Source organism: Rhinolophus hipposideros, assembly GCF_964194185.1.
Source record: "Rhinolophus hipposideros genome assembly, chromosome: 23".
In the NCBI taxonomy this organism is placed as follows: Eukaryota; Metazoa; Chordata; class Mammalia; order Chiroptera; family Rhinolophidae; genus Rhinolophus; species Rhinolophus hipposideros.
In genome coordinates, this window is record NC_138069.1 from 36,277,608 (window position 1) to 37,431,040 (window position 1,153,433).

General features: G+C 45.6%; 7 protein-coding genes and 2 pseudogenes across 10 annotated transcripts in view; 6 read left to right on the plus strand and 3 right to left on the minus strand.

Annotated features, from left to right (window-relative positions):
* The first annotated feature begins 1,602 nt into the window (after positions 1-1,602).
* On the plus strand, positions 1,603-124,092 carry WWC1 (WW and C2 domain containing 1). The gene is made up of 23 exons (XM_081035896.1): positions 1,603-2,182; positions 62,859-62,968; positions 66,776-66,979; positions 76,493-76,569; positions 77,948-78,027; positions 82,892-83,021; positions 84,397-84,543; positions 85,771-85,844; positions 89,496-89,738; positions 94,700-94,789; positions 95,650-96,185; positions 99,282-99,390; positions 99,849-99,929; positions 100,584-100,670; positions 101,818-102,010; positions 107,470-107,622; positions 109,619-109,710; positions 115,245-115,359; positions 116,663-116,827; positions 118,432-118,524; positions 121,793-122,026; positions 122,237-122,358; positions 123,320-124,092. The coding sequence occupies exons 1-23, from the start codon at positions 2,064-2,066 to the stop codon at positions 123,384-123,386; spliced, it is 3,321 nt and encodes a 1,106-aa protein (XP_080892022.1). The 5' UTR covers positions 1,603-2,063; the 3' UTR covers positions 123,387-124,092.
* Positions 124,093-128,250: 4,158 nt separating this feature from the next.
* RARS1 (arginyl-tRNA synthetase 1) lies at positions 128,251-150,986 on the plus strand. The gene is made up of 15 exons (XM_081035955.1): positions 128,251-128,348; positions 129,067-129,201; positions 131,718-131,912; positions 132,826-132,934; positions 133,493-133,593; positions 134,184-134,305; positions 135,434-135,554; positions 137,988-138,117; positions 139,126-139,230; positions 141,090-141,268; positions 141,788-141,897; positions 144,626-144,731; positions 147,888-148,060; positions 148,207-148,454; positions 149,336-150,986. Exons 1-15 carry the CDS (start codon positions 128,304-128,306, stop codon positions 149,443-149,445), a joined length of 1,989 nt encoding a protein of 662 aa, XP_080892081.1. The 5' UTR covers positions 128,251-128,303; the 3' UTR covers positions 149,446-150,986.
* Positions 150,987-160,835: 9,849 nt separating this feature from the next.
* FBLL1 (fibrillarin like 1) lies at positions 160,836-161,831 on the plus strand (the record flags this gene model as incomplete). Its single annotated transcript, XM_081035558.1, has 1 exon — positions 160,836-161,831. The coding sequence occupies one exon, from the start codon at positions 160,836-160,838 to the stop codon at positions 161,739-161,741; it is 906 nt and encodes a 301-aa protein (XP_080891684.1). The 3' UTR covers positions 161,742-161,831.
* Positions 161,832-170,290: 8,459 nt separating this feature from the next.
* Positions 170,291-196,425, minus strand: PANK3 (pantothenate kinase 3). The gene is made up of 7 exons (XM_081034987.1): positions 196,090-196,425; positions 186,847-187,199; positions 184,234-184,487; positions 181,738-181,914; positions 180,079-180,202; positions 177,573-177,698; positions 170,291-176,540 (listed from the first exon to the last, which is right to left on the minus strand). The coding sequence occupies exons 1-7, from the start codon at positions 196,115-196,117 to the stop codon at positions 176,490-176,492; spliced, it is 1,113 nt and encodes a 370-aa protein (XP_080891113.1). The 5' UTR covers positions 196,118-196,425; the 3' UTR covers positions 170,291-176,489.
* A 21,904-nt stretch (positions 196,426-218,329) lies between these two features.
* Positions 218,330-219,218, minus strand: LOC308491597 (large ribosomal subunit protein uL4-like; annotated as a pseudogene). The gene has a single exon. The product of its transcript is annotated as a large ribosomal subunit protein uL4-like (transcript).
* Positions 219,219-246,937: 27,719 nt separating this feature from the next.
* SLIT3 (slit guidance ligand 3) lies at positions 246,938-808,392 on the minus strand. Its single transcript, XM_081035897.1, has 36 exons — positions 807,763-808,392; positions 763,339-763,410; positions 757,187-757,258; positions 707,883-707,954; positions 436,472-436,543; positions 402,063-402,134; positions 380,803-380,874; positions 375,209-375,372; positions 366,080-366,221; positions 356,310-356,381; positions 351,928-351,999; positions 348,317-348,388; positions 337,512-337,655; positions 336,134-336,297; positions 325,944-326,094; positions 324,657-324,731; positions 317,153-317,296; positions 316,255-316,398; positions 313,617-313,780; positions 312,406-312,538; positions 304,023-304,091; positions 301,953-302,024; positions 301,300-301,371; positions 293,374-293,445; positions 291,550-291,713; positions 289,432-289,556; positions 278,869-278,966; positions 274,603-274,742; positions 271,446-271,539; positions 266,531-266,668; positions 264,730-264,970; positions 262,785-262,915; positions 255,603-255,757; positions 254,217-254,502; positions 253,095-253,303; positions 246,938-251,527 (listed from the first exon to the last, which is right to left on the minus strand). Exons 1-36 carry the CDS (start codon positions 807,957-807,959, stop codon positions 251,292-251,294), a joined length of 4,572 nt encoding a protein of 1,523 aa, XP_080892023.1. The 5' UTR covers positions 807,960-808,392; the 3' UTR covers positions 246,938-251,291.
* A 10,254-nt stretch (positions 808,393-818,646) lies between these two features.
* Positions 818,647-819,378, plus strand: LOC308491598 (methylosome subunit pICln-like; annotated as a pseudogene). The gene has a single exon. The product of its transcript is annotated as a methylosome subunit pICln-like (transcript).
* Positions 819,379-1,020,618: 201,240 nt separating this feature from the next.
* On the plus strand, positions 1,020,619-1,037,229 carry SPDL1 (spindle apparatus coiled-coil protein 1). Of its 2 annotated transcripts, none has more exons than XM_081035264.1 (12): positions 1,020,619-1,020,777; positions 1,022,218-1,022,399; positions 1,024,291-1,024,467; positions 1,026,701-1,026,895; positions 1,027,483-1,027,632; positions 1,027,732-1,027,830; positions 1,027,908-1,028,018; positions 1,029,958-1,030,098; positions 1,032,282-1,032,385; positions 1,032,994-1,033,181; positions 1,035,121-1,035,451; positions 1,036,657-1,037,229. In XM_081035264.1, exons 2-12 carry the CDS (start codon positions 1,022,241-1,022,243, stop codon positions 1,036,802-1,036,804), a joined length of 1,803 nt encoding a protein of 600 aa, XP_080891390.1. In that variant the 5' UTR covers positions 1,020,619-1,020,777; positions 1,022,218-1,022,240; the 3' UTR covers positions 1,036,805-1,037,229. The 2 variants fall into 2 exon arrangements, with proteins under 2 accessions (XP_080891390.1, XP_080891391.1); XM_081035265.1 differs by having other exon boundaries at positions 1,020,642-1,020,766.
* Positions 1,037,230-1,053,883: 16,654 nt separating this feature from the next.
* DOCK2 (dedicator of cytokinesis 2) overlaps positions 1,053,884-1,153,433 on the plus strand; it is a 368,348-nt gene continuing 268,798 nt past the window's right edge. The window contains exons 1-25 of the mRNA XM_081036150.1: positions 1,053,884-1,053,982; positions 1,071,919-1,072,002; positions 1,079,857-1,079,897; positions 1,081,011-1,081,066; positions 1,081,554-1,081,650; positions 1,084,717-1,084,865; positions 1,089,129-1,089,264; positions 1,090,279-1,090,433; positions 1,093,737-1,093,818; positions 1,099,099-1,099,234; positions 1,101,550-1,101,625; positions 1,102,580-1,102,656; positions 1,103,233-1,103,358; positions 1,104,531-1,104,655; positions 1,109,693-1,109,791; positions 1,111,582-1,111,654; positions 1,111,766-1,111,869; positions 1,113,617-1,113,800; positions 1,113,931-1,114,028; positions 1,115,668-1,115,757; positions 1,116,825-1,116,925; positions 1,117,776-1,117,910; positions 1,138,813-1,138,921; positions 1,151,278-1,151,348; positions 1,153,226-1,153,332. Coding sequence (XP_080892276.1) covers positions 1,053,940-1,053,982; positions 1,071,919-1,072,002; positions 1,079,857-1,079,897; positions 1,081,011-1,081,066; positions 1,081,554-1,081,650; positions 1,084,717-1,084,865; positions 1,089,129-1,089,264; positions 1,090,279-1,090,433; positions 1,093,737-1,093,818; positions 1,099,099-1,099,234; positions 1,101,550-1,101,625; positions 1,102,580-1,102,656; positions 1,103,233-1,103,358; positions 1,104,531-1,104,655; positions 1,109,693-1,109,791; positions 1,111,582-1,111,654; positions 1,111,766-1,111,869; positions 1,113,617-1,113,800; positions 1,113,931-1,114,028; positions 1,115,668-1,115,757; positions 1,116,825-1,116,925; positions 1,117,776-1,117,910; positions 1,138,813-1,138,921; positions 1,151,278-1,151,348; positions 1,153,226-1,153,332 — 2,554 coding nt within the window. The 5' untranslated portion in view covers positions 1,053,884-1,053,939. The remainder of the gene's footprint in view (positions 1,053,983-1,071,918; positions 1,072,003-1,079,856; positions 1,079,898-1,081,010; positions 1,081,067-1,081,553; positions 1,081,651-1,084,716; positions 1,084,866-1,089,128; positions 1,089,265-1,090,278; positions 1,090,434-1,093,736; positions 1,093,819-1,099,098; positions 1,099,235-1,101,549; positions 1,101,626-1,102,579; positions 1,102,657-1,103,232; positions 1,103,359-1,104,530; positions 1,104,656-1,109,692; positions 1,109,792-1,111,581; positions 1,111,655-1,111,765; positions 1,111,870-1,113,616; positions 1,113,801-1,113,930; positions 1,114,029-1,115,667; positions 1,115,758-1,116,824; positions 1,116,926-1,117,775; positions 1,117,911-1,138,812; positions 1,138,922-1,151,277; positions 1,151,349-1,153,225; positions 1,153,333-1,153,433) is intronic.

The following is a 1,153,433-nucleotide window of genomic DNA, read 5'->3' on the forward strand; positions in this document are numbered from 1 at the left end:
AGTAGGACAGACCCGGGTCCACTGATTCGCTCTGTGTCCCTAAGCAACAGAACAACATCTTGGAGCCGCAGTTTTCTCATCAGTGAAATGGATATAATGAGTAGTATTCCCTACTCCAGAGGGTTGTTGTGAGAATTAAATGAGATCATGTGTGTGAAGCACCTAGCACCATATTGGTTTTACTAATCCATAGTGAGAGGCTATTGATTTTTCTATAGTGAAGGCTTGGCCCCAGCAGAGGAAGTGTAGAGGGCTGTGGGAATGCCCCATGAAAGGATAGGGAACTCCTGCCTTTCGGTGTTGGTGGCCAGTTGGAGGCTGTTTCTGGACTTTTGTGTATGGCATCTATGGAAAGAAAGAGGGGAGGAAGGGCCAAATGCTGAGCCCATACATTGGCCTAGCCTCGGGGAAGTAATTGACCCTGTGGAAGGCATTTGGAGGTGAAGAGATGTCCTGGTGGGTCTTCCCCAGTGAGAGAAGATGAGCCCACAAACATGGGATTCCCGCCGTTGCTCAGCACACCTGGGCCCACCCAGCACAGGATGTTGGCCTGTCAGGGAGATTGTGGGGCTCAGCCAAGAGGATACACAGCACTGGGCCTCATTCGTCCAGTCCAGCTTCCTGACACATATCCAGGGCAAAAAATGGCTAACCACACACTTAGGAAACAGACGAGTCTGTTGATCCTCAACTCAGTCGTGCTACTTTCTTTTTTGCATTGAATTACACATTCTTCACTTCTCAAGAAATATTGTGTCGGATTTTTGAATTTCTTCTAATTTTTGTCAAGATGGAATTTTGCTTTGCTTTCTTTATTCCTTTTCATAACACCCTCCCTCAAAATCCATAACATACCTACCTCAAGGATATCGCAGGAAAGCACGCATGTGACACTGCTGGCCCACAGCCTGGGACAAGGTAAGTATTCAATGTAGCTAGAAACAACATCATTACTATTACTTTTACAAAGTGCGCACCCTGACACCCTCTGAAAGACCTCCCGGGGGAGGGGATTCACAGCACTCCTAATTTTATGGACCCGTAGGAGAGCCTGCTACCTTTGCAAATACGGGGTGGGGTGGAGGATGGGTGGTTCAACACGGGGAGAAGAATGGACTGAGAGGGAGACAGATGGTGCGTGTGTTGGGGGAAGGGATCAGAGATTCTGGAAAACTTATGTTCCCCGATTTACAAGACTGTTTCTATTTAACCACTTCTTGCCTGACTCCTTATTCTACATAACAGAGAAGCGGGGAGTTGTAAGATCTGGGGCACCTGTGCCAAGAGCCTGGCCACGCGCGGGGTGGAGAAAGCCAGGAGCGTTGGGAAACAGAGGCAGAGCGGGGCCTGCTTTAGCCTCCTGGGGCTCCGGTCTGGGGCCGGGACCCAGGTAAGGGGAGGTCGCCCATTGCCCTGACAGGGGCAGCGAAGGGGCGGCCGGCCGGCGGCTCGGACTGTCCCACGAGGGGGCGCGTCTCGGGCCCTAGGACCCGCCCTCGCGGCGCTGGGCGTGGGGAGGAGACCTGGACACCCAGGCGCCCGGCGCTCCGCCTCCCGTTTCCGGGGCAGCGCGTTACCTGTACCGCCCCAGCCGCACCTGGCGGAGGCAGAAGTCGCACAGCGTGCGAGCGCAGAGCGCGGGGCCGAGCGGGGAAGCGGCACCGGGCCGAGGGGAGGAGGAGGCGGCGCGGCCAGCGGCGTGGGGGGCGCAGCGCCGCGCGGCGGAGGAGGGCAGGCGGCGGCTGCGCTCGGCTCCTTCTGCCCCGCCGCCCGGCGCGCTCCCGGGCCAGCCCCGCGCGGCTGCGGGCGCACATGGCAGCGTGAGAGGCCGGCGGCGGAGGAGCGGGCGGCGCCGCGCGGGGCCGTGGGATCTCAGGGCCGCATGGACAGCCGCGCCACCCGGGCCAGCCCTCGCTAGGGGCCCCAATCCGCGGACTTCTCCCCCCCCCATTATGGTGCCTCGGCGGCCGCCCGGGCCGGGTACAGCCAGCCGGAGCCGCTGAGCCTGGGGCCCCCGCGGCTGCCGGGAGCTGCATGGGGGAGCGCGGGCCGCGCTTGGGAAGATGCCCCGGCCGGAGCTGCCCCTGCCGGAGGGCTGGGAGGAGGCGCGCGACTTCGACGGCAAGGTCTACTACATAGACCACACGAGCCGCACCACCAGCTGGATCGACCCGCGGGACAGGTAGGCCCCCAGGAGGCCCCCACCCCCCAACCCGGGCCCCCTTCTGTCCCGGGGACCACCAGCCGGGGCTGGGCAGGAGATGAGGGGGAGCTCTTCCAGCTTCTTGCGCTTTCTTCAGTTTGTCCCCCCCGCCGCCCCATCCCCTTCTGGAGCGCTGCTCCTGTCCCTGTGGGCTGCTGGGAGGAGGGGACGGCCAGTGAGTTGTCCCAGGCTGCCCCCGCTGCCATCCCTGGATGGAGGACTTAAGCCCCAGCCGGCACCTGCCCAGAGTTTTGACCTTAAGCTCTAGCCCCGCCCCCCGCCCCCTTTAGAAAGAGTAGTCGGCCGGGGGCGCGGGGAGCGACCTAGCGGAGTGATGCTGGGGCTTCCCGGGGGAGGCTTTCCCCAGCAACCGGAGGGGAGAGCGGCGAGGGGGCTGCGGAAGCATCTGGTTTAGAGGGGGTGGTAGGACCCCAGGATTCAGTGGGAGACTGCTGGAGGAAGGACACTACGGAGGGAAAGGCAGCCTGGAGTGGGATTTTTGACAGGTGACTCGGAGGCTCTGAGAAGAGTACTGGAGCAGCCGAGGGGGGTGGGGGCGGCCTGGAGGCGGGAGTGGGAAGGGAAGGAAGGAGCTAGCGAGGGCTGATGGAGAGACTGGTTCTCCAGGAATCTCACAGCAACTTGGAAGCTGAAGCTATTAGGGTGTCGATGGGGTGAGAGGCCTCTGGCAAAGCCCAGCCCATCGCTTCTTTCTCCTGCCTTTCTTCCCTCGGGACCGGGCTCCTCAGTTCTGCACCAGCACGCCCTGACCTTGATGGCCACCACGCCGGCTGTAGCACGGGATTTTTATTCATTTTTTTTGCTGAGGCAGGTGGAGTCTGAGATGGCTGGGTGGCTCTTAGCTTCCAGACTTTCTCCGGGTTTCCACTGGTTGGGATATCTTTGCACACACGTACTCCCTCCCCGTGTATGTGTTGGGGGGAAGGGAGGACCACCTTGGATAGCTTTGTTGCCCTTTGCCCATGCGGTCTGTGGTCAGAGTGGCTTAGGAATGTGACATTTTCACCTGGTCATTATGACCTTGGGTGTCAGGTGACTGTAAAGCAATGGAGGTGAATTTTGTGGACCCTTCATCTTACAGGAGTTGGGATTGAGGTCCCTCAAGTCCCGAATGGGTGTGTAACAAGGGGAGGGGTGAGAAAAAGAAAAGTAAAAGAAGATGTGAGTTGAGATTTCCAGTAGTTTCTGTGAGTGTTTAAATTCATTCAACATTTACTGGGTTCCTCTATGCTCAGAACCGTGATGAACGTCTCATGAAGGTAAATCTGGAAGAGAAAATTTTAATGCTAGAAAGCGTCCCTCAGGCAAGCTGCCTTTACCTCTGAGCCTCAGTTTCCCTATTTGTGAGACTCATGGTTGGCTTGGAAGGGAAGGCGTAAAAGTGGAACTTGTAAAAGCTGGGAGGGACATAGAATATCAGAGTCCGACTCCTGTTTCCAAACAGTAGAAAACTTGAGGCCCGGAGGTGTGATTTGCTGGTTTTCATCCTTCCACTGCCCTGCCATATGCCAGCTCCGAAGGTCTAACCTAATGTGTTCTGACTCACTCGTCTTCCCCACCTACGTCAGGGTCAGTTATCCCAGGGACTCTGTTACTGTGTTGGTGAACGGGGCAGCCCCTTGTCCTCTCCTAGAACAGATACAAGTTCAAGCTTCTGTGTCCTCCCCCAGTTTAGCTTCCTGAGGAAGAAATGCTGGCAGCAGCAGGACGTCAGAGGTGGAAAGCCTCATACCTGCGCTGCTGAGCACTCCAGGTCATGCATCTACGACTTTTCTGGGTCTCTGAGAGGATAATACAGCCACCAAAAGCTTGTCAAACAACAGTGATTCTTTACCCTTGGAAGAGGGGCAAGCAGTATAGCTTCCATGGAAAACCGACTGGGCTAGAGCATAATTTCCCCAATTTTAGTATTATGTGAATCATCTTCACTACTTTTTGCCACGTCTACCTATGCTATTGCTTACGTAATGCTTGGTTTTAAATCAACTCAATTCGAAATTTTTTTTACCACTTTCACAAATGGAAAGCTAGTAATATCTGTTGCCATAAATAGAAAGGATCCTTAAAACTACAGTGGAGGAAATCAAACAACCCAGTGCCATTCTGTTTTAGCTCAATACTGTGACCTGCCCCCCGGCCCTAGCAACAGGCCTGCGCAGCCTTTGTTTTTAGGCCGATTGGCAAGCAATGGAGAGGGATTAAAACCATACTGGTGCTTAATGGAGCTGCTCTCTTCTTCACCTTGCAAGCTATTGGTTTTGTACCTCCCTGTTATCTCACGTGCATTGGGCTGGTGTGAGGCCCCTGAGCTTGGGGTGCTGAGTGCAACCCTGGGGTCACTGTTGTGGTGGGCCAAATTTGGACGTTTTGGGAAAGAGCTGAGCAGAGAGCATCCACTCATGGCTCTCTGGAATTTCCCACCTGCACACCCTGGTAGGGATTTCTGCCTTCTAGTCCTGCCTGGGTGGCCTCAGGCAAATTGCTTGAGCTCTCTGAGGTGTATAAGTGCTTCATTGGTGAGAGAAGAGAGTTGATTAGATGGCCCCTAAGGATCCTGCCAGCTCTCAGATATGATTTCAGACTCTTAGGCCTCTCTTTATCCTGCCTGACTCCATGGCAGAATTTGAGAGGTGGGTAGGCAGAGGGTGATGGTGCTACTACAAGGAGGAGGAAAAAATTTAACAAAACTGAAAAGAGCCAGACTCCTTCTTTAGGGTGGTGGAGGACATAAATTCTGCTAAGGTAGTTACATCTCTGTGACTGGTTAGTGCTGTGAGACAAAAAAATCACACAAAAAACTTCTACTCCTTTCAGTGTGTGTGTGTGTGTGTGTGTGTGTGTGTGTGTGTGTGTTTGCATTTATCTTGGCTTTTTCCTTACCTGAATCGAGGAGATGCCTGCCCATTCCCCTGAATTTAAAAGAAGTAAGTCAAATGGTCTTTCAGTCAAAAAAGTGATTTCTTAGCCACCAGAACAAAATAGTGTCTCGGGTTACCAACCCTGAAGAATGTCTTGGCACATTCCTGCCTCTGGGGCTGTGCTCTTTTGTGTGCTGTCCCGCCTGAGGCTGCTGGGGGTAGGGAATTCAGTTTTCAGCTTTCTCTTTCACCAGGAGGCTGGAAGAGCAGCCAGGCAGCTGGCCTTGCCAACTTTCTCCCCTTCTCACCCAGGGCAAGACTGGGAGGCTGGAATTCCTGAGGATGGTTGTCCCAACAACCGGAGAGGGTCCAGTGGGCAGCTTAAGCTCTGCCTACTGGGTCAAAGGCTCCAGCAACACCAGGGGCTGGCTCTTTCTGCGGCAAGGCCGGTCTGGTAGGGTGACCGTCTGTGCACATCAGGTGCAGCCCCATGCAAGGGTGTTTCTTTAGCAGAATAACTCCCGACGGTCCCGTGTCCTGCCTGTATTTGACTTACTGGTATGCAAAAAACAAATATACTGATTATTCTCTAAAGAAGAATGGGTTGTTGGAGCTGGCCTTGCCAGAGAAGGTTCCTGAAGCCTAATTCCTGTTTATTCTGTGGTTTGTGGTTAGACCTTCTTGGAGGAACCAGTTGGAAACTCGGGGCACGGTTTTGGGGTCTGTGTGATGAGTACCTGAGACCCACTGAGAGGAGTCAGCAACTTCTCTCATGACTTGAGGAAGAACTTTAGCTAACTGTTATTTCAGAAATAATGTGTATTGTGGGAAGTTGGGTCTACAGCACTCAAAAGCGCTTAACCTCCTCTGGTCACAGACCCTTATGAGAATCGGACACAAACGTTAAGGACGCTTCCCGAAGAAAAGTGCGAACACAGTTTTTGGCACCTAATTTCAGGGGGCTCATGGACCCCAGGTTCCTCAGCCCTGCCACAGGTTAACTTTTCACTAGCTATATCCCCTCCTGTTCAGCAAGGAAATAATGACTGAGTATTTACTGCACTCAGGCTGTCTGCAAAGAGCTTTACATGGGTGGTTTCTTTTAATCCCCCTAACAACGCTGGGATAGGTAGTTATCTACCTGGGGCTCAGGGGGCTGCCTTTGGTGAAGCCTCTCAGCTTCTGTGGATCTGAGTGCGAATGAAGGCACTCTGACTCCAGAGCACAAATTTCTAATCGTTGTACCACTCAGCGGCCGGCTGCATTAGCTGCTGAATCAAGACGTCTGCTGCACTGCCGAAGGAATTCAGCTTTGGGGAATGGAGCTGGGGCAGGCGTAAATTTACTCAACTGCAGCCATTCTGGCGTGGAGGCCATGGTTAACCAGAGAGCAGGTGTGGACAGTGATGAGAGGGTGAGCCTTCCCATCCTGGAGTCTTGGGTCTGCTACTTGCTACCTGAGTGACCTTGGCAACTTACATATGTTCTCTGAGCCTTGGTTTTGTCTTCTCTGGGATGGGGAGATGCATGTAAGCTGGTAAGGGCAGGTCTGAGCATGAAATAAGCTAAGTCAGGTAGGGCAGCTAGCTAGCACAGAGCCAGACACGCTGGAGACTCTTGGAAATGCCAGTTCTTTTAGCTTTTACTAGAAGTACCTGCAAAACACTTACGTCAAATGGAGACTGAGTCTCTGCCCAGCTCTGTAGCAATTGTCAGTCAAGATGGACCTTTCTGGTCATGTAATCCAGCATTCTCATTTTACGGATGAAACTGAGACTCAGAGACAAGTGACTTGCCCAAGGCCACACAGCAAATAAATGTCCACCTTGAGTCTCTAGTACAGGTCTCCTTTCCTCTTTTTTTTTTTTTTTTTTTTAAATGAAAGCTTGTCCCTAAAAAGAAGATCCAGTTTCTCCTCATCCATTGTAATCATTTGAGAATATTTATGCTTGTGGCTGAGTTATTCTTCAAAATCCCTTTTCACTGTGAAGACCGGCAAGTTTCTTCCATAGTGTCACAATCATTTGTGTGTTGTGCCACAGGACATGGTTATGTGTCGAACAGTTAAAGTACCAGCAATTGCGAGTGAGTTACTATTTTTATAATCAATTAAAATGGATTTAAGGTTATTGTCGGACTGATGATGTCACTTTCTGCCGTTTTACATTTCGACATGCTTTCTTTTGTATTTTTTTTTAAGTGTGTTTTCCCAGGACCCATCAGCTCCAAGTCCAGTCGTTGTTTCAGTCTAGGTGTGGAGGGCGCAGCTCACAGTGGCCCATGTGGGCATCGAGCCAGCAACCTTGTTGTTCAGAGCCCCATGCTCTAACCAACTGCGCTAACCAGCCACCCCTCGACATGCTTTCTTAAGTGGGCGTTATAACCAGCCCTACGAAGAATTTTTCCAAAACCTCCATTCTCCATGCTTCTGCCCTTAATGGTCCACTAATACCTGTAGATGGGGCCTTCACAAGTTAGTAGAGGGCTTTTCTTCTCTTTCGAACCCTTGAGTTTAAGATCCACACATTCCATGCGAGTCTACAATGCATGAGAATATCATGCCAATTATAAGGAAAAAATAAGATTAAAAAGCAGTAGTATAGATAACAGGAAGAAATAAGAGACTTTGGAACCCATAAATGAATAAAATAATAATAAATGCTAACATCTGAATATCTACTCCGTGCTGCACAGTGTTTTATATTATCTCATTTAATCCTTCTGCCAACTCGATGAGATAAGTACTATTATCTCCATCTTCAGATGCGGAAACTCAGCCTTAGAAAGGTTAGGTAATTTGCTCAAGGTCACCGGTAGGTGATTCACCCAGGATTGGAACTCAGGGAGTTGGACTCCTCTGACTCCACGCTCGTATTGGCTGTGGCATTTCTGGGCTCCAGAGTGCCCTGTTGACAAGCCGGGCTTGAGAGTTACCCTTTAGTCCTCAACTGAGGCAAACCAACTGTGGATCTCAGGGAGAGATGTGGCAGAGGAGATCTTGAGCAGAGAAACCAGTGAGATCCACGTGGTAGTTTAGGAGACTGCTGGGCACAGACTCAACCTTCTGGGAGTATCCAGCTACACCAGAGCTCTGGGAGGAAGAGAACAGAGATAGATGGAGGAGAGAGACTCTGAAGGATGCAGTGTGTGTAGAAAGTTCAAAGTCATCTCCAAGTCGCTTGAATAAATGCTCCTAATGGCCGGAGATTAGTAGCCAAGGCAGCTGCTCTCTGTCACCACCCCTCCTGCTTCCGGCCTAACCAAACTGACCTGGTTCTGCAATCCCCAGAGACCTCAGGTAGCTGGGAAACACTGCTCTTTTGAAGAGAAGAGAATCAGGTTGCCTTAGTTACTGGGAAGGTTGGAAGGCCAAGCTCAGGTGCATGTAAGGAGAGCAAAGCTAGAGTAAGTGGCAGTTGGAGGTGGCTGTGGTTCGGGTTGCTGCAGAGCTCTTGGGTGGAAGAAGCCTTGGTCAGGTTTTGATGGCATTTGCAGGGGAGGAGGGAGTGTGTGCCCACCTCATGGCGGTTGGCTGTCCGTGCTGAGTCAGGAGCTCTCTCCTGCCTGCAGATGATGAGGATCTGTGGTCCCCCAGCTCAGCAAGGGGTCCTGGATGAGAGAAATCCCCTTCTTTTGTGAGAAATGGCTTGGGTGACATCTCCCAGGATTTCCACTGGGACAGAGCTGAGAGCTGGATCTGGGCTGGGTCCGTGTGAAACCTTCCCGCCAGAGAGGGACAGCCAGCTGTACAACGCTTAGGTACAACAGCGAAAGGCTCTGCTTGCTGCTGCTTCTCGGCCTCCTTGAATCTCTGTCTCCGAGTGAGCTAAAAGAAGGGAAAACTCAGAAACTGGATACAGTGGTGTTTTGTTATTTAACCTTCACCAGCAGGTCCTTAAGCCTCCAACTCCTGGGCAGAAAACCTGTTGCCAAAATATGGGGGGAGACTGAGGAGGGGACAGTCACTGTTGCTGTGTAGGGAGGACATGGAACATTCTATAAAGATGCTGGACAGGGAAGAGCGGGTGGAGTAGAGTGAGAAGGAGGGGAAAAAGGACAAGTACAGTGGGTCCCATGCTCCCCCCCCCCATTTCCTTCTCAGTGTTTCTACCCGTGACATCTCACCATTGGGAAGAAATGGGATCTTTCAGTTTCAAATGTCTGCCTAAGAAAAAGGACCGGGGCTTAAGTTCTCATTCAGTGATCAGCCAGAAAAAAGATGAGGCTGGATCGAGATTAGGGATACGTTTGTTGGCTTTTTTCTTCCCCCTCTCCATTTATCACTCTCTGGCAGCCGGGACACCAGGCCAACGGCAGCTGCGGACTTTCCCCAGCCGGCTGCCTGCTGTCGCTGGGCCTGGTTCAGTGGCAGCCCGGCTGGCTGTCCCCACGCTGGCTTCTTCCCCGCCCAGTGGCAGTTACTCATTCGATTCGTCACTGGGGCAGCCCTTAGCATCCACTGACTGGTACCTGACTTGGAAGAGTAAAAGTATCAAGATACAGGCATCAGGTGGCTGCTAGGATGAGATGACCCTGGGACAGCCTTCCAATCCTGCATCTGTCGTGGCTTTTCTTGGATAGCTAGGGCTCTGTGAGCGTTTCATTGTGTTATTTCCAGGAATTTCTGACAAGCGCGTTGTTTGTCTCTGTATCACTAACAATGAGAACAATAAGAGGCCCCTGGTGATAGGGAGGTGGATTGTCATAATAATCTTCAATCATCTTGATCTAGCGCTTGTCGTGTGCCCTGTTGCTTACTGTGTTTTTCTGGCATTTTGCAAACGGGGAAATGGAGGCTGAGAATGGTCAAGTGACAAACTCAAGGTCATACAGGTAGAAAGAGGCAGAGTTGCAATCTGAGTCTGGGTCTGTCTGATTTCAAAGCCTCTCTGTACCACTGCATTGACTGTCAGTGAATTTGGAGAGAGGAAGGGAGGAGAAAGGAGCAGCAAGGGGAAAGGGACCTTTCAACTACAGAGAAATAAACAGAAACACACCTATTAGCATACATACCTTGTTCACTATGGAGTACAATGTTTATGGGGTTCCAGACAAACATTGGGCTGACATACGGCACTATCTTCAGAGGACACCAAGTCAAGTTCTGGCTCTGCCATTTACAGAGTAAGTGACCTTGAACAAGTTCCCTTCTCCTTGGCTGTGTGAAACGAGTAAGAGTAGGACCTGCCGACCCCCGAGGTTGTGGTGAGAATGAAATGGGCACCAGACACGTCAGGTTGTAGCCCAGTGCCTGGTGCACACCAGGCTTTCCGATGCGAGCAGTGACGAGTTAGGCTCATGTAACCCCCATGCCTTGGTCGAGGAGCTGGGACCATTGCTCCTTCCTCACCAGCTCTGGTCTCTTCCTGGTAAGCCACTGTTGACATCAGCGCTTGCAAGGCACCTTGGCAGCACTCGTGGCATAAATAAGTCAATAAATTCTTTTCCCCCAGTCTTATCGGAGGCAAGCCCTTCTTAGGAATTTCTGGGGCGAAGTGACTCTTGCCAGTGAGCTGGCAGCAGGGCTGTATGTGCAGCAGGGGTGATGAACCACAGTTGTCATGGCAGAGCTAAGAAGGCTGAGGCAAAAACCAGAGGCCTCTGGAATTCACGTGGAGCTGCTTTCATACCATGTCCTTTCACTCTGCAAGTTTCCCCCCAGCCCCACACACACCCAGTTTGAGAACCTGCTGATTTTAGCATGGTGATGGCCCAGAAAAGCACTGGTTTTTATCTCGTCCCACCCAGTGGGGCCTGGCCATTCATTCAGCAGGTATTTACTGAGGGCCCACTGGGCTCCAGGCTCCATTGCCAGTGCTGAGGATCAGAGCAAAGTTCTTGCTGCCACGGGTGTACCCTTGGGCGAGGGACATGGACAAACAGGTAAACAGATAAATTGCACTAGGACGGGGGCTTGGTGTTCTCTAGAATCCCTTAGGAAGGTGGGGGAGTGGATGTGTCTGTGATACCCGGTGGCAGTTGTGGTGTGAACTTAGATTCGGAGCTGGGAGACCTTTGTGCCGAGATAGGGTGTTACCGAGAGCCTGCTGTGATGAGCTGGGCACTGGGTATGCAGGGTGGGACAGGACAGACATTCCCCAACGCAGAGCCTTTCCTACAGACCAGTGTGAGACAGAGTCATCACGCTGTGCAGCCATAGTGTAAATACCAGGTTCTCTGAATCTCGGTTTCCTTCCTCTCCCGTTTCATCTGGACTCATCTAGTCCTTTGAAAGTATTGAATGCCTATAAATGGCTAGTGTCTGTAGTATGCCAGGGATTGTGCCAGCACTGGGGCTTCCGCAGTGATTAAACCAATAGAAATCCTGTCCTAGTGGAGTTTCCCTTCTAAAGCCACGGTTGTCAAATTGGGGGAAGCATCAGAAACCCCCCCCCCGCCCCCATGGCTGGTCAACCCCACTCCTACCTCCAGTTTCTCTGCATGGCTGCTGTGGGTTCGGAAATTTGCATTCCCAACAGGTCCCAGTTGATTCATTGAATCTCCACAATAACTTGGGAGGCGGGTACTGTATTATCCCTGTTTTACAGTCGGGGAAACTGAAGAAGGCAAGTGAGGTAACTTGATTCTCCCTCTTACTCGCATGCTAAGAGAGCTGAAGGAAGTGGTTTCCTGAGGATTGCTAAGGGCGTACCATTGTTTTTCTGGAGGGTGGGGGGATCCAGAAAGGTTTTCTCCATGGTGAAATAAACCACTGAGAAGCAGGAGGTCTGAGGGGATTCCAGAAGCCACAAGGACATTCTCTTTACTTTGGAATGTCCAGAATTATATATCCTTGGTCACGAGAGGCTCCACGGAAACACTCCCTCCTGTTTGTGGATGGCGCTGACACTCGTGCTGAGCTGCTCTTCAGAAAAGGGTCCATGAGAACCTTGGACCCTTCAGCCCTGGGAACTTCCGGGCCCCACCCAGTCCTCATCAGCTGTAGGAGGTACAGTGACACTATGGGGAAGAGGCAAGTCCCTCCTCTGTCCCCCTCTCGCTGAGCCCTCAGCAGCCCCCTAGGGCGGCGTCCCTGACTGCTCTCCTTGACCCTGACTTGGGTTTTACTTTCTGGCCTTCCCACTGGCTAGTCCTGTGACCGTGGTAACATTACTGAACCCTCCAGAGCCTCAGTTTCTTCACTGGCAAAATGAGACTTAATTAAAGCCTGCCTCCTAGGGTGGGTCGGAATCAAGTTCGAGGTCTCTGGTTATATTCAAGTTCCGCTGTCCAGACCATTCTAACTGCACCCTCGACAGCTTTATCTGTAGTTACATAGTTCCTGCTCAGTTTTTTATATTTTTGAAAGCCACATTTTTGGGGGACACAAGCCACTTTCGTGTTTCTCTGGATAAACCGATCCTACTGAAACACATAGCCATATTCTCAGTCAACAATGCCGTTTGCCAACAGGAATATTAAGAGGTATCTTAACAGCTCGACGAGTTTCAAAGCCAGCTTGGTTTACTTCCATCGCTGACACGAAACATTCGCCGACAGCCAGTGGAGAACCCTGGATGTTTCTTCAGCCTTCTTCTTGGTCACTACGCCCAAGTGGTTCTCCGCATGTGGTCCCAGCCCAGCATGTCTGCCTCACTGGGTACTTGTTAGAAACTCTGGTTTTCATCTCCCACCTTAGACATAACTGAATCAGAAACTAGGAGGTGGAGCCCTCCAGGTGACTCCGCTTCCCCATCAAGTCTGGGGACCACCGGCCAAGTGTTTGTAACCAGAATGACTTCTGAAAGCCTGTTAGTGGTTGCAGGCAAAAACTAGTCAGGTTTGAAGAACCTACTGAGCACACATAGATGCGGCCAGTTGAAATGGTCTTCGTTGGCTTGTGAACATTTTAATATCGTCCCAAACCCTTGCTGTCCAAGCTGGACCAATACTCTTCCTTCACCAGGCCCCACCATCACTTGACATCTTATTTGCATTAAGACTAAGCTCACAAACAAAGTTTAGAAAGGCCTTCCCACCTCCTTAGCCTGGGTTCCATGGCACCTTATGGTGTACTGCAGTAGGGCAGCTCAGTGGCGGGCACGCAGTAGGAGCTCCTAAGCCAGGAGATGAATGCTCCCCAGTTGGGAGTTTGGGTTTGTGTTTCTGGCCCTTCCTCATAGCAGCAATCACTTGCCTTTCCTGAGTCTGAGTTTCCCTCGCTCTCCACTGGCGGATAATGACCGTTGACCTCCTTTCCATGGCAGAGACTAGGAGGTTGTGCTTGGAGTGAGTGCTCCTCAGGTTCAGGTGTACATTGGACTTATCAGAGGGGAGTGCTGAAAATACTCATGCCCGACCCACTCCCAGAGATTCTGGTTTCATTCCCCTGCAGTTTGGGCTGAACATGGGATTTCTAGAGGTTCCCCAGTTGATTGCGGGGTACAGCCAGGTTGGAGAAGATCTCCTTCCTCAAAACACTTGTAGAGTTTGAATGAGATTATGCAAATGTACCTTGTAAAGGGCTTTAAAATTTAAGATTTATACAGTTCTGCGTAGGAAAATTGAGTTCCTTCAGGAAGTATTAAAAAAGTTTGTGTGTGGGGAGAAGTAGATATTTGGGGGCCATCAGGCACCTTGCTATCTAGTAATTTCCCCTCTTCTGTACCTGTCTTGCTATTTCTTTCCTGATGTGTTAAGTATCAAAGAGATTTGGGTTCATCTTCGCCTTAATGTGAAAATCTTTCAACTCCCATTGTATCAGGAATGCTTTTATATAAATTGGTCTAAGCTACTTTAGAGTTGTCGGCCTGGGGGTTGGGCCTCTCAGCTGCTGCCTGCCCTCAGCAGAAGCTGGCGTGGATTTCATGCCCAAGTCTCTGTCCTTGAGACCACAAGGGAGTGGGGAGTGCAGATGTTGTTATATAGATCATCGCCTGTGCATAGGAACTGATAATAACAAACACTGATTCAGACTTTAGATTGTGCCAAGATCCGGCCCGTGTCCTTTGAACATATCGTCGTGTTTAATTCTCATAGCAAGCCTATGAAGTGAGCACTGTTACCATCTCCATTCTGCTGATGGGGAAACCGAGACCGAGAGACTTGAAAACTTGCCCATGATTGCACAGCTGACAAGGAACGGCACTGGGGTGTGAGCCCGCTCTGTCTGCCCTTTACAGCGCATGACCTTCACCATCCTGGAGGTCAGACCAGGCTGCCCAGGAGAGCAACACTGACTTACTGCTGGTAATGCAGACCAGAGTCCCTTTCACTACTGTGATTCCTGCAGTGGCAACTTCTCCCGATGGCTCAGGCTCTGTCTGGAGAGGCAGACCTTTCTGTTTGCTCCCCTCCTATTTTAGCAGATGTCCCTCTCTCTCTCGGTGACCAGAGGGCGTGAGCTCTTTTTCTGCGTACACTTGTTTTCTCAAAATCCCTCCAAGGACTGAGTCCCCTGACCACACCCCCATTCCGTGGTGGTGATCAGCATCTCTGCTTCGTCCTCCTTCTACCCTGTTCTGCACAAGGGAGCCCCATCTCTTGTTACCCTGACATGAAAGGCTTAGCAGAATCAAGTTCCCTTTGCATGCTGGTGTCGGAGCAGCATACAGGCTTGGTCTGCAGCATTGTTGCTTGCCCAATAGACCATCTTTCAGGATGTTTGTTCTGGGCTCACTAGAAGTCAGGTGGGTCATCTGACACCTGAGGTGGCCCTAGCTATGCACAAATTACCTTCCGTTGTAACTGGGTAGGACTGACACCAAGCAACGACCTTCCCTTGGTACCATTTGGTTCCTGGTGGGAGCTGTGCTAGGAAGGGGGTACAACAGAGAACAAAGACAGACATTGTTCCGCAGGGAGTTTACCAACAAATAATAAAGACATAAACAAAATAATTACAGATTGGGAAAATGGAGAGGATGCCGAATTAGAAATAACAGGCCTTGTGAGTGACACCAAAGATCAAACTACGTTATAAAGTTCCATCGTCAGAGAAACTGAATTTGCTTTTAATTTTAAATAAGATACCTTTATAGTGATCACCTGTCTACGTCTTCAGGAAGATTGTCTTAGTTCAGTCAGGAGATCGTGGCACCCACTGTAGGGGCAACAAGCAGTGCTGGCCTAGACAGAGGTTTTGGTTTTTTTTTTTCTTTTTTAACTTTGGCAAGGAGCTCTGTTCCTCCCCAAGCAGCGTGATCTGTGACCACAAACATCTGAGCCTCCTAAGAGAGTGGCTGAAATGCAGATTTCCCAGCCAGGCCTCGGTGGATATCAGGACGTCTAGATGGGGTGAAATGCAGGCTCCACGTTTGTAAAAAGAACCCCGAAGCGATTTTGACACCATCTTACGTTTGAGAACCACCGATGAAGGGAATGGACGTGTCACACACACATTGCAAATCATTCTAAAGACCCGGACAGGACTCCAATCCTTTCAGCCTCCTTCGCGGCCTGGCCTACTTCTGGGTCCTCACATCAAAAAAAATGTCTTCCTTTCTTCAGGCATCCATGGATTTTTCTCCACGGTGCTCAGGTGTTCCTTCTCCAGGAATAGCCTTCAGCCTTTACGCCCCTTTCTCTGAAGAGCTCGGAGGAGTTCCGTACCCAGTGCCTCCACCGCCCCCATTCAGACTTCACCCTCCATCCTCCTCCTCCCTCACCCACCTTCTGAGATTAGTTCCAGGCTGTCACCAGGAGAGGCACAGTGCCATCTTCTTCCATAACCTTCCTTGGTTTCTGACTGTGTCACCGACCTTCTTTACTAGCAGTCATTCTTATCCAGGAAAGGAAAGCATTTTGCGCGTTCTCCCTCGCAGTGTCCTATGTCCCCAAGCCTTCACCTGCTCTGCCCATTTCCTGTCTCCCGCTGGACAGCGTGTCTCTGTCCAGGCCAGCACTGCACACTCCCACAAATCTAGAACGGGGTCCAACCTGGGTCTCGAACCAACAGCTTTGCCCATAGTGCCCAGCCCCACCTGTACCTGTCGACGCCCCACCTCTCTCACAGACCACGCGTGATGTCACTTGCTCCACAAGGCCTTCCCTCATCCATCGTCTCCCTCCCTGCTCCTGGCTCGAGGCGATATACGTTAAGTCAGGCCTGTTCTGGTCTAACCACCAGAGGCCCACACGCGATGGCTCTAGATAGCGGCTGCTGTCAAGTTGGAGATTTCCCAGGAATCTAAAGAAAAGCATCGTGGCCCCCATTGCTGCGCAGGTGGGAGCTGCCGCTGGAGGCCGCGAGGACCCGAGGCAGCAGCGTCTCCGTGCACCTCCCTCTATTCCTGTCTGTTCCCCCATCCCCATCATGGTTTCCTCCAGAAGCTTACAAGCACACTACAGCAGATCTAAAATTTGTTCATCCATTTGTAAACCTTGTTATGAGTCAGTTCTGCCTCATTGGGCAGGCTGCTTAATCTCTTTTAGCCTCAGTTTCCTCACTCTATACGAATAAGGCTAAGAGTAATTAAATGACAGCCAAGATTTGATTGAGCACCAAGCACTGCTCTCCGTGTTTTATATTTATTAGCTCAACTGCCTGTCGCACCGACCTTCTGAGGGAGGTACTATTACTGTGCCTAGTTAGACGTGAGGAAGTGGAGGCACAGAGAAGCTAAGTAATTTGCCCAAGATCACACAGCTAGAATGTGGCAAAGCTGCGTTCAGACTCAGGCTAAGAGCTCAGGCTCTTAGACTGCCATCCACTTTGAAGGATTGTCGTGAGAATTATAGCAATGCATTCTCTTGTTTAAGGCACTTAGCAGAGAGCAACGCGCAGAATAAATACTCAAAAATGTTGACAGGTATGACATCATTACAGCATTAGTTTGCAGGTAAGTCATGTGCCCTTCACGACCCCAGCCTATCTCATAACCCTTTAGCTTAGCAACCACAGCTAACTCAGTGTCCCCAAATCGAAATTCTTGTGACAGATGCTGATTTGGAAAGCTCACAGAGCTGGCCTTGCGCTGGATTCACCTGGTACAGGAAACCACGACAGGGGTTGGGGGTCATGTGGTACCCAAAATGGATGGCAGATGCCCATTCAGGAGAGGCCATGGACCATTGGCATCCTGAGGTCAGTCTTTCTCCGAGCTTCCGGAATAAAATTGTCCTGAATGCAGTGGCAGTTAGCAGGACCCAGTGGTTGCTGTATCTGAGCACCGTTCGAGGCTGAGCCCTGCTTGTGGCCTCACCCCTGGTGGCAATCTTCCATTCACTGTGTGATCCCGACCCTGTTGCTGCTGGAGGTGAGGGCTGTGGACCAGCGTGGTGCATGGGCATGGCCTGGGAGAAACGCCAGACTCACCAATCAGAACCTGCATTTTAACAAGACTCCCAGCGATTCTTATGAACGTTAAATGTTGAGTGGCACTGACCATTCGACACTGCTTCTGCTCACCCGGCCTTACTGTTTTTTGTTCTTGGCTGACTGTGCCTCTCACCAACTCTAAGCTTGGGCATACCACATAGTTGTCATATTCATAAACAGCGGATTATTACAACCAGTTGTAAACAGATTATTGCCAGGGCCCCACGTGGAATAACAATTGAAGCTGGACTGGGGGGTGGTGAAGGGGGCTCAGATGAAAGGAGATCACACACCTGCTGAGAAACGGCAGGGTCCTGAGGCCACAGCATGTCCGCCTGCAGGGTCAGATGCCAGCGGTCAGAGCAGATGTTGGCTGTGCAGGAAGTCCACCAGGGCACAGAACCGGACCCCAGGGGGCCTGGGGCAGTCAGAAGGTGGGAACCCTTGCAGGAGGGTAGGGCCTGTCGTCTGTAATGCGTAAGGATGACGTGGCCCAGCAGTCACTTGGCAGAGCTCTCACAGGCAGGATTCCATTCCTCAGAGAACATTGGCAAGAGTAGGACAAGAAGGTCTGGGGTCCCTGATAAGCTTCCCAGGCAGGGGCTTGAGCCAGCAAAATAAATGGCGGGCTCCTTGGAACTAACTGAACGGCAGAAATATTGCCACAAGGGGACTAGCAGAAACAGTGCCTTCAACCAAGGCTTAAGCTGGCTGAGCCAGCTGCCCCCCCCCACTCCCACCCCCAGCAAACCGTACTCTGAGCTGTAGGGAGCCTGAGTGGGTGGCATTGGGGCTGCAGAGGGCCGACTCCTGGTGGGGAACTGGTGACCAGAGAAGGGGGAGCCAGCTCCTGCTGCAGAGTAGCTCTGGAAGAGGCCCTGTGAACCGCCTGGCCTTTCCTGGCATGAGGGTGGTGAGGAGGTATGGCCGGCTTCCAGCAGGCTTTCCCATCATTGCTCACGGGCTCCGGCTCACCTGTGAACAGTGTTCCGGCATAAGCATGGACCTTGCCTCGACACATTCCTGAGACAACACCCACCACCGTCCTGTGGAACACAGTGACAGCTCAGCAGTGGGAGCCAGGCTCCTATCACCCTCCCTGCTTTCATTTCTAGTTTGTTTGATGTTGTGTGTATGTCTGTGTAAAATGACTGAAGAACGAGTCATTAATGAGCTGTCCAAAATTCCTTTGGGGACCTTCCAGGAAAATAATCCAATATTCTATCTAAGCCACAAGGGGCTTCCCCCTCCCTCCCATTCCTTTAATACAGGATTTCTCAGAGTGTGGTCCACAGGCTTCCTGCATCAAACTTGTCCAAAGAGCTTGTAAAACACAGATTCCGGGGCCCCTGCCTGAAACCTACCAAATCAGACTCTCCTCAGGGCTTCCCGGAATCTGCATTTTTCATGTGTTACTCAGAAGATTCTAATACGTCTTAAACTCAAAACTCTCTCCTTCCCCTCACCTGTGAGGTGCTTCCTTTCCTTTGCAAACATGTGTGCGCCCTGCCTGCTGATACTCCCTTCCAGGGCTGCTACACCCAGCTAACAGCCACCTCTTCCCGGGAGACTGCCAGTCATCTTTGTCCCAGAGAATGAGGGAGCCAGCTGTGTACCCTTTGACACGAATCTACCACATAGTTGTCATTTTCCACGTCTGTGTTCTCCACAGAATGGTGAAGTCTCCCCAGGCACAGCACAAAGTGTTACACATAATCAGTACTAACGAATGAATGAATGAATGAATGAATGAATGCAAGTGAAGGTGGCTGAGAGGCAACTGGGAAGCTTCAAAGTAGAAGAAGATAAACAGATGCTTTCCAGTAAGAAACTGCCACCTTCCGACTCTTCTCTGGGTCAGTCTGAACTCCTAGGGAAAGCACTGGACCCAAGGAGAGTCAAGGGCTTGAATGAGCAGGGGCACAGCCCACCTGTTTGGGGCTGAGAAGACCAGCTCTCTATCTATATTTCAGAAAGACAGACTTCTGTTTCCATCCCCGGGCCCAACCCCAAATCCAGGGCGGCTGGAATGCTCAAGCTTCCCCGGGTCAGGCGGGAAGAGGTAAAGGAGAGAGCTGTTGGACCACATAACTCCCTAGTCCTTTCCCTCAGCATTTCTCAGAGTTTGCTGCCATGATGTTGGTGTGAGGCTCTGCATTGCTATCTGCCAAACCGGTAATGACTGACCCAACAGAAATCACACACAGATCTGAGAAGCCCTGGGCAGGCTGTCTTAATCTTTGGGGGAAGGGAGAACCAGGTGCCTGCCATCTGAAGAATGCTGCCCATCGCCTGGCTCTGAAAAACAAAATGCATTTCCTTCTTCTTACCAACTTGAGCACCACAGAAACCTGCTTTTCCAGTCCAGCCAGAGTGCCTCCTCTGATCCTGCTTATCTCTCTGTGGGGGGGAGTGAGGGACCTCTGGGGGCTGGTTGTGGGGAGGAGGGAGGGGAGCTTTGGAAAGGCTTGACCTAATGAGACTCTAGGGTCAGTCCAGATTGCTGTGACCGCAGGGGACCTCAGAACAGGAGACAGACTAACCTCTTAATGTGTGAGGTCAGGGTGAGGGCAGCCTGCCTTCTCAGTCCCAAGCAGGGTCAGAACCTTCCTTGGTTCTTTGAAAAAAAAGGGTTGGCTGACTTATTGTCAGAGCACCTGAGCACCCAGTGCAGAGTAGGCCCTCAGCAAATGCTTCTCAAGTTGAGCTGGTGAAAGGGGGGCATCCAGTTTTAGTTAAATGGGGGCTGTGTCCAAATCTTCCCACGTTGGCTGTAATTCCCTGTAGGAGTCGAGTTATTGTAAGATTTTAGGTAATTCCGGAGTTTCTCCTGTGCTTTTTTTCACAGGGATGTTAGTTCTGAATCCACTCCCTTTTCTCGTCTCATCTCCCCGCATTACACGTGGTTTGCTTCCTGAAGGAAGACATTACGGTGTTATCATTTGGTCAGGATTCCATCTTCAAAAAAATGATAAAGGTCCAAAATCTTGTTAGATCCCAAATCCAGCTGGATGCGTGACAACTGCCATTTCCTGAGGAATTATATGTGCATTTCCCATTTCTTTCTTTTTTTTTTTTTAATCTTATTGACTTTTTTTTTTATTTATTTTTTATTTTTTTATTTTTATTTTTTTGTTGAGAGCCCACTGGCCCATGTGGGAATCGAACCCGCAGCCTTCAGAGTTAGGAGCACGGAGCTCTAACCGCCTGCGCCACCGGGCCGGCCCTGCATTTCCCATTTCGTTACGTGCTCATCTTCCAGGTGAGGCAGCTGAGGCCCAGAGAGGTTAGGGAATTTGTCAAGGTCACGTAGCAAGCTGGCAAGAAGGTCAGGTTTCAATCCAGAGCTCTCTGACTCCACAGCCGGAGTACCTGCCAGGGCTGCATTGCCGCATTTGATGTAATATTGCAAATACTCGTTGAGTTCTCCACCCTTTCTCAGAGCATTTTGTGTGGGTCCTGATTGGAGAGTGAGTTAAGCTCTCACAATCTCCAGGGTGCAGTGGCTGGAATCCAGGCTCTGGCAGAAGTTCCTGCCTCCTTCCTAGATTCTAGATCCCACAGACCCTGCTCTGTATGTAGTAAGAATGGGAGACGTGGCCCAGTGGCTGGCGGGCAGCATGGCCAGGGGTGCTGAGCAGGTGGGTTTGTGATGACTCATGAGGCGTCTGCTCCCTGTCAGTACCCAGGCCCTGCCCCCCTGCCCAGCCTTCCTCCTATTTCCCCCTTTGCCTCCTGCCCTCTTAGGATCTACAGCTATTTGGAAATGTGAGCACAGAGGCCTTTTCAGAAAGAGTCCTGTTCTCCAGGATTCCCAGTATCCTCACTGGAAAGAGAGAGGCAGGATTCTGTGGGGAGCATAAGCAAGTGCATGGGAACAGCTTGCATCTAATTGCTGGACTCCTGGAATGCGTCTCCCCAATGTCCCCGTTGGCATTCAGGGACTCTGCCTGCCTTTGTGAGGGGCCACACTGCAGTTCAATGATGTGTTAGCCGTGCAATGCAATAGCCCAGTGACGTTGGGAAAATCCTAGCTTTATGAGGACTTGTTCCTCGATCAGAATGCAGCGATGAGATGGAAGGGCCTTGGTACACTGCGGCATCCAGTTTTTAGTGTGTTACCCTGGGCTTATTGGCCCTTTGTTCCCGTTTTCTTTGACAAAAGAATTTTTTTTTTTTAACTTTCTGATTAGAAATCAGTAGTTTGAGCTTGCTAATCACCTCTTTGGCTTGGCATGCAGACCAAGGAAAGGCCACAGTACTTGATCTATTTGCAAATGTTCTCAGTTCCAGAAGTTCAGAAATGTAGTCAGCACCCTATTAAAAAAAGAAAAGAAAAGAGTGTAATTCAGGATAATTCCAACTGTAATCATAATAATTCACGTTCCAAGGTTTATTACACAGACAGTTTTACTTTACTCTTGTAAAGATTATTTTTAATTGGGGCAAAATATACATAGCATAAAGCTTGCCATTGTAACCATTTTTAAGTGTACAGTTCAGTGGAATTAAGTACATTCACATTGCTGTGCAGCCAGCCTTCACCACCATGAAAGATGAGCTCTTTTCATCCTGCAAAACTGAAACTCTATACCCGTTAAACACTAACTCCCATTCTCTCCTCCCACCAGCCCTTAGCACCCCACCAGTCTAACTTTCTGTCTTTACAAATCTGACCCCTCCGGGTACCTCATATGAATGGAATCATACAGTATTTGTCTTTTGTGATTGTCTTGGTTCACTTAGACTAATGTGCTTAAGGTTCAACTATATTGTAGCTTATGTCAGCATTGCCTTCCTTTCTAAGGCCAAATGATTCTCCATTGTGTGTATAGACCACAGTTTGTTTCTCCATTCATTTCTTCTTGGACAGTTGGCCTGCTATCTTTGATGCTCTTGAATAATACCACCATAAACACGGGTGTACAAAATACCTGTTCATGTCCCCACTTTTCATTCTTTTGGTTATCTACCCAGAAGTGGAATTGCTGGATCACATGGGAGTTTTCTTTTTAATTTTTTGAGGAATTAAAAAATTTCCTGTTTTCCACAGTGACTTCACCACTTTATGCTCCCACCAGCAGTGCACACGTATTCCAATTTCTGCACACCCTCCCCAACACACCTGTTATTTTCTGCTTTTTCCTTTTTCTTTTTAATAGTAACTATCCTAAGGGTATGAAATGGTTTGTCCTGTGGTTTTGATTTGCATTTCCCTAATGACTAGTGATGTTTAGCATCTACACAGATATTTAAAACAAACAAAAAAACACAGCTAACTCCTCATGTCGCTTCAAAATTAGAGAGGCAATAAAGTGGAACGTCTTTATCACGTTAAAAACAAATGGCTAGTCAGAGTCAGGGAGTGGTGGTCCCATCGTCACCAGGAACCCAGGTTTCTTATGTCTTTCTGCGCCACCATTCTTAGCATGTGACTTCCATCCTTAAACTTACCTCATAGCCCAACAAAGTTTAAAAAGCTCAAGAGAATTAAATTGATCTGCCAGTAAATTAACTGCCCATCAGGATGAAGTTTAACATTCTTTAAAGAAGAAACACAGAATCCAGATTCTCAACAATTTAGTCTTCACAATGTATAGCATACAGTAGAAAAAGGTATTAAACTTAGGAAGAAAGGCAGTCAATAGAAACGGACTCAGAGATGTCAGAGATGTTGGAATTAGCACAAAATGACTTTAAAATAATTGTTATGTATGTTTAAGGATTTAAAGGAAAATAAATCAGTAGAGAAATGGAACTGAATAAAAATTCTAGATGGAAACTTGGTGGAACTAGATGGAAACTAGATGGAAACTTGGTGGAACTAGATGGAACCTAGATGGAAAATTTGGTAGATGGGTTTAACAGATCAGATGCTGTAAGAAAAAAGATCACTGAATGTGAAATCAGGGAAGTGGAAACTATTTACACTGAAGCACAGGAAGGAAAAAAAACTGGGAGAAAATCAGGATCTCAGTGGTCTGTGGAACATTATTAAACAGTCTAACAAATGTATATTTGGCTTCTGGAATGGAAAGGAAAGCAGAGAGACCTATATTGAGCTATATTGAAAGAAAATATACTTGAAGACATAATGGCTGAAAAGTTCCAAAATTGATGAAAAACATCAACTCACAGATCCAAGAAACTCAAAACAATCCCAAGCAAGATATTCATATGGAAAAACCACACCTAGAGACATCATAGTTAAATTGCTGAAAACTAAAAATAAAGAGAAAAATCCTAAAATCAGCCAGAGAATAAAGACATGTTATATACAGGAGAACAATGAGAATTACTGCTAACTTCTCATCAGAAACAGTGCAGCTAAAAGTAACTGAATAATAATCTCGATGGTGCTGAAAGGAGGTAAAAACTGTCAATCTACAATTCTATAACCAACAAAAATATCCTTTAAAAAATGAGGGCAAAATCAATACATTTTCAGATAAAAGCAGAGAGGAATTCTCACCAGCAGATTTAGATGACAGCAGATATTTATAGAAATTCTTCAGGCTGAAAGCAAATGACATCAGATGGGAACTTGGATCTACGTGAGAAATTAAGACCACTGGTAATACAAAAGACTTAAAATGTTTTTCTTAATTTCTTTAAAAGATAATCAACTGTTTAAAGCAAACACAATATTAGTGTATTGTGTGGATGAATTTTTAAGAGGAAAAGAGAATTAAGAAACAGATAATACAGAAAACAACTGGCAAGTTGGTAGATGTCAATCCAGCTATGTTAATAATTCATTAAAAAATGGACTGCACACTCCCATTAAAAGGCAAATACTGTCAGGATGAGGGGGGCAAAAGACAAGACAAAAGATTCCTTTTAAGTATAAATAACACAGGTTAAAAGTCAAAGGATGGGAAAGACATACCATACAAATACTAACCAACCGAAAACTAGGATGGCTATAATGATAACATACATACAAAGTATACTAAAAAGAGGAGTATTATCAGATACAGAGGGAGAGCTTTTATAATAACAGGCCAATTCGTCAAACAGACAAAATGATCCTACATGTGTACACACCTAATAGCTGAATTCAAAAGACATGAATAAATGACTGGATCCAGTAGAGCAAGTTTCCCAGCTCTTGCAAGGGGAAGGAGTGATGGAGGCATTTCCTCATTCCCAGCCTGATCTCCTTTGAGTCAATGACAGGACAGAAGTGGGCAGAAACAAGGTGAGCTTCACGGTCTCATTCTGTGCCCAATGCTGTGACCACTGTGTCCTTCCTATGCCTCTGGGAAGGCAGGCCCTGGGGCTCTCTGACAAGAGCCCTTAGGATACTCCTGTATCCTACGGTTCCACATAGGATACTCCACCTCTTCTTGCCATAGAGTGTGTTCTGCTACCTGCTAATCTCATTTGGGATGTCAGCCAGGATGTGGGGTCCTGGTTCCTGAGGTTGGAGAGCTGGGGTCATGGAGTGATGGGTTTGTCACCGAGTTAGGTGACAAACCTGGGTCAGGTGTCCCAGAACACAGGTTAAGGTGGCTGTGTTCACCCTCAGTCTGCCTTCTGCCATTCAGATACTACAAGGGGCTGAGTCAGCACCAGGTGGGTTGGGGAAGGGGTCGGGTTTTTTTTAAACAATACTGAAAAGTTGCCTGGAAGAAGAGAGGCGCTTCCCAGATGGGGTGTGCCTGGGTTACAAAGCATTGCATTGTTTTCAGGCAGTCCCATTAGCTAACAATCCAGCAATGATTGATTGATTCCTTTTAAACTTTTTAAAAAATTGTGGTAAAATGCACATAACATAAAATTTACAGTCAAGCATTATTAAACATACTGTTCAGGGGTATTAAGTACATTCATATTGCTTTTGTAACCATCACTACCATGCGTCTCTAGAACTCTTTTCATCTTGTAAAACTGAAACTCTGTACCCATTAAACACTAACTCCTCATTTCACCTCCTCCCTCCCTACCCACTGGCAACCACCATCCGACCTTCTTTCTGTCTACGAATTTGACTACTTGAGGCATTTTATGTAAGTGGAGTCATACAGTGTGTGTGTTTTTGTGACTGCCTCATTTCACTTCGCATAGTGTCTTCTAGGTTCATCCATGTTATGGCATGTGTCTGGCTTCTTTTGCATGGTACGGCTTCATTTTTAAGGCTGGATAATATTCTACTGTATGTACATACCACTTGTCTCTTATCCATCTGTCTGACCCGGGGGGTGCCTGCACTTTTCCGCTACTGGGAACAATGCTGCTGTGAACATGAGTGTACGGCGAAGATGTGTTTGTTTAATTTTGTTTTGTTTTAAGGTAACGAGATGAATGTTGGGCTAGAAGTTAGTGGTTTCAGGACACGGGCATGACAGCCTCGTTTCACACTTGAGACTTAGAACAAAAAAGAAACATTTGGGGGAGTTTATCTTTGCAAATCTGCATGTTAGACAGGACAGACATGTCCAGAACTTTCAGCAGTTGAGGTCTTTAAAGTCCACCCCACCCTTTTACCGACCCCTTGCCCTTCATGATCCCTATGGCCACTGTCTAAGTTATTTACGGTGTCGTTTCACGCGTTGGCTATGGTAACAGTCCCTGGCTAACGGGGTGGCCAGACTCCAGAATCATTTTCCAGCAACTCACACTACGGCTGCTTTTAGTTTTCTTCCATTGGGCTTCCCAGAGCAAATTGCTCCCCTTCTCAGAAACTTCTCATGGTTCTCCAGTGCCCGTAGAAAACCCCAAAACGTCTTTGCATGCCTCAGGGCCCCCCCTGGCCTTTAGCTCCCTCCCTCTCTTCTTCCCTCCATTCCTTCATTTATTGGTGAGTTCATTTGTTCCCCCTGTGTCCTGTATTTTTGCATTTGTTCCGGACATGCATGTTTCATACTGACTCATTGAAATGGTGTGTTCAAAGGCCCAGCACGTAGTAAGTGCTGGCTGGAATGTTTATGATAAAAAGAGTTTTACCTTCCGAGGTCTCATGAGCTCTTCACTGACAATCTTGTGAGGGTAAATCGTTTCATCCCCCATTGACAGGTCGGGAAATTGAGCTTTAGAAATGCAGAGAAATGGGTTTGTAGTTTTGGTCCTTGGATCGAATTCCGGGTGTTTTTTGGAGTGAGACGGAGGCTGTATGAGGTACTGGAAGCAGCCAGTAGAAATGCTGAGAGCCTCTGGATGTGCTGTCTGGCCAAGTCATGATGAGGTCTCGCTGGGGCTGAGTTTGAAGAACCATGAAAGGCCTGTAGAAGTTCACTTCACGCAAGCTCGACTGTAAAACGGTTTAGTGTGGTATGAAGTTGTCTGCTTTGCCAACTCTGGAAGGACATAGAATGAGACTAGAAGCTCACATGGGAAGGAACGTGTGTCTCCCATCATAGGGAACCCAGGAGTGAGGAAGAAGGCCTTACCAAAACTGGTTGCAGTTTGTGCTGGTAAACTTCTGAATGCTCAGCTGGATCAGACAGGAAGTTGGAACAAGTGGGCGAATGGAGACTCCTTCCTCCAGCGTGCAGCCCACTGAAATTCCACTGCTGAAGACAGCACTGGAGCCAGAAACACTTGCAGAGGGTTGAGTGACTTGTTCAAGGTCACCCGGCTAAAAAATGCTGAGCTAGGCCTCCAATGATTTCGGAGTGCCGGTTTGGTGCTGCTTCTAGCGTATCATGCAGCCTGCTTTTAGTACATGTCTTCCATGTGGAGGCCTGCAGTGCAGTGGAAGGAGAGTGGAGCTAAGCAAAGTTTGCAACTTTGGCCAGGTTAGCTAGCCTCAATGATCTCATCTGTAAATTGAGATAAGAATACCTGCCTCACTGGAATGGGCTAAACACTGATGAGCCGATCAGGTAAGGCAGCCAGCAGCAGGGCAGAGCTGGTTATTAATGGTGCTGTTTCTTGGTGAGTCCTTGCTTCCTCAGCTCTTCTTCACTGCGCAGGGCAGGTAACCATCTCCTGGGACCTGCCTCCCACGGTCAAGATTCTTGGGTGATTGCCCCTTACTTAGGTGCTATTGCTGAAGGAATCGAGAGTCTGATGGGATACATACGCCACACCACTTCACATCCTTCCTTTTCTGATCGGCCTACACCAGCAATCTTTCCATTGGCCTACACCAGCAATCTTTCCATTGGCCTACACCAGCAATCTGTCCATTGGCCTACACTAGCAATCTTAGGGAACGGTAAGGGGAATTGTTTCACTTCTTTTTACCCCGAGGTACCTACATGACGTCAGTGTCTGATGACTCTGCTATCTGGTACTTGCTCAGCCGGCATGCAGCCTGAGCTGGCGGTGCCCTACCCCTCGCCCACCTCCAATGAATCAAGCACACCTCATTGAGAAAATCAGCTGTGTCTGGAATGCGCAGGTGGGGTTCAGGATCTTTCATACCTGTAAAGTTAGCCATGCCCTTTGGATCCCCCTTCGTAAGAACCTCTTTCCTCCTTCCCCCTCGGTAATATCTCAGTGAGGAAGAAAGTTCTACCCTCGAGTTTCCAGAAAGTCACTTGATGGCATGGCTGACGGGTAACCCCATGTACCCCGGAGCAGAGACCTGTCGTTTTGAGTTATGCCGAGGATTTAGGCCTAAATCCTTGCTGGTGTCAAGGCCAAGTGAAAAATTGAGAAGGCCCAAGTCAGACATCACCTAGAAGGGTTTGAGGTTTCTTATTTTTATATATTTAAAAAGGGCTCCTTCTTCTTTTGAGACTGAACTTCAAAGGATGCATTCCAGGGCACACTTCCTTTTGGTAAATCTTAACCAATGTAAATGTTTACTTTTGTGTTGTAAATCCCAGGAGGTGGGGAGAGGAGGAATTTCAGGAGCAGGTGTCCTGCCAGCAAAAGTTAAAACTTAATCTGCCCCCCCTTTTTTTTGGTATTTGGAGGGGAGAGGTGGCTGGGGAGGGGAGCGTTTATAATTACCGATCCATGCTAATGAACCTGGGATTAGTGGAGGTAGCCTTTTTGCCGAGTTCTGTGAATTCCTGGGCTCCACTCCTGGCCCACTGTAAAGAAGGAGAGCTTAGGAGAACCCATCTTACCTCCTCCCCTTTTGGGGAGGTCAGTGAATGAACATGAGAGGGACCGAGCGAAAGACTCATTAAAAGGGTAGAAAGATAAAGGGGAAAGTGAAATAATGTAAAGCAATATCCATTGAAACCGGTTGGCTTTGGTTAAAAATGTAAATTCTTCAAAAGATTTCTAACAGAAGTGTCTGTTCCCCTGTCACCCCAGAGTGGGTTCCCCTCACCATAGCCAAGGACATAATACATTGAACAGGAGGATCTTGGGGGTTGGCCTGGGACCCGCACCCCCCAGGAAAAAGATTTCTGAGAGTCAGCTTGCTGTCCCAAGAAACACCCGCTTGGAGGAAACCCATGAAAAACGGGGGACATTCTGTGGAGGCAGGCCACTTATGGGTTGTTTAACTTAGGCAAAAGCAGTCACCTTCTCTGAGACTCAATTTCCCTATCAGTCAAATCGGCACCTTCAGAATTGTGAGGGTTCATTGGGATGGTGTGGGCTCAGCATGGGGTTCAGTAATCATTATTGTTACTCACCCCCCTACAGAGCTCACTGTGTGGGTATGGAATGTGCCCGAAGGGGACAGTTTGGTGGGAGGGGAACCTGGGGTCATGAAGCTAAGAACTCCCTCCACCTTCACACACACTCAGTTATGGAGGCCCCTTTTCCTTCTCTTTCTTCTGTTTGTATAGAAAGGGTGGGGGCTGGAAGGGGAGAAATGGGGGCATGTTGCAGAGAGCAGAACGTAGTGAGGGTGTTGGCAGGCAGCTGCTAGGTTTGGGGGCTACAGGGCTCTGCAGTTTAGGAAGAGGGAGATGGGAAAAGAGCGGGGCCCTCTTCACTGTCCTCTCCCCAAAGCTGCTGAATTTCTGACTCTAAGAAGCAGCAGGTACCTCCAGAATCCTCCACACCCAGTCCCTCCCCACCTCCTCAGAGCTTCAAACTGACCTCAAGGCAGATCTGCCAAGAAGTGAGGGAGAGGCTCATAGTCCCCAGCTTGGGACCCCCAGAGTCCCTCCTGCCTTGCTGGGGGCCATACTTCAAATGCAGCTTTGCAGTGTCCTCACTTAACCTTGAACGTGAGCGCCCCAGAACCAGGAAACAGCCGAAATCTCTCACACTGGAGCCGGATAGATGAGTTACAGGACAGCCATGCAGTGGAGTGTGCCGTGTAGACAGTAAAGAGAGCCAGGCAGAGCTAGAGGTGCGGGTACAGAAAGAATTCCAACATAGATGATTGAGCAGACAGCAAGATTCAGAATGGCATGTTTGTGTTTAAAAATGGGGTTCAAATTACTCACGCTTCTGTATATATGGTGATTTTTAGGTTGGTGCAAAAGTAATTGCAGTTTTTGCAATGATTTTTAACCTTTTTGAAACCGCAATTACTTTTGCACCAACCTAATAACATCTTGTAGAGGTGTGTCAAGGAATTCTCTGTCCCATAAAAATGTGTGGCCCACGTGGGATTCCAAGCTGCTGGTCCAGGACCCCGCTTGGAGAATCACTACTCTGGAGTCTCCGTGTGCACTGCAGCACCACCTTCCCCACTTCACCCCGGTACCTGCTCGACTCATGTGATTGGAGTTTGCAAGTCTAAGGCTGAACAGAGTGAGTTGAGGGAAATTGTGTTTGCACTGACGTGTAATTCATCAGTTTTTTCACTTTTTTTTTTTTTTTTGGTGGTGGTGGTGTTGTTTTACAAAAACAAAGCATTAACATCTTCAATTGTTAACTTATTCAAATAGGGGATGAATCTTAGAAGTGCCATTGGCCACACATACACAAACTGGTATTCCTGCTGATGGACCTGGGTCCTGGGCCTCTCCGTCTTTCCGTTGCAAACCATCTAAGGACTATGGTGGACAGACCTTTGTTCTTAGCAAAAAAAAATCTTTCTTTGACACCTTCTGGTAAAATCAAGAAGACACCAGGATCAAAACTCCGAGGTACTTTTCAGTGTCTTGGAAGAAAATCACAGAGACATAACTCGGCGCTCTCTTTCAGGAAATGCTGCCTCAGTGCTCAAAAACACAAAGAATGAGACAGTGAGAAATACACAGGTGCAGGTGACTCAGCACTGAGAAAGGGTTCTGTCTTATCAACACCTTCGCTCATTTATTTTGCTGATATTTTTCTTTCCATAGATGGGAAGGACAGCCATATAATGAAGTCCGTTTCTACATAAGTCTACAGGAGCGTTTTTCAATCCATAAAAAGTAAATAGTCTAAGATAAAGAAAGCACTGGGCCGTAGTTTATTGGCAGTGTTTTTCTTTCTTCATTGTATAAATAATAAAACTCGTTTTGTAACCGAGGCTTTCTTTCTTAGGTTTGATGTAGATTGTGCATGTGATCAGCCTACATATGTAAATTTGTGTGTACGTGTGTGTGTGTGCGCGCGCACGCCAATGTTGGGTACGCACACATGCTGGTGTGTCCGTCACAATATTTCTGGAAGGGCAGACAGGAAATCTTAACTTTCCTGTTAACTTTCACTTGCATCCATGGGTGAGGAGGAAAAAGGTTTTTGTTGCCTGTGTTTTAGGGTTGTTTTTGCTGAGTTTTTCTGATCTTTATGTTTTCTCTGATTTATTATTTTTTTACTCAAGCCCCACCTCAAACCTTCAGGATCTCTGGGGGTGGGACCCCAAGGTGCAGGCAGCCAGGTTTGGTCATCCATGGCACCAGGCTGAAAGCCAGCCAGCTTGTCCACATTCAAGGGACCAAGAACTCCATGAGGCTCATCAGGGTTTCAAAGAAAGCACAGCGGGTCTTCGAATAACATCACTTCGTTGTAATGTTGATGAGATGTTGTAGGAACTGGCCTCTTGTTGACATATCAAGTAGCCAGTGGTAAAATTGGTTATACGTCGTTTTGATGCAGTTCCAAGAATCTATCAACGACAAGAAGCGAGAACTTACTATACTAATTAACTAGCAGATTAGCTGTTGTTTCGCCCTCCTCTCTTCCTCCCTGCCCCGCTTCCTCAAATGTTTTTGGAGCACGTCTCCTGTATGTCGTGTCAGATAAGCTTCTACAGAACTTCCTGTCCCTTCTGGAGCTGGGGTAGGGGGTGCCCCTTTTGCACTGGAGGTGCATAAAAAGCATGTATGTCATTGCAGTCCTTGGGCGTCTCTTCACAGCCTTTAGGCTGAAAATGGAATGTGCCCTACAGGCTGGGAGTCCCCTATGTCCCCTTCCTGGAGTGATTCCCGATGCAAGGCCAGGTGTAGGTTTATCAGATTCTAATGGTGGGCAGCACCTCTGTGTCCTTTGCAACCCAGAGAGGCTGCTCTGAAGCATTATCAGTCCACGGACACTGCGCTCAGTGCTGATGCAGCTACCAGAGCCTTCCAGAAGGAGAGGATGCAGGAGAATGACATTTGGAAAGAGGACAGTCCACCCAGGCTCCATCTACACAACACCCCCAGCCCCACCCCCCACCCATCAGCCCAGGTCCATCATTTTGACAGAGACTTTGCAAATGCCAGTCCGTCTACCTGGAATTTTCTTCCCTCCTTTCTTCACCTATACGCCTACTCATGCTTCAGCCCTGAGCTTAATCACCACTTTCTCAGGGAAGCCGCGTCACCTTGATGAATATGTCAGACCCCCTTCCACACACTCTCTTGCCACTGTGTGCTGCTGCTCTGCAGAACTGCTCACATTGTGTGACATTCTGTCTTCTCCACTGCATTGCAAGCTGCTCAACAGCTGGAGCTCTGGCTGTTTTCCCGTCATGCTCCATCCCCACTGCCTGGCTCCAGTGAGCTCTGAACACATGTTGCACAAGTGAATGAATGGATCACTCCTGCTAAGCAGTGATGCTTCTCCCAGAACCATGGCAGGTCTTAGCCCCAGCAGGATATGACTGAGGAGGCTGATTGGTGGGATGGAATGTGACAGGTCCCTCCCGTATCCTGGATACCGAGAGAGTGGGAATGTAAACTGGGCCCAGACACTGCATTCTTGAAATTTCACTTCAGCCCAGGAGGAGCCTTCAGGGAAATGAACCTGACCTTGAAGTTCTTGCCTTTATTTTTTTCTCCTCTCTTGAAAAAAATCAAGATAAAAGGTGCAATCATGCAACACATTCTTTCTGAGGTGCTGCAAGGTGGGGACTTGTAAGTCACGCTCCGCTCGTGACCCACTCCTGCTACTTGGTGGTGCAGGTGCGCCTTCCAAGATTCCTCAGCATTGCATACTTTGGAGGAGGTGAGGTTCCTAGTGCATGCTCCTTGCGTACTTGTAGGTACATCTCAGCAATCTTTCCCCCAATGAGGGGCCACAGAGGTTAAAAAGTGGTATGATGAGAAGAGCGGTGTTTACTGAGCAGCTGTTATGTCCCAGACAAGGTACTGGGCATGCTTCGTGTGATCCGGATCCCCCATCTGTAAGGGAGGAATTCTTATGCCAATAAAACAGATGAGGTCAGGGCTCTAAGAATTGAAATAATCTGCCTGTAGTCACACAGTGGGGGTGGAAGTGCCGGAATTTGAACATAGATCCATGCAGGAGCTCTGAATCCCTTGTTCTGACCACTGCACAGTCTCCACGTGGCCCTGAGAGCCAGCAGCCGACCACTTACCGTCTTCTGAGCCCTTCACATTCACTAGCACATTTATTTGTTTACAAAACTTGATGAGGAAGATATGATCACTCTTCTTTCTCAGATATTAGATTCGAGAACTTTCGTGGCAGAACCCGGCTTCACACACAGCATCATCAGCCTTGCAAAGTCCTTGCATTCTTCCCCCTCAGGGGACGAGAGTCTGTGTCACTTCGAGCAAATCACTTTTCCGCTCTGGTCCTCAGATTCCTCAGGTACAAAGCAAAGGCACTGGACTCCAACCGGGGTTTCCACACGTTCTTAGCAATGGAGCCATTTCTTCAAGTGGAATCTTACATTGCACCCTGGCGTGTGGATTCTCCCCATGCCTCCCACCCTCACTGCTGCCAGCCTGCCTGGATGGGTAGGGCCTGTATATCCCACACAGTCTCAGATAGAACCCAGTTTGAGACCCTGAGCAGTAGGTGGCTTGCAAAAGCCTTTCCAGTGTGGTCAGCCATCTCTGCTTCTGTAATTTTGGGTCCAGCAGAAGAACCAGGGCACGCTCTCTTTTTCAAAGCAGTACCCTGTGGTCTCCTACCTCCTCAGCACCCCAAGCCAGAGGCATCTGAACCTGTGTCCCAGAAAACCATGCCCGTGTGTTTAGACACTGACTTTTTCTACTGGGAGTAGGGATGCACGTCACTGTTTTAATTGTGTGGTCGGCGTTTCTGACTTGCTAGGAAATCCATGTACTATTGCGAGGATTTCAATGGGTTCCAATCTCTGCTCCCTCACTTCCTGCCCATAGGGATTCCTGTGGGCAGGATCCCTAACCTCTTTGTGCTTCAGTTTCTCCCGTGTGTCAGAAGGTGATGATGCCCATGTCACGTTCTCATGTTAAACTGGAGGGTGTATGTACTCAACAGATACTAGCCATTCTTAATCATCTTGTTTGCAAAGCATGCATTATTATTTCTAATGTACCATGACCACAGTTAGAAATTGGCGCCGAGATGGGTGTCCTTGGGTTATGTAAGGATCAGCGTGGCATTCTAAGAAAAAGGGGCATCACCCTCTTCTCTCCTTACCAGCCGCCCAGCCATCTACACCAACTGATGGTGGCAAAATTATTGGGAGTCCTGCAGACCTGGACCTGTGTCTCTCCTCTCCCCCTAGATAACTATCTCTGGGGCAGGGCAGCTCCCTCCTTCCCCGAGTCTCAGGACCCCCCCACCTCTGCTCTGGCGGAGTCTGGTTTCTACAGGGAGCCCGGCTGATGTGCTCTGCTTTTTCCCTATCAAAGCTCCTTCGTTCACGTAACTCCATGTGTGTCTTCACACCTACAGGTCAGTGGCTTCCAGGGGGCTCTTGGTCCCCACAGTGGCCAAGCCTGGTTTCTTAGCACCTCACCACATTTTTTATTAAGGTATAATTGACATTCAACGTTAGATTAGTTTCAGGTATATAACACATTGATTCGATATTTGTAAACATTGGGACATGATTACCACAGGAAATCTAGTTAATATCTGTCATCATGCATAGTAGCATAATTTATTTTCTTGTGATAAGAAATTTGAGGATCTACTCTCTTAGCAACTTTCAAATATGCTGTACAGTATTATGAGCTATATTCACCATGCTGTACATTACACAGTCTGTTCTCTGTATCCATGAACTTGGTTTTGTTTTCTCAGAGTGCACATACAAGTAGGTCACACAGTATTTGTGTTTCTCTATCTGACTGATTTCACTTATCATAGTACCCTCAAGGTCCATTCATGTTGTCGCAAATGGCAATAATTCCTTCTTTTTTAGGACTGAATAATATTCATGTGTGTGTCTGTGTGTGTGTGTGTGTGTGTATGTGTGTAATACATCTGTATTCATTTGTCGGTGGACATTTAGGTTGTTTCCATGTCTTGGCTATTGTAAATAACGCTGCAGTGAACATGGGGATGCAGATATCTTTCCAAGTTAGTGGTTTTGTTTTCTTTAGATAGATACCCAGAAGTGGATTGCTGGCTCATATGGCAGTTCGGGTCACAGGACCTTGGGGAGGGGTATTCTCATTCAAAGGAGAAAGTTATTTTGTCTGTTTTTGCCAGGTGGTTCCCACTTCAAATGCAGTTGCCCTGGATTTGGGGAACATTGTTGTGTGTATACGTGATGGTTCAGTGCACGGGCTTTGCCTGCTTCTGCCACTAACCTGCCATGTTCCCATAGGCAAGTTACTTAATCTCTGGGAGCCTCAGTTTCCTCATCTGTAAAGCCAATGAGGCACCTCGCTGGGCTATGAGGTTGAAAGAAGGTACGATTTGTAAAGCGCTTAGCAGAGTGCCCAGCGTAGAATCCAGGTTTAATGAGTAGTATTATGTGGTTAGTTTAGGTAACAAACACTTTCACAAATAATGCATTTAATTTAACCTTTGTAACAACAGTATGAGATAAGTACTATATTTTTTTAAACAGCTTCATTGAGATAAAACTTTATTGGGAGAAGTGGCTTTTAGTAAATATATTCACAGAGTTGTGCAACCATGACCGCAGTCATTTTTAGAACATTTTCGTTACCCCGAAAAGAAACCCTGCACCCCTCGGCTATCAGCCCCCAGTCTCCTCCCGGCCCACCCCCAGTCCTAGGCAACCAGTGTTCGACTTTCTGTCTCTAGATTTACCTATTCTGGACATTTCATTTACATTTCATGTAAATGAAACCAACTGTACAACAAGTGGCTTTTTGTGTCTGTCTTCTTAGCGTTGTATTTTCAAGCTTCCTCCCTGCTGTAGCATGTGTCAGCACTTTGTTCCCTTTTACTGTCAAGTAATGTTCCGTTGTATGGTTATACCACATTTTGTTTACCCGTTCATTTGTTGCTGGATATTTGCGTTATTTCCACTTTTAGGCTATTATGAATCATGCTAGTATTAACATTCATTTACAAGCTTTAGTGTACGTAAGTTTTCATTTCTTGGGTATCTGGTAGGTACTGTTCTTATCCTTATTTTACAAGTGAGGGAGCTGAGGCACAGAGGCGTAAGTTACTGGCCTTGGCCACACAGCTCACGTGTGACAGCTGTAATTAGAACTCAGGCAGTCTGGCTCCAGAGTCCATGCTTCCTGAGAGTCTCCTGTGGAGCAGCAGCTGGGCAAGGAGCCAGAGAGGCAAGGAGAGCAACGCAGACAGGTCCCTGCCCTTTGGAAGCTTCCAGAGAGACCACAGTGCGATCATCAAAGGCAAAACAGCTGGTGTGACAGCTGTAACAGTCGAGTTACAAGGTCCTGTCATGGGGCAGGGGTGGGGCACTGGCACGTGTCCTCATCGTCAGAGGTGTTTGGGCTGAGATCTCCGGGATGTGTAGCTGGTAACCTGGAAGAGATGGAGGGAAGGGCAGCAGCAGCCTTGCACAGGTGCGAGCCCCGAGCGTAGGACAGGGCCGGCATAGCGTGCCTCCTTCAAAGGCCAGCAGTTTACTTAGCATGAAGTTAGCTTTCTGTGTGGGCACCGGATCCTCTGTGGGATATGGGTCCTGGGGGGTAATGGATAGTGGATCCTAGGGGCAGTGCTGACTGAGAAAAATCTCTTCGGCTCAAGGTCCAGGCATGAACAACACATGTTGCTGTCGGGTATTACTGAGGTCTCAGTCAGGGAGGCCCAGATTTCCATTCCCACCTTTCATCTTCAACATTAAAAGGCTGGAATGCTTCAGATGTAAACCTGGGGTGGTGTTTTTCATCTCCTTCCCTCCAGTGAACTGGCCTTTCAAACGGGGGAGAATATCCACTCCTCCTCAAAGGGATGCTGGTGGCATTTGCTGATGAAGAGTGGATATGAGAAAAAGTAAGGTGTCAGTCACTCCATAACCCCCTGCCAGGGACTTAGGCAGCCATGCCCCCTTCTGACCCCTTCTTACGGGAGCCATGAAGAGGACCTGGTGATTCACCCACATGCAGAAGAGAGCCCTGCCGTCTCCTGCTGGCAGCATTTGAGCCCACCCCTATTTTCCCAGAGGGCTGGGAGCAGGCGTTAGCTAATTATGAGCACCCCCACACAGAGCCACGCTCCTCCCTGCCTGGTGCCAGTGGGGTTCAGGGCCCAGAGTCAGTGTGCAGCCTGTCTCCGACGACAGCCCACGTGATGGGAGGCAGCAGCTCCCCATCCCCAGGGCACGGGTTCCAAGTGCTTCGTCAGACGGAAGTCCCACCCTCCGCATGAGTGAGTTTCAGTGCAGGCAAGCCAGAGCAACTGCTGAGAGACGTTCACGTGTGGGGAAGACTAGACACAGCTCGAGTCCTGATGGCCTGGTGGTATTCTGAACTGCGTAGAGCAGAGGAAGGGAGAGAGAAAAGCTACAGGTCAGGGTCATACGTTCTGGGGGCTGACGGAGCTAAAGCAGAGAGGGACCGTGGAGGGCAGAGTTACTGAGCAGACATCAGGCCATGAGCAGCTGGGCAGGCGCTTGGCCGAATCCAAGGCACAGTGTCAGGTGCTGTCACGAATGACAGCATCCTACATAGGAACTTGCATTCAGCCAGTGATGCGTGTTCACACGTTTTCAGCAGTGAAATTAGACCCAGGGTTGAATTCATGCCGACCGGGTGCCGGCCCAGGGAGGTGCCTGTAGATTTCATGGAGGCCCTGAAGGTTTTGTAGGATTTAGAAAGGCAGGGGGTGGACTGGGGTTGTGGAAAACCCAGGCATGCTGACACGTTGAGGGGGGCAGGAACTCTGTGTCTCGACCCTATTGCGTGGAGGAAGGGGTTCATGGAAAGGGAAAGAACCCCAAAGGGTAGGTGATGAAGAGACCGAAGACCCAGCTAAGGAAACCCGTGGGCGACAGAGGTTTGTTCCTAAGCAGACAACGTGAAAGTGCTACAGAGAACAGACCATGTTGTGGATCGAGGGCACTGCTGGGGGCTCCTGAGAATTTCCACCCGTATCCAGTGGGCTTATCCAAGTGCCCACTGCCAAGGACCCATGTCTGGGCGCCAGGCAGGGAGCAAAGGGCATTTTCAATTCCAATGTCAAGCAGTTGTTTCTGTTTATACCAGAAGCTTGGAGTTCCATACCCACCACCTCAGCCCTAGGAGTTCCCCTGGGGACTCTGCATGCACTTCCCATTGCACATTTGGACACTCCCATCCCCAAACTTGCCCACCTTTAATTCTCTCTCCCATTAACACAAACCTATAGTCATGGTTTTGAAGGCTGACTTACACCTCAAGTGTTGAACTCTGGCTTGAGAGTTGTTTCTTCGCAGTGTTCAGGGGTTTGGACTTCTTAGAGCTTTTTCCCAGCACCCCAACTCAGTCTTCCACTGATGGCATTTCTTAAAAATTCTCCCTTGGCTAAGTTAGGAATTAGAGAACGCTGCCACATCTAGCTGTAGCCAACAAGAAGCTGTCATGCAGCGAACCCAAATAGTGGCTTGCGAAGCTCCTGCCTTCTGACCATTTGAATTCGAGTTCCTCTGATACTCATCTTCTACCTAGAACATTCAGGATAGGGCCGTGGAAATGTACTAATTATCACTGCTTTGCTTAATGATTTTAGACTGCTTCTGCGAAGGAGAGATGTTTGGGTGTGTTAAGGCAGCCTTGCAGATAGTTTCTAAAAAGGCTTCATTGGCCTGAAAAAATGTTCATTAGCCTGCAGGATTTTCATTGGTCCTTCTAAGCTTGAGAGAGCCGGGTATCTCATGGGAAAGAATAAGCGGTTGAAACCTGGGGTGCAGTCTAAAACTTTTACCAGTGATTTACGAGGCTTCAAGCACATACGTTCGCTCCCTCTGAACCTCAGTTTCCTCACCTGTAACATGTGAGTGTTCGTTTTGCAGAATTGTGCTGTGGTCATAAGAGCTTTGTAAACTGCAGAGTTTGGGGTTCGTGGGTAGGATAGCAGTACACATTTAAACTGCTGGAGTTCCTGAAAGCAACAGATGAAGCCATACCTGGGAGAGTTCTGGGAAGAGTGAAAAGCTCTCTGCATCTCTGAGGCAGTGGGCTCAGAGATGAGATATTGGCTGCTCAGATATTGGCTGCTCAGCTCTTAGCAAAGCCTCCCACAGCAGGGACCTGGGAGGCCTTGACAAAGCAATGCCCGGGCTTCATACTCCAAGAGGAGGTTTCATTTAGAAGACGAACTACTTAAAACAGAGGTCAGACATTTATAGTAAATATTGGGGGGGAGATTTTATTAGGGCTTAATTTTGAGAAACAAAAGTGAAAAGTATGACAATATGTGTATTTTAAGTCCCATTTAACAAAATTTAAGTTACAGTTGCAGCTATGGCCCCATTCTTAGTACGAATAAAGTGTTGATTTGTTTTTCCATAATTATTTGGGCACAATTAATGATAGCAATAAGGAACAGCTAGCTCTTTTTGTTTGACTTTTCTCAGCAGACTCGTAAGGAAGGTGGTCATTTTTGCAAAATATTGGAGAGAGTATCACCAGTTTTCCAAGGGCCTCATTTAATTCCTTACTGGGGTTGAAGTTGTTCCCTTTTGAAGGACCTATTGTCTGTCCTTCCTCCTCGTGGGTTTTCTCCTTAGTTGTTAACTGAGGAACTCCACCGCTCCTGGGGTGTGATTCGAGTAGTATTACAGCACCACTTTCACCTACTTGATGAAATCCTGCATCGGATAGAATATCGACTATCTCCCTTTCAGTGGATGTGCATTGTATTTGCATTGCTTTGTCAACTGCAGAGACATCTAACCAATGCAGTAAGATGTTGACTTAAAATGTTAATGGGCTGGGCTGGACACTGATACTGAAAGGACACTAATATTTGAGTAGGCACTGATTTTATAAGTGCTCAGTTCATGGGTTACAGTTTTAGATTGTGATCGTTCTTCCCTCCCGAACCGAGCTAAGTACAAGGATCAAGATAATAATAACAAATGTCCAGTTATTGAGTTTTCCGTCATCAAGAGTGTGGGCTTTGGAGTCAAGTGCTTGGGTTGGAATCCCAGTGTCTACTTGTACAATCGGTGTGACCCTTGACGAGATAATTAAATTACAGGTTTTCCCACCTGGACACAGGGGATAATGTTGATCCCCTAACTCATAAGGCTTTTATGAGGATTAAATGAGACAGATAGTTGAGGTCAAAGAGTTTAGTTCCTGAAACTTTGTATACCCTCAGCAAGTGTTAATACACATGTCGTTCATGGTTTTCCCCAGAATGTTTTACTTATCCTTGGCCCAGTTTTTCTGTGGAGGCGCAGTTCCCAGTGTCAGTGACAGTGTACATCTGAGGCCGAGGTCTAAAATAAATGAGGCTAAAAAAAGGAAGGAGGTATCTCAGAACCACATAAAGGTCGGGAACAAGGGTATGACCAGCCGGCGAGGACTTTGTGTGGTGCAAGGGTCTTTACCCAGCACTGCCTTGGTAGGGAGACTCACTGACCCGTCTCATAACAATCAGATGGCCAATGGAGGGCACAGCCCTTCGAGAGTGTCGGACCCAGATGCCGCAGCCCTGCCTCTCCAGGTGCTCCCTGAAGAGAATCAGGTGCCTTGTGCCTGATATAAGAAGCAAAGAGGAAAAGGGTGTGGGAAGGACAGGTTCTTGCAGACCGATGTCAGCAGTCTGGTGTTAGGCTAGATATCTGTATTTTGGAGGTGCAAAAACCCTGTCAAGAGAACCACATACTTTGTCCTTAGTAGGCATGCCTGAAATGCTTGTTGAGCGAATAAAGGCATGCAGAATACATTGGAATACCTCCTGTTTTGCTATGAGCAAAGGAATTCAGCTGAGCCATTGTTGAAAAACCTGTGCGACTAGTTAGGATTAGTTAAAAAGTAAAAGCTAAGGACCTCCCAGGGCCCAGGCTTGGTATGAAGGCTCTTTGAGCGAGATTGTTCTGTAAATTAGTGGCTGTTTAGAAATGATTGCCAGACATGCCTTCTTTTCTGATGTGACAATGGATATTTGGGTCCCTGTCAAAGGATTTGAATAGGAGCTGTGTGCCTACGTCAGGCACTGTGTCCCCCTCAGTTCCCAGGTCTTTCCCCCGATGTTGGAGCGCTGGACAAGCATTCAGGGGGTCTCTTAGCCATCTCTGAGAGGGCAGGGAGGGCAGTGGGAGCTGAGCAAAGCAGGAAATGAGCCTGCTGCCCCTGTCTTAAACAGGCTTTTCCCCCTAATCACCCCTTCTCCCCGCCAAAAACCATCATTCTCAGTCTGTGACACTGGGCCTGCATGCTAAGTTCCTCCTTCCTTTTCCTAAGGGGTCCTCAGAAATCACCCCAGGCTTCGGCAGTAACACCTCATCCAGTCCACCAAGGCCAGGGGCTCTTGCAGCTGTGCAAGGACTTGGGGGCACTCAGGCACAGGCACAGTGTCCTGGGGCCCGGTATGCTGTGAATTCTTGATGAACTCTTTCGGGCCACGTGCCCTTGGGGCAGACCCCAGGAGGGAGGCCAGTCCAGGAGGCTTATGCAGCCCACCTTGCTTGGAGGGGTCCATTCACAGCCCTCCCCCTGCTCACCCTCGTCTTGCCTGGAGAGAGGGTTTGGAATTCTGTGCCACAGTTCCCAGCACCGCTCCAGGATCTCCTTGCCCCTTTCATCAAGATGCTGGACTTGAGGAAAGGGTCTTGTGAAGTCCTTGCTCGTTCTGTGGGAGCTTGTTTGTGGGTCCCTCGCTAAAGTGCAGCTGAAATCCTCTTTGTGGTATTCTGTCAGCTCACGGCTCCATCTGGACACAGCCTTCATTTTCCTACCTGTACCCTCAACTCACGTGTCGGGGAGGGCTCTGACGAAGGCGCAGAGGAAACTGTGAGGATCTATTTCATGTATTAGCCTGGGTGCAATCTGATAGGGTTGTTTTTCATGAAGTCATCGTCAAGTCCATCCAAAGAACCAAATCCCTATATGTTCGTGATCATCGTATGTGCCAGGCCTTCTTCGCACTGTCCCCTGGGGAAACACAGTGAGCTCAACAGTCCCGATGCCTGCCCGGGGCGGTCACTGCCTATAGGAAACACTGTAAGTCATTTGACGCAAAGCTGGCCTCTCACCTGGTCTGGAGGGTCAGAGGAGTACTGTTTGGTGGTGGTGATTTAATTATGCGACATACCTACCCCCGTAAAGCGTATTGAGCACCTACTGTGTGCAAGCACTGTGCCGACCCCTGGCATGCCCCAGCTCCTTTATTTACCCCTGTGAGATGGGTGTTACTGTGAGCCCCTTTGACAGGTGCAGGGTGCAGCATCGAGAGACGCAGTGCTGTGTGCAGCTGCACAGTTGCTGAGTGGCAGAGCTGGTCCTGAGCGCTGCACGCAACTGCTCTGCATGCGTGTGTGTGCGTGTGTGTGTGTGTGTGTGTGTGTGTGTGTGTGTTAGGGTGCAGCTCGGTTAGATCCGAGCCGTCACCCTCACTCTCTCTCCTGTTTTCCTGCCAAGGAGGGGCACGTCCCCAGGATGTTTGCAGGCTTTATTCCGCCTGGGCACTTACCCAGGCTCCTTTAATCCTCGGCCGGATGGGAAGAGCTGCTGGCATTGCTGGCAGAGGGAAGGGCCGCACATCATTGTCCCATTCATGAAGCACACCTCTCAAGAAGTTCCGGCGAGGGGTGGGAGCTTGGCCGGGAGCACAGGCCTCCCTTTATCCCACCTCAACATCGGACGGGCCAGAGAGCCTCTCCAACTTGCCAACTGGGGGTGATAGCCATCACAAACAAGGGCTTCTCCAAGGAGGAAACTCAGAGGCTCCCTCCGGAAAGCTGGGGACGGGAAGGATCGAGGAGTCGTTGTCTGGTTAGGGTCCCCTTAAGAAGCACAAAAAAAGATAGACATCAACCCAGGAAAGGGCCTTCCTAGAGCCCTTCCTGAAGGTAGCCTAGAAGGAATTGGGTTGGGGAGGGGCTAGGGGGCGACCGGTCCTCAAACTACAGTCTGGGTCCTTTGTTTGGGGATGTGGGAAGAAAAGGGTTTATCTCCTGGTGGAAAAGGTCCTGCGTCGTCTCAGAATTGTAATAGCTAACATGCCTCCACTGCTTTCCGTATGCCAGATGTAATGCCTGGTGTGTACACACACTGTCCTGTAAACCAGTAGCCCTGGGAGGTGAGGACGGTGGTTATCCCCATTTTACAGAGGGGGAGTCGGAGGCACAGCGAGGTTAACTGGCATGCCCAAGGTTCTAGAGCTGGTAAATGCAGGAGGGAGGTGGGTTCTCCTCGCAGCTCTTCCACTCAGTGACCGTGACCAAGTCACGTCCAGTCCCTCAGCCTCAGTTTCCTCGTCTCCAAAACAAGGTGACCAGACACAGTGAATTCAGTGTCCTCTTGCGTTCCCATGATTGTGTCACAGGGACTTGCAAGGTCATTCAGCCCCAGAATAACCTTGGACGTAGGTCCTCTCGGACCCCTAGGTTTCTGACACCCTGCCCCGTTCTCCTCCCCCCACACACCTATTTCTGAGCAAGCTGTGTAAAAATCTCCTTTTACATATACTTATTCCCCTTTTCTTGGTTGTTGCTGTTGTTTTCAATGTTTTCCAACTTTGGACTCAAGAAACCACTTATTTTCTTCCCTAGCAAAGCTCTCTGCCTCCAGCCCCACCTGCAGGGTCTAGTCATGGCCAGGCAGCCCCTCCGTCGGCACAGCCTGCAGGCCGGTGCCAGCAGCCCTCTAATATTTACTGAACACCTGTCACAGGATTTGCTCATTCATACAGTCCAAACTGTACCTCACATCCAGGTCTGCTCTTAGGCACGTAGGAGGTCCTCAAAGGGTGCTATTTTCTCTCCCCGTCATTAGCCTGGCTCTTCTGCCCTTTGCTTCTATTTGCAGGTGGAAGGTAGGGCAGGGCTGGGAGCGGGGTGGTTGCCTCTGGCCCCCTGGGCCAGGGTTTAGACCTGAGACCGGTGGTCTGCCCAGTGATCTCCTCACTGTCTGCACACACTCCACCCAGGACACCCTGGTTTGCCCCACCTCCTTTTTCCAGTCTTCCTGGTGTGGCAGCTGGTGTTGTAGAAGGAGCTGCGTTGGATTCAGGTCCCAGAGCTGCTGCTGTCCAGCTGTAGGACCCTCTTTCCTGTTAGGTGGCGGTAACCTGAGGGCCTCCCTCAGAGGGAGGCCGTGCACAGAGCGTGCTAAGCACACGGCCTGCCATGCGGCCCGAGCTCAGTAAATATTAACAAACACGGTTTGAAAAATATTGTTCCCTACGTGCTTCCGGATGCTCGCAGTTGAGACACAGTTGGCTTCCTGTCCTCACTGCTTCCCAGCGCTGTGATTGTAACCAAGTCAACCTCCCTGGGCCTTCGTGTCATCATCTGAAAAATGGGATCTCAGCTTCAGGCGACGAAATAACATTTCGAAAGTAGGAACCACACAGTGTGCCATCTGTAGGTATCTCCTTTGCCTGGGTCACGTCAGCCGTGCTTTGGGTTTCTCCAGGCATTAGTCAAGTATCCTTCACGGGGCTCCAGCTTGGAGCCACAGCCTTCCATACGTTTTTTCCGGATTGTTGGAATAACTCTGCAAGATATTAATATTTTTAATCCCTGTGTTATTAGTTGCATGGTGCATGGTGGTGAGGAGCACTGACCCTGCTTGCCTGGGTTCAAATCCCAGCTCTACCAGTTTCCAGCTATAGGACCTTGAGCAACTGGCTTAAACTCTCTGTGCCTCAGTTTTCATCTAAAAGGCAGATAGTGACCCTTAATTATACACAATAGTGTCTTCTCACAGGATTGCTATGAAGGTTAAACTAATCTGTGTACCTCGTAGGACAATGCCTATCAAGCAGTAATGCTCTGTAAATGAGAACTATTGTTGTTAGTATTAATGATGAGATGAATGACTGAACTCAAATACGAACCCAGACCTGCGTGTTCCAAAGCCCTTGTTCCTCCACTGGCAGCCTCCCTCCCACTTGGAAAGCCTTCTGTGTCTTTCGGGCCCTTGCATGGGGCCTGGGACAGCCCCTTCCCTGCTGCCTCTCAGGCTTGGGCCTCTCCAGACTCAGCTCAGCAGTTTTGCTCACCTTCCTCTCCTACCTTCCCTAAGAAGAGGCCGCCACCAACTTTCCCCCCTTCCTCCCCAGGCTTTCCTACAAATGCCCTGTAACTGGCCTGGCTCTTTTTGCCAGAATTTTCTTCTAGTCCCATGCTATTCTTCCAGACCCCGAGGCAGTTCTTGCCCTTTGTATGTGAAGTTCTTACGTGAAGGTAAAGCGATAAGACGCTACTAATGTGCAAACGAGACACCCCTACTCCTGACATCCTCCTGCTCTGGCCTCGCTGAGCCCGAAAGAACCAGGGTTGCTGCCCTGTCCCTTCCTAAGGCCCCAGGGAGCCTGACCTCCTTGGCCCCTGAACCACGATCTTGAGGGCCGTTCCTCCACAGCTGTGTGCCATCGGGCCAATCACAGCCCCTCGCGAGGCCTTAGTTTCCTCAGCTGCACAGTGCCTGGTTGTGAAGGTTGAAGACAACCTTGGTTGAAAAATGGCTGCCCTTCAGGACCCAGGCTGCTACTTCCTGCTTCCTTTCGGGAGCCCCCCGGGAGCAGTGCAGGATGCAGGCTTCTCTCCTTTCTCTGAATCCTGGGGCACCTTTCATGAACGTTCCATTTTGAACAAAGTCTTCATTGTTTTCCTCCGTAGATGTTATTATGTGTGAATGAATATGTTTATGTGTCTATTTCCAGCTGGTTTGAAGCTCCTATATGGTATTTAATGCTGGGCCAGGTAGTAGCTGCGTAACAGATATTTGTTCAAAAATGGCTATTTTTTTAAATCTTTTGTTGATCAGTATTGATGACCGGAACAGACAGAAATCAGGGAGGGGTTCATTGCTGAATCTTCTTTAATGGATTTGCCTGTTCTCTAAAGAAAAGAGAAATGTAAACTATTTGGATACATTTCTGAAATATATTTTAGCTGACTTAAAAAAAAAAAGAGAGATCATTCTTTCTTTCCTCCATTCTACATTTTTTGGGACCATGGGGTGTGCCTACCACTAGCACAGTCCTAGATATAGAAATAATTACACCTGAAGCTTGTGGGACCCTCGGCTGTTTGCTGCAGATCCAGTTCTAGGGCCTAACTTTTGCCCGTCTGCAGAGAGAGGTTTCTGGATGCCAGGTGGTCACTCCATTGGCAGGTTTCTCCGGTGTGGACCTGTCTTGGTCCTGTCAGTTCAAAGTCTTCCCTAGGAGTGTTCTCAGAACCTGTTCTTTGGTAGTTCCCAGTGTGCTGTGGGGGGGAGGGGGGTTCGGAGAGCACTGAGGTAAGAGGGGGAATGATTCCAGCACCGGACCCTGGTGTAGGGCTTTGGGCTTTGTGCTCCTGGAACGGTAGGAGTCTGGTGCTGGCCTTGTAAGTGTTGGGCTCAGGGGCTTGGCCTTAGGAGGGAGAGCAAAGGGAAAAAGAAAGGCGGAAAAAGAAATCCAAAACTTTTTCCCTTGGAGAGGAAGGGACACTCACAAGTCCTCTGATTCATTAATTCATCAGGAATAGGGCACATCAACCAACTCTGTACTCCATCATAGTAAGACAGAGGTGAGCTACGCAGGCTGGACACGTGCCAGTGGGAAAGGCCGTCCATGCGTCAACCACCAAATCCAGTGATAGGAAATAATGGGAGGGCCCACTCCGATGGGTCTGCCTGGGAACGCCTCTTAGAGATGGCATCAAGGCTGAGAGCTGATGGACAGAGGAAGACAGCCCTGGAAAATATAGATGGATCTGTGGGCAGGGATGTGTGTGAGAGAACTGCGTGAGCAACGGCTGTGGATGGGAATGAGGTTGCTGAGTTCTGAGAATTATAGAAAGTAAGGCTGGAGAGAGCGAGGCAAGGGTCTGGCTCGGGAAGTCCCTGTACAGGCCACAGCAAGGAGGTCGGGTTTCATTCTAGTTTTGGTGGCAAGGGGTTGAAGCAGAAGAGCAACAAGATTGGATTTCTTGGGGTTTTTTACGGAAAGGTGATGAGCAGGAAAGAGCAGGTGGAAGAACGGAGAAAACCAACAGCTGGAGAAGCGAGGAGAGGGGACTACAAAGTGGGACGAGAGGAAGGGGCTGAGAGAAAGGGAAAAAGGCTGACAGAGAGAGCAGGAGCGAGCAAGACATCAGTGATTCTCTGGGGGACCGTGATGAGGACAAATGGGAGAGCTCCCGGGGCTTTTGGAAATCCAGCAGCTAAAGGTCCAGGCCACTGGCTGAGAACAGAAAGCTCAAGGATTAGTTTCCCATCTATGTGGGGCGTGAAGAGAGCCAGAGGGAAGAATCGTGGTTCCTCAACTGGTACTAGACCCAAATATGTTCCTTTCCACCAGGGAATCTTGCCACGTGGTTTCCACTGATTAAACTTGTTAAGTAGCTGAAGAGTTTTGTTCTTGGAAGGCTTCATTCTGGATTGAAAGCAAAAGGAAACAGAGGAGCCCACACTCCTGGATCCCCGTTCTGTGCTGGGGAGCACGCCGCATAAGCGCATGGCACCAGCTCTCCCAGCTGGGAACCCTGGTCTGTGGTCCCCAAGCTCTTGCCCACTCTCCTGGCCTAGTTAAGGCTCTTGGCTCCTCTGTGTTGGTGTCCGTGCACAAGAAGCCAGAGTACATTAGTATGAAGCAAGGGTCCCCCGAGTCCCCTGACTGGGAGAGTTTCCGGGCAGCACACGTTGTGATGGAGTCAGCGGGGGCTCCTGCATCGCTGAAGCCTGTGGGCAGTCCACAAGGATCCTTTCCACCTCCTTTTCCCAGGACTCTTGAGCAGAGCTATTGAACGGCTGTAGCGTGCCTGTGCTGGGAGGGTTTCGCTTCTCCATGATGATGATTATACTAATGAGAATGAAACAGGAGTAGGAGACAGAGGCCTCCACGGCTACCCAGTGGGTTATCCATTCCCGGGCGAAGGAGAATTGGCTGTTACCACACTTCTCCAGTTACTAGCTGGGAATGAGGGGGAAAATCCATTGGGACAGCTCATGGTGGAGGGGACCAAGCAGTGGGCCAGAGCTCAGATGGCTCCTGTCCAATCCTGGCACAAACGAGGGACCCGGGAGCCCTGTAAGTGTAGGAAAGTCTCGAGTGTTGGTTGATTCATCTGGAAAGTGGGGGCATAGTGGTGATGGCAATAACGCTACTCTTGCAATGGTTATTTGAGCATCAAATGAGGTCAAGAATGCAGGAGCACTTTGAGGACCCTACCACAGATTTCTCTTTGTTAGGACAGGACAAGCGAAACTTGGAAAGTAGAGGGCCTAGCTGTAGAGAACCCTGCTGGGAATGCCAGTGAAACATTTCTTTCTTCGTTTGTTCTTTTGTGAGCTCGTTGATTCATTCAATGAGCATTCACGTGGTGCCCTCTCATATAGTAAGATGCTGAGGTTACAGGGATTGATAAGATACTGCTCAGGTCCTCATGAAACTCACAGAAGTGACAGACATATGGACACATAATAAAAGTACATACATTGGAGAGAAACAGTTCTCCAGCCCCTGCCTCAGATAGATACAAGTGCAGGGAAAGGTGTTCTGGGCAGAAGGAACAGCAAAGACAAAGGCATGGAGTGTATGAAATCGCACGGAGTATGCATCACGTGGTCTTGGAGTCATGTCCTGACGACGTCCCCAGGGAGCTCCTGGGTTGGGCTCCAAAAATGAGCATCTCTTTACATTTATCTGATGGACGATTCTTTTTCTTTTTTTCTCCCACAGCCTCACCCACAATGTTTCTAATTAACTAACATTCCTAATGTCCATTCCTAAAATGTGTGTCCAGGGGCAAAAATAGACCCCCTAATTTTTACAGTTTAAAGCTATCGGGGATAGTTTTAAATTCTCTGGTATTTAAAAAAGTCCTGAGTCTGACCACCCAGTTGTGTGGAGTTGGCTGTCTCCGTTCACTTCTGAGTCGTAGTTAAGGTCTGAATTCAAATCCTCAGTCTATGTACCTCTTGTAGCTGAGAGACCTCTGTCAAGTTAGTATAGCTCTCTAGGGCTCCATTTACTCATTTGGACCATGGGATTGTCAGAGGAACCCCTGAACTAGACCCCTGTGAGAATTTAATGACCTCTAATACATGTCAAGTGCAGAACATGTTTTGGTGTCAATATTCTCTAGAACAGTTGTGTCCAAACTTTTTTCAACGTTTTTCACCAAGGGCCATATGCGGTATAATCCACAAACAGCCGGGCCACTCACTCGAGGTGAAGTACGTATTGCCTCACCCGGTTTATTTAAGTAAACTAAATATATTTTTGGAATTTGCTGCAGGCCAATTAACAAGGGATAGCGGGCCGCAGTTGGCTTGCGGGCTGCAGTGTGGACACCCCTGCTCTAGAGGTTTTGACCCTGGGTCTTTACAGGGGAACATGCAAGTCAGTTCTCAGATGCTAGATTTTCTTGACAGAATGGCACCATGGAGTGCCTGACCTGGGAGGATTGGCTGAGATGGAGTTCATCCCCTTGTTTCATTGATGGGGAAACTGAGGCCCACAGAGGCGAAGGGACTTGACCATGTTCACTTGGACGGATACAAGATACGGTACCACCGTGGTGCTCCTGTGTTCAGGCAGCGGGAAGGGCTGATGGCTTCAGAGTCCAAGTGGAACCCATCCGCCACGCCTGCTGGGTGCAGCCTTTGATGTCCAGACCTTGGGCAGGCTCAGTGTGGGGGGTTAGCTGATGTCCAGATCCCACCCATTGCCTGTTGAGCCTCCAAATCAGTCCAAGAGCAGCTGGGAAGCTTGTGGAATATTAGAAACGCCACGCACTCATAGATTCTCTCTTGTGCTGTGCAGGATATCGTTTGCCTCCCCCCACTCCCTTACCTCCAACATGCGCACAAACCTCTTGAGCCAGTCAGAAACTCATACATTCTCCCCTGGCACCAGAGCTGAAGGCGCCTGCCAACCTGTGGGTTTCTTTTCCATGTGGCTTACCATCTGGAGTGGCCACCTGGCCTCCTTGTGGGGTGTGTGTGTGTCTGTGAGAGAGAGACAGAGAGAGAGAGAGGACACTTGCACGTGTACGCACACACTCGGGCACCCATTCCCAGGACCAGAGTACTCTGTCCCCTCTCTGTGCTTGAACAGCTGAATGAACAAGAGCAGGAGATCAGAGGACAGTGCCCAGAAGTCATCCTGGCAGTATGAATGAATAATTCATATTGTAATCCTGATTTCCAGGGCTTCCTAAAATAGCTGTTTTAATTGCTTATTTGTCTCGCTGCTGACTTCAATTCAGCTGCCTCCACTGTGGTCCCTAATGTTGACTTGCAGGTAGGGTTTCCCTTGAGGGAACAACAGTCTATTTTCTTCTTTGAAAAGAAATGATGGGGGGGAATAACCCTTAAAGAAAGTCATACTTTTCAGGGATGAGAACCATTTTCTTTTCAAAGCCTGTGCAGAGCTCCTTTGTAATCAGTTCCTATAAAGCCTCTGTGGTCTTGGAGAATAAAGAAATAGATGGGCAGACAAGGTGAGCTTCTGGGCTATGTCAGTCTGCCCCTTGTGATGCCATCAGCAAACCCTTGGGCGTCTGCAGGTTTTCAGAGCCTCAGACAGCCCAGGTTTATGCTTCCCTACACATGCCAGCTGTAGCATCTAGGAAAGGTTTCAGAGTGGCCCACCTGCCTGAGCAGACAACCTGGGGGAATGCCCTGCCCCTGCTGCCCATAGAATAGGAGGGGGGCCAGTGTCCTGTCCCCTGGGGCTCTGGCAGGAAGCGTCTAGTGTGAAATGCATGGCTCGGCTTCAAAAGGGCTTCTTCCAGTTGTTTAGTGGAAGGACCTGGAAAAGGGGGGTGGTTGGAAGCCAGGCATTTGGAGCCCCTTACGTGTGCCATACAGGGCCAGTGAGAAGTAGAGATACAGTGTTTGGAGGGCCTGGGCAGATGAAAGCCCTGTGGGTTACAGTGACATGTCAGGTGTCATTGATAGCGAAGGAGCAGGAGAGGATTTCTTGAACGCAGGTTGGATAGCATTTAGTTTCTAGGTCCCTGCAGTTAGGAGGTAGGGATGCTATACCAGTGGTTCCTGAGTGTGGTGGTAGGACCAGCAGCGTCAGCAGCACCTGCATGCTTGTTGGAAATGCAAATTCTCAGCCCAGCCCAGCATCAGAAACCTATTGAATCAAAAACTGTGGGTGGGTTGCAGCCACCTGCGGGTTGCCAAGCCCTTAGGAGGTTCTGATGCAGCTCAGGGTTGCAAACCATTGAGGCAGGAGGTGTTTTCGGGGAATAAGTGAGTATGGGCAAGGGGAAGAGGGGTTTCAGGAAACCTGGATACCCACGAGGATCCACTCCTCTGTGCCACATGACCTTGGACAAGTCCTTAGGACACGGTCTTGGAAACTCAGGACTGAATGGTCCCCTGGCAATCACTGTGTCATCTTCTCATGGTGGGGATGGCAAATAGCGGCCTGGGGTGGAAAAGGGGCTTGGCCACACTCAATGGCAGAACTCATTTACCTGTCAAGTAGCTGAGTATTCCTGGATGGAGCAGCCTCCCACTCTACCCCCAGTTTCCGCATCTGTAACACGGAGCTCATAGTAGTATTTACAAGATTATTTTAAACAAGTTAATATCATATTGCACTGAACATGGGGTTTCCCTATATTTTTTTCCGTACCACTTTATTGAGGAATTTTTGAAATGCTAAATTGTATATATTTAAAGAGTGCAATTTGATGAGTTTTGACATACATACATATGTGTGTGTGTACATATTATATATCTGTGAATTCATCTTCGTAATCAATGTAATAGACATTCCCATCAGCCCCAAAATGTTTTTTATGCCCCTTTGTAATCCCTCACTCCCCCTTCCCTCATCCCTAGGCAACCGCTGGTCTGCTTTCTGCCCCTACAGGTTAGTTTATATTTTCTAGATTTTTATATCAATAGAATCATGCAGCACAGTCTTGTTTTTCCCGGACTTCTTATGCCCGATATAATGCTTCTGAGATGCATCGATGTCGTTGCATGTATTAATAGTGTGGTACCTTTCGTGACTGAGTAGTACGTATTCTACGGTATGGACGTATGGTCGTGCACCAGCCACATAACACTGTAGTCAACGGCAGACCCCATACATGATGGTGGTCCCATAAGATTATAACGGAGCTAAAGAAGTCCTCTCGCCTCGTGACATTGTAGCTCTCTAATGTTGCGGCGCCACACATGACTCAGGCTGGTGGGGCTGCTGGTGGAAACAAACCTACTGCATGGCCGGTCAGAAACGCATAGCGCATCCGATTACGTACTGTGAATCATAGTTGGTAATGGTAACAAACGACTGTTACTGGTTTGTGTGTTTACGATTTATGATTTTAGAGTGTACTCTTTCTATGGAAAAAAATGTTTGCTGTAACCTGTCATATTAAGCTGGCAGCAGCCTCATACATCTCGTGTTTGCGGGGGCTCTTGGTTGCGTCATTTTCCCTTGTGCTTGACTGAATCTCATGTTGTTTTGTGTAAGTCGTGTGCTGTACGGGCTCGTCGCCTAGGAGCAGGAGGGTGTCCTGTAGCCTCGGTGTGCAGCAGGCTGGACCCTCTAGGTGTGTGCCCGTGACTCTATGATGTTCGCATGGCGACAAAGTCACGTTAACAGTGTATTTCTCAGACTCTATCCCCTTTGGTAAGTGGCACGTGACTGCACTACATTTGTCTATCCATTCAACTATTAATGGACACGTGAGTTGTTTCCAGCTCGGGGTCATGACAATCAGCATAACACTGAATTTTAAGAAGCACCATTATTTTATGTGCCCCTAAGAAAGGAAAAATGCTGGCAACTAAATTATGACCCAATTTTTAAAAAATTAACTAGATTGTTGATTTCATACTTGTTGAAATAAATCTTTCACACTTTGATTTTTTTTTTACTCACGTATTGCTTTTATACATACAACAATAACGACAAAAAAAATACGTAAACAAAACAAAGCCCCAGTGTTCCTAAAACATCTCCCTATTCTGAATCCAATGCTTTGGAGTCGCAAACTATTACTGTCTGTGCTTTTCCTATCGTCCTCGGTGTCCTCAGGAGAGTTGGTGGCGTGGCCTCCTGATGAGGACCCGCAGAGGAATTCAAAGGCTTTGATCTGGGCTCTGCAGCCAGAGGCAATTATGCAAAGTCAACCTACTCTTGCTTTGGGAATGTTGCTGAACGTGTCTGTTCACTGCCACCTCCACTCTTCCCCACAACCATTCCATTCCTAGGGGTTAAAAGTGCCCCCCTGTTGTCTCTGGGATTTGGTCCCAAGCCCATGATACCGCTGACGTCTGTGCCCACGTAGGCAGTGACAGCTCCATCAGCCACAGCCTGGCTGACAAGGTGGTGAGCGGCCCGGGTGGTAACGCACGCCCCCATTGCAGAGATGTTAAAATGTATTTACAAGCATGCCACTCAGAACTGTGGGACTAGAGTCTCTGTGAGGGACCCTGAATGGGGCTAGGTGCTTTGTAAACAGTCAGTGAAAGTTAGCTTTTATTATCATTAGGAGCAAGCATCCGTTCCCTTGTTGGTTCAATGAGGGTGATTGTTGTTATCTGCGTCACCGAAAAGTTGTGATGATAAAGGAAATGATTTCTTTTACGTAGAGCATATGGTCCAGTGCCTCGTACTTAATTGGCCTGCAGTAAAAAAGGTTTTAATGATTGTTTCTTTGCAACTTCACAATGCCCTGGATGGGCCAGGGGGCCAAATCGGCCAGACTGTGGACTTTCGAAGGCTGACACTGCAAGGAACCCTTAGACATGTTACATCCCAGCTCGCTCTGCACAGGGAAAGCCCACAAAGGGTACGTGCCTTGGCCAAGGGCACAGCTAATGGCGGCAGTGTCAGAATGCAAACCCTGATCTTACCACTCTCCTCCCAGTGCTCTGTCTAAAATGCTGTCCTGGAAGGGGCCCTGGGTCCGGCAGGCTCCCGGACAAGCCTTCACGGCCAATTCCATGTCTAGAAGGACCAGCAGCTCAGGCTGCATGTCTGGGGTGAGGGTCAGAAATCAAGAAACAGAGAAATGGCCAAATTCCAGGGAAGGATGGGCTACGACTTCTGTTCTTAGAGCCAGAGGCTCCTGGACAGCCCAGCTCCTGGGAAGACCCCGTGGGAACCCAGGTCATAGGACTGGAAGGCGAAAGCTGGGGGTTGAGTGCCCTCTCTGCATGCCTGCCCAAGGCTGTGTGCCAAGTACAGTGTTGAGTCATGCCTGCGTACTAGTTCAGTCTATCCCTGGGAGAACCCTGCAAGGAAGATTTTCTTGGCGGCTTTGTACCTATGGGGGAAACTGAGGCTTAGAGCTGGGGAAGGAAGGGGCCAAGCTTACTCAGCCAAGAAGGCTGGAACTGGGAGTCCCGTTTGGTTCTGTTGGCCCTTCTCTAGGGCACAGGACTCCCTTAGCCTATTTGGGAATAGGCTGAGTGAATGAGAATGAGGATGAGGATGAGGCTGGGGTGGGGCTGGGTGAGGAGAGACATGTTTACCTGCCCTCTGTTCTGCTGTGATGCTGGACTGTAGGAAACTACCCCTTCGTGAGGAAATGAGCCAAGTGGGGGGGTCCTTCCACCTCCCGATCTTTTCTCTCCATGAAAGGGAGCATAGTTTCATATGGGTTCTTGCCCAGTGATCATTTTCCTTCCAGTATAATGGGGTCATGACTATTCTATGACCCCAAAAGTACTATCAGTAGCTATTTCTTGAAGGCTGTTCAGACACCTGCTGCATTTCAAATGGATCCTAACTCAGCACCAGGATGAGTTGCTCTCTTGCTGTTGTGAGTGTGAGGTAGGCCTGGGGCTGTCCCCACGTTTTAGTCTCATCCCTGCCACTGTCCTTGGGTGGCTCTGGGCAAGTCTTTCTGTGCCTCCGTTTTCTCACAGAGAGAAACAAAGCAGTTAGCTTCCAGATATCCCTTTCAATGTGAACACTCTTTACTAACCCCTGCATTAGGGCCTCATTTAGATAGCAATGGAAAGAATAGTAGTGACTGGCTCCCATTTACTGAGCGTACACTGTATACCAACATGTCGCTTCACGCATTATCTCATTTTATCTTCACAGAGCACCGTGGGGTGGGGTGGGTCTGACCGGTTGCCTACCTGAAAGGGTTGTTACAAGGACCAACTGAGTTAATAGATGTAGTGTGCTTGGAACGGTCCCTGGCACATTGTGAGTGCTCAATAAATGTATTCTTATCTTTCCTGTCTTGCAAATGCGAAAGCTGAGCCCCAGAATGGTTAAGTATCTTATCCAAGGTCACACAGCTCAACTCTGGCAGAGCCTGGGTTCAAACCCAGGGAGTCTGGCTCCAGAGTCCTGATGCGAGAAGACAAGTGGCAGGAGTGACCCATGAGAGAGCAGTGGGGACTGTGGGCCAGACACTGCCCACCCCCAGAAGCCATGCTGATTCCAGTTTCAAAACAGAGCACGGTAATAGACAGACATGTCTACAGTCGGAACTGGGCCCTGCAGTATTCAGTTGGTTGGTCCATGATCTGGTTCTCAGAGTATAACCTTAAATCCCAGCGAATGACACACAGAGAGGAACAGCAGGATGGATTCACCACTGAGTCAGTGAGCTGAAGGCACAGAGACAGGGGGATGGCGGCCGAGGAAGGGGACAGGCCCAAGGCTCAGGTGTGTGGTCCCAGAACCGTGTGGGGGCAGAGTGAAGGCAAGATTGAGCAGAGCGAGAGGAGCCACTGGTTTGTGGGGACCCAGTGTGAAGAGGAGAAAGGGACGGGGGAGCAGTCTGGAACCTTGCCTCTAGCTCTCTCCCTCCTCCTCCCTTCCCCATAAAAGAATTCCAGGAGTGGGAGTGACGAGGTCAGGAAAGCTTCTGGATAAACCAGCCCAACCGAAGCAGAGAAGCAAGGAGATCCGGAGGTCAGAAAACCAGAATATTGAGAGGGGAGGGAAGGAGAAAACATTTTTAAGAGAAAGAAGTTGAAATTTTCTTCCGAGAGCAAATTTTGAGTACCAGATCGACTCCAGCTGCCATTTCCTGACTTCTCTGGTTTAATTTCCAAAAAGAGCGAGCATGAGCATAAGCAAACAGTTCCCAGCCTCTCTAGGAGGGGAGCTGGTGTGGGGGGAAACAGCACACAGCTTACAGAGTTGTAGCCTGGACAATTCCTTTGCCTCGGTCTCCCCCTCATGACTATACGGTTATACAACCTAACTCATAAGAACAACTCGTTTAAACCAGGGAATAACACTCTACAGATGAAGCACCTCACTAATGAAGAAGCAGAGTCAGACAGGGTAGGGTTTGTGCCCAAGGGGACAGAGCAAGTAAGTGACGTGCCTGCATTGGAAGGTGGTAGCTGACTCTAGAGCCTGTGAGTTTTGTTTTTTGTTTGTTTTCTTAAGATTTTATTGGGGAAGGGGAACAGGACTTTATTGGGGAACAGTGTATATTTTCAGGACTTTATTGGGGAACAGTGTGTTTTTCCCAGGACCCATCAGCTCCAAGTCAAGTTGTTGTCCTTTCAATCTTAGTTGTGGAGGGCGCAGCTCAACCTCAAGTCCAGTGGCCGTTGTTCAGCCTTAGTTGCAGGGGGCTCAGCCCACCATCTCTTGCAGGAGTCGAGCCGTCAACCTTGTGGTTGAGAGGACGCGCTCCAACTAATTGAACCATCCGGCTGCCCGGGAGCTCAGTGGCAGCTCAGCGGCAGCCCATTGTCTTCATTCTAGTTGTGGAGGGTGCAGCTCACTGGCCCATGTGGGAATTGAACCCGCTACCCTGTTGCCCCAGAGCTCACACTCTAATCGAGCCACCGGTCCGCCCTAGAGCCTGTGAGTTTTGACCATCACCCATCACCAGGCATCTGTTGGGATGAAGAATGATGGTGACGATGATGCTGGTAGCTGACATTTGAACCCCTAAAGATGAATGGTGACACAATTGTCACAGTGCATAGAACACAGAAGTCTCTCGACCGATCACGTTAACAACCCACAAACACCGAGGGCTTATGCCACGCCAGGCCCTGTGCTCAGCACTTTATGTGGGTTATCTCGCTTAATCCCCACAACACCCTCAGGAGATCGGGACTTCTAAGTTTCACAGAGAAGGAACCTCCTCCTGACAAGGTTACATCACACACCCATGGTTGTCCGAGGCAAGCATGTGTTTCAGCCCAGTTTCATTGATTCCTGACCTTTGTGGGGAGTATCTACCCCTTCTGTCTATTAACCGTGAAGCCATCCACCATCCTCTTCCTCTCCAGCCTCCCCTGGCTGAACCCCGTTGCCTCTGTCCCTTTTTTCTCCCGATTCTCTGACCTTTCACATCTGCATGACTGACCTAGCACCTTATTAGCTATCCCTGCATCCTCTAATTGTCTGTGGGCACAGCCTCAGATAGTGTAACTGCCACATACACTGTCACCAAATGTCATGGGGATGGGTCACTGCCTGCTCTCAGTGGAAGCCGTCCTCCCTGGCTGGACCTTCTGCTGAGGACGGAAACAAGGCCGACTCGCACTTCTGAGCCCTTATCACGCCTGGCATGGGATGGAGACATTGTATCCACATGATACATTCCTGTTGCTTGGAGGATAAATGGAAATGACAGAAAAGAGGGAAGCGGAGGGTGAGGTGGTGAGCCGCTCCAGGTTACCGCCTCCAGGTGGGCACAGGGGTGGTGCTCAGAGCCCTTACCGGGGACCTCAGAGCCCTTACCGGGGACCTCAGAGCCCTTACTGGGGACCTCAGAGCCCTTACCGGGGACCTCAGAGCCCTACAAGCCCAGCTTCTGACTCTCTCTGCCTCTGCTTCATCACTCGTATCATAAAGAGACGCCGTGCGTCTTTCTTTAACATCCGTCAAGCTCATCCGCATTGTCTCGCCCCAAAGCCTTTGTGCCAGCTGTCCCCTTTGCTTCTACCATCTGGCCTCCCCTCAAAGATCACCTCTCAGACGCTTCCCTTGACCAACCCACCCCCTTCACTTGTTCCTGCTGTATTTTTTTAAATGACCCCGTTGATTGGCTTCCTGGCTAGGGTGTCTGCCGACTAGAATGTAAGGGCAGGGCTGGTGTTGAGTAAATGAGGTTTGTCTCTGATCTGGGTGGTCAGCCCTCCTAACAAAGTTGTGAGATGGTGATTTTTATTATCCTCACATTTGTTAAATGAACGAATGAAGGTGTTTGGACTGAGCTGAATTAAAAGAAGGAAGGGGAACTTCCTTAGTGCACTTTCTTCCCGTCCACCCCAGCCTCCAAGATGCGAAAGGTGGAAGGAGCTGCTTAGAAATGGTGCTGAGCAGCAGCCCGGAGGTGAAGGAGTGTAATCAGGGCTTGTGAAATCTAAGCTATGGGAACTATGCGTGTGAAACACCCCGGGGAGGGAGGAGAACCAGCCTGTCCATTGTGCTGCGCAGGGAGGAGCGGTTCAGCTGAAAGTTTGGACAGTTCTTGGCATGGAGTCTGGGGGGCCCTTTAGAAAGTGGTCCCGCCCAGCTGGCCCAAGGAGAGAGCCAGGTCGGGGGCCAGCATCCTGCTAGAGGAGATAAAGAGATTACTGTGGGAAGCGTTGGGATTGCTCGGGAAGCACCAGGAACTTGAAAGATATGTTGTGTGTTCTTCAGTCCCCAGAGAATCACCACCCAGTGTTAGACTTGGCAAAAGCCTTTCCGCTCCTTCTCTGAGCTGCCTTCTTAGAAAAGACGCACTGTCTGAATACTGAATGCCGGGCGGCCGTGGCAGTGTGCTCCCAGACCTTCTCCCATAGCCCACAGGAAAGCAACGTGGAGCTGGGAGGCGAGACAAGTGTGCCTTATGCTCAGGTATCCGCCAGAACCTACCTGTCTCCCAGGTGACACATCCGGGCCCATTTTCCAGGAGGGCCTATTGTGAAACATTCTGGAATGTTTGTATTCCTTCAGAGATTTGTAATTAAGAAGAGGCAAAACTAGTTCTTGCTTGGCACCTTTCCTTCCCTCTCCTCCGTCCCTCTCGCCCTTCCAGCATTTGGGTCATTTGATTTCACACTGGGGTTTTCAGCAGCCCAGGGCGTGGAGGCTGAAGGCTGGGACTGGATTGGGGCAAACCGCTTCATGGGAGGGTGGGGGCTGAGAGTTCCAGGCAGGGCCCCCAAGTCCTGGCCACATTTGAAAGCGGACATCTCTTCCCAGCTCACATTCTTGGCAGTTGCCCAAGGAGAAACGTTGCAGACCGGAGAAGCACCCACAGTTTCCCGGGAGGACTGGTTTAAACACTTCCTCTCTCTGGCAGGAAGAGGAGCACATGCATGTGTACATACGTGTGTGTGTGTGTGTGTGTGTGTGTGTATGTGTGTTTAAATCCTTATGCAGCTCAAAACTCTTCTCGTCATCCTGATTCTCTGAATGACATGTCTCTGCACACTGAATAATTCATCTCCCTCTTGGCATTTCTTCCAGAGAGATGCTTGCTGTCCAGATTTTTTGTAAGTTGTATAGTCTTCTAATAGAAGCGTTCTCTTTCCCATGGAAGAGCTCTAGGAGTCGGGATATCAGCCCTCTGCTCCCGCCCATGGTCATTTAGAAGGGAACCCTGCGTATCAAACCTCCGCCTTCCTTTCTCCTCGCCCTCTCCCTGACTGGGCCCTCTTTACTCACTCTTCTCCATCCCTGTTAGGCACTGGTCCATACTCCTGCCGTTGGGAATCAACATGTCAGCAGCCTCCCCACCACCTCCCCACTACCCACATGTCAGTCACATTACGGGTTCTTGTAGCTAACGTTTATTTCAGTCCTGACTTCTCGGTGTCAAAGACTGGAGCAATCTGCGGAGTTCAGAGTTTTCTGGAAAAGTGATGCAGTTGTGGTGTTTCAGTCCTGCCTCCCCCATCCCCATCTTCATACACAGAGAGCGCAGTGGGTTAATGACTTTGAAACGTTTAATTGCCTCTTCATTAAGCAGCTGTGGGTTTTCCAAGTGTACTTTGTAGGGAGGGATATACGCATATAACCAAAGGTACGAATACGCCGGAGCTGCAGTGCCTTTTGCCTGTGTCAGACTTCCCTCTGGTCCAGCTGGGTCATCTGTATCTCTGACATAGCTTACTCTGTGTTCCAGATTGTTCTCAGACTCTCATGGTCTCATGGTCTCATTCATTTTTGTTAGCAAAGCTCAGGTTTGGGAATCAGGCCATGGGGCTTCATATTATATTCTGGGGTTTACTAACTGCGTGATGCTGATCTTTTCTCATTGGGAAAATGGAGTAAGGGTGCCTGCTACCCAGAGAGGGAATGTGACGTGTGTAACATGCTTTCTAGGCCTAGATTTAGCCATTACTAAATATTTTAGTAGCAATTAATACAAGTAGTATATGAACACTATGGAGAAATTAATAAAAACAGAAAAAAGGAAAAAGATTTAAATCAACGTTGAAATCCCTGTACCGAGATAACCTTTTAATGTATATCTTTCCAGTTTCTCTTCTACACACACACACACTTGAAGGCAAAATATACATAGCAGTGTCCTGTAGATGTTCTTTTAACAATGTTTTTCTCATAGTAGATTGAGAGCATCCTTCCATGATAGCAAACTATAGAACACATTGTTACATATAATATAGAATGCATTGTTATTTTTTGTTCCTACGTAACATTATTGTATTCACCCATTCCACAAATATTTATGGAGCACCAATTATGAGGGACGTAGGATTCTGTTGCTCAGATGCACCCTGGATGAAATCATGTCATTAATCTCCAGGGAGGAATTTTGAAAGGTGATGAGCCTTATACCGGAAGATTCAGGGGAGCTGTTGGGAAGGGACATATCTTCTCGGTTTCCTGGGTTGCAAACTGTTATGTATCATAAGATTTCTCTCTCCACAGCCAGGCTGGCAGGCAGGGTTTTCAGAGCAGCGTGCAGGGAGAGAAATGAGCCAGCAAGAGAAGTCTTGAGTGTGTTCAGCCTGAGCTTTCCTGTTTCCTCAGATGTACCTGTCTTCATTAATAGTAACTCACTGTGGAGGGGTATGCCTATGTGTGCTTTTTCTTCAGAGACCCTTTCAAAGATTTGTTGGGTAAAATGATGTTGGATGAGATTGGGCTCTTGGTCCCTGGTCTTCATTCTCCATAAGGAAGAAGGAGCAAACACATAGAGAAGTTGGAGGAGGGGGAGGTACTCTGGGATGGGGCCTTTTGTTTCTGAAATCTGGGTGGGGCACGGGGTGGTGGTGGCGTGGGCTGACGACAGCTTTGCATAAACTTTATCCAGACTGGCACAGACACTCCTGAACGAAGTGCATTCTTAGTTGAGGAAAGTTCCCTCCACGTGTGTGTCTTCTCCATTTTTTCCTCCTTTCACTCCAAGGCAGTGGCTTGTGATTTATTTTCCTTGGGGCTGGGGAGATGCATTGAAGATGTCAACTTTTAAGAGAACCTGTTGGCTCACAGCAGGGGCTCTGGAGACACGGCCTTCTTTGACATCCCATCTTTGTCATTGACATTGAGAATGTTATTCAGTGTTTCTTAGCCTCAGTTTCCCTTCTGGGAAACAGAATATAATAACTAATGTTTTCTGAGCACACCAGGATCTGTGCTAAATGTTCTTGCACACAAGAGCTTATTTAAGCTAACCAATGACCTGGAGAATTATTATCCCCACTTTTCAGATAAAAATTCTGGGGCTCAGAGAAGTTAAGTAAGTTGTCAGACTCACACAGCTAATACAAGTAATGCTTACTGAACACTTATTAGATAGCGCGTAGTCTGTTGCATATCATACATACCTCTGGCTTCATCCTTATTATCTCCTACAGTATAGCTATAAATTACTAATAGAAACTTTTGAGCTATCCATTCATTCAGTCAATAGATATTTTTTTGCAGCCTACCACACTCTGGATATACAGTGGTCGTGAACACATCAGATCTCTTTACCCGGACTCTTAAGGTGTTGCTGTTTTTCCATGTATTTTGCTTTACGTTTGATTTGGAGTGAGTTTAAGAAGGAAGGAAATTGCACAGGACGAAAGAGAGTAGGTTTCTGTGGCCTGGAGGGAAGCTCTCGATGAGGAATCCCAGACGCCAACCTAGGCATCTTTCTTCCTGTCCGGTTGAACTTCAGTTTGCCAGTCTGTAGAAAGAGTGGCGATTCCGAAGCTGAGCCTCTGGGCTTCCGAAATTGGGAGGGGAGTGGGAGCAGACAGGAGAGGGAGAAGATCCGAATATGTATTTTAGGCAGAGGCAGTAAGTGGGAGAAACCGAAAGAACTGTCTGGAGGGGCCCCTCAGTCTGACTTTTGTATGTCCAGATTCCTGGCTCCCTGCACGATGGCTGAAATGCTTGACCAGTGGTCTGTGGAGGTTTCCAAGCTTGACAAGCCTTTGTTCACTTAGCTGGGTGATTTCTTTGTCTGACTGGGCGCTTACTGACACTCCACTCCCTGCAAAATGGGGACTTAGAGGGTGGTTATTGCCAAAAGATCAGTTTGGCCTGGCTTGTCTAGGGAAGGCCATCAGTGGGCACAGGCATTAGGGAACCAGCTCAGGAGGCAAATAAATACTGCTTTTGGCCAAACTCACAGGGATGGAACATCTGCTATTCTAGATGCTGCTACTGCAGCTTTGCAGAGGGGAAGCGGGCTTGGCACACATGGGCCAGGGCCAGGAGGAAGACTGGGCATGGGGTGGGTGCGTGAGTTGCAGGTGGAGAAGCCAGAGAGGGCTGGAGTCCCAGCCTAGAAGCAGGACTTGACCTGCAAGCCCTTTCCTGCAAAGCCCTCCATTAGAGATGCAGAAACAGAAGGCCAGAAGAGGAAGGTGACCAGCTCAAATTACTCTTTGTTAGTGGCAAAGCTGGGATGGGAACGCAGATTCCCTGCCTCCTTCCATGTGTTCACCTCCCCGGGACAGCAGGGCAGATATGGTGGCAGCGCAGTGTCTGGGTCTGTTGGGCTAGCCCTGAAGAGCAGGAAAGCCAAGAGAAGCAGCGAGTTGCAGGGGCTTGGGGGCTGTAGGCTGATGCGGTGTGTTTCTCCTCTCCCTGCCAGGTACACCAAACCGCTCACCTTTGCCGACTGCATCAGTAACGAGCTGCCGGTAGGATGGGAAGAGGCGTACGACCCACAGGTTGGAGATTACTTCATAGACCACAACACCAGTAAGTTCCTGGCCATCCTCCCTGCCCCATTCCCCTCCCTCCACGCTCACCCCCAAGTCTGGAAGAGCTACCAGCAGAGGTTCTTGAAGCCAGATTGCGTTTTGTGTTATTAGTTCTATAGAGATGTCAGTGTAGAGATAGCTAGATAATGTAGGCTCGTATAAAATAACAGTTTAGAAGAGGTTTAAATAGAATCCGAAACTCCACCTCTTGCAACCCATCTCCCCAATTTTACAGAGCCAGAGCCCTGCTAACAATTTCTCATGTATCATTCCAGACATTTCCCAAACGTGTGTTTCTGTGTGTGCGTGCATGTATTCTTTTCTTTTCTCCGTGTATCAATTCATGGGCATAAGATTTTCTCCGTAAAAGATAGAGGTGTCATTGTCACTGCCAGATCATTTTGCAGCAGCCAGAGCCCCAGCAGGTTCCCAGCCGCGTGCACACATATGTGTCCATAGTGGGTTGGTATGTGTATCTCTACCCCACCCGTCCACCACCCTCGCTGTGTATGTGTGATCCAAATACCCCGATCCAGAATGAAGGTCCCTAGTGTCTTTCTCTTTGGGCCCGTGATGGAGGAATAGGTTGAGAAAGGGAGAAGCATGTTGTCTGACAGGTGGAGGAAGCCAGGTTGTGGTATTTGGGCCTCATCCGTTGTATACCTTCTTGGCCAAGACCACTCCTGTCCTCTGAAATTTGCTGCCCCATTTGTTCGTGTGTAGAGAGGAAAGAGGGTTTTTCTGTTTTTCTGTCTCCGTTCTCAACCTGCTGAACGAGAGGATTTCCTTTATCCTTTCAGGTAGGAGACTGGACTGGGATGAGACACGCCTGGCAAAGCCTGAGGCTCCAAATCCTAGCAGCCCATTCACTGAGCATATGCTCTGTGCCCTGTGCGGGGCGACGGCCCTTGATAGGCCTCATCTTATTGGATCCTGTCAGCCACCCTGAGGGGTGTAGGATGATTGTCTCCATTTTATAAGTGGGACTTAGCAGTAGTAACTGACCACTCCACACGCAGCTAAAACACGGCAGAGCTGGGGTCTGAACCAGAACTGAGATGCTGCTCCACCCACTGCCCTCTCCGGGTTTCAGTAGCACCTGGCCATAGCTCTGTGTGCTCCTCATCACCCTGTAGTGTAACCACTTAGCTGTTGCTGCAATTGTTTCTGGAGTAGGAAAGGGTCCAATTCATCTCTCTAACCCCAGGCCTGTGCCTGGTAGGACACACAGTAGGTGTGCACTTGACCTCTGCTAGAAAGAAAAGGGCGTACACGCATGAATGCGGGACTAAAATGGATGAATGAGCGGACTGTTGTTGGCACCAAAGGGTAGAAGAGTTTCTGAGAGACAGCTAATGGCATTAATTGCATTGTTGGGGGTAGCAGAGCTTTTTATTAGCACTCATGATTGCATACTGGGTAATGAGAAGTAAATATGCCTAATTGAGTGTGTATGGGGAATGAGGTTAATGCTAGGAGGGCTGCATGTTGTGCTGGGTTAAACACGCTGTACAGGAACCCTAATCAGTCCTTTCCTGTTTCTAATTGCTGAGTGCATCCCCCTCATTAAAGTCTGATGGCGAGAGCGGGGTTTGAAGGTGCTTCTGGGAGACGATGGAGAGATGGAAGGAAGGAGTAGCGGGCAGTAGCAGAGTTTATTCTTGAGGGGATGATGGCAGAAATGGGGTGGGTATGTGGTGGGGAATGAGTAAATGGGGGTCAGAAGAGGAATAATTCTATCTGGTAATTTTACCAGCTATTAGGCTCCTGATTTCCTTCTGGTTTGAAGGTGCCCTCGTTGCATGGAGGGTGCCCCCTGTGTAGATGGAGCCAGTGATACAAAGGCAGCCTAAAGGTGACCATCGAGGCCCAAGCATTCAGAGCTGTGGACTCGGACCCGTCCTCTGTGTGTGTGTTTTGTGCATTGACTGAAATTACACTCCTAAGAGTTATAGACACAATAGAATTGAACAACAAATTAAATCCACCATCTAGCATTCATTCATTCAGCAAATGTTTATTGACTACCTATCATATTCCAGGCACTGTTCTGGGAGCTTGGGGTACATGAAAGGGAAATGATCCTTGCTCTTAGAGAGCTTTCATTTTGGCAAATGAGAAAATAAACAAAATAAGTAAGCAGATTGTGTAGTATGTTAGAAAATTATTAGTGTTATGGGAAAAATTGAAAGCAGAGTGTGAGGCCGGGGTGTGCTGGGATGGGTTTGCGGGTGGCCGGGGAGGGCAGGGGAAGGGCTTATTGAGAAAATGAGGTGTGAGCTAAGGCTTGGAGGAGGTGAGGGAGTGTTTCAAGTAGAGAGGATGGACAGAACAAAAAACTAAGGTGTGATCACATTCAGCTTGCTCTAGGGATGGCAAGGAGGCAGGCGTGCAGACAGCGGAATGAGTGAGGAAGCAGGGAGAAGGACAGCAGGCCAGAGAACAGCAGGACGTAAATGGGCGGTGTTCTGCCTTACGGGTTCTTCTGGCTTTGGCTCCATGTCAGGTGGGAGCCATTGGAGAGTTTCAAGCTGCGAGTGGCATGTTCTCCTCGTTTTGAACACCAGTGCCTAAAAGGCCTTTGGGCTAAGCAAAACCTATCTGCAGGCTGCATGTACCATGTGGCCCCGATTTGTACAATTTCTGGTGTGTCCGTCATCCCTGACTCCACCCACCAAGCGGGAAATGACTGAGGAGTTGACAGTCTTGGGCATTGATGCTTTGACCTCTCCTACATCTGCTCAGCGTCTGGCTAGCCTCTTTTCTTTAATGACTTTTTGTCTTCTGACTCCCCGCCCCAGATTATCACTGCACATATTTATTGTACATAAAATTTTAAAAATTAAAATGAAGAATCAGGACAGTGACTATTGATCATTTGCGAAGTTTCCACTTAACCTTTTGGAGAACTGCATTTTTATTTTGATAAATACAAAATTATGCAGTTTTGCACCCTGTCCTTTCACTTTTATATCAGAAGCACCTTTCCGGTTTATTAATTTTCTTCAAAGACATTTCTAAAGACTGTGTTAGGGTAGTATGTAAATATAACATGCTTATTTGAGCACTTATTTCCTGCATGACCTTGAGCAAGCTGCTTAACCTTTCTCTGTGTCAGTTTTTTCTTTTGCGTAATGGGGGTAGTAATAGAATCTCCTTTGTAGGGTTCGTGAAAGGCTTGAAGGAATAAATAGATATAAAGTAATTAGAATAGTACTTGGCGTAGAATAAACATTATTAAGTGCTTGTTATTTATTTTCATTATCATTATTATCATGGTTTTGTACCAATGCATCTTTGCCTGAATTTTTTATTAATTTTTATAATAAATTAGGGGGAATTATTGGTCAAAGGGGATGAACATTTTAAGGCTCTTAATGTGCATGGTCAGATAGCCCTCTAGTTAGGGTGTTCTAATTTACATTTCCAGTAGGGTATGGCGGTGCCTTCATATCCTCTGAAATGTTAGTTATTTTACTTGACTCTTTGTCAAAACAGGTGCCCTTAAACATCTATAATGTCTTTGAGACTCTCTGTCTAGATTAGAACTCAAGTCTGGTCTTTCTCCTAGCTGTTTTCAGACAGATTGACTTTAGGTTTGGAAACCGATCCTGGTTTATGGTGTGTTTGTTTGCTTAATCGCAGTGAAGAGTCTCTGTTCTTTAATAGGTAAGTTTAACCCATTCACATTAATTGTGGTTTTGTATTCATTATGTTTTTTGTTCTCCGGTAGTGGATTCCACAGGCCCCCAACCCAACAAACAGTTGTGAGGTGCTGACCTAAAGTCTCTGGGGTCTGTTCCAGAAACCACTCAGATCGAGGACCCCCGGGTACAATGGCGGCGGGAGCAGGAGCACATGCTGAAGGATTACCTGGTGGTGGCCCAGGAGGCCCTGAGCGCACAAAAGGAGATCTACCAGGTGAAGCAGCAGCGCCTGGAGCTCGCGCAGCAGGAGTATCAGCAGCTGCACGCCGTCTGGGAGCACAAGCTGGGCTCCCAGGTCAGCTGTGAGTACCTCCCCCACCCCTGCAGCGCCCATCCCCCGGCCCCCCCACCAGCACCGAGCCCCGCCCCCCACCCCCACTACATGGAGAGGGGACCGGCTGCCCTGAGCCCTGCCTGCACTGCCTCAGTGCTTCTCTCATCTGCCTGTTTTCCTCCGTGTCCACTCCTGCGCAAAACATCTCTCCCTGCTCCTGCCCTGCAATGATTCATTTGCCATTTTCATGCCATTTTTTTGTTCATTCATCTATAGTCACCTCAGAATGCCAGTCAGGTTGCATTATCTCCTTGTTTAAAACCCTTCCGGGGCTGAGGGAAGTGGGGTGTGGAGAGTTCATGTTTAATGGGCATGGATTTTCAGGTTGGGAAGACGAAAAAGTCCTGGAGACGGGTGGTGGTGATGTGTGCACAGCGGTAGGAATGCACTTAATGTCCCTGAACGGTACACTTAAAAATGGTGAGAGCGGTCAATTTTATGTTGCATATGTGTTTCCACAATGTGAAAGCACGTGTTCAGTGGCTTCCCATTGCCCTTTCTGTGGCCTCCGCAGCCCTAGGTGGTCAGGCCTCTGCCAGCCACTTCCAGCCCATCTCGTGCTCTCATTCATTAATCTCCAGATGCATGGAGGCCGCCCTCCCCCACTTCTGCTTCCCGAGCTGTCCTGCACCTTTGCACCTCGGCACTTCTGCTCGCTCGCTCGTTCCTTCTCATCCTTCCAGTCTTATCCTCCAGGTCACGTCCTCCGAGAGTCCTACTTGTGACAACTCTATCAGCAGAGCCCCCGTGCCCCAAAGTTGTCCTCTGTAATGGCGCTCCGTGTATTTTCTTCATAGCACGTATCACAGGACATCTGCTTAGATGCCTGTCGGTATTTCCTCCACTAGAAGAGAAACTATAAGGCCAGGGCCTCTTTGTGCTCCCTGCTCCCTGCAGGGGTCAGCAGACATGTCAGCCACCACCCCCCGCCCCCGTCCTTCACTCCCACTGCATGGCCCACACCAGAACGGTGGCTGTCACAGAGCCCGCTAACCTCTTCCAACGTGACTTTGTTTAAGTCTTAGACCAGTATTTCTAATAACCAAGCCTTTCCTGTGGTTGATGAGTACTTACTACATGATGGGCATTCTGCAAAGGTCTGAGTTTGCTATTTCAGTTGATCCTTGTACCGACGCTATAGGCAAGTACAATTAATATATCTTCTCACATATAAGGAAACTGAGGTTTAAAGGGGATCGATAACATGCCTAGGGTCTTACAGCTGGTGAGAGGCAATAAGTTCCAAACCCTTTCCGTCTGTCCCCCCAACATTTTCAGTGTGGGCCAAGGAGCCAGCATTAGGCCATTGTGTCAAGGAGGTGTCAGACACCACTCCTCCTTATGAAGCCCTCACTTTGAAAAGTTTGGTCTGCCAGAAGCAAGTTTGGACAAAACTTACCAGGTCACTCACTGTCCCAGCCCCGCCCTTTTCCTGAGCAACTCAAGAAAAATCCCAGGATTTCAGATTATGGAAACAAATTCTATTATACTCATTAGCTATTTCTAGGTCAAATTATGTCCTAGAAACTGTCGTGAGGATTTTAGCACTTAATCTGTCTTATCTCAGGCTGCCATGACAAAAATACTACATAGACTGGGTGGTTTAAGCAACAGAAATGCATCTTCCCACAATTCTGGAGGCTGGCAGTCCAAGATCAGGGAGCCAGCCTGGTCTGGTTCTGGTGAGAGCCCTCTTCCTGGCTGCCAGATGGCCACCTCTCACTGTGTCATCACATGGCAGAGAGAGAGACAGCATGCTGTCCGTTGTGTCGCTTCTTATAAGGACACTAATCCCATCATGAAGGCCCCACCCTCATGGCCTTACCTGAACCAAATTGCCTCCAAACAGCCCCCCCTCCAAACATCATTACATTAGGGATTAAGGCTTCAACACATGATTTTTTGAGGACACAATTTAATCAGTCTATAACATTGCCCTTACTGCAATCCTGGAAGAGAGATACTGTCCCAGGTGAAACTGAAGAAGCAATGGTTTTTTGGTCTCTAAATTCACGCAGTCTGAAAAAATGACAAGTGTATAAACCTTCCTGTTTGAGGGGCAAAATGTTTACATAGACCCAAAGTATCACCCAAAAATCAAGTAACTGATTTTGGAGGATGAAACGTGTCTGCACATGGCGCAGAGCTGCAGCCACCGCCTTACACAGGTGATAAGTTAGTGTCGCCAAGAATGAGACATGCTGACATCATGTGCTTTCTGATGAGCGGCAATAGGAACCTTGTGGAGGAGTCTTGACAAGAACATTTACTCTCAATCACATCATGACGACACAGCCAGACAAATCCATAACGTGGAATATCCTACAAGATGGTGGGCTTGGACTCTTCAAACACAATTGCTTTGAAAAACCAAAAAGAAAGGAAGCTGTTCTAGACTTTTACAAAAGTCTCAGGAGGCATAAACCAAATAAAATGTTTGTACCTTGATAAGACCCTGGATGGGGGGATGAGGGAGGGAGGGGAAACAGCCATAAAAGACATGCTCAGACAACAGAGACTTTTTCATAATGATGTAGTGGCTTTATAGGACGATGTCCTTGTTCTTAGGACACGCATGCCTGCGACTTAATTCCAAAAAGAAGGGGAGGGAGATTACGGTGTCAGTCTCGGTGAGCAGATGAATGGATGTCAGTGACACATTGATGGCTTTGAATATGGGATAGGTTTTCATCTTTGCCACCATGTCCAGTAATCATTCACCGAGAACTTACTAAGAACCAGACATCCTACTGAGAGAAAGAATTGGGGCGGAGGGAGGGTAGACAGAACAAATGTGGGGACATGCTAAAACTTGGATCTAGGTGAAAGATATAGCAATATTCATTCTGTTTTGCTTTCAAATTTTCTGTAAATATAGTTTCCAAAATAAAGTCAGGGTGGAGAAAAGAGGCGCACGGGCAAGAATGAAGCCACCCTGCAGAGCAGCACTGTGGGGGGAGGTGTGGTCACTGGACTGCAAAGTCAGAGTCTTGGGTTCTGGTCCTGTTCTGTCGTTACTGTGTCTACCTGGGGAACGTACCTCATCTCTGTAAGGCTGAGCTTCGTTCTGTTTAAATGTACAAATGTTCATAGCATGGACCTTCCTCTCATGGCTTCATGTCAGGGTTTCTCTACCTCAGTACTACTGACATTTGGGTCAGGTAAATCTTCATTGTAGGCGTTATCCTGTATATTGTAGGATGTTTTTCAGCGTCCCTGGTCTCTATCCACTAGACACCAGTCGTCCTCCTGACCCCAAGTTGTGACAACCAAAATGTCTCTAAACATTGCCAAATGTGTCCTTGGGGGCAAGATTTCCCCATCAAAAACCACTGGTCCAGGTAAAACAATTCCTTTAGAACATATTAACAGCTCAATAAATATTCTTCTTGGCAGGAAACACTTTACATAATATTTTGAGTGTATGGACTTTGGAGCTGGACTGCCTGGGTCCAAATCCAGGATATGCAATTTACTAGCCGTGTACCCATGCCCAAGTTATGCCACTTTTCTCTGCCTCAAATTCTTCATTTATAAATGGACATAGTAACAGTATTACCTTCATTGGGGTGTTATGGGGCTTAAAGTAGTTAACAAATGCAAAGGACTTGGAATTGTACTTGTCACATCCTTAAGCTGTCAATAAATAATAACAGTTTTTATTTGATATTATTAATTCATTGGCATTGAAATGACAAAGATTTTTTAACAGATCCTTGGAACCTATTGAATAAATCCATGATTAATGATAGGGAGTAAACCGTGCAGTCCTGTCATATGACTTCTGGACGCTCCCAAGAGCACCCTCAGGCCCAAAGACAACTCTGTTAAAGAATGTTAAAGAACTTCCATCTGACGGGAGTGGGGTCATCTCAGGCAACCTGATCTGAGATCCACACTGGCCAGGAATTGGGGCGTCCCCCAGCCCAACCATTCCAGTTAAAGTGAAATGACCGAAGCTTCCTCATGACTTTCTTCGGGTTTTACAAGCCAGGTTTGCCTTCCAGGTCAAGCTCTTCCACCTGTCGATAGACGGGTGAGGTTACATGCCTCGCTTCTAACTCACATGGCCTGCTGGGGCTTGTGAGAGTTTTGCCACCTGGCCTTGGAATGTGGGGCCTGGCCAAAGTGGATCCCCACTCTGGGTATGGAGACTTTGTTGTCACCTCTGGTGCAATCTCTAGCTCCATGAGGAAGGAGAAGACAACTAACATTTAATGTGCACCTGTTATATTCCTGCAGGGCAATGTGCTGGCCACTCTACACGTGCCATTTAAAGTAACCTCCCTCCCCACCCACATACACATAGACACACGCAATCCTGCAGGATACTGCTGTTCTCATTTTACAGATAAGGAAATGGAGGCCCAGAGCGGGGAAGTAGCTTCCCCAAGGTCTTTACCATCCTGGTAAAGAGTGGCAGAGCTAGTCTAGCCTTTTTACCCAGGAGTGTCTTACCCTAAAACCAATTCTCTTTCATTGAATCCAAGTCAGCCAATCAACTTCTAAGGTTCTTGGGCTAGACTGGGGTCCTCCCATTCTCTGAAAGATGAGAACTCAAGCGTGCTGAGTTCTTTGGGACTTCACCATGCTCTTTCCTCTCTCCAGGTCTTGGAGAGAGAAAATTCGAAAAATAAATCATTGGGAGCCTTGCACTTAAAAAGGCCAGTTGAACCACCCATCTGATTTCACTCACTCCTGAAACTAAGAAAAGATCAGATAAGAGATTTTTAAAGGCATACGTGCAGAAAGACAGGGAAACTTGGAGAAAAAAGAACAGCAGTAAAAGGTGAAAGCAGACAGGTGGCAACCTATCTGATAGACCCGAGAAAAGAGAAAATGGACCAGGAGTGAGAAAAACCAACACTCTAGTCTACATAGTGCAAATTGGAGCTGCACCTATGTCTGGGAGAGGGAGTAAGGTGAGGACGGTCTCAAATAGAGAGGGTTGGAAGAAAGTTGTTTCTGGGATAGACTGCCAGATCTCCTTCCCAAATTGGAACAGCCAGTCAACTGCCTATCCCCAACCTGGAAAAAGACTTGAGGTTTATTTTTTTTGGAGAGAGCAAAACAAGAGTTTCTGGACTCCAGGATCAAGGTAAGTTCAATGCCAGGATCAAGGTAAATTCAGTGTACCATACTGAAAACATGATTAAGTGAACGTGGACAGTCAGGATTTTGGAGATCCCAGCCACGTGTACTCGTTGGTTCCCAGAATGGTGCCAGGCTATTACCCTCCAGGCTGGACAGTAGAAGAGTCTGGGGAAATCTGAACAGAGAAAAGAGATGAAAAGATGTGAAGACACTGACAGTGAGGATTCCTGATGAAACAGTCCAGCCAAGTCATGTACCACGGAACCCACAGTGAACAGCTCTGCTCCAGTCAACATTTTGGGCCTCCACTCTTAAATGTGAGCCAACAGCTGAGATTGTAGACGTTGAGGAAAGGCTCACACATGAAAAATAGAGACTGATACAAACACATGGTGATGGGAGGGCCTCAGAGGGAACAGGAAGTGTACGTGGAGAAGAAAACATAAGAGAAGCTACACAACCATGAAGCAAGAACGGGAGGCTACCTTTTATCAAAAGGAACCTCCAGAGAACAGGAAAGAACCTTCGGAAATCAAAATACGATAAAAATGAAAAATCTGTCTGAAGACTAGAAAGTAAAACTGGGGAAATCTTCTAAAAAGCAGAAGAAAAATAAAATGAGATGGAATATAAGAGGGAAAAATAGAGCACCCAGCCAGGAAATCTACTTTCTGAATAATGAAAGTTCAGACAACGCAGAAGAAACGGGGAAAGAAGCATCAATGAAATTATATAGAAGAATTTCCCAGAACTGATGGCAGAGGATTTTTAGATTTGAAAAGGCTCTGGGAACAACCCAACACTGTGGATACAAGTCAACCTCATTAAGGCCTGCCGTTGTGCAACTTCAAACACTGGGAACGATTCCACATCTTAAAAGCTTTCAGAGAATAAAACCAGGTCACACAAAAATTATTAGGGCTCCACACAGCTCCGGACTTCTCAGTGGTAACACCGGAAACCTAAAAGACAAGAGAGCAATGCCTTCCAACTCTTAAGGGTAATAATCATTTCCGACCTAGAATTCTATATCCAGCAAAACTACCTTGACTCAAGTATAGAATAAAATAAAGACATTTTTAGGGCCAGCCCGGTGGCTCAGGTGGTTGGAGTGCCGTACTCCTAACGCCCAGATTGTCAGTTCAATTTCCACGTGGGCCAGTGAGCTGCGCCCTCTACAGCTAAGATTGTGAACAACTGCTCTCCCTGGAGCTGGGCTACCCTGTGCAGCGTGAGTGACAGGGGGAAAAGAAAAGATATATTTAGACACACAAGAGTTCAAACAAATTATTTCCTTTGTGGTTTCCTTTTCATGAAGCTTCTAGAAGTGGTGTTCTACCAAAATGAAGGGGTAGGCCACAGAAGAGAAGACATGGTATGTAGGAAGGAGGCGGAGGCACGTTGGGAATCTCCGGACGCCAGCTGTGCAGACAGAGTGAGCAGTTCTCACTGAAGCTAACACGCCTGGTGAGGCAGAGCCAAATAGAGCAACCCGGCAGACTGGGCGTACTGGCCTGGCCTCTGAGAGGAGACCGAATTAACTGGCAGGCTGTAAGGTTGAATCAGTGATAAGTTTGTAGACAAACATAAAAATGACAATTATTAACTCTTGGAAAAATAAACGTGCTTGGAAAGAAAAAGCAAGCAAGAGGCGACATGCCTCTGCCCCAAATAGTGTTTACAGAGTAAAAGCAATGGCAAACACCAAAGATTGCTTTCACCCAAATTACTCTGTCTCTGAGGGGGCTAGGGCATTGGGGAGGGGTGCACGAGTGTGGTGTAGGGGCTGAGAAGGGAGGGAACCTCAGGCTTCCTTCTTCAGAGAGACAAGTGAATAAATAATGCCTAAAACTGATACAAATCAAGAAGTAGCAATACAAGCATATTGCACACATGTAGGTGGATACCCGAGAAACTGGCTGACAACGTTGAAATGGTTCCCTTATAGGGAGTGAAATATGGGGGTAGGGACCTGTGGCATGCTCTTTTTTTAATAGCAAAACTCGTACTGTGTTGGACCGTTAAGCTGGGTTCCTATATAACTTGAGCAAAAACTAAAACTTAAAAACTATGAAAAGGTGAGACTTTAAAGGCAGTCTCTAAGGTCCTTTTCAAATATAAACTTTTTTTTGTTGGAGGGGCAGTGAGGGGACGCAGACAAGCTGATGACCTGTTTCTTGATGGGGGAGGCTAGTTTGTTGAGTGTATTTTTGTGAAAATTCTTCAAGCTGCCCACATATGATTTGTGCACTTTTCCATATGTATTTTTTTTACTTTGATAAAATGTGTACTTAAAAATGATAACAGGCCACATCCGATTTCAGCAGCTTTGGGTACAAATAGTGTGCATTGCTCAATGGTACTCCAGAGGATAATACTTCAAGCCCCGGTGGCCCAGGTGGCGGAGTCTGTTCTTTTTGGGGTTCCCTTTCCTTCAGGATTTCTGAGCATGCCCAAGGAACACTCCCACGTTCCACAAGTCAGCCCTGGTATTGCTGGTCCCTGCAACCACCCTCGTTGTGTTAGGGACAGGTCTTGCCATTTTTCATGAGTTCTCCCAGGTGGCTCCCATGCTCATCTGAACATTTCCCTGAAGTGTGGACCCAAGTCCAGCACCATGGTCTGATGAGCGGGGTGGTTGGTAAGGTGGGGCGCTTGCTAAACAGGTACTTTTTTGTGTGTGTGTATCCCCACCTCATTACTGGAGATGATTTTTGTCTTTCCCCAGGTTTTTTCTTGATCAGAGGGTAACAAGTATATTAACTACCTTAACATTTTGTTGCCCACCTGGGGAATATGCTTAAGTGACTGCCTCCAGTTCTGCATCCAACCTGGTTCCCCCACCCCCCAAATCCCCAAGAGCAGCAACGACCAGAGGAGTTAGAATGCAGGAAGTGGAAGCTTCCATTTGGAAACGCAACGTCCCTGTGCCTGGAGACGCTGTTCCGTGCTCACCACGAGGGCCACAAGCCCCCCCCCCATCCTGGTGCCCCCTCCTCATCTCTTCTGGGAAAGCCCAGCCTCAGCCATCCTCCTCGCCCTCGCCATCACCATCATCACCATTGTAAACCCGGCAGAAATGCAGCACTGCCCGTGTGCAAACCATCCATTGCTGTGATGCAGAGCAGTTTTAGCTCTCCTTTCCCGGAGCTTCCCAGTGTTACGTTGTAACTTTCCTCAGGCATAATCAGAAGGCCCATTCAAGTATTTTGGCGACATCTGGAGAGCAGCATCCCCTTCACTCTGTAGGTCCCCGTTGATCTCCAAATAAGCTTCTCTATCTTCAGAAAAATCCGGGTAGGTCTGTAGCCAGCAGGTGGTCTTGCTACACAGGAATAGGCAGCGTGATGGGGATTTGGTGAAATTGCTCACACAAGTGGGATTGAGGACTCACGGGAGCAACACTTCTCTGGCCTCCCAACCAGGAATGACTGTCCTTTTCCCAAACAGTGGGATTGTGTTCACCTTAAGGATACCGTGAATCCTTTATCAGCCCTGTTTCCCTCTTCACAGCTCCAGTGAGGGAAGCTCAGCCAGGTTTGTGGCAACTGGTCAGGAAGTGGGACCTCCTGGATGCTGTGAGCCCTAATCTCACACCTACCGCCACGTTGCTGCCTCATTCTTATTTTCCCTTTTGTCTCATTTTTCTTTAAATGGATTTTACGCTGTTGTGTTTATTTTTGCAAGCCTTAAAATCTTTTTTCAAGACATAACTATTTTTAAAATGCAGTAAGATGACAGTACACAATGAAACTGTAGGTAAACATTGGAAGGCAACTTAGAGGAAAAAAAAATCATTGTGTTAGGACAATAGGTTTATGGGTAATTTATTTTCCTTTTCAAATGTACCTTAATATTGTAAAGTACAATAAGTAATATTTTCAGTAATTTTTTTCTGATTGTAAAAATATGTTTGTGTTAGAAAATGTGGAAATGTAGAAAAGATAAAAACACAAAGATGAAAATTAATAGTATCCATCATCCAGATTTGTAGATATCAATGTTATCTTTTTGGTACATTTCTTTCCAGTTTTTTCTTAGAGGTATATGCATGTGTGTGGATTTGTTTACTGTGTGTATATTTTCCGTATTTAAGTTATTTAAGTTATATAATTTTTTATAAACTATCATTTTCACGTATGTTTTGGACCTTTTCTCTTTTGTTCAATATTCTTCTGCACCATTATTTTAAATCATGTAAGTTGCATAGTCCCCATTTTATACATGTACATATTTATTCAACAAACTCCCCTTTGTTGGACATTTTGGTTGTTCACTGCTAGTTATCCCTTTCTGGGTTTATCCAGATGGCCAAACAAGCCAACTTTGCCAAAATGTGTTTCTTCTACAGAATTTTTTTTTTTTTTTTTTGTCTTTTTCATTGCAGTGGTCTCCGGTTCATCATCCAGCTCTAAGTATGACCCTGAGATCCTGAAAGCTGAAATTGCCACTGCAAAATCCCGGGTATGGCCTCTTTGTCTGTGCTATTGATGGGGAGGGTCACTAAAGCAGCCTTAGGCCCCTAGCCAACCCCGACCCCCCAAAAAAACAACAACAAAAAACAGAGTAAATCCTTCAACCAGGCAGTGGCAGCCAGTGCTGACTAAGGAGGCCCTACACAGTAATATGAGTAGCAGTCGTTGTCCTTAGCGTAGGAATAGTAAGAGTAACAGCAGCTGCCATCTCACAACCAGTCACTATATACGAGGCATGGTGCTCAAAGCTCCATATGTATTGCCTCAGGTCCTTAGGACAACCCCATGAAGTAGCTACTGTCAGTATCTGCATTTGAAGATGAGTAAACAGAGGCTTCGAGGAGAAGTAACTTGCCCAAGGTCCCCAGAGACCGAGTCTGAGTCCAGAGTTCGTAGTGTAGTGTGCTACCTTCCCAGCTACTGCTCGTGCCACGTTAGCTTATTTAATTACGTCACAATTACCATTTCGCTGACATAGAAACTGAAGCACCGCAATTAAGTGACGTGTTCAAGGTATAGTCAGTATTTAGAACACTGGTTTAGTTAAGCTTCAGATGGGCTCTACCCACGCAGATGCCTACAAGCAGCCACACAAGTGGGGCGAGGGCTGGGGGTGAGGGAGGCAGACGCTCTAACCTGGACACAGATACCCCGGCTAAAGGAGCTGGATTTCGGCCCTCGCCTAGCGTGGCCGTGCAGGAATGTGGGCTCAGTGCTGGCACACCTTCAAGTATTCTTAGAGAAGAACTGCCTAGCTAGGCTTATTATTGAAATGTCTCCATATTTAATTATTAGCCACTAATTTATAAAAATTTAAAAACCCTGCAGGCCACGCACAGCATTCCTGCCTGCCGGAGCTGGCTGCCGGCCATGTCTTGTCTCTGAAGTCACTGTATTGCCTCTTGCATCTATGCACAGCACTCCCACACCCATTACCTGCTTTAAGGAATGCCATCGTTGTCATTCAGCAGAACCGGAGGGGAGGCTCAGCGAGGGGAGAGGCCCTGAGAGAGCTCACCCAGCTAGGGAGTGGGGAGGCCAAGCTCTGTGGCACGTCTGCCAACGCCTGTCCGCCTCCTGTTTCCCTGGAGCGAGGGCTGGCTATGGATGACGTCCCGGACACCGGGCTACAATGCTGGCTGAAGGGGCAGGTGCAGAGACCAAGGCAGCACCCGCGAGGGGAGGGTATTGTGACCAATGTGGCCCACGTGGTGGTGACCTGAGCCGGCAGTGGGGGCAGTCTGGGGTTCCCTTTGGGGAGAAGGCAGCCTGCAGCTCAATGCCAACCTCTTACCTAGTCCCGTGTGTGTGTGTGTGTGTGTGTGTGTGTGTGTGTGTGTGTGTGTGTGTGGTTTTCTGTCACGCAGGTCAACAAGCTGAAGAGAGAGATGGTTCACCTCCAGCAGGAGTTACAGTTCAAAGAGCGTGGCTTTCAGACCCTGAAGAAGTGAGTCCACTCCACTGTGCCCCCTCCCATGCTCCCCACCTGCCCTCTGTCCTTCTCTGTCAGGCCCTTTCCTCCTTCTCTAAATGTGGCTTTCTAATCATTCGATTCCGTTCTGTTCCACTGGCATTTACTGACGATGTCATCACCCACAGTTCAGGTTTAGAAAGAGAAAGGGGGAATCATTTCAGACCAGAGTTCCCGTCGTCCCCCGAATTCCTGAAGCTGTTCAAGTCTGTTCCATTCAGTTGAGTCTTACAAGTCAATCCTAGAAACACGTATCATGGAGCATTTCTGTGCCCCATGTCATCCCCTCCAGGAGACCCAGGAGAATCTCGTAGGCACACCAACAAAACAAGCTCTTTTTTCACCCACGACCTCCCTAAAACAGCAGCGACTTCCTCTGGTGTGCTCCACGCAAGGAGCAAGGATGTCCCCCACAACAAACAAATTACGAGAAGAGTACTTCATGGTGACTGACGGAGTTTCCGGGATAACTCTGACCGAGTTATCCTGGGTAACGATGATTCTCGCGTTTAGAAGCTGACTTGCAGCCAAGCAAGATGTAGTTCTGTCGCTTCCTGAGAGCAGATGTGTTCACCGTGGTCACCGCGGTTGTGCTAGCTCAGAGCGGTTCCTCCCTGCCAGGAAGTGTTTCCAGTGTTTCTGCCTGAGTGACCTCGTTTGATCCTCATTGCCACTCTCTAAGAAATGGTGTTTTAGCTAACTCCATCTTAGAGATGAGGAAACCGAGTCACGTCGTAAGGGCTCAATAAGTGTTAGCTTACTGTTGTTATCGACGACACATATGAGCAAGACTTACGCTTTGGGGCCCCTTCAGTGTATCTGATGGGCTCATTGTACAGTCATTACGAAGGTGCCTGGTCTTGGCAGCCCCAGAGAGGAAATCCAGTCGGACATTCTCTGTTCTCAGGGACATATCGCGTAGATTCCCAGGGAGGTCACATCTGTACAGACAACAGCTTCTGTAGTCACTTGCTTTTTGTCTCTCCCTGATTATACCTTTTCCTTATCCTCTGAACCTCAAATCCACTTCTACCAGTGTGTGGCCACAGCCTGAGCCTTTCGATGTCTAGCTCTAAGACCCATTTATTGAGGGAACTGACCACCAGTTGCGGGGCCGGTTGGTTCTTATTCACGTCTTCCCACCCCCAAGTCCCTAGTGCCTGGGATGAACCACTGTGAATCTCCCACAAGGTATAGGAAAGTACGGCTTTGTATTCTAGATGGTGTGTAATACATTTCTGCATTATAAATTACCACAAATTATGGTTTTATACGTCTGTGCTCATATAGATATATGTTATTTACCTACGTGTAGATACATACTCAATCATGTCTCGAACCGGATTCTAATCTCATTAAGGGATTGTGCTTTATGTTTCTCACAGATCTTTAGTGCTGCCAGGGATGGTTGTGGGCAGTCATGTGAGCTTAGGAAATCCGTATTTTTGACCTGGGAAGCCTCCTCAGTCCTCCACTTTGCTCGCAGTGGAGTAGCTTCTGAGCACTTAGTTTCGGGCTCCTCACTCCCTCATCATCTTACCCCAGTGCCCTCCCCTCTGCCCTCTTCCTACAGTCCTCAGGAGCTTGTGGTGAGAACACTTCCCATTATTCTCTGAGCCACCACAAACCTGTTTTGCCACTTTGTCACCCTGTAGCAGCATTGAAAATTCTTGTCGTTTGGTAAGCTGAGCTGAAACCCCAAAGACAAGCCTCCTTTTGATTCCCTCCCTCCTCCCACCCGACGTTTGATATCAGCCCAGATAAGAAAGACTCCACCGCAGCTCTGGCTGCCCACACTCCCCAGCTGGAAGCCCGCTCCCATGTTCCGTTTGGGGGAACTTCTGCTTTAGTGCACACCTTGGCATAGGGTCTTGGGAATGTAGCCTCAGGAGGAGATGGCCTGGGTTCAAATGCGTTTCCTGGAATCTCTGAGCTTCGCTTTCCTTATCTGAAAAATAAGTCATTGTAAAGATTGAATTGGAAAAGTCGCGTCAGATGTGTGCCAGTGCCTGGTACATAGGGGGAACCCAGTGAGTGGGAGGGGAGTGGGGTGACCTCTAGCTAGTTGCCTGCTTGGCCTTGGGAAGGAACTTGGATGAACTAAATATCTTCCCTGGGCTAGAGGCCGTGCTGGGTTAGCACTGCGCCTCATTTCATTGCCTTTGCCCTGTTAAGAGACGTTTTTGTTCTGACCCATTTTATAGATGAGGCACTGGCCAGGTGAAAAATACAGCCAAGGCCCCCCAGCTAATAAGCGTCAGAGCTGGGATTAGAACCCAGCACTGTTGGCTTTTGAAGCTTGTTTCCTGATATATACCTCCCTTACTGGCATCATCCCAGATAACCCCCTCCCCATCCAGAAAGCATAAGCTCCCTTGCCATCTATCTCCCTTGGGATTCTTTTCAGAGTCTAGTAGGGGACAATGCAACCACTTCTACTTCCTGTCTGCCCTTCTTTGCCTTCCATGGGGCAAGGTGGAACGTAGCCATTTTTTGTTCAGTTCATGGTCACCAACCACAGTTTGCAAAAGAAAAAAGGTTGAAGATTGAAGGATACCTCTTAAAGGAGACTGAAAAATGAAGTCAAAAGCTGGGGATAGGGGTCTGCCAGCTGCCTTGAGCCCGTGTAAATATAGAGTTGGGACGTGGCACGTTACCCCTATGGGAGGAGGGCAGCGCCATGTCTTTCTGCATGTCCCCAACACCACCCTGCCCAGGTGAGAGCTGCCTGGATAAGACCAAGAGGAGCTGGCTGCCGTCAGAGCCTTTCCTTTGCCTTTCTTCTCTGTGGTGGTCCTGTGGCTCCCGGGCGTGTGAATCTCTGAAGTGCTGAGAGAAAGGACAGCTGCGTCATTTGGAAATCCTAAAACACATGTACCCCTCCCTTCCCCGCAACCACACAACTTTTCTTTTCCCTTAAAAAAAAAAAAAAAGATTCATTCACCGAGTACATAATGGTGACCCTTTGTTCCCCTCCCCCCACCCCAATCCCAAGAGTGTTCCCTCTCTGGAGCCAAATTCCAGAGCCGGGGTTGCTAAGGCTCCTGAGAAAAATCAGGTAGAGGCTGTCTGAAGAGCCAGAGGCCCAGAGACAGACCGCTTCTGTCTCATCCTGCTAAGGTTTCAAAACCACCCTGACCCTGTTGGCAGAGGACGACTGGGCACAGCCCCCTCCCCAGAGCCCCCAGCCCCTGCATGTACTCAAGCGCACAGCGTCTCCCCTGCTCTCCCCGCCCCCCCAATTTGGGACAGGGCCCCCTCCAGTCCGGGACACTTGCCCTCAGTGATGCTCCCTTGCATGGGGCACCTTGGGCAGGCCTCCACTGGGGAAAGATTCCTTTAGACAAAGTTTCTCAAAAATCGGAGACCAGTCTTCACTGACCTGGCAGGCTTGCCCAGGCCCAAGTTCTCCAAAGGAATAGACAGGCTATTTTTAGTGAGGAGACATAAATGGGGCTTTGTTTTCTCTCCACGGAGGCTGAAATAACGGAAGGGAAGGGGGAGGGCTGTTCTGAGGCGGTGGTCCCTCCCTCCTTCCCTCCCTCCCTCCCTCCCTCTTTCCCTCCCTCTTTCCCTCCCTCTCTCTTCCCCACTCTTGCTCAGAAGCTGAGACATGAGACCAGGATGAAAACCTGCTCCCGGTCAGTGATTCCCCTCTCAGGTTATTTTTAGCCCAGGACAATTTGGCCTCTAGCAAGAAACCAGAAAGAAATGCCTATGAGCCATTTCTCATCCTGAAGTAATAGGTTTGTGGTGTTCCCTCAGACTGTAAAACTTCTTTTTCTCTACCTGGGGCTGAAACCTCAGGCCTCCTCGCCTTGGGCGATAGTGAGAAGCAGCTAAAATTCTTCTCTGTTCTCAGACCCTTTCCAGCCACAGCCCTCCTGTCCCCAGAGGGTTGGGATCCACACCATCTCTGGTTTGATCTGACCCTCAGGAAACATCACGACTCTTAACTTCTTTTTTTTAATTTTTCCGTCCCCATGAAAATGCACGTGTGTGGGACCCCGATGAACTGATGAGTGCTCCAGGCTGGAAGTATTTGAATCCCTTACATTTGTCTAGTACTTCCCAGTTCATCACCTGACTTTCCATCCATTATCCCGCTGGCCGTTCCTAACAGCTCTGTGACATAGGCAGGGCAGGTGACAATATCAAGCTTATTTTAAAGGGAGAAACTGGAGGCTCCTGTGGCTGAGGGCCATGCCCAAGGTCACATTATGAAGTGGTAGGTCTGGGGGTTTTCATCCTTCTAACCTTTCTTTCATTGTGTTCTCAACTCCACTCATGCTTATGACAGAGGGTAATTTTGTTCTTCTCCCCCAGATGACATTAGGCAAAGTATGGAAACCTTTTGGGTTGTCACAACTTGGGGTCAAGATGATACTGGCATCTAGTGGGAAGCGGCTAGGCGTGATACTAAACATTCTCCAATACACAGGATCCCACCCCCCACAACAAAGAATAATGCAGCCTCAAATATCAAGAGTTCTGAGGGTGAGAGATTAAAGAACTAGTCTATGCCAGATACTAAAGCTACTCAAATATATTCCATTCCTAAGGGAACACTGAGCCCTGCCTAGAGGACCCAGGGAGGTAGTCAGGGAAGGCTTCATGTAAGAGCTGACACTTAGAGGATGCTTGACTTCCAGAGTGGGATTGCCTCTGCCAGCCCACACTATGGGACATTTGCCATTTAACAGGCTCCTTCTGTGTCTCGGGGCAGGACAGAGAGGAGACTTCTTGAGGGAAGGAAGCACTGTGGTCTGTGTTTTTCTCCTGGGGAAACCCCATCCCTCACCCCGTCTTCGTCTGACCTTTCCCATTGACTGTCTCCTAGAATCGATAAGAAAATGTCGGATGCTCAAGGCAGCTACAAACTGGACGAAGCTCAGGCCGTCTTGAGAGAAACAAAAGCCATCAAAAAGGCCATCACCTGTGGAGAAAAGGAAAAGCAAGATCTCATTAAGGTATGAACGTTCCCTTGATGTGGACCCCATCTCCATTTCTCCTGCACACTTTTCTGGGCCAGGACTCATGCAGGCTATTGCCACTTGCTATACAGATCACTGAGTTCTCCTCACTAGTCACCTTGAGCTTTCAGTCTCATCTTACAGGGGAGGAAATGGTGGTTCAGAAGCACTGAGTGACTAGCCTACGGTCACACAGCTAGTGGCAGTGGCCGAGCTGGACCAGGATCCCTTGAGTCCAAAGCCCATGACCTTGCCACTAGGTCGGGGCACTTGGATTCCTTTTCAAGGAACCAAATGGAGGGAGGTGTTTCAGCATCGTTAACCTTGACATCAAAATGGAGCATCTTGATAAGCATTCCGTTGCGTGTTCTGACTCTATGCTGGGGACTGAACGAACGATAATAGATGTGATTTAACGTGCCAGGCAGTTGTGCCAAGCACTTTGCTGTGCCTTGCTTATTCCTCACCTCAACCCTACTTTATCCCCAGGATCCAGGTAAAGACTGTACGGCTCAGAGAGCACATGGTAGAGCCAGGTTGCAAACCCATGAACACCCGACTCAGAAGCCCCTTCTCTCCACCCTGTGCCTCTCCCTGCCTCTCCCAGGAGCCGCCCTCACCTCTGAGATATGATTGTTCTGGTCAGCGGAGTAGGAGCCTGAGGCCCAGAGATGCTATAAATGACTTGCTGCAGGAAGCTTTATGCTCAGTCCCAAACAGAATAATTTCGAATCTCCGGCTCAGGGAGAGCATTCAGATGAGGCAATGGCGGACAGTGAGGCATGTTCCTGTCGTGATGAGTACTTCAGAGCACCGAGTCTCAGGCCAGATAGACCAGGACCAAATCCCGCCCTGTCAAGTGCCAGCTTCTCCATGTCACAACTCCCTCATGGGTAAAATGGGGATAATCGTGTCATTCCTGGCAGGACAGACTTGCATAAGACAGTGGCAAAGCTGACAGTTACCGAGTATTGGCTGTACTAGCTCTTTCCATTGGTTATCTCGTTTAAGCGGAATGGTAGCCATGTGAGGTCGGACCTGTGATTATTCCCATTTTGCAGGAGAGGAAACTGAGGCACAGAGAGGTGAATCAACTAGCTCAGATCACACAGCTGGGAAACAGCAGAGCAGGGGTGCCTTTCATACAGTGTGACTCCCAAGCCAATGTCCACCCCATGTAAGTCGCTCCCATGTAAGGGCCTGGCACCTACTAAGTATCCACTCACTGCCAACTCTGTACAAGATGAGCAGAATGGATGAGCATGGGTTCCTACTAAATTACGAAAGGTAGAGAGAAAGGCACATGGAGTGTGACAGGCCTAGCGCCCCTCCCAGGATGGGTGTGTCCCTAACCCTGCCCTCCCCGCCTCAGAGCCTTGCCATGCTGAAGGACGGCTTCCGCACCGACAGAGGGTCTCACTCTGACCTGTGGTCCAGCAGTAACTCTCTGGAGAGTTCGGGTTTCCCACTGCCGAAACAGTATCTGGACGTGAGCTCCCAGACAGACATCTCGGGAAGTGTGAGTATGCAGTGCACACCGCTGGGGGCCAGCCTGGGGGAAGCTGCCGTGACGGACGGTCACCTTCTCCTTACTCACCTGAGGCGTGGGTTGGTGGCTCTCTGTGGGGCTGGCTACTAACTCAGCCTTTGGAAGCTCTGTCCTCCTGCAGCCCTCCTGGCCCCAGCGTGACAGTAGATAAACCAGCCCTGACTCCATTTCCACAGGGTTGCCTGGCCATGTGCTTGTGTCTCTAGGTACTGCACGGAAACTGTTCTTGAAGGACCAAGGGTCTTTCTCTGGTGTCCTTCGTACCATTTGGCAGCAGCATTCTGTTTTTCTTTCAGTAGCTGGAAAACAGAAGATATTTTCCTCCTTTTCGTCCCGAAACAATGCTGCAGCTTTCAGACAGCTGCCTAACCCCCAGTTCCAAAGCTCAGTCGCGCCATAAAATTAAATAGGGCAAGTCTGTCCAGACGTAGCTCAAGGAAGCAAGCGTAGGACTGCCCTGTGGCAAGCCATTATTTTTAGAGAGCTTTTGTTTCCTAGAGCAGGTGACATTGAACAAACTCTCCTCCCAGCCTCCGTGGCTAAAATGCTACTCCTATCTGATTTCTATAGTTGTGTTCCCACTTGGGAAGAGAAGCTATATCGACGTCTGATGGGGTGAGCCTTGCAGCTTCTTGCTGCTCTTGTCAGATTGGCCTGGCCCACAGGGCTGCCCCCTCCGCTCCCACGCCACCCATGTGTCTGTCTCTAAGCCACCTGTGGGCCAACGTATTTGTGAAGGAACTGTGTGCCTCCTTCCAATTCTAGGACCTGTCCCTCGCTCACCCAGTGTTTTGCTCCTGACTGCAGCCTCCTGAGTTTTCAGTTGAGCCTCCCCAGTGCCCACAGAATGGCTTTCTTGTATATTGGCTGTCCCGATTTCCTCCTGACCAGCTGTCCTCCATGCTTCTGTGGTTTGAATGGGCTCCACGCCATTTGTGGCTGCAAGATGATATTCTGGGCCCTCAGCTTTTCTTCTAGATGGGATCGAAGTCTGCATTTGGGGCTCTTCCCACGGCCTGAAAGAAGGAGAATTTTTGCCTCACAAGCTTCCTTGCGATCCTCACAGCCAGCTCAGTAATTGGGGGCTGTTCTTAGCTACTTCCCACGCAAGCTGTCGAGTCTCTCCTGAGTTCCTGAAATCCCACTGAGCCCTGGCCACACCAGCCATATAATTCCTGACTTTGTTCTTTCCTCCAGTTTGGCAGCAGCAGCAACAATCAGTTGGCAGAGAAGGTTAGATTGCGCCTGCGATATGAAGAGGCTAAGAGAAGGTAATGAAAGGCTGGGGGCTGGGGAGGGGGGTTCCAATAGTAATGATAATAGTAATAATAGTAACTGTTGTAGAGGGTCTGCTCTGTGCTTGGCTTTTTACATGCCTCATCTTATTTAGTCCTACAAAGGTTATGAAGATAGATCGTATAATCTTCATGTTTTAATCCTCTCTGAAACTCGGGAGAGGAAATGACTGACCCAGGAACACTTGGATAAAGGGTAGAGCTATGCTTTGAAGCCAGATCTGATAAACCTCAAAGCCTAGTTAATTATCTTTCCCTTTGTGGCCTCAGTTTCTATAATCAGGGTTTTCCAATGATCCTATATGCAGTTCAGTTTGAAGGAACATAACTGGGGTTTTAGCAACAGGCTAAAAAACTATGGATCCTACCCACTCCAGTGTTTCCTGCCCAGCTGGGAGCAAGCTGTGCTTTTCAACTGTGTGGAGACCCCAGTGACTTTACGTGTTCTGTGGCTTCACAGAATCCTGAGCAGTTGCATTCCATTGCCACAAATAAAATTAAAATAATAATCAAAGCCGACGTATTTAGAGCGTCTGTTATGGGCCAGGCATTGTACTGAAACATTTGTATGTGCATTGTCTCATGTCATTTTAAAAGCAGCCATGTAACATAGCTTATATATCATGTTATCTTGATGTGAGAGAGGAGAAAGTTGAGATCAAAATGTTTCATGACTTTTTAAGGTGGTGGAATCCGAATTTGAACCTGGTTGATCTGGCTTCAAGTTCATGATCTTGCTATACACTGAGCCAGCCTTCCTGGGAAAAGCCCTACAGGGCAACACGTTCGTGAATGAACTCAGGCATGTTGCTTCCATTCCTCCTTAGGCTAGGTTGCCTGGCCCATCGATCTTTTAAGCCAGTTCCAGGTGGAGTGTGGCGGCGCCCAGCTCTCCCCCTCTCTCAGCTCTGTGTGAGCAGCAGAACCTTTTGCAGCAATGACAGAAATTCGATAGGAACTAGAGAAGCAAAAAAAGGACTTTCTTGGCTTCTTGAACTGCAAAGTACTGGGGTAAACTAGCTTCAGTCACAGCTGGATCCAGGGACTCACATGGTGTTACACAGACTCAGTCTCTCTCCCTTTCTCCGCTCTGCTTGCCGTTGTGTGGACAGATTTCCTGTCAAAGTGGCGAGATGACCCCTAGCAGTTCTCTGCTTACAGTTACTCTGCTACCAGGTTAGCAACCCCCAGCTGAAAGAATGCCTACCTTTCCCAACAGTTTTAACAAGTGTGGGGGCTGAGACTGACAGGCTTTTCGAAGTAAACCAATCATTGTTGCAGGATGGGGGGGGATTAGAATTATCTGCAGGTCCAGGCAGGGGTCACGTGCCCAACTCTGTGTAGAAGGGAGATTGAAGTCAGCTTTGTGGGAACCAAGTGACCTGAAAATACGGGAGGAGTGATTTCCCAAAGAAAACTTGGAATATTAACAACAGAAGGAAAAATTGGATACTTGTCAGGTAGAAAAAACATGTGCTGTGCACTATTTCAGCTCCCCCTAGAGGTACAGCAAAACAACAGGATTTCGGCGCTGGGACAGCCACTTCTTGTCCCCTCTGAAGGGGGCACTCTGAACCCTAGATTTGTTCCAGCCCGCAGTCGTGCCTGTCTTAGGTGATCAGTCTGGAGAGGCTAAAGGATTGGAATCTTCCCTCTGGGGTTGAGCCGTTATACTTCTCATCGCTGAGAGACATTGCATCACAACTTCTCATCTCCTCTCACCCTGGCTTATCTGCATTTACAGTTTTGTGTGCCCCACCCCCACCACCAAAGCTCGTGTAAGTGTAAGGGACAGAGCAGCCTGCTGAATGGGAAGGCAGAGTCTGCAGGACTTGATGGAGGGAGGGCAGATGGCTGTGATGCAAAGTCTGGTCACTGTATGCCAAGCTTTGTCACATATGCATTTCTAGGGAGGGAGTCTAGTGGTTTCCGTCAGATTTTCCAAAGGATATATGGCCCTGAGTTTAAGGAGCACTGGCATAGGGGAAGTGCCATTAGAAAGAACATCCAAGAAAGCATCAATCAGCCCTTCAATGTCCCACGCGTTGTGGAGCCACTGCCAGATCTGGCCATACCGCTCTATTCTCAAAGCAGCCGGAGAACAGCAGCTACGACGTTGTTCCAAAGCCAGTCTTGATGGATTGCTGTATATGTGAATATGGAATCTAAATTAATTAACTCTAAGAATCCCTGCTGAGACGCTTGGCTGGGGAATGAAAAACCTAGGTGTGTCTCTCTGTATGGAATTTTCACTACACAACCTGGAGATCTTGTCTCCGACAGTGTTTTCTTAAACTGAGAGTTGGGCCACGTTGTCCGCATATAGGATCAAACTGGGAGACCAGCGGCCTGGGCTCTCAACAACTATTGGGCATGCTGAAGACTTGCAGTCTTGACTGAGCCAGGTCCTTTCTGGACATCCGCCTGGAAGGGTTAACCACCAGGTCTTACCCACCCCTTGAGGGCAGGCTGAGGGTAGGACATGGTCAACGAAAGCACTTTGCAAAGACTGAATCCTAAAGGACCACATGATTGCTTTGAGATACTTGTGTTAGTACTCTTAATTATGCTATGACTCTTAATTTGGCCCAACCATACCCATACCTGATATCTAAAAGCACTTGGCAGTGTATAAAGAGCTCTTAATGGTAAGGTTCTCACTGGTCCTCATAACCGATCTCACAGGCACCGTTATTATCCCCACCTTACAGACGACGATATTGAGGGTCAAAGCATTTAAAGGATAGGGTTTCCAGCTCCCTCCTTTAACATCGTTTAAGTGCCTGCAGTGTACCAGGCACTGTACTAGGAGCCCATGATACCAAAATGATTTCTTAACCAAAGTTCCCTTTTGTCACGAAGGCCAGAGCCAGGACTCCAACTCAAGGCCTCTGGCCCCAAATCCACAGTGGTTCACTCTGCTGCCACCACTCTGAACTGGGGACACGTGGTTAGCATTTGTAGTGTGTGCTGTCATTGCAGTGGGCCCATGACTGCCACTGGTTTAGCAGCTGTTATGTGCCTGACAATGGTTCATTTTCACAATTCTGAAGCGTGAACAATTGTTTTCTTACCTATGAGGCTCATGGGTTTTGCCCGATGTTAATACCTGATAAATGGTCAAACCAGATGATAACAGCAGAGGCAGTAGAAACATTTATTGCGTGCTTACTATGTGCCAAGTACTGTGCTTTGAGCACTTGCGGATTTTGTCATTAAGCCTTCACGCTCAACCCACGAGGAAAGAGCTTGTGTGACTCCCTTCAGAGAGATGGCATGACTTGACCAAGGTCACAGAGCGAGTGGGAAGAGGCTATTGCCTAGTGATGAATATTTCTATTCTGTCAGGCTCAGTGTCTCTCAGGGCAAGGGCATGGCCTGGTTTATGTGTCTCCCCTGTCTCTGCAGAGTGTACTCATTGTTGGCACATGGCAGGTACCACATGGGTTTGTTAGATAACAATACGTTCCTTGAGACGCCATGCTGATCCAAAGGAAATCAGTAACTGTCAGGTTACTCCGAGGCTGTCATGGCTCCTGGTCTCTCAGGATCTTGGCCATGCAGCCTGGTACCCTGCTCCTGCAGTGCCATGGGCACACCAGTCACCCTCACCTTCTTGGCCCACAGGATTGCCAACCTGAAGATCCAGCTGGCCAAGCTGGACAGTGAGGCCTGGCCTGGCGTGCTGGACTCGGAGAGGGATCGGCTGATCCTCATCAATGAGAAGGAGGAGCTGCTAAAGGAGATGCACTTTATCAGCCCCCGGAAGTGGTCCCAGGGGGAAGTGGAGCAGCTGGAGATGGCCCGGAAGCGGCTGGAGAAGGACCTGCAGGCCGCCCGCGACACCCAGAGCAAGGCGCTGACGGAAAGGTGGGGCTGGGCTGGACCCGGGAGGGAGCATGGGACCCATCCCTCACCGCCAGTCAGTCCTCCAGCCCCCAGCACGGAGAACGGAGGAGGGGCATCACCTGGGATGCTTGGGCTCCACCCTGGGAGGGCTCAGTTTAGAGATCTTGCAACTTTCCAAAGTGGCAAATCGGGGGACATGAGTCACCATGAGACTACCCCAGGGCTTCACAGAGGGCGTCTCACCTCCGAAAGGGTCCGCTCAGGTGCAGGTTTTCAGAAATTATCTTCTAACTGAGGTAAGCCACGTAACTATAGAATTTAGAGCAGTCGATTTCCTACTTTGTAACAGTGACTCAATTTATACAAAAGTTTCACAGAACAGTGCCTACTTTTCCCTTTGTGCGGTGGCCCTCTGATGTTTTCTCTCTCTCATTTTGCATTTATTTTATGCTGGTCATGAGCCACTAAATTGATTGCAGGCCACATGCTAAAGAGTTGCAATTTTTGGTTTGTAAAACACTTTTAGATTTGATGGAAGTTGTAAACTGAGATGCTTATTGGGTCAAGCAGATGACATAAATGCTAGAGGGCCACCTGGCCGTGGGCCAAGTCAGACTGGAGTGGGTACACCCCATTTGTCTAACATGGGCGCCTCCAGCGAGTGGGAGTACAGGGCCCAGGCTGCCAGAGGCCGTATCTCAAGGCAAACATTGTTTGGATTATTTTTTTTAAATATTGGCAACGAATCCAAATTTTTCTTTTAAATGCTATAAAAGTGAAGTCAGCTTCATCGGTGGGTTTGTTTTAACCTGAAAGCCACACTGGTTTCCATTCTCTGGTTTAGTCCTTATAACAGACTTTATTTCCCTCAGTGTCCCACCAACCTCAACACCCACATTACACAGAGCACAACCCCGTGTTCACAGGCGGTGGTGTAATCCTCAGCTTCTCATTGATTCATTCCTTCCTTCCTTCCTTCATTCACTCATTCCTTCATTCTGTCCATCAGCCCAATGTGGACTCACTCATTGAAGAAATGTTTTGTTGTATTTTCTGTGTGCAAGGCAATTCGGAGGATTCAGAAATGAATAAGTCATGATCCCTGCAGATCCCTGATGCTTTAAACTCTAGCTGTTTTCACTTTTCCTAGCAGCAGACTTTATGGAGCAGGACCCCTGCCCTTAAGGAACCTAGATTTGAAGACAGTGATTTTCAAGCGTACGTGCGCGTGTGTGTATGTTTGGGGGCAAGGGAATTCCTCTCCATGGTGAAGTCAGAGGTTGAAGCCCCGTTTATAAAGCAGTAAACTTGCCTGTGCCCCAGTGGAAGCAGGCCGGATGTGTCACCCCAGGATGGGTCCTAAGACACCTTCAGGGAGCCTATGAACTCTAAGGCACCCAGCTGGCAATCCCATTCTATCAACTGAGTAAGCGCCATTTGCACACAATGGGGTGCCCGAGATGGATCAAGCTGACCAACCCCTGCCTGGCCTCTTGTAAAACATCAAAGAGTCCATTGACCTGTCAATAGCAGGGGCTCTCTCCCCACCAAGCCCTTTGTGAGGATTGTTACTGGGGCCAGGTCGCTGTCCTCCTGTATCCTCCCCTGGGAGAGGTGGCTGATTCACACTGACCCACCACGAGGCAGGAGGAGGAGAAGGATAGGGCTTCATGACTGGTGTTTTGGAAGCAGTTGCTAGAAATCTCCTTCAGCTCTCAGACTCTCTGTCCTGCTTTCCCTCACACTGTGTGCCTTGGGGACAAGGCCCGTGTCTCTACACTCTCATGCCTTTAGTGTTAGTTGAAAGAATAAGTGGTGAATCGGCTTGGGCAGACCTTACCAGGTCTCTGCCTGCATATCCTGGTCTGTCTACAAGTCCTTTGGGTCCCTCCCTTGTTCCCAGAACTTACAGCTGCCACCAGGAAGCTGTTGATCATGCTTACAGCCAGCTGCGAAAGAGAATCAGACTCGTGGCAGCCTCACTCCTTGTTGGATCAAACGAGGTCTCCTGCCCACTGCTGACCTTCAGCAGGTCATTGACCTGTACGGACTTCAGTTGCCTGATAGGGAAAAGAAAAAAACAGGAAATTACACTGAATACCTATATAATCTGAAGGCAGGTGGTTGGATCAGATTATGAATTGAGGCTCTTCCCTGGTCATTGAAACTTCCCTGCCACCTTGAGGTTAATCTCCATTTTATAGATGAGGAAACTGAGGCTCACCCAACATCCCCACGTGGCAGGGCTGGGGTTAGAACGCAGGCTCCCTGGCTCTGGAGCCCGTGTTTGCTTTAGGCTGCTCGCTGCCCACTCCTCTCTTCTCTCTCTTTCTCTTGAGAGTGTTGTGCTCCTCGCCTGCACACACCGGCCTCTCTACTCAAGGTGCCTTTGAGAAGGACAGGCATGGACGCCTCCTGAAAGCCACATCACTGAGCGCGCCAGACCCCACGCACAAGCCAGTCAGTACAGTAGACACCCCGACACCTCTCATCCTCCCCTACTTCTCCTCCCTCCCTCCCCACCACTGCCGAGCGCTGCCCTGTAGTCATGCAGGTGCTTGTCGGAGCGTAGACTCCCTGGCTTCACCCTAGGGACCGGTTTCCCAGGCTCTTGCATTTTTAACCAGCACCCCAGGTGCTGAGCTAAGCTTGTGGGGAGTCCAGCCCCACCTTCTGGATCCTCTGCCTTCTACGCTTGATGTGTTTTTGGCTTCCCGGCATATGCCAGGCATCACACACAAATGCCACCTGGCCTGGGGAGGAGCCTCGGCTCCTGCCTGTTGCTGCTGGTGACCTCACCCCTTGCTCAGGAAGTCCAGGCCACCTGACTCCCAGAGCCCTCAGCATCCAGCGGGGGCTGCAGTGGGGACCTGCCTTTACACCTGGGACACGCCTCTGTGGTTTGCTCCCAGGGAAGAGGAAAAGGGAGGCAGTGGTGGTGAGCGCCAGAGCTCACACCGTCTCAGTGCTTTGCTCTTATGGAGGGTTGGGAGAGTCCATAGTCCTGTCCATTCCTTGGAGAGTCAAGGGTTTTGTTCACTGTGCGCTCCGCCTGCTGGTCTGCTCCCGTCCCGCCCCAGAGAGGACTCTGGCAGAACAGTCCCAGGGGCTGAGCTGGCCCAGGACCGTGCTCAGGCGGCTCTGCCCATGGCTCCGGTTGCCTTTTCCGGCACTTCACAAGTCTACTTGCCCAGGACCAGGGCCCGCCCGTCCCTCTCCACTTCTCAGTTGTTCTAGAGCCAGGTCTGGTCTTCACTGCAGGGCCTGTGGTTGCTGGAGGGAGGGTGTGGTTAGGCTTTTCTATGGAAATGAACTCTTTCTCCCAGGCCCTAGGCTGGGTTGGCTGTGCTTTGGGAGCACCGGGTCAGCCAGTCCCCTTCCAGCAGGATGGCATAGGGGGCCATCATCCAAGAGGCCGACCGTGGAACACATCTGTGCATGGGAGATTGGAGGTCCCGGTCTTTCAGCAGAGAAAACAAACTTGGCCTACTTCGACTGGGGAAAAGTCCTGCAGTTACTTGTTGAGCGGAGGTCCATGTGGTGGGCGCCTTGCTGGGGACTGGGGGGCGGGGGGGGGCACAGATCCTTGCAGTGCCCAGTCGGTGCAGCAGCTCCTAAAGCTCGTGTTCCTAAAACTCACCTGCCTCTTCCTCATTAACTCCCTTGCCCCCCTTGCGCTCTTTTGTCTCCTCCAATGTGGCCTCAGTCCACACCATCTGAATCACACAAATGCAGCCACCCTGTCATTAGCCCACAGCCTCCGGCCCGTTTTCTGCACCGTAGCCAGGACGACCTGAAAATGAAAGAGGCCTCTACTGAAATTCCCTGCTTGGAAGGTTCTTTCCACTGCACGTTTCCTGGCCGGCTCCTGTCCATTCTTTGTATCCGCTTAAAGTTTTTTACTAATCAGAGAAAGCCAACTGCTGTTAAGAAACAACCCCGCAAGTCTCTGTGGCCTAACCCAGTAGAAGTTTCTTTCTTCCCTGTGTATCCTCCAGGTGGATATTCCTGGCTGACAGGCAGCCTTCTGTGTGGTTGGTCATTCTAGGACCCAGACTCTTCTCGTCTTGCGGCCCCTCCCCTTTGGAGCCAAAAGCGTCCTCCAAGGGACAGTTGGAGAAGACCCAGCCACCTCTCGAAACCACACCAGCCTGAGACTCATGATGTCTCTCACATTCTATTGGCCAGAACTTGGTCACGTGCCCCACCCAGCCAGCTGCAAGGGAGGCTAGGAGGGTGGTCCAGCTGTGGGTCTCGGGAGCTGAGGAGAGCACACATCTGGGCCACACCCGCAGGCTCAACCACAGAGTCACGTGCTCAGAGAGGCGCACCTGCCCGTCGAAGGCAGGTCTCTCGGGACTCACGTTCTTTTCTGTCATTCTGTACTTTTCCCTCATGGACCTTGTCACACCGTATTTTAATGAGATATTAGATATTTGAGTATTTCTTAATATCTGTGCTCCCCCAACCCTCCCCAGGAGAAGGTAAGCTCCGTAAGAGCAGAGACAACTTCTGTCTTGCTCCCAGCTTTATCTCCAGTGCCACTATAAGATGGGCTTTCTACGAGTGGGTGGAGGGGTGGATAGATGGATGGAAGGTAGGGAGAAAAGGAGAGGGAAGAGGAGGGAGGGATGGTTGGGTGAAATCCTAATTCTGTCACTAAATCTGTAGCTTATTTAACTCTAAGAACCTCAATTTCCTTGTATGGAAAGTGGTAAAAACCATTCTGACCACGCAGGGTTATTGTACACGTGAACTGAGGCAATGTCATACATTTCTAAGCACAGCACCTGGTATATAGTAGGTGATGAATAATATAGGAGTTCTTATAGGATTCTATGTGGAGGACATATCTCCCCAAATATCAGAATAAAATGCTTCCAGAAAGTTCTTGTGTCTGTGGGTCTACCTGTAATTCCTCTTTCAGGGATATACAGGCTGGATGCCTTGGGGCTCCCACCTCATGACGTCTCTCCCTTTAGGTTGAAGTTAAACAGTAAGAGGAGTCAGCTGGTGAGAGAACTGGAGGAAGCTACTCGGCAGGTGGCAGCTCTACACTTCCAGTTGAAAAGGTGAGTGGTGGGCAGTGAGGGACCGCCGTCCTGGGGCTGGCCAGATGCAGGCGTCCCGAGGTGGCCCCCCCCAGGATCTGCCCTGTGTGTGTCCTCTGGGGCCCGTGTGCACTGGTTTAGAAGCACAGCAGGCGGGGGTTCGCCTAGCAGACTTGGGCTGGGCCTGACATGGCTGAGGACAGGGCACGTCACCTTTCCAGCCTACAGCCCCAGTCCTTCTGACAACACAGAGGACCAAGGCCCAGTCAGGTGCTCGTGTGTCTTATTCACGTCTCTAATACCTGCCAACCCACGTCCACAGCACACAGAGGAGGCCTTGGGCCTGGCCCTGGGCCTAGTGGGCACAGCGTGTCACTGGAATTTCATCCCATTTTGTTTCTGTCATATATTTGTAACAGTTGCCTTCTATCTGTAGTAAATGATACTGCTTTTCAAATTATGCTTGGGATAGAAAGTTTCCTTTTAAGATAAATGCATTAAAGCATAAAAAACTGAGTTGATTTGAAGAAAAATATTCAGAAGTATTATTTTGGACTGGATTCAACTATGGAGAACTATCATGAAAATGGAATGCAGCCAGTGGAGGTCTGGGAAACAGAGACCGAGAGGAAAATGGCTTTTTAAGGCAGTCGGCTTGGGTTTGAATCCCGTATGTGCCACTTTCTGATTATGTGGCCGTTTCAGGGTATCAGATTCCTCTTTAATGAAATGGGGGTGCATGGTCTCCCCGGGAGACTGTCAGGAGAGCCCAGTGAGGTGATGTGTTCTAAGTACCTGTGGCGCTTTGCAGAGCCAGGCGGGACGTTCCCGGTGGCCCCGCCACCCTGTGTGTCCTCAGCCTGCATTGTCCCCGTCCCCAGCCTCTCGAGCAGCATGCAGTCTCTGTCCTCGGGCAGTAGCCCCGGATCCCTCACCTCCAGCCGGGGCTCCCTGGCGGCCTCCAGCCTGGACTCCTCCACCTCGGCCAGCTTCACTGACCTCTACTATGACCCGTTCGAGCAGCTGGACTCGGAACTGCAGAGCAAGGTGGAGTTCCTACTCCTGGAAGGGGCCACGGGCTTCCGGCCCTCGGGCTGTATCACCACCATCCACGAGGACGAGGTGGCCAAGACTCAGAAGGCAGAGGGGGGCGGCCGCCTGCAGGCCCTGCGCTCCCTGTCCGGCACCCCAAAGTCCATGACCTCCCTGTCGCCCCGCTCCTCCCTGTCTTCCCCATCCCCGCCCTGCTCCCCTCTCACCGCTGACCCCCTCCTGGCTGGAGACGCCTTCCTGAGCCCGCTGGAGTTTGAGGACCCGGAGCTGAGTGCCGCTCTTTGCGAACTGAGCCTTGGTAGCAGTTCCCGGGAGAAGTACCAGCTGGAGGAGCCGGGGACAGAGGACAAGCCGTTGGGCCAAGGTAGAGAGCAGCCCCCTGAAGGGTAGGAACCCCGAGGAGGGCGGAAGGTGGGCTGTGCCCAGGCCTGAGCGCAGGGCCCTGGGATCCTTATGGCATTACTGACTGCTTTCTCTGTGCCAGAGCTAGACATGGTGTATTGCGTTGTTTATTCCTTCAGTGGGTATTTATTACGCGTTCACAGTGTTCCAGGTCCTGGGCAGAGGAAGGGTTTTCCGGTGGTGGATTCATTCAGATAATTCATATAGATAATTATTATTCCGTACCTACTTAAACTAAATGGCAGGTCCTGTGCTAATGGATGGACACGGTTCATTCATTCAGTCACCAAATAGGCCCTGTCCCAGGCACTAGTGTAGTCATCAGGACACAGTGCTGAGGACAGGTGCCTGTTCCCATGAAGCAAATGGAGGCACAGACAGTAACTGTCCAACCAGATCAATCAAAGCACTGGGAAGAAAATAGAACAGGATATGGTAGAGCCTTTCAGGTTAGGGTGGGCCTGCCCGTTCAGATTGGGTTGGGAAGGAAGGGGACATTTGAAGGGAGGCTTCAGCAGTGAGAAGGAGCCAGCCTTGGGAAAAGCAACAGCAAGGTCTCTGAGGTGGAGCAAGGGGCTGCAAGAGGAGCCAGAGGTAGGGGGTCGCCAACACGGCTGGAGACGCAGGCAGAGCCCGGGTCACATAAGGCCTGCGGTGAGGACTTTGGGTTCTATCCTACTGGCATGGGGACGCATGTGACTGTTTGAAGCCAGGGAATGATCTGACTCCCGTTCTGCATGGGGTCAGAAGGACCATTCTGATGTGGATTGAGATTGAAGAAGTAACCTTCCAAAAACATGACGATGCTGGTGGTGACCGCTGAGCCTTACTGAGAGGAAACTTCTCTTTCTTTAGCAGCAACCACATCCTAAATCCTACTAGTTAACATTTCCTGGGGCACATTACATGGTGAGCAGTGTGCTTTGGTTACGTCTGTTGTGCCCGTTTCACGGATGAGGAAACGGGGGTTCCCAAATGGGACGTCATTTGCCTTAGGTCCCCTAGCGAGCAAGTGGGAAAGCAAGGATTGGAGCCCCCCCCTCCCTTTTGTCGTCACTCACCACGCTCCTCTTAGAATGCTCAATAGCTCAGTGTGTTCGTACCTGAGACACTCTGGTTCTCGCTGGCCCCACCACGTCCATCTGACCCTGGGAGTGAAGGTTGGGACTGAGCAAGGTGCTCAATAAGCTCCCCTGGGGTTCCTGCGCCTTCCTGGCTGTGACTGACTGAGTACAAGTATACAAGACACACGTGCGTTTACTCATTTAAGCCTCATAACAACGCTTAGGTTGGTGCTGCTTCATCCCCATCTTACAGGTGAAAGAAGTGAGGCCCAGTGAGGTTAGATGATGTCCAAGGCTAGTGGCATAGCTCCAAAGCGGCCGAGTCAGGACTGGTAGCAGGGCTACCTGCCTAGAACCCTCATGAAGGCATGTACTGACTCCTGGTGATGAGCCAGCTAGAGGAAGCTGGACCCATCTCAGCCCTAAGGCTCCAGGAATGGGCAGGAGGCCGCCTCCGTGCCCAGAATCCACCATTCGTGTGCAAGGACCAGTGGCAGCAAGGGGGGAAGACGAGATTTCCTGGTTAGTGAAAGACTGCTGGGTGAGTGCCAGCCATTCCCTTAGTCGAGGAGCCGAGGGATCCCTGGGGCTCCCTCCTCAGGAAGAGAGTCATGCTGAGTGCTCTGAAACAAAAATAAAGGCAGGCTTCCTACTACAGCAGGTGGCAAACTTCAGAAAATTATTCTCTGGAGAGGAGGAGGTGCCGGTGGAATCTCTAACAGGGCTCAGGAAGAGTTCCCGATTCTACCCAAGGGAGTGTTAAACCCAGCGGGGGACCCGACCCTGGTGCCCGGGAGGGACCCTCCTTCCGTCCCCCACAGCATCCCTGGGGCTGGGGGCCAGAGACTCTGTGTCTCAGGATGGCGTTTCCTTCATGCCACCTCCAGAACCCTTCCCTCCGTGAGCGATGCCCGGCTGAGCGCAGACGCTAAGCAGGTTATGCGATTAGTGCTGCTGTTCAGTCAGCAGACAAATTAATCTCCTTAAGTGGTTTAGTGGAGGGTGGAGGTGTGGAGGTGTGGAGGCGGGAGGTCTCCGCAGGCTGCAGCAGGCGTGGGACACAGGCTGGGAAAGCTGCACCCGGATGGCTGCTTGCATCTCCCAGGCATGCTGCCACCATCCCTTTCCCCAGCCTGCCCACCCCAGTCTCTTCTCCAGCCTGTCCCCAGCACCTAGCAGGCAGCCGGTGCTCAGTAGCAATGGTTTTGAAGTTGAGGGACCTGAATTTGGCCTTTTGCCGTGTGGAGGGCAGGAATTGTCCTCTTCATCTTGGTAGCTCTGAACCGGGCAATGGGCCTGGCACACTGTCAGCACCCGTGATGGGGCAGGAAGGAATGTGTAGCGTTTGCCAAGTGGCTGGTCTGAGCTGTGGGTCCCAGACTTTTGAGGGCCTCCATCAAGGGCAGGGAGACAAATGGGGTAGGCCAAGGGGGAGAGCCTATGCTTCAATCCTTCCCTCCCCGTTCGTCCCCTTCCCCTTCCCCAGGGTGCAGGGGCTGTTCCTTTGCCCCAGTCTTGTAGGGATCCATCTAGAAGCCCTCGCCATAGTGAGAGGAATGACGGGCATGGTAAGCACATCGGTAATGGGTTTGATAGAGCTCTAGTCTCTGTGCTGTGGGCGTCCCTGTAATGTCCCATTGCATCCCCCCAACAGCCCTACAAGGGTAAGAATCATACTCTCTGTTTTACGCATGAGAAATTGGGGCTGAGAGGGGTTAAAGCAGTGTCCCAATATCATGAAGCAATAAGTGGTGGAGCTGAGGTCTGAACCCAAGCAGTCTGACTCCAGAGGCTGGAATGCCAGACGCAGCCTCTGATACTGCCCTTCGCTTCACCCTAACGCAAGGCAGGGCCCGGCTGTTGAGTTCAGGGGTCGTTGGAATTCGGCAGGACCATCTTAAAACAGAGGGTGAATAGATCAAAAGTTACAAAAATGGTACCTTGGTTTCTGAGCCCCATCTTGCCATCCTTCCTTTTCCCACTTCTTCCTCCAGCGGTGAATACAGCCCAGGGGTGCGGCCTCAAAGTGGCCTGTGTCTCAGCTGCCGTGTCAGATGAATCCGTGGCCGGGGACAGTGGTGTGTATGAGGCATCTGTACAGAGGTGGGTCCCTGAGTCCTGGATCTCTGGGAACTCTGACTCCACAGAGTTTGGGCCCCCAAGGTATGGGGGAGGGACCCACAGGAGGAGTTGCGTGGGTGACCCCACACCCCAGCCCCCCAGGCAGCCCTGTTTGGAGCAATGACAAAGATGCAGACGGCGCAGCTCCTCCTAGGGCTGGGGGCACTTCGAATTTGGGAGAAGACTAGTTCTACGATTGCCATTAAGGGTGCAAGGCTAGGGGGACAAGTACTGGAGAAAGGGCAGCCCCTTTGAAAGGGATCCAGAGCAATGGTGGGATGGAAGGGTCTGCAGGGAAGTTGAGCAGACCTCCTTAGGAGGAGGTCTCCTTAGGATCCAACTGTACCTTTCCAGACAGAACCCTGTTTCTGGAAAATGACTTTGACCCCAGGTCGCCCCAAGGATGTATGACCCTTTTTCTCTCCAATATTGCCTTCCAGACTGGGTGCTTCAGAAGCCGCTGCTTTTGACAGTGATGAATCAGAAGCAGTGGGTGCAACCCGGGTTCAGATTGCCCTGAAGTAAGTGACAGGGAGGGCAAGGGCAGAGGGGAGAGAGTGGTCTGTGCAGGGTCCCTTCCTCGAGGGCAGCATCCTACCAGCATTTACCTACCCGACTGCACAGAGAGGAAGGCAGCACCACTGGGACCTGCTGACAATTGTAGGCCCCTAGCTAAAGGGGACCCACCTCTTCCCCTGCCTCCCAGCTCCTCACTTTACAGAAGAGAAACGTGAGGTTTTTGAAGACCTTATAACCTGCCCTGACTCACTGAGCGGCCCAGTGAGCCTGTTTGGTCCTGGTCGCTGTGGCTGTTGTCTGACCATCCCATCGAGATTTCAGCCACCTGGACCCAAGTCGACCCCTGGGGTCTGCAGCCCAGACTTATTGTTGTTTTCTCTTGGTGGGGCAATGGCCTCAATATGTTTGTAATAGGAATTAATTGCCAACATTTAAATATCAGGACATGTCACACACACGTCTGGCTTCTCTTTTAAAATTGAGACCGATAGCGCCTACATTTCTGAATGGCAGCAAAACCCTGGGTCTGTGCTCTCGGGCTCACCGCAGTCCCCAGAGCAGCCAGCAGCCACCACGCCTGTGATGATGATGATGATGAGAGAGAGAGAGAGAGGGACCTTACTAACAGGTTCTCCATATGCCCCTTTCCGTTTCAGGTATGATGAGAAGAGTAAGCAATTTGCAATATTTATCGTCCAGCTGAGTAACCTTTCTGCTCTGTTGCTGCAACAGGACCAGAAAGTGTGAGTATGTAGCCCACGGAGTGTGGGGGGTGTATTATCCTCTCACCGCCTGCGGCCATCCCTAGGTCACTCTCTCGCGCTCTGTCCTGCTCAGACAATAGGCCCTGTAAACCCACTGGGGGTACTTCATGCCTATGGCATGATGCCACGTCAGCACTGCGAACGTCGACACAGGCGTGAGGGCAAACACGCTTCACAAACCCGTCCTGCACACCTACCATGTGTCAGCACGAAGAACAGTGCTGAGCAGGTCCCTGCCCTTGTGAACTTGAAGCCTCCTGGAGAAGAAGGTCACGGCCCCTAGTATCCGCTCTCACAAGTATTTCACGCAGAAAGACACCGGTCTTCCATTCTCAAGCGTCGGTGCCCCTTCACTGTACTTCTATTGGAGGTGATGGGTGTTCCCTTGAAATTGATAATTCGGCCAATTCCTTCACTGTCTGCCTGTTGGCTGTTCCCAGCGCAGACCGGGTGTGTTTCACTGCAGTTACCTGTCTCCATGTTCTCCTTTAACTACACCGTAGCCTCACAGCAGCAGTAGGAGCTTTGTATGTATCTGCGGTCTGCACCCAGCCAGCATCGGGGGTGCGACCTGTGGGAAGGAGAAAGAAAGGCAAGAGGAAAGCAGACCACACAGAAGGAAGATGAGATTGGACCCTGGGGTTGTTTTCAGTCTTTTGCTCGCACACACGGCGCCAGGGTGAATAACCGCCAGGTGTCATTGGCACTTGTGCAAGGGTTTCAATGCGAGGGTGCCTAGAAGCGAGCTGTCTGGGTCAAAAGGGTAAATGCATCTGAGATTTTGTTAGGACTGGCACATTCCCCTCCGCAGGGGTTGGCCGTCATGGTTTGCCCTCTCCCAGCAATTATATGAGGATTCCTGTGTGTGAACAAGCACCCTCACCATAGAAGTCCACACGCTGCTGGCCTCAAGCTCCTTATGCTGTGAGGTCCTAAGGATTTAGGGGGTTCAGGAGAAGGAAGAGCCATATATTATTATTCTTAGCCCTCACAAATACCTGCGTCACCTCTTGAGAGATAACAGGCCCTGGTCCACAGTTTTCTTCGTCATTTGCAGCAGCTGGTTAGCTCAACACAATCCCATACCTGCGCTGACCCAGGTTGCCCTGCGTTTGTCTCCCTGTAGGAACATCCGGCTGGCTGTCCTTCCCTGCTCTGAAAGCACCACCTGCCTGTTCCGGACCCGGCCCCTGGACGCCTCGGACACCCTCGTGTTCAACGAGGTGTTCTGGGTGTCCATGTCCTACCCGGCCCTTCACCAGAAGACCTTAAGAGTCGACGTCTGTACCACCGACCAGACCCTTCTGGAGGACTGCCTGGTGAGGGCTCTTTGTCTGTCTGTCTGTCTGTCTGTCCGGACTTCTGTCCTTCTGGGGGTTGGTCCACCTTGTACTTCATGATGAAGGCTTAGAGAAAACACAGATTGGTGTCAGCCAGGGTCATCTGGGGCTCTAGGCAGACTCTTCCACAGGTAAACAGCGTTCTCAGACTGACTGGGGGTGAGGAGAGCTCTTTTCACGGGAGGAAGAGTAACAGACCTGAAAATGTTTTCCTACACTATCAGAACCTGAAAGGAACCAGCCACATGCCATAGGTTTACCGTGCAGCATTAGAGGAAAACAAATAGACAGGAGCTCAGATCCCACCTTTACCTCTCATTATACAGCTGGGTGACTTTGGGTGAGTTACTTAACCTCTCTGATCCTCAGTTTTCTGATCCATAAAATGCAAATGATAATGCCTCCCTCATGCCCACTGGAAGAGTCATTATAAAGATTAAGTAAGAGAGTTCATGTAAAGTACCTACTCATGTGTCTGACACACAGTACATTCTCATTGGATGGGGCCACTGCTAGTCCCCTCCCTAGAGCAGAGCTCCTCCAATGTCCTCCTCCTCTTCCTCCTCCTCCCCTGCCGCCGCATTGGCAGGAGTCAGGATTGGAGAGGAAGTAGCCCTGGGTCCCTAGAGACAGGCAGACCCACATGCAGATGGATGTTCCTCGCTTTCTCATCTCTAAAATGGGGATTCGTAGCTAACACAGGGGCTTGATGTGGCGCCCAAATGATTTAAAAGAAGTGAAAGCTTTGTTACCCCTGTGCCATTTAGATTTCGGAGCATTTGAATGATAATATGGTATAAAGCCACCTTTGATGGCTACCCCTTAAACCAGTGAGGATAAATGAGGCATTGTGTCGAGGGCCCTGTTGGAGAAGGATGGCTTTAGATAACAGGAAACATGGGCACCTGCAAAGGAGACACAGGATGTGAATGCCTCTCGGAGCTTGTCCCGCCCCACCGTGTCTGGAAGCTGGGACAGTGGCAGTGGCAGCCCTGCCTCCTCATGGACAGGTGGGAGCCACACGCGACCCGCAACCTCCTTGCTCTCCATACTCGACGGACGTGCTTGTGCTATGAAACCTTTCTCTGCCACGGAATCGTGGGGCCACATGCCTTGGCCCTGAGGCTGAGTCACCAGCCCTGCCCTTCCCTGCCACGTCACCTAAGCCTCTTCCAATCTTAGTCTCAGTTTCTTCATCTGTAAAATACAGCTAACACTGCCTGTCTCACAGGTGGTTCTCTGGGGATTAAAGAGGCTTCAAAGCAGCACTTCCCAAACTTTCACCTCCCCTCCCCCCCACACACACACAAGTTCCCTCAGGCTCTGGTTACAATGCAGATTCTGATTCCGCATGTCTGGAATGAGGCCCGAGATTCTGCATTTCTAACCGGCTCCCAGGTCATGCTGGTGCTGCTGGTCCCTGGATCGCACCTTGGACAAGAAGGATGGAAAGCAGTGAGGAGTCTGCAGGATGCCAGTTCCCCTCCCTCTCCTCCTCAGCTGGGGTACATAACAGCTTTGTCGCCACTGCGCTGTGGTTATCACTGACAACAGTGCAATAGCTAGTGTCGATTGGGTGCAATTTATGTGGCAGGCACTGAGCTGAGCTCCTTACATGTATGATCTCTATTGAGCTTCAGTCGGTCTTATAAATAGGTCCTGTTATACCAGTGAAGAAACCGAGGCACAAAGAGGAGAAAGAACTTTCCCATGGACACACAGTCAGGAAGTGGCAGGAGCACAGTGAGAACCCACCTCTGAGGCCCCCCCATGTCAGATTCCCGGTGTTGTCTCTGTGCCAGCACAGTGCTCCCTGGAGCCCACAGGTGGGGATGGTAACCGGAGGGTGTGGCTAGCATGGTGGACGCTGAATGACAGGGCAGAACGCTTGTCCAAACCTGGTCTCCTCCAGTGAAACGTTGCCTCAGCCCTGGCCATTCCAAAAAGAGGAGCGACTCAATCCTGTTTTCTTCTCCTAATTGGATGCCTTTTATGCCTCATCCCTAATTGAAGTCTGGCCATTGCTGGTTGCCATGACAGCAGCCAAGCGCTCATCCCACAGTGGCTTTTCTCCATCCGTGGCCAATGGGAAACCTATTTCTCCGTATCCTGTGGGGACATGGAGTGTCAGGCTATCATGTTTTGGTGGCTGGAGGAGGAGAGGAAGTGAGCCACAAGGAGAAAGGGCTGTCTGCTCCCACGCAGAGTCTCTCTGCACTGCTGCGTTTGCAGAATCCCTGGTCTATTCAGAGCCATTGAATCAGCTAGGCCACAATAGTACGTGTCCTGAGTGGTGTCTGTGTGTCCAGTACTGGCCTAAGAACTGTGTGCAGTACCTCATTTAATCCTCACAACAGCCCTAGGAAGAAGCATTAGGATTGCCCCCATTTAACAGATAAGGGATCAAGGCCCAGAAAGGCTACGTAATCTGCCCAGCTTGTCCAGCACATAGGTTTAGAGGCCTGGATTTCAGCACAGATTCCAGCTTCCTTACGTGTAGCCATCAAACTCTCTGATCTGTCACGGGGTGACTTTAAGGGTCTCTCATGTCCTCGGACCTGGATTATGGTTTAGGAAGAATACGTGGCCTGCCTTTCCCAATACCACAGGCACCAGTTCTCCCCAAAGCTTTCGTGTGGCGTTAACAGGTCACAGACTTTCCAGCTGGGCCCTCGTTGCCCACCCCACCCCCCGCTGCTAAGCTCAGTGCCACTAAGCTCAGGGTCCATGGAGGCAGCCTTCTTCCCAGGCCCCACTCATGTCCCATAGTTAACAACAGTTAATTACACCATTTCCTTGGCCCCTTTCTCACTTTGCCATCCCCACTTGGCAAAATCCTGGCCCTGTCGAAGTGAACTCTCCACCTCCTTTCCACCTGTGCAACTGGACAAAAATACACACAGCCACACCAGATGGTGTCATTTTAAAGTCATGGTCACCAGGCTCCCATGAGCCCTAATGCTGCCCTAGTTACACGGCATCTCCATAGACTTATACGGCATCGCCACAGACTTACACGGCATCTCCGCACACTTACACGGCATCTCTTCAGACTTACACGGCATCTCTTCAGACTTACACGGCATCTCCTCAGACTTACACGGCATCTCCGCAGACTTACACGGCATCTCCGCAGACTTACACGCCATCTCCGCACACTTACACGCCATCTCCGCACACTTACACGGCATCTCCGCAGACTTACACGGCATCTCCGCACACTTACACGGCATCTCCGCAGACTTGACTCTCCGGCTTGTCCCAGTGGTGAACCCGTATCCTCCCCTACCCTGAAAGTTTCCGCAGCTGCCACCCATGTCCAGCTGTTCTTATAGCTTCTGCCATTTCTCCTGGCTCTAAGGATGGGCCCTCCCCACTCCCGTCCAAGGCCATTCTCTCTCAAGGGCATCACGCCAATAGTTACTCTCCTGCTCTCCTCTGTCTTCAGTTCTTCCTCTCCGCTGGATCTGACCTGTCAGTATCCCAACCTGCAGCTTTCCCCCCATGCTTAAAAATCAACCTTTTCTTTACCCCACTTCTGCCTCCAGCTACTGCATCGTTTCTTTCCTTTTCTTTATAGCAAAGCATGAAGGAGATGTTCGTGTTCTCTGTAACCCTCATCATCCTCTTTCCCGTCATCATTCCCCCGGAAATGTGTTCGGCGGGTCCTCGGGGACCTGCTTGTTGCTAAATCCAGCGGCCGGTTCTCCATCATCTCGTGGCCTGACCACTGCACGGGGCTCAGTTGTTCACTCCACCTTCCTCGGCAGCCTTTCCTGTGACATTTTGCTCCACTAGCATTTTCCCACCTCACTGGCTTCTCTCTGTGTCTCCTTGGCCAATTCTTCCTCGTTTCCCGGGTCCCTTTAGGTTGGAGGGACCCCGGGCTCAGGCCTTGCTCCTCTTCCTTTTCTATTTGCATTGATTCCCTTGGTGATATCCTGTCTTGGCTTCAAACACTGTCCCAATGTATGACTCCAGCCTGAGCCTCTCCGCTCATCTCTACCTTACATGTCGGCTGCCTATTCCACGTCTTCTCTTGCATGTCCAGTAGGCGTCTCAGATAACTTGCCCACGAGGACACCCTGATCATTCCTCCCGTGTCTTTACCGTCTCAGCTGATGGCGACGCCCGTCTTCCATTGCCCAGGCCAGAGACCACAAGGGCATCCTTGACCCTCTCTTCCTGTTGTGCCCCACACAGCCTTTCAGGAACTGCTGGGAGCTCCATCTTGAAAAGAGCCCCAGCCTCCAGCCACCTCTCAACACTGCCCCACACCGCCATCTGTCACGTGGCTTGTTGCAACGGTCTCCTTCTGGGTCTCCCCTGTGGGCCTCTGTCCTCTGTCCTCACCTCCCTTTGTGTCTTCAACACAGTAGCCAGAGTGATTCTATTAAAATTGCAAATCAGTACATGCCACTCCTGCTTGAAAGCTTCCCATGGCTTCTGCCTCCACCTAGAGTCCACGCCTGGCCCCTTTACCTGGCCTCTAAGGCCCTCCAGGATCTACTCCATGTTACCTCATAGATTTCATCCTCAAGACTCTTTTTCAGCCATTTTGTGCCCCTGAATACACCAGCATGCTCCCCACTCCAGACCTTTGTAGTTGCTGCTTCCTCTGGCTGGAATTCTCTGTTCCCAGATATCAAGGCACAAGGCTCGCGGTCTCGCCTCTGGGTTTGGCCCATGTGTCACCACCTATTGACAATCACATTCCCTCCACTCTCCCATCCCTTCCCACCCTGTTTCCCCGAAAAGAAGACCCAGCTGGACAATCAGCTCTAATGCATCTTTTGGAGCAAAAATTCATATAAGACCCAGTCTTATTTTAATATAAGACCAGGTCTTTAATATAATTATAATATAATAATATAATATAATACCAGGGAAACATAGTATCTGCTTTCCCTGTATTATTTTTCTCTACAACTTTTCATAACCTAATAACATTTCTCTATATCATAGATTTTAGGGTATGCGTTATTTTCACATTTTATCATCTCTGAAGTCAAGATGCAGTTTATACTAGATGGCAGGCAGTTCATTGTTTAATTGGCAACTATTTTTCTTTCTTCGTGGTGCATGAAATAATGTATGTATTCTTATCCCTCTCTCCGTTTCTTGTACAAAAAGTAGCACACTGTGTATCCTCTTCTGCACAATCCTATTTTTTCCATTAACGTATATCCTGGAGAGCTGTCTATATCAGTATCTATAGATGGACATTTAATCAACATTTTGCAAGTGAGTAAACTGATGAATGACTAAGTCAGTGAATGAGTGAGTTATTGGAAATGATTAACAACTAGCCCTTTCTTCCTCCAAGGAAGCTTCCATCTCACCTGGACAGGTATTGCCCGTACTTTTCCCAGGAGCCAAATTCCCCGGAACTCCTTTCCAGTCCTCGCTTATACTCTCCCTTTTCATATCCTCAACAGGGAGGTGCCCAGATCAGCCTGGCTGAGGTCTGCCAGTCTGGAGAGAGGTCGACTCGCTGGTACAACCTGCTGAGCTACAAATACTTGAAGAACCAGAGCAGGGAGTCCAAGCCAGGGGGAGCCTTGGCCCCCACCCCGGGGCCTGAGAGCACGGTGAGCTGAGCCTCAGGTTTGCGCCATCCTCTCAACCATGCAGCACCGGTATGCAAGGAAGGAAGAAGCTCTCCCAGAATGGGAGATGTCTGGGTATCTGAGGTGGAAGAAATGGAGCACAGGGGAGTGAGAGGAGAGGGAGAAGGGGCCCGGGTAGGAGAGATCTCTGTGAGGGGCCAGTCCCCCATCTGCAACTGTCCCCCTTCCCAATTGTGCTCTTCCTTCGGTATTCTGCTTGACCTAATTTGAAACCCTTAATTGATGATTTTTTTTAATTAAATGAAGAATAAAGGCGAAACCTGTGGAAGTCAGAAAATTCAGACCCTGCTACATGCAGAGTAGTCTGTAGTGGAGGCTTTCTGTAAGAGGCAGAGGAAGGTCACAGGAACGACCTTCAGAAGACTGACCCGGTGTTTCTTAGTTGGCTGATGGGGGTCAATACTGTACTTTCCCGCCCCTCCATTTCTTCATGTCGAATCTATTAAGTTTAAAAGGGTTGCTATGAAGTTTGGAAGAAGTACAAAGTTTTAAAGAGCACTTGGTAAGGGCTTGATCCATGCTATCTGTTTCATTATTTATTTCTTGAAAATCTTACCTTTGCCTATTTTGGGCTAAAGATATGTATTGTTTTCACTTTAGTGCAGTATACTTTAACCCATAAAAATATCGTTAAACTGTTTTCTGCACTTGGAAAGTCCACATCTGCTGGCCAGCTAGACTGGCCAGAACTCAACGGAGCAGTGAAATTGCCCTTGAACATGGTGCCACAGTGTATGGGATCCCAAATGGTCGGTTACTTGGGACATCACTGCCCAGAATTGCAATGGAGGGGACGGGCTGGGTCACACAGGGAGGGATAGGATAAGAATGAACTCTATTTGCTTCTCTGCCTCCTCCTCCTCCTTTTTTATCATCATCCTCATTTTCTGCACTTCTATGATGTCAGGCACTGTCCTGTTTGTTATGTGCATTTTACCCAGGCTCAGAACGGTTACCTAAGGACATACGTCTCCTAAGCAACCAAGCCCACTCCAAAAAGAGTCTGCGAAGGTCTGAAAAATAGACCCCTCTACTTTCTAGCACATTTTCGTGGATGAGGAACATCCAATTTAGCCATATTTGTTTCCTCATTCCCATTTCTCAAGGGACTAATCATAATCTCTCCCTATCGGGATGGTTGTAAAGATTCGATAAAATGCTGTATCTGTCAGTGCCTGGCATATACCAGGCCTTCAACTGATTTTCAGTTTCCTCTTTCCTTCCCCAAAGAAAATTTCAGGAATTATCCAGACTTTGGCTTAGGGTTTTTGCAAATTAACCGTTTTCTCAGGAAACTACGAGATCAGTTTCACTTTGCTACTAGCTGCCATTTACTGAGAGCCAATTATGTGCTAGGTACTCTTCTGCACACCTTATGTATATATTCTCAATTCAACTTCATAACCACCCTTTGTGGTAGGTATTAGAGGAAACTGAGTCTCAGAGAGGGTAAAGCATTTCTTCAAGTCACACAGGCTTTTCCACTCTAAACAACATTCAGTATAGACCTTCTTCTTCCAGGAAGCCTTCCCTGACTGCAACCCCCCCCAAGCTGGCTTTGCCATTGTTCCTCTATTCCCAAACATCCACACTTACCTCTCTCACAGTGCTTCTCACGTTGTTTGGTTATTGATGGTTCATGTGATAGTCTCCCTGACTACATTGTGATCTCCTTACAGCCGAAGACCTCTAATTCTGTCTCACTCAACTACTGAGTTTGGCTGTCTTCCAACATTGTCCACATAGAATGGGGTTCTTCTCAAGAGAACTGCTAGTTAGGAGAACTAAGCACTGTATTTCTAATGTAGAAGTGACCCTAGGGCAAGACACTTACCCTCTGGTCTTCAGTTTTACCCTCCGTTCCCTGGGAGGCTCACGCTCTGAGAAGCTCTGAGTCTTGCCAGGAGGAGCGGCGTCCGTGGTGTGCAGATGAGCCCATGAGCCTTTGTCTCCACAGGACGCCGTGTCTGCTCTGTTGGAACAGACGGCAGTGGAGCTGGAGAAGAGGCAGGAAGGAAGGAGCAGCACCCAGACCCTGCAAGACAGCTGGTAAGTGAACATTCCCTGGAGCCTCAGGAACGGGTCTGGCTTGGACCTGGGCCTAGGACAGAGATCCCCAAACACCAGGGCAACCAAGAGACGTGATCCCCTGGGGAAACTGAGACACTCCCTCTCCTCATGGCTTCTCCACAGGCAACGGTGAAGTACAACAGCCTGGTATAGTGGTTCCCCAAATCCCTTCCCAATTGTTATTTTGTGTTCTAGGAAACAGTCATGCTAGTTCACCTCTAATGTTAGTTTCTCTTGATGCACTTACATTTGTTTTGGTAAAAAAAGAGGAAAAAAAATCTTAAAGTCATTTTATATTATTATAAATGGGAAATAAATGTAATTTGCCATAAAGCGAAGATTCCTCCTTAAGGAATGGCATTTGACTGCTAAGAACAGAGAGCAGAAGATAGAAATTTATTTCTTTGTGACTTAGAAAGAGGAATGGGAGAAGGCAATCCAAGGCTCATCTGTCAGCTCCAAGATGTGACTGGGAACCCCGACTCCTCTCACTCTGCTTTGTGTCCTTACTGTGTGTCCTCCACCATCGAGACAGCGCTATAGCCCCAAATGGCTGCTGGGTCACCAGCCATCGCACACATCAGGAACGAGGAAAGTCAAGCGTGTGTCTATGTGCCTTTTAACCAAGGAGCATTCCCAAAAGTCCCACCCAGCATTTTCTACTTGCTTCTCATTGGCTGAGCATAGCCAGTTGGCCTATCTAACTGCAAGGGAGGCTGGGAAATGAGGTCTGTTAAGTTGAATACAAAACTCAGCATTCTATTACTAAGGAGGAAAGTGGAACTGGATATTGGATGGACTGGGAGCCAAGTCTGCCTCAGAAGGTAACCAGGGACAATTGAATGTAATGCAAATAAAACAAGAGTATTGTTAGATATCTCGCTTGCTATGGAAAGGACTGAACGAGTAGCTATTAATGAAGATTTAAAAGCTCACAGTAGACACGCAACAGATGGCAAAAATTATTATTAAGAAAGCAAGAAGGTTGGGCAGCCAGTTGGTTCGGTGGTTAGAGCACAGTGCTGGTAACACCAAAGTTGCTGGTTTGAGTCCCACCTGAACCAGTGAGCTGCGCCCTCCACAACTAGATTGAAAACAACAACTTGACATGGAGCTGATGGGTCCTGGAAAAACACACTGTTCCCCAATATTCCCCAATAAAAACTGGGAAAAAAAGAAAGAAAACAAGAAGGAACACGGCTAACTGCGAGCTCAAAAGGAAGAAGGCAGATTCCGTCTAGAAGGTGATCATAGCCTATGAGTCTTGTCCTTGGGAGGAAGGACGGTTGGGCTGCTTCCTGTGGGAGCCCAGGTCTGGCTGAGGCCTGGGCACCGTACATTTTAAAAGCCCCCCTGGGTGATTCTAATGTGTAACCTGGGCTGAGAACCATGGCTCGAAGCCTCCTTTTGCTCGTCTGTGAAATACAAATTTTAGGAAAGCCACCACCCATGGGTATTTTGGAGACTCAATAAGATGATACATAATAAGCTCAACCCAGACCCTGACCCACAGGAAGCACTCAGTAACTCTTCTGTTTTATTCTGTTCCAGCCCGAAATTGTACATGTGGTCTCAGGAGGAATCTTTCCTTAATCTCTTTTACTCCAGGGGTCAGCACATGTTTGCTGGAAAGGCCCAGAGAGTACCTGTCTGCTTTATGGGCCCCACAGATTCTGTTGCATCTCCTCACGCTGCTGTTTTGGGTGTGAAAACAGCCAAATGCACACCAACCACTGTCACTGCCCCTGTCACTGAAACTTTGATCCAAAACAGGTAGTGGGCTGGATTTGGCCCTTGGGCTGACCTCTCTTTTACACATCTTTACTATCCCTCCATGTGATGAAGGGTATGGCAGCCTTCCTTAATTTTTATATGTTCCTTTTTTTTTTTTTTTTAGGATTCTCTCTAAATTGTCTCAATTCCTCCCTCCCTTACTCTCCCTCCCTCCCTGCCCCCCCTTCTCTCTCTCTTCTCTCCCTCTCCCCCACTCCCCTTTCCCCCTTCCTTTCTGCCTCCCTTTATCTCTTTCCCTCTCTCTAGCACACTGCTGGGCTGGACTGGGGTTCATACAGGCAAAGGTCTGATGCCGGAAATAGGCTCAGGACTGTCTTCCAAAACCTTGGCACAATATCAGTGCTTTCTCCAAATTCCAAGCTTGTGTTGAGACTTTTCACACCATTGCCTAGCAACCGCCTTCTGTTCTCTCTCCCTTTGTGGCCCCTTCTCTCCCCACCCTTTGCCATTCAAACTCCCCTAGACACTGACTTGCAAAGAGGGCTGGGAATCCCAGAGCTGCTCTACTGGGGTAAATCCATCTGCAGCCCCTCCCCCAGGCGGCAGGCTTCTTTGGGCCCTGGAATGTTAACTAGCCTTGCTGTGCCTGCCCAGCTCAGGAGTCATGTGCAGAGGCCTCCAAAAGAGCAGCCCTCTCTCCTCATTTACTCTCCTTCTCCCCCAGTACCCAAGGCCCAGGGTGCCCTCGTCTTTCCCTCCTTTGATTTGGTTAGGTTTCTTCAGCGCATATACTCAGAAGACTGGATTTTTGATTTTTTTTTTTTAAGATTCACAAGCAAAGCAAAACTCTAAAAGTGTTAGACAATAGAGGAGAATATAATCACAAACAATGCTAGAGTGGAAATCCCTGTGTTGGCCTCCTTGGGAACTTGTGTTGGTCTAGGGCAGATGTTGAGAAGTGGCCTTGTGGAACAGTTCTCACATAAGATGGTGCTAGGAAATGCTCCCGCCAGCAGTGATTACGAGTACCCCCAAACCTGCTGCCTCTCCACCACTCAGTATAATCCAACTACATAGACTCTGTCCATGCTTTATTCTGGCAGATTCTGGCAGATTCTGCCAAGTTGACTTCAGAGTGTCAACCGGCTGCTCTAATTTACACTCCCCACAGGGATACGCCTGTTACCCCCACCTTCACCAGCCCTCGAGATTATCAGATATTTCTTTTCATGCTGCTCCAAAGGGTACAAAGGTGTTGTCTATTTTAATTATTTTTCTTTTTACAATTGAGGTGTTTGTTTTCTTTTCTTTCTGAAAATATTTAAATCAGATTCATAATCAAAGGAGATTTCCATATGGTTGAGCGCTTAGAGGATTTGAACAAACCTGGGTTGGAAACCTGGCTCCACCACTTAGCAGCCCGTGAACGGGACAAGGCCTGTCAACTGTCTGATCCTCAGCTTGTGAACCTATAAAATGGAGGCAGTAATCACTCGCTGCAGTGCCACAAGGCCTTAGCATAGCACCTGGAGCTTATTAAGTCCTCAGTAAATGCTGGTTAATGTGGCGTCTGCAGAATTCCGGAGGAGGTACTTTTTGCATGTTCCCATGTTTAATGGTTCTTTTATAAGGAGACAGAGAGGCTGCGGGTGCCGTGGAAGGGCGAGCAAAGCCCCGCCGTATCCAAGCCCCCATCTAAGTGCAGAAGAGGTTTTAATGGTGGGGCTGGGGGTAGAGAACCAAGATCTCCCCACTGCGAAAATCCTAAGGGAGATTTTAGGTTTACCCACAGTCTCACTGAGCCAGCTAACTAGATGTCAAATTTTCTGCTTTTGGCTGGAATTCCTTCAGCTCAGTGTGGTAATGCTGTCTCATGCTGATCAGAAGCCTGGCGGTTATTATGTATGTCTTTGAGAAGGAAAAGATGGGAATAGAGATAGATTACTAATTAACAAATGCAGTCCATTTGTCACACCAACCGCTTCCAACCGTGAAGTCCATGAAGAAAGACTAATTATGAAGAATATCACCAAAAGTAAAGCCTCTTCAACAAAGGATTCTGGAACAAGTGAATATCCATAGAGAAAAAATAAATAAACTTTGAGCATCATGTACAAAAATTAATCTGAAATGGAGCATAGAGCTATACATAAAAGCTGAAAACTATAAAACTCCTACAAGAAAATACAGGAGAAATTCTTTGCAACTTTGGGGTAGGCAAAGATTTCTTAGGTAGGACATAAAAAGCATAAGCCATTTTTAAAAATTGATAAATTGGATTTTATCACAATCAAAAGCCTCTGCTCTTTGGGAGATCCCATTTGGAAAATGAAAAGTTAAGCCACAGACTTGGGGAAAATATTTACAAAGGATTTATATCCAAAATGTGCAATGAACTCTTACAACTCAATAATAAAAAAGCAACCCAGTATTTAAATGGGCTAAAGATTGTAAAAGACACTTTGCAGAAGAAAATATAGGGATGGCTAATAAATGCATGAAAAGATTGTCAGTGGGAAAGTGCAAATTAAAACCACTATGAGACGTGAGTACACACCCTGTAGAATGACTAAATTTAAAGACTGGCAATACCAAGTCTAGATGAGGAACTGGAATTCTCATAGCATTGCTGGTGGGAATGTAAAGTGGCATAACCACGTTGGAGAACCAGTTTGTCGGTTTCTTAAAAGTATAAACTTAGACTTACTGTATGACCCAGCAATTCTATCCCTAGGTATGTATCTGTTATGTTCTGAATTATGTCCCCTGCAAAACTCATATATTGAAGCTAGGACCCCAGGACCTCAGAATGTGACTGCGTTTGAAGATAGGGCTTTAAAAGGTGATTAACTTAACATGAGGTTGTTAAAGTTACAATGGGCCCTAATCCAATATAACTGGTATCTTTGTAAGAAGAGGAAATTTTGGCACACAGAGAAATACCAATGACGGGAAAACCATCAGAGGATACAGCAAGAAGGTGGCGGTCTGCAAGCCACAGAGACAGACCTCAGAGGAAACCAAACCTGCCCACACCTTGGTCTTGGACTTTTAGAGCTACGAGAAATAAATATCTGTCATGTTAAGCCATCTACTCCGTGGTATTATGTTATGGCACCACTAGCAAACTAACACAATATCCAGGAGATGGGAAAACCTGTATCTACACAGATCTGTCGGTGAATGTCTATAGAAGCTTTGTTCACGATTGCTAAGAAATGGAAACAATCCAAATGTTGATCACCTGATGAATAGCTAAACAAACTGTGGTCCACCCATCCGATGGAATATTACTCAGCCACAAAAAGGAGTGAACTATTGATACAATCACCAACATGGGTGAATCTCAGAAACATTCTGCTGAGAGAATGAAGCCAGAGACAAAGGAGCACGTACTCTCTGGTTCCCATATATACGAAATGCTGGAAAAAATCAGATTTCATCGATAGTGACAGAAAGCTGACCAGTGCTGGGCTGGGGGTGGAGGGAAATTAATTAATTAACTGAGAAAGGACATAAGGGAAGCTTTCGGGGTAATGGAATGGTCTATATCTTGGTGGTATTGGTCACAGAGGAATACATGGGTCAAAACTTGTCACACTGGACACTGAAAAGGCATTTTGCCGTATGTAAATTATATCTCACTAAAATGGATTTTTTTTTTCTTCAAAACTACGTCTTAGAACATCCTGGAAGCCCTCCCCTGGGCACATTTAAAGGCAGATGAGCAGATCAGGGGGGGTCTCTGGGTGGGTAACCAGAGTTCTGTGTCATCACAGGAGGTTCGAGGAGGAGACCAGCGAAAACGAGGCAGCAGCAGAGGAGGAAGACGGAGAGGAGGACATTTTCAGTGAGAAATCCTCCCCAGAAATGGATGAGTGCCCAGCGGTAAAGGTAGGGAGGGCCGGGGAGATGGGAAGGGCTGTCTTAGGGAAATTACCTTCAACCTTTGAGCCCGGGCAGTTAGAAAAGGCTCAGAGCTAAACTAAGTAAGTTTTGTCCTCCAGCTTCAGGAGACAGGCCTTTGGAATGGGTTGACCGGCAGAAGGTGTAAGGTAGTGTCGTTGCTTATACTCAGGCTCATTTCGGTGATGGTAAACCAGGAGAGGCGGACTTACCCCCTCCTCTCTCCCACCGTGTGCAGTTCCCCTGTTTTTCTGGACAGACCTCTACCTAGCTTTGCAGTCAGAGGGGTCTGGGTTCAAATGCTGACTCTGCGACTCCCTAGCTGCGTCATCTTCTGCAGGTGACTCCATCCCCCTCAAGCCTTCATTGCCTCATCTCTAAACTGGACAGAGTAATGCTCACCGTTCAGACAGGTTCTGGAATGCAAGTCTTCATTTGGGTCGGCCCAAAGTGCACCAGCAGAAGCAGGGAGTCTAGTCAGGTTCCTCTCACCCCCAGCTTCACTGCTGCACTAAGGTGACGTGTTACGACAGGACTCACTCTCCACAGAGATCTCGGCACTCTTTTCACCTGCAGGACTCGTGGAAATAGAGCCCCTCCACTGTGTTTGTGCAGGGCTCCTGGAGGCAGAGCTGCAGGCCTTGCACAAAGGTGCCTGGCCAAGGGGGACCGGAGAAAAATCCAGGGTCGCCTTCTAACCGCTCCACACCAAAGGGAAACCATTTCGCAGTTTCTCCAGCCAAAGGGGGTGCCGTTTTCAAAATTACCCAAAAGCAGTGTTAAGGCTAACGAAGGCCCCGCATTTAGGTGTTTTTGTTTGCTTATCTTTTACTGGTGACTAACCGTGAAAGGGCGGTAGAAAACCGAATCACCTAGTGTAAGAAACGAGATTTGTAGCTTGCCTCCGTAATTCCAAGAAAACATCAGCAGTTCTCGGCTGGGGCAGTGGAGACCTTGGGTGTGACTTTGTCAAAATGCGTCTGGCATGTAAGGCTTGAGGATGTGAAGTCCAGGATATGCGTGTTTGAGGTGTGTCTGCTACTCACGCGAGCTAGCTTGGGGACTGAATATGCTCCCCTTGGCCCCAAGGAATAGCGGCCGGCACTTGGGACCTTGGGCTCTGTCCTGGCTGAGCAGGGCTGGGGCCAAGGAAGCCCCCAGCTGTGTCTGTGGGACAAAGGTGAGGTGACAGGAGTGGGGAGTCGCTGGAGAGTCTTCCCCGTGGGTCTCGGGTTGGGTGGCTGAGACCCTGTGGTTATTGGGGTCCTCACAGCCGTGGCTTCTCCCTCAGGTGGACAAAGAGACCAACACAGAGACCCCAGCCCCCTCGCCCACAGTGGTGCGGCCCAAGGACCGGCGGGTGGGCACGCCATCTCCAGGGCCATTTCTTCGAGGAAGCACCATCATCCGCTCCAAAACCTTCTCCCCCGGACCCCAAAGTCAATACGTGTGCCGGGTAAGCAAATACTATGTTGTTCTTTCCTCCTCCCAGAGGGCCTGCTTCCCACAGGGTAGCCGAGAGCCTTCAGCCTCACACAGTTCTGGGTGCAAATCCCCATTGCTCTCCCATTGTAAGTCACCTCAGGCAAGGTAACGCCTCTGAGCCTCAGTTTCCTCACATGGAGTTAATGGGCCGACTTTATAGGGTTGTTTGAAGGATTGACTTTGATAAAGTATGGGAACGGCTCGGTAACTCGTACATGGCCAATATTATTATAATTCCAACCGACTCTCCCCTCTTGCTTGTTCACACTCTGCCCTTCCACTCAGCTACTTGCTGTGATCACACTGACCCCTCTCGGTCCCTGAACGGGCATTTCTTCTTCACCTCCTGAGCATCGATCCCAGGGTGCAGGTTCCAAAATGGCCACAGACTTAGGAAACTTAGGAAAACTTAGGAAAGGCTATTAAACATAGAAGAAACATGGAGCAATTTCACTCAATGTCAGTTTCTCTTGAAGAAAGGGATAGTCTGGCACCACGAGCCACACATTCTCTCCCAGCAACCACTGGCTGGAGCCGAGAAGTTGGGGTAACCGCCCTTGGGTGATTGGAGGGGAGGGGGTTTTCCGGTTCGCTCTGGCCCCCTGGCTCTCCTTACCTATTGGGTTGCCAACCTGTCTGGCAGGCCCTGCTGGCATGCAGAAGCCCTGCTCCCCGGATAGCCCTCCCCTTTCCTAGACCAGCCCACTCTTTTTAGTCTTATTGTGAATGAGGATTTGAGCACGTGCGTGGTGGTTGCTGGGGTTAGAGAGCAAGACCTGTTCCTGACCTTCCTCCGAGGATGGCACAGATGTGACACCTGTACATCTTACCTGAGTCCTGGGTTCAAGTGAGGTGTCAATATCCATTTCTCGCTGCCACCATACAGAACCAGTGAACAGTAACTGGATGTGCAAGCAGAGCTTTCCTGCCTAATGTTCCAATAAATCATCCCGGACAGAGAGGCCCGTGGAACCTGTCCTGTATCTTCAACCTGCCACCTACCTATCTACTGTTATTTGCGAGGGGCAGGGCATATTGAGGGGGGTTCTCGATATCAGGTATTCAGGATCCAAGGCCTACAAGTATGAGATTGAGTAGAGGACCTAAAGTCTTCAATATATGAAAATTCCACTAATTTACTGGCTACTTATCAAACTAATCCCCCCAGAAATATTCCCTGCAGTGCCTCCCAGAAATACCATAAACCCATCCCTTCTGTGTCAAGTCTCAAAAGAGCTAATTGTTTGAGCTTGTAAGCCTTTGAATGAACAGTGTAAGCGCAGCGCACGTTAGCTGCCTGTATTGCAAAAGGTACAGGGGTTTCCTGACGTCACTGCATGTGACCTGGACACTGGGGATTCCTGAATCACAGTCGAAGAATCCTGCAGTCAAGCCAGCTCACAAGGCGGGTCAGAATGAGACCTGCCTCCTGCAGTCCCCAGGGAACAAGAACTCTGGTTGTTTGCGCAGGAGAGCAAAGACTGGTCTGAGTGGGGGCAAAACACCACCCTTCTGGCCCCCACCTGCCTTCCCAATGCATTTGGACCTTAACTTCCATGACTTTTTCCCTTGTAGCTGAATCGGAGTGATAGTGACAGCTCCACACTGTCCAAGAAGCCACCTTTTGTGCGGAACTCCTTGGAGCGGCGCAGTGTCCGGGTGAAGCGGGTAAGACCGTCCGCTCAAAGCCATTTGAACATGTGCTCTGCCCTTGTTTCCCCAAGCACATCCCCTGACTTCTGACTGTTTCTCCTCAGCCACTGGATTTAAGAAAGCCATTCTTGCAATTGTGATGGTGCTTGAGAATGGACGTTTGTGAACTATAAGGCCTGTGTAGGCCCCGGGGAAGGTGCCAGAGGGTAAATGTAACATTATCATCATAACGAATACGTTAGATCAGGAATGTGAATTTTCTGGGTAGAAATCCATGTTGCTAAGAACTAACTAACCCAAGACGTCATGGTCACTGATGGGAGCCTGCCTCCCACAACACTGCTCAGTGTGGCGTCCAGCTGCTTGAGTGGTTAAAGGTTCTGACAGTCCTCCTTGACGGCATAGACGCCAGGCACTTCCAGCACCAAGCAGGGAGGCATGAGTGGGCTTCTCTCAGTGCAGCTGGAAATGCCCGGAAGAGGCACAGCTGTCCCTGGAGGGAAATCTCACCTTTCCTTATGGAGACTTGGCTGAAGGATGCAGGTGGGATGGCGTTAGGCAAAGGACTGACTCCTGATCGGGACTTTTAGCAGCCATGCTACTGGAGAGGCAGAGTGGCCCTCCCCTCTTTGTGCTTGGAACACAGACTTTACAGCACTTTTGGTGAGTTTGCTGAACTAGAAGAAACCAAAAGCCAGAATGTCAGAAAGAAGTAGATAAAGGGAAAGGGAAAGGAGAGCGTGCTGATGGCCCCGAGCAGGGAAAGGCTGCGTGTCTCCTGCAGACCTGCGTGTCTGCTGCTGATGGCCAGAATCAGGAGTTGGTCCTTTGTCGATCACCACCTGTCCCACAAATCTCCAAAAAGAAGTAGAGTGAGCAGGAGAAAGCAGTGCAGACGAGGGTGCTGGCTGTGGGAGAATGTGGACAGACGTCAGGTGACGGGGATGGCCGACTGCCCACCCTGGGTCTCCTACCCCTCCCCTGTCTCCTGTGGCTGCCCGGTGCTGCACAGTCTCCCGGGGAGCTTTGGATGATGCACTCTCCAAGGCCACATTCCAAGACCGTTGAATTCAGCAGCTGGGGTGGGGCCCTGGAAACTGCATTTTTAACAAGGTCCTCAGAGGATTCTGGATCCATTCCGGGAGAAATGCCACTGCAGAAGTTCCCCCTTCCTCACCTCCTCTTCCTCGTAGCCAAGAGGACAACTTCCTCAGGAGCCTTTGGTGGTGGGTCTGAGCCCACATTTCCGGGGGGCCAAACTACACCCTGGGGAACAGGAGAGTCCAGAGGCTGGGCCAGGGCCCCGGACGCTGCCCTGAGCTGCGCCTCCGCCTGCTGTGGGCAGATTTCTAAGACTGGACATCCGTCAGTGCGAAGCAAAAGAATCTTCACTTCTTCTTGCTCTGAGAACTGGAGCCACGTAGATCCTCAGCAGGGTTTCCTGACCCTGTTCATTTATGAGCACAGACCAGACAATGGCCACCCAACGAGCTTTCTAGCAGTTCTGCACTGAGCTGTTTCCTGTTCCCAAAAGTATACAGGTCAGCCTTAAGTGAGGAAGTCTCAGAGGAACATTTTATGTACCATGTCACAAATCCCTTCACTGGTCATTGTATTTGTTTTCTGTTGCTGCGTCACAAGCTACCATCAGCTTAGCTTAAAATCATACAAATTCATTATCTCACAGTGTCCAGGGGTCAGGAGTTCAGGCACAGGTTAGCTGGAGCCTCCGCTCAGGATCTCACGAGACTGAAATCTAAGAATCGACTGACTGCATCCTCATCTGGAATTTTAGATTCCCTTCCCGGCTCCCTCAAGGCCTTGGCAGGATTCATTTCCTTGTGTTTTCTTGCTAGCTGCAGGACTGGGGCTATTCACAACTCCTACAGGTCCTGGCCGTGTGGCCCTCCCCACAACGTACATTGCGCCAAGGCCGGCAGGAGATCTCTCTCCAGGAACAGCCCAGTTCATCTTTTAAGGGGTCACCTGATTAGGTCAGGCCCACCTGGGACAATCTCCATTTTTATTAACTCAGAGTCACCTGATTAGTTACCTAATCATGGGAGTGATATCCCATCGTATTCATAGGTCCCACCCACACTGAAGGGGAGAGCATTATACAGGTGTGTGGGTTAGGGGGTGGGAATCCTAGGGGCCGGCTTAGAATTCAGTCTCCCACTGTCACTTAGCTGTTCTTTTTTAATCATGACTGGGTTTTGGTAGGAGAAGGAGAGTTAATGGTTCTATTACTCAGGACCTTTACATACAGATAACGGAAGAACTCAAACACAGCTTGAAAGTGAAAGGGAGACTTCATTGGCCCATTTAATGGAAAACTCCAGGATGTTGGACTAGTTTCACGCATGGATTGATCCAGGATTTGAAAGAATGTCCTCAAGCTTCAGTCCTCCTCCCATGGCGCTGCTCCCTCCAGATAGCTTACTTCTTAAACAAAGTCACCCCGTGTGATGATAAAGGTTTATATATTGCCAGCTTAACAACCTCTGTGTAAAGATATTGCCTTTTGTTCCAAGTAGCTCAGCAAAAGTCCCAGAACTGAGTATTATTGGCTGGCTTTCAATAACATACTCACCCCCAAAGCAGTCACTGCAGTTCTGATTGGCCACGTTCGGGTGGCATTCCCATCCCACATGGGTTGAGCATGGAGGAGGAGTGGATCCCCAAGGGAAGATAAGGGTGCTTTACTGTAGGACTGGGGAAGTAGAGGCTGGACAAGCAGAAACAATAGATGTCCATTACAGGAATACCACGTCAGGAAGACTAGGCTTCTACTCTCAAAGGGAAGCGGATCTGCATTGAGGAAACAGTTGGAAAGCAGGATAGACACAGGAATGCACCGACTGAGTGTGAATGTTGAGAGCACTGAGAGTGAGGAACCGGGCATGTGTGGGAAGTGAGTGGATAGGGTCTGGAGCCAGTTGCCTGGACTGGACTCTCAGCTTTCCCACTGATGAGCTGTGTGACTTAGCCTCTGGGAGCCTCCTCTGTGCAATGATAACAGAGGAGCCCTCACAGGGTGGAGAAAAGGACCCGAGGCAGTGGGAGTAAAGCACCTAGCACGGTGCCCGGGACCTAAAAATGCTCAAAACACATGAGCTGTAGAAGTGGGAAAAATCAAGACAAGGTCGCGGGAGGCGTGGAGGTGGGTATTTGAGGTTCAAAGATGAATGGAGGCAGGTAGTTGAGGTCCAGAGGAGGGGGTCATGTGGCCTCAGTAGTCGCGGCCCAGAACTGAGCAGTCAAAGCCATCTCCGCCCCGCAGCCTTCATCCTTCAGATCACTGCGCAACGAGCACCTGATGCGCACGTCGCTGGACCTCGAGTTAGACCTGCAGGCCAGCAGGAGCTGGCACAGCCAGCTGACTCAGGAGATCTCGGTGCTGAAGGAGCTCAAGGAGCAGCTCGAGCAAGCCAAGAGCCACGGGGAGAAAGAGCTGCCGCAGTGGGTGCGGGAGGATGAGCGCTTCCGCCTGCTGCTGAGGACGCTAGAGAAGCGGGTAAGTGCCGCACACCCAAGGCGGGGAGGGGTGGGGGGGGGCCCGGCTGCAAAGGAGACAAGTCCGAGCTTTGAGTGGGTCCCACAGTCCTGAGCCCCACGGAGAGTGTGGGTCCCTCCCCCATCAGCAAAGGGATTCTTTGGCTGACCCATTCCTGGAGGCCCTAAGGAATCTCCACAACCTCCTGGCTTTGCCGACTTTGCCCTACAGATGGACCAAGCAGAGCACAAGGGTGAGCTTCAGACAGACAAGATGATGAGGGCAGCCGCCAAGGACGTGCACAGGCTCCGAGGCCAGAGCTGTAAGGAGCCCCCAGAAGTGCAGTCTTTCCGGTAAGCGAGAGGGCGGCCAGCTGCCCGCCAGCCCTCCTTTCCCTTTCACACCAGCCTCCCCAGCCGCCGTCTTCTTTCTCCGTCTCACTGCTCTCTTCTCTAGCAGAGCAGCAGCACTGTCTGTATCCGCTGTCCGTCCTCTGCCAAGGGGTCCCTGGTGGTGTGTGCGCTCTGCAGTGCTTCTCCTCGGCTGTCTTGCTCAGTCCCCGCACAACTCGAGCTAATTTGTCAGATCCTCTTGTTTAATGAACGAGCCACCTGCTCTGGCCTCTCCTCGTAGCATTTCATCACCAGTAATTGTGGAGGATTGGCTGAATGATAAATGAGCTGGAGGCGATGGATGCCTGCCGGGCCCCCTGGCTCTGCCTGCTTCCTGCCAGGATCTCAGGGAGGCACATTCTTGCTGTGCTGGACCCAGGCGTCTCACAGCAGAGCACCCAGCACCAGTGATCCGGGCCTCCCATCCACAGAGGGCCTTGTGTTTAGACTCGCGATGTCCTCTCAGATAAGACTAACAAACATTCCTCTGTGGTACATAAACATTTCAAATATACTGTAATTTATATAACCATATTTGGACATCTTCTAATTTTCAGCCAGTTAGGAATCTAAAACAAACAAACACGACAAGTAGCCCAAAGGTCCTTTTAAACTCACAGAGGTCCCTGATTTGAACTAAAAGTCACTGACCCTGCTAATGCCCCCTAAAGCACTGGTTTTAAACCATGGATGATGTGGGCCCCCCCCCAAGGACATTTGGCAGTGTCTGGGGACATTGTTGGTTGTCACAGCTAGAAGAAAGGGTGGGGAAGCTGCAACTGGCATGAAGAGAGCAGAGGCCGGGGCTGCTGCGTATCCTACAATGCACAGGACAGCCTGCACTGCAACGAATGGTCCTGCCCATGCTAGCGACCAGGTGATGTTAGAAACTCCTGCTCTAAAGGGATGGCCTCTTTCACAGGGAGAAGATGGCGTTTTTCACCCGGCCTCGCATGAATATCCCAAGCCTCTCTGCAGATGACGTCTAATCGCCAGAAAAGTATTTCCTTTGTTCTCATGACCACGCTGTGAACATAGACTGTGGCTAAAGTTATTTATGTGGTGTTATATGAAGGTATTGAGTCACAAGTCCTCTAGCGCTCCTGTTGGTTGGAAGATGAACAGATTTTTTAGTTTGGGTTCTATTACTATGAAAAAAAAACACAAAAACAAAAAACCAGCATTAAAACGACAAGATTGTATAGTTTGTATATTTAGGAATGTATTTTTGAGAAAGAAAATTTAAATGAACTAAAGCAGTGTTAAGTCGCTGCTCTTCTTAAAGTTGTTTAGAGTTTTTGTTTTTTTTTTTTTTTTTTTTTTTTTTTTTTTTTTTGTACAGCTCTACCTTCTAGAGGTTTCACTGCAATAAGTAAGTAATGTTTTGGGGACGGTAATCCTAAAAGGACGTCCTCCAGGCATCACAGCACAGCTGACCTTTCCTACTTAACATATTTTGTACAATATTTTAAAAATGCACAGGAACTGTTTGGGGGATTCTGGGGTGCACCGTGAGTCTTCTTTGAGCTGTGATGTGTTTTTCTGTGGCCGCCTGATGTGGAGTGGGCAGCGCGGAGCTGGCAACGGGCCTGCCCACACCGGTCTCAGATGCCCCGTGAAGCCACTGAAGTGAATGAGGGAGGGCTGCGGAGAATTCCTTTCCGTTTTATCTCCATCAATAAAGTGGCCTTTCTGAACAAATTTCCTCTCTCTTTTTCTCCCCGACCCCTCCCGTCATCTGTTTCTCTGATTGTTGACTCCTCCCCTTCGCAAGCCTTTCCTTCCCACCCATCCCCAACCCAGTCCAGACGACGTTTTGTTTGGTTTTGTTTGGTTTTCGGGTTTTGCCCACCCTTCCACTCATTAAATGAAAATGGCTGCTCAGCTGGGACTATTGCAGACAATTGGAAGCCCACCTTTAACAAACAAGTGGCAAAATCTCTTCCTCCTTCCTTTCTCTGACATTGTCCCGTTCAACTTTCCTCGAAGTCTGTTGCCCCACCTGCCACATCAGAATCACTTGGGGCAGCTTGTTAAAAATACAGACGCCTGGACCCTCCCCCGACCAGGATGGGCCCAGAGACCTGCTTTTATCCATGCTCCCACTGTCAGTCTTATGTGCACTGCAGTTTTTGAGGGACCAACTAGTATAATGTGAATGAAACCCAGACAGAGACGGAAGCGTGCTATTAGAGAGTCACACAGGGGACACTAACATGCTGGCACTGAAGGCCACTGGGGGAGGCCTGGGGGAGGAGCTTCCTTCACTTGGCTGTGGAGACTGTCCCCAACCTCCCCACTACATTGCTTACCTGGCTGTTTCTCCTCATGTAGTAGGAGCCTACAATGGCGTTGAATCCACCATTATTCCCCACATGGCTTCCAGGGCTTTCAATAGCCAAGCCTCCCTCCAACTCTCCAGTCCAATTTGTCACCACCAGCTGAGACTTCCTCTTTCCCCAGGGTGTCACTTCTCTGAACACACTGGTGTCCAGTGCACTCTCTCTTCTTTGTGAAATTCCATCCCACACGTAGAGGATTGGCTTTGCATTCTCTTCAAATGAATGTCAGTGTCCCCAATCAATTGCAGCATGCCCAAGAGCTCAAGTATTGTGTCTTGTGCTGCTCTTTTTTGTGCACCCTAATACCTGCACAGCTCAGAGCTTTGAGATACCTGCTGTCCTTGCCCTTCTGTTAAGGGCACTGGCAGCAGCGATGGAGCAGATGACCCATACTGGGCAGTCAGAGTGACCCATCCCATTGGCTACCAAGGATAGACGTGGGATCCCAGCTGGGCCAGTCAGAGCCGTTCCCCTGCATTTTCTACCTGAAGATTAAAGACTGGATTTTCTCTTCCAAAAGCCACCTGGAGCCATGGTTCCAGCTTCTGGGGCCAACCCAGCAGAGAGAAGCATATAAGTAGTGGGCAAAGAAGGGGTGACCTTGGGGTCAGCTGCATCCTCGCTCTATTTATAAAATGGGGTGAACCATGTTGAGTGCTCAACAAAACTGGAAGTTCATGCGATGGGATTTTTTCACTCAGTCACACCTTTATCTGTATTCAGCTTTCCCAGCAAGGGTCAGCCCCTCACAACTTCGGAGCAGCAGCTTCTGTGAAGGAGAGCTCTAAATGGCCTCCTTGTATATGGGAAAGGCTACATAGAGCAAATCCTCCTGCCTGAGAAATGTGTTTCGGTGTCAGAGCATTTGAGGGGAGAGCCAGACCCCCTCTTCAGAAGAAGAGGGCCCTCTGTCTACCATGGCATTGAATTCTCTAGAAACAGTCACTGGCCAACTAACAGAGCATCCATTGTTGTTTGCCTGGCAAGAAATTCAAGAATAAATAAAATGCCACTCATAAGCATGTACACGTGTTCTCCAGAATCTTCAGGAAACAGGAACTTAGAAATGTGAAATGACCTGCCCAAGGTCACTCAGATAATAAATGGTCAGAGCTAGAATGCGCCTCCTGTCTTCAGACTCCAAAGTCTGTATTACCTTTCAGCTCTAGTTTCTGTTTCACAGCAATGTGGTCACATGAGGTCCTACTTGAAGGGACTTTGAACATGTGGTTTTCAGGAATGAAGTCTGAAGTCCTCTGGTTTCTCTGCATGGACGTATAAAGTAAGGGGGAGAAAAGACACTCAGGAAACCTCACTGTGTCTGATGGTCCTGTTCATAAAACCCATGGTTGCCTTTTGACTACACATCTTTTGCGATACGTACACTGGCTATCATTTTGCTTCCTGCCTCTAAGAAGGCTAACAAGGGAGGTTTGTCCAGTTAACTGCTAATCAGACTCCAGCCATGCTCATTTTTTTCTTCTTCCTTCCCACCACAGAGCCTTTGCAATTCTCGTTCCTTCTGCCTGGCATGCTCTTCCACTGTGTCTTCATCCCGTCTTCATATATCCCTCTTTATCACGATTCAGATCTCAGCTCAAGCCTCACCTGCTTGGAGAGCCCTTTTGACCCTGACATTAGGCATGTCCATGCCCTTACCCTCCCACAGGTCGCTCTGGCCCAGCAACCTGATTTATTGGCTTCAGAGCACTGTGCCCTAGTCTGTCTCTTCCCTCTACAATGTAAGACCTTACAGAGCGAACTTGTTTGCCTTGTTTTCTGTTGGACTTGACAAAGAATGGGTACTTAATAAATATTTGTGGGATGGATGAATGAGATTAAATGTTTGCCCCAGAGATGAGTTTAGTCCCTTCTCCTTTGTAATTACCAATCAGGGAAAGGGTTCTGGGTGGGATGGGAATACCGAAGGCTTCACCTTTTTGCCCGTCTCTTCACCACTGCCCATACCCAATACCCCTCCTGTTTTCAAATAAATTTAGTTCCTGCCTCATGCAATTTTCATTTGCCACCTCTCTGCCTAGAAGCCTTCTATTCTTTCATTTAAGAAATAGTTTTTTGAGTAATGCGCTGTGACAAGCTCCATTCTAGAAGGGTCTTCCAACCCAAGCTATAAGCACCCTGGCATAGAGGAAGACATTTTAAGGGGTCTGTGGGCCTGGAAACATTAGGGGAATCCATTTCCTGTTCCTGAATTTTTGTATGTCCGTACTCTTTCCTAAAATTGACTAGCCTGCAAACTCAGTCATCCAGTTCTCTTTATACATATCCCCTTCTACAGGGAAAGGCATACCACCCTTCCTATTGCCTTAAGTGTAAATTAACAGGACCTGAACAAGGCACTCCAAGAATGTCTCTCTCCTGAGGGTGACTCCTTGAGCACCAAGCAAAGGGAGCTTAGTAAGAAGACGGCCTTTACTTTCTGCTTTATCTTGAAGGTGGAGACGTATCTGTCCATCAATTTGTCCATTCACCAACTCATCCATCCCTCCCTCCATCCTGCTTGGAATTAAGGAATGAGAAGGTGTCACGGGGACATAATATTAGCACTTTTATTTGGTTTAAAAATTAAAAATAAAGGCAAATAGCTTTTAAATTTAAAAAAGTAAGTATGATTTAGATTATTTGATTAACTTTGCCAATTAATATGGTGGATACTTCCCATAAATCGGATGAGCTAAATTTACAGCTCCACAGTTTTCATGAAAATACACAAGAGCACTTACACAAGAAGCAACATGCCAGAAAACAGTCCATTGCTATAATACTCGTTAAAGTTGTGGCAAGAGTTTTCAGATGTCAACTTTTACAAATCTACCTGGAGTATGAATTTTAAAAATTCTTTCATGGGGCAGAGCAACAAAAAAGTGTAGAGACCGCTGCTTTAAAGTACTGGGGCTACAGGGGAGAGTGGACCAGATGGTCAAGGCACCTGTCTTCTCAAAACTTACACCCCAGGGTAGCTGTTTAAAACGTTAACTCACATGTTGCACAGAGAGGGGGCTTCCCTGACCCAAGTCAGTCGACCACATTATTTTCCTGGCAAATAAAACCATGAGATGGATAGCTACTATTTTTGTCCTGTAGATATCTTCACTCTAAAATGTAACCTCCATAAGAGCGGGGACTTTGTCTGACTTGTTCCAGCTTGTGTTCCAGCGCCTGGACTAGGGTCTGGCGTATTAATGTGCCCAATAAATTCTTGATGAATAAACAAATTCTGTTCTGTACCCATTTCACAGAGGGGCAAACTGACGCCCTTGAGAGCCATTAGCTGTAGGTAAGGGCCTCTGTCCAAGTCAGTCCACGCACAGGTCCGATTCCCCTGAAATCCTCTGCGGTCGCCCCAGCAACGGAGTCTAAGGGCGCGTCCTGCCCGCCTTTCCCGTGGATTCTCCCCACAGTGCCTCCTGGATTCCGCCAGGGGGCAGCAGAGGCGGAGGCACCCAATCAGCCTCCAGACCGCGGGAGGGAGGGTTTCCGCTTCCGGGCAGGGCGGGCCGCTTCCGCTTCCGGCCACTTGTTGCGGGAGGTGCTGGCAGGAGGATGGAAGCGCTGGTGGCTCGGTGCTCCGCACGGCTGCAGCAGCAGGTAGGACCGCGTGGGGCCCGTGGGAAGGCTTGGACGGGAGGGACCCGGCGGCGTGGAGGCGGCGGCGGCAGCAGCGAGGCGGAGACCGCGCGGCCAGCCGGAGGGGTCGGCGGGCACCACGCGCGTTCTCGGTCGGTGGGGCGGTGCGATGAGCGCCCGTGCCCCGGGCGGGGAGCATCACGGAGATCGTGTCTCCGGAGTGTTGGGCTCAGTGCCCAGAGCAGCACGGACGCGTCCTTAGGCCGCCCGGTGTTTCGGCCGGAGTCCTGTCCTGGCAAACACTCTGAGATTTCCGTGCGGCCTCTGCCTCGTCACGCGGTTAAGTGGGAAGCGTGGCCGCCGTCAGCCACGCTGTATCCTTTGCGTTAGGTGTTAAAGAGCCTGGTCCAGGGCGTGAGACACGGGACGCAAAGAAGAAAAGCGTGGGAAAGTGGTTTCGTCCCCGAAAGGGCGAAAGGCAGGCGGCGGAGCCGAGGGAAACAGGCAGGGATGTGAGGCTTGTCGCACGTGTGCGCGTCGCCCTGCTCTGCCTCCTCCCCGGCACGTGCGCTTGGTCTGTTCACGTTACGGGGACGGTGCTGACGTCGCGGAAGACCTTGAGGAAGGAAAGGCACCGTTCATCACAGACACAGTCGGTCGTTCTGTTACCCGCGCCGTTACGCCGTGCAGGTGGGTCCTCCATCATGCTGGACCAAACACCGTGCCTGTTCTTTCCTAGGAAAGAGAGATTAAGTCTCTGACTGCTGAAGTTGAACGGCTGAAAACCCGTGGCTGTGCAGAAGCTTCTCCAGGCTTGGAGCAGTTGCGGGAGGAAAATTTAAAATTAAAGTATCGACTGAATATCCTTCGAAAGGTGAGTACTCGGTCCTGGTTTCATCCCACCAGCGGTGTGTGCCTGTGCTTTTAAAAAAACATTTTGTTTTTGAATTTTAAGTGATTGCTTCAATCAAAGGGAAGTGTTTTAAAATCCACGTACAGTCCTTCACTGCCTTAAGTTGGTTTTTTTTACAGTTTATTTTTGTATTTTGCATAAAGTGTCGTAGTGGCTGGGTATTTTTTTTTTTTGTTCCACTTAAAATTTCAGAACTTTGTTTTCCATAAAGCTTGTGCTGTGTGTGTTATTTAATGACCTCATACTCGAACAGTGTTTATCCGTTTTGTCAAAAAATTGAGCTTGCTTCATTTGGGGTTTAATTTTTCAGCCTGCCTTTTGGGTCTGCCGATGACGCACCCTAAAGGGTGACCTCACTTCCATAATTGTCCTCGTGTGTGTGTGTGTGAACTACCGCCAGCCAGGCTGCACTGCCGCTGGGTCTGGGTTGTGCATCTTAGACTCTGCCTGACCCACGTCCGCGAAGTCTCTCTTATCACCTACGTGCGGTCTGTTCTGCGTCAATAGCTTTGTCTTAGCCTTCTAAAATCACAAAGTGCCTTTTCCATGGAATCTTCCCAGAAATATCTCACTCTTCTGATGACCTCATTCATTCCACACTTAGTTATTATACTTATTTCTCTATTTATTTCAATTCAAAAGTGTTATTAAATGCCTAATATTTGCTGGTGACTATGATGGACAAGATACAAAAGGAAGTGCGTATGGTGTATTATCTACCCTTGTTTTCCTTAAGTCAGCCACTTCAACTCTTTTTATCCCTCTATCTTTTTATAACATAAAGTCTCATATTTAATTAGTACTTACTAAGAATTACAGACATCTTTTTAACAGTGATGAGTTTAAGATTGCTGTTGTAATAGTGCCCTTGTTACAAAAGCAATGATTATGAGTAATCTGCTTCTGTTGCTGATTTCCTCATAAACTGTTATTTTTAGGATGTCATTTTTTTGTATATTGTCAGGTGTTTCAGAAAGCTTATGTTGAGTTATAGCAGAGATGTTCGTACCTTATGTAATATTTCTTAACCTCTTGGAGCTTACTATTTTTAAGGAGAAAAGACTTGCACAAATCTTTGGGAAAAAGTATAAAATATAATGAAATATGAAATTGCATGGTGCAGAAATCAAGTACAGCGGATTCATATATGTGTGTTTACATATATACACGCAGAAACCTACGTGTATGCATCTATACTGGTACCCCTATCCTTTAAAAATACAAAGATAGAGATGTATTTATAGTAGGTTTTGGGTCTTAGGATCATATCTTAAAAGCTTCAGTGTTTGCTGTTGGAAATCTTTAGATTGTGAAAAGCATATCTTCCCCTTTTTGAGTGTCACCACAGAGGGGCATCAATTAGTGATCAATTGAAAACTTAAATCAGTGTTTTAGTAAACGTAAGAATATAATTTTTTCCATATGCTAAAGGGGGTGCTGAGGATGCATAGAACTTGGCTTCTTTGCGCCGTAGAACTGAGCTGGAGTCCTGACTTTGCCACTTAACTTTGTTACCTTGGCAAGTTGCTCAACCTCTAGCCCACATGGAAAGGTGATACGAGTGACAAACTCAGTTTTGTTGTGTGGTTGAAGTAAGATGATGCGTATAAATACAGCACGTGGCTCAGTTCGTGCCACAGTACTACTCGAATAGTAACTTTATTGTTGTTGTTAATACTGCACATCACTGACATTTTGATTAACATAAAATTGTGACTAGTGTGCAGGCAGTATTTCATTTGTACCCCGTTAAAAGCCTATGTGTTCCCTCACCATTTCTTGACCTGCTCCATGGCAGGTACAGTGCTAGGTGCCGGGGATATAGCCATGAATAAGAAGTCTGGTGGTTCAGGCATCTAATTTTGTGGAGGTATGATAAGTGCAGTAATAGAGGGTGACTATACACCCTCTTAAGTAAATATATTCGACTCCAAAGAAAATGAGAAATGGGTAGTTATCCAACATGGGATTATTTAATATTAAGACGAAACAACCTATGTTTCTGATATATTGCTGTTATCTATCAATACAATGTTCCATTTCATTTCGTGCCTGGAAGAGGTTAACATTTTAATGAAGAGAATATATGAATGCATTTTTTTACTTGTTTTTGTCCATAGAGTTTTCACTATCATTAGACATATATATATCAAATTTTATACTATTTTCTCAGAACTTGAGAGAAGCTGAGATTTAGTCAGCCCTTTATGCTCCCTACTCCCTACTCAGTTTCTGTTCTGATAAAATGACTGTAGAAGGAGAACTGAGAGCATTTCCCATGTCTGCCTCAGGTGCTGTGGGATAGACTTGTTCTGTTACCTTTCTCGGCATATCCCAGATAGGAGAGCGTGGCGCTATGAGTGTACGTTACCTTTTGATTCTTCGGCTGATATTTGAAGGTTTCTCAAAATATTTGGATATATTTTATATGATAGCGTTTTGTTTTATTGACATATTTTTCATTCTTGTCTTAACAGAGTCTTCAAGCAGAAAGGAAGAGACCAACTAAAACTAAAAATATGATTAACATCAATAGCCGCCTACAAGAGGTCTTTGGTTGTGCCATTAAGGCTGCATATCCAGATTTGGAAAATCCTCCTCTAATAGTGACACCAAGTCAACAGCCCAAGTTTGGGGACTATCAGTGTAACAGTGCTATGGGTATCTCTCAGGTGACTGTATTATTACAAAGCACTCTTGGTGATTTCATTTTGTTAAGCATTATCGTCATCGTCTACCATCTATATAAATAATAGTGAATTCTTGTATCCTGAACGAAAACATTTTCCACAATTCTGAAAAACTTGAGAAAGGGAGATACATGTTTTTCTTTTTCAAAAAGCACAGATTTGAATATTCAGTTAAATTTTTGTATGCTCAATATTGAAGGGCGATAGTAGTGAACGTTATGTTTTGTTTGTTCCTTCCTATGTGTCCAAGATTGCTGTGTTATTGGTGAGTGTCGGAAGGGGAGGAATTAAAAGTTAGCCACTTACCAGCAACATTTCCATCAAATGCTTGGTATGGCTGTGGGCTGATATATTTCATTTCCAGTCAGAAGAATTCCCTATTTTCAATAGCTACATTGTCTCATGTGTTTATGGCTCATTGTGCCTGGTTTGGGACTTTTTGCTTTCCTTTCTTTGTTGAATAGAAAGGGTTAATCTAAAGAGTCCAGATTATTCTTCCAGATAATTTCTGTGTGTCTGTGTTAGGGTTGAGTTTATAAGGGTGCTATTTATTTCCCAGCTCTGCATGTTGCACGCTTCTGTGATTGGAGTATTAGAAATGTAAATATCTTGGAAACAGGCATAATAACTAAAGACTCTGTTATGTCTTCATTGAAAAGTTATAGATGTTTGTGGCAACTCGTTTTGAAATGGAGATCACGTGGTTTTGGCACTTTTGTATTCCTCTTAAGACTATTGATGCTTGAATCTGTCCATTTACAAGGTCATTGGACTTCTCTGCTTCTGCCTTTTGATCGGTCTTAATGTCAGATGCTTCTAATGCTTTGTCAGTTGTGCATTTCAGAGTAACTTGCTGAAACGTCTGTGTAATGAATCATTTTATATTGTGTTATAGATGCTCAAAACCAAGGAACAGAAAGTTAATCCAAGAGAAATTGCCGAAAACATTACCAAACACCTCCCAGGCAATGAATGTATTGAAAAAGTTGAAATTGCTGGTCCTGGTATGACAATGTTACCATTCTTAAGTAGTTGTATTGATGCTGAGTCTTTTTGAAATAAAAAAATGAAAACCACTTTTAAATATAAATGTAGGATTAAGACTTGTATACTGAATAAGGTGATGAAAGCACCTCGGATTAAGAGGTAGGAAATTGAGGTTTAGTCTAGACTTAGCTGCCCAATCTTGGATGAGTTACTTTACCTCGTGATTCAGTTTTTGATCAGCAAAAAGGACATAGATAATGGCAGGTAAATCTGTGGCAAAAGGGCTATTTTCTGTTAAGAGGTGAACAGATCATTTGCTGAGTGTGAGGGGCCCTGGATCAAGTAAGAAGCTGTCAGGAGAGTGGTGGTGTTTGAAACAGGTGCTGAAACTAGGAGCTGATAACAGAGCTTACGTCAAGGCCCCAGGTGGTATTGGGATCCAGAAGCCTTTTTCCAGAGCCACATCAGCGCTCTAGAGCCAGCACCAGTGAGATTGAGAAAGCCTTTGGGTGTGTGCAATCCTTCAAGACAGGAAGCTATCTGATTTTTTTTTTCTCTCCTCTGCTGTTCTTTAGGTTTTATTAATATCCACTTAAGAAAGGACTTTGTATCAGAACAGTTGACCAGTCTCCTGGTGAATGGCGTTCAGCTACCTGCCCTTGGAGAGCATAAAAAGGTATATGTACAGTTTTCAGTTGATACTAGTCGATACCTTAGAACTGTTTGAAAAGTTCTGTAACTGGGAATGCTTTCATTTATATTGAAATTTAGTCATTAATATTTGAGATTATGAACATAACTGATGTAGCCTTTCTCCTGGGTCTTGCTTGTTTTGTGATTTTTCTTTTCACTTCATTCCACAAGGTTCAGCTGATAACTTTTGAGCTGTCGCTGAAATAGAGAATGATAATTTGTATAAATGAGTTTGACTCTTTTTTTAGTTAATGGTGAACAAGTAGATTCATCAGAAAACCTAACACAGTTGCATTACAAGCCAAGCTACTGTTTAAATCTCACTTCACTGTTAAATATGTTATTTATGAATGTGTTAGCAGAATATAATGTTTATACCCCTTTTTAAAAAAATCTCTTTTTTATTGAATATATTTGACATATGACATTGTGTAAATTTAAGGTGTCACGTGTTATTTGATTCAGTTATATATTGTAATATGATTGCCTTTGTAGCTGTATTTGTCACATTACATAATAGTAGTACAATATTGTTGTTTAAAAAAAAAAATCCCTCTTTATTTTCTATCCCAGGTCGTAGTTGATTTTTCCTCTCCCAACATAGCTAAAGAGATGCACGTAGGCCATCTCAGGTCAACGATCATAGGAGAGAGCATGTGCCGCCTCTTTGAATTTGCAGGGTATGATGTGCTAAGGTACGTGCTCTTGCCTTTGGAGATTCCCATAGAAATAACACATGTCACTTGAGAAAGAATCTGTAACTCAATCAGTGATTCATAAGTGTGGTTCTGCTTCTGTTCACCCAGTAAGTAGGCCTTTAAAATCAGTTATGTCCTGGATCTCTCTGAACTAGTGACTTTAGATTCTGTGGGTGTAGAACAAGGAAAAGGTCCTCCCACCCCTCCTTCATTCCACAAATATTTCTAGAGTGCCTCCTACATACCAAGGGTTTCTATTCTAGTATGGGGAGACGTAGGTGGGGTACAGATTATGCTGGGCCTTGTAGGCCATGGTAGGAAATTGGGATTTTATTAACTGTAATGAGAAGCTATTGGACTCTTAATGTATAGGCAGACCTCAGAGATAGTGCAGGTTCAGGTCCAGACCACCTCGATAAAGCAAGTGTCACAATAAAGTGAGTCTAAATTTTTTTTGCTGGTGGAGGATCTTGCCTTTGATTTATTTTTTTTTTAAATGCAACATCTGTGAAGCACAAGCAGAGTGCAGTAAAATGAGGTGTGCCTGTAATCTAAGTAAAGATTACTCTGGCTTCTGTGAAGAAGCTAAGCAAAGAAGGGAGAAGTATGGTAATCACTTAGAAGGCTATTGTAATAATCCAGGCAAATCTGGTGGTTTGAGATTAGTTATAAGCAGTGAGGGATGGGAAGTGGTTGGATTGTCATATTTTGAAGAATTTTGTCCATTGACATTTGAGAACCACTGGTACATAAATTAACCCTAAGAAAATTGGTTGAAGTTAAATTTTCATGAAATTGTGGTACATGAGCTCAGCTTTCATTGTCCCAGTTAAGTACACAATAAACATTATATTCCATGGATAGAAACCTCAGTCATTTCGCAAATCCTGGAGGCCTGCAGTGTGCAGTCTCTGCTCCTGGGTATGCATTGCTAAACAGAACAGATGTTGTCTTTGCCTGTCCTGGAGCTTGCAGACCAGCTGAGGAAACAACTAAGTAAAGAAGATATTACTAAATGTGATGTACTGACATTTAAATGGTAGTGGTTCCTAATGGAATATAATTCCCCTAATTTAAATATATTTATCATTTAAAAATTGTTTTATGTTCTCTGATTGGTATTAGATTAAACCATGTAGGAGATTGGGGGACCCAGTTTGGCATGCTCATCGCTCACCTGCAAGATAAATTTCCGGATTATCTAACAGTTTCACCTCCTATTGGGGATCTGCAGGCCTTTTATAAGGTTTGATACCATTTATTGTTGTGTTATTGGTGTGTTTACCATTCAGCATAATTACTCATCTTCCTCAGGGAGTTCAGAATGGTATTTGAACCTTCCATGGGGTAAATGAAAGTTGCTAAACTCTCCACCCCTTAACATCTCATCTTTGCTTTTGTATTGGTGTCTGCTAAAAATTGAATTCTAGCACATTACCCATTGTTAAGTGGGTTGGGAGTTTGTTAATCCAAATTTTAGTGTTTAAAGTGTTTTTGATGCTCTTGTCTTCTTCACAATACTTTGAAAATGTCATTACGTATATGTAAGCGCAGTTTTATAAAAGACAAATTTACCATAAACCATAATTTCAGAGTCCAGAGTGCTAACCATTACACAATGGAACCCATAAACCATAATTTCAAATCAATCACTGTGGTCACCTTTTTTTGATTTTTGATCATCCATATACAAACATCAGTTTCATCATTTGTGATTGTATTGTAATTATTTAACATTTTATTATAAACTTTATTATGTTACTTTACGATATGACTGCACATTGTTTTGTTGGATTGATGTACAAAGTTTACGTTAATCTCTTGATTATTTTTCCCCCCATTTTGGGGAGACTCTTTGTTTAGTAAACAACTTTGTCCACATAGGTTTTCTTCGCTGTTTAAAATTATATTCTAATGATAGACAACTTCCCAACAATAGAATTGCTGCATTAAAAAGTAAACATTTTAAAGAAATAAAAGAATGAACCAGTGATTTTAGGTCTCGTAACTGAGGCTGTATAATGAGGTAGACATCTGAATTATAAATTTAGAGATTATGAATTCTAGTTCAGTGATGATGACATTGCTGGTTGTGCTGTAGGAAAGGGTGTGGTCCTGTTATGCCTCAGGGAAGTCGTTTATGATACAAACAGCATCTACTGGGGCTGTAAGAAATGAAAAGAAATAGTGCCATCAATTCATTTTTTTCTTTTTTTTAAGATTTTATTGGAGAAGGGGAACAGGACTTTATTGGGGAACAGTGTGTACTTCCAGGACTTTTTTCCAAGTCAAGTTGTTGTCCTTTCAGTCTTAGTTGTGGAGGGCTCCGCTCAGCTCCAGGTCCAGTTGCCGTTGCTAGTTGCAGGGGGTGCAGCCCACCATCCCTTGTGGGAGTCGAAACCTGCAACCTTGTCTTTGAGAGCCCATGCTCCAACTGAGCCATGCGAGAGGCAGCTCAGCTCAAGGTGTCGTGTTCAATCTTAGTTGCAGGGGGCGGAGCCCACCATCCCTTGAGGGACTCGAGGAATTGAACCGGCAACCTTGTAGTTGAGAGCCCACTGGCCCATGTGGGAATCGAACTGGCAGCCTTCGGAGTTAGGAGCACGGAGCTCTAACCGCCTGAGCCACCGGGCCAGCCCTAGTGCAATCAATTCTTGATTATTAAGGCATTACCTACTTTGAGGAATTTTCCTATAATTTTGTTTCATTTTCATTTAGTCTACACTACCCATGTTTTGAAAATTTTGCCATTTGTTATTGATTACATTGCAGTAGTTATTAATATAGAAGAATAGATTGTAAAAAAAAAAAGTAAACATTTGTGGGTTTTTTGTTGTTTGTCTTGGGGAGATTTCTTTTGTCTTGGTAAATATTTTCTAACGAAAAAATTGAAAACAACTGAAATGTTTACCGATACCAGACAGGTAAAATAACTAATGTTATAATCACCTTTTAGAATTCTGTACTCTGAATATAATGAGGCATATCTATGAGTGCAAGAAAATATTTATAATGCACTGCTAAATTTTAAAACCACAGTAAAAGAAAACCATATATTTCCAGTTTTTGTCAAAACACAGTGGTGTGTGTTTGCAAAGAAATGTCTAGAATTACACTCCAAAATGTTACTGGTTTGGAGTGGGATTAACTATATACATATATATGTATTTTTTTTTTTACAGTAAGCATGTATTACTTTCAAAATAGAAATAAAACTATGAAAGGATTTTTATTTTTATTTGCAAAAAAAATAATTACTCATCCAGGACCACAGGCAGAATGGAAAATTGAGCCCAGAAAATTCACTGTTACCTGTTAACTAATTTTTATGTGTACTCTACTGGAACACAGTAGCATTGGTGTGAGTAGGCTTGTGTGAATTAGAAAAGTGGAGGTAGCACTGTGATGAGAATTTTGTGTTTTCAGGAAAAATGATTTCAAATGAAATAATAGGATTCTTGGGAACATTAGTTTGTAAACATTAATAACGTTAACAATATTCTTGACTATTAAAATAGAACATATCTTTTGTTTTTGTTCTGGTATTCTAAATTTTCCCTTCCTAGCTTTTTTCTTGTGGGTTTTGTTTGTTTGTTTTTTGAAAAATGAATAAATTCTTCATACAGAAATGCAGGTTTGGCTCTTTTTTAGAAACCTTACTTTTTTTTTTTTAACACAGGAATCCAAGAAGAGATTTGATACTGAGGAGGAATTTAAAAAGCGAGCGTACCAAAGTGTAGTTCTGCTCCAGAGTAAAAATCCAGATATCATAAAAGCTTGGAAGCTTATTTGTGATGTCTCCCGCCAAGGTGAGTTTCTGGGCTTTTTTTCATTCATTCAACAAATACTTTTGCATGTAGTGTCCTTGAGAATTGACATTTGGGCCCTTCAGAATTGACCTTACGTGACGTGTTAAACTTTCAAGGACTAGCAAACAGATTTTTTTTCTTAAATATTTTCTGAAACTGAAACAACTAAGAGTGAACTGGAATAAACTAAGAAAGTTTATTAAGACAGGCAGATGCAAAATTTAACTTTCTCAGAAGTCAGCAAAAATTAGGAAAGAAAAAGAAAAGATCCTATTCACAGTAGCAACCAAAGCTATAAACACTTAGGAATACATTTATCCAGAAATGTATAGGACAAAATGAAGAGAAATACACAACAGATATAATAGAATGTCTGAATAGGGTATCATGCACAGTCCCCCAGTGCTCCAAATTCATTTATCATTTTAAGACAATTTCAAGTTTTCAAACTTGATAAAGTAATTTTAAGTCACTTTGAAGGATAAATGGACAAAAATAGCCAGTAGATCTTTGAAAAAGAAGGCTAATGGTGGCTGTTTTCAGTACTAGGTAGTAAAATGGTTTCTAATGCTGCCATAGGTAATCTTGTGTCACTGGTGCATGGCTAGACAGGTAAACGGTACAAATTAGGAAAAACTATAAGAAAATTTAGTAAATATTTAATCCACAAATAAGAAAGGCTTTTCTCTTTTTGTACTCATGTACATTTTTTAATTTTTTAAAAGTCACACAAGAAGTATGTGTTCTTTGCAGAAAAAAAGTAAATGTAGACAGGAGAAAAGAAAATAAAAATTATATAGTTCCACCCACTTTAATATTTTGAATGTGTCTTACCATATTCTTTCCACATTTTCAAAATGGCAGTATGTATATAATGTTCTGTATTGTGCATTTTTTAATATTAATTTTCTTCCATATATTTCAATAAATAAAAAATTTATTTTAATATAAGATGCATGTTTCCTGTTTGTTTATATTCTTAACCCTTCTGTTTTATTTTCCCCCTAGAGTTTAATAAAATCTACGATGCATTGGACATCTCTTTAATAGAAAGGGGGGAATCCTTCTATCAAGATAGGATGGATGATGTAGTAAAGGAATTTGAAGATAAAGGTAGGCACTCTTTAACTTTTATGAAAAATTTCAAACAAAGGCAAAAGTGGAGAGAATATTATAGTACCCCCCTCCTTTATGTATTGTCACCCAACTTCAGCAATTGTAAAAACAGGCCAACCTTACATCTGTACATTGCTTCCATCATACAGTTTTGTCTATAACTATTTTGGCATGTGTCTTGAAAAGAACCAGGCCTTTCCTCCAACTCCAAAATCACGGTGTCACTGTCACTCCATGAAAATTCATAATGATTTTTTAATGTCATTAAGTAGCCAGTCAGAATTTAAATTTCCCAGATTGATTCGTAATCTTTTTTAATCAGGAGGGTGTTTTTTTCAGAGTCTGAACATTACATTTGTTTAATATGTATCTTAAGTTCTGTAAATCCATAGGTATCTCTTTCCCTCCCTTTTTAAAGAAACTGGGCCGTTTATTTGTTTTACAGAAATTCCCACACGGTGTTATTTAACCTAATTCCATTTTCTGTATTTTCTAAAGAGGTTTGATTAGATTGTGGTTTGTGTTGTCTTTTCTTCCTTATTTTGTCTTTTGTTTAGTTTTAGAATGCAGACAATGCCTGGTTGGCTCTTTTATGATGTTAAGATGGATTAGTGGGTTAAGGTGTTGTCAGCCCCATCTAGCCTTAAATTTCCCCATTAAACTTTCCTCTAGTGGTTGTAGCAGGTATTAATGATCATGACTTCAATCCATTACTTCATTAGAGGTTAGAAAGTGGTAGTATTGTGTCATTCTTTCTTTGTCTGTTACCTGGAATTCTCCTGTACAGAGCTTTGTCACATAATTTTTTTGGTTATCCTGAGGTACAGTTCACATAAGACCAGCAGTATAAATGCATGATTCTTTATTTTCTTTATCAATTTTCAGAATAATAAATTAGTTTCTTAGCATCTTCCAGAGAGGACAGCTGAGTTGTTTTTATCATTAATATGAATGAGGATGAGTATATTTTTATATTTCTCAGTCATTTGCCTTTATTCTTTTTAATGCTCAAATTATTCCATTTTTGGCTAATGGTAAGCTCTTCAAATTGTCTTTCCTTTTTTCTTTTCCTTGACCCCTATAATCTTTGATAGTTTACTTGCTTTCTGGTACATAATATTCAAGAATTATTTTGTACATTCCCTGCCTTATATCTGAAGTCAGTTAATCTGGTATCTCCAAGAAAGCCTGGTTCCTTGAATCGGAATTGGTATTTATTAGTCTGGGTCCAAGGGACTTTTAAGATAATAAAATTGTAAGGACTTTTTTTTTTAATGATGAGAAAAGAGGCAGAGAAGTTAGTAACTTCCCAAGGTCACAAAGCTGTTAAGTGACAAATCTGAGATTCAAACCTAAGCAGTCTAGCTTCAGAGCTTGTTTTTAACCATCCTTTTATACTGCCTTTACCAAGTATCAGTTTCCTAAACTGTAAAATAGCAATAATAGTATTTGACACATAGTAGCACTCATATATAACTGTTATTATCATCATGTTCTTTCAATACATTTTAAGAGGCAGTAATAGAAATTGCATCTTTCTCCCAGAAGAAGGCTATGGCTCCGGCTCAGCTTGAAAACAAAGCACGGAAAACAAATGTTCTGTACCTGCTGAGCAGGTGGACTCCAGTGAAGTTCTACAAAGAGTTTGGGAGCCAAGTGTAGTGTGGGTCCAGAAACTGTTCCCTGAAAACACCCTAGGTGCCCAGACAACCTTGACAGGAGCCATTTTCCAAGGTTCATAGTTGGTCATGGTGAGAAAAAACGTGATTTCTTGAGTTATCTAATAAATATCCTGTGATAGCTAAGCATTTATATTGATTGCTTCAGGGTTCTTTTAATGAAGTTTATTTTTTTAGGATTTGTGCAAATGGATGATGGCCGAAAGATTGTATTTGTCCCAGGATGTTCCGTACCATTAACCATAGTAAAATCAGATGGAGGTTATACCTATGATACATCTGACCTGGCTGCTATTAAACAAAGACTATTTGAGGAGAAAGCAAACGTGATTATCTATGTGGTGGACAGTGGACAAGTGAGTTTGTAGCTCTTCATATGTTCTTACATTGTCTGATTGGAGATGAGATGCTGTGGGGAGGTCTGTGGCATCTGGCACTTGCAGACATAAAGTTTCTCCCAGAACAGCACTGTAACTAACGTAGGTGAAAGAACAGGGTTTGGATTTGGCACTTCCCAGCTTTTCAGTTTGTCTCTGTAAACTGGAGACAGCGTTACTTCCCTGAACCTCAGTGACCATTCCTATCTGGAAAGGCAATTGTGAGACATGAAAGTTGATGAGATTAGTGCCCAGGAACCTGCCCTAAATTCAGTTGCTTTAAAACCCTTCGAATATAGAAAGTATTTTTAACAGTCCTGCTCTTACTGTTTCTCATACATAGGGAACGAAAAAGAGCTTTTATAATGATACTTGCCTAACAAATTTTGTGAGTGATTTGAATTTTCCATATCTTTATTCTTAAGTGCAAGAGCTTTAAGTCATTTTTTTACTATTAGAAAGTTTAGCAAGTCACTTCCTAATTCTGTTCTTTTGTAGTCTGTGCATTTACAGACAGTATTTGCTGCTGCTCAGATGATCGGTTGGTATGACCCGAAAGTAACTCGAGTGTCTCATGCTGGATTTGGTGTGGTGCTGGGGGAAGACAAGTAAGTCTGGACCATCCACAGGTGATAATGATATGCCTGAGCCCCAGATTTCTTTGGAAGAGGCTGCATTGCGTTTGATACCATATTAGAATTAAATTTAGTTCACAATTTTTTTTTAAGTCTACATATGTTCTAATGGTGAATCAGCTGAGCTGTTTTGTACCTATATCTTATCGCTGCGAGAAAATGTAGCCTTTTAGGGAGATTTGTACAAAGTTGAATGGAAGCCACACTATAGACTTAACAAATTACAAAGAGAGTTTCCGTTCCCACAGATCTAAATTGTAAAATCTATCGCAGTACCGCCTCAATTCGAACAAAATACTCATTAATGTATCTCAAACGTTTTGTAAATGTCTATTTCTTCCTTCACTGTTGAACACCTGGCCAACACACAGAAATTTTTTGAGATTCCAGTTGAGTTTTAAGGTTCCAAGCTTTCATTTTTATGCTCATCTCAAAAATATGTATGTTGAGACCTACATGTTAATATCCATATTTTTAGTTTTTCTATTTTCCAGTTCTTTTCTCAGTTCTCTGTGATAAACATTCTACCAATGTTTGTCAAATAAAAAGGTAAATACAAGCAAATATTTATGTATAATACTCACCAATTCAAAGACACAAAATTGTTAACAGTACCTTGGGATCACTTAACTTATCGACATGTCTTCAAAATCTGGCCTTTCAGATTTAGATGAGGTGACACAGCCCAAATAGTACCGTCGCACAAAGATGGTAACGCTTCTGGAAGCCACAGGAAGTAGCGCGGGCTGCTCCAGCCAATGTACAGAAGCCCCAGTTAAGCACATAAAAGGCAGGCTGGGAGTGTCAGGGTCTTCCTTCAGGTACAGGTTATATGGAGGTCATAGGCCTTGTTGGTGTCAGCAGCGGACGTTTGTGAAGTATAACATAAGACTGTCCTGTAGAGCTGCACTGTTTTGGAACCAGGAGACACTGGTCCTACTTAGCACGGTGTCCCTGATCCTGAGATGGTGCTGAGCTAACCAATGAGTTGAATATTGCTTATGGTATCTTAGTTTCTTAACTTGGGGTTTTGGACTATCATTTAGATGATTCTTCCTACAATTGGGTAAAATTATCAAATTTGCTTTTATTCCTGACATTTATCACCAATATTCGTATCTTACATTGAATTTGTTTATCATGTAATGGCTAAGGGATTTTTCCCCTTGATTATTTTTTCAGTGTTGTTTTTTATATTTCTACACTCTCAGCGTCATGTAATTATGGCATCCTAGGCCATGAAAAATGAAGAATAATTTCAATGATACTTAACCAGTGGCAGCCTGCCATATTTTAAATATTTCCATTAAAATGCTCCAAGGTTCTTCCACCTATTTTTCAATGAGATTTTTCTCTTTTAAGAGTTCTTACAATAAATAATTCCTCCTTTAATTAAAATTGTCTTCCTGATGTTTCATGGACAGCAGTCTTTTGAGCACCTGCTGTGCATGGTATTGGCTGGGTGCTACATGGTATACACACAAAGGTACGTAGAACGTGGCCTCTTCCCTGGCGGAGCCTGTCGCCTAGAGCAGGGCGGTGCTCTGGAGCCCTGGCCCCACCAGGGGTTACTGACTTACTAGGTCTAACGTGAGTGTTGGGCGTGTTTTTAAAGCTCTTCGGTATTCAGAAGTGCATCTCTCCACTGCTTAGAGGCGTAAACACACAAAACAATCACAAAAATTCAAGGCGCGCACGGGTAGGGAGTAACGAAAAAGACCAGTTATTGCAAAATAGAGACATTAAGGAAGGCTTTCCTTAGCACCCTGGCTAGGCTTTATGATGGATATCCTCTCATCAGACAGAAAATTTGGAAGCTGTTGGACACTCAAGAAGGAAAGGATGGCATAAGGAAAGCCATGAAGTATTTAATATATTTTGGGGATAATAAGAGTCTTAATTCTGTGATAAATGGATCTATGATAAAGAAGATCTTTCTAAGGCAACTCTGAAAATATAACGTTAGTAGGAAGTATCACAATTATTTTGATGGGCTTTGTGTTAGAAAAGTATGCTTCGTTTGTACCATTGTTGTGTTTGAAAGATTTTTAACTTGAAAGAAAAAGACAAATTATGTACTCGGTGTTGTGCAAACTTCTGTTTAATCGGTAAAAGCCAGTTGTCATGAAAAGCTTTTAATGATGCAGTTGCCTCTGGCAGTGCTTGCCAGTGCCTTTGCCCCATCCACAGACAATCGGGTTTTAGTTCAGTGTGAATGGCGTCCTGGCGTCCTTCTAAAGCTGTTTAGCTGATTCCAATATGCATCCAGGTTGGTTAGCACTGAGCAAGGGGAATCCTGTGCAGAGAAATGCGACTGAGATTCGAGTTAGGAATTTGCCTACTTCCCAAACAATTCTAGAAGCAAAGTGTATTTTATTAATAGTTTTTCTAAGGTAAAACAACGAAGCCAAACTTTGTGTTCAGGAAAATGAACAAAAGAACAAATGTCTCCTTTCTTTCCCTTTTAGGGAATGTATTAAAGCTGAACATGTAGGGAAAGCTGTTAGGAGCCTGACGCATAGAGTGCTTTGAGTTGAGGGCGATAGATGAAAGACACGTGAAAGTACCCATTCTCTTTCTTTTGTCACCCTCCCTGGTTGCCAGCTGGAACAGTGGGGTCAGACCTTCAATTACAAAGATTTCTAAGTTGGATGGTCTACTTCAAAATCTACTTAATGCGGACTTTCCTTGAATTTTTCAGGAAGAAGTTTAAAACACGTTCAGGTGAAACAGTGCGCCTCATAGACCTTTTGGAAGAAGGACTAAAACGATCCATGGACAAATTGAAGGAAAAAGAAAGAGACAAGGTAATGTAAGGCCTCATTTGCATATTGTGCACCTAGCATTCTATTGTGATTTTTTTCATTTTTGTTTCATTCAGAGAACTGAGAAGGATTATAAGGGGTCAGTCCACTTGGGACAGGCTTCTGTTACTCAGATTTTATTGCATAGTAGGTTTGTTTCATGAATTGCTACACATTTATTTTGAAAATATAGTTCTTGGCTTTTATACAAGGCCATGGCCTTTTTGCCTTTTGTTAGTGTGCATGTGGTCTCTGCCTTTTATTGGCAGTTCATCTGTCACTGCTTTGAGCCAGTGGTGGGAGAACCTTGCAGACCGAGATGGGGTGAGTGTCCGGCTTCGGGCAGAGTCGACCTCCGCTGAGCTCCTTTCTCCGGAGCTTTTGTAGAGCAGTGACAGCAGTCAGCATCGCCCAGCCCAGGCCGCTGCTGAGCCATCAGAGTAGGGAACATGAGAGGCTTTCATAGCGCCCTTAGGAAGGATTATGGTTGGATTTGTCTGCAGTTTGGAGGAATGACGTCACAATGAAGAAAATGCAATGAGAAAATTTTTTATGATGGGGTAACAGGTCAAGGATTGAGATTCAATGGGTCTTAGGTCTTTTACCCTCCAGCAAATCAGGTGGTACTTGAAATGAACATAACAACTGTAAATGCAAAGGTAAAATTACAGAAGGAGAAACAGTAGGATTAAATACAGACCTGAAAGAGCCAAACACGAGCAGAGGTCCTTTGAGGAGGCGTACCCTCAGAGATCCTGAAGGACCCAGAGAGTAGGAAGGCGGGCCCTGAGCCCATGTTCTCTCCACCTACTCCCTTAAAAACAGTTGCTAGCAAAATGAAATGTAAAATCATTTTGCTGTCTACTTCTAGTAGGTGGGTGTCCGGTGATCACAGCTAGTATCTCCAGAGTAGCTTGGCCTGTTAGTCCTGGCCTGGGCACATCTGGTGCAATCAAATGAAAAGTGGAAATTTAGTTATCTAATAATTTGTTTACTCTGCATGATGACAAAAACTACTTTGGCTGTTTTATGTGGCCAGTCCAGCAACAATTTTTTGAAGTTAATGTGTATGCAATAAAATATAAAGCTTCATGAATTGTTATACATCTATATTCCTGGTAACACCAGCCAATCAAGGTCCATTACCATCATCCCAGAAAGTTTTCTGTAACCATAGATCACTTTTGTTCATTCTAGGACTTCATATAAATGAAACCATAAAGTATGTGCTGTTTTCTGTGTATATCATTAGTTCATTTCTTTTTATTGCTGAGTAATAATATTCTGTTATACAAATATACCACATTTTGTTTATTCTTTCCTTTGTTGGTGGACATTACAGTTGTTTCCATTTGTTGGCTATTATGAATAAAAGTCTAATTTCAGTATTGTCATTCAAGCCCTCTTATGGGTACATGTACTTTTGCTCTACGCTACATATCTAGGAATAGCATTGCTGGGCTGTAAGGTGGGCTTATGCTTAACCTTATTAAAAATTTCCAAGGAGCTCGCACCATGAATATATGATTGTTCCAGTTGCCCCATATCTTCACCAGCACTTGATTTTGTCAGTGTTTTTAGCCTTTCTCATGAGTGTGTAATGGCCTCTCACTGTGGTTAAAATTTGCATTTTCCTGATGAGTAATGATGATGACTACCTTTTCTTATGCTTCTTGGCCATTTAGGTATCTTCTTTTTGAAGGGTCTGTTCAAGTCTTTTGTCCAGAGTTTGTTTGTTTCAAACTGTCAATGTTATATTTATCCACATATTTATTCTTCCTGTGCATTTTATTCTTTCCCAGAGTTTTTTACTTCTATCTGGGATTACTTTCCTTCATTCTCTTTTCGGTATTTTTTGGTAGTACAGGTCTGCTGGTGACAAATTCTATCAGCGTTTGTCTGACAACATCTTTATATTGCCTTCGGTTTGAACAATATTTTTATTGGTTATAGAATTCTGGTTTGGCAGCTGTTCTTTCAGTATTTTAAAGATGGCATTCCATTGTCTTCCAGTTTCCATGGTTTCTTTTGAATATCGCCGTTCTTGTTGCTCAATTAAAGATAATGTATCTTTTTCTCAGACTGTTTTTACTATGTTTCTTAGTCTTTGTTTTGGTACTTTGACTAAGAAGTGATTGGTTGTGGTTTGGGGTTGGGGGGAAGTTGTTTCTCTCCTTTGTACTTACCTGGAGCTTCCTAAATCTGTGGGTTGAGTTCTTTTATCAGTTTAGGAAAATTCTTAGTCATATCACTTCAAATACTGCATTTTTCCCGTATTCTGTTCTTTCTAGAATTCCAAGCACCTGTGTTAGAACTTTAATTGTGTCCTATATATGTCTCTCACATTGATTTTTTTCTTTCACTTTTTTTCTCTCTGTGCTTCCTTTTGAATATTTTCTACTTCAGGTATTATATTGTTCTACATTCCAAATATCTTGAAATTTTGCATCTTTTTATCTAATTTTGTCCCTCTAATTTTTTGAATACCTTAATCATAATTTTCTTTTAGCCTTTCATTTTGAAATAATTTTAGACATGCAAAATTTACAAAGTAGTTCAAAGAATTCCTTTCATAGCTTCCCTAAATATTAATATTTTACATAGCCATACTAGGATTGTCAAAATCAGGAAATTAACAGTGATACAATACTATTGCGTAATCGGTAGACTTTATTCAAGTTTCCCCGTTTGTCTCATGAATGTCCTTTCTCTAGGACAGGATCCAATCCAGGGTCACGTGTTGCATTTAGTCATCCCATCTCTTTAATCTTTTTTAACCTGAGCTGTTCCTTGCTTTCTTTGATTTTCATGACCTTGACACTTTCGAAGGGCATTGATCAGTTTTCTTGTAGAATTTCCCTTGGATGGATTTGTCTGATACTTCCTCATAATTAAATTCAAGTTATGCAGTCTTGGCAAGAGTTCTTACTTCATTTATTTCAGGAGGCACATGATGTTGATAAGTCTCATAAATAAACGTTAATGTTGATTTTGAGCACTTTGTTACGGAAATATGATTAGTTTTCTCCACTGTGTAGTTACAGTTTGTCGATAAAGGAGCACCATTAGATACTCATACCCTCGCCTTGTGCCTATGAGACACTAGGATAAAGGCAGCGGTCGGCAAGCTGTGAAGTACTTTGTTTGTTTTTCCAACAGGTCTTAACCACAGAGGAACTGAAGGCTGCCCAGACATCCGTTGCTTATGGCTGTATCAAATATGCCGATCTCTCCCATAACCGGTTGAATGACTACATCTTCTCCTTTGACAAAATGCTGGATGACAGAGGAAACACAGCTGCTTACCTGTTGTATGCCTTCACCAGAATCAGGTAATTGTGGGCACAACATTGTTTTATTTTGAATCACATAATGATAATTTCTCATTTCTATCAGTCACTTCATGTTACATGTTTTTGAGTGAATAAGAATGTGTTTGGCAAAGGGAATGAACGATGGCTATTGCCTGATTTTTCAGGTCTATTGCACGTCTGGCCAATATTGATGAAGAGATGCTCCAGAAAGCTGCTCGAGAGACCAAGATAATCCTGGACCATGAGAAAGAATGGAAATTAGGCCGGTGCATTTTACGGTTCCCTGAGATTCTGCAGAAGATTTTAGATGACTTATTTCTCCACACGCTCTGTGATTATATCTATGAGCTGGCAACTACTTTCACAGAATTCTACGATAGCTGCTACTGTGTGGAAAAAGATCGACAGACTGGTGAGTGCCTCATCCAGTGATCACACTGGGGATGGAGCACCTTTGGGGAAGGCATGTATTTGAATTGGGTCTGGGTGGTTTTCAGCTTGTTTTATTTATAGAAACCATCCCCACTTTTTTTCAGTTACACAAACAGTTACACAAACAGACAGTTACACAGTGAGCCATATTATATAACGGGCAAAATTAAACTAGCTCTAATAAAAGCCTGAGGGGAACTCATCCCATTCCCAAGCAGACTAATTTTTCCACACACAAGCACATGGCATGAAACCGTAAGCCTCCAAAGAAAACAATTGAAGACCATCCATTAGGGATAGGACATTTCCAACAGAGCAGTGTGACTGAGGGTCCCAGAATGAGTCTGTAGGGGTTCTTGATAATGCAAGCTACCCTTGGGGAAAAAATGATGAGTTTCCTTACCTTAGGCTTTCTGCTCTGTCATGTTCCATAGTTAAAGAAGTAGACTGAAGTCAGGTGTCACATGTGGGCAGGCGTCTCAGAGGGTCGTGCCTGTGAGCTGAGACCATTGGGAAAGCATCTCACCATTGTCATGGTGTTAAGGTTGATACTTATTTCAGACCCTAGGAAAGAACTCTACATTTTAAAAAGAAATATAAAATGTACAGTTCTAATCATTGCAAACCCTGTATCTCTTGTCCTCATTATCAGTTAAAAATACTTCTTGAACAGGAACACCTTTATTTCTTGGATTGTCTCTTTATAGTTTAAAGTAAAGTGATTCTAGTTTAAGCTCAAGACACATATGGGTTAGGCTGTTCACTTCTCAGTAAAATCTAGAAGTAACATAGATTTTTTTCGTAGTGATTTTCAAAGAGAAAAACGAATCACTGACTGTGCTATTCTCTCTGTCTTCTCAGGAAAAGTGTTGAAGGTGAACATGTGGCGTATGCTGCTGTGTGAGGCAGTGGCTGCGGTCATGGCCAAGGGCTTTGACATCCTGGGAATAAAACCCGTCCAAAGAATGTAATCCTTCTTAGGTTCGAACACTGTGTGTTTCTACCAAAGTGGCCATTAGCACTGTTTGCTTTTTTACAATCGTGGATACAAAAACAAGTAAAAGAAATTTGTCAACTATCTACATAACATGTGGTTCTTTATCTCTAACACCTAGGCTTCTGAAAAGAAAAAAAAAATTCTTTCACAAATATGCTTGTTTCTGCTGAGCATTACACCAGAATGACTTAGTGGGGGACATGGAGTAACAGGGTTTGTGTACCAGTGAGAGTGTTTATTGGCTGAGCAGAGATGTGGTTTCATTCATTTTAATTAGATAAGGAATCCCATTGATTGAGCCCCGATACAGGCCCATGAACTTTGCACACCTTCATTGTCCCATTTATTCCTTATTCCATCGTTCTATCGTAGATACTGTCCCTGTTTCACAAGTGACAAAACTGAGATTCCACAGAAATAAGTAGTTTGCCCTGGATTGCTCAGAAACAAAATTGCCATCCACGTATGTATCTAACTCTCAAATGTAAGCTCTTTCTATTTTAGCAAAATATGACACTGGCAATATAATAGCCCTGGATTCAAGGGAAGGAGCAAGAAAATTTAACAGATGGGAAATTTTCATGAAGTTCCAGATTAACTGTTAACACCTCATTGGTCATGCCGATCCCAGTTGCAGGGAAAGCTGGAAGAACTTGACTAAGCAAAGAACAGGATTGCCATGGTTTGCTCAGATCAGTCAAGATTCATCCCCTGAGCTTGGTAGCATTTCACTCCGTGAAATGGTTTTTCTAGCAAGATAGAAGGTGGAGATTTTTGATGACAGTGAGGGGGTCAGCGGAAGGGAAGTAAGAGTGGTGGTTGGCTCCGTTGTTGATGTAATCTGCTAACACAAAGCTGAAATGAGAATTCATGTAAAGAAGCTAACACAGTACCTAGAAAAACAAGCGCTTGATAAACCCGAACAGTATTGCTCCAGGCTGTATCCAAAGGTCTCCAAGTTCAAAGAAACCTTAGGGATGGTCATCATGAGTATAACAGTATCTGCCAGTTACCAACAAACTGGTATATAAAAGCTGAATGAGGCCGGCCTGGTGGCTCAGGTGGTTGGAGCGCCATGCTCCTAATGCCGAGGTCACCGGTTCAATTCCCACATGGGCCAGTAAGCTGCGCCTTCTACAGCTGAGATTGTGAACAACAGCTCTCCCTGGAGCTGGGCTGCCCTGAACATCCAGAAGTCGGCGTAAGCTGCCACACCGGTAGCCAGCATGAGTGGCCAGCAGCCATCATAGGCTGTCATGAATGGCCAATGGACAGCAGCCAGCGTGAGCTGCCAGCAACCGGCGAGAGCTGCCGTGAGCTGCTGTGAGCAGCCGACCAACGATTGGCGTCCGATCCTCTCAGCTGGATGGGAGCGCAAGGCTCATAATACCAGCATGGGCCAGGGAGCTGTGTCCTACACAACTAGACTGAGAAACAACGGCTTGAACCGGAGTGGGCCGGGCTGAAAGTGGAGGGAGGGAAAAGTTAGTTGGAAGGAAAAATAAAGTATGTTGTAAAAGAAAAAGTTGAATGTGTCCACATCAGATCACTGCTCTCCAGCAAACAAGGGAAGCTAAGCGGTGTCCCCCTATCCTGCGGACTGCAGAGACTGTCTACCTATACTACTGAGTCCGTGGGTCAGGAGAGCAGGGAAACTTTCTGGGTAAAAAGCAGCAATCAGTGAGGTGTAGAAGGAAATCGTGAAACCCCATGGGAGTATGTTACATTAACTGAAGGTCGTGATTAGTTCATATATTGACAAATGGGGACTCGGCTTCCTGCATCTGATTATTTCGTCTTTAAAACGTCTTACTAGAAATTATGGAAATGTGAAAGTAAGGTAACAGATGATATCACTTCCCTTAGGAAGTAGTAAACCTGATTAGCCAGTTTTTGATGTGCTAGACTTTAGGAGAAGTAAGACTGTCAGAAAAAGCTAGAATTCTCAGTGGGGGAGTGAGGTTGGGGGAGAGTGAATGCCACCAGACCAGACCTCTGGATGAGGGAAGGACTAGAGGCAGCCCTATGTCAGACAGAGCCCTGGGTTAGGAGTCCTGGCAGATAGACCTAGCTCCGCCCACGGCTCCTGTGTGACCTTTGGCCCTCGGCCTCGTAAAAGGGAGGAGCAGACTAGAACATTTCTACTGTCCTGCTTTACAACCCTGGCATCCAATGATTGTGACGTGCCCTTCAGTAACTGGCTGGCTACTGGATTCTAATCGTCTTTGTCAGTTCTGTTTTAATTCCATTATTGGAAAATATATACATTCCTAGTCTAAAATGCATTATCTCAATTCCATGAAATTGTTGAGATTTCCTTTACAGCCCAGCAGTTGTTCAGTTTTTATAAATGCTTCATGTGCACTTGAAAATATGTAATGTCTGCAGTTTTTTGGCTACACTATCTACATAGTTCTTTCAATCCCTTATACCCTGTGTCCTCAAAAATAAGACCTAGCCAGACAATCAACTCTGATGCGTCTTTTGGAGCAAAAATTAAAATCAGGTCTTACAGTAAAATGAGACTGGGTCCTGTATTAATTTTTGCTCCAAAAGATGTATTCCAGATGATTGTCTAGCTAGGTCTTATTTTTGGGAAAACACGGTATGTAAACTGCAGCAAAAATGGTGGAGTAAGGAACTTCAAAAGACTGCCCCTCCAAAAAAGGAATAAAAAAACTGGCAAAACCTGTCATAAAGTTTCCAGCATTCTGGAAACAAAGTTTGCAGTAACCAGGGCAACATAATCGACAAGAAATTGTTGAATCTTGGTAAGGAGGGAGAGCTTTGTGGCATTTTAACTTACCTGGTCTCATCTCCCTCTCCCCCAACTCAGCATTGGCTTTGAAGATAACAGCCACTTTCCCTGTCAGTGTACCAGTACTACAGCGAGTACAGCAGCACTAATTTGCAAAGAATTGGCTTTGTTTCTTTTGAACTGTCTGGTGGCTCCCTGGAGTACCAGCTCCAAGGCTTTGCCCCTGTCTTACCTAACTCATAACTCTTCCAGTACAAACATGGTTACCTAGAGAGTACGAAAACATTTACAGGTAAGTGTATTAGTGCTGTTGCCTGGGGGGAATGGATAACAATTGGGGAAAACAATAGACTAACCAAAGAGCTTGGGTAAAGAAAGGCTGGGGAATGAGATGCTTTGGGGAATAAGGACTTTTGAAAACTTCTGATAAACAGCTGGGTACTTAGAAATCCATGGCCATGCCCAGGGCTGTGCAAATCCTCTGGAAAGACCTGAAAAGGCCCTAAGCTCTTATCTTTAGCCGCTCTTAAGGCTTCGTGCAAGGTAAATACTAAGGCGGAGTTGGGAACTTCCTGGCTGAGTGTTGAAGGTTGCATGAACATGCACAGAGCACGTCTGCAAGACTGGGAGATATTTTGGAATTCCAGGCTTTTAAGGAAATGTCTCTCCAATCACTAGTGAACCACTAAAGTAATAGAACAGAGACTCCAGTGGCTACACATAACAAATAATACAGACTTCACAAAATTAGTTCAGAAAGTCATTAAACAAGCAATAACAATCCCTGGAAAAGGGGGAGAACCTGATTTCCAGAGTTGACACACTAAAATATTCAAAATGTTAGGTTTTCAAAAATGAAAAAAAAAAAAAATTACAAGGCGTGTAAAGAAACATACATAAGAAAAAAAATAATAGAAACAAGACGTGGAGAAAAGGGAACGCTTGTGCACCGTTGGTGGGCAGGTTAATTGGTACAGCCACTATAGAAAACAGTATGGCGGTTCCTCAAAAAATTAAAAATAGAACTATATGATCCAGCAATTCTACTCTGGATATGTACTAGAAGGAAATAGAATCACTGTGTCAAAGAGCTATCTGCAGCCCCATGTTCATTGGAGCATTATTTTCAATAGCCAAGGCTTGGGAATAACCTAAATGTCGATGAATGAATATAAAGAAAATGTGAGCTATAGATGTATCTATCACCACAGATCTATACATATAAAATGAAATATTCCGCCATAAAAAATATATCCTGCCATTTGTGACAACACGGATGAAACTTGAAGGCATGCTAAGTGAAATAAGTCAGACAGTGAAAGACAATACTGTATCGTCTTGGTATGTGTGGAATCTGAAAAGCCATACTCATAGAAATAGATTGATGGTTGCCAGAGGCAAGATGGTGTGGGGCATACGGAAAGTGGGTGAAGGTGGTGAAAGGGTACAAACTTCGAAATTTGCTAAGAGTAGATCTTAAAAGTTGTCACTACACACACAAGAAATGTTAACTATGTAAGGTGATGGATGTACTGGTGAGCACTTCACAATATATATACACATATCACGTCCACCTTAAATTTACACAATGTTAAATGTGGTTTATAGACAGCTCAGTAAAGCTGGGAAAAAATAAAAATAAACTGATTTTATTTTTATTGAAATCACTTTCAATCGTCTGACACCTGGGAGAACTTCATTGGCAACTGGAATCATCCAGAGGTCAGTGGTACAGGAGGGGTCGCCTTTATTCTCATTATTTCTTTCCGGAAACCTTTGATTTTCCCCATCTTCCTAGAAATTCCTAAAGGGCAGAGACGAGGTTATAAAGATGAGGTTAGGGTTAAGAAGGAGTCATGGGGTTATTTTAGAAAAAAGTTTTGTCAGGTTCTGAATTTGACCCCTCTGACAAAACGAAAAATTCCTAGAGGCCACAAACAGGTTGTTTAGAGTTCCTGGGGGTCAGAGAGGATCTGTGAGAGCAAGTGAAGCCCACATATGTTGTTTCCGTTTTTGTGCCTATGTTTGGGGGTTTCCTGTTGACCATCAAATTCATAGAAAGCAGAGCAAACTAATGGTACAAATGCATTCATAGAGAACTCATTTTGAATATTGGGGTAAATGAGTCATTTGGCAGCCTTGATTTTCCCCATTGAACAATTATTCTTACAGCGGACTTAAACTAGGGCATGAATTAGTATCAAGGAGAGATTACGCAAAGGTAATTTGCATCAACAACGTAATTTTAATTTTTCCAGTCAGTCTTTGACATTCCTTCTTGGCCAATGTCAGCCCCAAATGGCCAGCGTTAACTATCTTAGAAACTTGGTTAGATAATACTCAGTTGGGTCACAGAAACTTCATTGAGGTTAATGAAAGTCCATGGGGTAAGTGGAAGTAAAAAAAAAAAAAAAAAAGAATTGCTGTATTTTGTGTTTGGCATGCTTTGCATTTCCGTATTGGCCAACAATTTCATGACAAGTGTAGGCATTGCTTGCAAAAGATAAAATGTAACGGACTGAAGGAGAGCCCAATTAGGCTCACTATGTTTTTGTAGGGTTTTAGATTATTTGTAGCAACTTGTGGATGGTTTAAGGATTTGTGGTGTGGACAAGCCAGCTAGCCTCTGAATCACAATTTCTTATTCTGTGAAAAGAGAAATTACTGATGATTTCCAAGGTTTCTTCTAGAAAGAAGACCTTTGGAAAAGTAGCTCATTACTATAGACTTAATTGTGTCTCCCCAAAATTCATATGTTGAAGCCCTAACTCTCAGTGTCTGTATTTGGAGGAAGGCAGTCATTAAGGTTAAGTGAGGTCATATGGTGTGGCACTAATAGCTCACTCTCTCCCCACCTTAGAAGGACACAGTAGGAAGGCAGCCATCTCCAAGCCAGAAAGATAAAGGTCTCACCAGAAAGTGACCGTACTGGTCCCCTGATCTTGGACTGCCAGCCTCAAGAACTGAAAAAATAAACTTTTGTTTCTCCGGAGAACCCTGGCTGAAACACCCGTTTAAGCCTCGTGAGCATTTACTGAGTGCCAGTCGCTAGTTCTGTGGAGGGAAATAGAACGAGAGCCGGGGACAGTCCAGGGATGAAGTACCACAGCAGCAAGGTAATGGCCAAATGGTCTGGGATCCCAATTAAGGGACCTGAGCTGTTCTCCAAGGCCCAGAGACTAGAAAAGGAGAGACAGGTCTCTTTTTCTACTTCGTTCAACAAGACTATTAGCTATGACGGGATAGATTAGGACTCAATCATGTGGTAGTAAAAGGTATGCCTTTTTGTCTTCATAAATACATTTAAATATATGCACCTTAAACAGTAGGTTTTGTGTGTGATGTTCATGTTGGGTACACTGGTCCAGGCGTGCCAGCCTGACATCATGCAGGGGTATCTGGGGCAAGCACAGTTATTGTCCACCCATTATCCCACTCACATTTCCCAGCTGCCTTTCAGTGAGGGCGTGAGACTGGTTCTGGCCAGTGCGTTGAGAATAGAATTGACTGTGTCAAACCCAAGGCCAAAACAGAGAAAAAGAATGTGAGTTCTCCATGTGTTCTCTTCCCCCGTGGTAACAATGGAAGCCTTCTCGTTTCTCATGTTACAGCCACAAGATGTTAGCACCTGAGCCTTTGAGTGACCTGTGGAGCAAACTTCATACGGACATTCACTGGACATGAAACCTAAGCAAGTAATAAACACCGTTGTATTAATGCATTGAGATTTGGGGGTTATATGTTACTGCATCACGGCCCAGCTCATCATGACCAGATACAGCAGTGGCTGGCACTGGGAGGGGGGGTCGACATGCAAATGCCTTGAGTCACCTTTGGAAGTGAACTATGGCTTACAGAAAACAGATGGGAGAAGCCACTTGGCTCGTGAATGTTTAAGCACTCATGAACTGGTGTGGGGAGTCACAGCCGACAGCTATTCCAGTTTTACCTAAATCACGGCAGTCCCTCCTCAGGTGATTTTCTGGAATGGTGTAGGAGAGAAGTAGAGCAGATTCTCACGTGTCAAGTTTGTGCGTAGGACTGATGTACCCCACGTTCGCTGTCGGGTCCCAGCACAGATAGAATTGTGAACGTCAGTACACGCATGTCTTTCAGAATAAGAAGTCGATTGTACTGCGGACAAAGGTTGAAGTGGCCACCATCGTTCCTGTGGGCTGTCAAAAATGTCCGGATCAGAACATCAGTTTGTCCTTCTAGGAAGCGTCTTGAGTAGATGGGTCTCACCGCTAAAGAAGCTTTGGGAATGAGACAGATTTAATCTTGTCAGCGGCCCGAGATGAAAGTTTTAGTGTAACAGTGTTTTGACACCTCAGGCCCCTTATAATGCCAGTATTGGCGTGAGTCCCTGCCTTGCTGGCATTCCGGGGTCAGGACAGGTGGACCGTGTTCACCTGGGCTAAGAGTCATGCTGGCGGACATCCCAACGGACGGGCTGTAACAAACGGCTGTGCCAGGTGGGGTCAAAGCCAGGAGACAAAAGGTGTCCGTGAGTGTCATCACACACCGCCCTGAGAAATGATGCCTCTGGTCAGAAGCAAGATCTGAAAACTGTGGCTTGGGTCCCTTCCAAGACTGTCACCAGCAGTGAGGCAGTGAGGAAAGGCCTGAGTCAGCCTCCCTGGGCTTGCATACCTTGACGGAGTTGGGTTCTGGAACCCTTAGCAGATTATTAGCAATGACAGCAGTAACATGGTGACACTGATGGGTAGCCTGGGGCAGATGTGGGAAGATAACCTGGAGAAATTGTCACTGCTAGAGCGTAATGGAGGCTGCTTTAGTAGGAACTCTAGTGAGCAGGATGGAACACGAAAACCTAGGGGAACAGGTACCACCAGCCAGGTGGCCCATCCTCTTGGTGGTTTACAGTAGTTATTCCCCAAGAGCAACTCTAAATTCATGAACCTGTTGCTCATTCGATGGAGCGTTTGTAAGCACTAGCCACCCTCAGTACGTTTAGTGGCTCACAGAGGAATGCACGACACCCTTGAGAGTATGCATCAGTTCTGAAATTCACAGCAAGTGCACTGAAAAAGGCACCTCAGTCCATTTAAAACAGAGGCTATGGACGCAGGTCGGGGAGATACTTGTGGAGGTAAAGGAGAGTTAATGACAACATAACAAAGTGATAAGACAAAGGTCAGAATGTGTCAGGAGGTGTGCTCTCAAAGGCTTAAACCTGGAGGGGGAACAGAATTATCCAAAGCAATTCAGGTAAAATTTTGGCGGGTGTTAGGATTGCATCTTCAGTAGCCTGGGGGCACAGCAGGGAGGACTCATTGTGCGGGATTGGGCTTTATACTTTGAATAAAAGCCAAGAAGGAATGAGCTATCCGAATGTAACTGCAGACCTCTGTGATGCTGCGTACCACAGTGAAAAGTATTACTACTCATGGATGAGGACTCTGTACGAAGCTGAGTATCTGTATCACAGGTAATATTAGTACATTTATAGTAAGACTTTCTTTCCTGGTATAATGAGCTTTATGAGCCCTTGTCCATTTTCTGAGTTACAAGGTCCTGGTTATATCTGAGATGCAGGGGTCAAGTGCAGCAGGCGCTGTCGATGCCCTACCCAGTGTCACCTGGCCCACCTCCAAATTCACGTCAGGTGCCCACCTGTCTGCCTGAGAACTCTGCTGTTTCAGGGGAGTTGGCTGAGCCAGCCACAGGAGCACCGCAAAGGGCAAGGAAGGTGATGCCCTAGAAGCAGCTGACAGGAGGGAAGGAGAATGATGATTAGTGCCCCAGCCTCCCAGCCTGCCGGAGAACCATTCTCGGTTGCCGTCCAGTTTCTCACAGGGTGCTCAGAACAAGTGAGCCCTAATCACCCAATGTGTTAATCTGCTCGTTAATGCACCCTTTCTTACAGCCTTTCTACCTTCCCTGTCTCATTTTCCCCAACTCCAGAAGTGCTGCCTGGGATCACCTCCCAAAAAACCACCGGGACCCAAGTCCTGTGTCAGGGTCTGTATTAGTCATGGTTCTCCAGCGAACACAACCAGCAGGCTAGGTAGACTGAGCTACCTATATCTGTATCTACATCTGTATAGAGAGATTAGAAGGAAATAGTTCACATACCGTGTTCCCCTGGAAATAAGACCTAGCCAGACAATCGGCTCTAATGCGTCTTTTGGAGCAAAAATTAATATAAGACCCGGTATTTATTATATTATATTATGTTATGTTATGTTATGTTATGTTATGTTATATTATATTATATCATATTATATTATATTATAAATTATACCCAGTCTTATATAAGATCCAGTCTTATAGTAAAATAAGATCAGGTCTTATATTAATTTTTGCTCCAAAAGACATATTAGAGCTGATTGTCCAGCTAGGTCTTTTTTGGGGGGAAACATGGTAATTACGGAGGCTCAAAAGTCCAAAATCTGCAGAGCCAATGTTGCAGTTCAAGTCCAAAGGCAGACAACTCGCTATAGGTAGAACCAGGAAGAGTCAGTATGCCTGTTCCAAGGCCGTCAGGCAGGAGAATTATCTCTTACTTGGGGGAGGGTCAGCCTTTTTTAATTCAGACCTTTAAGTGATGGGATGAGGCCCACCCACATTAGGGAGAGCAAGCTGCTTTACTCAGTTTACCAATTTAAATGTTATTTTTATCCCAAAACACCCCCACAGGACCACTCAGAATAATGTTTGACCAAATATCTGGGCACCCTGTGGCCCAGTCAAGCTGACATATAAAATTAACCGTTACAGGGTCTAATTTGGGGGAACTTGAGTCCACAGCACCAGGCATAGCCCATCATTCTGGGGAGCACTCCTTAATTTGTAATGAGAGCAGAAGCCTCTAAGGAGAGTGTTTTTCGTGAACGATCCTCCTCAGGAATCATCCATTGCACTGTCTGACTTCCTTTCCACATTCCAACATGTGGACTTGTGGCCCCCATTCAGGAGGCACTTTTGTCCTCAGGGAAAACCAGACCTGGTGTTGCTGTCCATGAATTTGAGACAGGAAGCGTCCTGGTATGGGATGGAATGAAAGCTTTGCTGTGTGCACATTCAGCACCCTTTGCCTGATATTTTCCCTGATCTTCAGGTACATTTTGTCTCACATTGGAGCAGGCACTTAGTCCCACTAATATGGAGGTCTGCTAGTTCCTTACACCACCTACAGCACCTTCCCAAGCTATTGGGTGGGCCTCAAGCTAGCTCCAGTAGCAAAAAAAAAAATGGCCCCAATTGGTGTCGCTGTCCGTGGTACTGACCAAGCGCTCAAGCTTCTGCGTTGGCATGTTTGCTGTACTCTGTGCTTCCCAATGGTTTTGTTTTTTGGTTGTTTTTTTTTATTATTATTATTATTACTCAAGAAGATATTGCAGACAGAAAGAGCGGATTTTTGAAGCATAGACTAGAATTCAAGGATAAACATGAGATTTTGGCTCCTGCAGAGGTGTATTATAGGATTTAGGGCTCCGGCCTATGTATCCCCATTCACACTGAAGAACCAACAGTTTCTTGCTGCCCCGTGTTCCCAGAACAGATTCTGGGATTTAGCACGGTTGATGGAAGAGAACAGACTAAGTAGAAAGCAACCGTGGCTGCAGTTTGCAGGCTGTTAGCCACAGCAGAGAAGCAGGATACTTTGGCAACCCCTGGCTTGGAATTCTCCTCTTTCCGACTCCCTATATCCAGTCTATCAGAGAGCCCTGTGAATTCTATCTTCCGAGTATCTCTTGGATTGGTCTTCTTCCTCTCACCTCCACGACTACTTCCATGAGAACAATGGTCTTCACCAATGCTGCCATCACCGCCCTTGCTCTGGTAGTTCTAACTACTATCATTGGTCACTGCTGGGCTCCTCCCTTTAGGGTAAAAATTTCAAATTAGTTAACTAAGTCGAAGTTTAGGTACGTCGTTTAAGTGTTGTGTCAGAGTATGTGTACCAATCTGCATCCCCACTAACCCTGCATGAGTGCCAGAGCCACTCCCAGGTGGCAAACGCTCTAACAGGAATACATTTATTTAAAACAAAATGATACGTTCTTGTGTATGTAAACTATACCTCAGTAAAAAGATTGGCCAGAGGAAATACATTTTTAAAAAGAGCTAATGCTAACAGAGCACTCAGCATGTGCCACGGCCGGGTAGGTTGTGTTTTACAGATGGGACGATGAGACACAGATGGCTGAAGACACTTGCTCAGGGTCAAACAGGATCCTCCGAGAGGGGTCAGGCAAGCTTCCCGAGACCACACCGCAAGCGAGTGGCCGGCAGGTCCCAAGCCCATGCTTGTCTCCCCATCTCCTCCCCACGGGACGCCCCGTTCCCTGCGGCCCCGGAGAGGCGCCAGGGGTCCCCATAAAGCCGAGGGCGAGGGGGCGGGCAGAGGGAGCGTTCCGGGGCTGCATGTGCGCGCGGTCTGGGAAGGGGGGCTTCCGGGGCTACCGGGTCGCCGAAGCGGCTGTGATGCAATCACGCCCGTGTCTGCGTCAAAGGGCGGCTCCGAGGATGCGGGCGCTGCGTGCGGTGCAGCCGGGCCCGCCGCTGCCCACAGCGTCCCCGCCGCGCGGAGCCGCCGGTAACGCCTGGCAAGGGCCGCCGGGCACCCAGGGGGCGCCATGAAGTCCGCGGGCGGCTCGCGCGGGGGCGGGCCCGGGGGGCGCGGGGGCGGGGGCGGGGGCGGGGGCGGGGGCTGGGCGACGCGGCCGCGCGGCGCGGGCGGGGGCCGGGCGCGGGGGCGCGGGGGCGGCGGGCAGCGGCGCGGCGGGGCGGCCAAGCCCAGGAGCCGCCGCAGGAAGGGCGCGGGCGCCGTGTGCGTGGAGCCGCACCGGCACGAGGGCGTCTTCATCTACCGCGGCGCGGAGGACGCGCTGGTCACGCGGAACATGGTGCCGGGCCAGTCGGTGTACGGCGAGCGGCGGGTCACGGTGAGCGAGGGCGGCGCGAAGCGGGAGTACCGCGCGTGGAACCCCTTCCGCTCCAAGCTGGCCGCCGCCATCCTGGGCGGCGTGGACCAGATCCACATCAAGCCCAGGGCCAAAGTGCTGTACCTGGGCGCCGCGTCGGGGACCACGGTGTCGCACGTCTCCGACATCGTGGGCGCCGACGGCCTGGTCTACGCCGTCGAGTTCTCCCACCGCGCCGGCCGCGACCTGGTCAACGTGGCCAAGAAGCGAACCAACATCATCCCGATCCTGGAAGATGCCCGGCACCCGCTCAAGTACCGCATGCTCGTCGGGATGGTGGACGTCATCTTCGCCGACGTGGCGCAGCCGGACCAGTCCCGCATCGTGGCCCTCAACGCCCACACCTTCCTGCGCAACGGGGGCCACTTCCTCATCTCCATCAAGGCCAACTGCATCGACTCCACCGCGTCTGCCGAGGCCGTGTTTGCCTCCGAGGTGAAGAAGTTGCAGCAGGAGAACTTAAAGCCGCAAGAGCAGCTGACCCTGGAGCCCTACGAGAGGGACCACGCCGTGGTGGTCGGGGTCTACAGACCCCTCCCCAAGGGCGGCAGCAAGTAGCGCCCCCCCCCCAGGACTGCTGTGCTCAGCGTTACTGTGTGTTTTCTTTGTGTGTTGTTTTCCTTACTTTCGTTTTTCTATTAAATGGCATAAAAAACAGCGCCCAGGTGTATTGGTGACATCAGATTGGGTTTTGCTGCACTACCACTCCCCAAATCCCGCAAACAGCTGATGATAGCGGTCCATCGAGGAACAGCTTGGGAGCTGTGCTTACTCTAACCATTCAGGGCACTGACGCCCCAGCGCCCCTCTTCACAACGCTTCCCGTCCCAGGGCGAGCAGGGAGAGCTGGGGAATCGGTAATGTGCTTGTAAAGTCCCCCTTGGAGCTGAGGGGCACATTCCAAGTCACGTGAGCAAGTCTGATTCCAGGGAGTGACATTGCATCCTGAAGGACCATAATATAGTATAGTCCCACACACTCAGCCTGCCTGTCTCCAAACCAGGGTCCTGACCACCATAGATGTTTAGTACTTCACTCTTCAACTAAGCCCCTTTACATTCCCATAGTCCATAATCACCACCACAGCCTAAGAAGGCTCTGTTACCATTTCTCTTGTACCAGAGAAGCATCGCTGGCTTCTGAAGGCAAACTGGTGGCCCAAGTTTACACAGCCTGTAAGGAGGAGGGACTTCAATGCCAGTGTTTTGGTCTCGAATCCACTGCTATTTCCTCTACACCAGTGGGACCTTCCCTCTCCTCCAGGTGCCTCACACTGGACAGACGGCAAGTCTCAACACAGGAACACACAGCGTGGGCTCTCTGGCTGCACTGTTTTTTCTTCCACCTTCCTGTGCTACCCTTTTCTTAGATTTCAAAGTAGGACGTGGATCCACCTTGCAGAGTGTTCCACTGTAAGGCATGACATCACCACATGTCTGAGAAACCGCCGGAGAAGTGATTCTCAGAAAGTACCCGTCTCTGAAGGGCATTTCCTGCAGACCCTGAGTTGCTGGACTCAGCACATTCAATTCTGGTTCTCCAAACAAGCCCGAAGGGACTGGGAGAGTAGGCAATCCCAGGAGACCTGGGAGTGCGCCAAAACCAGGCCTTACTAAGGCCTCTCATTTACTCATTCATGCACACACTCAAAACATCCCCATTCCCAATTGGCAAGGTCGTGGACATGTATTCCGAAATGACGGCTCTCGGATGCATCTTTCGGAGAGTGGGTCTACCTTCCTAAAGATGTGCTTGGGCAGAGATCGCAGTGAGTCTGCATTTTTCGGAGGACATAGTTTTTGAACCCCAAAAGAAGAAAAATGAGATTTTTTAAAAAGGCAGCCACCATTCTACTCCTCCCCACTAGGCCCCCACCACACGCACACACACAAGCACCAATTCCAGGGGGAGAGCTACGGTTCAGATTTGTTGGCCCAACTGACTCAGGAAGAGAGGGTGAAGGGAGTAAATGTCTGTAAAAACCCAAAACAGACATTTCCATACAGAGTGTGAAATCTTCAGTACAGCTCTGCAAAGAAGGATTATTCCCATTTAAAAGGTGGGAAACTGCAGTTCAAAGAGATGACATGCATTGCTACAGATACCCCAGTGAGACTCACAGCCAGAAATCAAAGCCATAGGAGTCTGACTCCAAAATCTATGGCGTTTCCATAGAGGTCTATGCTGGCTCCTTTGCTTTGAAAAGCTGTCTCTCCAATCCTAGGCTAATTTGTTGCTGGGCTGAAACCCTGAGGCTGGAAATGGACTCCCAGGAAACATTACTTCCAGAATCTTACAGGATCCAGCCCTTCCTCAGAGCCAGCTCAGCCTCCATGAGAAGCTCTTGGTTCTTCCCTAGGGACAGAGCAGAGGAAACTTGGCCTCTTTCCCTGGCACGAGCATTCGCACATACACACACAAAGACAGTTCACAGCCCATGTCTGAAGCTTGAAATGAGAGCATCAGTGGAGAAATGGCATGAAAACAACCTCCTAAAGAATGCCTTTGAGTTTCAGGTGGGTTCCTGACCCAATAGAACGACATAGTCAGCACCAAGAGAAATGTGGGAATAAGCACTAAGAGAATATAGAAGGGTTTTGGAGAATCAGGGCAGAGGAAAGTATGGGGCTGTAGCTCCAGTGGGCAGGAAGGTCCAGGAAATAGACAGCAGTGACACTGGGCACCTGACCTTGAGCCCAGATCCGAGCCCAGAAAGCTTGGGTTCCCAGAAGGCTTTGAATTTGGGATCTCTAGGTGTCTTAGACTGCTCAGGCTGCCATAACCAAATACTACAGTCTGGGTGGCTTGAACAGCAGACGTTTATTTTCATACAGTTCTGGAGGCTGGAAACCTAAGTCAAGGTGCCAGCAGGTTTGGTTTCTGGTGGAGTTTTTCTCCCCGCTTTGTTGATGGCTGCCTTTTCCCTTTGTCTTCACATGGCCTTTTCTCTGTGTTCCTGAGGAAAGGGAGAGATTGAGAGAGAAGGGAGGGAGGGAGGGGTAGGGGAGAGAGGATATGGGAGGAAAGGAGAAGGGGAGAGAGGGAGGCGGGAGAGAGAAAAGAAGGGGAGGTGGAACGGAGGGGAGAGGAAGAGGAGAGAGAAGGATCTCTGGTGTCTCTCTTGTAAGAATACCAGTCCCATCAAATTAGGCTCCATCCTTATTATCTCATTTAACCTTAATTACCTTTATGGCCTCATCTCCAAATAGAGTCACACTGAGGGTTAGCACTTCAACATTTGAATTTGGGGGAACACAATTCAGTCCATAACACTAGGGCTGGATGGGAACTTTCAGCTAAAAATCCTGTTTTATTGGCTTGAGAGAATTGACTGAGGAAACCAGTGTGCAACGTGAAATGCCTGCACGGAGCTCTGCATCTTGTTCTTTCCTCCTTGTTTCCTGTTACTGTGATAACAAGGGAGCTGAGAGTTAGCCCGGAGGCCTGGGGTTGCATTGGTGTGTGGCTCTTAGTAGGGCTGCTAAGGGGTCTGGTTCATGCTGGGATGAACCAGATCCGGGTGGAACTTCACCCAGAGGGTCAGCAGCCTGACAGGAGCGGGTTGAGCCCGTCCCACACGTCCGTCTGTCTGTGAGTGGCCAGCTGCATTCACTTTCCGCAGCAGCAGCACTGAGCAGGGAGCCTGGTGCTCAAAGACCAGGAGTGATGGATCCTGGCGCCAGAGGAAGTCGGCAGGGGCCGGGAAGGAACACCCAGATCGGACCTCTCCCCCACCCTCTGTCAGCCTTCCCCTGCCCAGACACCTCCTGGGATGAAGGAAGAATGGGGAGGGAGAAGTTTTGAAGGAATGAACCTTTGTTTAGAAGGGACTATTTTAAACCAGAAGAAACCAACTTCCTTTAAATTGGCGGCTTCCCTCCCAGCTGCAATCCTGCTACCAAGCAACCACAGTGAGTACGTTTGGATTCTTCTATTCCTATTTATCAAGCACTTATGATGTCCCAGGCATATAGCTCAGCACTTATTTGTTTTTAAAATGTATTGTTTTAAAGCTAACAATGAGAAGAAACATACCAGAAAATACTGAAACGTCAATGTTCGGCGTAATGAATTGTTGTGAAATGAGCACTGATGTCGGAGTTTCCCCTAACATCTGAGTGGCCCAATGTGGCCTGTCCCCTGCTCTTTCCACCCTCATTTGTCCCAGATCCTCCAAGGCCTCGGGAGCCATGTCTGTAGAATCAAGCCCTCAAGGTGGAGCTGCACTGCCATGCCCTTCAAACAGCCTCTTTAAGCCACCCCTTGGGACTTAAGTTGCAAACTGGGAGCGTGGTCCCCTCTCAAGAGGACTGGCCTGGGGAAGGTGATGGAGGCAGGCTCAGGCTGTGCAGGCTGGTTCTGGTTCCGGGTGCTTGCTCTAGAAAGTGGGAATATGGGCTCCCGGGGTCATGGGAGTTGTTTCCTATGGACCCTTGCCCCGTGGGGCAAGGTGGGGACAGAGAAAGGCCACAGTGCAGTCCTCCAAAGTGCAGGGCCCAGGACAGGGGCCCTGGTGTAAGACTGGCCCCATGGCCTCCCCACCCACCCAGGTCTCAGCATTCCTCCTTAAGGACACAAGTCCAGCCCTTCCAAGTTGTCTTGCGAGCCCTTAGGCTGAAAGAAAGCTCCTCTTCTGAAAGCTCTAGATTCATGTTCTGATGACGACACCATTTACACATTATGCGTCAGGTGCTTCCAGACTCCTTGTTTCACTCCCATATCACAGAAGAGGAAACTGAGGCTCAAGAAAGTAGGAGACCTGGGATGTTCTGGAACGGGTTGGATCCCTTCTCTGTCAGTGGAATTAATATCAGAAGGTCAGGGGAAGCCATCGCTTCCGTGTGTGTTTATAAGTCCCCCGGTGATTCTAATGTGTGTGCAAGGCTTACACCCACTAGTTAAAACCCCACACAATTCTCGTCATTGATGGGGAAAGGCCGGCTCTGGACAGGATGTTGAATGACAGCTGATCTTTTCTGCGGCACCTGTTGGTACCTGGGGCCTCTGCGACAGCACAGGTCGCCCCCAGACCCCAAACAGGAGGAGGGTTGAAGTCAGAGCCTGAAAACGCGGTGTTGAAGCGCTGCGTGCAGATGGCAGTTGGTCTGGAGCTCAGCTGAGCAGGGAGCGAGCGCTGAGCGGTCAGGTCTCAGAGCAGCTCGGAGAGCAAGGAGCGAAAAATGAAGGAGTTAAGTGTTTACAGGTGCAACTTAGGCTTTTTTCAACTTTACAGTGGTGCAGAAGGGATACATATTCAGTTCAGAAGCCACACTTCGAACTTTGAATTTCGCTCTTTTCCCTGGCTAGCAGCATGTGGGTGCGGTACTGTCTCTGCTACACTCCCCCTTGATGCTGGCAACACCCGTGAGCCCGGCTCCCAGGCAGCCCCACGATCACAGGGTCCACAGCCCATCCCCTCGCGGACTGTGTTTGTTGGATATTGTGATTCCCATCCCATCATGACTACAGAACGCCTGTCCCTGCGCCAGGGTGCCTTCAGCTGTGTCCGCTGATGACGAGTACCGCGTGACCCCCCTCTTTTCACTTTCAGTAGAGTCTTCAATAAATACACGAGACACTCACCACTTCGTTACACAGTAGGCTTTGCGTTAGATGACTTTTCCCAACTGCAGGCTGAGGTGCGTGTCCTGAGCACGGCTCAGGCAGGCTGGGCTAGCGATGGTGTTCCGTCAGTAGGTGTAGTACATGCGTTTTCAACTTGGATATTGTCAACTTACTACGGGTTTCTCAGGACACAACCCCATTGTAAGTCAAGGAGCATCTGCACTTACTGCCATGAAATCAGCAACAGGATGAAAGTGGAGAAATCACCGACTCCCCTGTTCCATTTCCCCATGGAATGGGGTGCTTTAGCCAAGGGGCAGGGTGATCAGAGCTACGTGGGGCCAGCTCATTGTTGAGGTCGCCCCAAATAAAAGGCTCTGGCAGCTTATAGCCCCTGAGGCGGGTGGTGCAGGAACGAGGGGGAAAGGTTAGGAGGGGGAGAGTTCTGAGTACTGAGTCTGAGAAGGGGAAAGAGGAGGAAAGAAAGGGAAAAGGGGGGAAAGCGTCTTCAAGTTCCTCCCTCCCCTCCAGGAGGCAGAGGTGCCAGAAGGAGACCTCCTGTCCAAGGCTTCAGATAAGGAGACCTAGAAAAGGAGGTGATGGATGGGAATGGAAAAGGGCTGCCAAGGGCCCTGAGCACTTGACTGTAACCCACTCCGACAGAGACCCCCGTGAGCAGGTTTTGCGCCATGCCTGGTGTGGACAGAACACCACCCCGGTGAGGTGTGCCGGGTAAAGCCTTTGTGGGCACCTGTGCCCAGGCCTGGAAAACTGCACGTTGGTTTTCAGTCAGCGTTTATCTCCACATCTAGGCTTTAAGTAGCGTTCCCAATACTTAGGTTGGTTTGGATGGGCTTTTCTGTCTCTGGAGCAAAAACATTTATGAATTTCTTTCCAAAATCTTGCCTTTTTTTTTTATTTATTTCTCCTGTTCGCCATTTCCACTTTCTGGTGGCCACCAAGCTCCACATGGGCACTGGCTCCAGGTCCCCTGTCCTTTAGACACCTCTTCACCCACTGCCTCCAGCTGAGCTGCCTGGAGAATTCAGGTTTCTGAAACGTCACGCAGGGATTCTGGCTGCGTGTAGTAGCCACTGCGCACAGAGAGTTCTATCTCTGCCACATGGGAAGAATTGCCCAGGAAGAAACCAGAGGCAGTATTTATGGAGAACACTGCCTTTCTCCACTCCTCCCACCCTAACCTCCTTCCTCCCCAGTTAGGTGTCCTTTGGTAACCCCAAATCCAACCCCAGGAGGCCTTCTCGCCCCTTGACACCATCTTTTCACCACCCCTCCACCTTCCCCGCCCACGTCTTCACTTCCCTCCTTACCTGGCTAAAATTTCATGGTCCAGTGATAGTCACTAGCTTAATCCCTTCTCCCTCTGTCTTCATGTCTGCTTGTAAACTGGCTAATTCTTTTCTGAACCCACCTGTTTCTTGGAGTAAGTTATTAAATGGAAACAAAGCTGCCAATATATGCTACTGACACTGTTTTCCCAAGACCATAAATTCTTTGGCACATTGCCTACCTTTCAAGTATCAAGTGACCAAAGTTTTTCTTCATCATAACGAGGTGACGGTCAACATCCTTCCATCCTTTGACCGAGGTGTCTGTGCCACCTGCTGCCAGCCCCCAGTCCAATGCCACATATCTTAGGTTTTTGTTCTTCAGCAGCATTCCATTTGTTTTCAACTTCTTATCAGTTGGAAATAGTATGTCAGATGGTTTATGCTGTGGTCACAAACTCCCATTGTCTGTGCCCAAATGACGAGTTTGTTTTCTTCCTCACACTACAGTGCCTTCCTTATTTTGTGGAGGGTCGAGGGAGCGGGGCTTCTGTTAATTTTAGTCACTTAAGAATCTGGACTAACAGAGTGGCCACCATCTTGAACGCTGCTGCCTGTGATTCTAGAGGGAAGACATGGTTCCGAAAGATCTCAAACAGGTGATTAAGTGCACTAGCCGAGAAGTAGTACACATCATTTCAGTCACAACTCACTCACTAGTTGGGCAGAACTAGTCGAATGAATCTGCTCAACTACACGGGAGCCAGAAATGCACTCCTACCTTGAAAGGTGGAATTCTGATCTCTGCTGAATATTAATGACCACAAGAAGGTACTATTATTAGCCTTATTGTGCGTGTGATGAAGAAATCAGGGTACCTGAGTCAACTCTTCCTAGAGAAAAATGAGCACATTGGGTTCTTTACTTCCAAAGAACATGCCTTTGTGGCTTTGGCAGTCTGTCTTACTATTTCCAGAAACTATAAAGTCTCTGCTTAAAGCCCTCACTGGAAATATGCACTTCTTTATATAAATGTCCAGTCAACTGCACTTCTGGCGTGTATGCTGACCTCTGAGAAAAGCAACATTAAAAAGTACCAGTTTTTATATAAAGGAAGAGGTAAAGTCCCAGAGATGAGTCAGGTTTGCCAAGTTTATCTTAGGAAAAAACAAAACTTAAACCCCCTCAAAACCCAAAAGCATAGGAGTATCTTAAAGGAGGAATTTATAAATCTTTTTGCATAGAAGTGATCAATAGACTTTAGATGCTGAAACAGTAACAATGTTTGCTCAATATACAATCCACTCAGTTGAGGAACCTGTAGATAGGAAAGACTTCATGCTTTCACAATTTATATACAATCCAATACAAACCCCTTTTCCCTCCTGGAGTAAGCTTATTTGGAATGAAGCTTACTCACTTAGGTGAGTAGCCTTGAACTGTTTGCGCTTCAGTACTTCTAGTTGGAGAGCTAACTACGCCTCAATCCAGTTATTTCCACACCAAACTCATTTCTACCTTAGTCACCATCTCATACTTTTTTCATCCTGCTGAATTTTTTAACAGAAAGGATTATGTACTTCACATGGTAGTCTTCACATTTTAAACCATTTCTGTATACATGAAGTCTAGACAATCATATGGTTTGAAAACACACAAGTTAGTTTTCCAACTGAATTCCTCATGTATTAAAAATCAATGCCTTTTTTTTTTATAAAGCAAATCTAAAAGGCATTGCTCACTATAAATAAATAAATGAAGTTTTGGTTTAAAGAAAACGTGTGAACTAACCCTCCCCCAACTGTGATACCAAAGCATCACAGTTCTGGCTTCTCTCCTGTGAAGCACAGCTAAGAGGGGGAGAAGCGATGTCCACATTTATTTCTGGTGTGGGATAACATGGCCGCATTTCAAGGAAAAGCAGAGCTTTTCACATGTTAACAAATGAAAGTCTTGCATTTGTGTTTTCTAATGTTGTGAAGAGGAAGGTGGTGAAAAACTGTAATTACTTTTATCTTACACAGACCAGACAGATAACACTTTTTCCATAATTAATTCACTCAACAAATATTTCCTGAATGCCTTCTCCGTGCCAAGTACTGGGGGGATCCAGAGGTGACCGAGACTGCAAAGTTCTTGCTCTCAGAGTTTACGTTCTGCTATAGCTCATTTCAGTGAAACCTCACATTTAACCAGAGTGGAAACGTGGGAGTACAATCTCTAAATAAGATAAAGAAATAATAAAAAGATACACATAGTAAACAACTTAGAGAATTTATTTATAAAGTAGGAAATAAAAAAGCATGATTTTACCATTTATTTAGAATATGAACAAAACTAGAAAGTTAAACTACAGAAAAGGCAGAGAGTACTGAAGTTGGCTTAAAGGCCATACAGTGTATTTACATACAAACCAGCCAAACCCGTTTCTTTCATGCAAGTAAGCGTTAAGGAAGAGTGTGGTAATGTTTATAGAACAGGTCACAACAAATATTTTAAAAATTTACAGAAGAAACTGTACACAAATGAAAAAATAAATTAGACAATTTACAAGAAATGTCTTATAGGTTATAATAGGCTATAGCTTAGTTTATTATGAATAAAATCTGTAGTACATCCAGCATACATTTTTACATTACAGATGCAGTGTTAGGAGAATTCCAACATGACAAACCTTAGACTTGACAAAAAGAATGCAATAGAGAGAATAAGGCAACTTAAACTGAAATGGCTTGTAGAAGTAAAATTAACACATAGAAAGACCTATGTATGATTTGGTCAATAACTGGGAAGAATTAAGACAACTTCAGTTACAAAGTCAAACGTTTCACTGTAGTTCAAATAAAAAGTGAAAGCACACAATGTATTTAAAAAATGATAAAACTATCTTATCATGACTTACATCCTAATTCCAATAGTTCTATTTGGAAAAGGAGACGAGGATACTGATGTCGGGCCTATAAAGTTATCTTCTGTTTCTTAATGTTGTAAACCAAAAAGAGTACCTCAGAAAAAAGTGGCAAATTTCAAAATGGCTTAATATCTGCGACAACTACTGACTGTGCTGGTATAATATCCATGTGATTCAGATGTAAGGCTAAAATAATCTCAGACTACCTCCGTTATTTGTGTAGACTTTACACATTCTGTAAAAGCAGCTCTGTCTCATTTGAAAGCTACTGGAACTGTTGAGCACTGCAGTGTAGGAAACATGTTAGTAACAAAAAATATATAGCACTAGCTTAGAATTGAAGTTTACTTGCATATTTATACAATTCAAAACCTTGAATTTTAACTTCATTTACTCCTTTGAAAAACACATTCCTCATTAGTTCTTTTGAACACAAAACTAGTGGCAGCTGCGGCAAAGACTGAAAATCTAAAAGAAAAATAACCTCTGACTACAGAAAGAGCCAGAGTGTAAAGATTTTCATTTTTTTCTTAAGGGGGGGAAAAACACCTGACTTCCCCCTTCTGCATTACTCAGCACTGACTCAGTATCTGAAGTCCCACTATCAGCTCACGGCTACATTCATTTTCAGTAGTACACTGGAAATGTCATACACAGGTCCAATCCGATTCTTCTCAGACATCCCTAAGGATAAAAGTGTTTCAGGTCTTCATTACATTTGAAGTAGACGACTATAATCCGTAATGAAATATTTCAACTAACTTGTAGGTAATTAAAATCGTGTTTTATAAATTTCGCTACAAATTGTTTGACAAAAGCAATAAGTAATTCCAGGAGGGGTTTATGACGTATCTATCCCCACTGAACATCCCCAATGTTCAGAAATAAACAGTTTGAAGAAAAGGTTACTAAAATCCTCCCCCAAAATACCTAATATTCAAATATCTATGGATTTAGTGGGATGTTTTTTTGTACAATGGAAAAGTTATAATAAGGCCCATATAATTTTGAAGTTAACACAATTAAAATTCCAGATACCTTTACAGATTAAAGTACACACACTTTTATGGACATACTCGTACATAAAACCCTTCAGATTACTTTAAGGTAAACCTATTTGGCCCTTACAGGCAGTAACATAACATTATGAGAGAATAACTAATACCATTCTGTTGGTTTGGTGACAATTCAAAATCTAGTACCTGTTCAACATATACAAATAATGCCAGTTATCTGAACAAGCTGTTTTAGTCATTCCAAATGCTGCCATGAATGAAGCAAAAAATCTCTTTCTCAGGATCCTGATGGTAATTGATGATCCCACTGTAACAAATCAAATCTCCTCATTTTACAAATAAAGAACATAACATTCAAAGAAGTTAGACCGGTAACCGATGTTGTTTGTAATATGGCACGAAATTATGATCCCACATCCACTGACCACTTAAGACAGATAATACAAAAAAAGGGATCGCATTAAGAAGATGTGAACTTTCTGGAAGTAGAAATTACTCAAAATTTAGATAAGGCTGCAAAGCTGGAATGACTTTTCATGCCATAATTTTTAACAGGCTATTAAAATACTCTAAAGGAAGAAAAAAATTACTTTTTTGGGTCTTTGATGATTTTTACCAGGCTCAGTAGAAAATATAAGACAATTACTGTCTCAAGTATTGAAAACAGGCGGTAGCATAAAGCACATTATTTTGTGAGATTATCTGATGATAGATAAAAGTTGGCTGAATTCCTCCGGTATTAGAATAAAACACTGTAATAAACTTACTGGGGAAAATAGGACATTAATGACATTTCATGGCAAATCATCTTAAATAGGTCAAAGAGTAGTATTACAAAAAGGCAATATATTCCTAGTTTTTTTGTTTATACGTACCACAAAATAGTAAGTTAAATGCAAAATAATGCACACTCACTTTCCTGGTGATTATTTTTTTTCACATGGCTTTAAAGGAGAGTTTCTAAACTACATTCTCAAATGCAATAGATTAAAAAGCATTACATGCTCAACCAGAAAAAAAAATGATAAAACATGAAAAATTTTGAACATAACAAAACAGCGGTTATGAAAGACATCTGGAAGCTATTGCCTCACTAAGCGTTCCACCCAAGAATGCAACCTGAGAAATCAAGGCAAGATGTGATGGACTGCTCTTAGAGGCAAGGCTTATCGCTAGACATACGGGAAAACCTTTTCCCTTTCAGCTGCATCCTTTGCTTACAGAAACGCAACTGTCAGGAAGCAGTACTTGTACAGCAATCACAGTGGCACACAAAGGCAAGACCTCAGGAATCTTTAAAGTCTAACATTTGGCAAATATTCTGACCCTCTTGAAGGACTGTCAGTTACCACGTATATATTACTGAGAATGGCACTGACTACCTACACTGAGAGTCCACCCATTTAGAGGAGCTGAGCGAGGAACTGCCCGTGTCGACAGGCAACCGAGTCAACTAATACTTTGTCTTTGAAGAAGTCAGGGTGCAGAACTGAAAGCCACGACTTGTGCAAGTCTCTGGTTATAAAAGGCAGTCTTTTTTGGGTGGTGGTGGAAAGTTCTAAACCTTGTTCTTTACCAAGCCCCAACACAAATTGATAGTCCTCCCTGTGTTTGCAATGTTATCGGAATTTTTAGGAATGAAAATTAAATCCGAAAGGTATAAAGAAGATTCTCTTGGGTGTACAAAACTCAAGGAAGAATTAAAAGGGCCTCTTTTTACTCCTTTACGATTGGCTTCTGACAGTTTAATTAGATAAAGTGGGGGGAAATGTAAGTCCCTAGAATCATCAAATTTGCTTCAGTGAAGGAAATGTGCATTTTGGAGACTGAGGGCAGTCAGAATGTGTCTTGGGGAACTCCATCAGTATCACTGGAAAACATGGTACACACTACGGTGAAATGGCAGGTGTTTTTGGAATGGTCAGAAATACAACTTGTCTGGGTAAAATAAACTTGCCCAAATGAGCTACTTCCTATCCCCCTTTATTTGAAAAACAAGCTTCCCATATTTTCCCCTCAAACATTCTATAAAAGCACATCTTCATGAAGTTTTAGTGGATACATCATAGTACTAGTTCTAAAACTGCATTCATACAGTAACCACTACCCAAATGTGGCTACCGAGAACCATGGCTACTGAAACGTGGTTAGTCTAAACGGAGATGCGCTGGAAATGCAAAACACAAACTGCCTTTGACGATTAAGTACAAAAAAGCCAGAACGTAAAATGTCTCCTAAATAACTTTTAATATTGATTACATGTTGAAATAACATAGAGAATATACTGTATTCAACAGAAATATATGAGAATGAATTTCATCTATTTCTTTTTACTTTTTAAATATGCCTACTTAGAAAATGTAAAAATTACACATGGCTCACATTTTATTTGTTAGCTCTTTTCAAGAACGCACATCTCGGAGGCATTATGTTGATTGGGACTAGAATCAAACCTATTCACCATTGTACAATTACAAGGAATTTGAAATCATAATAAAAAACTAGAAATCTTGGCAGCCTGCATCATAATTCTGTTATTATTCCAGTGATTCTAGGATACCCATGAGAAAAGTCAAGAGCAAGAGTGGTGGGGTGGTACTCCCCTTATATGCATTATAGCAGGTAACTTCAGTTACAAAGGACAAGAAGTATGAATCAGTTCCAAATTAACTGAAGTACTGATGAAATTAACTTACACAGACTTTGATCATTCCATTTCTTTCTTAAAGACTGCCCCAAACCCATAGCTGCTAATATACAGTTTGCCACAAGAATATAACTTGAAGTTATTGTCATTTAGAAATAAACACTTTTTGTACAGCCCAAATCACAGAATTTTAAAGTAGACTGGATAGATAGCTTTGATTGAAATGTCTAGTCATTACAATGGAAACATTAAAGGAAGAAACTTTTTGTCATTGTAGGTTTTCAAAATGACCACTAGTTGACATAAACTCAAAGTTCCCAAATATTCTAAATTCTAAAAATTACCTTGACATACTTTCCCCCTTACCCACTCTCTTCTGTTATTCACGTTAATGTCTTTAGGTAAAGCAAACTGGATTTTAAGTAATTGAGCACAAAATTTAAAAACTACAGAAATGTCTTTATCAAGCACCTCTTGATAGTCTAATGAAAATTATTCTCCAAGGAGCAAAACTGTGTGTTCTGTAAAAACACATCGTAATACTTCTTTCTGTAATGTAAACAATTTTTAAGCTCTTCGGAGCACATCCAGATTTCCTGGTAATTTCAGGAGGCAAACTTTTCCTCCAAGTCTCTCTACTTTGTAAACCATAAATAACAGTCTCAAACAACTTCACTCAACTACTGGACCTCCAAAATGTTACTGTCAAAGTGAAAATCTGAAAAAAATTATAACATTATAAAAAATCATTCAAAATAAAGAACAAATTCCAAGGCAAAAGGATTTACAAATTTTGGAACTATAATCCCATTATTACCAGAATGTATAAAACACTGATCCTTTTGTAATTCTGCAAATTATTGAAACTCAGAATCCCAGTTTCAAAACAACTCGTCTTTCAGATTTCTGTTAACATCCTTTTAGAATAAACGTGATTTTGTTGCTGTTCATAACAGAAGGAAATCTTTAGCTTTGATGGTTCAGAACTAATTAAACAGAACTGACTGAGTCTGGGCCTGAGATAAGTATGGGATAGGAAGCGCACGGAACTCTACCAATGCATGCAGACCATACTCCATTAGAATAGTCCTGGGACTGCATCGAATGGGCTTTCAAAGAAGTAATTAAGTCTCCAGTTAAAAAATATTAAACATTTTTAAATGTATTGATTAATAAAATACAGAAAATGCAATGTCACCATATATGTGCATTTTCTAGGATTCACTTAAAATTCAGGCTAATATTTAACAGTATTTCAATTAAATTATGGCATTTGAAAAAGGTACTTCTGGGAAAAGATCACATAAAAGTACTTTTTTGGAGGGGGGATATGTTAGGAAAACTACAATAATGAAAATTAATATTGCTTTAACATTTCTAAAATCACATAAAAATGATCATCTTTCATTGCCATTTTAATTAATTTTGATACAGGGAATGTTACTGCCTGATTACTAGTAACCAAAACACACATAGAACAGACTTGTAACAAATATTCAGAATCAATTATTTTCATGAGCTAAACATTTCTGAGATTTTTAAGATTTGTGTTTGAGCATACAGTACTGTAATGTTGGCTGCATAAAATAAATAGAAAATCTTTTTGAGAGAAAGCTCAATTATCAGAGGCTGTATTGCATTTAACACTGAATATATACAGAAGGGAAAGCACTTCAATTAGAAATACTTCACCTGTTACCGAGTTCTCTCTTTTAATATGGCAACATTTCGCGGCTTTCCATTTTGACATTTAAAAATCAACAGGAATAGTGCTCCTCTTTTATCCTTTGGTTCCCAGTGACAAACAATGCAGTAATAATGCCTCTGGTTTTCAGTTCCTCTTGGATGACATTTATTAGCAGAGAGAAACCTGATGCTTTAGCTGAAATTTGGCAGCCCAAGAAGTGCACCAACTGCTCCAAAGTATCCCTGTATAATGTGAAAACAATTATTAATGTAGAACAGCTTTTTAAATTAGCATACAGCATTAACTACTATTAAGAACACATATTTATATTATAATCTATTTAAGAACATCTATTCAGATATTAACAATGTCTGTGTTGTCAGCTATTATAAAGAGTTTTTTTTAACTGTATTCTCAATATATATATACCTTTGCAATACCTATTTAAGTGTGGCTTTTAGACACTAACGCTTCTAGGGCTATTATCGCAGTTCTGTGCTCCATCCCCTTCCCTCAGTAGTCTTCCCATGGCTCCCGCTGCCACTCTCACAGCATACCCCATGCCCCGCGGAGCTGCACAAGAGTTCATATACCATTCTGATCTGTCCAGTCAGAGCAGCAACAGTGAAAAAAGGGCACTTCTAAGAGAACAAATACTGACTCTGTGTTATTACATTTTCTATATATCCCTTTGACTGACCAGAAACAAAGTAATTCAAGCTAAGTTTACTTAATCCAAAACATTATGTGAATTAGTATTTGCTTAGATCAGAATTTAACTAGATGTAGTGAATAAATACCAAAGAAAAAAATAAATAAAAAACCTGGAAGGATAAACTCCAAAATGTTAACAGTGGTTACCTCCGGAAGTGGAGGTTAAGTTGTGGTGGGAAGATTAAGAACAATTTTCATTACTAAATTACACATTTTTGTATTGTTCACATTTAACATTTGTTACCTCATGGGAGGGGGAAAAAAAGGAAAACAATTTAACAAAGCAAGTCATCTACTAAGTACACAAGCAGCCCCAGCATGTAAGGAACTCACAGACTTGATATAACTCTCTTAGAAGGACTGTGCCGTTCTCGTGTTAATGGGGTGCCTGCCACGTTCCAGTAACCCCCCACCTCAAAATGAAGTGAGGGAATCAACGGACTACTCCGGTAAATCGTCGTTTTATAGTTTACTTATAACTACAGAGCAAGAAGCAATACATGGAACCTGCATGTAAAAGCATTATATTAAAATTCACAAAACATTCTTTCCTGTCCTACCTCATGTTCTAGAAACAGTGCTTTCAGTTGACCTTTTGACCAATAATCCAGTGCATATGCCAAAAGTTTCATTGAGAGAGTATTGACACGTAAAAAGTTTCCAACAAAGACAACTCTGTTTATTTTCTAAAAGAAAAGAACAAAGAAAATGACTTGAAAAAAGAGTTATGACGTAGATTTCACAATGCAGGTATCTTGACTTAATAACGTAAACTACCTTTTATTAGTGTCTACTAACTCCTGGTACATACCTCCATAATCCTGACTATTTAACAATTAGCTCTGGACATGTCACTGCACACTTGTCAAAACCCACAGGATATACACCCAGTGAACCCAAATGTAACCTACGGACGTGGGGTGAGAACGCTGTGTCAGTGCAGGCGCCCCGACTGCAACAGAGCAGCCGTGTGGTGCTGCGTGTGGATGGTAGGGGGCGCTGTGCCCGTGGGGCCAGGACTATATGGGAACTCTGTACTCGCCACTCATTTTTGCTGTGAACCTAAAACTGCTCTAAAAAACAGTCTATGTTAAAAAGGAAAAGTTCTGAAAAGACTGTAGTACATGGTTATAGATGAGACTGTTTTTGAAAATGGCCAAGAAATAATCTGTTTAACAAAGTCATTTGGAGAAACGTTACTGATGAGATTAAAGGAGACAAACCAAGGAAGAGTATTTTAAATGTGCTTGGGGGTAAACCAAGCTGTAAACTTGGCCAGCATGTTGCAGCGTATGCTCAACAATGTCGTGCAAGCCGTGGACTTTACCGGCAACACTGACTGGGGTGCCGCTTCCAGTACTCTCTGTCCCAGCCCAACCCATCAGGTCACTCTCTCTGCTAAGATTCCACTCACTAATGGTTCCTGAGGTATCCCTGGATTTAAACAGAATAATTCAGAGGATCAGTTTGGGTTTGTACAGTTATTCTCTGTGTTGGAGCCTCTTCCCCTGCCAAATATCTACATGTATGATTCTCTCACGAACTTCAGATCTTTGCCTAAAGGTCACAATTTCAAAAAAGCTTCCGTCAATCACCCAATTACTCAGCAATCTGTCCTCTGCCACTCTGGTCTATTCTCAATTCTCTTTGTCCTGTTTGATTTTCTCTTTTTGAAAAAGAGCATTTGTCACCTAATACAAACTAAACAATTTCCTTATTTACTACATCATTAGAATCAATGTGAGCTCCAGATCATCGTTTTCTTCACAAATGTACCCCAAGTGCCTAGAACAATCCCTGGCGCATGTTCTGTAAATATTTACTCGATAAATGAATGAATGAACAAATGAAGGGTTCCTTCAAAAAGCAAAATTCTCTATTCATTTAAAAGTGTTTGACATTTACAAAAATTCAGTGGAGAAATATATCTATCACACGCACGCAGAACTGTATAGCCTCCTTCAAATAAAAGCCACGCGCCTATGAGCTAGCTGGAAGAGTCAAAGCCGCAGATCTCGTGTGAAGACCAAGCCTCCGTGCCTTCATAGCCCTGTACAATGCTGCTTGATCCACATGCAACAAGGCAGCACTGTAAAGAAGCCGAGGGCAGTGAGCAAACTTCCAGGCACTCCACTCATCAAATGCCACATCAGCAGGAAAAGACACAACAAAAAAACCCACTTTTTTCCTTTTACATCCTCAAAGGATTTAGTTTGTATATAGTCATGTGCCACATGCCAACATTTTGGTCAACAACTGACCGCATATACGATGGTGTTCCCGGAAGATGATGGACCAGAGAAATTCCTATTGCCTAGTGATGTCACAGCCATTTTAACTGTTGTAGCACAACGCATTACGCACATTTGTGGCAAGGCTGGTGGAAACAAACCTACAGCACGGCCAGTCATATGAAAGTACAGCATGTACAATTGTGTACAGAACATAATACTTGATAATGATTAACAACTATGTTACTGGTTTATGTCTTTAGTATACTATATGTTTTATTGTTACTTTAGAGTGTACTCTTACTACTTATAAAAACAAAGCTCGTGGTAGAACAGCATGTCATATTATGCCAGCAGCAGCCTCGTGCACCTGTGTTTACTAGGTCTCTTGGTTGCGTCATTTTCCCTTGTGCTTGACTGAATCTTGTGTTGTTTTGTGTAACGTGCTGTACGGGCTCGTCGCCTAGGAGCAGGAGGCTGTCCCGTAGCCTCGGTGTGCAGCAGGCTGGACCCTCTAGGCTTCTGTAAGAGCGCTCTGTGATGTCTGCACAATGAAATTGCCTATCGCTAAGTGGCACGACATGCCCATAGCTATGTAGCACATGACTGCATTTCTTTTTGAAAAGGTGAAAGGTACATATCTGTTTGTCCTATTTCTGATTTGAGCAATCTACATTCTTTAAAGGTAATGTAACAACTGAGACTCAATGAGTCTTGGGATTTAATGGGTTAGGAGATCTCAACCCTATAGGCCTCCTTAAGGAACATGAAGAAGCCAGACTAGATGTACATCGACTCCAATTCACATTTTTCCTGTAATTATAAATGTTCTTACCTCATTAACAGCACACATTCGTGCCACAGAACCAATGTTATTGGTGATAGTTACTAAAGTAGCTCTTGCTAGATCTTCTTTACTAACAGATTCTCGCTTCTCCTTATAAATCATATTCCCAAAACTGCAGAGAAATGAGAAAACAAACAAAATCAAATCTGATCAAAAGCAACATTTCATACATTTTGGGAATTTAGCCTACAAATAAATCTACACGTACACAGGGTTACTCATTGATCTACAAAATGGACATAGCAAAATCCTGGAAATAAACATCATCAAACAATGAAATACCATGAAGCTGTTAAGAAGGGGAGGGAGGGAGAAAGGTAAGGGAAGAAAAGGGAGGGAGGCAGACAGACTACCATAGAATATACTGCTGTTGAAGTGTATATACAGTACACTTTTTAATGGTATATAAATGTTACCTTCTGTATAAAGGAGGGTAAGGATATGTATTTATTTGTATAGAGAAACATTGAAAGGATACTCAACAATTAATGAAAATACTTCCCTATAGGGTGCGCTCAGAAAGATTTTTAATATCTAACTTTCAAAATAAAGGAGTGTTAAAAATTTAATACCTAAACTGGGTAAGAGGAAGCCCTCTTACAACTTCCTTCAATTACAGTTGACAAATAATATTGTTAGTTTCAGGCGTGCAGCATAGTGATTAGACATTATATAACTTACAATGTGATACCTCCCTAAGTCTAACAGCCATTTGACAGTATACCTAGTTATTACACTATTATGCTGTACTTTATATCCCCACGACTGTTTTTATAACTGGCAATTTGTACATCTTAATCCTTTCCCCTTTTTCACCCATTCTCCCAACTCTCTTTCCATCTGGCCACCACCAATTTGTTCTCTGTATCTATGAGTTTCTGTTGTTTGTTCTGTGCTCACTTTGGCAGCACATATACTAAAACTGTTTTTTTTGTTCTTTAGATCCCACATATAAGTGAAATTATATGGTATATGCCTTTCTCTGTCTGATTTACATCACTTAGTATAATATCCTCAAGGTCTATCCATGTTGTCACAAATGGTAAGATTTCATTCTTTTTTATGGCTAATATCCCATTGTATACATGTACCCCATTTTCTTTATCCAGTCATCTATCAGTGGACACTTAGGTTGCTTCCATATCTTGGCTATTGCAAATGACACTACAGAGAACATAGGGCTGCGTGTGTCTTTTCAAATTAGTGTTTTGGATTTCTTCTGATAAATACCCAGAAGTGGAATTGCTGGGTCCTAAGGCAGTTCTATTTGTAATTTTTTGAGGAAACTCCAAACTGTTTGCCAGAGAAGCTGCAACAATTTGCAATCCCACCAACAGTGCATGAGGGTTCCCTTTCCTCCACAACCTCCCCAACATTTGTTATTTGTTGATTTATTGACGATAAGTGATATCTCATTGTGGTTTTAATTTGCATTTCTTGATGATTAGTGACGTTAAGCATCTTTTCATATGTCAGTTGGCCGTCTGTCTGTCTTCTTTGCAGAAATGTGTATTTAGGTCCTCTGCCCATTTTTCAATTAGATTTGTGTGTGTGTGTGTGTGTGTGTGTGTGTAAGTTGTATTGAGTTCCTTACATATTTTGGATATAAATAAGCAACTTCAATCACAACATAAATGTTAAACTTACCTAGATGCTACAGCCCAACCTGGCAGACCAAATCTTTCATAATCTCCTCCATAAATATCACGGACCAACTTGTCAGCTTGGGTGCTGTCACCTTTGGATGCCATTTCAAGAGCCTCTTCAAAACTTTCACAGCCAGTCAATAAACTGCATAAGCCCAGAAAAGTACCCCCTCCAAGGCTAAAGAAAGTAAAGAAACATGGTGAGCTGCATTTATACACTGTGTTCTTTCTTCAAAGTAAAAGGGTACAGCATTTATTTACTCAACAAACACACAGAAAGAATATAGTACTAATGCTAAATGCTGAAATGACAACATAATGAGGAAAGATGAACAATGCTTAGCAAAACCAAACTTGTCAGATCAAAGAATAAAGTGAAGGAATACATCACTTGCTGGAAATAGCATGAGGACAGGAAGAGATCTTTTTATCTTCCACTATCTTCAGTTGATACTTTATACGTTGTAATTGCTAAAAATAAATGTTTTTGTATGCATTAAAAAGGAATGTGTTAAAATCAGTACCATATTAAAAGGAGAAAACTTGTAATTCTAAATGGCTTCCTGGAAATGATTTTCTGAAAGGCCCATTTACTTGGCCTGACAAGGCTGAAATCAATTCAGCGTGATACGTTAACATTTCACATCACCTAGAAATGAACACAGTGAGGAAATTTACATCAGGCAGGTCATGATGTTAGTGATGGAAATTACCTGGTTCTGTTATTCTTTTGGCTATGCTCACAAAATGAAACCAAGTGCTCTCTAATTTCTAAAATCAAAACCTTTGCTTCCTAGTCTCACTTAAAGTTCTAACAGGGTCTATCCCTGAATAACTGTTGGAATTTAGTTAACAGGCTGAATTGCTGTCTTTTAGAATTAAGTAAGGTAATACGGTAGTCCCCTCTTACCTGCAGGGAATGAATTCCGAGACCTCTAGTATATGCCGGAAACTGTAGACAGCAACGAACCCTATGCTATTTGCTATATATACCTATGATCAAGTGTGATGTATAAATTAGGCCCAGTAAGAGACTGACAATCACTAATACTGAAACAGAACAATGATAACAACGCACTGTAAGAAAACATGTGACTGTCTATGGTCTCTCGTGTCAGGGGGTCCCTTGCTGAAGTCTTTCTGGTGCAACGTGTTGCCATCAATCAGAACCCGTTTTCTGTTCATATCTTCACCCGCAAATTTGATGCCTTTTCCATCGTAACTAAGCACTTACCACGCACTATGGCTGTAAGTTTTGCAGTTTGAGGCATGATAGCAAAACTAGCAGGCATTTTTTTTCCTTCTTCACAATTTCAAGCATAGAAAATTCGTTCTTACCATAGATCTTAGGAACCTCGGCACACTCTTTTTCTTCTTTCCTTATTAAGAACCTTCCCCTTTTCACTTAAAGAAGCACTTTAAGACTTCTTGGTATATCCGAATTGCCAGCATCACTACTCTTGTGCTTTGGGACCATTATTATTCAGTAAGAGTTACTTGAATACAAACACTGGGCTACTGAGAGTCAATCTGATAACCAAGTTGGCTACTAAGTGACGAACGGGCAGGGAGTGTGAACACGTGGCGACACTGGATGAAGCAAGACAGCTATTCAGAATGGTGTGCAATTTCTAGCTTATAAATTTTCTCAGGAAATTTTGATTTAATATTTTCGGACTGCAGTTGACCACAGGTAACTAAAACCGTGCAAAGCAAAATCGTGGATGGGGAAGGGGGAAACTACTGCACTTCCCTATAATTCTCTGGCATACGAATACAATGGAGGTAGATTTTTAGCCATTACAGAAATGAAATACTAATTAAACTTAAGTATCATTTAAGTAGGAGGACTATTTTAAAACTGAAATGAGTTTTTTCTACACACCAATCTAAAGTATCCCCGAATCTTTCTTCCTCAATTAAATATAGACGTCTCCACCCTCCTTAAAAGTTGATAAAATAGACATCAGAATCATAAAGAAAATTTAAAACTCTCATTTCACATTCATGTTTTAGGTAGTATAGAAAATTTGATAGGATATTAGGGACATTAATATTATCCCAGAAACAGCTCCTGTTAAATTAATCCTGTAAGAATTCACTATAGTGTTGCCCTGTACTGTGCATGAAATTAGCACGTAGCAAACGTTAGGCTGAAATACATCCATAAAAAAGTGAAAAATAAGGAAAGAAAAACGCTTTGGAAAATAGTTACTGGTATCATTCCAGACAAAACTTCACTCATGACATTATGGAAATTTTAATGCCAATTGATGCTAACCAAGCACAAATGTTTAACGATTTTAGTTTGAGTCGGTAACACACACTTGATACAATAGTATCATCAGCAACACTTTGACCTGTATTTGCACATCCACATTTTTGCTGTGGAACCAAATGCACGTTATTTTCCTGATGAAGCCAGTATTAATGTAATGATTTTACAACTTCTGTGTGCAAAGCAATATGGATGCTGCAAGAGAAAACGGTTACTAACCTTGTCCCAGTCACTCGTTTATAGTTGTCTTTGGAATGGACTGCTAAAATGCTGACTCCCGAGCCAATGTTCACTACCAGCAGTGGATAGGGGTCATCCAGGTTAAAAGGCATCTTTTGGCATCGCTCAGGTTCTGAGGCATTAGCAAAATAATAGCACTCTGCTTGTCCATTGAAACTGACAGAATCTATATACAGCAAGCCCTTTACAAGGCAGTCAAGTTCATCCAGTTTGTGCAGGTGGAGGTTTCCAATCTGTAAAATAATACCAAAGAAAAAAGGAAAAATGTTTTACAGAGTGAACGAAAAACAGCATTCAGAATACTGAGTCAATTATACTGTATAATTTTCAAAATCAGTTTCACTTGTCTTGTTTCGTGTCAGAATCTCTATGGGACTTCATCGAGTCCAGCGGTTCTCAATGATGGTGCTGGTACCTCTTGGAGGCATTCTGAAAATGTGTGGAGACATTTTAGTTTTTACAAAGATGCGGGAGAGGGGAGGACAGAAATAAAATCTAGAGGCGGGGACTTAGGATGCTAGACACCTGTAAAGGGTGGGGCAGTTGTGCAAAACCCAGAATTATCCCATTCCAGCATTATCTTGGTTTTGATGGACATTTTGTAGGTAGCAGAGGAAAATCTGTTTATAGTTACCATATCTGAGCCTATGTAAGCACAAACTATTTATCTATCTATCTGTGTGTATAAACATAGTCTTATTTACATGGTTGTAATATACACTAAATTGCTACGAATGCAACCACCAAATAAACTGAGGGAGTACTTCTTATTGCTTGAAATTTTACCAAGTGTGGTTTTAGCCTCTTATAAAGTTATATCTCAAAAGCAACAACATATATGTTATTAGATTCTTCAATAAAACATACCGTATCAAATCTAGGATTTGAGCTTTAGAGTTCACGGTGAATCTATGTATGTGCAGCATCTAACTACGTCATTATACCCTCTCCTGTGCTCCGACCAGAGGATCTACCTACTGACATACAGACCCTGTTTCCCTGAAAATAAGACCTAGTCAGACAGTCAGCTCTAATGCGTCTTTTGGAGCCAAAATTAATATAAGACCCAGTGTTATATTTTATTATATTAATGATGTTATATTATTTATATTATATTATATTTATTACATTAAAGACCTGGTCTTATATTAATTTTTGTTCCAAAAGATACGTTAGGGCTGATTGTCCGGCTAGGTCTTATTTTTGGGGAAACACAGTGTAGGTTTGTGTGTGTGTGTGTGTGTGTGTGTGTGTGCGTGTGTGTCTTAATTTCCTATCTTCATGTTACAGTTTGGGTACTAGTTTGAAATTATTAAATTCATTACAAATTCATTAGTAAAGAGTCTATTATAAAATATTTGTTATAAAAGACCTCAACTTAGATAACACTTCCTCTGGGAAGCTTTTCAATTCTCTAGGACTTATGTAGCACTCCTCTGGTGTTCCCATGGCACCTCTTTCCATAACAATAGTATTAATTATAAGGCATTGTATTCTTACTTGTAATTTACTTAATCTGTGTAGTCTAGAATACTGCACTTTGAGGGCTAAGTTTGTGTTACTCCCAGCAAAGTGTCTATCTAGCACAGTAACTGACACATATTAGATGCTCAAATATTATCTTAATGATTGAGCATCAATACTAACAAGTATTACAGAAACTCATCACTAGAAAAGAACTGATACTTTAAAAGAAAAAAATCAGAAGTCCACGTGTGGATGCCAGTTATTTTCACTGCTTTTGGCAAACATATCCAACCAAACTGGGCTCAGATTCCTGAAATTTATGTCCAAATAACTCAATACGTTGAATATAAGTCAGTATTATCCATCAAAGAAAAAAATCTTAATAAAAATTTAGACTTTTAAATTATCCCAAATTGTTAGGGGCTCACTCCTTGTAAGCCATGTAAGTGATCCCTTATGTTCTAGTAACAGACTTTTCTATGAATTGAGAAATTAAATGGTATACATGCATATTTTCAAGGAAAACAAATTTCAGTAGCCCCAAATACCAACTTTTTAATCTTTGTTCTAATGAAAAGGACTAGAAGCCTGGCAAACCCCGATTAGCATATACCTCAAATCAACACTTATACAGTCCTCTTGCCATATCCAAATGGCCGCCTTTGAGACAACATAAAACCAGGGGAAAAAGGGTTAACGAACTTTCCATCAGGTGTCTACTAATCAAAAGACACTGGCTTCAGTTGGGGTTTGGGAAGGAGATGGCCCTGGGAGAGATGACAGGCAAGCACAGCACACAGTAATAGTGAAAGTAACTGAAGCCCCATTTACATCTGGCTTTGTACACTGCCAAATTCACTGAAGTCCCTTTTATTGTAGCAGTCTCTAAAGTTAGCAGGTTTTACCAAATATTACATACAACAATGATCCCAAATCTGGGCAATTTTCACTAATCCTATAAAGGTATTTAAATGCCCCAAATCAAAGACTAGTCATAAATACGTACTTCCTCTGCGTCAGCAGGAAGAACTAATGTACGCAACAGGCCAGATGGAAACTTAGCCTCCTATTTTAAAAACTGAAGTGAGTGGGTATCAATGTTTGGCTCTGAGTAAAGATACCTACTGTACGAAAATCTTTTTCAAACTTGTAAGCACCACCTCCTGTAGCACATAGCACCGTGTGTAATGTTGAGAAGTTTTTATCTCTTCCCATTTGGATAAAAGTAGGCAGGTCCTGGGTTGGAAATCTGATGAAGTGCAGGTTCCCTCTTCGGCCAAAAAGTGTTAAATCCTTCAGCTCAAGGTGTACGTCCCGAATACCAGTGGATCCATATGCGACATTGGAAGTCAAATATTTCCGGATGCTTTTCAAGCTCTCCACTTCTTCTTGTTCCTCCTCTGCTGTGATGTCAATGGGTTCAAAATATGAAAGCTTTACCAGAGTTCCCCCAATGTCCATGCCAAACCATGGGAAAGCTGTGGATAAAAAAAAAAAAACAACAAAAAGAATGAAAGATAAAAAGATATTTTTGGAAATGCAAATTAGGAACTAGTTCATTAGCCACAAACTTCCTTTACTTGCAATCCTGCATTCAATTCAGTCCGTAATAGTTTGGGGTAAGACGTATCTTCTATGTGCAGCTCACTTTTTCCCCTTCAAAGTGTTGTGTATTTTTCTAAAGACTCCTAACATAGTATGCTGATATAGTTGGCCCAGAGCCTTTTAATTCCCAGTATGGTAGGCTTTCCTTTTCCTTTATGAAATCCTTACCATGTGAAAAATTTGGGCCAATTCTGTTTTAAATAAATAGCTCATCACCTAGGGCTTGAAAACATTTCTAAAAAGATTTTAATGTAATAAAATTGGCCAATAATCACTTCAGGTACACTCCAGGGATAAGTATTTCCTTAAAAAGAAATCTTGGACCGTCCAGGTGGCTCAGGTGGTAGGAGCGCCATGCTCCTAACGCCGAGGTCGCTGGTTTGATTCCCACATGGGCCAGGAAGCTGCGTCCTCTACAACTAAGACTGTGAACAATGGCTCTTCCTGGAGCTGGGCTGCCATGGGCTGCCGTTGGCTGCCAGGAGCAGCCAGCAGCCAGCATGTGCTGCCGTGGGCTACCACGTGCTGTCAGGAGCAGCAGGCAGTCATTGTGAGTGGCCGGCAGCTGGAGGGAGCACAAGCCTCATAACACCAACATGGGCCAGGGAGCTGTGTCCTACACAACTAGACTGAGAAACAACAGATTGAACCTAAGTGAGGGAAGGGGGTGGTGGAAGATGGGGAGAAAAAAACCAAAAAAATATTTTCTTTGCTTATTGAGCATATTAGGTTTCTTTAGTAACCTGGTTAATAAAATTAGCTATTAATAATATTGAAGGTAAGTGTACTTGGGGGCAAGCACATTTGGGGGGGCAAGCCATGTATTTGGGTTTGGACATGGGGCTTTCTCACTGAGTGGGCCATGTGACTTTGGAAACGCCAATAACCTCTGAATCTGTTTCCTCAATGTCTGTTTCTATTCTCTGGGATTTTTATTACTATGAGAGAGACTCAAAAATAATTTAAGACTTAAGATACGTAGATTACAAAATGCCTGATAAAATGTATTAATAATTTTTAATGTAAAAGTTGTAAAAGAAAACGACTTCCCTCTAAAATTCTACATTGTTTCTTAATTATTCCTATTTTATTTATTTGATACATGTGTACCATTAGAAAGTCAACATGATTCAATGAGAAAGCATTCTCTACATTTCTCTATTTCAGAATTTATATTTATTGAAATTAGTAAATGAAACTGAAGATGAGGGGGGAGTAATTCTCATTATCTTCTGGTGGAGAAATAGCTAGTTTATTTTTTGTATTTGAAACCCAAGTTGCAGATCCAGCTGTACTTACATTAAGGACAATCTTTAGAAATACATACATACATATATATACACACACACATATATATATGTATATATATATATACACATACACACGTATATATATACATATATATATGTAAAATGACTTTAGAACATCACTTGGGAAGCTAGGGCAGCAAGACCCTTTTTTATGTCACATGTAGATTTGTGTAAACAACTAAGATGCAGAAGAACCGGACTCAATTTTCTCAACTCTGTTGGGTGGCTAGCAACGGAGGCCATCTTAGATAATAATCTCTTGAAATGAACGACAGGCTATTTGAAATTTTAAAAAAAAGTAGAAACCATATGATAATATCTTTAGATAAAAAGAAATGTGGTATCACTACATTTTACTTTCACTTTACTCATGAAATCCAGAATTCCTGCTTTAAGAGATTCATCATGTAAAAGGTTACATATCACCTTTCTCCCCCAAATTCAAATTAAGTCACTAGTAGCAAGCAGCAATACTAGCAGCTAGAGGGGAAATTCACGGCAAGTGGTTGCTTAGACAAACATATTTAAAGAAAACAATATGGAATAGCTCTATTGATCCAATACACTAGAGATTCCTTCAGAATTTTCTTAATTTGTTGAACAGATGTGTAATTAGGACACTTTTCGTTGGGCATTAGATAAAATAGGGGTCCTTCTGCGGTTACATAACCAAAATGAATTCTCCCTATTTGATACTCGATTATTGCCTGCATGGGGAGGGGAGTGTGGAAATCACTACTGCCACATGAAGCACATTTTAGGATAGAAAAATTTCTATAAGGCGAGATTACTAAGTTAAAAACCTTTATTTTCCAAAATTCAAAACACATTAAAAATCATTTAACGTTTTTAGTTTTTCTTTCTGTTCCTTCATCAGTCTCAAACACACAGATGTCAAAGTATACACACAAATAAAAATGTTACTCAGAGAGCAAACTACAAAGCTGAAGCCTTACCAGGTTCAAAGTTCATGCCATTTTTATTTTCAGTCGAAAGCCTCTCTTTGCTCCTAGGTAATAAATACCTGAACTTCGAAGCAAAAATTCCCGTCAACCTATGTGAAGAACTTTGAATTCTTACATAAAACCATGAATTAAGTTTCAAAGAAACCTTACTGCCTAGGAAAACATTTCAAGTTTATAGTAAAATATTGGAGAGTGAGAAATTATCTGATTTTCTAAAGCTTATGCATGAGCACCAAGGTTTTTGACCCAAGATATATCAGCAGCCAATTCCAAAAGACATAACTCTGGGGTGGGCAGTAGAAAGACTCACTGAATGAAAACCTATTTTTAAAGTCTAGACTGCTGGAAAGTGTCGTTTGACTCTTTCCCCTAGAAAGAAAATGATTGTTTGGGTGTAACTATCATAAAATGATAAAGAAAATCCACAACCTACCACTGCTTCTTCTTTACAAGGCTTTTTGTTCATCTAGTTTCATGAAACAACCAAACTTGTCCTACCTCAAAAACACTACAGAGAAAGTAAAACACCTGTAAACGAAGCTATATTATTACAGTACATTGCATCTCTCATTTGTCTTAAATTACATTCAGTACTGAAGAAAATTATAAAATTTGTATATTGTACGTAAGGCACAAAGAATAACCATCACAACCAGGAACTCATGAAACAGAACAGAACATTACCACTCAATTTTAAACCGTTGTGGGACCCGCTCGTTTGTATGTATATTCCACTAGAGAAACAGGTTTTCTGAAGTAACTAAATTGGAAAATGATTACATTTCCTTAACGGGTATTGCCCACAGAGATAGGTTTTTTTTAAACCAACAATGCAAAAAGCCCAAGACTCATCTCACATCTAGTCTATTAGCTACGTCTGTCTTTTCTATCAGCGCTGTCCTTAAATGAAGGATAACTAGAGAGGCCAGCTAACAAATTTCTTAGTAACCATAATATGCAAACATTACATGTCCCTTCTATTTCTAGCAGATCTCAATTACCACAATTTTCTTACTATTTGGAAGGTAGGGACTGAAAGAGAACTCAGTATTGCCAATGGTTCCAAAAAAAAAAAAAAAAAAAGTTGGTAATAGCCATCTTTTGCATAGGGAGCCTTCCGACTCAGCAGATCTGGGATTCATTTCCTTAGGCCGCAGAAGCAGTCACCAAGAAAAAGTGTGGGGGAGGCTCCAAGAACAGGAAGACACAAATCTTAATTACGATCTATCCTGTCATTTAGCAATTGGTCTAATTAGGCACATTTACATTTTTCAGTGCATTAGGGAAAAAACAACAAAAGAAACACCTTTATGTTTGTCATGTTGTCACTAACCAAAATGAGAGGGGGAGAGGGCACGGAGCCCAAACATTATCTGCAAGGAAAGTATGAAAATATTAAGGTTATTAAGTACAACCACAGGTCCAGTAATAGTTCCATGAGGTAAGAAAAATGTCAGTTTCCTAAGACATCAGGCAAGGGTCTAACTTTGTGGCTGTAGCCAAGGGACAGGTTAATAGGTGACCAGTGCATAAGAAGCCTACTAACTGCACATAACCTAACATTTCCTATTCTTTTAAGAATAAAATTATCTACTGCCAAGGTGAAAAGTGAACCAAAATACACATTTAAAAAACAAAACAACACATTCCATAAATATAAATAAGTACTTTGATGATGGCAAATATACATTACCTTCTCGAAACTGAGAATTTCCTAGAGTCTCTTATGATCTGTATATTCGGTCTTCAAAAAATAGTAGCTTCTATTGTTTCTGATTGGAGCCTACAACTAGTTCCCTGTATGTTGCAAAAATATCCAAAACTATCATAAGGATAGTGCTACCAAAAATTATGTTTCTTATCAGATAATGTATGCAAAATGTCCGATCATCTTTTTATTTTTTCCAAATAAGAAAAGCAGTTACAATTCAACTCAGCCGATCATGTTTTTAAATGACTAAACATCATTAGATATCTAGCCACAAGGGCAGACTGATAATTTCTTAAAAGCTTTGTTACAAAAGTTTGGTATCTTGCTAAGTATCAGTAAAGGGATGGCAGGAGAATCATTTAATTGTTATTGGCCCAATGCAGATTTAACCCAAAGGGATACTATGTCAAATTAGAATTTTTCTTTTGCTGAGAGAAACCAAATGCTGAGTATGTTCAAAACATTATTGGATTATTTTAAGGAACACAATTCTAAAATGGGCATGTATACTCGTAAATTCCAGATGTTTCAAGTTTTTGGATAAAAGAAATTTCACTCTTCCTAATAATCATTCCAAATAAAAATGTTGGTGATTTGAAACAGACTGAAAAAAAAAACATCTTCACACACTGTAATTCCTTACATCTTAACATATTATAATTCCTTAGAAGAGCTCCAAGTAATCCCTCACCCCCTACCTTTGGTAAATTAGTTATATCCATGGTGTTATCAAAAACTATCATATCCAATTGCACCTTATTATCTACTAGAAATGGTAATTCCTTTTTTAAAATTAAATTGGAGTAACATTGGTTAATAACATGTAAGTTTCAGGTGTACAGTTCTAATACCTCATCTGTATAATGCATTGTCTGCTCACCTCCAAAGTCTAGACGCCAACCGTCACCTTATATTTGACCCCTTTAACCTTCTTCCTCCTCCCCCCACCCCCTTAACCACCATATTGCGGTCTGAGTTTGTCGCTTTGTTTTTACGTCCTACATGAATGAAATGATATGGTTCTTGTCCTTTTCCATCTAACTTCTTTCACTTAGCATGATACTCTCAAGACCCATCCATGCTGTCGCAAATGGCAATATTTCATCTTTTTTATGGCTTAAATAGATTCCATGATACGAGTATATATGTACCATATCTTCTTTATCCAATCATCTGTCAAAAGACACTTGTTTCCATGTGTTGGCTATAGAGAATAAAGGTGCAAGGAAACAGGGGTGCATATATCTTTATAAGTGTTGTCAAAGGGACTGCGAGGTCATATGCTAGCGCTATAATTAATTTTTTGAGGAACCCCGTACTGTTTTCCATAGTGGCTACACCAGTTTACATTCCCACCAGCAGTATACGAGGGTTCCCTTTTCTCTGCATCACTTTTTTCTTCCCTCATTGATAACAGCCTTCTAACGGGTGTGAGAGTATCTCATAATGGTTTTGTTTTGCATTTCCCTTATACCTAGTTCCACTGAGCATCTTTTCAGATCTCTGTTAGCCATGTGTATGTGTTCTTGGGAAAAGAGTCTGTTCAGATCCTCTGCCCATTTTTTAATTGGATTTCTTGTTGTTTAGTTGTATGAGTTCTTTACATATTTTGGGTATTAGCTCCTTACCAGAGCCATCATTTGTAAATATCTTCTCACATTCAGTTGGTTGCCTTTTGTTTTGATGATAGTTTCTTTTGCTGTACAGAAGCTTTTTAGTTTGATACAGTCCCATTCATTTATTTTTGCTTTCATTTCCCCTGCTTTCAGGGTCAAGTTCACAAAACCTCCTCTGAGACCACGGTCTGTAAGTTTAATACCTACCTATGATTTCTGGAAGTGATAATTCTCAAGTAATGATTCCATTTACAAACAGGGCAACCAAATTATACAGATGCTCACTACAAACATGTTAAATACTTCTCTCTGGTTTTGACAAAAACTTCAGGTACTTTATTGCTTGGGTTAGCAAAGCCAGATGCAAAAACTGTATCATATCCAATTTTTAAACATATATATACTGTATGTATTTTACTATCACCTTGCTAATCACGTCACATGCTGTATGGGTAAACAAAAGTTTTGCTTAAAAAATTATGTCAGTTAAGGTACAGAGGAACACATGATTGTTCAGATTTTTAATATCTTTAATATCTAATATTTAAGCAGTATGAAAAACACAAGTAAAGTCAAAGCAAACAAACATTGCCATTATTTTGGTTCTCATATTTTAACTAGCCAAAATTTTTCATTAGGTTGATGTTTGATTTCATCCTTACCCTGGAGTTGAATTAACACACAATTCCAAATGCTAAGTTTTTAGTTATACAACCTAGAGGATGAAACCAATTCCTTTTTTTTAAATTTTCTAGTTAAACACACACATTTATTTTATAACCTGGTAATATATTAGAGATATAGCGAAAAGCAAATGTTTTCTAACACTTAGGGGAATAATGTAAGAAAGTGTGTGAATCCATAGTTGTTTGTTCAACCAATATGAGATAAAGCTAGTTACTGGTGCTGTTGTACAGGCTAAATGAGGTACAATACATATAAATAGTGCCTTACACATACTAAGGGCTCACTAAATTTATAATTATTGGGGAAAAAAACCTAGACAAGTACTCAAAAAACAAAACAAATATCTTTAGCTAATTCAAGTGGTTTAAAAAATTAGAAACACTTTCCAGTTATAGACGGTACCAAAAAAATGTATACACATTTTAAGAAAGGAAAAAACTATATGAAAAGTACATGGATGGTAACCACTTTGAGCCCCTCTTGTAATTACAGAAGTCAAACGTGACTTGTAGTCATCTTTTGTTATTGGTATGTATTGATTAATACAGTTTTCCTTTCTTAAAATGTGTCTACACTTTTTTGGCACCCTCTGTATTTCCAGGGCAGTTCATACTTCCTTTAACATACACACAAAGATATTCTTTATTTTTACATAAAGAACTGAGTAAGCAGTAAAATCACCTTTTACATATAAGGAACTGAAAATGATATTTTAAACTACATCAAATTAACTGACTAGGTTTTCAGCACGACCCTATCTTAACATTAATGGTCTCACAATGTAATAGATAAGTTACTTTTGAACAATAGGTGTCCTTTTATTTCTCTAACTAATGTTTATTTTATAAACTTTTAATCTTTTCCAAAAACCTTTGACAGAGGTGGTTTTCACACCTTATTATAAGTTTGCCCAAATCTAAGTAACCAAATCACTATCACGGCAAGAAAAAATTACAACAAAAAAACCCCTAAGAGTCAGAATCTGAGCGTGTCATTGTCAAACTCATTATACTAAATGGAAATTCCAAGACAAGCAGAGAAAAATGTATGTGTTGAGGGAAGACGCCCAAGTGTATCACATACTGCATCTGTTCAAGATTAGTTTAATTCAGCACATGTAAATTGGAAGCGTTTCTATTTACTTTGTCATTTAAGCCCTCACATCACTATTTTATACTCTTTGAACAAAACTCTTTAGTTATCATGAGAAATCCCCATTGATGTCTTTAAACTAGCAACTATAACTACCAGATCAGAAAGGTCCGTGTTTCTCAGGGTACTCAGACTATGCCCTATGGGCGCAGAAGTAAGAACACTACTAGACTACGAGTCAGCTGACTTCAGGCCCTGAACTTCATTAGCACAGAGTTGGTCGGCTTAGCCTTGGAAGTTACTCCAGGACTGAGTAAGTTCAACTTACTCAACCGTAAAATTCAGAACAAATCATCTCACATTTAAGTACCAATTAGCAGTTTTCAGAGTGCTCTGGTATGTGTCCTGTCCTTTGAGGGTTACACGAACCTTGACGGGTGGGAAAAGATGGTGCTTCCCTGGTACAGAGTTCTTAGGACTGTTGGAAAGATCACATGGGACACTCTGAACACTGCAAAGCATCACCCCCGCTCTGAGACACAAGCACGCGTCCTCGCATTCCTGGTTGCTGTTAGAAGGGACTCAAAGGACGGCAGTCACAACGGGCTGAGGGATCAAACAAACCATTTAGAGGCAAAAGGTTTTAGAAGGCTAAAACCACAAGGAAGCCAAGGAAAGCTGACCTGTCCTCTGAAAACATGGAAAGAACGTCTTCAAACAGTACATACATGTGCAGGCATACGAAAAAAAAAACCTTAGTATCCACCGAAATACCTAATAATGGTTTCACAGTCGTTAACCGCTCACAGAGGTTAGCTCCGACTGGTGGAAACATCGCGGGTTTTCTTTGTGTTCCTGGTTGTTTTTAAAAAAACAAGCAGCAACTCCTTATTCTGCTAAACAACAACAAAAAACCGCTAGCAGGTTGCAAGCGTGTATGTTTAAAAGCTGCAATTCTAACTCCAGTGACAGCTCCCGGGAACCCATGCGGATCTCAAGGACACGCGCAGGAAGCCCAGAAATCCCTAAGAACGGGTGGTACCTGCCCCTGCGCCATGTGACAGCCGTGACCACCCGTTTCACCCCGGCTGCACGGGCAGCACAGAGGGGGCACTGGTGCGGCCGCTCGAGCCAAACATCCCCTCCGGCACCTCCCAGAGCGCGAGGGGGAAGTGGAGAGAAGGGCCGGGGGCCGCGGGCGGCGGTCGCACAAGCGCGGGGGACGGGGAGGGCGCCGGGAACCCAGGCCGAAGCGGCCCCTCCACCCCGACCCCCGCCAGGCGCCCGCGAGCGGCGGGTCTGGAAGCAGGCCGCTCCGCCGGGGGCTTCCAGCCGGGCCCACGGTGCTCTCCCGACCCAGAGGGCCCAAGTCCCCGTCTTACAAGGTTTCTTGGCATCCTTGATCTTCATGGCGACGGCCTGGCGGACGAGGGGCAGCCGCGGGTTCAGCGCACCGAGGGCAGTGGCGGCGACTCCGGAGGTGGCTGGGCAGCGCCGAGGCCCGGCGGGTCCCTCCCCTTGGGCCGGGCAGGCGGGGCGGGCCTAGGGCGGGGCAGCGGGCCGCGGTGCGGCCCAGCCTGGGGGCGGCCCCCCACCCCTGCGAGGGGCGGCGGACCGAGGGAGCTGGGGAAGGCCGCGGGCCTCGCCGCGCCGGGGCCCCCCCTCCTGCAGCCGCTCCAAACAAAAGGCCCGGGTCCCCGAGCCACCGCCGCCGCACTGAGAAATAGCCCGCCCAGGCGGGGCGCCCACGTGACGCTAGCCCCCCTTCACCCCGCTCTCTGTCAGGCTGCTGGGAACTGTAGTTCTCCGCGTCGGGAGACCCAAGTCTCCGGCTGCAACTGTGCGTGTGGACTACGAAGCCCAGCATGCATCGCGGGCGCCCCTCCGCGGCCCCGCCGCTTCCTAAGATCTCCTCAGAGTGGTCCCAGGGAGAAGGGGGCGGGGTCTCAATCACGCCAGTGACGAGGCGACCAATGGTGACATATGGGTGGGTTGAAAAGTCTAGGGTTCTGGCCAAGCCCCGCCGCCCAAAGAAGGGGAAGGGAAGTCTGCGGGGACTGTCATGGCTGTGGTACGAGTCGCAGGCTTTCCCTGGAGGCAAGAAACCTAGTCATCGTGCCACGGAAAGCGCCGAACACGGGGCGCTGGAGGCACCCTGTAGACAGACCGTTGAATGCATTTGTAAATTAAAGTCATGCACAAGGGAATCCCCTGGTTTTCGTAGAGACATGTCACATACTGGGTTGGAAGTGACGATGATGGTGATGATGAGGGCAAAGGTAGTAATAGGTAACGTCGATTAAATGCTTACCGTGTCCAAGGCATGCTGCTAGGTACTCTGTGCGAATTACTTGATTTAATTTAGCAACCGTGCGAACTACTTACAATCATTATTCGTTTTATTACTCATTTTAAAGATGGGGCAGGACATGAGAAGTCATTTGCAGAGCACATGCTCTTTGTCACCATTCCGTGCTCCCCTTGGGAGCTCTGCAGCCCAGCTCCCTCCTCCCAAAGGGGAAATTGATTCCCAGGGGAGACAATTAGATGCTCTAGTTCTCCTAGCAAAGCCAGGCCACCCGTTTCCCTCTGCCTCCTAGACTGTGAGTCCTCTAGCTGTAAAAGGAAGGGCTGGCATTGGGAATCTTCTCCTGGCCTCCCCTCCACATCTGTCCGCCACTTAGCTGACCCAGGACTCAGGTCACAAATGGTTTGAGAATTGGCAATGGAGGATTGAGCCTTCTTGCCTTCTTGCCCCTTCCTTGTCCAGGATAAACCAAGGGTTGTGAATAAGGACAGGGAAGGACACAAACTACCACGTAGGGAACATGTTCTAAGACCTGGCACTATGCAAGGTGATTTACTTCTAAAATTTTAATTTAAACTTAATCGTCATCACCACCCTTTGAAATATTATGATAATTCAAACTTGGAGCGGCCGGTTATCTCAGTCAGAGCGCAGTGCCCTTAACAACAAGGTCGCCGGTTTGATCCCCACATGGGCCACTGTGAGCTGCACCCTCCACAACTAGAGTGAAACAACTACAACTAGATTGAAACAACTACTTGACTTGGAGCTGATGGGTCCTGGAAAAATACACTTAAAAATATATTTTTTAAAACAGTTAAAAAAACAACAACCTCAAACTTGCATTTACATGTTGGACCTACAACTTGGTGATAAATTTGGGCAAACTATTTCATCTCTCTGGTTCTCATTGGAAATAATGATGCTAGTCACATTTCAAGGGATTGAGATGGGGATTAGATGAAAGAAAGCATATAGAGTGCTTAAGGCATGGCCTGGCATGTAGGTAATGATAAGTAAGTGATTTAGTAAGTCTACATTTATTATTGTATTACAGTTGTTATCCTTATCTTAAAAATAAGAAAGAAAGTTTAAGTATCTATACTGCCCAAGGTAATTATTTAGGATTGGACCCCAAGTCTGATTTGTTACCTTTTGTAATTTTGATCCCAGGTTCCACATTTATTATTTAGAAATATATTTTTCATCTAGATTGTTTTACAGAAACATTCTTCCAGGCTCCAAGATATGTGACCTGGTAACTTAGAACCCTGAGTGGTAGAGGTAACTTTCTTCTCCTCTTGTTTTTCCCCTTTTGTCATTTCATCCCACAGAGAACCCCACATACTCTTTAATGGTCTTGTTTTCTCAGTTTTATTGGGTGAGAGTTATGATTTCTGATTTGACATAACTTCAAAGAGTGTTCATTATCTAATATGATTCACCTGCTGGTTGTGTAACTCTTGTATGCACTCCCTGTTATCTACCAGCATGTATCTTTTGGTTGGTTCCTGCCTTGTTTTGATAGCATCAGCTTGGAAGTCAAAGGAGAAGTGACACACATACCTTATGATAGGCTGGCCATAGTCCAAGAGGAAGGAGAGCTAGAAATGAGAAGCCATAGGAATTTGGGTGATTTTTTGCCATAGATTCTTGTTAGTCGTCGTGGCCACAGAGATGAGAGTACACATAGATGTCTTAGCTTAATGTAGCTTAAAAGTTGGGTTTACAACAGTGATGTTATAGGCTAGGAAACCAGTGAACTTTAAATAGTAAGAATTCTTAATATATGGTGATGGAAAGAGAACTGACTCTGGGTGGTGAACACACAATGTGAAATATAGATAATGCATTACAGAATTGTACACCTGAAATCTATGTAACTTTACTAACAATTGTCACCCCCCAAAAAAACTTTAAAACAAACAAAAAAGAATTCTAGTCTTAGATCAGCCCCCAAATTTCTTTGTGACTTTGAGAAAGTCCTTTTTCCTCTCTGGGCTTCAACTTACCCATCTGTAAAACAAAATGCTTGTGTGAGATTTCTTCCATCTCTGCTTTTTGAGGTTCACAAAACTATGTCTCTTTCAGGAGCAATATGAGACGTGTCCAACTATGTTTGCCTTTAAGTTTCCCTGCCCCCAGCCCCATGTTACTGAAATTGACAGGTCATTCTGCTTCATTTTTTGGCAAGAGTCTTTCTTCTGCAGCCCCTGCTGACTGTCAGCCCCAATCGTCACCTCCAGTACTGTCTGGTTACCTGCATTTTCTCTTTGCTCTAGCATGTCTTCAAAATCCTTCCCAGGAGAGTGGGTGTGAGAGCTGGGAAGAGCATCTAAAGGGGCAAAGGGACTGTCTTCCTGTCTCAATATTTATTGTCTACCAAACACAATAAATCCACCCTATGTTGCAAAGTGACAGAGGACATCTGACACATCCTCATTTTGCTTTTACTGAGTGGGTATCCATGGAGACAGGCGGTAAATTATACCTAAGGAGGACTCTGAGGTCCCCTGGCATGAATTAAACACACACACACACACACACACACATACACACACACACACGCACTAGCTTCAAAGCCCAGCCCACACTTGTAACAATGGATTCTTTTTCTAATTAGATGGTCAAGAACATGCTATAGTCAGTCCTGGGATCCACAAACTCAAACCGGCATCTCACGGTGGGAAAGCATCATCGTCTGAGATTCATCGTCATCGTCATCATCATCATCACTGCCATCGTGACAGTGGGAGCACAATGTCATCCAAAAAATATTAATTGAGCTTTAACTATGTTCCGGGCACTGGCGTACATGATGTGGGGAAGAGAGGTAAAAAAGAGAGAGCAACAAAACTCAGGGTAACAAGTCTGTAAACAAGAGTCGGCTGGGATAAGTGATGTGAAGGAAACGATCAGGTTGATGGGCTGGAGGGTATCTGGAGTTGCAGGAGAGGAGGAGGCTCTAGTTTAGTTTGGATGGTCAGAGAAGGCTTCTGGGCCGAGGTGGAGGAGGTGGCCTAGGAGCTGGGATCCACGCAGGTTGCTGGGGAAGACAGAGGTGTGGCTGGTCCTGGAGGTAGGTTTGGTTTGAAGAACAAAAGCCAAGGATGGAGAGTAGGGAGCAAGGAGTGAAGTGAATGGAGGTGAAGCTGGAGAAGTGGGCATGCGAGGCCTTGAGGGTCACGGGAAGAGTGTAAGCAGGGGAGTGACATGATGGTTGATTTTAGAGAGCTACTCTGGCTGCTTTGTGGAGAATGGGTGTATTGGAGAATTGCCATGACTTGGAAATGGAAAGACTAGTCACCTCAGGCCCCTCCCTCGCCCTCCTGGCCCCCAAGCAGTCAGTCACCAAGTCTGGGGGGCTCCAGGAGTTGTGCGGGGGCTTAAATCAGTGTAGTGACAGCAGAGATGAGAGAAGTGCTTGAATCAAGAGCTCCATTGAACAGATGCTTATTGAGCTCCTTGTTCTAGGGATTAGGGATACGGAGAGGAACAGGACAAGCCCCTGCCCTCCTGGAGCTTGCATTCCAGAGGGAATAGGCAGGAAACAAGTGGACAGATGTATACGATTATTTTAGATAGTATAAAGCAGATAGATAGTAATATTTAGATAACGTAAATGCTGTGAAGAGAAAGAAGGAAAGGGGCGTCAAGAGTGAGCAGGCTGTTTAAGATAGAGTGGCGATGGATGAATTAGATGAGGTGGGCGGGGGAAGGGAAGGGAAGCATGAGGGGAGGTTTTAGGGTTTGGGCTTGTGCTTTGGGGGTGCATGGTACTGACACCAAGAAGAGGGACCGTGGGGAGTAAATAAGTGGGACATTAGGGTTCTGCCTTGGCCTTGCTGCTCCTCCAGGGCCATCCGGTCCTCAGCTTGGGGATGGAATCCATGTCCTGTCACTTGTTTTAGCCATTGATGATTAACAGCTTAGAGACCCCCAGCCTGGTTGTCACATACTTCCGTCCTGCCTGGGACTGAGTCCTCCCAGACATTTGCTTATGGGAACAGGGTCGAGCCTCTCTCTGGAGCTGTGCTCTGCCTGCTGATCCCTACCTCCTGGCACTTTCCCTGAAGCCCAGACTCGAATCGCCACCCGCCCAGCTCTCTTCTCTTGCCTGCTCACTTTCCTAAAGGCCCTGCCTCAGCTGGTGCTGCCAGCACCCACCAACTCACCTGCCATAAAAGTCGAGAGTCATCCTGGACTCTCTCGCCCCTCACAGCCCACATCCAACGAGTCACCCAGTTCTTTCACTGCTCTCCATGTGTGTCCTTCCTGTCCAGCCTCCCTGCGCTGGCCTGACCATCAGCCTCCTCACCTCACAGTTTTATACTCACAAAGGCCCTTCTTGCCTCTTGGCTGGCTTTTTCCTACCCACCCTCCTTATTGATGCCAGAGTGAGTTTTCTCAAAAGCAAAGCAGACTGTATTATTTCCAGGGCTTAGAAACATGCCTCTCCTCTACCTTGTCTTCAGGATAAAAACCCCAGCCTTTTAGTTTAAGATATAAGACCCGTCATGATTGGCTGCTGTGAACCTCTTTAGCTGCATGACTTTCATCTGTATACCCTTCATTATATGCTCCAATAGAACCAAAACTCTTTCTAGTAAACTGAGTACATGCAACGGCTGATGCTTTCACCCTTTTTGCATGTGTCAAGCTCTCTTCTTGAGTTCCTGTTGAACACCTATTCATACCTTACAACCCAACCCAGAAATCCCCTCCTCCTTCTGTTGTCTGTGCTACTTTCCGTCCTTACATATGCTTTTATCTTTGCCACTCATTGCATAGTAACATAGTGAGCCATTTACTTGCCTGTTCCCTTCAATACTAGAAGAGCTCTTTGAAGACTAAGGTTGTGATTCATTCTACTTGGAGCTCCCAAACCTATCATAGGATCTGGCCCAGAATGGTGGCTCACAAATAATTAAATTGGATGAGTTTGGACCTAAGTCCTTCACAAGTAACCTAGAAGCTCTCATCCTTCTAGAAGCTTACAGCAACCAATAATTATTTACAACAAAGGCAGTTTAGGGGTGTGAAACATACTTTATGGGCATAATGCTGAAGAGAGTATGACCTGGGAATCATCATGTACTTCCTAACGCCTTGTTTAATCAGGGGCAGTCCTAATTGCAGCTGGCCTCTGCCTGAGCCTCGGATGCCTAGGAAAATGTATTCATCGGGGCTTTGACAAGGTTAGAGTAGAGTGAAATAGTTGTAAACTAGGCAGCACAATCAGGCAAAATTAGGTTCTGATGTCTGATTGGTTGTGCAACTTTGGAGTGGTACCTGCCTCTGCCTTGGTTTCCTCATCTGTAGAATGGGGATAAAAATGGCTTCCCTGCCATTCAGGCTTTGTGAAGATGAAGTGACTTCCTGCATGTAAAGTGCTTAACACAGTATCTGGCACATGGGAGCAAAAAGGTGGCGTTGATAGTGACTATTAGAGAATAAAGCATTCATGCTGATATTTGAGCATTGATTTATGTCTTTCTGCCTCACTAGTGTACACATCTAGCAGACTAGATTAGGGTGCCTGTCTGACCTTCTAAAACTTTGGTACTTTTTTTAATTGGGGGAAGGGGAACAGGACTTTATTGGGGAACAGTGTGTACTCCCAGGACTTTTTTCCGAGTCAAGTTGTTGTCCTTTCAATCTTAGTTGTGGAGGGTGCTGTTCAGCTTCAAGTTATCTTTTCAGTCTTAGTTGTGGAGGGCAGCTCAGCTCCAGGTCCAGTTGCCGTTACTAGTTGCAGGGGGCACAGCCTGCCATCCCTTGGGGGAGTCGAACCCGCAACCTTGTGGTTGAGAGGAGTCGAACCTGCAACCTTGTGGTTGAGAGGACTCCCTCCAATCAACTGAGCCATCCGGGAGGAAGCTCAACTCAAGGTGCCGTGTTCAATCTTAGTTGCAGGGGGTGGAGCCCACCATCCCGTGCAGGAGTCGAGGAATCAAACTGGCAACCTTGTGGTTGAGAGCCCACTGGCCCATGTGGGAATCGAACCGGCAGCCTTCGGAATTAGGAGCACGGAGCTCCAACAGACTGAGCCACCGGGTCGGCCCCAAACTTTGGTACTTTTGTTCATAGCATTCCTCACGGTACTATTTCAATTACATTTGGTCTAACTTCCTCTCTAGGCTCAGAAAACTCTTAGAGAACAAGGGCCCTGTCCTTTAATCCTCAACTCTTAACACAGTTTCTGGCACATAGAAAGTTCTCACTGAATGTTTGAATGAATGACCAAACTTTACCTACTGGCTGCTATCACTACAGATCTCGGCATAGGGTGTGTGTGTATGTGTGTATGTGTGTGTGTGCGTGAGTGTGTGTGTGTGTGTGTGTGTGTGTGCAGGGTGGCTATCTGGTGAGGTCAGAGGTGAAAACTGTGGTAGACAACCCATGGTGATGGCGAATGGTGGCAGACAGCTTAGGAGCTCAGCACCAGTGTACCAGGAGACTAAGAGCACATAAGGACAGGCGCCTGGCATTTTTAAGGCTGTCACTGCCTCGGGCTGTGAGGCCAGTATGGACAAGAATAGTTGCTTAGTTCTACGCTGGAAAGCGGGGCTTTGAGCGTGTAGCCAACTAGCCAGCAAGAATAGCTTTCTGGAGCTTAGAGCCTCATGAAAATTCCAAACCTGAGGATAGTTTAAAAAAAGGTTTTCTTGCTGGCTTTGAAAAGCAGGGTTTAAAAAAAAACAAAAAAAAGTCTCAAAATTCTCTTCATCTACGATACAAATTAACTGACAATTCTGTGTGTAGGCCCACAGATGAGAGGAAGGAGCCAGGAATCAACCAGGAGCTTCATCTGAAGTCACCGGCTAAGGGACAAAGAAGAGTCAGGAATATAGGTGGTGGCCAGACCAGACGAACGCTCCTGACAGTGCACTGCACGGGGGGTGCTGGCTCCCCCGAAGTTGCCAGCTCCCAGTGAGACACAGAGCTCACAGCAGAATGTAAATCAAGTACCTCAGCGAGCCCATGGGTTTTAGCTCGGCTGAAAATTTTTTCATAGCAACTTATGCTCCATGAAGGTAGATTTGAGTAGTTGTCTATTTTGGCGCCATCTGTCCCTGCCTTGAGCTTGGGCCAGTAGCGGAGAGTTCACTGAGTAGCTCCTGGGACCAGCACTGGTCTAGAGCCTGGACCTTGAAATCAGTCAGACGTGGCTCTACCACTTAACAACGTCCTCCATGCTCGCCGAGCTTTGGATTCCAAATCTGGGACATGGAGATGTAACAAACACTTTGAGCACGTACTACACGCTAGGCACTGTTCCACAAGTTGGAGATATAGCAGTGGCCTTGGCTGATAGGATTCCTACAGATAAAGGGAGATAATTATAGCTTGTGATAAATGCTGTTAAGAAAAGTCAACTCTTTGATGCTATGTAACAGATTGGATGATTAGGGAGGGGTTGACTTGAGAAGTTTAAGAAGCAGCCAGCTATGCAAAGATCTCAGGGATGAGTGCCCTGAGCAAGCAAAGGCTCTGAGGCATATTGGGAAAACAAGAAGGTCAAGGGTGGAGTGAGCCTGATAAGGTGGGGGAACTGGGGGGAGCGGTGAAGTCAGAGAGGATCCAGTTTCCCCAGGGCCCAGCAGGACACCAAGAGTTTGGATTCCATTCTAAAAGGGATGAGAAACCATTGGAGGGTTTTAAGCAGACCTTAAAGTTTCTTGTGAACCATGTTAAAGAATTTGGACTTTGTCCAAAGAACCACAGGGACCCGCCAAAGACTTCAAAGCAGGGGAGTGTCAGGATTAGAACCACATTTTTGGAAGTTTACTTGGTCTGGGGTAAAGATAACAGCCGAGGCAAAGAAACTTGCTAGAGAAAGACATCGAGGTAGTGGAATGAGTGAATAAATGTAAGAGTGATTGAATTAACATCTTAACTAGATCACAAGCCTCCTTTTGGCAGGAACCTCCACTTCTGCAGCACCAGTTTGAGGGCAAGTCAACTTTTAATTAACACCCACCTAGCTGAACTGACTAACACAAAATCAGACTGCACCCCCCACCCCCTCTACAGAGGTCGAGTCCGTGCACAGTGCAGGCCTTGCCCGTGGTACAGAAATCGGTCTCCTTTCCCTTATTTGCTTTTCACCTGTTTACCTTCATACCCACCAATGCTCAAAGTCAGAAGGTGAGTCCATTCCCAGTAGGAACTGAACTGGAACAGTTTCCATCTGGAACCAACCAAAGGCCCAAGCCCCATGTGACATGTCTGCTTCCAGAGTCATCCAGCCCCAGAGCCTTCTGCACAGGGCAAACAGGCACGTGACCGGCCTGCTTAATAGAATTCTTAGTGCTTGTACATGGGAGAAGGACTGTCTGTTATCGAGGCCTTGCCAGCCAACATTAACTCAACCAATATCCAGTAACAATAATGAAATATTTATCAAGCAGCTACTATGTGTCAAACACTGGGCTAGAGGATTTACATGTATTCTCTGATTTTAAAGCTCGCAATCTATGTAATGGGTGTTCTTAATTCTATTCTAAAGAGAAACTGAGAATCAGAGACGCTAAGTAGTTTATCTAATGTCATGCAACTGTTATGAGGCAATGGAGAATCAAAGGTAGCATGCTGATTAATATGCAAGCAGGGTTTATTAGTGATAGGTCCTCTGGGAAGTAAACAAGACTATGGACGTGGGAGAGAGGCCTCTGACCAGTCCCCTTGTCCTGAGGACTTATATAGTTTGCCAGGTGGGGTGAGGGAATTACACATTGATTTGCTGGGAAAAGGTGGTACAAGCTCTTCCATGGGAGGGTGTGAGCTCCTAAGAAGGTTGGAGGTCTGTTAACTCAGATCCTTATCTTGTTCTAGACTACCTCTTGTCCTCTGTGGCTATAAAAACAGATACGTGGCTGGAGGCAGTTAATCAAAGCTATTTAGAGCTTTCTCTGTAGGTACTAGTACGGACACCCTCTTACCCCTCCTCCTCCTCCTCTTACATTTTCTAACTTTTACCTAAAACAGCTAACAGGATGCCGAATAGGATTTGAACCTAGTTCTCTCTGATTCCAAAATCTTCTGTCATTTTAATAGTAAAGTTAAATTTATTATTTCTTTTAGTTTTGTGACTCCTTATCATTATTAAAGTTATTTATGCTTATTGTCACACATTCACACTACTTAAGATTATATAAACTACTGAAAGTACGTGTACTGGTTATCGACCGCTGTGTAACAAATCACTCCAAAGCTTAGTGGCTTTAAGAAAACCCCAAACACAGTCTTTTAGTTATTATCTCGCATGGTTCTGGGGCTTCACTGGTACCAGCTAGTTGTGTCACTGATTTCTATATGGTTATAAGTAGATATCTGCTGGGGCTGGAATCTTGGTCAAGCTTTCTTACTATCATGTCTGGCACCTGATGCTGGCTCTACACTGGGACCTCAGTGAAGTTTTTGACTGGAACACATACACTTGGCTTCTCTCCCTGTGGCCTGGACTTCACAGCATGATGGGTGGGATCCAACAGCCAGCATCCCAAGAAAGAGATAGAAAGTATGTACACCTCTCTTAATACCTGGGCCGGAAACTGGCACAGTGCCACTCTGCTGTCTTCTTTCGATCAAGCAGTTACAGAGTCAGCAGTGTAGGGAAGACACATAGACACTGCTCTTGAACGTCAAAGAAGTTGGAGGTCAGATTTCATAACTACCACAGTCTAGCTCTGACCACAAATTATTTACATTCTTCCTTCACACAAAATGCAGTTGTTCCATCTGGCGACTGTTCCAAACATCTTTTTTTTTATTTTTATTTATTGGGGTGACAATTGTTAGTGAAATTACATAATTTACATCATCTATAAATCCCATTGTGTGTTCACCACCCAGAGTCAGTTCTCCTTCTATCACCATATGTTTGATTCCCCCTTACCCTCATCTACCACCCCCCTCCCTCCTTATCCTCTGGTAACCACTAAACTGTTGTCTGTGTCTATGAGTTGACTGTTCCAAACATCTTAAAGAACAAAATTCAACGAGTGGATTTGAAGATATAATTGGCTTTGTTAAGCAATTCATGAACCACACCTCATCCCACCCAGCAAATAGAAGGGAACCCCTAGAGGTTGTACAAAAATAGAAGGTTTTTATAGAAAGAAGGGTGAGGGCAAGGGAGCCATTAACCAAAGAAAAGAAAGGATTATTTTTAGACCCACTGAAGGGGACATCTTTGGGGGTGGGGAATGGGGATGGCAAGGGTTTTTATCATGCAGATTGCCTTTTCTTTCCTGGGAGGATGGGGAGGGCGGGCGCAAGTGACAGATTATTTCATTGGTGTTGACCAGAAAATTCCAGACTGGTTAATTAATATGTTTCTTGGAGGGGCTGAAACAGCAGTCGGGTCAGATATTAAATCTAGGTTTGCCATATGGGCTTTAGCACAAGTGACGCCATTTTGGGCCTGTGGTTTTTCTCTTTACCAATCTCATGCCAGCAGTTTCAGGATCCAGGATCTCATTGTCTGTATTACTTCCCAGTGTGGATGAGGTGCCTGGAGTGTGGTTCCTTAGTTATAGCTCTTCAAGAATGATTCTTCGTGATCTGATTACCTGTGACCTAAAAAGACAAGTTTTCTGTCTTCCACACCCAACACATATTGGTGGGATAGGCATCAGAAAACTGCAGTAAACACATTACAGATTCCTTGATGAGGGGCCAGTTCTATTCAGGATTCTCTGCAGCTCTGCTTTCTGAATTCTTGGTTCCCCTTTGTGGATTTAACCTTCTTTTGCCATGAAATGTAACCTATATTTGCCCCGAGTACTTTCTGAGCCTACTTCCTGCCCGTTAGAAGTTCTGGAATCCAGAGCCCTCTTTTCACCCTGTACTATTTCTTCTTTCAGTTCAAGCCAATTCTAAAAAAAACTTTGAGGATTTTTTTATGATGCTTACTGGAGTTCTTTCCACTGAGAAAAAGAACCACAATCACACATCTCTTTGGTTCATGTAAGTCCTTTTCTACCATTTCCCCAAAAATAAGACCTAGCTGGACAGTCAGCTCTAATGCTTCTTTTGGAGCAAAAAATAATATAAGACCCAGTGTTATATTATGTTATGTTGTGTTATATTATATTATACCTGGTATTATATTATACCTGGTATTATATTATATTATATTATATTATATTATATTATATTATAATTTATTATATTATAAAGACCCAGTCTTATATTATAGTAAAATAAGACCGGGTCTTCTATTAACTTTTGCTCCAAAAGACACATTAGAGCTGATTAGAGCTGGCTAGGTCTTATTTTCTGGGAAACACGGTATCTTGGGTGCCTTTTCAGGCTACTGTGGGACAATGCTCTTAAGAGTCTTAAAAATCTTGTTTAATAAAGAGAGACAGTGAGGCATACCCGTAAGCTCTTTAGAAGATTTTTCTCTATTTGAAAGGGTTAATGAAGTGCCTTCCTCAACCTTTCTGAGCTCCTAACAAGAGATGTTATGGCCAACCTTTGCTGGAAGGGCATTTTAATGGAGAATAGTTTTCCCTCTGGTGAGGCGTGAGAAGTAGATTTATTTCCAAATCCAGAAAACTCTGGCTCTTTTACATACCCTCTAAATTTTGCCCTAAACCAAAAAAGTTCCTTTTTTTAGCTGCACTCTCTCTTTCACATTTTTATAATAGGCAGATGGGCCAGATCATCATGTTCATTATGAAATATTTCCTACTTTTCACATGACAGCAGAAAACAGTGTCACCAAACCTTCCAGCACCCACAAAGGTTCCCTTTCCTCCAGCTTCCAGTAGATTTTCTTCACTTTCCTTTAAGTCACAATCAAGGCCCTTAGACAGACTTTCACTAACATGCTCTTGGAGACCCCGCCAGCTTCTGTCTGCTGGTCAACACACAGGATGATTATGATATTGTGACTTATAATAGAAACATGTATTTGGTCTTTGGACTTTGAACTAGGGAGCAGAATTGTAACGATGCCACATGTTTAGGTTTCTGCGATAGCAACAATCCACTTTTGATACCAAAATCTCTTTTATTGATCTATTGCTGTGTAATACTAAACAAACAAACAAACAAACAAACAAGCAAAAGAAACAAGCCAAAATGGAGTCACTTTTGCTAAGCCACCACATCAAACCAAAACTTGATAACTAACCTACTTACAGTTTCAGCCTCTCCCAGGAGTGGAATTTTAAACCAATCCGTCAGGAACTTCCTGATCCATACTAGTGTGACAAAACTCCTGCCATTCCCTTCCCCTCAAAAGAAGATGGCCTGGCCTAAAAATAGTCCTTTCATTTCTCTCTCTCTCTTTCTCTCTTTCTCTCTCTCTCTACTTATGTATTTAGTTTTGCTAACAACTCCCCTGCTGTACCCTTCTGCCTGTAAAAACCTTCCATTCTGTGAAACTTCAAGCAGAGGCCAAATGAATCCCGGGCTCATGCTGCCTGCACCTTTCAGCCAATAGACAGACACCGGGACTGGGTCATAGAATAAACATTTATTATCAGCTCACTGGTGGTCTGAGAAGGCAGTTGGTTAACACCCCCAAAAACAGCTCTACATTCTCAGACCGGTGGGGGGTATTTAAGGGAAAATCAGGGCACTCTCCCAGAGTCTGCATGATGTCCCGGAGGTCTGTTCTCCTTTCATGATGCTCCCCTCTGTCATTGTAGCTCTTGTGGCACCAGTGGTCCAGGAACGTTGGGGGAATAACCTGGGAAAATGCTAAGCGATAGAGTTTGTAATTAGCAAGCATCTACAAGGTGGTCTTCTAAGATAAAGAGCCCGAGCTGGAACCGGGACAGGGCATCCCGGAGGCATTCTGAGTACAGGGGGCCCAGCTGCTCCCTGCTTCATAACCTCTTAGAGCATCCTTCTAGTAAATGAGATCATCCTGTCCAATTCATGAATCACTTCAGCCACTTAGATCTTCACATTTACTTGGTTGAATTTTGTGCCTTGATGGTAAAGTGTCACCCCAAACATAGTTGCTTAAAAGAATATTTTTGTTGCTCATGGTCCTTAGGCTGGACGAGGCTCATTTGGCCCGTTCTCATTCAGAGTGTCTCGTGCAATTGCAGTTGTCTGGCCGAGGCAGAGTCATTTTGAAGGTTAGCTGAGGCTATACAATCTAATTCCTCCTCCAGGAGGTATAATTAGGATATTAACAGACTAAACTAGTTAACGAAAAGCCAAGCTGAGAGGCCATTGAGACTTTCAGAGTCAACGTGGAGCTGAGACTGGTATATTGAGCCATAGGCAAGATGGTTAAACAAAGCTAATCATGTTGGGGGAGCAAACTAAGATGCAGAGATAACAGCATGGGACATTCTGATTCCTGGTGGCTTGCTAAGTTCAAAGTCCTGACTGTGCTTTGTTTCCCAAATACCTCTGCATTCTCACCATCGACTTCCATTTTGACTTGAGTTGGCCGGGGGAGGTTTCTATTCTTGGGCATCTGCAACATGTTGCCCTGACCAAAAACCTGAATGAATCTTTAATTATTCTCAGAAAGTGGTGGGATGAAATGTGCATGTACTTCAGGGCCATGGACTCGTGCATTTATTGCTAATTAATTCAAGTAAGTCTCTATTGAACTTCTGTTAGGTACAACTTTTGCTAGGCACTGGGGATAAGACCTAATGAGAATTACCCAGAGCCAAGTTCAAATTGCTCCTTTGCTAGTAATTGGGGATTTTCTCATCTGGGAAATGGGCACACTTTGTGAAGATTAAATGGTGTGTGTGTGTGTGTGTGTGTGTGTGTGTGTATTATATGGCACATGAAAAGCCCTTAAATATTTCAGTCTCTTTTTTCCTTTGTTGTCCTCTTAAATCAGAGTTGACATTTGAGGCTGGGTAGTTCTTTGTTGTGGGGGATTCTCTTGTGCATTGCTTAACAACATCCCTGGCCTCTACCCACAAGCTGGTAGTAGCACTCCCCGAACCCCAAGCTGTGATAACCCAAAATGTTTCCATACATTGCCAAATGGGTCCCTGGGGTGGAGATAGGGGCCGGGCAGAATTGCTCCCAGCTGCAAGCCATCTCTTTAGATAAAAGGTGAAGACATTTATGCCTAACGCTGCAGACCCCACTACCCACCTCTGTCTGCATTTGGCCTCCTAATCCATCTGACTCCCTTTCACTGGGGTTTTGCCTCCAAAACTAAATGGCATTAGGAGGAAAGTAGATACCAATGCAGATTTTGTAGTGCTTGCACTGCAGAAAGGAAAGGTTGCATAGCAGTCTCGCTCCTTCCTTCTCTGAGGCCAAGCCCAGTCCTGCCTGTTTAATTACCTCCAGTGGTTTCAGCATTAACCAGGGCTGTTGATCCACCCTGGCACTGGCATGAAAAACAACAGGCTTGGCCAAATCTGATACTGCAGAGAAATTGGAGCCTTTCCCTAGCACTGTTCACATGGGCCCCAGCTGGGGGTTGAAGGTCATGGCTTTGGGGCCTCATAGCTGGAACATACTTGTCATTGCCTGAGGGAGATAAAAGGGGTTCTGTTTCCAGCGGTTGCTCCTCGAGCACAGCAATCTGATTTGTGCAGAAACTGAAATTGCATGGCAAGCATACGATTTATCCCACAGACGGTGGTATAACACTGTGAAAAATACCTTAGTTTTCTAAAAAGGCCTTTGTTTACATGTTGCATAAGTTTGAGAAAAAGTCAATTCTTTGTGTTAATTATGATGGCGATAATGATAGTGATTTCATTTGGCGTGGGGGCTTTTTCTTGACGTTCTACCCTCAGAGCCTGTGGTTATGGCTTAGGACTGGCCTTGCTCTCTAACCCTTTGTTTTACCACATTCTCCCTTGCTCCTCTACTGGTTTCCTGCTGTTCTGAGAACACCAAGTTCCTTCAGGGTCTTGGCACTTTATATTCCCTTTACCTAGAATATATTCTATCTTAGTCAAGTTGGGCTACCCTAACAAAATACCACAGACTGGGTGGCCTAAACAACAGAAATGTTTATCTCACAGTTTGGAGGCTGGAAGTCCAAGATGAAGGTGCTGGCAAAGGAGGTTTCATTCTTAGGCCTCCTCTCTTGGCTTGTAGGTGGCCTCCAGCTCTCTGTGTGCTCACATGGCCTGTCCTAGGTGCCTGTGCCCAGGGGGGTGCGGAGAGCAAGATCTCTGATGTCTCTTCTTTTTTTTTTTTTTTTAAGTTATTGGGGAAGGGGAACAGGACTTTATTGGGGAACAGTGTGTACTTCCAGGACTTTTTTTTTTTTCCCAAGTCAAGTTATCCTTTCAATCTTAGTGGTGGAGGGTGCAGCTCAGCTCCAGGTCCAGTTGCCGTTGCTAGTTGCAAGGGCCACAGCCCACCATCCCTTGCGGGAGTCGAACCCGCAACCTTGTGGTTGAGAAGACGCGCTCCAACCAACTGAGCCATCCGGGAGCTCAGCGGCAGCTCAGCTCAAGGTACGTGTTCAATCTTAGTTGCAGGGGGCGGAGCCCACCATCCCTTGCGGGACTCGAGGAGTTCAACTGGCAACCTTGTGGTTGAGAGCCCACTGGCCCATGTGGGAATCGAACCGGCAGCCTTGGAGTTAGGAGCACGGAGCTCCAACCGCCTGAGCCACCTGGCCGGCCCCTGATGTCTCTTCTTATGAGGACACTAATCCTATTGGGTCAGAGCCCACCCTTATTACCTCATTTCACCTTAGTTGCTTCCTTAGAGGTCCCATCTCCAAATGCAGCCATACTGGAGGACAAAGCCTCAATATATGACTTTTGGAAGGGCACAAACATTCAGCATAACAGTTCCCTGTCAGACCTACACTTGGCTTTCTCCTTAACATGAGTTAGCTCTTGGCTCTCTACATCACATCCTCTTCCACTTTTTTCCTGTTATGCTCTGTCCTTTGCTTTTCTTCCTAGCACTTAATGCTACTGAAAATTATTTTACTATCTGTCCCCACTTCATAGATTTGTTAAGGATTAAATGAGCTCCTTGAATAAAGCATTCATTTAACACATGTTTATTGAGTGTCTACAATACACACGCCATTGAACGACGGTCTAGGGTTGCATTGGTGACAAAGGCACACATACTCCCTGCCCTCATGGAGCTTACAGCCTGGCATGAATATTTATTGAACATTTTCTGTACACCAGGTGTGGTGCTGAGACTTATACTTATATGATTTTGTTTGAACTTCATTAAAATCCTATGACACGGGATTTTACTTTACTTACTGTTGCTAAGTTTGTGGAAGGGATAACTAAGGCCCCAAAAGGATCAGCCATGTGTTCAAAGTCATTTCAAAGCTAGTGGTTGGATCTGGGTCTTGCCGTGTGGTGGTGAAGCTGGTGCTCTTGACCGCTATGCTAAACTCTTCCTGGAAGGCTCGGCAGAGCAAAAAGCATGGCCGAGGGGGTGAGCAAAGTCACAGATGGCTATAATCTCAATGTCGAAAAGTTTTAAATACTGGTTATCCCCATTAACCACGAGAATCATCCAGTTACGCTTCACTATAAACAAGCTTGGATATAAAAACCTACATGCTCATAATTGATACTCTGAGGCATTATCAATAACGTGATAAAAGTCATTGCTTTGGGAGTCCTTTTCTTTAGAGTGTGTGATAAAAAACACAGTGTCGGCTTGGGAGGCCGACAGACCTGGGTTCAAATCCTTGCTGGCACTTAACAGCCCTTGGAACCTTGGGCAGGTTCGGAGACTCGGTTTTCTAATCTGTGGAATGGAGATAATACCTGCTCTATAGAGTTTTAAAATAGCCCTGTGAATAGAGGATACTTAATAAATGATAGCTAGTTTTCATTATTGTCCTCACAGTGCATTTAAACTACAATTTGATGTTTAAAAAAATTATTAACCTGTACAGAAGCATCTGTACTACGTAAAGTAAGGCCAACCTGGGAGTGAGTTGTGTAAACTGGTCACTTAGAAGCAGTTCCTTCTCCATTAGTTCTTTTGAAGGCCTCAGAATAACCCCATCAATCCCCACTTCCCTTTCTCCTGAAAGGAATGTCTTTGGGATTGGCAGCCTGTCAAGGTTCTGGGAGGTCCAAGGAATCCAGGTTCCTTGGCCTCACATGTGTCTCCTTTTTCTTCGCTTCCTCGACAGGAGAGCGTCTGGATAGCGTTTGTGGGTTGGGTAAGGAAGACGTGAGAAGAGGAAAGAAGGAAACATTCGAACTTGAATGCAAGTCATATCCAGTTCTCCCTGGAGCCCCAGAAACCACCTTCCTCTTTTGGGCAGGGCAGAAAGAATTAGAATCTCACCATCACTGGGCTTGTCAGACCATATGGTACCACGCTTTTGGCTGTGCGTGTTTGGAAGGCATCTGTGGATTCTGCCTGTCCAATCTCCATTCTCACTTCTAAAAGTAACGACTTTATTTTTTTCTTTGGGAAACCAACCTTTTCCTGCTCTCCATCCCTATTCCAGGTCAGCCTGTACCCAGGCCTGGCGATCAGCATGTTCCATTCCTCTGGCCAAATGATTGGTTCAAGGATGGTAATACAATCCAAAACTGGACCAACGAGGCTTAATTTTGGTACTTTTATTGGCCTCCTTTCCCCCCAGGGATGTGAAACTCTGCGGGTGTAAGCCTGCTTCTTCTGCTTCAACCCTCTAGAGAGAATTGACAGCAGAGGGAAGACAAGGAGACAACGTCCTCATGCTCGTATTTGCATTCCTCCCTCTTGTCAGGCTTGGGTTTTCGGTTCCTTGAGCCAAAGAACCCAGTTCCTCCGTTCTTTCTTTTCTTCAGTTAAGTTGATTTTGGTTTGGGGCCCTTGGAATCAAGAGAGTCCTGAGTAATAGATCTGACTTTGTGGAACTGGAGTGAGGGGAGGAGGGAGCCAGGAGGTGAGAGGCCGAGAAGCCATGCCCTCGCGGAAACTCTTAGGGAGACCTGCAGTGTTCATCCCTGTCAGGAGGTTATGTTGCTGGGGAGCTTGTCCTGTCTGGTCTGCTTAGCTGTGTTCTCGGGACAGAACTAGACCATAGAGGGGGTTATAGAGGAACACATGGTAAGGATGTTATTTCCAATAGTAACTGCTGGAGAAAAGAGGTGGAAATTCCTAGTATGGGAGTGAGAGCCCGTCATTGGGCTGAACGGACACTGCCAGGAATGGAAGGTGCGAATTTAGATTGACTTTGAGCTTCCTTTATATTTCGAGAGTTTGTGATTGAATGCAACATTTTTGAAAATATCATTTACCTGGACTATGTATAAATAAGCCAATAGTTCACTAATAAAAGGTGTCTGTGTGGGCTGGCCCGGTGGCTCAGGTGGTTGGAGCGCCATGCTCCTAACGCCGAGGTCGTCGGCTTGATTCCCATATGGGCCAGTGAGCTGCACCCTCTATATTGTGAACAACAGCTCTCCCTGGAGCTGGGCTGCCGTGAGCAACCAGAGATTGGCGTGTGCTGCGGCGGGCTGCTGTGTGCCGGCCAGCGTGAGTGGCTGGCAGCCAGTGTGAGTGGCTGTCTGCTGGCAAGCGCTGCCATGAGCCGCTGTGAGTGGCCAACTGATGACTGGCGACCAAGTGCCTCAGCCGACAACTGGTGATCGACTGCCTCAGCCGGGAGAAGCGCAAGGCTCATAATACCAGCTGAGCCAGGGAGCTGTGTCCTACACAACACAACTGAGAAGCAACGGCTTGAATGGGGGGGAGGGAGGCGGAAGAAAGGAGGAAAACAATACCTATTAGTCTGTCTTTTGAGCAATGAGTTTACTTTCATCGAAACTAAAATTAGTACTATATATGGGGTCTTGAAATCTTATTTTATGTTTACTAAACTTTATTTTTTATTCTCTTTTTCCTTTCCGGCATTCCCATTAAAGTGAATTTTGTTCTGTTGGTTTGAAATATATGCATTCTATTTTTTAGCTAATCAAGACAAATATTTGTAGATAGATTCCCGAATAATTTCTTAAACGTATTAATATCACTGTCTTCCTGTTGAAGATATCATCAGGGATGTATCTTCTGGATTGTAAGGTATGTGTATTTCAGTGTTAGTCAATACTGCTGTACAGATGTGTGTCAGTTTACCCCCCCTCACCAGTGTATGAGAGTTCCAGTTGCTCCACATTCTCACCCACACGTGATATTGTTCTATCTTTTTAATTCAGCCTTTCTGGTTCCGATGGGTTTGTATTACATTGTGTTTTCGTTTGCACTTTCCTAATGACTAGCAAAATAAGTGCTTTTTCATATGTTTATTAGATGTTCGGTTATCTTCTTTTACAAAGAGATCTTTTGTATCTTTTTCTATTGCGTTGTTGATCTCTTTCCAGTTTATTAAGGTGGAAGCTTAGGCTATTGATTGAAGCCTTTCTTCTTTTCTGACATAGATATTTGAAGATATGCATTTTCCTCTAAGGATTGTGTTAGCTACATCCCATCAATTTTGATATGTTAGGTTTTTGTTTTCATTCATTCGAGATGTTTTCGAATTTCTCTTGTGATTTCTTCTTTGACCTATGGGTTATTTAGAGATATGTTGTTTAATTTCTAGGTATTTGATGAATTCTAAGATTTCTGTTACTGATTTCAAATTTAATTCTATTAGAAGTTGGAGAACACACTTTGTATGACTTCAGTCCTGTTACATTTATTAAGACTCATTTAATGACATTTTTAAAATGTGAGTTTTTTGTGATTTATCTAGCTTTTAACAGTTGTTATTAGTAGCAATGTTGGCCTGTTTCAGCCTAACACAATGTGGAAGCTCTTTGTCCTATTTTAGGTAACAATGTCCTTGGCTATGCTGTTTACTCACCTTCATTTCACAGATGGCTTGCAGCATTCCTATGGATTTCTGTGTTTGCTGGAATACTACCTACAAAAGTATTTTCAGGGGGTCGGCCCGGTGGCTCAGGAGGTTAGAGCTCGGTGCTCCTAACTCCGAAGGCTGCCGGTTCGATTCCCACATGGGCCAATGGGTTCTCAACCACAAGGTTACCGGTTCAACTCCTCGAGTCCCACAAGGGATGGTGGGCTCCACCCCCTGCAACTAAGATTGAACACGGCACCTTGAGCTGAGCTGCCGCTGAGCTCCCGGATGGCTCAGTTGGTTGGAGCGTGTCCTCTCAACCACAAGGTTGCGGGTTCGACTCCCGCAAGGGATGGTGGGCTGTGGCCCTTAAAACTAGCAACGGCAACTGGACCTGGAGCTGAGCTGCACCCTCCACAACTAAGATTGAAAGGACAACAACTTGACTTGGAAAAAAGTCCTGGAAGTACACACTGTTCCCCAAAAAAGTCCTGTTCCCCTTCCCCAATAAAATCTTTTTTAAAAGAAAGTATTTTCAAAGAGGATCTTTGAATGTTAAAACTGAGATGTTTTATATAGATTAAAATTCTGGTTATGGTGTTCTTTTCCTTTAAAACTTTTGAAAATATTCTCTTCATAGTGGTATTCCTAATGGTTCCAAGTTGGAAACAACCTAAATGTCCATCAACAGCAGAACAGATAAATAACCTGATCTGTTCGTATAATGGAAGACTATACAGCAGTGGTTCTAACTAGAGGCGATGTTGCCTCCCAGGAGATGTTTGGCAATGTTGGGTGATATTTTTCAGTTGTCATAATTGTTGGGGTTGGAGGGAGAGGATTGCTACTGGTATCTAGTGGGTAGAGACTGGGGATGCTTTTAGGCCTCCTGCAATGCATGGGACAGACTCCCCATACCAATGAATTACCTGGCCCAAAATATCAATAGAAGTCGAGAAACTGCTCTGTATTTCAATGTAAATAAAGGAATGATTGCTACATGGGTGCCACCACATGGAGAATCCCACAGACGTGATGTTGAACAAGAAGCCAGATAGAAAGGGGTAGAACAGTGTGCTTCTATTTACAAAATTTAAAAACAGAAAAAACTAGCTCTGGTGTTACTCGTCAAGATAGTGTTGTCTTCGGGAGCAAATGTTGACTGGTGAGGACCAAGAAGACTTGTTGGGCAGTGCTAATGTTCTCTTTTTCTTATATGGGAGTTAGTTATACGAATGTGTTCATGTATGAAAATCAAGCAGTGCTTTATAATTGGTGCTCTCTCTATATAAATCATATATTTATTCAATATATATATATATATATTAATTGAATAAATGTTTTCAAAACTCCATTATCTGATTTAACAGATGATCTGTTCTTCTTTGGAAGCATTTGCATTTTCTCCTTGATTTTGATATTCTGAACTATTCATATCTATCACTTCATAAAATCTTTTTTTCTCATGTTTCTCTCACTGTCTCTTTGATCAGGCTTTTATTGAAAATTAGCTGTCCATAGTGATTTAACCTTTGCAGAATGAACAAATTTAAGTTTATGCCACAGGCTTCTTTTCTTCCGTGGTGGGTTTCTTTTCTGCGGGCTTCTTCTCAGCTGCTGGTTTCTCGGTCGCTGCAGCCTTTCGTCCTACCAAAGGCTTCTTCTGCTTCGTAACACCAACAGCCCTTTTACCTTTCTTCCCTATTGCTGGCTTCTTGCCTGGAACCCCCTTCTCATCTGATTTGGCTTCTAGCGCTGCTGCGGTTGCTTTATCCCCTGAAGCTGGTGGTTCTTGGCCTGGCGAAGAATGGGGTTCTAGCACATGATCTTTGCATGTGGGTTTAGCTTCAACCCAAATGATTCTCAGGTTTTTCAGTGGGTTCTTCTTCAGGACTCTGTGATGAATCTTCTAGCGTGATGCTCGGAAGGCTCTTTGAATCTCTGGACTTTTCAAGATTCTGCTCAGGTCTGTGTTGAGCATCTTGTACATGGGAAGGCTGTAGTTAGTTACTCTTGAGGGAGGCAGCTTTACGCCAAGTGCCATCCAGACCACCCAACTTGCAGAAAGCACTCTGAGTCCCAAGGCACAAATGGCCCACCTCCCCACCGGGAGCAAGTTGCATTAAGCAGCGTAATGCCAGGGATGTTTCTGAAGGCTCTGATGATGTCATTGTCCTCACTAAAAATGATGCAAGGTGCTGGATGAGATGATGGTTTCTCATTTTGCCCTGGCCATTTCTCATTCCTGAGAGGCACAGATCTTTTTTGATATAATTTCAGGCCTTAAGCTTCTTAAGAGGCAAAAGAGCCTCTTTGGTCTTCTTGTAGCCTTCAACTTTATCTTCAGCCATCAAAGGTAGTTCAGGAACTTCCTCAGTATGATGCCCTTTAGACATGACCAGCACTGGGATGGCCGAGGCAGCCGGGGCAGAGCAGATGGGCATGTCCTTCTGTGTTGCAGTGCCAACAATGCCAGGTTTTGTTTGTGCAACCGTGCAGGCCCCACCACACATATTGCCAAAGACACCCTGATCAGGACAATGAGTCCCCACTGCCCGAGTTTTTCTGCTATTTGAATTGTTGTCTGTTCTGGCCCATCAGTTTTGCTTTATCTGATATCCACGGTCCATCCTTTTGACCTTTCTCCATGGTGTTTTCTCCTCAGTTATTTACCTTGCGAGCTCATACACAATGACCTTCCCTTGGGGGGCTCTCCGTCTTGGCTGAAAAAGTGTGTCTAGGGCAAGTGCTGAAAGGCCTGGCCCTGGCTTGTGTTCTGAGCAGTTTGAGATGTGAGTATGTGTGGAGGTGCACACCTCAGTGTGTGTGCTCCGGCCTTACAATCTGGAACCCAGCACTGCTTATCTCCCTGTCCTTGAAGGGCCTGGCTCTCCCTAACCCTTGGGCCCTTTCCAAGAGCCGTCTTCTTTTTCCGAAATCCCCTCATCCTCAGGATATGGAGCAGGGAGGAGTGTCCTGAGCCAGTCTGTCTGCACCTGCTGTTCTCTCTGTCCTCACACTGCTGTTCTGCCCCAAAGTGCTGGCTGGCAGGCGTTTCTACCCCTGGCTCCATGGAGATGTGAGGAAGAGAAAAGAGGGGCTCTCGGATTCCTTCAGAATCTGTCACCTGGTTGGCACTTGGCTGCCTCTTCTTTCCTAGGCTACGACTTCCCACCTTCATTGGGACTGGCTGTCTTCTGGCTTTCCAGGGGGATTCCTCACAGTTTGGGTATGATTTCCTCAGATTTATTAACTTCCTTATGACCCTCATATTTTCTCCAGGATCAGATTTGGGGGAGGGAGCCAGCAGCTCTTGTTAGTGTATCATCTTGCTGGACCAGAAGTGGTAATGAGGGTGGACTTTAAAAACAGCCTTTTGCTATCCATGCGACTGTGGGTTCGCACAGCGATGAAATATGGCTGGTAATGGTACCTGTTTCAGAGCACTTGTGGACTGCCGCAGCGCTGGCACGTAGCGTCTGTTAGAAAATAGTTGTTGTTATTGTTGTGACATGGTTTGGGCAGTCATCAGTGGGGGCTGACAGTGGGGGCTGGAATTGTAGATTTGAATGTCATGTCTCTGGGGGAGTGAGCAGAGTAAGGAATGAAGGAGGCTTAGGAAGTGGCCCTGCCACTTAAGGGTTAATGTCGGGGGGAAAAGCAAAGGAGATGGAGAAGGGGCATGCATCTGAACCAAAGGTAGGGTCACAGAGGCCAGGGAAAAGGAGAGGCTCAAGCAGAGGATGATGGGGTCATTTTCATGGGAAACAATTTTTTTTTTTTCAGTCTCTTAGATTTTGCAATTAGATATTCCCTCAGGAACTTAGATCAGCTTTAGTGGAGAGGAGGGTACAGAAGGCATATTGCAGCCAGTTGAGAAATAAATAGGAGGTGAAGAAGTAGAGACAAATATAGACGTTTTCCCCAAAATGTCTGGCTGTGAAGAGGAGATTAAAGCACTAGCTGGCAGAGTGTCGAGTCAGAAGAAGTGCAAGTGGGTTTATTTCTTGTGGGGAAAGAGCCCATCTCTCCCACCTCTTTCCCCGCTTCCTTCCTTGTTTCTTTTCCTTCTTTCTTTGCCTCTTCCCTCCTTCTATTTTCCATCTACAGGTTTAACTTTGCATCATTCTAAAAAATGAGCCGTAGGTGACTGGGTAGATCCAGAAGAGAAAGAGACAGAAGCTACTAGTTGAGAGGGAATAAATGGTAGATGGGTTTTCCCGGGCCAGTGAGGAGGGGGTGGGGTCCAGAGCCCAGGAGGGAGGACAGGAATCAATGGGTGTCAGTATAGGTAAGTTTGCAGCGGGGGGAAAATGGGGAAAGGGAGTAATGTAATTAGGGTTACGTCCATTGTTTTCAGTTTGGTTTATTAAGAACATCAGCAGGCTTGAAATGAGCATTTCAGCTTTCCCAGAGGCTGATAATATTCTCTTGTCGCAGAGGTCTGCACGAGAGTGAGATAAAGTGGGGTGTGTGGAAGGGCTTTGTGAACCGTGAGCCATGCATTGCAGACAAGGGAGAGGCATCCATTGAGAATATCCAGTCTGGCCTGGTTATTGGCTCAGATGATGCCAACACTCAATGACATGGCTTTGACCCAGTGATGACCCTTAGGGGGTCCCCAGGCACAGGGGTCATGGCCCGACACTCCTTTTGGAATGATTTTACTGGGGGAGTATAATGAGGTGTCCCTAGGAGATTAGAAATGAAGGAATCAGACTGCCCCCCCACAGTAAAGTGAACACCTACCGTGTTTTCCCGAAAATAAGACTTAGCTCGACAAGCAGCTCTAATGCGTCTTTTGGAGCAAAAATTAATATAAGACCAGATATTATATTATATTATGTCATGTCATATCATATCATATCATATCATATCAATTATATTATATCTTATTACATCACATCACATCATATTATATTATATAAGACTGGGTCTTCTATTAAAGTAATACTGGGTCTTATATTAATTTTTGCTCCAAAAGACGCATTAGAGCTAATTGTCTGGCTCGGTCTTATTTTTGGGGAAACTAGGTATAGTACAACTAGCAGGGAGCCGAATGGACTCCAGGCCTGCAAAACTTCACCGTGTGTGGGCCAAATGTTTGAAAAGGGTGACTGGTGACAGGATATTTTGGGTCCAGATGATATTTGTGGAGATAGCACCTCTACTACCCAGGCCTCTTACACTCTGTTTTCAGCTACGTGTGTGTGTGTGTGTGTGTGTGTGTGTGTACAATGTGTGCAAATGGTGGACTTTATCCACTATATGCAGATTTGTGAAGGAAGGAAGGAAGGAAGGAAGGAAGGAAGGAAGGAAGGAAGGAAAGAACGAAGGAAGGAACGAAGGAAGGAACGAAGGAAGGAAGGGAGATAGAGCGAGGGGTGAAGATGAGGGTTGTATAGCATTCTTGACTTTCTAATATTCTGTTTATCTTGCTCATAAGGACCTGCAGAGCTGAGAGCGCAGGGCTGTTAAGAGCCCCCATTTCTAAAGGGAGGTGCTAGATCAGCCATGCAGAACATGCTAAATGGGGATCCAAACACCTGGTCCCCTTGCAGCTTTGAGAGTATAAAAGAGGCAGGTAGGTGAGGAAGAGGGCAAAACCTAGAGCAGGAATTTCATTGACAGGTGCTGTGTATTTTCTTCCCCTGCCCGCACATATGTGAGGAGGTTCCCTGAGAACCACTGCGAGAACGTGACAAGTGTCATTTGGAGGTCAGGGGTCAATCCGGAGCAGATGCTTTGTCCTTTCTAACATTGCAGTCGAGAGGTGGGGTAGAGCCTCCCTGAGTAGACGAGGCTACCCCGGAGCAAGCTGGGCTCCCACCAAGCCAGTAAGTGAGGGACCCAAAGGAAGCTGCCCTTGGGATTGGGCCTCTCGGGGCACAGAACAGTGTGTCGATGGTGGTGATTGCGTTGGCCGACGTGGGTGAATTGGGAGTCTGTCCTCAGTGGGCTGCTGAGAGAGCCTCATTCATCTCAGCGACTCCTTCAGACAGCTCCAGGTTGCAATGGCCTCAGGGCTTCCCATTGGAGTCCTCTTCAGCCTCCAGAATTCTCTGGGGTGATTAAAAGGAAATATGGTGCCTAGAGCCAAGGCATTTCAGCAGCTTCTCCTCATCTTGCAACACTCGTGTAGAAATACAGGGATGGTTGTGGGGCCAGTCTGGGCCTGGTATCCAGGGACATGACCCTTCCCAACCTCCACCGTCCTCGAGCCCCCGGACTCCTTGTTACCCACCACCGGTTCTCTAATCTGTGACCCCTGCCCGGAGAGGTGAGGTAACCGAGCATCTGCCCACATTACCCAGTGCTGGGTGCTGGAGCTGGGAGGTCAGCTCTAGTCAGAACCGCTGACTAAGTGAAACAAGGGTTAAAGAAGTGGGGAAAAGTCAGGAGTTACCACACTTCAAACACAGTGTGTGACATGGCAGCACCCCCCAGAGAGCAGCTGCTTAGTTGAGGTCTCTGCTCTCTCTCGGAAGATTTCACAGAGCCCATGGGCATTAGCATGGGGCATGAATCAGGCCTGCCTTCTCTCGTCAGCATCTCAAATCAAGACGGGACGCAGTCACACGATGAAGCCTTTTGTTCAGAAGGAGTTTGGAACTCTGTCAGCAGACCTAGGTGCTAAGCCTGGCTTTATCACGTACCAGTTGCAGGACTTGGGTGTGTGTGTCACTTTCCCTTCCTGAGCCTCACTTTCTTGCCCTTGGAGATATCAGGTTGGCACAAACATAACTGCAGTGTAAAGGGTTAAAAATAAATGCAAAAGCCACAATTACTTGTGCACCAACCTAATATCTCTTCTCAAGGATTGTTGTAGGAATGGGATGAGATGACACACACAGAGTGCCTGGCACAATGTCGGGAAGGAAAAGAACAGGGACATACAAGTTGCTTTCTTTCCTTGTCATCTTTTACCCATACCCCAATCTCTGATCATATCCATGGGGTGACCACTGCTTGTTGGGAAGAGAGAGAGAGGGTAGGTTTCTGCCCCACACCCTTGTAATGCTGCTTTGATGGTAGAAGGAGTGGGTCTGGGTCCTCTTAGTCATTCCCAAGGGAATATCCTGCACTGCAGAATGGGTGGGGTGGACTCCCTGTGGGGGGCTAGGTGCCAGGGAAAGTACAAGGCGAGAGGTCCGTGCACAGGCCTGATGGGGCGGATAAAGACCCACAACTTGAAAGAAAGACCTAGCTCCAGGCCATCCCTGCTGGGGCCCACCCCCAAACCTGCTGGCCTCCTTACCTGATCCCTGGGCCCCAGCCTCACACCTTGAGTCCATTTCCATGCTGCTCCCCGGGGAGCTTTCTCAAACACTAGCCTGTTCCCTTCACTCCTCTTCTGAAAACCCTCAGTGGCTTCCTGTTATTTAGAACTGCATTTTTCAAATAATGCCAAACTATTTGGCAATTTTAATAAAGTTATCATACATCTACCCTGTGACCCCCAAATTTCGCTCCTGTTAGGATGGCCAAAAGAAATGAGTGGATATGTCCAGAAGAAGACATGCACAAGAATATTCACAAGAATGTTCACTGTAGCCAAACACTGGAAACCACCCAAATGTCCATCCACGGGAGAAATGGATAATTAAATTGTGGGGTGTTCGTCCAATGCAATACAACAAAGAAAAGGGACACACTATAGCTCATGCAGTATCGGAAATGTTTCTCACAGACACGATATTGAGCTAAAGAAGCCAAAATCCCCAACAGTGGACATTCTTTGCATTTAGTTCAAGGACAGGCGAAACGAATTGATAATTCTAGCAGTAAGAATACTGATTATCTCTTGGGCCTGGGGGGTGGAGAGGTTTGACAGGGAAGCAGCAGGAGAGAGTCTCTGGGGTGCCAGGTATGTTTTATATCTTGATCTTGATGGCAGTTATTATTAAATGAGTGCATGCATGTATCGTGTTTCCCCGAAAATAAGACCTAGCCGAACCATCAGATCTAATGCGTCTTTTGGAGCATTGTATAAGACCCGGTCTTATATAATATAATATAACATCAGACAGGGTCGTATATTAATTAACCGGGTTGTATATCAGACCAGTCTGATATTATATTATTATATTATATTATTATATTATATTATATTATATTATATTATATTATATTATATTATATTGACCAGGTCTTAAGTTTTGCTCCAAAAGACGCATTAGAGCTGATGGTCCAGCTAGGTCTTCTTTTCGGGGAAATAGGGTGTAAGAATTTGTCCAGCTGCACACTTAAGGCTGTGCACTTTACTGCATATGTGTCATATTTCAATACAACATTGTTACAAATTATAAATGTCAGAACTATCCTAATAACATGTCAAATATGGGAGGCTCAAATTCCCACTAAGGAACATACTTACATTTAAAACGACCTAAAATAAATGTCTCACAAAACAATACTAGTATGTGATTGACGCTGGCATTTAGTCTATTCAATTTTTTTCTTTTTTTTATGAGTTTCAGGCATACAGAACAACATGGTGATCAAACATCAATTTCTTTTAAAATGCTGGTTACAACTCACAAAATTGATTTCATGATCCACGGAAGGGCATATGAGTTCTGACAACTAAGTTCGTGAACTTGTTGCAACGCTGTTGCTAACGATTTTTTTGATATCAGAGGGATTATTCATTATGAATTTGTACCAACTGGACAAACAGTTAACCAAGTTTGTATTTGGAAGTGCTGAAAAGGCTGCATGAAAAAGTTAGACGACCTGAACTTTTCGCCAACAATTCATGGCTCTTGCATCATGACAAAGCACCAGCTCACACGGCACTGTCCGTGAGGGAGTTTTGAGCCAGTAAACAAATAACTATTGGAACACTCTCCCTACTCACTTGATCTGGCCCCCAATGACTTCTTTCTCTACCCAAAGATAAAAGCAATATTAAAAGGAAGACATTTTGATGGCATTCAAAACATGAAGGGTAATATGACAACAGCTCTGACGGCCAGAAAAAGAGTTCCAAAATTGCTCTGAAGTGTGGACTAAGAGCGGGTGTTGGTGCATAACTTCTTAAGGGGAGTACTTCAAAGGTGACCGTAGTGATATTCAGCAATGAGGCATGTAGCACCTTATCTAGGATGAGTTCACGAATTTAATTGTCAAACCTCATATACTAGGCACTGTGCTTAGTGTTTTCCATTTCCAATCGCATGTCAGTTTCACGGCCCTAAGAGGTGAAGGTTCACTCATGCACCTTGTAATGATGTCTTGGTTTTAGGTTGCAATCTCACTCCTGCCCCTATCAGCTGTATGAGCTTATACAAGATGTTAGGCTGATTGGGGCCCTGTATTCTTATTCTTTGCAAAATGGGACTGATAATACCATTTTCATAATTTCTTTTTATTTAGGGGGGGTGGGGTGGGGTGGGGTGGGTGTTGAGGATTAAGGAACTGCTTAGCACCCGATCTGATGACGCATAACAAGGCTTTAACCAAAGGTAGTCACAATGGTTATTAGAGAGCGATTTGTTTTCGTGGAGGCCTGAAAGGAGCAGGAACACCGCTAGAAGAATCTCTTTTCCAGACAGCAGGTGGGTGCCCTGTGTTGGGACTATGGGCACTGTAGACATACATCTGTGTACCCACCGTCGACATTCACAGTTGTTTGGAAATAAGCAAAGTTCTAACCTCAGAGTTGCCTTATGTTCTAGGTAAGGCTTATCATGGCCTAGAGGGTCTGAACCAGACCCTTCAAGAATTTTAAAGCTAAGGGACAAAGATGATGGAGTTAAAAAGATGCTGTCTGCAGGTGTCTATCCAGGGCCATATCTAGGAGATGCCCCCTTCCCCCAAACCCTGCTCCAATTGGGTCCCTTCCCTGAGCTCGCCAACCAGTTACAAAGTGGTCTTAATCACCAAACGCAAGCATGTCTGGGATTTTTTTTTTAGTTGAGGTGAATTCATGTAATAGAAAATTCCCATTTAAGCCATTTTAATGTGGATGATTCAGTGACTTACAGTAAATTCACGATGTTGTACAACCATTATGACTATCTAATACCTGAACATTTTCATGGCTCCCCCAAAAAACTCCATACCCATTAAATAGTCACTCCCCATTCCCCCCTCCTCCCAGCCCCTGCCAACTACTAATCTACTTTCTGTCTCTCTGAATTTGCCTATTCTGGGCATTTCATATAAATGGTGTGGGCGGAAAAGGGGCCACAGGCGAAACTAAAGCCGTAGGCCAAACGAGTCTAGGGATCGTGCTGCCTGCCCCGCTCAGCCAAGAGGCCGACCCAGGGTCATAGAATAAGCGTTTATTATCAGAACACCGGTGGTCTGAGAAGACAGCAGGTTAACACCTCCAAAAACCGCCTTGACATTCTCAGACCGGCCTGGGATATTTAAGGAAAAATCTGGACATTCCTCCAGAGGCCTCATGATGTGCCAGGGTTTGCATGGAGTCTTCCCTCAGGCAACGTGGCTCCAACGTGGTCATTAACCCAGGAGCGGTGATGACAGTAACATGGAAAGAATGCTGGGCCATAGAGATTGTGATCAGTGGGCAAAGGGTATTGTGATCATAAGCAAGCACAAGTTTCAGGGTAATTCTCTAAAGCAGGAAACTGGGACAGGGGATATTGCAAGGCCTCTTTTGTGGGGGGGGGGTCCCTGTTTCAAAACCTAACAAGCTCAGGAGACTGAAAATAGCCACATAAGATAGTTTGAACATAAAAATTCCTAATTAAAAGCAAGTCGTGGCCAGTAGTCATGTCCTTGGCCTGTGGCTTCCTTGACAAAGATCAATCTTTACCTTAAGTAAGCCTGTCTGTTGTCTTTTTGCATCTAAGATAACATACCCTTGGAATGTCAGAGGAATCCCTTTTTCCAGACCCCCTAAGGGGCACAACCCACCATGTCAGAGCAGGAAACTACAGAATTCCTCCTTGTTATCTTGTTCCCCAAATACCATCTCTATGTGCTGTAAAATGCTATTAACGATCCTGTACCCACCAATGTAAAACATTTTATGTTTTATCCAATCCCAGAGATTTCCCCACTTTGCTTTCTCACACCCTCTTAATCTACAATCAATGGATTTCATGTAACCCTCCTTCTTTGATTCTGATGTATAAAATAAGCTGTAAAATCGCCATTTTCCAGAGCATTTTTCTCAGTCCATTGAGACTTTGCTTCCCAGTGAAGTAGAAATATTTCTCTGTGACGTAGGGGACTTTTGAGTGCATTAGCTCTGGGATTGTGTCTCGTGAGAACTTAGAATGGAAACACCGACCAAGGAGAGGCCGAGTTTTAAAAAGAGGATAATTTATTGAAAGCAAAGGATCAAAGCTCCTGAGCGGGATGGGGTCCAAAGTAGGGTGCCCAGTGACTGAGGCAAAAGCTCTTACTTTTATACCTTCCCTTGCCTGTTTGGGGAAGGGGAGCTGGTACCTTCTAATGAAATATGTCTACCAGGTTTATTCTGCTTGCCATCTTGAAGGAATTAGCAAAATAACCCACTGTTATCTATCAGATCTGCTCCTTTTGTCATGCCAAAATGAATTTTGTGATTAACCTCAAGGCATTGTTACATTTTGTCCTGGAGTGAAGGAGTGATTTCAAAACCTGGAGTTTTAGGATATGGCTGTCTTTGTTTATTCCAGTGGGGACCTCCCTGTCTACCTAAATACATGCTAACTAACCTGTCTCACCGGCAACTGTCAGTTTGGCTCAAATAAATTCTTACAAGCTGTGTTTCTGCTCGCTCACGGGCTATGCAAGAATTCAAGAGTGAGATACAAATACAGAAGATTTATTAAAGTAAGAGGAGGGTCGGCTGGGCAGAGTCTGCTGGAAACTACTGCAAACTACTGCAGCTGAGTCTTGCTGGTCTCAAGTTTTATGTTTTCCTGTAGTTGGGAGTGGGAGAAGATGCAATAAAGCTGGTTATCGCAACTTTTGCATATGTCATGTAGATTTAAGTTGGAGCCAGGAGAGTGGATCCTACACAGTTGCAAAACCTCTCCCAAGTTACAGGGCCAGCACTGGGCCAAGTAAATAGAAACACTGAAACTGCATGGTAAACGTATAGGAAGCAGAATCATTAAGAGGCAAAGAAAAGAAAGCTTTCAAAAATTCCCAAGCTAAATTAATTACACTTTTTAATTTGAATTATACCAGAGATCCAAATCTCAAAAATAGAAGATTTAGTGCCATCATTACAATCCCTTGTCTTAACACAAGCTTTTTCTTAGGCTGGATGATTTTTGGTCGACAATGGAATCCTACAATATGTGGCTTTTTATGTTTGGCTTCTTTCACTTGGCATACTGTTTTCAAGGTTTGTCTATTGCCTAGACTGTTTTAGATACTCATTTTTGTATAAGCTCCTTTGTCTTTTTGACTTTGAGAGTTTCCGGTAGGAGACAAGGAACGTTGAAGAAGTGAGGATGGAGGGGACGCTGGGTACAGAGCAGGTACACTTCCGTTTTCGGTTTCTGCACTCCGTTGGCAGTACTCTTGAGGCTCTTCTGTTAGGCATGGTGTCATGCAGGGTGGCATGCGGGGTCTCTGGTCCCACTATCCATATAAGAACGCAGGATATGGTGAGGCCAAAAAGGAACACCCACAGAGCCATAGATAGGAGAGTCATACCACTGTATTCTTGCTGGAGGCTGGGTTGGACACACAGGAAGCAGGAGCCCCACTATCTGCAAACTGCCATCCACTTCTCTCTGCCAATCAACCTCATTTGCTAGCTGCAACTGCCGAGCTAACTGCAATCTGCCTGCTAGCTCAGCCACCATCGTCTTGTTAGCCCCCCATTTCCTGCTAGCGTAGCCACAGCTGTTATATTAGTGGCCAATGGCTCACTGGTTACAGCTGACGGCCAACCAGCCACAGCTGCTGGCCATCCAATCACAGTTGATGGCCATTTACTACCTGAGCCAGCACCTTTCCACGTGAGGCCAACAGCCTGGAAACGGCACTCCTGGCTCTGTCCCCACACATGGCGGGAGGAGAGTGCCGGGAGATCAAAATTGGTCTATTAGAATTTATTTGGTGTGTTTGAGCTGCGGGAGGTCAGGTTAGAATGGACTTCCCCGAGTAAGAGGGGTTTTATAGGGGGAGTTTTTTAGGGGGAGGTGAACAAGCTGTTTCTCTTCAATGCACCACAAGCAAGTAGGGAGCAGGACAAGATGGCGTCTAACACAAGATGGTTTCATTCAGTGCATTCCTGCCGGTTTCTCCAGGCCCAAGGTAGTTTCTGCTCCTGGTCTAATAGTATATTTTCCAACCAGGATGTTAGAAAATCTCTTGGGCCTGTAGTGGAATTTTCTATTGACTTCGGCTTTGTCCGTTGGGCTGGGGGAAAGTGCAGTTAAGCTACCACCTTTGCTTATGTTACATAGATTTAAGTTGGAGCCAGAGTGGATCCCACACAGATGCAAAATCTCTCCCAAGTCACAGGGCCAGCACTGGGCCACGTAAATAGAAACATTGAAAGTGGTCTGCATAGTAAATATATAGCAAGCAGAGTCATTAAGAGGCAAAGAAAGAAAACTTTCACAAAGTCCCAAGCTAAATTACATTTGTTCAATCAAATTATACCAGAGATCCAAATCTTAAAATAGAAGATGTAGTGCCACCATCACAATCCAGTCTTAACATCTGTAGGAGTGTTTCAGTTCTTCTACCTGAAAGGTCTCTCACCCCAGCTGCCGTCAGAGTGATGTCTTTCTCAAGCACCCAATTGCATGCAATGAGGTCAGGTTCGTTTAGGAGGAAGTGCCCATGTTTTAGAGTCAGATATGGATTTGCATCTCACTTCAGAGACTGCATATAGGTCTGGGGAATCCCGGGGTAGAAGAGACCTGTACCCATTTTGCAGGCAGAACCTGGGAAGGGGACACAAACCCAGAGATGTCCCTGTGCCATGTGTGGCATCTGGGGAGAGTAGGAATAGCTGATGCGTGCTGTTGGTATCCGATCCTGACATGTTCCAGGGATCGTGACCTCGCAGTTGCCGAAGATTGGGAACCCGAATCGGAGAGGCAACGTTTAATTGTAATGCACAGGAAAACAGCTCTCCTAAGAGAGGGGGGGATCTGAAAGTGGAATGTCCCTCGAGCTGGGCTACGCTGGGAACTATTGCTGTCTCTGAGTCAGAGCTGATTGGTCTCCTGTACCCAGGCAGTTAATCTTGGCGGGCTCTGCAGTTTGAATTTGTTTGCTAGCTATTTTAAAGTCAATTTCTTTGGCTTTTGGTATGTTCTCGGCCTTAATCCCCTCCACCGTGGTCCTGTCCCTGACTGCCGATGGTTTTTCTATCTCACTGTGGGGGAGGAAGAAACTGTTTCCTTTTAGGTCCTGCCGGCTGGTTTTAACACTTACATCTACGTGAGATAGAATAACAAGAGAAAATAAATAGTTCATTACGTTATATACCTATCGGAACCCCACCTGCAGGATAGAGTCAGAGAGAAAGGGAAAATGAGGTGTCTGTGCCGTTCAGAGCTAAGGGTGAGCTTGGGTACCTGGGGGTTTCAGAGCGAGATAGGCCCCTCGGAAGAGCCCATGGTTAGTAAATAGATAGGTCATAAAACGTCATTTCTGGTGGTAACTTGTACTATGGGCAAGGCCCCTAATTTAAATTCTTTAAGAGAGAGGTAAAAGTTTCTCACGAGGCCACAGGGTCTCAGCTGCCTGCAGCTCAAAATAATCCCCCTGTCCAAGTGACCCATCTTGGGGCCACGTGTTTTGCACCCCTTCCATGCCCTGAGTCAGCCGTGAAGAGTTCCCAATGCCCTGTGTAGGAGCTGGGGGAGCAACAGAATGAGTTTTCGGTGTGTCTGAGAGTAGTAAGCAAGTGGGTGAACAGCCTCAGCTATACCTCGTTTCTTATGGTCCCCGTGATGCAGGGAGTGTTTCTCTGTGAGCCCCCAAATGACATAGAGACTTTCGAATGAGTGAGTGAGGGCCGGGATCCTGTCTCGTGAGACCAAAGAATGGAAATATGGACCCAGGAGAGGCAGAGTTTTAAAAAGAGGATAGTGTAATGAAACAAAGGGTCATAGCTCCCAAGCAGGAGGGGGTCCCGAATCGAGGTGCCCAGTGACTGAGGCAAAAGTTTTTTTATACCTTCCCTTGTCCTCTTGGGGAAGGAGGCTGGAGCCTTCTAATGGAATTCATCTACCAGGTTTGTCCTGTTTGTCCATCCTGAAGGGATTCACGAAATAACTCATTCCTATCTATCAGATCTGCTCCTTTGTTTGGCCAAAAGGGATTCAAGATAATTTATTAACCTCAGGGCGCATTCTCATATCTTTGTCCTGGAGTGAAGGAGACATTCCAAAACCTGGAATTTCAGGGTATGGCTGCCTTTTGTTTATTCCACCAGGGACCTTCCTGTCTACCTAACAACATGCTAACGTGTCACCAGCATGGCATAACTGCCATGGAGTGTGCCTAGACATCCATGGGGAGCAGAGAAATGGCATAAAAAACCTGCATACCTGGAGAAGACCTGCTGGATAGATAGACAGGGCAAATTAGCCAAGACAGACGTCCAGAGGTCCAGACGAGTAGCATGCCATCTCGGCAGCTCCCAGGAATACTTGCAGACAGAAAGGGGTGGGCACCTTTCTAGGACAGGAGACACCTAGAATTTAGGTTCCATTCTGGAGGAAGGGAGTGGCAGACGCGGAACTGATTGAGATTGAGTTTTTCGCTGCAGCAGGATTGGGGCTCAACACAGGAGCTCAGTTCAATTTCTAAAAGGCAATGTACATTTTTAGCACTTCTGAATAGGTAAATTGAGAATCCTAAATTAAAAAATAATTTGTCCCCCCATTTTGCTTTTTTCCCCACTTCATTTCATTTTAAGCTCCTGAAATAGGCAGGGACTCTCTTCAAAAACATGATCAGAGAAAAGAGCCCATGATTGAGCTGAGGCATTGAAGAGGCAGAACTTTCTAGCTCCGGGGGACCAACCAGCTGGCTCAGGGCTTAGCTCCTGGGGAAACTGCTACTGGCACTCAGCCTGAGGCTTTGTGCTGTGTGTGTGTGTGTGTGTGCACTTAGCTCCTGTACTGTCCTTGCAGCTGGCTCTTGTGAAAGCTCCACTTCAGCTGCCGGGCTTCCTTCCTCATCCCACTCACCCCTTTTGTTCCTTCCCTCTTTTAATGTTTTGTTGTTCTTTTTCTTTAATTGAGGTGGAAGTCACATGACATAAAGTTAACCACTTTAAAGTATACAATTTAGTATCCCTTAGTACATTCCCTTGTGTAACCACCATCTCCACCTCGTTCCAAAACATTTTCATCACCTTCAACAGAGACTTCCCAGTCCTTCCCCAAAACCCTGGCAACCACCAGTCTGGGCTCCTGTCTCCATGTGTTTACCTTCTCTGCACATTTCCTATAAGTGCAATCATACAGTATGTGATCTTTACGTCTGGCTTCTTTCCTCATCCCTTTTGTGCTTTTTACTTGTCTCTTCTCTGTGAAGTTTTGGGGCCCACCCAAGGAGTCCCCCAGGCGTTTCCAAAGCCCATTTTCCGGGAATTAGGCCAGAGAGAGAAAGGAAAGAAGGTCAGAGAGCAGGGGTTTGGGGTAGGGAGGTGTACGTGTGTGTGTGTGTGTGTGTGTGTGTGCGCGGGGGGTGCAGGGTGTAAGGGGAGGTGGGAACTAAATCAGTTTAAGTAAAAAGAAACCCAGCAGTTTCTGATCAGCTAAATTTGGTTTTGTCGACGTAAGAAACATCTAAACCTGTAGAGAATTTTTATAAGAGTTTATTTGAGCCAAAACTGACAACGTATGCCAGAGACTTGCTCTCAAATGCTTTGGAGAATATAATCTTTTAAGCATTTGAAATTAAGGAGGGGACATAAGGAACTCTACGTGAAGGTGGGACAAAGCAAGGTGGAGATTGGATTACAGGATTGGGTAAGATTGTGTGTTCTCCTGAGGGTGGTTGTACCTTAAAAGGAGGGTCTAAAAAGGCCGTTCACACATTAGGAGGGGTCTGAAAGAGAGGCATTTCAGAGGTGTGTTAACCCAGATGCACAGAAACAATGGGCAGGGCTGGTTTAAGGCAAAGATAAGCCTTTCAGTAAAGAAGTTACTACGTGTCTGGGGCCTGACCACCCACCGTGGGACCTGCCCAGTTAGGAATCTGTGATCAATCACCCTGTGGGTTTACTTTCTCACCAGCTCGGAGGGCAATCATTTCAGCCACTAGGTTTTAAGTGCCACGGCTGGGGCTTCTGAGCCCTGTCCTTTGGAAGACGGGCTTGTCCTGGCTGCTGACTTATAACAGATGCTCTATGTCCAATAAGGAAAGTTGAGTTTTGGGGGAAAATGCAGCCCGATTGAGGCTGTGGTGTGGCTGGATTTTTACAAAGCTGTATTTATAAAGGGGCAGAAAAGCAGGGGAAACAGGCCCAGGATCAGGTTGTCGCTTACTGTCCAAGTGTGTACACCTCCCGTGAGAACCGGCAGTGCTGCGGAGACACATCTTGAACTTGTGGGCCAGGCTAGCATTTTTCTGGTTAATACTGTGGCAGAGTGTTGAAACTAAGTGGAGGAAGTTGTCCCAGGAGGGAACTGGAGGTGGTGGCTTCGCTCTGACTTGCTGTAATCTGGTTAAAGAGCTGGCTGATGACACACAGCTGCCTCTGGTTTCTCTCTCTGGTTTCTGTGGAACAAAATGCCTACCTTCTGTTCTCCGGGTCAGAATTATAGAACCTGTTTTGGGCAGACTCGCTCTGGGCTTTCTTCATACAGGATGGGCTTTTTAATCTTGATCGATGAAGAGGCGTCCACCAATGCATGGTCTCTGAGAATTAATGGTGGTGCCTATGACCTCTCTTCCCTCTAACATCCTTTTCATACATGAAACTGTATGAGCTTGGGTTAAGTCATTTCCCTTTTAAATGTGTCAGCTTCCGCAGCTCTAAATGAAGACATTAGTTCCTGTAGTGGGTTGAATAGTGTCTCCCCCCAAAACTCATGTCCGCTAAAGCCGGTGCCCCCTCCCCATGCCTGGCTCTGTGCGTCTCTTCTTTGTGGCTGATCTGGGTTATATCCTTTCCTAATAAACCAGTAAGCTAGTAAGTGAACTGTCTCTGAGTTCTGGGAGTTGCTCTGGCAAATTACTGGAACCCAAGGGGGGGCTTGTTAGAATCTCTAGTGTAGCCTGCCTGTCAGATGTACGTACAGGTAAAAACCTGGACTTGCGATTGGCTTGTGGAATGGATGGGGAGGAGGCAGTCTTGGAAAACTGAACCTTTAACCTGTGGAATCTGGTGCCGTCTTCTGGTCGATAGTGTCAGGATTGAGTTAAATTGTGGGACACCCAGCTGGTGTCCAAGGATTGCTTGGTTGTTTGTGGGGATGGGGAGCCAGCCCCCTCCCCTATTGGAAATTGGGTTAATGCTGGCCCTTTTAACCAGGTAACTTTTCTGGGCTGCAGGTAGATTTTATCCAGCCCTGCAGATGCTCAGAGAAATGACGTATTTACCCAGGTGATACAGCACCTGGTGGTGCCCCTAGCACTCTGGTTCACGTGCTTTTCTCTAGTGCAGGAAGCGGTAGAGGATTTTGGTGATGATACTGAAGTGGCTCCTGGCAGCTGAAAAGTTTTGCGTCTCCTCGAGGCTGTGTCTGGACGACGACCCTCAGCGCACGCGCTGAGGGCTGGTTGGGGAAGTGCCAGCTCACCAGCCACAGCTGGGTGATCGCAGCGAAGGCCTGCCAGTGCGGCTCCGGCCTCAGCTTCCTGCACCACGACTTCCTCCTACCATCAGAAACCCTTCCTGCAGTCCCTCCCCCCGTCCATGGAAAATTATTCTGCAGACCAAAGGTGGGCTTGCATGGCGGAGTGGAAAAGTGGGCAGTGTTTGCCTTAGGACCAGGTCTGAATCCCGGCCCTGCAGTTTACTAGCTACCCGTGGAACCCCGGGGAACGACCTCGCTTCTCTAACGTTCGGGTTCCTCAGCTCTAATATGGACATAGCAATCCCTACCTTGCAGACTCTTTGTGAGGGTTGGGATAAATGTGCAAAACCTCTGGTCCACAGCAGCCATTCCACAGAAGAGCTCTTCCATTATGTTCCCCAATAGTTGCATTGGCTTTACTCCAATGCTTACTACAAGGTCCGGTTTCACTCTTCCAATTAATTAACTTAACAGCTTTCCTCAATCCCATGAGCTCCAGTATCTTGCACAACATACCCTGTATGTGGGAAGATGTCCAACAAGGGACATTTACTAAGGGCTTCTGCAAATCGTGACGTTGTCGTGGAAAGTACATGGGTGTTGTTCTGAGTCAAACGTGGCTCAAATCCCCCCTCTGGCATTTCTTAGCTGTGGGCTTCAAGTCTTTCTTGTTCACTGGGTAAATGGGGGTGAACAGAGCCTGCTGGCAGCATTGCTTTGGTCTGACACATAGGGTTGTGTATAAACATGTGATAAAGAGCGCCTGCTCCACGAATGTCAGCTTTTCCACCATCTCATTCTGGGAATTCACCTTTTCACCCTGTGACTAGCCAATCTCCCGCCTCCCCAAATGCTGCTTTTATATCCTATCAGCTGCCATCAGAAGGAGATTGGAGATGAAATCAGTTTTAAAACAAGGTCACTGGAGAAGAGGTCACCCTGAGAATCCCTCTTCAACTAAATTATATTTTATTTTAGGATTCAGAGCAGGGTTTAGCAGGTATTCTCTCTCTCTTGCCCATTTAGGTACAGAGATATATATTTTAGGCTGCATTTTAAAATTTAATTTTTCATGTCAAATGAAAATAGCACCTTGAGTTCAATGAAGAAAGTTTTATAGACTTTCATGAATGTTAATAAGGCATTAGGTGTTATTTTTTAGCGGCCGAATGTTGCCGTCTGCACTTGTCGATTAAGTTTACTTGATGCGCTGGCATGCACGCAATGCATTCCTAGACTTAACTCATCATGTTAAGTCTGTCTCGTATTTTTGAGGTATAATTGACATATAACCTTATGTAAGTTTCCGATGTACAAATAATGATTTGATATTTGTATATGTTGCAATGTGAGCCTAGTTAATCGCAATAAGCCTAGTTAACATCCATCACTACCCATAGTTATACATTTATTCCTGTGATGAGAACTCTTAGCAACTTTCAAATATGTAATATCGTATAGCTAATTTCCATTTAAAATACACCATGCAGTCCCATGGTCTGTGTTGTATTGCCAGACATTTATTTTATAACTGGAAGTGTATATCTTTTGACCACCTTCATCCATTTTGCCCATCTCCCACCCCCCCACCTAGGGCAACCACCAATCTCTTCTCTGTATCTATGAATTCAGGTTTTTTGTTTTTTTTTTTTGTAAGATTCCACATATAAACAAGATTCATATGGTGTCGGAAGCCATAGAAATCCCCAGGCCCTGCCTAGGCAGAACTTCCTGGTCACAAAACCCAAAGCCCGCGCGCGCCAAACCCAGAGCCCGCGCGCGCCAAACCCAGAGCCCGCGCGCGCCAAACCCAGAGCCTGCCCATTTCCTTGTACTTCATATGGCATCGCCCTGTCCTAGCCTATCAGCCCGCGACAAGTACCTCGCCACCCTATGACATAGCATATCCCACCCCCATCTGACATAGCTATATATATAACCCGCCATCGTAATAAAATTTTGAGGCTTGATCAGATCCCTGTCTTGCCTCCATTCTTCGCGTCTCCTGTCTCCCCTTTTTTTCATCCTCAACAGGTTTCTTCCCCTCGTCCCACGTTGCATTGTCCTGCCGGTCGGGACATTTTGGCGCCCAACGTGGGGCCCGAGGTACGAAGATTCTATGAGGACACCTACTCTGGAAACCGCCGCGGCCCCCCCCCCCATCCCTGAGCCTCCACGGGCTGGCTTCTTTCGAGCCCACGCAGCTTTCACTCGTGGGACAAGACTCGAGGGCCTCCCCGGCGCGAGTGTGGCTTGTTTCGAGCCCGTAAGGGACAAGACTCGACAGCCCCCTCGGCAGTAAAAAGGCTCGTTTGGAGTTCACGAGGTATTCACCCGCAAGAAAAGACTCCAAGTTTGCCCGACGTTGGAGTAGCCGCCCAGCGAAGGACGAGAGATTGGTGAGTAGGTGATTGACATGGGACAGGAGTTGAGTTCACATGAACTCTTCCTTAAGGGTATTAAGGAATCTCTCAAGATGCGGAGAGTTAAGGCTAAAAAAAAAAAGATTTACGTGAGTTTTTCAGTTTTGTCTCTGATATCTGCCCCTGGTTCCCCCAAGAAGGAACGATTGATCAAAAATATTGGAAGAGAGTTGGAGACTGTTTTAATGATTACTATCGGGTTTTTGGACCCAACAAGGTCCCTGTATCGGCATTCTCATATTGGAATCTGATTAATGATATCCTAAAAATACATTCCTCAGACCCAGATGTTAGAGAGATCTTACAGACAGGGGAAACAGTCCTAAAAGAGAGTTCCTGCCCTCCTTCTGTCTGCCAATCTGTTTCAATAGACATGCCAGAGGAACCTAAAAAACAAGCTGATAATCAGGAAGCCTCTGCCTTAGAGAATCACCCATTAAAAGACCCCCCTAAAATCTACCCTTCCCTTTTGGCCTTTAATAATCAGGACCAGCTCTCCCCAAGAGACCAGATAGATTTAGAGGAACAAGCTGCCCGCTATAATAAAAAAGAAGATCCCTGGGGCCTCGCCGCGCCAACCTTGCGCGCCCCTTCACAAAAAATACATACCCCTCCCCCTTATGTCCCCCCTCAGGAACTCCCAACATTCTATAACCCAGTCTTAAACCCAAACCCACCCCTATTCCCTCAAGACACCCTAGTTCAAAACACCCCATCCTTAACCGATCCCATTAGGCAGGCAAAAATATCTTTAACCCAAGAAATTTCTTCTCTTAGAGAGACACTCCAACAAAAACGCGAACATATGCAACTCCTAAAGGAGCTGCATGCCCTTGAAAAAGAACTTAAAACCTTAATGCCTAACCAAAACCCTGAAAAACCTCAAAAAGGCCCAATACTTAATAAAAAGACCCTAATGACCTTTCCAGTTACCCGCAGCCAAAACCGTGGCCCACCCTCTCAAGAGGATACAATGGAAGAGACTGACAATGAACCCCCCGACTCTCATAATCCCCCCTCGGCCGATGAGGCCTCTGACACAGAAGACCCAGAAGATAACACTCCCAACTCCAATGATCCCACTGGCCAAAAATATCACCGGCTAGGCATCAAACATATTAAAGATTTAAAAGGTGCAGTAAGCTCTTATGGCCCGACAGCGCCCTACACCTTGGCAATTCTTGAAGGTCTCAGTGACCGTTGGCTCACACCCAATGATTGGTTTAAATTAGCTCGTGCCACCCTTTCTGGGGGGGACCACGTCCTCTGGCACACAGAGTTTAAAGAAAACTGCCGAGAGATAGCACAGCGCAATAGTGAAAATAGAACAACAAGATCATGGACTCGGGATAAATTACTAGGAGAAAAACCCTATCATACCAATGAAATCCAGGCAACTTTTCCCCCGGGGCTGTTAGCTCAAATTCAGAACGCTGGTCTCAAGGCGTGGCGCCGCCTACCTCTAAGAGGCTCCGCTACCACCTCCCTGGCAAAGATTCGTCAGGGCCCCGAGGAGCCATATTGTGAGTTTATCAGCAGACTCACCGACGCCGCCGAACGGTTGGTCGGAGAAGGCGAGAACGACAGCGCCTTTGTTAAACATTTAGCCTATGAAAATGCTAACCCCACTTGCCAGGCAACCATTCGCCCCCACCGTGGAGGCAACCTTGCTGACTACATTAAACTATGCTCAGGGGTTGGAGCCTCCCATACCTTGGGACTCGCTATCGGAGCCGCCCTCCGAGACTTTGCCTCAAACAAGCCTCCTAATCAACAATCTAGATTATGTTTCTCCTGTAAACAACCTGGACACTTTAGTCGAGATTGCCCAATTTCGGACTAGGAATAGATGAAACACAATGGACCTGTACCAATAAGCCCCGCATTATTCCCCCCATTGCAGGACTACCACCGCCCTGCCCCAGCGAATGCAGCTATTTTGATCAAATGCATTCTTCCTGCTACACAACCACCCAAATTTGTACTGGCTCAGACAACCAAACTTATCTCACAGCCATGTTATTGAGACGTAGGTCCGCCACATTCGGAGGCGATTGGGACTCCACCTCCCTCTCTGACAATAACAAATATAGTCAGGCGGGCTGCAGTGGTACAATTGGAAATAAAGTCTGTTGGCCAACTAAAATGCCTGTCCACATTTCAGATGGCGGAGGGCCAAATGACATATTAAAAGAGACTCTTGTCACTGAGCACATTCAAAAAATACTCCACCACCTATTCCCCCCTTTAACTTACCACCCCTTGGCTCTCCCAAAATCCCGGGATATGGATTTAGACACACAAACCAACAACATTCTCGAATCCACCTTCTGGGCCTTAAATCATTCCAACCCTTCTCTTGCCCAGGACTGCTGGCTTTGCATGACTATGGGAACTCCCATACCTACTGCAATCCCCTCCAATATCACAGTAAACACACAAATCTCTAACTGTTCCCGTCTCTCCCTTCCTCTTAGAGTTCAACCTGTAGGATTTAATACCTCCCCCTGCTATCAGGGACGATTTCAAAACAACACTTTTGATGTAGATCTAGGGTTTGTCACTTTTACTAACTGTTCTGACATCATTCAAGTTAACGGAACCTTGTGTTCTAGCCCTGGACAAGTTTTCATATGTGGGAACAGCCTCGCTTACACCACGTTACCCACCAACTGGACTGGACTTTGTGTCTCAGCTAGTCTCCTCCCTGATATCTCTATTATCCCAGGAGACACACCTGTCCCTCTCCCCAGCCTAGAATTTGCCACCGGGCGCCACAAGCGTGCTATTACAGCCATTCCCTTACTCGTAGGGCTAGGAATTACTGCTGGAATAGCCTCGGGTACCGCGGGAGTAGGTGTTGCAGTCCAGTCCTACAATAAACTATCACGCCAGCTGATAGATGATGTCCAAACACTTTCTGGGACCATCAATGATCTCCAAGATCAGATTGACTCTTTAGCTGAAGTAGTCTTACAAAACCGTCGAGGCCTAGATCTTCTCACTGCAGAACAGGGAGGTATCTGCTTAGCTTTACAGGAACGCTGCTGCTTCTATGCTAACAAGTCTGGGATCGTCCGAGACAAGATCAAAAAACTACAAGAGGACCTAGTAAAAAGACGCAAAGAACTCTTCGAAAACCCACTCTGGACGGGTCTCAACGGACTTCTCCCCTACCTGCTCCCCACCCTTGGCCCCCTCCTATGCATCCTTCTCTTAATAGCCTTCGGGCCATGGGCTTTTAGGCGCATTACTGACCTCATTAAAAACCAAATCGATGCCGTTTTGGCCAAACCAATCCAAATCCATTATCAGCGGCTAGCAACAGGGGACGGCCTCGAAGAAGGCTATCTTGGCTTCCTCCCCACGGGGACGGCATAATACTAAGGGTATGTCTACTCCCCCCACGAGTTGGGGAGGGGTATGGGCACCGAGGTGAGTGCAAAGCAAAGCATTTGCAAGGAAAGGGCTCGACTCACAACGGTCGGCTCCCTTTAACTTTCCTGAGAACATACCTGGTTTGCATAGAGGTTGGTATCAAAAAATCTCTACCTCTCCTCCACAAAAGATACCCAAAACCATCCAATAACGAGCTCTGCTCGTTGGAGGAACCAGGCCTCTGTTCCCTCACTCGGTCAAGGCCCACCTCCTTAAAACAAACAAAAAGGGAGGAGATGTCGGAAGCCATAGAAATCCCCAGGCCTTGCCTAGGCAGAACTTCCTGGTCACAAAACCCAGAGCCCGCGCGCGCCAAACCCAAAGCCCGCGCGCGCCAAACCCAGAGCCCGCGCGCGCCAAACCCAGAGCCCGCGCGCGCCAAACCCAGAGCCTGCCCATTTCCTTGTACTTCATATGGCATCGCCCTGTCCTAGCCTATCAGCCCGCGACAAGTACCTCGCCACCCTATGACATAGCATATCCCACCCCCATCTGACATAGCTATATATATAACCCGCCATCGTAATAAAATTTTGAGGCTTGATCAGATCCCTGTCTTGCCTCCATTCTTCGCGTCTCCTGTCTCCCCTTTTTTTCATCCTCAACAGGTTTCTTCCCCTCGTCCCACGTTGCATTGTCCTGCCGGTCGGGACAATATGGTATTTGTATTTCTCTGTCTGACTAATTTCACTTAGCATCATGCCCTCAAGGTCCATCTATATTGTCAAAAATGGTAAGATTTCCTTCTTTTTGAAGGCTAAAAAATATTTATATATACATTTATGCCACATTTTCTGTACCTATTCACCCATCAGTGGACACTTAGGTTGTTTCCCTGCCTGGGCTATTGGGAATGATGCTGTGAGAAACATGGAAGGGAAGGTCTCTTTTGACACAGTGCGTTCATGTCCTTTGGAAATAGTCCAAGAAGTGTAATTGCTGGATCGTAGTTTTAATACTTTGAGGAACCTCCGTATAGTTGTTTTATGGTGGCTGTACCAGTTTACAATCCCACCAAGAGTTAGGTATGTTCAGTTGGAAAGATAAAGCAGAGCGCTCCATAGAATATTACAGAATGTATTATAGGGTAGTTTACTTACAGGCAGGCTGGGCGGGCGTGGACAGATGGCCCAGCAGTTTTGTGCAAATTATTCCGTTACTAGATCCCTGTTACAGTCCTTTCTTAGTAGTAAAACTCAGGTACTAACGACTGACAAGACAGAGGGACAAAGAACGCAGTGGCATCACAGACCATACCTACTGGTGCTCTTGTGACGGATGATTGCTTATAATTGATACTCTTACCAGTTTGATATTTATCTCAGTTGTCATATCCTTCTGGCTGTTGCCACCAAAAATATTTATGGCTACATTTTGCAGAACACAGATAATAATCATCAACTAGGAAGCTTTGATATGCTTGTGAAGGACAGTAAAGTTGGTCGAAGGTCACAGCATGAAACTAAAAAATGAAATGAAATCCAGGATACAGAGATGGAGTTTGTTTTCTTCACATCTATGTCTTTACAGTGTGTTATGTGCATTTGGGGTAATGTGTCATTGGAGGCCAATATTTTCTTATTTTCTCTCCCAGGGATCTATCCATTGATGAAAGTGGGGCATTAAAGTTCCCTACTAATTAGTGTATTGCTGTCTATCTCTCTCTAGGTCTGTTAATATTTACTTTATATACTTAGATGCTGCTTTGTTGGGTGCAGAAATATTTACAAATGGTTTATCTTCTTGTTGGATTTACCTTTTGTCATTATATAATGACCTTCTTTGTCTCTTGTGACAGTCTCTATCTTAAGGTCTAATTTTTCTGGTATCAGTGTAGCTACCCCAGTTTTCTTTACTTGCCTTGGAATATTTTTTTCCACCCCTGCACTTTCAGTCTGTGTGTGTCTTTAGATCTGAATGAGTCTCTTATAGGCAGCATATAGGTGGATCTTGTAATTTTTTTTTCCAATTCATTTAGCCACTTTGTCTTTTGATGAGTGAATGTGGTCCATTTACATTTAAAGTAATTATATGAATGTATTTTTTGCTATTTTGTTAATAGTTTTCTGTCTGTTTTGTAATTTCTTTATGTCTTCTCTTTGTGATTTGATGATTTTCTGTAGTATTATGCTTAGATTTCTGGGTCTACTATAGGTTTTTGCTTTGTGGTTACCATGAGGCTTACATAAGACAACTCATATTTATAACAGTTTATTTTATGTTGACAACTTAAGTTCAAAAACATTCAAAATCTCTACATTTTTAGTACCTCCTGCATGTTTTATGTTTTTGTTTTTAATTTTTTTGGGGGAATACTGGGGAACAGTGTATTTTTCCAGGACCCATCAGCTCCAAGTCAAGTCGTTGTTTCAATCTATTTGTGTAGGGCGCAGCTCACAGAGGCCGGTATGGGGATTGAACCAGCAACCTTGTTGTAAGAGTACTGTGCTCTAACCAATGGAACTAACTGGCTTCCCTGTAACATTTCTTGTAAAGCCAGTTTAGTGGTGATGAATTCCTTTAGCTTTTGCGTGTCTGGAAATCATCTCTCCTTCAGTTCGTAAGGACAACTTTGCTGGTAGAACATTCTTGGTTGGGATTTTTCTTTTAGCACTTTGCATGTATTGTGCCACTCACTGTGGTCTGCAAAGATTCTGCTGAAAAATCCAATAGTCTTATGGGGGTAACTTTGTATGTAACACGTTTTTTTTCTTTCTGCTTTAAGATGATCCCCGTGTCTTTAACTTTTGACACTTTACAATGTGTCTTGATGTGGGATCTCTGTATGCTCATCTTTTTTAAATCTCTGGGCTTCCTGGATCCGAATGTCTGTGTCCTTTTGAAGGTTAAGACAGTTTTTAGCCATTATATCTTCAAGTAAGTTTTCTGCCTCTTTTTTCCTTTTTCTCTCTGAGGCCCCTATAATGTGTGTGTCGGCCCACTTGATTCTGTCCCAGAATTTCTCTTAGCTGTCTGTATTCATTATTTTTCATTGTTTTCTTTTTGCTGCTCTTATTGGGTGGGTGTCACTGCCTTGTATTTGAGTTCACGGATTCTTTCTTCCACCCATCTAGTCTGTTGTTGAACCCTTCTCTTGTATTTTTCAACGCAGTTATTATTATTATATTCTTTAGCTCTGTTATTTCTATTTGGTACTTTTTTCTATTTTCTGTGTCTTTATTGAAATTCTTACTTTGCTTATACATTGTTCTCCTGAGCTTGGTGAGCATGTTTATGGCTATTATTTTGAATTCTATTACATAAATCACATATTCACAATTTGATTAAGGTTTCTTTTTTTTAAATGCGGTTTTAGCTTGATCTTTCATTTAGAATATATTCCTTTATTTCTTCTTCTTCTTTTTTTTTTTTGACTCTCTGTGTTGGTTTCTACAATTAGGTAAAGCAGCCACGTCTCCCAGTATTCAAACAGTGGTCTCGTGTAGAAGATAAACTTTATCATTTACCCTTACCCTAGCTCTTGGTTGTCCCTCAAACCTTTGTCCAAGCAACCTACCACTTAATTAAAAAAAAAGTGGTTTCTCCACAATTTTAAATATTGTCACAGTTTAAAAAAATACTGTGCAAGCCAATGAAACCATACTTATAGACCAATCTGTCTGTGGACTCCTTGTTTGCAAATTCTAAGGCTCATGACTGTGAAGTTCTGACTGACATTTGATTCATAATGTGTGTGCTGCTGATAGTCTATATGATAATTCTTCAGCTCAACTATAGCATGTATCCACCTGAAGGTGGTACTAGTCACACACCTCACATACAACAGACTACCATCATTTAATGCCTAGTGTCTGACAAGTGCTTTACAAACACTATTTCACTTAATCCTCACAACAACCCTGCAAGAGAGCACTACTCTTAGTAAATCCCAGTAGTTGAGGGAGTGCTAAGACACTTTGTGTCTTAAAAGTGTGGCTCTCAGTCAACTGATTGGAAGCCAGACTCTCAGGCAGTAGCTTTTTTGCCCCGTTTTTTTTGCCTGTCCCCTCCCTAATCCCCCCATTCAAGCCGTTGTTTGTCAGTCTAGTTGTGTAGGACACAGCTCCCCGGCCCATGCTGGTATTATGAGCCTTGCGCTCCCCCCAGCTGAGGCAGTCGGTTGCCAGTCGTCTGTCGGCTGCTCACAGCGGCTCATGGCAACTCTCGCCAGCTGCCTGCTGCTCACACTGGTTGCCGGCCACTCATACTGGCTACTGGCCGGCCGCTCATGCTGGCTGCCGGCCACTCATGGCAGCGCACTCTGGCTGCTGGCCACTCACACTGGCTGGCACACAGTAGCCCACAGCAGCCCGTCGCAGCACACGCCAAGCTCTGGCTGCTCACGGCAGCCCAGCTCCAGGGAGAGCTGTTGTTCACAATCTTAGCTGTAGAGGGTACAGCTCACTGGCCCATGTGGGAATCGAACAAGTGACCTGGGTATTAGGAGCATAGCACTCCAACCACCTGAGCCACTGGGCCAGCCCACAATAGCTTTTAAAGTATGCAAATACATCTCTTTCAGGGGAAGACTAGGAGACAGGTGTTTCTGTCTGCGCCCTGTGTGCTGAGCCATGGGTGATAGCCAGGGAAGAAGTGTTTCCTATTTTGCTTCTGTGTCACTGAACCCATGAACACAAGCCCCGCTGGTCACCAGAGCCAAGTGATCCAGGGGTGTCCAGGGTGGCAGCCACAAAACTCAGGACACCAGATGTGTGCACAAGCTCCCTTCCAGGAAATACTGGCGATCTGAAGCACAACAGAGGGAGAGTGCCAAGATGGCACCCGCTGACCTTTGTCTATGGAGAGTATTTTAATAGGCTCCTAGACGTGTGTTAAATTAGATGCCTGCCCCTCTGGCTGGTGCTTTAAGATAAGCAAATAGGGCTCTTACACAGAAAGACTGGTCGCTTTCCAGTTGGCTGTGTCTGTGCTGGGCCTTGGGGTTGGTGAGTCCAGTTGTACGATCCCTTTGAGAACTATTTCTCAATTCACCACAACTTTGAGGGGCTCGTGGACGTGAGCCCTGGTGGTTTTCAAAGCTAGATGTTTTGGGAGCTTGTCTCTCAGGTGCAGGACTTAAAAGTTGGAGGTGCCTGATGTGGGGCTTTGTTTATTTGCTGATTGACTCTCAGAGGGTAAACTCTTGGGGAACAGGGACTTCGTCTTGATCATCCTGGGGGTCTCAATGCATACACCCGTACCTGACATGTAGTAGGTGTTCAAAAAATGCTGATGGAAGGAGTGAATAAAGGAGGGAATTTAATTAGGCACTGAAGTTCCCAGGAGGAATCTTCCTTCACGTTTTACATAGCATTCGCCTCCTCGGAACTGGAGTGACTTCCTCCTCTGTGACCCTTGGCACCCAGTCTGTGCCCATGCAAACCACACGCCCTGCAGACTCTACGCCGTGTGTTGGATCTTCTCTCCCATGTCTCTGGGGAGCTCTGGAAGCCAGCCAGTTTTCCCACTTCATGGTCCAAAAATCCATTTGCCCCCCCCCCCACCCCCAACTCTACACCAGACTTGCCCAAACTCTGTAAATGCAGTAATCTTTTCCCCAGAGAGTGTGAAGGTCAGGAATAAAAAGAAAACACACCACAGAGCAGGGCTGAGCTTATGGTATTCACAAGAGCATCTGAGAGCTCTCCTGCAACTCATCCATTTATTTTAATGACATCAGAATATTACAGTCTGTTGAAAAAAAAATGCACATTATTTATCCCATACTAGGGAAGTGGCACTATAACATTGTTTTTAAAAACATCTTAATATTTTTCTTCTTAGAACCTATTGTGGAGTTAGAGAAATAAGCTTTGCCAAATGCTCAATTCCGTCTTTGCTGGTCCTGGCTAGCTGACATCTCTCAACTTTCCCCAAATGTGTCCTTTGGCATTGTTTAACCCAGAGCGGAAAACATGGATAAGTGCCGCCAAACCAGACAGTGCCCCAGCTTCCCAGCCATCTGAGTGCACTGGGAGATGGCTGTGGAGGAAGGCGCGGGATACTTTCCTGGCCACCTAGCAGGTGTTGGAAGGTCTATCTCAGGCTTCACGCCACCTGGGTGCCCACTGTGGAAGGAACTGTGGACTGGGTAGACTAGACACTGGGATCTATTCCTGCTTCTGGTGATTTGCTGGATGACCTTGGTCTGTGATTCTCAGTTTTGCCACTTACAAGGGCCCCCCTCAGTTGCTTCAGCTCTGAAATCTGGGACACTGAGTCTTTCAGGGGCAGGTCCATTTACACTACGGGCTCCTGCTCTCAGCAAAGGCAGTGGGTGACTGCTTGGCCTTAGGGTTCATCTGGTGATAGATTTGTGTGTGATGAAGGGCAAGGTTAGCTCAACCCCCATCTTAGGCATTCCTGGGTTCCCAAGGGTCATGCTGGGTGATTTTCTCCTCTTTCTCTGGCCCTGGGAGATCCGTTCCTTGCCCCTTTCCTTGTCTTCCTGTTTGCCATCTTTCTGAAGTGTTAGACTTGGGTTCTTTCCTCTGACATTAGGAAGGCAAAGCCGTCTTCTACAAAGGACTTTTGGGCATGTCAATAACAGCAACAACAACAGTAATAATAACAACAGCATCTTACATGTAAGGTTTTTAGTTTACACTTTACAAGAGCTTTTAAATACATCATCTCATCAGACATTTGAGGGTCCCTTTGTTGAGTCAGAAAAGGACCCTCCCTCCCCCTTTCCCTGAATCCTGTTCAGGGGGAAACCGAGCCCAGGCTCCCTTTTCTGAACATGTGCATGTTTCCCACACAAATACTGACCCATTAAACATGAAAATTACCTAACCGAACTCTTCCCACCCCGTGGGACGTTGTTTCTAGAATTTTGCTGCTCAAGTAAAAGAATTTTAATCTCCGTTTGTTGGAGAAACTTCATTTTAGGGAGCATTTTTTTAATGGTCTTGCATTTGGCCCTTCGTAAAGTCAGGGCTTCCAAAACTGAGGGAAGGCTCACAACCACCCACAAACCACACGAGGGGGAGGAACCTGGTCCTTTTGGCTGCCTTGGTGGACGGTGGCTGGGCTCGGGGTCAGGCCCAGGGGGTGAATGGCAGAGAGAGGGCTTGAATACTTTGAGGAGGCAGAGGGAAAGCTGCAGCCTGGCAAGTCCTTCCAGAAAGCCAGCGACCCTGGGTGGGGCTGTCAAGGTGGCAGGCTGAGTGGGCTGTGGGCCAGGTGGGCAGAGGCTATTGAGGAGTGCTGGTGGTGGAATAAGGCTCAGCTCCACCTGCCTGGGCGGGGTGGGTGGCGGAGCATGGGGGTGGGAGAGGTGTTGGGCAGCTCCCAGGACACCTCTTGCAGGGCAGGACTTCTGAGCTAACCCAGAGATTGTTGTGACCCAGCTGGAAATCAGCATTGTCAAGCCACAACAACCGGGAGTCCCCAAAGTCATTTTGTGTGGCAGAGCCCTGTCTCCTCTTCCAGGCCTTTCTCTACTTTGCCACCGGTTCTCTTTCTAAAGCAGAGCTTGTCTTGCTATTCCCCCACTCCACACCCTGCTGGGCTCATGACCTAGCCTGCCCCGCATGGCTCTTTGCGGTCGAATCCCTGCCTTCACGTTCACCCCCTTCTCTCTACAGTGTGCATGCCGCACTCCTGCCACCCCAGACCTGTGACTGCTCTCCAAACATATCACTAAGCCTTTTCATACTTTGCTGCTTTTTAATAGGCCATCCCCTGGAAAGTTCAACTTCTTTTCTCATCTCCTGGCAAACTCCTATTCATTCTTGAAGACCCAGGGTTGGAAATTCTGTACTGTGGTCAGCCACTTTCCTGGTTTATACTCCCATTAGTAAACTCATATAATAAAGCAACTGTCCTTTCCCACGATTGTTTCTGCCCTGGACGGTAGGATCCTTGAAGGTTAGGACATGTTTCCTTCCCACGAGGAATGAGTTCTGAAGTCAGATAATCTGGGCCCAAATCCTAGCTCAACAATTAGACATCTGCTCTTGTGTAAGTTCCGTAACTTCTCCATGCCTCAATTTACCCAACTGTAAAATAGGTTAGTACGGTCTTTACTACAGAGTTGTTCTGAGAATTAAGTGGAACAAAAATTAGAATGGTATCTGATGTATAACGTAGTAAATACTAAGTAAGTCTAGCTGTTAACATTTGAAACGAGGTTCAGGACGTACCTGGAACGTCATGTATATTGTGTGTTGTTAAGTAAATTGCTCCATCTTGTCCTTCCCTCCCTCCTTCTCTTTATTCCCCTCGTCCCCCCTTTCTCCCTCCCTATCTGCCACTTGCCTTATACTCCTCCACCTTCCTTTTTCTTTTCTTCCTCCCTCTGGATCCTTGGAGCCTTGGGGTAACCACTGGTCCTCACAATCACTGGGCTCCTCTGTGGACCCTCAGTGCTGGAAGGTCTCTTCCCTGCCACTGGGGGAAGGAGAGGTGGGCGACTGGAAACAGGGAGTTGGTGCGAGCAGCTGAGCCTGAGCGGGGAAAGGGCAGGTCCCCTTCAGGAGGGCTGGCAGTTCTTGAAGTGGAGTTAGGGCTGCCTTTGCTCACATTCCCTGATACATGTGACCCTTTGTCTAGAATCTTTCTGGCTACTAGGGAGGCAGAACAAGACAGACCGATAGCAGGAAAAATAGGGAAAAACATCCACTTTCATTTTTGGTGGGCTCCCCTGATGAATATAAACTGCCCGAATTTCCCATGTTTACACCATTCTGGAGACAGAATCTAGAGTTTGAGTCTGGGCACCAGGCCTGGCTCTTCCATTTAGTAGATGTGAGGCTTAAGGCAAGTTACAGAGGTGAAGAGAGGCCTCAGTTTCCTTATCTGTGAAACAGGGCTATGCTGTTTTTCCCTTCCCAGGGGCAGCAGTTACACAAATAAAATAAAGGGCAGTGCCAACATGCATTGGAAAATGGCCAGATGGGCAAGCGGTCTGTCATTATGACACTAGCCTGGAAGAACAGGTTAAGGCCTATCTGTCCCATAGCAAGAGCCTCCAAGAACTTTCCAGAATCAGACTTCTACCAGGGCTGTGGGTCGGCTTGGCTCCCGGCCTTCTCACCCCAGCAGCCCTGGCGTCACAGTCCAGCGTGACACTGGCCAGAGGAAGGAGAGTGGGTCAGAACCGTCAGAGGAAGGGCCAGTGGCTGGGGCCGAAGGACACAGCACGACCCCTCTTGCTTCCCCAGGAGAACTGTGGTGTCCGGGGCGGGGCAGGAAAAGAGCAGCTATTCTAAAACTCGGCAGCACAGCCTCCGATTAAGCCTGTGTGTGAGCGCAGATAGTTTTGTCATGGAACCCAGGGCCAGTTGGGAGGGAGAAGAAGGGCCTGCAGGTGTCTGTCCCTGCAGAGGTCTGGGATAGACAGAGGCAGCGGTTTTTTTGAGGTCACAGCACAGGCCAGCGCCCAGCAGCTTTTCCTGGAAAAACTGGGCATCCTGGACACCAACAACCAGGATTTAAAAACTTCTTAGGGAAGAAAAAAAAGTTACTAAAAATAAGAAGAAACAAAGAAAAGTTTTTCCTTCCCTCTCTTCCTCTTATTCCTTTTCCTGAGCTCATAAGCAGGCGTTGGTTTCTGCTGACATGATAGCGTTTCATAAACGTAAAGACTCTTTTCTTCCTCAGACTGGCTATCACTTCTTTATTCTTATCCTTTTAAAACATTTTTATTACTTTTTTTCTTAAAATTTTTAAAAGCTGTTTATAAAAACACGACAAATACACAAAACAAAAACTCAGTAAAAATAACTCACTATATGGTACATATACTCAGATGGTGTGATATATTTATATAATAAAAGATGAAAATAGTCACTTTCCATAATAAAAATAAGTTCTATTTTTTTGTTTATTTTACAATATACTTAATATTCTCTTCTTTTCCTCTCCAGCTTCCACCGCTTGACTCGGAATCCCGAGGGGGTCCCACGTGGCTGTCCCCTGCCACCACGCTGGAGTCCGAGAGGCCAGGCCGGCGGGCGGCTTAGGAGCAGGCGCGGCAGCCGCACTCGAAGTGTCTCTCCACCTCTTCCACGAACGAGGAGCCGTCTGTGCACTGGAAGACGTATTTCCGCCGCTTGCTGCGGGTGGGCTGGCAGCACTGGGGCCCGCAGCCCCCCCGGCATTCCATCACGGGCACTTTGGCGGCTGTGGCACAGGACGCATAACCTTTCTGGCGGCGGATCGCCTCCCGGACGACCTCGCCCAGGCACGGATTCTCTGCGGAGGGCAGCAGGGGAAAGTCAGGGCCACGGCGGCCAAGGTGCTGGTGCTGGTGGTGGTGGTGGTGGCCGCGGGGCAGGGTCCGGGGCAGGGCCTGGGAAGGCTGTTCTCATGACCACACGTACTTCTTCATTCTCTCAGCCATCCCTCTCCCCACTACTCATCTGCCCACCCCAGTCTTGCACATACTCACCCCCCCCAGTCAATCTCCCCCACTCATCCTCGCACCCACTCACGCACCCATCTACCCACCCAATACCTAGCTTCCCTCCATCCACATACCCACCTACCAGGCGTGGTCACTTCCTTCAAGGAACTTAAAAGACCTGACTTTATGTAGCAAATATGGGACCATGGGCTAAATCTTGTCGCCAAACTTTGTGCCTCAAATGCTTAAAAACCCAATTGTTAAAAAGCAAAACCAGCCTAGGATATCTCTTTCACCTAATAATTGGGATTTCTGGCTTCTCTGCAAACCAGGAGGTCTGGCAAAGCCGAGCCTGATTGCAAGCGTGGGTGACTGCAGGAGCCCCGGTCCCCACTGTCAGAAGCCTGTGTCCGAGGTGGAGAATCTCGACACGAATGATACGATGATGTGAATGGCTGTGTTTTCTTTTTCTTTAAGTAGGGCGCAGCTCACAGTGGCCCATGCAGGGATCCAAGCAGCAACCTTGGTGGTATCAGCACCACGCCCTAAGCGACCACCCGGATGACTATGTTCGTAATGCTAAACGGATGGATGCAATGAAGGACCCTGCTCATACTAGAGCACGCAGCAAAGGCGCCTGATGGGGCCAAGGTACGTTTCTGGGAAGTGACGCTGGGGTTAGATCCGAATGAGGAACAGGAGTCAGTGAGCCAGAGAGGGCGGGGATGGCTTTTCCACGAGTCTTAGAAATAACTGGGGGGACGGGAAGGGGACCTTCTGGTTGGACTCTGGCCCAGCTCTTATCTCCACCCTCCACTCTCCTCACTGCATTGGGAGAGCGTCTGGAGCATGGCTCCGGGGAGGAGAGGAGAGGAATGGACTCAGAGCCAGGACGTGCCACACGGCCTCCGACCACTCACTGGTCACCCCTGGGCCTCAGGGGGACTGTGGATGAGAAAGAGCTTCATGCATTTTAAAGCTTGATACAACTGTTGTACATTACGTATGAGATTGTTACAAGGTTCAGGAGGAGCCTATGTATATGGGCAGGGAATAGCCGTGTGTGTGGTTCTGGCAAACTGGAAATTATTTCAAAACACAGAATGAAAGTGTTTAAAATGACAATTTGGTTAAGGATAGTATTTCAACTAGGTATGAAATGCAAAGCATCCTTTAGTGATGGGCGTCCTGCCCGGGAACGTGGTGGCAGGAGGAAGACTTCCGGTTCCCGTGTACTTTTCGACTTAAAGGGTCCGGCGCCTGGGAGTCTGCATCTCCAGTGAGCTCACAGGGGAGCCGGCAGGGCTGGTTAGAGGGCGACACTGTCTGGGGCTCGTGTGCGGATTAGGTGTGAAGGGTCCCCAGGTAAGGGGGGCAGGGATCACACGGCCTCCGAGTGGCTCCCTGTACACCCACCTTGTTCGCAGTGCTCTCCACTAAAGCTGGGCTGACACAGGCAATAGGGCTCCCCTCGATCTGAGATGTGGCACTGCCCGTGGTGACACTTGAAGGCAGAGCAGGCGTTGGCAGAGTCATTCTTGTGGTCACACAAAGCCCCTCCGTAGCCCTCTGCACACTTGCACATGTATGAGGTGCCAGTTGCCACACATTTCCCGTGGTTGCAGCTGTTGGCAGAGAAGGGGTGTCAGTGCTTCTGGAGGCCTCCCCCGCAGGGGACCCAGAGCTGGGGGACCGTCTCCATCCCGTGGGCTGCCCTCCGCCAACCCAGTGGCCTAGCATCATCCAACGTCACTGCTCGGGAGAATCTAAGTGTTCTCCAAGCATTTTAACTGCTCTACCATCTTAATAATAACACAACTATTACCATCACCACGAGCAGCTGCCACTTGCGAATGCCAGGCAGTGCACAAAGTGCTTCGCACCATCCCCACCACCTACAAATGCTGTTCCCCACATCTCCCGTGCAGTGGAGGGACTGAGACGCCATTATAATTACCCTGCAGCATGGTCTCTCCTGGGATGACACAAAGAGCTCGGGTTCACTGCCGGCCAACTCGTAATAGTTACACACATACTCTGGAGAGCTACTCAGGAAACTCAAACCCTTCATAGCGTCCCCCGTCCCAGCGTGGTCAGCCCACCAAATTACCCGTCGTGGCTCTGCTGCTATCTGGCTGATTCAGATTCTTTAGGCTAAGATGCTGAGTCTCTCCCAACAAGGCCAGGCACATAGTAGGCCCTGTCGGAGGCACGACGAATGAGTCAGCCATGACCTGTGATTTGGCTGTGCGCAGTTACACACGGCTGGTGCAGGGGACAGGCACCCCTGCGAGGGGCTGGGAAGGGGGCTGAAGTCCCCCTTCTCCCACGTGTAGGATGAATGCCCCCAGGGCTGCTCAAAGGCCCGCCTTTTTCTAACCCACAGGAGGGGAAGTGCTTTGGCTGGAGATGCTATTTGCACGGGTCATCTCGTGGCCTTTCCAGCAGTCACACCTAATCAGGTCCTGTCGACAGTCCGAACAGCTTCCTCAGGTGGGGCGGGGGCCTGAGGGGGGAGCCCACTCTCGGGACACTGACCTGTGGCCGAGGCAGGGGTCCCGGGCCTCCTGGTCGCACAGCGGGCCAGTCCAGCCCGGGTGGCACTCGCACACCACGCTGTCCTTCTCCACCGAGCGGCACAGGCCGTGTTTGCACACGCTGCAGGACTTGCAGCCGGGCGACACGCCCAGGGCCTGCGGCGGGAGCGCTTTGAAGTCCTGCAGCTCGTTGTTGATGCGCACCTCGTGTATGCAGCCGTGGAAGCCGCCCAGCGGCCGGTCGGCGCCCTGACGCAAGGCCGAGAGCCCGGTGGAGGTGGGGATGCCTGTGGGAGGGGCGCCAGGGCGTGGTCTGAGGACCGGCCCCGCCCACCCAGCCCTCGGCCCACACCCACCCGCGGCGCCCCGAAGCTCCTTACAGGTCCGGGTTAAGCGTTCACAGCCCTGGGCCTCTGCCGTTCAAACCGAGGGAATGCGCCCAGACCTGGGACCTTGTGCACACAAGGTCACGTGCCTTTTGTCCTGCACTGTGATTCTTTTAAAAAAAACCTGGGAATTTGTTGTCATTATTTAAATATAGAAAATATCCCTTAAAATTCCGTATTTCAGGCTTCCCTAGAAAAAAAAGATCTGGCCGCCCACAGCCACATGGCCACCCTGGCTGGAGCAGGGCCAGCACCTGTGTCCCTGTGGAGGAGTGGATGGTACAGCACATCCCTGCTGTCCCTACCCGGCCTCTGCTGGTGTCACATGCAACAGGAGAGCACAGCAAGCAGGATAGAGTTTGGGGTGGCAGCTTCGATCAGTGGAACTTTGGGGGGCTTCAGTGGGAGAGAAGCTGTGCTTCTTCTGGGACCGCTCCGGACCAAGGGCAGGTTCCTCAGCTATTCCAGCCCTCCAGAGGAGGCTCCTTGGGCGGAGGGAGTCTTGACTCTCCATGTGGAACAAGCAGCTCTGGTTCACATAACCCCCTGAGAATTACCAGCCCAGGGCTGCATTTCAGGCCAGGCTCTAGCAGACTGGGGGCTACTTCTCTTTCTGGCCATTGTAAGACCTAAATCTCAGTCTTCTAAATGCACCAACTGAGCCTCCCAGTATCTGAGCAGGTGGCAGAGCACAGGGAATATGATCCGAAGCCCGCTGATGGAAGGGCCTGGACGCTGCCTCCACCTCCTCCCTCCCCCCACCATCCTCCCTGAACCACTGGTAGTCCTCAGAAGGAGCCCTGCCCTCTCTCCTTCCCATGCCCTGGCTAACTATTCAGCCTTTAGTGATCAGCTTGGCTGCCACTTCCTCCAGAAAGCCTTCCCTGATTGGCTTTGCTAATGGTGCCTAGATGAGAACAGTGGAGCCCCAGCCAGGGGGGTCTGGGTGCAGGTGTCCAAGTGTAGAGGGCAGGTGTGATGTCAGGGGAGAGGGGCTTTACCTCCAAGGTAGAGGGGGCTGTTGATGCCCACTGCTGGCTGCTTCTGGAGTTTTCCCAGGCTCTTGGGGGCTCCTTTATCCACCACCAGGTTCAGGGTCTGGTTTAGCATCACCAGCTCCACGCTGTGAAACTGCCCATCATTCACTGTCTCCACGCTGGGCAGGAGAGAAGGGGAGAGCCAAAGGGATTGCTTTGTGCTTTCCATAGCTGGGCTCTGGGCCGTGCACTTGATTCATATTACTTGCGTTTCATTTCATTTGCAAATATAATAACTTCAAACTTACATAAGTTGTAAAAATATAAACAGTACAGAGAACACCTATTAGAGCTATAGATTCTCCTATTAGCCCATTGCTTCATCACTGACTCTATCTATCTGTCTATCTATCTATCTATCTATCTATCTATCTATCTATCTATCTATTTGTATCATCTATCTTCACACATGCATGTATATACATACACATCTGCACATACATACATAGCTTTCTGAACTCTTTAAAGGTAAGGTACAAAAACATAGTGGCCCTTTTCCCTAGATGCTGCAGTGTGACTCCCCTAAGATGGGGATTGTCTTACCTAAGCACAGTGGTTCTCAACTTCCGTGACTGTAACACTGACACCATACTCGGATCTAATCAATCTGTATTCTCATTTTCCAGTGGGCCCAATGATGTCTTTTATAACAGTTCCCCCTTCCAATACAAGCTCCAGTCTAGGGAATTGCATTTGGTTTTCATTTGTGCATTCTTTTCTAGCATTCCATAGAGTTGAGCCAATTCTATCCTTAGACACAATGTTTGATCTACTGCACATCACTGCGGCCACTATTTAGTTCACATAAAATAAGACCGGGTCTTATATTACTGTTTGCTCCAAAAGGTGCATTAGAGCTGATTGTCCGGTTAGGTCTTATTTTCGGGGAAACGTGGTAAAAGGACATCGTCCTAGGTGCTAGGAATCAGTGTCAAACAGGACAGTCAGGGTACCATCACTCACTCACAAAGCTCATATTTCCTTAGCCTTTCTTCTAAATCGAACATCCAACTTATCAATGTAAGGTCTGGTCTAGAGACAGGGTAGTGGCGGTGTGGGGTGGTGGCTAAGAGTCCACTGGGGGATCCAGCTTTGTGATGGGTCATAGGGCGTCATGTCCCTGTGGGGATGCGGAGAGCTTCTGAAGTTCCAAAGCTCTTCCGGCACCAGATTCAGAGCCTGTGTGTTTCAGCAGTTCTGTTTACTCCTGCAAGAATCCGCCCTGATGGGTATAGAGGAAAATACCTTAACATAACAAAGGCCATCTATGACAAGCCCTCAGCTAATCTCATAATTAATGGTGAAAAACTGAAACCCTTTGCTCTACGTTCAGGAACATGACAAGACTGTCCACTGTCACCTCTGCTTTTCAACATAGTGTTGGAAGTCCTTGCCAGAGCTATCAGGAAAGAGAAAGAAATTAAAGGCATCCAAATTGGGAATGAAGAAGTTAAATTGTCACTCTTTGCAGATGACATGATGCTGTGTATCGAAAACCTAAACACTCCACCAAAAAGCTATTAGAAACAATCAATGAATACAGTAAATTGCCGGCTACAAAATCAACGTACAAAAGTTCATTGCTTTCCTATATACTAACAATGAAATCTCAGAAAAAGAAATACAAACAACAATTCCTTTTGCAATTGCAGCAAAAAGAATAAAATACCTAGGAATAAACTTAACCAAGGATGTGAAAGATTTATATGCTGAAAACTATAAGACATTTTTAAAAGAAATTGAAGAAGACACAAAGAAATGGAAAGACATTCTGTACTGATGGATTGGATGAATCAACATAGTTAAAATGGCCATATTACCCAAAGCAATATACAGATTCAATGCAACCCATCAAAATCCCAATGGCATTTTTTAAAGAAATAGAACAAAAAATCATCAGATTTGTTTGGAACCACAAAAGACACCGAATAGCCAAAGCAATCTTAAGAAAAAAGAACAATACTGGAGGTATCACACTCCCCAACTTTAGCTTGTACTACAGGGCTACAATAATCAAAACAGCATGGAATTGGCAGAAAAACAGACACATAGACCAATGGAATAGAATTGAGAACCCAGAAATAAAACCACATAAATATGGACAGATAATTTTTGACAAAGGAGCTAAAAACATACAATGGAGGAAAGACAGCCTCTTCAATAAATGGTGCTAGGAGAATTGGATAGCCACGTGCAAAAGAATGAAACTGGACTGCTATCTGTCACCACGTACCAAAATTAATTAAAAATGGATCGAAGACCTAAGCATAAGACCTGAAAGAATAAACTGCATAGAAGAAAACATAGATACTAAACTTATGGACCCTGGGTTCAAAGAGAATTTTGTGAATTTGACTCCAAAGGGAAGTAAAAGCTAAAATAAATGAATGGGACTATATCAAACTTAAAAGCTTCTGCACAGCAAAAGAAACCATCGACAGAATAAAGAGGCAACCAACTGAATGGGAGAAGATTTTTGCAAACAGTACCTCCGATAAGGGGCCAATATCCAAAATATACAAGGAACTAATGCAACTCAACAACAAAAAAACAAACAACCCAATTGAAAAATGGGCAGACCACCTGAAGAGACATTTCTCCAAAGAAGACATACAAATGGCAAATAGACATATGAAAAAATGCTCAACATCTCTAATCATCAGAGAAATGCAAATAAAAACCACAATGAGATATCACCTCACCCCAGTCAGAATGGCTATCGTCAACAAGACAAATAGTAACAAGTGTTGGAGAGGCTGTGGAGAAAAAGGAACCCTCATACACTGTTGGTGGGAATGCAGACTGGTGCAGCCGCTATGAAAGGCAGTGTGGAAGTTCCTCAAAAAATTACAAATAGAATTACCGTATGACCCAGCAATCCCTCTCCTGGGTACCTACCCCAAAAAATCTGAAAACATTTATCCATAAAGACACGTGTGCTCCAATGTTCATTGCAGCTTTATTTACGGTAGCCAAGACATGGAAACAACCAAAATGTCCTTCGATAGATGAATGGATAAAGAAGTTGTGGTATATATACACAATGGAATACTATTCGGCATTAAGGAAAGATGATATAGGAACATTTGTGATAACATAGATGGATCTTGAGAGTATGATGCTAAGTGAAATAAGTCAGACAGAAAAAGCAGAGAACCCTATGATTTCACTGATACGTGGTATATAAACCAAAAACAACAAGAGAACAAGACAAACAAATGAGAAACAAAAACTCATAGACACAGACAATAGTTCAGCGGTTATCAGAGGGTAAGGGGGAGATGGGGGAAGAGGGAGATGAGGGTAAGGGGGATCAAATATATGGTGACGGAAGGAGAACTGACTCTGGGTGGTGAACACACAATGGGATTTATAGATGATGTAATACAGAATTGTACACCTGAAATCTATGTAACTTTACTAACAATTGTCACCCCAATAAACTTTAATTAAAAAAAAAGAAAAAAATGGGGGAAAAATACCCTGAGGAAAACAACCTGTTAACGCTAAAAGAAATGATCCTACTGTGGTTCCAGGCCCAGTAACTAGTTTGCTGGGGAGATACTCAGGGATTTCAGGGGAGAGAGGGGACTCTGAGAGTCTCCGTCCTTACCCCCTGGGCCGGAGGAGCCCGCACATCTGGATGCTTAGCTGTGACCACCAGGTGGCGACAGAGCATCACAGGAACAAAAGTGTTCCTGGGATTTCTGAGAGGCAGCCTGAGACCTCAGTGGGCATCGCAGAAACCCCCACTCCTGGACCAGGACAGCAGGGCCCTGCTCTCTCAGCCTCCCCCTTTGTGCCCAGCACGTGGCAGGGCGGGTTTGGGTGGGAGCCTGGGTTTGAATCCTAGCTCTGCCTACTCACTGGCTTGTGTGCCTTTGGGCCAAAGATCTCATCTGAGCATCAGGGTTCTCGAGCATAAAGTAGGAGTGATGATGCTTGTCTGGGCCTGTGGTGAGGATCAAATGAGACAAAAACCTTGGCAAAGGGTGGGACTGCGGTAATTAAGACTCAGGGAGAATGCACTGCAAGCCAAATAGGGCTATCTCGTGGTGTTTTAACGTGGCCGACATGTAACACTGAGGTATTTCACATAGAAACCCTGAATGTCTAGCTTCTCTTGAGAACCCGCATTCCCACATGGCAGCATGTGCAGGAGCTGAGGTCAGCTGTCCCTTTGGACGAGGCCTGTACCCTCTAGGCCACCACAGTCCCCACCACTCCCTACTGGACCCCAGCCCACTTCCTTACGTCTGTCATCTTAGACTGTGGGCCTTGCGTGTAGGAAATCATGCCTAAGCCCCTCTGACAAGTCTGAGGCCTGGTATCAGTGCAGACTTTCCCCATCCTGGGGCAGGAAGGGGTTGGGGTGGCTTTTCTGTGTACTTGCCCTGGAGCCTGGAATAGAACCTGAAGGTATCCTCCTTGCCACCTGTGACTACAGCCAGGCACCTGTGTGAAGGAAGCCATGAAATCTGGCTGCTCTGGGCCGACTGCTCATTTTCACTCTGGGGCCGGTCATCGGGGCCTCAGTGAGCGGAAGTCTGCAGGCTGCCAACTCCCCTGATAGGTCAGCTTTAGTTGGCGCCCTGAGACTGGCTCTGGCTGAGGAGGCCTTCCTGGGTGGCCAGAGGTCACCACAGTGACTGTGGCTGGGATGGCTTCCTTACCCTGTCAGTGGCTGGTCAGCCTGGCCTGTGCCCTCCACAAACCCCAACCCCTCCCAGCCCTGCAGGAAGCCCAGCTCCTTCTCTGCAAACTGACGGGGTCTCCCCCTGCCCAGGGCCTGTGCCAGCCATAGGTCAAACCTCAGCTTAAACATTCCCTCCTCTTCCAGACCGCCCTCTCTGATACACCCAGCAGGAATGTCCCCACAGCATGCACTGGTGTCTCGCTGAGACCTGTCTTATTTTGTCCGTGGGATGGTTGCTTATTTATATGCCCGTCTTGTTCCCTGGACAGTTTTAACTCTGTGGCCCCTACACCTTGCCCAGGACCTGGCCCACAAAACATACCTGAGCGATGTTTACCGAATCAGTGAAAAAGGGCACTACGGGTCCCAAACGAGGGCTGCCTCAGGAAAGAGTATCTGAAGCAAAACCATTTCTAACATGGTTTAATACTGGGCACTTGAGGAGTGTAAGCTAGCGGGCACTAAAGGCTTGGCCTGGGGCTCTAGGCACGGGCATCCTTCCCTGGGTTCCTCCCACGTGTAGGAGAAAGAGTGCTGGGTCTCCCCAAGGCCCCTGCTAAGCCTAACCTGACTCCCTGACACAAGGGCTGGAGGAGGCCAAATTCTCCCGGTTCCCATTTCATTCCTGTCGTCCTGATTTAGGCAACAGCAGAGGGTTCCAATGTCCTACGGGCAACATCACCCCTTCACCACCCCATGCAGAGCTCACTTGAGTGTGGGGAGGGCGGAGTTCTGCTGGGGGAGGTCCCCGAGCTCCGGACAGAGCCCAGTGGCTCCGGAAGCCTGGACGCCACCTTCTGTCCTTGACATGCCCATGTGCAGGCTCAATTTGCCAAGTGCTTTCTCAAACCAAAACCGTCAACAACAGCCCAGAGGTATATCTGATACTCTCCACGGTGCACAGGGGAGGAAACTGAGGCAAGAGGTTGAATACCGTGTTCAAGCCCAGATGTGGCTGACACCACAGGCCTGCCCTGGGTTCTCTGTCCCTTCCACTTGGCACATGACCAGCAGTTCCAGGAACCATGTTCGGAAGCCCTGACTTCAGGAAACTCTGAGACCACGGGATGTACTCCTTCTGGTGTTTATTGTACTCAGCTGTCCTAACTGGCTGGTCCTCCCGCACCCACCGCCCACCTTGGACCTTCAGCTCGGTCCTTTAGGCTTATCACTGCTGCTCTCCCTGCTCACACAAATTCTTCCCTTTCTTTAAGACCCTCTGCAAGTGGCTCCTTCCCCGGGAAGGTTCCCTTGTGAGCCAGCACTTCCCAGACTCCTGCGTCACCACCACCTGGGGGCTCCTTAACACACAGATGGCCCTGCTGACCCCAGAGCTTCCGTCAGCCAGCCTGGCGGTTGGGTCTGAAGGGCGTTTCTAACAAGTTCCCGGGGCCACTGCTCTGGGACCACACTTCGAGAACCACTGGTTTAACCAACGGTTTTCAACAGGGTTTGTTGGGGGTGTATTGGGGGTCATCGGGGAAGTCTGTGGAGGGGAGCTCTGCACCCTCCAGCAAGGTCTTGCTTCTGTGTAAGCGTTCTTGAGTTCGATATAAGTTTCAGTTGGAGAAAGGATTTAGTTATTGGGGAAAAAAGTCTGACAATGGCTGCTTTTGCCCCAATCTTTATCAAATGGACTCTGGCTTCAGAAGGGAAGGCCAGCGTCTGAATGCGGGTCTCAAAATGTGGGTCCTCCCACCAGCTGTTTTACCTGATTTTGGGTGTAACAGACTGACACCTCTCCTAACAGTCATCTTTGTAACTATTACAAAAATATGGATAAGTACAAGAATTTTTAACTTTAGTAATTCAGGATTACTTTTGCTGAAAAGTAGACCACAAGTCTAACATATCTAACGAGCAGATCTGTGATTGCACAGATGCCATTACTTAAGATGAAGCTAAATTTAAGAAGTGAGCAGATTTCAAGTCGATGTGAGGTAGCGTGGTAAGGAACAGCACAGCCGACAAACCGACACTGTAGAACTCAGGGTGACTGTTGGAAGGACCGAAGTTCAGGAACAACTGTCCTTCAGAACAGTTTGAAAATCACTTTAGGAACAGTTCTACCTCCCTCAGAGCCATGGAATGTCTTCCCCTTGAACTGCATGCTAATCTCCCTGTTTTCTTTCTTAAACTAATAAAAGATTAGGATGACATTTTGAAAAGGGCATCTCATTAAGCAGCCTTGTCCCCATTGGAGCTCAGGGGCTCCTGCAGTAATAGCCAGCTGGCCATTTATCTTATGGTACCGAGGTGTCACCTCCCCCGGGTCTGCCTTCCTCTCCTGCCTCTTCCTCCCACACCACCTTTCTCCCTCCCACCTGCCACACCCAGAAAGGAACAGTGTAGATGCTGAGGGCTCGGGAGAAGAGGCATCAGTTACCCAGCAGGGCTGGAAGCAGGTGTCAGACATGGCGACCATGCATTGGAGGGACCGCGGCTCTTACCTGTACACCGTGGTTGGCGGGGAACTCAGGCTGTCGTAGACAAGCCTCACGTGGCCTTGGTACAGCTCCAGTGCCAGGGGGTCGTTGTCCCCTTTGTAGAGAAGGATGCCGTTGTCCTTATCAGTGGCCACCTGGAGAGAGGCACGTGCGTTAGGGCTCCCCTGAGGCCGAACCTCTTCACCTGATCTCAGAGCCTCTTCAGGTGGCATCTTCTGAATGACCCCGGAATCCATGTCCCGATGTCCCCCTCCATCTAGACTGCGAATTCCCAGGAGTAAAGCCTGTACTTACACATACTCTGGCAAATGCTGACGGGGTCATTCAACTCAACAGACATTTATTGAGCACCCATCACGTTATGTTTCCCATCTGCCTGTCGGGAGCCCTGAGCTCTAACCTGGCCTCTTCCGCTGACAGGCAGCGTGATCCCACCCAAGTTCCTGCCCCTCTCGGGGGCTCAGTCTCTCTGTACAAAGTGTAATAATAATTATAAAAAAAATGCTGACAATTACCATTGAGTTCAGTGTTTACTACGAACTGGGCACTTTGCTAAGAGTCCTCTGGGGAACTGTTAAAAACCCCTGTGTCTGGGCTTCACCCCAAACCAATTACCCATGAGTCTCTCTCTGGGGGGCGGGGCCCAGGCAAAGACAATTTGAGAAGTTCTCCGGGTGATTCTAACGTACGGCCAAGGCCGAGAACCACTGCTTTCCGAAGTTGCTGCCCAGACGGTACCCGTTTGCCGGGCGTCCGGCTGCAGGGCTGGGTCCGCTGACTAGTCTGCCGCCACCTGGCACAGGTACAGCCTGAAGGAGTGGGCTGTGGAGCAGGTCGTCTGATAGGATGGAGTGTCTGGGCACTGGGTGCTGCTCTGGCTAGTTGGGACCCAGGGTGGGTGGGACGAAGGGAGGAAGGCAGGAGGGCGATGAGGACCCAGGAGGGGGTGACGGCAGCCAGAGCTTCCTTCTTGGTGGTGCCCAGGTCAGCCCTGCTCTCAGAGGCCTGCCCACTGGACTGTAGGCCCCACGAGGCAAATGAGGCAGCTTGTACTTCTTGCACATTTCTGTAGCCCCAGCGCCTAGAACGGTGCCTGGCATGGACAGCACCTAACAGGTCTTTGTTGAATGAGTATTTGCTCCGTAAGCTTAAGGCTGGGCTAGCATGGCCATAACAAAAAGGGGGGCAGGGCCCCGTTAGCACCACGTGGCGGAAATTACTAATCGGCCTACACCCTCTACCTGTATCTCCGGGGATCCCCCTCCCCAGCAAGCCCCTTTCTCTATCATACAGAACAGCATTTACTTCTCTCAGAAATGCAGTTTGGAATAAATGTGCTGAGGTCCACAGATGAGGAACCCGGAAGAAGTTAGTTGGAAAGCTTTGGGTTCATAGTAAATGGTTTTCCATTCCCTGCTTGTGTGCGCCTCTGGCCCTTTGCACACGCTCCTCTCAGTCTCTTCATTCTGCCCTGTCAGCCCCTCACCCTCTGACCCCTTTCCAGGAAAACTCCCATCCTCCTTCAGCTCCCAGCTTGGTTATCATTGCCTCTGGGGAGCCTTCCCTGATTCTTCCCAGCAGCGAGATCACTGCTCTGCCTCTGTGCTTCCATAACACCCCGGGCCGTCATCGTCCCTTTCCTTGTCGTCCTGCTCTAGGCACTGGGCTTGGCCTGCCTCGTCCACGATTGAATTCTCGTTGTCCAGCACAGCTGAATGAATATTTCCTATAGACATGAATGAATGAGGCTGAAAGTGGGGGCTACTGGTCGCCGTGAGAGCTGGTCAGGGGTTGTCTACAGAACCCTCTGGACACAGCCGGCCCAGATCCCAAAAGCTGCGGGGCAGGGGCAGGACCGCCCTGATCTGGGGTGCCCCTGCTGTTTTCAGAACAGTCAGAGCTTGGGGAGTGTGGGATGCGTCTGAAGGCTGGGTGGGCTCGTGCCTACCTGTAGGGAGATGTTGGCCTGGGGCCGGGCCTTGGCAGAGGCCAGTTCCACGTAGGAGTCCTTGCCCACAAAGTTCACAGTGATGAGCTTCTCACACCGCGGGCCGGCGAAGCCCGGGGGGCAGCGGCAGGTGGGCTCCTGCTGCACCACGATGCACTGGGCCCCGTTCTGGCACTCGTACTGGTCACAGGGGCTGGTCTGCAGCAGGACCATGGGAGGGGGGTGCTCGCAGAAGAGCCCGCTGGAAGGGGGTAGAGCAGAATGAGGGGAGAGGAGACCATCAGTTATTTTGGCCAGAGAGCCCCTGGCAGACAGGTGGGAGCAAGATGGGAGCCGGGACGAGGTCCAGGGTCTATTTCCAGCCCTGTTTCTAACTGGGGCAAGTCTTCCTTCTCCAAGCCCCAGCTCCCTGAGTTTTAAAATATTCGGATTGGATTAGAGCTCAGGTCCACAAATTTCAGTGTGATTAAGAATCACCTAGGATAAACTTGTTAAAAGTGCAGATTCTCATGCTTTCACAGGTGAATGGACAAATAAAATATGGCCTATACACAAAATGGATGATTACTGAGCCTCCAAAAGGGAGGGAATCTTGTCACACGCTACCGGCTGAAACTTGAGGACATTATGCTCAGAGAAATGAGCCAGTCACAGCAAGACAGATGCAATATGATTTCACTTATATGAGGTCCCTAGAGTGGTCACGTTTGTCGGGACAGTAAGTAGAATGGTGGTTGTCAGGGGCTGGGGGGGAGCAGAGAACAGGGTGCCAAAATTTAATGGGTACAGAGTTTCAGTTTTGCAAGATAAAAAAAAAAAGCTCTGGAGCGTGTACAGCAGCGTGAATGTACTTCATGTCACTGAACTGTACACTTAAAAATAACTAAGATGGTACGGTGTCTGTATATTTTGCCACAATTTAAAACTGTTATAAACAGTGCGGATTCCCAGCCCCTTTGCCTCACCTCCGAGTCCTAATTTAGCAGCTGTCGGGTGGGCTCACAGGCTTCTGAGCTCACAGGGCTCAGCCAGGCTTCGGAAGCACTGGCCTTGAGCACTCGGGTTTCTTCCAGGCTCTCCCTCCCAGCCTGCGACCAAGGCTCATTTGCATGGCTGGGTTACCATGGCTGGGTGTATGCCACCCAGTGGGTACTGATACAGGCAGCACTGTCGCCGGTCGGACCCCCCTTACATGCGGTCCCTGCCTTCCCTCAGTCATCCCCGTGCCCTTTCCTTCCCATCAGTGTGGGAGCTAGCGCTGGAACCCAGGCCCCTCCTTCCACTGACACCACAGACAGCTCCTGACCACCTGGCCAGTGCCTCCCATCTCCCCTTTCTCTCCTGGCATCACTGAGTCCAGTGACCCACCCCAAACCCTTCCATTCGCCTCCATTTTTCTGCCACAGGGCACCATATTATTTTTGTTCTGTAACCAAGAAAGAAGATCGCTGCCAGCGTGGCCATGTGGTTTCCCCCACCCACCTCCTGCAAGCTGGGCTCCAGGGGGGTGGCACGTCCCATTCCATGGAATCGGTGCCCAAGCGTGACATGATGGGAGCTGGCCCTCAAGTCCAGCTGGACCTCACCTTCCATGAGGAAGTGACCTGGGCAGCTCTCCTCTCCGTCTACAATTCGGAGTTAACAACACCTGCTCTGGGACTTAGGAGAGCTGAGGAAGGTGTGGGAGGGAATAAAAGTGACTCAGGGATGCAGGGCTGGGGCTGTGTGGCCCTCCGGTCGCCAGCCCATCGGCCCTGGCGTCTGGCCCAGATGGCACCTTGCTGAGGACCCTGCCACGTACCTGAAGCCCTGGGGGCAGACGCATGTGTAGCCATTGACCGCGTCCAGGCACTGGGCCCCATGGCGGCACCTGTGGGCCACGCAGTCATCACTGTCCACCTCACACAGCTTCCCACTGTAGCCAGGGACACACTCGCACCTGGAACACAGCAAAGCCGGGCTGCTCCAGGCCCGTCCAGGTGGCTGCTCCTCCCTCCTCTGCACCCAATAGCTCCCCCTCTACTGCCACAGGCTCCGAAAGCCTGTTCCCACAGTCACTGTCACTGGCTGTCCCCAGCCTCTGGTCCCTGCAAGTCCACTTTGCCTGCTTCCAGTGGGGCACCTTGTTTTCAGGAGCCAGGCTGAGGCACACAGGCCGGGACTCACTCAGGTTTGGGCTGGACCCACCACTTTCTAGAGAGCTAACAGCGCTCAGTCCTCGCTTGGTGCTGGGACTGTGCTAAGCACCCTCCTGAATGCCTCACAGAGGCCTCCCAGCATCCCGCAAGGGGTTCCTCCATGACGAGGGGGGACCAGGCTCCGAGAGAGTGGATGTTACGTACGTCCCCACAGTGCAGTGACGCCTCGTTTACACTGACTGTGGGACCCTGCTCTCAGTGTGTCAGCCACTCCTTATCTCTGCGCTTCACCTTCTTCCTCTTTAAATGTGACTGACAATGAATAATTTCACTTCTTAAGGTTGTTTTAAAAACTAAGTGAGGCACATTGCAGCGCATGAGGTGACACTGAGCACGTGATACGTAGACGGTGATGGCGATCATGGTGAAGAGGACGCTGTTCATATTCCCTTTGATGTTATCTTATCCTTTGCTCATTTTCCCCAGAGATTCGGGCTGGGATAAGAACTGTGAGCCCCCTGTCTTTAACAAACACCTCATGCTCCCAGGTGACAGCATGGGAGCTACTGCCCCAGCCCAGGGCCCTGCAATGTGTCACCAGGGCCACCTTGTCCTGTGGGCCCAGGTTAACAATGTCAGAGAAAGCTGCTGTGCTGTGACTTGGCGTCGCCAAGTGTGGGCCTGAAACAGGCATCACTGGGTTCCTTGTGTGGGGTAAGACTCTGCCGAAGTCCCAGTGAGAAACAGAAGGTACGGGACTCATGGGCTTAGGCACAGCCACAGGCACAAACATAAACGCTTCTTGCCTCTTCAGCCTCCTGAAGGGCCTGGAGCCTGCGTACCTCTCTTGGCCTACCAGCTGAATTCTACTGGGCAGAGTAAAAATAACCACAGCCTTCCCAAGTCAGACTAGGAAGGTGGTACCAACAGGGGGAGGTGCTACAAACAGGGGAAGGTGGTACAGGCAGGGGAAAGTGTATAGGCAGGGGAAGGAGGTACAGACAAGGGAAGGTGGTACAGGCAGGGGAAGAAGGTACAGGCAGGGGAAAGTGTACAGGCAGGGGAAGGAGGTACAGACAGGGGAAAGTGTACAGGCAGGGGAAGGAGGTACAGGCAGGGAAGGAAGTACAGGCAGGGGAAGGAGGTACAGGCAGGGGAAGGAGGTACAGGCAGGGGAAGGAGGTACAGGCAGGGAAGGAAGTACAGGCAGGGGAAGGAGGTACAGGCAGGGGAAGGAAGTACAGGCAGGGGAAGGAGGTACAGGCAGGGGAAGGTGGTACAGGCAGGGGAAGAAGGTACAGGCAGGGGAAAGTGTACAGGCAGGGGAAGGAGGTACAGACAGGGGAAAGTGTACAGGCAGGGGAAGGAGGTACAGGCAGGGAAGGAGGTACAGGCAGGGGAAGGAGGTACAGGCAGGGGAAGGAGGTACAGGCAGGGAAGGAGGTACAGGCAGGGGAAGGAGGTACAGGCAGGAAAGGAAGTACAGGCAGGGGAAGGAGGTACAGGCAGGGGAAGGAGGTACAGGCAGGGGAAGGAGGTACAGGCAGGGAAGGAAGTACAGGCAGGGGAAGGAGGTACAGGCAGGGGAAGGTGGTACAGGCAGGGGAAGAAGGTACAGGCAGGGGAAGGTGGTACAGGCAGGGGAAGGAGGTACAGGCAGGGGAAGGAGGTACAGACAAGGGAAGGTGGTACAGGCAGGGGAAGAAGGTACAGGCAGGGGAAAGTGTACAGGCAGGGGAAGGAGGTACAGACAGGGGAAAGTGTACAGGCAGGGGAAGGAGGTACAGGCAGGGAAGGAGGTACAGGCAGGGGAAGGAGGTACAGGCAGGGGAAGGAGGTACAGGCAGGGAAGGAGGTACAGGCAGGGGAAGGAGGTACAGGCAGGGAAGGAAGTACAGGCAGGGGAAGGAGGTACAGGCAGGGGAAGTGGCACAGGTGGCCAGGGTGGAGTGGAAAGCAAGACCTTGGAAGACATAAAGGAGCCTAATTGGGGAAGAAGCCCCAGGACAAAGGATGGTCCTCGCTCCTCCCCGCTTTAGGAGTGGACAGAAGTGGCTCGAGTCACAGGGGATCCTGGCATTGGTTTTGCAGAGCCTGGTGCCGGCTGTGGAAGCCTGGCTGGGTAAAGCACTCAGGGGCTGGGGTGTCCCTGGAAGGGGTCAAGTTCGACCACGGTGCAGTAGGCTAAGATCTGATTTGTTTGCCTTTGCTCATTTGACTGGCAGAGTTGTGGGCTCTCACCTCATAGCTCACACCCCCAGTGTTTTGAAGACACAGGTCGGGAGCGCCTTTGTGGGGCGCATGCTGAGTGCTGCCGTCCGGACCTCGGCTAGTGCCCGCACCACCTTCCCGTCTGTACCACCTTTCCCTTCCTCGTAGGCTTCCGGGTCTGTGTCTCCTGAGCTCTTAAGTGCCTGCAGAGCTACTCAAGCTGTGGGACCTTCTCCAAGGCATCAACAGCTGCTCAGTACTTACAGGGTCAAGTCCAGCTCTTTAGGCATGGAGTCCAAGGCTACTGATCGGGTCTTCATGGGGAATTAGGGAAGCCGTGCTTACTTGCAGACCATGCAGTGGAGGTCTCGAGGCACACGTGTTTACGTCCTTCTTTCCAATGCCACAGTACTCTCCACACCTGTGCTTCTCAAGCTTGGATGAGCACCCAAAACACCCAGGCAGCTCGTTAGTGCAATTTCCGCTTCAGGAAAGGCCGGGGCATTAGCATTCCAGACAAGTTCCCACGTGGTGCTCACGCTGCTATCACGGGCCTCACTTCCAATAGCGAGAATCTACACAACGTTTTATCCTCCGCGAAAGAGGAGCCTGTGCTGTGATAACCTGCGTTCCCTATTGTGTTCAAAGGTTTCTTTTAAAGTGTAAGGTTGATGAGATTTTCCTAGGTATTTGACCTACTGATTCTGGACGCGGGTGGGGTACCCAAGGGACAGCCTTGGTCCCAGGACACCAGGCATGTCCACGTGTCGCTGGGGACTCAGTCAGGCCTGGAGTGACTCACGGCTGCAGCGTTCTCCATGCAGCGTGCCCAGGCAGCTCGCTTCACCCACTCAGACAGCGGGTAACAAGCAGTCTCTACCTCCTAGGATTGCTGAGTGTGACGTGCCCGGTGCTGACACACGGTGAGTCCTCAGTGCATGCCGCTCACTGTCATCTTTACTTCCGTGATTATTTTCAGTGTTTGTGGGTCGTGTTCACAGTATTTTCAGTGCTTCGGCATGTTAGTATCTGAGTGTTCAGATTGCAGATAGGCATACAGTACCATCTGTCCTGTGGAGACCTCATCAGAACAGCACACAAGGAAATCTCCAAGGTTAAACCGCTTCAGACTTGGGGAAAGGTCTCTCGCTGACGTCCCTGCCGCCGGCCTTGTGATGTGAGTTGTTATGGTGATGGGAGTGGGGAGGGGGATACAATTATAAAATGTTGCACTGGGAGGAGGGATTTTTGACTTAAAAGAAAAAAAATCCCCATTATTGAGCTGGCAGTAGACCTCAGAATTCTCGATGTGGTGCATAAAAATACTGTCTCAAGGTTCTGAGAGCTAGACCGGTTTCTTTTTTTTTTGTATCATTCTAGAACTCAAGGGCCTTGGTTACAGTAGAGTGAGGTTTTGAGAGACAAGTACCAGAGGATCGTGGTCTCTGGCGCTGCTTACGTCTCTGGCCTTAACTCCCCAGCACCCGGACCCCAGACCTGCACCCTGGACACTTCTGACCAGTCTTCACGCTCACTGTGCTTTTCCAAGCCGGCATCCTGAGCCCGCTGTCCACTCGGCCTGGGGTGCTGCTGGCCTCCTCTGCACCTACGCACGTCCTGCCCACATCCCAGCCACCATCACTGCCTGCTGGGCACACCCAAAACACTCTGCATGCCCGTCCAGCCTGCTCTGTTTTGGGTTCAAGGTTATGGTCTAGGCATCTCTTCCCTCCCCTTTGCCTCTTCCTTCAGTTCTTCCTTCAGTTAAAGAGCAGCCCTGAACTGAAGTCTAATCCTGGGGCAGGAAAAGCAGGGGCAGGGGTCTTGGAAGGCAGCCCTCACCCTCACTCACACGCAGGTAACTGGATTGCCTGAGAGCCCACCTGCCACATCTCTGGGGAGCGGCGGCAAATAAGGCAGCTTTGAATGAGGGTACGTGCGTGGAAGCACTGAAGCCTCCTTTGCTTTCAGCCTAACCAGGGGCCCTAATGCACCTCTTGCACCTTCCCTGGTGATGAGCTCTAGGCTTGGGATATCAGGAGAAAGGAAACAAGAAGACACACCCATGCCCCCCTCAGCCTCATCTAGTCTAGACTCTTCTCCACCTGTGGGCCCTAAATCCTACCCATCCTTTGGTGTTCACATCCCGCCTCCTAAAGTAAGGAGGGGGCGTCCCCCTCTGCTCCAACAGGTCCTTCTCTCCCGTGCTGAGAACCCCAGCAGTACTCAGAGCCAGAATCAAGGACCCTAGAAATGTCTTCTTTTCTAGGGGGAGGGGGAGAGAGAGCCCCAGAGCCTCTGCCTCAAACCCAGACTGTGTGTGGAGCCCCCAGGACCCCGTGCTGGGGGCACGAAGCCAAGCCTTACCGGAACCCTTTGTCCAGGGAGATGCACTTGGCTTCATGCTGACACAGGTTCATCCCGGGTACACAGTGGTCAATCACCTCGTCACACAGCTCACCTGGTAGAGTGGGTAGAGAACTCAGGCAGCAGGGGGTCATGGATATAGGAGCCCCGCATTTGCTCTCTTGGCACATCCTTTCCCCTGTACCTCAGCCTCGGTTTCCCTAGCAGTGACAATGGGAAGATTCCAGGATCTCTCCTGGGCCCTGTCATACCTCCGCCATTTGGTTTTTTCGCTCCATCATTCAGAGGCTGCTGCAGTGAAACCACCGAGTGCCCGACCCTGACCTTGGGCTCTGCTTATTTGTTTTTTTCATTCCACACCTCTTTATTGAGCACCTCCTGGGTGGTAGGCACTGTGCCAGGTGCTGGGGACACAGCAGCGACCTGGTCCTGTTCCCTGTCCTCCCCATGGCCGTGTTGGGGAGACCTACAAATAAGCAGGCGATGACAACACAGAGATGGAAGCGGGAGGACGGGTGCCCTGAGGGAAGCCCAGAGGTTTCCTGGCGGTGCGGACATGGCTTAGCAGCACAGTTCACCTGTTACAGAGAAGTAAGCCCCTTGGATGTTCTCAGAGAAGAACTATGAAAGGCATTCGGAATTCTGGTCTCTGGAGACATTCCCTTTGAAGTCCACAGAGCCACGAAATGCCTAATGGGTCATAAATACCCAGGGAAGGCCCTGGCATATAAGCCCTGCAAAGCTCACACCCCCTGAAAGTGTTTTGGGAATGTGAGAGGTGACATAGGACGGCAGGGGTAAGGCGAATAGTAGGTGCACCTCTGAGCTTGGGATTTCGTCAAATTCCACCGGGTCACACCAGGTAGAGAGCGTTCGCGGAGAGGCAGACTAGTTGCGGCCGATCTCTCAGAGCTGGGTGTGTGGGTGTGGGTGTGGGTGAGAGAAGGCTGCCTACGGCTCCCAGGGAATAGCCAGAGGAAGAAGGGTCCAGAGGGTGGCTGGGGGGAGCGGGGGGGAGGGAGGGAAGAAGGCCAGACACAGCTCTGGAGTCTATTCTCCGCTGTGGTGAGACAAGCTGACCCCTGGCCTGTCCTCATTTTGCTGCCAGCCTTTCAAGACCACAGAGGGCTCTGAGCTCTTACGAGCCTCTTCTACCTTCTCTGTGCAGAGATCCAGAGAAGTGGACAGGTGTCTGTGAGAGACCCGGGACAGACAAAGCCAAGACATCCCATCCTCAGAACAAAGTGCATTATATCAGAAGTGCGCCTGGTCAGCTGCAGACACAGGCGGTGCTCGGTGGGGACAGAAGGCCACCTCCGAAGTGTCCCGTCAGCGCCTCCCACTGCCCATTTGCCCACTGTAAATTCAGTTCAAACCCTCTGCCCCAAAGCCGACTTTGAGCCCTCTGCCTTCTCTTTCTTTCTAGCTCTTGGGACGTTTACTCTCTCTCTTCTGGCCTTGAGCAGATTCTTCTGGACCAAGGATTTTAACTCTGATTCCTCTCGTTTTAGGTAGAAGATGTCCCAGAAGGCCCTTGTGGGCGGAGCTCAGGCTTCTCAGTAAATCTAGCAGTGAATTCAGTGCTCTATGTACAGTAGATGCACAATGAGTGTTCTTTGTTGCTAATTCAGCTTGGCTGTAATTACACTCTCGGAAGGTGGAAGAGGTATGCCACGAGGGAGGCTGACTCGGCAGGTTTGCCCTGCACCTTCTCCCAGCACTGAGCCTTCTCTGGGAGCCGGGAGGCCTAGATTAAGGAGGTGGTTTTCTGGTGGCCTCGGCACACGCCTGCAGTCCCCAGGGCTTGGCCGGGATACGTGGCTATTGGGTTGGAGGTCTGCATGAGGCAGCGGGGCCACTGGGTTTCCGTCTCTGCCGGCCTCAGGACGGCTTCTGTTCATCCTCCTCATCTCCCCCCTCCCACCTCATGCGTGACGCCTCAGCCAGCGCCCACCAGGCTAGGGTGGGCGAGACCCTGGGCTGCATCGTCCTAATCTTCATCCTGGCCTCAGGCAAGTATCCTGAGATACGTTTCTTGCAACACAGAGTGTCTGCGTGGGTAAGGGTGGTCGGGGGTAGGACAGGAGGGAAGCTCTGAGATCAAATAAGGTGACAACATTAAATGGCTTTCTTTAAAGCAGGAATTGTCAGCACGCCTAACATGCTAATTCGCATCGTGGGCTCCAAGAAGAGGGCTATTATTATACACAGTGCTTCCCAAACCCTTTTGCTCATGGAGCCTTTTTCTCAAAGCATTCATGGAATTCATGGAATCCCAGTTTACCACAGGCCACTGTAGGTTGATCCTATAACAAATTCGCATTTTGTTCACAATCTAATGGTATGTTTAACTATCCTCATTAGGGGCTGTTACTGTGTTTCCCCAGAAATAAGAGCTTGCTGGACAGTCAGCTCTAATGCGTCTTTTGGAACAAGACTTAATATAAGACCGGGTATCGTATCGTATCGTATCATAATCATAATCATATGACTGGGTCTTATATTAATTTTTGGTGCAAAAGACGCATTAGAACTGATTATCCAGCCAGGTCTTATTTTCCGGAAAAAGTACTATAGGAAATACAGGTGTTGTTTTGGGGGTGGGTGGGGAATAATCTCCCTTCATTCTCCACTGGTTTAGGCTTCTTCTCTGTGATCTCACGACAAATGAGAATAAGTGTCATGTTCTTTCTCATTCTATTGACCGGGGTTTCTCTCTATTTCCTGATGAGCTCCTTATGAGAAGGATCTCTGTCTTGCTCATTTTCGTATCCCCAGCTGCTAGCAGAGTGTCTGGAAAATGTAGATTTCCAGAGAAGGCTGACTAGACTGGAACAAAGCATAAACACAATGCCAATGTCTGTTACCCTCACACCCCTGGGCCTCCAGGTTCCCCAGGGAAGTCATGGCCATTAACTCAGTGAACAGACAGCTGAAAAGGTCCTGGGAACCTCTTTCAAAGTGGGAAGGGGCTCGTGCTTTGTGGGGATGGGTGTGGGAGGGGGCGGGCTGGGCCTCTGGGAGCCCCTCATGGGGTTTTGGGAATTCAAGGCTCTGTCCATGGCGGGGAGGGAAGGAGGTGGGGTCCCTGGAAGAAGCTAAGAGAATGGCTCCTGCCCTGCCATCACACACAGCCCCACTCGGTGCCGGGCCTCACCTGTGTAGTTAGGGGGGCAGACACACACGTAGGTGTTGATCCCGTCCACGCAGGTGGCGTTGTTCTCACAATCGTTGTCATCACAATCGTCCGGGTTGAGCTCACACCGTTGCCCCTCAAAGCCCAGAGGGCAAGAGCAGCTTTGGGGACGTGTGGGGTGGGGAGGAGGGGAGCCAGGGGTCAGGGAGGGGGTGGGTTGAGCGGCAGAAAAGAAGATTGGGGGGGAATAGAATTAGTCAGGTTTCTCTCCGGATGGAGGTCCAACGCAGCACTTTGCAGTCCCGACAGGAAGACCTTCCGGACTTCAGAGGCCATTTCATCTCGCCCCTGTCTCCGGGCATTATCGGCTCTCCCCTGGCCCTGGGGGCTGCCTTGCCCCTGGGGACGGTTCCCCATGGCAGTTCCTCCCTCACCATCCCCACAGCTGGAAGTGGCTTCCCAGCTCTCACTTAGCTCCAGCTGTTTTCCCCACCGCTCTTCCTTTGACTCTTCCATGGGTAGTGTCTCTTGTAGACAGAGAGAACCATAACAAACATCCCCCTTTGAGGGACTTTCTACTCGAGGGCCCCCTCTCTGTCCTGAGCTGGAGCAGGACGAGGTGGCCAAGATCCGGCTCTGCGTTCCTGCATCTATCTGGGAGCAAGTTCCAAGTCTGCCACTTCCTAGCTATTTGACATTGGGAAAATGACTTCAATTCCCTGTCTCAGTTTCCTCATCTGTTGACTGGGGCAATATTATTTACCCCCAGGGTGGTTGCAGGGATTAAATGACATCATACAAGTAAAATGCTTAGAAGGGTACATGGTGCATAGGAAATGCTCAGAACATGTGAGCTGGATATAGTTCTAGACAAAACCTTTCCCTAGGGGCGCCATTTCTCCGTCGTGTGTTCCTATTACTTCTGAGCCCCCTCCAGCTTCTGGCGGATAAGGGGAGGGGTTGGGAGGACCCTTTTCCTGCCAACACTGAGGCTTTCTGGGGAGCTAGGCTTTAAACACCACAGATCAGCACGGCACATTTCCTGAACTTGTCTGGAGTGTTAAATCTCTCGGATGAAAACCTCAGCTCACCGTCTTTGTCTAACCTTGGTCATATCCCCAGGATTAGACATGCAAAATAAGTCAGAACCGATGAAGATTGGGCAGATGAGACGGGGCGAGAGGGCATTTGGGGATCCAGGTGGGAGGTGAGTGTCTGAGTAAATGAGTACTACAGTGAATCGTACTTCCTGTGGCCGACCCATAGTCATGGATTTGTACCCCATCCATGCATGTGTATGCCAGCTGAAGACCTGGAATTCCAGGTCTGCTGAAACAGACTGCTTTGGTTTGGGTTTAGCTAAAAAAGTAAACTAATAGGAAGTGGATTTCCAGACTCCTACTCAACTTCCTTTCCTCTACAACCTGAAAACCACATCACATTTTCTATAAAAGGCCAGGGTGTCCTTGAGTCTGAGCTCTTAGGTGGAGACAAATGACTCATTCCTTTTTCCTGGATGTTCATGAGAAAGGCTATTTCTTCAGAGCCAGGAGAAAGAGGGGGTAGGTTTTCAAAGGTCTGACACCGTAGTGTTGCCTACTTTCCTGAAACCAGTTACTCTGGCTGTCCCCAGAGCCTTCAGAGTGCATGAAAGGGGGATATGGAGGGCTGGTCAAGGGAACGGCGGGGTGGGGGGGAGCCTAAAGTCTCCCCTGCCCTCACTGGAAACTTGGTGGGGGGATTGTCAAAGTTAGCTGTGAGGACGTAGGACAGGTCATGTCTCCCTGTCTTGGTCTCCTGTCCGGCCAGCTCGGCAGCCTTTGCTTTTTCCATGAGCAGACAGTGTATCAGGACTGAATAAGCATCTGTACGAAAAGGCACATGACGTTTCCAAAATTCCAACTCATAGAGGTGTCATGGGTTGAACTGTGTCCCCTCAAAACGAATTGTTGAAATCTTAACCCCAGTACCTCAGAATGTGACCTTATTTGTAAACAGGGTCATTGCATATGGAATTAGTTAATTCAAGATGAGGCTACACTGGAGTAACGTGGGCCCCTAATCCAATATGGCTGCTGTCCCTATAAGAAGATGGCCATGCGAAGACAGAGATACAGGGAGAATGCCACCTGAAGATAGAGACAGAGGTTGGAGGGAGGCAGCTGCAAGCCAAGGAACGTCAGAGACCGCCAGCCACCGCGAGTAGCTGAGAAAGACAAGGAAGGGTCCTTCCTTCAAGGTTTTATTGGGAGCACGGCCCTGCTCACACCTTGATTTTGGACTTCGGGCTTCCAAAGCTGTGACAGAATACATTTCTACTGTTCCAAGCCACCAGTCTGTGGTACTTCCTTGCAGCGGCCCTAGGAAATTGATGGCGTGGGAGAAGGAGCAAAGCTTTCCTGACAGGTGCCCTGCCTAGCAGGTGCTGACCTGATGAGAGAGAACTCTCCTGCCGTTGGGAAGCCCCCACCAGCCGTGCCATCCTCGCCATGGAGCCCCATGGCCTTCACTCTCCACGTGCTTTCCTTAATCCTGTAGATCTGGGCCCTTTTCCTTGAAAATTAAATTCTAAAAATATTTCTAGTTCATTTGAATTTCCTCAACAAGTGAGGGTGGAAATGGGATACATCTGCTCACCGCACCTACAGCTGAGAGGGGAGAAACCTCATGGCCCGTGGGGTACACTCCTCCCTGTTGCCAACCCCCATCCCTCCGCTGGGTGGGCAGAGCCAGGTTTCACCCTGGAGGTGTGTTTTCTGGCTGGGGCGCTGTGGTTTCTCCTCACTCTCGGTGAGAGGGTGAGGGTGGTTGGGCCCACCCCAGGCAGGAAAACAAATTCTGCCTTGAATTTCACTTTCCAAGAGTCAGTTTGTTGGGCCTGGCTTGGCAGGTGGACATGTGGGCAGGCTGGGTGCCCTGGGGAGAACAACAGAGCCCGGGACGCGATTTCTTTCACAGACCACACAGCAGCCCCCGGCCAGAGTGCCTTTGAAAATTAATGGTTTGCAACCTGAGCTCCAAGATGGCTGCGTACAGCTTGGCATTAGACACCCACTCCTTTACGGCCTAAGCCAGTGGCTCACTGGGTGGGCAAACAAGCCAGTTCCCACCAGTCTGCTGATGCCAAGGCCTTGGGCTGGGGAAACTGGGCATTGAAGCGCAGCTGGGAGGGTGAGAAGCAGGAAGGGGGCCCGAGGTTTGAGAGGGGTCTGGAAGGCCCACGCCTAGGACAGGGATGAGAAAAATGTGAATGACTTCTATTCTCTTTTCTTTCTTTTTTGTTTTTAAAGTGTGGTTGGCACACACTACATTCCTTTCATGTGGGATTTGACATTTACATCTCTTACGATGTGATTCCCACACTAAGCCTAGTAGCCGTCTGTCACTGGGCAGTTATCACAATGTCACTGACTATATCCCCCTTCGCCTTTCCACCCATCCCTCTCCTGCTTCCCCTCTGGCAACCATCACTTTATTCTTTGTTTCTATGAGTCTGTTTTTGTTTTGTTTGCTCATTTTTGATTCTTAAAAATTCCACATGTAAATGAAATTATACGGTATTTGTCTGACTTATTTCATTTAGCAGGACACTCTCTAGGTCTATCCATGTCATCCCAGATGGCAGGATTTCATTTTATTGCTCATATTCCATTGTATACGTACACATCTTCTTATTCCATTCATCTACCCTTTTCTTCCTGAGCTCTTAATGCAGGGTGGAAAGAGGTGGGCTGTAAGATTCAGGAATGAGTTTCAGGATATGTATCCTGAAGGAAATCAATCTCTGTGCCTCAGTTTCCTCATCTGTTAAATGGGGATAGTCCTACCTGTACTAGATAGGGTCACCGGGAGGATTTAAATGAGATCATACATGATGAGCTCACATAAACAGCATGTAATCTGTTTTTTACAACCCAGAAAAGAGTGGTGGCGTTGCCAGGTGAGCGGGTCTCTGAGCCATCATCCCCTCCTCTTTTGGATTTAGTCTGCAACTGCAGCCTCCAATGGAGTCCTCTTGGCTCTGAAGACAGACTACCTGCACTGAAATCCCTCTGCCAACGCTTACTAATGGTGCAGCCGCAGGCAAAGAAGTCATCCCTCTGCTGCCTCGGTCGCCTCATCTGTGCAATGCGGATAATCGTAGCCCCTTCCAGGAAGAGCTTGGAAATCATGCACAGAAAGGGCTCGGCGCAATCTGGGCACACAGCAGGCCCTCAGGGAGTGGCTGTGCTTCTTCACCTGCCCGTGAAGCCCCGGGAGAGGGAAGGCCCAAGGGTGAGCTGTTACCTGAACCCATCCTTGTGGCTCTCGCTTAGGTGGCAGGTGCCTCCGTGCTGGCAGGGGTTCTGGATGCAGGTGTTGATGGGCGTGGTGCAGTCTTTGCCCTGAGGAGCAGAAGAAGGAGAAGCGCCTAGTTAGGGAGGCTTTCCATGGCTGCCACGACCCAGGAAATTGCTGGGAGTTCCAGGCATCCTCTGGGATGAAGCTGGGGAGGTGACAGGGGGCCCTAGGACTCGCAGAAATCCAAAGGGAGGAATGTGGAGAATTCAGGAGTCCGGGTTCCAGTTCTACTGTGTCCCGGAATTCACACCCTTCTCTCTATGCCAAACCGCAGGCAGAGCTTGGGCTTTGGGACAGGAAGACCTGGCTTCCCAGTCTATCTTTATCTCTCCCTAGTCGGCTGACTTTGACCTTGTATGAGCCTTTTTACCTCTCGAAATCTAGCTCAGAGTTGTCATAAGAATTAAACCAGACCTTCCATATAAGGAAATGCTTAACATTACATAACACATTTAGCACATAGTAGGCTTTCTATAGCTGCTAATAGATATGATTAGCCTCACTGAGACCTAACTATAATCCACAAGTTGAGTAGGCTGTGGCCAACACCCTTGCCCTCTGAAGTGACAGCTCCCCAGAGATTCATCTTTGATAGGTCTGGACGTTGGCCCATGTGGGTATTTATGCTAAAGTTTTGCAGGTGATTCTAATGTTAGGCTAGCTGGAGAACCCCTGTGAGAGAGAGTTTTGGGTGGGGTGGGGTTCCTTCTGAGCAGGAAGGAGCCAACTCTGTGGTAGGTGGGGAGGAGCAAGCAGAGCTGAAGGAACAGAGAGGGCACAGGCACCCCCACTGAGGTGGGGGGCTAAGCAGTGCTGTGGGCATTAACCTCCGCACCCCAGGGAGCAGCCCCACGTTTGCCCCCCTGGCTCCAGCTTCTCTCCTGGGACCCATGGACCATGCTGCACCACAGTCTTTGCAAACAGTGCCTTGGAGAACCTCGGTGCTTGGGGAGGTGTCTGCTGCATTTGTTTCTGGGCTGTGGGCTCGGTGTGGGCACCATGCCAGGCAGGGGTGATCACGGGAGCCCTCCCATAGCCACACCACCTGCTTATCATCTGCCTGAGAAAGTCCCCTCCCCCTCGCTGCTTCCAGTGCTGATGATGGAGCGGGACTGGGCTTCCTGGCTGGCATGCTGCTGCCAAGTGGGTGCTGGGCTCTGGGGCACGGCCTGCTTGCGACTGTCTCCATCGCCTAAGCCTCAGGTCCCGTCTCCAGCAGCCAGGAGGCACAGCATGCGGTCTGCTTCTCTTCCTGCCCCATCACATGTAAAGGGCCAGAGATTTATTGGAGGGAGGAGAACACAGGTGGGGTTGGTCCTAAAGCAGAGCAGCATGGGAGCCCTTTGGGGAAGTCCGTGTGGGAATGGAAACGGCAATCCTCCTTCTCACTCAGGTTTTTTTTAGCACATTTTCCATTCCAGGCCTCATGTTAAGTGTTTTATACTCACAATACGCATATGGACGTTCACCACAACCATATGAGGTTGGTACGATTGTTATCACCCCCGTTTCTACAGACCGGGAAGGCTGACGAATTAGGTGAGGTAATGTGTCCGAGACCGCACAGCAGTAAGTGGAACAGGCAGCCCCGAGCCCAGACAGCCGGTTCAAAGCCAGCCCCGGAACCTCTGCTGGGCCTCTAATTCTTCCCCTCGCGAGCATGGGGTCTGGACTTAGGCAGCTAGGGCGCACCTTCCAGTCTGGCTGCTATGGGCCTTGAGGAAATTACTACCTCTGGGCCTCGTTTTCATCAAAATGGGCATAATAATACCCACCCTATGGAGTTAACGGGTGCTTAGAAATGACATATGCGTCATATAAGGCACCTGGCGTGTCATGGCAGCTCCACAAATAAGAGCCATTCTAATGATGATGAGGAGGACGATGACGAGTGAGTCAGAGGCAGGGCTGAATATGGTTGATGAAAAGACTTCCAGGTCTGTGGCTGGTGCTAAATAGAAGTGTGTGTGTGTGTGTGTGTGTGTGTGTGTGTGTGTGTGAGTTCGAGCGCGCGCGCGCGCGCACGCTGAATGAAAGGCAGGGCCATGAAAGGCAGGACAGGAGAACTTGAGAAGGTCAGGTAGGCCTTCCTAGCCCCTGCCTGGGCCAGCCTCTCTGCTCTGGGAACTTTCAAGTACCAAGGACTCTAAGTGGAATCCTCCCCTGGCGTGCGGGTGGTAGAGGAGTTCCTAGGGTTTCCTGCACACCCTTATGCCAAGCTCAGAAATCCAGGAGACAGAGTCTAGCACTTGATGATATGGTCATTGGGCCTGGAGGTGGGGATTTCTGTCGTACACATCATTGAGAAATAATCACCATTGTCAGTGCTTGGCTAATTAACTTTTTTCGGCATCATTTTGCTCAAATCCACCAGCTTTGCGATGCTCCCAGGTTGTCCTCCTCCTCCCCTACCTCCCCCTTGAGCATGTGCATGCGAGGGACATGGCTGGGCTCATGGCTGCCTTCAAAGGGCGTTGGGAACAGCCATTCCCACTGGAAAGCTCTTCCTGAGATGGGGGCAGGAAGGCTGCTCTGTGACCTTGCTCCTCAAAGTGTGGCCCTTGGACAAGCAGCAGGGGCGACCCCGAGAGCTGGTTGGAAATGCGCAACCTTGGGCCTGATCTCAGATGTAATGAACCCAGAAGGTGCGTTTTGTTAAGATCTCCAGGTGACTCTTGTGCACAGTGAAGTGTGAGAAGCACTGTTTTAAGACACTGAACATATGTGCATGCAGCTAAATGGCTGAAAAAGAATCAGCCAAAATATGTATTTTTATTTCCCCAAATTATAAAACAGTGGCAGAACATTCCCCTTTGTGAATTATTGGCTGAAGCCTGCATTGAGGCAGGCATAGTACATACATGGCCCCTCTGAATCCTTACAGGAGCTCTGCAGGGATGAGTATTCCCATTACAGGCAGGGAAACTGAGGCTTAGTGGGAGTTGGTACCAGGGCAGTGGCTGAGTACAGGTTTTCCCGCGAGAGAGCTGGGTTCTGAGGCCAGCACCTGTGCTCCCCAGGTGTGGGAGGCGGGGTAAGGTATTTGAACTTTTTAAACGTCAGGCTCCTCATCTATCAGAAAAGGAGCATACAACTTGTTTCGGAGGATGATTAAGAGCAATAATGAATGGCTTCACAAAGGCCTGGCATTAGGGTAGATTAACAGTAGCTTCAAGTGAACATGAAAACAGTGGTTGCTATCTTCTTCTTCTTCTTCTTCTTCTTTTTTTGTATTATTGTGGCTTCCCAAAGTCACCCAGCTATTGGATGGGAAAACTGAGATATCTGGACATAGCTAGATAAATGCCTGAACTTTGAGCTTGGTTTTGTGGGTGTGTGGTGACCATTGTCGCACCCACAACTACTACCTCAATTGTTCTATCTGGGTGGGTGCCAGCCCTAGAGGAAAGGGAGGCAGGGGAATAAACAGGACAGGGGCTGTGATGCAACCCACAATCAGAGGTCTCCTTCGGTTCTACCTGCTGCATTTTACAGTTGAGGAACCTGAGCTAGGAAACAGAGCAGGAGCTGTTCACGGTCGTGCTGTCAGGTAGGAATAGGACTGGTGTTCTCTCCAACCCACTCCCTGCTTTTCCCTGTTCTGGAGATTCAGACAGGTCCCAAATGGCCAGGGACCCTCGCCCTCAGCCCTGGTAATCATGGTGCTTGCCAATAGGCAGTGAATGTGCTGGTCAAGAGCGTGGGTTCTGGAATCAGTTGGCTCTGAGCTTTGAATTCCAACTCCCTCACCTACTATCCTCAGTTTTCTCAATTGGAAAATGAGGATCATTTTAGGACCTGCCTCCTAGGGTCCTGATGAAAAGTATACAAGACAATGCATGAATCTGATTTCATATGCTGTCAGTGCATAGGAGGCACTCAATAAATGCTGGCTGCTAATATTACTGTTGTTGTCATAGGCATCAGTCACCACCATCACCACCATCACATCATCACCACCATCACATCATCACCACCATCACGTCATCACCACCATCACGTCATCACCACCATCACGTCATCACCACCATCACGTCATCACCACCATCACGTCATCACCACCATCACCACCATCACGTCATCACCACCATCACGTCATCACCACCATCACCACCATCACGTCATCACCACCATCACGTCATCACCACCATCACCACCATCACGTCATCACCACCATCACGTCATCACCACCATCACGTCATCACCACCATCACCACCATCACGTCATCACCACCATCACGTCATCACCACCATCACCACCATCACGTCATCACCACCATCACGTCATCACCACCATCACGTCATCACCACCATCACCACCATCACGTCATCACCACCATCACGTCATCACCACCATCACCACCATCACGTCATCACCACCATCACGTCATCACCACCATCACCACCATCACGTCATCACCACCATCACCACCATCACGTCATCACCACCATCACGTCATCACCACCATCACCACCATCACGTCATCACCGTCATCACCACCATCACCACCATCACGTCATCACCACCATCACCACAATCACGTCATCACCACCATCACCACCATCACCACCATCACCACCATCACGTCATCACTACCATCATCACCATCACGTCATCACCACCATCACCACCATCACGTCATCACCACCATCACCACCATCACCACCATCACGTCATCACCACCATCACCACCATCACGTCATCACCACCATCACCACCATCACATCATCACCACCATCACCACCATCACGTCATCACCACCATCACCACCATCACCACCATCACATCATCACCACCATCACGTCATCACCACCATCACGTCATCACCACCATCACCACCATCACATCATCACCACCATCACGTCATCACCACCATCACGTCATCACCACCATCACGTCATCACCACCATCACGTCATCACCACCATCACGTCATCACCACCATCACCACCATCACGTCATCACCACCATCACGTCATCACCACCATCACGTCATCACCACCATCACGTCATCACCACCATCACCACGATCACCACCATCACGTCATCACCACCATCACGTCATCACCACCATCACGTCATCACCACCATCACGTCATCACCACCATCACGTCATCACCACCATCACGTCATCACCACCATCACGTCATCACCACCATCACCACCATCACATCATCACCACCATCACGTCATCACCACCATCACGTCATCACCACCATCACCACCATCACGTCATCACCACCATCACGTCATCACCACCATCACCACCATCACGTCATCACCACCATCACCACCATCACCACCATCACGTCATCACCACCATCACCACCATCACGTCATCACCACCATCACCACCATCACCACCATCACATCATCACCACCATCACGTCATCACCACCATCACGTCATCACCACCATCACCACCATCACGTCATCACCACCATCACCACCATCACGTCATCACCACCATCACCACCATCACCACCATCACATCATCACCACCATCACGTCATCACCACCATCACGTCATCACCACCATCACGTCATCACCACCATCACCACCATCACGTCATCACCACCATCACGTCATCACCACCATCACCACCATCACGTCATCACCACCATCACCACCATCACCACCATCACGTCATCACCACCATCACCACCATCACATCATCACCACCATCACGTCATCACCACCATCACGTCATCACCACCATCACGTCATCACCACCATCACCACCATCACGTCATCACCACCATCACGTCATCACCACCATCACCACCATCACCACCATCACGTCATCACCACCATCACCACCATCACATCATCACCACCATCACGTCATCACCGTCATCACCACCATCACCACCATCACCACCATCACGTCATCACCACCATCACGTCATCACCACCATCACCACCATCACCACCATCACCACCATCACGTCATCACCACCATCACGTCATCACCACCATCACGTCATCACCACCATCACGTCATCACCACCATCACGTCATCACCACCATCACGTCATCACCACCATCACGTCATCACCACCATCACGTCATCACCACCATCACGTCATCACCACCATCACGTCATCACCACCATCACGTCATCACCACCATCACCACCATCACCACCATCACCACCATCACGTCATCACCACCATCACGTCATCACCACCATCACGTCATCACCACCATCACCACCATCACGTCATCACCACCATCACGTCATCACCACCATCACCACCATCACCACCATCACGTCATCACCACTATCACCACCATCACATCATCACCACCATCACGTCATCACCACCATCACGTCATCACCACCATCACGTCATCACCACCATCACGTCATCACCACCATCACGTCATCACCACCATCACCACCATCACCACCATCACGTCATCACCACCATCACGTCATCACCACCATCACCACCATCACCACCATCACGTCATCACCACCATCACGTCATCACCACCATCACGTCATCACCACCATCACCACCATCACCACCATCACGTCATCACCACCATCACCACCATCACCACCATCACGTCATCACCACCATCACGTCATCACCACCATCACGTCATCACCACCATCACGTCATCACCACCATCACGTCATCACCACCATCACGTCATCACCACCATCACGTCATCACCACCATCACCACCATCACCACCATCACCACCATCACCACCATCACGTCATCACCACCATCACCACCATCACCACCATCACCACCATCACCACCATCACCACCATCACGTCATCACCACCATCACGTCATCACCACCATCACGTCATCACCACCATCACGTCATCACCACCATCACGTCATCACCACCATCACCACCATCACATCATCACCACCATCACCACCATCACATCATCACCACCATCACGTCATCACCACCATCACGTCATCACCACCATCACGTCATCACCACCATCACGTCATCACCACCATCACGTCATCATCACCATCACCACCATCACCACCATCACGTCATCACCACCATCACGTCATCACCACCATCACCACCATCACCACCATCACATCATCACCACCATCACCACCATCACATCATCACCACCATCACGTCATCACCACCATCACGTCATCACCACCATCACGTCATCACCACCATCACGTCATCACCACCATCACCACCATCACCACCATCACGTCATAACCACCATCACGTCATCACCACCATCACCACCATCACCACCATCACGTCATCACCACCATCACGTCATCACCACCATCACGTCATCACCACCATCACGTCATCACCACCATCACGTCATCACCACCATCACGTCATCACCACCATCACCACCATCACCACCATCACGTCATCACCACCATCACGTCATCACCACCATCACGTCATCACCACCATCACGTCATCACCACCATCACGTCATCACCACCATCACGTCATCACCACCATCACGTCATCACCACCATCACCACCATCACCACCATCACGTCATCACCACCATCACGTCATCACCACCATCACGTCATCACCACCATCACGTCATCACCACCATCACGTCATCACCACCATCACGTCATCACCACCATCACGTCATCACCACCATCACGTCATCACCACCATCACATCATCACCACCATCACCACCATCACATCATCACCACCATCACCACCATCACATCATCACCACCATCACCACCATCACATCATCACCACCATCACCACCATCACATCATCACCACATCACCACCATCACGTCATCACCACCATCACATCATCACCACCATCACGTCATCACCACCATCACGTCATCACCACCATCACGTCATCACCACCATCACGTCATCACCACCATCACATCATCACCACCATCACCACCATCACATCATCACCACCATCACCACCATCACGTCATCACCACCATCACCACCATCACGTCATCACCACCATCACGTCATCACCACCATCACGTCATCACCACCATCACGTCATCACCACCATCACGTCATCACCACCATCACCACCATTACCAACATCACCACCATCACCACCATCACATCATCACCACCATCACCACCATCACCACCATCACTATCACCATCACCATCAAAATATACCCCAGACCTGCCTGGGTCCAACAGATTCCTAAAGATCAAAAATTCTGTCCAAATTCATCTGAAATCTACAAGATGTTCAGAATCTTGTGAGCTAAGTCCAAACAAGTGACATCATCCTGTAGAAGCCCAGAGGACGCACTCTTTGCATGGACACTGATAGCCAGGCCAATTTCATGGTGTCGTCAAGTGTAGATGAAAGAAACCTGGGTCTTCAAACCCAACCCCACTGCTTTCAGACTGAGGCCAATTTTAAAAAGAAGGAAGTAAGATTCAAGATGTGAAGTGCTTTACCTTATCTTTCAAATGATGTAAAAATTAGAGGAGCGAGTACATGTATAAGGTTCAGTTGAGTGCCTAACCCATAGTGATGCTTAGCAAGGTAACTATAGGGCGGCTTGATGGCCCATTTGGTAAGAGCGCAAGCTCTCAACAACAAGGTTGCAGGTTCAATCCCCACATGGGATGGTGGGCTGCGCCCCTTGCAACTAAAGATTGAAAACGGGGATTGGACTTGGAGCTGAGCTGCGCCCTTCACAACTAGATTGAGGAACAATGACTTGGAGAAATACACTGTTCCCCAATATTCCCCAATTGAAAAAAAACAAACTATAAATATATGGAATTGGAATATTGTAAAGAGATGTCACCATTCTAGGGGAGCAACCGACAGTCTTTGGCACTTCACAGTGTCACAGACTGAGAACCCCCCACCCTATACCCTGGTCGTAGGGCCCAGAACAAGGGTGAAGGTAAACATAGCAAGGTGCCATCTACTGAGTGCTTCCTGAATGCCAGACATTTGATTCTCACAGCAAACCTGTGAGGCAGGTAGGTCCTAGTTTACAGATGGGAAGGCTGAGGTGAAGCCACTGGCCATTGTCACACACCTATTAACTGACAGAGCTGAAATCCACACCAGCCTTTGTGTAATTCCACAGTCTGAATTTTCTCCACTGAATTAATACAAGGGAGTTTGAGGAGCCAGGCCTCCTAAGTATGTCTGCTTAATGTCTATTCTCTCTCTATAACCGTGAGTGTGCGTGTGCATGTGCACGTGTGTGTGTGTGTGTGTGTGTGTGTGTGTGTGTGTGTGTGTGTAGGGGCATGAATCAGGCCCTGGGGGTGGACCTGGGCAGGAATGGCTGCCTGGAGGGCTTCAAAGGGAATCCTTTGGCTCTGTTGTCTCAGGCCCGTAGGTGGCACTCTGATACCGTCTGCTGGAGGCACAGCTGCAGCTGAGAATGCCACAAGGGCGCCGTATTCCCCAGTGAGTCTGTCTCTGGAGCTTGGCCCTACACACACAAATCCTCCTGGAGATTACAGCTCCCTCCCACTCAGCCTGTGCCAGGCGTGAGCATTAGACGGACCAGGGGACTTGTTGGGTGCCCAGGGAGGCTGGAACCTGGGAAGCTGGAGGGTCCTGAGGAAGAGGCTCAGTCACAGCTTTGCGGACACCAGGAGGCAGACTGAGGGGCTCAGCGAACCAGGAAAACCTCCAGGGGAAATGGTGGGGCTCTGAGATCACACAGCCCTGGGCCCCATCCTAACCCTACTGCTTACAAGTTTTGGGACATGGCGTAAAGCCCTTGCAACAATCTGAGGCCCAGTTTCCCAATCTGTAAAATGGGAATGAATGAGTCCCTTCCTCAAAGGTTTGCTGAGAGTGTTTAAAAATAAAAGGTGAGTAAAATGCCAAGCAGATTGCTTGGCACATAGTTCATACTCTGTAGATGTTAGTAGGGATAACGTGTTCTGGATGGTGCTGCGTGAGGATAGAGGAAAAAAGGATTTCTCTGGCATTAGCCTGGATTTCTGCGGAGGACAGATGGGGAGCTGGGGTCTCCATACCCTTCCTGGCTGACAGCCTGTCAACAGTGTGCTTGGCTTGGCAGCACATAGGCCTTTTAATCCCCATCCCCTGTCTCTTTCAAGCTGCAACCTTGAAAGAGGCACTTTCAGGGCTGGTTGTCCTGAGGGCAGAGTTGAAGGGGGGGGCAGGGTCTAGAAATCCCCCTGGAAGGGAAGCCAGGAGACAGGGTTTAATGGATGCTCTATTTGGAAGCACTTGGACTCTCTGAGTCTTAATTACCCCATGTTTAACAAAGAAAATACAAATATTACATTTCCTCCTTATCTCAGAGCATCACTGCCAAGACTTGATGGGGTCCTTTGTGATTGGCAGGCTCACGAGAAACTGGGCCGCCCCCGTCACTAGCACAGAAGTGTTACTGGCAAATGCCATTCTGGGGTACCCTGTGAAATGGAGTTATTCAGACTGCCCTGGAGAAGGGAGGGACAGCAGGGCACAGGGCCCCGCTCCTTGGGCCAGGAGGGGTGGGGGCGGGGCCTCCCATCTTACCTTGTAGCCATAGGGGCAGGCGCAGTGGTACAGCTCCACAGGATCCTGGCTACACGTCCCGTTGTTCTTGCATGGGCTGGAGAGGCAAGCATTGCACTTGGCTACAATGTTGATGTCCACTGGCCCTGGACAGCAAAAGCACAGAGTGTTTAGTGGCAGGTCCCCAGGAGGGCTCACTGCTATGCCTCCCTTCCCCTCTGCTCCGCTCCCTTCCCCAGCCAGCAGCCAACGCCTCCCCATCTCTGTGCATAAAGGGCAGCTGGTCCTCCCCAGCCAGCACATCCAGTTCAGCTAGAGTCCCATTAATTCAGCCATTGTCCAGTAAGGAAGAAAAATCACAGTGGGACATCATTCAGAAGCACTTCTGCAGTCAAATCAATTACTGTAATTAGCCTGATCCGATTTTGGTACTAATCTGTAAACAATACACCGTAATTAGAAACCTCTTGTGTATCTTTTTTTGTTCCGGAAGCTCTGGGCCCAGGCTCCATTTGGACCTTCCATTCCTCCGTCTCAAACACCCCTCCCCATGGGACAGTCTGAGACAGGCAAAGGAGGACATGGCACGTGGGCCACAGGAAGTCCTCCTTGCAGGAGGAAGTAAGAAATTGACAGGAGGAAATCAGAAATGGCCCTAGAGGACACAGTGATGAGCTGATGATGGGTGGCAAGCTGTGCTCAGGTACATTTTGCACCCATGACATTTACACCTGTTCTCTTCAGCTGTCAGGGCTGGAGGGAGGGACAGAGATTTGCTGTGGCCAGCTTTGACAATAAGCCCCGGATACGCGTATGCTATCTAATGTCAGGACTTTAAATGAACCCACAATAATAGTCGTCAGATTGGAGGCCAGGTTGAGATTGAGCCCAGTGTGTGTGTGGCCAGTTTTGGGGTGAGCGAACAGAGCGGCTATACGAGAATGAGAGCCTATGGCAGGGGCTCAATCCTGGCTTCACATGAGAACAGGGAGATTATCTGTCCCAGGGAGACTGTATGTCCTAAGCACACAATGACATTTTAGAGGCTAATTAACGTATATCTGCAAAAAACAAACATTAAGCAAAGGATACCAACGAGCAAATGTGTAACACAAATGGAAAGTCAATTTTTGAAAAACAATTCAGTTTCCCGGATAATTGAAGAAAGACAAAACAGAAGGAGATACAAGTTTTTAACCTATTGAGTTACCAGTGATTACAAAATGAGGTAAAATAATGCCAGAGTGAAACATACACTCCCATGGTGCTCGTGGGGGCATAAAATGGTTACAACCCTTTTTAAACATCAGTTTGGCAATATGTGTGAAGACTTTAAACATCATCATGTACTTTGGCTCAGTAATTTCTGTTCCCTGAATCTTATGTAGGGCCATCATTTTAAACAGAGAAAGACCTTGATGCATCAATGGTAAGGAAAAAACCAGAACTACTCTAAAGGCTCAAAACTCGGAACTGGTTAGAGAAGTTGCAATGAACTATTACAGCTTGGTGGTCAAGTGTGAGAACCCAGAATGAGAAAGACCTGGAATCCTCCTACCTGTGGTCTTGCAAAGTCATTTCACCTTGGTCAGCCTGTCTTTTCATTTTTGTAAAAATGAGGGTAATACTAGTGTGTACCCCAGAGAGGTGTTGGAGAATGAAATAAATACACGGGAAGTGAACATTAAATGAAACAATGCCCGACAAAGTGCTTCACATAATGCCTGCCACGCGGTAAGCAGTGGTTTGTTACCATAGTAACGACGCAGTCCATCAGTCACGTGTGCCAAAAGTTTGCTGTAGTAACAAAGGGAAAATCATGCTTACGTTTTAAGAATGTTGGATAAAAAAGATGCAGGTTAAAGATTTTCTCAACTGTGCAATAATATATACAGAAAGAAGTCAAAGAGGGATATGTAGAAATGCCAGCAGGAGGCCTTGGGGGGAGAGAACGACAAACAGACCCTTAGATGCTGATTCACATCAAGCTTAGCATCTCTTTGTGTGACCCGTGGAAGAGACAGAGCAACGGTTTTAGAAGTCATATCTATTGAGACATCCAGCTCTGACAGGCTGTTGGAGGCAGAGCAGACCCCGGGGGGGTGGGCAGTGAGGGGGGAGACAAGGCGTAGCACCTACCTTTGCACTGGAATCGGTGGGCGGGGGTGGTGAGCAGGAGTCTGTCAGCCATGGGCTCGGGGCTACTGCAGCGGGCGATGCCAGGCTCCTTGTACCCCGCCTTCACCCACTCCGACAGCCAACGCAGGCTGCAGTCACAGTGCAGCGGGTTGGTTCCCAGAGCCCTAGGAGGCAGAGCAGGAGGTCAGGGCCCCCCGCACCCAACTTGACCTGGAGACTCCGTGCCCTTGGCTGTCTGGAAAAGCTGAATTTTCTGACTTTGGCTAGATTGGGGGTGTCTGGCATGAGGACCAGTTGACTTCAGATGGTACCTCTACCCCTGCAGATATTTCAACCCTACCCAAAACCCTCCCATCTCTGAGGCTTTGCTCTCACCTACCCTGGTAAGACTCAATCCTCAAGCTCAATCCTGGCACCTCTAGGAAGCTCCTGGGCCTCTGGCCATCTCATTATCTGGCCCTCTCGCGCTACGGAAGGGCCCACTGGAGGATGTACTTTGCAGAGGTTTTAATACCCAGCAACCTAGCAAGCAGCTTCAGACAACCGACGGGGGGCAGAACACGCTCAGAACAAATATATGGCTTTGGCATTTGATTATTTTGAACTAAAGGCCACGTGAAAAATAGCAGATGCAGGAAGGGCTCTCTGATTTCCCCCCTTCTACCTAAGAGCAGGTCGTATCTCCCACAAGAAAGGTGCTCTTCCTGCACCAGCACGAGAAGAACATTCTTACCACCAGACACTGGGAGTCGATGTTGAGATGGACCTGTATAGACCTACTCAATGGCTCTGCTCTTCCACTGGGTTCCTCCGTTTGTTTCCTAGTCACTGTCCCACAATCTACGGCCCCCCAGCCCAAGCCCCTCTGTCTTCTCGTGTCCCCACAATTTGTCATCCTCTGTGTCAAAAGCTGTGAGTTTTGGGGCCAATGGCTTCTTTAGATGTTCATTTTCCTTTGAAAACTCCCATGTACCCATAAAAATATTAAATGAGTCCGTATGCTTTTTCCCTGGTAATCTGTCATGGCAGAATAACTCTTAGGCCAGCCACAGAGCAGAAGAAGGGGTCTGGAAGCGTTTCTTCCCCGACACCACTCAGCTTGAAATGCAGGAGAGGGGGTGGCACTGTCCAGGGCTGCCCTCTCCAAAGTGGTGTCCAGGAAGAAAACACTAGAACCTCTGTTTGTTATTTTGTTAAATCATATCCTTCAACATTTCTATTTTGAATGCTTTATAATATGCCTACATGTCAGTATAGGCACACAATATGAAAACAATGAAACACGTATCGAGTAGGTTACAAACTCAAACATTTTCACTTGGCAGCGGTATGTGATAACTAACAGTTAGGCCCTCAGCTTCCCCTGGGTGTAATGGGAGGGGCGTGCCTGACTCCCTGAGTGCAGAGGGAAAGGATACGTGCTGTGGAGTCCAGGCAAACTGGGACTTGAACTGGAGCTCGCCCCCAACTAGCTGTGCAGCCCTTGGACAAATTCTTTAACCTGTTTCAGGGTCATCATGTGTAACAGGGGGATACGAATGCCTACTGCAGTAAGAAATAAGTGAGATAACTCATGTAAAGCGTTGAGCGCACAGTAAGAGTTTTGTGTTAGCTCTTATTCAATATGTAATTACACTGTGTACATAATTGATGAAGCGTCTGAAGGCATCTGAGGCAGAGAACACACAGTGTGCCGATGTGGGGACCGCGTTGCAAACGTTCTGCATACAGAGAGAATTCCCGGGGCAACAGAACAGGGATGCTGTGATCTGTGCTGCTGTAATGACGTTCCGTTTAGCTGGAGAGAAAAACACGGCTACTTACAGATGAGAAAGAGACGCCAGGTCGCTGAAGGAGCCTTCGGGAACACTGGAAATGTCATTGCCGTGGAGCGTTCTGAAGCAGAAGCACAGGTCAGGGGGTTAACACCCAGTAATGGGTCTGAACTCAGGACACTCCCACGGTGTCCCAGGCTGGCCCCGTCACCCTTCGGTTTCCCTTAGAGCCCCACTGCTCGCAGCAGCAGGTGCCATCTCCTTGTGGCAGGTGCGTGAATGTTTCCCTGCCAGAGACAGCAGGGAGGTTGGGGGTAGAGCGTTTAGGAAAGAAGACGGACTTTTGATTCAAACAGGTCTTCAGAAGTCAGTCCCTTTTAGCTGCGGAACAATACATAAGTTGCTTTCCTTTCTGGGCCTCCATGTTTGCACCCGGGAAATGGAGAGATAAAGTTATGTAATGGAAACACTGGAGTTCAGAGAGAGAACGGGAAGAACTGGGGTCGAGACCATAAGTTTTGGAGCCAGGCTGCTTGCATTCAAACCCTGATTCTGCCACTTACCAGCTGTGTGGCTGTGGGCAAAGTTGTTACCCTCTCTGGGCCCTGGTTTCCTATTGTAAAATGGGAATAAAGTAAAAAGATTTGCCACAGAAGGTGGTCGTGAGTGCATTAATCCACGTAGAGTCTGTCATTTGCTAAGGGCTAAATGATGAACCGTTATTAGTATTGGTGAAAGGGTCTTGAAGAATGTCTGGTACAGATCAAGAAACTGGTTTCCTTTTTAGTCACCTGGAGAGATTTTTGGGGGCTGCAGAGATGCTGTCAATCCCAGCTCAGGTGACAAAGGAAGGCGGGCACTCAGCTCCTGCGCAGACGGCCTGTGAGCCTGACACGGGACGGTTTGGTGTCAAACACACACACATATCGGTCTCGTGCTTGGGTACATCAGAGTGCATTTCCCTGCAGCATGTCCAAGGGGCCAGACAGCCTGCCTGGTATCAATCATACCTCTCTCCACCCTGCGGTGTAGTAGCTAGGAGCTATTCTCACCTGCAGAGTGCTGGCGTACACTGAGCTTTCAATAACTGCCTGGAGAATAGGTTCAGAGAAAAATGAATGAACATTGCCTCACTGCTCAAGTAACAACACGAGCAAATCCACAATGCATGGATTATACCCTCCACTGAAGGCTTAACCATCAACCGAAAGCAAAAAACCCACCAAATTGATGACTCACTTTGTGTCTGTCCTAGGAAAGGCAAGGTGGGTGAAATTCATAGACTGACAAAGGCGTCTTTAGTGACTGCTGGGCACCCCGTGCTGTGAAGGGAGCCCCCGTAAAAGGGGTGATTAGCATCGACCATGGAAGTGTAAACAGGATAACAACTCATGAATCTGCTCTTTTGTTTTCCTGGTAGCTGAAGGTAGCCTGCCCTGGGTCTTGGGCTGACATACAGACATGCGCTTAATTATACTTAATAAAGAACAAAGGCCCTCAAACCGAGCACCGGAGCTAAGGCACATGCAGATTTCTGAGCCTGGTCCCAGAGATTCCGATTCAGGGCGTCTGGGATGGGGCTCCCAGGTGATGCTGACACTCCTGCTCCTCTGAACCACATTTAGTTGCCTAAATCGTCATCCCTAAATCGTCATCCTCATGGCCCTAAGCCCCTCTTCTCCCCCTCCCCAGGAAAGCAGGAAGAGGGTGACCCATGCTCTAAAGAGCAGTCCAGGTAGCTTCTCACCTCCCTGGGCAGGAGGGGCTAGCAGCTTCCTAAGCCTTTCATCAGTATCAGTTAATCTCTAATTCACGTGGCTGTTTATGAATCGCACTGGCCCCTGCCTGCTATTAACTCGGGTGACTTCATGGTTGCTTGCTGTTTGGCAAATGCACCCAGCCCCGCTGTTAATCATTTCCAAACGAGGCCTGGGCCCCTGGAGAGGCTCGAAGCCCTAATTTAAAAACACCAAACGACTGAAGGCAGCTTTGGCGCTGTGACTCCTGCAAGTCACGCTCCCATTTATTCTGGACCGAGCGGCTGAGATCTCTATAATCTGCAGAGTAATGGGGCTATAATTTACTGGGACAACAACACTAAGGAAACCTGCCTACACCGCAGGTTCCCGCTCCCGGTCTGGCCCCAAAGAGGGACCCTTGCACCACCCTAAATGATGCCAGGGAGACAGAGAATGTGCCCTCCCAGGAAGCAGTTAGCACTCCTTGCTTCTCTCTCACACCGCACAGGGGCTGGGCGAGGCAAGCAACTCTGAACTCCCAAAGACTCATCTTTAGGCACCTGGGACTCCATTTCCCCTCCTGACTCTTGGCAGTGTTAAAGGTAAACTTGGGAATTTTGGGGTACAGATGAGGCTGCCCTCAGAGCAAGGTGAGGACACAGCCATCCCGTGTCAGTCCCAGGCTGCCTGAACTTGGGTCTCCAAATGCCCAGGCCCTCTGTGCGACAGATGTCAGGGATTGTCCTCATCCTAAATGTGGGTTGGGCTGGGGGTGGTGGTGGATTCTCTCCTGAGCAGGCTGCACCCTACCCTGGCGACGGGGGTTAAAAGCTGGAGTCAAACTCTCTGATCATCACTGGCTGTGTGAGTGGAGGCAATCTTCCTGTGTCTCACTTCTGTCATTTCTAAAATGGAGGAATTCTCAGTATTGTACTAAAAATCTTTTGGGGCGGGTGTGGGTTGCTTGGCTTTAATACTCTCTTTTCTGTAACAGTTCCTCCCTTTTCCATTGGGGACCCACCCTTCCCATACTCTTAGTCCAAGTGGTTTGGCCTCACGGGCGGGCGGGGCTATGGCTCAGGTCTGCCCAGTTGGAGCCACAGTGAGTGGTCTGAGGTCTGAGGTTGAGTATGTGACCTCAGTGGGTCAATAAGAGACATTTGTGGGGCTTTCCCTGGGACTACCAGGACAGAGGCAGAGAGAGACACATTTCTGATAGGAATGCGTCTGTACCTGCAGCCAGCTCTGGAGCCCAGTATGTACTACTGCACTTTCCAGTTAACCTGCGTCGCTAAATTCTCTTTTCATGCTCAAGGTGGTCTGAGCTGATTTTCTCACGCTTGAGTCAGGAAGACAGTTAATATACCACTTCATAAGCGAGTCGTGAGGATTGAGAAGTACGACGCAAGTGGTCTAGATGGTGTCGGTCCTACCACAGGCCTGCACGTGGTAAGGACTCACACCAATGCTGACATGTTACTGTCAGCATTGCCACCACTCCTCCCCCTCTATGCTCTTGGACATATTTTGGGGTCACTCTTCTCCAAGCATTACCCACCTACAGCAGAAGCCTGAAGGTATGCGGCCTAGAGGTGTCCAAGGTGGTAGTGAGCCCGTGAGCGGACCCCAGGACTGGAGAGGAGACACCCTGAGTTTTGGCAGCATGATCCTGTGCCCCTCAGCTTTCTCCCGTGTCTTTCATTCCACCCCACTCTTTAATTCTCATCAGAGGACTCTCTGCGCAAGGAAGAAAGGAGGCCATGTCCCTCCAATCTTTAAGAAAAAGTCTGAAATGGGTGGCGATAAAAATAGATGATGACCTACGATGGGGAAAATGGTGGGATGTGGTGGAAAGGGCATTGGGCCAGGAGCTGGGAGGCTCGGGTTCCAGCCGTGGTTCCACTCAGACCTCCTGGCTGGTCTACAGCAGCTCTTCCTGCTCCCAGCCCCAGAAGCCACATTCCCAGTAGCCTCCTGGGATTCCCCTAGTGTACATGCTCTTGCTGACTTCAGGGCCTTCGTGCAGAGTATTTATATTCTCCCCGCCTGGAATGTTCTCCACACCCATCCCTACTTAGTTATCTCCCACCGGCTTCTCAGACTCAGGCTTGGGAGAAGTTAAGAGCGGTGATTCTGAGAGCAAATAATCTTGGGTACGAACCCCGACTTTACTATCTATGGGTTGGCTCACTTTGGGAAAGCTACTCAGTCTCTCTAAGGCTCTGTGTCCTCATCTACGAAATGAGGATGACGGTGGTGTATTCTTCATAGGGTTGATGTGAAGAGAGAAAATAATAATGTAACTGAAGCATTGAGCCCCTGTACACGTGCTGCATAGTGAAGGTTTAGTAAGTGTCAGCGGTGATCACTACCTTCCCTTCAGACAACCTTTGTGATGGATAAAGTTGGTTTCCTGGCCTCTTACTTGTACTCCGGTGGCTCACTCACTCTCTCATTCACAGGTAACCCCCTGTACTGCACTTGCTTATTTCCTGCTCGATTTCCCCTTCTAGACCACGAGCTCCCTGAGGCAGGGGCGGTGTTTCATTCCCTGTTTTTTCCCCTTGGTGTTTATTTAGCATAGCATTTAACTCACAGGCGGCGTTCAGGAAAGGATGGGTAAGCAAATGATCCTGAGCAAGTCACTAAACCTTTCTGAGTCTGTCTTCTTATGAATGAGAGGTTTAGACAGGATAATTTCTAAGACTGACTCCCCATTTCTAAAAATCCCAATTAAACTTTTCTTGTGGGAACAAAGGGCCAAATTAGGACCATGGTTTAGAAGTCAAAAGGAGTCCCCTTTTGGCTCACCAGAATTATCTAAGTTCAACAGCTGGTCAAAAATGAAATGGGGTGTCTGGAAAGGGAGTGAGCTCCTGGTCTCTGAAGGTAACCAAGCAACAAAGGGCAAGCAGAGCCTTTCGCAGGGATGTCATTGGGAGGATCTATGCAGTCCATAGAGCATGACCAACAGCCCCATGTGCATAAACAGCAAAGACGATCTTACTCCAGGGACTAGGAGCTAAAAATACTGAGGACAATGAATGCTAATCCAGTTCCTCCCTCGTGAGCACATGCAGAATCAGCCCTCCCAATGCTAAGTGATTCCAGGTGGCTTTCCTGCCGGCTGGGGCTGGAGAGTGGCAGTCGGGACCACACACGCACAAGGCATGTGGCTCGGTGTGGGGCAAAGATCAGGGAACACACAGATCCCAGAAGAAGAACTAGAATGTCCGCGAGAATGTTCTCATCTAGCTATTTTTAGATTCGGAGAGAAGCAGGAAAAGCATATTTTCACACAATGTTTTGTACTCAGGGCTCCCTGACTACCCTCCTTTCATATTCTCTGAAATGTGTTCATATCCACCCGCCGACACACACACTCTGTCTCTGTTTCTGTCTCTCTCTCTTAAATGTCAGGTGTCTCCTCTGCTTTCCAGATCGCTTTTGGGCCTTTGTCTGTGGTGGGACCTTGATGCTCCTTCTCCCCCACCCAAGACTGCCAGCCTCCCTGGTTCTCTGGTCATTTCTGAAATTTAAGCAAAATGATGAGACCCTTTAGAAATGAGAAACAAATACACAAATGCTTAAATGCAGTTGCAGATATTCAATTACCAATTTCAGAAACCCCTTTTCCCCTAACTCCTGAAATTGTAAATATGCTAATCTTCATTCATCTTTAACTTCACCTTCACTTATTATGGAAATGACGTAACACTAGCAGTTAGCCATGGATGAGTTGTTTTATTTGTCCATGTCCTTTACAATACTTCCTCAAATATGAATGCTTACCAGTTATAACTGTAACAGATGTACAGAGTAGGTTTATTTTTCCCTGTAATGTTATGTGGCAAACGCTTGGCCACATTGCCATCCAGTTTTCATCCTGACCTCCCACAATAGCTGCACTTCATTGACTGGTGGCATCATGCTTCCCTTCCACATTTCCCCGCGGCGGCACTTGGAGGTACTATTTAAAATTTAGGTTAAAAATAACAGTGCAACCAAGATCTTAATGCACGGAACCTTTCCCTCATTTTGGATTATTCTCTAGCATAAATTCCTAGATGTGCAATTACTAGGGGGAAAGGATACAAATATCATAAAAGAAATGTAGCCCATGAACATTTTTATTTTTCCTGAAGTAGCCCTTATGCGGGAAATGGTTGCTCCCCACTGAGGTAGATGGTTGAGATGAGGTCTCTAAGACCCCTTTTTATCTACGTGATCCCATGATTCTACAGTCATGATGCTAAAATCTACTAGCTCTTAATTCAAGAAGCAGGCACAGTGTTTTGTCTGTTTATGTGTGTTCCTGACGCGGTAATGACAGTGGTGGTTCTGGAGTGGGGCACATGAGGCGCTGAGGAAGAAGAAAACCCTGCTGAGGTCCACTCTACCACCCCGGCAGACAGACAGATGGACAGGCAAGCATTCTCTTTCTCCCCATTATGTGTTGAGTTGTCCTACCCAAAACCACTCTAATTATGAACATATGCACAAAGATCCCATTAAAATGGGCAGGTCACATGCCCTGGCAGCAAACCTGTGCACAGAACTGGAAGACTGGGGTGGGAGACAAGAGATTGGGATTGAGGGGGATGGTGGGAGGGCGAGCAGGTCCAGCCTCAGCCCCAGCCAATGAGATGAGCCCATCTCCCGTTGTGTTCAACTGGAAAGAGGGAAATGGTTCTGCTGATGTTTCCATTCTCCAACTCTCCAGAGAAGGTGGGTAATAAATAAGTGACAATAACAGATTGCACACTGTCAGCGCAGGCACTCCTTTGCCCCCAGAGAATTGATTTTTAATAACAACGAAGATGACATGTGGCGGAGTTGTCGCTGACACTGATGTTTCATGGGTCTCAATAAATCACATCAGCCTGGAAACTCTGAAATGGACCAGCTCACTGGGTGCGAGTCAGGAGGCTGGAGTCTGCAGCGTCCTACTGCTGGACCTTGGGCTGCTTCCTTCACCGATCTGGGCCTCAGTTTTCCCATCTTTAAAATGGGCATAATCCTCTCAACCTCACAGCACTGTTGTTAAAGGTGCCATGAGGCAGTGGCCGTGAAAAGCATCCCCCCTCCAACATGGTTATCGCCATTATAGTAATAATGGGCCAGAAAGGTAAGAGGCTGATAGGTTTGGGGGCAGTGTCTGGCACCTCTGCTCTCATTCAAAGGATCCTCCTTGGCTAACAAAATAGGGGCTGGACGGGAAGGTACAAAAATCAGAAGATAATCAGGCCCAGGGTTGGGGGTGGCAGTTAGGTGCCATTCCTGCTTTTGCAAGTGCTAACGTGGTGACACTAATAACAAATGAATATTTACAAAGGGTTTATTGTGGGCCAAGTGCTTCGTATACAGTATCTCAGTTAATCCTCATATGAGCCTGAGAGGCAGTTAGCATTATTATCTGATTTAATGGATCAGAAGACACACAGCTAGGATGGGGCAGAGCGGTGCTTGGAGAACAGGTGACTCCATCTGCCTCAGTGGGGCCGGCCAGGCAGGTGTCATAGGTGTGGGGAGCGGGGGGGTGGCAGGTGTGGAGGCTGCAGACTGCATAACCCCATCCAATGCGGAGGGCTACTCAGCCAGGCAGGGATGCAGAGGGGAGCTCTGGAATGGCCAGGCCTCTCCATTTTCCAAGAGAGCACAGAAATTAGGGTTTGTGTGAGCAACCTCCTGATATTTAAATGTTGTCTACTTACTAAAATTTTGTTTTTTAAAGAAGACACCGTATGAGCAGACTACAAATGCTAACGGATAGCTGTCAGTGAGCTGGACCAGCCCTGGGCTACCAGCCTGTGGCCTCTGGAGTATGAGCTGGCTTTCCTTACGGAGGGTCACAGGGAAGCGAGAGGGACCAACTGTGGAATAATGGTCATCGAAACGGCGCTGTGCGCTGCACACACTGTGCTGCGACTGCACAGAGTAGGACCGCATATCGCAAGCCTCGCGAGGCAGGCGCTACTGATCCCATCTTACAGGTAAAGAGGCAGAGACTCAGAGGGGTTAGTGATTTGCTCAAGGTTGCACGGTGGCAGTGGGCTGGGACCGGGATGGGAGACGCTCAAGCGTATGCTCTTTCTGCCCCACCGAGCAAATGAGGGTGCTAGGTGGGCAGGTATGTATGGGGGTGGAGTGGGCACCGAGCGAAGGAGAGGGGGGACCAGGAGCGCCCAGTACTGCTGCTGTTACCCGGCCTGAGGTGCGCGGCCCCGGGTACTCACAGCACTCGGAGAGACCGCAGCCCCTTGAAGGCATGCACCGGGAGGCATCGCAGCTGGTTGTAGCTCAGGATCCTGCGGAAAAGCACACGGCGTGGTCGGCCCTCCTACCTCAGCTCCCCATGGGCACCCTGTCCACGCTGGGGACCAGCCCACGCACGTGGTTTATCTTCCCAATTTTAATATAGTGACAAGAAGCATCCCAACAATAACGGGAAGAGAAACATCTCCCATCACTGGCTTCATTTCCCCAATTTCCTCCCATGTTCTCTAGCAGGCTGGTTCCCTAACCAGCTTTGCCATCATCTCCCTCTATCGTCAAATGGGGAGTGCTCACAACATGCAGAGCTAATGCGAAATAAATGGATCTGAACAAAATAGAATTGTGTAGGGAAACCCTCCACTGGGAAAGAAATTTGCAAAGCACAGAGGCACTCCAAAGAGGACTTTCTTCAGGAGTAATTAGGCGCCAGTGACTCTCTAACTGCCCAGGAAGTAGAGTCCAGAGCTACTTTATTTTCCTCCTGATGATTATGGTCTGTCCTGTGCAGGGGCAGCCACAGCTTTGAGGATCATTAGAGCAGAGAACCTAGGCCTGGGGGTCAGGAGGAAAGGATGGCACAGGCCACTTCATGCCAGCACCTCAGTGTACTCACAGGGTGGAGAGGTGAGACATGTTACTGAAGGTGTAATTGGTCAGCACACTAATGCTGTTGTTGCTCAGGTCACTAGGAAAAATAAAACAAAAGGGTCACAGTTTACTGTTAAGTGTACCCGAAGGGGGTCATTCCCAATGTTCACACATGCCATCCGTCCACCCATCCATTCACCCATCATCCATCCATCCATCATCCATCCATCCACATCCATCCATCATCCATCCATCCATCCATCCATCCATCCATCCATCCATCCATCCATCCACCCATCATCCATCCATCATCCATCCATCCATCCATCCATCATCCACCCATCCATCCATCCATCCATCATCCATCCATCCATCCATCCATCCATCCATCCATCATCCATCCATCATCCATCCATCCATCCATCATCCACCCATCCATCCATCCATCATCCATCCATCTTCCTTCCTTCCTTCCTTCTTTCCTTCCTTCCTTCCTTCCTTCCTTCCTTCCTTCCTTCCTTCCTTCCTTCCTTCCTTCCTTCCTTCCTTCCTTCCTTCCTTCCCTCTTTCCCTCATCCTTTCATCATCTATCCAGCCATCCGCCCATATATCCATTTACCCACTATGCATCTATCCACCCATTCATCCGAAGTTCATTTCTTCATTCAGTATTTATTCAAGCAATCATTCAAACAGTCATTCATTCACTCATCTATTCACTTAACTGGTCAATCATTCCATTGCCTGTGTATCCATCCATTTCATTCTACCAGCAAAACATAACACATAAGGTAATCTCTCCTGATTCTAGTACTTTGCTTTCCTGATCGGTTTTCACTTTCACTGTCCCTCTGCCCTCCCTCTCTTCTGGCATTCATTTATGCCTCTTATCAGATTCTCTCTCAGGGGGAATCAGGTAGGTGGGGGACTAGTCCTCTGCCAGCTATAACCTGCAGCTTCTCCGTAGGAGTAAATATTCAGAGCAGTGGTTTTCAACACTAGCTGCACATTAGAATCACTTTGGGAGATTTTCATCCTCTGAGGCCTGGGCTAGGGTGGGCTTAAGCATCAGCATTAAAAAAAAAAATCCAAACCAACTACTCAGGTGATTACTGTATTCGGCTGAAGTTGAGAACTACTGCTTTGGTTGTCACCGCTAGGGGAAGGGAGCTACTAGCATCTAGCAGGCAGAGGCCAGAGATGCTGCTAAACATCCCACAAGGTCCAGGACTGCTCCCACAACCGAGAATTATCTGGACCTTGATATCTATAGTGCCGAGGTCGAGAGATTGTAATCTAGAGGCTGTTTTTGGGCTTATCAGGGAAGCCAGGTTGAATAAGGTGCAGGTGGCTTTCTTTTACCTTTCTTCAGTGGCCCCACTTTCCCAAGTGGGGCACTGTTTGATTCTGAAAGAATGAAAGCTCTTTTTCCCCTTGTGGATGGTCTCCCACCCCCTAAACAGACAGGCATCTTTCAATGACCACTAGCCAAGGAATTATTTGGTGCCCTCCTGGGTCCACCTCCTTGACAAGCAGGGAAGCTGTTGAGGGACAAACCTCAGACCGCCCAGCTTCCTGAGTCCTGCCTACACCCAGCAGCCCTGCCCCTCCTTTGGGGGTTTTCCTGTGTCTTGGCCTACGTGGAGTTGGGTAGCAGCTACCACCTGAGGGAACCTCAATTTGAACCATCTACTTAGAACATTTTCTGGGAAACTAAAGGAGGAAGGAGAAATGCCCATTTATGCTTTTGGCAATCATAAGGGCAGCCATAACCTGCAAGAAGCTGGAGACTGAAGGGTCTCAGGAATTTAACTGGGGCCCTGGAAGGTCAGAGGCTCACCCACCTCCCCCCAAGCCGAGGGGAAAAGTGATACGGAAGGTCGGTGATGCCAGGCGCTGGGGTTCTCACTGGGTAAGGTGGCAGGCATGCCAGGCCGACCCGTTTCTCCCAGCTGCCTCTCTCTGCCCCACGCAGGGAGAAAAGTGCAGAAATGCTGAAAGCCTGCAATGCTGTCCTCCTTCCCTCTCCATATTGGTTTCCCGTGCTCCCCCAGGAGAGAAAATGAAATGTCCCACCCGTAGCCCAGCTCCTTACATAAGTGTCAGGTGTCGGAGGGCGGACAGCTCCCTGGGCACGGCCGTTAAGTGGTTTCCTTCCAGGTACCTGGAAAAGAGGTGCAGAACGATACCAGGCAGACAGGGCACACATGGGCGTGTTTTCAGAGACGCCTTCCCTGACTTTCCCGACTAGGTTGGGTCCCCGGTTTACTCTTATAGCACCTTTCTCCCCTTTATAGCACACACTACATTTGTCATTTAATATTTATTTGTGAGATTATTCAACTAATGACATTTTCCTCCACGGGACTGCTAAGCTCCACGATGGCAGGACTCTCGTCTCAAATTGTCTAGTGTTGATTCTCCCCAAGACCATGTACAGAGCTGCACACAGTAGGTGGTCAATACATATGTGCTGAATAAAGGCACCCACTTTGTACCCAGCCCTCACAATACCCTATGTGACAGGGATTCACAGTTGAGGAAACAGAAGTTCAGAGATGTTAAAACACTTGCCCAAGGTCACACAGCCAGCAAGTGGCTCACTGCACTCTGACCACAGTTCCACATGACCTCTACTCAGCATCCTCATCTGAGACAGGGAAGCTTAGGGCCCTGGAGAATAAGCACCAAGACAGATTCTTCCGGAGGCTCGGGCACACTGTGCCAGCTCCCCTGGACCCCACCTGGTTCTGATCAGTGCTTATGCTGGTGATCAGATCAGCCTCTTTTCCTGCTTCAAATGCTTCCCCGGCTTCCACTGCTTGTTAGAGAAGGGGTACCCATCTCTCTCTCTCTCCCCTCGCCCCACACCTATCAAGAGAATATATTTATTTAAAGGAATTGACTCATGCCACTGGGGGGGCTGGAAAGTCTGCCATCTGTAAGGCAGGCCACCAAACTGGAAACTCAGGCAGGATTTTTGTGTTACAACGTTGAGGCAGAATTCATTCTTCTCTAGGAAACCTCAGCTTTTTGTTCTTAAGGCCGTCAACTGATTACAGGAGGCCCCACCTCCACATCATCGCAGGTACTCTCCTTTACGTAAAAGGCCCGCTGACTGTAGATGTTACTGAATCTACGAAACACCTTCACGGTAACATCTAGCTGGTGTTTGCCCAAACACTGGGCATCACAGCCTGGCCGAATTCACGCAAAGTTGACCATCCCAGTCCCTGTTCCCTTTCTGGTTCTTTTTATGACAAACTCTGGACCCCTGGCTCCACCTCCACCGATCTTACTCCTCCCCGATGCCCCACGCTCCCCTTGGGGGGACAGGTCTTTGCACACGTGAGTCCTTCGTCTCCCTCCTTGTCTAGTCACCTCACACAAACGCTTAGATCTCAGCTCAAGTATCACTTCCCCGACATCATCTCCCTCACCCACCAGCAACACGACAGGTTCCCAAGGCTTTCCGTACGTTTTCTTCACAGCGTTTAACCCCCATGATGACTTCTTTCGTGTGATTCCGTGATTAATGGGGCAGAACTGATTCTGTTTTGCTCGCCACACAGCCTGTACACTAGCTGGCAAAGCACATGCTCAGGAAACTTCATTCGTATGATGAAAACCCCGAAACCCCCAGGTGGGGCTGCGTCAGGCGCTGGGAGGGAGCAGCTTTAAGTGCAGGTCCCTGGAGACCTGGCATCTCAGCTCAGAAGACAACCAATCAAAAGATTTCACTTCAGAAATGCAGATGTGGTTGTGTGGGAAAACTTCTCTTTGTAGGAAGCCCTTCCTGACAACTCTGGACTCCAAGGTGTCTGCAGCCTGCAGCCCAGGCCCCGGAGGGACGCTTTCGGAAGACTGCACTCTTGCCCCGCCAGCCTTAGAACTGCCAGAGCATTTCCAGTGGGTTAACCTTCATGTTGACCTGCATTTAAATGCTCTGTTTCAGCCCCAGAACTAGCACAGGAGGATACACTTGCCTCGCATGAAAATCCATACAGATCTCTGTGAATGGATGTTTCCCGGTCCTGTTTCCAGCTTTGGGGTGCTGACTGGCGCCCCCTGCCACCTCACCCCCCCAAACCCCCACCCCCTCACAAAACTCTAGGACCTGCTCAATAGTGAATGACAGAGAGGGCAGCCACCGTCCAGGAGTTCCCACTCCGTGCCAGCATTTCCACCACAGCCTGCGGTGATGATGCGGGAGCAGCTCAGGAGTCAGGCAGCAGAGGCTCACATAGCTAATAGCTGTGCGACCTTGGGCAAGTCACTTAACCTCTCTGAGCTTGTTTCCTCATCTATAAAATGGGGCTTATAATAATCACCACCTTAAAGTGATCAAGAAAATTAAATAAGAGTGTCTGTGAAAAGCTTTTGGAGCAGTGCCTGGCACACTAGTGTTCAATACATTTTGACTGTATACATATATGTTGATTCACACACATAACTCCATCCAATAACACATATGAGTACTGAAAAGACAGATAACCATCCCCTTGCTGCCTAGTCTCTAGTTTTCTTCTGGAGTAATATTTCTAAAATGAGAATCAGATCATGTCACTTTGCTGCTTAAAATTCTTCCTTGGCTCCCTCATTCTCCTGGGATAAAGAGCCGTATCCCTTCTCCAGTTTTCAGCACACACCACCCTCTTTTCCATTCTATTTGCTTCACCTCACGGCCTTCTCGTTCTTGACTTTAAGATCCTATGACCTTGCAGTCTTCACAAAACATGTTCTTTCTACTCCTTTCCCTCCTTTCCTTTCCTGGGACATACTCTTCTACTCCCTGTCTGAAATGCCCAGTTTATTGGTTAGCTTTCGTAGAGTCCGACTCCCGTATTCCAAGTTTCTGACATCAGGGGTCGTATCTGTCCCCGTGGCTGCTACACAGCTCCCACGACAGTATCTGGCACAATAAGCTCAACAAACACTTGATGGAGTGAAAGGGGCTCTCTCAGCTCTCAGTAGCCCCCACAAATGGTCGTGACTGCCCAAGGGCCTAGAAATATCCTCTGAGGAAGCCATCTGCTAAGCTCTTCTCAGAGCCTGCGCCAGGCCTCCTAAGTGCTACTAAGCCCAGAGCCAGCCTGCTCCCCAAAGATGTGATTACCCCCTCCGGCTGGTTGCAGGCAGCTTCTGTCCCTTTCCCTGGGCCAGAGAAAGGCAAGGATGCAGGCAGTGATGGGCCATTGCTCTATAAAGTCTGTGAGGAGCCTGCCCAGTGCTGGGGGGTGGGGCGTGCACAGAAAGCTGGCATTGCACGAGGAGGTCCAGCTGTCAGGATGGACCCAGACAGGTACCTACAGCCTCCTGGCAGGGGTGCTGCATTTGCCTTCTCTCTGCTTAAATACAGGTGGCAGCTTCCAAGGAGACCTGTGGCCACCTTCTGCAAATCCCCAATAAGGCAGTGGCCAATAAGGCAGGTCACTGGGCAGAGCACATAGGGATCTGGGCCTCTGCTAAGAGGAGGGAACAGTTTAGTGGCTAAGGGATGGCCTTGGGGTCAGTCAGACCTGGGCTCGAGTCTATGCTCTGCTGCTTCTTGGCAAGATGACCTTAAGAAATCATTCAACCGTTCTGAGCCTCAGTTATCTCATCTGCAAAATGGAAGTAAAAATACCTGCCTTATAGGGTTGTTGGATGAGATGAGATCACACGAGAAAAAAAATCCAGCATAGCCCCTGGCACACAGTAAATGCTCTATAAATGGTTAATTGTGGTGGATTTCATGTAGACAAGGCATTTTCCCTGCTTTCCTAATGGTCCTGGGTGGGCAGGATTTCCTGGATCCCTCCCTATTCCAGAGCACACACTGTCACTCATTTGTGCTTGTCACCGACAGCATGGCTCTGCCCCTTGTTCTGCACGCATGTCCATCACCCTCATTGGATGTGAGATGAGGAGAAAGCTTCATCTGAGCTGCCTGCTGTACCCCAGACCTCCATTCTCTAATCCCTTGGAGCTACCCAGTGCCAGGCCAGGTCCCGCCCTCCCCTTAATCAGTGACTCTTGTCATCTTCTGCCACACTCACTCTCGAAGAGCTGCGTCTCAGTCCTGTGTCCTACTGGTGAAGCCCCATCCCTTATAAGTCTGCTATCGGTGCAGTGTGTGTGTGTGTGTGTGTGTGTGCCTGCAATGCCAGCCAGCTTCCCATGACATCCTCAGACCCCATATCCCAATAGAAACCCCTTCTTCCAACAGCTGTTCTTGGGGTGACATGTGCCATACTTCCCTTCCCCTCTCCTTGGGCTATCGGTGGTACGACCACAAAATCTAAGGTCAGGGTCCTCAGACCAAAATCAGTATCAAAACGGCCTGGTTATTAACCAGGAGTGGCTTGACAGGGGGGTTGGGGGGGCAAACAGATTTTTAGGTTAAGTTGTTCCAGAATCGCACTCTGAGTCTAGAAGACTCATGGCAGCACTCTGAAGCCGATGAGGCCTTCCCTTTGCATGGGGTATTTGGGTCATTGACCTTGGGGGCTGAGATGCCCCACATCTGCTTCTGCTCTGCTTCCAATAAGACTTTGTAGGCGTGCTTTGAAATCAGGAAGTTACTGCTGACTTCTGGAAGGCATCTCTCTGTATTCTTTGCCTGCTCGTGTGCAATGACCTGAATGGTTCTCAGTGTTGCCCACTAACCCTTGGTGGTCCCCTAGACTCTTTCAGGGCTCTCTGAGGCTCAGACTATTTTTGTGATTAGATTAAATCATTGTTTTCCTTTTGCACTGTGTGAGTAACATTTCTGGCACCTCCATATGAATCAAGGCAGTGGCACGAAATGGTATCAGTGGTTACTATATTCTCCACCTCCATGCATTTGTAGGACAGAAAAAAAAAAGAAAAAAGCCAGCTTCACTTAAGAATGCCCTTGATGATGCAGTAAAAAAATGGTTAATCGCATTAAATCTCAACCCTTGAGCACACGTCTTTTTAATATTCTCTGTGCTGAAATGCGAAATGTGTACAAAGCACCTGGATTGCATATGAAGTACAGTGGTTGTCGCGAGGAAGAGCACCTATGTTACAAGCTGAACTAGCCTTTCTCCCCCCATCAAAAATCATTTTTACTTAAAAGCATGGCTAGCAAACAAGTTATTCCGAGACAAATATTTAGTGGACAATTTCTCAAAAATGAACAGAGTGAGCCTGTCACTTCAAGGGAAACTACTGACAGTATTTGTTGGCGATGATAAAATTTGAGCTTTCAAGTGAAAATTACAATTTTAGAAAGCTCGTAACCGCCACATTGAACTTGACAGCGTCCCTTCACTTAAAGGCTTTGCTGATGAGATCGGTGGTGATATGAATGGCTGCGGCATTTTCGGTCTTATATGATGCCACGTGTCAGCATCGGGAAGGCCTGCATAATTCTCAGTGAATCCGTATTTTCCAAATGACCACTGAGTGCTGTTATAAGACCACACAGGGGGAAAATTCCATTCCGAGTGCAAGGCAGACCAGGGGATTTTCATGTCATTGAGCGTGGTTTCGAGTTCCACGCTGCAATTGGCATTTAAGAAACGATCACTGTGTGGTTTGGTGTATCATCAAAGAAGAATAGCGACAATTATTTGAAAGGGCTATTAAAATTCTCCTTTCTTTCCTAACTACATGTCTGTGTGAAGCTAGATTTTCTACTTAGAGTTAACCCAAAACAACATGTCACAGAAAAAAAATGAATGAATGCTAAAGCAAATATGAAAATCGAGCTGTCTATTACATTTGTAAAAATAGAATGTCACTCTTTTCAATTCAATTTCTTTTGGTTTGTTTTTCATAAAAGAATGCTTTCTATATAAATATGTAATGGGTATATTATTAATATTATGGATTCTAAGTGAATTCATAAACTCATATTTAAAAACGACCTCAGTTGCAGTTTCCAATACGGTTAACGTCAATAGATAGAACCCATGTAAACAAAAGTTCTTCGAGTCCATGATGCTTTGGACAAACGTAAAGGGGTCTGGAGAGCCCACAGTCTCAGAACTTCTGGGATAATGGACACGAGCATGGGATCTGGGGTCAGACTGAACTGTTTTTTCATCCTGACTGGGCTGCTTCCCGAAGGGGAGACTTTTTACTTCCCTGGCAGGGGCTCATCGTGACACAGCGGGCACGTGGTGCTGCAGCCCTGCTTCAATGACAGCAACAATGCAGGCACTGAATGAGCAGATGTGAGGGAAGCAGCTCTTAGCTTGGCCTGTCTCCTCCAAGAAGAGAGACCAGACTGGAGACAGAGAAGGGCCGAGGGATGCAGGAATGTCACTTCCCACTGGGAGGACACCGCCCTGCTCTCTCCTGCTTACAATAGGCTCTCACACCCTGCCCTTTGGAGAAATGTCATGTAACTTTGTTTCTTCTCCTCAGTGAATTAAACTTAATGTTGCTTTGTAAGCTGGCAGCATAGCTAATGGTGCCTGAGGGAGCTGGGAAGTCAGCGTTGGAGGCTCAGCGATGCCCCTGACCCACTGGCCTCCAAGCCTGTTTCCTGGGGGCCTGCCAGCTTTCACGTTCTCTGGCATCTGTTTGCCTGCTCTCCGCCCTCACTTCTCCCCTCCAGGAGATGGTTTGGGGACAGAGGTGAGTGCCGCTCTCCTTGGTGAGCTTTGCAAACGACGTCTGGCTGAGGGAAGCGCCATCATTTCCAGAGCAGGAAATCGGGTCTCCTCCCAAAGCTCTTAAGTTTACTTTATAATTACAGCCAATTATCTTTGTTATTTCAATCTCTGTTTCATGAGCTTTGGGGAACAGTATCCACGGGCCTGTTTTTATGGCATTTTCTTCTCTTTGACATGTGTGACTTGGCACTCAATTAACCCAAGAAGGAGGCAAGTACCTGGGTCATTTTCTGCAGCCCCCCACCCACGGCACAGCCCGGCGGAGTAAAGGGCCTGGAGCGCACGGTGTGAGGGGCGTTTGCTCACACAGATCTCCAAGGGCACGGCCTCAGCCCCAGCCCAGGGCCAACACAGACTTTTTAGTGACCGTTAAGACCTCCATTCCTTCCTTTGGGCCGCCAGCCCTGGTGACAGCTTCCCTGGGTGTCAGGAGATGCCAGGAACCACAACACACACCCAGGAACCTATCTGCTATTCCAAGACAATGGCACACTCAGGGTCCGCCCCAGGAGGCAAGGGCAGAGCCCGTCAGAGAAACCCACCCAAGGAGGCATCTGGGTTGAATTCTGTTGCTTGGGTCTGAGGGCACAGGCTAAGCTGGCCTGGAGGAAGGGGTGTGCCTAGGGTCTGGGAGAAAGTGCAAGCTGGAGGCGTGGGTGGTGATGGTGGTGGTGGTGGTGGTGGTGTGTGTGTCTCCTGCTCAGGCACGCTGGGTTTTCGTCAGCCCCTGTCCTGGCTCTGCCTGCTCCTAACGCAGGCCTCTGCTCAAGCCGTGACTTGCGCGTGCAGCATCCCTCCCGCCTTTCTCATCCTCCGCTCCTTCCTTCAGACTGCAGCTCTGGTTTCATCTCCCCAGAGCAGCTTCCTCTGAGCGTCACATCGAAGTCAAACCTCTACCACATCACAGCACCCGTGCCTGTCTTTTGTGCAGCACTTTTCATGGCTGTCAGCTCACAGGAGCCTCTGAGACGATGGAGCAAATGTCCAACCTCCCAAGAAACCGTGACCCCACGACAGGAGGGGCCATGCCCGTTTTGCTCACCACTGTCTCCCCAGTGTTAGCAGAGTAGCTGACACATGAGGCACCCCACAAGCACGTGCTGAGTAAAGGTATGAGGAAGGAAGGAATGCAAGAGTGAGCACAGTTGTGTGGGCTGTGTGAGCGTGCGATGCTGACCGGCTGCTGCTGGTACATACCAGAGGAGATTCCCTGCCTGTGGGACTGCTGAGCTCTCCAGGGGCAGGAATCAGGTTTTCTTCACAGGATTAAGGGCCCCACAGGAAGAGAACAACATGTCTTTCATTGAACTGGGAGTTTCCGGGGCAGAAACCACCCCTGAGGAGTTAGTGCCAGGAGCTTGGCTGTGGAATAAGAAGGCTCCTGGGTGGACAGTGAACTGCATTCAGGATTCAGATCTCATCTGTGAAATAGGTTGTTTGAAGGTGGCATAGGGTCATCTCCGTGGGGTGCTTGGTAAACCGTAATGCCTGCCGAATGGTGTCTTGACGATTATTCTGTGCTGTGCCTGGTGTCAGACTGAGACATTGTTGGGGAATCTCGAAGGGCAGAGTACAGAGCAGGGGTTTGGCGGGGTGGGGGATACAGAAAGGGAGACAGTAACCCTCCCACTTGTATTCTGGAGGATCAGGGACGTGTCACCTGCCAGGCAGAGGCACAGGGAGGAGTGCTTCCTGTCCCATGTCCAAGCTGCCGCTGTCCCCAGGCCAGGCCAAGGCTCTGCTGCCGTCTCCTGGGATCTGGTCAGGTGGGGCTCCCCCAGGTAGCCCTGGGGTAACGTGTGACGGATGCAGGTGGGGCGGGCTCTAGGGTGTCCAGGGAGTACTTACAGCTCGGTCACGTCCTTGGGAATGCCCTTGGGGAGGGTGTGAAGCCCCTTGTTGCTGCATCGCACCACCGTCTCCACGCAGGTGCACTGCTCCGGGCAGCGTGGGCCCAGGTGGCAGCTGCTCTCATCGTTGCCTGTGGAGAGCCCCAAAGTCAGCAGGGCGGGTGACAGACTCCTACAGTGGGGACGGGTGAGCAAGGCCAGGTGTGGGACCACGCTGTCTTCAGTATAGGGAAGCCCTCGGCTGCAAGCCAGACCAGGATGAGGGAGCCTACTAGTCTCATCCATGGTTGGAGGGGAAAGAATACATTACCTGCCTGGTTGGGGAGTAGGACTGCCCATCTTCTACCACAGTTAACATAAAACGAAGACTCTACAATCCTGATGGACCGAGTATTACATAGGAAAGCGGTCACTGTTAGCCCAATCAGGAATGAACCAAACGAACTAAAGGAGTGGCTGGGGCACAGGGCTGAGCCCTGTCCATTCCCTCCCTCGTTCTCCTCCTTTTCTTCCCTTCTTCCACTACACAAACCCTCTATGTGGTGACTGCATCTGCAGTCCCCACTGTACCTTAACTCATTTAATCTAGAAACCAGTTAACCTGTCTCTAGATAACCTACAGCTGACCAAGTAAAAACTGTGCTGGCTTGTAATTATGCAAACAAATTATACCCTCTGGTATCCTGACACCCAATGCCTTGGCTCTCCAGGTGTTCATATGCCCTAGCCAGTGACAGGAATCTCCAGGAGCTCATCTGGTAGTGTGCTTCTCATTCGCACACACTGAGCCTCATGATGCCAGCAGGAAAGCTGAGGCCCAGGGCGTCCATGTACAGTTGTGTAGGTTGTGTACTGCACAAGGGTATTGTATCATCTCACGTGTACCAGTCTCACTGTGGACATGGTGGGTGTGAGAGTGTTTGGTTCAACAGTGCTCTAAAGTGTCTGGTTTTAACAAAATTGGTATATGATGACAAACTTGAGACTGATGGAAGCAAAATGTGTTTAGAAAGAGGCACCTTTTCCTAATTTGCACAGAGGAGCCACATGGTCTAGCAGCAGACCTGCAGAGCCCTTTCCAGCTCTAGTTGCATGCCTGAGGGCAGAGTAGAGTCAGCTCTCAGGAGGTCCTGAGCTTCAGCACCTGCTGGGCCTCTCCTCTCTTGCCCTCCCAGGTACTGCCCCCTGCCCTGCACACAGCTCTCTCACCTTCACAGGTGAAGTCCTGGATGGCCACGTCCTGGATGGGAATCTCTTTGAGGAAGAACGGCTTCTGGCATCGGGGATTCCCGCTGACGATTCGCCTTTTCCTCAGCCACTTGCCGAGCCAGGCCAGGTGGCAGTTGCAGTTGAAGGGGTTGGACAGGAGGTTTCTGGGGGGAGAGAAGGGCCCTCTCTGAGCGATAACCTTCTACTGTGGGAGCCAGCCCTAGGGCCCAGCTCTCTAGGCAGGGCTGCTCTGGGTCCAGCGAGAGGAGGCAGGAGGTCTGGGAAAGGGAATGCAGACTTTCTTCTAAAATCCAGATGCAGTCTTTGCGAGTGTGTCATTCCAGATTGCCTCCGATGGATGTGACCCTGCTCTGCTGCTATGTCCTCCCGTTTGCTGAGCTCCAGCTGCGAGAACTGCTTTCAGTTCCTCGTCAGAGATCGTCTCCCATTTAGAGCCTTCAGGTGCAGTTCCTCCTACCTGGGATGGCTCTCTCTACTCTTTGCCTGGCTGACCTCCCCCTGCATCCGTCAGTCCTCAGCTTACGTGACCCCTCGGCAAAGAAGCTTTCCCCGAGACACTCATCTAACGGGAAATGAAAAGGTCCACCCTGTCCCTTTCTTCTCCCTCATTTGCCTTCACTTCTTCCATAGCACCCCTCAGAGCTCGTAACGACTGTCCAGTGTTTGCCACCCTCACTGCACTTTCTGTGCCCCGAGGGGAGGCACCAGGTCTGTGTGTCTGCCTCTGTGTCTCCCGGCACCAGTGTGATGTCAGCACAGGCTCTCCTCACACAGCTGTTGGATGCAATGACTGGCTTGATGGAGGGATGAAGGGATGATAGCAGCTATCACGTTCTGAGTGTTTCCTAGACAACTGGAACCAGGAGAAGCACTCTGTAAATCCACTCTCGCACTCAGACTTGTCACAACAACCCTAGGAAGGAGGTAACACTATTCTCGTTTCACAAATGAAGAAAGTAAAGCTTAGGGGAGTTGCATAGAGGGCCATATGGCCCTCGAGTGGCGAATATACGACATGGCAATGAGGAGCTTGGGAGTCACCCACTCCTGGGCTTGAGTCCTGGCTCTGACACACAGTAGCTGTGCAAAGTTGGGCATGCCGCGTTCCAAGTCAAAGCTGCTTCCCTTAACACTTTGTGACCCTACCCCTCTCAGCACTGGTCGTACCTCTGCATTCCCAGCACGGAGGCACGGAGGAGCGGCGATAAGAGGGCTTGAATGAACCAACCCACTGGTGCTGGTTCCTAACCCATCGCCCCCATCTCCATGTCACTCATTCATTCAATTGATCCACTTAGTCAACAATTAAAGAATGGGTATCTACTCAGTGCCAGGCACAGATCTAGACACTGAGGATATAGCAGTTAACAAAACAGTTGCATACGAGGAGCCTTTTCCTTGTGTCTTTTAAAGAGTCTTTGGGGAAGAGAAGAGAGAGAGGATGAATTAGCAACTGAGGGTAAGAGAGCCACATGCGAAACGATGAGCAAACATAAAAGCTAACATGAAAGTTGAGTGCTTTCTATATCTCAGGCCCCTGCTGGGTGTTTTACAAATAATAACAGAATCAATCCTCGTAATAACCCTAGGAGGTAAATTATGTACAAGGGACAATTAAAGCCCAGAGAGAGGAAGTAATTTTTCCAAAGTCACACAACTAATGAGCGGTAAAGCCAGGATTTGAATCCAGGAAATTTGGCTCTAGCACCCAACGTTTTAAGTGTTATTCTAAACAGCCTCCTTTACCAATACAGTGAATTACCTGGGCAGGAAGGAGCTCTGATTTAGGTGTCCAGAAGCTATTAGGTTGGTGCAAAAGTAATTGCAGTTTAAAAGGTTAAATTGCAAAAACTGCAATTACTTTTGCACCAACCTATAGATTTGAACTCTAGTTTTGATAAGCAGCCGGTGACATCACTTAAAAACCCCTGTTGGGGTGGCGGGTTAGCTCAGTTGGTTGGAGCATGGTGCTGGTAGCACCAAGGTTGCTGGTTCGATCCCCGCATGGGCCACTGTGAGCTGTGTCCTCCTTAGAGAAAACAAAACAGAACCCTGTTGCTTCATGTCACTGGCCTGCTTAAAACCTTGAGTGGCTTCCTGATGTGCTTTGGACGGGGACCACAGTGGCCCACAGCAGCCCTGCAACCTGGCCCTGGCCTCCTCTGCAACCTGGTCTCACACCATGCCCTCTCTCACTCATGCTACGGCCATGCTGGACTTTGCTCCGTCCTGCGCATCTGCTTTGCTCCCGCCCGCCACAGGGCCTTTGCACAAGCACTTCCCCCAGGAGGAAATGCGCTTCTCACTTTCTTGAACAAGCTAAGTCCTGCTTATCTTCCAGAACACAGCTCCCGTGTTCCTCACAAGGCCCACGCTGGCTTTTCACATCCCTGTGGGCCTCCTTTTATGATTCACTATGCTGTGAGCTCCAGGAAGGACCACGCTTTGTATCCTCAGCACCTTGGTGGTGCCTGGCACGTGGAGGGAGCCTGACAAATGTTTAGTAAGTGTACAGATGGGTAGTTGACCTTGACCAAAAAGGGCAAGGAGGTAGGAGGGGAGAGGTCTGCAGGGCAGGAGCCCAGAGTGAATGTGCAGTGGCTCCCGGAGGACTTACATGGTAGACAGGGAGACGAGTGTGGTGAAGGCTCCAGGGGTGATGGTGGTGATGCGATTGTCGTAGAGGGACAGCAGTCGCACTGAACTCAGGCCAGCGAAGGAGTCGTTGCTCACACAGCTGACCAGGTTACTCCTCAGCATCCTGCAGGGAGAGGGGTGGAGATGAGAGAGCACGCAGTAGCCTTTCCTTCCCACAGCGGTGCCACAGAGTGTGTGCGTGTGTGTGGGAGTGCATACGTGTACTCACACGCGTGCATGTGTGTGTGAAGCTTTTGCCAGCTCCCAGCCCGGACCGGTCACATTGCTGGTTTGTCCTATGACAGCAGGGCCTGGGTCCCCATGGGGACTACCTGGAGATGTGTATGTATGTGCTTGTCTGCACATGTTCCTTTTATAGTGGAGGCAGGTGTCACGCGTACATACCGTGTGGTGAATAGTATGTGTATGTCTATTTCTGGGAGGACGGACATTAGCTTGTGTGCATACGTGTGTGCTGTATGTGTATGCTTGCTTGTGCGTTTAGCTCCACATTGTATACGGATGTCATTTTTATGTACATGTGTACATGTCTATATTTGTGAGTAAATGCAGGAGTGTGTGTGTGCCTCTCTCAGCATGTTTCTCGTATGAATCTCTATGTCTCACATCGCTAATGTCTCTGCATTAGTGTGTGTGTGTGTGTGTGTGTGTGTGTGTGTGTGTGTGTTGAGGGGTGCTTAGCATGCTAGGCTCTTTCCTCTCGATGGCTGAGGAATGTGGGAAATGTCTGATGCCACTATGGCTCCAGGAGAAAGGGATTCAGCGGGCCAGGCCAGCACCCGGCCCGCCCGCCTTCACGCCCCCTCCCTGATGCCCCTCCATCTCCCTCTGCCCTGGCCCAGGCCCCGGGCACTCACAGGGTCTTGAGGCCACTGAGGCCACGAAACATGCGCCCATGCACTGTCTCCAGCTGGTTTCCTGTCAGCATCAGCTCCTGCACGCCTGCGGCTCCGTCGAAGGCGCCCTCTCTCACCTCCTTGATCTTATTGTTACTCAGGTTTCTAGAAGAAAGGACAGAATGGGTCAGGACAGACGCAGAGACGGGACCACCGGCCCTGCAGCCAGCTGGGGACCCTCCAGGGCACCCCTGGAAGACTGGATGTTGGGGAGCGCAGTTTTGAACTTCCCGTCGTTAGGTCGACAGCACTTGTAACTCAGGGGAGCAGGGACCCCCATCCACACAGCGGGGGCTACCTTTGTGCAGCAGACTGTGAGGGTCTGAAGTCTTTTCAGGGTCATCACCGTTTCCATGCTCTGGGGACTAGTAGATTCAAAATAGTGATTCTCAAGTTTACTTTCTCTTTTCAACAGATACTCTCGCTAAGCAGTGAATCTCAAGAATTCTTGAGGGCATGAGAAAAATATAAGATAGGCTCCCCCCGGGGGGTGAGACATTTGCAGAACTCGCCCTCTCACCAGTTGAGATCCCTGAATGTAAACGGATGCTTTTTGAGCACTTATTATGTACAGATACTACGTGAGGGGTTTGGCCAACAGTCACAACAAATCCTCAAAACAAGGCCTACCAGATGGGCATTAATTTTTATCATCATCTCTTTCCATGGAGGAAGTGACTGAGGTTCAGAGAGTTTAAGTAACTTGCCCACAGTCACAAAGCTGATAGAACTTGGATTTGAGGCTAGCTTTCGGGTACATGAAAAGTCCTCCAGTGAACTGCCTATTCCTTAGTTACTGTTCCTTTGGTGATGACTGTTCCTTTGGTGACGGGATACTGGCTTCCGCAGATGACTGCTTTGCCGAATTCGGGGTCTGGTGCTTCCCTAACATGGATGTGGTCCTATCACTGAGCGCAGGCTCTTCCCTCCGATGCCCGATGATAAATGTCTAACTACTACAGTTGCGACGTGGCAGGCGTCACAGGACATCTGAACGGCAAGCAGGACCTGCAGCACTGCGGAGATCCTTCCCGGGCCCTCCATGGGCCACCCCAATGTCCAGGCCTGAAAGGCATCCCAGGAGGGATGGGCGGAGCAGGAAGTGATGGCGCTGACAGGTGCTGAGGGAGCAATCCAGCCTCCCAAGCCAACAGCCGTTCAGAGCCATGCCCAGGAACCGACCCTGTTCTGTGAACAAGAAGACCCACACGCGGGTGGAGACAGAGCTGCTAAGTGGCTGAGCACCCTGAGGTCGTCAGAGCTGAGGGCACACTAGAGATGGACCGGCGGCCCACAGACCCACAGAAAACTCTGGAGGTGAAGCCACCCTTAGTGACAGACTCGAAGCAAGTGGTGGAAATGGGCACCCGAGGGCTCCATGCAGGCTGCCTACCCCCCTCCCAAGTAAGTGCTGGGCCTGACGGGGCGGCAGTGTCCCCATGGTGGGCAGGTGTGGGGGAGAAACGCTACGCCGCAGTCCCACTCTTGCGCCGCAGTCCCACTCTTGCGTCACGGGCCCATCTACACTCCTTGTCATAACCTCACCCTCCGGCCCCCTTCGTCCTGCCATCCTGCCAAAGCAACAGGCACAAACCGCCTCAGAACCCCTCCCCCCAAGATCAGAGGGAGTCGGGACACAAACACTGGATTTCTGCTCCCTGCCTGGCTCTCCTGAAACTCAGCCGCTTTTCTTATCAATCCTGGTAGTTCTGGTCTGCGATAACCCGGGAATGAAGGTCGTGTATAGGGGAGACTGCAAATTACCCCCGAACTAGACATGGGAGGAGAGAGAGGCGCACCCTGCAGCTATAACTCATCCGAACGCTAGAGGAGAAGGATTTAGCTCCCGAGAGCTAGGCTTCTTGGGGAATTAAAGTAGCTGGGCCGAGCCATGAAGGTGAGTTACAGCAGCCATCCGGGAGGGTCCCCATCTCCCAACATCTGTTTCTTTAAATGAGCAAAATTAACATCACATTACTGCAAGGTTTGCGAATTGGATTTCCTTAGGCTGGGAGAATGGAAAACATAAGGAGACTACAAAAGGGGGATAGAATTTTCCAGAAGACCAGGCTGCTGTTCACTCTCCATCCATCAAAGTACTGCTCAAAATTGCAGGCAGCCCGGGCTGGAGCACAGAGAGAGAGCAGCTTGGGGCAAGCACTCTAGACAAAGCAGGGCGTCAGGCCTCTGCAGAACTGCCTGAAGGAACCCTGCTTCAAACTCTGACTCTGATGAGGATGGGGTCTCACGCCCCAGAGGACACAGCCTCAGGAACTCCCACGCTAGGCCCAGGCCGGTTCAGAGGCATGAGAGCAGGACCAACCTCGCGCTGGGCCCCGCTGCCTCTGTAAGCTGCTGGGTGAACCTTTCAGACTTTGTTCTCCTTCTGCCCAAGAAACACCGAGGACCCTGGAGGCTTGGGATTCATATGGCACCTCTGCAAAGTCTCAGCCCGAGGAGAAGGCTGTCCCTCTTCTAGGTTCATCTCTCTCCAGCTTTGCAGGACAGCATATAAACTCTGTCTGGCAACAGGAAAGGATCTGTAGTTCTGTCTAAAGCCCAGCCCCAGATGGAAAGGCAGTAGGGAGAGAGAGCTAAGGGTTTTCTCTGGAAACCGAGGATACTCAGTCAGGGTCAGGACTGAGCAAGCACTACAGCTCACTGTCAGTTGGGAAGGTCCTGTCATCCTCCTCACGAACCGCTCCCTCCCCTTGAGGTGGGAATTCTATTTCAAACTGGGGTTGCAAGCGCAAATGTCCCCAAGGTCCAGGCAGGCGACTTAAGGCTGGCAGCAAGACTGGGGACACGGCCGTGACTAGGAACACACACCCCATGTAAGCACACGGCAGCTCAACTCACTGCAGCTGTGGGAATGTGGGTCCAGTTCTGCCAGAACTTCTGATTTTCTGAGATGCCAGAAATCCAGATTTTTTTTTCCCCTGTGCAAACTCCTGATTTTTAAAAGTGGGCAACCGGGGGCCGGCCCGGTGGCTCAGGTGGTTGGAGCACCATGCTCCTAACGCTGAGGATGCTGCTTCGATTCCCACATGGGCTAGTGAGCGACACCCTCTATAGCTAAGATTGTGAACAACAGCTCTCCCTGGAGCTGGGCTGCCGTGAGCAGCCGGAGGTCGGCGTGAGCCGCTGTGAGCTGCTGCCGTGAGCTGCCATGTGCTGCCGCGGGCTACCTTGTGCTGCCATGAGTGGCCGGCGTGAATGGCTGGCGAGAGCTGCCGTGAGTTGCTGTGAGCCGCTGACTGATAACTGGCAACTGACTAGCGACCGACTGCCTCATCGGGGGGAACGCAAGGCTCATAATATCAGCACGGGCCAGAGAGCTGTGTCCTACACAACTGGACTGAGAAGGAACGGCTTGGACAGGAGTGGGGGGAGGAGGCGGAAGAAGGGGGAAAAAAAGTGGGCAATTAACTCTTATTAAAAACACTACCATAGCCAACAATTCCGCCCACGTGGGGTCTGCCATTTTCCAGCCTCTGGTTGAGATTCTGCTCCACAGAAGCTGAACTGCAAGTCCCCGGAGAGAGGCCTCGACTGTGCTCTGAATGTGATGTCATTTGAAAAGTGGCGTTGGCTTACCACAGTCCTAACTATCCTCGTGGGTAACAGTTCGCACTTCTCCTGCACCCTCTAGCCCACGTGATACTCAGGGAGGTCTCTTTATTCCGACCTGACAGGTAAGGGCGCAGAGGTTCAGCATGGCTCGCAAGGGCACGTGGAAACTAAACCTCTGGCTCTGTGTTCACCCTCCCTGGCTCACAGGCCCTGTCAGGGTCCATCAAGAGTGTAACCTTAGGACCCTGGCCCCACAGCTCTTGAGGAAGCTCAGCAGACTCCCGCACAGTCACAGCTGGCTTTAACGACGCTGATGGGCAGAAAGCCAGCCGACCCACCACCTCTATGGGGTGCACGGGTGGTCCCAGCGCATAAGCATTCTTTACTTAACAAAAGGAATTGCCATCAAGTTATTTTATGTGAGTGGCTGCAGCTGGTGGCTGTTGGGACTGGATTTGCCCCATCGGGTCACCTGGTTGGTCGGCTGGCATTGTTTATGTGGATTTCTGCCCACGTGTGCATGCACACACGTACTGCCTGCCTTTGTAGGGTGCGTGCATTCCCCCGCTCACCTGCCCTGTCACCACTCCTGGCTCCTGGTCTGCTTGTGGATTTTTGATATTGGACAAGGTACTTAACTTTCTGTGTTCAGCTTCCTCACTGGTAAATAAAATAATCTCTAAGCTCTTTTGTTTTTCTTGGTGAGGGTTAAAAGAATGAACATCAGTGCTGTGTGGCACAGCGTAAAGCGTTTGAATAGAGTGTTAGTGGCTAGCTCCTGATATGGTTTCTTGTTCTTTACTACTATTACTATTTCATGTGGCCTTGCACCCAGCCCCTTTGCACATGTATGCTACAACCTGGGCTCTGGAAAGTATCTGAGTCTGCAACTCCTGTTGTAAATGTATAACCAGTAACCCTGGGTCACTCAGCTCGGATGTCCTCTGTCTTCCTGCACCTTCTCGCCCCAGTCCCAGGGCCACAGGCCATGTCTTCCATCTTATCTCTTCATTCCTACTTCTGATCTTCACCATAACTTCCAATCGGTAACTACAAGATGGCCTTGGGGATACAAAAGTCAATTTGGGGAATATAATCAATAACGTTGTAAAGATTTTGTAGGGTATCCGATGGACACTTGTCTTATTAGGGAGACCACCTCAGGGATGATGTAGATGCCTGATCACTGCACTGTACACCTGAAGCTGAACAATAATGAATGTCAACTATATATATATATAGTTACAAGCAGCGGAGTACAGCATTAGGAATAGAAATTGGAAATGTAATGACTGTGTGGGATGTCAGAGGGGTAGTGGATAGGGGGACGGGGGTTGTCACTTTGTGAGGGATATAAATGATAAATGTCTAACTACTACAGTGTTTTGTACACCTGGAACTAATGAAAAGAAAGAAAAAATGCTAAAGTAATAGTAATGGGGGGGAACTTACAAGGAAAGTGGATTTATTTGTTATGTAAATAATGGGATTAAGGCTCAGAAAGGCTAAGGACATTCCCAGGGTTACACAGCAGGGAAGGGACAGGCCTGTCTGTTCTTTCCTCACATCTGGGTTTTTCTGGCTGCTCTGGAGAAGTGAGAACATTTGGCAGTTGTGACCTACATTCCAGCCGGGGAAACACTGGGATGAGCTGAGTGGCACCTGCTGAGTGACACTCTTTTGTTGGGAACTGGGATTATGTTTTTGCCACAGTCCCCACCACTCCCTTTTGTTGCTTGATGCTGAGGCCACTTATCGTGTATTCGCACTATTATTTTCCTTGGCGTACAAAAAATAGTCCTGTCAAAGTGGAACAGTGAAAGACAGACTCAAAATGCTTGAGTTTCACCTAAAATGGGAGCATGCATGTTTCTTTAGGGAAGAGAAGACTACCTGATCCAGTTACTACGCAAATATGCACTTGACCAGCGTGACTTATTTTAATACTCTGTATGTAAGTTTCTGTCTTGAAGTTAAAAAAAAAAAAAAGTGTGCATTTCACTGGGTTGAATTAAAAAGGACTCTCTCCCGGCTGGAGACAAGTGATATTTGTGCTGGGTCCCTAAAGCTACAGGGGACCACACAGACAGCCACGATCCTCATCAGGACCCACGTGTGCCCCTCCGTCAGCTGTCCCTTCAGAGTGCTCTCCGCAGCTCCCAATTACAGAGCAGTCACTGCGGGCAGGGAGGGAGGGAGGAAGCAATAGCAGCACTAATGGAATCCAGATGCTGCACAGAGCGGGAGAAGCACTCTCTCCTTGCATGGAGGGGACCGATGGGTGGGAGAGTGCAGAACAAGATAACAACAATAACTGCAGTCAATTCTCATTATTCTCTGTAGTTGTGTGCTACCAACTCACAGGAGGATGAGTTAGGGAATACTGGACCACTGCTCCTAGGGGAAATACAGGGTTAGGTTCCTGTGAGCCTCTGGTCAGTACAGAACCTTGTCTCACGTGTTTCTGTAGGAAGGAAGACCCCTTCAGCTTGCCATACATTGCTGACTTATTTACACTGCACGCACAGCTGGCAGCACTACAATTTGTGCCTGAACGAAGCCATGTAACACATGTGTTTTCTCCACAAGACACATCACGGCCTTGTTGTGTTTACAATCACTAGGCAGCCCTTCAGCATTATGTTTTGTGCCATTTTAAACAGTGAAATCTCCAACAAATGGCACAGACATACAAAAAAAAGTGACACTAAATATACTGTGAAAAGGACACTTGTTTACAGTATGAGAGCGGAAACAAGAAAGCGGGGCCTTGTTCGATTTCGGCGGGCGACATGCGCGTGAAGAGACTCAACGCTTTGCTGCTCTGATCGTGTTTATGAAGGACCGTGGAAGCAGCACGAGAACTGATTTTGAGATTACACGTAAAGTTTAGCGAGGATGCAAATTAGCAATTAGGATCTGTGTGTCATGAGGCTGGACCATATTTCCTTTGTCCCGGGGGCAGACCCAAACTCTAAGGCTGGGAGACACGGCGCAGGGGTGGGGGTGGGGAGAGGGGTCAAGGAGACGGGAATGCGATGGTGAAGAGCCCCTCGTCTGGGCTGGTGCTGCTGCTGGGGTTACCAGGGAGGCGAGAGGAGGGGAAACAACCCTGACCTCACACTGTGCTTACAGAGGACCCGAACCTGAATGCCAGCTCTCATGTGTTTTGGCTGTGTGTTCTTAGAGAAGTGCCAGAATCTCTCTGAGCTCTGCAGGCTTCCTCATGTGCACAGAGGGGATGCGAGGCCACCATCGAGCAGGAGAACTGTGCAAGGACTAACGGAGACAATGCACAGGACGCAGGCAGCGCAGCTGATGGCCCAGGATACATACGCTAATTACCTCGTTCCTGGTATCTTTACGATTTGGCCCGAAGTCCTGGGCAGGCACCGGGGTGTGACAGAGGCAGCCCTGGCAGTGGAAAGGCCAGCATAAAAGCACGTGGGCCCTTTGCCCAAACACAGACTCTGGTCACGCCTAGAGAGTGCAAAGCAGCTGGCATTTCCTATCCAAGGTGCCTCACTGATGCCGAGCCCTTTAGAGTCCATTTAAAAACAAACCTTTAAACTGTCTCCTTATAAAAATCACTAAGCGACATGCACCCTAGACCCCATGTCCCATTCCTGGTCCTTTCCTGAGTCCTCCCCACCACCCCTTGGGGTCGACAGTGGGTGTGGGGTGGGGACTGGGGTGAGCAGAGGTGGTGGCATGAAACCCCGCTCTGCACACCACCTGACAATGTGCAAACAGTGATGCTTCAATGTGGTCTGTGCCCAAGGCCATGCCTTCGTGTCCTGCTTCCCAGCACAGCAGGGGTCAGGGGGAGGCTGAGGGAGCCCCCCACGCCCTGGCATCCCGCCTAGTCTCCCGAGGGCCCGAGCCGACTTACATCTTCCGTAGGTTAGGCAACTTCTTGAAGATACCAGTGGCCTCTAGAACAGATATCTCGTTGTCATTCAGTCGCCTACATGGGAAGCAAGCAGATGAGGTGGGTACCTCTTTTGCTGCCCTCCACTGGGCGTCCCCACCCCGGGACCCCCATGGCTTCGGCTGAGTTGCCGCCTGGATCTCACACTCAGCCAAGATCAACAGACCCATGGGAAAGTTCAGGGTCTGCCCATCAGCCTGGGCTGGGGTGGGGTGGAGGGAAGCAGGGAGAGGAAGAGTGAGGGGAGGAAACGAGAGGCCAGGCTCCTCCTCCTGGACTTTTTGAGTACTCAGCACCCAATCAACTGTGAGTGATATGCCTTCATTTTGTAGAGGCCCACTGACAACTTAACCCCCCTAGGGAGGTTTCCCCACATTCTCCCAATGCTCCAAGCCTCTCAGCTCCTTTCCGACCACTTCCCTCTGCTGGGGGCGGCTCAGGAACTCCATGCCCAACATTCACACATGCTCGGGACAGCAGGAGAGACGTGTGAATGCGCCTTGCCGTGTGCTACTGTGACTTGTGACGGCAGAGAGACTAACAGTAATAATAATGAGGACCAGCTTCATTTATCCAGGATTTCCTGGGTTCCAGGATTCAAGATGAATTCTGGGTTTACATTCTCTTACTTAGTTTTCCCAGACACCCAACGTAGTAAGATGACTGCCTCCATTTTATAGCTGAGAATCTGACACTCAGATCTGAGAAGCAACTGGCCAAATGTCAGGAAGGAGGGAGAAGACAGGCATCGGACCAGGTCTGTCAGCCTCCGTGTGTTCTCACCCGCTCCAGGCTGTAACTTTTTAACTCTTCCCTTTCCGGATAAACCAACACTCCCCTTTCGTAGCGTGGATAATTGGAGGCTCAGATACAGCTAATCATCCTAGTTGCTTTCTCGCTTTGTGACAATTACTTATTTAATATCCATCTTTCCGGTTACACTGTACACTCATAAGGGCCAGGAGGGACTGTCTGGTTTGTTCACTGTGGAAGCTGGTGGGCCTAGCACAGTGCCTGGCTAACAGTAGCTGTTCAGAATGAACGAACTGTCTTGAGGTGCGAGCAAGCTGTCCCCAGGGGATGCCTGGCTGTCTGCCCTCAGCCCAGGATGTAGAGGACAGCCAAGGAGAGCCCATGTGACTGAGCCAGGAGGGGGCCACCTCCCGGAGACCCTGCTCGGGCTGGCTCAGGGTGACTGAGTGTGTGTGTGTGTGGGGGGGAGCACGTTTATGCCCGGGCAGCACTTACAGGTCGGTGACGTATTCGGGGAGGTGGCTTGGGATGCGGGCCAGCTTCTGGTTGGAGCAGTCCACAATGGTGCCCTCACAGCGACACTTGTCGGGGCACACGAGGTCCATGAAGCAGTCACTGCTGAACCTGCTGCGGTAATCCTCTGAGCCTGGGCGGGGTCAAAGAAGGGCATCGGTGTCACCGGGGTTTCCAGTACAGAGCAAGGCTGTGGGCAGTGGGGGTGGGGGTCCAGGGACACAGTGACAGGCACAGCATTGCTCCTTGGCCACACTGCTGGTGCCCCCCCGAACCTCTCACTTTCCTTCTGGTCTTTGTCATTCAACACTCCCAGTGCTCTCAGAGACCAGGCCCCAGCTCTGCAGGCTCGTACACTTTTGTGGGTCACGGACCTTTCTACGAAGCTGATGGAAGTCAGAGAAATGCTCCTAGAAGGCACCTGTGTACAGAATCGGCCTGTAATTCAGGCGGCTACTTCATCCATGGTGCTCATGGTCATGACAATCCAAATGAAACATCCTGATGGGGCTTTGAGGGGGGCTATGCCAGGGGTGGGAAGGAGATAAGGGGGGGGTCACAAGCTTAGCTGTCCTCGGGGCCTACGCAGGTAATGAAACGATAAAGTAGGCCATGGCGCGCCATGACCACTGACACCTGGCTTCCCACTGAAAGACAGTCCTGCAATTGGGGGGGCCTGGGGAGTGGGGGCCCACTGCCCTTAGGCTTGGGAATTTGGCTCAGGGCTGCCTGATAATCCTTTATAGAAAAGCTCGTAAGGAATTCAAAACGCTGTGAAGACAAAAACTCCTGCAAGGGTCAGATTTGCCCCCCTCTGCCTTTCAGAGGAAGCCCTGCTTACTGACAGTGAAAGCCAGTGATGATGAGCTAAACGCCATTGGAGCTAAGAGTTATTGTTTTCGAGATTTAATTCCTCTCAAGACTGCACAGTAATGGTAACAAGACCAAGGACATGCTGTCTGAGAGGTGCCCTGCGGAGCCGCATTACTGGCCAGGAAGGACCCCGGCACCTGGGCAAACCTCTGTGAGACTACGCGTCAGGCCCGAGATGACGGGGGCAGCGGTTTCTCCTATCAGACACCAGCCGGTTGATGGGGATCCCGGGTCTTCTTCACTGTTTCCCCATCAATGTGTCATGAGCACGGTGCTAGTCTCAGAATGAGAGCTGGGTCCACATTTGTCCAATGCATCAGTGGTTATGCCACTAGCACACCAGGCCCGGACGTGGGTATTTCTTAAGTGTTCCAGAGAACGTGAACATCATTTGTTTGCGTACTAGTCGCTTACGAGGAGTACCTTGGTGATCCTATCTGCAGGAAGAGCCCCGTGGGGCACTGGCAGATCAGCGGTTTTAGCAGCAGAGGGCATGGGTTTATCCAGGCTTTGCCACGTACTCGCCTCCACGTGTAAAATGGGCATCAAATAATTGCCCCTATTTCACAGGGGTTGTCGTGAAGGTGTGAGGAAGATCAAAGCAGTAAAAGGGCTCTGGGAAAAGGGCCAAGAGTTGTCCAGATGTTTGTGACTCTACTACTGTTTTTTCTAGAACCTAGTGGAACATTTGGCACGCTGGAAGCCGCTAAAACATCAGTGTAGCCTGTGATATTAGCTGACATTTACTGAGCATGGACCACGAGCCAGGCACTATTCTTTGAGATTCAATTGGGTAAGCCCATTAAATCCTCATGACACGCTGTGATTATTATGACTCCATTTTATAGATGAGGAAACGGAGGGCCGCAGGTCACTGAGTACATGGCAGAGGGACAAACCCAGGCAGGATACTACCAGCACCCACGTGACTAGTACTACGCTTTGCTGCAGGCGTGCTTGTTTTGACAAAACCTTTCTTAGTCCTTCTAGGGATGCTCATGAAGTCCCATTTGATGGAGGTAAGCTGAATGGTATGTTCCCGCTGTGGGCTGCAGCGAGGCGGGAAGCAGGTGTCTTTCACCCTCTTGGTTCTTCCATTATCAACCTGTACTCATTCCTGACTGAGAATGAACGTGGTGGGTCTCTGGTTCTCAAGTGAACCTTCTACTTAAAACAAGGGGCCAGAGGCCTGGACCTGTCTCCTTTCTCTTTCCGCTCCCTCCCTACCCACCTCCTTCACTCCACCTTCCACCCCCAGGCTTCTGTGAGCAAAATCTGTCACGGATCCCCATGGTGATTTGGGTGGCTTCCCAGCCCAATGCCTTATGCAAATCCCTTGCCCTTGGCTTGCCAGCATCCGTCCCACTGACTAACTCTGACCTGGGCCATTTGCCCATTTCCCCGCAGACACATCAGTGTGCCGCGTCCTGGGTGAATTTCATTGTGCAAACCCTGCTAAATGACAGCCCTCTTTTGTCCCGTAAGTGGTTCCACACGGTGTGAAGGGGCATTTCGTACATATGCGTATGTTTTCCCTTCAGCAGTGTCTACGAGGGGGGGGATCCTTGCAAAGCGGAGGATCCCGAGTGCTGATCAAAGGCAGAAACACAAGACGGAGCGCAGTTTGCTCTTCTCCACAATGAGCCTGAAGACGTGCCCCGGCTGGGCTGTGTCTGGGGACAGCTGCCGATTAAATGCGTTTTCCTTTTAATCAAGGTGAGAGCGGCGGTAGTTAGCAGGAATAGCTCTCTGTAGGATAGTTAGATTATAACTGGCGGACCTCTGCAATGGAGCCACTGACCCATTTTAATAAAATGATTTTGCAATTAGATTCGACGGACTAATGTGTTCTTTCCAGCATTTCCCCCCTGCTGTTTTTGTTATTGCCCTGGTTTGTAATAATGAGGGGGTCGGAGTGTAATATTTTATGTGAGTGGGAGCCAGAAATATTAATAATGGTGTACGGACGTAACCGAAAGAGTTCGTTCCCCAGTCACAGCCAGCCTGTAATGCCACCTCCATCACTTCATATTTCATTACTGAAACTACCCAGGGTTTCTCGGAGCCATTTGTTATGCCTAATGCTCATAACCACCCAAAAGTATTTTTAACTTTTCCAGAGCTTTAAAAGTCAATTTCAATCTCAATGTATATTTGTCACTGCCAGAAATACTTAGTAGGAGAGGACGAACTGAAATAGGCTGCTGCTTCTTCTCTTTGGGGCGAGTTCAAACAGGAGAGACCTAGGCGGATTTCAAGAAGGGCCATAAAACTAAAGCCCGGTTGAAACGGGTCTTGGGAGAGCTGATGTCATCTGGCATTTCACTGTCTCCTGCCCCTGCCCTGGAGTCCCACTTCCCTTCCCGGGGAAGCTCAGAACAATGACACTTGGTACATGATCACAGAGATGCTTTAATAGACCAGGGGGTGGAAATGCGTAGCAACGTGATTTTATTGTGATTCCCTGCCCTCCGGCCTCTCTCCAGGAGAGAATGTATGTAAGATGGTCGTGGGGCTGGGGCGGGTAGGGAGCCGAGTGCCCATTCTTTGGATAGACTTGGCTGCAGAGGCAGCACTGGGCCCAGGATGGCTACTGTCATGAGCAGTCTGCTTGTTTGTGTCATTCGCTGGGCAACCAGTTTGTTGAGCGGAAGTCACAGACTCGCTGTTATCTGATGACCATGGACCTCTCAATGCTCATGTCCAGAGACCTCTTTTTCTACCTCCAGTATTTCTGAGATGGGAAGGATGACAGAAAGAAGGAAAACAGCAGGAAGAGGAATTGAGGGGAGTAGGAGACCTGCTGGGGTCCATCAGCTTGAAAAGAGAGTTATGTGGACAAGAAAAGGGTCATCAGTCATGGACGGAAACAAGAGAACATGGCCAGGCACAGTTACCACCGTGGGCAAAGGCCAGGGGACCAGACACCAGTGGCTGGTGTGTTCCCAGGAGTTTGGTGATCATTTGGGTAAGCAGCTGTCCTAGTAAGCTGTCCCCACCTGAGTCTGTTATGTATGTAGCCATGTGCCTGAGAGCAGAGGGAAATGCCTGTGGCCCGTGGCTGGGCACGGCCTGGTCACAAGCCTACTGCTGTAGGACTAGGGGGTAGGGGGGCTGATGGGAGGGCACCATTATGGACACGCTCCTGGCATGGTGGGGGGCAGCCCCTCTGCTCAGAAGGAAAGAACATTTCTCTGGGCCAGAGCATTTGTTCTGTGCCAAATGGATCTTGGCATACTGATGCTGGAAAGGAGGACCCATTTAAATAGTGCTGCTTATTCTCTTTCCTACTCATTATTTTCCATGAACGGAAGTAAGCTTGAAAGGGAATATGAAAAAGAAATGTCAACTTTTCAACCCTATATCAATTCAAGTCAAGGTCTTTTTCGATTTTGTAATTCAAGGCAAGGGGACAGTCCATAGCTAGGAAGGCCGAGTATCACAACTGTAAAAAACATTCATGCTGGAGTCCAATGACCCTGGGCAAGTCGCCGTGTTTCCCCGAAAATAAGACCTCGCCAGACAATCAGCTCTAATGCGTCTTCTGGAGCAAAAGTTAATATAAGACCCGGCTTATTTTACTATAAGACCCGGTCTTATATAATATGATAAGACCGGGTCTTATATTAATTTTTGCTCTGAAAGACACATTAGAGCTGACTGTCCGGCGAGGTCTTATTTTTGGGGAAACAGAGTAGTTAAGCTCCCTGAACCTTCATATCCTCATCTGTAAAATGGGACTTATGGATAGGGTTGTTGTGAAAATGAAACAAGGTAATGATGTAAACAGTCCAGCACCTGGCCTACACAAGCACGTAATACATGGTAAAAGACTTCAGAGAGGTGCACAGGACTCTCCACCACTCAGCCATCCTGGGCCCTTGCTGGTCAGTAACCCGAGAGAGAGGAGACACATCCCCGTGGGAGCCGAGAGCCCGATCCTGGGCCTACGCCAAACTTTGGTTCCCACCATGGCGCTCTCCTGTGGGGTAGGACACAGACACCATGGCATGAACCATCAGCACAATCTTCTGGTTACACTGGGTCTAGAATTTATCAAGAAACAAGCAGAATGGGAGGCACCAAGATCCCTCTTTATTGTCAGAGACAGCAGGTTTCCACGGAACTAGCACCACGGAAGGAACCCAGTGTTTCGCCTCCCTGTCAAGGCAACAGACTGGACTTCAGGCTGCATGGGGAGTAGGGCCAAAGTCCTCATGAGGAGTGGGGGTCAGGTTCCGGCGCAGTCTCACAGGTTCAACCTCAAATCTCAGACTTATGCCAGTGGCACCCATTCTTGCGCTCACATTCCTTCCCAACGCTTCCAATAGAGATGGTAGGTGTGTGGGGGGGGGGGTCGGTCATAAGCTGTATGACCTTTGGGTTAGCGACCACTTGGGAAAATGACCTTGAGCTGGGACTTTTCCATGAAACGATGATGCATGTGCCTTGCGTATACCTGCTCCCTTTGGCTAGAAGAAGGTACGATGGCGGTTTCTGAGCTTGAACCTATCTCTCTACCCGTTGGTGGGCATTGAGACTAGATTTGGGGGATGGCAGCTCCACCTGGGGTAGGAGATGTGGCTACAGATCCTAGCTTGCCCCCGTTGCGCTTCTCCATACCCATTCCAGCCCACATCTGCTCCCTGGAGGGGAGGTACTCTGTGGATGCTACCAGAAGACTCCCACCCCCGCCCTCTGTGAGGCTGGACCGGGGCAGCTGGGCGGCGGTGCTCCAGAGCAGAGAAGAGGTGTCCAGCGATGGTGGCGGCGGTGGCGGGCCATGCTGCAGGAGAGCGCGGTGCTTTCCGCGGTGCTTGACAGAACCATGTTCCGTTTCCATCGTTCCACCACATGGTTAGATCAAGCACAAAGGAAAGCCCCACGGCGACCGGTCAGAGTCAAGGTCAGGAAGCAGCGTCAGAGAGAGGACAGGAGCGTTGAGAGGAAGCAGCGTGGAGAAGCGGAAGCCGGAGCAGGCCCCCACCGAGCGTGATTAGTACCAGGAGTGGGGTTCCACGGGAGCACTTCTGAAGACAGGAGCCCCCTGGCCCATGCCCCGCCCCAGGGCAGACACAGGAGGGAAGGAGGAGAATGGGTGGGCGACTACTGGACACTCGTACTCAGGAGTGTCAGGGCAGGATGGATCCTTCCTAAGAGAACTACAGAAGTCAGGGGTCTGTGGTCATGTCACAGGCCTGAACCGAGCCCCTAAACCCCACCCGGTCACACCATCTGATCCGACAAGACATCACACTCAGCAGAAGCATCTTCTGCTCGCTCTGCAACCGAGAGCCCATCCCTGCAGCAGGTGGTTCCATACACTGTTCCCCCAGCCCCTTCAATAGACAAGCCACAGTTCCCAGTGGTCTAGCCAATCTGCAGTGATCTTCTTTAGGATAAAGTCCTCTGACGTGCCACAATTCAGGAGTCTCCTGTGTCCTCAGAGTCCCCAGAAACCCTCTGCTGACAGACGTTCCTCCCAGATCACTTGAGGTACAATGGGGGGCAGTACTGAGAGAAAATACATGTTCTCCTGGTCAGGGAGAAAGACGGGGGAGCCAATGGGACCCCATGTGTGGGGCTGGAGACCTACAGTCACAGAGGTCTGAGAACACTGACTTTTTACAGACGAGGTGACCAGTGCCTTCAGGATGAGGGGTTAAGAGAAGGAAGGAAAGGGGGAGACACCCGATTCTAGGGTCCTTCTTGATTTTCTGATTTCCTCCATGGCTGCGAATCACGACCGTGGGTCAGGGGTGGGGTGGGCAATAAACAATCAACTATTTTGGATGCCAAGAGCCCGTATGAGGGCGCCCTGTCTTTAAATCCCTACCTGCAAGAAGTCAGGGGCAGTGTCTATGCACCTGCTGGCTTGGGACTTCCTCCCAAGCCACGGGGAGGAGATGTGCACCATTCAGAGACCAGAGCCAGGGCCAGGTAACTGGGACCCTCCTGGCCCAGGCCTCCGATAGGAGTGACAAGTCACTGAACCTCCACAATGTGTTTTTGGGACGAGATGGTCTCAGCATCTCCAAGGCGCATGGATTCACTGCAGTGGTGGGCTGGTTAGTCAAGGTCACTGCACAGCTCTGGGTCTTCTCTTCCAAAGCCCTCCCATCTCAGCGACTGGAGATGGCCACGGTAATCTCGACTTAACTCTGCTATGACTCCCAGACACGCAGAGTTGGGGATTTCATGTTCAAGTTTGGTCAGGCCCTCAGGATCAGAGCAGGGGAAATGCATTCCCCTCAGTCCTGCTTCCAAGCCTTTAAATCTTATCTCCTTCTCTCTGGTGTCCTCGACAAAAGGAAATGGAAGGACCAGGGGAAAAGTTACCAAGAATCTTCCTGGGTTTTGGAGATTGTCCTGAAAATACTAATCTAAAATCTTAGGTAAAACTCTTCTGCTGTGCAAGCCCCAATTTGTCCCTTTCCAACATGGACTGGGTGGTCCCCGGCGGCTCCACAGTTCGAGTTCCCTGAGAGGTATCTTGCTGTCTGCCATCTTTGGACACAGTAGGTCACCACCCTCTGTACTTTTCACCATGAGAGCTTCTCCTTGCTGACTGGCTCTCTGCACACAAATCAGGGAGGCAGGATGGAAGACAGGCAGCATCTTCCTACCGCTAAGTGCTTCCCCGCCCCAGGGAGGGCTTGGGGTCCCAGGCAGCCAGACGATGCCTTTTCAGGAGGACTTACTCTGATGGTCAGATTACCCCAGCTGGTGGCCTTCACCTCTAACCTGATCATGCTGCCCAGGGCGGTGGGTGCAGCTGAGAGAGGCAGACACAGGGCAGCTGGAAGACCAGATACCCCGCCTACTGAGGGGCTTTATGTGCTGCAGGAGCAGCCCTCAAATTGGTCTAATTACATCAGCTGTCTTTGCAATGGGGTGCTTTTAGGGGAAAGCAAAACAGAGTTATTATCTGTCAAATCTGGTACGTGTCACCTGCCCCTCCTCTTTTCTTCTAGGGCTTCCTGGAAACAGAGCTTTAGACCTATGGCTTCTGTCTCCCACAAGGCCAAGGCGGGTCTGGGCCCCGGTGTTTCTGAAAGCCAAGGCCTGTGGAGCTCAGCAGTAGCTCTCTCTACCTCTCTGTCTGCCGCTACAGAGGATAAAAACATGCAGAATGCTATACGTCAGACTCATCACAGCTCTCACGTTCTCTACCTTTATAGGAATAATCTTTCTGCTTAGTATCAATGTAATACAAAAGATATTTTAGAGAGGGTCAGTCCAAGAACCCTGCCCCTTCTCCCTGTTTGTTTCTTTTTTACATTTCCGACCATTCTGACCCCACATAGAAAAAGAAGCCAGGACCCCTCCAATGCAAAGGTAGGTAGCTAGGGACCGAGCTAGAGTTAGAACTAGGCTCCCCTGTACTGTTTCCTAGGTCTACTTGCTATTTCCTCTTCTACTTAGTTTTCTCTGTTACTCCCCCATCCCCTCCAATTCCAGCCTATAGTCAATCCTAGACAACTGCCAAGATTGTGTCCCTGGGAGACGCCAGCCCTCACACCCTGGGCTGATTCCCCACCCCCCACTCCCCCAGAGCCTTGGCATCAATCTGGAACCCAAATCACGACAGGACTCCCATGACAATGAGGGGTCGGGATTGGCAGATGGCATTCTGCCTTCCTCTGCCTCTTATCGCTCCTCTTCCTGGGCTTAACTGCTTGTCAGAGCTAATGAACACAGCACTGGCCAGACAGGGGTAGGGACAGAGGGACTAGAGGTGTAAGTCACAGAAAAGGCCCCTGGGAACGAGTGGTTGTGCCTCAGGTGACAGCTCTGAGCTGGGAGAGGATTTTCCTCCCAGAGATGCTGCCAGCTCCAGGAAGGAACTTTAGGCAAGAATTCAGGGGTGGGGTGGGGGTGTGGTGGGGCCATAAGACAGGGAGAGAAAGTCATTCAAGGAGCTGGGCCTCCCTCTCCTTTTCTCCTAGATGCTGCACAGCGTTCAGGAGTGAGGCAGACCTGGGGTCTGGCCCTGCCTCCACCACTGCTGGCTGTGACCTTGGGGTGCCCCTACACCTCTGAGCCCTCGGCTCCCTGCGCTGCAGAATGGGCACCTGTCCTGTTGATCTCACAGGACTTTCGGAAGAACCAAATCAAAGCAGAAGTACTCAGCACAGGCGAGAAACTGCCCTCCAAAGTGACATTGTTATTCTGGGAGCAACATCTCATACTGCCACCAATTCCCTATATTATCCCCATGCCCTCTCTAGGTGTTTGCTTCTGTTGAAAAAGAAAAATAAAAAGTAGCTAAAGTTTACCATCCTGGAGACCTGGGCTAAAGAATCTGACTTTAGAGGACAAGAACCATTTGCAAGAAGCAGAAGCCAGCCTGCTGCTCCTCTCCCGGCGACCAGTGCCCATGGTGGCATTCTCCCCAGCAAAACTCACTCACACAAGGCGCTCTGGGGCCGGGGGAGAAGAAAGGTTCTTGCTGACACACAGATTGTGAGGGTTGGCTCCAGTCCGTCTCAGCACCACGCTATCAATCTCTCACCACTGGGAGCACAATGCAGCTTGGTGATTTTTTTTTCCAGTAGCAAATGACACAAATGATAGTCATTTTTAACTGCCTGTTCACCTAGCTATTGGGTCAAGGAGAGCTACTTCTCTTTCCAAGATGAGCTGAGAATTCCTCTGCCATTCACGCCACTTCCCCCGTGTCTTTCCAGGGTACAGTGGGAAGGAAGGTTTGTAGAGAGAGTTTGGGAACCGGAGAGCAAGGTTTTGCTGTCTTCCCAAGCACAACCCTTTGCTGTTCTCTCCATAATCAAAATGTACCAGTCTGCTGTGGGGGAGGGGGCTGGCTAAAATGTCTGTGAAAATCTTTAAAACCCTGGGGTCTAAGGTGGTCTTAGAGGGGATGACAGGCCCCCAAGATCACACGCTGCCTGCAGTCTGGCCTGGGGTATATTTCTCTATCTGCCACTTGGGGAGCATGCTTTAGAAACTAAAACAAAAAAGGAAAAAGAAAATACAGAAAGGCTGCCCCCAACCTCTAGCTTTGACCGAGCCCTGGAGATAGGCTGCCGCCTGGGTTCTATCTCTCCTGAAACAGTGCATCGCCCCACCCCATGCTTTTATTGTGTGTGTATTTTATTTTAAATCCATAAGGTAATTGGTTTTCTGCAGGACTAACTGAATTTCCCCAATTTAATTTGCAGACATGCTCCCCAGGAGCCATTACAGCACTCGCTGTCCTCCAGATTGGATTAGTGGGCCTCTCTGGGGCTACTGTGCTCTGAGTCGGAAAGTGGGGCCCAGCCCCGTAACCTGATTACCTGAGCAGCGGAACTTCTTGCTCTTGACCTGGCTGATGCGTTTGTTGGCCAGCCGGCGAGGGCTGCTGCAGCGGGCCCCGCTGGTCTCGATGGGGTTGTCCTGGAGGTAGTCGGCCAGCCACTTCAAGTGGCAGTCACACACAAATGGGTTTTGGGCTAAGTGGCTGCGAGACGGAGGGGAGTTCATCAGGAGTGACCGTGGTGCCTACCCCTCCCCCACCCCGCGTGGTGCTGGGCAGTCCTAGGGGCACGGGGGGAGGGGGAACATGGGAGCTGCTTTCAGACAGGACCCAGGGAGGGGGCCTGAGGCCTGCTATCTGCAAAAGACAGTCACAGGTGTGGCTGCCATCGGTCTGGGGACTCAGCCTCCCCCCACTTGGGGTAGGACCCACGAGTGATCGCCTCGACTCGCACCCACGCTGATTCTGAAGGGCAGAGCAAGCTGCAGGCCTAGGCTTTACCCTGACAGCAGACTGCATTTTACTTCTCCCAGCTCAGTAACACCAGGCGCCCAAAGCAGCTGGCATGGAGACTGGCACAGGGTGGGCATTCCATACGTAGTAGCGGGGACTGCTATTGTTGTCAGCATTCTGACAGGGGCACCGTGGGGCTCGCTTCCCTGGGCTCAGTAAGGAAACTCTGCAAAGCACCGCACACAATGCTTTGCACGTGGCAGGGGGTCAGTATGCAGCAGCTGTTCTTACTCTTTATCAGTTCCTGTCTTTGGCTATGGGGCCAGTGAGTGCCAGATGACTCAGCGAGGCTCCCAAAGCCCCTGGGCTCATGGTCAGGCCACGGGCTGGGGCTAGGGTCTCAGCCTGGGGATGGAGCCATCAGAAACACGGGCTGAGATCTGCAGTCAGTGGTCATCTATCTGACTGAACTATTTATAAACATCTGCACCACTCGGGAGGGAGGTGGGATACTCCCAGAGTACCCGCACTGGAGGCTTGGTTTTGCAGGGTGTTGGTAGGCAGGAATGGGTGACGAGCAGAGACGGAGCCTGCTCAGAATACAGTGGCCGCAGAGGTACAGAGAGCAGCTGAGCAGCACCTCTGCCTGGATTCAAGTCCTGCTTCTTACTGGCTGTGCCACTGTGAGTAAGTTACTTAACCTCTCTGTGCCTTGGTGTTTCTCACTTAGACCTGGGAGGTCTTAACAGCACCTGCGTCATCGGGTTGTTATGAGGCTTAAGGTTTGCACAGAGGGAAGGTCCTGAGCGTGGTACCGAGCCCAGCGTGAGTGCTCAGCACAGCGTGATGGGACCTTTCCATCCTCACGGAAGGCTCTAGAAAGCCTCCTGGGCCTGCTCACTCTGCCCTCATTTTGGGGGTTCTCGTGCCTGGGCATGCGCTAGCACTCGAGGCAGCATACTCACAGCGTCTGGATGGCCTGCAGGGGGGCGAAGAGCCCCTTGCTGATGGTCTGCAGCTTGTTGTCATACAGGGAGAGCAGGTTGAGGTTCTGCAGGTCCTGGAACGTGTTCACCCGTAAGCAGTTGATCTTGTTGGCGTTGAGGAGGCTGCAAGCAGGAGAGAGGCCGTGACTCACTAACCCTGGTCAGGACCCAGGGCCACAGGCCCTAGAGGTCCCCGGGCGCCCCCCCAGCCTGGGGCTCCTGCTGCTGAGCGGACGAAGAGAGGGACATGCATTCCTGTGGCCACAGACACTCAGAACACGCCTGGGCACTTGCACGCCTGGTTCCCACGGACACTGTGCCACACACTACCCTCACCTGGAGCCTTCCCTCCAACCCGCTCCCCTACCTCCAGGAAGACCAGAAATGGTACCCCATGTGGTTCACTCTCAGCTTGAGAAACAGAGTCTAGGAATCAAAAACCAAACCAAAACAAAACTCATTTGGCTCAACTGTTTTCAAGCTTTAGCTGACAAAGGGCAATTTTGATTCAGAAAAGTCCTTAGAGTTCTTTTCCATCACCTATCCTCCTGGAAATCTGATGAAAGTTATAGGTCATCCTCCCGGGAAAAATACATCCATGGGTAGGCATGCATGTATGCATATACTTAGTTTCTCTCTCTCTCTGTCTACACACACACACACACACACACACGCACGCACGGCCCTGTGTGATCTGACCTCGGCCCCTTTACCCTCCCATCCAGCCACCCCAGTCAATACCATTTAATTCCTAAAATACACCATGTGCGTTTTGGCCCAGGCCCTTGAATACTCTCTTTCCCCCCTTCCATAAGGTGTTCCTTCTCCTTCTCTATCTCAGCTCAAGTGTCACCTCCTCAGGGAGGCCTGCCCTGACCACCAGACCCCCCATCATTGTCTCTCATAGCCCCATTATTTTCTTCATAGTGTTTCTCTCAATTTGTAATGATAGGATATTTGTTTTTCTCATCATTTACCTCCTAGGCAAGACTGAAAGCTCTATGTTGGCACAAATGACATCTATTTTCTTCCTCCCTTTATTCTTAGTGCTTAGCACAAACATTTATTAAGAAATATACCCAAATCCTTATGCAACTTCTGGGGGTCACACTCCTCCAAGGTGGCACTGATGCCCCCAGGGTCAGCCTTCCTATCCAAGAGGGACAGTCGGCTGTGGTTTTAGTTTTTCAGACCCCTCCCCCATCATTAAAAAGCATCACAGGAAGGTGCCTTTTTGTGAAACTCTGGTCTAGCACAGACGATGCCGAGAGGGTTATAGGAGAGTTTTCTACAATGGCGCTGGAAAGTCAAGCAAATATAGTACCTTCTTAGTACCCACATTTCCTTTATGATTCTAGACTGACTAGTTGTGCCCTGAAAACTAGCTTAAAATCAATTCTTACTCGCTTCTGAATGGAAGTAGGGGAGGGGGAACTCAACTACCAGCTAAAATGTTGAATTTTTAAAAATTTCTATAGTTTTGAGGCTGGCTCAGAGCTTTCAGTGATCCATGAGGTTTGTAACTGGCTGGCTTGTCTCCGGGGGCTCTTGATTCCAAGGTCCGGGGGGATTTGGTGGTAAGGGTTGCACTGCCCATGGGAGCTCCATCAGCCGTGCCACCTGTCCTTGCTGCAGCCCCGTGTGCAGGCAGGCAGCTGTGGCAGTGACAAGTGGAAGAAGGACTGCCTGTTTAATCTGGCTAATAATGGGCATGGTCCCAAGGGTTCACACAGATGTCCTCCTGCCTCACAATGGAAGAAAGCTCATGCTGCTAGAACACGTCTCATGTTTACTAAAGTGCCTTTCCAAAAGCCTGTCATTCTCACCATAACCTGGGGAGAAGGGCAGAGCCAGCCTCACAAGTTACAGGTGAGGAAACTGAGGCTGAGAGTTCGGCGAGTTTCCAGGGAGCATGCTGGAAGCAGTTATGATAATTCAGGTCTCTAGAGGGTTCAGTTCTTCCCTGACGGATGCCTTATCTACCCCACCCATGTGTCTACGCCCTTTGCAGCATTTCTCCCAAGAACTTCCTGTACTTTGCAGACTACATTTTTGTCAAGGCCACTCCATTTTGGACATTACGGGAAGGATGCTATGGAGCAGAGAATCAGGAAGAAAAGCTAGAGAAGCCCAACAGGGAGAAGCGCCAAAGAGTCAGGAATGAATGGGACACACACACACACACACACACACACACACACACTCTTCTATTTTCTCCTGAAAACAATTTCAGAAGGTTTCGCCACTCTTGGCCCGTTAGAGGCAGCTATAGAGTGGCTGTCCCCCTTAGGCAGGACGAATGTTCTCTATTTGCCACTGTCCTCACTGCCCCCTCTTGTCTGCCCTCATGCTATCTACCTTGCCTGAGGAGGCGTTTAGATCTGAGACCCCAGTACAGGGTCATAAGCCCACTGTAGGACTTGGCTCTGGGGAGAGCTGGACCCTGGATAGGGTGGGAGAGAGGAGTGGCCTGCCTTGAAAGGGTGTCCAAACGGCATGCCACCTTGGCGACCGTTCATGCTCAGAACTGCCAAGCTGACTTTTTCTGATCACGTGCCTACTGCTTCTAGATCTCTCAGCACGGGATGGTATCACAAAGATGTAAGGCATCACGCCCACGCAGGCTGGCAGGATTACTGGGTGAAACAGCATGAAGTGCAGCTGGCCTGGGGCAGGTCACAAAGGGAGGAGTCGCAGGTCACCTACTCTCTCCCAGGATGCTCGGCTCCCTAAGGCAAGGTGCGGAGGTGCCGGGAGAGATAGTGTTCAGCTGCTTATCCCGGTCATGACCTGAGTGCAGCCTCCCTGACGCCCAGCACCTGCGGGATCTAACGGCCTGGCCTCTGTCCTCTCTCCTTTGGGAGGAAGGGTGGCAGCTACCCCACTCAGTCTGGCTTTCGTGGATGGCTCTCTGAGCTAATTGGGCCATGGACAAGAGTTGGACGTGAATTAAAAAACACAAACAAAAACCCCCTATGCCGGAGCAAATGGAGAGGAGACAACCATGAAATGGGGTCCAGCAGCTCTCCCAGAAGTCCTGAGCACGGGCCTCTCCCTCTTTCTTGACGTGTCCTGGTTGAGCCCGGAGGAGCAGCGGTGTAACCACTTTGTGACATGATAATAACGTGGTACCATCTATGAGACCACAGCTGTGTGTGCAGACTGTGCCAAGCATTTTCCAGAGCACTTTCCATGCAGTCTTTTCTTTCACCTTCAGGGCAGCCGTACAATCATCCTCATTTTGCTGATGAGGAAACCGAGGGTCAGAGTGGTGATGGACATGGTGCAGGTCACCCAGCAGGAAGTGAAGCTTCAGCCTGTCTGACTCCAAAGCTCATCTCTTCTCCATGACATAACATCCATATTCTCATTTCCTTGCCTGATGGAAGGTGTCTCTGTCTCTGGGGAGTGGCTATTTTTGCTAGCTTTGGAATGCACCTGGGCACGCTTCCGGTGGATGGAGGTCTGGTTGGGTCTAGAAGACTGCTTGCCTCTTGGTTGTGTGGTGGCATTGGAAGTCCTGCCAACTCTTAGGAGGACTTGACACAAAGCTGGCTGAGATGGGCTTCTCACCAAACTACCATCGGCCCAAAGTGGCAGGCTCCTCACTGAGTGGCTTGCACCTGTGCAAAGCAGGGTTGCCACCTTCAGGGGTCATTGACTAAATGCTGATTTGGAAGCTGGCATGCTTGGCTCTGCGCTCCCCTCATGTAAAACAGCGTGCTCCAGCTCACCTCATTTAAGAGGCTGCCTGGCATGCAAACTCAAAACTTGGTCGCCCCCACCTAGATGTCAGCTTGATCTACTTAGTGTTGGATTGAGTCCAGGGGTTGGGATCACATCGCGTTCATAAATATTTCCCCCAAAGCATATCTTTGGGGACCACCTGCTCCCAGACCCACCTCTCAAAGGAACCTCAGAAGTCATGTAGACCAAAAGGGGGCGGGGGGTTGAGATGATCAGGCCAGGTGCCCAGCTGAGCCTAACAGGTAATATGTTAGGTCTTACCTAACAGGCAGGAAGTACTACTTGTAGCCAGGTACTCGCCAAGCACCTTACACATATTAGCTTTTTGAAGTTCCCCACACCCTGCGAAGTGCTAGCCCCATCAGACAGATGACACCTCTGGGACGCAGGAAGCCTATGTATCTTTGACCAAAGTTGCACGATTATTAAGTGGTAGGTTGAGATCTGGATCCATGCTATCTTTGTCCAAAGACTCCCCGCCCCCCTCCCATAATGTCACCCTGCTGCGCAGCCCCACCCTAAGGGACCACAGGAATCACTTAGTGCTTATGGGACGGGGTAGCACTACTTCCTGTACCCACTCTCATTAACTTAGCAGTGACGCTACAATAAAACAAACCCCCAAAAGCCATGTTCCCGTCACAGGAAACTGAGGAGAGCGGCATATCTGAGAGTGGGATCCACGCATATCACCTTCTAAATTTATTTCCACGTGTTAGCTGTATGAGCCACCCCTGCCTCCACTTCTTGGAGCACTTTCAGCGTCCACATATGTTCCATGTCAAGAGGTATTAGCACTCAGCTCATTGACTAACCAACATAACGATGCTGCTGAGAGATAATCCTTTCCAGGAGCTGTTGCCTCCAGGAACGCAAGGCAGGAAACAAGCCACTGAGAACCCCAGAGCTAGAGCTTGAGGGGAGAAGTGAAATACCCCAAGTCTCGGCTAAGGAGGGCTCTTGTGACTCATCCTGCTGCTGGGGGACTGAGCCTGGCTGGGCCACCAACGTCCCGGGGGCTCTTAGCACTTGCAGCAGCCTGCAGCTTCCTTCATTCCAGGTCCAGGTAAGGGGGGGGAGGGACCACAGGAGGGAGACGAGGTCCACCCTGATAGGTGAAAAGGACCCACCACATCCAGTCTCTCTAAAGAGGCCAATGGGCAGAAGACCACTGAGGTCCCATTTTTAGGAAGTAGCTTGGCCACATCTCAGTGACAATTCCCCTGGGGTTCACAGGCCTTTGCTGCAAGGCTTGGCAAACACAAACATCTGGAGTCAGGTTTAATGATAAACTGCATTAAAATCACCTTGGCAACTCCAGCGGTTCACGTGTTGATTCAGTGGCCCAGAACTATCATTCTGGTGGTATTTATATTCTCCACACCTGCCTGAGGGTCTGCGGAAGACAGCGGTCTTCGCCCTCCTACTGATAGCTTTGGGCATCTCCAGTTTGTCTGGAAATGCTAAAAGCACATTCCAAACTCCGCAGAAGCTGGTGCCAGGGAAGAGTGTAGCAGCCCCTTCCTGGACAATACGTGAAGCCCTTCCAGGAAAGACCATGAGATGGAGTGACGGGCCCGGCTCCTGCCAAGGGGGCCTCATGGAGTCACTTTCTGTTGCATAAACACTCATATGCCGACACACAGGAGGGGAAAGATGGTACCAGCAACCACGTGGCATAACTCTTTCTCTGGCTCCTTCCATGGGAGACTAAGTTTTAAAGAATGGGTGAAAAGACTCTTAGTTATTAAAAGAAACTTCTCCACGCATCCCTGGCAGTACTTAGCACTCTCATGCACTGGCCTAAACTGTTAGAGAGAATACCAATTAGGGGAGCTGTTTTGGACCCGATTAAGCTGCAGGATAGAGTCAAACCTCCCTCATTAAAAACCTTAAAAAAAAAAAAATTTCTAGAATTAACTCTCTGCCATCCTGAATTTCCTTGTCCATTAACTGTAGTAAGAACCACTCTCTAGCCTTAGAACAAACATGCTCTCATCCTTCCCCTATAAAATATGGGGGATTTGTTTTGATCTCCAGCACGGCCAGACACAGAGGGAAACCTGGTGATCCTTGGTGCCATGAGGTCAGGGAATTGTAACCCTGCCCAGAATCATCTCTGCACATGGGAATAAGGGTTCTGGGCCACATCACGCTGAACATTCCCTAGAGGACACAGGAAGAGCCCTCCTCGTCCCAACGGGGGGCAAGGTGACTTCACTTCTCTCCTGATAATGACTGCACTGCTGGTCGCGGGTTATGGGCTGCCATGGTGACTCCTCATGCAAGGGCAACTGCACATACAGCAATGCCACCCGGTGGCCTGTCTGAAAAACAGGGCCTCCTTCAACCCCACAGACAGGGGGGCCCTAGGAACAGGGTGCAAGCGACTGGGTTTTCCTAAGGCAATCGGCAGGAAGCTGAGATTCTGAGAGACCAGAGAGGGGAGCCGTCACCTGCTACCAGGAGATCAAGGGGCCTCACCTGGTGTGATTTGGCTTGCCACCTCCATTTCTCAACAGCGGGTAGCATGGCCACTTGCCTATCTGATTGCCACCTGGTTACTGATAAGTCCTTTAAGAGGGGGTCAGCCGTTCACTCAATGACCAAGAACGGGAGGATTCCAGAACTTAAGTCTCCCCAAGGGTTTTCCTTAGGAAGCTCAAGGTACACAAGAGAGGGAAGAACTCTCTCCAGAATGTATCACAAAGTAAGTCTGCTTCCACTGCTGGGGAGAGTTCTCATCATCTCACCTCAATCCTGTTTTTAAAAATAAGTAGCTTCTTGTTTGCTGCTGTCCAGGGTTCAGGGCAAGTACTGTGGGGGGATGGCAGTGAGCCAGAGAAGTTCCGTGGGGACTGAGGCATAACAGGAACAGCTGACTGACAGTCACTTCTTGTTCCGTGTCACACAAAAGCAGGTCAGCAGAGCTGCCCGTGACTGGGCCTGAAGCAGAAGTCTCTGGCACGTACTCCGGAATCAGACTGCGTGGGTTCCAAAGCTTAGTCAATTCCATGCTAAGAGGCAGTGGCCAAGTTACTTAACTCTTCAGTGCCTCAGTTTCCCCATCTATAAAATGGGCCTTTCAAAAATACCTTCCTTAGTATTGCTGGAAAGGTGAGATGAGATGGTGCATATGAAATTACTTAGCACAGGTTCTGGAGCATATTAGGTATTCATAAATGTTAGCCGCTGTTATTAGCAGCAGTAGTAATACTAGTGAAACAGCTGGCGAGGGAAAGTGAGCTGTAGGGAGTGATGTTTTGCCGCTGCCCTGTAATTGGCACGTTGCTTGGCAAACTCCAAGATCCTCAAATGGTCTTGTCTGCCTTCCAAGAAAATCAAACAACAGGTGCCTGGGCTGCGTTAACTTACTCCAGCCCCAAGACAGTCTGGTTGGTCTCAGATCTCCTGGAGCGAGTTTAATATTTACCACGGCCAGCATTTACATGAGAGCTGCCACCTCAAATGACTGCCTGCTCCACCTGAATGACTTTCCTATCAGTATTGGCCATACATGCCATGCAATCAGTGAGCACTACACGAATGCTCTAGTTCCCTGGGGAAGCTGTCACAGTGCAGCCTGCAGCTGCCCATCAGAGGAGGAAGTGATGGCTCTAGAGACATGCTGACTACTTTTCTCGCTTGGGGTAGAACTGACCTCTGAGCTACAAGGCAAAGGATGTGGGGGCACTCTGGCTGGCTGCACACCCAGGATCACCATTTCCACAGATGGCCCAGAGCCCAGGAGCCCTGGAGCCTGGGTAGGCAGAGGAACGGAGGGGAGCAAACCCTAAATTTCCAGTGCGGAAGGGATGGATGGGGCTTGGGAGAAGAGGGCAGGTCACTTTTCTGGTCCCCCAGCTGCTGCTGTCCCTGGAGGTGGGAGCACGTGCCAGTGCATGTCCTGCCCTAACCTTGGACTCTGAGATGCCTCCAGTTCTCAGCAGTTTCGGAGGGAGTCTCTAAACACACTTCCTGTTCAGATGGGCACCTGACTCGCTTCCCAGCAGCCTGTGTAAGAAGGGAAGCTGACAGGCTACCTTGCATCTCCCAGATAGAATAAGGGTAGTTACTAATTACTAATGAATGTGTGTTCATACCATGAATGTCTGCAGGAACAATCTATCTAGGATTAGATATAGGGAGACATACTAGCTATTTTCAAACATTTGGAGACTATGAGAATAGCCTTTTCCGAATTTCCCAGAGGCCTTTACTGAGGTTTAGTATGAGAAAGGGCTTCCTAACCGTCCACGTGGTGGGGACAGAAACCACCACCATGACCACAGAGGACTGTCACAGTGCAGGGGAGGGGCTTCTGTGCCAGCAGGTGGGAGTCTGTGCTGAGAGCACTGAAGCCCCTTTGACTCTAAGACTGTGGAACTTAAACTAAAGGAAGTGACTTGTGAGGGCGACACCCCGAGGACGGGGTGCAGGGGGTCGTTCCTAGGACAGCTGAAATTTGTCCATGTCACCCATTTGCTGCAGCCTCTGAGAAACTCTGAAGGCTGAGATATTCTGCTATCAGTATTGGCCATCGGTCAAACGAACATGCCAAGAAAAAGACCCAGGGGGGCTGGGTACATACCAGGTTGGGCAAGTTTGGCGGGACGGTTGAAAAGTTTGGAGAAATGGGGAAAGGGGGGTGGGGAGTGGGGAATGGCTGGACAACCAACTACAATGTATCCATTTTATTACTGGCAGCATCATGACAAGTGCCAGAAAGGAAATATGCAAGATCACTGCGTGTGACAGAGCTGACGTGGCTTTGTGATGAGCCAATAATTTGAGATGGAGAGAGAAGAAAAAACACAAACCTCTCACAAAAAGCCTTCGAGTCAAAGGAGAGGAAATTATCCAGACGACCAGGGTTGTCTAATCAGGGCCTTCTTATCAGAGTGTCTCTAGTGTAACAAGGAGACAGCCAATCTGCAGAGGGCTGAACGCTAAATTAGATCTGATCAGGACCCGCTTTCCAATTGCTCAACAGCAGGTCAAAAGCCAATGAGGGCTACATTTGCTGCTTCTTTCTGGAAACTGAGCCTGCCTGAGTTGTGGCAACTCTTGATCTTGAGAGGGGAGGACGCTTCGTCTTTACTCCCAGCTACGCAATTCCATCTGCGTAGAAAGGTGACATTAAACGACAGTTGTATCCCCAGCCCATGCAAACTCCTGTTACTTCTGCTAACTTGTGACTGCTGTCAGCTTGGAGTTGGGAGACGTTTCCTTATTTAAGAAGCATGCGTTTATTGAATGTGTGCTACGTGCCATGCACGGAGCTAGGTACTTTGAGGCACGCTGTATTTCTCCTTCAAGGGCGTTCTCCTCTCCACACCAAACACACAGATTGTGAAAGGATATTCATCCCAGCCCAATGGAATACAACAGCCCAAATCCTCAAGGCTAACACTATTGTTACTCTTCCTTCAAGGGATTGATAGCTACAGTTAACTAGCCTTATGGTGGCAGTTATAACTTACGGTTTCTTTGCTATAAGCAAAGAACGCCATCTGTGCAACCCCAGCTCCTGGGGTGTCATTCTAGCAAACAGCCTTCAAGGCCCACTGAGGGCGGGGACCTCTGGACAGGAATTTGCCCACGCGGAGACACACAGAGTGGGCCCACATGGAGGCACGGGTGGGGGAGATGCAGGAAAAAGATACAGACTTTTCTTTCTCTTGATCTCTGCTTCATGGACACAGGCCTGCCTGCTGCCTGGAAACAAGCTGGGCACTCGCTGCACTGGGCATGATTCACATTATTATATTGTCTGGGGAGGATCTGTCCAGGATGAGCTGTAAAGGACATAGGGAGGGAGGACAGACGTGAGACGGGAAAGGCTACAAGAAAAGTCTCACTGCCTCTTTCTTGAAGAATCTTGGGCGCCGCCATGTCAGATATGTCACCTGCTTTCCTCTCTCCACTCCTGCTCCTGGACTCTCACCCATCCGGAGACCCAGCTTGCCCACCTCGTCTGCAAGCACATGCTGGAGCTCCAAGTAACTGCACACGGGGGCAGGGAGGCCTCTGGTCCCTTCCTCACAGCCTGCGCCTTGGAGGTACACACTCACTCACACACACACACACACACACACCCACCCCTGAATTCAGATGTACACCTCTGTGTACACACATCCTGTGCTGTTCGGCGCGCGGGGGGCTCTCTGAGCCACAGAACCATGTGGTTCCACTCCCGTTGCTATCCCTGTTTTGTGCGTGACTGAGGGCAAGTCATTTAGCTCTGAGACTTGGTACTTTCCATTGCTCACAGGATACTTAAGATCGATTCCCAATACCAACAGGAACCGTGGCGCAGACACGGAGCAGACGTGGACATGCACAGAGGTACATTCCCATACCCACAGTACCTGCGTGGATGCTACAGCTACCCCCTCACAAAGCAGAGATCATTCTCCCCCATCATAAAATCTTAAGGTACGGGATGAGCTAAATTCCTTTCCTTGCCTCTCCACGTCAGAGTTCAATTATCTCCTTCAAACATTTAAGCTCAAATGACCAGAATGAAATAAATGCAAATAAATAATCCTGGGGCTTAAAATTCAAGGCAACAGATTTTCCTTTAAATTAAATAAACGCTTCCCACTCCGCCATCTCTTACCCAGACAGAGTCCTATCGGTGACTGATTATGCTCGTTCCTGATTATTTCATCACCCACCCCCACCCTTCCTCAGGGTCACATGTCTCTCAGCAGCTCTGCTTTGCGCTTAGTATTGGCACTCGGTGCGTGGATGTTTCAGTTTGCTATATTCCTAGCACACGCTTGCCTGGGCAGGCTCCTAGCTCTATCATTTAGGTTTGTTCACACTGATCTTGGCCTCCCTGTGCCAACTCTCTGGCTCTCCTTCCACCGCAAGGAGGTGATGGAGGTGAGGGGCAGACAGTTCAGAACTTTTTTTTCCTTTTGGTGCACATAAAGTCAAAAGAAGAGCTCTACAGAGCATGGCTGAAGGTTTGCAGGAAAGAACCTACAGACAGTCCCAGAGACACAAACAGTGACAAAGTTCCTACTCACAGCAGCTGTAGGGACACCAGCCCATCAAACAGCCCCTTGGCAATCTCGGTGATCTTGTTTCCATAGAGCACCCTGGAAAGGAATGGAGAAGACAGTGGTTACCATGGATGTGAGGCCACTGGGACCCCCTCGGGTAGGAGGCCATCACCTGGGCCAGCTCCGAGGAGGTGGACTCTCAGTGTGCCCTTCTAGCTCCACCTCATCCCTTCTCCCCCCAGTGAGACAGGAGGCAAGTGCCACCGGGAGCTGGAGGGGGGCAGGCTGTCGGGAGGGGAGGAGAAATGGGCTCCATCCTGTTTCACTCCTGGGCAGCCCAGATCCATAACTAATCCACAATAGGAAGAAGCAGTCTCTCTGTGGTGTCTCCCTGAGCCGCTCATGACTCACACCCCAGAAATAAACAAGATGTGTGGGAAGCTGACTGGCCCCGTGTCTCCTTGTCTTCCGTGGGCATTGATCAGGCTGAGCCAGCCTATAAGATGTTTCCTTCTCATGTCCCATTGCACCCTAGGAATTCCTCATCCACCTAGACAGGGCTTTGGGTATCTGGGGGCCCGTCCAGATGGCTCAGGGACTGTTGAGTACAGGAATGGCTCTCAGGAAAAAAGGAGACACAAGGAGCTGTTACCTCAGAGGGATGGCGGCGTCTAAACTCCAGCCCCTTTTCCTATTCTCTGCGCTCCGGGAGACAAGGAACTCGCACTTCTCTCATCCCCCTCTCTCAGCCTGCAGTGTCCCTCACACTGGGTCTCCTATTTGTGGGCTGGTCTCTGGTGACTTGTGACGCTTGGGGAAGAAGCCTGCTGCATCTGCCTGTCCTGCCCAGCGCCCATGGGTCCGGCTGGTCTCCAGCACGGCAGTGAGGACACTGTGGCCCCTTTGCTCTCACCCATGGCACAGGCTTTGCTGTCTCTTGGGTCCAGTCTCTCTGAGATGGAGGGAACTTAGCTAAAGATGGTGTTTCTTCTTCTTTTTTTAAATTTCCTCTTGGACCCTGAAGCACACTGAATGAAATGCAATATTCAAAACTCACTAAGTGTCTTTGCGGAGGCAAAATGGTAGGACCAGGAGCTGGTAAGTGGGAGCAATTAACCAAACTCCCCATTTTCCAGACGCCACCAGGAGTGAACAGTGAGCGTCTCTCTCAGCCTGTGGGTATGTTTCATTAATGTTTCAACAAATTAATGACTAAATAAAAGTCAGCATGATGGCTCAGGCTCACATGTCTAATTCATATTAATGTCCCACCGCTCACTGTGCCACACGTGGTAATGTCACAGTCTGCTCCTCTCTGCAGGTGTCCCAACTTCCCTACAGTAGAAGCTGGAGGGGCCGTGGGGCCAGGGGTCTGAGGGTCCTTGCATCACCCGTCATGCCTCTGTGTGGGACGTCTCAGAGCCGAGTGGGTCAACACCACTCTCCAACAGGCAGACGGGGCGTCTGGGTGTAGACCCCTCTGGCTCTCCCCCAGGATCTTTCCTTGACTTCCTTCTTCATATCTTTCAGGTTTGAGCTCAAGCACCTCTTTTTTGGGAAGTCTCTCTCTGGAATATTCTGGTTAATGTTTTTCACTACGTCACCCTAGTTTTATTTCTTTCTCACTTTTCATTATATCCTGTTATGTTACTTACATGTTCATTTAGTTTAGACATTTTTTTTGTACCTCCCCTCCCAACCCCCTGAATATAGGCTCCACGTGACATGATGTGGCTTGTTCATGGCCGAGTCCCTAGAGCTGAGGACTGAACAGAACTTAGCAGTCAGAATTGGCAGAAGAGTGAATGCACAGACATGGGGTAGAGGCTTTCCTGCCCTTTGCCTTGGCTGCTCTTGAGTTTGGATTGAGTGTGTTTGCGTTCAAAGCTCCATGAGACCAAGGGTCCTATCTGTCCAGTTCACTGCCACAATTTCTACTGCCACAACTGACTACTACTCAGCATGCAGTAGGCGTCTAGTGAATGGATGAATGCATACATTGGCAGTGAAGAGCAGTTCACTTAACCGGCGCCCTGATATATTTCAGAAGTGGCTAGTGGCATGTCCTTTTCATGGTTGGCAGCCATACTTTGAATTTCTTTTCCCGCAAGACCAGAAGCATCTCACTGTCTTCAGGCTGTCCCCAAAGGCCAGCAGAGGGAAACCAGACAAGGGGAACAGGACAACGGGGGCAGGGATAGGGTCGTGGTGGCAGACGGCTGCTCTCCCTTCTCCTGTGATCTTCAGCAAAATAAGCAGACACTAATCTCACACACAATCCTGTCTTTGATATCCCAGCCAGATGTTCTACCCGATAAATGAAACTAATTTACTCTGCCAGCAGCAGGCAACAGCTGAATCAAGAGACTTCCCTGTTCTCTGCCCGTTCCCAGAGGGATGGGGCCAGGTGGGGGAAAACCGTATATCAGATTACCTGCCCACTCATTAATTAAGCAAACAGGTTGCATAGAGGGGCGAAGCATGGACAGCTTGCCTCTGAGCAGCCTCAGTCTTGCCCAGGTGGGCAGGTCACCAAATGATACCTTTGTTGTATCGTATGTCCACTTTTCACATTATCTCAAGAGGCAGCATAGCCTAAGGATTGTGGGTTCTAGAGTCAGACTGCTTGGGTCCAAATCCCTCCTTTCCCACTTGGTACAGTGGACTTTGGGTAAGTTACATTGATTCATCCACCAAGATTTTTTTTCACACAATAACTTTGTGCCAGATACTGTTGGAGGTGCCAGAGACTCAGCCAGGATGAAAACAGATAACCCCAGTCTGTGTGGAGTTATTGTAAACGAGAGAGGAGGACAGATTCTATATTCCAGGTCGTTGTGAGGATGGGACGTATAAGACGCCTAGAACAGTGCCTGGCACATAGTACGTGACCCACAAGTACTGCACTTCTAATTACTGAAATCACGGTCACTGCTGCCTGTGTGTTAGGCAGGAAAGGCAGCTCTGGCCCCGTTTTGCCTGGGAGGGAACATGCATGGCAGACTCCAGTGACATGCCCTGTGCCACACACTGAGTCACCGACAGAATCGGGACCAAGCTTTATGCTTTGGTGCCCTTGTGGGTTTCTGAGCCCCTGGTAGGTGAAGCTTTGGGTCCGCCCATGGGACTGCCCTAAGGTTTCAAAACCAGAGAAAGCAAGGGCTTATAGGATGGGGTTGATACTTTCTCAAAATGGCCATGAGGTTGGTTGGGAGAAAAAAACCTGAAAATCAGGGAAAGAAAATTAGCTCCTCCCGACAAGGCCACATTCATGGGGAAGATACAGATGTCGGGAATAAACAGACGTTACATTCTCTCGCTCCATCTCCCTAGAAGGCGCTATGAGGCCTGTGGGGTGGGACTGGGGAGTACAGTTAGAGTGGAAGGTGCATTCGAATTACAAGCCAATCACTGGGCAGCCTGCTGGGCACTTAATCAATACAAATAACGCATTAGGGTTGTAGAAATATTCCCCCAGATCAATTTCCCCTGAAGAAATATTTGTTTCTTTGACCAGGTTGCCACAAGTGTGTAAGGGAACATAAAGCCTTGATAAACAACTCCTGAAAAACATGGCTGCATCCAGCTCCCATCCCCCCGCGCCCCGGCCCCCCGCCACTCTGCTCCCCACTTACAGCGACGTGAGTGACTTCAGGCCCTGGAAGGCATCTGGGGCAATGTCCGATATCTGATTTTTGCTGATGTCTCTAAAAATATGAACGGGAGAGTCTGAGAACACGGCCATTCCTAAACGTGAATCAAGCATGTCAGGTATTCAAAATGGTGGGTATTAATTAATCACTCCATCAATTTTATTTATTTATAGTGCAAGAGAAGGGGCTAAAGGACAATTCAGTTCAACTGCCTCATGATAAAATCTACTCCATGTGTGTCACTCTTCTCGGCTTTCAGAGAACGTTCAGCCCCGGCACCTGGACTTGGACACATGGCTTGGCACATGTGAGTCCACATTTTGCAGGTGGGAAACTGCATCCAATCAAGTTAGGGCCTGTCTAGGTCACACTACCAGGTCCTTATTGCATAAATGAGGCAGGCACTGGAGCCCCCCAACGCAGCTCAGGGGTCCTCTAAACATCACCTTCTGCCTCATGCCTCAGCAAATGCTTATTTTTGTCCCTCCAAAATCCTGAGTCATTTCACCTCCCCGGTGACTTTTTCTCCCAGACCTGCATGGAGGTTTTGAGCACTGACTTCCGGCTTGGTCTGACTCAGTGCAACCTCCAAGCCGTGTGATGGAAACACACCAGGAGATGCTCATGGGATGGCTTTGAGCCGTGGGCAGGAGCGAGCCCAGGGTGGTGATGTCCAGGGCTTTGGGATAACATGAGCGAGAGGGATGCTGTGTGTTCGGAGGCAGCCTACCGGGCCTGGCTGGTGCAGGGGACCTGGCTCTTTCTCAGAGACAGGCTGCCCACTCTCCAGCACCCCAGTGACTTCTGAGCATCGTGCTAAGGGCACTTCCTGAGGGGGAGGGCTTTCTCTCAGCGTCATTAGCTCAGGGACAGCTGCTGCGCTCCTGTCACTGGAAGAGGAGACGCTCCAATTTCCAGCCACAAGGAGCCTCTCTGGCTGTTTAACCACATAAATCAATGGGTCTTTTGTGCAGACGAGGGGGAGCTGGGGTCTTGGAGGGTCAACAAGGAGGAGACAAGGGAACAGCGAGAAGAAAGCACATCTAAGCAGATTCTTGAGCAATTGCCTCCAGCGAGGCCAGGCTCCCAGCCCCCCAGCCTCTGAAGCACACACTCCTCCAGCCTGTTTCTCGCCTTCTGCTCCTCGTAGCCTTCCAAAGCGCCTGCCACCACCTCTGGCTAGGCCTCTGCTCCCTTTCCTCCCAGCTTCCAAAGCCTGAACGCTGAAAGATATTTCACAGGTTAAGGCTCCTTAGGCACAGCTGTCGAGCTTATCCCTTTAGCTGGCAAGATCGCCTCTGACAAATCCACAGATTGTGCTTGCAGACTCCTCAGCTTACACCAGGCTTTTCTTCAGCGCTCCATTTTTGTATAAGAGTCTTAACAAGCAAATGCCCCGGATTATCCTGATCTCGCTCACCCTCAGCGTGGCTGCCTAGCAAGGCATTTGAGGCCAGCGTGCGAAGTCTGTGTTCCGATCAGACTGGTGACGGCAACTGGTGTTTCCTCCCCCCACCCCTGATCCTGGGATGCCCCTTCAAGGTATGTAGGCCTCTCCCATGCCAGAGGAAGTTCTGTGATCAGTGGGGAAGCCTTCTGCCTTAGCTTTGTGAGGGCAAACTGTTTTCAGTCCCCAGCTGGGCTTTCGGACACACCCCTTTCTGCAGCACGAGGTGAGATGTCTCGTGGTTTGGGATGGTGGGGAGTGGAAATTGGAGAAGTGGTAGTCTAGCTGGGACTTGACCCTGGGGTTCATTTCGTCTTACTTCTTAATTCTGCAGGAATGGCAGGAAACAACAGCCCTGTGAGGTGAGGGACCTGGAGTCACAAGTGACCTGAGTATTTCGGTACAGAGCTGGCATCTCGACCCTCCCTTGCACTTCAGTATGATGGAATCAGAACGCAGTGGCACTGGACAGGAAGGCAGCTGGGAGAGGCGTCAGGAGCCCACTGACCTCCAGTGCTTGACCTCTCCCACTACGGGAGGGTGGTCCCAGAGCAGACTCTCGACCAGTGGTTCTCAAACCTCCAAACTTCACTGGGGTGTTTACTAAGATGCACCCACAGAGAGTCTGACTTGGTCAGCTGGGGGGCTGGGGTTAGAAATCTGCATATGTTACACATCTCCAGGTGATCCCCATGCAGGTGGGCCCTGAGTCAAACTTTAGGCCACAGCGTTTTAGAATTTGGTCTCAGACTCATCCCAGTCCCCTGGGACTTATAAACTGAACAACCCACAGGGAGTGAGTAGCCTTTACAGACTGTTCAGGACAGGAGGACAAATTCCAGTGCCCACAAGGGTCAAGCGGGAAATAAAGGTGCATGCTCTATCTGAGGGGTCTGCTACCTGAGATCATGCAAATGAAGAACTGCACACACCGTGCTGGCCAAACAACACAGGTTTGTCCTCAGGCGTTAGCGCTACCAGCCAACCAACCCCGTAAGGCAGAGGAGTCCTCTCCAGTGCCTGCTACTCTCCCTCCAGATGGTTTCTCTACCTTGATACTAGTGTTTAACTGCAAGTGTTTTTGTACTAAGCTGACCAGTAGAAATTGGTGGGGACAAAGCCATTCATTCAGAGAGAATTCTTCTTCTTGGTGTTATTATTAGAGATAATAGAAAGATGTGGTTCATTCATACCTGAAGGGAAAGCTGTTTTTGTTAGCTATTAGAGATAAACTCATCACGTGTATGGAGGAGGAATCCACATTGAGGGTTTCAAAATCCATTCTCACCAGGAACTTTACTTCTCCTAAGCTATCACACTTTAGTCAAGGTTTCTGAAATTCTGTTAGCTGAAAACATGTTTAGTAGTCTCTCTTCCCTACCACCATCCCCTTGGGGGGAAAAAGGCATCATACTAAATACCATCATAAGTAATCAAAAATTAAATTCACTTTCCAGGTTGTGACTGAGAAGGTCTTATGAATTTTACACTTGATCTTAGCCAAAAGGCTGAGAAGCGAGCGTCTTATGAATTTTGAATGCACAGATCATGGCAAGTCCAACAGGATGAAGAAAAGACAGTAAAACATAGCCAAGCTCTAAATTACCTGGACTTCACAAAAAATTAGAGCAGTAACTTACATCATGCAAGAGATATAGGTTGGGGCAGTGACTGAACTTGTCATTTTTCACTGGAATTACTATCTGGCTGCATAATCAGGCTGGGCTTTAAAAATGAACTGGGGTGGGGGTAAGGAGAGTGAGTGGGGAAGCAGGGAGCCCAGGAGATTAATGGCCCAAGGTTTTAAATATTAAGGCCTATATTTCTACAGCTCCTCCAGCAGGAACGCTGCCAAGGGGAGGGAAGGAAAACATGCTTCGGGCTGGCTCATTATGTTGGTTTCTACTTCTGGAATTGTACCAGCAGAAAATCTTGTTTGGTTTGGATTTCCAGGGAGATGGGAAGTTGGCTTCCTGCGATCTGAGGGAAAGCCTACCAATGCCAGAGTTTCGTGGGGATGTTTATTTTTAACACAAAAGGAGTCAGTGGCACTTAACCTCTTTCACATAGGCCCACCTCCTCCTCCTCGAGGGAAAGCGGTGACTCAGCCTGGAGTGGAACGGAACATTAAGTTCAGGTATATTTCTACCTGCCTTCTCTGTCTCCTCTGTGGGGGCCAGAGAGAGCAAGTGCAATGAAAACAGCATCTTGATTACGGGGCTGTAATAAATGAGTTCGTAGCCTGGAAGAGGGAAAGATGTCTCTCTCCCAGATTCCTGGAATCTCTGACGGCGATGGATGGGCCACTTCTGAATCCTACCAGCTTCCCTTCAGATGCCCAGCTCTGGGTGACTCACGGAGCAGCGCCCAGGACGCTCACATGATGGGGGCGGGTGGTGTGGACGATGTTGGCACAGTGGCGGGGCAGATTGCGTTTTAGCTCACCGCGTCATCCACAGATCCTAGCACAGCTCCTAGCTCGCAGGGGACGTTCACTGAGTGGAACTGAATGTGTGCATGGTTGTGGGAATGTTGGCGACAGTGCTGCAGAACGGTACAGTGCCACTGTCACATCTGCCCTGAAACTCCTACTTCAGGTCCACAGCCCCAAAGCCAGGGGACCATAAGAAAAGGGAAGAAAAGCCAGCTGAGCTCCACCGCCCACCCAGGTCATCGTACTTTGCTTCAGTTGGAGAGGCCCTGAGCTCTGAGGTGCCTAAAGGCATACGCCTCACCATCTGAACGCAACACTTCTGACCCTTACCCCCCGCGCTTAGGAGAGCTCTCCAGGCCTGACACTGCCCTGTCCACGCGGAACATGACATGGCCTGTCATCTGAGTAGGCTGCCCACCACACCTGACATGTTACCCCCAAACTGAAAACATGTGGGCTCGCTTCTCCCCAGGGGAAACTCACATTCGCTTCAGCTTCTTGTACTGGGTGAAGGCTCCGGCAGGGATGGATTTGATGGAGTTCTGTTCCAGGCGTCTGGGAAACAGAGCAGAGAAGAGTCAGAGAAGCACCCACCCACAACCAGAGGTTGCTGAGAGCCCTCAGGACGGAATGGTCTCTCCCATCACATGGCACGTATTCTTGTTCACAGGAGGCCAGGTGAACTCTGTGCAGAAGCCAAAGACTCAGGTTCTGGTGCGTGGAGCACCCAGCCCAGGGTCTCACTCCCTTGGGAGAAAGCTAGAAAAGATGGCTTCTCCTTGAGGAGTTTTGGTTCTTGCTTGTTATAAGATGGCTTTGGAGGCAGTCAGCTTCTGCAAAAAAAGCTGTTGGAAGTAACCAGAGTGCTGGAAAAGTGAAAGGGATAAAGAGAAGAAAGAGTTAAAAAAAAAAAGATGGACTGTGAGCTAGCAATGCTTATATGGAAGCACGTGGTTATTGTGTTAAAACTCAACCACACTGTACAGGGGGCCTATACAGGCAGAAGTGACAACGTCTGACTTCATTTCTGGGTTTTTCTTTTCTTTTCTTTTGTCTTCTTTTCTTTCTTTCTTTTTTTGGGTATAATTGACATATTAGTTTCAGGTATAAAGCATATGATTCAATGTTTGTTTCTGGGCTGTTCTAATATGGTGGAGAAAAAGTCTTCAAGTCTTTAGCTTCCAGCCTGACATTCATCAGACTGGCTCCCTGATATTCTGGTGGCCCCAGGGGTGCTGGCTGGACCACTTCCCCGGGCTGCTGGACAAATCTATGGCTATAACATCTTACGGACTTTCCTGAAATGCTCCTTCCTCTCCTATTACTCTGGGAAGACACGAGATGCTGCAGGCCCAGGGCTCAGAGCTTCCTTGGAAGAGAAAAGGCCAGGAGAGCAAGGAGCATCTCCATTCTTTATTCTTTCATCTCTCAAATGACTTCCTGTCACCAGGAACAGGTGTGGTGGGAAAGAGGCCTGAGCAGGAGGCAGGGCCCTCCATTAGAGGTGATGAATGGTACCCAGGCCCAGGCTGAGGACTCAGCATCTCCCCCTCATCCATCTCTCTTGTCTCCAAAGGTGTGGATCTTTTCATCACTTCCTCATTTGGCATGGATGCTTCCCAAACCCTCAGCTGGGGAGACATACAGAAAAGGGGTGTGTGGGGAGGGGCTGGGCAGCTGGAGGAGGAAACGGCAGGAGCTGGCTCCCTCGGAGGCTACATCTCGTGGACGCACATTTCTGGCTGGGATGAACCTGTTCATCTTGAAGAGTAATTCCTGCTGCAGAGCCGGGGAGACAGTCGTATTAATTTGTTCCTCTGCGATCTCATCTTCATTGGGGGAACAGAGTATTTGTTACTGGAACCGCTAATGGAGCAGTTTGCCAGCAATTTTCCCATTTCAAACAACATCTCAGCTGCTAATGTGGAATGGTTTGTCAGGCCTACCCATAACACAGACAAATCACTCTCCAGGCCGAAGGAAGGGGGAGAAAGATGAAGGGAGGGTGAGAGAGGGGGCATCACGACAGATCATTCTCGGATGCTGGAAGAATGGAGTCTACAAATGAGACTGCCACGGTCTGTTAAGAAAGCCTTTGCGGCCAGCCAGAAGGCAGGAATGTGCTCTTCTGGGCCCCTGGGCACAGGCTGGCTGGGCAGAGACCTGGCTGGCTCACGGTGAGCCACAAAAACATGCCACAAGGTCTCAGAGGCTGCAGACTCCTGATGGAGCCGCCCGCTGAGGCAGCTGACTTGGGCAGGCTGCCTTGACTGAGAAGTTCCAAGGACATTCTCGTTTTCTAGATGAGCAGAGTTCAGCAGGGGTTTCTCAGCCGAGGAGGCAGCAGCTCTGTGGGTCTCTGGGACTGCCAGTCAGGTGGCAAATGCTCTCCAGGAATCCTGTGATTCACCTGCCACTTTGGCAAGGGACTGTGGCTGGATGATGCTTCTGGAGAGAGCCGCTGTCCATTAACGATGGCGATCCCATCAGCTTTTTCCAGAGGACCCACTGCTCCCAGCTGTGGGCCAAGAGCCCATGCGAGTCATGTCAGCACTAGGTGTGAGGTCAGCTGGCTGCCACGCAGTTCAAAATCAATGACCCGCCACTTTAGGGATGGGTGCAGGGAGGAAGGACGCATCGGTGAGCAGGAGGTGATACCTGCACCCAGAGAGCTTAGTCCTCTGGTGATTTGAGGCCAGCTCAAAACGGCCCATCACAGAACCAAATTTTATTGCTACCACACAGGAAGAGCTATCTTTTATGACGTTGAGTTGATTTATGTCTATTATCTCTTTTAATCCTTACACGTATGAGGCAAGTTGTGTTGGCCACAGACGGTGGGTGAGGACAATAAAACCTAGAGGGATCAAATAGTCTGTCCCAGCTGACGGAGCTAGTAAGTGGCAGAACTGCCATCTCTCTGTTTCTACCCACTGGACACACTGCCTGTTTTTCTGAAAAAGGAGAAACTGAGACGCAGAGACGAAAGTGGCTTTCCCAAAGTCACAGGAAAGTTTAAGGGGTTACGAGCCCAGGGCTCCTTCTGACACATCGTGCAGCCTCTGCAGAAGTACATATTTTGTAAAACGGCCGTAGGAGTTGAGGGAAGATGGAATGTAGATGTGAATATGGATGAAATACGCGAATAGCACAAAGGTGTGATTTTTGAACAAAGAATTCCACCCTAAGCCTGTAATCCTGGCAGGGACGTCGCTGTGTGTCCTGTACTCGAGACTGGTCCACTCAGGGGAGGGTGTTTGTCTCTGCTGTTGCTCTGCGTCCTGTGCGGCTGTGGGCACTGGCTGGACATCCAACCCCAGTGAATGTCAAGGCCATGGGTGTAGGTTAACCTTGCCCCAGGGGCAGCCGATTGCCTGGGGGTGGCTGGGTAGCTGTGAATAGTCAGCGTACTGCAAACGTGAAGGCCAGGGTAGGATAATGATAATCAGGTGCTTAGAATCAGGCATTAGGCTAAGAGTTCTCCGTGGTGTGTCTAACAATATTCACGCCTCTAGGAGGCAGATCCTAGTCATGATTACCATCTCCACTGAACATGAGAAGACTGAGCTCAGAAATGTTAAGTCACTTGCCCAGATTCACGAAGCCAGGAAGAGCTACAGCCGGGACTCAAACGCAAGCTCATTCGGTTTGAAAGCCCGAAGTCTCCATCACTGAGCTGTGTTGAATGTCGTCTGGGGCTGAGGCATTTCCATTCTGTTAGTCATTGCCTGCACTCATTCTCAGGGAAGTGGCCCTTCCATCAAGGAAGTAAGGCTGGAGGGTGTGCGCACACACAGTCGCTATGCAGCAGGTACCCGTGGTGGCTTTTACACATAGACCAGTCCCACAGCCGGGAACACGCATGCAGAGATCCATTCTCCCAGGGACAAAAATTCAGTGTGAAGGACAAAAAGAAGCATTCACATCAGCAGAAACGGTCACACTGAGGGATGTGTCTGAAGCCAGCAGCTGTTTTAGGTCTCTCTTAACCGGCACATGTTGTCTTTCTTTGTCTGGCAAACATTGTTTAGGCTGCAAACTGCTTTCCTAGAACTAGCGCAGAAACAAACATACCAATCAAACATCTGAGCGTCTTCTGGCACAAGTGAAAACAGTGGGAACTTCGGATGGGGATTTTTCAGTCATTTGCGCTGGTATGGATTTGACCTAGTTCCTTGGTGTTTCCTTAATGATCTGTCATTTGCAAACATGCGACTGAACACAATATATTTCTAGCAATACATAAGTCAACATGTCGCCAGAGAGACTGGCAGGGACACGGCTGTGCAGGGCATGGCTGCGGGTCACCCGGCAAAGGGGTCCTGGAGCTGGGCTGGACTCCTGGTGGTGGTGTGGCTGAGGCAGTGACGATGAGGGACAGCTGCCATTCACTGAGGGCTTTTATACATCAGACACCGGCTCTTCACACACTGGCTCACTGTATTTAAGACTACAAAGCAAGTGGTCTTCTTAATATGCCCATTTTACAGACAAGGAAGTTGTGGTAAAGAGAGGCCAACGTGCCTAACATCAGGCTGCACGTCGGGACCTGGACTTGAACCCAGACTGGTCTGACTCAGACGTCTGCGTTCTTAACACTTAGGCTACACTGTCTCTTGCAGAAGTCACCATAGTGAGTGTGTACAATGGTCCTTACGTCTTTCCCATCTCTCTTAGTTTTCCCTTGACTTGGGAGCTCGTGAGGATGTCCAGATCCATGTTCATCCCTGGGCCGTTTGGTTGGAGACAAGACCATGATTCAGTTTCTGAGGCTTCACTGCGCTTGGAATAGGGCTGAGGGGGAAGGTTCCCATCAGTCACATTCCTGGCCTCTCCCTTTCTTTACCTTAGCTGCTGGTGGTTCTTCGGAAAGGCAGGGAGTCCTAACGTCCCGCACTAAGTGTATGTGTGTGGTCCACAGCAAAGATGAGGAACGTATGTGTGTGACGTGAGCCATTCCGCAGAACACCTGGCATTGCCCACACAATACAGAGGTGTAGACACAGAGCCCGATTTGCTCTTGTTACATACAGATGCCCAGAGGCCTCCAACAGAGGACACCTGTTTTTCTTCTTAGAAAAAAAATGAATGAAGAATAGTATGGGAACTTGAGACTAGTCATCTACCACATTGTATATGTATACATGTGTGTAAGTTTTTTCTTTTTAGATTCCATTTGGTAGCTTCCAAACAGTGTGCTCCATTCCTACATGTTGTCATTTAATCTTCCAGGAACATCTCTAGTAGGTACAATGAGCCCCATTTTTCAAAGGGGGGATCTGAGTGAGCCAGATGTTAAAGAAACATGCCCAAAGTAAGAGGCAGAACGGGATTCACCCCCAGGACTATTTATCCCGAGGCTCTGTTCTGCATTATCCTACTACCTGATCGGCTTTCCTTTTACACCACGTGCCCCTATCCCATCCCATCTCTCTTCCTTCCACTGCGGCAGTCCCACAGAAACAAACCCGGTGCTCTCAGAGCATTTTAAGAATCATTGATGTCAATGGTTTCCAGAGCGCTTCTGCCTTTCCATTCTGCTTTTCTGTTTTTGATTTTTAGTTCTCTCTCTCTTTCTTTAAAATCCCCTAGTGACCAGTGAAATGGGAGGATATTTACTTTTGTTAGGCAGCTGTCTCCCCACCCCAGACAAACAATGGGGTTGAGGTGAGGCTAGGTGCAAAGGGGGGCTACTTTTCTCCCTAGATGCTCTCACTTCTGACTTGACCTTTAAGCCCATCCACAGCCTTTCTTCAGCAAATAAATTAACCAGCTATGGTGGAAGGCATGAGACACTGGGTGCCACTATGTGGGGGTGTGGGGCAAACACGGAAGAAGATGGGACAGAGATTAAGACGGTGCTTGAGATACGGATGGCCCCTCTCCAGCCTTAAGGATCCAGGAGGGTAGACTGACGATGACAGAACAGAGAAGCATGTGGGTCTCTGGCTCTTCCCAGAACCCATCCCTGCTGGAGGCGGGAGCGGGTAGAGAGAAAAGTTGGGGAGCAACAAGAGTAGTGCTGTTCATGGGAGCTCAGTTTCAAGGAACATCTGCAGCGAACCATCTCACTGCAGGTTCTCTGGAAGAAAGCTATTTTTAGGAGGAATTGGCTATGTGGGGAGACCAGCACACACTTCCCTGAGCTGCTCTGGCTTTGGAAAAATCTAAAATTCTGCCTGATTGCTTTGCGTGAGAGAGAGAGAGCACCCCCTGCAAAATATTGGAGAGGGCAGAACCCCTCCCAAGGTTTAGGAACACCACTACCAGCTAAGGACTGAGGATAGGGAGTAGAGAGCCTGACACGGTGCCAAGCACGCCGAAGGAGAAAGGAGAAATATGGATTGTGTAGGTGGTTATGGACACGAGGCGGAATTCTTGATAGTAGAAAGAAACAGTCCCACGTGGCTGACTCTGGGATGATAAATCAGACACTTCCTATTCATTCTGGGGTGTATCCTGAAGTTTCAACTCTCTGCTCCCTTTTTCCTCATCTTCCAACTTCCCCCATTGGCTGGTCTTCTCTCACTGCTAAGAGGATGCATTTTAGTTGCTTTAAAGACTTTCAGGCCAACCCACAGGTGCCCGAGCACGGGCTTTGTTGCTTCTAGAAACAGTTCTTTCTTACAGGTCACCTCTCCCAGGACCCTCCAACCGTAGTCTTGCCAACTCTGCTTTAATGTCTCAGCTTTATTTCATCACAGGAGAAAGAGGCAAGCACAGCACGTGAATGAAGACCTGGGCAATCTGTCTGATGGGCTGTGGGTGCCAGGTAAGCAGGGGCAGTCTTATTTGCATGTCTGCATACATTTGCATGAACATGAGCTACTGCCAGGCTCGATTTATAACGCTAGTGGCTAGGCTAGTTCTTGAACCTATTCTTTCAACCATAACTTTCAAAGAACTGATCTAGCTTTACGGACGGACCTCTTATTCAGGCAGCTCCAGCTCCTGTGGTTTCTAACCCCTCTCATCGTGCCTAATAAAAGTGGTGGTAGTAATAGCAGTATCACTTGGAGCAGTGGTAAAATCACAACTATCATTGCTCACACAGTATGCTCCACGTACCAGACCCAATGCTAAGCATTTGACAGCAAACGTTCACTTAACTTGCATAAGAAGCATTAAGAAGGTACCATTAGCTTCTGCATTTTTCAGTTGAGGAAACCAAGACTCAGAAACGATATTGGTCAATGGCAAAAAGGCAGGGCTGGCGTTAGAATGTAGGTTTGCCTGAATCCATGGTTGACACTCTTAATCACCTGGTTGTCGTTTGTGGTTGCTCATTTTTGGAAGTACTCTAGCTAGGTTAGTCATTCCCAGACTTTGGGATTTCATGGGCTAGGTGGTTACCGAGCTTTTATTTTGCCAATAAAGCAAAATAAATCTCTCTCTCAATTATACATAATACACATTCATATAAAGCTGTACATTTATAATTCTATAATGACTGCATATAATTAAACACATATTTAACACACACATGTATCCTGCCTTCAGTGGCCGTCATTTTCTAAAAGAAATGGCATTTTTAATAACAACAAAAGCAGAATAAGGAAGTCCAGGAAATTACTATAAAGGACGTTCCTTTAAGCTGAATATTTTTGCTCAATGGAAAAACATCACGTTGTTCTTGTTTTTCTCACGTTACCCCAAATCAGGAAAAACTCACTAATAATCAGAGAGCCTCTTGGAAATCACTACTCAAGCTTGTTAATATCCCCTTTAACATTCTATGTCCAGGTGTGAGCTCAACAGCCCAGGTATGGTCTGGTGTGCATGGGCCCCACCTATGATGTGGACATCTGTAGTTTCTCTTTCCCAGACACCTGAGCCGTGCGCCTCTGAGATAGCGAGATGTGGAGCAGGAGAGCAGGGTGGGCAGGCTCAGACCTCCTGCATCAGGGGTGGGGAGGGGGTCAGTGGTTACAGCCTGACCACACAGACTAACCTCTTTCCTCAGGCTGTGGTTTGAGACCTGGTCAAGGGAAAATCTGTGCCTGCCAAAGAGAAAACCTGGCAGATGGAGAAAGAAAGGAACCATCTATGGGGATCTGAAATGACGAATGTTGGCAGGAATTCTATCTTGAACATTCATCTTGGGGGGGGAAGAGTCCTGCCTTGGAGTGATGGGGGGAGTGTCTTATAAAGAGGAGCAAAGGGTTCACTGGGTCTCCACCCAGAGAAATGGGGCTGGGAAATGAAGTGGGAAGACTATGGGCAGGGAGAGGAAGAGCAGGGGGAGAATGAATCAAGGGAAGGGAGAAAAAGAGAAGGGAAAAGGCTGCAGAAAGGGAAGAGAGTAAGGACAGGGATAAACAGAAATGGTAGGAGGAGGGAAGCCGAGGGATAAGCAGGAGAGTCGGTGAGGTCTAAGGGAATTCCATGCAAAGAGGGGCTCCTCAAGGCTAGAGTCTGGACCTCAAGCAGTGAAGGAGAGTTATGGTAAAACACAAAGGGAATCAATTGGTGATTCTTGCTGAAAGGATGACTGAGGGCTGAGTAAAGGTGGATGAACAACACAGGCGGTGTGGATGTCACGCCAAGAGGACACTTTGCTAATTCGCTCCTACCTACAGGAAGGGCGCGGAAGCATGGATTGCGTCCTCTGGGGCTGGGGAAGAAAGTATTAAAGGAAAGCAGAGAAAAGCTGGCCAAGCAGATGAAGAAAGAGGGAATAAGGCCCCACGGTTGGAAGTCACATGTTTCTTCTCCTCTCAGTTAGTGTGAAACCAAAATCCTTACCATGCCTCCGTGATCTGGCCCTCATTACCCCTCTGACCTCACCCCGTGACACTCTCCCTTGTGTTTGCTCCATACTGGCCTTCTGGTACACCAGGCAGACTCCTACCTCAGGGCCTTTGCACATGCTATTCCAGCTTTCTGCAACACTCTACCTCCAGATATTCACTTGTTGTTGTTTTTCTCATTTACTTCAAGTCCTTTCCTTGGTTTAGTTTTCTCCATAGAACCTACAACTGTCTATTATATGATCTCATTTATTTTGCTTTATTGGTTATCACAGTCTTCCCACCACTAGAACACAAGCACCACAAAAGCAGAAACTGTCTGTTTGTTGATGCTCCCAGTGAGCTCATAACAGATATTTGTAGAGTGAATGCATGAATGGAGGAGCCAATGGGCCACCTATTGGAATGCACTGGGAACCAAAGGGCAGGCAGAGGAGGACGAGGGGGAGAAAGAAGCAAAAGAGGAAGATGGGGGAGGGCGGTGGACATCATGCAGAAGCACAGAGGCGAGGGAAATGAATGTTTTTTTATTCAGAGGGATTTCAGCTAATGATGTTTTCAACAGGAGGGTCCCACCTAATCATGTTTTTAATAAAGCCACCTAAAAGTGAAGGCAGAAAATGAAAACAATTATTGTCATATAAAGAGCGATCTGGAGGTCAAAGCCGACTGGCGCTCTACTCAATCCAGAATGAGACACCAGCCATTTTTTAGTGCATGAGGGAATAGTGGGCAAACTGAGCTACGTGGACAAACACATTTGACTGGAATTTGTCTGGAATTTTGGACAGCTGTGCACACACACAAACACGTCCAATCTTGTCTCTACCTGAAGATCAATCTAGGGGACAATGGTCCAATCTGAAGTGATTCAGAGCTCAGTCTCTTGCTATGGAGTCAGGTCATCCTTCGTACATGTCCTACCATGACCATGACCACCTTCCAGAGCACGTGCCCGTGTGCCAGGGATGGTGGTAAGTGCTTACATGCAGTATTTCATTTCGTTTTCACAAGGGCTCACTGAGAGGACTATAATTATCATGTTATTAGAGGTGAGAAAACTCAACATGAAAGAGCAATCATTTCGCCCAAAGTCATCCAGCTGGCCCATGGCGCCAGGACACAATCACAGGGTGACTCCAGGCCAGGGCCTGGCAAACCTCTCCTGTAAAGGGCCAAATAGGACGTCCATTGGGCTGCTGGGTCACAGCCATTCACTCCTGCCGTAGAGCCACGCACAATACGTAAACAAACAGGTATGGCTGTGTTCCAAGAACATACAAAGCTAGGTGGCAGGTATATTAGGCCCACGGGCTGTAGTGTGCTGATGGAGTCTACGCTGTTGACCACAGAGCTACCATACCTGGGGGAGCCTGGAAGCACGGCAAACAGATTCGTGAGGGTCAGCTCTAGCAGCCCAACAGGCTGCCTGCTTACTGGGGGATTGGCTGAGGCAGTGAAGTGGACTCGCCAGGGACAGAGGGTGGCAGATGGGGCACTTACATTTCCACGATGCCCTCTGGCAAGTTGGCGGGGATCTCCGTCAAGCCCTTCCCGCGACAGTCCACGATGTTATTACTGCAAGTGCAGGCCGAAGGGCAGGAGATGGAGTTGGCATTGCAGGATGGAGGCTCTGAGTGGGGGCCTGTGGGGCCAGAACACAATGGTCAACTTACGTCAGTGTCAGGAGCCTCCTGGGTTCCGGGCCCCTTAACCAGCTTCCCAATGAGACGGCGCTGCTGGTAAAGCTACCTGAAAAATTATCAGCAGCTGACATCTCCGCTCATCTCAGAGACACAGCTGCCACTGGCTGAATACTGAGCCAAGAGGAGAGACTCTGACCTTGAGCTGACTATTTCTGGATTATTCCACTGGCTCTGTCATCTCATCATCCTAGCCTTTCAGAGAAAGAGGTCCTCTCAGAGTCAATCACACATGAAAATATGCAAAGAGCTTATCCCGGGATCGCTTTCTCAGGGTGCCCAATGTTTGAATGACACCCTAGAGTTTTTGGCTTTTATCTAGGAATTGATGCTGAGTGTAGATACACCTTCATTCCTTTCTCAAGTGGCTGGAAATCACTATCAAAACCAGGTGGGAGGAACAAAGGTGGGAGAATTTCCCCATCCGGGGCATCAATGTCCACATTTCAATACAGTCATCAACAGTGACACCCAAGACATTTTAACAGCTGTTATGTCCAGAGAACATGCAAATGAAACTTATCTCATTAGAAAAAAAAATAAGTTACTACACATTTTCAACTCGGCTCTTACTTTGGTCTGAGATGAGAAGCAGTGTGACTTTAGAGCAAAGTGATAAAAACCCAAGAAAATGGCATCCAAGGAGGTTACTTAGAAAGGCAAATGTAGACAAACATACCCATCAGCCAGCGAAATCAAGATTCGAAGAGTCCCAAGAATCATAATCACTGTGGTGGCCACGTTAAATCTCTCATACAAGAAGTCAATTCACATGTTGTCAACGCATTATATATGTTTTCAGGCTATGACTACTTCTTCAAAGTGAGGTAAGAATCTCAAACCTGTGGTTAGCTTTGCAAGTGTGGACATTGTGGTCCAAAAGGTAGACTCAGCCCAATGGCTCCTATCCCTCTCCTGCTGGATCCAGCCACAGGGGTCATTTCCGTGTCTTTCCATCTCCCTTTTCCCAGAGCAAAGGGCCACAGGCGAGACCAAACCCAGCATAACTCTGCAGACAGCCTCACAGCTCAGACACGAAACTTCTGGCTGGGAGCTGTCGAAAGAGACTAAACATGAAACACATAAAACGACTGCAGGGAAAAGTGATCTGCGTTTGGCCTCTGTTCACTGGATGAGCTGAGTCTGGGCAGTCAGAGTGAGTCCAGCTACAGAAGTTGCATCAGAAGACTGACTGGGCCTGGGGCAAGTCCTCGTGTGGACACTGAGTGAGACGAGTACAGTGGAGACGGCTGCCATGCTCAGCAGTCCCCAAGTTTGGGGTGATCCTTCTGTAGGGGTTCAAACGGATGCCTGTAGCTTAATTTGGGAGGTTTGCCTTGCCAGAAAGTGCCGACCCAGTGATCACAGAGTCTTATTTCCCATGGTGCCTCTCTCACACACACTGTCACACACATACACACACACAATTTTTTTTTTTTTTAAACATCCTCTTAGCTGGACATTTGAGAAAATATTCTTGTCTAGGGTATAAGGACTTCGAACTCTCCAGTGTCATACTAGTGGCTCCAATGGAGACCATGGAAAATGCCAGAGAGATGATAACTTACACTAAACTCCCCACCTGGAACATTCATGTTCTTAGAGAGAGAGGTGATACTGGCTTTGTTCCAAACTGTGAAAGTCTTTACATTCCTAAGACAATGGCAAGCCAGAGAGCCAGCCTGTCAGAGCCTCAGATCAGGAAGGAGAATGTCACGGCTGAGAGCGTGGGCTCTGGAGTCCCACTGCCCCAATTTGAATCCTAGTTGTATCATTTCATCCTTATGTCCCTGTGCCTCAGTTTTCCCCATCAGTAAAATGGGTGGGGGGAGTAACAATGCTTATTTCATAGCATGGTTTTGTTGTGAAGGCAAAGGAAGTTAATGCATGTAAAGCATTTACCAGAATGCATGGCACAGAGTCAGAGCTCAGGAATGCCTGCTATTGTTATCACCCTTTTTAATGTTATTATTACCAATTGTCTGCAAGACCTTGGGCTAGTCGTGGCACGCACTCTGAGCTTTTTGCTACCTTCTCAGTGAGTAAGGAGTTTGGATTGCAGATGTCTGAAGTCCTTTTTGGGTCTAACGACTGACTACTCCTGTTCTTCAGAACAATGGAAGCAGAAGTGAGACAACTAACAGCACCCTTCCCACCTCAGCTCCACTTCTCTTTGCAGGTAACTAAGAGTAATACCTTTGCAGGTCTCTTTGCAGGTAACTAAGAGTGTGATGGCCTCCTACCCCCTCACCCATATCCCGGGGAGGCTGGGAGCAGTACGGCTTCAGATGCAGGGCTTTTGGAGCACAGATGGCGCTCCTCCAAAGAAAACTGCCAGGTCTGTCCCTCCATATCAAGGGGTAAGTGCGCCAGACAAAGTTAGGGAGAATTGCCTCAGCCTGGGTACTATCCTGTTTGGGAAATGTTGGGCTCCTGGAGGGGCTGGAGTCGGAGCTCCTGCATTTCCATCCATGGAGGAGGGATGACTACCCCTCTTTTGATCTGTCCATATATTACTTGGTTGGGGTGTTTCTGAAAAAAGGGGGAAAATAAGACATTATGGTCAAGGGCTTCTATGGGCAACAGGAAGTTCTGAAATGGGAGTTTTTTCAAAACTGCTCCTTTGGATGGCTCTCCTAACGTTAGTTCCGTTTAAACCAGACCCAGATTGCAGCCTTGAGTCCCTCCAGGAAGAAGCTCGGTGTTTCTCAGGGTAGCTCTGATTCTGTAGGCAGTGTGTGCTACATTTCAGGGGATGTTGTTAAGACTCCTTAACCAGGTCACTAACAACACCTTTAATTACGCAGAGTGGTAATTACAGCCTCCGTGAGCACCCAGGCTGGCAGCTCCCCAGCCAGGCACTCACACATAGTAAGGACATTACTCCCTTGTTAAACAAAATTTCAGGTTGAAGATGGTGCCGAAAGATGGGTTCATTTTCTCTGAAAACATTCCCCTCTGATCAGCGCTTGATGGACCAAAGCCCATTTCGCTTTGGGCCTCTGAGTGACGTCAGAAGTCCCTCCCCTTTGCTTTCTGTGTCTGGACAGACTGAGTCTAGAATATAAATTCTATAAAGGCAGTAACTTTTTTTGTCTTCCTGTCACATCCCATGTGCCTAAAACAGGGACCGACACAAAACACCGACTTAGTAAACATACCTTGGGTGAGTGAGAGGACAAATTCACAAATGAAATTGGCCCAGAAGCCTGGTAGACATGGGAGCTGAATGTCACCAAACTATGGCGGTGAGCCTTCCTTCTGGAAGGGCGCTGAGGGGAGCCCTGAGTTCTGTGTGCCCTGGGCTCTGGTCATAGAATCAGCCACAGAGTGAGGGATAGGACGGCACTGGGGAGGTGGGCTCTCATGCCTGAAGTTGGAGGCTTTCTGCCGCATTTGCCCAGTCCCCTGGGGCTGCCAGTAGGCCTAACTCACCTGCATGGGTCACACTGAAAGCACAAGGTCCTGAGGGGGTGGTGCAAGGGGCAGTGGATTTCCAAGGGGACAACACGAGGAAACACCTGCCTTTCTACAAGATGGGAGGAAGAGAGGAATGGAGTGGAGTTTTCATATCAGGATAGGAAAAGTCTCTACGTCTCTTTGATCGAAGGGACTCTCTGGGGATGGGCCTCAAGCGTGTCTCCCTGTTGCATAACACATTCTCATGGTGCCCATAAGTCCTCATCGGCCTGGAGCAGCCTGTCTACTGGTGCCACCTCCTCCTCTCCCTTACATCAGAACGCAGGGATGGACGAGCACACAGAAGCCCCTGTAATCTATGTTCTACAGTGTTCTATTCTAAGCTTAGGGGTGAATGCGGATTTGCTCTTCATTCCTTCCCTTTTAAGTAAGTGCCCAAGCCCTCTGCTCCTGGAGGCAGGAGGATGTTCTCACCCTGAACTGGAGGTGAGGGTGTGGGCCCAGAGCCCATCACCCAGCCGGGGCCCATCACCTTTCCTCAGTCACGCTTCTGCTCTACCTTTCCGATCTGGAGCCAGAGAGACCTCTGTGCCAAACAAGAGGAAACGGAGATGCCCGCCTTCTGAAGTCTCCTAAGCTTCCCCACATTGTGGCCTCATGCGTTGATAAAGGGCAGGGCAGAGCTTGGGGGAATGCGGCACTGGCCCTTCTCTGCTCTTCACTGATCACTGGGGTGCCCCTATCCCATCAGGAAGAAGGGCACTCCATGGGCGAGGGGGCAGGAATGCATTCCCCGCCTGGCTTCACACAGGAAACATGCTCATAATCACCAGCACAGACAGAGAACTAACCATCCTGTCTCTGCGGGCGGCACAACTCCTCCTCTGGTTCTGAGGGACAAGAAAGCTGGAGTGATGACCAGGGAGGTGGATCTGGCCCAGCTGCCACCTCACCTTTGTTCTCCTAATGGGCAAATGGGGATAATTGTCACACTAAAAGCACAAGGCCCTAACTTGTTCACCCCAATGAATGGGGCAAATGTCACTGAGCTTTAGACCTACAAAGGGTCATGGAGATGGTGAGGAAACAGGAGCCCTGAGAGAGGAGAGCTCTTGCCCAAAGACACAGTCATGGCCAAACTAAGAATAACCATCATTGTTGTAAAAGCAGCCAACATTTACGGCATGTTTCCTCCGTGCTAGATGCTGTATTAAATGCTTTGTATATACAATCTTACTTGCTCCTCATAACACCCACGGCGTAGGTTCTATTACGAGTATCCCTGTTATACTGGTGAGGAAATGAAAGAATAGGAAGGGTAAGCAAACTGCCCAAGATCATGGAGTTAGTGAAGAATAAAGCTCCACATTTCGGTCCAGTGCTCTTCTTACCATCAACTCTGCCCAAAAGACACCCACATGCCTCTCTTTATTGCTGTGAAATTGAAGACCATTAGCGCTTTGGAGTCTCGTGAGGGAGAAAGAGGCAGTTCGGGTGGTGACATGGAACAGTCAGACATGCTTGTGTTAGAGCTGAGTTTCTTTCTGTCTTTAAAGAGAGTATCACCGAGTAGAATGCACAGAGTCGAAACATCCAATGGCCTTGTGAGCATGTGGAAATAAATTAATTCCAGTATTCAAATTAAGCATCCCTGTTGGCCTCTGGCCTTTCAAAAGCCAACAACAGACTGCAATGACAATGGGACACAAGCAATTATGATGAGAATATAAATGAACGTGATTTAAATACCAGAGGCATGATAATTTTGGGAATGGCTATAAACCTAATAATCTCATTCTTGCAATGTCCAATTATGGTGTTTTAATTAAAATCTCCTAAGGAGATGGGCGGCCAGTCAGGCTTACCTTAATTATCTTTATACTTAGTAGCTGGTCCCAAATTAAAAAAAAAAAAGAAGAAGAAAAAGCTGGGCGGGAGGGAATTTCCTGTTTCCAGGGAGACACACCTATTTCATTTTCAATAATAAATGAGAATATGTTCATTGAGAGGTTATTAGGATCAAACAGTGTTCTAGGTATCAGGGTACCTGAAATAAGGTACGCCATGGCCCCTTATTGCTAGAAGACAAGATTAATCTTCATGAAAAGGTATCTCACATTCAAAGGCCATGGGCAGAAGAGTGTGAAATGGGGGGACAACCCAATGGGTTCAAAGATATTCAAAGGAAACAGATCACTGACTCAGGAGGTCAAAGGTTTAACGAATCCCCTTGAATTACAAACTGTGACTGGTAAAAAACGTTCTCAGATTCAGGTGTCAGAAAATTGACGCATGGAAGGTAAATGCTAGAGTTTAAACTCCCAAATAAGCCCTTTAGGTAAGGATGGAAAAAAACAACCAAACAAACAAAACTTTGCAACTCACATAACACAAGCCAACTAATGGCCAAAGCGGAACCTTTCTTCCGGGCTGCGATAAGAACTCTGAGAAAGTCCCAATCAGGTTCAGGCAATGAGACCAGGACTCTTCGACTCCTGGGGCACTAACCTTGCTCTTGAATCAGTAAAAGCTAACAGAGAAATCATTTCAGCAGTGGCTGAAGGAAACCAAGCAGTTCAGTTCTGTACCACAGAAAAACGTTCATAATAAATAAAACAAAGATATAGTCCGTCACCCTTGTGAAAAATTCCTAATTGTCTCTCCAGAGGAAAAAAAAATAAATGCCTTTGATGGGAAGGGTGCAGGTGACAGAGGAGATGCATTTTGTCAAAGTGTGCTGCTAGTGAATTCCTGGGTTAGCTGGAGTGATAAGGGGCCCGTAGCTGTGGCTTCTGGAAAGAGGCTGGGCTCCAGACAGCTGGATTTAATTCAAAGGGAGCTATGAGGAACTCGGACAGGCAAGGCCCTCACAGCCTGAGACATCATGCTCTTTCCTATCTCTGCCGTCCGCTGTTTGGCGAATTTTTTGATACCGTCCAAGGGCCCAGGGAGGTTTTCTGATGCCGCCTGGACAGGGGTCACTGGTGATGAAGCTACACGCAGGGATGGCTTAATTGGTGCCACACACCTTTCTTTCTCCTGAGCAGATAACCTCTATTTTTAAAGAGATGTTCTTGCCTCCCCCGCCACCCCTCTGTCCCCAGCCCTTTCTTGATTAAAGTCTTCTTGCCGCAAGTTATTGTGGGAATAGCTTGAGTCAGGAGGAACACTGGTGGTTTTGCAGCTAAAACAGCCGCAGTCGGGTCTGGACAAAACCACCTCTTTTAGATGTTCTGCTGGGCTCTGCTGTGGGGTGGGGCCTGCACGCCCGGGCGACGCGTGTGTGGGGGGTGGTCAGTGCATGAAAATAACCCTCTCCTTGACCTCTTCTGTGACAACAGCCTGAGTCTTGCTCCAGGATGCTTCCTCTGGCATCCTTTCATCACAGTCCCACCAACTACCTTTAGCAATTATCACAGAGTTAGCACTTTTTGGAAAAGTTGGTCCTCTTGGACCCCACTAATGATGGCGGCGGTTTGTTCATCACGGATGTTCAATACACCAGTTCCCCCAGACCATCCTATCTGCCTTGGACCCTTTTAGAAAGGAGCCCGCACAGTATTCTATTTTTAACCCGAGACCTGGGAAAGCACCTAAAGAACTCCTCAATGGACTGTGGTCCCACTGTGGTGTTCCCCTGAATTCATACTGTGCGGACAGGGTGGAGGTCAGTGGTCTGGTCCTGCATGGAGTCTGTGGACTACACGCTCATGTCCTCCAAAGACACCTGGCCTTGTATTAGGAAGCTACAGGGTCCCCCACAAGCAATGGGCTTCACTGCCATAAAAAGGGGAGGCGATGAGGACATTTCCATGTGACCACGAAGCCGCCTGTGAGATCTCGCCGCTCCAGGCGAGGGACATCTGGGGAGCTAGCACCTCCAGGACCCATGAGGGTCGCCTGGCCTTACCCCCCCGGGGTTTGGATCCCGACTACGGTTAGATAAGCAACGTCTCACGACTCCTTCCCTGGGAAGGCACTTCTGCGTTGACGTGGTGTTTATGCTCGTGTGTAGCATGAAGCTTGGCACCCACCTGTAACGATGTGTTTTCACATTCTCTCTAATTAGTTTTTCTCATTAGCTCTTGGTTGACTCCTGCACTCTATAATTATTTCTTTCACTGGCACTTATGCCGGTATTGTACCCTTTGCCTAATAATTACTGTAATTACAGTCACTATGTTTGAGTTTGGTGCCTGTGTGATAAACGGTTTTATTATCCGTGTTTGATGGGAAGTGATTTCTAAGTGGGCGTCTATAGGAAATTATTGAGGTACTGCTCTGAGACGTGTTAGGATGTCGCTGGATAATAAAGAACTTGATGAAGTAGTAACATGACAGGAGCAAGCAGCAGAGAACGAGATGAAGTTGAATTCAAGGAAAATTCTTACGTACTGCAAATGCAGCCCAAGAGAAGCAGAGGGCCGATCCGTACACCTGTCATAGCAGGTCCTGCAGCGCATTCTGCTCAATAAACCTGCAGTACTGAAAGCTGCACCAGTTAAGAAAGGTGGGAACTGCAGCCCCCACCCGTGCTAAGCTCCCTGTCATCCTCCCTTCCTGCACCGACTCCCTGAGACCGGCCTGTGTAGGCCGTTGGGCCCCGATCCCAGGACTGGGTTCCTGGATGTCAGATATGCCTCTTTGGGAACATCCTCAACAACCAAATAGTTTGTATTTTTTCCTTTTTTGAGGAAATCAAGGGATTAGCTCTACTTCTTTGCCAGAAGAAAAGGGGGAGTCGGTGGGAATGGAGGATGTCAACGGAAAGTGAAAAGCGAAGCAGCAAGCACATTTAGGATTCTGTGTAAAAGCTGCTCCATCCTCTGGGATGACGTTCTCAGTCTCTCAGCCACCTCCCATCCCGGGACGTCTGTGCTGCCTCAGTACGTCTGTGCACAGTTCTGTTTTCTGTGCTTCTATTACATTTCGATCGCCCACAGATCAAACGCCTATGTTTGCTCAGTGCATTTTGTGGGCCCACTAAACTATAATAATTAAGCCTCACTTATTAGCTCTTACCAAGTGCTGTGTATTATGCTGAGGGCTTTCTATACATTATTTCATTTAATCCTCCCACCCATCCTGTGAGTTATGTACTAGTATTATTTCCATTTTGCAGACAAGTGGAAACTTGCCAAAGTCACACACTGATAAGGGACAGAGCTCGGATTTCCAGCCAAGGAGGATGACCCCACAGCCTCCTCCATCCTGTCTCCCAATTGCTCTGAGCAACTGGAGGACAGAAACATGTTTAGCAAATGCTAAAGTACCTAACACATGTCAGGTTTCTAACAGGAAGGGATTCATGAGTTCTTTGAGCCTTTTCATTTAACAGATGACAAGAGCTTCTTGCTTGGAACCCCTTGAAGGACTCCAGCGTTCTCTAAGCACTGGGGTGACCTGGGTTCACACCCAGCTCTGGGCCAAGGTGTGTGCTCAAGGTCAGGGTGACCTCACGGATGGGTGAGTCACAGCGCAGGAGGGCAGAGCAGTGGGGCGGCCTCACCTGGGCACACGTACTCCTTCTTCTGCACGTCTGCCACGTTGAAGCCCCTCAGGTGCACAGGAGCCATGCAGAGTGTGAACTGGCCGATCGTCCGCCGCTGTCGCAGCCAATCCGAGAGCCAGGCCAGGTGACAGTCGCAGTACAAGTGGTTGGAGTGGAGACGCCTGGGAGAGGCAGGGACAGAGGGAAGACACGGTCACAGCATGAAGAGGGGAGACCTCTGTGCCCTCTGTCTAGCGTGATAATCCTCAGGAGCCCAGGGGAGCTTTCCCCTCTGCATGACTGAATTACTACAGGAATCTCAACCCTTTTATTGCCAAGCCACAAATGACAGTTATCTTCACATGCAGGCCACACCCAACGGATGTCTCCAGGGGTGAGCAATTCCCCAGTTCTTAATAGTCATTCCACCCTTTTCTTTCCCACTCACAACACCTTCAGCACATAGGAGGGGGAGAGTGACACAATGACAGTGACAGTCCTGATTCAAGTCAAACTTCCACAGGGGTGGCTCATGTGCGAATTTCAGTACTTTAGCTAGCATGGGTTACAGATGGCTTGAAACAGCTTCTCAATCTCAATGCCCCAGGTTATGGTGGCATTGCGGCTGAGATCTGCTGCTGCTTTTACCCTTTCATTCTCTCCCCACGTGTCCTTTAATGAAGCCCTTGCACGTAATGCTGGTGAGCCCAAAACCAATACCACTGAGTGCACCAGCCAGGGTGAGCAGGGCATGGAGAGAAGGATGCAGCTATTTAAGTAAGTGTTGTCCACACCAGACTTTTGTGACCCCAGCCGTCCCTCCATAATGCCCTTCATCTTCCCAAGCTCAATTCTACCTGGTTTATCTGCTCTTCTGACTGGCTCAGGTGCCTCTGAAAAGACTTCCTAACCAGTTCCAGGACTCCCTGGCTTTCTCCTTCTAGTAGCTGATTCCAGATCAATTTCTTGCCCTTGACTGAGCAAGATTCCCTAGAGCAATCTGCAGGTTCCACTTCTGATGGCAATCCCGTCTGTTATATGACTTGAATTTCCTTTCCACTAATTGGGGGACAAACTAAGGATATCCAGGGGCTTCTAAAGGTTCTTCCCCAAGGTTCCTCTACCAGAGCTTCCAACTTCCACATTCCCTAGAACCCTATGTCATTAGAAGTGGTGATAGGCCAGTTTTAGTGACATCAGCTTATCATACACTTGGCTTTCTAATGCCCAATGCGGGACGTGGTAATCAGAGAGCAGTATCTGGGGACTTTCAAGCACTCTGTGTCAAGCCAGTTAATACTGAGTGGCAGTGGGAAGCAGGGACTCGGGCTGCCGCCATGCCTGAAATGGAGAGAGCTGAAGGGCTCTTGACCACACTTCACTTAGTGTGAGGCCCTCTCCGCTAAACATCGGGCAAGTGCAGCCAGCTTGAGCTGCATGCCGCGTAGCCCCACTGCCCGTGGTCGGGGGGAAACCCTGGGCATGCCAGAGCCAGTGGGTGCCTTGGCAGCCTCGGGGGCCCCCACATCCCATCCCATCAGAGGAACTAAATGAACCTGATTCCCACATAGAATGCCATTTTATTTTTCCTGCTGAAAAGATTTTTATGATTTTGTTTTAACATTAATTTTGATGATGTAATTTTCTTTTTGTATTCCAGGGCCAACATTTAAGGCCCAACCCATTTTAACAGGCTCCTAGGCCCAAGATACAGTGCCTATAACGGGCCCCAATCAATTCTCCCCGTTGAGTTTCAAAGCTCAGATCCCCCAGGGCTGCTGAAGGCACTTCAGAAAGAAGTGCAGCAGTTGGCAAGGGTTTGGGGAAGCACCTCAGTTCTAACAGGGGGTCTGGGGGTGAACTTGAAGCTGGTTCCTCTTTCCTAAGGAGCATGAGGAGAGAAGGGAATTCCTTTACCACATTGTGCCTTCCTGGGGAATGGCAGCATGAGTGAAATGATCTGTCTACTGACCCATTCCTGAGTTTTCCTGAGAGAGACAGAGAGGACTCTATGGCCAGACGTAGACCCTGGGGTACAAAGGCTGCCTGGGACTGACCAGTAGGTCAGTCCTGGTGACAAGCTGGGGCAGAGGCAGGCTGGTGGCATGCGCAGGCTGAGGGGCGGAGTTCTTTCATGTGCCAGGAGAATCGCACCTTTTAATGAGAGTTGGGCTTTTGTTAGGAAAGGGAGTGCCCTCTGTGGCAGTGAGGAGGGAAAGCTGAGGACACTGGGATTCACGCTGAAGCAACGAGTGTGGACCTATGAGGCAGATCAATGCGAACAAATTCCCGTCAGTTCCAATCAGGGGTAAGAGATCAATGGAAGAACCAAAATGAGGTTTAGGTAAGTCAGATCCTTACTGAGAGGATTAATTTCTGAGATAATCAAAATGTCAGAGGTTTGTTCCCCTTTTGGAAGATTATATTAGGTTGATTCTTCCTCAGTCCCCGCCTGCAGCTCAAGCCACCTCTCTTCTTACCCTTGCTACAGATGGTTCCTGCTCCTTTGTCTGTCTTTGTAAGAATTTCTCTTCTTCCAAAGGGGACCAGGAAGAGAGGTGACCAAAAATAACTTAGAAGCCACGTGAAGGCTCTTGTCAGAAGCCTGAGGCAGTTGATGGGCCCAGCTCCCCCCGTTCTCGGAATTTTACCCAGCAAAAATGCTGGGAGAGAGGGTGCCAGAGCTAGTGATCGCAGACTCTTTCAAGCTGCCTTTCATATCATGTCTGGGAGACCTGCATTGAGTAATAACATCCCATATACTAATATTAAAAGAAAAAAATAATCATGTTTGTCATGAAACGTGAGCCTGAAAACCGCCAGGAGTATTTTTAGTCCTCCTGAGTGAGAAGGGAAATTATTTCACTTTCAATCATTTTGGTGAGCTGGGAGGGCGATGACACGGGGGTGGTCCCTCCCTTCCTAGGTATTGAAACGATTCACGAGAAGTGCTTAGCACACGGCCTGGCTCGTTGTAAACCACTAAAGCAAAGCCTGCTGTTACTATCATTATGAGGAAACTAGCTCCACACTGCAATCTCGTCCCAACTCATGGTCCTGACTGTACATGGCTCTCGTCTCTGATTTCAACACCGAAGCATCGAGGCAGCAAGGAGTTTCCTGCATGGTGTCCTGCCATTTTCTGCTGATGGATACACCATATTCCAAGCTGGCTAACCCACCTTTACAGAAGATAAGGTGAATGAGTACAAATGCCAATTTGTAAAAGGTGCCTTTTAGCAACAGACACTAAATTAAATTTCCAGCAAATCCTTTTAGAGAGGGTCAGTGTTCATTTTCTATAAAATGTGGCTTTCTGAATTCAATATAAAAGCTTTCCTTTAGAAATCCCATTTATGACTTCCTCTCTCCTCTTCCCCCCTTTTCCAGCACCAGTTCCCCACCCACCCCCACTTTAATTACAGTGAAGGGGGATTAGTCAGCTCAAGTCTCTGGAGAGTTCTCTACAGAGCCATCTCTGAAATTAAACTAAAGAGAAAATGGCACCAGGCAGGGAGCAAAGAGAACAGACGAGATTGATTCATTGATTTGAACTCATCAGATGAGTGTTCAGGACCACAGGGGAGGAGGCCAACAGAATCTAGGAGAACACTCTGTCCCACCCTCTTTCCTCACTCCATACAGCCAAACCAAACCCCCGAGACCCAGACCTAGCCATCTCCCTCCTTCTGTGGACCCAGCCCAGCTTGTCATTGCTGCTGCTAAACTGGAAACAAGAAGCAGGGGAGTAGAAATCACAGCAGCCCCTATGATGACAGAGGAAGCAGCCCCTGGAGCTGAGCCAATTTCTGCCAGCCAGAGCCATATTTCTTCTACTCAACCCACTCGTGGACACAGGCCCAGCACCCCGAGGCCAGGACCGCTGGGCCATTCTCTTCTCTAGCTCATCGGTGGTTTTCTGGAGACTCTGAAGAGGTCTTTGAAGACCCAATGGTTTCTCCTTAAAACTCCATTAAGGGCACCATTCCACTTTAAAAGGTAGGGAAAAGGGTAGATTTCCTTGAAGGAATTATGTTATCCTATGAGGGATCAAAAGGAGAATTGGGGAACAATGACGGAAGCTGGGCTTGGATCATTCTTCTTCTTCATAAACTAGTATTTGTTGAGTGCACACCATGACTTTATACCTTAGCATATTTCATTCTCATTACATTATTAACTAGCTGTCCCTGAAGGGCAGCAGTGGGAAGAAACTTGCCCAGGGTAAGTGGTTGACCTTGCATTTACATTCAGGTTTGCCTGACTCCCAATCTGTGTCCTTCTTAGGGCACTTTGTGCTGTTTCCTTATAAACTGCTTCTCACTTAGTGAGGTTGCTTTCTCGCTAACGCAGGGGTTCTCAGACTTTAAGAGCATCAACACCTCCTGAAGGGCTTGCTGGAAACAGGTGGCTGGTCCCATGCCCAGAGATTCTGATTCCGTGGGCCTGGGGTGGGGCCTGAAAGTTTGCTTTTCTAATAAGTTCCAGGTGACGTTGACACTACCCATCTAGGGACCCCACTTTGGGAACCACTGCTCTAAGGGTTTTCCAATTTCTGTGGATTCCATGTTAATTAGGCACCACTGCTAAGTTGGGTGTTTGGTGCTTTCAATCCAGATTTCTGGCTAAATAGTGTGATGATAATGATTGACGACAACAGTGATGATGATAAAAAAAAACAATTAATATCATTTACTGTCTACTCCATGTCAGGCACTTTCCGTATCTAGCTCATCTGCTCCTCAGCCCGCCATGGTTTGTAGAGGAGGAAACAGAGGTCCCGGAGCCCACACAGGCCCAGCAGGAATCCAGCCCTTTATCTTGGCCCTAAATGAATTTGGCTGAAAGCTCTCAGGGGCTGGTGCTCCCTGACAACAGTCATGCTCCACCACTGAGGCTCCACCAACACGGGGAAAGCATGAGCACGAGCCTCTCTGGAAGGGCCAGCAGAGTCCATTCGCAGAGAAGTTTACACAGGGTTTCTGGCTAAGGGTAGAGGGGAACTCCCCAGGCAATAAGGGCACTGCAGCTGCTCTCGGTCTGGGGTGTTGTGGGGAGATGTGCTGAGTGAGCACACACCTTGCTGGGCTTCAGCCCACCCAAACATTCAAGCTAAAGAACCAAGTTCCTGCATTCCAATATCAGAATATCCTCCGGCGTGCAGGTGAGCACGGGAGTGTGGTGAGTGGGTCTGGGAGGTAGGGGACAAGGAGCGATGATAGGACTGTCAGAGGTGTATGCTGTTAGCTAAGGAAATGGTGAGTCATTACGGCCTGGTTCTCTATGCTCTGTGACAGCATAACACGAATCGACTTTCCCACCAAGATAGAAAACACCAAGAAGATTCCCACAGTCCCAGGATGAAGAGCGAGGAGTCTGTCTGCTGCGGAATGGGGGTGAGAACGACGGGTGGCACCGTGACCCTTGCCCCCATCTGCCCTGGCTCACCAGCACCCCCCTTAGTTAATAGTAGGAGGAGGCAGCATTTGGATAGAGGAAGCATCGGGCACGTCTTAGCACTGCAGGCGTGACAGGCAGCTTGGCGGGGTGCATTTTGGGCTGCCCACGGGGGTGCGGGGGGCGGCCGGGGAGGACCAGGGCCCTTTACTCACAGAGTCCGAATCTTCGGCATGTGGTTGAAGCTGGTGACCAGGATACGGCTGATGTTGTTGTTGTTGAGGGTGCTGCAGAGATCAGGAAAAACGGAGAGGGTCAGCAGGGAGCAGCCTGAGGGGCACCAAGGTCCTACTGTGACTGCAGGAGGGACCACACCTCGGCAGCCAGGGGCCAGTGGGTGGAGCAGCGGGAGATAAGTGGGCGGGCCTGCTTCTAGAACCTGAGTCCCGCTGTCAGTGGACCCCTTCCCCCCTGCCCCCTCAGTCCTTAAGTACCCACCTGAAGCAATGATATCCTTCCTGAAATCCTACTATTGCTGACTGCTTCATGACAGTATCGCTAATTCTCACACCTACAATGCCAGTTACGTATTACTGTTCTCGTTTTAGGGAGTAGGAAACGGATAGACATCATTTTGCTCAGTAACACATAACCCTACAAGGTAGGCATTAGCCTCGTTAGAGATAAGGAGGCTGAGCTACAGAAAGGTAACATGGCTTTTCCGAGGACCCGCAGCTGAGCTCTGGAGATGGCACTGGAACCCGGTGCTCTCGTGCTCCAAACTCCTGTGTTGCTCCGGGTACATACTGCCTTAAACAGGGTGCCATGGGGAAAGGTTATTCTGTAAGGATTTTCCAGGCATCTTCTGACTCTTCAAGTACATCTTACTTATCTTCAGTGAGTCTGTGAGCTCTGTGGGGACAGGGATTAAGTGTCCTCTTTCTTGAGCGTCCCCGTGACCACGGGTGAGAACTCCTACAGTGCAACGTCAGCACTAACTGGGTTGTTCGTAAGTGAAACAAGAGAGATGTGAGCTCCGTAAATGGATCACGGTGACACGAGGCTGCCGAAGAATGAAGCCAGGATGTAGCTAAGTCCAGCCCTGGGCCTTACCCTTCTTCAGGGACCTGTTATGGAAGCCCAAGGAAAGCGTGGCAGCCAAGGAAGCCATTTGCAGAGATGGAAGGAAACATTATGTAGCAGGAGGGCCTTTTCCGGTCAGTCCCTGCAGCGACTATCCAGATGGACAGGCAACCGCACACGGCAAGGCGGGGCCTCGTGCTCTGCTCCCTGGCCCCATCCCCACTGAGCATCCCTGGGAGCAAGAGTTGTTTCCGCAGCCCTTGACCCACTCATTCATGGGGAGAACTGGCTCCTCCGCTCTTCCCTGTCCCCCTCTCACCAGCCCAACTCCTCTAACTCTCTCACAGGCCGCCCACTGGTCCAGGAAGGAGCCTTTTCTTGGAAGCCTTCATTGTTTACACAGACTTTTTTTTTTTTTTTTAAGGCCCCCTGGCCCTCAGTGAACACATGCTTTTCCTCTTAAAATGCCCTCTAACATTTTCTATCTTGTATATTACTACAGCCCCATGACCAAGCCCACATGTGGTTCAAACTGAGTCTTATAGACTCTAGATGTGTGGTTTGGGGCAAATTAGCAACATCTTTTGCCAACGGGTTCTTTACTGGCTGAAGGAGGCAGGTCCTGGTACCACCTCATAGGCTGTAAAAGGCTTAGCGTGTAAAAAGCTTAGCACGCAGCATGTACTCAGTAAACGGAAGCTACCATTTTACTGACGTTGGTGGAGACAATCCAGTCCTGTCCTGGTCATTCCTGTTCCCGCTCCCCACCCCCATGGAAATAGAAGCAGAGCTTTGTCCAGCACACAGCGGCCCCCGTACCACCCCACCCATGGGGCCCTGCACAGATTTCTCCTCCAGCCCTTGGTGACCCTGGTTCACAGCAGGATTCCAGTGGTCACATGCCCCTTGCTTCAGTCTATTCCTCAATCCCCCCTGGTCTACCTGGCGTTTGTTTGGCCAGGAGGAAATCCGTCCACACAAAGGCACAGAACCTAAGACTTTTCTTTCCTCTCTCCCTCCCGTAGTGATTGCGCATCTACCGTGCGTCTGGCATTATCTTAGGCATATACCGTGGTAAAAAGGACCAGACCGAATTTCCATTATCTGCTGGTGCCCACTCTGCAACTTTGCGAACGCACCAGCACACAGACATCTTGCATTTTATGAAGTTGAACCTACGGAGCTATTTTGTTTTATGTGGCTTATCTTTCCTATGAGTGTGAGTACGTGTGTGTGTGTGTGTGTGTGTGTGTGTGTGTGTGAATCCATCCTATCTCCATCCACTCAGGAAGCGTTCAGAACATCATCAGACCAGGCTCTCCTGTTTTTGCAGGGGTGAGGACTATGCCCCTACCCCCGTTTCTGCATCAGATTAAAAATGGCTCTGGGGCAGAAATGATGCCTTCATTTCCCTTTCTATCCAACCCAGAATTCTGGGCTCCACACGTGGAGGAGAGATACCTAGTCAGGGTAGTTGACTCACCACCAGCCCAAATCCTGAGCCTCCTCTTTATCTCTCAAAGGCAAAAAGCAAGTTGCCTTTGCAGAAAAGAGGCTTCCTTCTGGCCGTGCTCAGCCTGTCACCATCAGGGTTGAGTTCACAGCCAGCCCGGCTTTAGCTGCATAGACAGTGCAGTTATATGCAGGGCTTTGACTCCAACTGCATCCGGCACTGATCCGGCAGCGATGACCTATTAGTGTTACTACGCTGATATTTAAATGTGAGCCATAATGAGGGCTATGAAACATTTACGATAATAGCAATTATTCTAGGACCAAAATGACTAAACGCAGTATTTAGAGTTCGTGATTTTCTGCGTGCGGCTGGCCAGCCCAGGGGCGTCAGAAGGTTGGTAACCTCTCGGACGCTGATCTCCATGGCAGCTAGAGTTTTTGTTTCCCTAATAAACACAGATTTATTTGATTTCCAGCCTCGGTGGCTTTTGCCCGTGCAGGGAGCTCTGTGCCCTGTCTGGTTCCTGTGCCCCCTGCCTATGCATCTGGCATTTGCAGAAGGTGTCGGTGCGATAACCCCAACATGGGGAAGCAGAGCCGGTGAGCACAGGCCTTGCAGGTGGAGACCTGGTTTAGATTCTGCCCCTGCCACTTACAGCCTGGGCAACCACAAGTAGTCTTACGAGGTTTCTTCCTTGGTAGCATGCAGATAATAATAGCACCGGTTTCACAGAGCTGCAGTGGTGATTAAATGATACACTAATGACTGTCAGCATTAACTGAGAGCTTATGGTATGCCAGGCAGGCACTGGGTGGAGGGTCCTACTTGAACCGTCTCATTTAATTCCTCTGCCACCCTATGAAGCACCCTATTATCTCCATTTTCTGGATGAAGCAAGTGGCACTACCAGGGTCTGAGTTCAAACGAGCCGAACTCCAGGAATGATGCCTGTATTCATTGTCTACTGCTCCTGGAACAGATTACCAATCATTTAGTGGCTTACAGCAACACCAATGTATTCGTTACAGTCTGGAGGTCAGATGCCTAAAATGGGTCCCCGCGACCACGTTTCTTCTGGAGGCATCAGGAAGAGAATTTGCTTCCTCGCCTTTTGCAGCTTGTAGAGACCACCCACATTCCTTGGCCCATGGCTCCTTCTTGGCACTCCAGCCTCTCGGTTCTGTTGTCACATCTCCTGCTGCTCATTGTGGTCTCCTCCTTCAGCTCTAATGAAGACCCCTGTGGTGACATTTAGAGCCTAACTGGATAACCCAGGATAACCTTCCCCTCGCAGGAGACTCAGTCACATCTGCCAAGTCCCTTTTGCCATATAAGGTAATATCCATAAGTTCCTGGGATGAAGACATGGGCATCTTTGGTGGGGCATTATCCAGCCAACAGCCATGCACTTGAAATAAGGCACGGGAAGCATACTTGTTAGTTAGTGCAATGTCTGACTCATACCCAATGGTCAGTAATTACTAGCTATTATCACGGTGGCTTGTTTGTTTAGTCCTTTCTAGTTTAACATACACTTTCACATTCATCTCATTTGATACTTGTAGCACTCTGAGGTTGGAATTATTATCCCCATTTTACAGATGGGCAATTTGAGGCTACGAGAGGCAAGGGACTTGCGTCTCCTGGAGGAGGAGGCAGGCCTTGCTATTCTTCCTTTACACCAGTTTCTCCCAACTTACCCACTGCCTTCTGTTTCCAGGGCAAGTTTGTGATTCCAGCATGGTTATGCTCTCTGTCATCGCCACTCAGGGACCCAAAGCTAGAAATAGCTGCACAAGCCTCCTGTTGCCTCTTGTTCTATAAACTTCCTTAAAATTTAACCAACAGAACAATAAATGGTTCGGTCTGCCAATGATCCACTCCCACCCCCACGGGATGGCTGGCTCAGATTCAGCGATGGTGACCTCATCAACCTCATCTTATTTACCTCCATGTTCTGGAAGAGTTTTGCTAGCTCCAGGGTTTAGTTTCATCCTCATCTCTCTGCTCCTCTGGAGATATCTTGAGAAAATATGCTTTACTCAAGTCACCCAGATTGGAGGTTTTTCCCCAGGTAAATGGCTCTCAATTCAGCATTTTTCGTTAGGGTTCAAGTTTAAGGTCAGGGTCAACTTAACTGTATAAAATTTCAGGACTGTTCTCGCCTCCCCTGTTTGCACAATCACAAGCTACCGAATGGGCATTTCAGTATGAACTAGAAATAAGGCAAGCCCCTCCCCTCACCGGATTTAAACGACAGCCCTTCCCCATTATAAATACTGCATTTATATTAAGACTGAGTTTGACCTGTATATTGTCTAGTTCCTCTTCTGTTTTGTCCAACTTGGAGCATAAATGCCTAATTAAAAGGGATCATTTTCCATATTAAAATGATCTATTTGGACAATGCTTCTTCTACTGATGAATTGCACTCTCTCTCAATTGTGAGCAAAAGAGAGGGGGCATTAAACATTTTTTTCCAGGGCCCTAGGGATTACTGAACTTACTGCTGTTCCTATAGCGCGTAAACTGGACCTTATGACCCCGAAAAAGTTGTGCTCCCCTGTGTTCCTTAGTGAAATACTGGGGTGCCTGGGGCAAGACGAGGGCTACCTAGGAATGATGAATGTATGAGGAAGTGGTGAACATGCTGGTTTGTGCCAGGGGCTGGCAAACGACAGTCCACAAGCCAGATCCCATCCAACACGGCCTTTTTTTGTAAATAAAGTTTTACTCATTTGTTTATGTACTGTCTGTGGCTGCTTTCATGTTTCAATGGCTGAGTAGTTGCAACATAGACCATATGGCCTGAAAGCCTAAAATATTTACTAACTAGCTTTTTATAGACAGTGTTTGCCGACCCCTGGCTGCTCTAGAACTGGGCAGTTCCTGTCCTGTCTTTGCCAGGGATCACATCCAATGTGCCGGCCACGTCGCATGACCGCTTGGTAAGAAGAGGAGACCAGGTCGGAGGCTTTCACAACTAAAAAGCAAAAACCACCCAGGGGGCAAGTAGCAGAGCTGGGACTCAAAGCATGCCATCTTCCTACGGACTCCACACTCCTGGCCTCACCTGGGCAGACGGGTCCCACTCTCCTGGAACCTGCAATGCTGGGATGGAAGGAGAGCCTAGGAAAGGCTGTTTAAAAGATGGGGCAGGTAACCTACAGCAGTGAGCTCACTAACCCTAGTGCCCTAGAATCCACATGAGTTGGCTGAGGAATGGACTTGGCAGTGGTTCTCAGTGTGGGGTTCCCGGGCCTGGGGCATCACCTAGAACTTGCCAGGGATACATGTTCTCAGGCCCCGCCCACACCTGCTGAACCCAAAACTCAAGGGTGGGCCCAGCCTTGTGTCTTTTAATGAACCATCCAGAGAATTTTCATGCAAGCCCCAGTTGGAAAACCACTGAACAAGGGAAAAGGCTAAGAAGAAAGCCTTTACCTGAGTGTGAAGGGCAGCACACAGCTGTCCCCTTGCCACCTCTGGGACAGAGGCCTGTTGTGCGGAGGGCAGCATTTTCCTGCTTAGGAAGAGGCCCAAGCTCTGAAACAGTATGCAGCTCTCCATGATGGTGGCTGAGCCCCTTGGAGAACTCTAACGTGGTGTCTGCCCCTGCTCCTCGCTCTTCTCTGCTCAGGGCTGAAGTGTGGCTCTCCCGTGCACCCCTCAAGATAGCCATCTTTGATCTGGAGAAGCTAAGTCCAGCTGCAGCCACGCCACCCTGGCAACCTTAATCAGGCTGACATTTCCCTCTGTCTCCTCCGATTAGGCCATCGCTTTATCACGCTGTGCTTTCCCGGCTCTGGGTGTAATCTGCGTGTTGTGTGTCCATAACACTATGTAATTGGCTCTAATGCAGCCATATTATCTGGGAGCATGTATCACATAATTGCAAAACCAGGCATCCACAGTAAGTAAGTGCCACTGCGATCTCCCAGTGTGCCAACCTTCCTGGGACACTCTTGGAACCCCTCTTTCTCCCCTCCACGCAGGCGAGGATCCAGACATTTGGGTCAGAGAGATTGGCCCATGCATCCCTGTCTCGAGGCAGGCTGACATTCCTCAAGTCTAGATGAGTAAGATGGTTCCCTCCTTAACATTCCCCAAGAAGGAGACTCAGTGAGTCATCAGCAGCCATGGCAACAGGGTGTCTTTTTCGGTGAGCCTGGAGATATCCTGACTTGCACTTATGAATGTGCTGGTGCCCAATGGCCAGCACTCTAAGCCTGGAAGATGTAACTACCTCCAGCACGGCCTGTGTTGAATTCACCGTGGCTGAGCACTTTTCACATATTATCTCATTTAATTCTCCCAACCATCCTGCGATTCTATGGTTGTTTTCATTTTGGATCCTAGAAAGAAAGATCAATGAACTCTTTCCCTAATCACACAGCTATCGAGTTGTGGAGCCAATATTCTAAGTGCGGTACCAGGGCCTAGGTTTTTAACCATTACGCAAAACGGTCTTTTCCAGCACAGTCTTCCGACAGACGTTAGCTGCCTAGTTTCCGTGTCTTCCCAAGGTGGAGGTGAGTCACGGAGGTTAAGGGTGGACTAGCCCCCACTGACTTGGACGTGGCAGGGACGGTGGCATTGGCCTCTCTGCCAAGGCTGCGCAAAGCAACGGCATTATCCTCCGTTGATCCGCGGGACAGAAAGCGCTCAGCACAGAGAGTGGGTGGTGTCGGAGGTGACTTGGAAGAGAGAGTGATTATGTCTCAAAGCCACCTAAGGTCAAGGATTGACTAACAAGTCTGTTGCCCAAAGCCACCCTGACTGTTGGCTTGGTTGACTGGAAGTTTTAATACCCTCAAGAATCAAGACTACAGATCTGCTCCTTAAGCAAAGCTCATCTTTCGCCTGTTTGGAGCAGGCGATGAGTCTCTGAGGGCACTTGCGGCGAGAGGAATGAAACGCAGAGGGAGACAGAAAAAAGGAGGGCGAGCAGCCACCTCTTCCGTTGCTCGCTTTCCTGGACTATCCTGGGTGCTGCATATTACTCATTTTCTTGATCTCCCTGCGGACCGTTTAAATTAAAGCTCATAACCATTGTGTGGGCATATAATGAAAACAACTGATGCCGCACTGATTAGTCCATTACTCTCAACTGTTAGAAAACATAATGATCTCACAAGGGGCCTTATTCACTGACGTATAGCAGTAGGGCTCTCATTTGACACCTCAAATTAGCAGCCAAAGCAATAACAGCTGGGGTTTTTGTCTCAATATTTGTACCCGACTCTAAAGTGCTTTGGCACTGGGTGAGTGTTATTTTTAAACACAGAGCTCTCACCGCCAAGGAACATTTTAAATGGTCTCCAGGTGTCATGTAAAACCTACAGAAATAAATAAAAACAATCAGCTGCCAATTGGGGCCTTTGATGATATGGATTCCTTAACAGAAGGGTCTGTCTTTGGGTCTCCCTTTATTATCTATTCCTATTGTGACAGGCAGACACTCATCTCCTGCTGTCCAGCAGAGCCACAGTGACAACAACAACAAAAAGAGGCCTTCAAAATAAATGTGAAAAAGTGGAAGATCAAAAGGGAAAGATCAATTTTCAAATCCCGCCATCGCTCAGTCAGACACCAGTGGTGTACGTTTTCATGCTGTTCCAGTGTTACTAGTCCCTGGATTCTGAAGCACTCCTCACTCGTGTACCGAGAATGTCACACATATTGCCTAGCGGTGATTCAGAATGAGTCAACTGCCTCCCAATGACCAATTTAATTGTAAAATTGTACCTTAAACGACAACATGAATGAGATGGCCTCAGTGTCCTAATTCTATTTCATCATCTATAAACCAGGAGCCTGGACCATCCATCTTGTCTGCTACATTATTTCAAAATCAGGCAGCTTCCAGGGTGCCCAGATGTCTGCAATGGGCTTAGGGTGAAAGAATGACCTCCGACTTACATAACTGGACATAGAGGTTGTGGTTGAGAGGGGGACACATGGACAATTTCCACATCAGCTGCATTTGCTGTCTAGCCCAGTGAGAGAGGAAGATGAGGAAAGTGTTTAAATACCCCTGCTATGGGCACGACGTCAGGACAGACAGCACGTCTGCTTTGCTCCCTATTGTATGGGCGGGGACTAGCCCTCCATTTGGCACATAGGATGACTCAATAAATATTTACGGAATAGATGGATGAGTTTCAAAATGTGGAGGGCCATGCTTTTGGCACCTTTTAATAAAAATAAATTTCCACTCTGAACAGTTCTGGGCTGATCGGGGAGTATGGGAACAAGGCTTGACATCTGATTAAGTAAGTGGGCTGTGTGGGGCTGGAGGAAACACAATTCTACTCCACGGGATTGTCACTTTTTGTGTCAGAGGAACGTTGCTATGCTGGGATGGGGGTGCAGTGGTGCCAGATGTTCCCTGTTTTAACGAGAAAGCCAGACATCTAGAATTTTTATGTGAGGTCTCCTGCTTTTTTAATATGGGTGACTAAATCACCTTAAGGTACAAAAGTCACAAATGAAACACCTGGGGGAGGGATCTGGCTTGCAGATGCCAATGTTTGGTCACTGAACCAAACAGATTCATTTAACAATGTGAATCAAATATGTATATTTCACACACACACACACACACGTGAGCGCATGCATGTGTGTGTCAAATATATATATTGGACACATATGTATACAATCAAAGTATTTTAATGGCCTGTGGTGGCATGTGGTAAAGCCTTCCATCCATACAGCATCACCAGCTGAGACACACTCTGGCAACCCACTGTTCCAATGAGCTATCTTTAAACGGTTGAAAATGACTCAACGCTTTCTTTCCCCACTACCATTTCGTGGAGACAAAGAGCCCTGAAGAAGTTTCCGTTTAAAGAATAAAGCTGTGTTTCGCCCGGCAGGTGTGCTCCTGTCTGGTTTCTGCACGCCACTCATCAGCTCTGTGGCCAAACCTACAAGTTGCCTCTTGTGCACAGTTCAGAATTGAGCCAGAGCAGAGTTGTTAGCAGACAAACTGCACAGGGTGCATGAGGCTCACTTCCTGGGCCGAGATGCCAAACAGGTCCTGCTTTTACCCTCTGCCATGTGTGAGCGACGGACCCTCAGGGAGCTGGCTGCAATTACGCCTTGGGCTATTGGGGTTCAGAGATGGGCAGGGGGCCCCAGTGTTACTCACTGGGTTCTGGTCAGCACTGGTAGCCGAGATCAAAGATGTGGATGTCCATGTCTTTCCAGATTGCTCTCTGATTGGACAGCCACCTGTTGGGGCATTCGGGGGGTCAGACCCCAAGCAGTGGCTGCAGGACTGGAAGGCCCTAGAAGGGGGAGGCTGTGGTCCCCATGCTGAATGTAAAATGCTCCCTCTGGCAAAATGCTGGAGATTAAAGGAGGATGAGATGGCAGGACTCAGAGGCTGTCTTCACACCTTTTTGTTTTCTGCTTGCTGATATAGGGGAAAGGTAGACAGCCACACAGAGATCATTGGATAAAGTCAATAGAGCTAGCTGTCTTCTGGCCTAATTCTTCCCTGAAATATCCCTGCGGCTGTGAGCAAGTCACTTAACCTTTTGAGGTTTCTTTCTCTTAAAATGAAGTGGTGGGAACAGTTGACCTCCAGGGTTTTCCAGTCTACAGTTCCCCTCTTCGATTCTAGCTGGGCTGGTGCGGGTCTAAAATGTCCTTTCTGGAATGGGAATAGTTTTCTAGACAGCATTGGAAGGGATCGTGGATGCCCAGACCTGATAAGGACAGGACATCTGGCCAAACTCTGAAAGTAGCCACCGGACTCCACTGTGCAGCATTTGAAAATAGTTACATGGGGTTGGCTCTTTTTCTTTCTTTTTTGTGCAGACCCCTGGCTCAGCTGCTGGGGGGTTAATGGCTTGCTTCCTTAAACGGCTGCCACATTTCCAGCTCATGTATGCAGAAGGGACGGGTCCAGACATGGGAGTGATTTCCCTACCCGGTTGACACTGTGGAAGTCATTTACAAGGCTGAGAGAAGAGAATAATTGGGATCAGGAAACTAATTCACGCAGAGAGGGTTTTGCTTTGTTGGGAGATGGCTTTATAATCATACTCCAGGGTTTCCATGCAAATGGGTTATTTAGGGAAATCAGATCCAGATGTTTAAATTAAGATAAACGGAAGAGTGGAGGGTGAGGGGAGTGGCAGATATTCTGACATATTTAGTTTCAGAAAATACACTGTTTAAGCATCGTGCTTCTTAATGAATGTGAAATGGCCCCTGAGATTTGGGGCCAGGCAGGCAGGAAAGCTGGGCTGGTGACAGCTACGGAGACCTGCAGAGGGTAGGCCCTGTCCAAATGGGGTGCCTGCCACTGGGCTCTAAACTTACGCTGTACAATAAGGTAGCCACGAGCTAAATGTGGCAATTTAAATTTAAATCAGTTAAAATGAAATGAAAAATTCAGTTTCTCATTTGCAGTAGCCACATTTCAAGCACTCAAGAGTCACGCACAGCCAGTGGCTATCATTGTGGACAGCACAGATATGAAACATTGCCTTTATCATGTGAAATTCTATTGGATAGAACTGCCCTAGACCCTCCCAGCATATGCGGGCCTACAACCTCTAGATATTCAAGGAAAGTTCAAATCATACACTTTCAAGTAAAATTCCCTGAGTTTTAAATGTTGGCAACTAATTCTATTTAAACAACAACAACACTGTAAAGACCCAAGCAATTCAAAACAAAAATCAAATCCCACATCTGCAGGTTTCATTCAACCTATGAGCCAGTAGTTGGGGTCCTCTGACATAGGTATCAGTCAAAGGAGAAATGGGCTCTCTAGAGCTGCTTTACGATGAGTCCAAAGGTGACCCTGGAGAAACGGAATCATATTGCCTTCATCCCTCCTGCTCACTATCCCCTGCTTCTGTGGGCCTTCGCACACAGGAAATGGAAGCTCAGGGAAAGGTCGGAACTCTGATTCTCTCTAGCTCTGCATCTCCACTCTCCCCCATGCCTTCCTCCCCACCACAAAGCCAACTGGCAGGAGGAGGACAATTTCCTGCTTGAGTTCCTAGGATCTTGGCTTTCAGCACCCACGTCTGCAGAGTCATGCACTCTGACTACAGGTAAGCCAAGCCATCCAACATTTCACGTCCTGGACGGAAGTGGCAGCAGCAGCAATAGGCAGGTTTGGCTCTTCAAGGGGACCATGGTGCCCATGAGAGCCATGAGATGAGAGACGATCAAGGAGCAAGATACTCCCTGAACATGCTCAAATCCTGGCCACCAAAGCCACTGCTGGCAGCTGAGGGGTGGATGGGAAAAGAGCACAGGCTGACCATCGGCACAAGAGCACATTTGCAAATCGGTGCAGAAGCTCCGTTTTGGGAATGAATGGATCCCCATACGCATTTGGCAGCTCTGTGGCATTTCCCCACTGGCCTCCTTAGCTTGCACCTGGGAGAAAACCTTCTGGACTCACTTTTCAAAGACGAAGAGCTATTTTTCCATTTTGTTTTAGCTGGGACAAAGCAAACCAAAGAGATGCTCCCAAACCTAGTTCGTCAAGACAGAATTTCAGCCCAGAGACGTGGTGGCCAGAGTCTGCGTCCACTGGGGACAGCAAGACTTCCATTACTTGATTCCACCTAAGTGCCGCTTGTAGGAGAAATGAATAATGGGGGTCCCACCGATTCAAGAGCCCCCCGATTCAAGATCAGTTCAGTGATCCTCACCATAGCCTCTTAACCCAGGAACGCACACCAATGTGTTTCCATTCAGAGACAAAACTAGCCTTAGTTAACAGGAAGAGAAAATCCAACGGAAACCACTAATCTCCCCAGATCCTAGCTAGTTACCTCAACTGTGAAAGGCTGCTTATTGAAATGGAACAAAAATTACCTTACATCTCAAAGAAATGTGTACTTTTCTCTTAAGCTGATGTTCTCAAAACCAAGCCTAGTCGTTTTAAAAACAGAACTATGATGAAACTTCAAGTTGGGTGACTCTGAAGGATGGATGTGTGGTGTGGGACAAACGAGTGTTTATAGGAAACCCAGGTCCTTTCCTAGCATTCTGGGTGCTGAATGGAAGTGACTGGTGCTTTCTACAAAGTGCCATTTTAATCCTGATTGCCTGAACAAATCACAATTTGCAGCAAAGTACCAAAAAAAAAAAAAATCATACTCTGGAGATTATTTTAAGACTTTCATTAAGCCATGACAGTTCTATATTCAAAGCTGTGTCATGACTAAACACTCTGAGTCCAAAGTCTATTGAAAAAACAAAATGTTTGCATTTCCCAGAGAAACCCAGGTGAAACATTTTGTAAATAAACAAAAGCGAGTCTTGTCTGTTGAAAAACACCAATTTTCCCGGTGGCTCTAATTTTGTTCATTGTTAATAAGAAACAAAAAAAATCAGCATTTAGCTAGAGGAATTAAAAAACAATGGTAATATGAGAAATGAGCTGGTTCAGTAAAATATTATATTGTTTAATATTTAAAATAACGGTGAAACAACCACCATCCGTTCTGTGTGGGCCAAAACATAACAGAGAATCTAGAGGCTGCGGCAGAGTGCTCCTCCATTCACTTAATTTCAACTCGATGTGGTTCCACATACTTAACCAACTACCTACTATGTGCTGGTCTTGTGGGAGGCGCTGGAGATCGGGCAGTGAAACAGTACAGGGCAATTCTTTAATCTCAATTATTATGAGCGCCCTGATTGGGTGTCTGCTACCATGTTTCCCTGAAAGTAAGACCTAGCTGCACCATCAGCTCTAATGCGTCTTTTGGAGTAAAAATTAATATAAGACCAGGTCTTATATACTATAATATATAATATAAGACCCGGTCTTACATTATATTTTATAAGACCTGGTATTATATTATGTTATGTTATATTGTATTATATTATATTATACCCGGTCTTATATTAAAACAAGACCGGGTCTTATATGAATTTTTGCTCCAAAAGACTCATTCGAGCTGCTGGTCCGGACAGGTCTTACTTTCGGGGAAACACGGTACTTGCCAGACACACAACTATGCTCTATCTCCTTTAGTCCTCGTAAGTGCCTAAGGGTTGAGACTACTGCTTCTATATCACAATAAGGAAATGAACCCCAAACCACCCAATTTGGTGAAGCTGGATTGGTAACCAGTCCTATAAGAGGACTCTGCCACGCCGAAGCTCAGCCTTCGCCTTGTTCCTCCATGTCTGGGGCAGTTTTGTGGACCTGGATGTGATGCCGATTAAGCCGAGGTCATAGGTTTTAGTTCTGAGTGCCTTCTGGGGCAACTATGGTTCCGGAATTATGCTGGGCATTTACTATAGCCAGTAATCTCACTAATGCCTACAACTGTTTCTCTGGTGTGTGTTTTGGAATACATTTAAAAATTTTAATCGTTTTGTAGCAGAACAGCTAAGTGCAGATATCAGACAGAGCTGGGACTGACACTGGAAGAGCAGCCCCCCTGTACTCGCCAGTGTCACACTGGGCAAGTCATTCAACTTCCCTCAGCCTCAGTTTCCTTACTGGTCAAATGAGGAGATTAACAAGATCCACCTTATAAAGCTGTAGGGAGGATTTATATAAAATGCTTCATAATATCATAGTGCCTAGAAGAAAGTAGATGTAAAGAACAACAGAAACAAAAATAAATGGAGGCTATAACAGTGCTGAAAATATTTATCATGACTATACTAACAATTGTTAAATGTCATTGTATTACAGTAGTCCCCGCTTTATCCACAGTTGTGCTTTCTGTGGTTTGTTACCCGTGGTCAACTGCGGTCCAAAAATTTTAAATGGAAAATTCTAGAAATAAACAATAAACAATTCATAGCCATTCTTAGCAGCATGATGGAATCTCATACCCATTCGCTCCGTCCCATGCCGGACGTAAACCATTTCTCTGTCCAGCGTCCGCATGCTGTACGTACACTAACCGCAGGTTAGTCACTTAGTAACCGTCTTGGTTATCAGATTGACTGTCGCAGTATCCACAGTGCTTGTAGCCCTTATTTTACTTACTAATGGCCCCAAAGTGCAAGATTAGCGATGCTAGCAATTCGGATATGCCAAAGTGAAGCTGTAAAGTGCTTCCTTTAAGTGAAAAGGTGAAAGTTCTCAACTGAATAAGGGAAGAAAAAAGATCATATTCTGAGATTGCTAAAAACCTACGGTAAGAACAAATCTATCCATGAAATTGTGAAGAAGGGAAAAGAAATTCGTGCTAGTTTTGCTATCATGCCTCAAACTGCAAAAATTACAGCCATTGTGTGTGGTAAGTGCTTAGTTACGATGGAAAAGGCATCAAATTTGTGAGTGGAAGACACGAACAGAAAACAGGTTCTGATTGATGGCAACGCGTTGCACCAGAAAGACTTCAGCAAGGGACCCCCTGACACGAGAGACCACAGACAGTCACACCTTTTCTTACAGTGCGTTGTTATCATTGTTCTATTTTAGTATTAGTGATTGTCAGTCTCTTACTGGGCCTAATTTATCACACTTGATCATAGGTATGTATGTATGTTTGGAAAAAACAGTATATATAAAATAGCGCTGGGACAACCACCGTTCGGTACTATTCAAGGTTTCAGGTATCCACTGGGATCTTGCAACATATCCCCGTGGATAAGGGGGGACTACTGCATAGAATATATGATTGCATTATTATTGTCGTCTGTTAATCAGAGCATCTAGTTCCACATCCAGAAGAAGCTGGGATGAAGTCGAGGACAGACTGCCACTTGTATGAAGTGCTGGGTTTGGTGAACTGGATCGATGATGTCTGAATGTCCCTACACCCAGTGGCCAGCTCCCCTCAGCCCAGACAGCAGCCCCAAGCTAGGAGAGTGCGCACACCTTATCTGGGTATCAGGACTGTTGTCAAGTTCTTTTCATTGCCTTCTGTTACCACTAACGGGCTTTCTTCTCCATTCTTTTGTGTCTACAAGAGGGCCTCAGGGTCAGGCCATGTCGTACCCACCGGATGTGGAATTAGAACCACCCTAAAAGTCTGGTTAACTCCTACCACTGCTTTAAGCCTTGAATGTCTCTTCTCTCAACGTGGGCTGAGAAGAAGCTCAGTACACAGGTTGACGCAGGTGTGTGGGGAGCAAGAAACTGGGTGGGGGGGGCGTTCATCTCTTATTTCTCATCATTTGCATAAACCCAATTACAACCACTTTAAATTAAAGGGAATATGGAGGCAAGCTGAACTCTTGAGAAGAACTTCCCAGAAGATGCAGCTTGAGAGATTCCTGGTTGCTTCTGTGGGGTCCTTGCTCAGTCTGGGGACTCTGGATGCTGCGTCACTTAGTTCTAGCTGTCTGTTCTGTACATGTCCATTCAACTATTCTGGTGAGCTCTGGCCTAGAGAGTTTGTGCACCTGCTCACGTAAAGCTTTACTGTCCCCGGCTTTGGGAACTATGCAGGCACACAGTGTGTCCTTGCCTGGATGGGTTACAGCAGGCTCTGCCTGGGCTGGCAGGTAACTTAAATGAGTGGGGACTGGTGTGAAAGTGGTGTATACACACCCCATCGAAGGAGGGTACGTGCACTTCAGCTACAATGGGCGGTTGCAAAGCAGAAATGCAGCGCAGGGCCACCCAATACTTCTGGTGTGTTAAAAGTCCAAAGCTGGAAATCTAGACTTTTATGAAAAAAATACTGTACATTTTAAATATTAAATGCTAATTTCAAAATATTTAGAAAATACTCTACAGTATTAAAAACTCATCTGTGGGCGCAATATTGTCTGTGGTCTAGTTTGCAACCTCTGGTTTCACGAGAGTTGAAAGTGGGATCCTGGGTAAACGTTTGCCCTCCCCCAATCTCCTAAATAATAAAAAACACTTAATGATGGGTTCAGGAAGGACAGCTGCACTTAGGATCCCAGTCTTACCGGGGGGTGTCTCCTGAACAGCCCAACTGTATGGAGGTGCCCAATGTGGGCAAAGAACATGGGATCAGGGCTCTGGAGACCCCGCTTCTAGTCTCTTTGAACCGCCAACTTCCTGTTGCCCTGGGCGTCTCCTAGCCAGGGCCGGAACTAGGGAGAGGGAAGCCCAATGTGCAAAATGTTAGGAGGCGTGGGCCTTACTCTAGCCCCAGCTCTGCTCTCAGCTTCTCTGTGCCTTATCTTAACAATAAGAAGTCATCCTGCAGACACCTAAGGTCCTTCCAGGGCCAGCCCATAATAATGTCACTGAATTTCCAAAATTGGCAAGTGCCATAAATGGGAGCCAGACCTTCAAAACAGCACAGACCGGTTATCTGCAGACCTGTAGATCTGCATACAATTTCGTGGGACCAGTGACCTACCAAGGGCAGACCACTCACTGGAAGACGAGAGCATTCTCAGGATGTGTTCCTGACATCTCTGGTATGGCATTTTGGCAGCCTATCTACTTGAACTTCTGATTTGCTCCATGGAGTCAGGAGACAATGCCTGAAAACCTGTTTTCTTTTCCTGTAAGACTACTGAAAAAATGTAATTAAATCTTGTTAACTAAGTTTTCTCATTTTTGTTTCATTTTTCCATATGCTTAACATTTCTTTTTTTTTCATTAAATATTTTTCTTACCCAGGGTGGCATGTTGGGCAGGGGGGAGCCTGGCATAATTGGTGAAATGCCTGGCTGTCCTCAACCTCGCCAACAGGGACTAGAAACCCATGGCTTAGAGCACCCCCACAAATGATTCCTGACCACACGGGGTGGAAATGCAGTCATATTCGACTGCAGTATAAGCACACCTTCCTTGGAGAAAACCTACTATGTAAACAGCCAAACATATAGAACCGGTGGAAACAAAAGGGCAATGATTTGGTTTAACAGAAGGGTGTCTGACTCACAGAAAACAGGGCCCCTAATTAATAAGCTAAGTGCCATACAGAAAGTCGGCACTGTATTTTGGGGAGATCTGGAGAATGGAATCCCCAAACCATTGACTGCCAAAGTTAGTTGGCAATATTCAAAAGTGAAAAATCTTTTCTGGGACTGGAACGTTAAGTTATTGAAAAAGCACGATTATTTTCTTTCCCTTGTGAGTCTGATTTCCCCTGAACTCTGTGGAGACCCCTAAACTGGGTGAAGGGAAAGCCATGTCACAGGCTTGTGGGAGGCGCTGACCTTCTCCTCAATGGGGTGTTGAGTCCTTGGGTGCCTGTGCGTCGGGGGCCAGTGCACACCACGCTGTGGCATACGCTGGAGGTGTCAGGGGAGCCAAGGCCATGGGCGCCTTGGCAACACCGATCAGAAAGGCAGCCTGGCAGAATGGTTGCCCACGCAGCTCTACTGCTTACTAGTTAAGCCATGCGTTGGCTCCTCTGACATGGGTTATTCCTCTGTACGTGGAGGGCGACAATGGTAGCACTTTCATGGCAGGATTGGTAAGGTTGCAAAGAGATAAGGTATGAAAAAGCACTGGTTATGGTGTTGGGGACGGGTAACTGCCCAAATGCTAGCTATTGTCACCGGCGTTGGGATTCCTTTCCTGTGGTGGCACGGGAGCCTTGAGAAGACCACTTATGCTGTGCTTGTCTCAATCTCTTTTCTGGCTATCTGCACAGGGGAGGTAGTGGCTCCGTGCCTTTGTCCACCATACTCTGTGCCGGACATTCCCCCTTAGGCATGAGCCAAAAACGAGGTCAACGTGGATAGATTGCACAGTCTTTTCCAACCTGGCACTGCTTCCTCTGTCCTTACTGCCAGTAGTTCCTGCTGTCTTGCCTCCTGAGTTCTCATTCAATGCAACTGGTGAAACCAACCTCAGCCTTGATGGAAAGAAGTTTTAGGGCATTTCCATCACAGGGTGATCCTGTGTTAAATATTTCCACTAGTGCAGCTGACCCCTGACCAACATGGGTTTGAACTTTGCAGGTCCACTCACACATGGATTTCTTACATTCAGTAGCAATACTGTTTTTCAATCCGAGGTTGGGAGTCTGCAGATGCGAAGGGCGGACTACGATGTCGACACCTAAGTTTGCGCATTTTCCCCTGTCCCTTTGCTCGACACCATTTTATACAGGGGACTTGAGCATCCATGGAATTTGGTATCTGTGAGGGGTCCTGGAACCAGTCCCCTGCTGACACAAAGCGACAACTAAAGTTTTGGGGGAGTCAAAAGTTATATGTGGATTTCCAACTGCGTACGGGTTGGCTCCCCTAACCCTCCCTGTCGTTCAAGGGTCAAATGTAGTTGACGTCCACATACTTTCCTGAAGTTAATTCATTCTGAGGGAGCTTTTCATGAGGTAATGAGTCCTTGTTTTGTACTTCAGGCTGCATAATGTCACAGAGGAAACACCCCTGAAATATTTATTATATTTTATCTTCTTAACTTGCAGACTTTTAAAGCTTTCGATACTTCAAGATGACTTTCCAGGGACAGGGTGTGTGCAATTCCTTTCTCTTTCTCTGAATCTCTCTAAAGAATTTATTAAGTTCATGTGTGATGCCCTCACTTAGTTCCTATTTATTATTTCTTTGTGAAGATTCTTTATGGTGCCTAAGTTGTGATTACAGGGAAGTATTATAAACTGTCAATATGTAGATGAGAGTTGGAAGGTCTGGGGCTGGGGAGGGGAGGTACTTTAAATGGAGATGTCAGCATTAGCCAATTTCAGATGGCTCACCATTAAGATGGATGAATCCAAAGCTGTGTGCCTCTGCTGGAAATTAAAAACCCATGGAATAACTGATTATGATTAATTTTAAGTACTTAGCCATGTGAAGCCAAATGAGAGTGTCTTTAAAACAAAGCTATTGATCTGGCTTTGTTTGGAATTGAGAAGATAAAGTAATCAGATTTTGTGGGCTTTTTCCCCCCCCTCTTATTCCTATTATAGGTTTTCAAGCTTTAAGTTTGAGAGGCCTGGTATACCCGGATACCAACATTTTATTTATTTTTTTTAATAGCAAACATCTGAGCAGAGAGGAACAGTCCAATTCCGTCCTGGACAGGGGTTTGATGGGGAGAAAGTGGGGGAAGTGGAAGGGAGAACATTTGGAGAGCCCTTCCTGTGAAGTATATAAGGCGCCTCTTCTGAACATTAAGGAAACAGACTCAGAGAGGTTGAGTAGCTTGCCCAAAGTCCCATTGCGTGTGGGATTCCACACCCAGGTGTGTCTGACTGTAAAGCCCTTCCCTCTCCCCCAGACAGCCTTCCTGGTGAGGTGAGACACCACACTCCTGGGAGACAGAGTGAACATGCGGCTGTCAGGTCGCCCAGCTGTTTCTCGGCAGCTGGTGACTTTCATTTCCTGGTCTCTTCCCAAGGAATTTGCTCATCCTTTTCAAGAATAGGGGGATATGCTCCTAGCAGCCCTTTCCACAAAGGCTTCCCTGCAGGCAGGGGAAATTGTCCCTACTCTCCTTAGTTCCAACCTCTTGATAAGAGAAGTCCTAGGTTACTAAATTTGGGCTGCCATCCTCTCCCTAGCAGACATGCATTTGTTGCCTGTTCTGGGGTCAGAGTTTGGGTGAGGAGAAACCATCCATCTTAGGAATGACAACCTAACCTCCCAGGCTGTGTGTCCTGTCTTTTCTGTACGGGGAAGTCTCAGCTTTCACCAGATTTCCAGCAGCATGCAGCATCAGCATTCCCTTTCATTTCCCGTGATTCCTCTTGGAATCACCTTCCTCTCACGCAACGTGGAGAGGAGCTCTCCAAACGGGTGCTACTGTCTGCGGGGCCAGGTGAAAAGGACGGTGAAAGGCAGCCCTTCCACTCCTTCCTTTCTGTGCAAAGGGACATTTTAATATATTTATTCATTTATTTGTTCAACATGTATTCATTCTCCTGGAAGTCAGAGATATGTAACCTGGTGACTATGTAAAATTTTTATCTTGGAGGGATGCTCAACAGATCCCGCCTTTACCATTCCCTGGGTGGAACTGTACCATCAGAATTATTTTTAGAACCAAGAGCAATTTAGAACTTGGAAAGGAGAAGTCACTCCCGCACTACGGTAACCAACCCCTTCATTCGCCAGATGAGAACACTGAGGCTCCAAGGGGGGAGGGGACTTGTCCAAGGTCACACAGCTAATTAGGGGCTGAGTTGGGTCGGAACCACGTATGTCCTGACAGAAGTTCTGCTAGGTTTCACTGCCTTCCTCTCCAGCATCCCCCAAATCAGGGACAGTAGAAGTGTAGCGTGAGGTGAGAACAATCAAAATGTTTTCTTACACAATTCAACTTTCGTTTGACCCCAGGATGATTCCTGGCTGACTTTGCCCCTTGACATCATGTTTCCTTAGCTAGACCCATTTGAAAACCCGGAACACAGAAAGGCAGCTACGGTTTCCTAGATGAGGCAGATAGAGTGGGATTCTGGGGAGGGTCACTTCCTCTCATCCTTCCCCACCCCCACCACTTTAAGGTTACTGTTTAAAGTTTGGGTTTAAACCTGAGGTGAGATCCCAGGAGCAATGGCAACGACTGTACTTTACCTGCCTGTCTGACATCCCCCCCTAGTTCTGTGCCAAGTTCCCTTTCTGATTCTAGGGGATTCCAGTGGACCCCCTAATGCTCCCTAGACCCGTAACCTGGTCTCCCCAGACCTGTAACCTGTCTCCTGCATGCTCACACTCAACAGACGCCCCCTGAATATGCTGGCAGGTGCTGGGGGCTACTCCAGCCCATCTGTTTCACCCAGTAACAAACACAGTGGGAGCATCGGGGGAGAAAGGGCTCAGCTGAGACTTAATTAGCAGGAGCCCGTTTGTGGGAGGTGAGAAATCACACTTTGCTGCCTGCAGACACTTTGGCCAAGGTGAGCCCAGGGATCTCCCACTTCCCAATTTTAATAGCACTGCAGCAGCAGACCCAGAAATGCACCCGCACGGAACCCCCTGCACACACACTCCCCCTCTCTCCTCCTACACGCGCGCGCACACACACACACACACACACACACACACACACACGCACACCAGGCAGCGATCGCAAAATTAACTCACAGGATCTCCAAGTCGCGCAGTGCTCGGAAGGCTCCATCTTCAATGCAGCTGATGTGGTTGTTGTCCAGTTGCCTGTGGAAAAGCAAGGGGAGAGCATGAAGGCTGAGTGGGGGCAGTGCAGAGGAGCCGGCTCCTGGGCCGGGCGTCCCTGGTCACCCTAGCGCCGGTCCCTCCACCCCTTGCAGGCTCTGCTCGTCCCCGCCAGGAGCTCGCGCAGAGCCAGCCTGTCTGCCACGCTGCTCCGTCTCTCCTCTCTGACTGTCTGAGAGAACTACACAGACGAGCGCACCAAAGGCTGTCAGGTCTCAGTAAATATTAATTGCGCATTTTTTTTTAAGGCAGAAGGGAGTAATTTCATTACATTAGGGCATCCAATCCATTACGAGCTCTTACCGTCATGTCACTGAAACAATTTCATTAAGCTAAAGGCCTGTAAATCATTGGAGGTCACTGCTCTGCCCTCCGAGACCTCCCAGAATGCTTTTTTTCCCTCTCTCCCTCTCCCTGTCTCCCTTTTACTGGAAGTTGCAGTCTTCTGCTCTGACACTGTGCTAAATCTCAAGGCTTTATCTGCCCAAGAGCGGCAAGGGTGCATGGGGAATATACCAATTCCAAATTAGACTCAACTAATCTAATTTTATAGTCTTTTTATTATTCTAAGCACCAAATGTCTGTGGTGGTTTGATGCCTCTGTGCTTTGTTACGGGGCCCATCTGGTAGGTCATTCTATTGAAGCTTTTTCTGACTAAATACAGATTCCCTCAAACTGCACCAACCATCATCAACATTAATGAAATCCATTGATGGAAACGTTCCTGATGGGGGGGGGGGGAAGGAATATTGTTATGGCCTTAAAGACGTACCACTTAAATGTAAATTGGGGAGAATTAAATGCACCTATTTCAGGACTGCCTTTTTTTTTTATGTCCCTTTCCATCTCATGGGAATGAAAATAATGTCTTTTAAAAAGATGCCTTGATGAATATATAGTCTAGTTGGAGATGGAGGAATTTCAGTCGAGAAATAACAAATAGATGCTGTAATTTCTGAATCAAAATATAATATATCTGATGTGTAAGTCAGGATATTTTGCCATGACCACACTCCAGCTTAAATACCATATATTATATATAACTCATTTGATGTCTTAAAGAAAAAGATGTACAGAAAATGGTTATTAGCACCAGATTGTCTATTGTATTTTGTGTGCAGAACACACCACAGTCTTTGGGGGTGGGGGTGGCTGGCCGAAAGAAGGGTGGCTGAAAAACTCCCTTACAGGCTCCTATTTCTTTCCTTTGTTTCAGAAAACACCAGTCCCTCCCAGGTGGAGGGATCTCCTGATGCTGGAATTTTCATTTGTTAAACTTGTGCCTACCTATCCCAAGACAACTCTCCGCAAAAGACATGTCAAAGCTGCATTTGGTAACCTTCACGGAGTGTTTCACATTCTGCTGAAGGAAGGCAGAATTAGAATGAAAATACTGTTATCGCTGAAAAAATATATAGATATAGGATTGTGTAAATACACACGCGTGCAATGCGTGCAATGAGAGTGCGGCAATGCATCACGACAGATACGCTCTGCCACGATAATACGGGAACCTAGTCATCTCAATGGATGCTCACGGTGCAAGATAGCAGGCAGTCAGAGTTTCACAGTAAACAGGAAGCGGTATCTCAAGAAGCAGAAACACTCTTTAGGTTGACGTGTTCGGTATCTGGTGTTCCAAGTTCTTTCCGATGCCCACTCCCATGGAGTCTCGGAGTTCTCTCTACCCCTGATTCTGCTGGAGCCGCTCCTAATATAAGCTTACTGGGCATCCTTTCCATAGACTTCCCGTAAGTGTCGGGCCGCCGATTCCCTGCAAAGGCTCCATTAAGGGAGTCCATGACTGCTGCCCAGCTTCTGGATTTATCATCAGTTTCAGGGCCGATGAATCAACACCCCCTGCCCCAGGCCAAGGCCACCAGACCTTACCAAGCAGAAACGCAGTGGAGCTGGCTCTTGGCTCCAAGAAATTGCTCAATAAACATGCTGAATTCGGCAAAAACAGCACCATCCACTTAAGTAGAAAATCATCTAAATCATCAAATTGGGAAGTTCGGGGTAGTGTGTAGAGATGGCAGTCTGTGGTGTGTCTAGTTTTGTACAGACATTTTAGAGCGGTCCCTGCGATTAGAATGTTGTTTATTTGCTGGATTTGTGAAAGCGTTTTCTATTCCTTTTCTTTTTGAGAACACTAGAAATCAAACAGGATACTCTAAATGTATAGAATTTTACATGGAAAGGATGCAATCTGCAGGAGAGAAGAGAAACTCACAGAAAGAAAAGGAAAAAAATAATACAGTGATGGAAAGAGTTATAAAGGGTGAGGGGAAAGGAGATGTGAAAAAGATAAAAAAAAAAATCCACTACTGAATGTCCCACCGGTGTCCTGCAACCCATGATGACGAGGCTTAGAGAGGGCCCTGATCATTTTAAGGCTGAAAGCAGAGATGTCTACTACATCATTGATTGCATGATGTTTAAATATTTGCAGTGGGTGGCACAAGTCAATACCCAGTTATTTATTAGTAACGGGGAAAACCAAGCTTTACTATAAACATTTCTGTGGGTATATTTTTTATAGACCATTTCAGAACATACAAAGTGTATCAAAATTTAAAATATTTATGCTTAAGTGTGCTTTTCCAGAAGACATTTATTTGTCATAACCAAGATTGTCTCCTTTCATTCGAACCACAGGTAAACAGTATACCAACCCCGGTTGTTAGAGTCATTCCCTAGATGCATCGTGCGTGTTACCCGAGTCTATAGGCGGACAATGCCTACGAGAGTCCCGTCAGACAAATGAAAACCTAAGTCACTTCTCTTCCCAGCTAGTACATCGTCATGGCACTGAGCATCAGCGTGTTCGTAAAAAGCTCATTAATTGTCTGCAATCAATCCTGTTATTTCATGCAAATAAGCTAGGTCCCTAAAACAAAGTAAATACACACTTGGATCACACAAGGTTGCTTTTTCTTTCAAAAGTACATCGAAGACCCACAAAGATTGGTCCTGACGCTCAAGAGAGGGGAGATGAAATGAACACAAGGCCAGCATTTCTGTGAGTGTTTGGTAAACACACAGAACCTTCTGGAGCTAAGGTCAAAGAATATGACTTAGTAGTTTGCTTCTGAGGGTTGATGGAGACTGCTGAGGTGTTTTAAGCTCTCAGGTCAAAGGTCTGGATCATGCCTTTGAAAGGCCTCCTTCAAAGATCCTCTCCAAAACAAATCAAGAAAGACCACTGGCCAGTCCAAACGAAACACAGGTACCCAGGAGGCCTGTGCAAAGCAACTCTGGAAAAGGAGCACAGAGAACTCAGCAACAGTAGAAAGCCTTTTAGGGCTCTTTCTGTTTTTCTTGGTGACAAGAAATGCATTTTGTACTGTTACGGACTCCTGTCTTTCTACCACAAGAAGTAACCCACTCCGGTGCTTAGCACAGGGCCGGGGAGTCACAGCTGGTCTCGGATGGCTGCGGAATGACTCCTTCCATTGACAGTGTGGCAGGGCTGGGCTCAAACTATATGGAAGAAAGCCCCACTCCGTAAGCCACGCAGTGCTGGCTGTGGTCCTACGACCCTGTTATCGCTAGTGCACAATGACTGAGCACTCCCTCTACGACCACATAGGGAGCTGTCTTTCTGCCACACAGACCTCTGCTGGGGACCATGTGAGGAGTACACTTGGAATAAAGTAAGATTTCTATGGGCTCGGGGTACAGGCGAGGAGCAGGGAGGCAGAGGATGGATGGAAGGCTGGCTATTTTTTGGAGGCAACTTTTTTTGTCCTCTGCTTTCTACAGAATACTCAATTTGATTTACACTCTCCTGCCTGTGAATAAGCTGAGAAGCCCCAAAACGTTCTTGATATTAAATTAACTGCTCTAATTTCCCTGGGCAGCTCGGATTTCGGCAAACAATGTGAGTGCTAAAATGATCCCAGAGTCCATTTAGACAGGAATCCTCAGACAAGAACTAAATGCAGACTCCCTGAGAGGTGCTTCCCGGCTACTGTATTTTATACTCTGAGAATATAAACAAGTCAGAAAGGAAAGCCAGCATGAGTGAGGGCTCAAAATAAGCTCCACAAACAGCAGGCAAGGAGGCAGCACTTTCGAAAGAATTCCCTTCCAGTAAGCGGAATGTTATCACAATTCATCTCTTTCAATCACAACGTCAAATTTCATAATTGAAGCAGGATAGACCTATTTGTGTGGTTCAAAAATTTCAAAGAAGCATATCTAAATCCTTTTAAAAACCTGATCGTCATATTAAGAGCAATCTACCTATGTCCCAAGTACCACCTCAACAATGAAAGAAGAAAGACAATTCCATGGTTTTAATGGTGTAGCTGACTCCCCATGAGAAATACCTTGACAACAGAAATCTCCAAAAACAGGCTTTGGATATCTGGAAGGAAAGTAGAATTCCCAATTGGTTATCTAGATGCAGGGTCTACATACCTGAGCACACCCACCAGATGTTCACTTCTCATCCAGATGTGCTGGGGGTCCCAGGCCTCTCTGCCCTTGGGTGGTTAAACTTAGCCTCAGGGTGCTGTCGCTCTGGACCCCCAATCCTGAGGCAGCTTTCCTCTCTAGGACCTCAGCTACTCACTGCAGTCCTCCTCATGCTAAATGGGAGAAGTAGCTAAGGTTCAGTACCCTTTCGAGTTAAACAGTTTGCTAATTTCTGAGCAAAAAACTACATGAAATGTGCTTAACAAGCGGAAGGACTTCTGCATGAAATTTCTAAGGAAAGCCTTACTAGAAATTCTAAGCAAGTCCATGGTCTGCGAATCCAACAGTAAATTAACTCATAAGAGCCACTGAGTCTTATTAGACATTCATGCAGTATTAGGTACCCAGGATATAAAATAAAGCGTAAGGAGGCCTTTGAAACTATTTGGAAGAATGTTACCACCCATGGTTTTTACATCTCAATGATCTTAAGGGGTACAAGAGAATTCTAAAAACTAAACTAATTTGGATTTGCTTTTGATGAAATAGGTATGTTCACACACACGCGTGCACACACACATACACACACACACATATATATTTTGAGTGTACTTCTTTTTCTATACTGAGGAGAAATAGAATGCTATAACTATTAAAAAAAAATACCTGCGGGAAGTCCTGCTTTTTTAAAATAAACCAGAAGACAAAACATGAGGTAGCCTTGACATGCTATTTCTTTTCTCTCCATTATCCATTTGTCCTTTAAGCAGAAAACAAGAAATCTAGCAGCAGTTCTGAAGGTTGTTTTTTATGACACTTTAACGTTCTAAAAAAGTCATTATTGAAGAACAAATTATAGAAGCATTTGTCTGCTGCTGGCTGGGGTCTTCAAAAGAAAAAAAACACAAAGCTCAAGGTTATTTTAACTGAAAAAAATTATGTTCAAAAGAAATGCATACACTTCATATAATTGAGTACTGGTCACACTTTGTAGGCAAATCAAACACGATCTAAGCTGTAGTCTGCTAATGAATTGTCACTACTTGTCATCATTAAGGAGCTACTGTAATTCCACATTAAAATGACATCTCAAATGAGCAAAAAGAGGTGAATCTGTTACTTTGCACATTTTGTACACTTGTCCACCAGACCCAAGAATACATGCATATAGATGTTTACTGATCCATGAATTATTTATGTATCCACAAAGATTCCTGTCTACAGAACTGACAACTTTATGCCTATTTTTCCTACATAATAATTACATGTAATCTCTCCCTATCCAATGCATGTAAATGCAAATGCATATTATAAAATAAGTAAAGTGATTGCTGAGGACCAAAATGTAATGTACCAAAATGTAATGTACTGTTATATTTACTGATGTATTTGGATAACCAAGTGATTGTTAGCATTCTAAAGGCTTCAAGCAACCAAACCTTCTTTGTAAAGGACAGAGTTCCAGGTTAACTAAGCTCTCAGATCAGCATATCCTGCCTAGAATTTAGTTAAAAATAGAAGCGTGACTCTATTTTAACAAGCATTGTTACTATGCATGCTGGGCCCAATGGCTAGCATAATGCCTCTTATTTAGTATATATCTTGTTATTGTTCAACACTTGCAACTCCTCAGCAGGAGAGTAACTGCATCCACTCCAGTAGAAGCTGCGGAGAGTGAGCTCTGCTGTAGTGCCAACACAGATGATGGATTAGTACCAAAGAGGCACGCCGGAGCTTGGGGAAGAAAAGGGTGTTTTTACACACCGCTGGGAAACAGCAATAACTCCACTTCTGTGTTTACATAGTTTCCGGTTTGTTGGGGACTTGGCAAATGAATTTGTGCTGAAAAATGCAGGGGGAGAATCCTTGCAAACCAATTTAGCATGAAGGAGAATTGTTGGAAAGAAGCTGAGCTCTCATTTAATTTAGACAAGTTTCAGTATGAAACAAATTTCTGGCATTTCTAGATAAATTAAACAACAACAACAAAACCAACCAAACAAGAAGCAAATCAAACGAAAGCACCCCACATTCATGATGAGTTTCATTTGTTTCCCAGCAACTTTTAGACCCAGGGACCAAACTCGACTTCCAGTCAGGTCGGCTTTAAAAGGCTCCTCACTCGTCTACTGTAAAATGGGCTGTTCCTTTGCAGACAAACACACCTACAACCAGGCTAGTGGGAGCCCTGAAAGTAGCTGAAATGTTCTAATGTGCATTCTCAACCTTCTGCAATGGGAATTAACATTTCTTTGTAAGAAATATCTGTTTTCCTCGGAGGCCTTGCTGATGTCATGAATACTCAGAGGCCAAACAAATAAAAGGCTGTCTCCATAGCAATTGGGGCAGGTCTGTGGTTTCCCTAGTTACACTCTTGAGCGATAACCATCTGGGGTTCCTCCCTGGCAGAGGGGAGGAGTGAGAAGAGACACCGGAAAGATGAAATGTAAAAATGTGCTTGTGTTAATGGGCCTGAAAGTTATCTCCCACATGTTTTTACTCCTTCTTCTCCTTCTTCTTCTTTTTTTTTTAAATCAACAAGCACAAACTGTAGTCACTTTTAAAATTTTTTCACCCTCATGAGGGTTTCAGAAATTTTCCCTTTGGACTCTAGAGGTAAATTATCCCAGCCGTGTGAATATGACCGACAAACAGTAGCCAGAGCAGAGAATTTCTTCCTAGACTGAAACAGCTGCAGACATAGGAGCCCAGGCGGCATGCTGATTTTTACTCAAATACAAGGACCCTCAGCAGCACTACTCTGGGGTGAAGTCCAGTTACACCCCCCACCCTTCATCCCCCACCCACAGTGCCTGGAAGCTACGTCATGGGAGGGCAGGGAGGGCCTCCTAAGACTTCGAAAGATCTTTTGTTTCCCTTTAAAAGAATCTCACGGATCTTGCATGTAGAAATTGAAAACTTTCTTGAGTTTCCAACCCATACTAACCTTTCGGAGGCTCTCAACATTTGCTGTCCATTTTATAAAATGGAAGACTAGGGCTCCTGTAAATGTCTAGCGGCGTGAACGACGTGATGCCCATCTGGCCCAGTGATCCTGGATGGCAGAGCGTCGACTCAGAGACCATTCTCAAGTCTGAAGGTTTCGGCTTGCTTGGGACCTGCCACTCCTTCCTTCTTCCCTGTTCCTCCCTTTTGGAATGGGACTGTCTGTCCTGGGCCTGACCCACCATTGTATTTTAGAAGAAGGAAGCAGATAATACGTTTGATTTCACAGGTTCACAGTTAGAGAGCAATCTGCCTCAGAATGAATCTACCTCGAGTCTCCCCCATATCTGATTTAGATGATATTTAGATGAGACATCGGATTTTGGACTTTGAAGTTGATGCTGGGCTGAGTTTGGACCTATTGGGATAGAATGAATGTGTTTCTCATGTGAGAAGAACATGAATTTGCTGGGGAAGAAGGGCAGAATACCGTACACTGAATGTTTCTATCCCCCCAAAATTTATAGGTTGAAACCTGTTCCCCAAGGTGATTGTACTAGGAGGTGGTATTTTGAGAGGTAATTAGGTCATGAAGGCAGAGCTCTCACGAATGGGATTAGAGGCCCGTAAAAGCCCCCACACCCTTTCACCATGTGACATTACAGAGAAAACATAGTCTTCTAGGAAGCAAACCCTCGGCAGATGCAGAAAGTGCCAGCATCTTGACCTTCGGCTTCCCAGCCTCCAGAACTGTGAGAAATAAATTTCTGCTGTTTGTAAGCTACACAGTTTGTGGCATTTTTTGATGTAGCAGCCTGAACGGACTAACACACCCCGCCTGCTCCCAAGTCTCAGTTTCTTCATCTGTAAAATGGAGATAATAACATTTAGCCCAAAAGGAAGTTTTGAGTATGAAAGCAATGAAATGTATGTAGCCTGAAAATATATTTGTGGCATTGCTCAATTTGCTTTGAAACAAATAATATTAAATATAGGAATTCATCTGACATAATCTCCAAAGTCACTTTCAGCTCTGAAGCTATGTGGCCTGAGGTCAATTTCTTATGAGAGTCTCAAGAAAAAGTTCCTGTTCATCTTACTCAGATCTTTCTGTGATTTGAGCCTATCCCTTTATCCCTTCTTCTTCTGTCCCAGACCAAAGAATCTATTATTTGAGATATTCAATATAGTCTTTCTGAACTGAGGGCAGCAGTTCAGACTCACATGCTTTTTTGTACTTCTCTAGCTGACATGAGATTGAAATATGAGATGCCGTCAAAAACCTATGCAAAATACAAATTTTTCTCTTACTAGGAGAATGATGTTAACATGGGCCCATATTCACAATTCCCATAGATGAGAACCATTAAGGAGAGTTCACTGAAAAATTGAACCCCATTGCTTGGGGGCCGTTTTCAATGAACAACCAATCAAGTAATGTAGGGAGCATCTAAAATAGTCAAATGCCACCCCGTCCTCGAGGGTATATAATTTCTTAATCTTAACATTCCTTAATAAGCCTTCAATGACTCCCTACCCTAGAGAGTGGAACCACAACCCCACCACAGTCATAACCGCACAGAGCATCCATCCGCCATTTTGTAGGCAGCAAGTATTGGGTGAGCATCTCCGATGTCCTGTCGCAGCTGGGCTCACAACAGCACAATCCCCATTTTACAGAAAAGGCCAGTGAGGCATTGAGAGTTTCATTTCTGTGCTCGGCTGGGAACCCAGGTCTGTCAGGCTCGCAGTGACTGTGGGTGCTGTGCTTCTCTACAAACAGCCAGGCTCCTCAGCGTGGGGCTGCTGCAACCCCTCTGTGCAACACGTGAACGTACCGAGTACTTGCACGTTCGTGTCTCACTTGTGCTGGTCCTTTCCCCTCCTCCATCTGGGGACTCCCTTCCCATCCGGCAAGGACATCCTCGGAGGCCGTATCCTCTACGAAACCTTCTTGTACAAACCCAGGCAAAATGGACTCCCCCCTGCAAACCCTCCTGGCCCTTTGATCATCCCTCCATTAAAGAACTTCTTTCCCAGCAGTAGGACTAGGTGCAAACACATGAGGAAACTGAGGTTCTGAGAGGTAATGCAGCATCACCAAGGGAACTCAGCTGATCATGAGAGTCTGGTTCAAACCTGTCTTCCTGTGTGGGAGGCTGGGGGCTTGCCCACCGTGTTATTCCACCTCTCTCTGACTTTCCAAGTGCAAAGCTACGGAACCTGTACTATGTCTGTGCGGTCTTAGCTCAGTGATCTTACGTGGGGAAGAGGCTGCTGAGAAAAGTCAGGGCTTGGATTCAGCATTTGTCACTGGGACCTAGTTGCTTTCACTGATCTGCAAACATTCTTAGTCAGGACATAGCAGGTGAGGGCAGTACATGTAACAGTGTCCCCTCACTGTCCCCTGTGTGTCTCTGTTAGATTCCCTGGGAGTCCCAGGCCACTTGACTTTTGGGATTGCTGGGGGAAGCTGACTGACTTTAGCTCCAAATGCTGGGATACTGGACAGATATCCACACCCTAAGAAGGTGCTGCTATGCCGGGTCACCTTTTGGGACCTGACTGGTGCCTCCTGACCAGGCTGGACAGCACAGTGTTTTCTTGAGTAGGGGCGAGGGAACCCCCAAGGAAATGGCTCTTTGCTCCAGGTAAGTGGCAAATTGCACAGACTTTAGTCCGTCCTTCCCCGGGCATGGCCTTCCCCACTGGTGACACAGGCTTGTCTTCCAAAGCTGTACAAGCTGCAGGTCCTGAAACAACTGGCAGCACAAACGAACCTGGTCGTGTAGTCGGATGTGCGGGGTCAGTGGCCATTAGCGAGATGTCACTCAAAGGTATCTTTGTGGTAACAGAAGCCAATTAAAATGTGTCCTGGAAGCTCAGTGTAAGGGGGATATCAAGGTCCCCATAATTAACTGCTGAAAAAAGGTGCATCGGAGCTCAGCACATGGGCAGTGCTGATAACTCCGCTCAATCCAGCTGACGCCAGAGCTGAAATACTCTCGGCAAAGGCCAGCTGCTTTTTCTGTACTATTACTTTTTGTGAATAATGAACACCTGGAGTCTTCATCAACAGGACAGCAGGGGCAGCATCTGTCTTGCTCAGGACTACAACTGCCACACAGTGCCAGGCACACAGGTTTTGCTCGGGACAAAACCCTAGAGGGGTCACGGTGAGGTCCCACTTTATACCCAGTATGGCAGTTATAATGAAAACAATGGAAAGCGAGTGCTGGCGAGGACGTGGAGAAATTGCGACCCTCCTCCATTGCTGGTGGGAATGTACAATGGTACAGCTGCTGTGGTAAATAATTTGGTGGTTGCTCTAAAAGTCAAACAGAGTTACCTGATGACCCAGCAATTCCACTCCTACGAATATACCCAAAAGAACTGAAAACAGGCGTGCAAACAAAAACTTGTACCCGAATGTTCATAGCATCACCACTCTGAGTAGTCAAAAGCAGAAAAAACTCAAACGTCCATCAGCAGATGAATGGATAAACAAACTGTGCTTTATACCTACAGGGAATATTAGTCATAAACAGAGGATGAAATGCTGATATATGTTACAACATGGATGGACCTTGAAAATATTATGCTCAGTGAAAGGGTCAGACACAAAAGGACACATTTTGTATGTGAAATATCCAGGTAATAATAGAAACAGAAAGCAGATGAGCCAGGAACTGAGGGTAAATGGGGAATAGGGAATGACTACTTTGTGGGTATGGGGTTTCCTTTAGGGGGATGAAAATGTTTTAGATAAACATGATGGTTGCACAACATTGTGAATATACTAAATGCTACTGAATTATACACTGCAAAATGGTGAATTCTGTTATGTGAATTTTACCTAAAAGAGAAAACAAAGAGGACCTCATTCTTTCTGTGACACAGAAGACCTTCATGAGAGATTCACAGTGTGAGGGTACTTTTCCTGTGACATCACAGAGAAGGGCAGGGAAACCTTGGGCCAGAATTTATGTTAGTTAGTATCAGGCAGCAAACCCAACACTGTCTGATGTGGAAAGAAGTATCTTGGCATTTGAAGAGCAATGAGAATGAAAGAAACATGGCGGGATTTGATTCGTCTCCTTTGGGGGTTATTGAGAGCAAGTTTTAAAACTCTCTCTCCTGGCTTGCTCTGGGGACACAACCCATCACTCTACACTCAGGAAAAAACAAAATTGGTTGAAGCAAAGAGAATGAGGTCGGTCAAGTTGATGGGGGGGGAGGGGGAAACAACACCTGCTCGACTCCCAAGTCAAACACAACATGTGGGATTAGTCAGTCTTTGTATTTTCCACACCACTGCTTGCTGCTCTCCATAGGTACTGGCACAGATCACTCAGGGGGTTGTGTCTGCGTTTCAGAAGCTGAGTTCCTCATTTTCTTTTTGCCTTTCCTCAGACTGGTTCTTTGCCTTCCCTCTCTGAGAAGGCTAGAAAGGAGGTCTGGCTGTTACCTTCGTGGCAGTGAGAGAAGCATCTCTGACCACAAATTCTCCCTGCCTGGGCCTCTGGGCTGGGTGGGCTATGGGAGCCCCAGGGGCAAGGCTCCTGGGGAGGGATGAGGGTTAGGGCCAGGTGAAAATGGGGTGTCATTCTTCTTACTGTGTGACTCCAAATTCTCACGGGACAGTTTGGAGCAGTCCCATTGGTCTCACTGAACTGAATAAATCCAAAAAAGTTGAACCAGAAGGAAGAGGCCAGAAGAACAAAGGAAAGAAAGGGCTGGAAGCTGGGGGCGGGGGGCACTGCGATGGCTCCCACATGGGTACAAGAACCTGCGATGGCCAGTTCCACTGACAAGCTCCCTTCTCTGAGTGATAGTCTTGGCCTTTCTATCATGGCTGTTGCTTTTCAGCTGGCCGCACCAGGCCTGAAGTCAGTTTCTAATTTCTCCCGATTCCAGAAACGAGAAATAAGGAGATGGCTTACATTTCCAAACTGAGGATAAGCACTGCACTGGGGGGAAATGGAAAAGTGATTCTCTTTTCCTCATGTGCCAGCAGTAGCGTTTTAGCTAAGATGGTGTGGTGCTGGGTGGGGACCTAACTTTTTAGGGCTAAAATGTCTCTATCAGTAAAATAAAGGCATGAAAGGGAAGATGTCTCTGCATCCCGCCAGAGCTGCCAGTCAGGGCTGCAGAGTTTTAATCCAGCTCTCACATGAGGATTTTCTCATTTGTTGTTACAGGTACTGTCAAGGAGCCAGATTTTATTTTTAATGCAGTATGTTGAGAATGCAAATGTAAGTTTCCTCCTGTGGAGACTGTTAGGATGGGAAGACTCTAACGCACTGGAGGTTTGAACAGTAGGTTAGGAAAAAAAATACAAGTGTGAATGAAATGTGGTATTAACTTCCGCCAAACTGTTCCATGGAAACCCACCAAGCTCAGAAACCCTCAGCAGTGCCTATCGGGCAGAGATTCATGCAGCATTTCTTAGGTAGGACAAGACAGCTCTCTCAAACTTCTGGGTGCTTATGGGATTAGAAATAGGCGGTCAGGTTGCTGTGGCTCCCTCCAGCTTATCACCTGGAGACGTCTCCTCTTCTTGGTCAGAAACATCCTCTCTCTCCCTCTCATTCGTCACAGAGACGACTTTTGAAAAGCATTCAGTAATTTTTACAGTGGCCCCAGAAAGCTCAGGCTATCTATCCCCATCAACAGAGGACTAGCAAACTGACAGTGTGTGTGTGTGGGGGGCACAGCCTCAGAAGGCGGAAGGGGAAACAGCCATCCCTGGTGATACACTCATGTTGAGTGACTCACCAAGAAGTTCCTAAGTGGTACAAAGGCAGAGAAAGCATTCTAGACTTTCTAACATTTGTCACTAAAGTACATTAGAGAAGGGACCCCTCCAGAAATGACCTCTGTACGCGCACTGCTCTTTCTGCCAAGTTCATCCTATTTTTATATTCCAGCTAACAGCTAGTTCCGTCACAGCATTTGGTTTGGGCCAAGCAAGCTGTTTGAAGTTGGCCCTGAGGAGGTGATGCTCATTTCCAGGTTAAAAGTGTTGTTTTCTCAACCATCTAGACGTCAGCTGGACAGTCTCCTGGCCTCTGTCCACAATGTGCCTGGAAGCAGCGTCCCTCACTGAATGGACACCCAGCAGCTTTCTCGTCTCCCACGGCTGTCCCTGGGCCCCTAAGCCCGGTGCCTGATGGATGGAAACACACGAGCTTGTGTCTTCTAAGACTTCTTCAAGCTCTCATTTTTTTTCCCCTTAAAAAATCCTTTCACAAATTCACCACCCAAAGTTCCAATTTTCCATCCCAGGTTCTTCTCCTCCTTTCTTGGGCACTCACATCCTGGGATGGACCTCAGCATTGGCCACAACACATTCCCGTCCCAATACACTCTGGAGCCTTTACCCCCTGGCCAGACTGGGTGCAGGGAGTTCAGGATTCACATGTGAAATGTGGCCCGGGGTGACCACTGCCTCGAGGCTTCTCTAAACAGAGTCCAAAGGAGGCCTGGGGTGGGGTGAACCCAAGCGTCCTGCTCCAGTGAGCAATGCTATCTCCCAGGACTTCAGAAGTAAGAAGTGAGAACCCATCTGATCAGAGGAAAGGGTTGGATAGTCAGAGCTAACATTTCCTTTGTCTGTGATGGATAGCCACTTGGGAACTATTTCCTGTCCTGATTTTCCCTTCGGTCAGCATTGCCGTGGAAGCAGGGGGTGGAGAGCTGGGGTCTATTTTGATTGTGATGTCTATACAAACCCCTCCAAGAAGAGCGCAGCCCCAGAATTGTGTCTGTACAAAAGGTTTGCATTAACTGTAATGAAGCAAATGACAAAATCAATAAAGCAGGAATTGCGCGGCTGTCATAAAGATGATGTAAATCCAGGGTTCACGATGGTTATGAAGCTATTTGGAATTGTAATTAAAACCAGCACCATTTTTTTCAAGATAAAAGCCCCTTTGACAACCATAAATGCAAGCTACAGGAAATTTTCAACAAATATATTCAAAATTAATGTATGGCACAAAGATGGCATAAATTAACTGAGGATAATCCATAAGTCCAGGCTTCAGAATGTAAGAGCACTGAGTAAAGAGATTTCGATTTCGCATTTGGTTTTCAAGCAATGTGGTTTTCAATTTTAATCAAGTTAAAGCTTGACAGAGCACTTAGAGACTCTGAATGAATGGCATGTTTCTGACAACTACTTTTCAATGAGACTGAAAATGCTGTCTCTGTATTTGCCCAACTTGAGATCTGACAGCATTTGCTATTTTATGCACCCCACATATTTCAGAATAAAATCTAGGTGTGTGTGTGTGTGTGTGTGTGTGTGTGTGTGTAGAAGCTGACCTTGTTTATTTGGGAGTGGGAATAGGAGGAGGTGACAGAGGAAGGGGTTGACATAACCAAGTCTTCTAGTCCTAATGAGCTATCTTCCTTGGACTTATTTTCTGAGCCCTGACTGCAAATTGTAACACAGATTTCTTGGGAAACATCTACCTGCCTACCCACCCACCCATCTACCCACCCACCCACCCACCTCCTACCCACCCACCCACCCACCACCCATCCACCCTCCTACCTACCTACCTACCTACCTATTCATCCCCCTAACTTCGGAGCATCACTGCTTGCTTTGTGGTCATTCACAACGTCACCTGCCATGGCCATCAGTCCTGCTGAAGGAAACCCCAGCCCTCTGGGTGGTTATACTGTGGAACCACAGAATGTCAGTGTGCGAAGCGTCTGAGAGATCATCAGGGCCAAGTCCATCATTTTTAACAGAAGAGGAAAGTGAGGATCAGAGAGAGGCAGAGTTACTTAAAATCCTAAAACAGCATTTGGCAGAGTGGGCAGAACTTGATCACAGACCCCTTCATCACACTATTTGGATAGAGAAGAATGACATGATACACCAATGGAAAAAAAATAAGACAGTAAATGATGAGTAAATTGCATTGTCAAGTCTGAAATGCCACTAGAATTCAGGGATGCTTAATTCTTTCAACCCATGTTGGCTTTCAAATGTGATGAGGAGGTAGGGGGCTAATAAGCAGGAGCTAAGGAGTCCCAGGAATTTAGGGGTGTATCATCATGTTTTATCTTTTATGATGGTTTCACACCTTGCGGGGGACTGGGGAGAGACTGCGCCTCTCAGAGCGAGTTAATTCTAGAGATAGTAGTAAACAACTTGGCAGTGAGTCTGTCTTTCATATACAAACCAACCAATCCAGAGTCCATGTCGCCAACCCCCTCCTTTATCTAACTTTCATAGACCAAGTCCGTATTTCCCTTTCCTAAGTCACCCAGAGCCAGGTATCAGACCACTTGGAAAGTTGCTAAACTCCAAGGCCCATGGGAATTACTCAAAGTAGCCAATCCCAAACTGTTTACCCTGCCCTGCCCTGCCTTGCTTTTCCCAGGGAAAGCTCAATGAAGGCTGTGGCCCATGCTCTCCTCTTGCTCCTGCTTCTGCCTACTGTTTGGTGCTTCCCCGTGAGGTCCTGTGTGGAATGGTGTCCCTGTCAGTTCTAGGAGAACTCTGGGTAACAAGGAACTTTTCTTTCAACGGCACTGGCATCCGTTCGCAGCCACTCAGTCACTTTTATATGAATAAATTAAGAACCAGGCACAGGTCCAAGCGACCCAGGTTTTGGTCACAACTCCTGCTCACTGTCTGAATGATCCTGGACAAGTTTAATCACCACATTAAAAAAAAAAAAAAAAGAAAAAGAGGGAGAGAGGTGTAGATGGTGTTTCCTTTAGGTTCTTTCTAGCTTGGTAAGCCTCTGACGCCAAGTAGAGTGACCTGAATTCCAACCCCTCAATTCAACAGGCAGCGAGGCAGGCTGCAGTAGAGAAATTGCACGCCAGTCAAACCACTTATTATAAAAGCACAGCTTATACTTGTCTCAGTAGTAAATGGGCAAAGAAAGGAATTCATTTTAGGAAATCTAACTGCGTTAAGGAGTTGATTCCAGAAAAGGGTCTTGGATTGATACTCCACTGAGAAGGCTTGTCTTCTGTGACGAACAATCCAGCAGAGAAAATTTGCACATCCGCAACTCAATTACACTGGTCGACAACAGGTTCCCAAACTGCACACAGGCCACCTTAATGGCTGAAAAGATGCAAATGCCGTGAAACAATTTCACAAGGGACGCAAATGGAAGTTCAGTGCTAACCCTCTCTTTAAAATGGCCTGAGACATGTAAAGAGGACCCGGTAAGATCTGATTCAAATTGTTCGACTTCTGAGACACACGGTAAGGAAAGCCCTTAAAATTCAAAGCAGGAACCCTGAGTTTGGGGGCCTTGGGATTTTTGCTTGCAGGGCAAAGATGGACCCTTTTTTAACACTAGCAGCTGGTTAGTGGCAGCGAGAGTGGCCTCTGAGAGGTGCAATTAGGAGAGACCAGCCTTCTTTTTAGAAAGAGAACAAAAAAGGACCATTTCTCAAGCAGTTCTAGTTGAAAGTCTTGGTTTTGTGGTCTAAGCATTTTCCCTGCATCTGGAAAGCATGCCAAGGGCTGACATGGGGTCAAAGGTCAAAGGAATCCCTCGGGGCATTTAAAATAAGGCCTGGGCAATAAAAGGCAGATCAAAGAGAATGGTGGCAGGGACATTCTGCTTAAGGAAACTTTTGGAAAACCCCTTTTGTTTCAACCCCTGTGAATGTCTTAAAAGTTAGAGTGCAGAAAACCAGAAACTGATTCTAGTTCATTGAGGGTGTACCGCTTGGCGGGGTATCCTCCTTATTCTGTGTTCTGAGTTGGGTCACTATAACTTCCTCCCCATTCATTTCTCTCTCGTCCCTAACTGCTGAAGATCGTCTAAGAGAAAGCTGGGTTCTATCTTCTTTACTGTCGGGTGTGCCAGGAGCGGTGGAGGAGGAAAATGCCATGCATGAGACACCCCTACTACAAGACCGGAAGTGTTCACAGACCTAAAATAAATGCAGTCTGTTTCCAACACCACAAAGTTTGATTTGCCTGAAAACTGAGTAATGACTCAAGATCTGTGTCTCCCTAATGAATCGATACACCGGCTTCTTTCAGCGACCACACAGGGCCCGAAGAACGTTGAACTTGGGTGTGGAGTCTTTTTCTTCTTTTTTTTTTTTAAGAAGAAAGCAAGCAAACATTTGTGTGTTTGTGAGCTGAATATGCTTAAGTAGACAAAAGCAATATTTAGCCAGTGATCTAATTGACATTTTACTTGGGCAAGAGACCTGGGGCCGGCCCAACGGCAGGCAAATTCATTTTCCAAAGGTCATGGGGTTGGCTGCTGGGGGTTCGCTGTTGAAAGATATCTCAGGGCTGGTCAAGGCCATAATCAGAGATAACCTTGGAATACAAATAATTCCCCCTCATTCAAAACTGGCAACTAGGTCCGTGGGTCAGTGTGGTTGTACTTATGCAAATGGAAATGATGATAGTTTCTAGTTACGACGGGTCAGCTGTGACAGAGACAGGAGACACAGGGCATAGCTGGCTCAATCTTGTGAGTGCGTGTGCAGAAAAGCACACTTGAGTATCTTGTGCAAGGGAATCAAGTGAAACGAGTGTGCTCCAATTCTTTGGGCTGAGATCACACGATTTCTTTAACTCACAAAACTGTTTTAATCGGTAAGTATATGCATATGATAAAGGAGAGTTCAGAGACCATCGAAGAGTTTAGAGTGAAAAGCAACACCCTTCTGCCCCTGCCCCTCCAGTTCTGTCTTTTCCTTCCCCAGCAGGAACTACGATTAGAGTTTCCTGTAGCTCTATCCACAGGTATTTCACACATATAAAGCATGTGAGAACAAACACGAGTGCACTGTTTTAACAGCACAAATAGTAAAAAACGACACCGACCTTCCTGCACCCCGTTTTGTCATTTTTCGACTTTTGATGCTGCCCTGGGTCATATGTAAAGATCAATCTCATAGCTCTTAACTACTCTATAATAGTCCCGTGGATAACACACCATGATTCATTTAACTAGTGTCCTACCGATGCGTGTCTAGGTGGCTCCCCAGAGATTTCTCTACAAATGACACTCACCTATCCATCTTTTGGGGACTTGTATGAGTTTATCTTTAAAATAAATGCGTAACAGTTCAACGGATGGATTGAGGAGTATGTATGTTTTCAGTTTTGGTAGCCACTGACAGATTGCTTGTTAAGGGGATTATACGAAGTGACACCCCCATTGTCAGTGTAAAATATGCCCCACATGCTGATCAATTCAGCGTCCCATAAATTCTTACCCGGCACTTAAGAAAATAAATCTCTCTAATCACATCTAAATTGCACGGGGAGAAGTCGGACGCACTGCCCTGAAATGGAGACAGCCACGGCCAAAATATATTAAGGCTTTCTTTCCCCATTGATGGCAGCTTTCTAAAACAATGGGATGCAGGACAGGTTTTCCTTTCTCTGGTATTTGCTGTCATTGTTGTCAAGTAATGGATGTTCATTGTAGAAATATTGGAAAACCAATAAAGTAAAAAAATAAAATAAAATCAGTGTTAGGTATTTACCCAAGAGCAATGAAAACATAAGTGAATGTCCGTATCAGTTTTATTCACAATAAGCAAAAGTTGGAAACAACCCAAACGCCTATTGACAGGGGAATGGATAAACATATATTGTACTGTATCCATACTGTACCCAGGACTAGTGGAGTACTAGTCAGCAATCAAAAAGAACAAATTATTGACAGACAACACAATATACGATGAATTTCAAAATATTATGCTGGATGAAAGAAGCTAGGTACATATGACAACATATTGCAAGAATCCCTTTATGTGAACCAGGTCTACAGGCAAAACTGCAGCGACAGAAAGCAGACTGGTGGTTGCCAGCATCAGGCCTGGGACAGGGGACTGACTAGAGAGATACAAGGCTCACTTTGGGTGGTGGTTACATGACTATCTACTTGTCAAAATGCATTGAACTGTATAGTTAACATGGGTGCATTTTATGGTAGGTAGATTATACCTTGGTAAACCTGATTAAAAAATTAAAACCACCTTCCATTTCCAGTTAACCATTGTAAGTATCTTGGTTTATAGCCTTCAGACTTTATTCCCCATGCAAATATATACACACATATAACTATACTCACACTTTTCCATGCACCTTTCTTTTTTTATTTTTAATAAGTGGGAACATATGGTTTGGTAACCTGATTTTTAAAAAAGCCTTAATAATATATTGGCTAGATTCTTAACAGTTTAATGCCTCGTCTCAGACTGTTTTCTGGCTCCTAACAGAGGCAGTGGTCCGAGTCGCCTCCCTACCCAGCCCAGCTGTAGGTAAAGTATCACCCTGGTAGCTAACCAAGTTTGTAGGAGCGCCGTGAGTTTGGGCATCTGTTTTTTAGATGCTGTCTCCTTCTCCCTACAAGATGTGTGGGTTAAGCTGGCCGCAGGCAGATGGCAACCGTCTCACTGCCAAGCCGGGGTCACGTTTTCAAGGTACAGCGGAGTCAGCATACACTGAGAGCTGGGCCAGGGTCACCCACAGCTCGTAGGGCACTCACAGGGAGAAACCCTCGAAAAGGCACCAAAGAAAACCAGAGGTCCTCCACCCTCCACTGTTTGGGGAAACAAAACGCCTCACAGTAACTGAAAGGGAAGTTTTGTTCTCTGGCTTTGCTCCAGAGGAGACCCTCCCAGTCCTCCAATCCATTGTCGGGGCCTTGTTGTCAGGGGAATGTTGTCGCCACTGACAACATTCCAAGGGGTTGACAAATTAAGATGGCAAAGGTGGGGGATGGGGGGTGGGGGTGGGGGTGATGGTTGGGGGTGGGGGGTGTTGGGGGTGGTGATGGTTAGGCACAAACGGAGTCAACGTGAACCACAGCCTCTCAGCCGAAAGGAACAGGGAAATCCAACGCAGAGAGCACTAGACTAGTGTGGGTTCCCCTCTTTTATCCTCCAGGCCTCTTAACTCTCGTGTTAATTCTGGATTGATTTACTAGTACTGTTTTCAGAACACTTAACAGTTTGAGTCAGATTAAGGTTGGTTCAAACTTCAGCTCTGCTGTGTGGTGTCTGCAACTCCCTATCCTTGCTGAGTCTAAATTTCTCATCTTTAAGAAGGATAATCCCACCAACCCCACTGAGCTGTTACAACAATTAAATGAGATAATAATAACAACGAACATTTGTAGTGCTCACCACATGTCAGTGCTAACTACTCTACAAACATTATCTGATTTAGATACCAGTCTCCTGAAGAAAACCAAGCTTGGAGAAGTTAGCAACTTAAGATCAGTGGGGTGGGCTGGCCCTCACACCCAGATTTCTCTCACTTCAATGCCAAGTCCTTACTCAGCACACCAGTAGTTCTCTTACGTTATAGAATCTGCTGAGGAGTGGGTTAAAATGCCAATTTCTGGGCCTAACAGGACTGGCCCAGAAACCATGATTCCTTCAGTCACTAACAGGACTCAGGAACCTGCGTTCTTAACCAGGCCCAGGGGACTTACAGCAGCTGGTCTTCAACCCGCATTGTGGAAACACTGCATATGGCGACAGTGAAACAACGCAATTATTACTTTACAATTGTTACTTTAGAAAGCAAATGGAGAGAAATTCTGGGGTCCCCAGGGACAGAGAAAGGAAGGGGAAGATAAGACTTTGTAAACTCTTGATTCTGGCCAGTTTCCAAAGAGCAGGCAGACAATCAATGACAGGTAGAGATGACGCTCGGGACGGGGGAGGGGGTGCACACAGACTGTTTAGTCAATACATGCAGATTATCTGTCTGAATAACTGAGTCCAGCTAAAGAGTGTGTCGGTCCCATGGGGTGCAGAGGCTTTGAGGCTTCAGTGAAGATGACCTCTGGGGTGTGACTTTGAAAGAAGCACGCCAAAGTTGACTGCAAGAATGGACGAGGGCCGTACACGGATGTAGCCAACCCAAGAGTATTTGGCTGTGATCAGAATAGAAGTTCAAGTCCAGGGTTAGTGCTCTGCTTAGCACATTAGCAATGGTCCAGGCAATGCAGATTTAGGTGTAGGTGTCCCCGCATTTATCCCTCTCTAGCCATCTTGATGGCCACCATTACAGCCATTCTTTCAGGGCCTTTGGAGACAGCTGGGTTTTGAATGGTTAAGGAATTAGGACACTACAATCTGCCAACACATTAGCAAGGATCAGATCATTGACACACAGGGCTTCGAACCTCAAGACCCTCTGTTGTCCCCAGGGTGTGGGGGCGCCACCTAAGCCAGACACCTGTGGCTGAATCTGACCCATAGATGGTGCGATTTGGACCCACTCGATGTGGACACTCAGTGTTTAAAGAGATTCTGTGTTAAATGCCAACATCTCAAAATCAGATGATTTCACATAGAAATCTAATTTTTTTGCTTCTCTTAGGAAAATGAAAAAAAAAAACAATTGTTAAAGCTGGGCCTAGATGCATCTTGTGGAACCGACTGGCAGTGACGTTTGAGCACGCGTTCTTTCTTTAGCCACAGTCCCCACCACTTCCTGGCACTTCCAAGCAGCACCCATGCTGAGTCCAGGTGTCATTTGTCAACTCGTGGTATATGAGTTTACAATCCCTTATTGAAGAGTTTGTCTTCAACATACTGGATCAGAGAGAATCCCCACAACCACCAAACCCAACCCTCCCTCTCCTTCAACCTCACGTGCCAATAGTCCCACAGGGAGACAATCTCCCTTGGCGTCAGTAGAGGTGAAGGATGTGTTAGGGTGCAGTGCAGAACATTAGTCCTTACTGGGCATTCATGTTGTGCCCAGCTCTATCTAAGTCTTTCCCACTTGCCATCTCATTGACCTTTTACGTGAAGATTTATGGCTCAGGTACTGGTCAGTCATCTTCATAGCACTGAAAAGGAAAGGAAGACTCAAGGAGGAGAAGCAGTGTGCCCACCTATTGTACTGGAGACGGGCTCTTCCTAGGGTACGAGGGGGGTTGGTAACGCTTCCTTTAAGATGACTCATACGACAATGGGATTCTCCAGAAGTGAAGCAGGCCCACCCGGGACAGGAGGGCACACGCTGCATCCAAGAGGAAAGCTGCAGCTCAGGTCCAGTCTATTGTGGCCACACAGGACTGAGCAACACATGGTTCAAAGTCTGTGGTTTCCAGAGAAGCTGGAAATCCAGATGTTTCAAGCGTAATTACTGATTTTTGAAACCCTATAAAGAAGAAATAAAACCTCTGTGGAGGTGGGATTCGGTCCTTGGTTTTTGATTTTCATTGCCTGCTTTTCTAAGCTTAGGCAGTATTGTATAGTGGTTACAGGCTCTGGATTTAAACTCTCCGGGTTCAAATCCCAGCTCTGCCACGTACGAGCGTGCGACCCTGGATAAATCATTTCTCTGTGCCTCAGTTTTAGCATCTGTAAGCTGGTGATGAAATCCTGAGGTAGTCATGAGGGTTATGTGAGATAGTAGGTAGAAATTAAGAAGACCAGGTCTGCTAGGGTTCTATAAGAGCTCATTGTCTACTAAGAAGGATGAGAGTCTGTTTGAGGCTACTCCTCTTTTCTTGAGATAGCCTCTATTTATTCTCGGGGCGGGGGTGAGGGGTGGAGGTAGATAGGAGCACTTCAGGTTAAATCATGGGCATTCGAGGGATCTCACAACACATAACCCATCCCGTAGCCCAAGACATGGTGTTGCCTCTAAGAGGAGAAAAGGAAATGCAAACTTCCATGATAAAACATTCTTTAGCTATAAAATCTCACAACTGCAACTGGACCATGCACCATGTAAACCAAACCTTCTCTACTGGGTACTGATTTGTGGGCTAGGTAGTTTTCCTAGCAGACACAGAACCTGAGAGCTGATGGTTGGCATTTAGAAGTAATTTTGGTTTGCACACTTGTGCCTGGGGACTGGTTATCGAGACGGTTTTAAAGGAGAACGTTAACAATAGCAAACAGTAGCTGTCGTTCTACATGGACACATTACTACACGCTGTCCATTTACGGAGCTGAATACCTGTGGAAGACACAGAGCGCTTCGCTCTGGCACAGCGGGCTCTGAGCACGTGGATTTGTCAGTTCTCATACAAGGCTCTCTGAAACACCAGCTCCAAGAAGACCTGCACCCACCAGGAGCAGAGTCGCGGTTGAGATCTCAGGCTCTGAAAATCACTGTCCCACACCCTGCGCACACAACTTCTTGATTCTCTCAGCAAGTATTTTCTGAGCCCTGTGGCCGGCCAAGTCTTTCCCCCTGAGTTCTGAAGAACTCTCCTTTCAGAACCAGTCATTTCCCTGAGACGCAGAGTTGTTTATCGGGTAGCAAGCAGGAAGGGGGGTAGTTCAGGAGCGCTGGTTGTACTAGACCTGCTGCAGAAATGTCTACCCCCTCCCGAGGATGCCTGAAAGATTTCAGAAGACTGCAGCTCCATTCCAGGGACTATTTCCCAGTCAACATCCAGCTTTCCCTTTTCCTTTCCTCCAAAGGCAAGTCCAGTCTATATCTTCAGCCTCTGGGACTTGGTGTTATCCTTATTCTCTTTTCTGCCATCCCCCCATTTGGCCCATTGTCTCAATGACAAACCCCAGCTCCTCCCTGATGGAAGATGGTCTCAAAGAATCATCACACGTTACACTCTGAACCCACCTGAAAGGTAATCTATCTAGTCCAGTGATGTTTCAAGCCTTGTTTGCTTATTTTTAAATAGGACTCTTTGTTACACAAAATCTCATGCTGAGCCCTATTGTCTCAAAGAGGCAACTGAAACCTTTATCGTTATGGAAAAGTAACTTTTCATTGGAGAGATCTTGAAGCACTAGCTTTCTCAGCACATAAATTGAAATCCACTGATCACGACACATCCATGCCTTATTTTAACAGATGAAACAATGAAGACCAAGAGGGTAAGCAGCCGCCAGGGGGCTTCCTATTGCTGCTGTAACAAAGTACCATAAATGTAGTGGCTTACATCCACTGAGAATGTATTTTCTCAGCATTCTGTAGGTCACATGTCCTAGATCAGTTTCACTAGGTTCCAGGCAGGTATCAGCAGGGCTGTGTTCCTTCTGTTTCTTTTCCAGGATCCGTTCTGTCGTCATTCCTACATCACATGGTCTTTTCTACCTCTGCATCCAGCACATGTCTTCTTTTTTGTAAAGACCCTTCTGATTACATTGGGTCCACTTGAATCATCCAGGATAATCTATCCATCTCAAGATCCTTCATTTAATCATATCTGTAAAGTTCCTTTTGCCATGTGGGCCACACAGTCACATATTCCGGGATTAGGGGGTGGGCCTCTTTGGGAAGGGGCATTATTCAGCCTACCACAGGCGGGCAGCAGTTAATGGCTGAGCTGTGACCGAGCCTAGGACTCTTGGGTTCTTTTGGTACTCTCTGCTCTCCATGGGGACAGGGGCAGGGGGAGGGAGGGGGGGTGCCAGGGGTGGGAAAAGCACACTCTCTTTTTCTCTGACCTATTTTGTACCTGGCCTATTGTAAGCTATACATGAAAACGGGACAGCACCACTGGAAGAAAGATAAGGCGTGATGAAGTTAAATATTTTTAAGAGTTCGGGTTGCCTGGGAGCTAGAACACTATATATATAAAACCTTTGTCTCTGGGCATGGATTTTCTAGGAAGGGGAGATTTAGTCCATTAAATGTCATAACCTGAGCCAAACTGACTCTCAGAGATGGGATAAAAGCAGAATGATATTATTACTCTTCATCACAACATCATGATGAAGGTAATATTCTTTTTCCTTAATATCTGGGGAAACTGAGGCTAAACATGAGTTATGTAATTTGCTTAGCACATAAGTGGTAAGAACCAGGCTTTGACTCCAGACAGCCTGACTCAGAGTTGTGAGTACTTAACTACTATCTAAACATCCTCAGCGTTTATGCAGAGTTCATATACAACTCCAGGCCTGGGCAGGTTCTTTGAAGCACAGGTCTTCTCTGAACTAGAAGGAATTCTAGTGCTCAGACCCCAGGCTACGGGTGGAGAAGCTAGGGCTGCTCTGGGCTTTCTTGCTGATTGGCTCTATGGCACTGAAACTTGTGGGGTGTCACCTTCTCTCTCAAAGAAGGAAAAAGATTCATGCTGCTAGAGTGTGAAAAACTGGATATATAGAAGCTGTTGTGAAGGGCTGTGAAAAGGCGAGGGGATTTACGCATACTTTGAAAAGTTGACACTTTAGGGCTTGGGAGAATAGGCAGCACACAGGGGATTTTTAGGGCAGTGAAATTACTCCACATGCAACTACGATGGTAGATATGATGGTAGATATAGGTCGTTACACATTTGCCCAAACCCACAGAATGTACGACACCCACGGTGAACCCTAATGCAAAACACGATGAATCTTAATTAGAATGTATCGATATTGGTCCATTAATTGTTACAAAAGTTACACACTAACGCCAGATGTTAGTGTAATGGTAGAAGAAACTGCGCAGGGGAGAGGGGTATATGTAAGAACTCTACTTTCTGTTCAATTCCTCCAGAAACCTAAAACTGCTCTAAAAATAAAGTCTATTAACAACAACAACAACAACAACAACAACACACTTTTAGACAATCTTGATGGTCTTCTCAGAAAATCTTTCCCACGGTGACCATGTCTGCCTGCGCCTACCTGGGGTCTGCTGGCCTGGAGCTGGAAGCCAGAAATGCTCTTCTAACACCCCCAGCTGCTCCGTCGCTGCTGTTTCCTTTAAGACATCACTCCATGCTACCAAATCTCAGAGCTTTGCGCAGCTAACCACTCAGAGAAGCACTGGCTGAGATGCCAAACCTGTCCAGGGTCCCGTCCGAGCCTTGTTACTGACCAGCTCTGCTGCCTTGGGAGAGTTCCTACATTTCTTTGAGCTTTAACCTCTCCATCTGCATCTCAAGGCTAATAAATGTCTCCCTAATGATCTGGCAAGGCTACTGTGCTAATTAAACAAGAGAATTCACGGGGAAGGCTTTGGGAGAACCACAAAGTATTCTTCACACATGTGAGGCACGTTTCCCTGTGTTTCTTCTAAGATTTTTTCCATTTCATAGATTAGGAGACTGAGGCACAGAAAGATTAAGTAACTTGCCCAAAGTCACAAAGGTCGTAGGCAGCAAAGCTGGGAATGGAAAAAAAAAAAAAATCAAATCTGACTCCAAAGCTCATACTTTTAATCACTATGCAAAACTGACTCCAACGAGATAAAGAATGAGAACATTAATAGTTACTATACTCTCAAAGAGTACTTGCCACTGTACTACTCGTCTCCTCTCAACCCCCTTTCATTTCTCTTTGGAGTTAAAAATCTCCAGGCATAAGCTCAGTCCGGAGGCGAATGTCCCATACAACCCCTAGGCCCAACTCTGAGAGCCCAGAATCACCGCCTTCTTGCCAGAATGTAGGAAACACGGGGACTGTATTTTACATGTGTGTTTTAAACCCTTTGCTTGCTGTGGATTTAGTGCTCAGAGGGGTTAAATATGTGGTAAATTAAAAAAGAATTTTGTCCACAAATAAAAATGTCCCAGATAATATATTTTATCACTGGAGCCAGAAGCTTGGTCTCCATTATGCTGAAAAAAAAATGAATGAAGGCTTCTTTGGGCTGGTTCTTGCTGCTTTGCTTTCATTCTTCTTCGCGCCAGGATATGATCATGTACTTTTATGCAGGGTTTAGCTGCTCTCTAAGTGCTGGAGTCTCTTTGTGCTGAAAGTCACCCATTTATTCATTGTTTATTGAATGACTATTACATCCCAGGCTTGGGACTAAGTCTTGCAAATAAAACAGTGAACAAAGATTTGACCTCTCCCTCTTCATAGCTTCCAGACTATTGGAAGAGAGACAATTGAGCAGACAGCTATAACTTAGGGTGGTGTGTATTAAGAAATATGCAACAGAGGACCTCTAACACAATATATAAATTTGTGTCATCTGGCCGGGAAGAGAATCCATGTACTACTCAACTTCCAATTCGAGGCACAGCTTCCGGGATGGGGCACTTACCAGCAGCATCTCCTTGCCATTGGATAACAATATCCTATCTTTTTCAGACAAATGGCATCTAGTTTACTGGTTTCCCCTCATTTCAGGGGATTTACTTTAGTAAACCCCCTATATACTGAGCACTTACATTGCTAGCCATGGAGCAGATACAGAAGAGAGCTCCAGACGAGTACTTACCAGATTATATACGCTCTTCATGTATCTGTTTGCCTTCTTCTGTAGGTGAAAATTTTCAAGAGCAGGCACTATGTCTTATTTGTCTTTTTACTTCTAAGACGTGCTTTGGGCCTGGCAAGGGTAAGGGCTCAATGATGATGTGTGGAAAGATGAATTGAAAAATGGAAGAGCGGGAAGAAAGGAGGGAGGAAAGGAGGGAGGGAGGGAGGGAAGGAGAGGGGAAAAAGGGAGAAAGGAAAAGGCAGAGAGGGAGGCAGGCAGGCTGACCCTTTTCCTGAGACAGCTCATTTGGGTAGCACTTGGCGGCTGGGGCCCAGTCCAGCTTCTTCCAACAGCGCTTCTGAACCAGACACACTCAGCCAGGAATGCAGAGGAGGGAAGGCCAGGGAACCTGCTGCACCACAGGAAGGTGATAAATGAGCATCTCTGTGCCTCCTGTGGGCAGATTTCCCCAAATCCCTCTTCCAAGACACAGCACTACTTTCGGGAGAGGTGGGCACTATTCCCGTCAGCACAGACAGAGATGGTTTGCACTGAAAGCCACCTCTGCCTCAGCCTGATAAGCCCCGGGACAGGCACTCAGTTCACCCGACCAGTCAGCTGCCAAAGGCCTATCGGCTTTCTCCCGCAGGTCTCTGTAGTTAGACACTAACTCTTTTGGTCCACTTTGCCTATTTGATTCAGGCTCCCACAATCTTTGAACAACTGCAGAAATGCCTGGCTCACTCACGGTGCTCCAATCACAAATCTCTGACAAGTGTCAACTCTTTCACACACCTCTGTGCCTTTACACAGGTGGCTGACTTTTCACATGCTGTTCCTTCTGCCTGGAATGCTGTTCCCTTGGATAAACTCCTACTCATCCTTTAAGACCCAACTCAGGTCACTTCCCGAGTGGAGCCTGAATCAGGCCTGTCTCTCTGGCCTTCCCCTCATCTTTGTGCCTCCAGCAGAGTCCTGACCATGTCCTGCAACTGCTCGTTTACCATTTGCCCCCTCAGTAGACGGTGAGTACAAGGATGGTGTCTTATTCTTTCTATAATTTTCATGTTAAGCATTATAACAATTGTGCCTGATTTCCTGTAGGCAATAGGCCCACTGCAAACACTTGAGGAATGAATAAACAAATACATTCCTTCGATGTGTTTTTAGTCCGCTTTCCTCTCTGCAATGAATTGTTTGCGTGCTGCGATCCCAGTGACTGAGACAGGCAGGGTCCCTGTGTACACATGTTCAGTCTGAAACATAACTGGGTACGGGGATAGAGAGGAAGGGCAGTGTGTGCCAGGGAGCTGCTTTACATGGGTCAGGGAAGGCCACTCTGAGGAGGTGACATCTGAGCCGACACATGAAGGATCAGAAGGAGGCGACTGTAGAGAGGTCTGTGGGCTTGGCACATGCTGTCCATGTGAACAGCAGGGGCAAAGGCCCTGAGGCACGAAGGAGCTTGGGGTGTTCATGGAATGCAGTGGAGCACAGGAAGCACGAGCTGAGCGAGAGGGGACCCAACCATGGAGAGCCTTGCAGGACATGACCAGGAGTGAGAACTCTGCTCCAGGTGCAGGGACAGAATGAACAGCTGCCGAGATGAGCAGGAAGACGCGCTGCCAATGGAATGGGTGCTCCTCATCCTCCCAGCCCCCCTCACCCTCACGCCGGGCAGAGACAGCCTCTCATTAATCTCAGGAAGCGGGAGGGCAGACTTGGGCAGCGCAACCACTCAGACTGACTAGAGAACACAAAGGAGACGGCCCAGCTTTGTTTTGAAACTGTCAATTCCAAATTCTGCGAGCTGGCAGAGACAAGGGTTATTGATTTTCCCTTCTGGAATGCATGTCCTACAGAGTCCTCGCAAATAGGAACCGAAAAACAGAGGAAAACATGACTGCTGAGAAAGACAGGGCAAGGGGACTTTTTTAAAAAAAAAAAAACAATCTATACTGGTTTTTGTCTTTTTCTTATTATGCTTTGTTGGATTGTGGCTTGTCATCTCTCTTGTTTCCTATCTCTATGTCATTTTGATTTCTCTCTCTCTCTCTCTCTCTCTGCCTTTGTTGCCCAGTACCTACACAGTGTTTACATACAGTAGGCATGTAATGCTGGTGCATGAAATGTTGGTCTACTCACAGGTCAGTCTCTCTGAGTGTTTCTTCCTGCAGATCAATTTGTCCATCTCATTGCCTGTCTCTTTACATAGAGCACCTCTCTCCCCCTTGCAGACAGGCAGCAGAGTGGGACCAGCTCATAAAACCAGCTTTTAGTAATTGCATGGAGAGGTATCCCCAGCTAATTACTTTCTCTTTCTTCCCTGGAGAAGCAGGAAGCAATTAGGGGCTTCCTGCCACAGCCTGGGGCTCTGGGCACCAAGTCCCTTCAGCAGCAGTGCTACATGGGGGCTCCCCACTCCCACACGGTTCCCACACCGCCTGCCTGCCTCCTTTCTCTCTGCTCTGGTAAAAGCTGCTCGCTCACCTGCTTGTCTGCTCCACCCACTAGCGGCCTCCTTAGTTACTTTTCATTCTTTCTGCTCCTTCATGGCTGAGTCGGGAGAATCTGTGTAGACACACGTGTCTATGAATAGATGGTTGGGTGTGTGACTAAGGGCAGGCTAGGTGGGGAGGCCGTGGCCTAATTGCGTCTGTTGACTTTTACCAAATTACACACACCGATCGAAACTTAGTGTCGTCATCTGCAAAGTGGGGATAACACAGATTCTTCCTTCTTGAGGGGAATGTCAGGAGAAGCAAAGACAATGTCAAAATCACAAAATTATTTTTTAAAAATAGACCATCCTTGATTTTCTCCTCTTCCTGAAGTTTATGGTCCTACGGATAGGCCCAACTGTAGCCAGGTCACAGCCTGATAGTCTAATAATTCATCTTCTACTCCTATTTGGCTTAAGTAATAGTAGAATAATGTTATATTCCCAGGCTCATACAAGGTGATGGACGGCACTTGGGGTCTGGGAGGTGGTTCTCAGACTGAGGACAGGAATACACATTCCTGAGATTTAAAATTTGTTACTCATCACTCACAAGAGAGGCAATCTCCACGTGGGTAATTGAGGTGTGGGAGGAGGAGTGTTTTCCCTAACAGGCTTTACACAAACTTAATTTCTGCAAAGCATCTCCTACTTCACATGTACTGACGCAGATTTAAATGTACAACTTCAATTACCGCTTCTACTCAGATGTTTCCCTTCCCCTTCTTAAACTTGCTCCTCAGCTTCTGGGCCTAGAGCTCCAATTACCAGCACCACCTTTTCTCTTAAGGCTAAAGGTTATCGAGTGAAACTCCCTCTTATTACAAACATGGAAGCTGACATGTTTTTAATAAGCCGTTGCCCACAGACCGAAGCCATTTCACAAGCAGGGACAGGCAGGCATGTCAGGATGGCGTTTCTGAACATAGAAGATGATCCGCCCACATTGTCCGTGAAAGACTTGACAGCACTTCACATCCAATTCATGTTCTTCCAGCCCGGTTCTTCCTCCTGACCTTTCAATCTCTGTGGAGTGGAAGCTCCAAGAAGGCAGAGCTCACAGATCGACATATCTTACTTCCTATGGCTTCCCCCAGAACTGGCCTTTCATGGGCTCAGGAAATATTTCGATGGCTGCATGGATGAATGACTATGAGAACTTGCCGTCATTCTCCGCATTGTCGGAGTTTGGAACTCATCATTTTCCACTTCTTTTTCCCTGGCTTCCAAGAACTCATTGTTTTCCATTAGTTCTGGTGACTTGCCCCCCACCCCCATAGTCCTTTCACTTCCCGCTGTTCTCTCCCAAGTCCAAGCCCTCGTCCCTCACATTGAACCACACCCCCACGTTCCACCCCAGCCTGTCCCAGTTCCGCTTCCAGAATGAACGCTGTCCTCATGACCTTGCCCAGATCAGAAGCCATCTGCATTCTTAGAATCTATCTCAAGTCCATACTCCTTGGGGGTGAGGCTCGCCGCCACCTGGCCTCCATCTCCTCTCCTTCTAACCTCATCACCTATTATTCTGCCTCCTACACACCCCTCCCTCACTTCCACGAGGTGACTCTGTGTCCCTTGAAACACGTCGCACACCGGGTTGCCGCCACACTTTGCACACATGACTTGCCTTGTTTATTCTGTGAATGCCAGTGATGACTCAGGCTCAGCTACAGTCTTTACAACTGTAACAACAACAAAGGAATACAGCACAATGGTGACAGTAGCTAGAACTTTCTAAATACCTCCCATAGTACTGGTCTTCATACGCATTATTCATTCTATTAACCTTCACATAAACCCCAGGAGGTTAAGGACAGTTCCTATCCTCATCTTATAGTGGAGGGAATCGAGCTCAGAAGCGACAAGTGAGCTTCTTCCGGCCCCAGACTCGGTACCCAGCACAGCTGGAAATCAGACAGACATCTAGGACGCTAACCGTCAGGCCACACTGCCTAAAGCTACTTTTCTTCTCTGAGCTCGGACAGCCCTTTCCCATGCATAGCCACTCATGTGCCAATTTTCATGTGGACTGCTCAATCACGAAATGCTCTCTTGTATGCACACGTTTTTTTGGTCCCCAGTTTTACTGGAAGCTACCTGAGAACAGGAATTATACTTTTGTACCTTCTAGGTTCTGGACAACAACAAATGTGTGCTGCCTGCACTGATTAGAGGTGTAAAGCAGTCAATCCATCTTTAGTTTTGCTGGCTAATTCACCCGTTAAACAGTGAGTTTACTCCCCTCCCCTCTCCCCCCAGGACCACATGCTGACACTGGGTATAAACCAAAGAGAAGACCCTTAAGTGATACACATCTGTGTGGCCTGGAGAAGGAGAGCCTGACGGGAGTTTCTGAGACTCAGAAGCCTGTGTTTGTAGAATGTTGAATCTTTTAGCTCCTGAGGCCTTTACAAGGTTAAGGGTATTATGTGAAAACAACAACAATAATCTCCAAACCCTCCAGCAACTACTGAGGACCACTGTAAGATGGAATCACTTTCCTGAGAATCAAAAATGTAGCTGGTAATTACAGTTCTTCTGCATCATCACTACATACACAGACACACATATATATTTTGTTGTTAACTGTTAACTGGCCCATGGAAAATAAAAGCCGAAACATCTGACAGATACACCACTTCACATATGTAAAATGCTAATCTGGGGCTCAATGATCAAGAAGCTGGTTGGCCTTGTTTTGCCACTGCCTTTCTCTGGGCCTCAGTTTTCTCACGGCTGACTGTGGGGCTTTACAGGCTCTCTAGGGCCCCCTCTGGCCTTGCCTTCGTTTCTGGGATGCTACTGAATACAAACATCTTAGTTTTGGTTTACGGGCACAATCTTGAGTCACTTTTTCTGAGGCTTCGTCTGCTCCAGCAGCCCTGTCCTCTCCTCTCCTTTCCACGGCAAACCCTTCCAGATGAAGCAGTGGGCCGCCTTCCCTATGGGAGCCCCTTACAAAGTCCTCCCTGCCCCCTTCCCTGCACCCAAGATGCCTCTGCTTTCTTGTGTGCTTTGCTTGTTTAACACCAAAAGCTTTCCGACAAGTTCTCAGCACCAGGGGATGCAGATAACCTCTGTCTGGAAGCCATCATCAGCTTCCCAGTATACTCCAGGAAAAAGTGACAGCTAAAATAGTTTTAAAAAGCCTCCTTCAAGACTTCTCAAGTTGAATGTGAGCCCACGGAGGAGGCCAGTGGGCAGAAACGCCTGCTCACACAAACCAGAACTTCTGTGCCCCTCTCTAAACACATGTTCTGAACACATCGACACAGTGATGTGGGTAGAAAATTCAGAAGGCATGCTTCTCGTGAAGCTGAGGGCCCAGGAGCTACTAACAAGCATGCAGCACAGTGGCGGCCAGGTAGGAAACGACCGAGGTTATCCGATGGGACAGTCCTGCATCGATGGCAGCAATGGGCACAGGGATCGAGTTACACAGAACTGCACGTGTGCATGCGTGCACACAAACATGCACACGCGTGTGCACACGCACACACACATACACACATGTGCATATACACATGCAGGTGCACACACACGCACGTACACACGCATACACACGTGCACACCAATGAGTGCTCGTAAAACTGTGAAATCTAAAGAATAAAGTCAGTAAATTACACCAACATCAGTCTCCTTGCTTTGATGTTAGACTATAGTTTATAAGATGTCACCATTGGGGGAAAACAACTGAGTGAAAGAGTACATCAACCTGTCTACCATTTTTTTGAAACTTCCTGTGACTCAGTAGGAATTTCACACACAAAAAAATCCGAGCCCCCCGTGCAGTGGATCTGCCTAAGCCCCATGACCCTGGGACACAAGTCCCAGGGCTCTCTCACGAGATTCTAATAACAAGTGACATCTTCACCATCATGATCTTCATCATCTTCTTTATCATCACCAAGTCTCCCATGTACTGAACATTTACGACGTCCGATGCAGTGAGGATTTACAATGTTTTCTCATCTGCATCCACACCCCCACCAGGCTACCATCCCAGTTTTAGGGACAATAATGACACTGGGAGAAGCAGAGCTGAGCAGCAGGCCACAGACCTACTGCGGGGCCAGGCTCTGACCCAGGTCTGAGACGCGAAGGCGCCTACTTGGGGATGAAAAACCGGAGAACAGGACCCTGCGGAGCTGCTGTGCGTTCGACGTGTGTTCCCTGGGAAGCGCGTAAGCACATCCCTCAGTCTGTCTCAGAGGCGCCTGGCTCAGGCAGTGCGACGGTGACACGGCCTTCCTGTCCCGTCCCTCGTCCTTCGTCCTCCGTCCCTCACCCCTGCTCCGGCCAGAGAGCCAGATATGCAGCAAAGCAACAGAAACATTACTTACAGGTTCTTCACGTCGGCGATGCCGCGGAAAGCCTTCCTCGGGATGCCCAGGATCTGGTTTTCGCTCAGATCTCTAAACAAGGAGAGAAGAGGCACACTGCATTAGCCGCCGAGGCCGGCTTTATCTGCATCTCATTATGATAACAAAACCCCATGGAGGCTGTTTGGGGGACTGTTTAGTCTCAGGCCCCAGGCTGCTACAGCCTGCACATTGTTCCTCCAGAGATGGCCTTTGCTGAAATGGTTACAGGGCGAGCAGCTCGCCTCCAGGGCGGGCTCTGTGGGTGGTCTCACACCTCCAGGCCACGAGCCAGGACTGGCCTCTTTGTTGCACAGACAGTACCCGAGTCTCTGTTTTGCCACCTCCTGGAGACGACCCCTGGCCCCCTCCCCCACAGCATCCCTCCCCCTGCTGGGGCAATACCACCCCAACCCCACATCTCAGGGACTCTGCCTTTGTCCTCTGGGATTGGAATGGGAGCCTGGCCATCCTGATTTTCTGAGGGGGAACGACCATCTCTGCTTATTCTAGAGCCCCAGAGACCCCCCCCAGGGGGCCTCCTGGATCATCTTAGTGACAAGCATGATGAATTCAAATTGCATTTCCACAAAACCATCCAAAAAGGGGTCCCCGCTGGCAGCGCTAACGTGTCCCTGAGTGAAGAGAGTCAGGGACAAAGCCTCAGGTCTCAAACCGGCTCAAACCCAAGTCCTGTGTCAGGGTCTTCTTTAAGAACACCCAAAGCCGCAAACTCCTTCCGGAAGACCACGCGGTCTTCTTTATTTTGTTTTCCACTTTTATTTATTTATTTCTTTATTTTGCTAGACCAAACACATGCACTTGTTTTCATTCCTATCTCCAGCTATTTGGGATCTCAGAAAGTAATCAATCATACACCTGTATAGACACACACATATGTATACATCTTTAGTCATACATGTATATTTTATAATATAATATATATTATATATATGTGTATATATAATATATATATATATATAATTTTGAAAACAACACAAAAACCTTCAGATATTATGGTAAAAAAATTACCTACCCAGACATAACCCCTGTTACTAATTAGGAGTGACATACATAAATTTCACCAATATGATCTCATAGCATATAGTCTGCTACAACCTCTGTTTTCACTCATTATACTGAGAACATCTGCTCATGTCATTACCAGTACATCTATGCCAACGGTTTTAATGCCTGCATATCAGCCAACTGTATGGATGGCTAAAGGATCCCACAACGTTGGGTATGAATTAATTACTTTGCTATTTAAGGAAACACTAGGATGGATTTTCCTGCCCACACAATTTTGGGACACCTGTTCAGCTACTTCTGTGGTACAAAGTCCTGTGAGGAGAACGTGCGGGTCACAGGGTAAACACAACTTTCACTGCCGAGTTTTCCTGGAGTCCGAGTGTACAAATAGTCACTCCCACGCTGATTTCCACGGACACCTAATCAAACGCTATGGATTACTCCAAATATATTTGGAAAGAGAGGTCAGATCACCATCCTCCACCAGAACCCAGGCCGTCTAAATGAACATTTTGCAAGGGGGGGCAGGAGGAAAAAGAGAAAGCAGCAGAGAGGTGCCCATTTTCCTGCTCTCACCTGAGAAGATGAGCCGCCACACTCTGAGCGGCTGGCTGAAACTCGAGACCCTTGGGGATTGCCTGGGGACACTGCTAACAAGGCTTAGAGTTGGGGTGCAGAATGAATACTAGTGGCTTCTGGGGCTGAATAACAGGGTGCTCCCCATCTCAAGCCGTTTCCTCTGTCTGCAACTGATGTAAGTACATTTAGATGCATGATGAGCCCCATTGCAGGCTCCCCCTGGCTGGACCTGATTCAATGAGCAGGGCTCCAGCCTGGAGTCCGGCGCTGAACAAAGCCCACGATGACAGCAGAGGTCAGGCAGTGTCACCAAGGCCACTTCTCTGCTCTCCATCAGCCTCCAGGAGAAGGGGGCCCATGTCCTGTCATCTGAGTAATGCAATTTCCACCAGGCATCTGGGCTGTACCAAAGGCTCCAGTAGCCACCTTGGGCCCAGACTTTTCTGCCAAGTGAAGGTTGGTCTCTGCCAATCACCCTACCCTCCCAGGCTTGGCTGTTAAATTTGGCCGCCCCGGCAAACAGCTCAGACCGTACTTCTTGGCAAATGGCTGATGATTAAAATCAGAGGCAGGGGGAGCAAACAGGAGAGAGGTTCAGAACTGTCAGCTCTAACTATGCCTGGAAGCCAGAGAAGGGGCACATACCCAGGAATGCATTAACCCTTTGAGTTTAAGGTGCCCCAACCATACTGAAGGAACAGTGACCGCACAAAGGTCCTGATTTGCAATACGGTGGGATGGGGAGAGGAGAGCAATATTTAAGCAGAAAATTCTGGTCGAGTTGCTGGGAGGTCTCCCACAAAAGGGCGCACACGGGCAAAATCCTGCACTTGGGTGGGGCAGCACTTTGGGTTTCTGTTTACTATTTTCTTGCGGTAAATATCCCCAGTCCTGCTCCAAGTTTAGGGAGCCCAGTTTAAAGCACAGCTTTCTTTCCACCTCCCTGCTGTGACTTCCCTCCTGCCACAACTGAGCAAACCAATAGATTGTAGGGAATTTATCTGTTCTCCATGACAATCCGCTTATAAATTTTATTAATTTTATTTTCCATTGAGGGTCTCTTCTCCGGCTAACAATACCGCTGCCATCCATCTGTGGGATTGTATATTGATTTCATAAATACCTGTAGTAGGCTGACAGACTGACAGCTTTAATGGTGTTACTGATGGGACGAGGAGGAGGGTTCTGGGCTGGTGCTTCATTTTCTGTAACTGTCCCCTCGCAATTAACTCGAGGGCCTTGTTGAGGGCTCCCAACAGTGAGTGTATCTCAGCGTGATGCTGGAGCATGGGGCTATTGTTAAGTACCATCCTTGAGAAAGATAAGAGCCACCGTTTTTCAGCTGACACTTAACATAAAAATAACAAAATCTATCTGTAGTGCCCTGGAGCCTAGTTCAGGCCAATTGCTTGGGGCTTAAGTGCCTCATGCTTCCTGAGGGAAAATGCTGGGAAGTGACCAGGAAAAGGGGACTTGCTTTTTTTTTTTTTTAAACATTAGATGAAAGGTATAATGTTGGAGTAGGGTGGGAGGTATGCTGGGGTTTTCTGGGGAGAATGGCTGGTAGGGCTGGTAGGGGTTTTAAAGGAGAATGGCTGGTAGGAAAGGTTTTCTTGTTTGGGAAATAGGGTTACGAATTTGGGCACCTTTTAAAATAATTAGGGCCCTCAAAGAAAGGGGAACTGCATTAGCTAAAGTGCATTTTCCTGCTTCCGGAAAATGATTAACTGACTGATTATTCCATCCAAAAACACAAGACCAAAGAGGACTTATTAAGGAGACAGTAAGTCAAATAGGAGTTGGCAAGAACCAATATATCTCCCTTCCAGCCACACCCCCCTTTTTAATTTACTAAAATGCTTTGGACACAGATTAACTTTCTTCGCAAATTTATTATTGCTTCATCTACCTTGAAATGGGAACTGCAGACACTTTGATAAATGGATTGAAAGGTTGTCTAGTTTCAGTGGAGCTTTTGAAATGCTTCCCGGGGCTCTCCCTGCAATGTCAGGCATGCTTTGTTCTCAGAGCACCAGTGAAAGACAGTCCCCACCTTCACCCCCATCCCTGCCCACCCCATGTTTACCAGGCAAGGAGCAGGAAAACAGTCTCCTCTTTGCTCCACTGCAGACAATGCGCTCATCTTGGTCACATTCATATTACCAGGAAGTCCTGTCTGTGTTAAATGACAGTTTGGGGGGCAGAGAGGGGATTTGCTCCTAGATATCAATCTCGAATTATTCTGAAGGTACAAAATAGGGCTTGGAAGCTCCCCCAACTTTGGGGAATTCTTGTTTCTGAAGTGGGTGGAGCTACTTATTAGCTGTATGATCATGCAAACTATTGAAATGCTCTATGCCTCAGTTTCCCCGTCTTTGCAGTAGGACTATTAATTTTACGGACCTCAGGTTAATTGTGAGGGTGAAACGAGTTGATATATGAGTTTCTTTGCACAGCACCTGGAACCCTGGAGACATTCAACGAATGGCTGCATTTATTTTTTGGACTTTCCCCCCCATTTAGCCCTGGATTTACGTTGTTGAAAATGTCCTTTATCATTAACCTCAGGACATATACCTACAACTTTGCAAAGAATAAAACTCATGAATGTTGTTAATATTCTTTGGATAAAATCTCAGGGAGGGATTAAAGAGTCCCTCATCTATCTATCATCTAGAGAGGAATATCTATATTTGATTCTGGGTCCCTTTGGATGAAACAGGAGAGGTTGTTCAGGGTCTGTATTAGGTTGGGCTCTCTCAGAAGCAAACACTTAGTCGAGTGATGGGTTCACAAAGTGCTCTTGGAAGAGGCAGTAAGGGATGGAGGAAGCAGGATGGAGAAGGGGAATGAAGGACAAATAGGTCACGTCCTGGCCTTAGCCCAGTAACCTAGGAGCTCTGTCTCTCACCAGCGGGTCTGGGCGTTTGCAGCCCTGCATCCGACAGTCCTTGGCTGGAGAGAACAGAAATGCAAACTCCCTGGCTCTGCCCGCTCTCCACATGGCTGGAGGAGGTGAGTCCAGGAGCCCAAGGACAGATTGCTGAGGAGATTCCCAGCCATGACCTTCAGCAGCATGGGATTGGGGCCAGTGTCAGTAACCCACGGGATTCAGCCCCAAGTATTCATAAGAAGGCTTCAAGGACAGTTCTGAATTAGGAAGTGATCAGACGGTTAAAAAAAAATGAAACGAAACAAAAAAAAACACTCATGAAAGGTGACATAATCCAAGACCCAAGATCAAGAGGCCACAGGTGGAAGCTAAGTGACCAAAGAAAACTGGACAACCCAGTCTGGAACCTTCTTTCTCTACATCCCCAAAGCCCCTCACTGAGACCAATCAGGTGCCTTTTCAGTAACATTAAAAACAAACAAAAAAATCCATCAACTCTTGATTAGCCAAACTAAACCAGGGAATGATCTAAACGCACTTATATTTCACATGACTGGATTTGGGATTAGGGCAGTGGATTACCCACTTTCTGATTCTCTTTGGCCCGAGTATATATTAAAATTACTTTCTCAGTCATTGCCTAGGAGGAGGAAACCAGCGCATTGGGGCAACAGGTATCAATCAAAACTCACTTAGGGAGTTTTGAATTTCTGATGGACAATCCATAAATCTACACTGTCTCAATACTCAATCGAGACATTGAGTATTCTCAATGTAGTATTCTCAATACTACCCTCCTAAACAAAAGCTGAACCCTGCCCCCCCCCCCCCGCACCCTGACTCCTAATGTACAGTAACCGTGACACAGCACTCTGCTCCAGAAAACAAGGAGAAAGATGTCATTTTGTTTATTTTATCCAGCAGGAAGGACAGGAAAAATTGTTCTCTGGGGATTTTACAATGTGGACTTCAGGGAGGATTTAGCTTAAAAGGCAAATCTCTTTTGCAGGCAATTTATCTTAATAAGCAAGATTGTATGTTTGCAGTTGGGTCACTGTCAAAAACAAATGTGCCCCAAGCATATGTCCCAGCTAAGAAGCCCCAGTGCCTCCCGCAGGGTGTCTGGCCAATGGCATCCTTTGTCCAGGGGAGAGTACAGGGAGTGACGGAATCATTTCCTGAAAGAACTGCCACCTGTCTTGGGGATCCAGAAAATCAAAGTATCAATGGCGGACAAAAAAACCCACACCAATTATCCCCACTGCTCTAGTTGGGTTTCTGAATATTTCACAGCAGCAGCAGTTTACATTGCTTCTTCCCTTGATGTTCAAAGTTACTGAGTGAAAGATATCAATAAGAGCCCCTTCTGTTCTGCCTTCTCTAACAAGCTCATGTGAAAAGTCCTAATCATACCACTCAGACATTTAACATGGATGTCACCTCAGAGATTTATTTCATTCACATAGTAGGTGCTCAATTGAAAAACTGAATTGAGCACCTACTATGTGCTGCACCATGTCACAGGTTGAACAGAACCAAGTTTCTGTTCTCCTGGAGCTTGCATTCTCATTGACCCCGGATACAAAGGAACAGCCACCTAGACATTTAGGAAGGTAAAATAAACCCCTAGATACCTCAAAACATCAGAGCTGCAGTTCACTGTTTTCTCTCTTTTCATCAAGAAGAAAGTTTGTAGCTCGACTCACACCTCAGATTGTTCCTAACCACCAAGGAATATAACTCACAAGTTTTGCTTGAGGCCCCAAATTCTTTTTAGTTTTCTAAGGGAAACACAAAGGGAAAGATGCCAATCTTAGTCATCCTTCCGTCAAGTACTTTGGCTTTCAAAGTGGACAGGTTGATAAAAATCAGAACAGTTCGACGTCATTATAAAGAGTTGGCGTGGCACAGGGCCGCTGTTCTCGCTGTGGGACTCATGGACTACCTGGCCAGAATTTACTGATAGGGCTTTGAAAAAATATATGTCCCTGTTTTTCTGTTTTTAATTTAGATGAGAATATGGTATTGTGGATTATTGTTTCTTTCATTTATGTCTTTATCTTTGAGAGATACACACTGAAATAATTAAGGATAAATGATGACTAACAGAATCAGGGGAAGCAGGTAGGTGTATAGAGGAAACAAGATTGGATGTGAGTTGATACCTGGAGCTGACTGACGGGTATTAGGGGCGCTCATTTATAATCTGTTCTTTACTTATGCATGTGTGAAATTTTCCATAATAAAACATTTAAATGCAGATTCCTGGGACCCACCCCAGAGCCAGTGAATCAGAAACCCCAGAGACGGTTTCTGGAGTCTAAATTTTGAACAAGTTTGAGAACATGAGTAGAATGATTAGTGTATGGGATTAGGTACCAAGTTCATGTCCCAGCTGTACTACGTAACAGGCCATGTGTCTTTAGGAACACCAATTCAATTCTCTGAGCCTCCACTTGAACGTCCATGAAATTAGGATAAGCATTGCAGATAATGGACAAGCAAGTGCTTTCTATACTCGAATGCATTGTACCAATGCAAACCACGCTCTTCCTCTTATTAGCATGAAGTTAACAAATTTAGCATCCCACTAACTTGAGTGTCTCGTCTGATTTTAGGACAAATCTTGGATCCAAGAGGCAGCGGCCTCCTGTGTCTCAGTGTGAGCCTGCTGGTGTTGGGCCAAACGCCCAAGGGATGGAGAGACTCACCGGAGGTGGCGGAGGGGGTAGAGAACGGAAACAAATGGTCTGTATGTTAGGAAGCCAGGCAGGGCCCAGTCTGGAGGCTCACCTAGAAGGGGTAAGAGTCCACAGGTGACGACACCCTTCCTTGGGATCTCAGAGACACGGCAGGAGGAGAGCACGCACTTTGCCCCGGGCTCTCCCAAATGCAGAGGGCAGACTCTGGCTGCCTGGGATTAGGACGTCCCTGGTGGCACCTCACAGACGGGTAACTTCTTGCAGGTTTCCAGAAGGGCTCCCACCCTAGGGGAGGTCACTGGAGGGCAGGCAAGGGGCAGGACTGAGCGGCCGGCCAGCCGCGCATTCAGGGCTGCGAATGCACGTGGCGGCCTGCTGTCCAAGGACAGCGGCGCCAATCGCCTCTGAGGCACTGAGGGCTGCGAGCTGCGACAAAGGGCTGCGATGCAGCCAGGGTGCTCTGTGCTCGGTCACCAACGTGGGCGCCCGTTTTGCCTCTTTATGGGCAGATGTTCTAGAGATTACCGACTCAAACGCGTTAGGATTACCCAGGTTAAAGTAAATGAGTAAAGCAGGCTGAATGTCGACACTAAAAGTCATGAGGGGGGAGCTGGGTGAATGCAGGGCCCATCTAAATGAATTTCCCCCAAATGGTCAACGAATAACCCTTTGTGCTGGCCAACAGAACAGTTCAGCCCAGGGCTGAAGGGTGCAGGGCCCAATACTCCTCGGGGGAGAGCTGCTCATTCTAGGACAGCACTGTCCCAGGGAACACGACATACCCATACGGTTAAAATCATTTCACTAGCTGCATTAAAAACAGTAGAAAGAAATAGTTAAAATGAATTCTAACAAAGTACTTTACTTAACCGAATATATCCAAAATATTATCACTTCAATATGTAATCAATACAAAAAATTATGAGTAAGATCCGTGACATCCTTTTTTCTAACAAGGCTGTGGGTTCCGGTGTGGATTTCATGTACATCTCAGTTCAGACCTGCCACATTTCAAGTGTTCAGTAACCACATACGGCTGGTGTCTAGTGTACTGGACAGTGCAGTTCTACGATAAGGCCAGAAGCTGGGTGCTACAGCTATGTGCCCTCTTACAGGTGAGAGAGAGAGACAGGGAGAGAAAAAGAGAGAGGGGGAGAGAGAGAGAGAGAGAGAGAGAGAGAGAGAGAGAGAGAGAGAGAGAGAGAGAGAGAGGTTGGGACCAATTTCAAGGAGCCCAATATGGGACTCCTTTGGGGTTTAGGTATATAACAGGGAATGTGAAGGGGAGCCCGTCAAGACAGAAACCTCTGGATTAAGGGAAGCAAGCGCCATGGCTTGAACTATTCTAGTCTCTCAGCCATCCTTCCTATGAGCAGAGAATGACTTTCAAACCATAGGATTTAATTTGAATCTTTCTGAACCAACACCCTTCCAGGGCGGGCAGGGTTAACGGAGACTTCCAGTCTAAACAGAAGCTTTCTTTATTTAATTATCACATGCCACTCCAACTAAAGCTCTTTGTGTTCAGGAAACAGCATTATAACTGAGGATCACCTCCAACAAATGGTAGTGAGGCTGGGCTTCTCAACAGCTCACTGATCTCTGGGATTATCACAGTTCAGCAACGAGGCAGTTCTACCAGGCTGATCTGGGGCGCTCTCACTAGTATCAGCCCAACTGTGCCTTCTGCTCTGGTCCAGACTTCCCTGCTTAGCTAAGTGGTCCAGGAAACACCACCAGGATTCCAGCTACAGGCAGCTGACTCAAGTCCATGCATCTGTCACCACGTACCCTTTGGGGGTACAACTGAGACTTTGGTGTCCTTGTATCCCATGCAGGAATCTGATGCTGGAAATCATCTGCTCATAAGGATCTAATTTTGTAACTGAGATAGTCCCCTGCCAAGTTTTAGGGCCAATGAGATGTTTTGGTTTAATTTATCAGTCTTGGTTATAGGGGTAGGGAGGTCCACCTAGTTCAAAAGGATGGAGACCAGTGTTTTCTTTCTTTTTTTTTTCCCCCTGTTGGAAGCTATGTGTCTGCCCAATGGAGTTTGGGAGAGGGAGCCTATTTCTGTGCAATCCATCCTCCTCCCAGGCTCACACACTGTTCCCAACCCCTCCCTCCCCGACACCCCGCTCCCTTGGCAGCCCTCTGAGGCTTTCATCCCTAATTTGATTGTTGTAGCCGACACTGTCAATCTGAAATCCAGTAGCATGTCTAATGCTGGCTGGACAAGGGGACTGCAGGGGGAGTAGAAGGAGGCAAATTCATCCTGAGAAGTAGCTTTACGTAAATCGATGCTCTCTGGCCGAAAGCTGGAGCCAAGCATTTGTTGATTAATTGGAGAAGCGCCCTTGTTCCCGTGACTTGATGGCCCAAATTGAGTCCTCTCTTCTCCACAAAGACATCTCTCCATGCCAAAAAGCTTTTGCAATTAGGAGATGAAACCTTGGGAGCCAGCGGGAGGTGGTGGGGGCTGGGGGGGACGTTTATGGAATTGTTCTGAAGTGCAGTGTGTGCTTGGCCTGCTTTGTGATTAATTGCTGCCCTGGGCACCCTCATTTGCCTCCCAGATGGTGGCCTGATAGCCTAGGTTCTGAGGCATAATGTCCCATAGGTGAAGACCTGCTTGTACCATAATCAGCAAAAACTAAGGGGATGGATGGAGTGCTTTCTAACTTGCTTTTCTGGGGGATTCTAAGTTTGTATTTTCAGTTGCCACTTGGGCCCACTTCTGTTGGCACCAGGAAGGAGGGAGTGAGTCTGTGATTGACTCAGTCTCTTTCCCTTGTCCCTCGTACCTTTTCTGAAAAAGAAAGCTCAAGCAAAATGGCAGATCATCCAGCAACATGGTCCTTTAACTCAGGAACTGTCCCAGGGCACTGTCAAAACTGACTTTACCAAAAAGGTAAATGTGAATTAGGGTCCTGAGCACAGGTAAAAGTGAGTTTGGATCTGGGGAGAATGCTTGTTTGCTATCTACATGCTGACTGAAGGTCAAGCTTATAACAGGACATGGCATTTTCCACTGGCAACCTTATTACATTATTAGTTTCGTGTGGTCAGAGGTTTTTGCTGAGCACAAGGCCCGACACACAGCTTTAAAAATATGTGTTGAATGGATTAAAAAAAATAAGCAAAAATGATTTCATGCCATTTCCTGGTTCATGGATGATAGAGAATAAATCTCAAGCTATGGGGATTTTCTTTCTTTTTTTTTTTCCCAGTTCATTTTGTCCCTTTAGATTAGAAAGAGGCTCTTGTCCTATTCCTCCACGCTTCTTTCTCCGTCTCCCTGGTGGCGTGTCATGCTCGAGAACTAGTGACACTAGAATAGGCTTTGGATGGAAGGAGTCTCAGATAAGGTCTCCAATTGGGAAAAGATTAGTGAGCTAAACTGAAGCATGGGAATGAGCACTTATATTGGGAAGGTTGGCTAAGCAGAACTCAGAATAGAGTTGAAACCTGACCTGAGAGGATACAACAGATTTGGAAAGTGAATTCGATCCAGAAAAGGGCCATGTGTGCCTGACAGTGTTTCACCGCCAATAACAACCCCCCTTCTCCCCGTTTCTGAATCCTGAAACTTACGGAGACTAGGGTAATACAGACCCTGAAAGTCAGGGTACAGAAAGAGACACTTTTAGCATTTAGCTCTAGGAGCTGTTGGAAGGGGGTGATTGGCAGTGAGAAAGTTTTGATTATCATTGTGATAATCGGCTCTGCGATCAGTTTCCTCCCTGCCAAACTGTCTAGAAAATCTGAAAACCCTCAGAGCCTGAGGATTAGCAGAAGTCAAAATGGGGTAGGAGAGGAGGAGGAGGTGGGAGGAAGAGAGGCAGTCCAGAGGGCTAAGGGACCGTAGTTTGGGAGCAATTGAAGCCCCTTCCTAATTCCCACCCCTGTCACCTTAAATATTCAACTGGATCATGAAAACAGATTTCTTAGAACACTCCTCTGGATGCCCCGTGTGCGCCTGACCCTACTGAACAACTGCTCCCTTCTCCACTAGAGGGGTTACTCTTCTGTGGTCCACTCTGTTTCACTGAAGAAAGGTCAGCACGCGAGGGTGGGTAGGGAGGGATTATGCCTTGCTTGGAATTTGTAAGGCAGAGCTGTAGCTCAAGGAAATGTGGCTTGCATATGCCTGTTCCTTCCTGTAACTTTTCAGAACCCCATTAAATAAGTGAAACCTCAATGGTGAAGGTGAGATGTTATCCTGGGGCCATCTGCCGATAAAATCAATACGGCTTCAGAAAGGCTCAAAATTATCTTTTACTGAAGCAGGAAAGCAATTCAGCAAGAGCTCAGCACCCTGAGTTGCAAGGCTAGCTTCGTGAAGCGAGTGCTGCAGTACATAGCACCTTAAGCCATTAAGCTATGTTAATACTACAGCTGACATTTCTCATCATGACCCCCTGCGCTATTTATTGCATTCAAAGCAATTGCTAATATCTCACACCTGTGGATGTCCTAGTCCTGACCAAAGGAGAATAGACGCTGTTCTCTTGCTTATTTACATAAAAATAGGTTTACACCGAGCTTGAAGTTAACACTAACATTTAATCCCAGATCTGCTTCTGGCTGTTTAGCTTCAAAGGCCCTAGACAAGGGATTTGAGTGCTAGGAGACCCTGGTGAACTGTGAAGGCAAAATTAATTAGTGACAAATGTGAGACTGCTGCCACTAGTCTTATGCCACATACAGGGAACTCCTGTCCCAGGGAAAGAGGAAAGGACCTCCACAGAAGGAGGTGGGGGGCAGAGAGAAGGGATAAAGGGAGACTTCTTCTGGAACACCTCCCTTGCTTCTCTGAGACTGTTCCTATACTTTTCCTGGTAACTCGCCTCCTCTCCTTTCATACCTGACCCCAGAAGTCCTGCACGTGGGCAAGACCTCAGGAGGCAGTCAGGCCAAGTATTGAAAGCGTCACTCAGGAGCCTGGGAGAGGCCGGTGTGAACTCCACCTCAGACTCTTGTTCACTGTGTGGCTTTGTATGAGTAGATACCCTGTCTACCACTCAGTTTCCTCATCTGTAACATGGGTACAATGAAAATACTATGGCATTACTATGAAATGACTAATGAATTTAGAGCTCTTTGTATGTTACCTGGCAGTAGCATTTTAAAAGTACTAATTATTACTAGTAGTTGAATTTGTTCAAATCTGCATTCAAACACTGTGAGCAGAAGACAAGAAAATCCCTTAAACTTCTTGGCCCAGAGAATAGTACACAGAAACTCAAAAACTGTAAAGCAGCAACTCCAGGTCAAGTTCAATACCGAAGAAAGCAATAATTGGGTTCCCCTCAGGCTCCTGTGCCTCAATGCTTCACTGGGTCCTGCACGCGGACTCAACCTCATGGAATCTACCAGGCTCTCCCTGCGATGAAGAGGGTGTGGCGGCCAAGGTGGGGACACAGGTGAAAGCCACACCGCTCTCTGTAATCCCCTACTGCAAATGGAGAACTGTGCAGCAATTGCTGAGCAGAGAAGTCGGCAGGAGACTTTTGCAAGGAGAGAGAGGATGGAGGAGGACAGCCCGAGGCAGCTGGTGGGACAGCTGAGAGGAGGGCTCTGAGGTCACAGCCCGGGCAGGGTGAGGTGGAAAGTGGCCTCAACCCAAACACGGGTTCTGGGCGGAGAGCAGAATGTTGACCCAGCCACCTGGGCACAGACTCAGGACAAGTCACAGCATCCTCCACCTTCCGAAGGAGGCTGGGGACCTGGGTGAGCTCCCAAGGTGTCCAGAGGCAGGCAGGAAACATCCCTGAGAGGAAAGGCTGAGATAAGTCAAGGGAGGAAGGAGAGTTGAATTGGCAACTAAAGAAAACTCCCTGGCTGTCCTCACTACACTGTAAAGACTGTGGCCGCCGACATTGCAATGAATGGTCATCATTAATAGGGTGACTACAACGTACCCACAAAGTTAGGTGCTATGGGTCAAAGCTAAGAAAGCGACAAGGCACGGTTTGTGGGAGAGGACAAAGGGGACAGCAGGCATGACGTCACCTCTTAGGAAATGAACTTCCCCCCTGCAGATGGACCCAGCTGCTAAGGCAAGATGCAGAGGGTCTCTGTCCTCTTTCCTATCCCCACACCCAGTGGAGGAGGCTGCTCCAGGAGTGAGGGGGAGTGGACCAGAAAGACATCCTCTCAATGCCAGTGTGGAGGGGCTGAGTCTGCGTACAAGGTGCTTCTTTAAATCAGCTGTCGATGAGCAGGGGAACGGAAGCGAAGAGGGATAGAGAGGGAGGGAGGGAGGCACAGACAGACGGATGGACGGACGGACGGATGGATGGATGCTAGCTAGAAAGATGTGATGAGAGAGACAGGAGGACAGAAACAGAGAGGGAAAGGTGGAGAAAGAAAGAGTGAGAGAGGGAAAGACAGACAGGCAGAGAGACAAACACCAAGAGCGAGAAACAAAGAGAAACAGAAAACTAGAGAAAACAAAAGAGAAAGTCACAGAGAAACACATACACAGAGGGAGCGATTTCACAGAAGCGACTGTGAAAGGCAGAGACACACAGATAGAGAGGCACAGAAATGAGACAAAGAGAAACAGGGTGAAGACTGGTTCACACACACAGAAGAGATTCACAGAAAGACCGAGAGAACGAGAGACAGAGGCAAGAGGGAAAGGATCAGGCAGAAGCCAGCAGGAATTTGCGAGCCTAGTAGAAGTTCCTCTCCAAAAGACCCTAGCTTGGGGCTTTCCCAGGATGAGGGGACCAAGAACTGGTGTGTGTGTGGGGGCGGGCGGGGGATGTCTTTCTCACATCTGACTTAAAGTCTGCTCTGGGGACAAGGAAGCATCATCCTCTCTGTCCGGACCCTGCACTGAGCTCAGGCTTCGGTCCCCCAGCCCAGCCTTGTCTGCCAAGAGAAGCCCCCAGCAGGAGGGGAGCCACTCAGACCAGGGGAGGTCAGGCGGAACCTCTAAGCTCCCATCTCTAGCGGATCCCATCCTTCCTGTCTCCCTCTGTGGCGGAAGCCAGAGGAGCGAGCGGTTTTGGCACAGAGAACTTGTGGTGGTTTCAAACTTTTTTACATTACGAAGCAAGTTTTTAAAAGCACCATAAAATTTCAAGGCACATACTTCATGTTCAAATGGCAGAATACATCGATCCATGCCCACCGTCTAGTATCTTAAGTTTACCCGGAGGACCATTTCATTTAATTAACTTGGTGCTTTATTAATATAAATATTCTCCTATTGATCATAAGAAGGTCTGACAGGCACTCAGCTGGGTATACATCACCTTCTATCCAAGCAGTGCCACTTAGAGGAGTAGCTGGCTCGGAATCAAGGAGAGTGGCATGAAGTGGTCCCCTGGGACATTAGGCACAGATGAATCTATAGCATTTTTATGGAGGGAGTCTTTTTTTTTTTTAAGATCCAGCTCCTTGCTTCTCTGAAAGCAGAAAAGCATATGGAAATGAGATATGAAAATGGTCTTGGCTTACACGTATCAATTAAGCATGTCAATACCTTAATTAAATCGCTCAACTTAATGAGATTTATACCAATGAATATGTTTTATAGTTATAATAGCTTTTTTGGCCACTGTTCAAAATGTCAAATAAATTGTGAAAAGGGGATTAAAAAGAGACATAATTGACGTCCTGAACTGAAGCCAGCTTTTTCCTTCCTTCCTTTCGTTCCCCTTTATTCATGTGGTTTTGGAGAATATATATAAAGTAATGGACCCCATAATGGATTGGCTTTTCAAGGGTCTTTTTTATTCTTCAGTTCTAATCCTTCTTATCAACTTTTCTAAGCCTCACACCATTGAACCTGCAAACGCCCTGCCTTCACTTTCTTTGGGTCCTTTGGAGTTTGCTTTTTTAATAATCTTCAACTAGAGTTCCCTGGTGCCCCCCCAGAGAGGGAAATGGACACCCTCTGCCCTGACAAACAAAACCCCAAACAAAACAGGGCAGAAGGTTAAAAGGTATTATTCCTGAGAAAGCTATTACCATCACATCAAAACATCTGGGTAGAAGGATTCCTAATCTCTTATGTAAAAGCCAGGTTTAAAAGCTGATTTTCTCTAACGGAACCATGTGGCCTTGCTTCTTTCTTCTTATACTCTTTCTCTCTCTGAGCTTTTCTACATCATTTCTACATCAATTTATTTATGTATAGAATGACAGTCTATATTTTCCTAAGGATGGAAAACAGAGAGAAGAACTTCTAGACATGTACAAAGACAGAAGGTGAGGATGAAATCGTACACCTGTCGTGGGACCCTCCCAGTAGGTCAGACAGAAGGAGCAGACTGTGAGGATTGCTACGGAAGTTCAGAGTTACTATCGAAATCTGTGATTGCAAAAAAAGAAAACGAGAAGAACCAGAAAGGAGTTGGGGACCCTCATCTGAGATACACAAGTGTATTCTGAGTCTTGGTTAAATACCCCAGTCCTGATACCTCAGCCAGCCCACTGGGGTGGCACGATGCCCTAAAGCAGGGTGACAGGCAGCAGAAGGTGGGTGCCCCGTGGACTCCTGTGCACCCTGATTCCTCTAAGGATCTGGTCTGCAAGGGCTGTACCTGTGGCCGCTCAGCCTTTCACAGCCACCCCGGCCCGGGTCCTGCGGTAGGACGGCTCTACACAGAGGCTCTGGAGTGAAGCAGGGACCAGGTCAACGCTCCCAGTTTGATTTCCTTTGCTGACATGCTCTAGCCAAGATGAGGAGAAAGGACCAAACACCCTGAGTCACTGGACACTACTCAGAATGAAGCATCTTTGCTCAGAACCCAGGATTCTTAACAAATTTTAGAGCTACAAGATCCAAGCTTCTTGGCTGACATTTGGCAAACCCAAAAGAGAAAGGACCTGTCCAAAGTCACATGGTCTGGGGCAAGAATGCGGAGCCTCACCCCCCCCCCCCACCACACGTGTGTTGTTTCTGTTTTATAGTAAGGGGCAGGATGGGAGGGAGTTCTGGGTGCAGTAGCCGTCATTTTTCTGGTTGCCAGGAAGCACTGGCTGACTTGGCTAACGGGGTAGGTGCCGTCCCTCCTTGGCTCTCTCTCTGCGACACGCGCTGCAACTTGTGAACAGCCCTCTGAATGCTCTGCCCGCAGTCAAAATAGGTCCATCCACCCATGCATTCATCCATCCACAAACAGTTACTGAGTACCTACTATGTGCCAGGCACAGTATGAGGCACAGGGATAGGTGGTGAGCTAGCTCTTTGTTCATGGAGCTTATAAAATTGTGGGGGAGACAAACATAAGCAAGCAATTGTACCCATGAGTTTTTATCATTCGCATAGACGCTATGAAGGACAAGACGCTCGTATAAAAGGAGCGCTCAATCCACGCTAGGCAGCCAGAGGGGGTGGGGCTCCAGTGCAGCCGTGAAAGATGAGCAGGTATCAGGCAAGGGCAGGATGGGCATGGATGGGGTGGGCGCAGCGCTTCCCAATGTGCGGGGTCTTGACCAGCACTTCAGTATCACCTAGGGAGCTAATTCCTATTAGAAATGCAAATTATCAGATGCAATCCTAGATATTCTAAATTAGAAACTCTGGGGGTGGGGAACAGCCATCTGTGGTTTTTTTTTTTCCCTCCAAGGAAATCATTTTTAATGTTTTAGTAGAAATTTAAAAATATACACAGAAGTAGAGAGAATAGTATAATAAACATCAGCTTCAACAATTATCAATATTTTGCTAAATGCATTTCATCTGTCCCTACACCCCTCCTCACATACACATGCTTTGTTTCGGTTTTTTTTGTTTGTTTTTTTTTCCCCTTTCTGGACTGCTGTAAAAGCAAATCTCAGACATCATGCCATTTTACCCATATATGTCTATTTCAGTATTAATTCCAACCAGTAAGGACTTTTACTTGAACCATCTAGCGTCATGACACCTAACAAAATCAACAAGTCCTTAAAGTTGGTTTGTAGTCAAGGTTGAAACAAGTCTAGGCATTGCATTTCTTTGCATCTCACTGCATTTTACTGCATGTCAGGCCCCTGTGCTTTAAACAGGCCCTCTGGATGCTAATGCAGGCTGGAGTTTGGGAACCACTGGTGGAGGGCATGCTGGGAGAAGGAAGGGAATGGCAAGGACTCAGGTGCTCCCGCATGCAGCATGCTGGGAAGCAGACAGAGGTAAGTGTGGCTACAATGGGGCGAGGGGAGGGCAGTGGCTGAATGGAGGCTGGTTGGGAAGATGGGAGCTGATGGTAGATGGGATCAGGTTTGGACTTAATCTTAGGATAAGGAGAACCACCGAAGGGTGTTAAGTAGGGAAAGGACAGTTCTTCATCAAATGCTGATGAGAATCTCGCAACTAAACGAGCAGACCAACAGGAATAGGTCTTCCTTACACTGATTTGGAAAGCCAGTTAAAACATAGCTGATATTTTAACTAATTCACAGTTACACGTACATTTTCATTTGAAAGGCCACAGACCGCTGCTCTCTCATCCCATGCCTCTTCCTCATCCAGTTCTCTGCAGTGAGGAATAAGCCCCACTAAGTCTCCACATTGGCAGGAGATAGGCAGATAAAAACATCAAAAGCATCTGCTCCCTGGGGGTGTGAACCTGGTGCCCCTGGAAGCCCATGGTTTCCCTGTCAGGGCTGTACTTTGGCATTTCCTGATGAGTTATGGACCTCTCGGCACCTCAGCATTTCAGCAGAGGAGGGAGCTGGACCCCATGATCCAGGTCAGAGGGGAGGCTTTGCCCCGGATCCTACATCACAGAAAGCCAGGCCAGGACCCCGAGTCCTTGCTCTTAGTTCTAGCTGCCCACTGCCGTTCAGGTAAAAAGAGGGCACTTGTAGGGGAGTGGGATGGGTGACTTGCAGTCAGAGGGCATTCAGGCCTGGCCCCGTGGCCGTGTGTGCATGGCAGGAGCACACTGCCCTCTCAGCACCCTCCTTGAGGTCCCTGCCCCTCCGTCCTGTCGGTCATTTTCCCTGACCCCAGCTCTAGCTCCTAACCTTCCTTACTCCCTGTAAATATCAATCGTGGGATTCCTTCCAGCATGTTTTCATCCAGTCCTGTGGGTTTCAAACTACTATGTAAATGCAGATTGTTTTGTCGAATGGACATTTCCATAGTACATTGATGTACAAAACAGGTACAATGATAGGGGAGCCGGCTTGGCTGCACTCCCCATCACCTGCGGCGCTTGGGAATCCTGTGAACATTACCAGCCACTTCCACTCACTCAGGAGGAAGCGGAGGCCCCCCCTCAGCAGAGGGGTACTGAAACCAAGGCTCCGGCCTGCCTACTTATACAGCTGCACTCCCCTCACTCTGTTTCCAGAAGCTTTGGAAGGTTCAGAGCCTGGAGACTAACTCAGTGGACTCCCGTTTCTTACCTCATCTGCATTTGCTTACTAGTAACCAACGTGGGGGCCACACATTCTAGATAAGAAACACTGCATTTCATTTTCCTCATGGCCTTTCCTGCTAAGTTTGCTTGGGGAACAAGACCAGTGATTAAAAAAGACAAACACCCAAATAGCCTAATCTCCATTCCCGATAATCAGTGTTCATGGCAGTGAATCAGAGCTCCGCTCAGACAGGAAGCTATGGAATTTGAAATTCAGAGCTTCCCTCTTCTTTGGGGCTAATCCAGAAAACTTTACTTTAGAAATAATAATGACAATAATAACAATGATTATAACACCTTCCATATACTTAACCAGCACTTAATCACGTTGCTAGTATTCTAAGCATTTTGGCATAGGTTTCAATTTCTCTTTCCTATCAGCAGAACATAGGAAAAAAAACCTTCCCGGACATCACTGCAGAATGCTAATTCCGGCTTTGGGGACAGGATAATGGCAGGAGTGTGAATTGCCATGGAGATAATAGTTCTGTGAGACGTGTGCATAATTAGAGGAACCCATGACAAAGGGTTCATACCACTGGTCTCTGGGGGGCGGGGGGGGGGGCAGTTCCTCTATGCCATTATTTTGGCAGTCCAGGGGGCCCTGAGCTGGCACCGAAGTTCTAGATAATCCTGGGTTTCCTCAGTGTTATAGCTCACAACCTTCTTAAAAAAGACAGAGATTTTCAAAGCCCTCCAACAGGAATGCCCCCATAAAGCACCATGACATGCTGGGAGTACTGGCTGAAGTCTGCACTCATACTCAGATGAGCATTTGATGAGCACCTACATGCTCGCTTCAACTTCCAAAACAATGATGAGGCAGGTCCCACTGTTCCAGTTTTACATATGAGGACACCACAGTCCAAATACTAGGCAGCTTGCCCAGGGGCACAGAGCGGAGAGGAGCTGGGATTGGACGTGTCTGTCTCATTGCAGAACCTTGTCCTGCCCTTGCTAAAGCACAACGCTTGCTCAGAGGAGCCTGGTTCATCACAACCGTCTCCCCGCCCAGTTAGAAAGGACAGTCTTAGGTACCCATGAACACAAAGATGATTCTAGAGTTTTTGACCTTGGAAAGAAGATGGTATCTTTCTGGTTTAATATTGTCAATTATTCTGGAGTTAAAGAGTATTTTATTTCAGCACATTTCATTCATTGGGGTCATGCTAAAGCTTAAGCTTTAATAAGACACTGGGGTTACAAAAGGTTGAAGAGTCAGTCTCTTCTGAGAAGATTTTAACTCATGTCCCATGTCGTGTATCATGAACTAGTGCATTGGAAGTTGGTTTTCAGTAAGCTCTTGGCTGAGGTATTGAGTGTTAGAAAGTGAAACATTTAGAGGGGGTGAGAGTTAAACAAATACAAAGGGCCTAAGAGGACTCAGCTGGAATGTGAGAAACAGCAAGGCCAGAACCCTAATTATCCGCAAGTCCAAGTTTTTGCCCACATCCCTCCAAATCTGTAAAAACGGAGTCAGCAGTATGTTTTCTCATAAGGAAACTATCATGTTCCCCTCCTCACATTCTCCCTATATTTTAATGTTCAAGAAAGGAAAGAAGAATGAGAGAACAAAAAAAAGTCTTAACACACCGTACCATGCTATTATACTTAAAAATACAGAAAGAATTAAAACTGCCAGACCACATTAAAAGTAATGACTGGTTTGGTACGACCTCATTGCCTTGCCGTTGCCCATTGTCTCGAGCAATGAAGAAACATCACAGGCAATTTATTGGGAGTTATTCTCAAATGAATTGCATTTGCTGAGAAGCGCACATTTAGCATTTGGTGATTCGTACGTGGGAAACATTACTGCTCTGGAAAACAGCTTAGAATAAGTGAGATTTAGAGCCCAGGGGATAAAAATCCTGAGAGTTTAAGTTTAATTAAAGAAAAAAAAAAAAGCAGGCACCCGTTATGTGTCTTTGCGTGATTATGGATATGAAGGCAAGTGTGTCAGAAAAGTTCGGTCCAGTACCGTGTTTCCCCGAAAATAAGACCTAGCTGAACTATCAGCTCTAATGAGTCTTTTGGAACAAAAATTAATGTAAGACCCGGTCTTAGATTATATTATATAAGACCGGTATTATATTTATTTTATATTATGTTATGTTATATTATATTATACTATACTATACTATACTATATTATATTATATTAATTATAAAGACCAGGTCTTATATTGATTTTTGCTCCAAAAGACGCATTAGAGCTGATGGCCCGGCTAGGTCTTATTTTCGGGGAAACACAGCATTAGTAGTGTCTACACCTTCAGTGAAGAGTGGGGTTGGGGGGAGAACATTAAGGGGGAATTGTCCACATTTTTTTTTCAATTAGAAAATAGAGGGAAAGAAAAAAATATATGACCAGAAACATACACTCTATAACTCTTGATATTTATGTATTTTAAATAACTCTTATAATAAAGCATTTATAGGTTGTGTGCACTTGAAAGTTAAAATGAAAGGGAGTGATTACACTTTCAGAGCTCCTTTTTACCATCCCTGGGAGCAAGGTAGGGATTTTTTTATACTTTCTCATCAAGTATTTGAAACCTCTGTGCTCCAAGTGGCTGATGACAGGCTCTGCTCTGCCAAACCGTGTGCCCATGCAGAACCACGGCTGTGAGTGAGCGAGGAAAGTAGCCTTGGTCCTGGGACCACACACTGAAAGGCAGGTCACTGGAACATAGCTGCCAGCTTTCCTTTCTCTTCAGTTTGTCTTGCTGGTTTATCAGGCTGCAAATTTGTTACCTATTGCCTCCCAGGTCTAACGCCATTCTTATTTCCTTCAATACCTGTATGCGTGCAGATCCAGCATTCTTTTTCTGAAAGTTATTTTTTCCATTACATAGGTAATAGAAAAGATATGTTGACTATTTTGTTACTTAGAAGGCAAATTATTCAACAGTGTTAAAGTGTGATCAAAGAAAAGACCAGAGAGGTAACATGCAATAAGAAATTAAGTACCATCGACTGTGGGTTTTGGGTTGTGAGAAAATGAGTGACTTTTATTTTCTTCTTTTTGATGATTGGTCCTGTCCAATGGACCAATGCTCCAGTGACTTCAGCGATGGTATTAGATGTATAATAAAGAAATTTATTTCCTTAGTGCAATACACATAGAAGACATTTTGGAAAATACAGGAAGGTAGAGCAACTACCTATAATCTTTCCACTCAAAATAATCACGGTAAATATTTTGCCTATTTCAGTCTTCTATTCGTAAGTCGGTGTGTGTATGTTTATATACATACACATATATGTAAATAAACATATAAATCAATATACATACTTAGGGAGAGAAAGTTGGAGAAAGCTTTAGCTTTATACTCTTTTTTCATTTAACATCATATCACCACGTGGACAGCTACGTACAGGGGTGGGAAGAACACTTCATCATATGCCCTTTTGTATCTTTTGGATTTTGAGCCATGTGGATGTCTTGCCTACTTTAAAATAGATTACAATAAAATATAATTCCATATTGTATTCAGCATTTGCCACACTCATCTTTTTAAGTCGTTGTGTTGTTTTCCTTGCAAACATTCTGGGCGGACAGTGACCAGGACAGCTACCACGTCAGTGGTGGTCAGGGCCCCTTGGTCCTCCTGACCATCTCAACCCCTCGCTCTCTCTCTCCACCTTATCTGCCCGGGTGGCATGCGGTCCACGGCTTGGTCTGTGGAGGACTGAGGGCAGGTTTCCAGCTAAGCTGATGTCACTCTATGGGAATGTACCCTGATGTCAAGAAGGACGAGTGGGGGAGGATGGGAGCCTGAATTAATAGCGTCTCTAATTCCCAGACCTTTCACAACTGCACCGCTAAGCTGAGAAGGCAGACATGCTATGGATCGACTGCTCCTAAGGTGGCCCCAGGGACTTCTCCTTCCTCTTATGACAAGGGATTTTGGAACACCTATAATCAGGGTAACAAACTGTGCAAAGAAACACGGCAGAGACCTACACTAGGAAAAAAGGAGAAAAGGAATTCTGAAGACCAGCAAACATGACTGATGATAGATCTTCCTTGTCCTGAAATAACAGAATAAAGCAGACCAGTTAACAAAGTTCACCGCCATTTTTCTAAGCCTGATCAACCCTCTATCATATATTAAGAATGATGGAGGCGTCCAACCTCCATTTCAAATGAAAATGCTTCCCCTTTAAGACCTGTGAAGGAATTGTAGAGGCACATACCCCACGAACCCTATGTCAGAGGCTCCCCAACGATGCTCCTAACCCCACCCAACACCTTGACTTGTGACCTTCTGTACAGATACGGAGATGATGTGGGGACAACTTCAGGGTGCTCACCCAGTCTTCTTGCCTTTTCTCCCAATATGCTCAGGGGCTTCTCTACGCAAACCCGTATCACACACGCAGACATCTGTCCTCCAATCACACATCCATCATGCCCATGTGTAGATGTGAATCAACAGCATCTAAGACGGAAGGGGATATTCTCGGAGCTGTTCTCACACAGGGGACTAATATTTAGGGCAGAGTTTTTCTTTGACTACTGCAGATGTTGCAAACTGCTGTTTAATTTGGCTTGCACATTCTTTTTTTTTTTTTTTTTTTAAATCTGAGCTAACGTTTTCAAATCTCAAAATTGACAGAAACATCTGGATTTTTGGCTACTCTTGAAAACTCCAAATATCCATCAATTTAGGCCCTCTCTCCCATGGCAAAGCTCAGTGGCAGCTGCCCTCTGTGGAAGGTGCAGGCAGTTTGTATTCCAAGTTCTGAATCACACACAGAGGTCCCTGTTGCCCCCTAACATCAAGGTTCCTGTGTCCACTGCCATTTGTCATTGAGCTTCCATGGTTGTTTTTATCCTAGAGAAATAATTTTATTATGCCTGCCCACTTCACTCAATTGCTTTACCTGAAGGCATTTGAGTTATAATCCCTGGCCTAGAGTTCTGAGAATGTGGCTTGAAGATTTATTTCTGCATTATAAAAAAGTAAGAGATGCAAGAACAGAACAATGTTTTCTGCTTTCCTCTCCACTGTGGCAATCCCCTAACTCAGCTACTTCTTGCGTCAAAACCGGGTTTCGAGCATGGTTGAAGGGCCTGGAGCTCACGGTCCACTGAGCCAAGCCTGGACATGTCTGCTTAGACTTGGCTCTCCCGAGAAAGTCCCGCCTTCCTTTGCAGGCTCTGCTTTAAACCCATTAACTTAATTTGCTACAAATGTGCAGTGTTTTCCTCCTTGTTAAACAGGGACAGATAGGTACATGATTTCAAAGCTGAGAGAAGCACATAATCAAATGATTTTGTGCAGAGCGAAACCATCTGGGCTGGAAGCAGCTTCTTAAAATAATTGTCTCCTCCCCTTGCTGGTGGATCACATTAGAGTATTCGGCTGTTTGGCTGATTCAGCCTAGCTATGTAGACGGAGTCTGTTTATTGACATGGTAATGAAACTGAAGGCTCAATGTTACGTACTCTCCGTACTCTCTGCTGTCACAGAAAAATCAACTTCAAGACCAAAATATCTAAGTGAGCAGAATTTCCATTACATTAGCTCATTGCAGTTGTTTATTTAAAGAAATATTTTTATCCGTAAACACACACATACACGTTTATATAATCACCTATGCACATCCGTATGTTTACACACTTACACACATACACACGCATTTGCCATGCATCAGTGATGGATTATACCATCACATGATACTCCCAAAGTTACATGGCAAAAACAAGTGGGCCTATGTACTTGACCAAAATGACCTCTGTGACTACAGCCTCTCTTTGGGCTTTGTCTCCTTACAAAGGGCATGTGGAGCCCTACCTATGAGACGATGAGGAAAGCCACAGCCCTCCTTCTTTTGTGAAGAAAACACTCCCAAAAATCCTGGACGCTGGGAGATGGAGAGTGTGTAGCCTGATGTTTTGCACCAGGTACAAAAGCAAAACCAGAAAAAGCTGTGTTTAAAATCAAATAGCTTCCTCATTGGTTTGATGAAAGCCAGCCTCTTCTCTCTAGTCCTGACTTTCGTCTCAGCCCAACTTCCCAAGACAAATAGTGCACGTTAATTAAATACCACATGATTATTAAAAACACTTGTGAAGGGATCATTATTATGTACATAACAGATATATGTATGTTAGGCTGCAGTGCATAAGTTTTGAATAATTTATAGGGCATCTGAGCTGTAGCGTCGAGCCTCTTAGAGTTTCTCCTTTTCTGTACAGTCTCCAAACGTTGGTATAGCGAGTGCACATGGGAGAACAGCTGCATGGTGGATTTAAACTTATTTTCTGCGACTTTTCATTAGCTCCCAATGAGTATGCTTTTAATGAAGAGTCTCAGATTAAAAATGGGGTTTTTGCAAAATCTAAATTAAACGCATGGCTTAGGAAATTTTTTCTTCAAACTGTCTCGCCACATGTTGAGTCTTGCTAGCATAACGAAAACGTATATGTACTCTAGCGATAAGAAGTGGCCATCATTTAATCACCCTCTGGTTACCTTTCTAAACAAGTCCAGCCCCCGATTTCAGAATAAAGGAGGTTTATATTGGATGTCCTATTAGACGCCAGCTGACAGTTTACAGCACAGCAGGTTCAGGTTTGAGTCTGAACTCCATCCCTCTTCAGAGAAACCTTTCCCTCTTTGTGTCTTAGATCTTACCTTAGGTAACTTAGACACTCTTGGATACGATTTGATACAACATGGTTTTAAAACAGCCTGAAACCTAGACTGCATGAATAAATGCTGGCTGAGTTGGGCCCCCTTCATCTCTGATTGGCTTTCATTTGTACAATCACCACTACCACTTACCAAACACTTAGTATGCACTAGTTTTTTCACCGTTTCCCATCTCCCAGACAAGAAAACCAAGGATCCCGGAAATCAGAGGAGCCTCGTGCGGCACAGCTCCGAAGGGGGAGAATGAAGAATCAGATCCAGACAACCTAACTTCCACGTCAGTGAGAGCTCTGCCATCGGCTGCCTCTGCATGTCCGCTCCTCTGATTTTGTTCTCTCTCCCCACACATACTCACACAGAGCCAGAAAAACTTGGCTGTGTGTTACATACAGACTGACCGCTGAATGTGCATTATCTTTCTTAATCCTTACAATGTCTCTATGATGCATTTTCCATATTTTACAAATGAGGAAACTGGGGTGCACGTGCTTGTCTATGGCTCCTCAACAAGTGGCTAACTGGGGTGACAAACCCACATCCTATCAAACCGAAGCCCTTGAACCTCTACACGCAGTCTCAGCTCCACGGCTCTGGTCCTGCCTAACCTTTCCCCAAACTGCTCTCCCTCTTCTTTGTCCCAGCCAGCACGCATCATCCACGACGGTTCGTTTGGCTTAGGGATTCCACCCCTACCGCTCTGGTTTCCAGAGAGAAGATTCTCTTTCATATTGTGAGGCACCAAGAGCCTAAAAGCCAAGATCAGCATTTCATTGCAGACCGGTGGTGTTCCAGTCGTTTTCAGGTCTAATGGTCTTTTCTCCCTAATTGGACATCAAGCTCCTTCCCACTGGCCTGTCCCTCCTCACTGCATCTAGTCAGTGCTTAGCACCTCCAGGCCTCAGTAGGTAGCAATGGAACTGGATGCTGCTGGTTTAAGAAGCTTTGCTGTCCTTTTGTTCAGAGACCAGAAGACCACATTTTTAAAAAAAAAAGCATTGTTCCATTAGTTCTCCTCTAACCCAGTTGATTTATCTGAACTCACACACTTGTTTATAAATTCAGTATTTAAAAACTACTTGTCTATGAGTAAAAAGAAACAGATAGATATAAAAAGTAAAATCCATCTCTTCCTCATTCTGGCTTCTCCTCTCTTCTTTTAAAGATCTTAATATTTTCTTGTATGAGGTGTGATCAAACAACACGGTGAATGTTTGCCATTAAGCCCCCTCAGAATACTCCCCTCGCTTCGAACACACTTATCCCATCGTTCTTGCCACTTTTCCAGAAGCAGTTCTGGAAGTTCTCTTTCGTGAGTGTCTTTAGTTGTGCTGTCATGGCTGCCTCGATGTCCTGAATCATTTTGAGTTTGGGGAAGAGCCAGAAGTTGCACGGTGCCAGATCTGGTGAATAAGGTGGATGAGGACACACCATAATGTTTTTATTTGACAGAAATTGCCATATTCCAGAAGCGATATGTGACACGGAGCGTTGTCAAGATGGAGGATGATTTATGGCACACTTTAAAACACACCTTCTCTAAACCGCAGCCCACACCTGACTGACTGCAACAAACAAGTTGAAACTTGTCACACACTGTTACTAAGGTTTGACGCACCACTTTCCATATTGAAGATCCCTCCTTTCCATTGGATGGCACTCGGCAGCAACATTCACCATATTTTGTGATCACAATGGAAAGACTCTGTGTCACACATCGCTTCTGGTACAGCAATTTCTGTCAAATAAAAACATTACGGTGTGTCCTCATCCACCTTATTCACCGGATCTGGCACTGCCTGACTGTGGCTCTTTCCCAAAGTCATAATGATTCTGGACATCGAGACCGCTATGACAGCGCAACTAAAGACCCTCACAAAAGAGGACTTCCAGAAATGCTTCAGAAAGTGGCAAAAACGATGGGATACGTGTGTTCGAAGTGAGGGGAAGTATTTTGAGGGGAATTAATGGCAATGTATCTTTTACTGTGACACATTTTTTTATTTAAACATTCATCGTATTGTTTGATCACACCTTGCACTTTTCTTGAAAATGTAATGCATATACTGGCAGGTATACATAGCATTTAAAATAGCCCCAAATAAAATCTAACATTGCTATACATTTTTTTAAATTAACGATACCTTTTAACTTGACTACCTTTGCCATATCGGCACATACAGCTCTTTGTAGCTCAAGTGACCACATACTATTATTCCTTTACATATGGATGTGCCATAAATTATTAACTGGTCCCCTATTGAAGGTTGCTTCCAGTTTTCTGTAAGGACAGTGAACTTTAAGTCACATATATCTTGGAAAATTGTGTGAAGATATGTTAGAAAAATTCCTGGCAGTGCAATTGCTAGGTCTAAATGGGTACATGCACTTAAAATTTTGATAAATGTTGCTCAAGGGTCTCAAAAGAGGTTGCGCTAATCTTATTTACGTTGAGTAATTCACATTGACAATGTAGGTTGCGGTCCCCAAGGAGAGCCCTGAACTGGAGCTAATGCCATGCGCCGCGGCAGAAACTGCCCAGGGCTTGGGGAAAATGGGATCTTGGTCAGAGAGAAGCACCATGGCAGTAGCATTAAGCTGTCATCTGCATGTTGAAAATGCAGGGCATATGCTGAACGGGCACTTTCCACTTGCGACGCCTGCTGCTCCTCAGACTTCCTGGGAACAGCCCCTTGGTCCCTAAGAATCAGCACAGTGGTCTCCTGGGACAGAGGACACCCGGCTTCTGGTCCCAACTTGGCCCTCGCTTTGCTGTTCTGCCCTTCTCCTAGTCCCTTCTCCTCTCTGTACTTTAATTTCCTTATTCATGACAGAAGGTGGACTCGGGGTCACACACTCAAATACAAACAGAGACAAGACAGAGAAGCTGCCTTTGGCTGGGTGGAGAAGGTCTCCAACAATATTTATAACTGTTACACGTAGGTGATGGCTATCAGAGGGATCTCAGTTTAAGCGAGCTTTAAGGTCTCTTCCAGAAGGACATTTGTATGATGCTGGTTGTATATCTGCCTTTGAATTCCATTGCTCTGGGAAAGGAGAAGCATATACAGCAAGCAGTGAACTCTCACTCTCCTAGGGTTTTTCACTTTCCTTAGAAAAGGGGGCTGGGAGGTCCCATAGCCAGGGGAGGCTGTCTCCCGAGCCCTGCACAGAGGGCTCCGCACAGAGGGCTGCAGTTCAGGCAGCAGGGCCTGGGGGAAGTCAGGTCCCAGCTGAGCACGGAGCCAGAGGGCGGGGCCCACTCCAGGCGCCAAACGAATCACTTACGGGACTCCAGGCAGGACGCATCCAGCTCTGTCCTTCATTAGCACTAATGGAATTTCAAGGTCAATGACCAGTCATAAACATCAGCCCTAAATTAAGTGTATCTGAGGCTCCTTGCCCAGAGGATTTTTTTTCCTTTTTCTTAAAAGCCAAGTTGCTTGGGAGATAGGGGAGTGTCAAAAATACAGTTAACCTTTCAAGACGAAAACATTATCAATTCTATTGATTTAGATCATAACTTGCTTCCACTTAACTCATCAAAAAGGATTGCCAATTTTAGAAATAATGCATTTTTCAGTCTTACGGAATTTTTTTTTTTCTTTTTTCTTCCCCATCTCTCTTTCTCCAGGCAACTTTTCTCTCAGCGCCACTGGGGAAGCCTCATACAGGAGATTGACGGCGGTCTGCCTGGATTGCTGACAACACCAAAATGCTGCACACCTCACCCGTGGTGCTTTGTATTATTGATAGCAGCTTCTCCGCCTGTCATTTCTCCCACTCTGTTTCCGAACAGCTGGGAATATCCCTGCAATCCTTGTCATACAACATGACTAATATGTTCAGCTTCAAAGGTACAAAGGAGATGGAAATAAATGAAAGGATCGCTAAATAGGAGTTTTCCTTCCCCTTCAGGGGGGATAATGAGTACCCAGCATCAGATGGCCACGGGCATCACTGCATAGTAATCATCAAGTTGGGGGCCCGAGAAACTCTCAAAGATTCTGAAATCAACACCCTATCTAAGGTCAAGCGTATAGTGAGCTTAGGTTCCAAGACCAGAGTCAGCAGGAATACTTAGCTGAATTCTAGTGTCATCGCACATTGGACTTCCAAGGCAGATTTTAGCAGCACCGAACCCCCCCTGCTGGGTTCTGTCAGGGGCCTTGTGCCTCAGCTCTTCACGTCAGCTCATCCCTTGCCTACTTCTGAATCGGTGTGTGGCACTGCAGGAAAGGAAAGAATGGGTTCCCTGACATAAATAAGAGCCAAAGGTGCGCCTGTGTGTGTGTATGTATGTGTGTTTGTTTTCCATGCTGACGAATTCCAACCAGAACTCCAAACAAGGCACACCCTGCTCTGGACAGTAACGACAGTATTTTACAGATTCTGTCTGAAGAATTATGGACAGAGCCCTTCCACCATGCCCCTCTGGTTCCCTGCCAGCTTTCTCTCTAAATCCTGAGGTCTGTTGTAATGTCTCCTGTTTCCTATTGAAAAAGAAGCATTGGGTATTGCTTTTTTGTCCATATTATCTCCAGAAACATACCCTCCAGTACGGAAAATTTTGGTGTGTTCCAATCTAATTTCGCTTTGGAGAAGCCCGGGAAACCTTTGCAGTGCTATTGTATAATTCTTTTCTCCCCAGGCTGAAAGGGTTAGCTTTATCAAGCTAATACAATCTTCTCTTCCAAGACAGGCTAACTCTGACTTTAAACAATCTGTGAATAAATAGCTCAGCCTTGCCCCAAGTCTCTTTCCATTCATCTCAGCTGAGGAATGAGGGCCTATGGATTATCATTTTGATTACAAATACATTTCTATCTAGAGGAAGATCTACAAAGGGCTAAAGTCACCTCCATAAATTTAAACAGTCTCCAGTTAGCCTCTGAAGAGGTAAAGCCTCTTGTTTAAAAAACAAAAACAAAAACGTCTTGGAGCTTCAAAGATGTTATGTTAGACAGATGTCACGTTGATATAATAAACAGCAACGCCAGATCTAATGAATTAAGGGAAAAGAGAACCACATGCTGAGATTTTCAGATGAAATCAGGTAATGACAGGGAAGAAAAATGAAGCCGCATTTAAAAACGGCTCGAGAGTCCAAAATTCAAGGTGTGGAGAGAGACTCAGAGCAGGAGAAAACTCAACTGTGCACTGCATTCATCTTCCACGTATATGTATTTCTGCCTGATGTTCTGACTTGGGTGAAAATAAAATAAAATAAAACAGAGAATGAGATTTTAAGGGTCCCTGGGGTTAGTCGTGCTTTGGTAAAGGGAGTTCGTTTATCGGTTGTCACTGAGGCTCCAGCCATGTCTTCAATGGCTACACGAAGGTGAGGGTTTCTGAAGATATTTTATAAGAGGTTTGTGAACCTGATGTGACTTTCCAACAACTTCCTTGCACTTGCCGTTAATTATGGTCAGACGGAGGAACTCCGCCCGCAGGGGTTTGGGTCCTGTGCAGACGTGGCATGGTTCCTCCCTGAGCATCAAGGCGGTGATGCGGCATCTTTAGCCAAAAAGACGTCACGGCTTCAGGGATGCAGTCAACGTTACACATGAATGGCAATGCTGTATTTTTTGTCTAAAGAACTCTGGCTTTAATTTGTGCCTGTTTCTTTTTTTTCTTCAAAATGTTCTGCAGACATCGCAACCTCCTTCTCAAAACAAAAATCAAAACGCCCTCCAGAGGACCAATTAGCAATACCTACCCAAACAGAGTGTGTGCGTACCCTTCACCCCAGCTATTCCGCTTCTAGAGATTTAGCCTCTAAGTATACTCAGAATAATGTGCAAAGATATATACATAAGGTTGTTCACCGCACCACCGCATTAGCAATACTAGAAATAATTTAAATATCAATGATTACCTGGTTAATGTTAAACTAGATTCGAGTGCATCTTGACAACAGAATACCATACCGCTTATTAAGAAAAAATTATGTTCTGATATGAAAACAGCTACAATATAGTAAATGAAACAGGAAACCTCCAACAGTAGACAGTCTAATTCCATTTGATCATGCATAGAGACTTTCTGGAAAGATACCCAAGCTTTTAATAATGGCTGCCTCTGTAGGGAGGAATATGAGAGGGGATAGGGACTTTTCTATTTTGTAAGTTTAGGTAATGTGTTTTCTTAAAAAACAAAGAACATTATTACTTTTATAATTAAAGACTAAAAAAAAAATTCCTTTATCTAATAAAGATAAACTGAATCACACATTAGTCTTTTCTTTTCCGGTCTTTTTCAGATGCAACTCCACCAAATGCTTTAATTTTCAATAGTAATATAATGATAATAGTAGATTATATTTTGGATTCTACACATTTATTATTTAAAGTCACTTCCTCATTGATAAAAACCGGGAACATACACGCAAAGAACCTTTTTCCACGCCGTTTCAATGGCTACACTCAATTTGATATTATTCAGTATGCTTTCCTCTATTCAGAGACTTTGCTTCGAGAAGAGTCCATATCCACAGTCCGTACACACTAAGCAACTTAGCAGGGTGAACATCAAGGGCGGAGAGGGGTTGGTTTTTACTACATGGAAGCGACTGTCGTTTCTTTTCAGCAGGGAGCTCTAGCACCTCGCGTTCCCCAAACAGCCAACTCTCTGTAAAAATGACCTTGATTACAGAAGATAAGGGACTTTCCGATAGCTGGCTCCATTTGGGCAGAATTCTAGAAGAGGACAAGCAAAGGATACAAAGAAGGGAAATCAGCCCTGCCTTCAGGGAAGACGTGTGCACGTGTTTGATTAATTTGGCTTATACTTTGGGAGTCAAAGATTTCAGCAAGCTGGACCCTGTGGCCCCTTCACTTCAGTCCCCTGGTCTTCGGAGACCTTATACCTGTGAACTTCACCAGGTTACTAACTCCCCTCTCCAGGACACCTCACACTTACGGAATCACAACAGCTTCACACCCCCGGGCCAATTTTGCAGAACACAAAAACAATAACGTAACTAGAGGTGGGGAAGATAATCTCAGGGTGAATGCAGGTGCCCATGGTGGGGCTACGTCCGCACTCAATTCTGATGCACGTTTCCAGCCCTTGTGAATCGAGTGTATTGGCATTCAGGGAACTCCGGTGTCCAAAACATTGCCTCCTCTCTCCATCTTCTAGTTCAATCTTACTTCTCCGAGTGTGGGTGAAGTCTCTTCTCCTTAATTCCTCTTTTGTGTAAGTCAGTTTCTCTGTCTCTCTCTTTTTCTGGCTTATTCAAATTGAGTCTCTCTCCTTACTCACTGAAATAGCAGACACAAGGCACTGCACAAACACCTACAGGGCACCACTCACTCTTTCATCCATCCGTAGCCTGTGGAACGAATAACTGCATCCTCACTACTCTGACACATTGCTAAGCTCCTTCAGTGGGGGGCAGCTTAGCATAATGCGAATGCAGAAGCTCTGGAGTCAGACTGCTGGAGTTTAGCCCAGATCTCTGATTTAAAATCCGAATTTTGTTCTCAAAATCTGTATATTTTGATATCATCTGTCACCTGACATGTGGAAGGAAAAATGACAGAGAACCTCTAAGAAGGTATTTCTCCATGCACGATCGTGCACAGAGAACAGCTCTCCCTTTCCTTGTTTCTCTCTTCTCAACCTCCTTGAAAACTGTCACGATCCCACACTCCTCACAGTCCCAAACACCCACCTCCCTCAAGCTTCCACTCAGATGCACCCACCGATGCTCATCCATTCCCCTCACGTGCAAGATGAAGAGGGCAGTTTGATGTAGTAAAGATGTATGAGACAAGCCAACCTCAAGTTCACATCTGTTAAAGCATTTCTCTGTTGGCAACATTTTTACAAGCTTCGCACAGCTATATGCTTAATTAAAATAAAAGGGTGATATACATCATTGCACCAAATCCTTGCTGATGTAAAGGAAGGGAGGAAAAAATGAGTGCATTAGTTCTCCTTTATTAAAAGAGTTATTTCAGCATGACATCTCAAATAAAGGCCAGCCATTAGCAAAATTAAAAATTAGGTGAAGTTGATTTTGGGAAATGTACACATTAGTGCCCTTTTCCTGCCTCTGGCTGCACCGCCTCACGTCTCAGTTCCAAGCTGCCTATCCTCCCTGCCCAGGTAGCATTCTTAATCTGCAAGTTTCCCAAACTGATCCTCATAATGATGGTGTGACAAGCAGAGGAAGAATAGTTTGTTTATAAATTGTGCCTGATACTTCCTCAAATTAAGTAAGAAAAAAAAAAGTCAGCCTTTACTGAGTACATACTATGTGCCAGACACTGTTCTAAGCACTTGATTCATAAATTGCTTAATTATTCAAACCACTCTTAGGGAGTGTGGGGGAAGGAAAGCAATATTTACCAAACACCTGTCACATTGTAAATGTATTTCTGTTAATATGCATACCAACCCTGTGAGGTTAATGAAATGAAGCCCATTTTACAGATGAGCAAACTGAGCTTTTGAGAAGTTAAGTAATTGGCTCCATGCTGCAGTATTAGTAAGTCAAAGAGCAAGGTTTCACCCTGAGGTCTTTCCCTTTGCAAACAAGACTAATACTGTGTAGAACTCAGTAAGTGGAGCGTGGGAACAGACGTGAGTCAAATCTGCAGAGGTGAGAATGCACATGGTACATTCGAGAGAAGAGGCTGACCAAGGTCAAGGGGTCCGGAAAGGGAAGAAAGACAGCGAGATCAAGGTCATCGACAGGGGCTGGGCTGCAACTGCAGATGTCAGAATGCCAAGTGAACGGCCATGAGCTTCAGTTTGGAGGCAGTGGGCAAGCATCTGAGGTTTTTAGGCGGGTACACAAAAACATGCTTCATGAAGTTCAATCAGGCACTGATGTATAAATGGATGTGAGAGAGCCCCGCATGCTAGTAAGGGGCTCGAGGGGGCCCCTGGGAATGACTAACAAACTATGGGTGCTGCTCGACAAGGGAACTTCTGCTCCCCTAGCTCAGGAAATGAATTGATTCAGAGAAGTCTTTTGGGATTCCCTTGTTAGTGGAACATGTTATACCCAAAGTCTTGCTGTCTGAACTGGGAAGCGAGTAGATGAGGAAAGCAAGGATATTTGCATTTAAGCGATGTTACCTAGCTCCGTCGATGGATCATGAACTTCATTGGAGGAGAGCAGGACTGGTGGGAAAAAAGGAGTCCAGGATGGTTCCTGCCTGGAGCTGATGATGGGGACAATGGCAGACAGCGATACATAAACAGAGGAGAGATGCCTGCAGGGAGAATGTGTAGGGGAAATGGCTGACTTGTACGAATCTTCAGGTGAAAGAGAAAGAGGGAACACGCTGAGCCTCGGAACAAGCCAGCGTCGTGGGCGTCCATCTTGTTGTTTCCCTCCTTAATTCTTATATCTGACCAATCACCAAGTTCTCTCGTTTTCACTCCCAAATATGTGTGCAATTCACTTCTGTCTCCACTGGCAGCTTCTTCACTCAAGCCACCATCATCACCTGGGCCGCTCAAATTCCGCTGTTCCCTTCCAATCAACTCTCTGCCCCGCAGTCAGAGGGCTCTTTGACAAACATAAATATAATGAGGTAACGCCCTTCCTAAATACCTTGTAAAGGCTGCTCAGTGTCCTTGGACTCGGCGCGGCATCAGCACACCGTGGCCTCTGGGCCCCCTCCAACCCAGGCCTGAGAGAAAGGTTCCTGGGACACAGCCGCGCACACTCACTTCTGTGCTGTCTCTGGCTGCGTCTGTGCTGCTCTGCAGAGATAAGGAGTCGCAACGGAGCCTGTTGGGCCCTTCACAGAAGTCTGCCAACCGCTGGACTAGATGAGACCTTAACGTGGTCCTCGAGGCACGCACGACGTGATCTCCAGCCTCTCTTCACATCACCGACCCCCTTGCTCCCGGCTCTTCAGCCATCCTGGCCAGCTTCTGGTTGCCCACGGGGGTTGCAGAAACGGGGCTAATGGCCATGGATTGGCATGGCCCGTAGAGCACCATGCGTTTCTGGTGGACAGCCCTTTGGGACTCAGGGAAGTCCTGGCTGCAGCCTTTGTCTGGTTTCCCCTTCTCTCCCTCCTGTGGATTGGGGCCCAGTGACCTCCATCGCTCTCACTCCTTCCCTCTCAAACTTTCCTTTTAGAAAAGGAGCCCAAAACAACCGCTGCACCTCCCTTATACTCAAACCTGGATAGTGAACCTAGGAAGATTTGAGTTTGAGCCTTACTTCTAAGCGAGAAAGACTTTGCCCGTTTTCAAAGCCTTCTGAAGATCAGTGAGCAGGTGGGAGGACTTGGCAGAATGGAGGGACACGCGTAGAAAAATTCCTTCCTCACATCCTTGAGATTAAGTCACAGAGGAAAGCAGTGGCCCCCTCCACCAATTTCAGCTTCAGAGTAAACCAGTATGTATTGAGCATCTTCTAGGAGCTGGAATGATGCTAGGAGTGTTGCCTTGTTATCTTGTGTTGTTCTCCTATACCGTGTAAACGAGTCTGGGTTCTGCGTGGGTAGTAGGAGTCCCTCACGCTAGATAGTTTCAGTGGGAAGACTGACAATTTGGGAAGCATCTATCAATTTTGTAGCAACTAGGATTGGATGCTTACAAACTTCCTGGATGAGCTGGAGGAACCAATTCCAGGATGCAGCTCCGGGAGTAACTCATTGGAAAAATACCGCAGACGCAGCCAGCCAAGGGAGCTGCTTGTATGCACACATTGGGGAAGCAAGACGCAGCTGCCACACTGCTAGTTCCAGAATCAGACCATCCTGGCTGCCACGCGGGGTTTCAGAAGCCACATCCAGAGCTGCTGGCTCCACAACTATGCCCTGCCTGCAGGAGCCACACCAGCAAGACGGAACCCTGGCAGGCCCCCTCCCTTCCCACATTACTCGGCTCTGGATTCCAGTCTTGTACAGAGCATCTGGTAGCAGCTATTAAGTCACCCCCAGAGCCCTGGCTGCAGGAGAGTCCAGGGACTGTCATTTGCAGCTTTCTCTTCTCTGCAGTAAAGCGCATAAGGAAGACGGAATAAACAGTGAGTAAGGCAACGTATAGTCTCAATCGTGTGAAAGAAAACAAAAGGAGCTGTTTCCCTGATTGGACAGAAGCAGATACTGAGGTTCTGAGGGCAATGTGCTCAGTCCCAACATCAAGTCCAGGTTTGCCTACTCTAAGCTCCACTGCTTTTTCCAACACAAGAGAATGTCATTTGCTACATTCAAAGGCAGTAGCCAAGTGAGGCCTCGGTCCTCTTTCTGCCAAAATGACACATTTTGGACCTCAGCTAGCTGCTGGAAAACTGATTAAACGTCAGCTGACAAGGGTTAGCTCGTGACCCCAGATGGGTAGGATCTGTAAGCTCCACCAGGCTTTCCCGCAAGTCACCATTCAGAAAATGATTTGCAGAGGACATGTTTCATCCAACAGGGCATTCAATGACAAGTGTTTTTCTCTGGGAGCAGTAACTCAGAATTCAGGATTGTCATAAATCTATAAGCCACAGGTTCCAAAGAGCAGGAAGCCTGAGTCCATCCCCCCAGCTGTGGGCGAGGCGTGGTTGTGAGGTCCTGAGAAGCCCGTTTCTCTAGGAGGGAATAGATATCTCTGATTTGGGGGGCCTGCAGTTTTCAGGAGTGAGTAGACATAGTTATTCTCTTACTAGAATATTCTCTTAGTAGAAAATATTCTCTTAGTAGAAAATACTAAATTATTCTCGTCACCCCTGCCTTGGTCCTGGCTCTCATCATTTTTCAACTGGATCTTGCACAGCCAGCTTACTGGGAGGCCTGGGCTGTGTTTCTATTCTCTGATCCGTCTTTCTTATCGCTAGACCTATGTTTCTACAATCTGGATCTTACTGTGCTAATTCCCTGCTTAAGAATCTTTGCTCATCATTGCTTAACAGATAAAGTCCACTCAACAACAACAAAACCACCCCACACAAAAAATGCACCAAGGACTTGAATAGACGTTTCTCCAAGGAGATATAAAATAACCAACAGCCGCATGAAAAGATGCTCAACATCACTAATCATCAGGGGAATGACAACCAAAGCCACAATGAGGTAGCACACGAGACACACTTTAGGATGGCTGCTATGCAAAAAAAAAAAATATTACTTTCTAATAGTTAAGTGTTGGCGAGGATGTGGAGAAATTGGAACCGTTGTGCAGGGTTGCTGGGAATGTAAAAGGGTGTAGCTCCTATGGAAAATGGTACGGTGTTCCTCAAGAAGTTAAAAACGGAATCACCTTATAATCCAGCAATTCCACTTGTGGGTATATACCCAAAAGAACTGAAATCAGGGTCTTGAAGAGGTATTTGGACATCCATCTTCATAGCAGCATTATTCATGAGAGCCAAAGGGTTGCGGGAACCCAGGTATCCACTCACAGATGAATGGATACACAGAATGTGTACCTACGACGGTGGACTGTTACTCAACCTTCAAAAGGAAGGGACTTCCGACACGTGCTCGAGCATGAATGAACCTTGAGGACATTCTGCTGAGTGAAATAAGCCAGACACAAAGGACTAATGCTGCATGACTGCATTCATGTGAGGGACCTGGGGCAGTCAAAGCCACAGAGACAGAAAGTAGAGCACTGGCTGCCAGGGTCTGGGCGTGATGGGAGAGCAGGGTATAGTTTCAGTTTTGCAAGATGGAAAGAGTTCTGGAGATTGCTGGCACAACAAAGGGAATATACTTAATGCTACTGACCTGTACACTTAAAAATGAGTAAGATAGTTAATTTCAGGTTATGCGCATTGTACCACAATTTAAAAACAATAAAGTCCAAGGTAGCTAGCTTGAAATCCAATGCCTTAGACCAGTGGGCTCCAACCTCCTGCTCTAGCTTTATGCTGCTTCTTGCAATGAATTTTACTGGTCATTCCTGAAGCTCACCACACCCCTTTATGTCTCTGGGCCTTTGCTCAAACTATCCCCTGGATCTGGAGTGTTCGCCAGACAACCCCCCACTCATTCTCTTGACTTCTCACTGAGTTTAGAATCAAAGCCACTCTTTGCAGGCAGCCCACAAGACCCTTTGCGATTTTTCCCGGGGGCCACCTGCCCTCTTGCTCCCTGTTCAGCACACGCTGGCCTCCTTTCAGTACTTAGAACACCCCTGAGTTCTTTCCTGCTTCTAAGAGTTAGCTCACACCCTTCCGTCCGCTGGAACCCTCTGGTTCCCTTCCTACCGGGAGTGGCTTCTAACCATTTATGTTTCAGCTTTACTCCTCAGAGAGACCTTCCTGATGCTCCACTCTCTTTATCCTGCAGCTTGTCTCCTTCGCGGCACTTGTCAAAACTTGCACTGGCATCACGTATTTCCTGGACCCTTAGCGTTTGCCTAGCTTGCTGCACGAATGTCTGCTCGATGACTGAGAGCAAAGCGTTAACTGGGTGACCGAGTTCAAATGTCATTCCTCCCTGAATCCCTCCCATCTCACTTATCCTAGCAGAATGGATCGCTCCTGATCTGGCTTGGTTTGCACTTTTCTTCCACTGCTAGCACATGGCCTATCACCTTGTGTCACAGGTAGCGTGCGTGTGGTTATTTCTCCTACCAGATGGAAAGCTTCCAGCCGGAGACCATACACTATTACTTGTGACATTCCAGTACCCCGTAGACGCTTGGCAAATAATAGGTGCTCAGCAAAAGTTTGTTTAATGGAGCATTTCCCAAACTTTGGTCATTTTTCTCACCTTCAAGATTTTTGTCACATTTACTTACACTTTCCTTTAAGTCAGCTCACATTTAAAATATTATTCAAGGAGGAAAAATAGTAGTATCAGGGAAATCAAGAATTGAATGTATTAGTTATATTTTCTCTATTATACATTAAATTAATGCATAATAAGAAATTTCAAAACGTTTCCCATGTAGCCCTAAAATTATGTTGACCACCATTCTTTGCAAAACACTGGTTTAAAGAATAAACACCTGATTCCATGCCACTCTGGTGTCCCTCCAGGATTTCTGGCAAGGACTGGATTTGGGGTCAAGCCCCGGAAAGAAGGTAACGGAGGCTACTGTGTATATTACATCTGCCCACCTTTCCTCCCTTTGCTTAGAACCTGCCCCGTGGGCCACTTCTTGCCCCCTTGTGTATGCTCACGTCTTTCTAGGAGGGAATGCCAAAAATCTCTTGTGTTTGACATTCTACATTCTCCCTTGGGGGATTTTTTAATTTCTTTTTTTAAACATTTAAACAGCTCAGAGTGACTCTAATGAATATTTCTGTACTGAAAATAGAACTTTTAGAGCTTCAGCATGTCCACACCTGCTCTCCCATTTTTTCTTCACAATCTCTCTGGAAGGAAGCTGGGAAACGGGCACTGACCCAAGCTGAGAGCAGCTAAGTTCCTCAGTCCCCAGTCCCCGGGCTGCTCCATGTCACATCCTTCTGGCTCTTAGTGTAAAACTCTCTCTATTAGGTTATATGTCACTGGTCTGGACCCAATAATACATCATTTATTAGAAACACTGAGTAGTAATAATGATAATAGCTAATACTTGGTGAGTGCTTACTATTGCCAAGCACTGTTCTGAGAACTTAATTCTCAGAACTCTGTGAGTTAGGTACTCTTACTGTGTCCATTTCACAGATGTGGAAAGCAAAGCTAATAGAGGTTAGGCTACATGCGCGAGGTTACACCAGCAAGTGCTTCCCAACCTCACCCAACGTCCTATAAGAATTGCTATTAGCATTGCTGTTGCTATGGCAACAGCTGACGTTTATTGACGGCTTACTATGTACCACACACTGTGTTGAACACTTTATATGATTTCAATAATTTAATCACAACACTCCTATGAGTTGGTGCTATCATGACCTTCGTTGTACATATGAGGAAACTGAGGCACTGAGCAGTTAACCAACCTAGCCAAAGCTGTGCTGGCAGATACATGGTGGCAGCAGTGGGACACAAACCCAAGCATCTCCGGAGCCTGCATCAGCACGGGTCAGAGCAGAGAGAGAGAGCAGAAATTCTGCACGACTGAAAATGAGGCTTCCTGGAATTAAGCAGGAGGGATAGCTGTCTGTACTGACTGGCAGGTTATTTACCTGAAGTGTGTCTGAGAAGTCTATTTGTGCATGAATGGAAAATGAAGCCTGGCTCCTGTGGGGAGGGAAATGCCTGGGAGACTGTCCAATAAGTAGTTCACACTGGCCCTCGGGCCATAGTGAAAGGAGCTTCTGGAGAAAGTGGACACCTGCGAAATGGCTGGGGCTGGTCTCCACTGCAGGGGAAGAGGCATGCTCGCAGCCTGGTTTATACTGTGGGCTGTTCCTCCCTGGGGACCATACCCACATCTGGGCCTGGTGTCTGCACTTAAGGCAGGCAGGCGGGCGTGGAGGAGACACGGTGAGCCCAGGGGCCTGAACACATCTCTCCTGAGACCGAAGGGAGGGCCCCGTCAGTGTTACAGGGGTGAGGGGAGCGGTCCACCTGCACCGCTGGGGAGAAGTCAGAGTACAGATTCCCGCCGTCCTCCCAGATGAAACAGCACCAGCGCGGGGGAAGATGGGAATGTAAATGCCTCCCTTTTAATTTTCTCTGTACAGGCCTCCCAGGGGAACAGGTGTACATGTACGCAAACAATAAAACAGGCAGATGTACCGACAGGTTGAATGGTTTATTGTTTGGGGCTCTGAGGCCAAGCAATCTCTTCCAATATGGATTCTGCCACTTCTAGCCGTGTGACTTTGAGAAGTTACCGAAGCCTCTCATAGGCTTGTTTCCTCATCTCCACAGTGGAGATAACTGTCCTTACTGTACCCGAGTTGTTGGGAAGCTATAAGGAGACAGAGCTAAGAATCTGGCACGCAATAAGTGCTCAGCAAGTACAAGCCCTTATACTGTTACCGCTACTATTAGAATTGACGAGGACATCTGGGGTACTGTCTTCCCCCCTCACATCTAGAAACAACCTTGGTGAGGGCTTCACAGTTGACACCTGTTGCTCGGTTCACATGAGAAAATGAGCTCCAGTTCTGGACATTCTCAAACCAGGTAGAGGGAGCTCCCTCTAGGTGACCCCCGAGAGACCTGACCCAGCCAGCACACTAAGTCCTTTGTGCCATTTCATGCTGCCACATGGCCTAAGGACATGCATCCTGGTCGATAACCTGTGGGCTTTCAGGCCCAGGGAAGATGAAACCTCCTGTTTCAGAGGATAAATGTTACAAATCTATGGAGAAACTGCAAAGCCTTCTGGAATCTCCTGGGCCTGACAATGCTGCTGCCTCCCTCTGCTGATACCTTCTCCAGTCCCTACTGCTGCCAACCAGGCCAGGCCCAACGACCTCCATGCCCCTATCAGGGAAAACTCGGGGGGCCCCTCTAGCTGCATTATTGCCTATGATTTGGCAGGAAGGAAGCACAGGCATAGAGCAAACTCCCCAGAGCAAGTCATCTGTGCATTCATCCATCTGTCCATCCATCCACCCATCCATCATCCATTCACCCGTCCATCTACCCATTCAAACATTCTTTCATCCATCCACCCACCCATCCATCCATCCATCCATCCATCCATGCTGCAAGTATTATTGTACATCTATTATATGCCAGACATTGTGTTAGGAACTGAGGACGCAGGGGTGAGCAAAATAAAGAGCAAAATAAAGAGGACCAATGAACCTAAGGATGAAGTAGGAGACAGACCTTTACCCCACCTATTCATCCACAATAATTTCAAGTCACAATCAGAGTTCAGATAAAAGTTCTCTCTGGGAAGCAAAGGACAGTGTGTTTTGAGACCATGTACTAGGGCAGTGACCTAGCAGATGGGGTGGGGTGGCACTGGACCATCAGGGGACCTCATGGCCACAGACCCCGCTTCCTGGCTTCAGCGCTTTGCCGCCAGGCTGCCCTAAGTGAGTGTCAGGGAATGAAGCGGTGCTTTGTGGCCGGAAGGTCTGTGGCACGGTTATCTGTCAGCACACACTGCACAGGGAATGCTGCCGAGGATATGCTGGCCCGAGATGACTCCTGGAGGCTCCCCTGCCAACATCTGCTTTAACAGCTTCCTAGAGATGTTTTCACCGTGTACTCATGCACTGGAGCCAGACTTTAAAGCGCCCTTTGACACTTTCCCTCTGGGTCACAGACCTGCCGGCGAGGGCAGCCCACCCCCTTTTCAGGAAGCCCCGTCTATTTGCCAGGACTGCAGCCATCCCAGTGCTGCTTGTGGGACGGTGCTGAGCGGTCGTTTCAAATGTGGTGGGATTAGGCTACAGTTTATCAGTGAGAACCACTGACTGGCCAAGAGAGGGCAGGCTGCCTGCTACAGGGGACATGGCTGCCATATGCCAGGAGCTCCCTGTAGGTGGCTGAGACCTATTGGTACCATTTCTCCTAACTCAGCCCCAAATCTCAACTCCCCACCCCATTCCTGACACTCTTCTGTTTGATAGAAGGCACCCTAAATTTTCAAGTCATTCCTCTGGCCTAGATAAGAAGAAGAGAAAGAGGACGAAGAGAAAAAGCCACGAATGTATGGGTTTCTTCTCCTTAAGCCCTCTCTCTTCCCGGGCCCCTATCTTACAAGGAAAACAGCAAGAGCGGTAGTTTCTGCTTTTGTTTTTTTGTTGGCAAAATTCCTCGCAGGATGCAAAGCCCTGGTCTACTCATCTCAGTCAAGCAACCAACGTGTGTGACATGGGTAAGCAACTGGGGACACCCCGTGGGGGCAGCAGGGAGTCAGCAGCGAAGTTGGAGGGAAACAGACCTGGGATCAAGTCCCAGCTCCTCCACCTCCTAGCTGTGTGACTGGTCAATTTTTACCCTCTGTTTCCACATCTTTAAAATGGGGAAGTGTGCCTCCCAGGGCTGTGGTGAGAATTGAGCGAGGTCATGATTGTCTAAACCAGCCCAGTGCATGTCAAGACTTGAGCAGCACAGACTACAATTTGGGTAGCGCCCCCTAGAGTTGAACACTGTGCAACATGCGTAACCTTAGGTGGCAGCAGGGCCCCTGTCAAGAGCTCCATCAACACCAGCTATTCCTATAGGTGCAATCCTTGTTTTGGAATCTGACACTATGGCTGAGCTTTCCAGGTGAAGCATACCACCAAGCACGCAAGGCTCAGCGGGAGAACTGCTAGCTTAGAGAGATGACGACATCCAGCATCTCTGGGTAAAGAGAATCTCAGGACGGGAGAGAGCATGAGCAAAGATTCAAGGCAAAGACATGCGAGGGTATCACACAGAGCAAATGGGCTGATGAGGAGGGTATTTGACAGTTATTAGCATATGACAAAGGACTTTCTAGTCTGCTAAGCGTTTCTGACCAGCATCTCTTCTAATTCTTGCCATCACCAGGAGGCAAGAATCGCGATTCCCTTTTCAGGGTTGAGGAAACTGAGGCCCCAAGGAGCTATGTCCCTTCCCCTAGAAAGCATCACTAGTCAGAGCCGGAGCCAGGCCTGGAGCCCAGGGCCACTGGCGCCAAAGCATCGATTTGCATAAAGTGTCAGAGAGAAAATGACAAAGATCATCTGGGATCAGACCTGGAGGTCAGCAAAGGCCGAGCGGGACAGTTTGGATTTTACGGAATAAGCAATGGGGAGGGAAGGAAGGTCTTTGAGCAGAAGAGGAACATGATAACAGAGATGTTTTAAGAGGATGAACCGGGCCGGGATGCGCTGAACGGCACACGGAGTGGGGAGAGAGGTGAGGAAGAAGAACGAAGAATTCATCCTTCGTTTATTACGCACTGATATTTACTGAGCTCGGTGCTGAGCAGGTGTTGCTTGATTGATCCCCCACGCCCGCCGTTTCTGACGTTTCTGAAGGGGAGCTTGCATTCAGCTCTCCCAAGCAGCAGTGGCTCTGGAGTTGTCACAAATACACAAATTGCAGTACTTCAGGGGGCGGGGGGGGGGGTGCTTCCCAGAAGCCCACCAGGACTTCAGCTCTGTCATTCTCTACAGAGATCCATTTGCCAAAGTGGGCAAGTCCTCTTGGCAGATGGCATAGCCCTCATTACCCACAAGAGCTTCCAAAAAGAATTATTAACCTACCGGAAGCTCCTGCTTGTGGGAAGAGACTGGAGCGCTGAACAGGCTGATGGTTTTGAGGCACCCAAGCTTGCTTCTCCTTCCTGCTGTTTGGAATTCTACTTAAATACCTCTCTTTAAATGATCTATTTCCTCTTTCACATATTCTCTCTGTGGAGTGAAACTACAGGAGAGAAATCATTCGTTCATTCATTCTGCTAATAATTATTGAATGTGTTGTGGGAAGAAACAGAGGTCAGTGTGACAGTGTCTGTGCCCCTAGGAGACGTCAGGCTGACACCACACTGAGATACCAAGGAACAGTGAGGCTGCAGAGCTGTACAGGACGAGGGGCAGACTTCCTACTAGAATTGACATTGAAGTTCAGTCCTGAAAGAAGAGCAAAGTCAGCCTTTGAGACTGGCCAGAATGTTTTTGGAGGGCAGAGCACCTTTGCAAAGGTCTGGAGGCAAGACAGCCTGTTTGGGGAACTAAAACAACAATAAATAATGACTCATTATTCTTGAGCACTTCTTGTGGGCCAGGCTCTGTGCTAAACACATTGTATACATTATCTCACATATCTTTAAATACAGAACAATAAAAAAAGAGTAAGAGAATAACAGCTGTATAGGTAGGTCTTGCCCTCACTTTGCAGTTGAGACTCAGTGAGGGTAGCTAATAACGTCGGGATTCAGGTAAAGGTTAACTCCCTCTAGGTCCTGAAATGGAGCCACTGCGCTGTGCACTGAAGGCCTTTCTGGCCACACCTCCTCCAGGAAGCCTTCTCTGACTTCATCAACCTGTAGGGAGAGTCTGCTCCTTCCCTGGTTGGCTCTGGATTCCATTTTATCTGCACAACCAGAGAGCACCTTCCTCAAAGTCAGGGGTACAGCCTCCACTTTGTTGTTTTGGTGCGTTTGTTTCATTCTATTTTAATTCTCCCATAGTATCTGAAGAAGTATTTGTCAACCGATCATCCTTTTGTCCCAGTACTGAAGAAATGATTTTTTTTTTAATGGAAAAGTCTGTTGGGCCCACATATGCCTCTAACTCCTGGCCACAAGGGAAGTTGGAGTGCGTTTCAGCTTTCATGGTGTTTCCCTAAATAGGGGTCTGTATAGGGTTACAAGGAGTAGCTAGGAGAGTGAGCTTCAGCACAAATCACAACATTCCGTTCTGAGCGCGTAGGGCCCTAGAGAAATTCAGAGAAATTTCACGACAGCACTCACAGGCCCCGGGGTGTGGTTTCTTTGAGAAGCATCCTTTGTATTCGTGTCTGATTTTTGTTTAAAGAATATTCTTTCCAAGATGGCAAACATTAAAGAAGCAAATCTGTTTATATTCGTCTGGCAACCAAAAAAACAAAACAAAACAAAACAAAAAAGTACATCAGAAAGTACATTTCAAACAACGAAAGGAACCTGGCCAAGCAAATAAAGGCTCGGAATCCCATAGTTATAATGAGCTTTCCTTGTACAATTAGGGACGTTTAACCCAGGGAGGACCACGTGGAAGCGGAATTAGTGAAATGGAACAAAGGGTTCTAAGCGAAGCTGCCCCCTGGCACTCAGGTACTCGGAGCCCATTATTTGTGGAGGATGGGAAACCAACCTCCATTAGGCCAAGTCCACTCACATGGCCCTCCTGACCACAGCTTCTTCACTCAAAGCAAGCGGTCATTTGCAAAGACCTCCCAAGCCCTAGAGTCCACTCAGTAAAAATGAATGTCCCAGTAGGAAATTAACTCTACGAACAGCCTAGATCATGCTGGACTAACAAGCATGGAATAACACAGCTAAATTACACATGCTGGAGTAACACAGCTTTCCATGTCCAGGACGACCCGTGATGTCTTATCCCCAGGCTGGATGGGAAGCTGACACTGATTCCCAATAGACACAGGGTGGTGCTCAGCAAAGGGAGGGGGCTTTGGAGTCATTTGGTCATACATTTACTGAGCACCTACTAGGTGCTTGTCCCATGCCAGGTACGGGGGCTACAGTGGTGAACATCTAAGCTCTCCAGGAGCTTTCAGTTTAATGGAGGTACCAAGAGAGTAAACAACCCCACAAGTAGTTCTTTAATTATAGCTGGAAGCGAGTTTATCGCACACAGAGGTGTATTATGGGGGCAAGAGTACAGTCAGAGGAAACTTCCTGGAGGAAAGGACACCCAAGCTGGGGTGTGAAGCTCGAGTAGAGTTTTACCAGGTGGAGTCGGGGAGAAGCTCCGATGAGGCCCTGTAGTAGGACGGAGTCTCACACATGGGAGAGGTCGGGAGAAGGCCAGTGTGTTCACAGCACACAGGCGGAGAGCACGCACGTGGCGATGACACTGGGGTGAAACCAGGCAAGGCCTGGAGGCCACGGGGGAGGATTTCCATTTCTGCCCTAAGAGATGAAGGGAACCAGTAAAGCGCTTTAAGCAGGGGAGTGAAGGATCAGATGAGCATTTTGGAAGAGACACTGATTCCGCAGAGCATGAGTTGGATGGGACAAGAGAGCATGAGGAGAGACCATTTAGGAGACAGCAGTGAGGAAAAGGGTCATGGCAGCCTGGCCTGCGGTGAAGTCAGTGGGAAAAGTGGATCAATTACATGTTTCAGAGGTACTGTTTATCCCCAAAAATAAGACCTAGCCGGACCATCAGCCCTAATGCGTCTTGTGGAGCAAAAATTAATATAAGACCCGGTATATATTACATTATGTTATGTTATGTTATGTTATGTTATGTTATGTTATGTTATACCCAGTCTTATAATAAAATAAGATCGGGTTTTATATTAATTTTTTCTCCAAAAGATGCATGTAGAGCTGATGGTCCGGCTAGGTCTTATTTTTGGGGTAACACGATACAATCAATCAGACTGCTAAGATATGGAGTTGGGGTAAGGGGGAGATGGTATCCAAGATGGCGTCAGCCTCATGCACCTGGATGGGAGGGCCTGGCATTCTCTGAGCCCGGGACACTGGTGGGAGCTGGGGCTGAGAAGGAAGATCACAGACACGGGTGCGGATCCCAGATTGGCCATCCACTAGCTGGGTGAGTCATGCAGCCCTCCCTGCATCTCAGTTTTCCTTTCTGAATAAGAGGAGTATCAACAGCTACCTTGTATGTTTTTATTTTGTAGGTCCAATAAAGGATGGTGTCTAGCACAATGCCTGGTACATAGCAGTCTCTAAGAATTGAGAGCAGTTATAATCATGATTGATGTATTTTCTAATGCAAACCATCAGACTCACACTAAAGCTCCTGGTCCAAATGACCTTAGACGGAACATCTAACTTCCGGAATGCAAGTATACACTGTGGCCATAACCTTCAGGGGTTCTGCCTATATTATAGATACTGTAGATCTGTGTATTTATGACATTTTCCTCCCCATAACGTGGCAACACAGTCCTTGTTCTACATATCACAATTTTCCGACACGCAGAAGTCAACTGGAGGAAGGAAAACTATTTCATATAACTTGCTGTGATTCTGTCCATGATGAGAGAACATGAGGTGTATTCTGGCAAAATACTAAGCAAAAAAAGCACCTTAAAAAATTCTGTCAGCATGTAACTGTCAGTATGGGTGGATTTTAGCACCTAACTTTTATAGAGAATGTTTAATTCTAATGCCAGGTATTAGTGTGTGAGAGAAAACATCATTTAACGGGAAATAGGTGAGAAATGCATGTAAAGTGTTTAGCCCATCTCCTGGTACCTAGTTAGTGACAAATACATGGTGACATGATTGGGCTGCTGCTAACGATGACATTTGCCACGTTCTAGAATAAGCCTGGGTATCTGAGGACTGTAATTTATAAGAACCCTCTCAGGGCATTTAGACATTGCAATTTGATTTTAAATCCCCTCTATGCAGCTTGATTTCTTTCTCTATACAATAATTGTAGCAGAAACCAATCTACCCCAATTTGGCAGCTAGAGATACTTGTACAAAGTGGAAGACATGATAACCTTCAGATCCACTGCCAGACAATGACATGAAAAAATGTCCTCATTCCTGTAGACAACACAGGAATGGACACCCAGGGGGAGACGTACAAGGAACCAGAAATACAGAAAAAAGGAGAAGCCCAGGCAGACCAAGCAGCTGCAGGCCAGGTAAAGGCACCTGGCTAACAAGTCCGCTCTGGTTGCAGATGAGGGCTGGACTGATGAGCAGGGTCTCCAGGTAGTATTGCTGTGCTTGGGACATTTTAGGGTGGGATGCCAGCGTCACCTGTCCCCTGACTCACTACATGAAAACAGGTAACAGGGAAGAGCACGATGAGTACCTGGCTCAGAAATTCCAGCTAGAATTGCTGTCTGGTGAGTGTCCCAGGAATACAGTCAAACTTGTAGCATCTCACACTTCAGAAATAGGGAATTTTTGCTAACTCAGTAGGCTTAAGATGCTCTAAGCATAGTCTATGAAGGAAGCCTTGGCTAACCAATTTCCTAAAGCAGACAAAATAGAGGGAGAATTATGTTGTCAGAAAAAGCAAGCATTCAAAGCACATCGGACAGCTTCAAGCGCTCTCTATTTATAAAGTACGCTGCCATAAGCATTGCTGTTGGTCACTATTTTGCTGGAGGAGATATGTGTATATATGTATATGTATGCACATATATGTATAAATGTGTATACACATATTTATAGTATAAAATAGCACATACTATTTTAAAATGCAGTGAAACGGATTTTTGTCATAAATGTTCTATAACCAAGAGTTTTCTCAGATGCACATCATCTACTTTTATGCAAGGCATTTTGCTATACAAAAATGGAAAGTAACATTTAAGACCATGTTTTATGTTGTCATGCTCTCTGTATTAATCATAACACCAGCTACCAGTTATTAAGTAGTTTCCACGTGCTCGGCGGTCTGTTATAGATGCTTCGTACATTACTTAATACAATCCTAATATCCAATTTTTATCCCTGTTTTATAAAGGAGCACACTGAGATTAGGGGTAAAGTTAACTAGCCACAGTTACCCAAGTAGTAAATGGCAGAGATGGGATTTGAACTGGAATGGACTAAGTCTAGGGCCCATGCTCTCAGCAGATGGTAAAGACGTGTGGGAGGATAAACTAAAAGCTAAATAAAACTGTCAGGCAATAAATGAGAAGTGTCAAATGAGATGTGGGGGAGATGATGCTAACAGAGGTTATGGCCCTTGATAAGTGCCATGAGCTGGTTTGGTAATAACAGGTTTGTTCTGTTCAAGTCTTTGTCTTGAAAAAGTATGATGGCTGCCCCGGGCTTAAGAACGAGAAGACTTAAATGATGGAATGTTTCTGAATGGTGCTCCTATAGGCTTGTCATTGAATGCCAGATGTCACTACCCCTTCACGCAGAGTGGTAATTCCACAGAAAGTAGGTGGTTTCCCACTGCTGCAAATCAACAGTTAAGGAGAACCACATCCTTGAATGTATTTACCACCATTTATATTCAAATGACATCACTGGTAACAAAGAAGGAAAAAAAAAAAAGAAAGAAAACAGAATCTCCTAGACACATAAAGTATTTTTATCATCTCTGTTTAAAAAAAAAAGGAAGCAATTAGAGTCTTCAGGTTCTTTTACAGCCTGGCCTATTTTGCAAACACCAACCGTCATATTAAGGGTATCAGCAAGACTAGGGTGATTTAGTTCCAACCTGGAGATGTGAAATAAACTACTAGGCAGGTTGCATTAAATCAATCCTGAAATGAATCTTCCAGATATCAAGTCTGGGCTTTTCAGGACAGTTTTATTTGCTAATAAGCCTAATAAATTGAAAGCTGCCAGTGTTGTCATGAGATATGTACCTGGAAAAGTATAAACGATGGAAGCACGCAGGTTTGCAGCAAGCAGACATGGCAAAGGGGAAGGGTGAAGGTGTGTGTGTACTCTGTCTTAGTGAGGCTCTGGCAGGTCTGCCCGCGTCTCCAGATGGAACCACCCAGGATCCCTGAGAACTGTTGTCATTCCTGAGTGAGTCAGAGGAGCCAGCGAAAGACAAGACTCTCATATGAAAGCGAACTAGCCCACAGGGCTTGGATAATTAAAGTCCAGTCAATTTTAACTTGGGAATCTTTGAAAGATGATCTTCTTGTTTTCGCCTGCAGTTTGCCTGCTTATTTGTTTCTCATTATTCTGGTTTGAGGCCTTTCGAATCACCAGGAATTTGTAAGCAATTTAATTTTGTTCCACTTTTTCTGGATTCCCACAAAGTTTGGGATGGATGCTTTCCTTGTTTCCCATTTCTATCCAGTTTTCTAATGAATTCTAATCAGGGAAAGAGATCAAAGACATTGGGCCCATTTATCTGTCAATTGGAAGAATAACAGAGTCGAGTCAGACAGAACTGAGTTCAAACTCTGGCTCCACACACTACCTAGGTTAGGTCATTTTATCCTTACTTTTCTCAGCTGTCTAGTAGGAATAAGAAGTGCTATTCCATAGGGTAATTTTTAAGCATTAAATGGGACATTCATTTTAAAGTGCTTATGTAAAGGGACTGACTGGCTGGTCTGGCTGTACCTCTCAATGCCTCTAGAGTTGTGTGGGGTAAGCAGAGTCTAAGATAGGATGGTAAAGAGATGCCATCTTGCCAGCCAATCCTCGACTCTTGGTGGTGGCTGCTTGGAGGTCAGTTTTGAGAGGTGTTGGAAATCTAAGCCCAGGCTAAGTAGAGAAGTGTGTGCTGGTACATTAGTAATGGCTGCAATGGGCTTAGGAGGAAGAAGTGGAGGCACTGCTAATCCTAAAAAAACACCAGGAGCTCAGATTTACCTACTTAGAGTTTTAATTCTTACCAGTTCGCCCAGAGGAATTGGGGGCCCAAAAAACTGAGTGCTAAGTGAAATGATAAGAGATTGGTAATTTACATCTTTCCACTGCCCCTAATATCCATGTTTCTAATCCCAGGATCCTCAGAAGGGGCTCAAACATTTATTCTAGGGAGGTGAAGTTATGATCAATTTCCTCAAGGAGGACAGACTCTAGTGAATATACCAAAAGAAGAGTTTGGGGAAATGCCCATAGAACAGTTCCACGATATTTCTGTGTGCAAAATTTTCCTGAGCTCGGAAAGGGGAAGACAGTATTTAGCAACTAAATTAGTTGTTCAAAACCGATATATATTTCTCATGGCAAATAAAGGAAGAAAAATGATCCCAACCAACTTGGTTAATCCAAATATCCAACCGCCATGAGCTGAACACATACTTTATGGTTAAAACACACACACACACACATACACCACACACCACACACACACACACATATATGTAAACTGTGTTCATATGTGTTTGTAGAATGCTAGACAAGGAATAGCAGATCTGAGTAGTAACCTCCATTCTAGGGCTATCGAGTTTGGTGACCACAGATTAACCTCTCTGAGTCTCAGTTTCGTTATCTGTAAAATCATTATAATAATGCCTATATGCTCCAAAGTGTTGCTGTGCGGGTACAATGAGAAATGTGAAAGTGCTTTGTAAAGCTATGAAACATTATGCAAATGCGACGTATTATACGGGCACACACTCTCTCTAGACGTGCACATGTCCACACAGTTAATGAATAATGCATGAGCTCCGTGGGCCTCAGATCTACTCTGAGCAATAATCGCACCTCCACGCTCATACAGAACATCAGGGACAAACATCTTGGATTAGCACTTTGACAATAACTACAATGGCATTGAAGAACAGTGTTGAAAAAAGGAAAACAAACAGGAAACTGCTGACAGCTGCTGTAAGCCACAGACCCTCTCTGAATAAAACTCTTTGGTGAATCCCTAAGCAATAATTCAATAAACAAAGCCATTCGCTGGGTTTTACCCCCAAAGTCCTTGGTGGCCCAGTAGCGTGCATTCTGAAGGTTCACTTTGTTATGCGCGGTCCCCATCCTAGGACTAATCTTTTTATAATGAACTTAATCCAGTTAGAACTCCCTAGAATGGCCACATGTCAAAGTAATTGGATAACGGCCTGAGATTTTATAATTATTCCTACTCTTTACGCAGAGCTGGTTTGAGGCTGCCCCCCACCCCCTTCCTATCACTGACAACCCTTCCCAGTGATAAAGCTAGTGCTAAGGGAGGGAGTCAGATGAGCTCTGTGTTGTGGGGAAGGGGTGTTGGCGGGAGAGAGCCGATAGAGGGAAAGGAAAGAGAGGTGGAGAGTCAGCTGCTCTTCGTAGACAATCTGTCTCTGTTAATAGGCTGCTCCTTGCATTAAAGAAATGCAGACTTGGGAAGGCGGAAGGCAGAGGTGTCTCTGCACCACGGGGAAGAACAATTAACCCAGTTAAGAAAATGGTTTGGTACAATTTTGCAGCTGCTCGGGCACTGCTTCCCTCCTCCTTTTCCAATTTACCTTTCCCCCACTGAAGCATGCCACACTCGCCTCTGTTCTCCCTGTTACCCTTCAGACACAAAGACACAAAGCCTCTTTAGGGCGCTCTAGGCCCAAGATGCTCTGAGAGAGAAAGTGTGGGTCGAGTCAGTGATTACGAAATAAGGTGTCAAAAGTGTTCCCTAGAAACAGAAAACTCAAATGAACAAGAAAACTACGAGGGCACCTTCTACTTCCCAGTTTGTTTGTCTGTGGGTGGACGCCATCAGCAAGTCTGGGCTTGCCATTCCCCAAGCCATTTTGTAAGGGGACTTGATGGCTCTTTAACATCAAACGGCCCACTCACTTGCAGCCCTAACTTACTCTGAGCTGAGAAAGGCAGTCCCAAGTTAGTAAGCCCATTTGAATACGTCGAAGGGTCTGCACCTCCATTCACCCAAAGGATGCTGATGAAATAGAGATGAGAGTCAGAACCCCAACTGGGACAGACCTGTGATACTAGAGGAGAGGTGGTGACGAGGTCCTGAGGTGGCACCTCTCTCCAGGTCAGCAGACCTGCAACGCTGATGCTTACCTTGTACAAAGGGAAGGGGACGTCCGTAAAACTGGCAACCCATGTCAGTTACCCACGTCACTGGGAAAACTAGCTCACACTACCCAAAATTCCACCACATGGATTCGTATCAGGGAATTGTTTTAACAATTTACAGCGTGAAATCTCATTCCAGGTTAGAAAGCCAAAAGATCAAAGGTGTCTGGACGGGAGTCCACGCTTAGGGCAAAGGAGAGGCTGACGAATTCTGGCGCGGCCTCACCTCAGTGTGTCTGCGCCTCTTCTCGCTCATTGATGCCAGAGACCCTGCTGGGAGCTCAGCTTTCCTTGTACCCTGTTTCCCCGAAAATAAGACCTAGCCGGACAATTAGTTCTAATGCGTCTTTTGGAGCAAAAATTAATATAAGACCCGGTATTATATTATAATATATTAATTATATTAATTATATTACATTATATTATAAAGACTGGGTCTTATAGTAAAATAAGACTGGGTCTTATATTAATTTTTGCTCCAAAAGATGCATTAGAAGTGATTGTCCAGCTAGGTCTTATTTTGGGGGAAACACGGTAGTATGTTCTAGGTCTGCTTTCAGTTATTTCAAATACATCAACACTGAGATGGGGGGAAAATTCCCCTGACTGCTTTAGGGCTAAAGTCGAAGGCTTCCTCCCAACACATGGATCAAAACACATGCATATGTGGCTCCATGAAGGGGCAGCCAGCATCTCAGGAAACAAAACCAAGTAAAAGGAAAAGAGGGCATTGGTTCTGGTAGGTCTGGGCCAAATCTCTCTTGATTTCTTCTAATCTCTGAGCTAGTGCTTATTTTCACAATTGGATCAGGGACAAGATTTTCCTCCCTGGCTAAGGCTTTGGACGGTTCTTTGGGTACTCGTTCTAAATGCCTTGTTATAATGATAGCTGCACTACACGTATTAAGTTTCATACGCATTCCTCCCATTTCATTCTTACAGCAATGCTGTGAGGGAGCCTCATGTAACGCAGGTGAAGAAACGGAGGCTCTGAGATGCGGGACAATTTCCCGAGCTCACCTGGCCTGTTCAGTGAGGCTGAGGTTTGATGTCACATCTGTGCCCTTAACCACTTCACACGCTGGCCCGCAACCCTCTCCTGCTGCTTCTGACGTGGCAACTAAGGGCCTGAGGGCCACGGAGCGTGGGGGACTGCGGGGGCAGGGGGGCTTGGTGACCCTAGTTCTCTTAGCCCCCTCGCCTCTTCAGATAGGAGAATCAGTCCTGCCCCAGGATAGGCGGCACCAGGGAACCCTGGTGTCACCCCTGCCCGCCCTCATGGGGCAGCAGCACTCCCTTGGGGACACTGAGCCCCACCCTCCCAAATGCCAGCAAACAGGACTGGGCCTGCCTTGTCCCGCTGTGCCTCCCCCAGACCCAGGGCCAGCACTTCCAGGGAGGCTTTTTCATCATCCCCACGTGCTCCCAGCCTTGTTCACACAGCACAACAGTGACATCCAGGGGAGAGGCTGGGTGACAGCAGGGACCGCCTATCTCCAGCATCTTCCGCAGGTTTTGGGGTGGACTTACAAGCACACAGACCCTGAGTCATCAGAGGACAGGCATCTGGGCGCCTGTCCGTCAGTACCCCTCCCCCTGCAGCTTGCCCGGGGTCCTTCTACGTCACTGTCACTATTACATGCCCTCCTCTCACGCCCACCCCACCCCCAGCCTGTGGTTCAAGGAAGCCAGCACTTAGGGAGGGCCTTGCTAACTTGACCTAGCTGAATACACAGCAGCTCTCTCCATGCCCCAAACACCTCTCCATTCCTGAGGTGTTTTATCAGCACCATCCTTTGATAGAAAAGTTTCTGGAACTGAAAATTAGCTCCGTCCTTCCCTCACAGAGAAAACGTTTCACAAGCAAATGGCCAATGTGCGAGGGTGTCTTATCACTACTATCGTGGCTCTCACTTATTTTATCATTCAGAGTCACTACGTGGTTCCTTTATGCTTGATCAGCACTACAAGGAGTAAAGGTTGTCTATGGAAGCAAGGAACATACACCACACATAATTAGACGAGAGAGAGAGAGAGAGAGAGAGAGAGAGAGAGAGAGAGAGAGAGAGAGAGAGAGAGAGAGACAGAGACAGAGAGAGAGAGAGGCATATTTAAGCTTCTAAAGAGACACCAGGGGGGCAATATAAACGCAAAGGTTGACAGAGAAATGCAGCGAGAGAGAAAACAGATCCTTGCCTCTGCCGGGGCCATTTTCTGGGGGAGTACTTGAGCTGCTGTCGGCCCATCACCTGTGCGTGGCCTGTGCGTGCTGTCTGCAGACTGTACTCCTGGATACTCCTTGGATCTCTCAGGAGCGGCCCGGCCATCTGGATGTCACCTTCCAGGTCCTGCTCCACACCCGCTTTGGCCAGGAGGTGGCAGGGCAGAGACGCTGCGCAAGACGCAGGCCCAAAGAAGCGGCATAAAGGAAGGCCTGGCTGGGATGCAGGGCCTGCACAGGGAAGGACGGAAGTTTCAGGGCTGCCGGCAATGCTGTCAGGGGCCCGTTCCTCTGCACGCTTTGTTGGGTGCTCTCAGAGCATGAGCCCCACATCCAGGGCCTGAGGCAATGGGGAAGGAGCCTGACAGGTAGTTTGCACCATCTGGGAAGAAAGGCCGGAGGGCAAGTGCACTGGAAACTGCTGCCCATGAAAGGGTGGTGACAGACCACATTCCTCCCTGTCACCTCTCCAGCTTGGCTGGCCCACCGAGTATCCCATACACTGTGTCCAGGGCATGACACAGGGCCTCGCGCACAGTAGGTGGTCAACCACTGTCTGACTTGTAGTCGTGGTTACAAGAGGCATTGGAGCAGCTGAGGCGAGCTGTCGTTTTCTGGGTTTAGAGGAGAGGGTCACAGAGGCCAGTTTGCAGTGGGCAGGCTTTAGGTCTGATGTGATTTAGGTACAAACAGGACAGAGCGGGCCTGGGGGAGCTGTGGATGGATGCAGGGCTGCAGGCAGCAGCTTCCTCTCAGCTCCTGAGAGAAATGATCGTGAAGGATGACAAATGGGTGACCCCCTCTCTGGAGATTTTAAAGAAAAGGGGAATCTGGTCGAAAATATTCAGTGGATTGATTTGTTGCAAGGTGCAGGGCTGAGAGTTTTTGTGTGTGTGTGTTTCCTCCTTTTTCTCCCCATTAACAGATATGTTTTCTTGTCTGCTCTTGCTCTAGAAACAAAATCTGACATGAGCCTAATACATAAAACATACAGATGGAGTCTGGCTGAACACAGATGAGGCGGAGCTCTGCTACCTGCCCCCTCCCCCCCCACGCACCCCCCCCCCCCCCAGGTGTCCCTCTCTCCCTTGGACAGCCTCAAAGCCATCTTTGTAAAAACCCAGGGCTCTGCTAACAAGGGAATCCCAGGTGGGGACAGACTGTCAAAGTCCCGGGGTTTGGCCCTGGTGGGTCACCTGCTGAGTCAGTTTTGGATGCCTGTTCCTGAGCTCTCAGGGAGGAACGCGGGTCTAGGTCAGCAGCTGACACACCTGGCTGCTCTTCAGACCCCTCGGCAAAGCTTATTCAAAACACAGACCCGCACAGCCCGCATCTCCGGGATCAGAACTTCCTGGGGCAGCACGAGCATTTCTGGGGGCTCTGACCGCCTTCACTGGGAGACTTCCGAGGCTCTGCAGCCCTGCTGTGAACCCTGAACACACCTGACTCATTTGGTTAAGCGTCCCTTCCCTTCCAATAACATGTCCCCAGAGCACTGGCCACAGCACATCCAGGCAGTCAGGGGGACCCGGAGGCCAGGGGCTCAGTTTGCAGTGAGGTTCATAGGGAGCCGCTGCTCTTGTTATAGCCAGGCCAGCCTCTGGAGAAAGCTTCCTTTGAGAATCCTCCGAAATCACGTGCCATGAGGCCAAAACACACATGAGGCCAAAAACAGCTGACCAGGTTGGGTTTAAAAACAGCAGCAACAACAAAAAAAGCCAACAACAATCGAAGTGCCCCAGGGGAGGGGAATCTTTTTGGGGAATCTATCATACAGAAGCCAGTGTGTAAGGCAAAGTCACAGCTAGTTAACACTGCCCTTGAGTCACCCATAAAATACTGCAGTGGATGGCTTTGCGTGTATAGCTCTGTATAGTAATGTGTGCATGTCAATATACAAGCAGGGGTGGGAAAACTGTTCTTAGAGGGCCACATGATCCACATTTTAGACTATGTGGGTCCTACAGTCTTTGTCCCAACTATTCAGTTCTGCTGACGGAGCATGAAGGCAGCCACAGACACAGGGAGCACGGCTGTGTTCCAATAAAACTTTATTTACAAAAACAGGCAGGGGGCCAGACTTGGCCCTCTGGCCAATTTTCAGGCCACAGTTTGTCACTCTCTATTATAATACAGTAAAGAGGGAAGGATCCCTATTGCAAGAAATATCTGCCTCTTCACTACCACACAAGGATGTGGGGTTGGAATGAGGAGCAGACTCATGTTTTCCATCTCAGGCTCACCCTGGGCACACTGACTAGAGTGCTTGGTGAAATCACCCAATGCCTAATCCACCTCTTGCTGCTCGGCACACAGAGGTGAATTCTATAAATTGACTGTTACCCTTCATGACCCAAAATATAAAAACAAACACCGTGTCTGTCCCCCCCCCCCCCCCCCGCCAATTTCAGTGAGCTAATGCTTCATCCTGTAGGGTTCAACTATGGCACGTCTCAATCGTGAGTGGCAGGAAAGGAAAACATTACAAAAGTCAGGTTCTATTCCTTTATCTGAGAGATGGCAGTCACTGAGAGAAAAATCAGCCCCAGGGAAGAGGATTAGCAAGGGTGGCTATTGGTGTGGGAGGGGGTTTTCTGACCACGAGGTTCAGCAAGACAATAGCACCACTCTGTTTTTGTATAATAGTCAAAGCACAAAAGTCCTTGGGAAAACCTTACAGATAGTTGGCCTAGAATTCAAGGCATAGTGACTTTGTGTTGCCTAGTGAAAGGAACCACTTATTCCCAGCCGTAAACAATGCTTCTGAAAAATATCACTTCAGGCAACAGGAAGGAGCTGCACCATTTGATGGGAAAGTCCGAGAAATGAGCTCTTGGCTTACTCCTTGTGGAAGGGGGCCTGCTTTATAATAAGGGGTTCCTGCTGACCAGGAGGCCGACCCACGGCCTGGCCTGACCTGTCACTCTCCCCATCTGTCCCTACAAAATCGTCTCATGAAGACAGACCTTTGCCAAAGGAAGATGCTGAGTCGAGTGAACAGACTGAAGTTCTTAAGTACACAGGCTATTCCAATGTGGGGAATCCAAACACAGCCTGAGAACCCCAGCTGGAAGGATACCTCCCTCTTCCCCATTCTCCCTCACCCCTGTCATCCGGGCTCAATGTCAGGAGATCCACCGTGTTCCACGCCTCACACCTGTCTTGAATTTCCTGGTATTTCTTGGAGACGTAGGAGGCAGCTCCAAAGAGGTGGAAAATAGACTTAATGAGAAATATTCCCCCAAAGTTCTCAAATTCTGTGGGTTATGAGGCCATGAATCACAGGGCCACCTATAATATTTTATAAGTGGTATTGGAAAACCACCTTTAATAAACTTGGGGGAAGACAGATCACCTTTCTGAAGAAGCAGAAAGGGATTTGGAGGCATAAATATATGCAAAAACCCAATTTCGATCCATCTCTGGTCAGGAAGCATTCCCGGCAGCCCAGCTGTAAGGGCTTTATTACTGGAGCTCGGCACAGTTTACAGTTCCGGCTGATGCTTGGCACCAACGGCACATCTGGTAGGTATCACTTCCCCTAAGATGCTGCACGCACCCCCATCCCAGGTCTGTCACCCCAGAAATTCCTGCAAACATTTCCCCTAAATCTTGGAGGCCTGAGGAGTGACTTTGTGCAGAGCAGGTGAAAGATGAGGAGGAGGAGGAGGAGAAGGGGAGAGGAGAAGAAGGGAGAGAGTGGAGGAAGGGGAGAGAGAGCAGGGAGAAGATGAGGAAATGCCAAGACGTACAGGAGAGAATGGAAAGGGAAGAAAAAAATGAGATCCAAAGAAAAGGGAAGATTACAAACAAGAGAAAAAAGACAAAGGCAAAGACAGTAAGAAAAGGAGAAATGAGGGGCGGAGAGAATGGGAAGGCAAACCCAGCGACTAGCTCATTGAGCGGGAGGGCTTCTTTGCTCTGATCCCTTCTCCACAGAGATTTAGGTACAGCCTGAATGGAGGTTTCTCCTCCTGCTACCATGGCTGTGAGCGGATCAGTACAAATGTTGTTCATTTATTCCACAGGCATTTCTGTGGCATTTATCACGTCCATGTCAGGAGGGCTGTTCTGAGGCGTCAAAGAAACACAAGTGCTTAGCAGAGGGGCTGCCTCCTAGGAAGGGCCCGCCAGCAATTTAGCAACTATTATCATCCCAATGAACTCACAATTTAGGGAGGAACAGGGAGTGAGGGAAAGAAGTGAGACTATTATCTTCCCTTTCTTGGCCGGTGTCTACTACACACAACAGGTCAGTCAAAAACAAGCCTAGCAGGTTCTCATCTGTAAAATGAAGGGTTGTGCCAATTAAAGGAGATGAGTGCAAAGCACCAGGCAGGCCTCCAGGCACCTGCGAGCGAGCACTTCCTAAGCTGTTATCACCGATGCAGGGCCCAGGGCGCGCACACAGCACACGCTCAGTATCACCTTGCTGACGGAACTTAGGTGCCGAATGCATATTCACTCCCACTCTGTTTTGGCTCCATAATTGACTCGCAGCCCAGGGAATTGGGACAACAGAATCAAACATTTACTGTGCACAAAGAGCCCTCATACATAAATATTTATTTGCCCTTCAAAATGTTTTCTCTGCTGCTGGCGGCTGAGAACGGAAGAAATGCTGTGTTTAAGCGGCTGAGTTGATGGCTTCTAGAATGCAGCCATAATGGGCCCCAAATAGGCTTTTCCTGTGGAGCCAGGAGCTGAGAAAATTTTACTTCAAAGGTGTCATTGCTGCTCCGGGGAAAAGGGTGTCACTCCAGAGCCCAACAATTCTCTGAAAATTGTCTTATTCTAGAGGGTCAAGCACCAGCAAAGAAGGAGGCAGTGGAGGGGGGCAGAATGCTTTGGCGATTGCTTCTCCAAAGGAGTTATCCAACCTCCTGGGCCCTAACTTCTCGTCAATAAACTAGGAAGAACAACCCTAACCCTGCTAGGCTGGGAGGAGCACAGACAACGGACCTAAACTGAGAGAAGTGTGTCTGGCACATAGAAGGCACTCTATAAATGCTAGCTATTATCATAAATTATTCATTTTTTTATTAGAAATAGTGGCTTAGTTCTGGTTGGGATCTGGGGAGCAAAAACACATCTTTGAGAGGAAAGGAAGAATATTCCTTTCTAACACCTTCAAGATTCTTATCTCACAGTTTTAAGCTGGTAAACACTCTGCAAAGTAGGCTCCTGGAGATAATTATTCTGTCGGTTAATTGACAAAATACTACCAATTGAGCATTATCACTTCCATTTCACAGATGAGAAAACCAAGGTTTACAGGCAGGATATGACCTTTCAAGGTCATTTGAAGCCAAGGTTCCGTCTCCAAAGTCTCAGAACACAGAGAGCTCAAACTCCCACACCAATTAGGGGCCGGGTAGGTGAAATAGAAGAGTGAATGGCTGCAAGTAAAGCCATTGTTTGGTACAATGGAAAATGAAGGGAGAGTTCTAGTTGATCGCTGCCATAAAAGAATGTGGGCCAGGGTGCCCAGATCTTCTGATTTCCAAGCAAAACAAAAACTCTGGATTCTTAATGGTGACAAATTAAAAAAAAAAAGTACCTACATGTGAGATTTGACTGGACCCACCCCGCACCTCTGTCTCCAGAGACTTTAGGATGTCATCTTGCATTCTGGAGGAAGCCTTGTTCCCTGGCCATACTTCTCTGGCTACCTAGTGGCCCTCCTGGCCTTCCCCATGGTGGGGGCCCAGCTCACCAGGTGTTTCCTATTTAAGTTTGATGTGCAGGTTTTAACAAGAGCAATTTATACGTTTGACATTGTCAGTGGTGGTCTGAATGGCTTCTCAGACTAATACAAAGGCTGCCAGAATCCATTAGCAAATCAATTGGGTAGCGTGCGTTTTTGAAAAGAAAATTATTTTTCTATTTTTGCAGGTTAGACAGCAGTGCTCCCTGGACGCTCCCCCAAGAGGGATTCCATGTGGCTGTTTTCTTGAAGTTGCGAATACTAATGGTTTGGACCAAAGTGCTTCCTGCTCTCCCTCCCACACCTCCCTCTCCCAGACAGCAGGCTCCAGCCTGTTCACTAGTTGAGGCTGCTGGAGTTGACTGAGCTCCTCCTGTGGGTCAGGCTGTTCTGAAGGTAAGAAAGGAGGAAGGCATGAGATCAAAATCCACGGTCCTGACTACACCCTGGTATACCCATTCCAGCTAGGTGGCACATAAACTGGTGCATGCAAGTGACAGGCCTGGGGAACATGTCACCATTGGACCAATTCCAAATCTTTATTGGGCCCAGAAAGGACCATGGGCTTCAGGCCACTGCTGAAAGGTCCAGGGTACGAGTGGGGGTTTTAGAGACTGTTGACTGAGGTGAGGGAGGAAGACAAACCCAACAGAGTCCCAGCCGGGAAGAGGCTCTAGTGATGAATCCGTTTAAATGTTTTGTGACATGTGATGGAACCTTGCTTTCTGCGCTCTCTACCCCTTCCGGCAAATCCTGCAGACACATGTCCATTAGTGGCTAAGGTTTCTGGTTTGGGGATGTCATTCTGGCTGAATCTGGTCTAACCTTGCTCAAGAAGCAAGAGGAGAGACCAGCCAACAAAACATTTGGGTTATGTCCATGCCAGCAACACGGCAGGACAGCAACCTGCTGGCAACACACACACTGCACAGCCGCACGGTGACAAGGAAAACGCACTTTGAGATTTAAAGGGGAAGCGCGCGCGCACACACACACACACACACACACACACACAAATGGTACCTGTAAAACTAGAAAGCAAACAATAAACCTCCCTAGTGAGAAATGAAATTCCTTCCCACCTCATTTCAAATGTAAAGACTGTTTATCACGCACACCATGTGCAACCGCTATTAGAAGTCACAAAAGAACAACATTCTTCTTCAAAAACAATCCAAAGGGCATAAAAAGTCATCAGGGTCTGTGAGAAATCAGAATAAGACAAGCAAGGTAAAGATGTTCTCTGGATGTGAGATAAAGACAATTTGGGGAAAATCTGTCTACATTTCTGTAGGCACTAGTAAGACTGATGCAAATACATTTGAAGAAATTTCATTTAAAAAATCAAATCACCTTTAACTTGCAGTGAGAAGGCTCAACCAGCTGATCCGTGAAGAAAGTGGCTGGGATTTGAAAATATTGCTGACATGCCCCCAAGGTCCGAGGCTTAATTGTACTCCATCCCAGGTCTGTGTAGTCTCTTCAGGTCAAGGCAGATGTTTTTGCTCAGGTCGGCCCCGTCTGAAGCGCCTTGCTACTGGCCTGGCCTGTGAGGACCTTGTACTTGACTATCCTGTAGGCTGTCTCAGCCAGTAGGAGGCGCACATCCACGGGGGGGGGGGGCGGGTAGGGGAGTGGGGCTCGTTAGCATGCAGATTCTGACTCAGGAAGGCTGGGCTGGGGCCTGGGCTTCTTTGCTCCCAGGTGATGCCCGTGCTTTGGTTCTCGGGTCCACTTGGAGTAGTCAGGGCCCAGAGATGGTTGTCTGATCTGAGTGCCTCAGAATCACTTGTGCAGCTGGTTGAATCACACAGGTTTCTGGGCCCCACCCAGGAGGCTCTGATTATATGGTACTGAGGTGTATTTTTCACAAGCTCCTCAGGTGATTCGGGTGTATTCTCTACTGTGTACACATACAGGTGGGGAGGGACCATGGTGCCATGGCTTTTAGTCCTGGTTCTTCTACTGTGTGACCTTAGACAAGTCACCTAACCACTCTGAGTCTTAAGAGCTTCAGCTCAACCTGGGGTGGGGGTTCAATATAAATACCATGTTTCCCCGAAAATAAGACCTAACCGGAAAATAAGCCCTAGCATGATTTTTCAGGATGACATCCCCTGAACATAAGCTCTAATGCATCTTTTGGAGCAAACCTTAATATAAGACCTGGTCTTGTTTTCTAGGAAACACGGTAGCTCAGTTTGGTTATCTAAACATTAATTCCTTCCTATTTCTAATACAACTATTTAAAACAGTGGAAAGATCGCCAAACCATTTCATTTTATCTCCCCTGCCCACACACTGCCTTTCTACAACTTTTTTGCAGGGCTGTTGAGAATTGTTAGCTTCGGTCCTGACACTCAGACAACTTTGGATGGAGTATTCTGATAATTAAAGTATCCTAACTAATCATATACAATCGATCACCCTATAATCCATTAACTCATACTTCAAGATATTAGGATGTAACAAAATTCACTTAGCACAAAAATTTGTTTAAAGCTCTCACAGTTGAGAAAACCTAGTAGTGAATAGGGCTCTGAGGGCCTCATCATACATGAACATCAGTTACCCAACTGGAAGAATGACTGATTAGTAGTTCACAGCTAAAGGGCACTCTGCACAGCACTTTATATTTTCAAGATGCATACATACATGTCCAGCTGCCATTTTATTACACGAGAGTTTATTATATGCCAGGGTCTGTCCTCAGGGTTTTCCATGTATTCTCTCTTTTTATCTTTACAAAACCCTTATGAGATGGGCTTTATCATCCCCACTTTACAGATGAAAAAACTGAGGCCCAAAGAATTAAATACTTGCTCAATGTAAGCCAACTATCAAGCAGAAATCTGGGATTCAAAGTCTGCACAGTCTGTGCCCTTAACCACTATGCTACAACTTCTACCTTTCTCATCTACAACCCACGACAATTCCTTGGCATAGACTGGATGGATTTTTACCTCAGGGGGTGGGTGGGGGGGTTGGAGAGAAGGGAGATTAGATGTTTGCCTGCAAGGTGCAACTGGATTATGTGTGTGCTGATGGGAGGGGGTGAAGTGGTGTACTGACATACTCGTCCACATTCTCCACCTATCTTCACCTCCAAATTTAACCTAACGCCTTAGATTTTCCTTCCTACCTGTGGCTTATGATTGAAATTCTACCACGAGTAGAGCCTCTTTGACTTACATTAAGCCGTGGATAATGGACACGTGCAATATATGGCTCTTCTCTCCTGTGCGTGGCAGACATTGCTAATCGATCATAGCTCTTATCTCCAGGAGCCTGAATGTAACCTCATCATGCTTTCTTGCAGAAGACTCCACGTAGGCACAGCAAATAGATTTGGGTTGAGATTTGAAAAGAAAGTGGTTGCCTTTTGGCACTAAGCCTTACTGGCTCTGTGGCAAAGTAGAAATAGCACTTGTCTGGAAATCTGGAAGCCTGAGTTCTAATCACACTCCTTGCACTAATTTGTTTGTGATCTCATGGAGTTATGTCTCATCCTGGGCCTCAGTTTACCCATCCGTAAATGAAGGAGTTGGCCTATGCCCTAGAGAACCTAAAGCTTAACCCGAAAATAGCATCCTAGCTTCTGACAGGTGTTCAAAGCCACGTGGAGCTCATCAGGAGAAAGAGAGGCTCTGCCTGTGTTGGTTAACACATATGACTGCACAGCCAAACTTGTGCAAGAAACTCCCTCACACACATATGAAAAACCACCTTGGAGAGACCACTATTCTATATCGTCTGCAACTTTGCAGAATAAAGTGTCTGTAAGTAAAAGAAAAAGCAAACACAATACCCTTTGCTCAAATTATGAGCGACAACCTGGCAGAGGCCCTCCCTCCCCAGCTGTCTGCAGCAGGTGACCTCTGTAGAATGGAACCTGAAGTGTGGGGCCAAGAACCTGTCCTATGATGTGGGCAGAGGGATCTGGACCTCGAGACATGGCTGCTCAGTTCTCCTGCAGCCCCCTAGCCCCCAGCTGTCTTCTCTGTGCCTGGGATCAGCTCCAAATTCTCCTCTGTTTAGCTCAGACATGCAGGACTGTGGCTGTGACTTCCGAACGAAAATGAAGACGTCTGGCATTTTGAGAACCATGTTGCCCAGATAATAACAGGGAACAATCACAGAGAGCTCTCTCTGCGCCAGGTACTATTACCTACGCTTGAACCCTCGCCACAGGCCTACGAGGCAGAGACTGTCAGTCTCCTCATTTCAGAGATAAGGGGACTAAGGCACAGGGAGGTTAAGTAACGTGCCCAAGGTGACGTACTGGGAGGAGGCAGAGCCAGGACTCACCGGCAGGCAGGCAGACTCTGGAGCCCTTCATTTCAGCCACATATTATACCATGTCCCTAACATGGCTGGTGGCGCTAAAGAGACTCAGGGACACCGTTGCGTATTTTCTACACACTTGTTTAAATAAGTATCTTCTCTGCTGGATTATCAACTCCAGGAGGGCAGGGACCACGTCTTCCTTGTTTACTATTGCACCAGTGGTGTCTAGTAGACACATGGCAAGGTAGCAGGTGCTCAGTGACTCTGATTTATAATGCATGCAGGAATAGATGACTGGCTATGATTCCAGCAGACAAGAGTTTAGGAGCAATACCTCCTCCCCAGAATGTTAAGCTTTCCAAAAAGAAGTTACACATATTTGTTCAATGCCACTATATGCCAGATAGTGAGCCAAATGTTTGCCATGATTGGTTTTTTTAATTGTCATAACAACTACATGAGGTACAACATCACACTTCCTTTACACATGGGTGAGGGTGGGAACGGAGGCGCTGGGAACTTAAGGAAATTGCCCAAGGTCACGTAGATTTAAATGGCAGAGCTGGGATTCAAACTCAGAACCAACTGACTCCCAAGAGCCATGACTATTCCATGAACGTGCGTTCTTACCAGTGTGAGTCCAAAATTAAACCAGCCCCTGTCAGAGGTACCTTCAGTCATAGATACCTCCTTGGGCAGGACCGTTTGGTTTGGGAGAAAAGAAAGAAGCACAACATAGCGACATGTAGATAAGATAAAACCGAGTAGCAGAAGTGATGGGTTTTAGCTTGGCACCTTAATTATGTAGGCATAGGAAGTTTCTCCGGTCTGGAACCACCTGTAAAATGAAGAGGCTCAAGCAAAGGACCGCGAAAGTACTTCCCAATTCTAATGGTCTGTGACTCTGTGGCAGAAACAGAGCCCAGAAGAGGGCCAGGAAATGTAGCCGTGGTGTTACTGGAGTCGGGAGAAGATGCCCTCTCTCTGGGCAGCTGGAGGAGGTGCCGCAGGAGACAGCAATGAAAACACAGATGTGCCCCCTTAGATTTCTTTTATCCCCTAAATTTTCCCAACCTGCCTAAACCTTGGGAAGCTTCAAAGCCCTTAATTCATTCGGACATTCATGAGCTCAATGGCAGAAACTGGTGGCTATTTCTTCAGTGTCCCAGATAATGCTATTATTTTAAGACAGAGCTGACAATACAAAGCCAGATTATGGTTATTGGAAGGAAAACGTCTGGGGGTGTAGTAAGGATTTGTAGTCAGAGAACCAGAGAATACTGAAGTCAGATCCCCAGCGCATTGGGAGGCACGGACCAGACGCTCACACAGTATTTTAATAATGAAATGTGAGCTAAAACTCCAAATATTCAGATTTTCTTGGGGGGGAAAAAAGAAGATCTGAAAACTGTGGGCCTTCACTCTCACATGGTAAACATTGGATGGAGTGAATCAGGTACGAATCTTGTCACAAGTAAGAGGAAACCCAAGCCAAATACCTGAAAAGCCCAGAGGTAGAAAGAAGACACGGGTGGTGAAATTTAGGGCTCAACAAGGTCATCAAGTGCCCAATTTATGTTTGCGTCCCGTTCTTTCTTCTAAGATATTGGCTTCATTATAAGGCAGGCTGACTCATGGGGACAAAATGGACACTGGTTCTAGTCTATACTGCTGAGGGGGAACCAGCCTTTATGTGTCGCAGAATTCCCGAGCTTTGGGCTGAAGGGGCCATCTTGAATGAATACTGGTGGCTTAAAACTGGGTTACCTGAAATAATCATGATAGCAAAGTGTATGGGATTTTCGGGATTCGTTTACACCAGTCAGGGGCACAACGTGTGGCTTGGGGTGGGTCCCACTATCAGCACACGGCTACTACCCAGTGGGGGAGGGGCAGGTGTGGTGTTGGATGTAGTGTCATTCTCCACTAGATCCTGCTGTCCCTCTGGTGGGCACATGCTCCCCAACAACCATGCTCCCTACCACTCCGCACTGTCTGACACCTTGCTTAGCTTACCCATGCTTCCCAGGTGTTAGACAATGAATCTAATTATTCCCCCTACCTCCCCAATTCAAGGAAAGAACATGTAGGCACCTAGAAACACACAAAAGGCGGTAGATGGGTCGGAACCATCTTACAGATGGGGAATTTGAGGCTCGGGGGGCTGGGGCATGTTCCACAGCTGCAGGTCAGGCAGGAGAGTTAGTTCCACGTGGTGGGGTGGAGCCAGCGATAGAAGCAGGGAATTTCTCACCGTCCACATGTCGGCACGCCTGAGGCAGACCTGAGTGATTTTCCATGTGTAAGTGGTAAGGGGTGGGGAGATCAAGTCAATTCAGTTTGGATGAGCAGAGGCAGCCTTCCACATAAGCAGGGCTGGGGGAATCCCTGTTTTAGAGGTGAGTCTAGTGCCTTTTCTGCTGAGAGCAGGGCTGGACTAGCTAAGGCGGGTGAAAAGCTGCCACAGTAGTTTGCAACAGTGTCCCAAGTTCCCGCTGCTAAGGGCTCCTGTAGGGTAACTGAGCTGACCTGCGTATAGACTCGGACACAACCAGGTGACGGTTTGACAGTTGAGTCAGCAAAGGTACAAAGCAATGCGCATGGACACAGGACAGGTAAGTTTTGAGGATGATATTAGGTCAGGAAAGGTGGGGCTAAGCTGCACCTTCTAGAAGACGTGGAACACCCTTTGAATAGAAAGGGGCTCTGGGCCTAGTGGGGGTGGAGGGACACAGAGAGGAGAGGAAGAATCCAAGGGGAAGGGGAAGAGGAGCTGGACCTTTCTTTACTAGTTTGCAGAAGGTTAAATCTGTCTTAAGGAAAAAAAAAAGGCAGCGCACTCAGGAAAGGTCTTGGACTGAGACAGAGGGCAAGCAGCAAGACTCCTGGTCACAATCTGTGTCCTAAGAACTGACCGTTTGGGCTGTAAAGATGGTTGATAACTGGCGACCTTGAAAACCTTTAGCTCCTCACCTGTATAATGAGGAGTCAATGGATAATCCCTAACATCTCCCTTTGCTCAGAAAAATCATTTCCAGAAAGAATGATCATTCCTCCCTCCTCCCCTTCCTTCTTCATTGAAATACCCAGTCAGGGACCAATGCATCTTTGATTGGAAAAAGTCCTGGTAGGGGAGAAACCAGCAGGTAACAGGATATAATTACTGAAGGCTACTCAGGTGCTCACTGCAGAAGGAAATAGCCAGCAAATTCACTCACTTATTTTAAAAAGTGTATTTAGTTTCAACCAGGTACCAGATACCATTTTAGTGCAACAATGAACAAAAACAGAATTAACTGTATACACAGACCCTGCCCTGTTTCTTGCCCCAGGATTGATGAGGAGGGTGGGGGACGAGAAACAAGACTAACTGAAGATTAATCAACATTAATCAAATAACATAAGTAAATATAAAACGATAGTAGTAATAAATGCTTTGAAAGGGAAATACAGAGTGTCTTAGGAGTTTAGAAAGGAGAAAATAGACTTAATAAGGTGGCCAGGCGTTTGAGTGGAGAACAAGGTGAAGAGGTACCAGGGAACAGAGTTTTCCACGAATGTGCAGAGGCTCTGTGTCACGGGGAAGCAGGCTGGGTGGGTGAATTGATAAAAAGTTCCGTTATGCTGGAGAAAATGCAAGATGACTCTGGAGAAGAAAGAAGCCCAGGGCCTAACTATAGGGATATTTTATGCCATGCTAGGAAATTTATCTTTATCTTTAAAGCAATAGGGTACGATTTAAGGTATGCATATGCCTATATGTGTGTATGTGGTTATATATGTACATGTGAAAGACACACACACACACACACACACACAGAGAGAGAGAGAGAGAGAGAGAGAGAGAGAGAGAGAGAGAGAGAGAGAGAGAGAGTCAGAGCTGTGCTTTGAGATCGTTCTGGGTATTGTATGGCGCATGCATGGGGAAGGGCAGGAGGTGTGGCGAGGCCACAGGGCCAAAGTTCACCTCTCTACTGCACAGAACTGCAGTGTTTCAGCATTCTTACTGGGCAGACCTATGGACTCTGATGCTGTCATCCACCTGCTCAACTGTTGCCCCCACCACGGATCTCTGACCAGTTTTGGTAGCCACGGGGTTCAGGGAATTTCTCTAGTGGCTGGCCACACTAGAGATGCAGCTTCCAGATGTAGAAAGCACAAGCATTTTGCTTTCCAGACAGGACCAGATGATGAAATTCTGCCTTGGAAATCAAACACACACACACACACACACACACACACACACACACACACTCACACTCACACGTATATCGGTACCCTGCGTATCTGTCAGAAATCTTTTCCCTGGACAAATGATGATTTATGGGAGGCTGCTCTATTTCCCGCCTTTCTCTTGTTCTATTTTAGGAGAATGTATCCAGACCATGTGTTTTTGCTTAGCCTGACACATTCCAAAGAAGCTTTCTGTATTCCATGTGCTGGTGAAAGGTCCTCTCTTAAGAAGTAGAAGTAAAAAAGAGAAAAAGAAAAGGTGAGCCCAACCCCCACCTTCCCAGGGTGGCTAGAGGAGACGTCATTATCCATCCACTAGAAGTCCCAAGGAGTCCCCAGGGCAGCCTGAGCAGCCACCTCCACGGCCTGTTTCTGGGGTATGCCAACAGATGCCCCATGTTTCATAGGAGCACCCTACTTCAGGCATGACGAAAGCTGGCAGGGATGTAAGGTGGCCCCAGTGGGGGCCACCAAGACCTTTCCCTCCCTGGGGCCTCTAGACCTGCTATTCTCACTGTCTGAAATGCAGGACTTGATGCTACTGAGCTCTGTCAGGACTGAAGCTACAACGACACCCCTCCAAAGCAGCCATTCCTGCCCCGACTGCGCTCTCCAGAGCGAGCGTTCCCTGTCCCCTGCTTCCTTGATGGCAGTGATTACCTCTGCTGATTATTATAGTCTGTTCTTACTTATTTTCACTTTTTTCTTTCTTTTGGCCAGGGGTTGGCAAACCTTGGCCCATGGGCCAAACCCAACCCATTGCCCATTTTTGTAAATAAAGTTGTGTTGGGACATAGTCACTCTCGCTCATTTCTCTCTCTCTCTCTCTCTCTCTCTTTCTCTCTCTCTCTCTCTCTCTTTTTTTTTAAGTGTGTGTTTTTCCAGGACCCATCAGCTCCAAGTCAAACTAGTTGTTTCAATCTAGTTGTGAAGGGCGCAGCTCACAGCGGCCCTTGTTAAGAGCACTGCACTCTAACCAACTGAGCCATCCGGCCGCCCCCTTGCTCATTTTTTCACAGACTGTCTGGCTGCTTTCATCACACACGGCAGAGTTAGTGCTTGTGACAAAGACCATGAGACTTTCCAGGCCTAAGATACTACTCTCCGGCCCTTTAATGGAAAAGTTTAGTGATCCTTGTATTGGAAAGCAAACTCCATGCGGGCACAGACGGAGCCTGTGTTGTTTGCCAATGTGTTACCAGTTTCTAGCCCAGAGTCTGGCCCATCATAGGCACTTGATAAGCACTTGTTGACAGATCTTAAAAATGCTAGGTTGGAATTGCTGAGTCAATGACCAAAGAGGATGACGTGCATCTGTAAACCTCAGACTCTTTATTATTATTATTCTTATTTTTTTACATTGTTTAAGAGTTGCCTTGGACTTAGTTTGTGGTTAAAAACCAGGAGAAAATACTTTCAGTTCCATAACATCATGCCTTTACAAAAGAACAAATGGTAAAGTTTTAAGAGAAAGGAAAAAGAACAAATCCTCAAATTGCATTTTAAAAGACCAACAGGGCCATAAATATGAACGATTCTGATTTATGAGGCCACAGAGGGCTGTCCCTCGTTGCAATAGCAAGCTCCAAGAAGGCGGCCCAAATGGAGAGAAATGCGAGGGGCTGGGGGGAAAAAACACATTAGCTTGACTTTTCTCCAAGTGGGCAAAGACAGCCTTTCCTGCTGATAAAAAGCTAGTGTCTGTGCAAATCTTAATTTAATAAACATTTGGGCAAACACTTTTGTAGCACAACCAAGATTTTTAAAGTCACCCAGTCATGGGAAAATATTAGGAACAATTTAACTGGATTCAGTGATGAAATACTTTGAAAATTATAATTTCAACAGAAACATCCAAAGTGGGCGCATGTGGGGGAGTTGAACACCTAACCTGTTGTAAATAAGTTTCCTGGATAAATTACTACCATAGAAGATAAGAGAGATGCAGATATTTACATGCACTTCCAGAAAGCCTGAGGCCTAGTTTCACGTATTATTGGCCCACAAGATGCATAAGGGGAAATTAGGAGACTGCTGAACACATAGCACTAAAAACAAACTCATTTCATTTTTCAAGCTGAACAAAAGGTAAGAGGCCCGTTGAATCAAGTGAACTTTCCTGTTTATAAATAGAGCAACAGCTGAATAAAATGATCCAGTTCAGCACAGCCAACCCATGAGATTTCCCGTCACCAGCAGGACTTGTTTCAAACCTTTTGGCCCAAATGTTGTAATGGAGGCAAAGGTACAATACAAACTAGGCTGAACGTGGAAGAAGGAGCAGTCAGTCTGTGCTGCTAGTAGCTGAGCCACCCGGAGATCAGCAAAAAGGCAACCCCTTACCATAAGACATGTCTGTTCTTCACCTGCACGCAACACCAAGCACATTTCCTGACCTCTAGTAAGGCCCTTAATACATTTCTAGTGAAGATGGCTCAGTTTCATTGCTGTGTCCAAAAAGGGTTTGGAGACCATCACCAGGCCCCGAGTTAGGACTAGGGGGAAGCCAGGAGAGGCACCTTGGACACCATTTTAGGAGGCGCTCGGTCAAAGGTGCTGACCCTGCACTTGACCCCTGAGAGGACATGCCCTTCTTGGACAGGGTGACCTAGGCACCTTCCTCACCTCACCCTAATCCTTTCATTCTGCTCAGAACACCTGAGCCCACATGGATCACTCTCAAAGGGAAAAATGATTTGCTTCAGACAGAGTATCATGAAAGCGAAAAATCTTTAGATGATAAGTATCTATTAATGACAAAATGTTAAGAACCACATTAAGGCATAAACTTATTCGCACAACAGTTAGGAGATAATAACATGCTAATTAGGGATGAGAATTTGCTCACTTTAACTCGAAAAGATACTAAAATACTTCAAGTAAAGCTAAAACAGGAAGATGAAGTTTCAGATTATAACAGCCAAGAAGCAAACAAACTTTGATAAGGCATTTTTCCTTACTAATAAGAACTTGAGGTAGCTATAAAAGCTACCAAAGTACTTGGTCTATTCTAGTCAGCCCCAAAATATATCATTGTGACTTTCAATGCATTTTGACCAATATTAAGTTAGTTCAGGAAAATATGACAAATTCTGCCTATTCAAGCATGGTTCCCTGCCGGCCTATCTCTTGCTAGCCATCCAAAATGGACTTCATGCCAAATGCGCTTTGATACACCAGTGTTGCAAATGGCTATTATACGGCTACTCTAAGTACAGACAGAATTCTTCTCTATCACTTATCAGCAGTGACACATGCAAGTTCACTGTCTTTCTGAGGGCAAACCTTCCACATGATTCTGAATTAGTGTTTCTGGTTTCTAGGTTAATAGCTCAACAATCCCACTGGAATGGACTGAGACGTGTCTACCTTCCCAATTGTGAACTCACCTCGACTCTCTCTCTCCCTGCCCTGTTTAGTTGGGGAAACAAGAGCTGCCTTCTAAGTCACCCAGTGGTAAGATCTCAGAACTGAGTATCTCAACAAGGAAAAAACAAGCCCCAGCATATGGTTCTCTTATCTGAGGGCGGGCCAGGGCTTTGGGGCTCAGGGCTCGTGATGTGCAGAAGGGCCTGAAGAGAGAGATGCTATATTGATTATGAGATACAATTGTGAATTTTATTACCTTCTGGGGAAAAAATAGGAACATAAAAGCAAGAGTTTGGTGCCAGATGTAGGAGCTAAACGCTATGGTTTTCTGATTAGCATGAGAGACATGTGCTTTGAATGCGAAACACTTGTAAGTCTCCCCAGGTGAGCTCTCGATCTTATCTGCACCATTTATATCAGACGTTCAGATGCCTGCTCTTCTCAAATGGGACCCAGATGAAGTTCAATCTTTTGCCTGGAAAAGACTGAGGAGGCCGCTAGATTTTATTTTAAAGCCAGGGTGATTTTTGTCAGAGAAAGGAAAAACGTTGGGACCTCGCTTGGAATCAGCAGGGAGAATGAGACAGGAAGAAGACCAGAGGAGTCAGCGTGGTGCTTCCTTTCCGTAGGTCCCGACCACGCTCGCTTGTTTCCCTACGACGTGTGTACACTCCTGTTTAAACTGTCGATTGTGGCGGCAGAAGCTGTCTCTTGATTCTATATATTAAACCTGACAGAGAGAACCTCCGGGTCCCTGCCATCACCCATACATTAAATGCACTCTTTTATGTTTTGTTTTTAAAACGTTTTTCAGTTACAGTTGACATTCAACATTAATTAGTTTCAGGTGTACGGCATAGCGGTCGGCCATTTATATAATATATGCAGTGACCCCCCTGATTCATCTAGCACCCTCCTGGCACCAGACATAGTTATGGGAACAGTACTGACTATATCCTCTGTGCTGTACTTTACCTCCCCGTGACTGTGTTGTAACTACCAACGTGTACTCCTAATCCCTCCACCTTCTTTATCCAGCTCCCCAACACCTAACCCCCATTCCTTCTCCCCTAGTTTGTTCTCTGTATCTATGAGTCTGTCTTATGTGTGTTGATTCCCCAGATTCCATCACCAGGGGCTCTAAATGGCAGTGCCGACCCCTTTTCAGCCTCAAGAGTGCTGGGGGTCGGGGGTTCCAGGCAGTTAGGTCACGGTGTTCCTTCCATCCTCTCAAATTTGAACATCATTAACTTTCTAAAAAAAAAGAAAAAGCGGATACCCTGTGAAAGCAAGGACGAGGAGAGGCAGATGCTGTCACTCGCTTCTGGAAGGAATATACACTGGTAATGCCTTTCAGTTGGGCAATTTGGCAATATAGCTCAAAAGCTCTTAATGTGCGCATAACCTTTATTTGGCAACTCTGCTCTTAAGGAAATAATCTGACAAAGGTACAAAAAAATGATATGTACAAGGCTGTTCACTGGAGTACTTTTGATGAGGGAAAAATCTGGAAACCACCTAAGCTTCCCAACTGTAGGAGCTGAATATGATGGTCCGCCACTACAATGAAAGACCAACGGCCGTCTTGAAAAAGGCTGTTTTTCATAAACTTAGAAAAAAAGCTCTGTATATAGTTTAAGTGAAAAGGGAAGTTTCCAAAGAGAATGCATAGTGTAATCCAATGCGATAAATGTGTGTGTGTGTGTGTGTGTGTGTGTGTGTGTGTAAGGAAGAAGTTCTGGGGAAAAATTGTACCAAAATATTAATGATTATTTTTAGGTGATGGACTATAAATAAATCATTTTTATTTCTTGGCTTCTCTATATCATGCAATTTTTCTACAGTGAATATCTAACACTTGTATAATATCTTTTTTTTTTTAAAAAACCCCTCGCATTCCTCTGGCACCCCTATCTCTGAGGGGTGCTTAGCACCGTACTTATTGCACCTGTGCAGTTCATAGCTCTACAGCTACGATATTTGGTGTGGTCAGCCTTCCTCTGCAGGAAGCATAATGCACCAGTTTCCCAGAAAAGATGTGGGCTGCACTCACATGCTCACACCTCCTGCCAGCATCTCTGCCCTGGCACCAGATTTTCTTCCCAAGCCTTGCTCACCTGCTCTGGCAGGCGTTCAAATTCCTTCCTCACTACACTCCCTGGGCCTTGGAAAAGAGTGGGTTTTTAAGATTCCTTACCACCCTCCTCCCTGAACAGAAAGATAAAGAATTACTTATCTCTCCCCTCCGTTAACCGTGTCAACCCTTCTCTCACAGCCTATCTCCTCCTCTGCTTTCCCAGGTCAGCGGGATGGGCATATATCACCATCTTATCAGAAAGCTCCTCACTCTGCCTCCCTCCCATGCCCTTGCTCAGCTGTTACTCTTCTGTGTCTCCCAACGCAACATGTAAATCTTCTCCTTTGCCTCTCCCTGTTATCCTGGAATTTCAGACTTCTCTCTTCCCAAATATGGCTGGGATGGGTGCCCCCCCCCCATTGGACAGTGGCGAATCCCATCCCTGTCGTCACTGTGGCAGGCACCATCCTTCACTGCCGTCACCGTCAACCTCGTAAACTGTGGAGAGTATCTTTGTAGTGGGCTCTGTTGAGTGCACTAAAAAGGACAAACTTTCGCAGGCCTAGTGACATGCTCTTTTGAAGTACATGTCTTCAAGGAGCATAAAATCTCCCTGGGGAGATAGGACACAAACCTTAACTTGCTTTTCCACAGTTGTCCAGCTTCCATCTCACCTGTCAACCCAAACGGCTTTTCCGAAGTTAGAGTAATTTCTCTATTTACCAAATATGTCTCCTATTTCACTGCGTCTTGACTTCCTGCCTTTGTAGGTCTTTGCCCTATTGACCAATATCTCCTACATGAAAAGCAGGGATATTTGGAGGCTGTGACTCACAGTGACTTACGTCTGTCTTAGCTCTGATTCTTTCTAGCTGTGTGACCTTGGGACAGTCATTCTACCTCTCTGATCTTCATCTATGACACGGGGACAATAATGTCCACTGTGCATTGATGTTTTCAGAAATGGAGGAAAACACAGTTGGAGTCTGTGATTGGGGCTTTGCTTTCCTAGTCTAGAGAACTTTTGTTCAGGAAAAACACACAAACAAACAAACAAAAACATCCAGAGCACTTTTCCCCCCAAGAGACACCAAACTTGAAATAATGATAATCATTTTAATGCAGTCATTTTCATCTTAACCAGCAGAGAGGAACAAAGTCATCTGAGGAGTGAAATGAAAGAACTGCTGTGCAGTTTTCGTGTCTGGGTTTATCTTAACTTCGTCAGCTGATTCTTATGTTTTCTCTTTTAAACGGACACAGTGGAAGCAGTAAAATGAGCTGAAACTGAATGCACACAAGCAGGGAGTCAATTTTAGGTTGTGATGAATAAATTATACAAAGGTTTTCAGCTTTAATTTTCTCCTCAGTTGACATGTTGTCCCTTGAGCAGCATACTGCCCAGGAGCCAGCGTTTAACTGGACAAAAATAGCCAAAGCCAACCTGTTCCATCCTGGGCAGAGGCGGTTCTATTGTTGGCTTCTACATTTCCCCCAAGTGCGGGCTCTGTTTGTTTTCCTCCTGTTCAGAGGAACAGCAGCAGGAAGAGAATCCCTCCTCTCAGGCCATCCTGAAAACAGCCATCAAGCTATGGGCCGGAAAAATAGCCGGATGGATCTGCTCGACTCAATCTGGCTGAGAAACGCAAACACATCTAGATGGTTTTCTGACAGGTTAGGAGTTGACAGCTTGATAAATGGGAATGAGACGCCCTGAATTTGTCTGTGACAGGTGCAGTTTCCACAAACTTGCTTTCTATTGCTGTAGCAGCCCCAGCTCGTGGAGATGGGTAAGGGAATGCTTATCTCAGGTTCTCTTTAGGGTCCTTGAAACAACACTTCTCATAGTGACAAAAGGTTAGTTAACACCCTAATTCTTCCTCACCATCCTTTTCTTTAAAAACAGGAAGAAAATAAAAAAGGACAACGCTTCTGAACTGCACACGAGTAAGAAAATCCAGAAGCAGAACCTTTGCGGGAGGCCAGTGTTGGGCTGCCTTTTGCTCACAGATGCCATTGTTTAAAGCTGTCCTGGCGAGTCACAGCATTGTGTATGCGCTTGTGTGTGTGTTTATCTCAAATTCACTCCACACCTTCACTTATTCTTTTCTATGCCGTTTTTTACTCCTACCCTTAAATCGCAAGTCCACTTTTCTCATAATTATTAGGAGCCTGGATTGCCATTATGTTACCACTTCCTGGCAATGTGACCTTGGGCGAGTTACATAATCTCTCTGGGCCTCAGTTTCCTCGTTTGTGAAATGGGGCATCAGTCATTCATCAACTATTTATTGAGTGCTTATTGTATGTCGGCCATTTCCTAGGCACTGCATCTGTGGTGGTGAACCACAGCCAAACAGCCCCTTGCATGCAAAGAACTTGCATACTTAGAGAACCCACCTCCTTTGTTCATTCGCCCAACAAACAATTACTAAACATCTTATACAGGCCAAACACTACTTTAGATGCTGGTGATTCAACGGTTAAAAAGGCAAGTTTTCTGCTCTCAGGGAGCTTATGTTTGTATAGAGGTTACGTGGGGACCAAACAAGATAAAGGCGGGAAAGTGTGCTCGGCACTGGCGTATTGTGAGTGTGGGCTGTATGGTGACCACTGCTCTCATCATCATCATCACTATGATCCTGTGTGAGTCACCTGGGATCACAGTTGTGGCTCGGATACAGGGCTCTCACGCTCTGCACCTGAAAAGGTACATCACCTCTCTAAGCCTCAGTTCCCTTATCCATAGAAGTGGTATAATGGCACCTACTTTTAGGGATGATGTAGGGATCAGGTAAGCCGATTGTGAAGCACCTGGTGTGGTATGCAACTCGTAATGAGGGCTCCGTGCCTCTTGGCTCCCTTTCGTTCTCCTGCCCTTGCTGTTTTCTGTACACTCATACCTGCGTCTGTCTGTTGGAACTCAGTGTGTGTGTGCTTGTATCGGGTGTGAGCGGCATGCAACATCTCACCCACACGTCAGGGCAGCTGTTGTCACTCTGCCTTCTCCTCCTCTTTCCTGGGTCAAGTGCATTCTTTCCAAAGTCCTTCCTCCCCCCACGCTGTGCCACAAATATCCCCCACATGGATTTGGAGGTCCCCTTCTCCTCTCTAGGTGTAATTTCCTGATAAAAGCAGAGATTAAGAAGTGTTTGGCTGAGGCGGAACACTGGCAGTGACTGCGGCATGCTTTCCTTAGATGACCTTTGAAATTCTTTCCAACTTAAGGAAGCTGAGCTCCAGCTCGGCATCGAGTCTGCGTATGGTCCTTGCAGAGCCCAAAGGAATGAAAGGGCACAGACAGCTTCCTGCTGTCTTATTTCGTGTCTGTCATGAATATAACTATAGTTTTTTAACGGTTGGCTTCTGACTCAGGGTCAGAAGCAAAATCGTCTAGAAATAACTTTTCCCCCTCTATTCTTCATTGAAAAATTTCAAACTACTTTATCGAGACGTAATTCATATACCTTACGATTAATCCATTTAAAGTGCATCATTCATTGGATTTTAGTGTATTCACAGATCCATGAAACCATCACCACAATTAATTTCATGACCTCAAAAAGGAATCCCATATCCTTTGGCCATCCCTCCACATTCCGTCTCTGCCCTGCCCCCAGTCCTAAGCAACCACTAATCTACTTTTTGTCCATAGGTTTCCCAATTCTGGATTTTCATAGGCATTGAATCATACAATACATGATATTTTATGACTGGCTTCTTTCCCTTAGCTTAATGTTTTTAAGACTCATCCACATGGTAGCATGTATCAGTATTTCATTACACTTTATGGCTGAATAATACTCCACCGTATAGATACTTCATATTTTGTTTATCCATGATGGACATTTGTTGTTTCCTCTTTATGAATAATGCTGCTATAAACATGCGTGCACAAGGTTTTGTGTGACATGGCTTCATTTCTGTGTAGAAATAACTTTTCAAAAACTCCTCTTTGAATAAATGGATAGGATGTTAATAATCAGTCATAACAAATATATTGTGTTGTTGGTGCCAAAACTGCGCTAAGTTTATCTCGTTGAATTCTCATACGGCTGGCCCGACCGAGTTAGGTACTTTCTTATCCCTAGTTTACAGAGCAACCTGAGCTCTACAGAATCTGAATAACATAAGAGGGAAGAAAAACTCCTAGATATCATCCAGGTTTGTTTCTCGTCTTAGGAGAACCACACGTGAAAGGCATAGACTCATCCTGAAAACGTTTTCTTCCAAAGGGGCATCGTCCCTGTGACACTTAGCCCCGCGCCCAAATTTTACATTCATTTTTCCAGGGAGATTCACCTTCACAGTTTGCATCTATCTCCCTGTCCTCCAATGACTTCAATATAGAAAAATAATGCTGTGAAGATGACATAAACAAACATAGGCATCAATAGACATAGAGCTGAGGCTTGGCCTGTACCCGGAGAAAATGAAGGCTCTGTTTCTCCCTGGAGTTACATGTCAAGACGCAGTTAGGCAACCACAGGCGGTGAAAAAGGAATTCCAATATTTACTTGAATCTCTTAAATTACACTTTTTTGGAAAAGACTTTTCAGACCCCCTTTTTTCCGATCTCCATGCATCACGTACGTACCTCACGGATGTTCTGAACACCCTTATCTGCCAACACACCCCAGCCCTCAGTTAAAACCCTGCCTCTCAGGTCCTGTCTCTTTACCCATGCTCCAGATTTTTACATCACAAGACATCCAGGAATGAGGTTGGTAAAGACAGGGCTTTCCTTTGGACAGCAGGAGTCAGGGAGGCAGCAGGGAATGGTGGAGGAGAGAAAAGGAAGGGGACGGAGAAGGAGGGAACTGTTTGTGGTGTTTATGTTTTCTTCTTCTTACAATGCAGTCATTTTTCACTTTGTTTTTCCAGTTGTGGGAATGGGAACATTCTGACTTGTTCAAGGGGTCCACTCAAATCATTTGACTGACAGATGACCAGGAAAGGCAAATAGATACGTAAGACGCACTGTGCACGTGAGCAGCAGGATGGTGGAATGAATAATTTACCTAGTTTCGACTAGAATGCAAATGGCTGACATTACACAGATAGCTGATTTTCATTATTCGCAGATTCCATCTCTGTGAATTCGCTTACTTGCGAAAATGTATTTGTAACCTCAGAATCAAACCATGCAGTGCTTTCGAGGTCATTTGTGGACATGTGCACAGCGGCAAAAAATTTGAGCTGCCCAATGTAGAGGTCCCCAGTGAAAGACAAACAAGGTGATCCTCTGCCTTCCTGTGTCAGGCCTCCTCCAGAGACGGCCGGGGGTGGAGAGGGTGGTGGCAGAGCAGTGCCATACGGGAGCTGGCTCTCAGGCCAGGTGAATGGGGTTGAATCCCAACTGTGATGCCTGTTGAGTGGGGTGGCCTCAGGCAATCTACTTAACACTTACTTCTGAACGTTGTTTTTCCTTTCATAAAATAGAGAAAATAGAATTTGCCAGGATGAATTGTTTTGAGGAATCAAGATGATAATCCATGTGAAGTGTGTGTGTGTGTGTGTGTGTGTGTGTGTGTAATTCACTAATTCAGTAGTACTAGGTAACTTTATAGACCCTAAGGGCCATGAAGAACAAGGCTCGACTGCCTATTGGTTCCACGGTCCTGGGGTGGCTGGGATGATGGAAGGGAATCCACACCCACTCTTGGAAATCAGCATAGTGCTCAGGATACGTCTGCCCAGGACCCACCAGCTCAGATTTCTGTCTGTTTCTCTATTTACGATCACAAAACTTAGCCGTGGAGACTTTAGACTTTAAAGATCATCTGTCTCTTTTGTTTCCTCATGACAGACCCTTTCTTTAAACGAAATCTGACACAAAAACCTTAATATATAAATCAGATAAAAATGGAGCTGTATCATTACAAGTAGGGGCCCAGGGATATCTGGAGTCTTGACAGCTAGAAATTTCCTCATGTCTTTTCTCCCCACCCCATTCTGAAAAAGGGGGCACATCCAGAGAACCCAATCAAAGAATGCAAAGACCATGAATGTAGACCAACATCCTCACGGCCTGTTTAAGTAAATTCCCTAAAAGTGTAAATTAACAAAGTCGTAAACAATATGGTCCTCCAAGTTCTGTAAGGTATTACAGTTCCTCTGAAGTTATCTACCAGAGGCCAAACTGCCAATCAAGACTTGCCTCTAATTTAACTTCTTTATCTCCAATACACACGGCATCTAATATATAGTGGGGAGGAATTTTTCTCAGTGGACAGGAGGACATCACAGATGATAGCTGATTTTAGTCCTAAAATGGGACATATTCAACACTTTGTACATACATTCTGGCCATTTGTAATCCAATTCAACAATATTATAGGGAAAAAGTTGAGTTTCTAAATTCATAGGGCTTTCGTGAACAATACAGATAACAATAAAATGATAATTATAAAAGAATCCCATTCTCTTGTTTGGAATACTTCATACATTTTTTTTTTTTTGAAAAGGTGGGATTGATGTGTCTAACTACTTACTCATCTAAATATTTTCACTGAGTTTGTTCTCAAGTTTGGAAAATTAAGGTCAAGTGTCTTCTTCAAGGTCACAGATTAGCGTGCAGTGGAGCTAGACCTCACTCGGAGGCCTTTTGCCGGTCGGTTCACCGCTTTCTCCACTCTTACCACTATTTACTGAAGTCACATCAGTAAAGGCACCCGGCCGATGAACCGGAACTACACTGCTCAGCAAAAAGAGAAAAATCCTTTGTCATCCCCATCCTCTTTCCAGTTCAAGCTCGATCTTGGCCTCTATTACTCCAGGGAAGGCAAGATCTTAAAAGAAAAGAACATTTTAAAAAGCAAGTTCCGTTTTGGCTTTTGCGTTTTGAAGGGACCCGGTTCTGGAGACTTCAGGGTGATTTCACGGATTTTTCAAGCGTACAGCTTGTTGTACAGATTTTCACATGACTGCTGACTTTAGAACCAAACACTTGCATTCAATGGGCTATATTGCATTTCCCTTCAAAATATGTTCCACTTAGAAGAAGCTCTTGGGCTCTGGCAAAGGCTTGAGAGAAGAAGAGAGGTGACTCTTTGATAACAGTTTAGATTGTGGTTTCCTCTGCTCATGGGGAGGGGCTGTCGTGTTCCCACTTTCTGCCCTGGGCCCCTGGGCCTGACAGACGAAGGCTGAGCCAAGCTGATTTCTCCTTTGCTAGCGTTACTCTTGCTGCCCAGCTCTCAAGACTGACCTCAGCTGCTTCCAGGGATTCAGAAATCCCCAGAGGCGGTGGCCCTGGTCTTCTACCTGCTGACACCTCTAGCCTCTCCTCTGACGACAGGGAAAGGACTGGGAGTGTCCCTTTCAGAAATGCTGCTCATTTGCCGGGTCTTCCTCCTCGGCCTCAGGTGGCTGGTCGACCACTGTTCCCTTTCCCAGGGTTGGCTACACAACCCCCCTCAGACTGGTCCTCTCTAAGGTAGAAAAGTCGGTCACTACAAGGGACAAACAGACCCTTGAGCAGAACTGCAGGTATTATAACGTAGGAAGGGACTTCCTGGGCAACGCGCTTTCCTAGACCTGGCAGGTGATGTCCAGCCAGACCCCCGCAGTCTACACAGGTGGAGGTGGAGCAGGACTCGCCTCACTTGCTGAGGAAGCCCTGTGTCCCCCTAGTCCCTCCAGGGCCAGGGGGAGGGGCAGAAGCCAGGGCTTTTCCCAGTCGGCTCTTGTTCCGAGGTCCTACTTCTGCTAACATAGATCAGCGTATGGGTCATCTGGCCAATCTCACATGTGCTGTTCTGTCATGGTCCCCCAGGCAGGAAACCCAACTTCCTTTCCTTCACTTATGACCATCACCCCTACCCTGACACACACACACACACACACACACACACACACACACACACACAAGACGCAGACTAATGTGAAGGTACTGGACACGGAGGGGAATTTAACAAAACAGAAACAAACTCATAGATACAGAGAACATTTTGATGGTTGCCAGATGGGGGGGGGGGTTGGAGGGATGGGAGAAAAAGGGGAAGGGATTCAGATGTACAAATTGCCAGTTATAAAAACAGTTATGAGGATGTAAAGTGCAGCATAGGGAATACAGTTAATAATATTGCAATAATTACATACGGTATCAGGTGGGGGCTAGAATATTGGGGTGATCATTTCATAAGGGATATAGATGTCTAGTCATTATGTTGTACACCTGAAACTAATACAATGTTGTATGTCAACTGTCACTGAAAAAATAATTTGAAAAACTGGAATCTCAAGCATCTCTGTTTTGAAAAAACTTCATCTACCTTTTCTTGCAAGGCTCCACCTCCTGAGTTCTTCCCTGAATTCTCTCCTTTGCTCTTTTCTGTTTTGAAGAAGGCCTCTAGAAACCTGTTCCTCACCCCACTTCCTTCCATTTTATTAGGCGGGACAATTTAACTCTGCCGACTCCCCACCTGCAAGTGCGGGGGCCTACTTTTGCATCCTGTGGGCCCCAGACTGGGGTCCCATTCACTCTCATTCCTCCACGCACAAGGCAACAGCACAGAAATTAACTTCTACAATCAATCCTCCTGCTTTAAGAGCCACAGCAGCTAGGTGGATTTTAAAATTTTAAACAGTGGTAAATATCTCTCCATAACCACCAACTTCAGCCTTACTCTGGCCCACTAACTCCACCACTGTCACTGAGAACCATCCAAACATGTTGGTTACCAGGGGCCACCGTGACTCTAGGCGCTTTGCAGTTATTGTCTCATGCAGTTCTCAAGTGCCTTATGAGGGGGGTGGTCTCATCTCCTTTTACAGGGAGGGAAACTGAGGCTCAGAGAGACTATGTGACTTGCCCAAGGTTGTAGAACTGAGATTTCCTTCAGAACTTGTCTTCTTGACTCTAGTGTTATGGTTATTTGCTCGCTACAGATTCCACTGTCTACACCATGGTTGTCGAACCCAACTTCCTGGGAAACTGAAGACCCAGAATTTCCAGGTTGGTGTCCAGGAGGGAGTGGGGCTGAGTGTTGTGCATACCACTGCCTAGTCACTGCTGGAGCGCCTTTGCAACTTCAGGGAGTGTGACATTCCATGCTAACCAATCATTTGAAATTCCTGCAATAAGTGAAAAAATAAACACACAGTTGAGGATATAATTCAGCAAGCCTCGCTCCCAAATGAGGCTGATTGCAGATAGAAAGCAGATTTTCCTATTTACTGTATGTGACAGCCGTAGGAATTAAATGAATCATCTGTCTACCTCTCTTGCCTCGTTCCTCCTGTGCTGTCCAGATCTCTCCCTGGGGTTGTCTGTCTTCCCATTCCAGGAAGACGGATCAGTGTAGTTTCAATTATTAATGTCATGTTTGTATCACAGCAACACCCGTTTCAGTTCAGTGACCTGCAGTTCCTATTGATTTAAGTGATGAATTATCTACACCACAATGTATTATTAACTTTATTTTGTCTCTTATTCCTTCTGCATTCATGCATCAAAATAATAAAGCACCATTCACAGACTAAAAGGACCCATTTCCCTCCTCACATTTCCCATAAGGGCGAAGCCAACACACACCAGAGAGGTAATGACACAGAGCTGGGGCTGGGGGCTGGGTATTTATTTTGCCTGTGAATTATTTATCTTAGCTGTGAATTCGGGGGAGGGTTGGACAGAGACGTGAGAGGTGGCAGGAATCGGAATGGGGAACAAGGAGACCCAGGAGGTAAGTTAATGGAAACAAGTGAAGATTAGTCCCTTGGAGATTCAAAAGAAATATGCTCAACGCGAAGGTCACTTCGTGGGAGTGGATCTGCCCATTCTGATGCTGACAGGTGCCTGGGTGTGGGTGAGGCGGCCGCACTGTGCAGGGAAGGAGCCAGGGAAGAGTGGCACCAGTTTCCCCTGTCATGTCTGGTATGCTGTGTTGCTCTCTGTGCTGCCATAGTAAGACCTACCGAGCAAGTCCAGGGCCTAGTGAGACCTGGACTTGCGGATGTTTGGCGGAAACTGGCTGCTTCTTGGCTGTCCACCAGGGCCTTCACCTTCTTTGGATAACAGCTCCCTGTCCTGCTACCTACTGAGAAGTTGCCTTGCCCTGCATACAATCTGGTAGGACCGTAAATCAAGACGCCCTACCTTTCCCTGGCCAAATGCCTGGCCCAAGCTGGGCCAGTCGGAGTCTCTGTCCATGGCACTTGAATTACAGGGAAAGGGACCGAAAACACTGAAAATGGTTGGCACCTGTCACTAGCACTGGTGCCTGGGTATGACTGTTAAGTGATTGCTGTTTTGAAGACCCTCTGAAGATGAGCAGTGCCTGTCTCGACAAGCCCTGAGTTTCAACCTTCCCTTTGAGTCGAGATGCTCCATCCCACACACTTTCAAAAACATCCCTTCTTATGTAACTAGATTTGCTGTGTTTTGTTACTTTCACCTAGAGAACTGGCTAGGCAGCCAAAGAGGTGTCTGGAATGTCACCGAGCCCTGAGAAATGGAAAAGGTGAAGAGAGAGGTGCTGGGACCTTGTCTATGCCTCTCGCATCCATCAAGCAACAATCACGCAAATGAGGAGAGATGGGCAGGAGAAAAAGAGAAAGCATTCCTCTGTTCACTTTCTCCCAGTTCTCACTGGAACTGAACCCAACCTCCCGGCCTCCAGGATTCCTGTTAGGGCGATCCCAAAGCCAGAGAGCCTGGAGAGACACCCCATCTGGCAACCCCACCCGAAGGGAAGACCTCAGCACGAGTTGCCTGGGGTCAAACATCCGCCAGTGAGCCAAACCCAGAGCGGAAGGAGAGACACCCAAGACCTCCCAGCTTGAAAGGGAAGGGGAGGAGGCTACATGTGTAAAAGTTTCCATGTGCAGACAATCGGAGGATTACCTGGTTCTCCTTCCTAACTCTGTTAACTCCAGAGAGTTTGTGGGAGGAGGCCGACCTCACCTAGGGCTGCACCCACTTTGTGACTCACAGCTCGGGAGACAGCCTTGGTAAGAAACGGATGTCACCGCCGTTTTAGTGTGGCTCAGACTTGCCACCCTTCATTCATCTGATTCAGACAGGAGAGGCTGTGGCCTTCCTTTCCTTCCTTTTCATCTTCTCTGCTTGCTCCCTCCTTCCCCATCTGAAGAGCACAGAGCTGAACATCCAAGAGGTAGAGCCTGATTTTACCATCAATCCAGCCCCTTAAAAGAAGTAGAGAATGGCCCGCGATGCCCGAGAAATGGAGTTCTTTCTCTTTTCTGAACTTCACCAAATAAGGAGAAGAGGACCCGAAAACCAATGTGATTAGATTATACAGAAGAGGGTCAAAGATTAAAAATAGCTGCCTCTCATTATTAGAGCAGGGATGACAGATTCAGACCAGAGCACAAAAGAAAATACATTATTTCAAAACAGGATATGAAACCCAGTCCCAGGCGATTAGTCTCTGTTAAGTAAATTTACTATCTAATCTTTTAACTGTCTCCCGAAATGGCCGGTCCAAGGTTCTCCCCCTCTTCAGTTGGAAGCTCAACCTTGGGCGGTGCTGTCATCTGCCCTGACTCCATCAGCACGTTGGTGGGACTGGGATTCATCTCATGGGGGGAGGGGGGAGAGCATGATGGGGACTGCAGCAGAAGTGGCTAGAAGCGAAAAGCATCTCATAATAGAAGCCGGATGTGCACGCCACAGACCAGCTTGACCGGCGGAAAGACAGGGATGGAGGGCAGGGCGTGGTCCTGGCCACAGAGGCAGAGCCAGGCCCGCCAACCAGGAGACAATTCTTCAACATCACTTTGGGCTCATCCTGGGAAAACTAGACTCTTCTCTTTCTACTCAGCGGCGCGGGACTCATGTGCCAAGGAATCCCGGGCTCCCGGGTTGTTCTCAAACCAGACCAGCCTTCAAGGCTTTGATTTTAAATGAACGCTGCTTTGCGGGCCAAATACCGCAGGCCTGCGTTGGGGCCTGAAGAGGACAAGATGTGCGCTTGGAGGCCAGACAGGCGAACAGAACCATCCAAGTGATGAGAAAACAAAGAGACAACAGGGCCGCTGAAACACGGGGTCTGTTTCTCAGTCTTTCTTGGCTTGGGTGCCACAGTGAGCATGGAGCCTAAGAATCAGAGAGGTAGAGAATGTCAAACCCAAAGCAAGCCCTTCTTTATTTACCAAAAGGAATTCTTTTTTTCTGTCTTTTTTTTTCTCTGTGCTTCACTATTTTCTCATCGTCTGTTTAGTCTAAAAGGCTGAACTATTGCACAAAGAAAGTTCTCTCCAAGAATGAGTTTTCCAGAAAAAGCTCTTCAGACAAGGGCAGTGTGTGCAGTACTCTCCACAGCCTGGAGAATGGGGCATGTGTTTAACAGGAGGGGGCTGCAGCAGTGCTGACTCCCCAAAGGATTCCTGAGGTGCTCTGTTTGTGTGATTTATCCCCTCTGGAAAATCCAAACATACAAATGTGCCTGCTGCAGGAGCAAGGGCAGACGCAGGCCTCGGGCTCCCAAACAAAGCCAACCACATACCATTTGCCATCCCTGGGGCTCTCTCAGTTTTAACCTTTGTTGGTTTCAACCAGAACAGATCAAAGGGAGATGGACGTAGTTTTGCTGGGGATCAGCGGGTATCATTCCTCTTTCTCCCCTCCCTCCTCAGGAGCGCGCTTCACACAGCGAACCCTGGGAGAGTGAAAACTGGGCCAAAGGGACTCTTTTTCAGTTCCTGGGATTGCAGAACTTGACACTGTCATCTTGTTCATCAAGGAAGCAAAAACACACATCTCTGAGGCCCTGCACGTGTAGAGGATGGGACACAACAGTCAGAAGACTCAAACCCCAAACCTGTTTCATCCAGTAACCATTTGTTCACACCACAGAAGAGAGAGGCCAGCTCTCCTTCTTCCCACCTGAAATGTACTATGGACCCATGCCCAGGTATGAGAGTTGTGTAAAAGTTGACGGAGATGACAGTCAGAGTTGAAAATGTGTCCTCACTCATATGTCATTTGACCAAGGGGAAGCCTGCTTCCTAGGCCAGGAACTGTGCTCCGGGCTTGAAATGCATGATTTTATTTGAGCTTCAAAACAGTCCTGTGAAGTCAATGCTTTTGCTTTGATCCGTGTTATATGGAGACAAGTGAGGCTCGGAGAACGTCGGTCCTTAACAAAGCCCACCGAGCTTGGCAAGTGGCAGAGCAGGGATTGGGACCAAGGCCTGTCTTTCTCCACAGTCCAAGGTCTCGTCTGTCCTTGGCTGGGGCAATATGACAAGGCTTCAGGAAGGCCCCAGAATTTTCCATGCCCTTTGATCCAGTGCTTTTAAAGCCATGGATTTCACCTAAGAAAACTATCATGATGGCAGACAAACACATATTTATAAAGATGTTCAGTAACACTACTGATTTAACAGCAGAAATTTGGGAGAAAAATAGGTTATCATTTCCATACAATAGAATACTCTGCAATAGTCATTAAGTCGCTAGGATAAAATAGTATTTAATGACCTGGGGATGTTTACAATGCAATGTTAAGTGAGAAAATGAATGTGTAACCAAATGTCCATCGATGAAGTAATGGGTACATCCATTTTAGAATAGCCAGACAATGGAATATTATGATGCTAAGAAAAAACATGATTGGGTTCTATATAATACTGACTTAGAAGGATTTCTGCTTTTTGCTAATTTGCATTTTTCCTTAAAACATATTTTTAAAAAATTAACAAAAAAAGCATTAAAACCAATTTTCAACAATCATGTGCAAGGCACTATTTTTAGAGACTGTCTCAATATGCTTTTGTCGTTATGTGTGTGATGACTATATATATGTTTATCAATATACCTGTAGTTTGAATCACACATTGATTTATTGTTGTGTATTCAGCACACTGTGGGGTACAAGCTAAAAGGGATCTGACGATACAACGGGTCAGATTTTGGTAAATGGGGGGATCCAAGGGAGATGGAGATGCGATCTGAAGAGAGAGGGTGGAGAAGACAAAGGACTTTGATGAGAGTTGGGGACATCTAGGGAGGAAGTAGGGCGATTATTCCTTCCTCATAAACAGGAGTGCCAATGCATACGGCAGGGGTTGCATACATAGATCATCCCTCACGCCCTTCAAATAAAACAAAATAAAATAAATAAAGCCTCAGGTGGCAGACCCGAGGGCAGGCCTGAGCGGCTGGCACTGTTCCCTGACTTGGATGACTGCAGATCGAGTCAAACGAGTTACCCATTCAATTGCTACCCCCATCTCTCCGGCCCTTTACTAGAATAATCATAAGTCTTAATTTCATCTCCAATCAATACCTCCACTCCCGAATTCTTAAGGTACATCATGGGCTCTCAGATCCCTCTGGTAAATGGTTTGAATCAATGTCAGGTGCGTTATTCCTACAGGTTCTGGATTACTGTATCAAAGACACCAGGTTTCCTAAGAAGCTCCTAGGACCATGGCTATTTAAGGGCACTGAAGGTTGGAGCTAAGACTGGCGTCCCAAGAACTCTGAGGTGATCACTGCCAGTCCATAATCTATTGATTCCTAGTCTCTGAAGACGTAATATAGAAGCTGAGAATAAAGTATCTAGAAATGTTTACAACAGTTTGACCTTACCACATCCTACCTAGTAAGTGATGTTAATCACCTCTCCATGCACAGGGTTGTAATTATTTTCCCTTTTCCTTATTATGTGTGTTCTGATATATTTTTGAAATTTCATTCTAGGCCTAGCTAATATTTAAATATTCAGGCTTTTATTGGGTGTGTCCTTTTTATTCCATTTTTATTATGTTTGGAAATGCATTAATCTATAGGTTAGAGTTGATTTTTTTAAGGCAAAAAGTCTATATCCACAGATAGTTTGGGCTCAGTCCGTTCAGCTTTTTTTAAAATCGAACGAATCAAGAGTTGAACAGAGCTGGCTTTTGGGGTCCTGCTTTGTTACTGAGCAGAAGCCCAGCTGGGGGGCACTTGCAGGATGACCAGGGCTTCTAAGAACCTCTGTGGACTAGGTCAATGACGGAGAGCATTCTGGATCGCAATCGCCTTATTTTGTGCCGAGGGACTGCTGGTTATTAACGTCGTTCTTTCAAACAGTCATTATCCCCACCGCACCCTGCCTTTTGGAAATCTCACTCAAACGTTCTGGTCTGCATACTTGTGGTCAGCAACATTCACACTGTATTTAAAACAGCCTCTGCCACAAGCACACGTATGTAAGAATGGTGTGTGTGGCTAAGATATCAGCCCCATAGCATTTAACTTACGCGACTGGTTTCCTTTGAGGAAGGATAGCCATGCATTTTAAGCCAAACAACCTAAGGCACGGAATATCCAAACTGGAGGATGGGAGGTAGTCATACAGTTGTCCTGGAGACCCGGGTGAATCGATGCCTGTCTCTCAGGGACGTTTCCATTCGCGTTCGAGATGGATTGGAACGTCAAAAGGCTAAGTCAGACTTCCTGATATCTACTGGCTCCAGAAAACTTAGCAATCAAAACATCCCTCTCTGGACAATAAAATGGCCCTCACTTTGTAGAGCTCTTGCAAGCCTTATCCTCTAGGTAAACTCCCCAAGATTACCTAAAGCCAGGGATTTCCCTGTCTGGTGCCAATTTATCTTTTCACATAAATCAATAATAGGTTAGGGCTAAGGTTTTTTCCACGTAAGCCCTGCAATCCCTTCTCGTTGGATGAGAGCAAATATCTTCTTTATCAGTGATATTGCAAATCCTAAGTGGGACTTTGATGTGGCCTTGTTTCTCTGAGGCTAAGATTCTTTTCGAGAGGTGGCACAGAGTGGTGGAGAGAGTCAGAGGCCTGAGGTCCATTCCCTGCTTAGCTGTGGGCCTCAAGCGGCATCACTTAACATCTCTGTGCCTCAGTTTCCTCATCTGCAAAATGAAGGAACCTGATTCCTAGGGTTATTGTAAAAATTAAATTTAAAGCACCTAGAAGAGTGCTTGGCACATAGTAAACTGCAATAATGACTTATTTAAGACGGTCTAAGCTATTCCCAGGATTTTTTTAGGTGCATGAGATGGATAGAGAAATTATAGAAAATTTTTTCCTTTCTCAAAAGAACCCTTCCCCCAAATTTGAATCTTGGCATGAAACTATATTAGGATATCATTACCATATTAAAAGGAGGCCAGGAGAGAAAGGAAAAGGAAATGGAGAATTTCACAAGAAAAATAATGGGAAAAAAAGGGCAAACGTTGTAAAACGCACTTGTGACAGACCAGAATACCACTTGACTTTGGAACTGAGTACAGGCCTACCTGGGAGACACTGAGGGGTTGGGTCCAGACGATCACACCACCACAGTAAAGTGATATCACACACACACACACACACACACACACACACACACGTATGCTTCTATCATAAAATTAAAAAAAAATAATAATGAAAGAACTTAAAAAAACAGTCCCAAGGGTGGAGGAAACAGACAAATGCATCGTGGATTTAAAATGCGGGTGAACATGAGGAGAGGCGAGAACTCAGCATTGGAACTGGCTGGGTTGTCGGTGTCTGATGCAGACTTCTCAAATTACATTGCCCTCTTTCACAAGGGAACTGGTTATTCAATCTGAATTTCCTAAATGAGAACCAGCTACCCCATCTGAATCGCCCAAATTCAATTAAGTCACCTGGCGTGCTTCCTGTCATGACCCTGGCTCTGAGCTGGCTTTGTCTTTTAACCATGATGGCCTCTGATCATCGTGAAATTGGGGAAGCCATGCTGTCTGTGTGAGACCAAGAACAGAAGGAAGCTTTCCCAGTCCCCGAGAAATATCAAGGTGAGACTGCATGCGGCTTCATGACCTCGTTGGGGGAAAATGTAAGGGAAACTCAGAAAACCTCTGGCTTGCCCTGCTTTTCCAAGAGGAGGGGGCCATTTACAATGTTTTCTGCTTCTTAATAGGTTACTTCCAGAATTCAGAGGAAAATGATTGGAGTGTGAGGCTGATTTTTGGCTAAGTGTTGATAAAATGGGAGTTACCGGGGACATTTGTACGTAATGGCAGAGCACCCCAGGGTGCTGTTCAACAGGCTCCTGTCCTCTCACCCCCCATTCTGAATCACGAGGTCCATGGTAGGAGAGTTCTGCACCTTCAAGCACCCAGATGATTCCAACAATAACCTTTAGGAAATAACGATCCAGAAACATCACACATAGAAGCGAAATGTAAGAGAAAAGCAACAAGAAACCGTCAAGGAGTCATCTAAAATTTTCTGGTTCTTTCATAGAATTACCGTGACTCGCCCCTCACGGTCCTACTAGATGAGGCCAGGGATTTTCAGTGTTGTATCTGCGGCCACCTGGGCTCTTCACTGTGCAGGGAGAGTTTAATTCCTGGGAAGGGAACTAAACTGGGCTAAGTTCACTTGAACCGGTTCAACAACCAGCTCAGGAGTCAGGACCCAACTCCCTTATAGCTCTCATTTGAGCTGAGCCAGGAATTTGCCTGGTCCTCAAGGTAAGTGCCCATTTTTCTGGATTTTGTAAGGTTTTAGGAATCTCTGCTCTGCTGTCAATGTTAGCAAGCCATCAGAAGAACAAAGTAGCGGCTTTGGTTCCACAGGGGGGAGTCTGTATCCCAAACTGAAGGGCAAGGCAATGATGGTGTCATCTGCTGATTAATGATTTATCTCCCCAGCATTTCTTTCTCTGCTTTTTTTTTCCCCCTTTTGAATTGCAACAGCCTGAAGTTTTGTTTGCAGAGCCAGTCTCCCCCACATTTCAGTTCCTCTGCATGAGTAGAAGGATCATGTGGCCCTGGGCTGAGCCAATCAGAGCTCCTCATTTCTCTGTCCCATGACCCAACTGGAACCAATGGGAGGAGGTATGTTCGCAGGAACGAGGGAACAAAGACAAAGGCGGGTATTATTCTCCACTCAACTTGAACCTGGAGAATGTGAGGTCTGGAGCTGTGATGGCCGTCTTGCCACAGTAAAGGGAGCACCTTTCTGCAAATGGAGCTCCTGCAGAGAAAACTAGTGGAGGCGGGGAGGAAATGAGGGAGAGAGAGAGCAAGAGAGAGAGAGAGAGAGAAACTGGATGTGGCGGTTGTAGCTGAACCCCCGGTTATGTAATCCTGGGCTTTTCAGATCCATGAGGCAATCATCTTTCTTTTTTTTAGAGTAAACTTGGGTTGGCTTTTCCTAAACCTTTGTAACTGAAAGATACCTAACGAATCCAGTAAGGCATTTTGCATGAGCTGTCCAGCCTCACAAAGAAAACACGACTTTTACTTTTTTTGTACAAGATGCTGATCCTGACGCTACCCCATCAAGCGCGTACGTTCAATTGAGGAAATCAGAATACAGCACAGAAGCCAGTTCTTTCGCGTCTCTTTTTACATTTGATTCTCACAACTTCCCATCGCACCGTGCTAAATGCTACTTATGTAAATTCCGTAAGGTAGGGCACAAATGGTGATGCCCATGAGAGAGATGAGACACCTGAGACCAAGAGAGGAGGAGTTACTTTCCGGAGGTCAATGGATCAATGAGGCAGTCAGACCACTGCATGGCCCAGAGGTGTGGAGAAGGGAAAGTCACCCCTAGAGCAGTGGGCTCCTCTCTTGGGCTACATGGTCCTCCTCTCCCTCTGGCAGTACAAAGGCAGCTCTCAGCCCACACTGGTCGCTGGAGAGGATTTTCAGCATATTTCTCAGCCAGAACACTGGCATCCAGGCGTCCAGCTCAGCTCCCAGTGTCCTCACCCATCTCTCCCCTGCACAAATCCACCTACGATGCTCGCATGACTTTGATTCTTCCAGAAATACTGTAAACATTATTGCCAGTTCTGTTTCCCTCCACAAGGAAACGTCGAGGTTTTAGCATAGGCTTTCAGTCACAAGGGCCTGGATTCAAATGGTGACTCTCACTTATTATGGATGCGACTATGTGTAAGCGACAATCTCTGGAAGACTCAGTTTCCTCACCTGTAAAATGGGTTCATAATCAGGTCACATAGAGCTTTTGCAAATTAATGAAATATGTGTCAGACCCTTAGCATGGGTCTCACTAACAACGATAATAAACATTGTTAACAGAAGCTAATATTTATCGAGCACGGACTCTGTCAGCACATCACTTAATAGTCACTAAGCTGTAGCTTTCTCTGTTTATAGTCCTACCTTTCCTTCAACGGCTACTTCAAATCCTGCTTTCTGCCTTAACCTTTAATCCTGACAACTCTAGTTGTCTCTCCTCCTTTACTGTGGGTTCCACTGCACTCGAGGTCGGAGCCATGCCCTGACCGGCACCCATCCTTTATGTCTATATATCCAGGATGACCTATTTCTCCCGCTCAGACTATCAGTGCTCTCCTGTGTTTCTGGTCATGCTAATCTTACCTCCAATATAGCCAAGTGGTCAAGTTCATGACGTTTAGGACCATGCTTATTCTGGTTGCAGACTCTAGCTCTTAAAAAAGTGACAACCTCTATCTCACTTTCCTCATCTGTAAACTGGTAATAATAATACCTACCACTCAGGGTCGTTGGAAACTAGGAGTTACCGTACGCGAAGTGCTAAGCATGTTTGTTTATCACGTGCATAGTACAAGTTCGACCTTTGTTAATCTCATTACAGTCTTAGCTGCACAGCACTTAGCTTGCTGCTTCATGCCAGCCAGGGGCTGAATTGATTTAACCCAGTGGCATTTCCTCTCCGTGGTTCCCTGCACTCTCCCACATTCCCCCTCATGGCCACGAGGTGGCAGCCTATCCATTAGAGAGGAAGCATCCACTCCCAGAACAGGGAGAGGATGAAATGATTTCTTATGGAATACGTAGATGAATTTTCTTCTTCTTTTCTGGGCGCGGGGGTGGACTGAAAATCCTTGGGCTTCTGCTTCCAGTTTCTGTGAGTTTAATAATAGTGCACAACAACCCAAAATGGCACAGCTGAAGCGGATTAAACAAGTCAACTGCAAGTTAAGGTGTTACATTTGGGGGAATGTGGTTGGCACCTACCCCTCATTGCACCAGCCAGGCTCCGTCAGCCTGCTGGGTCAAGAAGTCCCCTCGAGGCTGGGCTTCCTCTAGGCATGTCTACAGCAGGGTTTCAGGGAGGCTGCTGCAGGGCACAGTTGCGTACACCTGGGAGACCATCCTGGTTTGCAAACTGCAAGTCCTGTGTCTCAGGAAGGCCTTCAGTCCCAGGCAAGCCAGGACGGTTGGTCAATCTAGGGCATTTCTCTGCCCCGTCGCTCCTCTAATTCAACGACGTGGTTTTTCTGTTTTTCTCAATGACGTAGACATAGAAATTTGCCAAAGCCCTAGAATTCTTTAATTTTACATTTGGAAGGGATTACAGACAATACTTCCTTTCCCCAGGATGGGGAGAATGGAAAGGGCTTGCCTAGGTCATATGCAGGGGCTGGCAAGGAATGATCCAGAACCTTGGATCTCATCCACAGCTCTTTCGAGGGGCTTCCACTCCACTTGGAGCCATAGGGGACAGAGGAGGGGTACCTGGCTTCCGGGCCGCTCTCTCAGAAGAGCTTCTGGAAGTGAGCAACTCCAGGCAGGACATACACAGGGAGGCTGCAAGATCTAACTGAAAGCAAACTTCACACCAGATATTTAGGGATATAATTCATGTGCTCCTCAACTCACACATCGTATATGAGGATGAGCGGTGGGATTTAAACTTCACCTCAGTGGCAAGCCTTCCCAGATATCACTTTAGTCGGCTAGAGGAGGATCAACGAGGAGATTCCCGTGGGGCCAGCAGGGCAAGCACTGAGCCACGGCAGCAGGCTGGGTTTGGCCTCCACAGCCAAGAATGCACCAGCTTTCTCCTGGAATCGCTCTGCCGCTCCCTGTCTCAGCAGTACCAGTGGTTACTCTCCTTGTTCCCTTCAGAAAGCAAAATTTTCTGGATTTATTTTCATTAACAAATCCAGCTGCAACAAACTCCTGCTCTCAATGTTATCGGACATTTACATCTCCACACTTTCAGCCCTGGCACTAAATTGATTTGCCTCAGAGACACACCGCTGAATTCAAGTTTTTTATTAGAAAGCTAAACTGAATGCAGAAAAGCTTTGCAAAACAGGACAGAAAGAATGCCTCTTTTACACAGCCATGAAGAGCAGACAAATCCATTCACGATTGAATACAGTAAGTATACATCTTTAAGAAATGATCTCTTTGGGGTTTTTTTTTGGTTAAAAAGGCTCACGACACAAAATTCTTGTTAGTGAAAAATTTAGAAATCGGTTTCTCAAAACAAATTTTGCGGGGAATGAAAGTCTCTACAAAAAGAAGAAAAAAAGCCAAGTGATTTTTCTACAAGATAGAAGATGAACTGTAAACTCAGGTTTAGTTTCTTGAGTGAAATCTGCTAAGAACCCAGTAGAAAGACTTCCTGCCATCCGTGGCAAGTGCCGCACTCGTCCCCCTCCCCAGGGTCAGAAAGGAAAGACCGACCTAGGGAAGACCATGGGAACAAGTCACAGCTGACCTCTGCATCTACTGTAATTCCAAATGTTTGACACCTGCGCTAGCTAGACCCTAAAAGACCCAGAGAAGTCTCAGTTGCCACCAGTGCTCACAAGATACAAACTAAGGCAGACTAGTTGGGCAAGAGACCCGGAAGAAGGGGTCATCACGGCCCATAGCTGCACTAAAATGGGAGGGCCAGAGAAACTGAGCTGAGAAATCGAGCATCAGCTGGGAGCTGTGGGGTTGAAGCCCAGGGCTGCCAGAATCCAGTGCAAGGACCCTGGACAAGTCATTCACCTGTCTGAGGTTCATGTCCTTCTCCTGTGAAGTGATGGGATCAGGTTGAAAGTCCTTGGGGGTCAGACCAGGCCGGCAGATCCAGAGGGCCTTTCCCCTGAACCCGGGAAGGGATGGGCTTGACTAACAGCTGACTGCTGTCCAACGGAGTCTAGACCTGTTTCACGTGTGGCTGTCGGGGTGATCGTCTATGCCCTTGGTCACTGTGGCCAAGAAGGCATCTCGGTCAAGAGGACCTTCTCATTCTGACCGTCTCATCCCACAATCCTCTCTCATCGGCCCCCACCCCGCCGTCAACAAAGGAGACAGCAAAAGAGGACTGTGGGGGTGGGACCTGGCGAGAAACTCCAGTCCCAGCTCCAACACGTTCAGGGAAAGCCTTTGGTTTCATGCTCTGCGCGTATGTTTTTGTTTTGTTTTTACATGACTCAGATCCCGTGAAATCCTGTCACTTCTATTTCACTGTCTTATCTAGGTCTTCATCTCTCACCAGACCTTCCTTCATCACCTTGCTGTTTTAAGAGTGTTATCTGTATTAAATTTGATGAGAATCAAAAAGTTTAAAACAACATGTTCCTGTCCCAGCCAACAACCTGGACACCATGGCTCCAAGAGGGGACTCAAAGGGACCAGGGTACAGGCCCGTGGAGGGATGGCTTGTCCCTCTCTGGTGGGTCAGCACTCTGTCCATGATCTGGCCGCTGCTTCAGCTGGGGGGACACAGTCTGAGGAGACTTTAGGGGGAGAAAGCACAAGTTCTCCTTGGAGAACTCCGTACTTGGGAGCCAGCACTAATAACACCTACCATTTACTGATTGCTGACTCAGTTCGTGCCAGGCCCTGTGCTAAGCACCTACTGGTATGACCTCCTTTCATTTGTCACTGCTGCCTTGTGAGATGGGCACTATCATGTTTATTCGGCCAAAGGGGAAAGTGAAGCTCAGAGAGGTCAAGGAGTGTATCCAAAAATCACACAGCTAGCAATTGGCACAGCTGGAGACGGGCACCAGATCATTTTTACTACAAAACCCATGCTCTTACTTGCTTCCCTACAAGAAGAACTCATAACTGCTCATGTTTACGGAGTATCCCTGTGTGCCAAGGACTGAGCTGTGGGTTCCATGATGATTGTCTTCTTTCATCCTTCCAAAAGCCTATGAAGCAAGTGCTATTTGTATCCCCATTTTAGAGCTGAGGAAACTGAGGCTCAGAGGGCTCAAAAGGAGAGAGCGGTGGGACTAGGATTTGAAATACTCCACGGTTCCTTCTCTCACCAGCAGTGACCAGCACAGCCTCCTCCTGCCACCTGGCTGCCAGGCACTCATTTTTCATTTAAAAGCAAAGCAAACAGCGCTATAAAAGGTCCCACATAAGAACTCAGTGTGCAAATAAGACCTGCCTTGGGCAAATTCATCGAATGTTCGTGAAAATGGCCTTTTACCCTTTGGCCCCAGAGAGTAGAGGGCTTGTGCCCCAGGCTCAGGAGGGGCATGGCAGCCCCAGGTGTTCTGCCAGCCAGAGCCCTCTCGGATCGGAGGTGAGGTCACGGCATCATAAACCATAGATGCCCACCTTGGCATTTCTTTTCAGCGCCAAACCTGTAGCCAGAATTGGGAAATACAGTGCCATGGTGGTCTGTTGGAGGAACCAGGAAAAGGCTCTCCCTTCCCCGTGTTTGCTGAGACCCCTAGGAAGGTCCTCTATAGTCCCTTTATAGCTGGCAAGTTATTTTCCAGGACTCGCCCCAGAAACCTGAGAGGAGAAAACCCCTTAGAGTGGCCACCCCTGCTTGTCCTTCACCATACAAACCCAGCCCAGACTCCTGCCTGCCTCCACCCCGCACTCCCTCTTGACGCTGGGCTGGCAGTTCCCATCTGCCTCTGACCCTGGAGCGTGGGGGTGGTGCAACACTGTGCACACCCTTTCAGGGCCCCCCTGGCTGGCAGGCACTCATTTTTTATTTAAAAGCAAAGCAAACAGGAATATAAAAGGGCCCATATAAGAACTCAGTGTGCAAGCAGGACCTGCCTCAGGCAAATTTATCGAATTTTCCTGAAAATGTGCATTTTACCCTTTGGCTCAAAGCCATTACATTTGCCTCTGGACTTGCCCCCTACCCCACCCCCTCTCCTGGGTCACCGTGTAGTGGTTGAGGAGTTGCCCCTTGCAGAAAAGAGACTGACCCCCGGCGTTTTGTTCAGATAGGGAAGATTTCTCAAGTTTTCTCACTCTCCAACCAGAGCCCATGGAAGTTACTCACACATTGTGCAGGGAAACTTTATGAATTAGGAGTGGGGGTGGCGTGGGGTGCTTGATGACAGGTTCAAGGACCCTCCACTACATCCGAAAGGGAAAAAAAGGATTATGGTGACTCAGGATGCTGAAGGATTCTGCTGAGGTTTACTTTCACTTTATGCAAGGGCTAATTAAGCTGGATTTGTAAATGGATTTTTATTTACTTCTTCCTGTGAATATAATTATAGCTTGAATCCTGTGGATAGAATCTCTAAATAAGCCAGTGGCCTTCCAACTCTTCCAAAAGTAGTGGAACCTTCCGTCAATGAAGCAGTACGCACATCCACAACATAAAGGGTGGAGAAGAGCACATGGTCCTGGATTGAGGTGGACGGCCTGGAGCCTGGCCCACTGGGCTTCTCCAGTGGCTGCCCCTTTTCTCCTGGCCCCCACCCCTGTCTCTGCCTCTGACCTTTTCCATGGAACCTCAGTGTTCCGAGGAATGCGGTTTGAGAGACACTGCTCCAAATGAATGAACACTCCTTGTCACATATTTCCTAGCCTCTGCTTCCCAGGATTACTGAACACAGAAGGGGAACGACGGTTGCATATCCCAGTGTCATCAGCATTTCCGTTTTCATGGGGTTGATACAGTGGCCCCGTTGTGCTACAAAATGCCGGTGGGTGTTAGCACAGGCTCTTCACATGCAGAACAATGGTCACAGAGCTTGGTGAGGTTCAAAGGGTTCTCTTTATTGGAAAGGGTGACAAGGTGCAGGATTTAGCCCTGAGTCTCTCAAGGAGGGTCAGCTTCTAGGGCTTCAGTAGGTGGGTGTTGAGGGGGTGGGTACAGGGAAACCCATGCAGCTCTTTCAGAGCTCAAATGAAAACAATCCTTATGTGCTCACTGCAAGCCTCGGGTCTGACATTTAGAGATTTATCTTCCTTTTCAAACCGAAAATACACATTTCCTCTCCATCTCCTAAGGGCCCAAGGAAACCTGAGACGTCAGCCTAGAATAGGTCTATGGGGAGCTGTGCACAGGCTCATGTGACAGAGCAGGACTCGGGTTCTGTGCTCTGCCCGGGCTCCCGGGGTCAGGGCACAAGCTCTGACATGTTCGTCTGCGCTTATACAGGCCTTGCAGCAAGGATCCCAGCCTTGCTTTTTCAGAGACTCCTCCCATAACCCTCTGACAAAAGCAGGGCCTACAGGAACCCACTATACAGATGGAGGCGATGAGGTGGTGTGAGGTGAAAGGTCAGACGATGAAATCCCCCAAGTGGGCAGTCTCTCTCCTTAGCTCATCGTGCCCTGACTGCCTGCTCTGAAATGCTTGAGCCGTAGAAGGATTTTCCATTTGTAGTGACTACAAGCTTTCTATCTCCTCATCAAGATAGATGGAAAAGCGTCTTTGTTTTCTTGTATACTTTCTAAGTAATCAGGAAAAACAACATTCCGACTAAAGGATGAAATGCAGGAAATAGAAACAAGACAATGTGTTGACCGGCCTGGAAAGCTGTCATGTCCCCGCAGGGCGGTGGCTAGCTTCTCTGCTGCATTAGCTACAGAGCCACTTCAGAAAAGTGATCGCATCACCCTGCCTCTCCCCCATTCTGGCAGAGCCCTTGGATTTGTCTTGACATTGTATTACAACGCAAGTAAAACAAAAGCAAAACACAAGGAATGTAAGTTTCAGACAGCAGCTGACTGAGGGCTGCTCGAGTTAGCTAGGATTGTGGGGCACGTGGGACCACAGTGGGGAAATGGACACGAGAACTCAGGAGGCTGGGGTTCTCGTTCTGACCTTGCCCCTCACACTAGCTGTGTGGCTTTAAAAAGAGATGAAGGCAAAGAAAAGGACTTTACCAGGCTGCCCGCAGACACGCTTGTCCCATAGGCACTGGAGTGGGAGGGCTGTGTGGGATCCATGGGGGAAACCTCCAGAGCCCCATGGACTATAAGACTCATGACCTTGTGAAACAAACAGGCTAAATGGGAGCCACGGTGCTTGGAAGGGATGATGCAATGCTGCTCTAGCTGGTGAAGACCTGCTCTCAGGGCTTTCTGGGACATACAGAGAATCAAAAGGCATCTTCTGGATTCCGACAGGAAAAGAACCCTAACTTCCACCGTCCTCTACCTTTATTTTCCATACTTTCTCACCTGGACTTACTCGAACCCCAGTAAGGGTGAAAGGACCATCCCAGGATTCAGTTATCTGTCCGTCTCGGTCTCCTCCCACTCCCAACCACATAATTATGTACACGCTCACACTAGCCCCACCTCGCCGCCAAGACTGACAGCCTCTCTATATCCTGGTCAAAATGGTGACGGACACAATAACAATATTTAGCCTATTAAACCCTGCCATGTGTCAGGCTTTCTACTTTGCACGTGTGGTCTTACTTAGTGCTTACACCAAGCCGGTGGAGTTAGGAGCTGTTAATATCTCCATTTTCACATGAGGGAATGAGGCACAGAGGAATCTGGTGTCGTGCCTAAGGTTGCACAATTAGTAGGGGCAGAGGCAAGATTCAAACCAAACTTAACTTTAAAAGCCTCATCTTTTATGCATGCCTCTCGATGGCAGTTTACATCTGCCCTGCAGGGTATGCACAGCACAAACAAGCAAACCAACACTATGTGAGAGTACCCCGGGCCTTCCTGTGCACAGAGCAGAAAGATATTCACAGGGAACTAGCCAGGGCTGGGCTGAAAAGCGGTCGGTGTGGGAGAAGACAGGAACAAATTAGCCACTTGGGTCATCCAAGATGATGGACACTCCAAGAATCCCTTTTTCTGGGCTCACGTTAACTACATGACTTTAAATATATTCTCCCCACTCCTCATGGTGATACCTTAGTCATGGTTTGTATAAGCTAACACTAAATCTAGTTGGTCTTCCCTGGGTACTCAATGGTTAAGTGATGAAAGCAAATGATTTGAATTGTGTTAGGGGCTCAGAAGAAAAAAACAAACTTGGTAATCTACTGTCAGAAAATTGAGAACTATCAGTGTCAAGAGGTTGTCCCCTGAGTGGACCCACTTGACACATTTGCAAAATAAATGATTGTCATTAGTTAGATGTAAATGGTTCCAATGGCTTGGGAACTTGTGGTCTCCAATGGCGGCTTCCCTTGCAACCCCTCCCCACCCCTTTTTGTGGCATAACTGCTTACTTGGCAAACCAGCGTTAAGCTGGTTCCTGCCAACTCTGCACACAGCCCAGCTCCCAGAGAGCAAGGCCAGAACGCATTGGGCATCTGGGCCTCTGTGATCGTCTAGAGCTTGATAACTGTGGTTGATTTCCCAGAGAAGGATCACCTTTGAATCCAACTCCCCCTGACCAACCCTGAGTAGCTTTCCACGCTCTCCCTGACCCACGTGCCACTGGTGGCTGCCAAGGTCATTAATGTACCTGAGACCCTCAGCACAGCACCAGGCACAGAGCAGGAGTGAAGAGACTGTGTTCTAGGGACAGCTCTTCCCTTCAAGGGAGGGCGTTGCCCTTTCAGACAGAGGAACAAACACCCAGGTACCATGTCTGCTGGCAGAGACCTCCAAAGCCTGGCCTGCTCTCCTCTTGCACAGATATACAATTTACCTAGGCGCAAGTCAACATGGGGACAGCTACAGACATCCTGTCCCAGTTCACACCAGAGTGACAGAAAATGGGTCCATGTGAAGTGGAGGGAGGCTGGGAAGAGGGAGCCCTGGAGCTAAACTTTCATTTTCAGTGAACACCAATAAACCGTTCTCCCTTAGGCACTCATACCCGCTCCCCGCAACCCGCATTCACACAAGAGAAATCACCTATGATTTCCAATAACCCTGAGAGTGCTTACATACATCGGGGGGCCTCAGCTACAGCGTCAAGCCCCTTCCCGATGCCACTGTCTGATGTCTTAAAAACAGTGAATTCAGACAGCCGTAAGGAACTGTCCACTCGGCTTGTAAGAGTGGACCTGACGAGAGTTACAGCAGTGCCTTTTTAAATGGCCCTTCACACATGGTCACGCCACTTGGGCTGGTCAGTGACGGCATCCAGCCCGTCCATGGCATCCCCAGGCATGGTGATTGGAAGTAGCACTCCTCTATTGACAGGCTCTGGCCACCGAGGTTTTTATGGTCTCCAAAGGGATGCAGGAGCCAGTGAGACTCAGGCATGCCTCGTTAAGTACCGTGGGCCAGAGCTGGTGTAGAGTCGAGTCTGGCTCACGGCCGGACCCAGTTTAGGAGCCTCTCGGCCACTGCAGGACTATCAGGTTCTGCAGGTGTGCTGCGGGAGAGCCTCCTTACTTACAGCTGGGAGGCAAGGTTAGGGCCCCTCAAGAAATCGTGGTGGGAGGGAGGGACCAGCTTCCTGACTGACAAAGATTCCTCCATCTCCTTGCAAAGGAACTCAACGTTCTGCCCCATACAGAGGGGACTGGACACTGTTAGCCCCCTCCTGAAGAGTGACATCTGCGCTCTGCAGGACACGGCCTGGAAGCTGGGCCCCTGAGAATTCACATCATCACCTGGGAAAGCTGTGCCTCTGGTACGCTGATCCCTAGCGTGAGGGGGGCTGGTGAGGGGCACCCCCTTCTCTGAGAACCTTGGCCCTAATCTAAGGCAGTTACATTGTTTCAGGATCAAATCTGAGCTCTGCTGTTTTTTCCTGCAAGGACAGAGTGCAGTTATGTTTCTGTATAACCTGGAAAGAGTTGAGTATTTTGGGCCCTGGGTCTATGGGCAGGAGGTCCTGCTGGGAACGAATGGGATTTGAAGGGAGCCGCAGATTGACCTGGAAAAGAGGTGGGAGGGGGCTTCTTTCCCGAAAACTAGAAAGGATGGAGGACAGAAAGGTATTCACAGGACACAAAGATTTGGGAGTGGCCTCGCTCCCTGCTGTGCCCCAGGGAGGAGGAAGGAGCCCCAGAATCACAGCTGTGTGGCTTGTCTAGACATCTGGCTTCCAAATCCCTTTCTGAGGGACCTCAGTGGCCTGGGCAGTGGGGGCCCAGGCAAGCCAGCCTTTGTTTCTGGGCACCAGGCAGACTCTTAATTCTGCCAGGACGGATGCTGGAGGGAGAAGGGCATTCGATCCAGACAGTGACTGACATGGAATTTCCAACCAGCCAGGTAAGATGAGGACTGAAGGGTCAAAATCAGGTTCGTGGGAACAGTATTTCTTACACACCTGAGTTTGTCCTGTGCACGTTACACCCACCTGTAGCCCTTGCTTGGCCTTATCTTTGGTGTCTATAAGGGACCAGGGGTTCTACTCTTCATGTACTCATCTTTCCCTGAATTTGGGACCAATTTCCAATCTATTTATCTCCATCTCTGTCTATTTCTCTCTCAACTGTTCATAATCAAAACTATGCGAAAGCTCTCAGTAAAAAATTCTCGGAATTTCTTGCGACTTACTAGGAGTGGTTCCTGGTTTCAGAGTTGAAAGAAGAAAAGTCATCCAGATTGTCTCTAGAAGAAAATGTCACCAGAAAATGTATTTTAAGAATGAAATACTCTGTCATGGCTTAAAGGGACACATCCTTTCATCCTTTCTTCAATTCATTTTCGCTTTAGAAAGCACAAATAACTCCAAATGTCTTCAAAAGGATCTGGTTTTTATGCAACATTGTTGATGTCTTAGTTAATTATTCAAATAAGCTGACTTTCCTAGTTCTAGTGTTTTGCACCAAAACTTTATACCACCTTCATGTACTGGTGAACTCTGAAGCTTGGAACTAAGAAAGGGCCACTGGACAGAATGAGGTTGATTTTGCAGCAGTGTTCTCACAGTGGGGTCCTTGGATTAGCAGTATAGAGTCCCCTGGGAATTTGATAGAAATGCAAATTCTAGGACCACACTCCAGACCCACTGACTCAGAAATTCTGGGAGCGGGCCCAGCAACCTTTGTTTTAATGAGTCTTCAGGGGGATGCTGAGTGAACTTCCAAGTATGAGAATCTCAGGTGAGGGGTTCAGGACGCCAAGGTCTGGGTTTTTGAGTCCCAGATCCGCACTCACTAGGTTGTTGATCTTGCGCTGCTGGTTTCATCTTTCTCAGCCTGGTTCTCTGATCAGATAAACAGTAATATTAATCTCCATTTCATAGGATTGTCGGATCAAGTGAAACAACACATCTACAGAGCCTGGCGCAGGTGTTTGGGGGATGCCTTGTGAAAACTAACCATAACCCCATCCGTTCCAAGTTCTAGACCAACGTGGACCAGGCAGATGGAGACCAGAACGTTGGCTTTATTTCTGACAAGCCTCCATGGAAGGAAGTGACTCAGGCATGTGGCCACCATCACCCCCTGGGCTTCCTCATGCTGCCTCCCAGAACATTGCACAAGGTCCCCGGAAGGGTGGTTTGGGGGAGGTGGCGGGTATGCAGAGGAGGCCCGTCGAAGCACGGTCACTGCCTCATGCTGTCTAACGCCATGAGTGTGAGCAGAGGGCGTATCCATGGGCCTCATGTGGGATGCTGCTGGCTATGCCCCAGGGGCAGGCTCTGTGGCTGCAGCCACGGTGGGCGCCCACCTGCGAGCTGGCAAATCTATACAAAAGGGAACTTGCTGCACTCAGGTGGTTCTCTTGAGTCAAAGACCTTGTAGCTTTGGGCTCAGAGTAGGGAGAAGTGAGTGAAGGAGTGTGGAAGATAGCCTCATAATTCTTCCTCTTGGGGCCTCCCAAGAGGTCCCGCCCCTCTGTGGAAATAGGAGGAGTGGGGATCAAACATTCCCCATCTCTAGCAAAAATCCATGCTCAATAAATGCTGTGACCATTATTAAGACGTTATATGACATTTTCAGATTGCTATAGGGAAAAAAGTGGTAACGTGGAATATTTCTTGGCAGGTAAGAAGAGCAATAGTCAACACGCATGGGTAAGTGATTCTTGGCTAGGCATGTATAACTCAGCGTATTAACCCAATCATTCTCACACCGCCACTATGGGGCAGGTATATTTCTCACTTCCGTTCTACACGTGAGGAAACTGAAGCACAAGATCTTCAGCCAGTAGCCAAGAGTGACACAGTCAGGGAGTGGGGGAGCCCAAATTCAAGTCCAGGTCTGCCTACAGGGCCTGTGTTCCCAGCCACAGGGCTACAGCACCGATCCACTGGCCGGCTGGGGCAAGGCTGTCAATTCTGAGACGTGTACGCCTTGTCTCAAAAACCATTAGTCAAAAACACAAAGAGTTGTAAGAGTTATGAACATGACCCATTCCAGAATTGGCAAGTTCTTTCAGTTCCATTAATGCGTAAGTCTGCAATTCAGAATTATACAAAGAGAAAAACAACAGAGGAGTCACAGAAAATGTTCAACAACCCGAAAACAATAATGACAACAAAAAAAACGCTCTAGCTAAGAACTAATAACGGGAACTTTATGGTATTAGAAGTCAGAGCATAAAGTGAATCATACAACGCGGAGTTGAACACCACAGGCCTCGTAAACATTGTCTGCAGTGACGGATGGTCAGAAATGACGTTCATACACCTATAGCCACGAAAAGGAAGACAGACACCTGCCAGCTATGAAAACCGTGAGCATACGGTAAGCAAGCACCTGATACACACTGATCAAATGACTGTTACAACAGTCCTGAGAACCCATGAAGGCATTATTTATTTTATCCCAGATGCTCAGTTTTTGGAGGTTTTAATTCTAAAACCTCTCTTGGGTAATTTTTCCTGCTACTCTGTCCTTTGAGTTGTTTCCAACACCCTTTTTAGTGAATTCTGCACTGAGCAGGGTCACAGGTAGAAAGCCTATCACTTATGTATAGGCTTTGTCATCTTATGTATTAGTAAAGTTGTGATATGTCAGAGGGGCATAAATAGTCCCGTTCAATTGAAAAAAATGCTTTTCTGAAAATACGTAGTATTTCTCACGTTTTAAACCACTTCTGTGTTTACCCAAATGCTTTGCTAATTTTTAATGAATGTCTGATAGGGATGAAATGAAAATATCTCGGACAACACTACCAGAAGTTCCTCATATCTAGTGCCTCTCCATCATCCTAATCCTGAGAAAATAAAAAGTTCGCAAACTTCCCCCGCTTACTAATCTGCAGTCACTTTCTTCTACTGATTCACTTAAAATTCACCTTCGGCTTGAAACGGAATGCCCCGCCCCCATCTTTCGAGTTTGGCCTTAAAATAAAAAGACTGAGATAAAAACGCAAAATATCATAACTCTCAAAGGTACCCACACACTCGCTACTCATGTCTCTATTTCTTTTTATCCTCAAGTGTTTACAGTGGAGCATTTCATCTTGTTAGAATGGGAACGAGAAAGTGAAACAGACTAGAAACAGGCCAATTTCATTTTTCTGTCAGCATCTCATGACAGGCCAAAGATAAACCTCATAAACTGTGAAAAATGAACAATTCTTGGGTTTGATAACCCTAGCTGGGATGAGGACCAAGGAGTTAATATTTCTGGAACCCAGGACTTTATCTCACTTGTTTTTCAATGAATAATCGCAAACTTATCCCATTTCGTCAACAACTCCAACAAGCCAAAAGGGAAGTTTTAGACACCCGGCTGTAGCTCCGCTCTGGGTCTTGGTTTACAGGTGCCAGACAAAGTGGTCGTTAACCCAAAGTCCCCTTTCTTGTGACATGCATAATTGCAACGCAGCAATGTTCCCAAGAAGGGGGGCACCGGGGCGAACTGCAAACAGATTTTTAGGGCAGCAGGGGCTGATGAGAGGAAGAAGAAGAGCGCGGATCTGGAGGGAATCACACTGGCGAAAGCAAAGAGACAAAATGGACATGGGATCTAGGCAGCTGGGGCGGACGGTGGAAAGAAGAAGAGTTTCCGAAGGGGGAAACAGAGAGATACGTAGCATCAGGTGGAAAGCCAGACTTGAAAACCCAGGTAGAGGAATTTGGACAATGTGGCAGCCACAGGGAGCCATCGTGTGTTCTGGGGCAGGAGTCTTGGGATCTGAGTGGGTGTTAGGGTGGCAGTGGTATGCAGGCAACTGGGGAAGAGACCAGAATCCGGATCTAGTTTAGAAACAGCTCAGTACTCGGGACAAGAGGTGAGGAGGGCTGCATTCTTTCATGTTTTTCTTCGTTGATCCAAGTATTTCCTTATTCAGTATTAGCGAATTTTGCCTGCCATAGTTACATAGAACGTGTACTAGTTCTTATTTATCCTTATCCATTAATAACTTGACTCTTCTGTTTACTTACATAATCTGTTTTAGCCTCACCTCTCTCTGTAATATTTGAAATCATAAAGTTGATATATTATATATATATATATATATATATATGTATACAGACACGTATTTAACCCACACAAAAATAAGTACATGGCTAGTAAAACAAGAATTTTGTCTGAGTTGTACTTAAAATCATCTCAAATTGCCAGTGGGGCCTGTATACTTGGGAGAAAGCTGCCTTAGTTCAGGGGTTCTTAAGCTTACCGGGGTCCCAGACTCCTTTGCTTACCTACTAAGACCTACAGACCCTTTTCCCAGAAATGAATGTATGTCTGCACACACACACAATTCTGTACATCATTTCAAGTTATCTCTATCCCTTGGGTTCAAACCCTCTTGACTTATCTGAGGCTTGCAGAATGTGAACCTTAGCTTCCCAGCAAGCCAGATTACTTGCAAACCTTCCCGAAGGTCACCATGGCTTTGGAGAAGTTCATCCAAGAGCCTGGAACACCCTCTGGGGTAGTCTGACCTCAGCTTCTAGAATGTTCTATGGTGAAAACCATTCCTAACAGCTCCCCAGACATCCTTGCTCTTTTCACAGGCCCCACCAGACAATTGCCACAAGGAAACTCTTCCTATGGCGCTGGTCTGCAGGGGCCAGAGCCAGCAAGTGCATGCACACACCCCCTCCGGGCAGAACCTGGCCACGGCTGGACCAGCTCCAGGGAGCTGAGCAGCCTCATCCATTCTCCCAGCCTGTTGCTGAGAGAAGCGTTTGGTCTCACCCATGGCCTGTGGCTTGTGATTGCTCTGTCAAATCAATTCAAGAGACTATAAAGATATAAGAGCTGAACAGCACCAGCAGGGGACTCCTTTTTCTTTTAAGGCTCCTTGCCAGATAAAACAAGAATAAATATGAAATGGCTTCATATTCCAAGCATGAACTAATGTTGGGGTTGCGGCTGATAAGTACAGAACAGCTAAACAGTCTTTGACACGGTGACTCTGGAGAGGGCAACATTCTCACTGGAAGTGGGGGTGTGGGGATTTATCGAGGAGGTTGGGGAGTGAACTGTCTGGAAGAGGTTCCTCCCTCATAAAACACCCAGGCCCCTGCTGACCGATTCTCACGTTAGGAAAACACTGGTAAATCATCAGCATAATCCAAGAATTATTCCTTTCCTCTGCTCTGAGCAACTGGCCCTTCTCTTATCTGTTTTTAATTTTCTTCATGGGTGCTGCTCCTCGTCCATTAATTGAAAGGATTGTTGGCTGGAAGCCCATGACCCGCCTGGAAAAAACCCACAAAATCGGAGGGGCTGATATTCTATGTGTCTCAGAGAAGGAAGAGTGGATGGGAATGGGAATGGTTCTTTCAGAACCAATGATTTCTGCGGGGTTACGTCTGGAGCCCTGGGGCACAGGTAGGGGCTGGACATCTCCCCCTAGCCAGGGAGCCACGGTAAATCACTGGCTTTCAGAATGTGCTCTGGAGAAAATAAGGCCATTACAAGGCTTTTAAGATCAACCCTCATAGACTCCCTACAATTTGTTTTTCTTCTGTTGCTTTTACTGACCCCTCTGTGCCTTCCTCCATTGCCAAGTTTGATATTGCTCAGCATGGCGGGGAGGTAAGAGAAAGGACTTTGGGAGCGTACAACACACTTGGATTAAAATGCTGCCTCCATGCTTTCCTAAGCAAGGGGCTTTGGACATGTAGGCTAAGTCGTCTGGGCTCCAATTTCTGTGAAATCGAGAGGAATCGCCTAATTGCTACAGAACGGCTGTGAGGCTTCAGTGAGTTGATGCATGTAGATTGTATAGGGGATTTCCTGGCACATGATAGGCTCTCAGTTAATGATAAGTATCATCACCATCATCATCACCACCAACACCACCACTATCTTCTCTGGGGACCTGGGCCCATGTTGAATAAGAACAGACGCAGTAAGTTCAACTCAACTCAACGGCATTTAGAATGGATTTGCCAATTGCATTTACGATAGCACCAGTGCACGCACGTACACACGTACACACGCACGTACACACATGTACACACACACACACAGTTTCGTTCTTCAGCTACACAATCGGGATTTGGGAAAAGACACAGCTGTAACATTCATTCATTCAGCAAATATTATCCTTTCTCTGTTCCAGACACTGTTCTACAGAGGTGGATACGGCTGTAGCGAGATGGACACGGTCCTTTCCTTCTGGAGGGTCCCGTCACCTCTGCCATTGTGGCTACAACACAGCCCCGGCAATCACAGTGCAAGACGCCTGAGTTATCGCCCAGGGTTAGTTTTACAAGCAAATTACACTACACAGCTGTCGGCAGGGCCACAGTCGCTTAGATGCCACCCTTTCCCCAAACGCTCACAGGAAATCCCACAGGTGTTTTCTGACATCTCCTCGGGAGCAAGTGCTATGCCAGGCCTGAGGAACGCTATGGTGGGCAGAGCAGGCACAGTCCCAGCACATGAGGTTGGGGCACATGGTCCAGCAGAGGGAGAAGAGAGACAAGAAAACAATCATCCTGTGGAATGTGAAGGCCCGATCCCCACGGCTTCTGCCATATCCCTGTGTTTCAGGGCTTACAGCATCAGAATCCACCAGGAGGTCATCTTCTGGAGCAGAGTGTATGCTAAACCATAAGCCGACTTTGCCTGTTCTAATCATCTATTTCATTTACAAGATAATCTTAAAGATAAGGGAAGCAAGCATTACCTTCCCCTTGTACATGGGACAACACCTAGAGAATTTAGCAGATCTGACCTGTATCCGACTGTCCCTATGGCTGGTTCCCCAGCGCTTAACAGCAGGACTCCCCATGGGACCCCCTGGGAATCTGCTCCTTCCCTCCTTCTTCCTTCCCTAGCCCCCAGCCTCCCACATGAGCACATAAGTTGTGTTCTGGGACTAAGAGGGTTTTGTTTTTTAAACAGTTAAATCTTTCATTGCAGATCAATTAAAATTTAAAGACTCTCCCTCCTCCCCCTATCTTTCTCTCCCCCCCCCTCATACACCTCTGAGTACAAAGAGCTGATGACAGCCTGGTGTTTACTATTAGAAACAGGATTTGAAAATTCAATGAGAGAAAACCTAGCTCTTGACCTTCATTTGTTTTTTCCTGCCCAAAGTTCCCCAGGTGAGAGCTCGCTCTACCAGGAACCCCGAGTGCCTCCCACTCAAGCATCCCTGTTATCAGAGGGTAAAGCCAATCCCTTTGGCCTTCTCAGCTGTCATTCCCTGGCAGAGTGCGCGAAGGCACATGTGATGCCCAGGAAGTGGCCTGGGCACTCAGTGAGACATGCCACTCCTGTCACACAGCTCTGCCCACTCCACTCCCCAACTGCCACCTGCATACCTGCCAGGCCTCAGAATTTTGGACATTTTCCTATTCTGTCATCATGACTCACGGACAATTTCAGGGGAAGTGCCTGATCATCAAGGATGGGAGGGCGGGACATTAGGTCACCCCTCTGGCGCCAACCTCAGTCTACACACTCTTTGATCCCCAAATAACAGACTTTAAAATAAGATTAGGTAGAGGGTTTAGGAGTCTCTGGATAGGTGTGTAAATGTGTTTATGTTGCACTTGTGCATGTGTGTGTGTTTTTGAAAGTGTGCATTTTGGGGTACACAGTCTGCGAATGTTTGCCTATGTATACTGCAGCCTATCTGCTTTAACTTTCTCAAAGGAGAAAGTTCCTCTCAACAGCTTCTCTTCCCAAGATTCATCAGAGTGGAGATGGCTTCTTCCCAATGCAGTTATGTTGTGTGTACACAAGTGTGTGTACCCATATATGTACCCACACACATATCTGCACAGGTGTGTATGTGCACAGGCACACACACATATATACACAGGTGCACACTTTGCTTTTACAAGTCTTGGGTTCCCCATGAGGTCTATTGCTGGAACACTCACAGCCCAGGAAGTCATCTCTGGGTGTTAATGTGGACAGTAATCTTCCCTGCTAATCTCCCTTTTCCCTGTTGCCTTAAAGGGACACCAAATAGTGAACTCCTTGCAAAGCAGCCAGCCTGCGAGGAGGTCCTGGCACCCAGGTCCAGGAGAACCGCCACTGTCCTTGGGTATTAGTGCCGTTTCCCCGAAAGTAGGACCTAGCCAGACAATCAGCTTAGTGCGTCTTTTGGAGCAAACATTGATACAAGACCCGGTCTTATGTTACTATAATGTAAGATCAGGTCTTAGATAATATAAGACCGGGTCTTGTATTAATGTTTGCTCCAAAAGATGTATTAGAGCTGATTGTCTGCCTAGGTCTCATTTTCGGAGAAACTCAGTGGGTAGAGAGCAGTCGTCCTGCCATGGTGTTGGGCGTATACTCCCAGCTCTATATGGTTCTTAGTGAAGGGGTAACTTTATTCTTCTCCTGTGTAAAGCCCATTCAAGGAAAGTCAGAGACTAAAAAGCCAAAGCAAGATCAATTCTTTGTGATGGAAAGAAATCATCTCTGGCAGGATGTGAGTTAGAAAAATCTCAGGGTCCCATGGAGAAGAGTATCTCTAGCCTCCTACAAGACAAGGCAAATGATTCCTGAGGTCAGTCATCTTTGGGTCACGATATAATCTGTGGCAATGGAGCTGAGAGGTGGGGAGGAAGCCCTAGGATAAGGAGGACACCTAGAGAATGGGCCCTGATTTCCCTGGCCGCACCGAGGAGCACTGAGGCTTGGAAAAGCAGCCTTGATTTGAGCTGGCATTGGAAGGAGCCAGAGAAACCCACACAGCTTGTGGTCCTGGCCAGGTCTACCTTACAGAGGAAGAGCGGCCCCCAGCTCAGCTACTGACTTCCCTTGTAGGTTTGGACAAGCCACGTAGCTTCTCTGGGTCTCGCAGTCCCTTTTTAAAATGAGAAATCTTCTACCCTTCCTTTGCTCACAGAAAAATGATTCCAGAAGCAGTAACAGCAAACCCTCACTGCGTCCTTGTTGTACGCCAGGTGCGGCAGTGAGCGCTTGGACATATTTTCTCACATGACCCTCGCACTGCCTCACGGCAAACTCACGTATGCGCTGTTATTATTATTCTGACGAGAAAGCTGAAGTTCAGGGATGAGCTCACTTGTTTGAGGTCACACCGCTCCTAAGTGGGCGAGCTGGGATTTGAGCAAAGCAGTTTGACTTTTCTGCACGCAAAGTAACATTTCAATATGAGCAATAGTTACTGCTCCTTTTAGAAGAAACTGGGAAAGGTAAATTAGGAGAGAGAAATCGCCTTGGAACACAAAGCAAGCATGAAAGGCCTTCAAAAGGTGTCAGCCTGAAAATCACCTTCCTCCTCTTGAAACATTCATTTTCCGTCCACGCCCTCCCCCACAGCTTTGGAAACCCACAGCCGGCTAATTCACTTTCCAGATCCCAGGCAGCCATGTCTCTGGGTGACCGTAAGTTGGTTGAGTCCGCTGTCAGGGTCTGCAAGGCTCTTGGAAAGATGTCTTTCGTTGGAAATTATGGCAAATATCATGCAGGGAGTCTGTTTGCAAATACTCTCCTCCCTCCTCACCTAGGGCAAGCATTCCGTGCAGCCACCAGCTCCCTTCCACGCCAGCTTTCTGTGCAGGCTCCTCAGGCCCACTCAGCGACCCCTGCTGGTGAACACGGGACCGACAGTCACCCACGGAGGTAATATCTGCTCCACGCTTGTCCACAGTAGCTCGCTTTCCTGAAAGGTGCTCAGGCCCCAAATGGTGAGAGCCCTGCAGATGATGGATACTACATCCCAATAGCACTAAGTAGTTATAAGCCACCAAAACAAGTTCAACAAACATTCACTGAGCACTTCCTTCAGCTCAATTAGCAGACATGATAAAGTATGGCGCCTACCCCTCCCCAGATTGTTTAAGTGTAGACCAGAAAATGACCAGTGAAGAAATGCCATGATATAGGGTAGAATCAACTACATGTTAAATCAGCATTGTTTTAATTATGGCTGGAACATATTTTGAACTATTAATTTGTGTTTCGTTTTCATCCCTGTTTTCCTTTCCTGCCCACGAGCAAGCAGCCGACCATCCTTGCTTTCATTGACTCAAAGATGGTTCGTTGCAGAGACAAAGAAGTCATGTGTAAGACTCCCTGGATTTAATATTCCAAAAGTTGATGCCCAGAATCGAAACAATGGGGTTTATGCAGGAGGAAGGAGGACAAAGAAGAATTGGGGGAAGAAGCAAAGTGAACTGGAGAAAGCCAAGATAGAAGAGGCCCTCTCCCAGAATAGAGAGAAATATCCTGGGGTGGGGACAGAGGTAGGGAAGAATGAGAATGAGAGAGTGAGAGACACTGGCTGAGGCTGGGATTGTTGGGTGCTTAGGCAAAGGGGGCTTAACCCCTTGATTCTTGCCTGAGCAAGACCCCCAAAAGCAATGGCTGTGTGGTATGTCTAAGCAAAAAGAGGAGAGGTGATTCTGAAAGAAAAAAAAGAAGTCTCAGGTTCCCAGGGTGACCAGAGAGAGCTGCTGGCCCTAATGATGCCATGTGGAGGGATAAGGGGCATCCCAGAGGTAAATGCCTTGGCTTCTGCCTTACTTTGACAATGACAAGTCCCTAGAACCGTGGCTCAGACTAAGGGTGGAACCCAAGCAATTGTTACCGTAGTGACCTGCTGGTCTGGAGGGATAGGCTAAGGTTTCCAGACACGATATAGGAGCCTGTACTGTGTCCTGTATTTTTATTTGTCCAATGTGGCAACCCTAGATTGGGCTTGAGGTTGAAATTAACAGAAATTAATTTGGATGAAAATTCATACCTGAGTTTGTAGAACTGAATTTGTGGACTGAGATTTATACCCATTCAAATACAATGCCTTTTATTTTTGGAGGGCTTTACGGTTTATGAAGCGCCTTCATATATACTATCATGTGATTCTCCCAATGACCTGGTGAGAGGAGAACTGTGGTCTAATTATTTCCAGAAAAAGAATCAGGGCTCAGGGAAGCTAAGCCTGCTGAAGGCACTAAGTCCATGTGGTCCAAAGCTGTCACCAAAACCTGCTTCAGCTCCCAGGTGGCTCTGCTCTGGGACCCTGCTCTACCTCTGAGGCCCAGCCTGGCCCAGGCTCCAGCGTGCCACAAACGGCACTACTCAATTCAGTTCCAAAATGCCTCTCACAATGTACAATGCCTCACAAACTTTTGTGAAGCATGACATTTTAGGGGTGTCTGATTCCAGATGACTTCTGATTTGCAGAAGAGTCGGAACTAGGCAACGGTTCTACGTACTTCGTGAGATGACCACAGTTAAGAGTCCATTGCATGTGAGTTCCAGGATGACAAGCCTGTAATAGGTTTAGCTGCTAACCCTCCGGTTCATCATGTCCCAGGCCAGGCCACACCTCCCTACCATAAGATTGGTTGACCCCACAGCCGCTCAGAGAAGACCGTGTAGATGGTGATTTATGGAGAAGAGAGCTGCGCAAAGAACGAGGCCAGACTTTGGGGCTGCCTTGTGGACCCCTGAGGAGACCAGGCTGCGGAACGTTCTGTCCCACACACTCAAGACAGCCATTTGCGAGGGGGAGGGACCCACTCTGTCAGAGCTCAGGGTTTTACACATCCTAAAATCGTTACTTATGGACATCAGGTCAAAGGGAAGGGAAAAAGCTCAGCCAGACTCAAAAAGTTACCTGGTGCTGCTGTCAGCGAATGGACTGCAGCTGTTTTTGCTGTTACAAAAGCTGGTGCTTTTTTTTTTTTTTTTTAAAGGTATGTTTTAGAAGTAAAGCTATGATTCTGGGGAAGCTCCCTGTCCTCCCTGTTTGCCACTGCCCACTTTGATACAAATTTCAGTTTTCACAGTACATAGAGGACTTCAAAGGCAGGGAAATGTCCTTTTTTTTTTTAAATGGATGCTGGAAGATAGGAACCAGTTCAGTTGTCATTTTATAATTCTTTATACCTTGATATGTTATAAGTATTATTTATTATCCACTAAGTAATTAATACAAGCAGGAATCACTCTTCCTTATTGGTAGACGCCATTTTTCGGTTTGGGGAAAGGGCAACTTCTAGATGGGGAAATGAGACAAGGATTTTAATGATCACCAAAATATTCATTATAAACATCTATTTTGTAAGATTTCCAAAGCAAAATGACACGAAGCTCTGTGGACCTGTGATAACTGTATCTGAATTTTTCTTTCAAGGATCTCATCAACTGGCAGCCATAGACTTAAGGCTCGTCCTTGGAAGGACGGCACCTCGAAGGAGCTGGGGCCAGCCTTGTGTCACTGTCAGGACTCTCGGCCACCGTGTCTGGGCATAAGTGTGCTCCGTGGAGCGTGGTGCTCTTTTTATCTGCCTGGCTCACCTGAATGGACAGAAGGTCAGCAGGACTGAGCTCAGGGCCAAGGTCCGAGTCCCTTTCCTCTGCCCAGAGCTGGTGACGTGTAAACGTGGGGATTCTGCTGAGCACTGCGTCATTAGGGGCCTCTTTACCATTTACTAGAGTCAAACAAAGAAAAGATCTCGCCGTGGAAATCATTCTCCACCCATGTGTCTCCCTCTCACCGTTTCCCCTGACCCCCAATCCCACTTATTTATCTAGGAAACAGCTACCAACTGAGCTAATTCTGGAAAGTTCCATATCAAATATCTTTAGAAATCACTTCAGAAAACGACATTCGGAAGGTAGGTGACCTCTTTCCATTTGTCTTACTATGGTAGGTCTGGTGCCTACACAAGGGCAGTAAAGCAAAACTGTGAAGAATCCAGACTCTGAAGTCAGGCCCAAGATAAATCCTGGCCACTGCCTGTGCCCAGACGACCTTGGGCAAATTACGTAATCGCTCTGAGTCTCACTTCTGCATCTATAAAACAGGACTAGTACTCTGACCTACTGTAGAACATGTGGAGAGGGTTAAGCGAAATAATGCATATCAACTACTTAGCTCAGTGTCTAGCAGATAGCAAGTGCCAAAAATGTGAGCTATCCACAGGGGGTCGTTTGCTGGCACGGCCTGTCTTCCCGTTGCAATGTTCTATCTCGTGCGGAACAGAGGTTTCGCCAGGTGCATAAGAACTAAGGGGAGGAAAAGACATAGTCAAGCTCCTGGACTCCTAAGTCGTCCCATCCTTTCGTGATGTCATCATTTGAGCTGCAGCCCACATCGCTGAACTCTAAACCCCCGCAACCAGTCCTCACTTCCCACATACTTTTCATCACCCACTCGCACACATCTGGGCCGCTGTTTCCATCCTACCGTTGCATAAGCCCGTCCAACCCAAGTTCCATGTCCAGCCTTATCCGAGCAGCCATACAGAGCAGGACCTGTATGAGGGAAGCATCCCAGGGCGTACAGGATGGGAGACAGGAAACCTTCCTCCAGGGGAAGCTGAAATGTAGCAAAATGGGACATAGGCAACGACACCTCTTTGGTTTCATAATTAAAACTGAAAGTCGATCTCTCTGCTTTGGGAGGCCTGCCCACAGGTTTCATTTTTCAAAGGACTACCTGGATACTCATGAAGGGCTGACTTGTCCCCGGGATTGGGTTACTCCACTTTCAGCAGCTGCTTGACCTCTCCTAAGCCCGTCCTGAGATGAGGACTCACCTGGAATTCAACCCTGGCTCAGTAGCGAGTCCAGGGCCGCCAGGGCCAGAGGCGGTTCCTGGGTGGACAAATATTTCTTTTGAGCAAGGCTGGCTCCTTGTACTTATTCAGGTTTCTGCCCAAATGTCTGCTTCTTAGAGTGTTGTTCCCAGACCTGCGAATACAACATCGCTCATCTCTGCCCATTTCCCCTTATATTTCCTCATGCCTCTTATCCCACAGCATCTCATTTATATATTTGCTTACTTGCTGCCTCAGACAGTCCGCTCCATGAGAAGGGAAACTCTGCCTGTCTTGTTTATGCTATCGGCCCAGGATGTGCTAGTTTCTGCAGTGAGTAGATGAGGGAAAAGAGGAAGAGATTTATAAAATGCCACACAAAAACCAAGAGACCTGCCTGCCAGTGGGGCTTGGAGTATGGAGAATGTTTCCAGATGAAGGGAGGGAGGGAGGGAGAAAGGGGGGGAGAGAGGGAAAGGAAGATAGTTATTTTACTCCTGATGCCCCAAAGCTTTACGCCACACTCGTGGACTGAGTTTACTCTTCATGACATGATCCACAGGGACTGAGAAATTCAAGATGCTTTTACCTGGAAGTATCACCTGCCTCTACACATTTACACATTCCCACTCGTTCTGTCTCTCTCTCTCTCTAGCTACAGCTAGTGAATTTTCTGAACCTAAGTACATGGAGTGGAGAGTCAGGATACATTTGGTGAGAGCCAAGAAACCTGAAGGGTGGGTGGGGGAGAGAGGATAGTCAGATGGGAGTAGGGACAAAGATAATCAGGGCTTTCCTTTGCCAGAAGTCTAAGATTTTTTTAAAAAAGGACAGGTCAAGACAACGTCCAGCTGGCTTTCCTCCCATGGACACGCACGCTGTCCTTCTCTCCTCTGAGCTGGGAAACTGTTCTCGGTGCACAGGGCTGCAGGGAAGGGAGATAAGCGGGCCGAGAGGGGTAGCTGTGTTTACAGGAGGATTAAAAAGCAACCTCGAAGGCTGGAGGACTGTAGGCTACAGAACAAGACTTCCAGGACGGCACAAAGCAAAACCTGGTCTTTGAGGAAGGCTATGTATCCAAACAAAAATAGATTGCAAACCAACTAACAGAACAAAGACAAAGCTGCACCCTCGCTGACTGATGTATTTGGCCCAGTGTGGATTTTCTGTATATTATGAAAAAACAAAACGAGAGCAGCTCTGGCCGCCCCGTGTCCTGGTAACTATCATGGCCCACCCTGGCTGTTCTTACCCCCAGCATGGATGTGCTCCTGCAAAGGCAGGCTTAGGGCATGTTCTCTGGTGACCCTGAATCCAGTGGGACAGCTCCTGAAGCTGTGGGTGCCTCTGCACAGGGAATTCCGAATTCCAGGAGCCAGTTAGCAACGAGGTTCATAAACCCAGAGTCTGGCCAAGTGCCCACGTGCAGGCACGCCGGACAGGCAGGGACAAAGGTTCTGCTACGACTGTCCATGATTGCCACAGCATCCGTAGCTGTGTAATTCTGTGCAATAGCCTCTCTAGAACTTTCTAACCTCACTGATAAAATAAGACATTGGAATAGATACTCTCTAGGAATGTTCCAGTGTAAAAATCCTACACTTCTATGACAAACATTACTCTTCACCCTCTTTTCTTTCTCTTTTCTGTGCCTTTTCCCTGTCATCATCTGCCTTTCTTTTGTCCTCCCTCTTGGTCAAGTGGCTTCATCTGCCTCACAAAGGCCACTGACCCCCAGCAGCCAGCCAGGGAAGCCAGCAAGTCAGTAATTGCTTTCACAAGGTTTGAAGTAGCTGATGTTCCACAAATATGCTTCAGCTCTTTAGTCCTTAGGCTCTCGGACAAATCCCCAAGTCTCCTGTTGAGTAATGAAGACCAGCCAGGCAGCAAGCAAGGGTCTCCTAAGTTAGTCCTGGTCTCAAGTTTGGTCTAACACAGAAACAGGTGCCCACAGAAATGCAACATTTCTGCTGCAATGTATACAAGTATTGAATTGTGATGTTGTACACCTGAAACTAATACAATGTTATATGTCAATTATACCTCAATAAAAAAAGGAAAAAAATAACTCAATGGGAGAAAAAGTTCTGCTGCAGAAATCAAGACAGAGAGCTAATGGGTGAAATGCTAGCAACTAAGGTATCATGCTGATTATAGGAGGAGTAAATTTTATGGCTCCAGAAATTCTTCCTAGGAGAAACCACATAACGTACAAGTTTGATGAAACATAACAGCATTTTTCATTAAGTATGTCTAGTCCTATAAATTGAGAAATCACTCCATTTGGGACAGGCCCATCCATGAAACATATATAATACACATAATTATCATTTATCGAGCACCGTATGCTCTGAACTGTGCTGAGCTCCTCGTACACATTTCATTCAATCCTGACAATAAAATGTTAGCACAGTGTTAAAAGCATGTTAATAGTCACACAGATTCTGCCCTTCCCTGCAGTTCAGTTTTTTCATCTGTGAAATGGGACAAATAACAGTATAGGCTTCAAAGGGATGGCATGACTTTTCAATTACAGAATTATGTAAAGCACGTAATGCAATGGTAAGAACATAGTATAATGCTCCACAAATGTAATTTATTGTTTTTAGCATCATTTTGCACATATGGCTATGAGAGCCTAGAGAGTGTTAAGTGACCTGTCCAAGGTCACACAGCTCGTACAGGGTTCGAACCCAGCTCTGTCTGCCATCCCTTGTCATATAAACGATCACTGCTGAACTTAAATGGCTGAATGGCACCTGCTTTAAACATTCACGTAAACTGCGCACCTTTCGTGTGATTTGTCCTGCAATCTACCTTTAAAAGTCATCATGGATCTGCAGTTCCAATAGATTGGACCTGATAAGGTCAGGTAAATTTGTGGCATATGCAGCCGGGCCTTAATTTGAGTTTGTACTTTGAGGTAGGCAGTGCAGGCTGCTGCATGCATCACCTGTGATTCTGAACATTGGACCTCATCGCCCAGCCCACATTCCAGACTCTTCTGGGACACTGCCTTCTGCTCCTCCCTTAATGACCCAGCTCATACCAGGCACCGGGGGTCCCTAACACAGTCTTCTGGAGGAATGAGTCAAGGAAGGGTGATGGCAAGGGTGGCACAGACCTGGGGACACGGGAGGCTATCTCCAAAGGAAGCTTTTATGGAAGGGAAAGCAGCCACCTTGGCAGCTTGGGGAACATTCGTAACGCTTATGCCAGCCCTTGCTTGCAGCAGGGCTGGGAAGGGTGGGCCAAGTTCACACCATCTGCAGCCAGATCTCAGAGTGGGCAGAATGCTTCCCCGAGACTGTGCAGAGCAACGGAGCCAAGTTTCCTGCAGAAATGGATGACCTCAAACGTGTGTGCTGCAGCGGTAACTCTAGGAAGGATGGCAAAATGGCATGGATAACCCGTCTTATGAGGAAGTCCTAAAGGAATTTTGTCTATAAGGCAAAAAAAAAAAAAAAAAAAAAAAGGCAGGAAAAAAGGGATGGGGATGGCTTAGTGTCTTCAAGCAGCTCCAAAGTTTTATTTAGTTTGCTTTTACGAGGAGGAATCAGAGACGTAATTTGGCGCCACCAAGGATCAAAGAAAGGAAAATAGGCTTAGGTGGGAGGAAAATTCCAGTTGAACAAAAGAAAGTCCTTTTCGAATGCAAACTGATGAGACTGCTAGGTTTCACAGCTGAGTGAGGTTATGGGTATACCCAGAATTCTTCAAAATATAATTCCCAAGCAAAACACAACTCTGCTCCCCACCCCTAGGCTCCTGTATGCTTCCTATTTATACTTCTGCCAGCATCACCTGTAGCAGGGTCACCTGGAAAGCATATAGAAATACAAGTTCTCAGCAACCCCCCACTTCTGAGTCAGAATCCCTGGGAGGGGGGTGCCCTGTAACCCACATTTTTACAAGCTACCAAGATGATTCCTGTGTATACTGAAGTTGCTGGACTCTGTCTGCATTTGGGGTGTGAATCAATGTAAGGTGACTTTCCTTTTTCCTTGTATTCTCTGATTGTACACATTTTACCACACTCATCAGAGGTCTGCTGGCAAGGGCACTAAAATAAAAATAAGCTCTGACTTTTCCAGGGAGATGGGTTGCTCAGATGCTAGAGCACCATCCCGAGCCCAGGGCACTGCCAAGCTGTTGGGCTGAAGAGGAAGGTTTGGCTTTGGCCACCGTTGTTTGCAGACAGACAGGTCAGGAGGCTGCCGGGCCTCCTCTTAGGAGGGATTGGGAGAAACGTCACTTTAGGGCAAATCCCCATGCTCAGAAACCACATCTGAGCACGGGACTGCTGTCCTCTACTAAGAAAAGAAATCTCAGGGCAGTTTATCTACCCTCCTCTTGTCCCTGAGTTGGGTGGTGAACTGTGGAAATGCACTTACTGATTTGCTCTTCAGCCCTCACTGCTTTGCAGTCTTCTTGTGGAGGGAACTGAAAACACCCCCAGTGATTCTGGTGGTAGGTGACTGGCTAATTCCAGGGAAAGGAGGGGGCTCCAAGGCAGGTTTCTTTTTCCTTATATTTCTACTATATCTTTCGAACATGTGGTCTGGCTTACGGGTCGCCCTTCTCGCCTGGGCACTCCTGTGCTGCCTTTCTCCAGGTCACCCAGAACACACTTTTGCCTCTCTCCATTGGGGTGCCCATAGCACCCGGCTTTGACACCTAGCCACTCCTGACTTTGCCGGGTCCATCTGCCTCTTTCTACTCTGGGCTGCTGGTTGACAGGAGGGGGAGCAGGTGGCTAGGCGTGTTTCACTGCCTTCAAAGGGAGAACTTCTGAGCTGTGTGGTGGGGAGGGGAAGGGAAGTGACATGGTGTTAGAAATCAGTCACCCAGCTGTGTCAACTCATTCCCTAAGACTGCGAATCTCTCTTGCCAGTGCAAACACTGTCCCTTCTCTGATCTGGGGTCAACACCTTTCAGAAGAGGGACGTAAGTGATGGAGTGCCTAAAAGCAGCAAAACGGCCTGCCGGGCACAGCCGGTTGGAAGACTTGACTCCCTGCTCTTTGCGTCACAACCAACTGTGGGGTGTGCCATGCGCAATCCATTAATAATCAGATGATTGCTTAAAATAATAAATTAGAAAGACCTATGGGATCACTCCCACTCCCTTGCCTTCTGATAGCTTCCTTGAAGGAAAAAGGAAACTTCAGCTCGCCCAGATCAGTGGATTTGTGCATACCCTGCACGTGACTTCCGATGTACCCTGAAGGCTCAGGACTGGTTACAGCCATGAGAGCCAGACATACTAATGGCTTAGCAGTATCTAGCAAACTGTGATCACCCACCACCTCAACTGTTTGCTTAAAACTAGCTGGAGAGCATCCTGAAAATGCAGATTTCTGGGCCCCACCCCAAAGATACTGAGGGTGGAATCTTGAAATCTACATTTATAGTAAACTTCCTCTTCATAACTATCACTCTTTTCCTTTGAAGCACAGCTAAAAACATTTCTCTTTTTATAAAGGATTAATTAAATACATCACTGACTCCTTTTAATCACTTTAATCCACTTTTTTTTGCTGCCTGTAGCACCCAGAGAAAATACACATACTGTTTTTCAGGTCTTTGCAAATACTCTAAAATGTGCCGATGCTGTGTTTTGCTTAGGAGCAGGTATCTTCCCTGTCTGGAACAGAAGTTGGCAAACTAGAGTCCTTGGGCCAAATCTGGCCCACTGCCTGTTTTTGTAATAGTTTTATTGAAAAACGGTCATGCCATTTTGTTTACATATTGTCTGTGGCTACTTTTGTACTACAATGACAGAGGTATTTGCAACAGACAGGATGGCCTGCAAACCCCAAAATATTTACAACCTGGCTTTTTGTAGAAAAAGTTTGCGCAACAGTGGTTCAGAAGGGTAGCAGAGACTGGCTTGCTATTCAATGAACTCATTTCCTGGCCATATATCTCATTTCATTTGTCTTCCTGGCCATATATCTAGACTACATTTCCCAGCCTCCTTTGCAGTTAGGCATGGTCATGTGACTGAGTTCTGTCCCAGATTTCTTGAAAGAAAACAATATGAGCCTAGCCTAGCCTGGCCTATTAAATCTCCCTAAATGAATCCTCCATGCTGCAGACAAGCCTAGCCTCGATCCTAGGCAATCTCCTGCTGAAAGTGACAGAGCCTCATGAAGGAGTTTGATTCTCTTAGTCATTACTTGGAGGCACTCACCCATCAGGAAAAGCCATTTTGGACTTTATATGAGAGAGAAATAAACCTCAATCAGTAGGAGTCGTTACACATTATACTACATTTGTTGCAGCAGTCCAATTCAATTTAACTTAAATACAGAGCCTCTTCCCGTGGGCTAGATGTTAGAGAAAGTTGAGGAAGGTCCTTTCCTTATTCAGAACACCCTGAGCATTTCCAGAAGAACGGATGGGAAGTATAGGGCCTGCTACTTGTGTACAAGGAAAAGAGAGGATGGAGGGGATCAGAGAGGGTAGTGGTTGTGGGAAGTATTTTTGCACAACTTCTCTGCTCACGTCCTACAACACCAGCACACGGAGTCGGTTCTCCCCATCAATGACAGGTAGGTGCCCCACCACCTACAGTGCTAGAGGAGGAGACATGCCCCTTTGTCCAGGAAATGATTATTTCCAGGGGGCATGGAACAGTCGAGTGTCACGGTTAGAATCCTGTAGAAAGCTATGAGGTATAGGAGAAAGTGTTTGGAATAAGGTGAGCAGACCTGGCTCTCAGATATTTCCTGCAAAAATTAGCTGTGTAGCTTAAGGCAAGTCACCACCCCTTTGAAGCCATGACTTCCTCATCTATACAAGTCTATATTTTCAAATGCAAGAGCCAGACTGGATTTCAGATATAACCACCTCAGTGATTTCCAAAGCAAGTTCCAAGGACCCCGTGATCCTTCAGAGGTGCCTCAGTATCTTTTGTAATGTTTATGGGATGGGCAATGGGCAGATTCTGCGGTGTCCACCGATTCAATCAGCACAACACAACTTTTTATTTATTTGTTGTGGGACTGCAGTGATAACCGATGTGTTCCATGATGCACCCTCCAATACATGTACAATTTCTTGTACCCAAGCAGACAGGATATATTCCACCTTTGCCTTAGGGATGCATTGTCTCAGCACCACACAGAGAACAAAAACATTCAGTCTTGGCTTTTAAGTTTAAAAAGTCCAGACATGTGCTGTCCAGCATGGCTATTTGTACTTCAGTCGATTAAAATTAAGCATTCAGTTCATGGGTCACCAGTAACATGTAGCTGTGGCTACCACAGTGAAGATTCCTATCACCACAGAAAGTTCTGTGGACAGCAGGGAGTGAACTCGGGGTACACTAGATTAGTCAGTATTGGTAACCTCCCTCATCCCAGGATTTCTGCAGCTGGGGAAAATAAAAGGATGGTGAAGGAAGCTTCGACACAGATGAACACATGACCCTTTGTAAATATCTGTTTGTACCAGGATGCAGGTGGGCGGGATGAAGGGGAAAGACCAAAGCTGAGCTCTGAGAAGACATACGCCTCTCTACCAGGTGGACCCAAGTGAGATGGCAAGGGCTCCCCAAACCCCCAAGGCTCTATCCTGGGGCAGGAGCATTAGAAGATGGATAGGCTCATGGGGACAAATAGCAGCCTTGCCGGAAAGACAGCCTTCAGTGGTTTCCCACTGCTCTGAGGAGCAAGGAAACTGAAGGATAATTTCCTGAGCCCTGGAGATTTGCAGGAAGAAGAGAGCTGTGTGAAAAGGGCTTGTCCCATTGGATGCCAAGGTGGGCAGGCTGACTCAGCACCAGCTCCCTAATGCTGAGCACCATTTAAACACCCTGGACGCTAGACATAGCCCTGCGAAAGGGTGTGAGGGACCCAGAGTGCCTGAGATTTAGTCTACGTGGAAAGTGGACACAGTGAGAAATTGTTGTATATGGTGACGTTTGCAGACTGACTTTATACCCACTAGGCTTGCTTATGCTTGCCTTGTCTAAAACCGATCGCACCGCTGAAAACAACGACAGGCTGACAAATTATGTGAGTCAGAGAACTCTGTTTCTTGGCCCTAAAAGCATACTATTGGACAGAATGGGTTTTGGGGTCAAACAGGCAGGTACAGGATGGGATTTCAGGTGTCTCACCATTTTAGATGAAATGCTGGGTGTGTAGAGGTGACAGAATTCTCCCGCGTGCCCTGATACCCCTCCTTAGGGGAGCAAGAGCCATGCCAAGAAAACAATTGTGTGTGTGCTCTAAGCTTAAACACAGAAGTGCACCAAGTGAGAACACAGCCCATTCAAACGTAAAGCCCTGCTTTGTTCCACCAGAAAATGAGCAAGATGGGAACAAGTATTAAGCAAAAAAGTATCACCTTCTCGGTAACAGCACTGTATTGTTTGTACTTCTAGTGACTCTTCCTTGAAAATGATGTCCTCTGCACATATGAAGATGTCTAAAGACATAGAAGCTCTAGCTTCCATCATCTGAGCATAATTTCTTAATTATGTTCCTGAATATTTTCTTAACCAAGTTATTTAGTGTCATGCCAGCCACATTATGATCCCTGTGGGTGCCCATCTCTAAGTGAGGAGCTGTGCAGATGTCCAGATGCACAGAGCTGCGTATAACACACACACACTGAGGAAGGGCCTGAGAGCCACGGCTGTGAGCTCCTCATGCTGGGGTCCAGAGCAGCGAGCCCCCCATGACGGCCTTGGAGTGTCATGTCCTCCTTTACAGTGAAAAATGGTTTGTTCTTTGTAAAAAGAAGGGGTTGAGTTCCTTTGGGGCTCTGTTAAAAAAATATGCAGGGGGGCATGGAATTTTCATTTAAAGAAGCATGATTATAAGACTAAAGATTTTCAAAGTTCCTGACATCTGCTTTAGAGACAGCTTGAGAGCTCTGGGTTGGAGGCACTGGCATTGAGAAGAGGCTACGATTCACCTTCCTCAAAGGTTTCTGTGCACCTGGGAGACTTCTAAGCTCACTGGGAGACCTCCTCTCTCCCTCCTGCTCATGCCTCTCATATTTCTAGCTTCTGTTCTCTGTCCTTCCCACCCTCTGCTACTTTCTCTCTCTATCGCCTTCTGTAATCTTCACCTGCCTTCTTCTTTGCCCTCCACTCTTAAGCTCCCCTCACCCATCCCGAAGGCCTTGCGTGCAAAGTGCCAGCAGAGGTAATGAGACTCAGATAAGTGTTGGGTGCCGTGTGAGGAAAGGGGGTCAGAGCCTGGCCATCCTACCTGTGCTTTCCCATCTCTGCAGATAGGGAGCAGGTGTCATAAGGGCACATGCATCTCCAGAAACGCCTGGGGACTGAATACAGAGAAAGAGAAAGAACTGTTTTCTGTCCCCAGTGGAAAGATTTATGTCCTAAAGTTGTGCAATTTGATTCTGCCAGCAGGTCATGCTGGGTGTGTCCTTAACTGCGGGGCTCACGCATGCTATTTTATTCATCCCCCCAAACCAGCTCTGAGGTAGGCGTCATGATTCTCCTTGCATGGGTAACCACCGGACCATCAGGTGCAGGACATGGCCAGTCACCCAGTTGGTCAACCTCTGAGCCAGGAGCTTACTCCTGAGAGCAAGGTCGTGCATTGAGCGCAGCACCTGGATTTAACAACCGGGAGACTCCAGGGGGGCCAGTCCACCCCGGGAGGAAGTGGAGGGGTGTTCCCACGGCAATGAGACAACAGCTCCTATTTACTGAGCCTTGTCTGTGTGCCTTACCTAGTAAGCAGCAGGGCTGGGGTTCATAGGAGCTTGAGTCCCCTTTTAATAAACCCCAACGTAAGCTGTGGGCAGATACACATTGTCCAACTTCGAGAGGCAAACTTTTCCACTGAGAAGGGAAAGCAACTGGTCAAAACCTTCTCACTGGGCAGTGGGAGCAGATGCACTTTTTTGGCCGGAAGTTGCCAGAACAGCTGTGCGATGTTTCCGGCCGACTAGGCCATGATCCTGCTCCAGATCGAGCTGGGCTGCTTCAGTTTCCAGAGCAACAGCATAGAACTGGGAGACATATGTGGTATCCGATTAGGACAGGGAGGTGAGCAGCAGTGTTTGTCGGTGGGAAGGGAATGTGACACAAACAGCCTGGGCTCTGTGCTTTACCCAAGCTGTCACACACACCCGTCCTCCAGAAGCAAACTGATAACAACCCTGAATAATGCCCCCACCCCCCATTTGTCTTTAAAGAAAAGTAGCGGAGTAATGGGGGGCAGGGGGGGAGACAAAATAAAGAAATGATACAAGCCCAAGGCAGGTTCAGCTTCAAGCAATTCCTATTCAGGCATACGGAATCCTCAGAGGGCCACAGGGTTAGAGAACGACAGTGACTCCAGAAGTCTCCAAACACTTCCACATCTCACCAAACGAGACAACAACTTGCAAAATCGAATCACTTCTCATCAGGACACTGTTCTTCATGATTGGCGCTAGTGCTTTTTCAGCAACAGGTCTGAATGGAAGTGTGAGTCAGAGTGTGGGAAGCTTCAGAACGCAATCCCTCTCTTCTGCTGGGCCACAACCAGAGGGGGGTGTTTAGAAAGGAGTTCTCTGGACATGGTTCTGGAATCAGTCAGATTTAAGACAGAGGATTTGGGGAAAACTGTCTACAGTTCATCTGGAATCTTAAAGATACTATCATTCAGGGAAGGAAAGAGGTGAATTCAGAAATGGCTTCCGCCCAGTAACGGGAGCAGCAAGTTGGACTCCTGAGTTCCTGGATCATTCTGGAAGGTCATACTGCATGTTTCCTCCAACATCTCTGGCCTGTGGTGGAGTTTGTAGACGTGATGTACAAGAGAGCACAGCAGGTGGGTCCAGAGAAGAAGTAGAAGACTCACAACCATTTCCCCGGCATACATGGAAAATTCTTTGCTCTTCTTCTTTTCTTTGGTCTTGTCTCCTGAGTCCCTGTTGTAGGATGGCCTATGCGGAGTCCAGGAGCCCCATGCCATACCCCCTTTGTGGTAAAGAACCCATGTGATGGCTGAGATCGACTCTGTTCTTCGTAGAGAGGGAAGCACAGAACTCTAGGGACCTAGAGCCGTGATATGCAAATAATCCAACAAATGGTTTAACAGCAATGTTGTCAAAAAAGAATCTCCAATTCCATCACCATGGTGATAGCTCCTCAAAAAAGGTAATCTAAAAATTGCCTTCATTTGGCTGATGAAAAAATAATAAACAGGGCTCCTGGGGCCTGCCTTTGTATTAACTCTCACTCACGGTCCTAACTCCCCCAGCGCCACCCTCTCACCTGGCCGGGTCCTTGCATAGCTATCACCAACTGTGATTCCCCAGGGTGCACTGGAGCCCATGAACTTTAAAGAGAAGTGGCTCATTCCCCAAATGTCCAAGTCCCCAGCCTGCCTCCTCTCCCCATGCTCTGGCTGGCAGTCGTTAACCTCTGACCCGGGGTTTATTGGCTGTCCACTGCAATTCCACACACAGGCCATTTATGGAAACGGCTCTGAGCCCTGGGCTGAAGCACCTCCAGGGAGAGAGTGCTTGCAGCAGAGGAGACGAGGACGTTCTTAGGGGCTGAGTCAGGAATGGCGTGTGTGACTTCCTTCTGTTCTAAGGGAAGTAGCCTAATTGTCATATTAAAAACTGAATTGTACAAATCTCCAAGGCACCCTGAAACCGACAATGCAGTTGCACTGCCATTTCTGGGAGGACTGAAGTCCAAGCAATGGCCGTGAGGGTGACGTTTGCAGGATGTGATTACAAGAACCGGGTCTGAAGGACAGGAGTGCCTGCTTGTAAGTGCACGTGTGTTTGTTCCGTGTTTGCAGAGACAAGCGGATGTCAGGGACCATGCAGGCCCAGCAGGTGTGCGTCAGGGAATTCTGACACACCAGCCATTGGAACTACGCTACAGCCTACAAACCGCTGACCATCGATGGTTATCGACGTGCAAAGCTGCCCATGACGCGCTGTTAGCAAAAAATTAGGCTACAAACCAACGTATGCAGTACAATCCCATGTAAAGTGTATCTTTATGGGTGTGTGTGCATAGGAAAAGAGGAGAAGGCTATATACCAAAATATTAAGGACTGTTATCCCTGGTGGTTTCTTCTTTTTATCTTTATATGATTTTGGTAACCAAAGCAATATTTTATGCAGTGAGCTTGTATTGATATTATCGTCAGGGAAAACACAACGCAAAACCCTAAAGCTACCTGTAGATCTTTTCAAGAGCAAAGGACAGGGATTCGTTCTCTCCTGGACCAGGCACAGTGGAGGGAGACGCGGCCCCTCTCCTCGAGGGGCTTGGAGTCTAAATGAAGGGATACATGAAATAACCACTAAGTCACAGATTTTTAGGAGTAAGTAAGCCAAACGTTAGCTGACGGTGGATCATAGTCACACGGGTGACAGACAGTTTGGTGGTTTAGAGGAAGAGGTCCCTGAGGTGCCCGACCTACACGGAGGTGACATGGGTCAGGTTGCCTCTCTGCCTTGAGGTCCCCGGAAGTGGGGTTAATAACAGTCGAGCATCCACCTCAGAGAACTGCTGTGAAGTTTAGATGAGATAGAGACATAACACAGTGCCTGCGGGGGGGTACATTAGGGAAATGCCAACTTTTGTTATTACTTCATGATTGTCATTCTCACCGAGGGCTCTGGGAAAGCAGGTGTGGGAACGGCCTTAGACAGAAGAAAGCAAGCCTGCCCTTTGGTGTAACACCTCCTGGAGGCGTACAGTCATCTATCTACCTTCTGCAAGAGACCCTTCCTTTTGCTTAAGTGTTTAAACAAGTTTGAAATGAAACGGCGCTCACTTTCCCAGGAACATGGGAAGTCTGGCCCACACTTCCCTGGCACAATGCAGTTTTTATTGTACTGCTTAATCTGTTGGTGACTTAATCTGTTGATGAAGCCAGTCGATGGCTGCCCCCTTCCTAAGCAAATGACTCGCCTCACTCCAATCAAAAGGCACCTTTAATCTGATTCCTTTTCACTCAACTCTCCACCATGACCCACATGTCATTTCATTCCTCCTTTCCCCTCCTGAAAGTAATCAGCCTGGTCCAATTTGCTTGTATAAACAGGAGGCTGAGGCAGGGGACGTCAGTTGGCCATGGCGGTTCTGCTTTTTATACATCCCCCCGCCTTGTTTCCTGAGACCTTTCAATAGAGCCAGACTTGGAGGAGAGTTATATTAAACAGTTTGACTCCAAACCTAAACAGCCCCTGAAGCATTAGCGGTTCAAAGATCTCCTGGCGCATTTATGAAAAGCCATTGATCTGGGAAGAGGTGTTAGCGGACTTGAAATGCACTAAGAAAACTTCTTTGCTGGCAGGAGGCAGAGTGGTTTTCATTAAGAAACTGCCCTTTATCTCGTCACATTACTGACCTGCTCAAGCCGTGATGGGTACTTCTGCTCGCCTTGAAAGGAGGCGGCCTCTGGTCAGAAACCACGATAAGAAAGCGTTCATTTTTAAGACAGACACAAAGGACAGAAGTAGCGGGCTTTTCTGAGCCCGAACTCCAAAGCGCCTTTAAATTCTAAGTTTTGTGACCACCTCTGACACATAAAAGCCTTGAGAACACCACAGGTCATTTCCACAACATTCAGTTCTTAGGACTTGGAAAAAAGTTCTGAATCCTGAGACTTCAGAGCTCAAGGAACTTGAAATATCACTAAAGCAGGGTGCATTCTTAACTCAGTCATGCATTCCCAGAGGGCCACTTATCAGCTTCAGGCCTCAAATCCCCCTTGTACTGCGTACTACCAGGCGACCTGAGATGAATACCTTTGCGTCTCTGACATGATTGTCTCATCTAGAAATTGGGCACGGGGACCTCACAGGGTTGTTGTGAGGATTAAATATGATCATACAGGCAAAGTGCTTTGCCCAGTGCCTAGCATGTAGTTGACACTCGATAAAGGCCAGCTATTTTTATCGTTTGTTATTACTACCTTTTTATTTATGTAGTCTAAACACTGTCAGCAACATTTGGCATTTAGTGCACATGTGCATTTTCTTGGGAAGAGATCCATACATTTCATTTTCATTTTTTCCCTAAAGAGGAAGAACCACTAATCTAGCTAGACTAACTCTCTCCTTTAATTGATGAGTGAAATCATGCCCAGGGGTTTAAAATGCTTTTTCCACAGTCACATGGTACGACACATGCAAGGCCAGAGCTAAAACCCCAAATTTGTTGACTCACTGTCTAGAGCTTTGCAAAGTACTGGAAACATTAGCGAAAGTAGCCCAAGCCTTACCCAGCCTTGCATAGAAGAAGCAATCTGTAAATAAACGTGGCACAGGATTAGACACACATGGGTGGCATCAAGGCAGAGGGAATATCCCGGGGTCTGGAGGTGTGGTGTCTGTGGAGATGTCAAAAAACAACTTGTCAGTACAACTCAGAATAGGAGGGTATGCAAACCAGACTGAAGGAGGAACAGGTGAGGGTCACTAGGAAGAACCTGCCCCAGTTCCCGGCTCCTCTGCATTTGCCATAAAAGAAAGCACCTTTCTCCCAGAAACCATGCGCTTTGTAAAATCCAAAAGAATATATGCATATTTGACTTAGGAAGTAGTTTTTGAGGTCTGAGTGACTGTACCTCCTCTTCCAAGGAGATGCAGCTCTAGGACCCTGAGGTTTGCGTTCTCTTTTCTCTCTTTTCATTCCCCAGGTTCTTGAAAATACTTAGACATTTTCTTAGTTCAGGGGTTTTCAAAGAGTGTCTTGGGACCACCACCATCAGTGTTACTAGTTAGAAATGCAAGTTTGGGGGGAGACCCTCCTGAGACCCACTGCATCAGAGACTCTGGGATGGGGTCTCTCAGGGGATTCAAGCACACTCAACATCGAGAACCGCTGATTCTGGTCACTGGTGTGGTAGAAAAACCTAGCAAGAAAAGAGGACCTGGAAAAGCTTTCCAGAAATCTGAATCCCTGAAATACTTTTTTTTTTTTTTTTGATACTACATAAACTGGAACTAGATTAGTAACCTAGGTCCTCTTGTATTTTGCAAACAAGGGATCTTGGAGGGAAGTGGAAAATAAATTTCAAGGCCTTTCATCTCAGTTAAAATGACACGTTCATTTAGCATTGTGTGAAGAGGGAGGGAGGGAGGGAGGGGGAGGGCGGTGGTTAGGCTTGTGAAGGAAAGAAAATACACGATTCCAATGGAATCCACTGTAATTTAGGCGCAATTAGAGTCTGCACATTCTCCATCTATGAGGCTTCATTAATCCAGGTAATCCTCATCTTCTAATCAAAAACAAACACCCTTGAGTGTACCTGGGATCCTTTTAACACGTCTGCCCACCTGGATGCTGTCCTCTGCCCTGTAATCCAGAGCTTTTAGGAGCCACTTCAGCTCCTGCGAGGGGTGGGGGGACTACCCACCGTCTTGGCTGGGTCCCACCAGCCCCTTGGAAATAAGCCCTCTCCCAGGCTGCACCCTTGCCTGAAGCACACGTTCTCTCTGTCGCTAGACCTGCCTTCTCCCTGCCATCATGCAAGTCATTCTCCATACTTCCTTGCTATTTTGGGCAGCCTTCCCTGGCAACTCCTTGCCTGCCCCTTGGCTAAGTAATGCAAGTGTTTGGAGAATTTAACGCCTCACATTGCTAAGGCACTTTCCAGTTTCATTCGATCCTCCAAACTCAATAATGTCATTAGGATTCTTCACTTCCTCACCCACTCTGCCCCCTGAGGTTCGCAGATGGAGCCACTGAGGCTTTCAGGGGTTATGTGACCTACCAAACTCACACAGCTCATCACTGGATGACAAGGTGGGTTCAAACCCAGGTCTCCCGATCCGCAGGCGAAGCTCCCCTGCTGTACCACCCACCTAAATCCCTAACGCTGGTGAATGATGTTCTTCACCGTGTTTGTCTTTGGAACGTCTTGGTAGCTGTGAAAATCAGTGCATCTTCCTTCATTTAAAAGCCCTTAAAGAGAAGAAATCACATCTGTGTAACTCAGGCTCAGATAATAATGTAAAGCGCTTCTATTTATTCAAAATATTTTCATTTTATCTTATTTTGTCTACAAAACAATCCAATGAGCTACGTACGATAAGCAATATTACACCTATTGGAATAGTAAGAAAACTGAAGCTTGGCCAGTAAAAATGACTTCCTGGCTCAGAAGTAGAAAGTGGTTATCACTGGGAATAGGTTACAGATTTGTCATTTCTGCTGCTGTGTTTACCTACTAGATATGTGGTTTTAAAATTATGTTCCTGAGAGACCCCCCGGTTCTTACATGCTGCCTCGGGAACTTCTGGGGGAGCCATGGAAGGGTGGGGCCGGCAGGGCTGTGGGGATTCTACCCCGGGTTTAAGGAGAACGTTCTCTCCCCACTGGCAGGCCCTCACTTCCTGTCGGGAGTACCCAGCATGGTGGTAGTGCTAGTCAGGTGTAGACCCCAGCTGCGGGATGCTATCAGTGCAGGTGGCCCCGATCAGCCTGGAAGGCCTTGCAAACACTTCCGACCTCCTGGCTTGCTCTCAGCGTAGGCAGCGAGCACTGCGCTCTGTCCTCAGGGAGGGTAAGCTACCCCTCAGCCTCTGCACATTCTGTTCATCAATCCAACAAATATTTGTGGAGCGATTACATGCACTTAAGTTCTGCGCTAGGGTCTGGGACAGGAATGGGAGAAAACCAATATGGAGGTGATTCCATCTCTGCCCTCATGAAGCTTCACACCAATAAACAATTCAAATCATCATAAGAGCTCTGCAGGACACATCTGTCCGCTGCATGAAAGATAAAGATGGAGGATCTCCTCCCACTGAACCGATCAGGAGGTCAGGGAGTTGCACTCCTGGTGGACATAGCGCTGAAGCTGGGCTTTCTCGGCGGCGGAGAGAGAGGCAGGGCGAGCAGCCTTGTCACATGGGACGGTGTCATCTAGATGTGACGTGCCAGGCATGTGGGCTGTCTGAGGAATCATGAGATGAAGCTGCTGGTGCCCAGTGAGCAGGACCAGAGAATCAGGAGATGGGAGAGGGGTCAGGAGGAACAGGGCTTACAATTTACAGGAAGGAAGACGGACAGCCATTGCAGCGGTCTAAGTAAGGAATGTCAGGCAGGACTGACATGTTTTCAGGATGATTCGGGTTACTGTCCGGCAGGTCAACAGTACAGCGACGAGATCTGTGAAGAAGTTAGTAAGGTGGTTTTTCTATAATGTGACCTAACTCGCCCAATTAATTTCTGGTACCGGAAACACGGAATGCTCTTGGGTGCGGAACAAGTTATGGAAAAGAAAATCCAGTCACACAAGGAGAGATGCCCCTGAGGCAGCTTATAACTGTATGTAGGAGAGAGAGCTCTTCGAAGAGTGATAAAAAAACAAAGTTCTACCTTGGATGTAGGTGATGAGGTGCCAGTCTTAGAAGTGTAATGGGGGACAGGCCACCTACCTAACCCTCTGGGCCTCATTTTCCCCATTTGTGACAAGGGCTAATAATCCAACCTTCGTTGTTAGGAAGCCGGCTTATGTAATGTAAGTGCAAGTGCTTCGTAAACGGTAAAGCATTAGTAAAACGCAGGATGTCATTTTCATTAACCATGACAATATATACAAAGCAATTACAGTTCAGAGTAAATATGAATAACATTTTTATCTCCAATTGCATCCTGAAAAGAAGTTACTAGAAACCAAGGATTTTGTGTTTTTAGGTTGGTTAGAAGTTTCACAATATTTCATAAATCTAACTTTACTTTTTCCCAAATGCTGAGAAATGTATAATTACTAAATAAAACAGTTTTATTCTTTAGAATGACACATTTGCTCAGAATTATAATCATATTTGTTTCAGATTACATTTCCCAAACCTTAGTTCTTTATGCACTAACGTTGCATTTTACACTATAAATGTGTAACTATTAACTTGATATTTTATTTAAATTGACTTTATATACATTACCCTCCACTTTTTTTTAACAGAAATTTCAACCTAAAGAATATTTCCTGTGAAATCACAAGGTTGATATGCTAGTTACATTTTTCCCTAATTTACATTAAGATGGTTGTAGCTTTAGTAACATATAAATAATCTAAAGTATCTAACAGGCTCTCACACAACACCACCAGTAAACACTATGCTTGGGAAACAATAGCTTATACCACTCATATTTCAGGACTTTTTTCAATATCAAAACTAATAGGGCCCCCACTAGCCCAGTGGTTCTTAACTAATCACCTGGAGAGGTCTTAAAACAATTCATGCCAAGTTAGACTCCAGAGCAGTTAAATCGTAATCTCTGGGAATGAGAACGAAGCATCAGTATTGTATGAATTTCCTGGGGCGATTCTTGCGAACCCAGGTTGAGAACCACCTGGATTCTTGGATGCCTTCCCGGACTGTCCAGCCCTCCTAGGACTGGACCCACATTGAGGATAGACTGTAGGGGAGAACCTGGCAGTAGTAGACTCAATCATTGGTTTTGTCTTATATAGAAGGGACTGGCCATCTGGATAAATACCAGTAGTAACAGTCGTAATGTTACTGATAATAGGCAACGTTAATTGAGGGATAACTTAATGTCAGTTACTCTTCTAAGTACTTTACAGGAATGATTGCATTTAATCTTCCCAGCAACACTGCCCAAAAAAGCACTACAAAGGTCCATTTCTAAGATGAGGCATATGAGGCCCAGAGAGATGTAGTAACCTTTCCAAGGTCACACAGTAGTAAGTGGTAGAGCTGGAATGGGAGGTTCCTTGAAAGCAACCCCAAGTTTCTATTCTGTCTTAGGCTTCCTACTTAAAACAGGGATGCTAGAAACCAGAATCCTGTTATACAATCTTTGGGCCTCCTTTCTCTGTGCCTTTTTATCCCCCATCCCTGATTTTACAGATGAGCACATCTCATCAATGTGAAAATGAAGACCTATGGAGCCTGCGTGATTTTCCAGGTCATATAACCAACTACATGTGCGGTCTGGTGAACGTCCCCTAACTTCTCTTGGACATGGCTTTTCTCATTCGAGTTGCAAAATAAACCCTTCTGCCTTGTAGCCATTACAGCTGAGAGAAGAGGAGGCATCCCATGTTGGGTTCCCCACCACTCCGTGCCCTGGAGAAAGCTCTGAAAGGAAGGAAGGATGGTTGCCAGCAACCCCAGAAATCACTTTTCTCTTTTGTTGGATCCAGTTACACCCAACAGACTTCAGTCTGAATAAACGATACCAGATTGACACACTTAGGGGATCTGTGCGTCCAGCCTCCGTTTTTTACTGTCCAGTTACAGGGAGGTGAGAAGAGCTTGTTTTTTTCTAAAAGAGAGATAAAGACACCACCCTCCAATTATGCAGCAGAGTTGAGTAAGGGGCATGAAATCGGATGTTTTTCAAGTTCACAATAAAGCAGTGGAAAACTGACCTCCCTTCTCCCTCCATAAAGAACATTTAAACACACTGCTTTTCATTTCCGAATAGGGCAATGTTCTTTTTAAGGGAAATGTTAAGTAGGGATTAGAGACACGATGGGCTGTGTAACTCTATCCTTAGCCCTTTCATTGTTCATAGTATTTTTTTTTGGCGGTGTCTGTGCAGAGATGTGGGAAAACCCAAAGTCATGTAAATGAGAATCAACACGCTGATAAGCCAAGCGCCAGACCTGAGGTCTTAATTACACAGGAGTCTAGATGTCAACATGAATGCAGCTTATTGACAGTCAGAAATTTCACTCAGTATTAAGTTGGACGACCTTCTTCCGGGAGCAGAGAGCAAAGTGTAGGTTTCTCGTTTCTCAAGGCCATGTTCACAAATGGCAAAGGGCTATGGTCGTGCCCGGACACTTTTCAGGTGGAATGTATTCTTGAACTCGGACACCCATACCTGCTTGTCATGGCACAAGCCAAGCACGGTGTTTCCAGCTGTGGGGTAAACTGCTGCTAATTGACCAAGGGTTCCTAAAAGCCAAGGTCTCTAACTGGCATCTTTCCCAACCCCCCTACGCTCTACCCCGCCTATGATATATGTAAAATCATGCATGGCACCTGAAGCACTGTCAGAGGCATTATCTCCTTGCAACAGCTAATACTTCTGCGAGGTACATCAAAGCATTAGTAGCCACGTCTTAAGGCTGAGAAACCTGCAAAGTCCATCATTAACGAGTGTGTGTGTTGCTGAAGATGAGGCCTTTGGGGGTGTAGCTAGCTCACACAAGTGGTTCCCGGGGACTAGAATCTAGTGAGGTTTATACCGCCTGGCCTACGACTCTTTTCACTGGCTGACATTCTGGCCATCGTCCTAGGGGGTGAAGGCTGTGTTTTTAAAAAGAGAGGAGACCGCATTCAGGCTTGGGCATAACCAAACAGTTCTCAGTGGGTGTTAGGGTCTTTGCGGAATAGAAAAATAATACACCCTTTCCCTCCACCCATACTAATTAAAGTGTCAGAATGGGGCCCCAACCCTGATTTGACACATGACATGATGTCCCGTGTAATCTGACGTGTTTTGCACTCACATCAAAGCCCGTCAGGGGTAATGGGGTGGGATACTGAGTGCACGCCTGCTGCAGTCTGACATATAACTCTATCCAGCTTCATTCGCAGGCCCTCGCTCACCAGGAGATTAACCCGACCAGCCACTGAGTGAAAAGGGACAGAGCAGACCAAGGCAGACGGCCTGGGACGCAGCGGAAATCAAAACCAATCCACCTGCTCAGGGAAGACTTTCCTGTCGACGGCCACACCGTGACCTCGTCCTGCTGTGGACATCTGTGGCAAGTGTTATCGCGACCACGGTTGAGGCACTGGGTCATTCATGACTGCCTGTGACATCATATTTCACTACTGTGTTTGTACTGTTGTTGAACAACTTCATGTAACCATCTCTTTTCACTCCAAAATAAACCTTAGCACCTGGAAAGCTTTGGTCTGTGTCTATTCCAGCAAACTTCTCCACTGATTCCATGAAGGGCCACTGTGTTTCCTTTTTAATTTGCCATTTGTCACGCACCAATACTGTAGAATATTTATTATGTTGTAGGATATAATACAAGTGAGGTATTGGCAAAATGAACATGGGCATGGATGTTTTAGGGGTGTCAAATTCCTATGTGTCTGAATGCTTACTCTCAATTTCTGTACATACCTGTCTCAGACCAGTAACACACAGTTGGCTAACTGGCCCCAATCTGTGGGGCACATTCTGAGCAGCACTGAACCAGAACACTGGTCCGCCTGGAACAAGGTGGAGCACAGGCTAGCTCGTCAGCACGTGGCTGCTGGTCGAATATATACGTATATATAACCCTCATATATGCGCATGTCATCTGTATACATACACCTGATACATTCATAGCAAATATAGCTACATGCACATACATTCAATTAAATTATACTTGACACACTTAGAAGATAGAATTACAGAATGGAGACCCTGTACCTAGGGGAAAGTCAGCAAGTGGCTACCCGGACTCACTTGAAACGGCGCACAGGAAAGGGAGTTAGGACCGAGCAGCGCCTGGCCTGCGCTCCGTGCTCTCCACTTTAATTCTCACAAGCTCTCTGGATCAGTTCTCAAACTCATATTCTACCCATGGGCCAGTGAAGCTCACTGAGGGTAAGTGACTCGCCTGGGTCACATAGCTCGCAGCGGGAGATGGGGTTCCGGTGCAGGGCTGACTCCACAGCCCGGGCTCTCCACAGCACCACGGAGCTCGTGATGTCACGGTAGCTGTGTGTTGGTCCCACCACAGAGGGTCCTGAGAGGAGGGCGGTGGTCCTCCCCCCACCTCCAGGCCAAGGTGGCTGTAAATAATCACACGAGGGCTGCCTAAGCAGGTTTCTTGGGAGGGCAAGTCTACTGAAGAGCCTCTAGGAAGTTGAGTCCCTCCCAAGAGAAAGGCATAGAGAAGAGATGACCCTTCCTTCTTCTGGAGACTGAAGCATCAAGATATGACAGCTCGGATATCCGACAGTCATCTAAGACCCAGGGAGAGGGAGCTGTCAACACACTGGGGAAGGCAGAGCACCAAGAGAACTTCGGAGAAGCAGAGTAGGAGCCCGAAGTTCTTGAATCTGGGGTACCCCCTCTCCTCCCATCTAAAGACTCCTATCACTACGTCCCCTTATTCAAACAAATCCTAGTGGGGGCTCTTCTGTTACTTGCAGCCAACGACACCCTGCCTAATGCAACCTTCTCATATGATTCTGTGACACACAGTTCACAGTCCGTTTTAATAAAAGCCAATGCTTGGTTCACACTGTTGGGCCCGAATCTGAAAGGAAACTTTCATCTAATTTATGGCAGCAACATACATCTTTCAAATCCCAATTTGCAATGAAATTTAGATGCCTTGATGGGACCGTAAAGAGTTTAAATTGGAAAAAAAAAAAAAGAAATGAAAGAAACCCCACAATATGTAACGTAATTCCTTCTGACGACATCCGGGGTTTAGTTCAACTTTCGGGACGCAGTACATCAAGCCACGCGCAATCACAGTCTGTCAGCTCTGTTTAGGAATTCCCCTGCTCCTTCCTGCTGTTTACACAACTTTAATACTTTTCTATATTGGCTCAATAAAGCATTTTTTCTATTGAGATGGCATTGCTCATCTGCATTTATCCCACAGTGAGGAGGCTGCACTCTCTTAACAGCCCGTTTTGGTAACTGTAAAGCTGATAAATTGTGTATAAACAACTCAAATATTTCTCAGGAAATAAAACTGGAAAGAAGAGGCTTTTGCTTCAACCGTGGAAGACAGTCTTGCATATTTAGAGATTAAGAATGAGGTGAGGGTTTCTTCTTTCAGCTCAACCCTCATCCCCCTGCCCTGACAACTTAATTTCCTGTCCTCTTTGGGAGACAGAAGTATGAATATTTAGTGTAGAACATGATTGTGATTAAGCTTCCAAATGTATCTTCATCTGGATTCCAGCTGGTGTGGCATCTCAATTACTCCTTCGTCCCCCTGTGGAACTGTCTTATGGCTGTAGTAGGCTTTGCCTGATGGCACTGGATTAAAACTCTCCCAGGACCCTCCAAAACTTCTGACCTCATCAATTATCCCTTAATAAAGGGGAAAAAGGAGTCTTGTGCGTATATTAGGACCTGGAGAATCCCACCAGTAGGCAGCAGACCACTGCTGATTAGCTCCCCTCGAGGAGCAGAAACCTTTCTCCCAGCCGGCCCCTTCCTCCTACTGCCCACCTCTGCAAAAGGTGATCGATGTATTAAAGTGAGGCTGATAAAGAGATGGGGTGGGTGAGTAATTGGGGTGCTGTCCATGAACATGAGGAAGGTTGCAAAACGTGCAGCTCCCACAATGTCTTTACCTGACCAGTATTCCATATTTGTCACTCTTCCCATGATTCCTGGTACTAATATGCCCAGACTAAATTATGAACCTTACAGTATCATTCTCCAAATCAATTGTGAGTATCTTGGATACTCACGTGTCATTTTTCAGGATCATTTCTTTTGAGAAGAGGCCCCGATTCATTTACAAGACTTTCATTCATTTACTCAATCATTCATTCAACATTTCCTGAGCTGTGTGTAGCCTTGATGCTAAGTGCTGGGGACAGAGCTGCAAACAGAACATAGGCATATGACAAGTCCCTGCTCTCAGGGAACATAGTCTAGTTGGGGTGACCTAGAAGGAACCATGGACCAGACACTGTGGGGAAACATGGCAGGAGCCTCTGCGTCAGGCTCGGGAGGATGGGCAGGGAAGGCTTTCAGAGCTTTGCTTGTGATCTATTACATTTGCAGTGTTCTCAGCACTTAGGCTAATTCTCCTTAACTACAGAATAACCACACGCCTGCCTCGCGTCCCTGCCTTCCCTCCCTCCTTTCAGACGCTCCTCCATTCTTGTATTCACAATCCAGGAAAATATGATATATTCATGAAATATTGGGAAAGAAAGGCAAGCTAAAAGGTATTTTCTATTTTCCCTGCCACAAATATATCTTACCTGATGATTGGCTATGGAGGATTAAATGCTTCACCCAAGGTTGAAGACAGCATGGTTGCTATAGGGGTTTGGAGAACAGGGGCCGTCATGTGGATTAGAGTACTTGGGAGATGCTTCAGAAAACGAGGCAGCCCACTTTGTTGTCTAAGATAAACTGATCTGAAGTCAGTATTTCCCACTTCTGTTAGACAAGACCTTCATTTCCAGCAAGCAGACCTCTGAAAATAAATCTTCTTAGGAACCTAGGTGGGTCGGAAGAGAGCCCCCAGACTACTTCCTGGGATGAAGAGGGAAAAATAAGCTACGGACATCATCCCTCATGCAAACCTTGCAGTTCTAAGGAAGGCACTACTCTCCAAGAGGGAAGCTTGCTTCTCCCACTTGCCCTCTTGGCTCCGTGGCTATGTGTATACAGTAGGCCCACAGGGCACATGCAAGGAAACTGGGAAAATGAGAAAGAATACTTGGCAGCGAAGTGGAAGAGGCCAGTTCATAGGGCCACCTGGAGGATTTTCAAACTTTCCAGAATCACCTTTCCAGGTAGTCGCCATGAAGAAAATAGAGCTCCTCTAATACCTTCATATGGAGATGCTTAAACTAAATCACTCTACACAGTTAAAACATCCTCAGAAACCAGGAGAGGTTCGAATGGTAGCCTGAAGCGCTATGAACTCAAGAAAAATTAATTCAGCCCTCAAAGTCAGCACCAGTCAGGACTGTTCTACATAACAAAAAGTTCTCAGTGGCCTTATTAAAAACACTGCTTTGGAGTGACCAATTAATTTCAAAGGCTGCACACTCTGCATTAGAAGTTGTCAAAGACAGATGTGCTGAAAGGTTCCTCTGTCAAGTCCAGTCCCATCTGCCCTCCCAGGGCTATCACTGAGATCTTTATTATCATCAGACCACTTTTGCTTTCATTTCAACCGAACCGTTTTTGTGAGATTTCCCTTAAAAGCCCAATGCAGAGCAAGATTAGTGAAATCAGTCTTCTTCCCCCAGGCGCAGTATCTCCTTTGACCCAGAGACCCCAGGCTGTCACATACAGTCTGGTCACATGAAGGGGGGTGGTGTTTGTTGGCCACACCTGCGTTTGCCAACCTGATAATAAAACTGTGACATTTTTCAAACCAAGGCAAGAGATGGGGGCTTAAGCTTGACAGGTTGTGTCCCATTAAAAAAGAAACCCTGCTATTCAAAAATCTACAGTATATAAACCAGACAAAACTTGAAGTGATTCATCCATTTACAAAAGAGGATTCACCATGGGGTTCCTTAAAACTCAGATCACTAATGTAGGTAATATGTTTCATTGTCCAGAAAATAAAAAATAAAAGGGTGTGTACGTGCACCATTTCTGGAACACATCTATTATTTAAAGAAAGGTGCATCTATTGTACGGCGACTGCTAATGGCTTCTCCTTCCTGAATGGCTGGTATTTAGGTGACTGTCTCTGTGCTCACACTTTACGTAAGCTCAGAACAGCCCTGCAATCTACATATGAGAATCTCATTTTCTACTAGAGAAAAATAACTTGCTTGCGGTCACACAGCCAGAGCAGAGCTGGAATTCAAAGCCAAAGTCTGTGTTACTTTGCACTTCACTCTCTGGTCTTGTTAGAAATCAGATTCAATGGTTGTACTCTAAAGTCTCTTTAATTTGAGCTGGTTGAGACACATGACAGTTTAAATCCACTAGAAAAGTCTGAATCACAAACTGTACACAGATTATCCACAAGTATCCACAATGTGTTGGTGATGTCACTGTTTGCAGGAGAGCCTTTAGGACTTACTTTAACGATAAGAATTAATAAGTCATAACCTTAACACATAGAGGTAATGAAACACACAACTAAAACACATGAAAATATTTAGTTTCCTTAAGTGGGCTTAGCATAACTTCATAACTTGCCTATCGCAATCTCTTTTGAGGGCACTTTATACAAACATGTTCAAGGGCTCGCAAATTTTTCAACAGTAAACCTTAATGTGATTATGCTTTGCTTTTAATTTCTTCCAAACCCAAGTTGTTTTATTTGTTTGTTTTGTTTTATTTTTTATGTTTTCTATTTCATTAACCCCTTGGTTTAGAAATAAAGAGAAGCAAGAGATAAAGAAATAGCATGGGAAAGCTATGAGCTCCTTCTCTCCTCTCTCCATTTGCCGGGGCAGGAAGGGCGGCCCATTTAAGAGGCAGCAGCTCTGTCTGTCTTATCAAATCCAGGCCCAACAATTAACCAAGAAGGGGAGTAAGAGGCATCTTAACCTTTGAAAGGCATGGGATTTGGAAGCTCAGGATTGGGGTGATGCACATTCTGGCCAGGTTAACATTAAGCATGATGAGAGTCCCAAATATTAAAAACTGTCCATCATCTTTTTTTCCATTCTAGGAAGAAAAAAAAAGTGAATCCTAGATAGGGGGAAACTGTGCTAACAGGAGCAGTGAGTACAGAGAAGCAGAAAAAGCCTAGAGTGGCCAAATTGATGCACATCAGAAAGGGTACCATTTCACACTCTGTAGGCACTAGGATGGCTATACCTAAAAACAAGAAAAACAAACAAAAAGGACAATAACAAGTGTTGACAAGGATGTGGAAAAAATGGAACATTTGTATGTTGTTGGTAGGAATATAAATGCTACAGCCACTTTGAAATTTCTCAAAAAGCGAAACATAGAATGACCATACGACCTAGTAACCCCACTCCTAGGTATACACCCAGGACAACTGAAAACATACGTCCACACAAAAACTTGTACACACATGTTCATAGCAGCATTATTCACAATTGCCAAAAGGTAGAAACAATCCAAATACCCATCAACCGCTGAATGGATAAACCAAATGCGGTTTAGCCATCTGGACAGTAGAATATTATTCTGCCACGAAAAAGGAATGCAGTACCGTTACACGCTACAGAATGGACGAACCTTGTAAATACTATGCTAAGTGAAAGAAGTCAGACACAAAAGGTCACATGTTACATGATTCCATTTATATAAAATGCCCAGAAAAGGCAAATCCACAGGGGCAAAAAGTATCTTAGTGGTTGCTAGAGCTGCAGGGAAGGGCTCAGGGGGAGAGACTGCTAAGGGGCGGCAGGTTACTTTTGGGGATCACGAGAGCGCTCTGGAATCAGACAGTGGGGATGGTTGTACGACATAGTGAATATACTAAAAACCACTGAATGGTACACGTGAAGATGGCAAATGTGATATGATTTGAATTCTATCTCAAGAGAAAAAAAGAAGGGCGAGGACTTTGCTGGAAAGAGAATGGCCCCAGACAGTGGTGCTTTCCTGTCTTTCAATTCCATGGGACTCAAGAGCCCATCTGTGCTCGGGACATGGAGAAGGAGACCACTTAGTGCTGCATTTCTGGAGCATCAACAGGAGCAATAGGCAGGGTTTCCCTAGCGCCCTACTATGCAAGCTTATCTTCTCTGGAGAAGCAGCCCCTGTCCATGGCGGCTGGGGAGGACTCCTTCACAGCTCAGGACTTGCTCTGGGACAGAGATGCTGGAGCACACTAAGTAAGGTTTCAGCGGGCTCAGGGCTTCAGTCTCCTCCTCACTCTGGGCGGGGGGTCTGACACAGCTGCAGCTGGACACGTGAATGAGATGGCCAGATTCTCCCTGAGGAAAAGCTGGGAGCAACGTGCGTTACTTCTAAGAATTTCAAGTATGCAGCATCAGTAGTGGGTGCGTGTAAAACTTGAAGGATCCTCTTTGGTTTTTTTAGGCTGTTGGTGACAGCAACTGAGGATAGCGACGCGTTCCTCTGTGGCTTGTCACGGTAAGCAGACCTAAATTTGAAATGGGCTGGGGGAGGAGATGTGTGTGGGGGGGTGACTGCCGGTAGGCTGGAGCCAGTGGGAAGCCAGGCTGGAGCCCCACGCGAGACGAGACCGGGAATGTGCAAACTGGGTGCAGCTAGGTTTGCTGCTCCCTCACTGCCGGGACTCTCCCCCATCCCTGGAAGAGTCCTCCTGGAGGCTGCTTCAACAGGCAGCAAAAGAGAATGTGTGTCAATCTTACTTCTAAGACTTTCTCCAAATACGGTCCTTGCAGAAGATAAAGGATTGAGATGAAGTAATTTACGTCCTAGAAGAATTGATATTTCAAGACCTGGGTACATCTGAGCACACCCTCAAGAATACTGCTTGGCACATGGTAGGTATTCAATAGGTATTTACTGAATGAAGGAGTGAATGAATAAATGAATGAATGGTTGCATGAATATGGGCTTGTTATGCATTTACTATGTGCTAGGCACTTTAGTGAGGTTTTAATTTATCATAAAGTTTTAAAGCCACAGAGGAATTAAGTGACTTGCCCAAAGCAACACAGTTTGGAAATAGATCCAGGGTTCAAAACATAGCAAGCTCTTACTTCCTAGTGTACTTCACCATGGTGGGGGTCCACACAACACAGTACTTAGTGTACCACTCAGTGTAGACATACTGAATGAATGAATGAATGAATGTGACTTGATGAGTGACAGTTAGACAGACTAAACAGGGAAGGTAGAGAATGAGAAGGATTTGATGGATAAAGGCAAAGGTGTAGGAAGCAGTTATGTGGATGAAGACCCCCACCCAAACACACCCCATATCTTACTTGTGGGCTTGGCTGCAGGTAAGGGGTGGTATTGCCTAGAGAGACTGTAACGAGCTGGGGATCTCAAAGCAAATTAGGGGGCACCGGGTCTGGCCGTGGAACATCTGTACAGCACATTGTGAGCGCCAGATGAAAGGCATGCAAAGAAAAGCAAAGATCACAGCACAATTTTTGCAGAAATGAAACATTCCTAAATTAATACAAGAAGGGAGGTGAGGCTCCCGGAATTGGATACACTGCAGAGGATACCGGTTCCCTTTGACATTGCTTGAAAAGTAGGTGAGGAAGTCAGAATAAGGCACAGGAGAGACTGAAGATTTCTTCTGCATCTTTGAAACTTCTCCAGATCTGTAACCTCGGGGTCTACTCTGGGCAAATCAGACCTGAGAGGTGGACTGCACATTTAGGAAAGCATGAAGAAAGCCATGGTACGGTTGGGAATCACTTTCTCCTTGCCCTGCTCCAAAACTACATTCTTTGGAACACCAGGATCTGTTCAGCAGAAAGCAACAGTGCCTCCAGCCTCTCAGGCAGGGGGGCTCTCACCCTTATCTCTCCATCTCTCCCATTGCTAAGCCCTGTTCTTAAAAGTATTATGAGCCACATGTGTATAAAATTAAAAACAAAAGTGATTTCTTCTTAGAGATTATTCTCCTGCCCCCTTTACTCCATCCTTCCCCAAAAGCCCTCTGCTTCGGGCCTAAAGCCCTCCTTAGCAGCTGGGTGCCTATCCCAGACTGCCAAAAACACCATTTGCTTTCTATATTCTGGGCTTTGCCACAGGGAGTCTACTCCGGCCACAGTCAAGACACAGTAATTCCGGCATTATTTTTACTGGCATCTTTACTTCTTTAAGGAGGATTCAAGTTCTATTTGTAGATTGGGGAAAACAAAGGAACACAGTAGTGCACAGCCGAAGAAAATACACTTCACCTGATGTCCTGTGGGCATCACAAACCAACATGTCTAAATCTGCACTTGTTGACGACTCCCTGACCAATTTCTCAAGCCACCTCTATACCCTCCATCCTGGTAAACAACACCCCCACCCACCCTATTGCTTCAGCTGAAAACCTCAGATTCATTTTCCCCTATTCCTCTCAGCCCCTTTTCAAATGTCTGAGTTCTGTGGATTTCACAGTCGAAATGGCTTTTGAATCCACCCCTTTTCCCCATCCCTGCTACCTTCCGTCCTAACATAGGCCCTCACACCCATCTTTACTGGGTCTCTGCCTTCAGCAACCCCCAAGGGTCTTCATCGCTCCAATGGCTCTAATTCTCCTGAGGCTTGTAACCATCACCTCCCACGCGGATTCCTTCCATCCATTTGGTCTGACGAAATCCCCCGCTTATGGTGTCATGCCCTGAATATGCTGTATGTTCTCATGTTTCTGGGCCTTTGCACACAAGGCTGTTTCTTTCTCTGCAGAGAGACTTCTGCCCCCACTTCCCTGGCTTTCTCCCCTGCGCTAGTACAAACCGGACACCGCTGTATGACGGGCCTTTGCCCATCGTGCCACGAGGGCGCACTGCGTTGTCACATGCTCTTCTAGGTGAGAGAGACTTGAAAATAGGACCAGGGTACAGTCAACTTAGTACGATGTCTGATAAATGTTTGTAGACGGAAGGAAAGAAGACAGAATAGAAGGAAACACAGTGGAAGAAAATGTCAAATTCCTCTTCATCACTGCTGGCAGGGTCCACATACTGCCCCCAAAATTCATTTAGTTTCTTTTCATGCCCCTTGAATGAAATTCAAGCTAGAAAGGAGAAACCGAGGAGGCTCAAAACACAGACTTTGCCGCAGACAAAGGTTTGCGTAGTCACCCTCTGTCCGTGGGTAATCTCACTTCACTTCACTTCACCTCTCAAGGCCTCAGTTTTGTCATTCTTTTTTTTTCTTCATATTTTGTTTATTTTAAGTGTGTTTTTCCAGGACCCATCAGCTTCAACTCAAGTAGTTGTTTCAATCTAGTTGTGGAGGGTGAAGCTCACAGTGGCCCATGTGGGGATCGAACCGGCAACCTTGTTGTTTAGAGCCCCGCACTCTCACCAACCAAGCTAACTGGCCACCCCAATTTCCTCATTCTTAACCAGAGAATCAGCAGTTTGTCTACAGAGTTCCCTTAATTTTTGACCAGAAGGATAAGGTATAAAACATTCTGATGACAGAACAGGCATTTGGTAAGCATTCAGTGAATGATAATTTTTACTATTAGTCTTTATTATTGTCCTTAATGATCTTTTACTGAATATAGTTCCTCAAACTATAAGACAATCTCTTTCCTGGTGAAGCTGGTCATCTAGCTGGTGTGACAGATGAGGTGTGATGATCAAAAAAGGAGACTGAGTTCCTTAAACCAGACTTATCAGCGTTATCATAAATATGGCTGTTCACAGCAAGCTATTTAGTTTGCCCACCGATTTGTTCCAGTGTTGTTGTCAAGGACTCCAAAAATGTTTGTACTTTTTAAGATTTGGGTATAAAAAGCAACAAGTTCCAGTTCAGTAATACACATTAAAAACCACCGTATTTTTGCTTCAGATAACAATAATAATAATAATAATAATAATAACCATATTAACTTGTTATAGTTACCGCATCTACCTCATTTCTACAGGTGACATGGGATTCTTCTGGAAGGAACCACAACTTGAAAAAGGGAACCCAGCTCCCTTGCCCCACCGGTTCGGTTGCTCAGCAAAAGCCCCCACTTAGTTAAGACATTGCTCTGGAAATGTGGAGTGCCGACTAGACTGAGCAAAACAGAGGCTGGAACTTGGGGCCCCTGGAAGCCAAGCATATTGCTGGGCCTTTAGTCGAGGCCTTTAGTCGAAGCCTGAAACGAGGCCTTTAGTCGAGGCCAGCTTGACTGAACGGAGAGGACAGTCAAGCTGTTTTCTGATGAGAGCCAACAGCCTACAAGAAGGCCACTGGAATTACTATGGTGGGTGGGGCCGTCTTACAGGTTAGTCAATACCTATGTCACCTGGGCTTTCTCAGGGCACATGGAAATGTTCACCCTGATATACAAAAAAGTATAAAATCAAAATGATAAGAAGCAATAGTATAAAAATTGCTTCAGTTTTTCTGTGAATTTATGATATTTAATGTGTAATGTAAGTGCAATTTACTGTGTATGCTATGGTAGGAGGGCCTCCAAAAATAAGAGCTCTAGGGCTTTTATAGTTTGTCCGGGGTGATCAGAACAGATCAGCAGGAATCAATACACATACTTCCTGGAATCAGGTATTGCTTTGTTTGACTGCTGGTCTCTTAGGTCATGTTATTAACCCTTCCTCTGCCTCCCTCCAAAAGCTTTGTAAGCAAGAAAAACCAACAGGAAACGGAAGTGGCGAAATGGAGAGGAAGACTCGAGATGTAGAGAGATTGTAATTTTTTCGAATGATCATGAGCGGAGGCATCAGAAATACTCTTTCCCCCCCCCCAGGAAGGCCAGTCTAGGGCCCCAGACTCCCTGCTGAAAGCTGGGAAGTTTCTACTTGTCCCAAGATTTATTGCAGTGGTAAGAGGAAGTGACATTAAGATACAGACACTGGTATTTGGGGATGACAAATGATAGGCAACACGCTTACATCTGTTAGACAAAAACCTAAATTTGGAAGTGGGTAAAAGAGAAACAAAATGAAAGTGTTCTGTAACTCCGAGGGTGGGTTTGTGGTATTGTTTTAGTTGTTGGCTCCATGTTGGTCAAGAAATACTGCCACAAGTGTTTAATCTTTACCAGGGAGGTGGGAGCCATGCCATGTCAGGCTTGGACACTGGTTTCCGGGCAGGGTTGAGCCATTTATTCCATTTTGGCTGTCTCCCTCCTATTTCCCCTCTTAGTAAATGCCATAGCTCCAGAACAAGAGGTAAAAGAGGTGTGTTGGGGAGAGTATTTTCTTCTAGTCAGCAAAGGTGTGGAGTAAACACATCAGCAGACCCTAGATTTCCCAGACCACGCTGCTTGATGTCGAGGGTTCTCTCACGATTCTTCCCATTCATTGCCCAAACCTAACCAAAGGGGAGTCATGCAACAGTTAGGGATGGAATGCTATGTCTCCTTATGCACAAATATCCAGAGTCTTTGAGCTCTTTCTTGAGAGTGAACATTGAGCCTTATTTACCCATCATCGGTTGTTTGTCCAAAACAAAATCTCTTCTCATTTCCCTTTATCTCACCTTATCCATCTGTCCGTCCACCCGTCTGTCGATCCATCCATCCATCAACCCACCATCCAATAATTATTCTCTCTGACCAGCTTTCTGAGCTCAAAGTTGGCCCATGTTTCTTTGAAATTATCAGGTTTGTGGCCAGAAAATTCATTCACTTAACACATATCCATTCAGTATCTGTGATAGGCTAAGCACAGTGCTAGGCTATCAGAACGTGGTAATCAGCCAGGCAAATATTGTGTCAGCCCTAACGAGATTTATAGTCAAATAAAATACCAGTTGATGTTAGGAGTTGCCTAACCACTGCCCCCTTTGAACTGGATACTAGGCAGCCTTTAACAGCACTTTTTTCTTTTATGCAACCACGTAACACTGTTCATATTGAGCTTGCTGAGGTCAACTGTAATACTTTCTCCTTTCTGACTGAGAGGACGACACATGGTGAAAAGCGGATGCCACAGGCTTCACAGCCAAATCACATCCACCCCTTCTAGAAGTTTCTATGTACCTGGTACCTAAGAGAAATATGTGCTGAATGAATTTGTTGGCTTTATTTCTTTCATGGCTTTTATTTCAACTCAGTATCATTCTAGCCCTCTGCTATCTTTTGGAGCCTGGTTTATTACCTGGCACAACCTCTCTCTTATTTGGATTTTTTTTTTTTTTAAATCTGAAAATACCACTAGAAAGCCATCAAAGTCTACAACCAAAAGATAGGAAAATTGAAAGCTGGCTGTACCAGAAATTTTGTGTCAACTTTGGAACTTGTCAGAAGTAATCAGAAGTAGACTTTGTGGGTCCTTCAGAACCAGAAAGGAAAGGAAAATCAAACATTCAAGGGATCAATTTAGATTCATAAAAAAATAGAAAGGAAGGAAAATGAAAGCCAACAGAATTAATGCTAGTTTGATTCAAAAATAAATTGCTTTTTTTTTAATTTCTAGCCTTTTTTTCCCCTCCGCAAGACACTGTGGTGCTGTATATAAAGGAGTAAATCAGAGCAGTGGGTGCTGAATCTCAATTCTCTATTTAAGTTTCCTCCTGCCCAGGAGTGACTCCAAGAAGGAAATGAAATCTCAGTGGGGCATGCTGTAGTTGATTAGCTTTTACCTTCCAGAGGAGATGTCAATCATGTTAATTGGAATCAATAGACAGCTGTTCAGGGGCCCAGGATAATTAAGCAAGTCATAAAGGGTAGAATTAGAGTTCTCTTTAAAAATTAAAAGGGATCCTACTGTTTGCTAACATTTTAAGCCACTTGGCTACCTAAGACTTATTCTGATTTAAACTCACTGATCAAAGAGAGACCAACTTTTTTGGGGGAGGAAATGGGGAAAGAAAGCATATTCTCATCCTGTGGGAAAGAGAAAAATCCACCATTAGAAGTGAACTTCCGTGGCATTCCAAGGGGAATCTGAACTTGTTGAGTTTTGAGCTTCTGAGCCAGGTTGTTTGATACAACTGGAGAGTGAATGAGAGCACACACACCAGCGCTCTGGGCGCTTGTCCATTTCATGCTTGCACACCCTTGGTGTCCCCTAACCAACCTAGAGAATTCATCACCTGTGACCCAGGTCTTCCTAGAGGGCGGCACAGAGAAAACTTCACAGGAACAGAAGGAAAGAAGACATACGGACAGTAAGTTACACTAACCGGACATCCTCAGCCCCTTCAAAAAGATACCCCTCCTGCCAGAGAACTTCTTCCCAGAAATGCATGTGCATTTTTATGCCCCCTTTAAAACTTGAAAGGGAACTCACATACCCCCCACCCCCCCACCTCAACACACACACATTTGCTTAAAGTCAGAGAGGGTTCCTTCACCCACATGGCAACATGAAAAGAAAATGAAATTCTGTCCCAGGCTTTGTGATTTTTTTTTTCCCTTTTCCTGAGTCAATGAATGCCAGATGTTCTTACAAAACGTCTTCATATCTTTAGGACAGCCTGCGAGAATACTATTTATTATTGTTCAGAGGTCAAGAGGCCATAACAGAGTTATAAGAAGGCTGTGGTCACCCTTTGTGTCCCCTATACTTAGGAGATATATGTGGCAAGAGTCGAGGCGGCTCTTCTTTCTACATAATTTACTTCCTCGGGGCCAATTAGCTGGGTCAGAGTAAGAGCAGAGGTGGTTTCCCGCCTCCGGCAACAAAAAGCTTGTCAAGGCCAAGACAAGACTTTCCAACTGTCAGAAGAACTAGAGGAGGGAAAATGTCCAAAAGAATACGAGTGTGAGAGCCAGTAAGCCCGTCTGTCAACAATCTGTAAACTGTGGTGGGTCACATCCGCTTTGGCTCGACCTGGCAATGTCTCAGCCCAGTAAGTGATCGTACTACCGAGGTCCTCCAAGGTTGAACTGGGTCCTAAGGAGAAGGAAGGTGGATTTCATTCTGCACCATCTATCCAAGCTTCCTCTCAGGCCACTGCTGAAATACTGTATCATCGCCTCTGCCTGGTGCCTACAAATTCAATCGGCCTTTTCACGGGGATCACCACCCACCTCTGCCCCACTCTTTCAAAGCATGGGCGGATGTTGCAGAGAGCCACGGCCTCCAGGTAAACATGCTGAAAAGCACCGATGCCCATGGGAAAGCGGGTTGCGTTTGGTCTGGACATCAAAGTGGCTCGGCAATAGGCACCGGATGAACCATGTCGGAACAAGACCCTGGATTATGGGGGCCAAGGTGGAGGGTGCTGTACCTGTAGAGTCGGCTGTTTCCTGTGCAAGTGAATGCTCTTCTGAGCATGACTACCGCTAGAGTTGGCCTCCCTTTTCTAAGGTTTTCTAACCAAACAAGACACTATTGATTTCAACCTGGCTCCCGAATGAATGAAGGGTCAATAGATTAGGCTGGGAAAACAGGTTTCCTTCCTTTTCCTCCACCAGGAAAACTCAGGTTGTGTCTGTGGCTCTAGTTTTTAAGAAATCAATTGAATTTAGTAATTTGATTTCCATTTTGGCTTCTGGTCTGAATTTTGAGGAAGGTAATGTTCCCTTATGCTTTACTCATGCAGTTGCTTTTTTTTGCCATTACTTCCTCTCTCGGGGAGTTCTTCAGGCTATAAGATTGCTTTGGAGGACGTGCTAAGTATTTGTAGAAGAGAAACAAGGATCTTGGGTTCTCATTCCTTGTATGATGTGTCCTATAATTTAATGAATGGCTCTACCCTCACCTGAATGCATAAACTCAAAACATGGGAACCTGTCTAGATTACCCTCTACTTTAAACTTCCACAATCCCCTTAGTTTCGAAGACTTATTGAATCCATTTCCATTCAAGTCTGGAATTGTCCCCCTTCTTTCCATTCACTTCCTGTGGTTGAATTATGTCCCTCCCCAAAGATATACTGAAGTCCAAACTCCTGTGCTATAAGTTGAATATCAGTGCTTCCCTCCCCCATTGCTGTGCTGAAACCCAATATTCAATATGATGGTGTTAGGCTCAAAGTGTGGAGCTCTCACGAATGGGATCAGGGCTGCATAAAACAGACCCCGACAGAGCTCTCTAGCTCTCTTTCTGCCACGTGAGGATACAAGAAGTCAGCAGTCTGCAGACCCGAGGAATGCCCTCACCAGACATGGAATCTGTTGGCTCCCTGATTTTGGACTTTCCAGCTTCCAGAACTGTGAGAAATCAATTTCTGTAGTTTATAAGCCACCCAGCGAACGTGTCCTTATGTCAAAATGGGGTCTTTGTAGATGTAATCAAGATGATGTCATCAGTGTGAGCCTTAATCTAACATGATGGGTGCTCTTTAAGAGGAGGAAGATACCTTATGAAGATGGACACACAAAGAGAAGAGGCCATGTGAGGACTGAGACAGCGGTGGGAGCAATGCTGCCATAAGCCAAGCAACAACCGAGGCTGCCGGAAGCTGGAAGAGGCAGGAAGGCTCCTCTGCTAGAGATTCAGAGAGGACGTGGCCCTCCTTGCACCTTCATTTTTGACTTCTGGCCTCCAGAACTGTGACAGAATACATTTCTGTTTTAAGCCACCCAGTTTGCGGTGATTTGTTGCAGATGCCTTAGGAAAGCATTACACTCCCCTAGTCCAGGCCCATAGGGTCTCTTAAGACCAACATTTTCCTCCTCTGACACATCCTTTCCACTGGGGCAAAGCGATCTTCCTAAAACCAAACCTACATTGGCTCCCCTTCTTAAGAGTCTACGGTTGATTCAAGGTAAAGTCCAAACTCCTTCACATTAGGAAGGTCCTTCTGAGTCTAAGCCTCTGTAGTTCCTGCTTCTCCTTCACGGGGATGTATTACTCCAGCCACCATATGACAGATGTCTGCCAGAATCTCTTGGGTCTCTTAATGTTCGCTTTTCCTCTGCTGAGAATACGTCAACCCCTCGTTTGTCTAACTGCTGTTCATCCTCCAACATACAGATCAAGGTTTGAAACCCCTTCCTTGAAACCCCTGACCTAGGGTCCCCTTCCTTTTGTTACAATTCTTTCCATGCTGAACAGGTATACAGAGTTTTCTGGATCCTGAATTTTTTGAGGTCATAGGCTACTCTGTGACCCCAGTGTGTGGCATACAGGTTGGCAAATAGAAGGGAATTAGTGAGTGCTGAGCAAACGCATTTTAAAATCAATGACGGAATCTCTGGTAAACTTCAATATGGTTGTTTCTCAACTGGTGACGAAGGCCATGGTTAGTGGGGAAAGGAATTAGTCCAGTCAGTCAAGTTTCATGAGGATACAACCCTGAGCCAAGAGGCATGCTAGGTACTGCGGCTGTGTCTGCGAATAAGACAGACCGAGTCTGCTTTCTGGAACCCTCCACTGTAGATGGAGAGATGGATAGTAATTGAGTAAATAAGTGAATTTTCAGATGGTGATATATGCTAAAGGAAATAGAACAAGATAATACAACCTATTTCAGGTTCTCTGAGGAGGTGATATTTGAGATTTGTCTTGAATGATGGACTAAGTCCAAAGCAGGGCATTCAGGGCGAGGTGGAGCAAAGGCCCAGAGGCAGCAGCCTCTTGAGCTCATGAAGTCAGAAGAGCAAGCAGGCCAGAAGAGGCTGCAGCTCAGGGAATGCGCCAGGCAAAGGTATGAGAAGTCAAGGAAGCACGCAGCGGTCAAAATACGCAGGGCACCATTGGCCATGGTGCATGATTGGAATTTTACTCTCAATACAATGGGCCATGAGTAGAGGTGGGTTTGAGCAGGGCAAGACATGATCTGACCCAGGTTCTCAATGGAACACTCCGGCTTCTCCATGGATGTGGGTTGTAGGGGGCAGAGTGGAGTAGCAGGCTAGTTAGGGCAGGCCGGTCAGGGTAGGCCAGTCAGGACAGGCTGGTTAGGACAGGCTGGTTAGGGCAGGCTGGTTAGGGAAGGCTGGTTAGGACAGGCTGGCTGGATAGGCTGGTTAGGACAGGGTCGTTAGGGAAGGCTGGTTAGGGAAGGCTGGTTAGGACAGGCTGGCTGGATAGGCTGGTTAGGACAGGGTCGTTAGGGAAGGCTGGTTAAGGAAGGCTGGTTGGGCAGGCTGGTTGGGGCAGGCTGGTTAGGGAAGCTGGTTAGGGCAGGCTGGTTAGGGCAGGCTGGTTAGGGCAGGCTGGTTAGGGAAGGCTGGTTAGGACAGGCTGGTTAGAGCAGGCTGGTCAGAGCAGGCTGGTCAGAGAAGGCTGATTAGGCAGCTCTCATAGGAGCCTAGGAGGGAGTGAAAGGGGCCTGGGGGAGGCATGGAGTGGGGTGTTCAGTGTTTTCTGCTCTGGTAAGAGTACTGCGCAGAAAGGGGCCTGATTAGGTTCTGGAGGACCTCCTCTGGGCAGCAGGAGTTTCACCTGCTGCGAAGCTCAGTGGGTGAGGACAAGGCTCCTCCTTGATCAGGGGACTTGTGGATTCTTAGCCGGGCAGACTTCCCAGCATGGGAAAGGGTCGGTACAAAAGATTCTTCGATTATTATGCCAGTGTTTGTTCCTTCTGTGCTCCGTTAAATGTATATATTGATACATACTTACATATCCATGTGCTGCTTTCCCAAAGCACCTTTGGAGAGGCCCGGGGATAATTGATTTGTCTTTTCAATGCGCGTTACGTCGAGTGATTTTCAACATCCCATTGCCATCAATAGAGATGCTTGATTTACAAATTATTTAGTGCTTACAACAGATTGTTGGCCACCTCCCAGACATTCATAGCTGGCAATCTCTTAAGAAAAGATTCCACGAGGCTCCCAGTGATTTCAGCAGTAACTGCTGGATTCAGGGTTTGTGCCTATTTGAGGCCGAGTTCCTGCTGTTCGTGAAGCTGCTGATTTCATGGTTTCTACTTTATAATCATTTTAAGGGACCGGGGAGCAGATTGGCAGAGCTGATGTTGCCCCATGGCTGACTTCACAGCCCCATGGAGGAAACAGTGCGCTAGCAGCGAGGCGGCATGGGCTACAGAAGAGCATTCAACCAAGTCAAAACACCCATGTGCTCTTCCCAGCTGTGCCATTCGCAAGCTGTGTGACCTTGGTGAGTTGCTTAACCTCTCTGAGCCTCAGTTTTCTCAACTGTAAAATAGAAAAATGCTATCTACCTTACCTATTCTGAGAGAGAGAGAGAGAGAGAGAGAGAGAGAGAGAGAGAGAGAGAGAGAGAAAGCGAGTGAGAGAGAATAAGAATTCAGAGAAATTGTGTTGTGTGTTATGAATGGAATTGGTGCTAAAACTTTTGGGAACCTGTTTTTAGATTGAGATTGTGGGGTATTCTTTTCAGGTGCTGCTCTGTGGTTCTGCCTGTGCTGGGACAGGCTGTGGAGCAATATGGCTTTCTATGAATTAATTTCTAATTCTGTTTCCTGCTCTGGCTATCCTGCACCTTGGCACTGGAGCACTCCACTATCTCTCACACTTTTTATGAGATTCAGACAGTAGGCTGAGACCTGAGGGAAGAGAAGGATGGCCTCAGGTTTGTAAAGTGCATCTCCCCAGGGGAAGGACTCTCTGCTGCTCCAGAGGGTAGCAATGGAGAACGTCCAGAATATTCCATGCCAGGAAGCCACCATCGCAGGCCCCGTTGCACAGAGTAAACACAGTTAGGATGTTGCAAGGTCCAAAGTGAAGAACACAGGTGCGGGAGAGTTTTTCAAGAGAGCTGAGGAGAAACCCTGAATAAGAGTATTTATTTTAAAGCATGAGCTGCAAGAACACGTGCTTTTGTCCTGAAGCTGGTGCTGAAGGAGCAGATCACAAGTGTATGGCCTCCTTTGACCTTCTTGGTAAGAGAGTCACTATCCGAATCCTTCTGGCAAGCAGAAAGCTGTGATTTCTTTGGCTCTAGAAGACCATGGAGATTCTATGAAGGACACCACGCGTAAAAACACCTTCCTGTCTTCCTGGGTAAAGTCAGGCAGCTCACCCTCACGCCTACTTGACCACAGGCGTAACAATAGCCGCATTCTTTAAGCACTTAGCACTTGCCAGGCACTGCACCAGGCATTTCCAATTCATGATGCATTTACTCCTTCAGCAAGCCTGCACCGTGGCACCAGGATCCCTATTTGATCCAGATGTCCAGTCATTTGTGTAAGTTGCACGGCTAGGAAGGAGAAGCCCAGGGATGTGTTTTGTTCTACATAAGTCTCCCCTCACTCACCCGTGACTATAATCACCATTCTTCTGAGACTGGGACCCGCCTACCTGCCCCTTGGTTCCCTCCTGTCACCCCATCGTCCTGACTGCAGAGAGCATCCTGTTGACCACACGAGGTGAGGGCTGATGGGCAAGATACTCCTCTGCAGCGTCTGAGCCCCTGTGCCACCTACACTTGAACGTCTGACAGAGCTCTCCCGGGCCCCATCCAGGATGCTGGGAAGGCTGAGGCTGGCTCCATTTCTGTCATAGGAGCTACTGACAGTGTCGTTTAACACCTAGAGGTGCTGGGACAAAGACTTTAAAGCAAACATCAGTGAGTTGCTACCAGCTCTTCCTGGGAAAATGTTGGAACATCTAACATCATGACTTAGGCCCTGAGAAACCTCCCCCTTCCCTACAGCTGGAGACCAGTGTCATGATGATAGAATCGTTCCCCATCCCCACCCTCCACTCTCTTGGGGTCAGGAAGGCACCTCCGAGAGAGGCTGAATCTACCTCTCTAAGTTGGGGACAGTGAGAGTCTGTCATCCCAGAAAAAACTCCAGGCAGTTCATTTGACAGAACATTGCCAGTCATCCTTCTAGGCGGACTCTTTATTGCTGGCAGATAAACCCACCCAATTTGTTCTGCGCTCACTGAAGCTTTAGGAACCGCATTATTGCTCAGGGAGTCTATACAGATGTCTAGGAATAAACTTTGGAAACGGCTTAATCCTTCTCGTACCTTCATGGTGTAGACAAGCACCTCCCATCTTTGAGTCCCCACCTGGACCCTTTCCATCTGACCTCTCCTCCTTCTCTGATTCTGCTTCTACCCTCTTCCCCTACTCACTGTGCTTCGCCCACACTTTCTTCCTTTCTGTCCCTTGAACTTGTCAAGCTCGGCCCCTTCTTCTTCCCCTGCCACCAGTCACTACTACATTATATTTTATTAGTATTATTATTATTTTATACTTTCTGAAATTAGTTCATTTACTTGTGAGTTTGGTTATTATGGCCTTTCTGCCCAAGACAACGCAAATTCCATGAGAGCTGAGAGGTTGCCTGTGAGGTTGTCTTGCCCATGAGTCCCTCTGGCGCAGTGTCAGGTCCAATAGGGTGTCACTCTTACCATCATTTTCTCATTAATGTTCCCTCCCTGCCTTACCCATATGGAGAAGTTCTCAATACAGCCAGAAAGGAGAAAGACCTTTAACTATGAATGAGAAGACAGTCCCGGAAGATGAGCAAGACCATAAAGAGGGTGTGTGTGTGTGTGTGTGTGTGTGTGTGTGTGTGTGTGTGTGTGTATGAGAGAGAGAGAGAGAGAGAGAGAGACAGAGAGACAGAGACAGAGACAGAGAGAGACAGAGACAAGCCTTCGCTAAAATGTTCCTTATATTTTGGAAAATTGTATGAACCGTTATAAAAAATGCACCTGTTGGGTTGTCTGCCAAGTAGACAGGACACTTGGACAAACGAGGACACTGGCAGTTGGATATAGATAGAGAGGGAGATTGGGAATCCTAAATTCAACTGAGCCCCCGCACCAGCTGTGCCCAGAGGGCCACGACTCGCCCTGGCGCCAGATGCGGGACCCTGATGTACCCTCCAGGGTCACTTAGTTCAGTCTCCTTTCACAAGACGGCTCCTTGGCGTCCCATTACACTAGCTCCATCTCTGGAAGGAGGGCTGCGGGTTTCTTTCCCACCAGGGGCACACGATACCCCTCAGCGTTTCCTCTCCTACCCCCAATCCTCTCACGTTCTCTTTATTCTTTCATGGCTGAAGGAAGGAGTGGGGACAGACTTGTCAGAACGGAGGCTCCCAAATACTGCCAACTCCAGCTGGCTTCTGGATGCTGTCTCCTAGACTTCACACCCTACAGGTGACTATAGGTTCCACAATCGATGCCACTTGGGGCAACAGTCCACCTCCTGACTTCTTCCCATGCACGAGAAAGAGGGAGCAGCAAGTGAAAGTTTTATGTGTGTGATGTGGACCCCATAAATCAGAACCCTGGCAGTATTTAAATCTGTGAAATGCAAAGGGAATTTAAATACCAAGCCAGCCATGCAGGCAGGTGGCCCCTGAAGCTCCGGAATGTTCATCTCATGCTAACAGCTTGCACATTTATATTATGGGACTGGAAGCAGTGAGCAGAAGGAGTAGAAGGTGTTAACAACTACTGCAAAATATTTCTTTAAGGATACATTTCCTCCATTTCCTCTCAACATAAATTCTGACAACACAAATGTAGTATTTATCCATGAAATCATGTATCTGGGAGGACTGCTTTTAATTTATGGAATGATTTGAAAAAGCAGTCCTTTAATCTCTACCGGGAGTAGTTGGTTAATGTGATGTAATTAGCAGGGTAAATTATTTTCATAAGGAAAGGGTTTAAGGCACAAAACCAGCCCATTGCAAATGAACACCTTTCCATTTTGGTTGGTGCCAGAAAAATGGATTCCGTTGCTCTCTTTTAAACAGATACACAGATGCTCTTTCTTGGATTATTAAAAGTCACACTTCACTCTTGTGACTCACCTGTGCCTTCCTGGAAGGACCCTAACTGAAGTGGGAATGGGAGGTAGGGACAGAACAATTTTTGCTTGAATATTTCTTGGCTTGGGGCCACTGCCTATCGATTGGGGGGCTGAAATAGAAACGTGTCTTCTCTGTTGTAGTCCAATAAGAGCAATGGTGGTCCCACGAGTGAATGCCAACTCTGTGTGAGGCCCTATGACATGCACGCGTTTTAGACATACAGTCTTATTCGCCACTCACCAGACTCAGCAGGTGTATTCGCCTTTTTTATACAGAGATGGAGGCTAAGGTCAGAGAGGTAAAATGATGTATTTTTAGTTACATAGATAGATAGTGACTCCGGAGGATTTGAATCCAGGCCTTCTGCTGCCAAATGTAATGTCCTTGGTACGTAAAGCTGCTTGTGTGCTGAGTGTTACCGCTTCCCATGCCTGACTGTGGCTATGAGCAAGGGCAGGCAGTCTCTCCTCCGTGCACATCTGTGCTGTGCAGCTGGATTTCCTTCAATATTGACTGAATTCTAGGAGCACCTTCTATGTTCTAGGGACTTGCTGTTGATGAATCCCTTTGGACGTTTCATATGACTCCCAGATTGTTGTAACTATAAGGGACCCAGCTGAACTCGTCTTTGAAATGAGATGGTAAAAGAAAAGCTTCAGAGGGCTTTTTCCTGGTCATTTTAAAACTAGAACCCAGACTAACTGCTCACCTTGACACTATGAGTTGACCTTTCACTCCTACTATTTAATTTTCTCTTCCAAACTTTTCCTTTGAGGAAATTGTGGAAATTATTGGTATCATCCTTGAAGAAATGGGAACCCAGCAGAACAAGGGTCACATAGTTAGACAAGTGTTTCCACCATGCAATACTGACGAACAGATTCAAAGGGGATCTGCAGATAAGACCCAAATGCTCAGAGGATTCCTCAGAGAGTCTTAGACGTGTGTAAGAAGGAAGATTAATGCCACTCTCAAACCAGCTTGAAACACAGTCCCATCTCGTCTCCAACTCCCAGATAAACATTCACCATCCACCTTTACAGCAGCTCCTGTTTATAGCATCATACAGGGTGCGGGAACCAAAAACGGCAGGCAAGATTCTCCCTACTCCATCCCAAATGGATAATGTGGAAGCCATCACACAGAGCAGGGCCCAAGGGTCATGTCCGTGTCCTCATAAATCCATTTCCCTCCACTTGGGCGGCCGCTCTAAAATGTTTGTAGGGCTGAGCCAACGTCCTGATGTCCCCAGAAGCTCTAAGCCTATGTCCCTTGGGAACGAAATGGAGCCACCAAAGTTATCCTCCTTTTGACTTGACCTTTGCCTTGACCATATTAGGCATCCCTCTCACTGCTGGGAAATGTGCAGGCCAAGGCACCCCCCCCCCCATGAGGTGTCTTCAGGTCCTGGGAGCATTTGTATTCTCACGGCGTTGTGGGTGAGGGCAGAGGAGGGATACACGCAAATGCCCAAAGAGGGGCTGGTGGACTTCCTTCTACCACAGCAGGCACCTCTGCCCACATGTCCCATTAGCAAAGAGGGAGGGAAAGAAGGTGGGGGAGGTCCCAAAGGGTACATCAAGGCTACTCAAACCCGACATGTTTCAGCAGAAAACTGGACATCATTCTGCACAGTCTTGAATGATAATAATGATACGAACGTCTTTCAATGGCTGCCTTCTGTGTGATAAGCGCTGTGTTTTCTGAGCTTTATCACATTTGCTTCTAGAGAAAACTGTGAGATAAGTGTCATTATCCCATTTGACAGATGAAATTGGGGATTGGAGAGGTGAGGCAACCTGGCCTAAGTTCACAGGGCTGGTAAGTGGCAGAGCCAGGACTCAAGCAAAGTCTCACTGTAATGACACAAATAAAACTAGAAACGGTGGTAAAGTTTTAAAAATACTTTGGGGCAGTCTGGAATTTGTTACATGTACTTTGTTAGACTTGATTGCAATCCTAAACCCAGAGTTGAGCCTATCCTTCCCTTTAGCAAGAAGTAACAGAGCCAGTCAGTGGGGGAAACTGTTTTGGTAAAGTAGGAGGGCTACCTGAGCCACTCACAAGGCAGTCACACGAGAATTGATGGCACGACACAAAATAGGTAACATGAGAGGGGACAATCCATGAAACAAGGAATCTGAGTGGCTGACACACACACGAGAAAAAAAAAAAATCAACCCGACTCGGGTGGGGAAAGCAAAAAGGCATGAAATGAATCAACGACTATTCCTTGTTCCTTGAAACCTAGAAAAGAATATTAATCATAGAAATTCTAATTCCCTGTATCGGATAACATCAGCAAAAACATTAACATTCTCTAATCCCTTTGACCAGCATCTACATTTTTCATCCAAGAAAATACTCATGACTGTGCTCAAATCGTTTTTAAAAGGATATTAATTGTGGTGTTGCTTATTATAACAGAAGTCTTAAAAATCATTTACAAGTACAACACTGGGTACAGGTTATTCAATTATGGTACAGCTTTGTAATGACATACTCTGCAGACCTTAAAAAATGACTGTGTATTAGACGGTTTACTGACATGGGAAAATGTTCATGATATATTATTGCTAAGGCAACAACACGATGCCATTTCTGGAAAGAAGAAAAAAGTGGAGATAGATATATGCCTAGAAAAAGACAAGAAGAACAGACATGCAGCATTAATAGTAAAACAAACTGTGATTGTTCTGTTTCTTCTAGGCGGTTTCAAAAATTTCCACAATGATCACATTTTGGTTTAATATATATATTTTAAAGGATAAAGAATGAAGACTAATTACCTCAGTAGGAAATAAGGCTCCCTTCATCCTCTATAGGGCAATCCAGGCACCTCTGGCCCTCTAAGGCGAAAGAGCTGGCAGACTGAGGGAGGGTGTGGGAAGTTTGAATTCTTAGACCACTGGCCAGTATGGATGTGGCTGAAACTTTGCGTCAGCCTTTGGCAAGCTCACACATCTCCCATGAGTGGGCTTCCCAACTTACATCCCCACTAGTGACCTAAACGTGGCTGGGGAAGCGTTCCAACTGGGCCAAGCTTGTTAGAAGCCCTGCTTAGAGGAATGCACTAGAGGGTGTTGTAAGCAGCACTCTATAAAACACAAAACATGAGCTCTGAGGGACATCGCGGTCTGTCTGCCGTGCTTTCTGGTGTCCGCAGCCTTCCCAGACATAACACAGTAGGCCTGTTGTGCACAGAGAAACAGGTAGGCTGTGGTCAGCCACCGCTAACACGAAGAGCGTTGGACTGGGCGGGAACACTTGGGGAAAATTATTTAGTTACCATCTTATTAGCTGCTTTCAATCACAATCATGCACTAATATAGCAGTACTTATGCTTGGAAAAGTCAAAGAGGATCCATTAAAAAATCTAATTAAGAGCCAGTCCTTAAGAAGAATCATGGCTTATTTATCTCTCTATTAGGTAATATAAACTAGTGAACTGTGCAGCTTGGAAATTTTCTACCGGTTGAATGGGTAAGGACTATTCCCTGTTTGGCCATAAAGTACGATAAATCCTGCTTTAAGGAAACTCTCACTATGTTTTAAGAAGAGACAATGAGGACAGAAAACAGAGAGGGGGAGAGGAAAAATGTTAATAATAACATTTTTTCATCTATTATCTTGCCATTTTCCAAATCTCTCTCTCTCTCTCTCTCTCTCTCTCTCTCTCTCTCTCTCTCTCTCTCTCCCTCTGTCACACACACACACACACACACACACGCACACATTTCTATAGAAAAACCAATGAAGAGTAGTCTGTTGGTAATAGAGTTAAACAGTATTTACTATGGGCCAGACATAGAGTTAGGGGCTGAGGCAGAGATTAGCGAAAGGAAAATAAGATAGACCACTAAAATGAAGCCTGGGACAAAGTCAGAAGAGGATACTGATTAGCAGAGGGACTTGTTTAAAGTAGGCTACAAGTTCTACTCTGAGCTTCCCAGTGGCCAAAGCAAAGAGTGATACAAACGTTTACAAAATAGCAATAGTTCTACAGAAATAAGAGTTCTGCTTGACAACCAAAGGCCAAAAGGAATTTCTTCAGTGAGTCCTCAAAAAACAATGTCCCCAACAATACCCTTCGAGAGGCCACATCCTGGCATGTTTCACAGGACTGCCTCTTATGATGCTCCTGGGAACCTTGTGTTTCCTATGATGCCCCTTGTTCAGCAATAGCTACTCTTCAAAGGCCTAAAGCCATGAGACCTGAGTGTGCAGGTATCTGACAAGACAGGCAGGGAGGAGAGCTTTGATGGCACAGAAGCCCTGGCACGGGGTATGTGTGCAAAATGCACACACAGTTTGCCCCGATGGAGAAGCTCTGCCATAGCGCTTTTCCTCGACTTACTGTGGGGACACACCTATTAAACATCTACAGTTTAAAAGCCTCAAAAGAGAAATGCAGAATCTTTTTCTTATGATCCCATAGGAAAAGGTTAACTTGTAAAGTAGTGCCAGCTCAGGGGAAATTCGGTTTCAATCAGTAAGTTTGTTTGGTGAGTTTTTAGCCTCTACAACGTACAGGAGAATGAGTGGAGAGGCCAAATGGTGCTTCAGTGGGGCAGAAGGCACCGAGAGGAGAGAAGAGCAGTGCTACTCTTTACTGACTGCAGAAGCCGGACGTGAGCTCTGTGCTGGATGTAAATTCTCTCAATCCTCCCAACCCTTGGAGGGTGTTACAACTCCCATGCCCCACTGACAGAAGGGGCTCAGATCAAGAGGCGTGAAAATCCTGCGTCGGAGACGGGAGCTGAATGCAAGCCGGACTCGAGACCATGCATCATGTCCGGGGACTGTCTTCCAGACGTCCCCATCTCACGAAGGGCAGAAGAATGGTTGTGGCTGGCAGGTGAGGCAAGTGAAGAGAAACAGCCATTGCAAGGCCTCAGAGATTGCGAGGCAGGAGATATGGAGTCACATTAGGACCAGAGTCAGCAGGAGGAGCAGGGGCATCGAAGGCTCATTCAGTCCCCATTCGCTCACTGGCAGCTCTGAGCCTGACCTATGAGCCAGGGCCTATGCAGTTCCCTGGAGAGAGAGGACCCCTGCCTCTTCTGTGGGAGTGCTTCCCAGGGGCTTGGGAGCCTGGGAGAAAGACATCTAACTTCCACTGGGGGCTCAGCATACTCAGTGCAGTAAAATCATTACAGGTAGAGGCAACTGTGTGAGAGAGCACGGCCTATTGGGGAGGGAGGGTGATGGGGAGGGGGAGGGGCAGGTAGTGGGTAGAGAGGCAGACAGACACATAGATGGAATGAAATTGAAAAACAGAGTGTGGAGAGTGTGTAACTCATGAGGACAGAGAAGAAAGCAGGAACCTGTTGAATCCACGAAAGAGTTTGGGTTTCATTCGGAGACCAGTGGGGAACTTCTGAAAGATTTTAAGCAGGATGAAGTCAAGGTCAGATGGGTATTTTAGAAAGGTCACTGTGCCTGCATATCGGCATGGGAAGGCAGGATGAACAGGGTAGTGGAATGGGCCAGGCAAAAGGTTATGTGGTGTGAATGAGGGCAGAGGCAGTGGGGATGGAAAAGGGAGGGCAAGAAAGGAGAAAAGGGAGGCAGACGGTCCCAACAGATGCAGATTTCTAGGTTCTGGCTGAAGGTGACAAGTGACTCAGAGGGGAGGGGGACTTTCAGGGGTTGCACCAGGGCACGAGTGGAGGGCCTGCTGTATATTCAGATGACCTGTCTGGGAGGTGGCTGCCATGTCTTGGGGTTCAGGAAGCGTCCCTGGGGAATAGCCCACGGCAGACTGAAGAGATGCCCCTTGGAGAGGTGGCTGCCTGTCGCTACGCTCAGGATGAATGTCTAACTCTGCTTCTGGCCCCGCTGAAGAGAAACTTTTTGATCACCGCGCATTCTATATTGGGTCTAATCTCAGATTGTTTCCTGTCCCTGAGCAGATGTTGCAAAGTGGATTAAAATTTGAGGTTTCAGCTAAAACTCTCACCAGGGAAAAGCAAAAGGCAAACTTGAACTAATTGCTCGGCCGGTTGAGGTGACCTTTAGAAACAAGTCTGAACTTTGTCAGCGTGCTATCGGTATTTCCATCAGGAAGTATTTCAACCAGCTAATGTTTGCCAACTGGGAGGACCGGGTGTTCGGTTCAGCATCAGGGTTGCTGTGCTATTCTGACCTTCTGAGGTATTTAAAGATGCAAAGGCCAGATTCATCACTTGAGTTCCCAAACCCACTGACTGAATGCCAGCATGCTACGTCCACCAACATATGCCTAGACTTTCTCGCTCCCTTTTCCTCAAAAAAAAAAAAAAAAAAAAGTCTGACGCCCTAACTAAGCCTCCTTAATTACCATCCATCATCTTCCTTAAAAGGAATCATGCGTCGCCTTTAGGTACTTGAGCTTTGGAACCAGCACACTGCACTGGGCCTGAGTCCTGGCTTCCTGGCTGCCTAGCTGTGTGGCCTACAACGAGCTCCTCAGCCTCTGGAAGCTTCCATTTCCCCACCTGCAAAGTGCAACTAGGAAGAGAGCTCATCTCGCAGGTGAGGGAGCTATGAGGCCAACAGGAGACGAGTCTCACAACTGTGCTGAGCACCGCAGTGGCTCACGGGTAGTTAGTTCTTGATACGCATGGCTGTCGTGCTCAGCGAGTCTTCATTACACTCGGTCACACAGAAGGTGCTGTGTTAGTCTCAGTCCCTGATGGGGCCCGTGTAGCTGACACAAACCAGGCACTGTGCTTGTGTGTCTTCTTCTTTATAAGCAGAAGCAACCGATAAAATCATTTCTGCACAATCCAGTACCTCCAGCTGTATTTCCCTTCTCTAAGAAGCAGCAGCAAGAGCAACCCAGAGTGTAATTAAACTCTTATTTTGTGTGACATAAGGTTGGAGAGAGAGCCTTTGAGGGAGAGGTAGTTCATAAAACGCTGATTACTGTGGTGGAGGCACACAGAGCGACAGGACTAAACTAGAAGAAAGCCTTAGAACAGGGCTTTTTCTCACTCCAGAAGCTTCCTTCAGGTCGTAGCCCCTCTAAAGAAGCCGCATGCCTCTAGGGTACTCGGTGCTCTCCATTGTCTGCTAACAGCATAGGGGACTTTCTGTGTAACCCTGACGTGGGTCATCGCTGGGGGTGAGCCGAGAATCCAGGACTGCGACTGGAATGGAAACTATCCCCTCTGTTCCCACAAAAACCCTGTGCCCTCCAGTTACCACCACAACTGACGTGGCCTCTTGTTCAGGAAATGGCCACTCGTGCCTCCTCAATTCCTCGTGTGAGGGTGGGCAGGGGGCAGGCATTGGGTCACTATGGTTAGAGGAGAAAGGGGGGGAAATGACAGGTGCAGGGCTCTCGGAATGTCACGAGGAAACACTAGAAGGTAACAAAAGCTCCCTTTGATGTTTCTTGGATCTAAGTTGACTTGAGTTGGGAATAGAACAAAAGCTCAGTTTTGAACCGCCAAGAGCCAAAGACTCCTTTATTTACAGGTATGAGAATTACTACCTCAGATTCCAGAAACTAGTGAGGGGGAGAGGAAGATGACCCTCACATGAAAGTATTGTATCAAGAGAGAGGGGACTGTGTGCAGTGACGGAAGTGTGCTGCTGGGCCAGACAACAGCGGAGAACAATGACAAGCAGGAAGCATAAGGACATTGCTGAGTGCTGTCATCTGACTGGCTGTGTGCTATGGATTTTACATCATTATCTCCTTTCACCCTTAACAGCTGCCCGGCAGCCTAAGTCCAGTCCCAAGGCTGTCAATCACACACTGCGCTGTCCTCTGTCCTCCTACGCTGCCATGTCTCCAGACAAGAAGAGTGACAACGGCACTGGCTCTGCACCGGGAGACTGAAGACCTGAGATTTGCCCTCTACTCACTGCTCTGTGACCTTGGAGATGTCACTTAAGCTTCCTGAACCCCATATGCCTACCTCATTTATCAAATGAGGTTTGTAAATATCTGTTGGACCTTCCCCAATGGGTTGAGAGAAGCAAACGACTAAAAGCATGTAAGCCTTTGTATAAAATCAACTCTCCCATCATTCACATCATGTTTTTCCAGCTCCAAAGGGACTGTGATGAAAGGTGAGTACAAATGAAGATGTGACTTCTTACTCAAGGCTGAAGGGTCTCAGATGGGTCAATGGAGCCACTGTGCTGGGTCTCGCCTGTCTGGAGAGGTTTCATCATCCTGATATAGCCACCCAGGGAGAGGGTCAGGGATGTTTCTAGATTCCAGCTGGGCAGGGGTCACCACAGAGCAGGGCCTGTGGCCAGAGGGCCTGGGCAGGGAGGCTAAAACACACGGATCATCTATGTGGCTGAGTCACTGGCCAGAGTAATCCCTCAGGCAACCTTATGGCTGAGCTGGTCTGAGCCTCTGGAGACTTCCTGCCGCCTCCCCATTCTCAGCCGCTAACACCGCCCCTCTTGCACAGATAACACCACGGAGCTCCACAGCAGCCCGAGCGACCCGGAGAAGGGCGCCTGCTCCTCGTTGTGACACTGCTCGCCTCCAGTGCAGACCCCACCTCGAACATGCAGGTGGCTTCAGGAGGTCAGTGGGCTCATCCCGTAGTTACAGCACATTCATTTCCTATTTATTGGTAAACGCTCACGCAGAGCAGGGAGCATGGAAATCACTGGGAGTTTAACCTTCAAACCCGATACCTCACATAGCATTGCTGGGCTTGTATTTTCAGGCTTCTACTCCCCACGAGGTCTCCTTGTTACCTGGTTTCTCTTTAGGGTGGGGGAATTCAGCCTTCTAATTCTCTTGTACTTCCAGAAGCACTGGCACATTAAAGGGAGGGGCGGGGCTTGTACACGATGGTAATCACCCCGCACAAGCACAACCCTGCACATTTCCCCATCCTTCTTCTGACATTGGGGGGATTCTCCCCATTTGGAGTCTCGGTGAGAGGCAAAGCCCCTTCCTACAGCAGAACCAGACAATGCCAGATACTCGCCTCCTAGATTGTCTTGCAGAAGTAAGACCGTGTTTCCCCGAAAATAAGACCGGGTCTTATATTAATTTTTGCTCCAAACGACGCATGAGGGAGTATTTCCAGGGGATGTCTTATGTTTTCATGTACAACAATCTACATTTATTCAAATACAGTCATGTCATCTTCTTTTGGAACATCGTCGGAACGTACTGAATGCGTCCGTCTGGCTGACGATCTTCACCGGGACTTATTTTCGGGGTAACACGGTGAGAGAGACACAGCGCAGAGGCTCCAGCAGTCAGACAGAGCTGGGCCACAGGCGAATAAGAAGAGTGGGGACTCGGAAGAACCCTTCGTGAGGCTGGGCGAGATCGTGCACAATGCAAGCTCCTGAGCTGGGAGGGGGTGTATGTGGGGGGGGGAGCGGGGGGGGGGGTGGCGGGGGGGGGGTGGCGGGGATGGAGCGGAGTGGGGGGGTTGCCCTCAAAGTCAGGTCTCCAGGGAGATGGGCTGTTGATCCTGGCCACGCTCCTCTGGGTCTCATTTTCCCTCTCTGAGCAATTCTGTCGGCTGCCCCAAATAATTTTTAATGCATGCCTTTCCTGCTCAAATCAGCTAAGTCTGATTTTGCAGCTTGACACTTGGAATCCCGAGTGACACGCCAAATGACACAAATCAATAATAGGACCAATAGTAACAAGAATAGCTAGCATCTATTGAGTATGTATTTCCACATTCCCAAAGTTTTTCATATAATAACTCCTAAAACCTATCCTATGCAGTAGGCACTCTCATTAACCCAGTTTTAGGTGAAGAAGCAGAAGGTCTGAGCGGTGAGTAACTGCAGATGTCTCAAGTGTAACCCTTTCCTTCTACCCCCTCCTAAGGAGCGGGCTTGGGCACGGAATCAGGCTGAAAGCCATCACGCTGGACTCCTAACTCTGGCTCCTTTGTGTTTGGACCTGGGGTGAGCTTTCTTTAAGGGGGAACCTTTACACCATCAAGTGTTCCCTGTGGCGATACTGAAACTCCTTCCAGAGGACCAAACTGTGGTCTTTTCCCTTGGCCAGCCTTGCGACAAACAGCTGGAGTGAAGGCTCAAAGTGGGCCAGGCCCCCGGAGCTCCTTGCGTCCAGAGCTCCCCGAGGGGCTTGGGGCCCTGGGACAAGCTGGCTGCAGGGAGGACAGAGGGTTCACTCTGGAAATGTCACTGTTGACCTCTTAATCCCCATCCTGACAGGAGATTGGTTAGGCCAAGAGCTGCACAGATTGAGCTGTTCTCAGACGTGGAGCAGCTCTATAATGCAGGACACCCAGCGCAGAAGGCCAACTGTCGGAAGGGGAATCAGATAGAAACAGAATATGTCACCGAGAGCCTCTGCTGCTGGCCAGGTCATGATCCGTCACCTGGGAGTGATTGCTTGTCTTCCCTTGGTTCTAATTTTGGGTCAGACACTTTGGGGTGACAGTTGGGTTTGACGTTTTAGCTGTGTTTTCTCATTCCACCAGAAAGTCTGAAGTTGCTGTGATTGTGGTAGGAGAGGGAAGGGGAGGGCATCTGTTGACACCAGGGTTTCTACATATATTTTCTTGAACCCACTCTCCTAAGTACATACTTGGGAAATAAAGTCTCTCTGCATAGAGGGCGAGGGAGGACCTGGAGCTTTCTCTGTTGGTGTCCCTTGGTGCCACCGGGCACGTCTGTCTAGTATGATTTTGGTGTCTTGGACCAGTCATGCTACTCCTCACCTGCCTCCTACTGGATATCTCCCTGCCTGGAGCACGCTCATTCCACAGAAAGGTCCAGAACAACCCCCCAGGTGACTCCTCCCTGGAATCTAGGACCTCACTACTCAGAGTGTGGTCCAGGGAGGCAGCATCAGCACCATGTGGGAGGATGCGAGAAACGCAATGTCTGAGGCCTCCTGCATCAGTCTGCGTTCAGGGGATGCTATCCCTCTGAGAGGGTGAGAAGCACGGAGTGAGAATGCAGCTGGAATGTCACCCCCGCCCTGTCCCTTTGGAGGCCTTCCCTGACCATCACACCCTCCCAAGCAGGGTTCTCCCCTAACCACCACTACTCTATTATCTCCTCCGAGTTTGTTCTCTGCACAGGACTTATTAGGACTTGACATGTCGTCGTACTTTTAGTCTGCACGTTTGTAGTCTCTGAAGCCTCCGCGGGACCATGGCACTTGTCTGGTTTACCTGAGTGTTCTCAGGGCCTGGACCAATGCCAGGTGCATAACTGGAGAGGGTACTTAATAAATATCCCCCCCCCCACCAATGAGTTATTTTTTCAGCTTCACTGAGGTATAACTGACAAATAAAATTGTCAGATGTTTAAGATGCACACTGTGCAGATGTGCTATACATGTACACCCTAAAAGGATCCCCCACATCGAGGTAAGTAAGCTTTTATCACCTCACGTATTTATCTCTTCGTGCAATAAACATCGAATGAATGAGTGAATCAATTACTACAGGACACAAACCTTCCCTCCCTGCCTCTCTATTGATAAATCAATTGATCTCTTTGCCTAGTCTGTCTCTGTGGATTTACTAGAACAAGTCCCCACCAGAGGCGTCAGGGGAAAGGCCTGGGCATCTGGGGTGACAGTTCCCTGCAGGAGCCTACCAACAAGTGCAGGACCCTGAGGAGAGGTTCCATGCACGAGAGGACGGGCCTGATGACGGCCCTGGCACTGGTTGGTTTGACCCTGACCATAGGTCGCTGCAAAAGGATGACAGGAAAGAAGAGAAAGCGAGTCTCTCCGGTAGTTTATGAAGAGTGCTAGTCAAAGGCCAAGGGGATTGAGGGCCCTTTTCAGACTTGAGAGAGATTTAAGAGACCATGTATTAGGGCCAGGGTTTGTTCAGGAGTCTGGGATTATTACCCAGGGTGGCATATGATGGGCATTCAGTACACATTAGCTACACAAATGACCACTGCAGGCCGCATAGCAGAGGACAGCACAGCCAGAGTCTCCTCACTTCTCTTCCTTCTCTCTTTCACTGTCTTTGCCATCTCTCTCCCTTTACTTCCCTACTTTCCCCCTTCTCCCCATCTCTCTCTCCAGCTTGCTAAAGCCTCTTTTTATAGAACGTGTCCAGGAAAGAATTAGTCAAAATCAGGTTTTCCTGCTCTCATCCTTGTTCTAAGAGGAGAGATACAGCAGAGGAAATTTGTCCTCAGAGCATAAGAGAAATTAGGGGACATACTTGTATTATAACTCAATCCTTGGGAATTCTATTGTTTGGAAATTCTACAACAAGTTGTAGAGTATTGCAATGGACATTTCCCAAGAATATTCATTCTTTTTAACTTCAAGGAGTTGAGAAAAGCTAATCAGAAACAATCTAGTTCGCGCTGTTGAGTATAGGACTTGATACACAGTGAATGAAATGTTACTGAACTGATAAGTCTTGGGGAGCAAAAAAATAAGTACGTAGAAAATAATAAAAATATACCCCAATTTTATACCACCCTCACTAAAAAGAAAGGCGCACGTGCACCCAAGAAGGTATATATGATATTTCAAAAAGCCAGCGGTGGATTATCTCTGGATGGTCTTATAGGTGTTCTTTTCTACATTTTCCAGATTTTTCAGAATGACTGTCCACAGTTTCCTCAATTATTAAAAATAAACTGTCATTGTAAAAATATTAAATGTTATTTAAAACAATAACAACACTTCCCAGGTGTACTTTTCTCAGGCCGTGGCCTTGTTCACACCGACGGTTTGCTGCCTGGCTTGCTGGGCCATCTGCCAATCACAGCCCCAGCCCACACAGGCTCAAGACAGTGGCCTGAAGGTCGCAGAGCCCTAGGAAACCTCACTGTACTTTCTAGGAGCATAGTCTGGAACCGATCTTCATTTTGCTTCCCCCGTAGGAATTGTATCCTGTGCATTCCCTACCCACTCCTGACCCCAAACATCCCCCTGCTTCAAAGGAATCACATCAGGGTACAAAATACAGGGTTCAACGATGAGGTGAGGTCCAAGTGCAATGACTTCTCAGGCTTCAGTGCAACCCAAACTCGCCAGGAGAGGCAGGAACAGGATAGATTTTGAAGCGGAAAAAAAATCTAACCCTTCCTTTTCTCATCCTCTTGCTTCACCTGCTTCATAGTCTCTTTCTTTGTATTTTCTTTGCCTCTCTTTTCCTCTCCACCTTCAGATTTCACACTGAAGGTGTGAAATTTTGTACCTGATGTACCTAATATGTGTCTCCTTGGGTACACACCACCAATAAAATGCATGGTCTTCTTCCCATCCTATAGTGGAGAAGCCTGAGACTCAGAACTGCAAATGGCCCAGGGGACGTCACAGACCCAGTGTGTGAAAGGAGGCGGGCCTCCTGCACATCCTTCCTACTTCACCACCTTCACCACCAAGCTTTCCCTTCCTTCCTCATTCTCCAGCGTCCCCTTCTGATCACATTCCTTTCTTTACCTTTTACACCTTTCTCCTTCTAAGTAACATGAGAAAAGGTAAAATGAACACACAATGCACATAACTGGACTAAGGGCTTTCACACACAGTATCGCAAAAAGTAATTCCAATAATTCAGTGGTATGCATTCACTCAAGTACGTACAGGGATTGGACGGTAACGGTGTGGCCGATATAATCCTAAATGCTCCAAGAGAAGTAAGTTTTTAAAATAAAACCCAATTCCTGTCATCAAGTCACTTAAAGCCTAGTGGAAACTCCCACTGACATTTGTTCTCAAAAGATAAAGAACCTGAGGCTCGGAAGAATTAATTCACCTCCTGAATGTCATAGTTCAAACCCAGAATTGTCCTTTGGCACTCCAGATTCCACGCCTCGTAATGGCACAGAATTCTGGGGAATAGCAGAAAAAAACCAAACATAGACTTCCAGAATCAGCCTTAACCTGTAGCTCTCTGAAAAGGACAGAAAAGAGCCCAGAGGGAGAGTGAGGGAGATGGGAGAGTGGGAGAGGAGAAAAGCAGGGCTTTGGCTCTCATCCGTGTGTATCCCAGGGCAATGAGTCACCAATGAATTCCTTCCTTTTCCAGCTGGGAGGGAACAGCTTCAAGGGGCCCACGGCTTTCAGGCCCGGGTTTGCCCAGGTGGTTGTGTAAACCAGAGAATTACAGGGTGAGGCGTGTTGTTACACACCTGCCTCTTTTCAGCTTTTTTTTGTTTTGTTTTCGGCTTTCACAGCCTCTAGCTAAACAAAGAAGCTTTGCTTCTCATCCTTGGTCTCCCAGCAGAGAGCATTTCAATTCTTTCCGCTGAAAGGAAGACTCCTGCTGACCAGGCCAAAGGAGCAGGGTCAGAGGGGGATCTGCAGCTTTGGGGCCCCACAAGAAGGTGAGGATGATGATGGTCACAACATGTGACACTTACTGGATATTTATGTGTCAAGCCCTGTGCTAAGTGCTGTTCTATTTAACCCACGTGAAAATCGTTCGGTGAGGGAGGTACTAGCGTCATGCGCCAAGGTGTTGAGGGCTAGGAGACACGACAGAACTCGCCAGAGACCCCCACAGTAGGTGACGGATCTAGGATTTGATGGCGGGCAGTCTGGCTCCAGAAACTGCACATGCACCGCTATGTCATACTGCTTCCCTGGACAAAACTGTCAAGCGCATGGTGGGCACTCAGCGAATACTATTAGTGTCCTCTTCTCTTTGTATAACTCCTCTGGGGGAAATTGTTGTTCACAAATCTCCCTTCCTGACCATCGGCCACTCTCCATTCCACCATTCGGCCAACTCTGCGGTCTGTGGTCGGTCAGGTGGGGGAACTAACACCCCCTCCCTTCCAACCCTCTTGTTGCAGATGAGCTTCGGAGTGCTCAGCTGCTGCCCCCAAATGTCACCTTTGTGCTGCAGGTTTTCCCCACCACGCCCAGATGCCCGGGTGACTCTCAAGCACATTAACATTTAAGAACCACTGCTCTAGAGAACACTTGTGCTTTGCTTCTCCGAACAACCATTTATCATATTTCATGGTTTTAAAGACGAAAAACAAAAGCATAAAAAGCCAGGCACCCTGGAGGAGCTGCCGGATAACCTCTGACCTGTGGCTTAGGATGGGAAGGAATGCACAGCTAGCTCCAGGGCTGTGGCTGGCCGCCCCCCACCAGGGCTCCTCTTCCTCCTGGTGTGTGGACTTGTAAATGGCCTGAGGCCAGAGGGGGTTGGACAAGAGAGGGTCCAGTACTGTCACAAATGGCCTGGGCCAGGCCTGGTCAGCCAGGTGCCTGCCACTTACAAGAAAACAATTTTCTCAGGTTGAAGTTTACCTCTTTGTTCTGGAGACCCCCTGGAGGGGTAGATGCCTTTCTCTTTCATAAAACAAGGGTAGGGGGTACTCAGCAGGGTGGGAAGGAGCCTGGGAGGAGAGGAAGAGGGTTTCAGGCCTCGCAGGCAGGGGGCCAGCTGGGCCTCTGCCCCCCAACCTGGGCCAAATCGAGCCAGAGAGACACATAGGTTCATAATTCATCTTAATGAAGGGCCTCTGTAAACCTGCCATGCCCTCGGGTTTCAGCAGGAAGCTCCCGGCCATTTTGCTGACACGGGTCCCCAGTTGTGCAGGTGCTAACGGGCTCTTTCCTCCTGTGGTTTTATGACATGTTTTGGAGTGACTGGATGCTTCACAGCCTTCTTCCATCAGGGCCTTCAAGAATAGGGGATGCTGAACGGAGGGGTCTGCTCTGGGAAGGTCCTAGAAGCCACTAGAAAGTTCACTCAGCAGCACACATCCCTGTTCAGCAGATAGCTAGCGGGGGGCGTGAGTAGTGGGCAGCGGTGCTCGTAGTAGGGGGCTGAATAGAATGCACTATGTTCAAAGCAGCTAAAAACACCCCAAATTTATAAAAAATCCACCCTGCACTGTACTTTTTCACATACACTCACTCTTCACAAAGATAGGCATCATCAGCACAGGTTTTCAGTTGAGAAAACAAAAGCTCAGAGTGGCTAAGTGATTTGCCCAAGGCCACACAGCCAGAGAGCTGCAGAGCCAGCATTTGAACCCAAGCCAGTCTGACTCCAGATCCCACACACCACAACATTTAATAAGTACTGACAAGGTAATATATATTCACCTTCCCTTTCATTTTGCAGATGACACAGACAGAGCTCAGAGAGGCACAGGGATTTGCACAAAGTAACAGAGTAACTGTCCTTAGCTGGAATGGGGGTGGCGATTCCAGCAACCCCATCCTTGAATGGAACACTATGCTAAACAAACCACTGCTTTTCGTGGTTAGTTTAAAACACTCAATCTTTTCTAGCTTTTTTTCTATTTTTCCCACTCCCAACGAAGCTCACAGACCCTGAAGATACAGGGTTCATATTTTATGCTCTGATTTTTTTTTTTTTTAAATCTACAGAGCTTCCAGTTTTAATTTCTGGCCAAAGATCCAGTTAAGCTAATGTTGGAGTAATTATTTTTTTATATTGTATGTATTGTATGTCTCGCTTATTTCCAAAAGAGTAATGAGACTGTTTATTTAAAAAAAAAGTAACACCCAGGCCTCTACCACCCTCTGCACTCCTCAGGGTTGGATGTTTGTCTACTGACTTGCTATACCTACCCCAGTGCCCAGGTTTGGGAAAAGTGTGTGTGTGTGTGCGTGCGTGTGTGTGTGTGTGTGTGTAAAATTAAGTGGCAGATGGGAGAAATGAATGCAACAGGACAATCTGCCATTTAATGTTCAGTTCAGAGTATCCTGGTAACTCTGGAAAAAAGTGAGGAGAGGATAACTCTGGATGTGCCGTTATTTAACCCTTCCTTCCTGTAAGAGGCTGTTTATCTTTCCCCTCTGATCAGGTACCTTCATCAGCAACTGTATGCAATTTCGTACTCCTTTCCGCTAAGTTAAATCCTGCTCCTTTCTTGCCTCAATAACACCATTCACACAGTCATTGATAAATGTGTTGCCAGCAGCTCAAAACAGGGCAAATCCACAATTTGAACTTATCCTTTTTTTTTGAAGGAGACCAAAGTTTTGCCTTTTGCAATATAGATTTTACACTGGTTATTACGAAGCAAAAGAATCAAAAAGATTCTTTAATCCTCCCCCTTTCCTGCCTAAGAGATTCAGAGGGCAAGGCTTGCTCCAGGAAGGAAATCTTAGGATATTTACCTCGGCCTAATTTGAATTAAGTATGGTAGATAGGAAGGCACCAGCAGGGGCCTGTTTACTCATCAACCCCATGTCCCACTGAAGCAAACATTTACCTGCCACTCTTCCTCAACTACCTGTAAATTGCCTACTTCCTTTGAAATCTCAGATTCTTAACCCCCTTTTCTACTTTGTCCAAAATGACATATATACCCAATTTTACTTCACTGCTTATGTGAATTTCCCATGCGCACGTATTAAAATTTTATCTTCTCCTATTAATCTGTCTCTGTTAATTTGATTATTAGCTTAGCTACAAGACCTTAGAAGGTGGAGGAAAAGTTGTTTTTTTTAGCCCCTACATCTTACAGCTCCAAAGCAAATGGAGTGATCAAAGAATCAGATAACCTGATCTTTATCCAATGACTACCACATGTGACATAACTTATCCAAAATAAGAATTTGGCTCCTTTGGTGGCTGGTAAGAAGCACTGTCTCTCAGAACTATTTGGAACCAAGTGGTCACCCCGAAGAGGGAATAGGATACACAAAGGCCCCAAACCAAACTAATCTCATCATTGACACTAGTTCCATATATATAATGTGCATTTGCATTTACCCATCAAATGCATGGTAATCTGGATTCAAGTATATATACACATATATGAGCAGCAGGACGTATATCTGTTCCTTTGATAGATTTATACAAAAAGACTCTCTGGGTTAATTGGGCCCCTCAAGTTTGACTAATCTAAAATCCACCCCCCGCCCCCAAAGCACACATACTGAAAATGAAATGTGGGAAGAAAAGCGATCACCAGCAATCTGAGATTAGAACTTTCAGCAAAAAGGGAATGGTGTGGAGCGCCATGGACATGCCTTAGTTAAACTTAACACAATCCCAAACTGATGAGACCTGGGGTTGCAAACTGGCCAGCAGGAAATTGTCCCTGTGATCTCCTGCTCTTCAAAGGGAGCCTCTCCAGTGTGTTTGTCAGTTTAGAGTTTAATTAGCCATCTCTATGCACTCAATCTGGGCTCAGCAGGGAGGACCAAATACTGTCAGGGCTGGAGTCAGCTGTCACAGGCCTCAGGGAGCACGGAACATTGCTCAGAGCTTGGGGCACCAGGGAGCTGGCATGCCTACCACCCTCCAGGAATTCCTCCTTCCGCTTCCCCGTTTTTAACTCCCCAAGGGGAGACCCAGGATTCTTCTAGTCTGCCTAGCAATTAAAGAATATCCCCCTGGAGCACGACTGGCCCTCCTGGTTCACTCCACCTGCTCACTTAAAACCCCCTCTTCTCCCAAGGGCCCTGTGTCTCACTTCTTTGAGATTTTACTCTCTTCTCTTTAGAGAGCAGTCTCTACCTTACCAGTCTGAACATGCTCATGCTTGGCGTTTGTTCTTTTCCAAATGTGCACTCATCTGGGTGGAAGAATCATAGGAAATAATCCCAGAATCCTCAACTCTTTTGTTTCAATTGTGTGTGTGTGTGTGTGTGTGTGTGTGTGTGTGTGTGTGTGTGTAGGAGTGGAGGTGGTATATTGTAACTCCTTTACTATATAATATCAGAGTCTGCAAACCTGCAGCCCAATCCACCCTTCTTCATACATGCTTTGTTGGTTCACTCCAACATTACTTAGGGGAAAGAAAACTGAAGTTGTGGCTTACATTTTAAAATCGGGGTGTTTCCCACCCAAAAGTTAGATTTCCAGTATATTTTGAAAATAACAAATCAGAGGCAGTTAGCCAGCTGGGTCCACACCTCTGCATGACAAACGCTGTCTTGAGCTGAGCGGTACACCCCTTTCAGGTGGGCAGGCCACTGCATTTGGTTGGGTCGGTAGTGCCTGCTGAGGGGGCGCAGAGGGGCTGAGATCAAAGCTGGTCTAGTTGGCGTCCGCCGGGGAGGCAGGGGCCCCTTTTCCTAAGTCACACAAAGGCTCCCTGTGGGCCAGAGGGGCCTAGCTCCCTCCACTGGCCACCTGACCATGTTCACCCATTCATGCCACCTGCCTCTCCCAGCAGGAGTGTCTAATCCCTGCCACAGACAACAAGAACCTACAGCTATAAACTTTTTACAAGTTCAACAGCACCAACACATCCATTAGATTTCTACCCAGGCTTTAGAGAAAATTCTTACTAGGATGCCATCCAAGTCCAACCTTTGCTAGACCCCAGGTTTCTTGCTTTCTGAAACACAGCCCTGACTTCTGCTCAGGCTTTCGTGCTTTGCGGGGTTCTGGAAAAACACAAAACCTGACTCTCAGAGCCAGAGCAGATCGGCTAGAAACACATGTGGCTTATTACCCCACCGAGTGATAACAAACAAGAAGAGCTGGCGCAACGTGTGGAGCGGCCCGCTGTCTCGGAGGCTGTCAGCAACCTGGGGCTTCCGATTTCACAGCATCTTCGGACCCAGTGAGCAGACCTGGGCAATAAAATGCAAATCATTGCAGCAGCCAATTAATCCCACTGAAATTGCCTCACACAGCAGTAAAACTGCCCCAAGTTATTTTCTCTAGTCTTTCTCTACTCAGATAACCTGCAGAACCTAAAGAACTTTTAATTGTCCAGATCCACCCCAATTCCCCCAATCCAGGCCACAGGCATGGCTGCTTAAACCTTAATGAAAATTAATGAAACGGAAACCAGAAGGAGGTAACTGCTGTGAATCAGAACTGCCTGGTGTCAACACCCAAACCAAACACAAGCTGCCCCAACGCAGCAAGACAGAACCAGTCTTAAAGGGACCAGCAAGAAGTCTGCAACGCTTACCCCGGGCCTAACGCTGATCCACCTTCTCCCTTGTTTCTGGAGTAATGAAAGTCTGCGAATTCATGAAAATTTCTCCTGTGATTTTCACAGCTGGATAGAAAGCATGTCCAGGCTACGAAGGGAAATGACATGGGCATTGCCAGGCGGCACCATCTTGCTCTCTTTCGAAGCGGGCGCAATATTGGCATCTTCGATCTCCAGCTGACTCAGCCACAGGGCACCAGCCTGAAGCCCAGAGAGTTGGCACCAAACTTTTTATCCCACCGTGCTCCCGAAACCCTCTGTCAGAGGCCGTGACTGAGGGAATCGGCTGCCACAGCAAACACAGCAGCCCTACTCTCACGCCCGCGGCGGGTCCACTCCCAGCCACAAGTGTCCTTCAGGAGGACTAGCATCCTAAATAATTGATTCCTATTCACTGTGAGAACGGTCAATGCCAAGGAGCAGGAACACTTTGGTTTCTGAGAGCTTAAGGCCGACTCCCCACTTAGCACAAGAACAAAACATAACGACTTGGGGGAGGGTGAACAGCTCGGGTCAGAACCCAAGAATCCAGTCATATTCTGAGTTCTGAAAGTGTGTTGCCATCATCCCGATCCCTCCCCATGTTCTCTTTCTTCTCCCACCTTACTGTGCTTTCCAGACCACTTACAAATGGGGGCTCCCGTGGCTTTTAAGGTGGGCAATTGAGGCAGGAGGGCAGGGAGGGTCCCTAGATGCCAATATCGATGCCTCTTTACTTTTGCAGAATGCCCGACTCTTTTCTAGGCTGATTGCTCCCCTGATTCTGTAAAGTAGGTAACAAAGGACAGTGGCTTAGATAAGGTGGGAACGAAGCACCTGTACCTCCTAGAGTCGGGGGCTATCTGCCTGGTATTGCTGATGAGGAAGGGCTGCCCTCCCTCCTAAGTTGTCCTCATCTTTGCCAGGGGGTATATGGCACATCTGAAGTTTTGGAAGACACAACATGTGTTACAAAAGGTCCAGCAGCGAGTTTGCAAAATGCTGAGATCCTCACTGCCCTGCGACACCTCTGTCAAAATTTGTTAGAAGTTGTTCTTTGTCACCATCACAACAACAACAAGAAGAACAACAACAAACAATGGGCACTGGAACAGCCAACCCCCAAAGCATCACAGCATAAAACCAGCATTTCTGAACCAGGGATTTCCAACCAGCCCAGACGCGAGCAAGACAGGAGAGATGGGTATAGGGTGGAGGGAGCAGTAATCACAGCACCAAAACCTAGCCCCCTTGCTGGCCACAGCCAGTCTTGTCCATCCTTCACTCTGGCTATCCCTCACTGCCTCTTTGGTGGTTTTGCCCCAGTTGCCAGCATAGTGAATGGCATATAATGGAGACAAATACATATCATTACATTACATTTAGGTTTTATGCCACACCTGATCTTGGACTCCTGATTTAGGATAATATTGCCTACACAATGAGGTTAATACATTCCAATATTTCTACCCTTCTATCCAGACTCTACTCTGCAGGTCTCTCTACCCTGTAATCTGACCCCCACCCTCCACGGTGCTGCAATGGAGACTCTGCTTTAAGAGGCAGAAAACACAGTGTCCCAGTGACAGTTGTGGTCCCACTCTTCCTGCCTATCCTTCCTACCCATAGTCCCTGAAAGGGATGGTGAGCAATGGGAGAAAAAGCACCTCTTCCATGCAGCTTTTCTTTCGAGTCATCCAACTCACAGTGATGGGCCGGGGCAGAGTTTCTGGAGTCCCCTATGTTAATGAGCTAGAAGCCCCGTGGCACAGTGTGTGCAGCGCTTTTCTGAGTAGTTCATGATCGAGGGGATAAGCTACCTTGACGATCACTGAAGCAAGCAGCCTCACTGTGCAGTCATCAGGAGGGAGGGACGGGACTCGTTTCCGGGGAGACAACAGGGAAATGACAAGGCGGGCAGGCTTGATGGAATCCGCGGCTTCCTGGGGGCTGCTCCTCGGCCGACTCTCCTTCTGCCCACAGTGCAACGCAGACATGTGCTAAGCCATGCGGCGAGGCTGAAACGGCCTGACAGCTGGTTATCACTCGGTGCTGTGGGCCCAGTTAGAATCTGCTCACAGATGGCATGAGCCGGACTGAGGGCCTTTTGGAAATCACACTGCCTAAGGCTGACGGCCTGGGGAGGTAAGAGGTTCCAGGCAAATCACTGGGCGGCCCAGAAAAGTGACTCCCAGGTGGGCTGGGTGGGTCAGATCATGGGTTCTAGTTGACCCATGGGGGCAGGAGGTGAGCTGAAGCAGTTGCTAAAGGCCAAGGATGGTGAGCGATACCCATGCAGAGTGGCAGCTTTTCTAGAAAAGGGAAGATGGACCATAGTGCATACGTGCCATTTTATTTATTCCTACTCTACTCACTCCACTCCATTCCTTTCTTTTTTTTTTTTTTTTTTTGTTACCTAAAGTCTCAGGGAGAGGCACAGTCAGTCTGTCTTCCTCTAGAAGTCAAAGTGGCCACTTCCCCAGACTCCTTTGTAACTAGAACAGGCATGTGACCGAGGCTCAGCGAATCAGATACACCAGCCTGAGATTTTGAATCTGAACTTTTAACGAGAAAGCACTAACAGTCAGCATGTCGAAATCTTGCAGGGGTGGTAGCACCGTCCATTTGTGGGACAGCAGTGCCAGAGAAGGCTGTCTGTGTGCAGGGCCAGCACCCAGTCAACACGGGATGTGTTGGCAGAGCCGTGGCCTTCTCTCCATTGTGGCCCTTTGTGGTGCTGATGCGCCAATTGTCCTCGTTCCCGGACCCATCTTGAGCCCAGTTCTTCAGATCTCTAGCAGTTCTGAGACCTGCATGATTTGCTTTCTATAAAAAAATTTGCTTTTTTACCTCGGCCAGCGTGGGTGACCGTTTCTTGGAACTATTAACCTGGCCTGACCCAGAGTGTCTGCTGGCTTATTTCTAAATGGTTAGAGGAAGCGAGAGAAGTTTGCCTTCTTTTATCCAGAGCAGAGCTCTGAAAAGTGATTTACATTTTTTTTTTCTGTCACAGCATAATCGGTTGGATATATTTGTCAAACTTCTTTGAAGTACAAGTGACAGAAACTGGTTTAAGAACAATGACAATTTATTTATAACTTTAAAGTATGGGGGTTAACAGGATCCAGGTACAGCTGGATCTGGTGAGGAAAATAATGTCAAGAATTTCTCTCTCTTGCTTTCCTCTTGACTGGTTTCCTTCGTAGGCAGCTCCTGCTCATGGAGTGGTCTTTGGTTCCTCCAGGCTTGTGTCCTACCAGCTTAGCAATTCCAGTAGGAAAACAAAAAGCTCATTTCCCCCTCAAGGTCCGGCAAAAGCCTGGGACAGACTATAACTGGGTAAAGTCGAGTCTAAGCTGTGGCCAGGGTTGGGCTGGGTGGCGGGGAGGATAGGAGCTGACTGGCCCAGGTCTGGATTGTGCTGTGGGGTCAAGACGATCATTCCGTTCAATGTTCTCAGCTTTTGCTTATGACCCTTGCCCCTCGTTACTCTCACTTCCCCAATTTATGGGAGCTAAAGAGCAACTATGCTTTAATTTTTTTTTCTTTTAGGACAATTAATATATTATTAGTAGAATGTAGTTGCTTGCTCTATTGGTAGTGTCAGATATAAGACAGGCTGTGATCATAAACTGATGTTCCATTCATTTCTCACCTTCCCCAAAAAGAAAAAAAAAAATATTGCAATGCAAGGGAGTAAAAGTGACCTTATTATCGAGTTACCTTGAATCAATGTTAATTTATTAATTTTTAAGGCAGGTAAAATCTATCATTATTTAAAACAAAGTACTTCAAATAGAAGTAGTTACTACCACTTACTACCAGATTACACTATGTTCCCAGTGCTGTTCTAAGCTCTTCCTATCTGTGAACTCATATCATTGGCCTAACATACGATAAAGTAGGGATCTTTATTAATCCCACTTTACAGATGATGAAACTGAGGAATAATAATGGCCCAATAATACAGCTGAGTAATGCTGGAGCCAGGATTTGAATCCAGTAAATCTGTTTTCTGTATTCTTAACTACTATGCTATCCTTCCTCCATTTGTTACTCTGACCTCAAGTATGGAGACCCCAATGAAGTGGTTGCTGTCCCTATTTTACAGATGAGGGCGCTAAGGCTCAAGAAGTTACCCATTTGTTCAAGTTCAAAGAACTAATAATGTCTTTGGGCCAGAATTCAAAGCCGCTGCCCGTAACCACCTCCCAACATACGGCAAAAGCCCTGGGGGCAGAACAGTGTTGGCACCCCGGGATGTAGAGTCATCGACTTAGAACAGAGCTTGCAACGATGTGGATGGACCTAGAGAACATTATGCTACGTGAAGTAAGTCAGTCGGAGAAAGACAAGTACCATATGATCTCACTTATATGTGGAATCTAAAGAACAGAATAAATGAATGAACTAATCAGAAACAGTCTCAGAGATATAGAGAAAAAGTGGGTTGCTAGATGGGAGGGGGGTGGGGATGAGGGGGAAGGTGAGGGGATTAGAAACCACAATCGGTAACTACAAATGGCCACGGGGATACGAAAGTCAATTTGGGGAATGTAATCAATAATGTTGTAAAGATTTTGGGGTATCCGATGGACACTTGTCTTAATTGGGAGTCCACTTCAGGGACGGTGTAGATGCCTGATCACTGCACTGCACAACGGAAGCTGGAGCTGAATAATAATGAATGTCAACTATAATTTTATATATATATAAAAAAATGATCACAAGATATGGAGTACAGCGTAAGGAATAGAGTCAATAGAATTGTAACAGTTATATACCATGTCAGAAGGGTAGTAGGTGGGGGGGCAGTTATCACTTTGTGAGGGACATAAATGTCTAACTATTACATTGTTTTGTACACATGAAACTAATTTAAAAAAAAAGAAAGTACAGAGGTTGGCAAACTATGGTCCATGGGCCAAATCTAGCCTGCCATTGTTTTTATAAATAAAGTTTTATTGGAACACAACCATCCCCATTCATCTACATATTGTCTATGGCTGCTTTCATGTCACAACAGAAGAACTGAGTAGTTGTGACAGAGACCACATGTCCTGCAAATCCTAAAATATTTACTCTCTAACTCTTTACAGAAACAGCTTGCCAAGTGACCCCTGCCTGGAGAGGACCCAGAACGGCTCATGATTCACTGGTTCCACTTTCCCCCACAGGGACCACCGTGGGTGGGGTGGAGAAGGACAACAACAACTGCTTCCCTGCTATCTACTCCCAGAGATGAAGTTTGACAATCATGTCTGCAGCGTTGAAACTTGATTTCCCTATTTCTGCCAAGTGCTCAGAGCCAGGGCACACCCTTGTTCCCTTGTTTCAAACAAGAGCCCCAGATCGGGCCACCTACTCTGTTTCCTCTTGTACAATGTACAACTCCTGCTCATCCCCGGAAGCTCATTTTAGTTCTCCTCCAACTGGGTGGATTTCCTAATGTTAAAAATATGAATGCAGAGTCGTCTCGCCCAAACCACATCTGACTGGCACTTTTACATGTGACAGCAACTGTTTTAGAAACAAGCATTTTTTTCCTCCTAATGCTAAAAACCAAACCCAATTGTCTAGTCAGTTTTATGTAGCCCAACAACTTCTCTGGTCCTCTCCTGCTAGAACATAATGTGAAGAAATTAAAAAATCAGCATGGGGTATAGTCTGAGAGGAGTATCCCCCCACGCCCTGCCCCAAACCCCCAGTTTGGGATGCCGTGGGACCCCAGGGCTCTGGCTAGCCTCACTGTAAGTAACCATGACCTTCCCACGTGCTGCCTCTCTAGAGAGCGGCCCAGTGTGACAACAGGTGTAATGCTTTTGACGTTTACTGTGAATAATGACTTCCCTCCATGCTAGCTGTCTGCTGCCCCTCCCCGACCCTCACCTCCTCCTGCCTGTCACGGGGCCACGTTGGTCACTGTCCTCACTGCCCATGACACCAGTGCCTTTCCAGTCCCATCGTGTGCTCCTCTGCTTGGCATCAGGTTCCGCCCCCATCGTCCCAATATCAGAACCACATCTATAACTCAGTGTTCTGCCCACGAGTCTTACATTCTCTATATAATACTTTTTCAATCAATTTTAATTCAATAAGAAATACATGAACGCATTCTCCTGACATAATGTAAAAGCATTAAGGACAGGGCTGAAGTCTCTATTGACAAAAACCTTCAAGCTCCATTCTTCCTCAACGGCAAGCATTCTTATGTGTTTGTTGCATATTTTTCCAGAGTCCTTTCTACGCATTTGCATATTTACGTATGAACTGGTAGAACATATACAATATGTCTTGCATGTTTTACACAAATGGTAACATCCTCGACTTTCTGTCATTCAACAGTCCCTACTGGAGACTTTTCCATGTGACTCAACATGCGTAGAATGTATTCTTTTGTTCTGCCATAGTATGAATACCACATTCCTCTTCTGACCGACAGTTAGATTTTTCCCAGGGATTTGAAAGGAAAATGATGATGTTCTGAACAGCCTCCTCTATGCCTCCTTGTGACCTTGTGAGTTTCTCCAGGGTAAATTAAATATTGCTTATTGTGTTCTAATTGTTTACAGCAGGGGTTAGCAAATGCTTTCCTGTAAAGGGCCAGGTAGCAAGTATTTTAGGCTCTGCAGGCTAAACGGTCCCTGTCACAACTACTTGACTCTGTGCTTGTGCTTTGAAAGCAGCCATAGACAATGAGTAAATGAATGGGTGTGGCTGTGTCCTAATAAAATTTTATTTACAAAAACAGCCCGTGGGTAGCATTTGGCCCATAGGCCCCAATATGCTGTCCTTTAGTTTGGAGCATAACTTCGAGCTAGACCATTGGTGTTTTATGGGTAATTCTAGACTATTGCACGGAAGCACCAACGATTACTAATATTTACTGAGCCCTTTAGATAGAGGTTCATGCCCACTGCTATGTGCTTTGCCTGCATTACCTCATTTAACCCATTCGACATTCCTATGAAGTAGTCCAATCACTGAGGCTCAGTGATATGAAATAATTCTTTAAGGTCACCAAGCTGATAACTGATGGAGCTGGTCTTCCCCTCCAGGCAGCATGACCCCAGAGCTCGTGTTTTTAGCTACCACTACACCACAATGTCTTCCTCCTCTTAAAGAGAGAAGAGGTAGCATGCAGATGGGTAAAAACGCAGCTAATCAGTAATTTAAGTCCCAGATGGCTCTGACCAATAAGAATCTGATGATTTTGGTGGACCATCTCCCCAGGAATATGCACATTTTATGCACGTTTTGCCTACAATTTCAGTTCATTCGGCGCTATGGAGCAACACCCATAAGCCTCAGGTTAAGATGCCTTACATGCCCCAATGTGGCTGGACATCCATCCGGGGCTGAAACACCACCACCTAACTGCTCTACCCGCAGTATGCACCTACCCTGTCTGCCAGGCTGAGCTCCAGTAGTCTGAACTCCCTTCCCTGGAGAGGGACCCTCCCTTTTCTTCCCCACTTGGTCCAGTCAGTTTGAGAAGTGGCAATAAAGCTGGCTTGTATTTCACCTACTAAAGGATGAAAGGAGGATGGATGGATGAATAGATTGGTGAACAGATAGAGGGAGCAAGTAGATGGAAAAGAGGGAGGAAGGGGAGGAGAGAAGGAATAGAGGGAGGGATGGAGGAAGGGAGGGAGGCAGGGGAGAGGGTGAAAGGTAGGAAGGAAAGAAGAGAAAGGAAGGAAGGAAGGAAGGAAGGAAGGAAGGAAGGAAGGAAGGAAGGAAGGAAGGAAGGAAGGAAGGAAAGAAAGAAAGAAAAGGGAAAGAAAATCCCATTATTAAAAGTATATGCCGCCCCCCCATTTTTAGGTTATACAAACTTTATTTAACACTTCTTGAAGTGTATAGCCTCCTTTCAGAGAACTGCTATATATGCCCTTTTAAAATTGTAGTTATCTATTATCCAATATGCTTTCATCTCTTAGGGACAGTTTGGGGACCCATTAAGACTATCAAGGGCAGACTACCAGGGAGAGGTCTATTCTGCAAGGAAGCAGTTATGGGATAATGTGAGCCTAGCAGCCATGGACAGTTTGGGCCACAGGACATTCTGGGGGGAAGCAGTCAGGTGAAGCGCAGTAGCAGGAGTGCTGTCAATGTGACAGTCGTGTTTTACAGCTCGCTCTGGAGCCCCCAAAGGTCCCTCAATGGTGCTCCCCATCTGCCCTTTGTTAGGTCCAAACCCAGATCCCCAGGCACAACTTGGAGAATCAAGTGCACTTTCCACTCCGTTTCTGCCAACTGGAAAGCTGAGACCTGCCAAAGCCAGAGCTGTTAGAAACATAAGTGGGGTACCCCCAAGGGCCTGAACTAGGGGCCATTCAAAATGTTCTCCTTTTAAAATTTTTGAATGTACTTGACAAGCGCTTACTCTCAGTTTGGGGAAAACCTGTCAGAAGGGATGCCCAGAGCAAAGAAAACCTCTGACTCCGGGCAAGCTGCCCGCACCTTCCCGATGGTTAGTACTGGGCCCCAGCTTGGTTTTATTTCTTTTGGAGAGCTGACTTCTCACACATGATGTTTCATGGGTGGGGGTTCGTTACTCAGTCACAATTTACTCCTTCCCTTTCCATGGAGTCAAGTGACCAAGTGTCTTTCTTCCTCTACAAAGAACCTCATCTTTTGAAACATGGGCCCCCCTGCCCAAACCACGCCCAGGTGCATGAAGCACATGCTCTCTGGACATGCAACTGGTAACTACACGCAATCCTAGGCACCTTTGGCCTGAGTGTGAATCCATCCAGTGTGGACGCAGAAGCTTTTCTTCCCTGAGCCCAGAGACTCAGGAGACGATTCTGAGGACATTCAACCAGAACATGAACAAACGCTGGTAGGATCCCACTTCCCCGTGGATTCGCTGTCTATTGTTCCACACATCACGTGAGTCTAGTTTGAGATATTTGCAGCTCTGATAATCTGGAAAGGGAGACGCTGCACATAGCTTGGTGGACACGAAACAGCTCAGCAAGCAAACACAACAGCGCAAGTGGATGAGGTTGACATGCCCACCTACAAACGCGTCCAACGATGTATGAGTTACATGTGGACGGCTTCTGACAAAGACGTCATTTGAAATCTTAGATGTCTACGCTGCTGCACCGGGTCATTACAATGGACAATTGTTCGCGCACAAGCAGCAGAATTCACATATTCCCAACCTGTCTGTACTTTTCCCCTCTCAAAGGGGCATTTCTTGAGAAGTCAGAGGAATTCTGCTGATTACATCTCCAGCGCAGCCACATTCCAGGAGGTGGGAGGGTTGCACACCTGGGCAGGGAGGAGAAGGCCAGAGAGCTGAGCTCTGAGGTCAGCTCTCAGATGTCGGCCCTCTCCTAGCAGCACAGGAGCTCAGGGCCTGCTCCCAGCAGCCTGGTGAAGGTTCCATAAATCGGCCACCTCTGTTGGACCTTCTCCAGAGATGGCTTGGAGACTTAAGGAAGCATCTTCTCCCACCTCACCCCTTCTCCCCAGTCTTCTGCCATCTCATCTATGGACTGTCCTTTCTTGTTTCTGGAATTCACTGATCAGCGGAATGTGCCTTTCAGATTATATAGCTTGTGTTTGCACGAAACAGGTGATGTTTTTGGGTGCAGCAGCACCCAAAGACAGTGGCCTGGACACACCAGGCTGGAAGGAAGGATTCAGAGTACTGCTGGGGGCCGTTCTTATCCTTGTGTTTATGTGATGGCTAATTTTATGCGCCAACTTGACTGTCTATGAGTACCCAGACCAGGATTATTTCTGGGTGTCTGGGAGGCTGTTGCCGATGAGATTAGCATTTGAATCCATGGACGCGGTAAAGTAGACTGCACGGTGAGTGGGCATCATCCAATGTGCTGAAGGCCTGACTAGAACCACAGGGGGAAGGAGGAATCACCTTTTTCTGCCTCACTGATAGAGCTGGGGAAAATCATCTCATCTTCTCCTGCCCTAAAACTGAGGTTTATACCATTGACTCCCCTGGTTCTCAGGGAACTAGTTTCAGACTGAATCACACCACCGATTTTCCTGGGTCTCCAGCTTGCACATGGCAAATCATGGGACTTCTCAGCCTCCATAACTGTACGAGCCAATTCCTTATAATAAATCACATCTATCTATCTATCTATCTCCCTCCCTCCCTCCCTCCCTCCCTCCTTCCCTCCCTCCCTCCCTCCCTCCCTCCATTGGTTCCGTTGCTATGGAGAACCCTGAGTAACTTGTATGACTTGTTCATCATCCACTCAATCATTTGTCATTTCTTAATCCAATCAATTCTTCCTTCCTCCCAGGTTTCCTCCTTTACATGTGCAATTACTAGACACTGGGGATACAAATATAATAATAATAAAATAATCATTAACATGTTCTGAGCGCCTACTGAGCACCCTTCATAAGGTTGAATATTTTCTAGACATGACGCCATTTTATTCTCACAATAACTTCTGGATGAGTATGCTTATTAGCCCTGTTTTAAAAGCCCAGATGTAAAACTGATCCTCTACGTGGGTCACAGCTATGAAGTGCTAGAGCTGAGGTTGAAATCCAAGGTAGTCTGACGGCACAGCCCAGCCTCGTGCAAACGGTGACCATGTCCTGACGCAGAACCTTGCTCCTTGCCTCGACCTGAGTGTGCTCACAGTGCAGGAGGCGAGGTGGCCAGGTCATGTGGGGTCTGCAATGTGGTGTGACAAGTGCTACTGGAGGAGTAAGTGTGCTAAGTCCTAACCCTGCCTGAGGGGAGGGGAGAGGGGACGAGAAGGTGAGCCCTGGAGGCACGTGGGACTGTTGCCAGCTGGGAGAGAAAGGTCCAGGCCCACATGCTGGGTTTACCTAAACAAAGGCCTCCCGACCATGAGCCACACGGCACTTTCTTCCCTGGGGAGCAGGTGTCAGAAAGACGACTGGCCTTTAGCTTGGGACGCCTTCTTCTGTTTCACCTCCTCTTATCTAATCCCCCTGTCAAGCTCTCCTCTGGCACCCCGAAAGCCTGGGATGCAGTGATAACACAGAGCAGCCAGCACTGGCCCATGGAAGCAGGGAGGGGCAGGCCCGGAGCAGAGCCAAGCCGAGTGCGGGATCCAGTCCAAAGCAAGAGGAGCCAAGGGAGAATGGACAGTGTGGGATCCCGCTAGGCCCAAGGAGACTGACACACACTGCTGGTCAGACAGGGAGGAGAGGGCTGCACAACACTCTGGACTTAACCCCTGGGTTCAGGACTCGTGGCGTCATATGAAGCTTGGGAACTTGGGTCAACCCCCCCGAAATAGGTGAGCCTCAGTGTACCTATTAGTTAAATAGGGAATATGATATCCACTTCGCAGGGTTGGTGCAGACACACAGGAAGAGGTGGCAAGAAATTGCTTTGCAACAAAGGCAGGTAAGGTTCTCTGCAATGTATGGGAGTCAGGAATATGGGCCCATGATCTCACCTAGGCAGAGAGGAAGGGTATCCCAACAAATGATGTGTGAGGTCCCTTCTGATGCTGCATCACTCCTTCAGACACTGAGGGTGGGGAGGACAGGGGTACAAAGATGCCAAAACCATGATCCATACCCTTCATCAGGACCATCTGCCACTGAGCATCTATCCCTGAGCCTGTGGTGGAGCGAAAGGCTGGAGCAGACAGAGGCCTTCCATCTTCCAGGCTCCTTGGCTAATTCCAGGCACTCTATCCTCACTAATGGGCCCTGCGACACCTCAAGGTTGAGGAGCAGGCTGACTCATCCGTCAGTGTTCTCCATGTTCATTGGAGGACGACAAGTTGACACAGGGAAATCCCATTCATCAGTGAAGCCTGCTGGCAAGCAAATGCTAGTTGCTGCCTCTCCAAACGTCCTCCTGTGTTTTAAACAAACAGCCCAGCGTGGGGAGCCAGAGGGAAAGTTGACAACTGGAGCCTTCCTCCCTGGTGCTCGTCCTGGCGGACTGGTTTTGACTTCTGTTTGTTTTGACAAAGGAAAAGTTCGTATCAAGCATTCATTCCCATCCCAAGTCCCATGGCTATCTGAAGTCAGTGTTTTCACTTTGATGATCTAAGGGGGTAATTGAAAACTGGTTATCACCTTCCAAGAAGAAAACCATGAACGTGAGCATCAAGGGACAATGAGAATTTGGTTCTGCTGGCACAGAAAACAGCCAACTAACGTCCCAAGGTCATTACTGAGCTCTTAAATGGTCCCTCTTCACAGGGAGAACCTTGGCAGAATCATGAGGCGGGTGAAGTTTGTTTGTAATGACTGAGTACCCTCTACGCCTCCTACCATGGAAACTTGCTCTTGGGGCCAGTCCCTGAACTCACTCACATTGAAGTGTGACATGAGATTAAATTCTTCTCCCGCACACACGATATGATAGAGATCTAAGGTGTCACTACTAGAATGGGGTCTTAGACTTCCAGACATCTGCCACAGAGACTCCTTGGTCACCTTGACCAACCTTTCCTTCTTCATTTCCTTCTTCAATTCATTCTTCACAAAGCAGCTAGAGAAACAGTCATTTCTCTGCTAAAAACCTCTCAATGGTCTTGAATCACTTTCAAGAAAAACGCCGGATGATCTGCAACTCCTTTTGTCTCTGGCCTCAACACCTGAGTGCCGCCATTGCTCCTGCTGTGGCAAACCATTCTCTAAATTCATTCTGCTTCCCTTAACACAGGGCCTTTGCACGTGCTATTATGCCCTCTGCTTAGAGCATCTTTCATCTTCTCCACTTGGCTAACCTGTGCAACCTTCACAACTTAGCTGAAGGCCTTCCCTAACACCCTCACTACCCCAAACTGCATAACCCTATGGCTTTACCTCTGTCCTAGCACTTAACGTCCAGCACTGCAGTTTTCCACTTACACATTCATCTTCCCCAGTAGACTCTGAGCTCCTTAAGTGACGCGACCCACGTCTTATTCACGGCTATCCTGTCTCCTACCAGTGAATATTGATTATATGAATGAATCCTATGTTCTGGAAGGCAGCCAACTTTCCCAGTAGCCCTCAAAAATGTTCTCCATTGTCTATGTTGAGGTGGCTATAAAAGGGAGTATGTGTGTTGGGGTGGGGGTGAGAACTGGGGATCATATGCCCTGTATGATGCAGACGGTTGAAATCACCTCCAGCAAATTTGAGACTACTGCTGCCCCATCTTCAGTTATTTGGATTATTTTAAATAGGAAGGTATGTAGACAATCATGCATATACGTGTGTATACACATACACACCTCCCCACACCAAACTTGGCCCTTAGGTCACATATTAGGGCTCTCCAGAGAAACAGAACCAATAAGAGATTTTATGTGTGCGTGTGTGTGTGTGTGTGTGTGTGTGTTTCCCCGAAAATAAGACCTAGCCGGACAATCAGCTCTAATATGTCTTCTGGAGCAAAACTTAATGTAAGACCCTGTCTTATGTAACATAATATACTTATATAATATAATATAATGTAAGATCAGATCTTATATTAATTTTTGCTCCAAAAGACGCATTAGAGCTGATTGTCCCGCTAGGTCTTATTGTCGGGGAAACACGGTATATAAAAATATGAAACATCCTATTATATATACATATTACATGTATATAAATGTGTATCACACACACACACACACACACACACACACACACACACACACACACACAGATTTATTATATGGAGGCTGCCACGTCCAGAACCTGCAGAGCTGATGTCTCAGGGCCAGTCCAAAGGCAGACAGGCTGTATAGAACCAGGAAGAGTCAATGTACCAGTTCCAAGACTGTCAGGCAGGAGAATCTTTCTTACTCAGGGGAGGTCAGCCTTTTTGTTTGATTCGGGCCTTCAGTGATTGAATGAGGCCCGCCCACGTTACAGAGGGCAATCTGCTTTACTCAGTCTACTGATTTAAATGTTCATCTAATCTCAAAATACCCTGACCTAAATACCCAGCCTAACGTTTGCCCAATTTCTGGGCACCTCTTGGCCCAGTGAAGTTGATGAAATTAACCGTAACAGGTCACTTTTGTTCCAAATCAATGGATTTCAAAGATGTTTTCATACTTCAGGAAACTTCTTTTTCTTCAAACAGCATCTTCCCCACAACTCTAACATGATGATGACCAAGGCAATAATAAACAGAAGCAGTACAATATGAGGGATTATGTCCAGGTCCTAATCGTACTGCTTACACGCATCAGTTCACCGACTCTTCATAGCAATCCTGTGAAATAGGTCCTATTCTTCTTCTTCCCATTTACACAGGTGGGACGTGGGGGCTGAGAAGGTCGGATAACATGTTAGAAGTCACACAGCTCATAAGCAGTGGGGGCTGCATTTGAAACCAAGGAATAGGACTTTTTCCTTAGCATGTCAGACATGTTTGAAACAGACAAACCAAGCCTGCACTATTGGGAGTGGAGGTGCGGCCCCCTTCTCCCAGCAGGGTCCCTGGACGTGGAGTCTCTGAGTAGGGGTTTGAGAAGCCCTGGCTCAGGTGGTCCTGAGTCTGTGAGGACAACCAAGCCAAGGATATGTGAGCTTGTGGCCTCCAGCTCAAGAAAGGCCAACTCTGCCTGGCGAGTTTTAGAGCAAGTGGCTCTGAGTCTCCTGAGTCGTCCCTTGGGCCAGGGCCAGTAGCGTATGTGGAGAGTGAGACCTCTTTCCTACTCTGGGCCATTCCTTTTCCACTGGCAAAACACAGGGATTAAATTACACACCGTCCCCAGGGTCCCCACGCTGTGACTGGGCGATGGCAGGGCCTGCCCCTTCTCGGCCTGATGGAAGGAATCGCCTGCAGCCAGCAACACAGGAGCTTTCTGAAAGCATGCCCTGGTGCCCCCTCCCCTCTTGTCCCCCCTCTGGCCAGGGGCAGGCCGCACAGGCCTGGGGCTGGCCATCCTGCCCAGAAGCCTGGACTCCCAGCCTTTGTCTCTCACCAGCATGGAGAGTTGTGAGACCAAGGAGAGAGTGAACCATGGCTGGCCCTGCAGCCCACCCCCGCCACCAGAGTGGATCTGCCACTGGCTGCTCCGTGCTAGGGTTTCCTCAAGCCCGGTCTGTGAACTCCGGAGTCACTCGTTAGCAGGGCTGGCTACGACTTGTCAGGGATCCTGTTACTCCCGCATCCAGTTCCAAAAACAATACGCCGCCTGATATATTAACCCTGATTAAATTGGCCCACAACATGCTTTTCACTTAATTCACCTATTTTTCTTCTTGCCTCTCCTTCTTTCGGCTCCACCCCTCAAAGCTCAGTTGGGAAATACCCCACATTTGCTCTGAAGGTGGGCCCCCTGCTGAGAGGTGTACCCATGAAGCCAGGCCAGCAAGGAGACAAAGCTGGGGAATCACCTGCCTGTTGTGTGTTTTTACATCTAAGCTTCAATTAGGGGAAAGGCCCGCAGAGCAAATGTGTGAGAAATAAATAAGCCTGTGCAGAAACAGAGAAGAGGGAGTGCACGCCCGGCTCCATCATACTTTTCCATTTCCTCATGTATATTTTTCCTGACATCTTTACGTAGGGTAATTCTGATGAGGTTTTCACCTGTCAGAATGAAAAGGCTTTGCAAATTTCACACAGGGGCGCTATTTAGTCTGAAATCAAAGACCCACTGAACGCCTGTGAGGAGCTTCACCTCCACCAATGGATCGGCGGTCAGCTTTCTCCGCGGTCACTGAGCACGTGACCTTCGGCCACGCTTGGAGCCTCGTCACCTTCTCCTGGTCACGCGCTTCGGTGAGTTTTCCTTGTATTTTGGAGGGGGCACTTCAGGAAACCGTTCATCCCCTTGTCCCGTCTCCTGGCAACCAGGGAGCCCTCTGGGAACCACACAAGCATATCACAGGCCGGTGGTGGTCAAAACTCGGCAGCTCCAAGGACAAGTCGCCCGGCAGAAAAGGAAGAAAACCACAGAGGTTTCCCAGTTTCCCGGAGCTGGGCTAATGGGTCCGGCACTGGAGCCTGCCCTCGGACGTGTGCCCTTCCCAAATGCGGGAGACATTTTGAAAGCAGCATGCAACAACATTTTAATGTCAAGAGAAGAATTAGTGTCTCAGAAAAGCCTCAAGTATGATCACATGTGATTGTTTTATAGGTGCTGGCACAGGGTCAGGGAAAAATGGGTTTTTAATACCAAATCTTTCCATTTCTTTTTGTTTCCCTGTGATTTGTGGGCTCTATGAGTGGCAGGTTTCTGGCAGATCCACAATTTCGATTTCCCCTTTGTTTTCTCACGCTCGTGGAGTTCAGGGTTTCTTTTCTTTAACTTTTTTCCCCCATGCATCACAAATACTGTTTAATAGGGTGGGGGCGGTTTTCTCCCTTCCCCTCCCCCCCCCAGAGATACATCGTTTGGATAAACCGCATATAAAGTTAACCTCTCTCCAAAGAAACATTAAGGATTCTAATGCACGTATATGTACATGCTCACACAGATTGAGAAAGCTTTTCTTTTTTCTTTTAAACTAAGGAGATACCCAGTACCTAAAACTCCTTGCCCCATCTTTGCCCCCATGGGAAAGCTGTTTTCAGGCAAAGGAATGCAGGAGAGCCATACTCGGCTGTGCTGAGAATACTCTCCCTTGGCCTCCCAAAGGCATGACGAGTGTTCCTGAGACTGGGGACACCTTCTGGGTACACAACAGCCTCAGGAGGGCATTAGGACTGTGAAGGGAAGACTTAGCCACCAGCTAATGCCCTTCAAGGTCATTCTTGGATGAACCAACATGTTCCAGAGCAGGAAGTAGAAAGAATAGGATTCAGAGATCCGAGTCAGCAGCCTTGGGTTTGTATAGAATGCAGAGGTCCAGAAGACTTTTAAACAGACAGACGTGTTTTAGAAAAATCCCTCTGGCTGCAGTATGTAGCGGAGACCACAGAGCGACCAGTGCTGGGACTATTACAATAGTATGAGTGAGGGACGATGAGGGTCTAGACAAGGGTGGGAAAGGGCAGGAGAGACAGCGGAACTCAATGGAAATTTCTGTCAAATGAACTCTTCTCCTTAGCATCGCCAGTGCAAAGTGCTTTTCCTGATGTGATCACCTTGGCAGTCATTTCAATGTTAACAAATGTTGCATCAACATGCAAACTACTGTTTTAAAAATGACCAGTTTTGAGTGCAGCCATCATCTTCTCCCCGCTGCTGTACTGTTTCTGACCTCTTCATTCGTTGTGTCAGTCCTGAGCCTCCCCCATTCCTGATGCTACGTGTCCCATCACCTCCTCTCTGTCTCCCGGCAGCACGTCAAGGCATTGCCACACGCACTGACAATGTACTGGCTTGATTTCTAGGTCATGTCAAAATGACCCAGTGTTAAAATAGCTAGGTCAAAATATCACCCATTCCGGTGCTGAACTTCAACATAAGCAACAGTCCTTTAGCTTTTGCAGATAAACCCTCAACAGAGAAAGCTGGGGAGACAGCCATTCCCTGTAGAAAGCGGTCTCCAGAACCTCTAGCCAAACTCAGCTTCCCTGTGCATTCCAAGGTCACACGCATCTCGAGATAAGCTGCAGGAGCAGGTGAGATGCTGCCAAAAGTATCAGAGGAGGCAGCACCTGTCGGCCCCCTCATCCAGGGCTGCCCGCCCTGTGCAGGAAATGGTCCCCACTGGTGTCCTTGCAGCCACTTCAGCCAGGCCTTCGTTTGCTTCTAATTAGTGCTGAGCAGGGCACGCAGTTCTGCCTCCTCACGGCTGCCCATATGGCTGGACCTCGCTCCTCACTGCTGCTGCACAGGTGAATGACTCTGTCTGTCTCCCTTTCTCTTTTTCATACATCAACCCTGCAGCTCCCACTCCTCCCGGCTCAAGCTTGCATTCCAAACCCAAAGGTGGTGGGGGGCGAACAGGGTAGAAAATTAAGCTTCCCTCTCACACGTTACAGACCTGAATGCCCTTGTTGGCTTTATTTAATCTCCTATGAGCTGTGGCATACGTACTTCCCTGATGCTAAGCAGTGTAACGCTGGGCTTTCCTTCCAAGTAGATATGGGTTTGACAGTTCTGAAGGCTTGAAAAAAGCTGGTATGACTCTAAGCTGTGTGCCTTGAATGTGGTAAGAGGGCTGGTTGGGTTTCTGTGTGAGATAGCCTCTCCTAAGGGGTGATGGCCCCAGGCAGGAGGCCTGGCGGGGCTCTTCAGGATGACAAACGGGAGGCCTTGTACGTCGTGATCGCAAGGAGCCCGGGAAGCAGGCGGGCTTAGCGTCTTTCACTCTGTCTGTTTGGGTCTGGCCATCTGATTTCAGACCGAGCAAGAACCACCCCCAGGCCCTCTTCTCTCCAGCCCAACCCACCTCCTTTCAGTTCCTCCAAACTGTCCCACTCCCGGGACTGTGCCCACACTGTCTTGTGCCCCTTGACGTGGCTGGCTTTCCTTCTTCCTCCTATTTCACTCAAGAATCCCAGCTTCAGGGGGTGCCTTCCCCAACATCAATGACCAGCTCAAATGCCACATCTGTGGGTTCCCCCATCACCATGTTGTACCCACTCTTCACATCATTACAGAAATGGAATCACATGTCATTTCCACTTCTGTGCATGCCACTTCAGCCCATACCCGTGTCCCCCAGCGAGGGCAGGCACGCTGCCTATTTTCACCCCAGGGCCCCGCACCAGGGTCTGGCCCTGAGTAGGCACTCAGTGAATGCCTGTGGGATAAGTGGGAGGTCAGGAGTTCTCCAGAAAGCGAGCACAGGTGCTCCCTGGCCTCTGTGCTACACAGGTGCAGTGGCGGAGAAGGGTCTTCAGAGTCAGACAACCTGAGTGCAAGTCCTAGCCCTGACCCTTGGATGCTGGTGTCGCTACATTTGAGAACACATTTTCATCAGACCCAGAGACGGCTGGCAGACCATGCTCCAAGGGCCAACGGTACAGCAGGCCAACGGGAGCCGTCCGACCACTGGTCTAAAGTCCAGAGGGCATTCGCAGAACAATAAATGTTCCTCAAGACTAGGGAAGAAGCCGGGTGGAGAAGTGGTCGAAGCAGGAGAAGGGCTCAGGCCGCAGAGGGCTTGGCTCCATTACTGTGGGAGCGAGTAATGGCGGCTTTAGCCACCAGGGATGGTGGGGGGCATTGTAATTCCTGAGGTCTGAGGGGTGTATAAAGTGGTGGCTGTGCCGAGGACCCTGCCTCGTGTTCTTAGGGGGTGGAGCAGCAGTTGAGAAGGCAGGGCTTCTACATGTCAGGCTGTCAGAGGGGAGATGTCCGAAGACCTCCCCAGTGAAAGTGTCCTCCCGCCTCACTGCACACTCTAGCTACTCTGACAGCAGAAGCTCCAGAGGGTAAGTGGTGGGTCTGTCTTGTTCTCCACTGTGTCCCCAGCACCGAGAACAGTGCCTGAGACAGAGTGGGTGCTCCGTCAATCCTGCCTGAGTGCAAGAGTAGGCAGTTGGTGACCTCACCTGGTTCTCTTTCAGGCCTCTGTGGGAGACAGACTCTAAAGTGACCCTTGATGATTCTCTGCCAGTCGGTGTCCACGTCCTTGAGTGCTCTGTCCCCTTGCGTGAGGGTGGGACCTGTGACTTGCTTCTAACCAACAGAATAAGAAAAGGCGATGGAATGTCATTCCTGTGAGTCAGTTCAGTTCTATAGCAAAGGTAGCTCCTGTGATGACTTTGTTACTCGGCAGAAGTGACGGGTGGTCACTGCTGAGATTCCTCTGGTGGCACAAAACGTCCTAGTAGACTGGAGAGAAGGTGTCCTTGTAGGCATGATGAAATGTGCGTGGCATGTTGAGGAAGCCCACTTGAAAAGAGCGCAGGAGGCCTCTAGGACGTGAGGGAGGCCTCTAGCCCATGGCCAACAAAAAGGAGGACAGCTGTGTGTCCTACCACCACAAAGAAAGGAATTCTTCCAGCATCCAAAGGAGCTTGGATGTGGATTCTTCCACAGTCGGGCCTGCAGATAAAAATGCAGTCCAGCTGACACTGGGAGTGCAGCCTTGTGAAACCCTGAGCAGAGGCGCCAGTCAAGCTGTGCCCGGACTCCTGATCACATACACTGTGAGACAGTAAATGTGTGGTGTTTTAAGCCTCTAAGTTTATAGTAATTTGTTATGCAATAATAGGAAACTAACGCAGCCTCCAGGCCTTTAATCACACTGTTCCTCCATCTGGAAAGGAGGGACAAGGGGACTCTCCTGAGACAAAGTTTAGGCACCACCTCCTCCAGGAAGCCTTCTCTATTTCACTGTGTCCCCACCTTAAGGGTCCCTTATCTGTGCTCCTACAGAACTCCCTATGTTTGCTCTGTAATAACACTCTTGGAACTGTACTGTCATTTTCTGTTTGGATGTTGATTTTACTTACTAGGCCCTGTACTCTGCCATTGCCGAAGCCCTGCCTTTCTGTTTGTTTGTTTTCTTCCCTTTCCCTTACATTAGGCAGTTGTAGAGAGCCCACAGTGGGCCAGGGAGCGCGCTAGTTGCCAGGACATAAAGACAAACCACAGCAGCAGCATGAAGATCCTGTTCCTATTGCATGGAGTAACTGATCTAATAACAAAACGACACTTCAATCCCAGAATCACACACACTCACACCCAGGGCATACGGCTGTGGGTAAATGCCAGGAAGGTGCTATAAAGACAACGACGGTTGATGTGACCTTGTGAGGGAGGTCAGGGAAGGCTGCTTGAGAAAGGGACGTTTAGGGTGACAATACGAAGGACGAGCAGAGGCGAGGTGAGGAATGGCCTAGGCAGAGGGGCAGGTGACATAAAGGCTAGATAGGGGAAGGATGCCAGCAAATGTGGACAGCTGAAGAAAAGCCGGTGAGACTGCAGCAGAGAGAGGCAGCGTGGGGTATGAAGACTGGTAAGGTCTCTCGCAAAGCCCATGCAGCCCACCACAGACCGTGTTCAACTCTGACCCACTGCGTGGGCACCGGAGGGCTTCAAACACAACAGTGACATAATGCAGTGCAAACTGAGATGACTACCCTGAGACGTGGATGGGTTGGAAGGCGGCGTGGTGTAAAACGGCTGTAGGCAAACCAGTGAGGGTGCTATTGCAGTGGTCCAGGTGGGAAATAATGTAGCTTGGTGCTAGGGGCTGAACCTTGTCCCCCCTCAGGGTGCTATTGCAGTAGTCCAGGTGGGAAATAATGTAGCTTGGTGTTAGGGGCTGAACCTTGTCCCCCAAAAGATGTTAAAATCCTAAGCCCTGGTATCTGTGAATGTGAGCCTATTTGGAAATAGGGTCTTTGCAGATGATAAAGGTAAGCCAAGGTCATTAGCACGGGCCCAAATCCAATACGATTGTCCAAAAGACAAAACCTGGATGTGGAGACAGACACGCCCAGAGGGAAAACGATGTGAAGACACAGGGAGAATGCCACCTACAACCCAAGGAATGCCGGGAGCCAGGGGAGAGCAATGGAATGGATTCTCCCTCAGAGCCCTCGCAAGGAGCCAGCCCCGCTGATATACTAGCCTCCAGCTGGGAAACAATACATTTCTGTTACTTTAACACGCACAGCTTGTGGTCCTTTGTTAGGCCAGCCCTAGCAAACTAAAACACTTGGTTTAGGGCAGGAGTCAGCAAACTTTTTCTTAAAAGGGCCAGATATAAATATTTTTGGCTTTGGGGCCATAACGTCCCTGTTGCAAAGGAACTGTGATAATGTGAAAGCAGCCATGGACAGCAGGTAAACAAGTGGGCATGACTGTGTGCCAATAAAACAGGCAGCAGGCCAGATGTGGCCCATGGGCCAGAACTTCTGGGCTCGGGCTCTAGGCGATGGTGGTGCAGATGAAAGAAGGGGGTGGTGTGTGAGATACCCAGGTCTGCACCTTGGGCCTCCCTTACGTCCAGTTCAGACTGGGCTCTAGCCCAGCGCTCGCTATGCACTGAATTCATGAAGTGAACTCCCAGTGGACTGAAGGTCATTTTGGCCCAGGGGCTTGCTACCCGGTTTTCAGCGTGTCTCTCAGCTCTGGCAGGCTGATGTCTGCGGACTGGGAAGGACAGCCATTTATTCTGTGTTTAGCATGGCTTGTTACAAAGTGGGTGCCCAGGCCTGTAGGCTCAGGGGGTGTGGGAGAGGCACAGGGTCTGTGCACAGTAGCTGCCTTTGTCCCGACACAAGGCACAATGCAGCCCTTGCTCAGTGACCGCGTCCTGATGCTGGTGACAGTGGTGGTGACAGCAAGCCGCGGCCTCCGCGAGGTCCCTGCAGTTGGTGGGAAGAGCTCGGCTTTGGAGTCCGAAATCCTGGGTGCGCTGCAGATTCACTGTCTGACCTTGGGCAGTTACTGAAGTAGGCTCTTGGAGTCTCTCTTTTCTCTCCTTCGATGTGGAGAAAGCAGAGCGCTGGCCACACCACAGACCTTCATGAAGGTTCAGTTTCTGCCCTTTCCCTCAGGGGGCTCGGGGCCCACCATCTCAGGTTCAAAGCCTCTCTGCAATCACTAACTGGGTGACCTTGGGGGACTCACTTTACCTCAGTGCCCTCATCTGTAGAATGGGAATCATGTAGATACAGTGAACCTTCTCTGGTCGTTGCCCAGGTCTGTTCTCCACCCTCGGCCCTTCTCTGAGCCCTGGGCAGGCTGACTCAGAAGACACCATCACCATCACCATCCCCTCTGATTCCGGCTGGGTGGGGCCAGTGGGACTCACGGGCAGCAGTACAGAGGTCTGACCATGTGTCCCCTGGCTCCTCTCTGCTGGGCTGTGGCCTGGAACTGCTGAGTTCTGGTACCTAAAGCCACAGCTCCCGTGGGGCGGCCCTTCTCCCATGGCTACTGTCCCCACCTCATTCTGGTAACTGTTCCTTCTGCTTCTCCCTCGGCCTATGGGTGGACCTGACTTCTCATAGGTACTACCTCCCCATGCTTAAGCATCACTCAATGACACTTAAAACCCACCTGTATCTTTTGTAAATATCCCCTTCCTTAAGCTCTATTTTTAATTGTGGTAAAATACACATAACATAACATTTACCATTTCAATCATTTTGAAGAGTACAGGTTAATAGCATTAAATAGATTCACACTGTTGTGCAAACACTACCACCAGCCATCTCCAGAACTCTTCATCTTGCAAAACCAAAACTCTGAATCCATTAAACATTAAGTCTCCTGGTAACCACTATTCTACTCTGTATGATTTTTCTACTTATGATACGTCATCTAAGTGGAATCATACAGTATTTGTCTTTTGTGACTGGTTTATTTCACTTAGCATAATTATTCTCAAGGCTCATCCATGTTGTAGCATGTGTTAGAATTTCCTTCCTTTTTAAGGCTGAACAATATTCTACTGTATGTGTAGACCCCATGTTGTATATCCATTCATCTGTCGATGGACATTTGAGTTGCTCCTACCTTTTGGCTGTTGTGAATAATGCTGCTATGAACACGGGGGTACACGTATTCTTCAACCCTCTTTAATTATCCCTTCAAGGGGTCCAACGGGTTTCTACCAAGACACTCACAGATGTATAATGGGCATATACGTTGTTTCGGGTAATTGACTTAATATGTGTACAGCAGAACAGCTCTGGACACCTGGCAGGTACGTGACAAATGCCCGCCACTGCTGTGACTAGGAAGGTGCCTGTGGGTGGCAGAGACGGGGTGGCAGACAGCCACATCTGGAGCACCAGCTACCTACCTTCCCTAGCTGAGTTAGGCTGGGACAACATGACGCCTCCTAGGGAGTGGGGTGTGACTGGAACGGGCCACCCCCTCTAAAGCCCCTCTCCCATCTGCCCATCAACACCCCTCCCATCCAATGTTTTATGCTTTCTCCCTTTCTGGGGCTCGACACCCAACCTGTAAGATCCTGGGTGCCGCATGTTAAAGATGGCAGAGCCGCTATCAGCCTGGGTCCCCCCATATGTGGAGGAGAGGTAGGTGCTAGTATTGCCATCCATGTTTTATAGGTGATAAAATCAGGAGATTTGGCAACGTTTGCAGTGAATGGCAGAGCCTAGATTTGAACCCCAGCACACGGTCTGGCCCAGGGTCCAGCCCTGAGCACTGCTGTACACCGTGTCTGTCAAACAGGAACGAGGCCTTGTATTTAGGTTTTCCTTTCCCAGACAAGCCCCAGAGCCAGTCTAAACTCAGGATTGCTCTGGTGGAAGTCCATGGAGGTGACCGCTGCACCGAAGTGTCCTGGATGTTCCAGTTCATTGCGTTTCCTTCCCAGTGGGGCACACGGGGCGGGGGGGACAGATCAGTGCTCGCAGTAGCCTCCTGGTCACCTCTGTCTTGCTCGGTGGTGCTCTTTTCTCCTAGAGCTGGTGGCCTACTCTAACCACTCGGAAGTAGATTGGAGAAAGAGGGGTGCTCCCCGGCTCCACGGCAGCAAAGTCGGGATTACCTGCTGACATTACAGCTGGCAGTCTCTGGCTGCTGGCAACCTTTAAAAGAGAACATGCTGGCAATTTTCCAGCTAAATTCTCCCAATTAGGCAGTTAGAGAAACATTATCCACCCCAGGATAAAGCTGATGAAATGGAGAAGCAAGGCTGGGGGAAAAGGGGTGCTAATCTGTCTGTGTTGGGCCCACAGCCCAGAGCATGTATTTTCCAGGGGTTCTCTGTGTGCATGGAAAGGCATGTGCAGGGGACTGACGAGCTGCCTCGGGGGAAGTACGTGATCTGTCCATCTCAGCCACTAATAGGGCCCCATCTTTCTAAGCTGGGAACACAAAAGAGTCTCGGAAATCCCAAAGCACTCCCAGCTCTGGTCCGGACTTAGTGGCTGAAGGGGGACAGAAGAACAGAATTACAGAAAGTTAGAGGCAGAGGAAGCTTCTCTTCCCCACCCCAATTAGACTTCATGTCGGGACTGGGGAAACTGAGGGTCACCGAGTCCAAGATGTGACGTGGGTCAGCATTCCCGAGCATTTCACCACAGCGATTCTCAAAATTCCACAGCTGCCTCATCAGCGGAGCCTTTCCTGAGTGTAGGTACTGTACACCCATCATCACATGAATTCTACAAAAAAGGGAGGTGGGTCCTCCTGTTCTTTCCTATTTACACCTGAGAAAACAGACTTAGTGACACGTACAAAATCCAGGCCAATGGTTCCAGGCATAGTCCAAGCCCAAGTCCATCCCTCTGAACGGCCCTGGGTCCTGTTACCAGACTTCTATTCAACACTCATCTATTGAATGAGAATGACAATAATAATAGTGAACTGAGCGCCACGCCAAGGGCCTAACCCAAAATATCTCATTTAATCCTTACAACGACTTCTGTCACATGAGTCATCACTCCCCCCACTTTGCGAATGAGGAAACTCTGGACCAGAGACATGAAGGAACTTGCCCAGGCCTGCACACTGGGAGGGGAGACAGGCCTCAGTCCTCCTGACTCGGCCAGGGCTCCTGACGTCCACGTCAGCCCAGCTCTAATCTGACGAGGCCCATGCAGCACAGCAGGCACAGGGGGGCGCGCAGGGCGGGGGCCAGAGGCAGAGAGCAGCCCCTGCCCTCCAGGCAGCCATTCCATAAACAGTGGAAAATAAGGTCCTGGCCTGAAAGTGCTGAAGGACAAGAAAGACAGAGCTACAGAGAGATATACAGAGAGATACAGAGAGAGATAGATAGACATAGAGAAAGAGAGATAGTGATGATAGATAGATAGATAGATAGATAGATAGATAGATAGATAGATAGATAGACAGACAGACACCCCCTGGGGTTGGAGCTCTCAGGAGGGTCTGAGAGGGGTGTGAATTTGAATGGGGCATTACTGCAGGGCAGTCCAGCCAAGGGAGGCCATTCTGAGTGGAGAGGTGTGTGGTAAGACAGGTGTCTGAGGGACCATGAGCTCCCTGGCTTGGTTTCCACAGAAGAGGAGTGGGACATGAGGCCATAAACATGGTTCGGGACCATGCTGTATGGCTGTGTAGGGATTCAGATGTCAGACACAGAGGTAAGACTTCACCCCAGGGAAATGTGGAGCTATTGAATGTTCAAGGGCAAGGTGCCGAGACATTGCTCTAGGATCAATGACCTGGTTACGTGTCCAGGATCATTTGAGGAGGGACAGAGTAGAAGCCCAAAGACACTGATAATGGAATGGGGGGGCAGTGGGGGCGTAAAGGCTATCCTGACAGAATATGGTGGCTGATTGCAAAAATATAAGCAACCAGGACTATTACCATCACTGATAAGATGATGGTTAATGTGCATGATCTTTCACTTAATTACATTTCCTTTGGCCACAAATACTTCTTTCCCTCAACAAAATGTTGAGGTCGGAGGGAAAACCAGGCTAATCAAGCCTGCAGTATGAGAAGAGGCTCCAAGTGCTTGGCACCCACGCTGGAGAAAAGTCCTCAAGCGTGAAACAGCCTCCTGTCCTCGGATTCCCACGGCAATCACGGCCTGATTGTTTACACGGAATCTAATAAAAAGCAAAAGGTAGCTGACTTGTTGAGGTTTTCCTGGGCCAGCCTCAAAGGCCATGAAGCCTTTCAGATTTATATACGCCTTCAGGGAGGCAGCGTCCTCACGGCCCCTTCATTCTCACAACATCCGGGAGCTGGAGGACCCTCAGCCAGGAACACAGCACATCAGAAGCTGCCCTTGGTCCAGAAGGAACATGGCTTCCTATGAGGAATGGAGGAGATGGGTAGGGGAGGAGGGCAGTCCCTCTTGATTAATTAAGGACGGCGTGAAAGGGAAGGCACCAACAAGCGTGTGTGTGCCTGGTCTGTCCTAGGGCACCAATAAAAATAAAGAAAACACTGCTTACAAACTGCCAGGATACATAACTTCACAATGGACTTACAGTCTATAAAAAGTGCAACTCTGCCCTGCCTCAGGGAGCTGGGAGAGCCAAACCGGAAGTGAGTGAACAGAGCTCTCGTGAAATGACTTCCTGGACGCAACTCTTCATCACTGGGCCATTCACAGCAATTACCCTGGACAGTCTCCCCAGCCCTCCTTCCTCTGCACCCGCCCCCCCCCGACCTTCTCCCAGCCCAATTTTGCAAGCCATGGATATGTTTCATTGGGGCTTGGCTCACGTCTGCCAGGAAAAGCAAATTCGGGCCAGAAATAGTGAAATTTGGACACGATGGCAGAGCCAAGCTGCTGCCAACCTGAACTTCACCTCAAGTTTGATGTGGGAGGAGGAATGGAGGATTTCTACCACCACTGATGGGCAGTGTTAGCCAGAGTTCTGTTTGTTTAAAACATCTTACCCAACCCACGGCCAAGGTTCCCGCTCCCTGGAGATGTCTGACGAATCCTATTCCATGCCAACCAAAGGTCTCCCTTCTCAAGAGAACTCTCTTGTTCTCCTACAAGGTAAGCGCTAAATATTGGCAGTGAAGTCAGAACTAGATTGAACAGATTTGAAAACTCTGGGTTCCTTTCCCTTGTCCATTTACAGTAAATAGCACTTTATTACACTTCAGAGTGTTTTAAGCATGAATTGGCATAACAAGAAAAAGCCACTCTGATACAAGCTCATAGTTCTTTGATTCCATGATGCATGCTTTCCACTTTAATATTTTTGCAATGTGTACCTTTCCAATGTGTATGCATAATAGTCTTTATTCCCTCAACAATTTCTGTTAGACAGGTTGTGTGACGCGTTCAGTAAAGTCTTCAGTGCAGGACATTTGTGTGCTGGGGGAGGACCGTTTGGCAGACGGCACTAAGACCACACATTGGTCTTCTTTGAGTTTGTTTCCCCTGTAATAGTGCCTGGAGTTGCCTCTGACCTGAATGCTCTCTTAAGTCTTTGAGGGTTCCTCGACCTTGGAAAGGCCATGTGAGACTAAGAAGGAAAAGGAGAATTTGGAGTTAGTGGTTTTGCCCTGCTCTCTTGAAATCCTAGGCAAGACCAGGCCAAGACCAGGCTGTTAGCCCAGGAGAACTGGGTCAAGGAGCAGAAGGTAGAGGTATAAGATACAGCCTCCCAAATGGTCTGCTCTGATCTCTAGAGGAGAGATTGCCCAGGTCTGGGGGAGTTAGGACCTTTGACATCACAAGGAGATGAAACTTGGTGTTTTTAAAGGAGAGGGAGACTCATTTGGCAACTGCAGGAATACGTTTATGTGCAAACCTGCCACTCTGCTAGTGACTTGGACAGCAGGGAACATTCTAGACACATTTTCACCCGAATGGCATTTATGACATTCTTCAGTTTGTTTCTGCCCTTCAGGACATATCCCATGACATTCAAGTCCCAGAAAACAGATTGAAGTTTCATGAATTATTTTTTAAGGATCTGCGTGGTATTCTGAGTTTCTAAACTACCATTTCTGAGCACTCACGATATACCGGGAACCATATTAAAAGTACGCTACAAGACTTTATATTTATTCCTGTGTTAAAACGTCCCCCAGGCCCCACTGCCAGTTAGTGCTAAAGCTCATATTTAAGCGCAAGTCCGTCTTGATCAAGATCCCACACTCGTCCACTCGCCCTCGAAGCTGGGGCTGCCTCTGCAGCTATGAAAGCATCCGAGCCGGTGCCTGTGGAAGTCAAGGCGCTGGCTGATCCGCAGCAAAGGTCTCCCAGTTCCACCAGGACAGACTTGCTCAGCCTCACAGATGATCCCTGGAACTGATCCCAAACTCAATCTCCCACAGGAACCTGTCCTCTCCTAGGGAATAGTGCCCACCATGGAATGAGTTTCCCATATTCGTGATAAAGGCACAAAACCTCGTTATGTTGTTAATGATTAGAAACTGTTATCATGCTGTTTAATGCCGCCCTTGTGAAAAACAATCATTAACCCAGTAGGAAGACCCAAGGCAATGAAACAGTGATGGATCAATCTCAAAGGAATTGTCAGGTGATGTTTATTTCGTGAGAACTGGAGGGAACCAAAGACACGATCATTTCCCTTGACACTGATGTTCTGTCCAACCTGCGGGCAGCAGCAGCAGTCAGAGCCCATCCACACCCCATTTCAGGTGTACAGTCGGCAAATCCTCACGCAGGGGCAGCAGGAAAGGGATGGGGGGTGTCTTTGGCTGACCACCCAACCTTGGTACGCTGCCTCTGTAGGTTTCCCATCTTTCCTCCAATCTCAACATCTACTTTCTCAAGATCGAGTGCTCACCTGAGTTGCTAATTAAGTAATCTCCTTGTTCCTCTGACTTGGATGGTTCTCCTGCAGCATTGCCAAGTGGAAATGGCTCTTAATTATGTCAACTCATGAAACCACACCAAAAACAGCCTTATCAGAACACTCATTTGTCATATTATGTAAAGAAGGAAAAAAAATCAGCTAACTGATGAGAGACCCTTAAAAGCCCTTTTCAACATAAAGCTCTTCGCAGCTGCACCTCTCTTCAGCTTCCAAAACCAGCCTTGGATCTGGCTGTTTAAAACCCTACTCCATGTGCAGGAACAGAATAGAACCAAGAAGGAGACCTTAAGTAGCAATGTAAAGAGAGTGCTACCTTTCTTTCTATTTAAAATTAGACTTAATTTGATCTTTCAAGAAACACAATGACCACAGATATAAATGCAGAACACTCGGTTTGGGGGTGATGGCATAACACATCCTCATACCTGCTCTGGGAACACATGCTTTGGAGAAATCTTATGGAAGGGAAGTGATTTCTGTCTAATGCCACCCATCAGAGTTCTACTCCTGGCCCAGGAGGAGAGAGAAAGTGATGTGACAATAGAAACAGAGAGAGATTTAAACACTACCCTGCTTCTTGGAAGGTGGACAAAGGGGCCATGAGCCAAGCAATGAAGGCGGCCTCTAGAACCTGCAAAAGGCAAGGAAACAGATTCCCCCCTAGAGCCTCTAGAGGGAGTGTGTGGCCCTGCCAACATCTTGATTTCAGCCCATTAAAATCCACTTAGTGGGGAAGAGGGGAAGAGGGGAAGTAGAACAGGATAAAGGGGGTCAAATATATGGTGACAGAAGATTTGATTTTGGGTGGTGAACATACAATGCAATGCATAGTTGATGTATTACAGAATTATACACTTGAAACCTATATAATTTTATTAACCAATGCCACCCCAATAAATGTAATAAAAAATAAACTTAAAAGATCTGATGGGTGGTTTACCTGCCTCTGACCCACCACCACAACTCAGCCTCCAGCCATCCCCGTTCTCCCTATTTCAATGTTCCCGGGTCTGATCCTAGTGTTTCAGTCTAAGGGTCACTATAGGATCCTCTCCTGTCACCCTAGCCTCCATTCCTTAGGAATTTTCCGTGAGATCTCTTACTTCTTAGAACTACTCACTATACTGTATTTCCCCCTATTTAGCAATAAGGGAGCTAAGATTGGAGAGGTAGTAACTTGCCCAAATCGACATAGATACTAAGTGTGGAGCCAGGATTATAATCCAGGTCTGTCCAACTCCAAAGTCCGTCTTCTTAGGACTGTTCAGCATGGCCGTTCTCATGACCCAGCCCTGTGGGAGACCCGAGCTGGCGCAGAGCCTGGTCTCTTAACTCCAATGGCTCAGAATGAGCTTCAGGTTCTCCACTACCTACATTCTTCTCATGAGAATCAAAACTGACTTAATCTCTACCTGATTTCATTCTAGAGAGAACAAGGTTAAATCTAAGTTCTAGACTGACATCCTTTGTATAGCTTTGGTGTAGCTTTGTAGAGCTTTAGACTCATCAACCACAGTGATGCAAAAAATACCCCTCACCCCTGTGGACTTGGGTCTCTGTCTGAAACGCCTGACTCTTCTACAGGGAGACTGTCCTATGACCTTGAGGGCCTGTCTGTCCCAACCGCTGACTGACACGCAGGCCGTCAATGTCCTGTCAATGTCCAGTCTTCAGAACTGAAAGGGCTAGATTTTCCTAATCAACCAATGTACAAAGGGCCATTCATCTCAACATCCCTTTGCTGCTCTGTACAGTAGTATCTGCCATTTCGCTTTCCACTGCTGCAGTTACCCTTGGACAACCATGGTTCAAAATTATGAAGTGGAAACTCCCAGAAATAAATAATTCATCAGTTTTAAATTGTGCATCGTTCTTAGTAGTATAATGAAATGTCACACCGTCCCTCTCCGTCCTACCCAGGACGTGCAGCATCCCTTTACCCAGCATGCCCACGCTGGACGTGCTCCCCACCCTTAGTCACTTTGTAACCATCTAGGTTAACAGGCGGACTGTGGCATTGTCACAGAGCTTCTGTTCAAGGACCCTCATTTTACTTCATAATGGCCCTAAAGCCACTCACATGACTTTTATTACAGCAGATTGTCCTAACTGTTCAGTTTTATCCTTAGTTATTGTGGGTAACTTCTTACTGTGCCTACTTGATAAAATAAACTTTGTCATAGATGTGTATGTGTAGGAAAAAGCATCGTGTATATATAGTTAGCACTGCCGGTGCTTTCAGGCATCCACAGGGGTCTTAGAACGTGTCCCCCACAGATGACGTGGTGACTATATTTACATTTGGAGCATTTGTGTGAGGTGAACACAATCTCATCATTAACATGTTTTAAAACCCCTGTGTTGGTAAAAATTGGAGGTACTTATTCTGCGAAGAGGGGGGTACCAATCATCATTTCTTTCTGGTTTGCAGGCTTTTCCTGTGAATAATGTTTCTCTAAGGCACGCTTAGCTAGCGGCTCCATTCACAAAGCCACGGGTTTTACGGCAGGAAGGACCCCTCGTGAGGAACGGGAGATGGTAATATCAAGGACCGTGAAATACCTGAGCGGCCGTGTTTCCTAGTCTGGTACTTCTCCTGCAGCACACATCACCACCTGACACTCCCATTCCACTGATTTCTCTGAGGATTCTAGAGCTGCACATAAGCTGTCTAGGGACACTGCCTCTGTTTACCAAATGGTGGGTCTTTCACTAACGTGGGGTTGACTTCTTGTTGCTTTGCACTGAGTGGAGAGTGGGCAGTTGACCCTCTTGGTCCCAGACTGCCCTGCAGATAATACTGCTCCTACCTCCTGCCTCATGATGGGCTATGTGTGAGCGACCAGAAAGGAGGGTGCTCTGAAATAGAACCCCAAGTGAAGGCTGCCCCAGGATCATCAGCAGCACAGGCAGAGGGCATTACACACTCAGACAACACAAGCCAAGGTCTCAGGCCACACTTGCATGAGGAGAAACAAGGATAACTATTTGGTTGTTCATTAAACTGTGATTATCCCAACCCTGAAATTAAAACAGGGCCACCCCAGTCTCTGGGGACAGGGGACCTATTTCTGGCACATGGCTGCCCTTTGTATATGCATTAAAACCCTAGGCTCAGGTAACCCAGCGTCCTCTGGGCTCCTCACAGCTTTTCTGTGACTTGAGGAAAGCATTCTAGGAGCCATTTGGTCCATTATTTCATGCTTATTGGATAGCTCATGCTCTCTCTGGTAGGCTACCTCAGTTTCTCCAAACTGAACAAAGGTGAGACCATACAAAGAGATGTAGATTGAAAAGAGGATGAAGTAATTTGACCATCTTCTATGCTAGAGCACAGCCACATGGTCACAGGCCACTGGTGACACCTTCACCACCCCCTGGAATTACGAAGGTAGCTTACATCCTACTGGCACCGGGGGGTTACTTGGGTCTTTCATTGGGCAGTATCTGTTATTGACATTTCAAAGTCCAATCTGAAAAACCTATTCTATTCCCAGGAAATATGGAGTTAAGCACATATAAAGAATAGCAAGGCCCAAAGAAGCTGGTTATTGTGAAGAACCCTTGAAATTCACCTACCTCTACAGAAAGCCATTCCTAAAATCTGAACCTGAGAATAAAGAATCCTGCTACATTTACACTGGGAAATAATTCCCCTTTGTAATGTAATATAGTGGTTATATGAAATGGTCAAAATGATTAACATGGAGAGAGAGAGCAAGTGAGAGAGAGAGAGAGAGAGAGAGAGAGAGAGCGAGCACTGCAGCAAGAAAATCCATTGTCACTGTGAATTAGAAAAAGGCATCTCTTCTGCGAAGGTAAGTTAGAAAAAGTTTCCCTTTCCTCTGGGAAGACATAGTCCAGGGATGGTTTGGCAAGTGGATCAAGAGATGGATTTCAGACCTTACTCATCTCTTCTAAACCATCACAATCCTAGACAAAAGATAGTTGGATTTGAATATTGATATAAGTAGAGGTTGCTAGAACTAGAATAATTGTAAGTCATCAGGAAAAAGAAAACACTTTGGAAAACAGAAAAACTCCAAGGAAAAACAATCACCACTAATGTCACCTTGAGAAACAACGGTTATCTCTGGTATAATGTTGTCCATTCTTTTCCAAATGCATATGTAGAGAGAATTCCAACACGGTATGTCCTGTACCTACTGTTTTATGGCCTTTGCTTTTGGCCTGTTACATCCTGCCCATCTTTGCACATGAGCTGAAACATATCCTCAAGTATTACCTGCAGTAGCCATGCACATTCCCTGGAACTCTAATGCATTTGGCCAAGCCCGTAGTGGAACTTCAGGTTAACTGGGTTGCTGAATTCTTGTCTTAGCCACCTGCTTGCCATGAAAAGTCATCTGGCTGGAAACAGAAGCAAAGGGAACAGCAAGCCGCCAAGTCTGAATGCAGCTATGTCCGTGAAACTCCCTGCTTTGGGAGCATATTTGCAGGGCAAGCTAAGTCCTTGCTGCTCCTTTCTGACTTGCGGTGAAGGCTTATCTCGCCTCCCACTGGCCACCCACCCTCCACCATTAGGCACATTCCTGGCTTCCACACTCATAGAGCCAGATGCCATTGCTGGAATCCGCTGACAAGCGGCAGCTGGCTGAAACTGAGACAGCTTGTTCTGCAGCCCGCTCCCTGCAGAACATCCCCCTTCAACATGGTTTTTTCCCCAAAGCAGAGAGAGGACGGATAAGAACGTGACTCCCATTTGTGCCTGGGTACCATCTAATTCCTGCCAACAAATGCATTCCTTCCATACCTGTCCATCAGCTTGAGAGCAACAAGGCCTGGGAACAGGGGCTCACATTTCCTGAGCAAAGTTCTTTATCTTTCCTCAGGTGGAGATGAAACCAGCTTGCTAAGAGATAAGATGTGCTTCTAGCCTGGCTGTTGGAAGAGCGTGCCAACCAGTGTCCCAGAGTTCACACTTCTCAGGGACTTCATTTTGGAGAACTTGCTTTTGAGCTCATCTCATGACAACACGTTTGCATTAGGACCCACTGAGAAAAGGGGCCCCACAGGAATATAGCAGGAGATACTGCATTTAACCATAGAAAGACAATGAGGCCACGCCAGATTGCAGCTCTCCAATGGTGCATACACAGTTTGATCGCAAAGGACCTTGTAGGAATATCTTTCCATGCTAGAGACCGTGATACATTTTTATTTACAGCTTTTTTAAATTAAAAAATGATCCACTTTGGACATCCTATTTATGTTCCAAAGTGAATTGTTCCCCTGCTCTGAACAATTGAAAAGCAACCACACATAAAGGAGAGACAGAAAGAAGGAGAGCAGGAGAGGGAGAGAGGAAGAGGAACAAGGGGAAAGAGGGAGGAAAGAAGGGAGAAAGAGGGAGAAAGAGAGAGAGAGAGAGAGAAAGAGGGAGAGAGAGAGAGATAAGACTCATTCAGGGAACACCATGCTGCTAAACATATTTTTAGTGATACTCAGAGCCTTCGTCTCTTTTATTACCAGTGAACCAAACATGTTAGCATAAGAGAAACAACCGTGATTCAAAGCCAAGGGACTTTAGTGGTGACATGGTGAAAAGCATAGCCTGGGCCAGATGACCCTCTCAAATGACATCATGGCTGACACAGAGTGCTGCCTTTCACACGCGCTCCGTATCAGCTTTGCTCAGACATAGGCTCTGCTCTCCTGACACGGTGATATCAACTACTGCGGTGCCGGGGGCCAGCGGGAAAGCTGGAGATGCATGAACCTGACAGTGTGTGTACAGCTTTCCTCTGCGGAGACTGGGCGGTGGGCCCTGAGGGGTGCGAGACCCTTGGTGACAGGAGGCAGCATGGGCTGCAGGTTGCTGGCAGACGAGGACCGCCTCAGGCCTTGTCCTGGGTGGCCCGGATTTTCTCCCTAACTCAACCCAATGACCCCGTGACCCATGAGTCACTACTGATATCCACCAGGAGTCGTCAAGACTTCAGGACCCACACAATTACAATGAAATGTCTGCCTCGACTTCAATGATTCAGTGATTTATACAAAATGCTCCTCTGACAAATGACCGTGGCGTCATCGCCAGAGCTAGTCTGAGACTTACTCCTGCGGCCTTCAGTCACAGGGGCTAAGAGGCAGACATTCATTCCTCCAACCCCATTGGGAAACCACTTCAAGATGGCGTCTCTCACGACTGCTCATCAGCACAAAATGGAAAACGTCAAACGAAAACCTTTTGTGTGAGGCTACGATTGACGAGTAGGACCCGAAGGGCAGAGTGATACAATCAGAAACTTTCCTCTCCAACACAGACGACGGCAAAATGGGCATGGTCCTTTAAACCGCTGGAGACAGCATCCAGACCGCACTTTCCATTCTTATCAGAAATTTGAGGGTATTTCAATTGTTAAAGGGAGGCAGCAGCAATAAGACCCATGAGCACCAGCCAGCTCATCAAAATGGTTCGCTCACACACAGAGACAATGCTTTAGTTTTGCCTCCTGGGCTCAAATCAAATGTCCCTCAAATTGAATGTGGAGTGGCCGACTTTCTTTAAAATCAAAACAGCTTAGTTAGAAAAACAAAACTGGAGGTAGGTAGTCAGCGTTGAACCATCAAGCCTCTGGTGGAAAGAGATTTCAAAAGGGGTTATGTAACTCTCTTCTCAGCCCAATCATGAGCCACCTGCTGTTCTGGACCGGAGGGCAGTTCTGGCCTTGCTCAGCATCTTATCTTCACAGCTGCTAAGAATGCTTCACACACAGACTTACGTGAACGTAGGAATGAATAAGTGAATAAATGAATGAGGCAGAACTTTAGTTGTTGTGGCTAACTCAAAGTTTAAGGCCAGAGAGCAAGCAGTGACGTAGGACAGGGTTAGAAAATTCAGCATTATTATTTGGTTTCCATAGAGCTCTAATAAAATGCATTCCCCCTCTACCCCAAAATGCATCAAAAGCCTTACAAATGTTTATAATCTGAGGTCTAATAACCCCACATCTAGGACTCTAGTTTATAGAAATAATCTGATATGTAAGGGGAAGAGAGCTTTATTTCTCTCAGCATTGAAAATTAACCAAATGTATCATAGAATGATTAACTAAAGATTTAAATGAGAAACAATTTTGTATTTATTTAATACTATGTTTCCCTGAAAATAAGACCTAGACCCTGAAAATAAGACCAGACCATCAGCTCTAATGCGTGTTTTGGAGCAAAAATTAATATAAGAGATTATAATCCCTCGGTAAGCTGCTTGTCCAACGAAACCTACCATTTGCCATACTCTGCAATCATCTGGCCCCTTTAGTCTCAAGACAAAATATCGTTCTCTTGTTTCCCTGTGTCCTCGCACCAGGAGAGCACCCAGGCAGCAGTGTCAAAAAGATGCCCCTTTCTGACGGGCTAAAATGTCAATTTCTCATAACTGCTGGGACCTACAAAACTCTAACTATCAGGTGAGTTGGCAATGGCTCTCCAAATTCTTGATATTACCTTGTTTGGACATTTGTCATAAACTAGACTAAATCAAGGACTCAGCACACTGATTGTCGAGGTCATCAAAAACAAGGGAAGATTGAGAAGAGGTCACAGTCAGAGGAGACATGACAACTAAATGCAAGAGGGTGACCTGAACAGGATCCTGGAACAGGGAGGACATTAATGGAAAAAACTGGTGACATCCAAATAAAGTCTGGTGTTTAATAGTACATACATGTCAGCTTCTTACTTTGGCAAACATACCATCCTAACAGAAGATGTAAATAAGAATGACAAAGCAGTGTACGTGGATGAGAGGTTCATAGATGTTCTCTGTGCTACCTCTGAAACTTTTCTGTGAATCTAAAGTTATTCCTAAATAACAACAAGAACAACAACAACAATAATAATAAGTCAAGGCCTCCAAAGAGAATTAAGATGAGCAATGGTAATTATCATTACGCTTGCTGAATACTGGCAAACCAGAAATCCTGTTGAAATGTTAGAAAGAGTGTTAGAACTACAGAGAGAAGATTTGATTCCAAACTCCCTGCTCTTTTCAGTGGGTACCTAGGTAAGTCCTTAAATTTACAGAACTTCAGTTTCCTCACCTGTGACATGTAAGGAGCAACACTTGTTTGATAGATTTGTTGCAAGTATCATGATGAAAGCATCAGGAGGATGGGAGGTATTAATACAGTTCATTCCAGCTATAACCCTGGTGTCTAAAACAGCCCCACACAAAGTAGCTCCCTGGCAAATGTTTGTTACATGAGTGAATATATGAAAAGAGTTCAAAATGGCACTTCACCTCAATATGTTGTTGCTATGGTAGCAATATCAAAACCTTATTAATCCTATTGAAAATAACTTGGAATATGGGGGAGAGAGAATGCATGATGGTATATGAAAGTGAAACACTACAAAACAGTTAAAACAAATCAACTAGATTGAGATGCATCACCACCACTGGAATTCAATATCATGATGAATAAAAAATAGTAAGTTATGGAAGAGTATATGCAGTATGATATTGTTTACGTAAAACGTTTGCAAGGTTGCCAACCGTATATGGCAACCAAAAGGGTGCCATGTATCGTTTATAGATACTAATTTATGTGGTGGAAAAAATCAAGAAAGTGGTCATCTTGGGGAAAGAGCAGAATGACTGAAGATGGAAGACTGCCCATCCCCTTTGAGGCAGTTCAGGCCATAGGAGCAAAGAGCCTCTGGCGTGTAAACAATGTAACCATTGATGATTCCAAGGTTGAGTTTAGCTGGCCTGTAAACAGCATTAATTATCTGCTATTATGTTATTTAGTTGCTAAGGAACAAAGAAGCACAAATTAAAACCGTGTAGTTTAGAGAACTCTGCCATGGGAAGTACTGGTTGTAAACTGCATGCCTGCAATTGGTTGGCACAGTGGTTTTCAAAGTGGAGTTCCTGGGCCGGCAGCATCAAGATTGCCTGGGAGCTTGATAAAAATGCAAATTCTCAGGCCCCGCCCCAAATCCATTCTGGGGGTGGGGCCTAGAAATAGGGATTTTAGGAAGCCCTGCAGATGATTTTGATACTTATTCCAGAAGAGAACCGCCGGTGAGTAGTCTGCCAGATTTGAATGGTTCTTGCCCTGCTGAGCCATTACTGAATCCCTTTATCTCTGACTTAGTGTCTTCAACTCTTTAAATATGGATCAGGTACAAACGATCTTTAGATTCTTTTCCAATTCTACAAGTTTACGATCATATACCAACCTATAAGAGTGTAAGGCTAATTCATACCTTTCCAAGTCGGAAAACAAAGATCACCCGTCTACTTCTCTGTAGCTTAGCTACCCCCAAACTACCCATAATCCAGTTCCCCTTTGTCTTCTGCTACTGTTGAGATGAGCAAACTAAAATCTGCTCTCTCCCCACTGCCCTTGCAGCTAGGCACACCCACGTGACACAGAGCTGGCCAATGAGATGTGAGTGGAAGAGTCTCCTTCCTAAATGTAAAGCACAGCCTAGAAGGAAGCAGGCCTTTCACAGGCTCACTTCTGTGGAGCAGCCTTCTCGTGAACATGAAGATAAACGTCACATGGGAAGGCCGGAGACCCAGGAAGGCAGAAGGTGCCTGGGACTTTGATGTCATCCTGGAACAGCCAAGCACCATCTCTGTTCTGCCTCCTTTAGGACTCAAAAGCCCGTGTTTCCTTAAGCCGCTCCCTCATTCTTCTGTCCCTGCAGCTGAGTGCACTCCTCCTGTGGGATGTAACTCTATGTGCCCTGCTCACATTAGGCTCTACGGAAAGCCTGCGGATGATGACAGAGGAGGGAGAGGAAGCAGAGGAGAAAGAAGAGGAGAAGCAGGACGGGAGGGTTAAAGGGACACGGGTGGGATTCCTGAGGTTGGCATTCCTAAAAGGAGTAAGCTTTGAGCAAGTTGGTAGTGAGAAAGGCCTAGAAGAGAGGGGGAAAAAGGCATGCGAAACCTGTATTTATACGAGAAACTTTATTACAGCCATTAAAACACGGGTTTCATGTGCTGGCTACACATATTTTAATGCACACTAAAATGAATACGTGACTTTGAAAATAAAAATATATATCGGTCCATGTGCCACCAAAAATCATCTTGTGAAGCCACAGAGGTCTGCCTGGCGCTTGGGGAGCGCTGACTTGTGCAAATTCCTGGCCAGAGGGTTTCGGCTTTTGGTCTGAAACAGCAAAAGCAACCTGGAACGATCCAGAACTAAGGCTGCTTGAACTTAGCGGGAAGCACGCCTTCTCGAGAAGCACACTCTGTACCAAGCCGAAGGTCTCTCTGCCTGTTCTCTTCATTTCCCTAAGGTGCACCAAACTTCTTGGCTAACCCCAAGTATAAAGGAAATATAACGGACACAGAGAGGGAAGAAGGGCTCCTGCTCAGGCCTTGGGGAGGCCCTGTGATCCCCAAACCCGTGGGACATTTATTTTAATGTATATCCATAGCAGGATTGTGTGTGTATTATATATTTTAATGTGTATTTGCTATAGGTTGAGATATAGAGCCCTGTAGCAAGGCATGTTTTTTTAAAACAATGCCCTGTGGTATTCTGGTAGCTTTCATCTTCAAGTCATTCGCTTCTTTCTTCTTCTGCTCTGAACACTGCTTTTCTCTTATCGACTACCTTCCCCCGAGCAGAGAGATGTGAACAGCCCTCTCCTGTGTGTGGAGAGGCCATTACGGACACACCGGCCAAGATGAGAGACCAGCAGGAGGTGTTCATCTGTCTGTTCATCTGTCTTCCTCCACTTACCCCAGTGGAGACTTTGGCATCTCTGGCGGCAGCAGAAGCTTCCTACCCCTCCCCACCCCCTTCCTTCCACAGAGCTCCCAGCCTTCAAGTCCAGCTCCGCAGGCATGGCCAGCACCAAGCCTGACATGGCTTTAGAGAGCTGTCAATGGGCCCCTCGGAAGCGCACACGCAGCCTTGGTCCAGCTTCTGGAATCTTGAGTGGTGAACCCACCTTTGCCACCCCCCTGTGAATGCAAAGCCCGGAGCCTGTCTGTCTACCACCCAACAGCCGCTGGGATGTGTCACCTAGGCAGGGGACTCAGCTTGCTAGCAGTCTCCATGGAGAAGGTCAGAGGTCATAGAGAAGCCACAGAGAGACATGTCATCGCATCAAACGATGCTCAAGGTCTACGGGGCTCACTTTCCTTTCTCAAAGTGGAAGAAAAAAAAATCAGATCTTTATAGTAGGAGTTAGATCAAGGGGGAGGGAGAGGCAGAATGGGAGCGGTGAGAATGACATCTGTGTCAACTGTTTATTTTGGTAATTGTCTGCAAGTTGCAGGCAACATGGCTGAGCAAAGCTGTCATGGAAACATGATTTTGTTGCAGATGACAAGTTGGCATAAAGATAATGTAGGTGGAAAAGAGGTACGGGAAACAAAACTACCTGTCAGGCAGGCGGAAGGAGAAGAAAATCTACTCTCACATACTTTCCCGTAATTAAATGTCAGATTTACACAATGCAGCCAAATAATTAGCATGGCATAATTACTGTTCCGATGGAGGCCCGTGTATATGCCAAGCAAATTGCTGTACTAGAGCACAAGCTGCTGAAACAAATTGAGTTACTTAAGTTTTACACATAGCAGCCTGTTTTATCATTTTCGAAGACGCACATGTTTCATTAGAAATGCAGTCTCTCTAAGCGTGCAAAACTCCGAGCCACTGCAACAGGTCCGCTGGTCTGCAGACAAAAATCAACTGATCTCCCTCTTTCCACACTCACCCCTCCCCCTGCCACCCCCACACTCTTCTCTGTACATTGTAGCCGTGGGGATATTTTCAAGCCCCAAATCAGGTAGTGGCGCATACCTGCTTTAAGATCTTTCAGTGGCCCCCACTGACCTCAGAATAAAATCCAAAGGCCGAAAGGAATGGTGGGTTTCTGTGTTGGACCACCTCTGGCCTCTCTCCCCACCCCTGTGCTCCAGCCACAATAGCTTTTTTTCAGTTCAGATCTAATTCCTCTTGGAGCCAAGGTCTTCATATTTGCTCGAAACACGCTTCTTCCACTCCCCCATCTTCCACTCCTCCATAGTTGCCTAATTCTCCTCGGGGAGACCTTTCTGATCACCTTCTGAAAAGCTGGTATCTCCTAGAGCTCCCTGCCTTGTTCACCCTTGTTTTTCCCTTATAGCATCGATCACATTTTATACTAAAATTTTACATGTCAGTTTGTGTTTGGTTTAATGTTTACCTCCCTCATGAGACTCTAAGCATCTCAAGGGTGGACGTCACACACGTTTGGCTCACCACTAAACATCCACTGCCTAAGGCAATTCCTGGCATGTAGTAGTTGCTCAGTAAATATATGTGGATTGTGTGTGACCCTGGGCAAGTCATTTCCCTTCTGTCTTCTCTGTGTTCTCCTCTAGAAAATGGGAGTGTGGACTAGATCAGTGTTCTTTCAACCAGTGGGTCGCTCTCTGTTCCTAGATTCATGAGACAAATTTGGTGGTTATCAAAACTAATACTTTCAAAATGTGAAATAACATAGAAACTACCAGAAACATGGAAACAATACTTGCTGTCTCCACCAGTGATCCCAGAAGGGTATTCTTTTGTGATACCCTTTTTTCAGTATTTATATATTTATATGTATTTGTTTCCTGGGTCATGATGTAAAATATCCGTATCTTTTTCTGGGGACACAGATAAAACTTGTCAAAAAGTGTTAAAAGCATTGCAAGCTGGAAGAGGACTAGACTAGACAACCTCTAAGATCCCTAAGCCAGCTCCTAGCCTTGGCTTGCTCAAATCCTTCTGACCCCCTTTTCTCCATTGAAGGTAGATGGGACCGTCCTTCTCAATGGCACAGCAGCTCTCTCTGCCCCAGGAGACTGAGAAGAGACTGGAAGCAACAGCTTTGGTCCACAGGAACACATGTCCAAATCTGTCCTGCCAGTAGTGCCTTAGCCGTGTGGTCTTGTGGGTCCCAAACAGGGAGCCCCACCCCCTCCCAGGACAATCTTCTGAACATAAGGAAATGGGTCAGAAGGCCAGACAGGGAGAACCAGAAGTAAAGGTGACTCTCAATTTTCCTATCACGTGGGGAGGAGGTAGGCTGGACATCACAGTCAGAACTCAGCGCCTGGGGGTGCGGGAGACCCCTTCCCCAGAGCATCCCCCAAAGTGGCAGACTTCTCAGTGGCTAACATTGATCAGGAAACATGAGAACCAACCAGCACGGCAAATGAGATGCAGCGGTGACCAGAAAGACTCCTAAATGAAAGGGAGTTGGGTGCTGCCTCTTGTAGGGGCTGACTACGTTTCCCAACATGCCCTCCAAACCCATGCGCCCAAACCCCGTCCACTCCCGGCCACTGAAGCAGAGCTGTCCCTCCTCTCTGACTAGAGTGAGGCGTCGTGGCCAGAGTTCTGCTCAACCTGTGGTGTGACGCCGGATGATCCCACGACCACCTCCACGCCCAGCTGTCAGGAAACGCGGTCCAATCAGGAATCACACTGGACCGTGTGCCCACAGTGCTGTGGGGGATTGCTAATTGGGTCATCCCGGACGTTCAATGGGTGACCCTTGGCCCCTTCTTTCACCTCTTAAACTCAAGCCTAAGCCCAGAGTCTGGGCCTGTTCTAAGCTTTCTCATCTGGAGAAGAGGCCAGGGTATTTTTCTAGCGAGAAGAGTGTGTGTGTATGTGTGTTGACACGCATGCACATGTGTATATATGTATACATACACATGAATATATGTAGTTATGCTTACACGCATACATATATATATGTGTGTGTTCATTATATAGATTATTCACATGTATGTGAGAGCTGAGCCATTATAGCCTGAGACTTGATCCTGGGGACCCAGGACCCAGTTTTGCTTTCAGGCCTCTGCACCTCAAATCTTAACCACCCATCTGCTTGTTACACAGAAAACTTCACCAAAGGACATGACTATTCATGAGTTTCATGGCTCCTGACTTCATGATCGTTTTTCTTGTCAGTTCTGCAGAAGATACTCAGGTTCAGACGAGTGGGCCCTTCAAAAACACAGGAAGAACCTATTCCCTTGCCCAGCCCTACGGATGGGGTCGGAACCTAACAGGACAGCATTCACTCACTGGACTGATCCAAATGTGCATATCTCCCCCCACCTTCCTCACCACACACACACACACACACACACACTCACACACACAGCAGAACAGCCTGCTTCAAAGCAGGAGGCAGGAGGAGGGTATCTCTTTCTGGCAAGCTCCCCAAGAAGGCCTCAGGGGGCTGGTAACTTACTCCCCTCCCCTTCTCTGCTCCATCCAAGTCTCTCCTCTCATTAGCCCACCCTGGATCGCAGACCACCCTCTCTGCTCAGCTCCCGGCCAGGATACCCTCCTGCCTGGGCTTTTCCTGGCTTGCTCCCCCTCACTCATGTCCCCTAAATAGCCCAGGCTGTGGGGCTTTCAGGGCCCAAATTGGGAAAGTCCTGGGCAAAGCAGGATGAGTTGGTTACACTACAGAGCCCCTTGGGCTCCTCTCATGACCTTTAACCTTACTTCCATGCCTCAGAAGCTCATGTCTCATGCATCTCTAGTTTACTGGTTCCTACCTGGCCCTCGCCTGGGACACATGAGTTAACAGGGAGGGAGCGTAAGTCAACGCCAGACCTAAGGAACTGGAGATAGGTGCCTGGGCTTGACTCCTGGCTCCACACAGCTGTAGGTCAATGACATAAACACTGCAGGCCTCAGTTTCCCATCTGTAAAATGGGCCTATTAATTGGGTCAATACATGCTGCTGGTGCCCCGCCCAGTTCTCCCTCATAGTCCCCCAGCTGCCATGAGGTTTGGCTGCTAAGAGCTCAAAGCTGCCTTGGAACATGCGAGCCCCTGTCCCAGAAATGCACAGGGCGTTATGCCACACCTTTTTCTGGCAGGTGTGACCTTCAGCTAATGACTGATTGACAAGAGAACAGGAGCCTTGCCCCGATGCTGCCAGAGAGAATAGACCTGTGGTGCCATTCACATGCCAGTACCCCCCCAAGGGACCAGGCTGAGGCTGGATTTTTTTCCTGCAGCCACATCTCTGCTTGGCTTCCTCCCCTGTCCTAGCCTGCTTCCCTCACTTCCTGAGGTTTTCTCCTGGAGCACTTTCTCATGGAATCACTTGAAGCATCCCGAGTGCAGGCTCCACCTCCAGGGAGCACGCGCTGAGCCACCTGCCTTCCAGAGCTGCCGGGAAGATGAAATGAGAGTGTGTGCACATAAAGGGCTATGCCAGCGCCTGGCATGTAATCAGTGCCCCTGCTGTGGCTGCTCTGTCCTGAGCTGTGCCACTCAGTCTTGCCCCATGGAGCTGCAGGTCTTGACCCTCCCCCTGCCTCCCTTGGCGCCACAGTTGCTATCTGTGCCCTTATGTACGACACCCGCGCAGAGGCATAACCAGGGCTGTGCCAAACTCTGGGGACCCCAGCAGTTCCACAGCCCCCGGCTTGCGAGGCAACCGAGTGCTTCCGAATGGAAAGGGCCCTGAGTGACGCTGTCAAGGGCAGGTTGTTCTCATTTGTACAGTAACCGTTTGCAAGCCTCAGGAGTACTCAGTAACAGGTTGCTCACGGCTGGTTGATCAATTGATTGCCGTTGAGAACTGCTGCCTACATCTAGCTTCCCCCCACCTTCCCCGTTGTCCCAGCCCTTCCTGGAAGGAAGACCTTACCTGGCCTTTAACCCACTTTCCAGAGGGCCCACAGGCAGAAGTGTCCTGCTCTCAGTTTTCACTGCAAGCCCCGTCCCAGGGCCAGGGACAAGTCTTTTCCTTTGCCACTGCCTGGGGCAGTGAGGGGGCCAGCCTCTGACATAGGACACTTTCATTGAAACCCCCACATTGTAGGAGCCTTCCTGTGTACCCAGCACTGCGCTGTTAGAACAGCCGGAAGAACCAGAGAAGAATCTGAGGGTTCAGTCCCGTCCTTGAGAAGCTTAGGGCCAGCAAAAGGATCCAAGAATCGCTAGACATTTATTGAAAAAACAATGATTAACAAGAGCCAGGCTTTATTGAGCATTTACTATGCATGAGGTGTTTTGCTCGCTGCTCTGCATGTCTGACGTTATTCAATCCTCACAGCTCTCCTGTCCCCCTGCTCACTTGCCGGAGGGATGTCTGAGGCCATGAGAGGGCAGCAGCTTGCCCAGCATGTGTGCCCAGCTGGCGAGAGCACGGTATACCCCAGGAGCCTGGTCTGGGCCCACGCTCTCCGCTACTAAGCTCCGTGCCTCCTAGCACTAGCCTGACTCCTGAGGCTTCCAGCTGAGTGGAGGACACAAACAAACATGGGAATAAGGACCAAATTCTAGCAGAGGTAGAGTGAGTGACGGGGCACTGACAACATCACACGGTGCCAAGCTGTGAGACTGAAGTGCTCCTGGGAGAAGCCGGGGCTCCTTTTCCATTGCCTCTTGTCAGCAGCCAGTAACCCCCTCCATCCGTGCCAAAAAAATGAAGAATGCTGCAAGGGAAGAATCTATCTACCAGCGTCCCAGGGACCTGCTCCGTGCCAAATACCCTCTCGAGCAAATATTGATATATTAACCGCAGCTCAAACACTGTGAGTGCAGTGAGCATGCCTGAGCAGGGAGGGGGCGGCTGGCGCACTGCCACATCTCACAGCGCTCGTCAGAGTGAGGAGTGGGCTCTCCTTCCAGTGGCAGGATCTGAGCCTCCTTGCACCCGCGCAGGCTGGGGGACAGGCGTCCAGGATGCTAAGAACTGCCCCACCCCCCGACCCCCTGCCTAATGGGCAAGTGACACAGCCAGCCTGGAGATGGAGCGAAAGCCTGTTCATAAAGAGCTCCAGGGGCTGCCAGCACCTCCTCGTGCAGGCTTCAGGGACGTGCAAAGCAGGCCGGGAGTAGGGATGGGGAACAAGGAGCTCAGGAGGCATAAAATCTAATGCCGCCGAGGGTCTACGTGGAGACCCAGCACTGAGTTCTGCTCAGTTACACACGACAGAGCTCTTGTACATAGAGCACACATAGTGATAAAACCTGGGAACCTGTTTGACCTCTTTCCCTTGTTATTTCCTCTGTGACGAAAGGCAAGACGGGAACCTAGTTTCTCAGATTTTAAAGGGAAATACTTAATTAGATCAGAAAATGCCAGAGCTGGATGAGACACAAGACACCACTTCATCCAACTCTCGTTTGAATGATGATGAGACTGAGTCCCAGGGAGGTGGACTGATTTGCCCAAGGTCCCAGCTAGTGAACAGCATGCCCAGCACGGGACCCAGCCCTCCATCCTCCTGCAGCATTAAGCCTCGCCCCTCACCATTGCCCCCACCCTCAAACCACTGCCATTTCCAGTGGAGGCCATTGTGTCTCCTCAGCTTTGAGTGACATAGGAGGGGTTGGGTGGGTGGAGACATGAGGAGAGAGCAGTGGCAGGTGGGGTGGGGCACGTCTGGCCTCCAGTGAGCCTCCAGTCATGGGGGAAGGAAGTTGGGCAGGCCCAGGTGGTGTTGGGTAAGGACGTTCAACAGGCAAGAACTATCCTAGGAACCCACTCTTACTATGAACTGGAATTGGCTGCCTGGAGCATTTTGTCAAGAATGATTCTGAGGCACCTTCCATGCTCTATGAGATAGTGTTTTGTGATCAATTTGCAAGGCAGGGCATGGGCACGGGGGTGGAGGGGTATCTCAACTAATATGCCAATTATTTGCCATTCCTTCCTAAATTTATAGGGATAACGCTAATGCCAGAAGCCGTCATCTTTCTCTCACAAGAACCCTTCCAGGTTCTTCCAAGGAGAAAATGGAGTGTTTTATGCAGAATACCAAGTACATAACAGAAGCTTAATAAATATATTCATTAGGAGAAAGAAAAGGGAGGGAGGGAGAGTGGGAGGGAAGGAGGGAAGAAGGGAGGAAGGACGCAGACAGGTTACCTCTGGCACCCAGGACTTTCACTGCCTTACACGACTCCACCTTCACTCCTGGACTTCTCTTTCCTTTGGCAAGACTGCTATAGGAAGATTCCAAAGAGCCGTCCCATCCACTAGGGGCCAACAGTTACTAGAAAGTCCAGAAGCAGCAGCAGGGCTTGGGTAAGAGCCAGAGCCCATGCACTTCACAAGGTCCCTGACGTTCCCCTTTCCACCCTTGCTTCCAGGAGCAAAGCTTCACACTGGGGCCCATCTCCTCCTGGGGCTACACCAACAGGAAGACCAGGAGGGAGCGGAGGAAAGGGAGGCTGGGGGGCAATCAGCGACGTGGGGCTGGGGGGGGGGTGAGCGACGTGGGGCTGTTCCTCCAGGGTTTAAGGAAGACACGGGTTAAAAGAGGGGGGAACCATTTCTGAGGGATGGTCCCAGTCGGAAGAATCATGTAGGCGAAAGGTTAGTCCAACCATGCTCCTCCCCCACTTCAAGAACCAGTGGTTCCCCATTGCTTCCGAAATCAAGTATAAAACCCTTTGCATCTGGGCACTACCCTCCAGCAGGATCCTAGGGTCTATCTTATCTCCCTTGCATCTTCATGCCCTCTTCAAATCGATCCTCTTACAATATCCTAAACACCCCCAACTTTTCCTCTTCACCATGAATTTGAGTCGTTTTCCCCCCTTCCTTTTCGCTTCTGTATTGGTCAGAATCCGATCCGTCCTGCAAGACTCAGCTCAATGCCACCTGCTCCAAGACGCCTTCACTATGCCCTTGAGTTACAACCTCTCTCTCTCTCTCTCTGTCACATACACACTCAAATAGCAACAGACTGACCTTTACCCTAATTCCACCTCCCAAATCACAGAACTATATTCAAAGACATACTGCTTCAAACCAAAACAAAAACATAAACCGTCCACTGCACGAGCTGATTTTAGGATCGTCAAGTCCTCTACTGCAACTCTCCCCACTTTGGAAAAGGTTTCGTCCAGGCCACAGAGACCTTTAAAAAAAATCTTTTTTTTTAATAAAAATAAAGTCAGGTCATGAGCGTGCATAGTTCTGTGGTGGCCCATCCATTGCATATTCACTGTGAATATAAACTAAAACTTAACCAGTTAACTTTATTTATACTCTGGATGGAGCCTTCTCTTTTAATAAAACAGAATCCGTTAAGGATTATAAACAAACAGTGTTTTATGAACTAAAACTGCAGTACACTAGTCACTCAAGGGCAAAAACCGGGCTCTGGGAGGCTCAGCCAGCTATAAATAAAGATAAGGCCCTGCCCGGCCTGGGCTCGGGCAGAGTAATTGCTGGCTCCCTAATCAGCATCTCCCCTCCTCCCTTCAGGCCCACAAATCACTCGGGCGTTGGATTCAGCCCAGAGACAGAGAGAAACGGCAAAGCAGTTCATTAGCTCCGAGACTGACTGTGAAGTGGGGCTCCTGAACCGTCCAGGTTCTGCGTCCACCTGCGGGGCAGTGATCCTCGGTGCCCCTGTGACTGACGGGTCAGGTTAAGAGCAACGGCGGGCTGAGCTTGTGTTCCACACTCTGGACATGGGCCCTAATGAGGGGGTGTCTCTGCTAAATCGTCCCACCTCCTGTGGGGGACATTGCTTCCACCCCTTGATCCAACCGTGTGCTGGGGGCTCCATCCACCCAAGCTCAGATGCCAGAGCCCGAGTAATCGGTCCACATGACGGGTATGTGTACCGAGCAGAGCCAATGAGAGCCCACACTGGGGGTGGTGCTAATGGGAGCCGAAAGAGGACATCCCTTTCCAGGTCGGTCACCAACGGGAGAGCACGTTTTTGGAGCTTCTGGAGACGGCCTTTCTTGCTACATAAAAAGCCCAGCCACAGTAAAAATACTCTGTGCGGGACAACACTGATGGATGTGTAGCGTACGCTTGTCCAAACACGTGGAATGCACAGCACCAATAGTGAGGTCTGAGGCAACCTGTGCACTCTGGGTGCCTAGGACGTGTCAGCGTAGGCTCATCAGTCGTCAGAAATGTCCCGCTGTGGTGGAGACGTGGATAATGGGGGAGGCTGTGCCTCTGGGGGGCGAGGGGGTGTAGGAGAAATCCCTGTACCTTCTTCAATTTGCTGTGAACCTAAAACTGTTCTAAAAAAATAAAGCCTTAAAGAAAAAAAGAAAGCCTATTTGCTGCAGGGAGAAAGAAGCTGAGGTGCAGGGAGGAAAAGGGAGTGATTGTTAATAGCCTGTAAGTCTTCATTTTTGTGTAACTTGTGTCTCTGACTCTTTATTGTAAAGGATCCTTCTTAATAGTCTTTCTAGTAACTATAATGTCATGGATTGAGCACCTACTGGGTGCCAGCCATTGTACGAAGCCATAGTACTCATAATGTTTATTATCGTGGCTATTTACTTAGAGTTTATAGTTAGCTAAGGGCTCTCCACGGATGGTCTCACGTAATCCAAACCCCATCAGTGAAGTAGACGCTCGCCCCTTCATTCTGTGGATGAGAAGCTGAGGCTTAAAGAGGTTACGTACAATGTCAAGGCCGCGCGATCGGTACGGCCAGCGAGGATACAAACTCAGTCTGACACCAGAGCCCATCCCCACACTGTCTTGCTGCAGTATGACTTTGATTTTGTTTGCATAAACAATGCGGATCTGTGTGTGTGGGGGCGGGTTACAATAGGCAGAATCACGAGTGCATGGTAACAACCGGGGCGACAACACAGACATATCAAAGCCCAAGGCCCTACCATCACATACCGCCAGCATTAAGCTGAGGACTGTGATTCCAGCCTTGATTCTCCACTGCGAGGAAAAGCCTGGTAGGATCTCAGTCAATGTTGCTGTGCAGATAACACAGCCACAAAGCTATTCTCTCACCTGATCCTCACCATTTCTCTGTGGTACAGACAAGGCAATGCCATTTTTGTTTCATGGATGAGAAAACCGAGGTCCGTCAAGATACCCAGCTTCTTCCGTTTGTCTTGTGACACTCATCTCTTTTCCCTTTGTGCGCCACTCTATACACCTGTATTTTCTGTTCTTTGAAGGTGTCACGCTTACTCTTGGTCTGAGCCCTTGTACCTGTTCTTCCCTGGGACGACAATACTCCCTCCTTCTGTCCCATGTTGACCTGTCTAACTGAGGTCCACTCCTGACTGCATCTCAAAAGTCCGTTTCTTGGGGTCATCTTACCTGACCACTTTGATGGTCTCTGGTTTACGCTCCCAGAGACCCTTTCCTTGCATGCCATGTTTCACTGCTTCCAGTAACATATTTGGATTATGATTTTATTCCCCTCCTACTGGCCCATCTGAAGGCATGGAACACATGTGTGGAGCTCACTATTTCATCCCAAGGGTCTAGGACAGTGTCTAGAATGCTCTCAACAAACATTGGATGAATGATGAGTGAATGTGTATTCAGGGCGAGCCTGGAATAAAAAGTGCACCTAACATATAAGGTCCTAAGAAGGGGTCCGGTCTTTTTGGGAAGCCATGTCCACCACCACTGAGCTTGGCCCAAGTCTCCTGGTTGACTTCGATGGCAGGAGATGGCCCACTGGTCAAGACCTCAAAATCAAAGACCTATAAGATGCCAAGTCTTGTAACCTAGGCACGAAAAGATGGGCTTGTCCCACACCCGATCCTGTAACAGCAGAGGCAGTTGGGAACAGAGCGAGAAGCCAAGAAGGAAAATGTCGCCTGCCTGGGACACAAGCGCCTTCCCTCACTCCTTCCTTAATCTGCCAGGGAGCACCTTTTACATCCAGCTGATTATGTTTAACCACGGGCTTTGTGTCCTTGCCTTATAATTACTGCCTTTGTAAACCCAGTTGCAAAATTAATTGCCCCTTAATGAAGCAGCATGGCAATTAAAGGCAGCGAACCTTGTGAGGAAGGAGAAACACACGTTTGTTTGAGGTGTACCGTCAGGAGTTTGACTTCACAGCCATCGTCATTCCAGTTGTAATTATTTTCTAAGGCTGTGTGACACCTCCTTAGACCCAATCAGAACTGCCAGCCTCTGGAGAAACCCATAGTTCCCACAGAGTTAATTAGGGTCCAATTTGGAGCTTCCTGTCTCCTGGACTGGAGAGGAAATGCGATTTATTATTGCTCGATGTTACTAGGTTCGCCGAGGACAAGAGGCCTTCCCAGGAAAGCTATCGCACTGCACTGCCACTTCTCCCTCGTCAAGACTTCTCCTAAGGTACAAATGTGCAGAGGCTAGAGAAGCCCAGAGCTGCAGGCAGAGCCCTCCACTGGGTGAGGCTCCCTGGATATAAGGAGGCCCTTACATGCTCTCAGCCTTGTGGGGAGGAGGCTGAATTCGTTTCTTCATAGCCAAGCGGCCGGGTTCATGGTTGGGCTCCCCATCACCCTTCAACAGAGCTAATGACCTTAGATGGCTGAGGAACAGAGGGAGGTCTCTGCCATCCTCTGGACTCTGGAACAATGCTCACGTCTCAAAGCTGAAGATGATGAGGATGACGACAGGAGAAACATCACAGCTGACACATACTGAAGACTGACCACAGGCAGGCCCTTCAGTTCTCATAAGAACCCCATCAGGAATGCACTGGCACTCCCTCCATTTCACAGCGCAGAAAAAACGGAGGCACAGAGAAACTGAGTCACTTTTCCAGGGACACACAGCAAAGTGGCAGAACAAGAACACAAAACCCAGGCGTTTGCTCCTAACACAAACATGCTCCCTCTCAAGCACATACTGGCGTTGGCGGAAACAGCAGTGATGCAGTGGGTGGCCCACGGCCCTGCTAACTGAAGGCAGTTCAGAACAAGGAGACCTACTGCCCTGATGCACGCCGGTGCCTGGCCCCCTGCCCCCCAAGATTCCGCTGGCCTCAGGGCTTTCATCACTTCATTTCCCTGTTCCGGTTTGATGACAATGGCTTGAAGTTCCAGGCCGTCCGCAGTCCAGTTGGCCTCAGTCCTCCTGCTGCCCTTCACATACCCTCCTCTGCTGCCCACCTCCCTAGACCCCCCTGACTCTTCCTTTGCTCATTGGTAAGGGCTTCCAAACCCAACTGGTACGCCCCGTATCTACAGCATCTTTGCCAAACACCCAGCTCATGGACACCCCTTCCTCCTGAAGCCTTTAGCCCTGAGTTTTTTCAGGCCTTACTTGGCACGTACATTTTCTGGGCTGGTATAAAGAAATACATATATACGTGTGTGTGTGTGTGTAAATTCATGATACGTTATTTGTTTGTTTGTTTGCAGCAGAATCCCTGAGTGACTACTTACTAGCTGTGTGACTTCAGGCGAGTAGCTTAGTTTCTTTGTGCCTTAGTTTCCTTGTCTATAAAATGGAGACCACGATCGGCGCACCTCATAGAACTGTTCGTAGGGAAGCTGCTTAGCCTCGTGCGTGGCTCATAGTAAGTGCTTAATAAATGTCGGCTGGTATTATCTGTCCTCCTGGATTGCAGCTCCGTGAGGACAGAACCGTGTCTGACGCTCATGCGCAAGGAGGACTTACAAGTGTGTTGGAGAGCACCTGGACCTCTGCACCTTTCTTTCTAACTGCTTTGGACGTGTCAGAGAAGGAGCGTGCAGGGACCTGGGGCCTCCTGCTTCTCAGTGGAGGGCGCGTGGGCCAGCCTGCCCCAGGTCCAGTGTCCCTGGGCCTTGGGTGTCTAGGGACTCAAGTCCTCCTTACTTAACAGGGCAGTGAACTGCATTCCATCCCACGCGTGCAGAGGTGTGTGCCTTCTGCCTCCATGTCCTGGCGCCCACGGGGTTGCCGCCCTGCATGACCGAAGCCTAAAGAGAGTCCCGTACTTCTCAGAGAAAGATCCTAAGCTGATCTATCCCTACGTATCTTGGAAGGTTAGAGTGAAACAGGAAGAGCTGTGGGTTAGCAGCACTGGAAGCCAACCATCAGGTCTCCTTGTACCCAACTTCCTGTCTCTGCTCCTCCTTCCACGCAGCTCCGAGCTCCAGGGGCTGCCGGGGTCTTTCAAGTCTCAGTCACTATTGCCGCCTTATGTGCAGCGTTAGAATCATGCAGGTATGTTTTGAGGTTGCTGGACAATCCCAGTGGGTTTGGAAAAATGGAGACGATCCCAGTAGCCAGTGCAGGGGCCGTATTTAACCAATTTAACTGCAAAATGCTCCAACTACACATATGCGTGGGCTGCTGCTCAGCCCCTCTCTCCCTCTCTCTCTCTCTCTCTCTCTCTCTCTTTCTGGCCAGAGAGGAAATAAAAATGAATGATGACAAAATGTCCACACGGGTAGAAAAACAGAATAGCCTGAAAGCTCCAGGGCAGGAACTGACACAATTTAATTAACTATTCGGAATAAACATGTTTGGTGCCGCTAGCAGACCTGTTTGTTTGCCTTCACAAAATAATGCTCTTAATAAGTCTGAGATTAAACCTTCTAGAGACTAATTAAATGCAACACCTTGACTTGAAATGTTAGAAATGGCTAAGAAGGCATAATATTTTCTTTGCACACTGTTCGGTGGCTGTTGTCGTCTTGCATGAATAGCTCTCGAACTCTGTTATGTGTTGTATAAAAATTGTCACTAATTGTGATGCGGCATTGTTGCTCTATATACTTCTTAACTAGTCTAATAAACATTTAACGAGGAAATAGGATGGATCAAATTTACACTGTGACAGTAGTGAGGCTGGCACACTTAACTGTATCTTGAGAGTCTCACGTTGCTGCTCTCCAAGGTGTTTGTGACTGACACTGTCTTGTAAAAAATCAAAATAATCATCATATCTGCCATTTATTGAAAAGTCACCACAGCCCCGGTAGTGTAGTCACTGTACATCTACTCTTCACAGAAGTCCTTGAAAGGAATCTCCTTCTACCCATTTTATAGAGGAGAAACTGAGGGTCAGAAAGGTGACACGATCTGCCAAAAGCTAAATAGCTGGCATGTGGAGGGAGCTGGGATTTGAAGCCAGCCACGTAGCCTCCTAAAACAGAATAAAGAAACATAGTCTGGGACATTCTAGTCACATGCTAATTGCATGACAAATTAAGAGGAAATGATACTAACAGATTTTATTTAACTGTTTATAGAAAGGCATTTTGTAGTCGATGCTTGTTTTGGGGTAAAATCATGGTAAATGGTCTTGTTAGAAAAAGATACAGCCTGACTTTACAAAGGAATACAACGCGGGGCTTTTCTGGTCATGTGGTGAGACTCTTTATTAATTCCAGCTCCAAAATGCTGGTCCTGTCATCCGCACTGCAGCCTGCCTCTTCCCTGGGAGGGTTCTGCAGTTACTGACTGTGGACTTCTCCCGGTACCAAACAGTAGGAGGCAGAGACCCCAGGGGCCTCTGGGGCACCCTCTAGTGGTTATGCGCGCGAGTCCCTAGAATCAAACAAACGGGGAGCTGAAGGGGGCCACAGTTGCACTACTTTTGCTTGCGTGTGTGAAAGCAAAGTGGAACAATTTGTCTGACGTTGCGCAACCTGAATGATCAAGGGTCTGAGTAACGTAAAATTATTTTTCAAATCTGCAATGGTGTCCCGAACTAGGAAGCTGTTGAGGTGCTTGCTGACCCTTTAACAACCGAATTCTAACCGAGTCTTCTCTCCGGAGTCAGCAGGAATCGGCATTAGATGGCCCTCCTTCAGCAGCCTCTGAGCTGCAGGCACAGTGGTCCAGCTGGGCACCGGCAGCAGAGGGGGTACACAGGATTCCCCACGTCTGCTGAGGTCCCTGTGACAATGCCGAGGGCCCTGTGGCTGAGGAGCTCATAGATCGGCATTTTATCATTCCTGTTTTACAGATGAGGAAACTGCAGCTCTGAGACATTACACAACTCTCCCAGGACCATGCGGCCAGTGAGTAGGATTTCAACTCTGGCAGATGCCCAAACCAGGTTCTTCTTTGTTACATTTTGATATGCAATTGCATATTGTAAATATTCCTTATATGTGCAACAGATAAATAACTGGTTTCTGTTTTATAAAGACATCTGCAAATTAGCAAGGGGTTTTCGGATCCCCCCCCCCCCAACATCCTGTTGCATTTAAGACCTCAAAGTTAATTACTGCACCAGACACTCCATGGCAGAGATAAACATCAGGGCCCCTTGGTTTGTGTGTCTGCCATTATGATCTGCTCCAGGCAGGGCCTGCAAATGGCTAATGAGGTTAAATATAAAGTAAAATAAAGATAAAGCTATGAGGCTGTGCAGGTTCTCGGGGCCAGCAGATGACACTTGGGTCTAAACAAGGAAAGGAAAATGATCTCTGTCCCAGGCAGAGATCAAAGAACAATGTCTAACCTTACTTCACACACATCCTTCCCTGACACAGGCACTTTTTCTCACATATAGACACCTCTCACATGGAGGGGGGGAAGGACTTGGGTGAATGGTAATTTCTCTTAGAGCCACTCTGTCACCCTTTTGCCATATGCAAGTACCAGAATGTAGAGAGTAAGAGGGTTGGCCTGGGAATCAGGTAACCTGGCTTCTGTTCTTGGTCATTCCTGAAGCACTGTGACCTCAAACAAGACCTTGAAGAAGAGCTTCCCATCTGAAGAAGATGGGTCTGATCTCTGCATCTTCAAAGGCCCTGGGGGTGTAGAACAGTGTCCAGCTATCACTTCGTAAATTATCTTAATCATTCTTATCATTCTTAAAGGACTACCCTTGCACGTGGCTTTGGGAATTGGCAATTTGAACTCATGCCAGAGGTGCTGGAAATATCTACTGAAATTTGTTCCCAGCAATTTGGAGAAAGCAAAATGCAAACCTTCCCTGCCCCCAAAAGAGGGCCCTGAAGCATTTTGTAGCTGGACTTCTGGACATGAGAAGTCCAGCAGTGGAAGAAACCCTAACAACACAACTTGGGACTTGGAGGCCAGGAAATTCAGGGCTGGGAATGAGGGAAAGAGCTAAGTGTAAGGAACACTGGGCTCAATGTTTGAAACCAAGGCAGCAATCACCCTGCTCCCCACTGAGCCAGTGGCTGCCAGCCTGGCTAGGGCCATCTCTCTCAGTACAGCAGGTGGCTGTTTCATGAAATGCACCATTTGCAGCCCATCACTGCCTGGGAGTGTACTTGGCTCCTGGCTGCATGACTCTGCTTCCCTCGCCCCCCTTTCTAGGATCAAACCTCTTGTGCTCACTTCTGAGACCTCACCGAGCTCCATGCACAGTGCCAGGGGGACCAGGTTCTAAGGGCCCATTGCACTGTGGCGCTCCAAGGACTAACTCACTTTAAGAGTCAGCCTGGAATCACAGCTTTGGCAGGAGGAAGATCAGTGCTGGGCCAGCCCTCCTGTCGGGGAGAGTACAGTGTGGTGCAGTATCTGAAGAATGTCGTCAGCCCTGGCAAGAGGGGCTGGCCAGGGCTTCACTTGGGATCAGTGTCATCCTTCTTGGGACTTTATTTCATCAGGTGATAGGGTTACTTGCTACAAAGTTCCTAGATGATGAGCAAGCCAGAGAGCCCGGGATAAGGTGCTGGGGTCTGCTCCTTCTAGCCTCTGAGGGGCTGGCCTTCGCCCCATCGTACGTGAGCACATGGCTCCCTGGTGGGGCAAAGGGTGAGGAAGAGGCAGATGATTAAACTGGTTACGGGCATGGACTTGGGAGATGCCTAGGTCTAGGTTCAAACCCTGCCAAGGGTTTTCACACGCTGAGTGACCTTGTTCAATCTTTCCTTGCCTTAATTTCCCTATCCATAAAATGGGGATAATCAGAGCTCCTTTCTGGATGCTGTTTGAAGAGCAAAGGAGATAAAGCACGTATAACATTTAATGCCAGATGAGATCTCAGTACTTGTTGCCATTATTATTATTATTATTATTATTATTATTATTATTATCATTATGACTGAATGGTCAGCAGTTCTGTTGGCCAGGCAACACTCGACCAAGGGAGGCCACATAAAGAGTCCTACTTTTGACGTCAGGGGCCTTTGGCTGGAATGTCTGTCTGCTCTGTAACTTACAGTCCACACTCATTCAAATGGGGCTCATTCAACTACGTGTGTTTGTCACAAAGAAGAAGAGAGAGAAAGCCGACACCGGAAATAGTAACCTGCCACACCACTCAGGAGGCAAATCGTGCCGGTGAGCGTGGGAGGGGAGGCCCGCGCGTGTCCCTCCTTGGGCCCTCTCGGCTCCTACAGGCCTCTCATCTGCCTGCGTCTCAGCACACTGAGCATTACGAGGTTTTCCTTTTTTTCATGAAACATGACCTCTAAATGCAAATCCACTATTTCAGCTGGCAGTCCATGGAGGAAACTGATCTCTTCCAATTCTGGAGAGCAAACTGGTCCTGTACTTGGGGGGGGTGATTTGTTATTTTTCAGGGTAATTTGGGCGGTAAGTTATTTGTTGCCTCATGTGCGGAGTGTAGGGGCAGAAAGTGTCAGTGCAGGGGCTGGGGGTCTCCTGTACTGCTGTGTGAAACTCATGATCCTCATCAGAAAAGTGGGGGGCAATAGGTCTGGCCGCTGCATCCAGTACCGGCGATAATATCAAACCCATTTGCGCGTGTGTTTTGTAAACCACACTGACAAATACAGGGAATAACGATTTCCTTTCCTGGCACTGTGGGTGTCCCAGTCTCAGGCTAAACAGAGGGGCAGCTACGATTAGAGCTATCCCCTGCATGTCACATCCCCAGAGCGTAAGGACAGGCGCTCCCACTACCACCCCAGGGGAATAGCCAGGGGGCCTCCGCCAAATCAGGGATGAGCCTGGTGTAGTAGCCACGAGCCATTCTCAGCTTTATGGTCTCCAGAAGGTTGGTACTTTCCCTTTTTCAGGTTAAAACATTCTAAAAATACTTTCAGAAGGCACTGAGGTCCCCATAGCCGTCCCTGCTCTGATTTCAATCCAGCTCACATCTCCTATGGTGAGTGTCTGGGTAAGACCTCACTTTTCTGATGTGGGCCAAGTTTCAGAACTCACAGCTGAATACTGACGAGTTGCTTCCAATCAAGTTACATGGACACCACTCCCTCACTCCATTTGGACCTAGGAGGAGGGGAGGAGGACTCCTAGCCCCGCTTTCACTCAGAGCAAGTTTCCAGTATTTGGAAAATGGACAAACAATGATTTTCCTCCCTCTGAACAACCCCCGAAGTCCGAAAATTTCATATCCAACTTCCAGACTTTACAAAGCAAAGGAAATTATATTGGGGAATTTACAGTTCCCTCCGTAGAATTCCAATTCTCTCGACAAATATTATATCCTGTAAACTGTGGCAGCAAACAGTGTTTTATTTGAGAGAGTGGCTAGGTGGTATTGCAACACCCAAGTCTGCTGTTTTCCTATCTCCACCAACAGACTCTCAGACTATGTTCAGATACATGGCATTTTTTTTTTTTTTTTTTTTTTTTTGGGAAACTCTCAGGCCTGGGTTTTCTCTTTGGCTGCAGGACAGGCTGTGTGTCAGGCGTAGCCAGCTTGTATTCTGCCTGGGGGACTGGTTGATACTAGGAGTTAATTATCACTTGGGCAGAGAGGATCTCAGGATTTCTGCCTCACATGTTGGGGACCCCCTCCCATCAGCAGCAGGGCTTTGACTTTGGTTCTAATCCTGATCTTTTAGTGCTCCTTTTGCCTTCAGTCTCCGTCTTGGACTCTGGTTTCGACATTATTGATTCCAGACATTTCCCTTTGGTCTGGCCACATTAAAGTGAATTATGTGGCACCTGTGTCCCTTCACTTGTGGGTCCTGCCTCTGAACTTTACCCACCCAACTGAAACCTTGACAAAGTCCCCTGATGCTGCCAGCCTTTCCAGATGTCTGGGAAACACAGACTCCTGACTTTTCCATCACTTTCTTCTGCTCCCATTACTCCTAACTGTATCTCCCTGGGCTGACAGCTCCTTGGCATTACCTGTGGCCATACCCATACCTGTGCCTGCTGCCATCACCTACAGCTGGGCATGAATCTGCCCCTTCTGTCTAGTCCTCAAGTTTTATGTTGAGCCTCTCTGCTTGCCTGTCTCATCTCACTGCCGGGAACAGGGCCGTGCCGAGGTGTATCTTGAGAAGAGATACACAGGCTCTGGGGTTAGATGGCTGGCTTCAAATCCCAGCCCCAGAGCTTCATTGGCTGTGCAACCTTGAACATATTCCTCGATCACTCTGGGCCTCAATTTCCTCGTGGTGAAGTCAAGATAGCCTCATAGGGTTGTTGAGGAAATTAAATGTGATAATGAATAGAAAGGAAAGCATGGTGCTTGGTGCGTTTTAAGTGTACCATAAATATTAGCTATTATACAACTTAAGTGGTGTCGATATTTGGGAATTCTAAAATGTATTTTGAAATCTGTAGCAAACTGAGAATAAGGTTCAGAAATGAGCATGATTAGTTGGAACACTCTTTTTGAATGTGTATTCTCACCATGGCTTTTCCAGATTAACCTTCAAAGCAACCTCAGATTGAGCCATCTTTTCGCCACATATCTTATGGCAAAAATAATGCTCTACTTAGGATCCTTAACAAAGGAAGCCCTCGAAAAATCAGCTCTAAGAATGAAATAGGATGAGGAAGTCAGAAATAGACATTCTGGCCAAACAGCTTCAACCAAGACCTGGTTAAAATAAGTCCGACGTGCACAAGCAGTTGCGGTTTTGAGTAACCTAGTAATCGGTGGCTGGGGTTTGAGCCCTTGAGCCCTGTGTCTGTGAGTCAGATAAGGACCAGTTTACAAAGCGCATCCACATATTTACCTCGACAAGAGGACAATGCTCTCACGTCTTCCTATCAGCGTGGCCAGCCCTTGGAGGTTGCATTCCTACTCAGACAAAGCGAGACTGTTCCAACCACTGTCAACACCTCAGTGTCTGCAGCCGATAGCGATCAGAGCTTTTCTCCTGGCTCAAGTCACGTTTACATAACGCACCATCACAAATAATTTGGATCTGAAATGAATTCACTGAAAACCCCAATGCCCCACAAGCTGCCAAAGTTTTAACCTTTTGTCTCAGGTAAAATCAAATCACTGAAGCAAATGGGCCCTAAATGAGCAGAGATCTCAGTTCCATTGGGGGTACAGGGCTGCCACGGAGAGAAGGTAGGAGGAAGACAGGAACCTGAGTCTTCCTTCATATCCATGAAATGAACCTGTACCCCTGTGTAACTTGGGGGACTCGACTCTTTGGGGAAACCCAAGGCAGAGTCTTGGGACTTTTCCTTACCTTTAAAATAAGGGTTTGTGGGGGCCAGAAGTGTAAGATATCACTCTCCAATTCCCCAAGTGACAGATGGAAACTGGCACTGCCTTTTCTAAAGGTGCAGAGCGGGGCACGGATGGGGAGAGAGTTTGCTTGTGCACCTTGGTTAGGAAGACCAGCAAGACTTCTTCAACGCTGGGAAACTTTCAGCCTTATCTAAGGAACATGTCCCACAAGATGTCTGCCCAGGACATGAATCTCTGGTGATTCTCTGTAACAAAATGGAGCCACGACCAGCCCAACTTGGGAAACACTGCACTGCAGATTTCACAACGCATGTCAGCACATTAAAGATTCTTGGAAGTCTCACCATAAAGAAATTTAACTTATTTTAACCTAGTATTTCTCAAATGTTTTTGACCATAGAACTTTAAAATTTATTAGCCCATGGAATGTTCAGAAAACATTCTGGGAAAGGTCAGGCTTATCATTGTAAGCTGCCCTGTTCTTTCTTCTGACTGCTAAAGGAAAAACCAGTGACTCTCACGCCAGGCTCATTCCCTCCTGACAAAGAGTGAGAAATCCTTGTGACAGTGAAGGGAAGCCTCTGAAAACACGGTTTCCTCTAAGACAGAAGCCTCACAGAAGTCCACAAGGCGCGTGTGCGTGTACACACACACATTCAGCCAAGCAACATCCAATTTAATGACCTTATGACCTGAACTGAGGCCATCCTGACTGATCCCCATCCCCAGTGGCCACTCTGACAAGTGTTCTGCTCAGCCTGTCAACAGTCTTCCAGCTCAGCAGCACGGTCCTAGGATCAGCGGGAAGAGCAGCGTTCCCAGGCAGTGGCAGTGGGAGTATCCATCTGCATCCCCTCTCTGCCCTGTCGGGGGCTGTGTCGTCCCCTCCCCTTGAGACCGGCTCTTCCCCAGGAACGCGGTGGAAAGCATCTTCCATCTCATTTCTGATGGACACTATGCAGAATCTTTAAAAATAATCACCAGGGAATTTACAGATGGCTTTAGAGATGAACAAACCATGGCCCAAATCATCCACTGGCTCTGGTCTGCCCTGCTAGAACCATCGAGGTACCTGATGAAATGCTTAAAAAGCCACTGCAGAGGACTTCCCCTTCTGGGAAGGTGGAGTAGATGAACCATTTTCTTTATTGCACTCTGGGATGATAGAATAAAAGGACTATTCTGTGGCTGGGGTTTTCCTTTTTCCTCCCACTTAGTTCAGTTTAAAGCCCTGGACATGATATGAAACAAATATCAGAAGACTCTAGAAGGTGGAGAAAAGAAAGTCTGGCTAGAGACTCAGAGGAATCACAAGGTGGTGGAGACTCTGGGGTTTCTTTCTGCCTTGTATATCCCTGACCTGGTGCTAGTGAAGCCAGTAGCCCCAATATGCCAATGGACACTCGTAAAGCCTGCTTTACTAGTCAAAGGAGCAGAAAAGAGGCAGCTTAGCAAATATAAAATTTCTAGACAATAACTGCTCGACTCCAGCCAAAGACCACAGAAGAATCTTTAGTCCCACCTCCACCAGCACTGGTTGAGTGGGAACCTAGACTTCTACCCTCATCAGCCTGATGAGGCACGCTGACCCCTTGCTGGGGTAGAATCAGAAAAGGCCCAGCTATCCCTGCTGAACGGTAATGAAATCTCTCCCTCTAGGTGGCAGTGGGAACCGTGTGGGGAACCTGGTCTTCTAGCCGCACGTGGTGGTATGTAACCAGGTGGCCCTCACCAGTGACCTTTGACTGGGGTGGGGTGAAAGAAGTCCGAGGGAGGGTCAGCACTTTCACCACTGCCCAACAGTAACGACGCCTCCCCTGGTGTTGGGGAGGCCATCTGAGGAGCAGGAATAAAGCACTTTTGACGTCCTAGCCACGTGGTATCAGCCAAGGCCTAGTGAGGAGCTGAAATCCCCACTCCCGTCCAGCCTTAGTGAGGAGCCCTCTCCCCCAAATATCACTGGAGGCCTAGTGGGGAATCAGGACTCCCGCCTTCACCTGGCAGGGACGAGGCAGTGCCACGCCTTCCCACTGCCAGAGCAGTGTCAATAGCCATCTAAAACAGAAGACTTAAATAATAGCTCTTTACATAATAGCCAAAATGTTTAGTTTCAATGAAAAAATCACTCACCATCCCGTGAACAAGAAAAGTCACAAGTTAAATTTGCAGAGACAATGAAAAGGTGCCAACACTGATGTGGATTTTAAAGCAGCCATTATAAAAATGTTTTCACTAGCAATAAAGAAGATGCTTGGTCCAAATGAAAACCTAGAAAGCATCAGCACAGAAATGGAAGATAAAAGAAGAACCAAATGGAGTTCTCAGAACTGAAAAATACAAATATCAAAATAAAAAATTCAATGGATAGCCTCCACAGCAGAATGAAGTGGGCAGAAGAAAGAATCAGTAAGCTTGAGGATAGCATAACAGAAATGACCCAATGTGAACAACAGAGAGAAAATAGACTGAAAAGAAATGGACAGAGCCTTTGGAGATCTAACATTTGTGTCATTGGAGACCTAGAAGAAGAAAAGAAACACAGCAGAGCTGAAAAGGTACTTGAAGAAATAACAGCTGAAAAATCCCCATATTTGGAAAAACACATAAGCCCACAATTTAAGATAAGCAGATTCAAACAGGATAAACCAAAATAAATCTCTATCAAGATGCATCATAGTAAAACTTCTGAAAACTCAAGGAAAAAGAAATTTTGAAAGCATTCAGAGAGAAACACCACCTTTTACCTAGAGGGGAAAACCATTTCAAATGACAGGAGGTTTCTCATCAGAAATCATTAGGTCCAAAAGGAAGTGGCACAAATTTTTTTCAAGGGCTGAAAAAAAGAGCCATCCACCCAGAACTCTATACAGCAAAAGCATCCTTCAGAAGGAAGGGAAAATAAAGATATTCTCAAATGAAAACAGGAAAAGCTAAGATAATTTGTCACTAACAGATCCACCCTAAAAAAAAAAAAAAAGTGGGTAAAACAAATTCTTTAAATAGAAAAGAAATGAACATCAGAAACTAAAAATGGGAAGAGTAAAAATATAAGTAAATTTATTTTCTTCTCCTTTTAAGGTTCCTAAATTATGCTTGGTGGTTGTCTGGTATGGTTCTTAATGTATGTAGAGGAAATATTTAAGACAATTATAATTTGGAGAGATAAAGGGACATAAATGGAGGGAAACTTTCTACACTTCACTCAAGCAGGTCAACTGTCAACAGCAGTAGAATGTGATAAGTATGTATAATTAATACCTAGAGAAACTACTAAAAATGCTTTATAGAAAGACACTCAAAAACATTATAGATGAATCAAATAGAATTCTTAAACCAGAATTCTGTAACACAGAAAAAGAAAGGAAAAGGAAAACAGAGAAACAAAAAAATAACAAACAGAAAACAGAAAATAAAACATCAGATTTAAAAGATCAATAATTACATTAAATGTGAATGAACTAAATACATCAGCTAAAAGACAGAGATTGATGGTTTAAAAAAAAAAGAATGACTCAACTGTATACTAATATGATGTAAGCAGAAGTGTTATGTGGTTACTTCCCTTAAAAGGCAACTGGCACATGTCCTTTCCCTTATTTGAGTTTTCCTCCATTCTGCCTCTTGGAAAATGTATGCAATGGCTGCCACTCGAATTTAGACTCCTATCTTAGACTACTAGGTTAAGGCCACAACAGAAGAGATAATGGAACAAAAGCCAGAGCAATCTGGCTCTCTGAGGACTTGTTAAAGTAGGGCTTCTACACCAACTCTGGACTTCCTTTCCATGGATTCTTAGTTCAGGGAAAAATAAATCTCTACCCTATTTAAACTCTGTTACTGTGGGGGTTTCTGCTCCTTGCAGTTGAACCTCATCCTCACTAAAACGAAAGAATTACAGTTACTGACAGTTAGTCTGGTTCTATCACTATGCCAAACCCTTCACAGAGACTTTTTTGTTTTTAAATGAACTAAGGAGAAAGGTACTAGTTTTTTCCTCATTTTATAATGGTAAGGAAACTATTGCTCAGAGAAGTTATGTGATTTGCTCAAGGTCACACATCTCATCTGCCGGGTATAAACCTGATTAGTATAACTCTAGAGCTTGGGCTGATAACCTCAACAGTGTACTATCAAATCTCTCCTCACTACTCCCTCCCCACCCCCAAAACAAAAATAAAACAGACTTGTCTCATTCTCTCTAGCCTGGCTGAAAGGCTTCCTTCGATAGTCACATGGGACCACAATGACCTCAGAGAAAGCTTTTATTCACCAGACATTTCTAAAGAGTTAGCTGAGATTCTTTTTGAATGTATTATCTTTTTTTAACATAATCAATCAGTCCCCTCATTCATTCAACAAACATTTATAAAAGCTTCATGGCCAGGCCTTGAGATAAGCTAGAAGAATAAATCAAGTGATGTGACCCTGTTCCTTCAGGGGTCTCCATTATGAGTTGGCACTGAGCTCGTTTATTCTGAAAGTTGATTTCCCCCCATCTCATTGCTCAGCTCCAAGCCCAAGATGTCAAACAAGCAGACCGGGCAGGGGGTTCACTGGGGAATTCCATTTTCCCAGAAGCCCTACCGTTCCATCCCATCTACAATTTGAGGGATCAGGGTCAATTTTTCACTTTTTCTTCTCCAGAGACTTTGATGTCTCACCTTGAAGACAGAAGAAAGGGCAAAAACGCTTCAGAGATGGTGGCCAAACAGGCCTTGAGATCATACCAAGCCCCAGCAGCGTGGCTCGGTCTTTCCTCTACATTCCCTGGAATGAAACGTAGATTTTTCTAGCTTCCATCTCACTCCCACATCCCCACCCAGTTCCTGGCTCCTGGCAGTGCCAGCACTCATATCCAGGGAGAACAGTCAAAATCGCCTCCTTCTTCTCTGACAATAAAATACAACAACCATTTGGCATGCCAGCAGCGCCCCAGTCTCCTGACCCCTGGCTGGGTCCCAGGGGATTTGTGGTCGGCTGCTAATCAGAGCCCTGGCCATAGCCATTTCCCATGACATAGCTGGAATTCTCCCACTGCCTGCCCTCTCGGCTTCAGTTACCCAGCCAGGCTGAAACTATTTGCTCCCCGCCCGCCCTGTCCATCACTGCCCCTTCCTTAGGCTGCCCCTCTGCACTGCCCGCCCGCCAGGCTCCCTGAGGCCCTCAGCTGAGGGGGCTGCAAACCTCTCTCCACTTTTATTACTGACCCACAACCTACCTCCTACACTCCTCCAGCCCACAGGCCTCTTTCAAGCACCCTCCTCCTGAGCAATGATAAACCTTGGTGCCAGACAAGTTTAAAGAGAAACAGCAACTCCCGACTGACCATATTGGTATCAGAAGAGAGGTCAAGCATGTGATTTTCAAGCTATGGTCATGAAACAGTCTTCTTTTCTATAAACAAGAAAACCAGTCTCTCCGGCCTTTGGAGGGCCCATTCTTAGCCTACCTGGAAACGGGAAAGAATGTTTGCCAACCAGAAGCCAGGTACTGCACACTGAAGCACTGCATGGCCCAGCTCCCCCGACTTAGGAGCTACGGGATCTCAGGCAAGTCATGGACCGTCTCTGGGCCTCAGGCCTCTCTGTCCAATGAAGAAAATTGGAGGACCACCTCCCAGGCTCGTTACAGGCATTAGATGAGTTCATATTTGTAAACGATGCCAACAAGTGCCTAGCACACAGCCAGAGACGTATCCGTATTTGGTAAAGACATAGTATGTATTTTCGTGACGTCAGTTAATTTTCATAACAGCTTGATGGTTTTATTATTTTCTTTTTAGAGAAAACTCTACTGGATCTCCCAGAGTTGTACTAACTTGCAGAAACTTTCGGTCAGACAGTAAGTGGGAGAGTAAGATTTGAATGTAGGTTGTACTTCTCATGACAATGCTTCTCAACGTGAGGCCCCAGACCACCCAAGAACTTGGTGGGAATGCAAATTACCCAGCCCCACTCAGACATCCTGACTCAGAAACCCCGGGGGTGGGTCCTGGATGTCTTAACCAGCCGTCCAAGAGGGTGTCTGCCCAAAAGCTGGCTTGCACCATCATCACCTTCCCCTCACAGCAGGAGAAGAAGCTCTCTTTCTTCCTGCCTCCCGGTAATTGGTACAAAGTGAACACAAGCTGCACACATCTGTCAAATGACACAGACATGTAAGTCTTCTGGGTACAAAGTGCTGTGCTAGACACCATGACCATGCAAAGAAACAGGAGCCTCCTGCCTACAGGGTGTATTCCCTGATGAGCAAGCTCAGACAAACATGTGCCCAAAGTTATGTGACGGCACAGACCACACCAGGAATCAAACACATCAGCATCCAGAGTCTGAGGGTCTAACGAGCTGAGCGCCGATCCTGACCTCCATCCTTACCAGCTGAAACTTGAATGGACTCACTTGACTTCACGAGGCCTGGCTTTCCTCCCCTCCTCCGGAGGCCGCTCTGAGGAAGAAATTCGGGCAACCACCCGGGAAGGTGGCCAGCAGAAGGCACAGGGCTTAGTTACTAAATGGCCAGGGTCCTTCTTCAGATTGGTCACTGGGTGATACAGGTTTCACTGCCAAATCATGATAGGAAAGTAAGGCGGGGGTGGGGAGAGGCTCTGAGGGAGGAAGACCGACAGAGAATGGCAACTTGACCTTGATTTCAATGCAGGGTGAACATCTCAATAGATGGGTAGAAGGGAAGAGAAGAAAATGGCACCATTGAAAAGGGAAATCAAAAAGCAAGCCAGGCCAACCGTCAGGAGGCCAAATCAGTCTCCTTTACATGACTTTCACCTTGAACGTGCAAACTCACATGCAAACAACCCGAACTGCACTCAAGATGCCGGGGTATCTTAGCCCCAGACACAGGCTCACGGAGCCAGGCTCTGTCCAATCACCGCATATTTAGGAGGTGGGCTGTAGATTCCACTGTGGCGTCCCTTTCTCTGGACACTCTTTGGAGGAACACCCAAAACATAACTCAAGGCTGGGAAACGTAACAACAACAACAAATATATAGATAGATAGATAGATAGATAGATAGATAGATAGATAGATAGATAGATAGATAGATATAGACATAGATATAGATCTATAGATCTATCTATCTATCTCTTCCTATATATATGTAAGTTCTGAGTCTCCCACACTTTTTTCCTGTTGTGGAGGCCTAAAACCTCATCAAAGTGATTAGCCCAAAGCCAAGGCAAAAACCTGGAAATTTCCCTTCATCTCTGCACGGGGTATATCAGGAAACAATCTCCTGGAGCACAGAAAGATGGGTGACACGCTCCCTCCCATCCTGTTCCAAGCTTCCCTAGGACTTGCAGGCTAGTTTTCCCATAAAGCTCATCAAGGTGAATTCCTCAGACTTTCGCCCCGTCAGTTCCTTCTGTTCCTGGGCAGACATGGTGCTTGTGGGCCAGGCCAACAGTGGCCCTGGGGCAGAGGGCAGAGTAGAACTGAAAGAGCCTGGGAGAAAGGTACCTGTTAATGGGTTCCCACAGCACCCCACCCCCACCCCCTCACCCCAGTGACTTATGTTCTAGAAGGAGTTTAGCAAGTCAAGATGTTTTGCCTGCTCCTTTTCAAAGCCACCATAAAGCAACCCAAAGCATCTCAACATGACCACATATTTGGAAGTCTGGCCTATTGTTTGAGGATTTCCCTTGAAGGCCATCTGATCACCGCCCTCAGACTTCCCACCAAGACCAATAAACATAAGTCAACGGGAGGGAAAATGTGACCTTAAATCTTTCCAGCTAATTCGATTCCCTTGGAGGAAGCTCTGCTTCCAAAGGTCCCACTGGAAGCGAGTGAGGGGCACCGACCGCAGTGTCTTTTCCTGAAGAAGCAGCAGGGTCGTGATTCCATTTTGCTCGATTGTTTTAGTAAAAATTATCTCTGTGGCTTCAGGCTGTGCTTCCACTCTGGGTGGGATAATGAAGGGAGTGATTTGTCTGTCACATTACTCAGCCCCAAAGTATATGGCACTGGGGACAAACTTGGCTTCTGCATTTCCTATTCTCTCTGGGGTGTTCTCTCATCTCTTGTGAGTCAGCCTTTTCCTGGGCCGTACCCAGCCAAAACCTCCAGGCCCTGGCTCTGCCGGATAAAGAACAGTTGTTTGGGTTGGGGGCAATGACCGTGCCCTTTCCTGCTGGTATGTGGGGCTATTGTTCCCTTGGTCCACGGCTGCTTTTATCTCGGGCATTCCTAGCTCAGAATCAGCAGATCTGGGCCTGTCTCATTGGGTTGCTTTCCACTTCACTTCAACTGCAAGCCGACCACAAGCCCTGTCCCCTGGCTTCCCGTGCAGGGCTGGCTGCCCCAAGGTGGCACCCCAAGCCTCACACAGGGACAAAGATGGGGGCAGGCTCATCGGTAACCCACAGAGGGTGTTGTGCCACAGGATGTCTGGGGCTGAGCCCCAGCCAGGCTGCTTACCGCTACACCTCTCTGGGCCTGGGCCAGCCCCAGCTGACCCAGGGATTAAGGAACCCACGTACACATGTGAAGCTACTGCAGAGCACCTGGCCCACAGCAGCTGCTCAGGAAACGCCCGACCCCTTTGCCTCTTCGCAGGCAGGTGGGCAGCTGGCAGGCACCTGCCTCACCTACCCCCCCAGGGGGAGGAACAAGTACTGCAGAATGCGGAAAACCTGTAAAGGACTACGTGTATAGGGGACCGTTATTATGACCCATGTACTATGTGTGAGGAGTCTTTGAACTTGTGCCTACACCAACCAGAAAGAGAGGGCTACTGTACACCGCTTGCCAACGGAATCAGAAAGGCCTTTCTGCGGCTTTTCTTTCCGCCTATCTTGAAAATGACTTTTCAGAAAGCCAGAAGTAGGGGACGTGGCAACTTCTTTGCTTAAGCTGCTAAATATAAAAATAGCTAACACATATTGAGCACATATTATGTGTCAGGCACTATTCTAAATGATTTACATTTATTATGATCACATGCGTATTTCACGCACACAACTCATTCATTCACTCATTCACTCAGTAGTGTTCTTTCCCCAGGTAGCCACGTGTCACGATGTCTCAGCTTCTCCAAGTTATTAGTCAAATGGCACCAGTGCGGGCTTCTCTGACAATCTTACCTGAAATTCACTTCGTCACTCAGTCATCTCTATACTTGTCCTTAGCATGTATCTCTCTAGCCAACATGATACTTGTTTTATTCGCTAGTTGTTGACCGTGTGCAAAGGCCCCTGGGGACAGGTGTTTTGCTCTGTTCCAGTCCCAGCCATGTCCCCAGTGCTTGGAACAGAGCAGCGTCTCAGTGTCTACATCAGAGTAGGTGTTCAACAGATACGTGTTGACTGAATGAAACCGATGAGGTCGGTACTATTAGCATCATCAAGCCTGTCTTACACATAGAGAAACTGAGTCCCAGAGAGGGTAAAGGCCTTGCCCAAAGTCACACAGGAAAGACTGAAGCCAGGACTGGAAATTGGAAACCGCGCATTATGTTTTTCACCTTTCAGTCTAAGGTCAGAGTCTGCACTAACGCGACCATCTTTTCTCATCTTCCTACTCCTCCTCCACTCCTAAGGTCACTGCTTTTTGTTTCGACCTTTTTTTCCCCAGAGACCAATGACTCCCCCAAAGGACACGTTCATGCCGAGACACACATGTTCTTAATGAGAAACCGCTGCCCGGTAAATGAGTCACTCCGCGGGCTCATGTTCAGATGCTTCATTTAGCAGCGGGCCATCCAGGTACACGGAGGCACTGTGATTGCTGCCAGGGCTGTGGAGAGCTCCTGAAGCTCTAGGGCAGCGGTGTGAGGTGGCAGAAGCAGCCCGGATCCCAGAGCCACACACCTTGCTCTGAATCTAGGGAGACCTTATTACGACGCGGCTGTGGCCGAGTCAGGTCTCCAAGCCGGACATCTGTTTCCTCGCCTGCAGAGAAACAACTTGCCGGGTTTGGGTTAGGCTAATCCAGTAAGTACTTACCAGAAGCCTGGGGACATGGTAGGTTCTCCACAGATGGTAGTTCCATGCTTTCCTCTGGCCCCGGCCCCCAGATCACCTTCCCTAAAATGCCACAGGACTCATCTTTGTCAGTTTCTGGTTTATATCAGTAATAGCACTGAGAGCACAAGTGAGAGAAACTCAGAAAATAGTAGAAACAATGAAGAATGAATGGTAGCACAGAATCAAGCTTTGTATCCAGAAAAGTCTGTGTATGTACCCATATCCCTTGGAGAATCTGGAATATTCTCCAAAGTGACTTTCCCACCTCCCTTCCCCTATCCCTGTGTTAATAACAATGACATTGGCCAACGTGAACTGAATGATTATTTGGTTCCAGGTTCCGTTCTACGTACTGGTGTGCGTTAACTCATTTTATCCTCACAGCAATCCTGTGAGTTGAACACTATTCTCATACCCACTTCACAGATGACAAAACTGAGACCCACAAAGGTTAAATAATCTGCTCGGGGAAAGTGGCAAAGGGTTCAAACGCAGGCAGGCTGGCTCCTGGCACTGTCCCCTGCCCGCCCCCACCTGCCTTCTAGCATCTCCCTCATTGGTCCCCTGGCAGTACTACTAACTAGAGATGAGTAACAGGGAGGAAGGGCCGAGGCTGGGTGAATGCTGGAAAGTGCTCCGGTTTGGGGGGCAGGGGAACGCACAGCTCTCTTGGAACACTACCTGAGAATTTCCTAACCTCTGCACCGTGAGCATCTGAACCTCTGCATCTGAACTCTAATGTTCTGTTGAGGTTTCTGGCAACAAAGACGGGCATTAACGAGGGAATTTCCTGTGGGGGCTCCTCTCTGTCTTTCCAAGCATTTCTCGACACCATAGGTCAACAGAACCCAAATCCCTCACATCCTCCTGGGCCATTCATTCTGCGCAAGGGTCGGCCCTTCATTACAACCTCCTGGTAGTGCAAACACTTTCCAGAGAGGGGGCTACATATCTCACTGCGATTTAGTACTTATTTCCAAAATTGTTCACTCAAATCAACTTTAATAAGGTAAGAAATAACTCTGTGGAAAATAATATTCTGCCATATTGTTTTCTATTGTTCCGAAATTGCAGAGTCCCCGAGCCCCGGGACTGCTCACTAATCTGGTAAGTTCTCTCCCCTTTTGACCGAGGAAAACGCACTCCACAGAGTCAGAGGATAAAAATAGCAAACACTTACTGAGACTGTGTTAATTAAATTCTGTGCACTGTGCTAGAAACTTCACATACATCATCTCACTTAATTTTTACAACAGCTCGATGAGGTAGGTGCTGTTAGTTACACGACTTCAAAACGGAACAAAATGAAATTGAATCACTGGGAAATGAACTAGCTTGTCTAAGGACTCCACAGTGGCGCAGTCAGGATTCAAACCCAGGTCTGTCTGGATTTCAGAGCCTTAAACCACTCAGTTAGACAGGAGCCTGTTCAAGTTCTTAACTATAAGGAATGCTCCTACCAGCTGGTGGCTGATGTCTCACCTGCCTGCGTCCTTCAGGAGGAACACAGGGAGAAGGTGACGGGAGGCAAACTGTAGAGGCTCCTTGTCCCACTGGCCAGAGACCTTGCTCGGACAGAGAGTCAGGGGGAAGCCCAGCTCTGCGGCATTGAGAGACCCTCTCAGGAATCATCCCAAACCCTATGACCCTGGGACACTGTCAGCCCCGAGCGGGTGCCTTTTCCAACTTACATAAGGGTGCTGTAAGGGCTAGTAGCAGTCTTGCTGCCTCATCTGTAAAATGGGGAGTTTGAGCTTCATTGGGGTGGCTGCCCCTAGGAAATATGCTGCCACTGCCAGTCCTGGGTCCATGGCAACCAACCAGGGGGACTTCTCGAGTTTGGATGGGCCTCAGAATTCTTTTCAACAAACGACCCTGGTCACCATGTATCTAACCACAGTGGGCACTCAAGATGTAATCTATTTGCAATGTCTACACTAGAAGGTCTCAAAGGACCCTTTCTGATTAATATATCATTTTCTGGTACATCTATACATGAAGTGTATGAAAACACACATTTTTCTGGAATAAATAATGAAATCAGCTTTCAATGACATAACCAGGGAAAATAAATTATCTGGCTTCTCCCAAACCTTTCCATGTGAGAAGATCCTGAGCCCAGGGGCCCTGGGGATGTCAAATGAGAGAGAATGGAAGACGTTTTCACGGTGCAGAAAATTAGAGAGGGGATCCCTGGCAAAGGCAGTCTCACCACAAATTGGTCCCTATCAGAGATTGCTGCGTAGCCCAGGCGGTAATTAGCACGCCCCAAATCACCTGCCGCATCAAGACAACTAAGACCCGGGGACAGAGGGGCCTCAACTTGAGAGAAGCTGTATCACCACAAAAACAGGGCTCTGACCAAGGACTTCAAGATGAAATGGAGTCACTGTTTCAATTAAAAACAGACCTAGCAGTTTTTCTCAACCCCCTGTTTGTAAAACCCCACCAGGCAGAGGAGCTTCCAGGCTGGATCCTGACCCTGTGAGGCTGCGTGGATTAGCCACGGACGGGAGGTCTGTGATGTGGGGCAGGCAGCACAGGCACGGGAGAACGTTCTGAACAGGCAAAGGGTTCCCTAGGGTTCCAAGCCAGAATCCTCTCTGTGCTTCCCTGACAGCACCCACTGAGGGCATTTGGCCGTGCCGGACTGGAGGTGGCAAGTGTGTTGTGAGGGTCCGGAGATGACACGGACGCCCACTTTTGAAAGGCTCGTGCTGCCTCCCCACGTCTTGGCCTTCAGACTCCCAGGAAGAGCATCTGAAGACCTTGGTATTGCTGGGTACCCTATTCTATGGGATGGAGATCACGGTGGCTGGCACGCCAGCCTCTCAGGGGTGAAAACACTGTGGAAACCATCAGAGAAAGGTCCAGTAGAGTTTAAAACAATTTCCACACCCAGCAAAGGAAAAGGAAGCCCTGCTAGGGGCTGCTCTTCATACAGGGCAGTGAGGAAGAGGCCTTATGGCCAGCCCCGCCAGTGCACTCTACCATCACTGGCCAATCGGCCCTGACCTTGGGGGCCAAGGTCACCTCTTCTGTGCAGTGCTGCTGGAGAATGAAGCTCTTGTCCCCAAACCTTAAATGCCTACACGGGTTATGAAGAGAAATGAGCAAGGTGCATGTGGACTGGTGAGAGTGATGGGCACTTCAGCAAACTGGAGAAAGCCTGCTCCTGAAAAGGGGCACCCCAAACTTGGCTCTGAGAACTGTTGCTCTATGGGAGTCAGGGCCCAGAGCTGCTCTCAGAGCTCCCAATCTGGGGGGAGAAACAAGCAATCTGGATTTTTATATGAAATCTCTCAATTTTTTAAATACAGTCAACTCATTTTTAAAAAATTATGGGGGCCAAACACAACGTAGCCGTGGGCAGGATGCCAGCCGCAGGACCACCATTTGCCACTTCTTTAAATGAAGGGGTGGTCGCAAGAGGAGGAAGAATGGGGTAATTTTTTTTTTCAAGTCCTTGACTTTAGCCAATCAGGTGGCTCAATTAAACAGACAAGTAACTTCACCAACTATGCTATGCAGTCTGCCCCAGCAGACGACGTGATTATCAACCACGCAGTTGGAAGACAAAGGCCGAAACAGAGGGAGCGTCCTGTTTGTAAGAGCAAAGATGAGCAGCAGTCCATTAAAACAATGCAAAAATACCACGGGAGGTGTCATCAATGTGGTTCTGATGACCACGCTGAGGGAAGCGGGGACCCAAGTGGGGAGAGAGCACCACAAAGTCTTCACTGAATGCGGAGGAGCTGAGGCTTGGGGACTAGATGAAAGGAACTGGTGTTTCCTGAACACCAGGCAGTGTGCTAAGTGCTTTATAAGGATTACTCTATTTAATGTTTGCAAGAATTGTCTATTGTGGCACCCTCACTCTTCAGAACCACACACACTGTCTCCAGACTCTGTTAGGCCTTAGAAGAGAAGCAGGCATCCCAAGCAAAGGGAGTGGCAGGGGCCAAAGCATGGAGGTGGCAATGGGTCCAACAGATATGTTGGAAGGGGAGGCGGGAGTCTGCATGCGTGCTGCAGGCTCCTTTGTGCTTGTGGTTTTATGCAAGTGTGCGACCCCGAGCTGCCCCTGAGCTGGGGAGCACTCCCTTCCTTGGCCTGCATCCTCAGGAAAAAGATTTCAGCTGACGATGGGGTCTCCCTGCAGGAGGTCCATGGGTCAGACTACACTCCTGAGGGACAGGGTGGCAGAGCAGGGAAGGTCCCCGTCCCCCGTGGGCTGCCGCCCACTCAGTGAAAGCATGGCTAGTCCCTGCTTTGGGAAAGCTGCCGAGCATTTGCAGGTATCTATCTCATGGTGCAACGCTGGGAGGAATTCCCCCCACCCGAGGAGGGAGACTGGGTGGGTGAGATTGGGATATTGGATTCAGGCAGGAATCTGGGTTCCAACAACTCACCAGAATGCCTCAGGGACCCATAACTGCTCTCTGCCTTTGGGGCCAGAGAAACCCCTGAAGACAGAGTCAAAGTGGCAGCGTTGAGGGTGATGGGCTAGGAGAGGAAAGGAGAGGACCAGCGAGTTCAGACAGGGTGGGAATGGAGGGGAAATGCCACGCTTCTTCTAGCAAATCAGGGGAAGCTTTGAGAAAGAACAGGGGTGTGAAGAAAGCCTCTGAAATGCTTCTCGACTTCAGTGGAAGGAAGAGTCTGGAGAAGGATACTGGATGATGTATCAGAACCGACAACAGAAAGGCCCTTAAGCATCACACTGAGATTGCAGTTAAATGGGCCTCAGAATCACCAACGTGAATTGACCAATCTTTGGTCCATTTGATCACCATGGTGGTCCAGGGGAAATACTGAATTGCCCTTGGATTTTTTTTTTCAGGGTCTTTTTATGGATCTTTTACTTACAAATTAACCTGACTTTAAAAAGTTCTAGCCTCGCGTTTTTTTCAACACCAGTGAACACACATTCCACCGTCAAAAAATGTTTGGGAACTAGCTCTGCACTTATTTTCACCTTTTGGAAATTCATAATGCATATGAACAAGGTAAAAGCTCTGAGAAGTCCTGCAATCAAGAAGCCTTCTATATTTCCTTTAGCACATTTCCCAAACATATTTGACCAGGACACAGTTCTTTGTTTGTTTTACTGAACATCTATTAAGATGGAACACATTTGGGAAATGTACATCTAGACATTTGAAGCTGCTGTTCATATCTTCTGCCTCAAATACCTTAAAAGGTAACGAGTTCCAAGAAATCAACGTCTGCTCTATGGCACTACTTCCCATTTATTAGGGACTGAATGTTTGTGTCCTACCTCCCACCCCAGATTCAGAAGGCTGAAGTCTTAATCTCCAACATGATGGCATTTGGAGGTGAGGTCTTTGGGAAATACAAGTAATGAGGTTTAGATGAGGCCATGAGGGTGGTGTCCTCATGTTAGAATCAGCACTCTTGTCAGAAGAGATCAGAGAGCACTTGTGCAAACTGAGGCCCAGAAAAGCAAAATCAGGTCCCCGTGTGGCAGAGCTGGTCTACGGTAGTGTATTCTGTGTTTGTTGTTCGCCCAACTCCCATCCCTAGCATGCCGAATGGCTAAGCCGTCAGGCAGATTGGGTTTTCAGCTCCCCCATGTACACATCTGCTTGAGCAAATTACACTGAACGACAATTCCTTCTCAATAAAATGGAACAGTTATACCCACTTCCTAGGATGATAATGAATATTAAATGACAAAAAAACAAAGCCTGGTACTTTGTAAACATTCAACAAACGGTAGCTGCTGCTACAGGGTTGTATTAATGACTATTATTTCCACTACGCCCTCCGTTTTCCCAGGTTTGGACCCCATGCCTATTTTGCAAGAGGTGCTTTTGGTTCTGTTTCCAACCCGAGATTTCCACAGCTGCAGACGGCACACTGGTGACATCAGCAGGCCTGCAGACACACCACGTCTCCCGCAAGCACTGTAAATGTTCAGGGCATCGAGTCGCTGCAGGGGGCCCCAAAGCCTAGAGAACTGCTCCCAGAGGTTGCGAGAGCAAAGATGATCTTCCCACCTCGGCTGCAGCAGAGCTGGTAGCATCCAGCCTCCCCCACAAGGAAGCCATATGGGTCATGTTCTCTGACAATCAGCACTGCATAGGCAACAAAGGCCACGCAATAAGCTTAGTGTCACAGAGGTCTTCTTCCCTTTGCTTTTCTCTTAGTGCCTGATAAACAACACGATCAAGTACCCTTCGGTCTGCTCTCCCATCTACTTCACAGCAAGAAAACAAGATCCCCTCACTTCTCCTCTAGTTGGTGTGTTTCTTGTGCTTTGGCTGCTCACACACACCTTCTGGGGAGAGAGACGAGGCCTAGATAAATCCTCCCCACTGCCAATCCTTCTCCCTTCCTTTTCTTGGGAAGCAGTGAAGTTTAGCTGCAAGAAGACAGAATTTGAAGCCAGACAGGCAAGGCAGTAGGGAGGAGTCCCAGTTCTGAATCCCAGTTCTGCAATTTCCTGACTGAATGACCCTGAGCAAATCACTTCATCTTTCAGAGTCTCAGTTTACTTTTCTGTCAAATGGGCTCATGAAACCTACTAAGTCACATGGTTTCTGAAAAAGGCCACATAAATAGATGCAGAAGCACTAGAGTGAGTGATAAACATTCTAGTTCCCTTTGAATTTCCTTGACATGGGATTGAATTATCTGAAGGAAGAAAAGTTAAGGGGTGTGATCCAAATTAATCTCTCCATAGCCATATAAAACATTTGTTTGAAAATTCTTCTGGTAGAGCAAGAATTGGCAAACTTTTTTTTTATAAAGGGACATATAGTAAATATTTTTGGCTTTAGAGGACACGTAGTCTCTGTCATAACTTTGCAACTCTGCCCTATAGCACAGACACAGCCATGGAGTGCCTATGAATGGAGGGTGTGGCTGTGTCCCAATAAAACTGTATTTATAGTAGCATGTGGCAGTGGGTTAGATGGGCCCATGGGCTAGTTGGTCCAGCCTGGCCTTAGATGTTTAGAGAATTTGAAGCCGGAAAGAGCATCCCCCTTGCCCAGCAGACTGGAGAGACAACATCTTTTCTGTTAGCACCTTCTCAGAAACCCACTCATCAGAGAGGAGGAACCCATGCCAGTGCTGAAATTCCCTCTCTGCCTTTGAGAAACTGGAGGTTTAGATTTATGGGCATGGCAATTTGTTTCACATAATTCTGTCTGTAATTACACCGCTTCCACCAGTAGCCATTAGGTAAATGATTTGGGCCTTTCCCCTGAGTAATATTTTCCCCCACTGAAATCAATGGAGGGTGCACTTCTCTCCCATAAGTTAAGCACATTATTTGCCTCATCACACAAGGCAAATGCAGTAGCTCGGAGCTATTAGTCTATCACTGAGGCAATCAGACGGCTGGGAGCCAGAAGTAATTTACAACAGGGAAGTAAACAGGGCCCCAGATAAATAAAGAAGAAGCCCGGGCTGGTCTGGGGCCTGAAAAGATTAAGTAATGAGAGCATCTAGCGAGAGAGTTAGTGCTACGTGAGCTAGGACCAGAGCAGCCTCCCATGATGGAATCAAATTATATCATTGGAAAGAGAGATTACTGAAGTCCCTCCTGCTGAGCTGGGAAGTCAGCACCTCTTGGGAGCGGTGGGCTGCCATCATTAGCATAGCAACTGGGGACTCCACACTGGAGGCTGGCTGATTCGCTACAGGTAGATGTGACATGTGACATGTGACAGGCAAGCGGGGTGCAGAGCCCCAGCCCACTAAGAAAGCCTGGTCGGCGCCTAGTGGCTGCTCAGTTGTAAGTAACAGGCTGGGGTCTTTTGGCTTAAATGCATGGGCTCCTTATAAAGGAGAAATAAGTAGCTGGGATAGGAAAGAAACTGCTGCTACTGCTGATACCAAGCTGACTTTAGCTTTTTAACATCGGAAATTCCTAGAGGGTGGCAATTCAGATTTGCCAGGGAGGGCTGCAAACTCTGGGAAGTGGTCTCCATCAGACCACTCCAAGAAGACTTCCTCTTCTCTTCCCTTCCCATTGATGGCACCTCCATTCTTCCAGCACCAGGATGGAAGCCTGAGGGAGTCAGCCTCTCCTCCTCCTTTTTGGTTGCTGGTTTTGTTGACTCTCTCCGTGGAAGGGCTCTCACACGAGGTTTGCCCTTTCAGCTCCCCTCCTTAGTACGTTGTGACAATCACCACATCAGCTTCCACAGAATCTCCACCATCCTAGGGAAAAATCACTCATCCTTACTTGGATGAGCAAATTCATAACCAGTATCGCCTCTTTCAAAAGAATATCCTTTTTCTTAAAAGATAAACTGCTACCCAAGCCACACTGACCCCTGGAAGCATTAATGCTTAATCCCTTGTAAGCCAATAATCCTTCTTCCATAGTTTTTCTTCCTCCTCACTTAATGAAAAATCATGACCAAGGTAAGAAGGAATCTTTGGGCTGTGCCCACAGCACTGGACCAGAAATCTGAGGGCTAGGGTTTGTGAGCTCAACTACTTCTCTGTGCCTCAGTTTCTCCAACTATAAAATGAAGGCATTGGCCAAGAAGTTCCAGAAGGTACCAGTCAGCTCTGGCACTGTATGAAGACGATGCTTCCTACCTCCTGATGGGGTGCTGTCGAGACAGACGCTTATGTAGAGCTTGGCACGGAATGGAGAGGTATGCGTGTGATCAGATTATTTCCCATCTGCCTTGGGAGGAACCAGAAAAAGACAAACATAAACCTAAGGTGTATTTTCCTCCAGAGTCCTATTTTCTTTCTTTCCTTTCTCCTCTACTGTATCTCTATTTTCACCACCTCTGTTCCATGCTTGTTGTTGTTCTTCCTCCTTCCGTCTCCCCCTTATTCCAGGTTTTCTTCCTTTCTCTCCATCCTATCTTCCCCTTTTCTCCATTCACCTAGTGGATATATCCTCACTGAAAAGACACATCCTCTTTCCTCATGACATGGAATTCAGGATGGGGACTTTGTCAAGGGTTCAGAAAAGCAGCATCACTCATTATCCTGGGGGCGGGGGAGACAGAGACAGAGAGAGAGAGAGAGAGAGAGAGAGAGAGAGAGAGAGAGAGAGAGAGAGAGAGAGAGAGAGAGAGAGAGAGAGAGAGAGAGAGAGGCCTGCCTTCACCGTGCACCCGGGGGTTCGGCCCACTGCTGAATGATGATAGGTTTGCAGAAAGGAGAAGTGACAGAGGGGCAGGGGGCTTGGTGGGTGGAGAAGAGGAGCAAATAGTAGATTGGTGGTGTAGCTATACCAGCCAGAGACCCATAGTGAGTTAGTTTGGAAAACATTAATATTTTGATGTTCCAGTGTGGTTCTGGGTCAATTATTTTAGAAGATATGGTTCACTTCAGGTTTGGACTCATTCACCAGATGTCTTTCAAAGAACCTCTGGTTTAGATCTCAGATCAAGGGGAAAAAATAATTTGGAGGGTTAGGTCAATGTTCACCAAATTAGTGTAATCAATTTTTCCCCCCCCGAGAAAATCAGCATCCCAAAACAACATTCCCTCACCAGCTCCCAGTCTCAGGCCTGGGCTCACATTTGCTCGCAGAGGATTCTGGCACAGGCTGTTTCTCTCTCTCTGGTGGGAACACAGAATCACACCCCACTGGCCCTTCAGGTCAGCTCACCTCCGTGCTGCATGGAGGTGTAATGGAGGGACGTGGGTTTCTTCTGAGGATGATGTGGTTGAAATGGGGAATGAGATCTGATTTGTCTTAAAATGAACATGGTGGCTTTTGGATGGATGGTGAGGGAACATGCATAGAAGCAGGGAGATTTAGTGAGGAGGCCCTTGTAGTCATCTGATCAAGAAAGGATGGTGGCTTAAACTGGGGTGATGGCAGCAGAGACAGAAGCAGGTGGACAAATGGGTAATGCATGGTGAAGGGAGAGCTGACAAATTCTACCCAATCTCCCCACCAGTCTGTGTGACTCCCCACTTGGGGACGGTACCCTTGTGGAGAAAATGGTGAGTAGAGTATTCCCTGGGAAACTCCACTTTCCCTGCTGCTGCTTTTCTGGCCTCATTAGGCCTAAATGATCTCCCATCTTCCACTTTATTTAAATAAAGGAAGTGTCCTGCATAGAGGAAGAGGATCCGCAGAGAAGGCCCGTTAGCAATGGAAGCTGTAACAATTATTTCCTAAGCTAATTTTGTTCAATGGCTGAGCCCTTGGGAACTCGGGTGGACAATGCTCTTCTCTGTGTTGTAAAATGCAGTAAAAGTTGCCGAGGGTCTCAGGTAGAAGCCTGACCCCTGAATGTCACTTCCAAGGAAAAGAGAAACTCTCTGGAGATGAGAAAATATTCATGATAATTTACTGTCTCTGACACATATCTGCCACTATCATCTTTATGCACCAAACACACCAATTATGAGACAAGGAGATAAAGCATCTCCCCTCCCTGTACCACTGCTTGTGCCTTTCTGACCCCTGATATCTCCTCACAGTGTTGCTCAATGATTTCAGCTAATTTATAAGTCAGTATCCTGCACTACTGTGAAATTATGTCTGTGCTTTCATTGAGCAACCTGAAAAGGATCTTCATTTATCTGCCTGGGATCGTCCTATAGAGAGAAGGTTTTAAGTGTATGTGTGTGGTATGTTATGTGTATGTTCATGTACTTTTGAGAAAATAAAAAAAGGAGAGGAGGTAATATAGAGTCATAGGAAAGAGGTGATTGGGGCCATGGTATTAGTGAAATTGATGATCCAACATTTTTTTTTCTGTATTGCTACTACTGATTTCCATTTTCTCAAAATTTATTGAAGCTAGGTCTCTCTGAGCATCTGGAGCCAGAGCTTGGAGTTGTATGAATCCTAAATTAAAATGAAACTGAGATGAAAGGGACCAATCCTTGGTTACCCTTTCACCCTCTTAAAAATGCAGTTTTCTCCCTTACAGCATTTTGACCTCCAAAAGTCAAGATGCTCCCTTCACTAGGAGAAATGTTGGCATGATTCTATGTATGTTCCAATCAAAAGCTGACTCACTGATAAAAAATTCGAGTCCACCACCCTAGACACACCAAAGAAAGGCCAAACCATCAGCTTAATAGCTGAATACTCTACTTAGCCAACCATGGGGAGAGTTCTTGGCTAAACACCAGGCAGCGCCAATCTAGACGAGGCCAGACTTCCAAGAGGCGTCATCACCCTAAGTAGGGTGAGGAGAATTAGAGAAGGAATGATGGGAAGAAAGAAACATCATGAATAAAACATTAAAATATTATTGTAAACCATGAATCAGAAACTCAGGTCCAGCACACCACATCCAGGCAAGGAGCGTGAAATTTACTTAAACTTCTCCATTTCTATTTGGTTTGGACAGTACTGTGTTATCATAGTTTTGCTGTTGTTAATACTGTGTCAACACTTTCATTACAAGCTTCAATCTCCAGGACTTTGTAAATGGACTGCAAACCTTACAAATGGAAATTAATGTTCAATATCCAGGATCCTGTGCCCACAGGAAAGCCAGAAGAAAGCCAAAGTTACAGACTTTTTGTGTGTGAGTGTGATCTGAAATTATGCTAGGATTTGGGGCATCAAATTAAAACAGTATTTGTCCCCTGGAGAGATTCCCAAATGTTGGTTGAGAATGAGAGATGATTAGGCTCTTTAGAAATGTTTCTGTTGATGGTGAATGTGATTCAAGAACAAATATTTCAGGATTATTAGATGTGGCTACATTTGCATCATTCAGGCAATTGAAGGATGTGTGTTTCGGGTCTGCCCACCTCAAAAGGCTGATGTTTTTCTATATACAATGTGGTATTTCCCTGACATTGTCAATTCCCTGGGCAGTTTCCACCTCCAGATTCAGAGAAGGAGGACCCCGGGGTGTGGGTGAGGCTGGCCTCTGGGTCTCATTCTCCGCAAACGGCTGTTGTCACTGGGGGATGCAGCCTTTATCTGAGCACTCTTGGAAATGGCCACACAGTCCTGCCGGCTGGCCGACCCTACCACATGCCACAGCACATGGTGCTCTGAACTGTTCCAGCCCTGCAGGTGGGTCCCGGCCAAGGAAGTCTGAGGAGCAGCCAGGTGGCGAGGAGCCCATACTCACACCCTGTAGGCTCAGCTCAAACACGTCTGCATTCTGTCCTCAGCATCGTAACCACCGGCACATGGCAGCGACACACATACACACACACACACAGTAGGTGTTCAGTGAATGTTTTCGGGATCCTGGTCATGCATTTCTTTTCCTGGGAACTGGACAGGAATGTCCCCAACGGGGAATTAATTGACTGATTTCCAGGTATCAGCTGGGCGTTTGTTTTATTTTTACATTTTCCCAACTCACTGTTTCCGTCCACAGCGCAGAGAATGCCCGGCCGGATGTGCGAAGGCTTCCAGTGGCATGTGAGAGATCTGAATTCTTCTTGCCGTCAGCTGTTTAACGTACCACCCACGCGGAGATTCAGGAGCTTTCCTGAGGTCCTTATACACCTTACCCAGTCTCCCTGCATTCTTCCCTTTTCCTTGCAATTCAGTTGGCCCCAGGGTTTCAACATCATCACCAGGGTCCAGTGTTTTTGACCAAAGGTTGGGCTGACTTCCTTTTAGGGTAGCTTGGCTCACCTTGATCCATGGCAATACTCTGGAATGGTTAACCCTTTGCACACATCTTCAGAAAAAAACATCTGGGAACCCCCCACCAAGTAGACCAGCAAAAACCGTTTACCTTCAAACCAAAGAAAATACTGAATCCATGAAATCACTTAAGCCACCCTTCCAAAGAAAGGGAGACTCAGAATGTTTTATGCAGCAATCTATAAGAAACTCATTTTGTGGGATGTTTCACATTCCAGCCTATGGTTTATTCCCCCATATATCCCTGCCAGTAATATCAACCAGATGTGGCAAAGAAGTCTGTGCAGAATTGTAAAAATTACAAGCATATTCTGTAATTCCAAAGCATTGTAAAGTCACAGCTTGGTTTTCTTTCTTAAAAAAAAAAATCACAACAACAACAACTTTTTAAGCTGGCAGAATGTTCTCAGTTCAACTATCGCCTGACCACTTTAGAAAATTGTTCTGCTGGCCCAAAGAGCTGAAGAATTTGAAAAAATAAAACCCAAGTTTACCTTTGATAAACTGGAGGGAATTTAGAAATGTCTACTTGCAAACATTCATTTAACTCTATAAATTTTTCTCTTTTAATGTTTCAAGTCTTAATATCCTAGATCTCAGATACGAACATGTGTTCATATATGCTCATAGGAGCATGAAGTACAAATACTGAACTTTGAAAGCTGCAGAGATCCATGATTGTTTTCTCTCTCTCTTTCTCTATTTCAACATAGGAGGCACATGATAAAGTAAAATAAAACCACAGAATTGGGTGGCAGAAAGACCTGGGTTTATTCCTGGGGAGTTAAACTCCTGAAGACTCAGTTTCATCACGTGTGGTGGGCATAGAGATACCTGTCTTGCAGGAGGACCAAGGAAGGCGGCAAAGGCAGAAGGTACCTAACACATCGAGGGATGTTTGACTCCTTCCCTGCCCCCAACCCTATAAAGTAATAGGGGCAGTACTCGATCTTGTTTCTCCAAACACGCCCCATGGCTGCCATGCACCAAAATCACCCAGGGGGCTGTTTACCAACTCAAATCCCTAAGTCCATCCCTGATCCACTGAACGAGACTTCTTGGGCACATGGCCTGGGAACCAACATTTTAACCAGGCCCTCAAGGGATTTGTTTTCCTCTCCATATGCTAAGTTTGAGAACCATATAGCCTAGATCCTTGCTCTGCAGAGTGTGGTCTTGGGCCAGGGACATCACCGGCAGCATGTTAGAAACGCAGGCCCTAAGGTCCCACCGCAGACTTCCAGAACCAGGACCCATACTTTAACAAGATTCCCAGATCTTCCGACGCATGGTACAGTTTGAGAAATGCTGGCCTAGATAACTTTTGTTCCTAGCTTTGAAATTCTATAGGATGTGTCTATCAGACAATTCTAAGTGTCAGCCTTCTCATCAAGGATAAGACAACAGGCTTCTGTGCTCAGCTACATAAAACTGCAGTGACGGAGAGAGAAGAAAAGAAACCTTGCATGATTTCTTTCCTGGTTCTGGCTTAAGGTCCTGCAGAGACAGTACAACTCACACAAAGGTGAAACCCTAAGAGCAACATGGCCCCCGCTGTAATCCATTACTTATCCACATGCAGATTAGAGCAAAGCTGTCTTCCAGCACAGGACGGAAGTTGCCATGGAGGAAGTATTCGTATTCTGTAACGCAAACCGAAGGTCTGCCTCACCACAGCGTCAAGCACTGGAGGAATGGAGAACAAGGAGGTGGAAACAGAGCTCCAATTTGCAGGGACATTTTCCATGAGCTTTAGGTGGCTGTGCCCCTGGAAAAAGTGACCCCATGTCTGCGATGGTGAGGCTGGTCTCACCGTCCAACCCTGGCCTCTGAAGGCTGGGCCAGCACTGGGGGGCAGGTGTGTGGGATCCTGCCACAGGCAGGCAGGCAGTGTCGGAGGTTGCCACCACCACGAGGGACTGGTTTTCCCATCATCCTATTATCAGGTCACCACATCAGGTAACAACTCTGCTGGCAAATTGAGCAGCATGGGTTTTGTTTTCTCCACCAGTTTTTCACTTTTATAGCACCGTTTCACATCAATACAGAGTTTTATGGAGACACATATTCCATGTAGTGATGCTTTAAAGTTCAGTGCAGAACTGGAAGACTAAGGTGGCTGCAAAAGAATCTGTGAATAGCAGAAGGTACTACCTAGAGGTACAAATCTGGACTCATCTAGGGCCTCACAGAAATAAAGGAACTAGAGCCAACCAAGCTTCTACTACGTGCCTGGCACGTTGACTAATTACGAACGTCTCGTGACTACAGAATGGAAACCGTGATCAGCATTGTGGGCTCTGCAGTCAGGAAAGCTTGGGTTTGTATTTTGGTTCTGCCAGTTACTGGCTCCGTGCACTTGGGCAAGCTGTCTAAGTCCCGAGCACCCTTGTTTCTTTATCTCTAAAATGGGGACAGTATAGTATCTAGCCTCCTAACCCTGAGAATGAGTAAGAGAATATACAGGAAAGCAGTTCGCAGAGCACGTGACCCCCGGTAAATATGCAACACACATTTGAGAACGATTATGTGTTAATGTTTCCCCCTCCCATCCAATTCGTATGTCAGAGCCCTTGTCCCCAGTCCTTCAGAATGGAGATCAGGTCTTTCAAAAGGTGATTACGCTAGAACATGACCATCAGTGTGGGGCCCTAAGCCAATATGACTGGTGTCCTCATGAGAAGAGGCAGAAAAACGAGGGGTGTGTGAGAACAGAGGGGATGGCCACGGGAAGAGGCAGCAGGAAGACCGCTGTCTGCTAGACGAGGAGAAAGGCTGCAGGAAACAAACGCTGCCAGCCCCTTGCTCTTCAGCTTCCAGGCCCCCAATTCCTGTTCTTTAAGCCATGAACAGGAAACGAATTCCTGTTCTTTAAGCCATGCAGTGTGAGGTACGTGGTTACGGCAGCTTGAGCATCTAGGACAGGAACTACGATGGTTCTTCCTGTTGCATATAGCAAACCAGCTGGACACTGAGCACGGCGAGGTCACTGCCCAGGGTCACCAGAGAGGAGGGTGCAAACTCCGGCCTGTACGCTTCCCTAGTTTCTGTTCTTTGTGCAAATGCTGGGTTGCCTCAAAGAGACATGAGCTCCTCTTGCTGACTGCAGCTTCTGGGTTGGTTGGGGAGATAGGGCATGTACACACACGGCTGTGATAAGCACAGAGGAGAGGTACAAGTATGCAGAGATGAGGGTTCCGAGGAGGGCTTGCTCCTTGGAAATAGGTTCCCTGGAAACGGAAGTCTCACGTCCGAACTCTGAGGGCCGCTGCTCCGCCATGAGAGGAGCCCCAGGGACTCGGGCTAAGTTGGCCGGCCACATTTCATACTGTTTTCAACTGCCTGGGGATTAGCTTCCCGAGTCTCTGCCACTCCACTGACCCGAGTGAGCAACAGGTTTAACCCTAGTGGCATCTTTTAAAAGCTGTCAAATACCCTGCAGGACAGAGTAGAGAATAGTTGGAGGTGTCTGCACCTCTGCTAGCGTAACTGCCTACCCAGCTACTGGTTTTCAAGCACTGCCAAATATTTAATGGGCTCTTTGGACCCAAATCCAGGAGAGGTGCGCCAGAAGGACCCCGGCGGTCTGCTCATCCTCAGATGGCAAAGCCAAACCCTTAATAAACAGTTGTGAACCACTATGTCCCTCCTCTCCTTCCAAGCTCTCTGATTGAGTGAGATGGAGAAGGCTTTTAATCGCCGTTTTCACCTTGTCTTCTGCTCCTGCTAAAGAATTTCTAGCAGTGTTAGCCGCTTCACCTCCAATAACCAGAAATCCCTCACTCCCTCTTTTATGTGTAGGTGAAAGATATAGTTGGAAGGACACGCGGGCACACACACACACACACACATTAACCTACAGACCATGTAATAGAACATGCTCCACCCCACCCTCCCTACATGACCCAACTAAGACCCAGAGCGCTGAAGTAACATGCCTAAGGCCACACAGCTGTGGTTGGCGGAGCCAGTGGGAGGACCAGGCTCTTCCCACTCCAGGAGCAGTGCTTCCCTCAGCCCTCATCGATGTTGGAGCCTGAATTCTTTCCCAGATGCTGAAATGTCCCCACCACAGATGCCAAGGCCCCAGCACATGCAGCAGTCCGCCAGTCAGCTAGCGGAAGTGAACCACGGTCATCTCTCCCTGAGCACTTGCTGTGTGCTATACTCCGCGCTGAAGACGGCCCACGGATGGTTTCCACGTCTCTTCACACCGACACAGAGAAGGTTCATGCTCTCCTCTGGATCCGGAGCCCCGAGGCAATCTGGAAAGGGCAGAAGCACAGTCCCGACCTTGGCGACCTTATGATCTGCATCAGGATGGGAGGGAGCCAATGTCCACCGAGTGGAACAGGCATGACGGGGAACCACTGGGCGTCTCACAGACCACGGTGGTATTCCAGTACCCGAAGCTCGGGGCACTTCTAACCCCTAGCATGCCATAGCTGTGCTCCACGTGCTTGAGAGCAAAGTGAGAGGACAGATACACCAGTAACACGTGCATCAACGAATCAGATGGCGCTGAATCAGATGGCGCTGGGTCTGAGGGCGTGGGAGCGGGGCAACCAGCCAGGCCTCACGGAAGGGCTTGGATATATGGCAGGGCCATTATCGGTCCTTTTCAGCCTAACTTTACGTCTCCATAAATAATGAGCATGGCAATGTGGCGTGGTAGTAAGTGTGGTGACACAGGCACATGGGTGAGTGCCTGGCCCACTGTGTCCTGGTTACATGAGTGCAGGTAAGTTAGATAACTCTTCTGAGCTTCAGAAGTAGATTTAACAAAGATTCCCTGCTGGTGTGAAGGTTCAATCTAAGCCTGAGGCAGAGTGTCCAGTGCCGCGTTGCTTCTTAGGAATATGGGATGGACGGGCAAGTCATGGAAACTCTGAGCTCCAGTTTTCTCTTCTACGAGATGGGAGGATTGAGGCAGGGAGCTGATTACAGTAGAGAAAAGTAGACTCCGGTGTCAGATTATGCAAATTTGGGTCCTGGCTCTGTCACTAAGTAGTTCTTTGACACCGGGCAAGTTCTTTAACCTCAACGAGCACCAATTTCATGTCTATAGGACAGTAATATGCATAGTACCCACCCTCTGGGGTCGTTAGGAGTATCAGCTGAGTTACATGTACAGTGCTCAGAACAGCGCCTGGCACCCAACGTGCTTGCGACTGTTACTGCCTTGAGGTGTTACTGTGCCGAGCCAAAGCACGCACTCACAATACGGGGACTGCAGACAGTGGATGCTCAGTAAACGTATAGATATCTGTTATTGTCAAGTTTGTATGTGTCCTGTCGTCTGATAACAGAAGTATTCTTTTCTTTGAGAAACCCACGCCCAGGCCCTCATCCCCAAACAAGTGGGATGAATACACGACCACGGCTTCCTCGCCCGGAGGACACCTGTCACTGCAAGCAGGAACTTGCTCAGACACGGTTGTGTGGCCGAGTGAAGCCATCCACCTTCAGTTTTCTCCTGCAGGACTGCTGGCCAGGGCACCCTCTCCCCTGAGCTGCTGGAGGAGAACCCTCGGAGTCTTCTGCTTTTGGCCACCGTCATGTGTACTGAGCCAAGGGATGGACACCGCCGAGCCCCTGGATCTTGCTGTCCCAAAAGCCACCTACAACCATCACTGGATTCGTCAGGCATATGAACTAGTATATGTCCCCTTTGGGTTACACTAACTTGAGTTACATTTCTGTCACTAAGAAGTAGTATTATTACAATAGCAAAGGTTCTCAATAAATATTATTTCTCTCTCCCATCACTACTCGAAACATGTCTAATTACACGTCCATAGCCCTTGTATAAACATTGAGTATTAAGGAGTTTTTGTCTCTAGCTCCAATAAGAAAGGGAGTTGCTGCATATCTCACGTGCAGGCTCAGGCGTAGACAGCCACACAGTCTCCACATTTACCATTCCCTAGAAAATGGCCCGCTGTGTCTGCTGAGACGCAACGCTCTTTTAAAACAGAGCCGGTGGCATATGTGTATACACACTCATGACTGCACATTTATTGATTTCTAATTTGTACCCTGTTTACTTCCCCAGAAGGCCCTGGAGTGGCTGACAAAGTAAGACAAAGACACAATAGGGCCATTAAGAAAAATCAAAGATCAAGCCCAGAGAGAAAAAGGGATTGCTGATTACAGCCCAAACCTGGGTTAATATAGCTGCTTCAATTAAGAAAAGAAAAAAAAAATTCTATTTAGCTCTTAGCTTTTTGGTAGCCACTCAGAATACCTCATGATGGGGCACACAGAGAACTGCCAACCTGGAACAAGCACCCGGGAAAAGCCTACTGAATGAATTAATGAGTGAATGAATGAATTGTGGGTAAAAAAACCAAAGTTCCCCTGAGAACGCTGTTTATACCCTCAGGCCTGTATCATTCATCTATTCATCCGCCCATTCATGAGTGTCCACGTGTACCACACTCTGTGCCTGGCTAGGGGCCTAGATAGAGCAGGAGGGGATACCAAAATGAGTCCAACGTCGTCCCAGCCTTCCCGATTGTAGCTCTCTGGCTTGAAGCAAAAGCTTAGCTCTGTCATTTATGTCAGTGCTCATAGCAACTCCTAGTTTCTTTGTTGCTCCCAGAGAAAGGAGATTGGAAACCGAGGTTGTGAGGGCTGCAGGAGTAACACCAGTTATCATGGTGATGACACTCACATCACACTTTGTACCCTAGAAAACGCACGCATGCCTTTGTCTTACTGGACACTTATAGCTGCTAGTGAGGTAGGTAGAAGTTTTTCCCGATGAGCATATTTAGGCACAGAAGGGACAGTGGCTCTCCCAACCTCCCTCAGTAAGAAAGTGGAACACTCAGACCCCACCTGCTCAAAGCCTCCTAGCAGACCCAGCCCGAGGTGCCTTCTATTTGCCTAGAAAGCAATGCTGAGATTCCAGACAAATAGCAGATAGCCTGCATTATTTAGTTAGGAGCAGGTTGAGAAGGCACAATGGGTGAAGAGATGGCTATTTGGTGAGCTTTTAAAGAAGGAACTATACAGAGGAGAGGAAGTTCAAAATCAAGGTGGTTTCCCTGTATGCCCTCTTAGTATTGCTCACTCGGCCCTACTAGACTCTCACTGCGCTTCATCCACCCTCACACCCATCAAGGTGGATTCAGAGTGGAAGAGCGGAAAGGGAGGCGTATACTTCCCCACCTTTAGCAAAGTCGGCCAGGCGGATTGAGCAAGAGAAATGGAACACACAGCACGAGGAGAATTTCACAGAGTACTGGTGTGCCCTAGAGAAGGCAAGCGAGGTCACTGTACCATGGAAACACCAGCCAGACCTTGCCTATTCTTGCTCCAACAAAGCACCCTTACAAATACATTTATGTTTATAGTCTCACCGTGTGTGTACAGACGGATACAGTGATATAGATTCCTAATTCAGAACTCATTCTTCAGGGTACACAACGACACGTGGTTCATATTTCCCACTTTATCCCGGGAACTGCATGCACTGCTTGACTGCACAAGTTGCTGGTAAGCTCGGCCATTGGAAGTGAGAATGGTGGCCACCGCGTGGTGCCTCCCTAGTACCGTAAGAGTCTTCCCAGCCAGGCTATGGATCTCGCTGCCTGACTGCTAAGTAGCATGGCACTGTGTCACTCCATTCGGACAGGCAAGCCATGGGCACCCCACTTCACCCCACAATGTATGCTAGTCACTGCCAATAGGACTCTCAGGTTCAAAATCACGGAGCGGCTCACCGTCAATAATTTGCAGCCGCCTAACGCCCACAATACGTGAACCACAGTCCATCTGATGTACCTCTCCAGGTCCTGAGCTTCCAAATGCACACTCAGTAAACGCACAGAGGCCTCTCCAACTCCTCCCGCCGCATTACATCCTGGACCATTCCGGAACACAAAGCAAAATTCAAGGTGTTTCTTTTCCCACAAAACGGCAGACCTCCGACCCAGGGCTCCCAGACTGGCAGTGGTAGGAAGCAGGCGACATCCCGGACTTGTAGCCAGCAAGAAGGTAAGGCTGAAATGTTTAGTCCAAATCCATGCCTCGGAGATCACTGGGGGAGGGGGTCTCCCGTGAATAAAGTGACCTTGAATCCCCCCCTCAGGGCATTCCCCTGAGGTAAGTTCAGACCCAAGTTAAATGGCAGTGTTTCCTCCACTACCACAAGCTGCTAGTCCCCACTGGCCACTTTGGCCGTGATCCTGGGAGGGCAGGGTGGGGGCACAGCACACGAGGCCTAACTGCCCACGTCCTCACAGCCTGAGGCTCCACACACAAAAGCAACCACGTTCTCCACATGACCAAAGCCAGGCAAGACACCAGGCAGAGAACACGATTCAACTCTACTCACAGTCTGGTGAGCTTCGGCGTGCTCTGGAAAAGCAGTTCTGGAAGGACTTGGAGCTTATTCTTGTTCAGACGCCTAAAAAGGAAGAGAAGAAAGAGAGGGTGTCAATGGGACATTACAGTGAATCAAGCATTCAGACACCAGTTCAATCAGTCAATCAATCAACATGTATTAGGAGTCTTTCCTGATTGTTCCTCGTGGGATCCTTGGCACCTAGAAGGTGTATTCCGTGCTGCAAAGCTTGTAGTTTATCAAGTAGGGGATGAAAGGCGGAGGTCAGTCATAAGCAAGGACAGCCTGCCCACTGGCCTGCCCCATCAGGAGCCTGGGGGAGACACCGCAAAAGGATCACAACATTCTTTCCCACCGAGCCAGACAAGCCTTTGGAATTTTTCTCACCATGTGCTCCAGAGAGTTATTGTCAAGTGACAGAAGCGGCATGTGAAATAGGTGGCTAAAAAGAAATAAAATACCAGAGAGAAAATTCCAGATCCTAAATGGTGACGTGGGAGGGAGAGACAGCGGTTGCTATAGGAACAGAGACGAGGGCCAGGCACATCCCCATGGATTGGAGGGCCCAGTGGAATTTCTGCCAGCCTGGCTCTTTGGACCGGAGCAAGCAGGGCCCCTTTCGTGGGCCCTGGACACCTGTGCCTTCGTGGGCACCTTCTTCCATAAAATAATAAATAATAATAATGATAATAATAATATATTTTACAACTGTGTTGGTATAAAGTCCAATATGTTAATATTCTATATTATAACATGTCCTGTGACCTGAAAGTTCATTTTTTTCTTCTATTTTTAAAAGAAATTAAACCATTTCCATGGGCCCATCTAAATATCATTGGCCCTGGGCACTGTCTACACAGGCCCAAGGGTACAGCCGGCTCTGGGCCAGAGATCGCAGTTCTAGGAGATAAAACGCAGCCCGGTAGGGCTGTTCCAGGTTGGATGCTGCCAGCAGAGCTCGACTCTCCCCTGGGAATGCTCCATGCTAACGTCACAGAAAAGAAGGCAGCCTGGGTTTCCGAGGGATGCCGCGCTACTGTTGTGGTCTCCATGATGGCTGCCGTACTGGGGTCGTGCGGCCCAGAGGGAGACCCTGTTCCATGCTCCCTCCCACCCGAACTGGTGTCCCCACGTCTTCTGCCCCCAGAATCCTCAGCATCTCATTCCCCCAAATCTCCTGGGGCCAAAGACCAATTTCTAGCCTGGTTGAATTTCTCTGCTTAGCGTGAACGGTGTTTGCTTGGTTACGTGGGAGAACTGCAGCAGCGTCCAATCTGAGAGCAAAGCCGCCCGAAGGGAGAGAAAAGGTGAACTTCCTCTCAGCTTCTGGCCTCAGAGCTCACGCTCTCCCCACACACCAAGCAGCCACATTCCCTGGGTGGAATTTTGCCATTTCCCCTTCTCCATCCTAGGAGATAGCTGAACACTTCAGAAGGACAGGGGAGTAGAAGGAAGTCAAAAAGGGCAAAGCGTGTGAGAGAGGAGCATTGAAGACCTCAGAGCATACGGCTGCCGTCAGAAGTGTGCGGCTCGGCCCAGGGGCATCACGCAGTGTGTGGCAGGCGTGGACCAGTGGTGCTGCTGCTGTGACCCCTACGGGGACCTGGTCGGGATAAGCTCCGATTCCCTGGCCCCAACGGCGGCATGACTCCCACACCCATGTTCTTGTATGTCAGGTTTTTGTTTTGTTTTCTAAATTGTGGTTAAAAAAAAAAAAATCACACAACATAAAGCTGACCATGTTAACCATTTGAAGTGTGCGGTTCAGTACCATTAAGCATATTCACTTTGTTGTGCAACAGACCTCCAGCACTTAATCGTCTTGCAAAACGGAAAGGCTGCACCCGTGGAACAAGCCCCCGTTCCCCCCTACCACCCCCCCAATTCCCTGGAAGTCACCATCCCACCTTCTGTCTCAGGGCTCTTTTGATCACTCCTGGTATCCCCTCTTTAGTGTTCCTGTCACTCAAGTGGAAAGAAAGTGAAGCGCCCTGGGGAGAAGAGGGGGAGGAGGGATCTGGGACCTTCTATAGAGCAGTTCCCATACAGTCAGCGATAAGTCCCTTTAAATCACGAGGAAGCACTGACTGGTCCTGGAGAAGGCGTGGTGGCAAAACCGGGGCTGGCCAGGGCAAGGGTCAGGTCTGGCTATGTCACACTCTTGCTGTGGGAGCTCAGGGACGTTATCTGGCCCACTGAGCCTCAGTTTTCCATCTGCGTAGTAACCCTACTCACCGGTTGCCCCAAGTCTTAATGACACAGTGTATGCATAAGTGTTTAGCATTGCAATAACAGCACGGTGATAATACAAATGGTGCTTGTCGGAGTCCTCACTGCATGTCAGGTGCTGTGCTACATGCTGGATGGGCAGGACCTCAGGCAGCGGAGCTCGGAGGCGGGAGTTGTTAATTGTCTGCACCTGATAGGTAAGGACCTGAGGCCTAGAACTGGTGAGCACATTCCAGAAGACCGCAGTGTTAGGAAGTGTGGAGGCAGGCTTGGGACCCGGTGGTCCGCCTCCAGAGCCCTGGTTCTGAACCACTGTGTTACTGGCAGCCTTTCAATAAACAACTCCCTTCCCGGTTCCTTTCTTTTTCCTCGTCTTCCTTTCATCCAGGGTTGCCGCCCAGACAACCATCCACCCTGAGTGCACATCCCTCCTTGAAAAGGACTCTCTTGGAGGTCCCTGAGGCCAGAATTGGGACTCTTTGTGGGTCTGTCTAGAACCACTCTCTATTGTCCCAGCTGCACAAAGCCTAGTGACAGTTACACTCAGACAACCAAAACTCCAGTCTAGGCAAAAATCCTAAAATTCGGCCCACCGTTGCCTGCTGTGGGAAGGGTGTTTAGCATGCTAAAAGTCCAAAACCATAGTTGAAGCTAAAAATATAACCAGCCTGGCTCTAGGAAGGGAAGGAATCGTTTTCTGTTTTTTGCCGGTATTTGTGGCTAGACAAAAATAAAAACACAACCAAATTTAGCCATTTTTGCTCTGCCTGCTGCTTCATAAACCCTGACTGAGGATTCCAGGGTGGCTGGGCTGGGCCCGGCTCTTTTCCCCAAAGCCTCAGGGTCTTTCGGATCCAGCTTGGGCGGGCCACATGCGGGTTCTCTGATCACAAGGAGCTCCACACTCCATTTCATTTCCAGTTGATTCCAGAATTAATTCATGTTTCCTTAGTGAACCAAGCTGCCCTAGAAGGTCTTCCTGGAAGGGCTGATAAAGGCTCTGGGCTGCAGAAGGTGCACTTCTCATGTGGCTACTGTAAGAGCAGCTCCCAAACAGGGAAATGAACAGAATGAAATGTGCCGTTGTCCCGAGAGGGACAGGTAGGCACTGGGCTGCAGACAGTGGCTTTGGCCATGGTACCCACCATCGCTAATGCCATCTACTACTCTGTCACCCGGGGCCCAGAGGTGGCATTCTCCTGTCGTAGTTCAAGCTGGAAATAAAATCTGAGATGCCTGGACGGACAAAAGGACTGAAAGGGACCCATATGAGGACACACCTGAGGAGGTGGACAAAGGCTACAGGCCAGGTCGGCGATGGGATAAAGCCCCCCTGGGGGTCCTTCCTTTCCTCTAAGATCAACACACTTTCTGAACTTTCCTGCTGGAACAATGGGGAAAAGCAATGTCAAAAACCCACTGACTGCCAGTTGCAAGGCCACACTGCTTTTCATCCTGAACCGGGAAGCTTCAAGAGAGCCTGTCTGTAGTACCACAGATGACCTTCCTGGAGGTACCTGGGTGTAAGGTCTAATTAGAGGTTTATGGCACTTTGTTTGTTGAATTCATTCATTTATTTATCCATTCAACCATCCAACCATTAACTTACCCATTCATCCAACCACTATCTGTCCATCCGTCCATTCATGTATCTACCCATCCACCTATCGAACCATTCATTTATCCATCTAACCACCATCCATCCATCCATCCATCCATCCATCCATCCATCCATCCATCCATCCATCCATCATCTCTGCAGTCATTTTTCAATACGAATGTACAAAGATTAATAAGGTGCAGTCCTTTCCTGCATCTGCACAATAAAATGCAGATGATTAAGAATGTTAGATAATTAAGAATGTTTCTTGTGGAGGAAACAGACATGAGAACAAAAAGTTACACCATGATCTTGTAAGGAGATGTATTGCGGGAGCACAGAGGAGGGGCAGCTAACCCAGAGATGAGTAAAATAAGGCTTTTCAAAGATAGTGGTTTGGAGTTTGCTTTTGAAGCATAATTGTGACTCTTCTGGAGACAAGGACGAAGGTTTTAGACTTCAAGGGCAGTATGCGTGTGGCCATGGGGCACGAGGGGGTGGGGGCAGGGGACTGAAAAGCATTTGGGGAGCAGGCCTGCATTGCTGGAAAATGAAGGTGACGAGAAACACAAGCAATGCAGCTGTAGAGCTGGGGAGTGATCATGGCACAGGGGTTCTTGTGGGTCACGATGAAGGATTTGGGCTTGGCTGTTCCCGGAGTCATAGGGAGCCAGAAAAAGGGTGTGAGCAAGGACATGATAATGTGGTTTGGGTGTTGGAAAGTTCTCTGGAGTAGCAGTAAACCAGTTTGGGAAGAAGGTGACACTGGAAGCAAGGAGACCAGTTAAGAGAGTTCCTGAGTCATCAATGTGGCTGTGTGAGGACCTGGTTAGGATGGGAGTGAGACTGGAGTCAGGAGATAGACGGGATGTACAATCATCAGGGCTGTGGGACTGAATGCTTATGCTTACAAGGGTCGAGGGAGCACTGGAACTGGAGGTGCTAAAAGGACCCCTGCGACTCTTGCCTGGGTAACTAATCAGTTGAAATTACCGATCACCGCTGAAGGGAACAGAGAAGAGGGACCACCACGTGGAAGTTTCAGGGTTTCTGTACCACAGGAGTCTCTCCAATATGTCTGACAACTAACAGCAGTAGGTATTAAGAACATTAAGACCATGAGCCAGGCATGGTACTGACCACTTTACCATCTCATTTAATTCCCCAGAGAAACACTTCGCAGCTAGTAGGCTTAGTCACCCTAAGGAAACAGGCCTGAGAAGGGTAAGGCACTTGCCCAGAGTCAACCTTGACCAAAATGATGGTGGTGGGATTTGAACCCAGACATCTGAAACTACCTGTGCTCTTAGCTACTGTGGATAATGCTGACATTCAATCTAACCCTTCTTTATAGACTGTCTTAATGTGTTACCTGATGTGTGGATCTCATCCTTCTATTATGTTCATACGGTCCTCGAGAGTGGGCAACACATCTAATATTGGCTTGGTGTTCCAACTTCAGCTGAGACAGCCCCAGGCATGTAAGGGGAACTTCAATAAGAACCCCTTGAATTTCATGAATAAATCATAAAACAAGGATGGTCAATTTGGGGAGCCTGAAGAATCAGGTGAAGAAAGCCATCCTATCTGGAGGTGAACAGGACTTCCAGAAAGCCCACTTGCTTAAGTCTGTCTGTAGCCTCCAGAATCTTCTTGGAGACTCAGCTTCTAGACTCACCTGCCTTACTGACCTGCCAAGGCGTGCAGTGGATGGGGCTCAGAGCTTCCCCTCACTAGGTCAAGTGTGGGGTGAGAGGCCTCCAGGCCGGAAGGAAGCATGGTATGTCCGCAGCACGCCCCAGCACCACCGGGGCAAGTCCCTCCCTTATCTCAGGAGGTATGGAATGTCCAGCTGCCTATCTCCGCCTAAAGGAGGGGAAAAGTCAACGTGTGGGAACTTCTAAAAATCACCAGAATTGTTTGCTTTAATGACGAAGTTAATTGGGTCCCCTTCTCCAGGCACTTTCCTAGGCAGCCTGGATGCTTTCCACGTCTATTGGCACTTTCGGAAACACCAACTTGTCTAACACAACCAGGGCCAAAGCAGCTTTGTTACTCAGAATAGAAGTTCTAGGCCTCCCCTGATGGAGGGATGGAGAGGCCCAGGGCTCTCTGTGAGGTGGGACGCGAGGCAGGAAGCCCCGGGATGATGGCGGGCTCCAGGAGAAGGGTAGCACCAAACTGCAGAGGCCGGGAATCCCAGCTCAGAGGTGCCAACATCATCCATGAGGATGTACAGATGTCACTGTCCATCCAGGGAACTCTGTGAGCAGAGTCCAAAGAGCAGAGATTTTTGTCCTCAGACACTTGCTGTAGGTCACTAAAGGTCTCATATTTTTTTGGTTTCCTTGCCTGTCAAACAAAATTCAGGCTTTTTACCTGCTATGCAAATTTTCAGACTGCAAATTGGATGCATCCTGATCAGTTTGGTAAGGAACCTGATTTGTGATGGTTGTCGGTTTACACCACTGTCTTGCTCAGAAACGGTCCCCACATGTGTGAGAAGAAAGGCTATTTGCCTCCACACCCACGGTGATTTTGGTTGCTTGACTGGCTCTTCTTTGCCATTGAGATTTCCTGTTTTAGATTTTATTTTTATTTTTTGCTAGTAGCTTCATTGAGATCCCACTGGAGCCTCTTTTCAACAGCACTTCTGGACTAAGCAACAACTTATTTGAATGGTTTGGGAGCAAGTTGACCTGAGTCTTGTGTTCCACGGAATTCAGCATTTGTTCAGCGACATTTAGGTTGGCTTATGCCAGTTCTGAAAATCTGTTATGTTTAATCTGTAACTTCAAAGTGTCCTAATTAAAAACCTTTATTTTTGACATCTCTGTAGGAGAAATAACTTTGTAGCTGGTTTAAAACTCTCGCCTGTAAGCAGTTTTTCCCCCATGGAAGCTCTTTAAGAGAACCCTTTTTATAAAGAACTTTATTTAGGAACACAATGTCATGTAATAGCAACACAGGTGAGCTACATGAGAGGGCTGACTGATTTAACCCCTGCGTTGGGCTTTGCAGTGCTTCTCAAAGACTCAGTAAATGGTAACCATTGCAGCTACTAGTATTATCAGTATCATCATCCCTATATGCCCAGGAGGTCAGTAATATGGGAGATTTCTTTTTCCTTCAGAGGTGACTGTACTGGTCAGCGAGGCTATTAGCAGTAACAAATGAACCCCCAAATAGCTCTGAGTCAGCACAGTAGACCCAGATTCCACACTCATGTGAAACACTCGCCCCGTCTTGTAAGATGCCATAGAGGACTTGTGGTCTCCAAGGCCGCGTGGCAGCGGAAGAGAGGCAGGGAGGAGCCACACCAGGTCATCATTTCTTTGACAGAGTCATGACTCATATCACTTCTGCTCTCAATCTATTGACTAGAACGGGTCACATGGCCAAACCACTGCAAAGAAAGTTGGGAAATCCACAGGGGTACTTGAATATTTGGTATGAACTATCATAACAAACTTGCCTTAGCATCAAAGCAATAATAATGACCTCTGTGTTCTTGTTGTTTCTTCCTTCCTTCCTTTTTTCTATCAACATAGTGCATGTAATGGTGTGCTAAGTGCTGTGTGAGGTGTTTTATATGCATTATCTCATTTCACCCTAAAGCAACTCTTGAAGTAAACATTGTTATTGTCATTCTTTTACATACGGAAACGGAGACACAGAGAAGTTATGTAACTGTCTGAAGTCACACAGCTGATAGAGAAGGTCTGGACAGAGTTCTCTCTACCAAAATCTGTCCTTGAATCCTTCAGCATTCTGCTTCCTTAACTCTTTGGTGCTTGGCTGACCAGGAGGCATCACAGCAATCCTAGCAGGGAGGCCAGTAACAAGTATGTGCCCATTTTATAGCTGTAGAAACTGAGTCAAAGCAGACTAGAAAACTGACCCTGTGATCCCTTGGCCTTGCTGTCCAAAGCCTATTTAATGATGTCCCTCTGGCTGTAGAAGAAGTCTCTAAGGGCTCCTAGAAATCACTGCCCCCAAGGCAGGAGGAAAAATTCTGAGCCATCTTTTAAGAGCATTTATCTTCATTTCCCTCTCAGACCTAAACGGTCTGTCCTCGCAAAACTTCACCAAGGGTATTTCAGCCCCTGTCTGCCCTTGGAGGTCACTTTATCTCTAGATGTATAAGATGTATGATCAAACAATACGGTGAATGTTTAAATAAAAAAATTATTACAGTAAAAGACACATTGCTATTAATCCTTCTCAAAATACTCCCTCTCTCTTCGAACAAACTTATCCCGCCATTCTTGCCACTTTCTGAAGCAGTTCTGGAAGTCTTCTTTTGTGAGTGTCTTTAGTTGTGCTGTCGTGGCTGCCTTCATGTTCTAAATCGATTCAAAACGTTTACTTTTCATGGTCATTTTGACTTTGGGGAAGAGCCAGACGTCACACAGAGCCAGATCTCATAATATTTTTATTTGACAGAAATTGCTGTACCAGAAGTGATGTGTGACACTGAGCCTTTCTATTGTGATCAGAAAATACGGTGAATGCTGCTGCCGAGTGTCATCCAATGGAAAGGCAGGGATCTTCGACATGGGAAGGGCGCATCAAACCTTAGTAAGTGTGTGTTCAGTGCAGTCAGTCGGGTGTTAGCTATGGTTGAGAGAAGGTGTGTTTTAAAATGTGCCATAAATCATCCTCCATCATGACAATGCTCCGTGTCACACATCACTTCTGGTATATGGCAATTTCTGTCAAATAAAAACATTATGGTGTGTCCTCATCCACCTTATTCACCAGATCTGGCACCATGTGACTTCTGGTTCTTCTCCAAAGTCAAAATGATTCAGGACATCGAGGCAGCCATGACAGCATAACTAAAGACACTCACAAAAGAGGACTTCCAGAACTGTTTCAGAAAGTGGCGAGAATGATGGGATACGTGTATTCGAAGCGAGGGGGTTATTTTGAGGGGTATTAATGTTAATGTGTCTTTTACTGTATTTTTTAAAAATTTTTATTAAACGTTCACCATAAGTTTTGATCACACCTCATATAGAGTTCTAGAGAGCTCAGGGGCTCGCCCAGGATCTCACCTTACTGGGATCCAACTCAGAACTTCAGCATGAAAAGAAAACAAGCACAAAGACCTCCAAACAACCCCTTTAGAACTTTGCCGCACCTCACATTGGACCAATTTTCCTCCAATTACATGGTTGTTAGGAAGAAAGCAGAGCACATCAGTGGCCTGAGCCTGCCTTGTCTCTGACCCCTGTTCCTACTGCTTCCGCATGCTCAAATACAGTCCAGAAGACCTTGACTTCCCAGAGGAGAGAAAGGGGTGGGGGAAAGAGTGGAAGGAGTTCTATCTACACAGCAGCAGCGGACACTAGTGGCTCTGCAGAGCACAAGGCAAAGGGCACCGAGCATACCCTGGCTCCAGGGTGGGAAACCCACAGGCCTAAGTCATGTTTGCCTAGAACAATGCAAGGAACTCCAGGAGATGTGACCAACAGGCTGCTATCTAGGACTAAATTCATGAGCCAGAGTCTCTGAGGATCCCCAGCAGATTGTACATAGAACTACATTAGTACATTGAGGGCTCAGACTTCAGGAAAACATGTGTAGGGTGGGAGAAGACAATACTTTACACATGTGTGTGAATGCCCATACATAAACATGCAACACACATGCAACATACACTGCAAACACAATGCACATGCCCTGTCAGAGTCACGCATACCCTTCTGAGCTGGCCAGAACCATTCCAGGTGGCCAGACCATGTGGCTGTGGCCCAAGCTCAGATCCCCTTAGCAATGTCTTCACCCCACATTTCTAAGGTGGCCAATAGGGCACGCAGCGCCCCAGACTCAAGAATCATGCCTCCATCTTTTCTGAGACTCTCCCACTCTGTATCTTGCCAAATGCAGGGTTCTGCACTCACCCCTCCCTTCTCTGGGAGTTCTCTCTGCTCTGCTACCAGGGTGGCAGCTACAGAGGTGTTAAGATGGAAGTATTATGAAGGAAGAGCAGACAGGATTTGCTGATGGACTGGAAATGAGGCATGGGAGGGGGAAGGGGGGCAATTAGGGTAACGGTGAGGTTTTGGCCTGTGTATCTGACACTTAGAATTGTTGTCACCAGAGATGGGGGAAGACTGGACACAGCAGTTTGGAGGGGACTCAATGTGGACATGTTACATTTGATATGTCTATAAATATCCAAGAGTAGATACGTCATGGACAATTGGACATGCAAATCTGAGCTTCAGGGATAAGACCAAGGTAGACAGGTAGAAGGTATTTAAAGCCACGAACCTGGATGTGGTCATCATAGGAGATGAAGAAAAGAAGGGAAGAGGAGAAAAGTCCGAGTGCTGGGCTGCACTGGAGAATAGGGTCTGGAGGAAACAGCTTTCAGTGTGGTAGGAGGAGAAGCGAGAGCGAGTGGAGATGTGGAAGCCAAGTGAGAAAGGGCTCCAAGGAGAGAGGGCGGGCGGGGTTGATTTGTCAAATGCTGTGCCGAGGAGGACGTTGGAGTTGGCAAAGTGGAGCTCATTTTGTAACCCGGAAAGAGCAGCCTGGTACAGACGAAGGCAAGAACTGTGAACTGGAGTGGTTCGAGGAAGAGCCGGGAGAGAAAATCAAGGGAAACCAATGATTTTGAGAGATTTTGCTCTAAAGGGGGACAGAAAATAGGTTGATAGCCAGCAGGAAATTTGGGGTCAAGAAAGGTTCTGTTGCTTTATTTTTTAAGATGAGGGAAATTGCTTATACTGATTGGAGTGCCCTGGAAAATAGGGCAAATTGATGATGCAAAGGAGAAGGGGGAAATCTTAGAGACTCACAAATAGGTGACAGGAAAGCCCAGGGCACAAGGGTTGGCAGTGGCCTGACAGGGCCAACAGCAGGGGGCGGGGGGCACAGAGGTGAGGGGACAGTGTATGGCAGATACGGTGCTGGGAGTCTGTGGAAGCCTTTTCCGACTACGATTTTCTCAGTGAAAAAGGAAGCTAGATCCTGAGCAGAGACAGAGGAGGGGATGGAGGTGTTTGATGACTGAGAAGAGAAAGTGAGAAATAGTCGTCTAGGAAAGAGCAGGGCAGTGAATTGACTAGGAAAGGCTGGCGGGTTGGCGGGAGGCAGCCAGTCTCACTCGAGGGTAGTGGCCCTGAGTTGTGAGTGAGATTTGTCCACATAAACACGTGTTTATTCTCCGGTCATCTCCAAGTTGCCTGGGTGGCAGGGTGCAAACCACCCAAGATTGAAATCAGCCAAGATTAGGGTTTATCCAGGTAACAATGGAGGAAGACAGGAGCAAGGGAGTCCAGGAGATTTGCTTATAGTAATTGGGAAAAGGGGCCGTGAAATATATGCTGACTGAAGTAAGGGAGGTTGCTACGGTCTGAATGTCTGCGACCCTCCACCCAATTCATGTTGAAATCCTAACCCCCAAGGTGATGGCAGTAGGAGACGGGGCCTTGGGGAGTTGATTAGGACACTGGAGCAGAACCCTTCTGCACAGGATCAGTACCTTTATCAAAGAGGCTCCAAAGAGTGCCCTCGCCCCTTCCCCCATGTGAGGAGACAGCAAGGGGCTGGCTGTCTGCAACGAGGAAGAGGGTCCTCACCAGAACCCCACCATGCCGGCACCCCGCTCTCAGACTTCCAGCCTCCAGAGCTATGAGAACCAAATCTCCGCTGTTTATAAGCTACCCAGTATTGTGTTAAGGAAGCCAGGACAGATGAAGACGGTGGTGATTAGGCGGATGTGGGCCTGAGCCTTAGGGAAGCCAGGCTACGGTCCTAGCTCGGCCACCAAGAGCTGTGTGACTGTGTAAACAGAGCAGCTCTCTGAGCCTCGGTTTTCACAGAGTCAGAAAGAATCAGTGGGTTAGATGATTCCTATTCTAAGATCCCTATTTTACTCTTATTCTGGGAGCTGGATGGGATCCTTGGATTCTAAACCCAGCTCTAAATGAGCTGTGTGTCCTTATGATTTAACCTCTCTGTGTCTTGGTGTCATGTGAAAAATGGGGATGATGATATCTATAAGAACATTCCTTAGATGTGAAGTACCATGAGAATAGGGATTTTTGTTTTATTCACTGTAATTCAGAGTTTAGAATAGTTTCTAGCAACTAGTAGGTGCTCAATAAATATTTGCTCGTTGGTTGAATGAATAAATGAATGAATGAACGAATACGTGAAGACCCACTTCCCCTACCCACAGAACTACTGAGGAACAAAGGAGACGATGATGGTAAACCATGTGAAACACTTGAAGTGCTCTAAGGTGCTGTGCTGGGTGCTTCACTTCTGGCTATTCCAACCAGGGTATCTCACTGGGGACCTTCTAGAGTATTGCAGCCAGATTCCTGGAAAGCTGCAGCCACGATGCTACAGAGTAAACGCTTTTGTCACAGTGCTTGACAGGGGGTCCTAAGCATTCGGAGTATGAAACACACGTCAGCTGATTTGTAGAAAGGGGTGAGGGAAAAGCAGTGACAGCTTCCAAGTTGAATGAAGCCAGACGGAGGGTGAGGGTCTCTACACCATGCGGGGCATTGAGTGAGGTTTCTATCTCAGCAAAGTGAGGGGTGACAAAAGGCAAAGGCAGAAGACCCCCAAAGGCTAACTCTTTCCTGTATTTGCTGCCTAAGCATGCATGGGACAGCGATGCTGGGGGGCAGGGGAGGAAGACTGAGAATTCCTTAGAAGTTCGCATTGCTCTCCAAAAGCACGCTCCGTAAGACACGAAGCATGCCTGGAGAAGCTATGGTTAATGTAGAGTCATTTGTACTAGGAATTAAGGGGGACATACTTTAGGCAGCTGAAGCTTTCCCCCCTTAAAATTTCCCAAACAATGCAGCAAGCTGGTTCTAAACTGGAAGGTGTGAGCATAGCACACCACAGACTTTCCATGTACCCTCTGGTTATTCTAGGCCCTTCGTTTGGGTCTCCAACCTCTTTGACCCACAGGTAGGAAAATGAAAGATGCAAACTGAAGGATAAACACTCTAGCTGGTGTATTTCATGGAGGGCAAGCACGACTCAGCACACATTTTCTAGAAGTGTACTGTTTAAAATGATCCTGCTTGAGAAAGTTCAAAGTGAAGAAGGAAGGAAGGAAGGAAGAAAGGAGGGAGGGAGGGAGGGAGGGAGGGAGGGAGGGAGGGAGGGAGAGAGAGAGAGAGAGAGAGAGAGAGAGAGAGAGAGAGAGAGAAAGGAAGGAAGGAAGGAAGGAAGGAAGGAAGGAAGGAAGGAAGGAAGAAAGGAAGGAAGGAAGGAAGAAAGAAAGAAATGGAAAAAAACAGGTCTGACAGCTAAAGATGCAAACATTCCTAGCTCGCGAATGACAAATTTCCCTTCCATTTCTGTTCTAAACACTTGCACTCCGCAAGCTCTGTTAATGATGGTATGCTTCCCTGGGTGTTTATCGAGGTATCTAGATGTATGTCTACATATCTAACAACAAAAGAGATCTTTTGAGCCTTCTCAGGCTAAGGAATGTAGAGTAATTATCTGTGACCAATTCTCATCTACAACTAATTAGAATTTTACTTTCTCATAGCATATCCTTCCTGGTTCAGGTCCCTTTTTTTTCTTCTTCTTTTTTTTCCCTAGAAAAGGAAGATACCTGGATTTACTTAGAACTTAGGGTGGAAAGAGAACCGAGTGAAAGAGTAAAAGGGCGCTTTTCAGATTGCTTTACTGCTTTGATCGGACTGACTCTCCTTTGGTTAATTCCTGCTTTTGAATGCTTTTCCAGCACGGGAAGAATTTCTCAGCTCTCTGGCTATTGCATTTGAACCAAAGTCTGGAGAATAGTTTAAGAGCCTCTGCTCACCTCGCTCACTCCCACTTTGGGCAAGCAGACCCCCATCCGAACCACGGCTTTGAGATCCCATCCAAACTTGTTGGCGTCTCAAACTGAACCCCAGATGTTCACTTAGCGAGAAATGAATGAATGGCCCAAGCTGTGGACTGAGCCAGTGATCTCACAAATAGATTCCAGGTGTGTTGGCATCTGGACTGCTATCTCTTTTTCTGTTTTACACACACGCACACACACACACACACGCACACACACTACCAATTCCATCCTGAAAAGAATTCGACACCGTCTCCAGATGCAGAGCTGATGGAGAACACCAGCACGAGTTACCTAACGTGATTGCATCTTTTCAATCATGGACAAAGGCAAAGGGGTCCGCACATACCCCCTTTGCCTTCCATAATCAAAATCAGGACACGTTTGGTGTTCAAAATCAGTTTAGGCCCAACAGAGCTTAGAATGGCCAAACTATCTTAATTGGCACCGATTTTCATTGTGAACCTCAGCCACCTCCTGCATTTCCTTTGCAACTCATCTCACTGCAAATTGAACAAGCACCCACTGTTTGCCTACCTGGGGCAACGCTCGGAAGGGAAAAGAGAGAAGGCAAAATTTCTGCCCTCAAAGAACGTATAGTCCGGTTGAAACAGGAAAATTCAAGTTACTTAATTCATAAATTGATGAGACAATTCAACGTTTACAAAATGCCTATTCCATGTCATGCTCTGAGACACACAATCCAGCAGGATCCTGTCCTTAAGGAGCTTACAGTCAGACTGGGGGAGAAAGAGAAGCACACTGATGACCACAAGCACGTGTGACTTGTGCTAAGAGAGAAGGACATGCAGCAAGCTGTGGGCGAAGTCTTTATGGCTTCATGGAGGAGGCAATATGTGACTAGCATCTTTAAAGAAAAGGAGGAATGAGCCAGGGAATGAAAACAGAGAAAGGGTAGAGAGAATGCATGGTGAGAGGTACAGTGATGGGGCACCACAGCCCCAGTTTTCATATGCAGAGTGAAGGAGGAAGAACACTCATGGGGTGGACAGAGAGAGACTTGGCAGGCACAGGCCGTATCGGGCTTGAGGCTCTTGTGAATCACGTTGGTAAGATCAGCACATGGGAAACGATGAGAAAAGCATGAGCTGGAATACTGGGCAATGGGCTTAGACTACAAGTGAAGCAGGAAGGGAGAGCCGACTAGGGCCTAGGGGCCTGGTGAAAGAGGCAAGTCTTAGAGGACAGGTAGAGAGAAAGGGGTAAGGTCTTCCAGGCTCAGAGGGTGGTAGGAGCAAAGCTCTGGGCAAATGCCTTTCCATGACAGGTACACAAAATAACAAGGGGAGCATGATGACCTTAAATGGAAATATGTTGAGATGAGAATGGAGACTAGACAGGTGGGATGAAATTGCACAGGCTTGTGGGAGGCCAGTGCGTCCCAAAGTTACCCTCTAGTGATTTCAGAGGGTAAACGCACAAGCATGTTTATTTCAATCAGCATGTATTTTTATGTTTTTAGAAAGACGTATAACTCTCACGGTTATTGTTACTTAAGATGAGGCTAAGGAAGAACGTGAGTTGACTTAAAGTCAAATTAAAGATAATAAGTAATAATAGTACAGGTACGACCCAGATTGACCAAACCATGACAGGGACACAGAAATTACTGTGGGAACCCTGTAATAAATAATCTGGGGAACCCTGTGTTGCTAAATGGCTGGTCACTGACGTTTCTTGAGCAGGATCAGCATGAAGAAAGGATCACATAGGAAAAAACTCAGGCAGGGGCACGGAGCAGGGGTCATTGGGGAGAAACAAGAGTGGATGGGGGAGATCATGAAGGAAGCCACTTTGTGAGGCCGTGTGTTGGTTGAAGAGGATCAGGGGTGCCCTTTCTTTCATCAAAGGACGAAAGACACAGGCAGATAAGGGAAAACTTGGTGACATTGGATGAGGACAATTGGAACAGACAGGGAACGTGGTAGCTTGATTTATTATTTCCAATTCTTCCCTCCTTCTCTGCTGAAGAATCATGTACCCCATCTTTAGCCATGTGTCTTGTAGCATCTCCCATTGAAGTGGGTTGTGTATATCTCCTTGCCCCACTGAGGTTCGGGTTGGCCGTGTCTATTTGGACAATTGAAGGTAGGTGGGATATGAACAGAGCTTTAAACGTGCTTCTGTGGCTTGGCTTGATCCCATCTCCTCCTCCACCTTCCATGAGAAAACATGCCTTGGGCAGCCACCAGCCGAAGGACAACGAGAAGTCACATGTAAGATCCGGAACTCAACCTAGAGCCTGAATCCAAGCTCAGCTGAGTCTAGCTGAGAACAGCTGACATCAGCCAAACCCATCTAACCTATGTTCTGTAAGCAAAGAAAATAAATACTTATTTTTGTAAGCCACGGAGACCGTGGGGTTGTTTGGCTAGAAGGGAAACTGACCGATACAGAGGAGGGTTGAGTCTAGATGTGCAGTGATCTCTTGACTGGCCCTCCTGTTTCTGTTCTCACCCCCCTTCACCCGACTACGTTCTCCTCTCCACTAGCACTGCAGGGATCCTTTAACACCCACATTAATCAAGTCCTCCTCTTGCTCAGAACCCTCTGATGGCTCCCATCTCACTCAGACTGAAGGGCCCCTTGTCCTTTTAGGGCCTGTTCACTATGCTCCTCCTTTACCCCTCAGACTTCACCTCTTTCCACTCTCCCACTTTCTCTCCCTTCTCCAGCCATACGGCCCCCCTGCTGCTCCTGGGACACCTCACGGCGCACCTCCCTTGGGCCTTTTCCTTGCTTTCCTCTTCCTAGAAAACAAGTCCCTCAGACACCCAAACAGCTAATATCTTCACCTTCTGTCTTAAAGCCGTGAATGAATGGCACGGGTTGCTGTGGAAAGAACCCAACTGGACATCTCCTCACGAGGCCCCATAGGCATACCCAGCATGAACGTCATCACTTCCCTCTACCCCAACGCTGCTCGTGCCCATGCGGTCCCCATCCGAGGGAGTGGCCTTTTTCCATGCTTCCCTTCTGTTCCCTTGACACTCTTCCTGAGCAGTCTGCCACCATGTGCTGTGAGCTTTGCCCATTGAACACGTCTCCAAACCATGCCCCTCTCCTAACTCTGCTGCCACTCGCCCAGTTCAGGCTACCATGGTCTCCCCTGCCTTACGGAGATGGCTCCCCACTGGCCTTCATGCCTCCAGTTTGCTAACCACCCTTCCACTCAACTCTTAAAGCCAGCCTCCGTATTCCAGGGGGAAGGATCTCCCTAAAACACAAGCCTAATTATGTTGTCCGCCTGCTGAGAAGCCTTCAGTGGCTCCCCACTGCCCTCAGAAGTCATCAGGGCGTCCTCACCCTTCTTGGGAAGCTATGTGTCATCTCTCCTGATGCTCCAGCTGTGATGGATGTCATTCAGCTCCTGAACATACCCTGCTCTCTTTCACCTCTGGGCTTTTGCAAATGTTGTTCCCTCCAGAATATTTTTTCCCTTCTCTCTATTTCTTTAACTCCTACTTACCTCCATATCTCAGCCAGCTGAGAGAGCATCTCTTGCAGGAAGGCTGCCTGATCCTCCTCTCTACTCCAACGGTCCTCTGAAATTACTACACTGCCCGTTCCCATTGATTTGGCTCTTTCATTAGAGAGGGGGCGCTGTACTGCAAGGTGCCTCTAGCTCAGGGTTGGCAAGTGTTTTCTGTAAAGAGCCAGGGGGTCATGACTTCAGGCTGTGCAGGCCCTGAGCTGGTTTGTCACAACCACTCATTTCTGACACTCATTGTGACAATGAGTGTCACAACCACTCATTGGCTACATTTCTGCCAATGTAGCATAAAAGCAGCCTTTAGTAAACGATATATGAATGCATGGGTGTGGCTGAGTTCTGATAAAACTTTATTTACAAAAACAGGCAGTGGGCAGGCTTTGGCCCACTGCCGCAGCTTGCCAGCCCCTGTCCTAGACTGTCACTGTATCTCTGGGTGCCTTGCACATCCAAGGGCCTCAACAAAGATGGCTTGACTGAGGAAAGAAAGGTTGAATGAATACATGAATAAATGGCACATTTCAAAAACCAAGCTAATCTTTTTGGATAACCTTTCCAAGACTCAAACTCATGCTTTAGAAACCGTTTTTCTTGTTCCCTCGTGTCTAAACCACTGCCTGCACATAATAATAATATTTGTGGAGTGTTGCTCTTTTAACTACTTCACACTGATTGACCTATTTTACCCTCATCATAGCCCTATGAACAATGAAATATTACCTTCGACTGCCTTATGAGGCAACCTCAGAAAGGTGCCTCAATGATGGGGTTCTGCCTTGCCCATGGTGAACCCCTCCTTCCCCAGGGCCCCTCGCAGTGCCTGTTGGACTTCTTCCCCCTGTGTCTTTGTGGTGGGCCTGAATCCAGGCCTCCCTTTGGCTTGCTCGCCCATGTGCCCTGCACCCAGCCTGGGGTCAGACATCCCTCATTCAGGTCGCCTGATGGCCTAACCCTCTGATTTCCTCACCCACAGTCTCCAGATCTGACGCTGCTCGCCTCTTCCCCTCAGGTTTCTCTCTCTGCTCTGAGCCCCAGTGACCCTTTGAGCTCTATCCTATCACTTTTTCCCTTTCTCTCACCTTTTTTCTGTTCTTCAAGGAAGTTTTAACACCAGCATAACATGTTTCAAAGGCCCACACACAATTGACTATATCTAGAACTTGTAAAGTGTGAGAAAAATACGAGAGATGAGAAATGTTCTGATAGAGGCAGTAGCAAGCTCAGCAGTCTTCCTATGGAGATTCGGCCAATTACAGAAAAGACTTCCTTTGGCTGAAAAGCTCACCATTGAATCAGTCTCGGGGAAGAACACACTGTAATGTTAAACCCCAAAGGGCCGCTCTTTGCTCCGAGGCCCTGATTTCATCTGTAATTCCTCGATGGTTATCTGAAGTATGTTCCCCGTGAGGATTTAAGGGCTCCTAACAAAAGCAGACCCCTCATTGAGAAGCTGGAGGCAGCACTTGCAGCCTGAATTTGTCTTTCCCCCTTTTTGGGACATGGGTCTCTGCCTCTCAGCCTGAACTCAGCAGCTCCCGGGGCTGGTTTGAATCTGACTTAGGAGCCGGTGGCTAACACCATGGTGGGTGCTCGGCTTGGATGCTAATTGCTCATTAGCCATCTGTGCGTGCTGGGCCTCAGCTGACAGACAAGAGAAAGACTATCAGCCGCCGATACCTGGGAGTCCAGCTACCGTCACACGTGGAAACCATCCAGGGAGACCTCAGGTTCAATCCACAGCTTGGCCACATACTTATTTCTCACTAAAATAACATCTGGCTTTCATTTTTTGGTGACAACTCGTTTGGACAAGACCTTGAGTAGGTTGGAAAAAAAAATTAGATTTTTCCCTCCTTCCCCCAGCCTTGGGGAACTAAACTTTGTTTAAGCTCTTTTGTGAGCCAATAGTGTGAATAAGGGATCGGTATGAGGGACACAGCTGGGTGTAAACCAGGAGTTATTTGTTTCTTCTCATTAAAAGATGAGGGCGCTGAGGAATTCACACACTCCCCACTTGTATGTATGGCAGAGTTCCTGAGGCGCACACAGAGCAAACTGCATGAAGTTCCCAGGAGTCCACAGCAAAAGTACCTGGCAATCCTAGGGTGGACGCCATGGCCACAGCATTTGGGACCCCAGTGTGAGCTGTGCAGTGACCCAGAATATGACATCCTGCCAGACAGTCTGCAAGTATTTGGAAGAGCCAGTGACCCCGGCGACTTCAGCCTGGGGCGCCTGGGGCTTACATCGTAAGCTCCGTGAGCATGGAGGCTGTATCTCTTTTGTTCTTTACTGCACCCTCCACCCAGCAGGGTACCTGCTTGTAGCAGCCACTCACAAGTGTTTGCTGAATGAACGAACGGATGAATACAACACACAGTACAACTCTTCCAACGTATACCCAGAATATTTCCCATCATCCTGAGAGGTGGGAGGTCACCAGCCATACGGTAAAGAAGGTTCCTTGAGACAAACATTCAAGATTCCGTACCGATTGGAACCGCGCGTGAGGGAATGGGAACTCCCGTTTCCTGGCTGTCCGGCTGGGGCAGTTCTGAGAAGGATGTGGGTGAAGATGCACAGGAAGCGAGACATCGCGTCAGCATCACGCATCCAAACTTAGACTTGAATGCAGCGCCTACTGTGTGCAGAGTGCGTGGTATGAGAGGAGGGAGGGGCTTTCGCTCTTGGGCTCGCAGAGATCTTCTCGTAAGGCCATGCTCTTTTCTACCACAGATCATTTGCACATGTTGCTCCATTATTCGCATGCATGCCCTTTGCACAGCCCCACATTCTTCTGAGGAGCTTCAGATCTCTGCTCAATCATTGCGACCTCAGGAAAGGCCTCCCTCATCATCACCCCCACCAGCCTAGGTCGGACCTCCCTAGTATGCCTTCATGCAGCCAGGTATTCCTTCTGCACAGTATTTACTACACCTGTAATTTTCTATCGACTTTTCCGTGGTCATTTGATTAGCAAGTCTCTCCCACTACCTGCACTGTCCAATGCGGTAGCCACTAGCCACATGTGGCTATTTACATTGATTTTAATGAATTAAAATTAAACAAAAATTAAAACTTCAGTCCCTCAGCTACAGTGGTCCCATTGTAAGCGCTGAACAGCCCCATGTGGCTAACGGTGATCGTACTGGACAATACAGGGATAGAACACCGCCAGGCCTGCAGAAACTTCTACTGCACAGAGCCGTCTCGACGGCACCCTCGATGAAGTCAGACACCGTGACGGTTCTTACCTTCATCACAGGCCACCATAAGTATCCCCGTGCCCACCACACAGTGAGTGCTCAATGAGTGGGAAACCTCCCAGTTGAGCAGAGGAGACAGACTGGTATGCCAGAACACAAGGCAGCATGACGCATGGCCACATGGGAGCCCAGGGGACAAGAGTGTCATGGGGAAGAGGGCTGTTCTTACAGGTGAGGCTCTGAAGGTTTAGTGGAAGAGGCAACATGTGTGTTGGGCTTTGAAGAGTGAGTAGGAGTTTGGCAGAAAAGAAGAGGTAGGATATTATGAACAATAAAAGAAAATGGAACTTCATTAGGACCGTGGAATCAGGAAAGAGCATGTCGTGCCTGGGGAAGAGCAACGACTCATCCTGGAGGCTACGTGGGTGTTTGCAGCAAGGGACTTGGAACGGCATGCTGAGAAACCTGGATTAATCCACACGCTATTTCAGGTAAGATTATCGTCTGCCTACCATGTGCCAGTGCTAAGTGACACATGTGTGACCTCATTTGATATCTGCAGCATCCTTCTGGAGTAGGTACTATGGTGATCTCCACTTGTAGATGGGAAAACTGAGGGTCATATGGACCATTTGAGTTCATGAGGGTTAACTAACCTGATATGAGTCACGTGGCTAACAAGTAGCAATAATGTGATCACCGGGATAAGCTCTATAAGGGTGGGGATATACCTGTTTCGCTCTCCATTGTATCACCAGTATTGAGCACAGTGCTGGAACATACTAGAAGGCTAAGGTAGTGGTTGAATGAATAAGTGATCAAACATGTGTTTGCCGGTGATGCCCCAGCCGTAGTGGAGACAGACAGGAAGGAGAGAGGCAGATTTGCGAGGGGCTAGGAGTGAAAGCACTGGATTAGACTCTCTGGGATCAACACTGGAGCCAAAGCTTACTCTCTGGGTGACGTTGAGTGAGTGTCTTGACCACGCATGTGTCATCTGACCAATGGCCATGATAAAAGCGTCTTTGCTGAACAGTGGTACAAGCTTAATGAAGTACGTAATTCACATATCAGCTATCATGTAGATAATGGCTCTGTTATTAAGAGGTGATCAGGGCCTTGTCCCTTTCTTTAGGTTTTGGAGAGAAGAGATGGCAGAGATACGGTGTAGGTTTGAACCACTTTAGGAGAACCACAGGAAAGCTGGGGCCAAGGAAAGAATCAAAGACTCCTAAGAGGAGAACGAAAAGCTAAATGTGATCACGATCAGAGGTGGGAAGCACAAGAAGAGAAAGAGGTTTGAGTGAAAAATAAAGGTCATGGTGACTTCCTCTGGACCCCAAACCCAGAAGTCCAGCCAAGACTAGAAAACAGACATGTTCAAGGGCACAGAAGGCCCCTCTCTCTCAGTCCAGTGGGACTGATTCAAGACAAATAGGAGAGGGGTTACCCCGACCAACCTCCTGAGAACAGAACAACCACCCAAAGCCTCGCAGGGCTTAGTGTCTCACTTGCCGAGAGCCCCACCGGACGTTACCTACACCACGAGTGGGTGAGCCAATGGCTGCCAGGCAACTGTGCATGAGGTCAAATGTTAGACCCTGCAAAATAGATAACACACCAAGCTAAGACTGTGTGGCGTCCTGGTTTGGTGCCAAGTCACTCAGTGAAAGAAAGCGTGGTCCAGGGACCAGCTGCATCACCTGGGAGCTGGTGAGAAATGCAGAGTCTCAGGCCCGGCCCTGGATCTGCTGCACCGCCTCTGCCGATCAGCCTCGTCTCCCGAGGACCCGCGTGAACATTAAGGTTTGAGGGTTTAGAGCCGTGCAGACGGGCTGCCTACATTCTGGTTCTGCATTTACAGCATCTGTGGCTTTAGGCAAGTGATTTAACATCCCCAAGCCTCCAATTCCTCTTCTATGCAAAGGAGAAAACAATCAGACTGACTCACTGGGTAGTTCTGAGGCTGACCCAAGATTATGCATATGGAAGTGGTTAATACAGAGCTCGTAACTGGCAAGTGCCAGCGACGGCTACTAGAAACTCAGTGCCCATCCAGGAGGCAGAATGATGGTCCAATGGACCGCTCTTTGGGTTATAAAATGTTCCGAAAGCTACCACCACCCGGCCACTGTCCCCGGATGAATCTGTATCAGGCCTGTGCTTGGAGGCCCCACCCTGCAGAGTACTTGAACCAGACCTGGCCCATCTTCTCCTACTTACAGCTCAAGACAGACAAGATCAGGCCCAGAGCCAATGTAAACACTGGAATGGGCCCTGAATCACTTTCCTGATTAGATCAGCAAACACACCAGGGCCACATTCTCCGAGGACAGAGGCAAACATGAGCGGGTCAACCTCATGCCCTGACCAGCAGTGGTTTAATGGCCAGAAGCAACACAAAGCCCACCAGACTGACCCCCTCCCCCCCAGCACGGATGGTGCCATCAGTTGACACAGAGGCAGGATAAGTTTCCAGAAGAATAGTGGCAATACCTCCAAGGCTTTCTTGAGAGCGAACCAGCAGTGTTCTATAGGTTTTAACCTATATGTTTTATAGGTTTTAACCAGTGAATCCTCTCAACAACCTATAAGGCTCAGACCATTATTAATCTAATCTCATAGAAGATAAAACCGAGGCGCAGAGAACATGGGGTACTGGTACACAAGTCATCACCCCACTAGTAAGCGGCAGAACTCGGAGGTAGGCTGGGTGCAGAAGGCACCTCTCATCTCCTCAGTGCCTTCACTGACCACTCCTGGCTCCCCTGCTGTCCATCTGTCCTGTATGGCCAGAGGCTGTCTGTGCTGCCCCGAGGAAGTAAGGGTGGGTGGGCTGAGGCAGAGGCAAAGGGCTCATCTTCCTTGGGAGGGATGGATTCCAGAACCTCTTGGGGAGGCTTGTCATCTTACTCGGCCTCAGCTACAAGCGAGCGGCAATACTTTCTGGGATGCCTATTCCTACCCCGAGAAACGGCAACATGGAAATTCAAAAGATGAGATCAGAGAAACAATTTATCACCAAAATTACAAAGACAGGCATCTTGTCAACAAAGGCACATGGTCACAGGTGAGCATTCATTGAATGGCTCCTTCTTCCATTGCTCTCTCAAGCCTTCTCAGACCTCAAATGGTCGAGAAGCCTCTAGTTTCAGGGATTCAGGGTTGTGTGTGTGGAGACACATGCAGAGGCAATCATGGAGGCTGCGATCTCTGCTCCATACGTGCTTCTTCCGTCTCGGCTCCTCACTCACCCACCAGGCGGCCAATCGCAGTGAGCCTGGGCCTCCTGTGCCCTCCCCCACCAGGTCTGTAGTAGTAGCTCCTGGCTCCCCTCCTCAGACGTGGCCTCGCTCTCACCCTCCAATCCTGCTGCACTCAGGGCTTTCTCATTCCGTCCCTTCCCTGTCCTGGGGCCCCCACACTGCCCAGGACACCACGGTGCCCCACGTGGCCAACACCCCCTCGAGACTCCCGCAGCAGAAATAAGATCCTCAAATCAACCCACTTGTCCACAGGCCCTCTTCATTCACAAACGGGCAATGGGTCCTCGCCAAGTGCAAGAAAAGTCTTAATTTGGAGGTTGAAAAAAAGAAATCCAAATCCAAGCCCAGAGACTGTACAACACCAGGAATAAATGGTCACGTAAACTACGGGCTGTGGGTGGTCATGACCTGTCAGTGCAGGTTCATCAATGTAACAAATGTCCCGCTCTGGAGGGGACACTGATAATGGGAAAGGCTGTGCTTGTGTGGGGGGAGGGGAAGACGGGAAATCTATGTATCTTCTTCAGTTTTGCTGTGAACCTTAAACTCTTCTAAAACATAGGCTTAATAATCTTTTAAAATCTAAAAAGTAATGTTCAAATGATTAAAAAAATTGGATCCATCCATGGCAGGTCCTGAGGTTTAAGGATTTTTGTTTGTTTGTTTTCTGTTTTGTTTTGTTTTTTGCTTCCTTCTGGTTTCCTTCAACTGTACCAACTAAATAATTATGTTCTCCATCCATGGACAAAGCTCTCATTGGTGTATGAGATCTCTCTCTCTCATAAGTTTGCATAAAAATAATTTCTGGAAACATACACTAAAACCCTGAGACAATGACTACATTTGAGGAGGAGAACTACAAGTCAGGTAAAGCAGGGACACTTACAGTTTGTTGACTTTTAATCCTTAATAGATTTGTACCGTGAATATAGTACCCGAGACTTTCAATTTCAACAGCAGGCAACAGTGGAGAGAGAAATTTGGTCACGTCGTGTGCCTGCTCCAAATTGGTCCTTCAAACCAACCCCTCCTCCCAGAGCCCACTGCACGCGTGCCAACAACCAGGAACAGTGACTTTCAGAACAAATCTCATCCACCTCAATGCCGCTCCCGTTCTGGACCAGACCCTGCACTTGGCCCCTACTTCCCGCTCCCACTCTTTGTTTTAATCAGCCGAGCTGATTAAATCCTTTCTTGGGACAAAGATCTGCCCAGGAAGTGCCCTCAGGCTTTTCCTCAGAGTGCTGACTCCTGGATCCCAAACCCAGAGGGTCCCACCCCAGTCCCTGCGAGGGGTCAGGACTCGAGAACTCACTTTCTCTATCAGGCAAGGATGCCTCTGTTCTAGATCCCGATTTCCTTATGGAATCAAACAGGTTTACAACAGGAAATGTGAACTTGTCCTGGCTCACACGGACAGAAGAAACTCTCACGACTGACTCAGCAAACAGGGCTCAGAAAACGAGTGCTTCCCCTCCGGCTCAGGCTGCTCTGCCTAGGACCACTTCTCCCCATTCAACAGGCTGTCATTCTGTGAGCGCCCATAAATCGGGCGAATCACAGACACAATGTCTCACTGTGCCGCGCTGCCAGAATCGGAACATAAAGACCACTAAACTCAGACGCAAATCAAGGAGCCCGCAAATGAGTCACCTCAGAGGTGCAAAGACAGTTTTAGTCTGTTCACTCCACTCCACAGTATCACGCATTTGAATGGGTGTAGGTCCCTAGGAGGGGTGCGTGGTGGGGTCTATTCACTGCCTCTGGGGCCGGCACTCGCTGAGGCACATCTGACCGGGGGGTCCCCATGCTGCTCCCCCTGTACCTCCTCTGACCTGTAGCCATCAGCTCGCGGGGCTGCGTCTGCCTTTCGCCACGTCCCCAGCGTCCCCTTCCCACCGACGCTAAAGTGAGAGTGGGATGTGCAGTCTTGTGGGACGTTCATTTCTCCCCACCGTGTCTCCTCGTCATCCAGAGAGAAGGATGCAGGGAGTGGTCTATATTTCAGTGTCACTGGCATGTGGACAATGGGAAGTACACAAGGGCATGTGTGAGAGCAGTGCCATTAAAAGTCCATTACGGCCTAGCTGGGCGGTGAGCCATGCAAGCTAATGACCAGGTATTGTGAAATACTCTAAGGCCCCGGCTTACCTCCCTGAATAATAAACTGACTAGCTTCCTTGGGCCTGTGTGGTTAAGTACATCCAGGGCAGTGGCTTTTGGGATTCTAATCATGCATATACCACCTGGGTATCCTTTCTAGGCATCATTTGCATTATTATTTAATATATTTCTGTACATCAACTCACCTTTTTCATTTTAATTAAATGCCTGCTTTACTCTCATTCTAAGCAAAATACCCATAAAGGCCATGCATTTGAAGACTTATGTATTTAATACACATTACACACACACAAAAATCCATGAAAATGTTATGTCTGTCACAGCCTGGCACACTTGGAAGGAAAGTTACCGCTCGGAAGTCAATAAGCTCCACTGTGTAGTGAATTCTTTGTATTTCCCACCAGGCTAGAGAGGAATCTTGTACACAGCAAGTGCTCAATAGCAGTTTGCTGGTTTGAATTGATCTCAGGTGCCATCGAACCAAAACTGTCAGGATCGTGATTTTAAACAAAAATTATATTCCAGGATCTAAGCAAATTATTTCCCTGATTCCTAGGCCTTGAGACTTGGAAGCTACTGGAAAAACATCTTCGTCCTGAACTTCTTGGCTCAATTAGAAGGGTCTGAGGAAACTGACACAGTTATGCCATAATTTATTCTTAGCAAAACAAGACAGCACTCAGGAAAATAGAGCTTGCAAAAACGATGCAGAACTCTGTTGCAAGTGTCTTGAGGAGGAAGAATGTGTGCAGACGCAGACCTTTCATGGAGAGTTGGTATATGCACACAGGGGCCATGGGTGGGTGTCTGTGCTTCAGCCATTGTCATCAGGCATAAACCTCAGGGGCCCTGGTGAAATCCCCCAGCCCACCCTTGAGCAAAGCTGGTTCTGAAGCGAAATGGCTAAGGCACGGCTGTTCACTCAACAACGGCACAAACAAAACCCAATGGGAAGGTCTGCTTCCCACCGGAGAAACCGAACTGTGCATGGAAAATTCCATGCCACCGTTCAAAGGGGCATTGTGACCTAATAAATTTAGCTGCATGGGTTATTAAAGGCAACTGTAAATTCTGCCTGAGGTTCCCCCCTCCCTTCCACCCCCTGCTTTTCCCACAGCTGAAACGCATGTTAAAATGGAGAAAGTTCTCAAAGAAGCTTAGTGCCTGTTTTGATTGCATCTGACATGCCAGGGCCAGGATGAGGGATGCCTCTGGAAATGACTTGTTACTGAAGTCGTGACCCCAGGAATGCCAGCCTGGAATCTCCACTGAAGGCCTCAGAGTCTGGCATCTTGGACCTCCAGCTAAAGAAGCCCAACAGTAATTGGATCTGCAGCCAGCCAGAGCTGGGAACACTTCCCTTTGCTGGCTGGTTCTAACACCCAGTGTCACCAGAGAAGCCCTGTCAGAGTGAATAATCCATGTGCCCTTGTTCGCGGGGTTGGCAGCGTAGGTGTCCTGACAGGTCAAGCAGCAGTGACAGCGATGTATCGTTAGGGATTAGTGCCAACTTGACTCCCATCTGATGGAATTTAGCTCTGCTCAGCCCTTATTCTGCAACCTGTGCGATCTCAGGATCAGAAAATAAAGTAAAAAAGGCAGAGCTCAGGGTTTAGAAAGCATTGCCTGGGGAGTAGCATACATAGCCTCTCTTTAACTTCTTCTTTGGTATTTTTAAGAGAGACCTTTGGAGATAAAGATTTTGAAATTCCAAAACGATGTACAGAATGGGTCCTTGTCAAATAAATCAACCAAGAAAAATAAAACCGGCAAAGAGGTTTCTTTTTTTTCCAAGGGCTGACTCAGAGATCCATTTCTGTAGCAATGCCTACATGTGTGTCTCCCAGGCCATCTGCAGGGATCTGGGAGGGAAGGGGGAGGCTGTAGAGACGGGTCCTCTGCCTGTGGGCTGCCTCCACAGAGCCTGTTCACACGGCTCACAGAACAAGTAGGCTTTTGACTTTGGAGGCACAGCTCATCTTTACCACTTAGGCCTTAAGAAAAGGCAGCGCATCAGGCAAGGCCGTCCGCTTTGGAGGTAACAAGAGCTGCTTTCAAATCTCGCAATGAGGCTCCAGTCAAATTATTTAACCTCTCTGGACTTCTGTTTCCTTACTGGTAAAATGGAAGCACAATAATCACTACTCCCAGGGTTACAGTAAAGATGAAATAAGGACAGGTATGAACGCCAGACACATAATAGGATATCACTACAGAAATTAGACAGTATACAGGAAATTACTATGATGAGAGATTGCCCAGCTTACCAACATACTACAATCACTCAACCTGGCTCCAAACAGTTTATCCGTTTTTAAAATTAAATGCACACTCTGAAAAAGTCATATAACACTCAAAATTTACATATTTTATTTTACATAAATTATACCTCCAAAAAACTGCCACTGAGAAGGACACTCAAAGTAATATGCCGCTGAACATTCAGCAAATGTTCCCGAAATACCTACTATATGCCAGGTCGTCTATCAGAGTCTGGGGACAGGTGAAAGGATTCTACAAGAGGTGTTTCACAAATAGCTCCTCACGGGGATGGGTACATGGCCTCAAAGGTAACCACTGCGACAGGCAGGCACTCAGAATGAAGTTCTAGATGCTTGCCATTCCCACTGGGGTGTGGCAGAGGAGAGGCCAGCGTACACCGTCTAACTGGAGATGGAAGGGAAACGGTGAGGGGCCACTACGGCTACCCTTGGGGCTGGCTGCGCCTCTACCTGGGAGCACTAGCCACACTGCTTGAGCGCACGACGAGTGTTAAGAGGCATGGTCTGTGGCCAGGCATTGCTGGTGCCAGTAGTGCGTGCTGGGCAGCTTGTTTCCACTTCAGGGGCTCACAGTCTCACGAGGGAAATGTCAGCATCACTAAGGGATGCAGAAATACAGGCTGAGATGAGCAAAGGGTCAGAGTCCCGTAAGAATGTGCCGGAGAGGAATTTCACAGCCTGGAGAGGCCGGGGCGGCTTCCCTCAAGAAGTGACCCTGTCGCTGAGAGCTGAAGTATGAATGGCTGTTACTAAGTGGGGGTTTGAGGAAGAAAGGGAGAGCGAGGGCAAAAGGGAGGCTGGAGGAGGGTGGGGTTGGACCCTGTGGGCTCTGGGGCCCACGACAAGGGACTGAAGCTGATTTTAAGAGCCAAAGGCAGCAGAAAAAGGATTTTAAGCTCGGTCTGTATTTGAGAAGCTTGCTGCGGCTTGCTGTGGCTCGGAGAACACTTTCCCTGGGGTCACAGTGGGAGCAGACAGGTAAGAGAGAAGGTGTCGTGGTCTCTCGAGTAAGAGAAGATGCTGGTGTGGATGAGTTAACTGGCAGTGGAGATGGAGACGAGGGGAGAAGTGAGAGGACACGGTTAGAAGGCAGCTCCCCCCCAGCTCCCTCTTGGTCCTACGATGCAAAGAGGAAGATGGAGTCCATACTCTCACGTCCACTTACCACTCATTGCGGCCCAGGGAAATCTGGGGGTACAGGGCTGGGCAAACCCATGAGCTCTTGAAGGCGGCAGGAAGACTAGAGACTGACGCTTAATGTTGGGCATTGGTGGGGGACAGTCTCCCACCCAGGTATGCCTTTGGGAGACAGGACCTATGCTTCCTTAGCTCCTGTCTTCTCCCTGAGCCATCCCCACTTTTAGGATGGGAAATGAACTGGCCTTATAACCACTCCCCGCCACTCGGTCCCCACCACAAAACCAAAGTCCCATAGAGACCTGGAGCATTTGCTTTGGTCCAATCTTTGGTCCTAGGTGCCACCCCCTGCTCCGTGGGACAGAAAGCAAGGGATTCATCTTCCCTGAGATCCAGTGTCCTCCTCCGAAAAATGCTGAGAATAACCTCTGCCTTGTAGCATAGTTCAGAGAACGAAGTCACACAACGTCTGTAAATCCCCCAGCACTGTGTCTGACTGAGTCGGTGTCTAGTAAGTGTCCATTATTCTAAGGGAGAGGTTAAGTCCAAAATAAAAAAATGCCATCCGGCGTCCTCAGCCCCTTTTCTCACTTTGTCACAATCTGCAGTGGAAGGTGGTGACGGTGGGTCTCAGGAGGCTCAAAGACCCAAGTAAGATTCGTTTTCATTTGTGCTCAGACCCAGGCCTATATTCTCTCTGTCGTCTTACAAAGTGGAAGCTGAAGGGGGCATATGAACACTGTGAGACTGGGGACGCCTCCGTGAGAAGGCTACTAGGCCTGGAGGAGTGGCAGGGACTCCATCTGAGCTCCCCACATTGCTCTGCATCTTCCAGTCCTGTCAGCACAGCTTCCACCTTGAGGAAGTGGGGACCAGCTTGGAAAAGGGCGGATCCCAGGCAATGGCACGTGTACAAGATCGTGGGTAATGGAGAGGCGTGGAGAGTTGCTGGGTACAGGTCATTGGGGCGGCCTCCCGGGGTGGCCCCTGGTATGACACAGATGCACAAACTTGAGCATCTGTGAGTTAGGGACTAGCTGTAGTCCATCTTCAAATTTATACTTGCTTCCACTCTTGGAAGATAGTCTACATACTGAATTATGTTACTTAAATCTGTCATGTTGACAACGATGATATAATCGACAGCTAATAGGTATTAACCGGCTACTTTATTTCGCGTCGGGTGCTTTGCTAGATACAAGACATGCATTATTTCGTTTAATCCTCTCAGCAACTCTGGGGGAGGTGATTCTGTTGCCTCTTTTTACAGATGAGAGAGCGAGGCCCTTGTCCAAGGCTGCACAGCTGCCCGTGGAGACCCTGAGAGTCCAGGGAGGCAGCCCGGGACACAGCCTGCGCTCCGAATCCTGACAGCCATCTCCAACGGAAAGCAGCATTTTGGCAATACAACCTGGGTAGCACTCTTTAGTCTTCCACAAAGGGCTGCAGTCCCAACTTTATCTCCCTTGATCCGTAAAAACCACAGCATCACATGTGCCCAGGTTCCCCACAGAGGACCTGATGATATATTTGTCTAGAAATGACCACCACTGCCCTACGCCATTAACTATAAATGGTATATGCGCACACTGTACAGTAGGAAGTTCTCCAATGTGTACACAGATCAAATGAACAAAGTAGCACAAGAACCAATCACACACGGTTAATCACATTTTATTTATTTAGGTGCTCCTGGGAGAATGGCCTCGCAGAGCTGAGGACGGCTGTGGGACTTTGAGAAAACAGCCGGAAGAATCTTGGGGGGAGGGTCTGAGGCCCAGAGCCAGAATGAGCCCCCAAGAGAGGGGCACTGCCATTGAAGAGACAGTTCCTAAATGACAGAAGCAGGAGAACATGCTCTGAAAACAGGAAAACTGTCAGAGTGAAATTACTGTGTGACAGGAGTGAGAACTGCCAAACAGAAATTCTCTAAGTAACAATATGGGTGCAATCAATAGCAGCCTCTAACCATTTGAAGCACTTTATGAAGCAAAGGTGTCTCGGAACTATTTTTTTAAAAAAATACATTTGTTTAGCATATCAGTCTCCCTATAGCATTCATATCTCCAAGATAAACTGTTCAACAACTTATGTTTCATGTGTGCTTGTTTTGTGCTGTTTGGTCTCTGGCCCCTAAAAACAAAGCAGCACACTCAAAACATAAATTTAAAAAGACAAGAAAATGAAAGCATCGTGGAATGTCCTTTTTCCTTTTACCACTCCAAAGCTCCTAGGGATCTTCCTGGTTAGAACCTTAATTATGGAAATTCTCATTTGTATTACATGATTTATTTAAACCCCTGTCTTTCCAAGAGAATAAAATCCAGGTTTTGAAGCACCTTTCAAAACAATTTATTCTTCTCCACTGACTAACTGCTTTGGCCGGCAATCATGAATTTATAGTACATTATGCCAAAGCAAAACACTCTAATAACTTAATCAAACATTTAAAATCCAGCTCACAGCCATACAATATACAGAAGCAGTTCTCTCAGCTCTCTCGTTAAAGGTCAATCACCATTTTTATTCCAAACCTCCGCATCTTGGAAAAGTGCCCCCCCCACACACACACACACCACACACACAGAGCAAGAGAGAAAGAGAGAAGTATATAAGCATTTTAAGATTCAAAGTTGGCTGACATATTCCCAAGTTTAGAGCAATTCTCCTTGTTACATTTTGAAATGACAAAATTGATTCTTCAGACATTCTTTAAATTCTAGCAAAAAATGATATAAAGAAAGAGAATAAAACAAATGAACCTAAAGAACTGGTTCTTTCGATCTTCAAGGCATTCAGAGAAGAACTTCGCACAATTCTAATCTGCTTATGTGGCCACGCCCCCACCAGGACAGTAACCGAGAAATATTAATGATAATTTGTATCATTTTATCTGTTTGGCTTTTTATAGTAGGTTAGTAGATACATACTTTCTGACAATGCCCTCATTCCTATCAGACAGAAAACACTATTAAGCTCATTTATCTGATGAAAAAAACATACTTTGACAACTTCTGATGGGAGAACAGGGACAGGAAGGCAATTTGGGATGTATTTGGCATGGGGTGTTTGGCCTAAGAGATGGAAAAAGCCAGTGAGTAAAGCTGTAGTCATTGGCCTGCTTAGTCAAATAAACTGCTCTCTCTCTTGGTTCATCTCTCTTGGCCTGTGATGATGACGAAGACAGGGAAGAGAAGGAAGGTTCAGAAAATGGCTAAATACATCGAGTGGTAACTGTGGGAGCACTTCCCATGGCTAATGTCATGAGTGCCCCATGACGTGGGTTAACAGTCATGCCATGTGCACATTGAGCCTGAGAGTGAGCTGGAGTGTGGGCGCTCTGCAAAACTCAAAGGAGAAGGTGAGAAATACAAGGTGCAGAAGGTCCTGCCAGCCATTCTGCTCAACGAACCTGTGCCCACAAATGACCTTGGCTTAGAGACGTGAGTCTCCTTTCCCGTCAGCCTCTCAGGCCTCAGGCACGACTCCCAGCGAGCATCTTGGCAATGGGGGCGCCAGTGGTCAACGGTGCTTTTCATATAAAATGGTCCCGACTGGTCTTGTGTATGGGAGATAGAATCAGCGATAATTTCGAATATTTTCCATTTTTATTTTTGGTGCCAACTTTAGGAACGAACCTGTTTTTTTTTTTTTAAAGGCAACTCCACTCAACAATGATTATACCCATTTAACAGATGGTTCCTGGGGCTATTAAGAAACATGCCCAAGGTCGCATGGCTGGGAAGTGAAACGAGAAGATTTATCCAGGTTCAAGTCCAGGCCTATCCAAACTCTAGAGTCCATGCTCTTAATCGAGAACCATACACTCAATCTCACTAAATCAGCAGATCTAAGGGCCTGTGGAAACTTCTAGGCAGTGGCCCTTGCTATTCTTGCCTCCAGCCTAAATAAGCCTGTCTTGGAGATTCTCCAGGAACACATATCTTTTTTTTTTTTCCAGTTCTCTTTAAGGGACTGCAGTGAAATTCTTATGAGCATTTACTATGAGCCAGACAGCATCCTAAATTCCTCTCATACATGCCATTTAGTTTTCCCAACAACCCTATGAGGCAGACATACAGGCGTTTTATAGCTGAGGCAACCGAGGCAAAGAGAGGTTCATTGATTTATCCAGAGTCAAACAGCACGTAATGTGGAGCCACGATGCTAGAGCCCATGTCCCTTACCTCTCTGCCATTCTTTCCTCCTACTTCTCTGATTAAATTCTTGTCATCATAAACTTACATTCCTGAGTTTTATTCTCCAGAGGTACAGTCCCGTCCTCCACTAATTGGAAGATTTTAGGTTTACGTCTTCCACCAACCTCCTCCTCATCTGCCTTTGTCCGTCCAGAGGAGGAAGTGTGGAGGGAGAGAATCCACCTGGGCTGGTCTGGGCCACAGGCCGACGGGCCCTCTTGGGTCTTCTTGTGACCCCAAAGTCTTCTTCAGCTTTTAGTTTTCCTCTTAATAGTTCCCTAGTTTTGTGGCTTCCCTTCAGTCTTTCTTGTAATTCTTGAGGAACTGATGGGGAATATATTCCCAGATAGAAGTTATTTTTTTTTTAAATATAACGTAAACCAATCAAAAATCTGTCAACAGTGGTGTTTCTGGCGTTGGCAGGTTACACACCCACACAGACACTGGGGGTTTTTCATGGAGTTAGAGTAATTTAAGTGTAGACAGCGCAGGCGATTCATTTCACAAAGAAAACCCTGTGCATAATTCTGAGTTAATAACAATGGGCAGGGTTTGATGTTGATACAAATGAGGCCCCAGTGAAGAAAAAGCCACATTCATGGCTGTTTGAGGGTCTGGTCTCGAAATGATCAGCTCAAGAAACATAACATAAGTTAATGCTAGTGGGACAAGCAGGGTTCTATGTACCAGAACAAAAGAACCCTTGCAATAATTTAAATATAAATATATATATTTGCCACACGTATGCATTTAAATATGTAATATAATTATTTACTTTACATCTAATTAAAGGGTAAGTGGGAACTGGGGGTTAGAGCTTAAGGACACCCTGTGTTCTGCTTTTTGGAAAAACTGAGCTACGCCCAGGCAACCCAACCGCTCCAATACTACATGCGGCATGAGCATTTCATGGAAGTCCAATTCCTCTCTAGCTTGTTTCCTTGCCTGCAAAATGAGGACACTGGGTAATATCATGTCTCAATCTCCTTCTGCTCCTCTCTTGTTCTGAATTCAGAATAGTTCTGGATTAAATCTTGGCATGGTAGGTGACTTAAATTTTCTAAGCTTCAGTTTTTTATCTCTGTGAAAAGGACATATGATGATTTTTAAAACTACATTTAAAATATTTTTTTTAATCAAAAAATGGTCAAAGGAGAAAAGGAGACATGTGTTGAGCATTCATATGCCCACGACTCAGATTCAACAATTATTTTCATTTTGCTATATGTTTTATTTATTTTTTTATGGAATCATTAGAAAGTAAATTATAGACATAAAGAGACTTGATCATTAGATACTTCAGCATGCATCTCAACAAGTAAAGAGATTTTTCTCACACAACTAGAGTACCATTATCACATTTAGCAAAATTAGTAATTCCCTAACACCCTCTGACATCCAGTCCACTTTCAGATGTCTCCATTTACGTATCCCAAAATATTATTTTATACGTTCATTTCTTCAAATCAGGCTTTAATTAAGAGCCATGAATTGAATTTGGTTGTTATAGCTATCTCTAAAGTCTTTTAAAATAAATCATGTTTTGAAGTGCAACATATATACAGAAAAAAGCACCAAAATGGGCTTGAAGCATTCTTCTCCCAGGGAAGAGACCCACAAACCTCTACCCATATCTAGAAACAGATGACAACACATTGCCAAAATCCCTCCATGCCCCGTTCCATTTATAACCTCCCAATGATAAAGGCCACCCTGACTTTTCATATAATTAGTTTGCCTGTTTTGAAGATTATGTAAATGGATTCAGGTAGTATAGATTCTTTCATGTCTGGCTTTTGGCACTCATTCTGTTTCTGAGATTTATCATGTTGTTACATGTAGCAGACTTTTATGCTGTTGTTTTCATTTGCAATCTATTTTTTCTCATGTTGATGAGCATTTAGCTTGTTTCCAGTCTGGGGCTATTACAAATCGTGCTGCTATGAACATTGTATGCAGTCTTTTTGTGGGGTGTATATCCAGGAATAGAACTGCTTCGTCACAGGATATGTGTATATTCAGCACTAGTCCTCACTGCCCAAGTGTTTTCCAGAGTAATTGTATCAATTAGTCCACAGCAGTCTAGGACAAATGTAGTTTGTTTCATATTATCTTCAACATATTGTAAGTTTTTAACCATTCTGACCAGTATGTGGTGTATGTGCCAAGTTTGACTTTGTATTTCTCTGAAGACTATGGACACAATGAGTATTTTTTCATACAATCATTGGTCATTTGGATGTTCTCTTGTATAAAGTGCCTGTTCAAAACTCTTACCCATTTTTCAACTGGGTCATTTGTCTTTTTCTTATTGATTCGTGAGAGTTCTTTATATATTCTCAATGTAAGCCCTTGTCAATTGCATGCACTGCCAATATCTTCATCCACTCTGTGACATGTTTTTTTCACTTATTCGATATTTTTTGATGAATGAAAGTTATTTATTTTAATGTAGTCCAAGTTATCTACTTTTTCCTTTAAATTTAGTTCCTTCTGTTTCCTGTTTAAGAAATATCAACTACCTTCAAACCATGAAGAAATTTTATGTTATTTTCTGATAGTGCTGTTTTATCTCTCATGTGTAAATCTACAATCCACTTGTAACTGATGGTAAGAAGTAGAGGGCAAGACAGTTTGTTTTCCAAACGCACACCAGTTATTCTATCACAATTCCAAGCTGCTTCATGGTACCACCTTTGTTACACATCAAGTGTACTTTACATCTGAGTCTCCAAGATGATCTTGGCTCTTCTTAACCTTTTGCATTTCCATATAAACTTTAGAATCACCTTAATTTCTATAAAAATCTATTAGCATTTTTATTAGGATTTCACTAAATCTCTATATCAGTTTGGAGAGAACTGACATCTTTGAGATAATGAGTTGTCCAATCCATGAACATAATATTTCTATGTATCTGAGTCATCTGTCATTTCTCCCAGTAATGCTTGTTTTTTTTCGTGTGTTAAGGTTTTGCACGTCTTTCATTAGCTATATTCCTGGGAAGCTGATATTTTTTGGTGTTATTGTAAACATCATTTAAAAAAATGTCCTAATTATGTGTCACTGGTATATAGAAGTTATCCTGATTTGTTGATATATTGATCTAGTGTCCATTGACATTGGGAATTAACTTAGGATTCCTGATAATTTATCTGTAGATTATTTTGTATTTTCTATGTACTCAATACTGGCATCTGCAAATAATGACATAATTCTTTGATTCCAATCCTTATATCTATTCTTTCCACTCCCTCCTTCTCTGCCTCCCTTCTTTTATCATTGCCAGGACCAGGATTTCTAATATAATAATGAACAGAAGTCACGATGACAGGCATCTTGCAGGAGAAACAGTTCAATATCTCACCATTAACTATGACGTTTCTTTTAGGTTATACGTAAAGGAGTTCCATTTTATTCTTATTATTTTAAATGCTCTTAAATCATGAATTAGTGTTGTATTTTATCAAGTACTTTTTTCTTCATCTATGGAGAGGAATGACTTTTCTTATTTACTCTGTCAATAGGATGAATGAATTACATTATTATTTTTGAAATAACAGAAGTTTATTTCTCGTTCATGTAAGAGCCAGATGCATGTCAGCAGGGTCAGAGAATAGTTTCCTTTTGTGTTTTGACATCCTTTAGGTTCTCGGAGAGCTGTCCGTTTAGCCAGCATAGGGAGAGAGCAAGCACGGAGGATTGGGGACAGCGCAGCCCTTCTCTCACGGGATGCTAACACCAAGTCACAGGTCCCCACCTAAAGCCCAGGGAGTTCTCAGGTACACTCCGTCTGTCCTCAGGCCACCTCAGGCCACTCGTTGGGCTGTATGCAACTTGTTCTCTGGTGGACTCCTCGGCATGAGCTCCACGGGCGCTCTGATGGCTGAGTCCCTGAATTTCGTAACAGTCAGCTGTCATTACACTTTACATGTATGGCTCTAGTTCACATTTTATAAAACCTCTGCTTCACGGTTTATTTCCTTAAGAAGTTATTCAATCGTATTCTGGCTTTGGTGCCAAAAGTACACTGGAAATCTGATTTTCTTTCCATTATAAGTGTCTCAGTGAAGAATGTGTAAGGATTATTTTTTTTTCCTTTGAGACCCAATAGTTTTATTAGAATATGTTTTGGTATTAAATCTTCAGGGTCTATTTTTTCAAGCATTCAGTGTCCTTTCAAAATGTACCTTCACATGATCTTTTATTTCAGGAATTTTTAAATTACTGTCCGTTGTGTTTTGTTCCATTGCTTTAGTTTTCTTCCTCAGACATTCATATTGTAAATCTTAGAACTTCTTTGACTGACTTCTGTATCTTTCACTTTCTCTTAAATCTTTTTTACCTCTATATTAATTTATAGATTTTTAAAATATTCTCTTTGCCATTTTCTATTTCTCTTAAAGCATCATCCATTACATTTATTTGCTCCCGAATTCCAGCTAGATTAGTATGTATTATGTATATTTCATATAAAAACAGTAACATTTGTTTTGCTCATGTATCTGTAACTCAAGCAGGGCTTGGCGTAGTCAGCTTTTTTTTTTTTAATATAAATGTTTTGTATTAGAATAGATTAAGATTTACATACGAGTTGGGAAGATAGTATAGAGTGATCTCATGCGCCCTGTTATTTCCATCTTACACTAGTGCAGTACATCTGACGCTATGAACCAATATGGACATGTTATCATGAACTAAAGTCAATGCTTTATTCCCTCATTTTATATATATTTCCCCCTCCCCCATCCTGTTCTGGGATACCATCCAGGATGCCCTATTTATTATACATTTTGTTGTCACATCTCCTTATGTTCCTTTTGGCTGTGACACTTCTTGACATTCCTTGTTTTAGATGACCTAGACAGTATTGAGGAAGACTATTCAGATGGCTTTAGAATGCCCCTTGGTGGGGATTTCTCTGATGTTTTTTTCATTAGACTGTGGTTATGGGTTTTCGAGATGCATATCATAGATGTAAGCTTTTTACATCTGTGTGTCGTATTTGCTGTTCCCCACTCCCGTTTCATACAGTACTTGTGAAAGATCATTATGCAAAGCCCGCATTTTAGGAGTAAGGAGTTATACTCTACCCCCTTGAGGGAAGAAAATCTGTGTAAGTTACTTAGAATTCTTCTGCATGGGAGATTTCTCCTCTCCCTATTTATTTACTTATTCAATTATTTATTTATATCAGTATGGACTCATGGATATTTATTTTACACCTTGGCAATAATCTAATTTATTTATTTTGTTGCTCAAATTGCTCCCGATTTGGCCATTAAAGCTCTTTCAGTTTGCTCCTAAGTCCTTTGATATGCCCTAATAAGTGTAGGTTGTTTGGGGTTTCTTTTTTACTTTCTCTCTGGCACAACACATCTTATGCCGCCGCCCTAGAATCAGCCCGTTCTCCAAGATGCCTTAGTTGCTTTTTACTGGAGAATGGCATTAGAAACCACAGTCGGACACTGGGCATGCTCAGTGTCACTGCCCCTAGGGCCTCCTGCTGGCACAACAAGGGGATGTTTGCTTGTATACAAATCTGTGTCTATTCGCATGTCAATAAATGTATGAATGTACATACATCCGTCCGGATTAAGGGAAGCATCTATATTAGGTTAGACATTCGTTCATACTGATGTCCCCAAGTCTAATCCATTCCCATATGGATCCCTATCGCTATCACCATTGCCTGTTTGTACCCACCATTTCACTAGTGAGAAACCAGTCCCCACCATCTATCATCCATTGTTCAATTGCAATGTACATATACAGTGATTTCAGAATTGTTACCTGTCGCCCTGTGGTAAACAATGTACCCATTAGAGTACAGTACTCAGTGCTGTTCCCTTTGCTTTTAGTCTTACAGACTCAATTCAGTTCCAGATTGACCTTTACCCCTCTCACCTTCAATGAGGTTGACTCATACGAGGTCGGATCAAACAATGTGGTGAATGTTTAAAAAGAAAATTACAGGAAAAGACACATTGCCATTAATTCCCCTCAGAATACTCTCCCTCACATCGAACACACTTATCCCGTCGTTCTTGCCACTTTCTGAAGCAGTTCTGGAAGTCCTCTTTCGTGAGTGTCTTAAGTTGTGCTGTCATAGTGGCCTCGATGTCCTGAATCATTTTGACTTTGGGGAAGAGCCAGAAGTCGCACGGTGCCGGATTCAGTGAATAAGGTGGATGAGGACACACTGTAATGTTTTTATTTCACAGAAATTGCCATATACCAGAAGGGATGTGTGACACAGAGCGTTGTCATGATAGAGGATGACTACGGCACACTTTAAAACACACCTTCTCTCAGCGTAACTCACACCCGACTGACGGCACCAAATAAGTTGAAACTTGTCACACACTGTTACTAAGGTCGACGTGCCACTTCCCATAATGAAGATCCCTGCCTTTCTGTTACATGGCACTCGGCAGCAGCATTCAGCATTTTTTCTGATCACAACAGAAAGGCTCCATGTCACACATTGCCTCTGATATATGGCAATTTCTGTCAAATAAGAACATTATGGGATCTGGTATACTGTGTGACTTCTGGCTGGCTCTTCCCCAAAGTCAAAATGACCATGAAAGGTAAACGTTTTGAATCGATTCAGGACACCGAGGCAGCCATGACAGCACAACTAAAGACACTCACGAAAGAGGACTTCCAGAACTGCTTCAGAAAGTGGCCAGAATGACGGGATAAGTGTGCTCGAAATGAGGAAGAGCATTTTGAGGGGAATTAATGGCAGTGTGTCTTTTACTGTAATAATTTTTTTTTAATTTAAACATTCACCGTATTGTTTGATCATACCTCATAGAGTCATCACAGTCTGCATTCCACTTGGGGACCCTCCAATTTCCAAAAGATTGTAAACACTGTCATGTATTAAGTTTCACTCTGTGCTGTACAACGCTTTGGGTTCTGACAGATGCAAGCGTTCACCATTTCAGTATCCACGGCAAGGTCTCGCCATCCTGAGCCCCTCCTTTCTCACGCTCCACCTATTCAACATGCACCCCGTCTTCCCGGAACCCCGAGCAACCAGACACTGATCTGGATTGCATAAAGCTCTGTTAAGATATGTAAGAAACTGCCAAACTGTCTTCCAAAGGGGCTGAAACATTTTGCATTTTTGCATTATTGAAGAACAATAAAGGAGAGTTCCTGTTACTCCGCCGCCTCACCAGCAATTAGTAACTTCAGTTTTCAGTATTTTCTCCATTCTAATACATGTGCAGTGGTATCTCATTTTGCTTAATTTGCATTACCAGAATGAAAAACTATGTTGAGAATTCTTTCATATGCTTATTTGCTATTTATTTATCTTCTTTGGTGCAGTGTCTGTTCAAATCTGTTGCCCATTTCTTTTTTTTTTTGGGGGGGGGGCTAGTGTGGTTTGTTTTCTTACTGTTGAGATTTGAAAATTCTTTGCATATTTTGTATACAAGTCCTTTACCAGCTATGTGTTTTACAAACATATTCTTCCAGTCTGTGGCTTGTCTTTTCATTTTCCTAACAGTGCCCTTTGCAAAGCAGAAGTTTTTAATTTTAATAAAGTTCAGCTTATTACTGTTTTGTTTCTTTCATGGTTCATGCTTGTGGTGTTTTAGCAAAAAAATATATCCCCAAACCCAAGGTCATGTAGATTTCTGTTATATCTCCTTCTAGAAATGTTATAGTTCTACATTTTAAATTTAGGACTACAATACATTTTAGAATTTATTTTGTGTAAGAAGTAAGGTTTGTGTTTAGGTTCAATTTTTTACACATGAACATCAAATTGTCCTGGCATCATTTATTGAAAAGACTATTCGTTCTCCATTGAATAGTCTTTGTACCTGTTAAAAATCAGTTGACTATATTTGAATGGGTCTATTTCTGGACTCTCCATTACTTTCCATTAATTTATATTTCTATTTTTCACCAGCATCATGCTATCTTGATCACTGTAGCTTTATAGTAAGTCTGAGATTGGAAAGTACAATTTTTCCAAGTTTGTTCTTCTTCAGGATATTGGCAGTATTTATTTTGAAATGACTTCTTTTATTTCTAAATTCTTTTTTTGATTTCTTCACCCCTCCTTTCAAATCCTACTTTTTTCTAATCATCTAATAACTGAGTTTTTAAATTTAGATGTATGTTGTTCTTTTATACTTTAGATGATCTTAAATTTGTGTAGCTTGTTTTGAACTAAGCTATTAGAGTTTTCATCGGTTTTATTAGTACCTTTTTCTCATTGTTTCAATGGAGGTTATTATGTTTCTTATTTAAATTTTTTCTTATAAAAAAACTTTGTATGAGCTTCAATCATAATCCTTTTGGTTGTTTATTTCTTAAATGAAAGAAATTCCCTCTAGTTTTATGAGGAAGGGGTGGGAAGTGATAACTTTTTTACTTTCAAGAGTCTAGAGCTCATTCTTGGTTTTTCTTGCAAACTAATGAAACACAGGGCTTTGTGTTTTCTAAGATACGACTCTTCTGGTGATTTCTAACACTTTCATCAAGAAGTTCTCTTTTCATTTCTACTATTTTGCCTGTTCTGATCAACTACTCCCAGAAGTTTCTTATCAATGATAGGCCTTTCTTTGAAAAAGAGCCTTGTTTTTGTTCGTTTGAAGAGTTTATAGGGCCAAAAATACTCCAAATAAGTCATTATCACATATGGTTCCTTTGTACTTACCATAAATTGGATCTAATCAAACTCCCTTCCGATTTGGCAGCTTTTCTCAGATTGGCCACTTTATTTTATTTCCACTGAATGCATATTGGTAACTTAAATGATATCCTTTTCTCAGGGTCTTAAGAATTTCAGTGACTTTCCCTCTGCTTTCTCTGACAAATGAGATAACACAAAAGTCTTGTAACCATAAGTTGTTTTCTCCCAACACCTTAAAGGGGCAGGGATTTACTGGGATACTTTGTCCACTAGTTTTATTGTAGATGTTGTCTGTGTGTCTTTGGTTTTGCTATCCTAGTTGCTCAGCATGTGTTTATTTGGGAGAGGAGACTTTCAAATATTAAACCAACTTTGCCTTCCTTAAATAAACCAAACTTGGTTGTAATATATCCTTTTTATGTATCACCCAATTCATTTTGCTACTATTTTGTTAGGATTTGTAAAGATATTCATGAAATACATTGGTTCATATTTTTACTTGAAATTCTCTTGGTGGGTTTTGCCATAAAGGTTATGCTACCCAAACGACAAATATCCATTCTTTTTGGAGAATGAATTTATGTTAAATTGATAGTTATTTCTTAAAAGTTAGGTAGAATTTACTGGTGAAGCCATCTGAACCTAGATGTTGTTGGTGAAATGTTTTAATTAAAGATTTCATTTTTTTAATAGGCAAAGGACTACACAGACTTTCCATCCTTTGTCTCAGTTCTGAATTTCACTTAATCTTTAACATTATTAAAATAAAGTTGTTCAAAATCCGCTCTTATCATTTCAATCTTTGTAAAATTCATAGTTATGTCCCCCTTTTATCCTTTGTATTGGTAATTTAGCCTTCTGCCTTTTTGTTTTCTGATCAGTTTTGCCAGTATTAATAATTTTATTAATTGTCTCAAGAATGAAAGTTTGGCTTTTTAGAGTTTTTTTAATATAAATGTGCATGTGTGTGTATTTATTTATTTATATTTCATATACTTCTGCTCTTACTGATTTCCTTTCTTCTACTTTGTTCTTTCTCTAGCTTCCTATGATGAATACTTCCATCAAGAATTTAGCCTTTCCAAGAGAAAGAAATAAAAGGCATCCAAATTGGGAATGAAGAAGTTAAATTGTCACTCTTTGCAGATGACATGATGCTATACATAGAAAACCCTAAAGACTCCACCAAACAGCTATTAGAAACAATCAATGAATATAGTAAAGTTGCTGGCTACAAAATCAACGTACAAAAGTCCATTGCTTTCCTATATACCAACAATGAAATCTCAGAAAAAGAGATAGAAAAAACAATTCCTTTTGCAATTGCAGCAAAAAGAATAAAATACCTAGGAATAAACTTAACCAAGGATGTGAAGGATTTATATGCTGAAAACTATAAGACATTTTTGAAAGAAATTGAAGAAGACACAAAGAAATGGAAAGACATTCCGTGCTCATGGATTGGAAGAATCAACATAGTTAAAATGGCCATATTACCCAAAGCCATATACAGATTTAATGCAATCCCCATTAAAATCCCAATGGCATTTTTTAAAGAAATAGAACAAAAAATCATCAGATTTGTTTGGAACCACAAAAGACCCCGAATAGCCAAAGCAATATTTAAAAAAAAGAACAATACTGGAGGTATCACACTCCCTGATTTTTCCTTGTACTACAGGGCTACAATAATCAAAACAGCTTGGTATTGGCGGAAAAACAGACACATAGACCAATGGAATAGAATTGAGAACCCAGAAATAAAACCACATAAATATGGACAGATAATTTTTGACAAAGAAGCTAAAAACATACAATGGAGGAAAGACAGCCTCTTCAATAAATGGTGCTGGCAGAATTGGATAGCTACGTGCAAAAGAATGAAACTGGACTGCTATCTGTCACCATGTACCAAAATTAATTCAAAATGGATCAAAGACTTAAGCATAAGACCTGACACAATAAACTGCATTGAAGAAAACATAGGTACTAAACTTATGGACCTTGGGTTCAAAGAGCATTTTATGAATTTGACTCCAAAGGCAATGGAAGTAAAAACTAAAATAAACAAATGGGATTATATGAAACTGAAAAGCTTCTGCACAGCAAAAGAAACTATTGACAAAATAATGAGGCAACCAACTGAATGGGAGAAGATTTTCGCAAACAGTTCCTCTGATAAGGGGCTAATATCCAAAATATACAAGGAACTCATGAAACTCAACAACAAAAAAACAAACAACCCAATTGAAAAATGGACAGAGGACCTGAAGAGACATTTCTCCAAAGAGGATATACAAATGGCAAATAGACATATGAAAAAATGCTCAACATCGCTAATCATCAGAGAAATGCAAATGAAAACCACAATGAGATATCACCTCACCCCAGTCAGAATGGCTTTCATCAACAAAACAAATAGTAACAAGTGTTGGAGAGGCTGTGGAGAAAAAGGAACTCTCATACACTGTTGGTGGGAATGCAGACTGGTGCAGCCGCTATGGAAGGCAGTGTGGAGGTTCCTCAAGAAATTACGAATAGAATTACCATATGACCCAGCAATCGCTCTCCTGGGTATCTACCCCAAAAATATAAAAGCATTTCTCTATAGAGACACGTGTACTCCAATATTCATTGCAGCTTTGTTTACGGTGGCCAAGACATGGAAACAACCAAAATGTCCTTCGATAGATGAATGGATAAAGAAGTTGTGGTACATATACACAATGGAATACTATTCGGCGTTAAGGAAAGATGATATAGGAACATTTGTGACAACATGGATGGATCTCGAGAGAATAATGCTAAGTGAAACAAGTCAGACAGAAAAAGCAGAGAACCCTATGATTTCACTGATATGTGGTATATAAACCAAAAAGAACAAGACAAACAAATGAGAAACAAAAACTCATAGACACAGACAATAATTTAGTGGTTACAGAGGGTAAGGGGGTGGGGGGTGGGTGATGAGGGTAAAGGGGATCAAATATATGGTGATGGAAGGAGAACTGACTCTGGGTGGTGAACACACAATGGGATTTATAGACGATGTAATACAGAATTGTACACCTGAAATCTATGTAAATTTACTAACAATTGTCACCCCAATAAAATTAATTAAAAAAAAATTTAGCCTTTCTTCTTTTTAAATATGTACTATACATAATATATATCATAAATTGAGTAATATAGCTTAAAGGCTATACATCTTCCTCTGACCATGGCTTTGGCTGCAATCCACACATATTGTGTGTTTACTAACATTCAGAAAAATATATCGTTTAATTTCCTCTATGATATGTTCTCTGAGAGGTTATTTAGAAGTATATTACTTAATTTCCTAATATTTTGGAATTTTTAATTTATCTTTTTCTTATGACTTCTTGAATATTTCTGTTGTGGTCAGAGGAAATAATCCATATGTTTTAAATCCTTTGATATTTGTTGACACCTGATTTCTAGACCAGTACTTGATAAACATTCCATATATATACTTGAAAAGAATGTTTATTCTACAGTTGTATGCTTTTGTCAAAATTTGCTTTATGTATGTTTTTACTCCTTTATCATTATAAAATATTCCTCTTTATCTCCAACAATGTTTCTTGTTTTAAAGTCTATTTTATCTATTATTAATAAAGTCACCCAACCTTTATGTGTGACATTTTACATGACATTGTCTTTTTGAAGAGACCAGGGCAGTTATCTTATATAATGTCCCACCTACAGGAGTTGTTTCTTCTTAGTTTAATTTCACTTGTTTCTCTATCCTGTTCACTTTCTGGAAACCAGAAGTGAAATCTAGCTAAATTAGATTTAGGGTAAACAGATTTAACAATACTTCACAGGCAATACTTTGAATTTTATATTTTGTCATGTCAGGGACATGATAATTCTAATCTTATAATATTGTTGTATGGGTTAGATCAGAGGGCATAAGTCACGTGCCTAAGGTACTATCTGACACATAGTAGGTAAATATAATACTAGCGTTTCTCAACCTACGCACTATTAACATTTTGGACTAGATAATTCTTTACTGTGGGTGTTGTCCTGTGCATTGTAGGATGTCTGGCAACATTCCTGACCTCTACCCATTACATGGCAGTGCATCCTCCAGTTGTGACAACCGAAAATATCTTCAGATGTTTTCAAGTATGCTCTAGGGGGAAAATTGGTCCCACTTCAGACACACTGGTATAAGACAAAAGCCTAATTATTTGATGAATATTCCACAAGCACTTACTATCATGCCTTATGTAAGGCTTTGAGATTAAGAGTTAAATGGAACATGATTGCTGATCTCAGCACAGTCATCATTTGGGGGAAAGACGTCAGGCAAACAAGGAATTAAAATATGGTGTGACTAAGTGCTGTGACGACAACAAACGTGCTATGAGAGAAGGGACACCCCCCTCGGTCTCGAGCAGGGGTCCTTTCATGGAGAAATAGAGAGATCTGAGTTCAGACCTGCAGGTCAGAATTCTCTCCCCTTTCTCATTGAGCCTCAAGAGATCAAAGCAATAATGATTGTTCTGAGGAAAAATAAACAGTCCAGAAATGAATTATCACGACCTGTATAATTTCCAGCCTGTATTGCAGAAGATGACCAAAAAAGATTAATCTACTACCAAATACAGAGACACAGGTAAGGTAAGTCAGGAGTGAGAGCTAGAGATGGAACGATCAGCCATCTACTTCTTTAGTTGTTAATAGCAAATACATTGTATTTCCCCATTTTATAGTTCTCAGTCTGTTTGGGGACAGACTGAATAACTAAAACCAGATTAACGCTAATCAGGATAATGTCACACACACCCTCCCTCTCGCTGACACTGAAAGACCTTAAATAAAGGTGTCTACCTAGCTGTGCATACTAGTCAGCTGCCTATACTTCCATTCTTCTTCTTAACCAAGCACATCTTCAGCTTGGTCACAATATTAACTCGGAGACTGGTTAGTTGTTTACTAAGCCTGTTTCCTCTAGTTCCTGGGCATATCACTCGGCCACCTTTCCCAGTCTCCCCAGCAGTTTCTGGTGCCTGAGTTCTAGCCCAAGGTATGTACGAGGGGGAGTGACATGTACCCTTTCCAGGTCTTGTCCATGAAAACACTCCACGCACAATCCTTCATGCGATTTTCCCTTCCACTGGCTTGATGCAGACAAAGTATGGTATCTTGGAAGGCCAGATGTAAAGATGGCAGGGCTAAGGACTGGAGAAAACCCAGGTCCTTGAGTCTCCTTGCAGGAGAGAGGCCCAGCAACCAGGATTGCCCTTACTGGGTTTGATATGAATAAGAAATGACTTCCACAGGGTTAAGCCATGAGATTTGAGGGTTTATCTAGTACAGCAGCTAGCCTTAACCCTCTAATAAGCCAAAGGAGAGAAATAGCCAGGTTTACCCTGCACGTGTAATACCCTTAGTCCCCCGACATGCGTGGTATTTCAGCCATGTTCACCAAGTCAAAGAAAAGTGCCTTTGCCAGAACATTTCCCTGATATTCCCTAGAGTTAAATGGGTATGTGAGAGGCTATTTGCAGGACCATTGCTAAAGATCACACTTCATCTAATGTCTGCAGCACAGAAGTATGAAAGGATGTGGGCTTTGATGTCAGACAGACGTGGCTTTGAATCTTGGCTCCCCCCTGACAATTCTTTGGCTTCATCTCCCTGGGCCTCTATTTCTTCATCTGCAAAATGAGGGTAATAACACCTCACAGGAATTTTGTGGGGATAAAATAACAGCACATAAAATACTGGCACAGTTCCTAGCATGTCGAAGGTACTCAACTAGTTCCCTCCCAACAACCATGAAATTAATGAATTGGAAATTTATTTACTCTTCTAATCAGAAGATTAAGTAAGAGGTGGCCTTTTCACTAAGAACTGTATATTTATTCTTCCATAGAAAGGTTGCCTATTTCAAATGAAGGAACCAGGTCCAACAAATACTTGTATTTTTTTCCTTGCTCCAAGTAAAAAGCAGAATTTAAGATTTAAGAAACTTAAAAACAAAAGCATAGAAAGAAGCAACATTCATTATTTTTATAACTATTTTCCCTTATAAGAAAATGTCATATTTTCACACCAACAAGAGTAGAACATATGCTGATCTTTGACCCATCAGGAGAGCAATAAATGAGACAATTCACACGACAGAAGGAAGCATGGAGGATTTTGCTGGGTTCCACCCCTTTTCATTCCCATGTTGCCCCCGACAGAATGATCACGGGCTGACAAGTTGGTAACAGGCGCCCCACCTTACCCACGCCCATCTCTGTAGGTGAGATCGGACAACAGGTCAAATGGAACGACCTTCTGGGTAATGTGTGGAGCAGCGAGCTGTTGCAGCGCCCCCGTGCATGAGTGCAGAAGAAGGAGGCTGAAATGTCAGGCCAACCAGGACTGGAGGCAAGCATGGAAGAGAGCCGCCCACCAGCATGACTAAGTGCTCTTGGGGACAATCCCCGCTCAGAGGGCAGAAAGCAAATATCCAGATGTTATGAGCTGCCAGATGTGATTAACTGAAGAAAGGTGAAGCTGCCCGCTTAACCATCTGAGCACAGCCTCCCTCATCAAAGTGACCTAAGAGTTTTCTGCTGAAGCATTAATCAACAAAACAAACGGGGGCCCCATCCATCTCCCATCCTGCCCCTTTTCCTCTCTCCCTCTGATAGAGTCAGAACAGCGGCCTATTTTTAACCCACTGGCAATGTATTCTCTCGTGGAAACGTGTGGGCTTCTTGACACAGGCTGAGTCTTGTTCAGAGGAGATACATGCACTCTGAAGCCTTCCTCCCCTTTGTCCTTCCTCTCCCATGAGAATGGGGCAGAGAGGGCGCAGGGAGGAGGTGAGGGCCTGAGGAGGGTGGTGCCCTCTGACACTGGTTTCCATAACCGGAACTAACTGCGGGCCTCTTTCTGCCAAAGAGAAGGCTGAGGTTTGAGCCAGAAGTAGACCCACACACAGATACCAAGAGAGAGCTCAAGGCTGGGAAGAAGAAAAACCAACCCCAGATGCCAATTCTAGCATCTTTTTTTTTTTTTCTTTAAATAGTGCTTATATGAATTTTGTGCTTCTGTAACATGAATCTAATGTGCTTTGAATATAATAGCAAACATTTTATTAAACATTGGAGACTTTTTTTTGGGGGGGGGGGGAAGGTCACAATGAAGCCAATTTGCAAAAAGCTAAATAAATCAGACTTCCAGAAAGGTGGCTGTGCTGTACTTACAATCGCTCCAGCTGCTTCAGATCCTGGAAGGCGCCTCTCTCGATGACGCTGACCTGGTTGTCTTCCAGATGCCTAGAAGCAGAGACAGCGTGGTCAAGGACAGGCGGGGCCCGGGATATTCACACTAGACTCCAGGCCATGCAGGTGCAGGCACTCAGGCCCCATGACCCTCAGGTGCTCCCCACAACCCTCCACAAGATCAGTATGGTGGGATGAGAAAATGCACATCCCAGCTTGGTGTCACGGTAACCAGGGTTTCGCCGCCTGCACACTTCTACCTGGCAGATTGGTTTCCATGCCTCTATTTTAAGAATGTTCTCAGCAAATGTCCCCCCAAGCACTGCAGGATGTTTCACAGAAAAGGAAGAGGTAAAAGCTGCTTCTTATAAAAACCACACATATAATGAGCATCTCTTCCCTTGGAGTTCCCTCCCTCGGGGATTCAAAATTACTTCCTTGAAAAGGGCCTTCTCTGCTCACTCTGTCTCTGGGTCTCCTAGTAGAAATGGTGGCGCTATTGTTGGACAACTGCCTGTGACGAAGAAAAACCAGCCTGGTGCCAGTAACTCCACTGCCTGGGGCCTGGCTGTTCCCAACATGAGGCTGATGGTCACAGAAGCTGGGGCTCCCAGGTCACGGGCTCTGCTGACCTCCAAAGTCTTCCACGCAGGTGTTTAAAAACCGAAACACTCTGCTTAAACGAATTGGGTTCATGCATGTGGCATAATCCTAAGAATTGAGCATGCAGTGAAACATCTGTTTCCCTAACTTAAAAAAAAAAAAAAGTGGCAACTTAAACTGGATTAGCTGGATGTTGGGAAAGGAAGCAATGAAACTGCGTAGTTTCCATCGGGGGCTGCCCCTGTGGCTGAATGGGACTTGGGGGGGATGTCGTGCTGACTGAAGGATGCTTCTTTGGAGGGTGGAGTTTAGGAAGGTCCGAGGGTTGCTCTGGATTAGGCAGGAAGAGAGGCACCCTGAAGCACCTGAAGGAAAGGCTGAAGGAAGGCAGAGGAGCCCCGAGGAGGCTTAGCACTCTGTTCAGAAGGAGTCCTTCCATGACAGCCCTCCAGCTCTCACACATTTCAGAACGCCCTGCACTTCTTAGGCTTAACACTCGGGCCGCTGCGACTTTCAAGTCTAGCTCCCCAAGACGCCTAAGGACCAAGAAGGGAAGACCTTCCGTTCGTCTTCATCCTCCCAGGCCTAGCAAGTCACCAGCACACTTAATTAAGGCTTACGGAACGGATGAAAAGCTAATGGGGACTTTGGGCCACAGCACATACTGATTTTGCATCAAGGGAAACGCTAGTCTAGGAGACACGTAGTTTCTAGCTGAGACTGTCAGAGAGATGTGGCATTGTGTTTGGGCTCAATGACAGCTTATGTGTTTGTGAATTTGTTGCGAACAATTAAAAATCAGGATCTCTCTCTCTCTCTCTCTCTCTCTCTCTCTCTCTCTCTCTCTCTCTCTCTCTCACACACACACACACACACACACACACACACACACACAGCCCAAAAGAAACTCCTTTTGAAAAATCAGCTCTCCTATTTCCAAATATCAACAATTTGCCAGAACTGAGTATGGGTTGGGCAGGACGCATGGGCTCCCCAGTTTCCACAGTCCTCATCTACTTTGATTCACACATTTATGTTACTTCTGGCCCCTTTAGGATAGTCTCGTACAGTCTCCTCACTTAACGAATATGTACACCACAGAGCAGAGAGGTTAAGAGATGTGTCCCAGGAGAAATGATTTGTATAAAGTCACATAGCCAGTGAGGGTGGGCCCCCTAACTCCCAGGCTGGTGTGCTTGCCAGATTTGCTTTAGAATCACTTTTCTGCCTTCTTACCAGCTGACAGTGTGACATCGGGCTATCTAGTCAACCTAAGACTCAGTCTCCTCCTTTGTAAAGTAGGAAAAATGAAAACATCGCATAAGTCCTTGTGAAAATAAAAATGAAGTGTGTAAATTATCTCGTCTAGGATCTGGTACACAATAAATGTTCTTTTCCTTCCTTCCTCTTCCTTTTCCATCCGCCATATGGCAAGGAGGGTCTTGGAATGCTAATAGACTCACACTAGCACATCTTGCTAAACAGGGATGCAGTTCAGTATTAGTGCCGGGTGGTTTGTTCAGCTGGGTTTTTACTATCAATCAATCCATCACAGAGCTGGTTGTCATCACTTCTCAATTATAACAAGGAGCAACACTAGGGTAGCTAAGTGTCACATCCCCTCTGGGTTTCTGAAGCAGTCAACCTCCTAGGTTGAATCTCTTAGTTCTGTACTAATTAATCTAACACTGCTAGCGTCTTTCAGAAAAGGGAGTAGAAGAAATGCAAATATATCTGCACAGATATCTGCCCCTTTCCGGCTTTGCTCGGGCCCCAGGAGGCTAACTTCTGGCAGCTTGATCAGACTCTGGCTTCCTGTTGGGTTTGCCCACTGGGAGTCACCAGCAGGTGGTCAGCAGGTGAGAGGACATCCTTCTACCTAAGAGCACAGGTCCTGTCAGGTAGTCCCTACCTTTCCTAGAGTAACCACGTCCTCCCACTGCTCCTCGAGGCCTAGGGGCCTGTTGTCACAAGCTCCAGGGAATTTCATCATCTTTTCTTGGTTTCTCTTAACCTTGCCTCTACTAACTCTTTATTTAGGGCTCCTCGTTTGTCCTGTGTGAGTATCTCTCTTTTCTTCCAGGACCCTGACTGATAAGGTATCTAGGGCCCCTTCCATATACTTCCTAGATCCATCAGCCTGGCACATAAAGGCTCGACAAATCATCATTATCTGATGAATCGATGAGCTGTGCACCTCCTGCCCAGACTTCTGGGTTGAGAGGCAGTTCAGGAGCTTGTGCTAAAGCCTTGGCTATTGCTCTCATCTGACTGACCAGATGCAGGCACTCAGGGGACCCAGACAAGGCTGGACTGTCCCCGGCCTGAGTCTGTTCTGCATTAGAGGATACACACTGTGTTCATTTTCAGCTCCTTTGGCACTGTTATTTTTTTAGTTTTAACACTGGACCAGAATCGGAAGTCGCTCCCATGTGATGATGGCTGGGTGGAGTTTAGCTCTTTTATTAACCCCATTTGGGATAAAGCTGTTTTCCACATTGTGGGCATTGCAGAGTCCTTGCAATAGACTGCTACACAGGGAACTACATGACAGCACCAGAGGAGACCTTTTCCTACTCCTACCCCACGGGAGAGAGAATCGTCATGGGCAACTCTTATATCTTCTTTCTGAACGCACTTTATTTGGGAAAAACTGCCTTTGAATGAGGCCCATGTCCCCCAATCTCCATTTTATCTGCTTTTGTCCATCCCCCAGCACCATATTAGCAGTTCTGCTTGGAAATGGGTGGCAAGCTCAAATTATTCAAGACTATCGAATCTTTTCTGGCTTCATTATAAACTGTAAATAAGAAACAGATACAGGGAATGTGCCAAGGTGTGATGAAAGCTTTTCAGAAAAGATAATTGTCTAGGTTACTCAGCTACAAAGAATAGATTGAGGGACACTATGGTTTATATGTCTGGGTATTTTCCTGGTGTTTGTTAGAAAGCATTTGAGCAATCCCACCTAACCAATTCTTTCACAGTAATAAAGGGCCACTTGAATGGGATTGTCTTTGAGTTGATAAGGAAGATAATGAAACCCAGTATATTAATAGAGTCTATAAAGTGGGGAAAGGGAGAGGGCTTGGGCACTGCTTATCAAAAGAAGAAGAATGCACCAATTAACTGAAAACATAAACTGTAGTCAAAGGAATGTTGTAGACCATCCGAAGGATATTAATACAACCTTTTGTGATTATTTTAAACTTTCTATTTGCAGAGAACAGATATGGAAATTGGAATTTTTATTAGTCTTTCTGAAGTAATGGTAAAATCAAAAGATTATTTTTTACTTTGTTAGAAAATGAAGCATTTTCTGACTTGCATGAAAGGAAATCTTTCACAAAGGCAGGGGTTAGAAATGGGGGAAAAAATAAAGAGAGAAGTTAATGTCTGTTCTTTAAGCTGGCAAATGATCTGGAATAGGTATTTACTACCTGCATCTCCTCAATAAAAATCACTCTAAATTTGAGCCATGAAATCCCCTCATTCTTATCCCAATTTCAATTCTGATCCACACGCACTTGTCAAAGCTGCCAGTCATTTGACAGACATATAACTGCTTAGAGCCAAAGAGAGACTTGGCAGAGGGTGGGGTCTGCCCTCTGAGGATGGAGAGAGGAGAATGTACTGGCCAAAGACTAGAGAACATGTCGTGGAGAAAGTGTATCCTGGCTGGGGCCTCGCATTCAGATCCCAGTGTGCTCAGGGAAACTCAAGTAAGCTGTCTGGACATCAGTGCTGCATTTACAAAACAGGTAGACAATTCCCTTCTTGGTTTTCTAAATTCCCTCTAATGCAAACAAACAGTGGCACCGCAGGGAGGTTAGAGAGCACACATCCTGGGCTCCAATTCCTCCTCCTTCTGTCACCTGCTGTGTGGAGTGGGGACCACTTACCCGATCTGAGCCTCTGCTTTCTCTGGGCAGATGGGGGTTAATAACTATGTAACACAGAGCTTGGTCTGTGGAAGGTACCACACATACTTGGTTATTGTCATCAGCATTACCACTGTTAGTTCTCAGTCAGGAAAACAGTTCTACAAGCAACACTCCACAAGTTGCAGTGAGAATACATCGGCTGCTCATGAAAATGTTAAAACCATAAAGCATTGTATGTGCGCTTATGAGAGACAGAAGGAATTTTATTTGTTACGGATTGAATTGTATTCCCCCCAGAATTCATATGTTAATGTCCTAACCCCCGGTCTATCAGAATCCGACCTTCTTTTGGAGCTAAGATCTTTACAGAGGTAATTGAGTTAAAATGAGGTCGTTAGGGTGGGCCGTGATCCAATGTGACTGGTGTCCTTATAAAAAGGGGGGATTTGGGCACAGAGACAGACAGGTACAGAGTGCAGACAACAGAAAGAGACCCAAGGACAAGACAACCATCTAAAAGCCAAGGAACCCGAGGCCACCGGAAGCTAGAAGAGGCCTGGACCAGATCCTTTCCTTACAACTCTCCAAAAAGAACCAATCTGTTGAGGCCTTGATTTTGGACTTCTGGCCTCTAGAACTGTGAGGCAATAAATCTCTGTTATTTAAGCCCCTCACTTTGTGCTCCTTTGTTATAGCAGCCCTAGCAAACTAATACACTATTCGTTCCCTATGTCGTGGATGAGAAAACTGAGGACCAAAGAGCTATGGTGATTTGCCCAAGGTCGCGTGGGCAGTCAGTTCTGTGTCAGGACCAGAACCTGGTACTTCCTGTCCTTAGTATAAAATTCACTGTGTTATATAGGGCTATTAGTAAAAAGAAGGAGGTGGCTTCAGATGCCAAGCCTTTAGCTGCTGCTTCTAGTAACGATCTGCCAGCCAAGATTCCATGAGAAAACAAACACCAAGGCAGTGACCAAATGGCCCAGATCAAGCTCCAAGTCTGGAGTCACACTTATGGGGTGCAATCCACTTCTGAGTCCAGAAGTAAAGAGGGTCCACTTGCACCTCTCTTGCACAACTGAATGTCTGAGACTTGCCAGTGGACAATCACTTGGGCAGCTTATTACTCGCAGACTTAGAGATGGCTGTTCAATATTCAGCAATGAGACCTGATAGTCCCTGCTCCCCCATTCCACCAATGCCCATCTCAAATTCTGCTACCTGTCTGCACAGCTGTGTGTGTACAGCGAGGGCTCTGATCCTATCTGACTCTCTCCCTCCTTCCTCCCCACCTCTCCATTAAGCAACAAGATAAATAACCTTCGTCTTGATTGCTCTTTTAACGCACAGGCTGGAGAAGAAATTACAATCTCTTTGGAAGGGAAGCATTGCTGTCATCCCAGAAGCTGGGCATGTTGATTTATTTGTGTGTAGCCTTCGGTTTCCTTGGTGCTAGAACTGACTTCTTCTAGCCCTGCCAGCAGCACCAAGACACCTGTGAAAACCTGGGCACACCAACGAAAGGCTTTCTGCTTCAGGATGCTGAATTCCTGTTGCCCAGTGCTTATGATGTCAGGGCAATGGAACATTTCTACAAGGCAGAAATGCTGAAAATGAAAACGTTTTGAAGAGTCACATGCTACTTACAAGACTCGGAGGTTCTTAAGTCCAGCGAAGTCCATCTTGGTGATCCTGGTGATATTATTTCTGTCCAGGTCACTGCAATGGAAAGCAAATTCGGGTCAGACTTTTGCAGGTTACATTTATGGTCTATTCAACCCAGACTGGCTTGGACTGAAGGGACGTTGTTTGTCAAGGAGAAGGCAATTCCAATGATTAATGGTATCCTCTGAGCATGCCCAACTAACCTTAAGGATATTGCATGGAATAAGCTGTCCGTTATGTATGCAATAGAGCCCTGTTCTATGGAGCTGCCTTGCTTCTGTTTCCCCTTCATCAGGTAACTAATTTTTCATTGGAAGCTCCCCTCCCCCACCTCTCAGACCCTGTCACATAAGTGAGGCTGGCTCCTTGTCCCAGCTCCAGAGATGGGCACCTAATCCAGGCCCGGCTTAAGCCATCTTCAGTCCTTCTGACCACAGTGATTGTTTCAGGAATGGATACACGACTCCACTTCCCAGCAGCTTTCTCTCCAGTGGAGTCGCTAAGCTGCCTGCAGCCACCTTATCACCACAAAGGGAGAGCCTTCCAGTCAGGAGACAAACAAACACAGACTCCTGCTGCTATCCTGGATCCACCCATGACTGAAGCCACACACCTCTGTACTGTAAGCATGAGCCCCTCTACCCCACCTCCCTTAAACCAGTTTGAGTTTTATTCGCTATCACTTGAATCCAAAAGAATCTTGACTCACTGTGGTACCTAGCTAAGTGCTTGTCGATTTTGCAGCCAGTTTGCAGACCCCGTGAAGGCAAAGACCATACCTCATTAAACTCCAAAGCCCAACATGGTAACATATGTGCCTAGTACAAACTACAGGTCATCTCCGACATCGTTAGTCTCATGTAGAAGGTAATGACAGCTACATGGATCACTCCGGCCTCAACTTGCAGGCTCAAGTTCCTGAAATGGCCCCAAAGAGAAAAGCATACCATGGGAGCATTATGGTGTCACTGTTGTTGGGGAGAAAGGAGAAAACCAAATTCCAGAATGAACCTGAGAACAACTGTACAAACACTGTGTTCACAAAATTATCTAAGAAGACTGGACACACAAGAAGGACCGTAAATAATATGATAATTCTCAATAACGAATGTTGAACGATTCATTCCCATTTGTTATGCATTCTTTATGAGAGACTTTTCAGGGTTTTGGTCAAGTTGGGGTTTCAACAAGATACCTGTAAACTGGCTTTGCTTGCTTCCAGAACATTTAGGTACTAAGAGGCCATTTTCTGGTGATGATCCCCATCCAACTTTTGGCTACCATAGTCCCCACATAGCCACAGTTGAGCTTTCTGCAGTTTTAGTTACCCACGGTTAACTGCAGTCTGAAAATATTAAGTGGAAATTTCCAGAAATAAACAATTCATAAGTTTTAAATCATGGGCCATTCTGAGTCGCGTGATGAAATCTCACGCCTTCCCAACCCGTCCTGTCAGGACGTGAGTCATCCTTTTGTCCAGCGTGCCCACACTGTAAACGCCCGCTGTCTGTTAGTGGCCATCTCGGTGATTAGATCGACAGTCATAAAACCACAGTGTTTGTGTTGAAGTCACTCCTATTTTACTTCATCCCGGCCCCAAAGCAAAAGAGTAGTGATGCTGGCAATTTGGATACGCCAAAGAGAATCCGAAAAGCGCTTCCTTTTAAAAGGAAAAGGTAAGTATGTACAGGAAAAGACATAGTACACAGAGGGTTCAGGGCTAGCTGTAGTTTCAGACACCCACTGGGGGTCTCGGAACGTAGCCCCCATGAATTAGGGGGGACTACAGTACTTCTTTGGTTTTCCTACTCAGGTCCTCCAGTTGTCATCCTGCAATCACGTCTCAGTAAGACTTGTGAGTTCTACAGTTGCATAAAAAGAAGGAGGAAACAATGTTCAGATTGTAGCACTTGGCACAAGGCAAAATCAAGCTGGAGGAAGGATTAATGCCCTGAGATCTGAAATACTGAAAAAAAAAAAAAAATCAGTGGGTCCTTGAGCAACGTCACCTGGGAAGCACCTCCCCTCCTCAGCCAGTGTTCCGCCCTCTAAATAGCAAAGCCATTTCTTAACGGGCCTGTGATGGAGAGCAGCAGTATTTAGACTTCTCAGGCCAAGCTGAATGCTGGTACAAGAAGAGCAAGAATGGTGCAGGGAAAAGGGCTGCTCCTGTGAGGAGCAGGCCCCAGCACACAGGCAGGAGTCTGCATGCTCATTGTCACCCCGTGTGCTCTGCTTACCCCGTCACAATCAGGACAGTTGTTCAGGGCCCTTGACAACTCTGAATACGACAATGCCACCAAGGGTTTAATTACTGGGACACAACATGGCACCCCAACATCAATATTTTCAATTACTACGTATTACATGAAGGGGCACAGAGTGTGCTGCTGAGATGCTGAGGGCTTGAGGGTAGGGTGGGGGGACTGTGGGGCTGCCCCAGTCCATGTTTGGGAGGCTGAGCTCCGAGGAAAGCAGCCCCGAGTCTGAATCCCTGCCTGCTCCTTAATGGGTGACCTCAGGGCAGTTCACTTCATCTCCGAGGCAGAGTTTCTCTGCCTACTAAACAGGGGTGATAATCTTGACCTCAAGAGTTATTATGAGGGTTAAATGAGATAATGCATACACAGCTCTTGTGTGACACTTGTTAAATATTCAATCATGGCAGCTATTGTTACTATAATAAGTTGAACTACATATCCCCCTTACCTGTACTCTGAAATTTCAGTGCACCCAGAACAGCTGACTGCCCCACGCCAAACTCTGGCCTAGAGATGAATCCTGGGATTCTCCAAGAGATAGAATATCTTCCAATAGGTGAAAAGAGTGCCCCCTCACGCTGCCTATGACACCTATTTCCATGGTATCTCCCCGGCGCCACCCAACAAACACAAACTGCCAGCCTGCCAGGGAGAAGGTCAGGGAGCATGTGTGTTTTGAGGTGAGACAGGTCAGGGTTCAAGTATCTGTCCACCCCCCACTCCCAGCTCTGTGAGTCTGCATAATTTCCTGAAGTTCTCTGAGCCTCCATGTAACCCTCTCCTACATGCAGACCTTGGCATGGTGAGAAGTTGCAAAAATGCTTGGCTGAAAATGGGCAGTAAATAAATGGACACTGACGAGGCTGTGCCACGTCACGTACCCATCCTTCCCCAGCCCCCATCCTTCCAGCCCAGGCTCCTCTGCCTTGTTAGCTAGATTTCTCAGCCCTCAGCTGTGGCCTCAGAGGGAACCAGCAGATCTCAGCCCAGGACGCATTCCGAACCATGTGCAGGCATGGGCCCACCCGGGGTGATTCTGGATGGAGACGCCATTACAGTATCTGATGGGGGGTGGTTTTAGAACATGCCTGCAGGTGATTTCTTGGATACACCTGCCATCAAAAGGGGAGTGTATGCCCCTTTTCCTTGAACCTGAGCAAGCCGTTGTGACTGACTGGACACATAAGATGCAGGCAGACATGCAGAACTCCGGAGGCTGGGTTAGAAGAGACAATAAGTGATTGACTGGCTCTCTGAGTATTTGCACTGGAGCCCTAAACTGCCATGTAAGAAGACCAGAAGACCATGGGGAAGGGAGGATGGGGTGGGGGGACAGGGGAAGAGGGAAAGGGAGAGAGGGAGGGGTTGAGAGAAAGGGAAAGGGAAAGGGAGGGAGCGAGGAAAAGAGGGGTGCCTGAGGAGCCCCAGCTGTTTCAGCCCTGTCTGTTTGAATCTTTCTAGCCTAGAAGACCAGCACATAAATGCCCATAACTTTGAGATTCCAGTTCCAGCCACCATCTGGCTATAACTTACGAAAATCTCTGAGCCAGGTTACCCAGATGAACCTCTCTTGAACCCTTGCCCACAGAGACGGGGATAGAGAGACTAAAACGGATGAAATGTCTTAAGCCATTAAGTTTTGGAGATTCATTTTGCAAAAACTAGAGTGATGGAAGAGAAAGGAAGAGACAGCCAGCTTCCAACATTTAGTTTCCCACTAACAACGGAACTACAGTCACGTGACGCCCACATGTCCTTTCTGAGGCTTGTATGTCACCCTTGAGACTCGGCGTTATGGTCACGGATGGTTCACAGGGGCCAAAGGCACCCGTGCCAGTCTAGGGATGAGGGGTGAATGGCCCTGCCCACAGGGTCTGAGGAGTAAGACTGCATAACTAGGGTTGCCCATCCCTCCAAGAAGGGCTTAGGATACAATGGGAATCCCCCAAAGGTTCTATGAATCACAATAGTGGGCAACATTCCTTGAACATTGGGGCAGAGACTGGCAAGCGGTCCACGGACCCAATTCTCCCTTTTTCTGGTGCACACAGATAGATTCATCTCGCAGCTTCCCTCGAAGGTAGGTGCAACCACGTAACTGGGTTCTCAGTAGGACACAGGCAGAAGCAATGTACGCTGTCTTCAGGCCTCATCCATAAAACATCCTGCCCAATCTTCCACACTCTTTCTCTTTCCTCATCTCGGGCTGGATTCAATAGATCCAGGGGAGGACTCAAGGATGGAATATGGAAAGAGCCTGAGTCCCTGAGTGACTGCATGAAACAGAGACCTCCCCTCCCCTCTCTCCTCATTTACTCACATTAGGGTCAGGCATGTTCAAGAAACCACTCTTAAGGCACTGAAATTTGGGGACTATTTGTTACAGCAATCTACACTGACAAACGCAGTATCTTTGAATCAGGAGGGCTCCATCCTTTTTTTTTTCTCCCTTCTCTTTGCAATGGTTCTGAAAGGTAGGTACTGTCATCATCCTTTAACAGATAAAAATACCGAAGATCAGCCTTAATAAGAGTTGGTATTTGTTGGGCCCAAACTATGCACCAGGCACTGTGCTAAAAACTTCATGTTCACTCTCTCTTATCCAGACAGCAATCATATGTGGTAGGTACTATCATTATCCTGTTTCACATGAGGAAACTGAAGCTGAAGCTTAGTCTCCCCACCGCCACCCCAGGTTAGAAGATTTTACCAATAAAGCAACTTGCCATGAGGTCACACGACCAGTAAGTGGCAAAGGCTGGGATGTGACCTCGGGTCTCTGGATGTGAACGCCATGTTATTTTATCACATCATCTAGAGCTTAAGCCTCTTCTACTGGGTCAGATTAACTCCCAACTGAAAGAAAATGAGTCAAGAAATACAACAGAGTTCCCTATCCCTGTGTCTTGAAGAAAGCAAAGAGGGTGCTCCCCGGGGCCTCGCTGCTCCCCACTACAGCCAAGATGGCACAGTTCCTATTCTGCTGCCCAGTGAGGTCAGGCCAGTGGGAGTGCTGAGCTCCTCTGCCACGTCCGGGCACAAGCGCTTCCTTGCTATTTCTGCCCAGGTCTGGTTGCTGCCATGCTGCTCATCCTCTCTATGAACAGGGCGTCACCATGGTAATCCCCTGTATTATTTTCCCCATCCCAATCATGAATCATACACCAACCCCGTGACTTGCAGCTCTGTGGTATTTTCACATCTGTTTGACACCTTGGGTGGGGTGGAAGAGGATGGAGGAATTCAGAACTACTCTGGAAAAAATGAAACAACAATGTTCTAGGGCAGGCCACTGTCCCTATCTTGGCACATGTATATTCATAGCCTTCTTTTGATTCATTCTGTGGTATTCCTGCACAATGTCTTTCCTGCCATGGCTCATGTGGAAAGGGGGAGCAGTGAAAACATTGCCGAGTGAAGCCGTCAGCACAGAGTAAAGCAAAGGCTTCAACTGTAAACCAGAAGATGCGGACTTGAGTCCTCTCCCTCACTTCTTAGCGCAGAGAGAGACCTCTTGAGGCAGATGGGAAGTGCGTCGGGTGGTGTGGTGACAGCAGGGGCCATGGTGGGAATCAGAGAGAGTGAAGGGACTGAGGACAAGGGCAGACAGGGTGATTCACTCACATTCAAGAGCCGCAGCTCGATTTGGGGACTCTTGCTCAGGAAAAGGGAAAGAGGGAGCAGCATTAAGATACCTTATGGCCCAGCCCGGGACCTGTTTACCACCAGCAAAGAAGAGGTTCCGACCAAATCAGAGTAAGTTGGCGAGGGGGCTTTGGCTGCAATTTCAGTTATTCTCTCTCTGCCTCTTTCCACCCTGGGAGGCTGAACTGAATGGAACATGTTATGGGGCTGGCTTTGGATTGCCCTTCTGCTTCTCTGAATTGAGCAGGAGGCAGGAGGAAGGGAGCAGAGTGAGTCAGAGGTCACGCAGGTTAGCTCGCGTCTCCACCAAAGGTCACAGGTCCTCTTCAGGACAACCTTTTCCTGTTTCTAGAACATTATACCTCTTCCCATCTCTTCTGGCCCCAGGGTGGTAACAGCTCTGTTGCTTCTAGTCCTGGCTCCCTGAACCACACTCACACTTCTGAAATAGTCCCTTTGTAAATTAACCTTCCATGACTAATCCTAATTTGAGTATTTCTCACTTGTTCGTCTTTTTCTGATGGATATACACCATTTATCATTCATTCATTCAACAAATGTCTTGACCATTAAGTTTCCGGTGCTGTACTAAATGCTGACAAGACTGGCATGGTCTCTGCCCTTGAGTATTGCAGACTTTAATGGGGAAAAATAAACAAAGGGTCCATCACCATAAACTGCAATAAATATATTAGAGGTTGGTAAACTTTTTCTTTAAAGAGCCAGGTAGTAAATAATTTAGATTTTGCCAGCCATATTTTCTATCACAACAATTGGGCTTCCTAGCTTGAAAGCAGCCAAAGACAATACACAAACTAATGAGTATAACTGTGCTCCAATAAAACTTTATTTACAAAACAGGCTGAAGGCCAGATTTGGCCTGGAGGCTGTAGTTTACAGATTCCTGCTCTATACTGTGTCAGAGGTATAAACAAAAGCTTATGAGAGAGAATGGAGGAAGGAGAATAGAGTAATCAGGTTACAGGGGTCAGGAGTGGCTTCTAGGAAATGGTAACATTTTAATTGAGATCTCACAAATGAGCTGTCCAAAGCCAGGATGGTTGGCAAGGGAATATGTGAGAAGGAGGGAAAGGATTCCAGGTAAAAGAAACAGCATGTATAAAAGCCCAGAGTCACTGCCTTGGGATAAATGCAAGCAGATTTGTTTGGCTATTAAAGCATGTTGCAGGGGAAAGCAAGATCTTTCTTCCTCCCTCCCTCTCTCCTTCCTTCCCTCCCTCCCTCCCTCCCTCCCTCTCTCCCTCCCTCGCTCCCTCCCTCCCTCCTTCCCTTCGTCCTTTCCTGCCCTTTCCTCCTTTCCATCCTTTCTTTCTTCCTACAATGTACCTTTATGAAACACCTACTTTGGACCTGGCACTGTGAGTATAGCTAGGGATAGATTGTTGAACAACAACAAAATATTTCCTTTCAGGGAACTTTTATTCTCCTGGTGAGTGTGGCAGATAGGTTCTAGGGTGGCCTCTATGATGCCCACCTCCTGGTATCAGCACCCTGTGTAATCCCCACTCCTTGAGTATGGGCAGGACCTACTGACTTGCTTCTCATTAATAGAATATAGCGAAGGTGTCAGGATATCACTTCTGTGATTACATTACACATGACTGCAGTGCCCATCCTGCTAGGAGACTCTCCCTTGTGACCTGTGATGAAGCAAGTGGTCATGTTAGGGAGCTCCGTATGGCAAGGACCTGAGGGCAGCCTCCATAGACAACCAACAAGGGACTGAGGACGAGCAGCAAGAGCCTGAATTCCTCAGTCTAACAGGCTGCAGGGGACTAAATTCTGCCAACAACCTCAAGAGCTTGAACATAAACTCGTCCCCGGTTAAGCCTTCAGATGGAACCTCAACCAGCACCTCAACTGCAGCTTTGTGAGACCTTGACATAGAGGCTCCCAGCTAACTATAAGGTAATAAATGGGAGTTCTTTAAAGCTGCCAAGTTTGTGCAAGGCTGTTACACAGCAACAGAAAATTAATATAGTGGAATACAGGCAACCACAAATAAACAACAGAACTAGAAATTACAAGAAAATAACTAGGAAGTCATTTCACAGTGAGATGAAAGGAATGAAGGTGGGGGTGGTAGGAAGTGGGGTACACAAGCTAGGATGGTCACGAGGAGCCTCTCTTAGGGAGAGCTATTAGGTCTGAGACCTAAAGGAAAAGAAGGAGCCAACTGAGAGTAGAGGCTGAAAGGAAAAGTTTCCAAGTGGAGGAACAGAATCACAAAGGCCTTGAATAGAGAAAGAATTTGGAGGGTCTGAGACCATAAATGAGGTCGGGTGACTGGAGCCGAATGGCAGCAAAGGGGAACAGAGAGTCACATGGCACCCAGTCTGGGGAGCACCCATGGTACAGCTGTCATGCCTTCAGCAATCAGAGCCACGGAAGGGGTCAAGCAGGAAATGTCTGATTCAACAGCCCTCCAACTTGTTCCCTGTCATCAAACCCGCCCCCTACGACCAGATTCGTTTCTCCCACATGGCAATTTCTTCCACAGGGCAACAGCCCTTCAGCCAGGTTGGTCTCACTGCTGCTCTCAGCCTGCCTCACATAATTCTTTCTTCTTTTGGTCCACAGACATTTACTGAGTACCCATCAGATCAGGTAGCTGAGCTAGGCACTCCAGAGACACATATGTCCCTGCTATTTGCTGGCTTCTAAAGCCACCACCATCCTTTCTCCATCCAAACCCTACCCTTATGTTATGGGTTGAATTGTATTCCCCCAAAAGGTGAAGTCCTAACTCCCGATACTGGTGAATGTGACCTTATTTGGATGTAGGGCCTTTACAGATGTAATCAGGTGAAAATGAGGCCATTAGGGTCGGTAGGCCCTAATCCAATATGACTGGCGTCCTTCTAAGATGAAGAAACAGACACACACAGGGGAACGCTGTGTGATGACAGAGGCAGAGACCGGAAGGGTGCATCTGCAAGCCAAGGACTGACGGCCACAGCCAGAAGCCAGTAAGACACAAGGAAGCGTCCTCGCCTGCAGATTCCAGAGCCACTCTGGCCCCGTCGACTCTTTAATTTCAGACTTCTAGCCCCCAGAACAGTGACAAAATGCACTTCTGTTGTTGGAAGCCACCCAGTTTGTGGTCCTTTGTTACGGCAGCCCCAGGAAAGCGACACACCCTCTTTTCAGGCCTTACGAGGCCTCCCATCCTCCTCTCTGCAGCTTTCCCAGCCTCTCCATTCTACTCCGTTCTCTCCCTTCTCTGAACCTCTATACGTCTGCATCGCTGAGCCCCTGCACAACTCATTTTCCTCTCTCATCACATTTCCTTCCACTCCGTGTTGTTGCCTGCTTCCTGTGTGTTTGCCTCGTCTCCCAAAGGAGTGTGAAGCTCTGTGGGAGCCAAGACCACAGGTTACACGCCCCTCACTTCCTCCCAGACACTTCGGCTGAAGTGAGGCCCCTTGGAGACACGCAGAGAAACACACGCTCGTTTTGTCTGGACGTTGGGGTGAAGAGTTTTTGTGTTGTTTTCTTAAACCATTTTACATTTTCCTTATTAGGACTACCAATCTTTCCCCAGTAAATACGTATTACTCATGCACACTTCTCTTGCCCCCAAAAATGTTGAAAAATGTGGTCCTGTGAAATATGACTCTGCCCATAGCGAAAGTGACCGGCAGAGCTACAGACATTCAAGACTCTGGAAATCTGGCCAAAGGGCAGTTCTTGGGAGCCCTCGCCTATGGGTGTATTTCTGTCTGTGCTTCCTCTCCCCAGCCCAAAGGGCCTAATGCCACCTGCCCGTCACCCCTGATGGAAGAGAGGAAACCGCATGTGTTCAAGAACTGTCAAATGACTGCCCGCAGGTCACAGGCAGCCATGTGTCCCTGGGGTCGCCCTCACAGAGCCGCCATCATGATTTACCAATCCAGACTTGCACAGCAGGAGGCAACATTTAACTATTCTCTGACTCGTGCACTTCATTCACGTCACTTACATATAAGTTTAAAAACACGTACACACATCCGGGAGAGAAATTGATTTTGATTTAAAAACTGGCTCCACACTACCTCAGTTGTTTGGGAACTGAGCCTCCCTGGGCTAAATTTCTGGCTTGGCAACAGTCCTGCATATATAATTTTACACCTGCAAAAGTGTGCAGCCAGCACTGTGCAGACAGCTACCTGCAGGGAGGAGAAAGGGCCAGACGGAGGGGCAACCTGGACGGCAGGCTGAGGGTCCTGCAAGGAGGAGGGGCGGGCATGGGTCCCCACGCTCCTTCTCCTGCCAGCAGGAGGGCTCCCTGCCACCGAGCCCCATTTGCTCTGTTCAGCGCCATGCCCAGCAGGAAAGGGCATGCATGGGACATATGTAGCTCCCGGCTAGACAAAGTAGAGTAGAACTTGCAAACTGGTAGCACACAGGCCAATTCTGGCCTACAGACATGTGTAATCTGGATCTCAGTATGGGTTTAAGATTTGTAAATCAATTGCCAATTGGGGAGAATTTCACTTACAAATCTGGAATTTGGGGTTGTCTCCAAAAAAATCCGATGATCTAATAACCCTGGGCCTTTGGGGCCACTATACACTGGAGCTAAGAGGCAACTGCCCATTTTGGACAAGGCATGCGCTCTGCATTTCATCAGTCCACCTGAACTGCTTCCCTCACTGATGCCACGTGCTTGGTCCTTAAGGCATCTGAATTTGAGATCCCCGCTCCAAAGCATAGTGCCTAAGAAAGACGGCCTGGAATCAGACAGCCTCGGCTTAAGTCTTACCAGATAGTGGTGTGATTTGAGGCAGTTACTTAACCCATGCCTAAGCCTGTCTTTCCTCATCTGTAAAATGGGTAAAATGACAGTACCTACCTTCTAAAATGTTGTGAGGATTAAATGAGATGATAAAGCGATTCTAGAACAGGCACCTTATTCTATTCTGAACAATAACCTCCAGGTGATAACTATCCATCCAAAAGGTTCACCCTTTATGTCCCACTTTATCATTAAAAGAAATCTCAAATTCTTCCAAACTCTTCTCAGAAGGCCTGTTCTTAAAACCTCACCCAAATCACATATAGAACATATGAAAATATGGTTCTGCAAATCCCTGGGGGTCAGGGAACAGAAATCTCAGAAGACACGGGGAATCAGCCTTTGGAAATGTGACAAGGAATGCCATATGGCATGGCAGAGACAATGCTATCTATCAAACAATCTATTTCATTTTCCTCCTAGGTACATAGCAAGATTAAATTTCTCAGCACCCCTTGTGTCTAGGTGGGACCATAAGACTGATTTCTGATTAAAAGAATGTGGATGGAAGTGATATACACGATTTCTAGTCAAGGCCACAAAACATCCTACAAGACGTTACACTCTCTGACCTTATTTGTCTTGATACGTGTAGGCCACATGTCAAAATGGTGGTATCCTAAGATGGAAGGAGCCTGGGTTCTGGAGTGACTGCATGGAGCATAGGCCATGGCCCAGACAGACTGCACTGGGCTATGATATGAGGATGCAGTACTATCTTACTGTGTTTTGCCACAGATATGTCTGGGTTTTTGGTTCCTGCAGCATACCCTTGTCTGTGCTGACTAATACACATGGTAATATGGCAGACTGGGAAAGAAAGTCCCAGAAGTTAAATAATCACGATCTTTCTCTGTGCTCTGCTTCTATCTCATAGCATGACCTTGGAAAAGCTACCTCCCCCAACTTAAAAAGAAGGAAAATAAACTAGTTAATCCCCCAGGGTCAGAATCTCGGTGTCCCTGAATTATCCCCCAGGATAATTCTCATAGGCTTTGAACTCCATTACTGTGTTTCCTCGAAAATAAGACCTAGCCGGACCATCAGCTCTAAAGTGTCTTTTGGAGCAAAAATTAATATAAGACCTGGTCTTACTTTAAATATAATAGAAGACCAGGTCTAACATAATATAATATAATGTAAATATAATACCGGGTATAGTATAATAAATATAATATAATACAATATAATATAATATAACATAATACTGAGTATAATACTGGGTATAATACCAGGTCTTATATTAATTTTTGCTCCAAAAGATGCATTACAGCTGATGGTCCGGCTAGGTCTTATTTTCGGGGAAACACGGTAATGGAGTTCAAAGCCTATGAGAATTCAGGGACACTGAGGAAACACGGTAACATACATTACCTTAAATTATGCCTTTTTAAGAGAAGGCTACCAAAGGTCTAGTCAACAGAGGTACCACAGATGCAGTCAGTCCAATTAGGGTCTAAGTAAGTATCTCGGAAACGAGTAATTATTATGCAGGAGCCAGTGTGCACTGAGTACTTCCCAGGTGCTGAGAACTATGCTTAGCGCTTGACATTGAGCGCGTCTTGCAATTCTCACCACCAGCCTATGAGGTCAACGCTATGATTACCCGCATTTTATGAATGAACAAACGGAGACACAGGGAGCTGAGAGCCTTGTCTGTGGTCACAAGCTGATAAGTACATATGTATGGGCGTCTATATCCAGGCAGGCAAGTGTCAGTGCCTGAGAACTTAGTCATCACCTTCAAGGAAGAAATACAGAATACTGAAGGGCGAAAGACAGACTGAAATGATCTAATCAGGTAATTCTGGTAACATTCTCAAAATTTTATCTAAACCAACAACCTCCAGCTTCCTGGGAGTTGGGACCATATCTTATTTAAGTTACGTCCTCAGGGTTCAGCATAGCGCCTGGCACGTAAAAGACACAAAGAAACATCTGCTGAGTAACTGAATGATTTGGACTTGAGCTTTCTGTTGACAGTTTTTTTTTTTTTTTTTTTTTTTTTTGTTGAGAGCCCACTGGCCCATGTGGGAATCGAACCGGCAGCCTTCAGAGTTAGGAGCATGGAGCTCTAACCGCCTGCGCCACCGGGCCGGCCCGACAGTTTTAACTGAGTTACATTTGTTCTTCATCGACCATAACTTGCGATCCAAAGTCGATGTCCATATTTCACTTATACCAGCAAACCTGGGCACCAGGTAGAACTACAGTGACCAGGTAACTTACCATCCAAACTTGAATGCTTTTGCAAGTCAAAGGAGATGTCTTTAATAATGATACCAGGAAACCAGGAAAACCTGGGACTTTCCTGAGCAAATCAACACAACTCGTGGTCCTAGGTAGAGCTACAGAAAACCCACGAAGGAGGTGAGTAGACAAAGGAAGTGCTCACAAGGGGGCTTGTTGCCCACCACACTCTTGTTTTTAAGGAGTCCCTTTGTCCACTTGTACCACACCACTCTAAAGTTGATGCCATTTGCGGGATGTATCATGGTTAAGTGTCATTCTGTGACTGGTGCACGTCTCCAGGCCCCACCAGCCATAGAGCACACACACTATCAGCTCTTAATATAGGTGCAGCAATCACTTTAAGAAAACAGGAAGGGGCAGCCCAAGGAATGCAATGCTTGTTGCAGGAATATAAACATGGATTGCACTGGAACAGACTACATACTTTGTATAAACACTAATAAAGAAAGTTCAGGCTAAGCTGTGACTTTAAAGGAAATTCTTCCCCATACACATGTCCTGCCATGCCCTAATAACTCTTTAATTTGATGCACATTTGGGAAAGATGATGCGAAGTAATCACAGAATAATGTTAAGGTCTGTTGCGAAGGAGGAGTGGTGGAGGGGATGTGATGCAACTTGGAGCTAACACCATCCACCACAGAGTTGGCTTCGATGCTCATTTCACACATGGAGGGAATTTGCTGAGTGACATGCAGGAAATCAGAGACGGGTCTTTGCAGGTTAAGCACAAGAAAATGCTGGGTGTCATCTGATGGCGCCATATAAGACTCCTAGCTAGTCAATTCCTGGCTTGCCTTTTCTTGTTGGAGACAGCAAAAGTGGCTTCCCCTGGAATGTGGACTCTCCATTTCCTAGATCAAGGCTCTCTGAATTTCAACTGGACTATAAGCTCCCTGAGAGCAGAGAACACTTGTTACCCATCTGGTGGCACCCACAGGACTGACACAGCCTCGTACCCCTGTGAGAAGGCAGAATGACACACAGTCGATGACAGCCGGACCAGGAGCTACGACACCACAGCTCAGAACCCCATTCCATAACTTACTAATTGTTTGGTTTGGGCAAGCCACTCTTCTCATCTGTAAAATAGGGTAACAATACTTGCTGAATCTCAGAGAGCTTTTGAGATGATCAAATGAAGTAGTATAAGAGAAAGGGCTTTATAAATTAATTAAGAGTTGTACAAATGCAGGAAATTATCACAGCTGGGAAAGTATAAAAATAATGATTAACAATAACAAAACTATTTGGCCTTGTATCGAGTTTTTCTGCATTATCAAGTGCTGCTCATCTCCTTTGAGTTCTCACAGCAATCCTGGGAAGTGGATATATTATCTCCACTTTACAGGAAACTGAGGTCCTGAGAGGTTAAGTAACTTGCCCCAGTGCACAAATCTTCTGATTATTATCCACATGGTAATGCTTCAGGAGGGCAGTACTAGATTGTCGGGGCTCCCTGCTTTTTGCCCCTGTAGCTTCCAGGAACGTTAAAGAATTGAAAAAATCAAATCTGTATATAGAGGGCAAGGGCTGTGTGGGAGCCCCTTCCTTGTCTTCAGGACCCAGCTAAGAACTGGGGAGTTAAGGCTTTTTTAATCAAAGGACTGCAGTTTCTTCCTTCCCCAGCCACTCTTACTTGGCATCAGACCCAAGAGCATTTGGCCAAACACACAGCTGACTTTTGTCCACGTACATGGCACTGGTCCCTGAACCCATCATGGTTCTCTACCTTCACCAAAGTAAGAAGCCTCAGCTTTGGGCTCTGGACTCCTAGAAGTGGAGCCCAAGTAGCTCGTCCATCCACGCCGGTCCCTCACACCCAGCAGGCTCATTCCAAGTGCCATCCCTTTGCTCGGGCAAGCCCCGCATCTGTAATGCCCTCTCCCATGGCCCAAAATGCTGTAGAAAGCTTGGCTGGGGAATGAGGACCCATGTCAGTAGTGTGCTGAAAGAGAAGAGCTGGAAAGGGAGAGAATATCTTTATATAGTATCAGTTTGGTGCAAAAGTGATTGTGGTTTAAAAAATTAAAAATAAATGCAAAAACTGCACTTCCTTTTGCACCCACCTAATAGTAACACACTGGACCAGGATGGGCCCACTAACCCCATTCAGATGGAAGCCATTCTCCCCCATCTGGCGCTGATAAAAAAAAAAATGCCAAGGGACAGGAATTGGGCGAGAAAGAAGGGCCTGTCTGATTCTCCAACCGGTCCTGCATGTCCAGACCCCAGGAAGGCAAACCTTGCTTTCATCATTCAGGAAACAATATCTTGCTTATTATAACAATTTTAAAAACTTCTCTGATTATTCCTTTGAGAATCCAGTTTGTTTCCTTTGTAAAGAGGAAACAATTCTCTTCTCAGTTTGGGAGGTGGGGACATTCCATTTTTCTTCAGGGGGGAAATCTGTTTCCTATTACAAATCACATTCTGGAGGTCTATTTGTGAAAAATCTCTAACTTTATGTAGAAAACACAAAATCCCTCTTCCCTCTCCTACAGACATCCGTGAAGACCCTCCGAAGGCGCCTCCTGCCCACTTCTCAGCCATGGTGACAAAGATTGGATCTCCACCCCCTGCTTTAAGCAAAGGAAACTTTGGACTCATTCTCTGAAAATCAGCAGCATCCCCGGGTCATTCAGCATACCTGAGAGAGTCTTCCCTGGAGTAATTCATTCAATCAGAATTTGTGGCTGGAGACTGAGCCAGGACAAGAGAGACCCTGGGAAGGCAGGGATTGAAAGCAATACAGAACCCTCCAAACCCGGAACTCCAGGACGAGGGTCAGTGAACTGAGGTCACAGGCCGAATCCAGGCCACTGCCTGTTTTGTACGGTTCACAAGCTAAAAATGGTTTTTATATTTTTAAATGATTGAAAAGACTCAAAAGAAGAATAACACTTCATGACACATAAAAATTATATGAAATTCAAATTTAACTATCCACAAATATATCCTGGAAGACAGCCAAGGTCATTCGTTTATAGATTGACTATGGCTGCTTCCATGCTATCTGGGCAGAGTTGAATAGTTGCGACGGAAACTGTACGGTCCCCCAAACCTAAATATTTAATGTGTGGTTCTTTACAGAGAATGTTTGTGGGGCCCTGACCTAGGAGCTTCTCCAGTCCAGTAGCGTCAAAAACAAGACACAGCAGCGTTATAAGTGTCTTCTCCTCAAATTCATACGTGGAAGCCCCAGTGTGATGGCAGTTGGAGGTGTGGCCTTGGGGACGTAATTAGGTTCAGGTGAGGTCATCAGGGTGGAGCCCCACGATGGGCTTAGTGTCCTTAGAAGAAGAGGAACAGACACATAATGGCTGAGTGGCACCAGGGTCACCCCAAAGCCCACTCTGCACTCGGCACACGGCCCTCGTGTCACGTATTTCAATCCCCCATGCCTCCACTTCCCTGTGGGTAAGATGGAGAGAATCTGTGTCCTTCTTGGGTTGGGCTGAGAATGAATCAAGTTTATACAGGTCCAGATTATAAAACAATAAATGCTCAATGTCTCTTTGCTCTTATGACCAGTCCTGCTGCTTGCACACCCCAGGGGACACTGTTCAGGAGACACAGGGAGACTGGCACCGCTGGGACAGCCGATGTGTTTGGTGACCCCAGGAGTTCAGGAACATGGTGGCCCTGGTTGTGGCTCACATGACAATGATGGCTGCACAGAATTGTGAGCACAGGGGAGCAGATGCTCCACGCAGCTGGCGTAGGCAGGTCCCATGCATTTTTATGGCCATGTCATTCACTCTTCCATTAAGAAGGAGACCCAAGAGTAAGCATCATGAGCTGCCGGGAGGACCTGCAGTCTCTACGCCTGTCTCTCCCCAGCCCCCGGCCCCTGCTCCGTGATCCTGGGGTGGGTGCGTCTCTAACACCCATTGCTGCGATTACACCTTGCTTCTCGTCCCTCCAATCTCAGGCTGTGGGCTATTTTAAGCCCAAATTAAAGACTCCTCTCTCCTGAACGGCTGCAATTTCAGTCTGTGGTTTGTTCCCTCTGACGTGGCTTGGGGCCATGGTCTGGTTCGTGGGGCACTGCAAGAGGGTGAATTGTTTTCGGAAGGATGCAAGGGGCTTTGCAGGAACCGTTCCACAGCAACACGCTCTCTGTGGAAAACAGACGCGCATGGACGGATGAATAGAAAGCAAACAACAGTGGGAGAGTCCCCTGGATCTAGAGTCGGGTGCTAAAACTAGCACCACATCAGACGCCAGAAAGAACTGGAAGCTATGTGGTGCTTCCAACCCAAAGAAGGGGACGTGCCCCTTGAATCCCATGAGCCCGAGCCTGCGTTTCTTGGTCAGCCTCTTAAAGAAAGGCCCCTTGAGGCTGACACAGGCCACTTGATGTACAGAAACCTTGCCACAGACCCTGGCATCACACAGTAGAGCTCGAGAGGCTGAACCCACAGGCAAAACCTCCAGGACTGCCCCTGGGGGATGTTGGCCAGCAGTGCGGTGATGGGCGAATAAGCACAGTGCTGCTGAGAGAAGGCAGGTGAGGACAGAGGGGGACCAGAGGGAAATGGGTGGGGTGGGAGCAGGGCAGAGCCCACCAAGCCCTCAATATCAACAATTCCTGTCTAAGAATGGGTGAGAGCGCTCAGGGTCCTAGTCTTCCTTCTCCCTGACCCACGCGTCTCATGTTTCTAAAGGGACAGAAAGGGAGAGTGAGCCTTCGAGTCATACTTGGAGGGCAGAGTCACTGCAATACCTTCCCTCCCCCACGTGCAGCCTCACCAGATGCCCATGCTGACCCCCGGCCCAGGCCAATTCCCAGTTTGGCCAGGTGCATTGGGAAACGTCCGCAGCTGCTCAGCGTGGGCTTCCTAAGCAGCCGTTGTTCCCGAAGAGCTCACTCCAGGGTCAGGAGTCCATTCTGAGCTCCTGGGCTTTAGACCCTCACACAGACGGAAGGGAGACTATGGCCCTTTAGCCGAGCACTCACCACCTTTGGTGGCTAGAAGTGGGTGTCACACCAGCTGTCCAGCATTGAACCCCATTGTACAGACTCTGTTTTGTTAACCTGGCAAAGGTGGTTTTTAAAAAATGACTGTTGGCTCAGCCTGTGGTCCCAGTTCATTTATGGCCCCTGTCAGCCCCCATCACTTGCTATGGCTCCACAGGCAGCCCAGTTCACCCTTTCCTGTCACCAGTCTGGCCCAAGCAGGTAATTGGGTTTGATTCCAGGCTTGACCATGACTGGGTGCTTTCCCACCTGGTATAAAAGCTCCGTGAGGAGAGAAACCACGTCCTACACACCAGTCCTTGCTCCGGTGCTAACACGACGCTACTTCTCAAACCACAGTGAACAATCTGAATGTACTGCTGTGGTCACGTCTCTACACTCAGCTTCTGAGTCCACATGAGTAGAGAGAAGGCAAGGTGTCATGCGAGGCAGCCTGCACAGCCTCTGCTCCCGCTTCCCACACAAGAACGCAGGACATGGTGAGACCAAAAAGGAACACCCATGCAGCCATAGGTAGGGGAGTCACACAACTATATTCTCGCTGGCGGCTGGGTTGGAGACACAGGAATCAGGAGTCACACGATCCGCAACCTGCTGTCCACTTCTCTGCCAACCAACCTCACTTGCCAGCCGCAATCCGCTCTTGCTAGCCCCGCCACCATCTTCTTGCTAGCCCCCATTTTCTGCTCGCGTAGCCACGGCAGTTATATTAGTGGCCAATGGCTCACTGGTTACAGCTGACAGCCAGCTAGTCACAGCTAATGGCCAGCCAATCCCAGTTGATGGCCATTTATTACCTGAGCCAGTACCTTTCCACATGAGGCCGAGAGCCTGGAAACTGCTCTCTGGGGCTCTGTCCCCACAGAAGGGAATGAGAATTACTCACCCAACCAACTCTCCGGGAGACTTGATCCTACAGTTCTACGGAAGCGCACCCCCACCTGCCCGGAGCCAAACTGATGAAGAGGGCCGTAGGTGAGCCAAACCTTGGCTCTAATAAACTTGAGAACAGCTGGCACTTCTGAATACCCCGATCCCTGGGGCCCGGGCTGAGCGCGCACCGGTAAGCACCAGCCCTTTCCCCTTTGGCTTCTTGTCATGCTTAATTACACCAGGATTGTGCTGAGTCAAGCAACCTGCTGGGGGAGAAAAAGGGGGCACGCATGACCTTTCCCATTGCTCTCAGCCAGCTCATGGGTGTCAAGTAGCCGTGTGCATTTCCACCGAGAAACCCAAGAATAAACTCAGTGCCAGTGCACATGATGCCAAATGCTAAGCCCCACACTTCAGATCCTGGGAGGACGGCCCCTTCTGGAAGAGGGTGAACAAAAGGGCCTTGCAGCAGCCACACCACCTGCATTCAGTCCTGAAACAGAGCCCTCTTGGCTATGAAATGTGGCAATCAGCAGTTAGCCGAAGGTGGCCATCGTTGGGAGGCAAGCTCGATGCCCTCAAGCACCCTCGGGCTTTGCCAACTTTTTACCCCAGGCTTCACTCCCAATCCCTGCCTCCTCATCCTAGAGTCAGAGAGGCTCCCTCTGTGCCACTTAAGAAGCAGTACATCGCCTCGCCTCGCGCAGCGCTGCACACGTGAGCACCCCCATGCACGCACGTAATGTGTCTCTGTCAACACCCCAGAGAAGTCATGCAGCCAAGTGCTCTCGATCAGGGTTCTCTATCTCGGCTGCACATTAGGATCACCAGGGAGCTTTAAAAGTCTTGCTGCCCAGGCCACACTCCAGAGCAATGTAACCAGAATCTCTCAGTGTAGATAGCAGGCATCAGTATTATTTTAAAGCCCCCCAGGTGATTCCAGTGTGCAGCTAAGTCTGAGACTCATTGCTGTAGGTGAATGGAAAGCCCTGGAAAATTCCATCCACCAACCTATGCTCTGAGGCTGAGCTCCCAAGCTGGAACCGGGTTCAAGATCTCAGGTAGATCCGGAGGCTGCTGGCCACAAACCCACCAAGCAAAATTCATTCAACAAACACGGCTGAGCACCAGCTATATACTATACCCTCTTCTGGGTTTCTAGAGATTGTCTCAAGAGCTGTCCTCACAGAATTCAACGGGCTTGCAATTTGGGTTTTAGCGAGGTTGGTCTCTGAATCAAGGAACCAACCAGCGGACACTTACCTGACACCCAGTGTGTGCTAGGCTCTCCAAAAAGTGCTAAGAATTAGAAGCTGAAATTCCTGACCCACAGGAGTTTAAACCCTAAATGGAAAAGCCTAAGAATTTGCACAATGAGAAAGAAAAACACTGCATGGTATATAAAAGAGAACCGAATGTGTGAACAATTCAAAATAACATACATATCATACTACGTAAGACCGGGTGCCAGGCATTGTGTAATGCTACAGGAAACCAGACGGGAGCCTGGTGCTCAAAGAGCTTCGACTAGAGCAGTGGTTCCCAGAGAGGGTTCCCTGGGGCAGCAGCAGCACCTAGAGACCTGACAGAAATGCACATGCTTGGACCTCATCCCACACTACTGAGTCATCACCTCTGGGGCTGGGCCCCCATCCATCTTGTAACCAGCCTTCCAGATGATTCTGATGCCTGCTCAAGTCTGGGAACCACTAATCTGGAAGACTAATTAATGCTACAGGAGTTGGTAAAGGGAAGGTTTCTCCTGGGGTCTAGGGTTGATGAAAACCTTGAAGGATTTGAATCTCACATAATTTGGGGGACCTTAAGCAGCTACTTTAACCTTTCTCTGGCCTCTGTTTGGTCAACTGTAAAGTGGTAATAAGCAGTAAGTGGTAATGAGGTCTACCATGTAGAGTTGTCTGCCGAGCACTTGGGATAATATGTAAAAGTGATGAGGCAGTGCTTGGGGACTGGTAAGTCAGCTCAGTAAATGATCTCCAGCGCCAGCAGCCATGATACAGGGGAGCTGTGCAGCAAATGAATGTTGACAGAATGAATGGGTGAACTAATGAATACATGATTGAAGGGACTGGGTTTGGCAAGCGTGGAAAAGCAATAAAGAATGAGGACTTCATTTAATGGGAAAATGGGGAGAAGGTCAAGATAGGACAAGGGCTTCTAAGACTGACGGGTCAGAGCACACGGCAGACCTTGAGACTGGCATCTTCTCAGCTCAGCTTCCTAAGTGACGCCAAGGAAGGGTTTCCTGCCACAAGAGCCAGTGTGTTGGTTATGCACCTTGGCTCTGGAGTCAGACTGTTTGGGTGCAAGTACTTACTAGTTGAGTGGTCTTGAGTGAGTCATTTAACCTCAATAAGCCTTAGTTTTCTCTTCTGAAAAATGGGTATAATAATAGTACCAACACGACAGAGTTGTGAGAACAGAACATGATAATATGTGTAGAGCGTGTAGTCTGGTGCTTTAAATATACCGTGTTTCCCCGAAAATAAGTCCTAACCGGAAAATAAGCTGTAGCATGATTTTTTCAGGATGCTCGTAATATAAAATTAGCCCAAATGTGTCTTTTGGAGCAAAAATTAATATAAGATCTGGTATGATTTTCAGGGAAATATGGTAGGGCTTATTTTATGTTAAGAGCATCCTGAAAAATCATGCTACAGCTTATTTTCTGGTTAGGCCTTATTTTCGGGGAAACACGCTAGTGAGTGATCTTTTTGTATCATGGCAGGCAGCAGGGTACTACCGTGACCTCTGCTCATTTATGGCTGGCTGGGATTTTTCAAGCAGACCAGCATGAGTGCACTCCATGCCAGATCCAAGAACACAAAATGGCTGTTTGATTGCTTCATGATACCAGTAGCTGCCGAGTACTGGGCAGCTGCCTACTTGCAGGTTGTATACAGCTGCTTCTCATTTATAGGTGCTGTCCACATGAACCCTGGGACGTAGGCATCATTGGGCCCATTTAACAGATGAGCAAATTAGAGTTTAGTGACTCATCAGGAGTCAAAGCCTGGGTTTAAATTCAGCTGTAACTCAAAACCCAGTGGTCATTGTACTACCATGAAATCACCCTCAGAGGCTGCCTAAAGACATTGCAAATGGGGTTCACCCGGTGGCAGTGTCAGAGGGCCACTGCGTCATAGCTGCCTCAGGAGGGGATATAACTCAGAACTCTGAGTTAGGAAGGGGGAAGTCCTAGGTGGGCTGCGACAGGATGGTGCACACTGCAGGAGGTCAGGCTTCCGGATTCTAAGACAGCTCCCCCCTGGCTGACAATGATTAAGTGTGTATATTTCACATCTGTGCATATGTCTGTCGAGGGAAAAGGGTTGTTGAAGGGGAGGTGAGGCAAAGACTTTCCTTCCGAATCCAAAAATAGTTACCAACTTAAGCACAGAGGGAGAACAACCGAATGCAACAGAAAATTCACATCAGCTTTTAGAAACAATTTTCTTCTTTGAAAAGAAGCATTCTGGCCCATGAAACGACACAGCAAGACAAATCTCTTTTATCTCCTCCCAGGTCTACTTCCTGAAGGGCCAAATTGTGATCTTCTTTCTTCTTCCTCCCAGATAGCACCTGTGACCCTGCTACTGGCCGAGGAGCTCTGTAGACCCACAATGCCTATTCCGGAGGTTTCGGACTATGTCATCGATAAACAGAAAGAAGTGGAGTTGGCCTCCTGTTTTCCCTTGAGAGTTTCTAACAAAGGTTCCCGGAGCCCAAATACCAACTTGGAGTTCGTCCCCCACCCCCTTTGGTTCAACTGGTCCAAAGAGCCTCCAAGACGCTTCGACTGGAACAAAGAAGATGCAGCTTGGTTGGGATTCTGAGTTTTTATGATTACTAACAATTCACTCCCCTTCAAATTTTATATTTACCTGCAACAGGCCCTGTCACCTCCAGCTAACCACACCTGCCAAAAATATTACTGCATTTTCATTTTTATCATCTTTGTGTTCCACGGTTGCCATGGTAGTAAAACTTACACTCAACAGCCTCACTGCCATTTTCAACTACAAATGAAATTAGCTGTTCCCAGTTTGGTTCAGCAAAAAAAGAAATGTATCCCTACTGTATGTCAGGCCCTGTGCTAGGCATAAGCCTGGGTGCTAAGATGAGTAAGAAAGGGATTTCTCTAAGATTCTGCTCCTTTACAAAGCAGACTTTGTTCCTCTTGTGATGAGATTGTTGTTGTTTTTTAAAATTAAATTGTGGTCAAATATATCAACATAAAATTGACCATTTTAACCACTTTTAAGTACACAGTTCAGTGACATTAGATACATTCACAATTACCATCTCAATGATCTATTTCCAAAACTTGATCACCCCAAACAGAAACTTGGTACCCATTAAGCACTGATTCCCCACCCCCGACTCTGCCAGGCCCTAGTAACCTGTAATTTACTTTTTGTTTCTAAGAATTTGCCAGTTCTGCATATTTCATATAAGTGGAATCATACACTATTTGTCCTTTATGTCTGGCTTTTTTCATTTAACACAATGTTTTCAAGGTTCATCCATATTGTACCATTTATCAGAGCGCCGCTGCTTGTTAAGGCTGAGTACCATTCCATGATACGTATATACCACATTTTGTTTATTCATTCATATGTCGATGGGACACATGGATTGTTTCCAACTTTTGGCTCTTGTGATTAATGCTGCTAGAAGACTGGCATTCAGGTAACTGTTTGAGACCCTGCTTTTGATTCTTTTGACAAACTTAGGGATAAAACTGATGGATCCCATGGTAATTCTATGTCTAACTTTTTGAGAAACCTCCGTACTGCTTTCCACAAAGGCTGTACCATTTTATATCACATTTAAATTTCTCCACATCCTCACCAGCACTTGTTATTTCCTCGGCTTTTAGCGTTTTGTTGTTTTCAAATAGCCATTGTAGTAGGTATGATAAGGTTGCTCTTTATAAGAACAAACTGCTGAGGGAAGAACTGGCTCGTTCGCCAGAGCATGGCACACATGGGTGTATTGAGTGCAGCTTTGGTGGCTGAATGAACGAACGGGCCCTCCTGTTTACAGCACTGTATTACTCCCTTGGACTTGATGTCCTGCACAAGTCTTCCCTGAGCTCGCACAAGGAAGCCCCATTCCACAAAAGAGACGCAGGCAGCAGCTGAGATCACAAGATCTCAGGGCTTTCATGCAGGGACCACCTGCACCTGTCTCTGCATTTGTTCCTACACGTGGCAATCAGTAAAACCTGCTGCTTTCGAATCAGAGGAGCCCAGTTCGTAGCACCTCCAAAGTAAGAAGACGTTAAACTACAGAATGTGTAGTTAAAAAACCAAAGCTACGGGTCACACAGACTACCCTGAATTACAGCTTTAGCATCTGTCTGTGTGTGACCCCAGCAAACTGCGTATCCTCTCTGTGCCTCCACCTGGACTTGATCCTATCCTTGTGAGGATTAAGTGAAACAATAAATACTTAGCACAGTGCCTCACGCACTGCGGGGTCTCAATAAAAGTGAGCTCTTTTGTTACTGTGACTGCACAGACCCAGACAACCCCCCTCGGCTCCTTCCTCTGGTCGCCGAGACTCCTGGGGACACAGAAGCTGGCTCAGGAGGAGGGCAGACTCCTCCCTTAGTCTCTTCACCATCTCCCACGCTGACAGGAAGGGCTGACAATACGTATCCAGGTCCACAGTCAGGATTGAAGACGAGGGCCTCAGCCTGGTTTCCTCTCCACTTGGGTCACCAATCTCTCAAAGCTCATTCTGGCAAGAGGTTTGAGGAGAGAACAGAACCATTGCCACATAGCTCTCCTGCCAAGACCTAAAAGCCACACCCCAAGAGGTCAGAAAGAACTTTCACTGTATTAAAACCCACAGATGGGTCGAGTTACCAAAGAGAAGGCTGACTGACAAGCCAAAAATTCAGTAAAAACAGCAGGGGACTGTACCATGAGCACCCGAGAGAAAACACAGAAGGAATGAGCTACGAGGCTAAGCAGAGTGGTATTTCATGCTGGCAGCACCGTAATTCTTATGTGCGTGGAAGGCAGCAGTATTCAGCTTGGCCTGACAAGAAGCTTTGTATTAGACTGAAGCATATTGAAAATATCAAAAATCCCATGGAATAAAAAATAGCTCCTGGGCTCAATACTTCACCTGTAATGTAAAAGTTTGATTGTACACGGAGACCCTCAAACCAAAAGCCAAGCCACTGGGGATGAAAGAAGGAGCATTACATAGCAGGCCGCTGCAGGTGTGTGGGAACCACGGCTGTGACCGGATAATCACAATAGATCCCATTTATTGAGCACTGTGCTAGGTGCTTTCCACACATATTGTCTGACGGATATGGTACTGCAGCTCCACGTGGCGGGAATGTTAGCCCAGTGTGATGGACGAGAAAACCCGCTGCGTCGGTGAGTGTACGTGTGCGCGTGTGCTCTTTCTGAATAGACACACATACACGTACACAGAGAGGATAAGACAGAGCCAAATGACTTCAGTGTCATATATTATGATGAACTCTATATATTATCCAACCTCTTCTACCAACAAAAATGCAAACCCCTAGGGTTCTAGCTAATGTAACACCTTATATATTAAAAATTTATATCAAAAATTTATAGGCATTATATCGTACATTACAAATGATAATAAATTATATCACACATAAATGTTCTACTTATTAATGATAGTGTTCTCTATAAATTGTATCCCTTGCATACGAGGCACGATGCGTCGTGGTTGAGAACATGCATCCCTGAGTCCGACAGCGTGGGAAACTTGGCTCTGTCACTTACTAGCTATGGGACACTGAGTGAGACTCTCAGTGCCTTTGTTTTTCATCTATAAAACGAGCTAATAGTAGTACCGACCTCATAGGATTGCTGTAAAAAGTGAGAAAACACAGGCAATGTGCTAGAACAGTGCCTGGCACATATTATTTATTAGCTGTCATTGTTCATGCTTCTATTCACTCACTCCTTGCAACGACCCTTGGCAATAGTCAACACTACCCGGATTTCACAGTGAGCCTGTTCACTGATTCAGGTCTGTCCGGGGTTATACACCTAGCAAGAACGCACCAACGATTCAAACGCAGGTCTTTCTAACTCTCAAACCCTGCTGCTCCTTCTAAACTGCCAGCGTCTCCTGGTGGTCTCTGTGGGCTCTCCGAGCCTTCATTTACCGTTTAGTGGAAGGACAGGTCGGGCCAGCTGACTTCACGGTTCCTTCCAGCACCCCCATGCAAGGGGGCTGTATCAAAGCTGCAGCACCAGATAAATGGGATCGGATGCTTTCGGCTCCACTGAAAGCTGTATCCTTAGCCATGTGGCCAGAAGCATTTCTGTATTTAGGGTTCCAATTTTTTTTTTTTCTTTTCTGCTATTTCTTTCCAGAGTCCTCAGTACATTTCCTAATTAATCACTCCCACTTAATTTCCTAAAGCAATCACATCCTCCCCGCAGGCAAGCGGCCTGTCTCAGGCAGAAGCACACACACCAGCTGGCCCCTCAGCTACGTGGGAGTGTGTGAGCAGCCTTTGGACACAGACCAAAGACTGGCACAGACGCAGGGAAAACGCAGCTTGGGAGCTACACTCGGAGGACACTCTTCCCATCCTGGTGACATGTGGGTTTCCTGGTGAGCAAAAGGAACACTGAGATTTGGTTCTCTGAGCAAACCCTAAGAGGCAGAAAATCTGGCTGGAGCATCTCAGGATGCAGGAAGACTCTGCCAGCGGCTTCTCTGTGATGCCAGGCAGGGCTATGCTGCTGAGGTAGGAAGGCTCAGCTTCTCTCCCAGCTTTGCTGCTTATTTTCTGTGTGAATTTGGTCAGACCCTTCCTTTGTTTGAGCCTTAGTTCTCCTATCTTTAAAATGAGAACAGTAATATTTCCAACAGAGTGTGGATGTAAGGAAAGAGCCACAAATACAACAGCCCAAGGAGCCAGAAGATGGTATCAACGAGAAAAGCTGGGCTGAGCAGAAGAAAACAACATGATACCAAATGGCAGCTGACACAGTCTCAGTGCTGGAGTCACTAAGGGAGTGGTGAGGACTGCAGTGAAATAGACACGTGTCATCTCAAAGCCAGTCAATTACTGCCTTAGAGCCGAGCTGACCCCTGTTGCCAAATTTCCCAATTTTTTAAAAAGAAGCTTAGAAGTAGGTTTTTATATGAATTCACCCAATCTTTAAATGTTGGCAAGAAATTGACATAAAAAAAACCCACACAAAACAATTATATGAGCCAATACATGTGAGCCAAGCACAACATGTCAGAGGCCTGGGTTTGGCCTACTAGCCACTGGTTTGCAAACTCTGTCAGTGTAAGTATTAATTGAGACAATGTAATGCATAAAGCACTTAGCCGTGCACGTAACACTTAATAAACACTCAATAAATGACAGCCGTGGTTATTATTACTATTAACTTCTCCGTAACTCGGAACCCCTATCTGTAACAATGGAAGTTGGGATTCCTGGTAGCTGTCTGGCTCACGGGCATCTGGGAAAATCTCTGCAGGCACTACAGAGATTAATGACTGCCCATACACAGTTATGCTCTTCATTAATTGAAACACACTTCACTGAGATTGGGCTAGAGCAGTGGCTCTCAACCAGAGGTGATTTGGTCCCCCCAGGGGACAAGTGGCAATGTCTGGAGACATTGTTTGGTCATCAGACTGGGATTGGGGTAGCGGGTAGTATATGCCACGGGAATCTAGTGAGCAGGGGTCAGCGATGCAGCTAAATATTTTTAATGAACAGGACGGCCCCTCACAACAACAACAAAAAAAACACCTAGCCCCCAATGTCAATAGTACTGAGGTAGAGAAACACTGGGCTCAGGGAAGTTTCCCTTTGCAACCTCTTTATAGAAAGGACTTTATAAGAACAGAGGTTTGGATAGTTTCCTACATAGTTAGATATGGGAGAGGGTTAAGAGGAGATGAAAGAACCAACATCTATAATTGTCCCCTCTAAGAGGCTCAGGGCCCTGCTTTCATTCTTCTCATCATTGTTTTACATCAACATACTGCCTTAAAAATTCTGTTGAACCTGCACCAACTGGAACATGGGCTCTGGGGAAACTGAGGACTCAAGAGATGAGGTCCTGCTTGAGCCAAGGTCACTCAACATGTTGCAAGGCAGATCTGGGTCATGGTCCAGGTCCCACAGGAAGACAACACTCAATGTTGCTGTTGCCATGGTAATTATAAAGCAATTTCATCTATCCCTTAACACAGTTACTCCATAGAATGCTCTCACAAAGCATTGTTGAACTCACCCCAGTTATTCCATGGATATGAAAGTAATCACATTTTTTGTATTCCATAATTCTGGCAACATGTATGATTGGCCTTCACCTCAAATGGTATAAATAAGTAGGGTTATATTGCACTGTGGTTGTCATGCATTGTTATGACTATTCCAAACAAAGAAAACGGTGCTGGTGGCAAAAGCAAGTGATTCTCATTCACCTTAAGAAAGGAAAGAAAGAGTAACTTTTGTCAGTTCCTATCTTATGCTAAGTATTTTACATAACTTATTTAATCTTCCCTTGATTTGAAGAATTTCTTTAGGTCAGTTTTCTCAAACACTGCTGAAGATCAGAGATACCTGGGAGCTGTATAGAATCACAACACCCAGGACACACCCCAAAATCATTAAATCAGAATGGCTGGGGATGAAATTCAGGCATCGGTAATTTTTAAATCTCCCAGTGAGATTAAAAAATCCCAGGTGATTCCAGTAGTATGCAGCCTAGTTTGAGAATCAGGGTTTCTGGACTCGTTCTCCTTATTTTACAATGATGCCAACACCCTAAGAGAAAAATGAACTTGCCTAAGGGCACTCAGCTGGTGAATGGAAAACTGTGATTCAAATCTGGGTCTGCCTTTCTCCAAATGCCAGGCATAATCTTTCTCATTATGCCGCTTTCTCCCCAGAAGTTTGTCGTCTGTGGCTCTCTCAGTTAGAGTTATCTGGTTACAAGTGTACGAACTTGAGCAAAAGGTAAATCACTAGAAGGCTACCAAGGACTTGTAGGTTCAATGGGGAAAAGGAAAACAGGCATGTCTGGTCATTACACAAGTGCTCAGATGAAACGGCAAGCCATCGTGTCCCATCTCTTTGTCCCTGTGGTCAAGATTTCAAGTCCAAGGAGGAAGCATCCAATCGAACTGACTTGGGTTATGAGCCTATCCCTTGACCAAGAGACCGTAATGTCTCTGCTCAATTCCAGCTGACTATATGCCATGGATGAAGAAGACGGTACTCCGCTAGGAGGGGACACTGAATCCTGAGCAGCCAAAACACAATACACATCCACTACAATGGAGGGGACAGAGGCATGTCTAAAAGCAATAAGACGTAAGAGGGCCTCCCAGGTACATTATGACCCTCAAGTAGAGCTCAGCAAAACCCCAGAGCCCACGTAATCAAAATCCCTGAAACAGGTAGGTCACTCAGAAGAAATACGCCACCAGGGGAGGTTCTCATGAATGGCCTCAAAATCATTTTCAAAATATTACGAGTTGGTGCAGTTTTCTAAAGACAGGTCGGTGTACTTTATCAGATTAGCTAGATTCTTTTTTTAAAAAAAAAAGGCGAAGGCTGGGGCTTTGGGGGATCTTAGGGAGAAAAAGGAGAAGAAGCTCCTAGTCAATAGTTTCTAACAGAGCCTTGGGTCCCACAAGTTATCTAAAAAAAGAAAGCTGATATCCTGGCTGGTACCACACAGATAAGGCTGGTACAGTTTGCCAAACTTGAGCCAGGAAAACGATGCTTTTAAAAAGGCAACAACAAAAACAGGCACAAGGTAAGAGGTAACACGTTTGCTTGTACTAAGAAAGAAGGTAGACCCAAAGAGGAAAAGAGACATGTGGATATCTGAACAAAATGGTTAGAACTCGAGGAAGCCAGGGCTGCTCTGAGGTCAAAGCCAACAGGGACAATTAAAACTCAGTGGCACATGTGTTCAAATAGAGTGCTGTCTGAGCTGCTGGCCGGGGCCTGGGAGCTCCTTTCCATGGGATGCCCTTCATCCCGTGCGGTATCTTCCCAGATCCAGACATCAACACACCCTAGCATTCAGGGCGTTGAGCAATGAGGCTGTGAGTTATCAGCCTTAATTCAACAACTGTTCAATGCATAAATTCATGGATGAATCAATACGCAAACAAAAGAACTACGATTGGTAACTGTGACTACTCAGTTTGTAGGTACTATGTATGAAGTACCTACTGTATGTGAGGGATGGAGCTAGACTTTTACATAATGGATTTCTTATCCTCACAAGAACACTAAATGCATAATATTATACCCATTTTATAAATAAGGATCCTAATATTCAAAGAGATAAAAGGACTTACAGTAGTCACAGAACCGTAAGCGATGGGATTTGAAACCGGGTCTCCCTACGCAGTGTCTGTGTACTGGCCACAATGCCTCACAATGTTCACTAGCACCAACTAACTGTGTGGGGGGCATGGGGCCTGTATTATCCCTCATGCACACAACAATCCTTGAGACAGATACTACTGTCTCTATTTTATTGGATGAGAAAACGGAGTCTAAAAAGACAAGTAAGATTTGCCAAAGGGTACATTTTGAATACAGATGTTTTTCGAATCTAAATCTCTTTGACTTTGAAGCTCAGGGTCTTTCCACCAAGTCCCCTGCCTATCCAATTTGATTTTTAAAAATGTATTGACTTTAGTCTTATTTTCGCCAGCATGTACTAAGCCTCTGGAGAGAAATGTACAGCTCCTGCCATCAAGCAGCTTTAATCTAGTAAAGAGATTAGTTACACATTGTAGAAGATAAGGATGATAGTTATATGTCTATAGAGGACTCAAAACATGGCGGCAGAGTCTCTGGGGCTGCTTGCTTCACGAGGTGGTCTCCACCCTTGAATCCGGGCTACAGCAGACGAGACACTATGTTGCTTGTAAGGCTCGTTCCACACAACTTGAGTTGTTTAAAGGTACAACTATTCTCGGCGCTCTGAGCCTCCATGTATGAAGTCAGACAACGCTAAGGCCACCCTGCTGCGGTAAGATCAAGCCCCCCTGAGAGGTCACCTGTAGGTGCTCAGGTCAGCAGTCCCAGCTGAGTACAGCCCTCAGGTCAGCGGGGCCTGGGTGTCAGACACGTGAGGTGAGGCAGCAGCCCGTCGGGGATTCCAGCACCTGCTGTTCACGTCTCCCCCAGTCATTCGCGCACTTGCCTGCTGAAGCCTCAGACCTCGGGGAGCAGAGAGAAGCCATACTGCTGAGCCAAGGCCAAAATCCTGACCCGAAGAATCGTGCAGCATCATCAAATCGGTGTTGCTTCACAACCCCAAGTTTTGGGGTGGTTTGCGAAGCAGCCGTAAGTCATCAGAATTATGGCTTTTGGAGCAGTTATTTAATGCCAGCCGGGCACTGTCCTCTGAGCTTGACATTTACTACCTCACGTGAGCCTCCCAGCAAGCCCAGCACGTTCCTGTGAAGGAGCATGCCTGAGGTTACTTAGCTTGCGGTGGCATTCAGGCCCAGGTCGCAGGAACTCTGGCATGGGTGCTCTGAACCACTCTGCTGGAGAGGGAGGGGAGTGACGTCCATGCAGAAAGTACACAAAGCCCAAAGCCACGCAATTGTAAGAAACACCAACTGCTCTTTTTGAAACTAAACATCTTTTTCTTTCCTAATTTCAGAAGGCTTACTGTGGAGCTGAGCTAATTATTTGAGCCTTAATCAGGGACCAGCCACTCCCTGAAGCAGCTGTCCTGGCCTCTCGACTGCCTCCAGAAAGTCCCTTGGGTTGGCTGGATGTTGGCTCAGGTCTAAACCCCAAATCCCAGCCCCCAGAAGTGAGAATGCATCAGGCTGAAAGGATCCTTAGAGACCTTCCAGTCTACTCCTCTCACCCTCTTTAAAGATGAGGAAACTGAGGCTCAGAGAGGTCAAGTGACTTGTCCAAGGTCACACAGCGTGGCTGACATCCAGCCAGGTCCCCACATTCCCAGGCAAGCATTCTACCCACTGTCCCATGCGGCCGTTGCTAATATTTCCCCAGAGCCTCCTCCCTCAGTCCCCCTCTTGACAAAGCTGTTCCCCCCACACAACTACACACAGCTACATTTGGCAAGAGGTGCTATCGGGCCCACTCTGCTCATGAAATGCTGTTTTGCAATAGGGCCTCTTTGTTCATTAGCAACACAGACAAAGAAAACTGGAGTGCAGTCTTCTCGGAAGGAGATGTTTCCTGTTTTAAAGGCAGAAGAGAGCTTCCTGGCTGAATATGGCTCAAATCAGCATGCAGCTCCAGTCAGGAGAGAACCCAGAGGAGATTTAGGTCTTTGGGGAATTTCTAGAACATACAAGGAGGGCACATGGCAGGAGGAAGCGTATGGGAAACATTTTAAAAAGTATTAGCATGTTCGCCTAACCGAGTAAACACAGCACACTGGTTACCATCTTGTGGTATGAAGTAATTAGAGGGCAGGGGGCAGGTCATTAGGGTTGTTAAAACTCCCAGGAAGTAAGTGGCCTTCCCATTTGGATTTCTGCTCCGGTCCTGGTTCCCAGCGCTCCTTCCCTGTAGATTTCCTATCTGAGATCTTCCCATTCTAGAAGCTGAAGAAACTACCTTGGTGCTGATGGCCCTCAGGATACGATCTGCAATCCGAAATCACCCATCTGTTGCCTCTCCCCTCTGGCTCCACAAGTCCTTATTTTTTGTACTAGATTCCATCCCTCTTCTGTCTCCCTAGCTTTCCAGATTGGCAGAAGCTTCGTATGGCTCTGAGAGATCTTCAGTGAGCACCAAAGGCTGTGAACGAGGCTGAAAGGAAAGCAGGGCGAACTTTTTCTGAGGCCCCCTCCCATTACAGACATTCAGCTGTCCAGGAGGGCCGCGGTCAGTGGGGAGGGGGAGACTAGATGACCTCCAGAGAGACCTCAAAAGCCTGAAAATCTCTTGGCCACCGGAGGAAATGAGGGGGGAGGGACAGAACCAAGTTCCGTGGCAGAAATTCAGGCTTGTAAGCTGGCAGAGGATGGAAAGAAAAATGCCAACTTCTAGTAGGAGGAGATGTAGTGCACGTGTTTCTTAGAGCAAGCCACAGGGCTTCCATTCCAAAGCAGTAAGTGAATGCTGCCTGAGACCCACCCTCCTACATACATGCATGACAGGTCTCCAGACGCAAGACGAGATCTCCAAAAAGAAACTGGGCCAAATGACAGTTCTCAGACCCTTCCCCTCAAAGCTGAGTTCCCCCACAGACTATCACACAAAGCTGCCCGAAGAGCAAATTTCAGTCCAAAGCGCCCCCCCCATTACCCCTCTGGGAAAACTCCTCCCTGCTTAGTTAAAGCTATGAGAGGAGAATGAGGGAATTAACACCACAGGGAAACCATATCCAGTGGTCTAGTTATAGCTGGAACAGCCCGAGAGGGGAAGCTGGCCTCTCGAAGGAGGCCCTGTATCTCATTGTAGCTCAAATGCTGCTATGCTGTGTGTCCGTGTTTACGAAATGTTTCTCAAATAAGGTCAGCGCTCTAGTGCTCTAAGACTTAGGGCTCTAATAAAATGCAGACCCTGCGCTGTTTGCCAGCTAGCTGTAGAGGCATACTTAAATGCTTTCTCAGAGACAATTGTTCTCAGATTAATATTTTCCCCATGAGTTTTTTTCTTTTCTTAATTCTATATGTACTATTTTTTTAATGATGTGTAAATGTTTCTACATATTTGTACCTCCTTAACGGGATGAGTGGGGCTTGCTTTCCTCGGTGGTTTCTGAGGGCTTGGTGTCTAGCACTTCCCCCCACCATCTCATAAATCACTCTGAACCTAGCATGGTGGCCTTTCCCTTGTCAGTCATTGGGTGGGAAGCGACACCCCAGACTGATTTCCTATTATTTTGAGCTGTTCTGGTTATGCGGACATTTCACTCGCTTATTCGTCACTGGTCTAGCACATAATAGGCTCTCAATAAACAGCTCCTTTAAATAAGCATCACGGAGCCCCTTTGTTGGTTCTACTTTCTTGGAAACTGACACTTATTAATTACTTAATTAGGCCAAAAGTCCTCTCAACTCCACCTGCTTGAGTAACTAGCATGCCTGGTGTGAGGCCCCATTTGCATTTGTGAAAGATGCATCTTGATGAGTGAAAAGGAAGAGTTTGAAGCCCAGTAAGAGTTTGAAGACGGTAACTCTGAGCAAGGCTTTTCAGCTATCAAGTTTCCTCACCTGTGAATGCAAGATTCTAAGACAAACCCTGATCGTCTTTCAGATACAGGATCCCGTGTTTAAAACCAGACATTGCAGGTGGACTAATGCAAGTATTTGCATAGCACTGAGAGAGAGGCATTTGTACACATCTGATCTCATTTAAACTTGCATCAGCTCTATGAGAGCAGTGTTATTCCTACTACTCTAAAGGTTACAGATGAGGCCAGCGAGACTCAGAAAGATACTCCAACAACATCCCCCGGTTTAAAAAAAATGACACAGACCACAATTCTGCCTAGGTCTTTTCACTCATTTAAGGTTACATCAAATTGTACTCCCCTTTGGATTCCCATTAATACCACGTAGAAACCTCACATACAAAATACTTTTCTACCTACTGTCTAGAGCTAGGAAGAGATGAGAGGAGATAAAAAAAAAAGAATGTCAGCAAAGTTTTCGATAGTCCAGAGATTCCTGCAACACATTTCTGAGCAGGACATCATCCTCACTGAGCCTCCCAATCACAGAACAATCTGTTCTGTTCTCTTGGGTTGTAGGGAGCTCAGGGGCACGTTGTCATTCATCTTTGACAGAGTCCAGCCCTGGTGTCCGCTACACACCACCCTGGGCATCAAAACAGGTTTCAGATGGCCATGAAGATCAAGTCTGACATAGTTTCCAAGACTCAACCATAAGTTGGGAATCTCCAGTCTCCAATGAAGGCCCAGGTCATAAAAATCCTCCTGAAATCCAGTCTCGGGAGCTGAGGCTTAGATGGTACAAGTGCAGGATCAGTCCCGAGGCTAAGGAGAGCTGCATGAGGGGCAGAAGAGAGCAAGAGGCCAAGCTGGATGGCTCATGGCGGGGTCAGGAGCAGCTCCGGCTCAAGGAGACATGCACAAGATGTGTACGTCTACAGTCAAGCCCACAAACCTCACATGAGAAGAGGTCCATGGAGTCCGCACCCTGCAGACCAGCCTGAGTTAAGGCAGACACTAACTCTAGAGGGCAGGGGAACAAGGAATGGGTATGCTGGGTAGCAGACATGAACCACGGAGGCCAAAACACTCAAGAGAGAGGCAAGGTGGGTGGTTAAATGTGCTGGCAGACTTTCAGGAACCACAACCCACACTGCTGCTAACGTGCAGAATGAATCAGGGGTCAGGAACCCAGACTGGCGTTTCGGACATGAGAAGAGGAGTCTGAGCCCACACAAGCAGTGATAAGGCTGTGAAAAGTGAAATCACATTCATTCCTGCCAGGACACATCTTATATCCGTCTGTTCTAGGAGGACCTGATCTCAAGGTAGGGGGAGCCTGAAGATCATGGCTGAGAGAAAGCGAGTAGTATTAAGACATCTAAGTGGAAAAGAAGGCAATTCCTGCCCAGAGCTAGCAGATACTTGTGGAGGAAAATACTGGCCAAGAGGGCTCATCAGAACTGTTCTTGGAGGGTTTATCCCCCAAATTCAAAATTAAAAAAAATAACAATTAGCCATATAACCACGTGACGTTTTTCCCTAAATCTTCACCTATTAGATTCTGTTCCAAATGCCCTTGTTAGATAAAACTCCCTAAAGAGCAGCTCCCATCATTTTAAATTGAGCTCATGCTCTCTTAGGTTCCGTGCAACCACAGACATCGGCGAATCTGTACATGTTCCCATTTCTACCTATGGAAACCCCATTCAAGCTCCAATTCAAATGCCACCTACGTCCCCAATCTGGACAGCAGGTGTCCACAACATAGCATTGGCATTCCTCTCCGGATGCCTTGCATCGAATAGATGCCCACTGGTTCAACTAGGACTCATTGTTTTTCTCTTCCAGTTGTTCTTGGAGAATTGAGTTTGGAAGACAGAGAAGGGGCTGTCCTAAAAGATTTGGGAGGAATGACATGACCAGTGGTTGCAGGGCAGACCTGAGACCAGCCTTCCTGATGAACCCTGATTCTTCTGCTCCTACCTGGGGAAGTGCCTTCACCGCTGTGACTCAGTTTCCTCGTCTATCGAGTGAGGAGCGTATGAGTTCCTGCCTTGCATGACTGTTAGAAGATGAAGTGAGTCTGTACGTGTCAAGCGCGAAAGCGCTGCCGGGCACAAGAGGGGCTCGGTAACTGGCGGCTGTGGTGGGGGGGTTGGGAGAGATTTACAGGGATTTGGGGGGAGCCTGTACACCTCTGTTCTCTATCCTTCATCCTTCTTCACATCCAGTCACAGCGGTCCTCCAGCAAAGGAGCCTGTGCCAATGGGCACCCAAGATGGTAAAGGAAATACTAAGAAGCTGAGGGTTCTCAGACAGCTCTGCTGCTGACAGAAGGGCTCAATCTCCCTCTCTCTCTCTCACACACAAACACACACACACACACACACACACACACACCACATCCTCTACTGGTGGGCTTCTGGCACCAGCCTAATAGGACAAGGACGAAGCTAACGTCATGATGGAACGTGCTATGAGAAACCAAGAGGTTAGAGAAAATTCAACAAACAAAGGAATTAAGCATGAATAGGAATTCATTCCAGAGAAAATATGAACAGAACCCCAGGGAAAGAAGATGTTATGGGCCAATAAGACCTCAACAATTTTATCCATCCCAGCCAGAAAGAACAGGACAATGTATTTATGTAATCCACACCCCCGACCACAGAACGACTTTGAGAAAAGCAGACAGGACACTGCTGATTATTATTGACAACCTGGATAAAGACCCACAGGGCAAGGTCACTGAAATTGCAGAGGAAATGGGGGGAGCAGTGGTTAATACGCCAGAGGAGAAAATAAAAATAGAAAATGTTCCTGAAAAGCTGATGAAATGAAACCATTAGCCAAAATTTAATTACGATAAATGCAAACTGTTGCACTTAGACTCCAAAAAGTCAACTGCACAAGTCTGGGCCTGGAATGAGTGAGAGAGAATAGGATCAACAGCAGGGAGGGCAAGGGAGACAGTGGGGACAGAATGACCAAACCAGGGGGTGGCCGTCCAAAGTGAAAACGTCCCTTTAAAACACATTGATGAAAGTCAAGATAGCATGAGAGTAGACAGTCTCACAGTAATATAGGCAAAGAAAACTGGAACCTATTTAGAATAAGATAGCTAGGAATAGGGATAGAGCCTGCCTCAGAGTCTAACACATGCACAATAGTTGAGGAAATTATAAAAATCTATGGAAGAAAAGAGAAGACTTGGCTAAGTGGGTGGTGAGAAACCCAACAGCAATAGATTTTTGAAATCCTATCGTTTGAAAGAAGGATTATACTTGCTCTGTGTAACAACAATCAATGGGAGAAAAGTTCAACCTCCAAAGAAAAATTTATTCTTAGAACTGTTTTTAAAAATGGAATAAATTGCTTTAGGAAGAACTGAGTTCCTCACCATTGAACATAATCATGTAAACGAGAATGACCACTTTCACTTTCTCCAAAATTATGAGGTGTGATAAAAAAATATGGTGAATGTTTAAATTAAAAAAAATATTACAGTAAAAGACACATTCTCATTAAACCCCCTCAAAATACTCCCCCTCGCATCAAGCACACTTATCCCGTCGTTCTTGCCACTTTCTGAAGCAGTTCTGGAAGTCCTTTTTCGTAAGTGTCTCTAGTTGCGCTGTGGTGGCTGCCTCGATGTCCTGAATCATTTTGACTTTGGGGAAGAGCCAGAAATCGCAAGGTGCCAGATTCAGCCAATCAGGTAGATGAGGACACACTGTAATGTTTTTATTCGGCAGAAACTGCCGTATATCAGGAGGGATGTGTGACACGGAGCGTTGTCATGATGGAGGATGATTTACTACACACTTTACAACACACCTTCCCTTAACTGTAGCTCACACCTGACTGACCGCACCGAACAAGTTGAAACTTGTCACACACTGTTACTCGGGTCCGATGTGCCACTTCGCATATTGAAGAGCCCTGTCTTCCTGTTGGGTGGCACTTGGCAGCAGCATTCCCCGTATTCTTTGATCACCCTTCGTATGTTGGTGGGAGCTCAACATGCACGTGGTTGGAACTTGGACAAGAGAGCCCCTTTCAACCCTAACGATTTATCATATTGTTTTCCGAATCAGATTTTATCTTCAGCATGCTCTGGAAGGAAGACTAACCAATAAGGATTGCAATAATAATAATTATAAGAATACTTATAGAGGCTACGCCGTGATTGAAGCAATCCATGTAAGTTAATTCAATACTCACACCATCCTATGAAGGAGATATTACTGTTATTCCCATTTTACAAATGAGGAAACTGAGATCACCCAGCTAGTAAGTAGTACACCAGGACTGGAGCCCCCTCTGGCTCTGGAGTCCACACCTTTACCCACAAATATCGTTCCCTTCCCCACCTCCCTATCTGCTCAATATTAAGGACTTCGAATCATACATCCTCCACCAATGTACAGGGAAGAGCTGTATCAGATGGTTCTGGCAACACAACTATGAAGACCGCAGTGGCCTTTGGAACGTATCGCCTTTGGTAGACCAGCAAGCACAGTACTTAGAAAACACAACCCAGGTCTTCAGAACAGAGAAGCAAAGGATTCCCAGTGTGAGCTCTTCCCACCTGGGCGAGGCCGATTTGAATTTCAGAGAGTGACGACTAATGAGAGTCTTGAAAAGTCAACACCGTGTACCCCAGCGGGAACCCTCTACCCTCTATCCTCTCCGGAAGTAGTGGTGGTTCAGAAAAGCTCTCCGGAAAAGCTTCCAAGCCTTGGTTTTTGTTTTTGTTTTTTTCTTTTCAGCAGCTCTAAAAAGGGTTAAGACCACCTTACATAATGAGGGTGGAGCATGCTAGTTAAATGCAGCTGTTTCAAGTAAAAGCAGTAATGGAGGCAGACACGGGAAGTCAGTACGAGGAGGTACTTAGGGAGAGACAGGAGGATTGAGCATTGGAAAAAAAACAGTCAGGGCCAAAAATTCCCCTTGAAAATCCAACCCGCCCCCCCCAAAATAAATAAGTAAACTGCATTCTTTATTTAAATATACCACAAAGCAGCACACCCATGGAAAAGACATAAATCACTTCAACCATAATCCCCTCTTCATGGAAGGGAGGCCAACGTGTGCTTAGCTAGAGAGGAGAGGGAGGAAAGCAGGCACGAGGGTGTTGGGCACAGCCTACCCACAGACTAGGAACTTACCTCCACAGGGTATGTTTAGAGTGGGCATCTCGAACCTTCCAGCTGAATGGGGCCTGAGATGAAGAGCTGGCAATAACGGCCGTGGCCACCATCTTTACCAGTGTGTGGCGGACTCCGTGCCAGGTACCGTGCTAAGCACTTCCTGCCCATTAGTTCCTTTCATCCCCCCCAAGAGGAATGTTTACTGTGCCCTTTACAAGTAAGGAAAAGGAGCAGGAGTGGATGAAACACTGTGCTGGGCACTGTTTTGAGCACATTACATGGGTTGTCTTGGGCCACGTGCACGACATTCCCACGGGGCCCATGCAATTATCATCCTGTATTATCGGTGTGGAAATATGGTACAAAGGGATTAAACAGACTGCAGCCCAGAGGACTGGAATGACGGCCCAGGGTACAACAGCAAGGACGTAACAGAGCCAAAATCCAAACCAGAGCCATCTCCAGAGCCCACACCCGAACCACTAGGCACGGGGCTCTGACACCTTGCCACGGCCCATTTAGTCGACACAAAAGATCCCACAACGCTCAGACCCACTGTTCTCACCTTCTAGGGGAGAAAGAACTCGGTGACAACAAACGGAGCTGGAGAGAAACAATATAACAATCAAAATGGCAAATATGCAGAAATAATACAAGATCCAGATGATCAGCAAAAGCAAAACTTAGTAATGATCCTACAAATACATCAATCAATACAAGAAGAGGCACCAGCAAAAGCCACAGAGAGTGCAGGATGACGCCGCTGAGTTCCTGATCAGAAAGTCCTATGGTTTAAGTGTTCAGGATTTCTAGCTCTTTTCACTGGCATGTGCACAGTAGGAGTTTTCTAAGGTTGCTAAGCAACACCTGGCAACCAGACTCCAGAGTGAATCACTCATTAGGAATCCTTGGTAACTCTAGCAAGGAAATAATGTCTAGTTCACAAAAGCCAAATTTTAGAAACCCTTAATAACTCATGTAATAGGTTACTAGTAAATTGCCTGAAGCCAAACATAAAAACACAAATCTGTTAATTGCCCATCTTTCACTTGTAAGAACTAAAGGAAGACTTGCATTTTTGAGAATCATCATTCATTTAGTCAGCATGTATTACTTGAAAGCCTACTATGTGCCAGGTCTTGTTCTAGATACTGGGGAAGAGGACCATACATAAAAAACCATTAAGACTACACTAGGTTTCTTCTTTCAGGAAAACAAGGCCCAGAGAGGTAAAGCAATCTGTTCAGAGTTGCACAGCACACTGGAGGTGTGTGCGCTCAGCTGCTCATGTCCAGACCAGCAGACTTGCCAGGAGAGCACTGGGCTTCCCGAAAGGCCACATGGTCATGGTTGGCTCAGACAGGCCCCGTGATTCACCAGCTTGCCCCTGGCATTGTTGGCTGGCCCTGAGGGCAGAGAGTACGAGAAAGCAGGGCTTGGCTGTTGAGCACCTTGGAGAGTCTCCCACTTGACCTCGGGACCTCTGTGGTCAAGTGAGGGAAAGCCTATGATACGGTGTGGGTTTTTATTGGACCCAACCACCAGCGAAGTTCGCCGTCATCTGGAGTGACGGAGAAAATTAAGTTACCACATTCTCACGTTTCAGCCTTTCGCCCGTTTTCCTTCGCAAACAGGAAATGTTTATTTAAATACAGCAGTCTCCAGCATGTTCTGGAGCCAAGTGAAAAACCAAAGATGTCCACTCTTGCCCCACTCCGCTGTTCAGGCCACCACCTCGCTGCGGGTGAGAAGTGGGCCTCTGCCTCGAGGCAGGCCGGGGAGAAGGGGCCCCACATGAGAGTTCATTTTCATCTGTCTCCTCTTTTCCAGGCCGAGATTGTGGTTGGAGAAGAATTACATCTGTGGGCTCCTTTTGTACTCAGAAGGGTAAAGGCAACATCTGTTTACTCTGTGCTCTATGGTAAATGTTTTGTTTCAGGCACCACCGTTCACTTCCTCTCCTCCTGTCCTCTATCTTTGCTGCACGGATAATAAATTACACTGAATTCTCCTCTGCGTTTATTTAGCTTTCTTGTGGGTGTCACCTCCTCATTGAGGGGGAAAGGACTGTCAGGAGTTTATAAACGACAGAGAGTTTCTCTTTCTGTGAGATGTGCTGACATTCTGGAGAAGGAGCTGGAACACAGACCCCCAACTCTGATAGCAGCTTAATTACAAACAATTCAACAGGCCCCATTCCAGGCCGAAAGCAAAGTCCCAATGGTGACCACATTATCCCCATGCAGGTTTTTCTTAATGGCACAGCATGAATGGACGAGGCCTAAGAATCAGAAATACCAACCAAACACACACACACACACACACAGATACACACACACCTTCAGTAAAGCTTCTTTGGGAGGTAGAGCAGCAAAAATAAAGAAGACAGAAAATGCTTCTTTTTTGTTATAAAACACAATGTAAACATTTGGGATCAGAAGAGTGGACTTGAGGAAGGTTCCGAGCATCTGACGGCAGTGCTGACAAAACTTACGCCCCTTGGAAAACAGCCCTGAGGAGTTTGAAATCCTCACTAAAGGAAGTTTCCTTCCCCCGTCCTTTGCTTACATTCTTTACGTTGAATTTCTGGCTTTCTTCTGTATACACAATGGTTTTATATACAGTTACTAGAATGCAGTAAAGGCTCAAGTAATGTTTGTTGAATGAATGAAGGAAAGAAGGAAGGAGAAATTCCTCCCTAAAGAAATCCTTTGCAGAGGAATGCCAACTATCCCCCCACAAGTCTGCAGCCTTGAAATGCTACATCTGAGTTGACTGAGACAGTGAGGGATTGAAAGACTGCTGGTGGGCTGCTCGTGACCCCTGCAGCCCCCCTGGCCCAGCTGGCTCCTAAACGTTGCCCCCTCTCCTGGGGAGAAAGGAGATGAGAATGAGGGCCAGCCTTGGCAGCCGTATCAGCCCCCAGCACCCCAGCCAAAGCAGTCCCAGTGACCAGAACCAAGGCAGGTGAGACTCAGGTATTCCTTCCAAAGCACTTCCTATTCTGTCAATGCCGGCCAGTGACCGTGACTATAGCAGCGGGCCCAGGGAATGCCCAGGACTCCGATGGCTGCCTATCTTCTCCAGTTGTAGAGCAAATGGGCAGCCCGGAGCTGCCTGGGTCTCCTGGGGGAGGTGGTTGGGTGGCCCGCTCGCTACAGTGATGTGTCTGTAGCGTTTGAAGACTTCCTACATGCCAGGAGGAGAGGGGTCTACTCTCCTTGGTTTCCCAAACATGCAACATAATTTTGAAGATGGGGGAGAAGTAATTGCAAGGCCCCAAAAGGACAGCTAATGTCAAAGCAAGCTGAATGTCGCAAGGTACAGCCGAAGTGCCTATTCTGAGACCCAAGCCCAGCCAGAACCTTCCCAAGGCCGTCTTCTGTTTATAGATCTTGGCCCAACTAACCTTTGCTCCAAGAATGTCCAGCAGAGTACTAGGTGTGGCCTTAGGAGCCAGACATGCTCAAATTCAAATGCTTCACTAGCTACATGACCTTGAACAAGTCACAAGATGACTTAACTGTTAAGTGAAATAATAAGCATTACCTATATAACTAATAAGACTATTATAGAGATTCAAAGAGATAGCACATGTAAACAAATTGAGCAGGAAAAGCATTCATTAAACATTAACCACAGTTATTTCACTAACTCACGTGGCTGGCCCTGGTGTGAGGAGGGAGGGGGATTTAGTTTATAAGTTATAGGCATCCAAAAATACCACCCAAACCCCATTTTCACTGGTTTGGTAGAACATACTGTCTGAATTAAATTGTGGGAACCTGGATTCTGGTCCTTTCATCACCGTCAACTCAGGGTATGACCTTGGGCAAGTCATTTCACATTTCTGAGCCTTCTTTTCTACATGTGTTAATGAAGGTTCAGCTCTAACCCTCTAGAATCACATGGTTCAACCCCACAGAATAATCTCTGCAGTGGGAGGAAAAAAATGTTTTGAGCCAAAGGAAAGCTCCAGGAAAAAGGCGGTTCTATTGAGTCTCCACCCAGGGACATGTAAAGAGGAAAAGGAAGAGAAGAAATGGGGTAACAGGAGGTGATTAACAGGGATACCATACTCTAGGACAATTCATCTCAGTCTCATCGCCACTCTCTTCCAGCCCAAAGTCAAGAAGGCAGAATGGAAGACTCAGGCACCTACCCCTAAGACACGTGGGGAAAGAGGATGGCAGGAGAACAAGACCTCGAGAAGTCTACCACCAGAGAGCAAACCCTCACCCACTTCTGGGCTATGATCCCAGGCCAGTTCCCACTGGCTCCACCATTTCTTCCTCCTTTCCCAACTCTCCAACTGAGGGCTAGGAAGAACCCACCCCAAATCCAAGTTTTGAATTTGGTCGGAGGATCAAAATGATAAATGTTTCCAAAACGTTGACATATGAAAAGTAAATATTTGGTTGCACAATTGAGGTTAAAACGAGGGTCAATCCATCCCACTCTCCAAGTGCTTCTCCTCTCACTGCCAAGCCCAGGATCCTAGGCTGAGTGCGGTTTGTAAGATTATAGCGCTCGGTCTCATTTAAAGGGCTGTCAGCATTTCCATTCTCCAGCCCTTTTGGGGAGGCATTTATAACCAAGCAATAAAAAATTCACCGGGGCTGCAGCTTGGCATCTCCAGGGCTGCGCTCCAGGCAGGGCAGGTTTTGCGAGCACCCACTCTGAATTCTTTTGGTTCCTCAGAAGTTAGACCTTCACACACACGCTCAACTTTCCTTGCGAGGGCAGCCAGAGAGTGGCTGGCCTGGCCGTTCTGATCTCCAAGCGGGTCACAGTCTGGGGCCCTCTGGCTCCAGTATCGGCGCCCTGAAGCCCCATCACCCCTCAGCTCTTCCCTTCAAGCCCCTCTTTAATGAGCGCAGACCCTTTACCCTCACCCTAAGACCTCGCTGGCTGCAGTGTTCTCGCTCTCCTCCCCACATCTTCTGCCAGCGTTCTGCTTGGAAGCTGTCAGCCGGCCCTGCATCTGGAGCCTTTAACCCAGGAGAGGCACTACTCTACTCATCACAGGGGGCTTCCAGACCTCTATCCCCAGACCTGCCTAAAGCCACAAACCCCTAAGTCAGAGAGTGGAGGATCCCATCCAGGAGAGGGTCAGAGTTGAGAATGCAGGCAACGTGACCGAGGGCAAAGGCAGGATCTGGCGTCTGGGGGCCCCTCTGTGGGACCCAGGTGGGTGGCCCGAATGGAGGCTGGCAGGGGTACTCACAGGCGTTCGGCGTTGCGGGGCATGCCCCGGGGAACCGCCCGGAGGCCCAGCCCGTGGCAGTCCACGCTGGCGGCAGAGCAGGTACACTTGGTGGGGCAGGCGGCGGCGGGGGGCCCGCTCAGGACGCTCGCCAGCGCCAAGGCCAGCGCCAGGCGGGCGCGCACAGCGGCGCCGGACCCTGTCCTCCCGGGGGCCATGGTGTGCAGGGGCCCGCGCCCGGAGGAGGCTGCCTTGGCGGGGCAAGACGCTTGAAGCCCGGAGAGGCGCGGGGGAGCACGGGCGGCCTGGGGAGCGGGCGGTGGAGTTGGCGCGGAGGAGGAGCGAGCTCGGCGCTCAGGCGCACGGGGCGCGGGCGGAGTGGGGCGCGCCGGGCGGCGGCGACAGCAGCAGCTCCATCGGCGGGGCTGGCGCTGCCCCGCTGCGCATCGTTCGGAGTGCCCAGGTACCGAGCGCCCCCTGTCCCCGCTGGCCCGCGGCCCGGAGCGTGGGCCGGCTCGGGGTCCTGGGGCTAGAGCAGTGGGGCGCGGAGCCCGGCGAGGTCCGGCGTGGGGCCGGGCTGGGGAGCGCAGCGTCGGCGGCTGGGGCACGGGGCAGCCGGGCGAGCTGGCCGGCGCTCGCTCTCTCCATTCACTGAGCAGGGCAGACACCAGAGACGCGGCCCACCCCTCCTGCGCCTCCCCCCCAACCCCCAGCCAAAAAAAAAAAAATAAAACACGCCAGTTCCTCCTCCCATTGGCTGCGCTGCGCGTCATGTAGACTAAGTTGGGAACTTTGCTGGAGCCACCGAGAGCCCGAGGGAGGAGGAGGCAGAGGAGAGGGAAGCGACCGGGTAAGGGACGGGCTTTGCCCGGAGAGCCCCAGAACCGGGACTCAGTCACTCTTAGGAGCCAAGGATAGAGCAGGCTGGTGGCACTTTTTCTGGATTCTGTCACTGAGCTAGGCACTCTGTTCATATTCGTTCCTTCTGTCCCAACTCCGTCCCGCCCGCAAGGGGGCATCTGAGTGCCCCCATTTTATAGATTGAAAAAAAGAAGAAAAAGAAAAAAAGCTCAAATTAGGGAAGTGACTTGCCGGAGGTCACACAGCTACTAGCGGGACGCCAAACCGTGGCCCTCTGTGATCCACCCACGTTCTACGTCACAGTCCATCAAAGCCGCGTCCCTACCTCGTCTACAAAGATACTCAAAGATCCTACCTCATCTTGGCAAAGATGCACAACTTATTCCTAAAGAACCTACTGTATGGACAGGAACGCACTCCTGTCACACGTGTCACAGAACTGGCTAACCCTCCCTGGAGGCCTGCCCTGCTCTGCCCAGAGCCAATGCCGGCTGTGCAGCTAAAAGCAGTGATGGCGGGATGTGGACCCCCGGATTCTCCGAGTTTCCAGTTCCCGCCTGGGTGACTCTGGGCCAATCATGTCACCTCTGAGCCAGGGGGACCCGGCCCTGTTTGGGGCCTCCTCACTGGGATGCATGGAGCATTGAAGAAGAGAAAGTGTTTCTGCAAAACATTCATACGCAAGGCATCACTGCTGCCCCCAGCGCCTTCCTTCTTTCAGTGCCTCCTCTAAATTAGCCAGGGCTGAGCTTTTCCAGATGCCTTTCGGGAGGGGCTCGGGTGTTAGAGGCTCCATAAATACTTGTACGAATGATTTTGTTTGTTTGTTTGGAGGCAGAGAACAGGAACTGGAGGAAGCATTGCCCAGACTTCCTTGATGTCTGCTCAGCCTGGAAAAGTCTGAATGAGCCCTGCACACACACACATTCACACACAGACAGACGTGCATACACACACCTGTGCACACACATGCTTACACATCCATACTCAATCACATATGCAAAGGTGCACATCCATTCTCAAAATGCACATACCCTATCACATTACCACAATGCCAGCTTTGCCACGGAGAACTCTTTTTCTTTCGTTTAAATGCTATTCTGATTCCTTCTACTTCATTTTCCTTCAAGGGAACTTTCAACTACTTGACCACATCCTGCGAATATATGGTAGAGGTGCAGATTTTGTTTTATTGTACTTAGCAGATTTTCAAAGTCATAGCTCCAGGCACCCGATTCTACCTACATGTACACACACACAAGCACACTTCAGCGTCCACCATTCATGAACACATTAGGTGCAATTTACTGCTGTTATTCTTGGGAGCCGCTTTCTGTACACACACTGTTGTGATCGCCCTCTGGTGGCCATAGAGGTCTTTGGGCCTCCCGGCCTCAGGGTGACTTCAGCTTTTAAGAACTCTAAACATCCTTTCCTCTGAAGCTTTCCTCCAAACCTTGAACCAATTTAGTACCAGGTCTGAGGCAGATGAGAAAACTGGGTAAAGGCCCAAGGGCACACAAGCATCTCAGACTGTCTGGAGTAGAAAAGAGGAGGGTTTTCTTTGTTTTCCCAAATGCACACTAGAGCATGTTTTGTTTTTTTTTTTTTTGCAAACCCTTCAGGCTGGGCCTGGGTCTGTGCTCTGAGAACAGTGGGGAGGAGGAGGGGAAGCTTTGTTTCCATTTAAGCTGCTGGGGGTTTCGTGAGCCTGACTAGATCTGTGACTTCATAGGCATTCAAACATGCTTTTCCCTGGCAGAACCACTTTAGCACAGAGTACAGGGGTCAATCACCACCAAGGAAGAGGCCAGTGGCAGCAACAGGAGGTATACAGGCCACTCGCTGCACAGAATAAGGGAATATTTGGGCTGGAACAACCACAGAAATCACCTAACCCAGCATTTCTGCAAGTGCTTTCTGATCACTGCTAGTTCCACATGTGTTTTTTTCATGGGTTCATCATGGGGAAGGGGCTAGTTTCCTTGGACAGAAATGCAATGAGAAATGCTGCTCACCTTCACCTCTCTTAGAGATTTGCCTCACAGGTGAGTTAATTTAAGACCCTGAGAAGTCCTGCAGTAAAGGGACAGGCTTAAGACTTGTTCAACCCAGTTTTCCAGTACAGCTGACTCTTTTACATGTAAACTTAGAATTCTTTTGGAATTTTTGAAGAACTCTCAATATAATTCAACCCTGTATTTACTAATATGGAAACTGAATCTCAGAGAGGAGAGGGCGCTGGTACCAGGTCACCCAGCTAACTAGTGAGAGAGCCACAGCCAGGACACAAGGCTCCCAGTGCCTAGAATGGGGCTCTGTCCATTGTCGCCCTCTGCTTCTGGGGCATCTGCAGAACGTGTCAGCTTCCCATTAGAATTACCACCCCTCCCCCCCTCCGCCCTGGGGAAGTCTAGATAAGTCCTTGAAAGACCAGGCTGTTGGGTGGGATTTTTTATGCCTAAGTGCCAGAAATGGCTTTTACTCTGTGTGGTGTCATTTTTTCAGAGTTCCACATAAGCCTCTGGGGCCTGCTTTTGGATTTTTTTCTATTTTTTCATAGGTTTCTCAAAGCGAATTGCCCACCTTCCCCAAGGTAAGCGCCTCTCACAAGTGCACCTCTACCCGTCTTCTGTCTCTCAGTGAAAGACACCACCATACACATGGCCGTGTTAATCAGTTGAGGTTTTCTTGTTGAAGCAACAGAAAATGACTAACTGGAGTTTAAAACGGGACTTTTTAAGAAGGCTTTTGGGTGGCCTACACAATTTATGGGGAAAAAAACTGAAGAAGGAGCCTTCAGAAAAGACAAGAACCAAGGCATGATCTAGGTACCAAGCCCAAGATTTCCAAATTCCCAGGAGGGCAAGACTGGTTGGCCTGGCTAAAGGTCACATGATCCCCCTCTCGGCCAGAAAAGACAAGAACCTGTGGATGATGGTTCCGTGGAAACTATACTCAGTGGGATAGGTAGATGCAAACTCTTAACAGAAAACTGGGGAGCTATTAGCTGAAACAGAAGGGGGGCGATGAAGAGGCCAAACAGCACCACAGCACGTTCGCTCTGTCTACACCACAACCATTCAGTCCCTGAGTCCTGTTAATTGTCCCCCACGATTACCTCTTGAATCTGTCCCTTTTAATTTGGGGGCCTCCTCCCATTGTTCAGGTCCTGGTTTCACGCATGGTCATTGCTCACATTGGCACCCACATCAGTTCAGTTCTCTAACTGAACTTTGTTTGTTTGTTCCACCAATCCATTCTTTACCCTGATGATCAAGGGGTTTTTCTAAAATGCAAACCTGACGATGCAAGCCTAAGCTTTGAAGTAGATTTCTGCCTCCACCACCTCATCTCCCACCAAAGCCTAGACTCAGTTTTGCTGTCCAGTCCTCCAAGAAACCTCGCTGATCCAGACTATTCGATTCTCAAGGGCAGTGTCTCTATATAATCTATTTATTCCAACATTTTATTATAAAAAGTTTCAAGCACACAGAGATGTCTAATCCATTTTTGCATGCTTGATGCCTTAGAGGTACAAATAAATCTTTGATGATTGATGAACTAATAAATGAACAATTATGTGAATGAATAATCTTCCTAATCAGCTAGCTTATCTGACATTCTCTTGTTGCAGTTTTACTTATTTTGATCAGTGCCACTTGTTCATTTGGGGGAGGAGGAGGAGGTGGAGGAGATTATGTTCTTTCAGAATTTCTGGGAGAGTTTTTTGAAAACTATACACATCCCCCCTCCTCCCTCCACATGTCGTGTCCAGCGCGACAAGAGTTGTGGGAAGCGAGGAGGGTGGTACAAGGTTAAGAGAGACAGAAGCCAAGAATAGAGCGCAAGCGGGGCCAAGGGACTGCAGCCTCAAGGACTGAGCCCCGAATTGGGCCAACGCATGGCTTTTATTAGTTAGGTGTGGAAGTAAAAGAAGTAAAGCTTGTCAATCTCAAGATCTGTGAATCCCATACATTACAGTGGGAAACTGATTTAAGCCAATCACCCTTACCTGCAGGCAGCCCAACCATAAGTCTCAGGATAAGTACTTCCCCAAAGGGACAAAACCTTTATGCATATGAATAGATGGAGAGCACATCATTGAGTCACTTCCCCTGCAGGTTGTGGGAAGGAATGCAGCCAGAGGCAGAAGCTCTCCTTAGCTGGGGGATGGTGGGGGGCTGTGCCCACCTCTATCAACCCTGTGAGTTCCCCAGATGGTCCCCACATGGCTGTGTCTGGCTTGCGTTGCCCCCCTGCCCGCCGCCGTGGGGAGTCGTACCCATCTTTGACTAGTCAGCCATCTTTCTGGGGTCAAACGGGGAGACGTAAGGTGTAAGCACAAAGGTGAAGCAAAGTCCCTGAAAGGACCCATCTCACAGACGCTCCTTTCTTTAGGGGCAGGTACAAGGAGACAGACAAGTAGGCTGCTGCGTGGCAGCACCCACACAATTCTGATGTGTTTGTTCCCACCCCATTGAAATTGCCCTTTGTTCTGGTCATTCTCCAGTGGGTTGTATAGACCACTCTCTGCCCACTGTCACCCTGTCCTATTACCCGGGATGCTTATCCCTACAGTCTGTATCACCTACACTCTCTTGGGTCTGGCTACATGGGTGGCACCTCAGAGAGCTGGAGGAGAAGCCAGAACTTCCTCCACAAGGACAGCAGTTTGGCAGTGATTACCTTCCCCTACAGAAGGCCACAGTTCATGTCCTCCAGCCCTGTCCTCCGGGTACCATACCCACCACTTTATCTCTTTAGAAGATAAAAGTAGGAATAGTTTCCCACTGTTGCTAAACCTTGGGCAGCCCATCCCTTGTTGATTCTTTAACCCTGCCTCACTTTTCTAAACAATCCTTTTACTAAATTTCTTCAATTACTTCTTTGAGTTGTGTCATCTGTTTCCTACCAGTGACCCTGAAACTGACACACTACCTGACACACTACTGAGGCAGATCTCTGAAAAGTAGGTGAACAGGGAGGGGAAGGAGAGACAATGAAAACTCCAATTTGATATAAGATTATGATCCCTATTAAATCTTCCTGGGAGAGAGACCAATCACGTATGTGAATTTCTGGAGAGTAGGGTTAAGGGAAAAGTATACCATCAGCTAGACCTGGGGGGCCATTTTTTTTTCAATGTAAATGCTTCTTTCTCTCTCCCTTGACAATGAAAGAACAATAAAGCTTTACTGCCAGTTAATCTGTTGAGTTTCCCTATGGGGCAGGATCTATTATGACTAGATAAATGTTTGATGAATAAATATGTAATTTTAAAATAAATAACCTATCCTGAAGAAGATAAAGCAACAGAACTTTCCAAAATCCATATTCACCTATAGTGGACAAGTATTATTTTGTCTTTCGCTCCAACCATGAGCCTTCTTGTTCTTATATGATCTTTGCCTCGCAAACAGTGATTTTTCACAAAGACAGTGATTTTCTAGGGGTGGGCACAGGACTGAAATGAGCCAATCAGAGTCTTCCCTGGGATTTTTCCAACTGGAAATGGAGAAAGAGATTAGTACTTCTATGGTTGGAAAGCTGGAACATGTAAGGAATAGGAGTGAGTGACCATATTTTTAGCTGTGTGGCCAAAACTGGTACAAAAGAGTGGATTTGACCCATTGTCCAGAAGTTTAAGTGGCCTTTAGCTCAATTTAGCACTCAAACAACAATTTTGGTAACCTCATATATGCTCAGGAGAAGATACAGCTCACAGCTACCAATAATTCAATTAGGAAGACAAAATTAAGATATATAAGAGAAAAGATATGGCACATAATTAAATGTTAATTGATGTGGATCACATAGTAAGGGCTATGAAATTTTAAAGAAGGAGAAATCACTTCAACCTACATTGGAAGGGATGAGGAATACCGTTTGACTTTTGAAGGATGCATTTGATGATATCAGTGGGAGGGAAGAGGGTGTTTGCATTAAGGGAGGCAGAGGCAAGGAGGCAGGAATAGAATGGTGTAGGGGGTGGGGAGAAGACTTTGGGAATGTGGATTATAAAAGAGTTTGGGGCAGATTTCTACTGGTCTGAGAGAAAATTTGAGAAAAACAGCTTTGCTGCCTGATTTGTCCTTGGATGGGGCTCAGCCTCCTTGCTTTAGAAGCTGGAGAACACTGTGCAGAGGCAATGGCTCTAACCTTGAGAGATGATACAGATTGGAATCCCCAGAAGGGAACCAGCAATGTGCCCCCAGATTGACTTTGCCCTGAGAGGAGGTCTGAAAGGAGGTCAGATGATGTGGGGAGCTCTTGTTTCTCTAAACTGGTGCATTGAGATGGGCACTCAGTCAGATGTGGGGTCAGCCTCCTGGTCTTCAGCGCCAAAGGGCTGACCTGAGAGGCCTGGCAGATAGGTGAGTGCAACCACGGGCCTCTCCAAACTATGCAATGAAGATTTGTCTCTATTTGAGCAAAGCAAGAACTATCACTGGGGAACAGCTCTCCAACTTGAGGAGTATTAATCACCTAATTAACCAGAACACCTGCTCATAAAACTCATGCCACTCAGGGAACCAAAGTGAACAGTGCACGAGGATGTGCCGCACAGACATGGTGGTGGCATCTGCATCCTTGGCTGGCCTCCTTGGCACTGGGGTTCACGAAACTCTCCAGCCAGCTGTTGGCCTTGACAGAAACTTCAGAATCCCAGCCTTGTTTAGCAAGCAGTGATTAGTGCAAACTCAGAGGAACTCCTCTTGCAACTTATTTGGAACCGTGGATGCCCCTGATGTGCTGGGCATGTTCTGAGTGTTTTGCAGATATTAACTGTCTAATCCTCACAACAACCAAGTGAAATCCCCTATTGTGGAAGAATCTGGCTGGATGCTCACAGATCCAGTTTCTTCCTCCTAGATACACAGGAAGACTACATGTCCCAGCCTCCCTTGCTGTTAAGTTGGGGCATGTGCCTCATTTTGACCAATGGAGCGTATGCAGGAGTGACGCATGCCACTTCCAGACTTGGTCTTTGAAACCTCTTACATAATTAGTCAAGCTTTCTCTCTTTGTTGGCTGGGCAAATAGAGGGGATCCAGTGAAGGATCCTAGAGAGCCCTGAGAGGATGGGAGCCATAGAAAGGAAGACGTTGGCATCCCTGACTCATCACATAGAAAGCGGCCAAATACTCAGTCTATACCATGAGAAAAACCTAACCTCCCACTGACATTTTGTTTATGACAGCCATTAGCATTCATTACCCAGGCTGACATACCAATGCAATCTTGGCCATTATGTTCCCCCAAATCAAAAAGGGCCGCTCTTAGGGAAAGCTACTGTCTATGTGGTATGATTTCAGAAACAACATAAAATTCCTCCCTCCCCAAAATAATACCTCCTCCTATTAATTGATGAAATGCTTGTAATTTTAGTAAGTCATTATCTGTCTTTAATCTATTTTTTATTTATTCATTCCACATATATTTACTTCCTAGGCACAGGTAATGTTATACATGCTACAGTGAAGACAAATTAAACATGATTGCTATTCTCATGAAATCTTGTATGAGCAGCTGATATAATCAATTGAACAAGAAAGTAAATACATAATTACAAATTATAAAGTTTGGGGAAGGGAATTAATAGGGTGATGTGACAAGGACTAAGTGAGTCTGTCGAAGTTTCCAAAAAGTGGTCAGGGAAGAAAACTCAGAAGATGAGAAGAAGCTAATTATGATATAATAAGATATGAGTGGGTAGGTCCCTATTCCAAGAGACAAACAGTCCATGCAAAGACCCTACAGTATGAGTGGGCCAGTTGTAGGAATATAAAGAAGGGCATTGTGAAGGGATCCTAGGACATAAAGGAGACCTATTCTGGAAAGGTCAGAATTATTTCTCCTTCGCTGCTCTATTGACCTCAGTCTATATGAAGTATGACAATGAGTATTATTACCGCTTCCGTTTGTATGTATGAAGAGAAGCCTAAACTTTTGGATCAATTTGACGTGACATGGAGTCCGTTACAATTGCAGGGATTTCTGCAAACAAAGGGGTTCATAAACTAATTAGGTAATTTGTGTTAAAGTTATCTTGTATAGGCAATATCATATTTTTCTACAGCTTTTAAACTTTTGTGGCTAGCGGGTAAGGGGTGGAGTTGATGAAGATCCCGGGGGTAGGAGGTTAGAGATCCTCTAACTCACTCTTAGAATCAATGCCTCATTTAGTGATTATGTAAATGTGAATGCACCCAACAGCAGAGTTTCAACATCTATGAAAACAGAAACTAGTAGAACTAAAAGAAGAAACAGATTAATCCACATTTATAGCTGGAGGTATCGACACTCAGTAGTTGCTAGAATATGTAGACAAGAAATCACTAAGCATATATGAGAGAACTGAAAAACACTAGCAAACAAGTAAGCCTAATTGACATTCAGAGAACTCTCCACCTGACAGTTGCAAAATATACATTATTTTGAAGTCCATTTGGCACATTCACAAAGATATACCATAGTTTAGACTGTAAAGCAAGGTTCAATAATTTTAAAAGAACTCAAATTATATAAAAATATTCTCAGACCATAATAGAATTAAACTTAGAAATCAAAAACACAAAGATATGTAGTAAATTATTAAAAATTTTGAAAATTAAGCATCATTCTTCTAAATAAATCATGGCCAAAGAAGAAATCACAAGAGAAATTAGAAAATATTTTGAACTGAATCAAAATGAAAACGCAACATATGAACATTTGTGGAATGAAGCTAAAGCAGTGTTCAGAGGGAGCATTTTGGCATTAAGTGCTTATATTACAAAAGAAGGAAGGTTAAAAATCAATAATTTAAGCTTCCATTTAAAAAACTATATAAAGAACATGTTGAATCCAAAGTAAACAGAAGGAATGGCGTTATTAAATAAAGAGCAGAAATCACTAACATTGAAAAAGGATTGCAAGGGAGAAAACCAATGAAATCAAAATTGGTTCTTTGAAAAAATAAAAACAATTGAAAACAAAACTAGAAAGAATTATTATGAAAAAAGAAAGAAGACAAACTATCAATATCAAGAATGAAATAGGGGTCATCTCTGTAGAGCTGACTAACATGAAAATAATAACAGAATATTATGGAAAGTTTTATGCCAAATATTTGATAACTTAGACAGCATGAACAAATTCCTTGGAAGACACAAACTGTAAGAGCTCACTCAAGAAGAAATAAATAGCCAAATTAGTCCTGCACTTATTTAAAAAAAAAATGAATTCACAGTTTCAAAACATTCCTACAAGGAGAATCCAGGTTAGATGGTTTCCCTGGGAAACATGACGAATTTTATACAAACTCTTTTAGAAAACAGAAAAGGAAAGAATGCTTTCCAAATCATTAATGAGGTCAAAATTACTCTGATAACCAAAACTAGACATATCAATGTACCTCATAAATATTAAAAAATTTTAACAAAATATTGGGAAATGAAATTCTGTAATAAACAAAAATGATAATATGTCATGACCAAGTGGATTTTATCCCAGGTGTGAAAAATTGGTTCAACACTTGAAAATTATTCAATGTCATTTCTACATTAACAGAATAAAAAGGAAAAATAATATGATCTAGAAAGATGCAGAAAAAGTATCTGAAAAAATAAATTCTCAGAAAACTAGGTGGTAAAAAAAGGAAACTTCCTCAACTTGATAAAGAACGTCTACCAAAAACTACAGTTAATATATGATGTAAAAATGAATGTTTTTCTCCTGAAATCAGGAACAAGGCAAGGCTGTCTGATCTCACCATTCATTTGCAACACCTTACGAGAAGTCCAAGCCAATGTAGTAATATGAGAAAAAGTAAAAAGGCATGCAGATTAGAAAAGAAGACATAAACTTCTATTTATAGACATGATTATCTACACAGGAAATCCCAGAGGATCTACTTATAAGGGAGTTTAGCAAGGTAACAGGACACATGGCTTATATATGAAAGTCAATTGTTTTCTTAGATACTATCAATGAATTAACTGGAAATTGAAATCACAAAAGCAGGCCCACTTGGCCTGTGTCTTCATGATCACTGCTGCAATGAGCTTCCTCAAAAGTTTCCCGCCACTGGGGTCAGCTGAGGGGCTACTGCCAGACACCCAGGCTGTGCTGAATGGGAAGGGGGAAGGGCCTTGGCACTGGCACTCATGACATCGCTGAGAGCCACCTGTCTTGGTTAGGTGGCTCTGGACTAGGATTCTCACTGGAACAGTCATCATTAGTTTGCATGCAGTGTCCAGGGACCTAAATGCATCTCCATGAGAGCATCTTTATGTTAGGGTGAATGCCAGATTTGAAGAAGAATCAAAAGAATCTGTTGCTGAAGAAGAGGAAGACCTGAGTTGAATCTATTGCTGAACTCAGATTTGTGCCTAGTGATAAGTCAGCATGGGAGGCAATGTTCCCTGCAACGTGCGAATGCCAGGCTTTGTATCCTGACCCTGAGGATGAAGATTCAGACGATGTCGATGGAGAATATAATGTGGAAGCACATGAACAAGGGCAGGGGACATTCCTACATTTTACGCCTACGAAGAAAGATTATCCCTTTTAACAGCAGAAGGCCAGGCCACACTGGAGAGATGAGAAGGACGGCTTTTGCAGCCGGTGCGCAGCCAGTGTAACATGGCTGGAGTCCGCACAGACGATTCCGTAAGAGATTATGCAGATGGGATGGAGGTAGGTGCTACACCAACAGATGCTGGGCAGTTTGAGCGTGCAGATGCTGAGCACTGGAAATGGTTTTATGCTGCTTTGGGATTCTGCTCATAACTGTAGGAGAGACCTTGGTGCCTTTTTCACGGTGGCGTGGGTGTTGGTGAAAGTATTTTTCCTTTTCCAAAACATACCTGAACCAGTTCTTTCTTGAGACAGACTATACTGAGGCAACAAGTTGTCAGCAGCAGATGAAACCATGACCTTTACTAACAAAGGTAAATTAACGAGGAGGGTGTTTGTAGTTTATCGTTTACCCGTAAACTTCCTGTGTACAGGTACCCTCTGAGCAGGCCAATATTCCTGCCTTTAGTGTACGCATCTTCCGTCACCCAGCAGGGCTCCATGGTGAAAATGCACAAGTACCTGAAGGTCTAGGGAGACGGGATGGGACAGAGGCTGAATCTCAGATATACACCCTTTAGGGCCTATGGATACCCATATCCCTTAAAGAGAGAGACAAAAAGATCTCAAAGAAATCTTGGCCTCTGCTCATTCTCCACAGGGGTCAGGGTCTTTTTTTACTAATTTGGGACCCAGAAGAATTCATTCAGGCATCTCTAGGGAGCCTCTGCGGAAACATCCCAGCACACATACTACCACTAACACAAGTGCTTCTGACTAGCTTCTGCTCCTTGAACCACGTCCATCAGTTTGTTCTGTTATAAGCTCTTTAGTTATATCCTTTCATTTCCAGCCTCTTAGGTCAGTTTCTGTAATAGAACAAGTGAAGTTGGAATGAAGTCCTCAAAGAACTTCAGATGATAATCGTTTTGTCTTTATAATAGCTTAACAAATAAGTCTAGGTTTTCTATATTAAAACAAACAAACAAACCTTCAAAAGCAGTACGATTTGCAATAGCATTAAAGAACATGAAATACTTGAAGGCAAATCTAACTAAATATGCACAAGATTTAAATGCTGAGAATGACAAAGTGTTGATGAGAGAAACCAAGAGGACCTTATAAACAGATAGATATAACTGTGCTCATGGATTGGAAAATTCAGTATTGTTAGATGTCAATTCTCCTCAAATTGATCTACATATTCAGTATAATCCGAATCAAAATCCCAGCATGAATTTTTTTTTTTTTGGTAGAAATTGACAGGGTAATTCTAAAGTTTACATAGGAAAGCAAAGGAGCTAAAATAGGTAATTTTTAATAAGAACAAAGTTGGAGGATGCGCATTACCTGATTTGAAGACTTACTATAAAAATACAGTAATCAGGATAGTGTGGTATTGGCTAAAAGAGAGACACATAGATCAAGGGAATAGAATCAAGAGTTTAGAAACACATCCACATATACACAGTAATTGATTTTTAACCAAAGTGCCAAGGTAATTCAATGGACAAAAGATAATCTTTTCAGCAATGAGTGCTGGAACAATTGGTTATCTATATGCTAAATAAGTAAATATCCTTGACCGTTTTCCTGCACCATAAACAAAATTAACTTGAAGTGGTCCATATCTAAATATCAGTGTTAAATGTATAAAATCTTTTAGAAGAAGACATAGAAGAAAACCTTTTGGAGCTTGAGTTAGGCAAAGACCTCTTAGATAAGAAACATAAAGCACAGACGCCAACAGAAAAAACTGATAAGTTGAACTTAAAATTAAAAAAAAAATCTGTCATTTAAAAGATATTGTTAAAAAATAAAAACATAAGTGACATATATCTGATAATGGGCTTGTGTCTGGAATATATATATAAAAACAAAATTCATTGCAACAAGCAATCCAATAGAAAATGGACAAAAGCTTGAACAGATACTTTATGAAAGAAGACATATAGATGGCAAATAAAAGGATGAAAAGAAACTAAACATAACTCATCATTAGGGAAATAAAAATAAAACCCACAATGAGATCCACTACACGTTCATTAGAATGGCTAAAATTAAAAAGTGCTGTTGAGGATATAGAGAAACGATGCTCCATATACATTATTGATGGGAATGCAATCTGATAAAGTCTTTGGCAGTTTCTAGTAAAATTATGCATTCACTGTGTGATGCAGAAATCCCACTCCTAGCATTTTAACCAAGAAAAGTGGAAACCTATGTCCTCAAAAGACCTGTATACAGATGTTTACGGAAGCTTTACTTATAATAGTCAAACAACAGAAACTCAAATGTTCATGAACTAGTGAATGGATAACCAATTTGTGGTACATAATATAATGGAACTTAGTAAAAAAAAAACACAATAAAGCATCTGTACAGGCAAACAAAATGTATGAATCTCAGAACAACTAAGCTAGTGAAAGAAAGCATGAAACTTGCATAGTATATTATTACATTTATATGACATTTTGTAAAGGCAAAGAGCAGATCAGAAACCAAATCATTGATTGCTGCAGACTGGAGGTGAGGGGAGAAAACGGACTACAAACAGAGACAGAAACCTCTTTTTAGTGATGGAAGTGTTTTATATCAGAGTTATGGTTTTGGTTACAAGACTATATTCATTTTTCAAAACTCATCATACTACACTCTTAAAAAGGGAAAATTTTATCATCTATAAATATCTCAGTAAACTTGATCCCTCCAAAATTTTACCTAAGCCTCAACTTCATCTATAAATTGCAGTGACTGTTATTATTCTTCACTTAGAAATGATTCTTTTCCATGAAAATATTGTCCTGGCCCTGATTTCTAAGTCATTGCTTTGATTATCATTTGTCATTTGTGTTACGGATAAATAAAATAAAAATACATTTACAACAAGCATCTATTATTATGCTCCATATGTACTGGTAACTTGCACAACACTTATATGAGTACTTATGTGAGTATGCCATTTAATAAAAGAGGCAGAAAGAGTCATTTTATTAGGGTCCAAGAAGACATTCCATACAGACCATGGTGAGAACAATTTGCTTTTTGAATCCATGCCCTGCCCTCTTTTCTTACTTTGCAATGGAATGTTGACTGGGTTGAAGGAAGAATTCTCAAAACTGTTTTTATTTATTTTTCAGAACCTATGAAATATCAGGGTTCTGACATAGCAATGTGACTTGTAAATGCGTTTTCATGGCTGACAGAATTACACTCAGAGTTATTGAATCCGTTTGTGTTTTCTTCCCTTACATTTCCTCTGCAAGTTTCCTTCTTTCACGTGGCCTCTAACAATAATTCCCATTGCTTCACCTTCTTGTCTACTGCCTTCACCAGTCTTTTCTGCTATCCTGATGTATCCCATCCTACGGGCCCCCATTCCTAGTTATTTATTTCAACTAGAGACAAACTCCTTAATCCCACCAATAGTGGAATTTTCTAAACCAGAGCTATCTGCCAAGTGCATCACCATGATCGTTATTTTGCTTTTTAATAATCATCACGATACTAATAATGATAAGAATACGGCAGCCATTACCCTTAGTTGGTAATTGGGCTCAGGACAATCCTACATACTTATAACTAACCCTCACGACTTCCACGTGAGGTAGGGATGGTCCCCACTTTATAACAAGGTATGGAGTCTCAGTCAATGGCTTTGCCCCGCCACATATCCTATAAGTGGCCAATCTGGGCTCCAGCACAGGTCTGACTCCAACACATATGTTCTTTCCCTGGCTTAGAAGGATCAAGAGCTCACCTTGCCTATCAGCAAGGACATGATTGCCCAGAGAAATAAATGAGACTTCAAAAAATACTGGCAAAGCTTTCTTCTTGATCAAGTCACAGACAACCTTTAGACCGCTTGCTTAGCCACAGCAGGGCCAATCTGCAGATAACTGCTTTCCTTGATGGCAGCTGGTAGGCAAATTCTGGCTTCAAGTTGATAATTATCTGCCCATATGACCACACACTTATTAGATCCAACCCATGGCAGACATCGCTAATCAAGCACAGAGCTCTTAGGTGGTTTCCCAATCTCACTGTTCTGCTGAGGCAGCTTCCAGCCACTGATTACCACTGATAGATGAGTTCAAAAGCATTTGCCATGCCTGTTCTGGCTGAGCTTGTTTGGCTTGTATTTTCATTCTTCCCTTCTACAGGTAAAAGCATAGACAGAGGTGGCAGATGAATTGCAAAGGTGTTATCTAGTGACCAGTGCCCTTTCACATCTCTACTGAGACCATATCCAAGGATATCCACAGATGCTCTTAAGATCCGTCATCCCCAGATACTGAGTCTCATACTCAGCAACCTTGATTTTGTGCACCTAGTTCTACATTTATAAAGCAAAAGGTAACTGTACCTGAGAAGGATGCAATCTAGTGCAGCAGTTCTCAACCCCAGATACACACTCGAAGCCTGGGGGAGCCCTTAAACTATACAACTGCCAAACACTGTTCTAGACTAATTAATTTCACACCTAGATATTCATCCTAAAGAACTCAACAATTCCACATCTAGTGCATGCATGTAAAAGATGCTAATTATATTATAGTACTGCTTGCAAATGTAAATTATTGGGAAAACCTAAATGTTTACGAATAATAGATAAATAAATTGTGATTATACATACGGTAGAAAATATGCAGCAGTTTAAATCAATGAGAGCATTGTGTATTAACATAAACATACATTTAAAACACAATTAAGTGAAAAAAGAAGTTCAAAATGACAATGTGAAGTGTTACGCCACTTATAGAAAGCTTAAAACAAGCAAATTTAATATCATCTTTTTTTTATTGACACATTCATATGAACAAATTAGAAAATCAATAGAAATGTAAACACTAAATTCTGGATAGTAGCTACCTACGCGGAAGAAGGGAGGCCAGTGGGAAAAAGAGCTTCACCTCTATCTGTGATATTATTTCTTTAGAAAATTCTATATGTATGTTAAAGTACTTCAAATAAAAATCACTCCTTCTGCCATTAAGATCATCAAATGAGATGTATGAAAAATCATTAGCACAATGCTCCATAACTGGTAGTCAATAACTGGTCATTAAATGGTAGACAGCTTTCTTATGAAGTCATCAATTATGCTCAAGTATGCTCAGAGACATTCATTATAATAAATTTTATAACATATTTAAAGCACTTTAAATGTCCAGTAATAAATTGTTGTGTAAAATATAGTACATTCATTCACTTGAATATACACAGTAGAAAATGCAACCAATTGAAACGATGGCTTGGAAGATTAATATTATGGAAACTGCTTAACACATAATGTTAAACGAAAGAAACAATATGTAATGTTGGATGTACATGTGCTATTTAATTATGAGAATGGAACAAAAACTGGCATAAAAAAAGCAAATCACCAAGGAGAAGGCGTAGAAGTATGGGTGGTTTATCTTCTTTGCTCTCTTTGCAATTTTATGTTCTAAACCCTTGTGATTTAAAAAAATTAAGACATCAGATGGAGTTCATACTTTTCTAGGTAGCATCCAAAGAAAAAAGTACTACACGATTCCACATTCTCAGAGAACTGAGAGCCCGAGAGAGAAGCGGATACACACAGGAGATCTGATGATGGTAGCTGTGAGTGTTTGAACATTGGCTTTTGCTACATTATTGCCAACCCTCACAAAATCTGTGCCATTTAGGAATTCCTGTCCCTAATAGAACTGAGGCTCAAAGATATATGTGGCTTTCACATTGGCTCTCTGCCACTCTCCTTTCCCTTTCCTCCTCCTTGCCCTCTCCAGTCGTCTCTCTTTGAACTTGGTTCTTAAATCACTGAGAAAACTGAAGCTATCGCAAGAGAACTTCCACCTCCATAGATCCCACTGCTACATCTAGCCACTTGCTACAATTTCCATCCACAGACTTCTCCTTGCCTTCTCATCTGTGTGTGAACCATCCATGTTCCCACCTAAAGCTAAGCCCCTCCACCTGTACACCAGATCCTATCTCATCTTCTCCAGGATCATTCTAGCAATTCTCCCCTTTCTCTTTTTCTATTTAATTAAATTTTCCCTACTGGGCCTTTCCTTTCAGCATAAAAATGTGTTTTTTTCCTCCTATTGGAAAAGAAGAAAATTCTTCTTTACCACATTTTAGCACCCATCACCAACTTTTCTGCACTTGGACAGGTTTTCTGTCTAGGCAGCTGCCACCCGTGCTTCTCCTCTACCCCACCACTGAAAAGCCTCGCCGAGGTCAAAAGACCTCTACGTGTCGCTGAAGCAACAGTCACTCCTGGGTCCTTGTTCTGACCTACCCCACACAGGTGATCACTCTCAATACTTTATCCCATTGCACTGGTGCTTTTCCTCCTTCTTTGCTGAATAATCTGCAGCTGTGTGCTTTGCTTGTTCCTCTTCTCCCCAAACTCTCATGTTCAAGTGCTTCAGGACTCAGTTCTTGGACCTCTTCTCTTCATTAATTTCACTAATTTCTTCAGTGATCTTATCTGGTTCAGGACTTTAAACACCATTACATACTGATGGCTAACAATTTTATATCTTTATCCCAAACTTAGCAAATTCAAAACTGAATTCCTGGTCTCTCCCTAAAACTTTCTGTCGCCTTCCCCATTGCAGCGAATGACAATTCCATCCTTTTAGTCTCTCAGCCCTACAACTTTGGAATCATCCCTGACTCCTTTCCCTTTTCTCACCCCTACTACGTCTTAATATATCAAGAAATCCTGTCAGTTCCATTTCAAAATACATTCATATTCTGGCCACCTCTCACTACTTCCAAAAACTTTCTCCAAGGGCAATCACCTTTCTCCACTAATTGGGCTGTTTCCATCCCTGCTGCCCACAATACTCCAATGACTCCTCATTTCTCTCAAAGCCTAAGTTCTTACAATGCCCTGAGCTCCACATGGTCTGACATTGATGGTCTCCCTCCTTGTTATTCCCCCACTGTGTTTCCTCCACCCCAGCCCCACTGGCTTCCCTTTTTTGGTCACTGAATTTTTGGTCAGCCTCCTGCCTTGCTTGGCCCCAGACCTTCTCTCAGCCTGGAGCAAACCTCCCCTCCATATCCACTTGGCCCAGCCTCTCAGCTCCTTTGAGTCTTTGCTCATGTCTGACTCGTCAATGAGTCCTCCACTGACCGTATTACTTAATATAGCAACCCCTACCTCTAGCCCCCCTCTACTCTCCAGATTCCTCCTTACCCGCCGTGTTTTTCCCTTTTTGCCAAGCACTTACTTATACATTTTTTGTACCGTGTAAGTCACTTTTTTCATCTTTATCATTTATTAACTATTTCCTGTACAAGCATGAGAACTTCCTAAGGGAAGGGCCCTTTATTTTCATCAGTGATGTATTGCAGTGCTAAGAACAGAGCCTGGCAGGTGTTCAAAACAGTGTTGTTGAATGTAAACAAACTAATAAACAAATTGCCTAAGGTCTCATGGTAGGTAATAGAGATGCGTCTGTCTGACTCCAAAACCCAAGTTTTTCCACTAAAGCTCATGCTAATATAAGTTATGAATGTGCTCAGAGGAAACCGTTTAATGAAATAAATTTTTTAAAAGAATAATAGGTATGTTGTGTTTCAAAGGACCCTTAGGAAACTCTGTTCTCTTCCCAAATGCCTTTCTACTGGTGAACAGGTAAATCAACTGTATTCCGTCTATTCAATGGAATATTACTGAGAAATAACAAGTGAAGTATAGATATACAACAGCTTAGATGAATCTCAAATGCCTTATACTGAATGAAATTAGTCTGTCTGAAAAGTCTACATGCTGTATGATTTCATTGATATGATGTTCTAGAAAATGAAAACTATAGGGACTGGGGTGGGGGGAATGGGATTGATGACAATGAGGAGTGAAGGAATATTTTTGTGTGATAGAACCATTCTGTGTCTTCACTATAGTAGAGATTGCATGACTGTATGAATTTGTCAAATCTCATAGAGCCATGAACTAAAAGGAGAATTTGTCTCACAGAAACTATAAAGAAACTATACTGAGTAAATATATGTGTGTGTATATATATCTAGGCTGACTTCTGTTTCCTCCTCAGCACTTGGAAATTATTATTCCACTGCCTTCCATCCTCTACTGTTATCGATAATGGTATTTCTGGGCTTACCTACAATATATAAAAGGGTGTGTTAATTTTCATTTATATTTATCTTGCTTTCCAAATCTGAGGAGTCATATCTTTTATTATGAGATCTGAAAAATTTCAGCATTACCTCTTTGAATGTTTAATCTCCTATTCTATTTTCTCATTATGTAGCGTCTATTATAGATAAATTTGATCTTTCTTATTCTTACATCCCTTTTTATATTTTCCATCTTTTTGTCTTTTCGTTGTATCCTGGAGGATTTCTTCAGATGTATTTCTCAATTTTCATTTCTCACCTCAGGTGTTGTCTGATCTCTTTCAACCAATCCATTGCCTTTTCAAAGGTAAACTATTTATTGAAATAGAGCATGCATACACAAATATGCATAAATCATCAATGTCAACTCCAATAGTTTCCACAAAGCAAACACACTGTGAAATCACCGCCCAGGTCAGGAGATTCAGTGTTGCCAGCGCCTGTAGCCTCACTTTGTACACTCTCTCAGTCACCAGACCCCTGGCCAAAGCAACCAGAATTTTGATTACAACACCATAGATTAGTTTTACTCATCTTGAGGTTAATGTAAATGGAATTTTCGATCTGAATTCTTTTGGCTTTTTTACTCAACATTACGATTGTGAGAGCCATCCTACTGTTGTGTGTAGCATTCACTCTCATTGTGGTTTATTATTTCATTGTATTAAGACATTTCATATGATCTACTGTACATTTATGTACATGTGAGTTGTTTCCCATTTGACGCAATCATGAATAAGACTGTAAGAACATTCTTGCACATATATATTGGGTATCTACTTAGGAGTAGAATTACTGGGTCATAAGAGATTAGTTTTCTCTTGACACTGTGACAAATTGCCATCAACTGAGTGGCTTAAGACAACAAAAATGTATTAATTTACAGTTCTGTAGATCAGAGGTCCAATATGAGTCTCACTGCGCTAAAATCAAGGTGTTGGCAGGGCTGCATTTCCTTCTGGAGGTGCTAGGAGATAACCCATTCCCTTGCTTTTCCAGCTTGCAGAGGTCAGCTGCTTTCCTTGACTCACGCCCGCCTTCCTCCAGGAACTTTGAGCCAAATCCTCCTGTCATCTGGTTCTCTCTTCTGATTCCTTCTTCCACTTTTAAGGACCCTTGTGATCATACCGGGCACACCCAGCTAAATCTCCTCTTTTGAAGGTCAGGTGATTTGCAATCTTACTTTCATCTGAAAATGCAACTCCTGTTTTCCACGTAGCCCAACATATTCACAGATCCTGGAGATTAGGACATGGACATCCTTGGGGAGCCATTACTCTGCCGACCACATAGGATATGCATATGTTCTGCTTCATTTTACTGTGTGATACTTTCCCAAAGTGTCTATACCAATTTACTCTCCTACAGCAGTGGAGGAAAATTCCAATTGCTTGATACCTTTGCCAATGCTTATTTTGTTTTTTCATTTTATTCATTTTGGTGGCGTTATACTGGCATCTCACTGAAGTTATTTATTTATTTTTTTTCTATGTCCCTAATGACTAATGTTGTTGAGCATCTTTTTCAGTGTTAACTGGCTTTTGGAAAACTTCCTTTTTGAAGTACTTATTTGAGTCTTTTGCCCAATTTTATCTTTGTTATTAATCTATAGGAGTTCCTCAGGTATTATGGGTAGCAATCCTTTGTCAGATATATGTACTCCCTATGGCTTGTCTTCTCACTTTCATTGAGGTGTCTTTTGACAAATAGTTCTTAATTCTAGAGCCATCCAACTGTCTTTTATTGTTAGTATTTTATGGTTGGTTATCCTATAAGAAATCTTTGCCTAAAGATTTTTGCCATTTAAAAACTTTATTTTCATATTTAAATCTATACTATAGGGCATTTTTGTATAACATGAGGTATAAATCAATATTCAGTTTTCTCATATTGATATCCAATTGATAAAATACTAACTTATTGAAAACACACTTCATTTCTTATTGTATTTCCCTTTCACTTTTGTCATAAAATGAGTAACCATGTATGTGCATGTGCTCTATTGACTTTTCAATTTGAAATGCAATATTTTTCCTTTTTAAAATATCTGCCAATTTCTTTTTCAAATAGTTTTTTTTTTAATTCCCAAACAGTACCCTATATTTCTGTAAATGGTACTTCAAAAACTCAAATGTACTTTTTAATATAGCCTCTATTATATAATTCCATTACTTTAGGCTTTTGGAGCATTAATCCTCAGTTTGCTATGTCTGCTGTTCTCCTCATAGTGGATTGCTTCCCTATGCAACATTCTTTGTATGAAATCTTTTTTTTTTCAATAAGCAGTTTGTGTGTGTGTGTGTGTGTGTGTGTGTGTGTGTGTGTGTGTGTAAGAATCACATGTGACATGAGTTTTGGCTCAACACATAAAAGTTTATTATTCCTTCATGCAAAGTCTGAAGCTGCCTTCCAAGCAGCAACCCAGCAATCCAGCTGTTTCCATCTAGTGGCTAAACTATGTCAAGATGCAGCTGCCACTGTCACTGAGGGATGAAAAGGAAGAAGAGGAGACCCCATGATTTCTCTTCTGTGCTTCAGTCCAGAAGTGACTATGTCACTTCCACTTATAGTCCACTACCTAGAAATAAGTCACATAGCCCTAACTGCAAGTGGCCTGGAAATTGTGGGGTGGCACGTGAATATTGGGTGAGCAGTAAATGGTTCTGCTTTTTAATTACCAAATATTCTTTATCCCCTTTCTTCCTAGTTATAGAAAACATTCATCCCCTTCCTCTCCCCCTCAAGGGAAACAACACAAAGGCCAAACCAGTCACAGTTCAAACCCTATCAGATCCAGACATGGTTCCTTTTTGCCTTGAGGTCTATGAACCAAAAAGACAAATATCTGCCCTTCTCAACACAGTAGAAGAACGCCAGCAGAATTTCAGGGAATTTCATCCATCCATTCAGAAAGTGGCAAAAGAGAGAGGCACCGCAGTCATCTGTCTGTAGCCAATCTGAAAGGGCACTGAGCAGATGCCGTGAGGGCCCACTTCATGGGAACGGGAAATTCTTGATTATCATGTAGTTTCTTTAGGAGTGTTCTACAATATAAGTTCTTGGAAGGCGCCTTCTTCAGTCAGTTGTGTCAGCTGACTCTCCCTTATGATTGCCCACCTTCTACTTTCTTGCGTATTTTTAAATTTTTGTTTGTGAGCTGATCATCAGTAGGGATCTGTGTGCATGAGTGTGGTCAGTCATCCGAAAGTGTTTCTGCCAAGTCCTTCAGGGAATTCACCAGTCCAGGACTGCTTTTTTTTTTTTTTTTTAATCAGTTTCTCAGTTGGAAATTTTTGTCATGCAAGTAGGGTAAATTTAGACTCACTCACCCAAGAACAAGTTTGGGGGTTTGATTTCTCATTGGAAGTTTCTGACTTCTCTGAGCCACAGAGCATTCAGTTAGAGCCTTTCCTCTTCTTTCTCCAATGTCACTGCCCAACTCTCTTCCTCAGAGGTTATTAGTATTATGAAGATGGTTTATATCCTTTCCATTCATGTATTTATACTTTATCTGTGTGTCTAAAAATAGTATATAGTTTTGATGGCTGTTTTAAGATGTATAAAAATGGCATCATATTTTGGTTATGCACTGCAACTTGTTTTTCCCCCCAGTGAACATATTTTCAAGATTTAAATATGCTGACAAATACAGATCAAGTGCATTCATTTTAATTGTTCTGTAGTATTCCACTATAAAACATTGCAAATATTCATCAATTTTTATTAAGGAATGAAAAGGAAATTTAGGTTCTTTCTAATTATGCTCTATTACAAATTACTGGTATCTGAATATTCTTTGTACATGATTGTGGAAGTATATATGGGCTATATTCTTGTTATGGAATTATTGGATCCAAGGATTTGGACATCTTTAAGTTTATTAAATATTGACAAATTACTACCCTAAGTGGTTTTGCCAATTTATATTCATAAGCATTTGATAGAGAATATGATATTGGTTTTTCAATGTTCAAGTCAAACTTATTTTTTTAGACCTTTTACTTTTTATCTATATAATATAAAATGCTATCTCACTGTAGTTTTAGTATGCAGTTACAAGATTACTATGAGGTTGAGATTTTTCAACATTATTGGTTGTTTGGGTTTCTTCTGTGAATGATCCATTTTCCTATTGTGATTTAATCTTTGCTTTATTGATTTATGAGGAAGTTTTATATTTTCTGGATGTAATCCTTTGTCAGCTTTGTAAATTGCAAGTATTTTCTTCCAGCTTGTGGCTTGGATGCCTTCCTTAGAGTCCTAAGAAAGACTTACTTGATTGAGATTTCTGGAGTCTGTTGCTAAATTGTATTGTTCATGCTTTTCCACCTTGCTACAGTGTGGCGTGGACATCATGGGAGCAGGTGACATTTCCACGTTCCTCTCAGACCCATGAAGATACTGCTCTTGAAGCTGGATTGATTTTCCTCACTGAGTTGCACCCCTGGAAGTCCCGACTACCAGCAGGATCCAGGGTTCACTGGTCATGTTAGACCCTCTGGAGCCACTTTACTTGATGACATTGAAGTGAAAGCTAAAAATACTGGAGGCCTGAAAAATCATAATCTGAGCAAGAACTCACTAGCAGCCAGGGGAAGACTTCCTATAAGTTACAGACTAGAAATGGTGCCTAGATTCAGGAACACTGAATTGGAAGCATTTATTTGACATGGAAGACTTATAAGCTATCAAATCCATTGGACCAGGTTTCTACCACAATTGTAAGATTTAATTGTGAGAAAGCATCACAGAAGTAGGTCTACAATTTGTATTAGAGCTAGCCCATATATAAGCTATTTTGTGGTTGTTATTTAAAGAGCACTGGAGTGCCTTAGTTGTGCACCCCCAGGCAAAGGCTGCCTTCTCTTGAAACCTCATTTTCTCTATGTCCAGTTAAAGATACACGTGTGCAATATAGGAACCAACAGTATAAGATGCTATTCCAGGCTCCAATGGGCATCACTGAGCCACAGGAAGGCCTCGCACACTAGGGAGAGGGCCAGAAGAAAGGGTACTGAAAACATGAATTCCCCCAGAACCTACTCCCTTTCTTCTAGCTGACCCTTTACAGAAACCGAACTCTCACTCACCCTGTCAGTCTGATACCATGCCTGGCCCCAGCAATCATGCCTGCTCAGCATTTCCACAGATGGATATCGTTTTCCAGAATGGAGTGTGGAAAACGATATTTTTCTTCTGCCATGATAACATCCCCACAATTAGGGGGGGAAAAAGTCAGGAACTGATATTTTACAAGGTCACGCTTCATTTTGCCCAGCTTGATGCAGCCTAGGGAGAAGGACTCGCTTTCTAAGGGGCCAGTGGCAACTCTGGGGGCTGAGGATCTGGTAGAGTCTGTACCTTCAGAGTTTGGTGAGTGTTTTGCAGAGTCTTGTTAAGTGGAGGAACTTAAAGTTGTGCAGAGAAATGGTTTAACATGCAGCCAGTTGGTGACGATTTGTCAGATCAATGACGGCCAATTCTGAGTGTTCCCTGCTGGGCTTCCTAATGCCCTGGGACGCTCAGCTGAACTATCTATTAAGAATATTTCCCCAAGTCATTTGTGGTAGATTATAGGTTATAAACTGCTTATTGTTGCCTGTCCCCCATAAATATAAAGCAATCATTTTAATGCAGGCAGTTGCTGGGCTGGCTTCTCCAAGAAGCTTTGCCCAGGGACTCACATTTTGCTGTTTTCTCCTTCATCAAGTGCATTTCTGATGGTTTTTCTGCTCCGCTGCATACCACACACGTGGCAGTGGTGAGGTATAAATTTTCCTTGCAGAGCTTTGTTTAGACAAGGGTTTCTATAAATATCCAAAAGGAATTGAAGGTGCAGAGGGGCAATTTAACTTGTGTGAAATCTGGTGACTCAAGCCCTCATCACAGCCTCTATTTTCTTAAAATGGCCTTGGAAGCACTAACCCATTTTTTTCTACCCTCCCAGCAATAGGATTTGGGGTTTTGGATTATCTGTATCGATTCAAAAATTCGTTCTTGAGGGTCTGCAACATACTAGGGCACTGTGCTAGAAGTTGAGGACATAAAGGTGAGCCCAAATCGACACGACGCTTGCTCTCCTGCCTCTTTCCACCGCCAGCTTTATCAAGGTATAATTGACAAATCAAATTGTGAGATACCTAAAGTGTATAACGTGGTGATTTGATATACGTATCTACTATGAAAGGATTCCCCCCAATGAGTCATTGAATACATCCATCACTTCACATTTTTACCTCCCCCTTTTTTCAGTGAGGACATTTCAGTTCTACTCCCTTAGCAAATTTAAATTATACAACACAGTGTTATCAATGTAGTCACCATGATGTACATTAGATAGTGAGACCTTATCCATCTTCTAACTGAAAGTTGGTACTCTTTACCAACTCACTACTTCCTCCACTTCCCAGCCCCTGGCAACTAACTTTTCTACTTTCCATTTCTAGGAGTTTCATCCACTGCCTCTTTAATCTAGCAGGAGAGACGGACGGACAAAATAATTGCATGCATTGTGATATGAGATATGAAGAAATCTAAGAAACAAATAAAATGCCTAATCTAGTGATTCATGGAGACTTTCCTAAGAAAGCAGCATTTGAGCTGAAGGTTAAGTAGAGTCAACACTGCAAAGAGGGAGGTGGGGGTGACGAAGATGAGATTTCCAGTTAAGGTACTTTCAGAGGCTGGGAGGTGGGGATGAGCATTATAAGAACTGGGTTGAGGCCAGGGCGCCAGATGAAGAGATGAGACAGAAGTAGCACAGTGGGGCCGGAGAGGAGGCAGGGTCTAGTCAATGAGGGCTTTGGGGCTGTGTGAAGAGGAACTTTGGCTCCATGCTGAAGCCAATAGGAAGCCATTGGAAGCAGTAGCCATTAGGGCCTCAGGAGGAAATTGCTGGTTTCCTTGAAGTATACTTAAGTGAAATGTTTTCATAATTTGGGATTCTTTTCACGGGTGTGGGTGGAGTTAAAGGAACCAAGGGAGGATGTTGAGACACCCAAACAAACCAACATCAAGAAGCTATTATCACCTCTAGGCCTGAAGAGGCAAGGGGAGGAAAGAGTGAGAGCTGGAGCCAGGAAGTTGAGCCACATTGCAGGAGCTGTGGTCATGGAAAGTCATAGACGATGACAGAACTGCAGGATTCCAGTGGAAATAAATACTTCAAACCCTCTTGCCTCTTATCCTCCAGTCTCCTACTGGATCCTTCATTGTCTGAACGCAAACAGAAGCAAGAAAGCCAGAGCAATCCTTTTATATCAGTACCCATCCCCACAACCAGGCACAAAAAAGGGCAGAGAGAGGGGCAAATAGAGAATAATCAACACAGAAGGCTGTTTAGCCTGTCAGTGACATGATCCGATTCATATCACAAAATAGCTTATCCCGACAGCTCTGCAGAGGACCAACAGGCAAAAGGTTAAGAGTTGTGGGAGGACCGGTAAAGAGGCATCTGTAGTTCTTAAGGAAGCAATAATAAATGGTAGCCTAAGCCAGAGTGGTGGCCGAGTTGATGAGCTGATGGGGAGAAGTGGCCCAATTTAGGGATTTCTAACATGATGGAGCGTGGCCAAGACGAGAAGAAACTCATTCGCGGTCTTCGAATCAACCTATCCGTTGCTGCAAGACAACTAAGGCTCCGAAAGGAGAAGGGATCTGAGCCAGCGGCAGTTTCCCCTACCCCCCACCCTGTCTACCATACTTCCCTGCCCAGATCACAGCCTGCCCCTCACTTTTATTCTCCAGGACAAACTCCTTCCTTCTTCAAGGCCCCTGAGGGTCACCTTGCCATACTCACCCCCAGAACCTTGATTTTGTCTCCCTGACAGTAGTTTCCTCGACTCCAGGACCTCCTTGCTGCGGAGACCTGAACACCAGTGGCCCCGTCGAGCTGGCTACCTGGAGGTCACCTCAATGGTTGTATCAGGATAAACAAGGGGTGCTGCAAAAGCAAAGTACAACCTCTTTTTACGTTTCTAACAGTGAACAATTATTGAATGCTTACTCTATGCTGGGCAACATTTAAATCCCCAAACCACACATGGGGGCCACACATATGATCACCCTTTTACAAATGAGCCAAACGAGGTTCAGACAGGTTACATCACTTGCCCGAGATGCACAGCTGGTAAGTGGAAAAGCCCAGACTCAAACCCAGGACCCCCCCACCTCTAAATATCTACAGTTTGCGCCCCTACTCCATACTGCTTCTCAGCTACTTGTCAAGCACTGTGCAGGCTCTCTTGTGTGGGGCACTGGGTTTGGGAGGGAGAGTCCCGGCATCAAGGAGAACGTTGTGGTAAAAAGCCAAAGATGGTGATCACCAGTCCCTTCCCTCCTGTGAGTACACGCTCCTCTTTGCATCAGGAGGACATCTAATTTCCCTCCCCTTGAACCTGGGCTGGCCTCAGTGACTTTGTTGTAACCAAATGAATTCTAAGATTTCTGAGGCCAGGTCATTAAAATGCTCCCCCTTAGAAGCCGGGTAGCATGCAGTAAGCAGCCCAAGCCACGTGGAGAGGCCACGTGGAGATATCCCAGGTGCAGCCTCAGCTAAACTCTAATGCAGGCCATGTGGGTGAGCTGTCTTGGCCGTCCAGGCCCGGTGAGCCTTAGATGCAACCCCAGCCACCACTTGACTATAACGACCTGGGAGAAGTCCAAGCGAGAACTACCCGGATGAACCTCTCACCGAACAACTGTGAGAGATCCTAATGAACTGTTTTAAGTCACTTAATTTAAGGGCAGTTTGTTATGCATTCACGGGTAGTCAGAACACTGGTAAGAGCTCTGACGTCACAGAATTACTATTTAGACAAATGGATCATAAGCATACTACACATTTCCATTCTATGTTAATGAAGCCCCCTTTCTGGAAGCTTACCCTCCTCTGAAAAATGTGGACCCCACCAGTTCTTGAGCCCAGAGTTCTTAGTCTGCAGGGGCTTCCTTTCCTGTGAATTCCCCAGTGTGCCAGTGCGAGGCACACCCAGGAAAGGTGGGGAGCACCCTGGACCACAGCTCTCTGCCTTCTGCTCTCCCAGCGCTGGCCACGCAGACTCTCCACCAGCATGGACTGAGGGTGTGGAACAGACTCGAGAGTTGGAAGACTCGGATGAGAAGGAGGGGAACCATGGGTGAAGCAGAGGGTGCTGTGGGCATTGCAGGCAAGCTCGCAACCTAGAAAGGAAAGGAAACACCCTTAAGTTACCTTACGCCAGGACTAGGAGGGTTCTCAGCCTCAGCACTAATGACATTCTGGACATGACCACTCCTCTTCGTGGGAGGTGTTCAGTGCCTCACAGGATGCTTACCAGCATCTCTGGCCTCTACCCCTCAGATGCCAGTAGCACTCACCCCCTCCGCCCGTTGTGACAACCAAAAATGTCCCCGGATGTTGACAAATATTCTGGGGATGGGGAGGAAAGGCAAAATAACCCCTGGGTGAAAATCACTACCTGGTTCCTTCTTTCTCTGCTCTGCATACTCTTCCTCTGAGATGCAGAGGAAACCCGGGCCTTCCTGCTGCAGCTGTCATTCACCCTTCTATTTGCATGAGCGGCACAGCATTCCGCCATCTATCTCCCCCTGGCTCCCCTCTCCCCAGTCTGCCCCCGGCCAGATGGCACTCGAGCTCTCCAGAGGGCATTTCATAGACATGATGTGGTGCTACCGGCTGAGTTCATTCCACACCCCAGGCTAAGGATGATGCAGGCCGGATTAGTGGGTGAGCCACTGGGCAGCTATCCAGAGCACCAATCAATACGGGCTACTGAAATGTCACTAGAATAAAACTAGGGGAGGGAGCCAGTTAACTCAGGTCTCCACACATGACTGCTGACAAAACTGGTGAGATATAAATTGGTTTGGTTGCAATTAAACACTCCCCACTGCTGCCAGCCTATCTCCGTTGATAGTTTCGTGGCAAGTACATGCAATTTACATGGTGTGTATAAGGCCTCACCACTAACTTTGAGAATGGCCCTCTGAGAGTTCCCTGCCTGCTAAGATTCTGAAACTGAAAAATTCACGATGCTGTCTGTGCTCTTTCCTGGGAATGATTTATTAGAATGTCTACGTTGAAAGAGTTTAATATACCTCTCAAGAAATTGTCTAGTTCAGAAAATCACATGTAATATGTGATGAAAAACAAACCTTCATTTTGAACATAGAAAAACTACTTTCATCACTGTTTTCTATTCCTACTAAATACTGAACAGACGTGTAAAGAATAATAGAGTAAAAGGCCCCCAATTATTCACCTGCCATGCTCATATCTCATTCTGCCCTGGGTGCATGGACAGTGGTGATGGAAGACGATGGTACAGAAACTCAGAGAAATGGCACTGGAAACTCTTTCTTTCTACTCTCATTTATTTCCATGTTAAACCAGATTTAAATGAATTTTCAAAGTAACTTGAATGTGGAAATAAAGTAAAGACCCAACAAGAAAGAGTCTGAAATGTAAGGTCAGGAAATGGGGAAGAGATCATCCATTTGACCTGGGGTTTGAGATGGGCTAGGTGCTAACGTCATGTGTGGAAAAACCTCGGATCATTAGGCAGAGCCAACTTCTCTTGCTCCAATTCAGTTTTCCTTGATTCACTAGTCAGCACTCTCTCCTACACCCCAAGCAAGGAAACACTCACCAGCTGCCGGGGTTGGAGAAGTCTCCTTGCTGCATGTTTCCTGTGCAATCTCCAGGTCTCAAGTGTGTTACGCCTGGTCCTGTAAGAAGCACAGGCCAAGAGGGGATTAGATATGCAAGATATCTATTGGGAGAATGTCTGCGAGAGGATCAGAGCAGGCGTCCGAGGAGGCTAGGAGAGCCATCACACCACAGTGCAGGTGTGGCCCTGTGAAGGAGAGACGGAAGGAAGGAGGACTGAGTTGACACAGAATTAAAAGTTTTGGCCAACCTGACGGAAAGTCCTCGAGCCAACCTATCCAATATCTGCAGAACTGAGACTGCCTTAGTAACGCCTTCTGCTCAATCACTGGCTGAGAGCAGCCTACGGGAAGCAAAGCCTCAGAGCAGATGGCATGAAGGACTTGGAACACAGCATTTGGGTCTGTCTATCAATTATGGTCCCTGCGGCACAGTAGGCGTTTCAAGGCCACCACAGGTGTGGGAGCCTCGGTGCAGCAGAAGCCCATGTTTGAGCCGGAGCAGAGAGGAAGGAAGAGGAATACGAGCGATAATGGAGGCCAAAGACCCATTTGACCCAGGTCTGCTCAAGGCCCCGCTCACCCTTAAATGAGGGTGAGGACTATTTCTAGACCCCGGAGTCCCAGGCCGGCCCCAAATCCACCAGGTTAGCTAGTGCACACTAGCCTGCCTGGAAGACAAGCACCACATTTTACCTAAAAGAAAGTGTAATTCAAGTTCCAAACAACCAATTTTTAATCGGACTTTGGGGATGCAAGCTTGCCAGCACAGCGGATTGTCAACAAGAAAGTATTTCCGCTCTTACGATGGCGTAACCAACAGCAGAGTATATCCAAGAGGAGAATAGGATATCCACCTTTACACAACCGATGCTGCTACATGGCTGAGAAAATCCAATTAATTCTTTTCAGAAATATTGACTGAGGCCTTTTGTGTTGTCAGAAATTGTCCCATGTTACATGTCAGAACAACTGGTAGACATATTTGGAGTTATTCAAGAATGAAGGACTAAGAATATGTGGGTAGAAGTCATAGGGAGATAGATTTCGATTTAAAATAACAAAGAATACTTTAATTTTTTTCCCAATTATTCTGTTACACGTCACCTTCCAATGTGCTTCTCAGCCCTCTTTTATATTTATTCAGCAACAGATTTTTTTTCTTTGAGTGCTTTGTCTGTGCCTGCTACTGGCATCTGGGGAGGCCCAGATAACTAAGACACAGTATCTGTCCTCTAGGAACTCACATGAAGACGGGGAGCAATGCAGTACTGAATGGTGTGTGCTGTTGTTGTGGTATTTACTGAAAAGAGCAGGAACCTCAGGAGGGAACATCTAACTCTGCTGAGGGGGTGATAGTGAAGGAATTCATTCGTCATAGAATTGATGACTCTTGAGCTGAATTATTAAGGACAAGTAGAAGTTACTCAGAATTTTATCCCTGGTTTCTAGCACAGAACAAGTCCTCAACTCATCTCTGCAAAAGGAATGAAGGAAGGAAGGAAGGAAGGAAGGAAGGAAGGAAGGAAGGAAGGAAGGAAGGAAGGAAGGAAGGAAGGAAGGAAGGAAGGAAGGAAGGAAGGAATATGAATAAACAGAGTGTAACTGAGAGTATCTTTTCCTATTCAGCAACTATTGCCCTTGATTCTGGTAACAGCAGCTCACCTCCGGCTCCAGAAGTGACCCTGTGCCCCAGGCCTCGGCAATCAGATAATGAACAGGCCCTGGCTAGTGATTGGTTGAGAAGTGTGGGCGTGGTTGAATTCTGTCCAGTAAGCAGTAAGCCTCATCCCAGGCCTTGGTTGAACAAGGGGAGGATAGAATCTATCTGCTGACCTGGAGCTGTGAGGATGTCAGCCTGGAGCATCCGGGAATATCTTGGTTGAGAGAAATCTGCCTCAGGGTGAAGTCACATAGAGAAAGCAGGACTGAGAGGTGAAGACAGAGAAATTGGGTCCTGATGACATTATTTTAGCCCCTAGATCCAGCAATATAAGAAGTGAGTCTATTCCTTTTCCGCTCTTTGTGTGATCATTAAATTGCCATGGAGGGCAGGGGGGATGAGGGGTGAGGTGGGGTTTAAGCCAGTTTGAGTTGACTTTTCTCCTACTTGCAACCAAAAGTGTATTAACTAATAGGAATAAATAGATATCTAGGGTATGAGTTGCTTCACAAAGTATTGAGTTTCCCATTTCCAAAACGGTTCATGTAAACTCAAGATAAGTCTCCCAGAAAAGGCAATGCTGATTCAGCGGGGAACCCTAAGGCCTTGTCAGCCTTGCTGATGGAGGCTGGAGGTTTCTGTCTGTGGTCTGGAGCAGAGAATGCATGCGGGAAAAAAAAAGGCAGGAGTGAAGGGAGGGAATCTTCAACATAATACCAACCAGACTGCCCAGCAGGCTCCCCATAAAGGCTTGAAATGTTTAGCCTAAAGTATTATTTCAGAATTACTATTTACTTTCTGCATTTTTGGTGAGTGACAAGATTGACCCAAACCAGAAAGAACTGACACACCAAAAATTTTGTTAAAAAGGATTAACAAGTGTGCAGGTTGGTTGAGAGAAAGAGATGTGACCATGAGACCTGGCAACTGAGAAGAGTATTTCTCTTTTCAATGCACCATCTGAGGGGGGAATTACTATCCACGTCCAAAGTCCCCCAGCTTCTTGACAAACACAAACATCCTCACCACAGGGCCAGCCTTGGCAGGGACCAGAGGAGAAGGTGCCCAGTGCCCCCACCCCCAAGGCGTTGAGCCCAGAGGCTGAGGAATCTGCAACACATCTGGGCAGGAGAGCAGACGTCTGATGGGGCAAGGCCTGGAACCAGAGAAGATGCACTTTATGGAGTGGAAATACAAATAAATAGCTGACACCAGAAGACAGAGTGTCTCCTGACTTTAGAAACCACTAGACTCTGGTTCTATTTATAAAGATGACACATTCCACAGAACCAGTTCCCCTGTTACTAGAGGCCAAAGCACCAACATATTCCAGGCACGTGTGAAACGGAATGGAGATGGGGGTTCCGGGCTCCGACCTCTTTAATGAATTCATTCTGGCTCGGGGTCAGGACACATACAGCGTGTTTTTGTATTTGCTACTCTCAATAACTGGGGCAGACATAGACGCATAGCCTCCATCTATATTTCTAGTCCTTGTCACCTTCCTGTCAGTTTCAGCTTTCTTCTTTCTTGCTTGCCTGTCTCCTGTACCTTCTTTTCATTCCCTCTTAGCAGAAAGAATACTCCTGACTGGTCAAGAGGCATGGATTCTGATTCAGGCTTTGCTACTATACTGGCTATTTAACATAAGGCATCTTAGTTAATCTCTCTGGAGCCCAGTTTCCTCATCTGTAAAATGGGCTTAGATAAGTATTTACCCAATTCATATTCTCCAAAATATGAAGAACTGGGGAGCATGTGTGGATATTAAAGACCCAAAGATATACTGCAGTAAAGAGTCATGTTTAACTTTGCTTTGCCAGCATGGCTCAAACTCATTTAAGAACAAAACATCTTAAAAAAAAATAACGTCTACATCTCACTATTCTATGGTATATAGGTTTAAAAATGCTTGTTGGAGCCAATACTTGGGTTGGTTCTCAAAACCTTTTAATCATTCTTCTATTCAGAGAGGTTGGGAACAAACACTGTATTTTTCAGACCTCCTTGCAGCTCGGGTTCTGTATTTCTATTAAATTCTGCCAATTAGATACATTCATGTGAGATGGGGAAGACATTTTCATTTCTTGCCCAGTCCTGATGGATACACTGTTCTAGACGATCTCTAAAAGCTTAGTTCAACTCTATGAGACTTATATTTTCTCTTTTGGCCATAACTTCTCTTAGGCAAAGAACTCTTATTTAGATATAGTGGGTCTAGTTCATTTCTTCTCTTCTGAGTTGTAATAAATCCTAAGAGACCCATGACAGATTAGAAAAAGGGTAAATGCTAGCTGGATCATCTTGCTCTGAAGTTTCCATCATCTTTTACAGTTTATTTCACATTCAATAGGACATAGTTCATCTTCCTGGGGTCTTGCAGCAATTCCAAAAAGAGAAGAGACTTGCTAAGAAGTTGGAACTGTAACCATGATACCCCATTAATCCTCTGGCATCCATTATGAGGATGGTTGAGATGGGCATGCAGAGACTGTCACCTCTTAGCATCCTCTGTTGTTAATTTTATTGGCGTGATTGCATTTCTCATCACATTCCAGGAGCATCTTAAATGCTGCTCCAGTTTAAAAAGAGTTCTGCGATGGGAGAGACCTCGTTCTGGCTCCCTGATGACTTAGTACGGAACTTTGGTCAGGAGAGATAACCACTCTATCCCTTAGATTCTCTGGGTCTAAAATCAACAAAGCACCATTTTCCTTGGCAGCCACTCCTTTAGACAAATAGGAGAACCTGTACTGCAATGAGTTTTAAAATTGAGCTTTTAAAGTGGATGCCAGATAATACCGATGTCACTCTTGACCTTGACTCCAAGAAGGTTAAACACTGGAAGTAAGGGTCACAGGGGCGGGGAGGGGAAAGGCTCACCAAAACATGGGATACAGGGAACCTCTCGGTGGCTGGTCCTTTGGCAAAATTGTGAAGTGGGTAAAATTTCTTTTTTTTCTTTTTCCAAATGTGAAAATTTCAGTTTTCTAAATTTCAGTACCAGAAACCTTTCCCTGCTCTCCTCTGCACCCTAGAATTGCACAGTGTTTTAGCTCTATTCTCTTTCTCAGGGCAAGGACAAATAGTAAGCTCATTTATCTTGGGGCTGTGGTTTTAACCCTGGCTGCTCATCAGCCCTGGATAGCTTCAGAAAGCATGGACCTCACAGCTAGAAACCCAAGTCAGTTGGTCTTGGATGGGGCCCAGGTACACTACCTCTTCCAGAGTTCCCACGGGTTGAGAACCATTAGGGTATTGTTACCTCCAAACAAACGCCTCTGCACAGAGAATCACGGGAGATGTTCTAGGGATGAACTAATCTTGCCTCACTCCTACTCAAAATTTCCAATGCCCTTATTTCCATTCACTTTTACTTGCAAACGTCAAGGTAGCCAAACTGAAAATGTGGCTCTTGCCATAAATAACCTCATAAAATCTTGCAATCATGCCAAAGTTAGTTCAGTAAGTCTCTATATAGTAGCTAGTGCCCCATTCCCGAAATTCTGTGCCCATTCGCCTGCTGGCTTGATTGTGCTCAATTATCCCATCCCCAAATACTCCCAGAACCTAATTTTCAGCCTCCATCCGGTGTCCTGTTCTTCATCTAACCTTCTAGTGCTAACCAAATAATGGCAAACATATGGGCTTTGAGTTAGATCTTATTCAAGTTTTGACCCCACCACTCTGAAACTCAGGATACCTTGGGAAAGTTATTCTGAGTTTTGGTTTCTTCATCTGTAAAGTAGGGATGATATCACCTATTCTATCGGCTTAGGGTTTGACACATATTAAATACACAGCAATTGTGAGGTCTCTTTGCCCCCAGTCTCATTGCTCACCTTGTAATATTTCTACCTCTCATTTATGTGACTGTTAACCCAAAAGATTTTTAAAGGTAGGATTTGGGGTGTTAGTAGGAACACATTTTAGGGACAGCAATACATTTGTGCTGCATTTGAAATTACAGCCTACTGGTCCCCACTAACTGTCTCAGCTCCCTCAGGAAGGGGTACGACGAAGGCATTCAAGACGGTGATGGGATGGGGGAAATTAATGAATGCTGTGAGAGGAGTATTCTGAAGAACCCTCTGACAATCACTTGTGGGAGGCTGAAAAATGAACCCAGAGAAGCCCTGAAAGGGCAGACCACCAGATGTCCAATTAGGAAGCAGAAATCCTAGCTGGAGTCTGTTTCAAACCACAGAATCTGAATTTGGGAAAGAAAGCATTAAAAACAATAAATTACCCCAAATTTAGGATTCAACTGCCTCAAACTGTAACAACTTATACACTTATAAAAGAGAAATATTCCAGATGGTAAAGTGGAAGGATGAATTATAGAGAAGGAAGTGGCTAATATCCTGTGCAAGACTTTGAAGCAACGCAGAGAGAACCTTCCTTGAAGGAGGAGTTTAGCTGAGAGCCTGGTGTTTCTGAAAGACAGAAATGGGGTGCCATTCGGTCAGGGTCAGCTGGCCTAGCTGGCCAGCCCTGGGTGCTCAGGGCTCAGGTGTGATTTCAAATTGCCTTCTGTCTTCCAAGAGATTCTGAAACAAATGGCTCTGGTGGCCTCAGGAGGACGTCTGTAGTGACTACTTAACACGTATACGACTTTGATTTGACATGGTCCATCTGGCTTCATTGCTTACTTCAGGGTTCCATGGGCCTATGTATGAATTGAAAGTGTTTCTGGTCCCTTTTAATCTTTTCCCTCTTTGTATATGAGGTCACTCAGCCCTGGAATCAAGGGGATTGAATCTGAACAGGTGAACTGAAGGCAGTTCAAGGACTTTGGCTGCAACTTGGTCAAAGAAGCCTTAGTTCTGGCTTCTCAAAATATACAAGGTGTGATTAAAACATACAGTGAATGTTTAAATTAAAAAAAAAACATTATAGTAAAAGACCCATTGCCATTAATCCCCCTCAAAATACTCCCCCTCACTTTGAACACACTTATCCCATTTCTTGCCACTTTCTGAAGCAGTTCTCGGAATCTTCTTTTGTGAGTGTCTTTAGTTGCGCTGTCATGTCTGCCTTGATGTCCTGAATCATTTTGACTTTAGGGAAGAGCCACAAGTCACACGGTGCCAGATTCATTAAATAAGGTGGATTAAGACACACCATAATGTTTTTATTTGACAGAAATTGCTGTACCAGAAGCAACGTGTGACATGGAGCCTTTCATTGTGATCAAAAGACATGGTGAATGCTGCTGCCGAGTGCCATCCAATGGAAAAGCGGTGCATCAAACCTTAGTAACAGTGTGTGACAAGTTTCAACTTGTTTGGTGCCATCAGTAGGGTGTGAGCTACGGTTGAGAAAAGGAGTGTTTTAAAGGGTGCCATAAATCATCCTCTATCATGACCATGCGCTGTGTCACACATCCCTTCTGGTACAGCAATTTCTGTCAAATAAAAACATTACAGTGTGTCCTCAGCCACCTTATTCACTGGATCTGGCATTGTGTGACTTCTGGCTCTTCCCCAAAGTCAAAATGATTCAGGACGTGGAGGCAGCCACGACAGCGCAACTACAGACACTCACGAAAGAGGACTTTCAGAACTGCTTCCGAAAGTGGCAGGAACGATGGGATAAGTGTGTTCAAAGCAAAGGGGAGTATTTTGAGGGTGATAAATGGCAATGTGTCTTTTCCTGTAATATTTTTTTTATTTAAACATTCACCACATTGTTTGATCACACCTCGGAGTCTGCAGATTATATGACCTGACTGCATGATGCCCCGGCATCACCTGGGGGATTACTGGAAACGCGGCACCCAAAATCTACCAAATCAGAACCTGCATTTTAACATGATCTGCAGGTGTTTCAAGGTCATGCTAAGGTTCGAGGAACAATGTTGTAGTAGGTTTCACAGACAAAGGAGGGATGTAGTCCCACAAAGATCTCTGTGTCCTTCAGAAAGGACACTGCCCGTTGAGGTTGTCTAATTCTCAATAATATTGCACCTCACAGAGTCTACAGCTTCCTAATAGTTCTGCCAAGGCCTTGACCTCCAGACTACTAATAAAGGTCTTTCGGTCTGAAGCTGGGTCCATAAGAAAAGAGCCATCCAGTGTTCAATCTCAGCCTTAGTCACTCCGTTCTATGGTTTCTCCTTCTCTGCTCATGAAATAATCCATCCCATGGAGGAAAGCCATGGCATGAATGAAAGGTGCACAAAACCCTCTACTGCTTTCCCATCACACTCAAAACAATTCAGGTTCCTTTCTGTGTTCTTCCAAGGTCCTTCATTCTTTAGCATCTGACTACATCTCTAGAGCTTATTTCTTGCCCTCTTTCACTCTGCTCCAACTACTCTGGACTTTTTCTTTCTTGAACACACCAAATGCATTTCCAACTCTGAGCATTTTCAGTCATTGTTTCCTCTATGGAAATGCTCTTTTCTCATATCTCATCATCGCTGACTCCTCATCATTTACATCTCAGCACAAACACTATTTTCCTAGGAAGACCACCACTGCCACTCTATCTGAAACCCTACCCCACCTCATACATCTCTATCACATTACCCTGTGTGATTTTCTTCATTGCGTTTGATGTTATCTGGTATCGTCTTGTTTATATTACTGATTTATTTCTCCTGTCCTACCACATATAACATAAACTATAGAAGAGCAGAGAACAGTTTCCTTTTACTGATTGCTGTATCCCAAGTGCCTAGAACAATGCCTAATCGAGTATTTGTTCAATGACTACTTACGGAATTCAAGTGAATGCTATCACTAGGGCAAACCTACTGATTTTTCAGTCACCTGTGCATTCCTGCTTCTCCTGCTGTAACCATTCCACTCGTGCCCACGGATAACTCAGAAGGGTTTAGATGGCAGAGCCTGAGTTAACGATGCTTTAGGCCCTATGGAGGATTGAGACAGTTCATGCTGTGGTCACTGCACAGCTGCATAAGATTTCAATTCAGTACAGTTCTGTGGGTTCCTATTGACTGCCTGCCCATGTACAGGACACTGTGAACTACAAAGGGAAAATATAAATACAAAGGCAAAGGCATTCCAGAAAGGCAAAATGGCATGTGCAAAGGTACAGAGCAAGAAAGGGGGTTGGGGGAACTGCAAAGTTTGGTAATGCCAGGATGCAAGTGCACAGTTTGGGCAAGCAGAAGGAAACAAGGCTGGGGAAGGAGCCAGGGAACTTGAAATAATGCAACTCCTTCAGGTGTTGGACCTACTTAATGTTTGAGGTCAGATACAAATGTCTCTAAATCTTTCTAGTCCGAAGAGCCAGCGGTGAGTTTAGCTGAGAGCCTGTGGCAACCTCTAACCCTCCTCTGGGCTCCCCTTGGGCACCGTGAGCACTATACCCAACAATCTCCAAAGCCCCCACATACTGGACCTATTAGGTACTGCATACTCCACCATCTGAGTCATTTCCCCCTCTGCCAATGAGGGTAGCACCCAGAGGAACTCTCCACTAATTGAATTTGAGATGACTCACTCTAAACCAGGGACTTGAAACTTGAAAACCTCAGCAGAAATACCTTGGCAGTAAGACTCTTGGTTCAAATTGTCTAGCTTGTTGTCTACAGAGCCAGTAGGAATGAGGGGCTAAAGTGGGGGTGTTTGGGGGGGGAGTTTGGAGTACGGACTTTAGGTTTTCTCGGAAAGCTGGAAAGACAACAGCATCCACTGCATGCCATTGCTTGTTTGAGCTCCAGCTGGTTGCCAAGAGCTAAAAAGACACTCAAACATGTTTTGTTTGGCACACCTAGTTTTGTTTACAATATTTGATGCAATATTTAAAAATAAAAAGCTTTCACATTGAAGTCTAGATTTCTGGATTTTCTCAAAGATTCGAAAGAGGTGGAAAAAACCCACTGCAAGTGAAGATTGGCTGCCCTTTATATAGGCTGCGTGCTTCCAAAGTTTCCCAGGTAGGCTTCCATGGTTCACACCCCAACTTCTACATTCTGGTGCCTCTACACCAACACCCAGAATGCATCATTGGTTTACGGTACCTTTGTGGCCCTTGGGGGTATTTGAGTTTGCAATCTCTGTTTTGAAGCCATCACTGAGAGGACAAACTCTGATGACATTTTCGGTAACACAAGAAAAGACCTTAAAATATGATCTCTTTGGAAAATTTCACCTGCTCAATGCTCAAGAATTTATTAGAAAATAATATAAAGAAAGGGCATGAAAACACCAATCTCTATCCCCTGCTTCTCTCCTGGCGAAATATATGGCACGTACATGTGAGGTGGGGGTTATGTTTTCTTTATTGTCTTATGTTCCTCATCATAATTGCATCACGGTTTGCATTTAACTGTTGCCCAACAAATAGGGAAGGAATGGAATGGCATTGCTTGTCTAGGTCCTGTGCGTCTGTACCCTCCCCCAGGAGGCCTGACACCCGGGATATGACATGTTTTTGTTCTTTCCTCCATCTATTCATGTTTTAATGCTCTCTTTCCTTCTCATCTGCCTGCTCTTTCAAGAAGCGTTTCATGATATCCCCAAGCTGGAAGTATTTGCTTTCTCTTCTCCAATTAAAATAATTACTTATTTGTTTTTGTCATGTAATTTTCTGAGTTTTTGCTTCCTTCATGGGAGAAACAATATCTACTTTATAAGATCATTATGTACATGGTCTGAACATGGTGAGAATAATCATTCCCAACACTTACATATCACTTCCAGGAAAACGTTTAAGTGTTGAGTCTGTATGTGCTGACTTGTTTAATCTTCACAACATTACTATAAGGCGGGTACTGATGTTATTATAATCCCCATTTTGCAGAAGAAGCTGAGGCATAAAAAGATTTAAGTAACTTGTTCAAGGTCACCCAGCTTACAGTGCTGAAGGCAGCCTTCACACCTCAGAAGCTGAACCCGCGTGTATGGCCCTAACCACTAAAAATCCCACCGCGCGCTTCCGAAGAGAGCTCTACGCTATATGGAGGATTCTTCGTGCTCAAGATTGCAAATTGTCCTCCATTACCCATTCTATCGGTGCTATTTTGTATTTTTAGTCACATTAAGCCAGATGAAGTCCTACTTGCTTTTACAGCATGAGTTGACTAGCTGAAGGAGAGAAAGGTGGGGAGAGAAGTTTCAAACAACATAAATAAAACTTCAGAGGTGGAGTCCTCTGTCCTTCCTTCTCTTCCCTTATTTGGGCAGGAGAGTCTTCAGGCAGAGAACACTTTGAAAAATAGCTTTATCAGAAGATAAAAGAGCTCTCCCTTCTGAGAGCTCTTTGTGTTCCAGAAATACCATCCATACATTCAGCATAAATACAAAATACCCCTAAGGCCACGCAATGACAACTGTCAGAATGCAAATGGTACTGGTTTTCCATTTCATCATTTTCAGATATGGATCTATTCCCAATTCTAACACTAATTTACCTGTCCCATTTGGTAGAGACTCTCTTATATTTGTCCTTAGTTCCCTTAGCTGTAAAATGAAGGATTAGAAAAGACCACAAGTGGCAAACAGATTTGCTTTTGTAGGCCAGATACAATTAATTAGTTGTATTTGCCTGGAGAACTGCAGGCCATGGCAGTATTTGACCAGACCCATCTGCCACTGGAGAGAAGTGTGGGTCAGCGTATTTTCCAAGAATTTGCCTCCCTGGATTTGATGATTCTCCAGGCTCCTATACAATTTTATGTTCATATGAAAATAGCTACAAGGAGAAAAGAGAATAACAAAACAAGAGACATGAAGAAGATATTTTTAAAAGGATTGTGAGGAAACAAGGTTTTAACTGTAGAACTATCATTTCTACTAGAAGCAGTGAAGAGCAGGATTGATATGGCAGAAATTCAAATTGTAATGTGGTAGACAAACATAAAATTAACTCAGAGAAAAAGAACAAAGTGGGAAGTGAGGCAAGAAGGACTTGGGTGTGATTATAAACAGGCAACATGAGGGATCTCTGTGGAGATGGAAGTGCTCTGTGTCTTAACCATGGTGGTGGAAAGTGGATCAACACGTAATAAACTTCAGACGACTAAGTACACACACACACACACACAAACACACACACAGACATACACATATACACACAAACACACATATACACACAAACACACATACACACAAACACACACATACAGACATACACACACATACACACAAACACACATATACACACACAGACACACACAGACACACACAGAGACACACACAGACACAAATACACACACATACACACAGACACACACAGACACACACATACATACACATGCACACATACACATATACACACATACACGTATACACACGTACACACATACACACATACACACACATACACACAAACACACATATACACACAGAGACACACACAGACACACACACAAAAAAACACACATGCACACACACACACACACACACATATACGAGTACAAGTAAACCTGGGGAAATCTGAATAAGATGGGTAGATTGTATACATGTCAATATTCTTTTTGTGAGTCCCTACTTTTGCCAGGTGTTACCGTGGGAGAAAAGGGTACACGGTACTGAGCAAAGAGTACACGGGATCTTTCTGTCTTATTTCTTACAACTGTCTCAAAATAAAAAAATTTAATTCAGAAAAAAAGAACAAAGATATGAAGACATTAAGGGAGAATTAAAGATGAGAAAAGACATCTAATATATAGACAAATAGTGTTATAAAATGGAACTAAAAGCAATGATCAAACGTAAAAATAGATTAAAAGGTTTCTATGCTGAGAAAATGCCAATATTCATGGATTTAAAAGGCTCACTGAAATCTATGCATGATGAAAGAAAAGAAATTGATTCTTAAACATATTGTGTCAAACTTTCTATACCATGAGGCTTGCAGCCAAAAATGACAGCCAGATTAAAGAGCTAGGAATCAAGAGCTTGTGAACTGCCCTAGGGGGGCCACAGTGGAAACTCATAGCCCATGGCATCAATAAGCCCTCCCTGTAAAGCTTGTTTTAGGGAGTCCATTCCCCACGGACTGGTGACAACCTTGAAAATTCTGCTGCATCACAGATGCTGAAAGGGAATATCTGCACTGAGCAGGAGAATGTATAACGTTCCCTACCATTCTGAATGATTCCCTACCATTCATAAATGATTTCCTACCATTCATAAATGATTTCTTGGAAAACATGAAGGCAACTTTTATAGTTATTATTTAGATGTGGATCTGGGTAGAAAGCAAATTCAATCATCCCTATACTTGCCCTCTGAAACACTTCTTTTTTAAATAAATTTTATTGGTGATTATTGGGGAGCAGTGTTTCTCCAGGGCTCATCAGCTCCAAGTAGTTGTCCTTCAATCTAGTTGTGGAGGGCGCAGCTCAGCTCCAAGTCCAGTCACTGTTTTCAATCTTTACTTTCAGGGGGTGCAGCCCACCATCCCATGTGGGAATTGAATCGGCAACCTTGCTATTGAGAGCTCGTGCTCTAACCAACTGAACCATCCAGCCGGCCCTGAAACTTTTCTTTAGTCTTAATGCCATGCATTCAATTAATGGACATTTATGGACACGTGGCAGGAAGAAGGCACTAGGAATGTACAAAAACACTGCATCAGGCATGAGCCCTACCCCAAACAACCTATTAAAGATGAGGATGTAACACTAACAATAAAAGCTGTGATTTGAGTGTTATCTGCATTGCAGACACTGCATGAGTACCTTATATATGATTAAGTTTAATGACCTCAATAATTCCACTGAAGGCAGAATTGGGATTTTTCTTTATGTTTCTGTGACCCAAAGACTGTACTATTCTTATTCTCTATGCTCGTTGCCTATCATTTTTTAAGATGAAGGTCAAATCATATAGCCACCATGAAATTTTCTATAAACATGCGCAGATTCGCCACTGATTTATTCATTCATTCACTCATTCAGTAACAAATATTTATTGACGTCATCTATGTACATGCTAGGTCCTGGGATACAATGATGAGAAAAACAGACCGGAATCCATTCTCAAGGAGCTTTGAGTCTAAGAGGGGAACTGGTATTACTCAAATGACCAAATGAATGTAGAACTACATGTGTCCATGGCAAGGGCTATTGAGAAAGATTTCTTACATGTTTTTGAGAGCATGTAAGAAACCTATTTGACCTAGTTAGGGAATTAGTGAAGGTTTCTCCAAAGAAGTGATCCTTGTAAAGAAATTGGAGGAGGGACTAAGAGTTACTGGTTGCAGAATGGAAGGAAGGACTCCTGGAAGAAAAAGCAGCATGGGGAAAATTCCCGTGGTGGGAAGAGGCATGGCAAGATGATGGAGTAACAGAGGACCACAGTGGAGGGAGAGAGAGAGAGAGGTGTGGTGCAAGGTGAGGATGGAGACTTAGGAAGGGCCAGGACATGCCAAGCCTTGTGGCCCATGTAAGGACTTTCACCTTCATCTTAAGAGCAAGAGGAAGCCATGGGAAGGATTTTAAAAAAGGAGTGTAGGGACATGATGAGTTTTGCCTTTCCAATCTTTTTTTTTTCCCTTCTATAGCCAAAGATGTTAGTGTGAACTTCCCAATAATATTCTGTCTTATACAGCTTATTGTGACATCAAACGTAAAAAATATCATCTTCCTAACTACCATGTGTCCCCGAAAATAAGACCAGGTCTTGCATTAATTTTTGCTCCGAAGGACGCATTAGGGCTTATGGTCAGGGAATGTCCTCCTGAAAAATCGTGCTAGGGCTTATTTTCCAATGAGGTCTTATTTTTGGGGAAACACGGTAGAGAGGAAACACCTTGAAGATTGAAGCCACTTCATAAACCACATTTGACTGAATTTAAGACACCCAAATAAATGCTGCATTCCCCTAAAAAAAGAATATATGTTGACAATTAGACATGCCATTGATTATAAATAGCATCTCTATTTCAAAGATTTTAAAATGTGAAATAATGTGCATCTTTAACTTGATGAAATAGTCTACTTCCTTGGACTCTCTTACAGTGCCCAGTACAATACTTAGTTGGTGATAAATGGAGTGGGATAGTACTAGATGTCAAATGAGGATGAATTTGCAACTGGCTCTGCCATGCACCTGAACAAGTACGACTTTTTGGGTCCCATTCCACTCTCTGTAAAATGACAACGTGACCCTGGAGATTTCTCCCAGATCTACATCTTCTCTGTGCGACAGCTGCCTGTCAGAATCTCTAGGAAGATGATTTCGAGGCTTCCTCTGCTGGAGGCAGTGCCTGCCAGGGAGCTGTGGGAATCCGCCCCTCCCCCCCAATACTTCTCCAGGTAGAATGCAGTACTGAATTGTCATGCGGGGCTGCCTGTGGGGCCTCTGGTCCCCCTCCCACATAAGAACGCAGGATATGGCTAGACCAAAAAGGAACACCCACGGAGGCATAGATGGGAGAGGCCACCACTATATTCTCTCTGGAGGCCAGGCGAGACACACACACAGTAGTAGTCACATGATCCGCAGTCCGCCATTCACTTCTCTGCCAACCAACCGACCCACCAAACAACTGACCCACCAAGCCGGCCAACCAACCTCACTTGCTCACTGCAATCCGCGCCTCTCTGCAATCCGCAATCCACAATCCGCGCTTGCTAGTTTAGCCACGGCAGCTATATCGGTGGCCAATGGCCAACTGGCAACAGCTGATGGCCAACTAGTCAAAGCTGATGACCGTCTGCCACCCGAGCCAGCACCCCTCCACGTGAGGCCGAGAGCTTGGAAACTGTTCTCTGAGACTCTGTCCCCACATTGAATTTTCTTGGAAGCCACGCTGCCCTGAATGAGAGGCAGAAAACTGAAAGTTTAAGAAATCTAGAGGCCAAGGTAAGTTTCTGTAGGCCCCATATTAATCAGAAGATGAGAGCAAAGGATGGGCTGTGTAGTGTTACTCTAGAGATCAAGAAAAAACACTATATTTGTGATTTAAAAAATTAGTGTGGACCTCATTAGTGTGGACTTGGCGAGACATGGCTCAGGAGCAGCAAACGTGAAAACAACTTCGTGACTTCAGTTGATCACAAGCTCAATAGGAATGAACAATGTGGCAGACTGCCACTTAACCTTTGGTTGATTCAAAGAAACTTAGCATCACACACAGTGAAGAGGATGGTCTCAAAGTGTCCTGGGCTGGTCAATCTGCACGTGGAGTTGCAGTTAAATCTGAAGATCATATTTGAAAAGAACCCTGACAACCTGAAGGCCACCCGGGAAACACTCCCAGGAAGGTGAAAGGTGTTCAAAACCTTATATGAGAAATGCCTTGGAGATCCTGGGGAAGTCTACAATAGGGGAAAACAACCTGTGGGAGACATTACAGTGAAGGATCTACCTGGAAGAAAGATTTAACTTAGCTGTACAGATCCAAAAAGGGGACCAAAGACCTTCCAAGGGAGACATCTCTCAGGGCAAAAATGGATGGAAGCGAATAATAATGAAGTCCACTAGTACCAAGCACAGAGCTAACATGTATCCACTTTATTTCTCACAAAAGCTTTTTAAGTAGCAATCCATCCTACCTCCAATTTACAGATTGAAAAAAAAAAATCAAGCTTAGAAAAATTAAAATAACTTGCCCAAGGTCCTAAAATTCTAGTGAGCTCTAGAGCAGGGATGCACCTGTGTTATAGGTGATTATTTTAGTTACAAAAGAGCCGGTTACCAAATCGGCTCACCGCCAAAGGTGACTACACGGGGGGACTGATCTAAAAAGCACTTAATTTGTGTGAGGACCTGGGCGATACATTTTACAAGCACAATTTATTTTAATTCAACAATGGCTTGAAATGGGTATTGTTATTCCCTTCTTACAGATGAGGAAATTGAGGCACAGGCAGATAAAGCAACTTGCTCAAGATCCTAAGTAACAGCCAGGATTAAAACCCTGGGGGGCGGAACCACTGTGTTTCTATGCAGTCTCTCCTCGAGAAGAAGAAAGAATTTTCTAGGAACTAAAGCTCTCTGAAAATGCTTGAAGAGGCAGTCAACTCTTCATCCTGAAGTTCCTGTGTGAGGGTGGAATTCTAGACTGAGATGCCTGGAAACTCCAAGCCTTGACGATTCTGTCCAATTTGCTTTTGGAATTCATTCTTCACAAGGCGTGCTGAGTACCAAATAGGTGCTCAGTAAGTAGATGTTGACTTGCATGGAACAGAAGTCTGCTTTCTAGAAGGGGACCCCTCTGTGTATCGCTGTGGGAGTTGTGGCTTTGCAAGTGAACTTTCTAGCTATTTGTGTCAAGGCTGAATTAGAGGGAGGCAGGCTTCCCAGCACAGCTAGCAATTAGACTTCAACCCACAAATGCATGCACTGGAAGGGCTGCTTGCGTGGGAAGGAGAGGGAAGGAGGCACCTTTAAGGGGCAGTGGAGTAAAGTAGGGGCAGCAGTGGGCAGCAGCCCTGGGAGTGTGGCCACAAGAACAGCCTGGGCAGCTGGCCTCAGTCTTGATTTGGATTAAGATGTTTATTCTGCTCTGCCTCCCAGGCCTCTCCCTTCCTGCCCCAAGGGCTGTCCACTTGAACGACTGAAGAGGTGATTAATTAGATACAGACTCTCAGACCCAGCCAAGAAGTGTTCTCCAGCTAAGATTCACCATGGGAGTGAAAGATACCCTCTCAGAGGTACTATATAGAAGTCCCCTCCCCAGCTCACTCCTATAGTTTTAAGGTCATGATCCATGAAAAAACAATCTGAATTAAATGCATGTCACACTAAGCTTTCGCCTGAGCACTGATTTAAGTGGCACTGTAAAATGGGAATGTAGGGACAGCACGTAACCCAACTCCTGACTGGGGGTTCTCTGGGTGCAGATGTTTTCAGAAGAACAAGCATAGATTGTCCATTTCGTTTTGGAGAGAGGATAAAACATCCTCTTCATTCCACTGGTTTATCAGAAACACACAAATCATCACTTCTTTGGGTTAAAGCAGGGGTTCTCACGCAATCTGGTCTCAAGTCCCACTTATCCTCTTAAAAATAATGGAGGATCCCCAAGAACTTTTGTTTATGTGAATTATACCTCTCAATATTTACTATAATTTACTAATTCCTTTTAAAATGGCAAAATGCCATTACATGTTAACATTTGTCTGAAAAAAAAAACAAAAACTATTTTCCAAAACAAAAATATTTAGTGAGAAGACTGTCATTGTTTTACATTTTTGAAAATTCCTTTAATGTCTGGCTTAATAGAAGACAGCTGGATCCTAATATCTGTTTCTGCTTTTAATCTGTTTTGATATGTTGTTTGGGTTGAAGGTTATGAAGAAAATCCCACCTTACACAGTATGTAACTGGGAAAGGGAGGAGTATTTAAATAGCCCTTTTAGACAACTTTGGTGATTCCTTTTTTACGACACCAAAACACATTAGTTAGACTGTGGAACCTGACCACATATCAATGAACTTTTTGTACCGTTTCCCCGAAAATAAGACCTAACTGGACCATCAGCTCTAATGCATCTTTTGGAGCAAAAATTGATATAAGACCGGGTATTATATTATATTATATTATATCATATTATATTATATTATACCCGGTTTTATATTATAGTAAGATAATACCGGGTCTTATATTAATTTTTGCTCCAAAAGATGCATTAGAGGTGATGGTCCAGCTAGGTCTTATTTTTGGGGAAACATGGTACTCTATTACATTAAAATCCATCGATTTGTCCTGAACTTTGAATAGATCTTTTTACCCCTGTATGGTTTTGTAACATTATACATTAATCATTTGGAAAATACTGATTCACTAAGTTATGCAGATCTTCCAAATGTTGATACATTTTATTATATAATATAAAAAGAATCACTGAGTTAATATCACCACTGATCTTATCAGAAAAATCTTTAAGTATTGGGAAACTGTCAAGCTCACAGTGGCAGACACATTTTTCAAAATTCTAATTCTCACTTGGAAGCTCAGGTTTTATCACTGACATCAGATACTGTCAGTTGTTTTCCTTGAAGTGACAGAATCACTTTTCATTTTTGAGAAAATGTCTGCCAAATAATCAGGTCTGAATAGCCAGGTTTTTTGTCAGTCATTTTTTTTTCAAGAAAAAATGGTGTTCCATGACAAAAGTGACAAATTTAGTTCACAATTCAAGCAATCCCACAAGTGCTTTTCCTTGAGAATTTGGTATGCAGCACAAGTGTTTTATGTGTGCTTCCCATTTTGTCCAAAAACAGAAAACATTATTTCTACTCAGTAGAACAGAAGAAAACAGAAAAATATTTCTACTCAGTAGTTGAGATTTTAATGAAATTAACAATATTGCTTCTTCATAAATGTTCTTAAGAAAACTGCCTTAGGTTTTTCCCACGAGTGATGGTGCTGCAGAAGGCAATGCCAGGTGAGCATGGCTGCCGCCTTGACTGTTCTAAGACCAGCACTTAAGTCCACAATTGCTTTTGCATGATCAGTGCAAATGTTAACTCGGTGAGAATGGCTGATAACATCTTAGTATTATTATGAAAATAGTTTTGACTTTGTAGACCTCCTGAAAGGTTCTTGGGACCCCAGAGACCCAGGGATTGCACTTTGAGAACTGTTGAGCTAACATGTTGAAAGACCTTATTAAAATGCAAATGTCATCTGGGAAGGATGGGTAAAAAAAATAAACTCTTGGCAGTCACTGTCAGCTTTGCAGGGAGGCAGGAAAGTTCAGCAAGCATGACCCTCAACTTGAAGGGCCAGAGAAATCTGAGATAGAACACCAGACCCTACTCTTTCCTAGCTTTGTAAGTCATGGAGTTTTTAAGGTCTTGGGTTTTTCCATCTGTAAATGGAAATAAAAATCCTAAACCCTTAAATCTGCTATTAGGATTTAATATGGTTAAGTACCTAATGAACAGTACATACTCAATAAACATTAACTGATTTTATAATTTATGTTCTTATAACCAAGAAAGAATGGGATAAAAGGCAGCTAAGCTTTTATAGGTTTCAGAAACAGGACGGGAAGCTTCCTGGGTGCCACAGGGTAGGAAACTTCTGTGTATCACCAAGATTAGCCATCTAGGGGGTGCAGAAAAAAGAGATGAAGAAGGAACTAAAGACAACCTTCACTTTTTCATTCATCCATTCAACAAACATATGATGATGACCGACTACATGCCAATTCTGCACTAAGAAAAGCCACAAGGTAATGACAACAACTGGTCCTGGGAGCAGGATGTGGGACTCGAGTCAGGAAACCTGGCTTTTGGTCCCAATTTTATACGAGCTGTGTCACCGAGGGCATGCCCTTTCAATCCTCTGAAATCTGGTTTCCCTATTTGCATAATGAGGAAGATATTAAATGTTTTACTGTGATGCTTCAAAGAATAAATGTAAAAATGCGGTTAAAGCAATCTTTAATTATTTTGGTGCCTGTGGTTCTTGAAGTGACTCATCTTTTAATGTCTCGAAAAGCAGCATCACAGGGAGGAAGAAATCCCTCTATCCTTGATTTCTTTTATTCTAAATTGGGATAATACCTGCCTACTTTTGAGGGGTCTTAGTATAAACAGCACCAATCTAGTTAGTGTGTGTCACATGGTAGGTGCCCCGCAGAGAGCTATGATTTCAAGATGAGATAGATATATTCCCCATGGAAGCCGGCACATGAGAAGCCCAGAAAATAAATGACAGAGAAGGACTTTTAGCATAATATCAACTAATAAAATACACCAGCAAGGATTTAATATTGATAGAATAAAAGGTCTGATTATCATGTAGAGACTCATTCTATGGCAAAACCATGGTGAGGGCATCTTCTTGCCTTCCTCCCTCCATTCTCAAGCTCTAACCTCCTACCTTTAAGCAGTATTGGAAGAAAGAAGCTGTATCAATGATAAATCGTGCTGCTCTCAGTGAATGATTAGGCAGAACCTTGGTGGGGGATAAGGAGTGAACTGTGGGGGAAACAAAAGATTTTAAAGGATTAAGCAAGTGTGGGAGCAGAGGGACACAGTAGCCCCCAAGAAGGGATGTGAGGGCTTTGGGGACGCTGGGGAGGCCTCATGGAGCACCCCAGGAGTCCACAGCTAATATCCCAGGCCTGTTCGATGAACTGAAAGATGGAGAGAATAGCACAGAGAAGTCTCCTCTACTCTCTACCTCAACATAGAATATGTATGTTCAAATTGGGAAATACCACAAACTCAAAGATTGAACATTAGCCTGTGTTACTCATGGGAGTTAGACAAGCTGACAGTTAATCCACGGAGTTATGGGCTGTATTTTATGCTATTTGAAAACAAATATTCATCTAGTACTTACTAAGTGCCAGGAAGTACTTCACACATGTTCTTTTAATCTCAGTAACTTAGAGCGAGGTAAATCAGAGTGCCCGGTGTATAGCTAGAGAAACAGCGGCACGGTAACTTGCCTACAGCACTCCATTAGTCAGGGCCGGTGCTCAGGAGCCTGAGAAGCAGGCCCCAGAGTGAAGCCTCGCAGTCATCTAGCTGTGCTGTATACAGGGAGTAGACAGGACCCCAACGCCTTTGATGCTGATGAACGGTACTCGATGGGGTGACGACCATAAGGGGGAGGGAGGCGCTCGCTGTCACGTCAATGTTGACACTAGAGGGTAAGACTCGCAGACTGCAAACAAATATGACTACTATTCTTATTCTTTAAAATGAAAACCAATGTGTTTTAACCCCCAGTTTATCGCCTGAGGTCTGCACAAGGGGCAGCTCTGAGAAAGAGGAAAATGAGGGCAAAGCCAGAAAGCGTATTCGTATCTCCTTCTCCTATCCAACTCTGATCCTTAACTCCTCGGCCTGTCCCAAACTCCCTGCAGAACTTCACCAGGCTTGCAAAGCTGCAGCCACTGAAGCCCCTAGACATGGATGGAGCCTCAGCCTTCAGGAACCATTCATCTCCCACTTGAAAAGAAACTGTAGGAGAATGGTAGGAAGAGAGATGCGGATTATATTCCTTAGGGGCTGCTCAGCACCAAATGAATGTTTGGAGGAGATCTGAAACGATCATTCACACGATCCTGGGAAACCAAATAGCCCCTAGAAAAACTCTTTATTATGTTTGCCTCTCAAAATACTGGTTTGTCCAGGAATACTACCCAGGCCCTGAAGTTGCCTGCTGCCCTGGGCTGCCAATGGGTTTACAAAGGGAGAAACAGCCCAAGAGAATCAGCTCAGCTAGAACCAGGCAGCCTCCTTCCAACCAAACTGGGACAGCTTCTCAGTTCTGGCCGCAACTTAGAATCACTGAAGGCAGATTTAAAAACATACCTGGAGCCCAGATTCCACCACAGTCCATTTCAACCAGAGTCCCTGTGGGGAGGGCCTGTGCACCATTCTTTTATAAAAGCTCTTTATGATGCCAGCGTCAAATAGCACTGTTGACTGTCACTGATAAAGAAGTTTAAATTCTGCACAGCTAGGACTCTTCTCATGGTTTACTGGTCTTGAAAGAAGGCTTCCTAGTAGAAGAGAAAGTGTCATTTCTGTAGCATAGGAAGAACCCAGGCTTTGGAGTTATGGGTTCAAATTCTCATTCAAGCAGGTACTGACACTGGATTTAAGGCCGTATGTTTGTTGAGTGCTAAGAGGCACAACCGATAAATCAGACACAAGGTCCATCTTGAAGTGAAAGCAGTCTGGGGTTGAGCCCAGGTTCTTCTAGTCACTAGCTGGGTGACCTCGCATCTAGACCTTTTCATCTGTAGAATGGGTATATTAATGCCTGTCTTTCCAGGGAGTGTGGTTTGAGATTATAAATTCTACAAATAAACCATTTAGTACAGGGCTGGGCACGTGGTAGCTATTATCCTAAGGACTTTGGAATCTCTTACATACTCTCCCCCACCGCAACCTAACATCAAGCCAAACCAAGCCTGTGAGGGCTGAGATTTCTAAGAAGAGGCTGGGGGTAGGCAGAGACTGTATCTGGGAAGGCTTGTAGAACATTGTAATTACTGTGACCAGTGTGCTAAATTATGCCGAATGGGGACAGTCCAACTTGCACATTGAGAAGACCACTCTCGCTGCTGTGTGAAGAACAGGTTGGAGCTGGATAAAAATGGGAACAAGGACACCTCTTAGGCGGCGATTGTAGTAGGACGGGGGAGGATGATGGCGGTTTACAGTAAGGACACGGCAGGAGGGATGAAGACACATATCTAATGAGATCAATTTTGAAAGTAGCAGGGAGAGGGCTTGTAGATTCACCGGATGTGGGAGATAAGAGGGAAAAAGGGAGCTTCTCATGTCTCTCAGTTTTCTGATTTGGACTCCTGGGGGGAAGGCGGGTCCATTTGCCAAGATGGAAGAAGGCTGGAGAAGGGTTTTAGAGGACAATTGAAAGTTGAGTTTCCGTCATGTGAACTTTGAGATTCATGTGAATCATTGAAGATGAGAAACATAGAGACAGTTAGGGACGGTATGAAGCGCCAGAGAGAGGACTGGGCAGGCGACATATATTTGAGAATCATCTTCATAGAAATGGTGTGAATTCATGAGAATAGCTAACCTCACCTAGGTGAAGATATAAAGTGAAAACAGAAGGAAAGAAAAGAGACCAAAGATGGATCCCTACAGAGCACTAAAAGAAGCCTGCTGTGTTTCAACTAGAGTGTAAATCCCTTGAGGCCAGAAACATGCTTGAGTCCCTCCTGGGCTCCCAGTGTCTGACACACAGTAGGTAATTACTACATTTGAATGAATGAATGAATCAACCAGCAAATCAGTGAAGTATGTGATGTACCAAGAAATGTCTCTGATTCTGAAATTCTAGAATGTTAGTGTGTGTGTGAGTATGTGTGTGTATGAGTTTGTGTGTGGTGTGTGTGGTGTGTGTGTGTATATGTGTGAGTGTGTGTGAGTGTGAATGTATGTGTGGTGTGTGGTGAGTGTGAGTGTGAATGTGTGTGAGTGTGTGTATGCACATGTACTTTCTGTGAAATAGGAGTAGAAAGTTTGGGAGGGCAAGCTCAGCCCCTGAGGAAACATGAGGACTCTTAATGGTCCAGAGAATTCTCACTGCTGTAACTCCATGGCTCCCACTGTCTTTTGCCTGAGGAAGCTATTTGATGTTCAGGCCTCCACACAAACAGGTACTTAAGGCATTAAGAAGAATAAAAATGGTTTAGCTTAATTACATGCTTTCAACCCATTGGTTCTGTTTAATGAGGTTCATCTCCTGAGACACTTTAATCAAGATGCAAAATAATCCTCTATGAAAGGGACTGACATTTCCACGGAGACCGAGATGGGGCTAGTTCATCTCAGAGGGCTGTCACCCCCTGCACCTCCCTGGTAACCTCTTCATGCCCCCTCTGAGCCATTGCCTCTCTTTTCTTTAAAATTCAGTGAACTCTCCTATTACTTCTTATGCAACTCTGGCTCCCACAAGGGAAAGACAAAGAAGCAATTCCTCTCCCAGGTTCTCTTTTAAAAAAAAGCACAACAACTGACCAGCCACCTGGTTTACATTTGCCAATAATGGTATGTAACAGACCCAAAAGGAAGCTGTTCAGGCACCCTGCAAAAAAATGAAAATTCAGAAGAGGAATGTTCTAGCTGGCCTCTTTTCTCCCGCCTGTCAGGGTGGGAAGGGTGGGAGAGCAGCACCGTGGTTATGAACGCTGGCTTTCAAGCCAGCCCGAGGTGGCAATGCGTTCTCCTGCGCCTTAGCGGGGTCTCCTTGAGCACACTGCTTCATTCCTGTATACCTCAGCTCTGCCATCCATAAAATGGGGAAAGTTACCTGTAATCAAGGGTTTTAGGGAAGAGGACATTAAATAATAGATACAATGCATTTAGTACTGTCCTTGGCGCAAAGTAAGTACTTGGGAAACATACACTGTTCTAACCAAACAAATCCCGGGTTTCTCTGTCCTTTAAGCCATCAAGTCTGAATAGCAAGTCTCAACTTAGCATTCGAGGGCACTCCAAGACTGTCTGCAGAAATCATAACTGGTGACCCAACTTGTTATCATCACTCTGGATCTCTCTGATTGCTTGCTTATGCTTTAAAAATGTCCAAGTCCCATCTTGACATCCATAAGCAATCAAATGTAGATTAAAAAGTATGCATGTGACATTAATAGAACTTTCCCCAGGTACAAGCAGATTAAGAGAACATGCTCATCACTCTGAATGAGAGTCATGTGCACAGGGTGTCTGCGTCCCAGCGCGGGTGCAAAATATTTGCAGGAGTAACAACGAAGGATTCTACTGTTACATACATATGTAAATTATATCTCTGGCTGGCTGAAACACCTTGAAGGAGAAGAAATAACAGACACCATGTTCTTCACGTCTGGCATTTATATTACATTCAGGCCCTATCTAGGCACTATTCTGGAACTCTATTATGTACAGTTTTTACATTACTAAAGCCATTTGCTCAGACCTCACCATGTTCCTTCTGGGAGCTCTAATCCAAGAGAGATATTAATGAGTAAAGCTTGTTTAATGAGGACATCTAGGAGAGAGAAGAAGGGTTGAAATCATGTTGTACGTGTGTAACAGGGGCCGTTTTAGGAAGGTAATTGTTGTTTAGGAAAATATTTTGATAAATTGCTTTTGTGTAGAAGATGAGACCCTGTGGACATAGCTTGGGAGGACAGAGCCCTGAGTAAGTAATGAGCAGGGATTTCAATACTGTTGAGAGAGAGAGAGAGAGAGAGAGAGAGAGAGAGAGAGAGAGAGAGAGAGAGAGATTATGATGTAGGGAGAATAATGAAGAGAAGGAACTAGAGCAATGTGCTAGAGGACATAGTCCGAGGTAAACAGGTACAAATAATAAATTGCTGGTGCAGAATGAATAAGAGATTTGAAGAACAATAATACCAAATATTTATTTTCAAATTGTGTGTGTTTGGAAGTGGAAATCGCCTCTATTACCACCATCAGTAAAATCTGCCATACACCCACATGTGTGTGGTTTAAGGGTTCAAAAGGATGATTTTGATGTCACGATCATTGTTGGGTAAAGAGTTGAGAAGATCCAAGGCAAAGAAATATAAGTGAGACAGAGTTCTGTGGAATTAGGAACTCAAAGCCAGAGGTCACCTTGAGAACATAAATCCCAAGAATTCACAGAAACCTTGGGTGGGGCCTTGGATTTCCCACAGGATGTGGGATTTGAGGCTCAAGCCAATTTTATTTAAATCTCAAAGGACCACTGTCCTGAATTGACATCTGGTTTTTATGAGGAATAATAGAAGTTACTGGGCATATCTGGCTGGTAACGGAAGGTACCTAGTGGATCTATGAGCTGTAGTGCAACATCTGAAAGAAGATTCAGGCAAAATAAAACAAAACCAAAAAAGCCTGATTTCATGCACTTCCAGAGGGCAGAACCGGAGTTTATTCCCTCAATTTATAGATCATTTGTCTTCATATAAAGGAAGAATTTTCTAAGAATAAGATCTTTTCAATAATAGAGTGTGCTGCCTTGTGAAAATGGTTAATTAATTGCCTTCTCTATTCGTAGGTTCCCTTAAAATAGGACTCCTTTAATGAGTCAGATTGGATTAGGTAACTTTTAAAGTCCCTTTTTAACTCCAAGATTCATGTGCTTACGTCTTCATACTTATCGGGCACCAATACTGTACCTGGTACTGTGTTAGGTGCTGAGATACTATAACAATTAAAATAACCCACCCAAGGGGGAAAATAAAACAGCCTGGTGAAATTCTATGAAATGTAAAATTCTGTGAAACGTCTCTGCCTGTGTAGACAACAGACAATACTGAGTGTCTGGCACATGCAAGGCATATTACGTGATTACCTTACCCAACCATCCCATCAAGACTAATTACTATTCATCACTTTGCAGGTGGAAAATATACAGCTAGAAAGTGTAGTAAGAACTTACTCAATACGTGACTTTGGATGATTGATTAAACTTTATTTGCATCCATTTCTTTACAGGTATAATAATAGCATCCAGTGCTTAGAGTTTTTGTGATGATCATAGTGAGTTAAAACTTGTGAAGAGCTTAGTAATGCATGTTAGTGATTATAATGATAATTTTATCACTGCCATTATTACACAGCTTTCAATAATGGATATGAAAGGGCAACAGTGGTCTGCTACTTTCAGAATGCCTTGGCTTCACATAGAATGGGGCAAGATGAGCAGTGAAGGGAGTTTGGTGCCCTTTATTTCTCTTGAACAGGAAAACTAAAGCCGTTAGAGTCACTGAACATGGGAGGACAGGCATCAGAAGCTCCCAACTGATATCATCTCATTTCAAGTGTCACGAAATCAGGCAGTCACTCCTATTTATAGGGAACTCTCAGCAGAAAGATAGAAGAGGAAGAAATTAAATCATAGGCTTCATGACTTATGGTCCATTCCACATTTTGAGAAATTAATGCACTGTGTTGTTTCTCCTACAGACCATGTAATATTAGAGTGTGTTAAGTAGATGAAGACTAGAAAGGCCAATAGGATTTATTTTCCAGCAACACATGGAAGATAAAACACAAGCAAGATTAAAAAATACTAACTGATATACCTTCCATAATCAGTGGATAATTGGTTGAAATGTTTAAGAAGCAGAAATGGGTTCTAACCAATCTTTAATGGTATTTGCTCACTCCCTTCTGATTATCTTAGTCACAGAAGTAAATCTGGACTGGAAAAACCTTTTATTTCCATTTACCCACCTTGAAGTTTTCAATGATGTGCTAATTATAAAATTATTTTCCCTCCTGCCAGAGAGATTTAATAATATTAATAGTTGCTGCATATGTATAACAATTAGTAAGACATAGCCTGTGCCTATAACATAATGATAATAATAGATATTTTTAATTAAAAGGTCATTATATGCCATGTATTCTGCTAAATATTTTATTTACACAGCATTAGGGTCTACAACTAGGATCAATATTGATGGACTCAATTTGCCAGATGAAGAAATGAAGTATTGGGTTCAGGTTGACATTCCTGATGAAGACAATTTTTTAAAATCTAGAATATGTACAATATCTTCCTCTAAAAGTGTCACAGAGCAATAAAGTTAGAAGTAGGATTACTAAGAAAAGATCTGGGAGAAAACAAACATCTCAGAAAAGTGAGCTTGCTTTGGCCTTACTTTAGCTCAGAGGACACTTACTGCTGCAGCAGAAGTGGACGGAAGATGAGCAGTACTTTCACAGTGCCATGAAGGTTTACAGGGACAAAAGTTGAAAATCAGGCCTTGCCAATCTTAAAGGTCCTAAGAAAACATACTACGCTAAGGATCAGACTGTGGAAGGATTAGATTCTAGAAATATTGATGAAATCACATTCATATGGAATAGTTTTAATTCACGCCAGTGGTTCAGAAAAATTCCAAGTCCTAAAATTGGATTCGGATGACCCCATGTTGTAATAGGCACCTGGAAAAAGCAAATGACTATCCTCTCAGGACAAAGGTAACAGCATGATAGTCATTACATTATTTTTCTAAAGTCATTTTTGTATATAAGAGCAAGCACACAGTTAACAATAAACAGGCCAAGAGAAAACATGACGATATAAAAGAAAACCAGTAAAAACAACTTAAACAGACCACAAGTGCCCTAAACAGTAGAAATTCTAGGCATAGATTATGAAAACAATTAGCTCATTATTCCCATAGATGTAAAAATTGAACTTAATATTTTCAGCAAATTACTAGAAATTATTAAAACTAGTTTTTCCGATCTAGAAAAATAACTAGAAATCCTAGAATTAAAAAAAGAAAGCTAGTTAGATTCAAGTTGATTAAATAGAGCTGAAGAGAGAATAAGTAAACTGGAAAAGGAGTCAGAAGAAACTATTCAGAATATATCATGGGGAGAAAAATACACTTAAAACAGAGTAGAGTAAGTAGGATCCCAGAAGATACAATGAAGAGGGCTAACATATCTGTAACTGGAGAACCAAAATAATTAGAAGGGGAAAAAAAGACAAAATAGGGAAGAAGGGATGATGGCTGAAAATGGTCTAAAATTGATGAAAATATTGATCCACAGTTTTAAGATAATCTAATAAATCCTTATATATCAGATATATATATCTCACACCTAAACATATCATGTTAAACTTTTGAAAAAGAAAATATTCTTTAAAGTCATCAGAGGAAACGCAGATAACGTTCAAAGGAGTAACAGTAAGAGTGTCAGATGAATTTCAACATTAACCATGAAAGCCAGCAGAGAGTAGAATGACAGATTTTTATTTTGTTTAAGAAAACAATTGCCATAATAGAAATCTATATCCAGCAAAAATATTCTTCAAGAATAAAGATGTGAGATGAATTCTGGGAAGATGGCTGTAGTGGTGACAATGGGTGTCTTTCAATCCCTCTGAAACACCCCATAAAATATACTCAGAACAACTAAGATTAAAAAAACTAAGAGACCAAGAACGATATCTGCAACAAAAATAGAGATTAAGGTATCCCTACCTACCCAAACATAAGTGATTTAGACTAACAGCTGCTTGACATGTGTGGTGTCAGCATGTATGTGAGAGAGAGCAGAGAGAAGAAATGGCATTTGATTGTCCTGAAATGAGAATCACAAAATGCTCAACAGCTATTCCCTGAAAAATGTAAGAATCCAATTTGAGATTGAGGAGCTTAAACTGGGAGGGATTTTTTCACATTACAATTCACAGTTGAAGTCAAGGGATCTGTGGTAAGGTTTGAATGGCTAGAGCAGATGGGGCCTTTCTATTTCTCTAAACTAACCAGTTCAAGTTTCCTTCCAGAATGAAAGCTTCTACTGGAGAAAAATGGCTAGAGAAAGAATTAAAATTCAGGACAGGGTCAACAGAGGGAAAGAAAAGAGAAGACCCAGATAACAGTGGAGAAGGGGGGAAAAGCCAGGAGGTCTCATAAAAGATGAGTCCATATATATATATATATATGAACATTTTACAAAAACAATGGAAGGAGGCACTGTTGAGTAGCAAAGCTAGGAGAACTATTCACCCTCCTTCCTAAAAGATCAATAACACATCTCATGAGTAAAGAAAAGAACTGAAAGGAACCATGATCATTACCTATTTGAAGTTATCATGAGAAAAAAGAAAATGAAGAGCAGGTTAACATTCTTACAGACACTGAAATTACACCAGAGAGACATGTCCACAAAGACTGTAACCTAATTCTTTATCTAACCAAGCTGAGAAGAGATTAAGAAAATCACCAAAATTTAAAAGAATAGCATCAGTAGTCCCTAATCCCATCTGAAGTTTCACTTTCCACAGTTTCAGTTACCTGTGGTTAATGGTGGTCTGAAAATATTAAATGGAAAATTCCAGAAATAAACAATTTATAAGTTTTAAGTTGCCCATAGTTCTGAGTAGCTTGATGAAATTGTGTGCTGACCCACTCTATCCAACCTTGGACATGAATCATACTTTTGTCCAATGTATCCATGCTGTATACACTTCCTACCTGGTAGTCACTCAGTAGCCATCTTGGTTATCAGGGGAAGAGAGAGAAAGAGAGAGACACCACATTCACATAACATTTATTACAGAATATTGTTATAATTTGTTCTATTTTATTATTAATTATTGTTAATCTTGTTCTGTGCCTAATTTATAAATTAAACTTTATCATAGGTATGTATGTACAGGAAAAAAAAACATAGTATATATATATATATATATAGGGTTCAGTACTACCCATGGTTTTAGGCATCCACTGAGGGTCTTGGAACACATCTTCTGTCAATAAGGGGGTATTACAGTACATCAGAAATTTAAAAACTCAGAAATGAAGTGAGGGGATTCAAGGAAGACTGAGAAAGAAAAGGAAAGCAAATGTATTTCAGAAATAAAGGAACATACTAATACACAGAAGGAAACATACTAATAAACTAGAAGGAACATACTAATACACAAAATAAACTAGAAGGAACATACTAATACACAAAATAATGCCTTAAGAGAAATATGAAGTGAAAAGGAAAAAAATCAAACTGAAATGAAGAGACTAAGATTATTTGAGAGAAAATAAAAGATATAGAAGGTAGGTGTATCTGAAAAAAAAATCAAAGCGATGGAAAAAAAATTTAAACTATAATTTAACAAAATTTTGTGAAAATTAACTTAAGACATGAAAGTACATATTGAAAGGATACACCTTCCATGGGAAAATCAACCCAGAACAACCAATACCAAATATATTCCAGAAAAACAATTGTACTTTATAGTAATAGAAAAATTCCCTTGGATACCCAGACAAAGTTTCCAAGTAACTTATAAAGAAAAAAAAAATCATATTGTCCTGTGACTTTTTAATAGCTATACTTCAATGCCAGAAGACAATGACGTACCATATTAAAAATTCCCATGGAGGGGAATGTGAGCTAATTATTTAGTCAGTCAAACTATCTTTCAAGGATAAAGGCCCAAATAAATCATGAACATGTAAGAACATTATTTGCATTTGCACTTTTGGAAGAAAGGAAGAGATGAAAGGTTTCCGACAACCAAAATAAGTTGTCGGACATAATAGGAGAGTTATTGGCATAATATGGTTACACTTGGTCAATAACTGCTGTCATCACACACACACACACACACACACACACACACACACACACACAAAATGTGCCTCTTGATGAAAGGACTCAATACCATGTCTGAAAAATCTTTCCAAATAATTGAATCTGCATTCAATAAATCCATTAACTAAAAATCTGTGAGAAACACAGGGAGAGAGGAACATGTTAAGTGACAGTCCAGAGATGCTCTCAGCAAAACGACGTTTATGGAGAAACTCTACAGAAGAAATGGTGGTAGCTCCAAAAAATAATAATAATAATAAAATGTAAACAAAAAGCAGAGAGAGAGAGAGAGAGAGAGAGAGAGAGAGAGAAAGCTGTTGCTTAAAATAATTTAAAATTTTATTATGTCATTACCATGTATAGACTTTATTAGGATCCTGCTTCAAACAAACAAACTGGCAAAAAACGAAGATTAAAACTGTCATTTTCGGACCAAGAAAAGCTGATAGAATTTGCTGCCACTTGATCTGCACTAAAGAATACCCTTCAGACAGAAGAAAAATGATGCGCACGAAGGGACAATGGACAATTAAAATGTAAATATGGGAAACGATCGAAATGGAATGACTAAGCAAAGTCAAATTAACATGGTCAATATATCAAAATCAACAGTGTTTCTAAATTCAAGTGGCAGTTTGAAAATAAATTTTATAAAAAGGAAGCATTCACAATAAATTTTAAAAAATCAAATTCCTAGAACGGAATTTAACAAAATCTGTGCAATATCTCCTCATAGATTATAAATACAATGAGTGAAAATTTCAAAGTCCTAAATAGAGATATATCTTGATTGTGAATTAGAAGACTCATTGAAAAAGTGTTCAATTCTCTCCAGATTGGTTTTCCCTTAAAAAAAAAAAAAAAAAAAAAAAAAACCAAAATCTTTTCTGTGGATTTCTTCAATTTGATTTTAAAATATAAACAGAAATGCAAATGGACAAGAATAGCAAAGACAACTTAATGAAGAAAAACAAAATGGGGAGACTTGCTCTATTGGATATCAAGATTTATTATAAAGTTACAGTAATTAAGGTAATGTTTTATCAGAGCAAAGTTAGACAAATAGACCAATTCCTCATAATAGAAGCAGATTTACACAATAAGTGGACATTTGATTTATGCTAAAAGTGTCACTGCAGAGAAGCAGAGAAAGGATGGCCTTTGCAATAAACAGTCCTGGGATAATTAGATATGCATATGAAAAAAATGAGACTCCTACCTTAACACGATAAATAAAATATCTATTATCTAGGTGGATAATAGATATCTAATATCTAGGTGGATTATAGACCTAAATATGACAAAGCAAACAATAGCATTTTAAATGATAATAAAGGGGGTTATTTTTATGACTTTAGTTTGAAACAAAAATTCTAAAATGTGACATAAAAAACACTAGGTTGATACATTTGACATTAAAATTTAGAATTTCATTTTCTCAAAACTTATCATTAAGCAAGTGAAAAGTCATACCACAGAGCGTGAATAGATAATAGCAAAACATATCACGCACAAAAAGCTCATATCCAAGACATATAAAGAATTCTTATAAATCAATAAAAATAAGACAGACAATCCAGCAGAAATATAAGCAAGGGAAAAAAGTAAAAAAGAAAAGAAAAACAGAGAAGAGGATCTAATAGGTTCTTTGCAAAAGAGAAAAATCCAAATAATCCCTCCCTTTCCATAAGGAAAGGTACACAACCTACCAATAATCAAGAAAAGTCAAATTAAAAGCAAATGAAATATCACACCCCTAGCAGAATGGCTAAAACTTTAAAAAATAGACAAGATCAAGTGTTGGCAAGGATGGAAAGCGACGGGAATTGTTGAACTCTACTGACAGAATTATAAATGGCACACTCCAGAAACACTTGCATTACGTACGAAATTTGAAGAGAATACATGCCTGTGATGCAGCAATTCCAAAATGCACGCACATATGCCCCAGAAGACATGGATGGAAAGGTTCCTAGCACCACTACTTGTGATGGCCACTAACTGGAATAACCCAAATGTCCACCACAAGAGGAATGGCTGTATAAACAACCTGTGCGTACAGTCATGTAATGGAATACTAAACCATAATGAAACTGAGTGAATCACAGCTACACACAAGATGACTGAATCACACAAACATAATATTGAGGAAAAGAGACCACGCACAAAAGAATGCATACTACAGATTTTCATTTTAACAACATCCACAGCAGAAAATACGAACTACAGTAATTCAGGATATTTAGGTGATAGAACTGAAAAAATGCAAAGAAGATATCGTTATGTAATCCAGAATTGTCGTTACATTTAGGTGAGAGGGTGAAATGTGATGGGAAAACGGCAGAGAGGGCTCCAAAGGTCCTTATGAAGTTCTATATCTTACGCCCTGATTGGTATGACCTGGTGTATTCACTTTCTAAGAATTCATTAAGCTGTATATTTATGGTTTAAACATTTTCTCTGTATAGTTTCACATTATACAGTTTTAAAATAAGTTTAAATGAAGATAGGAACCCGAGGCTCAGTGCTTTTAATGGCGTTGTCTCAGGTGCTATGCCTATCAACTCAGGACAGCCCTGACCCCAAAGCCGGTGCTCTCAAGCATATATACAAGTTACCATCTAGTGGAGAACACTAGTTAGATCTAACATATGAGAAAGAAATAAACAGTGATGTAAGAGAGGTAGAAAGAGAATTAAACCAAGGAAGAGATCAAGTCCAGCCCGACTATTAGAGCAAACAGCGTGGAAGTGATGTAACCTGTAATAAATCCAAAAGACCACAGCATTTAGCACGCTGAAAGCTTCCAGGCCTAGATGGAGGCAGTCATCCTCACCCAGAAGGACAGATACGGTGCCAGTATTGCATCTGGTAACCCTCTCAGCCCTCCATGAAATGGAGGTAAGTTTCAGTTTGGGGACAAGGACTTGAAGAACAACAATCTCAGATCTGACAGCCCAGGTTCTTCACAAACAGGAAATCATAACTGCCAGGAGTAAACTTTGAAGGATTTGTAGTCACAAAATTATTCTCATTAAACAACAGCTTAATGAGTTAAATGAATGAGCCCATATGGATTTAATTTCTCCAGCAAATGTGCAGATGGGCTCAAAGAGCAAGAAGGAAAACACATGAGGACAACCATCTCTAGAGAATGGATCAAACCTTGTGGGACTAGAGCTTAATTCCATCTAAATGGAGGAGACTAAGAGCTTAATTCTACCGAAAAACAAATCTACATGTCTCCAGTCCCGCTCAGTTTCCCCTCCCCACTGTCAGCCTGATCCCCCACCCTAAACCTCACGTTTTTCCCCAGGAGCCAGAAGCGTCTGCATCTTCCATCTGGCACACACAGAAGTGACTCGTAGCAATAAATACCAGGAAGAAAGGAGCCCTTCATGAATACAAGGAAAGGAGTGGAACTGGCATGAAGCACTCAACTCTCCTTCCTATGCAGTACATAAATAAAGCAATGCCGACAACTTCTAAGTGATATGCCTCCTTTCCACATTCCCCGTCACATGCCCCAGTGTCTTTCCTGCATCTGACAGCATGACAAGGCAGAGTCACTCACTAATTCCTGTCTTTCTGGGTAGGTAGAGACATGCTGTAACTTTCCGAAACCCTCCATATGCCTCCAACCCTACACAGTTGGCCCAGCTCCTGAGAAAAGAAACACTGTCTAGAAGTGTTCACTGTCTAGAAATGATGTGTACAGGTGTGTACAGTGCCGCCGGAGTGGAAGGGTCCGTCTTGGTTTTCTTCTAGTCACCAGAGCTCTGAGCACTTCTGGGCCTGCTCATCTCTTTGGCAGCCTCATATGATAGAGCATATACGGAGGGTCAGCTCTGCCAGATTCTCTGACAGGTGGTGCACACAGGACCTCGATGCAGGGTCCACTCTCAGGAAGCAGTCTAGCAAGAGAGACGGCCACAGTAATACGTGAGTGCCATTTAGAGGGATCGGTCGGTAAATGAAAAGGTACTAAGGGGACGGATACATTCTACCTGAGAGAGCAGGAGAGGTATCTTAGAAGAGCAAGAATTTACTGAAGAATGATTTGGCATCTACAAAGAACACAGGGGAAGGGCGACTCTAGACAGAGAATATTGCAAGGACATGGAGTACTAATATTAATACTCATCGTAATTCGAATCCCAATTCCAATTAGTATTGCTAATCCAAATACTAACGCTCCATTTATTGAGCATTACTATGAGCTTCGCACTGCACCACGCTCTTTAACTGCTTCATTTAAACCCTATAAAAATCTCACACAGTAGCAGTTATTACCATCATTCCGATTTACACATAAGCAACTGTGGTCGGAGAATTCCCACTGCTGGTCCTTGAGGGAACCTGGCTAGTGAAGCACACATTTGGCCACTAGGTCTCACTGTCTCTGGGATGGAGGCATCCTAACCAAGAATAGCATTACAATTCGTAAGAAGATAATCCAATGGGTAGAGGCTTTCCACCTCTGATAGGACCCCAGAGGTGTGACAAGAGATATGTGTGAATGGCTCTTTAAGTAGGCATCTCCACTTGTGAAGACATTCTGCCTTGTAGGAAAGAAAGGAGTGTAAAATCGTGCTGAGCACAGATAGAGTGAACAGAGATATGTTTATGCAATCCTAGAAAACTAGATCTCAAAGGATCAGATCAACAGCAGCTGAAATACTACTTTACAAAGCAGAAAGGAATCTTCTTTAGCTTTTGAAAATAACTAGAATAATACTTCAAAAATGATTTGGGTAAACTCCCGGGTAAAAAGCAATATGTTTAAGATATAGAGCTGACATCAAGAATATCCATTTCTACCTGGGCTCCAGGTAGCCTGGTCCCGACCTGCCTGTCCTATCGCCATGAAGAAATGAGAGACTGGGGAAGGCAGGCTTCAGAGAAATCCGTTGGAAAATGCTGCGTCTTCAGTTTACAATATTGACACACACTCACTTGTTAACGTGTAATAACCATAACAGCAGCAGTAATAATATTAGCCATCACTTACTGAGCTGACAACATACTGAGCACAGACTGCCTCTCTGACTCTCTGACTCTCCCACCAGTCCTGTGGGGTTGTTTTACAAGGTCCCACAGTCAATATAAGTAGAGAAAAGCGGGCTCAAAGCCTGGGCTTTTGGACTGCAAGTCCTACTCGCTTCACCTGGGTGTTAAGAAAAAATGTGAGAACAGAAGGCATGTCCTGGAGACAATCAACAGCCTTGGCCTTCAGGGATTGCAGGAAGCTGAGTCAGGAGCCAGCCTCACACAGATGCGAACCACATCTGTCACTTTGTGGGTGTTAGCACAGAGAGCATTGACTCTGCAGTCCATGGGGAAATTCAAATGGAATTCCTCATAGGATTCCCAAAGCATCTCCAAGCAGGGGGAGTTTCTCCTGAGTGTTCTATAGGCCTGAGATTTCACAAGGGTATGAGCTGGTCTAACCAGACAATGCCCACACTTGTCTGCAGCACTGAGATGCTCAGAACTTTGTCATTAGACAGGAAGCAGCCAGAATCACCCAGGAATCTGTTCTTTGTGATGAAGGCTGGCAAGCCCATTTCTGGATTCCTAACAGAGGGCCTCTGACTTAGCTGCTGGGATGTTCTGAAGGAAGAAGAGCTTGGTTCCTCTGGCCCAGGCCCTGGGCCCATCTCCAGAGGGAAGGGAGTGAAGATGAGGCCATGTAGTTCTCAAAGGAGACCCTGACTCCTCTGGACCTTGCATTAAAATAAGTGGAAGGGTCTGCTCTCCAGGGTAGTCCTCTCCTGATGCTCCCAAAGACCTTAGGAACGGTTACAACCCCTGAGCGCCCTTGAAAGAATCTCGCAAACCTCCGTGGTCTTGATTGGAATGCTTTCTCTGTATACCCAGAGCTGCATACTACAATCATAGTATGTTTGTGTCAGTTAGCAGCTCAGGCCATTCGTCAAGCTACTAGAGCTCAAATCCCAGCTCTGCCACTTACTCTGTTACTTTGGACAAGTTATTTAATAACTCTGTGCTCAGGTTCCAACTCTGTAAAATGGGGATAATAAAAGTACACATCTTGTAGGGTTGTTATGAGGATTAAATCATGTAATACATGCAAAGTGATTATATCAATATCTATTACATCCAACACTCAATAAAAATGGGCTACCATCAGTTCTTATCACTTATTATAGTCACCTTACTTTTCTGTACCTCTCTGTCCAACTGATCTGTGAACATTTTCATGATACAGTTTCTGTCTTTTATTTCTGTATCACCACTTAGCATAGAATTTAGTGTATGACAGACACTCAGTAAAGTTTGTTAAATTAAAGAGGACTTCATTCACTCACTCATTCTTAGTGAAAGATAATAATACTAAACGTCTTCAAGAGGTATCCAAGGAATAGTAATACGACGATAGCAATCCAGGGCAGAATACATCCCCCTTCTTTTCCCACCATATGGGACTTGACAGAGGAGGAAGCTTTCATCTGAAAACATCCGAAAAGTCATACCATTGCCAACCTATAGTCAATCCAGAAGGGATTTTGATTCTAGAAGATTATGTCTATATAGAAGATTTGTAAATCTAAAAAGATTTGTAAGTCTTTCCTTGTTCCATAAAATAAAACACTTCAACCTCTTCCAAAATATTTGAAAGACAACTGCTTCTCTTCCTTTCGTGTCCCTCTCCACTTCTTGCCAAGGAGGAAGGAATGGTGTAGTTGATTTGTGAGATGGAAACTGGAGCAGGAATTGCAGGGCTCGGCCCCTTGTGGGTTGACTCTCTGAGACTCCACAGAGCATGAGTGTTCTCTGTTCTTCCCACAGTCCCATGGAAGAAGGTGAACTCACCTGAGCAGGGTTTTTTCCACCTTGTCTATGGGCGGGCACATAAGTCTAATTCTAGGTGGAAAGAGAGAAGCCCATTCTCAAATAGTTAATAAAGTTGAAATCTTGATTTCTCTCCGCCTTCTGCCTCCATTTCCCAAGTGGTTCCAAAGTCAAGGAGGAGACTGAAGACTGGCTTCTCTTAAACAATATTCCCACTCAATGAGTTAATATGTCCACCATTCAGTAATCCAAGGGTGATGGTTGGGAGAGAGGTGAAGAACTCTGGAGCTTCAAATGCAAGATAGATGTCCTTTGAAAAGTAATTAGTACCATAATGCACAAAAATCAGTCTTCTTTTTACCCTGACTTTTGTATACAAGGGTTATTCTGTCAGTGAGGGCCCCAGGGATATACTCATGGAAGAGGGTTTATTTACAAAGGAACTAACTGCAAAACAGTGGGTGGAGTGCAGGGCAATGCTCCCAAGCCATCTCCTCCTCGTCTTCCATTCCCTTTGTCTCCACAACTGAGGACAAATCTGGCAAACGATGCTAGAAAATGTGGCTTAATCTACTTCCTCCTTTAATGGATGTGGCTAGGTCTAGAGAGCAGCCTCTGAATTCATTAACCCCACAATCTGTGTGGCCAGGGATGACCAGTCTGTCCGAAAAGAGCAAGGGCCTTTGAGAACAGCATAAGGAGACAGAAAGAGAAGAAGACCATACGCGAGGCCTGACACAGGTAACTCACCCACTGGAAGGTGACTCAGTAAATGTTCTTTGTTTCACCAGTTGAGTCAGCAGCGCTTTCTGGGGAAGGATAGAGTATATATGTGGAGATGGGGAGAAGGATAGTTCCCCCCCTCTGGACTTAGGCAGAATTGTGGAGGGAGAGGAGTGCAAGTTCTCTTCCCTATCAAAGGCCTTTCCTCAGTTTAGGATGCCCCAAACCAGCTTACTCCATTGGAAAATGACCTAATGTGGAAAGGATCATTTACCAAAGTGAAAACTGAGCCTGGGCTGTGTACAGGTGAGGGAGGATTTATCTACACATAAAGATACACCTGTACCTACTCTGTCTGTGACCATAGCTTGAGAGAGAGAGCCCTGGTGGAGACAGCCAAGTCCTCACTCCCTGTACTCACATGCACACATGACGGGGACCCGGGAAGAAGACAGAAAGAGAAATCCCTGCTACTTCAGTGGGATGCAATTCAGAGATGTTTCCCTTCCCTCTTAGGGGAAGACTTCTCTACACATCTCAGACATGTATCACTTCATCTGAACCCGAAAGATCTCTGGGGAAATGACATCATGATTTCACTTGAAAAATCCTCAAGGCCCTGATAGGAAGTTCTTCCACCTGACCCCCAGCAATAATGGGGATCCATTTCCTTTCTACGGGTCCTAGGACAGGCTTTATTAAGTCATTCCTCAGCTTTGATTTCTGTCACTAGGTAACCACAATCCAGTGGGATTTCCTCATATCCTGCCTGTCAATAATTAATCAACCTCTCTTGAGAGCTCTGAAGAGCTTTGATAAGGTTAAGTGACGATATCCAGAGTCAATCTTGTCTAATCATTAGGTCTAATGCTTGCCTGGCCTCCTTCGAATTATGAGAAGCTGTTCCTGCTGAAAAGTATACAGCTGAACTAGTTTTTCACATTTAAAAAAATCTAGAAATCCATGTTTTAGACTAATTGTTCACTCTGCTGTCCTACCTGTGACCTGCTAATTTGTTGGACCATCAAGACTATTGCCAACCTGGGCCTTCCCATCTCATGATCAATAGGGAGAAATGTTCAGATCACTTAGAAAGAGTCTCACGGCATTTTGGTTTGTGCAGACAAATACTGAATCACTGCCATGCATTCATTCAGGCATTAGCATCACAATTTGAAAATGACAAAGTGCATTTGATGTAGGAGATGGGCCTCTGAAAAGCCAGAAATGTGGAGAATTTTTGTAAACCAGAATTAGCTTTCCATGTACATTGTTAACCACGTTTTAAAGATCATTAATTCTGGAGTCATTGCGGGCAGCCTTGGGTTTATCTTCAAATTCCCACTCTATCCCATCCCTTGATGAATAGCTAATTTTATGGACAATAATAACAACAAAAATCCAAGCTTTATGGAACCAGTGATGGCCTCTATTTAAGAGATTGTTTTCATAAAAGAAACTCTTTAGGCCTAAGTAATAAAAATAGGACTCTCCTATGACAGTGATTCTAATACTTTTGGATTTTACTGCATAGTAAAATTACCCAAAATATTTTAGGAATTGACAGGATAGTCAACACTTTAGTTTGCTAAATAAGGGCATTTAAAATTTAAAACATAATAATAAATACCATTTAGAATCATCAGTACTTCATAATAGAAGGGACATTTGAATACCACGCTATAATCTCACAATAAATGAAGAAACAACAGTTGCCAGTAGTGCACTGATTTTTAAATAGATATTTAAATACCTTTAAATGTTGAAGAACTTCAGGATACATTTTAACTGGTGGTGTTATTTTGCCTGTAATTTATTTTGGCACATTTGGTCAAATTAGGAAGATACATTCACCAGTAGGATACAGATTAGAGCTCAAACATTCAACTTTTGTTGTCATGGATCTTGTTTACAATCCAGGTTGATATAAGCATTTGGACCTAAATGGAAACAATATACCTAATACGACCATTTCTTTCTATAAAGACTATTGTAGGTTGAATTGTGTCCTCCAAAGAGATATGTTGAAGTCCCAATTCCCAGTACTTGTGAATGTGATCTTATATGGAAATAGTCTTTACAGATGGAATCAAGTTAAGATGAAGTCGTACTGGATTAGGGTGGGCACTAGTCCAGTGATTGGTTCTTTATAAGAGAAAGGAGAGGGGCACAGAGACAAACAGAGAGGAACGATGACAATGTGAAGACAGAGGCAAGCCAAGAAATGCCAAGGATTGCCAGGAATAACCAGCAGCTAGGAAGAGGCAAGGAGGATTTTTCCCTAGAGGCCTCCGAGGAAACATGGCCCTCTCAACACCTCAGTTTTGGCCTTCGGCCTGCAGACGTATGAGACAATACATTTCTGGTTTTTTAAGCCACCCAGGTCGTACTGTAACTTTGTTACAGCAGCCTTAGGAAATGAATACAGAGACGATTCTGGGTGAACTGAAAGAAGCCAAGAAAAAACAGTTCCTCTTCTAGTTGCTGGCTCTGCCTTCTTACTACATGGCCAAGGAAAGAGCAGACTGGGGATGTAGACATCAGAGGTTATAGGAAAATGTGCCTCACTCAACAGTTCCCCGTGGGAGCAACAGTTCTCAAGACCCTGGACACTCACAAAAAACAGAATTTTCTATAAAAGGGGTGCCACACATTTTGTCCCAAATCAGCACTAGTCATCAAAGCTTTCCCAATTAATTAAAAAAACAAAAAAAGATTAAAAAGCAGCCGTGACAAAGAAGCAAGAACACTGTGCATTTGCACATTCTCATGTTTGTGTAATAGGTTTTCTTAAAGCAAGGTTACCCTCCATTAACCAAAAAGGCTCTTCTGGAAAAAAAAAAAAGGAGGGGGGCTCTTTTGGAAGCTGAAACCCAAATGGCCAATCCTGAAGAGAAAACTCTTGGGCCTTCGGCCTTCTAAATAAAGAATTCTCTTTCTCTGCCCTCCGTGCTCTTTAGATAAGTCCATTAACGGAGAGTTTCCTGCAGGGACCAGCTACCCCCAGTAGCGACAGGGCAATGGTCTATAGGGGAACAACTGTTCAGGCCACTCAAAGCACTTACACAAACCTAGGAGAGCAGCTCTTAAAGTGTCCCCGCTGTGTTTGCTCTCCTCCACGCTTGTTTGCAAGCCTAGGGAGGACGATGTCTTCTTAGTGGCTCCTGAGTTATGGAATGTATTTAAATGCCTGCTTCAAAGCCCTCATCCACCCCTCTCAAATTTGACAATTGTTTAAGCATTATTGCCTGAATGGATGCAGATGTTCAGCTCATCTCTTATTGGGAGGAGTGTTTCTTTAGAAAAAGGGGGGAAATTCGCGTTTTTCTTCTTTCTTTTTTTTCCCAGACACATATTTTATCTTTATGTTTGTATCAAGAACTGCCAAGAGATGCATCTGGTCCCCAAATCAGGAATCTCACACTCCTCCTCCCAACTCACAGCTTGCTGAGTGTCTTTCTTTGTGATCTCTGCCCAAACAAGCTGGTATCAGAGCCCACTGGACAGATGACCCACACCTCATGCAAAAAAACAAAGAATCACTTTCTCATCATTGCCAGGAAGAGTGGCACCAATGGCATTTTTCATGTCACCCCCGCCTTTTACTTCTTTTGTGCAACTCATTTTCTGATTAATATTTTCAGCAGCTAGAACAAATGCCAGTTTAATTAAATTTCCACACCATTCCCTCCCCTTTATCCAATTAGTGGGTTCACTGGCTCCTCAACAACCTTCAGCGGCTGCGTTTTCAGTGAATGCTCAGTTGCTTCTGGCCTTGCCAAAAAAATCTGTTACATATTAAGTTATAATAAGATATAGGCAATTATAGTAGCAGCAGGACAAATAGATTTGTATGGTTCATTACAAGGGATTTCTGGAACATGCGTAGTGTAAATAGCCAGTTTCTGGGGCAGAGCATATTTTGGAGGAAAAATGTATATAAAAAAATGAGGGAGTGGGAGGAGGGAAAGAGGCCATTATAAGAAAATTTTGAATATAAGAAAATCCTACAGCTCAGTCGCTCTTTTTTACTATGTTCAGGAAAAACACTACTGTCTCAGATGAGCAACATTCCAATATGTGAACCAAAAATGGAAGTGAAAGATAAAAGGATTTTTAATGGAAAATGGAAGGTGACTTTTTTTTTTTTTTTAGAAGGAGTAATACCATTGTACAGCACTGGAATAGACTGAATAAAGAAGAGGAATGAATTAACACTAGAGGAGCATCTGACGTGTGACTAGTTATGTGCTACACACTTTGCACACTCTTCTCACTTAAAACTCATGACAGCACTGGGGGATATTAGGTGGAGGCACTAAAATGACAATTTCACAGAGTTTACCCTGATAGCTGTTGTTTTATACGGGGGAAAGCTGAGGCGGAAGAAGCCGTAACTGCTCAAGGTCACCCAGGGTCTGCCTAGCTCCAGACACCACGCCATTTCCACGATGCTATGCCAGGAAGAGAGGTCCAGGGTCATGATTTTATAAATACCAGACAAGTCCCTCTTTGACGTTAGTTAATATATTAGACAAAGAAGATCACTCACTACACATTAGGTTATACTTGATATTTCGCAGGTTTTGATAACAAAGTAAAGAAATAGTGTTCTGCTTGAAGGGGGAGAAAAGAGTTTCTGTGACGGGAGTAAAAATGTGCCACAGGAAAGCTAGAGTAGGAAAAACACATTGGTTGAGTTCACAATTTTGTCTAAGTAGACCCTGAAACGGATGGACCTTAATTGCCACAGCTCTGCCTCAAGGGCTTAAAAAACAAAAACAAATTGAGAAATGTAGTATTTTCTTCTTTACTATGTTCAGGAAAAACACCACTGTCTCAGAACTGTACCGGGAAAGAACCTTGAGACATCTTGCTCCTCCTGTCACCCAACTTGTCCCTAAACTATAAGCATTGTTGTTTTCATCTTCGTGGAAAATAACTTCCTGGAAGGTGGTTCTCCAGCACTTTTCTACTTTCCATATGGATAACTATTTTTTAACCAATACCACTCTACAGAATCCATTTTATGATCCCCAGGATAAATTCAAGGCATTCTGCCTAATTCTTCAACCCAGATTGGAAAGTGGGGTTGAAAAATCCCATATAAGTAAATACTCCATGATTTTATATGGGCTGAAGTCACCGAGCCCAGAATATTACCGAGCTCCCCGGAGAGCCCAAAACAGCATGTGAAAATGGCTTTAAGGAGTCGTGCCAAGATGCTGACCTCTTTCCCTTAGAGAAGCAAGGGTGGGAATGGAAGATCCTGAGCCAACACTGGTCACTTAGAGGGGCAGGAGCAAAACCAGTGTACCAACCTAGGGCGAGAGCAGCTGAGCCTGCAGATGCCAACAGCCAACCGAGGAGCAGAATCCTGGCTGCTAAGTTGCGAAAAAGTGGGCAGTGTTTTCAGTCTGAATGGGGCTTAGTGATGTCAACATGGGACCACCTACTAGCTTTAGTGTTCTGGGTCCATATTTGCTGGCCTCTGAGTTGCCTGTTCCTCCCAGGGAAACAACATGGTACAGTGGGGAGTGCTGGATTTGGAATCTTGGAAACGAGCTTGGTCTGTCTCTCTGGTATGGAGTTATTTTTAATCAAGACTCTTCTGAATTCTCCATTTGCTCATCTCTAAAATGAGGGGTCAAGAATTCATGACCACATGCTCTTTTCAAGCACTAAGACACAAGTGTATTCTCTGAGTCAGGGACGGCAGTGGCCAAAGTTAAATGCCAGACTCCATAGAGGTTGTCCTGTAGAATTAGGTGACAGAATTTAAGAACTGCAAACTGATTGTCAGGCAGAAGCAGAGACTCTGGAACTGACTTCTCCAGGCTCTTGGTGTCTGTGTAGCAGCACTGGTTAATCATCAAATCCAACGGGCAAGGGCAAAGCAAAGACAATTTGTATAAGACATGTCTCCGGGAGAGACTGTCCCACCCAGGACCCTAATGAGAGGGCAAATCTGGGTTGCTATGTTCAGTGCCATTGGGCCCCACCTATATCTGGCTGTAACTGACAGGACAAGAGTTGAGCAACCAATCCATAGTCTGTGCCGGGAAACTTTGAGCCAAACAGTGTGCTCCATCAAGAATTGAGAATCTGTAAACTGAATGATTAAGCCAGTAAGAGTAAAGTGAGGAACTTGAAAGGGTGTCAAAGAAAAAAATCTAAAGGCCAGAGGCAGCAGTCAAGATGGGTCATAAGCAAATCAAAGTCATGAGAGAGCAGAAACTATGGATAAACAAATAAATAGTTCTATGATATCAGGTCTTCAAAGGTGGCCCTTCCAATCGACCAGTCATCTGGGTAGTCATGCTCTTTTATAGTCTTCTCCCCTGGACTCTGTCCTGACCCTGTAACCAGTCAAATATGGCGGGGCTGACAGGCTGTGATTTCCAAAGATAGGCCGTAAGAAGCCTTTCCGCTTCCACCTGGGTCTCGTGGAATGCTGGCTCCTAGGATGCTCTTTCTTAGAACCCATGCCAAGGAAAACATCAACCACACTGAGAGGCCACGTATAATTCCTCCCGTCAACATCCTTAGCGTAATTCCATCAGCAGCAGCTATCATCCAGTGCTGGCCGTGTAACTCAGCCATTTCGAAAGCCCGGTCCGGTTGAGCCCCTAGATCGCCCCAGCCCCAGCTACCATTGGACTGCACGTACATAGAACACCTAGGTGAGAACTGCACGGTATAATCCATGCACAGAACTATGAGAGGCAATGATCACTGGTAGTTTAAGCCACTAAGTTTTGGAGTGGTTTGTTGTAGTGATGGATAACCAGAACAGGTCCATAGAGAAAGGAGCAGGTGGACAGAGAGAAGTGCAATCTCCAAGAGAGATACTGGTTCCCAGGGCTGCCTGTTGTCCAAGATTTCTAGTCTTCGACAGAGCCACATCTATTTTCAAAATACCATTATTTTATTTGAAGCAAGTTAAGGAGATCACGATTCCTTATAATCTAAACTAACGAAAATCCAAATGGAAAGAGACTGAAATAATGATAGTTCAAGACAGACGTTTTTAGAAGCTAATCCATGGGGAAAAAAGGTTAACAATGTTTTCACAACTCTGTAATGCAATGAGAAATATAAACACGATGTAGAAATTTTTGTTCATGAACCTAAATTTATTCAAGTTAATGAAGGCAGCCTGTGAAATGATCTACTCAGAGTCTTGAATGTGAAATAAGAGGGAATCAAATTCCCCCCACTCAAGCATTCACCATCAAATTCCTGGCCATCCAGGGATGGGCACATTCGGGCCTCTGCTTGCCTCTCCTCCCTCTACCTCTCTTCTTTCCCCCACAAGCCCCAGGATCGAAAAGGTTGGGAGTTGCTTTTACCTTCTGGACCTCACCCATCTGCACTTCCCTTAGGGAAAGGGGGGCTCCGACTTCCCACTTCCTCTATGTCATGTCCTTCGTCCCTACCCAAGACTCATATCTCATCAGCGGTACATAGTATAAGACAGACTGGTGCAAACATTTGGGGGATGGTGGTGGGTACGTAGCTTTTATCAGATTTAATAAAAGAAGCCTCCAATATGAAACAAGTAGAAAAATCTATTATTGCTCAGTGCCCTTAGCCTTGCTCTAAATTCAGATTCTTAACCTATATTTGAGTAAAAATAAGTAAGTAGAGAAAATCTTTTCAACAAGATGCCTTTTCCACCCTTGCCCCTCCAATGCCTCCTAGGGTGTAAATTACCATGTCTCAGATAGTTTGAGGACTGCTGCTAGGAGTTCGGTTACTTTTCCACACAGTGAAAAGGAAGGCCCTTCCACAGGCTCCACCTCCAAGGTTACAGAGCAGCCGTGGATGAGCAGGGACGAGGGCACACAGCAGTCCCTGCCAGCCTATTCCTTAGGTAAGCACTGCTCAAAGCTTAGGCAGAGAGCCCGGTGAGCCTGATTTGCATCATGAAAGTCACCTGTCCAGCTTTGCTCCAGAGGCAAAAAGATCAAAGCTGGGAGGGTAGCTGCGGTCAAGGAGGAAATAAAATATTGATTTAATGATATGCATATTAATTCTCCTCCATCCACCTTTTCAGTAATGAAAGTGGCGTTGGGACGTGACAGTTCCTACCATACTCATACCATGAGCTCACATCATGGCTCCCATTTGCCCTCCAAGTGGATCACATACAGCTTTGCCCAGAAAAGAAAAAACAGGAGGGAAAGGAAGACTAAGAAATGTATATTCCGACACTTTCCTAAGCACTGCTACCACCTCTGCAGACACGTTCTGTAAGGAGGTAGGTTTTGAATTCTTTCAGTCCCAGTTCAACAATAATAATATGCAGAAGCTCAAAATCTAAAACAGATAAAAGAGCATCTACTGTCCTAAAAAAGAAATGGGGAGCGGGGCTTACTCTGGAGTCCCCATTCCCTCTGCCCGGTTACTGAAGAAGCCACAGAAGGAAAACAACTGTTCCATCTTTGGGCATTTCTACTTTGCAACACTCTGACATTCACCTTACTTGAGCTGGGCTTTAATGAAATGGGGGGGGGGGATGGAAGTCGATGAGACTAAAAAGAAATGTCTAGCTTGGTGGCAGGCCGAGATATTAGAATAGCATATAAAATTCAGAGAATGGACATATTTTTCTGGCTGGGAAGGTGATGGGGGCAAGAGATATATTGATTGAGGTCCTTGGGGGATTCTCCATCTGAAACTCCTACTGAAGGTGACGTCACTCTCCTCATCAGAGGCCAGGCCCCGGGGAGCTGTGGTTCACCACAGAAGCAGCTCCAGTTTCTGGGTAAGAGGAGCCAAAGCCTGTTTGGCCCTGGCTGCAGTGTGGGCGGGTGAGGGAAGATTTAAGGATTACGCGGTGAAAATGTTAAGTGAACATGGGTTCCTATTCATTGTCTAGATCTTAAAATCTTTCAGCTTCTTTACTGCAATACCCAAAAACAGCTTCTGTATTTGTTCCTCATATTTCTAGAAATATAATAAAAGTTGCCTTAAAAAAAAAAAAAGCTGGCTCCTTTCTCCATGACAAGTAACCTCCCTCCCCCTGTGCCATTTGCAATCAGGTCTCCTGTTGAATCTCCCCACTTCTCAGAATGTCCCATGCTTTCATACCTTTGTCTTGTGCGTGAACATGTCTCTTCCCAGATGGCTTTTCCACCTGCTCTATAGGAAATACTGTCACCAAGAGCAGGGAATCTTGAAGTTCTGCATTCCAATCCTGACTCTCCTACTTACTGTTTATGTGACTTTGGGCAAGTCATTGAAACTCTCTGAGCCTTGGCTTCCTCACTGAGGGTAAGGATGAAAAGAGAGAACCGATTTACAGCTAGCTGTCCAATCACATAGCATGTGCTTGTGGAGTGTAGCTAGTCCCCTGGCCAACTTCAACTCCATTCCTCAATATGCAGCTTTGGGGAAACAAGCCCTGAGAACCTCCAGTGACTGGGGGCTCATTTCTTTACAAGCAAGGTTCTGTATTGTTGACAGAGAGTTGTCATTATATTGCCACAAAACTTCTTCCACCAGCAGATGCTGTGGAATGAACACCCCTACTTCAGCTCCAGGAAAATGTTTTGTGCAAGTCACACTGCATAGGTGAGATAGAGAATCCACTACCCCATTATGCCTTGCTCCCCTCTGTTGGAGTCACAGAAGAGCCAGAAGTCCCTGTAATGCAGGGACTCAGCTCCTGCTTCCCTCACATGAATGCAGGATATGCGAGGCCAGAAAGGAACAACAACGGAACCACAGACAGGGGGCTTGAGATTCAAGGTCAGGATTCTCAAAGCCAATGCCTCTAGAGGCTGGACACTAGCAACCAGGAGTAATTTAGGTGCAAGGCATCAGGGAGTGCTGAGGACTGTGGAAACTAGAGGTCTCGTACTCCATCGAAAGGAGGGCGCTACTATTTGGTTTCACACAATTATTTCCACATGACAACGTTATTTCTTTGCTTCCAGATCTGGTTTGTCAATAAAAGCCAGAAATGAAGATTTCTTTGAAATTGTCCAATTTTTAAAACTTGGAACAAATTGAGCTAAACCCATCTGATGGCCAGGTCCTGTCTGAAAGACATCTGCTTGTGACTCCTGCTCTTGGTGTCCAGTGGGGATTGCTGGGAATTGAGGAGTGGGGTAAATCAACTACAAAACCTGGAGTCAGAAAGGCACGGTTCACAAGAGCCTCACCCTTTTGTACCAGTGTAATAATTACTTTTGAAAGGCAGGTGACTTCAACTCCTTGAGCCTCAGTTTCACTACTCATGAAACAGAACTCAAATCACAAAAGGTTACATTAAGCAATAAATAATAGGTGTACAGCCGCCATGTCTGGTACATTATAATAGCACAGTAAAGGTTATAGCTGTCAGGGTCCCAGCAGGAAACACATTCAGGTAAAACCTTGCACCTTCAAAGGTTTTAACTGTAGGAGTTTAATTGTTCTCCTTATAGAGGCATAGACAGGGTTTGGGAGGAAAGCACAAGGGCTGATGAAGCACCCAGACTAAAAATATTGAAAAGCCTTCACGAGCCCTGGCCTGCAGGAGCGAAGGCACAAACACTCACCAGGTTCCGTTGAAAGACAGAGCTGCAGAAGAACGGCACTTGGCAGGAGCTATGGTCCTACAGGAATGCCAACTCTGTCCGAACTCAGTGAGGCATGGAGGGAGCAGGAGAGAATACCGCACCTCACAGCCTCTCCTTCTAATTTTCTGGGGTGGCCCGCCATTGGCCAAACCAATCCCGAAGCCGCGAGGCAAGAACACCTGCGAGGTGCCATCGGCAGAGGTCAGTCCCCCAGGGCACAGGCAGAGGTACACAAGAGTGCAGTGGGCTCAGTGCATCGGAAAGGAAACACAGTGACCTTCGCTTCTCCTTCCACTGAGTGTGCACCAGCTGTCGGCAGCCTAAGGCCAAGGATTCCAGTGGAGCCATCTCCACTCTACCTCAACAATGCTCCTGACTTTGAACTTGTCAAGCAAAGCAAGAAGAAGTGCTCAGAGTGCTTTTCTGGGAACGGCATCTGCACAGAGTTCCCCACAGGAGATCTGGGAGGGGTGCAGAACTCAGCAGCTGAGTGGACAGAGCTAAAACTTACATGGTGCTAAGCTATTCCTGATCAAGCCCTTTGCTCTTTACAAGTCACTAGGATGGGAGGTTTGCCGAAAGAGATGCAGCAAAGGAAAGAGCTGACTAAAAGTGAGAGGAAGAAGGCAGGGGAGAGGTGGGAAACAGGTAGTCCTGCTTTTATCGCCACCTTGGACTGCGAGTGGGGGATTGAGTAGGAAAGGAGGTGATCAGGAAAAGCCCAACCTCAAGCAATAATTGAAAAATATTAGTTAGCCCATCGGTAGTCTGCAAGTAATTGAAAACTTGTGTAATCACTGATCAGGTGGGGTTTGGGCAGTTGCGTGGATCCGATAGCTGGTCATAGAAAGGCTGCCCCAGTCAGGACTCATATCCAGACATAACAGTATTTAGAAGAAAGAAGAGTTAGCTTCTAGTATGTCAGTTAGAAAAGAATCCTCTTTTCCGATGCACCCAGCAAATTTCTCATCACATTTCATGAGCCCAAACTGAGTCATTCTACCACTCTTTAAACAATTCCTACATCCAAGGAAATACCATGTGACGACTGATTTAGAGCCAGGTTACCAGAAACAACTTCTATGGCAACGAGAGTGGGTGGGATTACTCTATTCCAATGACAATTTTCTCAATTCCCCCTTGGATGGTACATAACTAGTACCATTTTAGATGTATAGGAGAAAAGGTCATCCATTACATACAACAGACATCTAAGAGCATTAAGGCTGAGTTCTCCCAATGAACCCCACAGAAAACAACCCCCAAATTTTAGTGTCTTTTTAAAAAGAAGATTTATTTCTCATTCACATGAAGTATCCAGTGAGGGTCGGCTGGGAGATTTGCTGCATGTCTCCTCCCTCAGAGACCCAGAGAAGACAGTGTTTTTCACACCACCTCATAACCTTCCACCTGGAAGTGACACGTCAATTCCACTTACATTTCAGTGACCAAAGCAAGTCACACAGCCACTTCTAACTTTAAGGCATTAGGGAAGCACAATTTGACATTATATCTGGAAGGAGAAGAAGGAAAATACTTGTTAGAAGCCCTAGTAACTACGTAGTACGATATTGGCAAGAGTTAGGTGAGATGGACACTCACAGGCCCCCCGGAAGCAGTGCAAATTGGCAGACTCTCTAGAGAGCAAGTTGGCAATGGTGTTAAGGGTCTACAGACAAGTTCATTCTCTTCACGGAACCTTCTCTTAGGAAGCAGAAACTCAGACAAAGATTATGAACAAAAGTGTATGTTGAAGCACTGCATATACAAACCGAAACCCAAACAACCAGATTGTCCAACAGCAGGATATGCTTAAATAAATCAAAGAATAGTCACATGATGGATAAATATCTAGTGCTTTAAAGTGTTGCTTTTGAAGAGTGTTTAATGACATGGGAAAATGCTCACAATAAGCAAAAGTTAAGTGAAAGATAATAAATTATGCTGTACAGATTTATATAAAAATAAAGAACCAAGAAGAAAGACAAAGAAGATACACTAAAATATTAATGATGTCTATCTCGAGGTGAAAGCTATTGTCTTTGTTTTTTGTATTTCTTTAATTTTCTATGCAGACGAATAAGTATTTTTTAATAATCAGAAAGATTATTTAAAACATATATAAAGATATTCACTACAGCAATTTTTGCAATAGCAGAAATTGAAAACATCTAAACTCCATGAATAGGGAGTGTGTTAAATGAATTGTAGTCCATTCAAATAATAGATTATGATGAAACACTTAAAAATTAAGATCTATTTTAGCTGCTATGGAACATTTACTAAAATATATTAAGAGAAAAATCAAGATGCAGAAAAGTAGGTGTAGTATACTGCCATTTGTACACACACAAACACACACACACACTTACGCACAAAAGACCAGTAAGAGTGGTTGCCTTTGGGGGGGGAATAGCTAGGAGACTGGAAAGCTGATTTATATTCATAAAAGAGAGACTTTCAACTCTAAACCCTTTACATTATTTATTTTAAACTGTGTATGTGCATTATTTATCTTGAGTTATAGTTTATAAACAAATAATAAACAAATAAATATATCAGATCCTGGCTCTGGCAGATACATCGTAACTACTGGTTACCTTCCCTGCCATTTTTCTGTCTTTAGATGATTTCGCTCAAAGCCTCCGTTCTGGGTTGGGCCTTAGCTACAGCTTAACAGGGCTTAGGAATTGAGAGTGAATTTCATTGATCTGTTTGCCATTCTGAGCAGGAACAGCAAAGGGTTCCCCAAGGTGGCTGGACATATAGGCACAGGGAACAAGAGTCATCCTTCCCGGGGCCCTGTCTGCTAAAAACACAAAAGCCTCCCCTGGGCTGGTACTGAAAATTTCCTGCAAACAGTTGATATCTTGGGCCCAGGCCTTTATGTCTGCTTAGGGCCATTTAATTCTGGGGAGTTACTTATATCCATGGATACTGAGCTGGACCAATCACTGCGGACAATCCCAGGGTCAGACTTTGTAAACAAAGAGAGGCTTCAATGCTGATGCAGAAAATTTAGCTCTCAGTTCCCCAGAGCGAGGCATTAGGGAATGTCTCTTCAAATTCTGTGTGTCCCAGGACAAGCTTGGTGAGAGAGCAGTCACATGTAGAAAAGATTTTACTTCTGAACTTTATTCTGAAATTGGGTTTTATTGTTCTCTTGGCTTCAGCCTCTCAGGCTCTCTCCCAGTACCAGCAGCAGCAGCATATTTCCCATGTCTGTGGGAATGGTCTCTGATAAATGTTACTTATTCATACAGCAAATGCCCACTGTAGGCATTGGGGATATAGTAGGAAACAGAACCAAAGAATGATCTCTGCTCTCGTGGAGTTTACATTTGAGTAGACATACACAAATAATAAACAGAATTTGAAAAGTAAAATATACAGTATGACACAAGTGCTGTGGAATTCAATAAAGCAAGGATGTGGATGGGAAGTGCCAGAGAAAGGGCTCACTTCAAAAGGGAAGCTTGAGTGAAGATCTGAAGGTGGCAGCAAGAGAGGGAGTGATGTGGGTATTGGGGAAAATGTGCTTTGTGGGAAGTGGCTGAGCTTTACCCCCCACTCCCACACAGCCCCATGCAGAGAAGGTAGAAGCAGACAGTTGAAATGCAGGAATAATGTTTTCAAATTTCCATAATAAAATGCTTTCAAATGTATTTCCAAGATCTGAATAGTTACAAGAAATAACCTACATGTCCCACGACGGTTATATCACGGGACAGCCATGAACTGGATTATGACCTAGGCACTCACAACCAGGAATTTGAAAGAACACTTAATAAGGTGGGAAAACGCACTTAAAATAAAAAGTCCGGTGGGAAAAGTCGAGTGCAAAATTATATTCTAGTTTGCCTTGTTTCCTGTGATTAACTGGTTTAGCAGCCAAAACAGTGCTTGGTATATAATAGATGCATGACAAATAGCAATACATACTTGATTCAATTACTTGTTGAATTTAAGGATAGTCGGAAATAAACTAGAAGGCACATCAAGTCAGTAACGGTTGGACCTCAGTGAGGAAATTCTTGATAATGTTCTCTGTTTTCCAAATTTTCCACATTGAAAACAAAAGGGTTACTTATTTGTTAAAGGATTTAAACACGTAGGATTGCATTTGAGCCCCTCTGCCAGGAACACATTTGACTGTCGCTGCCCTGACATAATATTAGCAGCTACAAAACAAACAAACAAACAAACAACCCACAAAGATTTCTTCACGCAGCTTGAAGTTTCTACCATTCTTAGTGAAGTATTATCTAAGAACTTTCATTTATCAAATGCAGATTTGGGGGCCAAACAATGTGCTAGTGCTTTTATATGAAGTATTTTCAGCTTTGGCTGCACATTAAAATCCCATAGAAGCTGCACTGTAGACCAATTAAATTATATTTTTGGAGGCGGAACCAAGGCATCAGTAGTTTGTAAAGCTCCCCACATCTTTCCAACAGGTAGCCAGGGTGGAAAATGACTATTTAATGTATGTCTTATTTTTTAAGGCAGTAGGTATTTCAATCCCCAATGTACAGATGACAACGAAGGTTCAGTGGTGAAGGTCAGCTTGCTTAAGGCCATATGCTAGGAAGTAGGAGAACCAGCAACTGCAGACCTGACGGAAATCAATTGGCCTGATATTTTTACTTGAAGCAGCTGGTATGGAGGGAGGGACCAGGAAGAGATACAGAGAACAGATGGGTAGTAATCAGAGGGGTAGGGTTAGAGTGGGCAAAATGGGTGAAGGGGGTTAACTGTATGATGGTAACCAGACTTATGGTGATCACTTTGTGTTCTATACAAAGAGCAAATTATTATGTTGTTCACCTGAAACTAATGTTTATGCCAATTGTAATCAATAAACAATTTTTACAAAGAATTCCAGGTTTGGTTCTCGCTCGTCCCTCGTTGGTGAGATGCAAGTGCTTCCTTCTCACGCCAAGACATGGCCTCTAGGAGTACAGGACCCACCCTCCACTCAAAGATACCTGAGGATGCTGGGCCATTAGAAGAGTAATGTCTGCCGGGGTGGAGCCCACACAATCATTACTTGATTATTGGGGACCATCTGGCTGATGATTGGTCACCCGCCCTGGTTGGCAGTGACAAAGATAAGTGGGTGATACCTTAGCTTCCCCTTGACTCTGTTGATGACTGGTTTCTGCTGTGTTCATCAGCCTCACATGGTTGGGTCTCCCTTCTTTTTTCTCCTCCTTGTTTTCTAGTCATAAGGTAGGAAATGGATCTGCAGGTGGCTACTAGAATCTCCTTTCTGTCTCACTTTTGGAAATTGTTAGCGTAGGTTTGTGGCCCTTGTCTCTTCATTCTATAGTATGTGAGTTGTGCCTTGTGTCAGGAACACGGTGGAGGGGGTACGGGTCTTCAGGGTCATACTTCACCAGTCCTACGGACTCAAGAGCAGGGTTAACATGGAGAGGAGACCAAGATGACTGATAAAGCAACACTTTCCTGTGACAAAGACAATAGGCCAAGAGCCTCAACAAAGGCTTTAAAATGTTTCTTTTTGTTCCTGGATGAATGTATGTGAAAGTAAACTAGGTGTTACTAATATTACTATAGCTATTATCTCGGCTTTTGTCTATCTACATTAAACCTTTAAAAAAATCTCTTGGCCTGAAGCCTGGCCCTCTAACAATTAATTTCCTTTTCAGGCAGGCCAAAGAATTTCCTTGGCAGGCTGCATAAACCACCAAGCACTCTGGGCTGAACAGAACACACTGGTGCAAATGCAAAAGGTCACCTTGGACTCGGCCAATGAACTGGCGCTCCCTGATACCTCAGCATTTGCCTATCGGACAGCTAATTTCACCATCCCATCGAGCCCTGGCCTCTGCCTCTACAGCCCAAGTTGACCTGAGTAGAATGGTTTCATTCACTGAGGGACCCCGTCAGAATTATTCACACAGGAACCTGTCCATCCATGGTTCTCAACCTGCTAAAAGCTCTGGTCAGGCCCTTTAGCAAGTTAGCTTATTTTCTGCATATAACCACTTACAGATTGGGGTTTCCCCTCCCTGACATGAGAAAAACAATAACAGGAGGCTCATGAACTTGTAGAATCATGGAACACAGCTCTCGGTGCCCTTTCTGCAGGCACACTATCTCCACTCCGTGCAGGAGCCCCATTCTTCACTGCTCCCAGGGCTTTTTGCCCAGAAGTGAACTTCAAAGAAATAGGAACACAGAGATACACATGTCAACGGGTCTATAGGGTACCCTGCGAATCTCATTGGAATGGGAGGCCACTGAATATTCATCTCTTCACCACAATCCTATTGCATTGGCTTAAGTCAGTTGAGAACTTGGTCTTCTACTAAAACACACACCCTCCTAGGAAAGGTTCTATTCCTGGTTAGGTATCTGCATCTCTTTGGAAGTTTGTATGTGTACAGGGACTGCCTGCACTCAAATCCAGGTTCTTGCACTTACTTATTAGGGCCTGTTCTTGAATTTCTCTGGGCCTCAGTGTCCCCACCAGTAAAATGGAAGTTACAATGATGTCTACCTCATAAGGTGCTATGTACATTAATGGAGTTTTTCCATGTACAGTGCTTAGAACGGGGTCTGGCACATAGTGAGTGCTCAATAAATGTACTTATTTTACTCCCTAAAAATAGGCTTTGAGCAGGAGCAGCACTTGGGCAGCACGGGACTCTTCTGGGGGAAAAGGACAGAGAAGGTGGAAAAGGACACTGAAGAAAAACAGTTGGGGGTGAAATTGAAATGCCATCCTGAAGCTGTGCTCTGGGTAACTCTTGCAGACAGGTCCACAGAGCCAGGTAGAGATGGAGACGCAATGACAGGCCCCCAGCACACTGGGGTACAGCGCTAACTGGATGCTAAGGGACACATGCGTGACAAAAGCAGTTTTGCAGTTTTGAGGGGTTAAACTTGCATTAAAATTATAAATATAATGAACACTTCTGTAGAAAATTTGAAACAATACAAAGAAAAATTTAAATCAATATATCTACTATTCACTGACCATTTTGATGTATTTCAGTCCAATCTTTTTTTTTTCCGTGCAGAACTTATATACCTAATATGTATTTTGTCTTACTCCACATTCAATTTTAACAATATTGGGATCATATTTTAAACTACTTATTCCCCACTTAATACTGCTTAAGCACTTTCTCCTCATTAAACATGGCTTTTAATAGCTACATTATATTCCATCATATGGATTCATTTATCCGATTTACTATAAACATTTAGGCTGTTTCCAATTTTTTTATCAGTATAAATCATGCAGCAATGAACATCCATGTACATAAATCTTTATGTGCATCTCTGGTAACTTCCTCAGGATAAATCCCTAGAAGTGGAATTACTGGATCAAGAGTTGTGCTTATTGTGAAGGACCCTGAAACACATCGCCCTATGTCTTGCTGTAAATGTCCACACACAGGAATGACGCTGTCTTAAGTCAAGCACCCTTTCTTCCTTCCTCTACTTTCTTGCCTTGGCTAAATATCGGTATTTCTCATCTTTGCATACTCAGCCCAAGAATCGCCTCCCCCAGGAAGCCTTCCCCAGCCCCTCCAGACTGGTTTAGATGCTCCTGTTCTATATTCTTTTAGCCCTTGCCTTTCACTCTAATACAGCATTTTGCATACTAGATGGTACCTGCTGATTTACCTGTATGGCTTCCTGACTGGACTGGAACTACCTTAAGGGTAGAATAATCTCTAGAGTCCTGACCTGGCACAAAATAGACGCTCAGTAGTTTCATGGAGTCGATGCACAGCCAGCACCTGGGTGGGCCGGCACTCTGGAGGGGCACATGTGGGGCTCGTCTCTGCTCAGGTAAGCCTCCTCCACATGACCGGGGTAGGTAACGTGCGCTACTGACCTCCCAGCCCAAAATGCTAACCCAAGGGCTCGTATCACACCTTTCACAGAAGGCTGATCGACACAGAGGAGTGAGGAAGAACATACAAGGCTTGTTTAATAGAAGCCCAAACTCTTGACAATTATAACCTTTGGTCAGAAGTGTCAGGAGACAAAGGCCCTGAACAGAGCATAGCAGGTCATTAACAAGACCACAGATTTTTTTAAAGAAGCTGAAAGGAACCTAAGCGACTACCTTGGATTACAGCTCAGTGTACCAAGGACTAGAGAAGTACGAATAATAATACTTACACCATAGGACCGTTCCAAGGACTAAAAGAAATGTGAAATCCTAGTAAATACCCAGTATATCATAACTGCTCAACCAAGGGGATTAATTAATTAATTCAATCACTCATTCAGCTAGTATTTACTAAATGCCTCTTGTGGGCTGTTACGGACTAAACTGTGTCCTCATAAAAATTACATGCTGAAGCCCTAACCTTCAATGTGACTGTCTTTGGAAACAGGTCATTGAGGAGGTAACAAGGTTAAATGAGGTCATTAGGGTGCAATCCTAATCTGATAGGACTGCTGTTCTTACAGGAAGAGGAAAAGACACCAGCGTGTGCGCTCTCTGCACAGAGAGCACAGAGAGGAAAGAACATGAGGACATAGCAAGAGTGGCCTCGCCAGAAACCGGCCCTGCCAATGCCTTGGGCATCTAGCCTCTAGGAGGAGGAGGAAATTCATCATATGGTTTAAGTCACCCAGCCTGTGGTACCTAGTCATGGCAACCTGAGCAGACTAATGGGTGCACTATGGTCCAACGGCTAATGTGTTGCAGTGCTCACACCCAGTGTAACTTGTGCAGGGAAATGATTAAAAGACACCTGGGATAAAATGCAACAATAACCTTCTGATCATGAAGGGCTCTCTGCTTTCTCATTATTCAAGGATGCTTCGCAGCTCCCAGTTGGAAAGCCATCCCATTCATTACATTCTACAAGTGGCTACCTATTCGGCATTGCTGCTTAGTTCTATGACCAGCACAGGAATGTCACAGAAGGCAGCTTGCTGTCCCAGAAAAGCTGACCACTTCTGAGTCACACAGATCCAAGTCTGAATCTCCCATGTGTCACTTACTAGAGCTGGGACTGCAGAAAAGTCATTTCACCTTTCGGAGCCTTTGTTTCCTCATCTGTACAATAAGGCTATTTGTATATACCTTTGTGGCAAGTAGCATAAAAGCTCCCCAAATATGTCTACACTCTAATCCCTAGAATATGTGACAGAGTTATTCTACATGGCAAAAGGTACTTTGCAGATGTCATTTGGAATAAAGGCCTTGAGAAGAAGAGTTTATCCTGCATTATCCAGGTGGAATCATATGAATCCTTAAAAGTGGAGAATCTTTCCTGGTTATTTCCCGAGGCCAAGTGTAGCAATGGAAGCATATCACAGAGCTAGCAACATGAAAAAAACTTGACCCACTGTTGCTTGCTTTGAAGATGGAGGAAGGGCCACAAGCCAGGAAATGCAGGCCGCTTCCAGAAACTGGAAAAGGTAAGGGAATAGATTCTTTCCTACAGCCTCCAGAAAGCACCTTGATTTTAGCCCAGCGAGGCCCATGTTGGACTTCTGACCTACAGAAATTAAAGATAAATCTGTGTCGTTTTCAGCCACTAAATTTGTGGTACTTTGTTACAGCAGCTAAAGGAAACTCATACAAATTTACACAATCGTCGTAAGTTTCAAGAGAATATGTGGTTGGGGCAGCCGGATGGCTCAGTTGGTTAGAGTGCGAGCTCTCAACAACAAGGTTGCTGATTCAATTCCCGCATGGGATGGTGGGCTGCGCCCCCGAAACTAAAGATTGAAAACGGTGGCGCAGGCGGTTAGAGCTCCATGCTTCTAACTCCGAAGGCTGCCGGTTCGATTCCCACATGAGCCAGTGGGCTCTTAACAACCAAAAAAAAAAAAAAAAAAAAAAAAGAAAACGGTGACTGGACTTGGAGCTGAGCTGCGCCCTCCACATCTAGATTGAGGGACAACGACTTGGAGCTGATGAGCCCTGGAGAAACACACTGTCCCCCAATATTCCCCAATAAAGTAGGAGAGTATGTGCTTGCCACCTAGGAGGCCTGCACACCGCCTCATTCATGGTCCTCTGAAGGAGGGCAGGATATCATCATTGAAAATAAGTAGTTTATATTTAAATGTCTCACAATAAAGGAATTAATAAACAACTGTCCCTTAATGGCAGGTGATGAATGCGTGTTTGCATCGGTTCTCTACCCTCCTTTCCTCACCATTCCACGGAATCAGCAACAGCTAATTCTGTGGTTGTGTGACCATGGACAACCATTACACCTTTTAGAGTCTGAGATTTGCCTTCTGACAAGTAAGGGTGACTTCTACTGTGCATGGTGAGTCAGAGCAGGAAAAGAGATACGTTTGCAAATTGCTTAATATAGTGCCTGTCACACAAGAATTGCCAATAAGTGGATTAATTTATCCAAAAATATAAAAGGAGAACTAAAAACTCTATATGTACATACACATAAGAAATACATATTATATATAATTTATATATTGTTATATATAAATATACGTACATATATAAACATATACACGTATATAAATACACATATATACATATATATGTGTATATATCTGTGCTTATAAATGTGTATATATGTGCGTGCACACACACCCCACATTGAGACCTAGGGCTTGTCTTCAAATTTTCCACAGTCCAGTGGGGACAAGACAGGTAGAAGAGGCAATTACAAGGTAATGTGGTGAGCCCTAAAGCAGGAGGAAGCAGTCAGTAATTTAGGTTCAGAGACGAGAGGCATCTAAGCCAGTTTGTGTGGTCATGGAAGGCTTCTGGGTGAAGCTCCCTCTAAACTGAACCCTGTAGGATTAAAAGGAATTGGGGTGGGTCAAAGAGAGAAGAAATAAATAACTATTATGTGCAGATCAAATAGCATGTACAAAGGCCTAGCATAAGGGAGAACACTAAAAAACAATTAAATGAACATAATATTACAGAGTGGGAAAGGAGAAGCAGTATAGAGAAATTACTTATTGATGTAATTGTTAAATGTGAATATTACTATTATTATTAGGTGTGTCAGACAAAATATACTTTTGCATTAGTACATAGCCTATTTCCCTCCCCCATCTGCTAAGGAAAATTCTGGTTACTACTCAACCTTATCCTAAGACTTGATGGGAAGATTGAGGCAATCAGTGAAGTAGAGAAGTGCTGAAAAAGATAGAGAATAATTTACCCGAAGAGATGAGAACTAAAGGGAAAGAAAGATTGGTGATGAGGAGCAGAAGTACTCTAGCTTTTGTGTTGCCTTGAGACGCTGTAGTAGAGATTTAAATTAGTTTCGATTTTTCTATTAGTTATCTGGATTTGATTCCATGCCAAGAGTGGACTTTGTGAGGCCTGGTTTTCTATAGTTTTCACATATATGTATAAATCCGAACCGTCTCCAGCCAGACTATTTTATTTATTGTTCCTTCAAAATACCTATCTCTAACCCTTTACTTATGCTGTTTGCCCTGCCTGGAATGCTTTCCCTACTTATCTAAATCCCTCTCATTCTTCAAGGCCTAGTTTATGCTCCATGAAAGCTGTCCCAGCACAGAAGAATGTTTCTTTGATGAATTTAATGCATTTGTGGCCTTTAGTGCTTATCTTCCAGAAAATCTTCACAAAAACATCAAAGGAAAATACAGGGGAAAAAAAGCAAGCATCACCCCTAAGACCACTGCCCTAAAGGAATAATTATTTACCCACAATCCCTTCCGATCCTTAATTATGGGTATAGCTAATCAATAATATCACAACCACGGTAGGAATTTTGATTTCTTTCTTAACCATCTCCCTTACAATATTAGTGACCATTTTACGTCTAGAGGGCATGTCCCCTCTACCTTTCTGGCTTTTATACAGCATGGGGTCTTACAAGGTTGCAGTCTTAATCTGTAGTAGAAAGCAGTGTCTCCAACAGAGAAGTTGCTCAATAAATGTTAATTACTCCTTTGAGCAGCTGAAAGCTTCCTAGAAAAGGCTGTATCATGTTTTTTTGTTGTGGTTTTTTCTTTTTGTTTTTAATCTCCCCAACAACTTAACAAAGACCACAAATTCAAACACCTCTAGGAGCCAAGCCGATTTTGTAAATGAATAAATCAGGCTGGTTTTAGGATGATATGGACAGGTTCAATAATGAACTCACTACAGCAGCTGTTACCAGCTTGTAAGAGCCAATTGTTGTATTGTGAGGACTTTTGCAAGCCTGAAACACACCTTTTGTTAACTTACCACTACATATTAATAAATTATATTGAAAACAAAGGTAATAAATTGTCCAAGTCACCACTTCCTAATTATTTTACTAAATGCAGCCCTTATCTATGCTTTGGAGGTCGTTTGCATCTGTATCTCTATGTTGGAATGCCATCTGTATACTGTGTGTCCCTATACACCCCTGGCCTATCCGTCCTGCAGTGATGTCAAGTCGGCAGATGGAAATTGGCTATGGGGGGCGTGTAGACATTACAGAAATTAGCCAATGCTACAAATCATGACTTGTTGATTTTCTAGACTTAAGTGAGTGATGGCAAAAATGTCATTAATGATAAAACTTAAAATTGTGTTATGTTTATATTCGTAGCATCCCGAATGGTACAAAAAAATGAGGAAATAATTTCCTACTATTCAAAACCTAGTATGTGATTCAGCAAAAAAGCCACTCGTGTCATTAAAGAACAAGTGAAGTTCTTCAATGCGAAATAAAATATAGGACGCCCAGTTAAAAGTGAAATTTCAAATCAACAAGAACATCTTTAGCATAAGTATATCACAAATATTGTTCAAAACATACTTACACTAATTTTATTTGTTGCTTATGTGAAATTCAAATTTAAGTGAGGCATCTGTATTTTTACTGCTTTTGGCAACCCGAGGCATATATCTTCATTGTTTCACTTTTATCTTACTTGTTAACATAAACAAAAATATCAGTAAACATTCATGTTAGAACAACACTTGTTTGTCAGTTGGGCTATGGATAAAAGAGCTTGCTAAAAATCAATAAAATAATCCTGGGAGAATCAATTGGCTATGTGAAATTTACAACAAAGAATATTGTGTATTTTATTATTACTTACAAATTTTATGCTAATATCCTTATGTCAGTAAAATTTACAATACACTTATGAGTGTATATACACACACATACACATACTTTATTAATTTTTGGAAAGCTGGTCATTAGATATTCATCAGCAAACCACTGGAGACATTGAAATGGTGATAAACCATCCCTTCAGAATACATACAAACTCACTTTTTAAAGCACAGCCCTTCTAAACAAAACTTTTTCACATCTCTCTCCTCCAACTGCCATTTTGCTGTGTCAGACCCAGGACAGGTCAAGGTCAGGGCCCAGTGGAATAATAAAGGCAGAGTTTACACTATTAAGAAATCAGTCAAATATATGGTGATGGAAGGAGAACTGGCTCTGGGTGGTGAACACACAATGGGATTTATAGATGATGTAATACAGAATTGTACACCTGCAATCTATGTAATTTCACTAACAAATGTCACCCCAATAAATTAAAAAAAAAGAAAAATAATAGAGAAAATCAATAAAAGCAAAAAAAAAAAAAAAAAAGAAAGAAAGAAAGAAATCAGTTATCTCCAAAGCATTTAAACACAAGCAACTGAAATAAGTTATCTTCCTGCTTAAAGAATAGTTTAAAAAGAACAAAGGAAGATCATTCTTCTCTAACCCTCCACCCTCTTTGGGAGCCCCATCCAGCCATCTGAACTATATTCCACACCACACCCATCTCCACCCAACTTTCCACTCGAGCTGAGGCAGCATCTCTGGGTGCCATCAGGCTCTGGCAAATGGGACTCATAACCATAAGCAGACAGTATTCCCACTTGTGCCAGAGTGGTGTTCCCCTTGGGAAGGTTGGTGCAGTTGGTGAGCCTGCCTAGTTATGCTTCTGTTGTCATTCTCTGACTGGAGGCCACCTGGACCTTGCTTAGGGCAGTCCTAGGGCCCAAGAAGCCCCTGGAATGAAGATTCCCTCTGAATCCACATTGTTAAACACATGAGAGCAGGAAGCTTGTCAATGAGGCGACATCTTTAGACAGTCTCATCCTCAGAGAGGCAGACTGGCAAAGGCAGAAAGAAAGACAAGCTAGGCCTCCAATCCCGATACCTGGAAAGAGCCAGGGGCTCCAGACAGATCGGGTTCCACATTTCAGAGCTTAGCTCAGCTCTCGCTTGGTTCTCTTGCCATACACTTGCTTTGTGTTAATAACAAGAGAGAATCAACAAACTTCAGAGCACTAACCCTGTAGCTTATTTTATGGGTAGTCTGTCTGTCTGTCTGTCTGTCTGTCTGTCTGTCTCTCTCTCTCTCTCTCTCTCTCTCTCTCTCTCTCTCTCTCCCTCCTCTTTCCTCCTCCCCAATAAACAAGAACAATAAGAAAATAAAGAATAGAAGAATAAAATCTCTTACGTAGGTATAATCGTGGTATTAAAATACTTGACATATTCCCAACTCTATGCCCTAAGCCAGCATTTTCCAAAGTATGTTCAGACAGATGTATATTTTACAGAAAAATGGGAGAATTCCATGGTCAAATAATTTTGTGATATTGTAAGTTTAAAGTTTTAATTACAATTCTTTGCAGAAGAACTTCTGCATTAACTGCATTTACTACCCGAGCCAGCACATTTCTATGTGAGGCCGAGAACCTGTAGGGGTGGAGTGTGGGGACAGAGCCCCAGAAAGCAGTTTCCAGGCTCTCGGCCTCATGTGGAGAGGTGCTGGTTCAGATAGTGAATGGCCGTCAGCTGTGATCAGATGGTCAGCAGCTGTGGCTAGTTGGCCGTCAGCTGTAACCCGTAAGCCATTGGCCACTAACATAACTGCTGTGGCTACACTAGCAGAAAAAAAATGGGGGCTAGCAAGAAGATGGTGGCTGGCAAGCGCGGACTGCTGTTAGGCAGATTATGTAGATCCTGCTGACTACGCCATGTGTCGTGCGGGGTGTCCCGCAGGGCAGTGGGGTCTCTGCTCCTGCTCCCCACATAAGAACACAGGACATGGTGAGGCCAAAAAGGAACACCCACGGAGCCATAGGTAGGGAAGTCATACCACTATGGTCTCACTGGAGGCTGGGTTTACACGACGTGCGATCTGCTGTCCGCTTTGCTGCCAACCGACCAACTCTCCTCGACTCTCCTTACTCTCCTTCAGTCTCCTCCTTCACTCTCCTCGGCTCCCCTCTGTAGCCGTGGCAGTTATATCAGTGACCAATGGCTTAATGGCTACAGCTGACGGCCAACCAGCCACAGCTGACGGCCATCTACTACCTGAGCCAGCACCTCTCCACATGAGGCCGAAAGCCTAGAAAATGCTTTCTGGGGCTCTGTCCCCACAGAGCCTTTAATATGCAGATGTGCTTTGAGAATCTATTCACTGCAGTGAAGTTCACCACATTTTCTAAATTGATTCATTTGAGTCAGGAATCCCCTTTTCATAGAGTATCTTACAGAACCAGTGTTCTATGGAGGATATTTTACAAAATTCTTAGGTTCCAACTATTTTCAATAGTTTCTCATTGGTCAACAATAGACTGACGTTCACATTTCCATGACTTTGTTCACCTACTCTCTCCCCTCATCTTCAACTATAAAAGACTTTCTCTTTCTTCAAAGCCCTTTGAGTGTTTTCAGAGCCCCTGTCATAATTCCCTTTTCTCCTTTCTTTGCTCAAACAAGATTTCTCAGTACCAATGTCCTCATCATTACCACAAGCTCCTGGAAGGCAGTGGGGCTTTGTGGAGAGGGCTTGAACTAGAAGCCACGTGGCCTGGAATCAAGGTCTAGCCCCAAGTGACGTTAATCAGGCTACTTTACCATTTAGAGGATCAGTTTCCTTCTATGTAAAATGGGAATAATAATATTTTTGTCACAGACTCATGGTGAGACTCTCATGAAAAAGTTTCATGAAAACGCTTTGTTATCATAAAGTGAAACTGAAAAATTATCATTAGCCCCATTTTCCCTAATTCTTTTGATCCTAAGAATCACCTGGGCACTTATTAAAAAGAGATTCATCTGAGGAGTCTGCTTCTATGGGTAGAAACTAGAATCTGTGAGTTTACCAAGCATCCAGGGTGATTTTTACCATCAGTATTTAGAAGGTACTGAATTATCTGAAAGAAATGAGGAATGAATGGTAAATTTAACAGCAAAAGCTACAGACAACTGGGAGATATTTAGTCGGGGGTGAAACAGGTGAAACAAAACACTACAGGGCTCTTTCTATGTATTACACCAGGTAAGCATGTGGATATCCCTTTGCTGGGCAAAGACGGGCTGAGCATTTGACCCTTTACAGTAATTCCTGGAGTACACATTCCAAAAATATATTGTGAAATATCCCACTGGTCAAGATTTATGCAAAGTAGCTCTAGTTACTTCTTTATTTAAATTTTGGGTCTTTTTTAAAAAAAATCAATTATAATTTTGTAGATCGTCATAAACAGAGGTCTAGGTTCAAGAAATTGATCTCACTGAATTTCTGATCACAGATTTGCTGGCACAAGAGAAAACACACATGCGCGTGCACACACACACACATCCACACACACATCTCTGCACCATCTGGTGTCACATTTGGCATTTATAACTCTTTATGTAATTGTTGAAGTGTTCATGAATGACAAAAATAATAACCCCATCTCTGCAATAATCTCTCTCTGTTTGTGTATATTCTTTATGCCGCCTGCATCCAGGAGCTGGGATTACTTAAAGATTTTATTTCTTCAGTGGAGAAGCAAGGGGATAAAAACAATATTTGCTTTATTAAAAACAAAATAAACATCCCCAACAAAAACTCATTATTTCTAGAAAATCCCCTCTCATGTCCAACCACGAAGGAGACTCTATTGCAACTGATTTCTTGAAAAAGTCCAAATCAAAGCCGGGAAAATCTTGTAGCCATTAGACTGTAATCTCTATGAATCACCAATTTGTTTTTCATGACTTTTCCTGCATTCCTTCTACATTTTGTAGTTTATTTTGTTCAGTGTTTTCAGCAACAGCTTTGCCAAGCCCCAGAGTGTAGAAGCCATCCAAGCAGGGAGCGTGTGTGCTCCACAACACAAGCTGCTTGTCTAAGGAACAAAGCATGCATCTGACTTCTCTGCCATCCATGCTTTCCTTGTTCGGTTACGGGGACAGACAGAAAACAGCCAGATCTAAACTGTCATGGAATAAGGCCTCATTCCAGCCAGGGAATCCAGTCAAGGATGCCATGAGCAAATCCTGAGCCTTAGGACCTGTTCTTTCTTATTACTCAAGAGCGCATCTTACAAAGACTAGGCCTTTAAGAGAAAAAAAAACAACAAAATCCAGGAAACTGCAGTTGTGACCCGTTGGCAGCGGCCACATTGCGGCTTAGTTAGTGCAATAAATAGTTTACTTTAACTTAGCTCCAGCTTACCGAGTCTCTCCCTTCTCCACTCCTATACACAAACAATCCACTTCTCGTTTACAAATATTACACATCTGCATGTGTAACCACACTCTTTCTTGTTCAATAGATATTTACTTCTCTTTGTGCCCAACATGGGGAACTGGTTTTAAAGTAAGTTAGCCACATTAACCTGTTTCACTGTACTAAGTAGACTGGGATTTCTGGATCTATCTTGGTGGTGACAGCAGGGTATGTATCTGATTTATTCATTCAACCACCCATTCATTAATCCATTCGCCCATTAATTCATTGAGTAAATATTATTAAGTGTCTATACTGTGGTGCAGGGGCATTGGGGTAGGCACTGGGGGTAGGGGTACAATCGTGAATTAAATACGTGGAATCCGTGTCCTGGTGGAAATGTACTGTCTAATGGGAGAGACAGACATTAAACAAATAATCATACGTATTTAAAAATTTTAATTCTACTAAGGGCTGCAAGGACAGTAAAGAGAGCTATGAAAGTTAATAAAAAGGGAACTGAGGACCACATATTGGCCAACTCCATTTATAACGAATGTCCAGAAGAAGCAAATCCGGACAGGGAGAAAAAGGAGATTAGTGGTTGCCCAGGGCTGGCGGTAGCATCTGGAGGGATTAGGGATGACAGCTAAGAGAAACAGGGTTTCTTCTTTAGGTAATAAAAATGTTCTAACATTGATTGTGGTGATGGACGCACAACTCTGTGTATATGCTCAAAGCCTTGAATCCCTCTCTCTCCATTCACTGCTACTTTCTTTGGGGCAAGATTCATTTTCAGGGTGTATGTCCACCTACGGCTATTGTTTATTCTACCACCCTAGCAACCCAAGGCCAGTGAGGGCCTTTATCTCCTAGGTCCAGCCAAAGCCCTAAGTCGTCGGGTTTAACTGATCTGCCTTGTTAATACGTATCTGCGTCTGCATCCCTCACTGGTTGGGCGAATGTGGTACCAGAACTGTACATGGCTGCCCCAGGAGGTGGAGGCAGCTCTACCAGAACCTCATGCTCTGTTACCAGCTGCAGAGAGGCTGAGCAGGCAAAAGCAGCAGTGCCCACCTGGGGGCGATCCGGTGCCTCACACATCCTTGGAATAAGAGGTTCATCTTAAGGGTCCACAGCCCTTAAGGATACAGACTCACTACATTTCAACTGTTACCTAGAGCGTCTAATTGCTGAATCATTCAAAGTGTCACACAGAGAGCCTGAAACATTTGAAACTCTTAATGAATTCTACTACTTAAATTAAAAAAAAAAAATACAGTCATTAGCTTCAGAGTAAGACTTTAAAACAGTGACTACAGTTCCAAGTTGATGTATGTAGACATATTTAATTCATATTAATAATTCTAATTTGCATTGTGGCTGTGGGGTTCTTTTGAGTTGCGAGTTTCATTTGGTTTGGTTTGGTTCCCAGGTGCATGTATCGCTTCTGTGAATCCTGAGGTTCCAAGGGATATGTAATAAAAGGCTGTCAAATAACTTACATCTTTTGATAGTTCCACTAACAAATGGAGAGCAATTAGAGGCAACACAATGATCTGTTACTTGCTGTCTTAGGAAATTTGCTTTGCTTGCAGGAGAATGTAATCACACAGTGGGGGCAAATGCATGGCTGGAAGTCTCACTGTCCTCTTCCACGCACGCCATGAAGCGATCCCAGCGCTCTTTCCCACGGTTAGTCAAGGTGACTTCAGAATGCTCTTTAACACGACACTTTGGGAACTACCAATAAAACATAGATGGAAACCACCAGGATGAGCTGCGTGAGCTTGGAGAGTTATCTCATTTTACTAAGCCTTACTTCACTTGTTATACTTACAAAACGTGCGTGTGCTAGTTACTAGCACATTTGCTCTCATAAATGGTCAAGATGAGAACATCCAGATGAAACCCTGAACATTCTGTAAGAAGCCATGGAGGGAGATATTGCCCATTCCGTCCCATGGTGTCCTTTATACAATGACTCATGTGATGAATGTCTAAGTTTGGTTCCAGGAAAAAGTTTGTCTCTGCAGAAAAATGTGTATGCTTTCCATTGTCAGAAAACCAAAACTAAGTAACTGAACATGTTTCCACTTTGCCTTCACTGCCAGGAAGCTTGTGCCAAAAATGTACTACCCAAGAGTTATAATTAGCCCAAATCAGGTGCCCAAACACATCAACAATCTTTGATTCCTTCAGACATTCCCAGTTTTCTTTTATCCTTAAATAGTTTATTTTATACTGATTAAATGTGCAATCATCTTTAATTCTACTGCAAGAGTTGGGTCACCTGACCTTTTAAGGTCTCTTTCAACTATAAAATTCCTTGAAATCTTCAATAAAATTTAATCATTAGAGCAAATATGATTAGTTTCAAAAGGGACCAATGGTCTCTGGTATCCAAATAAACTAAAAAGAGAGATGAAGAGATTTAAAACATATTAAGAACCTACTGTAGGTTAGGCAGCGTACATCTATAACTAGTGCTCTTGGGGTCACTGGTCTGTGGGTACAAATGTGACCATGTTGCCATTCAGAGCCTCATCTGTAGCTCAGCGCCCCCACCATCTCCTGCATAGCAGCAGGGCTTCAGAGTTCCCCCTAATGGTTCCGGAGACTCCGAGTGTCTTATGAATATCCCATGATCTTAGGTTGCTGCTGTCATGAATACAGGATGTTGGCTTTGTTAGACAGCTGAGAGTATCTTCATTCCTGCCCACCCATACCGCTCCTCTGGTAGGCTCTGACCTACCTAGGATTATGTCTTCCAGAAAAATTCCAAACCTGAAAACCACTTGGGGTGCCAATATGTGACTAGATATTTTCTTCCTTTTGGTTTTGTTCTATGAAGTAATGGGAAAACCATTTTTCCAGCCCTTCTAGTGGGGTAAAAGTAGGTAAAGAAAAAGAGTCTGTGAAATCATCCAGGAAGAGAGTATCAAAGAAGAACATAATTGTTTTTAGGTCCGAGCCTTAAGGAGCTTCAACTCAAGCTAGCCTAGAGGAAGAAAACAGGAGACTGAGGAGAAAGAACCAGGGAGGTAGGAACAAAATGCAAGAGGGAATCGTGTTGCAAACCTCAGTGTGTTTCTTAAATGAAGACCAACCCCTGCTCTACATGATATCAAACCTTCACAGCTCCTTCACCGTTTCTTATGGAATTCAAAGTGATAATAGATGTTACCACTCCTATTTTAGAGAAGCAGAATCTAGGCTTAGACAGGTTAGTTTTATTTGGCCAAGATCACAAAGCTAGTTAGAGTCAGAGCTGAAACTCAAAGCCAAGTCTGCTGTGCTCTTTCCATGACACACCTGTGTGAAATGGATTGTAGAACACACCTTTCCTGTTTCTCTAATTTAGTCATATCTATTTCCCAAATCTGCAATAGACCATTTCTATTACAATGCTTCTGAAGTCAACTTCTCATTCTGATAAATGCCAAGGACAGCAACCAAGGGCTTAAAACTCAGATTTCCAACCTCTTATTTGGGCCACAGCGGCAAGGAGGTCAGGACTCGCAGGGCAGATTGGAAACTGAGATAGAGCTTGGAGGTTTTACTTTTTAATGTTGCCATTGTCTGTGAATATTCTAATGGATGCAAATATGCTTCATAAAAGTCATAACCCACACATACATAGGATTATTGGCTTTATTGGAGTATAAGAAGAGAATGGCTCTTTGGGATTTTATATTTGTTTATTCTAGCTACAAGCCAACATCAATACATAAAGTAGACTATAATAAGACTTGCTCTTCACTGAGAGAAGTCTTTCTCCACCTATATCATCTGTGTGACTGACTTTTTTGGAGGTGGAGCGGGGCGAGGTGGATTAAACAGGCTAAAAATATTCCGAGAGTTATGAGAAAAACATTTTTTTTGAGGGGAAAAGCATACTTTCTGAATATCGTGTTAGGTTCTGGCCTTCTGGCTCTGTAGCCCCTTTGACTCCTTAGAAAAGGGCGAACAAGCTCCTGGAAATGTGCCAAGAGGAGCCCTTGCCAGGCTGAGTGCTCCAACATGTATTCTCCCCAGATCCATTACTAGAAGACATGTAGTAACGCATTTCATGCTGACAGGAAACTTTGTTTCCCTAGAATCACAGAATTTTAGAGGCTGAAAACACCCTGAAGACCTAGCCAGTGTTTTTAATATTTATTTTTAAGACACAGAACCCTTTGTATGTATATATAGATAAAACAAGTTGAAAAAATATTAGTTTGACATTTGACATCTTAATCCCTCTTAGGGAGGAAGCTATCATTGTTTGGAAAATACCTTCGTCAACATACTTGGGACATGGCATCAGCTGGAGCCAAGACCTCAGACGAGAAAGAAGACAAACTATTCTGGGTGAGAAGAGAGGAGAGTGATGAACAACATTTTGATTCTGTTTCTGGATGCAGGGAGAAGAGGTGAAGAAAGAAAATGGAGAGGGGTAGGTGAGAGGAACCAGAAATTCAAATAGACACTATTATTATTTGAATTTATATATATAAAATGCATGTCTTATTTCTGTATACATACATATATATGCACTGTTCTAATTGTTTTACTTATATTAACTCATTTCATCCTCATACCAATCCTGTGAGTCAATATTATCATCCGCATTTTAAACATGAGAAACTGAGGCACAGAAAGGCTAAGTAATCTACCCAGATCCTACAGCTAGCAAATATGGAACAGGCTGGGAGTCAGTGAAATGGCATCTTAAAACCAGTCATGTCTGTTGTTCCATGAAGTTGATGTACCTTGCTACAAATTAAAACTTTTCTCTGCTTCCCCAAACCTGCCCCCACCTCTATGTAAAGTATTTTCTGTAAAGTATACAAATATTTGGGGTGATTGAGTTAGCTTTTTGTGGAATTCAAAAAAGGACCAAGTCCCATGTCTGAGCACAGTGTAACTTCAAGAAGTAATCAGTCGCCTGAGAGCTAGAGGAGGTCATGAAAACACACGCTCCACTTCCAGGAACGCTTGGAATATTGGGCAGGTGTTTGAACTTTGGAATTGGCAGATTGCAGACACTTTAACCTGGATCTCCGGGGGCAAAGAAAACTCCCTTTGGCCCCCACAGAAGCCTCTAATCATCACACAGAACATCACCCTTCACAGACTTAGGACTTCTCTCTAACTGGTGAGCAAACCGAGAAGGAGGACATTGTACCCTAAGAGGCTGCAAACTGTATTTTATTTAATTTTGCCCTGACCAATATTTTAAAAAATGAATTCACCAATATTTGAAAGGAGTGGATTTTTCATTTGAAAGGTCAAGATTTCTTGCTTTTCTTGAAAATCTAGAAAACTGTGCCGTGCTGTTTTCCAGCAGAACTACACTCACTCCCCACGGCACATGGAGCATGGAATTTCCAGAGTGTCGTGGTCCCCACGCTGTCTGCTTCATCCATTTACCACCTGATCAAGGCCTGAATTTGAAGCTACCGATAAAGCACACAGGCAGCAGAGTCAGAGACCAGACAGACCTGAAGCTGAACCTCTGGTTTCCCTTTTCAGAGCTTTGCTGTGTCATAAAGATCAGATTTTAGCACCAGGGGTTTCTCACCAATGCATTCTGGTGTCTAGTACACTGTGGGATACATCGGCAGAACTCAATACATATTTCTTAACTCATGGATAGATGGACGGATAGATGGATGGATGGACGGATAGATGGATGGATGGATGGATGGATGAAAGCTCGCAGTGTCCATGGCGGAAGGAGGTATATCCCCCTTTCTCTTCCTACCACCACTACCACCATCACCCAAAACCTTCACAGACAGGTCAAGTGCCCTGTTGACTTTGTCTCTTTAGAGAACCTGCCACATGCAACCACTGTGACAAGGCCTGAAGCTCTCCACCTAGGGAAGAAATGTACCAGCCCTCCTTCTTAAGTATCAACTGCTCCAGCGGGTTCCCAGGGTCATGTTCTCAGACTGGGGACCTGAAGAGGAAAAGCCAACGCAAACAAAAGCAGGGGTGTGGACAACTCAGAGGGTCTTCAAAAGACAGGCGGGGCCCACGGAATCAGACGCTGAGTCATCATGATAAACCCCAGATCCCAAGGCACAGCTCTATGCAGCTTTGCTGTTGGCTCGATGGTATTTTACGCCTTAATTATTATTCTGTTTTATACTTGCAGTCTCAGAGCCTCGCTATTAAAGTGCTTTCAAATGTTTGGGAAGTCAGTCGTGTTCAAGTTTATCCTCTTACTGTTTGGTTGACAGGAACTATTTGTAAACGGAGCACTCTGCCAGTTACCAGCATTTATTTGCAGTTATATCACAAATGTTTTTGAAACTTGTGTTTATCTATAATTTGACACATCAAGAGGACTTTTGCTCTTGGCCAGAGCTCCTGCCAAAGCAAATGGTTATGTGTTAAAGTTGCTTTCATCAGACCTTCACAGACCTAATGGCTGACTCTCGCATCTCCCTCGCATCAGGGTTACCCAAACTGATGTTAAGAAAGCAATTGAACACATATGTGACAAGTTGGAGAGCCCAAGTAAGAGAAAAGGCGGTGGGGTGGGGGGGGGCAAGCTCAGTTTGGAGTAATGTTTTAAATAAAGGGCTGTTTTCAGAGAAGCTGGCTCTGACGTCCACAAAGGCAATTTGGCAGAAGACCTCGTTACTCTCTCATCTATCTCTGTACTGATTATGATGATTGCTTTTTGCTCTGTTGCTAAACTCAGAGGAAGATGTGTCGGCACCCGAAGGCACATGTTTCACTCGCCTTGCTTATCCACCATTTCAGTTAAGCCCTAGGAAATCCTATTTTGGCCAATTTGTGGAGCAAAGCTCTCCATTGGAAAGATGAATGCTTTCTGTGATGGATTTTGAAAATCATAGTATTTCATAGCTGGAAGGAGACCCTCAGAGATGATCTAGTACAAACCCTGGCTTATCTAATTCATGTATTCATTCAGCAAATATTTACTAAGCTCCTTGCACATGCCAGACACCAGTCAACATGATGGAGAAATATGGGAACAAAACAGACAAGGCTCCTCTTTTACAGAGCAAGTAAACAAATAGCATCATTTCAGAGAGTGTTAATTTCTATAAGAAGATAAAAACACAATACGAGATCAAGAGTGACCCGAGAAGTGGTTTTTTCGATAGGGAGACCCTGACAGAAGGCTCTACTGAGATTAAGTGATCAGAAACCAGCCGAGCGAAGATGTTTGGAAAGGCAGACAGAGGAAAGAGCAAGTCCAAAGTCTCTGACAGAGAACAAGTCTCAGACACTGTAGAGCAGAAAACTGACCGGGAAACGGGCTTATAAAGTGAAGTTGGACAGGAGCAGGGACCAGGGGAAGCAGGGAGGGCCCTGGGGATAATGATGAGGCGGAAACTACGGAGGGACTGACTGACTGTCTGTCATACAGCACATGCAAGCACAGGCCTCTCCACCCCTATTCAGAACTTTCTGAGCAGCACATGTTATCCCTAAAACAAAAGCCGCCATCCTTTCTCTATTATATGTATTTTCCCACCAGATTTGTGCTCCAGGAGACATAGGATATGGGGAAATATGTCTTGGCACAACACAGAGAGATTAATCCAGGAGTGTGCTGCTTTCGTAATGAAAATCACTCTGGATTAAAATGATCTTTCAGCCTGAATTGTTTTATGTGCTTGTTTCTTCACATGCTTTTAAATATTTTTCATCCCCTGTGATCCAGGTTAGAAGAAGAAAATTCCTATTGCCAGCATTTCCCCAAATTCACCCATTTGTGAATCACCTTCAGAGCTCATGCCGTATCTGCAGCTCACCTCTACTCTTTTTTACTTATTATTTCTATTTAAGCTGACTTATTATTTTATACTTTTTTCTACCTGCCCCAATAACATCCACAAAATTATGAGTTTGATGTGCTAGCCAGTTTTTATTTTATCACACATAAAATAATCATAATTTTAAAGTTTAAAACTTTTGACTTTTGTACCACCTAAAATCATACCCTCGGGGTAAATTTTTTTTAGGGGGAAAAAACACTTCTTGTGTCCAATAGGGGCCTGCTGTCTCAGGTTTATGTTTCTCTCTTTATTTTTGCTCGTGACAAACAATTATGCCAACTTGAAATTGCTGCACTAGCTCAATGATAGAATCTCCAGAATCTCTTATTTCTAAAAACACTAGGGTCCCTAAATGAGAATAAGTAACACGACCATCAGCTCTATTCGACTCCCTTGGAAAGTGCCACTCATGTTGGGGAAACAGGGAAGGAGAAAAGATATGCCCTCTGGAAAGCCATCGTTAAGTGGCAGATGCACATAAAAGCCCTGGGCCCAGGACAGCAAAACAGAGCCACAGGCAGTATTTGTCAAAACCAAGCACATTTCTAAAATCCCTCTTTAATCTTTATTTTAAAAATATTTCCGTAAGTAAAGACAATTGCATAACGCACAGTCATGTACGCGTCATCTGCTTTCAAGGATTATCAACTTGCCAAGCTTGTTTCCTCTATTCTCACACCCATTTTGCCCTCCCCAGGGGATTATTGTGAGGCAAGTCATAGCTATCGATTCAGTTCATCTCAATATTTCCATACGTATCTTTAAAACGAGGTTGATTTTGACTATACTCATACTACCAGTATTATGCTTAACAAAATTAATCATCCTTTCATATCATAAAATAGCTAGTGTTCAAAACAGAATGTTTTACAATTGTTTTGTTCAAATCAGGACCCAACAAGACCCACATCATCCATCTGATTGTTATAGTTCATACGTCATTCTAAAGTGATGACGCCCCCCGACCCCCAACCGCCCCGGCCTTTTTCTTACAACTTATTTGTGAAAGAAACGAGATCATTGTTCTAAGAGTTTCTTTCCCACATTCTGGATCTTTCCCGATTGTATCCTTGGAGTGTGTATAATGTGTTCCTCTGTACTCCAATCGACCCGCAGATGGATGCTGCACTCCAGACACGCTCTGTCCGAGTGGGAGCCACTAGCCACATGCCTGCTGAGCACCTGAAATGTGGCCCGTCGGAATGGAGATGTCCAGTAAGTGTAAAACACACACCAGATCCCAAAGACTTGGCACCAAAAAAGTAAAATAGCCCATTAAAAAGGTTTATGTTGACTTTTGTTGAAACAATAGCACTTGGTTGGTATTGGGTTGAATAAAATGTATTTAAATTAATTTCTACCTGTTTCTTTTTAGTTTTTAATATGGCTATTAGAAAATTTAAAACTACATACATGACTCACATATTTCACATAGGTAGTGCCGCACTAGAGGTCGTTCAGGTTCAAATTTGACGTTTTGGTGAGAATATTTCATATACTACACAAGGGGACAAGAACAGCCGGCTCTCTCTCTTTTTGTGGAAAGATTGATCAGTGTTTTCAGTCAGATCCCCCTGTTCTAAAAGTACCTAACAGTCCCTCGCCGGACAGTTTTCACAGCAATTAATAATTAAGAATTACTGTCTCAGCCAGGGTTTCTCAGCTTTGGCACTATATTTGTGTGTCACATAATGACGTTTGGGTCAACGACAGACCACATGTATGACAGTGGTCCCATAAGATTGTAATGGAGGTGGAACATTCCTATCCCTAGGGACGTCGGAACCATTGCAATGTTGTAGCACAACACATTACTTCTGTTTGTGGCGATGCTGGTTTAAACAAACCTACTGCATGGCCAGTCGTGTGAAAGCACAGCACAAGCAATCGTGTGCAGTGCATAATACTTGAATGATTACTAAACAACTATGTTACTGGCATACGTACATATTTACTATAGTATACTTTTAATCGATGTTTTAGAGTGTGAATTATTTTGAGAGCCATGGTCACTTAAGGACAGGAATACATTCTGAGAAACGCATTGTTAGGTGATTTTTGTCATTTTTTGAAATCTTAGAGTGTGCTTACACAGACCTAGATGGCACAGCTGACTACACACCAGGCTGCATGGTACACCTATTGCTCCCAGGCTACAAGCCTGTCCACCACGTTACTGTACTGAATACTCTAGGCATGTGTAACACAATGGCAAGTATTTGTGAACAAATCTAAACATAGGAGAGGTACAGTAAAAATACATATAAAAGATAAAATATGGTCCACCTGTTTAGGGCACGTACCATTTAATGGAGCAAGACTGGGAGTTGCTCTGGGTGACTCAGTGAGCGGGGAGTGAATATGAAGGCCCAGGACCTTACTACACACTACGGTAGACTTTATAAACACTGTCCATGTAGGCTATACTAAATTTATTATAAATATTTTTCTGTCTTCAATAAATTAACCTTAGCTTACTGTAACATTTTTTACTTTACAAATGTTTTATTTTTTTTAACTTTTCAACTCTTTTATAATGATACTTAGCTTAAAACACAGATACATTGTACAGCTGTATAAAAATGTTTCCTTATTCTATAAGCTTTTCTCTATTTATTTTATTTTTTTCACTTTTGAAACTTCTTTGTTAAAAACCAAGCACAAACACACACATTAGCCTAGGCCCCCACAGGATCAGGACCATACGTGTCACTGTCCCCGCCTCCATCTCGTCCCACTGGAAGGTCTTCAGGGGCCGTAACACACATGCAGCTGTCATCTCCTGTGAGGACACTGCCTTCTTCTGGAACACCTGCTGAGGAGGTGTCACTCTTCAGAATTATGTCCACGGTGGTTGGCTCGGTTTGTTTCTTTTTTCATCATAGATTTGCTTGTAAGCAGATAATACACCAGGAACATTCTTCTCTCTCATGAAAACCTTTAGGTGCTGGGGTTCATGTTTTCAGACTTTTTAAGGAGCCTGTTGAGGTCTGCAAAAGCTTCTGCCAAGTCCTTCACTGGTTCTTCTTGTTCTCCTGCAGTTTCCTTTTCTCTTGCCTCTCCTTCAGCTAAGAGTTCCTCTTCCAGTTCCAACACCTCCTCTTCAGTCGTTTCCTCAGGAACCACATCCCGGAGCTCCTCCATGTTGTCCTCACCCACACCCAGGTTCAAGTCGTTTGCCATCTCAGCCACAGCCGTGTGGATTTTCGCAACCTCCCATCCTTGGTAAATCCTTTGGAGTCATGGACAAACCTCTTGAGTGTCTTTTTGCAGATGTCATTCATACACTCCTTGGTGACATCACCCAAAGCCCAAGCAAGGTCATAGATGCAGTCATGGATGGTGTAATCCTTCCAGAATTGCATCAGTGTCTTCGTCAGCTGCAGCAATAGCTTGGGCAAAGGTGTTCTGGGTAGTGGGCCTTAAAAGCTGCTAAAACTCCTTGATTCATTGGTTGGATCCAATAGGTGGTATTTGGAGGGAGAAACACCACTTTGATATTGGGTTGAAGATCACCAATAAAAGGAGGGTGTCCGGGAGCATTATCAACAAAAAGCAAAATGTTGAAAGGTATGTTATTCTCCACACGGCACTTCTCCATTTCACCGGCATAGTAATTCAGGAGGGCATCTTTGGAAGAGGAGCTGGGTCATCCGTGACTTCCTACTGCCCCTGTAGTACCCTGGCAGTGTGTTCCCAGCGCTTATCGATATACGTGAAGGCCCTGGGGGTCTCCCTGTGCCAGATCGCAAAGGGTTTCAATTTGTGGGCTGCAACATTGCCCCTAAGCAAGACTGTTATCCTGTCCCTAATAGCTTTGAAACCTGACAATGACTTGGCCACCTTATGGGTGAAGGTCCTTTCAGGCATCCATTTCCAAAAGAGGGAGGTTTTATCCATATTGAATATTTGCTCTGGCAAGTCATTTTCTTCCCCAATCAGCTTATCTGGAGTTTCCAAAAATTCTTCAGCTGCCTTTACATCAACACTTGCAGAATCATCATGCACTTTCACATTATGTCATGAGTAACAACTCTTGAATCCTTTAAACCATCCAGAGCTAGCAGTGAATTCAACATTAGAGTCAGGTCTAGTCTTTTCTTTCAACATCACAAACTTTTTGTTATGGTACCATGATCACCATGGTACTGAGAAGGATAAGCTTCTATGTCTGGTCATCAATCCAGGTCATTAGAAGTTTCTCAATATCTCATATAGACTCTTTTCAAAGTCTTGTTAGCATCATTCCTTTCCATGAAGCAGATCCTTTAACAGCTTCTTTGTTCTTGTTCTTCAAGGTCTTGTAGCTATGGTGTAAGGAGACATGTCTGCCTGGTGAGCAGTAACATCACTGACTTTCCACCTCCATGCTCCTTAATCACTTTCAGTTTTGTTTCCAGGTCCATCACTCGACATGGCCTCTTACTGGCAATATGAGAAGTGGATTTTACATGCTTAGGAGCCATAATGAACAAAACAACATGAGCTTAAAACAATCACAAGAGAAAACGATGCAATCAAAAAACACAGTAAGCATAAGATACATGAAGCTGCTGCTGGCATAACTCAGCATACTGTTTGACAGCAAATTTATTTTGTTATAAGTACAAAGAACACACTCTAAAAGAACGATAAAAGTTTAGTGTGGTAAACATAAGCCAGTACCACAGTCATTTATTATCATTATCGAGCATTATGTACTGTGCATGACTAAATGTGCTGTACTTTTATATGACTGGCAGCACAGGTTTGTTTACACCACCATCAACACAAACACGTGAATAATGCATTGTGCTATGATGTTATGGCATCACTAGGTAACAGGAATTTTTCAGCTCTGTTATAAATTTTGGGATCACAATTGTGTGCATGGTCTCTTGTCGACTGAAACATTGTTATGTCACATACCTGTACTTCATTCCTTTTTATGGCTCAATAATACTGCACTGTATAGGTATACCACTTTTATCTATCCATTCATCTTTTGGTGGACATTTGGGTTGTCCATCCAGGACATTTGGGTTTCCATTTTTTGTCTATTAAAACATTTGTATAAAAATTTGAATAAAATTTTTTTATGTGGACATATGTTTTCATTTCTTGGGCATGTCAGTAGGAAAAGAATTATTGAGTCATAGGATAATTCTATGTTTAACTTTTTGAGGAGTTGCCAAGTAATTTTCAAAGTGTCTGTACTATTTTATAATCCTACCAGCAATATATGATGGTCCAATTTCTCCACATCCTCAGCAATACCTGTTATCTGTTTTTTTTTATTTTAACCATCTAAGTGGTGTGGAGTGATATCTTATGATTTTGATTTGCATTTCCATAATAACTGAAGATGATGAGCATCTTTCCCCATGTCTGTTGGCCATTTTTACATCTTTTTTGAAAAAAATGCTAATTCAAATACTTTGCCCATTTTTAATTGAGTTATTTGTCTTTCTATTTTTGAGTTGGAAGAGTTCTTTGTATTTTCTAGATATAGGTCCTTTATAAGATATATGATTTGTATATATTTTTTCTCCCATTCTGAGAGTTGTCTTTTCATTCTCTTGATGGTGTCCTTTGAAGTCCCCCAAATTTTAATTTGATGAAGTCCAATTTACTATTATTATCTTTGTCCCTTGTGTTTTTGGTATTATACCTAATATGGCTTTGCCTAAGCCAAGGTCACAAAGATTTACTCCTATATTTTCTTGTAAGAGTTTATACTTTTAGCTCTTACATTTAGATCTATGATCCACTTGAATTAATTTTTGTATGTATTATGAACAAGTCTGTTCATCTTTTGCATATAGATGCCTAATTTTCCCAGGACTATTTGTTGAAAAGATTATTCTTTTCCCATTGAATGGTCTTGACACTCTTGACAAAAATCAGCCGACCATAAATGTGATTCTTTATTTATGGATTCTCAATTCTGTTCCATTACCTAAACGTCTATCCTAGGACAGTTACCACACGGTCTAGATAATTATAGATTTCTGATAAGTTTGATAAGTGAGAAATGTGAGTCTCCCAATTTTGTTCTTCTTTTTCAAAATTGTTTTGGTTATTCTGGTTCTCTTGCATGTCCATAAAAATTTTAGGTTTATCCTGTCAATTTTTGGAAAAAAGCAAGCTGTAATTTTGATAAAGGTAGTGGAATCTTTAAATCAATTTGGATAGTATCATCATCTTAAATCTTCCAAACCATGAAAATATAGTGATTTTCCATTTATTTTTGTCTTCTTTAATTTATTTCAACATTGTTTTGTACTTTTAAGTGTGCATACTTTGTAGTTCTTTTGTTAAGATTATTCGTAAGTATTTTATTCTTTTTGATGCTACTGCAAATGAAATTTCCCTTTGGATTTCATTAGCAGTGTATAAAAGTACAACAAATTTTCATATGTTGATCTCATAACTGCAACCTTGCTAAACTCACTTATTAGTTCTAATAGGATGTGTGTGTGTGTGTGTGTGTGTGTCCATTTTGCCTCATTGCCCTGGCTAGAATCTCTAAAATAGTGTTGAACAGAATTGAAAAGAGTGAACATCTTTCCTTATGCCTGGCCTTAGGGTAAAGTTTTAAGTCTTTCACCATTAAGTATGATGTTAGAAGTATGTATTTTGTAAATGTCCTTTATCGGGTTGAGGAAGTTGCCTTCCATTTCTACTTTGGTAGGTGTTTTTTTGTTTGTTTGTTTTTTATTATCATGAAAGAATGTAGTATTTTGTCAATGCCTTTTCAGAGTCAATGGTATTATCATGTGTTTTTTGTTATTTATTCTAATAATATGATGTGTTACATTGATTGAGTTTCATATGTTAAGCCAACTTTGCATTCTTGGGCTAAATCCCACTTGGTCATGGTGTATAATAGTTTAAATATGTTGCTAGATTCAGTTTGCTAGCATTTTGTTGAAGATTTTTGTATTTATATTCATAAGGGATATTGGTCTGTGGTTTTCTTGTCATGTCTTTGTCTGGTTTAGGTATCAGAGTAATACTGGCTTTACAGAATATATTAGGAAGTATGCCTCCCTCTTCTATTTTTGGAAGAGTTTGCATAAATTAGAATTCTTTTTTAGAATTCTGATAGAATTCAACAGTGAAGCCATTTGGTCCTGGGCTTTTCTTTGTGGAATTTTTTTATTATTCTTCTTATTAATTCATTCTGTTTATATTTTGTAGGTCTATTCAGATTGTCTATTTCTTCCTGAGTCAGTTTTTGTAGTTTTTTTTTTCCCCTAGGAATTTGTCCATTACATTTATGTTATCTAATTTGTTGGCATACAATTGTTTGTACTATTCCTTTGTAATACCTTTTTTTTTTTAATTTCTTTAAGTTCGGTAGTGATGTGCCTTCTTTCTTTCCTGAGTTAAGTAATGTGAGTCTCTCTCTCTCTCTCTTTCTCTCTCTCTCTCTCTCTCTCTCTCTCTCTCTCTCTGTTTTTCTTGATAAATCTCGCTAAAGATTGTCAATTTTATTGATCTTTTCAAAGAATCAACATTTTGGTTTTATGAATTTTCTCTATCTTAAAAATATTTTTTTCCCATTAACTTCCACTTTTATCTGAATTATTTTCTTCCTTCTGCTAGCTTTGGGTTTAGTTTGCTCTTTTTCCTCTAGTTTCTTAAAATGGCAGATTAGGGATTTTTTTGTTTTGTTTTGTTTTGTTTTTATGGATTTTTTTACGTTTACTGGGGTGACAATTGTTAGTAAAGTTACATAGCAGGTTAGGTTTTTTACTTAATATCTGTTTAGTGACTTTCCAGTACTAATTCTATGAAGTCTGTATTATTTCTTGGGTGGAGCTGCTGAAGTCTCTGCTTGGTTAGCTTAATGTTTAATGATTGGACAAGAGATTTTCTTAAAGGTCTTGAACCAAAAAGTCTCTCAGCCTTTACCAAGAGGTTCTCTGTGTTTGCTGGGGCATGACTTCAATGCTCCAACACGTGGTTGACGACTCTGCCTTAGCCTTCACTTTCTGATTGTGCAAAAGCTCCAGGTCAACCAGAGGTGTGATTAGGGTCTTGTCATGTACTTCCTGAGCATGTGCACTGCCCTAACCATATGCACAGCCTTCTAGATCCCCAGGGATACGCCATAGCTTTTCAAATTCTCCTATGAACATTTCCTTCCCCAGCTTTTCCTTTAAAGGTTTTTGGTGGTGGGTTTCTTGTTAGCCTTAACTGGTATCACTACCATAAGCAACTGCAATGTTAAACAATTGCCACTGATTGTTTTGACAGATTCAAGGGATAGGCAGGTCTGTTCACAAAGAACAGAGCTCTGCATCAGCCAACCGAAGACAAGACCTAAGATTGGAGCTTTTACATTTTTTGACATTTTTAAAATCATGCTTATTGTGGCTTATGCACGTTGGATGAAATTCACCTGTTTTAAGCATACATGCTGATGAGTTTTAACAATGCCTACATTCATATGTCACAATCAAGATATAGAACCTTTCTATCACCCCCAAAACTTCCCTTTTGCTCCTTTGCAGTTAATTCCCTCCCCTAGACATATGCCCTGGAAACACTGTTTATTTTTCTTTTCATTTTACCTTTTCTATAATGTCAAAAAGTGGAACGATATAGTAAGTCTTCTGTGAGATGTATATTTTTAAAAAATCATTCCTGTTGCCTTGTGGAGAATGAACTGGAGAGAGCCAAGAGAGGAAGCAGTGAGAACAGAGGGTAAAAGGGGTCAAATATATGGTGATGGAAGGAGAACTGACTCTGGGTGGGGAACACACAATGGGATACATAGATGATATATTATAAAAATGTACACTTGAAACCTATATCATTTTACAAACCATTGTCATCCCAATAAATTTTAATAAAACAAAACAAAACAAAACAAAAAACCCAGAAAGCTATTATCCTAGTCTAGTTGCAAGATGGTGGGAACTGAGGTACATTGGTGACAATAAAGGTAGAGAAAGGACTCAAAGTAATAGGGGATGAGGGACATGGCAGCCCCCGAGATGACTCCTAATTATCTGGTTGTGGCCTTTGCTGAGATGGGGATACTGGTAATGGGAAATATCAAGAGTGCTATAATTTAATCACATTGGAAACATTTCAGAGTAAGAAAAAAATCATGCTTCCTATAGCAAGCTATCAGAATTTCCACACTTTGAAATGTAAACCCATTCATCCTTTCTCATGGACTCTCGAGTTTCCCACACAAATACCCATTTCTACATGCACTCAAGAAAATGCCACTATCAGGCAGCTCTACCACGGACTATATATCTGTGGGCAGAGTCCTAAGGAGAGCTTTCATCTTCTCCCCTTGTACTGACAAGCTGAACAGGAGACACTTTACTTTGCCAGTCTTCCACTTAAGAGAGAACCTAATTAGATCATCTTCTGGCTTTGATCAGAGATGGTCTTCAGAAAGTTTAACGGGTCAAAAGGAACTCAATTGCCAGACAGAGACCAGTGTGCCAAAAATAAAGCATGAACCAAAGCCAAGACAGCAGTGTTGGCTGAGGCAGGGCTTGGTATGGCGCTCTAGGTATTTCAAACAGCGGGGTTTGATGGAAGCAATTAGGAACAGCAGTAATTGCCTGTCAGGCAACATTGCCATTTGTTAAGGACAGAGCTGATACATTCAGACACAAAGACTGCTGGGCCTCCATTGTAGCCTTTTGCTTTTGGAGATTGTCTTCTGGTTTCCATTACAATGAAGCTCAAGCTGCCGACCCCATTAAAATGTCAAGGTGGGAGAGAAAGGAGGTCTTGAAATAAGTCTTTCAAGGCTATTGCCATAGTTGGTTTTATTTATGGAGTAGGGTTCCTGTACACACTTATTTTACCGCTTCTTTACCTTAAGTGATGAAAGAACCGAGTCCCTTTGCCCCATCATCAAGGAGCTGAGGAGCCAACTTTTGTTCTCTCGGTGGTAGGGCTGTAGTCAGGTCAAACTCTCTCTTCTTCTGTTTTTCCCCATACCTGGAAGACTAATCTCAGGTGCTCTAGGGGCAACCTTACTGCACAAGTCTCTTAACCAGTGACTCAACACTTCCTAGGGTTTTAAATACCTAGTTCCACCACTAGAAATGTATGGAAATCTGGAATTCCTCTAACTCTCCCTTTGTTCAGAAACGTCCCATCACAAGTAGCTGTTCTTGCATCAGATTATTTTATCTCAAATTCAAGGTCAAGAAAAGAAAGAAGGGTGCCCATCTTCAGGGTTAGAGAGGATTGTGATAATACACGTAATGTGTCTGTAGAGAAATACGTTTTCCAGTATGGAATTAGGCTCCAAGGCTCCCTAGAGAATAGCAGAAAACTCCAGGCTCATTCACAGACAGTATAAGCATGGCCAGCAGTACAGTCATTCCTTACTTTGGAAAACATACTTGAACTAAACCAAAACAGGAAGGCTGATCTGGAAGTCGGAGACCCGGTCTCTTCATATTATTTGTCCTTAACAAGGTGTGTACTCTAAAGCATGATTTTAACTTTTTCTGTGTAGAGCCGTATACCTAGGGCCTAGAAGACGACCTGATACATGAGAGGTTCTTGGCAAATACTTGCCCATTCATCTTTTTTGAACCTCAGTATATCGGTCAGAAATATGGGGAATTTATTTAGTTTCCTCAGGCTTTCATAATAGTACCACACACTAAGTGGCTTAAAACAAAAACAATTTATTCTCTGACATTTCTGGAGGATAGAAGTCCAATATTAGGGTGTCAGCAGAGTCATGTTCCCTCTGAAATCTGTAGGGGAGAAGCCTTCCTTGCCTATTGGCTTCTGGTGGCGACTGTCAATCCTTGGCATTTCTCAGTTTGCAGCTGTATCACTCCAGTCTCTGCCTCTGCTGTCATAGGATGTCCTCTCCTGTGTGCTCCTTCCTCCTCCTCTTATAAGGACACCGGTCAGATTGTATTAAGGTCTGTCGAGTCCAGTATGATTTCATCGTAACTAATTATATTGCAACAACCCTATTTAGAAGTGAGTTCACATAATGCGGGACTGAGGGGTTAGGACTTCAATATGCCCTTTTGGGGGACACAATCAAACCCATAATTCCAGTTGTCCGATCCATCCCATCATTTGTTATGGGGACTCACTAGGATAATGTCTTTAGACATCATGTGTTTGTGGAAAAAGTGTGTAGAAGTTACAGATGACGATTCGCAAGATCTGGAAGAGTTTCTTCCCCTTACTATTTACTGTGAGGGTGTAGTAATATTTCAAAAAACTTAAATTGCCAACATTCATACTTAATAGAACTTCAAAGTTTATTAATTCCATTAATACACATGATACCACTTTAGCGTGTGAGATGGGCAGGGCAAGAACTATTATTCTCATTCTAGAGGTGAAAAGGCTGAGACTGAGATATTAAAATGACACAATCAAAGGCAAACAGCCTAACAATGGAAGAATCGGTGCTAGATCTCAGGGGGTCAGCCTACTGTTTGTGATGCTTTCTAGCTCACTGCGATGCTGTGATGACAATTTCTCCTTGGAGCTTTCATTTCCTCATTATTAGGTGGTCTGGTGCAGAGAACAAGGGTTCATTTCCTGATCCACTGAGACTTGTTATTTCTATGAAACTTCAGTTCAGTTGGATCTAACTCCCTATATTGTGGTACTGGAAATGCAAGGTGGGATAAGAAACAGGGGGCAATAAAAAAAATGAGGATAAAGAGTAATTACAATGAGTAGGTGAACTCGCAATTCAGCCAACAAGGCATGAATTAAGTGTGGTGTATAGGATAATTAGCAGTCATTTAGTGCAGGAAAATTGCTACCAGCTGTTCAAAACCCAAGACCGAAGGGCTGATCTGTAAGTAGTTATCTGAACGAGCAGGCAGACAGCTCCAAAACGAAGCTGTGCCCCAGGGCCTAAAGGCTATGTTTCATTGTCCAGAGATGGTCTTGCCCTGAGATAATTCCACTGCGCACATTAATTACTGTTACACAAATTTATTGACCTGGCCCAAAGCTCCTAGAGAACACTGGGTCATGGATCTGTAGGCAATCAGCCCAAAGCTCCTAGAGAACACTGGGTCATGGCTCTGTAGGCAATCAGACCAACAAAGGGGTAACGATGGATGTCAGAGTCCTGAAACCCAGAGACTGCTCTTGGTATGAATCTCCCACTTTTTTCTCTGTAGCCCAGTCAACAAATACAGTCTATTTCCTCGTTGAATCCCTCCTCTTATTTCTCAATAGATGAGCATAAACACTATTTCAGCATCTGATATCGCTCTTTAATTTGGCACTCAAATGCAGCTGAGTTACTTGGGAACCTTTGGAACAACAACAAAAATCACAGGCAGAAAATGTACAAGATGACCCTGGAATGTCTCATCACACCTGAAAAGCAAGGACATTGTCAAAAACTATAAGAATTAAGTCAGAAGATCAAGAATCAACTCAAAGAAGCTTCCACTGATTAAAATGGGGCAATTGAGAGCATTGACATGAATAATATCATAACAAGGAATTAAAACACTTTAAATATATTAAAATCCATGAGCTCATAAAACACTAAAAACAATACTTAATATGACGTCATCTTGGCGCTTGCTGAGGAACCAACACATTACTCTGGAAGCTGGTAAATAAAGGAAAGAATCAATCAGTTAACATGATTTCGTGTAGGACCTGACCTGCACCTCAAATAACAAAGGTTGATGAGGAAAAGTTTTTCTTTATAGAAGGGTTCCCAGTAATAAATGAAGAAATGATAGTATCCTTTTTGCAAACCCCTAACTAAAAAATGTACCTAAACAAAGATTATTGAAAAGAGAAAAACAACAAATAAGAGAGAGAATGGGGCATTATGGTCCTCCTGATAAAAGTACACTTCATTACCTATAAAAGATCCTTGTGAAGTCACATCAGACAAGCCTCTAAATCTAACCACCAATTTACAGAAAATGCAAAGACCAGAGAAATATGTCAAATGATACTATGGGTATGCCATCAGAAAAATCTAGAATGTGGGAAATCCACAGGACACATTATTTTTGGTTTCTTCAGCAAGTAAATTATAGGGAGAGAAAAAAAGGGGGCAGGGAAGGAGAACAGTGATTGACTGAATTGTTGGCCTCTGTTATTCACCCCTTTCTACACCTACACCCATACTACAGTCCCACTATGGGAGGAGTGTACTTCCCTACCCTTGACTCTGGGCTTGGCAATAAGAATTGCTTGAATAATAGAATGGAGTGGAAGTGACAGGGCAAAGCTCTGAGCTAAAGGCCTTAAGAAGTCTCTTGGGCTTCCACTTCCCTCTTGTACTTCTGCCTTGTCTTGGAAAGGCCTTTCCTTGGGTAGCTGTTGATCCTTTAGTCTGGACAGTAAACACATCAATGGCAATAACAATGTATTAAAGACAGGAAACCACAACCCAATATTCTAGACAAGATATACAACCTTCCCATCCTGCCACCACCACCACAACAACAACTACAGTAAAATGTTCTGACTTCTCTACAGATGGAGTGAAACCAAAGAGTGCTGATTTAAGAACAAGAAATAGGGAAGCACCCCACTCAAATTCTCTATAAACTAATTTTAGTTCCTGATCTTTAGTATCTTAAGTACCAAAGACAATAAAATATAACAACTGCCCCTAGGATAGAATCCTTTACTCTTGTGGCAGATAAAAATAAAATGTATTATCACCATCACCATGTTAAAATATTTATGTGGAATATTTCTGGGTAGAGACTTGAGCATGTAAACATGCAGAAATAAAGATTTCTTACAAGCAGCTCTCCAGCAAAAAAAAAAATGATTGCTTTTCTAACTTGAGATAACAATTTAGGGCCCCATCTAGGTTTCTTCCCTGTGAGAAGTCCCGAGGAAGCATGATGGTCCGCATCGTCAACTTTGTAGGACCTTGGGATCCACATGTAGGGAGCGGGGGCGGGGGGATCAAATACACTTTCATCAAAAAGACAGAAGATGTGCTGAGATGAATCTTTTAATTGTTATGAACAGAATTTACTGTGGATGTTTGCAGTTTGGAGCAAGGCAAGAACATGTGAAACAATCCTCTGCTGTAGTTCCTCACTTGCTTGTCAGAGAAAAACAATTGGGAGAAACCGTAAAAGGACAGGGCCACACACAGCTCTCAGCATAGCTCATGAACTCAACCCATGAACCCAGGGGCCCCACAATCACTTCAGCTAGCAGGAAATCCAGGAGTGGCAAGTATGTCATGATCTCTCCCACCCCAGGAACTTGAGAGATTATAAACGGTGAAAGGTCCTAATTTTAAAACATGGTTAGGGCAATATTTTCGGTCCCACATCCTCTTCCAGAACCTTCTCATCAAGAGGACTCTAGTTTTACTTCCCTTGAAACTGGGCAAGACTTTGTGACTAATTTGAACACAATGCAGTAGCAATGACGCTGAGTGACTTCCAAGGCTATGTTATAAAACACAATATCTCTCAAGATTCTTGTGTTTGGAACCCAGACACCCTGCTGTGAGGAAGTCCAATCAAGCCCGTGTGGAGAGACCATTTGGTGAGGCCCACGTGGAAAGGAATCAAGGCCATATACCAACAACCAGTATCAACCACTGCACATGTGAGTGAATAAGCCTTCAGAAGATTCTAGTTTCTAGTCTATGAGTCTCCCAGCTGAGACCCCAGGTATCCTGGAGCAAAGCAAGCTGTCCCATTTGTGCTCCGTCTGAATTCCCAACCCACTGAATATACAAGAAACAGAGAATCAGTATAGAAACTCAGCTTCTGAATCGCAAGGGCCAAGAGCCCCAGTGCTCTAATGTCCCTCTGGTGGTTTCCCATCATACTCATATAGGCATTAGCGATGTGTAAATAAAATGACCAGAGGACTTCGTCCTGGTTGGAAAAAGATTGTAGTTGATTTGTCAAGAATTTTGAAGCCACGCTATGGTTGGTGAGACGTTACCTCTTTAGAAGAAAGTATTTAAGAGGACATAAACTGGGATAGTCAAGACTGCAATGGCAGGGAATGACTTTGCAGGGAATCAGGGCCACACAGCAAGAGAGAAGGAAAAAAGAGAACCAGACACTCCCTAGAGAAGGGTCCATAGTAATCTAATAGAGTTTAAAATTCTAACCACTATAGGTTTAAATCTCCAAGAAGAATAAAACAACTCAAAAATAGGCTATTTTTCTCAAGGACTGCTGTGGGGACAGAGCCAGGAGTGCAGTTTCCAGGCTCTTGGCCTCACATGGAAAGGTGCTGGCTCAGGGAGTAAGTGGCCATCCACTGTGATTGGATGGCCATCAGCTGTGGCTAGTTGGTTGTCAGCTGTAACCAGTGAGCCATTGGCCACTAATATAACTGCCGTGGCTACACTAGCAGGAAATGGGGGCTAGCAAGAAGATGGTGGCTGAGCTAGCAAGAGCGGACTGAAGAGAGGCGGATTGCAGCTAGCAAGTGAGGTTGGTTACCAGAGACAAGAGCACGGCAGGTTGCGGATCATGTGGCTCCTGCTTCCTGTGTCTCCAGCCCAGCAGTCAGCGAGAATATAGTGGTGTGACTCCCCCATCTATGGCTCCGTGGGTGTTCCTGTTTGGCCTCACCATGTTTTTCACTTATATTAACTTTCACTTATATTAATTCCATTTAACTTTACAACTCTGTGAGAATTTACCATTTTATCACCTTTTTCTTTTTTTTATTAGACTTATAATTTCATTGTGATTATTTTAAATTTAAAAGTCTTGTAAAAACTAAGTTTCCCCTTTATGCTCTTTCCTAACTCAAATTTTCTCCCCATCTCAAAAGTACCAAATATGACATCTCAAAAGTACCCCCTGGTCTTCTACATCTTTCAAGAGACCTCTCTCTCTCTCTCTCTCTCTCTCTCTCTCTCTCTCTCTCTCTCTCTCTCGTAAATATATGCAATACATACAGATACACACACACATAAAATATATACAGTTGACCCTTTACCAACACAGGTTTGAACTGCATGGGTCCACTTATATGTGAATTTTTTTCAATATATAGTTGGCTCTCTGTATACCTGGGTTTTGAATTGCAGATTCAACCCAACTTGGATCAAAACCAGTACTTTAGATCTGCAGTTGGGAATCTATGGATGTGGAAGGCCAACTATAAGCATTGTTCTACATCATTTTATAATATATCAGGGTCTTGAGCATCCACAGATTTTACCCTGTGGGTACCAACCCCTACAGATACCCAGGGATGACTGTAGTTAAGTTTTGGGAGACTGAAGACTTATATGTGAATCTTCAACTGTATGGAGGGGTTGGCACTCCTAAACCCCCCAGTGTTCAAGGGTCAATTGTGTGTTTGTGTGTGGGGGGTATATTCTTGTGTTTGGAACCCAGACACCCTGCTCTGAGGAAGTCCAATCAAGCCCGCGTGGAGAGACCATTATACACACACACACACACACACACACACACACACACACACACACAGATATATATCTTTAAAGAACATAAATGGGTCATATTATTTTGTATCATGCATTTGCTTTTGTGATTAATAATATATTGTGGACAGCTCCCCCACATCAGCACATACAATGCTATCTCATTTATTTGAAAAAGTCTTAGGTATTCTACAATATGGACACACCATGCATGAGTTATTTAGCTTTCCCCCAGCTGTGGACCAGACTTCAGACTATTACACACAACAGTGCAACAAGTGTCTATGTACTATAGATATTATCCTTTGGGTACCTGTGGGAGTACTTCTGTGGTGTTGATTCCTAAAATTATGATTCTGGGTCAAGGGCATGTGAATTTTAAATTCTGTATTATCCTCTTTTTTTTTTTTTTTTTCACCTGAAAAGTTTTTTTTAAATACTTAGACGTTTATCTTTTATATCCCTCACACTGTGTGAAACCCCCACCCCCCATCCACTATCCCTCTGAAATCGCACAGAGCCATTACATTTCCACAGTCTCTATTTTTAATATATATACATACAAACTTGCAGTTGACATTCCTTATTGTTCAGCTTCAGCTTCAGGTATACAGTGCAGTGATCAGGCATCTACATCTTCCCTGAGATGGTCTCCCTAATGACACAAGTGTCCATTGGATACCCTACAAAATCTTTACAACATTATTGATTACATTCCCCAAATTAATTTTCAAAACCCCATGGCCACCTTGTGGTTACTGACTGTTTTCTAATCCCCTTACCTTTCCCCTTATCCCCACGCACCCGCCCACCTAGCAACCCTCAGTTTTTCCTCTATGTCTCCAAAACTGTTTCTGATTAGTTCATTTATATAAGATTTATTCTTTTCTTTGGATTCCACATATAAGTGAGATCACATGGTATTTGTCTTTCTCTGTCTGACTTATTTCACTTAACATAATGTTCTTTAGGTCCATCCATGTTGTTGCAAATGGTAAGATTTCTTTTTTCTTTATGGCTGTGTAATACTCTATTGTATAAATGTACCACAGTTTCTTGATCCAGTCATCTACCGATGGGCATTTTGGTTGTTTCCATGTCTTGGCTATTGTGTATAGTGGTGCAATAAACATAGGAGTGCATACTGTTTTTTGAATTAGCGTTTTGGATTTCTCCAGATAGATACCTAGGAATGGAATTGCTGGATCATAAGGTAGTTCCATTTTCAGATTTTTGAGATACCTCCATACTGTTTTCCATAGTGGCTGCACCAATCTGCAATCCCACCAACAGTGCACAAGGGTTCCCTTTTGTCCACATCCACGCCAGCACTTGTTGTTTGTTGATTTATTGATGATAGCCATATTGACTGGGGTGAGGTGCTATCTCATTGTGGGTTTTATTTGCATTTCCCTAATGATTAGTGAGTTTGAGCATGTTTTCATATGTCTGTTTGCCATCTGTATGTCCTTTTTAGAAAAGTGTCTCTTCATGTCCTCTGCCCATTTTTCAATTGGGTTGTTTGGTTTTTTTTGGAGTTGAGTTGAGTGATTTTTTTATAAATTTGTGATATTAACCCCTTATCAGATATATCATTGGCAAATATCTTTTTCCATTCAGTAGGGTCTCTTTTTCTTTTGTTGATGGTTTCCTTTGCTGTGAAAAAAATTTTTAGTTTGATGTAACCCCACATGTTTATTTTTTCTCTTACTTCCCTTGTGCGAGGGGATGTATCAGTAAAAATCTTACTCCAGGTAATGTCTGTGAAGTTTCTTCCTATATTTTCTTCTAGGAATTTTATGGTTTCAGATCTTACATTTAAGTCTTTAAGCCATTTTGAATTTATTTTTGTATATGGTGTAAGGTGGTGGTCCAGCTTCATTTTTTTGCATGTGTCGTCTGTCCAGGTTTCCCAGCACAATTTATTGAATAGACTGTCTTTACCCCACCGTACATTCTTGCTTCCATTGTCATAGATTAAATGGCCATATAGGCATGGACTTATTTCTGGACTCTCTATTCTGTTCCATTGATCTATGTGTCTGTTTTTATGCCAGTACCATGCTATTTTTATTACTGTAACCTTGTAGTATAATTTGATGTCAGGTATTGTTATACCTCCCACTTTGTTCTTATTTCTCAAGATTGCTGAGGCTATCCGGGGTCTTTTATGGTTCCATATAAATTTTAGGATTACATGTTCTTTTTCTGTGAAAAACGTCGTTGGTAGTTTGATAGGAATTGCGTTGAATATGTATATTGCCTTAGGCAGTATGGACTTTTTAACTATATTAATTCTTCCTATCCATGAACATGGTATGTGTTTCCATCTATTTGTATCTTCTTTCATTTCTTTCTTCAGTGTCTTATAATTTTCTGAGTACAGATCTTTTACTTCTTTGGTTAAATTTATTCCCAGGTATTTTATAGTCTTTGAAGCAATTGTAAATGGGATTTTTTTTTTAAATTTCTACTTCTGATGTTTTATTATTGGTATATACAAATGCAACTGCTTTCTGAATATTAATTTTGTATCCTGCTACTTTACTAAATTCATCTATCAGCTCTAATAGTTTCTTGGTGGAGTCTTTAAGGTTCTCTCTATATAGTATATCATCTGCATATAATGACAATTTTACTTCCTCCTTACCGATTTGGATGCCTTTTATTTCTTTTTCTTGTCTGATTGCTGTCGCTAGAACTTCCAGCACTATGTTGAATAGAAGTGGAGAAAGTGGGCAACTTTGCCTTGTTCCTGATCTTAAGGGGAATGGTTTTAGCTTTTCCCCATTGAGTACGATGTTAGCTGAGGGTTTATCATATGTGGCCTTTATTATGTTGAGACATGATTCCTCTATTCCCACTTTCTTAAGGGTTTTTATCATAAATGGCTGCTGGATTTTATCAAATGCTTTTTCTGCATCTATTGATATGATCATGTGATTTTTATTTTTCATTTTATTAATGTGGTGTATCACATTAATTGATTTGCGGATGTTGAACCACCTTGCATACCAGGGATGAATACCACTTGATCACGGTGTATGATCTTTATAATGTATTGCTGAATTCTGTTCGCTAATATTTTGTTGAGGATTTTTGCATCTATGTTCATTAGCGATATCAGCCTGTAGTTTTCTTTTTATGTGGTGTCTTTGTCTGACTTTTGGATCAGGGTGATAGTAGCTTCATAAAAAGTGTTTGGGAGCCTTCCCTCTTTCTGGATTTTTTGGAAGAGCTTGAGAAGAATAGGTGATAATTCTTTTTTGAACGTTTTGTAAAATTCACCTGTAAAGCCATCTGGTCCAGGGCTTTTGTTTGTTGGGAGATTGTTGATTACTGATTCAATTTCCCTGGTGGTAATCAGTCTATTCAGGTTTTCTGTTTCTTCTTGAGTTAGCCTTGGAAGGTTGTACGCCTCTAGAAAATTGTCCATTTCTTCCAGATTGTCAAATTTGTTGGCATATAGTTGCTGATAGTAATTTCTTAAAATTTTTTGTATTTCTGCAGTGTCTGTTGTCACTTCTCCTCTTTCATTTCTGATTTTATTAATTTGGGTCCTCTCTCTCTTTTTTTTTAATGAGTCTGGCTAAAGGTTTGTCGATTTTGTTTATCTTCTCTAAGAACCAACTTTTGGATTCATTGATCTTTTGTATTGTTTTTCTGGTTTCTATTTCATTTATTTCTGCTCTGATCTTTATTATCTCCTTCCTTGTACTCCCTTTGGGCTTATTTTGCTGTTCTTTTTCCAGATCCCTTAAGTGTGAAAATAAACTGTTGATTAGTGATTTTTCTTGTTTTTTTAGGTAGGCTTGCAATGCTATGAATTTCCTTTTAGGACTGCTTTTGCGGCATCCCATAGATTTTGGGTCGTCATGTTTGTCTCGAGATATCTTTTGATTTCTTCCTTGATCTCCTGGTTGACCCATTCATTATTTAGTAACATGTTATTCAGCCTCCATGAATTGGTGGGTGTTCCAGGTCTTTTTCATGTAGTTCACTTCTAATTTCATAGCACTGTGGTTAGAGAAGATAATTGGTATGATTTCAATTTTCTTAAATTTATCAAGACTTGTTTTGTGACCTAGCATAAGGTCTATCTTGGAAAATTTTCCATGTGTGCTTGAGAAGAACGTGTATTCTGCAGCTTTGAGGTGAAAGGCTCTGAAAATATCGATTAAATCCAAGTGGTCCAATGTGTCATTTAAGGCCATTGTTTCCATATTGATTTTCTGTCTGGAAGACCTGTCCCTTGATGTCAGAGGTGTGTTGAAGTCCCCTACTACGATAGTGTTACTGTTGATCTCTGTCTTTATGTCAGTCAGCATCTGTTTTATATATTTAGGAGCTCCTATGTTGGGTGCATAGATGTTTACTAGGGTTATGTCCTCTTGTCAGATCGATCCCTTTATTATTATATAGTGCCCATCTTTGTCTTTTAGTATGTTCTTCATTTTAAAGTCTATTTTGTCAGATATAAGTATTGTAACTCCAGCTTTTTTCTCATTTCCATTTGTATGAAATATCTTACTCCAAACCTTCACTTTCAGCCTGTGTGTGTCTTTTGATCTGAGGTGAGTCTCTTGTATACAGCATATAGAAGGGTCTTGCTTTCTTATCCACTCAGCCACCGTATGTCTCTTGTTTGGAGCATTTAATCCATTTACATTTAAAGTGATTATTGATAGATACATAGTTATTGCTATTTTTAAATTGGTAGTTAGATTGTTTTCATCTTTCTTCTATTTACAGAAGTCCTTTCATTATTTCTTGCAATATTGGTTTGGTGGTAATAAATTCCTTTAGCTTATTCTTTTCTGGGAAGCTCTTTATCTCTCCATCAACTTTAAATGATAGCCTTGCTGGATAAAGCAATCTAGGTTGTAGGCCTTTGTTTTCCATCACTTTGAGTACCTCCTGCCACTCCCTCCTGGCCTTCAATGTTTCTGTAGAAAAACCATTTGATAGTCTTATGGGAGTTCCCTTGTATGTAACCCTCTCTATTTCTCTTGCTGCTTTTAGGATTCTCTCTTTGTCTTTAAGCTTTGCCCCTTGAACTATAATGTGTCTTGGTGTGGACCTGTTTGGGTTTATCCTGGATGGAACTCTCTGCACTTCCTGAGCTTGTATCTTGGTTTCCTTCATCAGGTTAGGGAAGTTTTTGGACATTATTACTTCAAATATGTTCTCAATCCCTTGCTTCCTCTCTTCACCTTCTGGTATTCCTATGATGCGATGTTGTTGCACTTGATGTTATCCCAGAGGTCTCTTAAACCATCTTTATTGTTTTTTATTCTTTTTTCTTTCTGTTGTTCTGTTTGAGTGATCTCTGCTAACTTGTCTTCTAAGTCGCTGATTCGATCCTCTGCTTCATCTAACCTGCTGTTAATTCCTTCAAGTGAGTTCTTTATTTCGGTAATTGTGTTCTTTATTTCTAACTGGTTGTTCATTATGATTTCTCTATCCTTCTTTATATCGTCTCTAAGCTCCTTAAACATTCTTATCACCAGTGTTCTGAACTCTATCTCTGATAGGTTGGTTACCTCTGTTTCATTTGGTTCCATTTCTGGAAGTTTCTTCTGTTCTTTTATTTGGGACATGTTTCTTTGTTTCCCCACTCTGGCTGACTCTCTATGCTTGCTTTGATGTATTAGGTAGATTCCTCTAGAGTTCTTAGTTCTTGTTGGGTTATCTTTTGTAGTATGTGTCCTTTATATTTGACTGGCACTACTTCGTTCTTCTCCTCTGCATGTGCTCCAAAGGTGACTCTTGTGTTGTGTATATTGTCCTGTTAAAGAAGATCTTTAATTGCTTTTCACTTGTAAGTAGATGGGGTTAACTCCTAGGCTGACTAGTTGTGAGACTTGGCTCTGCTCACCGCAGGGTGAGCGTGAGGGTTCACCACTTAAATGTGGTTTGGCCTCTATGGGCTCTTGTGCCTGTAGAGAATTCCCTCTGGTTGTGTCACTTTTAGGTCAAACCCGGTAGTACTCTTGTTTGGTCTATAGTTGGCCTCTGGGTATGTTAAATCTTGTGCCTCTTAAGCTGGGCCTTGGTAGGGCAATTTCAGAACAAAACAAATCACCAAGCACCACCACCACCACAACAACAAAGAAAACAATCAAATACCTTCACAGGTAAAAACAACCAACAACCCCCACTCAACACAAGCAAAGATATCAACGATATAAAGACCAAAACAAAACAAAACAAAAAAAGCAGTGCCAGTCTTGGCTTAAACCCACCGAGTAATCTCTAGGTTGTCCTCTGCTGTACCAAAGAGTCGTCTGTGTATTGTGCAGGCAGAGCCAGTCACCTGGTGCCCAGAGTGACCTGGGGACTGCAGATTTAGATGCGTGGGGCTGAGGGGTCTGGATGGTAGTTTCTACAAAGTCAGTGCAGTTTCTGCCCTTGCCTGCACATATGTGTACTGAGGTTACCACCACCAGTCCTGTGTCTAGTTCTCCTGAGTCTTAGGGCACTTCTTCCGTGTTTGTGTGTGTGTGTGTGTGTGTGTGTGTGTGTGTGTGTGTGTGGCGGGCGAGAGATTTATCAGCTGCTGAAAGCCCAGAGCTGCATCTGCCACCTACTGCTGATACCTGGGAGTGCCTCCGCAGTTGTAATTGCCCTGCCCTAGCAGGCCAGAAAAGGTGGTGGCTGGGGGTGGAGGAGTCTCTTCTCTACTAGCCCAGCAAAAATCACACTCTTCCCAGCCTCTTCCCTGGGTCAGAGCAACACGCCGGTCTTCCCAGAGCCTGAGCAGTAAGGCTCCTCTGTAACCTGACATTACTACTAAGTTCAGGGGCCAGTTTATATCTCTGGAAGGGTGGGAGGGGTAGGATTGGAAGAGCGGGGGGGAGGGGCCCAGGTATGGAGTTTGTGTTTTTTGTCTGAGGTAGAGCCCAACTGGAGGTCTCAGCTGAGACCTGGTCTCATATTCAAATGTTGGATATGCTGCCCCCTTGGCGGGGGAGATCAGCTGTGGGACGCAAGGAAAGAGCCCACCTCCTGGCTTTGAGTTCTCTGTTCCATCCTGGGATCCCCTGCGTCTCGGCAGCTGCGGATGCTGGCGGCGTTTCCATTGCTGCAGATGCAGGCCGCATCCCTACAGCCACAGATGCGGGCTGCGTCTCCACTCCACTCCCTTCCCTCTTCCTCTGCTCGCCCAATTTGCCCACCCGCAAGTAATCCTTGCACGAGTCTCTTAACTGTTCTGCGTGATGAGCAGAGAGTCCTTTGATGGGTTATAGATGTCCCGTTTGTGATAAGATCCAGAGGAGAACTCAAAAAGTGCGCCCCGCTGCCGCCATTCCTATGACGTCCCACTTATCCTCATTTTTAAGATAGTAAGACATATTGAGAGAGGTTACATAATTTGTCCAAGGTCCCAGAGTTTGGAGACAGAGAGCCAAGATTGAAACCCGAGTTATGTGCTTCCCAGTGCCATGTGTTTTACATGGTGTCACACTGTTTAGGAAGAGCCAAAGCTGAGTCACAGCCAATGCCTGGAGATGGAGCCCTATATTTTCTCATACCCTCACCCACTCCTCAGGAAACAAGAAGGAAAAATAGAGTTCTAACCTCTTCCTACGTAGTTTTAAGCAACGTGACTCACTTTTATTAGTCAGGGTACACTAACAGCTACAACAAACAAACCCCCAAAGCTCAGTGGAAAACACAATAAAGGTTTATTCCTTCTTCGTGTCACAGTTCAAAACAGAATGGTGGTGGAAAGGCGCTCTGCTCGTTCCTCACAGCCATTCAAAGACCCGGGCCCTTGACTGCACATGGCAACCTGTCACTCAGAAGCACTCCAAAGGGCACGGACGAACCACCCTTCCCTAAACGCAGTGCCTGAACGTGTCTCATCACTTCTGCTTATAATTCATTGGTACACCTCAGTCGTATATCCAGATTAAGCTCTAAGGAAAGTTGGGTATTTCAGTCTAGCTGTGTGCCCACAAGGAGAAATCATGGTTTTGATGAACATATAGCATTGTCTCTGCCACAATTATGGAACTGGCACATGTAAAGTATAATGAACATGATGATGGGTAACTTTATATCAACTTGACTGTGTCATGGAGGCCCAGATACATGACTTCTGGGTGTGTCTGGGAGGTGCTTCTGGATGAGATTAACACTGGCATCAGTGGGTTTAGTAAAGCACACTGCCCTCCACACCATGAGTGACATCATCCTGTCCCCCGAGGGCCTGAATGGAGGAATGTGCCCCTTTTCTTCCTGCTTGCGTGCTGGAGTTGGACATCAGTCTTCTGCCCTAGGACTGGAATTTCCACCATCAGCTATTCTGGGTCTCCTCTAGCTTGCAGATGGCCATCATGGGACTTCTCGGCCTCCATTACTATGTGAGCCAATTGCTCATAATCAATCAATCTCTCTCTCCATATATATATATATACACACACATACACATATACACATATGTACATGTATACATATGTATGTATGTATACATATATTTACATATTTATTTATACATATATATCTAAAGCATTTGCCCAGTTCACATAACTAGTAAGTGGTATGGCAGGGATTCAGACAGACTGGCCAGGTGCCACACTCCCTGGAATTTCCTTAGGTGGCCTTTTATATCTCAAATCAGATACTCTCATCATGGGGCAGGGGGTTAGGGGAACCAACAACAAACAGTACTCCTTGTGTTACAAAAACAGTTTTAAATTCAATGTTTTTCACATAAATGTCTTTGAAAATTTTTCATGAATGTTCTTCATTGCATCCTGGCTTTGACACAAGACCTAATTAATTATCTTTCTGGGTCCCACATTATTCTTTGTGGCAGCTACAAATTTCTCCCTAGAAAGAAAACCTTTAAGTCTCACCCTAAGAGGAAGGCTGGGGAAGAAAAGAAAGGGTCTTTTTCCTGTTCCAGGCAACTGTTTACTTAACCCTGTGGCTGAATTACAAACACCTTTTTTTTTTTTTAAGGTGAAACAGAGAATTAAATTGATTCAATAAAGTGACTTAGAAGGAAGAGGGCCAAAGTCTGACTAGGTCTCCAAAGGTTCAGGAATGCATCCATCTTTTTTTCATATGTTTGCGTTTTTCTTTGATACTGTGTTAAAAGGAGCAAGGAAGAGGAGGATGGGGGAGAGTGGCGGAGGAGGAGATGGAGATGAAGAGGGAGGAGAGAGCAGGTAAAGTGAAGGAGGAGGAAGAGGAGAAGGAGGCAGCTCCAGGCACATTGCCCAACTCCTCAGAGATGCTGAAGATAAGGCTGGAGTTTGTTATGCCTGGGGAAGAAGCAAGTCTGCTCCTCATCTGCTAGTGTGAGCTTAGGCAGCAGGGAACAGCTATGCACTGAGAATCCGGGAAGACTTGCAAACAAGCTGGTAACTATCTTTCGCTCCCAGCATTGTCACACCAGGTGCTTGATCCTCCCTCCTATGACCTAAACCTCCTCACCACCCAGCAACCAAAGGGCTGTCTCGTGATACGGAAGGGGTACCCGGGACCTGCTCCATCACCAGGGTGGCAATGCCCAACATTCCTGCCCTAAAGGAGTACACTGACTATACTCTTGGTCAGAAATCTCTACTCTGCAGCCTGGGAATGAGGCTGCCAGTGTCCAAGGCCTTCCTTGCTTTGTTCATCTCTGACTATCCCTGGCTGAGCACCGCTGGTCAACTTGCCTTTTTTTTTTAATTTATTGGGGTGACAATTGCTAGTGAAATTACATAGATTTCAGGTGTACAATTCTGTATTACATCATCTATAAATCCCGTTGTGTGTTCACCACCCAGAGTCAGTTCTCCTTCCATCACCATATGTTTGATCCCCCTTACCCTCACCTCCCTCCCCCCTTTTGCCACCCACTGAAGACAAACAACGGCAGAGGGACTGTGTGCCAACTCTGAGCCGGGGATGGAAGGGAAGGAGAGACTGAGGGAACAGGGAATGGGGCAGGGTCAGTAAAGTTCTCAGGGTGAGAAGAACAATCTGTTCTTGTTCACATAACAGAAATTCGTTGGGTGACTCCCTGTTTTGGATGCTGTACAGTTTACATGATGTCACACAGTTTGTAAAACTCTTTCACATACATTCTCTCACCTGATACTTATGACAAATATTTTGGTAGGCAGGGCAGGGCTGATGATTCTGGTTTCACAGGAAAGGGAATGTGAGTCCAGAGAAGAGATGCGACTTGCCCAGGTCCTGGAGCTAAACTTTGAACTTCAGCATATAGATGCCAAGTCCAGCTCTCCACGGTGCCTTGTTAGTAACACATGCGGACTGTCGGAAGACGAGTGATCAAGTTGGGCCTGACATCTAGCAACATCCCTGTTTTCATAGCATGTTATTCATTCCAATTTTATTTTGCCCTCGTTCTTTCATATGTCCTTCCTAATAATGCTGTGAGGACATCAGAGGACACCTCAGTGCCTACATTTTAAAACACGGCAATGAAACCCCAATGGCATTCAGCGATTGACAAGGCCACCCACGCACACGGACGACAGCAGAGCTGGGCTAAGGGGCGATGTTCTGAATCCCCGGCCAAAGCTTCCCAGAGCTGTGCCATCTACTGCTCACACATCTTGTGTCCTTCCAAGAAGGAAAGAGACAGTTTGGGTAAGAAAATGATGAATCATCAGCTGCTGATTCTCCACCATCATAAGGAGAGTGGAAATGCAGATGATCCACAGCATGAAATACACCAAAGAGAATTTATCATTTGAGAATATATTCTTAGGTAGGGAATCTACCTGTTCCATCATGTTTTGTTCTGCTTCCAATAGAAAGTAAAAGAGATTGGAAAACATGGATGTTTACTACTTCCACTACATTATCTCATTTAACCATCATAACAACTATTATGTAACAGTACTATTATTCACGTCATATAAATGAGGAAACTGGCTCTGAGGCATAACGTAATTCGCTCAGTCTTGCAGGCAGGAATTGGCCCTCCCAAATGCTCATGAACTGGGTAAGGAGGTTCCCCTCTAACATGACGCAGCTCTGCCATTTGGAGGAAGAAGTACAAATTCTGGCTCCATCCCTCAGAACCTGTGAGCCAGTTATTGTGTAGTTCCCTGACACTCAATTTCCTCATTTCCAAACTGTAGGTAATATACCCCCTTCACCAGGTTACGGGGACTAATATCAATAGCTAACAGCTGCTGAGAGTTTACTGCATGCTAGGAGCTGTTTTAGGGACTTCCCATCTATTCTCTCACAAACGGCTCTGAACATCTCTATGGAGGTGTCACGCAGGGGACCCTGCTCGCTGCGCCATTTGTCATGCAGGGTTTCAGCTCCCACTCCCCGCCCAAGAACGCAGGACACGGTAAGGCCAAACAGGAACACCCACGGAGCCATAGATAGGGGAGTCAAACCAATATATTCTCGCTGGCGGCTGGGCTGGAGACACAGGAAGCAGGATCTACATAATCTGCCTAACAGCAGTCCGTGCTTGCCAGCCACCATCTTCTTGCTAGCCCCCATTCCTCTCCTGCTAGCGTAGCCACAGCCGTTATATTAGTGGCCAATGGCCTACGGGTTACAGCTGACGGCCAACTAGCCACAGCTGCTGGCATCTGATCACAGTTGATGGCCATTTACTACCCGAGCCAGCACCTTTCTATGTGAGGCCGAGAGCCTGGAAACTGTTTTTTGGGGTTTTGTCCCCACACTCCACCCCTACAGGGTCTCGCCTCACAATCTACGTGACAAGCGTCTTCTGCGAGGGGCCCTGTGCAAGGAGCCTGGAGGTGAATGCACTATCCTGAACACAGCCAGGCTCTCTGGGCACAGCCAGGGTTTCTCAGGGCACCACCATAGTACTTCTGGGCACAGCCAGACTTCCTGGGCTTCTTAAGGTACCACCAGTCTCCCCGGGCACAGCCAGGGTTTCTCAGGGCACCACCCCAGTACTTCTGGGCACAGCCAGACATCCTGGGCTTCTTAGGGTACCACCTGTTTCCCCGGGCACAGCCAGGTTTTCTCAGGGGACCACCACAGTACTTCTGGGCACAGCCAGACTTCCTGGGCTTCTTAGGGTACCACCTGTTTCCCCGGGCACAGCCAGAGTTTCTCAGGGCACTGCCACTCTCTCTGGACACAGCCAGACTTCCTGGACTCAGCCAGGACCTCTCAGGGCACTGCCACTCTCTCTGGACACAGCCAGACTTCCTGGACACAGCCAGGGCCTCAGGGCACTGCCACTCTCTCTGGACACAGCCAGACTTCCTGGACACAGCCAGGGCCTCTCAGGGCACTGCCACTCTCTCTGGGCACAGCCAGACTTCCTGGACACAGCCAGGGCTCTCAGGGCACTGCCACTCTCTCTCTGGGCCTCCTGGGGTACTGTGCTGGAACAACAGCGGCTCACATCAAGGTGCTTACATATTATCAATGGCGGCCAGTCAAGACACAAAAGCAAATATCAAACCAGTCCCACTACATGGTGGTATGTTCCCAAACAGTCAAGCGTCCATTAAATTAGGGATGGAAGGCAATTCCCCATAGTCCATAGTCATTCGCCAGGGCTGTCCTGGGGGTGAGGGATGACCTTGATCTCACCCTCATCTCCCACGGAGGACTCAGCAAGCGTTTCCTCCTGGGACTAAAAGTCCTGCATCTGGGCTGCCTCAGCAAGCAGTTCCCAGCCCACAGGGCAGCAACAACCTCCGCTTTCTCCGCTTTCTCCGGCCTCTGCTGGTTGGGGAACCATCCACATCTTTCCACCCCTCCACGGGAATCGAGCTCTCCAGCAGCTGCTCCTCCTGGTCTTCCTCAGACTGAGCTTTCATAGGCACAAACTGCTCCACTGCCCTTCGGAAAGCTTTGGCCAGCACCGTATCCTGCCGACTACGCCAAGTGTCATGAGGGGCACCCTGCTCGCTGCACCATTTGTCGTGCAGGGTTTCAGCTCCCACTCCCCACCCAAGAACGCAGGACACGGTAAGGCCAAACAGGAACACCCACGGAGCCATAGATAGGGGAGTCAAACCAATATATTCTCGCTGGTGGCTGGGCTGGAGACACAGGAAGCAGGATCTACATAATCTGCCTAACAGCAGTCCGTGCTTGCCAGCCACCATCTTCTTGCTAGCCCCCATTCCTCTCCTGCTAGCGTAGCCACAGCCGTTATATTAGTGGCCAATGGCCTACGGGTTACAGCTGACGGCCAACTAGCCACAGCTGCTGGCATCTGATCACAGTTGATGGCCATTTACTACCCGAGCCAGCACCTTTCTATGTGAGGCCGAGAGCCTGGAAACTGTTTTTTGGGGTTTTGTCCCCACAGGAGGTGTGTATACTTTTTCACCCTATTGCCCTGGTGAGAAATCTGAAGCCCGTAGCATTTAAGAGACACATCCAAGTTAGTAGCTGGAAGGGCCAGTGTTTGAAGTCCAGGGGTCTGACTCCAAAGACCACGCACATAATCGGAGCTCAGTGATGTCTGTTTCATTATCATTAGGGCTGACAGCTGAAGGGAACCTGGGATGGGCAATTCACTGAATCCAACCCACAACACAGCTTAAATGACCCATCTAAGGTACATAAATGGGGAAGACACAAGGAGTCCTCCACAGACATAGAGGGAATTAATAGAAGCATCCACAGGTTTTCAATGGCCTGATGGAGGCCTTGGAGAGAGAGGCCATCCACTGAACTTTATAGTCCAACAGGGGCACACACCATCTGTGGAAGGTTGGGGGCTCCCATGCCATTATTCTCTTCTCTAGGTTTCCCTTGAGAAGCTTGAGTTCTAGAAACATTCAGAAAACCTAAGTGTCTGTTATTAAAGAACAAAGTATTTTTAATAAATAAATGTTATATGGACACACCCAGCTTCTCTTTCTCTCTCTCTCTCTCTCTCTCTCTCTCTCTCTCTCTCTCTCTCTCTCTCTCTCTCACACACACACACACACACACACACACACACACACACATTTTCACAATTTTTCTTCTTTCTTTCACGTACTTTGCAAATACCCTCTTCAGCAGCTGGCAAGCTGTCGCTCGTCCTCCCACTCAGCGAGTACCAGTTGTCCCACCATCCCAAACCAGCCTCTCACAGTGGTTTCAGTTTCCAAGAGACAGCTTGACTCAAAATGCCATCCAGTCTGATGCCAGGGGAGGACTAGGACTCGTCCAGTAGGGAGGGACAGAAAAGATAAAAGCCAGAACCATCATCCCAGGAAAACTCTAGGAACACGAGCATCTGTAAGGCGTCCGACATGCCAGCTGGTCAGGGAGTATGTCATGGGGCACGAGGGTCTTCAGTATTAGCCTCTGGCCAAAACCTACCTTAAAAGTTAAACGTATGAGACAAAGCATGCATTTCATGTTACTTGTGTACATCTCGGTCTTGCTCACTAAATGTGCATCATAAGCACCTCACTTTGTCCTAAAGTTTACTCATATTTTAGCAAGAAACCCCAGAGACCCAAGAGGGATAGAGCCTGAAAATCTGAGAGTTCTCTGATTTATCTTTCTTTCATTCAGTCTCCTATTGCCTATCAAGTTTTCCTGTAAGGTACTGGTGATAATGCTCTGTGGAAATATCTGTGCTATAACTCCTTCATCTGGGAACAGACCTGGACTCAACCAGGGCCATGGAATTGGATGGGTGACCAGGCTGGGCCAATCATAGCTTCTCATCACCAGGCACAGAGGTTGGTCCAAGGGGTGAGCACATGATCCAAGCCAACCAATCAGAATCCTTAGCCTGATTTTCAAAACCAGAGCTGGCACTGAGAACTACTTCTGATTTGGTTGTAATGCTTGGCAGTCATGAGCCAAGCACTGCCTGCATCCATAGTTCCAGTCTACTGAAGAGAGCTGCCCAAAGAAAATAGAAAGATAAACTGAAAGGCCATGGTGCTTCCTGGTTCTCCGCTTCATGGTTTTATGAACTAATGAAACTTTGCTGCTGTTGTTGTTGTTTTGTTTTCTTGTTTGTTTTGTATAAGCCAGGCCATTTCATTGGTTTTTGTCTTTTGACTAAAATAATGGCCAGGGTTTGAAATGTGGTGGGGTAGGAGAATGAGCTGATAAATCATCTAGCCTCCCAAACCTTGTAATAGTATTGTAGCCAAAGATGAACAGATTTTCAGAGATTACATCTCGGTTAGGATAATGTGTTGCTAAGTTACAAAAATAAATAAATAAAAATTCAGTTCAAAATAGCTAAAAAATAAAGGAAATGTATTGACCCATGCAGCTGAAATGTCCAGAAGTGCTCTCACATACAGACAACAAAGCTCGATCCAAGAGCTCAAACATTGTCCCCAGCAAACAGCTCAGAGCCTCTCTCTGCATCTCTCCTGTATGCCTTCTAATGTCAGCTCTATCTTTGGGCTCCATTCAGACAACAGAGAGAATCCTGGTAAGGCAGGCTAACTCGCACCCCGAATTATGTAACTTGCAGCCATGTTTAGTTGTAAAAACAACCTAAAAAGTTCAAGTATGGTGCAAATGGAAATTGTGCTTCCATTTTTATAAAATAATTTCAAAATCATCTACATGGATTGTGTCTGTATGACCGTATAAGCACAAAAATGCGTGAAAGGGTACATATCAGGTCATTGAAATTGTTTACGTGGGGTGGGGAAGTAGAGACAAGGAAAGGATGGTGAAAGGCTTAGAGGAAAAAGTGTTCTTCATAATAATAGTATTTACAGTATGTATTAGTTTCATGTGCTTTTCCAGCTTCTAGAGGCCCCCCATTCCTCAGTTGGTGGTCCCTTTCTCTGTCTTCAAAACCATCAATGCCTGGGTGAGTCTTTCTCACGTCACATCACTTTGACACTGACCCTTCTGCCTCCCACTTCCACACTGAAGAACCTCGAGACTACACTGGGCTCGTTGGAATAATCCAGGATAATCGCCCCATTTTAAGGTGCACTGGTTAGCAACCCTAATTCCATCCACTACTTTCGTTCCCCCTTGCCATGTAATGTAACATACTCACGGGTTCTGGGGATTAGGATGCGGACACCTCTGAGGACGCTGCCTACCCTACATTTATGAAAATGTGGATGTATATATACATAAAATGACAGGAGACGGTCATCAAAATGACTCAGTGCTTCTCACGGGTAGTACAAGTCAGCTTTTTTTACTTTCCCTTCAAATGTTTATGTAGTGTCTTATTATTTATTTATTTATTTATTTATTTATTTATTTATTTATTGCGTGTATTTGCAAATCTACGTACAGGAAAAAAACAACAAAGCTAGCTAGTTTCATTGGTAAAAAAGAATTTTAGAGGGATGTGTGACCCAGACTCCCCTTGGACATCAGAAGTGCTGTGCCCCGGACCGGGAGGTTTGGCCCCAGAGGAACTTTGTACCTACTACCCTCCCCCAGCAACACCAGCAAACCATCTTCTTCTGTACACAAGGGGAGGTACTGAGCCAAGGCAATAGAAAGACTCCATCTGCTCATAATCCAGCGAGAGACTCAAAGCCAAGTAGAACATGCAGACTGATGGATTTGCAGAAACCTATTTTGCTGTGGCTCTGCGTGGAGGTAGGGAGGGTTCAGAGGGGTTGGAAGCAACTCTGAGGGTCTTAGAACATACGTCCCCAGGGAAACACTTGCTCTTCCTTCCCCCACAGCCCACTCCAAAATGTCTACTAGTTTTCATCACCCTACAGCTGTCCCTTTCCATATGCTTGGTCACTCTCACGCAATCCCTTTTAACTTCTCCATTTCCTGGTCCCAGAGGGTCAGCACACCCTCCAAAAGCTTCCTGCCCTCACTAATTCTTGCTCCTAGAAGACAATCTGTGACAGCAGCATCACACGAATCATCAGATATTTATTAGGTGTTCAGTGAAACATGATTCTGTCGTCAAAACTTGGGAAGACAAAGCAAAAACAAAATGAAATTCATTCTTCTTCTGCAGGATGCACTGGCCCTTAACACACTAATGTGCACTGCAATACTCCAGACAGAAGGTGGCTATAGTAAGCAGTAAATCCACCTAAATGTGGAATCATGTTATCAAAGGATCACTAGTGAAATTAGTTCTCCACATGTTGGAAGCAGTATTAAAAACCTCTATATGATGGTAGGGCATGTTATGAACCTAATCTTGGAGCCTGAAAGAGCCTTAGAGAGCATCTAGTCCAACTTTATTTTAAAGCTGAATAACGGAACAGAGAGGACAAGCAACTTGCCTGAAGTCACAAAGCAAGTTAATGGCAAAGATGAAAATCTCTTTAGAGTGCCCTTCCCCGGTGCTCCCCATTTTATACTGTCTCAAGTTACCTCTACCACACACAGAAAGAAGAAACACACTGTGTGACAGACCTGTGAGAAATCAGCAATTATCCCTGGACACTTGAAGCCTTATCTAAGTTGGTACGTTAGCTTTGTTACCTCTTGAAGGCATTTCAGACATCATGCTAAAAATGACTTGAGTTTTTTTGGTTTGTCATGGAAGTGAGACAGTGAGACATGTAGAACTGTAATGCCGCTTAAGGGTTTCTTTTTTCAACATTCCACCTGGGACAAGAATTTCATTCATGGAAACACACACACACACAATGATTATAGGATTCTTAAAAGCTTCTTTATTAGAGAGGCTAATTAATGTATCATAAACTGCACATAATGAATAAACTACACATTTACAATTTAATAAGTTTTGCTGTATGAGTTTCACCCATAAAACTCTCACCACAGTCAAAAGAGTAAGCCTATCCGTCATCCCCAAATATTTCTGCATCCCCCACTGTAATCCTGCCAGCTTGCCCTTCTAATCTCCGCCCCCAACAACCACTAATCTGCTTTCTATCACTATTGACTAATTTCTTTTTCAGGACTTTTATGTAAATGGCAACTTACGAGCTACTTTGGTTTTGGTCTGACTTCTTTTATTCAGCATAACTATTCTGAAATCTATCCAGACTGTTGCCGGCATCGGTTTATTCCCAGTTATTGCTCAGTAGTATTCCACTGCACGTATACACCACAATTTGTTTATCCAGTCACCTGCTGATGGACTTCGGGGCTATTTCCAGTTTTGAGCTCTTACAAATAAAGCTGCTATGGATATTCACGTACAAGACTTCATGTGGGCATGTGCTTTCTTTTCCTTTGGGTAGAAACCTGGAATGGAGTAGTTAGATAACATGCTAGGGGCATATTTACTTTTTTAAAGAACATGCCAAACTTTTTCCTGAAGTGATTGTACCTTTTGTTTGCATTCCCAGTGGGAGTGTGTGAGTTCCCATTCTTCCACATCTTCACCAACTTGGTAAGGGGCAGTCTTACGAATGTCAGTCATTCTAAAAGGTATTTAGTGTACATAATTATGACTAAATTTCAATTTCTTCAATGACTAATATTGAGCTTTTTTTTTCCATTTGCGTACATACCACTTGAATATCTTTTTTGCCGAAATGTCACTTCAAGTCTTTCCCATTTTTAATTGGGCTGAGCATTTTCTTATTATTGAATTATGAGAGTTCTTCGTATACTATTCTGAATACAAGTAGTTTATCAAATACGTGCTTTGCAAATATATTCTAACAATCTGTGCCTTGTCTTTTCATTCTCTTAACTTTGTCCTTCAAAAGCCAGATGCTTTTTAATATTGATGAAGTCAAATTTATCAAGTTGTAGTTTTCTTTCAATATCGTGGTCTTACTTTGGGATCATGGTGACACTAGCACTAAAAGAATGAGTGGGACAGTATGACCTCTTCATTTTCCTTGAGAGTTTATGTAGAGTTGGTATTATTTCTTCATGAACTCTTAGGTAGAATTTACCAGTGAAACCATACGGGTCTGGATGGCTTCTTTGTAGGAAGATTTTTAATTACAAATTCAATTTCTTAAATAGACTTAGGCTATTCAGGTTATCTATTTTTTGAATGAGCTTCAGTGGTTTGGGTCTTTCAAGGAAATTTGTCCAATTTATCTAAGTTGCTCAATTTATAGGCATAAAGTTGCTCATACTATCCCTCTTGTTATTATTTTAATATAGAGAGAATCTGTAGTTGGTTACTCAGTAATCAACTGATACTGTAATCTCAGTGGTTACTGATACTGGTAATGTGTGTGTTTTCTCCGTTTTTCCTCAGCAGTTGGCTACAAAGATCAATTTTAATGATCTCAAAGGACCAGCCTTTATTGCATTGATTTTCTCCATTGTTTTTTATTTTATAATTCATTGATTTCTGCTTTAATCTTTATTATTTCCTTTCTATACTTAGTTTGGTTTTAATCAGCCATTCTTTTTCAATTTTCTTATGGAAGTAGCTGAATGCATTGATTTGAGACCTTTTTTATTAATTTTCTAATACAGTCATTTGTAGCTATAATTTTTCTCCTAAATATTCTTTTAGCAGCATCCCACAAATGCTGATATGCTGTATTTTCATTTTCATTCAGTTCAAAATACTTTCTCATTTCTCTTTTTATTTCTTCTTTGTCTCATAGGTTATTAAGAAGAATATTACTTAGTTCCTAAACATTTGGGGATTTTTCTACATATCTTTCTGTGATTGATTTCTAATTTAATTTCATTGTGGTCAGAGAACATACTTCGTATGACTTGAATCCTTTTAAATTTATTGAAACTTGTTTTATGCCTACAATATGGTCTATCTTGATAAATGTTCTGTGTGCACTTGAAAAAAAGTGCATTTTGCCACTGTCGGGTGCAGTGTTCTATAAATGTCAGTTAGGACAAGCTGGATGCTAGGATTACTCGAGTCGACTACATTCTTGCTGGCTTTCTGTCTGCTTGTTCTACATTATTGAGAAGGAGTTATTTATCTCAGTGTAATTGGGTACTTTTCTATTTCTCTTTGTGTTTCTATCAGTTTTGTTTCATGTATTTTAAAGCTCTGTTATTAGGAGCAGATGTATTTAGGATTGTTATATCCTTTCAATAAATTGGACTCTTTTATCATCATGAAGTGACCTTTTCATCTCTGGTAAAATTATTTGCTCTGACGGCTACTATGAGATTAATATTGTCACACAAGCTTCTTTTTGACTAGTGATAGCATAGTATGTCTTTCCCATCCCTTTACCTTTAATCTATTTTTGTCTTTACATTTAAAGTATGTTTCTTTAGAGAGCATCTAATTGTTTTATACCAAACCTACAAATCTCTGACTTTTAAATGGGGTGTTTAGACCAATTACATTTAATATGATTATTGATATGATTAGATTTAAGTCTATCGTATTGCTGCTTGTGTTATATCTGTCTCCTTTGTTCCCTTTTGACCCTCTTTTTCTGAGTTGTTCTGCATCAATTATTTACATGATTTCATTTTATCTTCTTTATTGGCTTATTATCTATAGCTCTTTTTTATCTTATTGATTGTTTTAAGGTTACAAAATACAGTAGTAACTTATTAAAATCTAGAATCAAGTGATACTATGACACCTTATGTATAGTGCTCACAGCCCTATACTTCATTTCTGTCCTTTCAGGCTTGCTGCTATTTTTGTCATACATTTACCTATGCTTGTATAACAAAGCTCCAAAGACACTGATATTACCAGTGTTTAAACAGTAGTTTTCTTTCAGAGATATTTAATAAGAAAACTTGTATGTATGCATCTGTACAGTTACTGTACCGGCTACTCTGCATGCTTCTGTGTAGTACTTTCCATCTGGTATCATTTTCATTCTGTCTAAAGAATTTCCTTTAACATTTCTTGTAATGCAGGTATTCTAATGATGAGTTCCTTGAATTTTTGTATGAAAAATATCTCTATTTGATCTTTAGTTTGAAAGACATTTTCACTGGGTATATAAGTCTGGCTTTGTAGGGTTTTTTTTTTTTTCTTTTTCAGTACTTAGAGATGTTGTTCCACTGCTTTCATTGTTTCTAATGATAAATCTGCTGTCATCCATATTTTTGTTTCTCTGAACATAGTGTGCTTTTCTTTCTTTTAGCTGCTTTTAGTATTTTATTAAGAGTTTTGAGAAATTCACTATGGTGTGCCATGATGTAGTTTTCTACTTGGATTCCTTTTCATGCTTGGGCTTCATGAGGGTTCATGATTTGTGGGTTTACAGATTTTATCAAAATTGAAAATTCTTCAGTTATCAATTCCTTTTAAAAATATACTCCTCTCTTCTTTTAGGGACTTAAAGTATATGTACATTAGGCTGCTTGTACTTTTCCTATAGCTCAACTGATATTCTTTCTATCAGTTTTTAAATTCTGTTTTGGTGTGTTTCATTTTGGATCATTTTTACTGTTATATATTCAAATTCATCAGTATTTTCTTTTGCAATGTATAATTTGATGTTAATCTCACCCAGTGTATTTTCATCTCAGACACTGTAGTTTTCATCTCTAAAAGTTCGAGTCAGTTCTTTTTTATATCTGTTATGACTCTAATTAATATATTCATTTTTTTCTGTATTTGTAAATACATGGGATACAGTTATTATATAACAATGATTTAATATCTTTGTCTATTATTGTTATCATCTCTTTTATTTCTGAAGCAGTTTTAATTGATTAGCTGGTAATTTTGATTGAATACAAGACATTGTGTATTTTACATTGTTGGCTGTTGGATATGTGGTATTCCTATAAATATTCTTGAGTTTTGTCCTGTGACACTGTTAAGTTACTTGGAGAGAGCCTGATCCTTTTGGTCTTGGTTTTAAGTTTTGTTAAGTGTATTTATTCTAAATTAATCATACTATTAAAGTAAAATCCCTTTGAGTACTGATATCCAATTAAGATAAACCCTGATACCCACTTAAGATATTAAGATTTTCCACTCTAAGTGGTAAGAACAAGCACTAATCCTGGCCTCTTTATACGAGTCCTAGGGAGTGTCCCTTTTTTTATAGCAGGTCCTCAAAACATCATTTGGTTCAATGTAACTTCATTATAATGTTGATGAGATGCCCTAGAAACTTAACTCTTATTTATGTCAATTAGCCTGTGGTAAAATTGGTTTTGTTATACCTCATTTTGCTTAAGCCACAGAAGCTATCAAAGGCATAATGAGAGAACTTACTGTACTTTCAAGTGACTCTTACCTAGGTTTGGGGTAGTTTCTTCACATGCATGTACCAAAGAGTACTTATCTGAATACTGGAGTGACATCACCTTCAGATCTCTAAAGATCCCTTTCTGTGCAGTTCTCTCCCTCCAGTATTCTGTCCGGTCAACCCTAACAGCCTTGATTTCGCCAGATTGTCTACTCCATTTCTTCAAATACCAGAATCCAACAGGCACTGTCAGGGTTCCCTCTGTGCTGAAGCCTGGACACTCTCTCAAAGCAATAAACTGGGACAATTTTAGAGCTTACCTCATTTTTCCTATCTGACATGGATCACTGTCTTTTGTTGCTTGATGGCAAGTATTTTAAAAAGTGCTGTTTTATAATATTTCTTTGTTTAGTTGTTTGTGAGGTTTTTTGTTTGTTTGTTTGTTTGTTTGTTTGTTTTTCCAGGGAGGAGGATGGTCACTTTTACTCTACATTAAATGAACATAGAAGTCCCTGAGTGTATTTTGATAAGGCTATGCTTCCTCAATTTTTCACTGACTTTACCTCCATTCACTCTTTAAAACTTGGTATGTTTCCATTCAATTGTTCTTCACCCTCATCCCTTTCTTCCTGGGAAATCCCATCCCAGCGTTTCAAGTAAACCCACGTATTGATGAATCCTAAATTTCCATCATCATCTCAGTCCATTTTCCTAATTTCTATATCGACTTGCCAGTGACTTACTGGTTATCTAATGCTAGATGTCCCATAAGCTGCTTGAATTCAACATGTACAAAATAAACAGCTCCCTCCTACATGTTCTTACCAACTCTTATTTAAATCTCCCTGTAGCATTCATCACACTATTTACAGCTAGTTGTTTGTGTTTCTCTCTCTTCTTAAATTGTTAGCAGAGATTATGTTTTTGTCATTGTTATTTTTCTAACACGTAGCACAGCTTCTGAAATTAAAGAACTTCTTAATAAATATGTTCAATTAAACTGAATCCCACATACAAGGGGATCTGTCAGAAGCAGGTAAGATAAATAGTCTAAGCTAAAAGATATCACACTGAACAGGACTTGGTCCTTCTCTCTCGGAAAGGGTGCATTGGGAAGCAGAGACAGTCTGGGGCAATGGCTGACTTTCCATCTCTGGCCAATTTGAAGGAGATACCTGGGGAGAGACAAGGATGGAAACTTAAGTGGAAAGAATGAAAGGGAGCCAGATTTCTGAGCTCCTAAATATTAAACATTGCCTCTTAGAACTGTTTCCAAATTAACCACTCCTATTGCTCCCTCGTGTGCTGAATGTGCTTATACTAAAATCATTATGCATTGCTTTCTGAAGTATTCTTGAGTTGTTTTATGTGAAGATATTTCATCTCTTCAATCATATTATAAACTCCAATTGGACATAATAACACCTATTTTCTTAGTAGCTTTCGGAGATTTTAGGAGAAAAGACCATATCTCTTTATAAGACTAGGTATATCCCAAGGATAGGGACCGTGACTCTTTTTCTGTCCCAGGAGAAAAGTAATGCATAAAAATACTGATTATCTGTAAAAAGGAGTAGAGATGCAGGGCTGGCTTGGGGTCTACAGCCCTGGTAACCCCACATCTGGTAATAAACCTCATTTCTACCACACTTTCTCTATCTATACTACAACCATCTTCTAATCGGACTGAGGAACCGGGCTGTTCCACATTGGCAAGCCAACTTCAGCTTTGCCTAAAGCTTGTTTGCCAAAAAAATCTTGGCCCAGCTTCTCTGGATGCAGACTCCCTGGCAGAGCATGTTGGTCTGTCTTTGGGGAAAGTTCTCAGCATGCTCTGCCTCTGTTCAAACTGGCTGGGTGGAGCTAGAGTCAACAGGGGATTCGAGGAGCAGGCCAGCCAGGTGTGAAAGCCTCTTCCAGAAACCCAAACATTGAAAAGCCTTTTCAATCATCTTGTCTGGTGTCCAGGTCTGGTTCCTCTCAGAGAGGGGGCTGGGATGGCTCAGCCCTCTAAGTTCCAAGGCTCAACATTATAGAAAGCATAATTAGACTTGCCTTAGAAGACTATTGTTATAAAGAACAGTCCAACTTCTCAGCAACCACACTGTACTCACATCCTGTTCTAATAAAGTTCAATAAAAATTTCCAAACTGAAGATGCAAGGCCATAAAGCCTTAAAATAAGGATTTAAAAAAATGATGTTTAATAAATTAAAACAACCATGTGACATTATTATTTGCCCAAATTGACATTTTTTTTGAAATTGATAATATCCAGTGTTAGGAAAAGAAACAGTAATTGTCACATACTCTTGGTGGAAGTATAAATTGAGACACCATTATAAAAGGGCATTTTAGAAGTATATATCAAAATTTACTGTGACTGCCTTTCAACTCAATAATTCCAGTTCTAGCTGACTGTCCTTGAGAATGACATTCACATATGGACAAAGATACCCAGTCAAGGGTGCTCAGTTCAGCATTGTTTTTAAAGTCATAAAGTTATGAGTAACCTAAATACCTATTAATAGGGGCAAGGAAAAATTATTCTGTCTACCAACATTATGAAATACTATACCACAACTCAAAAGAATAAAGGATCCCTTTGTATTAGGACAATTTCTTAGCTATATTGTTAAATGACAAAAGACATTACAAGACAATACAGATAGATATCACGTTTATGCAAAACATAAAAGAACCTGGGAACTCTATGTCTCTGTATGAAGTACCCTTCTACGAGGCAACTCATCAAAGTGTTTACAGTCGTTAATGCTGGGACTCTGAGAAAGTGAATGCATAGGGAATGGTGAGAAAAAGAAATGGTAAAGAGCGAGTTTTAAATTGAATTCTAGACTTGTTTGGGAAAATTAAGAAAAGGAAACAACATGAAGAAAAACCCTATTCCTAACTGATATTCTTGAAGAGGTGGGAGTTCAGGTCTTACTCAGAAGCAGTGTTTTTCAATTATGGCTTGTATGGTAGAATCACTTGAGGACTTGAAAAAAAAAAGTCTCTATTAAAGTTCTATAGAAAGCAGAGCCTAAGGAAAGGATTGAAATGATTGACACTTTATTTGGGCAGTGCAAGCCCAGGACAACGAGCTAAAGAGGTAAGAGAAGTGGGCGAAGGGAGAGGCAAAGTAATGGTATACAGTCTTACTTCGATGGCAGCATGTCATAAAAACCATTGAGGAGACAGAGTAGTTGCTCATCAGGACTTCTCCAGATGTGTAAGGAGCAGCCACATGTAGGGGCAGTCCACAGAAGAGAGGAAGAACAGGTGAGGGGAATCTATCTACCACGTTCCCTCCTGTCTCCCATTTCTTATTAGTCAAGTTTTGCCTAGTGGTGAACTGCTTTCCAAGCATCATCCAATCCACTGCTACTCTCAGGAAATCAGATTCCATGCCCTGAGGTGTGGCATTTTACTCGTCTCTTTATAAAAAGAGAGATGACTTGGAGTACCTAGAGCTCGGCAAGTGGGTCATGAGATTCTTGTTTCTTTGGGTTTTACCTTGAGCTCCAGCAAGCGCAAGGGGTGGGAGTTGAAGAGGTGATGGTGGAGGTGGGTGTTCAGCAAGGGCCTAGCAAAGACAGAAGCAGTAGAACATGGTCAGAAAGCCAAAGAGGGCCTTCAGGCATGTGGAAGAGATCAATGGAAGCTAACAAGGTGCATGAAGCTTGTGTCCCCTAGGGTAAGTCTGACTCTACCTCATTCTTGATTAATTAAATCAGAGTGTCTGTAAACTTGAATTACGCTCTCTAGATTATCTGAATATTCAGCCAGGCTTGAGAACCACTGCTCTAAAGCATTCATCAAAACAAACAGCTTAGAGCAATTTCATATCGTGGTACCCTATTTTTTCTTTTAAACTCAAAAATGGCAAAACTACTTGGAAGGACATCTTAGAAAGCCATTGTGCCTCAGAAGCTTAAGTTATTTCAGAGTAGGTTCTGGAAGATGCAAACACTTCATGACCTTGACTTCCTATTAGAGAAAAGGTCACAGAAATTCTTCATGCAAAACAATGAAATTTTCTATTAGGTTACATTTAAACAGCAATTTTGCAAAGGGTAGGGAGAAACAGCAGGTTCCTTAGTCAGACTGAAGAGGTTTTATTTGAAAAGATATAATCAGTTCACTGCCTTGGGTTTGAAGGGCACGTCTTTCCTCAAAACAAATAATGTTACGTTTTATTTACTCCTCAAAAATTGGGTCCTGACCATGTGTATCCAGATGAAACCAAAACATGAATAAAGTGATTTCTTGGGTTTTTCCTAGTACATATTTTCTGGTACAAACCTCCAGTTTTTACTCTTGTACTAAATCCACTGCGTGCTAGTTTACCTATGAATAAAGAGTAAGAACTTCTCTGAAAAGAAGTGAAGTATTGCAGTCAAATGCAACTTTCTTAGATGGACCTTTGTCACTTCAGCAACTAGAGTAAAAATTATCACAAGTGATGATGAACTTGGTGCCTACCAAGAATAAGATACATAAGTAGCATCCCGAGAGATATATCTCTTAGGTATATCCTTTCCCCATCTACAAAGGAGAGGATAGGCCTCTGAGATTTTACATTTCTAAATTCTTGGACAATTTCCCATATGCATGTGTTAATATACACACTCGACTGAATTCTACCCACAAAATTTCCAAAGACTTAGTGGTCAAAAAAAATTATCTCAAAATAAAATAACCAAAATGCCTATTTAAAACAGCTTGCAGACTGGGTATTTTATATTCTGCAAAACAATGTAGAAAGATGTAGAACTCTCCTCTGGGAACTTACAATTCATTCTCTGTTATCAGCAAAGACAGAGGAAAAAGCGATAACAACAACAGAATCCAGATGTTGAGAAAATGTATGCCAAGTAAATTTTTTTAGAGTATATATTATGGTTTGGGGATTTTGAAGATTATATTTGTTGATGATAATCATGAGCTAAATATGGATGGATTTTTAAAAATGACAAATAATAATGAGGACCCAATTCTTTATATGTAAAGCATCTCCTTCAGTCTCTGTCTATACATATCAGCCAAAGCTTGTTGATACCCACAACTCAGATTCACAGAGCACTAGGAAGCCTTTTCATAATATGTACAAACGAGGACCATGTATTCCTGCACTTCCTATTTCCCATTCTTATAGGACTCCTGCTTCTCCGTTTTAGTAATTAAAAGAAATTACTTGTAAAATTATTTAATATCTGTCATTTCCAGTGGGTTGTGAGAATCGCAGGAATGGAGGCCAAGGGTCTTATTTATCTCTGATTTCTGTGCAAACAGCACAGGGTCTTATTCACCTAGTACATGGTGAATACCCATAAATATCTGTTGGGTACTTGTGTGAATACATCAATGAACAGGTAATATCTACTTCCAGAAGACCTGAGGTGATTAACGATGAAGCATATGCTGACCATTTAAAGAAGGACATTGGATCACAAACCATCTAATGGTGGAGAAGGGAAATATAATTCAACTAGGACCCTTGCCTAAAGCTACTCCCCACTATTAAACACAAAATTTTAACTTTGGGATTTCTGGCAATTAAGGCATAAAAAGTAAACATCATTATGAGCATACAAAAGAAGCATACTGTTTTCTGCCTAAAGAGAAGCACATGAAATCAGGACTCTTTTTTATAAGTATCTTAAGGAATAATGACCAACATAGTGGAAACATCTCCACTCACTTCACCTGAAACTCAGAACACATCAGTTACTTGGGTATCCGACAGTGAGCTTAGGTTTTGACTTATGTTTTTCCCAGGTGAGTTGTATTTGGTGAGCATTCCTTTAGCCTGCTTAGGGCTCTGTTCAATGCTAACCATTCTGATCCACAGCTTTTTGATTGGGAATATTCTCAAGGATGATGAAATGAAGAGAGTGTTTTTCTGATAGAGTGAAATGAAAGAAACCATTTTAAGGTTTTTGTGTCAAGATGGGGAATATTTCATCATTCCTTTCAGCACATCATGGAAAAGTAAACGTCCACTTTCCAATGTCTTACAAATGACAATAACAATGAAGAGTTTCATCGATAACTGGTACCAGGTACCACTCCAATGCTCAAGAGCACTATGTCCAGGTCTTCTTCATTTAGGGAAGTTTAAACATCTGTCAGTAAAATGGAACTCTCATTTGATGACTTGTTTAATACAGTTTTAGGTAGATTCATGAATGGGAGAAACACATGTCTGTGTTTTCATACAGTGACTGGTGGCACATAGGAGAACCTCAATATTATTCCTACGTGTGTAATTTTATTTAATCCTCTCAGTAACCATGGAACATGAAGATCATTTATTTTCATCCTACAGATAAAGAAACTCAGATACATACAGATTAAGCAAATTGTTCAGGGTTACCGAACCAGTGAGTGGCACATTAGATACTTAAGCCCAACTATTTGAGACTACATATTTCAGGCCCTTTTCACTATAGTATATTACTGTCTCAAAAGGAAAAGAAAAAAAAAAAGCAAGGTCTATTGCTTCTGAAATCCCAGCGTACCTGGCGTAAATAACTTGGAAGATGAAAAATACTGCCCTTGATTATGAGACATAGTTAACCTTTTAACAAAATAACTAATTTATCAACTAGTAGCACTAGAAACAATGGAAGCTTCTGGTGATGTGTACTTTGCCTCCACTTAGAAGAGTCACCCAAAAACAAGATGCCCAGTAGTAAGTAACTACAGAGTCAGGGTTAGAGTTAACTCAGCATCTCAGCAATATCAGCATGCCCCTGACAATACACCCCTCACATCCATAAAATAATACTCGTGGAATGCCTATTATTTCTAGACAGTTCTAAATGTTTTACAAGCATTTCAACTCAGTTGGTTTTCTCAACACACCTATGAGATAGGTATCATTATACTGGGATAGACAGAGATGCTTCATAGACATAAAATAGCTGCAGCGGTATCAAGTATCAAAGCGAGAGAAGGGCAACCAGTGAGAAAGAGAAGTGGTGTTGTGTTCCATGTACCTCTTCTTCCTAGAAGCCACTGAGCAGACTTTCTTTCTCTGTTTCCATGATCAAACTAGTCACCAGCCAGAGAAATGGAAATTATCACAATTATCTTAAGCAAATCATGATTCACACAAGCTCCTCTAGAGTGGAAGTTCCCCATTTCTTCAAGCACATGGCCACCAAGGGAGGCAATACCTGAACAAAAGCTGGGCTTTGCTGCTACACCTAACGTCACCCCCAGCTATAAAGGGAACATCCTTGGACACAGGCAAGGTTGATGGGTTCTCTGAAAAGCAAGGGGAGCAGGCTGGAGATATTGAAAGGATTTGCTAGTGTCCTTGATAGAGACTAACAGTGTCCTGTTCGAGCAGTTGTAGAAGCACTGAAGAAAGCCAGACACTGAGATGAAACAAACAAACAAAAAGCGCTGGCTCTTGGAGGAGACAAAGTCAAGGTCTGAGTTTCACACGTCTAGCATGACCAAAAGTAATACCATTTGGAGTTTACAGACATGGGGAAAGAAGCCCCAGTGTGACTGTAAAGAGTTCTGCAAAGCAGGAAACATTCCTGGTGGGCTACATCATGCTGTATGAGGTAGAGTTTACTGCATCACCCCTGCCATCATGCCTCCGGTGATGGCAGAACTCCTTCAAGCTTCACGAGGATGTGCTTGTGTTTTTGTGTAGCAGCTAAAAACATGTGTTTTCAGATGCAGGGAGTGTGTGTATTGGCGTGCATGTGTGTAGAAATTTCCCCAATTGTAGATGCCGTACTATAGGCTGAATTTTACATGCCCTTAAAATTCATATATTCAAGCCTGGGCCCCTAGTACCTCAAAATATGACTATATCTAATGATAGGCCTTTAAAGAGGTAATTAAGGTAAAATTAGGTTATATAAGTGGGTCTTAATTGAATAGCCCTTATGAGAAGCAGATATTGGGACATAAAAACACAAACTGAGTGAAGACTGTGTGAAGAAAGGGGAGAAGTCATCCGTTTTCAAGCCAAGGAGAGAAATCACAGAATGAAATCAACCCTGATCAACCACGAGCTCAGATTAGCCTCCAGAACGATGAGGAAATAAATTTCTATCATTTAAGTCATTCAGTCTGTAGTATTTGTTATGGCAGCTCTAGCAAACTACCACAGTTAACAATTTGTACAGGATAAAAGCGTGTATAAAATGCTTCCTATATGGAAAGTTGGCTTTTCATAAATGGCTAGCTCTTCCTTAATTCCTGCCTCCTGAATATATTGCAGGATGACAGGTAATGTGGTTGAGCAACAGCCTATTGACCAGTTTAGCTATCTTATCTGAATCAGACAAACCAAGCAGCCGATGGGTATGTTATGCATAAATTAAATAGCAGATAGCACTAAAATGTGACCCAGACAATTGCTTTTCTCCTGAGCTCTGGCTCTTGAATCATGAAAGCATTTTGGTCACCAGCATGTACATATGACTTACCTCCTCTTCTCTAAAGAACCTCTTCTCTAAAGAAATTAGATTTCATGAGAGAGGTGAGGGGTGAGGTGGGAAGTAGTTTAAGCTAATTATCCTTCATAGAATATCTTAAAGCTTGCCTTGGCCTTCTTTAATCTCTCTCAAAGCTTTTGCTTAGAATTGACAACTTTGGGTGTCATCTCTCTTCTCCTTTCCCAACAGCATTTACCCCATTTAATGCCCACTAGAAAGCCAAATCCCAAATTCTCTATTCTATTTAGCCACAAACCCGTCTCTACTCCTCTAATAACCTGAATGCTGGATGGCATTTCCAAGGCTCCAAGACCCTAATGTGAATGTTACCAGTGTATTTTCCAACGAAAGCCAAGGTCTCATTATCAGAAGTTCTAATAACAGCTGTTGAGAGAGTAAAATTATTCTCCTATCTTTATAAGGAAAATAAAAAAAAAAAGCCGAGAGAGAGAGAGAGAGAGAGAGAGAGAGAGAGAGAGAGAGAGAGAGAGAGAGAGAAAGAGAGAAAGAGAGAGAGAGAGAGAACGGAAAAAGTGGTTGAATGCAAGAATCTTAGATCCTCCAATTGTCATTTGTCAGAGAAGAGAGGTCAGTGTTTTGTACCCTAAATAATTTGACAAGCTTACCAGCCTAGAAAAGCTAGAATATGAAAAGTCATATAGCACTGCCTGTGAGGGTTAGCAAATGCTATTCTCAGAGCCTGAAAACAAAACAAAACATTGTTTTCCTTTTAAATTAACATTAACTTGCATCAAACACACACACACACACCACACAAATTATATTTAGAAATGTTCTAGCCCTGACTTCTCAGTAGGGGTAAGTGCCTCAATTTCCTGCAAATCATTGTCAAGTGTCTAGACAGGAGAAGTGGAAGCAAAGATAAGAGATCCTGAATTTCAACAGAGGGGCCATCAAGCTAAACCCAACTGGCTGTGCTTTTTCATTTGGCAACAAGCGATAACCCTCTGATAGCCATACATCTTACTGTTGCCTTTGACTTCTGATAAGGAAGAGGAAAGTGGGAAACAATGATGAGTGTTGACGATAAACACCGCTGGTTGTGCATTTTCTTTGGCCTTTTTAAGTTAACTGAGCCCCCGAAGAATCCCAAACCCTACAAGCCTATCTAATATCTGGTGAGGTTTATGAACACTTGAAGCTACAGATGAAGATGAACAATAGTTTAAATGGTTTGTGATTTGTTTAGCGCCTTAATATTAAATACACCTTTAAGTCAATCAAACATGCTTCATAGAAATCCCTTAAGTCTCAACACCCTGTGTGAAAGAGGGTTTTACAGTCGCTTAATCTTTAAGAACCGGACAAACCTCAGAGGTCAGCAGCAGCCTATTCCCACACAGTAAATTCACTGTGGGAATAGCTAAGATCGGCAGCAAAGTTTCTTTCCTTGGACACATTCAGAGAATACCTTCCCTGAGGATCTAACCTCCCACTGTGCAACAAGACATGAACATATAATTTGCCTGATCCATCGTCATTTGCTTACACAGCCATTCAACGCTTCTGAGTGCTTTATTGAACAGGGTAGGGATTAAGTGGGGGGGTAGTGGACTCAGGTGGCCTAGTTTAACACTCTGACTCTTCTCACTAGCTGTGTAAAGGAAGTTATTTAATCACTTGAGCCTCAATTCCCTCTCTGGAAAATGGGGATACTGACAAGACTTACCTCTTAGGATTGCGTGAGGGTTAGATGCAAAACACTTAGAACAGATGCAAAACACTTAGAACAGCGTTTAAAATGCAGTAAATGTTTAATGAATTTTAATTATCACTACTCAGTGCCAAGCATTAGTCTTTAGTCAGAAGAAGAAAATATAGCTGAAAAGAACCTTGCAGGGATGATGGTGAAGAGAAAAAAATCTACCAATTACTTAAGAATTAAGAAATCAGACAACCCAGCGGCACAGAGTTAGTTCCTAGCACTTCTTTTGATACATTTATAATGATCTTCAAAGCAACTTGTAAGACAGTGCTAACTTAGATTAAACTTAGAACAAACAATTAAACAGTGTGGCTTGAAGGACTGTAGGAGTGCAAAGCAGAGAAGATCAATGTGTACTGAATGGGCCAGATGAGATTTCAGGGAGGAGGCATGACCTGTCCTGGGCCCTGCTGGACAAACAGCAGATGAGCAGATGGAGAAGGAGGTTATGGAAAGAAGAGCATAGAGGTGAGAATTGTGCTGTGACAGAGGTCACAGTGAACATCTGGACTAATTCTCAGTGGTTGATACAGGAAGCTGGCTTGCCCTCTGCCTTATAGCTTAAATGTAAACCTCTGTATAAGCCTCAGGTTTCCTCCCTTCCAGTAGATTCTACACAGTCTCTACCAGTTCAACCTTCTTCCAACACTACTGCCTTCTTGTTTCCACTCGCTCCTAAAGCCTTCAGTATCCGCCTCTCCCTCAACCCACATGCTTTCTGGGCAAAACCAAGCTCCTTAGCCCAATACTCAATGTTCATCACAATGTGACACTTTCACGCCTTCGGGGGTGTGTCCCAGTATCCTTTCCCCTCCTTTTTCTCACAATTCTTTCAGCTATGCCTTTCTTTTGTGCTTCTATCACTCCAAACTCCAACATGAAATTACCTTTATTCTCTCCTTAACTATCTAATCCATCATTATATATCTGTGTGCAAATTATTTGTGAACTTTTTGGTTCTTTGCCAGTTTTCTAATTCTTTTAAATTTTTTGCTAACTTTCCAATCTCTTTGCTAACTTTCTTAACTCATCACATTTTCTCTCTCCTGTGCTCACAGAACACGTCTGTTCTACACACCAAGCAAGGACATTTATAATATTCCTTCAGCTAGAATTTTATAGTTATTTCAGTTAGCTGATTTTTTAAATTGAGATCTTAGTTTTCAACCTGGACTGTGACTTCCTCAAGACCAGGATTTGCATCTGAGTCTTCTTTTTGCAAGCACAATAGTTGATTAATGACTAGGGATGACAGAAAGCAGGAAGGGCAATTTACAAAACTAAACTACCCAAATGGGGACAAGTAAAATGTAAGAAACAGTTGGATGTCAAGGTCGGTAGGTTATAGATCCTGGTCCCTCAAAAATAAAACATGAAATGCTGAGGTTTGCATTGTTTTGGTTTGCTTTTGCTTTCCTTTTGGGAGCTTGAGACTTGCTTTCAGGAAGTTACTGCTCTTGGGATCAATACGAGTGGGGCGTGAGGCACGGGGGTGAGGGGCAGACTGGGCAGAGGAAGAAGTAAGAGGGTGAGCTGTGAGGGGGTTGTAAGAGTCTTTATGCCGTCTCATGGGGATCTCTGGAGCTGGGGTGGCCCTTAAGTTGTCCCAATTGAAGCAAGGGGGACAGGTCTTTGTATGTCCATTTAGACCACTCTTTGGATGTGGACTGGACCTGAGGAAGGGGAACAACTCTGTGCAAGCAACTGCTTTTGGCAATTCCTGGGGAGGGATGTGCTGTGAGCGGTCAAGAGTCCACCCCCCTTGGCTCGCCCCTAAAGGCAGAGTCTGGTGGCATTTCACAGTGTCCACTGGACCGTGTTTCCCTGAAAATAAGACTGGGTCTTACATTAATTTTTGCCCCCAAGGACACATTGGGGCTTATGTTCAGGGGATGTCCTCCTGAAAAATCATGCTAGTGATTTTCCCAGTGAGGTCATATTTGGGGGAAACACGGTAGGTGGGTCACAGGACGGCGTGAGTTACTGGCCCTCTGGCCTTCACTCCCGTGCTTGACACTCAGCCCCACCTGGGGCCATCCTGCTCGCTCTCTATTACGTCCTCCATGCCTGACTCTAAGCGTGTCCACTCGTGGATCAAAAGCTAGTCCTTCGTAAATGTTCCCTTCCTTGAACTTTCTTGTTCCACTTATAAGAAAGAGAGAAAAACATTTTAAAAACCTGCTCATTAACTGGACCAGCAACTGATTAGCGCCCCAATCATCAGCACTCGCTCTGAAATCAGATGGGTAACTTCCATCAGATGATGTCTGGGATCTCAAATGAAGGGACTCCCCAGAGGGTCAGCCTTCATGGGATTCATTCTAGGCAAGATTGGCGGGATAGCCTTGGGGTTTCGGCACTTCCCGGAAACACCAGCTGACCAAACACTTGGGAATGTCAAGAGGCCAACAACAGGACGAACCTGTCTTAGCACGAGGAAAGGAAAACTGACTTAGCAAAAGGTAACGAGGAGACAGATGTGCTGATTCATGACCACCTGGAAGAGCTGCCCCTTCCATGTGGGTGGCCTTGCCCCAATCCATCACCCCTGCCACTTCTCAACTTTCCATCTTTCGTTATTAATGATGGTAATGACGATTTGAAAATTTAATAAATACAGAAAAGAACCCCAAATAACGAAACAAATATTTAAGTACCTCCTTCCCAAAATTCACTATTGTTAACTTTTTGCTATATTTGCTTTTGTGTTTTTAATAAAAAATATACTATTATAAGTATAATTCAAATTGCCTCTGTTCCTACTTTCCATAGTCAAAACCATGACTTTGATGTGCATCTTTCCAGTTCATTTTTAATAATTTTAAATGCATATGCTAGTATCCATGAGAAGACAAATGTATGGTTTTTAAGTTGGCATAAATGGTATGCTATATTATACTATCATTTGTTTTCCTTCATTAACTTTTTTTGAGAATTTTTCATATTGTTATATGTAAATGTTGTTCATTTTTAACTGTTTATGATAGTCCATAAAAGAACCACACTACATTTCATTTATTCATTTTCCTATTGATGGACCTTGAAGTGGCTTCCAAATTTCTTTTTGTGCCTTTTCTTCCTGACATCCTTGACAGCTCAAAATGAATGAAATGTCTTTTTCTTTCTTTCTTTTTCTTTTTAATTTCTTGCTGAGATTGACCAGGCCTCCAGAGAAGAATTCCTGCTGTATCTTTGTTCTTTGCCCTTCTGCCTCAGCCCTGACAAATACCAGGTGCTGGTTTCTAAAATTTCCATTGTTTCTGAGTTGCTTCTGCCAACAGATTTCAATCCTAGCCAGACCTAAGGAACAGATTATAGAAGTGACAAATATAGGCAGAAGGAGTATAGTGCATTTAACCTCAAAATAAAATAAAATTGGAGCTACTTCTGGGAATTTATCCCAAGAAAATAATTCAAAAAAATCTATATACATGAAGGTTTTTATTATCGAACTATTTTTAATGGCAAAAAATGAGAAATAACTAAAATAGTCAACAATGGGGAGTCATTACATAAATCATAGTACTTCAACTCAATAGAATACTAGTCATTCTTTTACAATGATGATTCTGAAAACTCTGTTTTAGGCAGAAATGTATGAAATTGCTCTAGTTAGCTCACAATAGTTGAATACCAGCACTTTCATGTAATCCAATTTAAGAGTAACAGGGGAAAACAGATGATGGTATAATGTTAGATGAAAAATGCAAAAAGCAGAATCACATCTACAGTATGTGAAAGCATACCTGCACTTGGGCAAGAACTTGAAGAAAGTACAACAAAATTTAAAATGGTTCTATTGAAAAAGGAAAGTGGGAAAGAACTAAAACTTTGACTTACATATTCAGGACCTTATAACCATTATAATTTAAACACACACACGCACTCACACACACACACACACACACACACACACACACACACACAGCTTTTATTATTCCTACTTATAAATGAGAAAACTGTGGTTCAGAGTGATGAAATAAGTTGTTCAGTATCATAAGTCAATGGAATGGCAGAGATAGAATTTACAGCCAGGCCTCTTTCATTCCAAAGCCTGGGCTCCACCCACGTCCCTTTCTGAGGCAGATGAAAGAACCATCTTTCCCTTATACTTCTCATATTATTATTGGTGTAATAAATAGAAATTCAAATTAAAAATTCCCAAACGGGATGAGGATAAGGAAGATGGGTTGTGACACATCGCTCCCTGTTTCTGTCTGGTCCAGAGTGGCAGGGCATCTACTAGAAAGGCTCTTTGATTTTCCATGCTTGCCCTAAGGGTTCCTGCTGTAGAACAAAAGGCTGCTGGGGAGAGGGTGACAGTCAACAGACAGAGCTGACTGAATGGGGAGTGAACTAAGCCATATATTGCCTAAGGCCACTTGATCAAAGCTCTTGAACAGAGACCTCAGTATTCTATGACTCTATCACAAGCAAGCTGAAAACCATCTGTGGGTGTGTGGATGTTCTTAGGGAGAAGCTTCTGAGTTCCAGCCTGAATCAATGAACAGAGGAACATTGGGCCGGGAGTCAGGACTTGCGGGTTCCTGAAAACAGTTCCTAAGCAAACGTGTGTCGTTAGGTGAGTCACCCAGGTACTCGGTTTTCTCATCTGCAACATGACAGAGTTTTCCTCTTTCAGCATTAAGTGTTTCTCTGGCTCTTTTTCCTACCCAGGAAAAAGAGCTCTATGGGCTGCTACCTGGAAAAATCATGTGTTAGATTTCTGAGTGTTGAACAAAGTGCTTATTCCTCTAACCTTCACACTCTCAGAAAAGAGGGGACTTCCACCAACACTTCTGCTCTTCTCTCCACTGATTAATGGCATCACTACTTCCTGTCCAGTGAATTTTCCGGCCGGACATGTCCTGGATCTAGTGTGTTGGAGGTACGCTGTCACAAAGGTGGACAACAGGCTCTGAACAGTCTTACTTCATCCACCAGCTAGCAGGTGGGCCACGGTGCGCTTCATGCTCCCCTCTTAGGCAGAAAGCATGCTGGGTCAGGTTGTGCGTCTACCTCCGAGGGGAGACCTGCAGACCCAGCCCCTCCTCAGCAATCTGTCCCACCCCGTAACTGGCTAGCTAAATGTCAGCTGGGCAGACCCCAGAGAGGGCACCAGAGTTTAAACTCAGGGTAAGGGGAGGAGGAAGGAAGGAGTGGGAGGCCCCATTATGACTTTAAGATCAATTTGTATATTCCAACATAGACTGGAGCCCCAAATCTGGGGGTTCACAAAGCCGATCCTGAAATTTGATCTTCCCCAAACTCCTTATATCTGTTTGCTCCTGGTAAAGAACCCAGGAGAGAAAATGAATGGATAACTGGCATCCCTAAACCTCAAATACAGAGCCAAGGTACTGAAGAAATACCAGCCCAGGACCAGGTGTAACCTCCTCATCAAACTGTCGCTAAGAGAATGAGAGAACGCAGGGGTCAGAAGAGAGACAGAAAACACATGGATGGCACAACTGAAATAGCATTTCTGCAACTGAGCTCTGTGAGGGGCAGCACCTAGTTACAATAAGAATGCCAAATGCTGAAGTCCAGCGGGGAGTGAGACGTGAGTGAGTAAGCCTAGGCCCAGCCAGGGATGTGTCCTGGTTCCCAGCAAACCAACACTCATAAACAGAGCAGAAGTAAGACATATAACTGTTAATGGGATCGCATTGGGAAGTAGGGAAGCAGGATGGATAGGTGGACTGTCTTCCACCCCAGAGTGCCTAAAATCAAATGCCACCATCACTACCTCTAAGATAAATGACCACAGGCAAAACGAAACCACTGCACCCTCAGTTTTCCTAACTGCAGAACAGGGATGATAATAGTCCCCCAACAGAGTTGTTGGGAGTATTTAATGAGATAATCCATGTAAAGCACTAGCACATACAGTGTTCTAAAAACACTGGGCTCCCCTCCTGATACATGAGATGGTAAGTTCTGAGAAGGCAGGGGCCATGGTTGAATTTGCTAATCGGTAGATTCTCAATGCCTAACACAGTGTCTCAGAAAATAGGTATTGTTGTCACTGACATTTTGGTTTTAGATAAAGGACTTGAAGAAACAATATTTGTGTCACCTTCGTCCTGCCTAGTACACCTTCCCTCTCATGTGAAGCCAGCTAAATATATTGCTAAGGGTGAACCTACATCTTTCCCATCTAAAGATTCGGTTTTCCCTGTTCCTTCAGGAACCATCACTGTATAAGGAGACGGAAACGAACCTCCATCAACCTAGCTGGATTCTCAGTCTGATTCTTGCTCCTCCAGATGGGTTAGCAAGGTAGCATAACACACACTTGCCCTGATTTGAGTGATATGATTTAATTTGATTAATTTGATTGATTTGAAAATTCCTTTCTTATTCTCACTCCAAGTTCCCCAAAATTTGAGGGAAAGAGAACTACCAGGTTCTAGGTAGTAGGTGATAAGCTCCAAATATCCATTGTCAGAATAAGTACCCTTACAAGGTTGGTCATGGCTGGAGACAAAGGGGCCGCTGGTGGAGTAAAAACCAAAGGAAGAGCTGCTTTTTCCAGTTTAGATAACTTACTTTCTGAGAATAAAATTTATCCATTTACAGCCAGACTAAACAGTTGGCAATGAGGGTTTTGGATCCTGGATTCCCGCCAAGAAGGAGAAACATTGCGTTTCATTCATGGTAGACCAGTGTTAGTAGCCTAATCAAGTTCCTAGTACCATTTAGGATCTGGATTCGAGGTAGAACATAGGTAGATCCTTACCCATTCACCAATTCCCTATCTTGTGGCCCCTGAGTTGCCACAATCACACAACACCTTTGGTGGCCAGGCCCCAGGTGACCACCTGCAGGCTGGCGTAGCCTGAGGAGCATCTTAGATGATTAACAGATGTTCACTCAAGTTTAAACATGAGGTTGTCTGTCTAGACAGCTAGTCAAACCTCTTCACACCTCCCACGAGCCCTGCCGACTTCTCCCTCCCTCCAGCTGCTGGGGATGACTGACATTGTGGAAACCTTAGAGACGTATACTTTCTAAACATGGGATCTTGAAGCGAGAGAATGAGAGAACTAAATGGGGACCACGGGACCTCCCTAGGGAGGGTTCACAAACGAAGGAATGTGTTCAAAACCCCACAGTCTGTAGCAGAATAACAACTTGAGCTTAGGTCTTTAGACTCCAAGGCCAGTTTTGTTTCTATTAGATGACCTGGATATTGAGAAATATTGTGACTTCTTTCTGTATTTAACAGAGTATTGATTGTGGAAACAGGATTTATTAAGACGTCTTCTGCACCTGCCAGCGGGCATTATAGACACTTAAATGTTCCCACCATTTAAAAGCCCACATTTCTGAGATGTCAACAATCTCATCCAGGAAGCAGTTGGTCTGTCTCAGGCATATGAAATAAGCTCTATTAGTTTGCCAGGGCTGCTGTAACACAGTACCATAAAATGGGTGCCTTAAACAATAGAAATCTATTGTCTCATAGTTCTAGAAGCTAGAAGTTCAAAATCAGGGTTTTAGCAGAGTAGGGTTGGTTCTCTCTGTGGGCTGTGAGAGGAAGGTCTGTTCCAGGCCTCTCCAGTTCGTTTATGGCTGTCTTCTATGTTTCTTCACATTGTCTTCCCTTTATGCCTGTCTCTGTGTCCAAATGTCCCCAGTGATACTGGAATAGGGTCCACATTTAGAAAAGGACCCTCTCTCTAAATAAGGACACATTCTGAAGTACTGGAGATTAGGACATACACATATGAATTTGGGGGGAACACAACTGAACCCACAGCAAACTCTAAATCAATGTTCTCCAAGCTTCAGGCACTTGTGTACATATCACCATCATACCTTTGCTACATTCATATGCCATCTATATGATAACCCCTTAATATTTAAAAACCAACTTGTTTCACTGAACTCGATTTAATGGAAACTGTTTATTACATAAATAACAAACCAGTGCTTTTCTAATATATATTAACATTATTATTAAAATTAAAAAGTCCTCATACCGTGTAACATTATCTCATGAATCACCACTGGTATGCGTATCAACCTTTGAGAAATGCAAATTTAAATGGCTAGTGAGTATGTGGGTTTGCATGCATTTCGTATGAGATGATGTTTTATAGGTATTTATTGAATGAGGCAAGTCCCATATGAGAGGTAGTTCCTACAACTCCAAGTACTCCAAAGCAATTCTCTGCATCTCTCCAGCCTCACAGAAACAGCCCACCTAAATTTCTGTATGGTAGGGTCACAAGAAGATTCTAAAATCGGAAAGCGGACAGGGAAGGGTCCACTCCTCACTTTCTTTCTCTCTAGAAATTTGTTCAACTGCTGCAAGTGACACCTAGGAGAGCTAAAATTTTGGAGAGATAAATTATGGTAGGTTTAGATACATTCAACCATGCAGCTCATTGGCTGAATGGTTTCTGAGTGAGTTATTGAATCTTCTGTTATGGAAGGCTTGCCATGGAGTAAGTTAATCTTAAAAATGAGAGTACTCATAGACACAGACAATAGTTTAGTGGTTGCCAGAGGGTAAGGGGGGTGGAGGGAGGAAGATGAGGGTAAGGGGGATCAAATATATGGTGATGGAAGGAGAACTGACTCTGGGTGGTGAACACACAATGGGATTTATAGATGATGTAATACAGAATTGTGCACCTGAAATCTATGTAATTTCACTAAGAATTGTCACCCCAATAAATTAAAGAAAAAAGAGAATTAAAGAATAACCAAGCAAAAAAAAAATGAGAGTATATCATTCCCATAGTCTTTCCAGCTCACCTTCTAAACATCACGCCACTGGGTTTAGAACAGGATAAATAAATATGCTCCAGGAGCCCCTGCTCCTCCCACAGCAGACATGATGACCCATTTTCCATGGACCTCTTTTCTACGGGGCCCATACGAACTTCGAAATCTTTTTCAACACAACACTCCAGGAAGCCACTACCAATTTTTCAGCATTGCATCGAGAGAGAAAACAATAGGCCAGCTCCTATCCTGGGCAGCTTTTTTTGGCTTCCATGAAGGGCCAATCCAATAAGTAGTGTAGAAAAAGCTCTTCGCTGCTCTATTCTCCTATCCTCTCCACTCCCTTCTCATATTTGACTTCTTACTCTTCAGGACTCAGTTTAAACGCACCTCTCCAAAGAGGCCTTGCCATAGAGACCTTAGCTATCTAAATAAATGTCTCCCATTATTCTGCATCTCAGATTTTTGCTTGATTCCTTCGTATCATTTACCATGAATTTGGGTGCTTAGTTGTTGCTTATTTTTTTAAACAGTCTTGCCCACTAGACTAGATTCCTGAAAGTAAGAGTTACATTGGTTTCTTCACTATCATTCACACACACTACCATGTTTCCCCCAAAATAAGACCTAGCTGGACAATCAGCTCTAATGTGTCTTTTGGAGCAAAAATTCATATAAGACCCAGTCTTATATTAGACCTGGTATATATTATACTATACTATATTATATTATATTGTATTGTTTTGTATTGTATTGTATTACATTACATTACATTACATTACATTATATTATATTAAAGACCCAGTCTTATATTATAGTAAAATAAGACCGGGTCTTACATTAATTTTTGCTCCAAAAGATGCATTAGAGCTGATTGTCCGGCTAGGTTTTATTTTGGGGGAAACATGGTAGGTACTCAATAAATATTTGTTAACAGGAAAATAGAAAGAAAAAGGGAAGGAAAAAATTAAAAAAAAAAAAAAGGAAAGAAAGGGAAAAGAAAAAAGGGAAGGGGAAGAGAGGGGAGGGAAGAAAAAAGAGAGGAGGGTTATCTCATTTAATCCCCATAACAACCTTATAAGGTAGTTATTGGTAAGCTTATTTTTCAAACAAGAACACTGAGGCACAGAGAGAATAACCGCAACACAATCCCTGCCCTTGAGTAAATGGTTCACCATCTGGTAGGGAGTCAGAATGGAAAATGATGATGATGATGATATATTATACATAATATTAATTTAAGTAGAATTTAAATACAGGTTTAAGTGAAACAATATAAGATCATACGAGGCAGACGATATGCCAACTGTATGATTAGTGTGTGTGCCATGGGGGGCAGGGATACAGCATCTCAATCAGATGAATGAGTACTTCTTTTCTTCACAAATGTAATGGGTGTGATCCAGAGTGTTGATGACTGTTTAACAACCAGATTTCCAACTATAGTTCTTGGTGATTGTTGGGGAGGAAGAGGAGAAGAGGGAAGGACTAGAGGAGAAGCATCTGTAACAGAGACTGTATGCGATCAGCAACGCCTAAAATATTTATAAAGTTTGCCAACTCTTGGTGTATATAATCAATAAAACAATAAATCAAGCCTTGATTTCGTGGCATTTCTGATTTCTGTAGTGTAAATACTCGCACCACGGCTGACTTCAAGCTAACAATATAATACATAGTTGAGAGGAGATGCATCGTCATGCCCTGTCACATAATATTTCCACCACACAGAAATAATAGATATAAATAATCTCAAGAACATAGATAATCATAGGTGTAGTAAAATAACTAGGAAGGGGTGAGTTCTGAGTATGTATTACCTTCAAAATATAATTGTATTCCATTGTAAATTTATAGAATTATATTTCTAATAATGGCTGTCTTAAACTATTGCCTCACAAAATTCATGAAATTTTAACAACGGCTTCTTCCAAAAAAAAAAAACAGAGCTGACCCCAGCACACCACGGTGTGATCACAGAAGCAGCTGGTTGCCCTTGATGTTAATATTGATGTTACAACAACAACCCATGAATTCCTGTAAGTAGGCAGGGCTAGCTGATGTAACATGCTAAAATATCCTTGCAGAGGATATTCATTACAGACTTGTTTATAATTGTGAATATTTTTTTAAAAATCTAAATGTCCACTGGTAAAAGAATACATGAAACGCTGTATATTTGTATTATGGAATTCTTGTGATGCCACAATGTAATGCACTATCTAGTACTGCATGCATCAACAGGGACAGATCTCAAAAAACAAAATGTGTGAAAAGGAAATTTCAGAAAAATATGTAGAGATGATGCAATGTATGTTGATTTTAAAAAACCAAATAACACAAACCTACATATTATTTTATAGTTTATAGTGTGGCAAACGTATAAAAACATGCAGGGGTAGGATGCCTCCCAAATTGTCATATCAGGTGCAGCTGGGGGGGGGGGGTTAGAAGAGCAAGAGAAAAGAGGGATGGAATGGGTGAGCAAAGAGAACATCAACTTGATCAATTTATAATGTTTTGTTCCTTTAAAAACAAAAAGCAAGTAAAACAGATGTTGGCAATTATTAGTATTATACATTAGGAATAAGAGTGCTATTATATTACCTGAGTTAAAATTATGCAAATAATTGTTTTGGAAAAAAAAAATCATAGTCCAAGTACAGCAAACACAGCCCTCCCAAGACCAAACTTGGTGGCGGAGCCCTGTCTTTCTTCATACTGGGCCCTTCACCCTGTCCAAATAGTACAAAGCCGGTGGCAATTTCTCATCATGCTCCAAGATATAGACTGGTGCTCTCACCTGTGGACTCACATTGAGGCTGGGGTATCCCAGCCACTGTCAAAGAAATACCTGTTTGCCACAATGCCTCTGCTGGAGATGGACTACCCACTGGAGCCCTGGGCATTCTGGAAATATGCATCCCAACAGGACCATGAGTTTGGGAAGTGCCCACGCCCTACTCATCAGCCATGCACAGCAAAGCCAGAGCCCAGGTCAACATTCCAGGAAATCCCAGCTGTTTGAAGAAAGGTGGCTGCACTGAGTCACCTGGTGGCTCTGCCAATGTGGCAGCTCTTGCGGATCACTGATGCAAGCTGACTGTGGTGCTCTAATCCCGGCTTGTAAGGATTCACGCCCCCTGTCCGGCTCTAGGACTGTGGCCTGACCTAAGATATGTGAACTGGGAGAAGTTGTAATGTGTCTGTCATCTCACAGACCCTTTAGACCACCAGTCAACGGGCCCCATTTCAGTCAAGCACCAAAGTGATTTTATTTCAGGGTATAATGAAACATTCCTACTGCAGGGACTTGGCAAAGACCAACTTCAATCCATCGGGACAGATTTCAATTCTTCTGTCTGGGAAGAAACGTTTCTCTTCCAAAGCTGCCTAAGATCCGAATGCAAATTTACCCATTCTTTTCTCTAAACCTCCAAGTTCTAACAAGAGTTTTTATAAAGCAAATACAATACTAAAATATTTAAAGGTACCAGCTCTAGAGCAAGGGCTTTATTTGCATTTTCTCATTTAGCCTTCACAACAACCTTAAGAAGTTCATATTGTTCATTAGCCCCAAATTACTTCCCCAAAGCCACACTTTTAGTACGTGGCAGAGTCAAGACTCAGATTCAGAAGTAGGTACGTCCAGTAGGTGCACGTCATGCGTCCTTTCAGTGCCATTTCTCTGCTCCTTCATTCCCTGCCTCTTCACCTTTCCTTAGTGGCCTTGTTAGACCTCTGGGCCTTTTCCAGTGTCCCAACTCCAGCTGGAGGGGAAATCTTTTTCATTTTTAAAATATCTTTATTTTCAAATTATTATAAAATAGTTATTATACACTGAGGAATATGTAACATATACGTAAGTTAAAAACAACAATAGCAAAGCTAAAGCATGACCAACTCGTGTACCCATGGGCTCCTCGGCCCAATCACTGCCCCCTCCTTCCCTCCATTCCCCAGAGTAACTGAGTTTTAGAGTCACCACTTAAAAGTTTTATGTAAGTGTTCCCAAATAATATTAGATTGGTGCAAAAGTAATTGCGGTTTTTGCATTGTTGAAATTTGTCGTTTAATATTAGACTACATTCTTAAATAAATGTGGTTATGTTATACATCATTTTAATGCACATTTCTCGCTTTATGTTTTTTTGTTAATGACTTACTTGCTGTTTATTTTATATTTAATTTAGACTATGGAAATGATGTTAGACAAAAAAGCAATTCGAGCTATTTTCTTTTTTCATTTTTTTAATCAAAGTTTATTGGGGTGACAATTACTAGTAAAGTTACATACGTTTTCTTATTTGAGTTCAAAATGGGTTGTAAAGCAGCGGAGACAACTCACAGCATCAACAACGCATTTGGCCCAGGAACTGCTAATGAATGTACAGTGCAGTGGTGGTTCAAGAAGATTTGCAAAGGAGACAAGAGCCTTGAAGATGAAGAGCGCAGTGTCCAGCCATTGGAAGCTGACGAACGACCAACTGAGAGCAATCATCGGCACTGATCCTCTTACAACTACATGAGAAGTTGCTGAAGAACTCAAAGTCAACCATTCTACGCTCCTTCTGCATTTGAAGCAAATTGGAAAGGTGAAGAAGCTCGATAAGTGGTGCCTCATGAGCTGACCGCAAATCAAAAAAAAATTGTCACGTTGAAGCGTCGTCTTCTCTAATTCTACACAACAACAACAAACCATTTCTTGATCGTATTGTGGTGCGCGACGAAAAGTGGATTTTATACGACAACCGGCGACGACCAGCTCAGTGGCTGGACTGAGAAGAAGCTCCAAAGCCCTTCCCAAAGCCAAACTTGCACCAAAAAAAGGTCATGGTCACTGTGCGGTGGTCTGCTGCCGGTCTGATCCACTACAGCTTTCTGAATCCCCGCGAAACCATTGCATCTGAGAAGGATGCTCAGCAAATCGATGAGACGCACTGAAAACTGCAACGCCTGCAGCCGGCGTTGCTCCACAGAAAGGGCCCCATTCTTCTCCACAACGCCAGACTGCATGTTGTATAACCAATGCTTCAGAAGTTGAATGAATTGGACTACGAAATTTTCCCTCATCCACTACATTCACCTGACCTCTCGTCAACTGACTACCACTTCTTCAAGCATCTCGACAACCTTTTGCAGGGAAAACGCTTCCACAACCAGCAGGATGCAGAAAATTCTTTCCAAGAAGTCATCAAATCCCAAAGCATGGATTTTTATGTTACATGAATAAACAAACTTATTTCTCGTTGGCAAAAATGTGTTGATTGTAATGGTTCCTATTTTGATTAATAAAGGTATGTTTGAGCCTCGTTATAATGATTTAAAGTTCACTGTCCGAAAATTGCAGTCCAAAACTGCAATTACTTTTGCACCAACCTAACATATTGTTTCCTTTTGCTTTCTTATAAGGTTTATAAAAATAGTACCCTATGTCATCTTTTGTGACTTTTTCATTGTATTATTGGTTCAATTATAGATGGGTTTTGGGGAAAGGTTGATTGGACTAATAATAATACCAAGTATCAATGAGCATTTGGAGCAACCTGAACTGCTTCGAGTATTGTCAATGAGTATAAGCACCAAACAATTGGACATTATTTTGTAGGACTGAAAAAATGCATTTACTATTTCCCAGCAATTCCTCTCCTAAGCCAATGCACCAAACTCTTGCATCCATGCACCGAAAGACACATGCAAGAATGTCCATAGCAACACTGCTGATGATGCAAATACTGGAGGTGAAGTATTTTGATCTTAGGGATTCTTCCTATATTCTCTCTCTGAACGAACTGTTTTTGAACTAGGCAATTTATTATTTGCAGTAGGAAAAGACATGAAAAAGGTGGTTTTATATGTTTCATTAATAAGTAAGCAATTTGGATAAGTGCTAGGCTAAAATATGGCTTTTATGATTGCATCACATATTTAGGCTTAACATTTTTAAAGTGCTAATTTCTAACTCTAGGAAATCAACAGGGTTGATGTCATAATTTAGTAGCAACTTCTCTGAATTCATTTGTCGCAGATTGGAGAGGGTGGGAGAGATGATGGCAAAGGCAGATTGAGGAGAAATGAAAAGCTTATAGATTTCATACACCAATCACCACCCTCTCCCCACCCCCTCCCATCCCCATCTGGGGAGCATCAAAGTTCATATCCTGTGCAGAGAACCATGTTTGTTGAGTCTGAGACAATATTAGATTAATTTTTGTTAGCACTTGTTACTTATTTAGAAGTATAGAAATTTTGACTTCATGTTTAATGTTGAAGGTTCTCTTCTTTGGGAAGGAGAACTGAGAGAAGTTTGAGGTTTGAGCTTTCCCACCAAATGATTTTTTATAAAAAAAATAATAATTCTTTTCAGATTCTTTAAAAATGGGCCACCTAAGCCCAGAATGCCAAATCTGCTGCTCCTTCTGAATGACTACTCAATGGTTAAAATGTGTCACAGAGGTATACATATACAAATATATCAAGTGTTAGAGTAGAAAAGATCTTCCAAAACACAAAACAAAACCCCAAACACAGCTGTTACTGAACACCTAACTCTCACCTTCCGCAAACCCCGCTTGCCCAGCACTCACAAGACGTCCCTGCATTTAATGGTGGAATTTCCCCAACTGCAGAGGTCACGTGACCTGCCCCTGATCTCTGGGTGAGTCTTAGAGTCGGGACCAGGACCCAGTCCCCAGGACAATCTTTGTTGCCAGACAGGCTGTTTCCTGTCTCTCGAGCAGTTTCCACATACAGTTCCCTGGGAAGGAAATGCTCTGTTGTTATTATCTTTGTCGTTTTGTCTCCACACGCCTCAAAATGCTTTGAGGACTTTCTTAATGTGACTTCCGGAGTGACGCTGTTTACGTCGTCATCAAGTGAGAGGCAGGCTTGACAGCTCCCCCCCAGCCCCACCACGCCATATGTAAGAATACCAGTTACCACCCATAAGATCAGGTTGAGCTTCACTTGTCATTCGTTTCCTTCCTAAAAACAGCTCCTACAGCTTTCATAGGCAGCTAGCTGCGCTCCAGTTCCACAGAGTGCACAAGTCTGCTTGCTGTAGACTGAAGGGGAAGCTTTTCACAAATTTGGGTCACTCCACTTCCTGCCCACTCTGTTCCCTTCCAAATACAGCCAGAGACTTAGCAACAATTGTATAAGCACTAACTGCAGAGAGGCATGTGATGGGGGAAGGAGTGTCCATGAAAAATGACAAGATGATGCTTTCGGGCCATTTTAAGGGCTTTAGCTCTTTTGCTGCAGAGGATTTGCGAGGGAATGAGAATCTCTCAGTGTCCTACAGAAGAATGCGACATGTACTGCCTACCCTCCAATTTATTAGACATGTTTTGCACACACATTTACACACAGACAGACTACATCTAAACAGTTCTTCAAAATGTTACGTGGCAGAACCTAATACTTTTACTGTGGGTTGAAAACCACTGTATTGCAAGAGTCTCTGTGGTTAAAAGGAAAGACAGTGTCCCTGAAAAGGTAAGGCGACACTATCATGGGAACGATACAGAAACCAATGCTTTAGGAAACTCCTGCAATATTCAAGATCCAAAGGGATGCTTTGAAGTTAAGGCAGTTGGCAATTTACCTCTCACTTAATCAATTTGAATCAATAGGAATATTCTTGGCGTCCAGATATACTATAAAGATTGTTGTACACTTAACCACCACATCCTGGGGGATATGGATATCACATATAGGGCAAAATAAAGGAAAGAGAGGCTGACTAGCCCTGATGCTTCAGACAGAAAATCCCCACAACATCCCACAAGCCCTTAGCTCAAAAATGCCCCTCCTTGAGCCTTCCAAAATTCTAGTGATTTAAGCAGAAGCAGAGGGATTCAAAGTGGGTCCTCTGTGTGGATGAACAAGACTGGGGAATCAATGTGAAAACCAAAATGCAGAGATAGAAATATAATGTCCTTGGACTGTAGATGAATGTATTTGTATTTGCAAATGTGTGTACAAACATTGCTCCCAGGAACCATTCAGGAAAAATTCACTTTTTGAGGCTAGAGCAGGAAGCTGTGACCACAGAATGGGTGTCAACGTTATCCCTGGCAAAATCTCTATGGACATATAGATTCATTCTCAAGAGGAATGGTTCCCACAGCTCTGGACTCAAAAGCCATTATGAATAACCTCACTGGAGACAGGGATCCCAACTCTTTCCTTCTCAGTGCTTCAATTTCCACATTTGGAGAAGGTGATAATGGCTTCCTCACAGTTTTGTGACTAAATAATATACCAGGGATGACAATGCTCCAAAAAGGGGTCCATGTAATACCTCAGTAAACCAAGAGCAGCTGCCTGGTTGTGTAAGGTGGGCAGTCCCCTCGACAACAAGCCAGGTAACAGGAGGGCAAGTCTACTTTTATAGAATGCGTATGTTGTGCCACATATTCTTTTGGGTACCTTTTAGCCCCTACCCCATTTAGTTCTTGCAAGACCCCTACAAGAATATGTATTACTATCTCTACTTTAAAGACGAGGAAACTGAGGCTCAGTTTGGAGAAGGCTTGTCAGGGGAAGGAAGCCGGTAGTGATTGCCCTTCCTATAAGAGGCTATGAATGCCGTATGCTCACTTTCAATGCCTCTCTCAGCTAGAGTATGGGTGTCTGCTCCAATTCAGGTCCATAGGACCTGAGGGGCATCTGCTGGGGCTTTCTATGATGGATCTAGAGAACAAAGGCGTTTCTATTTCTATCAGAATACAAAGCTACTCCTGGCTCTGCTCAAAGTTCAGGGTGTTGGCTCTTTCGAATGGAATACAACGATCTTCTCATTTCCCAAGACTAAAGCTGAACAACATTTTTAAGAAATAAATAAAATAGCCAAGTAGATATTAGCTGAAACGAAGGAAGGGTAAATGTGGAAGAATGAACCCATACTGAGAGTCCACTCGGCGTAAGATCCTTTGCATAATATCACTGTGGTCTATCCAAGTCAAGAGCAATGCTAAGTGTACCGCATGTGCTAAGGGAAGAGAAAGGTCAGAAAGCTGTGGAGAGCATAAGACGTGCCTGCTGCTAACTCTGAAGTGTGGTTCAAGCAAAGGACACAGAAGACATTAATGCAGCAGCTTTAACAGGACAAGGACTAATCAACAGGAGAGCATGCATTTCATACATTTAGGTTCTTTTAGAAGGAAACTTTTCCAGACTACCTGGATTCAAATCCTGGCTCTGACTCCTACTGCCTGTGTCCAAATACCTTAGCCATTCTGCCACAGTTTCTTAATGTGGGAATTCCTAAAATGGGAGTAACAATAGCATGTGCATCGTAGGGTTGTTACAAGGATTAAATTGGTTATTATTTGTAAAATACTTAGAATAGTGTCTGGTACATATTGTGCTAGATAAAATAGTGTTTATGAAATAAAACAGACAAAATAAGTAGCATTAAGGAATTGTTTGTGATATTACAATGATATCCTCAAGAACTATAATTTGTTAGTTATGTCATATTTATTTTTTTATTTTTGTCATATGAGATATCCTTTTAGAATATTTTAGCCAGACCTAAAACAACACTGTGTGTGTGTGTGTGTGTGTGTGTGTGTGTGTGCATGAGCACACGTGCACTGGGGAGGGGCAGGGCAGGTTACAGGAAAGAGGAAAGTATAGCTAATAGAGATGGATAAGTCCCGCAGCTTTTTGCATTTTCCTTCTCTGACATCTTTAAGAAACTGACCCACGTACACAGTCCATGTGGCTCTACTTAGATGATCAATCACAGTGTCAACATACTCCTTGAAGTTTGACACAGAAATCCCAAGAGAAAGGTCTCTCTCTCCCTTTGGATCCTAAGTCATTATGATAAAAATAGGAGATTGTTAACTGCCATTTTTCTTACTATGTGTTAAAAGCCTGGCTGAGGACCTCTAGTGGGAACCAAAGCCAAGAGATAAGAAAAAGAAAGAGCTCCTTGACATCATTTGATACTCTGGATCAGACTATGCCTGAAGCCCTTTTTTGGGTATCCCAGTACCATCATCCATTAATTTTTATTTTATGTCTATTCCAATCTGAGTTCTGTTTCACCGTCTTGTGATACCAAAAAAAATATCATCCAATTCACTCAAATCATCCAGTGGAGATATTTTAATTTCTAAATGGAGGTTGTGTCAATACAAAGTATGGCATTCCTAAGAGATAACCAAAGCCCAACCCAAGAATCTCTGACTCAAGCTTTCCTCAATCTAAATGCAAATTCACATACTGGCTTCTTCACACGGGACCTTCTCAGACACTCTGTTTCTCAAAGAGTTTGTACTTGCCCCCAGACACTGTGGGGCGACCTTCCTCCCCAGTCAAGCCTTGCCCCCAGGTCTCTACCCACCATTAGCCCACTTGGAAGTCTGGGAGGGGGCAATAGAGCAATCAGGGCCTCACGTGAAGAAGGCCTAGCCTCTGTACCTCATCAAACTTCACAGGGCACTGGGTTGATTTATGAGAAAAGGTTATTAAAGTATGTAAGAGCTCCTGCTGGAGAGAAAATTATCTGTATAAACAAAGTGTTATTATGGGAATCGGGGAGGCCACATGTAGGAAATGTCATTAAAATAAGAAAAAAAACTGGCATATGAATCTCCTCTAAATCACTGAACTCACATGAGAGAAGTTAAATATCTTTGTATCTCACAGGTCTTTTTGATCATTAGTCTTTCCAGCTCAGAAGGGGACATTCTCAGATGCTAAACTGTTGAGTACTTTAAATTAGAGGAAATTTCTAAGACATAAGTTGTGAAGTTGGATTTTTGAAAGAGGGCTCAATTAGAGATTGCCTAGTAAAACAGAGCAGGCATCTGAATCCCTGGGGTGTTATTTTCTCTCCTACAAATGAAAGACTAATTTTTTTCCTTTGCTTCATTTGACAAGATTTGATATTTTCCACTCTTTCTCCTAACAAGGGGAATGCACAACAGTCATATTGTATACAGTGCTATACTTCATACAAATGATTTTCAGTCTTTGGGTTAAGAAAACAAATCTCTTTAGTAGATTAGTTTGTATTTAAAAAAAAAAAAATTGAGCTAGGGCCAGATTCCTCCCATGGAAATCATATTAGTAAACAGTTGGTTCCATTAAGATGTTTTGCTCAACTTTGGTTCTCTGAGATAGATTCCTTTGTTCTTAACAGGGGTTTTGACAGCCCAGCTCAGACTACTGATCTATATTCTTTAAACACATGACCATTATAATGTGCCTTTGATTTCCCTCTTATTCATTCTTTGGACCTTTAATTCTGGAGTTTAAAGTCAACAATATTTCATCTAAATGTCCTCAAAAGTATTTTTTTTGCAAGGTAATAATTAGGTGCGATTAAGTGGTGGTATACAGATATTATAATGGTATTTTAGCCAGGGGGCGTAGCACTACCTGAATTCTTGCCATAGGTTCAGACTACTTCTTCTATAATGTCTCCAAGGGAGTTTTTAAACAAAGGAGGCACAGTAGAGGGTCTGTGACCCCAAATGTCAAAGCAGAATTCAAGCTAACTGGGCTCGAATTCATAGAAAGCTCCTTCAGCCAAGGGATTCAGGTTTGAATGGATTAGAAGCAAGTAGGAAGGCTATTCTATCTCAACAAAGCCCAACCAGTTTGAATGCTTATCTCTGCAAAATTTTCTGTGCCACGCTGTACGGGGCCTTCTTAAGATCTAGTAGGAAACAAGCATCCGAAGATAGACGACTGACCCTTTTCCCACTGCAGCAGAACCAGACTGATACACCACCCCAAAGGAGAAGAGACAAAGTTTTGAACCATGTACAATGACTCTGCCCAAAGTGGTCAACTCTAGGCACAATTCTCCCTTTGAGGGTGGAAAGAAGAGGTTATAATGAAGAGGTGAAGTTCGAAGAGCTCTTCCCCATTCTTAGAAACCCAAGTGTGACAATCTTTCACACCCCAGCATTGTGTATGTTACCATAGGTCTACTTGGCTCATTTAGGAAGCTTACTCTCCCAATTATATGTGTTGTCTTACATATAATGCTCAACATAATTAGTCATCCAACGTAACGGGTTTGGACACACAACAGAACTGAACTGAGTAATATGTACTGGAGTCCCTGTAGCTACACTCCAAGTCTTTCGAATCTATTAAAAGCATTTCTGATGTGAAAATCTATTACTTTGCTGTCTGGAATCTTTCTACCTTTCTTCCGGTAGCTATACCCCAATTTCCCCCACTTTCAACCTATGCGCTTCCAGTGGAGTTGACTCCACCCTTAACTCAAGAATGAGGTGAATGATCCAGATGTGGCCAAAGTCCTGCAATCTGATGGCATCAGGAATCAACTCAAAGGTGAGCACATGGGCTGACCTGGTCCAATCAGAGTGGACCCCAGAACGATTTCTGGAAATGGCAGGATAAAGATGCTCACTGTTTTTCACTGGCTTACAACACAGAAGCATGCAGCTCCGAGAGCTGATGCAGGCCATCTTTCAAGCATGAGAAGGGAACCGCTAAGAATGGAGACAACACCAAGGCAACATAGCTGAGGAATTTATAGAGAAATTTATGAATTCTGGAGACACCATTTGGGCCTGAATCAAGCCCTATCTGAAGGTGGTATGTCTGTAAATTGCTTGAATTACAAGCGCCAATACATACTTTTCCATGTTTAAGCCAGTTTGGGTTAGTTTTTAACCTTTACAGGATAAAAGAATGCCATAAATGATACATATATGTGCATCTCATAAAAATTAGCCAAGATAAAATAACACTAATGGATAAAGATAATTCTATAAACTCTCACACTAATAATAAAACTTATATATAAGATTTTTGAGTACTTACTATAGGCCAGACATGGTTGTAAACTTCATTATATGTTTGAATGAACATATAATGTTCATTATATGAACATATATTTCAATTGAGGAAAGTGTGACATAAAGACGTCAAGAAATCTACCCAAGGTCACTTTAGTATTAAGGTGGCACTCCCTGACTAACACAGGTCATCTGATTCCAGACCTTGTGTGCACAATTGCTATTTTTCATTGCTAAGACCTCCAAAACAATCTACTTTTCAACATTCATCAGCTATAAAGGTGTCTGCCTAAGAGATCAGGGTCATCACATGGTGTAAAGATCAAAAAGTAGTCTAAAGGTGAAAATGAAGAGTCTCAAATAAAGGTATCTCTTTAATGTGCAGTATAATGGAAACCAAACCTATGACCTCAACAACGTTCATGTTAACAGAATGGCCTTAAGTATCAGTCTTTTTAATCATGAGCATGAAGACAGGTGTTCTGAGGGTTCTCTCTCTGTGTGGGAAGGCCAGTAGGAAAGGGGTGGAAATCAGGATGTAGGGCAACGGGGTACAAAAACTAAGGTTTCAATTTCCAGTGGCTTCACGATCTAAGGGGCCCCCTCCTATAGGGTGGTTCAGAGTGTATTCCAGCAGGGTCAGGGTGATGGTCAAAAGTAGTTGGATATAATACTGGGGACCTGAGTAATCAGTTCATGGGAAGCAGGCTCTCAGTCCCTGTAATGGTCTAAATTGTGTCCCCCCAAAAATCATATGTTGAAGCCCAAACCCCCAGAACCCCAGAAAGTGACTGTATTTGCAGATAGGATTTTTAAAGGTAATTCAGTTAAAATGAAGCTGATAGGCTGGACTCTAATCCAATCTAATTAGTGTCCTTATGCAAAGAAGAGATTAGGACACAGAGCGACACCAAGGACACACACAGAGAGAAAAAGGACCATGTGAGGACACAGCAAGAAGACACCTATCTGCAAGCCAAGGCTTCTGAAGAAAACAAACCTGTCACACTTGGATCTTGGACTTCTAGCCTCCAGAACTGCGAGAAAATACATTTCTGTTGTTTAAGCCACCCAGCCTGTGGTCTTTTGTTATGACAGCCTCAGTAAACTAAGGCAGTCTCTGAGAGTTCAGGGTAAAAGGTACAGTCAGGACCACACAATGGATGGTAGCTCTAAATCTACCTGGGTAGAGTTTACCAAAAGCTAGGCAAATGCCGTGGTTCCCAGCCGAATCGGGAACTGGAATACTGAAATGAATGCCTAGGCAAAGCCAAATTGTAGGGACAGGCCATTGGGCAGTGTTTGGCAGGCATTGGATTAGAGACCCACAGAAAAATCCTCACTCTGCAGCTAACTAGCTGTGTGACCTTGTGTATGTCTTTAAGCAGTGAGCCTGAGTTTCTTCGTCTCTGAGGACCCCTATCTCATGGATGTAGCAAGGATTAAATGAAAAGAGATAACACATGAAAAATGCTCAGTGCAGTTCCAAAATCACAGTAGGTACTCAATAAATGGAAGTCATTTGGTAACAGTTTGGGCGAATGCTGCATCTCTAGGTTGGCCCTAGTCAGAACCTCCGACTTCCAGCCTGACTCCTTGCATTGCTCACGAGTATCCAAAGTCTTCTGGCCTCCTGCCTGCCTTGGTGGAGATCAACCTCCCTACTGGGTGGTGCTGGCAGGAGCAGAAGTTCAAGACCCATAGCTGAGCAGGCTGAGAAGCCAGAGGTGAGATTTTTTTTTCCCCATGCCCCCACACAGAGATAAAAAAAATTATCCAAGAGAGTCATCTTAGAACAAAAAAGGACATCACCAGGTATGGATTCCAGCATCCTGTTTAGCGCCCCCTTCAAAGCACTCTATCTGACCGCCTACACCTCCCTTGAAAATGATGAGAGAAAACTGGATGAGAAAATTCCAGGGATAGTATGCAAGGAAAGGGTCATCATTTGGATATGTAGATGACATTTGCCGGAGAAAAAAAAAGCTCTTGAATAATCAAAAACACACCAAAGAGCAAGAGTGAATTAGGGTACAAATCAAAGATGCCCTAGACCACCGCTACAATGAAATTAAAAATATTTTTTAGTCAATTATAATTCTAAGAAAGGAGTTTTACAAAAATGGAAGCTAGATTTTAAAAACATTTCTTGAGATTCAGTAACTTTAGGGAGGAAATCATTTTTCTTAAGATATTTTCATCAAGGATGACTTTGTTTTCTCTCTCTGCTGAATAAGAAACACATTTACAATGCCAAACTATTAGAACAAGACCAATCCTGTTATGACAAATATCACTGCCTCCGCCAATGGTCCACTCATTGCAAAATGTATTTAATAAACATTTCCAGAACCACTGAGAATGGAAAAACTATGAATGCCATTTCCTGCTGAAGGGTCTGGAGCAAGCCTAATGGGAGAAGCATACGTTTAGAGTGGGGCCTCTGGTGCTGAACCTAGTGGAGTGTTTACTCAAAGCATCTCTAGGGAGCGCGGCTGGAAATGGGTAGGGGAGGAGGAACCAGAATCATGAAGAAGCCAAAACAGTCACCAGGAAAACGACTTCAGATGTTAAAATAGAAGGGTGAGGCAAGGACAGAAATTGGAAGGTGAGTAACAGTCTTAGCACACGTGAAACTAAAACGTAAGTGGGAGAGAAATGTGAAGTCAGAACTGGAGCCATGAAATTTGAGTACTGAGGCTTTCTTAACGGGCCAGGTAAATAAATAAAGAGGGCAGGGTTGGACATCAACTGAAATTTATTTCCTGACATATGCTGTTGAGAAAACTGAGCCTATGGAAGAAGACACAATTATTCAATTATTGTATAAAACCATTAAAAACTGTTCTAAGTGACATGCTGAATTTTCATAAAAATGAAGACAATTTTATTTTTAGTATTTATGCTTACAATAATATTACTGCAAGTTTTTAGTTCTAAAAATCGCAACTAACTGACACATGTGAACACAGAACAAGTATAAACCGAGGTTGAAAATTGAGTATCTGTGTTGAGTCTCCTTGTGTTTCCCCTGCGCAGCATTTGAGAAAACAAACGAGTTTTTCCAATGTGGAACTTCTATCCCCAGGGCCTTCCTCATATCTTGTAGCTTCACGTGTATGTGATGGTGAGTCCAGGGGGGACTTCCGCTTGAGAGCTCTCTGATCTCTCCCTGATGATAGGAGGCTAGGGTTGACATTCGTGGTCCTCATTTCTTAATTGGGGAGTTATTCTGTTAACAATCGGAGAGTGCTATGATTCACCACATCCCCACTCCACACACACAAGGCAGTTCTGCATATCCAAGGTTTCTTCTGAGGACAGTGGGAATTAGAAAATACATCTGCCTGCAGATGCTGCCTTGTTCTTCAATGAGCTTTGTCAGTAATAATCTTGACATCTCGATCGCCATCTTACTTCTGTGTCATTTCTCAAGTGGTAATGAATGCAAGAGGAGAAAAAAGGGGGTATAATAATTCATTGGCTCTCCAAAACTCCAAGACATTACCAACATTTAAACATTGGGACATTTCATACAGAGATCTAGGTTTCTGACTCTTGTGGAAAAATGGAAGGTCTGGCAGGACTGGGCCTTATTGACGCATAGTGTCCATAATGTTGAGTAATGGACGCCACCTTTAGATGGGGCATGAGTGTCCCAATTTGCCATAGTCCCCGCCACTCCGTATTATTTACACTCAGGCATTTAATTCAGCCCTGAATCTTGTCCTGGCATTTAACTTTGCATTTCCTACTATAATCATAGAATGGTGTTCAGAATGATGATCCTTTTTTTTTTCTTAGTGGACTCCTGATGACTGGATAGAAAGATTAGTAAAAATGTTGAAAACCTTTAGTGTGACAGGTCCTGTTATCGATTAGGTTTGATTGCAAAGCTAAGTGTTCTGGCATTCTGGTCCCTGCCTTCAAACAGCTACACATCTCTGTTACCTCACGCCACATACTCCCAGTAAACGTCAACCTAGATCAACAGTCTTTTTCCTAATTTTAGGTGAGACTGCACCTGTCAGCTTGGAAAAATCCTATGGAAACCCTATAGCAAAGAAAATCCTGCATCTCTTGCTTATATTTTGTGTCCAGACATTATAGGGTTGTGTCTCTCTGACCAAAGCAAAGTAGAGGACTGGAAAATTTATTGAAGTAGTTCAAGCAAAGCACATGTCAAACGACCCAGGTAATTTCCAGGAGAGCCAATGTTTTCTCTGCATTAGAGTATTTGGAGATTTGCCCCAACCACCTGTATTGCTTAGGTCATGGAGACTGAGACTGTGTTTTCACAACTAAAATAACCATTTTGAAGCAGCCACGGAGGCCTGTTTCAAAACAGAATTTTGCTACATCCCTTGTGGATCACATTACCTTTAACACAATCAGTTGTGGGGATAGTAAAACATATTAATTTGATTGTCCCGAAGTAATTTAATCATATTACACAGATATGACTAATATTAAACTCATTCCCAGTTTCACATTACAAGATAGCAAAATGACTACTCAATCAACCATTTGTCCCACTCAACTGATACTAACAGCTGCTTTGACATTTTTACTTAATTAATTGACTGCAAGTTTGAGATTCCTTCATAAACTGTTATGGCGTCCGCACTGCAGGCTAAGATTTAGCTCCATTAGTTATTGTTTCCTTTTTAGGAAACTAGCATTCTTCTTCACAAATGCTTGTGGGATGTCTTCTAAATAAAGCTAAATTCCCCCACTGGATTTCTCTCCATTGGCTCTTGCCGATGTCTTTACTGTTTGGAAATAGTCTCTTCTGGCTTACCCTCTGAAAATCTTTGACACAGATGTGTTTGCAAGGTGATGTATCTCTGCTCTACCTGTGAGTGCTCCATACCTAGAGTCCTGGCGCTCACATCATTCACTTCAGAAAATAAATGCAAAGTAAATATGATTCCAGATTTATATCCAAGAACTGGAACAAGCACTACAGACTGGAGTGTTTGGCTTCACTTCTCGCTGTGAGTCAGAGCCAGGAGGTTCCCATTAAGGTGTATATGAATTGTATTACTACACGCTGCAGTTTTCTATAACGTAATGTTGTAAAGCAGCCAAGTTCTTCTAACAATCTCATGGACCAATATTCAAAACATGTCAGTATCTCATTAGATTCTTCATTTGTAAAAAGCTTTACATTCTACTCAGCAAGCCATAGCTACACAGATATTTTGTTTTAAGGTAAAGTAAAACCAGTTTTAAATAAGTTTATTACTTCCATTGTATTAGTACTTCTCAGGTTGTCACATTCATCTGGAATGAGTTGCCATAAAAAGAGGAGATAAGTGCACAGAATTATGCATGCAGCATGCTTTGATATAGTTCAAAGTAATAGGAGGGGCGTTTTCAGGGAAAATTTGTTCTGCACCCTCATCACTTTGAAAACCAGGGAATAAATCCCTCAAACTAAGTCACTTGGCAGGACAAAAACTGTTCAAATAAGCACAAAACATGACAGAAAAAAACACAACAAATAGTCTCTCTTCAGCTTCAAACCCCTCTTTTCCTCTTGCTCCTCTCATTTAAATGAACCCCTGAAGAATTTTAGGCAAATACAGTTTGATAAAGTGATGAATCCCGAAAGACTTAGCAGTTGAAGAAAAGAGTTCACTGCTAATCTCCCTCCCACATCCCCTCCTTATTCTTCAAAAACTACTTCTTCAAATGATAACTTGTGAAGATGTCCCTCATCATTAGGTCATCTCTCACCCGAGTATGTCACCACCTTCAAAGATAAATGACCTGGTAAGAGGATGAAACGTACTGTGGTTCAAAAGCAACCATGGGCTGATGGTACCAGCACTAGAGCTGAAAGATTTCTTTTCTTGCCTCTTAAACCTGGGGTTCCATGCTGAAAGGACAATGGTTATTTCATCGGTTCCAGAAGTGAGACATGAAGGATCAGGGCTGACAGCAAGGCTGGAACCAGGGACTGTAATCACATTGTTTCTAGGGGAGAAATAGCAACCAACCAAACAAACAAACAAATTGAAAAAGGAAACTCAATAGACTCTGATAGCACAAAATGGAGAATGAACACAGGTCTATGAAACTTTAAAGAGTATATTATTGAGAGGCTTTGAGGAAGTAATCAAATGTTCTCTAATGTCATTGAGAAAAACAAAATTAAATGGCACTGAAATATATTAGAAGATAAGATTATATATTAAGCAAAACTCCATGACTGGGCAAGCATCTTCTTCCAAAAGGTCTTTAAAACTTAAATAGTAATAATAATAATAATAATAATAATAATAATAATATAATAATTTCCTGTTCTAAGCAGGGGAGTGTATGAAATTTCTAGCAGAATCTATGCATCATGTTCCTGTTCTCCTTCTACCCTTACAACCTATTTCATAAAATCTGACTACTAACAGGTGACAAATGGGTTTGTTCTTGTGCCACTCCTATCAAACATGGATACGCATTGGCTGTTTCTACATGCCTATTTCTTCTATTAAATTGAAAGCTCCTGAAGGAAAGAACGTTGATTGTCCTGCTCAATTTTGCAATATTATACTATGGAGATGTATTGTGAGAAGTTCAATGTCTAACGTCAACATGAAAGGCAAAATTTCCTACGTCAAATCATCCTGGGAAATCTCTCAGAAAGGGACAATTTGAAGACCATTTTGTATTAAGTCCATCGGAAGCAGGTTTCCTCTTGGAAACCTGGAACAGGTCAGTGTATCAATACATTTTTTATTTGTATGAAGCTTTATATTCTACTGTTTTTTTGGTTGACTATCAGTTTGGTTGTAATTATCACGCATATTATTTGAAAAATATAAACATTAGAATCTCATTTAGGGTTACAAGATAGCTCAACCATGAGAAGTACACAAAATTTGATACTGAATGAGGAAAGAGAGCATTCACGTCTGTTATCTCATGTTCACTGCAGTCAGGATCTCATCGAAAAAGCAGAAGCCATGCTAGGTGTTTCAGACAGTGGTGATTTAATACAGGGAATGAGTTATACAGTGATTGGACAGCTAAAAGAGCAAAGAAAGGTTGCTAAGGTAACCCTGGTATTAGTAACATGGGAAGCAGCTGCCACTCTCTGGGCTGTGAGAGTGAGAGAAGAAAGGGTGTTAACAGAACCTGGGAGCTGGGGGACGTGTCTCCACAGAGCAGATCTTCCGACCCCCAAGTTACCACTGCTCAGCTGTACTGGGAACTCTGAGGGGTACATCACGATTGCCGCTTGGACTCTTACAGGGAACTTGAAGAAGTGTGGCACAGTTGCTACTGGCACCTCTGAAGGGGCCACCATAGAACTGGTGCTAGAAATATGGAAATAAGCTGGAGGTTAGAGTCCGACTTGAGTGCTACTGCTGAAGGGAAGCTGATTAGAACTGAAAACAGGAAGAATATTCCTTCTGCTCTCCTATCACCTTCTAATCTCCTATTAATGCCTCTATTTGCAGAAACTAACCAGAAGCCAGCCAGCAAAGAAGTCTGGGACATGCAGTTTGCATAGCCTCAGCTCCAGTGTCACAGCAGAATGTAAAAGTCTGGGCTTGAGGCTCAGAGACAATAGGTAAAATATTCTCAGATATAAATTCATTGAGTGCAATAACAAGCAGAATTTTCTTTCATTTTCTTTTACCATAGTTGAATTCCAGTAAGTTAAATGTATACATGATGCACATTCATTTGTTCTTGTACCCATAGTTCATTAGCTCAATATTCTGCTTATAGCATGTGATTAACCTATATACATTGAATGGATAAAGGAATGTCTTTTTAGCTTTTTAGTACTTAAGGGATCTATTAGTCTTGTTTAATGACCAGTTAGAGTTTATACCAGAGAAGATATATAGGAACCAACTTCTGCCATAGTTCACTGACACTGCAAAAGTACCTGCCCAAAAGGTTTAATTAGTTTCTACCCATGGCTATATTTCCTAACTCTCCACTTGGAGTTTGTATTGAAAAATCTCTACTACAGCCACGCTTGCATAGCTTAAGAGTGACATCCAGTGGCTTATAACTTAATCACTTATTTCAATACATCTGGAAATCTAATCAGCTCTCAATGATCAGTATACATAGAAAGGGGCATAATATATAAAACCCTAAACAGAAAATAAAACTATTACAAGTACTTTGGAAGATTATTGAAGATTTGCCTACTAATTGTTTGAGATCTCATAGTCACGTTTGTTTGCATTTTTCCTTTCCTGAGAATATGTCTGTCATAACTCTGGTAATGTCTGCTACAGGCATAAGCTGATGAGCAGAGAAAGAAACTGGGAACAGGTAGGATTAGGACAGCGAGTATTAACCGTTGTACAGTTCTAGACCTAACACCCAAGGCCAGAAGTTCAGTGCTCAGGGCCCCAAACAGTACGGAAAAACTCAGCCTAGACTCAGGTTTGACCTAATACCTCAGGTGTCCAGTCCTGCTGTAAAGCCTGTCTGTACAGGGTTCCAGGCAGAGGCAGTATTTAGAACTGGACAGATTCTTCAGTCAAGGTACCAGGGGATCAGCGACTCAAAGAGAAGTCCAAGACAGTAGTTGACCTAGGGAGCCTGGGATCAGCAAAATGTGGGGGCAGCAGCTACACTGCCTCAAGAGCAGAATGGTGCTCCATTCTCAATGACACAACTGCAGGAAGCTGAAGGTGATTTTTATTGATAGCTTGGGAATCTCATTCTAGAATAGACAATCTTAAAAAACAAAAACAGAAACTTCATACATGTTTTAAATTCTCCTCTTTTTTTCCCAATGGAATAGTCAAAGATACTAATAACTCCATCATAAAATTTCACACTTAAATAGGAATAGAAATCTTCTCATCTCTGTTTAGATAAATCTTAGCCTGAAAAATACTACCAATTCAGAATTCACAGTGATTTGAATATGTTCTCTTACTTGAAGGAATTTGGCACAAGCTCCTTCCCTACTTAATAGTATTTTCCAGAGGCAACCCAACAACAACAAAAAGTGTTTATTCGTAAATATGCAGCCTTGAGTTCAAAGGAAATCTCAGTGGTAGCTGTAGTTAGAATTAGTCAGATACCTTTCTGATTCTCCTTGATTTAGAAGCAGGATAATAATAGTGAGTCATGCATATGATTAATACAGCTCATGATGTCAATATACAGAAAGAGATTTGTTGTGGCTTCCTCCCATGTAATCACCTCCCACAGGGAAGCGGGATATGATATTTTTCTAATACAGAGTCTGAAAGGAAACAGTTCCCACCATGTTTGCTTGCCTAGCACATCAAAAGGATGAGCAGAGTTAGCCTCTCCTATGGAAACTTCCATGCATTTAAAAATATATATATGACAACTTCAAGGCAGAGCACTATGAAAATCCATAGATGCTTTTAACCTCAAAATGGTCTTTTCTTCAGTGAGAATGTGCTTTCATGATGAGAATGATGATGAGAATGATTTTACCTTTTACCAGGACACTTTCTTGCTCCTGTGGAAAACAGGAATTGTCAGCAATCAAATGGAGATAATTTCAAAGTTCAGCCTCTTAATGATAATATTTTCATTACCAGAAAAAAAGGCAATGTGTGAAATTTAAATAGCAAAGTAGATGATGTACATCTTTCACCTTTCTCAATTAATCTGGGCTCACAATGTCTAGTTAGCCAAGAGAGTATAAGGTACATATTTTGATGAAGATAGAAACTTCTTTATCAGTATTTTGTTTAGTGGTTTCTTTTTTCCAAATTTTTTTTTCTAGGACATTAGATTTTAATAGTAGGAAACAGAGTAGTGTATTTCTCGAATCTAATCAATAAACAAGAACGTTCACTTCCTCTAGTTTATTGTTCATAGCAAAGCTGCCTTTGCACTTTATTTACTTAACCTTGGGCATTCTCCTACCAAAAAAGGAGACCACAAGAGATAGAGTAAATCTGGGAAATGCTCCAGAACTCAAAATTATTTTGTGGCTTGTTCTGTGTGATGGCAGAACTAGTGATAACAGAGGGCACTATTTTCAAGAGACCCCTCAATTTCATTAGCTCCATCTCCTCTGATGGCTCAAGTCTGACGGCTGCTCACTACAGGCAGAGCTCACCAGCACACTTTCCCTTCAGAGGAGGGACGCCCTCTGATTGGAACCCTAGCTCACACAGGTGGAAGGTAATTTCAAGGGAGTGGCTCACAAGAATCTGGGAAAAGATCAACGGTATCTCTTAGGAATTGACTTTAACTCAATGATAAGACTTTTATATTAATTTCTGTCTTTGTGGAAAGTGAGAAAGATCATTATTTAAACAGGCAATGGAGAGTTAAATTTTTTTCAAATCTATCTGACTGAGGGCATTGTATGGTGTACATAAAAATGAAGAGAGTCTTATAACTGATTTCTCTTAAATACCTGATTTAGACTTTCTATCATCAGTTTACCTGAGGGAAAAGGAACAAAATACAATACCATATATCTATTAAGATCCCAATGGAACATAGATTGTTTTGAATATAAGCATAAAGAATATCTCCTAGAAAAGCAGAATATAATTCTACCAACAAGCACAGCCTATAAGCTCAAATTCTGTCTTCTTTAGAAATTGTAACAGAGTCAGGCCCTTTGAAAAATGTCCTTCTTTGCTTATCCAGGTGGAGCCCTTTCGGGTAGTTCCCAAGAGAGAGAAGGGTTCATATTAAACAATATTTCTGACTCTCTGTATCATACCCCTGCTCACTTCATGCCCAGGGCACTCAGAGGTAAACCCTGGCTTGCATTTCCAGTAAATCAAGGAAAAGATACTTGACCACTCAGAAATTCCAGCTCTCTGGACCCAGTTAAGGTCCCCATCTAAAGGAGACACTGGACATAAATGTGTGACCTTGGATGAATGACATCTATGTAGAGTGTTCAATATTGTGTAGAAAGTAAATATGCTAAAGTGCAGGGGAGAAAGGTAGCAAGATTAGTAAGTAAAAGTAAAGAGTTAAATTAGAAAATGTAGGGGGATAAAAGAGTATAGGCTGATGAGACATTTAAGTAAACAAAAAAAGTCAGAGAACATGTTTATATTCTTGTGACCACAAGAATAAGCATAACCAAGAGCACTTACAGCCCAACCAACCAAAAAGATCTGAGGAGGTCCCAATGAGATGGAACTCTCTGGTCCTCACTCACAATCCCCTGGGCAATCGGACCTCCTCCACATGCTAATTGCATCATTAGGAGACAAGTCAAATGCAAATGAAATAAACAATAATTTGGGGCAGAATGTGACATGTGGACTAGGCAACTCCTCTTTGGAGACAGATCAGGGGAGGGGTTCTGGAATGTCTGTGAAGCAAACGATGAGATCAGTATAAAAGGATAGACTGGGCTTCAAAGCTCAGACTTTTCTCAAGTTCTCCAGATATACCTGTTATAGTTTGCTCTGAATTTGTTCATAGTGAAGGTCAATAATAACCAAATGCAACAGCCCTCCTCGTACTTGACTTATCACACTTTGAAAAGGAAATTACTTCGGACTCAGAGAGTCAAAAGGGCTCTTTTGAGATGTCACAGGAATATTTGCATATCCACACAAAGACAGATAAACAGGGATTTCTCAGTGCAATATCATTTATAATAATGTAAAATCAGAACAACCTAAATATCCATGAATAGGGGAATGCCAAATAAAGAATAATATATTTATTCTAGGAGCAAAATGTAGTGGCTGGAACAAAGTCTGCAGAACCAAGCTGCTTGGGTTCATGTTTCAGCTCCACTGCTTACCAGCTGCATGACCTTGGCCAAGTGGCTTAGCTTCACAGTGACTTAGTTTCCTCCAATGACAAAATTTCCTTCTTTGTAAGGCTATGGTGAGAATTAATTGAGATGTCACTCTAAAGAGCCAGAACATTGTCTGGAACATAGCAGGTACCCAATACATGTTAGCATGATTCTTATTTTGAACACATGATTATACAGCATTTAAAAAGAGTGAATCCAGCTGTAGCTCCTGCCATAGAAAACCGTAAAGTATACTGTGAGGTTAAAAAAAAAAAAGTTGCAGAAAAATATGTAATGGAGGATTTGATTAATTTTTTAAAGTATATATAGGCAAGCATGCATAGGTGTGTATATAAATGCACAGTGGAAGGATCAGCTAATAGCAACACTTTTCTCTATAGAAGGAATTGAATTGGATGGAAGAAGGAGCTGAAAGGAATCTTCACTTTCTTCTTCTCTGTATTTCTGCACTTGGGGAATTGTTTTACAAGCATAGGTTTATATATTTCTTATATGCTTTTGAAAATATAATAAATAGACAAATAAACAAGTAAGTGAGCAATAAGAACAGTGGAAAGAATCCTGAACAAGTGAATGCAGTCTGAGTTTCCTAGGAAAATGGCAGTGGGCCTTCTGAGTCTGTGGTATGGTCTAACACAAGGACAGGACCAGGACATGGCAAGTGAGGTAGCTAGTGAAAAAAAAAAACAACACAAAAACTGAAGGGGCCCTCACTTTTAGGGCCATGACTTGAATAATCCTTAGGCCTAGCCCTGATCTAACACTGCATTGAAAACATATTCTAAGTCAAAAATATTGCACAAAGCCAATAGCCTGGACTATACAGTTTAGACGTTTTTCCCTCTCCATCCCCATTTTAAAGAAAAACAATAACAATTGATTTTTAAACCACTGATTTTTAACTTCTGGAGTGTAAGTCTAGTGTATTCTAGGCACAGTCTCCCAGAATGCAGACGAACAAAAGTCCCATCCTCTTCCTAGCTATTCACTCTGCCCTTTGGGAATGTCATCCTGAAAAAAAGGAGATTATTTGGATGGGTGGGAGGGGGTGTCGAGGAAGTTTCCATGAGTCTTTTTAAATGCTTGAGCACTAATCTTTGGACTTTAAAGTGGTTTGACAGAATTCACCCTCTTCCTGTGGTTACTGTGATATCAGCATAATCATTTGTAAAGGAATCTGGCGTTAGGAATGCAGTGTGACACTGGCCTAGCCCAGAGTGAAATGAAATATCCAAAACAGAGTGGTATTTGTCTGTTTGGCTGAAATGCCCTAGTATGGCCCTACCATTTGTTTATGAAAGACATTCATTCTGATTGGTCAGTGCCCATGTCTTCTTGTTTGTAGATAATTTTGAATATCAACCCTGGAAAAATTAAGACTGTGGCCCAATGAATAGTTTCATGCATTAACCAATTGAGCTAATGCCTATAGATATTAAAATGCTAATGTAGTCCTCTTAACTGCCTGGCAATACCACTAGATGGCAACAGTTCCTGAATGCCATACACCAGATTGGACTGAACCGCCAAACATAATGAATTTTTTTCAAGTGTTGGCCTTCATTATCCAAGGGAAATTGATCCTACATGAAGACCACATAAAGTAAATCAACTTAAAATGGGGACCAAATTTTCATATTTAATAGGGTGGGGGAGGAAAGTGTGGATTTAACTTAAAAATAGAAAAAAAAATTTAAATGCAATTGCTTTCATTTTTATTTTTATAACTTATAAAATTTAAGTTATAATCATAACTATCTTCTGATTATTAGGACAAAGAATGAATCACCTTTTGATTGTGTTTAGAGAGATAAAATTAATCTAACAAATGTTTTGGGAGCCTAATACCATACCCTTTGTTTCAAGACTTATTAATGACAACAATAACAGTCCTAGGCAGTAGCAGCAGCAAAAAAAACAAAAACAAAATCACACATATACATACACACACACACAATTCTTAACCCAAACTAGGAAAAAAGAAAAAACAAAAAGTAAGAAACCAGAACAATCTACAAATGTGTTATTTTTTGCACACTGAACCAGGGTTAAAGAAGGATGTGAAAGATTTAAGCTCAGAGCTCTTGGGATGTGGGGCATTAAGAAAAAATACTTTCATTATTACATTTGCCTTCTCTATTATCTTGTCAATCATATATTTTTATATTATCTTATAGTGGTTTTCCTGAAAATTACAATATTCATTATTAATGTATCTGATCTAATATAAATCAGTACGTTTACCACTTCCCTACAAATTCAAGGATTTTACAACATTTTAACTCCATTTACTTCCCTCTTGCCTATGTTCAATATATTTCATTCCCTTAGAGATATCTGCCCATTTTTCTACTGGGTTGCCTTTTTTCCTTATTGACCTGTGGGAACCTTTTTATTTTTAATATTCTAAATACCAGTCCTTTTTCAATTTTATATATTGCAAGTATTTTCTCCTAAGCTATGCTTTCTTTTTTAATATAAAACAGCTTTATGGCGGTATAATCAACATATAATAAACTGGACCTATTTAATGTGCATAGTTTTATGAGTTTTGACATATCTGTACACCTGTGAAACCATCACCATAATCAAGATACTGAACACATGAATTATCTCCAAAAGTTTCTTCATGCCCCTTTGTAATCCTTCCCCTCTCAGACCCCTCCTCCCTACCCCCGTCTTCAGGCAGCCAATGGTATACTTTCTGCCTCTACAGATTACTTCACATTTTCTAGAATTTTACATGGAAGGAATCATACAATATATCCTCTTTTTGCCTGGGTTTTTACTCAATATATTTTGAGATTTATCCATGCTATTGCCTCATTTCTTTTCGTTATTTTTTCTGAGTATGAACATCCTAATGTATTCACATGTTGACAAACATCTGGGTCATTAATACTACTTGGTATTAGCAGTCTTTTAATTTTTATCCATGCTTGTGGGAGTGAAGTGATATCTCATTCTAGTTTACATTCCCCTGATGACTAAAGCTACTGAGCACTTTTTTGTCTGCTTATTAGCTAGTGTCTGTTTGTATCTTTTGCCCATTTTTAATTGGGTTGTTTGCCTTTTTACTATAGAACTATAAGAGATCTTCATATATTCTGATATAACTCCTTTATCATACAAGAACATACTGAATAACTTTTTTCCCAGTCTGTGACTTGCTTTTGAAAGAAAAGTTTTGTTTTGCTTTTCCTTCACATTCAGAAGCAGCAAGGCATGTTTTGAGGGTTAGTTTAGTAAATATGAGAATCTGAGCTCAATTGTTTACACTATTATTTAAACAAGAATAATTACTCTCTGTGTTTCCATCAGTGAAGTATTTACACAACATCTCCCTGATGTCAACTAAATACTGCCTAGAACAGCACAAAAGGTCCTTACTTCACTGACATAAAGTTGTTAGCTTTATAATATAAGCCTCTCAAAAGTAGCAAGGTTGTCATGGTAAAAATCTGCAACTGATTTAAAGTTCACAAGTTATCAGCTCTAATTAATAAACTGAGCTCATCCTCCAAAAGACAGTTTCAGAGACTATGGGAAAACAAAGACACTCTTAACTTGCTATACTTAAATGCTACTTATGCTTTCAGCTACATGAGATCTGTGTGAAAGCAATTCACTTGGTTACCAGGATCTTGCAAATTTTCATCAGCAATATCACTGATTTCATATCTGATCCTTCACATGATTATCCTTCTAAATTTAGTCAGTGTCCAAAATGTCCCTCCAAGAAGCCATCTAAAACTTTTTTCTCTCTGGCATCGATTGCAATAATACAACAGAAGGATGGGAATCAAAAGAGAGCAAGGTGAGAGGGAAGAACATTGCCTGTATAAGGCAGAGCAAGATGACACTGGGGGAATGATCAAAAACACCCCAAGAAGAAAAATCCACTTTAAGAGGAGATGCAAATCCATTTTTCTGTGATAACACTGGGGCAGGGCGATAATTTGAAGTGTAACATAAACTGTCATGGTTTTTCCTCCCTCCAGCCTTCCTGCCCACAAGGATAGGAATCTAAGAGCAAAAATGCAAACAGTGACAAAAGAATTGATCTCTTGGCTTTAGAGCTTTAAAAACCAAGGGCTAAACCTAAAGAACAAAGTGAGTTTTTCCCTCCCCTCTTCCATCTCCTCTGCCTTCATGCACTTCATGCACTCTGATAAGGAGAGTAAAGAACAATGATGACTAAATGCAGTTAGTAATCCCAAATTGGATCCTAGATTAGAAAGAGAAAAATACCTCCAAAAGGCATTGCTGAGACGATAGGAAATTTTTAGATATACTTGTAGATGTATATTATTAGTGATACCAGTAAAAGCATTGTGTCAATATCAAATTCCCAATGTGATAAGATAGAAGAATGTGTTGTTCTCGGGAGATACATAGTGAAGTATTTCAAGGTTAAATGGCATGATGTAGGTAACTAAGTCTCCATTGATTCAGGGGGAAAAAAGTGCCCGTGAGTGTGTGTGTGTGTGTGTGTGTGTGTGTGTGTGTGTGTGTAGACAGAGACATAAAGCAAATAAGACAAAAAGTTAAGTGCTGGTATATCTAAATAATATAACAGGTATGTAGATGTTCATTGTATTACAACTTTACTGAAAGTGGAATTTTTCCAAACTAACATGCTTTTTGAAATAGGAGAGATAGAATCAGAAAGGAAAGTAAAACAGTGAGCTGCTGATCAAGGCTCTCAGCAAAGGGGGTAACATTTGATCAGGGGCTCCCAGCAAAGGGGCTAGCATTGTTGTAAAAGGGAAAATGACACAATGAGCAGATGTGACAATGTGACAGTAGAGGGGACTTCCACCCACTTCCACCCGGAGTCCTGGGAGACACTGGCCGTGCCTGGGGGAATAAGACTAAGAGGGCTGCATGGAGTGTTGAGGGTCAAGAGGGCTCAAGCCAGCCAACCACATTGCCCAAGGCAGAACAGAGCACTGAGCGTAGCCTCACGTGTAATGTGTGCTCCAGAGGGCTCGGCCTGCTGCCTGCAGTGGGCTCCTCGCCCTGATGCCATGGTTCTATCTGCCACTCCAGGAAGAAGGATGGCGAGAAAGAAACTCTCAAGTTACTGAGTGAAACCTGGAGAGATTGGGTTTACTCACAAGTGACTAATTTCATATTTTATGCCACTCAACAGAATGGGGTTTGACATTAAGATGAGCTAGTGCTTAAAAAAAAAAAAAAAAAAAAGGAATGTTACATTTTATACACCTGTGTTTCTGTGGCCTGAGGGTCTATATCCACAACAACATTTTCTCTCTAATAAACTAGATATTGCTTGGAGTTTGGTAACTTATTCCAAACCTTGGACATTGGTAATGTAATCTGTATTCTGTTCCCAAGGAACCTCAGCAATCAGTGATAATGAACTGAGAGGAGAAGGTGATTTCACTTTTATGAATATCAAATATGAAGACTCAGCTTTTTGCCTTCCAACCACCAAATTTCTCTTTGGGGAAGTGCTTCTCTGTTAAAAATGACACACACTTTTAAAGTGACAAATACTTTAAAAAACTAGTGTGTGAGAAGGCTTTCTAAAATCAAAATCCAATTTTGGTGATTACACAGTTGTTTCTTTAAGCTCAGGCAAAGCACCTTGTATACTCATAGAATTTTGGAAGAATTTACAGTTACAATTATCAGCTTAAACTGTGTTTTAAATGTCAGCCCTCTTAAAAAAAAAACAAAACAGAAATATTCCTTGTAGTCTGTGTCATTAAGCTAGATTCTTACTTGGCAGAGCTCAAGGTGGGGATTCTTGCAACATTAAAATAATCTCTTCTCTGTAGGTTTTTATTACCTTGGGAATTCAAAGATCAAGTTGCTTAGAGACCCCATGGAATTTGCAGAAAAAGCAAACTCTAAGCTTGACATCTGTAATTAATGTTTTATCTTACTCTGAAAATTCAGTTTGCTGGCAGCTTAGCTGCTCTCTGGAGCTGAATCGTGTTCTTGCTACACCACATCCCAAATGCCTTTCCGTCCCCAGGGTGGATGGGGTGCTGCGGGGCTCTGTCCAAGCTCTTCTCTGGTGGGTACAGTGGCTGCAGATGCCCAGGTCTCCTCCTTTCAGTCAAGCTCCCTGCAGGTTTCCTAAGCTAGGCTAATGCTGGCCTCGTTTCAGTACTTTTTACATTGGGGTCTCAGACCGAGGTGTATGTATGCACAGCACACAGGATCAGTGGAAGGTTGTGAAAATATAATATCTCTATAACATATCATGCAGTGAAATGTGAAAATATCTGTATAATTCTGGCCACATTTAAAAAATACTTATCTTTTCCTCAGTAACCCAGACCATTGGCCACGCAGGCAAAAGTGAGTTATATGACTGATATGCACACACACATACAGATGCACAAATATGAATTTTAATGGGACTAAGGCATGTGCTAGTTCCAGCTGTTCCAGTACGTTTTCCACATATTTATATTGTGACTCTTTGAACTGAGGTGCACGAGTGCTTGTCTAACACACAGATCAAAACCCTCACCAAAATTGAAAAGGTAGAATCTATCTTACTCTTAAGACACCGTGTTGACTTGACTAAGTAGCCAAAGTACGTAGAGAGAGCGTCATAGTCACCCTCTCACTCATTCAACAACTATGGATTGAACTCATATTCCGGGGCCTGGCATCTTTGCTGAGAAGGCCACAGGAAACAAGACAGAGTGGGTCCCGTTGCTTCTCATCCAACACACTAGTGAGGGGAGAGAGACACTGGACAGGAACAAAATTAATAAAACAATAGTCAGATGGTGAGAAGAGCCTAGAAGAAACTAACATAGAGTGATATCTTACTAATGTGGCTGTAGGTCTGCCTCAGACGGAGGGATCAGGAAACATTCCACTAGATGTGATTTTTGAGCTGAGAGCTGACTCGCAGGTGTTTAGGATGTAGCTTTGTCTTCTGAATGGGGGTCATTTTATGGCTTGGCCATGAGAAAAAGATCCTGTTAGTAGACATTCAAATGTAGTTATTAGAATAAACATCTTGTGGATGGGGTTCTATATTATACCCTCAGTGTGAACCTTTTCCCTTTTTAAGCTTTGTTTTAAAATGATATTATACCACTGGAATCCACTTTGGAAATATAAACGGCAAGTCCAGACCCATTAGCTGTGAGTGATACAGAAACCTCAAAAAGATGTTCCAGGAGAGGCTGAGCTGGCCTTTGAGACAAAAATAATGAGTTCATTGCTGTGCCGGCTGCCACAGGCTTGCACATCTCAGCTTCTATCAGTGACCAAAATCATCCAACAAAATGACTCTTTAAGTGCGTATGATGAAGAACAGCTACCAACACAGCCAGGCAAGCATTCTTCTATCCATAGCTTCTGCAAATGCATCAGCCAGCAGTTCCCATGCTCAGGGTCACGAGCAGGTATAGCTCTGGTCAGGCAGTTGGTCTATTGAGATGCTGTAGGATGTCCATAGTCCATCATCTTGTGCTTCATGACTTAGCTTGTAGCCATGACTCATGACTTACGACTCGTAGTCAACAGAAACAGCCACCTGAAGGCATTACCATGCAACGTTCTAAAAAGGTTTATAAAAGAAAATAACCACTAGCTGTATAACCTTGTGATAATCATCTACTCTCCCTAAATATTACTTTTTGTATATAAAAAGAAGTTTAACAGATGAACTCTACTTCTAATTCAGTTCTAATTTTAGCAGTCTTTAAGGATTCTGTGAAAATGATTCAAACAATATGTCTATGTAAGGTAAGATATAAAACGTTTTTATACGCAAGAAAGAATAATACTGAGCTTGAGTGTAGATGCTTGATTGTGACCAATAAAAGAGTTAACAGTGGCTTCAACAAATCAGGGTTCCCCACCCCCAACAAAACAAGAAGACTAAAGGTGAGTCTCAGCTGGCTTTGGTTCGGTAGCACCACATGTTAGGATCAGGCGATCTTTTGATCTTCCCCTCACTTGTAGCCTCAAGTTCACAAAACGGCTGCTACAACTGCAACAATCAGACCCTCAAAATTTGCTAAATAGCACAGGGGAGTCAGGAGCAGTGCCAGTTAGGTGTGATCTTTCTACAAAGAAAACAAAGTATTCTGTAGAAGCTCCTACAGTGGCCAGCCCATTGGTCTCATGTGTCACATGGCCAACACAAGGTCCCAGGATGGCTGCAAAAGTGAGTACACAGCTTCTCCAGCCTGCAGGGTGGAGATCCCTTCAAGGGCTCTAGGGTCAGCCAAGTAGCCATGCCGATTACAATCATTTCAGTATTGTATCCTCATATCCCTACATATTTCCTTCATTACAACGCCCAGGATAGTTGTATCTAGGGTTTCACTAAAATGTAGATGTAGAATCAACATTAAACTATTAAATAATTGAACATTTAGGAAGGTACTGGCTTGTAGGAAATGTTAACAGGGAAAACCAATACCAACTGAGTCAAACAGGAATGCCTCAACATCTGTCAAAACAAATTAAGTCTGAAAGTTGGCTGATTTTCTAATTGTAAAAGAAACACAAGCTTATTGAACAAGAAACTTAGATTGTTAGGACTTATGAAGAAAAAAAAGTGAGTCACCTAAAAGTAACCCCTGATATAATATGTGTGGTATATGTCCTTCCATCCGTTTTTCTAAGCAGTCTACATGTATTCTTCCTTCCTCCACTCCATTCTTTCTGTAACTATGCTAGAGTTTTCTGCAATCTACTTCCTTTACCATGTCCTCTTTCCATATAGTTGCTGTTTTATATCCTATATGTAGGGGTTAGAAAGTATAGACTCAAGCCAGACAACCTGGATATCACCTCCAAGTCTACCACTTAGCAACTGCATAACCCTGGGCAAGTTACTCGACCTCTTTGTGCCTCACTTTCCTCATCTTTAAAGTGAGATAATAATACTGTCTATGCTGAGGATTATTTGAAAATTATGTGAGTAATCCCTATAACAACCTAGAACAGTGGCACACAAATAGTAAGTGCTCAGTAAGTTGTCATCTATTTTTATTGTATAAAGATATGTCAACTAATTTCATTAATCTTGAATTAGTGGATATTAATATTGTTTTATTAATAAAATATTTTATTGTATAAACGTTCCATCCATTAATATCCTTGAAAATACATCTTTGGAAACATGTCCAATAATTTTCTAAGGATACACGCCCTCAAATATGATTGCTGGGTCAAAAAATATCCACATTTTGAAATTGGACACTTATTTCCAAGCTGCCCTTCAGAAAACTTGTTCCAGGTCATGTAGGATTGCTTATTTTTGGTACAAGACTGCATGTTTTCCCACACCATTTCCAACACTGGATATTAATTTGTGCCAAAATGGTCAGTGAAAAACTCATTATCCTAAATTTGCATTTCTTTGAACAGTAAAAAGTTTTAAACTTGAAAAGTGTTTTTAGACCATTCATATTCCTTTCTTTTTAAAAAAAAAATGAATTACTTGATTGGATCCTTCAAGACTTAATTGATTTTTTGTGATAGGTGTTGGTTGACCCACATGCTCTTTAAATTAAAGACTCCAGTGACAAAAGTGAGACTGACAATTTTCCAAACATCTCTTTTTACATTTTCAACGACTGCTACCAATTTTTTCAGTTTGAAAGAAATAGCTAGTCAAGAGAAAGTTTCAGACCTTGTGAGACATGTATCTCAGGAAAACCTACGAAAAGGAACACAGTGAAAAAAATGATGGACAAAAACAGAAAGGAAATTATTTCAAATGAGAATAAGTTTCTGAATTATCTAGTTGATTGTTTTAAACATTTTGATTATATTTTGATTTGTCCCAAACTGCCAAGGACACAGGGTGTTTTGCTAAGTGTTCCTCGTGTGTGTCTTTGGAAGAAATAAATCACGTGACGCAGCTTTTTCAAAACCTCTTTCGAGGACACTTACCTCAGCGTCACGTGGAGAGCTTAAATATCTGATTCTGGAGTTCAATTCTCATACTAATGATGAGAGTCTCTAAAAATATAGATCAGACAGTTACATCTTATAAAGTCGCTCCCCAAAGGATTCTTATACACACCAATATCAGAAGAACTTTGGGAGATGCCAGTTTACTATAACATTAGTTCATTCAATTATTCAGCCATTCATTCAAAAAATAATTAAAAGAATTACTGGGCACCTACTATGTGCCAGCCACTGTTATGGGAATCTAACAAAGCCCATGTTCTAATGGAGGTTACATTCAAATGGAGGAAGGTAAATAAGAAGCACAGAAATGCATACTATTATGTGGTAAGCAATAATACAAAGAAGAAAGCAAAGTTAGGGGAAAGAGTGATGAGCAGGTACTACTTTGTATTTATTCATAATCAATACATTTATCTCTCTTATAAAGTTACCTTAATGTCAATCTTAGAGGCATTCTAGTTTCTCAGTTCGCCTGAGTTTCGGGCTGGCCCTCTAACCTTCAGCATGCTCTTGCTTCCTTACATCCTTACTTACTCCTGGAGAATACTGGGCCCTTTGGAGCATTAGCAAGGGATGGACTCAGTGGCCAAAGGGTTGGCCATTTCCATTAATAAGATCATAAAAAAACTAGTGTGTGTAAACAGCATAGACAACAATCATACACTGGTAAAATACAAGTAGGAATGAAAGCAAATATTTATAGTCTGCACAAGTCTAATAAATTAGCAACTACCATCTTAAAGAAATGCACAGCCAGTAACGTAGAAGCATCTGGCACATCGGACAGCAGCGCAGCATAGTGGGGCTCTGCCACTGTCCCAAGCATTCTATCGCCCAGAGCTTAGACTAAAGGAAGGTCTGGCATGGAAGAATGAGCTAGAAGCTTTGAAAGACACTGAAACGTGTCTGATTAAACCAAGCACTGGTCAAGAAGCTTTCAGACTCTAAACCTGAGATCTAGCCAGAAATCCAGACCAACAGCTCCTCCTCATTCACCAGTAGGTGGGACAGCAATAGCAGTGGAAACAAACACCTGGCCAATAGTCATGCACAGATACATGGCAGTTAGAGTTGACTGGACAGCCCTAGGGATTCAAGGAAGGGTCTTCTCACTCAAGGTCAGAGTTGCTTAACTGTATCTTACTGATGCATGTGCCGCCACAAAGTAAGCAAACTTGTGTGTGGTGGCAGTGGGGTGGCAAGGGGATTACATACATGTGCATTTTATTTCTAGGAAGAAGTTCTATAGATCTTATCAGATTCTCAGAAGAGGCCGTGACCCAATAAAGCTTAGATCAAGGATCAGCATACCTTGGAACTTAAACTGGAATATCTAATTCAGCCACAGAAGGCTCACAGTGAGAATGAATGTCATGTAATACTCTTTCCACACTGACAATCTCCCTCAGTGTTATAAAGTGTCTCATGCCTTGTAAGTTCAGTCCCCTGGTGAGGATGGTAAAAGCTTCATGTTTATGTATGAGGACCTGTGTTAAGCTCTTTAAAAAACACATCTCTGTGCTAGGTACTACCGCTACATGATAAACCACCCAGAACTTAGCAGTGTTACCTGTTCATTGTTCAGTAAGGTCAGCAACTTGAATAGGGTTCAGCAGCACAGTCCTTTTTTCTAGGGATTACAAGGCCTGAGTTTGGAATCCCACAATATTACTTTTGCTAAATTCATGAATCAAGACATTTCACAAGGCCAGAAACAGACTGCACCTCCTGATGGGAGGAGACGCAAGTTATACTGCAAAGGGGCTGCACACAGAAGAATCAGTGTGGCCCTCTTGCAAAAAATCACTACACCTGCATGCTGAAGAATTTATGCTTAAAAGAATATGATCTCTGTAATTTTCTCAAAAAGTCCCAGAAAAAAATTGATGGGGCAATAGTTGAAATGAAAATGGTAAAAAGTGATCATTGTTAAAACTTAATGATGGGCACACAGGATTCTTTACATTAGTCTGTAGCATTTCTTTTTCGGTCCTTTCTTTAGGTTTCCATCTCTCTGCTTACACTGCCTATCCGTTCATTCATTCTGTCAACTTTATCCATGAGAGTCCATATCCATATTAACCATAGTTGTTTTAAATTCCTGGGCTGATAAGTCCAACGTTCCTGCCATGTCTGGTTCTGATGCTAGTCCTGTCTCTTCAAATGGTGGTGCTTTTTGTTTTGTTCTGCTTTGTTTTACTTTTGGTATGCCTTGTAATTTTTTTCTTGATAGCCAGACTTGATGTAGCAGGTGTTCACTTTTGTAAATAGACTTTTAGTGATGTGTGGTGATGTGGGGGGAAGAGCAAATACTCCGTAGTTCTATGACCAGGGTTCAGTGTTTGGTGGGCCTGTGTCTCTGGACTGTGAACTCACTGTGTTTCTCAGTTTTTTCTCCCGTTGTAGGTGGGACAGAAAGGCTAAAGCCAATTGAAGTTGAGTATTTCCCATCCCCTGGTCAGTTAGGCTCTGATAATACCCCGAGAGGTTAGGCTCTGGTTAACTACTTTCTCTTGAGTCAATCCTTGTGAAGAAGAACAGAGTGCTCTTATTTCAAAGTGGTTCCTTTCTCTTCCCTCTGATGGAAGCATGAGGGGATATTTCTCCGATATTTACTGTGGGAACCTGGTCCGGCTCCTTTCGGTTAATGTGACAATATTGTGGGCGTTTCCTTATGCTTGCCTCTCCCTCCGACTTGTCCACATTGAGCCTCCAGCTCAGGTTACAGCTCAGGCTTTCCTACCTGCTCTGAGTCTCTGACCCAGGAAGCTGTGCTTCCTTGTGCTCACCTGTCTGTCTCTCCGATCTTGGGGCCAACAGTTTGCCCTGTGTCCTGCCCTCTCCTCTCCCACAGATCCTAGAACAGTTGCTTAGTTTTCAGTCCAGCTTTTATTTGTTAGGACGGAGTGTGACTTCTGAGCTCTTTACTTGTGGAACTGGAAACTGAAGTCACATTAGTCTCTACTTTTGTGTGTATTTATAATTTTTTAAATAAAAAGGTTAACACGAACAAAACACATGCTCTCAATGAATCCTTACAAGAATTCTCTTCTTCCTTATATACATGAGGACACGGGGATGGGGGCAGTCCTGTGACTGGCCCTTGCTAAGGTTAGGTATTTAATACTAACGGCTAACCTTTCCTGAAAACATACAGTGGACCCACACCTCTCCAATCACATTGCATGCCACATCTCTTTTAACCCTCACGACACTATGCACTAGACACTATTATTATCTCCATTCTGTGATAAGAAAACAGAAACACCAGGAGGTTGCCCAGGGACACAGAACAAGTGAGTAAAGCAGGGCATGGATCCAAGAAACGAGGCTGCAAAGCCTCCATTCTTAGCCTCCTGCCTGCAAAGAAGTAAAACAGAGATGAGACTCAAGGCCTGTGTGTCTCCAGTGGGAGTCTGGGACTCGCAAAGCTGGGTGCTTCCCCAGTCATGTTCTTCAGTCCACTGACTGTGCAAGTTCCTCCTGCCAAATGTGCACATTGGACTACAATGAATACCCCAAACTCAGTCACGATCTGACTACATTGCACAATCCATTTTCCACTGGGGGAACTCCCCGATTTTCTTGTACTAAATAATATAATGAGCCTGCAAGTACTTCATAAAGTGTAAGGTAATATGCAAAGTTCATTCATCCTCCAACTTAAGTGACATTTTAAACCAACAACTACTTGAAAGCTATTTTTAAAGACTTTCAATAGAAACCAAAACTTATGGTAAATTCCCCCTTTATAATTTTCCTCCCCAGCATTGCCACTGTAAACGGGCTTTGACCTGTAGGGTGGGAAGGAAGAAGACACGTGAATGAGAGGGTATTTTAACTATGAAAGTTTGTTTCCAGGAATAATCTGAGAAGGAGTGCATGGAGCAACCTGGGGTTTTTCAATTACTCTTCTTTATAAGCTGAGGTGCTCTTGTCACTTCTAAGTACTTCCCTGTCTGTGCTCAGAGCCTCAGGCATCCCAGCTTGAAGCCATAGTTCATCAATGCTGACTCTGAGGAAGTGAGAAAGTGTAATTTACCAAAATACTTCGTGAGGAAACAAGAGGGATGGGATTTCAGGCCTCTGTCATGTGAAGTGTCACTAGCCTTGCTCGAAGGGATCTTTTTCAACTGCATCGGCTGCAGCAGTGCTACACCCAACTGTAACAGGAAGGTCTATAGATGCAGATAAGGGAGGTAGGGGTGTGTGTGTGTGTGTGTGTGTGTGTGTGTGTGTGTGTGTGTGTGTGTGTATGTTGATTTGAAAGTTAAAAGAGGACAAAACTTATCTAGAAACATACCAAAATGTTAAAAAGGGAGCAGTCCCTCTAAGAGTTAACTGCTGATAAAAAAAAGTTGATGCAATATTTTATTGAGATTCTCTAGGGTCCTAAAGTATCCTTTCGTAACTAGGGCTTTGTCTCATCCATGATGAAGGGAAAGGAAATAAAGCTGTGCCTTCCTCACAGACACAAAACATTGGCTCCATTTGTCAGTAGTACCCCCCCGCCCCCCCGCCCGCCCCAAGCATCTCAGCTTTGCAGAGGGGACATGAAAGGACTAAGGACATTAACTGATTGATGGACACTGAGCTTTCCAATGTTTTCTGATGATTCACCTTCTTAAGAACTAACGATTAAGAAGCATGAGAAAGTAGAGTATTTAAAAACTTAATATTTGCAAAATACAGAGAGATAAAACAGAGAAGAGACAGAGAGAAGAAGAGAGACCAAGAGGCAAGCTCCTTACAGACAAAAGCTCCTTAATCAACTAGGTCTCACACTCAGTCAATTACCATAACACATAAAACAGTCAAATATTTAATAAAAACACAGTCAGAACTTGACCTCCAATACTCATAGGTGCATTGTATGTATCAGGTTTCCCAGAAACAGGAGTAGTAAAAACAGATTATATATAAAGAAGTATTTTCCCTCTCCATCCAAGTAAACTCTTCCCCTGGTAACCACACAGCTGTTGCAGTAACTGTCTCTGGGAAAGAGGTCATGTGCTAACTTTCCATTAAGGTCCCTAACACTAGACAAAGGTTAATCATAAATTGAATTCTCCTTAACTTTCAGAAATTCTGAGAAAATAAAAGTCCATACCAGAAAACTGGGTCAATTAGCCAGACACTGTGAAGGGATCATAAGTGAGAGAGTTGAAACTGCTGGATTTTTAATTTTAAAGTCAGTACTGTGCAGCCTGGAATGCACTCTAGGTCGCAGCCTTCAGCACGTGCCCCTTGCAATCATGGCCACCATTTTTCTTTCACTGTGGGAAAGTGTCAAATCCTTTTTCTTTGTGTGTGCATATTTGAGTCACAGGAAATGGTCTTTACATTCCACTCACAGGAATGAATGAGGTGTGAGAACATTTTAATTTCACATAAATGCTTCATGTCTGTATCAGACTGAATTTGCTTTCGTTTCTCTTATGTAATTGCATTTAAAATTCTAATAATTATAATAGACATAGGTTCACTATGGAAAATTTGGAATGCAGATAACGAAAGAAGTGTGGGAAGCCATCAAAAGTCATTCAAAGAAAACTACTATTAGCATTTCCTATTGTTTGGAAGCCTTTTTATTAAAATTTGATTATAATTTTTTTCATTATTAAGGGTCCCCTTTATATACTCAATAAAAGTACCTAGGAAATAATTTATAATTTCATCATACATAATTCTGATAATTATAAATAGATCATTATGACAATGTTATAAGTTTTAGTTTAAATAAAACTTATTGTAATAAACAATAAGCAACGATGAAAACTGAGAAATAAATCTGAATTTGCACCTGCATAATTAGAGGCAATTAATGACAGTACAAACAATACTGGCCTTGGTTAAAGTCCCAGCTCTGGCACAAACCTATAGTGTGATGAAGAATGAGTTGCTTTACTGCTCTTTAACCCAGTTTTATCTGTAAAGCGAAGGAATCAAATTTTATCCCTAAGTCCCCTTCTTGTGTTAAAGTTTTCTGATACGAGGTAGAGTAGAGTCAACAGTTGAGCATTTCTTTGCTAGATATTACCCGTAAGGCAACCACTTCTAAATATTCAAATTATTATTTTCTGTTTTTCATTTATAGTTGAGCTTTTCCACAGGATCACTTTAATTCTCCATCAATAAAAACACAGCCAAAGAAGTCGATGTAAGAAGAGTTATTCTGCTAGTTATAAGTTCATTCATACTGTAAGCAGACTAAATTGAAATAGGACAGAAATGACATTTGAGCCACAATATAGTCAAGTCTCTTCCTAAAGCTGACAATCTATAACAACCTTAAGAACTCCATTTGTCTAAGAGAAGAATCATAGAATCAGTGTGGAGGACAGTGGAGCAGTAATATAACCTAACCTTGCCTTATATCTTGGATGGCAAATTCAAATGCATACAGAAGCCATCCATACAGGTAATGTCTCCTTATATCTGACCCATTTCAAACCCAATGACAAAGTGACAGTGGCTGGGGTAAACTGCAAAATACCTGCTCAATACAAAATACAAAGACCCACCAGATCACTGGCATAAGGAATGTGGGCACACCACAGCCAAATCTGATTTTCAAGAGAAACTAGCAGTCCAGCTCTGTGTGTGTGTGTGTGTGTGTGTGTGTGTGTGTGTGTGTGTGTGTGTGTCTGTAAATTCCCAAGCTTCTAATTTTGGCTCAAAGTTTTTTCTTCACTCTGTGGACCAAACAGCACAACAGTGGGCCACCAATTTGCAGATCTCTAACTTATATAGAAAAATTAACATCCTCCATTTTCTGGAATGCATGCTACGTAGGCATGCTACTGAAGCATTCAGGCAAAAAGTGGAAGGCCAAGGCAACCACCTGGCAAAGGGAGGACTTCATCTACAGTGCCATAAAACAAGCTCAACATTTAGACCCAATGAGATCAATTCTGAAAGTATTTCCTCCAAATAGCCACATGTTTCCTCACCTATAAATAAAATAACTGATGAGAATTGGGTTTTATCTGTAGGTGAATAAACATGCAGCTCTTTGGTTTACAGAGTTGGTACCATAAAGCCTATTATCAGTGTATGCAATTTCCTTGAATTCAGTTTGAACAAAATTATCCCAAAGCCCCTGATCCCCTCACCTCCACCTCCAGGCATGAGAAAGGAGAAGCATCATGGGAAGAGAGATATTCCACTGCTTGGCTGACATGCTAAACATCAGAACACTTGTCTCTCCTTCTCATTCCTATAAAAACATCTGTGCAAAGAGGGCCCAGCTGGCGTGCAAATATGTTCCATGATGCAGGCCAGCTTCCAGCCCCTTCCTATCACCCTTTGTCTTGTCTCCTTTCTGCCATTGTGCATTTCCCTTTTAAACATCTAATGCTTAGTGAAAAAAAATCAGTGTTAACAGGTTAAAAGTTAATGCGCTTCATCTGTTTTACCTCCTTCCATTAGTAAACTTAGACCAGTAAAGGGGTATTTGACACATTACCCGTTTGCCTATCTCCTCCATGGAAGACACTATGAGGGGTGCTCAAGAGCTGTTCATCAAAATGTCAGGCTCTAATTTGGTAAAATCATTACAACACCTGCTTTCTGGGAATTATTGTGAAATCTCACTCCTTTTCCCTTTGTGTACAGCCTGCTATTGGCCAAGAAATACACCCACTCATGACTTTTATTTATAGTTCAAGGCCTGTTTGGGATGGTGAGGAGAAAGGAATTTTCGGGAATCAGCTAGTGGTGAACAGTCCTTAGAAGATGAGGCTGAAAGGCTCTGAGACTTCTTGGGAAGGAAGCCTCCTGAGATTATCGGGTTCTTATAAAATTGTCAGGGACTTCTGAAGTTTCCATTAGTTCATACTCAGTAAGCGATGAGAACAGTTTCACCTGGAAACTATCTCAACTCCAGCCAAAGCAGCAAGCATCTGATATTCAGATAAATTTTTAAAATACAATGTGCAAAAAAAAAAAAAAAAAAAAGTAAGTCTGAAGTGCTTGAAAGTCAGAGAAGGCTCAAAATGGCAATCCTTTAGAGACCACAGAACTGGGGTTCCGGGAACCAAAGCTTATATTCAAGAGTCAGGTCTTCACCTATTTCCGCAGTCCATTTTCCTGCACAGTGACTCTCCTCTCTTACACTCCTCCCTGCTGGTTACCCAACAATACCCTCAGTAAAACGAAAATGTGGCCTTCTCAGCTCATTGAGGGATTTGAAGTAGTTTTTAATTCCAAAATTACTCATGCCTTTTTACCTACCACCTCTGCAGCTAGAAGGGATAAGAGCTAAAAGACAAGCCATAAACCCTGACGATTAAAAAGATGGAACTCTCCTGGAAATCAGCTGCTGATTTTCCTAAGAATGAACCATGCTATACTACCAATTAGCATTGTCATATGTAGCAAATAAAAATACAGGACACCGGTTAAGTTTGAATTTAAATTCAAATTCAGATAAACAGTAAATATTTTATTATACATCACAAATGTTGCAGGAACATTATTTATATTAAAGAATTATTCATTGTTTAGTTGAAATTCACTGGCCGTCCTATATTTTATTCAATAATCCTACCACCACCAATGGATTCAGGAGAATGGTTGGACTTTAGAGCCCAGTGGATTGAAGAAGAAAATTCATTCACCAAAACTAGAGAACAATAATTTTAAAATGTGGCAAGCTTTTAACGGCCACAAAAAGGTTGAAGCACCTATCTTCTCCTGCCGCTCTACAGTCAGCTAGCCCAGTGATTCTGCACCATGGCTACACATTAGAGCCACTAGGGAACAGGTAAACATCGCTGATTTTTACACCGTCCTGGACCAAATGCATCAGAATGGCATTTCTAAAGATGCTCATTTCTAATGAGCAGTCAGACTGAAAACCATTGTACTAAAAAAGCCATAAAGAAAAGCTGAAGTGTGATAGAGAGTGTGCATGACTGTTTTAGCCCAGGTTCCCAAACTCTGCTGCACACTGCATTCTCCCGGGGCTCTTGAAACATTCCTGTTGCCTGACACCCACCTCCAGGCATTCCAATTTAATTAGTGTTGGGTACAGGCTGGGCATCAGGAGTTGTAAAAGCTCCTCAGGTGTTTTAATGTAGGGCAAAGTTTGGAAACCACTCTGAAACTTACATACCTCTGTTTCTTAGGATGACAGCAGCACTAATTACTTTTGTGGGTGTAGGAATGAAATCAGACCTGCCAATCATATTTAAGAATAAATTAGATGTTACTTTTTAAGCTTATCTTTCTCATGTTGGCTGGGAGATTTAAACCCTATGAATGGAATGCTGTTTTCAAGAACTTAACTCTGCTTCTGTTTATAGGACACCTATTAACCCCTTTGCCAGGAGGTTTATCGGTGGGAGGATAATGGTCACCCAAGACCTTTGTAACTCCCTGCTTTCAATCAAAAATAACAATAATGATTACGTGCTGATATAATTCAGAGGCTTCTTTTGTGCATAGAATTTGCTTTACACACGAATGGATGGACTGACTTGGAGGGAAGAGCGTGATACCAACCTTTTGACTAATTCACAAAAAGGAAGAAAATAACCTGGGCTTTGCTACATTCAAATGTAGTCATAAGGAACACTGTATTCCTCTGATTTTTCTTACAAATTGCTAAATGCATAGTGATCCCTGGAACTGTTAGTCCTCCAACATTTAAAAGGTTACTCACCCCTAAGAAATTATTCATCTCTGATCTGACAGGAAGTGCAAGAGCATGACTTTTTAGTGCCAAAGCCAAGAGATCTGAATTTCCAAAGAAGCATGCTTTGTGGGAGGATATGGGCTTTACCCCAACTGGTTGGGTAATCTGAGAGCCAAAGGAAGACATGACTGTCAGAGAGGACACCTGACAAGTTCCAGAACTTCAGCTCAGGGAGGTATTTCACAAGACTGACCAATTTATCAAAAGCAGACAAATACTGCCAGCATGTGGTGTGTCATGGGGGAGTTCATGGGGTTCATTTGTGATGAAGCCAGAGTCTGAACATCCTGCTTGATAATGGAGGGGAAAATAAAATGATAAAACTATGACCAATACAAAGGAAAGCTTACGTCTAGTATCAGGGCTGCCTTAAGTTTTACCACCATGATAAGAAAAAAAGGAGCTTTCACTGTTTGTATAAGGTATGTAAAGACCATGAAACACTTTCTCATTTCTCATATTTTGAGAAAACTTTGGAAACATAAAATTATCTTTTACATACAAATAATTAACGTTTCTCATTACTGTGCTTTTGAGCCTTATTTATGTAGTTCATCATTTCATAACTAATGGACTTTAGGATTACTGACATTGTACACCCTTTTTAATATTTTCTAGTGTGAAGAGTAATAGGACAATAGGTGCCAGATTTATTTTGCAGGAAATAAATCAACCGGTCTAAGACATAATAAAATATTAGGAAAACGTGAATTTTAAAATTTTAAGTACATCAAGGATGGCTCTTCTTTTAAGAGAATTGAATACATGAAAGTCTATGTTGACACAAAAATCAAATTTACTTCAATTCAGCTTAGGATTCTATGCTTCAGAGGCCTCCCCAATAGGGTTGTTTTCTATACTAAGTTTTGGAGTACAATTTAAAGTGAAATTTTAATATCAACACATAAATTTTCAATAAAGAAATATTGGTTCAAGTGAGGGACACATATTGTCATAGGTGAAAGAAGCAATTAAAATTTCAGAGGGTATCAAATATCCTAAACTACTTATTTGGTATACTGTCTCTGAGACATTTAATTTGTTTCATGTAAACTCATGAATTAACAAATTTTCAGCATTTTTCACTGAGGATTAAGAACAGGAATTTTTTTTTACAAGTTACTTGACTTTGATCTCTCAAAAAGAGTTTATAGATTCCTCATGTAAATCAATGAATTGCATTTTTCCTTCATTCCTCAAACTTGACGTTAGCACTTAGCACGTCCAGTCACTATTATCACACTTGCTGGGAGAAACCATAGTGAGCAAAACATATATAGGCCTTTCTATCCTCAAAGAGCTTATAGTTCAGCGAGGGAGGCAGCCATAAATTACACAAATTACCAAGGCTAAGGATTCAGAAAAGGAGAGAGAGAGATTTGAGCTGAGACAGTGCTCTTAATAATAACAGCTACCATTTACTGACATTATGCTGTTGAAAAAAATATTAGCTCACTGAAACCATACAACTACCTACTGAATCAGGTACTTCGTATCCCATTTTGTACTTGAGAAAACTGAGGCTTAGACAGCTTAAGCAGTTTGTTAAAGGCAACTCACACAACTAGGGAGTAACAGAGCCTGCAAATGAACCCAGATGCTGCCTCCAGAACATGTACTGTATTCTTAACCATTAGTCATAGAGCCTCTCCAGGGAAAAGGATGAGATGGAGTATAATCGTCTGCTCAGGCTGCGATGAAATATTTAAACAACAGAAAAATTATTTCTCACAGTTCTGGAAGATGGGAAGTCCAAGATCAAGGTGCTGGCCCATTCTGTTTCTGACGAGGGCTCTCTTCCTGGTTTGCAGATGCGGCCTCCTCACTGTGTGCTCACATGGCCTTCTTTCTGTGGTGCACAGAAAGAGAGAGAGAGAGATCTCTCATTCTCTTCCTCTTCTTATAAGGTTACCAATCCTACTGACTTAGGGCTCCACCATTATGACCTTATTTAATTGTAATTACCCCCTAAAGCCTTAATCCCCAGATACAGTCATATTGGGGCTTAGGGCTTCACCATATGAATTCTCAGGGACACAGTTCCGTTGATAGCATAGAGTAAACTAAGTAAGAGAACAAGTGTTCCAGATAAGAAATAACTATGATTACAAATGACTAAGAGTGTAGGTTATAACAAATATGTGTGTTTGGCTAATTTTCTAGCTTAATCTAGCAACGTAACTGTACCTACCAACAGAATCCAATTTCTGTAACAGAAAATACCCTCCCTTCAGATAAAATATTTGCAAACACTGTCACCTAGTGGTAACAGGCAGGAGGTAGCTTATGGGCAAGTATTACTGAACAGGTGTATTCAGCTGCTTACTTGGGGGTGCTGACTTATCAATTTCCCCTTTTACTGTGTGCACTCCCAAGTTGCTTTTGCAAGGAATAAAATACATTACATTAAGCATTACAACATCAAGACAGTTGCCACATCTTTCCACTGAACACACACACACACACACACACACACACACACACACACACACACACACACAGTTTCAGCCTCTCAGAGAAAGGTCAGGACCCTAAATTTAATCCCATCCCACTTGAAGTTAGACCAAATACATGTGGGCTAACAGAACAGTGAGTAATATAAACCGTTAGTTGTATTCAGCAGTGTAGATTTGGGACACTGTGCTGGATAGAGTCTCAAACGGTTGAGTAATGTCACAAAACAAAAGGAATATGTAATGAGTACTGGAAAATAGGAAGTCATAGTAGCAACAACTACAGCTTTGTAACTAGTTGAAAAAATTAGGACACTAGTTTTTTGTTTGTTTGTTTGTTTTTATGTGCATATATACCAAACTACCTGGAGTCAGTACTATTCTTGGCAAGTAAGAATCATAATTGATATAAATATTCAGTCTTAATTCTAACTGGCTCAGGTGCTAAAATCACCTGAAGAAGTCAGCTTAACAGGGGCATAATGGTAACGGGAAGCGGTGCCAATAAAGGGATTACATACAAGCTCTTTGGATCCTTATTTTCCTCCACTATACATGAGGATCCTTCATTTAGGATAAACCTTCCTTCTGGTTCAACCAAAGTACTTTTCTCAGAGGAGCCATCACTAGATCCTCTCTCTGAAAGATAGCGACTTTCAATTTTAGCCTCGTCAAATCCTAAATGTCAAATCCTAAAAAGAATAAGAACTTGACAGTTTAATTAGTCCACTAACACTCAGATGTAAGTATCATTGAGTGCATTGGTTAATGACTAAGACTCTTTAAAACTCTTTATGTTAAACTCTTTGTAAAACTCTTTGTAAACTATGTAAAACTCTTTATGTTAAAACTCTTTATGTTGCAAGTAACAAGAAAATTCAAATTGAAGCCACTTGAGCGAAAAGGAAACAGTTCAGGGACATCTCAAGAAAAAGCGCATGTAGGGCCCACACAGCACCACCAGAACTCTTTTCTCCCTCACTATTTATCAGCACTGCTTTTGATTCCTTTGCAGGCTGACTTAAGCTTCATGGACCCAAGATGGCAGCTGGCAACTCTGGGCTGCAAAGTTCAAGTACAGAAGGGGTTAATAAAATCTAGTTTTCCAGCAGCCCCACAGAATTTGTCATTTTATTTCATTGACTTAGATTCAGTCACACCTCTGAACCAATTACATAACAACAGTGATGGGATAATCTAAAGCTGAAGGGCACTATCAATTTTAAACAATCCACATGGCTGAAAATGGAAGGAAAGATGAATTACCCAAAGAATAATCAACATGCTTTTGGCAGGAAAAGGAGGAGAAAATTGATGCTGGGATGGTAACCAATAGAAGCCCACAATATTGGAATGGTGCGCCTTTGCTCCCAGTGAGGGTTGCACCTATTCAAGGTGAAAAAACGTATACCGTGTTTCCCTGAAGATAAGACCGGGCCTTATATTAATTTTTGCTGCAAAAGAAGCATTAAGGCTTAAGTTCAGGGGATGTGTCCTCCTGAAAAATCATGTTAGGGCTTATTTTCCGGTTAGGTGTTATTTGGGGGGAAACACGGTAGCACTAGGGCGTGCGTAGAATTTCAGCTGATGCTCTCCATAGCACAGCCAGGAGAGACTGCAGAGTGGGTTATTACCCTCATCATCACTATTAGTCAAACCTGCCTCCTGCTACAACTATTCATTTTGATATCAAAATACCACAGGAGCTGTGACAGTTCAATTGCCTGATCTCTTCTCAGATGGCTCTTCTATTTCGTTTGTCAGATCCTTATTCTCCTCCCGTTCAGTGAATCAGGGCAATTACTGAAGTCCTGCACGTACTCCTCTCCTCCTCTCCCCTCTCTCTGACCTTTTCTTGATCTCAGCCATTCTCCAGGTTTCAGTGACCACAATCTTGAGTGTAACTTCCAAAATGTCATCTCCTGGCCCATCTTATGAATCATGGAACTTTGTAAATCAATCCAGTTCTCATTTGCAAACTTTGTGTCTCAGAGTCCTGGGTTTGTTCTTGCTTGATGCCAAAAAGACTAGGTGGGAGTTTTATTAAATATATGAAGGAGCAAGAAGTCTAAGCCACACTCTGAGTAAAGGTTTACTGTTTGGTAAATACCCCTCCCACTACATGCTAAGCTCCTTGAGGACAGAGACTATTCCCCTGTGGTACCCAAACCAAATTTAATCAGTAAGTTTTTGTCAAAATACACACAGCTTTCACTGCAATGCAACTCTCCCTTCTACGCCTTTTCTGATAACCAATCCTCTCATTTCCACTAGAACAGGTACAGGGAAAGAATGATGGCTAGCGTACCATAGCCATCTATCGCAGCTTTGAACAGCTATGATACGTATTAGGAATTGCTATTAGGAATTGCATTGGTGTGTGTGTGTGTTTGGTGGGGGCAGGGGGGTTGTTTCCCAGCATGAAAATTCCCTTCCTATGCTTGGTGAACTCACCTTCTGTGTGAGGAGGCAAAATACAGTCTCTCATGGTGTAAACTGACAATCACAGATAAGTGCTTTTTTCCTCTGAGTTTTGACAGTTAATGCTTGGGATGCGGACCTCACCTGGGTATATGGACCTGCATCTGGAACTGTGACTCTTAAGCAATTTACCTAAACACGCGGGGACCAGCTAGAATTCATTCCACTTGTGACATCTCGCTTGTGACGTCTCGTGTCCAGCGGTGGCAGTTCTCTATTCGGACAGGTCCTAAAGAATGATCTTAATCATGACATGGGGAGCTTCTGTGATTTTGCTAATCGCCTCTTGGACAGACGCAATAAACCCAGACCAATTCTTTATGATCTGGCCTACCTCAACCAAAAACAGACGTCTGCAAAGGAAATTGAGAAGAGGAAAGAAAAAAAAAAAACACACACACGGTGTGGCATCCCAAGACCGACTGGCAGACGCCCCGAGAGCAACCGACTGCCAAGTGTCAAGAGACGTGAGGACTAAAGGATGGATTTTGTGCGACAGCACTCACTGGTGACTTGAGAAGAAGCCTTTCCTTGGATGGGCAGGGACCACAACCTGAAGTGGTAAAACGTTAGGATAAAAGGTAAGAACATGAAGACACCAAGTGTAAACTTTGTGTTTCCTTCCCCCTCCCGGGAATTTTGTTATCAAGGGAGGTGACTACAGAGGGTGGCAGGTGACTCGGGCCAAGGGAGGTTAGCACGATTTTTTGCGATGGGAGTCGTGACAGCATGTTTTACTTGTCGATAGGAAAGATCAAACAGGGAAGAAAAAACAACAACGAACGATGAAAAAGAGAGGAGACACGGCCCCGTCCGTCCGCGGGCCAGAAAAGACAGGCGCAGACGCACGTGGTCCGTCAGCCGCCGCTGGGGCTCGGCAGCGCCTCACACGCGTCGGCAGCGCCTCACACGCGTCGGCAGCGCCTCACACGCGTCCGCAGCGCCTCACACGCGTCGGCCGTCAGGCTTTCCGAGCGCTGCAAGGTTTGCAGAACGCATCGCTATCAGACTCGCGAAACGTAAATTCATGACTTAAACACAGGCCGGCGCTTGGACTCGAGCAGCGCACCGCGATCGTTCAGATTCTCCTTGTACCACGTGGCCCACAGGTCTCCTCTCCGGGCCTTGTCCCCCGCGAGAAGAACGGGACAGTAGGGCCTAGGAACGCGCCAGGCTGCTGCGCTGCGACGGCCCGTCAGGCTGAGCTCCGCCCCGGCCCACAGCCAGGGCTCCGGGGCGTTAAGGCCACTTTAACGGTCAGTGTCCCGTACAGGCACCTGAGAGCGTGACTCGGGATGCTTGTAGGCCCTGCCCCATGACTCAGATTCCGGGAGCAACGAGCCCTCGGCGCACACCCTGGCCAGCCCCCGGGAAGGCCGTGCGAGCCCCGCACCACTCCCACTCGGCACTCCCTAGTGCCTCACCTTCTAGGGACACCATCTCTCCAGAAGGGACTGTCGTTTAAAAACAAAAGAACAACTACAAAAACCCTCAAAACCGAAACCAAACAAACCAAAAAAAAAAAACACCAAACAAAACCAGGCAACTCGAAGCAGACACCTGGAAGACACCCAGGAAACCAACTCTGACTAAAGCTGACGAGACAACGAATGACAAGCCGGGCTCCGCCACGCCCACAGCGCTGCGCTGGCACCTGCGCAGTCGCACGAGGTGGGCGGGGCACGGGTGTAGGTTCTCGCTGTTTCCTTCCCGGGCGGCTGGGGCGGAACATCTCGTGAGAAGTGCACGTTCTCGCGGGAACTGCATTCAAAACGCGGCGGCGCTTCCCCGGGAGCCGGCTGAGGGAGCCGGCGGACGTCTCTGGCGGAGGTGGTTGGTCGTCCTCACGGACCTGGGCGCGGGGCACTCCCGCCTCCTGCACCAGGGGAAAGGAGTGAGAGAGAGGTAGAGGCCAAGGAGAGACGGGAAGTGCGTGTGCAGAGGAATGGCGGGGAGCAGCGTGGGCAGGGCTCGGGAGACGCGAGCGGGGCCTAGGGGAAACTGGGGCCGGGGCTCCGCCGACGCCCGGAGCCGGGGCAGCTCCCTCCGCGGAGCCCTGGGTTCTTGTAAAGGAGTCGAGCGGCTCTCAGCTTTCCGTCGGGCCGCCTGGCGGCCCCCGGGCTCCTGCCTAAATGTGGGTGGGGGGCCTTCCCAAGATGACGGACACGAGGCCCGCGCCGTGCGGTGCGGTAGCCACTCGCCCCGTGGGGCGGTTGGAAGGAGAAACGCTCTGCAGATAAAATACACGCCGGGTCGCGAAGACGCCATAAAAAGTAACATCCCGTCAGTAATTTTTATAAATATGATATGTGGAAACGGTAACGTGTTGGGTGTGTTGGAGGAAGTCAAATATTATTCCGGGGACGTCCACCTGTATCTGTGCGCGTGTGATTCCTTGAAAACGAAACGTCACGCAGGCAGCTCCCTACGTTCTGTTTCTGCGGACCGCGCTTTCCCAGGCACCTGCTCACCTCGCGGTCACCCCTAAGTGCTCGTCACCCTTCGGGAGGGTTAATCGTCTCAAGAATCCTCTGAGTGCCCGTATTGGATTGATGACAACACGAGACATTAAATAACTTGTCCGAGTTCAGGTCGCCAGTGAGTCATGGATGGGGGCCAGGAACACGGGCAGCTTCATTCCCAGAACTTCCCGTCTCCTCGGTGCCTGGTGCTCGCTGTTCCCGGGAAGTTAGGGGCACCAACCAGGCTTTGCAGCGAGACCCCGGTTCCCGTTTCACTTCGCCGCTTATTAGCTGACAACCCTTGGGCAAGTTACTTAACCTTTCTGTGCCTCAGTTTGCACATGTGTAAAATGGGCGCATGCCTTCTATTTCATGGGGTTGTTGAGAGGGTTAAATAAGAAAGTATGCAGCGCACCGAGCACAATGTCTGACGCATATTAGCTGTACTTGTCATTCCACCCCTCTACCTTTCTTTGCAGATTGATTAACTCTTACCCACTAGACCTCTGCTGAAAAGTCGTTTCCTCAGGGAACTCTTGTCCATATCCCCCCTTCCTCACCCCCACCCACTACCCAGATTAAGACAGCTCCTCTGTTATTGGCTCCGATAGCACCAGGCATCCCTCTTGCACTTATAACACTTGTTTTGGGTTTTTGTTTGTTTTTTTGCTTTGTTTGATTTTTGTCTCACATCAGGTAATAAAATTGTCAGACATTCTTAGAACAAGAACGTAAATTGACGGCTTAAAAACTCAGGAAGAAAATCTTTCATACTATGTTTTTACATGGCAGTAGTATTGGAAACTATATGTATGCTTTCATTGATGTCATCGTATGGAGTTTTTTGTTTCAGCTTAAATATTTTTATTTTCTCTATTTACAGTAGACGGGAAATAGGAAAAAGTTATGGAGGCAGATATAATCTCAGGTCTTCGTTGTAAGCTCAAAGAGGTTGAAGAAGAGCGACTAAAAGCTGCGCAGTATGGTTTACAACTAGTGGAGAGTCAAAATGAATTGCAGACGCAATTAGATAAATGTCGTAATGAAATGATGACCATAACTGAGGTAGGACTCTAGACTCCTGTTTACAAGGATGTGCTTAGCTATTGAAGATTTGTGTTATCTAGCAATTATTATTAATATTATTTTTATTCTTTTCCAAAGAGTTTAGATCTGGTTTCCACCCACCCTGATCCCCAATAAAGGGGAATGAACTAAATGAATTCCTAATGCTCTTTCTGACCCAGTGTGTTCTGAGTTTGAAAAAATCAAGTTATAATCGCTTTCTTCACCACATATTGGATTTTGGATTTTGGATTGTCTGCTCTCTTCCTAGGTGACCTCACTTGTTTTGTAGCTTTAGATAACATTTGGGTGCCCCATGACACTACACCATTTCCTTAGTTCTCCCCTAATGTCTAGACTTATGTATTCAATTGCCCGCTAATAGACATCTCAATATAAGCAGACAGAAGAGTTGATTCCCTGCCCACTAACCAAACATTCTCTTGCAGTTTTCTTTAGCTTACTTAGTAAATGTACTAACATCCATCCAGTTGTGTGAACCAGTAGTTTTACTCAATATCTTTCTGTCCTTTAGTTCTCATTTAATCCACTAATAAGCTCTAAGAACTTGACCTACATTCATTTATACTACTGCCACTGTACTCCAGACCACTGTCATCTCTCCCCTAGACTGCTCATGTACCTTTGAGCCAGGTTGCCTGCTTCCCTTACTGCCATTCTTACCATTCATTCTTACACAGCAGCCAAGTGGTCATTGAAGAATATACAAAAGGTCATGTCACAGCCTTGCTAAAAATGTACAATGGCTTCTTGATTATATTTACAACAGAATCTGAGCTCCTTACATCGTTGTGAAGGTCCCTATGTGATCTCACCCATGCCAACCTTTGACCTCATCTCAAACTACTTTCCCTTGTTCTTAGCTATATGTGTCTTAACCTTATGGGCTTCACATGAGCTCTTGCCTCCATCTGAGTTGTTCATACCCCACTTGCATGGATTGAACTCACAACCTTCAGGTTTCTTTTGGATGTCACCTCAGCAGAGAGGCCTTCCCTGACTATGTGTTGTAAAGTTGCCATCATTTACTCTCTTAATTCTCTGCAGTATTAATTATCTCCAGATTATAAGCACCATGAGACAGGGAATTTTGTTTTGTTCACTGCTGTATCCCTAATGTCCCTAATGTCTGGCACACATTTATTGAAAGAATGAATAAATCAGTTTTATTTAGTAAATGCTCAGTAACATACGTGTATGTAAATTTTCATATCAAAATTTAAATATAGCAGGTAAAAATAACTAGAGGTAACTCTTAATTTTTCTTCATTTAATCTAGTTTTATTTTATTTTCTTAAGACTTGTTGAAGGAGTTTGAACTGATGCCCCTTTTGTCTTTAAACTTTGTCAATAAGCGAAAGTTCTGTTAATACTCCTTTTGTCTTAACACTGTATTCATTCAAATGGTCATTTGTGAACATTCTCAGATGACTACATTCTAAAAGTAAGGACTGAGTTAGTATTTCACTTTCCACATAGTCCACTGTTTGTTCATTTTATTGAGAGCTACAGGTAGGACAAACCAAGTCGTTCTCACTAGGAAAACATCAGTGCTATTAAATTTTTTTTTTTTTTTCCTGGCAGAGATTACTTGACACATTGACTTGCCATGGAACACTTTGCTTCGTTGACAGGGCATAGAAGCAATTTTCATATCCCTAGCATGGATTTGAATGTAGTCTCAAAATACACCTTGGAGTTTTTTAACACTGATTAGCTACAAAGTTATTCCAGATTTAACATGTAATTGTTACATAGAAAGCAGCAAATGTGTAAAACAGGAATGAGACAGTTAAAGGTGAGAACTGCTTATACGTGGCTTTAAGTTATTATATTTTTATGCAACTGAATTATAATTGTTTCCTTTCAGAATTATGAACAAGAAAAATATACTCTTCAGAGAGAAGTTGAGCTCAAGAGTCGAATGCTAGAAAGTTTGAGCTCTGAATGTGAAGCTCTTAAACAAGATCAAAAAATGCACCTGGAGAAATTAGAAGAACAATTGAGCAGAAGTCATGGACAGGAAGTGAATGAACTGAAAAATAAGGTTTGGATATCTATGCATTTCAGAACAAAAATGGTCCATGTTTATGCAGCAATGTGTAAACTTTAGTTGATGAAGCTTTTCTTAGTACCATCTATGCAAACTAGCTGACGTTAGGATCATGAGCTTATTGTCCTAATGTTAGGAGTTGGAACACTGTAACACTCTACTAATTAAATACGATTATTTCACTTTGGTAACCGGATATTTGTTACCAAGTTTTAGTTTAGTGACCAGCATGACCTCCTTGCTTATGGTGCATAGTATGGCAGCCCTTTTTCACATAGACTAGTCCCCTAGCTTTCTCTACAATTAGTAGTACACTCTGTAATTTCACAAAAGAAACCAGTAGCTTCTTGTAAGTTAATGTACATTAGAATTGATACTTTATAGTTTATTGAAAATAGTACATATTATGCAATTCTTATGACGTCTCCATAAGGGAGGTTCCATTATTATCTCCATACAATAGACGAGAAAAACCAATATTTAATCAAATTAAGTTATAGAGCCAGAAATTATCTGTCAAAGTTTGAACTGAGCCTCTCCGATTCACAAGCCTGTATCGCTACACTTAATCCAACAATGCATTATACTGGTTCCATTACAAGCATGCATACAAAATAAAAGGTTGTTCAGTGATTGTCCGTTTGTTTTTGACATCCTTATCTGCATAGTGCCCTGAGGTTACCTCTAAGGAATCCAGAACTTTAATCATAGCTCCTCTTTGTATAGAGTCCATACTTTTCAGAACTTGCACTCAAAATGTGCCTGACTTTTGTCCTGATTTCTTAGAAGCCTGTTTTCTAATTTTCAGTGTTGATGTAGAATCTTTTAAGATTTTTCCATATCTGTGTCTCATCTATACTATTACTTAATTTCTCATTAAGTGGACTTTTCAAGTCTTTTCTCATTTTAAGTAATGTTATCAATGAAATTGCATATTTGAGCTGGTTATATTTTTTCTTAATATGCAGTACAAATGTTACTGTCAAAATAAATGTTGTGTAATGCTTAGAATCATCTTGCATACCACTCTGGTAAATAATAATCCAGCTTATCTGAAACTAACCTTAGTTGAGACGTCAGTGACTGGTAATGATGCATTCGTTTTACCCCTGGGTGTTATGTTCATTTTATCAGTAGCTTTCAAAGAAATAGAGTAATGTAGGAAATATTTAGGTACTGAGGCAAAGCCAATTACAGAAATGGTTTTTGGATGGAGCAAATACTAAATCAGTCAAAAAATATTTTCAGTCTTACTGATGTTCTCAGATCACTTGTGCCCCAAATTTGGAGCTTTTATGCTATCTTTCTTTCACTTCTCACATTTAATCCATCAACAAGTTCTAAAACTTGGCCTGTAAAACCTGTATCTGCACGACTACCACTAGTAGAAGAAATGTCCAGATCGCCATCAGCTTTCTCCTAGATTGCTACTGTGGTCCTCTGTCCAGGTAGCCTGTTTCTATCATTGCTGTTTATACCATTTATTCTTCACACAGCAGCCAAAGTGGTCAGGAGTCCAGACCTACTCTGGTTACTTATATGGATTATTTGAATGTTTAAAACTCAAGGCATGTTAATGTCTATTAAAAGATAGCTAGCTTTGGCCAAACAGGAAACACCAATAATCTCATCATGCAGTAAGTTTGAGTCAATCAGTGATGTTTTTTAGAAAGATCCACATAGACATTCCGCTGAAATTTTTATTTCATCATGAAACTAGAAGTGGGAAAACAAGGTAAGAGGCTCTTATTTTTTAAATAGAAAATAAATATCAGGATATATTCTAAGAATGTTAAAACCCTGTTGAAGATAATTTAGTATAGATGATAATTATGACCCTGGACATCAAGCAATAGCTTTTCATTAATAACAGAAGCCATTTAGTGAATACTGGGCATGGTGCTGAATGTTTTACCCACCCAGTCTCAATTGTGATGGTGGTACAGTCATTTACTAGTTTTACACATGAAGAATGAAACTGAGACAGGTTAAACCTAGGCCTGACTCTGAAGCTTCACCTTTCTGCTATAAGTTTGTTCCCTTTGAAGCTATACTCATTTTGCCAAGATTTGGAACTATGTGGCATTTTAGAAAGAGTTATTAAATAGTTTTGTTCAGTTTGACTATCTTCAAAATAATTATCCTGCAGAGAAGTTTGTACTGCAGCTTATGTTCTGATACCCTTTGTAACCTGATTTATAAGATTGTGATTTTTTTTTTACTTTAGTTAGAAAAACTGAAAGCGGAATTAGATGAAGCTAGGCTTAGTGAAAAACAGCTGAAGCACAAAGTAGATCATCAGAAGGAACTCCTCTCTTGTAAATCAAAGGAAATGCAGATAATGTCTGAACGTGTACATGAAAGCATGTCTTCAGAGATGCTGGCTCTTCAAATTGAGTTAACTGACATGGAAAGTATAAAGGTAATTTTTATGGCATATGCGTTCTCAGGTTTTGTTTTTTTTACCTTGCCTATTTTTTACATGTTTTTGTAATAATCCTTATGAGCTTCTTTTAAGGCCGAAATTTTTTTTTGGCCTAACTTTGATCTAACTAATTAAAAAATGTTTTACAGAGTTTTTAAGTGAATTACTTCATGCATAATAAAGCTTTAGAGCACATAATTATATAAGGTAAAATTTACCTTTAGATTAATAAAACCTCTGGAAGAATTTAGAGACATTTGCTCTGATCCTAGTTTGTGTCATAAAAGCCTGATGTAAAACATTGGTCCCTTGGAAGTTGATATGCGTATGAACGTAGTTGTTTTCATTGCAGGCTGAAGTTAATTAAAAATTAAAGCCTTAAATTCATAGGAAAGAAAGTCTCTAGAGCCTTTTATTTGGTTCCCTGCTGAAAAATGTAATGATTTTTATTATTTTATTACGCACCTTACAACCTTTAACTGGTTTTTCTAGTTTTAGGTGTGAATTACTGCTTATAGGTAAACTGAGCAGCTGCTAAATGATTATTCAAGAGATTTTCCTCTTTTTCAATTCCTATTAAATAGACCACCCTCAACGAAGAAGTGAATGAACTACAATACAGACAAGAACAACTAGAACTTCTTAATTCTAATTTATTGCGCCAGGTAGACCGGCTTAAAGAAGAAAAAGAGGAACGAGAGAAAGAAGCAGTTTCTTACTACAATGCCTTAGAGGTATTATGATTGCAGTACCATCTTCTTTTCCAATTTATAATAAGTTATTTTCTTGCTAATCTAATTTCTATTAGCTAAATTGTTTTGTTTTGAATTTAGAAAGCTCGTGTAACAAATCAAGACCTTCAAGTGCAATTAGACCAGGCACTCCAGCAAGCCTTGGATCCAAATAGTAAAGGCAACTCTTTGTTTGCAGAGGTACTTAGAAACCGTCCATTGATTCAATTGGCATTTCACTTAATACAAGCGTAATTAAGCATGTTAATATTTTTTAGGTGGAGGATCGAAGGGCAGCAATGGAACGTCAATTTATCAGTATGAAAGTCAAGTATCAGTCACTAAAGAAGCAAAATGCATTTAATAGAGAACAAATGCAAAGAATGAAGGTATGGAATTATCACCATCAAAGGTTTAATAAACCTATTCCGTATGAGCATATACAAGTGTATTAAAGAAAGCATCTTTTCAAGGAGTCTTCTTATAAAGTTATTTCTAGAACGGCATGATTTTAGAAAATGAGTATTTTTAAATTGAGCGAAAGATTCATATGTATTTTATTTTTTTAAGTCTTGTTAGTGAAGATTTAGTAATAGTATATTTAGTATCCATTGATTGATTGATTGATTTTTTTGTTTTTTAATAGTTACTGATCTTGCCAGAGAGGTATAAATCTTCTGTGGAGTGGGGGACGAAAAGAATTAAATGTTTTTATTTCCTGCTGTTGACTTGGTGTCTTTTGAGCATAGCCCTAAGGTTTCTGCTTCAACTAAAACTAATTCTGACACTCTTCAGTTCTTCCTCTAAGGCTTATTTATAGGGTGAAATTTGAATTTCCTTTCCTTGCAGTTCCCCAAGTCAAGCATATAGGCCCTTTTAATTGTAAGGGTTTGTTGGCCATCCTTTTAGTCAAACAGGAGGTAAGAGAAAAACATGTGGAAGTTGGAAAGATTGCAGAATTATGTCAGCCCTTAGAATCCTGATTCCTGATCTGTTATACCTAATCTCTCCTAACCTGGTAACTTAAAGTCTGGAAGGCTTCTTGCCTTTTATTTAAGAGATTTAGCAAAGAAATAGGAAAAGTGAGTGATTAAACCTTGGTGTTAGATGAATTTGGGATTGAATCCTCATTCTGTCACTTGGTAGCTGTGTGAACTTGGACAAGTAGTTTTACTTTTCACAGCATTGGTCACCTCATCTGTAAAGTGGAGATGATAGAAGCTGCCTTTTAGAATTGTCCTGGAGTTAAATAAACATAGAAAGATGCTTGCATGGTGCTTGGCAAGTAAGGAAGTGCTGACTTAATATACAATAGCTGTGGCTTTTATTTCTTAGGAGTTTGACCATGCTGCCTGGTTTACTGAGTCTCTCCACTATCTGGGAATAATTTCTTCGTAAATGATTCTTACATTTGCTCTTTGTTTCCTTTCACTATTTGTTGGGCTACTACTGCTGTTAATCTCCTAACGTTCCCATCATGTCCGAAACTGTCTTTAGACAAAAGTAGCATACTGTATCTTCTTAGGCTAAATGTGTCTAGCCTCCATTCTGAAGAAGGAACAAAAGATAGATCTTAAGAATGTTAAAAGTCGAATTACTCTTTCTTGTAGCCATACCTGCACCCACATGTCATTGCTTGCTTTACTTAAAATAATATTTAAACTAACACTTTTTTAGAACTCTAGAAATTTTTGAAGGCAGAAAGAAATTCTAGGTTTAGATTTTAGTTAATTTCCTTTCAATTGCTATGAAATTCTAGGTTTAAATGGAGTCACACATAATTAGGTAAGTTGATTGCTGCTCTTAAATGTATATGTATATTGAATATTTTCTGAATATCCTTAGACTGCTTTTTACCCTTTGCTTTCTATCCTTGTGCTTTGTGAATCTCACATTTGTGAATATGAGTAGCTTAATAATTTCCCCCACTTAATACTATTGAAGTTAATTAAAATTTTTGAGGAACCCCATCAGACCCTCAATGACAATGCCTATGACGAGTAGAGTACAGCGGTTGGCCAGATTATGAGTTAAGTGACATCCTTGCAGACCACTGCCATGCAGTTCAGTTATGTTTCACCGAAGTACAAAGGTTTGTTATGGACTTCAGATATCACTCATAAGTAGTCAAAACAAGTAACTAAATTTATTGATATAAGTGTTTTCAAATTATTGGATTATTAGACTAGAAATAGCTAATTAGTTTAATTTCCAAAATGAGTTCAGAGTAATATAGTACAAAATATGAATTATACCAAAAATATGGTTATCAGAATCTTCCTCTTCCCCACTTACTTTTATGGGGGTGGGTAATTTTTCTTCTTCCAGTTACAAATCGCCACATTGCTACAAATGAAAGGGTCTCAAACTGAATTTGAGCAGCAGGAACGGTTGTTTGCCATGTTGGAGCAGAAGAATGGTGAAATTAAACATCTCTCAGGTGAAATTAGAAAACTGGAGAAATTTAAGGTATGTGTAACATCTTTTAAAAACACAACTAAATTTTGGTTTGACTATCTAATACTTTTAACTTCAATAGGTTTCTTTATTATATAATTAACTTATAGTTTCAGTTGAGGTTGACCAATATTTAAATTAATTTTTTCTCCTAGTTTATTTTTTCTTTTTACTGATTTTGACTGTTACTTCTTTTAGTAGAGCCAGCGTAAACAAACCTCCCTCATACTTATTATTGTGTGTAAGTTATAACTCAAAGTGCCTGTATCTTTAGAGTTTGACTCAATGAGTTTTAATGTGTCTCTTTTTTATCAGCATTACATGTACAAATACTCCTGAGCTTAATGCAAAGGGAATCATTCATTATATACTCTTTTGTTTCTGTCTTCAACTCAACATTATGTCAGTGAGACTTGTTCCTCATGTTGATTGTTATCAGTAATTGATTAATTTTCAGTGCTGTCCACCTCCGTTTTCTAATGAAAGCACAGTAGGAGCTTTGGTCACATCCAACATTATGTGGCAATTGGAATTTATAGAAGTCTTTAATAAACTATTTATAAAACTTATTTTGAAATAAATTCAGATTCCCAGAAAAGTTGTAATTCCTTCCTCTACACTCTTCACCTACATTCCCCAATGGTCAATTTTACCATATTTGCTTTTATATTTCTGTCTCTCTTCATGTGGGTATATTTTTATCTTAAACATTTGAGAGTAAATTGCAAACCAGATATTCTTTTTCCCTGTAAGTTGCACCTCAGTGTTACTGAAGTTCATCCTCTTACATAACCACAGTACAATGATCAAAATCTGGAAATTAACATTGATACATAGTACGAGCTCAGCTGCCTTTTACATTTTACCAATTACTGTTAATGTCCTTTATAGCAAAACAAAAATACCCCAAATGCTTTCCTTACTAGGGTCCAGTCCATGATCACACGTATTTAATTGTCAAGTTTCTATAGTCTCCCTTAACCTGGAACAATTATTCTGTCTTTTTATGTCTGTCATGACTTTGACATTCTTGAAGAGTAGCCAGATACTCTGTATATTGTCCTTTATTTTGGGTTTGTGTGAAGTGACTAGAATCAGGCTACTGTGTTTCCCCGAAAATAAAACCTAGCCAGATCATCAGCTCTAATATGTGTTTAGAGTCAAAAATTAATATAAGACCCGTATCATATCACCTCATGTCATATCATATTAAAATAAGACCAGGTCTTAATTTTTGCTCCAAAAGACACATTAGAGCTGATGATCTGTCTAGGTCTTATTTTCGGGGAAACATGGTATGCATTTTTAACAGAATACTATAGGAGTAGCTTTTTTTTCTATGTGTTTTCTTGGCTATTCTTGCATGTTTGTTTTTCTCTGTGAATAAGCTCCAAAAAAAAGCTTGTTGATATTTTTAATTAGAATTACATTACATTTATAAATTATCTCAGGGAGCACAGCTACCTTTTCACTAATGAAAGCTAAAGTTTATAAATGACATTTTTTAAATGTTAACCTCTTAGGCAATCTAAATTGTAGCTATTAGTGTGTTATAAAAATTTAAGTTTATGTGACTTTATTTCTTTCTTTTATAAGAACTGCTGAAAGGACTACCATTTTGGTTAAATTTCCGGTTCATGTGGCTCACCCGTGGGCTCAGCACTATACTTTGAAAATTATGGTTTTAGGAGGTTTTGACCTGCAATCTTTTAAATTGTTCACAAGTTTTTAAGTAGATTTATACTTTTTTTCATCCTGGGGAAATTATGTAGAGATTCCATCAGAATCTCAGAAGAGTGGGCACCAAAAAGTATCTCTACTCTTTTTCATATTTTCCTAATTTTAGGCTTTCTCATAAAAGCCTTAAGTAAACCCATCGAGTATGTATTTCTTCCATTTTAAAAGGAGCGGGAAACCAGAGGATACAGGTGTGGTTAGGAGCATGTGCTTTGGAGATAGACCTGGGTTCAGAGTCTCTCTTCTCAGTTTACTTGCCTGTGGCATCTTAAACCTGTGCCCTTATGGGCCTGAAAAGACTGCTCATTCTTGTACCTAGTTCAGAAGATAAAGTTACATGGCTCTTGCTTAGCAAAGTAGCTGCTTGTGATAAGTATCTAATAAGTGGTAGCTGATACTATTAATAAACATATACTAACCTAATTTGTTATTTAAGTAATAAATATTGGTTTCTCTAGAGTTTATATGAAAGTGTGGAATCGAAGCCTTCAGACAGCACTGATGCTCTGAAAGATAATACCTATTACACAGATTTACTTCAGATAAAGCTTCACAACTTAAGGTGAGTGTTGGTTGGGTGCAAAGATGGGGAATCTTTTGACTTGTTTATAATAAGTAGGATTAGAGACTACAGATTTTAGTTTTAATATTGCCAAAAGAAAATTCCGTAAAAGAAAGGCAACAAAATATCTTTGGGCAGTTAATGTGTTTTATTTAAGATATAGTTAATGCTGATTATTGAAGAAAAAATACTTTTAATGAGTAATTAAATATTTTTATTTCTTTGTGTTTAGCTTTTTAGTTTGGTAAGAACTATATGAAAAGAAGTTTAACGTAGAAAATGTTCTTATAATCTAAATTTTCAATAATAAATAGCACGTAATTTTAAACTTAAAAGAATTTAGTTACACATGCATAAACGTGGAAAGAATAGTTTCCCCCCTTTTGTCCATTTCCTTTAAGGCATACTTGAGATTTTTTAGTGTTTTATTTAAAAGTGCCATTGTTAAAGCTTATTTTGTTTATTGTTACTTTGTTACTAAAAACCCCATGGAAATGTATTTTTTGACCAAGAGTTCAAATGTAGAATAAAAGATATTCGCTAACAACTAAACATATTTATGTTATTTTAATACCTTTTGTCCTCCCCCCCTTTTTAAATTAATATAGCAAAGAAAATGAAAGCAATAAAGGTGAATTGTCCATACAGAGAATGAAAGCATTGTTTGAGAGCCAACGGGCTCTAGATATTGAGCGAAAACTTTTTGCCAATGAACGATGCCTCCAGCTTTTCCAGAGTGAAAATATGAAACTGAGAGCTAAAATAGATGAGTTAAAACTGAAGTATGAACCTGAAGGTATGTATGTCTCATATATTTTGTCTTTTAAATCATGAGAAGCTCTGAGAGTTCATACCAATTATTTTTTTACTTCAGCTTTATATGCAAATCCCATTGCAAACTAATTTGTAGCTATGTAATCTCTATTTACTAAAAAAAATATTGCTTCAAAATGGGTAGAAAAATTAAGAGAACTGGGTACTAGGTGTGTATGAATATAACAGGTATTTTTTGGGGGTATCTAGTAGAACTTGACATTTGAGACTTTGCCGTTTAAGATTGAAGCGTTGTACGTAATACCAAAGAGTCAATTTTGTTGAGGCAGTGATGTTTGGAAATTCTATTAGTTAATACTGTTTATAAAAAACCTAAAATTATGGAAACTTAAACAAGATAGGTAGTTATTCCTCCCCCTGATAAGCGTCTGGAGGAGGCATTCACATTCCGAGGCATTCACCATTCCGAGACTGGTCAGAATGTCAGGATGTAGGCTTCATTCCCGTTGTTGGTCATTATCCATCTTGAGCGGAATGTAGTCATGACCCCTCCTGCCTACGAGAAAAGTTGAGAAATGCAGTCTTGATTCTCAGGGTTCAGGTTCCCAACTACGTCTTGGGGATTCTGTCGTTAAGGAAGAATAGTAGGACAGATATTAGAGGACAATTAGCAAGTAGAATCACTGAGATAGGAAATAGCCTAACCATACAGGCTGTGCATCTCACACACTAAAAAGAGAGATGTTACTGTATATAAATTTAAAAAAATGAAAGGCCAAAGTCTAAGAATGTGGTGGTTCTTGGACCAAAAAAAAAGTGTTATTACAAGTTTTAGGTTATAGTTTTTGCCCCTATCCTCACTCTCTCTCTTCATTATCGCCTCAATGTCTGGAGTTATTCTCAACAATAGTGGGGAGGTTGTGTGCAATGGTAAGCCTTCTTAGAGTTTAAAAAGGCTTCTTTTTCTCTCATCTTTTTTCTCTTCCTTAATTCTAATAGGCTCTCTTAATTAAGAATTAATCCATTTTGAATTTCAAAGGTTTGCTGAACTAAACATAGCAAAGAGACTTGAGGAAGAACAGTGAATCTGGGTGATACAGGTTGCAAAGGAGCAGTGCAAGAGAAAGGGAAAATAATGAATTTAAAACATCACTGTAGAGCAGGAACACTACCCCATGTTCGACCATGATTTCTCCAACCTCACTAAAATTTTGATTCTGAAAATGAAAGATTCATTGGTACAGAAATAGGGAAGACATATTAGAGTGATTAATTCAGTGACTGCATAGGGGTTGGAATGACGTTATGTTAGGCAGTGAGGTAGAAGGCTATTGTAGTAGTCTTCCTGAGACATAATAATGTGGTTGGAACTGGGGAGGTATCATAGGAGAAGTACTCAGGTTTTGAATATATTTTGTAGGTGGGGCTAACAGGCATATTCAGAGAATTTGACCTGTTCTTTACATTTATCTTTACAACACAGTACTGAGAGAAGTGGGTACTTTGAATCCCCATTTTAAAGATAAAGAAAATAAAGCTCAGAGAAGTTAAGTACTTCCCCCAAGATCAAGGAGCTGCAAATTGCTTGTACTAGGATTTGTTCCTGGATTCCTTGACTCTTAACCACTGTATTCTTCCTCATCTCCTCGCTGCCACCTTATGAAGCCCCGTGCTACTTGTATCACAAAACCAGTAAAGCACATTTAAGTCGTCATTCCTAAGCCAAATCTATTGGGCTCCCAAGGGAAAATGTATAGCCAGATAACCTTTAAAAGATAAAGTTAATGGAGTCCAAGAAAAAGAAAGATAAAAGACAGAAACAGTGTGTATCAATAAGGAGATGAGTGGGTTTTAGAAGAATGGGAAAAAGGAAAGAAAAAATAATATCTATAACTAGTTCTGCCTTTTTATGTTGATTGTCTCTGATTTATTAATATATTTTGAATGATTTTTATTCTCAGAGAAAATTGAAGTGCCTGTGCTCAAAAAGAGGCGTGAGGTGCTGCCTGTGGATATAACCACCCCGAACAATGTGTGTGCCGACAGTGCTGTTAGGGAAGAAGTGTGTAGATTACCACCTCAGAAAGAGGAGGCACAGTCCTGCACTAGCAAGTTACAAGATGATAACTTGCAGTTCGAAAAGACAGTTTCTGGAAGCACACCAGAAGTCATTCTCTCTCCGCACAAAAGTCTGCCTATGAGTAATCAACCAACAAAGGAAAAGAAATGTGTGAAACTTATAGACGTTCCAGCCATAAGTGAAAGATGTGGAAACACTCCTAACTCGCCCAGGTCAGTGCCCTCTTTTATTCAAGGCAACGAGCACACCTCTCCGTCTCTCCTCTGTCGCTGCCAGAAGTGTGCTGTTTCTTTACCTGTTTTCTTAGTATTACATGCATTATAATTCCCCAGTTTTATCCGTTTACCTTCAACTTTTTTAAAACTGTAAGAAAGACTGAAATGATTGCAAGGATAAAGAACTCCCTAATTAGGGAATTATTTTTAAATGTTACACTTTTCGCTTTCATGAAACAGAAGTGTCACAGCCTAATACCTCTCTGAATTTTTTTGTTGGTTTAAATAAGTGTATTGTTATTGTTTTCCTGATTCAAGTGTGGCCATGAAAGAAAAATTAACTTACACCTTAAAGCCTTAAAGAGCTTTCCAGTAGTCTAAGAAATGTTAGCCTTCTAGAAAACTGTTAGGTAAAATTTTTTATGACTTTTGAAATTGTTTATCCTAAGCTTTCAAAAATGGGCCTTGATACCTACCTATTTTGACATTTCAAAATATCAAAGGTAAATTTATTTTCGTTTTACATCAAAACTTCAAAGCTTCTAGTTTCTGGATATTTTGAGTTTGTGACTAAAACAGAAGGTGTAGGACATGTATGTCTATAGGAAGTCACATTGTAAGGATCTTATCATTTAAAAAATTAAAATAATACAGGTCAAAAGGAAGAGAAAGTAAATGGAAGAGAAATCTCTCTTCACTCTGTATTTTTTCTTAAATTATTCTGCTAGTTGAGAATCAATTTGAGTGTTTTTATGAGATAAAACACATCTGATCATACAGCCCAGAATTCCATGTTATTTTTATGTTGCATTTTGCCTTTTGTATATCACGTTAACATTAAAATAGTCCTCTAGTTTTTGTTTTATTTATTTATTTATTTATTTATTTATTTTGTTAGGTGTGCTTATGATGGGCACCCTCATTATGTTTTAATTCTTTAATTTAGGCTTTGCTGTGACTTATTATCAACCTTAAAGACAGTTCTTTAGACATTTAAAACATTAACTCTATTGACATTAAAGGTTCTTTTGGAAAGGCAGTGACTTAGTTTTCCTAATGGTATTGGAGCCAACTATATATTTTTTTCCTTATATACATAAAAAATCACTGTCTAATTAGAAGCCCATTGTACTAGAGGATTGTCTCTCTTTAATTCTTCTTAACAACGCTTGAATTCAGAGTGGATGCTTTAATGCCTGTAGGTTAGCTGCTGAATCAAAGCTTCAAACAGAAGTTAAAGAAGGGAAAGAAACTGCAAGCAAATCGGAAAAGAAAACTTGTAAGAAATCACACCCTATTCTGTACGTGTCCTCTAAATCAACTCCAGAGGCCCAGTGCCCTCAGCAGTAAAGACTTTCCTTTAATAAGAGTAAGGTACCACTTGCCCGAAAGGTTGCTTTGGAGCTTAGTAAAGGTTGTCTTTATCTGAAGTATACCACCAGGCAGGTTATTTCTTTCTGTTCATTGTGCCAAGACATGCAATGTCCATGGTCTTTTGACCAAATGTTTTAATTTGGTTGAACGAGGAGATTTCCTTAAGTGATGACACTTCATGGAGCTTCTATGAATCACAGTGAATAGAATATTAATGAAGGAAAGTGTTATTATAAATATATTTGTTGTATTTTATATGGATTTTTAAAATGGTTGAACATACCGTTAGAGCCATATGTTATATTGTAATTAGATTTTGTCAGTGTTTAAAGCACCTATGCTCATCTTTGTATTTTTAATTCTAAACTTTACAAATAAAGATTTTTTTTCCTTTAAATGACTATAGACTTGTTTATAACTTAATTTCATATATACTATAGGTGGGTGTGTTAGTCTATACTATATATAGTATACATATATACAGATTGTATGGATGTGTGTGTGCGTGTGTGTACACGCACACACACACACAGATTTATTTTAAGGATTTGGCTTATGTGCATATGGAGGCTGGCAAGTCCAAAATCTGCATTCCAGAAGCTGTCAGTCTGGAGATCAAGGAAGAGCCAGTGTCGCATTTTAAGTTTCAAGTCCATCTGCTACAGAATTCACCCTTGCTTGGAGAAGGTCAGTATTTTGTTCTATTTGGGACTTCAACTAATTGCATGCATTGGCTCACCCACCTTTCTGGAGGGAAATCTGCCTTACTCAAAGTCCACTGATTTAAATGTTAATCTCATTCAAAAACACTCACATAAATATCCACAATGTTTGATCACCCATCTAGGCTCTGTGGCCCAGCCAAGTTGACACATACAATTAACTATCCCAGTGGGTTAATTAGGTAAGTCTGTTGAAAAATATTAGGTTAAAGGAAATTGCCTTTCCTAAATAAATCAAATAATAAACTTTTATTTTTAATTTGCTGCAAAAAGTATACTCTTGGGAAATTAAAATTGCATATTTAATAATGTCTCAGACGTAGCTGAAGGTACCAGGAAGCAATTTTAACCTAAGAAAAATAACAAATGAAAAGAAGAAAAGAAAAAGAAAAAACAAAAATAACAAACAAAAGAAAAAAACAAAAATAAATACATCCATATTTATTGCATTGAATGTAGATCAATTTCTTGCAGCATTGAGTTTTTACTGTGAGCTATGTGCCAGGGGCTCAAAAAAAATCAGAGCTCACATTTAGTAGACCCCCAAAGATGAGTATTGGTAGTGGTGTTATTACTAGTAACAGTAGTTATAGCTAACAATAACTAATGTGCCAAGCACTTTTTAACCCCGTTCGTGTATTACCACGTTTAACCTTCCCAACATCTCTGTGAGCTGATATTGTACCTATCCTCATTTTACAGATGAGGAAACCAAAGCCTCAGAGAGGTTACTTGTCCAAGGACACAGGTATTAGTAAATGATGAAAAAAATTAGAGTCGTAGAGGTTGTGATGGAATATACGAAGTATTAAAGGAACAGAGAAGGAAACAAGAAACTGCCTGGGGGATTTTTATATTTTTTTCAGCTTTACAGGTTTCCAAAGGCATGGAGAGAACAAATAGCATCACAAGTAGAAGAAATAGCTGTTCAAAGAATAAAAGCATGAAGCAACTCTAGTTCAGTAAACTGAGGGCTTCAACATGGCTGCATGGATAAAGTTTGTGGAAAAATAGTAATAGTAAATTGAATTTAAAGATAGCTAGAAATAAAGTCACAAAGATCTGGAGTTAGGGAAATATTTTTTTATAAACAAAAACTTAGACAAACATATTGAGCAATTGATTAAAGTTTGAAGGGGTGACAAGAGACTTACCCATCTAGCTTCTGCCTTACATCCTTGGGGACTGGGGTAGTTCTCTTGAATCTGTGTCTTTTAGGAATATATTTTGAAAAATCACGGCTGTAGATGATGGGAAGCAACTGAATAATTGACATAAGCAAAGCAATTGAATTTGAAAGGTTGAATAAATTATTTAGTTTATTTTTAGTAAAAATACACTATAGGCATAATGGAAAATGGATTTGGAAAAACATAAGAAGGGCGGCAGAAAAGATTAGTCTCACCATTTGGTAATCCAGGCAGGAAATATAGGTGCAAACTGAGGCGGGCAGTAGGAATGTAGGACCGTGGTTGGATTTAAGGTGCTGTTTAGAGAAGCAAAGTAGAAGGAGTTGTTGGCAAAATATGTGGGATTCTAGGGGGAAGGGATGCATGTGCTGTATGTGGCTAAGCAGTTGTAACAGGAGTACAAGATATTTCTGTTTTGATGAGTTAACTCAGGTAACTTTGGGGTGTCCATGTTGAAGGCAAGGGGTGTGTTGTGTTTCTTTATGTAAGCAAAAATAATAAATCTTTACCAAACCCTTACACTTGTAAAGAAAATGGAACACTAACAAAACTTTATTCCAGTAAGCATTTTTCCTTCCTCCATTATTATTTAAAACGTGACCTTGCGGTCAAATGTTTATAATCATAGCTTTGATTTGTTCAGTTTTCACTGATCAGACAGTATGGGCCTAGAACAAAGATGGTAAAATCATTATGTTTTGTCTCCCCAGGTAAGGTTGTTGGTGGAAGGGAGCTAGTGTTAATTGACTTGCTAGGTGCTTTACCTGTGTTGTCTCTTAATACTACATAATTTAGCAAAGTAGTTATTCTTGTAGCATCTGTAGTTAGATATCAGGACTCAAAATCTGCACATAAGTGTTAGACCTGGGCAAGTTTATGACTTTGGGAATAGATTTTTTTTTTTGATATTTTAGTTGTTTTTATAATTATGTAAAATATGTGGATCCAAAGTAAAATCTGCAGAACAAGGTATATTTAAGCAGTCCAGTTTCTCTCCCTGCTCTCTTCTTCTACCAGGAGCCATTTAAATTCTGTGGTTTATTTTTTCTTTCTTTTTTACATCACAAATATAGATAGGTAGGTATAGATAGATCCTTCCTCCTCCTTTTTAGAGAAAAGTACAATACTGAGTGATATCAGAAAAATTGTGGATAGGAAACACCAAAAACCCATTTCTCCTCAGAATCAGCTGAGAATAATAAACTGGCAAGGACTGTCAGAATTAATTTTATTGGATGCTGGAAACTAATCAAGGATTTGTAGCAACCAGGTGAACAGTAATTAAGAAAAATCAGCCGAGTCTTGGCATTTCAGGAAATCTCTGAAATTGCCAGCTGACCACTAAGCTAATGGGAACGGAGAGGAGATTTCAGTGGCCACACACAATAGAGAACACAAGCTTTACCAAATTAGTGCAGAAAAGTCATTTAAAAATTACAGCAACAGCAACTACAATGGGCAGCAACAGACTGAGGAGGGGGTGGAATCTGATTCTAGAGTTGGCACATTGTAATACTCAAAATGTTCAATTTTCAATGAAAAGTACAAAGCATGGAAGAATAAAAGTATGATCCGTACATAGGGAAAAACAAAATAAACTGTCCACGAATATGCTCAGACAGTAGACTTCCTAGACAAAAACTTTAAATCACAATTTTAAATATACCTTAAGAGCTCATAAAAACCATGGATAAAGACCTACAGGAAACCGTGAGAACAGTGCCAAATGGAGACTGTCAAAGAGACAGAAATGATTTAAAGGAACCAGATAGAAACTGGAGTTGAAGAGTACAATAACAAATGAGAAACTCACTGGAGAGGTTCAACAGCACATTTGAGCAGGTAGAAAAATCAGTGAACTTAGAAGATCGGCCAATTGAGATTATTCAGGCTGAAGAGCAGAAAGAGAAGAATGAAAAATGAACAGAGCCTAGGAGACCTATGGGGCACTTTCAAACTTAGCAATATATATATAAACCTATATAAACCTATATATTATATATAAACCTAAAACTGCTCTAAAAAAAACGTTTATTTCAAAACTAGAAATCAATGTGTAATTTCCATCACAAAAGGGACAGGCTACCTTTGTAGACTGAAAAGTAAGGGGGAAAGAAGCGAAAGAGAAAACGAGGGGCCTTATAAGACAAAAGAGCCACAATGTCAGTGGGTTCAACTCTTCTCACAACTCCCCCCAACACTGGCAACAAAAACTTTGTTAAAGACTGTGCTTCACTGTGATGACAGAAGGGGGCGACCTTTGACTAGAAACCTTTTTAAAAACACCCCGAAATTTCCATCCATGACATGGAAAAAAGACTAAAGCTATACAAAGCTATTACATGAAGGAAACAGAAAACAAGACTACCTCATGAACTGATGACCCACCACCAACACTCAGCCCTCCCCTCCCAAAAGCCACATGAAGGAGAAGCAAAATATAACAATAACTCTAAACTAGGAAAATTGATCTAGAACACTCAAAACTATTAATTTTTATTTAAAATAAAGAGCAATCCTCCAGAAGTCAAGCAAGAAAAAAAAGTCAACGTACAGACATGAGAGAATTAGTCTTGACACCAGACTGCCAGAACAGTATTTGGAAGAAGGCATTAATGAATGATACAGACTTTAAAAACTTCAAGGAAAGAAACTGAATCAGATTTTATTCACATTATAGTTATTCTTTAGGCATCAAGCCTTAGGAAAACTTTTTCAAATGCTAGAAGTCAAGGATTTTTGTACCTGTGAACCTTCTGGGGTAATTTAAGAGTAACCATCCCCAAAACTTTTTAGGAAACTTGCAGAAGAACTGAAGGATTGAAAAAGGAACTAAATAATGTTGTGGATAATTGGAACCAGATTTCTCACTGTTGGAGAAGGAAATAAAACTAAACGAGGAGGAACGCTAAATAAATGAAGAGGAAGGTAGAAAATGAACACTGGTGTTGGATTGGAATTGAAGGTATCTGTATGAAAACATGGTTTGGGGGAGATCGATTTTTAAAAATTACACAAACACATACCTGCTGATCCCTAGAAACAGCATCTCAGTGGCAGTTGAGGAAAGCATTACATCACTATATGGTATTCCTGCCATAAAATGTATAACTTGCATCTAATCATGACAAACCATCCTGAAACCCTAACTGAGGGGCATCCTTTTCAGGAACTGGCCTGTAATCTTCAAAATGCCAAAATTATGATTGACAAGAAAGGTGGAAGAACTGATCCTGATTAAGGGAGACTAGTGAGACACATAGCAAGTGAATGTAATGTGTGATACGGAATTTTCTTTTGCAATAGAAAACAATGGGACAACTAGAAAAATTTAAATGAGGACTTTGATTATCTGTTAGTATGGTGTCAATGTTAATTTCCTGCATTTGATCATTGTGCCCCTCCCCCTTGTTTATAAGAAATGCACTGACGAATTTAAGGGCAAATGTTCTCTAATTGTTCAGAAAAACATTTATATATATTGAAAGGGTTATGATTAAGCAAATGTGAAATGTTAAAATTTGGAGAATCTGGGTAAAGAGTCTACAGATTTTTTAAACTATTCTCAAAACTTCTGTAAGTCTGAAATTATGTTAAAATTAAAAGTTTAAAAAGTCATTATCTAGAGATGACAGTGTATGTAGAAAATCTAAAACACTTTGTAGATAAACTATTAAAATTACTGAATTTACTAAGAGTAACTATTAAAAGCAGGATCAATTTTAAAAATCAATTATACTAGTTAAAAACGAATAGAAATGAAAAAAATTAATTATACAATAGTATAAATTATTTAACATTCCTACGGATATTAGATGTACAAGACTTCTACACTGAAAACTATAAAACATCATGCGGATAAATTGAAGATCTAAATAGTGGAATATACCGTAACAAAGGCATCATTTCTCTCCAAATTGATCTAAAGATTCAACACAATTCCAATTAAATTCCTTGCAAGATTTTTTCCCCCCTGAAACATGGCAAATGGATTCTAAAATTTATGTGCAAATGCAAAAGGCCAAGAATGTCCAAGGAAATCTTGAAGAAAAAGGTGGAGGACTTACACTAACAGATAAAGAGGCCTGTTACAAGATGATAATTAATTTGGTGTAATATAAATGCAAACGAGAAATATATCAAAGGAGTAAAATAGAGAATCTATAAACAGAGTCAAATGCACGACAAAAAAATGATTACAAATACAGGGAGCAAAGAGTAGTTTTTGAAAAATAAACGCTGGGTCAATTTGTATAACCTGGGGAAAAAAAATAAATCTTCATCCCTATCTCTATCTAATGTAAATATCAATTATAAATGTATTGCGGATGTAAATGTAAGGCAAGATAATTTTCCCTTAGATCCTAGTCTTAAATCCAGAAAATTTGATTCCATATCTATTGCTCTTTTTAATAATAGTACTTCCTGTGAACCTTGAGAAATACCTCACATAGGAAAAGAAGACAAAGGAAAGCAAAGAAACTATAAAAGAAGTACAGGCAAAGATTAATTCAAAAGAGAATAAGAATAGTGAAATTTAAAACCTAAAAAAGTAATTTCTTCTAACTGAACATATGGCCCTTTGAAGCAATGTTTTCCCTATCTGGTTACAATGAATTATTTACCATGAATAATCTGTTATTCACATTTCCCCTAGATTCTGTTTGTGAAAACCTCTCTCTTTTTAAAATAACTTTATTTTGGTGTTGTGCATTAAAAAGTAAAGAGGGGAGAGTTGGCCTGAGTTATTTTTACTATGCAAACTCCACAAAGTTGGGAAACAGGCTAAACTTATGTTTAAACAATATATTAGTTGCATGCCTACCTTTGTCGCCCTACCACCCCTAGGGTGACTGTGAGCAGCCCATGGGAAGTGTAGTGTTGGCGTGATCGACTAGAAAAGATGTTTAGAACACAGCACATGGGACCATAAGCAGTTGCTTTCTTTACAGATGGAGATTTGAGAGACATATCTGTGTGGTCACCACACCTCTTTTAATTTCTTCTTTATTCTATGGTCTCCTCCAGCTACCACCCCATTTATCTGCTCTCTTTTCCAGTAAAACTTCAAAAGAATCGCTTATACTCAATGCTTCTATTTTCTTATCTTGTATTCTCTCTGTAACTACCTCCAACCAGGCTTTGTCTTGCCCCTCCACTGTCTTAATAACGGTTTTCCTATTCTTCCACAATAATAGACCTTGAGTTGGACGTAAGGCCACCAAGAATAAAGGCTATGTTTCCCAAATTTCCTTCCACTTATGTGTGGCCATAGCACTGGGTCCTGGATAAAAGAATGTAAACAGAAGTGATGAGTGCTACTTCTGAGCCATGCCCTCTGTGTCCTCTGTCTCATTTCCTGCTAGCTGGAAATGAGAATGTGGTGGTGAGCCATCTTGGCTCATGCCCTTAATATTTGTAAATCTGAGGGATGGTGGAATAGCAAGAAAGGAGCCTGCGTCCCTGATAATTTCATAGAGCTATAGTGCCAGCTAGGACTTTATGTGAAAAAGCCATAGGCTTCTATCTTATTTAAGCTTTTTTTATTTGGGGTTTCTGGCGTTGGCTGTGTGCCCATCTCTGTCTTTGTACCCATACACTTCCTAGGCAAGTCCTGCTGACACCACTTCTGAAATATATCTTGGATGTGACTGCCTTGTCCCATCATCTTTCCCTGGATGCTAAAACAGCTTTGAACTGGTCTAACTGCTTTTATTCTTGACCTGTAGAGTTTCTTTTCCCGTGAGAATTTTTTTGTTGTTTTAAAAAAAATTGTATTACCTCCTACCTAACACCTCTAGTGATACTTATCGATGCCTCCATCAGAAGACCATCCACGATACATCGTTTATTGCTTGCGGCTATACAGCATGGAGAGCCATAGGGTGTCTGAGTAAGAGTGTTAGAAAGGATTTTCTCACAAGATTGATGCTTGTGATGTTGGGTAGTGTTTAAGGAAGCACAGTTAATTCTACGATTAGATGTATTAATAAATCTCATATGGAAGAATGGAAGATTAGAATGAGGCCAAACCTGAAACTGATTAAAGGAAAACAGCACCGGCTGCTTATATTAGCCATAGGGAGATGTGTGGTCATTTTTGTAGTTTATATAATGTTCACTTTTTTTTCTGTGTTTATTCATGATTGCAGAGTGGTCTATTGTGTCTTTACACATCATGGCCACAAATTAGCCTTGTCTGATGTTAAGTTCTGAGAAATTCTTGATGTTCCAGCAACAAAACACCACAATCTAGCTGTAAGTGCCATGCCAATGCCTGACTCGGGCTGCTTGTCTCTTTATCTCATCCCAGTGTGCTTATAATAAGATTGAAATGTAGTACCATGGCCTTCAAGGTCCTACACGATCTAGTTCATAATTTCCAAACTCATCTTCTACCACATAGTCACTACATTCACATAACACTGGTCCCGTTTCAGTTTCTTGAACGATCCAAGTTTGTTCTCCCCTTAGGACCTTTACATCCCTGGAACACGGTTTTCCCAGGTGTCACTTCTTGAATATGACTTCCTCAGGAAGTTCTTCTCTGACTCCCCCTTTCCACACCCCCAAGATACTCTATATCATGTTGCTATTTTTCTCTTTATTAAACCTTATGTTCTTGTTGATTTTTCTGCCTTCCCTGCTAGGCTACAAAGTCCAAAGAAAAGGAATCTCTCGTCTGTGTCGTTTGCCAAGATACAGCCTCAGTGGCTCTCACAGCGCTTTTCATGTGATCGGCTCTCAGTAAATGTCTGTGGAGTCAAGGAGCTCAGCCTCTAGGAAAGAGCGAAGGCAAGTACGTCAGCAGTGACAGCATCTGTGCAGACGTGCGTTGCACGTCTTAGGGAACAGACATGCCCACATGGTTGGTGGTTTATTTCCAGGATGCGAGAGCTCATGAAGAGTCTGTTGTCTCCTGTGAGCCATCTACTTGCTCTGATCTTGATTTCTCTAGATTGAGACTGTTCAAAAGGCTCCTGGGCTCTAGCAATGTGCTTTCACCAGGAACACCTACCATTTGTAACTGAAATAAGAGGCCCCAACTGGCTGGTTTACTGTCTCCCAATACAAAGCCTCCCTATTGGCCAGAAAGGGTTGGCCTACCTCATTTCCAGTGCACCCACTGGGCGGGGGTCACAACTCACGCAGGGACTCAGCAGTGAAGTAACTGGGTTTGCTTCCGTTAGAAGAACTCTTTAGACTCAGACCTATATCTAGGACGATTTTTCACATCTATAAATATATGTACCCTCTCCCATGTTTCCTGAAACATATATCCTCTAAGCCTCTCTTGTTTTCCCACTTTTGATAGAACATGAGCTCAAGTAGTTTTAATTTTTGTCTACCTTAAGGAAAATAATAGTGTACTGATAAATGGCAATTGAGACTTGGCCTCGGTACTGGGGGGAGGAGAGGGAGTGCGGCGAACTAGAACACATGCTCTGGCTCAAGAACGGCAATGAAAGTTACTTCCAGCTGATGTCTGCCTGTGGAGATGCAGACCCTGCATTGCCAGACCTTTGTATTTGTTTTGAGAAAAACCAGAAGTTTAGGTGAAATCCCTTGATGGTTAATTGTTGGCATTTTTCTTTTTAATTAAACACTGTGAGACTCAAACGTGCTTGTTAAACAAATAGGTCGCCCTTCAAACTTGTGCTTTGGACTCCTGGTGCTGGAGCTCTGTTGCATGTATAGTTGTCTCTAGGTGAGGAGTCAATGCCAACCAGACAGGAAACGGGGCTGGTGTCCCCATACGCACAACCTGAGCCTTGGCAGCTTTGCCTAGAGATTCTGGACAGAAGAGGCAGTTAAGAAGTAAGGATAGAAGTTCATGAGAACGTACTGCTGTAGGTACCAGGGGGTTGTCCGACTGGAGAAGAAGGTGGGGATGGGGGTGGGGGGGCGAGCAAGGATGTCTTCCCATAACCGGTTAGGCCAGAGGAAGAAGAGGTGTTTTTGTTGGAGGAAAGATGAGAGTACGTAGAGATAAGAGAACTTGTGGCACTTTTAGGAGACTTCAAACAGTACCTTGTGGCAAGACACCACCTCTGTAATTTGGTGTCATGTGGTGAAGCATGATTGTATATTTTGGAGCAGGGTAGCAGGGCTGTAAGAAGGGGCAGTGTGGAGGAGGCAGGAAGTGAAGCTGTAGAGATCTCATCAGGAGGGGCCTTCCGAGGGTGACACTTGTAGAAGTTTCACTAGTACCTAAAGGGTGTGGAGGATGCACTGATGGATGTGAACCAGGGCCTTGACATCTTGGTTTTGCAGTTCAGACAGATCTCCCCAGCCATGTGTGAGTGTTAATTAGCAGTAAGGTTTGAGGCTATTAGCATTTAATGGAACAGAGGAAACCCCTGATGTAGGAAAGCTTTTGATCTCCCTCATCTCCAACCCCCACTCCCACATTCACTTCTAGATATTTGACTGTTACCTTAAGGCAAACTTATTTAAATGCCTTTGTATCTAAATACAGTCTTTGTTGCTGCTGTGGCTGCTGCTTCCTTTAGTGTAGGGAATTACTTCTGAGCACTCTTATAGAATCTTTTTGGTCCTGATAGGGACCTAGAGTTTCCTCTGATAAGGAAAAATTAGGTACATACAACGTTTAGCTCTAGACTAATTGAACTGCTCAGAACATGCTCATCAAAGCTGTTTGTCTTACGAGTAACACAAGGAGAGACATTGATAAAAATACTGACTAATACTGTGGAGGTCATGGTTCCCAAAGGCACGTGACAGACACCAGTGGAGGGTGGGTTGGAAGACCATCGGCATTTACCTACTGACACTCCAGTACTAACTGCAGATATATGTCTCCCTGCCCTGGTCCAATGCACTCTGCCTGAAGGTTGGGGAGACCCACAGGGAAGGGGGCCCACCCTCAGAAACATAGGAGACAAGCTGGCAGGCACCAGAGTGACTCCAGAGGTGCTAGTAAGGCACGAATAGGATGAGACAATGACTTCTTAGCAACTCATGTTGGAAATATTTCAGTATCTAGTCATCGTCACAACCGTACTAATGAATTGTAGTAAAGTCTCACACCTGAATCTATGATTTGAGAAAAATGGACCTTAAAACCTTCCCCTTCTTCTGTGCCTTGAACAAAGAGATTTCTGTGATTTAACTAAATATGGGACCAGATGGAGTTCTTTGACCTGCACTTGAGATTTGGCATGGCACTTTTTGGTGGAATATCTTGATTTCAAAAAAGTTAACTAAAATCCCCCAACTTACCACAAACCTATTTTGTTTATCTTTTCTAGCTTATTTGGGGAGTCTGAGGAGACCACAACTGCTTGGATAAGGCATCTGAGACGTAACACGATGAAGAGATTGGAAGGAGGCAAGACCGGAGACAGGGAGCTCAAGTCCTAAGTTTCAGCTGGTGCCCAGGTAGGATCCTGACAGGGTATTGACGTAGGGGAGAGGACAGATCCAAGAGCTGTTTTGGAGATGATAATGTGGAGTGAAAGGGAGATTAAGAGGATTAAATCACATAATGCTAACACAGTGTTAAATCAGTGACTGAACATACAGTAAGTGCTCGATAAATGTTAGCAGTTTTTTTCTTTGGGAAATTGAGGATTAGAAAGGTAAAATAATTTGTTCTAAACTACACAGCTAGGTAAGTGATGGAGTATGGATTCTAGTACATCCATTGGAGCACAGAGCCTGGTCCCTTCACCTTTTACATAGGATGGAAACAGTCAGAGGAAGGATAGGCCTGGGCTGTGGCTATCATGATGAGCATGGTTTTGGAAAGGGAGACATTAATGTGGGGTAGGAAGGGAGGTCCAAGGGGCAGTTGGGCACACGGGTTTGGACCCAAGGAACGGTCTCGGCCAGAGAAGTCCTTGTTCCCACAGTCATCTCTCAGAGTCTGCGTGAAATTAGAGTCATCAGTAGTGCACTACCTAATAGCCCGGTCTGATAAATGGTGTTTAATAAAATTGTGTGACCAAGATAATTGTCAGTTTTTGAAGTGGTTTTAGAGTCAGACTCTTATATTTGACCATTAGTCTCTCTTGTCAAAATGTTTCATCACGCCATAGAATCATTAACTATAATAAAAAGCTTATATTTCAGAAATATAAAAGTCATATTCTAATCAGTATGAAGTTCAAGGATTTCTATATTAAAAACCACTTTATTAAGAAGTTAATTAACCTTCGAAGTAACTTTCTAAACTTTGTCTCCCTTGACTATAAGCAATTTTTCAACTCTTTTAATATGTTGAATAATTTGTTTGTTTAACATTATTCAAAAACAGATACCTATTTTAGATTGCGTTTTAAGCTAATTGAGGGTTTAAGGTTTAAGAATCTTCAGTGCTCTTCAAATCTCCACCTGTTTACTTTCTGGCATTACCCACCCTTGGTTCCCCACCAAATACTTTGCCACACTGTGGATGTGAACTTGTCTATATGTATGTCAGGAACCTAAGATGAAATACAAGCATCTCTTAGGTCATCTGGCCATGGGTTTATAAAGATAATAGAACTGTGTCTAGGAAGGAATGACAAGCTATGGTTTACTGGCCAAGTCTGACTCACCACCTGGTTTTGTATGGATCATGAACGAAGAATAATTTCTACATTTTTAAATAGTTGAAAAGAAATGAAGAGAAAAGGAATATTTTTCAATGTGAAAATTATATGCAATGCAAATTTCACTGTCCATAAATGAATAAAGTTTTATTGGAACACAGCCATGCTCATTCATTTACATATCATCTGTAGCTGCTTTAATGCTACAATGACGGAGCTACTACTTGCAACAAAGACTTCATATGATGCTCTTATTACTTTGCAGTGCTGTCCAGTAACCTGTAAATCTCAGGAATGTGATTATAACTCTACGGTGTTTCAAGTGCCATGCATATCACTGTACAGCAACATTTTAATTACAAGTGCAATAGCGATGTGTCAAAAAAAAAGAGGAGAAAATGTAGTGGGATACAAATGACACGCTTTTAAGGTACAAGCGGAATATGGATGATTTTGTTATCCAATTAGATAAGAAAGCATTGTGTTTATGATGCCAGGACAGTACAACTGTGCTAACAGAATGCAACAGTACAATAGAGTAAATACACATCACAACAGTCTCAACTGCAAGAAAACAGTGCCCAGAAAAATTAGTTAAAACATCTCATCACAGCATTTCTTTATAAAAATAGAAAATGAAAATAAGACTGCAACCAAAGGAAGTCTTCAAGTGATTCACTTATTAACCATGAAAGGAAAGACACTTATTAATGGTGGATTAATCAAAGTACCTTTGATTGTAGCAGCATATGAAATGTGTCCAGAAAAAGTAGTTTAAGACTATTAGCCATTTGGTGACAGTGGTTTCTTGAAGAGTTGAGGACATTGGGAGCAATGTCAATAATCAGTTTAAAAGCAACACAAATGATTTCTAACAGTTTTTCTTGACTCTTGATAAGTTGACAGATGTTACCAATACAGCTAGTTGTTTATTTGACAAGTCAATGCTAACTGTGAAGTGAATGAAGAATTAGCTTCTATGAACAGTTCATGTGGAAACGCTATGGGCAAAAATATTCTCAAAGAAAATGAGGAAACACTAATTCAATACAACCTGAAGTGGAATCTGCTAAGATGTGTCACAATAGTTGGTAGTAAAAATATGTGTGGAGTAGAAAAAGACTTTCTGGACAAATTTACAAAGCTTGTGAAAATATAAGTTACTTAAAGCCTATACTAAAATTCTTCTAATATTCATCAGAGGGTACTTTGTGGAAAATATTTGAATCTTTTATGTATTATTGAACCAGTTGTGTCAAAGGTGAATTTCATTAGCTCTTCTGGACTTAACTATTGCCTGTTTTCTGAACTTTTGTCAAAAATAGAAGCTGAATATCCTGACTGGCCCTACTGATCACATAGCAGTTGGCTTAACAGTAGTAAGTCTTCTGTGACTTTTTGAGCTCAGCGTTAAGATTGATTTTTTTTTCCTAATGAAAACAGCCTTCAACCACTATTATTGAACATGGGATGACCTTGGAAACTACCTTTTGCTCTAGACTTCATAATGTTTCTTAATGGATTCAACCAAAATTACAAAGCAAAACAATGGCTAAATGCAGAGCACTGTGGTAAAGGCATTTTGATGACAAGTAATGTTTAAACAAGTAACACCAAATTGCTTTAAAAACTTTGTGTTGTCAAAAATTAAAACAAAAAGTTAAATCTCCATCCCTACACAAATTTTCAATGAACGCATTTTTCCAGGCTCAAACACAGTGGCAACAATGTTTTTCAGACCTCAGTATAGCACAAAGCAGCATTTTAAATGTCAAAATCCATTTTAACTGTGCAATTGAGGAGCTTCTATCTAACCTTCAACTGGAATTGATTAATCTGCAATATAATGACGTGCTAAAAGCCAAAAATCAGAGGAGATTTAATAGAATTCTATAAATGCCTTCTGAGCAATGACAATGCTTAATAAAATCTTATGCTCATGGATTGATATCATATTTGGCAGTACCTTTCTTTGAGAGTTTTAGCCAACTGTGAAAGTTAGCCAACTGCAAAGTTCAGATGGCACATAGTCAACAGACTACTATCCTCACTTCTGACACAAATTGCAAGTTTGGGGGAGTCCCAAAATTATTAGGGTCAATAATTTACTGGAAGGACTACAGAACTCACTGAAAGCTGTTATGTTCAGTTACCATTTGTTATTGGGAAAGGACACAGATTTAATTCAGCTAAGGGAAAAAGTACATAGAAAAGAGTCCAGGGACCTGCCAAACATTTTGGTTGTCCTCTCCACATGGAGCCAGGAATCAATATGTGACAATATATATGGAGTATTGCCAATCAGGAAAGCTTACCTGAACCTTGGTGGCCACAGTTTTTATTTGGGGCTCTATCACATAGGCGTGATTGATTGATTGCCCACGTGATTGATCTCAACCTCCAGGTCAACTGATATCCTGTGGCCCCATCTATATAACAGTGTTGGTCGTTCTGGCATAGGCAGGCCCCACCCCTGAATCATATTTTTAGACTGTCCACTGTGACCCAAGTTCCCACAGGCAAAGCATGACATTCCAAGGTCTAGATATCACCTCCCGGTAGCTGAAAACAAACACAAGCCCTCTTTTTGTGCAAGGTTAATTGTTCATTACACACCGCTTGTGGGAAAAGACATTGTCAAATATGAAACATGTAAAATTTCATTAAAGATCAACATTAACAGGTGAACATTTGCAATCAATCTTGAAAAGGAACTCTTAACTTTGAATTCCAGTGAAGAAAAATGTGATTTCCCCCCAAATTTATTTTTCTCATTGTTAGACCTGTATCACACATGAATGTACTCCATTATATTAAAGTTTGAATTTTATCAGCAAAAATTCTGGAAACTTGATTTTTCTTATATACTCGTAAGTACCTACATATCCTTGATTTTGCCTCTTGGCCTGCAAAGACTGACATATTTACTATCTGATTTTTTATAGAAAAAGTTCACCAACCTTTGATGTCTGGTCCAATTTGTAATATTGCTGTGCTGGTTAGTTTTATGAGTAAAGTTGGTGCGATCGCAGACTCTAATTATTCAATCAAATACCAACCTAGGTGTTGCTTTGGAAGTATTTTGTAGATATAATTAACATCTACGGTCATCTGCAATCAGTTGAATTTGAATGAAGAAAATTATCCTCAATAATCTGAATAGACCTGGTCCAATCAGTTGAAAGGCCTTAACTGAGTTTCCCTTGAAAAAGAAGAAATTCCATCTGTGGACAGCAGCATCAGCTTCTGCCTGAGAATATCCAGCCTGTGCTTCCTGCTGGCCTGCCCTATGGATGTTAAACTTGCCGAGCCAGCCTCACGTTCACGCCGGCCATTTCCTTGCAATAAATCCCTCTCTCTCTCTCTCTTTCTCTCTCTCTCTCCATACACACACACACACACACACACACACACACACACACACACACACACGGTGCCAAAAAATGTATACACATTTTAAGGAAGGAAGGAAAATTGTATTAAAGTTGTAATACTCAATATATACTGATAGTAAAAGATGAATACAAGTCACATTTGATGTCTGCAGTTACAGAGGAGCTCAATATGGTTCCTATCAGCATCCAGACACTTCTTTTTAACGGCGAACTGCTTGAGCAACATTGACCAAAGCGTCCACTTGTATACATATTTTTGTGTGTGTATATATATATATATATATATATATATATATATACTTGCCTGTCAGCTGTGATACTGCCTAATCTATCTTATTGGCTCTCTAGGGTAAGGCAGAAGAGGAGTAACGAGAGTTATGAATAAAGAAAGAAAATTAAGGAAGACTTTAATTCGGTCTTATTACTGTGGATCAAAGAGACATTTTTGTTTCTTGATAGACTCTGTTCCCAGGGTATGAAAGGCACTTGTTAAAGAACTGTCTCATTAGCCTGACTCTAGGACTCTTTCCCTGGTGTCACTGTTGCTGGCTGTTAGAGCTCCCTGGACCTCCTGGCTTTGTTGGCAAATCCCATGCTTGTGTGTTTTTAAAGACCTTTTTGAGCTTTCATCAGATTTTTAAGTGGGTCGGTGCCACCAAAAGGATAAAAACCACAAAGAACCTCCCCTCCAGGGGATATTTAGCTCTATGTGTCACCTACTGCATGCATTGTCTTCTCTAATCTTCACAATAATCTCATGAAGTAGGTAATAATATTCCATTTTACAGAGGAGAACACTGAATCTTAGAAAAATGAAATCATTTGTCCTAATTGCACAGCTGATAAACAACAGGGTCTGGATTTGAATCCACATCTAACACCAAAGCTTGTGCGGTAGGGTGGGAAGCAGGTCTGTTCAATCACTAAGCCCAGTTAACTTCTTGCCCTTGTGGGAGTGGCCTGGTGGTCCCAGGTACCTGTTCGACCTCTGCCCACTCTCCTGGAAAGGAGACAAATTGGGGGTGGCCCCAAGCTTTTCAGGAGACCTTCTGGCCTAGCCACTAGCCTTCGAACGTGTCCCTGCTCATCAGGAGGGAGGAGGAAGAGCAGGGTGCCCCGAGGAGGGGAGGCGGGCCCTGAGAGGGAGTTTGAAAAGAGGAAGGAAGTGGGCCCCGGCAAAGCCTAGCCACCCCCTGACTGTTTCCCCGCAGGAGGACGTGAAGAGCCCGAGGGCCCCGCAGCCCAGCCATGGCTCCCTGGCGCAAAACTGACACGGAGCGGCATGGTGTGGGTAAGTGCTGGATGGGGTACCGCAGCAGGGAGGGGGGGAGGTGGCCAGAGTTCTGTGCAGGAAGATGCTGCTGGAGGCAGCAGCGCGGGCTGCGGACGGGCACACTGACTCAAGGTCCCAGGGCGCAGTGGCCTCCTCAGCCTGTGCTGGGCTGGCTGGGCGGGGAGAAGAGGCAGGGGCAGAGGAAGGAAGGTGGGCACCCCCCAGCAGGCTGCATGAACCCAGCCCACACCCTCTCCCTGCACCACAGGCTGACCTCTCTGCCTAAGGCGTATGCATTTCCCAGGTGGTGTCCAGCCCACTACTTGACAACTCAGCTCCCTGTGCCAGGCTCAGAATTCCAAGGAGTGGACTCTATTGCCCTGTTTGGAGACTTGGCCGTATAGAGAAGAGGGAGCACTGCTTTCTTTCCTGGCCCATTCTTGCCTGGCCCAGCATGCTTCCCTCTACCTCTGTCCAAAGTCTCCACCCATCTGCTGCTTCCCCTGCCTGTTCCTCCTGGGTCAGGTGACCTCTGATTTAGTGCAGTGTTGGTCCAGAGTGCTGTGCAGGCTTGAGGGGTGGGGCTGGAGGACAGGGACCCTCCAGTCCACTCTGGAGAGCCTGGGGGAGAAGGACTCCCCAGGTTATCTGGGGACATCCAAGAAGCCAGCCTCATCAGTTTCAGCCATCTAATCTCCCAGAGGCCTCTGCCTGGAGCTCAGGGCGGAAGTGGTGGCTGGGGGAAGGGAGGCTTCAGGTACTGAGACTCTTTCTGCTAAGTGGCATCGGTGGTGGTGCAATCCCCATAGACTCACTGTGGTTTTCAAACTTAAGTGTGAATTTTTAAATTGCTCTATGGCTTGCTACACAGGCAGATACCAGACACCACCCACAGAGATAAGCAGGTCAGATGGAGAACCCAAGTGCCAAGAGTGATTAGAGGCAGGGGTTTCCAAGGCCACTGTTGGAGAAGCACTGCCCTGGGGAGCTCAACATTTATCCATTCACTTGGTGGACTCTAGGCACTGTTTTAAGATAAATGGTCTCCATCCAGAGAACAAATAATAATCTAAACCCTCAAGGGGGCTCAATTTTTCCATCTATAAAATGGGAAGTTTGAACTAGATGCAATAAGGACCATTTTTAACTTCAAGTCTCCTCTAATTCTGGCCCTTCCAGCTGGGGGTATCAGGCTGGGACTCTTCTCAGGGGAAGATGGGGACTGTTGGATGGAGCAGGTCATTGTAGGTGGAGGGACCAATGTGCTGTAGGACGTGAAAGCGGGACACACACGGCAGATCCAGGAAAGAAGAGCCGTTGCTCCTCAGCCTCGAGGGGAAGATGCATTGAAGGGAATGACTGTGCTCAAAGTAATGTGGAGGCATATTTTGGAAGTCTGAATGCCAGGCTAAAATGTGGAGACCCTTTCCGTCTATGGTGGGGAGCCATAAAGGGCTTCTGAGCAGGGGAGGGGCATGGACAGATTTGTGCTAAAGCCAGTGTGGAGAGAGGCTGGTAGACAGAAGAGCAAAGGTACCTGGATGGCAGACAAGGGGCAGTATCTGTGGTCTGGGACACTAGGGGTGATCTCTGGGGGAGACTGAGCGTGCTGGAACAATGCCAGCCTCCATCCAGGGCTGCAGTGCATTCCTGCTGTGTATTCTTGCATGTGTGTTCCATGCAGTGTGTTCCTGCATGGGTGTTGGTGCCAGTTCTTGGGTTCTGGCCTTCAACACCCCCCAGCCCTATGACCTAGACAAGTTACTTCCTCTCTCTAGGCCTCAGTTTCCTTTTCTGTATAATGGGGATAATGACCTGCTTCCCAGGGTTGTGGGAGGACTAAATTAGTTAATCCACATAAAGTGCCAAGAATGACAATTGCACAAAGTAATCCTCAGTAAATGTTAATAATTATTATTTTTAGACTTTGTCCTCTGCATGGGGGCCCAGTTGAGGACACGCCGTCATAGGATGGGATGGGGCTGCAGGGTGGAGTAGGGTTCTCAACCTCCCTAACAGAGGAAGTCCCACCTCTGTGCTCAGAGTATGGGAACTCTGTTGGGCCTCAGACCTGAAGGTTTCTCGATCTGACGGTATAGACATTTTTCATGCCTACTTACGAAAATTCTGTTTTATGGGGGATCAGAAGGTCTATGATTCTATGGGGAGCCAGAGAGTACTTGGTAGGTGACTGCTCATCAAAGGGATCTCTTTTCTCCTCAGATGGATGTCATAACTAAGGTAACCTCCAACCCTCATCTATAGACTCCGGGTAGATGGAAGGAAAAGGCAAGGCTTAGTAATGAGACGGGGGACTGGAGTCATCCAGCAGAAAGAACAGTGGCCTGAGAGGAAGGAGTCCAGGTTCGAGCTCTGATGCCATCCCTGTTTGCAGACAGAGCCGCACTCTGATTTTCTCATTATAAGTCTAGGTGTTAATACTTTTCTATTTCAACATGTTCTTTTATGAAGAGCACTTGAGATAATGAGTATGGGGGCCTGGAGGAAGACAAAGAGCTAGAGCCATGGAAAGGCGCAGGGGGTTCTTGGACTACAGCTCCAGCAAAACTGGAGCTTTGCTTTCCCACTTGGTTTCCCGTTCAGCACGGGTGGCATCGAGCCATCCTTCCTCTGGCCTAATTGATGAGAGCTGCTGGTGTCTGTCTGTCTGGGAGGCTGGCTTTCTAGGAGGCCACTTCCTTATTAGAACCACTTGGCTTCTTGCTCACCTTGCTGTCTGGTGGGCAGCCAGAGTGACCCTCAGGTAGATTCCTGGCCAGTTACTTTTTCCTTTCTTGATGGAGCTTCACACGTGATCCATTTGAGTTCCAGAAAGGACCCTCGGGTAGAAGTGGGATAGGCGTTTCCACAGACAAGACAGTATGGCCATGAGTAAGAAAAAGGCACAGCCTCTGCTGTTGGAGAGATTTATGTAAGATTAGAAGCTTGGGCTTTGAAGTCAGAACTGAGTGCAAATCTGGGCCTGTTCCCTTATCTATGAATTGAAGATAGTAACGAACATATAGGTCTCGTAAGATGGTTATGAAGATTGAATGCATGAAAAGCACTTAGTAATTTGGCCGTCTCAATGAAAGTTAGTGACTGAAGTCAAGGAGGTTCCCAAATAGTTGTGGAACCAAGTGAGACATAGGGTAACGAACCCTAATGCCAGGTTCAGGACAGCCGTGCCTCACAAGAGAGCAATATTTTATGTTTTACAGGCTTTGCAAATGTAGATAAGGGGTCTTTTCCACATCTTGATTGGGGAATAGGGATGAATCTGAGACCACCCTGTGGTCCAGGAATGCTGCTGCATCCCAGGACCCTGGACAGAGCTAGTCCACACCGAGATGGACAGATGTGAATGGGCAATGGGTGCCTGAGTTCCTTGCAGCACAGGCTCTTATTACAAGAAACAAAATCCACTCAAATGAGTTCAATAAAAAGGTATATGGTACGTATGTGTATGGAAAGCCCTGAACTGAGGTTGTCCTGGAAACCTCTGCCTCTCTTTCCATGCCTTCCCAACTTCTCTAAATACGCCAGCTCCCTTCTCCTTTCTCTCCTTGCCAACTCCTTCTAATTCCATCGCTCCTTCCTAGCTTTGATATTCTGACAACACTGTAACAGTGTGGCCCCAGCATGCCACCTGCTCCAACTTTGCATGACTTTGCAGTTAAAGCATTCACTCAATCTTCTCTCTGTTGTCATTTGTCAAAGTCCTCAGATGGAGGACTTTGCCAGCCTATGAATCGGCACCACCCTATTCGTAGGGGTCAGGGTGCTGCCCCACCTGGTCCGATTCCTTGTGGTTATGGGATGGGAATATGAGGGTTACCACTCATTTAGCATGAGCTATGGGTGGGGACAGATTCTTTGACAAGGAGGCCTGAGTAGAATGTGCATCCCAAATATACCAGAGCAGAACTCCACTACAGAGGGACCAGTGTCTACTGCTCCTGTTGCAAAGGCAGCATTTAAGGGGGAGGGACAGAGAGCATCATTCCCTCACTGAGTGGTTCACTGGTTCACTCATTCCTCATGCATTTCTTAGACATGTGCTGGCTGTTTCTCATGGGCTAGGAAGTACACTAGACACTGAGAGTCTCATAATTAGACCAATATGGTCCCTACCCTTTTGGAGCTTATGGTCTAGAGGGGAAGACAAAAAAGAATTTCATGGACAATTCAGTAAGCATATTGTGACATGTTATTGTTATAAAAGAGCGTTGTTCTAGGAATGAGACTATCAGAGGGAAGATCTTACATTGGATGGTCTGAGAGGCCCCCTGAAGAGCAAGGAGGAAAGCGTTCCAAAGGAGAGGCTGCGAGGGATCTCAGTACATGTGTCTTTGTGTGGAGGCCAACTGCATGTTTGAGCCGATCCCCAGAAGTCAGTACGGTGCAACAAAAACACGTGGATCGGAAATCAAATTCGTCCTCCCACCAGTTATAGGTGCCTGGGCCTCCTGCTCTCCAGTGCTTCCACAACTCGTTTGGGAGTGCCTGTGGGGCTGGCTGTCGGAGTTCACAGACAGACATTGTCGGAATCCCTCGGCTCACGGAGCCTCCTTAGTCGGTGGGCATCTTGTCCCCACCAGAGTGCTGGTGTTCGAATGGCCTGTGACAGACTGTGTTTGCTAAACTGATTCCTCCTGAGATCAGCATGCTTATGTTGCTACTGTATTTTGAGACAGGCAATTAACCGCCATAATATTCTGCTAATTTCTGGACCTTTGGACTTTCTGGGTTTTTGTTGTTTGAAAAAGCTTACCGACCTTTAATTTCATAGTTAATTACACATGGGTGCCACCGTCTGCATGCTCTGCAGGTGGCGAATGGTGCTTATCACCATCCGACTACACAGGGATCTGGGTAGACGCTACAAATGTTCCTTTTAATAGACGCTTTCTCCTTTCTTCCCCATTCCTTTAATTGATGTGAGTCGAAAAGCAGTCAGGCTGAGTTGGAGAGCTTCTTAAGTCTTATTCCGTTTTCAGTTCTCCTTGGAGAACGTCATCCTTTGTCCCCCTGACCCCACTGGGACACTCGCAGCTTTTGCAGCTTTGGGAGTCAGCTGCGTGCAGATTCCAGCACTCAGTCACGGAAGCTGGTGCTGGAGGACGGTATGACTGACAGCGTGGGCACTTCTCCAGATGCCTCTCCAGACTCTGCTCTGCAGCGCTGAGAATTCCCCTGACCTGATCCCTTGGGTCAAAGCCTAACTAGGATGGTGGAAGGAGACCTAGGTAGAAATTGTAACCTGCATCGATGCCCCAGGATCCGACACAGGGTCTGAACAGAGAGGATGCAGAACAGACATCCATTGGGCTGGAGTGAGTGGTGGCAATGCCAGGTCTGAGACACCATGATGGGCGCGCTGGGCTGTGGCAGAGGCGCATACCTGGTGTTTACCCGGGAAGTGGGAGTTTGCCGCTTGCCTCACTGGTGGTGGCAGTAAGGGAGTTGTCTCAGGAAAGAGTGTTCCAAGAAGAATAAAACGCCAATGCAAAGTCCTAAAGAGGACGCCTCTCTGACGGGCGGGAGCCGTTGTGGCTGGAGGAGAGTCAGCAAGGGGCAGAATAGTAGGAAGTGAACTCTCCGAGGGAAGGTTGTACTGAGTAGTCCTGGCACATGTAACAGCTTGGGCTTTGACTCTGAAGGGAAGGGGTGAGGCATGCTAGGGTTTTGAGCAGAATTGTAGAACATTCTGTCTTGTTTTAAAAGGATTATTCTAGTAGTTTTATGGGGAATGGACAGAGGGGAATTAAATGTGGAAGCAAAGGGGCAGGTAAGGCAGCTACAACCCAGGCAAGAGATACGGTTGCCCACACCAGGGAGCAGCAGTGGAGGAGGTGAGATGTGCTTAGATTCTGCATGTGTGTGTTGTAGGTGGAGCAGCTGGGATTGTCCTCGTGGAGTGGATGTGTGTGTGGGAGAAAGAAAGGAGTCTGGGGTGACGCCATGGTTTTGGTCTTAGCAGCTCGAAGAGTGGAATAGCATACAGAATTTTCTTCGTTACACCTTTGATCTAACTTGTCGTCCACATTGTTGTAAATAAAGTAGCCTCCCCTTTTCTCAGCGCTGTGGTATCATGTTCAACCCACACAACCACTCTGAGAGATGGGTACTTTTATCTTCACGTCACACGTGACAAAACTAAGGAACAGAGACCTTGGAGGTGTCACTGAAATACAACCTCTGCCAGGCAGGTTTTGCCTACCTCATCCCTGGAAGAAACCTCTCCAGTTTTATTGAAATCTTCCTTTTTCACCTTGTCTTTTAGTTATATAATCACATGTCATCTCTCCCACTGGTTGGCATATCGTCTGAGGGCAGAGCTCTGTCGGGGGTCAACTTAGAGTTTATCCAGCTCTCAGGCACTACCAGAAACGAGGTAGGCTAGAAAGACTAGCCATTACTGTAACAGGGGAGCCCTTGGGAACCCATGGAAGCTGTGACCCCTCGTCCTATAAAAATGTGCACATGTGCAGTTTTACATCACAGTTTCATCAAGGCTCATGCAAGGAAGCCAGATAAGGACTCAGATAAAAGGTGCTCAGTGACTATTTAGTAAACCTATGCAATAGACACCAACAAGGCATTCTGCCCAAGGTGTGACTTCTTGGAGCTGGGAGCTGCCAAGAATAAGGAAACGATTTTTATAGTCTGAATAGATCCATCAAGTTCAATAAGTGCTAAGTGATGGTCCTGAACTGGGTATTGGGGCCCAGAGCTGAACGAAGCACAGTCTGCCCTCAGGACGCTTCCAACCCAGTGGTACTTGCTCTTCTCTTTGTTTGAAGCAGCAAAGAACACCACCGTTGTTCGTGCTAATGTCCCCATTTCACAGGTTGAGAGTGGCTGTGCCTCTTGCTTCGTGTGACTATGGCTCCTGCCATCACCCCCATTCTCTTTTATTGTTGGCTTGTGTAGAATTATCTGGCTCCTCCATAGAATGTAAACTCCACGGCAGCAATGCTGTGTTTCTTGCTCTTCTCCAGCGCAGAGTACCTGGCACAGAGCAGGTTCTCAGTGAGTAGTTTTTCATTGGATGATGGATCGTTGGCTGGATGGACGAGTGAGTAGATAGATAAGTGGGTAGATGGATGAGGGAGCAGGGGGTGGGGGACAGAGTGGGAACCGGGCTTGGAGGTTTTTCACTTTCTGGTTCCTTATAAGGTTCAGAGGGATGGAGTTGCCCCATCTTGCCTTCAGCTCCTTACCCCTCCTTCACTGTCAGGAGGCTAGGTCCCATGAGAGCAGCAGAGCAGTGAATGTGGTGCTCTTGAACTCTTCTCCAAACACTTGGACCCCTACGTCAAGGCCACAGTTCTCACCCTGGGCCTCCATTCACATGTCCCCGCTGTCCCTCACGGACTTTGCACACATCAAGCTAATTTTCCCTCCTCCTCCTCCTCCCAGCCCTTCCTGCCTCCCCTCCCTGCCCATCACCTCAGGGACTCTCACTCCAGTTCTTCTGCTTGCCCTCCCTTGGCCCCTCCCTCTCTCTCCAGTCTCACTTCCTTCATGAGGCCTCTCTTCATCTCTTTCCTCTGTGAACCCACAGCTGCTGTGGCCCACAGCTTAACCCTTTATTTTTAAGACAGCTTCTTGTTTCTTGTGTGTTTATTTTGACGCTTCAACTAGATTTCATAAAAGCTCCATGAGAGCAGGAGCCATCCCTCGTCACCCTACTTTTCTAACTCTGCAGGATCCAGCCAGATCCTCCCTGCACTGAAGGTTGGGGGTTGAGAAACCAGCCCTTGATTTCATCATAAAGCCTCTCTTCCAGCTCTAGTGTGTGAGTGTGTAAATGCAGGAGAGTGGAGTATGTGCCTGTGTGTGTGTGCAGGCGTGCGTGCACATGTGCCTGTAAGAGTATGGAAAGGAGATAGTGAATCCCAACATGACGTTTTAGAGCAGCACTTATCAACCTGAATACTTTCGATTTTGGGGGTCAGGTAATTCTGTTATGGGGCCGTCCTGTGCCATGCGGGATGTTTAGCAGCATTCCTGACCTCGGCCAACTGGATGCTAGGAGCGCCTCCTCTCCTCTATCCCCCAGGTTGTGACAACCAAAATGCCTCTAGACATTGACAGATGTTCCTTTAGGGACAAAATTGTCCCCAGTTGAGAATCACTGTTTTAGAGAACTCATGGGAATCCCAACTTTTCTCTGGTTGGCAGGGAATGTCACTTGGGCCCACTAAAAACTGAGCACAGTGGATCCAGTAGAGTTCCTGAAGCAGCTGGCAGAGAGCAGGCCCTAAATACATACCCGTCAGTGAGAGGCCGAAGGGTAGAGTGGCTGAGTGTGTGCTCTGGGGCTAGCGTGCCTGGGGTGAAATCCTGGCCCGGACGCTTCCTAACCGTGTCACCCTGGGCTACTCACTCGATCTTACATTACCTCACTTTCCTCATCTGTGAAATAGAGATGATAACAGTTGTACTCCTCACAAGAATTATGGCGAGGATTAAGTAGGCGACCGTGGGTACAACCCTTGGAATAGTGTCTGGTTCACAGAAAGTGCTCAGTAGAGGCGGTAATTCCTCTGTCCTGTCTGGAGTGGTGGAGGAACGCCACCTCCTCCTTGGTTTCCTCCGGCTGTGATTTCCCTGCCTCATTCACTGCTGACTTGCACCTCATTTGAGCTCCGGCCTGGCTGCCGGAAGCTTCTGCTGGGTCACTGCATTTGTCCTCCCTGGTGCAATGCCAGGTATTGCCTTGGAGCTGAGGCTGTCAACACCTTGCCTAGGAGCTTCAGGCAGACTGCTTGTGCATTTCAGTGAGTGTGTTTCACGCAAATCCAAAGTGGACCTGCTGGCCAGTTCTGTATCCCCTTGGAGCGGAGACCCTCACAAAGCCCAGCTCAGGCAATTACGTTCTTTTCCTTCATTATTGCATTGTTCCCCTTACATGGCTACTCGTCCAAACTCTATTAACACTTGGTGTTCGCTGAAGCTTTTGTTTTCAAATATGTAGCAAATGGCTGGGCCCCAGATGAGGTACGAATCCATCCTGGAGGGTCACAGGGCACTTGACAGCTGCAATCACAATTGGCAGCCAAGCTGGCTCAGCATCTCTTGAAGTAAACTCAAGAAATGCAAGAAAGAGCTTACCCAGAAAAAGGAACATACCTGACCTTCATGTTCAGATCCCTTCAGTTCAACAAGTATTCATTAAAGCTCAGTAAATATTGATTGAGCTTCTACTGTGGCCCAGGTGCTGCTCTCAGCTCTGGGAATTCAGTGGTCCACAAGGCAGACTTAGTGTCCACCCTCACTGAGACTGGAGAAGACGAGAAATGAACAAGTCCAGTCCATCCTATCTATCTATCTATCTATCTATCTATCTATCTATCTATCTATCTATCTATCTATCTAATCCATCCATCCATCCATCCATCCATCCATCCATCCATCCATCACACACATGCGCGCACACACGAAACTATGACGTCAGCAACGGGCTGGTCTGGGAAGCAAGGACTTTGGACCAATGTGGGTTTGAATCCACTTTCTACCACTTAATCTCTCTTTGATTTTGTCATATGTTGCATGGATGGTGATACTTTGGAGGGTTACTGTGAAGAGTAAATGAGTTGATACAAGTAAAATGCTAATAATTTTGTCTGTCTTATCTATCACTGTAACTCCAGCAACCACAATAGTACCTAGCACACAGTAGGTGCTCAAATGACTATCTGTTGAAAAATATGTGCTTGGTACCGAGTAGGTGCTCACTGAATTTGTTCACCATTTTGGGGGGAAGCAGTGTATGCAATGGTTAGAATCCAGACTTCTGCATCATTCTGTCTGTCTATCTATCTGGTGGGTAAGTTGTTTACATTCCCTGTGCCTCAGTTTCCTCATCTATAAATCCAAGAGAAACATTGTACTTACCTCCTAACATTGCACAAAGCACAGAGCCCACACCCTCGTTGTTTCTCTGAGCTGTGTGATGTAACAGTAGTGTTTACTTTTTTCTTATTTATCTCAGTTTGGGCTTCTGATGAGCAGAATACTTGAGTACGTTAAGTAGAATTGCTGGCTCATCAGTAGATTCAATTTCCAGGGTTGTTGGAAAGTCCCACCTGTCTCAAAGTAGCTGCTCCCACTGGCTTGCCAACCCGGGATTTCCAACATGAGTGTCCTATTGGGTTCGATGGCCCCAGATGGCCCTTTTATCCTTGGCTGTAATTGTTTTGGTCTGGATGGGCTTGTCAGTAACCGGCTACTGCCTTGGTTCCTGAGTGTAGTATTTTGATTCAGAGAGAGGTCAAATCCTCCATGAGGAAGTGTCAGTATTCTCCAGGGCATGGAGACCTCACATAAAAAGGGAAGCTGGGATGGGTGTCTGTGAGAATCCTTCCGCCACTTGTCTGTCTCCCGTGGGCGGGCATGGTTGGGGCAGGGGCCCGTTATGATTTCAGCAGTTTCTACTTATTTTCTGTCCTACACGTGCCTCATGGTTTTCTGCCCTCGCTCAGTGAGGAAACCTCCCTCACTAGAAGTTGAGAGTGGTCAGGCCTGCAGGGAACAGGCAAGAAGATGACCTGTTCTTACACTGGTCAGAGACAACGCAAGTGAGGATCCTAGATAAGCAATCAGCAAAGGGTGGCATTCTGGTTCAAAGTTTCCTGTTAGTCATTTAGAAAACTGAACAGAATTGGGTATTGGTATGCAAAGCCACTTCCTTTGTCAGTAATGTCTATTTTTCCCCAAATGGAGCCTTGAGAACAGAGCCTTCGATGCAAGCAGAAATACACTTGTAAATTAAACTACAACGTCCATTATGTTTAGTTTCATAAGATGTGCGTCCTCGGAATGAATACAGACATTCATGTTGAATACCAAGTTTCAAGACATCTTCTTAAGCTGATTGATTGGAACCTTCTCAACTAACAGAGCTGGGCACAGTGTGAGGAAGAGATTCCTTAGGAAAGCCTGGGAGGAGACGGAACAAAACAGTCTTGCCCCCCCATCCACATGTGGGATGGACAGCCCCAATTTGCTAGCGCTTCAGAGGCAAACATATTGTGGATGGTTTGCTTCTGCAGGAAACCTCAGTTGCCTCTGCGGCCGTGCCCAGCTCTGTGGCATGCACGTCCTCAGCCCTCAGCCAGACTTCTGGGGCTAAAGGGAGCAGGGAGTGGAGAGTCTGCAGAGTTTGGGGAACCAGCAACCTACAGGTGTCCAATCACAGCAGCCTGTGTGGGGACAGGCCAAGTGGGACAGAATGAAGACTCAGGCCATGCTTATGCAGGAGAAGAGACTTCTGGGTCCCCTGGGGGCCTTGCCAAGGTTCTCTTTTGGATCAAGGATTAATTCTATTCGGTGGTGACACACAGTGCCATTGGTTGTGAACTACAGGGAAGCAGAATTAGAGGTGACAAAAGAAGAGCTCTGAAAAAAGCTATGAATGGACTGCTTTAGGACGTCTTATAATGCCAATAAAGAGAAAAGTGACTACCTTTTATTGAGTACTTACTATGGCCAGACACAGAGTCAGGCCCTTTCTGTGTGTTAATAACAGCTGAGTTTCCTAGGAACCCTGTAAGGTAGGGACCATCATTTCCTTCATTCTACAGTTAGGGAAACTGAGGCTTGGGGAGAAGTTGCTGCTCAAGCAGGTTGCCACTGGCCCCCACAATGCCTTTGTGTGTGTTAGGAAAAGACAGCCGTCTCCTGTTGGACAAAGAACCTTGGAGGGCACAGGCCTTGGCCAGGAAATCATCAATTGGGTGCCAGCCTCCATTGCTCTCTTGGCTGGGTGGCCTTGTGCAGGACAAAGCCTGAGCAATCCAGCTGTGGCCCTGGGCATGAGGCCAGAGCTGGTAAATAGCATAATTAGGTTCAAGAGCCACATCTGTCTCACTCCAGAAACACTGGCTCTTAACTCTCAAGCTTTATTGTCTCTCAGGATTGAGACTTTCCATCCCATAAGGCTAGTTGGTTCCTTGGTGAAAGGGCTGATTTATATAGTTCTTTGCACTAAATAGCCTGCAAATTTCCTCTTTTTCCCTCAGAGAATACAGCTCAGAGAATCTTGCAAGACTGAAGAATGAATGTAGGGTCTAGTAAGTGCCTGCACACCTGTCATCCAGGCGCTGTGTTGGTGGGGGGGCAGGTGCGGAGAATGTACAAGGCACAGGGCTGGATCTGAGTCCTGGCTCTGTGATTTACCACCAAGCGGGTGGTCGTGGTGGTGCAGGTCTTAGGTAAGCCACTCAAACCCTCGGCCCTTGTGTTTCCTCATCTGTAGGACGAGGCTAGTGCCTTCCTCATGCAGTCGTTGTGATGACAGGAAAAGGCAACTGAGAATATGCTTCCCTGCGGCACCGTGAAGCAGCGTTGCAAATGTCTCTAGTCTATGTTTGAGGAGGGTTCTGAACTCATTTCTTCTCTAAGACCTCTTCACTAATGTGATCAGTGCTTTCGCTGAATCGATAAGGTTTGGTAGGTTGTGTTTTCATTTTCATTTGTCTCAAAAAAATGTTTTAATTTCCCTTGGGAGTTTTTATTTGGCCCACTGGCTGTTGTTTAAATTTCCAAATATTTGTGTATCTTCCAGTTTTTTTTTCCTGTTACTAATTTCTAGCTTCATTCCTTTGAGGTCGGAAAATATGCTTTGTTTGACTTCTTTTTTTTTTTTTTTTTTTTTACTTTCTTAAGACTTGTTCTGTGGCCTCACACATGGTCTATTAGGAAGAATGTTCCATGTATGCTTGAGAAGAAAGTGTATTGCTGTTGTAAGACGGAGTGTTTTGTATACGTCTGTTAGGTCTGATTACTTGTAGTATTGATAAAGTCCTTTATTTCCTTATTGATAGTATGCCTAGTTGTTGTATCCATTATTGGTAGAGGAGTATTGATTTCTTCAATTCTTATTGTGGAATGGTCTGTTTCTCCTTTTAATTGTATCAGTTTTGCTTCATATATTTTAGTGTTCTGTTTTAGATACATGTATGTTTATAATTTCTATATTTTCTTGCTGTATTGGCTCTTTTACCAATATATAATATAATATCCTTCTTATAATATATAATGCAAACATATAATGTCTGATAGCAATTTTTGACTTAAAGTCTATTTTGTCTAATATTAGTACACCCACCACAGCTCTTTTTTTCATTACTATGTGTGTGGAACTTTTTTTTTTTTTCACTCTTTCACTTTGAACCTATTTTTGTCTTTGGATATAAAGTGAATCTCTTGTACATGACATATAGTTAGTTTATGGTGTTTGTTTTTTTTAATTCTTTCTGTCATTCTCTGACTTTTGACAGGAGAGTTTAATCCACTTACATTTAAAGTAAATACTAGTAAGGAAGAACTTCCTTCTTTCATGTTGCTATTTGATTTCTATGTACCTTACATATTTTGTTTGTTTGTTTCTCAATTGTTTGTTGCTCTTCTTTTCAGTTTAACTGATTTTTTTTGTTTGTTTGTTTACTGTTTTGAATCCCCTTTCATTTACTTTTCTCTGTATTTTTTAGTTAACTTTTTAGTGGTTAACCTGGGACTTACAATTAACATCTTACATTTGTAACAATATATAATTTGAGTTAATACCAACTTATCTTCAATAGTATACAAAATCTCTGCTTCTATGCAAACTTATTTCTCCCCCTCTGTGTTGTTATTATCACACATTACATCTTTATACATTGTGTGCTCATTATCATAGATTTATAATTAATGTTTTATGCATTTGTTTTCCCAATTGTGTGTTAGTGATGGACTCCCTGTTTCTATTTCTTAATTTCTTTTTCATTTTTGAAGGATAATTTTGTGAGATACAGAATTCTTGATCAACATTATTTTTTTTCCTCCTAGCATTTAAAATATATTATCCCACTGCCTTCTAGCCTCTATGGTTTCTGAAGAGAAATAGTTTGTTAATTTTATTGAGGATTCTTTGTACATGATGAGTTGTTTCTCTCTTGCTGTTTTTAAGACTATCTTTGTCTTTGTTTTTAACAATTTATTATTTCTCACTGTGGATCTCTTTGAGTTTAACCCACTTGGATTTCAGTGAGTTTCTTGGTGTGTGTAGATTCATGTCTTCCTTCAAATGGGAGTTTCTAGCCATTAGTTCTTCAAATATTCTTCTGACCCTTTTATATCTTTCTCCTGTCATTATAAAACTCCCATTATGTTCCCATTGGTATTCTTGATAGTGTCCCACAAGTCACTTAGGCTCTGTTAATTTTTCTTTATTCTGTTTTCCTTCTGCGCCTCAGTCTGGCTAATCTCAACTGATCTATTTTCAAGGTCATTGATTCTTTCTGCTGCCTGCTCATATTTGCTATTGAACCTCTCTAATGAACTTTCCACATTTGTTACTGCACTTTTTGGCTCCAAAATTTCTATTTGATTCCTTTTTTATAATTCCTATCTCTTTAATGATATATGCTATTGTCTAAGGCACTATTCTGGTTTCCTTTAGTTAGTTTGTTTGTTTGTTTTCAGAAGTGGACTTTATTGCTGAGGCTGATGAGAGAAATCTGAGGGTGATGAGCATAGAGATCACTGTCTCGACTGTGAGGAGAAGGAGTAGCTGAGAGGGATCCTTCTGGCTGGCTCAGGCTTTCATTCTAGTTGGATGGTAGTAGCATCTCCCCAGAGGGAAATGCTTGGTTTCCTTAAGTTCTTTGTCCATAATTTCCTTTAGCTATTTGAATGTTTTTAAGACAATTGATTTAAAATCTTTGTCTTGTAATTCTAATGTCTATCCTTCTTCGGGAATAGTTTCTTTTATTTTTATTTTTTCCTGTGAATGGGCCATACTTCTTTCTTTCTTTACATGCCTCATAATTTGTGTTGAAAACTGGGTACATTGAATAATATAATGTGCCAACTCGGACTCAGATTCTCCCCTCTTTCCAGGGCTTGTTGTCACTGCTTGATATAAGTTATAGAAGTTTATTTCATGACTTTTCTAAGGTACTTTTGTGAAGACTGTATTATTTATTGCATGTGATCACTAAAGTCTCTAAATGCTTGGAGTTGAAAGGAAAAAAAATCTCATCGTAGCAGCTGGACTCTATGCATGTGTGTTGGGGCATGCCTTCATGCCTTAGCCTGTGTTTCCTGCCTCCACGGAACTTGAAGGTCAACCAGAGCTTAGAGCTTAGAGCTTTCTTGCATCCTTTCTCATCATGTATCCAGCTCTGTGCGTGGCCTTCTACGTCCTCTGGTGTATGTGGGTATTCATCAGAGCTCTTCTCCAAAGCATTTCACTCCTAAATCTTTCCTCCCAGGCTTATTGGTGGGATTACTATTTGCCCCAACTTATATTCTTTGTCCCATGTGAAATGTTTTTGACCAACGCCCTTTGTATAGCTGCTTTCCTACCCCAAGAAAGCCCAAAGTCAGGGAAATAAAGGCAAGCTCAATGCTTAGTCCTTCAGGGAACCCATGGCCAGGTCCAGACAGACAGCTATAGTATCTTGGGACAAGGTCCGCAGTGCTTCCCTTGGCCCCAGGAACCCACACCAGGGATGTGGGATACCATCTTCCAGACTGCCACTGCTATGGGGAGTAGAGGATGGACAAAGATAAGTTAAAATACCACAAAACTTTACCAGGTTTCAGTTGTCTTTTTCCTGATTAAGCATTTCCTTGCTCACTGTCAATTTTTGCCCATTTTTCCAGAATTCTGATGAAATTGATTCTGATAGTTTCTGCCAGATTTTTCACTGGAGGGACAGTCACTTGGACTTCCCCACTTCCCCATTTTTTGCTGCTGTCATGCTAAGCAGTAGTTTTTGAATGCGTTTTGTTTTGTTGACAGATGAGGAAACTGAGGGCCAAAGGCAGAGGGAAAGAACTGATCAGTGGAGCACTACCAGCAGCACTCAGGTTTCCTCTCATTTAGTTCAGTCTGCCTTCTGCCCTGTTTCACATGGTTCAGCAGAAGTGAGTCTGTCCTCGGTTTGGAGACCACTGGGATTAGAAAGACAAAGCGATAGCTTCCTATTGGGCCTCCCTCTATCCACTCTCCACACAACAGCCAGAGCGGGAGTCAACATAATGGGGTTCTGTCACTTCCCTGCCGAACACTCTTCAGCCTCCCATTCCCTGGTGTATGTCTAAACAAAAGGTGGTCTGCCCTATGGGTATACAATGCAATGTTAGTCAGCCACGAAAAGGAACGAAATATCGACAATTGCTACCACATGGATGGATCTTGAAACTATTGTGCTAAGTGAAAGAAGCGAGTCACAAAAGACCACATATTCTAGATTCTATTTATATGAAAGGTCCAGCATAGGTAAATCATAGAGACAAAAAGTACATTAGTAGATACTTGGTGCTGGCGGGGGGGGGGCACTTTTTCATGGTGATGGTTGCATAACTCCGTGAATAAATAATAAAATTATATACTTTGTATGAGCAAATCATATCTCCAGAAAGCTATTACCAACTAAACAAATAAAATCTTTCCAGGTACCCATTCTCTTGGAATAAAGCCCAAACTGTCGTGAATCCCTGCACGACCTGGTCCCTGCCTCTCCAGCCTCATCTTATGTAACTGCCCCCTTACTGGACTCTATCCACAGCAATTTCCTGTGTGCTATCTGAGTACACCAAGTATCTTCCTTCCTCAGGACCTGTGCACATGATGTCCCCTCTTCCTGAAATGTCTTTCCCTTTATTGTCCCCATAGGTGACTTATGCAAATCTTCCATATGTCAGATCCGGGGGGCCTTTCCTAATTACCCCAATGAAAGTCCATGCCCCCCGTTATTCTCTACCAGTCTCTATTTGTTTTCCTCCATGCCATGTACCATATTGTGTAACCTTATATTCATCTGTGTGTTCACCAAAAGAGCATGTACCTGGCACACCGTGATCATTTACTGAATATCTGCTGCATAAGTGAATGATGACAACCTTGTAGGATCATACTGCCCATCCTCCTGGGGGACTTTCCTTAAATCAAGCCACACACATTGTATCTTCTTCTGTTCTTGAAGGCATCCCAAGACGCCAAAATGGTGGTTCCCTTTTAACCTTCGGAAAACAGACTGCCTCCCTAATGTAGGTTAACAGTGTGGCCTGGCCATCACTTAGTGAGTGACGCTGAGCAGTGCCTGAGAACTATAATGGTATGACGTGATTGCATGTTCCAAGGGATTAGCCAAGTTTCTGAAGCACAGAGGGGCCTCTATTCACAGCCTACTGCTGCTTCCCAGGAAGGGGCAGTGTACATGGGGCGGCGGGGGGGGGGGGAGCAGAGCACACTCTTGCATGCAGGTACTCATATGAGTCCTACCAACCATTAGGAAAAGGGGGTCAGTATGGCCTGGATAAGCCAAGGAGGCCTCATGGAGGAAGCAGGACTCTGTCCTGAAGGATTTCCTTTGGTGAAGGCCAAGAAACAGGCATCTTTAGCTGGAGGAACAAAGGGTGGTTAGAACTAGGTGGCATTTGAGTGGTGGAGAGACTGACACTTTAGGCTGTTGTCACCAGGATGGAGTAATTGGGGAGCAGCAAGTAGCCCATATGGATATTGATTTTCCTGTCACTAGCTAGCCTTATGACTTTGGCCGAATCGTTTAACCTCTCAGCACCTCCATTTCCTCATCTGTAAAATGGGATCACAGTTTATACTTCACAAGGTTGCTGTGAGAATAGAATGAGAAGATGTGCTGAACACGTGCCTGGTGTACAGTAATGCGTCAATCCATGGTAGGTGATATAAACACTCTCCTTGTCGCTCAGACTGGCATGCAGGACCTGTGCTAGGAGGACGTCGGGTTTGGTTAGTGAATGGAGGCCCTTAGGAGCCAGGCTGGGCCTGAACTGACTTCTGTGGTAGCCTGTTTAGCCCAAGTGGGCTGCATGGGCGTCAGATAAACTCAAGGCCAGGAGTGCTGGAAGGAGCAGAGCTCTCAGTATCCTGAAGTCTCACCAGGCGGCCTCTCTCTTTCATTTCACAGCCATATACAACTTCCAAGGGAACGGAGCACTCCAGCTCTCCCTGCAGATTGGCGATGTGGTACGAATACAGGAGACCTGCGGAGGTGAGTGGCCCAGGCGACTCTGGGAGGCCAGGACCCTTGACTGATGGTGTTGGGATGTCCCCAGTACACACCCAGCACCTTCAGCCCTCTCACTAAACCTGCAACTTGGTGTGGTCTTTGACATTTATTTTGCTAATATTAATAATTACCATTTACCAAAAATAATACTTTGTTGTTTTAAGAATTTATGCTGAGTAGCAAAGGCCCACCTGAGTAGTGGTTTGATGGGGCTGTATCCACCTGTGACGCCTTCTACATACACTTTTTATTAGTATCAATACCGTTATAATGGAAAATCCACATTATTGGGATTTTGATGGGCCCAGTAAATTGCACCCGGTCCGGGGAGCAGTGCTCACTCCCTTCAACAAGCGGGGAGACCTATCTTGGGCAAAGTGGCATCTTTTTCTTCCCACAGAGGTGCCATCCTCTTACGAAGCCAAGTGTCTGTTGGGCTGTGTCCACCCATGGTGGTGGTGGTGGGGGGGGTGCTTTGTAGTATTTGCACAAAGGCTAATGGCCTTGGACTCATGACTCTGGCCACTAGAAATCAATAGGTTACCTATGTCACTGATAAAATTGATATTGGGAGCATGGCTTGGATGTAAGAGCCAAGTGAGCTGGCTAATGTGTTGGCCGCAGTCGGGCAGGCTCTTCCAGATGGACCAACAGAGTTCTCCCCCTACCTGGGCTGCCTTCAGTCCCACTGCGTGCAGACCATCGAGTGCGTCCTTCCTGTGGCCGGGCAGAGCAAGGAGAAAGAAAAGTGGAGTGCGCTGGGCACCCAGCTCAGCCCCCAGGAGAGGCTCCCCTCCTACCTGATGGGAGTGAGGGCCGGGCAGGAGGCAAGTGTGCGCCTGTTCAGGAGGCCCCTCAAGGGGAAATGGAGAGCCAGAGGAAAGGAGGTTGCCTACAGAACGAGCCATCTTTGGCTTCTTACCACATAAGAAGGGGCGGGGAGGGAATGTGCTACTTTCCTTACAACATGTTAGTTATGTTACTCCTCACAGCAACCCAGGGGACAGGTAGCATCTCCAATGCTGGATTAGCTACGTGCTACTTCCAGGGCTGCTCTGCAGGTTGTCGCAGGGGTGCACACGTACACACGAACATACGCACACACACACACACAGACAACACGCACACACACAGACAACACGCACACACACAGAGATAGACACACACGCAGGCATAGACACGTGCACACACACAGACAACGCACACACACGCAGGCATAGACATGTGCACACACACAGACAACACGCACACACACACAACACACACACACAGATACACACACACGCAGGCATAGACACGTGCACACACACAGACAACGCACACACACACAGACAACACACACACAGACAACACGCACACACACACAGATACACACACACGCAGGCATAGACACGTGCACACACACAGACAGCACACACACAGACAACACGCACACACACAGACAACACGCACACACACAGACAACACGCACACACACAGATACACACACACGCAGGCATAGACACGTGCACACACGCAGACAACAGGCACACACACAGATACACACACACAGTCATAGACACACGCTCACACAGGCACAGATACATGTGCACACACACGTACACACATGCACACACATGCATACAGATACGCACACACACAGACAACACGCGCACACAGATACACACGCACACGCATAGACACACGTGCACACACACGCACACAACGGCACCCACATACACACAGACACATGAAAAGCAAACAGAAAACCTTTTGAGGGGGAAGAATTTGATATTTCAAAACACCTTTGAAGGAGTCATGGGGGAAAAGAGAACTTTGCTTTAGTATTAGTTTGGTTTGAGTTGTATCTGAGGGGATACCACGTACGTACTTATTCTTCCGGCCTCTAAAGATCCTCGTCTGGCCCTATTTAAACCTTTTTATACACAGAGTGAATGAAACTGGGAGAGTGAAGAGGTGGAGGCAGTGCTTTCCTGAAGACTCAGGTCTTGCTTCTGAACACCCTGCCCCTTCCCACAGTGCAACGCTCTCTTTTACAAATCTAGTTCTGCTCAGCAGCAGATAAGCAAACTCTGGGTGTCTACCAAGGGCAAAGAATGAAAGACAACTCTGCTCAGTGTCCCTTTAGCGCTACAGAATGCCACTTCCAAGAAACAGGCAGGTGAGGAACCAAGGCTCAGGGAGGAGAAATGACTCACCTAAGGTCACGTGATGAGCCAGTGGCCATTCTCTCCACTCCAGGCCTGTAATCCACACTCTTTCCTTCACCCCACGCTTACCAAGAAAGTGAAAAAGCCTCGGTAATTAGGTTCTGTGTCTTAAATTTTGAAATTGAGACAAGTATTTCCTTCTTCTTTTCATGCATTGTCCCTGGAGAAAGAGCTGGAGGACAGTAAACTGACTACACAGGTTGCATGTGGTCAGAGCCTTCCTTTCCTTATCTTGGCCTGGAGCCTGACCATCAGAAAGGCTACAATGGCTGACTCAAGCCACCTTTATCTTTGGGATTATCGCCCTTGCTTCTAACCTCTGTGGTACTGGTTCTTCATTTTTAATTCTATTTTATTAGTCTCAGTTTACTGTATCCTTGTAATAAGCAGCCACAATACATTTTTGGAAAGAGCTGGGTATATTAACTTAGTAAGTGATTGCCAATTCGTGAAGACTTTGAAAATAACAATGTTCAGAATTCTGTTAGAATGATTCTACACAGCTGAGGAATTGGTATATAAATTATTAATATTCACACCCATACACTTATATGTACACAGAGTTTTCAAACTGGAATTTATGGAACCCTCAGGTTTCCCCAAGGGCCTCAGACAGCTAAGGGATCTGAGATCAGGCCTGGCATTGTCTGCTTTGCAGATGGGGTGTTCCGCCTATGATTCTGATTGAAAAATGGTTCTTCTGTAAACTAAAAAAAAAAAGAAAGAAAGAAAAAAAAAGTGAAAACCACAGCGTTAGTCAAAAATTAGCCAAAATGGCGTTGGGGAAAGAACTTGGGTGTGCCCATGAAACCCTCTTATAGAAACCTACTGTCAACGTAAGAAACGCCCAAATTTGTAGAGAATTTTTATAAGAGTTTATTTGAGCCAAACTGCTGACATATGCCAGGGAGCAAATTCTCAAACGTTCCCGAGAATAACAGTTTTGCAGCTTCTTTTATACATTTGAAATTAAGGAAGATTGCATAGAGATGGGAAAAGCAACATGGAGATCAGATTACTGGATAGTTAACAAGATTACGTGCTCTCTTGAGGGTGGTTACACTTATTTCAAAGGTGCATTAACCTAGATGCACAGGAAAAGGCAAAGATAAACCTTTTCCCAAAAAGTTATATGCCTGGGATGTGGCTAGCCACCATGACCTGCCCAGTTAGGAATTTATGATCAGTCACCCTGTGAGGTTACTTTTCATAGAACCTCTTTTTCTATCCACACTACTTGAAAAATCAAATCAAGCCAATTGAGAGAAATGAATCAAAATTTTAAAATATGGGACTTGAAAAGCTGTGACCAAAAGAAATTGTGGTGAACATTGAGTCCAAATGAATCAATTTATAAAAATTAGTATTAAAAGTCATAATATTTATGGCTACCAAAAAGAATGTTATTGGTAGAAAACTGGACAATTAAAAAAAACCTAATAAAATTGAGAGGTGGGGAGAAGAATGGGAGACAATAGATTAACTCTGTGATGTCACTTTCATGATAGAGTTGGTCAGTATCAGTTAGAAATAAAACATATCATTAAAAAAACTATAACCACCCCATTCTTTTAATGCTTTTCGTTACTATTTTCCTTTTAGAGAAGTTTTTAGGAAATCTTTTTGTGTGAAGAAGAAATACTTAATAGAAGTTTCAACATTTCCTTCAATTTCATTTTATTTTTTTTTCTTCTGTCAAGTACAAGTCAGATTAAGTTTGAGAGTTGTATTTACATGGTATCTTTACTATATTCTGATTTTTATGAAAGCACTTAAAAGTGGTATTTTATCTGTGTCACGGTGTGTCATTTTGTGTGTAGACTGGAAGGATGTTAACAGTGGTTTTCTTTTTCTGGGTAATGAGATTCCAGACGATAATTTCAGCTTTTACGTTTGTGCTTTACTTCTTAGTTTAAACTCTTTAGAACAGCACATGTCAATTTTAGACAAAAATAATATAGTCTTGATGATTTGAAGTGCATACCTCCAAATATTAGCAATGATTTATTCTAGGTGTGAGTTAATAGTTACTTTCTTTATACTTTTCAAATTTTCCAATCTCCCCTCCCTCAAAAACAAACAAACAAACAAAAAGTAGAAAGAGCATGGGCTTTTGTCTAAGATCACACAGATAGTAGGTTGTATATCTTGATTCAAATCCAAGCTTTGATTCCAGAACTCATCCTCTTAACCACCGATAGGTGCTAGCTTCTGTTTGATCTTAATGTTACTCGATATTTCAATCAATCAGGAAAGTAATGTACACCCAGGCACTCACCACTCAGATAAATATGAACATGTCCCCAGGTTTACTTTAGACATTTTTGTAAGAAACAAGTTCAGATGCAGTTGAAACTCTGCCCTTCTCTTTCTTGTTCCATTTTTGTCTTTTTGTCCATAATGTAGGTGAGACCTCTTGACATTGGGGTGTTTTCTTCCCCTCCAAGGTTCTGTACCTTTACCAGACATGTTTACCTTCATAATCCTGTTTAAAAAATAGTTCTTGCAACAACCCTATGGGGTAGGTATTATTTCCCTCATTTTACACACAGAAACACTGAGGCTTGGGTGGTACAACCAAAGATAACGCCTCTGGGAGCTGGCAGAGCGAGGACTGGATCTCTAGACAGTAGATTCTTTTTTGATGTTCTGGAGTATTTTTAATCTCTGCTCCCTCTCCCCACCACCCGTGACTCCTAGGTGATTAGAGAATTTAGGTACATTTCGTTTTGGTATTTGGGATGTGGAAAGGGAGGACAATTTGAGTATAATTATCCGGAAGAATGGTGAAAAAAATTTCCCTTTCCTCATCTTCCCCCAGGATGAACTTTGTTTTCTATTTTTAAAAAAGTGCTTATGCCAAGTGTAGGATTGGCATACACTTGCTATTATTTTAATATTACATAATTAAATAATTAATATTAAATATTTAATAATTAAATATTATTTATTGAATATTATTTAAATAAGGGCTATTAAAAAACGCCCTTGCTATTATTTCATTTGAGAGGGTGTTGAGCCCCAGAGCAAGTTCTGGGATTGTGTAAGCGCCGTGTTACACTGAACCTGCATTTGATCGTGGTTCCTGGCGTCGTGGACTTTGCTCTGTGTGCCAGCTGCTGTTATCTGCCTGGGCAGGTCTTGGCGTAAAGCTGGATATAGCTGACAGCTGACCAGATTAGGTAGCTGACTTCAGGAGGTCAGTGAGCCAACAGGGATGGGGATATCATCAAAAGTCCTGAGGACAGCCCCCGAAGTGGTTCGTCGATGGGTTATCATCATCTAGCAGGGGAAGGTGCTTGGAAGCCCTTCTCCTCAAGAATCACTGCGGTTTATTTCTGAAAGCACTAGCCCAGTGTGCACAAGGTGTGCACACGTTACTGAGGCTCCAGGGCGAGAGCAGATAAAGTCCCTGGACTAACTAGAATGTCCTGATGGAGCCCCCGTGACGGAGATGCAGATGTAGGCATGAGCTTTGGGTGGGACTATTGGTCCCTTGATTGATTTCCTACTTTATGGTGAATTTTGGTGGCCTTGGCCGTCAAAGTGGATTCAGGTCTTTGCAACCGAGAGATCCTTATCTGTACGTATTTGTGCTCTAAGAGCATATTCTCTGTCTTTGTGCTCACCTCAAAGGGGGCAGCGTGGTGGAACAGCTTCGAGGGCTGGCGTCGAAGCCACACAGACATGCCCTTGAACCCTGGCTATGTGGTTTGGCCCAGCACATCAGTTGACTTGAATCTCAATTTCATTACCTATAGAGTGGGAATGATAATACCTAGTTCACAGTATTGACGTGAGGACTGAATGAGAAAATGCACGTGTAACACTTAGCATACAGCTTTGCATGCATTAAGCGATCGATAAATGTTAGCTGATGTTACAAACATGCTCTTTTAGCTAGTTGGTGGGATGAGGAAGAACTGTAAGTAGTGGAGCTTGTTATAGCTCATGTTGTACAGTGTCATCTCTGGAGTCAGATGCTTGGGTGTGTCACTAACTAGGGGTGTGACCATGGGCCAGTTGCTTAAGCTCTCTGTGCCTCTCTGTGTTCATTTGCATAACTGAGGCAGCAATAATACCTCCTTTACAGGATTGCTGTGGAGATTAATTTGTAATTTTATAAAAGCAAAACAAAAAACTTTACCAGAGTTCCTGGCACACAGCAAGCACTCAGAAAGGAGAAGCACTATTGTTAATGGTTAATTATTACCAATAGTTACAGACGAATTATTAGAAAATAGAATGCAATGCTTCATGAAGTAGCAAGTTTTCCCCCACTGGAAAGTAGCTTCTTGGGGATGTAGTTTTGGGGATTCAGATGTTGGGAAAATGAGACTATTAGGCAACCACCATGCTCCTCCCTCCATTAAACAGGAAGTTCGGTATGATGACTGCTTACATTCAAATCCGGACACTGTCACTAGCTGTGTGAACCTCGTCAAGTTCTTAACTTCTCTGTGCCTCAGACAGGCCACTCTTCTATAAAATGGGATAAGTACGGTTTCTATCTCATACGATTCTTGCAAAGATTAAAAGTCGCCGTACGTGAAAAGTACTTTGAATAGTACTTTATCCCAAGCCTGAGAATCTTTCCCTCCAACCTCCAATTCTTTCTTTTCTTTGTTCTTTCCTTTTCTCCTTCTGCTCTCTTTCAGTCTCTCGAAATAGGAGCCAGCACGGGCTGCTGTTGCTTTAGAACTTTTTTAGGACCCGACCCTCAAGCTGTGTCATGACTGTGAGGGGTGACTTTGCATTTTAAGTTGTTTGTTTGGGGGCTAGCACGTACGTCTGTTGAGAACACATTTTGTCTACAATCTGTCAGCCCGGTAATGAGGGTTTACTAATGAGGCTCCCAACAGACAGTTTGTATTTACAGAGATGACAAATGCCACCCCTTGGCTGTGCTTGAATCATTTCAAAGGCCAGCGGGCTCATTATAGTCATCAATACTTGCTACATGGAGGCTCATTTTGTCCAAGGGCTAGGTGTAATTTGGATTTCTGTTAATGGAATCATTTTTAATATTCCTGCAAAAAGAAGACTCTTAAAATTCCCATCCTAATACCCATCCCTGAAATTGTCTGTTTTGCAGATCACAGTTTAGACACCATTTGTTGCTGTTAGAACTGGGATATCATTTGAGGATGTTTGCCAAACCCCTCAGCCTTTCGATGTCTTTAAGACAGAGGTTGAAAACATCCACATGAACACAGGACCCAGGCAGGTGATGGAAGTAGGTGAAGAGCTGGGGAGAGGCTGGAGCGCGAGAGGCACCTGCTTTGTCTGACAGGACCAGCTGCTCTTTACCGCCAGCTGACGGTGGCCGCCAGGGAGCGCTGGCCACCACTGCTGGACCTCCTGTTTTTACAAAACAAGGAGGAGAGTTGTGTTCTTATGTGAAATTCTGGTATTTTTAGATGCTTTTTGGACATGTTGGCAACCAATTCAACAGAGGGTTGAAGCCCAAGGGCTTCCAGACTACTTTAGACCTGAAGTCTAAAGTAGTTTGCCGTAGTCTCTTTTGCTAGTTAATAACAAACAAATAAATGGAACAACAACAAAAAAAGCTCAGCAGACTTGTAAGAATCGATGAGAGACCCGTTTCTTTGTTTTTTCTTTGCAGACTGGTATAAGGGGTACCTCCTAAAGCACAAAATGTTACAGGTAAGATTGATTTGTTTTTATTTGGGGCAATCCTGGAAATGTTTCTATGACCCTGTCACCATGGCGCCTCTGGGCCATTGCCTGACATGGTTACTCCTCAGCAGTCTCCTCCCTCCTTGTGTCCTGTGCTTGCCCAACTGCACACCTCGCTCCACACGGGGCCTCCACTCCCTTCTTTCACTTATTCTTTGAAGCCAACCTGTAGAGCTTTCTTCTCCCTGAAACGTTTCCTGCTATGCCAATCACGTTGATTTCTCTCTCGCTTGAGTCCCCAGGGAATTTTGCATTTTTTTCATTGGACATTTTTCTTCTACTTCCTCCATTTAGAGCTGTTTGGGACATTTATCATTTCCTCACCTATGTATCCACCACGACAGAGAAAGGACAGGGCCCATCTCTGCCCTCGGGGAGGTCACTGTCCCAACCTCCCATTGCACCATGGTCTCCGTGAGAGCAGGCACCAGCTTTGCCCCTTAGCTCCCCTGGTATCTAGTGCAGTGGCCGTATGTCCCCCATGGGCACCCTGGTTGAATTTATGAAGGGATTTCCAAGTAATTGATACAGTTTTCTTGTTAACTGAGCCAAGCTTGTGGAGAAAGGAAATAACAGACGCTCCTTCCTTCCTCCCTGACCTGATGGGTTGGGAGGTCCAATCCTATTTAGCTCTCTGAAGAACATAGAACAAATCGAGGGAGAAAAAGTCTCGGATCAAACTAGCCCACGCTGTTGCTTCAGGACTGGACCTTTCCGGCTGTTCATGGCTGAACGGGGACTGCTTTCCTGAAATTGGGCAGGAGAGGAGAGGCAGAGCGCCTCGTGTCACTTAGAGCGGGTCTTTCAAGCATCCCTGTCTTGCGTATGTGATGAGTGTCCACAATGGGGCAGGCGAGTCCTTTGGAATCTAGGGCTACTGTGGGATGTAGGACAACTGAAGGAGAACTGGATGGGAGGTAGACCTAAAAGAGTGGATTTGTGACTTTCAAGTTTGAGAGGTTTACCAGTCAGTGTTTTTTTGATAAAAATCATGGAGACCCGGGGTCTGTTATTTCTGTAGGGATATGTCATTGTGTCGTATTTTATGTTTTGTTATGTATGTTATCTTATTTCCAACAGGGCGTGTTTCCTAAATCCTTTATCCATCTCAAGGAAGTGACAATTGAGAAAAGAAGGTATTTGCCATTCACCACCAGACTTCCCCTGCTGTGGCTTATGGCTGTCTCTGTCCTGTCTGCTTTGAAAACATGACTTGGCAGATGTGAAGGACCCTCAGCATCTTCCTGCTGTGTTTATTTGTGTGTCTCCTTTCCCTCACTTGATGGGAGATCTAATCCAAATTGATTTGTGTTCAGATCTGATGCTGAGGGGGTATTAGTATGTTTGGAGATTCTGACTTTTTACTGGCAACTGCCTTTGAACTGTGCTAATTAGATTAATCCTGAATAATGAGATGAAGGGTCCACCCCAGTGAAGGACTGCATTACAAAGGAAGTCCCCAGCATTTGCATATTGTAATTGGCCTGGCTGTCAGGCAGTTTAGTCTCGGGAGGACAGCAAGGCCCCCCTCAGCAGCTGTAGTTTCATGCAAATTTGCCAGCATTTTATCTTGTTAGCATCTGGGTATCAGTTTCACACCATATTCTCTTCCACCTTAAATAGAAATATTGAGAACATCATTCCTGCAGAAATTCCTCTGGCACAAGAAGTGACGACCACACTCTGGGAATGGGGCAGCATCTGGAAACAGCTCTATGTGGTGAGACTCAAAACCCAGCTCCCTGGGAGGGAGGCTTCTGGCGTCTTGGTTTGGTTTAAATTTGGAATTTAGCCTTGAGCAGGACAGGCCAAGGTGGCTTCAATGACACAGTAGAACAAACTGTATGAAGACGTCAAGGCCCAGAGAGGTTAGGTGACTTTCTCAAAGCCACACAACGAGCTATTGACAGAGCCTTAACAAATGGGTGTGAGCCTTCTGCTTTTAAACTCGTACAAAAGTTGTCAGACTTGAGTATTTTTAAGAATCATCTTGAGAGCTGTTAAAAAATAAAACTTCCTTCCATGGGGCTCTGCATTTTAATAAACTCAGGGGATTTTGATTTCAAGGGGTCTGTTTATAACACCTTGAGAAATACTGTTCTCATACGTTAATTAACTAGTGACTTTTGTCCTCAGATCTATGAGGAAGCTTTGACCCTGGTAAAACAAAGAACGGATTTTACATGTGTTTTCCCCTGTATTGAAGCAAATCTAATTTTAAGTCCTCCTTTGATGCTTCTACAGTTCCCAATGAAAGCAATTAGCTAAGAAAACCATTAAGCAGAGTGAAAATGTCAACCAAGGCTCACTGCATATTTGTTACAGCACTGTGCGCACCTGCTGGCATACGCACGCTATTTGTAGACTTACTTTTACAGTCATAAATGTGGACTCCCACGTGGAGATTTCATAACACATGGTAATTGACGCATCCAATTCCATAAGTTCCCCCAGAGTTGTTAGGAAAGTTTCGCGGGGCAAACAGTAGACTTGAGGCTCAAGTGGTGAATTCCTCACCTCCACTACCCCTGCTAGCACCAAGCATGCACACACACCATGGAAGCCTGGCACTGTCCCTTGAGAAATCTTTGGACAGCAAGCCCATCATGCTCTTCACCCCAGTAAAAAGATCTTTAAACTTCCAGTATTCCAGTGTCATCTTCATGATTCTCACCTTGTCTACATACCACCTATGTAATATTTACTACCTAAATCCGCCCCCTTTTTAGTAAACTTAAATAATTCCCGTAAGGAACTATACAGCAAATGGTGTCCTTCCAACAACAGCAGACACCAACCAGTGCCCTACAATTTAGTTCAGTTCCGTCACCAATCACCCAGAGTTAGTGTCAGACGCAGCCCTGCAAGATTACCCTCCCCTCAGATGCCCAGTCACAAGTCCCAGGTTCCTGGGTTACACGCACTTCTGTCCAAACTCAGTACAAATTCAGGGGTTCCCATGAGTGCTCCCCATTCCCACCTCAAGTTCTGTAATTCCCTAGAACAACTCACAGAGCTCCAGAGAAAGCTGTACAATAGTAATCCAGAATTACTATTTTATTATAAAGGATGCAATGCAGGGACAGCCAAGTGGAAGACACACAGCAGGGCAGTGCACTAGGTGGGGTGGGGGGACAGAGATTCTCTGCCTTCTGGCATGCCACACTCTCAGCTTACAGATACATTCGCCATCTAGGAAGCTCCTCAAACCTTGTTACCTAGAGTTTTAATCAAAGTTTTATTACAGTGTCACAATTGAGTAAATCGTTGGCCATTGGTGATCCAGCGCAATCTCTAGCCCCTCTCCTCTCCCTAGAGGTTGGGGACTGGGGAGGTGAGGAGAGTGGGGCTGAAAATCCCCACTCTCCAATCTCATGGTTGGTTCCTCTGGTACCCAGCCCCCATCCTCATGTTATTTGGGGGACTGCCAGGATTCTTGCCATCAGCACAAACTGAGGTACGGTCAAAGGGACTCATTCTGAATAAGGAAAGACACTCCTATCACTCAGAAAGTCCCAAGGGTCTTAGGAGCTCTGTGCCAAGAACCAGGGACAAAGACCAAAAATATATTTTATTATATCACACATGCTTTCCCAAATGGAAAGCCAAAAGTACTAGGCACAATTGAAACATTATTCAAGTAAACACACTGCAAACAAGACAAGGTCATTAACTGTTGAGTCTAAAACCTTCTCTCTCTCTGTTAAAAAGAGAAATTAACATATGTGAGAGGGTTTAAGGACATATATTACCATGAAACTGCAACTTTCTCCTTCTCTTAGAAAGATGGAAGGAGAGTGGAAGAGAATCATCACAGAGGCCCATGTCGTTTGATGGCATGCCTTTGTGCCGCCAAAAGCCATTCTATGCCCTACAGGTTGTTCACAGGTCACACTTGGGGAAACACTGTCCGAGAAATGGGCCTTTATCACCAGAGAAATGGCCTTGGTTCCCAGCCTTCAAGGGTCTGAGCTCTGGGACCTGCATCACAGTTGTTGGAGTGGAAACATTTTCCCTTCTCCCCTTCTAGGTTCTTTGGTTGTTGGTCTTTAGTAATTAAGTTGATATAAGACAGCTTAATAGGAGAAAAACAAATTTAATTTCATACCTACGGGAGCCCCAAAGATATGAGAATCAAAAGACAGCCAGGTAATTGAGGCTTATATAACATCCTGAGCTGAGGAAAGGAGTAGGGACCTGGGAAAACCAAGGGGAGGGAGGCCATTGACAGGAAGGGAGAGGAGATGTCAGGAAAACAAAGCTTGCCCTGCTATGCAGATAAGTTTCTTAGGTAAAAGGAATCTCTGGTAACAGCCCTCTTCCTGGTACAGGCTCCCTTTCCAATACAAGTTTAGGCAGTTGAAGGGGAGGTAAAGAGTTATTCCTGGATCTGCTTGCTTTTGATTGCCTTTACCTCCAAATAATCCTCATGCCAAAGAAACACATCTCGGGCTGGCACAAACCTGCTCCCCTTCAGAGCAGATGTTCATGGTATTCCTGCTCAAGTATCTTTTTGGACAAAGAATCAGAAATCACCCTTTCTTTAACCAAGAAGTGATCGGGATTTTAACTTTTGCTTTTGGGAAACCCCTGTGGCCTGGATGTGGGGGGTGAGTGGGAAATCTGTCAAAGACCAAGACCACCACCCAATCCTTTTGTAGCAGGGTGGGCGCCAGGAGGGATGTTCAGCCATGGCCCCGAACACGCGCACCGTTGGGCGCAGTTTGCCAAGTACACGCCCAAGCACCTTGGGACCATGTGACTGTGGATGTTTCCTGTCTCCCAGGCCAGCAAGAAGGAGCGCTTCCTCCAGGTGCAGTCCATGATGTACGACCTGATGGAGTGGCGGGCCCAGCTCCTCTCAGGAACTCTGCCCAAGGATGAGCTGAAGGAACTGAAGCAGAAAGTCACATCCAAAATCGACTATGGCAACAAGTAATCTGTCTTTCCTCTGAAAAGACGCTTTCTTCTCCTACCCACCGTTTCTTCCCCTTCTCCCCGGCCCCAGAAGCTTGGTTTCATTTTCGGATAGAGTTTGCCATTTTCTCTTTGAGAGAAGGCCGTTACCAAGGCCAAGCTTGTGTGCCTTTGTTATCACCCTCCTGGGACCCAGGGACACGCAAGCAGAGAGAAGGCTTGCTTATGCAGTGCTTATTACCGGGCTGAGAGATTTAGGACACTCATTTAACCTACTTCCAAGGGGCCAGGGAGCGCAGTCATGCTGGCTCATTTTCAGCTTAGTTGTCATTTTATTCCTGCATTTACAAAACTCTCCCTTCAATCCCAGTGTGAGACTTAATGTCCCTCCCCATTCTAAATTATCCAAGCCACATGCCATCAACTAACTCATGCAGTTACAAAAAAAAAACCCTTTCCTCAAAAGGGAATAGCAGAAATTGGTTGGAGTTTGAATGCTATGAATTTAAGGTGAATGTGAAACAATTTTTTGAGGCAGAACAACCCACTTATAATAATAGCAGTGGTAATAATATTATAACTAACATTTAATTTGGGCTTATTATGCATTAGGCTTGATGCTAAGTGTTTTAAAGGCATTGTCTCATTTAATTCTTATAACAACTCTGTGGGGCATGCAGTTTTATTGTCCTCATTTTTTTCAGTTGAAAAAACTCTTTAAGAAGAGGTTAAGTAATTTGTTCAGAATCACATAGCTACTAAAAGGAAGAACCAGACTTTAGATCCAGGCTGTCTGGCTCGAGTCCAAGGGCCTCACCACTGTGCTATTTGGAGAGCATTTGGAGAGCCTCCTCTTCCTGCCGGTTATTGAAATGCCCTCCAAACATCCTACTTCTTTGTTCATACATCCCAACAACAAACATATATTGAGCACTTATGACTGACCTGATTTCCTGCTAAGTGTCCAGGTGATAGAAATAAAAGATCCTGTTCACTAAGGGGCCACAGTCTAATTAGGGACTAAGCTATTGATAAGGATCGTTGTACCTTTGATGGCTGAAGAAGCAAGAGTGTTCTTAATTGGACTTGCAGAATGAAGTCAAGGAAGGCTTCCTGGAGGAGATGACTCTCAGCTAAAATTTGAAAGACAAAGAAATGTTAAGTAGGTGTCTTGCAGGGTGTCCCACAGGGCAGCAGGGTCTCTGCTGCCGCTCCCCACATAAGAACGCAGGACATGGTGAGGCCAAAAAGGAACACCCACGGAGCCATAGGTAGGAAAGTCATACCACTGTGGTCTCACTGGAGGCTGGGTTTACACGACGTGCGACCTGCTGTCCACTTTGCTGCCAACCGACCAACTCTCCTCGACTCTCCTTACTCTCCTTCAGTCTCCTCCTTCACTCTCCTCCGCTTCCCTCCGTAGCCGCGGCAGTTATATCAATGACCAATGGCTTAATGGCTACAGCTGATGGCCAACCAGCCACAGCTGACGGCCATCTACTACCTGAGCCAGCACCTCTCCACATGAGGCCGAGAGCCTGGAAACTGCTTTCTGGGGCTCTGTCCCCACAGTAGGCTAATAAAAAAAGAGGACAGGAGTGCATGAGAAAGCATGGTATGTTCAGAGGACGGCAAAGGGGTCAGAAGGCTGGAACTTCCCTGAGAGGAAAGTAGAAAGAGCCTATTCAAAGAGAGTAAGAAGGAAATTTCCCAGCAGCCCGGCTTTCTGGCCTTTGCCACGTGCACTAGGAAGAGGCAAGTTAATGGGCCTGACTTACAGCTGCTCCTGTCCCCGGAGCATAGACCTTCTGCCGGTTTCTCTGCGGCAGCTGGCAGGCGTGTCCAAATCTGCTTATACTGCACAGTGTCCCAAAGGCCCAGGCAGAGTTTGCCATGAAGCTGCTGCCGCCACTGGTGGAGTGGCATCTGAGCACAGCCTTCACTGGGAGTGTGGGAATTGAGGGAGTTTTGCTGCTTTACAGTAGTGGCATCTGTGATCTTCAGATGTTTCCTCACAGAGGCTCCTGCCAAAAAGGACCAAGGGTAGAAGAAATGGTCAGCACTCAGAAGCCTTCCCTGATCCCCCCCTCAGCCCCTGCTGGGTTAGGGGCTCTTGCAGGCCCTGAGCACCCAAACAGTAATTACCTCCTTACTGGCCTGTCACCCCTGCTGTGCCGGGAGCTCCTTTAAGACAGAGAAGGTCTCACCCAGCCCTGTGTGCCGGGAACTGCGTCTGCACAGAGGCGGTGCTCAGCAAGCAAATCGTACCTGGGTGAGGATGTGAACGGTGGTGATGGGAGAAAGAGGAGAGAGAGTCCTCTCTGAATCAGCCTCACTCCCGCAGCATCGCCCAGGCCGGCCCTGGGCTTTCAGTTTCAGTCATTCCTTTGGGGAAGTGAGAGACGCTGTCTGAGACTAGGCCCTGAGCTAAGAAAGGGGCCTCTGGCTTCTTGCTTCACGACTTCAGCTGAAGGGTCAGCTTAATTCAACCCTGGCCTGGTGTCTTGGGGGCTCAGAGCCCTGAAACTGGCTGGGCCCAGGTGCTTCCCGGATGTCAGGCCAGACCTGGGGGCAGAGTGTCAGGGGCACAGCCTCAGGCTGTGAGAGTCAGGGAAGCAGGACGGGCCCTGAGTCTAGAAGGATTGATCAGAAACAGTCTTTTTCTCCCCCTCACCCCCGTTCACACCGTTCCTGCATTCGGACATCAGGCTTTTGTTGAACACCTGGTAGGCCCCGAGAACATTTACAAAATACAGCCTCTCTATTGAACCACAACAAAAAGCCAGAGAGCAGAACTAACATAACTTCCTGAATGCTTACATGCTATATGCCAGGTACTGTTTTAAGCCCTTTCCACGTGTTCACTCAGTGAAGTCTCATGACAGCTCCCTATTCCTCATGAGGAAACTGAGGCTCACAGATTGATTGGGTCGTTTCGCCCAAGGTGCACTGGGTTTGGAACCAGGTAGCCTGACTCCAGAGTCCAAGCACTTACCCACTGCATTCTACTGCCTCCCGAGGACTGTGGATTAGTGAGCACAGGAGGTAAACAGGCACTTGAGTAGGAAGGCATGCATTTCGTGAGAGGAGGAAACATGGACGGGAGGATGGGAGAAGCTGGGGGTGGGAGGCAGGGCAGGGGGTGACACCTGCTCGGAACCTCACAAAGCTAGCAGGAATTCTTAGGTGACTGAATGCAGTGCAAGAGAGGGAGAGAGCGCCAGGTGGACGGGCAGCCACAGAATGAGCCATTTCTGGTTACGTTAAAAATTGTTTTCTTGGTGTGTTTTGTTTTGTTTTGTTTTGTTTTAAATGCATCCAGTGGGGCTTCTTCCCTCACCCTTGTCTTGGGTTCACTTTATCACTTTCTTAGACAGAAGAGAGCCTTGGGGCTACCTCCTGAGAAGAAAATGTCAAAATGCTCAGTTTTCCAAAAGGAATGTTCTGTCCTGTTGGGGGACAGCCTCTCCTGACGCTGGGTCCTGGGGATCCTGCTAGTCCTGCCCCTGGACTTCTAACACTCCCAAGTTTCAAGTGAGGTTGGTAAGGGCCAAGCTGTCTGGTATCCAAGGAGTGAGGGAGGAATCCTTAAATCCCATGACGGCAGCACTTGGGAGAATGTTGTATTCACACATTTTAGAACCAAATCCGCTTTGATAAATTTTGAAGCGGAAGAGCTAGAGAGATCTTGGCACTGAATTATGTCTCGGCTATGCTCCCGGTTTTCCCAGGTCACGCGAGCCTCTGCTCAGCGGTAGTCGAATGCATTTGTTCCCCTCAGCAGCACGCGTTCGGCAGCATGGCTGTGAAACATTATGAGGCACATCTAGTGGGAAGTTAATTTCCTAATGAATGTGGCCAAATGCTGAGCCTTGGCTTCAGTCCTTTTGCATTTGGATGAGATGAGAGATATGCCTCTGAATCCAATTCTCAAATAAGAAGTGAAAATTAGTCTCCTTCATTCGTCCTTACTGCCCTCCTTCAGTCTGGTATTCAGTAGTGGCACCTTCTCAGAGTCTCCATCAGCCCACTTCCCCTACCTTCTTTGTATGGACAACTGAGGTCCTCCATCTCAACATCAAGCGCCAAAGCAGCTTCAGATGAAGGCCTCTGCAAACCTAGCCCTGGTCCCTCAACTCCATAATGCAGTAGAGCTGTTCAATGGGGAGTGTGTGATTCTCAGAAATCAGGTGAACTTTCTGGTAGAAACTTCTCATCAGTGTCCTGAAGGCTTCACCCTCTCCTGATTTATTTATCCTCGCCTTCTGTTTTCCTTTTCAGAATCCTGGAGCTCGATCTAATCGTCAGAGATGAAGATGGAAATATCTTGGACCCTGATAAAACCAGTGTCATCAGCTTGTTCCACGCACACGAGGCAGCGACTAATAAAATCACAGAGCGTATCAAGGAAGAAATGGTGAGCTTTGTGAAATAGTTTTTGGCCAAGCAAGGCAGGCATTTAACGCACCATCACCTTAACATAATAGGCTAATTAACCAGGCTGTATATTATTCAAGGGGACGTCTGTCCTATGGTCTGAGATGATCAGTAACCACACACATTTGTTGGGTTGTTTCCAGTTTCCAGTATTAGTTAGTACTAATACTGCTACAAACATTTGCATACAAATCTTTGTGAGGACATGTTTTTATTATTTTCGGGTAACACCTAGCAGTAGGATTGCTGGATCATACGATAAGTGTATGTTCAACTCTTTAAGGTACTGCCATACTATTTCCCAAAAGGGCTGTATAATTTTGCATTCCCATGAGCAATACATGAGAGTTCCAGCTACTCGACTTCCTCGTCAACACTTGGTGTTGTCAGTCGTCTAGTTTTAGCCATTCTAGTGGCTGCAGAGTATGATCCCATGGTTCAATCGGCAGTTCCCTGGATGACTCATGATGTTGAGTCATAGCCATTTGTATCTTTTTTGTGTGTGTGTGAATGGGCAAATATTTTGCTCATTTTAATTGGGCTGATTTTCTTACTATTGAGTTCTAAGAATTCCTTATTTATTTTGGATACAAGTTCTTTATCAGATATATGTTTGGCAAATACATTTTCTCCCAGCCTGTGCTTGGCTTTTCCATTTTCTTAAATAGATCTTTCAAAAAACAAAAGTTCTTAGTTTTCATGAAGTTCGTTGAAGCAAGTGTTTCCTTTTATAGTTTGTGCTTTTTATGACACTAACTTTATGAGGAAGGCAGGGTCAGTGCTGGTGTTTCCCAAGTTGGGGAAATCAAGGCCAAGACAGTCCAAGTGACTTGGCTCATATTGCAGAAACTTTTGGTGGTAGAGCTGGCGATAATGCTGACATCTTCAGTCTTGAAAACTACGTGTCCTCAACATCTTGGGCCATCCTTCTGTTGTACTAAGTGGTGTAGGCTAATTTTCTCCATCTTCCTCCCTTCTTCTTTCCACCTCTCAGTCAAGAGACCAGCCAGATTATGGAATGTATTCCCGGATCTCCTCATCCCCTACCCACAGCCTCTATGTCTTTGTGAGAAACTTTGTGTGCAGAATTGGGGAAGATGCTGAGCTCTTCATGTCTCTCTATGACCCCCACAAGCAAATGGTCATAAGGTAGGTGTGGTCAGTATATATTCCATGGGCCTCAGCTCGAGGAGGGGAAAACACCTTTGGGAATCTCCAGGGAAAGCCTGTGGCACACCTTTGGCCTCCACTGCCGTCTACTTGTGGTTCAGACCAACCTTCCTCCCAGGTGACCACTGCCTGTCCCCTCCAATGGGGCTTGGGGCCAACATGTCCCATATTTGAGGTCCTGGTTGACCCATTAGAATAGAGCTGGAACATGATTTTCTGCTTTTATGGAGAAAGTGATGTCTTTCTAGCTTGGATGTTCTGATGATTCAATGAGATAACACACATTGCCTAGTGAATAGGGTGCTTTAGAAAATAATGGCTCTCCTGGGGACATTTGTGAACTATGGAGGGGCTGTCCCGCTCAGAAGACTGAACCAAGGTCTGTACATCATCTCATTTAATCGTTACTTTGTTCCATCTGGGGGAGAGCACACACGAGGCTCAAGGAAGTCCAGTGACTTTTCCAAAGTCACACATGTTTATAAATGTTAGAGCTGAGTTTTCTCCCCAGGTCCCTCTGGCTACAAAGTCAAGGTGGTTCCCACTTTAGTCTGTCACCAAAGAACTCTCCCCTAAGAGTAACATCAAATATCCTGACTGGTTCTCACCGGGATTTCAGCACTGTACGGGGGCAAAGTTATTCTTTGTAGCAAACCTACTTCCCTACTGTTAGAGAGCAGGCCCAACTCACCCGGCTAGGCCTCAGTGGACACTGTAAACAAGCGTACTTGCTCCCTTAGAACCTACCTTGAAATGGTCTGTTATAGTCTCCCTGCTATTCCTATCACCTGCTCCCAAGGCACCTGTGACAAACATCCCGAAGGCACTCATAGAACCCTGCCTGCCTCTTAGAGGACTCCTCGTGGCTGAGTTGGCAAGGGTGTCTGGCCTACAGGCCCGTCTAAATGACGGATGACCTGAACCTGCTCTGGCGAGAGAGGGAATGGATCAGGGAGACGGCAGCTCTGTTCCCTGATGTGACCCTGGATGATGTGCCTGATGGGACGTGCCTGAATGATGCCCTGAGAATGCCAGAGATGCAGGGAAGCCCTCAGGAGAGTGAGGGATGAGGAAGAGGACGACAAAGGCGCAGAAGCCAAAAAACTAGAAAACCAAGAAAGAACAGGCATGATATAGGAAAGGGGCAGGGGAACTTGGAAGCCCTCACTATGTCAGTGTGACTCTGCTCTTTCCCTAGAAACCAATCTTCTCCTCTCACGCCTACCCTAATCAGGGCTGACATGCAATGAGCCGAAGACAAGTTAGGGCATCCTCAGTGACCTAGATATGGATTGGAGAGAATTTGGCTGAGGCTGACCTTCCAGTGTTGGGATGAGTCATGGTTAGATTCCAGTGGGAGCCTGAAGAGATCTGGTTTGGGAGATTTAAGGTAAATTTTTGTAGGCCAAAAAATAGAAGCCATTCAGGCATCAGGCCAGTGGCAAAGCTAATTTCTAAAAAGAGCTTCAGGAGGAACTGGAATGGTCCCCACCCTTCCCCTGAGGAGGGTGTCTTGTGCAGGAGGTCTCACCTGTCTGTGTCAGGTGGGCCTTCCAGATTTACCACGCAGGTCTTCCTGGGCAAGGATGGATGGGGCCAGCTCAGCCCTCTGAATTGCTTTTCTTATTTATGATTCTATTTCCTGTAGAAGAAAATTGCTGGGGCCTGCTGTTTCAACCTAGCAGGGCAGTTCTCTAAGGGGCTTGCTACATGTAATGAAAGGTCCTGGGAAATACCCACGTATTTCACTATGACAGTTCAGAAATAACCAATGGGACATAATTTTTAAAAAGATTTTTGGATGGAGCCTTCCTGGTTAGTTTGCTGCAAATTTCACTAAAACTTTTAAACATTTCTGAAGAAAAAGACAAAACAAAAACCAAACAAACAAAAAAAACAGGTGCATTTAACTAGATTGAGTTTTAACCGTTGGTTAATCCAGGGCTGTGTTCATTTGTTACCAGTTCCATTTCTTTCTTGAACTTTGCGCAGCTTACTCTTCTCAATCTTCTGGGAGTGAATGGAGAGAGAGGAACAAGACGTCAGATAGAGCAGATCTCTAAAAAGCAGGCAATTCCCTTAACTTTGCTGAATTCTCATTATGCCTTTCTGGGGTGACTTGGTTTTTGAGCTTTATTTTGCTTTTTCCTAATTCAAGATAATGAGCTCTTATTTAGCACCAACTGTATGCTCCTGGAGGGCATGGAAAGCCTAATGGCTTAACTCTGCAAACTGTACTAAGCTTCTCCTAAGTTAGGGAAGAGCTAGACTTCTCTAGCTTCCTGGCCCAGCTGGACTGACCAGTACGAAGCATACAGGATGCTGTATGGTTGCCTGCAGATGTGAAATGATAAACGACCATATGTTAGAACCGTGTGACTAACTGCCTCTCGTAAACCCTTATGTGAGTTCAGTTAGCCATAGGATCAAGACAGAATCCTTGAATGACCTGCACGGCCTCACCTCTCTCTCCAATTTTCCTCTTACCAAAATCTGTTGCACGTGTGTCTTGAGGCATAAGGTCCCATTCGGCCTCAGGGCCTTTGCACACATGTTTGCTTTGCCCCCCAAAATCTCCCTTCCCCACTCTCATTTCTTGACCAACTTTATTTCCGTGTCATGTCTCTAACAAAGCTTTCCCTGGCCACACAGCCTAGGCCAGACTCTTCTGAGATACATTCTCACAACACCCTGAACTTTTCTCTCAGAGCACCATTGCGTACAAATAGTTACTGCAACCACATTTAAATAGTTACTTAAGTGTATCTCAGACCATGGCTGATGCCCTCTAGGGTCCATCACAATGTGGCTGGCGTTCCATTCAAGCAAACATCCCACATCTCACGGATGATTTCAAACAATTCAAATCTTTACTTAGTCTCAAAAGGGGAGGAGGATGGGAAGGGCAAACACGTTCTTAATGTCCAGCAAATTGTATTCATATCCCGTCCCCCTCACCTCTGCCCCTCAGTGACCTCACAGAAACACAGCAGCTCTTCAGAGATAGCAGGCTGCTGGGCCAGAAATCGCTCAGCAGATGGGGGAGGCAAAGAGGTGGTAAATACACTTCCGTTGGTCGCCTTGTCCTTAGCCTTGCTAGTCTAACCTCTGTCTCCCTGACAGGACTGTGACGTCTTGGAGGGAGAGACCACAGCGGTCTCAAACACAGGTGTCCCCCGTGGCCAGCATGGTGTGGAGCACACCGTAGAGACTTGGTGAATATTTGTACCCAGTGCATGTTGAGCCCCTGATAGTAACGGGTTCCCACTTCTCTTCCCGTAGTGAGAACTACCTGGTGCGATGGGGCAGCAAGGGCTTCCCGAAGGAGATCGAGATGCTCAACAACCTGAAGGTGGTCTTCACGGTGGGTGTGTCTTCCTGTCACCATGTTCCACACTCACAGGGACATGATCTTGGAATTGAGGCTGGTTTGTTGGTGAGGAGGGAGCATAGCCTCAGTGAGGGCCGTGTTCCGAGCTTTCTGCAGAGATTCCCAGCCGCCGGAGGGCACTGTGGGGAGAGGTACCTCCTCTCTATTCCTCCCTCCCTGTCTCTTTCTCACTCAGGCGCACACAGAGAACACGTGCAGAGACCTACGTAAACAAGTACAAACCTCTTCCAGCAGTCATGTCCAGGGGAACTCGGTACAGCAGCTATGCCAAGTTTCTGGTTAATTCACGGTTAACCTGAGTTCCTTCCTTTGGTTCAGACCTAAAAGCTTTCCTTAGATATATGAGAGAGAGAGAGAGAGAAAGAAAGAGAGAGAGAGAGAGAGAGAGAGAGAGAGAGAAGATTTTCCTAGAACGTTGACTGCCTGGGTAAACTGGATATCCTGGACGTAATTAAGTCATAGATGACTAAAGATGTTTTGGGTCCCTGGGATCAGCCTAAACACCAGTACTCACTGGACAGGACACATGGAGAAATGTTGAAATTAGTTGTTATTTGAAGATTTATTTCTGGAAGTGAACATGCTTTTGAGGTCTGGAAAGGAGAAACAGTGGAACGAAGGAGATAAGGATTCTCATTCCCAGCAGAGACACCCTCCACTCCCCTTTGTCCTTTTTCCATGAGGGTATGTTAAGAGTGTGACCTAAAGACACCTGAGGACATTGGCGGTGTCTGTAAGCTCCTTTGGGGAAAAGAGCATTTATGAGATTTCTTCACTGCCTTGCCTGTGTTAGCAAGGGAAATTACAGAGGAGGGGCCAGGGAGGGATTCGGGCATTGATCAAACTGCTGAGTTTGATTCAGGAGTGACCGACATGCTAGATTAACCTATCTTGCTTTACAATAATTTTCCAGTTACAGCCCATTAAATGCAATGTCGTATGTTATGTCACAATTAGATTGAAGTGCAACTGATTTATTTTGTTTGCTATTTCCTAAAAAAAATGGGCCAGAGGAATACGATCATAAGTCTTAATTGCTTAGACAAAGTTTTCTTGACTTATATAAATGTGCCCCAGTCCTATTTACCTATTATTAGTTAGAAGGAGGAGCCTATTTATTTTCTTGATGAATAGGAGGGTCCCATGGGGCTTCCTGATTAAACCAGAAGACAGATACTTCATGAGACGGAGAAGCACAGGGAATCAATCAGCGTTTCGTTTTGCAGAGAACCAATTCCTGATGTACACACGTGGGAAAGGGCATCGGTAAATTTGTGTCACTCAGTATTAATGAGAATGAGATCCTGCCTCTGTGGAACTCTGCCTGTGCCACCATCTCTTCTTCCACAGCAAATGAACTTAAGAGCCTTGGTTGGCTAGTGCCACAGGCTGACACGTCCCTCTCTTGAAATGATGGGAGTGTTCATTTCGGGGCACGGGAGGTCACGGTGCTCTGGCTTCTTTTATTGCTGAAAGGGCTATCCAGTGAGCAGCCGCGGTGTGCGAGTGCTGTGCTTGTTTCTGGGGATGAAGCAGTGAATGAGTTGATGGGCCCCTGCTCACATGGTACCATAGGGGGAATTCAGAAAATCAGTAAAGGAACACACAAACCAGATGAATGTCAGAAGGCGGTCTATGCAGCGTAGATGATTCAAACAGCATGATGTGATGGCGTTTGACTGGAAGTTACTTTCAATTAGGCATTGAGATGATGTTTAAGCCAGAGATGAGATAAGACTTGGCAGGCATATGCCTTGCTGGCCTTATTTATCTTGTGTCTGGATGTTAGCTCTTTCTGGTTTCCTCTTTGGGGTCAGAGCCCAAGGAGCCGGTGCAAGGGTCGAGCTGAGGGTGGACTTCCCCTCGGTCTGCTGGACAGGCATCCGTCTATCTGGTCCCTGTAAGAGGACAGCAGCACATACCACGAGTTTTCTGAAGATTTTGCCCCATTTGGGGATTGCTGCCAACATGGGGAAATAAGACTGAGCAATAGAAGGAATACTAATGAATTATTAAATCAGGGGGCATGGGTTTTAAGTTTCATTGCCCTGCCTCAGCTCCCCCAACACATCCGAGTTTTGTAAGGCTAAAGTGAAATGATTGGGAGACAGAACAGATTGGAGCACAGTTCTGAGTGAGGGTTGCCCGTTTACACACCCTCCAGACAGTACCTTTCTCAGGCATTTTGCTGTGTTTCCATAACGTATTAAGATTCTTTGGTGCCAAGAGTCTCCGATGAGGCACCGTTCAGAAATCTGGTGTCTTCCTTTGAGCAAGTGAAATCTTTTCAGAGAAGGGTGGAAGCGGAGCTTACCTAGGAACCTTAAAGTTTTATCTAGTATATTAGTTACGGGGGCCGCCATTACAAAGTACCACAGGCTTAAACAACAGAAAGTTAATTTCCTACAGTTCTGGAGGCTGGAAGTCCAAGTTCAACGTGTCCAAGAGTTGGTTTCTTCTGAGGCCTCTCTCCTTGGCTTGCAGATGGCCACCTACTGTCTATGTCTTCACGTGACCTTTATTTTGTGGGTCTGTGTCCTAATCTTCTCTTCTTAGAAGGACATATTGGATTAGGGCCCATCCTAATAACCTCATTTTAGTTTAATCACCTCTTAAAAAGTCCTGTCTCCAAATACAGTCAAGTACTGAGCACTGGGGGGTTAAGACATCAACATGTGAATTTTGGGGGGACGTAATTTAGCTCATAACATCTAGGAAGAAACCTGTCAGATGTCAGGGCTTCTGTGGCTCTAGAGTGCCTGTGAAAGATTCCCATCTAGATAGTTAAAAAAGACGAAAAATCCTAATAGGAGGAGAGAAGTAATTAGGGATGAAGGTCATTATAAAGGCAGCAAGACTGGGGCTTCTATAGTTGGAAAGGCTTTGAATATAGAGGAATAAACGGGGAGCATTTGAGGTGGTGATTAGGACAGGGGGCTTGGGAAGAAAGATCCAGAGTTGAAAGTGAACATTGTGTGTTTGTGGAGCATTAACGACATCTCTGTGACAAAAATAGAGTACTTACCTGCAGAGCATAGTGGGGAATCAGTTGGATAGAACAGCTGGAAATATATTATGTCTAGGACTTTTCAACGTCAGCCAGGCAAGATTAGCACCAATAGGGTAGGGAATAGGTAGCTATTCACATTGTTGGGGGAGAGAAATGAAATAATGAACATGGCTTCTAAAGATGAGTTGTAGGGGATTTCAGGGTAGATTGGAGGAAGGGGTCAGGCAGGCCAGAGAAGAGACTGCCCATCACTATGGATGTGAGATAACTGGAGTCTCAAATTCAGTTGCTATAGCAAGGCAGGGAATGCAGAGTGGAAGGTCTTCCTTAGTCTAAAAGCCCCCTTCTCCTCTACCTTCCCTCTCTTCCTACCCAGCAAGGAGGCTTTGGAGTGCAGGGAAGCCGATGTCCATTCCTTCAGCCCTGTGTCAGTCAGGGTTCTCCAAAGAAACTGAACCAGTAGGATATAGGGGTAGGTAGATAGATTTGTTTTATGGATTTGGCTTATGTGAGTATGGAGGCTCGCAAGTTTGAAATCTGTAGGGCTGGCCAGCAGGCTGGGAACTCAGGCAGGATTTCTATACAGTCTTGAGGCAGAATTCCTTCTTCTCTGGGAAACCTCACCTTCTGCACTTAAAGCTCTTCAACTGATTGAATGAGGCCCACCTACATGACGGAAGGCAATCTCCTTTATTTAAAGTCAACTGATTGTAGATGCTAGTCAGATCTACAGAATACCTATGTAGCAACGTCTAGACTGGTGTTTGACCAAGCTACTAGACACCCTAACCTAGCCATGATGACACATAGCAGTTAACCATCACAGCTCCCAAGCAGTAAGTTGTGGACCACGTTTGGGCTACATTGTTTTCCCAGAGACTCTGTACACCATTCTCTTCCTCCCATAGAAGCCCAATGAGTGACGGTGGCGGCTTTGCCTGAGCCCTGGCTCTGGTGTGAGCTGACAGGCTGTTCCCAGTGCATACTCGTATGCCTGCATGAGGATTAATTCAGAGGACAAGCAGTTATTCCCTAGTGAGGCCACACCCAGTCTTCTCTGCTCTGTTGCCAAGAACATGCAGCGATGTTCCTTTTTCAACTGATCCCAACTGGAAGGGGGTCCCTGGAACGCTGAAGTGTTTAGATTTGAGCAGGGAGTCATATGCTTAGATGGTCCAGGTGGTTTTTCCTCCTGCCTTTAATGGTGAGAAAGATGTGTTGTGGTAGGTAGGCTTATGGACTTTGGTGTCTGAGTGACTCCAACGACTAAGGGCATGGAAGCCGCTTATCTTCTTTGTGTCTCAGTTTCTCCATCTGTAAAATGGGGATGCAATAACAGTATCTATTTTTGAAAGTTGTCTAGGATCACATAAGATGCTGACGTGAGACCTTTAGCGTGTGAATGACACATCCGTGAATTAGTGTAGTTCACCAGTTTTAGCGGTCCTCCTTCTGAGCGCACGGTGAGTGCATGCCTCTGCCCCCTGTGAAGTCAGCGTGTCACACGCCTGGCTTTTGTCAGTGAAATGTAAGCGGAAGTGATGTGCCTCTGTCTCTTCCGGGTGGAAGCTTGAATGGCCAGTAAGTGATTTGCCATGTCTCCTTCCGCTGCTGCTGGGACAATGGAAGCGCCTGTATGATGAGGTCATTTGTCAGCCAGGGCTCCAGAGTGAAGAACTGAGTAGAGCCCCCACCCATCTGCATTTGACCTGTAGCCTGAGTGAGAAGGAAACTTCTGTTGAGTTATAAGCTCTGAGCTAATGAGGTTGTTTGGTGCCACAACAACCCTGAGTGATATGCATGAATTAGGTACTCGTAAAAGGTAACTTAGGGTTTTCCCCTCTTCCTTTGGTCTTCTCCCTCAGAAGTGCTGAATAATGGTGAAACAGATGGAGTCATTTGTAGCAAATGCTTTGTTTTTTTGATCCATCCGCTGGCATGTAAGGAATCCTGCCTGTGTAACGGATATTGTGCCTCTATCCTTCCCTTCCTGTCAGATTGAGGTGGAAGAATTGGGACTGAACACCAGAATCCCATCACTCAGTTTTCTTTCCAAAATCACCTTTCTTATCTGTGAAATAAGTGATGGCTTGGTCTTTACCTTTCCCAGGACTAACTATATGATTGGCCCATGTGTCCTAAGTGAGAAGCACTCCCCCCCACCCCCAGAACTTTCTAAGTTTTCTTTTCTACTTTTTTTCCTTAGACACTTGACGTGTAACTATTCTCTTCCTGCCCTATAGGATCTCGGAAACAAAGACCTCAACAGGGATAAAATTTACTTGATTTGTCAAATCATTCGAGTCGGGAAGATGGATCTTAAGGATACTAATCTGAAGAAGTGCACGCAGGGGCTGAGGCGGCCCTTTGGGGTGGCAGGTAATGACACACTACACATCGTTCACTTTCATCGGAGTGCACCTTTTATATGGCTGCATTTTAGAGATTATTTCTTTCCCTCTTCTCCTTGCTTCCCCACTCCCCCAAAAAAATCAATGCCAGACAGCCCATAATACCTACACTTCTGGTGATTAAATCAAAATAATTGGTGAGTAAGTCCAGATTTATGATGACAACAGTGAATGATGGAATCCGTGTGTCTGGAGCAGAGCGTAGGGAATAGGGTGAAGTCTGAGCAGCTGGCTCCTTCGCTCCCCAGCTGGTGAGAAAGGAACAACATGGCTGGGATGCAATTATGAAGAACAAATCATTTTTAAAAAGCACTCAGAACCGGAAATGCAGTTACACAGAATGAGTCACCCACCACGCATCTAAATTTTAGATGGAAGTGGACGTTTGGAGGGTCGACCTGACCAAATGCAGCTGCTGGAGAGGACCGTCACGTCCTCGTGTTTCTCCAGTCAGCTCTCTCAGGGTTTCCAAGATTTCATCATTTTTGTCCTACTTGTATGGTTTTTGTTGTATTTCACTATTACTTGTGCTATTACTTACCTAATACATTTTCTAATGGTTAACCCGCATTATTTCCACCTAAAGCACATTTTTTGTTTTTTTCTTCAAAGACAATTTCAGTACTTGTGGAAACAGCAATTGGATATGTCAGTTTTATTTCTTTTTATTAGAATATGCATTTCTAGTCATGTACCGCTTATGATCCCTATGTACCATATCTAAACCCAGTGTTTCAGGTTCCCCTCTTCTCCTGAACTTCTGTAATCACAAGCTAGCTACCTCTTCAGCGAACCCCCTGGTACTGTTTGCAAAGTCGTGGACTGAAAGAAGTTAGCTCATACTGGTTTTCCACCTGGCCCTGTTGCTGGCTAGCTAGCCAGGTGATCTTAGGCAAACATTTTCCCCAGGGCCTTAGTTTCATTGTTTGCAAAATGAGAGCCTGGGATCTGGTTGGTCCATGATCTGCTCTAAAAGGTTCTGATTCTACAGAGGGACACTTCTAACATTCCAGTGTCCTTGCTAAGGCACTCTGGGTCCTTCAACCTTACCTCAAAGTATGCCTTTGTCCCCAGCTATAGTCTGCACTCTCTTCTGGTTTCAGGTGACAACAGTCTCGTATGACTGAAAGGTTCCCAGATAGATTGCTTCAGGCGTAGCTGGATCCTGGAGCTCAAGTGACTTGACATCTCACTGTCTCCCAGCTCCTACGTCCTTTTGCCGGCTTATTCTGAAGGTGGCTGTTCAGTTAGTAGGCAAAATATCAGCCAGCTGTTCCAAGCCTGCATCCTACCAGCTTAGCAATACAGGGCAAGAGAGCACCTCTTTCCCGTTAGTTTCAGCGGAAGCCCCAGGAGCTCAAGGACAGGTCGTGTGCTCATCCCCACAGCACTTACCCTGGGCAGGGGGATGTGGTCCTCTGATTGCCCAGGTCATCTGAACAGCTCTGGAGCCTGAGGGAGATTGCTCCACTGAGAATAGGGCTCTGTCTGTCAGAGAGAATGGGTGCCTGCCGGTCAGGTTCAAGCGACAGTTTCCCCTCCTCCTTTCGGCTCCCTAACTCTCCTCTTGAACTAGATTCAGTCACTGGTTGATTATTATCCAAGCAATGTTAGCGGCTCCCTGACCAGAGCTGGAGTCTTTGAGGTATTTCATGTTATTAGCTTTTTTTCCCTTTCCTATTTGACTAGCTTTTCTCGGTGTCACCCCCCACCCCCTTGCATTTTACTCCCACCATGTCTATAATCCCTGCTCTGGCGCTAGAGTTCTTCACCTTGGTTTTATGGACCTTTAGTGGCTGATTTAAGAAGTTTCAGAGGATCCAGGATCCCTCTGGAATTGCAGGGTTCAAGGCTCCTACAGTTTTGTGTCTGTACATATTTATGAAAAGAGGGTGAATAGATTTCATTGAATGCTCAGATCCCACCGGGAGTCACTGCTTTCATGTTTTGTAGGCACAGTAGACATGCAATACATATATGTCAAATCCATACCTGATTGCTCAATCCCATGGCCACTGCTGTCTCTTTCCTCTTGGCTCTTGCTAAACCACATGCTCCTGGAAGGTTCCGTGGCCTGCTGACCCCCAGCCCGCTTTGCCCTGAGCTTTGCCGGGTGCTTCATGTTATGACCACTTGTGCTCTATAGATTGTCCCATGCTGGCTGACTCACCTTCTTAGACTTTGCTGATCCAAACCTCCTGCCCTACAATTTCATCCCATTGTCAACCCTTCCTGGATGCAGGGAGAGCTTCAAGTATTCATTTGTCTCTCTTCTTTTTCTAGTTATGGACATAACAGACATCGTCAAGGGGAAAGCAGAGAGTGATGAAGAAAAGCAGCACTTCATTCCTTTTCACCCGTGAGAGATTTCCCATGTCTTTTCATTCTGTGACACTTCACCCTTTCTCATGGAGGGCCACTTGAAAGCAGAGTGACCTGGTTCCCTGAGCTGGTGATATCCAGGCAGAGCCTGACAAGAGGAGGGCAGGATGAGACTGATGGTCTCAGGGCCAGGGCACTGGAAACCAACCAGATTTTCACCCATTCATTCATCAAATGTTATTTATTCGACAGACTTCGATTGAAAGCTGGCAGAGGGCTGGGCACTGTGCTGGGCATGGGGGGTGGTGGAGTAGTAAACAAAATAGATACGGCCCTGTCTTCATGGAGCTTATATTTAGAGGGAAAATAAAACAGATGATCATCGAAAGATGAATGCACTGGTTACAAGTATGGCAGGAACGACGGAGCTGTGAAGCAGCAGGAACACATGGTTCTCGTGGGTGGAAATGCCCATGAGTGCAGAGGAGGGTACTGAGAAGGTGAATGTCATTTCTCTGCTCTAAAAAGTTGTCTTTGAGGAAGCAGGGCCCTCAGCTCGGAAATGTTGTCCTCGCTTTGGTACTTCAAGGATGGGCTGCGGAGAAGGGTGTTTTGTGACAGGTAGTGAGGTCAGTGACGGGTTCAGGTGTGTGATTAGGATTTAGCAGGAGCTGTAAAGTCTTTGCCACCTCGCTGAGCAGATATTCCTTTTGAGAGCTTGGGATCCCTTCCTGTTTAAGAGAGTCTTCCTAGACATAAAAAATGGCCTCTACCAATAGCATTCATTGCTATCCCCCAATTTCAGAGCCACGTTGCTTCGTGAAAGAGAGCGATGCTTCTCGATGGCACATGTGCCCTCTGAGCTGGCATAAGCAGGCTCACGTCTCACCTCAGCTGTATGGAGGGCAACTCGGTGGAGCATGTGGAACCACACGGTGGGGACCCCATGAGGGCTTCACGCGAGCATTTGGTGCTCTCTTTTCCTTTCCAGGGTGACAGCTGAGAATGATTTCCTTCACAGCCTGCTTGGCAAAGTGACGGCCTCCAAGGGCGACAGCGGAGGACAAGGTACAGTGCCAACGTGCCAAGCAGGCTGGGCCTGACGGCTTGGGCGCCCTTGATTCTTCAGCAGACATATCAAAATCCTGAACCCTGGGAAACGCAGCCTCCCTTCCTGACAGGCCGTTGCAAAGAATGGGAGCATATGATCTAGAGCAATGGAAACCACATCTCCTGAACCTGGGGGGCATGTCCTAGCACCCAAAGGAAAAGAGGAAATGATAGGTCCGGACCACCTCCTATGTGCCCGGCACTTCCCTGTGATTCCATCCTTCCCACAGCCCCGTGAGAGAGATGGTAACCCCCCTTTACAAAGGCTGGGCTCAGAGAGGTGGGGTCATTTGACTGAAACTGACTCGGCTAGAGGTAACTGGTGGGATTCGACCTGGAGATGCCCGATGTCTGCTTTTCTCTGCTTTCCACCTTCCTTCCTCCCCTCCCTCAGCTTGGGTCCCTGCGTCTGTAGTTGTTGGTCTGTGCTGCCAGTGGTCTCCTTCAGAAAGAGACCAAGGGAGAGACAGTGGGGGTGAGTTTGAGAGAACAGCTTGAAGCAGCTGGCTCTTCACGGCGAGCCTTTCCTTGCAGGCCTCTGGGTCACCATGAAGATGCTTGTCGGTGACATCATGCAGATCCGCAAAGACTACCCACACCTGGTAGACAGGAGCACCGTGGTGGCCAGGAAGCTGGGCTTCCCAGAGATCATCATGCCAGGTCTGGCCTTCCCCCGGGGCGGGTGCTGCGCCAGCTCGTCAAATCCATTGTAGTTTTAAAGAATCGGCTCCTTCCTTTTCTACTGACTTTCTCTAATTCTCCCTGAAGGTAACCACTGCAAACAATTTTTGTATATACAGAAATCTTCTACGCATTCACATAATAAACACAAACACATAAATATACACATGCGCGTTTCCCTGCAGATGGTCCCACACATTATATGCTTTACACACCATTACTTTATGTACTTTATATAGTGTTCTGCAGCTTGCTTCATCACCTACTGGTTTATCATGGACATCCTTTCTACTTTACTGCATGTAGAATACTTCCATTTTCGGGGGGAAGAATATTGTCAGCCTCTTAAATTTTTAAACTGGTTTTTATTACCAAAGGACTCCATGCTCATTGTAAAATGTTCAAATAGCTTGAAAAAGGATGAAGTGAAACATTAAAAGCTGCCACAAATCTGGGTCTCTTAAAGTAACCGGTACGGTGAACATTTTCCAAATGTGTATGTAATAAAAGAAAAACAAGTGAGATTGTATAACACTCTTTTGAAACGGCCCTTTTAGTCCCGGGCTTATGTGTTGGACTCGTCTCCACAGCTGCTCTCACTGATTTCCTTCTTCTTTCCACAGTCAGGTGGTGGCCCACTGGGGGCCTGCGCTGTCATTTTTTTATGCCTGCCTTCCCCAAGATGTCGAGTCCTTATGCATTCCCATGGGATTTTCAATTCTTGCCCTCATTCTTGCAGACCCTTTGCCCCTCATCCCTGACCCCGTGTTCCCCGGACACTCAAAAAGTCAAGTCTATCTGCTCCCACAAAATTGTTATTCATAAGCCAAGATTCGTTCCATTGGTGCTTTCCTTTGCCTTCCCAGAAGGTGTCACTAGAGGATGAAAATTAAATTATTTTAATAGAAATCCACGGCTAATTTTGACCACCCTACCTCCCTCTTCTGCAACTGATTTCCTAGCATCCCTCCATCCCCTGCTTGCCTACTTCTCCACCCTCCCTGATGAGGGAAAGTGCTTGTTTCCAAGCAGTTCTGACTTTAATTTCAGTCATAGACATCACGGTGGGGCACTTCCGCTCGCTCCCCCGCTCTGCTCACCTTCTAGTCTGCGAAGACCCCAACTCTTGTCTCTGTCTCCTTCTGCCGCAGGGGATGTCAGAAACGACATCTACATTACTCTCCTCCAAGGCGACTTTGACAAATACAACAAGACCACGCAGAGGAACATGGAAGTGATCATGTGTGTGTGCGCGGAGGACGGGAAGACGCTGCCTGTAAGGAACCCTGCTGGTGTTCTGGGTTTTGAGGCCCCCATGGGTGCCTCTGCTCGTAAAGACTTGCTTTTCCCACCCTGGATCCTGTTCTCTAAATGCCAGCTGCCTTTGGGATGGTGTTGAGTGATGTGGTCTACACCTTTCGAGCCCGGTTAGCACAGGAACCCATAAAACCTGGTGGTGTTATTTCTTTACATCAAAGCAGTTTTTCAATGTCTCTTTCCTTTCTTCTCGTTTCCTTTTTCTTTAGTTTTTGCTTGGCCTCTCCGTATAGGTTAGCTTTTTGCAGTTAAAATATTGTTCTCACGGTAGCCTGAGCTGGTATATTCAGGCAAAATTCATGACAAGGAATGGATCGATACAGAGCCTTCGGCTGGGGGAGACTCGGGGTGTCCACAAAACAGGCATTCCCAGCATTTCATCTAACTCCCCAGCGCTCAGCCAGAAATTCTGGTGGAAAGCCTTATTCGTAAATTGGTCTCCAGAGGCTCGGCAGAGTGTACTCAAGAATGCAAAGCACATTGCTATAAATATTTATACAGCATATGTCCTGTACAATATTAGTCATGTGTGTTTACATTCATTTACTTCTATTTCCTTTAAGGTTGTCAGCAGTTGTGTCCAGTGTGTGGGAGGGTTTTGCTTCTCAATTTCTCCTTTCGGAATTCTTAGCTGAGAACAAAATCGCTCTCGGCAGAAGTTTCAGCGTGGGCAGATATTCCTCTTAGGCCACAGAAGGTGATCAGAGAGCACAGTAGGGTGGGGGTGTGAGGATCGATAAGTCATCTGCTCGAGCCTGGGGCCTAGAGGGCTGGCAGATTGTGCTTTCCTCTACCTATGAGTAACTAGCATTAACAGAGGAATTACCATGTGCCAGGCACTGTGATACGTATGAGTATGATGCGTTAACCATTATCCCCGTTTTTACAGAGGGAAAACTAAACCACTGTCCAGTGAAAACTTTCCCAAGGTCACATAGTATATGCAGAGGGGGGTTTCAGTCCAGGTTTCGGCCCTATAAACACGTCACTATAATGCCTATGCATTTTTAAAAAATATATATCCAATTTATCTCTCATTTAAAAAATGAGGCTAATAACCAATTTTATCAAATTCTGGGAAGATTCACAATTAGTTTTTCAATTTCAAGAAATCCCCACAATTGCCTTTTTGTTCATAAAGACTGGCCTTGTCAATACCAAGTTGAGTAAAATCCAAGTATTTATCTCATCTTCTTTTTTGTTGGATTCTGAAACTTTTCTGAAAAATAAAACAAGTGAGACACACTTTGCTCAAAGGAAGAGTAGAGGGTTTTTATCTGAAAGGGATATTGCATTGCACAAATGTATAGACCATTGCTTTAAAGTCATTTTTATCCAACTACCTATCGGACAACTTTTAAACCTCAGCTTCATTTTTTAAAACACTGATACACTTGCCTTCGATATTCCTGAAGGACAAACTAGAGGGGACAGTTAACAGGAAAGCAGGTGACTTATCTTGTTTCTGAACTATTCTTACTTCCAACTCTACCACCCTTTCAAGTCATACCCGACCAAGCTGAACAAATGCACTAATCACAGGTGAATATACAAGCAGGTATGATGGGTCTGAAATGCGGAGGTAACTGTGGGTCATGGTGATAATTTGCAGTTTCATCTGTTAGGGAAGTGATGGGGGAGTTCAGTTGACTGACTATTGAAAGTTGCTGAGGAAGTCTGTGGAAGGCTTTCCTTTCTCTCTTTGCAGAAATAAATATTACTGCCTAATTAAGTGTCAGGCAGCACACAGAGACACTCCTGCTTGGTGCTGGTGGGCTCCTGTGGGAACGGTCCCGAGAGGGATAGGCCTTTCTGCTCCTGTTCCAGCTGCACACTGCTCTTAGCAGAGCAGGGCCAGAGGACCGAGTAGGTTCTGCGGTTCGCTTTGGGATTTCAGGAACCTTGCTCGGGACTGGCCAGAGTAGAGATGTTTCCCTTGAGAGGGTAGGCTCTGGGATCAAACAGACGGGGTTCAGATCCCAGCCTCTCCTCCTATTTCGTTGTGTGATTTGGGGCACGTTTATTTGTCTATAAAAGAGGAACAATAACCTCTTTCTCACAGGCTTATGGGTTAAACAAAGTAGGTGTAAGGCACCTGCTATGCAGTACATACTCAGTAACAGGCAGGAGGGTAACGTTCAGAGGAGGCAGATTAACTGCAGTGTGAAGGCCTGGGCAGGAATTGTGCGGGCCAAAAGGGCAGTCCAATGTGGATGCCTGAAGCAACTTTCCGGAGAAGCAAAAAGACTCAGATGCCAGGTTGAGAAACCGCTGCTCTTCTGAGACCAGTTCACTTAATTAGGGGGTAGGTGGGGCCGGGGGGTAATGGAGGCAGGGCATGGGAGGCAGTATGGTAATAGTGGTTAAGACCATGACGTCTGGGGACTGGCAGCCAGGATCAAAGCCCAACTCAGTCCAGATTAGCAGGATGACCTTGAGCAAGTTACGTAATCTCTCTATGCCTAAGATTCTGGGTCTGAAAATGAAACCCTCAGTGGTCCCTTACTCTTGTGAATATCAAATGAGATAATCTACATAATAGGTGTTGGTTGCAGCTCGCCATCTTGACTAGTCTCCAGGCTTGATTCCCGCCTTGGGGGATGCTAATCGGCATCTCCCGCGATGCTGCTTTGTTGATGTGGAACTTTCTGCTTCTCCCAGTGTGTCCACATCCGTGGTGACATCTGTTCCCAGGTGATCACTCTGATGTAAACAGGGCTGTGTGAGGGGCCTGATTTTCCTCCTGCTCAGGGGTGTCTGCCAAGAACAAGTCGGCATGAAAGCCTCCAGGCTTCCTAGTTCCTGCTCAGATTTTCTTCACCTGACCTGAAGCCAACTAGGAGCTCCTGCTGTTAATTGGGGGTTGTAGGGGTGGGCAAGAGGGAAAATGATTGAACAGGCTTACTGAGACGTATACAAATCTATATTTTCCCTGAAACTTGGCTCTGTCCCTGGTCACGAGGCTCTCTCAACACGCTTGGCAATGTTGAGTTTCTCTCTGAAGTGTTGAGGCTCTTAGGCCTTTCTCAGAATTACACTGAGATTTTTTTCTCCAGCCTTAGGCAATCAAAATTTTTATCATTAGGATAGTTTTGTGGGATTCTGCTGCCTGCAGTTTTACTTACACCAGAGAGAAATGTGCATTTTCAGATTTTATAAGCTAAATGGGGTTGTCGGGAGCTATTGAAGCTCTAAGCCCATAAATGTCACTGGATATAAATCTTGGGAGGCTGGAAGGCATCTAAGTTGTTCTAGAAGGAACGCTGGTCCAAGAGTAGAGGGTCTGAGATGTAGTCCCAGCTTTGCTACTTTTGGGGTAAGTGACTTCACTTTTCAGGGCCTCAGTTTACTCAGCTGTGAAATGAGGATGGTGACAGTAATTATCAGGGGTTGTTATGAGGATTGAACTTAGTAACATAGGTAGTGCGTGCAAAGGGCTTAGCCTAATGCTACACACAAACCATTCCCAGAATGCTTAGAAAAGCCTTGGAAGCGTGTTTTTAGCTCAGTGCCTCAAGAATTTCTGAAAGGCTTCATCCCAGTGAAAACCAGGAGAGTTACGTGTCTTCCCTCATTTCCAGTTCACTGGGTAGCCTTGCTTTTTTAAGATAAGTTCTGAAAGGACGCTGTATCCTTATTTTCAAATGGATTCCATTGGCTGCAAGTACCATCAGTCAATGTTAAACTGAGCTCATTCTTTCCCGTAGCTCAGAAGTAAAGAGAGAGCTTTCCAATGAGGGGCAGGATTCTCCTTCTCACAGGTTAAGTAGGTTTACCTTAAGTAGGGTGCCAGAGTGCCCACATGTGGTCAGCTTTGGCCATTCAACCTGGTGATGGGGATCAAGAATCCATTGGAGAATCTGATGGGATCCAGTGAGAGACTTGTACTCTCTCTCACCATGAAAATGCCCAGAAGCACATGGTTTAAAATTTGAGGGTTTGGAGCTGCCAAACCAATCCTCACGTCCCTGTCCCTGGAGACTTGGTACAAATTGGCTGGTCTGGTACAAAAAAACCGCACACTTAGGCCCCTTCTGAGTGGTCTCAGCTTAGATCTATTTTGGGGGGCCAAACAGCTAGAATGAAGAGAGAATTAGAGGCTGGCATACTCTATTTGGAGGTAATTCCTTGTTGCATGGAGGGTGATTTTTATGGCAAACGACAAATATCCTCTACATGTATGCTTGCTCTGCGCTCACTCTGCTGAGAAGGTCCTTCCCACATTGCTGCTCAGAGCTAACTCGAACTCTTTTCTTCAAGATCTTCAGCTGTCATCGCCTCCAAGAAATCTTCCCTGAGTCCTCAGCCTGTGCTGAAGGGGCCCTTCTGTGCGCCCTGTTGTTGTAAATGCATGTCTGTCATCACATTGTGTTGCTTAGTGATGTTTCTGTTCCTCTAATGACCCCTCCACCAAACTGTGAACCTCACGTCAGGTTTAATCGCTGACTCATGCCCGTGTCCCAGAGCTGAGCCCGGGCCTGGTACCCGAAGGTGCTCCATCCCTGTGGGCTCCCTCGGGCTTCTTGGCCAGCGCGCCTGTCTGAAGCCTGAGCTCTTCCTTCCCCTTTTCCCGCTCCCGCTGGCGCACTGAAATCCATCAGTACAAGCTGCCGCCTGACTGACCGGAGCCTATTTGTAAACTTTGTACACATTCCGATTTAGGAAACAAATAGCATTAATAAGACGGGCAGCTTGCAGGAACTTCAGGACGGGTTACCATTTATAATAAGGCAGCCACGTCAGCGCCTGGAGCGCTCCAGTGGTTTCCAGAATGCAAGTAATAGAATTTCCGTAGTTAAGCAGCTGTCACTCTCTGGCTGGGGACATTCATGTATAAATCCATAATGTAGAAGGGCCTGGCAGAGGGGATGGGGAAGGCAGGGTTTTCCTAGGTCCTAAGGCCAGTTCTGGCCCTGGGACCAAAACTGCCCAAGCACAGAAAATAGCAATTCTGTAGTGTTTTCTCTCTCTCTCTCTTTTTTTTCCCTTGGGTCAGAATGCAATTTGTGTGGGAGCAGGGGACAAGCCCATGAATGAATATCGCTCTGTCGTATACTACCAAGTCAAGCAGCCACGGTGGATGGAAACAGTCAAGGTAATAATGATTACTACTCCTCCTCCTACTACCAGTAATAATAATAGCAGCAAACATGCATCTACAGGCTCTGGGGCACCTCCATAAGACCGCAGGCAATGCCGTCACGTGTCCAGTGGTGTGTCAGGTAGCGGGAATGGTGGTCCTCTGGGTGAACACCTGGTTCTCTTGATTACCCGTCACCGGCCCAGGACCTAGTCACCGTGGAATTGGCAGATGGTTCTCTGGTGGCCAGGACCCAGCCCATCAAGCTGTGTCGTTCTACTCACCAGTGAGGGGTGACACAGCTTGTGAGCAAGTGTGCGGCTAGAAAAGGCCACCTAATACCTTAAAGATACCCTGTTGGGAGCGTGCCTCAGAGGAAGAGGCATTAATCACAAGTACTTGCATTACTTGATCGTCACGCTAAGCAGAAGGGAGCACCGTGCGTTGGAAGAAGAGTTTGGAATTAATTCAGTGAACAGTGAAGATTGATCACAGCTTCAAATATCTCTGCCTTGTAATTAGGAGCAGGCTTTACTTACCCTGTGCTCTGAACCCAGACTCACGATGTCCCCATAACTTCCTTCTCAGAGATAGCTATTCACGCCTCACAGGTTCTCACCTATGCTCCTGTTCTCCTCAGTGGGTCTCTCTGTACTCACGCTTTTCAAAATGATGACCTACCCCACTTCGGGGTCAGAAAGCTATGAGAATTAGACCAGGCTGTTGTTGTCTTCTTTGGGCTCTCTTGCACCCCAGCTGTATCTTTTGCTAGCCCTTGTCCCGCAGTTGGTATAATTATGTCGCCTCGTGTGGACCCATGTCCTTTGAATTGCGGGGACTTACATCAGCATGGCCATACCTCACATGACTGCAGCTTATAGTAACCATTCAGGACTCGAGGTGGAAATGACTCAGACTGCAGCTGCCCATGGAGCTCTCAGTTCTTTTGTTCTGTCTGAAACACACAAATGGGGGCCTCTTTGGGCCCACATTTCACTCTTTGAAGCAGAAAGTGTCCCCCAAGTATGCATCTGTTTGAATGTTAATGGTCGTCTGTACAGTGTAAACTTGTCCCTCTTAAAAATCAAAGTGGTTTCCTTAGAGGGAGCTACTCTTCTTTGCTTTGGGAGGGAGGGAGAGCTGGAGGCTTTGGCAGAGGGGATAGTCCAGAGCCAGGCCACAAGTGTCTCGCTCCAGGGTGCAGCAGACCACCCACTGGACAGTGAAACACCCACTGGACAGGGTGATGAGGAGTGATTGTTTTGACTCAGTATCCTTGGGGGCAAAAGCACCTGGACATGTGTCCAAACAAGGATGGTCAAGGGCACTACGATTTCCTCAAATATGGCTGGATTCGAGCATTTTTATTAATGTTCATAAATGAGAATCTTCGAGCATAGCCGCTAATGGCCATCGTTAATTTGCTAAGCCCTGTTGCACTCGCCAGCACTCCTGGACTGTGTGAGGAAAATGTGTATTGTGCAGTTTGCAGTACATCAAATCCTCTGCTAAAGTTATGTGTTTTTTTTTATATCAATTTGGGGAGATTCGTTTTCCTTCACTATAATTTACAGACCTCTCTTTTATTGGCTGAGATTGCAATTTGCCAAATGGATTACATTTGGTACTTTATTTTCTCTTCATAGCTAGTTCTTATGTAACTTATTTACAGTTCATCAGGCTTGACGCATGGGTAATAAATCAGCATGCGGCACTCTCAGTGAAACGGTCAGGCTGCCTTTTGGGGGGGACCGGGGAGGGCAGTGGATCTCCTGGTCTTCTGACTCCGCTTTCTGCCTGCGCAGGTGGCGGTCCCTATTGAAGACATGCAGAGGATCCATCTGCGATTCATGTTTCGGCATCGGTCGTCCCTGGAATGTGAGTACCCGACCTCATGGCATCTCTGCAGCTCCCCTATGGTGAGGGGCGGGGGAGAAGTGGGTGGCCCCCATGGCATTTTCTTTCCTGACCTCACAATGTGATTTCTAGCCAAAGATAAAGGAGAAAAGAACTTTGCCATGTCCTACGTGAAGTTGATGAAGGAAGATGGGACCACACTGCACGACGGATGCCATGATTTGGTTGTCTTAAAGGTACCAGGAGCTGGCACTCACTGCATCGAGGGGACTGCAGGAAGTGCAGGGGAGATGGCAGAATGGCTTAGTGGCTAACAGCCAGGGTCCCAGAATCACATACACCAGGGTTACCAGCTATGGGACCTTGTGCACATCTTAACTTCTTTGAGCCTCCGTTTCCTCCTCTGTGATCCCCAATGAGTAATGGTGAGGACTACATGAGACATTCGTGTAAACACAATGCACCATGTACACAGAGCACTCAGTAAATGGGAAAGGCTGTTATTACGTACAGAAAGGGCTGTGGACTCCGACAGGACCTCTGTGGATGTGCACAGACTAGCACGCAACATCTGAGAAACACCTCACTGTAGCTAATGGAAAAATATTAGGATGTAAGGTCCAGATCCTGCTGCTGACTAAATCTGGACTCGTCCCGCATGTCTTCCTGAGTCTCACTTTTCTTAAGTGTTGATGGTACTATTTATGACAAGCCAGTGAGGTGACCCGTGTGAAAGTGTGCAGATGTCAGCCATCGTTGTGTTTGCATCGTGAGACTTGGCCTGTTTCGAGAAGTGGGAACTATGTGCCTTGATCTTACCTGCATGCTGTCCTACAACCCTTGTTGTGACAGCAGGACACCTCTGCTTAGCACCTGGCTGGAGGCAAGAATGTGGCTGTGAAACAAGGCCAGGCTATGTGGTCTGCACAGGAATCCAACCCTCGCCCTTGGCTTTCTCAGCCTTGGAGTCTGCAATTGCTCTCTGGTCTGTGGTCTACATGGCAAACGGCCTCATCAGAGCTTCATCATGGTGCTCTTCTCTGAATCTCGCTGGCTTTTCCAGAAACCCCTGCCCTTTTCTCCTGTACAGCCTCCATTTTCTCATTTATGACACATTAGCATAGTTCTTGGCTTAAAAGCCATTCTTCCCCAACACACTGTGATCTCATTCGGGGTAAAGGCCCCATGGCAGCCCGTTTCTAATTTACTCACCTGCCTTAAGCCTCAGTTTCCTTATCTGTAAATTGAGGACAGCAGTATCCACAACAGTAACAATTGTAGTGAGGCCTAAATGAGATGAACTAAGGCGTATAAAGCATGTAGTATGGCATCTGGTTCAGAGTAAGGGCTCCGTAAATGCTACTCCTACAATGCCTACCTCTACTCATTTGTTTCGGCATGCCAAGGGGCTTACGTGCGCATACTCTACTAAGTGTTCTCTGTGTGTTGTGTCATTTAGTCTGGCCCAAATTCCTAGGAAGTAGGTCACATGGTTAATCCTCAGTTTAATCAGGAGAAAAGTGAGACACAGAGAGACCAAGGAAGGTAGCCAAGGTGACACAGGCTCGTGAATGCTAGAGCAGGGTCTAGGTCCTGGGACTCCAGACTCCAGTTCCTTTGCTCTGAATTTCTTTAAGCTGATCTCTTACTTTGCTAGTGCATATGTGCATTAAGTTCTCAAAAAATGTAGGATGAATTAAAATGTCCTCTTTGGGAATCTTCAATTTCTTTTCGCCATTAATGCAAATCAGAGCCTTCAACCCCTTGATCATCCCCTTTCCCACTGGTGTAACCTTGGTTTCTTGCCTGTTTTATTGGGAAATAGCCCTGCCTTCCCAGCTGATGTTTGTTGCTTCTCTGCTTATGTTCCTCACTTTTCTGACCCTCCCCACTTGACAACGTGTAGTCTGGTTGCTGCAAGTTCTGTCTCGCATGGATGTATATACCCTTGGCTTGGGGAAGTAACCCAGGTGTTGTTTCCAGGGGGACAGCAAGAAGATGGAGGATGCCAGTGCTTACCTGACTCTTCCTTCTTATCGCCACCACGTGGAGAACAAGGGCGCCACCCTGAGCCGTAGCTCCAGCAGTGTCGGGGGGCTTTCTGTCAGCTCCCGGGATGTGTTCTCCATTTCCACCCTGGTGTGCTCCACAAAGCTCACCCAGAACGGTAATGGAACCAGCGAGAGTCATGTGTGTATGTGGTGTGCGTGTGAGCACGTGTGTGTGCATGAGCAAACCCAAGGAGGTCCTGATATGGACAGTTAGTTGTAACTCTGCTTGTCTGGACTCTATTTTAGTGGGCCTGCTGGGTTTGCTGAAGTGGCGTATGAAGCCTCAACTGCTACAGGAGAACCTAGAGAAATTGAAGATTGTGGATGGAGAGGAAGTGGTGAAGGTCAGTGAGGCTTCATTTGGTTTATATTCATCTGCCAGAGACAGAGTTTTGAATCGTGAGTGGCTTCGGGGGGCCATGAAGGAGATGGGACAACTTTTTCTCGGACACAGTGGGACACGGTGTGCCTGGTTGCCATGGGAAACTTTCACTGGGGGATCCGGGGGGCTGTTGTTTCAAGGATGCTGAAAGTTGAGCGGCAGAAAAGCGCGGTTGTGCTCAGTTTCTGGAAATAGATCACTATGGGTGTAAATTCCAGCTCACCCACTTGCCAGCTTTATGTGATAATGTTGTGACTGCAACATATTTCACAGGGTGTCTTGAACATTCAAGGTGATGATATTTGAAAATTAGCCGCCTATTACACATAGCACACTATAATTGAAGGAAAGCATACAACATATACAAAGTTCATTAAAAGGTAACTATTATTTTTGTTGTAATAAATTGCTGTAGTGATATGACTTCTTAGTACTATACATTACTGTTAGAAATAAAACAAAGTATTCTTGGTTCCTGCCGCTTGGAGAGCATTATGCATTACACGGGAAAAAGGGACAATCACAGGGCTCACATTTTAAGTGAAACAAGCAAAAAACAATGCAAATGTCAGGTGTATTGTTATGTTCACATGGTGGTGGAGAATATAGTGACTGACATTCCTAACTCTTTAAGCAACCCTTCTCTCCGGCACCGTTGTTTGAGACGCGTGTTTCCCAGACGTCCTGGTGATCTTGTTTCCATCAGGAACTCGGGACAGCTACAAACTCCGAGATCAAACATCTTTATATGGTAGCTCTGTATTTTGAGGCACTATAGGAAATATTAACCCACCTGTTAGGAGGAAGGGGTGTCACATTTAGTTAATTGCCCATGTGTGGAGAAACAATGGTCGAATTTCCAGATCTGTGTTTTAAATGTGCACTATTGAGCCACTTACCTGACTGAGCAATGGCAGGGAAGTTTCCCAGACATCTTTTCGTAAGGTCTCTCACCTTTGGTCAGCTTAGAGAATTCATCTGGGAGCAAATTTTATTGTCTCTTGTTTGCATTCTTTTTTTTTTTTTGAATGTTTGTTATTGATGTAAAATATACATATAGTAAAATATGTACATAGCACTTACCTTAAGAGCACAGTTCAGTGCACTTTTTCAGATGTACACACCTCTGTACCCACCACCTAGATGAAGATACAGAACGTTTTTAGCATCGCAGTAGATTCCCTCATACTGTTCTCAGTTAGTGATCCACTTGGGGTAACCACCAAGCTGACTGCCACCATCGCTAATGAGTTTTTGCCCGTTCTAAAATTTCATAAAAATAGAGTAACAAAAACGTACATTTATGTCTGATTTATTACTGTACACAGTGCTTCTCCTCATCGTTACACGGATAAGTAGTTTGCTCGTTTCTATTGCTGTGGATTTTTCTGTAGTGCGAAAATACCACCATACATTCACCCATGGTGCTGCTGATGGAAAGTAGGTTGCTCCAAGTTCTGGCTCTTGTGAGCAAAGCCCCCTGGACTCATGATCATGGCACGTGGTGGATGTGTGCCCTCCTTCTCTTGGGTGTACACTGAGGAGTGGGTTTCTGGGTCACCTGCACTCTTTCTTAACGTGATCTTCATTATTTTGTCCAGTTTCTCCAGGATACTCTGGATGCCCTCTTCAACATCATGATGGAACATTCTCAAAGTAATGAGTATGACATCCTCGTCTTTGATGCTCTGGTAAGAGAGAGGGAACAGGTGTTTAGTGACATTAGACATTAATGTGTGTCTCACTTGAAAGAACACTGAAAACTCGTGGCCCTTTTCATGAATCTTTCAGAGGAACTGTACCATTAGACAACCAGACCAAGGAATGAGCTGCTGTTTCCTTTTATTTCTTTCGAGTTCATTTGACTGCATGGGCAGGGAGGATGAAAGGGGAATTTTACGGGTTGACGTCAGTTTGGCACTGGTTGAAAGTGCATGAAGCTGAATACTACGAACGATCACTTGGTTTTCATGAATGCTGGGAGCTAGTCCTTGGTCAGGTTATGAAGGACCCAGAATGTGTCCTCACTCTCCTTTACCTCCTTCTTCCTCAGAGTCTTCAATTTACCAGAGTCATTACACTCCTCCGACCTACCCAAAACCTCTATGGTGGTACGCAATCCACATCTCTTTCCTTTTTCCACATTCCCAAATGGTCTCTTCCCTCTCTCGCTGTCCCAACGTATGTTGTCTCAGTGTTAAGTCAATATAAACATGAGAAACATCTGCATTAGGCTATCAGTGATCAATAAAGTGTTAATATGCTAACCCCTTGTGTTGATGACATTTCCATGTTGAAAGAGGTTATTTGAAGACAGCTGTGATTTAGTCCAGTGCTTCCCAAGAGGGTCTCCTGGAAAGCTAGCCCGAAGGACAGATGCTTCCTGACAAAAGGTCCTTTGATTAAATAACGTAGGGAAGTGCTGAACATTACATGACCCTCTTGGAGAGTCATGATACACTTAGGTTATTAAAGACTCTGATAAGTCCTGCAATAAAGAAGGCCATCTAACAATGATAACCTGGGACTTCTCAAACTTACCTGACCATGAAAGCCTTTTTATCTTACAATGTCCCGTAGCATCCTTCCTAAAAGACTTTTTAGGAAAGGCATCACTTTAATGACGACAACTAAAGTCATATTAGTGAGCTAATTCCTGGGCAAAAGAATCGTGATAGAGGTTCTGTTATGCCATGTGCACACGGCTTCCTGCCCTCGGTCTGCCTGGAAAAACACTGAACACTGGCCTCTTTTTCAGATCTACATAATAGGACTCATTGCTGACCGGAAATTCCAGCATTTCAACACTGTCCTGGAGGCTTACATTCACCAGCATTTCAGTGCGACTTTAGCTTACAAGTAAGTAACTGTGCACGTCCTACTTGTCTTGCCAGGATGCCTAGGGCACAAAGCACTTGAGTATTTTCCTTTTGTCACTAGCCTGTGTGAGGTCTCCATTTTCTGTCAAAACCCAATCTGTGCTCGGGTTATTTGGGTTAAATAGAAATATACAGACCCATAGGTTGGGATGAATGCTTTATGGTGGCAGAAGTACATAGACGTATTCATTTGTTCATTCATTCATTCATTCATTCATTCATTCATTCAGTCAACTATCATGTATCGAGCAGCACTTCTGATAAACCGGGTTCAAACGCTGGAGAGAAGACTGTGCACACGCCGAGTAGCTCAGTGTAGCCTGGGTGCAGGGAACCGAAGGTTAGAGATGGGAGAGGGTGCTGGCCAGGTTGGTGGGGGCCAGTTTGTGAAGGGGCCTTGGCAGCCAGGTCAAGTAGTTTGAGGTGCACCTTGCTGGTAATGAAGAATCATGGAAAATTTCCGAGAAGGGCATTCCATGTTATTCCAGAACGTTTTCCATGGGAAGAAAAAGCTGAAAAGGACATTAACACACCATTATCCCCACTTATATTCTGATCATGACTAGTTTTCCTAGTCAAAAGATTTGTTTTTTTCTCTCACTAGCTTCCCCCCGCCCCCGCTTTTTAAAGGCAGGAAATACATATTCACTCCCTGTATTAAACATAATTTTTAAGCAGAGTTGTTTTTTATGGTTGCAAATGAGTGAGTAAGCTTGCCTATACCACCACCTTTAACCTTTGATTGAATGCCTTATAATTTACTGAGCAAGCTAATTACCATGCTGTGGGTTGGGAAGAGGTGTATTGTGGAAATATAATCCCTTTTGTAGGAAATTGATGACAGTGCTGAAGACCTACCTGGACACGTCCAGCAGAGGGGAGCAATGTGAGCCAATCCTAAGAACTCTGAAAGCTTTGGAATATGTGTTCAAGTTCATTGTCCGGTCAAGGACGTTATTTTCACAGTGAGTACTCGTTATGTAAGAATGATTGATAAGCTCTGTACTTCCTCTGGGATACAATAGTATCTGCGTCTTTAGAGAAACTCTTTTACGGAATTATAACCAGCCGTCAATCAGAAACAACTTCAAAAACCAACTTAGAGAGTTATGAATAGGTAATAATGGTTCCCTGCAAGTTCATTTGGGAAAAAAAGAAAAAAAGGAAATCTTAACATGTTGTAGAGTTACGTTTCATCCAATGAAAGTGATTTGGAGCTCTTCTGCGTTTCATCTCACATTCTTCATTTGGTTTGAGATGTGGTAAAACCTCCCCAGGAATCCACAAGCGACGCGAGTGGAGAGAGCAGAACTCAGGGAGTTTGACATTTATTTGGCTCTCAGCGGTGGTGCATGACAGATGAGCTGGTATTTGCAGGTGACCTGCCTGTCCTCGAGATCCTACCGGCCAGAAAGTGAACTGACATGCTAGAGTACCTAAGAGATTTGATTTTCGATGGTCAGTGTCACACAGATTAGCTGCCATTTTAAAGGGCTTTAGAGATGTAGATTTTCAAATACAACCTGCAAAAAGGATGATTTATGTTTGTGAGTATGAAGGCTGGGGATTGATTATAGGTATGATCAGGTCGCTTGTGTGTGATGGGAAATGAGAAAAAACATCCGGGAATGTACTGTTCAGATTCTTATTAGTGCAAATGAAGACACTCAACTCAAGCCAACTTAGGGAGAAATAGGACTGTGTTGTATTTGACATTATTGAAAACGCCAGGGGAAAGTTGGCCGCAGGCATGGCTGTATCCAGATGCTTAATGGAGGCGGGTTAGTCCATCGCTCTAGATTTCTGCTCTGCTTTTCTTTTGTTGGTTGCCTTCTGAGGGAACTTTCCCAAAGGGGAAGCCACCGGAAGCCTCAGGTTCATATTCTCCTGGCTTAGGTAACCTAGGTTCCTTGTCGTTTCCAGAAAAATCCTGTACCAAGAACTGTCTTGGGTCATGTGCTGACCTCTTAAGCAACGTGACCAGGAAAATGAATGTGCGGATTGTGTAATTGTGGTTATGTGTGCACCTCTGGAGCCATGGGTTGGGTCAGCCACTTCTGGTGCACACTTGTTTTGTCAGACAGGAGTTTCCCAAAAGAAAGTAGAAGTCTGTAATCATCATTTTGATGTTGACAATGGATGGGCTACAATGGCTTCATACTTGACAAGGCATCTGAAATAGGTAATCATTTGGATTCTCCTAAAACATTTGTTGAGATTTCAGGTGATGACGAGAAAGAGATAAGTGTCTAGAACCATATCACAAGACATACGTCATTCAGGCTATTCTAAAAATGAAGTGCCTGTTTCAATTCCTCCGCGTTGTCGGTTAGTCAAGGCAGAAACTGTGTGTTGTACTCTTAGGGGTATTCTTCCAAGTCCAAGAGATACTTGTGAATTATTTGAAGACCAAATAGGAGACAACTGTGGGTCTTTTTAAGGATTGAATTTCTTGGAGGAGTTCAAGGATTCAAACATTGTGATTCCAGATTAATAGGCAGGGATATCTTATTTCGTCTTGTGAGTGAGATCTTCAGATCTACAAGAGCATAGCCTTTCCATGTATCATATATTCTGCCCAGTTTTTCCTTTTGGTTTATTTATTTTTATTGACCTCCCTCCCTCCCTCCTTCGGTCTTTTCTCTCTTTGTCTCTTCCCTCCACTGGAGCAAAGAACATTTGTACATTTGCTCTCTTCTTCTCTTCTGCTGAAGGCATGTCGTCTTGCAGAGCCCCTACCTCTTCATTCCGTGTACATTCAGTGCTGCTGGAATTCTAAGTGACTTGTGGCTTCTTAAGGAGTGGGGTGACCTGTTATTCCTACTGTATCCCCAGCGTAACATATAATATCACTGACACTCAAAGCGTGCCTTTTGGGGGAAGTGCGTTTGGGGCCTAAGAGAAGGCATTTGGTGAGAAAAGACGTCTCCAAGGGAACCCAGGCCTGATCTTGCATCGTTTCTCCTGATCATAAATGTAGGCTGACATACAAGGAAACTTTAGGACCTCATACTCAGGGAAGGCAGGTTTCCTGTGTCCAGTTCACTGTCGAATCTTCAGCAATGGTTTTCTGTCCAGTGGATTCTTGAGGACACTGGGAAGTGATGGCGGGCGGTATTTCCTTAGACTCAGTGGGACTTTACTTAGGAAACTAGAAAATAGAGGGTTCAATGCTTTGAGATTTCTAAGCCAGCTGGTGGAAAATTGTAGTGTAATTATTGCTTTGGGGGCTTATTGTGTCTGGTATTGTGTTTGTTTCCTTTATTCCTTTGTCTTTGTCTTCTTTCCTCATGTGCCTAACTGCAGCTGATTTAGCTCTCATTATTTGTTCCCTTGCCGTTTTCTCTTTGCACATACTGCACACAAACATTTGCAAGGGCTGGGGTTTTCTCGTATCAACATGCAGGATGCAGTTGGGTGCAGGAGGAAGAGAAGCTGTTGACGAGGATTGGATATTTTATTTTTTTTAGGCTTATTTCTTTCTTTCACATAGCCAAAGAAAGTGATGTTCCTGTCGCCTCTTCTTTTGTCACTCGCCTGGAACAGGTGTCTGTGGGCACGTGCCCTTGCCATCGCTGCCTCAGAAGCTGGCAGAGCATAGTTGAGCTTCTGACATATGAAGGCAGGCTTAAAAATATGGGAAATTCCTAACTCGTAGGACGTGTTTCCAAAAGATACCGGGTGGACATAAACATGACCAATGTCTACGAGGCTTTTCTAGAATGACTGAGCCCCTGTGAGACACAGATCGTGATGGAGAGCATTCAGAAAGAGCCAAAACGATTGTCTTCCAGGCATTGGACTCGTTGACAAAACTCGTTGCAGTCCTTTTATCCTAACGCTCAGACAACCGGCTGAGCTGATGCCCAAGGTTTCTGAGCTGTTGAATTACTCAGCATCAGGAGCAGCCTGATCCAGGTGATGGGCACTGACTACATAGCATCCCTTCCTCCTGGCCAGGCAGGTAGAAGCGAGACGTCATTCTGTAAGGGTGACTCTAAGAGAAGATCCAGAGCACAGGGCTGCACAGCATGGCTCCCTCTTGTCTGCGTTCCTTACAGATCCTGACGCTGCAGGCGGCCAGGGGGCAGCCGGCAGTGCGGCATCATGGTTATTCATTTCGCATTGGTCACTGTTGGCTCAGTGATGGTCAGTGTTCACATTGGACAGGTCTTGGAGGGGGTCTCATTTCTGTCCCTGTAAGCACCTGGCTTAGTCAGTGACCCAGCCAGCCTCAGTTTGCTCATCCGTAAATGGGGATAAACCATCTCTTAGTGTGTGTTGATAAACTGACATTGCATGTACACAGCTCTCCATGTGGTGTCTGGTACTTATCCCACCAATGTAAATAATGTGAGCTGTTACCGCGTTTTCACTGGGAGAGACAGCCAGGGTGCTGGTTTCAAAAACTCGGATTTCAATGAGTAAAAGGAAGTTCTGGTCTCTTGATTCATTCTCAAGGTTTGGCTCACCGATCGTGCTATCCTGAACATTTCTTGCTGTTTATTTTTTAAGAAAAGGGCATACGTTTACCCGGTGTCTGGCTTTCTGAGGACCGCAACAGAGGGACTTTTACAGCCCAGTGAATTCTCCTTGGTCTGTTGCTGGCCCTGTGGGTGGACGCTGGTCGCACTTCCCCTGTGTGTGGTCAGGCCTCTTTGCCCCAAGCAGCCATGTGCCCAGCTCTGTCCCAGGCTCGCTCAGCCTGTCTGTTCTTTTGCATTGTGCCTTCTGCTCTGTGACAGACCTGTTATTTCTGGTGTTGCTTCCTCCCTCTTATCTGTGGAAGACCCAGTCTCCTGGGAGCTGCTGTGCCATCTCCAACCCCCTCCTTCACCACGTCATCCGCACCCCTCTGTTTATGAGAGGCAGTCAGCTCAATGGCTAAAGGCACAGTCTCCAGAGCGAGGCCACCTGGGTTTGAATTCTACGTTTGCATCCTACCACCACCGTTTACTAATGACTATGACCTTGGGCAAATGGTTTAGTCTGCGTAAAGCTCAGTTATCTCATATGTAAAACAGGCATGTACGGAACAACCCTTGCAGGGTTCTGGGTAGACTAAATGAGCTGATGGGTGACAGGCAAGTAGCACAGTACCTGTCACATAGCAAGTGCCCATGGTTGTCATTACCAGCTAAGTGTGCTGCACTTATTATCTCCATCAGTCTTCACAAAAATCCTACGGAGATCCTCCTATCTGACTGCATCTTTTGCTCCTCACTCACTCCGTGCCGGCCACACAGGCCCCCTCGCTGCGGCTCAAACTCCTGACTGAGGGCGTCTGCACCCTTCCCCAGGTATCTGCTCGCTCTTCCCTCATCTCATTCACGTCTTTGCTCCAATGTCTCCTTTGCCACCCTATGTATGGGCACAAGCCCTGACTTTTCTTCCCCGACGACCTAATCACATGTCAACACGCTGTGTAATAGTTAGTTATGCTGTTGCTTACTGCCCTCTCTCTGCTAGAATGTCGGCTCCAGGAGGAGAGGGGTCTGTCCCATACTGTGTCCCGAACCCCGAGCACAGCACCCGGCACATAGTTGGCACTCATTCCACATCAAAGGGGACACAACTTGTATCTGTCTTTCACAGAGAGGGAAGCCAAGGCTTAGATTCAAACTCAGGTCACAGCTAAGAATCAGCAGAGCGAGGCTTCACATCCAACCTCATCTGATTAAGCAAATTTAAGAACCAGACTTTTTCCAGGACATGCAAGTGTGAAGTGTGGCTGGCCGAGAGAGAAGGGGCCATCCTGAGAGAGAGCAGCTCTGACAGGAGGATTGGCTTCCTGGGTATGGTCGGGCCAGCCACCTGATGGAAGCCGCGGTATCGCCAGGTGCCCTGCTGCTCCCCAGCCCTCACCTGGGAGCCAGAAGGCGGGCCATGACACACACAGTTAACTCCATGAGCACAGGCACCAAAGGAACACGGTTCACACCTCCAGTGGACAGCCCCAGTCTGGCTCACCTTACCAGGGCCGGGCATCATTGCCCTTTGTCTGACTGCCTTACGCTCCAGGTGATCTGACGCTCTCTGATGCGTCTTCCGCCTTCTTAGTGTGCGTCCTGCTTTGTTCCGCCCTTCTCCTCCTCTCCCAGCCTCTACCGCCCCTGCCACCAGTTCGGTTTCTTCTTATGCCAATATTACCTGCCAGTTCATCCTCCAGGTGTTGACCGTGTTAGGCAGCAAGATTGTCTGAGTAAGGCTCATGCGTGCCCAGTGCAGCCTGAAGTTGGAGGGGCTACATGAGCCTCTACCTTTTTAAATAAATACGAATTTAACTTGAAGGTACTTGCCAGTGGGATATGTTTTTATTGTGCATCTATGTGTAAATATTAAAACGTAATCGTGTGTTTATGCTGAGCCTGGGCTGGAATGCCGGTCCCATTGCTATTCCTGTTTCTCCTGCACGTAATTTGTTTGCATGTTAATGCCATTTATTCCTATGTAAGCCTCTGTTTTCAGTTTTGAATATCCTTTCACTTTTTAATGACAGTAATGGCTCAGTTAGCTGCACAATTGCAGTTAATGGAATTATTTAATGATAACATTAAGTTGGCATCCACTCAGGATGGAACAGTAAACTGTCGTCAAAGAGATATTGTTACTTCCTTTAATTTATTATGTATTTTATGACTTGTTACAGTGCAGAGGGGGAGCTAACAGCCTGTTTTTACAAACATTTGAAGGTACTTTTTAAACTGTTAAGTTGCTGTTGTTAGAATATGAAATTGTGCATATTTGTATACATGCACTTTTAAACAATCCTCTTTTCCCTTTGCATATGGAAATACTGATAAAGTTTTATTGGGTACCTGTTATGTGCTAGCAATGTCCTGTTATTGGGTGTTTGTTAAGTACTGGGAACTCTGGAATTAGTATCAGACTTCCTCACGTTGCCATAATCTCGTGAGCAAGACAAACGTACAGGCCAGCGGTCAAATCCCAGTTCCCCGGAATAAGCGGTGACCAGTGGTATGATAGGAAGCAGACTCGCAAATGGTTTTTAGGAGGCAGACAGGTTTGAATGGCAAACTCCACCTCGGGAGGATTGGTAAATTCTTCTCCAAGGAGACGATGTTTTAAAGGAGATAATTGAAAGGTATTTAAGAAGCCTGCCCATGGGAGAAAAGAGAATCACGAATTCCAAGTACAGACGACCCCCAACTTACGATGGTTTGACTTACAATTGTTCCACCTTACAGTGGTGCAAACGCAATACGCATTCATGAGAAACTATACTGCACATTTCGAATTTTGATCTTTTCCTCTGCTAACGGTAGTTGTGCGATGCTGGGCAGTGGCAGCACACAGCTCCTGACCCAGCTGTGCAATCCTGAGGACAACTGACCCTCCACATGTGTTCACTGTGTTAGAGGACCCTGCCAGGCTGCAGGCTGAGGTGCCTGTCCTGAGCACGTCTCAGGCAGGCTGGGTAGCGATGGTGTTCTGTCAGTTACGTGTAGGAAATGCGTTTTCACTGACAGTATTTTCAGCTTACGATGGATTTATCAGGACGCAACCCCATCGTAAATCAAGGAGAATCTGTAGAGGGAAGAGCATATGAAATGGAACTTCCAATTATTTCTGCCACTCCGAGGTACCACTTAATAAGCCTCTTCTCTGTGCGTGGCCCTGTATCACTTTTCACTCTGCCTCACCTAATGCTCATAGCGACTCTGCAAAGTATAGGTATTATTAGGTTTGTTTTACAGAAGGAGAAATTGAGGCCCAGAGAGGTGCAGACAGTGACTCTAGGTCACACAGCTAGACGTGGGCAGGGAGGGGTCTGACCTCAGAGCCTGGATTCTGTGCTATTCTGTGCTCACTGTGGAGAGCATATCTGCAGAGAAGAGTGGCTGGCGGGGAAGCTGAGGTTGTGGAGAGGGGATGATATATCTGAAGAGATGGGCTGAAGCTAGACTGTGACACGCTGTGAATGATGGGCTGAGGAGTGTGACCTCTCCGCTGTGCCCAGGATACTGGCAGAGCTGCTGCCCTCCATTCTCACAGCAGAGTGAGTACCCCAGGGGTGTATAGACCTGATCCACTGGGATCAGGTAGAAATATTATCATTTACTTTGCGGAGGGATTAAGAAGTACACGTTGGTAGTTACAGCACAGTCACGGGGAGGTAAAGTACAGCATAGAGGATACAGTCAGTACGTTCCCACAACTATGTCTGGTGCCAGGAGGGTGCTAGATGAATCAGGGGGGGTCACTGCATATATTATATAAATGGCCGACCGCTATGCCGTACACCTGAAACTAATATAAAATGATACTGAATGTCAACTGTGACTAAAAATATAATTAAAAAAATACATTGTTATGAAAATAAAAAAAAATCTTAATTTTGTCCCAAGATAAAGAAATTAAACTTTATACACATTTGATTAGAATAAATAGTATGTGGATACAATTTATAAATAAATGAGCATCTGCTGAGAATCATGCTTAAAATTTTCTTTCGCCTTGGACCAGTTCCAAAACCCCTACCCCTAGCAGGGGGAGCCAGTGAAGTTCCAAAGCACGGGAGTGATGCAATTCCGTTCATGTCTTAGAAAGAGGACTGCAGAAGGAAGGTTAGTATGTGGAACATGGGATACAGCAGGGGAGGCCGGAAATCAATACTGAAGCTGCTGCAATGATCCAGGCCAGAGGGCTCGGATTGAGGTCGTCACAGTGGGGCTGCAGGAGAGGGAAGGGAAGAAGTCGGGGCTTCTAGATGGCAGGAGTGCCAAGCCTAAGGAATGCAGGCATGCGATTGAAGGAGAGGGCTGATCTGGGGCTGACGTTGGGGCACGTTTGATCACACGCGTTGCTCGTCACATGATGACTACAGGGGAGGAAGAGGTTTGGGGGAGAAGATGGTGTTTGATGGGGGATATGCTATGTTTGAGGCATAGCCAGATGGAAATGTACAGCAGGCAGGTAGATAGACACTTGGAGTTCAGGAGAATGCAAATGCAGATAGTTTCAGTGGGAAGAGATCCAAAGAGGTATTTGAAGCTGTCCTGCGGGGAGACCCTGCTCGCGTGCCATATGTCATGCAGGGCGGCAGGCAGGGTCTCAGCTCCCGCTCCCCACGTAAGAACGCAGGACATGGTGAGGCCAAAAAGGAACACCCATGGAGCCATAGATAGGGGAGTCACACCACTATATAGTCTCGCTGGCGGCTATGTTGAAGACACAGGAAGCAGGAGCCACACTATCCACAACCTGCCGTCCACTTCTCTGCCAACCAACCTCACTTGCTAACTGCAATCCACTCTGCTAGCTCAGTCACCATCTTCTTGCTAGCCCCCATTTTCCTACTAGCGTAGCCACAACAGTTATATTAGTGGCCAATGGCTCACTGGTTACAGCTGATGGCCAACTAGCCACAGCCGATGGCCACCCAATCACAGTTGATGGCCATTTACTACCTGAGCCAGCACCTTTCCACGTGAGGCTGAGAGCCTGGAAACTGCACTCCTGACTCTGTCCCCACAAAAGCCGTAGAGCAAGGGGAGAAACACTATAAAATTTAGGATGAAACCCAGGGGATTATGTGATTATGTGTGGGGACAGAGTCCCAGAGAGCTGTTTCCAGGCTCTCGGCCTCACGTGGGGAGGTGCTGGCTCGGTTATTAGATGGCCATCAGCTGTAATCAGACGGCCATCCGCGGTGGCTGGGTGTCCATCAGCGGTTACCGGTTAGCCATTGGACACTGATATAACTGCCATGGCTAGGCTGGGGTTGGTTGGTTGGCAGAGGAGCGGACAGCAGGTTGCAGATCATGTGGCTCCTGCTTCCTGTGTCTCCAACCCAGCCGCCAGCGAGAATATAGTGGTATGACTCCCCTACCTATGGTTCCATGGGTGTTCCTTTTGGGCCTCACCATGTCCTGCGTTCTTGTGCGGGGAGCGGGAGCTGGGACCCTGCATGACAGCATGTTGAAGGGATGGATGAGGAGGGAGTCCCAAGGAAGGAAGATTGGGACATAGGACAGGAAGCAGGAAGGGTTAGCAGTCCAGGAGCCAGGAAAGGGTGCATGTCAAGGAAGGAATATATCTGCGGTATCAACTGCTACAGTGAGGTCATGGGGACTGAAAACTTATCAGAGGCAAGATATTTCACAATCAGGAGGTCTTCAGTGAATTCGCCAACCGTTTCCCAGAGCTTAGCATCTTCCCTAGTCTCCAGTCAGGGGGCATCAAGAAGCAGAGGGATCAGGTGCGATTGATTTCTCACCATCCACATGTGAATTAGGTGTATTGTGGATTGTTCCTTGCCTGGTATAAGCCTAGACTTACTCCCCCTGCGGATCCTTCAGAGCCTGGGTACACTGTTTTCCTAGTTGGCACCAATCGCATACTCCACTCACTGCAAAATGTAGCACATTAGTCTTGTCTGCTTCCATTGTCCCCTTAAATGGCTTAATTTTGCAGGACAAGACTATCTGTGCTGCAGATAGTTAAGGAAAAAGCCATGGAGGACACCAGATAGTCATTCTTTCAGTTTGAAACCATAGACGATTTTCTTTGCTTGGTGATTCCTTGTTAGAAGTTTGGAATCTACCGTAGCTTGCTGCCGGAATCCTTGCCTTTGTGCCCAAATGGCTGTTGCTGTCAATGCTGCAGCTGACGGTTCGTCAGATAATGACGAGAGTGGAAGATCGAGTTACTGAATAAGTATGTAGTTTATGAAACGTGTTAGCAAATCCCCTGTAACTTAAGAGGCACACGCCGGGGGAGTCAAGGGTGCAGTTTGCTGAGGGGTGAAATTCACCATGGTAACGTAACTGTGAGGGACGGGGGCTGAGAAGGATGTCTGGCTGTACTTCCAGATCCACTTCGAATGCACTTCAGACAGGCATTCCCCCGAAAAGGGGAAGGCGGGCTTGTTTCCTGAGTAGGAAAGTGTGCATCGATCAGGTGTGGAGTTTGCTACTTATCATGTCTTTGGGGTGGATGGAAGATTAAAAAGGACTCAGTTGTGAGGTGCCCATGTGATGACTCAGGGCCTCTTCCATCGTGATAAATGTTAGGATGTGGTCTCTCCTACCCCAAAACGCCAGCACAGCATGGAGAGGGCCCTGCACTGACTGGCATGGGAGCCTGTGTCTGCAAAACACACTGCACGCCCGGCTCCTCTGAACCTGGGATTTTGCTGTTTCCCCTCGTTTTGGAAGGCATCCGTGGGGGCAGGAGGAATGTGCGCCTTGTAACGAATTGACAGATTGTCTCAGGGCCTGGAAGTCTTAAGATGGTAAACAGCTTTTCTGTACATGGGTGTCTCTCAACTTTTTAGAATTGCCCTTAGCGCCTGCAACTTCTAAAAGTTGTATTTAAAACTCAGTATGTATTGTTTCTCCCATTCAGCATTCACACATTGCCTGGTCCGTGCACACTGGGACCCAAGATGCAGGTCCTCTTTGTACCCTTTGAGTTGATGATGAACGTGTCTATCTAGTTGAAATGTGTGTGTAGTACTAGCGGTTTGGTTTGCATTAACAATCAAGTGTTCATCCAACACATATTTATTGAGTAGCCACTTGAAAGCCACTCAGCTGGGCACTGGAAATATGACAGTTGTAGGGACGGAGTCCCAGAGAGCAGTTTCCAGGCTCTCGGCCTCATGTGGAAAGGTGCTGACTCGGGTAATAGATGGCCATCAGCTGTGATCAGATGGCCATCTGCTGTTACCGGTTAGCCATTAGCCACTAATACAACTGGCGTGGCTATACTGGCAAGGCGGTTGGCAGAGAAGTAGATGGCAGATTGCGGATCCTGTGGAGCCTGCTTCTTATATCTCCAACCCAGCCGCCAGTGAGAATATAGTGGTATGAACCCCCATCCCTGGCTCCATTGGTGTTCCTTTTTGGCCTCACCATATTCTGTGTCCACCCACCGAGAGTGGGACCAGAGACCCTGCATTACAACAGTGAGTTGAACAAACTCAGGCCTGGTCTTCGTGGGATTTGTAATTTAGCTGGGAAGGGAGTCATTAAGCAGATGGTCATGGGGGTGCATGTGAATTCAAGGGGAGGCATGTGAGAGGTGCTCTGAGAGCATGTAATGAGGAGATCACATCTCATGGTGGCGTCAGGGAGGAGTCCTGGAGGAAGTGCCATCTAAGCTGTGACCTGAATGATGAGCAGGTGGCGGGTGTGATTGATGAAAATACTGCTGGAAGGAGGTCCTACCATAGCAGGGAGCTTGGCTCAGTTGAGCTGTGCGAAGGCCCAGGTGGCTGGAATTCAATGATGGAAGGACACAGTAGCAGGAGATTGCCTGGAGGGGTAGGACGGAGGAGCAGATCTTAGAGACCTTTGAAGGTCAGGCCATGGCATCTGGACATCATCCTGAGGGAAATGGGGAGCTGTGAAAGGGTTTTGAAAAGGAGAATGATACGATCACTTCTGTGTTTTGAAACAGTCCCTCTGACCATTGTAGAAAACAGATTGAAAGCGGGTAAGAGTGAAGGAAGGGATGTGGGCTCAGAAACCCCTACAGGTGAGAGGTGATGGGGATGTGGACGAAGGTGGTGCTGATGAAGATGGAAGATGGTGATGGCTTCGGTAACTACAGTTCCGTGCTATATTTATTGTATGTTTGAGGGTTGCTAGTAGAGTAGATTTTAAATATTCTCACCACACACGCACACACACATACAAACTGGAATTAAGTGAGGTGACGGCTGTGCTAACTAACCTGATTGTGGTGAGCATTTTGGAATATATACATGGATCAGAGCATCATGCCTGCCTTAAACTTACGCAATGTTACATATGTCAGTCATAGCTCAAAATCGGAAAAACGTGGTGCCGGGAGGTGGAATTAATGGGACTTGATGACTAAAGGACATGTAGGCTCTTCAGGATTTACCTCCACCTGCCCCCGTCTCTGACTTGGGTGCCGATGGGGCCACGTGCCTCCCTGGAGAACTCTGCAGGGTGAGCAGGCATGGCCTTGGATAACTGTCAGAGTCCGTTCTGACTCTGACAATAGAAGCCAGGTACGAATCCTGAAAGTTCCCTCAATGGTAAAGTGGTCGACTTAGAGGTGAGGGAGCCAGCACCCAGAGTGAAGTGACCTGCGCAAGCTCACAGCACTGTGCGGGAGTCTGCTTTACAATTCAGTTCTGGGGACCCAGACCCCTGCTCTCTCTGCCACACTGCCCTCTACTGGCAGCTCGTCTGCCCTGAGCCATCCTCCTCCTCAAATGAGGTCTCCAGTAATGCCAACCTTGGCATGTTTGAAGTCGACACTTCCTCGGGTGTTCCCAGATTTCAAAACAAAGAGTTTTACTGTACATGTATTTTAAACCTGCACCGTTAGTAAGGAAAATGTTAAAAATTCTGTTTAACTCCACACACCAAATGTCAAGGCTCTCAGTGGAACAGAGCAGGAAGCCTGGGGTTAATTATCCTTCTCCGGAAGCCACAAGCTGAAAGGACAAAGTTCAGGTGCTCTTGGCTTGACCACCCTTTAGAGTAATAATAACTTGACATTTCTTAGGCAATTGTCTCTCTAGCAAGAGTCTCTGCCAGGTACCAGGAGGTGGGTGAAAAATTAGCATCTCAGTTCTGTAATTGTAGAGGAAAAACTGCCTCTAGGTGGATGACCTCGAGCTAGATCCCCTGCCTCCAGCCCCAGTTCCCACAGTGAGGAGAGAATTCAGGAAGGACTTTGGGGGGAAAGGATTGTTCTAGAAAAGAGCTGGAGGGCAAGAAACATTTACCCCAAAGAAAGAGGCGATGTCTATTTTCTAAGTTATAATATTTACTTGTTTAAAAATCAGAATATAATGTAAAAATGTATAAGGGGATTGTTGACATCCACAATCATTTTTTCTAAGAAGCAACGCGTAGGTTTCCAGATTTTACTAGATGTGTGTGTGTGTAATCATGTTGCCACTTATTTTTTTCTGTTGTCACTTAAGATATCAGGGAGACCCTTCCCAGGTGATTAAAAAACTAAAGGAAGAAATGGTAAGAGAAGCAGTCAAAACCTAATTTCTTCTTAGTACCCACACTTTCAGATCAACAGGGCCTGAAGAGAAAGAGCTGGAAGGACTCTACTGACCATTAGCTTCTCTTTCAATCGGATGATGCAATCTATGTTATTCTCTGTATCTTGGAATCATAGACGTGTATGCGTGAGTGAATGAGTGTGTGTGTTCCTATATTTAGCAATGTTGTTTTGGGAACACTAAATTTCTAATTATATTGAGGGGAAAAAAACCCTGAATACCATTTTTCATGCTAATGGGGAAATTTACTTAAGTGCAGAATTATGCAACTTAGTTCTTGCCAAATTATATAAAGGCTGCAGCTCCTCTCAGTAGAATGAAAGATGGCACAGGGCACACGTCATACTCTATCCATAACTGAGAGTTCTTTCCAAGCCTTTTGCCTGCATCTTATTACCTACTTACTATTAATTTATTACACAGAGTTGCCATATTTTAAAAGTAAAGTGAATGTTTTAGATGGATTGTTTTTCTTTCATTTCTTCCGTATTGTTAACTTCTATTTTTTTTATTTAGGCTGTTTACACTTCCACCTGAGGCAGTTCTTCTTCAGTGATTGCATTAATTTTTTTGTGTTCATTCTAGACATTTTTCAAAACGGGATCCTCACATGTTGAGTTTGTCTTTTTCCCTGTCATCTACAAATCATCCTTCCCTGGGGTGAGTTACAGGAAGAAGATATTTAGTGTAACTTCTTTGTATTTCACCCTAAGGGATGATCTTTCCTCAAATGTCAGAATCTGGAAAAGTAACAGCTCAAGTAGAAATCATTTTGTCGTTTAAGGATTGGCCCCAGGTGAGCCCTGCAGATTGGCTGTTGGTGGCATTCATTTCCGTGAAATCTGCATGGAGTTCTCTCGTCCACCAGGGCGACTTCACAATTCACCCTGGCAACAGTCCTTGTCGTGGCCGTTCTTACATAGTCCCTTTCTGATACGTTTTCCTTTTTCTCCTCTAACAGAATAATGCTTTTTCACATTTCAACTTTGTTGCCCTTCAAGAGAGAATTTCTTTAGCCACTGTTGAGCTGGACAGCTCACTCCAGGCTCATTGCACCCAAGTCCCATGCATTCATCTGCAGTGTCTGGTTTCTTTCCGGTACATAGTCCTTGGTAGTAGGGGAAGGGGGGCAGTATGCTGACTGTGACCATGCAGGGAAGAGGTGAAGCCAAAAGGAGACCCGCCCAAAAGGGCGTTGCCCGCCCTGTTGCTTTGACTTAAACATGCCTGCCCAGTGCACCGAAGGGTTTCTTTCGGTAAGTAGTATCAGCAAATGCAAAGATGATGTCAGACAGATTCAGCTCTCTGTTTGGCTGTAATTTTTTTTCATCCCAGGTTGAGGGGGAAGAGGGGGGAGAGAGAGAGAGAGAGATTTTGATTGATCGATTGATTCTGGTCAGTAATTACTCTTATGAAACCACCGATGGCTTATGGTTCTTTTTGTAAAGTCACTAATTTACATCTATCCTAATACAGGGAATCACTGGCTCGGGTGGAAACACCAGCCAAGTCTCCTTGAATTTAGAGCTTGACCAGAAAAAGTTTAGAGCCAGTCATTTAGCTTCCTTGATAGTCCCGTATCGTCATCCCCTGGGCAAATAACGCTTTCCTGCCCACGCTGACTTGTTCCAGTTGTCGGCAATTGGCTCTTTGCTCTGTTCCCCGGAGGCAGTAATGCCTAGTGGTTAAAGGAGTGAACTTTGGAGCCAGACACTCTTGGGCTCAAGTTCTGCCCCTGCCGTTTACTCGTTGGTGACGCTGACCAGTTAGCATAGTGCCCCGTGCATAGCGAATGCTAGAAGTCACAGCTGTTAGTAGCAGCAAGGTAACGATCACCAAGTCTGCATAGCTGACGATGGCTACGCCATGACTGAGATCTTGTCTGGGTCCTGTTAGAATTAGCTGAAGTGCTGAGTTCTGGATTCCTGAAACAGTTCTGTGCAGCCGAGATTCCTTCATGTCTTAATTTACCGTTTGTTGACTCATTTGTAGCTCCCTTTTGGTGTTAATAACGTGGGGATATGATGACAAAGGTGGCCTCGATTTCTGCCTGCACGGAACTCATACACTAGTGGAGAAGACAGGCAAGTCAGTGGTGATGAGGGAGAGGGAAGCATCCACACAGGGAAGGCTCAGCTGCTGGGACAGTCTGCGTTCATTCCATACAGAGTGCAGTGCATGTCATTCATCAAAGGAAAGTCACTGAATAACTGGTCTCTCCCTCCCACAGAACTCCTCCAGTGCCTAACGTCATGTCTGGGATGGTGCGGGGGGGGCACAAAAGTATCCTGACTGGTGTAGCAAAGTAGCAGAACGGTGTGGCGTGACATCATTGAGTAATTGTGCTGGGTTCCGTATAAGATCGTGGAGACACTTAAAACAGAGATTGTATTTTAAAAACCATCCCATTCGTCTGGTCTTGCTCCCAGGCACTTATGAAATGAGTCAGGTCTGTGTCTGGCCAAGAGCATATTTAGGCGAAGATGTGACTGGGTGTGGGAGACGGAGGAAAGCTGGGGTCCGAGGCTCATCCTGGGGGTATCAGCAGGACTGCTGAGGTGGAAGGAAGGACCTGGCAGGGACAGGCTGTGGTGTTGGCCTGGGAGGGGGTGGCTGAGGGCAGCGGTGCCACCAGGTCGGTAGTCAGTGCCAGCCGAGCCCTTGACCCCCTCCTCTGTGCTTCCATCGCTTTCTTCATTCTTTAAACATTCTTCTTCTTTTCTCTTACGTACAAGGTGGATCATTGCCTCTGCCAAAGGAGCTCATCCAGGAGGAGACTTTAGCAGAGTGTCTCACCCGTAGGAAATGCTGGATAGTAGTAGTAACATTTTGTTACTCGGTTTTTCTCACCATAGAGCGGGGTGGGGACGGTGACAAGCACTTTGCTGGGAAGAGGTGAATCAGGAAGGGACTCTCATTCGTGAACTTTTCCAGGCCAATTGCTTTGACATGATGTACCTGTTGGCTGATCTCATGATTTCTCGGGATAAGGACTGACTCTTACATTTGTTTCCACTGCAGTGCCTGGCACGCAGTAGGTGCTCCATAAATGGTACAGTAATTATCTTTTAGGAAGATGCTGATTTCTTTCTCTTTAATGCTTAGGAGGCAAAAACGACTAGATCCGGAAGAAAAACATAACACTATGTGACAATAGCTAACATTTATTGAGTGTTTACTATGTGTGAGACCCGTGCTAATCACTTGACATGCATTATTTGATTGTAAGGCCACCTTATGGGGTGCCATTTTAGTAATGAAAAAGCTGAGCTTTAGAGAGATTAAGAAACTTCGCCAAGGTCACCCAACTAATATGTGACAGAGCAGGGCTGGAAGCTGCACAGTCTTACCTAAATTTCTATGTTGCCTCAAAGAGGTGGGGAAGAAACTGCAAGGATGCCTGTGACCGGGGCTCAAAGGGGCTGACAGTGGCTGAGATACAGACAAGGAAACGGGCGGGTGCCAGGAAACCCTCCTCCTGTGGATTCTAAAGTACACCTTCCTGCTGGGTTTCCAAGGCCCAGGGTGCCTCGTTTAGATTCTGCTCCCCAGGGCTGCTGCCTGGCTGGAGGTTGCCTTCTCTGTTTTGGGCGGAGGCTTTCTGTACCTGCATGCAAGAGGTGGTGCAAAGCATGGCACCACCATTTCCATTTCCATTTGCTGAATGCTCAGCTGTGCACAGTGTGTCCTTAATGAATCGCAAGGAAGCACAGCATTGCAAACATATCCAAGCCCTGGGAGCGGGAATGCCCACGGCTGTCGGACTCACAGGTCCCAGGACGGTGCCTTGCAGGTGATTGCAGTTCTCTGGTGACCAGGGACTTCGGGCCCTGCGGTAATCTGTTCCCTAAGGTAATCTGTTCCCTGACAGAATCAGGTTTCTGAAGCTCCTTCCTAGGCATTCTGAAGCCAGAACAAATGTTTCCCTCCCACAGTGATAACAGAGATCAAGTGCTAAGAAAAGGACCTTGAAGCGACATCTGCTCTATCCTTGACGTGAAGGCCACATCGAAAGCCTTGCAGATACACGGGGCGTTGTTTCTCTTTCTGCTTCAAGCTTCTCAGGGGAGGCCCACAGTGCTGAATGGTCCGCCGTCACCAGTTTATTTCTTCCGTGTCACCTAAAACCTCATGTAGTTTTTTTCTTAGTCATTCCTTCCTCAAAACATTCCTTTTGTCCGTGTGCACCCAGATCCGTGTTTGCCGATGTGATCACTTCTGAGCTCAGGAATCAACACCCATAAGAAGAGCCGATATTTCCGGAACACTTACTTCTGCCAGCTACAATATTAAACACTTAAAGGCGTTGTCTCTTTCATCTTTTCACGTTAAAAGAACGCTTTGAGTGAGCATTACGTCTCCATTCTATTAATAAGGAAGGCAAGATTCGGAGACATAATTAGTCTGAGACCATACAGCCAGTGTATGGAGGAGTCTGGCTGGCTAGCAAAGCCCTTTACACTAAACAGCTTTTTGTTTCCTTTCTTCTTCCCAACTGTAGTCATCTCCTCCAACTCTTCCTCTTATTCCCACCAAGTAAAACCATAGGCTTAAAAATTAGCGCGCGTGCACACGATTGATAAGTTTGCCTAATTATGTAGCCAGTGTAAAATGCAAGCCATTTCCCCACACAATTGCTTTTTTATCCTTTGAGAAACTGAGGCAGGTATTGGACGTATTTCCCTCCCTGGCCTAGAGTGTGGTGTTAGGCGCTTACTTGTGACATGAGTGACGGGGAGCAGCTCAGGTTCCCACTGAAGTGGATGCCCAGTCGTGTCCTGCTGAGAGCTGTGTCATCTGCCCTCCCCGTCAGATTGTCAGAGCCCGGAAGGAGAAGAATGCTGAGTTCTGGTTCCAGCCATACCACTGGGACAGTCCGTGACCTAGAGCAAATCACTTGTCTTGCTGGTAGAAATTAAATTCAGTTTCCTACAAGGTGTAAAGTTGAGTAGAAGACCTTGACTTGAGCTTACAGCTTAAAAGTCTGTCTTCCTTCCCACCTCTGTCAAATAACATTTAAAAGATGGCAGTGAAGCCAAGTCACTGACCCCCCTTGGGCCCTCAGTTTCTCCATCTGTGCAATGGGAAGCATGCACTAGGTGCTCACTGACCCCTCCCCCCCAGCTCTTGATTCAGAACCCCAGGGAGCTACAGGAAGTTCGCCCACCCACAGAGCTCTGACTAGAAGGGGGATGGTTGCAAGGCATCCAACAAGGGCTAGTCAAAGCCAAAAAGGGAGTTTATTGGAAGCATATTTGTGCAGCTCCAAAAATCCAAAAAGAGTTAAATAACCAGACATAGAAAGGTCTGGAACTGGGGTAGCCTCAGGGATCTCTTCAGCAGGAGTTCACAAACATTCGCTCTGAAGCACTGCCATAAGACAACTCCTGACAAAGCCCATTTTTACGTTTCTATGTTAAGAAATACCAATTCCAGAGAGAGAGCTGCATGGAACTATTCAGTTATGGGAGGTGGGGGTGGGGGTGGGTATGTTAACCAAGCAGGAAAAGCTGCTGGAGGCCATTCGTGTAGGGAGCACAGATGGTTTCCAAGGAGAGGACCTGGTCCCCCCACCCCACACATGCACACACGCACACACGCATGCATGAAAGTCACAAATAAGTGTACCTTACAAAGAAAGACCATAGGCATGTAAATAATGACCAGTCCGCCATGGGCAGCCACGTCTGGGTAGTAAATGTGGGTGGGAGACATCATAGACCAGTCACGGGGATTACGGTATTGTTTGTTAGAGGTTTTCAGGTAGCTGAGACAAGGGAAAGCATAGTGGATTTCAAGGGGAGAGGCTTGGGGGCTGGCCCTCCCTGAGCTTGGCTTTGGGCACAAAGGAAAGCTCACAGCCTGTCTCATAGGGAAGCACCACCCCTTTGAACTAGGGTCCTCCCTTCCTCCCTGCCAGACTGTGCCATCTTTTCCTCTTTGATGGGATTTGGGCAAGTTCCAACCTCTTGAGAGTTTTCTGTGTCCTTGTCTGTGAAGTGCAAATGACAGCAAAAGTAATTCTACTCCTTAGCAACAGCAAGACAAGAGCTTACAGTTACTGGGCCAGGCGTGTGCCGAGCCCTTGGCCTGCGAGCTGGTCTCACAGGCCTTGGACACAGTGCAGCTGTCTCCTCATTTTGCAGGTGAGAAGCCCAGGCTGATCGGAATTAAGAGAGTCACTAAAGCGTCGAGCAAAGTGGTGTACAAACTGAGTGATAGCCAGGTTGGAATTCTGACTCTCACACGTACCGATCTGGAGTCCTTGGGCAGGTTGCTGGACCTTTGTCAGCCTGTAAAATGGGGATAATGATAGGGTCCACCTCATTGTGTCTCTATACCTACGGACAGTGTTGGGCAGAGTAATGGCCCGCGGTGTTTGCTGTTATTAATAAGGGCTTGTTAGAATAGGGCAGAGTGGAGATTGGAACCCAAAGCTGATGACTCTGCAACATGTACTCCATGGCAGACAGCTGTGCCTGCACAGCCAGAAGGTTCAGAAGTGAGCAGTGTAGGAAAGGGGAGTGGAAACGGAGGGAGGAGAGGGAGAGAAGCTGCTGCAGGACACCTGGGTCCTCGCATAGCCTCGTCTCCGTGGCCTTGAGCTAGACCCCCAGAAAGTCAGCAGCAGTTGCTGGGTCCCTGCAATGGATGGGACATTCAGCATTGGCTTCCCCTTAGGAGGATTTTAGGAGGGCTAGTTAGGAAAAGGAAGAGAAAGACAGAGTGACTAAAGACAGAGAGAGAGAGAAGCAGAGGTAAACACAGAGCCTCATGAGAGACGGAGGGTGAATAACGTTCAGAAGAGGCTAAACACAGAGACACACCTACGGAGAAAAAGTAGAAGAGAAGCAGAAAACAGGAGCCAGGGGATGGGTGCCGATTGAATGGAGACGCTCTCTGTAAGCTGGACTGCCCGTTCTGTGGCTGACAGAGCAAACAAACCTGCTAAGTGTCAGAGCTTTATCTGAGGAAGCACCTTTCCCACAGCTGCAGCCCAGTAGTGGTCACTGTGCAGGGCTGTGACAGGAGTCGCACTTTATCTGAAGGAGGGACAGAAGCGATCTTCCTGAATTTCGCTCAGGATGCCACAGATTAGTCTGCGGATATTTCACGGTTGGGATAAAGGCTTGTTTGGAGAGGGCTTGGGCTGTTTATATACGAGGGAAGGTTTCTAAGAGAAGTCACAGGTGTGTATTAGCACAGGGCTGGAAGGCTATCCATCAAAATGCTGGCACTCGCTAATCTCTGGGTAGGATTCATGAGGAGTTGCGCTTTATAAGTGATGCACTTCTGTGTATATCTTCTACCGTAACATCATAGGGCCTTTACAATCAGAGGAACGAAAAGTTTCCACTAGGTAATAAGCATGCTCCTGAAATGATACGGCAGCTAAAGCAAGGCCCTTGATGTGGAACCAGCATGTCCCTGTCTATCTGACCAGCAGGCCATGGCGGGTGGAACGGCTGTGTATTTGGAAATATGTCTCCTTGGTGTCCGCACCAAAATCAGACAACCACAGTCTCCCCTCTGATTCTTAAACAAGGGTGAAATTATCAATGTCTTCTCGACTCAGACAAGTTTTATTCCTTTGAGGTTCTTCGGGGTTTAATAAAAACGATGGTGGGGGCGGATGTATTATGTGAGTCCATGAGAGCGTTTCTGTTCGGTGTGGTAGTGCTGGGTTTTCCCCAGAGTGAATTATGCATAGGCAGCGGCTACTGAGTCAACCCTCCCCCTCTTTAGTCCCCATCTCCCACACCTGTCTCTTTTCAATTCTGGCGCACACATCCAACGGTATTGCCTGTTGGCTTGAGAAATGACCCAGATGTATCTTCTTTCAGGCTTTACGAAGGCAAAGAACAGATGGAGTTTGAAGAATCCATGAGACGACTCTTTGAATCCATCAACAACCTGATGAAAAGTCAATATAAAACCACCATCCTTTTGCAGGTTGGTTTACACTACAAAAATAATCTGTCTTTCCCTCGGTCATTCGATAAACAACAGCATGGTGCCATAATGTCTCCTTTTGCTTGGACACGCAGCCCTGTGCTAATTGAAGGTCAGGGAGGGCCACATGGTGTAAGGATCCCGCAGACCCAGGGCTCCTTCAGGCATGAGAAAGCATATGTATAGTTTGTTTGTTTCCCATGAAGATAGCAGTACCTCTTAAAATAGCGCTGAAGCTTTTGCTAACTGGAAGGAAGTAGGTCAAACCCGATCCACTTCTAATGGTGAGAGCAGTGAAGGTGGCAGTCTCCGAAAATCATCCACTTTCTGTCCTCAGTTTCCAAAACTCAGATCGCCCTTTGAATGAAGAGGCTGTTTCAGGAAGACCTCATAACCACACACGTGTCTTGGGGGAAGGAACGAAAGGACAGAGGGGGATAGAAGGTAGGGGAAGAAAGCAGAGAAGGGAAGCAGGGAAGCAAAGATGAGCCAGTGGGCATCTGCAGTACTGAGGAGCCCTGGTCACCAAGACTGCTCTTTGTCATCTTTATGACCTTGGTCACCAAGAATGCTCTTTGTCATCTGTATGACCTTGGTCACCAAGAATGCTCTTTGTCATCTGTATGACTTTATGCTGGTCATGTGACCTCTCAGTGTCTCATTGGCATCATCTGTAAAACTTCACTGTTTGGGTGAGGGGCCAATTAGCATTGTCTGAAAAGGAGCAAGTTATAAAACGCTATGGAGATGCAGAGAATGAATATGATTATTATGGTTTTGGCATAAGTCTTTTTTCACGCAGGTTCTTATTGTCTGGGTAGCGGTGTTAGAAATGCCTCGTTTTCCCTGGGACTCAGCCCAGATTGTGCTGGCTTCTCCTCATGGATGTCTACCCCAGAGCCGTAGAAAGGGGCTTCATCTCTTTTTCAATTTGCTCGAAGGGCCAAATTCAGCCTTAGGGATTTATATAAAATCAATGATGCTTTCTACCTATTTGTATGGTTGTTGAAAAATTATCAAAGAAAAATTTAAAGTCATTCAAATATGGGAGCAATACCATTTCAGGATAATTTGATGCTGTTTTAGGGTCTGGGGGAAGGGCTGATGAGGGGAGAGGGGTCGAGGCCATGTGATGATAGCAAACCCCACACAAGGAACCTTCTCAGATGTTGACATACGCTGTAGGACAAAGAGCTTTGGATTTCAAGCCAGAGACCTGGGTGGGCGATCAGGCATTCGCACCTGAGTGCACACCACTGGGCAAATCGTTTCCATTCTCTGGGCCTCCGTTTATCCTTTTATGAAATGGGAAGCCTTGATGTCTAATTTAAAGGATTATTGAGAGGATTAAGGTAATGTATGTAAAGCATGATATATAGACCCGGTTACACAGTTCAATGAAATAATTTTTATTCATTTATCTCTCTCCCTTCTTTCCCTCATCATGAAACAGAAGCTTTTGGGGGCATTTTCCTAGAGTAGACTCTGGAAGGGCGTATTTGTGTTCCTAATCCTATCACAGGAAACAGTGTTAGCACATTCAGGTACTTAAGTAAAGAAACACAGATATTGGGGGGTGATTCACAGTGTGAGGGATATAAATGATGAACGTCTAAGTATTACCTTGTCTTGTGCACCTGAAACTAATAAAAAAAAAAAAAAAACACAAGGAGAAAAAAAAAAAGAAACACAGATATAAATTTCAAGAGAAAAACCCCACAAAAACTGAAGGCACAGTCTTACTAAATAAAGTAGTACCAGATGACTGGAGTCTTCATTCTGAGCCTGCGTGGGGTACAGTGGGAAAGAGTGCTATGATCTATTAGTAATGCCTTCCATACATTTTGGCTGAGAGCACAGAGTAAGAATGCCCGTGACTGGCATTCCTGGTTCAGTCTTTACACGTTCAGCTGGTTAGCGGCTTATAGTGGAAACCCTAATTCATGTCTGCTTTAGTTTGGAGTACAGCCGATCTGGTTCAATCTCATCTTTGCCCATTGTGAGTGCTGGGACCTGAACAAGTTATTTCTGTTTTCTAAGGCTCATCTAACTTTTGTGAATGGCTTTCTATAGTTTTCCTCACTGTTGAGCATTGTCATGGAAGCAGGTCCCCTACAACTGTGGAGAAATGAAAGCCAGCCATTCAAAGAGGGTAGAAAGAGCATTAAAAACACCTTCCATGTATTAAGTACCTGCCATGCGTCCAGCATGACGCTGGGCTTTCATATATAGTGTTTTTATACCTGCCAGAGATCTGCAAGGAATCACTGTCTTCAGTTTCCACAGAAGGCTCATAAAGTTAACTAATGTGTCCCAAATTATCACCGTTCATAGTGGTGGAGCTAGGATTTCAGTCTACCCAGGTCTCTTAACGCCAAAGTTAATATTCTTCTTTAAGCCACAAGACATGCATTAGGCTAGGAGGTTTCGTGTGCTTTCAATAACGGGCCATATGCTAGAAGCCCCTGTGTGTACCAGCCCCGTAAGCATTGTTGATAAAACTGGTGGCAGATTGAGACAGTCAACATGAGACACTTGTGAATTGGACGTCACTCAAATGTGAGTAAAGGGCATTTGGGGACGTCACACAGACCCATTCGACCCATTCTTTCGGTCTGTGATTCATCATAATGTTCCGATTTGTTGGTACAAGTGAAAATAAATGAACAGCTCAGATTGCATGACACGCTCACTTGGTCACTATGATTGCCACTCCTGCTACTAAAGCCACTGGGATGTCCAGCAGGGCAGGACGCTCTTTCTTTTATATCTCCAATACCTGAACCAGACGCTGCCACAGAGCAGGTACTGAATATCTTTTGGCCGAATGAATGAAAGAATAAATACTAGCTTTCACTGTTTTATGTTTTAGCATTTATTATGTGTCACACATTGATCTGAAAGCTTTACATATATAGTTCGCTCTTTTGCTTTTTATAAAAACAGCCTTATTAGACAAATCCTCGTCTTATCTCTACTTTACAGATGAGGGAGTGGAGGCTTAGAGAGGTCGTGTGAGTTAACCACAGCTGAGAAGTGGCAGGTCTGGGATTTGAACCCAGGCTGTGTAAGTCCAGAGCCTGAGTTCCTAATCCCCACCAAACAGGATAGTTTCATTACAGACGCAAGTGTCCTGGCAAAACGCCAGGTGGAGAAGAGTAAGCGATAGTAAAAGATGGGCAGATGTTTGCTCCGTAATCATGAAGACGGGAAACTCATTAAGGATGCCTCTTTCTTTCCTTTCTTTTCATTGTTAATTGGTGTAAAATATTCTCATATCCAAACCAAGGGAAGAAAGCGGTCCGTTCCTGAGAAGTGGCCTATAAGCTATACACTGAATCCCCAGAGGTAGGAGAAATGAGATGTAATATTTAAGAGCAGGGCTGGATTGTCACCAGATCTTTAAATGATTCCTTAATCGTGTCCTTTTCCAGACATATACCCCATGCTTAGGGTTAATATTTAGGAATGATGGATTTGTGGTGGGTGGGATGAAACTGTTCCAATGAGGCCACCGGAGTCGTACTGAAGTTCAGTTTTCAACTGATCTTCACGAAGACCCTATAAAATGATAACTTTATTCCCTTCATTCCCCTGATAAGGAAACCATAGCACATAGCGTTAACTTCCCCAACAACACCGAGATAAAAGTGGTCCATCTGGACGTGAACGCAGACAGTCTGCCTCTTCAGCCATGTAACGCAATGAGCATTTCTGCCTCCTGCCCAGCGTCAGGGCCCAGCATACTGCTGGTTGACAGAAAGCATGGAGACATGCATGTTCTAGAACACGTTGGTCTCTCTTCCCTTCTCCTTTGCTGAAAGATTGGTGACGAGGCTGAATATCCTGAGAGAGTTGCATGAATTTTCCTCAGGGGCAGCTCAGTGTCTCTGAGGGAGCTGCCTTCTTCTGGTCACGCTGTGGTGCTTTCCTGGGACACTGTCCAGGTTTCATGGACCTTGACCATCCACCACGTGGCTAAAATAAAAGGATTGGATATTGGGAGGATGGGAATGTTGTCTGGGCTCTTGAATGAGGAACACATTCTTATATAGCCTGGAACACATTCTTATCCCGCACAACGTGCTCTTTGGGGCCAGAAATCTGTCTGCTGGCACCAGTACTGAGCCCGTTCACTCTGTTTTCACAAGAGAGAGACAGAGAGTCTGAAAACACTCAGAAGGGAAGTCTCCTTGGAGTTTGAGAGAATGCAACTATTTGGTTTTTTGTTATTTTTTGCTGTCTGCTAGCAGCCCGGGTTTATCAATTCTGGTGAAGTCGGTCTGGATAGCAGACATCTAAAGTGTCCTCCTGTGACTTCTCTCTGGACCCATGAAATCATCATTGCTTGGTCTGGGTGTGGCGGTCTCCCTGAGGGCTGTACCTGGTCTCTGGCAGAGTGGTCCAGAGTTGATGATTAATCTAGGAAATTCACTTGGTTTAACCAGTTACTGACTGGCAAATGTTTTCCTGGTGACTATTCCCCCAACCCTTATGTATATGGTGAGGAGGACCTTTAACTTAAGGGATGTTGGGAAATCTGCATTTTCTTTCAAAAACGATCACCATAAGGAGAGGAAAGTTCTTTATCTGCCTCCTCCACCAAATCAGTCCTCTCTCCTCTACTGAAACTTCCCCACTTGCCCAGATAGGAGCCTTTCCTGATGCTGGGCGGGAACTAGCAGAGCATCATGGGAAGAAGCCAGTTGCGTAGTCAGTTCCATAGACTTCCTGTGTAGTTTATTAGCTATGTGACTTCTGGCAGTTTATTGAACCTCTGTGCCATAGTTTCCTTATTGGTAAAATGAGACGACAATATCTACTCACAGAGTAGACATAAGAATGAAACAAGATCATGAATGTCAAGCATTGGACACATATAATGTTTCCAGTAATAGTTGCTCTTCTAAACCCCTGCGATTAATAATTCTACTATATATGTGTATGTATTTATTTTCCTGTTATATGTACACAGATGTATATCCACACATACACATAAACACACGTGTGTGTGTTTCTTAAATATTATATATAACATAGGTATGGATACCACGGAAGGAAAGTAATAACGTGACAATACTATTTTATGTAGAGCAGTGGTATTGATGAGAGTAAAAATCGTAGCAACAATAAAGCGACCCAGTTCCAGGAGGCCAACTGGTCTAGAGAGCTGAGCTGCTTCTAGTTCCCAGGCCCTAGAAACATGCAACACGTGGAGGTAGGTCTCCAGCAGGTCTTATGGCTGAGCTGCTCTGCCTTCTGAAGAGCACACCTGCTAACCCTACTGGCTGTCACTCCCGCAGGTGTGTCAGGGCTGTGTGAAGCGGAGGACTGTGGACAGGAGCCCTGGGGCTAGTGCTGTGTGTGCTGTGACCGTGCGGCTGTGACAATGCTCTTGGCAGCCGTCCAGCATCAGAGGTGGGCTGTCCCCATTGGAAAAGCAAACCTCGGGCCTGCCACTTCTCTGTGAGGCCACCTGGGCGAGTTGGAAGTGTCATGCTCTCCGGTTGCGTTGATAACAGCCTCTGAGTCTCAGAGTGCTAACTATTCAGTCTGTTTTACTTTATAGCCAGCCCAGGGCTGGGAAGCTGGGAAGATAGGCTCCTCCTGAAGCAGCCCTTCTCGCAGCCGCACCCAGCTTCTCCTCACTAAAGGCTGGAGTGCTAAATTGTGAGCCCCAATGTAGACTCCCGGTGATGCTATTCTACGGCTTCACTGGAAACCCTGAAGTGATCTCAGCCTTGGAAAGCCAGCAGCTTGCTGCAGACACTGAAATGCCGGCTTTCCCCAACTCGCTTTCCCCAACTCGTTTGTTTGTGCTCCTTCACTTTGGTCTTGATTATGATGAGAATATTTATACTCTGTCCAGGTGTGGGACAATGAGGGCAGGTGCTTGACACGTGACATAAGGAGAGATCCAGCACACACACTTTTATGGGCATGCTGGGCATTAGACTAGGTGCATGGTGTACTTTATTTCACATCATTCCCCTTTCTGCTGAGGCTCAGCTGTCCGTAGAAATGGGCCTAGGTGCGTGCCGGTTCGAGCTCAAGCACTGGGATTCCCGCCCTCGTCCGTGTGGGCCCAGAGTTCCATGTTCTTTGACCTAAGAATGAATAAAAGGTAGAAGTGCTTGGACCAGCCTTTTTCAGGGCATGTGCCTCAGCCTACGGCGTCCCTTAGAATTTGGAGTTTGTAAACAGGCAGGTCTTGGGAGAAGTGCAGCCTGCGAGCCCTCTGTTAAGACAAATGAACAAGACTGACTCATTCTTTAGCCAGAGTGTGGGTTCCACACACCTCATCACTTCCCGTGGGCCTATACCCATCTCGTTTCACTTCTTTCTGTGGCTTGCCCAGCCCTGCAGGCATCTGCTTGGTGTTTCCTGGTACAGATGGCCTGACCAAGTAGGTTGGAATGCAGTGGTCCTATAACTGCCTGGAGAAATGTCAAAATGCATCTTGGCATATTAAGATTATGAAGGTTCTGTAATAAAATAAAAATCAACTCACTTGTTTATGTTTACTTAAACCAAACTATCCCTAAATCATTTGATTGCAAATTCCTTTTCCTCCACAGAATACCTAACATCCTCCTATGGAACGAGGGTGTCCCAATAGAACATAGTTTTGGAAACATCAGCTTTTGAATCTTGTTATCTCTTGTCATCCTGATTTGAAAGAGTAAAGAATAAATCCCTACACATAAAATCCAATCAGTATAAAGAAAAAGTCTGACAAATCTGAGAACATACAAATTAAATCCTTCTGTGCAACGAAAGATATGATAAAGCTTGTCTTTTAGATAAGCACCTTCAAACTAAGGACTAGCAAGAGAACATTTTTGCAAAACGCCTTACTGTAAAAAGGGTTAATATCAATAATACATAAAGAATTCCACAGACCAAAAAGAACCCCCCACCCTCCCCAAAATGGGGAAAGAATATGAACAAGCAGTTTAGTAAATACAGATGTTCAATAAATATAGAAAAGGTGCCTATTTGTACTAGAAACCAAATTATACATCAGGTATTAAAAAGATTTGTATACCAGGATTAGCAAGGTTATAGGGCACAGAGGGAAAGGGAATCGGTTACCACTTTTTTCTAAGGTAATATGACAATATCTCCTTAAATGTGTTTGTATATATATTTGTATATATGTATATGCTTTTGAAACATGAATTCCTTTTCAAGCGGTCCGTCCATCCTACAGGGAATCTTACAGATGCACACATGTATATGTTAAATATTTTCTTCCCACATATTTTATAATAAAGAAAAACAAACCTGGAGTCCATCAGTACAGGAGAGCTTGAAGAGGTGGAGTACGCATGCATCTGGGCTTTGCTGTGTAGTGGTTAGAAATGCCAAGGGTTCACTCTGTGGAATGACGTGCAAACATACCAGGGGTGTATGGTTAGCTGCCAAAAACAAGGTGCACGGCTGTATAACTCACACTCACACACACACGTGCACATGCACACACATGCACCACACACGCTTGTGCATGGACAGCAGTCTAGGAGGACTCTCACCATGAGTTTGACAGTGGACCTTCCTGGGGAGCAGGGATTAGGGCTGAGATGGAGACGTGGGACTCAGGGACAATTTTCACCCTATTTTTCTTGTGTGGTATTTTTTTTTCGTTGTTGTTTTTTTTTTTTTTTTTTTTTGCATCAAACATTGATTACTGATGTTTAAAAATCATAAAGAACCAGGGGGGGAAAGGATGAAGGCCTAGAGAGAGACACGTACTATTTAAGCGAGGTGGGCACAGAGCTTCACAGTTAGGGGCGTGGCTCGACAAACACCTGCCTGAATCTGAATCCTTGCTCTCCCGTTTGCTAGCTTTGTGACCTTGTGCTAGTTATTGAATTAGCTTGATGCGTTAGAGGTTCCTTATCTATGAAAAAAAGTATTTCCCTTGTAGGGCTGAAATGAGGTATTCACCTGAAAATACGAAAGTCAAAATGAGAGGCAATAAGTGTTGATGGGGAAGTAAAAAGAATTGCAATTTTTGGAGCACAGATGAAGGCAGAAACTCAAATAATACCCTGATCACAGGGTGAAAGCTAGGGAAGGGAAATCATTACATGCCTAGCAGAAAGGGATTTCTGCTGATGTTAATAAATTGAGTTCTTCTTTAGCCATACGTGGCTGGTTCCTGGTTCTGTCCTCAGAAGGAGAGCCCAGACTTGTCAGTCCTGTTTTCCATCAAACACTTATTACTGAGACGTTCCTGTGAACTTCGCAAACAGTTGTGTGGAAGACCATGTTGGACTGGCCATTCGGAAGATTATTTTGCCCAGAGGTTCAAGGAGTAAAATGCGCCAGGCAGTTTCTCTAGAAAGGTGGCCGTGGCTGTATTTCAAAATGGCTCTGCTTATGTCATTTCCCAAAAAGGTTTAATAAGATAATCTAACGACAGTGTTCAGCATGGTTTCTGCCTCACTGCAAGTTCTCAGAGAGCAGTCATAACTATTATTTGTGTTAACTGTGAAGCTCAATTGTATATGGCTAGGAGCAAGAGTTTCTTTAAGAAAGGAATTTTTAGGGATTCAATCAAAATGGCGGCGTGAGGGGAGCCTCTGTAACGCTCCCCTGGAATTTACAACTAATCGGACAACAATAACCCCACAAAGGACTCCCTGCACAGCAGACAGGCAAGACGAAGAGGCCCACTGCTGAATTCACCTACAGGTGGGAGAATCGCGCGAGCCGGGGAGGAGGGAAGGGAGAAGTGCGGGGACGGAGCCACGCGGGTGCAGGACACAGAACTAGCTCAGTGCTCCGAGCTCGCTGCATCCCAGAACTACTGCAGCTGCGGGAGAGGGAGGGACTCGGAGTGCTAGGGCTCCGCTTACGGCCCACAGGGCTGAGGGGGCAGCATATAGCACGGCTGAACCCAGCACTCACGGCAGAGACCTCGGAGAAAAGACTGAGGGAAGAAGGCTGAAAACAGTGGTTTAAGCCCTCACTGCCGAGCAGAGAACGGAAGCCTTAGGCATTGACACTAGCCATCCCCTCCCTACCCTCCCAGGGCTTGCCCCACCCCCAACTGCCCGGTGCTAGAAGCGATAAACTAGCAGTGTCAGATCAAAAGGACAGGATATTTGCTGTTCTGAGAACTGTGGACCGCAGACACAGATTCGCAGCTCAACTAGTTCCAGCAAAGGGGAGGGAGCTGTGGAAGCAGGACTGGCTGTGGTGGTGGTCACCGCCATTGCTCTGGGCCACCTCTCACAACTCACCCCGCCACTAGCCCCACCTATCTGGGCAGATCCCTGCAGGAATAAACAGAACTGCTGAAACATACAGGCTCTGAATCTGGTGCAGAAAGAGCTTTGGAACTTCAAAAGCTCTTTGTATCCCCACAGGGACGTGGCACCCTATGACCCAGGTGAACTGTTAACGGAGGAGAAGCCCATCTCCCAGGGAATACCCCCATTGTTTGAGAAGCTGGAATAGTGCAGAGAAAACATAGCACTACTGTGTGAGAGAGGAAAAAAAGGTTGTAGTCGGAGAGAAAATAAAACATTCTACCAAGTACTGGAAAACAAAAGAAAGACCTCTTCCTATCAACTTGTTGCAGAAGCCACTCCTGTAGATGTCTAGGAAGAGAAATAATAAATCAGTATTTGCCATGAATAACCAGACAGCTCAGAAAGAAAATGAAAAGTCTCCAGAAAAAGAACTTAAAGATATGGAAATACGTGACTTACATGACATAGAATTCAAGATTGCAGTTCTGAAAAAACTCAACGAGATGCAAGAAAACACAGAAAGGCAATTTAATGAACTCAGAAACGCAATCAAAGAACAACATGAGCATTTTACGAAAGAGATTAAAAATTTAAAAAAGAACCAAATGGAATTTTTGGAGATTAAGAACTCAATAGAAGAAATTAAGAATGAAATAACCAGCTTAGGTAGTAGAGTTGACCAGATGGAGGAAAGAATCAGTGACATCGAAGACAGAAACCTGGAAATTACACAGATGGAAGAAGAAAGAGACTTGAGACTTAGAAGAAATGAAAGAACTCTACAAGAACTTTCTGACTCTATCAGAAAGAGCAATACAAGAATAATGGGCATACCAGAAGGAGAAGAAAAAGAGAAGGGAACAGAGAATATATTCAAACAAATTGTTGCTGAGAACTTCCCAAACTTGTGGACAGAACTGGATCCTTGAATCCAAGAAGCAAATAGAACACCTAATTACCTCAATCCCAACAGGCCTTCTCCAAGGCACATTGTATTGAAGCTGTCTAAAATCAACAACAAAGAAAGAATCCTCAAGGCAGTCTGGGAAAAGAAGACGGTAACCTACAAAGGAAATCCCATTAGATTATCATCAGATTTTTCAGCAGAAACTCTACGAGCCAGGAGGGAGTGGAAACAAATATTGAAACTATTGAAAGAGAGAAATTATGAGCCAAGAATAATATATCCAGCAAAGATATCCTTTAGATATGAAGGAAGAATAAAGACCTTTCCAGACATACAGAAGCTGAGGGAATTTTCTAATACATGACCTGCACTACAAGAAATACTAAAGGAGGCTATTAGACCACCATCAACAGGGACAACTTGTGGCAACATAAAAAGGGGGAGAGTAAAGGCCTGAACCGGAATATGGGAATGGAGAAAGGAAGCATGCTGAAGAAAATGGAATACTCTAAATATGAAACTTTCTTTTACATAAACTTAAGGATAACCACTCAAAAAAACTCCAGAACTGAAATATATACTGTAATAAAAGAATAAACAGAGGGAAACACCATAGAATACCACCACACAGAAATAATAGACAACAACAAAGAGGCAAAGAAACAATGGAGACACAGCCTTACCAGAAAACTAAAGATAGAATGACAGGAAATCCTCACGTATCAATAATCACCCTAAATGTAAATGGACTGAACTCACCAATAAAAAGGCACAGAGTAGCAGATTGGATCAAAAAACTAAACCTAACCATTTACGGTGGCCAAGACATGGAAACAACCAAAATGTCCTTCGATAGATGAATGGATAAAGAAGTTGTGGTACATATACACAATGGAATACTATTCGGCGGTAAGGAAAGATGATATAGGAACATTTGTGACAGCATGGATGGATCTTGAGAGTATAATGCTAAGTGAAATAAGTCAGACAGAAAAAGCAGAGAACCATATGATTTCACTGATATGTGGTATATAAACCAAAAACAACAAAAGAACAAGACAAACAAATGAGAAACAAAAACTCATAGACACAGACAATAGTTTAGTGGTTACCAGAGGGTAAGGGGGGTGGGGGGAGGGAGATGAGGGTAAGGGGGATCAAATATATGGTGATGGAAGGAGAACTGACTCTGGGTGGTGAACACACAATGGGATTTATAGATGATATAATACTGAATTGTACACCTGAAATCTATGTAATTTTACTAACAATTGTCACCCCAATAAATTTTTTTAAAAAAAGGAATTTTTAGTATTTTAATTTTGGTCTGATTATAAAATGGTGATACTTGTTCACTACAGAACCCTTAGAATTATGGAAAAATAAAACAAAAATTTTAAATGCATACTTCCACTAGATTCTTCAAAATTATTTTCCAGCCACGTGACTTACATCTTCTTTTGTGTAAATGGCAGTGTCCTCTGCTGATTAGCAAACGGCATCATTATGTGCGGCGGTGGGTGTGTCTCCTACCTCTGGACGCAAGTTGACTTGCGCAGAGGAAAGAACAATCTGCCATAATGCCATTTTTCTAAGCCAGCTACAGGACCCAAACAGGCCCACAGTTGTTCACAAATTGGCCAGGGGGAGAAAAATATACATAACTTTGTCCAAGCCATCCTGGCCACCAACAAAACAATTCAAGCAAACCATCTTCCAATGATGACAGAAGTTACGATTTATTGAGCACCAAAGATATGCCTGGTGCTCTGCTGGATGCCTCACTTATGTCATTTTTAATCATCACAATCCTGAAAAACAGGTATTATTTCCTCAACTTTACAGATGAGGAAATTGAGACATCAGAGAGGTTAAGTGTTTTGTTCAGAGCCACCTGGCTGCTAAGGAGTAGAACCAGGATTTGACTGCAGTTCTGTATAACTTCGAAGTCTGTGATCTTTACTGTTCATTACTGCCTCCTTGATGATACAGGAAGTTGGGAATCACTTCTGTATACAAAGTAGTGCTAATGTTCTAATCTACACACAGAACCTTGAATCTCTGTAGCAGTGCCCAGGATGCAGAATCCTTCTCCCTTGATCTGTGTCAAATTGCAAAGTATCCTCCTCATTAGGCAGACTTGTTGGATGTGGGCATCACTCATATTTATTTCACTTTCCACCTAGGTGGCGGCTTTGAAATACATCCCATCTGTCCTCCATGATGTGGAAACCGTCTTTGATGCAAAGTTACTCAGGTGACAGCTTGTGATGTTCTTTTCTGGGCTCTGTTATCAAGCCAGGGATTCAGAGGGAGAAGAGGGTTCTTGTGGGGAATTCCAGATGGGCACTCAGTGTGGGAACGGGGAGGACACACAGTAGGAGCTTCCTCCTGGGCCTCCAGTGTGGGGTTTTCACACTTTCATTTTGTTGTGTCAGACTTTGATGAAAACCAGCTATGAAATAACATCCTTTTTTTGATGATACAAATGCTACAGAATACAAATTTGTAGGTTAAGAAACTAATGTTTGGTGTAAATGTCTATTTCATATGTTCTTGAGGATTATTTGGGGGGATTCATCTTTGCCCTGAAAACCGTTTTGCTTTTTCCTTCTTCACTGCATTCTTCTCATGAGATAAACACATTATTTTAATGTGGTTATGCTGTTGGAATAGGACCATCTGAGCCAGATATGCCCTTTTCTTCTATTTCCTATATTGATTTAAGTTCCGAAATAAGCTCATGGTTTTCTTTCATTCTTTCACATACTTACAAAGCCTGTACTTACTATGTGACAGGCAAAGTGAGGCTACAACAGCACAAGTCTCGGTCCCAGGTGGCATGAAACTCATATCCAAATGGAGGTCCACACATTCGAATGTAAACAAATCAATATGAGACGATATAGGCAACGGAGAAAATAAAAAAGGAATTATGTCAGAGAAAAATAAAGAGAGTAATGGTCAGAGAGTAATGGTGCAGGGGCTAGGGAAGGAATTTAATTTATTTACAGAGGTAGCTTTTCTAAGAAGATAACATTTAGTTTGAGGCCAGAAAGATGAGAAGAAGCCAGCAGAAATGACCCTATGAACAGAAAAAGGACGTCAGTTAAAACAACAAACAACAACAACAGCAAACACTGGTGCGATCTGAATAAAGTATGGAGTGCAGTAAATACAATTGTAGCAAGGTTAACATCTCGGTTTTGATAAAGACACCATAGTTATGGAAAATATGAACCTTAAGGGGAGCTGAGTGGCAGGTGTATGGGAACTCTATACTATTTTTGCAACTCTTTTATAAGTCTAAAAGTATTTCAGTATAAAAAGTTTTTAAAATCCTTTAGATTTATTTATTTCTGTGTTGTGCGTGGACCTCCATTCCATGCCCACTGGGACCAAGTCTTCTTCCGTTGTGTCCCACTACTCCTCCCTTTGCCCGGCACATAGTAAGGACAGGCTTCGTAAGTACTTGTGAGAATGAATGAACACAATGAGTCTTTCTGAAAGCTGACAGGGGCTATAATTTTGCTTCATCTGTATTTTTAGTTTCACTCCGTTTGGGAAGAGCCATCTTCTTGTCCATGTGCCAAACTGGTTCTAAACCACCACTTTTCATAATTTTTATTTTCTTTCTTTTTTTTTTTAATTAAGCCCCATTTTGATCTTAAGACGTATCATAAAGCATTCATTACGACACATCAAACATTAAAGAAAATGATGTGGTAATGAAGTGAGAACATAATTTTGAACCCCTGTTTCTTTGCTCCCCGCCCCCAGCTGTGTAACCTTGAGAAAGTCAGTTAACCTTTCTAAACCTTAGTTCTCCCACTTGTAGAACTGGAGTAAGTGTTGGATCCTCCTCACAGAGTCTTGAGGTAGAGGGCAAGGCGTGGCCCTGATCCACAGGGGGCGCTCGGGGTTACTGGAGTTCCCTTTAGATTTCCACATCATCTGTGATGCTAGCAGCATTCCACACTAACACCCACTGCACATATTGACTGAAGGTTTGCGGAGCAGCTGACACTGCCAGGAATGGGGGGCCCTGGCACTGTGGGCATGGGCGCTAAGTGCCATGATGAGGGAGACATTGGTCTCACTGGCTCTCCGCGCTCCTGTTTTTTCTGCCCTCAGCCAACTCCTGTATGAGTTCTACACCTGCATCCCCCCCGTGAAACTCCAGAAGCAGAAAGTCCAATCCATGAATGAGATAGTCCAAAGCAACCTCTTCAAAAAGCAAGGTGAGTGCAGAGTGCCCTGCGGGGGGGGGGGGGGGGTAAACACTTGGGCTCCGCAGGGAAGAGCAACCTGCCCACCTATTAAAATGGTTCTTCTCTAACAA

Excerpts from the sequence above, each read along its gene's own strand:
- PANK3 (XM_081034987.1), bottom strand. The coding sequence starts at position 196,117 with ATGAAGATCAAGGATGCCAAGAAACCTT. Across the intron at positions 177,699-180,078 it reads GAATGTGTGCTGTTAATGAG|AAAATAAACAGAGTTGTCTT; the intron begins GTAAGAACATTT and ends CTTTTCTTTTAG. Across the intron at positions 176,541-177,572 it reads CACTGTTTCTAGAACATGAG|GGATACTTTGGAGCAGTTGG; the intron begins GTAGGACAGGAA and ends CACATTATACAG.
- WWC1 (XM_081035896.1), top strand. The coding sequence starts at position 2,064 with ATGCCCCGGCCGGAGCTGCCCCTGCCGGAGGGCTGGGAGGAGGCGCGC. Across the intron at positions 85,845-89,495 it reads TATGAAGAGGCTAAGAGAAG|GATTGCCAACCTGAAGATCC; the intron begins GTAATGAAAGGC and ends CTTGGCCCACAG. Across the intron at positions 89,739-94,699 it reads AGCAAGGCGCTGACGGAAAG|GTTGAAGTTAAACAGTAAGA; the intron begins GTGGGGCTGGGC and ends CTCTCCCTTTAG.
- SPDL1 (XM_081035264.1), top strand. The coding sequence starts at position 1,022,241 with ATGGAGGCAGATATAATCTCAGGTCTTCGTTGTAAGCTCAAAGAGGTT. Across the intron at positions 1,024,468-1,026,700 it reads TGAATGAACTGAAAAATAAG|TTAGAAAAACTGAAAGCGGA; the intron begins GTTTGGATATCT and ends TTTTTACTTTAG. Across the intron at positions 1,033,182-1,035,120 it reads ACTGAAGTATGAACCTGAAG|AGAAAATTGAAGTGCCTGTG; the intron begins GTATGTATGTCT and ends TTTTATTCTCAG.
- RARS1 (XM_081035955.1), top strand. The coding sequence starts at position 128,304 with ATGGAAGCGCTGGTGGCTCGGTGCTCCGCACGGCTGCAGCAGCAG. Across the intron at positions 133,594-134,183 it reads CCCTTGGAGAGCATAAAAAG|GTCGTAGTTGATTTTTCCTC; the intron begins GTATATGTACAG and ends TTTCTATCCCAG. Across the intron at positions 139,231-141,089 it reads AAAGGAATTTGAAGATAAAG|GATTTGTGCAAATGGATGAT; the intron begins GTAGGCACTCTT and ends TTATTTTTTTAG.
- SLIT3 (XM_081035897.1), bottom strand. The coding sequence starts at position 807,959 with ATGGCCCCCGGGAGGACAGGGTCCGGCGCCGCTGTGCGCGCCCGCCTG. Across the intron at positions 324,732-325,943 it reads CCCGAATACGTCACCGACCT|GCGACTGAATGACAACGAGA; the intron begins GTAAGTGCTGCC and ends CTTCCCATGTAG. Across the intron at positions 253,304-254,216 it reads GACCCCTGCCTCGGCCACAG|CTGCAACCACGGGAAATGTG; the intron begins GTCAGTGTCCCG and ends CTCTGCCAACAG.